Consider the following 1,044,957-nt stretch of genomic DNA (forward strand, 5'->3'; position numbering starts at 1 on the left):
TTTCAGCCCCTCTGTTTCTCGCCCTCTGTTTCTCGCCCTATGTTTCAGCCCCTCTGTTTCATCCCCTCTGTTTCAGCCCCTCTGTTTCAGCCCCTCTGTTTCTCGTTCTCTGTTTCTCGCCCTCTGTTTCTCGCTCTCTGTTTCTCGCCCTCTGTTTCTCGCACTCTGTTTCTCGCCCTCTGTTTCAGCCCCTCTGTTTCACCCCCTCTGTTTCGGCCCCTCTGTTTCAGCCCCTCTGTTTCAGCCCCTCTGTTCCAGCCACTCTGTTTCTCGCCCTCTGTTTCTCGCCCTCTGTTTCTCGCCCTCTGTTTCTCGCCCTCTGTTTCAGCCCCTCTGTTTCAGCCCCTCTGTTTCAGCCCCTCTGTTTCTCGCCCTCTGTTTCAGCCCCTCTGTTTCAGCCCCTCTGTTTCACCCCCTCTGTTTCAGCCCCTCTGTTTTAGCCCCACTCTTTCTCGCCCTCAGTTTCTCGCCCTGTGTTTCTCGCCCTCTGTTTCAGCCCCTCTGTTTCAGCCCCTCTGTTTCAGCCCTTCTGTTTCAGCCCCTCTGTTTCAGCTCCACTGTTTCAGCCCCTCTGTTTCTCGCCCTGTGTTTCAGCCCCTATCTTTCAGCCCCTCTGTTTCAGCCCCTCTGTTTCAGCCCCTCTGTTTCTGCCCCTCTGTTTCTGCCCCTCTGTTTCTCGCCCTCTGTTTCAGCCCCGCTGTTTCAGCCCCTCTGTTTCAGCCCCTCTGTTTCTCGCACTCTGTTTCTCGCCCTCTGTTTCTCGCCCTCTGTTTCAGCCACTCTGATTCAGCCCCTCTGTTTCAGCCCCTCTGTTTCAGCCCCTCTGTTTCAACCCCACTGTTTAAGCCCCTCTGTTTCTCGCCCTCTGTTTCTCGCCCTCTGTTTCTCGCCCTCTGTTCCAGCCCCTCTGTTTCTCGCCCTCTGTTTCTCGCCCTCTGTTTCAGCCCCTCTGTTTCATCCCCTCTGTTTCAGCCCCTCTGTTTCAGCCCCTCTGTTTCTCGTCCTCTGTTTCTCGCCCTCTGTTTCTCGCTCTCTGTTTCTCGCCCTCTGTTTCTCGCACTCTGTTTCTCGCCTCTGTTTCAGCCCCTCTGTTTCACCCCCTCTGTTTCGGCCCCTCTGTTTCAGCCCCTCTGTTTCAGCCCCTCTGTTCCAGCCACTCTGTTTCTAGCCCTCTGTTTCTCGCCCTCTGTTTCTCGCCCTCTGTTTCTCGGCCTCTGTTTCAGCCCCTCTGTTTCAGCCCCTCTGTTTCAGCCCCTCTGTTTCTCGCCCTCTGTTTCAGCCCCTCTGTTTCAGCCCCTCTGTTTCACCCCCTCTGTTTCAGCCCCTCTGTTTTAGCCCCACTCTTTCTCGCCCTCAGTTTCTCGCCCTGTGTTTCTCGCCCTCTGTTTCAGCCCCTCTGTTTCAGCCCCTCTGTTTCAGCCCTTCTGTTTCAGCCCCTCTGTTTCAGCTCCACTGTTTCAGCCCCTCTGTTTCTCGCCCTCTGTTTCTCACCCTCTGTTTCTCGCCCTCTGTTTCAGCCCCTCTGTTTCAGCCCCTCTGTTTCAGCCCATCTGTTTCAGCCCCACTGTTTCTCGCCCTGTGTCTCAGCCGTTATCTTTCAGCCCCTCTGTTTCAGCCCCTCTGTTTCAGCCCCTCTGTTTCTGCCCCTCTGTTTCTGCCCCTCTGTTTCTCGCCCTCTGTTTCAGCCCCGCTGTTTCAGCCCCTCTGTTTCAGCCCCTCTGTTTCTCGCACTCTGTTTCTCGCCCTCTGTTTCTCGCCCTCTGTTTCAGCCACTCTGATTCAGCCCCTCTGTTTCAGCCCCTCTGTTTCAGCCCCTCTGTTTCAACCCCACTGTTTAAGCCCCTCTGTTTCTCGCCCTCTGTTTCAGCCCCTCTGATTCTCGCCCTCTGTTCCTCGCCCTCTGTTTCAGCCCCTCTGATTCAGCCCCTCTGTTTCAGCCCCTCTGTTTCAGCCCCTCTTTTTCAGCTCCTCTCTTTCTGCCCCTCTGTTTCAGCCCTTCTGTTTCTCGCCCTCTGTTTCAGCCCCTCTGTTTCTCGCCCACTGTTTCAGCCATTGTGTTTCTCGCCCTCTGTTTCAGCCCCTCTGTTTCAGCCCCTCTGTTTCAGACCCTCTGTTACTCGCCCTCTGTTTCAGCCCCTCTGTTTCAGCCCCTCTGTTTCTCGCCCTCTGTTTCTCGCCCTCTGTTTCAGCCCCTCTGTTTCAGCCCCTCTGTTTCAGACCCTCTGTTTCAGCCACTCTGTTTCAGCCCCTCTGTTTCAGCCCCTCTGTTTCTCGCCCTCTGTTTCTCGCCCTCTGTTTCAGCCCCTCTGTTTCAGCCCCTCTGTTTCAGCCCCTCTGTTTCTCGCCCTCTGTTTCTCGCCCTCTGTTTCAGCCCCTCTGTTTCAGCCCCTCTGTTTCATCCCCTCAGTTAGTCGCACTCTGTTTCTCGCCCTCTGTTTCTCGCCCTCTGTTTCAGCCCATCTGATTCAGCCCCTCTGTTTCAGCCCATCTGTTTCAGCCCCTCTGTTTCAGCCCCACTGTTTAAGCCCCTCTGTTTCTCGCCGTCTGTTTCAGCCCCTCTGTTTCTCGCCCTCAGTTTCTCGCCCTCTGTTTCAGCCCCTCTGTTTCACCCCCTCTGTTTCAGCCCCTCTGTTTCAGCCCCTCTTTTTCAGCCCCTCTGTTTCAGCTAATCTGTTTCATCCCATCTGTTTCTCGCCCTCTGTTTCTCGCTCTGTTTCTCCCCCTCTGTTTCTCGCCCACTGTTTCAGCCCCTCTGTTTCTCGCCCTCTGTTTCAGCCCCTCTGTTTCAGCCCCTCTGTTTCAGCCCCTCTGTTTCTCGTCCTCTGTTTCAGCCCGTCTGTTTCAGCCTCTCTGTTTCTCGCCCTCTGTTTCAGCCCCTCTGTTTCAGCCCCTCTGTTTCTGCCCCTCTGTTTCACCCCCTCTGTTTCTCGCCCTCTGTTTCTCGCCCTCTGTTTCTCGCGCTCTGTTTCAGCCCCTCTCTTTCAGCCCCTCTGTTTCAGCCCCTCTGTTTCAGCGCCTCTGTTTCAGCCCCTCTGTTTCTCGCCCTCTGTTTCTCGCCCTCTGTTTCTCGCCCTTTGTTTCTCCCTCTCTGTTTCTCGCCCTCTGTTTCTCGCCCTCTGTTTCTCGCCCTCTGTTTCAGCCCCTCTGTTTCTCGCCCTCTGTTTCTCGCCCTATGTTTCAGCCCCTCTGTTTCATCCCCTCTGTTTCAGCCCCTCTGTTTCAGCCCCTCTGTTTCTCGTTCTCTGTTTCTCGCCCTCTGTTTCTCGCTCTCTGTTTCTCGCCCTCTGTTTCTCGCACTCTGTTTCTCGCCCTCTGTTTCAGCCCCTCTGTTTCACCCCCTCTGTTTCGGCCCCTCTGTTTCAGCCCCTCTGTTTCAGCCCCTCTGTTCCAGCCACTCTGTTTCTCGCCCTCTGTTTCTCGCCCTCTGTTTCTCGCCCTCTGTTTCTCGCCCTCTGTTTCAGCCCCTCTGTTTCAGCCCCTCTGTTTCAGCCCCTCTGTTTCTCGCCCTCTGTTTCAGCCCCTCTGTTTCAGCCCCTCTGTTTCACCCCCTCTGTTTCAGCCCCTCTGTTTTAGCCCCACTCTTTCTCGCCCTCAGTTTCTCGCCCTGTGTTTCTCGCCCTCTGTTTCAGCCCCTCTGTTTCAGCCCCTCTGTTTCAGCCCTTCTGTTTCAGCCCCTCTGTTTCAGCTCCACTGTTTCAGCCCCTCTGTTTCTCGCCCTGTGTTTCAGCCCCTATCTTTCAGCCCCTCTGTTTCAGCCCCTCTGTTTCAGCCCCTCTGTTTCTGCCCCTCTGTTTCTGCCCCTCTGTTTCTCGCCCTCTGTTTCAGCCCCGCTGTTTCAGCCCCTCTGTTTCAGCCCCTCTGTTTCTCGCACTCTGTTTCTCGCCCTCTGTTTCTCGCCCTCTGTTTCAGCCACTCTGATTCAGCCCCTCTGTTTCAGCCCCTCTGTTTCAGCCCCTCTGTTTCAACCCCACTGTTTAAGCCCCTCTGTTTCTCGCCCTCTGTTTCTCGCCCTCTGTTTCTCGCCCTCTGTTCCAGCCCCTCTGTTTCTCGCCCTCTGTTTCTCGCCCTCTGTTTCAGCCCCTCTGTTTCATCCCCTCTGTTTCAGCCCCTCTGTTTCAGCCCCTCTGTTTCTCGTCCTCTGTTTCTCGCCCTCTGTTTCTCGCTCTCTGTTTCTCGCCCTCTGTTTCTCGCACTCTGTTTCTCGCCTCTGTTTCAGCCCCTCTGTTTCACCCCCTCTGTTTCGGCCCCTCTGTTTCAGCCCCTCTGTTTCAGCCCCTCTGTTCCAGCCACTCTGTTTCTAGCCCTCTGTTTCTCGCCCTCTGTTTCTCGCCCTCTGTTTCTCGGCCTCTGTTTCAGCCCCTCTGTTTCAGCCCCTCTGTTTCAGCCCCTCTGTTTCTCGCCCTCTGTTTCAGCCCCTCTGTTTCAGCCCCTCTGTTTCACCCCCTCTGTTTCAGCCCCTCTGTTTTAGCCCCACTCTTTCTCGCCCTCAGTTTCTCGCCCTGTGTTTCTCGCCCTCTGTTTCAGCCCCTCTGTTTCAGCCCCTCTGTTTCAGCCCTTCTGTTTCAGCCCCTCTGTTTCAGCTCCACTGTTTCAGCCCCTCTGTTTCTCGCCCTCTGTTTCTCACCCTCTGTTTCTCGCCCTCTGTTTCAGCCCCTCTGTTTCAGCCCCTCTGTTTCAGCCCATCTGTTTCAGCCCCACTGTTTCTCGCCCTGTGTCTCAGCCGCTATCTTTCAGCCCCTCTGTTTCAGCCCCTCTGTTTCAGCCCCTCTGTTTCTGCCCCTCTGTTTCTGCCCCTCTGTTTCTCGCCCTCTGTTTCAGCCCCGCTGTTTCAGCCCCTCTGTTTCAGCCCCTCTGTTTCTCGCACTCTGTTTCTCGCCCTCTGTTTCTCGCCCTCTGTTTCAGCCACTCTGATTCAGCCCCTCTGTTTCAGCCCCTCTGTTTCAGCCCCTCTGTTTCAACCCCACTGTTTAAGCCCCTCTGTTTCTCGCCCTCTGTTTCAGCCCCTCTGATTCTCGCCCTCTGTTCCTCGCCCTCTGTTTCAGCCCCTCTGATTCAGCCCCTCTGTTTCAGCCCCTCTGTTTCAGCCCCTCTTTTTCAGCTCCTCTCTTTCTGCCCCTCTGTTTCAGCCCTTCTGTTTCTCGCCCTCTGTTTCAGCCCCTCTGTTTCTCGCCCACTGTTTCAGCCCTTCTGTTTCTCGCCCTCTGTTTCAGCCCCTCTGTTTCAGCCCCTCTGTTTCAGACCCTCTGTTACTCGCCCTCTGTTTCAGCCCCTCTGTGTCAGCCCCTCTGTTTCTCGCCCTAGGGTTCTCGCCCTCTGTTTCAGCCCCTCTGTTTCAGCCCCTCTGTTTCAGACCCTCTGTTTCAGCCACTCTGTTTCAGCCCCTCTGTTTCAGCCCCTCTGTGTCTCGCCCTCTGTTTCTCGCCCTCTGTTTCAGCCCCTCTGTTTCAGCCCCTCTGTTTCAGCCCCTCTGTTTCTCGCCCTCTGTTGCTCGCCCTCTGTTTCAGCCCCTCTGTTTCAGCCCCTCTGTTTCATCCCCTCAGTTAGTCGCACTCTGTTTCTCGCCCTCTGTTTCAGCCCCTCTGTTTCAGCCCATCTGATTCAGCCCCTCTGTTTCAGCCCATCTGTTTCAGCCCCTCTGTTTCAGCCCCACTGTTTAAGCCCCTCTGTTTCTCGCCCTCTGTTTCAGCCCCTCTGTTTCTCGCCCTCAGTTTCTCGCCCTCTGTTTCAGCCCCTCTGTTTCAGCCCCTCTGTTTCAGCCCCTCTGTTTCAGCCCCTCTTTTTCAGCCCCTCTGTTTCAGCTAATCTGTTTCAGCCCATCTGTTTCTCGCCCTCTGTTTCTCGCTCTGTTTCTCCCCCTCTGTTTCTCGCCCACTGTTTCAGCCCCTCTGTTTCTCGCCCTCTGTTTCAGCCCCTCTGTTTCAGCCCCTCTGTTTCAGCCCCTCTGTTTCTCGTCCTCTGTTTCAGCCCGTCTGTTTCAGCCTCTCTGTTTCTCGCCCTCTGTTTCAGCCCCTCTGTTTCAGCCCCTCTGTTTCTGCCCCTCTGTTTCAGCCCCTCTGTTTCTCGCCCTCTGTTTCTCGCCCTCTGTTTCTCGCGCTCTGTTTCAGCCCCTCTCTTTCAGCCCCTCTGTTTCAGCCCCTCTGTTTCAGCGCCTCTGTTTCAGCCCCTCTGTTTCTCGCCCTCTGTTTCTCGCCCTCTGTTTCTCGCCCTTTGTTTCTCCCTCTCTGTTTCTCGCCCTCTGTTTCTCGCCCTCTGTTTCTCGCCCTCTGTTTCAGCCCCTCTGTTTCTCACCTCTGTTTCGACCCTCTGTTTCAGCCCCTCTGTTTCTCGCCCTCTGTTTCAGCACTGCTGTTTTAGCCCCTCTGTTTCAGCCCGTCTGTTTCTCGCACTCTGTTTCTAGCCCTCTGTTTCTCGCCCTCTGTTTCAGCCACTCTGATTCAGCCACTCTGTTTCAGCCTCTCTGTTTCACCCCCTCTGTTTCAGCCCCACTGTTTAAACCCCTCTGTTTCTCGTCCTCTGTTTCAGCCCCTCTGTTTCAGCCACTCTGTTTCTCAGCCTCTGTTTCAGCCCCTATGTTTCTCGCCCTCTGTTTCAGCCCCTCTGTTTCAGCCCCTCTGTTTCAGCCCCTCTGTTTCAGCCACTCTGTTTCTCGCCCTCTGTTTCTCGCCCTCTGTTTCTCGCCCTCTGTTTCTCTCCCTCTGTTTCAGCCCCTCTGTTTCAGCCTCTCTGTTTCATCCCCTCTGTTTCAGCCCCTCTGTTTCTCGCCCTCTGTTTCAGCCCCTGTGTTTCAGACCCTCTGTTTCACCCCCTCTGTTTCAGCCCCTCTGTTTTAGCCCCACTCTTTCTCGCCCTCAGTTTCTCGACCTGTGTTTGTCGCCCTCTGTTTCAGCCCCTCTGTTTCAGCCCCTCTGTTTCAGCCCCTCTGTTTGTCGCCCTCTGTTTCAGCCCCTCTGTTTCAGCCGCTCTGTTTCAGCTCCACTGTTTCAGCCCCTCTGTTTCAGCCCCTCTGTTTCTCGCCCTCTGTTTCTCGCTCTCTGTTTCTCGCCCTCTGTTTCTCGCCCTCTGTTTCTCGCCCTCTGTTTCAGCCCCTCTGTTTCATCCCCTCTGTTTCAGCCCCTCTGTTTCTCGCCCTCTGTTTCTCGCCCTCTGTTTCTCGCCCTCTGTTTCAGCCCCTCTGTTTCAGCCACTCTGTTTCAGCCCCTCTGTTTCAGCCCCTCTGTTTCTCGCCCTCTGTTTCAGCCCCTCTGTTTCAGCCCCTCTGTTTCAGCCCCTCTGTTTCAGCCACTCTGTTTCTCGCCCTCTGTTTCTCGCCCTCTGTTTCTCGCCCTCTGTTTCTCGCCCTCTGTTTCAGCCCCTCTGTTTCAGCCCCTCTGTTTCAGCCCCTCTGTTTCAGCCCCTCTGTTTCTCGCCCTCTGTTTCAGCCCCTGTGTTTCAGACCCTCTGTTTCTGGCCCTCTGTTTCAGCCCCTCTGTTTTAGCCCCACTCTTTCTCGCCCTCAGTTTCTCGCCCTGTGTTTGTCGCCCTCCGTTTCAGCCCCTCTGTTTCAGCCCCTCTGTTTCAGCCCCTCTGTTTGTCGCCCTCTGTTTCAGCCCGTCTGTTTCAGCCGCTCTGTTTCAGCTCCACTGTTTCAGCCCCTCTGTTTCTCGCCCTCTGTTTCTCGCCCTCTGTTTCTCGCCCTCTGTTTCTCGCCCTCTGTTTCAGCCCCTCTGTTTCATCCCCTCTGTTTCAGCCCCTCTGTTTCTCGCCCTCTGTTTCTCGCCCTCTGTTTCTCGCCCTCTGTTTCAGCCCCTCTGTTTCAGCCACTCTGTTTCAGCCCCTCTGTTTCAGCCCCTCTGTTTCTCGCCCTCTGTTTCAGCCCCTCTGTTTCAGCCCCTCTGTTTCAGCCCCTCTGTTTCAGCCACTCTGTTTCTCGCCCTCTGTTTCTCGCCCTCTGTTTCTCGCCCTCTGTTTCAGCCCCTCTGTTTCAGCCCCTCTGTTTCAGCCCCTCTGTTTCTCGCCCTCTGTTTCAGCCCCTGTGTTTCAGACACTCTGTTTCACCCCCTCTGTTTCAGCCCCTCTGTTTTAGCCCCACTCTTTCTCGCCCTCAGTTTCTCGCCCTGTGTTTGTCGCCCTCCCGTTTCAGCCCCTCTGTTTCAGCCCCTCTGTTTCAGCCCCTCTGTTTGTCGCCCTCTGTTTCAGCCCCTCTGTTTCAGCAGCTCTGTTTCAGCTCCACTGTTTCAGCCCCTCTGTTTCAGCCCCTCTGTTTCTCGCCCTCTGTTTCTCGCTCACTGTTTCTCGCCCTCTGTTTCTCGCCCTCTGTTTCTCGCCCTCTGTTTCAGCCCCTCTGTATCATCCCCTCTGTTTCAGCCCCTCTGTTTCTCGCCCTCTGTTTCTCGCCCTCTGTTTCTCGCCCTCTGTTTCAGCCCCTCTGTTTCAGCCACTCTGTTTCAGCCCCTCTGTTTCAGCCCCTCTGTTTCTCGCCCTCTGTTTCAGCCCCTCCGTTTCAGCCCCTCTGTTTCAGCCCCTCTGTTTCAGCCCCTCTGTTTCTCGCCCTCTGTTTCGCGCCCTCTGTTTCAGCCCCTCTGTTTCTCGCCCTCTGTTTCAGCCCCTCTGTTTCAGCCCCTCTGTTTCAGCCCCTCTGTTTCTCGTCCTCTGTTTCAGCCCCTCTGTTTCAGCCCCTCTGTTTCTCGCCCTATGTTTCAGCCCCTGTGTCAGCCCCTCTGTTTCAGCCCCTCTGTTTCAGCCCCTCTGTTTCAGCCCTTCTGTTTCTCGCCCTCTGTTTCTCGCACTCTGTTTCAAACCGTCTGTTTCAGCCCCTGTTTCAGCCCCTCTGTTTCAGCCCCTGTGTTTCAGCTCCACTGTTTCAGCCCCTCTGTTTCTCGCCCTCTGTTTCTCCCCCTCTGTTTCTCGCCCTCTGTTTCAGCCCCTCTGTTTCAGCCCCTCTGTTTCAGCCCATCTGTTTCAGCCCCTCTGTTTCTCGCCCTCTGTTTCAGCCCCTCTCTTTCAGCCCCTCTGTTTCAGCCCCTCTGTTTCAGCCCCTCTGTTTCTCGCCCTCTGTTTCAGCCCCGCTGTTTCAGCCCCTCTGTTTCAGCCCCTCTGTTTCTCGCACTCTGTTTCTCGCCCTCTGTTTCTCGCACTCTGTTTCAGCCACTCTGATTCAGCCCCTCTGTTTCAGCCCCTCTGTTTCAGCCCCTCTGTTTCATCCCCACTGTTTAAGCCCCTCTGTTTCTCGCCCTCTGTTTCAGCCCCTCTGTTTCTCGCCCTCTGTTTCTCGCCCTCTGTTTCAGCCCCTCTGTTTCAGCCCCTCTGTTTCTCGCCCTCTGTTTCAGCCCCTCTGTTTCTCGCCCTCTGTTTCTCGCCCTCTGTTTCAGCCCTTCTGTTTCAGCCCCTCTGTTTCAGCTCCACTGTTTCAGCCCCTCTGTTTCTCGCCCTCTGTTTCTCACCCTCTGTTTCTCGCCCTCTGTTTCAGCCCCTCTGTTTCAGCCCCTCTGTTTCAGCCCATCTGTTTCACCCCATCTGTTTCTCGCCCTCTGTTTCAGCCCCTCTCTTTCAGCCCCTCTGTTTCAGCCCCTCTGTTTCAGCCCCTCTGTTTCTCGCCCTCTGTTTCAGCCCCGCTGTTTCAGCCCCTGTGTTTCAGCCCCTCTGTTTCTCGCACTCTGTTTCTCGCCCTCTGTTTCTCGCACTCTGTTTCAGACACTCTGATTCAGCCCCTCTGTTTCAGCCCCTCTGTTTCAGCCCCTCTGTTTCTCGCCCTCTGTTTCTCGCCCTCTGTTTCAGCCCCTCTGTTTCAGCCCCTCTGTTTCAGCCCCTCTGTTTCTGCCCCTCTTTTTCAGCCACTCTGTTTCAGCCCCTCTGTTTCAGCCCCTCTGTTTCTCGCCCTCTGTTTCTCGCCCTCTGTTTCTCGCTCTCTGTTTCTCGCCCTCTGTTTCTCGCCCTCTGTTTCTCGCCCTCTGTTTCAGCACCTCTGTTTCACCCCCTCTGTTTCAGCCCCTCTGTTTCTCGCCCTCTGTTTCTCGCCTTCTGTTTCTCGTCCTCTGTTTCAGCCCCTCTGTTTCAGCCCCTCTGTTTCAGCACCTCTGTTTCAGCCCCTCTGTTTCACCCCCTCTGTTTCAGCTCCTCTGTTTCTCGCTCTCTGTTTCAGCCCCTCTGTTTCAGCTCCTCTGTTTCAGCCCCTCTGTTTCTCGCCCTGTGTTTCAGCCCCTCTCTTTCAGCCCCTCTGTTTCAGCCCCTCTGTTTCTCGCCCTCTGTTTCTCGCCCTCTGTTTCAGCCCCTCTGTTTCATTCCCTCTGTTTCAGCCCCTCTGTTTCAGCCCCTCTGTTTCTCGTCCTCTGTTTCTCGCCCTCTGTTTCTCGCTCTCTGTTTCTCGCCCTCTGTTTCTCGCACTCTGTTTCTCGCCAACTGTTTCAGCACCTCTGTTTCACCCCCTCTGTTTCGGCCCCTCTGTTTCAGCCCCTCTGTTTCAGCCCCTCTGTTCCAGCCACTCTGTTTCTCGCCCTCTGTTTCTCGCCCTCTGTTTCTCGCCCTCTGTTTCTCGCCCTCTGTTTCAGCCCCTCTGTTTCAGCCCCTCTGTTTCAGCCCCTCTGTTTCTCGCCCTCTGTTTCAGCCCCTCTGTTTCAGCCCCTCTGTTTCACCCCCTCTGTTTCAGCCCCTCTGTTTTAGCCCCACTCTTTCTCGCCCTCAGTTTCTCGCCCTGTGTTTCTCGCCCTCTGTTTCAGCCCCTCTGTTTCAGCCCCTCTGTTTCAGCCCTTCTGTTTCAGCCCCTCTGTTTCAGCTCCACTGTTTCAGCCCCTCTGTTTCTCGCCCTGTGTTTCAGCCCCTATCTTTCAGCCCCTCTGTTTCAGCCCCTCTGTTTCAGCCCCTCTGTTTCTGCCCCTCTGTTTCTGCCCTTCTGTTTCTCGCCCTCTGTTTCAGCCCCGCTGTTTCAGCCCCTCTGTTTCAGCCCCTCTGTTTCTCGCACTCTGTTTCTCGCCCTCTGTTTCTCGCCCTCTGTTTCAGCCACTCTGATTCAGCCCCTCTGTTTCAGCCCCTCTGTTTCAGCCCCTCTGTTTCAACCCCACTGTTTAAGCCCCTCTGTTTCTCGCCCTCTGTTTCTCGCCCTCTGTTTCTCGCCCTCTGTTCCAGCCCCTCTGTTTCTCGCCCTCTGTTTCTCGCCCTCTGTTTCAGCCCCTCTGTTTCATCCCCTCTGTTTCAGCCCCTCTGTTTCAGCCCCTCTGTTTCTCGTCCTCTGTTTCTCGCCCTCTGTTTCTCGCTCTCTGTTTCTCGCCCTCTGTTTCTCGCACTCTGTTTCTCGCCTCTGTTTCAGCCCCTCTGTTTCACCCCCTCTGTTTCGGCCCCTCTGTTTCAGCCCCTCTGTTTCAGCCCCTCTGTTCCAGCCACTCTGTTTCTCGCCCTCTGTTTCTCGCCCTCTTTTTCTCGCCCTCTGTTTCTCGCCCTCTGTTTCAGCCCCTCTGTTTCAGCCCCTCTGTTTCAGCCCCTCTGTTTCTCGCCCTCTGTTTCAGCCCCTCTGTTTCAGCCCCTCTGTTTCACCCCCTCTGTTTCAGCCCCTCTGTTTTAGCCCCACTCTTTCTCGCCCTCAGTTTCTCGCCCTGTGTTTCTCGCCCTCTGTTTCAGCCCCTCTGTTTCAGCCCCTCTGTTTCAGCCCTTCTGTTTCAGCCCCTCTGTTTCAGCTCCACTGTTTCAGCCCCTCTGTTTCTCGCCCTCTGTTTCTCACCCTCTGTTTCTCGCCCTCTGTTTCAGCCCCTCTGTTTCAGCCCCTCTGTTTCAGCCCATCTGTTTCAGCCCCTCTGTTTCTCGCCCTGTGTCTCAGCCCCTATCTTTCAGCCCCTCTGTTTCAGCCCCTCTGTTTCAGCCCCTCTGTTTCTGCCCCTCTGTTTCTGCCCCTCTGTTTCTCGCCCTCTGTTTCAGCCCCGCTGTTTCAGCCCCTCTGTTTCAGCCCCTCTGTTTCTCGCCCTCTGTTTCGACCCTCTGTTTCAGCCCCTCTGTTTCTCGCCCTCTGTTTCAGCACTGCTGTTTTAGCCCCTCTGTTTCAGCCCGTCTGTTTCTCGCACTCTGTTTCTAGCCCTCTGTTTCTCGCCCTCTGTTTCAGCCACTCTGATTCAGCCACTCTGTTTCAGCCTCTCTGTTTCACCCCCTCTGTTTCAGCCCCACTGTTTAAACCCCTCTGTTTCTCGTCCTCTGTTTCAGCCCCTCTGTTTCAGCCACTCTGTTTCTCAGCCTCTGTTTCAGCCCCTATGTTTCTCGCCCTCTGTTTCAGCCCCTCTGTTTCAGCCCCTCTGTTTCAGCCCCTCTGTTTCAGCCACTCTGTTTCTCGCCCTCTGTTTCTCGCCCTCTGTTTCTCGCCCTCTGTTTCTCGCCCTCTGTTTCAGCCCCTCTGTTTCAGCCCCTCTGTTTCAGCCCCTCTGTTTCAGCCCCTCTGTTTCTCGCCCTCTGTTTCAGCCCCTGTGTTTCAGACCCTCTGTTTCACCCCCTCTGTTTCAGCCCCTCTGTTTTAGCCCCACTCTTTCTCGCCCTCAGTTTCTCGACCTGTGTTTGTCGCCCTCTGTTTCAGCCCCTCTGTTTCAGCCCCTCTGTTTCAGCCCCTCTGTTTGTCGCCCTCTGTTTCACCCCCTCTGTTTCAGCCGCTCAGTTTCAGCTCCACTGTTTCAGCCCCTCTGTTTCAGCCCCTCTGTTTCTCGCCCTCTGTTTCTCGCTCTCTGTTTCTCGCCCTCTGTTTCTCGCCCTCTGTTTCTCGCCCTCTGTTTCAGCCCCTCTGTTTCATCCCCTCTGTTTCAGCCCCTCTGTTTCTCGCCCTCTGTTTCTCGCCCTCTGTTTCTCGCCCTCTGTTTCAGCCCCTCTGTTTCAGCCACTCTGTTTCAGCCCCTCTGTTTCAGCCCCTCTGTTTCTCGCCCTCTGTTTCAGCCCCTCTGTTTCAGCCCCTCTGTTTCAGCCCCTCTGTTTCAGCCACTCTGTTTCTCGCCCTCTGTTTCTCGCCCTCTGTTTCTCGCCCTCTGTTTCTCGCCCTCTGTTTCAGCCCCTCTGTTTCAGCCCCTCTGTTTCAGCCCCTCTGTTTCAGCCCCTCTGTTTCTCGCCCTCTGTTTCAGCCCCTGTGTTTCAGACCCTCTGTTTCTGGCCCTCTGTTTCAGCCCCTCTGTTTTAGCCCCACTCTTTCTCGCCCTCAGTTTCTCGCCCTGTGTTTGTCGCCCTCCGTTTCAGCCCCTCTGTTTCAGCCCCTCTGTTTCAGCCCCTCTGTTTGTCGCCCTCTGTTTCAGCCCGTCTGTTTCAGCCGCTCTGTTTCAGCTCCACTGTTTCAGCCCCTCTGTTTCTCGCCCTCTGTTTCTCGCCCTCTGTTTCTCGCCCTCTGTTTCTCGCCCTCTGTTTCAGCCCCTCTGTTTCATCCCCTCTGTTTCAGCCCCTCTGTTTCTCGCCCTCTGTTTCTCGCCCTCTGTTTCTCGCCCTCTGTTTCAGCCCCTCTGTTTCAGCCACTCTGTTTCAGCCCCTCTGTTTCAGCCCCTCTGTTTCTCGCCCTCTGTTTCAGCCCCTCTGTTTCAGCCCCTCTGTTTCAGCCCCTCTGTTTCAGCCACTCTGTTTCTCGCCCTCTGTTTCTCGCCCTCTGTTTCTCGCCCTCTGTTTCAGCCCCTCTGTTTCAGCCCCTCTGTTTCAGCCCCTCTGTTTCAGCCCCTCTGTTTCTCGCCCTCTGTTTCAGCCCCTCTGTTTCTAGCCCTCTGTTTCTCGCTCACTGTTTCTCGCCCTCTGTTTCTCGCCCTCTGTTTCTCGCCCTCTGTTTCAGCCCCTCTGTATCATCCCCTCTGTTTCAGCCCCTCTGTTTCTCGCCCTCTGTTTCTCGCCCTCTGTTTCTCGCCCTCTGTTTCAGCCCCTCTGTTTCAGCCACTCTGTTTCAGCCCCTCTGTTTCAGCCCCTCTGTTTCTCGCCCTCTGTTTCAGCCCCTCTGTTTCAGCCCCTCTGTTTCAGCCCCTCTGTTTCAGCCCCTCTGTTTCTCGCCCTCTGTTTCGCGCCCTCTGTTTCAGCCCCTCTGTTTCTCGCCCTCTGTTTCAGCCCCTCTGTTTCAGCCCCTCTGTTTCAGCCCCTCTGTTTCTCGTCCTCTGTTTCAGCCCCTCTGTTTCAGCCCCTCTGTTTCTCGCCCTATGTTTCAGCCCCTGTTTCAGCCCCTCTGTTTCAGCCCCTCTGTTTCAGCCCCTCTGTTTCAGCCCTTCTGTTTCTCGCCCTCTGTTTCTCGCACTCTGTTTCAAACCGTCTGTTTCAGCCCCTGTTTCAGCCCCTCTCTTTCAGCCCCTGTGTTTCAGCTCCACTGCTTCAGCCCCTCTGTTTCTCGCCCTCTGTTTCTCCCCCTCTGTTTCTCGCCCTCTGTTTCAGCCCCTCTGTTTCAGCCCCTCTGTTTCAGCCCATCTGTTTCAGCCCCTCTGTTTCTTGCCCTCTGTTTCAGCCCCTCTCTTTCAGCCCCTCTGTTTCAGCCCCTCTGTTTCAGCCCCTCTGTTTCTCGCCCTCTGTTTCAGCCCCGCTGTTTCAGCCCCTCTGTTTCAGCCCCTCTGTTTCTCGCACTCTGTTTCTCGCCCTCTGTTTCTCGCACTCTGTTTCAGCCACTCTGATTCAGCCCCTCTGTTTCAGCCCCTCTGTTTCAGCCCCTCTGTTTCATCCCCACTGTTTAAGCCCCTCTGTTTCTCGCCCTCTGTTTCAGCCCCTCTGTTTCTCGCCCTCTGTTTCTCGCCCTCTGTTTCAGCCCCTCTGTTTCAGCCCCTCTGTTTCTCGCCCTCTGTTTCAGCCCCTCTGTTTCTCGCCCTCTGTTTCTCGCCCTCTGTTTCAGCACTTCTGTTTCAGCCCCTCTGTTTCAGCTCCACTGTTTCAGCCCCTCTGTTTCTCGCCCTCTGTTTCTCACCCTCTGTTTCTCGCCCTCTGTTTCAGCCCCTCTGTTTCAGCCCCTCTGTTTCAGCCCATCTGTTTCACCCCATCTGTTTCTCGCCCTCTGTTTCAGCCCCTCTCTTTCAGCCCCTCTGTTTCAGCCCCTCTGTTTCAGCCCCTCTGTTTCTCGCCCTCTGTTTCAGCCCCGCTGTTTCAGCCCCTCTGTTTCAGCCCCTCTGTTTCTCGCACTCTGTTTCTCGCCCTCTGTTTCTCGCACTCTGTTTCAGACACTCTGATTCAGCCCCTCTGTTTCAGCCCCTCTGTTTCAGCCCCTCTGTTTCTCGCCCTCTGTTTCTCGCCCTCTGTTTCAGCCCCTCTGTTTCAGCCCCTCTGTTTCAGCCCCTCTGTTTCTGCCCCTCTTTTTCAGCCACTCTGTTTCAGCCCCTCTGTTTCAGCCCCTCTGTTTCTCGCCCTCTGTTTCTCGCCCTCTGTTTCTCGCTCTCTGTTTCTCGCCCTCTGTTTCTCGCCCTCTGTTTCTCGCCCTCTGTTTCAGCACCTCTGTTTCACCCCCTCTGTTTCAGCCCCTCTGTTTCTCGCCCTCTGTTTCTCGCCTTCTGTTTCTCGTCCTCTGTTTCAGCCCCTCTGTTTCAGCCCCTCTGTTTCAGCACCTCTGTTTCAGCCCCTCTGTTTCACCCCCTCTGTTTCAGCTCCTCTGTTTCTCGCTCTCTGTTTCAGCCCCTCTGTTTCAGCTCCTCTGTTTCAGCCCCTCTGTTTCTCGCCCTGTGTTTCAGCCCCTCTCTTTCAGCCCCTCTGTTTCAGCCCCTCTGTTTCTCGCCCTCTGTTTCTCGCCCTCTGTTTCAGCCCCTCTGTTTCATCCCCTCTGTTTCAGCCCCTCTGTTTCAGCCCCTCTGTTTCTCGTCCTCTGTTTCTCGCCCTCTGTTTCTCGCTCTCTGTTTCTCGCCCTCTGTTTCTCGCACTCTGTTTCTCGCCCTCTGTTTCAGCCCCTCTGTTTCACCCCCTCTGTTTCGGCCCCTCTGTTTCAGCCCCTCTGTTTCAGCCCCTCTGTTCCAGCCACTCTGTTTCTCGCCCTCTGTTTCTCGCCCTCTGTTTCTCGCCCTCTGTTTCTCGCCCTCTGTTTCAGCCCCTCTGTTTCAGCCCCTCTGTTTCAGCCCCTCTGTTTCTCGCCCTCTGTTTCAGCCCCTCTGTTTCAGCCCCTCTGTTTCACCCCCTCTGTTTCAGCCCCTCTGTTTTAGCCCCACTCTTTCTCGCCCTCAGTTTCTCGCCCTGTGTTTCTCGCCCTCTGTTTCAGCCCCTCTGTTTCAGCCCCTCTGTTTCAGCCCTTCTGTTTCAGCCCCTCTGTTTCAGCTCCACTGTTTCAGCCCCTCTGTTTCTCGCCCTGTGTTTCAGCCCCTATCTTTCAGCCCCTCTGTTTCAGCCCCTCTGTTTCAGCCCCTCTGTTTCTGCCCCTCTGTTTCTGCCCCTCTGTTTCTCGCCCTCTGTTTCAGCCCCGCTGTTTCAGCCCCTCTGTTTCAGCCCCTCTGTTTCTCGCACTCTGTTTCTCGCCCTCTGTTTCTCGCCCTCTGTTTCAGCCACTCTGATTCAGCCCCTCTGTTTCAGCCCCTCTGTTTCAGCCCCTCTGTTTCAACCCCACTGTTTAAGCCCCTCTGTTTCTCGCCCTCTGTTTCTCGCCCTCTGTTTCTCGCCCTCTGTTCCAGCCCCTCTGTTTCTCGCCCTCTGTTTCTCGCCCTCTGTTTCAGCCCCTCTCTTTCATCCCCTCTGTTTCAGCCCCTCTATTTCAGCCCCTCTGTTTCTCGTCCTCTGTTTCTCGCCCTCTGTTTCTCGCTCTCTGTTTCTCGCCCTCTGTTTCTCGCACTCTGTTTCTCGCCTCTGTTTCAGCCCCTCTGTTTCACCCCCTCTGTTTCGGCCCCTCTGTTTCAGCTCCTCTGTTTCAGCCCCTCTGTTCCAGCCACTCTGTTTCTCGCCCTCTGTTTCTCGCCCTCTGTTTCTCGCCCTCTGTTTCAGCCCCTCTGTTTCAGCCCCTCTGTTTCAGCCCCTCTGTTTCTCGCCCTCTGTTTCAGCCCCTCTGTTTCAGCCCCTCTGTTTCACCCCCTCTGTTTCAGCCCCTCTGTTTTAGCCCCACTCTTTCTCGCCCTCAGTTTCTCGCCCTGTGTTTCTCGCCCTCTGTTTCAGCCCCTCTGTTTCAGCCCCTCTGTTTCAGCCCTTCTGTTTCAGCCCCTCTGTTTCAGCTCCACTGTTTCAGCCCCTCTGTTTCTCGCCCTCTGTTTCTCACCCTCTTTTTCTCGCCCAATGTTTCAGCCCCTCTGTTTCAGCCCCTCTGTTTCAGCCCATCTGTTTCAGCCCCTCTGTTTCTCGCCCTGTGTCTCAGCCCCTATCTTTCAGCCCCTCTGTTTCAGCCCCTCTGTTTCAGCCCCTCTGTTTCTGCCCCTCTGTTTCTGCCCCTCTGTTTCTCGCCCTCTGTTTCAGCCCCGCTGTTTCAGCCCCTCTGTTTCAGCCCCTCTGTTTCTCGCACTCTGTTTCTCGCCCTCTGTTTCTCGCCCTCTGTTTCAGCCACTCTGATTCAGCCCCTCTGTTTCAGCCCCTCTGTTTCAGCCCCTCTGTTTCAACCCCACTGTTTAAGCCCCTCTGTTTCTCGCCCTCTGTTTCAGCCCCTCTGATTCTCGCCCTCTGTTCCTCGCCCTCTGTTTCAGCCCCTCTGATTCAGCCCCTCTGTTTCAGCCCCTCTGTTTCAGCCCCTCTTTTTCAGCTCCTCTCTTTCTGCCCCTCTGTTTCAGCCCTTCTGTTTCTCGCCCTCTGTTTCAGCCCCTCTGTTTCTCGCCCACTGTTTCAGCCCTTCTGTTTCTCGCCCTCTGTTTCAGCCCCTCTGTTTCAGCCCCTCTGTTTCAGACCCTCTGTTACTCGCCCTCTGTTTCAGCCCCTCTGTGTCAGCCCCTCTGTTTCTCGCCCTAGGGTTCTCGCCCTCTGTTTCAGCCCCTCTGTTTCAGCCCCTCTGTTTCAGACCCTCTGTTTCAGCCACTCTGTTTCAGCCCCTCTGTTTCAGCCCCTCTGTTTCTCGCCCTCTGTTTCTCGCCCTCTGTTTCAGCCCCTCTGTTTCAGCCCCTCTGTTTCAGCCCCTCTGTTTCTCGCCCTCTGTTTCTCGCCCTCTGTTTCAGCCCCTCTGTTTCAGCCCCTCTGTTTCATCCCCTCAGTTAGTCGCACTCTGTTTCTCGCCCTCTGTTTCAGCCCCTCTGTTTCAGCCCATCTGATTCAGCCCCTCTGTTTCAGCCCATCTGTTTCAGCCCCTCTGTTTCAGCCCCACTGTTTAAGCCCCTCTGTTTCTCGCCCTCTGTTTCAGCCCCTCTGTTTCTCGCCCTCTGTTTCTCGCCCTCTGTTTCAGCCCCTCTGTTTCAGCCCCTCTGTTTCAGCCCCTCTGTTTCAGCCCCTCTTTTTCAGCCCCTCTGTTTCAGCTAATCTGTTTCAGCCCATCTGTTTCTCGCCCTCTGTTTCTCGCTCTGTTTCTCCCCCTCTGTTTCTCGCCCACTGTTTCAGCCCCTCTGTTTCTCGCCCTCTGTTTCAGCCCCTCTGTTTCAGCCCCTCTGTTTCAGCCCACCTGTTTCTCGTCCTCTGTTTCAGCCCGTCTGTTTCAGCCTCTCTGTTTCTCGCCCTCTGTTTCAGCCCCTCTGTTTCAGCCCCTCTGTTTCTGCCCCTCTGTTTCAGCCCCTCTGTTTCTCGCCCTCTGTTTCTCGCCCTCTGTTTCTCGCGCTCTGTTTCAGCCCCTCTCTTTCAGCCCCTCTGTTTCAGCCCCTCTGTTTCAGCGCCTCTGTTTCAGCCCCTCTGTTTCTCGCCCTCTGTTTCTCGCCCTCTGTTTCTCGCCCTCTGTTTCTCGCCCTCTGTTTCAGCCCCTCTGTTTCTCGCCCTCTGTTTCGACCCTCTGTTTCAGCCCCTCTGTTTCTCGCCCTCTGTTTCAGCACTGCTGTTTTAGCCCCTCTGTTTCAGCCCGTCTGTTTCTCGCACTCTGTTTCTAGCCCTCTGTTTCTCGCCCTCTGTTTCAGCCACTCTGATTCAGCCACTCTGTTTCAGCCTCTCTGTTTCACCCCCTCTGTTTCAGCCCCACTGTTTAAACCCCTCTGTTTCTCGTCCTCTGTTTCAGCCCCTCTGTTTCAGCCACTCTGTTTCTCAGCCTCTGTTTCAGCCCCTATGTTTCTCGCCCTCTGTTTCAGCCCCTCTGTTTCAGCACCTCTGTTTCAGCCCCTCTGTTTCAGCCACTCTGTTTCTCGCCCTCTGTTTCTCGCCCTCTGTTTCTCGCCCTCTGTTTCTCGCCCTCTGTTTCAGCCCCTCTGTTTCAGCCCCTCTGTTTCAGCCCCTCTGTTTCAGCCCCTCTGTTTCTCGCCCTCTGTTTCAGCCCCTGTGTTTCAGACCCTCTGTTTCACCCCCTCTGTTTCTGCCCCTCTGTTTTAGCCCCACTCTTTCTCGCCCTCAGTTTCTCGACCTGTGTTTGTCGCCCTCTGTTTCAGCCCCTCTGTTTCAGCCCCTCTGTTTCAGCCCCTCTGTTTGTCGCCCTCTGTTTCAGCCCCTCTGTTTCAGCCGCTCTGTTTCAGCTCCACTGTTTCAGCCCCTCTGTTTCAGCCCCTCTGTTTCTCGCCCTCTGTTTCTCGCTCTCTGTTTCTCGCCCTCTGTTTCTCGCCCTCTGTTTCTCGCCCTCTGTTTCAGCCCCTCTGTTTCATCCCCTCTGTTTCAGCCCCTCTGTTTCTCGCCCTCTGTTTCTCGCCCTCTGTTTCTCGCCCTCTGTTTCAGCCCCTCTGTTTCAGCCACTCTGTTTCAGCCCCTCTGTTTCAGCCCCTCAGTTTCTCGCCCTCTGTTTCAGCCCCTCTGTTTCAGCCCCTCTGTTTCAGCCCCTCTGTTTCAGCCACTCTGTTTCTCGCCCTCTGTTTCTCGCCCTCTGTTTCTCGCCCTCTGTTTCTCGCCCTCTGTTTCAGCCCCTCTGTTTCAGCCCCTCTGTTTCAGCCCCTCTGTTTCAGCCCCTCTGTTTCTCGCCCTATGTTTCAGCCCCTGTGTTTCAGACCCTCTGTTTCTGGCCCTCTGTTTCAGCCCCTCTGTTTTAGCCCCACTCTTTCTCGCCCTCAGTTTCTCGCCCTGTGTTTGTCGCCCTCCGTTTCAGCCCCTCTGTTTCAGCCCCTCTGTTTCAGCCCCTCTGTTTGTCGCCCTCTGTTTCAGCCCGTCTGTTTCAGCCGCTCTGTTTCAGCTCCACTGTTTCAGCCCCTCTGTTTCAGCCCCTCTGTTTCTCGCCCTCTGTTTCTCGCCCTCTGTTTCTCGCCCTCTGTTTCTCGCCCTCTGTTTCAGCCCCTCTGTTTCATCCCCTCTGTTTCAGCCCCTCTGTTTCTCGCCCTCTGTTTCTCGCCCTCTGTTTCTCGCCCTCTGTTTCAGCCCCTCTGTTTCAGCCACTCTGTTTCAGCCCCTCTGTTTCAGCCCCTCTGTTTCTCGCCCTCTGTTTCAGCCCCTCTGTTTCAGCCCCTCTGTTTCAGCCCCTCTGTTTCAGCCACTCTGTTTCTCGCCCTCTGTTTCTCGCCGTCTGTTTCTCGCCCTCTGTTTCAGCCCCTCTGTTTCAGCCCCTCTGTTTCAGCCCCTCTGTTTCAGCCCCTCTGTTTCTCGCCCTCTGTTTCAGCCCCTGTGTTTCAGACCCTCTGTTTCACCCCCTCTGTTTCAGCCCCTCTGTTTTAGCCCCACTCTTTCTCGCCCTCAGTTTCACGCCCTGTGTTTGTCGCCCTCCGTTTCAGCCCCTCTGTTTCAGCCCCTCTGTTTCAGCCCCTCTGTTTGTCGCCCTCTGTTTCAGCCCCTCTGTTTCAGCCGCTCTGTTTCAGCTCCACTGTTTCAGCCCCTCTGTTTCAGCCCCTCTGTTTCTCGCCCTCTGTTTCTCGCTCTCTGTTTCTCGCCCTCTGTTTCTCGCCCTCTGTTTCTCGCCCTCTGTTTCAGCCCCTCTGTATCATCCCCTCTGTTTCAGCCCCTCTGTTTCTCGCCCTCTGTTTCTCGCCCTCTGTTTCTCGCCCTCTGTTTCAGCCGCTCTGTTTCAGCCACTCTGTTTCAGCCCCTCTGTTTCAGCCCCCCTGTTTCTCGCCCTCTGTTTCAGCCCCTCTGTTTCAGCCCCTCTGTTTCAGCCCCTCTGTTTCAGCCCCTCTGTTTCTCGCCCTCTGTTTCGCGCCCTCTGATTCAGCCCCTCTGTTTCTCGCCCTCTGTTTCAGCCCCTCTGTTTCAGCCCCTCTGTTTCAGCCCCTCTGTTTCTCGTCCTCTGTTTCAGCCCCTCTGTTTCAGCCCCTCTGTTTCTCGCCCTATGTTTCAGCCCCTGTTTCAGCCCCTCTGTTTCAGCCCCTCTGTTTCAGCCCCTCTGTTTCAGCCCTTCTGTTTCTCGCCCTCTGTTTCTCGCACTCTGTTTCAAACCGTCTGTTTCAGCCCCTGTTTCAGCCCCTCTCTTTCAGCCCCTGTGTTTCAGCTCCACTGTTTCAGCCCCTCTGTTTCTCGCCCTCTGTTTCTCCCCCTCTGTTTCTCGCCCTCTGTTTCAGCCCCTCTGTTTCAGCCCATCTGTTTCAGCCCCTCTGTTTCTCGCCCTCTGTTTCAGCCCCTCTCTTTCAGCCCCTCTGTTTCAGCCCCTCTGTTTCAGCCCCTCTGTTTCTCGCCCTCTGTTTCAGCCCCGCTGTTTCAGCCCCTCTGTTTCAGCCCCTCTGTTTCTCGCACTCTGTTTCTCGCCCTCTGTTTCTCGCACTCTGTTTCAGCCACTCTGATTCAGCCCCTCTGTTTCAGCCCCTCTGTTTCAGCCCCTCTGTTTCATCCCCACTGTTTAAGCCCCTCTGTTTCTCGCCCTCTGTTTCAGCCCCTCTGTTTCTCGCCCTCTGTTTCTCGCCCTCTGTTTCAGCCCCTCTGTTTCAGCCCCTCTGTTTCTCGCCCTCTGTTTCAGCCCCTCTGTTTCTCGCCCTCTGTTTCTCGCCCTCTGTTTCAGCCCTTCTGTTTCAGCCCCTCTGTTTCAGCTCCACTGTTTCAGCCCCTCTGTTTCTCGCCCTCTGTTTCTCACCCTCTGTTTCTCGCCCTCTGTTTCAGCCCCTCTGTTTCAGCCCCTCTGTTTCAGCCCATCTGTTTCACCCCATCTGTTTCTCGCCCTCTGTTTCAGCCCCTCTCTTTCAGCCCCTCTGTTTCAGCCCCTCTGTTTCAGCCCCTCTGTTTCTCGCCCTCTGTTTCAGCCCCGCTGTTTCAGCCCCTCTGTTTCAGCCCCTCTGTTTCTCGCACTCAGTTTCTCGCCCTCTGTTTCTCGCACTCTGTTTCAGACACTCTGATTCAGCCCCTCTGTTTCAGCCCCTCTGTTTCAGCCCCTCTGTTTCTCGCCCTCTGTTTCTCGCCCTCTGTTTCAGCCCCTCTGTTTCAGCCCCTCTGTTTCAGCCCCTCTGTTTCTGCCCCTCTTTTTCAGCCACTCTGTTTCAGCCCCTCTGTTTCAGCCCCTCTGTTTCTCGCCCTCTGTTTCTCGCCCTCTGTTTCTCGCTCTCTGTTTCTCGCCCTCTGTTTCTCGCCCTCTGTTTCTCGCCCTCTGTTTCAGCACCTCTGTTTCACCCCCTCTGTTTCAGCCCCTCTGTTTCTCGCCCTCTGTTTCTCGCCTTCTGTTTCTCGTCCTCTGTTTCAGCCCCTCTGTTTCAGCCCCTCTGTTTCAGCACCTCTGTTTCAGTCCCTCTGTTTCACCCCCTCTGTTTCAGCTCCTCTGTTTCTCGCTCTCTGTTTCAGCCCCTCTGTTTCAGCTCCTCTGTTTCAGCCCCTCTGTTTCTCGCCCTGTGTTTCAGCCCCTCTCTTTCAGCCCATCTGTTTCAGCCCCTCTGTTTCAGCTCCTCTGTTTCTGCCCCTCTGTTTCTGCCCCTCTGTTTCTCGCCCTCTGTTTCAGCCCCGCTGTTTCTGCCCCTCTGTTTCAGCCCCTCTGTTTCTCGCACTCTGTTTCTCGCCCTCTGTTTCTCGCCCTCTGTTTCAGCCACTCTGTTTCAGCCCCTCTGTTTCAGCCCCTCTGTTTCAGCCCCTCTGTTTCAACCCCACTGTTTAAGCCCCTCTGTTTCTCGCCCTCTGTTTAAGCCCCTCTGTTTCTCGCCCTCTGTTCCTCGCCCTCTGTTTCAGCCCCTCTGATTCAGCCCCTCTGTTTCAGCCCCTCTGTTTCAGCCCCTCTTTTTCAGCTCCTCTCTTTCAGCCCCTCTGTTTCAGCCCTTCTGTTTCTCGCCCTCTGTTTCTCGCTCTCTGTTTCTCGCCCTCTGTTTCAGCCCCTCTGTTTCTCGCCCACTGTTTCAGCCATTCTGTTTCTCGCCCTCTGTTTCAGCCCCTCTGTTTCAGCCCCTCTGTTTCAGCCCCTCTGTTACTCGCCCTCTGTTTCAGCCCCTCTGTTTCAGCCCCTCTGTTTCTCGCCCTCTGTTTCTCGCCCACTGCTTCAGCCCCTCTGTTTCAGCCACTCTGTTTCAGACCCTCTGTTTCAGCCACTCTGTTTCAGCCCCTCTGTTTCAGCCCCTCTGTTTCTCGCCCTCTGTTTCTCGCCCTCTGTTTCAGCCCCTCTGTTTCAGCCCCTCTGTTTCAGCCCCTCTGTTTCTCGCCCTCTGTTTCTCGCCCTCTGTTTCAGCCCATCTGATTCAGCCCCTCTGTTTCAGCCCATCTGTTTTAGCCCTTCTGTTTCAGCCCCACTGTTTAAGCCCCTCTGTTTCTCGCCCTCTGTTTCAGCCCCTCTGTTTCTCGCCCTCAGTTTCTCGCCCTCTGTTTCAGCCCCTCTGTTTCAGCCCCTCTGTTTCAGCCCCTCTGTTTCAGCCCCTCTTTTTCAGCCCCTCTGTTTCATCCCCTCTGTTTCAGCCCATCTGTTTCTCGCCCTCTGTTTCTCGCTCTGTTTCTCGCCCTCTGTTTCAGCCCCTCTGTTTCTCGCCCACTGTTTCTGCCCCTCTGTTTCTCGCCCTCTGTTTCAGCCCCTCTGTTTCAGCCCCTCTGTTTCAGCCCCTCTGTTTCTCGTCCTCTGTTTCAGCCCGTCTGTTTCAGCCTCTCTGTTTCTCGCCCTCTGTTTCAGCCCCTATGTTTCAGCCCCTCTGTTTCTGCCCCTCTGTTTCAGCCCCTCTGTTTCTCGCCCTCTGTTTCTCGCCCTCTGTTTCTCGCCCTCTGTTTCAGCCCCTCTCTTTCAGCCCCTCTGTTTCAGCCCCTCTGTTTCAGCCCCTCTGTTTCAGCCCCTCTGTTTCTCGCCCTCTGTTTCTCGCCCTCTGTTTCTCGCCCTTTGTTTCTCCCTCTCTGTTTCTCGCCCTCTGTTTCTCGCCCTCTGTTTCAGCCCCTGTGTTTCTCGCCCTCTGTTTCGACCCTCTGTTTCAGCCCCTCTGTTTCTCGCCCTCTGTTTCAGCACTGCTGTTTCAGCCCCTCTGTTTCAGCCCGTCTGTTTCTCGCACTCTGTTTCTAGCCCTCTGTTTCTCGCCCTCTGTTTCAGCCACTCTGAATCAGCCCCTCTGTTTCAGCCTCTCTGTTTCACCCCCTCTGTTTCAGCCCCACTGTTTAAACCCCTCTGTTTCTCGTCCTCTGTTTCAGCCCCTCTGTTTCAGCCACTCTGTTTGTCAGCCTCTGTTTCAGCCCCTATGTTTCTCGCCCTCTGTTTCAGCCCCTCTCTTTCAGCCCCTCTGTTTCAGCCCCTCTGTTTCAGCCACTCTGTTTCTCGCCCTCTGTTTCTCGCCCTCTGTTTCTCGCCCTCTGTTTCTCGCCCTCTGTTTCAGCCCCTCTGTTTCAGCCCCTCTGTTTCTCGCCCTCTGTTTCAGCCCCTGTGTTTCAGACACTCTGTTTCACCCCCTCTGTTTCAGCCCCTCTGTTTTAGCCCCACTCTTTCTCGCCCTCAGTTTCTCGCCCTGTGTTTGTCGCCCTCTGTTTCAGCCCCTCTGTTTCAGCCCCTCGGTTTCAGCCCCTCTGTTTGTCGCCGTCTGTTTCATCCCCTCTGTTTCAGCCCCTCTGTTTCTCGCCCTCTGTTTCAGCCCCTCTGTTTCAGCACCTCTGTTTCAGCCCCTCTGTTTCAGCCACTCTGTTTCTCGCCCTCTGTTTCTCGCCCTCTGTTTCTCGCCCTCTGTTTCTCGCCCTCTGTTTCAGCCCCTCTGTTTCAGCCCCTCTGTTTCAGCCCCTCTGTTTCAGCCCCTCTGTTTCTCGCCCTCTGTTTCAGCCCCTGTGTTTCAGACCCTCTGTTTCACCCCCTCTGTTTCTGCCCCTCTGTTTTAGCCCCACTCTTTCTCGCCCTCAGTTTCTCGACCTGTGTTTGTCGCCCTCTGTTTCAGCCCCTCTGTTTCAGCCCCTCTGTTTCAGCCCCTCTGTTTGTCGCCCTCTGTTTCAGCCCCTCTGTTTCAGCCGCTCTGTTTCAGCTCCACTGTTTCAGCCCCTCTGTTTCAGCCCCTCTGTTTCTCGCCCTCTGTTTCTCGCTCTCTGTTTCTCGCCCTCTGTTTCTCGCCCTCTGTTTCTCGCCCTCTGTTTCAGCCCCTCTGTTTCATCCCCTCTGTTTCAGCCCCTCTGTTTCTCGCCCTCTGTTTCTCGCCCTCTGTTTCTCGCCCTCTGTTTCAGCCCCTCTGTTTCAGCCACTCTGTTTCAGCCCCTCTGTTTCAGCCCCTCTGTTTCTCGCCCTCTGTTTCAGCCCCTCTGTTTCAGCCCCTCTGTTTCAGCCCCTCTGTTTCAGCCACTCTGTTTCTCGCCCTCTGTTTCTCGCCCTCTGTTTCTCGCCCTCTGTTTCTCGCCCTCTGTTTCAGCCCCTCTGTTTCAGCCCCTCTGTTTCAGCCCCTCTGTTTCAGCCCCTCTGTTTCTCGCCCTCTGTTTCAGCCCCTGTGTTTCAGACCCTCTGTTTCTGGCCCTCTGTTTCAGCCCCTCTGTTTTAGCCCCACTCTTTCTCGCCCTCAGTTTCTCGCCCTGTGTTTGTCGCCCTCCGTTTCAGCCCCTCTGTTTCAGCCCCTCTGTTTCAGCCCCTCTGTTTGTCGCCCTCTGTTTCAGCCCGTCTGTTTCAGCCGCTCTGTTTCAGCTCCACTGTTTCAGCCCCTCTGTTTCAGCCCCTCTGTTTCTCGCCCTCTGTTTCTCGCCCTCTGTTTCTCGCCCTCTGTTTCTCGCCCTCTGTTTCAGCCCCTCTGTTTCATCCCCTCTGTTTCAGCCCCTCTGTTTCTCGCCCTCTGTTTCTCGCCCTCTGTTTCTCGCCCTCTGTTTCAGCCCCTCTGTTTCAGCCACTCTGTTTCAGCCCCTCTGTTTCAGCCCCTCTGTTTCTCGCCCTCTGTTTCAGCCCCTCTGTTTCAGCCCCTCTGTTTCAGCCCCTCTGTTTCAGCCACTCTGTTTCTCGCCCTCTGTTTCTCGCCCTCTGTTTCTCGCCCTCTGTTTCAGCCCCTCTGTTTCAGCACCTCTGTTTCAGCCCCTCTGTTTCAGCCCCTCTGTTTCTCGCCCTCTGTTTCAGCCCCTGTGTTTCAGACCCTCTGTTTCACCCCCTCTGTTTCAGCCCCTCTGTTTTAGCCCCACTCTTTCTCGCCCTCAGTTTCACGCCCTGTGTTTGTCGCCCTCCGTTTCAGCCCCTCTGTTTCAGCCCCTCTGTTTCAGCCCCTCTGTTTGTCGCCCTCTGTTTCAGCCCCTCTGTTTCAGCCGCTCTGTTTCAGCTCCACTGTTTCAGCCCCTCTGTTTCAGCCCCTCTGTTTCTCGCCCTCTGTTTCTCGCTCTCTGTTTCTCGCCCTCTGTTTCTCGCCCTCTGTTTCTCGCCCTCTGTTTCAGCCCCTCTGTATTATCCCCTCTGTTTCAGCCCCTCTGTTTCTCGCCCTCTGTTTCTCGCCCTCTGTTTCTCGCCCTCTGTTTCAGCCGCTCTGTTTCAGCCACTCTGTTTCAGCCCCTCTGTTTCAGCCCCTCTGTTTCTCGCCCTCTGTTTCAGCCCCTCTGTTTCAGCCCCTCTGTTTCAGCCCCTCTGTTTCAGCCCCTCTGTTTCTCGCCCTCTGTTTCGCGCCCTCTGTTTCAGCCCCTCTGTTTCTCGCCCTCTGTTTCAGCCCCTCTGTTTCAGCCCCTCTGTTTCAGCCCCTCTGTTTCTCGTCCTCTGTTTCAGCCCCTCTGTTTCAGCCCCTCTGTTTCTCGCCCTATGTTTCAGCCCCTGTTTCAGCCCCTCTGTTTCAGCCCCTCTGTTTCAGCCCCTCTGTTTCAGCCCTTCTGTTTCTCGCCCTCTGTTTCTCGCACTCTGTTTCAAACCGTCTGTTTCAGCCCCTGTTTCAGCCCCTCTGTTTCAGCCCCTGTGTTTCAGCTCCACTGTTTCAGCCCCTCTGTTTCTCGCCCTCTGTTTCTCCCCCTCTGTTTCTCGCCCTCTGTTTCAGCCCCTCTGTTTCAGCCCCTCTGTTTCAGCCCATCTGTTTCAGCCCCTCTGTTTCTCGCCCTCTGTTTCAGCCCCTCTCTTTCAGCCCCTCTGTTTCAGCCCCTCTGTTTCAGCCCCTCTGTTTCTCGCCCTCTGTTTCAGCCCCGCTGTTTCAGCCCCTCTGTTTCAGCCCCTCTGTTTCTCGCACTCTGTTTCTCGCCCTCTGTTTCTCGCACTCTGTTTCAGCCACTCTGATTCAGCCCCTCTGTTTCAGCCCCTCTGTTTCAGCCCCTCTGTTTCATCCCCACTGTTTAAGCCCCTCTGTTTCTCGCCCTCTGTTTCAGCCCCTCTGTTTCTCGCCCTCTGTTTCTCGCCCTCTGTTTCAGCCCCTCTGTTTCAGCCCCTCTGTTTCTCGCCCTCTGTTTCAGCCCCTCTGTTTCTCGCCCTCTGTTTCTCGCCCTCTGTTTCAGCCCTTCTGTTTCAGCCCCTCTGTTTCAGCTCCACTGTTTCAGCCCCTCTGTTTCTCGCCCTCTGTTTCTCACCCTCTGTTTCTCGCCCTCTGTTTCAGCCCCTCTGTTTCAGCCCCTCTGTTTCAGCCCATCTGTTTCACCCCATCTGTTTCTCGCCCTCTGTTTCAGCCCCTCTCTTTCAGCCCCTCTGTTTCAGCCCCGCTGTTTCAGCCCCTCTGTTTCAGCCCCTCTGTTTCTCGCACTCTGTTTCTCGCCCTCTGTTTCTCGCACTCTGTTTCAGACACTCTGATTCAGCCCCTCTGTTTCAGCCCCTCTGTTTCAGCCCCTCTGTTTCTCGCCCTCTGTTTCTCGCCCTCTGTTTCAGCCCCTCTGTTTCAGCCCCTCTGTTTCAGCCCCTCTGTTTCTGCCCCTCTTTTTCAGCCACTCTGTTTCAGCCCCTCTGTTTCAGCCCCTCTGTTTCTCGCCCTCTGTTTCTCGCCCTCTGTTTCTCGCTCTCTGTTTCTCGCCCTCTGTTTCTCGCCCTCTGTTTCTCGCCCTCTGTTTCAGCACCTCTGTTTCACCCCCTCTGTTTCAGCCCCTCTGTTTCTCGCCCTCTGTTTCTCGCCTTCTGTTTCTCGTCCTCTGTTTCAGCCCCTCTGTTTCAGCCCCTCTGTTTCAGCACCTCTGTTTCAGCCCCTCTGTTTCACCCCCTCTGTTTCAGCTCCTCTGTTTCTCGCTCTCTGTTTCAGCCCCTCTGTTTCAGCTCCTCTGTTTCAGCCCCTCTGTTTCTCGCCCTGTGTTTCAGCCCCTCTCTTTCAGCCCCTCTGTTTCAGCCCCTCTGTTTCAGCTCCTCTGTTTCTGCCCCTCTGTTTCTGCCCCTCTGTTTCTCGCCCTCTGTTTCAGCCCCGCTGTTTCTGCCCCTCTGTTTCAGCCCCTCTGTTTCTCGCACTCTGTTTCTCGCCCTCTGTTTCTCGCCCTCTGTTTCAGCCACTCTGTTTCAGCCCCTCTGTTTCAGCCCCTCTGTTTCAACCCCACTGTTTAAGCCCCTCTGTTTCTCGCCCTCTGTTTAAGCCCCTCTGTTTCTCGCCCTCTGTTCCTCGCCCTCTGTTTCAGCCCCTCTGATTCAGCCCCTCTGTTTCAGCCCCTCTGTTTCAGCCCCTCTTTTTCAGCTCCTCTCTTTCAGCCCCTCTGTTTCAGCCCTTCTGTTTCTCGCCCTCTGTTTCTCGCTCTCTGTTTCTCGCCCTCTGTTTCAGCCCCTCTGTTTCTCGCCCACTGTTTCAGCCATTCTGTTTCTCGCCCTCTGTTTCAGCCCCTCTGTTTCAGCCCCTCTGTTTCAGCCCCTCTGTTACTCGCCCTCTGTTTCAGCCCCTCTGTTTCAGCCCCTCTGTTTCTCGCCCTCTGTTTCTCGCCCACTGCTTCAGCCCCTCTGTTTCAGCCACTCTGTTTCAGACCCTCTGTTTCAGCCACTCTGTTTCAGCCCCTCTGTTTCAGCCCCTCTGTTTCTCGCCCTCTGTTTCTCGCCCTCTGTTTCAGCCCCTCTGTTTCAGCCCCTCTGTTTCAGCCCCTCTGTTTCTCGCCCTCTGTTTCTCGCCCTCTGTTTCAGCACATCTGATTCAGCCCCTCTGTTTCAGCCCATCTGTTTTAGCCCTTCTGTTTCAGCCCCACTGTTTAAGCCCCTCTGTTTCTCGCCCTCTGTTTCAGCCCCTCTGTTTCTCGCCCTCAGTTTCTCGCCCTCTGTTTCAGCCCCTCTGTTTCAGCCCCTCTGTTTCAGCCCCTCTGTTTCAGCCCCTCTTTTTCAGCCCCTCTGTTTCATCCCCTCTGTTTCAGCCCATCTGTTTCTCGCCCTCTGTTTCTCGCTCTGTTTCTCGCCCTCTGTTTCAGCCCCTCTGTTTCTCGCCCACTGTTTCTGCCCCTCTGTTTCTCGCCCTCTGTTTCAGCCCCTCTGTTTCAGCCCCTCTGTTTCAGCCCCTCTGTTTCTCGTCCTTTGTTTCAGCCCGTCTGTTTCAGCCTCTCTGTTTCTCGCCCTCTGTTTCAGCCCCTATGTTTCAGCCCCTCTGTTTCTGCCCCTCTGTTTCAGCCCCTCTGTTTCTCGCCCTCTGTTTCTCGCCCTCTGTTTCTCGCCCTCTGTTTCAGCCCCTCTCTTTCAGCCCCTCTGTTTCAGCCCCTCTGTTTCAGCCCCTCTGTTTCAGCCCCTCTGTTTCTCGCCCTCTGTTTCTCGCCCTCTGTTTCTCGCCCTTTGTTTCTCCCTCTCTGTTTCTCGCCCTCTGTTTCTCGCCCTCTGTTTCAGCCCCTGTGTTTCTCGCCCTCTGTTTCGACCCTCTGTTTCAGCCCCTCTGTTTCTCGCCCTCTGTTTCAGCACTGCTGTTTCAGCCCCTCTGTTTCAGCCCGTCTGTTTCTCGCACTCTGTTTCTAGCCCTCTGTTTCTCGCCCTCTGTTTCAGCCACTCTGAATCAGCCCCTCTGTTTCAGCCTCTCTGTTTCACCCCCTCTGTTTCAGCCCCACTGTTTAAACCCCTCTGTTTCTCGTCCTCTGTTTCAGCCCCTCTGTTTCAGCCACTCTGTTTGTCAGCCTCTGTTTCAGCCCCTATGTTTCTCGCCCTCTGTTTCAGCCCCTCTCTTTCAGCCCCTCTGTTTCAGCCCCTCTGTTTCAGCCACTCTGTTTCTCGCCCTCTGTTTCTCGCCCTCTGTTTCTTGCCCTCTGTTTCTCGCCCTCTGTTTCAGCCCCTCTGTTTCAGCCCCTCTGTTTCTCGCCCTCTGTTTCAGCCCCTGTGTTTCAGACACTCTGTTTCATCCCCTCTGTTTCAGCCCCTCTGTTTTAGCCCCACTCTTTCTCGCCCTCAGTTTCTCGCCCTGTGTTTGTCGCCCTCTGTTTCAGCCCCTCTGTTTCAGCCCCTCTGTTTCAGCCCCTCTGTTTGTCGCCCTCTGTTTCATCCCCTCTGTTTCAGCCCCTCTGTTTCTCGCCCTCTGTTTCTCGCCCTCTGTTTCTCGCCCTCTGTTTCAGCCCCTCTCTTTCAGCCACTCTGTTTCAGCCCCTCTGTTTCAGCCCCTCTGTTTCTCGCCCTCTGTTTCAGCCCCTCTGTTTCAGCCCCTCTGTTTCAGCCCCTCTGTTTCAGCCACTCTGTTTCTCGCCCTCTGTTTCTCGCCCTCTGTTTCTCGCCCTCTGTTTCTCGCCCTCTGTTTCAGCCCCTCTGTTTCAGCCCCTCTGTTTCAGCCCCTCTGTTTCAGCCCCTCTGTTTCTCGCCCTCTGTTTCAGCCCCTGTGTTTCAGACCCTCTGTTTCACCCCCTCTGTTTCAGCCCCTCTGTCTTAGCCCCACTCTTTCTCGCCCTCAGTTTCTCGCCCTGTGTTTGTCGCCCTCTGTTTCAGCCCCTCTGTTTCACCCCCTCTGTTTCAGCCCCTCTGTTTGTCGCCTCTGTTTCAGCCCCTCTGTTTCAGCCGCTCTGTTTCAGCTCCACTGTTTCAGCCCCTCTGTTTCAGCCCCTCTGTTTCTCGCCCTCTGTTTCTCGCTCTCTGTTTCTCGCCCTCTGTTTCTCGCCCTCTGTTTCTCGCCCTCTGTTTCAGCCCCTCTGTTTCATCCCCTCTGTTTCAGCCCCTCTGTTTCTCGCCCTCGGTTTCTCGCCCTCTGTTTCTCGCCCTCTGTTTCAGCCCCTCTGTTTCAGCCACTCTGTTTCAGCCCCTCTGTTTCACCCCCTCTGTTTCTCCCCCTCTGTTTCAGCCCCTCTGTTTCAGCCCCTCTGTTTCAGACCCTCTGTTTCAGCCCCTCTGTTTCTCGCCCTCTGTTTCACGCCCTCTGTTTCAGCCCCTCTGTTTCTCGCCCTCTGTTTAAGCCCCTCTGTTTCAGCCCATCTGTTTCAGCCCCTCTGTTTCTCGTCCTCTGTTTCAGCCCCTCTGTTTCAGCCCCTCTGTTTCTCGCCCTCTGTTTCAGCCCCTGTTTCAGCCCCTCTGTTTCAGCCCCTCTGTTTCAGCCCCTCTGTTTCAGCCCCTCTGTTTCTCGCCCTCTGTTTCTCGCACTCTGTTTCAGCCCGTCTGTTTCAGCCCCTCTGTTTCAGCCCCTCTGTTTCAGCTCCACTGTTTCAGCCCCTCTGTTTCAGCCCCTCTGTTTCAGCCCCTCTGTTTCTCGCCCTCTGTTTCAGCCCCTCTGTTTCAGTCCCTCTGTTTCAGCCCATCAGTTTCAGCCCCTCTGTTTCTCGCCCTCTGTTTCAGCCCCTCTCTTTCAGCCCCTCTGTTTCAGCCCCTCTGTTTCAGCCCCTCTGTTTCAGCCCCTCTGTTTCTCGCCCTCTGTTTCATCCCCTCTGTTTCAGCCCCTCTGTTTCTCGCCCTCTGTTTCTCGCCCTCTTTTTCTCGCCCTCTGTTTCAGCCCCTCTGTTTCAGCCCCTCTGTTTCTCGTCCTCTGTTTCTCGCCCTCTGTTTCAGCCCCTCTGATTCAGCCCCTCTGTTTCAGCCCCTCTGTTTCAGCCCCTCTGTTTCAGCCACTTTGTTTCAGCCCCTCTGTTTCAGCCCCTCTGTTTCTCGCCCTCTGTTTCTCGCTCTCTGTTTCTCGCCCTCTGTTTCATCCCCTCTGTTACTCGCCCACAGTTTCAGCCCCTCTGTTTCTCGCCCTCTGTTTCAGCCCCTCTGTTTCAGCCCCTCTGTTTCAGCACCTCTGTTTCTCGCCCTCTGTTTCAGCCCATCTGTTTCAGCCCCTCTGTTTCTCGCCCACTGTTTCAGCCCCTCTGTTTCAGCCCCTCTGTTTCAGCCCCTCTGTTTCAGCCCCTCTGTTTCTCGCCCTCTATTTCTCGCCCTCTGTTTCAGCCCCTCTGTTTCATCCCCTCTGTGTCAGCCCCTCTGTTTCAGCCCCTCTGTTTCAGCCCCTCAGTTTCTCGCCCTCTGTTTCCCGCCCTCTGTTTCTCGCTCTCTGTTTCTCGCCCTCTGTTTCTCGCCCTCTGTTTCTCGCCCTCTGTTTCAGCCCCTCTGTTTCATCCCCTCTGTTTCAGCCCCTCTGTTTCTCGCCCTCTGTTTCTCGCCCTCTGTTTCTCGCGCTCTGTTTCAGCCCCTCTGTTTCTCGCCCTCTGTTTCTCGCCCTCTGTTTCTCGCGCTCTGTTTCAGCCCCTCTGTTTCAGCCCCTCTGTTTCAGCCCCTCTGTTTCAGCCCCTGTGTTTCACCCCCTCTGTTTCAGCCCCTCTGTTTCTCGCCCTCTGTTTCAGCCCCTCTGTTTCAGCTCCTCTGTTTCAGCCCCTCTGTTTCTCGCCCTCTGTTTCAGCCCCTCTGTTTCAGCCCCTCTGTTTCTCGCCCTCTGATTCTCGCCCACTGTTTCAGCCCCTCTGTTTCTCGCCCACAGTTTCAGCCCCTCTGTTTCTCGCCCTCTGTTTCAGCCCCTCTGTTTCAGCCCCTCTGTTTCAGCCCCTCTGTTTCAGCCCCTCTGTTTCTCGCCCTCTGTTTCAGCCCCTCTGTTTCAGCCCCTCTGTTTCTCGACCTCTGTTTCTCGCCCTCTGTTTCAGCCCCTCTGTTTCATCCCCTCTGTTTCAGCCCCTCTGTTTCAGCCCCTCTGTTTCAGCCCCTCTGTTTCTCGTCCTCTGTTTCTCGCCCTCTGTTTCTTGCTCTCTGTTTCTCGCCCTCTGTTTCTCGCCCTCTGTTTCTCGCCCTCTGTTGCAGCCCCTCTGTTTCAGCCCCTCAGTTTCTCGCCCTCTGTTTCCCGCCCTCTGTTTCTCGCTCTCTGTTTCTCGCCCTCTGTTTCTCGCCCTCTGTTTCTCGCCCTCTGTTTCAGCCCCTCTGTTTCATCCCCTCTGTTTCAGCCCCTCTGTTTCTCGCCCTCTGTTTCTCGCCCTCTGTTTCTCGCGCTCTGTTTCAGCCCCTCTGTTTCTCGCCCTCTGTTTCTCGCCCTCTGTTTCTCGCGCTCTGTTTCAGCCCCTCTGTTTCAGCCCCTCTGTTTCAGCCCCTCTGTTTCAGCCCCTGTGTTTCACCCCCTCTGTTTCAGCCCCTCTGTTTCTCGCCCTCTGTTTCAGCCCCTCTGTTTCAGCTCCTCTGTTTCAGCCCCTCTGTTTCTCGCCCTCTGTTTCAGCCCCTCTGTTTCAGCCCCTCTGTTTCTCGCCCTCTGATTCTCGCCCACTGTTTCAGCCCCTCTGTTTCTCGCCCACTGTTTCAGCCCCTCTGTTTCTCGCCCTCTGTTTCAGCCCCTCTGTTTCAGCCCCTCTGTTTCAGCCCCTCTGTTTCAGCCCCTCTGTTTCTCGCCCTCTGTTTCAGCCCCTCTGTTTCAGCCCCACTGTTTCTCGACCTCTGTTTCTCGCCCTCTGTTTCAGCCCCTCTGTTTCATCCCCTCTGTTTCAGCCCCTCTGTTTCAGCCCCTCTGTTTCAGCCCCTCTGTTTCTCGTCCTCTGTTTCTCGCCCTCTGTTTCTTGCTCTCTGTTTCTCGCCCTCTGTTTCTCGCCCTCTGTTTCTCGCCCTCTGTTTCAGCACCTCTGTTTCACGCCCTCTGTTTAAGCCCCTCTGTTTCTCGCCCTCTGTTTCTCGCCCTCTGTTTCTCGCGCTCTGTTACAGCCCCTCTGTTTCAGCCCCTCAGTTTCAGCCCCTCTGTTTCAGACCCTGTGTTTCACACCCTCTGTTTCAGCCCCTCTGTTTCTCGCCCTCTGTTTCAGCCCCTCTGTTTCAGCTCCTCTGTTTCAGCCCCTCTGTTTCTCGCCCTCTGTTTCAGCCCGTCTGTTTCAGCCGCTCTGTTTCTCGCCCTCTGTTTCAGCACCGCTGTTTCAGCCCCTCTGTTTCTGCGCCTCTGTTTCTCGCACTCTGTTTCTCGCACTCTGTTTCTGGCCCTCTGTTTCAGCCACTCTGAATCAGCCCCTCTGTTTCAGCCCCTCTGTTTCACCCCCTCTGCTTCAGCCCCACTGTTTAAGCCCCTCTGTTTCTCGTCCTCTGTTTCAGCCCCTCAGTTTCAGCCACTCTGTTTCTCAGCCTCTGTTTCAGCCCCTCTGTTTCTCGCCCTCTGTTTCAGCCACTCTGTTTCAGCCCCTCTGTTTCAGCCCCTCTGTTTCAGCCACTCTGTTTCTCGCCCTCTGTTTCTCGCCCTCTGTTTCTCGCCCTCTGTTTCTCGCCCTCTGTTTCAGCCCTCTGTTTCAGCCCCTCTGTTTCTGCCCCTCTGTTTCAGCCCCTCTGTTTCTCGCCCTCTGTTTCAGCCCCTCTGTTTCAGCCCCTCTGTTTCAGCCCCTCTGTTTCAGCCCCTCTCTTTTAGCCCCACTCTTTCTCGCCCTCATTTTCTCGCCATGTGTTTCTCGCCCTCTGTTTCAGCCCCTCTGTTTCTCGCCCACTGTTTCAGCCCCTCTGTTTCTCGCCCTCTGTTTCAGCCCCTCTGTTTCAGCCCCTCTGTTTCAGCCCCTCTGTTTCAGCCCCTCTGTTTCTCGCCCTCTGTTTCAGCCACTCTGATTCAGCCCCTCTGTTTCAGCCCCTCTGTTTCAGCCCCTCTGTTTCAGCCCCTCTGTTTCAGCCCCACTGTTTAAGCCCCTCTGTTTCTCGCCCTCTGTTTCAGCCCCTATGTTTCTCGCCCTCTGTTTCTCGCCCTCTGTTTCAGCCCCTCTGATTCAGCCCCTCTGTTTCAGCCCCTCTGTTTCAGCCCCTCTGTTTCAGCCACTCGGTTTCAGCCCCTCTGTTTCAGCCCCTCTGTTTCTCGCCCTCTGTTTCTCGCTCTCTGTTTCTCGCCCTCTGTTTCAGCCCCTCTGTTACTCTCCCACAGTTTCAGCCCCTCTGTTTCTCGCCCTCTGTTTCAGCCCCTCTGTTTCAGCCCCTCTGTTTCAGCCCCTCTGTTTCAGCACCTCTGTTTCTCGCCCTCTGTTTTAGCCCCTCTGTTTCAGCCCCTCTGTTTCTCGCCCACTGTTTCAGCCCCTCTGTTTCAGCCCATCTGTTTCAGCGCCTCTGTTTCAGCCCCTCTGTTTCAGCCCCTCTGTTTCTCGCCCTCTATTTCTCGCCCTCTGTTTCAGCCCCTCTGTTTCACCCCTCTGTTTCAGCCCCTCTGTTTCAGCCCCTCTGTTTCAGCCCCACAGTTTCTCGCCCTCTGTTTCTCGCCCTCTGTTTCTCGCTCTCTGTTTCTCGCCCTCTGTTTCTCGCCCTCTGTTTCTCGCCCTCTGTTTCAGCCCCTCTGTTTCATCCCCACTGTTTCAGCCCCTCTGTTTCTCGCCCTCTGTTTCTCGCCCTCTGTGTCTCGCGCTCTGTTTCAGCCCCTCTGTTTCTCGCCCTCTGTTTCTCGCCCTCTGTTTCTCGCGCTCTGTTTCAGCCCCTCTGTTTCAGCCCCTCTGTTTCAGCCCCTCTGTTTCAGCCCCTGTGTTTCACCCCCTCTGTTTCAGCCCCTCTGTTTCTCGCCCTCTGTTTCAGCCCCTCTGTTTCAGCTCCTCTGTTTCAGCCCCTCTGTTTCTCGCCCTCTGTTTCAGCCCCTCTGTTTCAGCCCCTCAGTTTCTCGCCCTCTGTTTCTCGCCCTCTGTTTCAGCCCCTCTGTTTCTCGCCCACTGTTTCAGCCCCTCTGTTTCTCGCCCTCTGTTTCAGCCCCACTGTTTCAGCCCCTCTGTTTCAGCCGCTCTGTTTCAGCCCCTCTGTTTCTCGCCCTCTGTTTCAGCACCTCTGTTTCAGCCCCTCTGTTTCTCGCCCACTGTTTCAGCCCCTCTGTTTCAGCCCCTCTGTTTCAGCCCCTCTGTTTCAGCCCCTCTGTTTCTCGACCTCTGTTTCTCGCCCTCTGTTTCAGCCCCTCTGTTTCATCCCCTCTGTTTCAGCACCTCTGTTTCAGCCCCTCTGTTTCAGCCCCTCTGTGTCTCGTCCTCTGTTTCTCGCCCTCTGTTTCTCGCTCTCTGTTTCTCGCCCTCTGTTTCTCGCCCTCTGTTTCTCGCCCTCTGTTTCAGCACCTCTGTTTCTCGCCCTCTGTTTAAGCCCCTCTGTTTCTCGCCCTCTGTTTCTCGCCCTCTGTCTCGCGCTCTGTTTCAGCCCCTCTGTTTCAGCCCCTCTGTTTCAGCCACTCGGTTTCAGCCCCTCTGTTTCAGCCCCTCTGTTTCTCGCCCTCTGTTTCTCGCTCTCTGTTTCTCGCCCTCTGTTTCAGCCCCTCTGTTACTCTCCCACAGTTTCAGCCCCTCTGTTTCTCGCCCTCTGTTTCAGCCCCTCTGTTTCAGCCCCTCTGTTTCAGCCCCTCTGTTTCAGCACCTCTGTTTCTCGCCCTCTGTTTTAGCCCCTCTGTTTCAGCCCCTCTGTTTCTCGCCCACTGTTTCAGCCCCTCTGTTTCAGCCCATCTGTTTCAGCGCCTCTGTTTCAGCCCCTCTGTTTCAGCCCCTCTGTTTCTCGCCCTCTATTTCTCGCCCTCTGTTTCAGCCCCTCTGTTTCACCCCTCTGTTTCAGCCCCTCTGTTTCAGCCCCTCTGTTTCAGCCCCACAGTTTCTCGCCCTCTGTTTCTCGCCCTCTGTTTCTCGCTCTCTGTTTCTCGCCCTCTGTTTCTCGCCCTCTGTTTCTCGCCCTCTGTTTCAGCCCCTCTGTTTCATCCCCACTGTTTCAGCCCCTCTGTTTCTCGCCCTCTGTTTCTCGCCCTCTGTGTCTCGCGCTCTGTTTCAGCCCCTCTGTTTCTCGCCCTCTGTTTCTCGCCCTCTGTTTCTCGCGCTCTGTTTCAGCCCCTCTGTTTCAGCCCCTCTGTTTCAGCCCCTCTGTTTCAGCCCCTGTGTTTCACCCCCTCTGTTTCAGCCCCTCTGTTTCTCGCCCTCTGTTTCAGCCCCTCTGTTTCAGCTCCTCTGTTTCAGCCCCTCTGTTTCTCGCCCTCTGTTTCAGCCCCTCTGTTTCAGCCCCTCAGTTTCTCGCCCTCTGTTTCTCGCCCTCTGTTTCAGCCCCTCTGTTTCTCGCCCACTGTTTCAGCCCCTCTGTTTCTCGCCCTCTGTTTCAGCCCCACTGTTTCAGCCCCTCTGTTTCAGCCGCTCTGTTTCAGCCCCTCTGTTTCTCGCCCTCTGTTTCAGCACCTCTGTTTCAGCCCCTCTGTTTCTCGCCCACTGTTTCAGCCCCTCTGTTTCAGCTCCTCTGTTTCAGCCCCTCTGTTTCAGCCCCTCTGTTTCTCGACCTCTGTTTCTCGCCCTCTGTTTCAGCCCCTCTGTTTCATCCCCTCTGTTTCAGCACCTCTGTTTCAGCCCCTCTGTTTCAGCCCCTCTGTGTCTCGTCCTCTGTTTCTCGCCCTCTGTTTCTCGCTCTCTGTTTCTCGCCCTCTGTTTCTCGCCCTCTGTTTCTCGCCCTCTGTTTCAGCACCTCTGTTTCTCGCCCTCTGTTTAAGCCCCTCTGTTTCTCGCCCTCTGTTTCTCGCCCTCTGTCTCGCGCTCTGTTTCAGCCCCTCTGTTTCAGCCCCTCTGTTTCAGCCCCTGTGTTTCACACCCTCTGTTTCAGCCCCTCTGTTTCTCGCCCTCTGTTTCAGTCCCTCTGTTTCAGCTCCTCTGTTTCAGCCCCTCTGTTTCTCGCCCTCTGTTTCAGCCCCTCTGTTTCAGCCGCTCTGTTTCTCGCCCTCTGTTTCAGCACCGCTGTTTCAGCCCCTCTGTTTCTCCGCCTCTGTTTCTCGCACTCTGTTTCTCGCCCTCTGTTTCTCGCCCTCTGTTTCAGCCACTCTGATTCAGCCCCTCTGTTTCAGCCCCTCTGTTTCACCCCCTCTGTTTCAGCCCCACTGTTTAAGCCCCTCTGTTTCTCGTCCTCTGTTTCAGCCCCTCTGTTTCAGCCACTCTGTTTCTCAGCCTCTGTTTCAGCCCCTCTGTTTCTCGCCCTCTGTTTCAGCCACTCTGTTTCAGCCCCTCTGTTTCAGCCCCTCTGTTTCAGCCACTCTGTTTCTCGCCCTCTGTTTCTCGCCCTCTGTTTCTCGCCCTCTGTTTCTCGCCCTCTGTTTCAGCCCATCTGTTTCAGCACCTCTGTTTCAGCCCCTCTGTTTCAGCCCCTCTGTTTCTCGCCCTCTGTTTCAGCCCCTCTGTTTCAGCCCCTCTGTTTCACCCCCTCTGTTTCAGCCCCTCTGTTTTAGCCCCTCTGTTTCTCGCCCTCAGTTTCTCGCCCTGTGTTTGTCGCCCTCGGTTTCAGCCCCTCTGTTTCAGCCCCTCTGTTTCAGCCCTTCTGTTTCAGCCCCTCTGTTTCAGCTCCACTGTTTCAGCCCCTCTGTTTCTCGCCCTCTGTTTCTCACCCTCTGTTTCTCGCCCTCTGTTTCAGCCCCTCTGTTTCAGCCCCTCTGTTTCAGCCCATCTGTTTCAGCCCCTCTGTTTCTCGCCCTGTGTTTCAGCCCCTCTCTTTCAGCCCCTATGTTTCATCCCCTCTGTTTCAGCCCCTCTGTTTCAGCTCCTCTGTTTCAGCCCCTCTGTTTCTCGCCCTCTGTTTCAGCCCCGCTGTTTCAGCCCCTCTGTTTCAGCCCCTCTGTTTCTCGCACTCTGTTTCTCGCCCTCTGTTTCTCGCCCTCTGTTTCAGCCACTCTGATTCAGCCCCTCTGTTTCAGCCCCTCTGTTTCAGCCCCTCTGTTTCAGCCCCACTGTTTAAGCCCCTCTGTTTCTAGCCCACTGTTTCAGCCCCTCTGTTTCTCGCCCTCTGTTTCTCGCCCTCTGTTTGTCGCCCTCTGTTTCAGCCCCTCTGTTTCATCCCCTCTGTTTCACCCCCTCTGTTTCTCGCCCTCTGTTTCTCGCCCTCTGTTTCTCGCGCTCTGTTTCAGCCCCTCTGTTTCAGCCCCTCTGTTTCAGCCCCTCTGTTTCAGCCCCTGTGTTTCACCCCCTCTGTTTCAGCCCCTCTGTTTCTCGCCCTCTGTTTCAACCCCTCTGTTTCAGCTCCTCTGTTTCAGCCCCTCTGTTTCTCGCCCTCTGTTTCAGCCCCTCTGTTTCAGCCCCTCAGTTTCTCGCCCTCTGTTTCTCGCCCTCTGTTTCAGCCCCTCTGTTTCTCGCCCACTGTTTCAGCCCCTCTGTTTCTCGCCCTCTGTTTCAGCCCCTCTGTTTCAGCCCCTCTGTTTCAGCCCCTCTGTTTCAGCCCCTCTGTTTCTCGCCCTCTGTTTCAGCCACTCTGATTCAGCCCCTCTGTTTCAGCCCCTCTGTTTCAGACCCTCTGTTTCAGCCCCACTGTTTAAGCCCCTCTGTTTCTCGCCTCTGTTTCAGCCCCTATGTTTCTCGCCCTCTGTTTCTCGCCCTCTGTTTCAGCCCCTCTGATTCAGCCCCTCTGTTTCAGCCCCTCTGTTTCAGCCCCTCTGTTTCAGCCACTCTGTTTCAGCCCCTCTGTTTCAGCCCCTCTGTTTCTCGCCCTCTGTTTCTCGCTCTCTGTTTCTCGCCCTCTGTTTCAGCCCCTCTGTTACTCGCCCACAGTTTCAGCCCCTCTGTTTCTCGCCCTCTGTTTCAGCCCCTCTGTTTCAGCCCCTCTGTTTCAGCACCTCTGTTTCTCGCCCTCTGTTTCAGCCCCTCTGTTTCAGCCCCTCTGTTTCTCGCCCACTGTTTCAGCCCCTCTGTTTCAGCCCCTCTGTTTCAGCCCCTCTTTTTCAGACCCTCTGTTTCTCGCCCTCTATTTCTCGCCCTCTGTTTCAGCCCCTCTGTTTCATCCCCTCTGTGTCAGCCCCTCTGTTTCAGCCCCTCTGTTTCAGCCCCTCAGTTTCTCGCCCTCTGTTTCCCGCCCTCTGTTTCTCGCTCTCTGTTTCTCGCCCTCTGTTTCTCGCCCTCTGTTTCTCGCCCTCTGTTTCAGCCCCTCTGTTTCATCCCCTCTGTTTCAGCCCCTCTGTTTCTCGCCCTCTGTTTCTCGCCCTCTGTTTCTCGCGCTCTGTTTCAGCCCCTCTGTTTCTCGCCCTCTGTTTCTCGCCCTCTGTTTCTCGCGCTCTGTTTCAGCCCCTCTGTTTCAGCCCTTCTGTTTCAGCCCCTCTGTTTCAGCCCCTGTGTTTCACCCCCTCTGTTTCAGCCCCTCTGTTTCTCGCCCTCTGTTTCAGCCCCTCTGTTTCAGCTCCTCTGTTTCAGCCCCTCTGTTTCTCGCCCTCTGTTTCAGCCCCTCTGTTTCAGCCCCTCTGTTTCTCGCCCTCTGTTTCTCGCCCACTGTTTCAGCCCCTCTGTTTCTCGCCCACTGTTTCAGCCCCTCTGTTTCTCGCCCTCTGTTTCAGCCCCTCTGTTTCAGCCCCTCTGTTTCAGCCCCTCTGTTTCAGCCCCTCTGTTTCTCGCCCTCTGTTTCAGCCCCTCTGTTTCAGCCCCTCTGTTTCTCGACCTCTGTTTCTCGCCCTCTGTTTCAGCCCCTCTGTTTCATCCCCTCTGTTTCAGCCCCTCTGTTTCAGCCCCTCTGTTTCAGCCCCTCTGTTTCTCGTCCTCTGTTTCTCTCCCTCTGTTTCTTGCTCTCTGTTTCTCGCCCTCTGTTTCTCGCCCTCTGTTTCTCGCCCTCTGTTTCTGCACCTCTGTTTCTCGCCCTCTGTTTAAGCCCCTCTGTTTCTCGCCCTCTGTTTCTCGCCCTCTGTTTCTCGCGCTCTGTTACAGCCCCTCTGTTTCAGCCCCTCTGTTTCAGCCCCTCTGTTTCAGCCCCTGTGTTTCACACCCTCTGTTTCAGCCCCTCTGTTTCTCGCCCTCTGTTTCAGCCCCTCTGTTTCAGCTCCTCTGTTTCAGCCCTTCTGTTTCTCGCCCTCTGTTTCAGCCCGTCTGTTTCAGCCGCTCTGTTTCTCGCCCTCTGTTTCAGCACCGCTGTTTCAGCCCCTCTGTTTCTGCGCCTCTGTTTCTCGCACTCTGTTTCTCGCCCTCTGTTTCTGGCCCTCTGTTTCAGCCACTCTGATTCAGCCCCTCTGTTTCAGCCCCTCTGTTTCACCCCATCTGTTTCAGCCCCACTGTTTAAGCCCCTCTGTTTCTCGTCCTCTGTTTCAGCCCCTCTGTTTCAGCCACTCTGTTTCTCAGCCTCTGTTTAGGCCCCTCTGTTTCTCGCCCTCTGTTTCAGCCCCTCTGTTTCAGCCCCTCTGTTTCTCGCCCTCTGTTTCAGCCCCACTGTTTCAGCCCCTCTGTTTCAGCCCCTCTGTTTCAGCCCCTCTGTTTCTCGCCCTCTGTTTCAGCCCCTCTGTTTCAGCCCCTCTGTTTCTCGCCCACTGTTTCAGCCCCTCTGTTTCAGCCCCTCTGTTTCAGCCCCTCTGTTTCAGCCCCTCTGTTTCAGCCCCTCTGTTTCTCGACCTCTGTTTCTCGCCCTCTGTTTCAGCCCCTCTGTTTCATCCCCTCTGTTTCAGCACCTCTGTTTCAGCCCCTCTGTTTCAGCCCCTCTGTTTCTCGTCCTCTGTTTCTCGCCCTCTGTTTCTCGCTCTCTGTTTCTCGCCCTCTGTTTCTCGCCCTCTGTTTCTCGCCCTCTGTTTCAGCACCTCTGTTTCTCGCCCTCTGTTTAAGCCCCTCTGTTTCTCGCCCTCTGTTTCTCGCCCTCTGTTTCTCGCGCTCTGTTTCAGCCCCTCTGTTTCAGCCCCTCTGTTTCAGCCCCTGTGTTTCACACCCTCTGTTTCAGCCCCTCTGTTTCTCGCCCTCTGGTTCTCGCTCTCTGTATCTCGCCCTCTGTTTCTCGCCCTCTGTTTCTCGCCCTCTGTTTCAGCCCCTCTGTTTCATCCCCTCTGTTTCAGCCCCTCTGTTTCTCGCCCTCTGTTTCTCGCCCTCTGTTTCTCGCCCTCTGTTTCTGCCCCTCTGTTTCAGCCACTCTGTTTCAGCCCCTCTGTTTCAGCCCCTCTGTTTCTCGCCCTCTGTTTCAGCCACTCTGTTTCAGCCCCTCTGTTTCAGCCCCTCTGTTTCAGCCACTCTGTTTCTCGCCCTCTGTTTCTCGCCCTCTGTTTCTCGCCCTCTGTTTCTCGCCCTCTGTTTCAGCCCCTCTGTTTCAGCCCCTCTGTTTCAGCCCCTCTGTTTCAGCCCCTCTGTTTCTCGCCCTCTGTTTCAGCCCCTCTGTTTCAGCCCCTCTGTTTCAGCCCCTCTGTTTCAGCCCCTCTCTTTTAGCCCCACTCTTTCTCGCCCTCAGTTTCTCGCCCTGTGTTTGTCGCCCTCGGTTTCAGCCCCTCTGTTTCAGCCCTTCTGTTTCAGCCCCTCTGTTTCAGCTCCACTGTTTCAGCCCCTCTGTTTCTCGCCCTCTGTTTCTCACCCTCTGTTTCTCGCCCTCTGTTTCAGCCGCTCTGTTTCAGCCCCTCTGTTTCAGCCCATCTGTTTCAGCCCCTCTGTTTCTCGCCCTGTGTTTCAGCCCCTCTGTTTCAGCCCCTCTGTTTCAGCCCCTCTGTTTCAGCCCCTCTGTTTCAGCCCCTCTGTTTCAGCCCCTCTGTTTCTCGACCTCTGTTTCAGCCCCGCTGTTTCAGCCCCTCTGTTTCAGCCCCTCTGTTTCTCGCACTCTTTTTCTCGCCCTCTGTTTCTCGCCCTCTGTTTCAGCCCCTCTGTTTCAGCCCCTCTGTTTCAGCAAATCTGGTTCAGCCCCTCTGTTTCTCGCCCTCTGTTTCTCGCTCTCTGTTTCTCGCCCTCTGTTTCAGCCCCTCTGTTTCAGCCCCTCCGTTTCAGCCCCTCTGTTTCAGCCCCACTGTTTAAGCCCCTCTGTTTCTAGCCCACTGTTTCAGCCCCTCTGTTTCTCGCCCTCTGTTTCTCGCCCTCTGTTTGTCGCCCTCTGTTTCACGCCCTCTGTTTCAGCCCCTCTGTTTCACCCCCTCTGTTTCAGCCCCTCTGTTTCTCGCCCTCTGTTTCTCGCACTCTGTTTCTCGCCCTCTGTTTCAGCCCCTCTGTTTCAGCCCCACTGTTTCAGCCCCTCTGTTTCAGCCCCTCGGTTTCTCGCCCTCTGTTTCACCCCTCTGTATCAGCCCCTCTGTTTCAGCCCTTCTGTTTCAGCCCCTCTGTTTTTCTGCCCTCTGTTTAACGCCCTCTGATTCAGCCCCTCTGTTTCTCGCCCTCTGTTTCAGCCCCTCTGTTTCAGCCCCTCTCTTTCAGCCCCTCTGTTTCAGCCACTCTGTTTCTCGCCCTCTTTTACTCGCCCTCTGTTTCTCGCCATATGTTTCTCGCCCTCTGTTTCAGCCCCTCTGTTTCAGCCCCTCTGTATCAGCCCCTCTGTTTCAGCCCATCTGTTTCTCGCCCTCTGTTTCAGCCCCTCTGTTTCAGCCCCTCTGTTTCAGCCCCACTGTTTCAGCCCCTCTGTTTCAGCCCCTCTGTTTCTCGCCCTCTGTTTCTCGCTCTCTGTTTCTCGCCCTCTGTTTCTCGCCCTCATTTTTCTCGCCCTCTGTTTCAGCCCCTCTGTTTCATCCCCTCTGTTTCAGCCCCTCTGTTTCTCGCCCTCTGTTTCTCGCCCTCTGTTTCTCGCCCTCTGTTTCTGCCCCTCTGTTTCAGCCACTCAGTTTCAGCCCCTCTGTTTCAGCCCCTCTGTTTCTCGCCCTCTGTTTCAGCCCCTCTGTTTCAGCCCCACTGTTTCAGCCCCTCTGTTTCAGCCCCTCTGTTTCTCGCCCTCTGTTTCTCGCTCTCTGTTTCTCGCCCTCTGTTTCTCGCCCTCTGTTTCTCGCCCTCTGTTTCAGCCCCTCTGTTTCATCCCCTCTGTTTCAGCCCCTCTGTTTCTCGCCCTCTGTTTCTCGCCCTCTGTTTCTCGCCCTCTGTTTCTGCCCCTCTGTTTCAGCCACTCTATTTCATCCCCTCTGTTTCAGCCCCTCTGTTTCTCGCCAGCTGTTTCAGCCCCTCTGTTTCAGCCCCTCTGTTTCAGCCCCTCTGTTTCAGCCCCTCTGTTTCTCGCCCTCTGTTTCACGCCCTCTGTTTCAGCCCCTCTGTTTCTCGCCCTCTGTTTCAGCCCCTCTGTTTCAGCCCCTCTGTTTCAGCCCCTCTGTTTCTCGTCCTCTGTTTCAGCCCCTCTGTTTCAGCCCCTCTGTTTCTCGCCCTCTGTTTCAGCCCCTGTTTCAGCCCCTCTGTTTCAGCCCCTCTGTTTCAGCCCCTCTGTTTCAGCACTTCTGTTTCTCGCCCTCTGTTTCAGCCCCTCTGTTTCAGCCCCTCTGTTTCAGACCCTCTGTTTCAGCCCCTCTGTTTCAGCCCCTCTGTTTCTCGCCCTCTGTTTCAGCCCCTCTCTTTCAGCCCCTCTGTTTGAGCCCCTCTGTTTCAGCCCCTCTGTTTCAGCCCCTCTGTTTCTCGCCCTCTGTTTCAGCCCCGCTGTTTCAGCCCCTCTGTTTCAGCCCCTCTGTTTCTCGCACTCTGTTTCTCGCCCTCTGTTTCTCGCCCTCTGTTTCAGCCACTCTGATTCAGCCCCTCTGTTTCAGCCCCTCTGCTTCAGCCCCTCTGTTTCAGCCCCACTGTTTAAGCCCCTCTGTTTCTCGCCCTCTGTTTCAGCCCCTCTGTTTCTCGCCCTCTGTTTCTCGCACTCTGTTTCAGCCCCTCTGTTTCTCGCCCTCTGTTTCTCGCCCTCTGTTTCAGCCCCTCTGTTTCAGCCCCTCTGTTTCAGCCCCTCTGTTTCAGCCCCTGTGTTTCACCCCCTCTGTTTCAGCCCCTCTGTTTCTCGCCCTCTGTTTCAGCCCCTCTGTTTCAGCTCCTCTGTTTCAGCCCCTCAGTTTCTCGCCCTCTGTTTCAGCCCCTCTGTTTCTCGCCCTCTGTTTCTCGCCCTCTGTTTGTCGCCCTCTGTTTCACGCCCTCTGTTTCAGCCCCTCTGTTTCACCCCCTCTGTTTCAGCCCCTCTGTTTCTCGCCCTCTGTTTCTCGCACTCTGTTTCTCGCCCTCTGTTTCAGCCCCTCTGTTTCAACCCCACTGTTTCAGCCCCTCTGTTTCAGCCCCTCTGTTTCTCGCCCTCTGTTTCACCCCTCTGTATCAGCCCCTCAGTTTCAGCCCTTCTGTTTCAGCCCCTCTGTTTCTCGCCCTCTGTTTAACGCCCTCTGATTCAGCCCCTCTGTTTCTCGCCCTCTGTTTCAGACCCTCTGTTTCAGCCCCTCTCTTTCAGCCCCTCTGTTTCAGCCACTCTGTTTCTCGCACTCTTTTACTCGCCCTCTGTTTCTCGCCATATGTTTCTCGCCCTCTGTTTCAGCCCCTCTGTTTCAGCCCCTCTGTATCAGTCCCTCTGTTTCAGCCCATCTGTTTCTCGCCCTCTGTTTCAGCCCCTCTGTTTCAGCCCCTCTGTTTCAGCCCCACTGTTTCAGCCCCTCTGTTTCAGCCCCTGTGTTTCTCGCCCTCTGTTTCTCGCTCTCTGTTTCTCGCCCTCTGTTTCTCGCCCTCATTTTTCTCGCCCTCTGTTTCAGCCCCTCTGTTTCATCCCCTCTGTTTCAGCCCCTCTGTTTCTCGCCCTCTGTTTCTCGCCCTCTGTTTCTCGCCCTCTGTTTCTGCCCCTCTGTTTCAGCCACTCAGTTTCAGCCCCTCTGTTTCAGCCCCTCTGTTTCTCGCCCTCTGTTTCAGCCCCTCTGTTTCAGCCCCTCTGTTTCAGCCCCTCTGTTTCAGCCCCTCTGTTTCTCGCCCTCTGTTTCTCGCTCTCTGTTTCTCGCCCTCTGTTTCTCGCCCTCTGTTTCTCGCCCTCTGTTTCAGCCCCTCTGTTTCATCCCCTCTGTTTCAGCCCCTCTGTTTATCGCCCTCTGTTTCTCGCCCTCTGTTTCTCGCCCTCTGTTTCTGCCCCTGTGTTTCAGCCACTCTGTTTCAGCCCCTCTGTTTCAGCCCCTCTGTTTCTCGCCCTCTGTTTCAGCCCCTCTGTTTCAGCCCCTCTGTTTCAGCCCCTCTGTTTCAGCCCCTCTGTTTCTCGCCCTCTGTTTCACGCCCTCTGTTTCAGCCCCTCTGTTTCTCGCCCTCTGTTTCAGCCCCTCTGTTTCAGCCCCTCTGTTTCAGCCCCTCTGTTTCTCGTCCTCTGTTTCAGCCCCTCTGTTTCAGCCCCTCTGTTTCTCGCCCTCTGTTTCAGCCCCTGTTTCAGCCACTCTGTTTCAGCCCCTCTGTTTCAGCCCCTCTGTTTCAGCCCTTCTGTTTCTCGCCCTCTGTTTCAGCCCCTCTGTTTCAGCCCCTCTGTTTCAGACCCTCTGTTTCAGCCCATCTGTTTCAGCCCCTCTGTTTCTCGCCCTCTGTTTCAGCCCCTCTCTTTCAGCCCCTCTGTTTGAGCGCCTCTGTTTCAGCCCCTCTGTTTCAGCCCCTCTGTTTCACGTCCTCTGTTTCAGCCCCGCTGTTTCAGCCCCTCTGTTTCAGCCCCTCTGTTTCTCGCACTCTGTTTCTCGCCCTCTGTTTCTCGCCCTCTGTTTCAGCCACTCTGATTCAGCCCCTCTGTTTCAGCCCCTCTGTTTCAGCCCCTCTGTTTCAGCCCCACTGTTTAAGCCCCTCTGTTTCTCGCCCTCTGTTTCAGCCCCTCTGTTTCTCGCCCTCTGTTTCTCGCGCTCTGTTTCAGCCCCTCTGTTTCTCGCCCTCTGTTTCTCGCCCTCTGTTTCTCGCGCTCTGTTTCAGCCCCTCTGTTTCAGCCCCTCTGTTTCAGCCCCTCTGTTTCAGCCCCTGTGTTTCACCCCCTCAGTTTCAGCCCCTCTCTTTCTCGCCCTCTGTTTCAGCCCCTCTGTTTCAGCTCCTCTGTTTCAGCCCCTCTGTTTCTCGCCCTCTGTTTCAGCCCCTCAGTTTCAGCCCCTGTGTTTCACCCCCTCAGTTTCAGCCCCTCTCTTTCTCGCCCTCTGTTTCAGCCCCTCTGTTTCAGCTCCTCTGTTTCAGCCCCTCTGTTTCTCGCCCTCTGTTTCAGCCCCTCTGTTTCAGCCCCTCTGTTTCTCTCCCTCTGTTTCTCGCCCTCTGTTTCAGCCCCTCTGTTTCTCGCCCACTGTTTCAGCCCCTCTGTTTCTCGCCCTCTGTTTCAGCCCCACTGTTTCAGCCCCTCTGTTTCTGCCCCTCTGTTTCAGCCCCTCTGTTTCTCGCCCTCTGTTTCAGCCCCTCTGTTTCAGCCCCTCTGTTTCTCGCCCACTGTTTCAGCCCCTCTGTTTCAGCCCCTCTGTTTCAGCCCCTCTGTTTCAGCCCCTCTGTTTCAGCCCCTCTGTTTCTCGACCTCTGTTTCTCGCCCTCTGTTTCAGCCCCTCTGTTTCATCCCCTCTGTTTCAGCACCTCTGTTTCAGCCCCTCTGTTTCAGCCCCTCTGTTTCTCGTCCTCTGTTTCTCGCCCTCTGTTTCTCGCTCTCTGTTTCTCGCCCTCTGTTTCTCGCCCTCTGTTTCTCGCCCTCTGTTTCAGCACCTCTGTTTCTCGCCCTCTGTTTAAGCCCCTATGTTTCTCGCCCTCTGTTTCTCGCCCTCTGTTTCTCGCGCTCTGTTTCAGCCCCTCTGTTTCAGCCCCTCTGTTTCAGCCCCTGTGTTTCACACCCTCTGTTTCAGCCCCTCTGTTTCTCGCCCTCTGGTTCTCGCTCTCTGTTTCTCGCCCTCTGTTTCTCGCCCTCTGTTTCTCGCCCTCTGTTTCAGCCCCTCTGTTTCATCCCCTCTGTTTCAGCCCCTCTGTTTCTCGCCCTCTGTTTCTCGCCCTCTGTTTCTCGCCCTCTGTTTCTGCCCCTCTGTTTCAGCCACTCTGTTTCAGCCCCTCTGTTTCAGCCCCTCTGTTTCACGCCCTCTGTTTCAGCCCCTCTGTTTCAGCCCCTCTGTTTCAGCCCCTCTGTTTCAGCCCCTCTGTTTCTCGCCCTCTGTTTCACGCCCTCTGTTTCAGCCCCTCTGTTTCTCGCCCTCTGTTTCAGAACCTCTGTTTCAGCCCCTCTGTTTCAGCCCCTCTGTTTCTCGTCCTCTGTTTCACCCCTCTGTTTCAGCCCCTCTGTTTCTCGCCCTCTGTTTCAGCCCCTGTTTCAGCCCCTCTGTTTCAGCCCCTCTGTTTCAGCCCCTCTGTTTCAGCCCTTCTGTTTCTCGCCCTCTGTTTCAGCCCCTCTGTTTCAGCCCCTCTGTTTCAGACCCTCTGTTTCAGCCCATCTGTTTCAGCCCCTCTGTTTCTCGCACTCTGTTTCAGCCCCTCTCTTTCAGCCCCTCTGTTTGAGCGCCTCTGTTTCAGCCCCTCTGTTTCAGCCCCTCTGTTTCTCGTCCTCTGTTTCAGCCCCGCTGTTTCAGCCCCTCTGTTTCAGCCCCTCTGTTTCTCGCACTCTGTTTCTCGCCCTCTGTTTCTCGCCCTCTGTTTCAGCCACTCTGATTCAGCCCCTCTGTTTCAGCCCCTCTGTTTCAGCCCCTCAGTTTCAGCCCATCTGTTTCAGCCCCTCTGTTTCTCGCCCTCTGTTTCAGCCCCTCTCTTTCAGCCCCTCTGTTTGAGCGCCTCTGTTTCAGCCCCTCTGTTTCAGCCCCTCTGTTTCTCGTCCTCTGTTTCAGCCCCGCTGTTTCAGCCCCTCTGTTTCAGCCCCTCTGTTTCTCGCACTCTGTTTCTCGCCCTCTGTTTCTCGCCCTCTGTTTCAGCCACTCTGATTCAGCCCCTCTGTTTCAGCCCCTCTGTTTCAGCCCCTCAGTTTCAGCCCCACTGTTTAAGCCCCTCTGTTTCGCGCCCTCTGTTTCAGCCCCTCTGTTTCTCGCCCTCTGTTTCTCGCGCTCTGTTTCAGCCCCTCTGTTTCTCGCCCTCTGTTTCTCGCCCTCTGTTTCTCGCGCTCTGTTTCAGCCCCTCTGTTTCAGCCCCTCTGTTTCAGCCCCTCTGTTTCAGCCCCAGTGTTTCACCCCCTCTGTTTCAGCCCCTCTGTTTCTCGCCCTCTGTTTCAGCCCCTCTGTTTCAGCCCCTCTGTTTCAGCCCCTCTGTTTCTCGCCCTCTGTTTCAGCCCCTCTGTTTCAGCCCCTCTGTTTCACCCCCTCTGTTTCAGCCCCTCTGTTTTAGCCCCTCTGTTTCTCGCCCTCAGTTTCTCGCCCTGTGTTTGTCGCCCTCGGTTTCAGCCCCTCTGTTTCAGCCCCTCTGTTTCAGCCCTTCTGTTTCAGCCCCTCTGTTTCAGCTCCACTGTTTCAGCCCCTCTGTTTCTCGCCCTCTGTTTCTCACCCTCTGTTTCTCGCCCTCTGTTTCAGCCCCTCTGTTTCAGCCCCTCTGTTTCAGCCCATCTGTTTCAGCCCCTCTGTTTCTCGCCCTGTGTTTCAGCCCCTCTCTTTCAGCCCCTATGTTTCATCCCCTCTGTTTCAGCCCCTCTGTTTCAGCTCCTCTGTTTCAGCCCCTCTGTTTCTCGCCCTCTGTTTCAGCCCCGCTGTTTCAGCCCCTCTGTTTCAGCCCCTCTGTTTCTCGCACTCTGTTTCTCGCCCTCTGTTTCTCGCCCTCTGTTTCAGCCACTCTGATTCAGCCCCTCTGTTTCAGCCCCTCTGTTTCAGCCCCTCTGTTTCAGCCCCACTGTTTAAGCCCCTCTGTTTCTAGCCCACTGTTTCAGCCCCTCTGTTTCTCGCCCTCTGTTTCTCGCCCTCTGTTTGTCGCCCTCTGTTTCAGCCCCTCTGTTTCATCCCCTCTGTTTCACCCCCTCTGTTTCTCGCCCTCTGTTTCTCGCCCTCTGTTTCTCGCGCTCTGTTTCAGCCCCTCTGTTTCAGCCCCTCTGTTTCAGCCCCTCTGTTTCAGCCCCTGTGTTTCACCCCCTCTGTTTCAGCCCCTCTGTTTCTCGCCCTCTGTTTCAACCCCTCTGTTTCAGCTCCTCTGTTTCAGCCCCTCTGTTTCTCGCCCTCTGTTTCAGCCCCTCTGTTTCAGCCCCTCAGTTTCTCGCCCTCTGTTTCTCGCCCTCTGTTTCAGCCCCTCTGTTTCTCGCCCACTGTTTCAGCCCCTCTGTTTCTCGCCCTCTGTTTCAGCCCCTCTGTTTCAGCCCCTCTGTTTCAGCCCCTCTGTTTCAGCCCCTCTGTTTCTCGCCCTCTGTTTCAGCCACTCTGATTCAGCCCCTCTGTTTCAGCCCCTCTGTTTCAGACCCTCTGTTTCAGCCCCACTGTTTAAGCCCCTCTGTTTCTCGCCTCTGTTTCAGCCCCTATGTTTCTCGCCCTCTGTTTCTCGCCCTCTGTTTCAGCCCCTCTGATTCAGCCCCTCTGTTTCAGCCCCTCTGTTTCAGCCCCTCTGTTTCAGCCACTCTGTTTCAGCCCCTCTGTTTCAGCCCCTCTGTTTCTCGCCCTCTGTTTCTCGCTCTCTGTTTCTCGCCCTCTGTTTCAGCCCCTCTGTTACTCGCCCACAGTTTCAGCCCCTCTGTTTCTCGCCCTCTGTTTCAGCCCCTCTGTTTCAGCCCCTCTGTTTCAGCACCTCTGTTTCTCGCCCTCTGTTTCAGCCCCTCTGTTTCAGCCCCTCTGTTTCTCGCCCACTGTTTCAGCCCCTCTGTTTCAGCCCCTCTGTTTCAGCCCCTCTTTTTCAGACCCTCTGTTTCTCGCCCTCTATTTCTCGCCCTCTGTTTCAGCCCCTCTGTTTCATCCCCTCTGTGTCAGCCCCTCTGTTTCAGCCCCTCTGTTTAAGCCCCTCAGTTTCTCGCCCTCTGTTTCCCGCCCTCTGTTTCTCGCTCTCTGTTTCTCGCCCTCTGTTTCTCGCCCTCTGTTTCTCGCCCTCTGTTTCAGCCCCTCTGTTTCATCCCCTCTGTTTCAGCCCCTCTGTTTCTCGCCCTCTGTTTCTCGCCCTCTGTTTCTCGCGCTCTGTTTCAGCCCCTCTGTTTCTCGCCCTCTGTTTCTCGCCCTCTGTTTCTCGCGCTCTGTTTCAGCCCCTCTGTTTCAGCCCTTCTGTTTCAGCCCCTCTGTTTCAGCCCCTGTGTTTCACCCCCTCTGTTTCAGCCCCTCTGTTTCTCGCCCTCTGTTTCAGCCCCTCTGTTTCAGCTCCTCTGTTTCAGCCCCTCTGTTTCTCGCCCTCTGTTTCAGCCCCTCTGTTTCAGCCCCTCTGTTTCTCGCCCTCTGTTTCTCGCCCACTGTTTCAGCCCCTCTGTTTCTCGCCCACTGTTTCAGCCCCTCTGTTTCTCGCCCTCTGTTTCAGCCCCTCTGTTTCAGCCCCTCTGTTTCAGCCCCTCTGTTTCAGCCCCTCTGTTTCTCGCCCTCTGTTTCAGCCCCTCTGTTTCAGCCCCTCTGTTTCTCGACCTCTGTTTCTCGCCCTCTGTTTCAGCCCCTCTGTTTCATCCCCTCTGTTTCAGCCCCTCTGTTTCAGCCCCTCTGTTTCAGCCCCTCTGTTTCTCGTCCTCTGTTTCTCTCCCTCTGTTTCTTGCTCTCTGTTTCTCGCCCTCTGTTTCTCGCCCTCTGTTTCTCGCCCTCTGTTTCTGCACCTCTGTTTCTCGCCCTCTGTTTAAGCCCCTCTGTTTCTCGCCCTCTGTTTCTCGCCCTCTGTTTCTCGCGCTCTGTTACAGCCCCTCTGTTTCAGCCCCTCTGTTTCAGCCCCTCTGTTTCAGCCCCTGTGTTTCACACCCTCTGTTTCAGCCCCTCTGTTTCTCGCCCTCTGTTTCAGCCCCTCTGTTTCAGCTCCTCTGTTTCAGCCCTTCTGTTTCTCGCCCTCTGTTTCAGCCCGTCTGTTTCAGCCGCTCTGTTTCTCGCCCTCTGTTTCAGCACCGCTGTTTCAGCCCCTCTGTTTCTGCGCCTCTGTTTCTCGCACTCTGTTTCTCGCCCTCTGTTTCTGGCCCTCTGTTTCAGCCACTCTGATTCAGCCCCTCTGTTTCAGCCCCTCTGTTTCACCCCATCTGTTTCAGCCCCACTGTTTAAGCCCCTCTGTTTCTCGTCCTCTGTTTCAGCCCCTCTGTTTCAGCCACTCTGTTTCTCAGCCTCTGTTTAGGCCCCTCTGTTTCTCGCCCTCTGTTTCAGCCCCTCTGTTTCAGCCCCTCTGTTTCTCGCCCTCTGTTTCAGCCCCACTGTTTCAGCCCCTCTGTTTCAGCCCCTCTGTTTCAGCCCCTCTGTTTCTCGCCCTCTGTTTCAGCCCCTCTGTTTCAGCCCCTCTGTTTCTCGCCCACTGTTTCAGCCCCTCTGTTTCAGCCCCTCTGTTTCAGCCCCTCTGTTTCAGCCCCTCTGTTTCAGCCCCTCTGTTTCTCGACCTCTGTTTCTCGCCCTCTGTTTCAGCCCCTCTGTTTCATCCCCTCTGTTTCAGCACCTCTGTTTCAGCCCCTCTGTTTCAGCCCCTCTGTTTCTCGTCCTCTGTTTCTCGCCCTCTGTTTCTCGCTCTCTGTTTCTCGCCCTCTGTTTCTCGCCCTCTGTTTCTCGCCCTCTGTTTCAGCACCTCTGTTTCTCGCCCTCTGTTTAAGCCCCTCTGTTTCTCGCCCTCTGTTTCTCGCCCTCTGTTTCTCGCGCTCTGTTTCAGCCCCTCTGTTTCAGCCCCTCTGTTTCAGCCCCTGTGTTTCACACCCTCTGTTTCAGCCCCTCTGTTTCTCGCCCTCTGGTTCTCGCTCTCTGTATCTCGCCCTCTGTTTCTCGCCCTCTGTTTCTCGCCCTCTGTTTCAGCCCCTCTGTTTCATCCCCTCTGTTTCAGCCCCTCTGTTTCTCGCCCTCTGTTTCTCGCCCTCTGTTTCTCGCCCTCTGTTTCTGCCCCTCTGTTTCAGCCACTCTGTTTCAGCCCCTCTGTTTCAGCCCCTCTGTTTCTCGCCCTCTGTTTCAGCCACTCTGTTTCAGCCCCTCTGTTTCAGCCCCTCTGTTTCAGCCACTCTGTTTCTCGCCCTCTGTTTCTCGCCCTCTGTTTCTCGCCCTCTGTTTCTCGCCCTCTGTTTCAGCCCCTCTGTTTCAGCCCCTCTGTTTCAGCCCCTCTGTTTCAGCCCCTCTGTTTCTCGCCCTCTGTTTCAGCCCCTCTGTTTCAGCCCCTCTGTTTCAGCCCCTCTGTTTCAGCCCCTCTCTTTTAGCCCCACTCTTTCTCGCCCTCAGTTTCTCGCCCTGTGTTTGTCGCCCTCGGTTTCAGCCCCTCTGTTTCAGCCCCTCTGTTTCAGCCCCTCTGTTTCAGCCCCTCTGTTTCAGCCCCTCTGTTTCTCGACCTCTGTTTCAGCCCCGCTGTTTCAGCCCCTCTGTTTCAGCCCCTCTGTTTCTCGCACTCTTTTTCTCGCCCTCTGTTTCTCGCCCTCTGTTTCAGCCCCTCTGTTTCAGCCCCTCTGTTTCAGCAAATCTGGTTCAGCCCCTCTGTTTCTCGCCCTCTGTTTCTCGCTCTCTGTTTCTCGCCCTCTGTTTCAGCCCCTCTGTTTCAGCCCCTCCGTTTCAGCCCCTCTGTTTCAGCCCCACTGTTTAAGCCCCTCTGTTTCTAGCCCACTGTTTCAGCCCCTCTGTTTCTCGCCCTCTGTTTCTCGCCCTCTGTTTGTCGCCCTCTGTTTCACGCCCTCTGTTTCAGCCCCTCTGTTTCACCCCCTCTGTTTCAGCCCCTCTGTTTCTCGCCCTCTGTTTCTCGCACTCTGTTTCTCGCCCTCTGTTTCAGCCCCTCTGTTTCAGCCCCACTGTTTCAGCCCCTCTGTTTCAGCCCCTCGGTTTCTCGCCCTCTGTTTCACCCCTCTGTATCAGCCCCTCTGTTTCAGCCCTTCTGTTTCAGCCCCTCTGTTTTTCTGCCCTCTGTTTAACGCCCTCTGATTCAGCCCCTCTGTTTCTCGCCCTCTGTTTCAGCCCCTCTGTTTCAGCCCCTCTCTTTCAGCCCCTCTGTTTCAGCCACTCTGTTTCTCGCCCTCTTTTACTCGCCCTCTGTTTCTCGCCATATGTTTCTCGCCCTCTGTTTCAGCCCCTCTGTTTCAGCCCCTCTGTATCAGCCCCTCTGTTTCAGCCCATCTGTTTCTCGCCCTCTGTTTCAGCCCCTCTGTTTCAGCCCCTCTGTTTCAGCCCCACTGTTTCAGCCCCTCTGTTTCAGCCCCTCTGTTTCTCGCCCTCTGTTTCTCGCTCTCTGTTTCTCGCCCTCTGTTTCTCGCCCTCATTTTTCTCGCCCTCTGTTTCAGCCCCTCTGTTTCATCCCCTCTGTTTCAGCCCCTCTGTTTCTCGCCCTCTGTTTCTCGCCCTCTGTTTCTCGCCCTCTGTTTCTGCCCCTCTGTTTCAGCCACTCAGTTTCAGCCCCTCTGTTTCAGCCCCTCTGTTTCTCGCCCTCTGTTTCAGCCCCTCTGTTTCAGCCCCACTGTTTCAGCCCCTCTGTTTCAGCCCCTCTGTTTCTCGCCCTCTGTTTCTCGCTCTCTGTTTCTCGCCCTCTGTTTCTCGCCCTCTGTTTCTCGCCCTCTGTTTCAGCCCCTCTGTTTCATCCCCTCTGTTTCAGCCCCTCTGTTTCTCGCCCTCTGTTTCTCGCCCTCTGTTTCTCGCCCTCTGTTTCTGCCCCTCTGTTTCAGCCACTCTATTTCATCCCCTCTGTTTCAGCCCCTCTGTTTCTCGCCAGCTGTTTCAGCCCCTCTGTTTCAGCCCCTCTGTTTCAGCCCCTCTGTTTCAGCCCCTCTGTTTCTCGCCCTCTGTTTCACGCCCTCTGTTTCAGCCCCTCTGTTTCTCGCCCTCTGTTTCAGCCCCTCTGTTTCAGCCCCTCTGTTTCAGCCCCTCTGTTTCTCGTCCTCTGTTTCAGCCCCTCTGTTTCAGCCCCTCTGTTTCTCGCCCTCTGTTTCAGCCCCTGTTTCAGCCCCTCTGTTTCAGCCCCTCTGTTTCAGCCCCTCTGTTTCAGCACTTCTGTTTCTCGCCCTCTGTTTCAGCCCCTCTGTTTCAGCCCCTCTGTTTCAGACCCTCTGTTTCAGCCCCTCTGTTTCAGCCCCTCTGTTTCTCGCCCTCTGTTTCAGCCCCTCTCTTTCAGCCCCTCTGTTTGAGCCCCTCTGTTTCAGCCCCTCTGTTTCAGCCCCTCTGTTTCTCGCCCTCTGTTTCAGCCCCGCTGTTTCAGCCCCTCTGTTTCAGCCCCTCTGTTTCTCGCACTCTGTTTCTCGCCCTCTGTTTCTCGCCCTCTGTTTCAGCCACTCTGATTCAGCCCCTCTGTTTCAGCCCCTCTGCTTCAGCCCCTCTGTTTCAGCCCCACTGTTTAAGCCCCTCTGTTTCTCGCCCTCTGTTTCAGCCCCTCTGTTTCTCGCCCTCTGTTTCTCGCACTCTGTTTCAGCCCCTCTGTTTCTCGCCCTCTGTTTCTCGCCCTCTGTTTCAGCCCCTCTGTTTCAGCCCCTCTGTTTCAGCCCCTCTGTTTCAGCCCCTGTGTTTCACCCCCTCTGTTTCAGCCCCTCTGTTTCTCGCCCTCTGTTTCAGCCCCTCTGTTTCAGCTCCTCTGTTTCAGCCCCTCAGTTTCTCGCCCTCTGTTTCAGCCCCTCTGTTTCTCGCCCTCTGTTTCTCGCCCTCTGTTTGTCGCCCTCTGTTTCACGCCCTCTGTTTCAGCCCCTCTGTTTCACCCCCTCTGTTTCAGCCCCTCTGTTTCTCGCCCTCTGTTTCTCGCACTCTGTTTCTCGCCCTCTGTTTCAGCCCCTCTGTTTCAACCCCACTGTTTCAGCCCCTCTGTTTCAGCCCCTCTGTTTCTCGCCCTCTGTTTCACCCCTCTGTATCAGCCCCTCAGTTTCAGCCCTTCTGTTTCAGCCCCTCTGTTTCTCGCCCTCTGTTTAACGCCCTCTGATTCAGCCCCTCTGTTTCTCGCCCTCTGTTTCAGACCCTCTGTTTCAGCCCCTCTCTTTCAGCCCCTCTGTTTCAGCCACTCTGTTTCTCGCACTCTTTTACTCGCCCTCTGTTTCTCGCCATATGTTTCTCGCCCTCTGTTTCAGCCCCTCTGTTTCAGCCCCTCTGTATCAGCCCCTCTGTTTCAGCCCATCTGTTTCTCGCCCTCTGTTTCAGCCCCTCTGTTTCAGCCCCTCTGTTTCAGCCCCACTGTTTCAGCCCCTCTGTTTCAGCCCCTGTGTTTCTCGCCCTCTGTTTCTCGCTCTCTGTTTCTCGCCCTCTGTTTCTCGCCCTCATTTTTCTCGCCCTCTGTTTCAGCCCCTCTGTTTCATCCCCTCTGTTTCAGCCCCTCTGTTTCTCGCCCTCTGTTTCTCGCCCTCTGTTTCTCGCCCTCTGTTTCTGCCCCTCTGTTTCAGCCACTCAGTTTCAGCCCCTCTGTTTCAGCCCCTCTGTTTCTCGCCCTCTGTTTCAGCCCCTCTGTTTCAGCCCCTCTGTTTCAGCCCCTCTGTTTCAGCCCCTCTGTTTCTCGCCCTCTGTTTCTCGCTCTCTGTTTCTCGCCCTCTGTTTCTCGCCCTCTGTTTCTCGCCCTCTGTTTCAGCCCCTCTGTTTCATCCCCTCTGTTTCAGCCCCTCTGTTTATCGCCCTCTGTTTCTCGCCCTCTGTTTCTCGCCCTCTGTTTCTGCCCCTGTGTTTCAGCCACTCTGTTTCAGCCCCTCTGTTTCAGCCCCTCTGTTTCTCGCCCTCTGTTTCAGCCCCTCTGTTTCAGCCCCTCTGTTTCAGCCCCTCTGTTTCAGCCCCTCTGTTTCTCGCCCTCTGTTTCACGCCCTCTGTTTCAGCCCCTCTGTTTCTCGCCCTCTGTTTCAGCCCCTCTGTTTCAGCCCCTCTGTTTCAGCCCCTCTGTTTCTCGTCCTCTGTTTCAGCCCCTCTGTTTCAGCCCCTCTGTTTCTCGCCCTCTGTTTCAGCCCCTGTTTCAGCCACTCTGTTTCAGCCCCTCTGTTTCAGCCCCTCTGTTTCAGCCCTTCTGTTTCTCGCCCTCTGTTTCAGCCCCTCTGTTTCAGCCCCTCTGTTTCAGACCCTCTGTTTCAGCCCATCTGTTTCAGCCCCTCTGTTTCTCGCCCTCTGTTTCAGCCCCTCTCTTTCAGCCCCTCTGTTTGAGCGCCTCTGTTTCAGCCCCTCTGTTTCAGCCCCTCTGTTTCACGTCCTCTGTTTCAGCCCCGCTGTTTCAGCCCCTCTGTTTCAGCCCCTCTGTTTCTCGCACTCTGTTTCTCGCCCTCTGTTTCTCGCCCTCTGTTTCAGCCACTCTGATTCAGCCCCTCTGTTTCAGCCCCTCTGTTTCAGCCCCTCTGTTTCAGCCCCACTGTTTAAGCCCCTCTGTTTCTCGCCCTCTGTTTCAGCCCCTCTGTTTCTCGCCCTCTGTTTCTCGCGCTCTGTTTCAGCCCCTCTGTTTCTCGCCCTCTGTTTCTCGCCCTCTGTTTCTCGCGCTCTGTTTCAGCCCCTCTGTTTCAGCCCCTCTGTTTCAGCCCCTCTGTTTCAGCCCCTGTGTTTCACCCCCTCAGTTTCAGCCCCTCTCTTTCTCGCCCTCTGTTTCAGCCCCTCTGTTTCAGCTCCTCTGTTTCAGCCCCTCTGTTTCTCGCCCTCTGTTTCAGCCCCTCTGTTTCAGCCCCTGTGTTTCACCCCCTCAGTTTCAGCCCCTCTCTTTCTCGCCCTCTGTTTCAGCCCCTCTGTTTCAGCTCCTCTGTTTCAGCCCCTCTGTTTCTCGCCCTCTGTTTCAGCCCCTCTGTTTCAGCCCCTCTGTTTCTCTCCCTCTGTTTCTCGCCCTCTGTTTCAGCCCCTCTGTTTCTCGCCCACTGTTTCAGCCCCTCTGTTTCTCGCCCTCTGTTTCAGCCCCACTGTTTCAGCCCCTCTGTTTCTGCCCCTCTGTTTCAGCCCCTCTGTTTCTCGCCCTCTGTTTCAGCCCCTCTGTTTAGGCCCCTCTGTTTCTCGCCCACTGTTTCAGCCCCTCTGTTTCAGCCCCTCTGTTTCAGCCCCTCTGTTTCAGCCCCTCTGTTTCAGCCCCTCTGTTTCTCGACCTCTGTTTCTCGCCCTCTGTTTCAGCCCCTCTGTTTCATCCCCTCTGTTTCAGCACCTCTGTTTCAGCCCCTCTGTTTCAGCCCCTCTGTTTCTCGTCCTCTGTTTCTCGCCCTCTGTTTCTCGCTCTCTGTTTCTCGCCCTCTGTTTCTCGCCCTCTGTTTCTCGCCCTCTGTTTCAGCACCTCTGTTTCTCGCCCTCTGTTTAAGCCCCTATGTTTCTCGCCCTCTGTTTCTCGCCCTCTGTTTCTCGCGCTCTGTTTCAGCCCCTCTGTTTCAGCCCCTCTGTTTCAGCCCCTGTGTTTCACACCCTCTGTTTCAGCCCCTCTGTTTCTCGCCCTCTGGTTCTCGCTCTCTGTTTCTCGCCCTCTGTTTCTCGCCCTCTGTTTCTCGCCCTCTGTTTCAGCCCCTCTGTTTCATCCCCTCTGTTTCAGCCCCTCTGTTTCTCGCCCTCTGTTTCTCGCCCTCTGTTTCTCGCCCTCTGTTTCTGCCCCTCTGTTTCAGCCACTCTGTTTCAGCCCCTCTGTTTCAGCCCCTCTGTTTCACGCCCTCTGTTTCAGCCCCTCTGTTTCAGCCCCTCTGTTTCAGCCCCTCTGTTTCAGCCCCTCTGTTTCTCGCCCTCTGTTTCACGCCCTCTGTTTCAGCCCCTCTGTTTCTCGCCCTCTGTTTCAGAACCTCTGTTTCAGCCCCTCTGTTTCAGCCCCTCTGTTTCTCGTCCTCTGTTTCACCCCTCTGTTTCAGCCCCTCTGTTTCTCGCCCTCTGTTTCAGCCCCTGTTTCAGCCCCTCTGTTTCAGCCCCTCTGTTTCAGCCCCTCTGTTTCAGCCCTTCTGTTTCTCGCCCTCTGTTTCAGCCCCTCTGTTTCAGCCCCTCTGTTTCAGACCCTCTGTTTCAGCCCATCTGTTTCAGCCCCTCTGTTTCTCGCACTCTGTTTCAGCCCCTCTCTTTCAGCCCCTCTGTTTGAGCGCCTCTGTTTCAGCCCCTCTGTTTCAGCCCCTCTGTTTCTCGTCCTCTGTTTCAGCCCCGCTGTTTCAGCCCCTCTGTTTCAGCCCCTCTGTTTCTCGCACTCTGTTTCTCGCCCTCTGTTTCTCGCCCTCTGTTTCAGCCACTCTGATTCAGCCCCTCTGTTTCAGCCCCTCTGTTTCAGCCCCTCAGTTTCAGCCCATCTGTTTCAGCCCCTCTGTTTCTCGCCCTCTGTTTCAGCCCCTCTCTTTCAGCCCCTCTGTTTGAGCGCCTCTGTTTCAGCCCCTCTGTTTCAGCCCCTCTGTTTCTCGTCCTCTGTTTCAGCCCCGCTGTTTCAGCCCCTCTGTTTCAGCCCCTCTGTTTCTCGCACTCTGTTTCTCGCCCTCTGTTTCTCGCCCTCTGTTTCAGCCACTCTGATTCAGCCCCTCTGTTTCAGCCCCTCTGTTTCAGCCCCTCAGTTTCAGCCCCACTGTTTAAGCCCCTCTGTTTCGCGCCCTCTGTTTCAGCCCCTCTGTTTCTCGCCCTCTGTTTCTCGCGCTCTGTTTCAGCCCCTCTGTTTCTCGCCCTCTGTTTCTCGCCCTCTGTTTCTCGCGCTCTGTTTCAGCCCCTCTGTTTCAGCCCCTCTGTTTCAGCCCCTCTGTTTCAGCCCCTGTGTTTCACCCCCTCTGTTTCAGCCCCTCTGTTTCTCGCCCTCTGTTTCAGCCCCTCTGTTTCAGCTCCTCTGTTTCAGCCCCTCTGTTTCTCGCCCTCTGTTTCAGCCCCTCTGTTTCAGCCCAGCTGTTTCTCGCCCTCTGTTTCTCGCCCTCTGTTTCAGCCCCTCTGTTTCTTGCCCACTGTTTCAGCCCCTCTGTTTCTCGCCCTCTGTTTCAGCCCCACTGTTTCAGCCCCTCTGTTTCAGCCCCTCTGTTTCAGCCCCTCTGTTTCTCGCCCTCTGTTTCAGCCCCTCTGTTTCTCGCCCTCTGTTTCAGCCCCTCTGTTTCAGCCCCTCTGTTTCATCCCATCTGTTTCTGGTCCTCTGTTTCAGCCCCTCTGTTTCAGCCCCTCTGTTTCTCGACCTCTGTTTCTCGCCCTCTGTTTCAGCCCCTCTGTTTCATCCCCACTGTTTCAGCACCTCTGTTTCAGCCCCTCTGTTTCAGCCCCTCTGTTTCTCGTCCTCTGTTTCTCGCCCTCTGTTTCTCGCTCTCTGTTTCTCGCCCTCTGTTTCTCGCCCTCTGTTTCTCGCCCTCTGTTTCAGCACCTCTGTTTCTCGCCCTCTGTTTAAGCCCCTCTGTTTCTCGCCCTCTGTTTCTCGCCCTCTGTTTCTCGCGCTCTGTTTCAGCCCATCTGTTTCAGCCCCTCTGTTTCAGCCCCTGTGTTTCACACCCTCTGTTTCAGCCCCTCTGTTTCTCGCGCTCTGTTTCAGCCCCTCTGTTTCAGCTCCTCTGTTTCAGCCCCTCTGTTTCTCGCCCTCTGTTTCAGCCCGTCTGTTTCAGCCGCTCTGTTTCTCGCCCTCTGTTTCAGCACCGCTGTTTCAGCCCCTCTGTTTCTGCCCCTCTGTGTCTCGCACTCTGTTTCTCGCCCTCTGTTTCTCGCCCTCTGTTTCAGCCACTCTGATTCAGCCCCTCTGTTTCAGCCCCTCTGTTTCACCCCCTCTGTTTCAGCCCCACTGTTTAAGCCCCTCTGTTTCTCGTCCTCTGTTTGAGCCCCTCTGTTTCAGCCCCTCTTTTTCTCAGCCTCTGTGTCCGCCCCTCTGTTTCTCGCCCTCTGTTTCAGCCACTCTGTTTCAGCCCCTCTGTTTCAGCCCGTCTGTTTCAGCCACTCTGTTTCTCGCCCTCTGTTTCTCGCACCCTGTTTCTCGCCCTCTGTTTCTCGCGCTCTGTTTCAGCCCCTCTGTTTCAGCCCCTCTGTTTCAGCCCCTCTGTTTCAGCCCCTGTGTTTCACCCCCTCAGTTTCAGCCCCTCTCTTTCTCGCCCTCTGTTTCAGCCCCTCTGTTTCAGCTCCTCTGTTTCAGCCCCTCTGTTTCTCGCCCTCTGTTTCAGCCCCTCTGTTTCAGCCCCTGTGTTTCACCCCCTCAGTTTCAGCCCCTCTCTTTCTCGCCCTCTGTTTCAGCCCCTCTGTTTCAGCTCCTCTGTTTCAGCCCCTCTGTTTCTCGCCCTCTGTTTCAGCCCCTCTGTTTCAGCCCCTCTGTTTCTCTCCCTCTGTTTCTCGCCCTCTGTTTCAGCCCCTCTGTTTCTCGCCCACTGTTTCAGCCCCTCTGTTTCTCGCCCTCTGTTTCAGCCCCACTGTTTCAGCCCCTCTGTTTCAGCCCCTCTGTTTCAGCCCCTCTGTTTCTCGCCCTCTGTTTCAGCCCCTCTGTTTCTCGACCTCTGTTTCTCGCCCACTGTTTCAGCCCCTCTGTTTCAGCCCCTCTGTTTCAGCCCCTCTGTTTCAGCCCCTCTGTTTCAGCCCCTCTGTTTCTCGACCTCTGTTTCTCGCCCTCTGTTTCAGCCCCTCTGTTTCATCCCCTCTGTTTCAGCACCTCTGTTTCAGCCCCTCTGTTTCAGCCCCTCTGTTTCTCGTCCTCTGTTTCTCGCCCTCTGTTTCTCGCTCTCTGTTTCTCGCCCTCTGTTTCTCGCCCTCTGTTTCTCGCCCTCTGTTTCAGCACCTCTGTTTCTCGCCCTCTGTTTAAGCCCCTATGTTTCTCGCCCTCTGTTTCTCGCCCTCTGTTTCTCGCGCTCTGTTTCAGCCCCTCTGTTTCAGCCCCTCTGTTTCAGCCCCTGTGTTTCACACCCTCTGTTTCAGCCCCTCTGTTTCTCGCCCTCTGGTTCTCGCTCTCTGTTTCTCGCCCTCTGTTTCTCGCCCTCTGTTTCTCGCCCTCTGTTTCAGCCCCTCTGTTTCATCCCCTCTGTTTCAGCCCCTCTGTTTCTCGCCCTCTGTTTCTCGCCCTCTGTTTCTCGCCCTCTGTTTCTGCCCCTCTGTTTCAGCCACTCTGTTTCAGCCCCTCTGTTTCAGCCCCTCTGTTTCACGCCCTCTGTTTCAGCCCCTCTGTTTCAGCCCCTCTGTTTCAGCCCCTCTGTTTCAGCCCCTCTGTTTCTCGCCCTCTGTTTCACGCCCTCTGTTTCAGCCCCTCTGTTTCTCGCCCTCTGTTTCAGAACCTCTGTTTCAGCCCCTCTGTTTCAGCCCCTCTGTTTCTCGTCCTCTGTTTCACCCCTCTGTTTCAGCCCCTCTGTTTCTCGCCCTCTGTTTCAGCCCCTGTTTCAGCCCCTCTGTTTCAGCCCCTCTGTTTCAGCCCCTCTGTTTCAGCCCTTCTGTTTCTCGCCCTCTGTTTCAGCCCCTCTGTTTCAGCCCCTCTGTTTCAGACCCTCTGTTTCAGCCCATCTGTTTCAGCCCCTCTGTTTCTCGCACTCTGTTTCAGCCCCTCTCTTTCAGCCCCTCTGTTTGAGCGCCTCTGTTTCAGCCCCTCTGTTTCAGCCCCTCTGTTTCTCGTCCTCTGTTTCAGCCCCGCTGTTTCAGCCCCTCTGTTTCAGCCCCTCTGTTTCTCGCACTCTGTTTCTCGCCCTCTGTTTCTCGCCCTCTGTTTCAGCCACTCTGATTCAGCCCCTCTGTTTCAGCCCCTCTGTTTCAGCCCCTCAGTTTCAGCCCATCTGTTTCAGCCCCTCTGTTTCTCGCCCTCTGTTTCAGCCCCTCTCTTTCAGCCCCTCTGTTTGAGCGCCTCTGTTTCAGCCCCTCTGTTTCAGCCCCTCTGTTTCTCGTCCTCTGTTTCAGCCCCGCTGTTTCAGCCCCTCTGTTTCAGCCCCTCTGTTTCTCGCACTCTGTTTCTCGCCCTCTGTTTCTCGCCCTCTGTTTCAGCCACTCTGATTCAGCCCCTCTGTTTCAGCCCCTCTGTTTCAGCCCCTCAGTTTCAGCCCCACTGTTTAAGCCCCTCTGTTTCGCGCCCTCTGTTTCAGCCCCTCTGTTTCTCGCCATCTGTTTCTCGCGCTCTGTTTCAGCCCCTCTGTTTCTCGCCCTCTGTTTCTCGCCCTCTGTTTCTCGCGCTCTGTTTCAGCCCCTCTGTTTCAGCCCCTCTGTTTCAGCCCCTCTGTTTCAGCCCCTGTGTTTCACCCCCTCTGTTTCAGCCCCTCTGTTTCTCGCCCTCTGTTTCAGCCCCTCTGTTTCAGCTCCTCTGTTTCAGCCCCTCTGTTTCTCGCCCTCTGTTTCAGCCCCTCTGTTTCAGCCCAGCTGTTTCTCGCCCTCTGTTTCTCGCCCTCTGTTTCAGCCCCTCTGTTTCTTGCCCACTGTTTCAGCCCGTCTGTTTCTCGCCCTCTGTTTCAGCCCCACTGTTTCAGCCCCTCTGTTTCAGCCCCTCTGTTTCAGCCCCTCTGTTTCTCGCCCTCTCTTTCAGCCCCTCTGTTTCTCGCCCTCTGTTTCAGCCCCTCTGTTTCAGCCCCTCTGTTTCATCCCATCTGTTTCTGGTCCTCTGTTTCAGCCCCTCTGTTTCAGCCCCTCTGTTTCTCGACCTCTGTTTCTCGCCCTCTGTTTCAGCCCCTCTGTTTCATCCCCACTGTTTCAGCACCTCTGTTTCAGCCCCTCTGTTTCAGCCCCTCTGTTTCACGTCCTCTGTTTCTCGCCCTCTGTTTCTCGCTCTCTGTTTCTCGCCCTCTGTTTCTCGCCCTCTGTTTCTCGCCCTCTGTTTCAGCACCTCTGTTTCTCGCCCTCTGTTTAAGCCCCTCTGTTTCTCGCCCTCTGTTTCTCGCCCTCTGTTTCTCGCGCTCTGTTTCAGCCCCTCTGTTTCAGCCCCTCTGTTTCAGCCCCTGTGTTTCACACCCTCTGTTTCAGCCCCTCTGTTTCTCGCCCTCTGTTTCAGCCCCTCTGTTTCAGCTCCTCTGTTTCAGCCCCTCTGTTTCTCGCCCTCTGTTTCAGCCCGTCTGTTTCAGCCGCTCTGTTTCTCGCCCTCTGTTTCAGCACCGCTGTTTCAGCCCCTCTGTTTCTGCCCCTCTGTGTCTCGCACTCTGTTTCTCGCCCTCTGTTTCTCGCCCTCTGTTTCAGCCACTCTGATTCAGCCCCTCTGTTTCAGCCCCTCTGTTTCTCGCCCTCTGTTTCAGCCCCTGTTTCAGCCCCTCTGTTTCAGCCCCTCTGTTTCAGCCCCTCTGTTTCAGCCCTTCTGTTTCTCGCCCTCTGTTTCAGCCCCTCTGTTTCAGCCCCTCTGTTTCAGACCCTCTGTTTCAGCCCATCTGTTTCAGCCCCTCTGTTTCTCGCACTCTGTTTCAGCCCCTCTCTTTCAGCCCCTCTGTTTGAGCGCCTCTGTTTCAGCCCCTCTGTTTCAGCCCCTCTGTTTCTCGTCCTCTGTTTCAGCCCCTCTGTTTCAGCCCCTCTGTTTCAGCCCCTCTGTTTCTCGCACTCTGTTTCTCGCCCTCTGTTTCTCGCCCTCTGTTTCAGCCACTCTGATTCAGCCCCTCTGTTTCAGCCCCTCTGTTTCAGCCCCTCAGTTTCAGCCCATCTGTTTCAGCCCCTCTGTTTCTCGCCCTCTGTTTCAGCCCCTCTCTTTCAGCCCCTCTGTTTGAGCGCCTCTGTTTCAGCCCCTCTGTTTCAGCCCCTCTGTTTCTCGTCCTCTGTTTCAGCCCCGCTGTTTCAGCCCCTCTGTTTCAGCCCCTCTGTTTCTCGCACTCTGTTTCTCGCCATCTGTTTCTCGCCCTCTGTTTCAGCCACTCTGATTCAGCCCCTCTGTTTCAGCCCCTCTGTTTCAGCCCCTCAGTTTCAGCCCCACTGTTTAAGCCCCTCTGTTTCGCGCCCTCTGTTTCAGCCCCTCTGTTTCTCGCCCTCTGTTTCTCGCGCTCTGTTTCAGCCCCTCTGTTTCTCGCCCTCTGTTTCTCGCCCTCTGTTTCTCGCGCTCTGTTTCAGCCCCTCTGTTTCAGCCCCTCTGTTTCAGCCCCTCTGTTTCAGCCCCTGTGTTTCACCCCCTCTGTTTCAGCCCCTCTGTTTCTCGCCCTCTGTTTCAGCCCCTCTGTTTCAGCTCCTCTGTTTCAGCCCCTCTGTTTCTCGCCCTCTGTTTCAGCCCCTCTGTTTCAGCCCAGCTGTTTCTCGCCCTCTGTTTCTCGCCCTCTGTTTCAGCCCCTCTGTTTCTTGCCCACTGTTTCAGCCCGTCTGTTTCTCGCCCTCTGTTTCAGCCCCACTGTTTCAGCCCCTCTGTTTCAGCCCCTCTGTTTCAGCCCCTCTGTTTCTCGCCCTCTGTTTCAGCCCCTCTGTTTCTCGCCCTCTGTTTCAGCCCCTCTGTTTCAGCCCCTCTGTTTCATCCCATCTGTTTCTGGTCCTCTGTTTCAGCCCCTCTGTTTCAGCCCCTCTGTTTCTCGACCTCTGTTTCTCGCCCTCTGTTTCAGCCCCTCTGTTTCATCCCCACTGTTTCAGCACCTCTGTTTCAGCCCCTCTGTTTCAGCCCCTCTGTTTCTCGTCCTCTGTTTCTCGCCCTCTGTTTCTCGCTCTCTGTTTCTCGCCCTCTGTTTCTCGCCCTCTGTTTCTCGCCCTCTGTTTCAGCACCTCTGTTTCTCGCCCTCTGTTTAAGCCCCTCTGTTTCTCGCCCTCTGTTTCTCGCGCTCTGTTTCAGCCCCTCTGTTTCAGCCCCTCTGTTTCAGCCCCTGTGTTTCACACCCTCTGTTTCAGCCCCTCTGTTTCTCGCCCTCTGTTTCAGCCCCTCTGTTTCAGCTCCTCTGTTTCAGCCCCTCTGTTTCTCGCCCTCTGTTTCAGCCCGTCTGTTTCAGCCGCTCTGTTTCTCGCCCTCTGTTTCAGCACCGCTGTTTCAGCCCCTCTGTTTCTGCCCCTCTGTGTCTCGCACTCTGTTTCTCGCCCTCTGTTTCTCGCCCTCTGTTTCAGCCACTCTGATTCAGCCCCTCTGTTTCAGCCCCTCTGTTTCACCCCCTCTGTTTCAGCCCCACTGTTTAAGCCCCTCTGTTTCTCGTCCTCTGTTTCAGCCCCTCTGTTTCAGCCCCTCTTTTTCTCAGCCTCTGTGTCCGCCCCTCTGTTTCTCGCCCTCTGTTTCAGCCACTCTGTTTCAGCCCCTCTGTTTCAGCCCGTCTGTTTCAGCCACTCTGTTTCTCGCCCTCTGTTTCTCGCACCCTGTTTCTCGCCCTCTGTTTCTCGCCCTCTGTTTCAGCCCCTCTGTTTCAGCCCCTCGGTTTCAGCCCCTCTGTTTCAGCCCCTCTGTTTCTCGCCCTCTGTTTCAGCCCCTCTGTTTCAGCCCCTCTGTTTCACCCCCTCTGTTTCAGCCCCTCTGTTTTAGCCCCACTCTTTCTCGCCCTCAGTTTCTCGCCCTGTGTTTGTCGCCCTCGGTTTCAGCCCCTCTGTTTCAGCCCCTCTGTTTCAGCCCTTCTGTTTCAGCCCCTCTGTTTCAGCTCCACTGTTTCAGCCCCTCTGTTTCTCTCCCTCTGTTTCTCACCCTCTGTTTCTCGACCTCTGTTTCAGCCCCTCTGTTTCAGCCCCTCTGTTTCAGCCCATCTGTTTCAGCCCCTCTGTTTCTCGCCCTGTGTTTCAGCCCCTCTCTTTCAGCCCCTCTGTTTCAGCCCCTCTGTTTCAGCCCCTCTGTTTCAGCCCCTCTGTTTCAGCCCCTCTGTTTCTCGCCCTCTGTTTCAGCCCCGCTGTTTCAGCCCCTCTGTTTCAGCCCCTCTGTTTCTCGACCTCTGTTTCTCGCCCTCTGTTTCAGCCCCTCTGTTTCATCCCCTCTGTTTCAGCACCTCTGTTTCAGCCCCTCTGTTTCAGCCCCTCTGTTTCTCGTCCTCTGTTTCTCGCCCTCTGTTTCTCGCTCTCTGTTTCTCGCCCTCTGTTTCTCGCCCTCTGTTTCTCGCCCTATGTTTCAGCACCTCTGTTTCTCGCCCTCTGTTTAAGCCCCTCTGTTTCTCGCCCTCTGTTTCTCGCCCTCTGTTTCTCGCGCTCTGTTTCAGCCCCTCTGTTTCAGCCCCTCTGTTTCAGCCCCTGTGTTTCACACCCTCTGTTTCAGCCCCTCTGTTTCTCGCCCTCTGTTTCAGCCCCTCTGTTTCAGCTCCTCTGTTTCAGCCCCTCTGTTTCTCGCCCTCTGTTTCAGCCCGTCTGTTTCAGCCGCTCTGTTTCTCGCCCTCTGTTTCAGCACCGCTGTTTCAGCCCCTCTGTTTCTGCCCCTCTGTGTCTCGCACTCTGTTTCTCGCCCTCTGTTTCTCGCCCTCTGTTTCAGCCACTCTGATTCAGCCCCTCTGTTTCAGCCCCTCTGTTTCACCCCCTCTGTTTCAGCCCCACTGTTTAAGCCCCTCTGTTTCTCGTCCTCTGTTTCAGCCCCTCTGTTTCAGCCACTCTGTTTCTCAGCCTCTGTTTCCGCCCCTCTGTTTCTCGCCCTCTGTTTCAGCCACTCTGTTTCAGCCCCTCTGTTTCAGCCCCTCTGTTTCAGCCACTCTGTTTCTCGCCCTCTGTTTCTCGCACCCTGTTTCTCGCCCTCTGTTTCTCGCCCTCTGTTTCAGCCCCTCTGTTTCAGCCCCTCGGTTTCAGCCCCTCTGTTTCAGCCCCTCTGTTTCTCGCCCTCTGTTTCAGCCCCTCTGTTTCAGCCCCTCTGTTTCACCCCCTCTGTTTCAGCCCCTCTGTTTTAGCCCCACTCTTTCTCGCCCTCAGTTTCTCGCCCTGTGTTTGTCGCCCTCGGTTTCAGCCCCTCTGTTTCAGCCCCTCTGTTTCAGCCCTTCTGTTTCAGACCCTCTGTTTCAGCTCCACTGTTTCAGCCCCTCTGTTTCTCTCCCTCTGTTTCTCACCCTCTGTTTCTCGACCTCTGTTTCAGCCCCTCTGTTTCAGCCCCTCTGTTTCAGCCCATCTGTTTCAGCCCCTCTGTTTCTCGCCCTGTGTTTCAGCCCCTCTATTTCAGCCCCTCTGTTTCAGCCCCTCTGTTTCAGCCCCTCTGTTTCAGCCCCTCTGTTTCAGCCCCTCTGTTTCTCGCCCTCTGTTTCAGCCCCGCTGTTTCAGCCCCTCTGTTTCAGCCCCTCTGTTTCTCGCACTCTGTTTCTCGCCCTCTGTTTCTCGCCCTCTGTTTCAGCCACTCTGATTCAGCCCCTCTGTTTCAGCCCCTCTGTTTCAGCCCCTCTGTTTCAGCCCCACTGTTTAAGCTCCTCTGTTTCTAGCCCACTGTTTCACCCCCTCTGTTTCAGCCCCTCTGTTTCTCGCCCTCTGTTTCAGCCCCTCTGTTTCTGCTCCTCTGTTTCAGCCCCTCTGTTTCTCGCCCTCTGTTTCAGCCCCTCTGTTTCAGCCCCTCTGTTTCTCGCCCTCTGTTTCTCGCCCACTGTTTCAGCCCCTCTGTTTCTCGCCGACTGTTTCAGCCCCTCTGTTTCTCGCCCTCTGTTTCAGCCCCTCTGTTTCAGCCCCTCTGTTTCAGCCCCTCTGTTTCAGCCCCTCTGTTTCTCGCCCTCTGTTTCAGCCCCTCTGTTTCAGCCCCTCTGTTTCTCGACCTCTGTTTCTCGCCCTCTGTTTCAGCCCCTCTGTTTCATCCCCTCTGTTTCAGCCCCTCTGTTTCAGCCCCTCTGTTTCAGCCCCTCTGTTTCTCGTCCTCTGTTTCTCGCCCTCTGTTTCTTGCTCTCTGTTTCTCGCCCTCTGTTTCTCGCCCTCTGTTTCTCGCCCTCTGTTTCTCGCCCTCTGTTTCAGCACCTCTGTTTCTCGCCCTCTGTTTAAGCCCCTCTGTTTCTCGCCCTCTGTTTCTCGCCGTCTGTTTCTCGCGCTCTGTTACAGCCCCTCTGTTTCAGCCCCTCAGTTTCAGCCCCTCTGTTTCAGCCCCTGTGTTTCACACCCTCTGTTTCAGCCCCTCTGTTTCTCGCCCTCTGTTTCAGCCCCTCTGTTTCAGCTCCTCTGTTTCAGCCGCTCTGTTTCTCGCCCTCTGTTTCAGCCCGTCTGTTTCAGCCGCTCTGTTTCTCGCCCTCTGTTTCAGCACCGCTGTTTCAGCCCCTCTGTTTCTGCGCCTCTGTTTCTCGCACTCTGTTTCTCGCCCTCTGTTTCTGGCCCTCTGTTTCAGCCACTCTGATTCAGCCCCTCTGTTTCAGCCCCTCTGTTTCACCCCCTCTGTTTCAGCCCCTCTGTTTCTCTCCCTCTGTTTCTCACCCTCTGTTTCTCGACCTCTGTTTCAGCCCCTCTGTTTCAGCCCCTCTGTTTCAGCCCATCTGTTTCAGCCCCTCTGTTTCTCGCCCTGTGTTTCAGCCCCTCTCTTTCAGCCCCTCTGTTTCAGCCCCTCTGTTTCAGCCCCTCTGTTTCAGCCCCTCTGTTTCAGCCCCTCTGTTTCTCGCCCTCTGTTTCAGCCCCGCTGTTTCAGCCCCTCTGTTTCAGCCCCTCTGTTCCTCGCACTCTGTTTCTCGCCCTCTGTTTCTCGCCCTCTGTTTCAGCCACTCTGATTCAGCCCCTCTGTTTCAGCCCCTCTGTTTCAGCCCCTCTGTTTCAGCCCCACTGTTTAAGCTCCTCTGTTTCTAGCCCACTGTTTCACCCCCTCTGTTTCAGCCCCTCTGTTTCTCGCCCTCTGTTTCAGCCCCTCTGTTTCTGCTCCTCTGTTTCAGCCCCTCTGTTTCTCGCCCTCTGTTTCAGCCCCTCTGTTTCAGCCCCTCTGGTTCTCGCCCTCTGTTTCTGCCCCTCTGTTTCTCGCCCTGTGTTTCAGCCCCTCTCTTTCAGCCCCTCTGTTTCAGCCCCTCTGCTTCAGCCCCTCTGTTTCAGCCCCACTGTTTAAGCTCCTCTGTTTCTCGCCCTCTGTTTCAGCCCCTCTGTTTCTCGCCCTCTGTTTCTCGCGCTCTGTTTCAGCCCCTCTGTTTCTCGCCCTCTGTTTCTCGCCCTCTGTTTCAGCCCCTCTGTTTCAGCCCCTCTGTTTCAGCCCCTCTGTTTCAGCCCCTGTGTTTCACCCCCTCTGTTTCAGCCCCTCTGTTTCTCGCCCTCTGTTTCAGCCCCTCTGTTTCAGCTCCTCTGTTTCAGCCCCTCAGTTTCTCGCCCTCTGTTTCAGCCCCTCTGTTTCTCGCCCTCTGTTTCTCGCCCTCTGTTTGTCGCCCTCTGTTTCACGCCCTCTGTTTCAGCCCCTCTGTTTCACCCCCTCTGTTTCAGCCCCTCTGTTTCTCGCCCTCTGTTTCTCGCACTCTGTTTCTCGCCCTCTGTTTCAGCCCCTCTGTTTCAACCCCACTGTTTCAGCCCCTCTGTTTCAGCCCCTCTGTTTCTCGCCCTCTGTTTCACCCCTCTGTATCAGCCCCTCAGTTTCAGCCCTTCTGTTTCAGCCCCTCTGTTTCTCGCCCTCTGTTTAACGCCCTCTGATTCAGCCCCTCTGTTTCTCGCCCTCTGTTTCAGACCCTCTGTTTCAGCCCCTCTCTTTCAGCCCCTCTGTTTCAGCCACTCTGTTTCTCGCACTCTTTTACTCGCCCTCTGTTTCTCGCACTCTGTTTCTCGCCCTCTGTTTCTCGCCCTCTGTTTCAGCACCTCTGTTTCTCGCCCTCTGTTTAAGCCCCTCTGTTTCTCGCCCTCTGTTTCTCGCGCTCTGTTTCAGCCCCTCTGTTTCAGCCCCTCTGTTTCAGCCCCTGTGTTTCACACCCTCTGTTTCAGCCCCTCTGTTTCTCGCCCTCTGTTTCAGCCCCTCTGTTTCAGCTCCTCTGTTTCAGCCCCTCTGTTTCTCGCCCTCTGTTTCAGCCCGTCTGTTTCAGCCGCTCTGTTTCTCGCCCTCTGTTTCAGCACCGCTGTTTCAGCCCCTCTGTTTCTGCCCCTCTGTGTCTCGCACTCTGTTTCTCGCCCTCTGTTTCTCGCCCTCTGTTTCAGCCACTCTGATTCAGCCCCTCTGTTTCAGCCCCTCTGTTTCACCCCCTCTGTTTCAGCCCCACTGTTTAAGCCCCTCTGTTTCTCGTCCTCTGTTTCAGCCCCTCTGTTTCAGCCCCTCTTTTTCTCAGCCTCTGTGTCCGCCCCTCTGTTTCTCGCCCTCTGTTTCAGCCACTCTGTTTCAGCCCCTCTGTTTCAGCCCGTCTGTTTCAGCCACTCTGTTTCTCGCCCTCTGTTTCTCGCACCCTGTTTCTCGCCCTCTGTTTCTCGCCCTCTGTTTCAGCCCCTCTGTTTCAGCCCCTCGGTTTCAGCCCCTCTGTTTCAGCCCCTCTGTTTCTCGCCCTCTGTTTCAGCCCCTCTGTTTCAGCCCCTCTGTTTCACCCCCTCTGTTTCAGCCCCTCTGTTTTAGCCCCACTCTTTCTCGCCCTCAGTTTCTCGCCCTGTGTTTGTCGCCCTCGGTTTCAGCCCCTCTGTTTCAGCCCCTCTGTTTCAGCCCTTCTGTTTCAGCCCCTCTGTTTCAGCTCCACTGTTTCAGCCCCTCTGTTTCTCTCCCTCTGTTTCTCACCCTCTGTTTCTCGACCTCTGTTTCAGCCCCTCTGTTTCAGCCCCTCTGTTTCAGCCCATCTGTTTCAGCCCCTCTGTTTCTCGCCCTGTGTTTCAGCCCCTCTCTTTCAGCCCCTCTGTTTCAGCCCCTCTGTTTCAGCCCCTCTGTTTCAGCCCCTCTGTTTCAGCCCCTCTGTTTCTCGCCCTCTGTTTCAGCCCCGCTGTTTCAGCCCCTCTGTTTCAGCCCCTCTGTTTCTCGACCTCTGTTTCTCGCCCTCTGTTTCAGCCCCTCTGTTTCATCCCCTCTGTTTCAGCACCTCTGTTTCAGCCCCTCTGTTTCAGCCCCTCTGTTTCTCGTCCTCTGTTTCTCGCCCTCTGTTTCTCGCTCTCTGTTTCTCGCCCTCTGTTTCTCGCCCTCTGTTTCTCGCCCTATGTTTCAGCACCTCTGTTTCTCGCCCTCTGTTTAAGCCCCTCTGTTTCTCGCCCTCTGTTTCTCGCCCTCTGTTTCTCGCGCTCTGTTTCAGCCCCTCTGTTTCAGCCCCTCTGTTTCAGCCCCTGTGTTTCACACCCTCTGTTTCAGCCCCTCTGTTTCTCGCCCTCTGTTTCAGCCCCTCTGTTTCAGCTCCTCTGTTTCAGCCCCTCTGTTTCTCGCCCTCTGTTTCAGCCCGTCTGTTTCAGCCGCTCTGTTTCTCGCCCTCTGTTTCAGCACCGCTGTTTCAGCCCCTCTGTTTCTGCCCCTCTGTGTCTCGCACTCTGTTTCTCGCCCTCTGTTTCTCGCCCTCTGTTTCAGCCACTCTGATTCAGCCCCTCTGTTTCAGCCCCTCTGTTTCACCCCCTCTGTTTCAGCCCCACTGTTTAAGCCCCTCTGTTTCTCGTCCTCTGTTTCAGCCCCTCTGTTTCAGCCACTCTGTTTCTCAGCCTCTGTTTCCGCCCCTCTGTTTCTCGCCCTCTGTTTCAGCCACTCTGTTTCAGCCCCTCTGTTTCAGCCCCTCTGTTTCAGCCACTCTGTTTCTCGCCCTCTGTTTCTCGCACCCTGTTTCTCGCCCTCTGTTTCTCGCCCTCTGTTTCAGCCCCTCTGTTTCAGCCCCTCGGTTTCAGCCCCTCTGTTTCAGCCCCTCTGTTTCTCGCCCTCTGTTTCAGCCCCTCTGTTTCAGCCCCTCTGTTTCACCCCCTCTGTTTCAGCCCCTCTGTTTTAGCCCCACTCTTTCTCGCCCTCAGTTTCTCGCCCTGTGTTTGTCGCCCTCGGTTTCAGCCCCTCTGTTTCAGCCCCTCTGTTTCAGCCCTTCTGTTTCAGACCCTCTGTTTCAGCTCCACTGTTTCAGCCCCTCTGTTTCTCTCCCTCTGTTTCTCACCCTCTGTTTCTCGACCTCTGTTTCAGCCCCTCTGTTTCAGCCCCTCTGTTTCAGCCCATCTGTTTCAGCCCCTCTGTTTCTCGCCCTGTGTTTCAGCCCCTCTATTTCAGCCCCTCTGTTTCAGCCCCTCTGTTTCAGCCCCTCTGTTTCAGCCCCTCTGTTTCAGCCCCTCTGTTTCTCGCCCTCTGTTTCAGCCCCGCTGTTTCAGCCCCTCTGTTTCAGCCCCTCTGTTTCTCGCACTCTGTTTCTCGCCCTCTGTTTCTCGCCCTCTGTTTCAGCCACTCTGATTCAGCCCCTCTGTTTCAGCCCCTCTGTTTCAGCCCCTCTGTTTCAGCCCCACTGTTTAAGCTCCTCTGTTTCTAGCCCACTGTTTCACCCCCTCTGTTTCAGCCCCTCTGTTTCTCGCCCTCTGTTTCAGCCCCTCTGTTTCTGCTCCTCTGTTTCAGCCCCTCTGTTTCTCGCCCTCTGTTTCAGCCCCTCTGTTTCAGCCCCTCTGTTTCTCGCCCTCTGTTTCTCGCCCACTGTTTCAGCCCCTCTGTTTCTCGCCGACTGTTTCAGCCCCTCTGTTTCTCGCCCTCTGTTTCAGCCCCTCTGTTTCAGCCCCTCTGTTTCAGCCCCTCTGTTTCAGCCCCTCTGTTTCTCGCCCTCTGTTTCAGCCCCTCTGTTTCAGCCCCTCTGTTTCTCGACCTCTGTTTCTCGCCCTCTGTTTCAGCCCCTCTGTTTCATCCCCTCTGTTTCAGCCCCTCTGTTTCAGCCCCTCTGTTTCAGCCCCTCTGTTTCTCGTCCTCTGTTTCTCGCCCTCTGTTTCTTGCTCTCTGTTTCTCGCCCTCTGTTTCTCGCCCTCTGTTTCTCGCCCTCTGTTTCTCGCCCTCTGTTTCAGCACCTCTGTTTCTCGCCCTCTGTTTAAGCCCCTCTGTTTCTCGCCCTCTGTTTCTCGCCGTCTGTTTCTCGCGCTCTGTTACAGCCCCTCTGTTTCAGCCCCTCAGTTTCAGCCCCTCTGTTTCAGCCCCTGTGTTTCACACCCTCTGTTTCAGCCCCTCTGTTTCTCGCCCTCTGTTTCAGCCCCTCTGTTTCAGCTCCTCTGTTTCAGCCGCTCTGTTTCTCGCCCTCTGTTTCAGCCCGTCTGTTTCAGCCGCTCTGTTTCTCGCCCTCTGTTTCAGCACCGCTGTTTCAGCCCCTCTGTTTCTGCGCCTCTGTTTCTCGCACTCTGTTTCTCGCCCTCTGTTTCTGGCCCTCTGTTTCAGCCACTCTGATTCAGCCCCTCTGTTTCAGCCCCTCTGTTTCACCCCCTCTGTTTCAGCCCCTCTGTTTCTCTCCCTCTGTTTCTCACCCTCTGTTTCTCGACCTCTGTTTCAGCCCCTCTGTTTCAGCCCCTCTGTTTCAGCCCATCTGTTTCAGCCCCTCTGTTTCTCGCCCTGTGTTTCAGCCCCTCTCTTTCAGCCCCTCTGTTTCAGCCCCTCTGTTTCAGCCCCTCTGTTTCAGCCCCTCTGTTTCAGCCCCTCTGTTTCTCGCCCTCTGTTTCAGCCCCGCTGTTTCAGCCCCTCTGTTTCAGCCCCTCTGTTCCTCGCACTCTGTTTCTCGCCCTCTGTTTCTCGCCCTCTGTTTCAGCCACTCTGATTCAGCCCCTCTGTTTCAGCCCCTCTGTTTCAGCCCCTCTGTTTCAGCCCCACTGTTTAAGCTCCTCTGTTTCTAGCCCACTGTTTCACCCCCTCTGTTTCAGCCCCTCTGTTTCTCGCCCTCTGTTTCAGCCCCTCTGTTTCTGCTCCTCTGTTTCAGCCCCTCTGTTTCTCGCCCTCTGTTTCAGCCCCTCTGTTTCAGCCCCTCTGGTTCTCGCCCTCTGTTTCTGCCCCTCTGTTTCTCGCCCTGTGTTTCAGCCCCTCTCTTTCAGCCCCTCTGTTTCAGCCCCTCTGCTTCAGCCCCTCTGTTTCAGCCCCACTGTTTAAGCTCCTCTGTTTCTCGCCCTCTGTTTCAGCCCCTCTGTTTCTCGCCCTCTGTTTCTCGCGCTCTGTTTCAGCCCCTCTGTTTCTCGCCCTCTGTTTCTCGCCCTCTGTTTCAGCCCCTCTGTTTCAGCCCCTCTGTTTCAGCCCCTCTGTTTCAGCCCCTGTGTTTCACCCCCTCTGTTTCAGCCCCTCTGTTTCTCGCCCTCTGTTTCAGCCCCTCTGTTTCAGCTCCTCTGTTTCAGCCCCTCAGTTTCTCGCCCTCTGTTTCAGCCCCTCTGTTTCTCGCCCTCTGTTTCTCGCCCTCTGTTTGTCGCCCTCTGTTTCACGCCCTCTGTTTCAGCCCCTCTGTTTCACCCCCTCTGTTTCAGCCCCTCTGTTTCTCGCCCTCTGTTTCTCGCACTCTGTTTCTCGCCCTCTGTTTCAGCCCCTCTGTTTCAACCCCACTGTTTCAGCCCCTCTGTTTCAGCCCCTCTGTTTCTCGCCCTCTGTTTCACCCCTCTGTATCAGCCCCTCAGTTTCAGCCCTTCTGTTTCAGCCCCTCTGTTTCTCGCCCTCTGTTTAACGCCCTCTGATTCAGCCCCTCTGTTTCTCGCCCTCTGTTTCAGACCCTCTGTTTCAGCCCCTCTCTTTCAGCCCCTCTGTTTCAGCCACTCTGTTTCTCGCACTCTTTTACTCGCCCTCTGTTTCTCGCCATATGTTTCTCGCCCTCTGTTTCAGCCCCTCTGTTTCAGCCCCTCTGTATCAGCCCCTCTGTTTCAGCCCATCTGTTTCTCGCCCTCTGTTTCAGCCCCTCTGTTTCAGCCCCTCTGTTTCAGCCCCACTGTTTCAGCCCCTCTGATTCAGCCCCTCTGTTTCTCGCCCTCTGTTTCTCGCTCTCTGTTTCTCGCCCTCTGTTTCTCGCCCTCATTTTTCTCGCCCTCTGTTTCTCGCCCTCTGTTTCAGCCCCTCTGTTTCATCCCCTCTGTTTCAGCCCCTCTGTTTATCGCCCTCTGTTTCTCGCCCTCTGTTTCTCGCCCTCTGTTTCTGCCCCTCTGTTTCAGCCACTCTGTTTCAGCCCCTCTGTTTCAGCCCCTCTGTTTCTCGCCCTCTGTTTCAGCCCCTCTGTTTCAGCCCCTCTGTTTCAGCCCCTCTGTTTCAGCCCCTCTGTTTCTCGCCCTCTGTTTCACGCCCTCTGTTTCAGCCCCTCTGTTTCTCGCCCTCTGTTTCAGCCCCTCTGTTTCAGCCCCTCTGTTTCAGCCCCTCTGTTTCTCGTCCTCTGTTTCAGCCCCTCTCTTTCAGCCCCTCTGTTTCTCGCCCTCTGTTTCAGCCCCTGTTTCAGCCACTCTGTTTCAGCCCCTCTGTCTCAGCCCCTCTGTTTCAGCCCTTCTGTTTCTCGCCCTCTGTTTCAGCCCCTCTGTTTCAGCCCCTCTGTTTCAGACCCTCTGTTTCAGCCCATCTGTTTCAGCCCCTCTGTTTCTCGCCCTCTGTTTCAGCCCCTCTCTTTCAGCCCCTCTGTTTGAGCGCCTCTGTTTCAGCCCCTCTGTTTCAGCCCCACTGTTTCACGTCCTCTGTTTCAGCCCCGCTGTTTCAGCCCCTCTGTTTCAGCCCCTCTGTTTCTCGCACTCTGTTTCTCGCCCTCTGTTTCTCGCCCTCTGTTTCAGCCACTCTGATTCAGCCCCTCTGTTTCAGCCCCTCTGTTTCAGCCCCTCTGTTTCAGCCCCACTGTTTAAGCCCCTCTGTTTCTCGCCCTCTGTTTCAGCCCCTCTGTTTCTCGCCCTCTGTTTCTCGCGCTCTGTTTCAGCCCCTCTGTTTCTCGCCCTCTGTTTCTCGCCCTCTGTTTCTCGCGCTCTGTTTCAGCCCCTCTGTTTCAGCCCCTCTGTTTCAGCCCCTCTGTTTCAGCCCCTGTGTTTCACCCCCTCAGTTTCAGCCCCTCTCTTTCTCGCCCTCTGTTTCAGCCCCTCTGTTTCAGCTCCTCTGTTTCAGCCCCTCTGTTTCTCGCCCTCTGTTTCAGCCCCTCTGTTTCAGCCCCTCTGTTTCTCTCCCTCTGTTTCTCGCCCTCTGTTTCAGCCCCTCTGTTTCTCGCCCACTGTTTCAGCCCCTCTGTTTCTCGCCCTCTGTTTCAGCCCCACTGTTTCAGCCCCTCTGTTTCAGCCCCTCTGTTTCAGCCCCTCTGTTTCTCGCCCTCTGTTTCAGCCCCTCTGTTTCAGCCCCTCTGTTTCTCGCCCACTGTTTCAGCCCCTCTGTTTCAGCCCCTCTGTTTCAGCCCCTCTGTTTCAGCCCCTCTGTTTCAGCCCCTCTGTTTCTCGACCTCTGTTTCTCGCCCTCTGTTTCAGCCCCTCTGTTTCATCCCCTCTGTTTCAGCACCTCTGTTTCAGCCCCTCTGTTTCAGCCCCTCTGTTTCTCGTCCTCTGTTTCTCGCCCTCTGTTTCTCGCTCTCTGTTTCTCGCCCTCTGTTTCTCGCCCTCTGTTTCTCGCCCTCTGTTTCAGCACCTCTGTTTCTCGCCCTCTGTTTAAGCCCCTATGTTTCTCGCCCTCTGTTTCTCGCCCTCTGTTTCTCGCGCTCTGTTTCAGCCCCTCTGTTTCAGCCCCTCTGTTTCAGCCCCTGTGTTTCACACCCTCTGTTTCAGCCCCTCTGTTTCTCGCCCTCTGGTTCTCGCTCTCTGTTTCTCGCCCTCTGTTTCTCGCCCTCTGTTTCTCGCCCTCTGTTTCAGCCCCTCTGTTTCATCCCCTCTGTTTCAGCCCCTCTGTTTCTCGCCCTCTGTTTCTCGCCCTCTGTTTCTCGCCCTCTGTTTCTGCCCCTCTGTTTCAGCCACTCTGTTTCAGCCCCTCTGTTTCAGCCCCTCTGTTTCACGCCCTCTGTTTCAGCCCCTCTGTTTCAGCCCCTCTGTTTCAGCCCCTCTGTTTCAGCCCCTCTGTTTCTCGCCCTCTGTTTCACGCCCTCTGTTTCAGCCCCTCTGTTTCTCGCCCTCTGTTTCAGCCCCTCTGTTTCAGCCCCTCTGTTTCAGCCCCTCTGTTTCTCGTCCTCTGTTTCACCCCTCTGTTTCAGCCCCTCTGTTTCTCGCCCTCTGTTTCAGCCCCTGTTTCAGCCCCTCTGTTTCAGCCCCTCTGTTTCAGCCCCTCTGTTTCAGCCCTTCTGTTTCTCGCCCTCTGTTTCAGCCCCTCTGTTTCAGCCCCTCTGTTTCAGACCCTCTGTTTCAGCCCATCTGTTTCAGCCCCTCTGTTTCTCGCACTCTGTTTCAGCCCCTCTCTTTCAGCCCCTCTGTTTGAGCGCCTCTGTTTCAGCCCCTCTGTTTCAGCCCCTCTGTTTCTCGTCCTCTGTTTCAGCCCCGCTGTTTCAGCCCCTCTGTTTCAGCCCCTCTGTTTCTCGCACTCTGTTTCTCGCCCTCTGTTTCTCGCCCTCTGTTTCAGCCACTCTGATTCAGCCCCTCTGTTTCAGCCCCTCTGTTTCAGCCCCTCAGTTTCAGCCCATCTGTTTCAGCCCCTCTGTTTCTCGCCCTCTGTTTCAGCCCCTCTCTTTCAGCCCCTCTGTTTGAGCGCCTCTGTTTCAGCCCCTCTGTTTCAGCCCCTCTGTTTCTCGTCCTCTGTTTCAGCCCCGCTGTTTCAGCCCCTCTGTTTCAGCCCCTCTGTTTCTCGCACTCTGTTTCTCGCCCTCTGTTTCTCGCCCTCTGTTTCAGCCACTCTGATTCAGCCCCTCTGTTTCAGCCCCTCTGTTTCAGCCCCTCAGTTTCAGCCCCACTGTTTAAGCCCCTCTGTTTCGCGCCCTCTGTTTCAGCCCCTCTGTTTCTCGCCCTCTGTTTCTCGCGCTCTGTTTCAGCCCCTCTGTTTCAGCCCCTCTGTTTCAGCCCCTCTGTTTCAGCCCCTGTGTTTCACCCCCTCTGTTTCAGCCCCTCTGTTTCTCGCCCTCTGTTTCAGCCCCTCTGTTTCAGCTCCTCTGTTTCAGCCCCTCTGTTTCTCGCCCTCTGTTTCAGCCCCTCTGTTTCAGCCCAGCTGTTTCTCGCCCTCTGTTTCTCGCCCTCTGTTTCAGCCCCTCTGTTTCTTGCCCACTGTTTCAGCCCCTCTGTTTCTCGCCCTCTGTTTCAGCCCCACTGTTTCAGCCCCTCTGTTTCAGCCCCTCTGTTTCAGCCCCTCTGTTTCTCGCCCTCTGTTTCAGCCCCTCTGTTTCTCGCCCTCTGTTTCAGCCCCTCTGTTTCAGCCCCTCTGTTTCATCCCATCTGTTTCTGGTCCTCTGTTTCAGCCCCTCTGTTTCAGCCCCTCTGTTTCTCGACCTCTGTTTCTCGCCCTCTGTTTCAGCCCCTCTGTTTCATCCCCACTGTTTCAGCACCTCTGTTTCAGCCCCTCTGTTTCAGCCCCTCTGTTTCTCGTCCTCTGTTTCTCGCCCTCTGTTTCTCGCTCTCTGTTTCTCGCCCTCTGTTTCTCGCCCTCTGTTTCTCGCCCTCTGTTTCAGCACCTCTGTTTCTCGCCCTCTGTTTAAGCCCCTCTGTTTCTCGCCCTCTGTTTCTCGCCCTCTGTTTCTCGCGCTCTGTTTCAGCCCCTCTGTTTCAGCCCCTCTGTTTCAGCCCCTGTGTTTCACACCCTCTGTTTCAGCCCCTCTGTTTCTCGCCCTCTGTTTCAGCCCCTCTGTTTCAGCTCCTCTGTTTCAGCCCCTCTGTTTCTCGCCCTCTGTTTCAGCCCGTCTGTTTCAGCCGCTCTGTTTCTCGCCCTCTGTTTCAGCACCGCTGTTTCAGCCCCTCTGTTTCTGCCCCTCTGTGTCTCGCACTCTGTTTCTCGCCCTCTGTTTCTCGCCCTCTGTTTCAGCCACTCTGATTCAGCCCCTCTGTTTCAGCCCCTCTGTTTCACCCCCTCTGTTTCAGCCCCACTGTTTAAGCCCCTCTGTTTCTCGTCCTCTGTTTCAGCCCCTCTGTTTCAGCCCCTCTTTTTCTCAGCCTCTGTGTCCGCCCCTCTGTTTCTCGCCCTCTGTTTCAGCCACTCTGTTTCAGCCCCTCTGTTTCAGCCCGTCTGTTTCAGCCACTCTGTTTCTCGCCCTCTGTTTCTCGCACCCTGTTTCTCGCCCTCTGTTTCTCGCCCTCTGTTTCAGCCCCTCTGTTTCACCCCCTCGGTTTCAGCCCCTCTGTTTCAGCCCCTCTGTTTCTCGCCCTCTGTTTCAGCCCCTCTGTTTCAGCCCCTCTGTTTCACCCCCTCTGTTTCAGCCCCTCTGTTTTAGCCCCACTCTTTCTCGGCCTCAGTTTCTCGCCCTGTGTTTGTCGCCCTCGGTTTCAGCCCCTCTGTTTCAGCCCCTCTGTTTCAGCCCTTCTGTTTCAGCCCCTCTGTTTCAGCTCCACTGTTTCAGCCCCTCTGTTTCTCTCCCTCTGTTTCTCACCCTCTGTTTCTCGACCTCTGTTTCAGCCCCTCTGTTTCAGCCCCTCTGTTTCAGCCCATCTGTTTCAGCCCCTCTGTTTCTCGCCCTGTGTTTCAGCCCCTCTCTTTCAGCCCCTCTGTTTCAGCCCCTCTGTTTCAGCCCCTCTGTTTCAGCCCCTCTGTTTCAGCCCCTCTGTTTCTCGCCCTCTGTTTCAGCCCCGCTGTTTCAGCCCCTCTGTTTCAGCCCCTCTGTTTCTCGACCTCTGTTTCTCGCCCTCTGTTTCAGCCCCTCTGTTTCATCCCCTCTGTTTCAGCACCTCTGTTTCAGCCCCTCTGTTTCAGCCCCTCTGTTTCTCGTCCTCTGTTTCTCGCCCTCTGTTTCTCGCTCTCTGTTTCTCGCCCTCTGTTTCTCGCCCTCTGTTTCTCGCCCTCTGTTTCAGCACCTCTGTTTCTCGCCCTCTGTTTAAGCCCCTCTGTTTCTCGCCCTCTGTTTCTCGCCCTCTGTTTCTCGCGCTCTGTTTCAGCCCCTCTGTTTCAGCCCCTCTGTTTCAGCCCCTGTGTTTCACACCCTCTGTTTCAGCCCCTCTGTTTCTCGCCCTCTGTTTCAGCCCCTCTGTTTCAGCTCCTCTGTTTCAGCCCCTCTGTTTCTCGCCCTCTGTTTCAGCCCGTCTGTTTCAGCCGCTCTGTTTCTCGCCCTCTGTTTCAGCACCGCTGTTTCAGCCCCTCTGTTTCTGCCCCTCTGTGTCTCGCACTCTGTTTCTCGCCCTCTGTTTCTCGCCCTCTGTTTCAGCCACTCTGATTCAGCCCCTCTGTTTCAGCCCCTCTGTTTCACCCCCTCTGTTTCAGCCCCACTGTTTAAGCCCCTCTGTTTCTCGTCCTCTGTTTCAGCCCCTCTGTTTCAGCCACTCTGTTTCTCAGCCTCTGTTTCCGCCCCTCTGTTTCTCGCCCTCTGTTTCAGCCACTCTGTTTCAGCCCCTCTGTTTCAGCCCCTCTGTTTCAGCCACTCTGTTTCTCGCCCTCTGTTTCTCGCACCCTGTTTCTCGCCCTCTGTTTCTCGCCCTCTGTTTCAGCCCCTCTGTTTCAGCCCCTCGGTTTCAGCCCCTCTGTTTCAGCCCCTCTGTTTCTCGCCCTCTGTTTCAGCCCCTCTGTTTCAGCCCCTCTGTTTCACCCCCTCTGTTTCAGCCCCTCTGTTTTAGCCCCACTCTTTCTCGCCCTCAGTTTCTCGCCCTGTGTTTGTCGCCCTCGGTTTCAGCCCCTCTGTTTCAGCCCCTCTGTTTCAGCCCTTCTGTTTCAGACCCTCTGTTTCAGCTCCACTGTTTCAGCCCCTCTGTTTCTCTCCCTCTGTTTCTCACCCTCTGTTTCTCGACCTCTGTTTCAGCCCCTCTGTTTCAGCCCCTCTGTTTCAGCCCATCTGTTTCAGCCCCTCTGTTTCTCGCCCTGTGTTTCAGCCCCTCTCTTTCAGCCCCTCTGTTTCAGCCCCTCTGTTTCAGCCCCTCTGTTTCAGCCCCTCTGTTTCAGCCCCTCTGTTTCTCGCCCTCTGTTTCAGCCCCGCTGTTTCAGCCCCTCTGTTTCAGCCCCTCTGTTTCTCGCACTCTGTTTCTCGCCCTCTGTTTCTCGCCCTCTGTTTCAGCCACTCTGATTCAGCCCCTCTGTTTCAGCCCCTCTGTTTCAGCCCCTCTGTTTCAGCCCCACTGTTTAAGCTCCTCTGTTTCTAGCCCACTGTTTCACCCCCTCTGTTTCAGCCCCTCTGTTTCTCGCCCTCTGTTTCAGCCCCTCTGTTTCTGCTCCTCTGTTTCAGCCCCTCTGTTTCTCGCCCTCTGTTTCAGCCCCTCTGTTTCAGCCCCTCTGTTTCTCGCCCTCTGTTTCTCGCCCACTGTTTCAGCCCCTCTGTTTCTCGCCGACTGTTTCAGCCCCTCTGTTTCTCGCCCTCTGTTTCAGCCCCTCTGTTTCAGCCCCTCTGTTTCAGCCCCTCTGTTTCAGCCCCTCTGTTTCTCGCCCTCTGTTTCAGCCCCTCTGTTTCAGCCCCTCTGTTTCTCGACCTCTGTTTCTCGCCCTCTGTTTCAGCCCCTCTGTTTCATCCCCTCTGTTTCAGCCCCTCTGTTTCAGCCCCTCTGTTTCAGCCCCTCTGTTTCTCGTCCTCTGTTTCTCACCCTCTGTTTCTTGCTCTCTGTTTCTCGCCCTCTGTTTCTCGCCCTCTGTTTCTCGCCCTCTGTTTCTCGCCCTCTGTTTCAGCACCTCTGTTTCTCGCCCTCTGTTTAAGCCCCTCTGTTTCTCGCCCTCTGTTTCTCGCCGTCTGTTTCTCGCGCTCTGTTACAGCCCCTCTGTTTCAGCCCCTCAGTTTCAGCCCCTCTGTTTCAGCCCCTGTGTTTCACACCCTCTGTTTCAGCCCCTCTGTTTCTCGCCCTCTGTTTCAGCCCCTCTGTTTCAGCTCCTCTGTTTCAGCCGCTCTGTTTCTCGCCCTCTGTTTCAGCCCGTCTGTTTCAGCCGCTCTGTTTCTCGCCCTCTGTTTCAGCACCGCTGTTTCAGCCCCTCTGTTTCTGCGCCTCTGTTTCTCGCACTCTGTTTCTCGCCCTCTGTTTCTGGCCCTCTGTTTCAGCCACTCTGATTCAGCCCCTCTGTTTCAGCCCCTCTGTTTCACCCCCTCTGTTTCAGCCCCTCTGTTTCTCTCCCTCTGTTTCTCACCCTCTGTTTCTCGACCTCTGTTTCAGCCCCTCTGTTTCAGCCCCTCTGTTTCAGCCCATCTGTTTCAGCCCCTCAGTTTCTCGCCCTTTGTTTCAGCCCCTCTCTTTCAGCCCCTCTGTTTCAGCCCCTCTGTTTCAGCCCCTCTGTTTCAGCCCCTCTGTTTCAGCCCCTCTGTTTCTCGCCCTCTGTTTCAGCCCCGCTGTTTCAGCCCCTCTGTTTCAGCCCCTCTGTTTCTCGCACTCTGTTTCTCGCCCTCTGTTTCTCGCCCTCTGTTTCAGCCACTCTGATTCAGCCCCTCTGTTTCAGCCCCTCTGTTTCAGCCCCTCTGTTTCAGCCCCACTGTTTAAGCTCCTCTGTTTCTAGCCCACTGTTTCACCCCCTCTGTTTCAGCCCCTCTGTTTCTCGCCCTCTGTTTCAGCCCCTCTGTTTCTGCTCCTCTGTTTCAGCCCCTCTGTTTCTCGCCCTCTGTTTCAGCCCCTCTGTTTCTCGCCCTCTGTTTCTCGCCCACTGTTTCAGCCCCTCTGTTTCTCGCCCACTGTTTCAGCCCCTCTGTTTCTCGCCCTCTGTTTCAGCCCCTCTGTTTCAGCCCCTCTGTTTCAGCCCCTCTGTTTCAGCCCCTCTGTTTCTCGCCCTCTGTTTCAGCCCCTCTGTTTCAGCCCCTCTGTTTCTCGACCTCTGTTTCTCGCCCTCTGTTTCAGCCCCTCTGTTTCATCCCCTCTGTTTCAGCCCCTCTGTTTCAGCCCCTCTGTTTCAGCCCCTCTGTTTCTCGTCCTCTGTTTCTCGCCCTCTGTTTCTTGCTCTCTGTTTCTCGCCCTCTGTTTCTCGCCCTCTGTTTCTCGCCCTCTGTTTCTCGCCCTCTGTTTCAGCACCTCTGTTTCTCGCCCTCTGTTTAAGCCCCTCTGTTTCTCGCCCTCTGTTTCTCGCCGTCTGTTTCTCGCGCTCTGTTACAGCCCCTCTGTTTCAGCCCCTCAGTTTCAGCCCCTCTGTTTCAGCCCCTGTGTTTCACACCCTCTGTTTCAGCCCCTCTGTTTCTCGCCCTCTGTTTCAGCCCCTCTGTTTCAGCTCCTCTGTTTCAGCCGCTCTGTTTCTCGCCCTCTGTTTCAGCCCGTCTGTTTCAGCCGCTCTGTTTCTCGCCCTCTGTTTCAGCACCGCTGTTTCAGCCCCTCTGTTTCTGCGCCTCTGTTTCTCGCACTCTGTTTCTCGCCCTCTGTTTCTGGCCCTCTGTTTCAGCCCCTCTGTTTCTCGCCCTCTGTTTCAGCCCCTCTGTTTCAGCTCCTCTGTTTCAGCCCCTCTGTTTCTCGCCCTCTGTTTCAGCCCGTCTGTTTCAGCCGCTCTGTTTCTCGCCCTCTGTTTCAGCACCGCTGTTTCAGCCCCTCTGTTTCTGCCCCTCTGTGTCTCGCACTCTGTTTCTCGCCCTCTGTTTCTCGCCCTCTGTTTCAGCCACTCTGATTCAGCCCCTCTGTTTCAGCCCCTCTGTTTCACCCCCTCTGTTTCAGCCCCACTGTTTAAGCCCCTCTGTTTCTCGTCCTCTGTTTCAGCCCCTCTGTTTCAGCCCCTCTTTTTCTCAGCCTCTGTGTCCGCCCCTCTGTTTCTCGCCCTCTGTTTCAGCCACTCTGTTTCAGCCCCTCTGTTTCAGCCCGTCTGTTTCAGCCACTCTGTTTCTCGCCCTCTGTTTCTCGCACCCTGTTTCTCGCCCTCTGTTTCTCGCCCTCTGTTTCAGCCCCTCTGTTTCAGCCCCTCGGTTTCAGCCCCTCTGTTTCAGCCCCTCTGTTTCTCGCCCTCTGTTTCAGCCCCTCTGTTTCAGCCCCTCTGTTTCACCCCCTCTGTTTCAGCCCCTCTGTTTTAGCCCCACTCTTTCTCGGCCTCAGTTTCTCGCCCTGTGTTTGTCGCCCTCGGTTTCAGCCCCTCTGTTTCAGCCCCTCTGTTTCAGCCCTTCTGTTTCAGCCCCTCTGTTTCAGCTCCACTGTTTCAGCCCCTCTGTTTCTCTCCCTCTGTTTCTCACCCTCTGTTTCTCGACCTCTGTTTCAGCCCCTCTGTTTCAGCCCCTCTGTTTCAGCCCATCTGTTTCAGCCCCTCTGTTTCTCGCCCTGTGTTTCAGCCCCTCTCTTTCAGCCCCTCTGTTTCAGCCCCTCTGTTTCAGCCCCTCTGTTTCAGCCCCTCTGTTTCAGCCCCTCTGTTTCTCGCCCTCTGTTTCAGCCCCGCTGTTTCAGCCCCTCTGTTTCAGCCCCTCTGTTTCTCGACCTCTGTTTCTCGCCCTCTGTTTCAGCCCCTCTGTTTCATCCCCTCTGTTTCAGCACCTCTGTTTCAGCCCCTCTGTTTCAGCCCCTCTGTTTCTCGTCCTCTGTTTCTCGCCCTCTGTTTCTCGCTCTCTGTTTCTCGCCCTCTGTTTCTCGCCCTCTGTTTCTCGCCCTCTGTTTCAGCACCTCTGTTTCTCGCCCTCTGTTTAAGCCCCTCTGTTTCTCGCCCTCTGTTTCTCGCCCTCTGTTTCTCGCGCTCTGTTTCAGCCCCTCTGTTTCAGCCCCTCTGTTTCAGCCCCTGTGTTTCACACCCTCTGTTTCAGCCCCTATGTTTCTCGCCCTCTGTTTCAGCCCCTCTGTTTCAGCTCCTCTGTTTCAGCCCCTCTGTTTCTCGCCCTCTGTTTCAGCCCGTCTGTTTCAGCCGCTCTGTTTCTCGCCCTCTGTTTCAGCACCGCTGTTTCAGCCCCTCTGTTTCTGCCCCTCTGTGTCTCGCACTCTGTTTCTCGCCCTCTGTTTCTCGCCCTCTGTTTCAGCCACTCTGATTCAGCCCCTCTGTTTCAGCCCCTCTGTTTCACCCCCTCTGTTTCAGCCCCACTGTTTAAGCCCCTCTGTTTCTCGTCCTCTGTTTCAGCCCCTCTGTTTCACCCACTCTGTTTCTCAGCCTCTGTTTCCGCCCCTCTGTTTCTCGCCCTCTGTTTCAGCCACTCTGTTTCAGCCCCTCTGTTTCAGCCCGTCTGTTTCAGCCACTCTGTTTCTCGCCCTCTGTTTCTCGCACCCTGTTTCTCGCCCTCTGTTTCTCGCCCTCTGTTTCAGCCCCTCTGTTTCAGCCCCTCGGTTTCAGCCCCTCTGTTTCAGCCCCTCTGTTTCTCGCCCTCTGTTTCAGCCCCTCTGTTTCAGCCCCTCTGTTTCACCCCCTCTGTTTCAGCCCCTCTGTTTTAGCCCCACTCTTTCTCGCCCTCAGTTTCTCGCCCTGTGTTTGTCGCCCTCGGTTTCAGCCCCTCTGTTTCAGCCCCTCTGTTTCAGCCCTTCTGTTTCAGACCCTCTGTTTCAGCTCCACTGTTTCAGCCCCTCTGTTTCTCTCCCTCTGTTTCTCACCCTCTGTTTCTCGACCTCTGTTTCAGCCCCTCTGTTTCAGCCCCTCTGTTTCAGCCCATCTGTTTCAGCCCCTCTGTTTCTCGCCCGGTGTTTCAGCCCCTCTCTTTCAGCCCCTCTGTTTCAGCCCCTCTGTTTCAGCCCCTCTGTTTCAGCCCCTCTGTTTCAGCCCCTCTGTTTCTCGCCCTCTGTTTCAGCCCCGCTGTTTCAGCCCCTCTGTTTCAGCCCCTCTGTTTCTCGCACTCTGTTTCTCGCCCTCTGTTTCTCGCCCTCTGTTTCAGCCACTCTGATTCAGCCCCTCTGTTTCAGCCCCTCTGTTTCAGCCCCTCTGTTTCAGCCCCACTGTTTAAGCTCCTCTGTTTCTAGCCCACTGTTTCACCCCCTCTGTTTCAGCCCCTCTGTTTCTCGCCCTCTGTTTCAGCCCCTCTGTTTCTGCTCCTCTGTTTCAGCCCCTCTGTTTCTCGCCCTCTGTTTCAGCCCCTCTGTTTCAGCCCCTCTGTTTCTCGCCCTCTGTTTCTCGCCCACTGTTTCAGCCCCTCTGTTTCTCGCCGACTGTTTCAGCCCCTCTGTTTCTCGCCCTCTGTTTCAGCCCCTCTGTTTCAGCCCCTCTGTTTCAGCCCCTCTGTTTCAGCCCCTCTGTTTCTCGCCCTCTGTTTCAGCCCCTCTGTTTCAGCCCCTCTGTTTCTCGACCTCTGTTTCTCGCCCTCTGTTTCAGCCCCTCTGTTTCATCCCCTCTGTTTCAGCCCCTCTGTTTCAGCCCCTCTGTTTCAGCCCCTCTGTTTCTCGTCCTCTGTTTCTCGCCCTCTGTTTCTTGCTCTCTGTTTCTCGCCCTCTGTTTCTCGCCCTCTGTTTCTCGCCCTCTGTTTCTCGCCCTCTGTTTCAGCACCTCTGTTTCTCGCCCTCTCTTTAAGCCCCTCTGTTTCTCGCCCTCTGTTTCTCGCCGTCTGTTTCTCGCGCTCTGTTACAGCCCCTCTGTTTCAGCCCCTCAATTTCAGCCCCTCTGTTTCAGCCCCTGTGTTTCACACCCTCTGTTTCAGCCCCTCTGTTTCTCGCCCTCTGTTTCAGCCCCTCTGTTTCAGCTCCTCTGTTTCAGCCGCTCTGTTTCTCGCCCTCTGTTTCAGCCCGTCTGTTTCAGCCGCTCTGTTTCTCGCCCTCTGTTTCAGCACCGCTGTTTCAGCCCCTCTGTTTCTGCGCCTCTGTTTCTCGCACTCTGTTTCTCGCCCTCTGTTTCTGGCCCTCTGTTTCAGCCACTCTGATTCAGCCCCTCTGTTTCAGCCCCTCTGTTTCACCCCCTCTGTTTCAGCCCCTCTGTTTCTCTCCCTCTGTTTCTCACCCTCTGTTTCTCGACCTCTGTTTCAGCCCCTCTGTTTCAGCCCCTCTGTTTCAGCCCATCTGTTTCAGCCCCTCTGTTTCTCGCCCTGTGTTTCAGCCCCTCTCTTTCAGCCCCTCTGTTTCAGCCCCTCTGTTTCAGCCCCTCTGTTTCAGCCCCTCTGTTTCAGCCCCTCTGTTTCTCGCCCTCTGTTTCAGCCCCGCTGTTTCAGCCCCTCTGTTTCAGCCCCTCTGTTTCTCGCACTCTGTTTCTCGCCCTCTGTTTCTCGCCCTCTGTTTCAGCCACTCTGATTCAGCCCCTCTGTTTCAGCCCCTCTGTTTCAGCCCCTCTGTTTCAGCCCCACTGTTTAAGCTCCTCTGTTTCTAGCCCACTGTTTCACCCCCTCTGTTTCAGCCCCTCTGTTTCTCGCCCTCTGTTTCAGCCCCTCTGTTTCTGCTCCTCTGTTTCAGCCCCTCTGTTTCTCGCCCTCTGTTTCAGCCCCTCTGTTTCAGCCCCTCTGTTTCTCGCCCTCTGTTTCTCGCCCACTGTTTCAGCCCCTCTGTTTCTCGCCCACTGTTTCAGCCCCTCTGTTTCTCGCCCTCTGTTTCAGCCCCTCTGTTTCAGCCCCTCTGTTTCAGCCCCTCTCTTTCAGCCCCTCTGTTTCTCGCCCTCTGTTTCAGCCCCTCTGTTTCAGCCCCTCTGTTTCTCGACCTCTGTTTCTCGCCCTCTGTTTCAGCCCCTCTGTTTCATCCCCTCTGTTTCAGCCCCTCTGTTTCAGCCCCTCTGTTTCAGCCCCTCTGTTTCTCGTCCTCTGTTTCTCGCCCTCTGTTTCTTGCTCTCTGTTTCTCGCCCTCTGTTTCTCGCCCTCTGTTTCTCGCCCTCTGTTTCTCGCCCTCTGTTTCAGCACCTCTGTTTCTCGCCCTCTGTTTAAGCCCCTCTGTTTCTCGCCCTCTGTTTCTCGCCGTCTGTTTCTCGCGCTCTGTTACAGCCCCTCTGTTTCAGCCCCTCAGTTTCAGCCCCTCTGTTTCAGCCCCTGTGTTTCACACCCTCTGTTTCAGCCCCTCTGTTTCTCGCCCTCTGTTTCAGCCCCTCTGTTTCAGCTCCTCTGTTTCAGCCGCTCTGTTTCTCGCCCTCTGTTTCAGCCCGTCTGTTTCAGCCGCTCTGTTTCTCGCCCTCTGTTTCAGCACCGCTGTTTCAGCCCCTCTGTTTCTGCGCCTCTGTTTCTCGCACTCTGTTTCTCGCCCTCTGTTTCTGGCCCTCTGTTTCAGCCACTCTGATTCAGCCCCTCTGTTTCAGCCCCTCTGTTTCACCCCCTCTGTTTCAGCTCCACTGTTTAAGCCCCTCTGTTTCTCGTCCTCTGTTTCAGCCCCTCTGTTTCAGCCACTCTGTTTCTCAGCCTCTGTTTCAGCCCCTCTGTTTCTCGCCCTCTGTTTCAGCCACTCTGTTTCAGCCCCTCTGTTTCAGCCCCTCTGTTTCAGCCACTCTGTTTTTCGCCCTCTGTTTCTCGCCCTCTGTTTCTCGCCCTCTGTTTCTCGCCCTCTGTTTCAGCCCCTCTGTTTCAGCCCCTCTGTTTCAGCCCCTCTGTTTCAGCCCCTCTGTTTCTCGCCCTCTGTTTCAGCCCCTCTGTTTCAGCCCCTCTGTTTCAGCCCCTCTGATTCAGCCCCTCTCTTTTAGCCCCACTCTTTCTCGCCCTCAGTTTCTCGCCCTGTGTTTGTCGCCCTCGGTTTCAGCCCCTCTGTTTCAGCCCCTCTGTTTCAGCCCTTCTGTTTCAGCCCCTCTGTTTCAGCTCCACTGTTTCAGCCCCTCTGTTTCTCGCCCTCTGTTTCTCACCCTCTGTTTCTCGCCCTCTGTTTCAGCCCCTCTGTTTCAGATCCACTGTTTCAGCCCATCTGTTTCAGCCCCTCTGTTTCTCGCCCTGTGTTTCAGCCCCTCTCTTTCAGCCCCTCTGTTTCAGCCCCTCTGTTTCAGCACCTCTGTTTCAGCCCCTCTGTTTCAGCCCCTCTGTTTCTCGACCTCTGTTTCAGCCCCTCTGTTTCAGCCCCTCTGTTTCAGCCCTTCTGTTTCTCGCCCTCTGTTTCAGCCCCTCTGTTTCAGCCCCTCTGTTTCAGACCCTCTGTTTCAGCCCATCTGTTTCAGCCCCTCTGTTTCTCGCACTCTGTTTCAGCCCCTCTCTTTCAGCCCCTCTGTTTGAGCGCCTCTGTTTCAGCCCCTCTGTTTCAGCCCCTCTGTTTCAGCCCTTCTGTTTCAGCCCCTCTGTTTCAGCTCCACTGTTTCAGCCCCTCTGTTTCTCGCCCTCTGTTTCTCACCCTCTGTTTCTCGACCTCTGTTTCAGCCCCTCTGTTTCAGCCCCTCTGTTTCAGCCCATCTGTTTCAGCCCCTCTGTTTCTCGCCCTGTGTTTCAGCCCCTCTCTTTCAGCCCCTCTGTTTCAGCCCCTCTGTTTCAGCCCCTCTGTTTCAGCCCCTCTGTTTCAGCCCCTCTGTTTCTCGCCCTCTGTTTCAGCCCCGCTGTTTCAGCCCCTCTGTTTCAGCCCCTCTGTTTCAGCCCCTCTGTTTCTCGACCTCTGTTTCTCGCCCTCTGTTTCAGCCCCTCTGTTTCATCCCCTCTGTTTCAGCACCTCTGTTTCAGCCCCTCTGTTTCAGCCCCTCTGTTTCTCGTCCTCTGTTTCTCGCCCTCTGTTTCTCGCTCTCTGTTTCTCGCCCTCTGTTTCTCGCCCTCTGTTTCTCGCCCTCTGTTTCAGCACCTCTGTTTCTCGCCCTCTGTTTAAGCCCCTCTGTTTCTCGCCCTCTGTTTCTCGCCCTCTGTTTCTCGCGCTCTGTTTCAGCCCCTCTGTTTCAGCCCCTCTGTTTCAGCCCCTGTGTTTCACACCCTCTGTTTCAGCCCCTCTGTTTCTCGCCCTCTGTTTCAGCCCCTCTGTTTCAGCTCCTCTGTTTCAGCCCCTCTGTTTCTCGCCCTCTGTTTCAGCCCGTCTGTTTCAGCCGCTCTGTTTCTCGCCCTCTGTTTCAGCACCGCTGTTTCAGCCCCTCTGTTTCTGCCCCTCTGTGTCTCGCACTCTGTTTCTCGCCCTGTTTCTCGCCCTCTGTTTCAGCCACTCTGATTCAGCCCCTCTGTTTCAGCCCCTCTGTTTCACCCCCTCTGTTTCAGCCCCACTGTTTAAGCCCCTCTGTTTCTCGTCCTCTGTTTCAGCCCCTCTGTTTCAGCCACTCTGTTTCTCAGCCTCTGTTTCCGCCCCTCTGTTTCTCGCCCTCTGTTTCAGCCACTCTGTTTCAGCCCCTCTGTTTCAGCCCGTCTGTTTCAGCCACTCTGTTTCTCGCCCTCTGTTTCTCGCACCCTGTTTCTCGCCCTCTGTTTCTCGCCCTCTGTTTCAGCCCCTCTGTTTCAGCCCCTCGGTTTCAGCCCCTCTGTTTCAGCCCCTCTGTTTCTCGCCCTCTGTTTCAGCCCCTCTGTTTCAGCCCCTCTGTTTCACCCCCTCTGTTTCAGCCCCTCTGTTTTAGCCCCACTCTTTCTCGCCCTCAGTTTCTCGCCCTGTGTTTGTCGCCCTCGGTTTCAGCCCCTCTCTTTCAGCCCCTCTGTTTCAGCCCTTCTGTTTCAGCCCCTCTGTTTCAGCTCCACTGTTTCAGCCCCTCTGTTTCTCTCCCTCTGTTTCTCACCCTCTGTTTCTCGACCTCTGTTTCAGCCCCTCTGTTTCAGCCCCTCTGTTTCAGCCCATCTGTTTCAGCCCCTCTGTTTCTTGCCCGGTGTTTCAGCCCCTCTCTTTCAGCCCCTCTGTTTCAGCCCCTCTGTTTCAGCCCCTCTGTTTCAGCCCCTCTGTTTCAGCCCCTCTGTTTCTCGCCCTCTGTTTCAGCCCCGCTGTTTCAGCCCCTCTGTTTCAGCCCCTCTGTTTCTCGCACTCTGTTTCTCGCCCTCTGTTTCTCGCCCTCTGTTTCAGCCACTCTGATTCAGCCCCTCTGTTTCAGCCCCTCTGTTTCAGCCCCTCTGTTTCAGCCCCACTGTTTAAGCTCCTCTGTTTCTAGCCCACTGTTTCACCCCCTCTGTTTCAGCCCCTCTGTTTCTCGCCCTCTGTTTCAGCCCCTCTGTTTCTGCTCCTCTGTTTCAGCCCCTCTGTTTCTCGCCCTCTGTTTCAGCCCCTCTGTTTCAGCCCCTCTGTTTCTCGCCCTCTGTTTCTCGCCCACTGTTTCAGCCCCTCTGTTTCTCGCCCACTGTTTCAGCCCCTCTGTTTCTCGCCCTCTGTTTCAGCCCCTCTGTTTCAGCCCCTCTGTTTCAGCCCCTCTGTTTCAGCCCCTCTGTTTCTCGCCCTCTGTTTCAGCCCCTCTGTTTCAGCCCCTCTGTTTCTCGACCTCTGTTTCTCGCCCTCTGTTTCAGCCCCTCTGTTTCATCCCCTCTGTTTCAGCCCCTCTGTTTCAGCCCCTCTGTTTCAGCCCCTCTGTTTCTCGTCCTCTGTTTCTCGCCCTCTGTTTCTTGCTCTCTGTTTCTCGCCCTCTGTTTCTCGCCCTCTGTTTCTCGCCCTCTGTTTCAGCACCTCTGTTTCTCGCCCTCTGTTTAAGCCCCTCTGTTTCTCGCACTCTGTTTCTCGCCGTCTGTTTCTCGCGCTCTGTTACAGCCCCTCTGTTTCAGCCCCTCAGTTTCAGCCCCTCTGTTTCAGCCCCTGTGTTTCACACACTCTGTTTCAGCCCCTCTGTTTCTCGCCCTCTGTTTCAGCCCCTCTGTTTCAGCTCCTCTGTTTCAGCCGCTCTGTTTCTCGCCCTCTGTTTCAGCCCGTCTGTTTCAGCCGCTCTGTTTCTCGCCCTCTGTTTCAGCACCGCTGTTTCAGCCCCTCTGTTTCTGCGCCTCTGTTTCTCGCACTCTGTTTCTCGCCCTCTGTTTCTGGCCCTCTGTTTCAGCCACTCTGATTCAGCCCCTCTGTTTCAGCCCCTCTGTTTCACCCCCTCTGTTTCAGCCCCACTGTTTAAGCCCCTCTGTTTCTCGTCCTCTGTTTCAGCCCCTCTGTTTCAGCCACTCTGTTTCTCAGCCTCTGTTTCAGCCCCTCTGTTTCTCGCCCTCTGTTTCAGCCACTCTGTTTCAGCCCCTCTGTTTCAGCCCCTCTGTTTCAGCCACTCTGTTTCTCGCCCTCTGTTTCTCGCCCTCTGTTTCTCGCCCTCTGTTTCTCGCCCTCTGTTTCAGCCCCTCTGTTTCAGCCCCTCTGTTTCAGCCCCTCTGTTTCAGCCACTCTGTTTCTCGCCCTCTGTTTCAGCCCCTCTGTTTCAGCCCCTCTGTTTCAGCCCCTCTGTTTCAGCCCCTCTCTTTTAGCCCCACTCTTTCTCGCCCTCAGTTTCTCGCCCTGTGTTTGTCGCCCTCGGTTTCAGCCCCTCTGTTTCAGCCCCTCTGTTTCAGCCCTTCTGTTTCAGCCCCTCTGTTTCAGCTCCACTGTTTCAGCCCCTCTGTTTCTCGCCCTCTGTTTCTCACCCTCTGTTTCTCGCCCTCTGTTTCAGCCCCTCTGTTTCAGATCCACTGTTTCAGCCCATCTGTTTCAGCCCCTCTGTTTCTCGCCCTGTGTTTCAGCCCCTCTCTTTCAGCCCCTCTGTTTCAGCCCCTCTGTTTCAGCCCCTCTGTTTCAGCCCCTCTGTTTCAGCCCCTCTGTTTCTCGCCCTCTGTTTCAGCCCCGCTGTTTCAGCCCCTCTGTTTCAGCCCCTCTGTTTCTCGCAATCTTTTTCTCGCCCTCTGTTTCTCGCCCTCTGTTTCAGCTCCTCTGTTTCAGCCCCTCTGTTTCAGCCAATCTGGTTCAGCCCCTCTGTTTCTCGCCCTCTGTTTCTCGCTCTCTGTTTCTCGCCCTCTGTTTCAGCCCCTCTGTTTCAGCCCCTCCGTTTCAGCCCCTCTGTTTCAGCCCCACTGTATAAGCCCCTCTGTTTCTAGCCCACTGTTTCAGCCCCTCTGTTTCTCGCCCTCTGTTTCTCGCCCTCTGTTTTTCGCCCTCTGTTTCACGCCCTCTGTTTCAGCCCCACTGTTACAGCCCCTCTGTTTCAGCCCCTCTGTTTCTCGCCCTCTGTTTCACCCCTCTGTTTCAGCCCCTCTGCTTCAGCCCTTCTGTTTCAGCCCCTCTGTTTCTCGCCCACTGTTTAACGCCCTCTGATTCAGCCCCTCTGTTTCTCGCCCTCTGTTTCAGCCCCTCTGTTTCAGCCCCTCTCTTTCAGCCCCTCTGTTTCAGCCACTCTGTTTCTCGCCCTCTTTTACTCGCCCTCTGTTTCTCGCCATATGTTTCTCGCCCTGTGTTTCAGCCCCTCTGTTTCAGCCCCTCTGTATCAGCCCCTCTGTTTCAGCCCATCTGTTTCTCGCCCCCTGTTTCAGCCCCTCTGTTTCAGCCCCTCTGTTTCAGCCCCACTGTTTCAGCCCCTCTGTTTCAGCCCCTCTGTTTCTCGCCCTCTGTTTCTCGCTCTCTGTTTCTCGCCCTCTGTTTCTCGCCCTCATTTTTCTCGCCTTCTGTTTCAGCCCCTCTGTTACATCCCCTCTGTTTCAGCCCCTCTGTTTCTCGCCCTCTGTTTCTCGCCCTCTGTTTCTCGCCCTCTGTTTCTGCCCCTCTGTTTCAGCCACTCAGTTTCAGCCCCTCTGTTTCAGCCCCTCTGTTTCTCGCCCTCTGTTTCAGCCCTTCTGTTTCAGCCCCACTGTTTTAGCCCCTCTGTTTCAGCCCCTCTGTTTCTCGCCCTCTGTTTCTCGCTCTCTGTTTCTCGCCCTCTGTTTCTCGCCCTCTGTTTCAGCCCCTCTGTTTCATCCCCTCTGTTTCAGCCCCTCTGTTTCTCGCCCTCTGTTTCTGCCCCTCTGTTTCAGCCACTCAGTTTCAGCCCCTCTGTTTCAGCCCCTCTGTTTCTCGCCCTCTGTTTCAGCCCCTCTGTTTCAGCCCCTCTGTATCAGCCCCTCTGTTTCAGCCCATCTGTTTCTCGCCCCCTGTTTCAGCCCCTCTGTTTCAGCCCCTCTGTTTCAGCCCCTCTGTTTCTCGCCCTCTGTTTCACGCCCTCTGTTTCAGCCCCTCTGTTTCTCGCCCTCTGTTTCATCCCCTCTGTTTCAGCCCCTCTATTTCAGCCCCTCTGTTTCTCGTCCTCTGTTTCAGCCCCTCTGTTTCAGCCCCTCTGTTTCTCGCCCTCTGTTTCAGCCCCTGTTTCAGCCCCTCTGTTTCAGCCCCTCTGTTTCAGCACCTCTGTTTCAGCCCTTCTGTTTCTCGCCCTCTGTTTCAGCCCCTCTGTTTCAGCCCCTCTGTTTCAGACCCTCTGTTTCAGCCCATCTGTTTCAGCCCCTCTGTTTCTCGCCCTCTGTTTCAGCCCCTCTCTTTCAGACCCTCTGTTTGAGCCCCTCTGTTTCAGCCCCTCTGTTTCAGCCCCTCTGTTTCTCGCCCTCTGTTTCAGCCCCGCTGTTTCAGCCCCTCTGTTTCAGCCCCTCTGTTTCTCGCACTCTGTTTCTCGCCCTCTGTTTCTCGCCCTCTGTTTCAGCCACTCTGATTCAGCCCCTCTGTTTCAGCCCCTCTGTTTCAGCCCCTCTGTTTCAGCCCCACTGTTTAAGCCCCTCTGTTTCTCGCCCTCTGTTTCAGCCCCTCTGTTTATCGCCCTCTGTTTCTCGCGCTCTGTTTCAGCCCCTCTGTTTCTCGCCCTCTGTTTCTCGCCCTCTGTTTCTCGCGCTCTGTTTCAGCCCCTCTGTTTCAGCCCCTCTGTTTCAGCCCCTCTGTTTCAGCCCCTGTGTTTCACCCCCTCTGTTTCAGCCCCTCTGTTTCTCGCCCTCTGTTTCAGCCCCTCTGTTTCAGCTCCTCTGTTTCAGCCCCTCTGTTTCTCGCCCTCTGTTTCAGCCCCTCTGTTTCTCGCCCTCTGTTTCTCGCCCTCTGTTTGTCGCCCTCTGTTTCACGCCCTCTGTTTCAGCCCCTCTGTTTCACCCCCTCTGTTTCAGCCCCTCTGTTTCTCGCCCTCTGTTTCTCGCACTCTGTTACTCGCACTCTGTTTCAGCCCCTCTGTTTCAGCCCCACTGTTTCAGCCCCTCTGTTTCAGCCCCTCTGTTTCTCGCCCTCTGTTTCACCCCTCTGTATCAGCCCCTCTGTTTCAGCCCTTCTGTTTCAGCCCCTCTGTTTCTCGCCCTCTGTTTAACGCCCTCTGATTCAGCCGCTCTGTTTCAGCCACTCTGTTTCAGCCCCTCTGTTTCAGCCCCTCTGTTTCTCGCCCTCTGTTTCAGCCCCTCTGTTTCAGCCCCTCTGTTTCAGCCCCTCTGTTTCAGCCCCTCTGTTTCTCGCCCTCTGTTTCGCGCCCTCTGTTTCAGCCCCTCTGTTTCTCGCCCTCTGTTTCAGCCCCTCTGTTTCAGCCCCTCTGTTTCAGCCCCTCTGTTTCTCGTCCTCTGTTTCAGCCCCTCTGTTTCAGCCCCTCTGTTTCTCGCCCTATGTTTCAGCCCCTGTTTCAGCCCCTCTGTTTCAGCCCCTCTGTTTCAGCCCCTCTGTTTCAGCCCTTCTGTTTCTCGCCCTCTGTTTCTCGCACTCTGTTTCAAACCGTCTGTTTCAGCCCCTGTTTCAGCCCCTCTCTTTCAGCCCCTGTGTTTCAGCTCCACTGTTTCAGCCCCTCTGTTTCTCGCCCTCTGTTTCTCCCCCTCTGTTTCTCGCCCTCTGTTTCAGCCCCTCTGTTTCAGCCCCTCTGTTTCAGCCCATCTGTTTCAGCCCCTCTGTTTCTCGCCCTCTGTTTCAGCCCCTCTCTTTCAGCCCCTCTGTTTCAGCCCCTCTGTTTCAGCCCCTCTGTTTCTCGCCCTCTGTTTCAGCCCCGCTGTTTCAGCCCCTCTGTTTCAGCCCCTCTGTTTCTCGCACTCTGTTTCTCGCCCTCTGTTTCTCGCACTCTGTTTCAGCCACTCTGATTCAGCCCCTCTGTTTCAGCCCCTCTGTTTCAGCCCCTCTGTTTCATCCCCACTGTTTAAGCCCCTCTGTTTCTCGCCCTCTGTTTCAGCCCCTCTGTTTCTCGCCCTCTGTTTCTCGCCCTCTGTTTCAGCCCCTCTGTTTCAGCCCCTCTGTTTCTCGCCCTCTGTTTCAGCCCCTCTGTTTCTCGCCCTCTGTTTCTCGCCCTCTGTTTCAGCCCTTCTGTTTCAGCCCCTCTGTTTCAGCTCCACTGTTTCAGCCCCTCTGTTTCTCGCCCTCTGTTTCTCACCCTCTGTTTCTCGCCCTCTGTTTCAGCCCCTCTGTTTCAGCCCCTCTGTTTCAGCCCATCTGTTTCACCCCATCTGTTTCTCGCCCTCTGTTTCAGCCCCTCTCTTTCAGCCCCTCTGTTTCAGCCCCTCTGTTTCAGCCCCTCTGTTTCTCGCCCTCTGTTTCAGCCCCGCTGTTTCAGCCCCTCTGTTTCAGCCCCTCTGTTTCTCGCACTCTGTTTCTCGCCCTCTGTTTCTCGCACTCTGTTTCAGACACTCTGATTCAGCCCCTCTGTTTCAGCCCCTCTGTTTCAGCCCCTCTGTTTCTCGCCCTCTGTTTCTCGCCCTCTGTTTCAGCCCCTCTGTTTCAGCCCCTCTGTTTCAGCCCCTCTGTTTCTGCCCCTCTTTTTCAGCCACTCTGTTTCAGCCCCTCTGTTTCAGCCCCTCTGTTTCTCGCCCTCTGTTTCTCGCCCTCTGCTTCTCGCTCTCTGTTTCTCGCCCTCTGTTTCTCGCCCTCTGTTTCTCGCCCTCTGTTTCAGCACCTCTGTTTCACCCCCTCTGTTTCAGCCCCTCTGTTTCTCGCCCTCTGTTTCTCGCCTTCTGTTTCTCGTCCTCTGTTTCAGCCCCTCTGTTTCAGCCCCTCTGTTTCAGCACCTCAGTTTCAGCCCCTCTGTTTCACCCCCTCTGTTTCAGCTCCTCTGTTTCTCGCTCTCTGTTTCAGCCCCTCTGTTTCAGCTCCTCTGTTTCAGCCCCTCTGTTTCTCGCCCTGTGTTTCAGCCCCTCTCTTTCAGCCCCTCTGTTTCAGCCCCTCTGTTTCTCGCCCTCTGTTTCTCGCCCTCTGTTTCAGCCCCTCTGTTTCATCCCCTCTGTTTCAGCCCCTCTGTTTCAGCCCCTCTGTTTCTCGTCCTCTGTTTCTCGCCCTCTGTTTCTCGCTCTCTGTTTCTCGCCCTCTGTTTCTCGCACTCTGTTTCTCGCCCTCTGTTTCAGCCCCTCTGTTTCACCCCCTCTGTTTCGGCCCCTCTGTTTCAGCCCCTCTGTTTCAGCCCCTCTGTTCCAGCCACTCTGTTTCTCGCCCTCTGTTTCTCGCCCTCTGTTTCTCGCCCTCTGTTTCTCGCTCTCTGTTTCTCGCCCTCTGTTTCTCGCCCTCTGTTTCTCGCCCTCTGTTTCAGCACCTCTGTTTCACCCCCTCTGTTTCAGCCCCTCTGTTTCTCGCCCTCTGTTTCTCGCCTTCTGTTTCTCGTCCTCTGTTTCAGCCCCTCTGTTTCAGCCCCTCTGTTTCAGCACCTCTGTTTCAGCCCCTCTGTTTCACCCCCTCTGTTTCAGCTCCTCTGTTTCTCGCTCTCTGTTTCAGCCCCTCTGTTTCAGCTCCTCTGTTTCAGCCCCTCTGTTTCTCGCCCTGTGTTTCAGCCCCTCTCTTTCAGCCCCTCTGTTTCAGCCCCTCTGTTTCTCGCCCTCTGTTTCTCGCCCTCTGTTTCAGCCCCTCTGTTTCATCCCCTCTGTTTCAGCCCCTCTGTTTCAGCCCCTCTGTTTCTCGTCCTCTGTTTCTCGCCCTCTGTTTCTCGCTCTCTGTTTCTCGCCCTCTGTTTCTCGCACTCTGTTTCTCGCCCTCTGTTTCAGCCCCTCTGTTTCACCCCCTCTGTTTCGGCCCCTCTGTTTCAGCCCCTCTGTTTCAGCCCCTCTGTTCCAGCCACTCTGTTTCTCGCCCTCTGTTTCTCGCCCTCTGTTTCTCGCCCTCTGTTTCTCGCCCTCTGTTTCAGCCCCTCTGTTTCAGCCCCTCTGTTTCAGCCCCTCTGTTTCTCGCCCTCTGTTTCAGCCCCTCTGTTTCAGCCCCTCTGTTTCAGCCACTCTGTTTCTCGCCCTCTGTTTCTCGCCCTCTGTTTCTCGCCCTCTGTTTCAGCCCCTCTGTTTCAGCCCCTCTGTTTCAGCCCCTCTGTTTCTCGCCCTCTGTTTCAGCCCCTCTGTTTCTCGCCCTCTGTTTCTCGCTCACTGTTTCTCGCCCTCTGTTTCTCGCCCTCTGTTTCTCGCCCTCTGTTTCAGCCCCTCTGTATCATCCCCTCTGTTTCAGCCCCTCTGTTTCTCGCCCTCTGTTTCTCGCCCTCTGTTTCTCGCCCTCTGTTTCAGCCCCTCTGTTTCAGCCACTCTGTTTCAGCCCCTCTGTTTCAGCCCCTCTGTTTCTCGCCCTCTGTTTCAGCCCCTCTGTTTCAGCCCCTCTGTTTCAGCCCCTCTGTTTCAGCCCCTCTGTTTCTCGCCCTCTGTTTCGCGCCCTCTGTTTCAGCCCCTCTGTTTCTCGCCCTCTGTTTCAGCGCCTCTGTTTCAGCCCCTCTGTTTCAGCCCCTCTGTTTCTCGTCCTCTGTTTCAGCCCCTCTGTTTCAGCCCCTCTGTTTCTCGCCCTATGTTTCAGCCCCTGTTTCAGCCCCTCTGTTTCAGCCCCTCTGTTTCAGCCCCTCTGTTTCAGCCCTTCTGTTTCTCGCCCTCTGTTTCTCGCACTCTGTTTCAAACCGTCTGTTTCAGCCCCTGTTTCAGCCCCTCTGTTTCAGCCCCTGTGTTTCAGCTCCACTGTTTCAGCCCCTCTGTTTCTCGCCCTCTGTTTCTCCCCCTCTGTTTCTCGCCCTCTGTTTCAGCCCCTCTGTTTCAGCCCCTCTGTTTCAGCCCATCTGTTTCAGCCCCTCTGTTTCTCGCCCTCTGTTTCAGCCCCTCTCTTTCAGCCCCTCTGTTTCAGCCCCTCTGTTTCAGCCCCTCTGTTTCTCGCCCTCTGTTTCAGCCCCGCTGTTTCAGCCCCTCTGTTTCAGCCCCTCTGTTTCTCGCACTCTGTTTCTCGCCCTCTGTTTCTCGCACTCTGTTTCAGCCACTCTGATTCAGCCCCTCTGTTTCAGCCCCTCTGTTTCAGCCCCTCTGTTTCATCCCCACTGTTTAAGCCCCTCTGTTTCTCGCCCTCTGTTTCAGCCCCTCTGTTTCTCGCCCTCTGTTTCTCGCCCTCTGTTTCAGCCCCTCTGTTTCAGCCCCTCTGTTTCTCGCCCTCTGTTTCAGCCCCTCTGTTTCTCGCCCTCTGTTTCTCGCCCTCTGTTTCAGCCCTTCTGTTTCAGCCCCTCTGTTTCAGCTCCACTGTTTCAGCCCCTCTGTTTCTCGCCCTCTGTTTCTCACCCTCTGTTTCTCGCCCTCTGTTTCAGCCCCTCTGTTTCAGCCCCGCTGTTTCAGCCCATCTGTTTCACCCCATCTGTTTCTCGCCCTCTGTTTCAGCCCCTCTCTTTCAGCCCCTCTGTTTCAGCCCCTCTGTTTCAGCCCCTCTGTTTCTCGCCCTCTGTTTCAGCCCCGCTGTTTCAGCCCCTCTGTTTCAGCCCCTCTGTTTCTCGCACTCTGTTTCTCGCCCTCTGTTTCTCGCACTCTGTTTCAGACACTCTGATTCAGCCCCTCTGTTTCAGCCCCTCTGTTTCAGCCCCTCTGTTTCTCGCCCTCTGTTTCTCGCCCTCTGTTTCAGCCCCTCTGTTTCAGCCCCTCTGTTTCAGCCCCTCTGTTTCTGCCCCTCTTTTTCAGCCACTCTGTTTCAGCCCCTCTGTTTCAGCCCCTCTGTTTCTCGCCCTCTGTTTCTCGCCCTCTGTTTCTCGCTCTCTGTTTCTCGCCCTCTGTTTCTCGCCCTCTGTTTCTCGCCCTCTGTTTCAGCACCTCTGTTTCACCCCCTCTGTTTCAGCCCCTCTGTTTCTCGCCCTCTGTTTCTCGACTTCTGTTTCTCGTCCTCTGTTTCAGCCCCTCTGTTTCAGCCCCTCTGTTTCAGCACCTCTGTTTCAGCCCCTCTGTTTCACCCCCTCTGTTTCAGCTCCTCTGTTTCTCGCTCTCTGTTTCAGCCCCTCTGTTTCAGCTCCTCTGTTTCAGCCCCTCTGTTTCTCGCCCTGTGTTTCAGCCCCTCTCTTTCAGCCCCTCTGTTTCAGCCCCTCTGTTTCTCGCCCTCTGTTTCTCGCCCTCTGTTTCAGCCCCTCTGTTTCATCCCCTCTGTTTCAGCCCCTCTGTTTCAGCCCCTCTGTTTCTCGTCCTCTGTTTCTCGCCCTCTGTTTCTCGCTCTCTGTTTCTCGCCCTCTGTTTCTCGCACTCTGTTTCTCGCCCTCTGTTTCAGCCCCTCTGTTTCACCCCCTCTGTTTCGGCCCCTCTGTTTCAGCCCCTCTGTTTCACCCCTCTGTTCCAGCCACTCTGTTTCTCGCCCTCTGTTTCTCGCCCTCTGTTTCTCGCCCTCTGTTTCTCGCCCTCTGTTTCAGCCCCTCTGTTTCAGCCCCTCTGTTTCAGCCCCTCTGTTTCTCGCCCTCTGTTTCAGCCCCTCTGTTTCAGCCCCTCTGTTTCACCCCCTCTGTTTCAGCCCCTCTGTTTTAGCCCCACTCTTTCTCGCCCTCAGTTTCTCGCCCTGTGTTTCTCGCCCTCTGTTTCAGCCCCTCTGTTTCAGCCCCTCTGTTTCAGCCCTTCTGTTTCAGCCCCTCTGTTTCAGCTCCACTGTTTCAGCCCCTCTGTTTCTCGCCCTGTGTTTCAGCCCCTATCTTTCAGCCCCTCTGTTTCAGCCCCTCTGTTTCAGCCCCTCTGTTTCTGCCCCTCTGTTTCTGCCCCTCTGTTTCTCGCCCTCTGTTTCAGCCCCGCTGTTTCAGCCCCTCTGTTTCAGCCCCTCTGTTTCTCGCACTCTGTTTCTCGCCCTCTGTTTCTCGCCCTCTGTTTCAGCCACTCTGATTCAGCCCCTCTGTTTCAGCCCCTCTGTTTCAGCCCCTCTGTTTCAACCCCACTGTTTAAGCCCCTCTGTTTCTCGCCCTCTGTTTCTCGCCCTCTGTTTCTCGCCCTCTGTTCCAGCCCCTCTGTTTCTCGCCCTCTGTTTCTCGCCCTCTGTTTCAGCCCCTCTCTTTCATCCCCTCTGTTTCAGCCCCTCTGTTTCAGCCCCTCTGTTTCTCGTCCTCTGTTTCTCGCCCTCTGTTTCTCGCTCTCTGTTTCTCGCCCTCTGTTTCTCGCACTCTGTTTCTCGCCTCTGTTTCAGCCCCTCTGTTTCACCCCCTCTGTTTCGGCCCCTCTGTTTCAGCTCCTCTGTTTCAGCCCCTCTGTTCCAGCCACTCTGTTTCTCGCCCTCTGTTTCTCGCCCTCTGTTTCTCGCCCTCTGTTTCTCGCCCTCTGTTTCAGCCCCTCTGTTTCAGCCCCTCTGTTTCAGCCCCTCTGTTTCTCGCCCTCTGTTTCAGCCCCTCTGTTTCAGCCCCTCTGTTTCACCCCCTCTGTTTCAGCCCCTCTGTTTTAGCCCCACTCTTTCTCGCCCTCAGTTTCTCGCCCTGTGTTTCTCGCCCTCTGTTTCAGCCCCTCTGTTTCAGCCCCTCTGTTTCAGCCCTTCTGTTTCAGCCCCTCTGTTTCAGCTCCACTGTTTCAGCCCCTCTGTTTCTCGCCCTCTGTTTCTCACCCTCTGTTTCTCGCCCAATGTTTCAGCCCCTCTGTTTCAGCCCCTCTGTTTCAGCCCATCTGTTTCAGCCCCTCTGTTTCTCGCCCTGTGTCTCAGCCCCTATCTTTCAGCCCCTCTGTTTCAGCCCCTCTGTTTCAGCCCCTCTGTTTCTGCCCCTCTGTTTCTGCCCCTCTGTTTCTCGCCCTCTGTTTCAGCCCCGCTGTTTCAGCCCCTCTGTTTCAGCCCCTCTGTTTCTCGCACTCTGTTTCTCGCCCTCTGTTTCTCGCCCTCTGTTTCAGCCACTCTGATTCAGCCCCTCTGTTTCAGCCCCTCTGTTTCAGCCCCTCTGTTTCAACCCCACTGTTTAAGCCCCTCTGTTTCTCGCCCTCTGTTTCAGCCCCTCTGATTCTCGCCCTCTGTTCCTCGCCCTCTGTTTCAGCCCCTCTGATTCAGCCCCTCTGTTTCAGCCCCTCTGTTTCAGCCCCTCTTTTTCAGCTCCTCTCTTTCTGCCCCTCTGTTTCAGCCCTTCTGTTTCTCGCCCTCTGTTTCAGCCCCTCTGTTTCTCGCCCACTGTTTCAGCCCTTCTGTTTCTCGCCCTCTGTTTCAGCCCCTCTGTTTCAGCCCCTCTGTTTCAGACCCTCTGTTACTCGCCCTCTGTTTCAGCCCCTCTGTGTCAGCCCCTCTGTTTCTCGCCCTAGGGTTCTCGCCCTCTGTTTCAGCCCCTCTGTTTCAGCCCCTCTGTTTCAGACCCTCTGTTTCAGCCACTCTGTTTCAGCCCCTCTGTTTCAGCCCCTCTGTTTCTCGCCCTCTGTTTCTCGCCCTCTGTTTCAGCCCCTCTGTTTCAGCCCCTCTGTTTCAGCCCCTCTGTTTCTCGCCCTCTGTTTCTCGCCCTCTGTTTCAGCCCCGCTGTTTCAGCCCCTCTGTTTCAGCCCCTCTGTTTCTCGCACTCTGTTTCTCGCCCTCTGTTTCTCGCCCTCTGTTTCAGCCACTCTGATTCAGCCCCTCTGTTTCAGCCCCTCTGTTTCAGCCCCTCTGTTTCAACCCCACTGTTTAAGCCCCTCTGTTTCTCGCCCTCTGTTTCTCGCCCTCTGTTTCTCGCCCTCTGTTCCAGCCCCTCTGTTTCTCGCCCTCTGTTTCTCGCCCTCTGTTTCAGCCCCTCTCTTTCATCCCCTCTGTTTCAGCCCCTCTGTTTCAGCCCCTCTGTTTCACGTCCTCTGTTTCTCGCCCTCTGTTTCTCGCTCTCTGTTTCTCGCCCTCTGTTTCTCGCACTCTGTTTCTCGCCTCTGTTTCAGCCCCTCTGTTTCACCCCCTCTGTTTCGGCCCCTCTGTTTCAGCTCCTCTGTTTCAGCCCCTCTGTTCCAGCCACTCTGTTTCTCGCCCTCTGTTTCTCGCCCTCTGTTTCTCGCCCTCTGTTTCTCGCCCTCTGTTTCAGCCCCTCTGTTTCAGCCCCTCTGTTTCAGCCCCTCTGTTTCTCGCCCTCTGTTTCAGCCCCTCTGTTTCAGCCCCTCTGTTTCACCCCCTCTGTTTCAGCCCCTCTGTTTTAGCCCCACTCTTTCTCGCCCTCAGTTTCTCGCCCTGTGTTTCTCGCCCTCTGTTTCAGCCCCTCTGTTTCAGCCCCTCTGTTTCAGCCCTTCTGTTTCAGCCCCTCTGTTTCAGCTCCACTGTTTCAGCCCCTCTGTTTCTCGCCCTCTGTTTCTCACCCTCTGTTTCTCGCCCAATGTTTCAGCCCCTCTGTTTCAGCCCCTCTGTTTCAGCCCATCTGTTTCAGCCCCTCTGTTTCTCGCCCTGTGTCTCAGCCCCTATCTTTCAGCCCCTCTGTTTCAGCCCCTCTGTTTCAGCCCCTCTGTTTCTGCCCCTCTGTTTCTGCCCCTCTGTTTCTCGCCCTCTGTTTCAGCCCCGCTGTTTCAGCCCCTCTGTTTCAGCCCCTCTGTTTCTCGCACTCTGTTTCTCGCCCTCTGTTTCTCGCCCTCTGTTTCAGCCACTCTGATTCAGCCCCTCTGTTTCAGCCCCTCTGTTTCAGCCCCTCTGTTTCAACCCCACTGTTTAAGCCCCTCTGTTTCTCGCCCTCTGTTTCAGCCCCTCTGATTCTCGCCCTCTGTTCCTCGCCCTCTGTTTCAGCCCCTCTGATTCAGCCCCTCTGTTTCAGCCCCTCTGTTTCAGCCCCTCTTTTTCAGCTCCTCTCTTTCTGCCCCTCTGTTTCAGCCCTTCTGTTTCTCGCCCTCTGTTTCAGCCCCTCTGTTTCTCGCCCACTGTTTCAGCCCTTCTGTTTCTCGCCCTCTGTTTCAGCCCCTCTGTTTCAGCCCCTCTGTTTCAGACCCTCTGTTACTCGCCCTCTGTTTCAGCCCCTCTGTGTCAGCCCCTCTGTTTCTCGCCCTTGGGTTCTCGCCCTCTGTTTCAGCCCCTCTGTTTCAGCCCATCTGTTTCAGACCCTCTGTTTCAGCCACTCTGTTTCAGCCCCTCTGTTTCAGCCCCTCTGTTTCTCGCCCTCTGTTTCTCGCCCTCTGTTTCAGCCCCTCTGTTTCTGCCCCTCTGTTTCAGCCCCTCTGTTTCTCGCCCTCTGTTTCTCGCCCTCTGTTTCAGCCCCTCTGTTTCAGCCCCTCTGTTTCATCCCCTCAGTTAGTCGCACTCTGTTTCTCGCCCTCTGTTTCAGCCCCTCTGTTTCAGCCCATCTGATTCAGCCCCTCTGTTTCAGCCCATCTGTTTCAGCCCCTCTGTTTCAGCCCCACTGTTTAAGACCCTCTGTTTCTCGCCCTCTGTTTCAGCCCCTCTGTTTCTCGCCCTCTGTTTCTCGCCCTCTGTTTCAGCCCCTCTGTTTCAGCCCCTCTGTTTCAGCCCCTCTGTTTCAGCCCCTCTTTTTCAGCCCCTCTGTTTCAGCTAATCTGTTTCAGCCCATCTGTTTCTCGCCCTCTGTTTCTCGCTCTGTTTCTCCCCCTCTGTTTCTCGCCCACTGTTTCAGCCCCTCTGTTTCTCGCCCTCTGTTTCAGCCCCTCTGTTTCAGCCCCTCTGTTTCAGCCCCTCTGTTTCTCGTCCTCTGTTTCAGCCCGTCTGTTTCAGCCTCTCTGTTTCTCGCCCTCTGTTTCAGCCCCTCTGTTTCAGCCCCTCTGTTTCTGCCCCTCTGTTTCAGCCCCTCTGTTTCTCGCCCTCTGTTTCTCGCCCTCTGTTTCTCGCGCTCTGTTTCAGCCCCTCTCTTTCAGCCCCTCTGTTTCAGCCCCTCTGTTTCAGCGCCTCTGTTTCAGCCCCTCTGTTTCTCGCCCTCTGTTTCTCGCCCTCTGTTTCTCGCCCTTTGTTTCTCCCTCTCTGTTTCTCGCCCTCTGTTTCTCGCCCTCTGTTTCTCGCCCTCTGTTTCAGCCCCTCTGTTTCTCGCCCTCTGTTTCGACCCTCTGTTTCAGCCCCTCTGTTTCTCGCCCTCTGTTTCAGCACTGCTGTTTTAGCCCCTCTGTTTCAGCCCGTCTGTTTCTCGCAGTCTGTTTCTAGCCCTCTGTTTCTCGCCCTCTGTTTCAGCCACTCTGATTCAGCCACTCTGTTTCAGCCTCTCTGTTTCACCCCCTCTGTTTCAGCCCCACTGTTTAAACCCCTCTGTTTCTCGTCCTCTGTTTCAGCCCCTCTGTTTCAGCCACTCTGTTTCTCAGCCTCTGTTTCAGCCCCTATGTTTCTCGCCCTCTGTTTCAGCCCCTCTGTTTCAGCACCTCTGTTTCAGCCCCTCTGTTTCAGCCACTCTGTTTCTCGCCCTCTGTTTCTCGCCCTCTGTTTCTCGCCCTCTGTTTCTCGCCCTCTGTTTCAGCCCCTCTGTTTCAGCCCCTCTGTTTCAGCCCCTCTGTTTCAGCCCCTCTGTTTCTCGCCCTCTGTTTCAGCCCCTGTGTTTCAGACCCTCTGTTTCACCCCCTCTGTTTCTGCCCCTCTGTTTTAGCCCCACTCTTTCTCGCCCTCAGTTTCTCGACCTGTGTTTGTCGCCCTCTGTTTCAGCCCCTCTGTTTCAGCCCCTCTGTTTCAGCCCCTCTGTTTGTCGCCCTCTGTTTCAGCCCCTCTGTTTCAGCCGCTCTGTTTCAGCTCCACTGTTTCAGCCCCTCTGTTTCAGCCCCTCTGTTTCTCGCCCTCTGTTTCTCGCTCTCTGTTTCTCGCCCTCTGTTTCTCGCCCTCTGTTTCTCGCCCTCTGTTTCAGCCCCTCTGTTTCATCCCCTCTGTTTCAGCCCCTCTGTTTCTCGCCCTCTGTTTCTCGCCCTCTGTTTCTCGCCCTCTGTTTCAGCCCCTCTGTTTCAGCCACTCTGTTTCAGCCCCTCTGTTTCAGCCCCTCTGTTTCTCGCCCTCTGTTTCAGCCCCTCTGTTTCAGCCCCTCTGTTTCAGCCCCTCTGTTTCAGCCACTCTGTTTCTCGCCCTCTGTTTCTCGCCCTCTGTTTCTCGCCCTCTGTTTCTCGCCCTCTGTTTCAGCCCCTCTGTTTCAGCCCCTCTGTTTCAGCCCCTCTGTTTCAGCCCCTCTGTTTCTCGCCCTCTGTTTCAGCCCCTGTGTTACAGACCCTCTGTTTCTGGCCCTCTGTTTCAGCCCCTCTGTTTTAGCCCCACTCTTTCTCGCCCTCAGTTTCTCGCCCTGTGTTTGTCCCCCTCCGTTTCAGCCCCTCTGTTTCAGCCCCTCTGTTTCAGCCCCTCTGTTTGTCGCCCTCTGTTTCAGCCCGTCTGTTTCAGCCGCTCTGTTTCAGCTCCACTGTTTCAGCCCCTCTGTTTCAGCCCCTCTGTTTCTCGCCCTCTGTTTCTCGCCCTCTGTTTCTCGCCCTCTGTTTCTCGCCCTCTGTTTCAGCCCCTCTGTTTCATCCCCTCTGTTTCAGCCCCTCTGTTTCTCGCCCTCTGTTTCTCGCCCTCTGTTTCTCGCCCTCTGTTTCAGCCCCTCTGTTTCAGCCACTCTGTTTCAGCCCCTCTGTTTCAGCCCCTCTGTTTCTCGCCCTCTGTTTCAGCCCCTCTGTTTCAGCCCCTCTGTTTCAGCCCCTCTGTTTCAGCCACTCTGTTTCTCGCCCTCTGTTTCTCGCCCTCTGTTTCTCGCCCTCTGTTTCAGCCCCTCTGTTTCAGCCCCTCTGTTTCAGCCCCTCTGTTTCAGCCCCTCTGTTTCTCGCCCTCTGTTTCAGCCCCTGTGTTTCAGACCCTCTGTTTCACCCCCTCTGTTTCAGCCCCTCTGTTTTAGCCCCACTCTTTCTCGCCCTCAGTTTCACGCCCTGTGTTTGTCGCCCTCCGTTTCAGCCCCTCTGTTTCAGCCCCTCTGTTTCAGCCCCTCTGTTTGTCGCCCTCTGTTTCAGCCCCTCTGTTTCAGCCGCTCTGTTTCAGCTCCACTGTTTCAGCCCCTCTGTTTCAGCCCCTCTGTTTCTCGCCCTCTGTTTCTCGCTCTCTGTTTCTCGCCCTCTGTTTCTCGCCCTCTGTTTCTCGCCCTCTGTTTCAGCCCCTCTGTATCATCCCCTCTGTTTCAGCCCCTCTGTTTCTCGCCCTCTGTTTCTCGCCCTCTGTTTCTCGCCCTCTGTTTCAGCCGCTCTGTTTCTCGCCCTCTGTTTCTCGCCCTCTGTTTCTCGCCCTCTGTTTCTCGCCCTCTGTTTCAGCCCCTCTGTTTCAGCCCCTCTGTTTCAGCCCCTCTGTTTCTCGCCCTCTGTTTCAGCCCCTCTGTTTCAGCCCCTCTGTTTCAGCCACTCTGTTTCTCGCCCTCTGTTTCTCGCCCTCTGTTTCTCGCCCTCTGTTTCAGCCCCTCTGTTTCAGCCCCTCTGTTTCAGCCCCTCTGTTTCAGCCCCTCTGTTTCTCGCCCTCTGTTTCAGCCCCTCTGTTTCTCGCCCTCTGTTTCTCGCTCACTGTTTCTCGCCCTCTGTTTCTCGCCCTCTGTTTCTCGCCCTCTGTTTCAGCCCCTCTGTATCATCCCCTCTGTTTCAGCCCCTCTGTTTCTCGCCCTCTGTTTCTCGCCCTCTGTTTCTCGCCCTCTGTTTCAGCCCCTCTGTTTCAGCCACTCTGTTTCAGCCCCTCTGTTTCAGCCCCTCTGTTTCTCGCCCTCTGTTTCAGCCCCTCTGTTTCAGCCCCTCTGTTTCAGCCCCTCTGTTTCAGCCCCTCTGTTTCTCGCCCTCTGTTTCGCGCCCTCTGTTTCAGCCCCTCTGTTTCTCGCCCTCTGTTTCAGCGCCTCTGTTTCAGCCCCTCTGTTTCAGCCCCTCTGTTTCTCGTCCTCTGTTTCAGCCCCTCTGTTTCAGCCCCTCTGTTTCTCGCCCTATGTTTCAGCCCCTGTTTCAGCCCCTCTGTTTCAGCCCCTCTGTTTCAGCCCCTCTGTTTCAGCCCTTCTGTTTCTCGCCCTCTGTTTCTCGCACTCTGTTTCAAACCGTCTGTTTCAGCCCCTGTTTCAGCCCCTCTGTTTCAGCCCCTGTGTTTCAGCTCCACTGTTTCAGCCCCTCTGTTTCTCGCCCTCTGTTTCTCCCCCTCTGTTTCTCGCCCTCTGTTTCAGCCCCTCTGTTTCAGCCCCTCTGTTTCAGCCCATCTGTTTCAGCCCCTCTGTTTCTCGCCCTCTGTTTCAGCCCCTCTCTTTCAGCCCCTCTGTTTCAGCCCCTCTGTTTCAGCCCCTCTGTTTCTCGCCCTCTGTTTCAGCCCCGCTGTTTCAGCCCCTCTGTTTCAGCCCCTCTGTTTCTCGCACTCTGTTTCTCGCCCTCTGTTTCTCGCACTCTGTTTCAGCCACTCTGATTCAGCCCCTCTGTTTCAGCCCCTCTGTTTCAGCCCCTCTGTTTCATCCCCACTGTTTAAGCCCCTCTGTTTCTCGCCCTCTGTTTCAGCCCCTCTGTTTCTCGCCCTCTGTTTCTCGCCCTCTGTTTCAGCCCCTCTGTTTCAGCCCCTCTGTTTCTCGCCCTCTGTTTCAGCCCCTCTGTTTCTCGCCCTCTGTTTCTCGCCCTCTGTTTCAGCCCTTCTGTTTCAGCCCCTCTGTTTCAGCTCCACTGTTTCAGCCCCTCTGTTTCTCGCCCTCTGTTTCTCACCCTCTGTTTCTCGCCCTCTGTTTCAGCCCCTCTGTTTCAGCCCCGCTGTTTCAGCCCATCTGTTTCACCCCATCTGTTTCTCGCCCTCTGTTTCAGCCCCTCTCTTTCAGCCCCTCTGTTTCAGCCCCTCTGTTTCAGCCCCTCTGTTTCTCGCCCTCTGTTTCAGCCCCGCTGTTTCAGCCCCTCTGTTTCAGCCCCTCTGTTTCTCGCACTCTGTTTCTCGCCCTCTGTTTCTCGCACTCTGTTTCAGACACTCTGATTCAGCCCCTCTGTTTCAGCCCCTCTGTTTCAGCCCCTCTGTTTCTCGCCCTCTGTTTCTCGCCCTCTGTTTCAGCCCCTCTGTTTCAGCCCCTCTGTTTCAGCCCCTCTGTTTCTGCCCCTCTTTTTCAGCCACTCTGTTTCAGCCCCTCTGTTTCAGCCCCTCTGTTTCTCGCCCTCTGTTTCTCGCCCTCTGTTTCTCGCTCTCTGTTTCTCGCCCTCTGTTTCTCGCCCTCTGTTTCTCGCCCTCTGTTTCAGCACCTCTGTTTCACCCCCTCTGTTTCAGCCCCTCTGTTTCTCGCCCTCTGTTTCTCGCCTTCTGTTTCTCGTCCTCTGTTTCAGCCCCTCTGTTTCAGCCCCTCTGTTTCAGCACCTCTGTTTCAGCCCCTCTGTTTCACCCCCTCTGTTTCAGCTCCTCTGTTTCTCGCTCTCTGTTTCAGCCCCTCTGTTTCAGCTCCTCTGTTTCAGCCCCTCTGTTTCTCGCCCTGTGTTTCAGCCCCTCTCTTTCAGCCCCTCTGTTTCAGCCCCTCTGTTTCTCGCCCTCTGTTTCTCGCCCTCTGTTTCAGCCCCTCTGTTTCATCCCCTCTGTTTCAGCCCCTCTGTTTCAGCCCCTCTGTTTCTCGTCCTCTGTTTCTCGCCCTCTGTTTCTCGCTCTCTGTTTCTCGCCCTCTGTTTCTCGCACTCTGTTTCTCGCCCTCTGTTTCAGCCCCTCTGTTTCACCCCCTCTGTTTCGGCCCCTCTGTTTCAGCCCCTCTGTTTCAGCCCCTCTGTTCCAGCCACTCTGTTTCTCGCCCTCTGTTTCTCGCCCTCTGTTTCTCGCCCTCTGTTTCTCGCCCTCTGTTTCAGCCCCTCTGTTTCAGCCCCTCTGTTTCAGCCCCTCTGTTTCTCGCCCTCTGTTTCAGCCCCTCTGTTTCAGCCCCTCTGATTCACCCCCTCTGTTTCAGCCCCTCTGTTTTAGCCCCACTCTTTCTCGCCCTCAGTTTCTCGCCCTGTGTTTCTCGCCCTCTGTTTCAGCCCCTCTGTTTCAGCCCCTCTGTTTCAGCCCTTCTGTTTCAGCCCCTCTGTTTCAGCTCCACTGTTTCAGCCCCTCTGTTTCTCGCCCTGTGTTTCAGCCCCTATCTTTCAGCCCCTCTGTTTCAGCCCCTCTGTTTCAGCCCCTCTGTTTCTGCCCCTCTGTTTCTGCCCCTCTGTTTCTCGCCCTCTGTTTCAGCCCCGCTGTTTCAGCCCCTCTGTTTCAGCCCCTCTGTTTCTCGCACTCTGTTTCTCGCCCTCTGTTTCTCGCCCTCTGTTTCAGCCACTCTGATTCAGCCCCTCTGTTTCAGCCCCTCTGTTTCAGCCCCTCTGTTTCAACCCCACTGTTTAAGCCCCTCTGTTTCTCGCCCTCTGTTTCTCGCCCTCTGTTTCTCGCCCTCTGTTCCAGCCCCTCTGTTTCTCGCCCTCTGTTTCTCGCCCTCTGTTTCAGCCCCTCTCTTTCATCCCCTCTGTTTCAGCCCCTCTGTTTCAGCCCCTCTGTTTCTCGTCCTCTGTTTCTCGCCCTCTGTTTCTCGCTCTCTGTTTCTCGCCCTCTGTTTCTCGCACTCTGTTTCTCGCCTCTGTTTCAGCCCCTCTGTTTCACCCCCTCTGTTTCGGCCCCTCTGTTTCAGCTCCTCTGTTTCAGCCCCTCTGTTCCAGCCACTCTGTTTCTCGCCCTCTGTTTCTCGCCCTCTGTTTCTCGCCCTCTGTTTCTCGCCCTCTGTTTCAGCCCCTCTGTTTCAGCCCCTCTGTTTCAGCCCCTCTGTTTCTCGCCCTCTGTTTCAGCCCCTCTGTTTCAGCCCCTCTGTTTCACCCCCTCTGTTTCAGCCCCTCTGTTTTAGCCCCACTCTTTCTCGCCCTCAGTTTCTCGCCCTGTGTTTCTCGCCCTCTGTTTCAGCCCCTCTGTTTCAGCCCCTCTGTTTCAGCCCTTCTGTTTCAGCCCCTCTGTTTCAGCTCCACTGTTTCAGCCCCTCTGTTTCTCGCCCTCTGTTTCTCACCCTCTGTTTCTCGCCCAATGTTTCAGCCCCTCTGTTTCAGCCCCTCTGTTTCAGCCCATCTGTTTCAGCCCCTCTGTTTCTCGCCCTGTGTCTCAGCCCCTATCTTTCAGCCCCTCTGTTTCAGCCCCTCTGTTTCAGCCCCTCTGTTTCTGCCCCTCTGTTTCTGCCCCTCTGTTTCTCGCCCTCTGTTTCAGCCCCGCTGTTTCAGCCCCTCTGTTTCAGCCCCTCTGTTTCTCGCACTCTGTTTCTCGCCCTCTGTTTCTCGCCCTCTGTTTCAGCCACTCTGATTCAGCCCCTCTGTTTCAGCCCCTCTGTTTCAGCCCCTCTGTTTCAACCCCACTGTTTAAGCCCCTCTGTTTCTCGCCCTCTGTTTCAGCCCCTCTGATTCTCGCCCTCTGTTCCTCGCCCTCTGTTTCAGCCCCTCTGATTCAGCCCCTCTGTTTCAGCCCCTCTGTTTCAGCCCCTCTTTTTCAGCTCCTCTCTTTCTGCCCCTCTGTTTCAGCCCTTCTGTTTCTCGCCCTCTGTTTCAGCCCCTCTGTTTCTCGCCCACTGTTTCAGCCCTTCTGTTTCTCGCCCTCTGTTTCAGCCCCTCTGTTTCAGCCCCTCTGTTTCAGACCCTCTGTTACTCGCCCTCTGTTTCAGCCCCTCTGTGTCAGCCCCTCTGTTTCTCGCCCTAGGGTTCTCGCCCTCTGTTTCAGCCCCTCTGTTTCAGCCCCTCTGTTTCAGACCCTCTGTTTCAGCCACTCTGTTTCAGCCCCTCTGTTTCAGCCCCTCTGTTTCTCGCCCTCTGTTTCTCGCCCTCTGTTTCAGCCCCTCTGTTTCAGCCCCTCTGTTTCAGCCCCTCTGTTTCTCGCCCTCTGTTTCTCGCCCTCTGTTTCAGCCCCGCTGTTTCAGCCCCTCTGTTTCAGCCCCTCTGTTTCTCGCACTCTGTTTCTCGCCCTCTGTTTCTCGCCCTCTGTTTCAGCCACTCTGATTCAGCCCCTCTGTTTCAGCCCCTCTGTTTCAGCCCCTCTGTTTCAACCCCACTGTTTAAGCCCCTCTGTTTCTCGCCCTCTGTTTCTCGCCCTCTGTTTCTCGCCCTCTGTTCCAGCCCCTCTGTTTCTCGCCCTCTGTTTCTCGCCCTCTGTTTCAGCCCCTCTCTTTCATCCCCTCTGTTTCAGCCCCTCTGTTTCAGCCCCTCTGTTTCACGTCCTCTGTTTCTCGCCCTCTGTTTCTCGCTCTCTGTTTCTCGCCCTCTGTTTCTCGCACTCTGTTTCTCGCCTCTGTTTCAGCCCCTCTGTTTCACCCCCTCTGTTTCGGCCCCTCTGTTTCAGCTCCTCTGTTTCAGCCCCTCTGTTCCAGCCACTCTGTTTCTCGCCCTCTGTTTCTCGCCCTCTGTTTCTCGCCCTCTGTTTCTCGCCCTCTGTTTCAGCCCCTCTGTTTCAGCCCCTCTGTTTCAGCCCCTCTGTTTCTCGCCCTCTGTTTCAGCCCCTCTGTTTCAGCCCCTCTGTTTCACCCCCTCTGTTTCAGCCCCTCTGTTTTAGCCCCACTCTTTCTCGCCCTCAGTTTCTCGCCCTGTGTTTCTCGCCCTCTGTTTCAGCCCCTCTGTTTCAGCCCCTCTGTTTCAGCCCTTCTGTTTCAGCCCCTCTGTTTCAGCTCCACTGTTTCAGCCCCTCTGTTTCTCGCCCTCTGTTTCTCACCCTCTGTTTCTCGCCCAATGTTTCAGCCCCTCTGTTTCAGCCCCTCTGTTTCAGCCCATCTGTTTCAGCCCCTCTGTTTCTCGCCCTGTGTCTCAGCCCCTATCTTTCAGCCCCTCTGTTTCAGCCCCTCTGTTTCAGCCCCTCTGTTTCTGCCCCTCTGTTTCTGCCCCTCTGTTTCTCGCCCTCTGTTTCAGCCCCGCTGTTTCAGCCCCTCTGTTTCAGCCCCTCTGTTTCTCGCACTCTGTTTCTCGCCCTCTGTTTCTCGCCCTCTGTTTCAGCCACTCTGATTCAGCCCCTCTGTTTCAGCCCCTTTGTTTCAGCCCCTCTGTTTCAACCCCACTGTTTAAGCCCCTCTGTTTCTCGCCCTCTGTTTCAGCCCCTCTGATTCTCGCCCTCTGTTCCTCGCCCTCTGTTTCAGCCCCTCTGATTCAGCCCCTCTGTTTCAGCCCCTCTGTTTCAGCCCCTCTTTTTCAGCTCCTCTCTTTCTGCCCCTCTGTTTCAGCCCTTCTGTTTCTCGCCCTCTGTTTCAGCCCCTCTGTTTCTCGCCCACTGTTTCAGCCCTTCTGTTTCTCGCCCTCTGTTTCAGCCCCTCTGTTTCAGCCCCTCTGTTTCAGACCCTCTGTTACTCGCCCTCTGTTTCAGCCCCTCTGTGTCAGCCCCTCTGTTTCTCGCCCTAGGGTTCTCGCCCTCTGTTTCAGCCCCTCTGTTTCAGCCCCTCTGTTTCAGACCCTCTGTTTCAGCCACTCTGTTTCAGCCCCTCTGTTTCAGCCCCTCTGTTTCTCGCCCTCTGTTTCTCGCCCTCTGTTTCAGCCCCTCTGTTTCAGCCCCTCTGTTTCAGCCCCTCTGTTTCTCGCCCTCTGTTTCTCGCCCTCTGTTTCAGCCCCTCTGTTTCAGCCCCTCTGTTTCATCCCCTCAGTTAGTCGCACTCTGTTTCTCGCCCTCTGTTTCAGCCCCTCTGTTTCAGCCCATCTGATTCAGCCCCTCTGTTTCAGCCCATCTGTTTCAGCCCCTCTGTTTCAGCCCCACTGTTTAAGCCCCTCTGTTTCTCGCCCTCTGTTTCAGCCCCTCTGTTTCTCGCCCTCTGTTTCTCGCCCTCTGTTTCAGCCCCTCTGTTTCAGCCCCTCTGTTTCAGCCCCTCTGTTTCAGCCCCTCTTTTTCAGCCCCTCTGTTTCAGCTAATCTGTTTCAGCCCATCTGTTTCTCGCCCTCTGTTTCTCGCTCTGTTTCTCCCCCTCTGTTTCTCGCCCACTGTTTCAGCCCCTCTGTTTCTCGCCCTCTGTTTCAGCCCCTCTGTTTCAGCCCCTCTGTTTCAGCCCCTCTGTTTCTCGTCCTCTGTTTCAGCCCGTCTGTTTCAGCCTCTCTGTTTCTCGCCCTCTGTTTCAGCCCCTCTGTTTCAGCCCCTCTGTTTCTGCCCCTCTGTTTCAGCCCCTCTGTTTCTCGCCCTCTGTTTCTCGCCCTCTGTTTCTCGCGCTCTGTTTCAGCCCCTCTCTTTCAGCCCCTCTGTTTCAGCCCCTCTGTTTCAGCGCCTCTGTTTCAGCCCCTCTGTTTCTCGCCCTCTGTTTCTCGCCCTCTGTTTCTCGCCCTTTGTTTCTCCCTCTCTGTTTCTCGCCCTCTGTTTCTCGCCCTCTGTTTCTCGCCCTCTGTTTCAGCCCCTCTGTTTCTCGCCCTCTGTTTCGACCCTCTGTTTCAGCCCCTCTGTTTCTCGCCCTCTGTTTCAGCACTGCTGTTTTAGCCCCTCTGTTTCAGCCCGTCTGTTTCTCGCACTCTGTTTCTAGCCCTCTGTTTCTCGCCCTCTGTTTCAGCCACTCTGATTCAGCCACTCTGTTTCAGCCTCTCTGTTTCACCCCCTCTGTTTCAGCCCCACTGTTTAAACCCCTCTGTTTCTCGTCCTCTGTTTCAGCCCCTCTGTTTCAGCCACTCTGTTTCTCAGCCTCTGTTTCAGCCCCTATGTTTCTCGCCCTCTGTTTCAGCCCCTCTGTTTCAGCACCTCTGTTTCAGCCCCTCTGTTTCAGCCACTCTGTTTCTCGCCCTCTGTTTCTCGCCCTCTGTTTCTCGCCCTCTGTTTCTCGCCCTCTGTTTCAGCCCCTCTGTTTCAGCCCCTCTGTTTCAGCCCCTCTGTTTCAGCCCCTCTGTTTCTCGCCCTCTGTTTCAGCCCCTGTGTTTCAGACCCTCTGTTTCACCCCCTCTGTTTCTGCCCCTCTGTTTTAGCCCCACTCTTTCTCGCCCTCAGTTTCTCGACCTGTGTTTGTCGCCCTCTGTTTCAGCCCCTCTGTTTCAGCCCCTCTGTTTCAGCCCCTCTGTTTGTCGCCCTCTGTTTCAGCCCCTCTGTTTCAGCCGCTCTGTTTCAGCTCCACTGTTTCAGCCCCTCTGTTTCAGCCCCTCTGTTTCTCGCCCTCTGTTTCTCGCTCTCTGTTTCTCGCCCTCTGTTTCTCGCCCTCTGTTTCTCGCCCTCTGTTTCAGCCCCTCTGTTTCATCCCCTCTGTTTCAGCCCCTCTGTTTCTCGCCCTCTGTTTCTCGCCCTCTGTTTCTCGCCCTCTGTTTCAGCCCCTCTGTTTCAGCCACTCTGTTTCAGCCCCTCTGTTTCAGCCCCTCTGTTTCTCGCCCTCTGTTTCAGCCCCTCTGTTTCAGCCCCTCTGTTTCAGCCCCTCTGTTTCAGCCACTCTGTTTCTCGCCCTCTGTTTCTCGCCCTCTGTTTCTCGCCCTCTGTTTCTCGCCCTCTGTTTCAGCCCCTCTGTTTCAGCCCCTCTGTTTCAGCCCCTCTGTTTCAGCCCCTCTGTTTCTCGCCCTCTGTTTCAGCCCCTGTGTTTCAGACCCTCTGTTTCTGGCCCTCTGTTTCAGCCCCTCTGTTTTAGCCCCACTCTTTCTCGCCCTCAGTTTCTCGCCCTGTGTTTGTCCCCCTCCGTTTCAGCCCCTCTGTTTCAGCCCCTCTGTTTCAGCCCCTCTGTTTGTCGCCCTCTGTTTCAGCCCGTCTGTTTCAGCCGCTCTGTTTCAGCTCCACTGTTTCAGCCCCTCTGTTTCAGCCCCTCTGTTTCTCGCCCTCTGTTTCTCGCCCTCTGTTTCTCGCCCTCTGTTTCTCGCCCTCTGTTTCAGCCCCTCTGTTTCATCCCCTCTGTTTCAGCCCCTCTGTTTCTCGCCCTCTGTTTCTCGCCCTCTGTTTCTCGCCCTCTGTTTCAGCCCCTCTGTTTCAGCCACTCTGTTTCAGCCCCTCTGTTTCAGCCCCTCTGTTTCTCGCCCTCTGTTTCAGCCCCTCTGTTTCAGCCCCTCTGTTTCAGCCCCTCTGTTTCAGCCACTCTGTTTCTCGCCCTCTGTTTCTCGCCCTCTGTTTCTCGCCCTCTGTTTCAGCCCCTCTGTTTCAGCCCCTCTGTTTCAGCCCCTCTGTTTCAGCCCCTCTGTTTCTCGCCCTCTGTTTCAGCCCCTGTGTTTCAGACCCTCTGTTTCACCCCCTCTGTTTCAGCCCCTCTGTTTTAGCCCCACTCTTTCTCGCCCTCAGTTTCACGCCCTGTGTTTGTCGCCCTCCGTTTCAGCCCCTCTGTTTCAGCCCCTCTGTTTCAGCCCCTCTGTTTGTCGCCCTCTGTTTCAGCCCCTCTGTTTCAGCCGCTCTGTTTCAGCTCCACTGTTTCAGCCCCTCTGTTTCAGCCCCTCTGTTTCTCGCCCTCTGTTTCTCGCTCTCTGTTTCTCGCCCTCTGTTTCTCGCCCTCTGTTTCTCGCCCTCTGTTTCAGCCCCTCTGTATCATCCCCTCTGTTTCAGCCCCTCTGTTTCTCGCCCTCTGTTTCTCGCCCTCTGTTTCTCGCCCTCTGTTTCAGCCGCTCTGTTTCAGCCACTCTGTTTCAGCCCCTCTGTTTCAGCCCCTCTGTTTCTCGCCCTCTGTTTCAGCCCCTCTGTTTCAGCCCCTCTGTTTCAGCCCCTCTGTTTCAGCCCCTCTGTTTCTCGCCCTCTGTTTCGCGCCCTCTGTTTCAGCCCCTCTGTTTCTCCCCCTCTGTTTCAGCCCCTCTGTTTCAGCCCCTCTGTTTCAGCCCCTCTGTTTCTCGTCCTCTGTTTCAGCCCCTCTGTTTCAGCCCCTCTGTTTCTCGCCCTATGTTTCAGCCCCTGTTTCAGCCCCTCTGTTTCAGCCCCTCTGTTTCAGCCCCTCTGTTTCAGCCCTTCTGTTTCTCGCCCTCTGTTTCTCGCACTCTGTTTCAAACCGTCTGTTTCAGCCCCTGTTTCAGCCCCTCTGTTTCAGCCCCTGTGTTTCAGCTCCACTGTTTCAGCCCCTCTGTTTCTCGCCCTCTGTTTCTCCCCCTCTGTTTCTCGCCCTCTGTTTCAGCCCCTCTGTTTCAGCCCCTCTGTTTCAGCCCATCTGTTTCAGCCCCTCTGTTTCTCGCCCTCTGTTTCAGCCCCTCTCTTTCAGCCCCTCTGTTTCAGCCCCTCTGTTTCAGCCCCTCTGTTTCTCGCCCTCTGTTTCAGCCCCGCTGTTTCAGCCCCTCTGTTTCAGCCCCTCTGTTTCTCGCACTCTGTTTCTCGCCCTCTGTTTCTCGCACTCTGTTTCAGCCACTCTGATTCAGCCCCTCTGTTTCAGCCCCTCTGTTTCAGCCCCTCTGTTTCATCCCCACTGTTTAAGCCCCTCTGTTTCTCGCCCTCTGTTTCAGCCCCTCTGTTTCTCGCCCTCTGTTTCTCGCCCTCTGTTTCAGCCCCTCTGTTTCAGCCCCTCTGTTTCTCGCCCTCTGTTTCAGCCCCTCTGTTTCTCGCCCTCTGTTTCTCGCCCTCTGTTTCAGCCCTTCTGTTTCAGCCCCTCTGTTTCAGCTCCACTGTTTCAGCCCCTCTGTTTCTCGCCCTCTGTTTCTCACCCTCTGTTTCTCGCCCTCTGTTTCAGCCCCTCTGTTTCAGCCCCTCTGTTTCAGCCCATCTGTTTCACCCCATCTGTTTCTCGCCCTCTGTTTCAGCCCCTCTCTTTCAGCCCCTCTGTTTCAGCCCCTCTGTTTCAGCCCCTCTGTTTCTCGCCCTCTGTTTCAGCCCCGCTGTTTCAGCCCCTCTGTTTCAGCCCCTCTGTTTCTCGCACTCTGTTTCTCGCCCTCTGTTTCTCGCACTCTGTTTCAGACACTCTGATTCAGCCCCTCTGTTTCAGCCCCTCTGTTTCAGCCCCTCTGTTTCTCGCCCTCTGTTTCTCGCCCTCTGTTTCAGCCCCTCTGTTTCAGCCCCTCTGTTTCAGCCCCTCTGTTTCTGCCCCTCTTTTTCAGCCACTCTGTTTCAGCCCCTCTGTTTCAGCCCCTCTGTTTCTCGCCCTCTGTTTCTCGCCCTCTGTTTCTCGCTCTCTGTTTCTCGCCCTCTGTTTCTCGCCCTCTGTTTCTCGCCCTCTGTTTCAGCACCTCTGTTTCACCCCCTCTGTTTCAGCCCCTCTGTTTCTCGCCCTCTGTTTCTCGCCTTCTGTTTCTCGTCCTCTGTTTCAGCCCCTCTGTTTCAGCCCCTCTGTTTCAGCACCTCTGTTTCAGCCCCTCTGTTTCACCCCCTCTGTTTCAGCTCCTCTGTTTCTCGCTCTCTGTTTCAGCCCCTCTGTTTCAGCTCCTCTGTTTCAGCCCCTCTGTTTCTCGCCCTGTGTTTCAGCCCCTCTCTTTCAGCCCCTCTGTTTCAGCCCCTCTGTTTCAGCTCCTCTGTTTCTGCCCCTCTGTTTCTGCCCCTCTGTTTCTCGCCCTCTGTTTCAGCCCCGCTGTTTCTGCCCCTCTGTTTCAGCCCCTCTGTTTCTCGCACTCTGTTTCTCGCCCTCTGTTTCTCGCCCTCTGTTTCAGCCACTCTGTTTCAGCCCCTCTGTTTCAGCCCCTCTGTTTCAGCCCCTCTGTTTCAACCCCACTGTTTAAGCCCCTCTGTTTCTCGCCCTCTGTTTAAGCCCCTCTGTTTCTCGCCCTCTGTTCCTCGCCCTCTGTTTCAGCCCCTCTGATTCAGCCCCTCTGTTTCAGCCCCTCTGTTTCAGCCCCTCTTTTTCAGCTCCTCTCTTTCAGCCCCTCTGTTTCAGCCCTTCTGTTTCTCGCCCTCTGTTTCTCGCTCTCTGTTTCTCGCCCTCTGTTTCAGCCCCTCTGTTTCTCGCCCACTGTTTCAGCCATTCTGTTTCTCGCCCTCTGTTTCAGCCCCTCTGTTTCAGCCCCTCTGTTTCAGCCCCTCTGTTACTCGCCCTCTGTTTCAGCCCCTCTGTTTCAGCCCCTCTGTTTCTCGCCCTCTGTTTCTCGCCCACTGCTTCAGCCCCTCTGTTTCAGCCACTCTGTTTCAGACCCTCTGTTTCAGCCACTCTGTTTCAGCCCCTCTGTTTCAGCCCCTCTGTTTCTCGCCCTCTGTTTCTCGCCCTCTGTTTCAGCCCCTCTGTTTCAGCCCCTCTGTTTCAGCCCCTCTGTTTCTCGCCCTCTGTTTCTCGCCCTCTGTTTCAGCCCATCTGATTCAGCCCCTCTGTTTCAGCCCATCTGTTTTAGCCCTTCTGTTTCAGCCCCACTGTTTAAGCCCCTCTGTTTCTCGCCCTCTGTTTCAGCCCCTCTGTTTCTCGCCCTCAGTTTCTCGCCCTCTGTTTCAGCCCCTCTGTTTCAGCCCCTCTGTTTCAGCCCCTCTGTTTCAGCCCCTCTTTTTCAGCCCCTCTGTTTCATCCCCTCTGTTTCAGCCCATCTGTTTCTCGCCCTCTGTTTCTCGCTCTGTTTCTCGCCCTCTGTTTCAGCCCCTCTGTTTCTCGCCCACTGTTTCTGCCCCTCTGTTTCTCGCCCTCTGTTTCAGCCCCTCTGTTTCAGCCCCTCTGTTTCAGCCCCTCTGTTTCTCGTCCTCTGTTTCAGCCCGTCTGTTTCAGCCTCTCTGTTTCTCGCCCTCTGTTTCAGCCCCTATGTTTCAGCCCCTCTGTTTCTGCCCCTCTGTTTCAGCCCCTCTGTTTCTCGCCCTCTGTTTCTCGCCCTCTGTTTCTCGCCCTCTGTTTCAGCCCCTCTCTTTCAGCCCCTCTGTTTCAGCCCCTCTGTTTCAGCCCCTCTGTTTCAGCCCCTCTGTTTCTCGCCCTCTGTTTCTCGCCCTCTGTTTCTCGCCCTTTGTTTCTCCCTCTCTGTTTCTCGCCCTCTGTTTCTCGCCCTCTGTTTCAGCCCCTGTGTTTCTCGCCCTCTGTTTCGACCCTCTGTTTCAGCCCCTCTGTTTCTCGCCCTCTGTTTCAGCACTGCTGTTTCAGCCCCTCTGTTTCAGCCCGTCTGTTTCTCGCACTCTGTTTCTAGCCCTCTGTTTCTCGCCCTCTGTTTCAGCCACTCTGAATCAGCCCCTCTGTTTCAGCCTCTCTGTTTCACCCCCTCTGTTTCAGCCCCACTGTTTAAACCCCTCTGTTTCTCGTCCTCTGTTTCAGCCCCTCTGTTTCAGCCACTCTGTTTGTCAGCCTCTGTTTCAGCCCCTATGTTTCTCGCCCTCTGTTTCAGCCCCTCTCTTTCAGCCCCTCTGTTTCAGCCCCTCTGTTTCAGCCACTCTGTTTCTCGCCCTCTGTTTCTCGCCCTCTGTTTCTCGCCCTCTGTTTCTCGCCCTCTGTTTCAGCCCCTCTGTTTCAGCCCCTCTGTTTCTCGCCCTCTGTTTCAGCCCCTGTGTTTCAGACACTCTGTTTCACCCCCTCTGTTTCAGCCCCTCTGTTTTAGCCCCACTCTTTCTCGCCCTCAGTTTCTCGCCCTGTGTTTGTCGCCCTCTGTTTCAGCCCCTCTGTTTCAGCCCCTCTGTTTCAGCCCCTCTGTTTGTCGCCCTCTGTTTCATCCCCTCTGTTTCAGCCCCTCTGTTTCTCGCCCTCTGTTTCTCGCCCTCTGTTTCTCGCCCTCTGTTTCAGCCCCTCTCTTTCAGCCACTCTGTTTCAGCCCCTCTGTTTCAGCCCCTCTGTTTCTCGCCCTCTGTTTCAGCCCCTCTGTTTCAGCCCCTCTGTTTCAGCCCCTCTGTTTCAGCCACTCTGTTTCTCGCCCTCTGTTTCTCGCCCTCTGTTTCTCGCCCTCTGTTTCTCGCCCTCTGTTTCAGCCCCTCTGTTTCAGCCCCTCTGTTTCAGCCCCTCTGTTTCAGCCCCTCTATTTCTCGCCCTCTGTTTCAGCCCCTGTGTTTCAGACCCTCTGTTTCACCCCCTCTGTTTCAGCCCCTCTGTCTTAGCCCCACTCTTTCTCGCCCTCAGTTTCTCGCCCTGTGTTTGTCGCCCTCTGTTTCAGCCCCTCTGTTTCACCCCCTCTGTTTCAGCCCCTCTGTTTGTCGCCCTCTGTTTCAGCCCCTCTGTTTCAGCCGCTCTGTTTCAGCTCCACTGTTTCAGCCCCTCTGTTTCAGCCCCTCTGTTTCTCGCCCTCTGTTTCTCGCTCTCTGTTTCTCGCCCTCTGTTTCTCGCCCTCTGTTTCTCGCCCTCTGTTTCAGCCCCTCTGTTTCATCCCCTCTGTTTCAGCCCCTCTGTTTCTCGCCCTCGGTTTCTCGCCCTCTGTTTCTCGCCCTCTTTTTCAGCCCCTCTGTTTCAGCCACTCTGTTTCAGCCCCTCTGTTTCACCCCCTCTGTTTCTCCCCCTCTGTTTCAGCCCCTCTGTTTCAGCCCCTCTGTTTCAGACCCTCTGTTACAGCCCCTCTGTTTCACGCCCTCTGTTTCACGCCCTCTGTTTCAGCCCCTCTGTTTCTCGCCCTCTGTTTAAGCCCCTCTGTTTCAGCCCATCTGTTTCAGCCCCTCTGTTTCTCGTCCTCTGTTTCAGCCCCTCTGTTTCAGCCCCTCTGTTTCTCGCCCTCTGTTTCAGCCCCTGTTTCAGCCCCTCTGTTTCAGCCCCTCTGTTTCAGCCCCTCTGTTTCTCGCCCTCTGTTTCTCGCACTCTGTTTCAGCCCGTCTGTTTCAGCCCCTCTGTTTCAGCCCCTCTGTTTCAGCTCCACTGTTTCAGCCCCTCTGTTTCAGCCCCTCTGTTTCAGCCCCTCTGTTTCTCGCCCTCTGTTTCAGCCCCTCTGTTTCAGTCCCTCTGTTTCAGCCCATCAGTTTCAGCCCCTCTGTTTCTCGCCCTCTGTTTCAGCCCCTCTCTTTCAGCCCCTCTGTTTCAGCCCCTCTGTTTCAGCCCCTCTGTTTCAGCCCCTCTGTTTCTCGCCCTCTGTTTCATCCCCTCTGTTTCAGCCCCTCTGTTTCTCGCCCTCTGTTTCTCGCCCTCTTTTTCTCGCCCTCTGTTTCAGCCCCTCTGTTTCAGCTCCTCTGTTTCTCGTCCTCTGTTTCTCGCCCTCTGTTTCAGCCCCTCTGATTCAGCCCCTCTGTTTCAGCCCCTCTGTTTCAGCCCCTCTGTTTCAGCCACTTTGTTTCAGCCCCTCTGTTTCAGCCCCTCTGTTTCTCGCCCTCTGTTTCTCGCTCTCTGTTTCTCGCCCTCTGTTTCATCCCCTCTGTTACTCGCCCACAGTTTCAGCCCCTCTGTTTCTCGCCCTCTGTTTCAGCCCCTCTGTTTCAGCCCCTCTGTTTCAGCACCTCTGTTTCTCGCCCTCTGTTTCAGCCCATCTGTTTCAGCCCCTCTGTTTCTCGCCCACTGTTTCAGCCCCTCTGTTTCAGCCCCTCTGTTTCAGCCCCTCTGTTTCAGCCCCTCTGTTTCTCGCCCTCTATTTCTCGCCCTCTGTTTCAGCCCCTCTGTTTCATCCCCTCTGTGTCAGCCCCTCTGTTTCAGCCCCTCTGTTTCAGCCCCTCAGTTTCTCGCCCTCTGTTTCCCGCCCTCTGTTTCTCGCTCTCTGTTTCTCGCCCTCTGTTTCTCGCCCTCTGTTTCTCGCCCTCTGTTTCAGCCCCTCTGTTTCATCCCCTCTGTTTCAGCCCCTCTGTTTCTCGCCCTCTGTTTCTCGCCCTCTGTTTCTCGCGCTCTGTTTCAGCCCCTCTGTTTCTCGCCCTCTGTTTCTCGCCCTCTGTTTCTCGCGCTCTGTTTCAGCCCCTCTGTTTCAGCCCCTCTGTTTCAGCCCCTCTGTTTCAGCCCCTGTGTTTCACCCCCTCTGTTTCAGCCCCTCTGTTTCTCGCCCTCTGTTTCAGCCCCTCTGTTTCAGCTCCTCTGTTTCAGCCCCTCTGTTTCTCGCCCTCTGTTTCAGCCCCTCTGTTTCAGCCCCTCTGTTTCTCGCCCTCTGATTCTCGCCCACTGTTTCAGCCCCTCTGTTTCTCGCCCACAGTTTCAGCCCCTCTGTTTCTCGCCCTCTGTTTCAGCCCCTCTGTTTCAGCCCCTCTGTTTCAGCCCCTCTGTTTCAGCCCCTCTGTTTCTCGCCCTCTGTTTCAGCCCCTCTGTTTCAGCCCCTCTGTTTCTCGACCTCTGTTTCTCGCCCTCTGTTTCAGCCCCTCTGTTTCATCCCCTCTGTTTCAGCCCCTCTGTTTCAGCCCCTCTGTTTCAGCCCCTCTGTTTCTCGTCCTCTGTTTCTCGCCCTCTGTTTCTTGCTCTCTGTTTCTCGCCCTCTGTTTCTCGCCCTCTGTTTCTCGCCCTCTGTTTCAGCCCCTCTGTTTCAGCCCCTCAGTTTCTCGCCCTCTGTTTCCCGCCCTCTGTTTCTCGCTCTCTGTTTCTCGCCCTCTGTTTCTCGCCCTCTGTTTCTCGCCCTCTGTTTCAGCCCCTCTGTTTCATCCCCTCTGTTTCAGCCCCTCTGTTTCTCGCCCTCTGTTTCTCGCCCTCTGTTTCTCGCGCTCTGTTTCAGCCCCTCTGTTTCTCGCCCTCTGTTTCTCGCCCTCTGTTTCTCGCGCTCTGTTTCAGCCCCTCTGTTTCAGCCCCTCTGTTTCAGCCCCTCTGTTTCAGCCCCTGTGTTTCACCCCCTCTGTTTCAGCCCCTCTGTTTCTCGCCCTCTGTTTCAGCCCCTCTGTTTCAGCTCCTCTGTTTCAGCCCCTCTGTTTCTCGCCCTCTGTTTCAGCCCCTCTGTTTCAGCCCCTCTGTTTCTCGCCCTCTGATTCTCGCCCACTGTTTCAGCCCCTCTGTTTCTCGCCCACTGTTTCAGCCCCTCTGTTCCTCGCCCTCTGTTTCAGCCCCTCTGTTTCAGCCCCTCTGTTTCAGCCCCTCTGTTTCAGCGCCTCTGTTTCTCGCCCTCTGTTTCAGCCCCTCTGTTTCAGCCCCACTGTTTCTCGACCTCTGTTTCTCGCCCTCTGTTTCAGCCCCTCTGTTTCATCCCCTCTGGTTCAGCCCCTCTGTTTCAGCCCCTCTGTTTCAGCCCCTCTGTTTCTCGTCCTCTGTTTCTCGCCCTCTGTTTCTTGCTCTCTGTTTCTCGCCCTCTGTTTCTCGCCCTCTGTTTCTCGCCCTCTGTTTCAGCACCTCTGTTTCACGCCCTCTGTTTAAGCCCCTCTGTTTCTCGCCCTCTGTTTCTCGCGCTCTGTTACAGCCCCTCTGTTTCAGCCCCTCAGTTTCAGCCCCTCTGTTTCAGACCCTGTGTTTCACACCCTCTGTTTCAGCCCCTCTGTTTCTCGCCCTCTGTTTCAGCCCCTCTGTTTCAGCTCCTCTGTTTCAGCCCCTCTGTTTCTCGCCCTCTGTTTCAGCCCGTCTGTTTCAGCCGCTCTGTTTCTCGCCCTCTGTTTCAGCACCGCTGTTTCAGCCCCTCTGTTTCTGCGCCTCTGTTTCTCGCACTCTGTTTCTCGCACTCTGTTTCTGGCCCTCTGTTTCAGCCACTCTGAATCAGCCCCTCTGTTTCAGCCCCTCTGTTTCACCCCCTCTGTTTCAGCCCCACTGTTTAAGCCCCTCTGTTTCTCGTCCTCTGTTTCAGCCCCTCAGTTTCAGCCACTCTGTTTCTCAGCCTCTGTTTCAGCCCCTCTGTTTCTCGCCCTCTGTTTCAGCCACTCTGTTTCAGCCCCTCTGTTTCAGCCCCTCTGTTTCAGCCACTCTGTTTCTCGCCCTCTGTTTCTCGCCCTCTGTTTCTCGCCCTCTGTTTCTCGCCCTCTGTTTCAGCCCTCTGTTTCAGCCCCTCTGTTTCAGCCCCTCTGTTTCAGCCCCTCTGTTTCTCGCCCTCTGTTTCAGCCCCTCTGTTTCAGCCCCTCTGTTTCAGCCCCTCTGTTTCAGCCCCTCTCTTTTAGCCCCACTCTTTCTCGCCCTCATTTTCTCGCCATGTGTTTCTCGCCCTCTGTTTCAGCCCCTCTGTTTCTCGCCCACTGTTTCAGCCCCTCTGTTTCTCGCCCTCTGTTTCAGCCCCTCTGTTTCAGCCCCTCTGTTTCAGCCCCTCTGTTTCAGCCCCTCTGTTTCTCGCCCTCTGTTTCAGCCACTCTGATTCAGCCCCTCTGTTTCAGCCCCTCTGTTTCAGCCCCTCTGTTTCAGCCCCTCTGTTTCAGCCCCACTGTTTAAGCCCCTCTGTTTCTCGCCCTCTGTTTCAGCCCCTATGTTTCTCGCCCTCTGTTTCTCGCCCTCTGTTTCAGCCCCTCTGATTCAGCCCCTCTGTTTCAGCCCCTCTGTTTCAGCCCCTCTGTTTCAGCCACTCGGTTTCAGCCCCTCTGTTTCAGCCCCTCTGTTTCTCGCCCTCTGTTTCTCGCTCTCTGTTTCTCGCCCTCTGTTTCAGCCCCTCTGTTACTCTCCCACAGTTTCAGCCCCTCTGTTTCTCGCCCTCTGTTTCAGCCCCTCTGTTTCAGCCCCTCTGTTTCAGCCCCTCTGTTTCAGCACCTCTGTTTCTCGCCCTCTGTTTTAGCCAAACTGTTTCAGCCCCTCTGTTTCTCGCCCACTGTTTCAGCCCCTCTGTTTCAGCCCATCTGTTTCAGCGCCTCTGTTTCAGCCCCTCTGTTTCAGCCCGTCTGTTTCTCGCCCTCTATTTCTCGCCCTCTGTTTCAGCCCCTCTGTTTCACCCCTCTGTTTCAGCCCCTCTGTTTCAGCCCCTCTGTTTCAGCCCCACAGTTTCTCGCCCTCTGTTTCTCGCCCTCTGTTTCTCGCTCTCTGTTTCTCGCCCTCTGTTTCTCGCCCTCTGTTTCTCGCCCTCTGTTTCAGCCCCTCTGTTTCATCCCCACTGTTTCAGCCCCTCTGTTTCTCGCCCTCTGTTTCTCGCCCTCTGTGTCTCGCGCTCTGTTTCAGCCCCTCTGTTTCTCGCCCTCTGTTTCTCGCCCTCTGTTTCTCGCGCTCTGTTTCAGCCCCTCTGTTTCAGCCCCTCTGTTTCAGCCCCTCTGTTTCAGCCCCTGTGTTTCACCCCCTCTGTTTCAGCCCCTCTGTTTCTCGCCCTCTGTTTCAGCCCCTCTGTTTCAGCTCCTCTGTTTCAGCCCCTCTGTTTCTCGCCCTCTGTTTCAGCCCCTCTGTTTCAGCCCCTCAGTTTCTCGCCCTCTGTTTCTCGCCCTCTGTTTCAGCCCCTCTGTTTCTCGCCCACTGCTTCAGCCCCTCTGTTTCTCGCCCTCTGTTTCAGCCCCACTGTTTCAGCCCCTCTGTTTCAGCCGCTCTGTTTCAGCCCCTCTGTTTCTCGCCCTCTGTTTCAGCACCTCTGTTTCAGCCCCTCTGTTTCTCGCCCACTGTTTCAGCCCCTCTGTTTCAGCCCCTCTGTTTCAGCCCCTCTGTTTCAGCCCCTCTGTTTCTCGACCTCTGTTTCTCGCCCTCTGTTTCAGCCCCTCTGTTTCATCCCCTCTGTTTCAGCACCTCTGTTTCAGCCCCTCTGTTTCAGCCCCTCTGTGTCTCGTCCTCTGTTTCTCGCCCTCTGTTTCTCGCTCTCTGTTTCTCGCCCTCTGTTTCTCGCCCTCTGTTTCTCGCCCTCTGTTTCAGCACCTCTGTTTCTCGCCCTCTGTTTAAGCCCCTCTGTTTCTCGCCCTCTGTTTCTCGCCCTCTGTCTCGCGCTCTGTTTCAGCCCCTCTGTTTCAGCCCCTCTGTTTCAGCCCCTGTGTTTCACACCCTCTGTTTCAGCCCCTCTGTTTCTCGCCCTCTGTTTCAGTCCCTCTGTTTCAGCTCCTCTGTTTCAGCCCCTCTGTTTCTCGCCCTCTGTTTCAGCCCCTCTGTTTCAGCCGCTCTGTTTCTCGCCCTCTGTTTCAGCACCGCTGTTTCAGCCCCTCTGTTTCTCCGCCTCTGTTTCTCGCACTCTGTTTCTCGCCCTCTGTTTCTCGCCCTCTGTTTCAGCCATTCTGATTCAGCCCCTCTGTTTCAGCCCCTCTGTTTCACCCCCTCTGTTTCAGCCCCACTGTTTAAGCCCCTCTGTTTCTCGTCCTCTGTTTCAGCCCCTCTGTTTCAGCCACTCTGTTTCTCAGCCTCTGTTTCAGCCCCTCTGTTTCTCGCCCTCTGTTTCAGCCACTCTGTTTCAGCCCCTCTGTTTCAGCCCCTCTGTTTCAGCCACTCTGTTTCTCGCCCTCTGTTTCTCGCCCTCTGTTTCTCGCCCTCTGTTTCTCGCCCTCTGTTTCAGCCCATCTGTTTCAGCACCTCTGTTTCAGCCCCTCTGTTTCAGCCCCTCTGTTTCTCGCCCTCTGTTTCAGCCCCTCTGTTTCAGCCCCTCTGTTTCACCCCCTCTGTTTCAGCCCCTCTGTTTTAGCCCCTCTGTTTCTCGCCCTCAGTTTCTCGCCCTGTGTTTGTCGCCCTCGGTTTCAGCCCCTCTGTTTCAGCCCCTCTGTTTCAGCCCTTCTGTTTCAGCCCCTCTGTTTCAGCTCCACTGTTTCAGCCCCTCTGTTTCTCGCCCTCTGTTTCTCACCCTCTGTTTCTCGCCCTCTGTTTCAGCCCCTCTGTTTCAGCCCCTCTGTTTCAGCCCATCTGTTTCAGCCCCTCTGTTTCTCGCCCTGTGTTTCAGCCCCTCTCTTTCAGCCCCTATGTTTCATCCCCTCTGTTTCAGCCCCTCTGTTTCAGCTCCTCTGTTTCAGCCCCTCTGTTTCTCGCCCTCTGTTTCAGCCCCGCTGTTTCAGCCCCTCTGTTTCAGCCCCTCTGTTTCTCGCACTCTGTTTCTCGCCCTCTGTTTCTCGCCCTCTGTTTCAGCCACTCTGATTCAGCCCCTCTGTTTCAGCCCCTCTGTTTCAGCCCCTCTGTTTCAGCCCCACTGTTTAAGCCCCTCTGTTTCTAGCCCACTGTTTCAGCCCCTCTGTTTCTCGCCCTCTGTTTCTCGCCCTCTGTTTGTCGCCCTCTGTTTCAGCCCCTCTGTTTCATCCCCTCTGTTTCACCCCCTCTGTTTCTCGCCCTCTGTTTCTCGCCCTCTGTTTCTCGCGCTCTGTTTCAGCCCCTCTGTTTCAGCCCCTCTGTTTCAGCCCCTCTGTTTCAGCCCCGGTGTTTCACCCCCTCTGTTTCAGCCCCTCTGTTTGTCGCCCTCTGTTTCAACCCCTCTGTTTCAGCCCCTCTGTTTTAGCCCCTCTGTTTCTCGCCCTCTGTTTCAGCCCCTCTGTTTCAGCCCCTCAGTTTCTCGCCCTCTGTTTCTCGCCCTCTGTTTCAGCCCCTCTGTTTCTCGCCCACTGTTTCAGCCCCTCTGTTTCTCGCCCTCTGTTTCAGCCCCTCTGTTTCAGCCCCTCTGTTTCAGCCCCTCTGTTTCAGCCCCTCTGTTTCTCGCCCTCTGTTTCAGCCACTCTGATTCAGCCCCTCTGTTTCAGCCCCTCTGTTTCAGACCCTCTGTTTCAGCCCCACTGTTTAAGCCCCTCTGTTTCTCGCCTCTGTTTCAGCCCCTATGTTTCTCGCCCTCTGTTTCTCGCCCTCTGTTTCAGCCCCTCTGTTTCATCCCCTCTGTTTCAGCCCCTCTGTTTCTCGCCCTCTGTTTCTCGCCCTCTGTTTCTCGCGCTCTGTTTCAGCCCCTCTGTTTCTCGCCCTCTGTTTCTCGCCCTCTGTTTCTCGCGCTCTGTTTCAGCCCCTCTGTTTCAGCCCTTCTGTTTCAGCCCCTCTGTTTCAGCCCCTGTGTTTCACCCCCTCTGTTTCAGCCCCTCTGTTTCTCGCCCTCTGTTTCAGCCCCTCTGTTTCAGCTCCTCTGTTTCAGCCCCTCTGTTTCTCGCCCTCTGTTTCAGCCCCTCTGTTTCAGCCCCTCTGTTTCTCGCCCTCTGTTTCTCGCCCACTGTTTCAGCCCCTCTGTTTCTCGCCCACTGTTTCAGCCCCTCTGTTTCTCGCCCTCTGTTTCAGCCCCTCTGTTTCAGCCCCTCTGTTTCAGCCCCTCTGTTTCAGCCCCTCTGTTTCTCGCCCTCTGTTTCAGCCCCTCTGTTTCAGCCCCTCTGTTTCTCGACCTCTGTTTCTCGCCCTCTGTTTCAGCCCCTCTGTTTCATCCCCTCTGTTTCAGCCCCTCTGTTTCAGCCCCTCTGTTTCAGCCCCTCTGTTTCTCGTCCTCTGTTTCTCTCCCTCTGTTTCTTGCTCTCTGTTTCTCGCCCTCTGTTTCTCGCCCTCTGTTTCTCGCCCTCTGTTTCTGCACCTCTGTTTCTCGCCCTCTGTTTAAGCCCCTCTGTTTCTCGCCCTCTGTTTCTCGCCCTCTGTTTCTCGCGCTCTGTTACAGCCCCTCTGTTTCAGCCCCTCTGTTTCAGCCCCTCTGTTTCAGCCCCTGTGTTTCACACCCTCTGTTTCAGCCCCTCTGTTTCTCGCCCTCTGTTTCAGCCCCTCTGTTTCAGCTCCTCTGTTTCAGCCCTTCTGTTTCTCGCCCTCTGTTTCAGCCCGTCTGTTTCAGCCGCTCTGTTTCTCGCCCTCTGTTTCAGCACCGCTGTTTCAGCCCCTCTGTTTCTGCGCCTCTGTTTCTCGCACTCCGTTTCTCGCCCTCTGTTTCTGGCCCTCTGTTTCAGCCACTCTGATTCAGCCCCTCTGTTTCAGCCCCTCTGTTTCACCCCATCTGTTTCAGCCCCACTGTTTAAGCCCCTCTGTTTCTCGTCCTCTGTTTCAGCCCCTCTGTTTCAGCCACTCTGTTTCTCAGCCTCTGTTTCAGCCCCTCTGTTTCTCGCCCTCTGTTTCAGCCACTCTGTTTCAGCCCCTCTGTTTCAGCCCCTCTGTTTCAGCCACTCTGTTTCTCCCCCTCTGTTTCTCGCCCTCTGTTTCTCGCCCTCTGTTTCTCGCCCTCTGTTTCAGCCCCTCTGTTTCAGCCCCTCTGTTTCAGCCCCTCTGTTTCAGCCCCTCTGTTTCTCGCCCTCTGTTTCAGCCCCTCTGTTTCAGCCCCTCTGTTTCAGCCCCTCTGTTTCAGCCCCTCTCTTTTAGCCCCACTCTTTCTCGCCCTCAGTTTCTCGCCCTGTGTTTGTCGCCCTCGGTTTCAGCCCCTCTGTTTCAGCCCTTCTGTTTCAGCCCCTCTGTTTCAGCTCCACTGTTTCAGCCCCTCTGTTTCTCGCCCTCTGTTTCTCACCCTCTGTTTCTCGCCCTCTGTTTCAGCCGCTCTGTTTCAGCCCCTCTGTTTCAGCCCGTCTGTTTCAGCCCCTCTGTTTCTCGCCCTGTGTTTCAGCCCCTCTCTTTCAGCCCCTCTGTTTCAGCCCCTCTGTTTCAGCCCCTCTGTTTCAGCCCCTCTGTTTCAGCCCCTCTGTTTCTCGACCTCTGTTTCAGCCCCGCTGTTTCAGCCCCTCTGTTTCAGCCCCTCTGTTTCTCGCACTCTTTTTCTCGCCCTCTGTTTCTCGCCCTCTGTTTCAGCCCCTCTGTTTCAGCCCCTCTGTTTCAGCAAATCTGGTTCAGCCCCTCTGTTTCTCGCCCTCTGTTTCTCGCTCTCTGTTTCTCGCCCTCTGTTTCAGCCCCTCTGTTTCAGCCCCTCCGTTTCAGCCCCTCTGTTTCAGCCCCACTGTTTAAGCCCCTCTGTTTCTAGCCCACTGTTTCAGCCCCTCTGTTTCTCGCCCTCTGTTTCTCGCCCTCTGTTTGTCGCCCTCTGTTTCACGCCCTCTGTTTCAGCCCCTCTGTTTCACCCCCTCTGTTTCAGCCCCTCTGTTTCTCGCCCTCTGTTTCTCGCACTCTGTTTCTCGCCCTCTGTTTCAGCCCCTCTGTTTCAGCCCCACTGTTTCAGCCCCTCTGTTTCAGCCCCTCTGTTTCTCGCCCTCTGTTTCACCCCTCTGTATCAGCCCCTCTGTTTCAGCCCTTCTGTTTCAGCCCCTCTGTTTCTCGCCCTCTGTTTAACGCCCTCTGATTCAGCCCCTCTGTTTCTCGCCCTCTGTTTCAGCCCCTCTGTTTCAGCCCCTCTCTTTCAGCCCCTCTGTTTCAGCCACTCTGTTTCTCGCCCTCTTTTACTCGCCCTCTGTTTCTCGCCATATGTTTCTCGCCCTCTGTTTCAGCCCCTCTGTTTCAGCCCCTCTGTTTCTCGACCTCTGTTTCTCGCCCTCTGTTTCAGCCCCTCTGTTTCATCCCCTCTGTTTCAGCCCCTCTGTTTCAGCCCCTCTGTTTCAGCCCCTCTGTTTCTCGTCCTCTGTTTCTCTCCCTCTGTTTCTTGCTCTCTGTTTCTCGCCCTCTGTTTCTCGCCCTCTGTTTCTCGCCCTCTGTTTCTGCACCTCTGTTTCTCGCCCTCTGTTTAAGCCCCTCTGTTTCTCGCCCTCTGTTTCTCGCCCTCTGTTTCTCGCGCTCTGTTACAGCCCCTCTGTTTCAGCCCCTCTGTTTCAGCCCCTCTGTTTCAGCCCCTGTGTTTCACACCCTCTGTTTCAGCCCCTCTGTTTCTCGCCCTCTGTTTCAGCCCCTCTGTTTCAGCTCCTCTGTTTCAGCCCTTCTGTTTCTCGCCCTCTGTTTCAGCCCGTCTGTTTCAGCCGCTCTGTTTCTCGCCCTCTGTTTCAGCACCGCTGTTTCAGCCCCTCTGTTTCTCGCACTCTTTTTCTCGCCCTCTGTTTCTCGCCCTCTGTTTCAGCCCCTCTGTTTCAGCCCCTCTGTTTCAGCAAATCTGGTTCAGCCCCTCTGTTTCTCGCCCTCTGTTTCTCGCTCTCTGTTTCTCGCCCTCTGTTTCAGCCCCTCTGTTTCAGCCCCTCCGTTTCAGCCCCTCTGTTTCAGCCCCACTGTTTAAGCCCCTCTGTTTCTAGCCCACTGTTTCAGCCCCTCTGTTTCTCGCCCTCTGTTTCTCGCCCTCTGTTTGTCGCCCTCTGTTTCACGCCCTCTGTTTCAGCCCCTCTGTTTCACCCCCTCTGTTTCAGCCCCTCTGTTTCTCGCCCTCTGTTTCTCGCACTCTGTTTCTCGCCCTCTGTTTCAGCCCCTCTGTTTCAGCCCCACTGTTTCAGCCCCTCTGTTTCAGCCCCTCTGTTTCTCGCCCTCTGTTTCACCCCTCTGTATCAGCCCCTCTGTTTCAGCCCTTCTGTTTCAGCCCCTCTGTTTCTCGCCCTCTGTTTAACGCCCTCTGATTCAGCCCCTCTGTTTCTCGCCCTCTGTTTCAGCCCCTCTGTTTCAGCCCCTCTCTTTCAGTCCCTCTGTTTCAGCCACTCTGTTTCTCGCCCTCTTTTACTCGCCCTCTGTTTCTCGCCATATGTTTCTCGCCCTCTGTTTCAGCCCCTCTGTTTCAGCCCCTCTGTATCAGCCCCTCTGTTTCAGCCCATCTGTTTCTCGCCCTCTGTTTCAGCCCCTCTGTTTCAGCCCCTCTGTTTCAGCCCCACTGTTTCAGCCCCTCTGTTTCAGCCCCTCTGTTTCTCGCCCTCTGTTTCTCGCTCTCTGTTTCTCGCCCTCTGTTTCTCGCCCTCATTTTTCTCGCCCTCTGTTTCAGCCCCTCTGTTTCATCCCCTCTGTTTCAGCCCCTCTGTTTCTCGCCCTCTGTTTCTCGCCCTCTGTTTCTCGCCCTCTGTTTCTGCCCCTCTGTTTCAGCCACTCAGTTTCAGCCCCTCTGTTTCAGCCCCTCTGTTTCTCGCCCTCTGTTTCAGCCCCTCTGTTTCAGCCCCACTGTTTCAGCCCCTCTGTTTCAGCCCCTCTGTTTCTCGCCCTCTGTTTCTCGCTCTCTGTTTCTCGCCCTCTGTTTCTCGCCCTCTGTTTCTCGCCCTCTGTTTCAGCCCCTCTGTTTCAGCTCCTCTGTTTCAGCCCCTCTGTTTCTCGCCCTCTGTTTCAGCCCGTCTGTTTCAGCCGCTCTGTTTCTCGCCCTCTGTTTCAGCACCGCTGTTTCAGCCCCTCTGTTTCTGCGCCTCTGTTTCTCGCACTCTGTTTCTCGCACTCTGTTTCTGGCCCTCTGTTTCAGCCACTCTGAATCAGCCCCTCTGTTTCAGCCCCTCTGTTTCACCCCCTCTGTTTCAGCCCCACTGTTTAAGCCCCTCTGTTTCTCGTCCTCTGTTTCAGCCCCTCAGTTTCAGCCACTCTGTTTCTCAGCCTCTGTTTCAGCCCCTCTGTTTCTCGCCCTCTGTTTCAGCCACTCTGTTTCAGCCCCTCTGTTTCAGCCCCTCTGTTTCAGCCACTCTGTTTCTCGCCCTCTGTTTCTCGCCCTCTGTTTCTCGCCCTCTGTTTCTCGCCCTCTGTTTCAGCCCTCTGTTTCAGCCCCTCTGTTTCAGCCCCTCTGTTTCAGCCCCTCTGTTTCTCGCCCTCTGTTTCAGCCCCTCTGTTTCAGCCCCTCTGTTTCAGCCCCTCTGTTTCAGCCCCTCTCTTTTAGCCCCACTCTTTCTCGCCCTCATTTTCTCGCCATGTGTTTCTCGCCCTCTGTTTCAGCCCCTCTGTTTCTCGCCCACTGTTTCAGCCCCTCTGTTTCTCGCCCTCTGTTTCAGCCCCTCTGTTTCAGCCCCTCTGTTTCAGCCCCTCTGTTTCTCGCCCTCTGTTTCAGCCACTCTGATTCAGCCCCTCTGTTTCAGCCCCTTTGTTTCAGCCCCTCTGTTTCAGCCCCTCTGTTTCAGCCCCACTGTTTAAGCCCCTCTGTTTCTCGCCCTCTGTTTCAGCCCCTATGTTTCTCGCCCTCTGTTTCTCGCCCTCTGTTTCAGCCCCTCTGATTCAGCCCCTCTGTTTCAGCCCCTCTGTTTCAGCCCCTCTGTTTCAGCCACTCGGTTTCAGCCCCTCTGTTTCAGCCCCTCTGTTTCTCGCCCTCTGTTTCTCGCTCTCCGTTTCTCGCCCTCTGTTTCAGCCCCTCTGTTACTCTCCCACAGTTTCAGCCCCTCTGTTTCTCGCCCAATGTTTCAGCCCCTCTGTTTCAGCCCCTCTGTTTCAGCCCCTCTGTTTCAGCACCTCTGTTTCTCGCCCTCTGTTTTAGCCAATCTGTTTCAGCCCCTCTGTTTCTCGCCCACTGTTTCAGCCCCTCTGTTTCAGCCCATCTGTTTCAGCGCCTCTGTTTCAGCCCCTCTGTTTCAGCCCCTCTGTTTCTCGCCCTCTATTTCTCGCCCTCTGTTTCAGCCCCTCTGTTTCACCCCTCTGTTTCAGCCCCTCTGTTTCAGCCCCTCTGTTTCAGCCCCACAGTTTCTCGCCCTCTGTTTCTCGCCCTCTTTTTCTCGCCCTCTGTTTCTCGCCCTCTGTTTCAGCCCCTCTGTTTCAGCCCCTCTGTTTCAGCAAATCTGGTTCAGCCCCTCTGTTTCTCGCCCTCTGTTTCTCGCTCTCTGTTTCTCGCCCTCTGTTTCAGCCCCTCTGTTTCAGCCCCTCCGTTTCAGCCCCTCTGTTTCAGCCCCACTGTTTAAGCCCCTCTGTTTCTAGCCCACTGTTTCAGCCCCTCTGTTTCTCGCCCTCTGTTTCTCGCCCTCTGTTTGTCGCCCTCTGTTTCACGCCCTCTGTTTCAGCCCCTCTGTTTCACCCCCTCTGTTTCAGCCCCTCTGTTTCTCGCCCTCTGTTTCTCGCACTCTGTTTCTCGCCCTCTGTTTCAGCCCCTCTGTTTCAGCCCCACTGTTTCAGCCCCTCTGTTTCAGCCCCTCTGTTTCTCGCCCTCTGTTTCACCCCTCTGTATCAGCCCCTCTGTTTCAGCCCTTCTGTTTCAGCCCCTCTGTTTCTCGCCCTCTGTTTAACGCCCTCTGATTCAGCCCCTCTGTTTCTCGCCCTCTGTTTCAGCCCCTCTGTTTCAGCCCCTCTCTTTCAGCCCCTCTGTTTCAGCCACTCTGTTTCTCGCCCTCTTTTACTCGCCCTCTGTTTCTCGCCATATGTTTCTCGCCCTCTGTTTCAGCCCCTCTGTTTCAGCCCCTCTGTATCAGCCCCTCTGTTTCAGCCCATCTGTTTCTCGCCCTCTGTTTCAGCCCCTCTGTTTCAGCCCCTCTGTTTCAGCCCCACTGTTTCAGCCCCTCTGTTTCAGCCCCTCTGTTTCTCGCCCTCTGTTTCTCGCTCTCTGTTTCTCGCCCTCTGTTTCTCGCCCTCATTTTTCTCGCCCTCTGTTTCAGCCCCTCTGTTTCATCCCCTCTGTTTCAGCCCCTCTGTTTCTCGCCCTCTGTTTCTCGCCCTCTGTTTCTCGCCCTCTGTTTCTGCCCCTCTGTTTCAGCCACTCAGTTTCAGCCCCTCTGTTTCAGCCCCTCTGTTTCTCGCCCTCTGTTTCAGCCCCTCTGTTTCAGCCCCACTGTTTCAGCCCCTCTGTTTCAGCCCCTCTGTTTCTCGCCCTCTGTTTCTCGCTCTCTGTTTCTCGCCCTCTGTTTCTCGCCCTCTGTTTCTCGCCCTCTGTTTCAGCCCCTCTGTTTCAGCTCCTCTGTTTCAGCCCCTCTGTTTCTCGCCCTCTGTTTCAGCCCGTCTGTTTCAGCCGCTCTGTTTCTCGCCCTCTGTTTCAGCACCGCTGTTTCAGCCCCTCTGTTTCTGCGCCTCTGTTTCTCGCACTCTGTTTCTCGCACTCTGTTTCTGGCCCTCTGTTTCAGCCACTCTGAATCAGCCCCTCTGTTTCAGCCCCTCTGTTTCACCCCCTCTGTTTCAGCCCCACTGTTTAAGCCCCTCTGTTTCTCGTCCTCTGTTTCAGCCCCTCAGTTTCAGCCACTCTGTTTCTCAGCCTCTGTTTCAGCCCCTCTGTTTCTCGCCCTCTGTTTCAGCCACTCTGTTTCAGCCCCTCTGTTTCAGCCCCTCTGTTTCAGCCACTCTGTTTCTCGCCCTCTGTTTCTCGCCCTCTGTTTCTCGCCCTCTGTTTCTCGCCCTCTGTTTCAGCCCTCTGTTTCAGCCCCTCTGTTTCAGCCCCTCTGTTTCAGCCCCTCTGTTTCTCGCCCTCTGTTTCAGCCCCTCTGTTTCAGCCCCTCTGTTTCAGCCCCTCTGTTTCAGCCCCTCTCTTTTAGCCCCACTCTTTCTCGCCCTCATTTTCTCGCCATGTGTTTCTCGCCCTCTGTTTCAGCCCCTCTGTTTCTCGCCCACTGTTTCAGCCCCTCTGTTTCTCGCCCTCTGTTTCAGCCCCTCTGTTTCAGCCCCTCTGTTTCAGCCCCTCTGTTTCTCGCCCTCTGTTTCAGCCACTCTGATTCAGCCCCTCTGTTTCAGCCCCTCTGTTTCAGCCCCTCTGTTTCAGCCCCTCTGTTTCAGCCCCACTGTTTAAGCCCCTCTGTTTCTCGCCCTCTGTTTCAGCCCCTATGTTTCTCGCCCTCTGTTTCTCGCCCTCTGTTTCAGCCCCTCTGATTCAGCCCCTCTGTTTCAGCCCCTCTGTTTCAGCCCCTCTGTTTCAGCCACTCGGTTTCAGCCCCTCTGTTTCAGCCCCTCTGTTTCTCGCCCTCTGTTTCTCGCTCTCTGTTTCTCGCCCTCTGTTTCAGCCCCTCTGTTACTCTCCCACAGTTTCAGCCCCTCTGTTTCTCGCCCAATGTTTCAGCCCCTCTGTTTCAGCCCCTCTGTTTCAGCCCCTCTGTTTCAGCACCTCTGTTTCTCGCCCTCTGTTTTAGCCAATCTGTTTCAGCCCCTCTGTTTCTCGCCCACTGTTTCAGCCCCTCTGTTTCAGCCCATCTGTTTCAGCGCCTCTGTTTCAGCCCCTCTGTTTCAGCCCCTCTGTTTCTCGCCCTCTATTTCTCGCCCTCTGTTTCAGCCCCTCTGTTTCACCCCTCTGTTTCAGCCCCTCTGTTTCAGCCCCTCTGTTTCAGCCCCACAGTTTCTCGCCCTCTGTTTCTCGCCCTCTGTTTCTCGCTCTCTGTTTCTCGCCCTCTGTTTCTCGCCCTCTGTTTCTCGCCCTCTGTTTCAGCCCCTCTGTTTCATCCCCACTGTTTCAGCCCCTCTGTTTCTCGCCCTCTGTTTCTCGCCCTCTGTGTCTCGCGCTCTGTTTCAGCCCCTCTGTTTCTCGCCCTCTGTTTCTCGCCCTCTGTTTCTCGCGCTCTGTTTCAGCCCCTCTGTTTCAGCCCCTCTGTTTCAGCCCCTCTGTTTCAGCCCCTGTGTTTCACCCCCTCTGTTTCAGCCCCTCTGTTTCTCGCCCTCTGTTTCAGCCCCTCTGTTTCAGCTCCTCTGTTTCAGCCCCTCTGTTTCTCGCCCTCTGTTTCAGCCCCTCTGTTTCAGCCCCTCAGTTTCTCGCCCTCTGTTTCTCGCCCTCTGTTTCAGCCCCTCTGTTTCTCGCCCACTGTTTCAGCCCCTCTGTTTCTCGCCCTCTGTTTCAGCCCCACTGTTTCAGCCCCTCTGTTTCAGCCGCTCTGTTTCAGCCCCTCTGTTTCTCGCCCTCTGTTTCAGCACCTCTGTTTCAGCCCCTCTGTTTCTCGCCCACTGTTTCAGCCCCTCTGTTTCAGCCCCTCTGTTTCAGCCCCTCTGTTTCAGCCCCTCTGTTTCTCGACCTCTGTTTCTCGCCCTCTGTTTCAGCCCCTCTGTTTCATCCCCTCTGTTTCAGCACCTCTGTTTCAGCCCCTCTGTTTCAGCCCCTCTGTGTCTCGTCCTCTGTTTCTCGCCCTCTGTTTCTCGCTCTCTGTTTCTCGCCCTCTGTTTCTCGCCCTCTGTTTCTCGCCCTCTGTTTCAGCACCTCTGTTTCTCGCCCTCTGTTTAAGCCCCTCTGTTTCTCGCCCTCTGTTTCTCGCCCTCTGTCTCGCGCTCTGTTTCAGCCCCTCTGTTTCAGCCCCTCTGTTTCAGCCCCTGTGTTTCACACCCTCTGTTTCAGCCCCTCTGTTTCTCGCCCTCTGTTTCAGTCCCTCTGTTTCAGCTCCTCTGTTTCAGCCCCTCTGTTTCTCGCCCTCTGTTTCAGCCCCTCTGTTTCAGCCGCTCTGTTTCTCGCCCTCTGTTTCAGCACCGCTGTTTCAGCCCCTCTGTTTCTCCGCCTCTGTTTCTCGCACTCTGTTTCTCGCCCTCTGTTTCTCGCCCTCTGTTTCAGCCACTCTGATTCAGCCCCTCTGTTTCAGCCCCTCTGTTTCACCCCCTCTGTTTCAGCCCCACTGTTTAAGCCCCTCTGTTTCTCGTCCTCTGTTTCAGCCCCTCTGTTTCAGCCACTCTGTTTCTCAGCCTCTGTTTCAGCCCCTCTGTTTCTCGCCCTCTGTTTCAGCCACTCTGTTTCAGCCCCTCTGTTTCAGCCCCTCTGTTTCAGCCACTCTGTTTCTCGCCCTCTGTTTCTCGCCCTCTGTTTCTCGCCCTCTGTTTCAGCACCGCTGTTTCAGCCCCTCTGTTTCTCCGCCTCTGTTTCTCGCACTCTGTTTCTCGCCCTCTGTTTCTCGCCCTCTGTTTCAGCCACTCTGATTCAGCCCCTCTGTTTCAGCCCCTCTGTTTCACCCCCTCTGTTTCAGCCCCACTGTTTAAGCCCCTCTGTTTCTCGTCCTCTGTTTCAGCCCCTCTGTTTCAGCCACTCTGTTTCTCAGCCTCTGTTTCAGCCCCTCTGTTTCTCGCCCTCTGTTTCAGCCACTCTGTTTCAGCCCCTCTGTTTCAGCCCCTCTGTTTCAGCCACTCTGTTTCTCGCCCTCTGTTTCTCGCCCTCTGTTTCTCGCCCTCTGTTTCTCGCCCTCTGTTTCAGCCCATCTGTTTCAGCACCTCTGTTTCAGCCCCTCTGTTTCAGCCCCTCTGTTTCAGCCCCTCTGTTTCAGCCCCTCCGTTTCAGGCCCTCTGTTTCAGCCCCTCTGTTTCTCGCCCACTGTTTCAGCCCCTCTGTTTCTCGCCCTCTGTTTCAGCCCCTCTGTTTCAGCCCCTCTGTTTCAGCCCCTCTGTTTCAGCCCCTCTGTTTCTCGCCCTCTGTTTCAGCCACTCTGATTCAGCCCCTCTGTTTCAGCCCCTCTGTTTCAGCCCCTCTGTTTCAGCCCCTCTGTTTCAGCCCCACTGTTTAAGCCCCTCTGTTTCTCGCCCTCTGTTTCAGCCCCTATGTTTCTCGCCCTCTGTTTCTCGCCCTCTGTTTCAGCCCCTCTGATTCAGCCCCTCTGTTTCAGCCCCTCTGTTTCAGCCCCTCTGTTTCAGCCACTCGGTTTCAGCCCCTCTGTTTCAGCCCCTCTGTTTCTCGCCCTCTGTTTCTCGCTCTCCGTTTCTCGCCCTCTGTTTCAGCCCCTCTGTTACTCTCCCACAGTTTCAGCCCCTCTGTTTCTCGCCCAATGTTTCAGCCCCTCTGTTTCAGCCCCTCTGTTTCAGCCCCTCTGTTTCAGCACCTCTGTTTCTCGCCCTCTGTTTTAGCCAATCTGTTTCAGCCCCTCTGTTTCTCGCCCACTGTTTCAGCCCCTCTGTTTCAGCCCATCTGTTTCAGCGCCTCTGTTTCAGCCCCTCTGTTTCAGCCCCTCTGTTTCTCGCCCTCTATTTCTCGCCCTCTGTTTCAGCCCCTCTGTTTCACCCCTCTGTTTCAGCCCCTCTGTTTCAGCCCCTCTGTTTCAGCCCCACAGTTTCTCGCCCTCTGTTTCTCGCCCTCTTTTTCTCGCCCTCTGTTTCTCGCCCTCTGTTTCAGCCCCTCTGTTTCAGCCCCTCTGTTTCAGCAAATCTGGTTCAGCCCCTCTGTTTCTCGCCCTCTGTTTCTCGCTCTCTGTTTCTCGCCCTCTGTTTCAGCCCCTCTGTTTCAGCCCCTCCGTTTCAGCCCCTCTGTTTCAGCCCCACTGTTTAAGCCCCTCTGTTTCTAGCCCACTGTTTCAGCCCCTCTGTTTCTCGCCCTCTGTTTCTCGCCCTCTGTTTGTCGCCCTCTGTTTCACGCCCTCTGTTTCAGCCCCTCTGTTTCACCCCCTCTGTTTCAGCCCCTCTGTTTCTCGCCCTCTGTTTCTCGCACTCTGTTTCTCGCCCTCTGTTTCAGCCCCTCTGTTTCAGCCCCACTGTTTCAGCCCCTCTGTTTCAGCCCCTCTGTTTCTCGCCCTCTGTTTCACCCCTCTGTATCAGCCCCTCTGTTTCAGCCCTTCTGTTTCAGCCCCTATGTTTCTCGCCCTCTGTTTAACGCCCTCTGATTCAGCCCCTCTGTTTCTCGCCCTCTGTTTCAGCCCCTCTGTTTCAGCCCCTCTCTTTCAGCCCCTCTGTTTCAGCCACTCTGTTTCTCGCCCTCTTTTACTCGCCCTCTGTTTCTCGCCATATGTTTCTCGCCCTCTGTTTCAGCCCCTCTGTTTCAGCCCCTCTGTATCAGCCCCTCTGTTTCAGCCCATCTGTTTCTCGCCCTCTGTTTCAGCCCCTCTGTTTCAGCCCCTCTGTTTCAGCCCCACTGTTTCAGCCCCTCTGTTTCAGCCCCTCTGTTTCTCGCCCTCTGTTTCTCGCTCTCTGTTTCTCGCCCTCTGTTTCTCGCCCTCATTTTTCTCGCCCTCTGTTTCAGCCCCTCTGTTTCATCCCCTCTGTTTCAGCCCCTCTGTTTCTCGCCCTCTGTTTCTCGCCCTCTGTTTCTCGCCCTCTGTTTCTGCCCCTCTGTTTCAGCCACTCAGTTTCAGCCCCTCTGTTTCAGCCCCTCTGTTTCTCGCCCTCTGTTTCAGCCCCTCTGTTTCAGCCCCACTGTTTCAGCCCCTCTGTTTCAGCCCCTCTGTTTCTCGCCCTCTGTTTCTCGCTCTCTGTTTCTCGCCCTCTGTTTCTCGCCCTCTGTTTCTCGCCCTCTGTTTCAGCCCCTCTGTTTCAGCTCCTCTGTTTCAGCCCCTCTGTTTCTCGCCCTCTGTTTCAGCCCGTCTGTTTCAGCCGCTCTGTTTCTCGCCCTCTGTTTCAGCACCGCTGTTTCAGCCCCTCTGTTTCTGCGCCTCTGTTTCTCGCACTCTGTTTCTCGCACTCTGTTTCTGGCCCTCTGTTTCAGCCACTCTGAATCAGCCCCTCTGTTTCAGCCCCTCTGTTTCACCCCCTCTGTTTCAGCCCCACTGTTTAAGCCCCTCTGTTTCTCGTCCTCTGTTTCAGCCCCTCAGTTTCAGCCACTCTGTTTCTCAGCCTCTGTTTCAGCCCCTCTGTTTCTCGCCCTCTGTTTCAGCCACTCTGTTTCAGCCCCTCTGTTTCAGCCCCTCTGTTTCAGCCACTCTGTTTCTCGCCCTCTGTTTCTCGCCCTCTGTTTCTCGCCCTCTGTTTCTCGCCCTCTGTTTCAGCCCTCTGTTTCAGCCCCTCTGTTTCAGCCCCTCTGTTTCAGCCCCTCTGTTTCTCGCCCTCTGTTTCAGCCCCTCTGTTTCAGCCCCTCTGTTTCAGCCCCTCTGTTTCAGCCCCTCTCTTTTAGCCCCACTCTTTCTCGCCCTCATTTTCTCGCCATGTGTTTCTCGCCCTCTGTTTCAGCCCCTCTGTTTCTCGCCCACTGTTTCAGCCCCTCTGTTTCTCGCCCTCTGTTTCAGCCCCTCTGTTTCAGCCCCTCTGTTTCAGCCCCTCTGTTTCTCGCCCTCTGTTTCAGCCACTCTGATTCAGCCCCTCTGTTTCAGCCCCTCTGTTTCAGCCCCTCTGTTTCAGCCCCTCTGTTTCAGCCCCACTGTTTAAGCCCCTCTGTTTCTCGCCCTCTGTTTCAGCCCCTATGTTTCTCGCCCTCTGTTTCTCGCCCTCTGTTTCAGCCCCTCTGATTCAGCCCCTCTGTTTCAGCCCCTCTGTTTCAGCCCCTCTGTTTCAGCCACTCGGTTTCAGCCCCTCTGTTTCAGCCCCTCTGTTTCTCGCCCTCTGTTTCTCGCTCTCTGTTTCTCGCCCTCTGTTTCAGCCCCTCTGTTACTCTCCCACAGTTTCAGCCCCTCTGTTTCTCGCCCAATGTTTCAGCCCCTCTGTTTCAGCCCCTCTGTTTCAGCCCCTCTGTTTCAGCACCTCTGTTTCTCGCCCTCTGTTTTAGCCAATCTGTTTCAGCCCCTCTGTTTCTCGCCCACTGTTTCAGCCCCTCTGTTTCAGCCCATCTGTTTCAGCGCCTCTGTTTCAGCCCCTCTGTTTCAGCCCCTCTGTTTCTCGCCCTCTATTTCTCGCCCTCTGTTTCAGCCCCTCTGTTTCACCCCTCTGTTTCAGCCCCTCTGTTTCAGCCCCTCTGTTTCAGCCCCACAGTTTCTCGCCCTCTGTTTCTCGCCCTCTGTTTCTCGCTCTCTGTTTCTCGCCCTCTGTTTCTCGCCCTCTGTTTCTCGCCCTCTGTTTCAGCCCCTCTGTTTCATCCCCACTGTTTCAGCCCCTCTGTTTCTCGCCCTCTGTTTCTCGCCCTCTGTGTCTCGCGCTCTGTTTCAGCCCCTCTGTTTCTCGCCCTCTGTTTCTCGCCCTCTGTTTCTCGCGCTCTGTTTCAGCCCCTCTGTTTCAGCCCCTCTGTTTCAGCCCCTCTGTTTCAGCCCCTGTGTTTCACCCCCTCTGTTTCAGCCCCTCTGTTTCTCGCCCTCTGTTTCAGCCCCTCTGTTTCAGCTCCTCTGTTTCAGCCCCTCTGTTTCTCGCCCTCTGTTTCAGCCCCTCTGTTTCAGCCCCTCAGTTTCTCGCCCTCTGTTTCTCGCCCTCTGTTTCAGCCCCTCTGTTTCTCGCCCACTGTTTCAGCCCCTCTGTTTCTCGCCCTCTGTTTCAGCCCCACTGTTTCAGCCCCTCTGTTTCAGCCGCTCTGTTTCAGCCCCTCTGTTTCTCGCCCTCTGTTTCAGCACCTCTGTTTCAGCCCCTCTGTTTCTCGCCCACTGTTTCAGCCCCTCTGTTTCAGCCCCTCTGTTTCAGCCCCTCTGTTTCAGCCCCTCTGTTTCTCGACCTCTGTTTCTCGCCCTCTGTTTCAGCCCCTCTGTTTCATCCCCTCTGTTTCAGCACCTCTGTTTCAGCCCCTCTGTTTCAGCCCCTCTGTGTCTCGTCCTCTGTTTCTCGCCCTCTGTTTCTCGCTCTCTGTTTCTCGCCCTCTGTTTCTCGCCCTCTGTTTCTCGCCCTCTGTTTCAGCACCTCTGTTTCTCGCCCTCTGTTTAAGCCCCTCTGTTTCTCGCCCTCTGTTTCTCGCCCTCTGTCTCGCGCTCTGTTTCAGCCCCTCTGTTTCAGCCCCTCTGTTTCAGCCCCTGTGTTTCACACCCTCTGTTTCAGCCCCTCTGTTTCTCGCCCTCTGTTTCAGTCCCTCTGTTTCAGCTCCTCTGTTTCAGCCCCTCTGTTTCTCGCCCTCTGTTTCAGCCCCTCTGTTTCAGCCGCTCTGTTTCTCGCCCTCTGTTTCAGCACCGCTGTTTCAGCCCCTCTGTTTCTCCGCCTCTGTTTCTCGCACTCTGTTTCTCGCCCTCTGTTTCTCGCCCTCTGTTTCAGCCACTCTGATTCAGCCCCTCTGTTTCAGCCCCTCTGTTTCACCCCCTCTGTTTCAGCCCCACTGTTTAAGCCCCTCTGTTTCTCGTCCTCTGTTTCAGCCCCTCTGTTTCAGCCACTCTGTTTCTCAGCCTCTGTTTCAGCCCCTCTGTTTCTCGCCCTCTGTTTCAGCCACTCTGTTTCAGCCCCTCTGTTTCAGCCCCTCTGTTTCAGCCACTCTGTTTCTCGCCCTCTGTTTCTCGCCCTCTGTTTCTCGCCCTCTGTTTCTCGCCCTCTGTTTCAGCCCATCTGTTTCAGCACCTCTGTTTCAGCCCCTCTGTTTCAGCCCCTCTGTTTCTCGCCCTCTGTTTCAGCCCCTCTGTTTCAGCCCCTCTGTTTCACCCCCTCTGTTTCAGCCCCTCTGTTTTAGCCCCTCTGTTTCTCGCCCTCAGTTTCTCGCCCTGTGTTTGTCGCCCTCGGTTTCAGCCCCTCTGTTTCAGCCCCTCTGTTTCAGCCCTTCTGTTTCAGCCCCTCTGTTTCAGCTCCACTGTTTCAGCCCCTCTGTTTCTCGCCCTCTGTTTCTCACACTCTGTTTCTCGCCCTCTGTTTCAGCCCCTCTGTTTCAGCCCCTCTGTTTCAGCCCATCTGTTTCAGCCCCTCTGTTTCTCGCCCTGTGTTTCAGCCCCTCTCTTTCAGCCCCTATGTTTCATCCCCTCTGTTTCAGCCCCTCTGTTTCAGCTCCTCTGTTTCAGCCCCTCTGTTTCTCGCCCTCTGTTTCAGCCCCGCTGTTTCAGCCCCTCTGTTTCAGCCCCTCTGTTTCTCGCACTCTGTTTCTCGCCCTCTGTTTCTCGCCCTCTGTTTCAGCCACTCTGATTCAGCCCCTCTGTTTCAGCCCCTCTGTTTCAGCCCCTCTGTTTCAGCCCCACTGTTTAAGCCCCTCTGTTTCTAGCCCACTGTTTCAGCCCCTCTGTTTCTCGCCCTCTGTTTCTCGCCCTCTGTTTGTCGCCCTCTGTTTCAGCCCCTCTGTTTCATCCCCTCTGTTTCACCCCCTCTGTTTCTCGCCCTCTGTTTCTCGCCCTCTGTTTCTCGCGCTCTGTTTCAGCCCCTCTGTTTCAGCCCCTCTGTTTCAGCCCCTCTGTTTCAGCCCCTGTGTTTCACCCCCTCTGTTTCAGCCCCTCTGTTTGTCGCCCTCTGTTTCAACCCCTCTGTTTCAGCCCCTCTGTTTTAGCCCCTCTGTTTCTCGCCCTCTGTTTCAGCCCCTCTGTTTCAGCCCCTCAGTTTCTCGCCCTCTGTTTCTCGCCCTCTGTTTCAGCCCCTCTGTTTCTCGCCCACTGTTTCAGCCCCTCTGTTTCTCGCCCTCTGTTTCAGCCCCTCTGTTTCAGCCCCTCTGTTTCAGCCCCTCTGTTTCAGCCCCTCTGTTTCACGCCCTCTGTTTCAGCCACTCTGATTCAGCCCCTCTGTTTCAGCCCCTCTGTTTCAGACCCTCTGTTTCAGCCCCACTGTTTAAGCCCCTCTGTTTCTCGCCTCTGTTTCAGCCCCTATGTTTCTCGCCCTCTGTTTCTCGCCCTCTGTTTCAGCCCCTCTGTTTCATCCCCTCTGTTTCAGCCCCTCTGTTTCTCGCCCTCTGTTTCTCGCCCTCTGTTTCTCGCGCTCTGTTTCAGCCCCTCTGTTTCTCGCCCTCTGTTTCTCGCCCTCTGTTTCTCGCGCTCTGTTTCAGCCCCTCTGTTTCAGCCCTTCTGTTTCAGCCCCTCTGTTTCAGTCCCTGTGTTTCACCCCCTCTGTTTCAGCCCCTCTGTTTCTCGCCCTCTGTTTCAGCCCCTCTGTTTCAGCTCCTCTGTTTCAGCCCCTCTGTTTCTCGCCCTCTGTTTCAGCCCCTCTGTTTCAGCCCCTCTGTTTCTCGCCCTCTGTTTCTCGCCCACTGTTTCAGCCCCTCTGTTTCTCGCCCACTGTTTCAGCCCCTCTGTTTCTCGCCCTCTGTTTCAGCCCCTCTGTTTCAGCCCCTCTGTTTCATCCCCTCTGTTTCAGCCCCTCTGTTTCAGCCCCTCTGTTTCAGCCCCTCTGTTTCTCGTCCTCTGTTTCTCTCCCTCTGTTTCTTGCTCTCTGTTTCTCGCCCTCTGTTTCTCGCCCTCTGTTTCTCGCCCTCTGTTTCTGCACCTCTGTTTCTCGCCCTCTGTTTAAGCCCCTCTGTTTCTCGCCCTCTGTTTCTCGCCCTCTGTTTCTCGCGCTCTGTTACAGCCCCTCTGTTTCAGCCCCTCTGTTTCAGCCCCTCTGTTTCAGCCCCTGTGTTTCACACCCTCTGTTTCAGCCCCTCTGTTTCTCGCCCTCTGTTTCAGCCCCTCTGTTTCAGCTCCTCTGTTTCAGCCCTTCTGTTTCTCGCCCTCTGTTTCAGCCCGTCTGTTTCAGCCGCTCTGTTTCTCGCCCTCTGTTTCAGCACCGCTGTTTCAGCCCCTCTGTTTCTGCGCCTCTGTTTCTCGCACTCCGTTTCTCGCCCTCTGTTTCTGGCCCTCTGTTTCAGCCACTCTGATTCAGCCCCTCTGTTTCAGCCCCTCTGTTTCACCCCATCTGTTTCAGCCCCACTGTTTAAGCCCCTCTGTTTCTCGTCCTCTGTTTCAGCCCCTCTGTTTCAGCCACTCTGTTTCTCAGCCTCTGTTTCAGCCCCTCTGTTTCTCGCCCTCTGTTTCAGCCACTCTGTTTCAGCCCCTCTGTTTCAGCCCCTCTGTTTCAGCCACTCTGTTTCTCGCCCTCTTTTTCTCGCCCTCTGTTTCTCGCCCTCTGTTTCTCGCCCTCTGTTTCAGCCCCTCTGTTTCAGCCCCTCTGTTTCAGCCCCTCTGTTTCAGCCCCTCTGTTTCTCGCCCTCTGTTTCAGCCCCTCTGTTTCAGCCCCTCTGTTTCAGCCCCTCTGTTTCAGCCCCTCTCTTTTAGCCCCACTCTTTCTCGCCCTCAGTTTCTCGCCCTGTGTTTGTCGCCCTCGGTTTCAGCCCCTCTGTTTCAGCCCTTCTGTTTCAGCCCCTCTGTTTCAGCTCCACTGTTTCAGCCCCTCTGTTTCTCGCCCTCTGTTTCTCACCCTCTGTTTCTCGCCCTCTGTTTCAGCCGCTCTGTTTCAGCCCCTCTGTTTCAGCCCATCTGTTTCAGCCCCTCTGTTTCTCGCCCTGTGTTTCAGCCCCTCTCTTTCAGCCCCTCCGTTTCAGCCCCTCTGTTTCAGCCCCTCTGTTTCAGCCCCTCTGTTTCAGCCCCTCTGTTTCTCGACCTCTGTTTCAGCCCCGCTGTTTCAGCCCCTCTGTTTCAGCCCCTCTGTTTCTCGCACTCTTTTTCTCGCCCTCTGTTTCTCGCCCTCTGTTTCAGCCCCTCTGTTTCAGCCCCTCTGTTTCAGCAAATCTGGTTCAGCCCCTCTGTTTCTCGCCCTCTGTTTCTCGCTCTCTGTTTCTCGCCCTCTGTTTCAGCCCCTCTGTTTCAGCCCCTCCGTTTCAGCCCCTCTGTTTCAGCCCCACTGTTTAAGCCCCTCTGTTTCTAGCCCACTGTTTCAGCCCCTCTGTTTCTCGCCCTCTGTTTCTCGCCCTCTGTTTGTCGCCCTCTGTTTCACGCCCTCTGTTTCAGCCCCTCTGTTTCACCCCCTCTGTTTCAGCCCCTCTGTTTCTCGCCCTCTGTTTCTCGCACTCTGTTTCTCGCCCTCTGTTTCAGCCCCTCTGTTTCAGCCCCACTGTTTCAGCCCCTCTGTTTCAGCCCCTCGGTTTCTCGCCCTCTGTTTCACCCCTCTGTATCAGCCCCTCTGTTTCAGCCCTTCTGTTTCAGCCCCTCTGTTTCTCGCCCTCTGTTTAACGCCCTCTGATTCAGCCCCTCTGTTTCTCGCCCTCTGTTTCAGCCCCTCTGTTTCAGCCCCTCTCTTTCAGCCCCTCTGTTTCAGCCACTCTGTTTCTCGCCCTCTTTTACTCGCCCTCTGTTTCTCGCCATATGTTTCTCGCCCTCTGTTTCAGCCCCTCTGTTTCAGCCCCTCTGTATCAGCCCCTCTGTTTCAGCCCATCTGTTTCTCGCCCTCTGTTTCAGCCCCTCTGTTTCAGCCCCTCTGTTTCAGCCCCACTGTTTCAGCCCCTCTGTTTCAGCCCCTCTGTTTCTCGCCCTCTGTTTCTCGCTCTCTGTTTCTCGCCCTCTGTTTCTCGCCCTCATTTTTCTCGCCCTCTGTTTCAGCCCCTCTGTTTCATCCCCTCTGTTTCAGCCCCTCTGTTTCTCGCCCTCTGTTTCTCGCCCTCTGTTTCTCGCCCTCTGTTTCTGCCCCTCTGTTTCAGCCACTCAGTTTCAGCCCCTCTGTTTCAGCCCCTCTGTTTCTCGCCCTCTGTTTCAGCCCCTCTGTTTCAGCCCCACTGTTTCAGCCCCTCTGTTTCAGCCCCTCTGTTTCTCGCCCTCTGTTTCTCGCTCTCTGTTTCTCGCCCTCTGTTTCTCGCCCTCTGTTTCTCGCCCTCTGTTTCAGCCCCTCTGTTTCATCCCCTCTGTTTCAGCCCCTCTGTTTCTCGCCCTCTGTTTCTCGCCCTCTGTTTCTCGCCCTCTGTTTCTGCCCCTCTGTTTCAGCCACTCTATTTCATCCCCTCTGTTTCAGCCCCTCTGTTTCTCGCCCTCTGTTTCAGCCCCTCTGTTTCAGCCCCTCTGTTTCAGCCCCTCTGTTTCAGCCCCTCTGTTTCTCGCCCTCTGTTTCACGCCCTCTGTTTCAGCCCCTCTGTTTCTCGCCCTCTGTTTCAGCCCCTCTGTTTCAGCCCCTCTGTTTCAGCCCCTCTGTTTCTCGTCCTCTGTTTCAGCCCCTCTGTTTCAGCCCCTCTGTTTCTCGCCCTCTGTTTCAGCCCCTGTTTCAGCCCCTCTGTTTCAGCCCCTCTGTTTCAGCCCCTCTGTTTCAGCACTTCTGTTTCTCGCCCTCTGTTTCAGCCCCTCTGTTTCAGCCCCTCTGTTTCAGACCCTCTGTTTCAGCCCATCTGTTTCAGCCCCTCTGTTTCTCGCCCTCTGTTTCAGCCCCTCTCTTTCAGCCCCTCTGTTTGAGCCCCTCTGTTTCAGCCCCTCTGTTTCAGCCCCTCTGTTTCTCGCCCTCTGTTTCAGCCCCGCTGTTTCAGCCCCTCTGTTTCAGCCCCTCTGTTTCAGCCCCTCTGTTTCAGCCCCTCTGTTTCTCGCCATCTGTTTCTCGCTCTCTGTTTCTCGCCCTCTGTTTCTCGCCCTCTGTTTCTCGCCCTGTGTTTCAGCCCCTCTGTTTCATCCCCTCTGTTTCAGCCCCTCTGTTTATCGCCCTATGTTTCTCGCCCTCGGTTTCTCGCCCTCTGTTTCTGCCCCTCTGTTTCAGCCACTCTGTTTCAGCCCCTCTGTTTCAGCCCCTCTGTTTCTCGCCCTCTGTTTCAGCCCCTCTGTTTCAGCCCCTCTGTTTCAGCCCCTCTGTTTCAGCCCCTCTGTTTCTCGCCCTCTGTTTCACGCCCTCTGTTTCAGCCCCTCTGTTTCTCGCCCTCTGTTTCAGCCCCTCTGTTTCACCCCCTCTGTTTCAGCCCCTCTGTTTCTCGTCCTCTGTTTCAGCCCCTCTGTTTCAGCCCCTCTGTTTCTCGCCCTCTGTTTCAGCCCCTGTTTCAGCCCCTCTGTTTCAGCCCCTCTGTTTCAGCCCCTCTGTTTCAGCCCTTCTGTTTCTCGCCCTCTGTTTCAGCCCCTCTGTTTCAGCCCCTCTGTTTCAGACCCTCTGTTTCAGCCCATCTGTTTCAGCCCCTCTGTTTCTCGCCCTCTGTTTCAGCCCCTCTCTTTCAGCCCCTCTGTTTGAGCGCCTCTGTTTCAGCCCCTCTGTTTCAGCCCCTCTGTTTCACGTCCTCTGTTTCAGCCCCGCTGTTTCAGCCCCTCTGTTTCAGCCCCTCTGTTTCTCGCACTCTGTTTCTCGCCCTCTGTTTCTCGCCCTCTGTTTCAGCCACTCTGATTCAGCCCCTCTGTTTCAGCCCCTCTGTTTCAGCCCCTCTGTTTCAGCCCCACTGTTTAAGCCCCTCTGTTTCTCGCCCTCTGTTTCAGCCCCTCTGTTTCTCGCCCTCTGTTTCTCGCGCTCTGTTTCAGCCCCTCTCTTTCTCGCCCTCTGTTTCTCGCCCTCTGTTTCTCGCGCTCTGTTTCAGCCCCTCTGTTTCAGCCCCTCTGTTTCAGCCCCTCTGTTTCAGCCCCTGTGTTTCACCCCCTCTGTTTCAGCCCCTCTCTTTCTCGCCCTCTGTTTCAGCCCCTCTGTTTCAGCTCCTCTGTTTCAGCCCCTCTGTTTCTCGCCCTCTGTTTCAGCCCCTCTGTTTCAGCCCCTCTGTTTCTCTCCCTCTGTTTCTCGCCCTCTGTTTCAGCCCCTCTGTTTCTCGCCCACTGTTTCAGCCCCTCTGTTTCTCGCCCTCTGTTTCAGCCCCACTGTTTCAGCCCCTCTGTTTCAGCCCCTCTGTTTCAGCCCCTCTGTTTCTCGCCCTCTGTTTCAGCCCCTCTGTTTCAGCCCCTCTGTTTCTCGCCCACTGTTTCAGCCCCTCTGTTTCAGCCCCTCTGTTTCAACCCCGCTGTTTCAGCCCCTCTGTTTCAGCCCCTCTGTTTCTCGACCTCTGTTTCTCGCCCTCTGTTTCAGCCCCTCTGTTTCATCCCCTCTGTTTCAGCACCTCTGTTTCAGCCCCTCTGTTTCAGCCCCTCTGTTTCTCGTCCTCTGTTTCTCGCCCTCTGTTTCTCGCTCTCTGTTTCTCGCCCTCTGTTTCTCGCCCTCTGTTTCTCGCCCTCTGTTTCAGCACCTCTGTTTCTCGCCCTCTGTTTAAGCCCCTCTGTTTCTCGCCCTCTGTTTCTCGCCCTCTGTTTCTCGCGCTCTGTTTCAGCCCCTCTGTTTCAGCCCCTCTGTTTCAGCCCCTGTGTTTCACACCCTCTGTTTCAGCCCCTCTGTTTCTCGCCCTCTGGTTCTCGCTCTCTGTATCTCGCCCTCTGTTTCTCGCCCTCTGTTTCTCGCCCTCTGTTTCAGCCCCTCTGTTTCATCCCCTCTGTTTCAGCCCCTCTGTTTCTCGCCCTCTGTTTCTCGCCCTCTGTTTCTCGCCCTCTGTTTCTGCCCCTCTGTTTCAGCCACTCTGTTTCAGCCCCTCTGTTTCAGCCCCTCTGTTTCTCGCCCTCTGTTTCAGCCACTCTGTTTCAGCCCCTCTGTTTCAGCCCCTCTGTTTCAGCCACTCTGTTTCTCGCCCTCTGTTTCTCGCCCTCTGTTTCTCGCCCTCTGTTTCTCGCCCTCTGTTTCAGCCCCTCTGTTTCAGCCCCTCTGTTTCAGCCCCTCTGTTTCAGCCCCTCTGTTTCTCGCCCTCTGTTTCAGCCCCTCTGTTTCAGCCCCTCTGTTTCAGCCCCTCTGTTTCAGCCCCTCTCTTTTAGCCCCACTCTTTCTCGCCCTCAGTTTCTCGCCCTGTGTTTGTCGCCCTCGTTTTCAGCCCCTCTGTTTCAGCCCTTCTGTTTCAGCCCCTCTGTTTCAGCTCCACTGTTTCAGCCCCTCTGTTTCTCGCCCTCTGTTTCTCACCCTCTGTTTCTCGCCCTCTGTTTCAGCCGCTCTGTTTCAGCCCCTCTGTTTCAGCCCATCTGTTTCAGCCCCTCTGTTTCTCGCCCTGTGTTTCAGCCCCTCTCTTTCAGCCCCTCCGTTTCAGCCCCTCTGTTTCAGCCCCTCTGTTTCAGCCCCTCTGTTTCAGCCCCTCTGTTTCTCGACCTCTGTTTCAGCCCCGCTGTTTCAGCCCCTCTGTTTCAGCCCCTCTGTTTCTCGCACTCTTTTTCTCGCCCTCTGTTTCTCGCCCTCTGTTTCAGCCCCTCTGTTTCAGCCCCTCTGTTTCAGCAAATCTGGTTCAGCCCCTCTGTTTCTCGCCCTCTGTTTCTCGCTCTCTGTTTCTCGCCCTCTGTTTCAGCCCCTCTGTTTCAGCCCCTCCGTTTCAGCCCCTCTGTTTCAGCCCCACTGTTTAAGCCCCTCTGTTTCTAGCCCACTGTTTCAGCCCCTCTGTTTCTCGCCCTCTGTTTCTCGCCCTCTGTTTGTCGCCCTCTGTTTCTCGCACTCTGTTTCTCGCCCTCTGTTTCAGCCCCTCTGTTTCAGCCCCACTGTTTCAGCCCCTCTGTTTCAGCCCCTCGGTTTCTCGCCCTCTGTTTCACCCCTCTGTATCAGCCCCTCTGTTTCAGCCCTTCTGTTTCAGCCCCTCTGTTTCTCGCCCTCTGTTTAACGCCCTCTGATTCAGCCCCTCTGTTTCTCGCCCTCTGTTTCAGCCCCTCTGTTTCAGCCCCTCTCTTTCAGCCCCTCTGTTTCAGCCACTCTGTTTCTCGCCCTCTTTTACTCGCCCTCTGTTTCTCGCCATATGTTTCTCGCCCTCTGTTTCAGCCCCTCTGTTTCAGCCCCTCTGTATCAGCCCCTCTGTTTCAGCCCATCTGTTTCTCGCCCTCTGTTTCAGCCCCTCTGTTTCAGCCCCTCTGTTTCAGCCCCACTGTTTCAGCCCCTCTGTTTCAGCCCCTCTGTTTCTCGCCCTCTGTTTCTCGCTCTCTGTTTCTCGCCCTCTGTTTCTCGCCCTCATTTTTCTCGCCCTCTGTTTCAGCCCCTCTGTTTCATCCCCTCTGTTTCAGCCCCTCTGTTTCTCGCCCTCTGTTTCTCGCCCTCTGTTTCTCGCCCTCTGTTTCTGCCCCTCTGTTTCAGCCACTCAGTTTCAGCCCCTCTGTTTCAGCCCCTCTGTTTCTCGCCCTCTGTTTCAGCCCCTCTGTTTCAGCCCCACTGTTTCAGCCCCTCTGTTTCAGCCCCTCTGTTTCTCGCCCTCTGTTTCTCGCTCTCTGTTTCTCGCCCTCTGTTTCTCGCCCTCTGTTTCTCGCCCTCTGTTTCAGCCCCTCTGTTTCATCCCCTCTGTTTCAGCCCCTCTGTTTCTCGCCCTCTGTTTCTCGCCCTCTGTTTCTCGCCCTCTGTTTCTGCCCCTCTGTTTCAGCCACTCTATTTCATCCCCTCTGTTTCAGCCCCTCTGTTTCTCGCCCTCTGTTTCAGCCCCTCTGTTTCAGCCCCTCTGTTTCAGCCCCTCTGTTTCAGCCCCTCTGTTTCTCGCCCTCTGTTTCACGCCCTCTGTTTCAGCCCCTCTGTTTCTCGCCCTCTGTTTCAGCCCCTCTGTTTCAGCCCCTCTGTTTCAGCCCCTCTGTTTCTCGTCCTCTGTTTCAGCCCCTCTGTTTCAGCCCCTCTGTTTCTCGCCCTCTGTTTCAGCCCCTGTTTCAGCCCCTCTGTTTCAGCCCCTCTGTTTCAGCCCCTCTGTTTCAGCACTTCTGTTTCTCGCCCTCTGTTTCAGCCCCTCTGTTTCAGCCCCTCTGTTTCAGACCCTCTGTTTCAGCCCATCTGTTTCAGCCCCTCTGTTTCTCGCCCTCTGTTTCAGCCCCTCTCTTTCAGCCCCTCTGTTTGAGCCCCTCTGTTTCAGCCCCTCTGTTTCAGCCCCTCTGTTTCTCGCCCTCTGTTTCAGCCCCGCTGTTTCAGCCCCTCTGTTTCAGCCCCTCTGTTTCTCGCACTCTGTTTCTCGCCCTCTGTTTCTCGCCCTCTGTTTCAGCCACTCTGATTCAGCCCCTCTGTTTCAGCCCCTCTGCTTCAGCCCCTCTGTTTCAGCCCCACTGTTTAAGCCCCTCTGTTTCTCGCCCTCTGTTTCAGCCCCTCTGTTTCTCGCCCTCTGTTTCTCGCGCTCTGTTTCAGCCCCTCTGTTTCTCGCCCTCTGTTTCTCGCCCTCTGTTTCAGCCCCTCTGTTTCAGCCCCTCTGTTTCAGCCCCTCTGTTTCAGCCCCTGTGTTTCACCCCCTCTGTTTCAGCCCCTCTGTTTCTCGCCCTCTGTTTCAGCCCCTCTGTTTCAGCTCCGCTGTTTCAGCCCCTCAGTTTCTCGCCCTCTGTTTCAGCCCCTCTGTTTCTCGCCCTCTGTTTCTCGCCCTCTGTTTGTCGCCCTCTGTTTCACGCCCTCTCTTTCAGCCCCTCTGTTTCACCCCCTCTGTTTCAGCCCCTCTGTTTCTCGCCCTCTGTTTCTCGCACTCTGTTTCTCGCCCTCTGTTTCAGCCCCTCTGTTTCAACCCCACTGTTTCAGCCCCTCTGTTTCAGCCCCTCTGTTTCTCGCCCTCTGTTTCACCCCTCTGTATCAGCCCCTCAGTTTCAGCCCTTCTGTTTCAGCCCCTCTGTTTCTCGCCCTCTGTTTAACGCCCTCTGATTCAGCCCCTCTGTTTCTCGCCCTCTGTTTCAGACCCTCTGTTTCAGCCCCTCTCTTTCAGCCCCTCTGTTTCAGCCACTCTGTTTCTCGCACTCTTTTACTCGCCCTCTGTTTCTCGCCATATGTTTCTCGCCCTCTGTTTCAGCCCCTCTGTTTCAGCCCCTCTGTATCAGCCCCTCTGTTTCAGCCCATCTGTTTCTCGCCCTCTGTTTCAGCCCCTCTGTTTCAGCCCCTCTGTTTCAGCCCCACTGTTTCAGCCCCTCTGTTTCAGCCCCTGTGTTTCTCGCCCTCTGTTTCTCGCTCTCTGTTTCTCGCCCTCTGTTTCTCGCCCTCATTTATCTCGCCCTCTGTTTCAGCCCCTCTGTTTCATCCCCTCTGTTTCAGCCCCTCTGTTTCTCGCCCTCTGTTTCTCGCCCTCTGTTTCTCGCCCTCTGTTTCTGCCCCTCTGTTTCAGCCACTCAGTTTCAGCCCCTCTGTTTCAGCCCCTCTGTTTCTCGCCCTCTGTTTCAGCCCCTCTGTTTCAGCCCCTCTGTTTCAGCCCCTCTGTTTCAGCCCCTCTGTTTCTCGCCCTCTGTTTCTCGCTCTCTGTTTCTCGCCCTCTGTTTCTCGCCCTCTGTTTCTCGCCCTCTGTTTCAGCCCCTCTGTTTCATCCCCTCTGTTTCAGCCCCTCTGTTTATCGCCCTCTGTTTCTCGCCCTCTGTTTCTCGCCCTCTGTTTCTGCCCCTCTGTTTCAGCCACTCTGTTTCAGCCCCTCTGTTTCAGCCCCTCTGTTTCTCGCCCTCTGTTTCAGCCCCTCTGTTTCAGCCCCTCTGTTTCAGCCCCTCTGTTTCAGCCCCTCTGTTTCTCGCCCTCTGTTTCACGCCCTCTGTTTCAGCCCCTCTGTTTCTCGCCCTCTGTTTCAGCCCCTCTGTTTCAGCCCCTCTGTTTCAGCCCCTCTGTTTCTCGTCCTCTGTTTCAGCCCCTCTGTTTCAGCCCCTCTGTTTCTCGCCCTCTGTTTCAGCCCCTGTTTCAGCCACTCTGTTTCAGCCCCTCTGTTTCAGCCCCTCTGATTCAGCCCTTCTGTTTCTCGCCCTCTGTTTCAGCCCCTCTGTTTCAGCCCCTCTGTTTCAGACCCTCTGTTTCAGCCCATCTGTTTCAGCCCCTCTGTTTCTCGCCCTCTGTTTCAGCCCCTCTCTTTCAGCCCCTCTGTTTGAGCGCCTCTGTTTCAGCCCCTCTGTTTCAGCCCCTCTGTTTCACGTCCTCTGTTTCAGCCCCGCTGTTTCAGCCCCTCTGTTTCAGCCCCTCTGTTTCTCGCACTCTGTTTCTCGCCCTCTGTTTCTCGCCCTCTGTTTCAGCCACTCTGATTCAGCCCCTCTGTTTCAGCCCCTCTGTTTCAGCCCCTCTGTTTCAGCCCCACTGTTTAAGCCCCTCTGTTTCTCGCCCTCTGTTTCAGCCCCTCTGTTTCTCGCCCTCTGTTTCTCGCGCTCTGTTTCAGCCCCTCTGTTTCTCGCCCTCTGTTTCTCGCCCTCTGTTTCTCGCGCTCTGTTTCAGCCCCTCTGTTTCAGCCCCTCTGTTTCAGCCCCTCTGTTTCAGCCCCTGTGTTTCACCCCCTCTGTTTCAGCCCCTCTCTTTCTCGCCCTCTGTTTCAGCCCCTCTGTTTCAGCTCCTCTGTTTCAGCCCCTCTGTTTCTCGCCCTCAGTTTCAGCCCCTCTGTTTCAGCCCCTCTGTTTCTCTCCCTCTGTTTCTCGCCCTCTGTTTCAGCCCCTCTGTTTCTCGCCCACTGTTTCAGCCCCTCTGTTTCTCGCCCTCTGTTTCAGCCCCACTGTTTCAGCCCCTCTGTTTCAGCCCCTCTGTTTCAGCCCCTCTGTTTCTCGCCCTCTGTTTCAGCCCCTCTGTTTCAGCCCCTCTGTTTCTCGCCCACTGTTTCAGCCCCTCTGTTTCAGCCCCTCTGTTTCAGCCCCTCTGTTTCAGCCCCTCTGTTTCAGCCCCTCTGTTTCTCGACCTCTGTTTCTCGCCCTCTGTTTCAGCCCCTCTGTTTCATCCCCTCTGTTTCAGCACCTCTGTTTCAGCCCCTCTGTTTCAGCCCCTCTGTTTCTCGTCCTCTGTTTCTCGCCCTCTGTTTCTCGCTCTCTGTTTCTCGCCCTCTGTTTCTCGCCCTCTGTTTCTCGCCCTCTGTTTCAGCACCTCTGTTTCTCGCCCTCTGTTTAAGCCCCTATGTTTCTCGCCCTCTGTTTCTCGCCCTCTGTTTCTCGCGCTCTGTTTCAGCCCCTCTGTTTCAGCCCCTCTGTTTCAGCCCCTGTGTTTCACACCCTCTGTTTCAGCCCCTCTGTTTCTCGCCCTCTGGTTCTCGCTCTCTGTTTCTCGCCCTCTGTTTCTCGCCCTCTGTTTCTCGCCCTCTGTTTCAGCCCCTCTGTTTCATCCCCTCTGTTTCAGCCCCTCTGTTTCTCGCCCTCTGTTTCTCGCCCTCTGTTTCTCGCCCTCTGTTTCTGCCCCTCTGTTTCAGCCACTCTGTTTCAGCCCCTCTGTTTCAGCCCCTCTGTTTCACGCCCTCTGTTTCAGCCCCTCTGTTTCAGCCCCTCTGTTTCAGCCCCTCTGTTTCAGCCCCTCTGTTTCTCGCCCTCTGTTTCACGCCCTCTGTTTCAGCCCCTCTGTTTCTCGCCCTCTGTTTCAGCCCCTCTGTTTCAGCCCCTCTGTTTCAGCCCCTCTGTTTCTCGTCCTCTGTTTCAGCCCCTCTGTTTCAGCCCCTCTGTTTCTCGCCCTCTGTTTCATCCCCTGTTTCAGCCCCTCTGTTTCAGCCCCTCTGTTTCAGCCCCTCTGTTTCAGCCCTTCTGTTTCTCGCCCTCTGTTTCAGCCCTTCTGTTTCAGCCCCTCTGTTTCAGACCCTCTGTTTCAGCCCATCTGTTTCAGCCCCTCTGTTTCTCGCACTCTGTTTCAGCCCCTCTCTTTCAGCCCCTCTGTTTGAGCGCCTCTGTTTCAGCCCCTCTGTTTCAGCCCCTCTGTTTCTCGTCCTCTGTTTCAGCCCCGCTGTTTCAGCCCCTCTGTTTCAGCCCCTCTGTTTCTCGCACTCTGTTTCTCGCCCTCTGTTTCTCGCCCTCTGTTTCAGCCACTCTGCTTCAGCCCCTCTGTTTCAGCCCCTCTGTTTCAGCCCCTCAGTTTCAGCCCATCTGTTTCAGCCCCTCTGTTTCTCGCCCTCTGTTTCAGCCCCTCTCTTTCAGCCCCTCTGTTTGAGCGCCTCTGTTTCAGCCCCTCTGTTTCAGCCCCTCTGTTTCTCGTCCTCTGTTTCAGCCCCGCTGTTTCAGCCCCTCTGTTTCAGCCCCTCTGTTTCTCGCACTCTGTTTCTCGCCCTCTGTTTCTCGCCCTCTGTTTCAGCCACTCTGATTCAAGCCCTCTGTTTCAGCCCCTCTGTTTCAGCCCCTCAGTTTCAGCCCCACTGTTTAAGCCCCTCTGTTTCGCGCCATCTGTTTCAGCCCCTCTGTTTCTCGCCCTCTGTTTCTCGCGCTCTGTTTCAGCCCCTCTGTTTCTCGCCCTCTGTTTCTCGCCCTCTGTTTCTCGCGCTCTGTTTCAGCCCCTCTGTTTCAGCCCCTCTGTTTCAGCCCCTCTGTTTCAGCCCCTGTGTTTCACCCCCTCTGTTTCAGCCCCTCTGTTTCTCGCCCTCTGTTTCAGCCCCTCTGTTTCAGCTCCTCTGTTTCAGCCCCTCTGTTTCTCGCCCTCTGTTTCAGCCCCTCTGTTTCAGCCCCTCTGTTTGTCGCCCTCTGTTTCTCGCCCTCTGTTTCAGCCCCTCTGTTTCTTGCCCACTGTTTCAGCCCCTCTGTTTCTCGCCCTCTGTTTCAGCCCCACTGTTTCAGCCCCTCTGTTTCAGCCCCTCTGTTTCAGCCCCTCTGTTTCTCGCCCTCTGTTTCAGCCCCTCTGTTTCTCGCCCTCTGTTTCAGCCCCTCTGTTTCAGCCCCTCTGTTTCATCCCATCTGTTTCTCGTCCTCTGTTTCAGCCCCTCTGTTTCAGCCCCTCTGTTTCTCGACCTCTGTTTCTCGCCCTCTGTTTCAGCCCCTCTGTTTCATCACCACTGTTTCAGCACCTCTGTTTCAGCCCCTCTGTTTCAGCCCCTCTGTTTCTCGTCCTCTGTTTCTCGCCCTCTGTTTCTCGCTCTCTGTTTCTCGCCCTCTGTTTCTCGCCCTCTGTTTCTCGCCCTCTGTTTCAGCACCTCTGTTTCTCGCCCTCTGTTTAAGCCCCTCTGTTTCTCGCCCTCTGTTTCTCGCCCTCTGTTTCTCGCGCTCTGTTTCAGCCCCTCTGTTTCAGCCCCTCTGTTTCAGCCCCTGTGTTTCACACCCTCTGTTTCAGCCCCTCTGTTTCTCGCCCTCTGTTTCAGCCCCTCTGTTTCAGCTCCTCTGTTTCAGCCCCTCTGTTTCTCGCCCTCTGTTTCAGCCCGTCTGTTTCAGCCGCTCTGTTTCTCGCCCTCTGTTTCAGCACCGCTGTTTCAGCCCCTCTGTTTCTGCCCCTCTGTGTCTCGCACTCTGTTTCTCGCCCTCTGTTTCTCGCCCTCTGTTTCAGCCACTCTGATTCAGCCCCTCTGTTTCAGCCCCTCTGTTTCACCCCCTCTGTTTCAGCCCCACTGTTTAAGCCCCTCTGTTTCTCGTCCTCTGTTTCAGCCCCTCTGTTTCAGCCCCTCTTTTTCTCAGCCTCTGTGTCCGCCCCTCTGTTTCTCGCCCTCTGTTTCAGCCACTCTGTTTCAGCCCCTCTGTTTCAGCCCGTCTGTTTCAGCCACTCTGTTTCTCGCCCTCTGTTTCTCGCACCCTGTTTCTCGCCCTCTGTTTCTCGCCCTCTGTTTCAGCCCCTCTGTTTCAGCCCCTCGGTTTCAGCCCCTCTGTTTCAGCCCCTCTGTTTCTCGCCCTCTGTTTCAGCCCCTCTGTTTCAGCCCCTCTGTTTCACCCCCTCTGTTTCAGCCCCTCTGTTTTAGCCCCACTCTTTCTCGCCCTCAGTTTCTCGCCCTGTGTTTGTCGCCCTCGGTTTCAGCCCCTCTGTTTCAGCCCCTCTGTTTCAGCCCTTCTGTTTCAGCCCCTCTGTTTCAGCTCCACTGTTTCAGCCCCTCTGTTTCTCTCCCTCTGTTTCTCACCCTCTGTTTCTCGACCTCTGTTTCAGCCCCTCTGTTTCAGCCCCTCTGTTTCAGCCCATCTGTTTCAGCCCCTCTGTTTCTCGCCCTGTGTTTCAGCCCCTCTCTTTCAGCTCCTCTGTTTCAGCCCCTCTGTTTCAGCCCCTCTGTTTCAGCCCCTCTGTTTCAGCCCCTCTGTTTCTCGCCCTCTGTTTCAGCCCCGCTGTTTCAGCCCCTCTGTTTCAGCCCCTCTGTTTCTCGACCTCTGTTTCTCGCCCTCTGTTTCAGCCCCTCTGTTTCATCCCCTCTGTTTCAGCACCTCTGTTTCAGCCCCTCTGTTTCAGCCCCTCTGTTTCTCGTCCTCTGTTTCTCGCTCTCTGTTTCTCGCCCTCTGTTTCTCGCCCTCTGTTTCTCGCCCTCTGTTTCAGCACCTCTGTTTCTCGCCCTCTGTTTAAGCCCCTCTGTTTCTCGCCCTCTGTTTCTCGCCCTCTGTTTCTCGCGCTCTGTTTCAGCCCCTCTGTTTCAGCCCCTCTGTTTCAGCCCCTGTGTTTCACACCCTCTGTTTCAGCCCCTCTGTTTCTCGCCCTCTGTTTCAGCCCCTCTGTTTCAGCTCCTCTGTTTCAGCCCCTCTGTTTCTCGCCCTCTGTTTCAGCCCGTCTGTTTCAGCCGCTCTGTTTCTCGCCCTCTGTTTCAGCACCGCTGTTTCAGCCCCTCTGTTTCTGCCCCTCTGTGTCTCGCACTCTGTTTCTCGCCCTCTGTTTCTCGCCCTCTGTTTCAGCCACTCTGATTCAGCCCCTCTGTTTCAGCCCCTCTGTTTCACCCCCTCTGTTTCAGCCCCACTGTTTAAGCCCCTCTGTTTCTCGTCCTCTGTTTCAGCCCCTCTGTTTCAGCCACTCTGTTTCTCAGCCTCTGTTTCCGCCCCTCTGTTTCTCGCCCTCTGTTTCAGCCACTCTGTTTCAGCCCCTCTGTTTCAGCCCCTCTGTTTCAGCCACTCTGTTTCTCGCCCTCTGTTTCTCGCACCCTGTTTCTCGCCCTCTGTTTCTCGCCCTCTGTTTCAGCCCCTCTGTTTCAGCCCCTCGGTTTCAGCCCCTCTCTTTCAGCCCCTCTGTTTCTCGCCCTCTGTTTCAGCCCCTCTGTTTCAGCCCCTCTGTTTCACCCCCTCTGTTTCAGCCCCTCTGTTTTAGCCCCACTCTTTCTCGCCCTCAGTTTCTCGCCCTGTGTTTGTCGCCCTCGGTTTCAGCCCCTCTGTTTCAGCCCCTCTGTTTCAGCCCTTCTGTTTCAGCCCCTCTGTTTCAGCTCCACTGTTTCAGCCCCTCTGTTTCTCTCCCTCTGTTTCTCACCCTCTGTTTCTCGACCTCTGTTTCAGCCCCTCTGTTTCAGCCCCTCTGTTTCAGCCCATCTGTTTCAGCCCCTCTGTTTCTCGCCCTGTGTTTCAGCCCCTCTCTTTCAGCCCCTCTGTTTCAGCCCCTCTGTTTCAGCCCCTCTGTTTCAGCCCCTCTGTTTCAGCCCCTCTGTTTCTCGCCCTCTGTTTCAGCCCCGCTGTTTCAGCCCCTCTGTTTCAGCCCCTCTGTTTCTCGCACTCTGTTTCTCGCCCTCTGTTTCTCGCCCTCTGTTTCAGCCACTCTGATTCAGCCCCTCTGTTTCAGCCCCTCTGTTTCAGCCCCTCTGTTTCAGCCCCACTGTTTAAGCTCCTCTGTTTCTAGCCCACTGTTTCACCCCCTCTGTTTCAGCCCCTCTGTTTCTCGCCCTCTGTTTCAGCCCCTCTGTTTCTGCTCCTCTGTTTCAGCCCCTCTGTTTCTCGCCCTCTGTTTCAGCCCCTCTGTTTCAGCCCCTCTGTTTCTCGCCCTCTGTTTCTCGCCCACTGTTTCAGCCCCTCTGTTTCTCGCCGACTGTTTCAACCCCTCTGTTTCTCGCCCTCTGTTTCAGCCCCTCTGTTTCAGCCCCTCTGTTTCAGCCCCTCTGTTTCAGCCCCTCTGTTTCTCGCCCTCTGTTTCAGCCCCTCTGTTTCAGCCCCTCTGTTTCTCGACCTCTGTTTCTCGCCCTCTGTTTCAGCCCCTCTGTTTCATCCCCTCTGTTTCAGCCCATCTGTTTCAGCCCCTCTGTTTCAGCCCCTCTGTTTCTCGTCCTCTGTTTCTCGCCCTCTGTTTCTTGCTCTCTGTTTCTCGCCCTCTGTTTCTCGCCCTCTGTTTCTCGCCCTCTGTTTCTCGCCCTCTGTTTCAGCACCTCTGTTTCTCGCCCTCTGTTTAAGCCCCTCTGTTTCTCGCCCTCTGTTTCTCGCCGTCTGTTTCTCGCGCTCTGTTACAGCCCCTCTGTTTCAGCCCCTCAGTTTCAGCCCCGCTGTTTCAGCCCCTGTGTTTCACACCCTCTGTTTCAGCCCCTCTGTTTCTCGCCCTCTGTTTCAGCCCCTCTGTTTCAGCTCCTCTGTTTCAGCCGCTCTGTTTCTCGCCCTCTGTTTCAGCCCGTCTGTTTCAGCCGCTCTGTTTCTCGCCCTCTGTTTCAGCACCGCTGTTTCAGCCCCTCTGTTTCTGCGCCTCTGTTTCTCGCACTCTGTTTCTCGCCCTCTGTTTCTGGCCCTCTGTTTCAGCCACTCTGATTCAGCCCCTCTGTTTCAGCCCCTCTGTTTCACCCCCTCTGTTTCAGCCCCTCTGTTTCTCTCCCTCTGTTTCTCACCCTCTGTTTCTCGACCTCTGTTTCAGCCCCTCTGTTTCAGCCCCTCTGTTTCAGCCCATCTGTTTCAGCCCCTCTGTTCCTCGCCCTGTGTTTCAGCCCCTCTCTTTCAGCCCCTCTGTTTCAGCCCCTCTGTTTCAGCCCCTCTGTTTCAGCCCCTCTGTTTCAGCCCCTCTGTTTCTCGCCCTCTGTTTCAGCCCCGCTGTTTCAGCCCCTCTGTTTCAGCCCCTCTGTTTCTCGCACTCTGTTTCTCGCCCTCTGTTTCTCGCCCTCTGTTTCAGCCACTCTGATTCAGCCCCTCTGTTTCAGCCCCTCTGTTTCAGCCCCTCTGTTTCAGCCCCACTGTTTAATCTCCTCTGTTTCTAGCCCACTGTTTCACCCCCTCTGTTTCAGCCCCTCTGTTTCTCGCCCTCTGTTTCAGCCCCTCTGTTTCTGCTCCTCTGTTTCAGCCCCTCTGTTTCTCGCCCTCTGTTTCAGCCCCTCTGTTTCAGCCCCTCTGTTTCTCGCCCTCTGTTTCTCGCCCACTGTTTCAGCCCCTCTGTTTCTCGCCCACTGTTTCAGCCCCTCTGTTTCTCGCCCTCTGTTTCAGCCCCTCTGTTTCAGCCCCTCTGTTTCAGCCCCTCTGTTTCAGCCCCTCTGTTTCTCGCCCTCTGTTTCAGCCCCTCTGTTTCAGCCCCTCTGTTTCTCGACCTCTGTTTCTCGCCCTCTGTTTCAGCCCCTCTGTTTCATCCCCTCTGTTTCAGCCCCTCTGTTTCAGCCCCTCTGTTTCAGCCCCTCTGTTTCTCGTCCTCTGTTTCTCGCCCTCTGTTTCTTGCTCTCTGTTTCTCGCCCTCTGTTTCTCGCCCTCTGTTTCTCGCCCTCTGTTTCTCGCCCTCTGTTTCAGCACCTCTGTTCCTCGCCCTCTGTTTAAGCCCCTCTGTTTCTCGCCCTCTGTTTCTCGCCGTCTGTTTCTCGCGCTCTGTTACAGCCCCTCTGTTTCAGCCCCTCAGTTTCAGCCCCTCTGTTTCAGCCCCTGTGTTTCACACCCTCTGTTTCAGCCCCTCTGTTTCTCGCCCTCTGTTTCAGCCCCTCTGTTTCAGCTCCTCTGTTTCAGCCGCGCTGTTTCTCGCCCTCTGTTTCAGCCCGTCTGTTTCAGCCGCTCTGTTTCTCGCCCTCTGTTTCAGCACCGCTGTTTCAGCCCCTCTGTTTCTGCGCCTCTGTTTCTCGCACTCTGTTTCTCGCCCTCTGTTTCTGGCCCTCTGTTTCAGCCACTCTGATTCAGCCCCTCTGTTTCAGCCCCTCTGTTTCACCCCCTCTGTTTCAGCCCCACTGTTTAAGCCCCTCTGTTTCTCGTCCTCTGTTTCAGCCCCTCTGTTTCAGCCACTCTGTTTCTCAGCCTCTGTTTCAGCCCCTCTGTTTCTCGCCCTCTGTTTCAGCCACTCTGTTTCCGCCCCTCTGTTTCAGCCCCTCTGTTTCAGCCACTCTGTTTTTCGCCCTCTGTTTCTCGCCCTCTGTTTCTCGCCCTCTGTTTCTCGCCCTCTGTTTCAGCCCCTCTGTTTCAGCCCCTCTGTTTCAGACCCTCTGTTTCAGCCCCTCTGTTTCCCACCCTCTGTTTCAGCCCCTCTGTTTCAGCCCCTCTGTTTCAGCCCCTCTGTTTCAGCCCCTCTCTTTTAGCCCCACTCTTTCTCGCCCTCAGTTTCTCGCCCTGTGTTTGTCGCCCTCGGTTTCAGCCCCTCTGTTTCAGCCCCTCTGTTTCAGCCCTTCTGTTTCAGCCCCTCTGTTTCAGCTCCACTGTTTCAGCCCCTCTGTTTCTCGCCCTCTGTTTCTCACCCTCTGTTTCTCGCCCTCTGTTTCAGCCCCTCTGTTTCAGATCCACTGTTTCAGCCCATCTGTTTCAGCCCCTCTGTTTCTCGCCCTGTGTTTCAGCCCCTCTCTTTCAGCCCCTCTGTTTCAGCCCCTCTGTTTCAGCACCTCTGTTTCAGCCCCTCTGTTTCAGCCCCTCTGTTTCTCGACCTCTGTTTCAGCCCCTCTGTTTCAGCCCCTCTGTTTCAGCCCTTCTGTTTATCGCCCTCTGTTTCAGCCCCTCTGTTTCAGCCCCTCTGTTTCAGACCCTCTGTTTCAGCCCATCTGTTTCAGCCCCTCTGTTTCTCGCACTCTGTTTCAGCCCCTCTCTTTCAGCCCCTCTGTTTGAGCGCCTCTGTTTCAGCCCCTCTGTTTCAGCCCCTCTGTTTCAGCCCTTCTGTTTCAGCCCCTCTGTTTCAGCTCCACTGTTTCAGCCCCTCTGTTTCTCGCCCTCTGTTTCTCACCCTCTGTTTCTCGACCTCTGTTTCAGCCCCTCTGTTTCAGCCCCTCTGTTTCAGCCCATCTGTTTCAGCCCCTCTGTTTCTCGCCCTGTGTTTCAGCCCCTCTCTTTCAGCCCCTCTGTTTCAGCCCCTCTGTTTCAGCCCCTCTGTTTCAGCCCCTCTGTTTCAGCCCCTCTGTTTCTCGCCCTCTGTTTCAGCCCCGCTGTTTCAGCCCCTCTGTTTCAGCCCCTCTGTTTCAGCCCCTCTGTTTCTCGACCTCTGTTTCTCGCCCTCTGTTTCAGCCCCTCTGTTTCATCCCCTCTGTTTCAGCACCTCTGTTTCAGCCCCTCTGTTTCAGCCCCTCTGTTTCTCGTCCTCTGTTTCTCGCCCTCTGTTTCTCGCTCTCTGTTTCTCGCCCTCTGTTTCTCGCCCTCTGTTTCTCGCCCTCTGTTTCAGCACCTCTGTTTCTCGCCCTCTGTTTAAGCCCCTCTGTTTCTCGCCCTCTGTTTCTCGCCCTCTGTTTCTCGCGCTCTGTTTCAGCCCCTCTGTTTCAGCCCCTCTGTTTCAGCCCCTGTGTTTCACACCCTCTGTTTCAGCCCCTCTGTTTCTCGCCCTCTGTTTCAGCCCCTCTGTTTCAGCTCCTCTGTTTCAGCCCCTCTGTTTCTCGCCCTCTGTTTCAGCCCGTCTGTTTCAGCCGCTCTGTTTCTCGCCCTCTGTTTCAGCACCGCTGTTTCAGCCCCTCTGTTTCTGCCCCTCTGTGTCTCGCACTCTGTTTCTCGCCCTGTTTCTCGCCCTCTGTTTCAGCCACTCTGATTCAGCCCCTCTGTTTCAGCCCCTCTGTTTCACCCCCTCTGTTTCATCCCCACTGTTTAAGCCCCTCTGTTTCTCGTCCTCTGTTTCAGCCCCTCTGTTTCAGCCACTCTGTTTCTCAGCCTCTGTTTCCGCCCCTCTGTTTCTCGCCCTCTGTTTCAGCCACTCTGTTTCAGCCCCTCTGTTTCAGCCCGTCTGTTTCAGCCACTCTGTTTCTCGCCCTCTGTTTCTCGCACCCTGTTTCTCGCCCTCTGTTTCTCGCCCTCTGTTTCAGCCCCTCTGTTTCAGCCCCTCGGTTTCAGCCCCTCTGTTTCAGCCCCTCTGTTTCTCGCCCTCTGTTTCAGCCCCTCTGTTTCAGCCCCTCTGTTTCACCCCCTCTGTTTCAGCCCCTCTGTTTTAGCCCCACTCTTTCTCGCCCTCAGTTTCTCGCCCTGTGTTTGTCGCCCTCGGTTTCAGCCCCTCTGTTTCAGCCCCTCTGTTTCAGCCCTTCTGTTTCAGCCCCTCTGTTTCAGCTCCACTGTTTCAGCCCCTCTGTTTCTCTCCCTCTGTTTCTCACCCTCTGTTTCTCGACCTCTGTTTCAGCCCCTCTGTTTCAGCTCCTCTGTTTCAGCCCATCTGTTTCAGCCCCTCTGTTTCTCGCCCGGTGTTTCAGCCCCTCTCTTTCAGCCCCTCTGTTTCAGCCCCTCTGTTTCAGCCCCTCTGTTTCAGCCCCTCTGTTTCAGCCCCTCTGTTTTTCGCCCTCTGTTTCAGCCCCGCTGTTTCAGCCCCTCTGTTTCAGCCCCTCTGTTTCTCGCACTCTGTTTCTCGCCCTCTGTTTCTCGCCCTCTGTTTCAGCCACTCTGATTCAGCCCCTCTGTTTCAGCCCCTCTGTTTCAGCCCCTCTGTTTCAGCCCCACTGTTTAAGCTCCTCTGTTTCTAGCCCACTGTTTCACCCCCTCTGTTTCAGCCCCTCTGTTTCTCGCCCTCTGTTTCAGCCCCTCTGTTTCTGCTCCTCTGTTTCAGCCCCTCTGTTTCTCGCCCTCTGTTTCAGCCCCTCTGTTTCAGCCCCTCTGTTTCTCGCCCTCTGTTTCTCGCCCACTGTTTCAGCCCCTCTGTTTCTCGCCCACTGTTTCAGCCCCTCTGTTTCTCGCCCTCTGTTTCAGCCCCTCTGTTTCAGCCCCTCTGTTTCAGCCCCTCTGTTTCAGCCCCTCTGTTTCTCGCCCTCTGTTTCAGCCCCTCTGTTTCAGCCCCTCTGTTTCTCGACCTCTGTTTCTCGCCCTCTGTTTCAGCCCCTCTGTTTCATCCCCTCTGTTTCAGCCCCTCTGTTTCAGCCCCTCTGTTTCAGCCCCTCTGTTTCTCGTCCTCTGTTTCTCGCCCTCTGTTTCTTGCTCTCTGTTTCTCGCCCTCTGTTTCTCGCCCTCTGTTTCTCGCCCTCTGTTTCAGCACCTCTGTTTCTCGCCCTCTGTTTAAGCCCCTCTGTTTCTCGCCCTCTGTTTCTCGCCGTCTGTTTCTCGCGCTCTGTTACAGCCCCTCTGTTTCAGCCCCTCAGTTTCAGCCCCTCTGTTTCAGCCCCTGTGTTTCACACACTCTGTTTCAGCCCCTCTGTTTCTCGCCCTCTGTTTCAGCCCCTCTGTTTCAGCTCCTCTGTTTCAGCCGCTCTGTTTCTCGCCCTCTGTTTCAGCCCGTCTGTTTCAGCCGCTCTGTTTCTCGCCCTCTGTTTCAGCACCGCTGTTTCAGCCCCTCTGTTTCTGCGCCTCTGTTTCTCGCACTCTGTTTCTCGCCCTCTGTTTCTGGCCCTCTGTTTCAGCCACTCTGATTCAGCCCCTCTGTTTCAGCCCCTCTGTTTCACCCCCTCTGTTTCAGCCCCACTGTTTAAGCCCCTCTGTTTCTCGTCCTCTGTTTCAGCCCCTCTGTTTCAGCCACTCTGTTTCTCAGCCTCTGTTTCAGCCCCTCTGTTTCTCGCCCTCTGTTTCAGCCACTCTGTTTCAGCCCCTCTGTTTCAGCCCCTCTGTTTCAGCCACTCTGTTTCTCGCCCTCTGTTTCTCGCCCTCTGTTTCTCGCCCTCTGTTTCTCGCCCTCTGTTTCAGCCCCTCTGTTTCAGCCCCTCTGTTTCAGCCCCTCTGTTTCAGCCACTCTGTTTCTCGCCCTCTGTTTCAGCCCCTCTGTTTCAGCCCCTCTGTTTCAGCCCCTCTGTTTCAGCCCCTCTCTTTTAGCCCCACTCTTTCTCGCCCTCAGTTTCTCGCCCTGTGTTTGTCGCCCTCGGTTTCAGCCCCTCTGTTTCAGCCCCTCTGTTTCAGCCCTTCTGTTTCAGCCCCTCTGTTTCAGCTCCACTGTTTCAGCCCCTCTGTTTCTCGCCCTCTGTTTCTCACCCTCTGTTTCTCGCCCTCTGTTTCAGCCCCTCTGTTTCAGATCCACTGTTTCAGCCCATCTGTTTCAGCCCCTCTGTTTCTCGCCCTGTGTTTCAGCCCCTCTCTTTCAGCCCCTCTGTTTCAGCCCCTCTGTTTCAGCCCCTCTGTTTCAGCCCCTCTGTTTCAGCCCCTCTGTTTCTCGACCTCTGTTTCAGCCCCGCTGTTTCAGCCCCTCTGTTTCAGCCCCTCTGTTTCTCGCAATCTTTTTCTCGCCCTCTGTTTCTCGCCCTCTGTTTCAGCTCCTCTGTTTCAGCCCCTCTGTTTCAGCCCATCTGGTTCAGCCCCTCTGTTTCTCGCCCTCTGTTTCTCGCTCTCTGTTTCTCGCCCTCTGTTTCAGCCCCTCTGTTTCAGCCCCTCCGTTTCTGCCCCTCTGTTTCAGCCCCACTGTATAAGCCCCTCTGTTTCTAGCCCACTGTTTCAGCCCCTCTGTTTCTCGCCCTCTGTTTCTCGCCCTCTGTTTGTCGCCCTCTGTTTCACGCCCTCTGTTTCAGCCCCACTGTTACAGCCCCTCTGTTTCAGCCCCTCTGTTTCTCGCCCTCTGTTTCACCCCTCTGTTTCAGCCCCTCTGCTTCAGCCCTTCTGTTTCAGCCCCTCTGTTTCTCGCCCACTGTTTAACGCCCTCTGATTCAGCCCCTCTGTTTCTCGCCCTCTGTTTCAGCCCCTCTGTTTCAGCCCCTCTCTTTCAGCCCCTCTGTTTCAGCCACTCTGTTTCTCGCCCTCTTTTACTCGCCCTCTGTTTCTCGCCATATGTTTCTCGCCCTGTGTTTCAGCCCCTCTGTTTCAGCCCCTCTGTATCAGCCCCTCTGTTTCAGCCCATCTGTTTCTCGCCCCCTGTTTCAGCCCCTCTGTTTCAGCCCCTCTGTTTCAGCCCCACTGTTTCAGCCCCTCTGTTTCAGCCCCTCTGTTTCTCGCCCTCTGTTTCTCGCTCTCTGTTTCTCGCCCTCTGTTTCTCGCCCTCATTTTTCTCGCCCTCTGTTTCAGCCCCTCTGTTACATCCCCTCTGTTTCAGCCCCTCTGTTTCTCGCCCTCTGTTTCACGCCCTCTGTTTCTCGCCCTCTGTTTCTGCCCCTCTGTTTCAGCCACTCAGTTTCAGCCCCTCTGTTTCAGCCCCTCTGTTTCTCGCCCTCTGTTTCAGCCCTTCTGTTTCAGCCCCACTGTTTTAGCCCCTCTGTTTCAGCCCCTCTGTTTCTCGCCCTCTGTTTCTCGCTCTCTGTTTCTCGCCCTCTGTTTCTCGCCCTCTGTTTCAGCCCCTCTGTTTCATCCCCTCTGTTTCAGCCCCTCTGTTTCTCGCCCTCTGTTTCTCGCCCTCTGTTTCTCGCCCTCTGTTTCTGCCCCTCTGTTTCAGCCACTCAGTTTCAGCCCCTCTGTTTCAGCCCCTCTGTTTCTCGCCCTCTGTTTCAGCCCCTCTGTTTCAGCCCCTCTGTTTCAGCCCCTCTGTTTCAGCCCCTCTGTTTCTCGCCCTCTGTTTCACGCCCTCTGTTTCAGCCCCTCTGTTTCTCGCCCTCTGTTTCAGCCCCTCTGTTTCAGCCCCTCTATTTCAGCCCCTCTGTTTCTCGTCCTCTGTTTCAGCCCCTCTGTTTCAGCCCCTCTGTTTCTCGCCCTCTGTTTCAGCCCCTGTTTCAGCCCCTCTGTTTCAGCCCCTCTGTTTCAGCACCTCTGTTTCAGCCCTTCTGTTTCTCGCCCTCTGTTTCAGCCCCTCTGTTTCAGCCCCTCTGTTTCAGACCCTCTGTTTCAGCCCATCTGTTTCAGCCCCTCTGTTTCTCGCCCTCTGTTTCAGCCCCTCTCTTTCAGCCCCTCTGTTTGAGCCCCTCTGTTTCAGCCCCTCTGTTTCAGCCCCTCTGTTTCTCGCCCTCTGTTTCAGCCCCGCTGTTTCAGCCCCTCTGTTTCAGCCCCTCTGTTTCTCGCACTCTGTTTCTCGCCCTCTGTTTCTCGCCCTCTGTTTCAGCCACTCTGATTCAGCCCCTCTGTTTCAGCCCCTCTGTTTCAGCCCCTCTGTTTCAGCCCCACTGTTTAAGCCCCTCTGTTTATCGCCCTCTGTTTCTCGCGCTCTGTTTCAGCCCCTCTGTTTCTCGCCCTCTGTTTCTCGCCCTCTGTTTCTCGCGCTCTGTTTCAGCCCCTCTGTTTCAGCCCCTCTGTTTCAGCCCCTCTGTTTCAGCCCCTGTGTTTCACCCCCTCTGTTTCAGCCCCTCTGTTTCTCGCCCTCTGTTTCAGCCCCTCTGTTTCAGCTCCTCTGTTTCAGCCCCTCTGTTTCTCGCCCTCTGTTTCAGCCCCTCTGTTTCTCGCCCTCTGTTTCTCGCCCTCTGTTTGTCGCCCTCTGTTTCACGCCCTCTGTTTCAGCCCCTCTGTTTCACCCCCTCTGTTTCAGCCCCTCTGTTTCTCGCCCTCTGTTTCTCGCACTCTGTTACTCGCACTCTGTTTCAGCCCCTCTGTTTCAGCCCCACTGTTTCAGCCCCTCTGTTTCAGCCCCTCTGTTTCTCGCCCTCTGTTTCACCCCTCTGTATCAGCCCCTCTGTTTCAGCCCTTCTGTTTCAGCCCCTCTGTTTCTCGCCCTCTGTTTAACGCCCTCTGATTCAGCCCCTCTGTTTCTCGCCCTCTGTTTCAGCCCCTCTGTTTCAGCCCCTCTCTTTCAGCCCCTCTGCTTCAGCCCTTCTGTTTCAGCCCCTCTGTTTCTCGCCCACTGTTTAACGCCCTCTGATTCAGCCCCTCTGTTTCTCGCCCTCTGTTTCAGCCCCTCTGTTTCAGCCCCTCTCTTTCAGCCCCTCTGTTTCAGCCACTCTGTTTCTCGCCCTCTTTTACTCGCCCTCTGTTTCTCGCCATATGTTTCTCGCCCTGTGTTTCAGCCCCTCTGTTTCAGCCCCTCTGTATCAGCCCCTCTGTTTCAGCCCATCTGTTTCTCGCCCCCTGTTTCAGCCCCTCTGTTTCAGCCCCTCTGTTTCAGCCCCACTGTTTCAGCCCCTCTGTTTCAGCCCCTCTGTTTCTCGCCCTCTGTTTCTCGCTCTCTGTTTCTCGCCCTCTGTTTCTCGCCCTCATTTTTCTCGCCCTCTGTTTCAGCCCCTCTGTTACATCCCCTCTGTTTCAGCCCCTCTGTTTCTCGCCCTCTGTTTCACGCCCTCTGTTTCTCGCCCTCTGTTTCTGCCCCTCTGTTTCAGCCACTCAGTTTCAGCCCCTCTGTTTCAGCCCCTCTGTTTCTCGCCCTCTGTTTCAGCCCTTCTGTTTCAGCCCCACTGTTTTAGCCCCTCTGTTTCAGCCCCTCTGTTTCTCGCCCTCTGTTTCTCGCTCTCTGTTTCTCGCCCTCTGTTTCTCGCCCTCTGTTTCAGCCCCTCTGTTTCATCCCCTCTGTTTCAGCCCCTCTGTTTCTCGCCCTCTGTTTCTCGCCCTCTGTTTCTCGCCCTCTGTTTCTGCCCCTCTGTTTCAGCCACTCAGTTTCAGCCCCTCTGTTTCAGCCCCTCTGTTTCTCGCCCTCTGTTTCAGCCCCTCTGTTTCAGCCCCTCTGTTTCAGCCCCTCTGTTTCAGCCCCTCTGTTTCTCGCCCTCTGTTTCACGCCCTCTGTTTCAGCCCCTCTGTTTCTCGCCCTCTGTTTCAGCCCCTCTGTTTCAGCCCCTCTATTTCAGCCCCTCTGTTTCTCGTCCTCTGTTTCAGCCCCTCTGTTTCAGCCCCTCTGTTTCTCGCCCTCTGTTTCAGCCCCTGTTTCAGCCCCTCTGTTTCAGCCCCTCTGTTTCAGCACCTCTGTTTCAGCCCTTCTGTTTCTCGCCCTCTGTTTCAGCCCCTCTGTTTCAGCCCCTCTGTTTCAGACCCTCTGTTTCAGCCCATCTGTTTCAGCCCCTCTGTTTCTCGCCCTCTGTTTCAGCCCCTCTCTTTCAGCCCCTCTGTTTGAGCCCCTCTGTTTCAGCCCCTCTGTTTCAGCCCCTCTGTTTCTCGCCCTCTGTTTCAGCCCCGCTGTTTCAGCCCCTCTGTTTCAGCCCCTCTGTTTCTCGCACTCTGTTTCTCGCCCTCTGTTTCTCGCCCTCTGTTTCAGCCACTCTGATTCAGCCCCTCTGTTTCAGCCCCTCTGTTTCAGCCCCTCTGTTTCAGCCCCACTGTTTAAGCCCCTCTGTTTATCGCCCTCTGTTTCTCGCGCTCTGTTTCAGCCCCTCTGTTTCTCGCCCTCTGTTTCTCGCCCTCTGTTTCTCGCGCTCTGTTTCAGCCCCTCTGTTTCAGCCCCTCTGTTTCAGCCCCTCTGTTTCAGCCCCTGTGTTTCACCCCCTCTGTTTCAGCCCCTCTGTTTCTCGCCCTCTGTTTCAGCCCCTCTGTTTCAGCTCCTCTGTTTCAGCCCCTCTGTTTCTCGCCCTCTGTTTCAGCCCCTCTGTTTCTCGCCCTCTGTTTCTCGCCCTCTGTTTGTCGCCCTCTGTTTCACGCCCTCTGTTTCAGCCCCTCTGTTTCACCCCCTCTGTTTCAGCCCCTCTGTTTCTCGCCCTCTGTTTCTCGCACTCTGTTACTCGCACTCTGTTTCAGCCCCTCTGTTTCAGCCCCACTGTTTCAGCCCCTCTGTTTCAGCCCCTCTGTTTCTCGCCCTCTGTTTCACCCCTCTGTATCAGCCCCTCTGTTTCAGCCCTTCTGTTTCAGCCCCTCTGTTTCTCGCCCTCTGTTTAACGCCCTCTGATTCAGCCCCTCTGTTTCTCGCCCTCTGTTTCAGCCCCTCTGTTTCAGCCCCTCTCTTTCAGCCCCTCTGTTTCAGCCACTCTGTTTCTCGCCCTCTTTTACTCGCCCTCTGTTTCTCGCCATATGTTTCTCGCCCTCTGTTTCAGCCCCTCTGTTTCAGCCCCTCTGTATCAGCCCCTCTGTTTCAGCCCATCTGTTTCTCGCCCTCTGTTTCAGCCCCTCTGTTTCAGTCCCTCTGTTTCAGCCCCACTGTTTCAGCCCCTCTGTTTCAGCCCCTCTGTTTCTCGCCCTCTGTTTCTCGCTCTCTGTTTCTCGCCCTCTGTTTCTCGCCCTCATTTTTCTCGCCCTCTGTTTCAGCCCCTCTGTTTCATCCCCTCTGTTTCAGCCCCTCTGTTTCTCGCCCTCTGTTTCTCGCCCTCTGTTTCTCGCCCTCTGTTTCTGCCCCTCTGTTTCAGCCACTCAGTTTCAGCCCCTCTGTTTCAGCCCCTCTGTTTCTCGCCCTCTGTTTCAGCCCCTCTGTTTCAGCCCCTCTGTTTCAGCCCCTCTGTTTCAGCCCCTCTGTTTCTCGCCCACTGTTTCTCGCTCTCTGTTTCTCGTGCTCTGTTTCTCGCCCTCTGTTTCTCGCCCTCTGTTTCAGCCCCTCTGTTTCATCCCCTCTGTTTCAGCCCCTCTGTTTCTCGCCCTCTGTTTCTAGCCCTCTGTTTCTCGCCCTCTGTTTCTGCCCCTCTGTTTCAGCCACTCTGTTTCAGCCCCTCTGTTTCAGCCCCTCTGTTTCTCGCCCTCTGTTTCAGCCCCACTGTTTCAGCCCCTCTGTTTCAGCCCCTCTGTTTCAGCCCCTCTATTTCTCGCCCTCTGTTTCAGCCCCTCTGTTTCAGCCCCTCTGTTTCTCGCCCACTGTTTCAGCCCCTCTGTTTCAGCCCCTCTGTTTCAGCCCCTCTGTTTCAGCCCCTCTGTTTCAGCCCCTCTGTTTCTCGACCTCTGTTTCTCGCCCTCTCTTTCAGCCCCTCTGTTTCATCCCCTCTGTTTCAGCACCTCTGTTTCAGCCCCTCTGTTTCAGCCCCTCTGTTTCTCGTCCTCTGTTTCTCGCCCTCTGTTTCTCGCTCTCTGTTTCTCGCCCTCTGTTTCTCGCCCTCTGTTTCAGCCCCTCTGTTTCAGCCCCTCTGTTTCAGCCCCTCTGTTTCAGCCCCTCTGTTTCTCGCCCTCTGTTTCACGCCCTCTGTTTCAGCCCCTCTGTTTCTCGCCCTCTGTTTCAGCCCCTCTGTTTCAGCCCCTCTATTTCAACCCCTCTGTTTCTCGTCCTCTGTTTCAGCCCCTCTGTTTCAGCCCCTCTGTTTCTCGCCCTCTGTTTCAGCCCCTGTTTCAGCCCCTCTGTTTCAGCCCCTCTGTTTCAGCACCTCTGTTTCAGCCCTTCTGTTTCTCGCCCTCTGTTTCAGCCCCTCTGTTTCAGCCCCTCTGTTTCAGACCCTCTGTTTCAGCCCATCTGTTTCAGCCCCTCTGTTTCTCGCCCTCTGTTTCAGCCCCTCTCTTTCAGCCCCTCTGTTTGAGCCCCTCTGTTTCAGCCCCTCTGTTTCAGCCCCTCTGTTTCTCGCCCTCTGTTTCAGCCCCGCTGTTTCAGCCCCTCTGTTTCAGCCCCTCTGTTTCTCGCACTCTGTTTCTCGCCCTCTGTTTCTCGCCCTCTGTTTCAGCCACTCTGATTCAGCCCCTCTGTTTCAGCCCCTCTGTTTCACCCCCTCTGTTTCAGCCCCACTGTTTAAGCCCCTCTGTTTCTCGTCCTCTGTTTCAGCCCCTCTGTTTCAGCCACTCTGTTTCTCAGCCTCTGTTTCAGCCCCTCTGTTTCTCGCCCTCTGTTTCAGCCACTCTGTTTCAGCCCCTCTGTTTCAGCCCCTCTGTTTCAGCCACTCTGTTTCTCGCCCTCTGTTTCTCGCCCTCTGTTTCTCGCCCTCTGTTTCTCGCCCTCTGTTTCAGCCCCTCTGTTTCAGCCCCTCTGTTTCAGCCCCTCTGTTTCAGCCACTCTGTTTCTCGCCCTCTGTTTCAGCCCCTCTGTTTCAGCCCCTCTGTTTCAGCCCCTCTGTTTCAGCCCCTCTCTTTTAGCCCCACTCTTTCTCGCCCTCAGTTTCTCGCCCTGTGTTTGTCGCCCTCGGTTTCAGCCCCTCTGTTTCAGCCCCTCTGTTTCAGCCCTTCTGTTTCAGCCCCTCTGTTTCAGCTCCACTGTTTCAGCCCCTCTGTTTCTCGCCCTCTGTTTCTCACCCTCTGTTTCTCGCCCTCTGTTTCAGCCCCTCTGTTTCAGATCCACTGTTTCAGCCCATCTGTTTCAGCCCCTCTGTTTCTCGCCCTGTGTTTCAGCCCCTCTCTTTCAGCCCCTCTGTTTCAGCCCCTCTGTTTCAGCCCCTCTGTTTCAGCCCCTCTGTTTCAGCCCCTCTGTTTCTCGACCTCTGTTTCAGCCCCGCTGTTTCAGCCCCTCTGTTTCAGCCCCTCTGTTTCTCGCAATCTTTTTCTCGCCCTCTGTTTCTCGCCCTCTGTTTCAGCTCCTCTGTTTCAGCCCCTCTGTTTCAGCCCATCTGGTTCAGCCCCTCTGTTTCTCGCCCTCTGTTTCTCGCTCTCTGTTTCTCGCCCTCTGTTTCAGCCCCTCTGTTTCAGCCCCTCCGTTTCTGCCCCTCTGTTTCAGCCCCACTGTATAAGCCCCTCTGTTTCTAGCCCACTGTTTCAGCCCCTCTGTTTCTCGCCCTCTGTTTCTCGCCCTCTGTTTGTCGCCCTCTGTTTCACGCCCTCTGTTTCAGCCCCACTGTTACAGCCCCTCTGTTTCAGCCCCTCTGTTTCTCGCCCTCTGTTTCACCCCTCTGTTTCAGCCCCTCTGCTTCAGCCCTTCTGTTTCAGCCCCTCTGTTTCTCGCCCACTGTTTAACGCCCTCTGATTCAGCCCCTCTGTTTCTCGCCCTCTGTTTCAGCCCCTCTGTTTCAGCCCCTCTCTTTCAGCCCCTCTGTTTCAGCCACTCTGTTTCTCGCCCTCTTTTACTCGCCCTCTGTTTCTCGCCATATGTTTCTCGCCCTGTGTTTCAGCCCCTCTGTTTCAGCCCCTCTGTATCAGCCCCTCTGTTTCAGCCCATCTGTTTCTCGCCCCCTGTTTCAGCCCCTCTGTTTCAGCCCCTCTGTTTCAGCCCCACTGTTTCAGCCCCTCTGTTTCAGCCCCTCTGTTTCTCGCCCTCTGTTTCTCGCTCTCTGTTTCTCGCCCTCTGTTTCTCGCCCTCATTTTTCTCGCCCTCTGTTTCAGCCCCTCTGTTACATCCCCTCTGTTTCAGCCCCTCTGTTTCTCGCCCTCTGTTTCACGCCCTCTGTTTCTCGCCCTCTGTTTCTGCCCCTCTGTTTCAGCCACTCAGTTTCAGCCCCTCTGTTTCAGCCCCTCTGTTTCTCGCCCTCTGTTTCAGCCCTTCTGTTTCAGCCCCACTGTTTTAGCCCCTCTGTTTCAGCCCCTCTGTTTCTCGCCCTCTGTTTCTCGCTCTCTGTTTCTCGCCCTCTGTTTCTCGCCCTCTGTTTCAGCCCCTCTGTTTCATCCCCTCTGTTTCAGCCCCTCTATTTCTCGCCCTCTGTTTCTCGCCCTCTGTTTCTCGCCCTCTGTTTCAGCCCCTCTGTTTCAGCCACTCAGTTTCAGCCCCTCTGTTTCAGCCCCTCTGTTTCTCGCCCTCTGTTTCAGCCCCTCTGTTTCAGCCCCTCTGTTTCAGCCCCTCTGTTTCAGCCCCTCTGTTTCTCGCCCTCTGTTTCACGCCCTCTGTTTCAGCCCCTCTGTTTCTCGCCCTCTGTTTGAGCCCCTCTGTTTCAGCCCCTCTATTTCAGCCCCTCTGTTTCTCGTCCTCTGTTTCAGCCCCTCTGTTTCAGCCCCTCTGTTTCTCGCCCTCTGTTTCAGCCCCTGTTTCAGCCCCTCTGTTTCAGCCCCTCTGTTTCAGCACCTCTGTTTCAGCCCTTCTGTTTCTCGCCCTCTGTTTCAGCCCCTCTGTTTCAGCCCCTCTGTTTCAGACCCTCTGTTTCAGCCCATCTGTTTCAGCCCCTCTGTTTCTCGCCCTCTGTTTCAGCCCCTCTCTTTCAGCCCCTCTGTTTGAGCCCCTCTGTTTCAGCCCCTCTGTTTCAGCCCCTCTGTTTCTCGCCCTCTGTTTCAGCCCCGCTGTTTCAGCCCCTCTGTTTCAGCCCCTCTGTTTCTCGCACTCTGTTTCTCGCCCTCTGTTTCTCGCCCTCTGTTTCAGCCACTCTGATTCAGCCCCTCTGTTTCAGCCCCTCTGTTTCAGCCCCTCTGTTTCAGCCCCACTGTTTAAGCCCCTCTGTTTCTCGCCCTCTGTTTCAGCCCCTCTGTTTATCGCCCTCTGTTTCTCGCGCTCTGTTTCAGCCCCTCTGTTTCTCGCCCTCTGTTTCTCGCCCTCTGTTTCTCGCGCTCTGTTTCAGCCCCTCTGTTTCAGCCCCTCTGTTTCAGCCCCTCTGTTTCAGCCCCTGTGTTTCACCCCCTCTGTTTCAGCCCCTCTGTTTCTCGCCCTCTGTTTCAGCCCCTCTGTTTCAGCTCCTCTGTTTCAGCCCCTCTGTTTCTCGCCCTCTGTTTCAGCCCCTCTGTTTCTCGCCCTCTGTTTCTCGCCCTCTGTTTGTCGCCCTCTGTTTCACGCCCTCTGTTTCAGCCCCTCTGTTTCACCCCCTCTGTTTCAGCCCCTCTGTTTCTCGCCCTCTGTTTCTCGCACTCTGTTACTCGCACTCTGTTTCAGCCCCTCTGTTTCAGCCCCACTGTTTCAGCCCCTCTGTTTCAGCCCCTCTGTTTCTCGCCCTCTGTTTCACCCCTCTGTATCAGCCCCTCTGTTTCAGCCCTTCTGTTTCAGCCCCTCTGTTTCTCGCCCTCTGTTTAACGCCCTCTGATTCAGCCCCTCTGTTTCTCGCCCTCTGTTTCAGCCCCTCTGTTTCAGCCCCTCTCTTTCAGCCCCTCTGTTTCAGCCACTCTGTTTCTCGCCCTCTTTTACTCGCCCTCTGTTTCTCGCCATATGTTTCTCGCCCTCTGTTTCAGCCCCTCTGTTTCAGCCCCTCTGTATCAGCCCCTCTGTTTCAGCCCATCTGTTTCTCGCCCTCTGTTTCAGCCCCTCTGTTTCAGTCCCTCTGTTTCAGCCCCACTGTTTCAGCCCCTCTGTTTCAGCCCCTCTGTTTCTCGCCCTCTGTTTCTCGCTCTCTGTTTCTCGCCCTCTGTTTCTCGCCCTCATTTTTCTCGCCCTCTGTTTCAGCCCCTCTGTTTCATCCCCTCTGTTTCAGCCCCTCTGTTTCTCGCCCTCTGTTTCTCGCCCTCTGTTTCTCGCCCTCTGTTTCTGCCCCTCTGTTTCAGCCACTCAGTTTCAGCCCCTCTGTTTCAGCCCCTCTGTTTCTCGCCCTCTGTTTCAGCCCCTCTGTTTCAGCCCCTCTGTTTCAGCCCCTCTGTTTCAGCCCCTCTGTTTCTCGCCCACTGTTTCTCGCTCTCTGTTTCTCGTGCTCTGTTTCTCGCCCTCTGTTTCTCGCCCTCTGTTTCAGCCCCTCTGTTTCATCCCCTCTGTTTCAGCCCCTCTGTTTCTCGCCCTCTGTTTCTAGCCCTCTGTTTCTCGCCCTCTGTTTCTGCCCCTCTGTTTCAGCCACTCTGTTTCAGCCCCTCTGTTTCAGCCCCTCTGTTTCTCGCCCTCTGTTTCAGCCCCACTGTTTCAGCCCCTCTGTTTCAGCCCCTCTGTTTCAGCCCCTCTATTTCTCGCCCTCTGTTTCAGCCCCTCTGTTTCAGCCCCTCTGTTTCTCGCCCACTGTTTCAGCCCCTCTGTTTCAGCCCCTCTGTTTCAGCCCCTCTGTTTCAGCCCCTCTGTTTCAGCCCCTCTGTTTCTCGACCTCTGTTTCTCGCCCTCTCTTTCAGCCCCTCTGTTTCATCCCCTCTGTTTCAGCACCTCTGTTTCAGCCCCTCTGTTTCAGCCCCTCTGTTTCTCGTCCTCTGTTTCTCGCCCTCTGTTTCTCGCTCTCTGTTTCTCGCCCTCTGTTTCTCGCCCTCTGTTTCAGCCCCTCTGTTTCAGCCCCTCTGTTTCAGCCCCTCTGTTTCAGCCCCTCTGTTTCTCGCCCTCTGTTTCACGCCCTCTGTTTCAGCCCCTCTGTTTCTCGCCCTCTGTTTCAGCCCCTCTGTTTCAGCCCCTCTATTTCAACCCCTCTGTTTCTCGTCCTCTGTTTCAGCCCCTCTGTTTCAGCCCCTCTGTTTCTCGCCCTCTGTTTCAGCCCCTGTTTCAGCCCCTCTGTTTCAGCCCCTCTGTTTCAGCACCTCTGTTTCAGCCCTTCTGTTTCTCGCCCTCTGTTTCAGCCCCTCTGCTTCAGCCCCTCTGTTTCAGACCCTCTGTTTCAGCCCATCTGTTTCAGCCCCTCTGTTTCTCGCCCTCTGTTTCAGCCCCTCTCTTTCAGCCCCTCTGTTTGAGCCCCTCTGTTTCAGCCCCTCTGTTTCAGCCCCTCTGTTTCTCGCCCTCTGTTTCAGCCCCGCTGTTTCAGCCCCTCTGTTTCAGCCCCTCTGTTTCTCGCACTCTGTTTCTCGCCCTCTGTTTCTCGCCCTCTGTTTCAGCCACTCTGATTCAGCCCCTCTGTTTCAGCCCCTCTGTTTCAGCCCCTCTGTTTCAGCCCCACTGTTTAAGCCCCTCTGTTTCTCGCCCTCTGTTTCAGCCCCTCTGTTTATCGCCCTCTGTTTCTCGCGCTCTGTTTCAGCCCCTCTGTTTCTCGCCCTCTGTTTCTCGCCCTCTGTTTCTCGCGCTCTGTTTCAGCCCCTCTGTTTCAGCCCCTCTGTTTCAGCCCCTCTGTTTCAGCCCCTGTGTTTCACCCCCTCTGTTTCAGCCCCTCTGTTTCTCGCCCTCTGTTTCAGGCCCTCTGTTTCAGCTCCTCTGTTTCAGCCCCTCTGTTTCTCGCCCTCTGTTTCAGCCCCTCTGTTTCTCGCCCTCTGTTTCTCGCCCTCTGTTTGTCGCCCTCTGTTTCACGCCCTCTGTTTCAGCCCCTCTGTTTCACCCCCTCTGTTTCAGCCCCTCTGTTTCTCGCCCTCTGTTTCTCGCACTCTGTTACTCGCACTCTGTTTCAGCCCCTCTGTTTCAGCCCCACTGTTTCAGCCCCTCTGTTTCAGCCCCTCTGTTTCTCGCCCTCTGTTTCACCCCTCTGTATCAGCCCCTCTGTTTCAGCCCTTCTGTTTCAGCCCCTCTGTTTCTCGCCCTCTGTTTAACGCCCTCTGATTCAGCCCCTCTGTTTCTCGCCCTCTGTTTCAGCCCCTCTGTTTCAGCCCCTCTCTTTCAGCCCCTCTGTTTCAGCCACTCTGTTTCTCGCCCTCTTTTACTCGCCCTCTGTTTCTCGCCATATGTTTCTCGCCCTCTGTTTCAGCCCCTCTGTTTCAGCCCCTCTGTATCAGCCCCTCTGTTTCAGCCCATCTGTTTCTCGCCCTCTGTTTCAGCCCCTCTGTTTCAGTCCCTCTGTTTCAGCCCCACTGTTTCAGCCCCTCTGTTTCAGCCCCTCTGTTTCTCGCCCTCTGTTTCTCGCTCTCTGTTTCTCGCCCTCTGTTTCTCGCCCTCATTTTTCTCGCCCTCTGTTTCAGCCCCTCTGTTTCATCCCCTCTGTTTCAGCCCCTCTGTTTCTCGCCCTCTGTTTCTCGCCCTCTGTTTCTCGCCCTCTGTTTCTGCCCCTCTGTTTCAGCCACTCAGTTTCAGCCCCTCTGTTTCAGCCCCTCTGTTTCTCGCCCTCTGTTTCAGCCCCTCTGTTTCAGCCCCTCTGTTTCAGCCCCTCTGTTTCAGCCCCTCTGTTTCTCGCCCACTGTTTCTCGCTCTCTGTTTCTCGTGCTCTGTTTCTCGCCCTCTGTTTCTCGCCCTCTGTTTCAGCCCCTCTGTTTCATCCCCTCTGTTTCAGCCCCTCTGTTTCTCGCCCTCTGTTTCTAGCCCTCTGTTTCTCGCCCTCTGTTTCTGCCCCTCTGTTTCAGCCACTCTGTTTCAGCCCCTCTGTTTCAGCCCCTCTGTTTCTCGCCCTCTGTTTCAGCCCCACTGTTTCAGCCCCTCTGTTTCAGCCCCTCTGTTTCAGCCCCTCTATTTCTCGCCCTCTGTTTCAGCCCCTCTGTTTCAGCCCCTCTGTTTCTCGCCCACTGTTTCAGCCCCTCTGTTTCAGCCCCTCTGTTTCAGACCCTCTGTTTCAGCCCCTCTGTTTCAGCCCCTCTGTTTCTCGACCTCTGTTTCTCGCCCTCTCTTTCAGCCCCTCTGTTTCATCCCCTCTGTTTCAGCACCTCTGTTTCAGCCCCTCTGTTTCAGCCCCTCTGTTTCTCGTCCTCTGTTTCTCGCCCTCTGTTTCTCGCTCTCTGTTTCTCGCCCTCTGTTTCTCGCCCTCTGTTTCTCGCCCTCTGTTTCAGCACCTCTGTTTCTCGCCCTCTGTTTCAGCCCCTCTGTTTCTCGCCCTCTGTTTCTCGCCCTCTGTTTCTCGCGCTCTGTTTCAGCCCCTCTGTTTCAGCCCCTCTGTTTCAGCCCCTCTGTTTCAGCCCCTCTGTTTCAGACCCTCTGTTTCAGCCCATCTGTTTCAGCCCCTCTGTTTCTCGCCCTCTGTTTCAGCCCCTCTCTTTCAGCCCCTCTGTTTGAGCCCCTCTGTTTCAGCCCCTCTGTTTCAGCCCCTCTGTTTCTCGCCCTCTGTTTCAGCCCCGCTGTTTCAGCCCCTCTGTTTCAGCCCCTCTGTTTCTCGCACTCTGTTTCTCGCCCTCTGTTTCTCGCCCTCTGTTTCAGCCACTCTGATTCAGCCCCTCTGTTTCAGCCCCTCTGTTTCAGCCCCTCTGTTTCAGCCCCACTGTTTAAGCCCCTCTGTTTCTCGCCCTCTGTTTCAGCCCCTCTGTTTATCGCACTCTGTTTCTCGCGCTCTGTTTCAGCCCCTCTGTTTCTCGCCCTCTGTTTCTCGCCCTCTGTTTCTCGCGCTCTGTTTCAGCCCCTCTGTTTCAGCCCCTCTGTTTCAGCCCCTCTGTTTCAGCCCCTGTGTTTCACCCCCTCTGTTTCAGCCCCTCTGTTTCTCGCCCTCTGTTTCAGCCCCTCTGTTTCAGCTCCTCTGTTTCAGCCCCTCTGTTTCTCGCCCTATGTTTCAGCCCCTCTGTTTCTCGCCCTCTGTTTCTCGCCCTCTGTTTGTCGCCCTCTGTTTCACGCCCTCTGTTTCAGCCCCTCTGTTTCACCCCCTCTGTTTCAGCCCCTCTGTTTCTCGCCCTCTGTTTCTCGCACTCTGTTACTCGCACTCTGTTTCAGCCCCTCTGTTTCAGCCCCACTGTTTCAGCCCCTCTGTTTCAGCCCCTCTGTTTCTCGCCCTCTGTTTCACCCCTCTGTATCAGCCCTTCTGTTTCAGCCCTTCTGTTTCAGCCCCTCTGTTTCTCGCCCTCTGTTTAACGCCCTCTGATTCAGCCCCTCTGTTTCTCGCCCTCTGTTTCAGCCCCTCTGTTTCAGCCCCTCTCTTTCAGCCCCTCTGTTTCAGCCACTCTGTTTCTCGCCCTCTTTTACTCGCCCTCTGTTTCTCGCCATATGTTTCTCGCCCTCTGTTTCAGCCCCTCTGTTTCAGCCCCTCTGTATCAGCCCCTCTGTTTCAGCCCATCTGTTTCTCGCCCTCTGTTTCAGCCCCTCTGTTTCAGTCCCTCTGTTTCAGCCCCACTGTTTCAGCCCCTCTGTTTCAGCCCCTCTGTTTCTCGCCCTCTGTTTCTCGCTCTCTGTTTCTCGCCCTCTGTTTCTCGCCCTCATTTTTCTCGCCCTCTGTTTCAGCCCCTCTGTTTCATCCCCTCTGTTTCAGCCCCTCTGTTTCTCGCCCTCTGTTTCTCGCCCTCTGTTTCTCGCCCTCTGTTTCTGCCCCTCTGTTTCAGCCACTCAGTTTCAGCCCCTCTGTTTCAGCCCCTCTGTTTCTCGCCCTCTGTTTCAGCCCCTCTGTTTCAGCCCCTCTGTTTCAGCCCCTCTGTTTCAGCCCCTCTGTTTCTCGCCCACTGTTTCTCGCTCTCTGTTTCTCGTGCTCTGTTTCTCGCCCTCTGTTTCTCGCCCTCTGTTTCAGCCCCTCTGTTTCATCCCCTCTGTTTCAGCCCCTCTGTTTCTCGCCCTCTGTTTCTAGCCCTCTGTTTCTCGCCCTCTGTTTCTGCCCCTCTGTTTCAGCCACTCTGTTTCAGCCCCTCTGTTTCAGCCCCTCTGTTTCTCGCCCTCTGTTTCAGCCCCACTGTTTCAGCCCCTCTGTTTCAGCCCCTCTGTTTCAGCCCCTCTATTTCTCGCCCTCTGTTTCAGCCCCTCTGTTTCAGCCCCTCTGTTTCTCGCCCACTGTTTCAGCCCCTCTGTTTCAGCCCCTCTGTTTCAGCCCCTCTGTTTCAGCCCCTCTGTTTCAGCCCCTCTGTTTCTCGACCTCTTTTTCTCGCCCTCTCTTTCAGCCCCTCTGTTTCATCCCCTCTGTTTCAGCACCTCTGTTTCAGCCCCTCTGTTTCAGCCCCTCTGTTTCTCGTCCTCTGTTTCTCGCCCTCTGTTTCTCGCTCTCTGTTTCTCGCCCTCTGTTTCTCGCCCTCTGTTTCTCGCCCTCTGTTTCAGCACCTCTGTTTCTCGCCCTCTGTTTCAGCCCCTCTGTTTCTCGCCCTCTGTTTCTCGCCCTCTGTTTCTCGCGCTCTGTTTCAGCCCCTCTGTTTCAGCCCCTCTGTTTCAGCCCCTGTGTTTCACACCCTCTGTTTCAGCCCTTCTGTTTCTCGCTCTCTGTTTCAGCCCCTCTGTTTCTCGCCCTCTGTTTCAGCCCCTCTGTTTCTCGCCCTCTGTTTCAGCCCGTCTGTTTCAGCCGCTCTGTTTCTCGTCCTCAAGTTTCAGCACCGCTGTTTCAGCCCCTCTGTTTCTGCCCCTCTGTGTCTCGCACTCTGTTTCTCGCCCTCTGTTTCTCGCCCTCTGTTTCAGCCACTCTGATTCAGCCCCTCTGTTTCAGCCCCTCTGTTTCAGCCCCTCTGTTTCTCGTCCTCTGTTTCTCGCCCTCTGTTTCTTGCTCTCTGTTTCTCGCCCTCTGTTTCTCGCCCTCTGTTTCTCGCCCTCTGTTTCAGCACCTCTGTTTCTCGCCCTCTGTTTAAGCCCCTCTGTTTCTCGCCCTCTGTTTCTCGCCCTCTTTTTCTCGCGCTCTGTTACAGCCCCTCTGTTTCAGCCCCTCAGTTTCAGCCCCTCTGTTTCAGCCCCTGTGTTTCACACCCTCTGTTTCAGCCCCTCTGTTTCTCGCCCTCTGTTTCAGCCCCTCTGTTTCAGCTCCTCTGTTTCAGCCCCTCTGTTTCTCGCCCTCTGTTTCAGCCCGTCTGTTTCAGCCGCTCTGTTTCTCGCCCTCTGTTTCAGCACCGCTGTTTCAGCCCCTCTGTTTCTGCGCCTCTGTTTCTCGCACTCTGTTTCTCGCCCTCTGTTTCTGGCCCTCTGTTTCAGCCACTCTGATTCAGCCCCTCTGTTTCAGCCCCTCTGTTTCACCCCCTCTGTTTCAGCCCCACTGTTTAAGCCCCTCTGTTTCTCGTCCTCTGTTTCAGCCCCTCTGTTTCAGCCACTCTGTTTCTCAGCCTCTGTTTCAGCCCCTCTGTTTCTCGCCCTCTGTTTCAGCCACTCTGTTTCAGCCCCTCTGTTTCAGCTCCTCTGTTTCAGCCACTCTGTTTCTCGCCCTCTGTTTCTCGCCCTCTGTTTCTCGCCCTCTGTTTCAGCCCCTCTGTTTCAGCCCCTCTGTTTCAGCCCCTCTGTTTTTCGCCCTCTGTTTCAGCCCCTCTGTTTCAGCCCCTCTGTTTCAGCCCCTCTGTTTCAGCCCCTCTCTTTTAGCCCCACTCTTTCTCGCCCTCAGTTTCTCGCCCTGTGTTTGTCGCCCTCGGTTTCAGCCCCTCTGTTTCAGCCCCTCTGTTTCAGCCCTTCTGTTTCAGCCCCTCTGTTTCAGCTCCACTGTTTCAGCCCCTCTGTTTCTCGCCCTCTGTTTCTCACCCTCTGTTTCTCGCCCTCTGTTTCAGCCCCTCTGTTTCAGCCCCTCTGTTTCAGCCCATCTGTTTCAGCCCCTCTGTTTCTCGCCCTGTGTTTCAGCCCCTCTCTTTCAGCCCCTCTGTTTCAGCCCCTCTGTTTCAACCCCTCTGTTTCAGCCCCTCTGTTTCAGCCCCTCTGTTTCTCGCACTCTTTTTCTCGCCCTCTGTTTCTCGCCCTCTGTTTCAGCCCCTCTGTTTCTCGCCCTCTGTTTCTCGCTCTCTGTTTCTCGCCCTCTGTTTCTCGCCCTCTGTTTCAGCCCCTCTGTTTCATCCCCTCTGTTTCAGCCCCTCTGTTTCTCGCCCTCTGTTTCTCGCCCTCTGTTTCTCGCCCTCTGTTTCTGCCCCTCTGTTTCAGCCACTCAGTTTCAGCCCCTCTGTTTCAGCCCCTCTGTTTCTCGCCCTCTGTTTCAGCCCCTCTGTTTCAGCCCCTCTGTTTCAGCCCCTCTGTTTCAGCCCCTCTGTTTCTCGCCCTCTGTTTCACGCCCTCTGTTTCAGCCCCTCTGTTTCTCGCCCTCTGTTTCAGCCCCTCTGTTTCAGCCCCTCTATTTCAGCCCCTCTGTTTCTCGTCCTCTGTTTCAGCCCCTCTGTTTCAGCCCCTCTGTTTCTCGCCCTCTGTTTCAGCCCCTGTTTCAGCCCCTCTGTTTCAGCCCCTCTGTTTCAGCACCTCTGTTTCAGCCCTTCTGTTTCTCGCCCTCTCTTTCAGCCCCTCTGTTTCAGCCCCTCTGTTTCAGACCCTCTGTTTCAGCCCATCTGTTTCAGCCCCTCTGTTTCTCGCCCTCTGTTTCAGCCCCTCTCTTTCAGCCCCTCTGTTTGAGCCCCTCTGTTTCAGCCCCTCTGTTTCAGCCCCTCTGTTTCTCGCCCTCTGTTTCAGCCCCGCTGTTTCAGCCCCTCTGTTTCAGCCCCTCTGTTTCTCGCACTCTGTTTCTCGCCCTCTGTTTCTCGCCCTCTGTTTCAGCCACTCTGATTCAGCCCCTCTGTTTCAGCCCCTCTGTTTCAGCCCCTCTGTTTCAGCCCCACTGTTTAAGCCCCTCTGTTTCTCGCCCTCTGTTTCAGCCCCTCTGTTTATCGCCCTCTGTTTCTCGCGCTCTGTTTCAGCCCCTCTGTTTCTCGCCCTCTGTTTCTCGCCCTCTGTTTCTCGCGCTCTGTTTCAGCCCCTCTGTTTCAGCCCCTCTGTTTCAGCCCCTCTGTTTCAGCCCCTGTGTTTCACCCCCTCTGTTTCAGCCCCTCTGTTTCTCGCCCTCTGTTTCAGCCCCTCTGTTTCAGCTCCTCTGTTTCAGCCCCTCTGTTTCTCGCCCTCTGTTTCAGCCCCTCTGTTTCTCGCCCTCTGTTTCTCGCCCTCTGTTTGTCGCCCTCTGTTTCACGCCCTCTGTTTCAGCCCCTCTGTTTCACCCCCTCTGTTTCAGCCCCTCTGTTTCTCGCCCTCTGTTTCTCGCACTCTGTTACTCGCACTCTGTTTCAGCCCCTCTGTTTCAGCCCCACTGTTTCAGCCCCTCTGTTTCAGCCCCTCTGTTTCTCGCCCTCTGTTTCACCCCTCTGTATCAGCCCCTCTGTTTCAGCCCTTCTGTTTCAGCCCCTCTGTTTCTCGCCCTCTGTTTAACGCCCTCTGATTCAGCCCCTCTGTTTCTCGCCCTCTGTTTCAGCCCCTCTGTTTCAGCCCCTCTCTTTCAGCCCCTCTGTTTCAGCCACTCTGTTTCTCGCCCTCTTTTACTCGCCCTCTGTTTCTCGCCATATGTTTCTCGCCCTCTGTTTCAGCCCCTCTGTTTCAGCCCCTCTGTATCAGCCCCTCTGTTTCAGCCCATCTGTTTCTCGCCCTCTGTTTCAGCCCCTCTGTTTCAGTCCCTCTGTTTCAGCCCCACTGTTTCAGCCCCTCTGTTTCAGCCCCTCTGTTTCTCGCCCTCTGTTTCTCGCTCTCTGTTTCTCGCCCTCTGTTTCTCGCCCTCATTTTTCTCGCCCTCTGTTTCAGCCCCTCTGTTTCATCCCCTCTGTTTCAGCCCCTCTGTTTCTCGCCCTCTGTTTCTCGCCCTCTGTTTCTCGCCCTCTGTTTCTGCCCCTCTGTTTCAGCCACTCAGTTTCAGCCCCTCTGTTTCAGCCCCTCTGTTTCTCGCCCTCTGTTTCAGCCCCTCTGTTTCAGCCCCTCTGTTTCAGCCCCTCTGTTTCAGCCCCTCTGTTTCTCGCCCACTGTTTCTCGCTCTCTGTTTCTCGTGCTCTGTTTCTCGCCCTCTGTTTCTCGCCCTCTGTTTCAGCCCCTCTGTTTCATCCCCTCTGTTTCAGCCCCTCTGTTTCTCGCCCTCTGTTTCTAGCCCTCTGTTTCTCGCCCTCTGTTTCTGCCCCTCTGTTTCAGCCACTCTGTTTCAGCCCCTCTGTTTCAGCCCCTCTGTTTCTCGCCCTCTGTTTCAGCCCCACTGTTTCAGCCCCTCTGTTTCAGCCCCTCTGTTTCAGCCCCTCTATTTCTCGCCCTCTGTTTCAGCCCCTCTGTTTCAGCCCCTCTGTTTCTCGCCCACTGTTTCAGCCCCTCTGTTTCAGCCCCTCTGTTTCAGCCCCTCTGTTTCAGCCCCTCTGTTTCAGCCCCTCTGTTTCTCGACCTCTGTTTCTCGCCCTCTCTTTCAGCCCCTCTGTTTCATCCCCTCTGTTTCAGCACCTCTGTTTCAGCCCCTCTGTTTCAGCCCCTCTGTTTCATCCCCTCTGTTTCAGCACCTCTGTTTCTCGCCCTCTGTTTCTAGCCCTCTGTTTCTCGCCCTCTGTTTCTGCCCCTCTGTTTCAGCCACTCTGTTTCAGCCCCTCTGTTTCAGCCCCTCTGTTTCTCGCCCTCTGTTTCAGCCCCACTGTTTCAGCCCCTCTGTTTCAGCCCCTCTGTTTCAGCCCCTCTATTTCTCGCCCTCTGTTTCAGCCCCTCTGTTTCAGCCCCTCTGTTTCTCGCCCACTGTTTCAGCCCCTCTGTTTCAGCCCCTCTGTTTCAGCCCCTCTGTTTCAGCCCCTCTGTTTCAGCCCCTCTGTTTCTCGACCTCTGTTTCTCGCCCTCTCTTTCAGCCCCTCTGTTTCATCCCCTCTGTTTCAGCACCTCTGTTTCAGCCCCTCTGTTTCAGCCCCTCTGTTTCTCGTCCTCTGTTTCTCGCCCTCTGTTTCTCGCTCTCTGTTTCTCGCCCTCTGTTTCTCGCCCTCTGTTTCTCGCCCTCTGTTTCAGCACCTCTGTTTCTCGCCCTCTGTTTCAGCCCCTCTGTTTCTCGCCCTCTGTTTCTCGCCCTCTGTTTCTCGCGCTCTGTTTCAGCCCCTCTGTTTCAGCCCCTCTGTTTCAGCCCCTGTGTTTCACACCCTCTGTTTCAGCCCTTCTGTTTCTCGCTCTCTGTTTCAGCCCCTCTGTTTCTCGCCCTCTGTTTCAGCCCCTCTGTTTCTCGCCCTCTGTTTCAGCCCGTCTGTTTCAGCCGCTCTGTTTCTCGCCCTCAAGTTTCAGCACCGCTGTTTCAGCCCCTCTGTTTCTGCCCCTCTGTGTCTCGCACTCTGTTTCTCGCCCTCTGTTTCTCGCCCTCTGTTTCAGCCACTCTGATTCAGCCCCTCTGTTTCAGCCCCTCTGTTTCACCCCCTCTGTTTCAGCCCCACTGTTTAAGCCCCTCTGTTTCTCGTCCTCTGTTTCAGCCCCTCTGTTTCAGCCACTCTGTTTCTCAGCCTCTGTTTCCGCCCCTCTGTTTCTCGCCCTCTGTTTCAGCCACTCTGTTTCAGCCCCTCTGTTTCAGCCCCTCTGTTTCAGCCACTCTGTTTCTCGCCCTCTGTTTCTCGCACCCTGTTTCTCGCCCTCTGTTTCTCGCCCTCTGTTTCAGCCCCTCTATTTCAGCCCCTCGGTTTCAGCCCCTCTGTTTCAGCCCCTCTGTTTCTCGCCCTCTGTTTCAGCCCCTCTGTTTCAGCCCCTCTGTTTCACCCCCTCTGTTTCAGCCCCTCTGTTTTAGCCCCACTCTTTCTCGCCCTCAGTTTCTCGCCCTGTGTTTGTCGCCCTCGGTTTCAGCCCCTCTGTTTCAGCCCCTCTGTTACAGCCCTTCTGTTTCAGCCCCTCTGTTTCAGCTCCACTGTTTCAGCCCCTCTGTTTCTCGCCCTCTGTTTCTCACCCTCTGTTTCTCGACCTCTGTTTCAGCCCCTCTGTTTCAGCCACTCTGTTTCAGCCCATCTGTTTCAGCCCCTCTGTTTCTTGCCCTGTGTTTCAGCCCCTCTCTTTCAGCCCCTCTGTTTCAGCCCCTCTGTTTCAGCCCCTCTGTTTCAGCCCCTCTGTTTCTCGTCCTCTGTTTCTCGCCCTCTGTTTCTTGCTCTCTGTTTCTCGCCCTCTGTTTCTCGCCCTCTGTTTCTCGCCCTCTGTTTCAGCACCGCTGTTTCTCGCCCTCTGTTTAAGCCCCTCTGTTTCTCGCCCTCTGTTTCTCGCCCTCTTTTTCTCGCGCTCTGTTACAGCCCCTCTGTTTCAGCCCCTCAGTTTCAGCCCCTCTGTTTCAGCCCCTGTGTTTCACACCCTCTGTTTCAGCCCCTCTGTTTCTCGCCCTCTGTTTCAGCCCCTCTGTTTCAGCTCCTCTGTTTCAGCCCCTCTGTTTCTCGCCCTCTGTTTCAGCCCGTCTGTTTCAGCCGCTCTGTTTCTCGCCCTCTGTTTCAGCACCGCTGTTTCAGCCCCTCTGTTTCTGCGCCTCTGTTTCTCGCACTCTGTTTCTCGCCCTCTGTTTCTGGCCCTCTGTTTCAGCCACTCTGATTCAGCCCCTCTGTTTCAGCCCCTCTGTTTCACCCCCTCTGTTTCAGCCCCACTGTTTAAGCCCCTCTGTTTCTCGTCCTCTGTTTCAGCCCCTCTGTTTCAGCCACTCTGTTTCTCAGCCTCTGTTTCAGCCCCTCTGTTTCTCGCCCTCTGTTTCAGCCACTCTGTTTCAGCCCCTCTGTTTCAGCTCCTCTGTTTCAGCCACTCTGTTTCTCGCCCTCTGTTTCTCGCCCTCTGTTTCTCGCCCTCTGTTTCAGCCCCTCTGTTTCAGCCCCTCTGTTTCAGCCCCTCTGTTTTTCGCCCTCTGTTTCAGCCCCTCTGTTTCAGCCCCTCTGTTTCAGCCCCTCTGTTTCAGCCCCTCTCTTTTAGCCCCACTCTTTCTCGCCCTCAGTTTCTCGCCCTGTGTTTGTGGCCCTCGGTTTCAGCCCCTCTGTTTCAGCCCCTCTGTTTCAGCCCTTCTGTTTCAGCCCCTCTGTTTCAGCTCCACTGTTTCAGCCCCTCTGTTTCTCGCCCTCTGTTTCTCACCCTCTGTTTCTCGCCCTCTGTTTCAGCCCCTCTGTTTCAGCCCCTCTGTTTCAGCCCATCTGTTTCAGCCCCTCTGTTTCTCGCCCTGTGTTTCAGCCCCTCTCTTTCAGCCCCTCTGTTTCAGCCCCTCTGTTTCAACCCCTCTGTTTCAGCCCCTCTGTTTCAGCCCCTCTGTTTCTCGACCTCTGTTTCAGCCCCGCTGTTTCAGCCCCTCTGTTTCAGCCCCTCTGTTTCTCGCACACTTTTTCTCGTCCTCTGTTTCTCGCCCTCTGTTTCAGCCCCTCTGTTTCAGCCCCTCTGTTTCAGCCCATCTGGTTCAGCCCCTCTGTTTCTCGCCCTCTGTTTCTCGCTCTCTGTTTCTCGCCCTCTGTTTCAGCCCCTCTGTTTCAGCCCCTCCGTTTCAGCCCCTCTGTTTCAGCCCCACTGTTTAAGCCCCTCTGTTTCTAGCCCACTGTTTCAGCCCCTCTGTTTCTCGCCCTCTGTTTCTCGCCCTCTGTTTGTCGCCCTCTGTTTCACGCCCTCTGTTTCAGCCCCTCTGTTTCACCCCCTCTGTTTCAGCCCCTCTGTTTCTCGCCCTCTGTTTCTCGCACTCTGTTTCTCGCCCTCTGTTTCAGCCCCTCTGTTTCAGCCCCACTGTTTCAGCCCCTCTGTTTCAGCCCCTCTGTTTCTCGCCCTCTGTTTCACCCCTCTGTATCAGCCCCTCTGTTTCAGCCCTTCTGTTTCAGCCCCTCTGTTTCTCGCCCTCTGTTTAACGCCCTCTGATTCAGCCCCTCTGTTTCTCGCCCTCTGTTTCAGCCCCTCTGTTTCAGCCCCTCTCTTTCAGCCCCTCTGTTTCAGCCACTCTGTTTCTCGCCCTTTTTTTCCTCGCCCTCTGTTTCTCGCCTTATGTTTCTCGCCCTCTGTTTCAGCCCCTCTGTTTCAGCCCCTCTGTATCAGCCCCTCTGTTTCAGCCCATCTGTTTCTCGCCCTCTGTTTCAGCCCCTCTGTTTCAGCCCCTCTGTTTCAGCCCCACTGTTTCAGCCCCTCTGTTTCAGCCCCTCTGTTTCTCGCCCTCTGTTTCTCGCTCTCTGTTTCTCGCCCTCGGTTTCTCGCCCTCATTTTTCTCGCCCTCTGTTTCAGCCCCTCAGTTTCATCCCCTCTGTTTCAGCCCCTCTGTTTCTCGCCCTCTGTTTCTCGCCCTCTGTTTCTCGCCCTCTGTTTCTGACCCTCTGTTTCAGCCACTCAGTTTCAGCGCCTCTGTTTCAGTCCCTCTGTTTCTCGCCCTCTGTTTCAGCCCCTCTGTTTCAGCCCCACTGTTTCAGCCCCTCTGTTTCAGCCCCTCTGTTTCTCGCCCTCTGTTTCTCGCTCTCTGTTTCTCGCCCTCTGTTTCTCGCCTTCTGTTTCTCGCCCTCTGTTTCAGCCCCTCTGTTTCATCCCCTCTGTTTCAGCCCCTCTGTTTCTCGCCCTCTGTTTCTCGCCCTCTGTTTCTCGCCCTCTGTTTCTCCCCCTCTGTTTCAGCCACTCTGTTTCAGCCCCTCTGTTTCAGCCCCTCTGTTTCTCGCCCTCTGTTTCAGCCCCTCTGTTTCTCGCCCTCTGTTTCAGCCCCTCTGTTTCAGCCCCTCTGTTTCAGCCCCTCTGTTTCAGCCCCTCTGTTTCTCGCCCTCTGTTTCACGCCCTGTGTTTCAGCCCCTCTGTTTCTCGCCCTCTGTTTCAGCCCCTCTGTTTCAGCCCCTCTGTTTCAGCCCCTCTGTTTCTCGTCCTCTGTTTCAGCTCCTCTGTTTCAGCCCCTCTGTTTATCGCCCTCTGTTTCAGCCCCTGTTTCAGCCCCTCTGTTTCAGCCCCTCTGTTTCAGCCCCTCTGTTTCAGCCCTTCTGTTTCTCGCCCTCTGTTTCAGCCCCTCTGTTTCAGCCCCTCTGTTTCAGACCCTCTGTTTCAGCACATCTGTTTCAGCCCCTCTGTTTCTCGCTCTCTGTTTCAGCCCCTCTCTTTCAGCCCCTCTGTTTGAGCCCCTCTGTTTCAGCCCCTCTGTTTCAGCCCTTCTGTTTCTCGCCCTCTGTTTCAGCCCCGCTGTTTCAGCCCCTCTGTTTCAGCCCCTCTGTTTCTCGCACTCTGTTTCTCGCCCTCTGTTTCTCGCCCTCTGTTTCAGCCACTCTGATTCAGCCCCTCTGTTTCAGCCCCTCTGTTTCAGCCCCTCTGTTTCAGCCCCACTGTTTAAGCCCCTCTGTTTCTCGCCCTCTGTTTCAGCCCCTCTGTTTCTCGCCCTCTGTTTCAGCCCCTCTGTTTCTCGCCCTCTGTTTCAGCCCCTCTGTTTCTCGCCCTCTGTTTCTCGCCCTCTGTTTGTCGCCCTCTGTTTCACGCCCTCTGTTTCAGCCCCTCTGTTTCACCCCCTCTGTTTCAGCCCCTCTGTTTCTCGCCCTCTGTTTCTCGCACTCTGTTTCTCGCCCTCTGTTTCAGCCCCTCTGTTTCAGCCCCACTGTTTCACCCCCTCTGTTTCAGCCCCTCTGTTTCTCGCTTCTGTTTCACCCCTCTGTATCAGCCCCTCTGTTTCAGCCCTTCTGTTTCAGCCCCTCTGTTTCTCGACCTCTGTTTAACGCCCTCTGATTCAGCCCCTCTGTTTCACCCCCTCTGTTTCAGACCCTCTGTTTCTCGCCCTCTGTTTCTCGCACTCTGTTTCTCGCCCTCTGTTTCAGCCCCTCTGTTTCAGCCCCACTGTTTCAGCCCCTCTGTTTCAGCCCCTCTGTTTCTCGCCCTCTGTTTCACCCCTCTGTATCAGCCCCTCTGTTTCAGCCCTTCTGTTTCAGCCCCTCTGTTTCTCGCCCTCTGTTTAACGCCCTCTGATTCAGCCCCTCTGTTTCTCGCCCTCTGTTTCAGCCCCTCTGTTTCAGCCCCTCTCTTTCAGCCCCTCTGTTTCAGCCACTCTGTTTCTCGCCCTTTTTTTCCTCGCCCTCTGTTTCTCGCCATATGTTTCTCGCCCTCTGTTTCAGCCCCACTGTTTCAGCCCCTCTGTTTCAGCCCCTCTGTTTCAGCCCCTCTGTTTCAGCCCCTCTGTTTCTCGCCCTCTGTTTCAGCCCCTCTGTTTCAGCCCCACTGTTTCAGCCCCTCTGTTTCAGCCCCTCTGTTTCTCGCCCTCTGTTTCTCGCTCTCTGTTTCTCGCCCTCTGTTTCTCGCCTTCTGTTTCTCGCCCTCTGTTTCAGCCCCTCTGTTTCATCCCCTCTGTTTCAGCCCCTCTGTTTCTCGCCCTCTGTTTCTCGCCCTCTGTTTCTCGCCCTCTGTTTCTCCCCCTCTGTTTCAGCCACTCTGTTTCAGCCCCTCTGTTTCAGCCCCTCTGTTTCTCGCCCTCTGTTTCAGCCCCTCTGTTTCTCGCCCTCTGTTTCAGCCCCTCTGTTTCAGCCCCTCTGTTTCAGCCCCTCTGTTTCAGCACCTCTGTTTCTCGCCCTCTGTTTCACGCCCTGTGTTTCAGCCCCTCTGTTTCTCGCCCTCTGTTTCAGCCCCTCTGTTTCAGCCCCTCTGTTTCTCGTCCTCTGTTTCAGCTCCTCTGTTTCAGCCCCTCTGTTTCTCGCCCTCTGTTTCAGCCCCTGTTTCAGCCCTTCTGTTTCAGCCCCTCTGTTTCAGCCCCTCTGTTTCAGCCCTTCTGTTTCTCGCCCTCTGTTTCAGCCCCTCTGTTTCAGCCCCTCTGTTTCAGACCCTCTGTTTCAGCACATCTGTTTCAGCCCCTCTGTTTCTCGCCCTCTGTTTCAGCCCCTCTCTTTCAGCCCCTCTGTTTGAGCCCCTCTGTTTCAGCCCCTCTGTTTCAGCCCCTCTGTTTCTCGCCCTCTGTTTCAGCCCCGCTGTTTCAGCCCCTCTGTTTCAGCCCCTCTGTTTCTCGCACTCTGTATCTCGCCCTCTGTTTCTCGCCCTCTGTTTCAGCCACTCTGATTCAGCCCCTCTGTTTCAGCCCCTCTGTTTCAGCCCCTCTGTTTCAGCCCCACTGTTTAAGCCCCTCTGTTTCTCGCCCTCTGTTTCAGCCCCTCTGTTTCTCGCCCTCTGTTTCTCGCGCTCTGTTTCAGCCCCTCTGTTTCTCGCCCTCTGTTTCTCGCCCTCTGTTTCTCGCGCTCTGTTTCAGCCCCTCTGTTTCAGCCCCTCTGTTTCAGCCCCTCTGTTTCAGCCCCTGTGTTTCACCCCCTCTGTTTCAGCCCCTCTGTTTCTCGCCCTCTGTTTCAGCCCCTCTGTTTCAGCTCCTCTGTTTCAGCCCCTCTGTTTCTCGCCCTCTGTTTCAGCCCCTCTGTTTCTCGCCCTCTGTTTCTCGCCCTCTGTTTGTCGCCCTCTGTTTCACGCCCTCTGTTTCAGCCCCTCTGTTTCACCCCCTCTGTTTCAGCCCCTCTGTTTCTCGCCCTCTGTTTCTCGCACTCTGTTTCTCGCCCTCTGTTTCAGCCCCTCTGTTTCAGCCCAACTGTTTCAGCCCCTCTGTTTCAGCCCCTCTGTTTCTCGCCTCTGTTTCACCCCTCTGTATCAGCCCCTCTGTTTCAGCCCTTCTGTTTCAGCCCCTCTGTTTCTCGCCCTCTGTTTAACGCCCTCTGATTCAGCCACTCTGTTTCACCCCCTCTGTTTCAGCCCCTCTGTTTCTCGCCCTCTGTTTCTCGCACTCTGTTTCTCGCCCTCTGTTTCAGCCCCTCTGTTTCAGCCCCACTGTTTCAGCCCCTCTGTTTCAGCCCCTCTGTTTCTCGCCCTCTGTTTCACCCCTCTGTATCAGCCCCTCTGTTTCAGCCCTTCTGTTTCAGCCCCTCTGTTTCACGCCCTCTGTTTAACGCCCTCTGATTCAGCCCCTCTGTTTCTCGCCCTCTGTTTCAGCCCCTCTGTTTCAGCCCCTCTCTTTCAGCCCCTCTGTTTCAGCCACTCTGTTTCTCGCCCTTTTTTTCCTCGCCCTCTGTTTCTCGCCATATGTTTCTCGCCCTCTGTTTCAGCCCCTCTGTTTCAGCCCCTCTGTATCAGCCCCTCTGTTTCAGCCCATCTGTTTCTCGCCCTCTGTTTCAGCCCCTCTGTTTCAGCCCCTCTGTTTCAGCCCCACTGTTTCAGCCCCTCTGTTTCAGCCCCTCTGTTTCTCGCCCTCTGTTTCTCGCTCTCTGTTTCTCGCCCTCTGTTTCTCGCCCTCATTTTTCTCGCCCTCTGTTTCAGCCCCTTTGTTTCATCCCCTCTGTTTCAGCCCCTCTGTTTCTCGCCCTCTGTTTCTCGCCCTATGTTTCTCGCCCTCTGTTTCTGCCCCGCTGTTTCAGCCACTCAGTTTCAGCCCCTCTGTTTCAGCACCTCTGTTTCTCGCCCTCTGTTTCAGCCCCTCTGTTTCAGCCCCACTGTTTCAGCCCCTCTGTTTCAGCCCCTCTGTTTCTCGCCCTCTGTTTCTCGCTCTCTGTTTCTCGCCCTCTGTTTCTCGCCTTCTGTTTCTCGCCCTCTGTTTCAGCCCCTCTGTTTCATCCCCTCTGTTTCAGCCCCTCTGTTTCTCGCCCTCTGTTTCTCGCCCTCTGTTTCTCGCCCTCTGTTTCTCCCCCTCTGTTTCAGCCACTCTGTTTCAGCCCCTCTGTTTCAGCCCCTCTTTTTCTCGCCCTCTGTTTCTCGCCCTCTGTTTCAGCCCCTCTGTTTCAGCCCCTCTGTTTCAGCCCATCTGGTTCAGCCCCTCTGTTTCTCGCCCTCTGTTTCTCGCTCTCTGTTTCTCGCCCTCTGTTTCAGCCCCTCTGTTTCAGCCCCTCCGTTTCAGCCCCTCTGTTTCAGCCCCACTGTTTAAGCCCCTCTGTTTCTAGCCCACTGTTTCAGCCCCTCTGTTTCTCACCCTCTGTTTCTCGCCCTCTGTTTGTCGCCCTCTGTTTCACGCCCTCTGTTTCAGCCCCTCTGTTTCACCCCCTCTGTTTCAGCCCCTCTGTTTCTCGCCCTCTGTTTCTCGCACTCTGTTTCTCGCCCTCTGTTTCAGCCCCTCTGTTTCAGCCCCACTGTTTCAGCCCCTCTGTTTCAGCCCCTCTGTTTCTCGCCCTCTGTTTCACCCCTCTGTATCAGCCCCTCTGTTTCAGCCCTTCTGTTTCAGCCCCTCTGTTTCTCGCCCTCTGTTTAACGCCCTCTGATTCAGCCCCTCTGTTTCTCGCCCTCTGTTTCAGCCCCTCTGTTTCAGCCCCTCTCTTTCAGCCCCTCTGTTTCAGCCACTCTGTTTCTCGCCCTTTTTTTCCTCGCCCTCTGTTTCTCGCCTTATGTTTCTCGCCCTCTGTTTCAGCCCCTCTGTTTCAGCCCCTCTGTATCAGCCCCTCTGTTTCAGCCCATCTGTTTCTCGCCCTCTGTTTCAGCCCCTCTGTTTCAGCCCCTCTGTTTCAGCCCCACTGTTTCAGCCCCTCTGTTTCAGCCCCTCTGTTTCTCGCCCTCTGTTTCTCGCTCTCTGTTTCTCGCCCTCGGTTTCTCGCCCTCATTTTTCTCGCCCTCTGTTTCAGCCCCTCAGTTTCATCCCCTCTGTTTCAGCCCCTCTGTTTCTCGCCCTCTGTTTCTCGCCCTCTGTTTCTCGCGCTCTGTTTCTGCCCCTCTGTTTCAGCCACTCAGTTTCAGCCCCTCTGTTTCAGCCCCTCTGTTTCTCGCCCTCTGTTTCAGCCCCTCTGTTTCAGCCCCACTGTTTCAGCCCATCTGTTTCAGCCCCTCTGTTTCTCGCCCTCTGTTTCTCGCTCTCTGTTTCTCGCCCTCTGTTTCTCGCCTTCTGTTTCTCGCCCTCTGTTTCAGCCCCTCTGTTTCATCCCCTCTGTTTCAGCCCCTCTGTTTCTCGCCCTCTGTTTCTCGCCCTCTGTTTCTCGCCCTCTGTTTCAGCCCCTCTGTTTCTCGCCCTCTGTTTCAGCCCCTCTGTTTCAGCCCCTCTGTTTCAGCCCCTCTGTTTCAGCCCCTCTGTTTCTCGCCCTCTGTTTCACGCCCTGTGTTTCAGCCCCTCTGTTTCTCGCCCTCTGTTTCAGCCCCTCTGTTTCAGCCCCTCTGTTTCAGCCCCTCTGTTTCTCGTCCTCTGTTTCAGCTCCTCTGTTTCAGCCCCTCTGTTTCTCGCCCTCTGTTTCAGCCCCTGTTTCAGCCCCTCTGTTTCAGCCCCTCTGTTTCAGCCCCTCTGTTTCAGCCCTTCTGTTTCTCGCCCTCTGTTTCAGCCCCTCTGTTTCAGCCCCTCTGTTTCAGACCCTCTGTTTCAGCACATCTGTTTCAGCCCCTCTGTTTCTCGCCCTCTGTTTCAGCCCCTCTCTTTCAGCCCCTCTGTTTGAGCCCCTCTGTTTCAGCCCCTCTGTTTCAGCCCTTCTGTTTCTCGCCCTCTGTTTCAGCCCCGCTGTTTCAGCCCCTCTGTTTCAGCCCCTCTGTTTCTCGCACTCTGTTTCTCGCCCTCTGTTTCTCGCCCTCTGTTTCAGCCACTCTGATTCAGCCCCTCTGTTTCAGCCCCTCTGTTTCAGCCCCTCTGTTTCAGCCCCACTGTTTAAGCCCCTCTGTTTCTCGCCCTCTGTTTCAGCCCCTCTGTTTCTCGCCCTCTGTTTCAGCCCCTCTGTTTCTCGCCCTCTGTTTCAGCCCCTCTGTTTCTCGCCCTCTGTTTCTCGCCCTCTGTTTGTCGCCCTCTGTTTCACGCCCTCTGTTTCAGCCCCTCTGTTTCACCCCCTCTGTTTCAGCCCCTCTGTTTCTCGCCCTCTGTTTCTCGCACTCTGTTTCTCGCCCTCTGTTTCAGCCCCTCTGTTTCAGCCCCACTGTTTCACCCCCTCTGTTTCAGCCCCTCTGTTTCTCGCCTCTGTTTCACCCCTCTGTATCAGCCCCTCTGTTTCAGCCCTTCTGTTTCAGCCCCTCTGTTTCTCGACCTCTGTTTAACGCCCTCTGATTCAGCCCCTCTGTTTCACCCCCTCTGTTTCAGACCCTCTGTTTCTCGCCCTCTGTTTCTCGCACTCTGTTTCTCGCCCTCTGTTTCAGCCCCTCTGTTTCAGCCCCACTGTTTCAGCCCCTCTGTTTCAGCCCCTCTGTTTCTCGCCCTCTGTTTCACCCCTCTGTATCAGCCCCTCTGTTTCAGCCCTTCTGTTTCAGCCCCTCTGTTTCTCGCCCTCTGTTTAACGCCCTCTGATTCAGCCCCTCTGTTTCTCGCCCTCTGTTTCAGCCCCTCTGTTTCAGCCCCTCTCTTTCAGCCCCTCTGTTTCAGCCACTCTGTTTCTCGCCCTTTTTTTCCTCGCCCTCTGTTTCTCGCCATATGTTTCTCGCCCTCTGTTTCAGCCCCACTGTTTCAGCCCCTCTGTTTCAGCCCCTCTGTTTCAGCCCCTCTGTTTCAGCCCCTCTGTTTCTCGCCCTCTGTTTCAGCCCCTCTGTTTCAGCCCCACTGTTTCAGCCCCTCTGTTTCAGCCCCTCTGTTTCTCGCCCTCTGTTTCTCGCTCTCTGTTTCTCGCCCTCTGTTTCTCGCCTTCTGTTTCTCGCCCTCTGTTTCAGCCCTTCTGTTTCATCCCCTCTGTTTCAGCCCCTCTGTTTCTCGCCCTCTGTTTCTCGCCCTCTGTTTCTCGCCCTCTGTTTCTCCCCCTCTGTTTCAGCCACTCTGTTTCAGCCCCTCTGTTTCAGCCCCTCTGTTTCTCGCCCTCTGTTTCAGCCCCTCTGTTTCTCGCCCTCTGTTTCAGCCCCTCTGTTTCAGCCCCTCTGTTTCAGCCCCTCTGTTTCAGCCCCTCTGTTTCTCGCCCTCTGTTTCACGCCCTGTGTTTCAGCCCCTCTGTTTCTCGCCCTCTGTTTCAGCCCCTCTGTTTCAGCCCCTCTGTTTCAGCCCCTCTGTTTCTCGTCCTCTGTTTCAGCTCCTCTGTTTCAGCCCCTCTGTTTCTCGCCCTCTGTTTCAGCCCCTGTTTCAGCCCTTCTGTTTCAGCCCCTCTGTTTCAGCCCCTCTGTTTCAGCCCTTCTGTTTCTCGCCCTCTGTTTCAGCCCCTCTGTTTCAGCCCCTCTGTTTCAGACCCTCTGTTTCAGCACATCTGTTTTAGCCCCTCTGTTTCTCGCCCTCTGTTTCAGCCCCTCTCTTTCAGCCCCTCTGTTTGAGCCCCTCTGTTTCAGCCCCTCTGTTTCAGCCCCTCTGTTTCTCGCCCTCTGTTTCAGCCCCGCTGTTTCAGCCCCTCTGTTTCAGCCCCTCTGTTTCTCGCACTCTGTTTCTCGCCCTCTGTTTCTCGCCCTCTGTTTCAGCCACTCTGATTCAGCCCCTCTGTTTCAGCCCCACTGTTTAAGCCCCTCTGTTTCTCGCCCTCTGTTTCAGCCCCTCTGTTTCTCGCCCTCTGTTTCTCGCGCTCTGTTTCAGCCCCTCTGTTTCTCGCCCTCTGTTTCTCGCCCTCTGTTTCTCGCGCTCTGTTTCAGCCCCTCTGTTTCAGCCCCTCTGTTTCAGCCCCTCTGTTTCAGCCCCTGTGTTTCACCCCCTCTGTTTCAGCCCCTCTGTTTCTCGCCCTCTGTTTCAGCCCTTCTGTTTCAGCTCCTCTGTTTCAGCCCCGCTGTTTCTCGCCCTCTGTTTCAGCCCCACTGTTTCTCGCCCTCTGTTTCTCGCCCTCTGTTTGTCGCCCTCTGTTTCACGCCCTCTGTTTCAGCCCCTCTGTTTCACCCCCTCTGTTTCAGCCCCTCTGTTTCTCGCCCTCTGTTTCTCGCACTCTGTTTCTCGCCCTCTGTTTCAGCCCCTCTGTTTCAGCCCCACTGTTTCAGCCCCTCTGTTTCAGCCCCTCTGTTTCTCGCCTCTGTTTCACCCCTCTGTATCAGCCCCTCTGTTTCAGCCCTTCTGTTTCAGCCCCTCTGTTTCTCGCCCTCTGTTTAACGCCCTCTGATTCAGCCCCTCTGTTTCACCCCCTCTGTTTCAGCCCCTCTGTTTCTCGCCCTCTGTTTCTCGCACTCTGTTTCTCGCCCTCTGTTTCAGCCCCTCTGTTTCAGCCCCACTGTTTCAGCCCCTCTGTTTCAGCCCCTCTGTTTCTCGCCCTCTGTTTCACCCCTCTGTATCAGCCCCTCTGTTTCAGCCCTTCTGTTTCAGCCCCTCTGTTTCTCGCCCTCTGTTTAACGCCCTCTGATTCAGCCCCTCTGTTTCTCGCCCTCTGTTTCAGCCCCTCTGTTTCAGCCCCTCTCTTTCAGCCCCTCTGTTTCAGCCACTCTGTTTCTCGCCCTTTTTTTCCTCGCCCTCTGTTTCTCGCCATATGTTTCTCGCCCTCTGTTTCAGCCCCTCTGTTTCAGCCCCTCTGTATCAGCCCCTCTGTTTCAGCCCATCTGTTTCTCGCCCTCTGTTTCAGCCCCTCTGTTTCAGCCCCTCTGTTTCAGCCCCACTGTTTCAGCCCCTCTGTTTCAGCCCCTCTGTTTCTCGCCCTCTGTTTCTCGCTCCCTGTTTCTCGCCCTCTGTTTCTCGCCCTCATTTTTCTCGCCCTCTGTTTCAGCCCCTCTGTTTCATCCCCTCTGTTTCAGCCCCTCTGTTTCAGCCCCTCTGTTTCAGCACCTCTGTTTCTCGCCCTCTGTTTCAGCCCCTCTGTTTCAGCCCCACTGTTTCAGCCCCTCTGTTTCAGCCCCTCTGTTTCTCGCCCTCTGTTTCTCGCTCTCTGTTTCTCGCCCTCTGTTTCTCGCCTTCTGTTTCTCGCCCTCTGTTTCAGCCCCTCTGTTTCATCCCCTCTGTTTCAGCCCCTCTGTTTCTCGCCCTCTGTTTCTCGCCCTCTGTTTCTCGACCTCTGTTTCTCCCCCTCTGTTTCAGCCACTCTGTTTCAGCCCCTCTGTTTCAGCCCCTCTGTTTCTCGCCCTCTGTTTCAGCCCCTCTGTTTCTCGCCCTCTGTTTCAGCCCCTCTGTTTCAGCCCCTCTGTTTCAGCCCCTCTGTTTCAGCCCCTCTGTTTCTCGCCCTCTGTTTCACGCCCTCTGTTTCAGCCCCTCTGTTTCTCGCCCTCTGTTTCAGCCCCTCTGTTTCAGCCCCTCTGTTTCAGCCCCTCTGTTTCTCGTCCTCTGTTTCAGCTCCTCTGTTTCAGCCCCTCTGTTTCTCGCCCTCTGTTTCAGCCCCCGTTTCAGCCCCTCTGTTTCAGCCCCTCTGTTTCAGCCCCTCTGTTTCAGCCCTTCTGTTTCTCGCCCTCTGTTTCAGCCCCTCTGTTTCAGCCCCTCTGTTTCAGACCCTCTGTTTCAGCCCATCTGTTTCAGCCCCTCTGTTTCTCGCCCTCTGTTTCAGCCCCTCTCTTTCAGCCCCTCTGTTTGAGCCCCTCTGTTTCAGCCCCTCTGTTTCAGCCCCTCTGTTTCTCGCCCTCTGTTTCAGCCCCGCTGTTTCAGCCCCTCTGTTTCAGCCCCTCTGTTTCTCGCACTCTGTTTCTCGCCCTCTGTTTCTCGCCCTCTGTTTCAGCCACTCTGATTCAGCCCCTCTGTTTCAGCCCCTCTGTTTCAGCCCCTCTGTTTCAGCCCCACTGTTTAAGCCGCTCTGTTTCTCGCCCTCTGTTTTAGCCCCTCTGTTTCTCGCCCTCTGTTTCTCGCGCTCTGTTTCAGCCCCTCTGTTTCTCGCCCTCTGTTTCTCGCCCTCTGTTTCTCGCGCTCTGTTTCAGCCCCTCTGTTTCAGCCCCACTGTTTCAGCCCCTCTGTTTCAGCCCCTGTGTTTCACCCCCTCTGTTTCAGCCCCTCTGTTTCTTGCCCTCTGTTTCAGCCCCTCTGTTTCAGCTCCTCTGTTTCAGCCCCTCTGTTTCTCGCCCTCTGTTTCAGCCCCTCTGTTTCTCGCCCTCTGTTTCTCGCCCTCTGTTTGTCGCCCTCTGTATCACGCCCTCTGTTTCAGCCCCTCTGTTTCACCCCCTCTGTTTCAGCCCCTCTGTTTCTCGCCCTCTGTTTCTCGCACTCTGTTTCTCGCCCTCTGTTTCAGCCCCTCTGTTTCAGCCCCACTGTTTCAGCCCCTCTGTTTCAGCCCCTCTGTTTCTCGCCCTCTGTTTCACCCCTGTGTATCAGCCCCTCTGTTTCAGCCCTTCTGTTTCAGCCCCTCTGTTTCTCGCCCTCTGTTTAACGCCCTCTGATTCAGCCCCTCTGTTTCTCGCCCTCTGTTTCAGCCCCTCTGTTTCAGCCCCTCTCTTTCAGCCCCTCTGTTTCAGCCACTCTGTTTCTCGCCCTCTTTTACTCGCCCTCTGTTTCTCGCCATATGTTTCTCGCCCTCTGTTTCAGCCCCTCTGTTTCAGCCCCTCTGTATCAGCCCCTCTGTTTCAGCCCATCTGTTTCTCGCCCTCTGTTTCAGCCCCTCTGTTTCAGCCCCTATGTTTCAGCCCCACTGTTTCAGCCCCTCTGTTTCAGCCCCTCTGTTTCTCGCCCTCTGTTTCAGCCCCTCTCTTTCAGCCCCTCTGTTTCTCGCCCTCTGTTTCTCGCCCTCATTTTTCTCGCCCTCTGTTTCAGCCCCTCTGTTTCATCCCCTCTGTTTCAGCCCCTCTGTTTCTCGCCCTCTGTTTCTCGCCCTCTGTTTCTCGCCCTCTGTTTCTGCCCCTCTGTTTCAGCCACTCAGTTTCAGCCACTCTGTTTCAGCCCCTCTGTTTCTCGCCCTCTGTTTCAGCCCCTCTGTTTCAGCCCCTCTGTTTCAGCCCCTCTGTTTCTCGCCCTCTGTTTCAGCCCCTCTGTTTCAGCCCCTCTGTTTCAGCCCCTCTGTTTCAGCCACTCTGTTTCTCGCCCTCTGTTTCTCGCCCTCTGTTTCTCGCCCTCTGTTTCTCGCCCTCTGTTTCAGCCCCTCTGTTTCAGCCCCTCTGTTTCAGCCCCTCTGTTTCAGCCCCTCTGTTTCTCGCCCTCTGTTTCAGCCCCTGTGTTTCAGACCCTCTGTTTCACCCCCTCTGTTTCAGCCCCTCTGTCTTAGCCCCACTCTTTCTCGCCCTCAGTTTCTCGCCCTGTGTTTGTCGCCCTCTGTTTCAGCCCCTCTGTTTCACCCCCTCTGTTTCAGCCCCTCTGTTTGTCGCCCTCTGTTTCAGCCCCTCTGTTTCAGCCCGCTCTGTTTCAGCTCCACTGTTTCAGCCCCTCTGTTTCAGCCCCTCTGTTTCTCGCCCTCTGTTTCTCGCTCTCTGTTTCTCGCCCTCTGTTTCTCGCCCTCTGTTTCTCGCCCTCTGTTTCAGCCCCTCTGTTTCATCCCCTCTGTTTCAGCCCCTCTGTTTCTCGCCCTCGGTTTCTCGCCCTCTGTTTCTCGCCCTCTGTTTCAGCCCCTCTGTTTCAGCCACTCTGTTTCAGCCCCTCTGTTTCACCCCCTCTGTTTCTCGCCCTCTGTTTCAGCCCCTCTGTTTCAGCCCCTCTGTTTCAGACCCTCTGTTTCAGCCCCTCTGTTTCTCGCCCTCTGTTTCACGCCCTCTGTTTCAGCCCCTCTGTTTCTCGCCCTCTGTTTAAGCCCCTCTGTTTCAGCCCCTCTGTTTCAGCCCCTCTGTTTCTCGTCCTCTGTTTCAGCCCCTCTGTTTCAGCCCCTCTGTTTCTCGCCCTCTGTTTCAGCCCCTGTTTCAGCCCCTCTGTTTCAGCCCCTCTGTTTCAGCCCCTCTGTTTCAGCCCCTCTGTTTCTCGCCCTCTGTTTCTCGCACTCTGTTTCAGCCCGTCTGTTTCAGCCCCTCTGTTTCAGCCCCTCTGTTTCAGCTCCACTGTTTCAGCCCCTCTGTTTCTCGCCCTCTGTTTCTCCCCCTCTGTTTCTCTCCCTCTGTTTCAGCCCCTCTGTTTCAGCCCCTCTGTTTCAGCCCATCTGTTTCAGCCCCTCTGTTTCTCGCCCTCTGTTTCAGCCCCTCTCTTTCAGCCCCTCTGTTTCAGCCCCTCTGTTTCAGCCCCTCTGTTTCAGCCCCTCTGTTTCTCGCCCTCTGTTTCAGCCCCGCTGTTTCAGCCCCTCTGTTTCAGCCCCTCTGTTTCTCGCACTCTGTTTCTCGCCCTCTGTTTCTCGCACTCTGTTTCAGCCACTCTGATTCAGCCCCTCTGTTTCAGCCCCTCTGTTTCAGACCCTCTGTTTCATCCCCACTGTTTAAGCCCCTCTGTTTCTCGCCCTCTGTTTCAGGCCCTCTGTTTCTCGCCCTCTGTTTCTCGCCCTCTGTTTCAGCCCCTCTGTTTCAGCCCCTCTGTTTCAGCCCCTCTGTTTCAGCCCCTCTTTTAAAGCCACTCTGTTTCAGCCCCTCTGTTTCAGCCCCTCTGTTTCTCGCCCTCTGTTTCTCGCTCTCTGTTTCTCGCCCTCTGTTTCAGCCCCTCTGTTTCTCTCCCACTGTTTCAGCCCCTCTGTTTCTCGCCCTCTGTTTCAGCCCCTCTGTTTCAGCCCCTCTGTTTCAGCCCCTCTGTTTCAGCCCCTCTGTTTCTCGCCCTCTGTTTCAGCCCCTCTGTTTCAGCCCCTCTGTTTCTCGCCCACTGTTTCAGCCCCTCTGTTTCAGCCCCTCTGTTTCAGCCCCTCTGTTTCAGCCCCTCTGTTTCAGCCCCTCTGTTTCTCGCCCTCTGTTTCTCGCCCTCTGTTTCAGCCCCTCTGTTTCATCCCCTCTGTTTCAGCCCCTCTGTTTCAGCCCCTCTGTTTCTCGTCCTCTGTTTCTCGCCCTCTGTTTCTCGCTCTCTGTTTCTCGCCCTCTGTTTCTCGCACTCTGTTTCTCGCCCTCTGTTTCAGCCCCTCTGTTTCACCCCCTCTGTTTCGGCCCCTCTGTTTCAGCCCCTCTGTTTCAGCCCCTCTGTTCCAGCCACTCTGTTTCTCGCCCTCTGTTTCTCGCCCTCTGTTTCTCGCCCTCTGTTTCTCGCCCTCTGTTTCAGCCCCTCTGTTTCAGCCCCTCTGTTGCAGCCCCTCTGTTTCTCGCCCTCTGTTTCAGCCCCTCTGTTTCAGCCCCTCTGTTTCACCCCCTCTGTTTCAGCCCCTCTGTTTTAGCCCCACTCTTTCTCGCCCTCAGTTTCTCGCCCTGTGTTTCTCGCCCTCTGTTTCAGCCCCTCTGTTCCAGCCCCTCTGTTTCAGCCCTTCTGTTTCAGCCGCTCTGTTTCAGCTCCACTGTTTCAGCCCCTCTGTTTCTCGCCCTCTGTTTCTCACCCTCTGTTTCTCGCCCTCTGTTTCAGCCCCTCTGTTTCAGCCCCTCTGTTTCAGCCCATCTGTTTCAGCCCCTCTGTTTCTCGCCCTGTGTTTCAGCCCCTCTCTTTCAGCCCCTCTGTTTCAGCCCCTCTGTTTCAGCCCCTCTGTTTCTGCCCCTCTGTTTCTGCCCCTCTGTTTCTCGCCCTCTGTTTCAGCCCCTCTGTTTCAGCTCCTCTGTTTCAGCCCCTCTGTTTCTCGCACTCTGTTTCTCGCCCTCTGTTTCTCGCCCTCTGTTGCAGCCACTCTGATTCAGCCCCTCTGTTTCAGCCCCTCTGTTTCAGCCCCTCTGTTTCAACCCCACTGTTTAAGCCCCTCTGTTTCTCGCCCTCTGTTTCAGCCCCTCTGCTTCTCGCCCTCTGTTCCTCGCCCTCTGTTTCAGCCCCTCTGATTCAGCCCCTCTGTTTCAGCCCCTCTGTTTCAGCCCCTCTTTTTCAGCTCCTCTCTTTCAGCCCCTCTGTTTCAGCCCTTCTGTTTCTCGCCCTCTGTTTCTCGCTCTCTGTTTCTCGCCCTCTGTTTCAGCCCCTCTGTTTCTCGCCCACTGTTTCAGCCCTTCTGTTTCTCGCCCTCTGTTTCAGCCCCTCTGTTTCAGCCCCTCTGTTTCAGCCCCTCTGTTACTCGCCCTCTGTTTCAGCACCTCTGTTTCAGCCCCTCTGTTTCAGCCCCTCTGTTTCTCGCCCTCTGTTTCAGCCCCTCTGTTTCAGCCCCTCTGTTTCAGCCCCTCTGTTTCAGCCCCTCTGTTTCTCGCCCTCTGTTTCTCGCCCTCTGTTTCAGCACCTCTGTTTCAGCCCCTCTGATTCAGCCCCTCTGTTTCAGCCCCTCTGTTTCTCGCCCTCTGTTTCTCGCCCTCTGTTTCTCGCTCTCTGTTTCTCGCCCTCTGTTTCTCGCCCTCTGTTTCTCGCCCTCTGTTTCAGCCCCTCTGTTTCACCCCCTCTGTTTCAGCGCCTCTGTTTCAGCCCCTCTGTTTCTCGCCCACTGTTTCTCGCCCTCTGTTTCTCGCCCTTTGTTTCTCCCTCTCTGTTTCTCGCCCTCTGTTTCTCGCCCTCTGTTTCTCGCCCTCTGTTTCAGCCCCTGTGTTTCTCGGCCTCTGTTTCGACCCTCTGTTTCAGCCCCTCTGTTTCTCGCCCTCAGTTTCTCGCCCTCTGTTTCAGCCCCTCTGTTTCAGCCCCTCTGTTTCAGCCCCTCTGTTTCAGCCCCTCTTTTTCAGCCCCTCTGTTTCAGCTAATCTGTTTCAGCCCATCTGTTTCTCGCCCTCTGTTTCTCGCTCTGTTTCTCCCCCTCTGTTTCTCGCCCACTGTTTCAGCCCCTCTGTTTCTCGCCCTCTGTTTCAGCCCCTCTGTTTCAGCCCCTCTGTTTCAGCCCCTCTGTTTCTCGTCCTCTGTTTCAGCCCGTCTGTTTCAGCCTCTCTGTTTCTCGCCCTCTGTTTCAGCCCCTCTGTTTCAGCCCCTCTGTTTCTGCCCCTCTGTTTCAGCCCCTCTGTTTCTCGCCCTCTGTTTCTCGCCCTCTGTTTCTCGCGCTCTGTTTCAGCCCCTCTCTTTCAGCCCCTCTCTTTCAGCCCCTCTGTTTCAGCGCCTCTGTTTCAGCCCCTCTGTTTCTCGCCCTCTGTTTCTCGCCCTCTGTTTCTCGCCCTTTGTTTCTCCCTCTCTGTTTCTCGCCCTCTGTTTCTCGCCCTCTGTTTCTCGCCCTCTGTTTCAGCCCCTCTGTTTCTCGCCCTCTGTTTCGACCCTCTGTTTCAGCCCCTCTGTTTCTCGCCCTCTGTTTCAGCACTGCTGTTTCAGCCCCTCTGTTTCAGCCCGTCTGTTTCTCGCACTCTGTTTCTAGCCCTCTGTTTCTCGCCCTCTGTTTCAGCCACTCTGATTCAGCCACTCTGTTTCAGCCTCTCTGTTTCACCCCCTCTGTTTCAGCCCCACTGTTTAAACCCCTCTGTTTCTCGTCCTCTGTTTCAGCCCCTCTGTTTCAGCCCCTCTGTTTCTCGTCCTCTGTTTCTCGCCCTCTGTTTCTCGCACTCTGTTTCTCGCCCTCTGTTTCAGCCCCTCTGTTTCACCCCCTCTGTTTCGGCCCCTCTGTTTCAGCCCCTCTGTTTCAGCCCCTCTGTTCCAGCCACTCTGTTTCTCGCCCTCTGTTTCTCGCCCTCTGTTTCTCGCCCTCTGTTTCAGCCCCTCTGTTTCAGCCCCTCTGTTGCAGCCCCTCTGTTTCTCGCCCTCTGTTTCAGCCCCTCTGTTTCAGCCCCTCTGTTTCACCCCCTCTGTTTCAGCCCCTCTGTTTTAGCCCCACTCTTTCTCGCCCTCAGTTTCTCGCCCTGTGTTTCTCGCCCTCTGTTTCAGCCCCTCTGTTCCAGCCCCTCTGTTTCAGCCCTTCTGTTTCAGCCGCTCTGTTTCAGCTCCACTGTTTCAGCCCCTCTGTTTCTCGCCCTCTGTTTCTCACCCTCTGTTTCTCGCCCTCTGTTTCAGCCCCTCTGTTTCAGCCCCTCTGTTTCAGCCCATCTGTTTCAGCCCCTCTGTTTCTCGCCCTGTGTTTCAGCCCCTCTCTTTCAGCCCCTCTGTTTCAGCCCCTCTGTTTCAGCCCCTCTGTTTCTGCCCCTCTGTTTCTGCCCCTCTGTTTCTCGCCCTCTGTTTCAGCCCCGCTGTTTCAGCTCCTCTGTTTCAGCCCCTCTGTTTCTCGCACTCTGTTTCTCGCCCTCTGTTTCTCGCCCTCTGTTGCAGCCACTCTGATTCAGCCCCTCTGTTTCAGCCCCTCTGTTTCAGCCCCTCTGTTTCAACCCCACTGTTTAAGCCCCTCTGTTTCTCGCCCTCTGTTTCAGCCCCTCTGTTTCTCGCCCTCTGTTCCTCGCCCTCTGTTTCAGCCCCTCTGATTCAGCCCCTCTGTTTCAGCCCCTCTGTTTCAGCCCCTCTTTTTCAGCTCCTCTCTTTCAGCCCCTCTGTTTCAGCCCTTCTGTTTCTCGCCCTCTGTTTCTCGCTCTCTGTTTCTCGCCCTCTGTTTCAGCCCCTCTGTTTCTCGCCCACTGTTTCAGCCCTTCTGTTTCTCGCCCTCTGTTTCAGCCCCTCTGTTTCAGCCCCTCTGTTTCAGCCCCTCTGTTACTCGCCCTCTGTTTCAGCACCTCTGTTTCAGCCCCTCTGTTTCAGCCCCTCTGTTTCTCGCCCTCTGTTTCAGCCCCTCTGTTTCAGCCCCTCTGTTTCAGCCCCTCTGTTTCAGCCCCTCTGTTTCTCGACCTCTGTTTCAGCCCCTCTGTTTCAGCCCCTCTGTTTCAGCCCCTCTGTTTCAGCCACTCTGTTTCTCGCCCTCTGTTTCTCGCCCTCTGTTTCTCGCCCTCTGTTTCTCGCCCTCTGTTTCAGCCCCTCTGTTTCAGCCCCTCTGTTTCAGCCCCTCTGTTTCAGCCCCTCTGTTTCTCGCCCTCTGTTTCAGCCCCTGTGTTTCAGACCCTCTGTTTCACCCCCTCTGTTTCAGCCCCTCTGTCTTAGCCCCACTCTTTCTCGCCCTCAGTTTCTCGCCCTGTGTTTGTCGCCCTCTGTTTCAGCCCCTCTGTTTCACCCCCTCTGTTTCAGCCCCTCTGTTTGTCGCCCTCTGTTTCAGCCCCTCTGTTTCAGCCCGCTCTGTTTCAGCTCCACTGTTTCAGCCCCTCTGTTTCAGCCCCTCTGTTTCTCGCCCTCTGTTTCTCGCTCTCTGTTTCTCGCCCTCTGTTTCTCGCCCTCTGTTTCTCGCCCTCTGTTTCAGCCCCTCTGTTTCATCCCCTCTGTTTCAGCCCCTCTGTTTCTCGCCCTCGGTTTCTCGCCCTCTGTTTCTCGCCCTCTGTTTCAGCCCCTCTGTTTCAGCCACTCTGTTTCAGCCCCTCTGTTTCACCCCCTCTGTTTCTCGCCCTCTGTTTCAGCCCCTCTGTTTCAGCCCCTCTGTTTCAGACCCTCTGTTTCAGCCCCTCTGTTTCTCGCCCTCTGTTTCACGCCCTCTGTTTCAGCCCCTCTGTTTCTCGCCCTCTGTTTAAGCCCCTCTGTTTCAGCCCCTCTGTTTCAGCCCCTCTGTTTCTCGTCCTCTGTTTCAGCCCCTCTGTTTCAGCCCCTCTGTTTCTCGCCCTCTGTTTCAGCCCCTGTTTCAGCCCCTCTGTTTCAGCCCCTCTGTTTCAGCCCCTCTGTTTCAGCCCCTCTGTTTCTCGCCCTCTGTTTCTCGCACTCTGTTTCAGCCCGTCTGTTTCAGCCCCTCTGTTTCAGCCCCTCTGTTTCAGCTCCACTGTTTCAGCCCCTCTGTTTCTCGCCCTCTGTTTCTCCCCCTCTGTTTCTCTCCCTCTGTTTCAGCCCCTCTGTTTCAGCCCCTCTCTTTCAGCCCATCTGTTTCAGCCCCTCTGTTTCTCGCCCTCTGTTTCAGCCCCTCTCTTTCAGCCCCTCTGTTTCAGCCCCTCTGTTTCAGCCCCTCTGTTTCAGCCCCTCTGTTTCTCGCCCTCTGTTTCAGCCCCGCTGTTTCAGCCCCTCTGTTTCAGCCCCTCTGTTTCTCGCACTCTGTTTCTCGCCCTCTGTTTCTCGCACTCTGTTTCAGCCACTCTGATTCAGCCCCTCTGTTTCAGCCCCTCTGTTTCAGACCCTCTGTTTCATCCCCACTGTTTAAGCCCCTCTGTTTCTCGCCCTCTGTTTCAGGCCCTCTGTTTCTCGCCCTCTGTTTCTCGCCCTCTGTTTCAGCCCCTCTGTTTCAGCCCCTCTGTTTCAGCCCCTCTGTTTCAGCCCCTCTTTTAAAGCCACTCTGTTTCAGCCCCTCTGTTTCAGCCCCTCTGTTTCTCGCCCTCTGTTTCTCGCTCTCTGTTTCTCGCCCTCTGTTTCAGCCCCTCTGTTTCTCTCCCACTGTTTCAGCCCCTCTGTTTCTCGCCCTCTGTTTCAGCCCCTCTGTTTCAGCCCCTCTGTTTCAGCCCCTCTGTTTCAGCCCCTCTGTTTCTCGCCCTCTGTTTCAGCCCCTCTGTTTCAGCCCCTCTGTTTCTCGCCCACTGTTTCAGCCCCTCTGTTTCAGCCCCTCTGTTTCAGCCCCTCTGTTTCAGCCCCTCTGTTTCAGCCCCTCTGTTTCTCGCCCTCTGTTTCTCGCCCTCTGTTTCAGCCCCTCTGTTTCATCCCCTCTGTTTCAGCCCCTCTGTTTCAGCCCCTCTGTTTCTCGTCCTCTGTTTCTCGCCCTCTGTTTCTCGCTCTCTGTTTCTCGCCCTCTGTTTCTCGCACTCTGTTTCTCGCCCTCTGTTTCAGCCCCTCTGTTTCACCCCCTCTGTTTCGGCCCCTCTGTTTCAGCCCCTCTGTTTCAGCCCCTCTGTTCCAGCCACTCTGTTTCTCGCCCTCTGTTTCTCGCCCTCTGTTTCTCGCCCTCTGTTTCTCGCCCTCTGTTTCAGCCCCTCTGTTTCAGCCCCTCTGTTGCAGCCCCTCTGTTTCTCGCCCTCTGTTTCAGCCCCTCTGTTTCAGCCCCTCTGTTTCACCCCCTCTGTTTCAGCCCCTCTGTTTTAGCCCCACTCTTTCTCGCCCTCAGTTTCTCGCCCTGTGTTTCTCGCCCTCTGTTTCAGCCCCTCTGTTCCAGCCCCTCTGTTTCAGCCCTTCTGTTTCAGCCGCTCTGTTTCAGCTCCACTGTTTCAGCCCCTCTGTTTCTCGCCCTCTGTTTCTCACCCTCTGTTTCTCGCCCTCTGTTTCAGCCCCTCTGTTTCAGCCCCTCTGTTTCAGCCCATCTGTTTCAGCCCCTCTGTTTCTCGCCCTGTGTTTCAGCCCCTCTCTTTCAGCCCCTCTGTTTCAGCCCCTCTGTTTCAGCCCCTCTGTTTCTGCCCCTCTGTTTCTGCCCCTCTGTTTCTCGCCCTCTGTTTCAGCCCCTCTGTTTCAGCTCCTCTGTTTCAGCCCCTCTGTTTCTCGCACTCTGTTTCTCGCCCTCTGTTTCTCGCCCTCTGTTGCAGCCACTCTGATTCAGCCCCTCTGTTTCAGCCCCTCTGTTTCAGCCCCTCTGTTTCAACCCCACTGTTTAAGCCCCTCTGTTTCTCGCCCTCTGTTTCAGCCCCTCTGCTTCTCGCCCTCTGTTCCTCGCCCTCTGTTTCAGCCCCTCTGATTCAGCCCCTCTGTTTCAGCCCCTCTGTTTCAGCCCCTCTTTTTCAGCTCCTCTCTTTCAGCCCCTCTGTTTCAGCCCTTCTGTTTCTCGCCCTCTGTTTCTCGCTCTCTGTTTCTCGCCCTCTGTTTCAGCCCCTCTGTTTCTCGCCCACTGTTTCAGCCCTTCTGTTTCTCGCCCTCTGTTTCAGCCCCTCTGTTTCAGCCCCTCTGTTTCAGCCCCTCTGTTACTCGCCCTCTGTTTCAGCACCTCTGTTTCAGCCCCTCTGTTTCAGCCCCTCTGTTTCTCGCCCTCTGTTTCAGCCCCTCTGTTTCAGCCCCTCTGTTTCAGCCCCTCTGTTTCAGCCCCTCTGTTTCTCGCCCTCTGTTTCTCGCCCTCTGTTTCAGCACCTCTGTTTCAGCCCCTCTGATTCAGCCCCTCTGTTTCAGCCCCTCTGTTTCTCGCCCTCTGTTTCTCGCCCTCTGTTTCTCGCTCTCTGTTTCTCGCCCTCTGTTTCTCGCCCTCTGTTTCTCGCCCTCTGTTTCAGCCCCTCTGTTTCACCCCCTCTGTTTCAGCGCCTCTGTTTCAGCCCCTCTGTTTCTCGCCCACTGTTTCTCGCCCTCTGTTTCTCGCCCTTTGTTTCTCCCTCTCTGTTTCTCGCCCTCTGTTTCTCGCCCTCTGTTTCTCGCCCTCTGTTTCAGCCCCTGTGTTTCTCGGCCTCTGTTTCGACCCTCTGTTTCAGCCCCTCTGTTTCTCGCCCTCAGTTTCTCGCCCTCTGTTTCAGCCCCTCTGTTTCAGCCCCTCTGTTTCAGCCCCTCTGTTTCAGCCCCTCTTTTTCAGCCCCTCTGTTTCAGCTAATCTGTTTCAGCCCATCTGTTTCTCGCCCTCTGTTTCTCGCTCTGTTTCTCCCCCTCTGTTTCTCGCCCACTGTTTCAGCCCCTCTGTTTCTCGCCCTCTGTTTCAGCCCCTCTGTTTCAGCCCCTCTGTTTCAGCCCCTCTGTTTCTCGTCCTCTGTTTCAGCCCGTCTGTTTCAGCCTCTCTGTTTCTCGCCCTCTGTTTCAGCCCCTCTGTTTCAGCCCCTCTGTTTCTGCCCCTCTGTTTCAGCCCCTCTGTTTCTCGCCCTCTGTTTCTCGCCCTCTGTTTCTCGCGCTCTGTTTCAGCCCCTCTCTTTCAGCCCCTCTCTTTCAGCCCCTCTGTTTCAGCGCCTCTGTTTCAGCCCCTCTGTTTCTCGCCCTCTGTTTCTCGCCCTCTGTTTCTCGCCCTTTGTTTCTCCCTCTCTGTTTCTCGCCCTCTGTTTCTCGCCCTCTGTTTCTCGCCCTCTGTTTCAGCCCCTCTGTTTCTCGCCCTCTGTTTCGACCCTCTGTTTCAGCCCCTCTGTTTCTCGCCCTCTGTTTCAGCACTGCTGTTTCAGCCCCTCTGTTTCAGCCCGTCTGTTTCTCGCACTCTGTTTCTAGCCCTCTGTTTCTCGCCCTCTGTTTCAGCCACTCTGATTCAGCCACTCTGTTTCAGCCTCTCTGTTTCACCCCCTCTGTTTCAGCCCCACTGTTTAAACCCCTCTGTTTCTCGTCCTCTGTTTCAGCCCCTCTGTTTCAGCCCCTCTGTTTCTCGTCCTCTGTTTCTCGCCCTCTGTTTCTCGCACTCTGTTTCTCGCCCTCTGTTTCAGCCCCTCTGTTTCACCCCCTCTGTTTCGGCCCCTCTGTTTCAGCCCCTCTGTTTCAGCCCCTCTGTTCCAGCCACTCTGTTTCTCGCCCTCTGTTTCTCGCCCTCTGTTTCTCGCCCTCTGTTTCAGCCCCTCTGTTTCAGCCCCTCTGTTGCAGCCCCTCTGTTTCTCGCCCTCTGTTTCAGCCCCTCTGTTTCAGCCCCTCTGTTTCACCCCCTCTGTTTCAGCCCCTCTGTTTTAGCCCCACTCTTTCTCGCCCTCAGTTTCTCGCCCTGTGTTTCTCGCCCTCTGTTTCAGCCCCTCTGTTCCAGCCCCTCTGTTTCAGCCCTTCTGTTTCAGCCGCTCTGTTTCAGCTCCACTGTTTCAGCCCCTCTGTTTCTCGCCCTCTGTTTCTCACCCTCTGTTTCTCGCCCTCTGTTTCAGCCCCTCTGTTTCAGCCCCTCTGTTTCAGCCCATCTGTTTCAGCCCCTCTGTTTCTCGCCCTGTGTTTCAGCCCCTCTCTTTCAGCCCCTCTGTTTCAGCCCCTCTGTTTCAGCCCCTCTGTTTCTGCCCCTCTGTTTCTGCCCCTCTGTTTCTCGCCCTCTGTTTCAGCCCCGCTGTTTCAGCTCCTCTGTTTCAGCCCCTCTGTTTCTCGCACTCTATTTCTCGCCCTCTGTTTCTCGCCCTCTGTTGCAGCCACTCTGATTCAGCCCCTCTGTTTCAGCCCCTCTGTTTCAGCCCCTCTGTTTCAACCCCACTGTTTAAGCCCCTCTGTTTCTCGCCCTCTGTTTCAGCCCCTCTGTTTCTCGCCCTCTGTTCCTCGCCCTCTGTTTCAGCCCCTCTGATTCAGCCCCTCTGTTTCAGCCCCTCTGTTTCAGCCCCTCTTTTTCAGCTCCTCTCTTTCAGCCCCTCTGTTTCAGCCCTTCTGTTTCTCGCCCTCTGTTTCTCGCTCTCTGTTTCTCGCCCTCTGTTTCAGCCCCTCTGTTTCTCGCCCACTGTTTCAGCCCTTCTGTTTCTCGCCCTCTGTTTCAGCCCCTCTGTTTCAGCCCCTCTGTTTCAGCCCCTCTGTTACTCGCCCTCTGTTTCAGCACCTCTGTTTCAGCCCCTCTGTTTCAGCCCCTCTGTTTCTCGCCCTCTGTTTCAGCCCCTCTGTTTCAGCCCCTCTGTTTCAGCCCCTCTGTTTCAGCCCCTCTGTTTCTCGCCCTCTGTTTCTCGCCCTCTGTTTCAGCACCTCTGTTTCAGCCCCTCTGATTCAGCCCCTCTGTTTCAGCCCCTCTGTTTCTCGCCCTCTGTTTCTCGCCCTCTGTTTCTCGCTCTCTGTTTCTCGCCCTCTGTTTCTCGCCCTCTGTTTCTCGCCCTCTGTTTCAGCCCCTCTGTTTCACCCCCTCTGTTTCAGCGCCTCTGTTTCAGCCCCTCTGTTTCTCGCCCACTGTTTCTCGCCCTCTGTTTCTCGCCCTTTGTTTCTCCCTCTCTGTTTCTCGCCCTCTGTTTCTCGCCCTCTGTTTCTCGCACTCTATTTCAGCCCCTGTGTTTCTCGGCCTCTGTTTCGACCCTCTGTTTCAGCCCCTCTGTTTCTCGCCCTCAGTTTCTCGCCCTCTGTTTCAGCCCCTCTGTTTCAGCCCCTCTGTTTCAGCCCCTCTGTTTCAGCCCCTCTTTTTCAGCCCCTCTGTTTCAGCTAATCTGTTTCAGCCCATCTGTTTCTCGCCCTCTGTTTCTCGCTCTGTTTCTCCCCCTCTGTTTCTCGCCCACTGTTTCAGCCCCTCTGTTTCTCGCCCTCTGTTTCAGCCCCTCTGTTTCAGCCCCTCTGTTTCAGCCCCTCTGTTTCTCGTCCTCTGTTTCAGCCCGTCTGTTTCAGCCTCTCTGTTTCTCGCCCTCTGTTTCAGCCCCTCTGTTTCAGCCCCTCTGTTTCTGCCCCTCTGTTTCAGCCCCTCTGTTTCTCGCCCTCTGTTTCTCGCCCTCTGTTTCTCGCGCTCTGTTTCAGCCCATCTCTTTCAGCCCCTCTCTTTCAGCCCCTCTGTTTCAGCGCCTCTGTTTCAGCCCCTCTGTTTCTCGCCCTCTGTTTCTCGCCCTCTGTTTCTCGCCCTTTGTTTCTCCCTCTCTGTTTCTCGCCCTCTGTTTCTCGCCCTCTGTTTCTCGCCCTCTGTTTCAGCCCCTCTGTTTCTCGCCCTCTGTTTCGACCCTCTGTTTCAGCCCCTCTGTTTCTCGCCCTCTGTTTCAGCACTGCTGTTTCAGCCCCTCTGTTTCAGCCCGTCTGTTTCTCGCACTCTGTTTCTAGCCCTCTGTTTCTCGCCCTCTGTTTCAGCCACTCTGATTCAGCCACTCTGTTTCAGCCTCTCTGTTTCACCCCCTCTGTTTCAGCCCCACTGTTTAAACCCCTCTGTTTCTCGTCCTCTGTTTCAGCCCCTCTGTTTCAGCCACTCTGTTTCTCAGCCTCTGTTTCAGCCCCTATCTTTCTCGCCCTCTGTTTCAGCCCCTCTGTTTCAGCCCCTCTGTTTCAGCCCCTCTGTTTCAGCCACTCTGTTTCTCGCCCTCTGTTTCTCGCCCTCTGTTTCTCGCCCTCTGTTTCTCGCCCTCTGTTTCTCGCCCTCTGTTTCAGCCCCTCTGTTTCAGCCCCTCTGTTTCAGCCCCTCTGTTTCTCGCCCTCTGTTTCAGCCCCTGTGTTTCAGACCCTCTGTTTCACCCCCTCTGTTTCAGCCCCTCTGTCTTAGCCCCACTCTTTCTCGCCCTCAGTTTCTCGCCCTGTGTTTGTCGCCCTCTGTTTCAGCCCCTCTGTTTCAGCCCCTCTGTTTCAGCCCCTCTGTTTGTCGCCCTCTGTTTCAGCCCCTCTGTTTCAGCCGCTCTGTTTCAGCTCCACTGTTTCAGCCCCTCTGTTTCAGCCCCACTGTTTAAGCTCCTCTGTTTCTCGCCCTCTGTTTCAGCCCCTCTGTTTCTCGCCCTCTGTTTCTCGCCCTCTGTTTCAGCCCCTCTGTTTCATCCCCTCTGTTTCAGCCCCTCTGTTTCTCGCCCTCTGTTTCTCGCCCTCTGTTTCTCGCCCTCTGTTTCAGCCCCTCTGTTTCAGCCACTCTGTTTCAGCCCCTATGTTTCAGCCCCTCTGTTTCTCGCCCTCTGTTTCAGCCCCTCTGTTTCAGCCCCTCTGTTTCAGCCCCTCTGTTTCAGCCACTCTGTTTCTCGCCCTCTGTTTCTCACCCTCTGTTTCTCGCCCTCTGTTTCTCGCCCTCTGTTTCAGCCCCTCTGTTTCAGCCCCTCTGTTTCTGCCCCTCTGTTTCAGCCCCTCTGTTTCTCGCCCTCTGTTTCAGCCCCTCTGTTTCAGCCCCTCTGTTTCAGCCCCTCTGTTTCAGCCCCTCTGTTTCTCGCCCTCTGTTTCACGCCCTCTGTTTCAGCCCCTCTGTTTCTCGCCCTCTGTTTCAGCCCCTCTGTTTCAGCCCCTCTGTTTCAGCCCCTCTGTTTCTCGTCCTCTGTTTCAGCTCCTCTGTTTCAGCCCCTCTGTTTCTCGCCCTCTGTTTCAGCCCCCGTTTCAGCCCCTCTGTTTCAGCCCCTCTGTTTCAGCCCCTCTGTTTCAGCCCTTCTGTTTCTCGCCCTCTGTTTCAGCCCCTCTGTTTCAGCCCCTCTGTTTCAGACCCTCTGTTTCAGCCCATCTGTTTCAGCCCCTCTGTTTCTCGCCCTCTGTTTCAGCCCCTCTCTTTCAGCCCCTCTGTTTGAGCCCCTCTGTTTCAGCCCCTCTGTTTCAGCCCCTCTGTTTCTCGCCCTCTGTTTCAGCCCCGCTGTTTCAGCCCCTCTGTTTCAGCCCCTCTGTTTCTCGCACTCTGTTTCTCGCCCTCTGTTTCTCGCCCTCTGTTTCTCACCCTCTGTTTCTCGCCCTCTGTTTCTCGCCCTCTGTTTCAGCCCCTCTGTTTCAGCCCCTCTGTTTCTGCCCCTCTGTTTCAGCCCCTCTGTTTCTCGCCCTCTGTTTCAGCCCCTCTGTTTCAGCCCCTCTGTTTCAGCCCCTCTGTTTCAGCCCCTCTGTTTCTCGCCCTCTGTTTCACGCCCTCTGTTTCAGCCCCTCTGTTTCTCGCCCTCTGTTTCAGCCCCTCTGTTTCAGCCCCTCTGTTTCAGCCCCTCTGTTTCTCGTCCTCTGTTTCAGCTCCTCTGTTTCAGCCCCTCTGTTTCTCGCCCTCTGTTTCAGCCCCCGTTTCAGCCCCTCTGTTTCAGCCCCTCTGTTTCAGCCCCTCTGTTTCAGCCCTTCTGTTTCTCGCCCTCTGTTTCAGCCCCTCTGTTTCAGCCCCTCTGTTTCAGACCCTCTGTTTCAGCCCATCTGTTTCAGCCCCTCTGTTTCTCGCCCTCTGTTTCAGCCCCTCTCTTTCAGCCCCTCTGTTTGAGCCCCTCTGTTTCAGCCCCTCTGTTTCAGCCCCTCTGTTTCTCGCCCTCTGTTTCAGCCCCGCTGTTTCAGCCCCTCTGTTTCTCGCACTCTGTTTCTCGCCCTCTGTTTCTCGCCCTCTGTTTCAGCCACTCTGATTCAGCCCCTCTGTTTCAGCCCCTCTGTTTCAGCCCCTCTGTTTCAGCCCCACTGTTTAAGCCCCTCTGTTTCTCGCCCTCTGTTTCAGCCCCTCTGTTTCTCGCCCTCTGTTTCTCGCGCTCTGTTTCAGCCCCTCTGTTTCTCGCCCTCTGTTTCTCGCCCTCTGTTTCTCGCGCTCTGTTTCAGCCCCTCTGTTTCAGCCCCACTGTTTCAGCCCCTCTGTTTCAGCCCCTGTGTTTCACCCCCTCTGTTTCAGCCCCTCTGTTTCTCGCCCTCTGTTTCAGCCCCTCTGTTTCAGCTCCTCTGTTTCAGCCCCTCTGTTTCTCGCCCTCTGTTTCAGCCCCTCTGTTTCTCGCCCTCTGTTTCTCGCCCTCTGTTTGTCGCCCTCTGTTTCACGCCCTCTGTTTCAGCCCCTCTGTTTCACAACCCCTCTGTTTCAGCCCCTCTGTTTCTCGCCCTCTGTTTCTCGCACTCTGTTTCTCGCCCTCTGTTTCAGCCCCTCTGTTTCAGCCCCAATGTTTCAGCCCCTCTGTTTCAGCCCCTCTGTTTCTCGCCCTCTGTTTCACCCCTCTGTATCAGCCCCTCTGTTTCAGCCCTTCTGTTTCAGCCCCTCTGTTTCTCGCCCTCTGTTTAACGCCCTCTGATTCAGCCCCTCTGTTTCTCGCCCTCTGTTTCAGCCCCTCTGTTTCAGCCCCTCTCTTTCAGCCCCTCTGTTTCAGCCACTCTGTTTCTCGCCCTCTTTTACTCGCCCTCTGTTTCTCGCCATATGTTTCTCGCCCTCTGTTTCAGCCCCTCTGTTTCAGCCCCTCTGTATCAGCCCCTCTGTTTCAGCCCATCTGTTTCTCGCCCTCTGTTTCAGCCCCTCTGTTTCAGCCCCTCTGTTTCAGCCCCTCTGTTTCTCGCCCTCTGTTTCAGCACCTCTGTTTCAGCCCCTCTGATTCAGCCCCTCTGTTTCAGCCCCTCTGTTTCTCGCCCTCTGTTTCTCGCCCTCTGTTTCTCGCTCTCTGTTTCTCGCCCTCTGTTTCTCGCCCTCTGTTTGTCGCACTCTGTTTCAGCCCCTCTGTTTCACCCCCTCTGTTTCAGCGCCTCTGTTTCAGCCCCTCTGTTTCTCGCCCACTGTTTCTCGCCCTCTGTTTCTCGCCCTTTGTTTCTCCCTCTCTGTTTCTCGCCCTCTGTTTCTCGCCCTCTGTTTCTCGCCCTCTGTTTCAGCCCCTGTGTTTCTCGGCCTCTGTTTCGACCCTCTGTTTCAGCCCCTCTGTTTCTCGCCCTCAGTTTCTCGCCCTCTGTTTCAGCCCCTCTGTTTCAGCCCCTCTGTTTCAGCCCCTCTGTTTCAGCCCCTCTTTTTCAGCCCCTCTGTTTCAGCTAATCTGTTTCAGCCCATCTGTTTCTCGCCCTCTGTTTCTCGCTCTGTTTCTCCCCCTCTGTTTCTCGCCCACTGTTTCAGCCCCTCTGTTTCTCGCCCTCTGTTTCAGCCCCTCTGTTTCAGCCCCTCTGTTTCTCGTCCTCTGTTTCAGCCCGTCTGTTTCAGCCTCTCTGTTTCTCGCCCTCTGTTTCAGCCCCTCTGTTTCAGCCCCTCTGTTTCTGCCCCTCTGTTTCAGCCCCTCTGTTTCTCGCCCTCTGTTTCTCGCCCTCTGTTTCTCGCGCTCTGTTTCAGCCCCTCTCTTTCAGCCCCTCTCTTTCATCCCCTCTGTTTCAGCGCCTCTGTTTCAGCCCCTCTGTTTCTCGCCCTCTGTTTCTCGCCCTCTGTTTCTCGCCCTTTGTTTCTCCCTCTCTGTTTCTCGCCCTCTGTTTCTCGCCCTCTGTTTCTCGCCCTCTGTTTCAGCCCCTCTGTTTCTCGCCCTCTGTTTCGACCCTCTGTTTCAGCCCCTCTGTTTCTCGCCCTCTGTTTCAGCACTGCTGTTTCAGCCCCTCTGTTTCAGCCCGTCTGTTTCTCGCACTCTGTTTCTAGCCCTCTGTTTCTCGCCCTCTGTTTCAGCCACTCTGATTCAGCCACTCTGTTTCAGCCTCTCTGTTTCACCCCCTCTGTTTCAGCCCCACTGTTTAAACCCCTCTGTTTCTCGTCCTCTGTTTCAGCCCCTCTGTTTCAGCCACTCTGTTTCTCAGCCTCTGTTTCAGCCCCTATCTTTCTCGCCCTCTGTTTCAGCCCCTCTGTTTCAGCCCCTCTGTTTCAGCCCCTCTGTTTCAGCCACTCTGTTTCTCGCCCTCTGTTTCTCGCCCTCTGTTTCTCGCCCTCTGTTTCTCGCCCTCTGTTTCAGCCCCTCTGTTTCAGCCCCTCTGTTTCAGCCCCTCTGTTTCAGCCCCTCTGTTTCTCGCCCTCTGTTTCAGCCCCTGTGTTTCAGACCCTCTGTTTCACCCCCTCTGTTTCAGCCCCTCTGTTTTAGCCTCACTCTTTCTCGCCCTCAGTTTCTCGCCCTGTGTTTGTCGCCCTCTGTTTCAGCCCCTCTGTTTCAGCCCCTCTGTTTCAGCCCCTCTGTTTGTCGCCCTCTGTTTCAGCCCCTCTGTTTCAGCCGCTCTGTTTCAGCTCCACTGTTTCAGCCCCTCTGTTTCAGCCCCACTGTTTAAGCTCCTCTGTTTCTCGCCCTCTGTTTCAGCCCCTCTGTTTCTCGCCCTCTGTTTCTCGCCCTCTGTTTCAGCCCCTCTGTTTCATCCCCTCTGTTTCAGCCCCTCTGTTTCTCGCCCTCTGTTTCTCGCCCTCTGTTTCTCGCCCTCTGTTTCAGCCCCTCTGTTTCAGCCACTCTGTTTCAGCCCCTATGTTTCAGCCCCTCTGTTTCTCGCCCTCTGTTTCAGCCCCTCTGTTTCAGCCCCTCTGTTTCAGCCCCTCTGTTTCAGCCACTCTGTTTCTCGCCCTCTGTTTCTCGCCCTCTGTTTCTCGCCCTCTGTTTCTCGCCCTCTGTTTCAGCCCCTCTGTTTCAGCCCCTCTGTTTCAGCCCCTCTGTTTCAGCCCCTCTGTTTCTCGCCCTCTGTTTCAGCCCCTCTGTTTCAGCCCCTCTGTTTCAGCCCCTCTGTTTCAGCCCCTCTGTTTCTCGCCCTCTGTTTCACGCCCTCTGTTTCAGCCCCTCTGTTTCTCGCCCTCTGTTTCAGCCCCTCTGTTTCAGCCCCTCTGTTTCAGCCCCTCTGTTTCTCGTCCTCTGTTTCAGCTCCTCTGTTTCAGCCCCTCTGTTTCTCGCCCTCTGTTTCAGCCCCCGTTTCAGCCCCTCTGTTTCAGCCCCTCTGTTTCAGCCCCTCTGTTTCAGCCCTTCTGTTTCTCGCCCTCTGTTTCAGCCCCTCTGTTTCAGCCCCTCTGTTTCAGACCCTCTGTTTCAGCCCATCTGTTTCAGCCCCTCTGTTTCTCGCCCTCTGTTTCAGCCCCTCTCTTTCAGCCCCTCTGTTTGAGCCCCTCTGTTTCAGCCCCTCTGTTTCAGCCCCTCTGTTTCTCGCCCTCTGTTTCAGCCCCGCTGTTTCAGCCCCTCTGTTTCAGCCCCTCTGTTTCTCGCACTCTGTTTCTCGCCCTCTGTTTCTCGCCCTCTTTTTCAGCCACTCTGATTCAGCCCCTCTGTTTCAGCCCCTCTGTTTCAGCCCCTCTGTTTCAGCCCCACTGTTTAAGCCCCTCTGTTTCTCGCCCTCTGTTTCAGCCCCTCTGTTTCTCGCCCTCTGTTTCTCGCGCTCTGTTTCAGCCCCTCTGTTTCTCGCCCTCTGTTTCTCGCCCTCTGTTTCTCGCGCTCTGTTTCAGCCCCTCTGTTTCAGCCCCACTGTTTCAGCCCCTCTGTTTCAGCCCCTGTGTTTCACCCCCTCTGTTTCAGCCCCTCTGTTTCTCGCCCTCTGTTTCAGCCCCTCTGTTTCAGCTCCTCTGTTTCAGCCCCTCTGTTTCTCGCCCTCTGTTTCAGCCCCTCTGTTTCTCGCCCTCTGTTTCTCGCCCTCTGTTTGTCGCCCTCTGTTTCACGCCCTCTGTTTCAGCCCCTCTGTTTCACAACCCCTCTGTTTCAGCCCCTCTGTTTCTCGCCCTCTGTTTCTCGCACTCTGTTTCTCGCCCTCTGTTTCAGCCCCTCTGTTTCAGCCCCACTGTTTCAGCCCCTCTGTTTCAGCCCCTCTGTTTCTCGCCCTCTGTTTCACCCCTCTGTATCAGCCCCTCTGTTTCAGCCCTTCTGTTTCAGCCCCTCTGTTTCTCGCCCTCTGTTTAACGCCCTCTGATTCAGCCCCTCTGTTTCTCGCCCTCTGTTTCAGCCCCTCTGTTTCAGCCCCTCTCTTTCAGCCCCTCTGTTTCAGCCACTCTGTTTCTCGCCCTCTTTTACTCGCCCTCTGTTTCTCGCCATATGTTTCTCGCCCTCTGTTTCAGCCCCTCTGTTTCAGCCCCTCTGTATCAGCCCCTCTGTTTCAGCCCATCTGTTTCTCGCCCTCTGTTTCAGCCCCTCTGTTTCAGCCCCTATGTTTCAGCCCCACTGTTTCAGCCCCTCTGTTTCAGCCCCTCTGTTTCTCGCCCTCTGTTTCTCGCTCTCTGTTTCTCGCCCTCTGTTTCTCGCCCTCATTTTTCTCGCCCTCTGTTTCAGCCCCTCTGTTTCATCCCCTCTGTTTCAGCCCCTCTGTTTCTCGCCCTCTGTTTCTCGCCCTCTGTTTCTCGCCCTCTGTTTCTGCCCCTCTGTTTCAGCCACTCAGTTTCAGCCCCTCTGTTTCAGCCCCTCTGTTTCTCGCCCTCTGTTTCAGCCCCTCTGTTTCAGCCCCTCTGTTTCAGCCCCTCTGTTTCTCGCCCTCTGTTTCAGCCCCTCTGTTTCAGCCCCTCTGTTTCAGCCCCTCTGTTTCAGCCACTCTGTTTCTCGCCCTCTGTTTCTCGCCCTCTGTTTCTCGCCCTCTGTTTCTCGCCCTCTGTTTCAGCCCCTCTGTTTCAGCCCCTCTGTTTCAGCCCCTCTGTTTCAGCCCCTCTGTTTCTCGCCCTCTGTTTCAGCCCCTGTGTTTCAGACCCTCTGTTTCACCCCCTCTGTTTCAGCCCCTCTGTCTTAGCCCCACTCTTTCTCGCCCTCAGTTAATCGCCCTGTGTTTGTCGCCCTCTGTTTCAGCCCCTCTGTTTCACCCCCTCTGTTTCAGCCCCTCTGTTTGTCGCCCTCTGTTTCAGCCCCTCTGTTTCAGCCCGCTCTGTTTCAGCTCCACTGTTTCAGCCCCTCTGTTTCAGCCCCTCTGTTTCTCGCCCTCTGTTTCTCGCTCTCTGTTTCTCGCCCTCTGTTTCTCGCCCTCTGTTTCTCGCCCTCTGTTTCAGCCCCTCTGTTTCATCCCCTCTGTTTCAGCCCCTCTGTTTCTCGCCCTCGGTTTCTCGCCCTCTGTTTCTCGCCCTCTGTTTCAGCCCCTCTGTTTCAGCCACTCTGTTTCAGCCCCTCTGTTTCACCCCCTCTGTTTCAGACCCTCTGTTTCAGCCCCTCTGTTTCTCGCCCTCTGTTTCACGCCCTCTGTTTCAGCCCCTCTGTTTCTCGCCCTCTGTTTAAGCCCCTCTGTTTCAGCCCCTCTGTTTCTCGTCCTCTGTTTCAGCCCCTCTGTTTCAGCCCCACTGTTTCTCGCCCTCTGTTTCAGCCCCTGTTTCAGCCCCTCTGTTTCAGCCCCTCTGTTTCAGCCCCTCTGTTTCTCGCCCTCTGTTTCAGCCCCTGTTTCAGCCCCTCTGTTTCAGCCCCTCTGTTTCAGCCCCTCTGTTTCAGCCCCTCTGTTTCTCGCCCTCTGTTTCTCGCACTCTGTTTCAGCCCGTCTGTTTCAGCCCCTCTGTTTCAGCCCCTCTGTTTCAGCTCCACTGTTTCAGCCCCTCTGTTTCTCGCCCTCTGTTTCTCCCCCTCTGTTTCTCGCCCTCTGTTTCAGCCCCTCTGTTTCAGCCCCTCTGTTTCAGCCCATCTGTTTCAGCCCCTCTGTTTCTCGCCCTCTGTTTCAGCCCCTCTCTTTCAGCCCCTCTGTTTCAGCCCCTCTGTTTCAGCCCCTCTGTTTCAGCCCCTCTGTTTCTCGCCCTCTGTTTCAGCCCCGCTGTTTCAGCCCCTCTGTTTCAGCCCCTCTGTTTCTCGCACTCTGTTTCTCGCCCTCTGTTTCTCGCACTCTGTTTCACCACTCTGATTCAGCCCCTCTGTTTCAGCCCCTCTGTTTCAGACCCTCTGTTTCATCCCCACTGTTTAAGCCCCTCTGTTTCTCGCCCTCTGTTTCAGGCCCTCTGTTTCTCGCCCTCTGTTTCTCGCCCTCTGTTTCAGCCCCTCTGTTTCAGCCCCTCTGTTTCAGCCCCTCTGTTTCAGCCCCTCTTTTAAAGCCACTCTGTTTCAGCCCCTCTGTTTCAGCCCCTCTGTTTCTCGCCCTCTGTTTCTCGCTCTCTGTTTCTCGCCCTCTGTTTCAGCCCCTCTGTTTCTCTCCCACTGTTTCAGCCCCTCTGTTTCTCGCCCTCTGTTTCAGCCCCTCTGTTTCAGCCCCTCTGTTTCAGCCCCTCTGTTTCAGCCCCTCTGTTTCTCGCCCTCTGTTTCAGCCCCTCTGTTTCAGCCCCTCTGTTTCAGCCCCTCTGTTTCAGCCCCTCTGTTTCAGCCCCTCTGTTTCTCGCCCTCTGTTTCTCGCCCTCTGTTTCAGCCCCTCTGTTTCATCCCCTCTGTTTCAGCCCCTCTGTTTCAGCCCCTCTGTTTCTCGTCCTCTGTTTCTCGCCCTCTGTTTCTCGCTCTCTGTTTCTCGCCCTCTGTTTCTCGCACTCTGTTTCTCGCCCTCTGTTTCAGCCCCTCTGTTTCACCCCCTCTGTTTCGGCCCCTCTGTTTCAGCCCCTCTGTTTCAGCCCCTCTGTTCCAGCCACTCTGTTTCTCGCCCTCTGTTTCTCGCCCTCTGTTTCTCGCCCTCTGTTTCTCGCCCTCTGTTTCAGCCCCTCTGTTTCAGCCCCTCTGTTGCAGCCCCTCTGTTTCTCGCCCTCTGTTTCAGCCCCTCTGTTTCAGCCCCTCTGTTTCACCCCCTCTGTTTCAGCCCCTCTGTTTTAGCCCCACTCTTTCTCGCCCTCAGTTTCTCGCCCTGTGTTTCTCGCCCTCTGTTTCAGCCCCTCTGTTCCAGCCCCTCTGTTTCAGCCCTTCTGTTTCAGCCGCTCTGTTTCAGCTCCACTGTTTCAGCCCCTCTGTTTCTCGCCCTCTGTTTCTCACCCTCTGTTTCTCGCCCTCTGTTTCAGCCCCTCTGTTTCAGCCCCTCTGTTTCAGCCCATCTGTTTCAGCCCCTCTGTTTCTCGCCCTGTGTTTCAGCCCCTCTCTTTCAGCCCCTCTGTTTCAGCCCCTCTGTTTCAGCCCCTCTGTTTCTGCCCCTCTGTTTCTGCCCCTCTGTTTCTCGCCCTCTGTTTCAGCCCCGCTGTTTCAGCTCCTCTGTTTCAGCCCCTCTGTTTCTCGCACTCTGTTTCTCGCCCTCTGTTTCTCGCCCTCTGTTGCAGCCACTCTGATTCAGCCCCTCTGTTTCAGCCCCTCTGTTTCAGCCCCTCTGTTTCAACCCCACTGTTTAAGCCCCTCTGTTTCTCGCCCTCTGTTTCAGCCCCTCTGTTTCTCGCCCTCTGTTCCTCGCCCTCTGTTTCAGCCCCTCTGATTCAGCCCCTCTGTTTCAGCCCCTCTGTTTCAGCCCCTCTTTTTCAGCTCCTCTCTTTCAGCCCCTCTGTTTCAGCCCTTCTGTTTCTCGCCCTCTGTTTCTCGCTCTCTGTTTCTCGCCCTCTGTTTCAGCCTCTCTGTTTCTCGCCCACTGTTTCAGCCCTTCTGTTTCTCGCCCTCTGTTTCAGCCCCTCTGTTTCAGCCCCTCTGTTTCAGCCCCTCTGTTTCAGCCCTTCTGTTTCTCGCCCTCTGTTTCAGCCCCTCTGTTTCAGCCCCTCTGTTTCTCGCCCTCTGTTTCAGCCCCTCTGTTTCAGCCCCTCTGTTTCAGCCCCTCTGTTTCAGCCCCTCTGTTTCTCGCCCTCTGTTTCTCGCCCTCTGTTTCAGCACCTCTGTTTCAGCCCCTCTGATTCAGCCCCTCTGTTTCAGCCCCTCTGTTTCTCGCCCTCTGTTTCTCGCCCTCTGTTTCTCGCTCTCTGTTTCTCGCCCTCTGTTTCTCGCCCTCTGTTTCTCGCCCTCTGTTTCAGCCCCTCTGTTTCACCCCCTCTGTTTCAGCGCCTCTGTTTCAGCCCCTCTGTTTCTCGCCCACTGTTTCTCGCCCTCTGTTTCTCGCCCTTTGTTTCTCCCTCTCTGTTTCTCGCCCTCTGTTTCTCGCCCTCTGTTTCTCGCCCTCTGTTTCAGCCCCTGTGTTTCTCGGCCTCTGTTTCGACCCTCTGTTTCAGCCCCTCTGTTTCTCGCCCTCAGTTTCTCGCCCTCTGTTTCAGCCCCTCTGTTTCAGCCCCTCTGTTTCAGCCCCTCTGTTTCAGCCCCTCTTTTTCAGCCCCTCTGTTTCAGCTAATCTGTTTCAGCCCATCTGTTTCTCGCCCTCTGTTTCTCGCTCTGTTTCTCCCCCTCTGTTTCTCGCCCACTGTTTCAGCCCCTCTGTTTCTCGCCCTCTGTTTCAGCCCCTCTGTTTCAGCCCCTCTGTTTCAGCCCCTCTGTTTCTCGTCCTCTGTTTCAGCCCGTCTGTTTCAGCCTCTCTGTTTCTCGCCCTCTGTTTCAGCCCCTCTGTTTCAGCCCCTCTGTTTCTGCCCCTCTGTTTCAGCCCCTCTGTTTCTCGCCCTCTGTTTCTCGCCCTCTGTTTCTCGCGCTCTGTTTCAGCCCCTCTCTTTCAGCCCCTCTCTTTCAGCCCCTCTGTTTCAGCGCCTCTGTTTCAGCCCCTCTGTTTCTCGCCCTCTGTTTCTCGCCCTCTGTTTCTCGCCCTTTGTTTCTCCCTCTCTGTTTCTCGCCCTCTGTTTCTCGCCCTCTGTTTCTCGCCCTCTGTTTCAGCCCCTCTGTTTCTCGCCCTCTGTTTCGACCCTCTGTTTCAGCCCCTCTGTTTCTCGCCCTCTGTTTCAGCACTGCTGTTTCAGCCCCTCTGTTTCAGCCCGTCTGTTTCTCGCACTCTGTTTCTAGCCCTCTGTTTCTCGCCCTCTGTTTCAGCCACTCTGATTCAGCCACTCTGTTTCAGCCTCTCTGTTTCACCCCCTCTGTTTCAGCCCCACTGTTTAAACCCCTCTGTTTCTCGTCCTCTGTTTCAGCCCCTCTGTTTCAGCCACTCTGTTTCTCAGCCTCTGTTTCAGCCCCTATCTTTCTCGCCCTCTGTTTCAGCCCCTCTGTTTCAGCCCCTCTGTTTCAGCCCTTCTGTTTCAGCCACTCTGTTTCTCGCCCTCTGTTTCTCGCCCTCTGTTTCTCGCCCTCTGTTTCTCGCCCTCTGTTTCAGCCCCTCTGTTTCAGCCCCTCTGTTTCAGCCCCTCTGTTTCAGCCCCTCTGTTTCTCGCCCTCTGTTTCAGCCCCTGTGTTTCAGACCCTCTGTTTCACCCCCTCTGTTTCAGCCCCTCTGTTTTAGCCCCACTCTTTCTCGCCCTCAGTTTCTCGCCCTGTGTTTGTCGCCCTCTGTTTCAGCCCCTCTGTTTCAGCCCCTCTGTTTCAGCCCCTCTGTTTGTCGCCCTCTGTTTCAGCCCCTCTGTTTCAGCCGCTCTGTTTCAGCTCCACTGTTTCAGCCCCTCTGTTTCAGCCCCACTGTTTAAGCTCCTCTGTTTCTCGCCCTCTGTTTCAGCCCCTCTGTTTCTCGCCCTCTGTTTCTCGCCCTCTGTTTCAGCCCCTCTGTTTCATCCCCTCTGTTTCAGCCCCTCTGTTTCTCGCCCTCTGTTTCTCGCCCTCTGTTTCTCGCCCTCTGTTTCAGCCCCTCTGTTTCAGCCACTCTGTTTCAGCCCCTATGTTTCAGCCCCTCTGTTTCTCGCCCTCTGTTTCAGCCCCTCTGTTTCAGCCCCTCTGTTTCAGCCCCTCTGTTTCAGCCACTCTGTTTCTCGCCCTCTGTTTCTCGCCCTCTGTTTCTCGCCCTCTGTTTCTCGCCCTCTGTTTCAGCCCCTCTGTTTCAGCCCCTCTGTTTCAGCCCCTCTGTTTCAGCCCCTCTGTTTCTCGCCCTCTGTTTCAGCCCCTGTGTTTCAGATCCTCTGTTTCACCCCCTCTGTTTCAGCCCCTCTGTTTTAGCCCCACTCTTTCTCGCCCTCAGTTTCTCGCCCTGTGTTTGTCGCCCTCCGTTTCAGCCCCTCTGTTTCAGCCCCTCTGTTTCAGCCCCTCTGTTTGTCGCCCTCTGTTTCAGCCCCTCTGTTTCAGCCGCTCTGTTTCAGCTCCACTGTTTCAGCCCCTCTGTTTCAGCCCCTCTGTTTCTCGCCCTCTGTTTCTCGCTCTCTGTTTCTCGCCCTCTGTTTCTCGCCCTCTGTTTCTCGCCCTCTGTTTCAGCCCCTCTGTATCATCCCCTCTGTTTCAGCCCCTCTGTTTCTCGCCCTCTGTTTCTCGCCCTCTGTTTCTCGCCCTCTGTTTCAGCCCCTCTGTTTCAGCCACTCTGTTTCAGCCCCTCTGTTTCAGCCCCTCTGTTTCTCGCCCTCTGTTTGAGCCCCTCAGTTTCAGCCCCTCTGTTTCAGCCCCTCTGTTTCAGCCCCTCTGTTTCTCGCCCTCTGTTTCGCGCCCTCTGTTTCAGCCCCTCTGTTTCTCGCCCACTGTTTCAGCCCCTCTGTTTCAGCCCCTCTGTTTCAGCCCCTCTGTTTCTCGTCCTCTGTTTCAGCCCCTCTGTTTCAGCCCCTCTGTTTCTCGCCCTATGTTTCAGCCCCTGTTTCAGCCCCTCTGTTTCAGCCCCTCTGTTTCAGCCCCTCTGTTTCAGCCCTTCTGTTTCTCGCCCTCTGTTTCGCGCACTCTGTTTCAACCCGTCTGTTTCAGCCCCTGTTTCAGCCCCTCTGTTTCAGCCCCTGTGTTTCAGCTCCACTGTTTAAGCCCCTCTGTTTCTCGCCCTCTGTTTCTCCCCCTCTGTTTCTCGCCCTCTGTTTCAGCCCCTCTGTTTCAGCCCCTCTGTTTCAGCCCATCTGTTTCAGCCCCTCTGTTTCTCGCCCTCTGTTTCAGCCCCTCTCTTTCAGCCCCTCTGTTTCAGCCCCTCTGTTTCAGCCCCTCTGTTTCACGCCCTCTGTTTCAGCCCCGCTGTTTCAGCCCCTCTGTTTCAGCCCCTCTGTTTCTCGCACTCTGTTTCTCGCCCTCTGTTTCTCGCACTCTGTTTCAGCCACTCAGATTCAGCCCCTCTGTTTCAGCCCCTCTGTTTCAGCCCCTCTGTTTCATCCCCACTGTTTAAGCCCCTCTGTTTCTCGCCCTCTGTTTCAGCCCCTCTGTTTCTCGCCCTTTGTTTCTCGCCCTCAGTTTCAGCCCCTCTGTTTCAGCCCCTCTGTTTCTCGCCCTCTGTTTCAGCCCCTCTGTTTCTCGCCCTCTGTTTCTCGCCCTCTGTTTCAGCCCTTCTGTTTCAGCCCCTCTGATTCAGCTCCACTGTTTCAGCCCCTCTGTTTCTCGCCCTCTGTTTCTCACCCTCTGTTTCTCGCCCTCTGTTTCAGCCCCTCTGTTTCAGCCCCTCTGTTTCAGCCCATCTGTTTCACCCCCTCTGTTTCTCGCCCTCTGTTTCAGCCCCTCTCTTTCAGCCCCTCTGTTTCAGCCCCTCTGTTTCAGCCCCTCTGTTTCTCGCCCTCTGTTTCAGCCCCGCTGTTTCAGCCCCTCTGTTTCAGCCCCTCTGTTTCTCGCACTCTGTTTCTCGCCCTCTGTTTCTCGCACTCTGTTTCAGCCACTCTGATTCAGCCCCTCTGTTTCAGCCCCTCTGTTTCAGCCCCTCTGTTTCAGCCCCACTGTTTAAGCCCCTCTGTTTCTCGCCCTCTGTTTCAGCCCCTCTGTTTCTCGCCCTTTGTTTCTCGCCCTCTGTTTCAGCCCCTCTGTTTCAGCCCCTCTGTTTCAGCCCCTCTGTTTCTGCCCCTCTTTTTCAGCCACTCTGTTTCAGCCCCTCTGTTTCAGCCCCTCTGTTTCTCGCCCTCTGTTTCTCGCCCTCTGTTTCTCCCTCTCTGTTTCTCGCCCTCTGTTTCTCGCCCTCTGTTTCTCGCCCTCTGTTTCAGCACCTCTGTTTCACCCCCTCTGTTTCAGCCCCTCTGTTTCTCGCCCTCTGTTTCTCGCCTTCTGTTTCTCGTCCTCTGTTTCAGCCCCTCTGTTTCAGCCCCTCTGTTTCAGCACCTCTGTTTCAGCCCCTCTGTTTCACCCCCTCTGTTTCAGCTCCTCTGTTTCTCGCTCTCTGTTTCAGCCCCTCTGTTTCAGCTCCTCTGTTTCAGCCCCTCTGTTTCTCGCCCTGTGTTTCAGCCCCTCTCTTTCAGCCCCTCTGTTTCAGCCCCTCTGTTTCAGCCCCTCTGTTTCTGCCCCTCTGTTTCTGCCCCTCTGTTTCTCGCCCTCTGTTTCAGCCCCGCTGTTTCTGCCCCTCTGTTTCAGCCCCTCTGTTTCTCGCACTCTGTTTCTCGCCCTCTGTTTCTCGCCCTCTGTTTCAGCCACTCTGATTCAGCCCCTCTGTTTCAGCCCCTCTGTTTCAGCCCCTCTGTTTCAACCCCACTGTTTAAGCCCCTCTGTTTCTCGCCCTCTGTTTCAGCCCCTCTGTTTCTCGCCCTCTGTTCCTCGCCCTCTGTTTCAGCCCCTCTGATTCAGCCCCTCTGTTTCAGCCCCTCTGTTTCAGCCCCTCTTTTTCAGCTCCTCTCTTTCAGCCCCTCTGTTTCAGCCCTTCTGTTTCTCGCCCTCTGTTTCTCGCTCTCTGTTTCTCGCCCTCTGTTTCAGCCCCTCTGTTTCTCGCCCACTGTTTCAGCCATTCTGTTTCTCGCCCTCTGTTTCAGCCCCTCTGTTTCAGCCCCTCTGTTTCAGCCCCTCTGTTACTCGCCCTCTGTTTCAGCCCCTCTGTTTCAGCCCCTCTGTTTCTCGCCCTCTGTTTCTCGCCCTCTGTTTCAGCCCCTCTGTTTCAGCCACTCTGTTTCAGACCCTCTGTTTCAGCCACTCTGTTTCAGCCCCTCTGTTTCAGCCCCTCTGTTTCTCGCCCTCTGTTTCTCGCCCTCTGTTTCAGCCCCTCTGTTTCAGCCCCTCTGTTTCAGCCCCTCTGTTTCTCGCCCTCTGTTTCTCGCCCTCTGTTTCAGCCCCTCTGTTTCAGACCCTCTGTTTCATCCCCTCAGTTAGTCGCACTCTGTTTCTCGCCCTCTGTTTCTCGCCCTCTGTTTCAGCCCATCTGATTCAGCCCCTCTGTTTCAGCCCATCTGTTTTAGCCCTTCTGTTTCAGCCCCACTGTTTAAGCCCCTCTGTTTCTCGCCCTCTGTTTCAGCCCCTCTGTTTCTCGCCCTCAGTTTCTCGCCCTCTGTTTCAGCCCCTCTGTTTCAGCCCCTCTGTTTCAGCCCCTCTGTTTCAGCCCCTCTTTTTCAGAACCTCTGTTTCATCCCCTCTGTTTCAGCCCATCTGTTTCTCGCCCTCTGTTTCTCGCTCTGTTTCTCGCCCTCTGTTTCAGCCCCTCTGTTTCTCGCCCACTGTTTCAGCCCCTCTGTTTCTCGCCCTCTGTTTCAGCCCCTCTGTTTCAGCCCCTCTGTTTCAGCCCCTCTGTTTCTCGTCCTATGTTTCAGCCCGTCTGTTTCAGCCTCTCTGTTTCTCGCCCTCTGTTTCAGCCCCTCTGTTTCAGCCCCTCTGTTTCTGCCCCTCTGTTTCAGCCCCTCTGTTTCTCGCCCTCTGTTTCTCGCCCTCTGTTTCTCGCCCTCTGTTTCAGCCCCTCTCTTTCAGCCCCTCTGTTTCAGCCCCTCTGTTTCAGCCCCTCTGTTTCAGCCCCTCTGTTTCTCGCCCTCTGTTTCTCGCCCTCTGTTTCTCGCCCTTTGTTTCTCCCTCTCTGTTTCTCGCCCTCTGTTTCTCGCCCTCTGTTTCTCGCCCTCTGTTTCAGCCCCTGTGTTTCTCGCCCTCTGTTTCGACCCTCTGTTTCAGCCCCTCTGTTTCTCGCCCTCTGTTTCAGCACTGCTGTTTCAGCCCCTCTGTTTCAGCCCGTCTGTTTCTCGCACTCTGTTTCTAGCCCTCTGTTTCTCGCCCTCTGTTTCAGCCACTCTGAATCAGCCCCTCTGTTTCAGCCTCTCTGTTTCACCCCCTCTGTTTCAGCCCCACTGTTTAAACCCCTCTGTTTCTCGTCCTCTGTTTCAGCCCCTCTGTTTCAGCCACTCTGTTTCTCAGCCTCTGTTTCAGCCCCTATGTTTCTCGCCCTCTGTTTCAGCCCGTCTCTTTCAGCCCCTCTGTTTCAGCCCCTCTGTTTCAGCCACTCTGTTTCTCGCCCTCTGTTTCTCGCCCTCTGTTTCTCGCCCTCTGTTTCTCGCCCTCTGTTTCAGCCCCTCTGTTTCAGCCCCTCTGTTTCAGCCCTTCTGTTTCTCGCCCTCTGTTTCAGCCCCTCTGTTTCTCGCCCTCTGTTTCTCGCCCTCTGTTTCAGCCCTTCTGTTTCAGCCCCTCTGATTCAGCTCCACTGTTTCAGCCCCTCTGTTTCTCGCCCTCTGTTTCTCACCCTCTGTTTCTCGCCCTCTGTTTCAGCCCCTCTGTTTCAGCCCCTCTGTTTCAGCCCATCTGTTTCACCCCCTCTGTTTCTCGCCCTCTGTTTCAGCCCCTCTCTTTCAGCCCCTCTGTTTCAGCCCCTCTGTTTCAGCCCCTCTGTTTCTCGCCCTCTGTTTCAGCCCCGCTGTTTCAGCCCCTCTGTTTCAGCCCCTCTGTTTCTCGCACTCTGTTTCTCGCCCTCTGTTTCTCGCACTCTGTTTCAGCCACTCTGATTCAGCCCCTCTGTTTCAGCCCCTCTGTTTCAGCCCCTCTGTTTCAGCCCCACTGTTTAAGCCCCTCTGTTTCTCGCCCTCTGTTTCAGCCCCTCTGTTTCTCGCCCTTTGTTTCTCGCCCTCTGTTTCAGCCCCTCTGTTTCAGCCCCTCTGTTTCAGCCCCTCTGTTTCTGCCCCTCTTTTTCAGCCACTCTGTTTCAGCCCCTCTGTTTCAGCCCCTCTGTTTCTCGCCCTCTGTTTCTCGCCCTCTGTTTCTCCCTCTCTGTTTCTCGCCCTCTGTTTCTCGCCCTCTGTTTCTCGCCCTCTGTTTCAGCACCTCTGTTTCACCCCCTCTGTTTCAGCCCCTCTGTTTCTCGCCCTCTGTTTCTCGCCTTCTGTTTCTCGTCCTCTGTTTCAGCCCCTCTGTTTCAGCCCCTCTGTTTCAGCACCTCTGTTTCAGCCCCTCTGTTTCACCCCCTCTGTTTCAGCTCCTCTGTTTCTCGCTCTCTGTTTCAGCCCCTCTGTTTCAGCTCCTCTGTTTCAGCCCCTCTGTTTCTCGCCCTGTGTTTCAGCCCCTCTCTTTCAGCCCCTCTGTTTCAGCCCCTCTGTTTCAGCCCCTCTGTTTCTGCCCCTCTGTTTCTGCCCCTCTGTTTCTCGCCCTCTGTTTCAGCCCCGCTGTTTCTGCCCCTCTGTTTCAGCCCCTCTGTTTCTCGCACTCTGTTTCTCGCCCTCTGTTTCTCGCCCTCTGTTTCAGCCACTCTGATTCAGCCCCTCTGTTTCAGCCCCTCTGTTTCAGCCCCTCTGTTTCAACCCCACTGTTTAAGCCCCTCTGTTTCTCGCCCTCTGTTTCAGCCCCTCTGTTTCTCGCCCTCTGTTCCTCGCCCTCTGTTTCAGCCCCTCTGATTCAGCCCCTCTGTTTCAGCCCCTCTGTTTCAGCCCCTCTTTTTCAGCTCCTCTCTTTCAGCCCCTCTGTTTCAGCCCTTCTGTTTCTCGCCCTCTGTTTCTCGCTCTCTGTTTCTCGCCCTCTGTTTCAGCCCCTCTGTTTCTCGCCCACTGTTTCAGCCATTCTGTTTCTCGCCCTCTGTTTCAGCCCCTCTGTTTCAGCCCCTCTGTTTCAGCCCCTCTGTTACTCGCCCTCTGTTTCAGCCCCTCTGTTTCAGCCCCTCTGTTTCTCGCCCTCTGTTTCTCGCCCTCTGTTTCAGCCCCTCTGTTTCAGCCACTCTGTTTCAGACCCTCTGTTTCAGCCACTCTGTTTCAGCCCCTCTGTTTCAGCCCCTCTGTTTCTCGCCCTCTGTTTCTCGCCCTCTGTTTCAGCCCCTCTGTTTCAGCCCCTCTGTTTCAGCCCCTCTGTTTCTCGCCCTCTGTTTCTCGCCCTCTGTTTCAGCCCCTCTGTTTCAGACCCTCTGTTTCATCCCCTCAGTTAGTCGCACTCTGTTTCTCGCCCTCTGTTTCTCGCCCTCTGTTTCAGCCCATCTGATTCAGCCCCTCTGTTTCAGCCCATCTGTTTTAGCCCTTCTGTTTCAGCCCCACTGTTTAAGCCCCTCTGTTTCTCGCCCTCTGTTTCAGCCCCTCTGTTTCTCGCCCTCAGTTTCTCGCCCTCTGTTTCAGCCCCTCTGTTTCAGCCCCTCTGTTTCAGCCCCTCTGTTTCAGCCCCTCTTTTTCAGAACCTCTGTTTCATCCCCTCTGTTTCAGCCCATCTGTTTCTCGCCCTCTGTTTCTCGCTCTGTTTCTCGCCCTCTGTTTCAGCCCCTCTGTTTCTCGCCCACTGTTTCAGCCCCTCTGTTTCTCGCCCTCTGTTTCAGCCCCTCTGTTTCAGCCCCTCTGTTTCAGCCCCTCTGTTTCTCGTCCTATGTTTCAGCCCGTCTGTTTCAGCCTCTCTGTTTCTCGCCCTCTGTTTCAGCCCCTCTGTTTCAGCCCCTCTGTTTCTGCCCCTCTGTTTCAGCCCCTCTGTTTCTCGCCCTCTGTTTCTCGCCCTCTGTTTCTCGCCCTCTGTTTCAGCCCCTCTCTTTCAGCCCCTCTGTTTCAGCCCCTCTGTTTCAGCCCCTCTGTTTCAGCCCCTCTGTTTCTCGCCCTCTGTTTCTCGCCCTCTGTTTCTCGCCCTTTGTTTCTCCCTCTCTGTTTCTCGCCCTCTGTTTCTCGCCCTCTGTTTCTCGCCCTCTGTTTCAGCCCCTGTGTTTCTCGCCCTCTGTTTCGACCCTCTGTTTCAGCCCCTCTGTTTCTCGCCCTCTGTTTCAGCACTGCTGTTTCAGCCCCTCTGTTTCAGCCCGTCTGTTTCTCGCACTCTGTTTCTAGCCCTCTGTTTCTCGCCCTCTGTTTCAGCCACTCTGAATCAGCCCCTCTGTTTCAGCCTCTCTGTTTCACCCCCTCTGTTTCAGCCCCACTGTTTAAACCCCTCTGTTTCTCGTCCTCTGTTTCAGCCCCTCTGTTTCAGCCACTCTGTTTCTCAGCCTCTGTTTCAGCCCCTATGTTTCTCGCCCTCTGTTTCAGCCCGTCTCTTTCAGCCCCTCTGTTTCAGCCCCTCTGTTTCAGCCACTCTGTTTCTCGCCCTCTGTTTCTCGCCCTCTGTTTCTCGCCCTCTGTTTCTCGCCCTCTGTTTCAGCCCCTCTGTTTCAGCCCCTCTGTTTCAGCCCTTCTGTTTCTCGCCCTCTGTTTCAGCCCCTCTGTTTCTCGCCCTCTGTTTCTCGCCCTCTGTTTCAGCCCTTCTGTTTCAGCCCCTCTGATTCAGCTCCACTGTTTCAGCCCCTCTGTTTCTCGCCCTCTGTTTCTCACCCTCTGTTTCTCGCCCTCTGTTTCAGCCCCTCTGTTTCAGCCCCTCTGTTTCAGCCCATCTGTTTCACCCCCTCTGTTTCTCGCCCTCTGTTTCAGCCCCTCTCTTTCAGCCCCTCTGTTTCAGCCCCTCTGTTTCAGCCCCTCTGTTTCTCGCCCTCTGTTTCAGCCCCGCTGTTTCAGCCCCTCTGTTTCAGCCCCTCTGTTTCTCGCACTCTGTTTCTCGCCCTCTGTTTCTCGCACTCTGTTTCAGCCACTCTGATTCAGCCCCTCTGTTTCAGCCCCTCTGTTTCAGCCCCTCTGTTTCAGCCCCACTGTTTAAGCCCCTCTGTTTCTCGCCCTCTGTTTCAGCCCCTCTGTTTCTCGCCCTTTGTTTCTCGCCCTCTGTTTCAGCCCCTCTGTTTCAGCCCCTCTGTTTCAGCCCCTCTGTTTCTGCCCCTCTTTTTCAGCCACTCTGTTTCAGCCCCTCTGTTTCAGCCCCTCTGTTTCTCGCCCTCTGTTTCTCGCCCTCTGTTTCTCCCTCTCTGTTTCTCGCCCTCTGTTTCTCGCCCTCTGTTTCTCGCCCTCTGTTTCAGCACCTCTGTTTCACCCCCTCTGTTTCAGCCCCTCTGTTTCTCGCCCTCTGTTTCTCGCCTTCTGTTTCTCGTCCTCTGTTTCAGCCCCTCTGTTTCAGCCCCTCTGTTTCAGCACCTCTGTTTCAGCCCCTCTGTTTCACCCCCTCTGTTTCAGCTCCTCTGTTTCTCGCTCTCTGTTTCAGCCCCTCTGTTTCAGCTCCTCTGTTTCAGCCCCTCTGTTTCTCGCCCTGTGTTTCAGCCCCTCTCTTTCAGCCCCTCTGTTTCAGCCCCTCTGTTTCAGCCCCTCTGTTTCTGCCCCTCTGTTTCTGCCCCTCTGTTTCTCGCCCTCTGTTTCAGCCCCGCTGTTTCTGCCCCTCTGTTTCAGCCCCTCTGTTTCTCGCACTCTGTTTCTCGCCCTCTGTTTCTCGCCCTCTGTTTCAGCCACTCTGATTCAGCCCCTCTGTTTCAGCCCCTCTGTTTCAGCCCCTCTGTTTCAACCCCACTGTTTAAGCCCCTCTGTTTCTCGCCCTCTGTTTCAGCCCCTCTGTTTCTCGCCCTCTGTTCCTCGCCCTCTGTTTCAGCCCCTCTGATTCAGCCCCTCTGTTTCAGCCCCTCTGTTTCAGCCCCTCTTTTTCAGCTCCTCTCTTTCAGCCCCTCTGTTTCAGCCCTTCTGTTTCTCGCCCTCTGTTTCTCGCTCTCTGTTTCTCGCCCTCTGTTTCAGCCCCTCTGTTTCTCGCCCACTGTTTCAGCCATTCTGTTTCTCGCCCTCTGTTTCAGCCCCTCTGTTTCAGCCCCTCTGTTTCAGCCCCTCTGTTACTCGCCCTCTGTTTCAGCCCCTCTGTTTCAGCCCCTCTGTTTCTCGCCCTCTGTTTCTCGCCCTCTGTTTCAGCCCCTCTGTTTCAGCCACTCTGTTTCAGACCCTCTGTTTCAGCCACTCTGTTTCAGCCCCTCTGTTTCAGCCCCTCTGTTTCTCGCCCTCTGTTTCTCGCCCTCTGTTTCAGCCCCTCTGTTTCAGCCCCTCTGTTTCAGCCCCTCTGTTTCTCGCCCTCTGTTTCTCGCCCTCTGTTTCAGCCCCTCTGTTTCAGACCCTCTGTTTCATCCCCTCAGTTAGTCGCACTCTGTTTCTCGCCCTCTGTTTCTCGCCCTCTGTTTCAGCCCATCTGATTCAGCCCCTCTGTTTCAGCCCATCTGTTTTAGCCCTTCTGTTTCAGCCCCACTGTTTAAGCCCCTCTGTTTCTCGCCCTCTGTTTCAGCCCCTCTGTTTCTCGCCCTCAGTTTCTCGCCCTCTGTTTCAGCCCCTCTGTTTCAGCCCCTCTGTTTCAGCCCCTCTGTTTCAGCCCCTCTTTTTCAGAACCTCTGTTTCATCCCCTCTGTTTCAGCCCATCTGTTTCTCGCCCTCTGTTTCTCGCTCTGTTTCTCGCCCTCTGTTTCAGCCCCTCTGTTTCTCGCCCACTGTTTCAGCCCCTCTGTTTCTCGCCCTCTGTTTCAGCCCCTCTGTTTCAGCCCCTCTGTTTCAGCCCCTCTGTTTCTCGTCCTATGTTTCAGCCCGTCTGTTTCAGCCTCTCTGTTTCTCGCCCTCTGTTTCAGCCCCTCTGTTTCAGCCCCTCTGTTTCTGCCCCTCTGTTTCAGCCCCTCTGTTTCTCGCCCTCTGTTTCTCGCCCTCTGTTTCTCGCCCTCTGTTTCAGCCCCTCTCTTTCAGCCCCTCTGTTTCAGCCCCTCTGTTTCAGCCCCTCTGTTTCAGCCCCTCTGTTTCTCGCCCTCTGTTTCTCGCCCTCTGTTTCTCGCCCTTTGTTTCTCCCTCTCTGTTTCTCGCCCTCTGTTTCTCGCCCTCTGTTTCTCGCCCTCTGTTTCAGCCCCTGTGTTTCTCGCCCTCTGTTTCGACCCTCTGTTTCAGCCCCTCTGTTTCTCGCCCTCTGTTTCAGCACTGCTGTTTCAGCCCCTCTGTTTCAGCCCGTCTGTTTCTCGCACTCTGTTTCTAGCCCTCTGTTTCTCGCCCTCTGTTTCAGCCACTCTGAATCAGCCCCTCTGTTTCAGCCTCTCTGTTTCACCCCCTCTGTTTCAGCCCCACTGTTTAAACCCCTCTGTTTCTCGTCCTCTGTTTCAGCCCCTCTGTTTCAGCCACTCTGTTTCTCAGCCTCTGTTTCAGCCCCTATGTTTCTCGCCCTCTGTTTCAGCCCGTCTCTTTCAGCCCCTCTGTTTCAGCCCCTCTGTTTCAGCCACTCTGTTTCTCGCCCTCTGTTTCTCGCCCTCTGTTTCTCGCCCTCTGTTTCTCGCCCTCTGTTTCAGCCCCTCTGTTTCAGCCCCTCTGTTTCAGCCCCTCTGTTTCAGCCCCTCTGTTTCTCGCCCTCTGTTTCAGCCCCTGTGTTTCAGACCCTCTGTTTCACCCCCTCTGTTTCAGCCCCTCTGTTTTAGCCCCACTCTTTCTCGCCCTCAGTTTCTCGCCCTGTGTTTGTCGCCCTCTGTTTCAGCCCCTCTGTTTCAGCCCCTCTGTTTCAGCCCCTCTGTTTGTCGCCCTCTGTTTCATCCCCTCTGTTTCAGCCCCTCTGTTTCTCGCCCTCTGTTTCTCGCCCTCTGTTTCTCGCCCTCTGTTTCAGCCCCTCTGTTTCAGCCACTCTGTTTTATCCCCTCTGTTTCAGCCCCTCTGTTTCTCGCCCTCTGTTTCAGCCCCTCTGTTTCAGCCCCTCTGTTTCAGCCCCTCTGTTTCAGCCACTCTGTTTCTCGCCCTCTGTTTCTCGCCCTCTGTTTCTCGCCCTCTGTTTCTCGCCCTCTGTTTCAGCCCCTCTGTTTCAGCCCCTCTGTTTCAGCCCCTCTGTTTCAGCCCCTCTGTTTCTCGCCCTCTGTTTCAGCCCCAGTGTTTCAGACCCTCTGTTTCACCCCCTCTGTTTCAGCCCCTCTGTCTTAGCCCCACTCTTTCTCGCCCTCAGTTTCTCGCCCTGTGATTGTCGCCCTCTGTTTCAGCCCCTCTGTTTGTCGCCCTCTGTTTCAGCCCCTCTGTTTCAGCCGCTCTGTTTCAGCTCCACTGTTTCAGCCCCTCTGTTTCAGCCCCTCTGTTTCTCGCCCTCTGTTTCTCGCTCTCTGTTTCTCGCCCTCTGTTTCTCGCCCTCTGTTTCTCGCCCTCTGTTTCAGCCCCTCTGTTTCATCCCCTCTGTTTCAGCCCCTCTGTTTCTCGCCCTCTGTTTCTCGCCCTCTGTTTCTCGCCCTCTGTTTCAGCCCCTCTGTTTCAGCCACTCTGATTCAGCCCCTCTGTTTCAGACCCTCTGTTTCAGCCCCTCTGTTTCTCGCCCTCTGTTTCACGCCCTCTGTTTCAGCCCCTCTGTTTCTCGCCCTCTGTTTAAGCCCCTCTGTTTCAGCCCCTCTGTTTCAGCCCCTCTGTTTCTCGTCCTCTGTTTCAGCCCCTCTGTTTCAGCCCCTCTGTTTCTCGCCCTCTGTTTCAGCCCCTGTTTCAGCCCCTCTGTTTCAGCCCCTCTGTTTCAGCCCCTCTGTTTCAGCCCCACTGTTTCTCGCCCTCTGTTTCTCGCACTCTGTTTCAGCCCGTCTGTTTCAGCCCCTCTGTTTCAGCCCCTCTGTTTCAGCTCCACTGTTTCAGCCCCTCTGTTTCTCGCCCTCTGTTTCTCCCCCTCTGTTTCTCGTCCTCTGTTTCAGCCCCTCTGTTTCAGCCCCTCTGTTTCAGCCCATCTGTTTCAGCCCCTCTGTTTCTCGCCCTCTGTTTCAGCCCCTCTCTTTCAGCCCCTCTGTTTCAGCCCCTCTGTTTCAGCCCCTCTGTTTCTCGCCCTCTGTTTCAGCCCCGCTGTTTCATTCCCTCTGTTTCAGCCCCTCTGTTTCTCGCACTCTGTTTCTCGCCCTCTGTTTCTCGCACTCTGTTTCAGCCACTGTGATTCAGCCCCTCTGTTTCAGCCCCTCTGTTTCAGCCCCTCTGTTTCATCCCCACTGTTTAAGCCCCTCTGTTTCTCGCCATCTGTTTCAGCCCCTCTGTTTCTCGCCCTCTGTTTCTCGCCCTCTGTTTCATCCCCTCTGTTTCAGCCCCTCTGTTTCAGCCCCTCTGTTTCAGCCCCTCTTTTAAAGCCTCTCTGTTTCAGCCACTCTGTTTCAGCCCCTCTGTTTCTCGCCCTCTGTTTCTCGCTCTCTGTTTCTCGCCCTCTGTTTCAGCCCCTCTGTTTCTCTCCCACTGTTTCAGCCCCTCTGTTTCTCGCCCTCTGTTTCAGCCCCTCTGTTTCAGCCCCTCTGTTTCAGCCCCTCTGTTTCAGCCCCTCTGTTTCTCGCCCTCTGTTTCAGCCCCTCTGTTTCAGCCCCTCTGTTTCTCGCCCACTGTTTCAGCCCCACTGTTTCAGCCCCTCTGTTTCAGCCCCTCTGTTTCAGCCCCTCTGTTTCAGCCCCTCTGTTTCTCGCCCTCTGTTTCTCGCCGTCTGTTTCAGCCCCTGTGTTTCATCCTCTCTGTTTCAGCCCCTCTGTTTCAGCCCCTCTGTTTCTCGTCCTCTGTTTCTCGCCCTCTGTTTCTCGCTCTCTGTTTCTCGCCCTCTGTTTCTCGCACTCTGTTTCTCGCCCTCTGTTTCAGCCCCTCTGTTTCACCCCCTCGTGTTTCGGCCCCTCTGTTTCAGCCCCTCTGTTTCAGCCCCTCTGTTACAGCCACTCTGTTTCTCGCCCTCTGTTTCTCGCCCTCTGTTTCTCGCCCTCTGTTTCTCGCCCTCTGTTTCAGCCCCTCTGTTTCAGCCCCTCTGTTTCAGCCCCTCTGTTTCTCGCCCTCTGTTTCAGCCCCTCTGTTTCAGCCCCTCTGTTTCTCGCCCTCTGTTTCAGCCCCTCTGTTTTAGCCCCACTCTTTCTCGCCCTCAGTTTCTCGCCCTGTGTTTCTCGCCCTCTGTTTCAGCCCCTCTGTTCCAGCCCCTCTGTTTCAGCCCTTCTGTTTCAGCCCCTCTGTTTCAGCTCCACTGTTTCAGCCCCTCTGTTTCTCGCCCTCTGTTTCTCACCCTCTGTTTCTCGCCCTCTGTTTCAGCCCCTCTGTTTCAGCCCCTCTGTTTCAGCCCATCTGTTTCAGCCCCTCTGTTTCTCGCCCTGTGTTTCAGCCCCTCTCTTTCAGCCCCTCTGTTTCAGCCCCTCTGTTTCAGCCCCTCTGTTTCTGCCCCTCTGTTTCTGCCCCTCTGTTTCTCGCCCTCTGTTTCAGCCCCGCTGTTTCAGCTCCTCTGTTTCAGCCCCTCTGTTTCTCGCACTCTGTTTCTCGCCCTCTGTTTCTCGCCCTCTGTTTCAGCCACTCTGATTCAGCCCCTCTGTTTCAGCCCCTCTGTTTCAGCCCCTCTGTTTCAACCCCACTGTTTAAGCCCCTCTGTTTCTCGCCCTCTGTTTCAGCCCCTCTGTTTCTCGCCCTCTGTTCCTCGCCCTCTGTTTCAGCCCCTCTGATTCAGCCCCTCTGTTTCAGCCCCTCTGTTTCAGCCCCTCTTTTTCAGCTCCTCTCTTTCAGCCCCTCTGTTTCAGCCCTTCTGTTTCTCGCCCTCTGTTTCTCGCTCTCTGTTTCTCGCCCTCTGTTTCAGCCCCTCTGTTTCTCGCCCACTGTTTCAGCCCTTCTGTTTCTCGCCCTCTGTTTCAGCCCCTCTGTTTCAGCCCCTCTGTTTCAGCCCCTCTGTTACTCGCCTCTGTTTCAGCCCCTCTGTTTCAGCCCCTCTGTTTCTCGCCCTCTGTTTCAGCCCCTCTGTTTCAGCCCCTCTGTTTCAGCCCCTCTGTTTCACGCCCTCTGTTTCTCGCCCTCTGATTCAGCACCTCTGTTTCAGCCCCTCTGTTTCAGCCCCTCTGTTTCAGCCCCTCTGTTTCTCGCCCTCTGTTTCTCGCCCTCTGTTTCTCGCTCTCTGTTTCTCGCCCTCTGTTTCTCGCCCTCTGTTTCTCGCCCTCTGTTTCAGCCCCTCTGTTTCACCCCCTCTGTTTCAGCCCCTCTGTTTCTCGCCCTCTGTTTCTCGCCTTCTGTTTCTCGTCCTCTGTTTCAGCCCCTCTGTTTCAGCCCCTCTGTTTCTCGCCGTCTGTTTCAGACCCTCTGTTTCAGCTCCTCTGTTTCAGCCCCTCTGTTTCTCGCCCTCTGTTTCAGCCCCTCTGTTTCAGCCACTCTGTTTCACCCCCTCTGTTTCAGCCCCTCTGTTTCAGCCCCACTCTTTCTCGCCCTCTGTTTCTCGCCCTCTGTTTCTCGCCCTCTGTTTCAGCCCCTCTGTTTCAGCCCCTCTGTTTCAGACCCTCTGTTTCAGCCACTCTGTTTCAGCCCCTCTGATTCAGCCCCTCTGTTTCTCGCCCTCTGTTTCTCGCCCTCTGTTTCAGCCCCTCTGTTTCAGCCCCTCTGTTTCAGCCCCTCTGTTTCTCGCCCTCTGTTTCTCGCCCTCTGTTTCAGCCCCTCTGTTTCAGCCCCTCTGTTTCATCCCCTCAGTTAGTCGCACTCTGTTTCTCGCCCTCTGTTTCTCGCCCTCTGTTTCAGCCAATCTGATTCAGCCCCTCTGTTTCGGCCCCTCTGTTTCAGCCCCTCTGTTTCAGCTCCACTGTTTCAGCCCCTCTGTTTCTCGCCCTCTGTTTCTCACCCTCTGTTTCTCGCCCTCTGTTTCAGCCCCTCTGTTTCAGCCCCTCTGTTTCAGCCAATCTGTTTCAGCCCCTCTGTTTCTCGCCCTGTGTTTCAGCCCCTCTCTTTCAGCCCCTCTGTTTCAGCCCCTCTGTTTCAGCCCCTCTGTTTCTGCCCCTCTGTTTCTGCCCCTCTGTTTCTCGCCCTCTGTTTCAGCCCCGCTGTTTCAGCCCCTCTGTTTCAGTCCCTCTGTTTCTCGCACTCTGTTTCTCGCCCTCTGTTTCTCGCCTTCTGTTTCAGCCACTCTGATTCAGCCCCTCTGTTTCACCCCCTCTGTTTCAGCCCCTCTGTTTCAACCCCACTGTTTAAGCCCCTCTGTTTCTCGCCCTCTGTTTCAGCCCCTCTGATTCTCGCCCTCTGTTCCTCGCCCTCTGTTTCAGCCCCTCTGATTCAGCCCCTCTGTTTCAGCCCCTCTGTTTCAGCCCCTCTTTTTCAGCTCCTCTCTTTCAGCCCCTCTGTTTCAGCCCTTCTGTTTCTCGACCTCTGTTTCTCGCTCTCTGTTTCTCGCCCTCTGTTTCAGCCCCTCTGTTTCTCGCCCACTGTTTCAGCCCTTCTGTTTCTCGCCCTCTGTTTCAGCCCCTCTGTTTCAGCCCCTCTGTTTCAGCCCCTCTGTTACTCGCCCTCTGTTTCAGCCCCTCTGTTTCAGCCCCTCTGTTTCTCGCCCTCTGTTTCTCGCCCTCTGTTTCAGCCCCTCTGTTTCAGCCCCTCTGTTTCAGACCCTCTGTTTCAGCCACTCTGTTTCAGCCCCTCTGTTTCTCGCCCTATGTTTCTCGCCCTCTGTTTCAGCCCCTCTGTTTCAGCCCCTCTGTTTCAGCCCCTCTGTTTCAGCCCCTCTGTTTCTCGCCCTCTGTTTCTCGCCCTCTGTTTCAGCCCCTCTGTTTCAGCCCCTCTGTTTCATCCCCTCAGTTAGTCGCACTCTGTTTCTCGCCCTCTGTTTCAGCCCCTCTGTTTCAGCCCATCTGATTCAGCCCCTCTGTTTCAGCCCATCTGTTTCAGCCCCTCTGTTTCAGCCCCACTGTTTAAGCCCCTCTGTTTCTCGCCCTCTGTTTCAGCCCCTCTGTTTCTCGCCCTCAGTTTCTCGCCCTCTGTTTCAGCCCCTCTGTTTCAAGCCCTCTGTTTCAGCCCCTCTGTTTCAGCCCCTCTTTTTCAGCCCCTCTGTTTCAGCCCATCTGTTTCTCGCCCTCAGTTTCTCGCCCTCTGTTTCAGCCCCTCTGTTTCAGCCCCTCTGTTTCTCGCCCTCTGTTTCAGCCCCTCTGTTTCTCGCCCTCTGTTTCAGCCCCTCTGTTTCTCGCCCACTGTTTCAGCCCCTCTGTTTCTCGCCCTCTGTTTCAGCCCCTCTGTTTCTGCCCCTCTGTTTCAGCCCCTCTGTTTCTCGTCCTCTGTTTCAGCCCGTCTGTTTCAGCCTCTCTGTTTCTCGCCCTCTGTTTCAGCCCCTCTGTTTCAGCCCCTCTGTTTCTGCCCCTCTGTTTCAGCCCATCTGTTTCTCGCCCTCTGTTTCTCGCCCTCTGTTTCTCGCCCTCTGTTTCAGCCCCTCTCTTTCAGCCCCTCTGTTTCAGCCCCTCTGTTTCAGCCCCTCTGTTTCAGCCCCTCTGTTTCTCGCACTCTGTTTCTCGCCCTTTGTTTCTCGCCCTCTGTTTCTCGCCCTCTGTTTCTCGCCCTCTGTTTCAGCCCCTCTGTTTCTCGCCCTCTGTTTCGACCCTCTGTTTCAGCCCCTCTGTTTCTCGCACTCTGTTTCAGCAATGCTGTTTCAGCCCCTCTGTTTCAGCCCGTCTGTTTCTCGCACTCTGTTTCTAGCCCTCTGTTTCTCGCCCTCTGTTTCAGCCACTCTGATTCAGCCCCTCTGTTTCAGCCTCTCTGTTTCACCCCCTCTGTTTCAGCCCCACTGTTTAAACCCCTCTGTTTCTCGTCCTCTGTTTCAGCCCCTCTGTTTCAGCCACTCTGTTTCTCAGCCTCTGTTTCAGCCCCTATGTTTCTCGCCCTCTGTTTCAGCCCCTCTGTTTCAGCCCCTCTGTTTCAGCCCCTCTATTTCAGCCACTCTGTTTCTCGCCCTCTGTTTCTCGCCCTCTGTTTCTCGCCCTCTGTTTCTCGCCCTCTGTTTCAGCCCCTCTGTTTCAGCCCCTCTGTTTCAGCCCCTCTGTTTCAGCCCCTCTGTTTCTCGCCCACTGTTTCAGCCCCTCTGTTTCAGCCCCTCTGTTTCACCCCCTCTGTTTCAGCCCCTCTGTTTTAGCTACACTCTTTCTCGCCCTCAGTTTCTCGCCCTGTGTTTGTCGCCCTCTGTTTCAGCCCCTCTGTTTCAGCCCCTCTGTTTCAGCCCCTCTGTTTGTCGCCCTCTGTTTCAGCCCCTCTGTTTCAGCCGCTCTGTTTCAGCTCCACTGTTTCAGCCCCTCTGTTTCAGCCCCTCTGTTTCTCGCCCTCTGTTTCTCGCTCTCTGTTTCTCGCCCTCTGTTTCTCGCCCTCTGTTTCTCGCCCTCTGTTTCTCGCCCTCTGTTTCAGCCCCTCTGTTTCAGCCACTCTGTTTCAGCCCCTCTGTTTCAGCTCCTCTGTTTCTCGCCCTCTGTTTCAGCCCCTCTGATTCAGCCCCTCTGTTTCAGCCCCTCTGTTTCAGCCACTCTGTTTCTCGCCCTCTGTTTCTCGCCCTCTGTTTCTCGCCCTCTGTTTCTCGCCCTCTGTTTCAGCCCCTCTGTTTCAGCCCCTCTGTTTCAGCCCCTCTGTTTCAGCCCCTCTGTTTCTCGCCCTCTGTTTCAGCCCCTGTGTTTCAGACCCTCTGTTTCACCCCCTCTGTTTCAGCCCCTCTGTTTTAGCCCCACTCTTTCTCGCCCTCAGTTTCTCGCCCTGTGTTTGTCGCCCTCTGTTTCAGCCCCTCTGTTTCAGCCCCTGTGTTTCAGCCCCTCTGTTTCTCGCCCTCTGTTTCAGCACCTCTGTTTCAGCCGCTCTGTTTCAGCTCCACTGTTTCAGCCCCTCTGTTTCAGCCCCTCTGTTTCTCGCCCTCTGTTTCTCGCTCTCTGTTTCTCGCCCTCTGTTTCTCGCCCTCTGTTTCTCGCCCTCTGTTTCAGCCCCTCTGTTTCATCCCCTCTGTTTCAGCCCCTCTGTTTCTCGCCCTCTGTTTCTCGCCCTCTGTTTCTCGCCCTCTGTTTCAGCCCCACTGTTTCAGCCACTCAGTTTCAGCCCCTCTGTTTCAGCCCCTCTGTTTCTCGCCCTCTGTTTCAGCCCCTCTGTTTCAGCCCCTCTGTTTCAGCCCCTCTGTTTCTCGCCCTCTGTTTCGCGCCCTCTGTTTCAGCCCCTCTGTTTCTCGCCCTCTGTTTTAGCCCCTCTGTTTCACCCCCTCTGTTTCAGCCCCTCTGTTTCTCGTCCTCTGTTTCAGCCCCTCTGTTTCAGCCCCTCTGTTTCTCGCCCTCTGTTTCAGCCCCTGTTTCAGCCCCTCTGTTTCAGCCCCTCTGTTTCAGCCCCTCTGTTTCAGCCCTTCTGTTTCTCGCCCTCTGTTTCTCGCACTCTGTTTCAGCCCGTGTGTTTCAGCCCCTGTTTCAGCCCCTCTGTTTCAGCCCCTCTATTTCAGCTCCACTGTTTCAGCCCCTCTGTTTCTCGCCCTCTCTTTCTCCCCCTCTGTTTCTCGCCCTCTGTTTCAGCCCCTCTGTTTCAGCCCCTCTGTTTCAGCCCATCTGTTTCAGCCCCTCTGTTTCTCGCCCTCTGTTTCAGCCCCTCTCTTTCAGCCCCTCTGTTTCAGCCCCTCTGTTTCAGCCCCTCTGTTTCTCGCCCTCTGTTTCAGCCCCGCTGTTTCAGCCCCTCTGTTTCAGCCCCTCTGTTTCTCGAACTCTGTTTCTCGCCCTCTGTTTCTCGCACTCTGTTTCAGCCACTCTGATTCAGCCCCTCTGTTTCAGCCCCTCTGTTTCAGCCCCTCTGTTTCATCCCCACTGTTTAAGCCCCTCTGTTTCTCGCCCTCTGTTTCAGCCCCTCTGTTTCTCGCCCTCTGTTTCTCGCCCTCTGTTTCAGCCCCTCTGTTTCAGCCCCTCTGTTTCTCGCCCTCTGTTTCAGCCCCTCTGTTTCTCGCCCTCTGTTTCTCGCCCTCTGTTTCAGCCCTTCTGTTTCAGCCCCTCTGTTTCAGCTCCACTGTTTCAGCCCCTCTGTTTCTCGCCCTCTGTTTCTCACCCTCTGTTTCTCGCCCTCTGTTTCAGCCCCTCTGTTTCAGCCCCTCTGTTTCAGCCCATCTGTTTCAGCCCCTCTGTTTCTCGCCCTGTGTTTCAGCCCCTCTCTTTCAGCCCCTCTGTTTCAGCCCCTCTGTTTCAGCCCCTCTGTTTCAGCCCCTCTGTTTCTGCCCCTCTGTTTCTCGCCCTCTGTTTCAGCCCCTCTGTTTCAGCCCCTCTGTTTCAGCCCATCTGTTTCAGCCCCTCTGTTTCTCGCCCTGTGTTTCAGCCCCTCTCTTTCAGCCCCTCTGTTTCAGCCCCTCTGTTTCAGCCCCTCTGTTTCTGCCCCTCTGTTTCTGCCCCTCTGTTTCTCGCCCTCTGTTTCAGCCGCGCTGTTTCAGCCACTCTGATTCAGCCCCTCTGTTTCAGCCCCTCTGTTTCAGCCCCTCTGTTTCAACCCCACTGTTTAAGCCCCTCTGTTTCTCGCCCGCTGTTTCAGCCCCTCTGTTTCTCGCCCTCTGTTCCTCGCCCTCTGTTTCAGCCCCTCTGATTCAGCCCCTCTGTTTCAGCCCCTCTGTTTCAGCCCCTCTTTTTCAGCTCCTCTCTTTCAGCCCCTCTGTTTCAGCCCTTCTGTTTCTCGCCCTCTGTTTCTCGCTCTCTGTTTCTCGCCCTCTGTTTCAGCCCCTCTGTTTCTCGCCCACTGTTTCAGCCCTTCTGTTTCTCGCCCTCTGTTTCAGCCCCTCTGTTTCAGCCCCTCTGTTTCAGCCCCTCTGTTACTCGCCCTCTGTTTCAGCCCCTCTGTTTCAGCCCCTCTGTTTCTCGTCCTCTGTTTCTCGCCCTCTGTTTCAGCCCCTCTGTTTCAGCCCCTCTGTTTCAGACCCTCTGTTTCAGCCACTCTGTTTCAGCTCCTCTCTTTCAGCCCCTCTGTTTCTCGCCCTCTGTTTCTCGCCCTCTGTTTCAGCCCCTCTGTTTCAGCCCCTCTGTTTCAGCCCCTCTGTTTCTCGCCCTCTGTTTCTCGCCCTCTGTTTCAGCCCCTCTGTTTCAGCCCCTCTGTTTCATCCCCTCAGTTAGTCGCACTCTGTTTCTCGCCCTCTGTTTCTCGCCCTCTGTTTCAGCCCATCTGATTCAGCCCCTCTGTTTCAGCCCATCTGTTTCAGCCCTTCTGTTTCAGCCCCACTGTTTAAGCCCCTCTGTTTCTCGCCCTCTGTTTCAGCCCCTCTGTTTCTCGCCCTCAGTTTCTCGCCCTCTGTTTCAGCCCCTCTGTTTCAGCCCCTGTGTTTCAGCCCCTCTGTTTCAGCCCCTCTTTTTCAGCCCCTCTGTTTCAGCCCCTCTGTTTCAGCCCATCTGTTTCTCGCCCTCTGTTTCTCGCTCTGTTTCTCGCCCTCTGTTTCAGCCCCTCTGTTTCTCGCTCACTGTTTCAGCCCCTCTGTTTCTCGCCCTCTGTTTCAGCCCCTCTGTTTCAGCCCCTCTGTTTCAGCCCCTCTGTTTCTCGTCCTCTGTTTCAGCCCGTCTGTTTCAGCCTCTCTGTTTCTCGCCCTCTGTTTCAGCCCCTCTCTTTCAGCCCCTCTGTTTCAGCCCCTCTGTTTCAGCCCCTCTGTTTCAGCCCCTCTGTTTCTCGCCCTCTGTTTCTCGCCCTCTGTTTCTCGCCCTTTGTTTCTCCCTCTCTGTTTCTCGCCCTCTGTTTCTCGCCCTCTGTTTCTCGCCCTCTGTTTCAGCCCCTCTGTTTCTCGCCCTCTGTTTCGACCCTCTGTTTCAGCCCCATTGTTTCTCGCCCTCTGTTTCAGCACTGCTGTTTCAGCCCTTCTGTTTCAGCCCGTCTGTTTCTCGCACTCTGTTTCTAGCCCTCTGTTTCTCGCCCTCTGTTTGAGCCTCTCTGATTCAGCCCCTCTGTTTCAGCCTCTCTGTTTCACCCCCTCTGTTTCAGCCCCACTGTTTAAACCCCTCTGTTTCTCGTCCTCTGTTTCAGCCCCTCTGTTTCAGCCACTCTGTTTCTCAGCTTCTGTTTCAGCCCCTATGTTTCTCGCCCTCTGTTTCAGCCCCTCTGTTTCAGCCCCTCTGTTTCAGCCCCTCTGTTTAGCCACTCTGTTTCTCGCCCTCTGTTTCTCGCCCTCTGTTTCTCGCCCTCTGTTTCTCGCCCTCTGCTTCAGCCCCTCTGTTTCAGCCCCTCTGTTTCAGCCCCTCTGTTTCAGCCCCTCTGTTTCTCGCCCTCTGTTTCAGCCCCTGTGTTTCAGACCCTCTGTTTCACCCCCTCTGTTTCAGCCCCTCTGTTTTAGCCCCACTCTTTCTCGCCCTCAGTTTCTCGCCCTGTGTTTGTCGCCCTCTGTTTCAGCCCCTCAGTTTCAGCCCCTCTGTTTCAGCCCCTCTGTTTGTCGCCCTCTGTTTCAGCCCCTCTGTTTCAGCCGCTCTGTTTCAGCTCCACTGTTTCAGCCTCTCTGTTTCAGCCCCTCTGTTTCTCGCCCTCCGTTTCTCGCTCTCTGTTTCTCGCCCTCTGTTTCTCGCCCTCTGTTTCTCGCCCTCTGTTTCAGCCCCTCTGTTTCATCCCCTCTGTTTCAGCCCCTCTGTTTCTCGCCCTCTGTTTCTCGCCCTCTGTTTCTCGCCCTCTGTTTCAGCCCCTCTGTTTCAGCCACTCTGTTTTAGCCCCTCTGTTTCAGCCCCTCTGTTTCTCGCCCTCTGTTTCAGCCCCTCTGTTTCAGCCCCTCTGTTTCAGCTCCTCTGTTTCAGCCACTCTGTTTCTCGCCCTCTGTTTCTCGCCCTCTGTTTCTCGCCCTCTGTTTCTCGCCCTCTGTTTCAGCCCCTCTGTTTCAGCCCCTCTGTTTCAGCCCCTCTGTTTCAGCCCCTCTGTTTCTCGCCCTCTGTTTCAGCCCCTGTGTTTCAGACCCTCTGTTTCACCCCCTCTGTTTCAGCCCCTCTGTCTTAGCCCCACTCTTTCTCGCCCTCAGTTTCTCGCCCTGTGTCTGTCGCCCTCTGTTTCAGCCCCTCTGTTTCAGCCACTCTGTTTCAGCCCCTCTGTTTGTCGCCCTCTGTTTCAGCCCCTCTGTTTCAGCCGCTCTGTTTCAGCTCCACTGTTTCAGCCCCTCTGTTTCAGCCCCTCTGTTTCTCGCCCTCTGTTTCTCGCTCTCTGTTTCTCGCCCTCTGTTTCTCGCCCTCTGTTTCTCGCCTCTTGTTCAGCCCCTCTGTTTCATCCCCTCTGTTTCAGCCCCTCTGTTTCTCGCCCTCTGTTTCTCGCCCTCTGTTTCTCGCCCTCTGTTTCAGCCCCTCTGTTTCAGCCACTCTGTTTCACCCCCTCTGTTTCAGCCCCTCTGTTTCTCGCCATCTGTTTCAGCCCCTCTGTTTCAGCCCCTCTGTTTCAGCCCCTCTGTTTCAGCCCCTCTGTTTCTCGCCCTCTGTTTCACGCCCTCTGTTTCAGCCCCTCTGTTTCTCGCCCTCTGTTTCAGCCCCTCTGTTTCAGCCCCTCTGTTTCAGCCCCTCTGTTTCTCGTCCTCTGTTTCAGCCCCTCTGTTTCAGCCCCTCTCTTTCTCGCCCTGTGTTTCAGCCCCTGTTTCAGCCCCTCTGTTTCAGCCCCTCTGTTTCAGCCCCTCTGTTTCAGCCCCTCTGTTTCTCGCCCTCTGTTTCTCGCACTCTGTTTCAGCCCGTCTGTTTCAGCCCCTGTTTCAGCCCCTCTGTTTCAGCCCCTCTGTTTCAGCTCCACTGTTTCAGCCCCTCTGTTTCTCGCCCTCTGTTTCTCCCCCTCTGTTTCTCGCCCTCTGTTTCAGCCCCTCTGTTTCAGCCCCTCTGTTTCAGCCCATCTGTTTCAGCCCCTCTGTTTCTCGCCCTCTGTTTCAGCCCCTCTCTTTCAGCCCTTCTGTTTCAGCCCATCTGTTTCTCGCCCTCTGTTTCTCGCTCTGTTTCTCGCCCTCTGTTTCAGCCCCTCTGTTTCTCGCCCACTGTTTCAGCCCCTCTGTTGCTCGCCCTCTGTTTCAGCCCCTCTGTTTCAGCCCCTCTGTTTAAGCCCCTGTGTTTCTCGTCCTCTGTTTCAGCCCGTCTGTTTCAGCCTCTCTGTTTCTCGCCCTCTGTTTCAGCCCCTCTGTTTCAGCCCCTCTGTTTCTGCCCCTCTGTTTCAGCCCCTCTGTTTCTCGCCCTCTGTTTCTAGCCCTCTGTTTCTCGCCCTCTGTTTCAGCCCCTCTCTTTCAGCCCCTCTGTTTCAGCCCCTCTGTTTCAGCCCCTCTGTTTCTCGCCCTCTGTTCCTCGCCCTCTGTTTCTCGCCCTTTGTTTCTCCCTCTATGTTTCTCGCCCTCTGTTTCTCGCCCTCTGTTTCTCGCCCTCTGTTTCAGCCCCTCTGTTTCTCGCCCTCTGTTTCGACCCTCTGTTTCAGCCCCTCTGTTTCTCGCCCTCTGTTTCAGCACTGCTGTTTCAGCCCCTCTGTTTCTCGCCCTCTGTTTCTCGCACTCTGTTTCTAGCCCTCTGTTTCTCGCCCTCTGTTTCAGCCACTCTGTTTCAGCCCCTCTGTTTCAGCCCCTCTGTTTCTCGCCCTCTGTTTCAGCCCCTCTGTTTCAGCCCCTCTGTTTCAGCCCCTCTGTTTCAGCCCCTCTGTTTCTCGCCCTCTGTTTCGCGCCCTCTGTTTCAGCCCCTCTGTTTCTCGGCCTCTGTTTCAGCCCCTCTGTTTCAGCCCCTCTGTTTCAGCCCCTCTGTTTCTCGTCCTCTGTTTCAGCCCCTCTGTTTCAGCCACTCTGTTTCTCGCCCTCTGTTTCAGCCCCTGTTTCAGCCCCTCTGTTTCAGCCCCTCTGTTTCAGCCCCTCTGTTTCAGCCCTTCTGTTTCTCGCCCTCTGTTTCTCGCACTCTGTTTCAGCCCGTCTGTTTCAGCCCCTGCTTCAGCCCCTCTGTTTCAGCCCCTCTGTTTCAGCTCCACTGTTTCAGCCCCTCTGTTTCTCGCCCTCTGTTTCTCCCCCTCTGTTTCTCGCCCTCTGTTTCAGCTCCTCTGTTTCAGCCCCTCTGTTTCAGCCCATCTGTTTCAGCCCCTCTGTTTCTCGCCCTCTGTTTCAGCCCCTCTCTTTCAGCCCCTCTGTTTCAGCCCCTCTGTTTCAGCCCCTCTGTTTCTCGCCCTCTGTTTCAGCCCCGCTGTTTCAGCCCCTCTGTTTCATCCCCTCTGTTTCTCGAACTCTGTTTCTCGCCCTCTGTTTCTCGCACTCTGTTTCAGCCACTCTGATTCAGCCCCTCTGTTTCAGCCCCTCTGTTTCAGCCCCTCTGTTTCATCCCCACTGTTTAAGCCCCTCTGTTTCTCGCCCTCTGTTTCAGCCCCTCTGTTTCTCGCCCTCTGTTTCTCGCCCTCTGTTTCAGCCCCTCTGTTTCAGCCCCTCTGTTTCTCGCCCTCTGTTTCAGCCCCTCTGTTTCTCGCCCTCTGTTTCTCGCCCTCTGTTTCAGCCCTTCTGTTTCAGCCCCTCTGTTTCAGCCCCTCTGTTTCAGCCCCTCTGTTTCTCGTCCTCTGTTTCAGCCCCTCTGTTTCAGCCCCTCTGTTTCTCGCCCTCTGTTTCAGCCCCTGTTTCAGCCCCTCTGTTTCAGCCCCTCTGTTTCAGCCCCTCTGTTTCAGCCCTTCTGTTTCTCGCCCTCTGTTTCTCGCACTCTGTTTCAGCACGTCTGTTTCAGCCCCTGTTTCAGCCCCTCTCTTTCAGCCCCTCTGTTTCAGCCCCTCTGTTTTTGCCCCTCTGTTTCTCACCCTCTGTTTCTCGCCCTCTGTTTCAGCCCCTCTGTTTCAGCCCCTCTGTTTCAGCCCATCTGTTTCAGCCCCTCTGTTTCTCGCCCTGTGTTTCAGCCCCTCTCTTTCAGCCCCTCTGTTTCAGCCTCTCTGTTTCAGCCCCTCTGTTTCTGCCCCTCTGTTTCTGCCCCTCTGTTTCTCGCCCTCTGTTTCAGCCCCGCTGTTTCAGCCCCTCTGTTTCAGCCCCTCTGTTTGTCGCACTCTGTTTCTCGCCCTCTGTTTCTCGCCCTCTGTTTCAGCCACTCTGTTTCAGCCCCTCTGTTTCTGCCCCTCTGTTTCAGCCCCTCTGTTTCAACCCCACTGTTTAAGCCCCTCTGTTTCTCGCCCTCTGTTTCAGCCCCTCTGTTTCTCGCCCTCTGTTCCTCGCCCTCTGTTTCAGCCCCTCTGATTCAGCCCCTCTGTTTCAGCCCCTCTGTTTCAGCCCCTCTTTTTCAGCTCCTCTCTTTCAGCCCCTCTGTTTCAGCCCTTCTGTTTCTCGCCCTCTGTTTCTCGCTCTCTGTTTCTCGCCCTCTGTTTCAGCCCCTCTGTTTCTCGCCCACTGTTTCAGCCCTTTTGTTTCTCGCCCTCTGTTTCAGCCCCTCTGTTTCAGCCCCTCTGTTTCAGACCCTCTGTTACTCGCCCTCTGTTTCAGCCCCTCTGTTTCAGCCCCTCTGTTTCTCGCCCTCTGTTTCTCGCCCTCTGTTTCAGCCCCTCTGTTTCAGCCCCTCTGTTTCAGACCCTCTGTTTCAGCCACTCTGTTTCAGCCCCTCTGTTTCTCGCCCTCTGTTTCAGCCCCTGTGTTTCAGACCCTCTGTTTCACCCCCTCTGTTTCAGCCCCTCTGTTTCAGCCCCTCTGTTTCTCGCCCTCTGTTTCTCGCCCTCTGTTTCTCGCCCTCTGTTTCAGCCCCTCTGTTTCAGCCCCTCTGTTTCAGCCCCTCTGTTTCAGCCCCTCTGTTTCTCGCCCTCTGTTTCAGCCCCTGTGTTTCAGACCCTCTGTTTCACCCCCGCTGTTTCAGCCCCTCTGTCTTAGCCCCACTCTTTCTCGCCCTCAGTTTCTCGCCCTGTGATTGTCGCCCTCTGTTTCAGCCCCTCTGTTTCACCCCCTCTGTTTCAGCCCCTCTGTTTGTCGCCCTCTGTTTCAGCCCCTCAGTTTCAGCCGCTCTGTTTCAGCTCCACTGTTTCAGCCCCTCTGTTTCAGCCCCTCTGTTTCTCGCCCTCTGTTTCTCGCTCTCTGTTTCTCGCCCTCTGTTTCTCGCCCTCTGTTTCTCGCCCTCTGTTTCAGCCCCTCTGTTTCATCCCCTCTGTTTCAGCCCCTCTGTTTCTCGCCCTCTGTTTCTCGCCCTCTGTTTCTCGCCCTCTGTTTCAGCCCCTCTGTTTCAGCCACTCTGATTCAGCCCCTCTGTTTCAGACCCTCTGTTTCAGCCCCTCTGTTTCTCGCCCTCTGTTTCACGCCCTCTGTTTCAGCCCCTCTGTTTCTCGCCCTCTGTTTCTCGCACTCTGTTTCAGCCCGTCTGTTTCAGCCCCTATGTTTCAGCCCCTCTGTTTCAGCTCCACTGTTTCAGCCCCTCTGTTTCTCGCCCTCTGTTTCTCCCCCTCTGTTTCTCGTCCTCTGTTTCAGCCCCTCTGTTTCAGCCCCTCTGTTTCAGCCCATCTGTTTCAGCCCCTCTGTTTCTCGCCCTCTGTTTCAGCCCCTCTCTTTCAGCCCCTCTGTTTCAGCCCCTCTGTTTCAGCCCCTCTGTTTCTCGCCCTCTGTTTCAGCCCCGCTGTTTCATTCCCTCTGTTTCAGCCCCTCTGTTTCTCGCACTCTGTTTCTCGCCCTCTGTTTCTCGCACTCTGTTTCAGCCACTCTGATTCAGCCCCTCTGTTTCAGCCCCTCTGTTTCAGCCCCTCTGTTTCATCCCCACTGTTTAAGCCCCTCTGTTTCTCGCCCTCTGTTTCAGCCCCTCTGTTTCTCGCCCTCTGTTTCTCGCCCTCTGTTTCAGCCCCTCTGTTTCAGCCCCTCTGTTTCTCGCCCTCTGTTTCTCGCTCTCTGTTTCTCGCCCTCTGTTTCAGCCCCTCTGTTTCTCTCCCACTGTTTCAGCCCCTCTGTTTCTCGCCCTCTGTTTCAGCCCCTCTGTTTCAGCCCCTCTGTTTCAGCCCCTCTGTTTCAGCGCCTCTGTTTCTCGCCCTCTGTTTCAGCCCCTCTGTTTCAGCCCCTCTGTTTCTCGCCCACTGTTTCAGCCCCACTGTTTCAGCCCCTCTGTTTCAGCCCCTCTGTTTCAGCCCCTCTGTTTCAGCCCCTCTGTTTCTCGCCCTCTGTTTCTCGCCCTCTGTTTCAGCCCCTGTGTTTCATCCCCTCTGTTTCAGCCCCTCTGTTTCAGCCCCTCTGTTTCTCGTCCTCTGTTTCTCGCCCTCTGTTTCTCGCTCTCTGTTTCTCGCCCTCTGTTTCTCGCACTCTGTTTCTCGCCCTCTGTTTCAGCCTCTCTGTTTCACCCCCTCGTGTTTCGGCCCCTCTGTTTCAGCCCCTCTGTTTCAGCCCCTCTGTTCCAGCCACTCTGTTTCTCGCCCTCTGTTTCTCGCCCTCTGTTTCTCGCCCTCTGTTTCTCGCCCTCTGTTTCAGCCCCTCTGTTTCAGCCCCTCTGTTTCAGCCCCTCTGTTTCTCGCCCTCTGTTTCAGCCCCTCTGTTTCAGCCCCTCTGTTTCTCGCCCTCTGTTTCAGCCCCTCTGTTTTAGCCCCACTCTTTCTCGCCCTCAGTTTCTCGCCCTGTGTTTCTCGCCCTCTGTTTCAGCCCCTCTGTTCCAGCCCCTCTGTTTCAGCCCTTCTGTTTCAGCCCCTCTGTTTCAGCTCCACTGTTTCAGCCCCTCTGTTTCTCGCCCTCTGTTTCTCACCCTCTGTTTCTCGCCCTCTGTTTCAGCCCCTCTGTTTCAGCCCCTCTGTTTCAGCCCCTCTGTTTCAGCCCCTCTGTTTCTCGCCCTCTGTTTCAGCCCCTGTGTTTCAGACCCTCTGTTTCACCCCCTCTGTTTCAGCCCCTCTGTCTTAGCCCCACTCTTTCTCGCCCTCAGTTTCTCGCCCTGTGATTGTCGCCCTCTGTTTCAGCCCATCTGTTTCACCCCCTCTGTTTCAGCCCCTCTGTTTGTCGCCCTCTGTTTCAGCCCCTCTGTTTCAGCCGCTCTGTTTCAGCTCCACTGTTTCAGCCCCTCTGTTTCAGCCCCTCTGTTTCTCGCCCTCTGTTTCTCGCTCTCTGTTTCTCGCCCTCTGTTTCTCGCCCTCTGTTTCTCGCCCTCTGTTTCAGCCCCTCTGTTTCATCCCCTCTGTTTCAGCCCCTCTGTTTCTCGCCCTCTGTTTCTCGCCCTCTGTTTCTCGCCCTCTGTTTCAGCCCCTCTGTTTCAGCCACTCTGATTCAGCCCCTCTGTTTCAGACCCTCTGTTTCAGCCCCTCTGTTTCTCGCCCTCTGTTCACGCCCTCTGTTTCAGCCCCTCTGTTTCTCGCCCTCTGTTTAAGCCCCTCTGTTTCAGCCCCTCTGTTTCAGCCCCTCTGTTTCTCGTCCTCTGTTTCAGCCCCTCTGTTTCAGCCCCTCTGTTTCTCGCCCTCTGTTTCAGCCCCTGTTTCAGCCCCTCTGTTTCAGCCCCTCTGTTTCAGCCCCTCTGTTTCAGCCCCTCTGTTTCTCGCCCTCTGTTTCTCGCACTCTGTTTCAGCCCGTCTGTTTCAGCCCCTCTGTTTCAGCCCCTCTGTTTCAGCTCCACTGTTTCAGCCCCTCTGTTTCTCGCCCTCTGTTTCTCCCCCTCTGTTTCTCGTCCTCTGTTTCAGCCCCTCTGTTTCAGCCCCTCTGTTTCAGCCCATCTGTTTCAGCCCCTCTGTTTCTCGCCCTCTGTTTCTGCCCCTCTCTTTCAGCCCCTCTGTTTCAGCCCCTCTGTTTCAGCCCCTCTGTTTCTCGCCCTCTGTTTCAGCCCCGCTGTTTCATTCCCTCTGTTTCAGCCCCTCTGTTTCTCGCACTCTGTTTCTCGCCCTCTGTTTCTCGCACTCTGTTTCAGCCACTCTGATTCAGCCCCTCTGTTTCAGCCCCTCTGTTTCAGCCCCTCTGTTTCATCCCCACTGTTTAAGCCCCTCTGTTTCTCGCCCTCTGTTTCAGCCCCTCTGTTTCTCGCCCTCTGTTTCTCGCCCTCTGTTTCAGCCCCTCTGTTTCAGCCCCTCTGTTTCAGCCCCTCTGTTTCAGCCCCTCTTTTAAAGCCTCTCTGTTTCAGCCCCTCTGTTTCAGCCCCTCTGTTTCTCGCCCTCTGTTTCTCGCTCTCTGTTTCTCGCCCTCTGTTTCAGCCCCTCTGTTTCTCTCCCACTGTTTCAGCCCCTCTGTTTCTCGCCCTCTGTTTCAGCCCCTCTGTTTCAGCCCCTCTGTTTCAGCCCCTCTGTTTCAGCGCCTCTGTTTCTCGCCCTCTGTTTCAGCCCCTCTGTTTCAGCCCCTCTGTTTCTCGCCCACTGTTTCAGCCCCACTGTTTCAGCCCCTCTGTTTCAGCCCCTCTGTTTCAGCCCCTCTGTTTCAGCCCCTCTGTTTCTCGCCCTCTGTTTCTCGCCCTCTGTTTCAGGCCCTGTGTTTCATCCCCTCTGTTTCAGCCCCTCTGTTTCAGCCCCTCTGTTTCTCGTCCTCTGTTTCTCGCCCTCTGTTTCTCGCTCTCTGTTTCTCGCCCTCTGTTTCTCGCACTCTGTTTCTCGCCCTCTGTTTCAGCCCCTCTGTTTCACCCCCTCGTGTTTCGGCCCCTCTGTTTCAGCCCCTCTGTTTCAGCCCCTCTGTTCCAGCCACTCTGTTTCTCGCCCTCTGTTTCTCGCCCTCTGTTTCTCGCCCTCTGTTTCTCGCCCTCTGTTTCAGCCCCTCTGTTTCAGCCCCTCTGTTTCAGCCCCTCTGTTTCTCGCCCTCTGTTTCAGCCCCTCTGTTTCAGCCCCTCTGTTTCTCGCCCTCTGTTTCAGCCCCTCTGTTTTAGCCCCACTCTTTCTCGCCCTCAGTTTCTCGCCCTGTGTTTCTCGCCCTCTGTTTCAGCCCCTCTGTTCCAGCCCCTCTGTTTCAGCCCTTCTGTTTCAGCCCCTCTGTTTCAGCTCCACTGTTTCAGCCCCTCTGTTTCTCGCCCTCTGTTTCTCACCCTCTGTTTCTCGCCCTCTGTTTCAGCCCCTCTGTTTCAGCCCCTCTGTTTCAGCCCATCTGTTTCAGCCCCTCTGTTTCTCGCCCTGTGTTTCAGCCCCTCTCTTTCAGCCCCTCTGTTTCAGCCCCTCTGTTTCAGCCCCTCTGTTTCTGCCCCTCTGTTTCTGCCCCTCTGTTTCTCGCCATCTGTTTCAGCCCCGCTGTTTCAGCTCCTCTGTTTCAGCCCCTCTGTTTCTCGCACTCTGTTTCTCGCCCTCTGTTTCTCGCCCTCTGTTTCAGCCACTCTGATTCAGCCCCTCTGTTTCAGCCCCTCTGTTTCAGCCCCTCTGTTTCAACCCCACTGTTTAAGCCCCTCTGTTTCTCGCCCTCTGTTTCAGCCCCTCTGTTTCTCGCCCTCTGTTCCTCGCCCTCTGTTTCAGCCCCTCTGATTCAGCCCCTCTGTTTCAGCCCCTCTGTTTCAGCCCCTCTTTTTCAGCTCCTCTCTTTCAGCCCCTCTGTTTCAGCCCTTCTGTTTCTCGCCCTCTGTTTCTCGCTCTCTGTTTCTCGCCCTCTGTTTCAGCCCCTCTGTTTCTCGCCCACTGTTTCAGCCCTTCTGTTTCTCGCCCTCTGTTTCAGCCCCTCTGTTTCAGCCCCTCTGTTTCAGCCCCTCTGTTACTCGCCTCTGTTTCAGCCCCTCTGTTTCAGCCCCTCTGTTTCTCGCCCTCTGTTTCAGCCCCTCTGTTTCAGCCCCTCTGTTTCAGCCCCTCTGTTTCTCGCCCTCTGTTTCTCGCCCTCTGTTTCAGCCCCTCTGTTTCAGCCCCTCTGTTTCAGACCCTCTGTTTCAGCCACTCTGTTTCAGCCCCTCTGTTTCTCGCCCTCTGTTTCAGCCCCTGTGTTTCAGACCCTCTGTTTCACCCCCTCTGTTTCAGCCCCTCTGTTTCAGCCCCTCTGTTTCTCGCCCTCTGTTTCTCGCCCTCTGTTTCTCGCCCTCTGTTTCAGCCCCTCTGTTTCAGCCCCTCTGTTTCAGCCCCTCTGTTTCAGCCCCTCTGTTTCTCGCCCTCTGTTTCAGCCCCTGTGTTTCAGACCCTCTGTTTCACCCCCGCTGTTTCAGCCCCTCTGTCTTAGCCCCACTCTTTCTCGCCCTCAGTTTCTCGCCCTGTGATTGTCGCCCTCTGTTTCAGCCCCTCTGTTTCACCCCCTCTGTTTCAGCCCCTCTGTTTGTCGCCCTCTGTTTCAGCCCCTCAGTTTCAGCCGCTCTGTTTCAGCTCCACTGTTTCAGCCCCTCTGTTTCAGCCCCTCTGTTTCTCGCCCTCTGTTTCTCGCTCTCTGTTTCTCGCCCTCTGTTTCTCGCCCTCTGTTTCTCGCCCTCTGTTTCAGCCCCTCTGTTTCATCCCCTCTGTTTCAGCCCCTCTGTTTCTCGCCCTCTGTTTCTCGCCCTCTGTTTCTCGCCCTCTGTTTCAGCCCCTCTGTTTCAGCCACTCTGATTCAGCCCCTCTGTTTCAGACCCTCTGTTTCAGCCCCTCTGTTTCTCGCCCTCTGTTTCACGCCCTCTGTTTCAGCCCCTCTGTTTCTCGCCCTCTGTTTCTCGCACTCTGTTTCAGCCCGTCTGTTTCAGCCCCTCTGTTTCAGCCCCTCTGTTTCAGCTCCACTGTTTCAGCCCCTCTGTTTCTCGCCCTCTGTTTCTCCCCCTCTGTTTCTCGTCCTCTGTTTCAGCCCCTCTGTTTCAGCCCCTCTGTTTCAGCCCATCTGTTTCAGCCCCTCTGTTTCTCGCCCTCTGTTTCAGCCCCTCTCTTTCAGCCCCTCTGTTTCAGCCCCTCTGTTTCAGCCCCTCTGTTTCTCGCCCTCTGTTTCAGCCCCGCTGTTTCATTCCCTCTGTTTCAGCCCCTCTGTTTCTCGCACTCTGTTTCTCGCCCTCTGTTTCTCGCACTCTGTTTCAGCCACTCTGATTCAGCCCCTCTGTTTCAGCCCCTCTGTTTCAGCCCCTCTGTTTCATCCCCACTGTTTAAGCCCCTCTGTTTCTCGCCCTCTGTTTCAGCCCCTCTGTTTCTCGCCCTCTGTTTCTCGCCCTCTGTTTCAGCCCCTCTGTTTCAGCCCCTCTGTTTCTCGCCCTCTGTTTCTCGCTCTCTGTTTCTCGCCCTCTGTTTCAGCCCCTCTGTTTCTCTCCCACTGTTTCAGCCCCTCTGTTTCTCGCCCTCTGTTTCAGCCCCTCTGTTTCAGCCCCTCTGTTTCAGCCCCTCTGTTTCAGCGCCTCTGTTTCTCGCCCTCTGTTTCAGCCCCTCTGTTTCAGCCCCTCTGTTTCTCGCCCACTGTTTCAGCCCCACTGTTTCAGCCCCTCTGTTTCAGCCCCTCTGTTTCAGCCCCTCTGTTTCAGCCCCTCTGTTTCTCGCCCTCTGTTTCTCGCCCTCTGTTTCAGCCCCTGTGTTTCATCCCCTCTGTTTCAGCCCCTCTGTTTCAGCCCCTCTGTTTCTCGTCCTCTGTTTCTCGCCCTCTGTTTCTCGCTCTCTGTTTCTCGCCCTCTGTTTCTCGCACTCTGTTTCTCGCCCTCTGTTTCAGCCTCTCTGTTTCACCCCCTCGTGTTTCGGCCCCTCTGTTTCAGCCCCTCTGTTTCAGCCCCTCTGTTCCAGCCACTCTGTTTCTCGCCCTCTGTTTCTCGCCCTCTGTTTCTCGCCCTCTGTTTCAGCCCCTCTGTTCCAGCCCCTCTGTTTCAGCCCTTCTGTTTCAGCCCCTCTGTTTCAGCTCCACTGTTTCAGCCCCTCTGTTTCTCGCCCTCTGTTTCTCACCCTCTGTTTCTCGCCCTCTGTTTCAGCCCCTCTGTTTCAGCCCCTCTGTTTCAGCCCCTCTGTTTCAGCCCCTCTGTTTCTCGCCCTCTGTTTCAGCCCCTGTGTTTCAGACCCTCTGTTTCACCCCCTCTGTTTCAGCCCCTCTGTCTTAGCCCCACTCTTTCTCGCCCTCAGTTTCTCGCCCTGTGATTGTCGCCCTCTGTTTCAGCCCATCTGTTTCACCCCCTCTGTTTCAGCCCCTCTGTTTGTCGCCCTCTGTTTCAGCCCCTCTGTTTCAGCCGCTCTGTTTCAGCTCCACTGTTTCAGCCCCTCTGTTTCAGCCCCTCTGTTTCTCGCCCTCTGTTTCTCGCTCTCTGTTTCTCGCCCTCTGTTTCTCGCCCTCTGTTTCTCGCCCTCTGTTTCAGCCCCTCTGTTTCATCCCCTCTGTTTCAGCCCCTCTGTTTCTCGCCCTCTGTTTCTCGCCCTCTGTTTCTCGCCCTCTGTTTCAGCCCCTCTGTTTCAGCCACTCTGATTCAGCCCCTCTGTTTCAGACCCTCTGTTTCAGCCCCTCTGTTTCTCGCCCTCTGTTCACGCCCTCTGTTTCAGCCCCTCTGTTTCTCGCCCTCTGTTTAAGCCCCTCTGTTTCAGCCCCTCTGTTTCAGCCCCTCTGTTTCTCGTCCTCTGTTTCAGCCCCTCTGTTTCAGCCCCTCTGTTTCTCGCCCTCTGTTTCAGCCCCTGTTTCAGCCCTTCTGTTTCAGCCCCTCTGTTTCAGCCCCTCTGTTTCAGCCCCTCTGTTTCTCGCCCTCTGTTTCTCGCACTCTGTTTCAGCCCGTCTGTTTCAGCCCCTCTGTTTCAGCCCCTCTGTTTCAGCTCCACTGTTTCAGCCCCTCTGTTTCTCGCCCTCTGTTTCTCCCCCTCTGTTTCTCGTCCTCTGTTTCAGCCCCTCTGTTTCAGCCCCTCTGTTTCAGCCCATCTGTTTCAGCCCCTCTGTTTCTCGCCCTCTGTTTCAGCCCCTCTCTTTCAGCCCCTCTGTTTCAGCCCCTCTGTTTCAGCCCCTCTGTTTCTCGCCCTCTGTTTCAGCCCCGCTGTTTCATTCCCTCTGTTTCAGCCCCTCTGTTTCTCGCACTCTGTTTCTCGCCCTCTGTTTCTCGCACTCTGTTTCAGCCACTCTGATTCAGCCCCTCTGTTTCAGCCCCTCTGTTTCAGCCCCTCTGTTTCATCCCCACTGTTTAAGCCCCTCTGTTTCTCGCCCTCTGTTTCAGCCCCTCTGTTTCTCGCCCTCTGTTTCTCGCCCTCTGTTTCAGCCCCTCTGTTTCAGCCCCTCTGTTTCAGCCCCTCTGTTTCAGCCCCTCTTTTAAAGCCTCTCTGTTTCAGCCCCTCTGTTTCAGCCCCTCTGTTTCTCGCCCTCTGTTTCTCGCTCTCTGTTTCTCGCCCTCTGTTTCAGCCCCTCTGTTTCTCTCCCACTGTTTCAGCCCCTCTGTTTCTCGCCCTCTGTTTCAGCCCCTCTGTTTCAGCCCCTCTGTTTCAGCCCCTCTGTTTCAGCGCCTCTGTTTCTCGCCCTCTGTTTCAGCCCCTCTGTTTCAGCCCCTCTGTTTCTCGCCCACTGTTTCAGCCCCACTGTTTCAGCCCCTCTGTTTCAGCCCCTCTGTTTCAGCCCCTCTGTTTCAGCCCCTCTGTTTCTCGCCCTCTGTTTCTCGCCCTCTGTTTCAGGCCCTGTGTTTCATCCCCTCTGTTTCAGCCCCTCTGTTTCAGCCCCTCTGTTTCTCGTCCTCTGTTTCTCGCCCTCTGTTTCTCGCTCTCTGTTTCTCGCCCTCTGTTTCTCGCACTCTGTTTCTCGCCCTCTGTTTCAGCCCCTCTGTTTCACCCCCTCGTGTTTCGGCCCCTCTGTTTCAGCCCCTCTGTTTCAGCCCCTCTGTTCCAGCCACTCTGTTTCTCGCCCTCTGTTTCTCGCCCTCTGTTTCTCGCCCTCTGTTTCTCGCCCTCTGTTTCAGCCCCTCTGTTTCAGCCCCTCTGTTTCAGCCCCTCTGTTTCTCGCCCTCTGTTTCAGCCCCTCTGTTTCAGCCCCTCTGTTTCTCGCCCTCTGTTTCAGCCCCTCTGTTTTAGCCCCACTCTTTCTCGCCCTCAGTTTCTCGCCCTGTGTTTCTCGCCCTCTGTTTCAGCCCCTCTGTTCCAGCCCCTCTGTTTCAGCCCTTCTGTTTCAGCCCCTCTGTTTCAGCTCCACTGTTTCAGCCCCTCTGTTTCTCGCCCTCTGTTTCTCACCCTCTGTTTCTCGCCCTCTGTTTCAGCCCCTCTGTTTCAGCCCCTCTGTTTCAGCCCATCTGTTTCAGCCCCTCTGTTTCTCGCCCTGTGTTTCAGCCCCTCTCTTTCAGCCCCTCTGTTTCAGCCCCTCTGTTTCAGCCCCTCTGTTTCTGCCCCTCTGTTTCTGCCCCTCTGTTTCTCGCCCTCTGTTTCAGCCCCGCTGTTTCAGCTCCTCTGTTTCAGCCCCTCTGTTTCTCGCACTCTGTTTCTCGCCCTCTGTTTCTCGCCCTCTGTTTCAGCCACTCTGATTCAGCCCCTCTGTTTCAGCCCCTCTGTTTCAGCCCCTCTGTTTCAACCCCACTGTTTAAGCCCCTCTGTTTCTCGCCCTCTGTTTCAGCCCCTCTGTTTCTCGCCCTCTGTTCCTCGCCCTCTGTTTCAGCCCCTCTGATTCAGCCCCTCTGTTTCAGCCCCTCTGTTTCAGCCCCTCTTTTTCAGCTCCTCTCTTTCAGCCCCTCTGTTTCAGCCCTTCTGTTTCTCGCCCTCTGTTTCTCGCTCTCTGTTTCTCGCCCTCTGTTTCAGCCCCTCTGTTTCTCGCCCACTGTTTCAGCCCTTCTGTTTCTCGCCCTCTGTTTCAGCCCCTCTGTTTCAGCCCCTCTGTTTCAGCCCCTCTGTTACTCGCCTCTGTTTCAGCCCCTCTGTTTCAGCCCCTCTGTTTCTCGCCCTCTGTTTCAGCCCCTCTGTTTCAGCCCCTCTGTTTCAGCCCCTCTGTTTCACGCCCTCTGTTTTTCGCCCTCTGATTCAGCACCTCTGTTTCAGCCCCTCTGTTTCAGCCCCTCTGTTTCAGCCCCTCTGTTTCTCGCCCTCTGTTTCTCGCCCTCTGTTTCTCGCTCTCTGTTTCTCGCCCTCTGTTTCTCGCCCTCTGTTTCTCGCCCTCTGTTTCAGCCCCTCTGTTTCACCCCCTCTGTTTCAGCCCCTCTGTTTCTCGCCCTCTGTTTCTCGCCTTCTGTTTCTCGTCCTCTGTTTCAGCCCCTCTGTTTCAGCCCCTCTGTTTCTCGCCGTCTGTTTCAGACCCTCTGTTTCAGCTCCTCTGTTTCAGCCCCTCTGTTTCTCGCCCTCTGTTTCAGCCCCTCTGTTTCAGCCACTCTGTTTCACCCCCTCTGTTTCAGCCCCTCTGTTTCAGCCCCACTCTTTCTCGCCCTCTGTTTCTCGCCCTCTGTTTCTCGCCCTCTGTTTCAGCCCCTCTGTTTCAGCCCCTCTGTTTCAGACCCTCTGTTTCAGCCACTCTGTTTCAGCCCCTCTGATTCAGCCCCTCTGTTTCTCGCCCTCTGTTTCTCGCCCTCTGTTTCAGCCCCTCTGTTTCAGCCCCTCTGTTTCAGCCCCTCTGTTTCTCGCCCTCTGTTTCTCGCCCTCTGTTTCAGCCCCTCTGTTTCAGCCCCTCTGTTTCATCCCCTCAGTTAGTCGCACTCTGTTTCTCGCCCTCTGTTTCTCGCCCTCTGTTTCAGCCAATCTGATTCAGCCCCTCTGTTTCGGCCCCTCTGTTTCAGCCCCTCTGTTTCAGCTCCACTCTTTCAGCCCCTCTGTTTCTCGCCCTCTGTTTCTCACCCTCTGTTTCTCGCCCTCTGTTTCAGCCCCTCTGTTTCAGCCCCTCTGTTTCAGCCAATCTGTTTCAGCCCCTCTGTTTCTCGCCCTGTGTTTCAGCCCCTCTCTTTCAGCCCCTCTGTTTCAGCCCCTCTGTTTCAGCCCCTCTGTTTCTGCCCCTCTGTTTCTGCCCCTCTGTTTCTCGCCCTCTGTTTCAGCCCCGCTGTTTCAGCCCCTCTGTTTCAGTCCCTCTGTTTCTCGCACTCTGTTTCTCGCCCTCTGTTTCAGCCACTCTGATTCAGCCCCTCTGTTTCAGCCCCTCTGTTTCAGCCCCTCTGTTTCAACCCCACTGTTTAAGCCCCTCTGTTTCTCGCCCTCTGTTTCAGCCCCTCTGATTCTCGCCCTCTGTTCCTCGCCCTCTGTTTCAGCCCCTCTGATTCAGCCCCTCTGTTTCAGCCCCTCTGTTTCAGCCCCTCTTTTTCAGCTCCTCTCTTTCAGCCCCTCTGTTTCATCCCTTCTGTTTCTCGACCTCTGTTTCTCGCTCTCTGTTTCTCGCCCTCTGTTTCAGCCCCTCTGTTTCTCGCCCACTGTTTCAGCCCTTCTGTTTCTCGCCCTCTGTTTCAGCCCCTCTGTTTCAGCCCCTCTGTTTCAGCCCCTCTGTTACTCGCCCTCTGTTTCAGCCCCTCTGTTTCAGCCCCTCTGTTTCTCGCCCTCTGTTTCTCGCCCTCTGTTTCAGCCCCTCTGTTTCAGCCCCTCTGTTTCAGACCCTCTGTTTCAGCCACTCTGTTTCAGCCCCTCTGTTTCTCGCCCTCTGTTTCTCGCCCTCTGTTTCAGCCCCTCTGTTTCAGCCCCTCTGTTTCAGCCCCTCTGTTTCAGCCCCTCTGTTTCTCGCCCTCTGTTTCTCGCCCTCTGTTTCAGCCCCTCTGTTTCAGCCCCTCTGTTTCATCCCCTCAGTTAGTCGCACTCTGTTTCTCGCCCTCTGTTTCAGCCCCTCTGTTTCAGCCCATCTGATTCAGCCCCTCTGTTTCAGCCCATCTGTTTCAGCCCCTCTGTTTCAGCCCCACTGTTTAAGCCCCTCTGTTTCTCGCCCTCTGTTTCAGCCCCTCTGTTACTCGCCCTCAGTTTCTCGCCCTCTGTTTCAGCCCCTCTGTTTCAAGCCCTCTGTTTCAGCCCCTCTGTTTCAGCCCCTCTTTTTCAGCCCCTCTGTTTCAGCCCATCTGTTTCTCGCCCTCAGTTTCTCGCCCTCTGTTTCAGCCCCTCTGTTTCAGCCCCTCTGTTTCTCGCCCTCTGTTTCAGCCCCTCTGTTTCTCGCCCTCTGTTTCAGCCCCTCTGTTTCTCGCCCACTGTTTCAGCCCCTCTGTTTCTCGCCCTCTGTTTCAGCCCCTCTGTTTCAGCCCCTCTGTTTCAGCCCCTCTGTTTCTCGTCCTCTGTTTCAGCCCGTCTGTTTCAGCCTCTCTGTTTCTCGCCCTCTGTTTCAGCCCCTCTGTTTCAGCCCCTCTGTTTCTGCCCCTCTGTTTCAGCCCCTCTGTTTCTCGCCCTCTGTTTCTCGCCCACTGTTTCTCGCCCTCTGTTTCAGCCCCTCTCTTTCAGCCCCTCTGTTTCAGCCCCTCTGTTTCAGCCCCTCTGTTTCAGCCCCTCTGTTTCTCGCACTCTGTTTCTCGCCCTTTGTTTCTCGCCCTCTGTTTCTCGCCCTCTGTTTCTCGCCCTCTGTTTCAGCCCCTCTGTTTCTTGCCCTCTGTTTCGACCCTCTGTTTCAGCCCCTCTGTTTCTCGCACTCTGTTTCAGCAATGCTGTTTCAGCCCCTCTGTTTCAGCCCGTCTGTTTCTCGCACTCTGTTTCTAGCCCTCTGTTTCTCGCCCTCTGTTTCAGCCACTCTGATTCAGCCCCTCTGTTTCAGCCTCTCTGTTTCACCCCCTCTGTTTCAGCCCCACTGTTTAAACCCCTCTGTTTCTCGTCCTCTGTTTCAGCCCCTCTGTTTCAGCCACTCTGTTTCTCAGCCTCTGTTTCAGCCCCTATGTTTCTCGCCCTCTGTTTCAGCCCCTCTGTTTCAGCCCCTCTGTTTCAGCCCCTCTATTTCAGCCACTCTGTTTCTCGCCCTCTGTTTCTCGCCCTCTGTTTCTCGCCCTCTGTTTCTCGCCCTCTGTTTCAGCCCCTCTGTTTCAGCCCCTCTGTTTCAGCCCCTCTGTTTCAGCCCCTCTGTTTCTCGCCCTCTGTTTCAGCCCCTGTTTTTCAGACCCTCTGTTTCACCCCCTCTGTTTCAGCCCCTCTGTTTTAGCTACACTCTTTCTCGCCCTCAGTTTCTCGCCCTGTGTTTGTCGCCCTCTGTTTCAGCCCCTCTGTTTCAGCCCCTCTGTTTCAGCCCCTCTGTTTGTCGCCCTCTGTTTCAGCCCCTCTGTTTCAGCCGCTCTGTTTCAGCTCCACTGTTTCAGCCCCTCTGTTTCAGCCCCTCTGTTTCTCGCCCTCTGTTTCTCGCTCTCTGTTTCTCGCCCTCTGTTTCTCGCCCTCTGTTTCTCGCCCTCTGTTTCTCGCCCTCTGTTTCAGCCCCTCTGTTTCAGCCACTCTGTTTCAGCCCCTCTGTTTCAGCTCCTCTGTTTCTCGCCCTCTGTTTCAGCCCCTCTGATTCAGCCCCTCTGTTTCAGCCCCTCTGTTTCAGCCACTCTGTTTCTCGCCCTCTGTTTCTCGCCCTCTGTTTCTCGCCCTCTGTTTCTCGCCCTCTGTTTCAGCCCCTCTGTTTCAGCCCCTCTGTTTCAGCCCCTCTGTTTCAGCCCCTCTGTTTCTCGCCCTCTGTTTCAGCCCCTGTGTTTCAGACCCTCTGTTTCACCCCCTCTGTTTCAGCCCCTCTGTTTTAGCCCCACTCTTTCTCGCCCTCAGTTTCTCGCCCTGTGTTTGTCGCCCTCTGTTTCAGCCCCTCTGTTTCAGCCCCTCTGTTTCTCGCCCTCTGTTTCAGCACCTCTGTTTCAGCCGCTCTGTTTCAGCTCCACTGTTTCAGCCCCTCTGTTTCAGCCCCTCTGTTTCTCGCCCTCTGTTTCTCGCTCTCTGTTTCTCGCCCTCTGTTTCTCGCCCTCTGTTTCTCGCCCTCTGTTTCAGCCCCTCTGTTTCATCCCCTCTGTTTCAGCCCCTCTGTTTCTCGCCCTCTGTTTCTCGCCCTCTGTTTCTCGCCCTCTGTTTCAGCCCCTCTGTTTCAGCCACTCTGTTTCAGCCCCTCTGTTTCAGCCCCTCTGTTTCTCGCCCTCTGTTTCAGCCCCTCTGTTTCAGCCCCTCTGTTTCAGCCCCTCTGTTTCAGCCCCTCTGTTTCTCGCCCTCTGTTTCGCGCCCTCTGTTTCAGCCCCTCTGTTTCTCGCCCTCTGTTTCAGCCCCTCTGTTTCACCCCCTCTGTTTCAGCCCCTCTGTTTCTCGTCCTCTGTTTCAGCCCCTCTGTTTCAGCCCCTCTGTTTCTCGCCCTCTGTTTCAGCCCCTGTTTCAGCCCCTCTGTTTCAGCCCCTCTGTTTCAGCCCCTCTGTTTCAGCCCTTCTGTTTCTCGCCCTCTGTTTCTCGCACTCTGTTTCAGCCCGTCTGTTTCAGCCCCTGTTTCAGCCCCTCTGTTTAAGCCCCTCTATTTCAGCTCCACTGTTTCAGCCCCTCTGTTTCTCGCCCTCTCTTTCTCCCCCTCTGTTTCTCGCCCTCTGTTTCAGCCCCTCTGTTTCAGCCCCTCTGTTTCAGCCCATCTGTTTCAGCCCCTCTGTTTCTCGCCCTCTGTTTCAGCCCCTCTCTTTCAGCCCCTCTGTTTCAGCCCCTCTGTTTCAGCCCCTCTGTTTCTCGCCCTCTGTTTCAGCCCCGCTGTTTCAGCCCCTCTGTTTCAGCCCCTCTGTTTCTCGAACTCTGTTTCTCGCCCTCTGTTTCTCGCACTCTGTTTCAGCCACTCTGATTCAGCCCCTCTGTTTCAGCCCCTCTGTTTCAGCCCCTCTGTTTCATCCCCACTGTTTAAGCCCCTCTGTTTCTCGCCCTCTGTTTCAGCCCCTCTGTTTCTCGCCCTCTGTTTCTCGCCCTCTGTTTCAGCCACTCTGTTTCAGCCCCTCTGTTTCTCGCCCTCTGTTTCAGCCCCTCTGTTTCTCGCCCTCTGTTTCTCGCCCTCAGTTTCAGCCCTTCTGTTTCAGACCCTCTGTTTCAGCTCCACTGTTTCAGCCCCTCTGTTTCTCGCCCTCTGTTTCTCACCCTCTGTTTCTCGCCCTCTGTTTCAGCCCCTCTGTTTCAGCCCCTCTGTTTCAGCCCATCTGTTTCAGCCCCTCTGTTTCTCGCCCTGTGTTTCAGCCCCTCTCTTTCAGCCCCTCTGCTTCAGCCCCTCTGTTTCAGCCCCTCTGTTTCTGCCCCTCTGTTTCTGCCCCTCTGTTTCTCGCCCTCTGTTTCAGCCCCTCTGTTTCAGCCCCTCTGTTTCAGCCCATCTGTTTCAGCCCCTCTGTTTCTCGCCCTGTGTTTCAGCCCCTCTCTTTCAGCCCCTCTGTTTCAGCCCCTCTGTTTCAGCCCCTCTGTTTCTGCCCCTCTGTTTCTGCCCCTCTGTTTCTCGCCCTCTGTTTCAGCCCCGCTGTTTCAGCCACTCTGATTCAGCCCCTCTGTTTCAGCCCCTCTGTTTCAGCCCCTCTGTTTCAACCCCACTGTTTAAGCCCCTCTGTTTCTCGCCCTCTGTTTCAGCCCCTCTGTTTCTCGCCCTCTGTTCCTCGCCCTCTGTTTCAGCCCCTCTGATTCAGCCCCTCTGTTTCAGCCCCTCTGTTTCAGCCCCTCTTTTTCAGCTCCTCTCTTTCAGCCCCTCTGTTTCAGCCCTTCTGTTTCTCGCCCTCTGTTTCTCGCTCTCTGTTTCTCGCCCTCTGTTTCAGCCCCTCTGTTTCTCGCCCACTGTTTCAGCCCTTCTGTTTCTCGCCCTCTGTTTCAGCCCCTCTGTTTCAGCCCCTCTGTTTCAGCCCCTCTGTTACTCGCCCTCTGTTTCAGCCCCTCTGTTTCAGCCCCTCTGTTTCTCGCCCTCTGTTTCTCGCCCTCTGTTTCAGCCCCTCTGTTTCAGCCCCTCTGTTTCAGACCCTCTGTTTCTTCCACTCTGTTTCAGCTCCTCTCTTTCAGCCCCTCTGTTTCTCGCCCTCTGTTTCTCGCCCTCTGTTTCAGCCCCTCTGTTTCAGCCCCTCTGTTTCAGCCCCTCTGTTTCTCGCCCTCTGTTTCTCACCCTCTGTTTCTCGCCCTCTGTTTCAGCCCCTCTGTTTCAGCCCCTCTGTTTCAGCCCATCTGTTTCAGCCCCTCTGTTTCTCGCCCTGTGTTTCAGCCCCTCTCTTTCAGCCCCTCTGTTTCAGCCCCTCTGTTTCAGCCCCTCTGTTTCTGCCCCTCTGTTTCTGCCCCTCTGTTTCTCGCCCTCTGTTTCAGCCCCTCTGTTTCAGCCCCTCTGTTTCAGCCCATCTGTTTCAGCCCCTCTGTTTCTCGCCCTGTGTTTCAGCCCCTCTCTTTCAGCCCCTCTGTTTCAGCCCCTCTGTTTCAGCCCCTCTGTTTCTGCCCCTCTGTTTCTGCCCCTCTGTTTCTCGCCCTCTGTTTCAGCCCCGCTGTTTCAGCCACTCTGATTCAGCCCCTCTGTTTCAGCCCCTCTGTTTCAGCCCCTCTGTTTCAACCCCACTGTTTAAGCCCCTCTGTTTCTCGCCCTCTGTTTCAGCCCCTCTGTTTCTCGCCCTCTGTTCCTCGCCCTCTGTTTCAGCCCCTCTGATTCAGCCCCTCTGTTTCAGCCCCTCTGTTTCAGCCCCTCTTTTTCAGCTCCTCTCTTTCAGCCCCTCTGTTTCAGCCCTTCTGTTTCTCGCCCTCTGTTTCTCGCTCTCTGTTTCTCGCCCTCTGTTTCAGCCCCTCTGTTTCTCGCCCACTGTTTCAGCCCTTCTGTTTCTCGCCCTCTGTTTCAGCCCCTCTGTTTCAGCCCCTCTGTTTCAGCCCCTCTGTTACTCGCCCTCTGTTTCAGCCCCTCTGTTTCAGCCCCTCTGTTTCTCGCCCTCTGTTTCTCGCCCTCTGTTTCAGCCCCTCTGTTTCAGCCCCTCTGTTTCAGACCCTCTGTTTCAGCCACTCTGTTTCAGCTCCTCTCTTTCAGCCCCTCTGTTTCTCGCCCTCTGTTTCTCGCCCTCTGTTTCAGCCCCTCTGTTTCAGCCCCTCTGTTTCAGCCCCTCTGTTTCTCGCCCTCTGTTTCTCGCCCTCTGTTTCAGCCCCTCTGTTTCAGCCCCTCTGTTTCATCCCCTCAGTTAGTCGCACTCTGTTTCTCGCCCTCTGTTTCTCGCCCTCTGTTTCAGCCCATCTGATTCAGCCCCTCTGTTTCAGCCCATCTGTTTCAGCCCTTCTGTTTCAGCCCCACTGTTTAAGCCCCTCTGTTTCTCGCCCTCTGTTTCAGCCCCTCTGTTTCTCGCCCTCAGTTTCTCGCCCTCTGTTTCAGCCCCTCTGTTTCAGCCCCTGTGTTTCAGCCCCTCTGTTTCAGCCCCTCTTTTTCAGCCCCTCTGTTTCAGCCCCTCTGTTTCAGCCCATCTGTTTCTCGCCCTCTGTTTCTCGCTCTGTTTCTCGCCCTCTGTTTCAGCCCCTCTGTTTCTCGCCCACTGTTTCAGCCCCACTGTTTCTCGCCCTCTGTTTCAGCCCCTCTGTTTCAGCCCCTCTGTTTCAGCCCCTCTGTTTCTCGTCCTCTGTTTCAGCCCGTCTGTTTCAGCCTCTCTGTTTCTCGCCCTCTGTTTCAGCCCCTCTCTTTCAGCCCCTCTGTTTCAGCCCCTCTGTTTCAACCCCTCTGTTTCAGCCCCTCTGTTTCTCGCCCTCTGTTTCTCGCCCTCTGTTTCTCGCCCTTTGTTTCTCCCTCTCTGTTTCTCGCCCTCTGTTTCTCGCCCTCTGTTTCTCGCCCTCTGTTTCAGCCCCTCTGTTTCTCGCCCTCTGTTTCGACCCTCTGTTTCAGCCCCATTGTTTCTCGCCCTCTGTTTCAGCACTGCTGTTTCAGCCCTTCTGTTTCAGCCCGTCTGTTTCTCGCACTCTGTTTCTAGCCCTCTGTTTCTCGCCCTCTGTTTGAGCCACTCTGATTCAGCCCCTCTGTTTCAGCCTCTCTGTTTCACCCCCTCTGTTTCAGCCCCACTGTTTAAACCCCTCTGTTTCTCGTCCTCTGTTTCAGCCCCTCTGTTTCAGCCACTCTGTTTCTCAGCCTCTGTTTCAGCCCCTATGTTTCTCGCCCTCTGTTTCAGCCCCTCTGTTTCAGCCCCTCTGTTTCAGCCCCTCTGTTTAGCCACTCTGTTTCTCGCCCTCTGTTTCTCGCCCTCTGTTTCTCGCCCTCTGTTTCTCGCCCTCTGCTTCAGCCCCTCTGTTTCAGCCCCTCTGTTTCAGCCCCTCTGTTTCAGCCCCTCTGTTTCTCGCCCTCTGTTTCAGCCCCTGTGTTTCAGACCCTCTGTTTCACCCCCTCTGTTTCAGCCCCTCTGTTTTAGCCCCACTCTTTCTCGCCCTCAGTTTCTCGCCCTGTGTTTGTCGCCCTCTGTTTCAGCCCCTCTGTTTCAGCCCCTCTGTTTCAGCCCCTCTGTTTGTCGCCCTCTGTTTCAGCCCCTCTGTTTCAGCCGCTCTGTTTCAGCTCCACTGTTTCAGCCTCTCTGTTTCAGCCCCTCTGTTTCTCGCCCTCTGTTTCTCGCTCTCTGTTTCTCGCCCTCTGTTTCTCGCCCTCTGTTTCTCGCCCTCTGTTTCAGCCCCTCTGTTTCATCCCCTCTGTTTCAGCCCCTCTGTTTCTCGCCCTCTGTTTCTCGCCCTCTGTTTCTCGCCCTCTGTTTCAGCCCCTCTGTTTCAGCCACTCTGTTTCAGCCCCTCTGTTTCAGCCCCTCTGTTTCTCGCCCTCTGTTTCAGCCCCTCTGTTTCAGCCCCTCTGTTTCAGCCCCTCTGTTTCAGCCACTCTGTTTCTCGCCCTCTGTTTCTCGCCCTCTGTTTCTCGCCCTCTGTTTCTCGCCCTCTGTTTCAGCCCCTCTGTTTCAGCCCCTCTGTTTCAGCCCCTCTGTTTCAGCCCCTCTGTTTCTCGCCCTCTGTTTCAGCCCCTGTGTTTCAGACCCTCTGTTTCACCCCCTCTGTTTCAGCCCCTCTATCTTAGCCCCACTCTTTCTCGCCCTCAGTTTCTCGCCCTGTGTTTGTCGCCCTCTGTTTCAGCCCCTCTGTTTCAGCCCCTCTGTTTCAGCCCCCCTGTTTGTCGCCCTCTGTTTCAGCCCCTCTGTTTCAGCCGCTCTGTTTCAGCTCCACTGTTTCAGCCCCTCTGTTTCAGCCCCTCTGTTTCTCGCCCTCTGTTTCTCGCTCTCTGTTTCTCGCCCTCTGTTTCTCGCCCTCTGTTTCTCGCCTCTGTTTCAGCCCCTCTGTTTCATCCCCTCTGTTTCAGCCCCTCTGTTTCTCGCCCTCTGTTTCTCGCCCTCTGTTTCTCGCCCTCTGTTTCAGCCCCTCTGTTTCAGCCACTCTGTTTCACCCCCTCTGTTTCAGCCCCTCTGTTTCTCGCCCTCTGTTTCAGCCCCTCTGTTTCAGCCCCTCTGTTTCAGCCCCTCTGTTTCAGCCCCTCTGTTTCTCGCCCTCTGTTTCACGCCCTCTGTTTCAGCCCCTCTGTTTCTCGCCCTCTGTTTCAGCCCCTCTGTTTCAGCCCCTCTGTTTCAGCCCCTCTGTTTCTCGTCCTCTGTTTCAGCCCCTCTGTTTCAGCCCCTCTCTTTCTCGCCCTCTGTTTCAGCCCCTGTTTCAGCCCCTCTGTTTCAGCCCCTCTGTTTCAGCCCCTCTGTTTCAGCCCCTCTGTTTCTCGCCCTCTGTTTCTCGCACTCTGTTTCAGCCCGTCTGTTTCAGCCCCTGTTTCAGCCCCTCTGTTTCAGCCCCTCTGTTTCAGCTCCACTGTTTCAGCCCCTCTGTTTCTCGCCCTCTGTTTCACCCCCTCTGTTTCTCGCCCTCTGTTTCAGCCCCTCTGTTTCAGCCCCTCTGTTTCAGCCCATCTGTTTCAGCCCCTCTGTTTCTCGCCCTCTGTTTCAGCCCCTCTCTTTCAGCCCATCTGTTTCAGCCCATCTGTTTCTCGCCCTCTGTTTCTCGCTCTGTTTCTCGCCCTCTGTTTCAGCCCCTCTGTTTCTCGCCCACTGTTTCAGCCCCTCTGTTGCTCGGCCTCTGTTTCAGCCCCTCTGTTTCAGCCCCTCTGTTTCAGCCCCTGTGTTTCTCGTCCTCTGTTTCAGCCCGTCTGTTTCAGCCTCTCTGTTTCTCGCCCTCTGTTTCAGCCCCTCTGTTTCAGCCCCTCTGTTTCTGCCCCTCTGTTTCAGCCCCTCTGTTTCTCGCCCTCTGTTTCTAGCCCTCTGTTTCTCGCCCTCTGTTTCAGCCCCTCTCTTTCAGCCCCTCTGTTTCAGCCCCTCTGTTTCAGCCCCTCTGTTTCAGCCCCTCTGTTTCTCGCCCTCTGTTCCTCGCCCTCTGTTTCTCGCCCTTTGTTTCTCCCTCTCTGTTTCTCGCCCTCTGTTTCTCGCCCTCTGTTTCTCGCCCTCTGTTTCAGCCCCTCTGTTTCTCGCCCTCTGTTTCGACCCTCTGTTTCAGCCCCTCTGTTTCTCGCCCTCTGTTTCAGCACTGCTGTTTCAGCCCCTCTGTTTCTCGCCCTCTGTTTCTCGCACTCTGTTTCTAGCCCTCTGTTTCTCGCCCTCTGTTTCAGCCACTCTGTTTCAGCCCCTCTGTTTCAGCCCCTCTGTTTCTCGCCGTCTGTTTCAGCCCCTCTGTTTCAGCCCCTCTGTTTCAGCCCCTCTGTTTCAGCCCCTCTGTTTCAGCCCCTCTGTTTCAGCCCTTCTGTTTCTCGCCCTCTGTTTCTCGCACTCTGTTTCAGCCCGTCTATTTCAGCCCCTGTTTCAGCCCCTCTGTTTCAGCCCCTCTGTTTCAGCTCCACTGTTTCAGCCCCTCTGTTTCTCGCCCTCTGTTTCTCCCCCTCTGTTTCTCGCCCTCTGTTTCAGCTCCTCTGTTTCAGCCCCTCTGTTTCAGCCCATCTGTTTCAGCCCCTCTGTTTCTCGCCCTCTGTTTCAGCCCCTCTCTTTCAGCCCCTCTGTTTCAGCCCCTCTGTTTCAGCCCCTCTGTTTCTCGCCCTCTGTTTCAGCCCCGCTGTTTCAGCCCCTCTGTTTCATCCCCTCTGTTTCTCGAACTCTGATTCTCGCACTCTGTTTCTCGCACTCTGTTTCAGCCACTCTGATTCAGCCCCTCTGTTTCAGCCCCTCTGTTTCAGCCCCTCTGTTTCATCCCCAATGTTTAAGCCCCTCTGTTTCTCGCCCTCTGTTTCAGCCCCTCTGTTTCTCGCCCTCTGTTTCTCGCCCTCTGTTTCAGCCCCTCTGTTTCAGCCCCTCTGTTTCTCGCCCTCTGTTTCAGCCCCTCTGTTTCTCGCCCTCTGTTTCTCGCCCTCTGTTTCAGCCCTTCTGTTTCAGCCCCTCTGTTTCAGCCCCTCTGTTTCAGCCCCTCTGTTTCTCGTCCTCTGTTTCAGCCCCTCTGTTTCAGCCCCTCTGTTTCTCGCCCTCTGTTTCAGCCCCTGTTTCAGCCCCTCTGTTTCAGCCCCTCTGTTTCAGCCCCTCTGTTTCAGCCCTTCTGTTTCTCGCCCTCTGTTTCTCGCACTCTGTTTCAGCCCGTCTGTTTCAGCCCCTGTTTCAGCCCCTCTCTTTCAGCCCCTCTGTTTCAGCCCCTCTGTTTTTGCCCCTCTGTTTCTCACCCTCTGTTTCTCGCCCTCTGTTTCAGCCCCTCTGTTTCAGCCCCTCTGTTTCAGCCCATCTGTTTCAGCCCCTCTGTTTCTCGCCCTGTGTTTCAGCCCCTCTCTTTCAGCCCCTCTGTTTCAGCCTCTCTGTTTCAGCCCCTCTGTTTCTGCCCCTCTGTTTCTGCCCCTCTGTTTCTCGCCCTCTGTTTCAGCCCCGCTGTTTCAGCCCCTCTGTTTCAGCCCCTCTGTTTCTCGCACTCTGTTTCTCGCCCTCTGTTTCTCGCCCTCTGTTTCAGCCACTCTGTTTCAGCCCCACTGTTTCTGCCCCTCTGTTTCAGCCCCTCTGTTTCAACCCCACTGTTTAAGCCCCTCTGTTTCTCGCCCTCTGTTTCAGCCCCTCTGTTTCTCGCCCTCTGTTCCTCGCCCTCTGTTTCAGCCCCTCTGATTCAGCCCCTCTGTTTCAGCCCCTCTGTTTCAGCCCCTCTTTTTCAGCTCCTCTCTTTCAGCCCCTCTGTTTCAGCCCTTCTGTTTCTCGCCCTCTGTTTCTCGCTCTCTGTTTCTCGCCCTCTGTTTCAGCCCCTCTGTTTCTCGCCCACTGTTTCAGCCCTTCTGTTTCTCGCCCTCTGTTTCAGCCCCTCTGTTTCAGCCCCTCTGTTTCAGACCCTCTGTTACTCGCCCTCTGTTTCAGCCCCTCTGTTTCAGCCCCTCTGTTTCTCGCCCTCTGTTTCTCGCCCTCTGTTTCAGCCCCTCTGTTTCAGCCCCTCTGTTTCAGACCCTCTGTTTCAGCCACTCTGTTTCAGCCCCTCTGTTTCAGCCCCTCTGTTTCTCGCCCTCTGTTTCTCGCCCACTGTTTCAGCCCCTCTGTTTCAGCCCCTCTGTTTCAGCCCCTCTGTTTCTCGCCCTCTGTTTCTCGCCCTCTGTTTCAGCCCCTCTGTTTCAGCCCCTCTGTTTCATCCCCTCAGTTAGTCGCACTCTGTTTCTCGCCCTCTGTTTCTCGCCCTCTGTTTCAGCCCATCTGATTCAGCCCCTCTGTTTCAGCCCATCTGTTTCAGCCCTTCTGTTTCAGCCCCACTGTTTAAGCCCCTCTGTTTCTCGCCCTCTGTTTCAGCCCCTCTGTTTCTCGCCCTCAGTTTCTCGCCCTCTGTTTCAGCCCCTCTGTTTCAGCCCCTGTGTTTCAGCCCCTCTGTTTCAGCCCCTCTGTTTCTCGCCCTCTGTTTCAGCACTGCTGTTTCAGCCCTTCTGTTTCAGCCCGTCTGTTTCTCGCACTCTGTTTCTAGCCCTCTGTTTCTCGCCCTCTGTTTGAGCCACTCTGATTCAGCCCCTCTGTTTCAGCCTCTCTGTTTCACCCCCTCTGTTTCAGCCCCACTGTTTAAACCCCTCTGTTTCTCGCCCTCTGTTTCAGCCCCTCTGTTTCTCGCCCTCTGTTCCTCGCCCTCTGTTTCAGCCCCTCTGATTCAGCCCCTCTGTTTCAGCCCCTCTGTTTCAGCCCCTCTTTTTCAGCTCCTCTCTTTCAGCCCCTCTGTTTCAGCCCTTCTGTTTCTCGCCCTCTGTTTCTCGCTCTCTGTTTCTCGCCCTCTGTTTCAGCCCCTCTGTTTCTCGCCCACTGTTTCAGCCCTTCTGTTTCTCGCCCTCTGTTTCAGCCCCTCTGTTTCAGCCCCTCTGTTTCAGACCCTCTGTTACTCGCCCTCTGTTTCAGCCCCTCTGTTTCAGCCCCTCTGTTTCTCGCCCTCTGTTTCTCGCCCTCTGTTTCAGCCCCTCTGTTTCAGCCCCTCTGTTTCAGACCCTCTGTTTCAGCCACTCTGTTTCAGCCCCTCTGTTTCAGCCCCTCTGTTTCTCGCCCTCTGTTTCTCGCCCACTGTTTCAGCCCCTCTGTTTCAGCCCCTCTGTTTCAGCCCCTCTGTTTCTCGCCCTCTGTTTCTCGCCCTCTGTTTCAGCCCCTCTGTTTCAGCCCCTCTGTTTCATCCCCTCAGTTAGTCGCACTCTGTTTCTCGCCCTCTGTTTCTCGCCCTCTGTTTCAGCCCATCTGATTCAGCCCCTCTGTTTCAGCCCATCTGTTTCAGCCCTTCTGTTTCAGCCCCACTGTTTAAGCCCCTCTGTTTCTCGCCCTCTGTTTCAGCCCCTCTGTTTCTCGCCCTCAGTTTCTCGCCCTCTGTTTCAGCCCCTCTGTTTCAGCCCCTGTGTTTCAGCCCCTCTGTTTCAGCCCCTCTGTTTCTCGCCCTCTGTTTCAGCACTGCTGTTTCAGCCCTTCTGTTTCAGCCCGTCTGTTTCTCGCACTCTGTTTCTAGCCCTCTGTTTCTCGCCCTCTGTTTGAGCCACTCTGATTCAGCCCCTCTGTTTCAGCCTCTCTGTTTCACCCCCTCTGTTTCAGCCCCACTGTTTAAACCCCTCTGTTTCTCGTCCTCTGTTTCAGCCCCTCTGTTTCAGCCACTCTGTTTCTCAGCCTCTGTTTCAGCCCCTATGTTTCTCGCCCTCTGTTTCAGCCCCTCTGTTTCAGCCCCTCTGTTTCAGCCCCTCTGTTTAGCCACTCTGTTTCTCGCCCTCTGTTTCTCGCCCTCTGTTTCTCGCCCTCTGTTTCTCGCCCTCTGCTTCAGCCCCTCTGTTTCAGCCCCTCTGTTTCAGCCCCTCTGTTTCAGCCCCTCTGTTTCTCTCCCTCTGTTTCAGCCCCTGTGTTTCAGACCCTCTGTTTCAGCCCGTCTGTTTCTCGCACTCTGTTTCTAGCCCTCTGTTTCTCGCCCTCTGTTTGAGCCACTCTGATTCAGCCCCTCTGTTTCAGCCTCTCTGTTTCACCCCCTCTGTTTCAGCCCCACTGTTTAAACCCCTCTGTTTCTCGTCCTCTGTTTCAGCCCCTCTGTTTCAGCCACTCTGTTTCTCAGCCTCTGTTTCAGCCCCTATGTTTCTCGCCCTCTGTTTCAGCCCCTCTGTTTCAGCCCCTCTGTTTCAGCCCCTCTGTTTAGCCACTCTGTTTCTCGCCCTCTGTTTCTCGCCCTCTGTTTCTCGCCCTCTGTTTCTCGCCCTCTGCTTCAGCCCCTCTGTTTCAGCCCCTCTGTTTCAGCCCCTCTGTTTCAGCCCCTCTGTTTCTCGCCCTCTGTTTCAGCCCCTGTGTTTCAGACCCTCTGTTTCACCCCCTCTGTTTCAGCCCCTCTGTTTTAGCCCCACTCTTTCTCGCCCTCAGTTTCTCGCCCTGTGTTTGTCGCCCTCTGTTTCAGCCCCTCTGTTTCAGCCATTCTGTTTCAGCCCCTCTGTTTGTCGACCTCTGTTTCAGCCCCTCTGTTTCAGCCGCTCTGTTTCAGCTCCACTGTTTCAGCCTCTCTGTTTCAGCCCCTCTGTTTCTCGCCCTCTGTTTCTCGCTCTCTGTTTCTCGCCCTCTGTTTCTCGCCCTCTGTTTCTCGCCCTCTGTTTCAGCCCCTCTGTTTCATCCCCTCTGTTTCAGCCCCTCTGTTTCTCGCCCTCTGTTTCTCGCCCTCTGTTTCTCGCCCTCTGTTTCAGCCCCTCTGTTTCAGCCACTCTGTTTCAGCCCCTCTGTTTCAGCCCCTCTGTTTCTCGCCCTCTGTTTCAGCCCCTCTGTTTCAGCCCCTCTGTTTCAGCCCCTCTGTTTCAGCCACTCTGTTTCTCGCCCTCTGTTTCTCGCCCTCTGTTTCTCGCCCTCTGTTTCTCGCCCTCTGTTTCAGCCCCTCTGTTTCAGCCCCTCTGTTTCAGCCCCTCTGTTTCAGCCCCTCTGTTTCTCGCCCTCTGTTTCAGCCCCTGTGTTTCAGACCCTCTGTTTCACCCCCTCTGTTTCAGCCCCTCTATCTTAGCCCCACTCTTTCTCGCCCTCAGTTTCTCGCCCTGTGTTTGTCGCCCTCTGTTTCAGCCCCTCTGTTTCAGCCCCTCTGTTTCAGCCCCCCTGTTTGTCGCCCTCTGTTTCAGCCCCTCTGTTTCAGCCGCTCTGTTTCAGCTCCACTGTTTCAGCCCCTCTGTTTCAGCCCCTCTGTTTCTCGCCCTCTGTTTCTCGCTCTCTGTTTCTCGCCCTCTGTTTCTCGCCCTCTGTTTCTCGCCTCTGTTTCAGCCCCTCTGTTTCATCCCCTCTGTTTCAGCCCCTCTGTTTCTCGCCCTCTGTTTCTCGCCCTCTGTTTCTCGCCCTCTGTTTCAGCCCCTCTGTTTCAGCCACTCTGTTTCACCCCCTCTGTTTCAGCCCCTCTGTTTCTCGCCCTCTGTTTCAGCCCCTCTGTTTCAGCCCCTCTGTTTCAGCCCCTCTGTTTCAGCCCCTCTGTTTCTCGCCCTCTGTTTCACGCCCTCTGTTTCAGCCCCTCTGTTTCTCGCCCTCTGTTTCAGCCCCTCTGTTTCAGCCCCTCTGTTTCAGCCCCTCTGTTTCTCGTCCTCTGTTTCAGCCCCTCTGTTTCAGCCCCTCTCTTTCTCGCCCTCTGTTTCAGCCCCTGTTTCAGCCCCTCTGTTTCAGCCCCTCTGTTTCAGCCCCTCTGTTTCAGCCCCTCTGTTTCTGCCCCTCTGTTTCTCGCCCTCTGTTTCAGCCCCGCTGTTTCAGCCCCTCTGTTTCAGCCCCTCTGTTTCTCGCACTCTGTTTCTCGCCCTCTGTTTCTCGCCCTCTGTTTCAGCCACTCTGTTTCAGCCCCACTGTTTCTGCCCCTCTGTTTCAGCCCCTCTGTTTCAACCCCACTGTTTAAGCCCCTCTGTTTCTCGCCCTCTGTTTCAGCCCCTCTGTTTCTCGCCCTCTGTTCCTCGCCCTCTGTTTCAGCCCCTCTGATTCAGCCCCTCTGTTTCAGCCCCTCTGTTTCAGCCCCTCTTTTTCAGCTCCTCTCTTTCAGCCCCTCTGTTTCAGCCCTTCTGTTTCTCGCCCTCTGTTTCTCGCTCTCTGTTTCTCGCCCTCTGTTTCAGCCCCTCTGTTTCTCGCCCACTGTTTCAGCCCTTCTGTTTCTCGCCCTCTGTTTCAGCCCCTCTGTTTCAGCCCCTCTGTTTCAGACCCTCTGTTACTCGCCCTCTGTTTCAGCCCCTCTGTTTCAGCCCCTCTGTTTCTCGCCCTCTGTTTCTCGCCCTCTGTTTCAGCCCCTCTGTTTCAGCCCCTCTGTTTCAGACCCTCTGTTTCAGCCACTCTGTTTCAGCCCCTCTGTTTCAGCCCCTCTGTTTCTCGCCCTCTGTTTCTCGCCCACTGTTTCAGCCCCTCTGTTTCAGCCCCTCTGTTTCAGCCCCTCTGTTTCTCGCCCTCTGTTTCTCGCCCTCTGTTTCAGCCCCTCTGTTTCAGCCCCTCTGTTTCATCCCCTCAGTTAGTCGCACTCTGTTTCTCGCCCTCTGTTTCTCGCCCTCTGTTTCAGCCCATCTGATTCAGCCCCTCTGTTTCAGCCCATCTGTTTCAGCCCTTCTGTTTCAGCCCCACTGTTTAAGCCCCTGTGTTTCTCGCCCTCTGTTTCAGCCCCTCTGTTTCTCGCCCTCAGTTTCTCGCCCTCTGTTTCAGCCCCTCTGTTTCAGCCCCTGTGTTTCAGCCCCTCTGTTTCAGCCCCTCTGTTTCTCGCCCTCTGTTTCAGCACTGCTGTTTCAGCCCTTCTGTTTCAGCCCGTCTGTTTCTCGCACTCTGTTTCTAGCCCTCTGTTTCTCGCCCTCTGTTTGAGCCACTCTGATTCAGCCCCTCTGTTTCAGCCTCTCTGTTTCACCCCCTCTGTTTCAGCCCCACTGTTTAAACCCCTCTGTTTCTCGTCCTCTGTTTCAGCCCCTCTGTTTCAGCCACTCTGTTTCTCAGCCTCTGTTTCAGCCCCTATGTTTCTCGCCCTCTGTTTCAGCCCCTCTGTTTCAGCCCCTCTGTTTCAGCCCCTCTGTTTAGCCACTCTGTTTCTCGCCCTCTGTTTCTCGCCCTCTGTTTCTCGCCCTCTGTTTCTCGCCCTCTGCTTCAGCCCCTCTGTTTCAGCCCCTCTGTTTCAGCCCCTCTGTTTCAGCCCCTCTGTTTCTCTCCCTCTGTTTCAGCCCCTGTGTTTCAGACCCTCTGTTTCAGCCCGTCTGTTTCTCGCACTCTGTTTCTAGCCCTCTGTTTCTCGCCCTCTGTTTGAGCCACTCTGATTCAGCCCCTCTGTTTCAGCCTCTCTGTTTCACCCCCTCTGTTTCAGCCCCACTGTTTAAACCCCTCTGTTTCTCGTCCTCTGTTTCAGCCCCTCTGTTTCAGCCACTCTGTTTCTCAGCCTCTGTTTCAGCCCCTATGTTTCTCGCCCTCTGTTTCAGCCCCTCTGTTTCAGCCCCTCTGTTTCAGCCCCTCTGTTTAGCCACTCTGTTTCTCGCCCTCTGTTTCTCGCCCTCTGTTTCTCGCCCTCTGTTTCTCGCCCTCTGCTTCAGCCCCTCTGTTTCAGCCCCTCTGTTTCAGCCCCTCTGTTTCAGCCCCTCTGTTTCTCGCCCTCTGTTTCAGCCCCTGTGTTTCAGACCCTCTGTTTCACCCCCTCTGTTTCAGCCCCTCTGTTTTAGCCCCACTCTTTCTCGCCCTCAGTTTCTCGCCCTGTGTTTGTCGCCCTCTGTTTCAGCCCCTCTGTTTCAGCCCCTCTGTTTCAGCCCCTCTGTTTGTCGCCCTCTGTTTCAGCCCCTCTGTTTCAGCCGCTCTGTTTCAGCTCCACTGTTTCAGCCTCTCTGTTTCAGCCCCTCTGTTTCTCGCCCTCTGTTTCTCGCTCTCTGTTTCTCGCCCTCTGTTTCTCGCCCTCTGTTTCTCGCCCTCTGTTTCAGCCCCTCTGTTTCATCCCCTCTGTTTCAGCCCCTCTGTTTCTCGCCCTCTGTTTCTCGCCCTCTGTTTCTCGCCCTCTGTTTCAGCCCCTCTGTTTCAGCCACTCTGTTTCAGCCCCTCTGTTTCAGCCCCTCTGTTTCTCGCCCTCTGTTTCAGCCCCTCTGTTTCAGCCCCTCTGTTTCAGCCCCTCTGTTTCAGCCACTCTGTTTCTCGCCCTCTGTTTCTCGCCCTCTGTTTCTCGCCCTCTGTTTCTCGCCCTCTGTTTCAGCCCCTCTGTTTCAGCCCCTCTGTTTCAGCCCCTCTGTTTCAGCCCCTCTGTTTCTCGCCCTCTGTTTCAGCCCCTGTGTTTCAGACCCTCTGTTTCACCCCCTCTGTTTCAGCCCCTCTATCTTAGCCCCACTCTTTCTCGCCCTCAGTTTCTCGCCCTGTGTTTGTCGCCCTCTGTTTCAGCCCCTCTGTTTCAGCCCCTCTGTTTCAGCCCCCCTGTTTGTCGCCCTCTGTTTCAGCCCCTCTGTTTCAGCCGCTCTGTTTCAGCTCCACTGTTTCAGCCCCTCTGTTTCAGCCCCTCTGTTTCTCGCCCTCTGTTTCTCGCTCTCTGTTTCTCGCCCTCTGTTTCTCGCCCTCTGTTTCTCGCCTCTGTTTCAGCCCCTCTGTTTCATCCCCTCTGTTTCAGCCCCTCTGTTTCTCGCCCTCTGTTTCTCGCCCTCTGTTTCTCGCCCTCTGTTTCAGCCCCTCTGTTTCAGCCACTCTGTTTCACCCCCTCTGTTTCAGCCCCTCTGTTTCTCGCCCTCTGTTTCAGCCCCTCTGTTTCAGCCCCTCTGTTTCAGCCCCTCTGTTTCAGCCCCTCTGTTTCTCGCCCTCTGTTTCACGCCCTCTGTTTCAGCCCCTCTGTTTCTCGCCCTCTGTTTCAGCCCCTCTGTTTCAGCCCCTCTGTTTCAGCCCCTCTGTTTCTCGTCCTCTGTTTCAGCCCCTCTGTTTCAGCCCCTCTCTTTCTCGCCCTCTGTTTCAGCCCCTGTTTCAGCCCCTCTGTTTCAGCCCCTCTGTTTCAGCCCCTCTGTTTCAGCCCCTCTGTTTCTCGCCCTCTGTTTCTCGCACTCTGTTTCAGCCCGTCTGTTTCAGCCCCTGTTTCAGCCCCTCTGTTTCAGCCCCTCTGTTTCAGCTCCACTGTTTCAGCCCCTCTGTTTCTCGCCCTCTGTTTCACCCCCTCTGTTTCTCGCCCTCTGTTTCAGCCCCTCTGTTTCAGCCCCTCTGTTTCAGCCCATCTGTTTCAGCCCCTCTGTTTCTCGCCCTCTGTTTCAGCCCCTCTCTTTCAGCCCATCTGTTTCAGCCCATCTGTTTCTCGCCCTCTGTTTCTCGCTCTGTTTCTCGCCCTCTGTTTCAGCCCCTCTGTTTCTCGCCCACTGTTTCAGCCCCTCTGTTGCTCGGCCTCTGTTTCAGCCCCTCTGTTTCAGCCCCTCTGTTTCAGCCCCTGTGTTTCTCGTCCTCTGTTTCAGCCCGTCTGTTTCAGCCTCTCTGTTTCTCGCCCTCTGTTTCAGCCCCTCTGTTTCAGCCCCTCTGTTTCTGCCCCTCTGTTTCAGCCCCTCTGTTTCTCGCCCTCTGTTTCTAGCCCTCTGTTTCTCGCCCTCTGTTTCAGCCCCTCTCTTTCAGCCCCTCTGTTTCAGCCCCTCTGTTTCAGCCCCTCTGTTTCAGCCCCTCTGTTTCTCGCCCTCTGTTCCTCGCCCTCTGTTTCTCGCCCTTTGTTTCTCCCTCTCTGTTTCTCGCCCTCTGTTTCTCGCCCTCTGTATCTCGCCCTCTGTTTCAGCCCCTCTGTTTCTCGCCCTCTGTTTCGACCCTCTGTTTCAGCCCCTCTGTTTCTCGCCCTCTGTTTCAGCACTGCTGTTTCAGCCCCTCTGTTTCTCGCCCTCTGTTTCTCGCACTCTGTTTCTAGCCCTCTGTTTCTCGCCCTCTGTTTCAGCCACTCTGTTTCAGCCCCTCTGTTTCAGCCCCTCTGTTTCTCGCCGTCTGTTTCAGCCCCTCTGTTTCAGCCCCTCTGTTTCAGCCCCTCTGTTTCAGCCCCTCTGTTTCTCGCCCTCTGTTTCGCGCCCTCTGTTTCAGCCCCTCTGTTTCTCGGCCTCTGTTTCAGCCCCTCTGTTTCAGCCCCTCTGTTTCAGCCCCTCTGTTTCTCGTCCTCTGTTTCAGCCCCTCTGTTTCAGCCACTCTGTTTCTCGCCCTCTGTTTCAGCCCCTGTTTCAGCCCCTCTGTTTCAGCCCCTCTGTTTCAGCCCCTCTGTTTCAGCCCTTCTGTTTCTCGCCCTCTGTTTCTCGCACTCTGTTTCAGCCCGTCTATTTCAGCCCCTGTTTCAGCCCCTCTGTTTCAGCCCCTCTGTTTCAGCTCCACTGTTTCAGCCCCTCTGTTTCTCGCCCTCTGTTTCTCCCCCTCTGTTTCTCGCCCTCTGTTTCAGCTCCTCTGTTTCAGCCCCTCTGTTTCAGCCCATCTGTTTCAGCCCCTCTGTTTCTCGCCCTCTGTTTCAGCCCCTCTCTTTCAGCCCCTCTGTTTCAGCCCCTCTGTTTCAGCCCCTCTGTTTCTCGCCCTCTGTTTCAGCCCCGCTGTTTCAGCCCCTCTGTTTCATCCCCTCTGTTTCTCGAACTCTGATTCTCGCACTCTGTTTCTCGCACTCTGTTTCAGCCACTCTGATTCAGCCCCTCTGTTTCAGCCCCTCTGTTTCAGCCCCTCTGTTTCATCCCCAATGTTTAAGCCCCTCTGTTTCTCGCCCTCTGTTTCAGCCCCTCTGTTTCTCGCCCTCTGTTTCTCGCCCTCTGTTTCAGCCCCTCAGTTTCAGCCCCTCTGTTTCTCGCCCTCTGTTTCAGCCCCTCTGTTTCTCGCCCTCTGTTTCTCGCCCTCTGTTTCAGCCCTTCTGTTTCAGCCCCTCTGTTTCAGCCCCTCTGTTTCAGCCCCTCTGTTTCTCGTCCTCTGTTTCAGCCCCTCTGTTTCAGCCCCTCTGTTTCTCGCCCTCTGTTTCAGCCCCTGTTTCAGCCCCTCTGTTTCAGCCCCTCTGTTTCAGCCCCTCTGTTTCAGCCCTTCTGTTTCTCGCCCTCTGTTTCTCGCACTCTGTTTCAGCCCGTCTGTTTCAGCCCCTGTTTCAGCCCCTCTCTTTCAGCCCCTCTGTTTCAGCCCCTCTGTTTTTGCCCCTCTGTTTCTCACCCTCTGTTTCTCGCCCTCTGTTTCAGCCCCTCTGTTTCAGCCCCTCTGTTTCAGCCCATCTGTTTCAGCCCCTCTGTTTCTCGCCCTGTGTTTCAGCCCCTCTCTTTCAGCCCCTCTGTTTCAGCCTCTGTGTTTCAGCCCCTCTGTTTCTGCCCCTCTGTTTCTGCCCCTCTGTTTCTCGCCCTCTGTTTCAGCCCCGCTGTTTCAGCCCCTCTGTTTCAGCCCCTCTGTTTCTCGCACTCTGTTTCTCGCCCTCTGTTTCTCGCCCTCTGTTTCAGCCACTCTGTTTCAGCCCCACTGTTTCTGCCCCTCTGTTTCAGCCCCTCTGTTTCAACCCCACTGTTTAAGCCCCTCTGTTTCTCGCCCTCTGTTTCAGCCCCTCTGTTTCTCGCCCTCTGTTCCTCGCCCTCTGTTTCAGCCCCTCTGATTCAGCCCCTCTGTTTCAGCCCCTCTGTTTCAGCCCCTCTTTTTCAGCTCCTCTCTTTCAGCCCCTCTGTTTCAGCCCTTCTGTTTCTCGCCCTCTGTTTCTCGCTCTCTGTTTCTCGCCCTCTGTTTCAGCCCCTCTGTTTCTCGCCCACTGTTTCAGCCCTTCTGTTTCTCGCCCTCTGTTTCAGCCCCTCTGTTTCAGCCCCTCTGTTTCAGACCCTCTGTTACTCGCCCTCTGTTTCAGCCCCTCTGTTTCAGCCCCTCTGTTTCTCGCCCTCTGTTTCTCGCCCTCTGTTTCAGCCCCTCTGTTTCAGCCCCTCTGTTTCAGACCCTCTGTTTCAGCCACTCTGTTTCAGCCCCTCTGTTTCAGCCCCTCTGTTTCTCGCCCTCTGTTTCTCGCCCACTGTTTCAGCCCCTCTGTTTCAGCCCCTCTGTTTCAGCCCCTCTGTTTCTCGCCCTCTGTTTCTCGCCCTCTGTTTCAGCCCCTCTGTTTCAGCCCCTCTGTTTCATCCCCTCAGTTAGTCGCACTCTGTTTCTCGCCCTCTGTTTCTCGCCCTCTGTTTCAGCCCATCTGATTCAGCCCCTCTGTTTCAGCCCATCTGTTTCAGCCCTTCTGTTTCAGCCCCACTGTTTAAGCCCCTCTGTTTCTCGCCCTCTGTTTCAGCCCCTCTGTTTCTCGCCCTCAGTTTCTCGCCCTCTGTTTCAGCCCCTCTGTTTCAGCCCCTGTGTTTCAGCCCCTCTGTTTCAGCCCCTCTGTTTCTCGCCCTCTGTTTCAGCACTGCTGTTTCAGCCCTTCTGTTTCAGCCCGTCTGTTTCTCGCACTCTGTTTCTAGCCCTCTGTTTCTCGCCCTCTGTTTGAGCCACTCTGATTCAGCCCCTCTGTTTCAGCCTCTCTGTTTCACCCCCTCTGTTTCAGCCCCACTGTTTAAACCCCTCTGTTTCTCGTCCTCTGTTTCAGCCCCTCTGTTTCAGCCACTCTGTTTCTCAGCCTCTTTTTCAGCCCCTATGTTTCTCGCCCTCTGTTTCAGCCCCTCTGTTTCAGCCCCTCTGTTTCAGCCCCTCTGTTTAGCCACTCTGTTTCTCGCCCTCTGTTTCTCGCCCTCTGTTTCTCGCCCTCTGTTTCTCGCCCTCTGCTTCAGCCCCTCTGTTTCAGCCCCTCTGTTTCAGCCCCTCTGTTTCAGCCCCTCTGTTTCTCTCCCTCTGTTTCAGCCCCTGTGTTTCAGACCCTCTGTTTCACCCCCTCTGTTTCAGCCCCTCTGTTTTAGCCCCACTCTTTCTCGCCCTCAGTTTCTCGCCCTGTGTTTGTCGCCCTCTGTTTCAGCCCCTCTGTTTCAGCCCCTCTGTTTCAGCCCCTCTGTTTGTCGCCCTCTGTTTCAGCCCCTCTGTTTCAGCCGCTCTGTTTCAGCTCCACTGTTTCAGCCTCTCTGTTTCAGCCCCTCTGTTTCTCGCCCTCTGTTTCTCGCTCTCTGTTTCTCGCCCTCTGTTTCTCGCCCTCTGTTTCTCGCCCTCTGTTTCAGCCCCTCTGTTTCATCCCCTCTGTTTCAGCCCCTCTGTTTCTCGCCCTCTGTTTCTCGCCCTCTGTTTCTCGCCCTCTGTTTCAGCCCCTCTGTTTCAGCCACTCTGTTTCAGCCCCTCTGTTTCAGCCCCTCTGTTTCTCGCCCTCTGTTTCAGCCCCTCTGTTTCAGCCCCTCTGTTTCAGCCCCTCTGTTTCAGCCACTCTGTTTCTCGCCCTCTGTTTCTCGCCCTCTGTTTCTCGCCCTCTGTTTCTCGCCCTCTGTTTCAGCCCCTCTGTTTCAGCCCCTCTGTTTCAGCCCCTCTGTTTCAGCCCCTCTGTTTCTCGCCCTCTGTTTCAGCCCCTGTGTTTCAGACCCTCTGTTTCACCCCCTCTGTTTCAGCCCCTCTATCTTAGCCCCACTCTTTCTCGCCCTCAGTTTCTCGCCCTGTGTTTGTCGCCCTCTGTTTCAGCCCCTCTGTTTCAGCCCCTCTGTTTCAGCCCCTCTGTTTGTCGCCCTCTGTTTCAGCCCCTCTGTTTCAGCCGCTCTGTTTCAGCTCCACTGTTTCAGCCCCTCTGTTTCAGCCCCTCTGTTTCTCGCCCTCTGTTTCTCGCTCTCTGTTTCTCGCCCTCTGTTTCTCGCCCTCTGTTTCTCGCCTCTGTTTCAGCCCCTCTGTTTCATCCCCTCTGTTTCAGCCCCTCTGTTTCTCGCCCTCTGTTTCTCGCCCTCTGTTTCTCGCCCTCTGTTTCAGCCCCTCTGTTTCAGCCACTCTGTTTCACCCCCTCTGTTTCAGCCCCTCTGTTTCTCGCCCTCTGTTTCAGCCCCTCTGTTTCAGCCCCTCTGTTTCAGCCCCTCTGTTTAACCCCCTCTGTTTCTCGCCCTCTGTTTCACGCCCTCTGTTTCAGCCCCTCTGTTTCTCGCCCTCTGTTTCAGCCCCTCTGTTTCTCGCCCTCTGTTTCAGCCCCTCTGTTTCTCGCCCTCTGTTTCAGCCCCTCTGTTTCTCGCCCACTGTTTCAGCCCCTCTGTTTCTCGCCCTCTGTTTCAGCCCCTCTGTTTCAGCCCCTCTGTTTCAGAACCTCTGTTTCTCGTCCTCTGTTTCAGCCCGTCTGTTTCAGCCTCTCTGTTTCTCGCCCTCTGTTTCAGCCCCTCTGTTTCAGCCCCTCTGTTTCTGCCCCTCTGTTTCAGCCCCTCTGTTTCTCGCCCTCTGTTTCTCGCCCACTGTTTCTCGCCCTCTGTTTCAGCCCCTCTCTTTCAGCCCCTCTGTTTCAGCCCCTCTGTTTCAGCCCCTCTGTTTCAGCCCCTCTGTTTCTCGCACTCTGTTTCTCGCCCTTTGTTTCTCGCCCTCTGTTTCTCGCCCTCTGTTTCTCGCCCTCTGTTTCAGCCCCTCTGTTTCTCGCCCTCTGTTTCGACCCTCTGTTTCAGCCCCTCTGTTTCTCGCACTCTGTTTCAGCAATGCTGTTTCAGCCCCTCTGTTTCAGCCCGTCTGTTTCTCGCACTCTGTTTCTAGCCCTCTGTTTCTCGCCCTCTGTTTCAGCCACTCTGATTCAGCCCCTCTGTTTCAGCCTCTCTGTTTCACCCCCTCTGTTTCAGCCCCACTGTTTAAACCCCTCTGTTTCTCGTCCTCTGTTTCAGCCCCTCTGTTTCAGCCACTCTGTTTCTCAGCCTCTGTTTCAGCCCCTATGTTTCTCGCCCTCTGTTTCAGCCCCTCTGTTTCAGCCCCTCTGTTTCAGCCCCTCTATTTCAGCCACTCTGTTTCTCGCCCTCTGTTTCTCGCCCTCTGTTTCTCGCCCTCTGTTTCTCGCCCTCTGTTTCAGCCCCTCTGTTTCAGCCCCTCTGTTTCAGCCCCTCTGTTTCAGCCCCTCTGTTTCTCGCCCTCTGTTTCAGCCCCTGTTTTTCAGACCCTCTGTTTCACCCCCTCTGTTTCAGCCCCTCTGTTTTAGCTACACTCTTTCTCGCCCTCAGTTTCTCGCCCTGTGTTTGTCGCCCTCTGTTTCAGCCCCTCTGTTTCAGCCCCTCTGTTTCAGCCCCTCTGTTTGTCGCCCTCTGTTTCAGCCCCTCTGTTTCAGCCGCTCTGTTTCAGCTCCACTGTTTCAGCCCCTCTGTTTCAGCCCCTCTGTTTCTCGCCCTCTGTTTCTCGCTCTCTGTTTCTCGCCCTCTGTTTCTCGCCCTCTGTTTCTCGCACTCTGTTTCTCGCCCTCTGTTTCAGCCCCTCTGTTTCAGCCACTCTGTTTCAGAACCCTCTGTTTCAGCTCCTCTGTTTCTCGCCCTCTGTTTCAGCCCCTCTGATTCAGCCCCTCTGTTTCAGCCCCTCTGTTTCAGCCACTCTGTTTCTCGCCCTCTGTTTCTCGCCCTCTGTTTCTCGCCCTCTGTTTCTCGCCCTCTGTTTCAGCCCCTCTGTTTCAGCCCCTCTGTTTCAGCCCCTCTGTTTCAGCCCCTCTGTTTCTCGCCCTCTGTTTCAGCCCCTGTGTTTCAGACCCTCTGTTTCACCCCCTCTGTTTCAGCCCCTCTGTTTTAGCCCCACTCTTTCTCGCCCTCAGTTTCTCGCCCTGTGTTTGTCGCCCTCTGTTTCAGCCCCTCTGTTTCAGCCCCTCTGTTTCAGCCCCTCTGTTTCTCGCCCTCTGTTTCAGCACCTCTGTTTCAGCCGCTCTGTTTCAGCTCCACTGTTTCAGCCCCTCTGTTTCAGCCCCTCTGTTTCTCGCCCTCTGTTTCTCGCTCTCTGTTTCTCGCCCTCTGTTTCTCGCCCTCTGTTTCTCGCCCTCTGTTTCAGCCCCTCTGTTTCATCCCCTCTGTTTCAGCCCCTCTGTTTCTCGCCCTCTGTTTCTCGCCCTCTGTTTCTCGCCCTCTGTTTCAGCCCCTCTGTTTCAGCCACTCTGTTTCAGCCCCTCTGTTTCAGCCCCTCTGTTTCTCGCCCTCTGTTTCAGCCCCTCTGTTTCAGCCCCTCTGTTTCAGCCCCTCTGTTTCAGCCCCTCTGTTTCTCGCCCTCTGTTTCGCGCCCTCTGTTTCAGCCCCTCTGTTTCTCGCCCTCTGTTTCAGCCCCTCTGTTTCACCCCCTCTGTTTCAGCCCCTCTGTTTCTCGTCCTCTGTTTCAGCCCCTCTGTTTCAGCCCCTCTGTTTCTCGCCCTCTGTTTCAGCCCCTGTTTCAGCCCCTCTGTTTCAGCCCCTCTGTTTCAGCCCCTCTGTTTCAGCCCTTCTGTTTCTCGCCCTCTGTTTCTCGCACTCTGTTTCAGCCCGTCTGTTTCAGCCCCTGTTTCAGCCCCTCTGTTTAAGCCCCTCTATTTCAGCTCCACTGTTTCAGCCCCTCTGTTTCTCGCCCTCTCTTTCTCCCCCTCTGTTTCTCGCCCTCTGTTTCAGCCCCTCTGTTTCAGCCCCTCTGTTTCAGCCCATCTGTTTCAGCCCCTCTGTTTCTCGCCCTCTGTTTCAGCCCCTCTCTTTCAGCCCCTCTGTTTCAGCCCCTCTGTTTCAGCCCCTCTGTTTCTCGCCCTCTGTTTCAGCCCCGCTGTTTCAGCCCCTCTGTTTCAGCCCCTCTGTTTCTCGAACTCTGTTTCTCGCCCTCTGTTTCTCGCACTCTGTTTCAGCCACTCTGATTCAGCCCCTCTGTTTCAGCCCCTCTGTTTCAGCCCCTCTGTTTCATCCCCACTGTTTAAGCCCCTCTGTTTCTCGCCCTCTGTTTCAGCCCCTCTGTTTCTCGCCCTCTGTTTCTCGCCCTCTGTTTCAGCCCCTCTGTTTCAGCCCCTCTGTTTCTCGCCCTCTGTTTCAGCCCCTCTGTTTCTCGCCCTCTGTTTCTCGCCCTCAGTTTCAGCCCTTCTGTTTCAGCCCCTCTGTTTCAGCTCCACTGTTTCAGCCCCTCTGTTTCTCGCCCTCTGTTTCTCACCCTCTGTTTCTCGCCCTCTGTTTCAGCCCCTCTGTTTCAGCCCCTCTGTTTCAGCCCATCTGTTTCAGCCCCTCTGTTTCTCGCCCTGTGTTTCAGCCCCTCTCTTTCAGCCCCTCTGTTTCAGCCCCTCTGTTTCAGCCCCTCTGTTTCTGCCCCTCTGTTTCTGCCCCTCTGTTTCTCGCCCTCTGTTTCAGCCCCTCTGTTTCAGCCCCTCTGTTTCAGCCCATCTGTTTCAGCCCCTCTGTTTCTCGCCCTGTGTTTCAGCCCCTCTCTTTCAGCCCCTCTGTTTCAGCCCCTCTGTTTCAGCCCCTCTGTTTCTGCCCCTCTGTTTCTGCCCCTCTGTTTCTCGCCCTCTGTTTCAGCCCCGCTGTTTCAGCCACTCTGTTTCAGCCCCTCTGTTTCAGCCCCTGTGTTTCAGCCCCTCTGTTTCAGCCCCTCTGTTTCTCGCCCTCTGTTTCAGCACTGCTGTTTCAGCCCTTCTGTTTCAGCCCGTCTGTTTCTCGCACTCTGTTTCTAGCCCTCTGTTTCTCGCCCTCTGTTTGAGCCACTCTGATTCAGCCCCTCTGTTTCAGCCTCTCTGTTTCACCCCCTCTGTTTCAGCCCCACTGTTTAAACCCCTCTGTTTCTCGTCCTCTGTTTCAGCCCCTCTGTTTCAGCCACTCTGTTTCTCAGCCTCTGTTTCAGCCCCTATGTTTCTCGCCCTCTGTTTCAGCCCCTCTGTTTCAGCCCCTCTGTTTCAGCCCCTCTGTTTAGCCACTCTGTTTCTCGCCCTCTGTTTCTCGCCCTCTGTTTCTCGCCCTCTGTTTCTCGCCCTCTGCTTCAGCCCCTCTGTTTCAGCCCCTCTGTTTCAGCCCCTCTGTTTCAGCCCCTCTGTTTCTCTCCCTCTGTTTCAGCCCCTGTGTTTCAGACCCTCTGTTTCACCCCCTCTGTTTCAGCCCCTCTGTTTTAGCCCCACTCTTTCTCGCCCTCAGTTTCTCGCCCTGTGTTTGTCGCCCTCTGTTTCAGCCCCTCTGTTTCAGCCCCTCTGTTTCAGCCCCTCTGTTTGTCGCCCTCTGTTTCAGCCCCTCTGTTTCAGCCGCTCTGTTTCAGCTCCACTGTTTCAGCCTCTCTGTTTCAGCCCCTCTGTTTCTCGCCCTCTGTTTCTCGCTCTCTGTTTCTCGCCCTCTGTTTCTCGCCCTCTGTTTCTCGCCCTCTGTTTCAGCCCCTCTGTTTCATCCCCTCTGTTTCAGCCCCTCTGTTTCTCGCCCTCTGTTTCTCGCCCTCTGTTTCTCGCCCTCTGTTTCAGCCCCTCTGTTTCAGCCACTCTGTTTCAGCCCCTCTGTTTCAGCCCCTCTGTTTCTCGCCCTCTGTTTCAGCCCCTCTGTTTCAGCCCCTCTGTTTCAGCCCCTCTGTTTCAGCCACTCTGTTTCTCGCCCTCTGTTTCTCGCCCTCTGTTTCTCGCCCTCTGTTTCTCGCCCTCTGTTTCAGCCCCTCTGTTTCAGCCCCTCTGTTTCAGCCCCTCTGTTTCAGCCCCTCTGTTTCTCGCCCTCTGTTTCAGCCCCTGTGTTTCAGACCCTCTGTTTCACCCCCTCTGTTTCAGCCCCTCTATCTTAGCCCCACTCTTTCTCGCCCTCAGTTTCTCGCCCTGTGTTTGTCGCCCTCTGTTTCAGCCCCTCTGTTTCAGCCCCTCTGTTTCAGCCCCTCTGTTTGTCGCCCTCTGTTTCAGCCCCTCTTTTTCAGCCGCTCTGTTTCAGCTCCACTGTTTCAGCCCCTCTGTTTCAGCCCCTCTGTTTCTCGCCCTCTGTTTCTCGCTCTCTGTTTCTCGCCCTCTGTTTCTCGCCCTCTGTTTCTCGCCTCTGTTTCAGCCCCTCTGTTTCATCCCCTCTGTTTCAGCCCCTCTGTTTCTCGCCCTCTGTTTCTCGCCCTCTGTTTCTCGCCCTCTGTTTCAGCCCCTCTGTTTCAGCCACTCTGTTTCACCCCCTCTGTTTCAGCCCCTCTGTTTCTCGCCCTCTGTTTCAGCCCCTCTGTTTCAGCCCCACTGTTTCAGCCCCTCTGTTTAACCCCCTCTGTTTCTCGCCCTCTGTTTCACGCCCTCTGTTTCAGCCCCTCTGTTTCTCGCCCTCTGTTTCAGCCCCTCTGTTTCTCGCCCTCTGTTTCAGCCCCTCTGTTTCTCGCCCTCTGTTTCAGCCCCTCTGTTTCTCGCCCACTGTTTCAGCCCCTCTGTTTCTCGCCCTCTGTTTCAGCCCCTCTGTTTCAGCCCCTCTGTTTCAGCCCCTCTGTTTCTCGTCCTCTGTTTCAGCCCGTCTGTTTCAGCCTCTCTGTTTCTCGCCCTCTGTTTCAGCCCCTCTGTTTCAGCCCCTCTGTTTCTGCCCCTCTGTTTCAGCCCCTCTGTTTCTCGCCCTCTGTTTCTCGCCCACTGTTTCTCGCCCTCTGTTTCAGCCCCTCTCATTCAGCCCCTCTGTTTCAGCCCCTCTGTTTCAGCCCCTCTGTTTCAGCCCCTCTGTTTCTCGCACTCTGTTTCTCGCCCTTTGTTTCTCGCCCTCTGTTTCTCGCCCTCTGTTTCTCGCCCTCTGTTTCAGCCCCTCTGTTTCTCGCCCTCTGTTTCGACCCTCTGTTTCAGCCCCTCTGTTTCTCGCACTCTGTTTCAGCAATGCTGTTTCAGCCCCTCTGTTTCAGCCCGTCTGTTTCTCGCCCTCTGTTTCAGCCACTCTGATTCAGCCCCTCTGTTTCAGCCTCTCTGTTTCACCCCCTCTGTTTCAGCCCCACTGTTTAAACCCCTCTGTTTCTCGTCCTCTGTTTCAGCCCCTCTGTTTCAGCCACTCTGTTTCTCAGCCTCTGTTTCAGCCCCTATGTTTCTCGCCCTCTGTTTCAGCCCCTCTGTTTCAGCCCCTCTGTTTCAGCCCCTCTATTTCAGCCACTCTGTTTCTCGCCCTCTGTTTCTCGCCCTCTGTTTCTCGCCCTCTGTTTCTCGCCCTCTGTTTCAGCCCCTCTGTTTCAGCCCCTCTGTTTCAGCCCCTCTGTTTCAGCCCCTCTGTTTCTCGCCCTCTGTTTCAGCCCCTGTTTTTCAGACCCTCTGTTTCACCCCCTCTGTTTCAGCCCCTCTGTTTTAGCTACACTCTTTCTCGCCCTCAGTTTCTCGCCCTGTGTTTGTCGCCCTCTGTTTCAGCCCCTCTGTTTCAGCCCCTCTGTTTCAGCCCCTCTGTTTGTCGCCCTCTGTTTCAGCCCCTCTGTTTCAGCCGCTCTGTTTCAGCTCCACTGTTTCAGCCCCTCTGTTTCAGCCCCTCTGTTTCTCGCCCTCTGTTTCTCGCTCTCTGTTTCTCGCCCTCTGTTTCTCGCCCTCTGTTTCTCGCCCTCTGTTTCTCGCCCTCTGTTTCAGCCCCTCTGTTTCAGCCACTCTGTTTCAGCCCCTCTGTTTCAGCTCCTCTGTTTCTCGCCCTCTGTTTCAGCCCCTCTGATTCAGCCCCTCTGTCTCAGCCCCTCTGTTTCAGCCACTCTGTTTCTCGCCCTCTGTTTCTCGCCCTCTGTTTCTCGCCCTCTGTTTCTCGCCCTCTGTTTCAGCCCCTCTGTTTCAGCCCCTCTGTTTCAGCCCCTCTGTTTCAGCCCCTCTGTTTCTCGCCCTCTGTTTCAGCCCCTGTGTTTCAGACCCTCTGTTTCACCCCCTCTGTTTCAGCCCCTCTGTTTTAGCCCCACTCTTTCTCGCCCTCAGTTTCTCGCCCTGTGTTTGTCGCCCTCTGTTTCAGCCCCTCTGTTTCAGCCCCTCTGTTTCAGCCCCTCTGTTTCTCGCCCTCTGTTTCAGCACCTCTGTTTCAGCCGCTCTGTTTCAGCTCCACTGTTTCAGCCCCTCTGTTTCAGCCCCTCTGTTTCTCGCCCTCTGTTTCTCGCTCTCTGTTTCTCGCCCTCTGTTTCTCGCCCTCTGTTTCTCGCCCTCTGTTTCAGCCCCTCTGTTTCATCCCCTCTGTTTCAGCCCCTCTGTTTCTCGCCCTCTGTTTCTCGCCCTCTGTTTCTCGCCCTCTGTTTCAGCCCCTCTGTTTCAGCCACTCTGTTTCAGCCCCTCTGTTTCAGCCCCTCTGTTTCTCGCCCTCTGTTTCAGCCCCTCTGTTTCAGCCCCTCTGTTTCAGCCCCTCTGTTTCAGCCCCTCTGTTTCTCGCCCTCTGTTTCGCGCCCTCTGTTTCAGCCCCTCTGTTTCTCGCCCTCTGTTTCAGCCCCTCTGTTTCACCCCCTCTGTTTCAGCCCCTCTGTTTCTCGTCCTCTGTTTCAGCCCCTCTGTTTCAGCCCCTCTGTTTCTCGCCCTCTGTTTCAGCCCCTGTTTCAGCCCCTCTGTTTCAGCCCCTCTGTTTCAGCCCCTCTGTTTCAGCCCTTCTGTTTCTCGCCCTCTGTTTCTCGCACTCTGTTTCAGCCCGTCTGTTTCAGCCCCTGTTTCAGCCCCTCTGTTTAAGCCCCTCTATTTCAGCTCCACTGTTTCAGCCCCTCTGTTTCTCGCCCTCTCTTTCTCCCCCTCTGTTTCTCGCCCTCTGTTTCAGCCCCTCTGTTTCAGCCCCTCTGTTTCAGCCCATCTGTTTCAGCCCCTCTGTTTCTCGCCCTCTGTTTCAGCCCCTCTCTTTCAGCCCCTCTGTTTCAGCCCCTCTGTTTCAGCCCCTCTGTTTCTCGCCCTCTGTTTCAGCCCCGCTGTTTCAGCCCCTCTGTTTCAGCCCCTCTGTTTCTCGAACTCTGTTTCTCGCCCTCTGTTTCTCGCACTCTGTTTCAGCCACTCTGATTCAGCCCCTCTGTTTCAGCCCCTCTGTTTCAGCCCCTCTGTTTCATCCCCACTGTTTAAGCCCCTCTGTTTCTCGCCCTCTGTTTCAGCCCCTCTGTTTCTCGCCCTCTGTTTCTCGCCCTCTGTTTCAGCCCCTCTGTTTCAGCCCCTCTGTTTCTCGCCCTCTGTTTCAGCCCCTCTGTTTCTCGCCCTCTGTTTCTCGCCCTCAGTTTCAGCCCTTCTGTTTCAGCCCCTCTGTTTCAGCTCCACTGTTTCAGCCCCTCTGTTTCTCGCCCTCTGTTTCTCACCCTCTGTTTCTCGCCCTCTGTTTCAGCCCCTCTGTTTCAGCCCCTCTGTTTCAGCCCATCTGTTTCAGCCCCTCTGTTTCTCGCCCTGTGTTTCAGCCCCTCTCTTTCAGCCCCTCTGTTTCAGCCCCTCTGTTTCAGCCCCTCTGTTTCTGCCCCTCTGTTTCTGCCCCTCTGTTTCTCGCCCTCTGTTTCAGCCCCTCTGTTTCAGCCCCTCTGTTTCAGCCCATCTGTTTCAGCCCCTCTGTTTCTCGCCCTGTGTTTCAGCCCCTCTCTTTCAGCCCCTCTGTTTCAGCCCCTCTGTTTCAGCCCCTCTGTTTCTGCCCCTCTGTTTCTGCCCCTCTGTTTCTCGCCCTCTGTTTCAGCCCCGCTGTTTCAGCCACTCTGATTCAGCCCCTCTGTTTCAGCCCCTCTGTTTCAGCCCCTCTGTTTCAACCCCACTGTTTAAGCCCCTCTGTTTCTCGCCCTCTGTTTCAGCCCCTCTGTTTCTCGCCCTGTGTTCCTCGCCCTCTGTTTCAGCCCCTCTGATTCAGCCCCTCTGTTTCAGCCCCTCTGTTTCAGCCCCTCTTTTTCAGCTCCTCTCTTTCAGCCCCTCTGTTTCAGCCCTTCTGTTTCTCGCCCTCTGTTTCTCGCTCTCTGTTTCTCGCCCTCTGTTTCAGCCCCTCTGTTTCTCGCCCACTGTTTCAGCCCTTCTGTTTCTCGCCCTCTGTTTCAGCCCCTCTCTTTCAGCCCCTCTGTTTCAGCCCCTCTGTTTCAGCCCCTCTGTTTCTCGCCCTCTCTTTCAGCCCCTCTGTTTCAGCCCCTCTGTTTCAGCCCCTCTGTTTCTGCCCCTCTGTTTCTGCCCCTCTGTTTCTCGCCCTCTGTTTCAGCCCCTCTGTTTCAGCCCCTCTGTTTCAGCCCATCTGTTTCAGCCCCTCTGTTTCTCGCCCTGTGTTTCAGCCCCTCTCTTTCAGCCCCTCTGTTTCAGCCCCTCTGTTTCAGCCCCTCTGTTTCTGCCCCTCTGTTTCTGCCCCTCTGTTTCTCGCCCTCTGTTTCAGCCCCGCTGTTTCAGCCACTCTGATTCAGCCCCTCTGTTTCAGCCCCTCTGTTTCAGCCCCTCTGTTTCAACCCCACTGTTTAAGCCCCTCTGTTTCTCGCCCTCTGTTTCAGCCCCTCTGTTTCTCGCCCTCTGTTCCTCGCCCTCTGTTTCAGCCCCTCTGATTCAGCCCCTCTGTTTCAGCCCCTCTGTTTCAGCCCCTCTTTTTCAGCTCCTCTCTTTCAGCCCCTCTGTTTCAGCCCTTCTGTTTCTCGCCCTCTGTTTCTCGCTCTCTGTTTCTCGCCCTCTGTTTCAGCCCCTCTGTTTCTCGCCCACTGTTTCAGCCCTTCTGTTTCTCGCCCTCTGTTTCAGCCCCTCTGTTTCAGCCCCTCTGTTTCAGCCCCTCTGTTACTCGCCCTCTGTTTCAGCCCCTCTGTTTCAGCCCCTCTGTTTCTCGCCCTCTGTTTCTCGCCCTCTGTTTCAGCCCCTCTGTTTCAGCCCCTCTGTTTCAGCTCCTCTCTTTCAGCCCCTCTGTTTCTCGCCCTCTGTTTCTCGCCCTCTGTTTCAGCCCCTCTGTTTCAGCCCCTCTGTTTCAGCCCCTCTGTTTCTCGCCCTCTGTTTCTCGCCCTCTGTTTCAGCCCCTCTGTTTCAGCCCCTCTGTTTCATCCCCTCAGTTAGTCGCACTCTGTTTCTCGCCCTCTGTTTCTCGCCCTCTGTTTCAGCCCATCTGATTCAGCCCCTCTGTTTCAGCCCATCTGTTTCAGCCCTTCTGTTTCAGCCCCACTGTTTAAGCCCCTCTGTTTCTCGCCCTCTGTTTCAGCCCCTCTTTTTCAGCTCCTCTCTTTCAGCCCCTCTGTTTCAGCCCTTCTGTTTCTCGCCCTCTGTTTCTCGCTCTCTGTTTCTCGCCCTCTGTTTCAGCCCCTCTGTTTCTCGCCCACTGTTTCAGCCCTTCTGTTTCTCGCCCTCTGTTTCAGCCCCTCTGTTTCTCGCCCTCTGTTTCAGCCCCTCTGTTTCTCGCCCTCTGTTTCTCGCCCTCTGTTTCAGCCCCTCTGTTTCAGCCCCTCTGTTTCTCGCCCTCTGTTTCAGCCCCTCTGTTTCTCGCCCTCTGTTTCTCGCCCTCAGTTTCAGCCCTTCTGTTTCAGCCCCTCTGTTTCAGCTCCACTGTTTCAGCCCCTCTGTTTCTCGCCCTCTGTTTCTCACCCTCTGTTTCTCGCCCTCTGTTTCAGCCCCTCTGTTTCAGCCCCTCTGTTTCAGCCCATCTGTTTCAGCCCCTCTGTTTCTCGCCCTGTGTTTCAGCCCCTCTCTTTCAGCCCCTCTGTTTCAGCCCCTCTGTTTCAGCCCCTCTGTTTCTCGCCCTCTGTTTCAGCACCTCTGTTTCAGCCGCTCTGTTTCAGCTCCACTGTTTCAGCCCCTCTGTTTCAGCCCCTCTGTTTCTCGCCCTCTGTTTCTCGCTCTCTGTTTCTCGCCCTCTGTTTCTCGCCCTCTGTTTCTCGCCCTCTGTTTCAGCCCCTCTGTTTCATCCCCTCTGTTTCAGCCCCTCTGTTTCTCGCCCTCTGTTTCTCGCCCTCTGTTTCTCGCCCTCTGTTTCAGCCCCTCTGTTTCAGCCACTCTGTTTCAGCCCCTCTGTTTCAGCCCCTCTGTTTCTCGCCCTCTGTTTCAGCCCCTCTGTTTCAGCCCCTCTGTTTCAGCCCCTCTGTTTCAGCCCCTCTGTTTCTCGCCCTCTGTTTCGCGCCCTCTGTTTCAGCCCCTCTGTTTCTCGCCCTCTGTTTCAGCCCCTCTGTTTCACCCCCTCTGTTTCAGCCCCTCTGTTTCTCGTCCTCTGTTTCAGCCCCTCTGTTTCAGCCCCTCTGTTTCTCGCCCTCTGTTTCAGCCCCTGTTTCAGCCCCTCTGTTTCAGCCCCTCTGTTTCAGCCCCTCTGTTTCAGCCCTTCTGTTTCTCGCCCTCTGTTTCTCGCACTCTGTTTCAGCCCGTCTGTTTCAGCCCCTGTTTCAGCCCCTCTGTTTAAGCCCCTCTATTTCAGCTCCACTGTTTCAGCCCCTCTGTTTCTCGCCCTCTCTTTCTCCCCCTCTGTTTCTCGCCCTCTGTTTCAGCCCCTCTGTTTCAGCCCCTCTGTTTCAGCCCATCTGTTTCAGCCCCTCTGTTTCTCGCCCTCTGTTTCAGCCCCTCTCTTTCAGCCCCTCTGTTTCAGCCCCTCTGTTTCAGCCCCTCTGTTTCTCGCCCTCTGTTTCAGCCCCGCTGTTTCAGCCCCTCTGTTTCAGCCCCTCTGTTTCTCGAACTCTGTTTCTCGCCCTCTGTTTCTCGCACTCTGTTTCAGCCACTCTGATTCAGCCCCTCTGTTTCAGCCCCTCTGTTTCAGCCCCTCTGTTTCATCCCCACTGTTTAAGCCCCTCTGTTTCTCGCCCTCTGTTTCAGCCCCTCTGTTTCTCGCCCTCTGTTTCTCGCCCTCTGTTTCAGCCCCTCTGTTTCAGCCCCTCTGTTTCTCGCCCTCTGTTTCAGCCCCTCTGTTTCTCGCCCTCTGTTTCTCGCCCTCAGTTTCAGCCCTTCTGTTTCAGCCCCTCTGTTTCAGCTCCACTGTTTCAGCCCCTCTGTTTCTCGCCCTCTGTTTCTCACCCTCTGTTTCTCGCCCTCTGTTTCAGCCCCTCTGTTTCAGCCCCTCTGTTTCAGCCCATCTGTTTCAGCCCCTCTGTTTCTCGCCCTGTGTTTCAGCCCCTCTCTTTCAGCCCCTCTGTTTCAGCCCCTCTGTTTCAGCCCCTCTGTTTCTGCCCCTCTGTTTCTGCCCCTCTGTTTCTCGCCCTCTGTTTCAGCCCCTCTGTTTCAGCCCCTCTGTTTCAGCCCATCTGTTTCAGCCCCTCTGTTTCTCGCCCTGTGTTTCAGCCCCTCTCTTTCAGCCCCTCTGTTTCAGCCCCTCTGTTTCAGCCCCTCTGTTTCTGCCCCTCTGTTTCTGCCCCTCTGTTTCTCGCCCTCTGTTTCAGCCCCGCTGTTTCAGCCACTCTGATTCAGCCCCTCTGTTTCAGCCCCTCTGTTTCAGCCCCTCTGTTTCAACCCCACTGTTTAAGCCCCTCTGTTTCTCGCCCTCTGTTTCAGCCCCTCTGTTTCTCGCCCTGTGTTCCTCGCCCTCTGTTTCAGCCCCTCTGATTCAGCCCCTCTGTTTCAGCCCCTCTGTTTCAGCCCCTCTTTTTCAGCTCCTCTCTTTCAGCCCCTCTGTTTCAGCCCTTCTGTTTCTCGCCCTCTGTTTCTCGCTCTCTGTTTCTCGCCCTCTGTTTCAGCCCCTCTGTTTCTCGCCCACTGTTTCAGCCCTTCTGTTTCTCGCCCTCTGTTTCAGCCCCTCTCTTTCAGCCCCTCTGTTTCAGCCCCTCTGTTTCAGCCCCTCTGTTTCTCGCCCTCTCTTTCAGCCCCTCTGTTTCAGCCCCTCTGTTTCAGCCCCTCTGTTTCTGCCCCTCTGTTTCTGCCCCTCTGTTTCTCGCCCTCTGTTTCAGCCCCTCTGTTTCAGCCCCTCTGTTTCAGCCCATCTGTTTCAGCCCCTCTGTTTCTCGCCCTGTGTTTCAGCCCCTCTCTTTCAGCCCCTCTGTTTCAGCCCCTCTGTTTCAGCCCCTCTGTTTCTGCCCCTCTGTTTCTGCCCCTCTGTTTCTCGCCCTCTGTTTCAGCCCCGCTGTTTCAGCCACTCTGATTCAGCCCCTCTGTTTCAGCCCCTCTGTTTCAGCCCCTCTGTTTCAACCCCACTGTTTAAGCCCCTCTGTTTCTCGCCCTCTGTTTCAGCCCCTCTGTTTCTCGCCCTCTGTTCCTCGCCCTCTGTTTCAGCCCCTCTGATTCAGCCCCTCTGTTTCAGCCCCTCTGTTTCAGCCCCTCTTTTTCAGCTCCTCTCTTTCAGCCCCTCTGTTTCAGCCCTTCTGTTTCTCGCCCTCTGTTTCTCGCTCTCTGTTTCTCGCCCTCTGTTTCAGCCCCTCTGTTTCTCGCCCACTGTTTCAGCCCTTCTGTTTCTCGCCCTCTGTTTCAGCCCCTCTGTTTCAGCCCCTCTGTTTCAGCCCCTCTGTTACTCGCCCTCTGTTTCAGCCCCTCTGTTTCAGCCCCTCTGTTTCTCGCCCTCTGTTTCTCGCCCTCTGTTTCAGCCCCTCTGTTTCAGCCCCTCTGTTTCAGCTCCTCTCTTTCAGCCCCTCTGTTTCTCGCCCTCTGTTTCTCGCCCTCTGTTTCAGCCCCTCTGTTTCAGCCCCTCTGTTTCAGCCCCTCTGTTTCTCGCCCTCTGTTTCTCGCCCTCTGTTTCAGCCCCTCTGTTTCAGCCCCTCTGTTTCATCCCCTCAGTTAGTCGCACTCTGTTTCTCGCCCTCTGTTTCTCGCCCTCTGTTTCAGCCCATCTGATTCAGCCCCTCTGTTTCAGCCCATCTGTTTCAGCCCTTCTGTTTCAGCCCCACTGTTTAAGCCCCTCTGTTTCTCGCCCTCTGTTTTAGCCCCTCTTTTTCAGCTCCTCTCTTTCAGCCCCTCTGTTTCAGCCCTTCTGTTTCTCGCCCTCTGTTTCTCGCTCTCTGTTTCTCGCCCTCTGTTTCAGCCCCTCTGTTTCTCGCCCACTGTTTCAGCCCTTCTGTTTCTCGCCCTCTGTTTCAGCCCCTCTGTTTCAGCCCCTCTGTTTCAGCCCCTCTGTTACTCGCCCTCTGTTTCAGCCCCTCTGTTTCAGCCCCTCTGTTTCTCGCCCTCTGTTTCTCGCCCTCTGTTTCAGCCCCTCTGTTTCAGCCCCTCTGTTTCAGCTCCTCTCTTTCAGCCCCTCTGTTTCTCGCCCTCTGTTTCTCGCCCTCTGTTTCAGCCCCTCTGTTTCAGCCCCTCTGTTTCAGCCCCTCTGTTTCTCGCCCTCTGTTTCTCGCCCTCTGTTTCAGCCCCTCTGTTTCAGCCCCTCTGTTTCATCCCCTCAGTTAGTCGCACTCTGTTTCTCGCCCTCTGTTTCTCGCCCTCTGTTTCAGCCCATCTGATTCAGCCCCTCTGTTTCAGCCCATCTGTTTCAGCCCTTCTGTTTCAGCCCCACTGTTTAAGCCCCTCTGTTTCTCGCCCTCTGTTTCAGCCCCTCTGTTTCTCGCCCTCAGTTTCTCGCCCTCTGTTTCAGCCCCTCTGTTTCAGCCCCTGTGTTTCAGCCCCTCTGTTTCAGCCCCTCTTTTTCAGCCCCTCTGTTTCAGCCCCTCTGTTTCAGCCCATCTGTTTCTCGCCCTCTGTTTCTCGCTCTGTTTCTCGCCCTCTGTTTCAGCCCCTCTGTTTCTCGCCCACTGTTTCAGCCCCACTGTTTCTCGCCCTCTGTTTCAGCCCCTCTGTTTCAGCCCCTCTGTTTCAGCCCCTCTGTTTCTCGTCCTCTGTTTCAGCCCGTCTGTTTCAGCCTCTCTGTTTCTCGCCCTCTGTTTCAGCCCCTCTCTTTCAGCCCCTCTGTTTCAGCCCCTCTGTTTCAACCCCTCTGTTTCAGCCCCTCTGTTTCTCGCCCTCTGTTTCTCGCCCTCTGTTTCTCGCCCTTTGTTTCTCCCTCTCTGTTTCTCGCCCTCTGTTTCTCGCCCTCTGTTTCTCGCCCTCTGTTTCAGCCCCTCTGTTTCTCGCCCTCTGTTTCGACCCTCTGTTTCAGCCCCATTGTTTCTCGCCCTCTGTTTCCGCACTGCTGTTTCAGCCCTTCTGTTTCAGCCCGTCTGTTTCTCGCACTCTGTTTCTAGCCCTCTGTTTCTCGCCCTCTGTTTGAGCCACTCTGATTCAGCCCCTCTGTTTCAGCCTCTCTGTTTCACCCCCTCTGTTTCAGCCCCACTGTTTAAACCCCTCTGTTTCTCGTCCTCTGTTTCAGCCCCTCTGTTTCAGCCACTCTGTTTCTCAGCCTCTGTTTCAGCCCCTATGTTTCTCGCCCTCTGTTTCAGCCCCTCTGTTTCAGCCCCTCTGTTTCAGCCCCTCTGTTTAGCCACTCTGTTTCTCGCCCTCTGTTATCTCGCCCTCTGTTTCTCGCCCTCTGTTTCTCGCCCTCTGCTTCAGCCCCTCTGTTTCAGCCCCTCTGTTTCAGCCCCTCTGTTTCAGCCCCTCTGTTTCTCGCCCTCTGTTTCAGCCCCTGTGTTTCAGACCCTCTGTTTCACCCCCTCTGTTTCAGCCCCTCTGTTTTAGCCCCACTCTTTCTCGCCCTCAGTTTCTCGCCCTGTGTTTGTCGCCCTCTGTTTCAGCCCCTCTGTTTCAGCCCCTCTGTTTCAGCCCCTCTGTTTGTCGCCCTCTGTTTCAGCCCCTCTGTTTCAGCCGCTCTGTTTCAGCTCCACTGTTTCAGCCTCTCTGTTTCAGCCCCTCTGTTTCTCGCCCTCTGTTTCTCGCTCTCTGTTTCTCGCCCTCTGTTTCTCGCCCTCTGTTTCTCGCCCTCTGTTTCAGCCCCTCTGTTTCATCCCCTCTGTTTCAGCCCCTCTGTTTCTCGCCCTCTGTTTCTCGCCCTCTGTTTCTCGCCCTCTGTTTCAGCCCCTCTGTTTCAGCCACTCTGTTTCAGCCCCTCTGTTTCAGCCCCTCTGTTTCTCGCCCTCTGTTTCAGCCCCTCTGTTTCAGCCCCTCTGTTTCAGCCCCTCTGTTTCAGCCACTCTGTTTCTCGCCCTCTGTTTCTCGCCCTCTGTTTCTCGCCCTCTGTTTCTCGCCCTCTGTTTCAGCCCCTCTGTTTCAGCCCCTCTGTTTCAGCCCCTCTGTTTCAGCCCCTCTGTTTCTCGCCCTCTGTTTCAGCCCCTGTGTTTCAGACCCTCTGTTTCACCCCCTCTGTTTCAGCCCCTCTATCTTAGCCCCACTCTTTCTCGCCCTCAGTTTCTCGCCCTGTGTTTGTCGCCCTCTGTTTCAGCCCCTCTGTTTCAGCCCCTCTGTTTCAGCCCCTCTGTTTGTCGCCCTCTGTTTCAGCCCCTCTGTTTCAGCCGCTCTGTTTCAGCTCCACTGTTTCAGCCCCTCTGTTTCAGCCCCTCTGTTTCTCGCCCTCTGTTTCTCGCTCTCTGTTTCTCGCCCTCTGTTTCTCGCCCTCTGTTTCTCGCCTCTGTTTCAGCCCCTCTGTTTCATCCCCTCTGTTTCAGCCCCTCTGTTTCTCGCCCTCTGTTTCTCGCCCTCTGTTTCTCGCCCTCTGTTTCAGCCCCTCTGTTTCAGCCACTCTGTTTCACCCCCTCTGTTTCAGCCCCTCTGTTTCTCGCCCTCTGTTTCAGCCCCTCTGTTTCAGCCCCTCTGTTTCAGCCCCTCTGTTTCAGCCCCTCTGTTTCTCGCCCTCTGTTTCACGCCCTCTGTTTCAGCCCCTCTGTTTCTCGCCCTCTGTTTCAGCCCCTCTGTTTCAGCCCCTCTGTTTCAGCCCCTCTGTTTCTCGTCCTCTGTTTCAGCCCCTCTGTTTCAGCCCCTCTCTTTCTCGCCCTCTGTTTCAGCCCCTGTTTCAGCCCCTCTGTTTCAGCCCCTCTGTTTCAGCCCCTCTGTTTCAGCCCCTCTGTTTCTCGCCCTCTGTTTCTCGCACTCTGTTTCAGCCCGTCTGTTTCAGCCCCTGTTTCAGCCCCTCTGTTTCAGCCCCTCTGTTTCAGCTCCACTGTTTCAGCCCCTCTGTTTCTCGCCCTCTGTTTCACCCCCTCTGTTTCTCGCCCTCTGTTTCAGCCCCTCTGTTTCAGCCCCTCTGTTTCAGCCCATCTGCTTCAGCCCCTCTGTTTCTCGCCCTCTGTTTCAGCCCCTCTCTTTCAGCCCATCTGTTTCAGCCCATCTGTTTCTCGCCCTCTGTTTCTCGCTCTGTTTCTCGCCCTCTGTTTCAGCCCCTCTGTTTCTCGCCCACTGTTTCAGCCCCTCTGTTGCTCGGCCTCTGTTTCAGCCCCTCTGTTTCAGCCCCTCTGTTTCAGCCCCTGTGTTTCTCGTCCTCTGTTTCAGCCCGTCTGTTTCAGCCTCTCTGTTTCTCGCCCTCTGTTTCAGCCCCTCTGTTTCAGCCCCTCTGTTTCTGCCCCTCTGTTTCAGCCCCTCTGTTTCTCGCCCTCTGTTTCTAGCCCTCTGTTTCTCGCCCTCTGTTTCAGCCCCTCTCTTTCAGCCCCTCTGTTTCAGCCCCTCTGTTTCAGCCCCTCTGTTTCAGCCCCTCTGTTTCTCGCCCTCTGTTCCTCGCCCTCTGTTTCTCGCCCTTTGTTTCTCCCTCTCTGTTTCTCGCCCTCTGTTTCTCGCCCTCTGTTTCTCGCCCTCTGTTTCAGCCCCTCTGTTTCTCGCCCTCTGTTTCGACCCTCTGTTTCAGCCCCTCTGTTTCTCGCCCTCTGTTTCAGCACTGCTGCTTCAGCCCCTCTGTTTCTCGCCCTCTGTTTCTCGCACTCTGTTTCTAGCCCTCTGTTTCTCGCCCTCTGTTTCAGCCACTCTGTTTCAGCCCCTCTGTTTCAGCCCCTCTGTTTCTCGCCGTCTGTTTCAGCCCCTCTGTTTCAGCCCCTCTGTTTCAGCCCCTCTGTTTCAGCCCCTCTGTTTCTCGCCCTCTGTTTCGCGCCCTCTGTTTCAGCCCCTCTGTTTCTCGGCCTCTGTTTCAGCCCCTCTGTTTCAGCCCCTCTGTTTCAGCCCCTCTGTTTCTCGTCCTCTGTTTCAGCCCCTCTGTTTCAGCCACTCTGTTTCTCGCCCTCTGTTTCAGCCCCTGTTTCAGCCCCTCTGTTTCAGCCCCTCTGTTTCAGCCCCTCTGTTTCAGCCCTTCTGTTTCTCGCCCTCTGTTTCTCGCACTCTGTTTCAGCCCGTCTATTTCAGCCCCTGTTTCAGCCCCTCTGTTTCAGCCCCTCTGTTTCAGCTCCACTGTTTCAGCCCCTCTGTTTCTCGCCCTCTGTTTCTCCCCCTCTGTTTCTCGCCCTCTGTTTCAGCTCCTCTGTTTCAGCCCCTCTGTTTCAGTCCATCTGTTTCAGCCCCTCTGTTTCTCGCCCTCTGTTTCAGCCCCTCTCTTTCAGCCCCTCTGTTTCAGCCCCTCTGTTTCAGCCCCTCTGTTTCTCGCCCTCTGTTTCAGCCCCGCTGTTTCAGCCCCTCTGTTTCATCCCCTCTGTTTCTCGAACTCTGATTCTCGCACTCTGTTTCTCGCACTCTGTTTCAGCCACTCTGATTCAGCCCCTCTGTTTCAGCCCCTCTGTTTCAGCCCCTCTGTTTCATCCCCAATGTTTAAGCCCCTCTGTTTCTCGCCCTCTGTTTCAGCCCCTCTGTTTCTCGCCCTCTGTTTCTCGCCCTCTGTTTCAGCCCCTCTGTTTCAGCCCCTCTGTTTCTCGCCCTCTGTTTCAGCCCCTCTGTTTCTCGCCCTCTGTTTCTCGCCCTCTGTTTCAGCCCTTCTGTTTCAGCCCCTCTGTTTCAGCCCCTCTGTTTCAGCCCCTCTGTTTCTCGTCCTCTGTTTCAGCCCCTCTGTTTCAGCCCCTCTGTTTCTCGCCCTCTGTTTCAGCCCCTGTTTCAGCCCCTCTGTTTCAGCCCCTCTGTTTCAGCCCCTCTGTTTCAGCCCTTCTGTTTCTCGCCCTCTGTTTCTCGCACTCTGTTTCAGCCCGTCTGTTTCAGCCCCTGTTTCAGCCCCTCTCTTTCAGCCCCTCTGTTTCAGCCCCTCTGTTTTTGCCCCTCTGTTTCTCACCCTCTGTTTCTCGCCCTCTGTTTCAGCCCCTCTGTTTCAGCCCCTCTGTTTCAGCCCATCTGTTTCAGCCCCTCTGTTTCTCGCCCTGTGTTTCAGCCCCTCTCTTTCAGCCCCTCTGTTTCAGCCTCTCTGTTTCAGCCCCTCTGTTTCTGCCCCTCTGTTTCTGCCCCTCTGTTTCTCGCCCTCTGTTTCAGCCCCGCTGTTTCAGCCCCTCTGTTTCAGCCCCTCTGTTTCTCGCACTCTGTTTCTCGCCCTCTGTTTCTCGCCCTCTGTTTCAGCCACTCTGTTTCAGCCCCACTGTTTCTGCCCCTCTGTTTCAGCCCCTCTGTTTCAACCCCACTGTTTAAGCCCCTCTGTTTCTCGCCCTCTGTTTCAGCCCCTCTGTTTCTCGCCCTCTGTTCCTCGCCCTCTGTTTCAGCCCCTCTGATTCAGCCCCTCTGTTTCAGCCCCTCTGTTTCAGCCCCTCTTTTTCAGCTCCTCTCTTTCAGCCCCTCTGTTTCAGCCCTTCTGTTTCTCGCCCTCTGTTTCTCGCTCTCTGTTTCTCGCCCTCTGTTTCAGCCCCTCTGTTTCTCGCCCACTGTTTCAGCCCTTCTGTTTCTCGCCCTCTGTTTCAGCCCCTCTGTTTCAGCCCCTCTGTTTCAGACCCTCTGTTACTCGCCCTCTGTTTCAGCCCCTCTGTTTCAGCCCCTCTGTTTCTCGCCCTCTGTTTCTCGCCCTCTGTTTCAGCCCCTCTGTTTCAGCCCCTCTGTTTCAGACCCTCTGTTTCAGCCACTCTGTTTCAGCCCCTCTGTTTCAGCCCCTCTGTTTCTCGCCCTCTGTTTCTCGCCCACTGTTTCAGCCCCTCTGTTTCAGCCCCTCTGTTTCAGCCCCTCTGTTTCTCGCCCTCTGTTTCTCGCCCTCTGTTTCAGCCCCTCTGTTTCAGCCCCTCTGTTTCATCCCCTCAGTTAGTCGCACTCTGTTTCTCGCCCTCTGTTTCTCGCCCTCTGTTTCAGCCCATCTGATTCAGCCCCTCTGTTTCAGCCCATCTGTTTCAGCCCTTCTGTTTCAGCCCCACTGTTTAAGCCCCTCTGTTTCTCGCCCTCTGTTTCAGCCCCTCTGTTTCTCGCCCTCAGTTTCTCGCCCTCTGTTTCAGCCCCTCTGTTTCAGCCCCTGTGTTTCAGCCCCTCTGTTTCAGCCCCTCTGTTTCTCGCCCTCTGTTTCAGCACTGCTGTTTCAGCCCTTCTGTTTCAGCCCCTCTGTTTCTCGCACTCTGTTTCTAGCCCTCTGTTTCTCGCCCTCTGTTTGAGCCACTCTGATTCAGCCCCTCTGTTTCAGCCTCTCTGTTTCACCCCCTCTGTTTCAGCCCCACTGTTTAAACCCCTCTGTTTCTCGTCCTCTGTTTCAGCCCCTCTGTTTCAGCCACTCTGTTTCTCAGCCTCTGTTTCAGCCCCTATGTTTCTCGCCCTCTGTTTCAGCCCCTCTGTTTCAGCCCCTCTGTTTCAGCCCCTCTGTTTAGCCACTCTGTTTCTCGCCCTCTGTTTCTCGCCCTCTGTTTCTCGCCCTCTGTTTCTCGCCCTCTGCTTCAGCCCCTCTGTTTCAGCCCCTCTGTTCGAGCCCCTCTGTTTCAGCCCCTCTGTTTCTCTCCCTCTGTTTCAGCCCCTGTGTTTCAGACCCTCTGTTTCACCCCCTCTGTTTCAGCCCCTCTGTTTTAGCCCCACTCTTTCTCGCCCTCAGTTTCTCGCCCTGTGTTTGTCGCCCTCTGTTTCAGCCCCTCTGTTTCAGTCCCTCTGTTTCAGCCCCTCTGTTTGTCGCCCTCTGTTTCAGCCCCTCTGTTTCAGCCGCTCTGTTTCAGCTCCACTGTTTCAGCCTCTCTGTTTCAGCCCCTCTGTTTCTCGCCCTCTGTTTCTCGCTCTCTGTTTCTCGCCCTCTGTTTCTCGCCCTCTGTTTCTCGCCCTCTGTTTCAGCCCCTCTGTTTCATCCCCTCTGTTTCAGCCCCTCTGTTTCTCGCCCTCTGTTTCTCGCCCTCTGTTTCTCGCCCTCTGTTTCAGCCCCTCTGTTTCAGCCACTCTGTTTCACCCCCTCTGTTTCAGCCCCTCTGTTTCTCGCCCTCTGTTTCAGCCCCTCTGTTTCAGCCCCTCTGTTTCAGCCCCTCTGTTTAACCCCCTCTGTTTCTCGCCCTCTGTTTCACGCCCTCTGTTTCAGCCCCTCTGTTTCTCGCCCTCTGTTTCAGCCCCTCTGTTTCAGCCCCTCTGTTTCAGCCCCTCAGTTTCTCGTCCTCTGTTTCAGCCCCTCTGTTTCAGCCCCTCTCTTTCTCGCCCTCTGTTTCAGCCCCTGTTTCAGCCCCTCTGTTTCAGCCCCTCTGTTTCAGCCCCTCTGTTTCAGCCCCTCTGTTTCTCGCCCTCTGTTTCTCGCACTCTGTTTCAGCCCGTCTGTTTCAGCCCCTGTTTCAGCCCCTCTGTTTCAGCCCCTCTGTTTCAGCTCCACTGTTTCAGCCCCTCTGTTTCTCGCCCTCTGTTTCACCCCCTCTGTTTCTCGCCCTCTGTTTCAGCCCCTCTGTTTCAGCCCCTCTGTTTCAGCCCATCTGTTTCAGCCCCTCTGTTTCTCGCCCTCTGTTTCAGCCCCTCTCTTTCAGCCCATCTGTTTCAGCCCATCTGTTTCTCGCCCTCTGTTTCTCGCTCTGTTTCTCGCCCACTGTTTCAGCCCCTCTGTTTCTCGCCCACTGTTTCAGCCCCTCTGTTGCTCGCCCTCTGTTTCAGCCCCTCTGTTTCAGCCCCTCTGTTTCAGCCCCTGTGTTTCTCGTCCTCTGTTTCAGCCCGTCTGTTTCAGCCTCTCTGTTTCTCGCCCTCTGTTTCAGCCCCTCTGTTTCAGCCGCTCTGTTTCTGCCCCTCTGTTTCAGCCCCTCTGTTTCTCGCCCTCTGTTTCTAGCCCTCTGTTTCTCGCCCTCTGTTTCAGCCCCTCTCTTTCAGCCCCTCTGTTTCAGCCCCTCTGTTTCAGCCCCTCTGTTTCAGCCCCTCTGTTTCTCGCCCTCTGTTCCTCGCCCTCTGTTTCTCGCCCTTTGTTTCTCCCTCTCTGTTTCTCGCCCTCTGTTTCTCGCCCTCTGTTTCTCGCCCTCTGTTTCAGCCCCTCTGTTTCTCGCCCTCTGTTTCGACCCTCTGTTTCAGCCCCTCTGTTTCTCGCCCTCTGTTTCAGCACTGCTGTTTCAGCCCCTCTGTTTCTCGCCCTCTGTTTCTCGCACTCTGTTTCTAGCCCTCTGTTTCTCGCCCTCTGTTTCAGCCACTCTGTTTCAGCCCCTCTGTTTCAGCCCCTCTGTTTCTCGCCCTCTGTTTCAGCCCCTCTGTTTCAGCCCCTCTGTTTCAGCCCCTCTGTTTCAGCCCCTCTGTTTCTCGCCCTCTGTTTCGCGCCCTCTGTTTCAGCCCCTCTGTTTCTCGGCCTCTGTTTCAGCCCCTCTGTTTCAGCCCCTCTGTTTCAGCCCCTCTGTTTCTCGTCCTCTGTTTCAGCCCCTCTGTTTCAGCCACTCTGTTTCTCGCCCTCTGTTTCAGCCCCTGTTTCAGCCCCTCTGTTTCAGCCCCTCTGTTTCAGCCCCTCTGTTTCAGCCCTTCTGTTTCTCGCCCTCTGTTTCTCGCACTCTGTTTCAGCCCGTCTGTTTCAGCCCCTGTTTCAGCCCCTCTGTTTCAGCCCCTCTGTTTCAGCTCCACTGTTTCAGCCCCTCTGTTTCTCGCCCTCTGTTTCTCCCCCTCTGTTTCTCGCCCTCTGTTTCAGCTCCTCTGTTTCAGCCCCTCTGTTTCAGCCCATCTGTTTCAGCCCCTCTGTTTCTCGCCCTCTGTTTCAGCCCCTCTCTTTCAGCCCCTCTGTTTCAGCCCCTCTGTTTCAGCCCCTCTGTTTCTCGCCCTCTGTTTCAGCCCCGCTGTTTCAGCCCCTCTGTTTCATCCCCTCTGTTTCTCGAACTCTGTTTCTCGCCCTCTGTTTCTCGCACTCTGTTTCAGCCACTCTGAATCAGCCCCTCTGTTTCAGCCCCTCTGTTTCAGCCCCTCTGTTTCATCCCCACTGTTTAAGCCCCTCTGTTTCTCGCCCTCTGTTTCAGCCCCTCTGTTTCTCGCCCTCTGTTTCTCGCCCTCTGTTTCAGCCCCTCTGTTTCAGCCCCTCTGTTTCTCGCCCTCTGTTTCAGCCCCTCTGTTTCTCGCCCTCTGTTTCTCGCCCTCTGTTTCAGCCCTTCTGTTTCAGCCCCTCTGTTTCAGACCCTCTGTTTCAGCCCCTCTGTTTCTCGTCCTCTGTTTCAGCCCCTCTGTTTCAGCCCCTCTGTTTCTCGCCCTCTGTTTCAGCCCCTGTTTCAGCCCCTCTGTTTCAGCCCCTCTGTTTCAGCCCCTCTGTTTCAGCCCTTCTGTTTCTCGCCCTCTGTTTCTCGCACTCTGTTTCAGCCCGTCTGTTTCAGCCCCTGTTTCAGCCCCTCTCTTTCAGCCCCTCTGTTTCAGCCCCTCTGTTTTTGCCCCTCTGTTTCTCACCCTCTGTTTCTCGCCCTCTGTTTCAGCCCCTCTGTTTCAGCCCCTCTGTTTCAGCCCATCTGTTTCAGCCCCTCTGTTTCTCGCCCTGTGTTTCAGCCCCTCTCTTTCAGCCCCTCTGTTTCAGCCTCTCTGTTTCAGCCCCTCTGTTTCTGCCCCTCTGTTTCTGCCCCTCTGTTTCTCGCCCTCTGTTTCAGCCCCGCTGTTTCAGCCCCTCTGTTTCAGCCCCTCTGTTTCTCGCACTCTGTTTCTCGCCCTCTGTTTCTCGCCCTCTGTTTCAGCCACTCTGTTTCAGCCCCTCTGTTTCTGCCCCTCTGTTTCAGCCCCTCTGTTTCAACCCCACTGTTTAAGCCCCTCTGTTTCTCGCCCTCTGTTTCAGCCCCTCTGTTTCTCGCCCTCTGTTCCTCGCCCTCTGTTTCAGCCCCTCTGATTCAGCCCCTCTGTTTCAGCCCCTCTGTTTCAGCCCCTCTTTTTCAGCTCCTCTCTTTCAGCCCCTCTGTTTCAGCCCTTCTGTTTCTCGCCCTCTATTTCTCGCTCTCTGTTTCTCGCCCTCTGTTTCAGCCCCTCTGTTTCTCGCCCACTGTTTCAGCCCTTCTGTTTCTCGCCCTCTGTTTCAGCCCCTCTGTTTCAGCCCCTCTGTTTCAGACCCTCTGTTACTCGCCCTCTGTTTCAGCCCCTCTGTTTCAGCCCCTCTGTTTCTCGCCCTCTGTTTCTCGCCCTCTGTTTCAGCCCCTCTGTTTCAGCCCCTCTGTTTCAGACCCTCTGTTTCAGCCACTCTGTTTCAGCCCCTCTGTTTCAGCCCCTCTGTTTCTCGCCCTCTGTTTCTCGCCCACTGTTTCAGCCCCTCTGTTTCAGCCCCTCTGTTTCAGCCCCTCTGTTTCTCGCCCTCTGTTTCTCGCCCTCTGTTTCAGCCCCTCTGTTTCAGCCCCTCTGTTTCATCCCCTCAGTTAGTCGCACTCTGTTTCTCGCCCTCTGTTTCTCGCCCTCTGTTTCAGCCCATCTGATTCAGCCCCTCTGTTTCAGCCCATCTGTTTCAGCCCTTCTGTTTCAGCCCCATTGTTTAAGCCCCTCTGTTTCTCGCCCTCTGTTTCAGCCCCTCTGTTTCTCGCCCTCAGTTTCTCGCCCTCTGTTTCAGCCCCTCTGTTTCAGCCCCTGTGTTTCAGCCCCTCTGTTTCAGCCCCTCTTTTTCAGCCCCTCTGTTTCAGCCCCTCTGTTTCAGCCCATCTGTTTCTCGCCCTCTGTTTCTCGCTCTGTTTCTCGCCCTCTGTTTCAGCCCCTCTGTTTCTCGCCAACTGTTTCAGCCCCTCTGTTTCTCGCCCTCTGTTTCAGCCCCTCTGTTTCAGCCCCTCTGTTTCAGCCCCTCTGTTTCTCGTCCTCTGTTTCAGCCCGTCTGTTTCAGCCTCTCTGTTTCTCGCCCTCTGTTTCAGCCCCTCTGTTTCAGCCCCTCTGTTTCTGCCCCTCTGTTTCAGCCCCTCTGTTTCTCGCCCTCTGTTTCTCGCCCTCTGTTTCAGCCCCTCTCTTTCAGCCCCTCTGTTTCAGCCCCTCTGTTTCTCGCCCTCTGTTTCTCGCCCTCTGTTTCTCGCCCTTTGTTTCTCCCTCTCTGTTTCTCGCCCTCTGTTTCTCGCCCTCTGTTTCTCGCCCTCTGTTTCAGCCCCTCTGTTTCTCGCCCTCTGTTTCGACCCTCTGTTTCAGCCCCTATGTTTCTCGCCCTCTGTTTCAGCACTGCTGTTTCAGCCCTTCTGTTTCAGCCCGTCTGTTTCTCGCACTCTGTTTCTAGCCCTCTGTTTCTCGCCCTCTGTTTCAGCCACTCTGATTCAGCCCCTCTGTTTCAGCCTCTCTGTTTCACCCACTCTGTTTCAGCCCCACTGTTTAAACCCCTCTGTTTCTCGTCCTCTGTTTCAGCCCCTCTGTTTCAGCCACTCTGTTTCTCAGCCTCTGTTTCAGCCCCTATGTTTCTCGCCCTCTGTTTCAGCCCCTCTGTTTCAGCCCCTCTGTTTCAGCCCCTCTGTTTCAGCCACTCTGTTTCTCGCCCTCTGTTTCTCGCCCTCTGTTTCTCGCCCTCTGTTTCTAGCCCTCTGTTTCAGCCCCTCTGTTTCAGCCCCTCTGTTTCAGCCCCTCTGTTTCAGCCCCTCTGTTTCTCGCCCTCTGTTTCAGCCTCTGTGTTTCAGACCCTCTGTTTCTCCCCCTCTGTTTCAGCCCCTCTGTTTTAGCCCCACTCTTTCTCGCCCTCAGTTTCTCGCCCTGTGTTTGTCGACCTCTGTTTCAGCCCCTCTGTTTCAGCCCCTCTGTTTCAGCCCCTCTGTTTGTCGCCCTCTGTTTCAGCCCCTCTGTTTCAGCCGCTCTGTTTCAGCTCCACTGTTTCAGCCCCTCTGCTTCAGCCCCTCTGTTTCTCGCCCTCTGTTTCTCGCTCTCTGTTTCTCGCCCTCTGTTTCTCGCCCTCTGTTTCTCGCCCTCTGTTTCAGCCCCTCTGTTTCATCCCCTCTGTTTCAGCCCCTCTGTTTCTCGCCCTCTGTTTCTCGCCCTCTGTTTCTCGCCCTCTGTTTCAGCCCCTCTGTTTCAGCCACTCTGTTTCAGCCCCTCTGTTTCAGCCCCTCTGTTTCTCGCCCTCTGTTTCAGCCCCTCTGTTTCAGCCCCTCTGTTTCAGCCCCTCTGTTTCAGCCACTCTGTTTCTCGCCCTCTGTTTCTCGCCCTCTGTTTCTCGCCCTCTGTTTCTCGCCCTCTGTTTCAGCCCCTCTGTTTCAGCCCCTCTGTTTCAGCCCCTCTGTTTCAGCCCCTCTGTTTCTCGCCCTCTGTTTCAGCCCCTGTGTTTCAGACCCTCTGTTTCACCCCCTCTGTTTCAGCCCCTCTGTCTTAGCCCCACTCTTTCTCGCCCTCAGTTTCTCGCCCTGTGTTTGTCGCCCTCTGTTTCAGCCCCTCTGTTTCAGCCCCTCTGTTTCAGCCCCTCTGTTTGTCGCCCTCTGTTTCAGCCCCTCTGTTTCAGCCGCTCTGTTTCAGCTCCACTGTTTCAGCCCCTCTGTTTCAGCCCCTCTGTTTCTCGCCCTCTGTTTCTCGCTCTCTGTTTCTCGCCCTCTGTTTCTCGCCCTCTGTTTCTTGCCCTCTCTTTCAGCCCCTCTGTTTCATCCCCTCTGTTTCAGCCCCTCTGTTTCTCGCCCTCTGTTTCTCGCCCTCTGTTTCTCGCCCTCTGTTTCAGCCCCTCTGTTTCAGCCACTCTGTTTCAGCCCCTCTGTTTCAGCCCCTCTGTTTCTCGCCCTCTGTTTCAGCCCCTCTGTTTCAGACCCTCTGTTTCAGCCCCTCTGTTTCAGCCCCTCTGTTTCTCGCCCTCTGTTTCACGCCCTCTGTTTCAGCCCCTCTGTTTCTCGCCCTCTGTTTCAGCCCCTCTGTTTCAGCCCCTCTGTTTCAGCCCCTCTGTTTCTCGTCCTCTGTTTCAGCCCCTCTGTTTCAGCCCCTCTGTTTCTCGCCCTCTGTTTCAGCCCCTGTTTCAGCCCCTCTGTTTCAGCCCCTCTGTTTCAGCCCCTCTGTTTCAGCCCCTCTGTTTCTCGCCCTCTGTTTCTCGCACTCTCTTTCAGCCCGTCTGTTTCAGCCCCTGTTTCAGCCCCTCTGTTTCAGCCCCTCTGTTTCAGCTCCACTGTTTCAGCCCCTCTGTTTCTCGCCCTCTGTTTCTCCCCCTCTGTTTCTCGCCCTCTGTTTCTGCCCCTCTGTTTCAGCCCCTCTGTTTCAGCCCATCTGTTTCAGCCCCTCTGTTTCTCGCCCTCTGTTTCAGCCCCTCTCTTTCAGCCCATCTGTTTCAGCCCATCTGTTTCTCGCCCTCTGTTTCTCGCTCTGTTTCTCGCCCTCTGTTTCAGCCCCTCTGTTTCTCGCCCACTGTTTCAGCCCCTCTGTTGCTCGCCCTCTGTTTCAGCCCCTCTGTTTCAGCCCCTCTGTTTCAGCCCCTCTGTTTCTCGTCCTCTGTTTCAGCCCGTCTGTTTCAGCCTCTCTGTTTCTCGCCCTCTGTTTCAGCCCCTCTGTTTCAGCCCCTCTGTTTCTGCCCCTCTGTTTCAGCCCCACTGTTTCTCGCCCTCTGTTTCTCGCCCTCTGTTTCTCGCCCTCTGTTTCAGCCCCTCTCTTTCAGCCCCTCTGTTTCAGCCCCTCTGTTTCAGCCCCTCTGTTTCAGCCCCTCTGTTTCTCGCCCTCTGTTCCTCGCCCTCTGTTTCTCGCCCTTTGTTTCTCCCTCTCTGTTTCTCGCCCTCTGTTTCTCGCCCTCTGTTTCTCGCCCTCTGTTTCAGCCCCTCTGTTTCTCGCCCTCTGTTTCGACCCTCTGTTTCAGCCCCTCTGTTTCTCGCCCTCTGTTTCAGCACTGCTGTTTCAGCCCCTCTGTTTCAGCCCCTCTGTTTCTCGCACTCTGTTTCTAGCCCTCTGTTTCTCGCCCTCTGTTTCAGCCACTCTGATTCAGCCCCTCTGTTTCAGCCTCTCTGTTTCACCCCCTCTGTTTCTCGCCCTCTGTTTCTCGCTCTCTGTTTCTCGCCCTCTGTTTCAGCCCCTCTGTTTCAGCCACTCTGTTTCTCAGCCTCTGTTTCAGCCCCTATGTTTCTCGCCCTCTGTTTCAGCCCCTCTGTTTCAGCCCCTCTGTTTCAGCCCCTCTGTTTCAGCCACTCTGTTTCTCGCCCTCTGTTTCTCGCCCTCTATTTCTCGCCCTCTGTTTCTCGCCCTCTGTTTCAGCCCCTCTGTTTCAGCCCCTCTGTTTCAGCCCCTCTGTTACAGCCCCTCTGTTTCTCGCCCTCTGTTTCAGCCCCTGTGTTTCAGACCCTCTGTTTCACCCCCTCTGTTTCAGCCCCTCTGTTTTAGCCCCACTCTTTCTCGCCCTCAGTTTCTCGCCCTGTGTTTGTCGCCCTCTGTTTCAGCCCCTCTGTTTCAGCCCCTCTGTTTCAGCCCCTCTGTTTGTCGCCCTCTGTTTCAGCCCCTCTGTTTCAGCCGCTCTGTTTCAGCTCCACTGTTTCAGCCCCTCTGTTTCAGCCCCTCTGTTTCTCGCCCTCTGTTTCTCGCTCTCTGTTTCTCGCCCTCTGTTTCTCGCCCTCTGTTTCTCGCCCACTGTTTCAGCCCCTCTGTTTCATCCCCTCTGTTTCAGCCCCTCTGTTTCTCGCCCTCTGTTCCTCGCCCTCTGTTTCTCGCCCTCTGTTTCAGCCCCTCTGTTTCAGCCACTCTGTTTCAGCCCCTCTGTTTCAGCCCCTCTGTTTCTCGCCCTCTGTTTCAGCCCCTCTGTTTCAGCCCCTCTGTTTCAGCCCCTCTGTTTCAGCCACTCTGTTTCTCGCCCTCTGTTTCTCGCCCTCTGTTTCTCGCCCTCTGTTTCTCGCCCTCTGTTTCAGCCCCTCTGTTTCAGCCCCTCTGTTTCAGCCCCTCTGTTTCAGCCCCTCTGTTTCTCGCCCTCTGTTTCAGCCCCTGTGTTTCAGACCCTCTGTTTCACCCCCTCTGTTTCAGCCCCTCTGTCTTAGCCCCACTCTTTCTCGCCCTCAGTTTCTCGCCCTGTGTTTGTCGCCCTCTGTTTCAGCCCCTCTGTTTCAGCCCCTCTGTTTCAGCCCCTTTGTTTGTCGCCCTCTGTTTCAGCCCCTCTGTTTCAGCCGCTCTGTTTCAGCTCCACTGTTTCAGCCCCTCTGTTTCAGCCCCTCTGTTTCTCGCCCTCTGTTTCTCGCTCTCTGTTTCTCGCCCTCTGTTTCTCGCCCACTGTTTCTCGCCCTCTGTTTCAGCCCCTCTGTTTCATCCCCTCTGTTTCAGCCCCTCTGTTTCTCGCCCTCTGTTTCTCGCCCTCTGTTTCTCGCCCTCTGTTTCAGCCCCTCTGTTTCAGCCACTCTGTTTCAGCCCCTCTGTTTCAGCCCCTCTGTTTCTCGCCCTCTGTTTCAGCCCCTCTGTTTCAGCCCCTCTGTTTCAGCCCCTCTGTTTCAGCCCCTCTGTTTCTCGCCCTCTGTTTCACGCCCTCTGTTTCAGCCCCTCTGTTTCTCGCCCTCTGTTTCAGACCCTCTGTTTCAGCCCCTCTGTTTCAGCCCCTCTGTTTCTCGTCCTCTGTTTCAGCCCCTCTGTTTCAGCCCCTCTGTTTCTCGCCCTCTGTTTCAGCCCCTGTTTCAGCCCCTCTGTTTCAGCCCATCTGTTTCAGCCCCTCTGTTTCAGCCCCTCTGTTTCTCGCCCTCTGTTTCTCGCACTCTGTTTCAGCCCGTCTGTTTCAGCCCCTGTTTCAGCCCCTCTGTTTCAGCCCCTCTGTTTCAGCTCCACTGTTTCAGCCCCTCTGTTTCAGCCCCTCTGTTTCTCGCCCTCTGTTTCTCGCTCTCTGTTTCTCGCCCTCTGTTTCTCGCCCTCTGTTTCTCGCCCTCTGTTTCAGCCCCTCTGTTTCATCCCCTCTGTTTCAGCCCCTCTGTTTCTCGCCCTCTGTTTCTCGCCCTCTGTTTCTCGCCCTCTGTTTCAGCCCCTCTGTTTCAGCCACTCTGTTTCAGCCCCTCTGTTTCAGCCCCTCTGTTTCTCGCCCACTGTTTCAGCCCCTCTGTTTCAGCCCCTCTGTTTCAGCCCCTCTGTTTCAGCCCCTCTGTTTCTCGCCCTCTGTTTCACGCCCTCTGTTTCAGCCCCTCTGTTTCTCGCCCTCTGTTTCAGACCCTCTGTTTCAGCCCCTCTGTTTCAGCCCCTCTGTTTCTCGTCCTCTGTTTCAGCCCCTCTGTTTCAGCCCCTCTGTTTCTCGCCCTCTGTTTCAGCCCCTGTTTCAGCCCCTCTGTTTCAGCCCCTCTGTTTCAGCCCCTCTGTTTCAGCCCCTCTGTTTCTCGCCCTCTGTTTCTCGCACTCTGTTTCAGCCCGTCTGTTTCAGCCCCTGTTTCAGCCCCTCTGTTTCAGCCCCTCTGTTTCAGCTCCACTGTTTCAGCCCCTCTGTTTCTCGCCCTCTGTTTCTCCCCCTCTGTTTCTCGCCCTCTGTTTCAGCCCCTCTGTTTCAGCCCCTCTGTTTAAGCCCATCTGTTTCAGCCCCTCTGTTTCTCGCCCTCTGTTTCAGCCCCTCTCTTTCAGCCCCTCTGTTTCAGCCCCTCTGTTTCAGCCCCTCTGTTTCAGCCCCTCTGTTTCTCGCCCTCTGTTTCAGCCCCGCTGTTTCAGCCCCTCTGTTTCAGCCCCTCTGTTTCTCGCACTCTGTTTCTCGCCCTCTGTTTCTCGCACTCTGTTTCAGCCACTCTGATTCAGCCCCTCTGTTTCAGCCCCTCTGTTTCAGCCCCTCTGTTTCATCCCCACTGTTTAAGCCCCTCTGTTTCTCGCCCTCTGTTTCAGCCCCTCTGTTTCTCGCCCTCTGTTTCTCGCCCTCTGTATCAGCCCCTCTGTTACAGCCCCTCTGTTTCAGCCCCTCTGTTTCAGCCCCTCTTTTAAAGCCACTCTGTTTCAGCCCCTCTGTTTCAGCCCCTCTGTTTCTCGCCCTCTGTTTCTCGCTCTCTGTTTCTCGCCCTCTGTTTCAGCCCCTCTGTTTCTCTCCCACTGTTTCAGCCCCTCTGTTTCTCGCCCTGGTTTTCAGCCCCTCTGTTTCAGCCCCTCTGTTTCAGCCCCTCTGTTTCAACCCCTCTGTTTCTCGCCCTCTGTTTCAGCCCCTCTGTTTCAGCCCCTCTGTTTCTCGCCCACTGTTTCAGCCCCTCTGTTTCAGCCCCTCTGTTTCAGCCCCTCTGTTTCAGCCCCTCTGTTTCAGCCCCTCTGTTTCTCGCCCTCTGTTTCTCGCCCTCTGTTTCAGCCCCTCTGTTTCATCCCCTCTGTTTCAGCCCCTCTGTTTCAGCCCCTCTGTTTCTCGTCCTCTGTTTCTCGCCCTCTGTTTCTCGCTCTCTGTTTCTCGCCCTCTGTTTCTCGCACTCTGTTTCTCGCCCTCTGTTTCAGCCCCTCTGTTTCACCCCCTCTGTTTCGGCCCCTCTGTTTCAGCCCCTCTGTTTCAGCCCCTCTGTTCCAGCCACTCTGTTTCTCGCCCTCTGTTTCTCGCCCTCTGTTTCTCGCCCTCTGTTTCTCGCCCTCTGTTTCAGCCCCTCTGTTTCAGCCCCTCTGTTTCAGCCCCTCTGTTTCTCGCCCTCTGTTTCAGCCCCTCTGTTTCAGCCCCTCTGTTTCACCCCCTCTGTTTCAGCCCCTCTGTTTTAGCCCCACTCTTTCTCGCCCTCAGTTTCTCGCCCTGTGTTTCTCGCCCTCTGTTTCAGCCCCTCTGTTCCAGCCCCTCTGTTTCAGCCCTTCTGTTTCAGCCCCTCTGTTTCAGCTCCACTGTTTCAGCCCCTCTGTTTCTCGCCCTCTGTTTCTCACCCTCTGTTTCTCGCCCTCTGTTTCAGCCCCTCTGTTTCAGCCCCTCTGTTTCAGCCCATCTGTTTCAGCCCCTCTGTTTCTCGCCCTGTGTTTCAGCCCCTCTCTTTCAGCCCCTCTGTTTCAGCCCCTCTGTTTCAGTCCCTCTGTTTCTGCCCCTCTGTTTCTGCCCCTCTGTTTCTCGCCCTCTGTTTCAGCCCCGCTGTTTCAGCTCCTCTGTTTCAGCCCCTCTGTTATCTCGCACTCTGTTTCTCGCCCTCTGTTTCTCGCCCTCTGTTTCAGCCACTCTGATTCAGCCCCTCTGTTTCAGCCCCTCTGTTTCAGCCCCTCTGTTTCAACCCCACTGTTTAAGCCCCTCTGTTTCTCGCCCTCTGTTTAAGCCCCTCTGTTTCTCGCCCTCTGTTTCAGCCCCTCTGATTCTCGCCCTCTGTTCCTCGCCCTCTGTTTCAGCCCCTCTGATTCAGCCCCTCTGTTTCAGCCCCTCTGTTTCAGCCCCTCTTTTTCAGCTCCTCTCTTTCAGCCCCTCTGTTTCAGCCCTTCTGTTTCTCGACCTCTGTTTCTCGCTCTCTGTTTCTCGCCCTCTGTTTCAGCCCCTCTGTTTCTCGCCCACTGTTTCAGCCCTTCTGTTTCTCGCCCTCTGTTTCAGCCCCTCTGTTTCAGCCCCTCTGTTTCAGCCCCTCTGTTACTCGCCCTCTGTTTCAACCCCTCTGTTTCAGCCCCTCTGTTTCTCGCCCTCTGTTTCTCGCCCTCTGTTTCAGCCCCTCTGTTTCAGCCCCTCTGTTTCAGACCCTCTGTTTCAGCCACTCTGTTTCAGCCCCTCTGTTTCAGCCCCTCTGTTTCTCGCCCTCTGTTTCTCGCCCTCTGTTTCAGCCCCTCTGTTTCAGCCCCCCTGTTTCAGCCCCTCTGTTTCTCGCCCTCTGTTTCTCGCCCTCTGTTTCAGCCCCTCTGTTTCAGCCCCTCTGTTTCATCCCCTCAGTTAGTCGCACTCTGTTTCCCGCCCTCTGTTTCAGCCCCTCTGTTTCAGCCCATCTGATTCAGCCCCTCTGTTTCAGCCCATCTGTTTCAGCCCCTCTGTTTCAGCCCCACTGTTTAAGCCCCTCTGTTTCTCGCCCTCTGTTTCAGCCCCTCTGTTTCTCGCCCTCAGTTTCTCGCCCTCTGTTTCAGCCCCTCTGTTTCAAGCCCTCTGTTTCAGCCCCTCTGTTTCAGCCCCTCTTTTTCAGCCCCTCTGTTTCAGCTAATCTGTTTCAGCCCATCAGTTTCTCGCCCTCTGTTTCTCGCCCTCTGTTTCAGCCCCTCTGTTTCAGCCCCTCTGTTTCTCGCCCTCTGTTTCAGCCCCTCTGTTTCTCGGCCTCTGTTTCAGCCACTCTGTTTCTCGCCCACTGTTTCAGCCCCTCTGTTTCTCGCCCTCTGTTTCAGCCCCTCTGTTTCAGCCCCTCTGTTTCAGCCCCTCTGTTTCTCGTCCTCTGTTTCAGCCCGTCTGTTTCAGCCTCTCTGTTTCTCGCCCTCTGTTTCAGCCCCTCTGTTTCAGCCCCTCTGTTTCTGCCCCTCTGTTTCAGCCCCTCTGTTTCAGCCCCTCTGTTTCTCGTCCTCTGTTTCAGCCCGTCTGTTTCAGCCCCTCTGTTTCTCGCCCACTGTTTCAGCCCCTCTGTTTCTCGCCCTCTGTTTCAGCCCCTCTGTTTCAGCCCCTCTGTTTCAGCCCCTCTGTTTCTCGTCCTCTGTTTCAGCCCGTCTGTTTCAGCCTCTCTGTTTCTCGCCCTCTGTTTCAGCCCCTCTGTTTCATCCTCTCTGTTTCACCCCCTCTGTTTCAGCCCCACTGTTTAAACCCCTCTGTTTCTCGTCCTCTGTTTCAGCCCCTCTGTTTCAGCCACTCTGTTTCTCAGCCTCTGTTTCAGCCCCTATGTTTCTCGCCCTCTGTTTCAGCCCCTCTGTTTCAGCCCCTCTGTTTCAGCCCCTCTATTTCAGCCACTCTGTTTCTCGCCCTCTGTTTCTCGCCCTCTGTTTCTCGCCCTCTGTTTCTCGCCCTCTGTTTCAGCCCCTCTGTTTCAGCCCCTCTGTTTCAGCCCCTCTGTTTCAGCCCCTCTGTTTCTCGCCCTCTGTTTCAGCCCCTGTGTTTCAGACCCTCTGTTTCACCCCCACTGTTTCAGCCCCTCTGTTTTAGCCCCACTCTTTCTCGCCCTCAGTTTCACGCCCTGTGTTTGTCGCCCTCTGTTTCAGCCCCTCTGTTTCAGCCCCTCTGTTTCAGCCCCTCTGTTTGTCGCCCTCTGTTTCAGCCCCTCTGTTTCAGCCGCTCTGTTTCAGCTCCACTGTTTCAGCCCCTCTGTTTCAGCCCCTCTGTTTCTCGCCCTCTGTTTCTCGCTCTCTGTTTCTCGCCCTCTGTTTCTCGCCCTCTGTTTCTCGCCCTCTGTTTCAGCCCCTCTGTTTCATCCCCACTGTTTCAGCCCCTCTGTTTCTCGCCCTCTGTTTCTCGCCCTCTGTTTCTCGCCCTCTGTTTCAGCCCCTCTGTTTCAGCCACTCTGTTTCAGCCCCTCTGTTTCAGCCCCTCTGTTTCTCGCCCTCTGTTTCAGCCCCTCTGATTCAGCCCCTCTGTCACAGCCCCTCTGTTTCAGCCACTCTGTTTCTCGCCCTCTGTTTCTCGCCCTCTGTTTCTCGCCCTCTGTTTCTCGCCCTCTGTTTCAGCCCCTCTGTTTCAGCCCCTCTGTTTCAGCCCCTCTGTTTCAGCCCCTCTGTTTCAGCCCCTGTGTTTCAGACCCTCTGTTTCACCCCCTCTGTTTCAGCCCATCTGTTTTAGCCCCACTCTTTCTCGCCCTCAGTTTCTCGCCCTGTGTTTGTCGCCCTCTGTTTCAGCCCCTCTGTTTCAGCCCCTCTGTTTCAGCCCCTCTGTTTTTCGCCCTCTGTTTCAGCCCCTCTGTTTCAGCCGCTCTGTTTCAGCTCCACTGTTTCAGCCCCTCTGTTTCAGCCCCTCTGTTTCTCGCCCTCTGTTTCTCGCTCTCTGTTTCTCGCCCTCTGTTTCTCGCCCTCTGTTTCTCGCCCTCTGTTTCAGCCCCTCTGTTTCATCCCCTCTGTTTCAGCCCCTCTGTTTCTCGCCCTCTGTTTCTCGCCCTCTGTTTCTCGCCCTCTGTTTCAGACCCTCTGTTTCAGCCACTCTGTTTCAGCCCCTCTGTTTCAGCCCCTCTGTTTCTCGCCCTCTGTTTCAGCCCCTCTGTTTCAGCCCCTCTGTTTCAGCCCCACTGGTTCAGCCCCTCTGTTTCTCGCCCTCTGTTTCGCGCCCTCTGTTTCAGCCCCTCTGTTTCTCGCCCTCTGTTTCAGCCCCTCTGTTTCAGCCCCTCTGTTTCAGCCCCTCTGTTTCTCGTCCTCTGTTTCAGCCCCTCTGTTTCAGCCCCTCTGTTTCTCGCCCTCTGTTTCAGCCCCTGTTTCAGCCCCTCTGTTTCAGCCCCTCTGTTTCAGCCCCTCTGTTTCAGCCCTTCTGTTTCTCGCCCTCTGTTTCTCGCACTCTGTTTCAGCCCGTCTGTTTCAGCCCCTGTTTCAGCCCCTCTGTTTCAGCCCCTCTATTTCAGCTCCACTGTTTCAGCCCCTCTGTTTCTCGCCCTCTCTTTCTCCCCCTCTGTTTCTCGCCCTCTGTTTCAGCCCCTCTGTTTCAGCCCCTCTGTTTCAGCCCATCTGTTTCAGCCCCTCTGTTTCTCGCCCTCTGTTTCAGCCCCTCTCTTTCAGCCCCTCTGTTTCAGCCCCTCTGTTTCAGCCCCTCTGTTTCTCGCCCTCTGTTTCAGCCCCGCTGTTTCAGCCCCTCTGTTTCAGCCCCTCTGTTTCTCGAACTCTGTTTCTCGCCCTCTGTTTCTCGCACTCTGTTTCAGCCACTCTGATTCAGCCCCTCTGTTTCAGCCCCTCTGTTTCAGCTCCTCTGTTTCATCCCCACTGTTTAAGCCCCTCTGTTTCATCCCCACTGTTTCAGCCCCTCTGTTTCTCGCCCTCTGTTTCTCGCCCTCTGTTTCAGCCCCTCTGTTTCAGCCCCTCTGTTTCTCGCCCTCTGTTTCAGCCCCTCTGTTTCTCGCCCTCTGTTTCTCGCCCTCTGTTTCAGCCCTTCTGTTTCAGCCCCTCTGTTTCAGCTCCACTGTTTCAGCCCCTCTGTTTCTCGCCCTCTGTTTCTCACCCTCTGTTTCTCGCCCTCTGTTTCAGCCCCTCTGTTTCAGCCCCTCTGTTTCAGCCCATCTGTTTCAGCCCCTCTGTTTCTCGCCCTGTGTTTCAGCCCCTCTCTTTCAGCCCCTCTGTTTCAGCCCCTCTGTTTCAGCCCCTCTGTTTCTGCCCCTCTGTTTCTGCCCCTCTGTTTCTCGCCCTCTGTTTCAGCCCCGCTGTTTCAGCCCCTCTGTTTCAGCCGCTCTGTTTCTCGCACTCTGTTTCTCGCCCTCTGTTTCTCGCCCTCTGTTTCAGCCACTCTGATTCAGCCCCTCTGTTTCAGCCCCTCTGTTTCAGCCCCTCTGTTTCAACCCCACTGTTTAAGCCCCTCTGTTTCTCGCCCTCTGTTTCAGCCCCTCTGTTTCTCGCCCTCTGTTTCTCGCCCTCTGTTTCAGCCCCTCTGATTCAGCCCCTCTGTTTCAGCCCCTCTGTTTCAGCCCCTCTTTTTCAGCTCCTCTCTTTCAGCCCCTCTGTTTCAGCCCTTCTGTTTCTCGCCCTCTGTTTCTCGCTCTCTGTTTCTCGCCCTCTGTTTCAGCCCCTCTGTTTCTCGCCCACTGTTTCAGCCCTTCTGTTTCTCGCCCTCTGTTTCAGCCCCTCTGTTTCAGCCCCTCTGTTTCAGCCCCTCTGTTACTCGCCCTCTGTTTCAGCCCCTCTTTTTCAGCCCCTCTGTTTCTCGCCCTCTGTTTCTCGCCCTCTGTTTCAGCCCCTCTGTTTCAGCCCCTCTGTTTCAGACCCTCTGTTTCAGCCACTCTGTTTCAGCCCCTCTGTTTCAGCCCCTCTGTTTCTCGCCCTCTGTTTCTCGCCCTCTGTTTCAGCCCCTCTGTTTCAGCCCCTCTGTTTCAGCCCCTCTGTTTCTCGCCCTCTGTTTCTCGCCCTCTGTTTCAGCCCCTCTGTTTCAGCCCCTCTGTTTCATCCCCTCAGTTAGTCGCACTCTGTTTCTCGCCCTCTGTTTCTCGCCCTCTGTTTCAGCCCATCTGATTCAGCCCCTCTGTTTCAGCCCCTCTGTTTCAGCCCATCTGATTCAGCCCCTCTGTTTCTCGCCCTCTGTTTCAGCCCCTCTGTTTCTCGCCCTCAGTTTCTCGCCCTCTGTTTCAGCCCCTCTGTTTCAGCCCCTGTGTTTCAGCCCCTCTGTTTCAGCCCCTCTTTTTCAGCCCCTCTGTTTCAGCCCCTCTGTTTCAGCCCATCTGTTTCTCGCCCTCTGTTTCTCGCTCTGTTTCTCGCCCTCTGTTTCAGCCCCTCTGTTTCTCGCCCACTGTTTCAGCCCCTCTGTTTCTCGGCCTCTGTTTCAGCCCCTTTGTTTCAGCCCCTCTGTTTCAGCCCCTCTGTTTCTCGTCCTCTGTTTCAGCCCGTCTGTTTCAGCCTCTCTGTTTCTCGCCCTCTGTTTCAGCCCCTCTCTTTCAGCCCCTCTGTTTCAGCCCCTCTGTTTCAGCCCCTCTGTTTCAGCCCCTCTGTTTCTCGCCCTCTGTTTCTCGCCCTCTGTTTCTCGCCCTTTGTTTCTCCCTCTCTGTTTCTCGCCCTCTGTTTCTCGCCCTCTGTTTCTCGCTCTCTGTTTCAGCCCCTCTGTTTCTCGCCCTCTGTTTCGACCCTCTGTTTCAGCCCCTCTGTTTCTCGCCCTCTGTTTCAGCACTGCTGTTTCAGCCCTTCTGTTTCAGCCCGTCTGTTTCTCGCACTCTGTTTCTAGACCTCTGTTTCTCGCCCTCTGTTTGAGCCACTCTGATTCAGCCCCTCTGTTTCAGCCTCTCTTTTTCACCCCCTCTGTTTCAGCCCCACTGTTTAAACCCCTCTGTTTCTCGTCCTCTGTTTCAGCCCCTCTGTTTCAGCCACTCTGTTTCTCAGCCTCTGTTTCAGCCCCTATGTTTCTCGCCCTCTGTTTCAGCCCCTCTGTTTCAGCCCCTCTGTTTCAGCCCCTCTGTTTAGCCACTCTGTTTCTCGCCCACTGTTTCTCGCCCTCTGTTTCTCGCCCTCTGTTTCTCGCCCTCTGCTTCAGCCCCTCTGTTTCAGCCCCTCTGTTTCAGCCCCTCTGTTTCAGCCCCTCTGTTTCTCGCCCTCTGTTTCAGCCCCTGTGTTTCAGACCCTCTGTTTCACCCCCTCTTTTTCAGCCCCTCTGTTTTAGCCCCACTCTTTCTCGCCCTCAGTTTCTCGCCCTGTGTTTGTCGCCCTCTGTTTCAGCCCCTCTGTTTCAGCCCCTCTGTTTCAGCCCCTCTGTTTCTCGCCCTCTGTTTCAGCCCCTCTGTTTCAGCCGCTCTGTTTCAGCTCCACTGTTTCAGCCCCTCTGTTTCAGCCCCTCTGTTTCTCGCCCTCTGTTTCTCGCTCTCTGTTTCTCGCCCTCTGTTTCTCGCCCTCTGTTTCTCGCCCTCTGTTTCAGCCCCTCTGTTTCATCCCCTCTGTTTCAGCCCCTCTGTTTCTCGCCCTCTGTTTCTCGCCCTCTGTTTCTCGCCCTCTGTTTCAGCCCCTCTGTTTCAGCCACTCTGTTTCAGCCCCTCTGTTTCAGCCCCTCTGTTTCTCGCCCTCTGTTTCAGCCCCTCTGTTTCAGCCCCTCTGTTTCAGCCCCTCTGTTAGGCCACTCTGTTTCTCGCCCTCTGTTTCTCGCCCTCTGTTTCTCGCCCTCTGTTTCTCGCCCTCTGTTTCAGCCCCTCTGTTTCAGCCCCTCTGTTTCAGCCCCTCTGTTTCAGCCCCTCTGTTTCTCGCCCTCTGTTTCAGCCCCTGTGTTTCAGACCCTCTGTTTCACCCCCTCTGTTTCAGCCCCTCTGTTTTAGCCCCACTCTTTCTCGCCCTCAGTTTCTCGCCCTGTGTTTGTCGCCCTCTGTTTCAGCCCCTCTGTTTCAGCCCCTCTGTTTCAGCCCCTCTGTTTGTCGCCCTCTGTTTCAGCCCCTCTGTTTCAGCCGCTCTGTTTCAGCTCCACTGTTTCAGCCCCTCTGTTTCAGCCCCTCTGTTTCTCGCCCTCTGTTTCTCGCTCTCTGTTTCTCGCCCTCTGTTTCTCGCCCTCTGTTTCTCGCCCTCTGTTTCAGCCCCTCTGTTTCATCCCCTCTGTTTCAGCCCCTCTGTTTCTCGCCCTCTGTTTCTCGCTCTCTGTTTCTCGCCCTCTGTTTCTCGCCCTCTGTTTCTCGCCCTCTGTTTCAGCCCCTCTGTTTCAGCCACTCTGTTTCAGCCCCTCTGTTTCAGCCCCTCTGTTTCTCGCCCTCTGTTTCAGCCCCTCTGTTTCAGCCCCTCTGTTTCAGCCCCTCTGTTTCAGCCCCTCTGTTTCTCGCCCTCTGTTTCTCGCCCTCTGTTTCTCGCTCTCTGTTTCTCGCCCTCTGTTTCTCGCCCTCTGTTTCTCGCCCTCTGTTTCAGCCCCTCTGTTTCATCCCCTCTGTTTCAGCCCCTCTGTTTCAGCCCCTCTGTTTCAGCTCCACTGTTTCAGCCCCTCTGTTTCAGCCCCTCTGTTTCTCGCCCTCTGTTTCTCGCTCTCTGTTTCTCGCCCTCTGTTTCTCGCCCTCTGTTTCTCGCCCTCTGTTTCAGCCCCTCTGTTTCATCCCCTCTGTTTCAGCCCCTCTGTTTCTCGCCCTCTGTTTCTCGCTCTCTGTTTCTCGCCCTCTGTTTCTCGCCCTCTGTTTCTCGCCCTCTGTTTCAGCCCCTCTGTTTCAGCCACTCTGTTTCAGCCCCTCTGTTTCAGCCCCTCTGTTTCTCGCCCTCTGTTTCAGCCCCTCTGTTTCAGCCCCTCTGTTTCAGCCCCTCTGTTTCAGCCCCTCTGTTTCTCGCCCTCTGTTTCACGCCCTCTGTTTCAGCCCCTCTGTTTCTCGCCCTGTGTTTCAGCCCCTCTGTTTCAGCCCCTCTGTTTCAGCCCCTCTGTTTCTCGTCCTCTGTTTCAGCCCCTCTGTTTCAGCCCCTCTGTTTCTCGCCCTCTGTTTCAGCCCCTGTTTCAGCCCCTCTGTTTCAGCCCCTCTGTTTCTCGCCCTCTGTTTCACGCCCTCTGTTTCAGCCCCTCTGTTTCTCGCCCTCTGTTTCAGACCCTCTGTTTCAGCCCCTCTGTTTCAGCCCCTCTGTTTCTCGTCCTCTGTTTCAGCCCCTCTGTTTCAGCCCCTCTGTTTCTCGCCCTCTGTTTCAGCCCCTGTTTCAGCCCCTCTGTTTCAGCCCCTCTGTTTCAGCCCCTCTGTTTCAGCCCCTCTGTTTCTCGCCCTCTGTTTCTCGCACTCTGTTTCAGCCCGTCTGTTTCAGCCCCTGTTTCAGCCCCTCTGTTTCAGCCCCTCTGTTTCAGCTCCACTGTTTCAGACCCTCTGTTTCTCGCCCTCTGTTTCTCCCCCTCTGTTTCTCGCCCTCTGTTTCAGCCCCTCTGTTTCAGCCCCTCTGTTTCAGCCCATCTGTTTCAGCCCCTCTGTTTCTCGCCCTCTGTTTCAGCCCCTCTCTTTCAGCCCCTCTGTTTCAGCCCCTCTGTTTCAGCCCCTCTGTTTCAGCCCCTCTGTTTCTCGCCCTCTGTTTCAGCCCCGCTGTTTCAGCCCCTCTGTTTCAGCCCCTCTGTTTCTCGCACTCTGTTTCTCGCCCTCTGTTTCTCGCACTCTGTTTCAGCCACTCTGATTCAGCCCCTCTGTTTCAGCCCCTCTGTTTCAGCCCCTCTGTTTCATCCCCACTGTTTAAGCCCCTCTGTTTCTCGCCCTCTGTTTCAGCCCCTCTGTTTCTCGCCCTCTGTTTCTCGCCCTCTGTATCAGCCCCTCTGTTTCAGCCCCTCTGTTTCAGCCCCTCTTTTAAAGCCACTCTGTTTCAGAGCCTCTGTTTCAGCCCCTCTGTTTCTCGCCCTCTGTTTCTCGCTCTCTGTTTCTCGCCCTCTGTTTCAGCCCCTCTGTTTCTCTCCCACTGTTTCAGCCCCTCTGTTTCTCGCCCTGGTTTTCAGCCCCTCTGTTTCAGCCCCTCTGTTTCAGCCCCTCTGTTTCAACCCCTCTGTTTCTCGCCCTCTGTTTCAGCCCCTCTGTTTCAGCCCCTCTGTTTCTCGCCCACTGTTTCAGCCCCTCTGTTTCAGCCCCTCTGTTTCAGCCCCTCTGTTTCAGCCCCTCTGTTTCAGCCCCTCTGTTTCTCGCCCTCTGTTTCTCGCCCTCTGTTTCAGCCCCTCTGTTTCATCCCCTCTGTTTCAGCCCCTCTGTTTCAGCCCCTCTGTTTCTCGTCCTCTGTTTCTCGCCCTCTGTTTCTCGCTCTCTGTTTCTCGCCCTCTGTTTCTCGCACTCTGTTTCTCGCCCTCTGTTTCAGCCCCTCTGTTTCACCCCCTCTGTTTCGGCCCCTCTGTTTCAGCCCCTCTGTTTCAGCCCCTCTGTTCCAGCCACTCTGTTTCTCGCCCTCTGTTTCTCGCCCTCTGTTTCTCGCCCTCTGTTTCTCGCCCTCTGTTTCCGCCCCTCTGTTTCAGCCCCTCTGTTTCAGCCCCTCTGTTTCTCGCCCTCTGTTTCAGCCCCTCTGTTTCAGCCCCTCTGTTTCACCCCCTCTGTTTCAGCCCCTCTGTTTTAGCCCCACTCTTTCTCGCCCTCAGTTTCTCGCCCTGTGTTTCTCGCCCTCTGTTTCAGCCCCTCTGTTCCAGCCCCTCTGTTTCAGCCCTTCTGTTTCAGCCCCTCTGTTTCAGCTCCACTGTTTCAGCCCCTCTGTTTCTCGCCCTCTGTTTCTCACCCTCTGTTTCTCGCCCTCTGTTTCAGCCCCTCTGTTTCAGCCCCTCTGTTTCAGCCCATCTGTTTCAGCCCCTCTGTTTCTCGCCCTGTGTTTCAGCCCCTCTCTTTCAGCCCCTCTGTTTCAGCCCCTCTGTTTCAGCCCCTCTGTTTCTGCCCCTCTGTTTCTGCCCCTCTGTTTCTCGCCCTCTGTTTCAGCCCCGCTGTTTCAGCTCCTCTGTTTCAGCCCCTCTGTTTCTCGCACTCTGTTTCTCGCCCTCTGTTTCTCGCCCTCTGTTTCAGCCACTCTGATTCAGCCCCTCTGTTTCAGCCCCTCTGTTTCAGCCCCTCTGTTTCAACCCCACTGTTTAAGCCCCTCTGTTTCTCGCCCTCTGTTTAAGCCCCTCTGTTTCTCGCCCTCTGTTTCAGCCCCTCTGATTCTCGCCCTCTGTTCCTCGCCCTCTGTTTCAGCCCCTCTGATTCAGCCCCTCTGTTTCAGCCTCTCTGTTTCAGCCCCTCTTTTTCAGCTCCTCTCTTTCAGCCCCTCTGTTTCAGCCCTTCTGTTTCTCGACCTCTGTTTCTCGCTCTCTCTTTCTCGCCCTCTGTTTCAGCCCCTCTGTTTCTCGCCCACTGTTTCAGCCCTTCTGTTTCTCGCCCTCTGTTTCAGCCCCTCTGTTTCAGCCCCTCTGTTTCAGCCCCTCTGTTACTCGCCCTCTGTTTCAGCCCCTCTGTTTCAGCCCCTCTGTTTCTCGCCCTCTGTTTCTCGCCCTCTGTTTCAGCCCCTCTGTTTCAGCCCCTCTGTTTCAGACCCTCTGTTTCAGCCACTCTGTTTCAGCCCCTCTGTTTCAGCCCCTCTGTTTCTCGCCCTCTGTTTCTCGCCCTCTGTTTCAGCCCCTCTGTTTCAGCCCCTCTGTTTCAGCCCCTCTGTTTCTCGCCCTCTGTTTCTCGCCCTCTGTTTCAGCCCCTCTGTTTCAGCCCCTCTGTTTCATCCCCTCAGTTAGTCGCACTCTGTTTCCCGCCCTCTGTTTCAGCCCCTCTGTTTCAGCCCATCTGATTCAGCCCCTCTGTTTCAGCCCATCTGTTTCAGCCCCTCTGTTTCAGCCCCACTGTTTAAGCCCCTCTGTTTCTCGCCCTCTGTTTCAGCCCCTCTGTTTCTCGCCCTCAGTTTCTCGCCCTCTGTTTCAGCCCCTCTGTTTCAAGCCCTCTGTTTCAGCCCCTCTGTTTCAGCCCCTCTTTTTCAGCCCCTCTGTTTCAGCTAATCTGTTTCAGCCCATCAGTTTCTCGCCCTCTGTTTCTCGCCCTCTGTTTCAGCCCCTCTGTTTCAGCCCCTCTATTTCTCGCCCTCTGTTTCAGCCCCTCTGTTTCTCGGCCTCTGTTTCAGCCCCTCTGTTTCTCGCCCACTGTTTCAGCCCCTCTGTTTCTCGCCCTCTGTTTCAGCCCCTCTGTTTCAGCCCCTCTGTTTCAGCCCCTCTGTTTCTCGTCCTCTGTTTCAGCCCGTCTGTTTCAGCCTCTCTGTTTCTCGCCCTCTGTTTCAGCCCCTCTGTTTCAGCCCCTCTGTTTCTGCCCCTCTGTTTCAGCCCCTCTGTTTCTCGCCCTCTGTTTCTCGCCCTCAGTTTCTCGCCCTCTGTTTCAGCCCCTCTCTTTCAGCCCCTCTGTTTCAGCCCCTCTGTTTCAGCCCCTCTGTTTCAGCCCGTCTGTTTCTCGCACTCTGTTTCTCGCCCTTTGTTTCTCCCTCTCTGTTTCTCGCCCTCTGTTTCTCGCCCTCTGTTTCTCGCCCTCTGTTTCAGCACTGCTGTTTCAGCCCCTCTGTTTCAGCCCGTCTGTTTCTCGCACTCTGTTTCTAGCCCTCTCTTTCTCGCCCTCTGTTTCAGCCACTCTGATTCAGCCCCTCTGTTTCATCCTCTCTGTTTCACCCCCTCTGTTTCAGCCCCACTGTTTAAACCCCTCTGTTTCTCGTCCTCTGTTTCAGCCCCTCTGTTTCAGCCACTCTGTTTCTCAGCCTCTGTTTCAGCCCCTATGTTTCTCGCCCTCTGTTTCAGCCCCTCTGTTTCAGCCCCTCTGTTTCAGCCCCTCTATTTCAGCCACTCTGTTTCTCGCCCTCTGTTTCTCGCCCTATGTTTCTCGCCCTCTGTTTCTCGCCCTCTGTTTCAGCCCCTCTGTTTCAGCCCCTCTGTTTCAGCCCCTCTGTTTCAGCCCCTCTGTTTCTCGCCCTCTGTTTCAGCCCCTGTGTTTCAGACCCTCTGTTTCACCCCCTCTGTTTCAGCCCCTCTGTTTTAGCCCCACTCTTTCTCGCCCTCAGTTTCACGCCCTGTGTTTGTCGCCCTCTGTTTCAGCCCCTCTGTTTCAGCCCCTCTGTTTCAGCCCCTCTGTTTGTCGCCCTCTGTTTCAGCCCCTCTGTTTCAGCCGCTCTGTTTCAGCTCCACTGTTTCAGCCCCTCTGTTTCAGCCCCTCTGTTTCTCGCCCTCTGTTTCTCGCTCTCTGTTTCTCGCCCTCTGTTTCTCGCCCTCTGTTTCTCGCCCTCTGTTTCAGCCCCTCTGTTTCATCCCCTCTGTTTCAGCCCCTCTGTTTCTCGCCCTCTGTTTCTCGCCCTCTGTTTCTCGCCCTCTGTTTCAGCCCCTCTGTTTCAGCCACTCTGTTTCAGCCCCTCTGTTTCAGCCCCTCTGTTTCTCGCCCTCTGTTTCAGCCCCTCTGTTTCAGCCCCTCTGTTTCAGCCCCTCTGGTTCAGCCCCTCTGTTTCTCGCCCTCTGTTTCGCGCCCTCTGTTTCAGCCCCTCTGTTTCTCGCCCTCTGTTTCAGCCCCTCTGTTTCAGCCCCTCTGTTTCAGCCCCTCTGTTTCTCGTCCTCTGTTTCAGCCCCTCTGTTTCAGCCCCTCTGTTTCTCGCCCTCTGTTTCAGCCCCTGTTTCAGCCCCTCTGTTTCAGCCCCTCTGTTTCAGCCCCTCTGTTTCAGCCCTTCTGTTTCTCGCCCTCTGTTTCTCGCACTCTGTTTCAGCCCGTCTGTTTCAGCCCCTGTTTCAGCCCCTCTGTTTCAGCCCCTCTATTTCAGCTCCACTGTTTCAGCCCCTCTGTTTCTCGCCCTCTCTTTCTCCCCCTCTGTTTCTCGCCCTCTGTTTCAGCCCCTCTGTTTCAGCCCCTCTGTTTCAGCCCATCTGTTTCAGCCCCTCTGTTTCTCGCCCTCTGTTTCAGCCCCTCTCTTTCAGCCCCTCTGTTTCAGCCCCTCTGTTTCAGCCCCTCTGTTTCTCGCCCTCTGTTTCAGCCCCGCTGTTTCAGCCCCTCTGTTTCAGCCCCTCTGTTTCTCGAACTCTGTTTCTCGCCCTCTGTTTCTCGCACTCTGTTTCAGCCACTCTGATTCAGCCCCTCTGTTTCAGCCCCTCTGTTTCAGCCCCTCTGTTTCATCCCCACTGTTTAAGCCCCTCTGTTTCATCCCCACTGTTTCAGACCCTCTGTTTCTCGCCCTCTGTTTCTCGCCCTCTGTTTCAGCCCCTCTGTTTCAGCCCCTCTGTTTCTCGCCCTCTGTTTCAGCCCCTCTGTTTCTCGCCCTCTGTTTCTCGCCCTCTGTTTCAGCCCTTCTGTTTCAGCCCCTCTGTTTCAGCTCCACTGTTTCAGCCCCTCTGTTTCTCGCCCTCTGTTTCTCACCCTCTGTTTCTCGCCCTCTGTTTCAGCCCCTCTGTTTCAGCCCCTCTGTTTCAGCCCATCTGTTTCAGCCCCTCTGTTTCTCGCCCTGTGTTTCAGCCCCTCTCTTTCAGCCCCTCTGTTTCAGCCCCTCTGTTTCAGCCCCTCTGTTTCTGCCCCTCTGTTTCTGCCCCTCTGTTTCTCGCCCTCTGTTTCAGCCCCGCTGTTTCAGCCCCTCTGTTTCAGCCGCTCTGTTTCTCGCACTCTGTTTCTCGCCCTCTGTTTCTCGCCCTCTGTTTCAGCCACTCTGATTCAGCCCCTCTGTTTCAGCCCCTCTGTTTCAGCCCCTCTGTTTCAACCCCACTGTTTAAGCCCCTCTGTTTCTCGCCCTCTGTTTCAGCCCCTCTGTTTCTCGCCCTCTGTTTCTCGCCCTCTGTTTCAGCCCCTCTGATTCAGCCCCTCTGTTTCAGCCCCTCTGTTTCAGCCCCTCTTTTTCAGCTCCTCTCTTTCAGCCCCTCTGTTTCAGCCCTTCTGTTTCTCGCCCTCTGTTTCTCGCTCTCTGTTTCTCGCCCTCTGTTTCAGCCCCTCTGTTTCTCGCCCACTGTTTCAGCCCTTCTGTTTCTCGCCCTCTGTTTCAGCCCCTCTGTTTCAGCCCCTCTGTTTCAGCCCCTCTGTTACTCGCCCTCTGTTTCAGCCCCTCTTTTTCAGCCCCTCTGTTTCTCGCCCTCTGTTTCTCGCCCTCTGTTTCAGCCCCTCTGTTTCAGCCCCTCTGTTTCAGACCCTCTGTTTCAGCCACTCTGTTTCAGCCCCTCTGTTTCAGCCCCTCTGTTTCTCGCCCTCTGTTTCTCGCCCTCTGTTTCAGCCCCTCTGTTTCAGCCCCTCTGTTTCAGCCCCTCTGTTTCTCGCCCTCTGTTTCTCGCCCTCTGTTTCAGCCCCTCTGTTTCAGCCCCTCTGTTTCATCCCCTCAGTTAGTCGCACTCTGTTTCTCGCCCTCTGTTTCTCGCCCTCTGTTTCAGCCCATCTGATTCAGCCCCTCTGTTTCAGCCCCTCTGTTTCAGCCCATCTGATTCAGCCCGTCTGTTTCTCGCCCTCTGTTTCAGCCCCTCTGTTTCTCGCCCTCAGTTTCTCGCCCTCTGTTTCAGCCCCTCTGTTTCAGCCCCTGTGTTTCAGCCCCTCTGTTTCAGCCCCTCTTTTTCAGCCCCTCTGTTTCAGCCCCTCTGTTTCAGCCCATCTGTTTCTCGCCCTCTGTTTCTCGCTCTGTTTCTCGCCCTCTGTTTCAGCCCCTCTGTTTCTCGCCCACTGTTTCAGCCCCTCTGTTTCTCGCCCTCTGTTTCAGCCCCTCTGTTTCAGCCCCTCTGTTTCAGCCCCTCTGTTTCTCGTCCTCTGTTTCAGCCCGTCTGTTTCAGCCTCTCTGTTTCTCGCCCTCTGTTTCAGCCCCTCTCTTTCAGCCCCTCTGTTTCAGCCCCTCTGTTTCAGCCCCTCTGTTTCAGCCCCTCTGTTTCTCGCCCTCTGTTTCTCGCCCTCTGTTTCTCGCCCTTTGTTTCTCCCTCTCTGTTTCTCGCCCTCTGTTTCTCGCCCTCTGTTTCTCGCTCTCTGTTTCAGCCCCTCTGTTTCTCGCCCTCTGTTTCGACCCTCTGTTTCAGCCCCTCTGTTTCTCGCCCTCTGTTTCAGCACTGCTGTTTCAGCCCTTCTGTTTCAGCCCGTCTGTTTCTCGCACTCTGTTTCTAGACCTCTGTTTCTCGCCCTCTGTTTGAGCCACTCTGATTCAGCCCCTCTGTTTCAGCCTCTCTTTTTCACCCCCTCTGTTTCAGCCCCACTGTTTAAACCCCTCTGTTTCTCGTCCTCTGTTTCAGCCCCTCTGTTTCAGCCACTCTGTTTCTCAGCCTCTGTTTCAGCCCCTATGTTTCTCGCCCTCTGTTTCAGCCCCTCTGTTTCAGCCCCTCTGTTTCAGCCCCTCTGTTTAGCCACTCTGTTTCTCGCCCACTGTTTCTCGCCCTCTGTTTCTCGCCCTCTGTTTCTCGCCCTCTGCTTCAGCCCCTCTGTTTCAGCCCCTCTGTTTCAGCCCCTCTGTTTCAGCCCCTCTGTTTCTCGCCCTCTGTTTCAGCCCCTGTGTTTCAGACCCTCTGTTTCACCCCCTCTTTTTCAGCCCCTCTGTTTTAGCCCCACTCTTTCTCGCCCTCAGTTTCTCGCCCTGTGTTTGTCGCCCTCTGTTTCAGCCCCTCTGTTTCAGCCCCTCTGTTTCAGCCCCTCTGTTTGTCGCCCTCTGTTTCAGCCCCTCTGTTTCAGCCGCTCTGTTTCAGCTCCACTGTTTCAGCCCCTCTGTTTCAGCCCCTCTGTTTCTCGCCCTCTGTTTCTCGCTCTCTGTTTCTCGCCCTCTGTTTCTCGCCCTCTGTTTCTCGCCCTCTGTTTCAGCCCCTCTGTTTCATCCCCTCTGTTTCAGCCGCTCTGTTTCTCGCCCTCTGTTTCTCGCCCTCTGTTTCTCGCCCTCTGTTTCAGCCCCTCTGTTTCAGCCACTCTGTTTCAGCCCCTCTGTTTCAGCCCCTCTGTTTCTCGCCCTCTGTTTCAGCCCCTCTGTTTCAGCCCCTCTGTTTCAGCCCCTCTGTTAGGCCACTCTGTTTCTCGCCCTCTGTTTCTCGCCCTCTGTTTCTCGCCCTCTGTTTCACGCCCTCTGTTTCAGCCCCTCTGTTTCAGCCCCTCTGTTTCAGCCCCTCTGTTTCAGCCCCTCTGTTTCTCGCCCTCTGTTTCAGCCCCTGTGTTTCAGACCCTCTGTTTCACCCCCTCTGTTTCAGCCCCTCTGTTTTAGCCCCACTCTTTCTCGCCCTCAGTTTCTCGCCCTGTGTTTGTCGCCCTCTGTTTCAGCCCCTCTGTTTCAGCCCCTCTGTTTCAGCCCCTCTGTTTGTCGCCCTCAGTTTCAGCCCCTCTGTTTCAGCCGCTCTGTTTCAGCTCCACTGTTTCAGCCCCTCTGTTTCAGCCCCTCTGTTTCTCGCCCTCTGTTTCTCGCTCTCTGTTTCTCGCCCTCTGTTTCTCGCCCTCTGTTTCTCGCCCTCTGTTTCAGCCCCTCTGTTTCATCCCCTCTGTTTCAGCCCCTCTGTTTCTCGCCCTCTGTTTCTCGCCCTCTGTTTCTCGCCCTCTGTTTCAGCCCCTCTGTTTCAGCCACTCTGTTTCAGCCCCTCTGTTTCAGCCCCTCTGTTTCTCGCCCTCTGTTTCAGCCCCTCTGTTTCAGCCCCTCTGTTTCAGCCCCTCTGTTTCAGCCCCTCTGTTTCTCGCCCTCTGTTTCACGCCCTCTGTTTCAGCCCCTCTGTTTCTCGCCCTGTGTTTCAGCCCCTCTGTTTCAGCCCCTCTGTTTCAGCCCCTCTGTTTCTCGTCCTCTGTTTCAGCCCCTCTGTTTCAGCCCCTCTGTTTCTCGCCCTCTGTTTCAGCCCCTGTTTCAGCCCCTCTGTTTCAGCCCCTCTGTTTCAGCCCCTCTGTTTCAGCCCCTCTGTTTCTCGCCCTCTGTTTCTCGCACTCTGTTTCAGCCCGTCTGTTTCAGCCCCTGTTTCAGCCCCTCTGTTTCAGCCCCTCTGTTTCAGCTCCACTGTTTCAGCCCCTCTGTTTCTCGCCCTCTGTTTCTCCCCCTCTGTTTCTCGCCCTCTGTTTCAGCCCCTCTGTTTCAGCCCCTCTGTTTCAGCCCATCTGTTTCAGCCCCTCTGTTTCTCGCCCTCTGTTTCAGCCCCTCTCTTTCAGCCCATCTGTTTCAGCCCATCTGTTTCTCGCCCTCTGTTTCTCGCTCTGTTTCTCGCCCTCTGTTTCAGCCCCTCTGTTTCTCGCCCACTGTTTCAGCCCCTCTGTTGCTCGCCCTCTGTTTCAGCCCCTCTGTTTCAGCCCCTCTGTTTCAGCCCCTGTGTTTCTCGTCCTCTGTTTCAGCCCGTCTGTTTCAGCCTCTCTGTTTCTCGCCCTCTGTTTCAGCCCCTCTGTTTCAGCCCCTCTGTTTCTGCCCCTCTGTTTCAGCCCCTCTGTTTCTCGCCCTCTGTTTCTCGCCCTCTGTTTCTCGCCCTCTGTTTCAGCCCCTCTCTTTCAGCCCCTCTGTTTCAGCCCCTCTCTTTCAGCCCCTCTGTTTCAGCCCCTCTGTTTCTCGCCCTCTGTTCCTCGCCCTCTGTTTCTCGCCCTTTGTTTCTCCCTCTCTGTTTCTCGCCCTCTGTTTCTCGCCCTCTGTTTCTCGCCCTCTGTTTCAGCCCCTCTGTTTCTCGTCATCTGTTTCGACCCTCTGTTTCAGCCCCTCTGTTTCTCGCCCTCTGTTTCAGCACTGCTGTTTCAGCCCCTCTGTTTCTCGCCCTCTGTTTCTCGCACTCTGTTTCTAGCCCTCTGTTTCTCGCCCTCTGTTTCAGCCACTCTGTTTCAGCCCCTCTGTTTCAGCCCCTCTGTTTCTCGCCCTCTGTTTCAGCCCCTCTGTTTCAGCCCCTCTGATTCAGCCCCTCTGATTCAGCCCCTCTGTTTCTCGCCCTCTGTTTCGCGCCCTCTGTTTCAGCCCCTCTGTTTCTCGCCCTCTGTTTCAGCCCCTCTGTTTCAGCCCCTCTGTTTCAGCCCCTCTGTTTCTCGTCCTCTGTTTCAGCCCCTCTGTTTCAGCCCCTCTGTTTCTCGCCCTCTGTTTCAGCCCCTGTTTCAGCCCCTCTGTTTCAGCCCCTCTGTTTCAGCCCCTCTGTTTCAGCCCTTCTGTTTCTCGCCCTCTCTTTCTCGCACTCTGTTTCAGCCCGTCTGTTTCAGCCCCTGTTTCAGCCCCTCTGTTTCAGCCCCTCTGTTTCAGCTCCACTGTTTCAGCCCCTCTGTTTCTCGCCCTCTGTTTCTCCCCCTCTGTTTCTCGCCCTCTGTTTCAGCCCCTCTGTTTCAGCCCCTCTGTTTCAGCCCATCTGTTTCAAAACCTCTGTTTCTCGCCCTCTGTTTCAGCCCCTCTCTTTCAGCGCCTCTGTTTCAGCCCCTCTGTTTCAGCCCCTCTGTTTCTCGCCCTCTGTTTCAGCCCCGCTGTTTCAGCCCCTCTGTTTCATCCCCTCTGTTTCTCGAACTCTGTTTCTCGCCCTCTGTTTCTCGCACTCTGTTTCAGCCACTCTGATTCAGCCCCTCTGTTTCAGCCCCTCTGTTTCAGCCCCTCTGTTTCATCCCCACTGTTTAAGCCCCTCTGTTTCTCGCCCTCTGTTTCAGCCCCTCTGTTTCTCGCCCTCTGTTTCTCGCCCTCTGTTTCAGCCCCTCTGTTTCAGCCCCTCTGTTTCTCGCCCTCTGTTTCAGCCCCTCTGTTTCTCGCCCTCTGTTTCTCGCCCTCTGTTTCAGCCCTTCTGTTTCAGCCCCTCTGTTTCAGCCCCTCTGTTTCAGCCCCTCTGTTTCTCGTCCTCTGTTTCAGCCCCTCTGTTTCAGCCCCTCTGTTTCTCGCCCTCTGATTCAGCCCCTGTTTCAGCCCCTCTGTTTCAGCCCCTCTGTTTCAGCCCCTCTGTTTCAGCCCTTCTGTTTCTCGCCCTCTCTTTCTCGCACTCTGTTTCAGCCCGTCTGTTTCAGCCCCTGTTTCAGCCCCTCTCTTTCAGCCCCTCTGTCTCAGCCCCTCTGTTTTTGCCCCTCTGTTTCTCACCCTCTGTTCCTCGCCCTCTGTTTCAGCCCCTCTGTTTCAGCCCCTCTGTTTCAGCCCATCTGTTTCAGCCCCTCTGTTTCTCGCCCTGTGTTTCAGCCCCTCTCTTTCAGCCCCTCTGTTTCAGCCCCTCTGTTTCAGCCCCTCTGTTTCTGCCCCTCTGTTTCTGCCCCTCTGTTTCTCGCCCTCTGTTTCAGCCCCGCTGTTTCAGCCCCTCTGTTTCAGCCCCTCTGTTTCTCGCACTCTGTTTCTCGCCCTCTGTTTCTCGCCCTCTGTTTCAGCCACTCTGATTCAGCCCCTCTGTTTCTGCCCCTCTGTTTCAGCCCCTCTGTTTCAACCCCACTGTTTAAGCCCCTCTGTTTCTCGCCCTCTGTTTCAGCCCCTCTGTTTCTCGCCCTCTGTTCCTCGCCCTCTGTTTCAGCCCCTCTGATTCAGCCCCTCTGTTTCAGCCCCTCTGTTTCAGCCCCTCTTTTTCAGCTCCTCTCTTTCAGCCCCTCTGTTTCAGCCCTTCTGTTTCTCGCCCTCTGTTTCTCGCTCTCTGTTTCTCGCCCTCTGTTTCAGCCCCTCTGTTTCTCGCCCACTGTTTCAGCCCTTCTGTTTCTCGCCCTCTGTTTCAGCCCCTCTGTTTCAGCCCCTCTGTTTCAGACCCTCTGTTACTCGCCCTCTGTTTCAGCCCCTCTGTTTCAGCCCCTCTGTTTCTCGCCCTCTGTTTCTCGCCCTCTGTTTCAGCCCCTCTGTTTCAGCCCCTCTGTTTCAGACCCTCTGTTTCAGCCACTCTGTTTCAGCCCCTCTGTTTCAGCCCCTCTGTTTCTCGCCCTCTGTTTCTCGCCCTCTGTTTCAGCCCCTCTGTTTCAGCCCCTCTGTTTCAGCCCCTCTGTTTCTCGCCCTCTGTTTCTCGCCCTCTGTTTCAGCCCCTCTGTTTCAGCCCCTCTGTTTCATCCCCTCAGTTAGTCGCACTCTGTTTCTCGCCCTCTGTTTCTCGCCCTCTGTTTCAGCCCATCTGATTCAGCCCCTCTGTTTCAGCCCATCTGTTTCAGCCCTTCTGTTTCAGCCCCACTGTTTAAGCCCCTCTGTTTCTCGCCCTCTGTTTCAGCCCCTCTGTTTCTCGCCCTCAGTTTCTCGCCCTCTGTTTCAGCCCCTCTGTTTCAGCCCCTGTGTTTCAGCCCCTCTGTTTCAGCCCCTCTTTTTCAGCCCCTCTGTTTCAGCCCCTCTGTTTCAGCCCATCTGTTTCTCGCCCTCTGTTTCTCGCTCTGTTTCTCGCCCTCTGTTTCAGCCCCTCTGTTTCTCGCCCACTGTTTCAGCCCCTCTGTTTCTCGCCCTCTGTTTCAGCCCCTCTGTTTCAGCCCCTCTGTTTCAGCCCCTCTGTTTCTCGTCCTCTGTTTCAGCCCGTCTGTTTCAGCCTCTCTGTTTCTCGCCCTCTGTTTCAGCCCCTCTGTTTCAGCCCCTCTGTTTCTGCCCCTCTGTTTCAGCCCCTCTGTTTCTCGCCCTCTGTTTCTCGCCCTCTGTTTCTCGCCCACTGTTTCAGCCCCTCTCTTTCAGCCCCTCTGTTTCAGCCCCTCTGTTTCAGCCCCTCTGTTTCAGCCCTTCTGTTTCTCGCCCTCTGTTTCTCGCCCTCTGTTTCTCGCCCTTTGTTTCTCCCTCTCTGTTTCTCGCCCTCTGTTTCTCGCCCTCTGTTTCTCGCCCTCTGTTTCAGCCCCTCTGTTTCTCGCCCTCTGTTTCGACCCTCTGTTTCAGCCCCTCTGTTTCTCGCCCTCTGTTTCAGCACTGCTGTTTCAGCCCTTCTGTTTCAGCCCGTCTGTTTCTCGCACTCTGTTTCTAGCCCTCTGTTTCTCGCCCTCTGTTTCAGCCACTCTGATTCAGCCCCTCTGTTTCAGCCTCTCTGTTTCACCCCCTCTGTTTCAGCCCCACTGTTTAAACCCCTCTGTTTCTCGTCCTCTGTTTCAGCCCCTCTGTTTCAGCCACTCTGTTTCTCAGCCTCTGTTTCAGCCCCTCTTTTTCAGCCCCTCTGTTTCAGCCCCTCTGTTTCAGCCCATCTGTTTCTCGCCCTCTGTTTCTCGCTCTGTTTCTCGCCCTCTGTTTCAGCCCCTCTGTTTCTCGCCCACTGTTTCAGCCCCTCTGTTTCTCGCCCTCTGTTTCAGCCCCTCTGTTTCAGCCCCTCTGTTTCAGCCCCTCTGTTTCTCGTCCTCTGTTTCAGCCCGTCTGTTTCAGCCTCTCTGTTTCTCGCCCTCTGTTTCAGCCCCTCTGTTTCAGCCCCTCTGTTTCTGCCCCTCTGTTTCAGCCCCTCTGTTTCTCGCCCTCTGTTTCTCGCCCTCTGTTTCTCGCCCTCTGTTTCTCGCCCTCTGTTTCTCGCCCTCTGTTTCAGCCCCTCTGTTTCAGCCCCTCTGTTTCAGCCCCTCTGTTTCAGCCCCTCTGTTTCTCGCCCTCTGTTTCAGCCCCTGTGTTTCAGACCCTCTGTTTCTCCCCCTCTGTTTCAGCCCCTCTGTTTTAGCCCCACTCTTTCTCGCCCTCAGTTTCTCGCCCTGTGTTTGTCGCCCTCTGTTTCAGCCCCTCTGTTTCAGCCCCTCTGTTTCAGCCCCTCTGTTTGTCGCCCTCTGTTTCAGCCCCTCTGTTTCAGCCGCTCTGTTTCAGCTCCACTGTATCAGCCCCTCTGTTTCAGCCCCTCTGTTTCACGCCCTCTGTTTCTCGCTCTCTGTTTCTCGCCCTCTGTTTCTCGCCCTCTGTTTCTCGCCCTCTGTTTCAGCCCCTCTGTTTCATCCCCTCTGTTTCAGCCCCTCTGTTTCTCGCCCTCTGTTTCTCGCCCTCTGTTTCTCGCCCTCTGTTTCAGCCCCTCTGTTTCAGCCACTCTGTTTCAGCCCCTCTGTTTCAGCCCCTCTGTTTCTCGCCCTCTGTTTCAGCCCCTCTGTTTCAGCCCCTCTGTTTCAGCCCCTCTGTTTCAGCCACTCTGTTTCTCGCCCTCTGTTTCTCGCCCTCTGTTTCTCGCCCTCTGTTTCTCGCCCTCTGTTTCAGCCCCTCTGTTTCAGCCCCTCTGTTTCAGCCCCTCTGTTTCAGCCCCTTTGTTTCTCGCCCTCTGTTTCAGCCCCTGTGTTTCAGACCCTCTGTTTCACCCCCTCTGTTTCAGCCCCTCTGTCTTAGCCCCACTCTTTCTCGCCCTCAGTTTCTCGCCCTGTGTTTGTCGCCCTCTGTTTCAGCCCCTCTGTTTCAGCCCCTCTGTTTCAGCCCCTCTGTTTGTCGCCCTCTGTTTCAGCCCCTCTGTTTCAGCCGCTCTGTTTCAGCTCCACTGTTTCAGCCCCTCTGTTTCAACCCCTCTGTTTCTCGCCCTCTGTTTCTCGCTCTCTGTTTCTCGCCCTCTGTTTCTCGCCCTCTGTTTCTCGCCCTCTGTTTCAGCCCCTCTGTTTCATCCCCTCTGTTTCAGCCCCTCTGTTTCTCGCCCTCTGTTTCTCGCCCTCTGTTTCTCGCCCTCTGTTTCAGCCCCTCTGTTTCAGCCACTCTGTTTCATCCCCTCTGTTTCAGCCCCTCTGTTTCTCGCCCTCTGTTTCAGCCCCTCTGTTTCAGACCCTCTGTTTCAGCCCCTCTGTTTCAGCCCCTCTGTTTCTCGCCCTCTGTTTCACGCCCTCTGTTTCAGCCCCTCTGTTTCTCGCCCTGTGTTTCAGCCCCTCTGTTTCAGCCCCTCTGTTTCAGCCCCTCTGTTTCTCGTCCTCTGTTTCAGCCCCTCTGTTTCAGCCCCTCTGTTTCTCGCCCTCTGTTTCAGCCCCTGTTTCAGCCCCTCTGTTTCAGCCCCTCTGTTTCAGCCCCTCTGCTTCAGCCCCTCTGTTTCTCGCCCTCTGTTTCTCGCACTCTGTTTCAGCCCGTCTGTTTCAGCCCCTGTTTCAGCCCCTCTGTTTCAGCCCCTCTGTTTCAGCTCCACTGTTTCAGCCCCTCTGTTTCTCGCCCTCTGTTTCTCCCCCTCTGTTTCTCGCCCTCTGTTTCAGCCCCTCTGTTTCAGCCCCTCTGTTTCAGCCCATCTGTTTCAGCCCCTCTGTTTCTCGCCCTCTGTTTCAGCCCCTCTCTTTCAGCCCATCTGTTTCAGCCCATCTGTTTCTCGCCCTCTGTTTCTCGCTCTGTTTCTCGCCCTCTGTTTCAGCCCCTCTGTTTCTCGCCCACTGTTTCAGCCCCTCTGTTGCTCGCCCTCTGTTTCAGCCCCTCTGTTTCAGCCCCTCTGTTTCAGCCCCTCTGTTTCTCGTCCTCTGTTTCAGCCCGTCTGTTTCAGCCTCTCTGTTTCTCGCCCTCTGTTTCAGCCCCTCTGTTTCAGCCCCTCTGTTTCTGCCCCTCTGTTTCAGCCCCTCTGTTTCAGCCACTCTGTTTCTCAGCCTCTGTTTCAGCCCCTATGTTTCTCGCCCTCTGTTTCAGCCCCTCTGTTTCAGCCCCTCTGTTTCAGCCCCTCTATTTCAGCCACTCTGTTTCTCGCCCTCTGTTTCTCGCCCTCTGTTTCTCGCCCTCTGTTTCTCGCCCTCTGTTTCAGCCCCTCTGTTTCAGCCCCTCTGTTTCAGCCCCTCTGTTTCAGCCCCTCTGTTTCTCGCCCTCTGTTTCAGCCCCTGTGTTTCAGACCCTCTGTTTCACCCCCTCTGTTTCAGCCCCTCTGTTTTAGCCCCACTCTTTCTCGCCCTCAGTTTCACGCCCTGTGTTTGTCGCCCTCTGTTTCAGCCCCTCTGTTTCAGCCCCTCTGTTTCAGCCCCTCTGTTTGTCGCCCTCTGTTTCAGCCCCTCTGTTTCAGCCGCTCTGTTTCAGCTCCACTGTTTCAGCCCCTCTGTTTCAGCCCCTCTGTTTCTCGCCCTCTGTTTCTCGCTCTCTGTTTCTCGCCCTCTGTTTCTCGCCCTCTGTTTCTCGCCCTCTGTTTCAGCCCCTCTGTTTCATCCCCTCTGTTTCAGCCCCTCTGTTTCTCGCCCTCTGTTTCTCGCCCTCTGTTTCTCGCCCTCTGTTTCAGCCCCTCTGTTTCAGCCACTCTGTTTCAGCCCCTCTGTTTCAGCCCCTCTGTTTCTCGCCCTCTGTTTCAGCCCCTCTGATTCAGCCCCTCTGTTTCAGCCCCTCTGTTTCAGCCACTCTGTTTCTCGCCCTCTGTTTCTCGCCCTCTGTTTCTCGCCCTCTGTTTCTCGCCCTCTGTTTCAGCCCCTCTGTTTCAGCCCCTCTGTTTCAGCCCCTCTGTTTCTGCCCCTCTGTTTCAGCCCCTGTGTTTCAGACCCTCTGTTTCACCCCCTCTGTTTCAGCCCCTCTGTTTTAGCCCCACTCTTTCTCGCCCTCAGTTTCTCGCCCTGTGTTTGTCGCCCACTGTTTCAGCCCCTCTGTTTCAGCCCCTCTGTTTCAGCCCCTCTGTTTCTCGCCCTCTGTTTCAGCCCCTCTGTTTCAGCCGCTCTGTTTCAGCTCCACTGTTTCAGCCCCTCTGTTTCAGCCCCTCTGTTTCTCGCCCTCTGTTTCTCGCTCTCTGTTTCTCGCCCTCTGTTTCTCGCCCTCTGTTTCTCGCCCTCTGTTTCAGCCCCTCTGTTTCATCCCCTCTGTTTCAGCCCCTCTGTTTCTCGCCCTCTGTTTCTCGCCCTCTGTTTCTCGCCCTCTGTTTCAGACCCTCTGTTTCAGCCACTCTGTTTCAGCCCCTCTGTTTCAGCCCCTCTGTTTCTCGCCCTCTGTTTCAGCCCCTCTGTTTCAGCCCCTCTGTTTCAGCCCCTCTGGTTCAGCCCCTCTGTTTCTCGCCCTCTGTTTCGCGCCCTCTGTTTCAGCCCCTCTGTTTCTCGCCCTCTGTTTCAGCCCCTCTGTTTCAGCCCCTCTGTTTCAGCCCCTCTGTTTCTCGTCCTCTGTTTCAGCCCCTCTGTTTCAGCCCCTCTGTTTCTCGCCCTCTGTTTCAGCCCCTGTTTCAGCCCCTCTGTTTCAGCCCCTCTGTTTCAGCCCCTCTGTTTCAGCCCTTCTGTTTCTCGCCCTCTGTTTCTCGCACTCTGTTTCAGCCCGTCTGTTTCAGCCCCAGTTTCAGCCCCTCTGTTTCAGCCCCTCTGTTTCAGCCCCTCTGTTTCAGCCCCTCTGTTTCAGCCCATCTGTTTCAGCCCCTCTGTTTCTCGCCCTCTGTTTCAGCCCCTCTCTTTCAGCCCCTCTGTTTCAGCCCCTCTGTTTCAGCCCCTCTGTTTCTCGCCCTCTGTTTCAGCCCCGCTGTTTCAGCCCCTCTGTTTCAGCCCCTCTGTTTCTCGAACTCTGTTTCTCGCCCTCTGTTTCTCGCACTCTGTTTCAGCCACTCTGATTCAGCCCCTCTGTTTCAGCCCCTCTGTTTCAGCCCCTCTGTTTCATCCCCACTGTTTAAGCCCCTCTGTTTCATCCCCACTGTTTCAGCCCCTCTGTTTCTCGCCCTCTGTTTCTCGCCCTCTGTTTCAGCCCCTCTGTTTCAGCCCCTCTGTTTCTCGCCCTCTGTTTCAGCCCCTCTGTTTCTCGCCCTCTGTTTCTCGCCCTCTGTTTCAGCCCTTCTGTTTCAGCCCCTCTGTTTCAGCTCCACTGTTTCAGCCCCTCTGTTTCTCGCCCTCTGTTTCTCACCCTCTGTTTCTCGCCCTCTGTTTCAGCCCCTCTGTTTCAGCCCCTCTGTTTCAGCCCATCTGTTTCAGCCCCTCTGTTTCTCGCCCTGTGTTTCAGCCCCTCTCTTTCAGCCCCTCTGTTTCAGCCCCTCTGTTTCAGCCCCTCTGTTTCTGCCCCTCTGTTTCTGCCCCTCTGTTTCTCGCCCTCTGTTTCAGCCCCGCTGTTTCAGCCCCTCTGTTTCAGCCGCTCTGTTTCTCGCACTCTGTTTCTCGCCCTCTGTTTCTCGCCCTCTGTTTCAGCCACTCTGATTCAGCCCCTCTGTTTCAGCCCCTCTGTTTCAGCCCCTCTGTTTCAACCCCACTGTTTAAGCCCCTCTGTTTCTCGCCCTCTGTTTCAGCCCCTCTGTTTCTCGCCCTCTGTTTCTCGCCCTCTGTTTCAGCCCCTCTGATTCAGCCCCTCTGTTTCAGCCCCTCTGTTTCAGCCCCTCTTTTTCAGCTCCTCTCTTTCAGCCCCTCTGTTTCAGCCCTTCTGTTTCTCGCCCTCTGTTTCTCGCTCTCTGTTTCTCGCCCTCTGTTTCAGCCCCTCTGTTTCTCGCCCACTGTTTCAGCCCTTCTGTTTCTCGCCCTCTGTTTCAGCCCCTCTGTTTCAGCCCCTCTGTTTCAGCCCCTCTGTTACTCGCCCTCTGTTTCAGCCCCTCTTTTTCAGCCCCTCTGTTTCTCGCCCTCTGTTTCTCGCCCTCTGTTTCAGCCCCTCTGTTTCAGCCCCTCTGTTTCAGACCCTCTGTTTCAGCCACTCTGTTTCAGCCCCTCTGTTTCAGCCCCTCTGTTTCTCGCCCTCTGTTTCTCGCCCTCTGTTTCAGCCCCTCTGTTTCAGCCCCTCTGTTTCAGCCACTCTGTTTCTCGCCCTCTGTTTCTCGCCCTCTGTTTCAGCCCCTCTGTTTCAGCCCCTCTGTTTCATCCCCTCAGTTAGTCGCACTCTGTTTCTCGCCCTCTGTTTCTCGCCCTCTGTTTCAGCCCATCTGATTCAGCCCCTCTGTTTCAGCCCCTCTGTTTCAGCCCATCTGATTCAGCCCCTCTGTTTCTCGCCCTCTGTTTCAGCCCCTCTGTTTCTCGCCCTCAGTTTCTCGCCCTCTGTTTCAGCCCCTCTGTTTCAGCCCCTGTGTTTCAGCCCCTCTGTTTCAGCCCCTCTTTTTCAGCCCCTCTGTTTCAGCCCCTCTGTTTCAGCCCCTCTGTTTCAGCCCATCTGTTTCTCGCCCTCTGTTTCTCGCTCTGTTTCTCGCCCTCTGTTTCAGCCCCTCTGTTTCTCGCCCACTGTTTCAGCCCCTCTGTTTCTCGCCCTCTGTTTCAGCCCCTCTGTTTCAGCCCCTCTGTTTCAGCCCCTCTGTTTCTCGTCCTCTGTTTCAGCCCGTCTGTTTCAGCCTCTCTGTTTCTCGCCCTCTGTTTCAGCCCCTCTCTTTCAGCCCCTCTGTTTCAGCCCCTCTGTTTCAGCCCCTCTGTTTCAGCCCCTCTGTTTCTCGCCGTCTGTTTCTCGCCCTCTGTTTCTCGCCCTTTGTTTCTCCCTCTCTGTTTCTCGCCCTCTGTTTCTCGCCCTCTGTTTCTCGCTCTCTGTTTCAGCCCCTCTGTTTCTCGCCCTCTGTTTCGACCCTCTGTTTCAGCCCCTCTGTTTCTCGCCCTCTGTTTCAGCACTGCTGTTTCAGCCCTTCTGTTTCAGCCCGTCTGTTTCTCGCACTCTGTTTCTAGACCTCTGTTTCTCGCCCTCTGTTTGAGCCACTCTGATTCAGCCCCTCTGTTTCAGCCTCTCTTTTTCACCCCCTCTGTTTCAGCCCCACTGTTTAAACCCCTCTGTTTCTCGTCCTCTGTTTCAGCCCCTCTGTTTCAGCCACTCTGTTTCTCGCCCTCTGTTTCAGCCCCTCTGTTTCAGCCCCTCTGTTTCATCCCCACTGTTTAAGCCCCTCTGTTTCATCCCCACTGTTTCAGCCCCTCTGTTTCTCGCCCTCTGTTTCTCGCCCTCTGTTTCAGCCCCTCTGTTTCAGCCCCTCTGTTTCTCGCCCTCTGTTTCAGCCCCTCTGTTTCTCGCCCTCTGTTTCTCGCCCTCTGTTTCAGCCCTTCTGTTTCAGCCCCTCTGTTTCAGCTCCACTGTTTCAGCCCCTCTGTTTCTCGCCCTCTGTTTCTCACCCTCTGTTTCTCGCCCTCTGTTTCAGCCCCTCTGTTTCAGCCCCTCTGTTTCAGCCCATCTGTTTCAGCCCCTCTGTTTCTCGCCCTGTGTTTCAGCCCCTCTCTTTCAGCCCCTCTGTTTCAGCCCCTCTGTTTCAGCCCCTCTGTTTCTGCCCCTCTGTTTCTGCCCCTCTGTTTCTCGCCCTCTGTTTCAGCCCCGCTGTTTCAGCCCCTCAGTTTCAGCCGCTCTGTTTCTCGCACTCTGTTTCTCGCCCTCTGTTTCTCGCCCTCTGTTTCAGCCACTCTGATTCAGCCCCTCTGTTTCAGCCCCTCTGTTTCAGCCCCTCTGTTTCAACCCCACTGTTTAAGCCCCTCTGTTTCTCGCCCTCTGTTTCAGCCCCTCTGTTTCTCGCCCTCTGTTTCTCGCCCTCTGTTTCAGCCCCTCTGATTCAGCCCCTCTGTTTCAGCCCCTCTGTTTCAGCCCCTCTTTTTCAGCTCCTCTCTTTCAGCCCCTCTGTTTCAGCCCTTCTGTTTCTCGCCCTCTGTTTCTCGCTCTCTGTTTCTCGCCCTCTGTTTCAGCCCCTCTGTTTCTCGCCCACTGTTTCAGCCCTTCTGTTTCTCGCCCTCTGTTTCAGCCCCTCTGTTTCAGCCCCTCTGTTTCAGCCCCTCTGTTACTCGCCCTCTGTTTCAGCCCCTCTTTTTCAGCCCCTCTGTTTCTCGCCCTCTGTTTCTCGCCCTCTGTTTCAGCCCCTCTGTTTCAGCCCCTCTGTTTCAGACCCTCTGTTTCAGCCACTCTGTTTCAGCCCCTCTGTTTCAGCCCCTCTGTTTCTCGCCCTCTGTTTCTCGCCCTCTGTTTCAGCCCCTCTGTTTCAGCCCCTCTGTTTCAGCCCCTCTGTTTCTCGCCCTCTGTTTCTCGCCCTCTGTTTCAGCCCCTCTGTTTCAGCCCCTCTGTTTCATCCCCTCAGTTAGTCGCACTCTGTTTCTCGCCCTCTGTTTCTCGCCCTCTGTTTCAGCCCATCTGATTCAGCCCCTCTGTTTCAGCCCCTCTGTTTCAGCCCATCTGATTCAGCCCCTCTGTTTCTCGCCCTCTGTTTCAGCCCCTCTGTTTCTCGCCCTCAGTTTCTCGCCCTCTGTTTCAGCCCCTCTGTTTCAGCCCCTGTGTTTCAGCCCCTCTGTTTCAGCCCCTCTTTTTCAGCCCCTCTGTTTCAGCCCCTCTGTTTCAGCCCATCTGTTTCTCGCCCTCTGTTTCTCGCTCTGTTTCTCGCCCTCTGTTTCAGCCCCTCTGTTTCTCGCCCACTGTTTCAGCCCCTCTGTTTCTCGCCCTCTGTTTCAGCCCCTCTGTTTCAGCCCCTCTGTTTCAGCCCCTCTGTTTCTCGTCCTCTGTTTCAGCCCGTCTGTTTCAGCCTCTCTGTTTCTCGCCCTCTGTTTCAGCCCCTCTCTTTCAGCCCCTCTGTTTCAGCCCCTCTGTTTCAGCCCCTCTGTTTCAGCTCCTCTGTTTCTCGCCCTCTGTTTCTCGCCCTCTGTTTCTCGCCCTTTGTTTCTCCCTCTCTGTTTCTCGCCCTCTGTTTCTCGCCCTCTGTTTCTCGCTCTCTGTTTCAGCCCCTCTGTTTCTCGCCCTCTGTTTCGACCCTCTGTTTCAGCCCCTCTGTTTCTCGCCCTCTGTTTCAGCACTGCTGTTTCAGCCCTTCTGTTTCAGCCCGTCTGTTTCTCGCACTCTATTTCTAGACCTCTGTTTCTCGCCCTCTGTTTGAGCCACTCTGATTCAGCCCCTCTGTTTCAGCCTCTCTTTTTCACCCCCTCTGTTTCAGCCCCACTGTTTAAACCCCTCTGTTTCTCGTCCTCTGTTTCAGCCCCTCTGTTTCAGCCACTCTGTTTCTCAGCCTCTGTTTCAGCCCCTATGTTTCTCGCCCTCTGTTTCAGCCCCTCTGTTTCAGCCCCTCTGTTTCAGCCCCTCTGTTTAGCCACTCTGTTTCTCGCCCACTGTTTCTCGCCCTCTGTTTCTCGCCCTCTGTTTCTCGCCCTCTGCTTCAGCCCCTCTGTTTCAGCCCCTCTGTTTCAGCCCCTCTGTTTCAGCCCCTCTGTTTCTCGCCCTCTGTTTCAGCCCCTGTGTTTCAGACCCTCTGTTTCACCCCCTCTTTTTCAGCCCCTCTGTTTTAGCCCCACTCTTTCTCGCCCTCAGTTTCTCGCCCTGTGTTTGTCGCCCTCTGTTTCAGCCCCTCTGTTTCAGCCCCTCTGTTTCAGCCCCTCTGTTTGTCGCCCTCTGTTTCAGCCCCTCTGTTTCAGCCGCTCTGTTTCAGCTCCACTGTTTCAGCCCCTCTGTTTCAGCCCCTCTGTTTCTACCCCTCTGTTTCTCGCTCTCTGTTTCTCGCCCTCTGTTTCTCGCCCTCTGTTTCTCGCCCTCTGTTTCAGCCCCTCTGTTTCATCCCCTCTGTTTCAGCCGCTCTGTTTCTCGCCCTCTGTTTCTCGCCCTCTGTTTCTCGCCCTCTGTTTCAGCCCCTCTGTTTCAGCCACTCTGTTTCAGCCCCTCTGTTTCAGCCCCTCTGTTTCTCGCCCTCTGTTTCAGCCCCTCTGTTTCAGCCCCTCTGTTTCAGCCCCTCTGTTAGGCCACTCTGTTTCTCGCCCTCTGTTTCTCGCCCTCTGTTTCTCGCCCTCTGTTTCTCGCCCTCTGTTTCAGCCCCTCTGTTTCAGCCCCTCTGTTTCAGCCCCTCTGTTTCAGCCCCTCTGTTTCTCGCCCTCTGTTTCGCGCCCTCTGTTTCAGCCCCTCTGTTTCAGCCCCTCTGTTTCTCGCCCTCTGTTTCAGCCCCTCTGTTTCTCGCCCTCTGTTTCTCGCCCTCTGTTTCAGCCCTTCTGTTTCAGCCCCTCTGTTTCAGCCCCTCTGTTTCAGCCCCTCTGTTTCTCGTCCTCTGTTTCAGCCCCTCTGTTTCAGCCCCTCTGTTTCTCGCCCTCTGATTCAGCCCCTGTTTCAGCCCCTCTGTTTCAGCCCCTCTGTTTCAGCCCCTCTGTTTCAGCCCTTCTGTTTCTCGCCCTCTCTTTCTCGCACTCTGTTTCAGCCCGTCTGTTTCAGCCCCTGTTTCAGCCCCTCTCTTTCAGCCCCTCTGTCTCAGCCCCTCTGTTTTTGCCCCTCTGTTTCTCACCCTCTGTTTCTCGCCCTCTGTTTCAGCCCCTCTGTTTCAGCCCCTCTGTTTCAGCCCATCTGTTTCAGCCCCTCTGTTTCTCGCCCTGTGTTTCAGCCCCTCTCTTTCAGCCCCTCTGTTTCAGCCCCTCTGTTTCAGCCCCTCTGTTTGTGCCCCTCTGTTTCTGCCCCTCTGTTTCTCGCCCTCTGTTTCAGCCCCGCTGTTTCAGCCCCTCTGTTTCAGCCCCTCTGTTTCTCGCACTCTGTTTCTCGCCCTCTGTTTCTCGCCCTCTGTTTCAGCCACTCTGATTCAGCCCCTCTGTTTCTGCCCCTCTGTTTCAGCCCCTCTGTTTCAACCCCACTGTTTAAGCCCCTCTGTTTCTCGCCCTCTGTTTCAGCCCCTCTGTTTCTCGCCCTCTGTTCCTCGCCCTCTGTTTCAGCCCCTCTGATTCAGCCCCTTTGTTTCAGCCCCTCTGTTTCAGCCCCTCTTTTTCAGCTCCTCTCTTTCAGCCCCTCTGTTTCAGCCCTTCTGTTTCTCGCCCTCTGTTTCTCGCTCTCTGTTTCTCGCCCTCTGTTTCAGCCCCTCTGTTTCTCGCCCACTGTTTCAGCCCTTCTGTTTCTCGCCCTCTGTTTCAGCCCCTCTGTTTCAGCCCCTCTGTTTCAGACCCTCTGTTACTCGCCCTCTGTTTCAGCCCCTCTGTTTCAGCCCCTCTGTTTCTCGCCCTCTGTTTCTCGCCCTCTGTTTCAGCCCCTCTGTTTCAGCCCCTCTGTTTCAGACCCTCTGTTTCAGCCACTCTGTTTCAGCCCCTCTGTTTCAGCCCCTCTGTTTCTCGCCCTCTGTTTCTCGCCCTCTGTTTCAGCCCCTCTGTTTCAGCCCCTCTGTTTCAGCCCCTCTGTTTCTCGCCCTCTGTTTCTCGCCCTCTGTTTCAGCCCCTCTGTTTCAGCCCCTCTGTTTCATCCCCTCAGTTAGTCGCACTCTGTTTCTCGCCCTCTGTTTCTCGCCCTCTGTTTCAGCCCATCTGATTCAGCCCCTCTGTTTCAGCCCATCTGTTTCAGCCCTTCTGTTTCAGCCCCACTGTTTAAGCCCCTCTGTTTCTCGCCCTCTGTTTCAGCCCCTCTGTTTCTCGCCCTCAGTTTCTCGCCCTCTGTTTCAGCCCCTCTGTTTCAGCCCCTGTGTTTCAGCCCCTCTGTTTCAGCCCCTCTTTTTCAGCCCCTCTGTTTCAGCCCCTCTGTTTCAGCCCATCTGTTTCTCGCCCTCTGTTTCTCGCTCTGTTTCTCGCCCTCTGTTTCAGCCCCTCTGTTTCTCGCCCACTGTTTCAGCCCCTCTGTTTCTCGCCCTCTGTTTCAGCCCCTCTGTTTCAGCCCCTCTGTTTCAGCCCCTCTGTTTCTCGTCCTCTGTTTCAGCCCGTCTGTTTCAGCCTCTCTGTTTCTCGCCCTCTGTTTCAGCCCCTCTGTTTCAGCCCCTCTGTTTCTGCCCCTCTGTTTCAGCCCCTCTGTTTCTCGCCCTCTGTTTCTCGCCCTCTGTTTCTCGCCCACTGTTTCAGCCCCTCTCTTTCAGCCCCTCTGTTTCAGCCCCTCTGTTTCAGCCCCTCTGTTTCAGCCCTTCTGTTTCTCGCCCTCTGTTTCTCGCCCTCTGTTTCTCGCCCTTTGTTTCTCCCTCTCTGTTTCTCGCCCTCTGTTTCTCGCCCTCTGTTTCTCGCCCTCTGTTTCAGCCCCTCTGTTTCTCGCCCTCTGTTTCGACCCTCTGTTTCAGCCCCTCTGTTTCTCGCCCTCTGTTTCAGCACTGCTGTTTCAGCCCTTCTGTTTCAGCCCGTCTGTTTCTCGCACTCTGTTTCTAGCCCTCTGTTTCTCGCCCTCTGTTTCAGCCACTCTGATTCAGCCCCTCTGTTTCAGCCTCTCTGTTTCACCCCCTCTGTTTCAGCCCCACTGTTTAAACCCCTCTGTTTCTCGTCCTCTGTTTCAGCCCCTCTGTTTCAGCCACTCTGTTTCTCAGCCTCTGTTTCAGCCCCTCTTTTTCAGCCCCTCTGTTTCAGCCCCTCTGTTTCAGCCCATCTGTTTCTCGCCCTCTGTTTCTCGCTCTGTTTCTCGCCCTCTGTTTCAGCCCCTCTGTTTCTCGCCCACTGTTTCAGCCCCTCTGTTTCTCGCCCTCTGTTTCAGCCCCTCTGTTTCAGCCCCTCTGTTTCAGCCCCTCTGTTTCTCGTCCTCTGTTTCAGCCCGTCTGTTTCAGCCTCTCTGTTTCTCGCCCTCTGTTTCAGCCCCTCTGTTTCAGCCCCTCTGTTTCTGCCCCTCTGTTTCAGCCCCTCTGTTTCTCGCCCTCTGTTTCTCGCCCTCTGTTTCTCGCCCTCTGTTTCTCGCCCTCTGTTTCTCGCCCTCTGTTTCAGCCCCTCTGTTTCAGCCCCTCTGTTTCAGCCCCTCTGTTTCAGCCCCTCTGTTTCTCGCCCTCTGTTTCAGCCCCTGTGTTTCAGACCCTCTGTTTCTCCCCCTCTGTTTCAGCCCCTCTGTTTTAGCCCCACTCTTTCTCGCCCTCAGTTTCTCGCCCTGTGTTTGTCGCCCTCTGTTTCAGCCCCTCTGTTTCAGCCCCTCTGTTTCAGCCCCTCTGTTTGTCCACCTCTGTTTCAGCCCCTCTGTTTCAGCCGCTCTGTTTCAGCTCCACTGTATCAGCCCCTCTGTTTCAGCCCCTCTGTTTCACGCCCTCTGTTTCTCGCTCTCTGTTTCTCGCCCTCTGTTTCTCGCCCTCTGTTTCTCGCCCTCTGTTTCAGCCCCTCTGTTTCATCCCCTCTGTTTCAGCCCCTCTGTTTCTCGCCCTCTGTTTCTCGCCCTCTGTTTCTCGCCCTCTGTTTCAGCCCCTCTGTTTCAGCCACTCTGTTTCAGCCCCTCTGTTTCAGCCCCTCTGTTTCTCGCCCTCTGTTTCAGCCCCTCTGTTTCAGCCCCTCTGTTTCAGCCCCTCTGTTTCAGCCACTCTGTTTCTCGCCCTCTGTTTCTCGCCCTCTGTTTCTCGCCCTCTGTTTCTCGCCCTCTGTTTCAGCCCCTCTGTTTCAGCCCCTCTGTTTCAGCCCCTCTGTTTCAGCCCCTTTGTTTCTCGCCCTCTGTTTCAGCCCCTGTGTTTCAGACCCTCTGTTTCACCCCCTCTGTTTCAGCCCCTCTGTCTTAGCCCCACTCTTTCTCGCCCTCAGTTTCTCGCCCTGTGTTTGTCGCCCTCTGTTTCAGCCCCTCTGTTTCAGCCCCTCTGTTTCAGCCCCTCTGTTTGTCGCCCTCTGTTTCAGCCCCTCTGTTTCAGCCGCTCTGTTTCAGCTCCACTGTTTCAGCCCCTCTGTTTCAACCCCTCTGTTTCTCGCCCTCTGTTTCTCGCTCTCTGTTTCAGCCCCTCTCTTTCAGCCCATCTGTTTCAGCCCATCTGTTTCAGCCCCTCTGTTTCTCGCCCTCTGTTTCAGCCCCTCTCTTTCAGCCCATCTGTTTCAGCCCATCTGTTTCTCGCCCTCTGTTTCTCGCTCTGTTTCTCGCCCTCTGTTTCAGCCCCTCTGTTTCTCGCCCACTGTTTCAGCCCCTCTGTTGCTCGCCCTCTGTTTCAGCCCCTCTGTTTCAGCCCCTCTGTTTCAGCCCCTCTGTTTCTCGTCCTCTGTTTCAGCCCGTCTGTTTCAGCCTCTCTGTTTCTCGCCCTCTGTTTCAGCCCCTCTGTTTCAGCCCCTCTGTTTCTGCCCCTCTGTTTCAGCCCCTCTGTTTCAGCCACTCTGTTTCTCAGCCTCTGTTTCAGCCCCTATGTTTCTCGCCCTCTGTTTCAGCCCCTCTGTTTCAGCCCCTCTGTTTCAGCCCCTCTATTTCAGCCACTCTGTTTCTCGCCCTCTGTTTCTCGCCCTCTGTTTCTCGCCCTCTGTTTCTCGCCCTCTGTTTCAGCCCCTCTGTTTCAGCCCCTCTGTTTCAGCCCCTCTGTTTCAGCCCCTCTGTTTCTCGCCCTCTGTTTCAGCCCCTGTGTTTCAGACCCTCTGTTTCACCCCCTCTGTTTCAGCCCCTCTGTTTTAGCCCCACTCTTTCTCGCCCTCAGTTTCACGCCCTGTGTTTGTCGCCCTCTGTTTCAGCCCCTCTGTTTCAGCCCCTCTGTTTCAGCCCCTCTGTTTGTCGCCCTCTGTTTCAGCCCCTCTGTTTCAGCCGCTCTGTTTCAGCTCCACTGTTTCAGCCCCTCTGTTTCAGCCCCTCTGTTTCTCGCCCTCTGTTTCTCGCTCTCTGTTTCTCGCCCTCTGTTTCTCGCCCTCTGTTTCTCGCCCTCTGTTTCAGCCCCTCTGTTTCATCCCCTCTGTTTCAGCCCCTCTGTTTCTCGCCCTCTGTTTCTCGCCCTCTGTTTCTCGCCCTCTGTTTCAGCCCCTCTGTTTCAGCCACTCTGTTTCAGCCCCTCTGTTTCAGCCCCTCTGTTTCTCGCCCTCTGTTTCAGCCCCTCTGATTCAGCCCCTCTGTTTCAGCCCCTCTGTTTCAGCCACTCTGTTTCTCGCCCTCTGTTTCTCGCCCTCTGTTTCTCGCCCTCTGTTTCTCGCCCTCTGTTTCAGCCCCTCTGTTTCAGCCCCTCTGTTTCAGCCCCTCTGTTTCTGCCCCTCTGTTTCAGCCCCTGTGTTTCAGACCCTCTGTTTCACCCCCTCTGTTTCAGCCCCTCTGTTTTAGCCCCACTCTTTCTCGCCCTCAGTTTCTCGCCCTGTGTTTGTCGCCCTCTGTTTCAGCCCCTCTGTTTCAGCCCCTCTGTTTCAGCCCCTCTGTTTCTCGCCCTCTGTTTCAGCCCCTCTGTTTCAGCCGCTCTGTTTCAGCTCCACTGTTTCAGCCCCTCTGTTTCAGCCCCTCTGTTTCTCGCCCTCTGTTTCTCGCTCTCTGTTTCTCGCCCTCTGTTTCTCGCCCTCTGTTTCTCGCCCTCTGTTTCAGCCCCTCTGTTTCATCCCCTCTGTTTCAGCCCCTCTGTTTCTCGCCCTCTGTTTCTCGCCCTCTGTTTCTCGCCCTCTGTTTCAGACCCTCTGTTTCAGCCACTCTGTTTCAGCCCCTCTGTTTCAGCCCCTCTGTTTCTCGCCCTCTGTTTCAGCCCCTCTGTTTCAGCCCCTCTGTTTCAGCCCCTCTGGTTCAGCCCCTCTGTTTCTCGCCCTCTGTTTCGCGCCCTCTGTTTCAGCCCCTCTGTTTCTCGCCCTCTGTTTCAGCCCCTCTGTTTCAGCCCCTCTGTTTCAGCCCCTCTGTTTCTCGTCCTCTGTTTCAGCCCCTCTGTTTCAGCCCCTCTGTTTCTCGCCCTCTGTTTCAGCCCCTGTTTCAGCCCCTCTGTTTCAGCCCCTCTGTTTCAGCCCCTCTGTTTCAGCCCTTCTGTTTCTCGCCCTCTGTTTCTCGCACTCTGTTTCAGCCCGTCTGTTTCAGCCCCTGTTTCAGCCCCTCTGTTTCAGCCCCTCTGTTTCAGCCCCTCTGTTTCAGCCCCTCTGTTTCAGCCCATCTGTTTCAGCCCCTCTGTTTCTCGCCCTCTGTTTCAGCCCCTCTCTTTCAGCCCCTCTGTTTCAGCCCCTCTGTTTCAGCCCATCTGTTTCTCGCCCTCTGTTTCAGCCCCGCTGTTTCAGCCCCTCTGTTTCAGCCCCTCTGTTTCTCGAACTCTGTTTCTCGCCCTCTGTTTCTCGCACTCTGTTTCAGCCACTCTGATTCAGCCCCTCTGTTTCAGCCCCTCTGTTTCAGCCCCTCTGTTTCATCCCCACTGTTTAAGCCCCTCTGTTTCATCCCCACTGTTTCAGCCCCTCTGTTTCTCGCCCTCTGTTTCTCGCCCTCTGTTTCAGCCCCTCTGTTTCAGCCCCTCTGTTTCTCGCCCTCTGTTTCAGCCCCTCTGTTTCTCGCCCTCTGTTTCTCGCCCTCTGTTTCAGCCCTTCTGTTTCAGCCCCTCTGTTTCAGCTCCACTGTTTCAGCCCCTCTGTTTCTCGCCCTCTGTTTCTCACCCTCTGTTTCTCGCCCTCTGTTTCAGCCCCTCTGTTTCAGCCCCTCTGTTTCAGCCCATCTGTTTCAGCCCCTCTGTTTCTCGCCCTGTGTTTCAGCCCCTCTCTTTCAGCCCCTCTGTTTCAGCCCCTCTGTTTCAGCCCCTCTGTTTCTGCCCCTCTGTTTCTGCCCCTCTGTTTCTCGCCCTCTGTTTCAGCCCCGCTGTTTCAGCCCCTCTGTTTCAGCCGCTCTGTTTCTCGCACTCTGTTTCTCGCCCTCTGTTTCTCGCCCTCTGTTTCAGCCACTCTGATTCAGCCCCTCTGTTTCAGCCCCTCTGTTTCAGCCCCTCTGTTTCAACCCCACTGTTTAAGCCCCTCTGTTTCTCGCCCTCTGTTTCAGCCCCTCTGTTTCTCGCCCTCTGTTTCTCGCCCTCTGTTTCAGCCCCTCTGATTCAGCCCCTCTGTTTCAGCCCCTCTGTTTCAGCCCCTCTTTTTCAGCTCCTCTCTTTCAGCCCCTCTGTTTCAGCCCTTCTGTTTCTCGCCCTCTGTTTCTCGCTCTCTGTTTCTCGCCCTCTGTTTCAGCCCCTCTGTTTCTCGCCCACTGTTTCAGCCCTTCTGTTTCTCGCCCTCTGTTTCAGCCCCTCTGTTTCAGCCCCTCTGTTTCAGCCCCTCTGTTACTCGCCCTCTGTTTCAGCCCCTCTTTTTCAGCCCCTCTGTTTCTCGCCCTCTGTTTCTCGCCCTCTGTTTCAGCCCCTCTGTTTCAGCCCCTCTGTTTCAGACCCTCTGTTTCAGCCACTCTGTTTCAGCCCCTCTGTTTCAGCCCCTCTGTTTCTCGCCCTCTGTTTCTCGCCCTCTGTTTCAGCCCCTCTGTTTCAGCCCCTCTGTTTCAGCCACTCTGTTTCTCGCCCTCTGTTTCTCGCCCTCTGTTTCAGCCCCTCTGTTTCAGCCCCTCTGTTTCATCCCCTCAGTTAGTCGCACTCTGTTTCTCGCCCTCTGTTTCTCGCCCTCTGTTTCAGCCCATCTGATTCAGCCCCTCTGTTTCAGCCCCTCTGTTTCAGCCCATCTGATTCAGCCCCTCTGTTTCTCGCCCTCTGTTTCAGCCCCTCTGTTTCTCGCCCTCAGTTTCTCGCCCTCTGTTTCAGCCCCTCTGTTTCAGCCCCTGTGTTTCAGCCCCTCTGTTTCAGCCCCTCTTTTTCAGCCCCTCTGTTTCAGCCCCTCTGTTTCAGCCCCTCTGTTTCAGCCCATCTGTTTCTCGCCCTCTGTTTCTCGCTCTGTTTCTCGCCCTCTGTTTCAGCCCCTCTGTTTCTCGCCCACTGTTTCAGCCCCTCTGTTTCTCGCCCTCTGTTTCAGCCCCTCTGTTTCAGCCCCTCTGTTTCAGCCCCTCTGTTTCTCGTCCTCTGTTTCAGCCCGTCTGTTTCAGCCTCTCTGTTTCTCGCCCTCTGTTTCAGCCCCTCTCTTTCAGCCCCTCTGTTTCAGCCCCTCTGTTTCAGCCCCTCTGTTTCAGCCCCTCTGTTTCTCGCCCTCTGTTTCTCGCCCTCTGTTTCTCGCCCTTTGTTTCTCCCTCTCTGTTTCTCGCCCTCTGTTTCTCGCCCTCTGTTTCTCGCTCTCTGTTTCAGCCCCTCTGTTTCTCGCCCTCTGTTTCGACCCTCTGTTTCAGCCCCTCTGTTTCTCGCCCTCTGTTTCAGCACTGCTGTTTCAGCCCTTCTGTTTCAGCCCGTCTGTTTCTCGCACTCTGTTTCTAGACCTCTGTTTCTCGCCCTCTGTTTGAGCCACTCTGATTCAGCCCCTCTGTTTCAGCCTCTCTTTTTCACCCCCTCTGTTTCAGCCCCACTGTTTAAACCCCTCTGTTTCTCGTCCTCTGTTTCAGCCCCTCTGTTTCAGCCACTCTGTTTCTCGCCCTCTGTTTCAGCCCCTCTGTTTCAGCCCCTCTGTTTCATCCCCACTGTTTAAGCCCCTCTGTTTCATCCCCACTGTTTCAGCCCCTCTGTTTCTCGCCCTCTGTTTCTCGCCCTCTGTTTCAGCCCCTCTGTTTCAGCCCCTCTGTTTCTCGCCCTCTGTTTCAGCCCCTCTGTTTCTCGCCCTCTGTTTCTCGCCCTCTGTTTCAGCCCTTCTGTTTCAGCCCCTCTGTTTCAGCTCCACTGTTTCAGCCCCTCTGTTTCTCGCCCTCTGTTTCTCACCCTCTGTTTCTCGCCCTCTGTTTCAGCCCCTCTGTTTCAGCCCCTCTGTTTCAGCCCATCTGTTTCAGCCCCTCTGTTTCTCGCCCTGTGTTTCAGCCCCTCTCTTTCAGCCCCTCTGTTTCAGCCCCTCTGTTTCAGCCCCTCTGTTTCTGCCCCTCTGTTTCTGCCCCTCTGTTTCTCGCCCTCTGTTTCAGCCCCGCTGTTTCAGCCCCTCAGTTTCAGCCGCTCTGTTTCTCGCACTCTGTTTCTCGCCCTCTGTTTCTCGCCCTCTGTTTCAGCCACTCTGATTCAGCCCCTCTGTTTCAGCCCCTCTGTTTCAGCCCCTCTGTTTCAACCCCACTGTTTAAGCCCCTCTGTTTCTCGCCCTCTGTTTCAGCCCCTCTGTTTCTCGCCCTCTGTTTCTCGCCCTCTGTTTCAGCCCCTCTGATTCAGCCCCTCTGTTTCAGCCCCTCTGTTTCAGCCCCTCTTTTTCAGCTCCTCTCTTTCAGCCCCTCTGTTTCAGCCCTTCTGTTTCTCGCCCTCTGTTTCTCGCTCTCTGTTTCTCGCCCTCTGTTTCAGCCCCTCTGTTTCTCGCCCACTGTTTCAGCCCTTCTGTTTCTCGCCCTCTGTTTCAGCCCCTCTGTTTCAGCCCCTCTGTTTCAGCCCCTCTGTTACTCGCCCTCTGTTTCAGCCCCTCTTTTTCAGCCCCTCTGTTTCTCGCCCTCTGTTTCTCGCCCTCTGTTTCAGCCCCTCTGTTTCAGCCCCTCTGTTTCAGACCCTCTGTTTCAGCCACTCTGTTTCAGCCCCTCTGTTTCAGCCCCTCTGTTTCTCGCCCTCTGTTTCTCGCCCTCTGTTTCAGCCCCTCTGTTTCAGCCCCTCTGTTTCAGCCCCTCTGTTTCTCGCCCTCTGTTTCTCGCCCTCTGTTTCAGCCCCTCTGTTTCAGCCCCTCTGTTTCATCCCCTCAGTTAGTCGCACTCTGTTTCTCGCCCTCTGTTTCTCGCCCTCTGTTTCAGCCCATCTGATTCAGCCCCTCTGTTTCAGCCCCTCTGTTTCAGCCCATCTGATTCAGCCCCTCTGTTTCTCGCCCTCTGTTTCAGCCCCTCTGTTTCTCGCCCTCAGTTTCTCGCCCTCTGTTTCAGCCCCTCTGTTTCAGCCCCTGTGTTTCAGCCCCTCTGTTTCAGCCCCTCTTTTTCAGCCCCTCTGTTTCAGCCCCTCTGTTTCAGCCCATCTGTTTCTCGCCCTCTGTTTCTCGCTCTGTTTCTCGCCCTCTGTTTCAGCCCCTCTGTTTCTCGCCCACTGTTTCAGCCCCTCTGTTTCTCGCCCTCTGTTTCAGCCCCTCTGTTTCAGCCCCTCTGTTTCAGCCCCTCTGTTTCTCGTCCTCTGTTTCAGCCCGTCTGTTTCAGCCTCTCTGTTTCTCGCCCTCTGTTTCAGCCCCTCTCTTTCAGCCCCTCTGTTTCAGCCCCTCTGTTTCAGCCCCTCTGTTTCAGCTCCTCTGTTTCTCGCCCTCTGTTTCTCGCCCTCTGTTTCTCGCCCTTTGTTTCTCCCTCTCTGTTTCTCGCCCTCTGTTTCTCGCCCTCTGTTTCTCGCTCTCTGTTTCAGCCCCTCTGTTTCTCGCCCTCTGTTTCGACCCTCTGTTTCAGCCCCTCTGTTTCTCGCCCTCTGTTTCAGCACTGCTGTTTCAGCCCTTCTGTTTCAGCCCGTCTGTTTCTCGCACTCTATTTCTAGACCTCTGTTTCTCGCCCTCTGTTTGAGCCACTCTGATTCAGCCCCTCTGTTTCAGCCTCTCTTTTTCACCCCCTCTGTTTCAGCCCCACTGTTTAAACCCCTCTGTTTCTCGTCCTCTGTTTCAGCCCCTCTGTTTCAGCCACTCTGTTTCTCAGCCTCTGTTTCAGCCCCTATGTTTCTCGCCCTCTGTTTCAGCCCCTCTGTTTCAGCCCCTCTGTTTCAGCCCCTCTGTTTAGCCACTCTGTTTCTCGCCCACTGTTTCTCGCCCTCTGTTTCTCGCCCTCTGTTTCTCGCCCTCTGCTTCAGCCCCTCTGTTTCAGCCCCTCTGTTTCAGCCCCTCTGTTTCAGCCCCTCTGTTTCTCGCCCTCTGTTTCAGCCCCTGTGTTTCAGACCCTCTGTTTCACCCCCTCTTTTTCAGCCCCTCTGTTTTAGCCCCACTCTTTCTCGCCCTCAGTTTCTCGCCCTGTGTTTGTCGCCCTCTGTTTCAGCCCCTCTGTTTCAGCCCCTCTGTTTCAGCCCCTCTGTTTGTCGCCCTCTGTTTCAGCCCCTCTGTTTCAGCCGCTCTGTTTCAGCTCCACTGTTTCAGCCCCTCTGTTTCAGCCCCTCTGTTTCTACCCCTCTGTTTCTCGCTCTCTGTTTCTCGCCCTCTGTTTCTCGCCCTCTGTTTCTCGCCCTCTGTTTCAGCCCCTCTGTTTCATCCCCTCTGTTTCAGCCGCTCTGTTTCTCGCCCTCTGTTTCTCGCCCTCTGTTTCTCGCCCTCTGTTTCAGCCCCTCTGTTTCAGCCACTCTGTTTCAGCCCCTCTGTTTCAGCCCCTCTGTTTCTCGCCCTCTGTTTCAGCCCCTCTGTTTCAGCCCCTCTGTTTCAGCCCCTCTGTTAGGCCACTCTGTTTCTCGCCCTCTGTTTCTCGCCCTCTGTTTCTCGCCCTCTGTTTCTCGCCCTCTGTTTCAGCCCCTCTGTTTCAGCCCCTCTGTTTCAGCCCCTCTGTTTCAGCCCCTCTGTTTCTCGCCCTCTGTTTCAGCCCCTGTGTTTCAGACCCTCTGTTTCACCCCCTCTGTTTCAGCCCCTCTGTTTTAGCCCCACTCTTTCTCGCCCTCAGTTTCTCGCCCTGTGTTTGTCGCCCTCTGTTTCAGCCCCTCTGTTTCAGCCCCTCTGTTTCAGCCCCTCTGTTTGTCGCCCTCAGTTTCAGCCCCTCTGTTTCAGCCGCTCTGTTTCAGCTCCACTGTTTCAGCCCCTCTGTTTCAGCCCCTCTGTTTCTCGCCCTCTGTTTCTCGCTCTCTGTTTCTCGCCCTCTGTTTCTCGCCCTCTGTTTCTCGCCCTCTGTTTCAGCCCCTCTGTTTCATCCCCTCTGTTTCAGCCCCTCTGTTTCTCGCCCTCTGTTTCTCGCCCTCTGTTTCTCGCCCTCTGTTTCAGCCCCTCTGTTTCAGCCACTCTGTTTCAGCCCCTCTGTTTCAGCCCCTCTGTTTCTCGCCCTCTGTTTCAGCCCCTCTGTTTCAGCCCCTCTGTTTCAGCCCCTCTGTTTCAGCCCCTCTGTTTCTCGCCCTCTGTTTCACGCCCTCTGTTTCAGCCCCTCTGTTTCTCGCCCTGTGTTTCAGCCCCTCTGTTTCAGCCCCTCTGTTTCAGCCCCTCTGTTTCTCGTCCTCTGTTTCAGCCCCTCTGTTTCAGCCCCTCTGTTTCTCGCCCTCTGTTTCAGCCCCTGTTTCAGCCCCTCTGTTTCAGCCCCTCTGTTTCAGCCCCTCTGTTTCAGCCCCTCTGATTCTCGCCCTCTGTTTCTCGCACTCTGTTTCAGCCCGTCTGTTTCAGCCCCTGTTTCAGCCCCTCTGTTTCAGCCCCTCTGTTTCAGCTCCACTGTTTCAGCCCCTCTGTTTCTCGCCCTCTGTTTCTCCCCCTCTGTTTCTCGCCCTCTGTTTCAGCCCCTCTGTTTCAGCCCCTCTGTTTCAGCCCATCTGTTTCAGCCCCTCTGTTTCTCGCCCTCTGTTTCAGCCCCTCTCTTTCAGCCCATCTGTTTCAGCCCATCTGTTTCTCGCCCTCTGTTTCTCGCTCTGTTTCTCGCCCTCTGTTTCAGCCCCTCTGTTTCTCGCCCACTTTTTCAGCCCCTCTGTTGCTCGCCCTCTGTTTCAGCCCCTCTGTTTCAGCCCCTCTGTTTCAGCCCCTGTGTTTCTCGTCCTCTGTTTCAGCCCGTCTGTTTCAGCCTCTCTGTTTCTCGCCCTCTGTTTCAGCCCCTCTGTTTCAGCCCCTCTGTTTCTGCCCCTCTGTTTCAGCCCCTCTGTTTCTCGCCCTCTGTTTCTCGCCCTCTGTTTCTCGCCCTCTGTTTCAGCCCCTCTCTTTCAGCCCCTCTGTTTCAGCCCCTCTGTTTCAGCCCCTCTGTTTCAGCCCCTCTGTTTCTCGCCCTCTGTTCCTCGCCCTCTGTTTCTCGCCCTTTGTTTCTCCCTCTCTGTTTCTCGCCCTCTGTTTCTCGCCCTCTGTTTCTCGCCCTCTGTTTCAGCCCCTCTGTTTCTCGTCATCTGTTTCGACCCTCTGTTTCAGCCCCTCTGTTTCTCGCCCTCTGTTTCAGCACTGCTCTTTCAGCCCCTCTGTTTCTCGCCCTCTGTTTCTCGCACTCTGTTTCTAGCCCTCTGTTTCTCGCCCTCTGTTTCAGCCACTCTGTTTCAGCCCCTCTGTTTCAGCCCCTCTGTTTCTCGCCCTCTGTTTCAGCCCCTCTGTTTCAGCCCCTCTGATTCAGCCCCTCTGATTCAGCCCCTCTGTTTCTCGCCCTCTGTTTCGCGCCCTCTGTTTCAGCCCCTCTGTTTCTCGCCCTCTGTTTCAGCCCCTCTGTTTCAGCCCCTCTGTTTCAGCCCCTCTGTTTCTCGTCCTCTGTTTCAGCCCCTCTGTTTCAGCCCCTCTGTTTCTCGCCCTCTGTTTCAGCCCCTGTTTCAGCCCCTCTGTTTCAGCCCCTCTGTTTCAGCCCCTCTGTTTCAGCCCTTCTGTTTCTCGCCCTCTCTTTCTCGCACTCTGTTTCAGCCCGTCTGTTTCAGCCCCTGTTTCAGCCCCTCTGTTTCAGCCCCTCTGTTTCAGCTCCACTGTTTCAGCCCCTCTGTTTCTCGCCCTCTGTTTCTCCCCCTCTGTTTCTCGCCCTCTGTTTCAGCCCCTCTGTTTCAGCCCCTCTGTTTCAGCCCATCTGTTTCAGCCCCTCTGTTTCTCGCCCTCTGTTTCAGCCCCTCTCTTTCAGCGCCTCTGTTTCAGCCCCTCTGTTTCAGCCCCTCTGTTTCTCGCCCTCTGTTTCAGCCCCGCTGTTTCAGCCCCTCTGTTTCATCCCCTCTGTTTCTCGAACTCTGTTTCTCGCCCTCTGTTTCTCGCACTCTGTTTCAGCCACTCTGATTCAGCCCCTCTGTTTCAGCCCCTCTGTTTCAGCCCCTCTGTTTCATCCCCACTGTTTAAGCCCCTCTGTTTCTCGCCCTCTGTTTCAGCCCCTCTGTTTCTCGCCCTCTGTTTCTCGCCCTCTGTTTCAGCCCCTCTGTTTCAGCCCCTCTGTTTCTCGCCCTCTGTTTCAGCCCCTCTGTTTCTCGCCCTCTGTTTCTCGCCCTCTGTTTCAGCCCTTCTGTTTCAGCCCCTCTGTTTCAGCCCCTCTGTTTCAGCCCCTCTGTTTCTCGTCCTCTGTTTCAGCCCCTCTGTTTCAGCCCCTCTGTTTCTCGCCCTCTGTTTCAGCCCCTGTTTCAGCCCCTCTGTTTCAGCCCCTCTGTTTCAGCCCTTCTGTTTCTCGCCCTCTCTTTCTCGCACTCTGTTTCAGCCCGTCTGTTTCAGCCCCTGTTTCAGCCCCTCTCTTTCAGCCCCTCTGTCTCAGCCCCTCTGTTTTTGCCCCTCTGTTTCTCACCCTCTGTTTCTCGCCCTCTGTTTCAGCCCCTCTGTTTCAGCCCCTCTGTTTCAGCCCATCTGTTTCAGCCCCTCTGTTTCTCGCCCTGTGTTTCAGCCCCTCTCTTTCAGCCCCTCTGTTTCAGCCCCTCTGTTTCAGCCCCTCTGTTTCTGCCCCTCTGTTTCTGCCCCTCTGTTTCTCGCCCTCTGTTTCAGCCCCGCTGTTTCAGCCCCTCTGTTTCAGCCCCTCTGTTTCTCGCACTCTGTTTCTCGCCCTCTGTTTCTCGCCCTCTGTTTCAGCCACTCTGATTCAGCCCCTCTGTTTCTGCCCCTCTGTTTCAGCCCCTCTGTTTCAACCCCACTGTTTAAGCCCCTCTGTTTCTCGCCCTCTGTTTCAGCCCCTCTGTTTCTCGCCCTCTGTTCCTCGCCCTCTGTTTCAGCCCCTCTGATTCAGCCCCTTTGTTTCAGCCCCTCTGTTTCAGCCCCTCTTTTTCAGCTCCTCTCTTTCAGCCCCTCTGTTTCAGCCCTTCTGTTTCTCGCCCTCTGTTTCTCGCTCTCTGTTTCTCGCCCTCTGTTTCAGCCCCTCTGTTTCTCGCCCACTGTTTCAGCCCTTCTGTTTCTCGCCCTCTGTTTCAGCCCCTCTGTTTCAGCCCCTCTGTTTCAGACCCTCTGTTACTCGCCCTCTGTTTCAGCCCCTCTGTTTCAGCCCCTCTGTTTCTCGCCCTCTGTTTCTCGCCCTCTGTTTCAGCCCCTCTGTTTCAGCCCCTCTGTTTCAGACCCTCTGTTTCAGCCACTCTGTTTCAGCCCCTCTGTTTCAGCCCCTCTGTTTCTCGCCCTCTGTTTCTCGCCCTCTGTTTCAGCCCCTCTGTTTCAGCCCCTCTGTTTCAGCCCCTCTGTTTCTCGCCCTCTGTTTCTCGCCCTCTGTTTCAGCCCCTCTGTTTCAGCCCCTCTGTTTCATCCCCTCAGTTAGTCGCACTCTGTTTCTCGCCCTCTGTTTCTCGCCCTCTGTTTCAAACCATCTGATTCAGCCCCTCTGTTTCAGCCCATCTGTTTCAGCCCTTCTGTTTCAGCCCCACTGTTTAAGCCCCTCTGTTTCTCGCCCTCTGTTTCAGCCCCTCTGTTTCTCGCCCTCAGTTTCTCGCCCTCTGTTTCAGCCCCTCTGTTTCAGCCCCTGTGTTTCAGCCCCTCTGTTTCAGCCCCTCTTTTTCAGCCCCTCTGTTTCAGCCCCTCTGTTTCAGCCCATCTGTTTCTCGCCCTCTGTTTCTCGCTCTGTTTCTCGCCCTCTGTTTCAGCCCCTCTGTTTCTCGCCCACTGTTTCAGCCCCTCTGTTTCTCGCCCTCTGTTTCAGCCCCTCTGTTTCAGCCCCTCTGTTTCAGCCCCTCTGTTTCTCGTCCTCTGTTTCAGCCCGTCTGTTTCAGCCTCTCTGTTTCTCGCCCTCTGTTTCAGCCCCTCTGTTTCAGCCCCTCTGTTTCTGCCCCTCTGTTTCAGCCCCTCTGTTTCTCGCCCTCTGTTTCTCGCCCTCTGTTTCTCGCCCACTGTTTCAGCCCCTCTCTTTCAGCCCCTCTGTTTCAGCCCCTCTGTTTCAGCCCCTCTGTTTCAGCCCCTCTGTTTCTCGCCCTCTGTTTCTCGCCCTCTGTTTCTCGCCCTTTGTTTCTCCCTCTCTGTTTCTCGCCCTCTGTTTCTCGCCCTCTGTTTCTCGCCCTCTGTTTCAGCCCCTCTGTTTCTCGCCCTCTGTTTCGACCCTCTGTTTCAGCCCCTCTGTTTCTCGCCCTCTGTTTCAGCACTGCTGTTTCAGCCCTTCTGTTTCAGCCCGTCTGTTTCTCGCACTCTGTTTCTAGCCCTCTGTTTCTCGCCCTCTGTTTCAGCCACTCTGATTCAGCCCCTCTGTTTCAGCCTCTCTGTTTCACCCCCTCTGTTTCAGCCCCACTGTTTAAACCCCTCTGTTTCTCGTCCTCTGTTTCAGCCCCTCTGTTTCAGCCACTCTGTTTCTCAGCCTCTGTTTCAGCCCCTATGTTTCTCGCCCTCTGTTTCAGCCCCTCTGTTTCAGCCCCTCTGTTTCAGTCCCTCTGTTTCAGCCACTCTGTTTCTCGCCCTCTGTTTCTCGCCCTCTGTTTCTCGCCCTCTGTTTCTCGCCCTCTGTTTCAGCCCCTCTGTTTCAGCCCCTCTGTTTCAGCCCCTCTGTTTCAGCCCCTCTGTTTCTCGCCCTCTGTTTCAGCCCCTGTGTTTCAGACCCTCTGTTTCTCCCCCTCTGTTTCAGCCCCACTGTTTTAGCCCCACTCTTTCTCGCCCTCAGTTTCTCGCCCTGTGTTTGTCGCCCTCTGTTTCAGCCCCTCTGTTTCAGCCCCTCTGTTTCAGCCCCTCTGTTTGTCGCCCTCTGTTTCAGCCCCTCTGTTTCAGCCGCTCTGTTTCAGCTCCACTGTATCAGCCCCTCTGTTTCAGCCCCTCTGTTTCACGCCCTCTGTTTCTCGCTCTCTGTTTCTTGCCCTCTGTTTCTCGCCCTCTGTTTCTCGCCCTCTGTTTCAGCCCCTCTGTTTCATCCCCTCTGTTTCAGCCCCTCTGTTTCTCGCCCTCTGTTTCTCGCCCTCTGTTTCTCGCCCTCTGTTTCAGCCCCTCTGTTTCAGCCACTCTGTTTCACCCCCTCTGTTTCAGCCCCTCTGTTTCTCGCCCTCTGTTTCAGCCCCTCTGTTTCAGCCCCTCTGTTTCAGCCCCTCTGTTTCAGCCACTCTGTTTCTCGCCCTCTGTTTCTCGCCCTCTGTTTCTCGCCCTCTGTTTCTCGCCCTCTGTTTCAGCCCCTCTGTTTCAGCCCCTCTGTTTCAGCCCCTCTGTTTCAGCCCCTTTGTTTCTCGCCCTCTGTTTCAGCCCCTGTGTTTCAGACCCTCTGTTTCACCCCCTCTGTTTCAGCCCCTCTGTCTTAGCCCCACTCTTTCTCGCCCTCAGTTTCTCGCCCTGTGTTTGTCGCCCTCTGTTTCAGCCCCTCTGTTTCAGCCCCTCTGTTTCAGCCACTCTGTTTCATCCCCTCTGTTTCAGCCCCTCTGTTTCTCGCCCTCTGTTTCAGCCCCTCTGTTTCAGACCCTCTGTTTCAGCCCCTCTGTTTCAGCCCCTCTGTTTCTCGCCCTCTGTTTCACGCCCTCTGTTTCAGCCCCTCTGTTTCTCGCCCTCTGTTTCAGCCCCTCTGTTTCAGCCCCTCTGTTTCAGCCCCTCTGTTTCTCGTCCTCTGTTTCAGCCCCTCTGTTTCAGCCCCTCTGTTTCTCGCCCTCTGTTTCAGCCCCTGTTTCAGCCCCTCTGTTTCAGCCCCTCTGTTTCAGCCCCTCTGCTTCAGCCCCTCTGTTTCTCGCCCTCTGTTTCTCGCACTCTGTTTCAGCCCGTCTGTTTCAGCCCCTGTTTCAGCCCCTCTGTTTCAGCCCCTCTGTTTCAGCTCCACTGTTTCAGCCCCTCTGTTTCTCGCCCTCTGTTTCTCCCCCTCTGTTTCTCGCCCTCTGTTTCAGCCCCTCTGTTTCAGCCCCTCTGTTTCAGCCCATCTGTTTCAGCCCCTCTGTTTCTCGCCCTCTGTTTCAGCCCCTCTCTTTCAGCCCATCTGTTTCAGCCCATCTGTTTCTCGCCCTCTGTTTCTCGCTCTGTTTCTCGCCCTCTGTTTCAGCCCCTCTGTTTCTCGCCCACTGTTTCAGCCCCTCTGTTGCTCGCCCTCTGTTTCAGCCCCTCTGTTTCAGCCCCTCTGTTTCAGCCCCTCTGTTTCTCGTCCTCTGTTTCAGCCCGTCTGTTTCAGCCTCTCTGTTTCTCGCCCTCTGTTTCAGCCCCTCTGTTTCAGCCCCTCTGTTTCTGCCCCTCTGTTTCAGCCCCTCTGTTTCTCGCCCTCTGTTTCTCGCCCTCTGTTTCTCGCCCTCTGTTTCAGCCCCTCTCTTTCAGCCCCTCTGTTTCAGCCCCTCTGTTTCAGCCCCTCTGTTTCAGCCCCTCTGTTTCTCGCCCTCTGTTCCTCGCCCTCTGTTTCCCGCCCTTTGTTTCTCCCTCTCTGTTTCTCGCCCTCTGTTTCTCGCCCTCTGTTTCAGCCCCTCTGTTTCTCGCCCTCTGTTTCGACCCTCTGTTTCAGCCCCTCTGTTTCTCGCCCTCTGTTTCAGCACTGCTGTTTCAGCCCCTCTGTTTCAGCCCCTCTGTTTCTCGCCCTCTGTTTCAGCCCCTGTGTTTCAGACCCTCTGTTTCACCCCCTCTGTTTCAGCCCCTCTGTCTTAGCCCCACTCTTTCTCGCCCTCAGTTTCTCGCCCTGTGTTTGTCGCCCTCTGTTTCAGCCCCTCTGTTTCACCCCCTCTGTTTCAGCCCCTCTGTTTGTCGCCCTCTGTTTCAGCCCCTCTGTTTCAGCCCGCTCTGTTTCAGCTCCACTGTTTCAGCCCCTCTGTTTCAGCCCCTCTGTTTCTCGCCCTCTGTTTCTCGCTCTCTGTTTCTCGCCCTCTGTTTCTCGCCCTCTGTTTCTCGCCCTCTGTTTCAGCCCCTCTGTTTCATCCCCTCTGTTTCAGCCCCTCTGTTTCTCGCCCTCTGTTTCTCGCCCTCTGTTTCTCGCCCTCTGTTTCAGCCCCTCTGTTTCAGCCACTCTGTTTCAGCCCCTCTGTTTCAGCCCCTCTGTTTCTCGCCCTCTGTTTCAGCCCCTCTGTTTCAGACCCTCTGTTTCAGCCCCTCTGTTTCAGCCCCTCTGTTTCTCGCCCTCTGTTTCACGCCCTCTGTTTCAGCCCCTCTGTTTCTCGCCCTCTGTTTCAGCCCCTCTGTTTCAGCCCCTCTGTTTCAGCCCCTCTGTTTCTCGTCCTCTGTTTCAGCCCCTCTGTTTCAGCCCCTCTGTTTCTCGCCCTCTGTTTCAGCCCCTGTTTCAGCCCCTCTGTTTCAGCCCCTCTGTTTCAGCCCCTCTGTTTCAGCCCCTCTGTTTCTCGTCCTCTGTTTCAGCCCGTCTGTTTCAGCCTCTCTGTTTCTCGCCCTCTGTTTCAGCCCCTCTGTTTCAGCCCCTCTGTTTCTCGCCCTCTGTTTCTCGCTCTCTGTTTCTCGCCCTCTGTTTCTCGCCCTCTGTTTCAGCCCCTCTGTTTCTCGCCCTCTGTTTCTCGCTCTCTGTTTCTCGCCCTCTGTTTCTCGCCCTCTGTTTCTCGCCCACTGTTTCAGCCCCTCTGTTGCTCGCCCTCTGTTTCAGCCCCTGTTTCAGCCCCTCTGTTTCAGCCCCTCTGTTTCTCGTCCTCTGTTTCAGCCCGTCTGTTTCAGCCTCTCTGTTTCTCGCCCTCTGTTTCAGCCCCTCTGTTTCAGCCCCTCTGTTTCTCGCCCTCTGTTTCTCGCTCTCTGTTTCTCGCCCTCTGTTTCTCGCCCTCAGTTTCTCGCCCACTGTTTCAGCCCCTCTGTTTCTCGCCCTCTGTTTCAGCCCCTCTGTTTCAGCCCCTCTGTTTCAGCCCCTCTGTTTCTCGTCCTCTGTTTCAGCCCGTCTGTTTCAGCCTCTCTGTTTCTCGCCCTCTGTTTCAGCCCCTCTGTTTCAGCCCCTCTGTTTCTGCCCCTCTGTTTCAGCCCCTCTGTTTCAGCCCCTCTGTTTCAGCCCCTCTGTTTCAGCCCATCTGTTTCAGCCCCTCTGTTTCTCGCCCTCTGTTTCAGCCCCTCTCTTTCAGCCCATCTGTTTCAGCCCATCTGTTTCTCGCCCTCTGTTTCTCGCTCTGTTTCTCGCCCTCTGTTTCAGCCCCTCTGTTTCTCGCCCACTGTTTCAGCCCCTCTGTTGCTCGCCCTCTGTTTCAGCCCCTCTGTTTCAGCCCCTCTGTTTCAGTCCCTCTGTTTCTCGTCCTCTGTTTCAGCCCGTCTGTTTCAGCCTCTCTGTTTCTCGCCCTCTGTTTCAGCCCCTCTGTTTCAGCCCCTCTGTTTCTGCCCCTCTGTTTCAGCCCCTCTGTTTCTCGCCCTCTGTTTCTCGCCCTCTGTTTCTCGCCCTCTGTTTCAGCCCCTCTCTTTCAGCCCCTCTGTTTCAGCCCCTCTGTTTCAGCCCCTCTGTTTCAGCCCCTCTGTTTCTCGCCCTCTGTTCCTCGCCCTCTGTTTCTCGCCCTTTGTTTCTCCCTCTCTGTTTCTCGCCCTCTGTTTCTCGCCCTCTGTTTCTCGCCCTCTGTTTCAGCCCCTCTGTTTCAGCCACTCTGTTTCAGCCCCTCTGTTTCAGCCCCTCTGTTTCTCGCCCTCTGTTTCAGCCCCTCTGTTTCAGACCCTCTGTTTCAGCCCCTCTGTTTCAGCCCCTCTGTTTCTCGCCCTCTGTTTCACGCCCTCTGTTTCAGCCCCTCTGTTTCTCGCCCTCTGTTTCAGCCCCTCTGTTTCAGCCCCTCTGTTTCAGCCCCTCTGTTTCTCGTCCTCTGTTTCAGCCCCTCTGTTTCAGCCCCTCTGTTTCTCGCCCTCTGTTTCAGCCCCTGTTTCAGCCCCTCTGTTTCAGCCCCTCTGTTTCAGCCCCTCTGTTTCAGCCCCTCTGTTTCTCGTCCTCTGTTTCAGCCCGTCTGTTTCAGCCTCTCTGTTTCTCGCCCTCTGTTTCAGCCCCTCTGTTTCAGCCCCTCTGTTTCTCGCCCTCTGTTTCTCGCTCTCTGTTTCTCGCCCTCTGTTTCTCGCCCTCTGTTTCAGCCCCTCTGTTTCTCGCCCTCTGTTTCTCGCTCTCTGTTTCTCGCCCTCTGTTTCTCGCCCTCTGTTTCTCGCCCACTGTTTCAGCCCCTCTGTTGCTCGCCCTCTGTTTCAGCCCCTGTTTCAGCCCCTCTGTTTCAGCCCCTCTGTTTCTCGTCCTCTGTTTCAGCCCGTCTGTTTCAGCCTCTCTGTTTCTCGCCCTCTGTTTCAGCCCCTCTGTTTCAGCCCCTCTGTTTCTCGCCCTCTGTTTCTCGCTCTCTGTTTCTCGCCCTCTGTTTCTCGCCCTCAGTTTCTCGCCCACTGTTTCAGCCCCTCTGTTTCTCGCCCTCTGTTTCAGCCCCTCTGTTTCAGCCCCTCTGTTTCAGCCCCTCTGTTTCTCGTCCTCTGTTTCAGCCCGTCTGTTTCAGCCTCTCTGTTTCTCGCCCTCTGTTTCAGCCCCTCTGTTTCAGCCCCTCTGTTTCTGCCCCTCTGTTTCAGCCCCTCTGTTTCAGCCCCTCTGTTTCAGCCCCTCTGTTTCAGCCCATCTGTTTCAGCCCCTCTGTTTCTCGCCCTCTGTTTCAGCCCCTCTCTTTCAGCCCATCTGTTTCAGCCCATCTGTTTCTCGCCCTCTGTTTCTCGCTCTGTTTCTCGCCCTCTGTTTCAGCCCCTCTGTTTCTCGCCCACTGTTTCAGCCCCTCTGTTGCTCGCCCTCTGTTTCAGCCCCTCTGTTTCAGCCCCTCTGTTTCAGTCCCTCTGTTTCTCGTCCTCTGTTTCAGCCCGTCTGTTTCAGCCTCTCTGTTTCTCGCCCTCTGTTTCAGCCCCTCTGTTTCAGCCCCTCTGTTTCTGCCCCTCTGTTTCAGCCCCTCTGTTTCTCGCCCTCTGTTTCTCGCCCTCTGTTTCTCGCCCTCTGTTTCAGCCCCTCTCTTTCAGCCCCTCTGTTTCAGCCCCTCTGTTTCAGCCCCTCTGTTTCAGCCCCTCTGTTTCTCGCCCTCTGTTCCTCGCCCTCTGTTTCTCGCCCTTTGTTTCTCCCTCTCTGTTTCTCGCCCTCTGTTTCTCGCCCTCTGTTTCTCGCCCTCTGTTTCAGCCCCTCTGTTTCTCGCCCTCTGTTTCGACCCTCTGTTTCAGCCCCTCTGTTTCTCGCCCTCTGTTTCAGCACTGCTGTTTCAGCCCCTCTGTTTCAGCCCCTCTGTTTCTCGCCCTCTGTTTCAGCCCCTGTGTTTCAGATCCTCTGTTTCACCCCCTCTGTTTCAGCCCCTCTGTCTTAGCCCCACTCTTTCTCGCCCTCAGTTTCTCGCCCTGTGTTTGTCGCCCTCTGTTTCAGCCCCTCTGTTTCAGCCCCTCTGTTTCAGCCCCTCTGTTTGTCGCCCTCTGTTTCAGCCCCTCTGTTTCAGCCGCTCTGTTTCAGCTCCACTGTTTCAGCCCCTCTGTTTCAGCCCCTCTGTTTCTCGCCCTCTGTTTCTCGCTCTCTGTTTCTCGCCCTCTGTTTCTCGCCCTCTGTTTCTCGCCCTCTGTTTCAGCCCCTCTGTTTCATCCCCTCTGTTTCAGCCCCTCTGTTTCTCGCCCTCTGTTTCTCGCCCTCTGTTTCTCGCCCTCTGTTTCAGCCCCTCTGTTTCAGCCACTCTGTTTCAGCCCCTCTGTTTCAGCCCCTCTGTTTCTCGCCCTCTGTTTCAGCCCCTCTGTTTCAGACCCTCTGTTTCAGCCCCTCTGTTTCAGCCCCTCTGTTTCTCGCCCTCTGTTTCACGCCCTCTGTTTCAGCCCCTCTGTTTCTCGCCCTCTGTTTCAGCCCCTCTGTTTCAGCCCCTCTGTTTCAGCCCCTCTGTTTCTCGTCCTCTGTTTCAGCCCCTCTGTTTCAGCCACTCTGTTTCTCGCCCTCTGTTTCAGCCCCTGTTTCAGCCCCTCTGTTTCAGCCCCTCTGTTTCAGCCCCTCTGTTTCAGCCCCTCTGTTTCTCGCCCTCTGTTTCTCGCACTCTGTTTCAGCCCGTCTGTTTCAGCCCCTGTTTCAGCCCCTCTGTTTCTCGCCCTCTGTTTCTCCCCCTCTGTTTCTCGCCCTCTGTTTCAGCCCCTCTGTTTCAGCCCCTCTGTTTCAGCCCATCTGTTTCAGCCCCTCTGTTTCTCGCCCTCTGTTTCAGCCCCTCTCTTTCAGCCCATCTGTTTCAGCCCATCTGTTTCTCGCCCTCTGTTTCTCGCTCTGTTTCTCGCCCTCTGTTTCTCGCCCTCTGTTTCTCGCCCTCTGTTTCTCGCCCTCTGTTTCAGCCCCTCTGTTTCAGCCCCTCTGTTTCAGCCCCTCTGTTTCAGCCCCTCTGTTTCTCGCCCTCTGTTTCAGCCCCTGTGTTTCAGACCCTCTGTTTCACCCCCTCTGTTTCAGCCCCTCTGTCTTAGCCCCACTCTTTCTCGCCCTCAGTTTCTCGCCCTGTGTTTGTCGCCCTCTGTTTCAGCCCCTCTGTTTCAGCCCCTCTGTTTCAGCCCCTCTGTTTGTCGCCCTCTGTTTCAGCCCCTCTGTTTCAGCCGCTCTGTTTCAGCTCCACTGTTTCAGCCCCTCTGTTTCAGCCCCTCTGTTTCTCGCCCTCTGTTTCTCGCTCTCTGTTTCTCGCCCTCTGTTTCTCGCCCTCTGTTTCTCGCCCTCTGTTTCAGCCCCTCTGTTTCATCCCCTCTGTTTCAGCCCCTCTGTTTCTCGCCCTCTGTTTCTCGCCCTCTGTTTCTCGCCCTCTGTTTCAGCCCCTCTGTTTCAGCCACTCTGTTTCAGCCCCTCTGTTTCAGCCCCTCTGTTTCTCGCCCTCTGTTTCAGCCCCTCTGTTTCAGACCCTCTGTTTCAGCCCCTCTGTTTCAGCCCCTCTGTTTCTCGCCCTCTGTTTCACGCCCTCTGTTTCAGCCCCTCTGTTTCTCGCCCTCTGTTTCAGCCCCTCTGTTTCAGCCCCTCTGTTTCAGCCCCTCTGTTTCTCGTCCTCTGTTTCAGCCCCTCTGTTTCAGCCCCTCTGTTTCTCGCCCTCTGTTTCAGCCCCTGTTTCAGCCCCTCTGTTTCAGCCCCTCTGTTTCAGCCCCTCTGTTACAGCCCCTCTGTTTCTCGCCCTCTGTTTCTCGCACTCTGTTTCAGCCCGTCTGTTTCAGCCCCTGTTTGAGCCCCTCTGTTTCTCGCCCTCTGTTTCTCCCCCTCTGTTTCTCGCCCTCTGTTTCAGCCCCTCTGTTTCAGCCCCTCTGTTTCAGCCCATCTGTTTCAGCCCCTCTGTTTCTCGCCCTCTGTTTCAGCCCCTCTCTTTCAGCCCATCTGTTTCAGCTCAACTGTTTCTCGCCCTCTGTTTCTCGCTCTGTTTCTCGCCATCTGTTTCAGCCCCTCTGTTTCTCGCCCACTGTTTCAGCCCCTCTGTTGCTCGCCCTCTGTTTCAGCCCCTCTGTTTCAGCCCCTCTGTTTCAGCCCCTCTGTTTCTCGTCCTCTGTTTCAGCCCCTCTGTTTCAGCCTCTCTGTTTCTCGCCCTCTGTTTCAGCCCCTCTGTTTCAGCCCCTCTGTTTCTGCCCCTCTGTTTCAGCCCCTCTGTTTCTCGCCCTCTGTTTCTCGCCCTCTGTTTCTCGCCCTCTGTTTCAGCCCCTCTCTTTCAGCCCCTCTGTTTCAGCCCCTCTGTTTCAGCCCCTCTGTTTCAGCCCCTCTGTTTCTCGTCCTCTGTTCCTCGCCCTCTGTTTCTCGCCCTTTGTTTCTCCCTCTCTGTTTCTCGCCCTCTGTTTCTCGCCCTCTGTTTCTCGCCCTCTGTTTCAGCCCCTCTGTTTCTCGCCCTCTGTTTCGACCCTCTGTTTCAGCCCCTCTGTTTCTCGCCCTCTGTTTCAGCACTGCTGTTTCAGCCCTTCTGTTTCAGCCCGTCTGTTTCTCGCACTCTGTTTCTAGCCCTCTGTTTCTCGCCCTCTGTTTCAGCCACTCTGATTCAGCCCCTCTGTTTCAGCCTCTCTGTTTCACCCCCTCTGTTTCAGCCCCACTGTTTAAACCCCTCTGTTTCTCGTCCTCTGTTTCAGCCCCTCTGTTTCAGCCACTCTGTTTCTCAGCCTCTGTTTCAGCCCCTATGTTTCTCGCCCTCTGTTTCAGCCCCTCTGTTTCTCGCCCTCTGTTTCTCGCACTCTGTTTCAGCCCGTCTGTTTCAGCCCCTGTTTCAGCCCCTCTGTTTCAGCCCCTCTGTTTCAGCTCCACTGTTTCAGCCCCTCTGTTTCTCGCCCTCTGTTTCTCCCCCTCTGTTTCTCGCCCTCTGTTTCAGCCCCTCTGTTTCAGCCCCTCTGTTTCAGCCCATCTGTTTCAGCCCCTCTGTTTCTCGCCCTCTGTTTCAGCCCCTCTCTTTCAGCCCATCTGTTTCAGCCCATCTGTTTCTCGCCCTCTGTTTCTCGCTCTGTTTCTCGCCCTCTGTTTCAGCCCCTCTGTTTCTCGCCCACTGTTTCAGCCCCTCTGTTGCTCGCCCTCTGTTTCAGCCCCTCTGTTTCAGCCCCTCTGTTTCAGCCCCTCTGTTTCTCGTCCTCTGTTTCAGCCCGTCTGTTTCAGCCTCTCTGTTTCTCGCCCTCTGTTTCAGCCCCTCTGTTTCAGCCCCTCTGTTTCTGCCCCTCTGTTTCAGCCCCTCTGTTTCTCGCCCTCTGTTTCTCGCCCTCTGTTTCTCGCCCTCTGTTTCAGCCCCTCTCTTTCAGCCCCTCTGTTTCAGCCCCTCTGTTTCAGCCCCTCTGTTTCAGCCCCTCTGTTTCTCGCCCTCTGTTCCTCGCCCTCTGTTTCTCGCCCTTTGTTTCTCCCTCTCTGTTTCTCGCCCTCTGTTTCTCGCCCTCTGTTTCTCGCCCTCTGTTTCAGCCCCTCTGTTTCTCGCCCTCTGTTTCGACCCTCTGTTTCAGCCCCTCTGTTTCTCGCCCTCTGTTTCAGCACTGCTGTTTCAGCCCTTCTGTTTCAGCCCGTCTGTTTCTCGCACTCTGTTTCTAGCCCTCTGTTTCTCGCCCTCTGTTTCAGCCACTCTGATTCAGCCCCTCTGTTTCAGCCTCTCTGTTTCACCCCCTCTGTTTCAGCCCCACTGTTTAAACCCCTCTGTTTCTCGTCCTCTGTTTCAGCCCCTCTGTTTCAGCCACTCTGTTTCTCAGCCTCTGTTTCAGCCCCTATGTTTCTCGCCCTCTGTTTCAGCCCCTCTGTTTCTCGCCCTCTGTTTCTCGCACTCTGTTTCAGCCCGTCTGTTTCAGCCCCTGTTTCAGCCCCTCTGTTTCAGCCCCTCTGTTTCAGCTCCACTGTTTCAGCCCCTCTGTTTCTCGCCCTCTGTTTCTCCCCCTCTGTTTCTCGCCCTCTGTTTCAGCCCCTCTGTTTCAGCCCCTCTGTTTCAGCCCATCTGTTTCAGCCCCTCTGTTTCTCGCCCTCAGTTTCAGCCCCTCTCTTTCAGCCCATCTGTTTCAGCCCATCTGTTTCTCGCCCTCTGTTTCTCGCTCTGTTTCTCGCCCTCTGTTTCAGCCCCTCTGTTTCTCGCCCACTGTTTCAGCCCCTCTGTTGCTCGCCCTCTGTTTCAGCCCCTCTGTTTCAGCCCCTCTGTTTCAGCCCCTCTGTTTCTCGTCCTCTGTTTCAGCCCGTCTGTTTCAGCCTCTCTGTTTCTCGCCCTCTGTTTCAGCCCCTCTGTTTCAGCCCCTCTGTTTCTGCCCCTCTGTTTCAGCCCCTCTGTTTCTCGCCCTCTGTTTCTCGCCCTCTGTTTCTCGCCCTCTGTTTCAGCCCCTCTCTTTCAGCCCCTCTGTTTCAGCCCCTCTGTTTCAGCCCCTCTGTTTCAGCCCCTCTGTTTCTCGCCCTCTGTTCCTCGCCCTCTGTTTCTCGCCCTTTGTTTCTCCCTCTCTGTTTCTCGCCCTCTGTTTCTCGCCCTCTGTTTCAGCCCCTCTGTTTCTCGCCCTCTGTTTCGACCCTCTGTTTCAGCCCCTCTGTTTCTCGCCCTCTGTTTCAGCACTGCTGTTTCAGCCCCTCTGTTTCAGCCCCTCTGTTTCTCGCACTCTGTTTCTAGCCCTCTGTTTCTCGCCCTCTGTTTCAGCCCCTCTGTTTCAGCCCCTCTGTTTCAGCCCCTCTGTTTGTCGCCCTCTGTTTCAGCCCCTCTGTTTCAGCCGCTCTGTTTCAGCTCCACTGTTTCAGCCCCTCTGTTTCAGCCAGTCTGTTTCTCGCCCTCTGTTTCTCTCTCTCTGTTTCTCGCCCTCTGTTTCTCGCCCTCTGTTTCTCGCCCTCTGTTTCAGCCCCTCTGTTTCATCCCCTCTGTTTCAGCCCCTCTGTTTCTCGCCCTCTGTTTCTCGCCCTCTGTTTCTCGCCCTCTGTTTCAGCCCCTCTGTTTCAGCCACTCTGTTTCAGCCCTTTCTGTTTCAGCCCCTCTGTTTCTCGCCCTCTGTTTCAGCCCCTCTGTTTCAGCCCCTCTGTTTCAGCCCCTCTGTTTCAGCCACTCTGTTTCTCGCCCTCTGTTTCTCGCCCTCTGTTTCTCGCCCTCTGTTTCTCGCCCTCTGTTTCAGCCCCTCTGTTTCAGCCCCTCTGTTTCAGCCCCTCTGTTTCAGCCCCTCTGTTTCTCGCCCTCTGTTTCAGCCCCTGTGTTTCAGACCCTCTGTTTCACCCCCTCTATTTCAGCCCTTCTGTCTTAGCCCCACTCTTTCTCGCCCTCAGTTTCTCGCCCTGTGTTTGTCGCCCTCTGTTTCAGCCCCTCTGTTTCAGCCCCTCTGTTACAGCCCCTTTGTTTGTCGCCCTCTGTTTCAGCCCCTCTGTTTCAGCCGCTCTGTTTCAGCTCCACTGTTTCAGCCCCTCTGTTTCAGCCCCTCTGTTTCTCGCCCTCTGTTTCTCGCTCTCTGTTTCTCGCCCTCTGTTTCTCGCCCTCTGTTTCTCGCCCTCTGTTTCAGCCCCTCTGTTTCATCCCCTCTGTTTCAGCCCCTCTGTTTCTCGCCCTCTGTTTCTCGCCCTCTGTTTCTCGCCCTCTGTTTCAGCCCCTCTGTTTCAGCCCCTCTGTTTCAGCCCCTCTGTTTCTCGTCCTCTGTTTCAGCCCCTCTGTTTCAGCCCCTCTGTTTCTCGCCCTCTGTTTCAGCCCCTGTTTCAGCCCCTCTGTTTCAGCCCCTCTGTTTCAGCCCCTCTGCTTCAGCCCCTCTGTTTCTCGCCCTCTGTTTCTCGCACTCTGTTTCAGCCCGTCTGTTTCAGCCCCTGTTTCAGCCCCTCTGTTTCAGCCCCTCTGTTTCAGCTCCACTGTTTCAGCCCCTCTGTTTCTCGCCCTCTGTTTCTCCCCCTCTGTTTCTCGCCCTCTGTTTCAGCCCCTCTGTTTCAGCCCCTCTGTTTCAGCCCATCTGTTTCAGCCCCTCTGTTTCTCGCCCTCTGTTTCAGCCCCTCTCTTTCAGCCCATCTGTTTCAGCCCATCTGTTTCTCGCCCTCTGTTTCTCGCTCTGTTTCTCGCCCTCTGTTTCAGCCCCTCTGTTTCTCGCCCACTGTTTCAGCCCCTCTGTTGCTCGCCCTCTGTTTCAGCCCCTCTGTTTCAGCCCCTCTGTTTCAGCCCCTCTGTTTCTCGTCCTCTGTTTCAGCCCGTCTGTTTCAGCCTCTCTGTTTCTCGCCCTCTGTTTCAGCCCCTCTGTTTCAGCCCCTCTGTTTCTGCCCCTCTGTTTCAGCCCCTCTGTTTCTCGCCCTCTGTTTCTCGCCCTCTGTTTCTCGCCCTCTGTTTCAGCCCCTCTCTTTCAGCCCCTCTGTTTCAGCCCCTCTGTTTCAGCCCCTCTGTTTCAGCCCCTCTGTTTCTCGCCCTCTGTTCCTCGCCCTCTGTTTCTCGCCCTTTGTTTCTCCCTCTCTGTTTCTCGCCCTCTGTTTCTCGCCCTCTGTTTCTCGCCCTCTGTTTCAGCCCCTCTGTTTCTCGCCCTCTGTTTCGACCCTCTGTTTCAGCCCCTCTGTTTCTCGCCCTCAGTTTCAGCACTGCTGTTTCAGCCCCTCTGTTTCAGCCCCTCTGTTTCTCGCCCTCTGTTTCAGCCCCTGTGTTTCAGACCCTCTGTTTCACCCCCTCTGTTTCAGCCCCTCTGTCTTAGCCCCACTCTTTCTCGCCCTCAGTTTCTCGCCCTGTGTTTGTCGCCCTCTGTTTCAGCCCCTCTGTTTCACCCCCTCTGTTTCAGCCCCTCTGTTTGTCGCCCTCTGTTTCAGCCCCTCTGTTTCAGCCCGCTCTGTTTCAGCTCCACTGTTTCAGCCCCTCTGTTTCAGCCCCTCTGTTTCTCGCCCTCTGTTTCTCGCTCTCTGTTTCTCGCCCTCTGTTTCTCGCCCTCTGTTTCTCGCCCTCTGTTTCAGCCCCTCTGTTTCATCCCCTCTGTTTCAGCCCCTCTGTTTCTCGCCCTCTGTTTCTCGCCCTCTGTTTCTCGCCCTCTGTTTCAGCCCCTCTGTTTCAGCCACTCTGTTTCAGCCCCTCTGTTTCAGCCCCTCTGTTTCTCGCCCTCTGTTTCAGCCCCTCTGTTTCAGACCCTCTGTTTCAGCCCCTCTGTTTCAGCCCCTCTGTTTCTCGCCCTCTGTTTCACGCCCTCTGTTTCAGCCCCTCTGTTTCTCGCCCTCTGTTTCAGCCCCTCTGTTTCAGCCCCTCTGTTTCAGCCCCTCTGTTTCTCGTCCTCTGTTTCAGCCCCTCTGTTTCAGCCCCTCTGTTTCTCGCCCTCTGTTTCAGCCCCTGTTTCAGCCCCTCTGTTTCAGCCCCTCTGTTTCAGCCCCTCTGTTTCAGCCCCTCTGTTTCTCGTCCTCTGTTTCAGCCCGTCTGTTTCAGCCTCTCTGTTTCTCGCCCTCTGTTTCAGCCCCTCTGTTTCAGCCCCTCTGTTTCTCGCCCTCTGTTTCTCGCTCTCTGTTTCTCGCCCTCTGTTTCTCGCCCTCTGTTTCAGCCCCTCTGTTTCTCGCCCTCTGTTTCTCGCTCTCTGTTTCTCGCCCTCTGTTTCTCGCCCACTGTTTCAGCCCCTCTGTTGCTCGCCCTCTGTTTCAGCCCCTGTTTCAGCCCCTCTGTTTCAGCCCCTCTGTTTCTCGTCCTCTGTTTCAGCCCGTCTGTTTCAGCCTCTCTGTTTCTCGCCCTCTGTTTCAGCCCCTCTGTTTCAGCCCCTCTGTTTCTCGCCCTCTGTTTCTCGCTCTCTGTTTCTCGCCCTCTGTTTCTCGCCCTCAGTTTCTCGCCCACTGTTTCAGCCCCTCTGTTTCTCGCCCTCTGTTTCAGCCCCTCTGTTTCAGCCCCTCTGTTTCAGCCCCTCTGTTTCTCGTCCTCTGTTTCAGCCCCTCTGTTTCAGCCTCTCTGTTTCTCGCCCTCTGTTTCAGCCCCTCTGTTTCAGCCCCTCTGTTTCTGCCCCTCTGTTTCAGCCCCTCTGTTTCAGCCCCTCTGTTTCAGCCCCTCTGTTTCAGCCCATCTGTTTCAGCCCCTCTGTTTCTCGCCCTCTGTTTCAGCCCCTCTCTTTCAGCCCATCTGTTTCAGCCCATCTGTTTCTCGCCCTCTGTTTCTCGCTCTGTTTCTCGCCCTCTGTTTCAGCCCCTCTGTTTCTCGCCCACTGTTTCAGCCCCTCTGTTGCTCGCCCTCTGTTTCAGCCCCTCTGTTTCAGCCCCTCTGTTTCAGCCCCTCTGTTTCTCGTCCTCTGTTTCAGCCCGTCTGTTTCAGCCTCTCTGTTTCTCGCCCTCTGTTTCAGCCCCTCTGTTTCAGCCCCTCTGTTTCTGCCCCTCTGTTTCAGCCCCTCTGTTTCTCGCCCTCTGTTTCTCGCCCTCTGTTTCTCGCCCTCTGTTTCAGCCCCTCTCTTTCAGCCCCTCTGTTTCAGCCCCTCTGTTTCAGCCCCTCTGTTTCAGCCCCTCTGTTTCTCGCCCTCTGTTCCTCGCCCTCTGTTTCTCGCCCTTTGTTTCTCCCTCTCTGTTTCTCGCCCTCTGTTTCTCGCCCTCTGTTTCTCGCCCTCTGTTTCAGCCCCTCTGTTTCTCGCCCTCTGTTTCGACCCTCTGTTTCAGCCCCTCTGTTTCTCGCCCTCTGTTTCAGCACTGCTGTTTCAGCCCCTCTGTTTCAGCCCCTCTGTTTCTCGCCCTCTGTTTCAGCCCCTGTGTTTCAGACCCTCTGTTTCACCCCCTCTGTTTCAGCCCCTCTGTCTTAGCCCCACTCTTTCTCGCCCTCAGTTTCTCGCCCTGTGTTTGTCGCCCTCTGTTTCAGCCCCTCTGTTTCAGCCCCTCTGTTTCAGCCCCTCTGTTTGTCGCCCTCTGTTTCAGCCCCTCTGTTTCAGCCGCTCTGTTTCAGCTCCACTGTTTCAGCCCCTCTGTTTCAGCCCCTCTGTTTCTCGCCCTCTGTTTCTCGCTCTCTGTTTCTCGCCCTCTGTTTCTCGCCCTCTGTTTCTCGCCATCTGTTTCAGCCCCTCTGTTTCATCCCCTCTGTTTCAGCCCCTCTGTTTCTCGCCCTCTGTTTCTCGCCCTCTGTTTCTCGCCCTCTGTTTCAGCCCCTCTGTTTCAGCCACTCTGTTTCAGCCCCTCTGTTTCAGCCCCTCTGTTTCTCGCCCTCTGTTTCAGCCCCTCTGTTTCAGACCCTCTGTTTCAGCCCCTCTGTTTCAGCCCCTCTGTTTCTCGCCCTCTGTTTCACGCCCTCTGTTTCAGCCCCTCTGTTTCTCGCCCTCTGTTTCAGCCCCTCTGTTTCAGCCCCTCTGTTTCTCGTCCTCTGTTTCAGCCCCTCTGTTTCAGCCCCTCTGTTTCTCGCCCTCTGTTTCAGCCCCTGTTTCAGCCCCTCTGTTTCAGCCCCTCTGTTTCAGCCCCTCTGTTTCAGCCCCTCTGTTTCTCGCCCTCTGTTTCTCGCACTCTGTTTCAGCCCGTCTGTTTCAGCCCCTGTTTCAGCCCCTCTGTTTCTCGCCCTCTGTTTCTCCCCCTCTGTTTCTCGCCCTCTGTTTCAGCCCCTCTGTTTCAGCCCCTCTGTTTCAGCCCATCTGTTTCAGCCCCTCTGTTTCTCGCCCTCTGTTTCAGCCCCTCTCTTTCAGCCCATCTGTTTCAGCCCATCTGTTTCTCGCCCTCTGTTTCTCGCTCTGTTTCTCGCCCTCTGTTTCTCGCCCTCTGTTTCTCGCCCTCTGTTTCTCGCCCTCTGTTTCAGCCCCTCTGTTTCAGCCCCTCTGTTTCAGCCCCTCTGTTTCAGCCCCTCTGTTTCTCGCCCTCTGTTTCAGCCCCTGTGTTTCAGACCCTCTGTTTCACCCCCTCTGTTTCAGCCCCTCTGTCTTAGCCCCACTCTTTCTCGCCCTCAGTTTCTCGCCCTGTGTTTGTCGCCCTCTGTTTCAGCCCCTCTGTTTCAGCCCCTCTGTTTCAGCCCCTCTGTTTGTCGCCCTCTGTTTCAGCCCCTCTGTTTCAGCCGCTCTGTTTCAGCTCCACTGTTTCAGCCCCTCTGTTTCAGCCCCTCTGTTTCTCGCCCTCTGTTTCTCGCTCTCTGTTTCTCGCCCTCTGTTTCTCGCCCTCTGTTTCTCGCCCTCTGTTTCAGCCCCTCTGTTTCATCCCCTCTGTTTCAGCCCCTCTGTTTCTCGCCCTCTGTTTCTCGCCCTCTGTTTCTCGCCCTCTGTTTCAGCCCCTCTGTTTCAGCCACTCTGTTTCAGCCCCTCTGTTTCAGCCCCTCTGTTTCTCGCCCTCTGTTTCAGCCCCTCTGTTTCAGACCCTCTGTTTCAGCCCCTCTGTTTCAGCCCCTCTGTTTCTCGCCCTCTGTTTCACGCCCTCTGTTTCAGCCCCTCTGTTTCTCGCCCTCTGTTTCAGCCCCTCTGTTTCAGCCCCTCTGTTTCAGCCCGTCTGTTTCTCGTCCTCTGTTTCAGCCCCTCTGTTTCAGCCCCTCTGTTTCTCGCCCTCTGTTTCAGCCCCTGTTTCAGCCCCTCTGTTTCAGCCCCTCTGTTTCAGCCCCTCTGTTACAGCCCCTCTGTTTCTCGCCCTCTGTTTCTCGCACTCTGTTTCAGCCCGTCTGTTTCAGCCCCTGTTTCAGCCCCTCTGTTTCTCGCCCTCTGTTTCTCCCCCTCTGTTTCTCGCCCTCTGTTTCAGCCCCTCTGTTTCAGCCCCTCTGTTTCAGCCCATCTGTTTCAGCCCCTCTGTTTCTCGCCCTCTGTTTCAGCCCCTCTCTTTCAGCCCATCTGTTTCAGCCCAACTGTTTCTCGCCCTCTGTTTCTCGCTCTGTTTCTCGCCCTCTGTTTCAGCCCCTCTGTTTCTCGCCCACTGTTTCAGCCCCTCTGTTGCTCGCCCTCTGTTTCAGCCCCTCTGTTTCAGCCCCTCTGTTTCAGCCCCTCTGTTTCTCGTCCTCTGTTTCAGCCCCTCTGTTTCAGCCTCTCTGTTTCTCGCCCTCTGTTTCAGCCCCTCTGTTTCAGCCCCTCTGTTTCTGCCCCTCTGTTTCAGCCCCTCTGTTTCTCGCCCTCTGTTTCTCGCCCTCTGTTTCTCGCCCTCTGTTTCAGCCCCTCTCTTTCAGCCCCTCTGTTTCAGCCCCTCTGTTTCAGCCCCTCTGTTTCAGCCCCTCTGTTTCTCGTCCTCTGTTCCTCGCCCTCTGTTTCTCGCCCTTTGTTTCTCCCTCTCTGTTTCTCGCCCTCTGTTTCTCGCCCTCTGTTTCTCGCCCTCTGTTTCAGCCCCTCTGTTTCTCGCCCTCTGTTTCGACCCTCTGTTTCAGCCCCTCTGTTTCTCGCCCTCTGTTTCAGCACTGCTGTTTCAGCCCTTCTGTTTCTAGCCCTCTGTTTCTCGCCCTCTGTTTCAGCCACTCTGATTCAGCCCCTCTGTTTCAGCCTCTCTGTTTCACCCCCTCTGTTTCAGCCCCACTGTTTAAACCCCTCTGTTTCTCGTCCTCTGTTTCAGCCCCTCTGTTTCAGCCACTCTGTTTCTCAGCCTCTGTTTCAGCCCCTATGTTTCTCGCCCTCTGTTTCAGCCCCTCTGTTTCTCGCCCTCTGTTTCTCGCACTCTGTTTCAGCCCGTCTGTTTCAGACCCTGTTTCAGCCCCTCTGTTTCAGCCCCTCTGTTTCTGCTCCACTGTTTCAGCCCCTCTGTTTCTCGCCCTCTGTTTCTCCCCCTCTGTTTCTCGCCCTCTGTTTCAGCCCCTCTGTTTCAGCCCCTCTGTTTCAGCCCATCTGTTTCAGCCCCTCTGTTTCTCGCCCACTGTTTCAGCCCCTCTCTTTCAGCCCATCTGTTTCAGCCCATCTGTTTCTCGCCCTCTGTTTCTCGCTCTGTTTCTCGCCCTCTGTTTCAGCCCCTCTGTTTCTCGCCCACTGTTTCAGCCCCTCTGTTGCTCGCCCTCTGTTTCAGCCCCTCTGTTTCAGCCCCTCTGTTTCAGCCCCTCTGTTTCTCGTCCTCTGTTTCAGCCCGTCTGTTTCAGCCTCTCTGTTTCTCGCCCTCTGTTTCAGCCCCTCTGTTTCAGCCCCTCTGTTTCTGCCCCTCTGTTTCAGCCCCTCTGTTTCTCGCCCTCTGTTTCTCGCCCTCTGTTTCTCGCCCTCTGTTTCAGCCCCTCTCTTTCAGCCCCTCTGTTTCAGCCCCTCTGTTTCAGCCCCTCTGTTTCAGCCCCTCTGTTTCTCGCCCTCTGTTCCTCGCCCTCTGTTTCTCGCCCTTTGTTTCTCCCTCTCTGTTTCTCGCCCTCTGTTTCTCGCCCTCTGTTTCTCGCCCTCTGTTTCAGCCCCTCTGTTTCTCGCCCTCTGTTTCGACCCTCTGTTTCAGCCCCTCTGTTTCTCGCCCTCTGTTTCAGCACTGCTGTTTCAGCCCCTCTGTTTCAGCCCCTCTGTTTCTCGCACTCTGTTTCTAGCCCTCTGTTTCTCGCCCTCTGTTTCAGCCCCTCTGTTTCAGCCCCTCTGTTTGTCGCCCTCTGTTTCAGCCCCTCTGTTTCAGCCGCTCTGTTTCAGCTCCACTGTTTCAGCCCCTCTGTTTCAGCCAGTCTGTTTCTCGCCCTCTGTTTCTCGCTCTCTGTTTCTCGCCCTCTGTTTCTCGCCCTCTGTTTCTCGCCCTCTGTTTCAGCCCCTCTGTTTCATCCCCTCTGTTTCAGCCCCTCTGTTTCTCGCCCTCTGTTTCTCGCCCTCTGTTTCTCGCCCTCTGTTTCAGCCCCTCTGTTTCAGCCACTCTGTTTCAGCCCTTTCTGTTTCAGCCCCTCTGTTTCTCGCCCTCTGTTTCAGCCCCTCTGTTTCAGCCCCTCTGTTTCAGCCCCTCTGTTTCAGCCACTCTGTTTCTCGCCCTCTGTTTCTCGCCCTCTGTTTCTCGCCCTCTGTTTCTCGCCCTCTGTTTCAGCCCCTCTGTTTCAGCCCCTCTGTTTCAGCCCCTCTGTTTCAGCCCCTCTGTTTCTCGCCCTCTGTTTCAGCCCCTGTGTTTCAGACCCTCTGTTTCACCCCCTCTGTTTCAGCCCCTCTGTCTTAGCCCCACTCTTTCTCGCCCTCAGTTTCTCGCCCTGTGTTTGTCGCCCTCTGTTTCAGCCCCTCTGTTTCAGCCCCTCTGTTACAGCCCCTTTGTTTGTCGCCCTCTGTTTCAGCCCCTCTGTTTCAGCCGCTCTGTTTCAGCTCCACTGTTTCAGCCCCTCTGTTTCAGCCCCTCTGTTTCTCGCCCTCTGTTTCTCGCTCTCTGTTTCTCGCCCTCTGTTTCTCGCCCTCTGTTTCTCGCCCTCTGTTTCAGCCCCTCTGTTTCATCCCCTCTGTTTCAGCCCCTCTGTTTCTCGCCCTCTGTTTCTCGCCCTCTGTTTCTCGCCCTCTGTTTCAGCCCCTCTGTTTCAGCCACTCTGTTTCAGCCCCGCTGTTTCAGCCCCTCTGTTTCTCGCCCTCTGTTTCAGCCCCTCTGTTTCAGCCCCTCTGTTTCAGCCCCTCTGTTTCAGCCCCTCTGTTTCTCGCCCTCTGTTTCACGCCCTCTGTTTCAGCCCCTCTGTTTCTCGCCCTCTGTTTCAGCCCCTCTGTATCAGCCCCTCTGTTTCTCGTCCTCTGTTTCAGCCCCTCTGTTTCAGCCCCTCTGTTTCTCGCCCTCTGTTTCAGCCCCTGTTTCAGCCCCTCTGTTTCAGCCCCTCTGTTTCAGCCCCTCTGTTTCAGCCCCTCTGTTTCTCGCCCTCTGTTTCTCGCACTCTGTTTCAGCCCGTCTGTTTCAGCCCCTGTTTCAGCCCCTCTGTTTCAGCCCCTCTGTTTCAGCTCCACTGTTTCAGCCCCTCTGTTTCTCGCCCTCTGTTTCTCCCCCTCTGTTTCTCGCCCTCTGTTTCAGCCCCTCTGTTTCAGCCCCTCTGTTTCAGCCCATCTGTTTCAGCCCCTCTGTTTCTCGCCCTCTGTTTCAGCCCCTCTCTTTCAGCCCCTCTGTTTCAGCCCCTCTGTTTCAGCCCCTCTGTTTCAGCCCCTCTGTTTCTCGCCCTCTGTTTCAGCCCCGCTGTTTCAGCCCCTCTGTTTCAGCCCCTCTGTTTCTCGCACTCTGTTTCTCGCCCTCTGTTTCTCGCACTCTGTTTCAGCCACTCTGAATCAGCCCCTCTGTTTCAGCCCCTCTGTTTCAGCCCCTCTGTTTCATCCCCACTGTTTAAGCCCCTCTGTTTCTCGCCCTCTGTTTCAGCCCATCTGTTTCTCGCCCTCTGTTTCTCGCCCTCTGTATCAGCCCCTCTGTTTCAGCCCCTCTGTTTCAGCCCCTCTGTTTCAGCCCCTCTTTTAAAGCCACTCTGTTTCAGCCCCTCTGTTTCAGCCCCTCTGTTTCTCGCCCTCTGTTTCTCGCTCTCTGTTTCTCGCCCTCTGTTTCAGCCCCTCTGTTTCTCTCCCACTTTTTCAGCCCCTCTGTTTCTCGCCCTGGTTTTCAGCCCCTCTGTTTCAGCCCCTCTGTTTCAGCCCCTCTGTTTCAACCCCTCTGTTTCTCGCCCTCTGTTTCAGCCCCTCTGTTTCAGCCCCTTTGTTTCTCGCCCACTGTTTCAGCCCCTCTGTTTCAGCCCCTCTGTTTCAGCCCCTCTGTTTCAGCCCCTCTGTTTCAGCCCCTCTGTTTCTCGCCCTCTGTTTCTCGCCCTCTGTTTCAGCCCCTCTGTTTCATCCCCTCTGTTTCAGCCCCTCTGTTTCAGCCCCTCTGTTTCTCGTCCTCTGTTTCTCGCCCTCTGTTTCTCGCTCTCTGTTTCTCGCCCTCTGTTTCTCGCACTCTGTTTCTCGCCCTCTGTTTCAGCCCCTCTGTTTCACCCCCTCTGTTTCGGCCCCTCTGTTTCAGCCCCTCTGTTTCAGCCCCTCTGTTCCAGCCACTCTGTTTCTCGCCCTCTGTTTCTCGCCCTCTGTTTCTCGCCCTGTGTTTCAGCCCCTCTCTTTCAGCCCCTCTGTTTCAGCCCCTCTGTTTCAGCCCCTCTGTTTCTGCCCCTCTGTTTCTGCCCCTCTGTTTCTCGCCCTCTGTTTCAGCCCCGCTGTTTCAGCTCCTCTGTTTCAGCCCCTCTGTTTCTCGCACTCTGTTTCTCGCCCTCTGTTTCTCGCCCTCTGTTTCAGCCACTCTGATTCAGCCCCTCTGTTTCAGCCCCTCTGTTTCAGCCCCTCTGATTCAACCCCACTGTTTAAGCCCCTCTGTTTCTCGCCCTCTGTTTCAGCCCCTCTGTTTCTCGCCCTCTGTTCCTCGCCCTCTGTTTCAGCCCCTCTGATTCAGCCCCTCTGTTTCAGCCCCTCTGTTTCAGCCCCTCTTTTTCAGCTCCTCTCTTTCAGCCCCTCTGTTTCAGCTCTTCTGTTTCTCGCCCTCTGTTTTTCGCTCTCTGTTTCTCGCCCTCTGCTTCAGCCCCTCTGTTTCTCGCCCACTGTTTCAGCCCTTCTGTTTCTCGCCCTCTGTTTCAGCCCCTCTGTTTCAGCCCCTCTGTTACTCGCCCTCTGTTTCAGCCCCTCTGTTTCAGCCCCTCTGTTTCTCGCCCTCTGTTTCAGCCCCTCTGTTTCAGCCCCTCTGTTTCAGCCCCTAAGTTTCAGCCCCTCTGTTTCTCGCCCTCTGTTTCTCGCCCTCTGTTTCAGCACCTCTGTTTCAGCCCCTCTGTTTCAGCCCCTCTGTTTCAGCCCCTCTGTTTCTCGCCCTCTGTTTCTCGCCCTCTGTTTCTCGCTCTCTGTTTCTCGCCCTCTGTTTCTCGCCCTCTGTTTCTCGCCCTCTGTTTCAGCCCCTCTGTTTCACCCCCTCTGTTTCAGCCCCTCTGTTTCTCGCCCTCTGTTTCTCGCCTTCTGTTTCTCGTCCTCTGTTTCAGCCCCTCTGTTTCAGCCCCTCTGTTTCTCGCCGTCTGTTTCAGACCCTCTGTTTCAGCTCCACTGTTTCAGCCCCTCTGTTTCTCGCCCTCTGTTTCAGCCACTCTGTTTCAGCCCCTCTGTTTCAGCCCCTCTGTTTCTCGCCCTCTGTTTCAGCCCCTCTGTTTCAGACCCTCTGTTTCAGCCCCTCTGTTTCAGCCCCTCTGTTTCTCGCCCTCTGTTTCACGCCCTCTGTTTCAGCCCCTCTGTTTCTCGCCCTCTGTTTCAGCCCCTCTGTTTCAGCCCCTCTGTTTCAGCCCGTCTGTTTCTCGTCCTCTGTTTCAGCCCCTCTGTTTCAGCCCCTCTGTTTCTCGCCCTCTGTTTCAGCCCCTGTTTCAGCCCCTCTGTTTCAGCCCCTCTGTTTCAGCCCCTCTGTTACAGCCCCTCTGTTTCTCGCCCTCTGTTTCTCGCACTCTGTTTCAGCCCGTCTGTTTCAGCCCCTGTTTCAGCCCCTCTGTTTCTCGCCCTCTGTTTCTCCCCCTCTGTTTCTCGCCCTCTGTTTCAGCCCCTCTGTTTCAGCCCCTCTGTTTCAGCCCATCTGTTTCAGCCCCTCTGTTTCTCGCCCTCTGTTTCAGCCCCTCTCTTTCAGCCCATCTGTTTCAGCCCAACTGTTTCTCGCCCTCTGTTTCTCGCTCTGTTTCTCGCCCTCTGTTTCAGCCCCTCTGTTTCTCGCCCACTGTTTCAGCCCCTCTGTTGCTCGCCCTCTGTTTCAGCCCCTCTGTTTCAGCCCCTCTGTTTCAGCCCCTCTGTTTCTCGTCCTCTGTTTCAGCCCCTCTGTTTCAGCCTCTCTGTTTCTCGCCCTCTGTTTCAGCCCCTCTGTTTCAGCCCCTCTGTTTCTGCCCCTCTGTTTCAGCCCCTCTGTTTCTCGCCCTCTGTTTCTCGCCCTCTGTTTCTCGCCCTCTGTTTCAGCCCCTCTCTTTCAGCCCCTCTGTTTCAGCCCCTCTGTTTCAGCCCCTCTGTTTCAGCCCCTCTGTTTCTCGTCCTCTGTTCCTCGCCCTCTGTTTCTCGCCCTTTGTTTCTCCCTCTCTGTTTCTCGCCCTCTGTTTCTCGCCCTCTGTTTCTCGCCCTCTGTTTCAGCCCCTCTGTTTCTCGCCCTCTGTTTCGACCCTCTGTTTCAGCCCCTCTGTTTCTCGCCCTCTGTTTCAGCACTGCTGTTTCAGCCCTTCTGTTTCTAGCCCTCTGTTTCTCGCCCTCTGTTTCAGCCACTCTGATTCAGCCCCTCTGTTTCAGCCTCTCTGTTTCACCCCCTCTGTTTCAGCCCCACTGTTTAAACCCCTCTGTTTCTCGTCCTCTGTTTCAGCCCCTCTGTTTCAGCCACTCTGTTTCTCAGCCTCTGTTTCAGCCCCTATGTTTCTCGCCCTCTGTTTCAGCCCCTCTGTTTCTCGCCCTCTGTTTCTCGCACTCTGTTTCAGCCCGTCTGTTTCAGACCCTGTTTCAGCCCCTCTGTTTCAGCCCCTCTGTTTCTGCTCCACTGTTTCAGCCCCTCTGTTTCTCGCCCTCTGTTTCTCCCCCTCTGTTTCTCGCCCTCTGTTTCAGCCCCTCTGTTTCAGCCCCTCTGTTTCAGCCCATCTGTTTCAGCCCCTCTGTTTCTCGCCCACTGTTTCAGCCCCTCTCTTTCAGCCCATCTGTTTCAGCCCATCTGTTTCTCGCCCTCTGTTTCTCGCTCTGTTTCTCGCCCTCTGTTTCAGCCCCTCTGTTTCTCGCCCACTGTTTCAGCCCCTCTGTTGCTCGCCCTCTGTTTCAGCCCCTCTGTTTCAGCCCCTCTGTTTCAGCCCCTCTGTTTCTCGTCCTCTGTTTCAGCCCGTCTGTTTCAGCCTCTCTGTTTCTCGCCCTCTGTTTCAGCCCCTCTGTTTCAGCCCCTCTGTTTCTGCCCCTCTGTTTCAGCCCCTCTGTTTCTCGCCCTCTGTTTCTCGCCCTCTGTTTCTCGCCCTCTGTTTCAGCCCCTCTCTTTCAGCCCCTCTGTTTCAGCCCCTCTGTTTCAGCCCCTCTGTTTCAGCCCCTCTGTTTCTCGCCCTCTGTTCCTCGCCCTCTGTTTCTCGCCCTTTGTTTCTCCCTCTCTGTTTCTCGCCCTCTGTTTCTCGCCCTCTGTTTCTCGCCCTCTGTTTCAGCCCCTCTGTTTCTCGCCCTCTGTTTCGACCCTCTGTTTCAGCCCCTCTGTTTCTCGCCCTCTGTTTCAGCACTGCTGTTTCAGCCCCTCTGTTTCAGCCCCTCTGTTTCTCGCACTCTGTTTCTAGCCCTCTGTTTCTCGCCCTCTGTTTCAGCCCCTCTGTTTCAGCCCCTCTGTTTCAGCCCCTCTGTTTGTCGCCCTCTGTTTCAGCCCCTCTGTTTCAGCCGCTCTGTTTCAGCTCCACTGTTTCAGCCCCTCTGTTTCAGCCAGTCTGTTTCTCGCCCTCTGTTTCTCGCTCTCTGTTTCTCGCCCTCTGTTTCTCGCCCTCTGTTTCTCGCCCTCTGTTTCAGCCCCTCTGTTTCATCCCCTCTGTTTCAGCCCCTCTGTTTCTCGCCCTCTGTTTCTCGCCCTCTGTTTCTCGCCCTCTGTTTCAGCCCCTCTGTTTCAGCCACTCTGTTTCAGCCCTTTCTGTTTCAGCCCCTCTGTTTCTCGCCCTCTGTTTCAGCCCCTCTGTTTCAGCCCCTCTGTTTCAGCCCCTCTGTTTCAGCCACTCTGTTTCTCGCCCTCTGTTTCTCGCCCTCTGTTTCTCGCCCTCTGTTTCTCGCCCTCTGTTTCAGCCCCTCTGTTTCAGCCCCTCTGTTTCAGCCCCTCTGTTTCAGCCCCTCTGTTTCTCGCCCTCTGTTTCAGCCCCTGTGTTTCAGACCCTCTGTTTCACCCCCTCTGTTTCAGCCCCTCTGTCTTAGCCCCACTCTTTCTCGCCCTCAGTTTCTCGCCCTGTGTTTGTCGCCCTCTGTTTCAGCCCCTCTGTTTCAGCCCCTCTGTTACAGCCCCTTTGTTTGTCGCCCTCTGTTTCAGCCCCTCTGTTTCAGCCGCTCTGTTTCAGCTCCACTGTTTCAGCCCCTCTGTTTCAGCCCCTCTGTTTCTCGCCCTCTGTTTCTCGCTCTCTGTTTCTCGCCCTCTGTTTCTCGCCCTCTGTTTCTCGCCCTCTGTTTCAGCCCCTCTGTTTCATCCCCTCTGTTTCAGCCCCTCTGTTTCTCGCCCTCTGTTTCTCGCCCTCTGTTTCTCGCCCTCTGTTTCAGCCCCTCTGTTTCAGCCACTCTGTTTCAGCCCCGCTGTTTCAGCCCCTCTGTTTCTCGCCCTCTGTTTCAGCCCCTCTGTTTCAGCCCCTCTGTTTCAGCCCCTCTGTTTCAGCCCCTCTGTTTCTCGCCCTCTGTTTCACGCCCTCTGTTTCAGCCCCTCTGTTTCTCGCCCTCTGTTTCAGCCCCTCTGTATCAGCCCCTCTGTTTCTCGTCCTCTGTTTCAGCCCCTCTGTTTCAGCCCCTCTGTTTCTCGCCCTCTGTTTCAGCCCCTGTTTCAGCCCCTCTGTTTCAGCCCCTCTGTTTCAGCCCCTCTGTTTCAGCCCCTCTGTTTCTCGCCCTCTGTTTCTCACACTCTGTTTCAGCCCGTCTGTTTCAGCCCCTGTTTCAGCCCCTCTGTTTCAGCCCCTCTGTTTCAGCTCCACTGTTTCAGCCCCTCTGTTTCTCGCCCTCTGTTTCTCCCCCTCTGTTTCTCGCCCTCTGTTTCAGCCCCTCTGTTTCAGCCCCTCTGTTTCAGCCCATCTGTTTCAGCCCCTCTGTTTCTCGCCCTCTGTTTCAGCCCCTCTCTTTCAGCCCCTCTGTTTCAGCCCCTCTGTTTCAGCCCCTCTGTTTCAGCCCCTCTGTTTCTCGCCCTCTGTTTCAGCCCCGCTGTTTCAGCCCCTCTGTTTCAGCCCCTCTGTTTCTCGCACTCTGTTTCTCGCCCTCTGTTTCTCGCACTCTGTTTCAGCCACTCTGAATCAGCCCCTCTGTTTCAGCCCCTCTGTTTCAGCCCCTCTGTTTCATCCCCACTGTTTAAGCCCCTCTGTTTCTCGCCCTCTGTTTCAGCCCATCTGTTTCTCGCCCTCTGTTTCTCGCCCTCTGTATCAGCCCCTCTGTTTCAGCCCCTCTGTTTCAGCCCCTCTGTTTCAGCCCCTCTTTTAAAGCCACTCTGTTTCAGCCCCTCTGTTTCAGCCCCTCTGTTTCTCGCCCTCTGTTTCTCGCTCTCTGTTTCTCGCCCTCTGTTTCAGCCCCTCTGTTTCTCTCCCACTTTTTCAGCCCCTCTGTTTCTCGCCCTGGTTTTCAGCCCCTCTGTTTCAGCCCCTCTGTTTCAGCCCCTCTGTTTCAACCCCTCTGTTTCTCGCCCTCTGTTTCAGCCCCTCTGTTTCAGCCCCTTTGTTTCTCGCCCACTGTTTCAGCCCCTCTGTTTCAGCCCCTCTGTTTCAGCCCCTCTGTTTCAGCCCCTCTGTTTCAGCCCCTCTGTTTCTCGCCCTCTGTTTCTCGCCCTCTGTTTCAGCCCCTCTGTTTCATCCCCTCTGTTTCAGCCCCTCTGTTTCAGCCCCTCTGTTTCTCGTCCTCTGTTTCTCGCCCTCTGTTTCTCGCTCTCTGTTTCTCGCCCTCTGTTTCTCGCACTCTGTTTCTCGCCCTCTGTTTCAGCCCCTCTGTTTCACCCCCTCTGTTTCGGCCCCTCTGTTTCAGCCCCTCTGTTTCAGCCCCTCTGTTCCAGCCACTCTGTTTCTCGCCCTCTGTTTCTCGCCCTCTGTTTCTCGCCCTGTGTTTCAGCCCCTCTCTTTCAGCCCCTCTGTTTCAGCCCCTCTGTTTCAGCCCCTCTGTTTCTGCCCCTCTGTTTCTGCCCCTCTGTTTCTCGCCCTCTGTTTCAGCCCCGCTGTTTCAGCTCCTCTGTTTCAGCCCCTCTGTTTCTCGCACTCTGTTTCTCGCCCTCTGTTTCTCGCCCTCTGTTTCAGCCACTCTGATTCAGCCCCTCTGTTTCAGCCCCTCTGTTTCAGCCCCTCTGATTCAACCCCACTGTTTAAGCCCCTCTGTTTCTCGCCCTCTGTTTCAGCCCCTCTGTTTCTCGCCCTCTGTTCCTCGCCCTCTGTTTCAGCCCCTCTGATTCAGCCCCTCTGTTTCAGCCCCTCTGTTTCAGCCCCTCTTTTTCAGCTCCTCTCTTTCAGCCCCTCTGTTTCAGCCCTTCTGTTTCTCGCCCTCTGTTTTTCGCTCTCTGTTTCTCGCCCTCTGCTTCAGCCCCTCTGTTTCTCGCCCACTGTTTCAGCCCTTCTGTTTCTCGCCCTCTGTTTCAGCCCCTCTGTTTCAGCCCCTCTGTTACTCGCCCTCTGTTTCAGCCCCTCTGTTTCAGCCCCTCTGTTTCTCGCCCTCTGTTTCAGCCCCTCTGTTTCAGCCCCTCTGTTTCAGCCCCTAAGTTTCAGCCCCTCTGTTTCTCGCCCTCTGTTTCTCGCCCTCTGTTTCAGCACCTCTGTTTCAGCCCCTCTGTTTCAGCCCCTCTGTTTCAGCCCCTCTGTTTCTCGCCCTCTGTTTCTCGCCCTCTGTTTCTCGCTCTCTGTTTCTCGCCCTCTGTTTCTCGCCCTCTGTTTCTCGCCCTCTGTTTCAGCCCCTCTGTTTCACCCCCTCTGTTTCAGCCCCTCTGTTTCTCGCCCTCTGTTTCTCGCCTTCTGTTTCTCGTCCTCTGTTTCAGCCCCTCTGTTTCAGCCCCTCTGTTTCTCGCCGTCTGTTTCAGACCCTCTGTTTCAGCTCCACTGTTTCAGCCCCTCTGTTTCTCGCCCTCTGTTTCAGCCCCTCTGTTTCAGCCACTCTGTTTCAGCCCCTCTGTTTCTCGCCCTCTGTTTCAGCCCCTCTGTTTCAGCCCCTCTGTTTCAGCCCCTCTGTTTCTGCCCCTCTGTTTCAGCCCCTCTGTTTCTCGCCCTCTGTTTCTCGCCCTCTGTTTCTCGCCCTCTGTTTCAGCCCCTCTCTTTCAGCCCCACTGTTTCAGCCCCTCTGTTTCAGCCCCTCTCTTTCAGCCCCTCTGTTTCTCGCCCTCTGTTTCTCGCCCTCTGTTTCTCGCCCTTTGTTTCTCCCTCTCTGTTTCTCGCCCTCTGTTTCTCGCCCTCTGTTTCTCGCCCTCTGTTTCAGCCCCTCTGTTTCTCGCCCTCTGTTTCGACCCTCTGTTTCAGCCCCTCTGTTTCTCGCCCTCTGTTTCAGCACTGCTGTTTCAGCCCCTCTGTTTCAGCCCGTCTGTTTCTCGCACTCTGTTTCTAGCCCTCTGTTTCTCGCCCTCTGTTTCAGCCACTCTGATTCAGCCCCTCTGTTTCAGCCTCTCTGTTTCACCCCCTCTGTTTCAGCCCCACTGTTTAAACCCCTCTGTTTCTCGTCCTCTGTTTCAGCCCCTCTGTTTCAGCCACTCTGTTTCTCAGCCTCTGTTTCAGCCCCTATGTTTCTCGCCCTCTGTTTCAGCCCCTCTGTTTCAGCCCCTCTGTTTCAGCCCCTCTGTTTCAGCCACTCTGTTTCTCGCCCTCTGTTTCTCGCCCTCTGTTTCTCGCCCTCTGTTATCTCGCCCTCTGTTTCAGCCCCTCTGTTTCAGCCCCTCTGTTTCAGCCCCTCTGTTTCAGCCCCTCTGTTTCTCGCCCTCTGTTTCAGCCCCTGTGTTTCAGACCCTCTGTTTCACCCCCTCTGCTTCAGCCCCTCTGTTTTAGAACCACTCTTTCTCGCCCTCAGTTTCTCGCCCTGTGTTTGTCGCCCTCTGTTTCAGCCCCTCTGTTTCAGCCCCTCTGTTTCAGCCCCTCTGTTTGTCGCCCTCTGTTTCAGCCCCTCTGTTTCAGCCGCTCTGTTTCAGCTCCACTGTTTCAGCCCCTCTGTTTCAGCCCCTCTGTTTCTCGCCCTCTGTTTCTCGCTCTCTGTTTCTCGCCCTCTGTTTCTCGCCCTCTGTTTCTCGCCCTCTGTTTCAGCCCCTCTGTTTCATCCCCTCTGTTTCAGCCCCTCTGTTTCTCGCCCTCTGTTTCTCGCCCTCTGTTTCTCGCCCTCTGTTTCAGCCCCTCTGTTTCAGCCACTCTGTTTCAGCCCCTCTGTTTCAGCCCCTCTGTTTCTCGCCCTCTGTTTCAGCCCCTCTGTTTCAGCCCCTCTGTTTCAGCCCCTCTGTTTCAGCCACTCTGTTTCTCGCCCTCTGTTTCTCGCCCTCTGTTTCTCGCCCTCTGTTTCAGCCCCTGTGTTTCAGACCCTCATTTCACCCCCTCTGTTTCAGCCCCTCTGTCTTAGCCCCACTCTTTCTCGCCCTCAGTTTCTCGCCCTGTGTTTGTCGCCCTCTGTTTCAGCCCCTCTGTTTCAGCCCCTCTGTTTCAGCCCCTCTGTTTGTCGCCCTCTGTTTCAGCCCCTCTGTTTCAGCCGCTCTGTTTCAGCTCCACTGTTTCAGCCCCTCTGTTTCAGCCCCTCTGTTTCTCGCCCTCTGTTTCTCGCCCTCTGTTTCTCGCCCTCTGTTTCAGCCCCTCTGTTTCTCGCCCTCTGTTTCGACCCTCTGTTTCAGCCCCTCTGTTTCTCGCCCTCTGTTTCAGCACTGCTGTTTCAGCCCCTCTGTTTCAGCCCGTCTGTTTCTCGCACTGTGTTTCTAGCCCTCTGTTTCTCGCCCTCTGTTTCAGCCACTCTGATTCAGCCCCTCTGTTTCAGCCTCTCTGTTTCACCCCCTCTGTTTCAGCCCCACTGTTTAAACCCCTCTGTTTCTCGTCCTCTGTTTCAGCCCCTCTGTTTCAGCCACTCTGTTTCTCAGCCTCTGTTTCAGCCCCTATGTTTCTCGCCCTCTGTTTCAGCCCCTCTGTTTCAGCCCCTCTGTTTCAGCCCCTCTGTTTCAGCCACTCTGTTTCTCGCCCTCTGTTTCTCGCCCTCTGTTTCTCGCCCTCTGTTTCTCGCCCTATGTTTCAGCCCCTCTGTTTCAGCCCCTCTGTTTCAGCCCCTCTGTTTCTCGCCCTCTGTTTCAGCCGCTCTGTTTCAGCTCCACTGTTTCAGCCCCTCTGTTTCAGCCAGTCTGTTTCTCGCCCTCTGTTTCTCGCTCTCTGTTTCTCGCCCTCTGTTTCTCGCCCTCTGTTTCTCGCCCTCTGTTTCAGCCTCTCTGTTTCACCCCCTCTGTTTCAGCCCCACTGTTTAAACCCCTCTGTTTCTCGTCCTCTGTTTCAGCCCCTCTGTTTCAGCCACTCTGTTTCTCAGCCTCTGTTTCAGCCCCTATGTTTCTCGCCCTCTGTTTCAGCCCCTCTGTTTCAGCCCCTCTGTTTCAGCCCCTCTGTTTCAGCCACTCTGTTTCTCGCCCTCTGTTTCTCGCCCTCTGTTTCTCGCCCTCTGTTTCTCGCCCTCTGTTTCAGCCCCTCTGTTTCAGCCCCTCTGTTTCAGCCCCTCTGTTTCTCGCCCTCTGTTTCAGCCCCTCTGTTTCAGCCGCTCTGTTTCAGCTCCACTGTTTCAGCCCCTCTGTTTCAGCCAGTCTGTTTCTCGCCCTCTGTTTCTCGCTCTCTGTTTCTCGCCCTCTGTTTCTCGCCCTCTGTTTCTCGCCCTCTGTTTCAGCCCCTCTGTTTCATCCCCTCTGTTTCAGCCCCTCTGTTTCTCGCCCTCTGTTTCTCGCCCTCTGTTTCTCGCCCTCTGTTTCAGCCCCTCTGTTTCAGCCCCTCTGTTTCTCAGCCTCTGTTTCAGCCCCTCTGTTTCAGCCCCTCTGTTTCAGCCCCTCTGTTTCAGCCACTCTGTTTCTCGCCCTCTGTTTCTCGCCCTCTGTTTCTCCCCCTATGTTTCTCGCCCTCTGTTTCAGCCCCTCTGTTTCAGCCCCTCTGTTTCAGCCCCTCTGTTTCAGCCCCTCTGTTTCTCGCCCTCTGTTTCAGCCCCTGTGTTTCAGACCCTCTGTTTCACCCCCTCTGTTTCAGCCCCTCTGTCTTAGCCCCACTCTTTCTCGCCCTCAGTTTCTCGCCCTGTGTTTGTCGCCCTCTGTTTCAGCCCCACTGTTTCAGCCCCTCTGTTTCAGCCCCTTTGTTTGTCGCCCTCTGTTTCAGCCCCTCTGTTTCAGCCGCTCTGTTTCAGCTCCACTGTTTCAGCCCCTCTGTTTCAGCCCCTCTGTTTCTCGCCCTCTGTTTCTCGCTCGCTGTTTCTCGCCCTCTGTTTCTCGCCCTCTGTTTCTCGCCCTCTGTTTCAGCCCCTCTGTTTCATCCCCTCTGTTTCAGCCCCTCTGTTTCTCGCCCTCTGTTTCTCGCCCTCTGTTTCTCGCCCTCTGTTTCAGCACCTCTGTTTCAGCCACTCTGTTTCAGCTCCGCTGTTTCAGCCCCTCTGTTTCTCGCCCTCTGTTTCAGCCCCTCTGTTTCAGCCCCTCTGTTTCAGCCCCTCTGTTTCAGCCCCTCTGTTTCTCGCCCTCTGTTTCACGCCCTCTGTTTCAGCCCCTCTGTTTCTCGCCCTCTGTTTCAGCCCCTCTGTTTCAGCCCCTCTGTTTCAGCCCCTCTGTTTCTCGTCCTCTGTTTCAGCCCCTCTGTTTCAGCCCCTCTGTTTCTCGCCCTCTGTTTCAGCCCCTGTTTCAGCCCCTCTGTTTCAGCCCCTCTGTTTCAGCCCCTCTGTTTCTCGCCCTCTGTTTCTCGCACTCTGTTTCAGCCCGTCTGTTTCAGCCCCTGTTTCAGCCCCTCTGTTTCAGCCCCTCTGTTTCAGCCCCTCTGTTTCAACCCCTCTGTTTCTCGCCCTCTGTTTCAGCCCCTCTGTTTCAGCCCCTCTGTTTCTCGCCCACTGTTTAAGCCCCTCTGTTTCAGCCCCTCTGTTTCAGCCCCTCTGTTTCAGCCCCTCTGTTTCAGCCCCTCTGTTTCTCGCCCTCTGTTTCTCGCCCTCTGTTTCAGCCCCTCTGTTTCATCCCCTCTGTTTCAGCCACTCTGTTTCAGCCCCTCTGTTTCTCGTCCTCTGTTTCTCGCCCTCTGTTTCTCGCTCTCTGTTTCTCGCCCTCTGTTTCTCGCACTCTGTTTCTCGCCCTCTGTTTCAGCCCCTCTGTTTCACCCCCTCTGTTTCGGCCCCTCTGTTTCAGCCCCTCTGTTTCAGCCCCTCTGTTCCAGCCACTCTGTTTCTCGCCCTCTGTTTCTCGCCCTCTGTTTCTCGCCCTCTGTTTCTCGCCCTCTGTTTCAGCCCCTCTGTTTCAGCCCCTCTGTTTCAGCCCCTCTGTTTCTCGCCCTCTGTTTCAGCCCCTCTGTTTCAGCCCCTCTGTTTCACCCCCTCTGTTTCAGCCCCTCTGTTTTAGCCCCACTCTTTCTCGCCCTCAGTTTCTCGCCCTGTGTTTCTCGCCCTCTGTTTCAGCCCCTCTGTTCCAGCCCCTCTGTTTCAGCCCTTCTGTTTCAGCCCCTCTGTTTCAGCTCCACTGTTTCAGCCCCTCTGTTTCTCGCCCTCTGTTTCTCACCCTCTGTTTCTCGCCCTCTGTTTCAGCCCCTCTGTTTCAGCCCCTCTGTTTCAGCCCATCTGTTTCAGCCCCTCTGTTTCTCGCCCTGTGTTTCAGCCCCTCTCTTTCAGCCCCTCTGTTTCAGCAACTCTGTTTCAGCCCCTCTGTTTCTGCCCCTCTGTTTCTGCCCCTCTGTTTCTCGCCCTCTGTTTCAGCCCCGCTGTTTCAGCTCCTCTGTTTCAGCCCCTCTGTTTCTCGTACTCTGTTTCTCGCCCTCTGTTTCTCGCCCTCTGTTTCAGCCACTCTGATTCAGCCCCTCTGTTTCAGCCCCTCTGTTTCAGCCCCTCTGTTTCAACCCCACTGTTTAAGCCCCTCTGTTTCTCGCCGTCTGTTTCAGCCCCTCTGTTTCTCGCCCTCTGTTCCTCGCCCTCTGTTTCAGCCCCTCTGATTCAGCCCCTCTGTTTCAGCCCCTCTGTTTCAGCCCCTCTTTTTCAGCTCCTCTCTTTCAGCCCCTCTGTTTCAGCCCTTCTGTTTCTCGCCCTCTGTTTTTCGCTCTGTGTTTCTCGCCCTCTGCTTCAGCCCCTCTGTTTCTCGCCCACTGTTTCAGCCCTTCTGTTTCTCGCCCTCTGTTTCAGCCCCTCTGTTTCAGCCCCTCTGTTTCACCCCCTCTGTTACTCGCCCTCTGTTTCAGCCCCTCTGTTTCAGCCCCTCTGTTTCTCGCCCTCTGTTTCAGCCCCTCTGTTTCAGCCCCTCTGTTTCAGCCCCTAAGTTTCAGCCCCTCTGTTTCTCGCCCTCTGTTTCTCGCCCTCTGTTTCAGCACCTCTGTTTCAGCCCCTCTGTTTCAGCCCCTCTGTTTCAGCCCCTCTGTTTCTCGCCCTCTGTTTCTCGCCCTCTGTTTCTCGCTCTCTGTTTCTCGCCCTCTGTTTCTCGCCCTCTGTTTCTCGCCCTCTGTTTCAGCCCCTCTGTTTCACCCCCTCTGTTTCAGCCCCTCTGTTTCTCGCCCTCTGTTTCTCGCCTTCTGTTTCTCGTCCTCTGTTTCAGCCCCTCTGTTTCAGCCCCTCTGTTTCTCGCCGTCTGTTTCAGACCCTCTGTTTCAGCTCCTCTGTTTCAGCCCCTCTGTTTCTCGCCCTCTGTTTCAGCCCCTCTGTTTCAGCCACTCTGTTTCAGCCCCTCTGTTTCTCGCCCTCTGTTTCAGCCCCTCTGTTTCAGCCCCTCTGTTTCAGCCCCTCTGTTTCTGCCCCTCTGTTTCAGCCCCTCTGTTTCTCGCCCTCTGTTTCTCGCCCTCTGTTTCTCGCCCTCTGTTTCAGCCCCTCTCTTTCAGCCCCACTGTTTCAGCCCCTCTGTTTCAGCCCCTCTGTTTCAGCCCCTCTGTTTCTCGCCCTCTGTTTCTCGCCCTCTGTTTCTCGCCCTTTGTTTCTCCCTCTCTGTTTCTCGCCCTCTGTTTCTCGCCCTCTGTTTCTCGCCCTCTGTTTCAGCCCCTCTGTTTCTCGCCCTCTGTTTCGACCCTCTGTTTCAGCCCCTCTGTTTCTCGCCCTCTGTTTCAGCACTGCTGTTTCAGCCCCTCTGTTTCAGCCCGTCTGTTTCTCGCACTGTGTTTCTAGCCCTCTGTTTCTCGCCCTCTGTTTCAGCCACTCTGATTCAGCCCCTCTGTTTCAGCCTCTCTGTTTCACCCCCTCTGTTTCAGCCCCACTGTTTAAACCCCTCTGTTTCTCGTCCTCTGTTTCAGCCCCTCTGTTTCAGCCACTCTGTTTCTCAGCCTCTGTTTCAGCCCCTATGTTTCTCGCCCTCTGTTTCAGCCCCTCTGTTTCAGCCCCTCTGTTTCAGCCACTCTGTTTCTCGCCCTCTGTTTCTCGCCCTCTGTTTCTCGCCCTCTGTTATCTCGCCCTCTGTTTCAGCCCCTCTGTTTCAGCCCCTCTGTTTCAGCCCCTCTGTTTCAGCCCCTCTGTTTCTCGCCCTCTGTTTCAGCCCCTGTGTTTCAGACCCTCTGTTTCACCCCCTCTGTTTCAGCCCCTCTGTTTTAGACCCACTCTTTCTCGCCCTCAGTTTCTCGCCCTGTGTTTGTCGCCCTCTGTTTCAGCCCCTCTGTTTCAGCCCCTCTGTTTCAGCCCCTCTGTTTGTCGCCCTCTGTTTCAGCCCCTCTGTTTCAGCCGCTCTGTTTCAGCTCCACTGTTTCAGCCCCTCTGTTTCAGCCCCTCTGTTTCTCGCCCTCTGTTTCTCGCTCTCTGTTTCTCGCCCTCTGTTTCTCGCCCTCTGTTTCTCGCCCTCTGTTTCAGCCCCTCTGTTTCATCCCCTCTGTTTCAGCCCCTCTGTTTCTCGCCCTCTGTTTCTCGCCCTCTGTTTCTCGCCCTCTGTTTCAGCCCCTCTGTTTCAGCCACTCTGTTTCAGCCCCTCTGTTTCAGCCCCTCTGTTTCTCGCCCTCTGTTTCAGCCCCTCTGTTTCAGCCCCTCTGTTTCAGCCCCTCTGTTTCAGCCACTCTGTTTCTCGCCCTCTGTTTCTCGCCCTCTGTTTCTCGCCCTCTGTTTCAGCCCCTGTGTTTCAGACCCTCTGTTTCACCCCCTCTGTTTCAGCCCCTCTGTCTTAGCCCCACTCTTTCTCGCCCTCAGTTTCTCGCCCTGTGTTTGTCGCCCTCTGTTTCAGCCCCTCTGTTTCAGCCCCTCTGTTTCAGCCCCTCTGTTTGTCGCCCTCTGTTTCAGCCCCTCTGTTTCAGCCGCTCTGTTTCAGCTCCACTGTTTCAGCCCCTCTGTTTCAGCCCCTCTGTTTCTCGCCCTCTGTTTCTCGCCCTCTGTTTCTCGCCCTCTGTTTCAGCCCCTCTGTTTCTCGCCCTCTGTTTCGACCCTCTGTTTCAGCCCCTCTGTTTCTCGCCCTCTGTTTCAGCACTGCTGTTTCAGCCCCTCTGTTTCAGCCCGTCTGTTTCTCGCACTGTGTTTCTAGCCCTCTGTTTCTCGCCCTCTGTTTCAGCCACTCTGATTCAGCCCCTCTGTTTCAGCCTCTCTGTTTCACCCCCTCTGTTTCAGCCCCACTGTTTAAACCCCTCTGTTTCTCGTCCTCTGTTTCAGCCCCTCTGTTTCAGCCACTCTGTTTCTCAGCCTCTGTTTCAGCCCCTATGTTTCTCGCCCTCTGTTTCAGCCCCTCTGTTTCAGCCCCTCTGTTTCAGCCCCTCTGTTTCAGCCACTCTGTTTCTCGCCCTCTGTTTCTCGCCCTCTGTTTCTCGCCCTCTGTTTCTCGCCCTCTGTTTCACCCCCTCTGTTTCAGCCCCTCTGTTTCAGCCCCTCTGTTTCAGCCCCTCTGTTTCTCGCCCTCTGTTTCAGCCCCTGTGTTTCAGACCCTCTGTTTCACCCCCTCTGTTTCAGCCCCTCTGTTTTAGACCCACTCTTTCTCGCCCTCAGTTTCTCGCCCTGTGTTTGTCGCCCTCTGTTTCAGCCCCTCTGTTTCAGCCCCTCTGTTTCAGCCCCTCTGTTTGTCGCCCTCTGTTTCAGCCCCTCTGTTTCAGCCGCTCTGTTTCAGCTCCACTGTTTCAGCCCCTCTGTTTCAGCCCCTCTGTTTCTCGCCCTCTGTTTCTCGCTCTCTGTTTCTCGCCCTCTGTTTCTCGCCCTCTGTTTCTCGCCCTCTGTTTCAGCCCCTCTGTTTCATCCCCTCTGTTTCAGCCCCTCTGTTTCTCGCCCTCTGTTTCTCGCCCTCTGTTTCTCGCCCTCTGTTTCAGCCCCTCTGTTTCAGCCACTCTGTTTCAGCCCCTCTGTTTCAGCCCCTCTGTTTCTCGCCCTCTGTTTCAGCCCCTCTGTTTCAGCCCCTCTGTTTCAGCCCCTCTGTTTCAGCCACTCTGTTTCTCGCCCTCTGTTTCTCGCCCTCTGTTTCTCGCCCTCTGTTTCAGCCCCTGTGTTTCAGACCCTCTGTTTCACCCCCTCTGTTTCAGCCCCTCTGTCTTAGCCCCACTCTTTCTCGCCCTCAGTTTCTCGCCCTGTGTTTGTCGCCCTCTGTTTCAGCCCCTCTGTTTCAGCCCCTCTGTTTCAGCCCCTCTGTTTGTCGCCCTCTGTTTCAGCCCCTCTGTTTCAGCCGCTCTGTTTCAGCTCCACTGTTTCAGCCCCTCTGTTTCAGCCCCTCTGTTTCTCGCCCTCTGTTTCTCGCTCTCTGTTTCTCGCCCTCTGTTTCTCGCCCTCTGTTTCTCGCCCTCTGTTTCAGCCCCTCTGTTTCATCCCCTCTGTTTCAGCCCCTCTGTTTCTCGCCCTCTGTTTCTCGCCCTCTGTTTCTCGCCCTCTGTTTCAGCCCCTCTGTTTCAGCCACTCTGTTTCAGCCCCTCTGTTTCAGCCCCTCTGTTTCTCGCCCTCTGTTTCAGCCCCTCTGTTTCAGCCCCTCTGTTTCAGCCCCTCTGTTTCAGCCACTCTGTTTCTCGCCCTCTGTTTCTCGCCCTCTGTTTCTCGCCCTCTGTTTCAGCCCCTGTGTTTCAGACCCTCTGTTTCACCCCCTCTGTTTCAGCCCCTCTGTCTTAGCCCCACTCTTTCTCGCCCTCAGTTACTCGCCCTGTGTTTGTCGCCCTCTGTTTCAAACCCCTCTGTTTCAGCCCCTCTGTTTCAGCCCCTCTGTTTGTCGCCCTCTGTTTCAGCCCCTCTGTTTCAGCCGCTCTGTTTCAGCTCCACTGTTTCAGCCCCTCTGTTTCAGCCCCTCTGTTTCTCGCCCTCTGTTTCTCGCTCTCTGTTTCTCGCCCTCTGTTTCTCGCCCTCTGTTTCTCGCCCTCTGTTTCAGCCCCTCTGTTTCAGCCCCTCTGTTTCAGCCCCTCTGTTTCAGCCCCTCTGTTTCAGCCCCTCTGTTTCTCGCCCTCTGTTTCTCGCACTCTGTTTCAGCCCGTCTGTTTCAGCCCCTGTTTCAGCCCCTCTGTTTCAGCCCCTCTGTTTCAGCTCCACTGTTTCAGCCCCTCTGTTTCTCGCCCTCTGTTTCTCCCCCTCTGTTTCTCGCCCTCTGTTTCAGCCCCTCTGTTTCAGCCCCTCTTTTTCAGCCCATCTGTTTCAGCCCCTCTGTTTCTCGCCCTCTGTTTCAGCCCCTCTCTTTCAGCCCCTCTGTTTCAGCCCCTCTGTTTCAGCCCCTCTGTTTCAGCCCCTCTGTTTCTCGCCCTCTGTTTCAGCCCCTGTGTTTCAGACCCTCTGTTTCACCCCCTCTGTTTCAGCCCCTCTGTCTTAGCCCCACTCTTTCTCGCCCTCAGTTTCTCGCCCTGTGTTTGTCGCCCTCTGTTTCAGCCCCACTGTTTCAGCCCCTCTGTTTCAGCCCCTTTGTTTGTCGCCCTCTGTTTCAGCCCCTCTGTTTCAGCCGCTCTGTTTCAGCTCCACTGTTTCAGCCCCTCTGTTTCAGCCCCTCTGTTTCTCGCCCTCTGTTTCTCGCTCTCTGTTTCTCGCCCTCTGTTTCTCGCCCTCTGTTTCTCGCCCTCTGTTTCAGCCCCTCTGTTTCATCCCCTCTGTTTCAGCCCCTCTGTTTCTCGCCCTCTGTTTCTCGCCCTCTGTTTCTCGCCCTCTGTTTCAGCCCCTCTGTTTCAGCCACTCTGTTTCAGCCCCGCTGTTTCAGCCCCTCTGTTTCTCGCCCTCTGTTTCAGCCCCTCTGTTTCAGCCCCTCTGTTTCAGCCCCTCTGTTTCAGCCCCTCTGTTTCTCGCCCTCTGTTTCACGCCCTCTGTTTCAGCCCCTCTGTTTCTCGCCCTCTGTTTCAGCCCCTCTGTTTCAGCCCCTCTGTTTCAGCCCCTCTGTTTCTCGTCCTCTGTTTCAGCCCCTCTGTTTCTCGCCCTCTGTTTCAGCCCCTGTTTCAGCCCCTCTGTTTCAGCCCCTCTGTTTCAGCCCCTCTGTTTCTCGCCCTCTGTTTCTCGCACTCTGTTTCAGCCCGTCTGTTTCAGCCCCTGTTTCAGCCCCTCTGTTTCAGCCCCTCTGTTTCAGCTCCACTGTTTCAGCCCCTCTGTTTCTCGCCCTCTGTTTCTCCCCCTCTGTTTCTCGCCCTCTGTTTCAGCCCCTCTGTTTCAGCCCCTCTGTTTCAGCCCATCTGTTTCAGCCCCTCTGTTTCTCGCCCTCTGTTTCAGCCCCTCTCTTTCAGCCCCTCTGTTTCAGCCCCTCTGTTTCAGCCCCTCTGTTTCAGCCCCTCTGTTTCTCGCCCTCTGTTTCAGCCCCGCTGTTTCAGCCCCTCTGTTTCAGCCCCTCTGTTTCTCGCACTCTGTTTCTCGCCCTCTGTTTCTCGCACTCTGTTTCAGCCACTCTGATTCAGCCCCTCTGTTTCAGCCCCTCTATTTCAGCCCCTCTGTTTCATCCCCACTGTTTAAGCCCCTCTGTTTCTCGCCCTCTGTTTCAGCCCCTCTGTTTCTCGCCCTCTGTTTCTCGCCCTCTGTATCAGCCCCTCTGTTTCAGCCCCTCTGTTTCAGCCCCTCTGTTTCAGCCCCTCTTTTAAAGCCACTCTGTTTCAGCCCCTCTGTTTCAGCCCCTCTGTTTCTCCCCCTCTGTTTCTCGCTCTCTGTTTCTCGCCCTCTGTTTCAGCCCCTCTGTTTCTCTCCCACTGTTTCAGCCCCTCTGTTTCTCGCCCTGGTTTTCAGCCCCTCTGTTTCAGCCCCTCTGTTTCAGCCCCTCTGTTTCAACCCCTCTGTTTCTCGCCCTCTGTTTCAGCCCCTCTGTTTCAGCCCCTCTGTTTCTCGCCCACTGTTTAAGCCCCTCTGTTTCAGCCCCTCTGTTTCAGCCCCTCTGTTTCAGCCCCTCTGTTTCAGCCCCTCTGTTTCTCGCCCTCTGTTTTTCGCCCTCTGTTTCAGCCCCTCTGTTTCATCCCCTCTGTTTCAGCCACTCTGTTTCAGCCCCTCTGTTTCTCGTCCTCTGTTTCTCGCCCTCTGTTTCTCGCTCTCTGTTTCTCGCCCTCTGTTTCTCGCACTCTGTTTCTCGCCCTCTGTTTCAGCCCCTCTGTTTCACCCCCTCTGTTTCGGCCCCTCTGTTTCAGCCCCTCTGTTTCAGCCCCTCTGTTCCAGCCACTCTGTTTCTCGCCCTCTGTTTCTCGCCCTCTGTTTCTCGCCCTCTGTTTCTCGCCCTCTGTTTCAGCCCCTCTGTTTCAGCCCCTCTGTTTCAGCCCCTCTGTTTCTCGCCCTCTGTTTCAGCCCCTCTGTTTCAGCCCCTCTGTTTCACCCCCTCTGTTTCAGCCCCTCTGTTTTAGCCCCACTCTTTCTCGCCCTCAGTTTCTCGCCCTGTGATTCTCGCCCTCTGTTTCAGCCCCTCTGTTCCAGCCCCTCTGTTTCAGCCCTTCTGTTTCAGCCCCTCTGTTTCAGCTCCACTGTTTCAGCCCCTCTGTTTCTCGCCCTCTGTTTCTCACCCTCTGTTTCTCGCCCTCTGTTTCAGCCCCTCTGTTTCAGCCCCTCTGTTTCAGCCCATCTGTTTCAGCCCCTCTGTTTCTCGCCCTGTGTTTCAGCCCCTCTCTTTCAGCCCCTCTGTTTCAGCAACTCTGTTTCAGCCCCTCTGTTTCTGCCCCTCTGTTTCTGCCCCTCTGTTTCTCGCCCTCTGCTTCAGCCCCGCTGTTTCAGCTCCTCTGTTTCAGCCCCTCTGTTTCTCGCACTCAGTTTCTCGCCCTCTGTTTCTCGCCCTCTGTTTCAGCCACTCTGATTCAGCCCCTCTGTTTCAGCCCCTCTGTTTCAGCCCCTCTGTTTCAACCCCACTGTTTAAGCCCCTCTGTTTCTCGCCCTCTGTTTCAGCCCCTCTGTTTCTCGCCCTCTGTTCCTCGCCCTCTGTTTCAGCCCCTCTGATTAAGCCCCTCTGTTTCAGCCCCTCTGTTTCAGCCCCTCTTTTTCAGCTCCTCTCTTTCAGCCCCTCTGTTTCAGCCCTTCTGTTTCTCGCCCTCTGTTTTTCGCTCTCTGTTTCTCGCCCTCTGCTTCAGCCCCTCTGTTTCTCGCCCACTGTTTCAGCCCTTCTGTTTCTCGCCCTCTGTTTCAGCCCCTCTGTTTCAGCCCCTCTGTTTCAGCCCCTCTGTTACTCGCCCTCTGTTTCAGCCCCTCTGTTTCAGCCCCTCTGTTTCTCGCCCTCTGTTTCAGCCCCTCTGTTTCAGCCCCTCTGTTTCAGCCCCTAAGTTTCAGCCCCTCTGTTTCTCGCCCTCTGTTTCTCGCCCTCTGTTTCAGCACCTCTGTTTCAGCCCCTCTGTTTCAGCCCCTCTGTTTCAGCCCCTCTGTTTCTCGCCCTCTGTTTCTCGCCCTCTGTTTCTCGCTCTCTGTTTCTCGCCCTCTGTTTCTCGCCCTCTGTTTCTCGCCCTCTGTTTCAGCCCCTCTGTTTCACCCCCTCTGTTTCAGCCCCTCTGTTTCTCGCCCTCTGTTTCTCGCCTTCTGTTTCTCGTCCTCTGTTTCAGCCCCTCTGTTTCAGCCCCTCTGTTTCTCGCCGTCTGTTTCAGACCCTCTGTTTCAGCTCCTCTGTTTCAGCCCCTCTGTTTCTCGCCCTCTGTTTCAGCCCCTCTGTTTCAGCCACTCTGTTTCAGCCCCTCTGTTTCTCGCCCTCTGTTTCAGCCCCTTTGTTTCAGCCCCTCTGTTTCAGCCCCTCTGTTTCTGCCCCTCTGTTTCAGCCCCTCTGTTTCTCGCCCTCTGTTTCTCGCCCTCTGTTTCTCGCCCTCTGTTTCAGCCCCTCTCTTTCAGCCCCACTGTTTCAGCCCCTCTGTTTCAGCCCCTCTGTTTCAGCCCCTCTGTTTCTCGCCCTCTGTTTCTCGCCCTCTGTTTCTCGCCCTTTGTTTCTCCCTCTCTGTTTCTCGCCCTCTGTTTCTCGCCCTCTGTTTCTCGCCCTCTGTTTCAGCCCCTCTGTTTCTCGCCCTCTGTTTCGACCCTCTGTTTCAGCCCCTCTGTTTCTCGCCCTCTGTTTCAGCACTGCTGTTTCAGCCCCTCTGTTTCAGCCCGTCTGTTTCTCGCACTGTGTTTCTAGCCCTCTGTTTCTCGCCCTCTGTTTCAGCCACTCTGATTCAGCCCCTCTGTTTCAGCCTCTCTGTTTCACCCCCTCTGTTTCAGCCCCACTGTTTAAACCCCTCTGTTTCTCGTCCTCTGTTTCAGCCCCTCTGTTTCAGCCACTCTGTTTCTCAGCCTCTGTTTCAGCCCCTATGTTTCTCGCCCTCTGTTTCAGCCCCTCTGTTTCAGCCCCTCTGTTTCAGCCCCTCTGTTTCAGCCACTCTGTTTCTCGCCCTCTGTTTCTCGCCCTCTGTTTCTCGCCCTCTGTTATCTCGCCCTCTGTTTCAGCCCCTCTGTTTCAGCCCCTCTGTTTCAGCCCCTCTGTTTCAGCCCCTCTGTTTCTCGCCCTCTGTTTCAGCCCCTGTGTTTCAGACCCTCTGTTTCACCCCCTCTGTTTCAGCCCCTCTGTTTTAGACCCACTCTTTCTCGCCCTCAGTTTCTCGCCCTGTGTTTGTCGCCCTCTGTTTCAGCCCCTCTGTTTCAGCCCCTCTGTTTCAGCCCCTCTGTTTGTCGCCCTCTGTTTCAGCCCCTCTGTTTCAGCCGCTCTGTTTCAGCTCCACTGTTTCAGCCCCTCTGTTTCAGCCCCTCTGTTTCTCGCCCTCTGTTTCTCGCTCTCTGTTTCTCGCCCTCTGTTTCTCGCCCTCTGTTTCTCGCCCTCTGTTTCAGCCCCTCTGTTTCATCCCCTCTGTTTCAGCCCCTCTGTTTCTCGCCCTCTGTTTCTCGCCCTCTGTTTCTCGCCCTCTGTTTCAGCCCCTCTGTTTCAGCCACTCTGTTTCAGCCCCTCTGTTTCAGCCCCTCTGTTTCTCGCCCTCTGTTTCAGCCCCTCTGTTTCAGCCCCTCTGTTTCAGCCCCTCTGTTTCAGCCACTCTGTTTCTCGCCCTCTGTTTCTCGCCCTCTGTTTCTCGCCCTCTGTTTCAGCCCCTGTGTTTCAGACCCTCTGTTTCACCCCCTCTGTTTCAGCCCCTCTGTCTTAGCCCCACTCTTTCTCGCCCTCAGTTTCTCGCCCTGTGTTTGTCGCCCTCTGTTTCAGCCCCTCTGTTTCAGCCCCTCTGTTTCAGCCCCTCTGTTTGTCGCCCTCTGTTTCAGCCCCTCTGTTTCAGCCGCTCTGTTTCAGCTCCACTGTTTCAGCCCCTCTGTTTCAGCCCCTCTGTTTCTCGCCCTCTGTTTCTCGCCCTCTGTTTCTCGCCCTCTGTTTCAGCCCCTCTGTTTCTCGCCCTCTGTTTCGACCCTCTGTTTCAGCCCCTCTGTTTCTCGCCCTCTGTTTCAGCACTGCTGTTTCAGCCCCTCTGTTTCAGCCCGTCTGTTTCTCGCACTGTGTTTCTAGCCCTCTGTTTCTCGCCCTCTGTTTCAGCCACTCTGATTCAGCCCCTCTGTTTCAGCCTCTCTGTTTCACCCCCTCTGTTTCAGCCCCACTGTTTAAACCCCTCTGTTTCTCGTCCTCTGTTTCAGCCCCTCTGTTTCAGCCACTCTGTTTCTCAGCCTCTGTTTCAGCCCCTATGTTTCTCGCCCTCTGTTTCAGCCCCTCTGTTTCAGCCCCTCTGTTTCAGCCCCTCTGTTTCAGCCACTCTGTTTCTCGCCCTCTGTTTCTCGCCCTCTGTTTCTCGCCCTCTGTTTCTCGCCCTCTGTTTCAGCCCCTCTGTTTCAGCCCCTCTGTTTCAGCCCCTCTGTTTCAGCCCCTCTGTTTCTCGCCCTCTGTTTCAGCCCCTGTGTTTCAGACCCTCTGTTTCACCCCCTCTGTTTCAGCCCCTCTGTTTTAGACCCACTCTTTCTCGCCCTCAGTTTCTCGCCCTGTGTTTGTCGCCCTCTGTTTCAGCCCCTCTGTTTCAGCCCCTCTGTTTCAGCCCCTCTGTTTGTCGCCCTCTGTTTCAGCCCCTCTGTTTCAGCCGCGCTGTTTCAGCTCCACTGTTTCAGCCCCTCTGTTTCAGCCCCTCTGTTTCTCGCCCTCTGTTTCTCGCTCTCTGTTTCTCGCCCTCTGTTTCTCGCCCTCTGTTTCTCGCCCTCTGTTTCAGCCCCTCTGTTTCATCCCCTCTGTTTCAGCCCCTCTGTTTCTCGCCCTCTGTTTCTCGCCCTCTGTTTCTCGCCCTCTGTTTCAGCCCCTCTGTTTCAGCCACTCTGTTTCAGCCCGTCTGTTTCAGCCCCTCTGTTTCTCGCCCTCTGTTTCAGCCCCTCTGTTTCAGCCCCTCTGTTTCAGCCCCTCTGTTTCAGCCACTCTGTTTCTCGCCCTCTGTTTCTCGCCCTCTGTTTCTCGCCCTCTGTTTCAGCCCCTGTGTTTCAGACCCTCTGTTTCACCCCCTCTGTTTCAGCCCCTCTGTCTTAGCCCCACTCTTTCTCGCCCTCAGTTTCTCGCCCTGTGTTTGTCGCCCTCTGTTTCAGCCCCTCTGTTTCAGCCCCTCTGTTTCAGCCCCTCTGTTTGTCGCCCTCTGTTTCAGCCCCTCTGTTTCAGCCGCTCTGTTTCAGCTCCACTGTTTCAGCCCCTCTGTTTCAGCCCCTCTGTTTCTCGCCCTCTGTTTCTCGCTCTCTGTTTCTCGCCCTCTGTTTCTCGCCCTCTGTTTCTCGCCCTCTGTTTCAGCCCCTCTGTTTCATCCCCTCTGTTTCAGCCCCTCTGTTTCTCGCCCTCTGTTTCTCGCCCTCTGTTTCTCGCCCTCTGTTTCAGCCCCTCTGTTTCAGCCACTCTGTTTCAGCCCATCTGTTTCAGCCCCTCTGTTTCTCGCCCTCTGTTTCAGCCCCTCTGTTTCAGCCCCTCTGTTTCAGCCCCTCTGTTTCAGCCACTCTGTTTCTCGCCCTCTGTTTCTCGCCCTCTGTTTCTCGCCCTCTGTTTCAGCCCCTGTGTTTCAGACCCTCTGTTTCACCCCCTCTGTTTCAGCCCCTCTGTCTTAGCCCCACTCTTTCTCGCCCTCAGTTACTCGCCCTGTGTTTGTCGCCCTCTGTTTCAAACCCCTCTGTTTCAGCCCCTCTGTTTCAGCCCCTCTGTTTGTCGCCCTCTGTTTCAGCCCCTCTGTTTCAGCCGCTCTGTTTCAGCTCCACTGTTTCAGCCCCTCTGTTTCAGCCCCTCTGTTTCTCGCCCTCTGTTTCTCGCTCTCTGTTTCTCGCCCTCTGTTTCTCGCCCTCTGTTTCTCGCCCTCTGTTTCAGCCCCTCTGTTTCAGCCCCTCTGTTTCAGCCCCTCTGTTTCAGCCCCTCTGTTTCAGCCCCTCTGTTTCTCGCCCTCTGTGTCTCGCACTCTGTTTCAGCCCGTCTGTTTCAGCCCCTGTTTCACCCCCTCTGTTTCAGCCCCTCTGTTTCAGCTCCACTGTTTCAGCCCCTCTGTTTCTCGCCCTCTGTTTCTCCCCCTCTGTTTCTCGCCCTCTGTTTCAGCCCCTCTGTTTCAGCCCCTCTTTTTCAGCCCATCTGTTTCAGCCCCTCTGTTTCTCGCCCTCTGTTTCAGCCCCTCTCTTTCAGCCCCTCTGTTTCAGCCCCTCTGTTTCAGCCCCTCTGTTTCAGCCCCTCTGTTTCTCGCCCTCTGTTTCAGCCCCGCTGTTTCAGCCCCTCTGTTTCAGCCCCTCTGTTTCTCGCACTCTGTTTCTCGCCCTCTGTTTCTCGCACTCTGTTTCAGCCACTCTGATTCAGCCCCTCTGTTTCAGCCCCTCTGTTTCAGCCCCTCTGTTTCATCCCCACTGTTTAAGCCCCTCTGTTTCTCGCCCTCTGTTTCAGCCCCTCTGTTTCTCGCCCTCTGTTTCTCGCCCTCTGTTTCAGCCCCTCTGTTTCAGCCCCTCTGTTTCAGCCCCTCTGTTTCAGCCCCTCTTTTAAAGCCACTCTGTTTCAGCCCCTCTGTTTCAGCCCCTCTGTTTCTCGCCCTCTGTTTCTCGCTCTCTGTTTCTCTCCCTCTGTTTCAGCCCCTCTGTTTCTCTCCCACTGTTTCAGCCCCTCTGTTTCTCGCCCTCTGTTTCAGCCCCTCAGTTTCAGCCCCTCTGTTTCAGCCCCTCTGTTTCAACCCCTCTGTTTCTCGCCCTCTGTTTCAGCCCCTCTGTTTCAGCCCCTCTGTTTCTCGCCCTCTGTTTCAGCCCCTCTGTTTCAGCCCCTCTGTTTCAGCCCCTCTGTTTCAGCCCCTCTGTTTCAGCCACTCTGTTTCTCGCCCTCTGTTTCTCGCCCTCTGTTTCAGCCCCTCTGTTTCATCCCCTCTGTTTCAGCCCCTCTGTTACAGCCCCTCTGTTTCTCGTCCTCTGTTTCTCGCCCTCTGTTTCTCGCTCTCTGTTTCTCGCCCTCTGTTTCTCGCACTCTGTTTCTCGCCCTCTGTTTCAGCCCCTCTGTTTCACCCCCTCTGTTTCGGCCCCTCTGTTTCATCCCCTCTGTTTCAGCCCCTCTGTTCCAGCCACTCTGTTTCTCGCCCTCTGTTTCTCGCCCTCTGTTTCTCGCCCTCTGTTTCTCGCCCTCTGTTTCAGCCCCTCTGTTTCAGCCCCTCTGTTTCAGCCCCTCTGTTTCTCGCCATCTGTTTCAGCCCCTCTGTTTCAGCCCCTCTGTTTCACACCCTCTGTTTCAGCCCCTCTGTTTTAGCCCCACTCTTTCTCGCCCAAAGTTTCTCGCCCTGTGTTTCTCGCCCTCTGTTTCAGCCCCTCTGTTCCAGCCCCTCTGTTTCAGCCCCTCTGTTTCAGCCCCTCTGTTTCAGCCCCTCTGTTTCTCGCCCTCTGTTTCTCGCCCTCTGTTTCAGCCCCTCTGTTTCATCCCCTCTGTTTCAGCCCCTCTGTTTCAGCCCCTCTGTTTCTCGTCCTCTGTTTCTCGCCCGCTGTTTCTCGCTCTCTGTTTCTCGCCCTCTGTTTCTCGCCCTCTGTTTCTCGCCCTCTGTTTCAGCCCCTCTGTTTCACCCCCTCTGTTTCGGCCCCTCTGTTTCAGCCCCTCTGTTTCAGCCCCTCTGTTCCAGCCACTCTGTTTCTCGCCCTCTGTTTCTCGCCCTCTGTTTGTCGCCCTCTGTTTCTCGCCCTCTGTTTCAGCCCCTCTGTTTCAGCCCCTCTGTTTCAGCCCCTCTGTTTCTCGCCCTCTGTTTCAGCCCCTCTGTTTCAGCCCCTCTGTTTCACCCCCTCTGTTTCAGCCCCTCTGTTTTAGCGCCACTCTTTCTCGCCCTCAGTTTCTCGCCCTGTGTTTCTCGCCCTCTGTTTCAGCCCCTCTGTTCCAGCCCCTCTGTTTCAGCCCTTCTGTTTCAGCCCCTCTGTTTCAGCTCCACTGTTTCAGCCCCTCTGTTTCTCGCCCTCTGTTTCTCACCCTCTGTTTCTCGCCCTCTGTTTCAGCCCCTCTGTTTCAGCCCCTCTGTTTCAGCTCATCTGTTTCAGCCCCTCTGTTTCTCGCCCTGTGTTTCAGCCCCTCTCTTTCAGCCCCTCTGTTTCAGCCCCTCTGTTTCAGCCCCTCTGTTTCTGCCCCTCTGTTTCTGCCCCTCTGTTTCTCGCCCTCTGTTTCAGCCCCGCTGTTTCAGCTCCTCTGTTTCAGCCCCTCTGTTTCTCGCCCTCTGTTTCTCGCTCTCTGTTTCAGCCCCTCTGTTTCAGCCACTCTGTTTCAGCCCGTCTGTTTCAGCCCCTCTGTTTCAGCCCCTCTGTTTCAGCCCCTCTGTTTGTCGCCCTCTGTTTCAGCCCCTCTGTTTCAGCCGCGCTGTTTCAGCTCCACTGTTTCAGCCCCTCTGTTTCAGCCCCTCTGTTTCTCGCCCTCTGTTTCTCGCTCTCTGTTTCTCGCCCTCTGTTTCTCGCCCTCTGTTTCTCGCCCTCTGTTTCAGCCCCTCTGTTTCATCCCCTCTGTTTCAGCCCCTCTGTTTCTCGCCCTCTGTTTCTCGCCCTCTGTTTCTCGCCCTCTGTTTCAGCCCCTCTGTTTCAGCCACTCTGTTTCAGCCCGTCTGTTTCAGCCCCTCTGTTTCTCGCCCTCTGTTTCAGCCCCTCTGTTTCAGCCCCTCTGTTTCAGCCCCTCTGTTTCAGCCACTCTGTTTCTCGCCCTCTGTTTCTCGCCCTCTGTTTCTCGCCCTCTGTTTCAGCCCCTGTGTTTCAGACCCTCTGTTTCACCCCCTCTGTTTCAGCCCCTCTGTCTTAGCCCCACTCTTTCTCGCCCTCAGTTTCTCGCCCTGTGTTTGTCGCCCTCTGTTTCAGCCCCTCTGTTTCAGCCCCTCTGTTTCAGCCCCTCTGTTTGTCGCCCTCTGTTTCAGCCCCTCTGTTTCAGCCGCTCTGTTTCAGCTCCACTGTTTCAGCCCCTCTGTTTCAGCCCCTCTGTTTCTCCCCCTCTGTTTCTCGCCCTCTGTTTCAGCCCCTCTGTTTCAGCCCCTCTTTTTCAGCCCATCTGTTTCAGCCCCTCTGTTTCTCGCCCTCTGTTTCAGCCCCTCTCTTTCAGCCCCTCTGTTTCAGCCCCTCTGTTTCAGCCCCTCTGTTTCTCGCCCTCTGTTTCAGCCCCGCTGTTTCAGCCCCTCTGTTTCAGCCCCTCTGTTTCTCGCACTCTGTTTCTCGCCCTCTGTTTCTAGCACTCTGTTTCAGCCACTCTGATTCAGCCCCTCTGTTTCAGCCCCTCTGTTTCAGCCCCTCTGTTTCATCCCCACTGTTTAAGCCCCTCTGTTTCTCGCCCTCTGTTTCAGCCCCTCTGTTTCTCGCCCTCTGTTTCTCGCCCTCTGTTTCAGCCCCTCTGTTTCAGCCCCTCTGTTTCAGCCCCTCTGTTTCAGCCCCTCTTTTAAAGCCACTCTGTTTCAGCCCCTCTGTTTCAGCCCCTCTGTTTCTCGCCCTCTGTTTCTCGCTCTCTGTTTCTCTCCCTCTGTTTCAGCCCCTCTGTTTCTCTCCCACTGTTTCAGCCCCTCTGTTTCTCGCCCTCTGTTTCAGCCCCTCAGTTTCAGCCCCTCTGTTTCAGCCCCTCTGTTTCAACCCCTCTGTTTCTCGCCCTCTGTTTCAGCCCCTCTGTTTCAGCCCCTCTGTTTCTCGCCCTCTGTTTCAGCCCCTCTGTTTCAGCCCCTCTGTTTCAGCCCCTCTGTTTCAGCCCCTCTGTTTCAGCCACTCTGTTTCTCGCCCTCTGTTTCTCGCCCTCTGTTTCAGCCCCTCTGTTTCATCCCCTCTGTTTCAGCCCCTCTGTTTCAGCCCCTCTGTTTCTCGTCCTCTGTTTCTCGCCCTCTGTTTCTCGCTCTCTGTTTCTCGCCCTCTGTTTCTCGCACTCTGTTTCTCGCCCTCTGTTTCAGCCCCTCTGTTTCACCCCCTCTGTTTCGGCCCCTCTGTTTCATCCCCTCTGTTTCAGCCCCTCTGTTCCAGCCACTCTGTTTCTCGCCCTCTGTTTCTCGCCCTCTGTTTCTCGCCCTCTGTTTCTCGCCCTCTGTTTCAGCCCCTCTGTTTCTGCCCCTCTGTTTCAGCCCCTCTGTTTCTCGCCATCTGTTTCAGCCCCTCTGTTTCAGCCCCTCTGTTTCACACCCTCTGTTTCAGCCCCTCTGTTTTAGCCCCACTCTTTCTCGCCCAAAGTTTCTCGCCCTGTGTTTCTCGCCCTCTGTTTCAGCCCCTCTGTTCCAGCCCCTCTGTTTCAGCCCCTCTGTTTCAACCCCTCTGTTTCTCGCCCTCTGTTTCAGCCCCTCTGTTTCAGCCCCTCTGTTTCTCGCCCACTGTTTCAGCCCCTCTGTTTCAGCCCCTCTGTTTCAGCCCCTCTGTTTCAGCCCCTCTGTTTCAGCCCCTCTGTTTCTCGCCCTCTGTTTCTCGCCCTCTGTTTCAGCCCCTCTGTTTCATCCCCTCTGTTTCAGCCCCTCTGTTTCAGCCCCTCTGTTTCTCGTCCTCTGTTTCTCGCCCGCTGTTTCTCGCTCTCTGTTTCTCGCCCTCTGTTTCTCGCCCTCTGTTTCTCGCCCTCTGTTTCAGCCCCTCTGTTTCACCCCCTCTGTTTCGGCCCCTCTGTTTCAGCCCCTCTGTTTCAGCCCCTCTGTTCCAGCCACTCTGTTTCTCGCCCTCTGTTTCTCGCCCTCTGTTTGTCGCCCTCTGTTTCTCGCCCTCTGTTTCAGCCCCTCTGTTTCAGCCCCTCTGTTTCAGCCCCTCTGTTTCTCGCCCTCTGTTTCAGCCCCTCTGTTTCAGCCCCTCTGTTTCACCCCCTCTGTTTCAGCCCCTCTGTTTTAGCGCCACTCTTTCTCGCCCTCAGTTTCTCGCCCTGTGTTTCTCGCCCTCTGTTTCAGCCCCTCTGTTCCAGCCCCTCTGTTTCAGCCCTTCTGTTTCAGCCCCTCTGTTTCAGCTCCACTGTTTCAGCCCCTCTGTTTCTCGCCATCTGTTTCTCACCCTCTGTTTCTCGCCCTCTGTTTCAGCCCCTCTGTTTCAGCCCCTCTGTTTCAGCCCATCTGTTTCAGCCCCTCTGTTTCTCGCCCTGTGTTTCAGCCCCTCTCTTTCAGCCCCTCTGTTTCAGCCCCTCTGTTTCAGCCCCTCTGTTTCTGCCCCTCTGTTTCTGCCCCTCTGTTTCTCGCCCTCTGTTTCAGCCCCGCTGTTTCAGCTCCTCTGTTTCAGCCCCTCTGTTTCTCGCCCTCTGTTTCTCGCTCTCTGTTTCTCGCCCTCTGTTTCTCGCCCTCTGTTTCTCGCCCTCTGTTTCAGCCCCTCTGTTTCATCCCCTCTGTTTCAGCCCCTCTGTTTCTCGCCCTCTGTTTCTCGCCCTCTGTTTCTCGCCCTCTGTTTCAGCCCCTCTGTTTCAGCCACTCTGTTTCAGCCCCTCTGTTTCAGCCCCTCTGTTTCTCGCCCTCTGTTTCAGCCCCTCTGTTTCAGCCCCTCTGTTTCAGCCCCTCTGTTTCAGCCACTCTGTTTCTCGCCCTCTGTTTCTCGCCCTCTGTTTCTCGCCCTCTGTTTCAGCCCCTGTGTTTCAGACCCTCTGTTTCACCCCCTCTGTTTCAGCCCCTCTGTCTTAGCCCCACTCTTTCTCGCCCTCAGTTACTCGCCCTGTGTTTGTCGCCCTCTGTTTCAAACCCCTCTGTTTCAGCCCCTCTGTTTCAGCCCCTCTGTTTGTCGCCCTCTGTTTCAGCCCCTCTGTTTCAGCCGCTCTGTTTCAGCTCCACTGTTTCAGCCCCTCTGTTTCAGCCCCTCTGTTTCTCGCCCTCTGTTTCTCGCTCTCTGTTTCTCGCCCTCTGTTTCTCGCCCTCTGTTTCTCGCCCTCTGTTTCAGCCCCTCTGTTTCAGCCCCTCTGTTTCAGCCCCTCTGTTTCAGCCCCTCTGTTTCAGCCCCTCTGTTTCTCGCCCTCTGTTTCTCGCACTCTGTTTCAGCCCGTCTGTTTCAGCCCCTGTTTCAGCCCCTCTGTTTCAGCCCCTCTGTTTCAGCTCCACTGTTTCAGCCCCTCTGTTTCTCGCCCTCTGTTTCTCCCCCTCTGTTTCTCGCCCTCTGTTTCAGCCCCTCTGTTTCAGCCCCTCTTTTTCAGCCCATCTGTTTCAGCCCCTCTGTTTCTCGCCCTCTGTTTCAGCCCCTCTCTTTCAGCCCCTCTGTTTCAGCCCCTCTGTTTCAGCCCCTCTGTTTCAGCCCCTCTGTTTCTCGCCCTCTGTTTCAGCCCCGCTGTTTCAGCCCCTCTGTTTCAGCCCCTCTGTTTCTCGCACTCTGTTTCTCGCCCTCTGTTTCTCGCACTCTGTTTCAGCCACTCTGATTCAGCCCCTCTGTTTCAGCCCCTCTGTTTCAGCCCCTCTGTTTCATCCCCACTGTTTAAGCCCCTCTGTTTCTCGCCCTCTGTTTCAGCCCCTCTGTTTCTCGCCCTCTGTTTCTCGCCCTCTGTTTCAGCCCCTCTGTTTCAGCCCCTCTGTTTCAGCCCCTCTGTTTCAGCCCCTCTTTTAAAGCCACTCTGTTTCAGCCCCTCTGTTTCAGCCCCTCTGTTTCTCGCCCTCTGTTTCTCGCTCTCTGTTTCTCTCCCTCTGTTTCAGCCCCTCTGTTTCTCTCCCACTGTTTCAGCCCCTCTGTTTCTCGCCCTCTGTTTCAGCCCCTCAGTTTCAGCCACTCTGTTTCAGCACCTCTGTTTCAACCCCTCTGTTTCTCGCCCTCTGTATCAGCCCCTCTGTTTCAGCCCCTCTGTTTCTCGCCCTCTGTTTCAGCCCCTCTGTTTCAGCCCCTCTGTTTCAGCCCCTCTGTTTCAGCCCCTCTGTTTCAGCCACTCTGTTTCTCGCCCTCTGTTTCTCGCCCTCTGTTTCAGCCCCTCTGTTTCATCCCCTCTGTTTCAGCCCCTCTGTTTCAGCCCCTCTGTTTCTCGTCCTCTGTTTCTCGCCCTCTGTTTCTCGCTCTCTGTTTCTCGCCCTCTGTTTCTCGCACTCTGTTTCTCGCCCTCTGTTTCAGCCCCTCTGTTTCACCCCCTCTGTTTCGGCCCCTCTGTTTCAGCCCCTCTGTTTCAGCCCCTCTGTTCCAGCCACTCTGTTTCTCGCCCTCTGTTTCTCGCCCTCTGTTTCTCGCCCTCTGTTTCTCGCCCTCTGTTTCAGCCCCTCTGTTTCAGCCCCTCTGTTTCAGCCCCTCTGTTTCTCGCCATCTGTTTCAGCCCCTCTGTTTCAGCCCCTCTGTTTCACACCCTCTGTTTCAGCCCCTCTGTTTTAGCCCCACTCTTTCTCGCCCAAAGTTTCTCGCCCTGTGTTTCTCGCCCTCTGTTTCAGCCCCTCTGTTCCAGCCCCTCTGTTTCAGCCCCTCTGTTTCAACCCCTCTGTTTCTCGCCCTCTGTTTCAGCCCCTCTGTTTCAGCCCCTCTGTTTCTCGCCCACTGTTTCAGCCCCTCTGTTTCAGCCCCTCTGTTTCAGCCCCTCTGTTTCAGCCCCTCTGTTTCAGCCCCTCTGTTTCTCGCCCTCTGTTTCTCGCCCTCTGTTTCAGCCCCTCTGTTTCATCCCCTCTGTTTCAGCCCCTCTGTTTCAGCCCCTCTGTTTCTCGTCCTCTGTTTCTCGCCCTCTGTTTCTCGCTCTCTGTTTCTCGCCCTCTGTTTCTCGCCCTCTGTTTCTCGCCCTCTGTTTCAGCCCCTCTGTTTCACCCCCTCTGTTTCGGCCCCTCTGTTTCAGCCCCTCTGTTTCAGCCCCTCTGTTCCAGCCACTCTGTTTCTCGCCCTCTGTTTCTCGCCCTCTGTTTGTCGCCCTCTGTTTCTCGCCCTCTGTTTCAGCCCCTCTGTTTCAGCCCCTCTGTTTCAGCCCCTCTGTTTCTCGCCCTCTGTTTCAGCCCCTCTGTTTCAGCCCCTCTGTTTCACCCCCTCTGTTTCAGCCCCTCTGTTTTAGCGCCACTCTTTCTCGCCCTCAGTTTCTCGCCCTGTGATTCTCGCCCTCTGTTTCAGCCCCTCTGTTCCAGCCCCTCTGTTTCAGCCCTTCTGTTTCAGCCCCTCTGTTTCAGCTCCACTGTTTCAGCCCCTCTGTTTCTCGCCCTCTGTTTCTCACCCTCTGTTTCTCGCCCTCTGTTTCAGCCCCTCTGTTTCAGCCCCTCTGTTTCAGCCCATCTGTTTCAGCCCCTCTGTTTCTCGCCCTGTGTTTCAGCCCCTCTCTTTCAGCCCCTCTGTTTCAGCCCCTCTGTTTCAGCCCCTCTGTTTCTGCCCCTCTGTTTCTGCCCCTCTGTTTCTCGCCCTCTGTTTCAGCCCCGCTGTTTCAGCTCCTCTGTTTCAGCCCCTCTGTTTCTCGCACTCTGTTTCTCGCCCTCTGTTTCTCGCCCTCTGTTTCAGCCACTCTGATTCAGCCCCTCTGTTTCAGCCCCTCTGTTTCAGCCCCTCTGTTTCAACCCCACTGTTTAAGCCCCTCTGTTTCTCGCCCTCTGTTTCAGCCCCTCTGTTTCTCGCCCTCTGTTCCTCGCCCTCTGTTTCAGCCCCTCTGATTCAGCCCCTCTGTTTCAGCCCCTCTGTTTCTCGCCCTCTGTTTCAGCCCCTGTGTTTCAGACCCTCTGTTTCACCCCCTCTGTTTCAGCCCCTCTGTCTTAGCCCCACTCTTTCTCGCACTCAGTTTCTCGCCCTGTGTTTGTCGCCCTCTGTTTCAGCCCCTCTGTTTCAGCCCCTCTGTTTCAGCCCCTCTGTTTGTCGCCCTCTGTTTCAGCCCCTCTGTTTCAGCCGCTCTGTTTCAGCTCCACTGTTTCAGCCCCTCTGTTTCAGCCCCTCTGTTTCTCGCCCTCTGTTTCTCGCTCTCTGTTTCTCGCCCTCTGTTTCTCGCCCTCTGTTTCTCGCCCTCTGTTTCAGCCCCTCTGTTTCATCCCCTCTGTTTCAGCCCCTCTGTTTCTCGCCCTCTGTTTCTCGCCCTCTGTTTCTCGCCCTCTGTTTCAGCCCCTCTGTTTCAGCCACTCTGTTTCAGCCCCTCTGTTTCAGCCCCTCTGTTTCTCGCCCTCTGTTTCAGCCCCTCTGTTTCAGCCCCTCTGTTTCAGCCCCTCTGTTTCAGCCACTCTGTTTCTCGCCCTCTGTTTCTCGCCCTCTGTTTCTCGCCCTCTGTTTCAGCCCCTGTGTTTCAGACCCTCTGTTTCACCCCCTCTGTTTCAGCCCCTCTGTCTTAGCCCCACTCTTTCTCGCCCTCAGTTACTCGCCCTGTGTTTTTCGCCCTCTGTTTCAAACCCCTCTGTTTCAGCCCCTCTGTTTCAGCCCCTCTGTTTGTCGCCCTCTGTTTCAGCCCCTCTGTTTCAGCCGCTCTGTTTCAGCTCCACTGTTTCAGCCCCTCTGTTTCAGCCCCTCTGTTTCTCGCCCTCTGTTTCTCGCTCTCTGTTTCTCGCCCTCTGTTTCTCGCCCTCTGTTTCTCGCCCTCTGTTTCAGCCCCTCTGTTTCAGCCCCTCTGTTTCAGCCCCTCTGTTTCAGCCCCTCTGTTTCAGCCCCTCTGTTTCTCGCCCTCTGTTTCTCGCACTCTGTTTCAGCCCGTCTGTTTCAGCCCCTGTTTCAGCCCCTCTGTTTCAGCCCCTCTGTTTCAGCTCCACTGTTTCAGCCCCTCTGTTTCTCGCCCTCTGTTTCTCCCCCTCTGTTTCTCGCCCTCTGTTTCAGCCCCTCTGTTTCAGCCCCTCTTTTTCAGCCCATCTGTTTCAGCCCCTCTGTTTCTCGCCCTCTGTTTCAGCCCCTCTCTTTCAGCCCCTCTGTTTCAGCCCCTCTGTTTCAGCCCCTCTGTTTCAGCCCCTCTGTTTCTCGCCCTCTGTTTCAGCCCCGCTGTTTCAGCCCCTCTGTTTCAGCCCCTCTGTTTCTCGCACTCTGTTTCTCGCCCTCTGTTTCTCGCACTCTGTTTCAGCCACTCTGATTCAGCCCCTCTGTTTCAGCCCCTCTGTTTCAGCCCCTCTGTTTCATCCCCACTGTTTAAGCCCCTCTGTTTCTCGCCCTCTGTTTCAGCCCCTCTGTTTCTCGCCCTCTGTTTCTCGCCCTCTGTTTCAGCCCCTCTGTTTCAGCCCCTCTGTTTCAGCCCCTCTGTTTCAGCCCCTCTTTTAAAGCCACTCTGTTTCAGCCCCTCTGTTTCAGCCCCTCTGTTTCTCGCCCTCTGTTTCTCGCTCTCTGTTTCTCTCCCTCTGTTTCAGCCCCTCTGTTTCTCTCCCACTGTTTCAGCCCCTCTGTTTCTCGCCCTCTGTTTCAGCCCCTCAGTTTCAGCCCCTCTGTTTCAGCCCCTCTGTTTCAACCCCTCTGTTTCTCGCCCTCTGTTTCAGCCCCTCTGTTTCAGCCCCTCTGTTTCTCGCCCTCTGTTTCAGCCCCTCTGTTTCAGCCCCTCTGTTTCAGCCCCTCTGTTTCAGCCCCTCTGTTTCAGCCACTCTGTTTCTCGCCCTCTGTTTCTCGCCCTCTGTTTCAGCCCCTCTGTTTCATCCCCTCTGTTTCAGCCCCTCTGTTTCAGCCCCTCTGTTTCTCGTCCTCTGTTTCTCGCCCTCTGTTTCTCGCTCTCTGTTTCTCGCCCTCTGTTTCTCGCACTCTGTTTCTCGCCCTCTGTTTCAGCCCCTCTGTTTCACCCCCTCTGTTTCGGCCCCTCTGTTTCATCCCCTCTGTTTCAGCCCCTCTGTTCCAGCCACTCTGTTTCTCGCCCTCTGTTTCTCGCCCTCTGTTTCTCGCCCTCTGTTTCTCGCCCTCTGTTTCAGCCCCTCTGTTTCAGCCCCTCTGTTTCAGCCCCTCTGTTTCTCGCCATCTGTTTCAGCCCCTCTGTTTCAGCCCCTCTGTTTCACACCCTCTGTTTCAGCCCCTCTGTTTTAGCCCCACTCTTTCTCGCCCAAAGTTTCTCGCCCTGTGTTTCTCGCCCTCTGTTTCAGCCCCTCTGTTCCAGCCCCTCTGTTTCAGCCCCTCTGTTTCAACCCCTCTGTTTCTCGCCCTCTGTTTCAGCCCCTCTGTTTCAGCCCCTCTGTTTCTCGCCCACTGTTTCAGCCCCTCTGTTTCAGCCCCTCTGTTTCAGCCCCTCTGTTTCAGCCCCTCTGTTTCAGCCCCTCTGTTTCTCGCCCTCTGTTTCTCGCTCTCTGTTTCGGCCCCTCTGTTTCATCCCCTCTGTTTCAGCCCCTCTGTTTCAGCCCCTCTGTTTCTCGTCCTCTGTTTCTCGCCCTCTGTTTCTCGCTCTCTGTTTCTCGCCCTCTGTTTCTCGCCCTCTGTTTCTCGCCCTCTGTTTCAGCCCCTCTGTTTCACCCCCTCTGTTTCGGCCCCTCTGTTTCAGCCCCTCTGTTTCAGCCCCTCTGTTCCAGCCACTCTGTTTCTCGCCCTCTGTTTCTCGCCCTCTGTTTGTCGCCCTCTGTTTCTCGCCCTCTGCTTCAGCCCCTCTGTTTCAGCCCCTCTGTTTCAGCCCCTCTGTTTCTCGCCCTCTGTTTCAGCCCCTCTGTTTCAGCCCCTCTGTTTCACCCCCTCTGTTTCAGCCCCTCTGTTTTAGCGCCACTCTTTCTCGCCCTCAATTTCTCGCCCTGTGTTTCTCGCCCTCTGTTTCAGCCCCTCTGTTCCAGCCCCTCTGTTTCAGCCCTTCTGTTTCAGCCCCTCTGTTTCAGCTCCACTGTTTCAGCCCCTCTGTTTCTCGCCCTCTGTTTCTCACCCTCTGTTTCTCGCCCTCTGTTTCAGCCCCTCTGTTTCAGCCCCTCTGTTTCAGCCCATCTGTTTCAGCCCCTCTGTTTCTCGCCCTGTGTTTCAGCCCCTCTCTTTCAGCCCCTCTGTTTCAGCCCCTCTGTTTCAGCCCCTCTGTTTCTGCCCCTCTGTTTCTGCCCCTCTGTTTCTCGCCCTCTGTTTCAGCCCCGCTGTTTCAGCTCCTCTGTTTCAGCCCCTCTGTTTCTCGCCCTCTGTTTCTCGCTCTCTGTTTCTCGCCCTCTGTTTCTCGCCCTCTGTTTCTCGCCCTCTGTTTCAGCCGCTCTGTTTCATCCCCTCTGTTTCAGCCCCTCTGTTTCTCGCCCTCTGTTTCTCGCCCTCTGTTTCTCGCCCTCTGTTTCAGCCCCTCTGTTTCAGCCACTCTGTTTCAGCCCCTCTGTTTCAGCCCCTCTGTTTCTCGCCCTCTGTTTCAGCCCCTCTGTTTCAGCCCCTCTGTTTCAGCCCCTCTGTTTCAGCCACTCTGTTTCTCGCCCTCTTTTTCTCGCCCTCTGTTTCTCGCCCTCTGTTTCAGCCCCTGTGTTTCAGACCCTCTGTTTCACCCCCTCTGTTTCAGCCCCTCTGTCTTAGCCCCACTCTTTCTCGCCCTCAGTTACTCGCCCTGTGTTTGTCGCCCTCTGTTTCAAACCCCTCTGTTTCAGCCCCTCTGTTTCAGCCCCTCTGTTTGTCGCCCTCTGTTTCAGCCCCTCTGTTTCAGCCGCTCTGTTTCAGCTCCACTGTTTCAGCCCCTCTGTTTCAGCCCCTCTGTTTCTCGCCCTCTGTTTCTCGCTCTCTGTTTCTCGCCCTCTGTTTCTCGCCCTCTGTTTCTCGCCCTCTGTTTCAGCCCCTCTGTTTCAGCCCCTCTGTTTCAGCCCCTCTGTTTCAGCCCCTCTGTTTCAGCCCCTCTGTTTCTCGCCCTCTGTTTCTCGCACTCTGTTTCAGCCCGTCTGTTTCAGCCCCTGTTTCAGCCCCTCTGTTTCAGCCCCTCTGTTTCAGCTCCACTGTTTCAGCCCCTCTGTTTCTCGCCCTCTGTTTCTCCCCCTCTGTTTCTCGCCCTCTGTTTCAGCCCCTCTGTTTCAGCCCCTCTTTTTCAGCCCATCTGTTTCAGCCCCTCTGTTTCTCGCCCTCTGTTTCAGCCCCTCTCTTTCAGCCCCTCTGTTTCAGCCCCTCTGTTTCAGACCCTCTGTTTCAGCCCCTATGTTTCTCGCCCTCTGTTTCAGCCCCGCTGTTTCAGCCCCTCTGTTTCAGCCCCTCTGTTTCTCGCACTCTGTTTCTCGCCCTCTGTTTCTCGCACTCTGTTTCAGCCACTCTGATTCAGCCCCTCTGTTTCAGCCCCTCTGTTTCAGCCCCTCTGTTTCATCCCCACTGTTTAAGCCCCTCTGTTTCTCGCCCTCTGTTTCAGCCCCTCTGTTTCTCGCCCTCTGTTTCTCGCCCTCTGTTTCAGCCCCTCTGTTTCAGCCCCTCTGTTTCAGCCCCTCTGTTTCAGCCCCTCTTTTAAAGCCACTCTGTTTCAGCCCCTCTGTTTCATCCCCTCTGTTTCTCGCCCTCTGTTTCTCGCTCTCTGTTTCTCTCCCTCTGTTTCAGCCCCTCTGTTTCTCTCCCACTGTTTCAGCCCCTCTGTTTCTCGCCCTCTGTTTCAGCCCCTCAGTTTCAGCCCCTCTGTTTCAGCCCCTCTGTTTCAACCCCTCTGTTTCTCGCCCTCTGTTTCAGCCCCTCTGTTTCAGCCCCTCTGTTTCTCGCCCTCTGTTTCAGCCCCTCTGTTTCAGCCCCTCTGTTTCAGCCCCTCTGTTTCAGCCCCTCTGTTTCAGCCACTCTGTTTCTCGCCCTCTGTTTCTCGCCCTCTGTTTCAGCCCCTCTGTTTCATCCCCTCTGTTTCAGCCCCTCTGTTTCAGCCCCTCTGTTTCTCGTCCTCTGTTTCTCGCCCTCTGTTTCTCGCTCTCTGTTTCTCGCCCTCTGTTTCTCGCACTCTGTTTCTCGCCCTCTGTTTCAGCCCCTCTGTTTCACCCCCTCTGTTTCGGCCCCTCTGTTTCAGCCCCTCTGTTTCAGCCCCTCTGTTCCAGCCACTCTGTTTCTCGCCCTCTGTTTCTCGCCCTCTGTTTCTCGCCCTCTGTTTCTCGCCCTCTGTTTCAGCCCCTCTGTTTCAGCCCCTCTGTTTCAGCCCCTCTGTTTCTCGCCATCTGTTTCAGCCCCTCTGTTTCAGCCCCTCTGTTTCACACCCTCTGTTTCAGCCCCTCTGTTTTAGCCCCACTCTTTCTCGCCCAAAGTTTCTCGCCCTGTGTTTCTCGCCCTCTGTTTCAGCCCCTCTGTTCCAGCCCCTCTGTTTCAGCCCCTCTGTTTCAACCCCTCTGTTTCTCGCCCTCTGTTTCAGCCCCTCTGTTTCAGCCCCTCTGTTTCTCGCCCACTGTTTCAGACCCTCTGTCTCAGCCCCTCTGTTTCAGCCCCTCTGTTTCAGCCCCTCTGTTTCAGCCCCTCTGTTTCTCGCCCTCTGTTTCTCGCCCTCTGTTTCAGCCCCTCTGTTTCATCCCCTCTGTTTCAGCCCCTCTGTTTCAGCCCCTCTGTTTCTCGTCCTCTGTTTCTCGCCCTCTGTTTCTCGCTCTCTGTTTCTCGCCCTCTGTTTCTCGCCCTCTGTTTCTCGCCCTCTGTTTCAGCCCCTCTGTTTCACCCCCTCTGTTTCGGCCCCTCTGTTTCAGCCCCTCTGTTTCAGCCCCTCTGTTCCAGCCACTCTGTTTCTCGCCCTCTGTTTCTCGCCCTCTGTTTGTCGCCCTCTGTTTCTCGCCCTCTGTTTCAGCCCCTCTGTTTCAGCCCCTCTGTTTCAGCCCCTCTGTTTCTCGCCCTCTGTTTCAGCCCCTCTGTTTCAGCCCCTCTGTTTCACCCCCTCTGTTTCAGCCCCTCTGTTTTAGCGCCACTCTTTCTCGCCCTCAGTTTCTCGCCCTGTGTTTCTCGCCCTCTGTTTCAGCCCCTCTGTTCCAGCCCCTCTGTTTCAGCCCTTCTGTTTCAGCCCCTCTGTTTCAGCTCCACTGTTTCAGCCCCTCTGTTTCTCGCCCTCTGTTTCTCACCCTCTGTTTCTCGCCCTCTGTTTCAGCCCCTCTGTTTCAGCCCCTCTGTTTCAGCCCATCTGTTTCAGCCCCTCTGTTTCTCGCCCTGTGTTTCAGCCCCTCTCTTTCAGCCCCTCTGTTTCAGCAACTCTGTTTCAGCCCCTCTGTTTCTGCCCCTCTGTTTCTGCCCCTCTGTTTCTCGCCCTCTGTTTCAGCCCCGCTGTTTCAGCTCCTCTGTTTCAGCCCCTCTGTTTCTCGCACTCTGTTTCTCGCCCTGTGTTTCTCGCCCTCTGTTTCAGCCACTCTGATTCAGCCCCTCTGTTTCAGCCCCTCTGTTTCAGCCCCTCTGTTTCAACCCCACTGTTTAAGCCCCTCTGTTTCTCGCCCTCTGTTTCAGCCCCTCTGTTTCTCGCCCTCTGTTCCTCGCCCTCTGTTTCAGCCCCTCTGATTCAGCCCCTCTGTTTCAGCCCCTCTGTTTCAGCCCCTCTTTTTCAGCTCCTCTCTTTCAGCCCCTCTGTTTCAGCCCTTCTGTTTCTCGCCCTCTGTTTCTCGCTCTCTGTTTCTCGCCCTCTGCTTCAGCCCCTCTGTTTCTCGCCCACTGTTTCAGCCCTTCTGTTTCTCGCCCTCTGTTTCAGCCCCTCTGTTTCTGCCCCTCTGTTTCAGCCCCTCTGTTACTCGCCCTCTGTTTCAGCCCCTCTGTTTCAGCCCCTCTGTTTCTCGCCCTCTGTTTCAGCCCCTCTGTTTCAGCCCCTCTGTTTCAGCCCCTCTGTTTCAGCCCCTCTGTTTCTCGCCCTCTGTTTCTCGCCCTCTGTTTCAGCACCTCTGTTTCAGCCCCTCTGTTTCAGCCCCTCTGTTTCAGCCCCTCTGTTTCTCGCCCTCTGTTTCTCGCCCTCTGTTTCTCGCTCTCTGTTTCTCGCCCTCTGTTTCTCGCCCTCTGTTTCTCGCTCGCTGTTTCAGCCCCTCTGTTTCACCCCCTCTGTTTCAGCCCCTCTGATTCTCGCCCTCTGTTTCACGCCTTCTGTTTCTCGTCCTCTGTTTCAGCCCCTCTGTTTCAGCCCCTCTGTTTCTCGCCGTCTGTTTCAGACCCTCTGTTTCAGCTCCTCTGTTTCAGCCCCTCTGTTTCTCGCCCTCTGTTTCAGCCCCTCTGTTTCAGCCACTCTGTTTCAACCCCTCTGTTTCTCGCCCTCTGTTTCCGCCCCTCTGTTTCAGCCCCTCTGTTTCAGCCCCTCTGTTTCTGCCCCTCTGTTTCAGCCCCTCTGTTTCTCGCCCTCTGTTTCTCGCCCTCTGTTTCTCGCCCTCTGTTTCAGCCCCTCTCTTTCAGCCCCTCTGTTTCAGCCCCTCTGTTTCAGCCCCTCTGTTTCAGCCCCTCTGTTTCTCGCCCTCTGTTTCTCGCCCTCTGTTTCTCGCCCTTTGTTTCTCCCTCTCTGTTTCTCGCCCTCTGTTTCTCGCCCTCTGTTTCTCGCCCTCTGTTTCAGCCCCTCTGTTTCTCGCCCTCTGTTTCGACCCTCTGTTTCAGCCCCTCTGTTTCTCGCCCTCTGTTTCAGCACTGCTGTTTCAGCCCCTCTGTTTCAGCCCGTCTGTTTCTCGCACTCTGTTTCTAGCCCTCTGTTTCTCGCCCTCTGTTTCAGCCACTCTGATTCAGCCCCTCTGTTTCAGCCTCTCTGTTTCACCCCCTCTGTTTCAGCCCCACTGTTTAAACCCCTCTGTTTCTCGTCCTCTGTTTCAGCCCCTCTGTTTCAGCCACTCTGTTTCTCAGCCTCTGTTTCAGCCCCTATGTTTCTCGCCCTCTGTTTCAGCCCCTCTGTTTCAGCCCCTCTGTTTCAGCCCCTCTGTTTCAGCCACTCTGTTTCTCGCCCTCTGTTTCTCGCCCTCTGTTTCTCGCCCTCTGTTTCTCGCCCTCTCTTTCAGCCCCTCTGTTTCAGCCCCTCTGTTTCAGCCCCTCTGTTTCAGCCCCTCTGTTTCTCGCCCTCTGTTTCAGCCCCTGTGTTTCAGACCCTCTGTTTCACCCCCTTTGTTTCAGCCCCTCTGTTTTAGCCCCACTCTTTCTCGCCCTCAGTTTCTCGCCCTGTGTTTGTCGCCCTCTGTTTCAGCCCCTCTGTTTCAGCCCCTCTGTTTCAGCCCCTCTGTTTGTCGCCCTCTGTTTCAGCCCCTCTGTTTCAGCCGCTCTGTTTCAGCTCCACTGTTTCAGCCCCTCTGTTTCAGCCCCTCTGTTTCTCGCCCTCTGTTTCTCGCTCTCTGTTTCTCGCCCTCTGTTTCTCGCCCTCTGTTTCTCGCCCTCTGTTTCAGCCCCTCTGTTTCATCCCCTCTGTTTCAGCCCCTCTGTTTCTCGCCCTCTGTTTCTCGCCGTCTGTTTCTCGCCCTCTGTTTCAGCCCCTCTGTTTCAGCCACTCTGTTTCAGCCCCTCTGTTTCAGCCCCTCTGTTTCTCGCCCTCTGTTTCAGCCCCTCTGTTTCAGCCCCTCTGTTTCAGCCCCTCTGTTTCAGCCACTCTGTTTCTCGCCCTCTGTTTCTCGCCCTCTGTTTCTCGCCCTCTGTTTCTCGCCCTCTGTTTCAGCCCCTCTGTTTCAGCCCCTCTGTTTCTGCCCTTCTGTTTCAGCCCCTCTGTTTCTCGCCCTCTGTTTCAGCCCCTGTGTTTCAGACCCTCTGTTTCACCCCCTCTGTTTCAGCCCCTCTGTCTTAGCCCCACTCTTTCTCGCCCTCAGTTTCTCGCCCTGTGTTTGTCGCCCTCTGTTTCAGCCCCTCTGTTTCAGCCCCTCTGTTTCAGCCCCTCTGTTTGTCGCCCTCTGTTTCAGCCCCTCTGTTTCAGCCGCTCTGTTTCAGCTCCACTGTTTCAGCCCCTCTGTTTCAGCCCCTCTGTTTCTCGCCCTCTGTTTCTCGCTCTCTGTTTCTCGCCCTCTGTTTCTCGCCCTCTGTTTCTCGCCCTCTGTTTCAGCCCCTCTGTTTCATCCCCTCTGTTTCAGCCCCTCTGTTTCTCGCCCTCTGTTTCTCGCCCTTTGTTTCTCGCCCTCTGTTTCAGCCCCTCTGTTTCAGCCACTCTGTTTCAGCCCCTCTGTTTCAGCCCCTCTGTTTCTCGCCCTCTGTTTCAGCCCCTCTGTTTCAGCACCTCTGTTTCAGCCCCTCTGTTTCAGCCCCTCTGTTTCTCGCCCTCTGTTTCACGCCCTCTGTTTCAGCCCCTCTGTTTCTCGCCCTCTGTTTCAGCCCCTCTGTTTCAGCCGCTCTGTTTCAGCCCCTCTGTTTCTCGTCCTCAGTTTCAGCCCCTCTGTTTCAGCCCCTCTGTTTCTCGCCCTCTGTTTCAGCCCCTGTTTCAGCCCCTCTGTTTCAGCCCCTCTGTTTCAGCCCCTCTGTTTCAGCCCCTCTGTTTCTCGCCCTCTGTTTCTCGCACTCTGTTTCAGCCCGTCTGTTTCAGCCCCTGTTTCAGCCCCTCTGTTTCAGCCCCTCTGTTTCAGCTCCACTGTTTCAGCCCCTCTGTTTCTCGCCCTCTGTTTCTCCCCCTCTGTTTCTCGCCCTCTGTTTTTGCCCCTCTGTTTCATCCCCTCTTTTTCAGCCCATCTGTTTCAGCCCCTCTGTTTCTCGCCCTCTGTTTCAGCCCCTCTCTTTCAGCCCCTCTGTTTCAGCCCCTCTGTTTCAGCCCCTCTGTTTCAGCCCCTCTGTTTCTCGCCCTCTGTTTCAGCCCCGCTGTTTCAGCCCCTCTGTTTCAGCCCCTCTGTTTCTCGCACTCTGTTTCTCGCCCTCTGTTTCTCGCACTCTGTTTCAGCCACTCTGATTCAGCCCCTCTGTTTCAGCCCCTCTGTTTCAGCCCCTCTGTTTCATCCCCACTGTTTAAGCCCCTCTGTTTCTCGCCCTCTGTTTCAGCCCCTCTGTTTCTCGCCCTCTGTTTCTCGCCCTCTGTTTCAGCCCCTCTGTTTCAGCCCCTCTGTTTCAGCCCCTCTGTTTCAGCCCCTCTTTTAAAGCCACTCTGTTTCAGCCCCTCTGTTTCAGCCCCTCTGTTTCTCGCCCTCTGTTTCTCGCTCTCTGTTTCTCGCCCTCTGTTTCAGCCCCTCTGTTTCTCTCCCACTGTTTCAGCCCCTCTGTTTCTCGCCCTCTGTTTCAGCCCCTCTGTTTCAGCCCCTCTGTTTCAGCCCCTCTGTTTCAACCCCTCTGTTTCTCGCCCTCTGTTTCAGCCCTTCTGTTTCAGCCCCTCTGTATCTCGCCCACTGTTTCAGCCCCTCTGTTTCAGCCCCTCTCTTTCAGCCCCTCTGTTTCAGCCCCTCTGTTTCAGCCCCTCTGTTTCTCGCCCTCTGTTTCTCGCCCTCTGTTTCAGCCCCTCTGTTTCATCCCCTCTGTTTCAGCCCCTCTGTTTCAGCCCCTCTGTTTCTCGTCCTCTGTTTCTCGCCCTCTGTTTCTCGCTCTCTGTTTCTCGCCCTCTGTTTCTCGCACTCTGTTTCTCGCCCTCTGTTTCATCCCCTCTGTTTCACCCCCTCTGTTTCGGCCCCTCTGTTTCAGCCCCTCTGTTTCAGCCCCTCTGTTCCAGCCACTCTGTTTCTCGCCCTCTGTTTCTCGCACTCTGTTTCTCGCCCTCTGTTTCTCGCCCTCTGTTTCAGCCCCTCTGTTTCAGCCCCTCTGTTTCAGCCCCTCTGTTTCTCGCCCTCTGTTTCAGCCCCTCTGTTTCAGCCCCTCTGTTTCACCCCCTCTGTTTCAGCCCCTCTGTTTTAGCCCCACTCTTTCTCGCCCTCAGTTTCTCGCCCTGTGTTTCTCGCCCTCTGTTTCAGCCCCTCTGTTCCAGCCCCTCTGTTTCAGCCCTTCTGTTTCAGCCCCTCTGTTTCAGCTCCACTGTTTCAGCCCCTCTGTTTCTCGCCCTCTGTTTCTCACCCTCTGTTTCTCGCCCTCTGTTTCAGCCCCTCTGTTTCAGCCCCTCTGTTGCAGCCCATCTGTTTCAGCCCCTCTGTTTCTCGCCCTGTGTTTCAGCCCCTCTCTTTCAGCCCCTCTGTTTCAGCCCCTCTGTTTCAGCCCCTCTGTTTCTGCCCCTCTGTTTCTGCCCCTCTGTTTCTCGCCCTCTGTTTCAGCCCCGCTGTTTCAGCTCCTCTGTTTCAGCCCCTCTGTTTCTCGCACTCTGTTTCTCGCCCTCTGTTTCTCGCCCTCTGTTTCAGCCACTCTGATTCAGCCCCTCTGTTTCAGCCCCTCTGTTTCAGCCCCTCTGTTTCAACCCCACTGTTTAAGCCCCTCTGTTTCTCGCCCTCTGTTTCAGCCCCTCTGTTTCTCGCCCTCTGTTCCTCGCCCTCTGTTTCAGCCCCTCTGATTCAGCCCCTCTGTTTCAGCCCCTCTGTTTCAGCCCCTCTTTTTCAGCTCCTCTCTTTCAGCCCCTCTGTTTCAGCCCTTCTGTTTCTCGCCCTCTGTTTCTCGCTCTCTGTTTCTCGCCCTCTGCTTCAGCCCCTCTGTTTCTCGCCCACTGTTTCAGCCCTTCTGTTTCTCGCCCTCTGTTTCAGCCCCTCTGTTTCAGCCCCTCTGTATCAGCCCCTCTGTTACTCGCCCTCTGTTTCAGCCCCTCTGTTTCAGCCCCTCTGTTTCTCGCCCTCTGTTTCAGCCCCTCTGTTTCAGCCCCTCTGTTTCATCCCCTCTGTTTGAGCCCCTCTGTTTCTCGCCCTCTGTTTCTCGCCCTCTGTTTCAGCACCTCTGTTTCAGCCCCTCTGTTTCAGCCCCTCTGTTTCAGCCCCTCTGTTTCTCGCCCTCTGTTTCTCGCCCTCTGTTTCTCGCTCTCTGTTTCTCGCCCTCTGTTTCTCGCCCTCTGTTTCTCGCCCTCTGTTTCAGCCCCTCTGTTTCACCCCCTCTGTTTCAGCTCCTCTGTTTCTCGCCCTCTGTTTCTCGCCTTCTGTTTCTCGTCCTCTGTTTCAGCCCCTCTGTTTCAGCCCCTCTGTTTCTCGCCGTCTGTTTCAGACCCTCTGTTTCAGCTCCTCTGTTTCAGCCCCTCTGTTTCTCGCCCTCTGTTTCAGCACCTCTGTTTCAGCCACTCTGTTTCACCCCCTCTGTTTCAGCCCCTCTGTTTCAGCCCCACTCTTTCTCGCCCTCTGTTTCTCGCCCTCTGTTTCTCGCCCTCTGTTTCAGCCCCTCTGTTTCAGCCCCTCTGTTTCAGACCCTCTGTTTCAGCCACTCTGTTTCAGCCCCTCTGATTCAGCCCCTCTGTTTCTCGCCCTCTGTTTCTCGCCCTCTGTTTCAGCCCCTCTGTTTCAGCCCCTCTGTTTCAGCCCCTCTGTTTCTCGCCCTCTGTTTCTCGCCCTCTGTTTCAGCCCCTCTGTTTCAGCCCCTCTGTTTCATCCCCTCAGTTAGTCGCACTCTGTTTCTCGCCCTCTGTTTCTCGCCCTCTGTTTCAGCCCATCTGATTCAGCCCCTCTGTTTCGGCCCCTCTGTTTCAGCCCCTCTGTTTCAGCCCCACTGTTTAAGCCCCTCTGTTTCTCGCACTCTGATCAGCCCCTCTGTTTCTCGCCCTCAGTTTCTCGCCCTCTGTTTCAGCCCCTCTGTTTCAGCCCCTCTGTTTCAGCCCCTCTGTTTCTCGCCCTCTGTTTCTCCCTCTGTTTCTCGCCCTCTGTTTCAGCCCCTCTGTTTCTCGCCCACTGTTTCAGCCCCTGTGTTTCTCTCCCTCTGTTTCAGCCCCTCTGTTTCAGAGTCTCTGTTTCAGCCCCTCTGTTTCTCGTTCTCTGTTTCAGCCCGTCTGTTTCAGCCTCTCTGTTTCTCGCCCTCTGTTTCAGCCCCTCTGTTTCAGCCCCTCTGTTTCAGCCCATCTGTTTCAGCCCCTCTGTTTCTCGCCCTGTGTTTCAGCCCCTCTCTTTCAGCCCCTCTGTTTCAGCCCCTCTGTTTCAGCCCCTCTGTTTCTGCCCCTCTGTTTCTGCCCCTCTGTTTCTCGCCCTCTGTTTCAGCCCCGCTGTTTCAGTCCCTCTGTTTCAGCCCCTCTGTTTCTCGCACTCTGTTTCTCGCCCTGTGTTTCTCGCCCTCTGTTTCAGCCACTCTGATTCAGCCCCTCTGTTTCAGCCCCTCTGTTTCACCCCCTCTGTTTCAACCCCACTGTTTAAGCCCCTCTGTTTCTCGCCCTCTGTTTCAGCCCCTCTGTTTCTCGCCCTCTGTTCCTCGCCCTCTGTTTCAGCCCCTCTGATTCAGCCCCTCTGTTTCAGCCCCTCTGTTTCAGCCCCTCTTTTTCAGCTCCTCTCTTTCAGCCCCTCTGTTTCAGCCCTTCTGTTTCTCGCCCTCTGTTTCTCGCTCTCTGTTTCTCGACCTCTGTTTCAGCACCTCTGTTTCTCGCCCACTTTTTCAGCCCTTCTGTTTCTCGCCCTCTGTTTCAGCCCCTCTGTTTCAGCCCCTCTGTTTCAGCCCCTCTGTTACTCGCCCTCTGTTTCAGCCCCTCTGTTTCAGCCCCTCTGTTTCTCGCCCTCTGTTTCAGCCCCTCTGTTTCAGCCCCTCTGTTTCAGCCCCTCTGTTTCAGCCCCTCTGTTTCTCGCCCTCTGTTTCTCGCCCTCTGTTTCAGCACCTCTGTTTCAGCCCCTCTGTTTCAGCCCCTCTGTTTTAGCCCCTCTGTTTCTCGCCCTCTGTTTCTCGCCCTCTGTTTCTCGCTCTCTGTTTCTCGCCCTCTGTTTCTCGCCCTCTGTTTCTCGCCCTCTGTTTCAGCCCCTCTGTTTCACCCCCTCTGTTTCAGCCCCTCTGTTTCTCGCCCTCTGTTTCTCGCCTTCTGTTTCTCGTCCTCTGTTTCAGCCCCTCTGTTTCAGCCCCTCTGTTTCTCGCCGTCTGTTTCAGACCCTCTGTTTCAGCTCCTCTGTTTCAGCCCCTCTGTTTCTCGCCCTCTGTTTCAGCCCCTCTGTTTCAGCCACTCTGTTTCACCCCCTCTCTTTCAGCCCCTCTGTTTGAGCCCCACTCTTTCTCGCCCTCTGTTTCTCGCCCTCTGTTTCTCGCCCTTTGTTTCAGCCCCTCTGTTTCAGCCCCTCTGTTTCAGACCCTCTGTTTCAGCCACTCTGTTTCAGCCCCTCTGATTCAGCCCCTCTGTTTCTCGCCCTCTGTTTCTCGCCCTCTGTTTCAGCCCCTCTGTTTCAGCCCCTCTGTTTCAGCCCCTCTGTTTCTCGCCCTCTGTTTCTCGCCCTCTGTTTCAGCCCCTCTGTTTCAGCCCCTCTGTTTCAGCCCCTCTGTTTCAGCCCCTCTGTTTCTCGCCCTCTGTTTCTCGCCCTCTGTTTCAGCCCCTCTGTTTCAGCCCAAATGTTTCTCGCCCACTGTTTCAGACCCTCTGTTTCAGCCCCCCATTAAAGCCACTCTGTTTCAGCCCCTCTGTTTCTCGCCCTCTGTTTCTCGCCCTCTGTTTCAGCCCCTCTGTTTCATCCCCTCTGTTTCAGCCCCTCTGTTTCAGCCCCTCTGTTTCTCGTCCTCTGTTTCTCGCCCTCTGTTTCTCGCTCTCTGTTTCTCGCCCTCTGTTTCTCGCACTCTGTTTCTCGCCCTCTGTTTCAGCCCCTCTGTTTCACCCCCTCTGTTTCGGCCCCTCTGTTTCAGCCCCTATGTTTCAGCCCCTCTGTTCCAGCCACTCTGTTTCTCGCCCTCTGTTTCTCGCCCTCTGTTTCTCGCCCACTGTTTCTCGCCCTCTGTTTCAGCCCCTCTGTTTCAGCCCCTCTGTTTCAGCCCCTCTGTTTCTCGCCCTCTGTTTCAGCCCCTCTGTTTCAGCCCCTCTGTTTCACCCCCTCTGTTTCAGCCCCTCTGTTTTAGCCCCACTCTTTCTCGCCCTCAGTTTCTCGCCCTGTGTTTCTCGCCCTGTGTTTCAGCCCCTCTGTTCCAGCCCCTCTGTTTCAGCCCTTCTGTTTCAGCCACTCTGTTTCAGCTCCACTGTTTCAGCCCCTCTGTTTCTCGTCCTCTGTTTCTCACCCTCTGTTTCTCGCCCTCTGTTTCAGCCCCTCTGTTTCAGCCCCTCTGTTTCAGCCCATCTGTTTCAGCCCATCTGTTTCTCGCCCTGTGTTTCAGCCCCTCTCTTTCAGCCCCTCTGTTTCAGCCCCTCTGTTTCAGCCCCTCTGTTTCTGCCCCTCTGTTTCTGCCCCTCTGTTTCTCGCCCTCTGTTTCAGCCCCGCTGTTTCAGCTTCTCTGTTTCAGCCCCTCTGTTTCTCGCACTCTGTTTCTCGCCCTCTGTTTCTCGCCCTCTGTTTCAGCCACTCTGATTCAGCCCCTCTGTTTCAGCCCCTCTGTTTCAGCCCCTCTGTTTCAACCCCACTGTTTAAGCCCCTCTGTTTCTCGCCCTCTGTTTCAGCCCCTCTGTTTCTCGCCCTCTGTTCCTCGCCCTCTGTTTCAGCCCCTCTGATTCAGCCCCTCTGTTTCAGCCCCTCTGTTTCAGCCCCTCTTTTTCAGCTCCTCTCTTTCAGCCCCTCTGTTTCAGCCCTTCTGTTTCTCGCCCTCTGTTTCTCGCTCTCTGTTTCTCGCCCTCTGTTTCAGCCCCTCTGTTTCTCGCCCACTGTTTCAGCCCTTCTTTTTCTCGCCCTCTGTTTCAGCCCCTCTGTTTCAGCCCCTCTGTTTCAGCCCCTCTGTTACTCGCCCTCTGTTTCAGCCCCTCTGTTTCAGCCCCTCTGTTTCTCGCCCTCTGTTTCAGCCCCTCTGTTTCAGCCCCTCTGTTTCAGCCCCTCTGTTTCAGCCCCTCTGTTTCTCGCCCTCTGTTTCTCGCCCTCTGTTTCAGCACCTCTGTTTCAGCCCCTCTGTTTCTCGCCCTCTGTTTCTCGCTCTCTGTTTCTCGCCCTCTGTTTCTCGCCCTCTGTTTCTCGCCCTCTGTTTCAGCCCCTCTGTTTCACCCCCTCTGTTTCAGCCCCTCTGTTTCTCGCCCTCTGTTTCTCGCCTTCTGTTTCTCGTCCTCTGTTTCAGCCCCTCTGTTTCAGCCCCTCTGTTTCTCGCCGTCTGTTTCAGACCCTCTGTTTCAGCTCCTCTGTTTCAGCCCCTCTGTTTCTCGCCCTCTGTTTCAGCCCCTCTGTTTCAGACACTCTGTTTCACCCCCTCTCTTTCAGCCCCTCTGTTTCAGCCCCACTCTTTCTCGCCCTCTGTTTCTCGCCCTCTGTTTCTCGCCCTCTGTTTCAGCCCCTCTGTTTCAGCCCCTCTGTTTCAGACCCTCTGTTTCAGCCACTCTGTTTCAGCCCCTCTGATTCAGCCCCTCTGTTTCTCGCCCTCTGTTTCTCGCCCTCTGTTTCAGCCCCTCTGTTTCAGACCCTCTGTTTCAGCCCCTCTGTTTCTCGCCCTCTGTTTCTCGCCCTCTGTTTCAGCCCCTCTGTTTCAGCCCCTCTGTTTCATCCCCTCAGTTAGTCGCACTCTGTTTCTCGCCCTCTGTTTCTCGCCCTCTGTTTCAGCCCCTCTGTTTCAGCCCCTCTGTTTCAGCCCCTCTGTTTCAGCCCCTCTGTTTCTCGCCCTCTGTTTCTCGCCCTCTGTTTCAGCACCTCTGTTTCAGCCCCTCTGTTTCTCGCCCTCTGTTTCTCGCTCTCTGTTTCTCGCCCTCTGTTTCTCGCCCTCTGTTTCTCGCCCTCTGTTTCAGCCCCTCTGTTTCACCCCCTCTGTTTCAGCCCCTCTGTTTCTCGCCCTCTGTTTCTCGCCTTCTGTTTCTCGTCCTCTGTTTCAGCCCCTCTGTTTCAGCCCCTCTGTTTCTCGCCGTCTGTTTCAGACCCTCTGTTTCAGCTCCTCTGTTTCAGCCCCGCTGTTTCTCGCCCTCTGTTTCAGCCCCTCTGTTTCAGCCACTCTGTTTCACCCCCTTTGTTTCAGCCCCTCTGTTTCAGCCCCACTCTTTCTCGCCCTCTGTTTCTCGCCCTCTGTTTCTCGCCCTCTGTTTCAGCCCCTCTGTTTCAGCCCCTCTGTTTCAGACCCTCTGTTTCAGCCACTCTGTTTCAGCCCCTCTGATTCAGCCCCTCTGTTTCTCGCCCTCTGTTTCTCGCCCTCTGTTTCAGCCCCTCTGTTTCAGCCCCTCTGTTTCAGCCCCTCTGTTTCTCGCCCTCTGTTTCTCGCCCTCTGTTTCAGCCCCTCTGTTTCAGCTTCTCTGTTTCAGCCCCTCTGTTTCAGCCCCGCTTTTTCAGCTCCTCTCTTTCAGCCTCTCTGTTTCAGCCCTTCTGTTTCTCGCCCTCTGTTTCTGGCTCTCTGTTTCTCGCCCTCTGTTTCAGCCCCTCTGTTTCTCGCCCACTGTTTCAGCCCTTCTGTTTCTCGCCCTCTGTTTCAGCCCCTCTGTTTCAGCCCCTCTGTTTCAGCCCCTCTGTTACTCGCCCTCTGTTTCAGCCCTTCTGTTTCAGCCCCTCTGTTTCTCGCCCTCTGTTTCAGCCCCTCTGTTTCAGCCCCTCTGTTTCAGCCCCTCTGTTTCAGCCCCTCTGTTTCTCGCCCTCTGTTTCGCGCCCTCTGTTTCAGCACCTCTGTTTCAGCCCCTCTGTTTCAGCCCCTCTGTTTCAGCCCCTCTGTTTCTCGCCCTCTGTTTCTCGCCCTCTGTTTCTCGCTCTCTGTTTCTCGCCCTCTGTTTCTCGCCCTCTGTTTCTCGCCCTCTGTTTCAGCCCCTCTGTTTCTCCCCCTCTGTTTCAGCCCCTCTGTTTCTCGCCCTCTGTTTCTCGCCTTCTGTTTCTCGTCCTCTGTTTCAGCCCCTCTGTTTCAGCCCCTCTGTTTCTCGCCGTCTGTTTCAGACCCTCTGTTTCAGCTCCTCTGTTTCAGCCCCTCTGTTTCTCGCCCTCTGTTTCAGCCCCTCTGTTTCAGCCACTCTGTTTCACCCCCTCTGTTTCAGCCCCTCTGTTTCAGCCCCACTCTTTCTCGCCCTCTGTTTCTCGCCCTCTGTTTCTCGCCCTCTGTTTCAGCCCCTCTGTTTCAGCCCCTCTGTTTCAGACCCTCTGTTTCAGCCACTCTGTTTCAGCCCCTCTGATTCAGCCCCTCTGTTTCTCGCCCTCTGTTTCTCGCCCTCTGTTTCAGCCCCTCTGTTTCAGCCCCTCTGTTTCAGCCCCTCTGTTTCTCGCCCTCTGTTTCTCGCCCTCTGTTTCAGCCCCTCTGTTTCAGCCCCTCTGTTTCATCCCCTCAGTTAGTCGCACTCTGTTTCTCGCCCTCTGTTTCTCGCCCTCTGTTTCAGCCCATCTGATTCAGCCCCTCTGTTTCGGCCCCTCTGTTTCAGCCCCTCTGTTTCAGCCCCACTGTTTAAGCCCCTCTGTTTCTCGCACTCTGATCAGCCCCTCTGTTTCTCGCCCTCAGTTTCTCGCCCTCTGTTTCAGCCCCTCTGTTTCAGCCCCTCTGTTTCAGCCCCTCTGTTTCAGCCCCTCTTTTCCAGCCCCTCTGTTTCAGCCCCTCTGTTTCAGCCCCTCTGTTTCTCGCCCTCTGTCTCTCCCTCTGTTTCTCGCCCTCTGTTTCAGCCCCTCTGTTTCTCGCCCACTGTTTCAGCCCCTGTGTTTCTCTCCCTCTGTTTCAGCCCCTCTGTTTCAGCCCCTCTGTTTCAGCCCCTCTGTTTCTCGTTCTCTGTTTCAGCCCGTCTGTTTCAGCCTCTCTGTTTCTCGCCCTCTGTTTCAGCCCCTCTGTTTCAGCCCCTCTGTTTCAGCCCATCTGTTTCAGCCCCTCTGTTTCTCGCCCTGTGTTTCAGCCCCTCTCTTTCAGCCCCTCTGTTTCAGCCCCTCAGTTTCAGCCCCTCTGTTTCTGCCCCTCTGTTTCTGCCCCTCTGTTTCTCGCCCTCTGTTTCAGCCCCGCTGTTTCAGCCCCTCTGTTTCAGCCCCTCTATTTCTCGCACTCTGTTTCTCGCCCTCTGTTTCTCGCCCTCTGTTTCAGCCACTCTGATTCAGCCCCTCTGTTTCAGCCCCTCTGTTTCAGCTCCTCTGTTTCAACCCCACTGTTTAAGCCCCTCTGTTTCTCGCCCTCTGTTTCAGCCCCTCTGTTTCTCGCCATCTGTTCCTCGCCCTCTGTTTCAGCCCCTCTGATTCAGCCCCTCTGTTTCAGCCCCTCTGTTTCAGCCCCTCTTTTTCAGCTCCTCTCTTTCAGCCCCTCTGTTTCAGCCCTTCTGTTTCTCGCCCTCTGTTTCTCGCTCTCTGTTTCTCGCCCTCTGTTTCAGCCCCTCTGTTTCTCGCCCACTGTTTCAGCCCTTCTGTTTCTCGCCCTCTGTTTCAGCCCCTCTGTTTCAGCCCCTCTGTTTCAGCCCCTCTGTTTCTCGCCCTCTGTTTCAGCCCCTCTGTTTCAGCCCCTCTGTTTCTCGCCCTCTGTTTCAGCCCCTCTGTTTCAGCCCCTCTGTTTCAGCCCCTCTGTTTCAGCCCCTCTGTTTCTCGCCCTCTGTTTCTCGCCCTCTGTTTCAGCACCTCTGTTTCAGCCCCTCCGTTTCAGCCCCTCTGTTTCAGCCCCTCTGTTTCAGCCCCTCTGTTTCTCGCCCTCTGTTTCTCGCTCTCTGTTTCTCGCCCTCTGTTTCTCGCCCTCTGTTTCTCGCCCTCTGTTTCAGCCCCTCTGTTTCACCCCCTCTGTTTCAGCCCCTCTGTTTCTCGCCCTCTGTTTCTCGCCTTCTGTTTCACGACCTCTGTTTCAGCCCCTCTGTTTCAGCCCCTCTGTTTCTCGCCGTCTGTTTCAGCCCCTCTGTTCCAGCTCCTCTGTTTCAGCCCCTCTGTTTCTCGCCCTCTGTTTCAGCCCCTCTGTTTCAGCCACTCTGTTTCACCCCCTCTGTTTCATCCCCTCTGTTTCAGCCCCACTCTTTCTCGCCCTCTGTTTCTCGCCCTCTGTTTCTCGCCCTCTGTTTCAGCCCCTCTGTTTCAGCCCCTCTGTTTCAGACCCTCTGTTTCAGCCACTCTGTTTCAGCCCCTCTGTTTCAGCCCCTCTGTTTCTCGCCCTCTGTTTCTCGCCCTCTGTTTCAGCCCCTCTGTTTCAGCCCCTCTGTTTCAGCCCCTCTGTTTCTCGCCCTCTGTTTCTCGCCCTCTGTTTCAGCCCCTCTGTTTCAGCCCCTCTGTTTCATCCCCTCAGTTAGTCGCACTCTGTTTCTCGCCCTCTGTTTCTCGCCCTCTGTTTCAGCCCATCTGATTCAGCCCCTCTGTTTCGGCCCCTCTGTTTCACCCCATCTGTTTCAGCCCCACTGTTTAAGCCCCTCTGTTTCTCGCCCTCTGATCAGCCCCTCTGTTTCTCGCCCTCAGTTTCTCGCCCTCTGTTTCAGCCCCTCTGTTTCAGCCCCTCTGTTTCAGCCCCTCTATTTCAGCCCCTCTTTTTCAGCCCCTCTGTTTCAGCCCCTCTGTTTCAGCCCCTCTGTTTCTCGCCCTCTGTTTCTCCCTCTGTTTCTCGCCCTCTGTTTCAGCCCCTCTGTTTCTCGCCCACTGTTTCAGCCCCTGTGTTTCTCTCCCTCTGTTTCAGCCCCTCTGTTTCAGCCCCTCTGTTTCTCGCCCTCTGTTTCAGCCCCTCTGTTTCAGCCTCTCTGTTTCTCGCCCTCTGTTTCAGCCCCTCTGTTTCAGCCCCTCTGTTTCTGCCCCTCTGTTTCAGCCCCTCTGTTTCTCGCCCTCTGTTTCTCGCCCTCTGTTTCTCGCCCTCTGTTTCTCGCCCTTTTTTTCTCCTTCTCTGTTTCTCGCCCTCTGTTTCTCGCCCTCTGTTTCAGCCCCTCTGTTTCTCGCCCTCTGTTTCTCGCCCTCTGTTTCAGCCCCTCTGTTTCTCGCCCTCTGTTTCGACCCTCTGTTTCAGCCCCTCTGTTTCAGCCCCTCTGTTTCTCGCCCTCTTTTTCAGCCCCTCTGTTTTAGCCCCTCTCTTCCAGCCTCTCTGTTTCAGCCCCTCTGTTTCAGCCCCTCTGTTTCAGCCCCTCTGTTTCTCGCCCTCTGTTTCTCGCCCTCAATTTCACGCCCACTGTTTCAGCTCCTCTGTTTCAGCCACTCTGTTTCAGCCCCTCTGTTTCAGCCCCTCTGTTACTCGCCCTCTGTTTCAGCCCCTCTGTTTCAGCCCCTCTGTTTCAGCCCCTCTGTTTCAGTCCCTCTGTTTCTCGCCCTCTGTTTCATGCCCTCTGTTTAAGACCCTCTGTTTCTCGCCCTCTGTTTCAGCCCCTCTGTTTCAGCCCCTCTGTTTCAGCCACTCTGTTTCAGCCCCTCTGTTTCTCGTCCTCTGTTTCAGCCCCTCTGTTTCAGCCCCTCTTTTTCTCGCCCTCTGTTTCTCGCCCTCTGTTTCTCGCCCTCTGTTTCTCGCCCTCTGTTTCACGCCCTCTGTTTCTGCCCCTCTGTTTCACCCCCTCTGTTTCAGCCCCTCAGTTTCTCGCCCTCTGTTTCTCGCACTCTGTTTCTCGCCCTCTGTTTCAGCCCCTCTGTTTCAGCCCCACTGTTTCAGCCCCTCTGTTTCAGCCCCTCTGTTTCAGCCCCTCTGTTTCAGCCCCTCTTTTAAAGCCACTCTGTTTCAGCCCCTCTGTTTCAGCCCCTCTGTTTCTCGCCCTCTGTTTCTCGCTCTCTGTTTCTCGCCCTCTGTTTCAGCCCCTCTGTTTCTCGCCCACTGTTTCAGCCCCTCTGTTTCTCGCCCTCTGTTTCAGCCCTTCTGTTTCAGCCCCTCTGTTTCAGCCCCTCTGTTTCTCGCCCTCTGTTTCAGCCCCTCTGTTTCAGCCCCTCTTTTTCTCGCCCACTGTTTCAGCCCCTCTGTTTCAGCCCCTCTGTTTCAGCCCCTCTGTTTCAGCCCCTCTGTTTCAGCCCCTCTGTTTCTCGCCCTCTGTTTCTCGCCCTCTGTTTCAGCCCCTCTGTTTCATCCCCTCTGTTTCAGCCCCTCTGTTTCAGCCCCTCTGTTTCTCGTCCTCTGTTTCTCGCCCTATGTTTCTCGCTCTCTGTTTCTCGCCCTCTGTTTCTCGCACTCTGTTTCTCGCCCTCTGTTTCAGCCCCTCTGTTTCACCCCCTCTGTTTCGGCCCCTCTGTTTCAGCCCCTCTGTTTCAGCACCTCTGTTCCAGCCACTCTGTTTCTCGCCCTCTGTTTCTCGCCCTCTGTTTCTCGCCCTCTGTTTCTCGCCCTCTGTTTCAGCCCCTCTGTTTCAGCCCCTCTGTTTCAGCCCCTCTGTTTCTCGCCCTCTGTTTCAGCCCCTCTGTTTCAGCCCTTCTGTTTCAGCCCCTCTGTTTCAGCTCCACTGTTTCAGCCCCTCTTTTAAAGCCACTCTGTTTCAGCCCCTCTGTTTCAGCCCCTCTGTTTCTCGCCCTCTGTTTCTCGCTCTCTGTTTCTCGCCCTCTGTTTCAGCCCCTCTGTTTCTCGCCCACTGTTTCAGCCCCTCTGTTTCTCGCCCTCTGTTTCAGCCCTTCTGTTTCAGCCCCTCTGTTTCAGCCCCTCTGTTTCTCGCCCTCTGTTTCAGCCCCTCTGTTTCAGCCCCTCTTTTTCTCGCCCACTGTTTCAGCCCCTCTGTTTCAGCCCCTCTGTTTCAGCCCCTCTGTTTCAGCCCCTCTGTTTCAGCCCCTCTGTTTCTCGCCCTCTGTTTCTCGCCCTCTGTTTCAGCCCCTCTGTTTCATCCCCTCTGTTTCAGCCCCTGTGTTTCAGCCCCTCTGTTTCAGCCCCTCTGTTTCTCGCCCTCTGTTTCACGCCCTCTGTTTCTCGCCCTCTGTTTCAGCCCCTCTGTTTGAGCCAATCTGTTTCAGCCCATCTGTTTCAGCCCCTCTGTTTCTCGCCCTGTGTTTCAGCCCCTCTCTTTCAGCCCCTCTGTTTCAGCCCCTCTGTTTCAGCCCCTCTGTTTCAGCCCCTCTGTTTCTCGCCCTCTGTTTCAGCCCCGCTGTTTCAGCCCCTCTGTTTCAGCCCCTCTGTTTCTCGCACTCTCTTTCTCGCCCTCTGTTTCTCGCCCTCTGTTTCAGCCACTCTGATTCAGCCCCTCTGTTTCAGCCCCTCTGTTTCAGCCCCTCTGTTTCAACCCCACTGTTTAAGCCCCTCTGTTTCTCGCCCTCTGTTTCAGCCCCTCTGTTTCTCGCCATCTGTTCCTCGCCCTCTGTTTCAGCCCCTCTGATTCAGCCCCTCTGTTTCAGCCCCTCTGTTTCAGCCCCTCTTTTTCAGCTCCTCTGTTTCAGCCCCTCTGTTTCAGCCCTTCTGTTTCTCGCCCTCTGTTTCTCGCTCTCTGTTTCTCGCCCTCTGTTTCAGCCCCTCTGTTTCTCGCCCACTGTTTCAGCCCTTCTGTTTCTCGCCCTCTGTTTCAGCCCCTCTGTTTCAGCCCCTCTGTTTCAGCCCCTCTGTTTCTCGCCCTCTGTTTCAGCCCTTCTGTTTCAGCCCCTCTGTTTCTCGCCCTCTGTTTCAGCCCCTCTGTTTCAGCCCCTCTGTTTCAGCCCCTCTGTTTCAGCCCCTCTGTTTCTCGCCCTTTGTTTCGCGCCCTCTGTTTCAGCACCTCTGTTTCAGCCCCTCTGTTTCAGCCCCTCTGTTTCAGCCCCTCTGTTTCTCGCCCTCTGTTTCTCGCCCTCTGTTTCTCGCTCTCTGTTTCTCGCCCTCTGTTTCTCGCCCTCTGTTTCTCGCCCTCTGTTTCAGCCCCTGTGTTTCACCCCCTCTGTTTCAGCCCCTCTGTTTCTCGCCCTCTGTTTCTCGCCTTCTGTTTCTCGACCTCTGTTTCAGCCCCTCTGTTTCAGCCCCTCTGTTTCTCGCCGTCTGTTTCAGCCCCTCTGTTCCAGCTCCTCTGTTTCAGCCCCTCTGTTTCTCGCCCTCTGTTTCAGCCCCTCTGTTTCAGCCACTCTGTTTCACCCCCTCTGTTTCATCCCCTCTGTTTCAGCCCCACTCTTTCTCGCCCTCTGTTTCTCGCCCTCTGTTTCTCGCCCTCTGTTTCAGCCCCTCTGTTTAAGCCCCTCTGTTTCAGACCCTCTGTTTCAGCCACTCTGTTTCAGCCCCTCTGTTTCAGCCCCTCTGTTTCTCGCCCTCTGTTTCTCGCCCTCTGTTTCAGCCCCTCTGTTTCAGCCCCTCTGTTTCAGCCCCTCTGTTTCTCGCCCTCTGTTTCTCGCCCTCTGTTTCAGCCCCTCTGTTTCAGCCCCTCTGTTTCATCCCCTCAGTTAGTCGCACTCTGTTTCTCGCCCTCTGTTTCTCGCCCTCTGTTTCAGCCCATCTGATTCAGCCCCTCTGTTTCGGCCCCTCTGTTTCACCCCATCTGTTTCAGCCCCACTGTTTAAGCCCCTCTGTTTCTCGCCCTCTGATCAGCCCCTCTGTTTCTCGCCCTCAGTTTCTCGCCCTCTGTTTCAGCCCCTCTGTTTCAGCCCCTCTGTTTCAGCCCCTCTGTTTCAGCCCCTCTTTTTCAGCCCCTCTGTTTCAGCCCCTCTGTTTCAGCCCCTCTGTTTCTCGCCCTCTGTTTCTCCCTCTGTTTCTCGCCCTCTGTTTCAGCCCCTCTGTTTCTCGCCCACTGTTTCAGCCCCTGTGTTTCTCTCCCTCTGTTTCAGCCCCTCTGTTTCAGCCCCTCTGTTTCAGCCCCTCTGTTTCTCGCCCTCTGTTTCAGCCCCTCTGTTTCAGCCTCTCTGTTTCTCGCCCTCTGTTTCAGCCCCTCTGTTTCAGCCCCTCTGTTTCTGCCCCTCTGTTTCAGCCCCTCTGTTTCTCGCCCTCTGTTTCTCGCCCTCTGTTTCTCGCCCTCTGTTTCAGCCCCTCTCTTTCAGCCCCTCTGTTTCATCCCCTCTGTTTCAGCCCCTCTGTTTCAGCCCCTCTGTTTCTCGCCCTCTGTTTCTCGCCCTGTGTTTCTCGCCCTTTTTTTCTCCCTCTCTGTTTCTCGCCCTCTGTTTCTCGCCCTCTGTTTCAGCCCCTCTGTTTCTCGCCCTCTGTTTCTCGCCCTCTGTATCAGCCCCTCTGTTTCTCGCCCTCTGTTTCGACCCTCTGTTTCAGCCCCTCTGTTTCTCGCCCTCCGTTTCTCGCCCTCTGTTTCAGCCCCTCTGTTTTAGCCCCTCTCTTCCAGCCTCTCTGTTTCAGCCCCTCTGTTTCAGCCACTCTGTTTCACCCCCTCTGTTTCAGCCCCTCTGTTTCTCGCCCTCTGTTTCTCGCCTTCTGTTTCTCGTCCTCTGTTTCAGCCCCTCTTTTTCAGCCCCTCTGTTTCTCGCCGTCTGTTTCAGACCCTCTGTTTCAGCTCCTCTGTTTCAGCCCCTCTGTTTCTCGCCCTCTGTTTCAGCCCCTCTGTTTCAGCCACTCTGTTTCACCCCCTCTCTTTCAGCCCCTCTGTTTCAGCCCCACTCTTTCTCGCCCTCTGTTTCTCGCCCTCTGTTTCTCGCCCTCTGTTTCAGCCCCTCTGTTTCAGCCCCTCTGTTTCAGACCCTCTGTTTCAGCCACTCTGTTTCAGCCCCTCTGATTCAGCCCCTCTGTTTCTCGCCCTCTGTTTCTCGCCCTCTGTTTCAGCCCCTCTGTTTCAGCCCCTCTGTTTCAGCCCCTCTGTTTCTCGCCCTCTGTTTCTCGCCCTCTGTTTCAGCCCTTCTGTTTCAGCCCCTCTGTTTCATCCCCTCAGTTAGTCGCACTCTGTTTCTCGCCCTCTGTTTCTCGCCCTCTGTTTCAGCCCATCTGATTCAGCCCCTCTGTTTCGGCCCCTCTGTTTCAGCCCATCTGTTTCATCCCCACTGTTTAAGCCCCTCTGTTTCTCGCCCTCTGATCAGCCCCTCTGTTTCTCGCCCTCAGTTTCTCGCCCTCTGTTTCAGCCCCTCTGTTTCAGCCCCTCTGTTTCAGCCCCTCTGTTTCAGCCCCTCTTTTTCAGCCCCTCTGTTTCAGCCCCTCTGTTTCAACCCCACTGTTTAAGCCCCTCTGTTTCTCGCCCTCTTTTTCAGCCCCTCTGTTTCTCGCCATCTGTTCCTCGCCCTCTGTTTCAGCCCCTCTGATTCAGCCCCTCTGTTTCAGCCCCTCTGTTTCAGCCCCTCTTTTTCAGCTCCTCTGTTTCAGCCCCTCTGTTTCAGCCCTTCTGTTTCTCGCCCTCTGTTTCTCGCTCTCTGTTTCTCGCCCTCTGTTTCAGCCCCTCTGTTTCTCGCCCACTGTTTCAGCCCTTCTGTTTCTCGCCCTCTGTTTCAGCCCCTCTGTTTCAGCCCCTCTGTTTCAGCCCCTCTGTTTCTCGCCCTCTGTTTCAGCCCTTCTGTTTCAGCCCCTCTGTTTCTCGCCCTCTGTTTCAGCCCCTCTGTTTCAGCCCCTCTGTTTCAGCCCCTCTGTTTCAGCCCCTCTGTTTCTCGCCCTTTGTTTCGCGCCCTCTGTTTCAGCACCTCTGTTTCAGCCCCTCTGTTTCAGCCCCTCTGTTTCAGCCCCTCTGTTTCTCGCCCTCTGTTTCTCGCCCTCTGTTTCTCGCTCTCTGTTTCTCGCCCTCTGTTTCTCGCCCTCTGTTTCTCGCCCTCTGTTTCAGCCCCTCTGTTTCACCCCCTCTGTTTCAGCCCCTCTGTTTCTCGCCCTCTGTTTCTCGCCTTCTGTTTCACGACCTCTGTTTCAGCCCCTCTGTTTCAGCCCCTCTGTTTCTCGCCGTCTGTTTCAGCCCCTCTGTTCCAGCTCCTCTGTTTCAGCCCCTCTGTTTCTCGCCCTCTGTTTCAGCCCCTCTGTTTCAGCCACTCTGTTTCACCCCCTCTGTTTCATCCCCTCTGTTTCAGCCCCACTCTTTCTCGCCCTCTGTTTCTCGCCCTCTGTTTCTCGCCCTCTGTTTCAGCCCCTCTGTTTCAGCCCCTCTGTTTCAGACCCTCTGTTTCAGCCACTCTGTTTCAGCCCCTCTGTTTCAGCCCCTCTGTTTCTCGCCCTCTGTTTCTCGCCCTCTGTTTCAGCCCCTCTGTTTCAGCCCCTCTGTTTCAGCCCCTCTGTTTCTCGCCCTCTGTTTCTCGCCCTCTGTTTCAGCCCCTCTGTTTCAGCCCCTCTGTTTCATCCCCTCAGTTAGTCGCACTCTGTTTCTCGCCCTCTGTTTCTCGCCCTCTGTTTCAGCCCATCTGATTCAGCCCCTCTGTTTCGGCCCCTCTGTTTCACCCCATCTGTTTCAGCCCCACTGTTTAAGCCCCTCTGTTTCTCGCCCTCTGATCAGCCCCTCTGTTTCTCGCCCTCAGTTTCTCGCCCTCTGTTTCAGCCCCTCTGTTTCAGCCCCTCTGTTTCAGCCCCTCTGTTTCAGCCCCTCTTTTTCAGCCCCTCTGTTTCAGCCCCTCTGTTTCAGCCCCCCTGTTTCTCGCCCTCTGTTTCTCCCTCTGTTTCTCGCCCTCTGTTTCAGCCCCTCTGTTTCTCGCCCACTGTTTCAGCCCCTGTGTTTCTCTCCCTCTGTTTCAGCCCCTCTGTTTCAGCCCCTCTGTTTCAGCCCCTCTGTTTCTCGCCCTCTGTTTCAGCCCCTCTGTTTCAGCCTCTCTGTTTCTCGCCCTCTGTTTCAGCCCCTCTGTTTCAGCCCCTCTGTTTCTGCCCCTCTGTTTCAGCCCCTCTGTTTCTCGCCCTCTGTTTCTCGCCCTCTGTTTCTCGCCCTCTGTTTCTCGCCCTTTTTTTCTCCCTCTCTGTTTCTCGCCCTCTGTTTCTCGCCCTCTGTTTCAGCCCCTCTGTTTCTCGCCCTCTGTTTCTCGCCCTCTGTTTCAGCCCCTCTGTTTCAGCCCCTCTGTTTCTCGCCCTCTGTTTCTTGCCCTCTGTTTCTCGCTCTCTGTTTCTCGCCCTCTGTTTCTCGCCCTCTGTTTCTCGCCCTCTGTTTCAGCCCCTCTGTTTCACCCCCTCTGTTTCAGCCCCTTTGTTTCTCGCCCTCTGTTTCTCGCCTTCTGTTTCTCGTCCTCTGTTTCAGCCCCTCTTTTTCAGCCCCTCTGTTTCTCGCCGTCTGTTTCAGACCCACTGTTTCAGCTCCTCTGTTTCAGCCCCTCTGTTTCTCGCCCTCTGTTTCAGCCCCTCTGTTTCAGCCACTCTGTTTCACCCCCTCTCTTTCAGCCCCTCTGTTTCAGCCCCACTCTTTCTCGCCCTCTGTTTCTCGCCCTCTGTTTCTCGCCCTCTGTTTCAGCCCCTCTGTTTCAGCCCCTCTGTTTCAGACCCTCTGTTTCAGCCACTCTGTTTCAGCCCCTCTGATTCAGCCCCTCTGTTTCTCGCCCTCTGTTTCTCGCCCTCTGTTTCAGCCCCTCTGTTTCAGCCCCTCTGTTTCAGCCCCTCTGTTTCTCGCCCTCTGTTTCTCGCCCTCTGTTTCAGCCCTTCTGTTTCAGTCCCTCTGTTTCATCCCCTCAGTTAGTCGCACTCTGTTTCTCGCCCTCTGTTTCTCGCCCTCTGTTTCAGCCCATCTGATTCAGCCCCTCTGTTTCGGCCCCTCTGTTTCAGCCCATCTGTTTCAGCCCCACTGTTTAAGCCCCTCTGTTTCTCGCCCTCTGATCAGCCCCTCTGTTTCTCGCCCTCAGTTTCTCTCCCTCTGTTTCAGCCCCTCTGTTTCAGCCCCTCTGTTTCAGCCCCTCTGTTTCAGCCCCTCTTTTTCAGCCCCTCTGTTTCAGCCCCTCTGTTTCAACCCCACTGTTTAAGCCCCTCTGTTTCTCGCCCTCTGTTTCTCGCCATCTGTTCCTCGCCCTCTGTTTCAGCCCCTCTGATTCAGCCCCTCTGTTTCAGCCCCTCTGTTTCAGCCCCTCTTTTTCAGCTCCTCTGTTTCAGCCCCTCTGTTTCAGCCCTTCTGTTTCTCGCCCTCTGTTTCTCGCTCTCTGTTTCTCGCCCTCTGTTTCAGCCCCTCTGTTTCTCGCCCACTGTTTCAGCCCTTCTGTTTCTCGCCCTCTGTTTCAGCCCCTCTGTTTCAGCCCCTCTGTTTCAGCCCCTCTGTTTCTCGCCCTCTGTTTCAGCCCTTCTGTTTCAGCCCCTCTGTTTCTCGCCCTCTGTTTCAGCCCCTCTGTTTCAGCCCCTCTGTTTCAGCCCCTCTGTTTCAGCCCCTCTGTTTCTGGCCCTTTGTTTCGCGCCCTCTGTTTCAGCACCTCTGTTTCAGCCCCTCTGTTTCAGCCCCTCTGTTTCAGCCCCTCTGTTTCTCGCCCTCTGTTTCTCGCCCTCTGTTTCTCGCTCTCTGTTTCTCGCCCTCTGTTTCTCGCCCTCTGTTTCTCGCCCTCTGTTTCAGCCCCTCTGTTTCACCCCCTCTGTTTCAGCCCCTCTGTTTCTCGCCCTCTGTTTCTCGCCTTCTGTTTCACGACCTCTGTTTCAGCCCCTCTGTTTCAGCCCCTCTGTTTCTCGCCGTCTGTTTCAGCCCCTCTGTTCCAGCTCCTCTGTTTCAGCCCCTCTGTTTCTCGCCCTCTGTTTCAGCCCCTCTGTTTCAGCCACTCTGTTTCACCCCCTCTGTTTCATCCCCTCTGTTTCAGCCCCACTCTTTCTCGCCCTCTGTTTCTCGCCCTCTGTTTCTCGCCCTCTGTTTCAGCCCCTCTGTTTCAGCCCCTCTGTTTCAGACCCTCTGTTTCAGCCACTCTGTTTCAGCCCCTCTGTTTCAGCCCCTCTGTTTCTCGCCCTCTGTTTCTCGCCCTCTGTTTCAGCCCCTCTGTTTCAGCCCCTCTGTTTCAGCCCCTCTGTTTCTCGCCCTCTGTTTCTCGCCCTCTGTTTCAGCCCCTCTGTTTCAGCCCCTCTGTTTCATCCCCTCAGTTAGTCGCACTCTGTTTCTCGCCCTCTGTTTCTCGCCCTCTGTTTCAGCCCATCTGATTCAGCCCCTCTGTTTCGGCCCCTCTGTTTCACCCCATCTGTTTCAGCCCCACTGTTTAAGCCCCTCTGTTTCTCGCCCTCTGATCAGCCCCTCTGTTTCTCGCCCTCAGTTTCTCGCCCTCTGTTTCAGCCCCTCTGTTTCAGCCCCTCTGTTTCAGCCCCTCTGTTTCAGCCCCTCTTTTTCAGCCCCTCTGTTTCAGCCCCTCTGTTTCAGCCCCTCTGTTTCTCGCCCTCTGTTTCTCCCTCTGTTTCTCGCCCTCTGTTTCAGCCCCTCTGTTTCTCGCCCACTGTTTCAGCCCCTGTGTTTCTCTCCCTCTGTTTCAGCCCCTCTGTTTCAGCCCCTCTGTTTCAGCCCCTCTGTTTCTCGCCCTCTGTTTCAGCCCCTCTGTTTCAGCCTCTCTGTTTCTCGCCCTCTGTTTCAGCCCCTCTGTTTCAGCCCCTCTGTTTCTGCCCCTCTGTTTCAGCCCCTCTGTTTCAGCCCCTCTGTTTCTCGCCCTCTGTTTCTCGCCCTCTGTTTCTCGCCCTTTTTTTCTCCCTCTCTGTTTCTCGCCCTCTGTTTCTCGCCCTCTGTTTCAGCCCCTCTGTTTCTCGCCCTCTGTTTCTCGCCCTCTGTTTCAGCCCCTCTGTTTCTCGCCCTCTGTTTCGACCCTCTGTTTCAGCCCCTCTGTTTCAGCCCCTCTGTTTCTCGCCCTCTTTTTCAGCCCCTCTGTTTTAGCCCCTCTCTTCCAGCCTCTCTGTTTCAGCCCCTCTGTTTCAGCCCCTCTGTTTCAGCCCCTCTGTTTCTCGCCCTCTGTTTCTCGCCCTCAATTTCACGCCCACTGTTTCAGCTCCTCTGTTTCAGCCACTCTGTTTCAGCCCCTCTGTTTCAGCCCCTCTGTTACTCGCCCTCTGTTTCAGCCCCTCTGTTTCAGCCCCTCTGTTTCAGCCCCTCTGTTTCAGTCCCTCTGTTTCTCGCCCTCTGTTTCATGCCCTCTGTTTAAGACCCTCTGTTTCTCGCCCTCTGTTTCAGCCCCTCTGTTTCAGCCCCTCTGTTTCAGCCACTCTGTTTCAGCCCCTCTGTTTCTCGTCCTCTGTTTCAGCCCCTCTGTTTCAGCCCCTCTTTTTCTCGCCCTCTGTTTCTCGCCCTCTGTTTCTCGCCCTCTGTTTCTCGCCCTCTGTTTCACGCCCTCTGTTTCTGCCCCTCTGTTTCACCCCCTCTGTTTCAGCCCCTCAGTTTCTCGCCCTCTGTTTCTCGCACTCTGTTTCTCGCCCTCTGTTTCAGCCCCTCTGTTTCAGCCCCACTGTTTCAGCCCCTCTGTTTCAGCCCCTCTGTTTCAGCCCCTCTGTTTCAGCCCCTCTTTTAAAGCCACTCTGTTTCAGCCCCTCTGTTTCAGCCCCTCTGTTTCTCGCCCTCTGTTTCTCGCTCTCTGTTTCTCGCCCTCTGTTTCAGCCCCTCTGTTTCTCGCCCACTGTTTCAGCCCCTCTGTTTCTCGCCCTCTGTTTCAGCCCTTCTGTTTCAGCCCCTCTGTTTCAGCCCCTCTGTTTCTCGCCCTCTGTTTCAGCCCCTCTGTTTCAGCCCCTCTTTTTCTCGCCCACTGTTTCAGCCCCTCTGTTTCAGCCCCTCTGTTTCAGCCCCTCTGTTTCAGCCCCTCTGTTTCAGCCCCTCTGTTTCTCGCCCTCTGTTTCTCGCCCTCTGTTTCAGCCCCTCTGTTTCATCCCCTCTGTTTCAGCCCCTCTGTTTCAGCCCCTCTGTTTCTCGTCCTCTGTTTCTCGCCCTCTGTTTCTCGCTCTCTGTTTCTCGCCCTCTGTTTCTCGCACTCTGTTTCTCGCCCTCTGTTTCAGCCCCTCTGTTTCACCCCCTCTGTTTCGGCCCCTCTGTTTCAGCCCCTCTGTTTCAGCACCTCTGTTCCAGCCACTCTGTTTCTCGCCCTCTGTTTCTCGCCCTCTGTTTCTCGCCCTCTGTTTCTCGCCCTCTGTTTCAGCCCCTCTGTTTCAGCCCCTCTGTTTCAGCCCCTCTGTTTCTCGCCCTCTGTTTCAGCCCCTCTGTTTCAGCCCTTCTGTTTCAGCCCCTCTGTTTCAGCTCCACTGTTTCAGCCCCTCTTTTAAAGCCACTCTGTTTCAGCCCCTCTGTTTCAGCCCCTCTGTTTCTCGCCCTCTGTTTCTCGCTCTCTGTTTCTCGCCCTCTGTTTCAGCCCCTCTGTTTCTCGCCCACTGTTTCAGCCCCTCTGTTTCTCGCCCTCTGTTTCAGCCCTTCTGTTTCAGCCCCTCTGTTTCAGCCCCTCTGTTTCTCGCCCTCTGTTTCAGCCCCTCTGTTTCAGCCCCTCTTTTTCTCGCCCACTGTTTCAGCCCCTCTGTTTCAGCCCCTCTGTTTCAGCCCCTCTGTTTCAGCCCCTCTGTTTCAGCCCCTCTGTTTCTCGCCCTCTGTTTCTCGCCCTCTGTTTCAGGCCCTCTGTTTCATCCCCTCTGTTTCAGCCCCTGTGTTTCAGCCCCTCTGTTTCAGCCCCTCTGTTTCTCGCCCTCTGTTTCACGCCCTCTGTTTCTCGCCCTCTGTTTCAGCCCCTCTGTTTCAGCCAATCTGTTTCAGCCCATCTGTTTCAGCCCCTCTGTTTCTCGCCCTGTGTTTCAGCCCCTCTCTTTCAGCCCCTCTGTTTCAGCCCCTCTGTTTCAGCCCCTCTGTTTCAGCCCCTCTGTTTCTCGCCCTCTGTTTCAGCCCCGCTGTTTCAGCCCCTCTGTTTCAGCCCCTCTGTTTCTCGCACTCTCTTTCTCGCCCTCTGTTTCTCGCCCTCTGTTTCAGCCACTCTGATTCAGCCCCTCTGTTTCAGCCCCTCTGTTTCAGCCCCTCTGTTTCAACCCCACTGTTTAAGCCCCTCTGTTTCTCGCCCTCTGTTTCAGCTCCTCTGTTTCTCGCCATCTGTTCCTCGCCCTCTGTTTCAGCCCCTCTGATTCAGCCCCTCTGTTTCAGCCCCTCTGTTTCAGCCCCTCTTTTTCAGCTCCTCTGTTTCAGCCCCTCTGTTTCAGCCCTTCTGTTTCTCGCCCTCTGTTTCTCGCTCTCTGTTTCTCGCCCTCTGTTTCAGCCCCTCTGTTTCTCGCCCACTGTTTCAGCCCTTCTGTTTCTCGCCCTCTGTTTCAGCCCCTCTGTTTCAGCCCCTCTGTTTCAGCCCCTCTGTTTCTCGCCCTCTGTTTCAGCCCTTCTGTTTCAGCCCCTCTGTTTCTCGCCCTCTGTTTCAGCCCCTCTGTTTCAGCCCCTCTGTTTCAGCCCCTCTGTTTCAGCCCCTCTGTTTCTCGCCCTTTGTTTCGCGCCCTCTGTTTCAGCACCTCTGTTTCAGCCCCTCTGTTTCAGCCCCTCTGTTTCAGCCCCTCTGTTTCTCGCCCTCTGTTTCTCGCCCTCTGTTTCTCGCTCTCTGTTTCTCGCCCTCTGTTTCTCGCCCTCTGTTTCTCGCCCTCTGTTTCAGCCCCTGTGTTTCACCCCCTCTGTTTCAGCCCCTCTGTTTCTCGCCCTCTGTTTCTCGCCTTCTGTTTCTCGACCTCTGTTTCAGCCCCTCTGTTTCAGCCCCTCTGTTTCTCGCCGTCTGTTTCAGCCCCTCTGTTCCAGCTCCTCTGTTTCAGCCCCTCTGTTTCTCGCCCTCTGTTTCAGCCCCTCTGTTTCAGCCACTCTGTTTCACCCCCTCTGTTTCATCCCCTCTGTTTCAGCCCCACTCTTTCTCGCCCTCTGTTTCTCGCCCTCTGTTTCTCGCCCTCTGTTTCAGCCCCTCTGTTTCAGCCCCTCTGTTTCAGACCCTCTGTTTCAGCCACTCTGTTTCAGCCCCTCTGTTTCAGCCCCTCTGTTTCTCGCCCTCTGTTTCTCGCCCTCTGTTTCAGCCCCTCTGTTTCAGCCCCTCTGTTTCAGCCCCTCTGTTTCTCGCCCTCTGTTTCTCGCCCTCTGTTTCAGCCCCTCTGTTTCAGCCCCTCTGTTTCATCCCCTCAGTTAGTCGCACTCTGTTTCTCGCCCTCTGTTTCTCGCCCTCTGTTTCAGCCCATCTGATTCAGCCCCTCTGTTTCGGCCCCTCTGTTTCACCCCATCTGTTTCAGCCCCACTGTTTAAGCCCCTCTGTTTCTCGCCCTCTGATCAGCCCCTCTGTTTCTCGCCCTCAGTTTCTCGCCCTCTGTTTCAGCCCCTCTGTTTCAGCCCCTCTGTTTCAGCCCCTCTGTTTCAGCCCCTCTTTTTCAGCCCCTCTGTTTCAGCCCCTCTGTTTCAGCCCCTCTGTTTCTCGCCCTCTGTTTCTCCCTCTGTTTCTCGCCCTCTGTTTCAGCCCCTCTGTTTCTCGCCCACTGTTTCAGCCCCTGTGTTTCTCTCCCTCTGTTTCAGCCCCTCTGTTTCAGCCCCTCTGTTTCAGCCCCTCTGTTTCTCGCCCTCTGTTTCAGCCCCTCTGTTTCAGCCTCTCTGTTTCTCGCCCTCTGTTTCAGCCCCACTGTTTCAGCCCCTCTGTTTCTGCCCCTCTGTTTCAGCCCCTCTGTTTCTCGCCCTCTGTTTCTCGCCCTCTGTTTCTCGCCCTCTGTTTCAGCCCCTCTCTTTCAGCCCCTCTGTTTCATCCCCTCTGTTTCAGCCCCTCTGTTTCAGCCCCTCTGTTTCTCGCCCTCTGTTTCTCGCCCTGTGTTTCTCGCCCTTTTTTTCTCCCTCTCTGTTTCTCGCCCTCTGTTTCTCGCCCTCTGTTTCAGCCCCTCTGTTTCTCGCCCTCTGTTTCTCGCCCTCTGTTTCAGCCCCTCTGTTTCTCGCCCTCTGTTTCGACCCTCTGTTTCAGCCCCTCTGTTTCTCACCCTCCGTTTCTCGCCCTCTGTTTCAGCCCCTCTGTTTTAGCCCCTCTCTTCCAGCCTCTCTGTTTCAGCCCCTCTGTTTCAGCCCCTCTGTTTCAGCCCCTCTGTTTCATCCCCTCAGTTAGTCGCACTCTGTTTCTCGCACTCTCTTTCTCGCCCTCTGTTTCGCGCCCTCTGTTTCAGCCACTCTGATTCAGCCCCTCTGTTTCAGCCCCTCTGTTTCAGCCCCTCTGTTTCAACCCCACTGTTTAAGCCCCTCTGTTTCTCGCCCTCTGTTTCAGCCCCTCTGTTTCTCGCCATCTGTTCCTCGCCCTCTGTTTCAGCCCCTCTGATTCAGCCCCTCTGTTTCAGCCCCTCTGTTTCAGCCCCTCTTTTTCAGCTCCTCTGTTTCAGCCCCTCTGTTTCAGCCCTTCTGTTTCTCGCCCTCTGTTTCTCGCTCTCTGTTTCTCGCCCTCTGTTTCAGCCCCTCTGTTTCTCGCCCACTGTTTCAGCCCTTCTGTTTCTCGCCCTCTGTTTCAGCCCCTCTGTTTCAGCCCCTCTGTTTCAGCCCCTCTGTTTCTCGCCCTCTGTTTCAGCCCTTCTGTTTCAGCCCCTCTGTTTCTCGCCCTCTGTTTCAGCCCCTCTGTTTCAGCCCCTCTGTTTCAGCCCCTCTGTTTCAGCCCCTCTGTTTCTCGCCCTTTGTTTCGCGCCCTCTGTTTCAGCACCTCTGTTTCAGCCCCTCTGTTTCAGCCCCTCTGTTTCAGCCCCTCTGTTTCTCGCCCTCTGTTTCTCGCCCTCTGTTTCTCGCTCTCTGTTTCTCGCCCTCTGTTTCTCGCCCTCTGTTTCTCGCCCTCTGTTTCAGCCCCTGTGTTTCACCCCCTCTGTTTCAGCCCCTCTGTTTCTCGCCCTCTGTTTCTCGCCTTCTGTTTCTCGACCTCTGTTTCAGCCCCTCTGTTTCAGCCCCTCTGTTTCTCGCCGTCTGTTTCAGCCCCTCTGTTCCAGCCCCACTCTTTCTCGCCCTCTGTTTCTCGCCCTCTGTTTCTCGCCCTCTGTTTCAGCCCCTCTGTTTCAGCCCCTCTGTTTCAGACCCTCTGTTTCAGCCACTCTGTTTCAGCCCCTCTGTTTCAGCCCCTCTGTTTCTCGCCCTCTGTTTCTCGCCCTCTGTTTCAGCCCCTCTGTTTCAGCCCCTCTGTTTCAGCCCCTCTGTTTCTCGCCCTCTGTTTCTCGCCCTCTGTTTCAGCCCCTCTGTTTCAGCCCCTCTGTTTCATCCCCTCAGTTAGTCGCACTCTGTTTCTCGCCCTCTGTTTCTCGCCCTCTGTTTCAGCCCATCTGATTCAGCCCCTCTGTTTCGGCCCCTCTGTTTCACCCCATCTGTTTCAGCCCCACTGTTTAAGCCCCTCTGTTTCTCGCCCTCTGATCAGCCCCTCTGTTTCTCGCCCTCAGTTTCTCGCCCTCTGTTTCAGCCCCTCTGTTTCAGCCCCTCTGTTTCAGCCCCTCTGTTTCAGCCCCTCTTTTTCAGCCCCTCTGTTTCAGCCCCTCTGTTTCAGCCCCTCTGTTTCTCGCCCTCTGTTTCTCCCTCTGTTTCTCGCCCTCTGTTTCAGCCCCTCTGTTTCTCGCCCACTGTTTCAGCCCCTGTGTTTCTCTCCCTCTGTTTCAGCCCCTCTGTTTCAGCCCCTCTGTTTCAGCCCCTCTGTTTCTCGCCCTCTGTTTCAGCCCCTCTGTTTCAGCCTCTCTGTTTCTCGCCCTCTGTTTCAGCCCCTCTGTTTCAGCCCCTCTGTTTCTGCCCCTCTGTTTCAGCCCCTCTGTTTCTCGCCCTCTGTTTCTCGCCCTCTGTTTCTCGCCCTCTGTTTCAGCCCCTCTCTTTCAGCCCCTCTGTTTCATCCCCTCTGTTTCAGCCCCTCTGTTTCAGCCCCTCTGTTTCTCGCCCTCTGTTTCTCGCCCTGTGTTTCTCGCCCTTTTTTTCTCCCTCTCTGTTTCTCGCCCTCTGTTTCTCGCCCTCTGTTTCAGCCCCTCTGTTTCTCGCCCTCTGTTTCTCGCCCTCTGTTTCAGCCCCTCTGTTTCTCGCCCTCTGTTTCGACCCTCTGTTTCAGCCCCTCTGTTTCTCACCCTCCGTTTCTCGCCCTCTGTTTCAGCCCCTCTGTTTTAGCCCCTCTCTTCCAGCCTCTCTGTTTCAGCCCCTCTGTTTCAGCCCCTCTGTTTCAGCCCCTCTGTTTCTCGCCCTCTGTTTCTCGCCCTCAATTTCACGCCCACTGTTTCAGCTCCTCTGTTTCAGCCACTCTGTTTCAGCCCCTCTGTTTCAGCCCCTCTGTTACTCGCCCTCTGTTTCAGCCCCTCTGTTTCAGCCCCTCTGTTTCAGCCCCTCTGTTTCAGTCCCTCTGTTTCTCGCCCTCTGTTTCATGCCCTCTGTTTAAGACCCTCTGTTTCTCGCCCTCTGTTTCAGCCCCTCTGTTTCAGCCCCTCTGTTTCAGCCACTCTGTTTCAGCCCCTCTGTTTCTCGTCCTCTGTTTCAGCCCCTCTGTTTCAGCCCCTCTTTTTCTCGCCCTCTGTTTCTCGCCCTCTGTTTCTCGCCCTCTGTTTCTCGCCCTCTGTTTCACGCCCTCTGTTTCTGCCCCTCTGTTTCACCCCCTCTGTTTCAGCCCCTCAGTTTCTCGCCCTCTGTTTCTCGCACTCTGTTTCTCGCCCTCTGTTTCAGCCCCTCTGTTTCAGCCCCACTGTTTCAGCCCCTCTGTTTCAGCCCCTCTGTTTCTCGCCCTCTGTTTCAGCCCCTCTGTTTCAGCCCCTCTGTTTCAGCCCTTCTCTTTCAGCCCCTCTGTTTCTCACCATCTGTTTAACGCCCTCTGATTCAGCCCCTCTGTTTCTCGCCCTCTGTTTCAGCCCCTCTGTTTCAGCCCCTCTGTTTCAGCCCCTCTGTTTCAGCCACTCTGTTTCTCGCCCTCTTTTACTCGCCCTCTGTTTCTCGCCATATGTTTCTCGCCCTCTGTTTCAGCCCCTCTGTTTCAGCCGTTCTGTTTCAGCCCCTCTGTTTCTCGCCCTCTGTTTCAGCCCCTCTGTTTCAGCCCCTCTGTTTCAGCCCCTCTGTTTCAGCCCCACTGTTTCAGCCCCTCTGTTTCAGCCCCTCTGTTTCTCGCCCTCTGTTTCTCGCTCTCTGTTTCTCGCCCTGTGTTTCAGCCCCTCTGTTTCAGCCCCTGTGTTTCAGCCCCTCTGTTTCAGCCCCTCTGTTTCTCGCCCTCTGTTTCACGCCCTCTGTTTCAGCCCCTCTGTTTCTCGCCCTCTGTTTCAGCCCCTCTGTTTCAGCCCCTCTGTTTCAGCCCCTCTGTTTCTCGTCCTCTGTTTCAGCCCCTCTGTTTCAGCCCCTCTGTTTCTCGCCCTCTGTTTCAGCCCCTGTTTCAGCCCCTCTGTTTCAGCCCCTCTGTTTCAGCCCCTCTGTTTCAGCCCTCCTGTTTCTCACCCTCTGTTTCTCGCACTCTGTTTCAGCCCGTCTGTTTCAGCCCCTGTTTCAGCCCCTCTGTTTCAGCCCCTCTGTTTCAGCTCCACTGTTTCAGCGCCTCTGTTTCTCGCCCTCTGTTTCTCACCCTCTGTTTCTCGCCCTCTGTTTCAGCCCCTCTGTTTCAGCCCCTCTGTTTCAGCCCATCTGTTTCAGCCCCTCTGTTTCTCGCCCTCTGTTTCAGCCCCTTACTTTCAGCCCCTCTGTTTGAGCCCCTCTGTTTCAGCCCCTCTGTTTCAGCCCCTCTGTTTCTCGCCCTCTGTTTCAGCCCCGCTGTTTCAGCCCCTCTGTTTCAGCCCCTCTGTTTCTCGCACTCTGTTTCTCGCCCTCTGTTTCTCGCACTCTGTTTCAGCCACTCTGATTCAGCCCCTCTGTTTCAGCCCGTCTGTTTCAGCCCCTCTGTTTCATCCCCACTGTTTAAGCCCCTCTGTTTCTCGCCCTCTGTTTCAGTCCCTCTGTTTCTCGCCCTCTGTTTCTCGCCCTCTGTTTCAGCCCCTCTGTTTCAGCCCCTCTGTTTCAGCCCCTCTGTTTCAGCCCCTCTTTTAAAGCCACTCTGTTTCAGCTCCTCTGTTTCAGCCCCTCTGTTTCTCGCCCTCTGTTTCTCGCTCTCTGTTTCTCGCCCTCTGTTTCAGCCCCTCTGTTTCTCGCCCACTGTTTCAGCCCCTCTGTTTCTCGCCCTCTGTTTCAGCCCTTCTGTTTCAGCCCCTCTGTTTCAGCCCCTCTGTTTCTCGCCCTCTGTTTCAGCCCCTCTGTTTCAGACCCTCTGTTTCTCGCCCACTGTTTCAGCCCCTCTGTTTCAGCCCCTCTGTTTCAGCCCCTCTGTTTCAGCCCCTCTGTTTCTCGCCCTCTGTTTCTCGCCCTCTGTTTCAGCCCCTCTGTTTCATCCCCTCTGTTTCAGCCCCTCTGTTTCAGCCCCTCTGTTTCTCGTCCTCTGTTTCTCGCCCTCTGTTTCTCGCTCTCTGTTTCTCGCCCTCTGTTTCTCGCACTCTGTTTCTCGCCCTCTGTTTCAGCCCCTCTGTTTCACCCCCTCTGTTTCGGCCCCTCTGTTTCAGCCCCTCTGTTTCAGCACCTCTGTTCCAGCCACTCTGTTTCAGCCCCTCTGTTTCAGCCCCTCTGTTTCTCGCCCTCTGTTTCTCGCCCTCTGTTTCAGCCCCTCTGTTTCAGCCCCTCTGTTTCAGCCCCTCTGTTTCTCGCCCTCTGTTTCAGCCCCTCTGTTTCAGCCCTTCTGTTTCAGCCCCTCTGTTTCAGCTCCACTGTTTCAGCCCCTCTGTTTCTCGCACTCTGTTTCACACCCTCTGTTTCTCGCCCTCTGTTTCAGCCCCTCTGTTTCAGCCAATCTGTTTCAGCCCATCTGTTTCAGCCCCTCTGTTTCTCGCCCTGTGTTTCAGCCCCTCTCTTTCAGCCCCTCTGTTTCAGCCCCTCAGTTTCAGCCCCTCTGTTTCAGCCCCTCTGTTTCTCGCCCTCTGTTTCAGCCCCGCTGTTTCAGCCCCTCTGTTTCAGCCCCTCTGTTTCTCGCACTCTGTTTCTCGCCCTCTGTTTCTCGCCCTCTGTTTCAGCCACTCTGATTCAGCCCCTCTGTTTCAGCCCCTCTGTTTCAGCACCTCTGTTTCAACCCCACTGTTTAAGCCCCTCCGTTTCTCGCCCTCTGTTTCAGCCCCTCTGTTTCTCGCCCTCTGTTCCTCGCTCTCTGTTTCAGCCCCTCTGATTCAGCCCCTCTGTTTCAGCCCCTCTGTTTCAGCCCCTCTTTTTCAGCTCCTCTGTTTCAGCCCCTCTGTTTCAGCCCTTCTGTTTCTCGCCCTCTGTTTCTCGCTGTCTGTTTCTCGCCCTCTGTTTCAGCCCCTCTGTTTCTCGCCCACTGTTTCAGCCCTTCTGTTTCTCGCCCTCTGTTTCAGCCCCTCTGTTTCAGCCCCTCTGTTTCAGCCCCTCTGTTTCTCGCCCTCTGTTTCAGCCCTTCTGTTTCAGCCCCTCTGTTTCTCGCCCTCTGTTTCAGCCCCTCTGTTTCAGCCCCTCTGTTTCAGCCCCTCTGTTTCAGCCCCTCTGTTTCTCGCCCTTTGTTTCGCGCCCTCTGTTTCAGCACCTCTGTTTCAGCCCCTCTGTTTCAGCCCCTCTGTTTCAGCCCCTCTGTTTCTCGCCCTCTGTTTCTCGCCCTCTGTTTCTCGCTCTCTGTTTCTCGCCCTCTGTTTCTCGCCCTCTGTTTCTCGCCCTCTGTTTCAGCCCCTCTGTTTCACCCCCTCTGTTTCAGCCCCTCTGTTTCTCGCCCTCTGTTTCTCGCCTTCTGTTTCTCGTCCTCTGTTTCAGCCCCTCTGTTTCAGCCCCTCTGTTTCTCGCCGTCTGTTTCAGCCCCTCTGTTCCAGCTCCTCTGTTTCAGCCCCTCTGTTTCTCGCCCTCTGTTTCAGCCCCTCTGTTTCAGCCACTCTGTTTCACCCCCTCTGTTTCATCCCCTCTGTTTCAGCCCCACTCTTTCTCGCCCTCTGTTTCTCGCCCTCTGTTTCTCGCCCTCTGTTTCAGCCCCTCTGTTTCATCCCCTCTGTTTCAGACCCTCTGTTTCAGCCACTCTGTTTCAGCCCCTCTGTTTCAGCCCCTCTGTTTCTCGCCCTCTGTTTCTCGCCCTCTGTTTCAGCCCCTCTGTTTCAGCCCCTCTGTTTCAGCCCCTCTGTTTCTCGCCCTCTGTTTCTCGCCCTCTGTTTCAGCCCCTCTGTTTCAGCCCCTCTGTTTCATCCCCTCAGTTAGTCGCACTCTGTTTCTCGCCCTCTGTTTCTCGCCCTCTGTTTCAGCCCATCTGATTCAGCCCCTCTGTTTCTGCCCCTCTGTTTCAGCCCCTCTGTTTCAGCCCCACTGTTTAAGCCCCTCTGTTTCTCGCCCTCTGATCAGCCCCTCTGTTTCTCGCCCTCAGTTTCTCCCACTCTGTTTCAGCCCCTCTGTTTCAGCCCCTCTGTTTCAGCCCCTCTGTTTCAGCCCCTCTTTTTCAGCCCCTCTGTTTCTGCCCCTCTGTTTCAGCCCCTCTGTTTCTCGCCCTCTGTTTCTCGATCTGTTTCTCGCCCTCTGTTTCAGCCCCTCTGTTTCTCGCACACTGTTTCAGCCCCTGTGTTTCTCTCCCTCTGTTTCAGCCTCTCTGTTTCTCGCCCTCTGTTTCAGCCCCTCTGTTTCATTCCCTCTGTTTCTGCCCCTCTGTTTCAGCCCCTCTGTTTCTCGCCCTCTGTTTCTCGCCCTCTGTTTCTCGCCCTCTGTTTCAGCCCCTCTCTTTCAGCCCCTCTGTTTCAGCCCCTCTGTTTCTGCCCCTCTGTTTCAGCCCCTCTGTTTCTCGCCCTCTGTTTCCCGACCTCTGTTTCTCGCCCTTTGTTTCTCCCTCTCTGTTTCTCGCCCTCTGTTTCTCGCCCTCTGTTTCAGCCCCTCTGTTTCTCGCCCTCTGTTTCTCGCCCTCTGTTTCAGCCCCTCTGCTTCAGCCCCTCTGTTTCTCGCCCTCTGTTTCTCGCCCTCTGTTTCAGCCCCTCTGTTTCTCGCCCTCTGTTTCTCGCCCTCTTTTTCAGCCCCTCTGTTTCAGCAGCTCTGTTTCTCGCCCTCTGTTTCTCGCCCTCTGTTTCAGCCCCTCTACTTCAGCCCCTCTGTTTCTCGCCCTCTGTTTCAGCCCCTCAGTTTCAGTCCCTCTGTTTCTCCCCCTCTGTTAACGCCCTCTGTTTAAGACCCTCTGTTTCTCGCCCTCTGTTTCAGCCCCTCTGTTTCAGCCCCTCTGTTTCAGCCCCTCTGTTTCAGCCCCTCTGTTCCTCGTCCTCTGTTTCAGCCCATCTGTTTCAGCCCCTCTGTTTCTCGCCCTCTGTTTCTCGCCCTCAGTTTCTCGCCCTCTGTTTCACGCCCTCTGTTTCAGCCCCGCTGTTTCACCCCCTCTGATTCAGCCCCTCTGTTTCTACCCCTTTGTTTCAGCCCCTCTGTTTCAGCCCCTCTGTTTCAGCGCCTCTGTTTCAGCCACTCTGTTTCTCGCCCTCTTTTACTAGCCCTCTGTTTCTCGCCATATGTTTCTCGCCCTCTGTTTCAGCCCCTCTGTTTCATCCTCTCTGTTTCAGCCCCTCTGTTTCAGCCCCTCTGTTTCTCGCCCTCTGTTTCAGCCCCTCTGTTTCAGCCCCTCTGTTTCAGCCCCTCTGTTTCAGCCCCACTGTTTCAGCCCCTCTGTTTCAGCCCCTCTGTTTCTCGCCCTCTGTTTCTCGCTCTCTGTTTCTCGCCCTCTGTTTCTCGCCGTCTGTTTCTCGCCCTCTGTTTCAGCCCCTCTGTGTCATCCCCTCTGTTTCAGCCCCTCTGTTTCTCGCCCTCTGTTTCTCGCCCTCTGTTTCTCGCCCTCTGTTTCAGCCCATCTGTTTCAGCCACTCTGTTTCAGCCCTTCTGTTTCAGCCCCTCTATTTCTCGCCCTCTGTTTCAGCCCCTCTGTTTCAGCCCCTCTGTTTCAGCCCCTCTGTTTCAGCCCCTCTGTTTCTCGCCCTCTGTTTCACGCCCTCTGGTTCAGCCCCTCTGTTTCACGCCCTCTGTTTCAGCCCCTCTGTTTCAGACCCTCTGTTTCAGGCCCTCTGTTTCTCGTCCTCTGTTTCAGCCCCTCTGTTTCAGCCACTCTGTTTCTCGCCCTCTGTTTCAGCCCCTGTTTCAGCCCCTCTGTTTCAGCCCCTCTGTTTCAGCCCCTCTGTTTCAGCCCTTCTGTTTCTCGCCCTCTGTTTCTCGCCCTCTGTTTCAGCCCGTCTGTTTCAAACCCTCTGTTTCAGCCCCTCTGGTTCAGCCCCTCTGTTTCTCGCCCTCTGTTTCTCGCCTTCTGTTTCTCGTCCTCTGTTTCAGCCCTTCTGTTTCTCGCCCTCTGTTTCTCGCCCTCTGTTTCAGCCCGTCTGTTTCAGCCCCTCTGTTTCAGCCACTCTGTTTCAGCCCCTCTGTTTCAGCCCCTCTGTTTCTCGCCCTCTGTTTCTCGCCCTCTGTTTCTCGCCCTCTGTTTCAGCCCCTCTGTTTCACCCCCTCTGTTTCAGCCCCTCTGTTTCTCGCCCTCTGTTTCTCACCTTCTGTTTCTCGTCCTCTGTTTCAGCCCCTCTGTTTCAGCCCCTCTGTTTCTCGCCGTCTGTTTCAGCCCCTCTGTTTCAGCTCCTCTGTTTCAGCCCCTCTGTTTCTCGCCCTCTGTTTCAGCCCCTCTGTTTCAGCCCCTCTGTTTCAGCCCTTCTGTTTCAGCCCCTCCGTTTCAGCTCCACTGTTTCAGCCCCTCTGTTTCAGCCCCTCTGTTTCTCGTCCTCTGTTTCTCGCCCTCTGTTTCTCGCTCTCTGTTTCTCGCCCTCTGTTTCTCGCACTCTGTTTCTCGCCCTCTGTTTCAGCCCCTCTGTTTCACCCCCTCTGTTTCGGCCCCTCTGTTTCAGCCCCTCTGTTTCAGCACCTCTGTTCCAGCCACTCTGTTTCTCGCCCTCTGTTTCTCGCCCTCTGTTTCTCGCCCTCTGTTTCTCGCCCTCTGTTTCAGCCCCTCTGTTTCAGCCCCTCTGTTTCAGCCCCTCTGTTTCTCGCCCTCTGTTTCAGCCCCTCTGTTTCAGCCCTTCTGTTTCAGCCCCTCTGTTTCAGCTCCACTGTTTCAGCCCCTCTGTTTCTCGCACTCTGTTTCACACCCTCTGTTTCTCGCCCTCTGTTTCAGCCCCTCTGTTTCAGCCAATCTGTTTCAGCCCATCTGTTTCAGCCCCTCTGTTTCTCGCCCTGTGTTTCAGCCCCTCTCTTTCAGCCCCTCTGTTTCAGCCCCTCAGTTTCAGCCCCTCTGTTTCAGCCCCTCTGTTTCTCGCCCTCTGTTTCAGCCCCGCTGTTTCAGCCCCTCTGTTTCAGCCCCTCTGTTTCTCGCACTCTGTTTCTCGCCCTCTGTTTCTCGCCCTCTGTTTCAGCCACTCTGATTCAGCCCCTCTGTTTCAGCCCCTCTGTTTCAGCACCTCTGTTTCAACCCCACTGTTTAAGCCCCTCTGTTTCTCGCCCTCTGTTTCAGCCCCTCTGTTTCTCGCCCTCTGTTCCTCGCCCTCTGTTTCAGCCCCTCTGATTCAGCCCCTCTGTTTCAGCCCCTCTGTTTCAGCCCCTCTTTTTCAGCTCCTCTGTTTCAGCCCCTCTGTTTCAGCCCTTCTGTTTCTCGCCCTCTGTTTCTCGCTGTCTGTTTCTCGCCCTCTGTTTCAGCCCCTCTGTTTCTCGCCCACTGTTTCAGCCCTTCTGTTTCTCGCCCTCTGTTTCAGCCCCTCTGTTTCAGCCCCTCTGTTTCAGCCCCTCTGTTTCTCGCCCTCTGTTTCAGCCCTTCTGTTTCAGCCCCTCTGTTTCTCGCCCTCTGTTTCAGCCCCTCTGTTTCAGCCCCTCTGTTTCAGCCCCTCTGTTTCAGCCCCTCTGTTTCTCGCCCTTTGTTTCGCGCCCTCTGTTTCAGCACCTCTGTTTCAGCCCCTCTGTTTCAGCCCCTCTGTTTCAGCCCCTCTGTTTCTCGCCCTCTGTTTCTCGCCCTCTGTTTCTCGCTCTCTGTTTCTCGCCCTCTGTTTCTCGCCCTCTGTTTCTCGCCCTCTGTTTCAGCCCCTCTGTTTCACCCCCTCTGTTTCAGCCCCTCTGTTTCTCGCCCTGTGTTTCTCGCCTTCTGTTTCTCGTCCTCTGTTTCAGCCCCTCTGTTTCAGCCCCTCTGTTTCTCGCCGTCTGTTTCAGCCCCTCTGTTCCAGCTCCTCTGTTTCAGCCCCTCTGTTTCTCGCCCTCTGTTTCAGCCCCTCTGTTTCAGCCACTCTGTTTCACCCCCTCTGTTTCATCCCCTCTGTTTCAGCCCCACTCTTTCTCGCCCTCTGTTTCTCGCCCTCTGTTTCTCGCCCTCTGTTTCAGCCCCTCTGTTTCATCCCCTCTGTTTCAGACCCTCTGTTTCAGCCACTCTGTTTCAGCCCCTCTGTTTCAGCCCCTCTGTTTCTCGCCCTCTGTTTCTCGCCCTCTGTTTCAGCCCCTCTGTTTCAGCCCCTCTGTTTCAGCCCCTCTGTTTCTCGCCCTCTGTTTCAGCCCCTCTGTTTCTCGCCCTCTGTTTCTCGCCCTCTGTTTCAGCCCCTCAGTTAGTCGCACTCTGTTTCTCGCCCTCTGTTTCTCGCCCTCTGTTTCAGCCCATCTGATTCAGCCCCTCTGTTTCAGCCCCTCTGTTTCTCGCCCTCTGTTTCAGCCCCTCTGTTTCAGCCACTCTGTTTCACCCCCTCTGTTTCATCCCCTCTGTTTCAGCCCCACTCTTTCTCGCCCTCTGTTTCTCGCCCTCTGTTTCTCGCCCTCTGTTTCAGCCCCTCTGTTTCATCCCCTCTGTTTCAGACCCTCTGTTTCAGCCACTCTGTTTCAGCCCCTCTGTTTCAGCCCCTCTGTTTCTCGCCCTCTGTTTCTCGCCCTCTGTTTCAGCCCCTCTGTTTCAGCCCCTCTGTTTCAGCCCCTCTGTTTCTCGCCCTCTGTTTCAGCCCCTCTGTTTCTCGCCCTCTGTTTCTCGCCCTCTGTTTCAGCCCCTCAGTTAGTCGCACTCTGTTTCTCGCCCTCTGTTTCTCGCCCTCTGTTTCAGCCCATCTGATTCAGCCCCTCTGTTTCTGCCCCTCTGTTTCAGCCCCTCTGTTTCAGCCCCACTGTTTAAGCCCCTCTGTTTCTCGCCCTCTGATCAGCCCCTCTGTTTCTCGCCCTCAGTTTCTCCCCCTCTGTTTCAGCCCCTCTGTTTCAGCCCCTCTGTTTCAGCCCCTCTGTTTCAGCCCCTCTTTTTCAGCCCCTCTGTTTCTGCCCCTCTGTTTCAGCCCCTCTGTTTCTCGCCCTCTGTTTCTCGATCTGTTTCTCGCCCTCTGTTTCAGCCCCTCTGTTTCTCGCCCACTGTTTCAGCCCCTGTGTTTCTCTCCCTCTGTTTCAGCCTCTCTGTTTCTCGCCCTCTGTTTCAGCCCCTCTGTTTCATTCCCTCTGTTTCTGCCCCTCTGTTTCAGCCCCTCTGTTTCTCGCCCTCTGTTTCTCGCCCTCTGTTTCTCGCCCTCTGTTTCTCGCCCTCTGTTTCTCGCCCTCTGTTTCAGCCCCTCTCTTTCAGCCCCTCTGTTTCAGCCCCTCTGTTTCTGCCCCTCTGTTTCAGCCCCTCTGTTTCTCGCCCTCTGTTTCCCGACCTCTGTTTCTCGCCCTTTGTTTCTCCCTCTCTGTTTCTCGCCCTCTGTTTCTCGCCCTCTGTTTCAGCCCCTCTGTTTCTCGCCCTCTGTTTCTCGCCCTCTGTTTCAGCCCCTCTGCTTCAGCCCCTCTGTTTCTCGCCCTCTGTTTCTCGCCCTCTGTTTCAGCCCCTCTGTTTCTCGCCCTCTGTTTCTCGCCCTCTTTTTCAGCCCCTCTGTTTCAGCAGCTCTGTTTCTCGCCCTCTGTTTCTCGCCCTCTGTTTCAGCCCCTCTACTTCAGCCCCTCTGTTTCTCGCCCTCTGTTTCAGCCCCTCAGTTTCAGTCCCTCTGTTTCTCCCCCTCTGTTAACGCCCTCTGTTTAAGACCCTCTGTTTCTCGCCCTCTGTTTCAGCCCCTCTGTTTCAGCCCCTCTGTTTCAGCCCCTCTGTTTCAGCCCCTCTGTTCCTCGTCCTCTGTTTCAGCCCATCTGTTTCAGCCCCTCTGTTTCTCGCCCTCTGTTTCTCGCCCTCAGTTTCTCGCCCTCTGTTTCACGCCCTCTGTTTCAGCCCCGCTGTTTCACCCCCTCTGATTCAGCCCCTCTGTTTCTACCCCTTTGTTTCAGCCCCTCTGTTTCAGCCCCTCTGTTTCAGCGCCTCTGTTTCAGCCACTCTGTTTCTCGCCCTCTTTTACTAGCCCTCTGTTTCTCGCCATATGTTTCTCGCCCTCTGTTTCAGCCCCTCTGTTTCATCCTCTCTGTTTCAGCCCCTCTGTTTCAGCCCCTCTGTTTCTCGCCCTCTGTTTCAGCCCCTCTGTTTCAGCCCCTCTGTTTCAGCCCCTCTGTTTCAGCCCCACTGTTTCAGCCCCTCTGTTTCAGCCCCTCTGTTTCTCGCCCTCTGTTTCTCGCTCTCTGTTTCTCGCCCTCTGTTTCTCGCCGTCTGTTTCTCGCCCTCTGTTTCAGCCCCTCTGTGTCATCCCCTCTGTTTCACCCCTCTGTTTCTCGCCCTCTGTTTCTCGCCCTCTGTTTCTCGCCCTCTGTTTCAGCCCATCTGTTTCAGCCACTCTGTTTCAGCCCTTCTGTTTCAGCCCCTCTATTTCTCGCCCTCTGTTTCAGCCCCTCTGTTTCAGCCCCTCTGTTTCAGCCCCTCTGTTTCAGCCCCTCTGTTTCTCGCCCTCTGTTTCACGCCCTCTGGTTCAGCCCCTCTGTTTCACGCCCTCTGTTTCAGCCCCTCTGTTTCAGACCCTCTGTTTCAGGCCCTCTGTTTCTCGTCCTCTGTTTCAGCCCCTCTGTTTCAGCCACTCTGTTTCTCGCCCTCTGTTTCAGCCCCTGTTTCAGCCCCTCTGTTTCAGCCCCTCTGTTTCAGCCCCTCTGTTTCAGCCCTTCTGTTTCTCGCCCTCTGTTTCTCGCCCTCTGTTTCAGCCCGTCTGTTTCAAACCCTCTGTTTCAGCCCCTCTGTTTCAGCCCCTCTGGTTCAGCCCCTCTGTTTCTCGCCCTCTGTTTCTCGCCTTCTGTTTCTCGTCCTCTGTTTCAGCCCTTCTGTTTCTCGCCCTCTGTTTCTCGCCCTCTGTTTCAGCCCGTCTGTTTCAGCCCCTCTGTTTCAGCCACTCTGTTTCAGCCCCTCTGTTTCAGCCCCTCTGTTTCTCGCCCTCTGTTTCTCGCCCTCTGTTTCTCGCCCTCTGTTTCAGCCCCTCTGTTTCACCCCCTCTGTTTCAGCCCCTCTGTTTCTCGCCCTCTGTTTCTCACCTTCTGTTTCTCGTCCTCTGTTTCAGCCCCTCTGTTTCAGCCCCTCTGTTTCTCGCCGTCTGTTTCAGCCCCTCTGTTTCAGCTCCTCTGTTTCAGCCCCTCTGTTTCTCGCCCTCTGTTTCAGCCCCTCTGTTTCAGCCACTCTGTTTCACCCCCTCTGGATCAGCCTCTCTGTTTCAGCCCCACTCTTTCTCGCCCTCTGTTTCTCGCCCTCTGTTTCAGCCCCTCTGTTTCAGCCCCTCTGTTTCAGACCCTCTGTTTCAGCCACTCTGTTTCAGCCCCTCTGTTTCAGCCCCTCTGTTTCTCGCCCTCTGTTTCTCGCCCTCTGTTTCAGCCCCTCTGTTTCAGCCCCTCTGTTTCAGCCCCTCTGTTTCTCGCCCTCTGTTTCTCGCCCTCTGTTTCAGCCCCTCTGTTTCAGCCCCTCTGTTTCATCCCCTCAGTTTCTCGCACTCTGTTTCTCGCCCTCTGTTTCAGGCTCTCTGTTTCAGCCCCTCTGATTCAGCCCCTCTGTTTCAGCCCCTCTGTTTCAGCCCCTCTGTTTCAGCCCCACTGTTTAAGCCCCTCTGTTTCTCGCCCTCTGATCAGCCCCTCTGTTTCTCGCCCTCAGTTTCTCGCCCTCTGTTTCAGCCACTCTGTTTCAGCCACTCTGTTTCAGCCCCTCTGTTTCAGCCCCTCTTTTTCAGCCCCTCTGTTTCAGCCGCTCTGTTTCAGCCCCTCTGTTTCTCGCCCTCTGTTTCTCGCTCTGTTTCTCGCCCTCTGTTTCAGCCCCTCTGTTTCTCGCCCACTGTTTCAGCCCCTCTGTTTCTCGCAATCTGTTTCAGCCCCTCTGTTTCAGCCCCTCTGTTTCAGCCCCTCTGTTTCTCGTCCTCTGTTTCAGCCCCTCTGTTTCAGCCTCTCAGTTTCTCGCCCTCTGTTTCAGCCCCTCTGTTTCAGCCCCTCTGTTTCTGCCCCTCTGTTTCAGCCCCTCTGTTTCTCGCCCTCTGTTTCTCGCCCTCTGTTTCTCGCCCTCTGTTTCAGCCCCTCTGTTTCAGCCCCTCTGTTTCAGCCCCTCTCTTTCAGCCCCTCTGTTTCTCGCCCTCTGTTTCTCGCTCTCTGTTTCTCGCCCTCTGTTTCTCGCCGTCTGTTTCTCGCCCTCTGTTTCAGCCCCTCTGTTTTAGCCCCTCTCTTCCAGCCTCTCTGTTTCAGCCCCTCTGTTTCAGCCCCTCTGTTTCAGCCCCTCTGTTTCTCGCCCTCTGTTTCTCGCCCTCAATTTCACGCCCACTGTTTCAGCTACTCTGTTTCAGCCACTCTGTTTCAGCCCCTCTGTTTCAGCCACTCTGTTACTCGCCCTCTGTTTCAGCCCCTCTGTTTCAGCCCCTCTGTTTCAGCCCCTCTGTTTCAGTCCCTCTGTTTCTCGCCCTCTGTTTCATGCCCTCTGTTTAAGACCCTCTGTTTCTCGCCCTCTGTTTCAGCCCCTCTGTTTCAGCCCCTCTGTTTCAGCCACTCTGTTTCAGCCCCTCTGTTTCTCGTCCTCTGTTTCAGCCCCTCTGTTTCAGCCCCTCTGTTTCTCGCCCTCTGTTTCTCGCTCTCTGTTTCTCGCCCTCTGTTTCAGCCCCTCTGTTTCTCGCCCACTGTTTCAGCCCCTCTGTTTCTCGCCCTCTGTTTCAGCCCTTCTGTTTCAGCCCCTCTGTTTCAGCCCCTCTGTTTCTCGCCCTCTGTTTCAGCCCCTCTGTTTCAGCACCTCTGTTTCTCGCCCACTGTTTCAGCCCCTCTGTTTCAGCCCCTCAGTTTCAGCCCCTCTGTTTCAGCCCCTCTGTTTCTCGCCCTCTGTTTCTCGCCCTCTGTTTCAGCCACTCCGTTTCATCCCCTCTGTTTCAGCCCCTCTGTTTCAGCCCCTCTGTTTCTCGTCCTCTGTTTCTCGCCCTCTGTTTCTCGCTCTCTGTTTCTCGCCCTCTGTTTCTCGCACTCTGTTTCTCGCCCTCTGTTTCAGCCCCTCTGTTTCACCCCCTCTGTTTCGGCCCCTCTGTTTCAGCCCCTCTGTTTCAGCACCTCTGTTCCAGCCACTCTGTTTCTCGCCCTCTGTTTCTCGCCCTCTGTTTCTCGCCCTCTGTTTCTCGCCCTCTGTTTCAGCCCCTCTGTTTCAGCCCCTCTGTTTCAGCCCCTCTGTTTCTCGCCCTCTGTTTCAGCCCCTCTGTTTCAGCCCTTCTGTTTCAGCCCCTCTGTTTCAGCTCCACTGTTTCAGCCCCTCTGTTTCTCGCCCTCTGTTTCACACCCTCTGTTTCTCGCCCTCTGTTTCAGCCCCTCTGTTTCAGCCAATCTGTTTCAGCCCATCTGTTTCAGCCCCTCTGTTTCTCGCCCTGTGTTTCAGCCCCTCTCTTTCAGCCCCTCTGTTTCAGCCCCTCTGTTTCAGCCCCTCTGTTTCAGCCCCTCTGTTTCTCGCCCTCTGTTTCACCCCCGCTGTTTCAGCCCCTCTGTTTCAGCCCCTCTGTTTCTCGCACTCTGTTTCTCGCCCTCTGTTTCTCGCCCTCTGTTTCAGCCCCTCTGTTTCAACCCCACTGTTTAAGCCCCTCTGTTTCTCGCCCTCTGTTTCAGCCCCTCTGTTTCTCGCCCTCTGTTCCTCGCCCTCTGTTTCAGCCCCTCTGATTCAGCCCCTCTGTTTCAGCCCCTCTGTTTCAGCCCCTCTTTTTCAGCTCCTCTGTTTCAGCCCCTCTGTTTCAGCCCTTCTGTTTCTCGCCCTCTGTTTCTCGCTCTCTGTTTCTCACCCTCTGTTTCAGCCCCTCTGTTTCTCGCCCACTGTTTCAGCCCTTCTGTTTCTCGCCCTCTGTTTCAGCCCCTCTGTTTCAGCCCCTCTGTTTCAGCCCCTCTGTTTCTCGCCCTCTGTTTCAGCCCTTCTGTTTCAGCCCCTCTGTTTCTCGCCCTCTGTTTCAGCCCCTCTGTTTCAGCCCCTCTGTTTCAGCCCCTCTGTTTCAGCCCCTCTGTTTCTCGCCCTCTGTTTCGCGCCCTCTGTTTCAGCACCTCTGTTTCAGCCCCTCTGTTTCAGCCCCTCTGTTTCTGCCCCTCTGTTTCAGCCCCTCTGTTTCTCGCCCTCTGTTTCTCGCCCTCTGTTTCTCGCTCTCTGTTTCTCGCCCTCTGTTTCTCGCCCTCTGTTTCTCGCCCTCTGTTTCAGCCCCTCTGTTTCACCCCCTCTGTTTCAGCCCCTCTGTTTCTTGCCCTCTGTTTCTCGCCTTCTGTTTCTCGTCCTCTGTTTCAGCCCCTCTGTTTCAGCCCCTCTGTTTCTCGCCGTCTGTTTCAGCCCCTCTGTTCCAGCTCCTCTGTTTCAGCCCCTCTGTTTCTCGCCCTCTGTTTCAGCCCCTCTGATTCAGCCACTCTGTTTCACCCCCTCTGTTTCATCCCCTCTGTTTCAGCCCCACTCTTTCTCGCCCTCTGTTTCTCGCCCTCTGTTTCTCGCCCTCTGTTTCAGCCCCTCTGTTTCAGACCCTCTGTTTCAGACCCTCTGTTTCAGCCACTCTGTTTCAGCCACTCTGTTTCAGACCCTCTGTTTCTCGCCCTCTGTTTCTCGCCCTCTGTTTCAGCCCCTCTGTTTCAGCCCCTCTGTTTCAGCCCCTCTGTTTCTCGCCCTCTGTTTCTCGCCCTCTGTTTCAGCCCCTCTGTTTCAGCCCCTCTGTTTCATCCCCTCAGTTAGTCGCACTCTGTTTCTCGCCCTCTGTTTCTCGCCCTCTGTTTCAGCCCATCTGATTCAGCCCCTCTGTTTCTGCCCCTCTGTTTCAGCCCCTCTGTTTCAGCCCCACTGTTTAAGCCCCTCTGTTTCTCGCCCTCTGATCAGCCCCTCTGTTTCTCGCCCTCAGTTTCTCCCCCTCTGTTTCAGCCCCTCTGTTTCAGCCCCTCTGTTTCAGCCCCTCTGTTTCAGCCCCTCTTTTTCAGCCCCTCTGTTTCAGCCCCTCTGTTTCAGCCCCTCTGTTTCTCGCCCTCTGTTTCTAGATCTGTTTCTCGCCCTCTGTTTCAGCCCCTCTGTTTCTCGCCCACTGTTTCAGCCCCTGTGTTTCTCTCCCTCTGTTTCAGCCCCTCTGTTTCAGCCCCTCTGTTTCAGCCCCTCTGTTTCTCGTCCTCTGTTTCAGCCCGTCTGTTTCAGCATCTCTGTTTCTCGCCCTCTGTTTCAGCCCCTCTGTTTCAGCCCCTCTGTTTCTGCCCCTCTGTTTCAGCCCCTCTGTTTCTCGCCCTCTGTTTCTCGCCCTCTGTTTCTCGCCCTCTGTTTCAGCCCCTCTCTTTCAGCCCCTCTGTTTCAGCCCCTCTGTTTCTGCCCCTCTGTTTCAGCCCCTCTGTTTCTCGCCCTCTGTTTCCCGACCTCTGTTTCTCGCCCTTTGTTTCTCCCTCTCTGTTTCTCGCCCTCTGTTACTCGCCCTCTGTTTCAGCCCCTCTGTTTCTCGCCCTCTGTTTCTCGCCCTCTGTTTCTGCCCCTCTGTTTCTCGCCCTCTGTTTCGACGCTCTGTTTCAGCCCCTCTGTTTCTCGCCCTCTGTTTCTCGCCCTCTGTTTCAGCCCGTCTGTTTCAGCCCCTCTCTTCCAGCCTCTCTGTTTCAGCCCATCTGTTTCAGCCCCTCTGTTTCAGCCCCTCTGTTTCTCGCCCTCTGTTTCTCGCCCTCAATTTCACGCCCACTTTTTCAGCTCCTCTGTTTCAGACACTCTGTTTCAGCCCCTCTGTTTCAGCCCCTCTGTTACTCGCCCTCTGTTTCAGCCCCTCTGTTTCAGCCCCTCTGTTTCAGCCCCTCTGTTTCAGTCCCTCTGTTTCTCCCCCTCTGTTAACGCCCTCTGTTTAAGACCCTCTGTTTCTCGCCCTCTGTTTCAGCCCCTCTGTTTCAGCCCCTCTGTTTCAGCCCCTCTGTTTCAGCCCCTCTGTTTCTCGTCCTCTGTTTCAGCCCCTCTGTTTCAGCCCCTCTGTTTCTCGCCCTCTGTTTCTCGCCCTCTGTTTCTCGCCCTCTGTTTCACGCCCTCTGTTTCAGCCCCTCTGTTTCACCCCCTCTGATTCAGCCCCTCTGTTTCTCGCCCTTTGTTTCAGCCCCTCTGTTTCAGCCCCTCTGTTTAAGCGCCTGTTTCAGCCACTCTGTTTCTCGCCCTCTTTTACTCGCCCTCTGTTTCTCGCCATATGTTTCTCGCCCTCTGTTTCAGCCCCTCTGTTTCATCCTCTCTGTTTCAGCCCCTCTGTTTCAGCCCCTCTGTTTCTCGCCCTCTGTTTCAGCCCCTCTGTTTCAGCCCCTCTGTTTCAGCCCCTCTGTTTCAGCCCCACTGTTTCAGCCCCTCTGTTTCAGCCCCTCTGTTTCTCGCCCTCTGTTTCTCGCTCTCTGTTTCTCGCACTCTGTTTCTCGCCGTCTGTTTCTCGCCCTCTGTTTCAGCCCCTCTGTGTCACACCCTCTGTTTCAGCCCCTCTGTTTCTCGCCCTCTGTTTCTCGCCCTCTGTTTCTCGCCCTCTGTTTCAGCCCATCTGTTTCAGCCACTCTGTTTCAGCCCCTCTGTTTCAGCCCCTCTATTTCTCGCCCTCTGTTTCAGCCCCTCTGTTTCAGCCCCTCTGTTTCAGCCCCTCTGTTTCAGCCCCTCTGTTTCTCGCCCTCTGTTTCACGCCCTCTGTTTCAGCCCCTCTGTTTCACGCCCTCTGTTTCAGCCCCTCTGTTTCAGACCCTCTGTTTCAGGCCCTCTGTTTCTCGTCCTCTGTTTCAGCCCCTCTGTTTCAGCCACTCTGTTTCTCGCCCTCTGTTTCAGCCCCTGTTTCAGCCCCTCTGTTTCAGCCCCTCTGTTTCAGCCCCTCTGTTTCAGCCCTTCTGTTTGTCGCCCTCTGTTTCTCGCCCTCTGTTTCAGCCCGTCTGTTTCAGCCCGTCTGTTTCAGCCCCTCTGTTTCAGCCCCTCTGTTTCAGCCCCTCTGTTTCTCGCCCTCTGTTTCTCGCCTTCTGTTTCTCGTCCTCTCTTTCAGCCATTCTGTTTCTCGCCCTCTGTTTCTCGCCCTCTGTTTCAGCCCGTCTGTTTCAGCCCCTCTGTTTCAGCCACTCTGTTTCAGCCCCTCTGTTTCAGCCCCTCTGTTTCTCGCCCTCTGTTTCTCGCCCTCTGTTTCTCGCCCTCTGTTTCAGCCCCTCTGTTTCACCCCCTCTGTTTCAGCCCATCTGTTTCTCGCCCTCTGTTTCTCACCTTCTGTTTCTCGTCCTCTGTTTCAGCCCCTCTGTTTCAGCCCCTCTGTTTCTCGCCGTCTGTTTCAGCCCCTCTGTTTCAGCTCCTCTGTTTCAGCCCCTCTGTTTCTCGCCCTCTGTTTCAGCCCCTCTGTTTCAGCCACTCTGTTTCACCCCCTCTGTTTCAGCCTCTCTGTTTCAGCCCCACTCTTTTTCGCCCTCTGTTTCTCGCCCTCTGTTTCAGCCCCTCTGTTTCAGCCCCTCTGTTTCAGACCCTCTGTTTCAGCCACTCTGTTTCAGCCCCTCTGTTTCAGCCCCTCTGTTTCTCGCCCTCTGTTTCTCGCCCTCTGTTTCAGCCCCTCTGTTTCAGCCCCTCTGTTTCAGCCCCTCTGTTTCTCGCCCTCTGTTTCTCGCCCTCTGTTTCAGCCCCTCTGTTTCAGCCCCTCTGTTTCATCCCCTCAGTTTCTCGCACTCTGTTTCTCGCCCTCTGTTTCTCGCCCTCTGTTTCAGCCCCTCTGATTCAGCCCCTCTGTTTCAGCCCCTCTGTTTCAGCCCCTCTGTTTCAGCCCCACTGTTTAAGCCCCTCTGTTTCTCGCCCTCTGATCAGCCCCTCTGTTTCTCGCCCTCAGTTTCTCGCCCTCTGTTTCAGCCACTCTGTTTCAGCCACTCTGTTTCAGCCCCTCTGTTTCAGCCCCTCTTTTTCAGCCCCTCTGTTTCAGCCGCTCTGTTTCAGCCCCTCTGTTTCTCGCCCTCTGTTTCTCGCTCTGTTTCTCGCCCTCTGTTTCAGCCCCTCTGTTTCTCGCCCACTGTTTCAGCCCCTCTGTTTCTCGCAATCTGTTTCAGCCCCTCTGTTTCAGCCCCTCTGTTTCAGCCCCTCTGTTTCTCGTCCTCTGTTTCAGCCCCTCTGTTTCAGCCTCTCTGTTTCTCGCCCTCTGTTTCAGCCCCTCTGTTTCAGCCCCTCTGTTTCTGCCCCTCTGTTTCAGCCCCTCTGTTTCTCGCCCTCTGTTTCTCGCCCTCTGTTTCTCGCCCTCTGTTTCAGCCCCTCTGTTTCAGCCCCTCTGTTTCAGCCCCTCTGTTTCAGCCCCTCTGTTTCTCGCCCTCTGTTTCTCGCCCTCTGTTTCTCGCCCTTTGTTTCTCCCTCTCTGTTTCTCGCCCTCTGTTTCTCGCCCTCTGTTTCTCGCCCTCTGTTTCAGCCCCTCTGTTTCTCGCCCTCTGTTTCTCGCTCTCTGTTTCAGCCCCTCTGTTTCTCGCCCTCTGTTTCGACCCTCTGTTTCAGCCCCTCTGTTTCTCCCCCTCTGTTTCTCGCCCTCTGTTTCAGCCCCTCTGTTTCAGCCCCTCTCTTCCAGCCTCTCTGTTTCAGCCCCTCTGTTTCAGCCCCTCTGTTTCAGCCCCTCTGTTTCTCGCCCTCTGTTTCTCACCCTCAATTTCACGCCCTCTGTTTCAGCTCCTCTGTTTCAGCCACTCTGTTTCAGCCCCTCTGTTTCAGCCCAACTGTTACTCGTCCTCTGTTTCAGCCCCTCTGTTTCAGCCCCTCTGTTTCAGCCCCTCTGTTTCAGTCCCTCTGTTTCTCGCCCTCTGTTTCACGCCCTCTGTTTCAGCCCCTCTGTTTCTCGCCCTCTGTTTCAGCCCCTCTGTTTCAGCCCCTCTGTTTCAGCCCCTCTGTTTCAGCCCCTCTGTTTCTCGTCCTCTGTTTCAGCCCCTCTGTTTCAGCCCCTCTGTTTCTCGCCCTCTGTTTCTCGCCCTCTGTTTCTCGCCCTCTGCTTCTCGCCCTCTGTTTCACGCCCTCTGTTTCAGCCCCTCTGTTTCACCCCCTCTGTTTCAGCCCCTCTGTTTCTCGCCCTCTGTTTCTCGCACTCTGTTTCTCGCCCTCTGTTTCAGCCCCTCTGTTTCAGCCCCACTGTTTGAGCCCCTCTGTTTCAGCCCCTCTGTTTCTCGCCCTCTGTTTCAGCCCCTCTGTTTCATCCCCTCTGTTTCAGCCCCTCTGTTTCTCGCCCTCTGTTTCTCGCCCTCTGTTTCTCGCCCTCTGTTTCAGCCCCTCTGTTTCAGCCACTCTGTTTCAGCCCCTCTGTTTCAGCCCCTCTGTTTCTCGCCCTCTGTTTCAGCCCCTCTGTTTCAGCCCCTCTGTTTCAGCCCCTCTGTTTCAGTCCCTCTGTTTCTCGCCCTCTGTTTCACGCCCTCTGTTTCAGCCCCTCTGTTTCTCGCCCTCTGTTTCAGCGCCTCTGTTTCTCGCCCTCTGTTTCTCGCCTTCTGTTTCTCGTCCTCTGTTTCAGCCCTTCTGTTTCTCGCCCTCTGTTTCTCGCCCTCTGTTTCAGCCCGTCTGTTTCAGCCCCTCTGTTTCAGCCCCTCTGTTTCAGCCCCTCTGTTTCAGCCCCTCTGTTTCTCGCCCACTGTTTCTCGCCCTCTGTTTCTCGCCCTCTGTTTCAGCCCCTGTTTCACCCCCTCTGTTTCAGCCCCTCTGATTCTCGCCCTCTGTTTCTCGCCTTCTGTTTCTCATCCTCTGTTTCAGCCCCTCTGTTTCAGCCCCTCTGTTTCTCGCCGTCTGTTTCAGCCCCTCTGTTTCAGCTCCTCTGTTTCAGCCCCTCTGTTTCTCGCCCTCTGTTTCAGACCCTCTGTTTCAGCCACTCTGTTTCACCCCCTCTGATTCAGCCTCTCTGTTTCAACCCCACTCTTTCTCGCGCTCTGTTTCTCGCCCTCTGTTTCTCGCCCTCTGTTTCAGCCCCTCTGTTTCTCGCCCTCTGTTTCTCGCCCTCTGTTTCAGCCCCTCTGTTTCAGCCCCTCTATTTCAGCCCCTCTGTTTCTCGCCCTCTGTTTCTCGCCCTCTGTTTCAGCCCCTCTGTTTCAGCCCCTCTGTTTCATCCCCTCAGTTTCTCGCACTCTGTTTCTCGCCCTCTGTTTCTCGCCCTCTGTTTCAGCCCCTCTGATTCAGCCCCTCTGTTTCAGCCCCTCTGTTTCAGCCCCTCTGTTTCAGCCCCACTGTTTAAGCCCCTCTGTTTCTCGCCCTCTGATCAGCCCCTCTGTTTCTCGCCCTCAGTTTCTCGCCCTCTGTTTCAGCCACTCTGTTTCAGCCCCTCTTTTTCAGCCCCTCTGTTTCAGCCCCTCTGTTTCAGCCCCTCTGTTTCTCGCCCACTGTTTCTCGCTCTGTTTCTCGCCCTCTGTTTCAGCCCCTATGTTTCTCGCCCACTGTTTCAGCCCCTCTGTTTCTCGCAATCTGTATCAGCCCCTCTGTTTCAGCCCCTCTGTTTCAGCCCCTCTGTTTCTCGTCCTCTGTTTCAGCCCCTCTGTTTCAGCCTCTCTGTTTCTCGCCCTCTGTTTCAGCCCCTCTGTTTCTGCCCCTCTGTTTCAGCCCCTCTGTTTCTCGCTCTCTTGTTTCTCGCCCTCTGTTTCTCGCCCTCTGTTTCAGCCCCTCTGTTTCAGCCCCTCTGTTTCAGCCCCTCTGTTTCAGCCCCTCTGTTTCAGCCCCTCTGTTTCTCGCCCTTTGTTTCTCGCCCTCTGTTTCTCGCCCTTTGTTTCTCCCTCTCTGTTTCTCGCCCACTGTTTCTCGCCTTCTGTTTCTCGCCCTCTGTTTCAGCCCCTCTGTTTCCTGCCCTCTGTTTCTCGCTCTCTGTTTCAGCCCCTCTGTTTCTCGCCCTCTGTTTCGACCCTCTGTTTCAGCCCCTCTGTTTCTCCCTCCTCTGTTTCTCGCCCTCTGTTTCAGCCCCTCTGTTTCAGCCCCTCTCTTCCAGCCTCTCTGTTTCAGCCCCTCTGTTTCAGCCCCTCTGTTTCAGCCCCTCTGTTTCTCGCCCTCTGTTTCTCACCCTCAATTTCACGCCCTCTGTTTCAGCTCCTCTGTTTCAGCCACTCTGTTTCAGCCCCTCTGTTTCAGCCCAACTGTTACTCGCCCTCTGTTTCAGCCACTCTGTATCAGCTCCTCTGTTTCAGCCCCTCTGTTTCAGTCCCTCTGTTTCTCGCCCTCTGTTTCACGCCCTCTGTTTCAGCCCCTCTGTTTCTCGCCCTCTGTTTCAGCCCCTCTGTTTCAGCCCCTCTGTTTCAGCCCCTCTGTTTCAGCCCCTCTGTTTCTCGTCCTCTGTTTCAGCCCCTCTGTTTCAGCCCCTCTGTTTCTCGCCCTCTGTTTCTCGCCCTCTGTTTCTCGCACTCTGTTTCTCGCCCTCTGTTTCAGCCCCTCTGTTTCACCCCCTCTGTTTCAGCCCCTCTGTTTCAGCCCCTCTGTTTCAGCCCCTCTGTTTCAGCCACTCTGTTTCTCGCCCTCTGTTTCTCGCCCTCTGTTTCTCGCCCTCTGTTTCTCGCCCTCTGTTTCAGCCCGTCTGTTTCAGCCCCTCTGTTTCAGCCCCTCTGTTTCAGCCCCTCTGTTTCTCGCCCTCTGTTTCAGCCCCTCTGTTTCAGCCCCTCTGTTTCAGCCCTTCTGTTTCAGCCCCTCTGTTACTCACCATCTGTTTAACGCCCTCTGATTCAGCCCCTCTGTTTCTCGCCCTCTGTTTCAGCCCCTCTGTTTCAGCCCCTCTGTTTCAGCCACTCTGTTTCAGCCACTCTGTTTCAAGCCCTCTTTAACTCGCCCTCTGTTTCTCGCCATATGTTTCACCCCCTCTGTTTAAGCCCCTCTGTTTCAGCCCCTCAGTTTCAGCCCCTCTGTTTCAGCCCCTCTGGTTCTCGCCCTCTGTTTCAGTCCCTCTGTTTCAGCCCCTCTGTTTCAGCCCCACTGTTTCAGCCCCTCTGTTTCAGCCCCTCAGTTTCTCGCCCTCTGTTTCTCGCTCTCTGTTTCTCGCCCTCTGTTTCTCGCCGTCTGTTTCTCGCCCTCTGTTTCAGCCCCTCTGTTTCATCCCCTCTGTTTCAGCCCCTCTGTTTCTCGCCCTCTGTTTCTCGCCCTCTGTTTCTCGCCCTCTGTTTCAGCCCATCTGTTTCAGCCACTCTGTTTCAGCCCCTCTATTTCAGCCCCTCTATTTCTCGCCCTCTGTTTCTCGCCCTCTGTTTCTCGCCCTCTGTTTCTCGCCCTCTGTTTCACGCCCTCTGTTTCAGCCCCTCTGCTTCTCGCCCTGTGTTTCACGCCCTCTGTTTCAGCCCCTCTGTTTCACCCCCTCTGTTTCAGCCCCTCTGTTTCTCGCCCTCTGTTTCTCGCACTCTGTTTCTCGCCCTCTGTTTCAGCCCCTCTGTTTCAGCCCCACTGTTTCAGCCCCTCTGTTTCAGCCCCTCTGTTTCTCGCCCTCTGTTTCAGCCCCTCTGTTTCATCCCCTCTGTTTCAGCCCCTCTGTTTCTCGCCCTCTGTTTCTCGCCCTCTGTTTCGCGCCCTCTGTTTCAGCCCCTCTGTTTCTCGCCCTCTGTTTCAGCCCCTCTGTTTCAGCCCCTCTGTTTCTCGCCCTCTGTTTCAGCCCCTCTCTTTCAGCCCCTCTGTTTCAGCCCCTCTGTTTCAGCCCCTCTGTTTCTCGCCCTCTGTTTCACGCCCTCTGTTTCAGCCCCTCTGTTTCTCGCCCTCTGTTTCAGCACCTCTGTTTCAGCCCCTCTGTTTCAGCCCCTCTCTTTCTCGACCTCTGTTTCAGCCCCTCTGTTTCAGCCCCTCTGTTTCTCGCCCTCTGTTTCAGCCCCTGTTTCAGCCCCTCTGTTTCAGCCCCTCTGTTTCAGCCCCGCTGTTTCAGCCCTTCTGTTTCTCGCCCTCTGTTTCTCGCACTCTGTTTCAGCCCGTCTGTTTCAGCCCCTGTTTCAGCCCCTCTGTTTCAGCCCCTCTGTTTCAGCTCCACTGTTTCAGCCCCTCTGTTTCTCGCCCTCTGTTTCAGCCCCTCTGTTTCTCGCCCTCTGTTTCAGCCCCTCTGTTTCAGCCCCTCTGTTTCAGCCCATCTGTTTCAGCCCCTCTGTTTCTCGCCCTCTGTTTCAGACCCTATCTTTCAGCCCCTCTGTTTGAGCTCCTCTGTTTCATCCCCTCTTTTTCAGCCCCTCTGTTTCTCGCCCTCTGTTTCAGCCCCGCTGTTTCAGCCCCTCTGTTTCAGCCCCTCTGTATCTCGCATTCTGTTTCTCGCCCTCTGTTTCAGCCACTCTGATTCAGCCCCTCTGTTTCAGCCCCTCTGTTTCAGCCCCTCTGTTTCATCCCCACTGTTTAAGCCCCTCTGTTTCTCGCCCTCTGTTTCAGCCCCTCTGTTTCTCGCCCTCTGTTTCTCGCCCTCTGTTTCAGCCCCTCTGTTTCAGCCCCTCTGTTTCAGCCCCTCTGTTTCAGCCCCTCTTTTAAAGCCACTCTGTTTCAGCCCCTCTGTTTCAGCCCCTCTGTTTCTCGCGCTCTGTTTCTCGCTCTCTGTTTCTCGCCCTCTGATTCAGCCCCTCTGTTTCTCGCCCACTGTTTCAGCCCCTCTGTTTCTCGCCCTCTGTTTCAGCCCCTCTGTTTCTCGCCCTCTGTTTCAGCCCCTCTGTTTCAGCTCCTCTTTTTCTCGCCCTCTGTTTCAGCCCCTCTGTTTCAGCCCCTCTGTTTCTCGCCCACTGTTTCAGCCCCTCTGTTTCAGCCCCTCTGTTTCAGCCCCTCTGTTTCAGCCCCTCTGTTTCAGCCCCTCTGTTTCTCGCCCTCTGTTTCTCGCCCTCTGTTTCAGCCCCTCTGTTTCATCCCCTCTGTTTCAGCCCCTCTGTTTCACCCCCTCTGTTTCTCGTCCTCTGTTTCTCGCCCTCTGTTTCTCGCTCTCTGTTTCTCGCCCTCTGTTTCTCGCACTCTGTTTCTCGCCCTCTGTTTCAGCCCCTCTGTTTCACCCCCTCTGTTTCAGCCCCTCTGTTTCAGCCCCTCTGTTTCAGCCCCTCTGTTTCAGACACTCTGTTACTCGCCCTCTGTTTCTCGCCCTCTGTTTCTCGCTCTCTGTTTCTCGCCCTCTGTTTCTCGCACTCTGTTTCTCGCCCTCTGTTTCAGCCCCTCTGTTTCACCCCCTCTGTTTCAGCCCCTCTGTTTCAGCCCCTCTGTTTCAGCCCCTCTGTTTCAGCCACTCTGTTTCTCGCCCTCTGTTTCTCGCCCTCTGTTTCTCGCCGTCTGTTTCTCGCCCTCTGTTTCAGCCCCTCTGTTTCAGCCCCTCTGTTTCAGCCCCTCTGTTTCTCGCCCTCTGTTTCAGCCCCTCTGTTTCAGCCCCTCTGTTTCACCCCCTCTGTTTCAGCCCCTCTGTTTTAGCCCCACTCTTTCTCGCACTCAGTTTCTAGCCCTGTGTTTCTCGCCCTCTGTTTCAGCCCCTCTGTTTCAGCCCCTCTGTTTCAGCCCTTCTGTTTCAGCCCCTCCGTTTCAGCTCCACTGTTTCAGCCCCTCTGTTTCTCGCCCTCTGTTTCTCACCCTCTGTTTCTCGCATTCTGTTTCATCCCCTCTGTTTCAGCCCCTCTGTTTCAGCCCATCTGTTTCAGACTCTCTGTTTCACGCCCTGTGTTTCAGCCCCTCTCTTTCAGCCCCTCTGTTTCAGCCCCTCTGTTTCAGCCCCTCTGTTTCAGACCCTCTGTTTCAGCCCCTCTGTTTCTCGCCCTCTTTTTCAGCCCCGCTGTTTCAGCCCCTCTGTTTCAGCCCCTCTGTTTCTCGCCCTCTGTTTCGCGCCCTCTGTTTCAGCACCTCTGTTTCAGCCCCTCTGTTTCAGCCCCTCTGTTTCAGCCCCTCTGTTTCAAGCCCTCTGTTTCTCGCCCTCTGTTTCTCGCTCTCTGTTTCTCGCCCTCTGTTTCTCGCCCTCTGTTTCTCGCCCTCTGTTTCAGCCCCTCTGTTTCACCCCCTCTGTTTCAGCCCCTCTGTTTCTCGCCCTCTGTTTCTCGCCTTCTGTTTCTCGTCCTCTGTTTCAGCCCCTCTGTTTCAGCCCCTCTGTTTCTCGCCGTCTGTTTCAGCCCCTCTGTTTCAGCTCCTCTGTTTCAGCCCCTCTGTTTCTCGCCCCCTGTTTCAGCCCCTCTGTTTCAGCCACTCTGTTTCACCCCCTCTGTTTCAGCCCCTCTGTTTCAGCCCCACTCTTTCTCGCCCTCTGTTTCTCGCCCCCTGTTTCTCGCACTCTGTTTCTCGCCCTCTGTTTCAGCCCCTCTGTTTCACCCCCTCTGTTTCAGCCCCTCTGTTTCAGCCCCTCTGTTTCAGCCCCTCTGTTTCAGCCACTCTGTTTCTCGCACTCTGTTTCTCCCCCTCTGTTTCTCGCCCTCTGTTTCTCGCCCTCTGTTTCAGCCCCTCTGTTTCAGCCCCTCTGTTTCAGCCCCTCTGTTTCAGCCCCTCTGTTTCTCGCCCTCTGTTTCAGCCCCTCTGTTTCAGCCCCTCTGTTTCAGCCCTTCTGTTTCAGCCCCTCTGTTTCTCACCATCTGTTTAACGCCCTCTGATTCAGCCCCTCTGTTTCTCGCCCTCTGTTTCAGCCCCTCTGTTTCAGCCCCTCTGTTTCAGCCACTCTGTTTCAGCCACTCTGTTTCAAGCCCTCTTTAACTCGCCCTCTGTTTCTCGCCATATGTTTCTCCCCCTCTGTTTCAGCCCCTCTGTTTCAGCCCCTCAGTTTCAGCCCCTCTGTTTCAGCCCCTCTGGTTCTCGCCCTCTGTTTCAGTCCCTCTGTTTCAGCCCCTCTGTTTCAGTCCCACTGTTTCAGCCCCTCTGTTTCAGCCCCTTTGTTTCTCGCCCTCTGTTTCTCGCTCTCTGTTTCTCGCCCTCTGTTTCTCGCCGTCTGTTTCTCGCCCTCTGTTTCAGCCCCTGTGTTTCATCCCCTCTGTTTCAGCCCCTCTGTTTCTCGCCCTCTGTTTCTCGCCCTCTGTTTCTCGCCCTCTGTTTCAGCCCATCTGTTTCAGCCACTCTGTTTCAGCCCCTCTATTTCAGCCCCTCTATTTCTCGCCCTCTGTTTCTCGCCCTCTGTTTCTCGCCCTCTGCTTCTCGCCCTCTGTTTCACGCCCTCTGTTTCAGCCCCTCTGTTTCTCGCCCTCTGTTTCTCGCCCTCTGTTTCTTGCCCTCTGCTTCTCGCCCTCTGTTTCACGCCCTCTGTTTCAGCCCCTCTGTTTCACCCCCTCTGTTTCAGCCCCTCTGTTTCTCGCCCTCTGTTTCTCGCACTCTGTTTCTCGCCCTCTGTTTCAGCCCCTCTGTTTCAGCCCCACTGTTTCAGCCCCTCTGTTTCAGCCCATCTGTTTCTCGCCCTCTGTTTCAGCCCCTCTGTTTCATCCCCTCTGTTTCAGCCCCTCTGTTTCTCGCCCTCTGTTTCTCACCCTCTGTTTCGCGCCCTCTGTTTCAGCCCCTCTGTTTCTCGCCCTCTGTTTCAGCCCCTCTGTTTCAGCCCCTCTGTTTCTCGCCCTCTGTTTCAGCCCCTCTGTTTCAGCCCCTCTGTTTCAGCCCCTCTGTTTCAGCCCCTCTGTTTCTCGCCCTCTGTTTCACGCCCTCTGTTTCAGCCCCTCTGTTTCTCGCCCTCTGTTTCAGCCCCTCTTTTTCAGCCCCTCTGTTTCAGCCCCTCTGTTTCTCGTCCTCTGTTTCAGCCCCTCTGTTTCAGCCCCTCTGTTTCTCGCCCTCTGTTTCAGCCCCTGTTTCAGCCCCTCTGTTTCAGCCCCTCTGTTTCAGCCACTCTGTTTCAGCCCTTCTGTTTCTCGCCCTCTGTTTCTCGCACTCTGTTTCAGCCCGTCTGTTTCAGCCCCTGTTTCAGCCCCTCTGTTTCAGCCCCTCTGTTTCAGCTCCACTGTTTCAGCCCCTCTGTTTCTCGCCCTCTGTTTCTCACCCTCTGTTTCTCGCCCTCTGTTTCAGCCCCTCTGTTTCAGTCCCTCTGTTTCAGCCAATCTGTTTCAGCCCCTCTGTTTCTCGCCCTCTGTTTCAGACCCTATCTTTCAGCCCCTCTGTTTGAGCTCCTCTGTTTCAGCCCCTCTTTTTCAGCCCCTCTGTTTCTCGCCCTCTGTTTCAGCCCCGCTGTTTCAGCCCCTCTGTTTCAGCCCCTCTGTTTCTCGCACACTGTTTCTCGCCCTCTGTTTCTCGCCCTCTGTTTCAGCCACTCTGATTCAGCCCCTCTGTTTCAGCCCCTCTGTTTCAGCCCCTCTGTTTCATACCCACTGTTTAAGCCCCTCTGTTTCTCGCCCTCTGTTGCAGCCCCTCTGTTTCTCGCCCTCTGTTTCTCGCCCTCTGTTTCAGCCCCTCTGTTTCAGCCCCTCTGTTTCAGCCCCTCTGTTTCAGCCCCTCTTTTAAAGCCACTCTGTTTCAGCCCCTCTGTTTCAGCCCCTCTGTTTCTCGCGCTCTGTTTCTCGCTCTCTGTTTCTCGCCCTCTGATTCAGCCCCTCTGTTTCTCGACCACTGTTTCAGCCCCTCTGTTTCTCGCCCTCTGTTTCAGCCCCTCTGTTTCTCGCCCTCTGTTTCAGCCCCTCTGTTTCAGCTCCTCTTTTTCTCGCCCTCTGTTTCAGCCCCTCTGTTTCAGCCCCTCTGTTTCTCGCCCACTGTTTCAGCCCCTCTGTTTCAGCCCCTCTGTTTCAGCCCCTCTGTTTCAGCCCCTCTGTTTCAGCCCCTCTGTTTCTCGCCCTCTGTTTCTCGCCCTCTGTTTCAGCCCCTCTGTTTCATCCCCTCTGTTTCAGCCCCTCTGTTTCAGCCCCTCTGTTTCTCGTCCTCTGTTTCTCGCCCTCTGTTTCTCGCTCTCTGTTTCTCGCCCTCTGTTTCTCGCACTCTGTTTCTCGCCCTCTGTTTCAGCCCCTCTGTTTCACCCCCTCTGTTTCAGCCCCTCTGTTTCAGCCCCTCTGTTTCAGCCCCTCTGTTTCAGCCACTCTGTTTCTCGCCCTCTGTTTCTCGCCCTCTGTTTCTCGCCCTCTGTTTCTCGCCCTCTGTTTCAGCCCCTCTGTTTCAGCCCCTCTGTTTCAGCCCCTCTGTTTCTCGCCCTCTGTTTCAGCCCCTCTGTTTCAGCCCCTCTGTTTCACCCCCTCTGTTTCAGCCCCTCTGTTTTAGCCCCACTCTTTCTCGCACTCAGTTTCTCGCCCTGTGTTTCTCGCCCTCTGTTTCAGCCCCTCTGTTTCAGCCCCTCTGTTTCAGCCCTTCTGTTTCAGCCCCTCCGTTTCAGCTCCACTGTTTCAGCCCCTCTGTTTCTCGCCCTCTGTTTCTCACCCTCTGTTTCTCGCATTCTGTTTCATCCCCTCTGTTTCAGCCCCTCTGTTTCAGCCCATCTGTTTCAGACTCTCTGTTTCACGCCCTGTGTTTCAGCCCCTCTCTTTCAGCCCCTCTGTTTCAGCCCCTCTATTTCAGCCCCTCTGTTTCAGCCCCTCTGTTTCAGCCCCTCTGTTTCTCGCCCTCTTTTTCAGCCCCGCTGTTTCAGCCCCTCTGTTTCAGCCCCTCTGTTTCTCGCCCTCTGTTTCGCGCCCTCTGTTTCAGCACCTCTGTTTCAGCCCCTCTGTTTCAGCCCCTCTGTTTCAGCCCCTCTGTTTCTCGCCCTCTGTTTCTCGCCCTCTGTTTCTCGCTCTCTGTTTCTCGCCCTCTGTTTCTCGCCCTCTGTTTCTCGCCCTCTGTTTCAGCCCCTCTGTTTCATCCCCTCTGTTTCAGCCCCTCTGTTTCTCGCCCTCTGTTTCTCGCCCTCTGTTTCTCGCCCTCTGTTTCAGCCCATCTGTTTCAGCCACTCTGTTTCAGCCCCTCTATTTCAGCCCCTCTATTTCTCGCCCTCTGTTTCTCGCCCTCTGTTTCTCGCCCTCTGCTTCTCGCCCTCTGTTTCACGCCCTCTGTTTCAGCCCATCTGTTTCAGCCACTCTGTTTCAGCCCCTCTATTTCAGCCCCTCTATTTCTCGCCCTCTGTTTCTCGCCCTCTGTTTCTCGCCCTCTGCTTCTCGCCCTCTGTTTCACGCCCTCTGTTTCAGCCCCTCTGTTTCTCGCCCTCTGTTTCTCGCCCTCTGTTTCTCGCCCTCTGCTTCTCGCCCTCTGTTTCACGCCCTCTGTTTCAGCCCCTCTGTTTCACCCCCTCTGTTTCAGCCCCTCTGTTTCTCGCCCTCTGTTTCTCGCACTCTGTTTCTCGCCCTCTGTTTCAGCCCCTCTGTTTCAGCCCCACTGTTTCAGCCCCTCTGTTTCAGCCCCTCTGTTTCTCGCCCTCTGTTTCAGCCCCTCTGTTTCATCCCCTCTGTTTCAGCCCCTCTGTTTCTCGCCCTCTGTTTCTCACCCTCTGTTTCGCGCCCTATGTTTCAGCCCCTCTGTTTCTCGCCCTCTGTTTCAGCCCCTCTGTTTCAGCCCCTCTGTTTCTCGCCCTCTGTTTCAGCCCCTCTGTTTCAGCCCCTCTGTTTCAGCCCCTCTGTTTCAGCCCCTCTGTTTCTCGCCCTCTGTTTCACGCCCTCTGTTTCAGCCCCTCTGTTTCTCGCCCTCTGTTTCAGCCCCTCTTTTTCAGCCCCTCTGTTTCAGCCCCTCTGTTTCTCGTCCTCTGTTTCAGCCCCTCTGTTTCAGCCCCTCTGTTTCTCGCCCTCTGTTTCAGCCCCTGTTTCAGCCCCTCTGTTTCAGCACCTCTGTTTCAGCCACTCTGTTTCAGCCCTTCTGTTTCTCGCCCTCTGTTTCTCGCACTCTGTTTCAGCCCGTCTGTTTCAGCCCCTGTTTCAGCCCCTCTGTTTCAGCCCCTCTGTTTCAGCTCCACTGTTTCAGCCCCTCTGTTTCTCGCCCTCTGTTTCTCACCCTCTGTTTCTCGCCCTCTGTTTCAGCCCCTCTGTTTCAGCCCCTCTGTTTCAGCCAATCTGTTTCAGCCCCTCTGTTTCTCGCCCTCTGTTTCAGACCCTATCTTTCAGCCCCTCTGTTTGAGCTCCTCTGTTTCAGCCCCTCTTTTTCAGCCCCTCTGTTTCTCGCCCTCTGTTTCAGCCCCGCTGTTTCAGCCCCTCTGTTTCAGCCCCTCTGTTTCTCGCACACTGTTTCTCGCCCTCTGTTTCTCGCCCTCTGTTTCAGCCACTCTGATTCAGCCCCTCTGTTTCAGCCCCTCTGTTTCAGCCCCTCTGTTTCATACCCACTGTTTAAGCCCCTCTGTTTCTCGCCCTCTGTTTCAGCCCCTCTGTTTCTCGCCCTCTGTTTCTCGCCCTCTGTTTCAGCCCCTCTGTTTCAGCCCCTCTGTTTCAGCCCCTCTGTTTCAGCCCCTCTTTTAAAGCCACTCTGTTTCAGCCCCTCTGTTTCAGCCCCTCTGTTTCTCGCGCTCTGTTTCTCGCTCTCTGTTTCTCGCCCTCTGATTCAGCCCCTCTGTTTCTCGACCACTGTTTCAGCCCGTCTGTTTCTCGCCCTCTGTTTCAGCCCCTCTGTTTCTCGCCCTCTGTTTCAGCCCCTCTGTTTCAGCTCCTCTTTTTCTCGCCCTCTGTTTCAGCCCCTCTGTTTCAGCCCCTCTGTTTCTCGCCCACTGTTTCAGCCCCTCTGTTTCAGCCCCTCTGTTTCAGCCCCTCTGTTTCAGCCCCTCTGTTTCAGCCCCTCTGTTTCTCGCCCTCTGTTTCTCGCCCTCTGTTTCAGCCCCTCTGTTTCATCCCCTCTGTTTCAGCCCCTCTGTTTCAGCCCCTCTGTTTCTCGTCCTCTGTTTCTCGCCCTCTGTTTCTCGCTCTCTGTTTCTCGCCCTCTGTTTCTCGCACTCTGTTTCTCGCCCTCTGTTTCAGCCCCTCTGTTTCACCCCCTCTGTTTCAGCCCCTCTGTTTCAGCCCCTCTGTTTCAGCCCCTCTGTTTCAGCCACTCTGTTTCTCGCCCTCTGTTTCTCGCCCTCTGTTTCTCGCCCTCTGTTTCTCGCCCTCTGTTTCAGCCCCTCTGTTTCAGCCCCTCTGTTTCAGCCCCTCTGTTTCTCGCCCTCTGTTTCAGCCCCTCTGTTTCAGCCCCTCTGTTTCACCCCCTCTGTTTCAGCCCCTCTGTTTTAGCCCCACTCTTTCTCGCACTCAGTTTCTCGCCCTGTGTTTCTCGCCCTCTGTTTCAGCCCCTCTGTTTCAGCCCCTCTGTTTCAGCCCTTCTGTTTCAGCCCCTCCGTTTCAGCTCCACTGTTTCAGCCCCTCTGTTTCTCGCCCTCTGTTTCTCACCCTCTGTTTCTCGCATTCTGTTTCATCCCCTCTGTTTCAGCCCCTCTGTTTCAGCCCATCTGTTTCAGACTCTCTGTTTCACGCCCTGTGTTTCAGCCCCTCTGTTTCAGCCCCTCTGTTTCAGCCCCTCTGTTTCAGCCCCTCTGTTTCAGCCCCTCTGTTTCTCGCCCTCTTTTTCAGCCCCGCTGTTTCAGCCCCTCTGTTTCAGCCCCTCTGTTTCTCGCCCTCTGTTTCGCGCCCTCTGTTTCAGCACCTCTGTTTCAGCCCCTCTGTTTCAGCCCCTCTGTTTCAGCCCCTCTGTTTCTCGCCCTCTGTTTCTCGCCCTCTGTTTCTCGCTCTCTGTTTCTCGCCCTCTGTTTCTCGCCCTCTGTTTCTCGCCCTCTGTTTCAGCCCCTCTGTTTCACCCCCTCTGTTTCAGCCCCTCTATTTCTCGCCCTCTGTTTCTCGCCTTCTGTTTCTCGTCCTCTGTTTCAGCCCCTCTGTTTCAGCCCCTCTGTTTCTCGCCGTCTGTTTCAGCCCCTCTGTTTCAGCTCCTCTGTTTCAGCCCCTCTGTTTCTCGCCCTCTGTTTCAGCCCCTCTGTTTCAGCCACTCTGTTTCACCCCCTCTGTTTCAGCCCCTCTGTTTCAGCCCCACTCTTTCTCGCCCTCTGTTTCTCGCCCTCTGTTTCTCGCCCTCTGTTTCAGCCCCTCTGTTTCAGCCCCTCTGTTTCAGACCCTCTGTTTCAGCCACTCTGTTTCAGCCCCTCTGTTTCAGCCCCTCTGTTTCTCGCCCTCTGTTTCTCGCCCTCTGTTTCAGCCCCTCTGTTTCAGCCCCTCTGTTTCAGCCCCTCTGTTTCAGCCCCTCTGTTTCTCGCCCTCTGTTTCTCGCCCTCTGTTTCAGCCCCTCTGTTTCAGCCCCTCTGTTTCATCCCCTCAGTTAGTCGCACTCTGTTTCTCGCCCTCTGTTTCTCGCCCTCTGTTTCAGCCCATCTGATTCAGCCCCTCTGTTTCTGCCCCTCTGTTTCAGCCCCTCTGTTTCAGCCCCACTGTTTAAGCCCCTGTTTCTCGCCCTCTGATCAGCCCCTCTGTTTCTCGCCCTCAGTTTCTCCCCCTCTGTTTCAGCCCCTCTGTTTCAGCCCCTCTGTTTCAGCCCCTCTGTTTCTCGCCCTCTGTTTCTCGATCTGTTTCTCGCCCTCTGTTTCAGCCCCTCTGTTTCTCGCCCACTGTTTCAGCCCCTGTGTTTCTCTCCCTCTGTTTCAGCCCCTCTGTTTCAGCCCCTCTGTTTCTCGTCCTCTGTTTCAGCCCGTCTGTTTCAGCCTCTCTGTTTCTCGCCCTCTGTTTCAGCCCCTCTGTTTCAGCCCCTCTTTTTCTGCCCCTCTGTTTCAGCCCCTCTGTTTCTCGCCCTCTGTTTCTCGCGCTCTGTTTCTCGCCCTCTGTTTCAGCCCCTCTCTTTCAGCCCCTCTGTTTCAGCCCCTCTGTTTCTGCCCCTCTGTTTCAGCCCCTCTGTTTCTCGCCCTCTGTTTCCCGACCTCTGTTTCTCGCCCTTTGTTTCTCCCTCTCTGTTTCTCGCCCTCTGTTTCTCGCCCTCTGTTTCAGCCCCTCTGTTTCTCGCCCTCTGTTTCTCGCCCTCTGTTTCAGCCCCTCTGTTTCTCGCCCTCTGTTTCGACCCTCTGTTTCAGCTCCTCTGTTTCTCGCCCTCTGTTTCTCGCCCTCTGTTTCAGCCCCTCTGTTTCAGCCCCTCTCTTCCAGCCTCTCTGTTTCAGCCCCTCTGTTTCAGCCCCTCTGTTTCAGCCCCTCTGTTTCTCGCCCTCTGTTTCTCGCCCTCAATTTCACGCCCACTTTTTCAGCTCCTCTGTTTCAGCCACTCTGTTTCAGCCCCTCTGTTTCAGCCCCTCTGTTACTCGCCCTCTGATTCAGCCCCTCTGTTTCAGCCCCTCTGTTTCAGCCCCTCTGTTTCAGTCCCTCTGTTTCTCCCCCTCTGTTAACGCCCTCTGTTTAAGACCCTCTGTTTCTCGCCCTCTGTTTCAGCCCCTCTGTTTCAGCCCCTCAGTTTCAGCCCCTCTGTTTCAGCCCCTCTGTTTCTCGCCCTCTGTTTCTCGCCCTCTGTTTCTCGCCCTCTGTTTCTCGCCCTCTGTTTCAGCCCCTCTGTTTCACCCCCTCTGATTCAGCCCCTCTGTTTCTCGCCCTTTGTTTCAGCCCCTCTGTTTCAGCCCCTCTGTTTCAGCCCATCTGTTTCAGCCCCTCTGTTTCTCGCCCTCTGTTTCAGACCCTATCTTTCTGCCCCTCTGTTTGAGCTCCTCTGTTTCAGCCCCTCTTTTTCAGCCCCTCTGTTTCTCGCCCTCTGTTTCAGCCCCGCTGTTTCAGCCCCTCTGTTTCAGCCCCTCTGTTTCTCGCACTCTGTTTCTCGCCCTCTGTTTCTCGCCCTCTGTTTCAGCCACTCTGATTCAGCCCCTCTGTTTCAGCCCCTCTGTTTCAGCCCCTCTGTTTCATCCCCAATGTTTAAGCCCCTCTGTTTCTCGCCCTCTGTTTCAGCCCCTCTGTTTCTCGCCCTCTGTTTCTCGCCCTCTGTTTCAGCCCCTCTGTTTCAGCCCCTCTGTTTCAGCCCCTCTGTTTCAGCCCCTCTTTTAAAGCCACTCTGTTTCAGCCCCTCTGTTTCAGCCCCTCTGTTTCTCGCGCTCTGTTTCTCGCTCTCTGTTTCTCGCCCTCTGATTCAGCCCCTCTGTTTCTCGCCCACTGTTTCAGCCCCTCTGTTTCTCGCCCTCTGTTTCAGCCCCTCTGTTTCTCGCCCTCTGTTTCAGCCCCTCTGTTTCAGCTCCTCTTTTTCTCGCCCTCTGTTTCAGCCCCTCTGTTTCAGCCCCTCTGTTTCTCGCCCACTGTTTCAGCCCCTCTGTTTCAGCCCCTCTGTTTCAGCCCCTCTGTTTCAGCCCCTCTGTTTCAGCCCCTCTGTTTCTCGCCCTCTGTTTCTCGCCCTCTGTTTCAGCCCCTCTGTTTCATCCCCTCTGTTTCAGCCCCTCTGTTTCACCCCCTCTGTTTCTCGTCCTCTGTTTCTCGCCCTCTGTTTCTCGCTCTCTGTTTCTCGCCCTCTGTTTCTCGCACTCTGTTTCTCGCCCTCTGTTTCAGCCCCTCTGTTTCACCCCCTCTGTTTCAGCCCCTCTGTTTCAGCCCCTCTGTTTCAGCCCCTCTGTTTCAGCCACTCTGTTTCTCGCCCTCTGTTTCTCGCCCTCTGTTTCTCGCCGTCTGTTTCTCGCCCTCTGTTTCAGCCCCTCTGTTTCAGCCCCTCTGTTTCAGCCCCTCTGTTTCTCGCCCTCTGTTTCAGCCCCTCTGTTTCAGCCCCTCTGTTTCACCCCCTCTGTTTCAGCCCCTCTGTTTTAGCCCCACTCTTTCTCGCACTCAGTTTCTCGCCCTGTGTTTCTCGCCCTCTGTTTCAGCCCCTCTGTTTCAGCCCCTCTGTTTCAGCCCTTCTGTTTCAGCCCCTCCGTTTCAGCTCCACTGTTTCAGCCCCTCTGTTTCTCGCCCTCTGTTTCTCACCCTCTGTTTCTCGCATTCTGTTTCATCCCCTCTGTTTCAGCCCCTCTGTTTCAGCCCATCTGTTTCAGACTCTCTGTTTCACGCCCTGTGTTTCAGCCCCTCTCTTTCAGCCCCTCTGTTTCAGCCCCTCTGTTTCACCCCCTCTGTTTCAGCCCCTCTGTTTCAGCCCCTCTGTTTCTCGCCCTCTTTTTCAGCCCCGCTGTTTCAGCCCCTCTGTTTCAGCCCCTCTGTTTCTCGCCCTCTGTTTCGCGCCCTCTGTTTCAGCACCTCTGTTTCAGCCCCTCTGTTTCAGCCCCTCTGTTTCAGCCCCTCTGTTTCAAGCCCTCTGTTTCTCGCCCTCTGTTTCTCGCTCTCTGTTTCTCGCCCTCTGTTTCTCGCCCTCTGTTTCTCGCCCTCTGTTTCAGCCCCTCTGTTTCACCCCCTCTGTTTCAGCCCCTCTGTTTCTCGCCCTCTGTTTCTCGCCTTCTGTTTCTCGTCCTCTGTTTCAGCCCCTCTGTTTCAGCCCCTCTGTTTCTCGCCGTCTGTTTCAGCCCCTCTGTTTCAGCTCCTCTGTTTCAGCCCCTCTGTTTCTCGCCCTCTGTTTCAGCCCCTCTGTTTCAGCCACTCTGTTTCACCCCCTCTGTTTCAGCCCCTCTGTTTCAGCCCCACTCTTTCTCGCCCTCTGTTTCTCGCCCTCTGTTTCTCGCACTCTGTTTCTCGCCCTCTGTTTCAGCCCCTCTGTTTCACCCCCTCTGTTTCAGCACCTCTGTTTCAGCCCCTCTGTTTCAGCCCCTCTGTTTCAGCCACTCTGTTTCTCGCCCTCAGTTTCTCGCCCTCTGTTTCTCGCCCTCTGTTTCTCGCCCTCTGTTTCAGCCCCTCTGTTTCAGGCCCTCTGTTTCAGCCCCTCTGTTTCAGCCCCTCTGTTTCTCGCCCTCTGTTTCAGCCCCTCTGTTTCAGCCCCTCTGTTTCAGCCCTTCTGTTTCAGTCCCTCTGTTTCTCACCATCTGTTTAACGCCCTCTGATTCAGCCCCTCTGTTTCTCGCCCTCTGTTTCAGCCCCTCTGTTTCAGCCCCTCTGTTTCAGCCACTCTGTTTCAGCCACTCTGTTTCAAGCCCTCTTTAACTCGCCCTCTGTTTCTCGCCATATGTTTCTCCCCCTCTGTTTCAGCCCCTCTGTTTCAGCCCCTCAGTTTCAGCCCCTCTGTTTCAGCCCCTCTGGTTCTCGCCCTCTGTTTCAGTCCCTCTGTTTCAGCCCCTCTGTTTCAGCCCCACTGTTTCAGCCCCTCTGTTTCAGCCCCTCTGTTTCTCGCCCTCTGTTTCTCGCTCTCTGTTTCTCGCCCTCTGTTTCTCGCCGTCTGTTTCTCGCCCTCTGTTTCAGCCCCTCTGTTTCATCCCCTCTGTTTCAGCCCCTCTGTTTCTCGCCCTCTGTTTCTCGCCCTCTGTTTCTCGCCCTCTGTTTCAGCCCATCTGTTTCAGCCACTCTGTTTCAGCCCCTCTATTTCAGCCCCTCTATTTCTCGCCCTCTGTTTCTCGCCCTCTGTTTCTCGCCCTCTGCTTCTCGCCCTCTGTTTCACGCCCTCTGTTTCAGCCCCTCTGTTTCTCGCCCTCTGTTTCTCGCCCTCTGTTTCTCGCCCTCTGCTTCTCGCCCTCTGTTTCACGCCCTCTGTTTCAGCCCCTCTGTTTCACCCCCTCTGTTTCAGCCCCTCTGTTTCTCGCCCTCTGTTTCTCGCACTCTGTTTCTCGCCCTCTGTTTCAGCCCCTCTGTTTCAGCCCCACTGTTTCAGCCCCTCTGTTTCAGCCCCTCTGTTTCTCGCCCTCTGTTTCAGCCCCTCTGTTTCATCCCCTCTGTTTCAGCCCCTCTGTTTCTCGCCCTCTGTTTCTCGCCCTCTGTTTCGCGCCCTCTGTTTCAGCCCCTCTGTTTCTCGCCCTCTGTTTCAGCCCCTCTGTTTCAGCCCATCTGTTTCTCGCCCTCTGTTTCTGCCCCTCTGTTTCAGCCCCTCTGTTTCAGCCCCTCTGTTTCAGCCCCTCTGTTTCTCGCCCTCTGTTTCACGCCCTCTGTTTCAGCCCCTCTGTTTCTCGCCCTCTGTTTCAGCCCCTCTGTTTCAGCCCCTCTGTTTCAGCCCCTCTGTTTCTCGTCCTCTGTTTCAGCCCCTCTGTTTCAGCCCCTCTGTTTCTCGCCCTCTGTTTCAGCCCCTGTTTCAGCCCCTCTGTTTCAGCCCCTCTGTTTCAGCCACTCTGTTTCAGCCCTTCTGTTTCTCGCCCTCTGTTTCTCGCACTCTGTTTCAGCCCGTCTGTTTCAGCCCCTGTTTCAGCCCCTCTGTTTCAGCCCCTCTGTTTCAGCTCCACTGTTTCAGCCCCTCTGTTTCTCGCCCTCTGTTTCTCACCCTCTGTTTCTCGCCCTCTGTTTCAGCCCCACTGTTTCAGCCCTCTGTTTCAGCCCATCTGTTTCAGCCCCTCTGTTTCTCGCCCTCTGTTTCAGACCCTATCTTTCAGCCCCTCTGTTTGAGCTCCTCTGTTTCAGCCCCTCTTTTTCAGCCCCTCTGTTTCTCGCCCTCTGTTTCAGCCCCGCTGTTTCAGCCCCTCTGTTTCAGCCCCTCTGTTTCTCGCACACTGTTTCTCGCCCTCTGTTTCTCGCCCTCTGTTTCAGCCACTCTGATTCAGCCCCTCTGTTTCAGCCCCTCTGTTTCAGCCCCTCTGTTTCATACCCACTGTTTAAGCCCCTCTGTTTCTCGCCCTCTGTTTCAGCCCCTCTGTTTCTCGCCCTCTGTTTCTCGCCCTCTGTTTCAGCCCCTCTGTTTCAGCCCCTCTGTTTCAGCCCCTCTGTTTCAGCCCCTCTTTTAAAGCCACTCTGTTTCAGCCCCTCTGTTTCAGCCCCTCTGTTTCTCGCGCTCTGTTTCTCGCTCTCTGTTTCTCGCCCTCTGATTCAGCCCCTCTGTTTCTCGCCCACTGTTTCAGCCCCTCTGTTTCTCGCCCTCTGTTTCAGCCCCTCTGTTTCTCGCCCTCTGTTTCAGCCCCTCTGTTTCAGCTCCTCTTTTTCTCGCCCTCTGTTTCAGCCCCTCTGTTTCAGCCCCTCTGTTTCTCGCCCACTGTTTCAGCCCCTCTGTTTCAGCCCCTCTGTTTCAGCCCCTCTGTTTCAGCCCCTCTGTTTCAGCCCCTCTGTTTCTCGCCCTCTGTTTCTCGCCCTCTGTTTCAGCCCCTCTGTTTCATCCCCTCTGTTTCAGCCCCTCTGTTTCAGCCCCTCTGTTTCTCGTCCTCTGTTTCTCGCCCTCTTATTCTCGCTCTCTGTTTCTCGTCCTCTGTTTCTCGCACTCTGTTTCTCGCCCTCTGTTTCAGCCCCTCTGTTTCACCCCCTCTGTTTCAGCCCCTCTGTTTCAGCCCCTCTGTTTCAGCCCCTCTGTTTCAGCCACTCTGTTTCTCGCCCTCTGTTTCTCGACCTCTGTTTCTCGCCCTCTGTTTCTCGCCCTCTGTTTCAGCCCCTCTGTTTCAGCCCCTCTGTTTCAGCCCCTCTGTTTCTCGCCCTCTGTTTCAGCCCCTCTGTTTCAGCCCCTCTGTTTCACCCCCTCTGTTTCAGCCCCTCTGTTTTAGCCCCACTCTTTCTCGCACTCAGTTTCTCGCCCTGTGTTTCTCGCCCTCTGTTTCAGCCCCTCTGTTTCAGCCCCTCTCTTTCAGCCCCTCTGTTTCAGCCCCTCTGTTTCAGCCCCTCTGTTTCAGCCCCTCTGTTTCAGCCCCTCTGTTTCTCGCCCTCTTTTTCAGCCCCGCTGTTTCAGCCCCTCTGTTTCAGCCCCTCTGTTTCTCGCCCTCTGTTTCGCGCCCTCTGTTTCAGCACCTCTGTTTCAGCCCCTCTGTTTCAGCCCCTCTGTTTCAGCCCCTCTGTTTCTCGCCCTCTGTTTCTCGCCCTCTGTTTCTCGCTCTCTGTTTCTCGCCCTCTGTTTCTCGCCCTCTGTTTCTCGCCCTCTGTTTCAGCCCCTCTGTTTCACCCCCTCTGTTTCAGCCCCTCTGTTTCTCGCCCTCTGTTTCTCGCCTTCTGTTTCTCGTCCTCTGTTTCAGCCCCTCTGTTTCAGCCCCTCTGATTCTCGCCGTCTGTTTCAGCCCCTCTGTTTCAGCTCCTCTGTTTCAGCCCCTCTGTTTCTCGCCCTCTGTTTCAGCCCCTCTGTTTCAGCCACTCTGTTTCAGCCCCTCTGTTTCAGCCCATCTGTTTCAGACTCTCTGTTTCACGCCCTGTGTTTCAGCCCCTCTCTTTCAGCCCCTCTGTTTCAGCCCCTCTGTTTCAGCCCCTCTGTTTCAGCCCCTCTGTTTCAGCCCCTCTGTTTCTCGCCCTCTTTTTCAGCCCCGCTGTTTCAGCCCCTCTGTTTCAGCCCCTCTGTTTCTCGCCCTCTGTTTCGCGCCCTCTGTTTCAGCACCTCTGTTTCAGCCCCTCTGTTTCAGCCCCTCTGTTTCAGCCCCTCTGTTTCAAGCCCTCTGTTTCTCGCCCTCTGTTTCTCGCTCTCTGTTTCTCGCCCTCTGTTTCTCGCCCTCTGTTTCTCGCCCTCTGTTTCAGCCCCTCTGTTTCACCCCCTCTGTTTCAGCCCCTCTGTTTCTCGCCCTCTGTTTCTCGCCTTCTGTTTCTCGTCCTCTGTTTCAGCCCCTCTGTTTCAGCCCCTCTGTTTCTCGCCGTCTGTTTCAGCCCCTCTGTTTCAGCTCCTCTGTTTCAGCCCCTCTGTTTCTCGCCCTCTGTTTCAGCCCCTCTGTTTCAGCCACTCTGTTTCACCCCCTCTGTTTCAGCCCCTCTGTTTCAGCCCCACTCTTTCTCGCCCTCTGTTTCTCGCCCCCTGTTTCTCGCACTCTGTTTCTCGCCCTCTGTTTCAGCCCCTCTGTTTCACCCCCTCTGTTTCAGCCCCTCTGTTTCAGCCCCTCTGTTTCAGCCCCTCTGTTTCAGCCACTCTGTTTCTCGCACTCTGTTTCTCGCCCTCTGTTTCTCGCCCTCTGTTTCTCGCCCTCTGTTTCAGCCCCTCTGTTTCAGCCCCTCTGTTTCAGCCCCTCTGTTTCAGCCCCTCTGTTTCTCGCCCTCTGTTTCAGCCCCTCTGTTTCAGCCCCTCTGTTTCAGCCCTTCTGTTTCAGCCCCTCTGTTTCTCACCATCTGTTTAACGCCCTCTGATTCAGCCCCTCTGTTTCTCGCCCTCTGTTTCAGCCCCTCTGTTTCAGCCCCTCTGTTTCAGCCACTCTGTTTCAGCCACTCTGTTTCAAGCCCTCTTTAACTCGCCCTCTGTTTCTCGCCATATGTTTCTCCCCCTCTGTTTCAGCCCCTCTGTTTCAGCCCCTCAGTTTCAGCCCCTCTGTTTCAGCCCCTCTGGTTCTCGCCCTCTGTTTCAGTCCCTCTGTTTCAGCCCCTCTGTTTCAGCCCCTCTGTTTTAGCCCCACTCTTTCTCGCACTCAGTTTCTCGCCCTGTGTTTCTCGCCCTCTGTTTCAGCCCCTCTGTTTCAGCCCCTCTGTTTCAGCCCTTCTGTTTCAGCCCCTCCGTTTCAGCTCCACTGTTTCAGCCCCTCTGTTTCTCGCCCTCTGTTTCTCACCCTCTGTTTCTCGCATTCTGTTTCATCCCCTCTGTTTCAGCCCCTCTGTTTCAGCCCATCTGTTTCAGACTCTCTGTTTCACGCCCTGTGTTTCAGCCCCTCTCTTTCAGCCCCTCTGTTTCAGCCCCTCTGTTTCAGCCCCTCTGTTTCAGCCCCTCTGTTTCAGCCCCTCTGTTTCTCGCCCTCTTTTTCAGCCCCGCTGTTTCAGCCCCTCTGTTTCAGCCCCTCTGTTTCTCGCCCTCTGTTTCGCGCCCTCTGTTTCAGCACCTCTGTTTCAGCCCCTCTGTTTCAGCCCCTCTGTTTCAGCCCCTCTGTTTCTCGCCCTCTGTTTCTCGCCCTCTGTTTCTCGCTCTCTGTTTCTCGCCCTCTGTTTCTCGCCCTCTGTTTCTCGCCCTCTGTTTCAACCCCTCTGTTTCACCCCCTCTGTTTCAGCCCCTCTGTTTCTCGCCCTCTGTTTCTCGCCTTCTGTTTCTCGTCCTCTGTTTCAGCCCCTCTGTTTCAGCCCCTCTGTTTCTCGCCGTCTGTTTCAGCCCCTCTGTTTCAGCTCCTCTGTTTCAGCCCCTCTGTTTCTCGCCCTCTGTTTCAGCCCCTCTGTTTCAGCCATTCTGTTTCACCCCCTCTGTTTCAGCCCCTCTGTTTCAGCCCCACTCTTTCTCGCCCTCTGTTTCCCGCCCTCTGTTTCTCGCCCTCTGTTTCAGCCCCTCTGTTTCAGCCCCTCTGTTTCAGACCCTCTGTTTCAGCCACTCTGTTTCAGCCCCTCTGTTTCAGCCCCTCTGTTTCTCGCCCTCTGTTTCTCGCCCTCTGTTTCAGCCCCTCTGTTTCAGCCCCTCTGTTTCAGCCCCTCTGTTTCAGCCCCTCTGTTTCTCGCCCTCTGTTTCTCGCCCTCTGTTTCAGCCCCTCTGTTTCAGCCCCTCTGTTTCATCCCCTCAGTTAGTCGCACTCTGTTTCTCGCCCTCTGTTTCTCGCCCTCTGTTTCAGCCCATCTGATTCAGCCCCTCTGTTTCTGCCCCTCTGTTTCAGCCCCTCTGTTTCAGCCCCACTGTTTAAGCCCCTGTTTCTCGCCCTCTGATCAGCCCCTCTGTTTCTCGCCCTCAGTTTCTCCCCCTCTGTTTCAGCCCCTCTGTTTCAGCCCCTCTGTTTCAGCCCCTCTGTTTCAGCCCCTCTTTTTCAGCCCCTCTGTTTCAGCCCCTCTGTTTCAGCCCCTCTGTTTCTCGCCCTCTGTTTCTCGATCTGTTTCTCGCCCTCTGTTTCAGCCCCTCTGTTTCTCGCCCACTGTTTCAGCCCCTGTGTTTCTCTCCCTCTGTTTCAGCCCCTCTGTTTCAGCCCCTCTGTTTCTCGTCCTCTGTTTCAGCCCGTCTGTTTCAGCCTCTCTGTTTCTCGCCCTCTGTTTCAGCCCCTCTGTTTCAGCCCCTCTTTTTCTGCCCCTCTGTTTCAGCCCCTCTGTTTCTCGCCCTCTGTTTCTCGCGCTCTGTTTCTCGCCCTCTGTTTCAGCCCCTCTCTTTCAGCCCCTCTGTTTCAGCCCCTCTGTTTCTGCCCCTCTGTTTCAGCCCCTCTGTTTCTCGCCCTCTGTTTCCCGACCTCTGTTTCTCGCCCTTTGTTTCTCCCTCTCTGTTTCTCGCCCTCTGTTTCTCGCCCTCTGTTTCAGCCCCTCTGTTTCTCGCCCTCTGTTTCTCGCCCTCTGTTTCAGCCCCTCTGTTTCTCGCCCTCTGTTTCGACCCTCTGTTTCAGCTCCTCTGTTTCTCGCCCTCTGTTTCTCGCCCTCTGTTTCAGCCCCTCTGTTTCAGCCCCTCTCTTCCAGCCTCTCTGTTTCAGCCCCTCTGTTTCAGCCCCTCTGTTTCAGCCCCTCTGTTTCTCGCCCTCTGTTTCTCGCCCTCAATTTCACGCCCACTTTTTCAGCTCCTCTGTTTCAGCCACTCTGTTTCAGCCCCTCTGTTTCAGCCCCTCTGTTACTCGCCCTCTGATTCAGCCCCTCTGTTTCAGCCCCTCTGTTTCAGCCCGTCTGTTTCAGTCCCTCTGTTTCTCCCCCTCTGTTAACGCCCTCTGTTTAAGACCCTCTGTTTCTCGCCCTCTGTTTCAGCCCCTCTGTTTCAGCCCCTCAGTTTCAGCCCCTCTGTTTAGCCCCTCTGTTTCTCGCCCTCTGTTTCTCGCCCTCTGTTTCTCGCCCTCTGTTTCACGCCCTCTGTTTCAGCCCCTCTGTTTCACCCCCTCTGATTCAGCCCCTCTGTTTCTCGCCCTTTGTTTCAGCCCCTCTGTTTCAGCCCCTCTGTTTCAGCCCATCTGTTTCAGCCCCTCTGTTTCTCGCCCTCTGTTTCAGACCCTATCTTTCTGCCCCTCTGTTTGAGCTCCTCTGTTTCAGCCCCTCTTTTTCAGCCCCTCTGTTTCTCGCCCTCTGTTTCAGCCCCGCTGTTTCAGCCCCTCTGTTTCAGCCCCTCTGTTTCTGGCACTCTGTTTCTCGCCCTCTGTTTCTCGCCCTCTGTTTCAGCCACTCTGATTCAGCCCCTCTGTTTCAGCCCCTCTGTTTCAGCCCCTCTGTTTCATCCCCAATGTTTAAGCCCCTCTGTTTCTCGCCCTCTGTTTCAGCCCCTCTGTTTCTCGCCCTCTGTTTCTTGCCCTCTGTTTCAGCCCCTCTGTTTCAGCCCCTCTGTTTCAGCCCCTCTGTTTCAGCCCCTCTTTTAAAGCCACTCTGTTTCAGCCCCTCTGTTTCAGCCCCTCTGTTTCTCGCGCTCTGTTTCTCGCTCTCTGTTTCTCGCCCTCTGATTCAGCCCCTCTGTTTCTCGCCCACTGTTTCAGCCCCTCTGTTTCTCGCCCTCTGTTTCAGCCCCTCTGTTTCTCGCCCTCTGTTTCAGCCCCTCTGTTTCAGCTCCTCTTTTTCTCGCCCTCTGTTTCAGCCCCTCTGTTTCAGCCCCTCTGTTTCTCGCCCACTGTTTCAGCCCCTCTGTTTCAGCCCCTCTGTTTCAGCCCCTCTGTTTCAGCCCCTCTGTTTCTCGCCCTCTGTTTCTCGCCCTCTGTTTCAGCCCCTCTGTTTCATCCCCTCTGTTTCAGCCCCTCTGTTTCACCCCCTCTGTTTCTCGTCCTCTGTTTCTCGCCCTCTGTTTCTCGCTCTCTGTTTCTCGCCCTCTGTTTCTCGCACTCTGTTTCTCGCCCTCTGTTTCAGCCCCTCTGTTTCACCCCCTCTGTTTCAGCCCCTCTGTTTCAGCCCCTCTGTTTCAGCCCCTCTGTTTCAGCCACTCTGTTTCTCGCCCTCTGTTTCTCGCCCTCTGTTTCTCGCCGTCTGTTTCTCGCCCTCTGTTTCAGCCCCTCTGTTTCAGCCCCTCTGTTTCAGCCCCTCTGTTTCTCGCCCTCTGTTTCAGCCCCTCTGTTTCAGCCCCTCTGTTTCACCCCCTCTGTTTCAGCCCCTCTGTTTTAGCCCCACTCTTTCTCGCACTCAGTTTCTCGCCCTGTGTTTCTCGCCCTCTGTTTCAGCCCCTCTGTTTCAGCCCCTCTGTTTCAGCCCTTCTGTTTCAGCCCCTCCGTTTCAGCTCCACTGTTTCAGCCCCTCTGTTTCTCGCCCTCTGTTTCTCACCCTCTGTTTCTCGCATTCTGTTTCATCCCCTCTGTTTCAGCCCCTCTGTTTCAGCCCATCTGTTTCAGACTCTCTGTTTCACGCCCTGTGTTTCAGCCCCTCTCTTTCAGCCCCTCTGTTTCAGCCCCTCTGTTTCAGCCCCTCTGTTTCAGCCCCTCTGTTTCAGCCCCTCTGTTTCTCGCCCTCTTTTTCAGCCCCGCTGTTTCAGCCCCTCTGTTTCAGCCCCTCTGTTTCTCGCCCTCTGTTTCGCGCCCTCTGTTTCAGCACCTCTGTTTCAGCCCCTCTGTTTCAGCCCCTCTGTTTCAGCCCCTCTGTTTCTCGCCCTCTGTTTCTCGCCCTCTGTTTCTCGCTCTCTGTTTCTCGCCCTCTGTTTCTCGCCCTCTGTTTCTCGCCCTCTGTTTCAGCCCCTCTGTTTCACCCCCTCTGTTTCAGCCCCTCTGTTTCTCGCCCTCTGTTTCTCGCCTTCTGTTTCTCGTCCTCTGTTTCAGCCCCTCTGTTTCAGCCCCTCTGTTTCTCGCCGTCTGTTTCAGCCCCTCTGTTTCAGCTCCTCTATTTCAGCCCCTCTGTTTCTCGCCCTCTGTTTCAGCCCCTCTGTTTCAGCCACTCTGTTTCACCCCCTCTGTTTCAGCCCCTCTGTTTCAGCCCCACTCTTTCTCGCCCTCTGTTTCTCGCCCTCTGTTTCTCGCACTCTGTTTCTCGCCCTCTGTTTCAGCCCCTCTGTTTCACCCCCTCTGTTTCAGCCCCTCTGTTTCAGCCCCTCTGTTTCAGCCCCTCTGTTTCAGCCACTCTGTTTCTCGCCCTCTGTTTCTCGCCCTCTGTTTCTCGCCCTCTGTTTCAGCCCCTCTGTTTCAGCCCCTCTGTTTCAGCCCCTCTGTTTCAGCCCCTCTGTTTCTCGCCCTCTGTTTCAGCCCCTCTGTTTCAGCCCCTCTGTTTCAGCCCTTCTGTTTCAGTCCCTCTGTTTCTCACCATCTGTTTAACGCCCTCTGATTCAGCCCCTCTGTTTCTCGCCCTCTGTTTCAGCCCCTCTGTTTCAGCCCCTCTGTTTCAGCCCCTCTGTTTCAGCCCCTCTGTTTCAGCCCCTCTGTTTCTCGCCCTCTGTTTCTCGCCCTCTGTTTCAGCCCCTCTGTTTCATCCCCTCTGTTTCAGCCCCTCTGTTTCACCCCCTCTGTTTCTCGTCCTCTGTTTCTCGCCCTCTGTTTCTCGCTCTCTGTTTCTCGCCCTCTGTTTCTCGCACTCTGTTTCTCGCCCTCTGTTTCAGCCCCTCTGTTTCACCCCCTCTGTTTCAGCCCCTCTGTTTCAGCCCCTCTGTTTCAGCCCCTCTGTTTCAGCCACTCTGTTTCTCGCCCTCTGTTTCTCGCCCTCTGTTTCTCGCCGTCTGTTTCTCGCCCTCTGTTTCAGCCCCTCTGTTTCAGCCCCTCTGTTTCAGCCCCTCTGTTTCTCGCCCTCTGTTTCAGCCCCTCTGTTTCAGCCCCTCTGTTTCACCCCCTCTGTTTCAGCCCCTCTGTTTTAGCCCCACTCTTTCTCGCACTCAGTTTCTCGCCCTGTGTTTCTCGCCCTCTGTTTCAGCCCCTCTGTTTCAGCCCCTCTGTTTCAGCCCTTCTGTTTCAGCCCCTCCGTTTCAGCTCCACTGTTTCAGCCCCTCTGTTTCTCGCCCTCTGTTTCTCACCCTCTGTTTCTCGCATTCTGTTTCATCCCCTCTGTTTCAGCCCCTCTGTTTCAGCCCATCTGTTTCAGACTCTCTGTTTCACGCCCTGTGTTTCAGCCCCTCTCTTTCAGCCCCTCTGTTTCAGCCCCTCTGTTTCAGCCCCTCTGTTTCAGCCCCTCTGTTTCAGCCCCTCTGTTTCTCGCCCTCTTTTTCAGCCCCGCTGTTTCAGCCCCTCTGTTTCAGCCCCTCTGTTTCTCGCCCTCTGTTTCGCGCCCTCTGTTTCAGCACCTCTGTTTCAGCCCCTCTGTTTCAGCCCCTCTGTTTCAGCCCCTCTGTTTCTCGCCCTCTGTTTCTCGCCCTCTGTTTCTCGCTCTCTGTTTCTCGCCCTCTGTTTCTCGCCCTCTGTTTCTCGCCCTCTGTTTCAGCCCCTCTGTTTCACCCCCTCTGTTTCAGCCCCTCTGTTTCTCGCCCTCTGTTTCTCGCCTTCTGTTTCTCGTCCTCTGTTTCAGCCCCTCTGTTTCAGCCCCTCTGTTTCTCGCCGTCTGTTTCAGCCCCTCTGTTTCAGCTCCTCTGTTTCAGCCCCTCTGTTTCTCGCCCTCTGTTTCAGCCCCTCTGTTTCAGCCACTCTGTTTCACCCCCTCTGTTTCAGCCCCTCTGTTTCAGCCCCACTCTTTCTCGCCCTCTGTTTCTCGCCCTCTGTTTCTCGCACTCTGTTTCTCGCCCTCTGTTTCAGCCCCTCTGTTTCACCCCCTATGTTTCAGCCCCTCTGTTTCAGCCCCTCTGTTTCAGCCCCTCTGTTTCAGCCACTCTGTTTCTCGCCCTCTGTTTCTCGCCCTCTGTTTCTCGCCCTCTGTTTCTCGCCCTCTGTTTCAGCCCCTCTGTTTCAGCCCCTCTGTTTCAGCCCCTCTGTTTCAGCCCCTCTGTTTCTCGCCCTCTGTTTCAGCCCCTCTGTTTCAGCCCCTCTGTTTCAGCCCTTCTGTTTCAGTCCCTCTGTTTCTCACCATCTGTTTAACGCCCTCTGATTCAGCCCCTCTGTTTCTCGCCCTCTGTTTCAGCCCCTCTGTTTCAGCCCCTCTGTTTCAGCCACTCTGTTTCAGCCACTCTGTTTCAAGCCCTCTTTAACTCGCCCTCTGTTTCTCGCCATATGTTTCTCCCCCTCTGTTTCAGCCCCTCTGTTTCAGCCCCTCAGTTTCAGCCCCTCTGTTTCAGCCCCTCTGGTTCTCGCCCTCTGTTTCAGTCCCTCTGTTTCAGCCCCTCTGTTTCAGCCCCGCTGTTTCAGCCCCTCTGTTTCAGCCCCTCTGTTTCTCGCCCTCTGTTTCTCGCTCTCTGTTTCTCGCCCTCTGTTTCTCGCCGTCTGTTTCTCGCCCTCTGTTTCAGCCCCTCTGTTTCATCCCCTCTGTTTCAGCCCCTCTGTTTCTCGCCCTCTGTTTCTCGCCCTCTGTTTCTCGCCCTCTGTTTCAGCCCATCTGTTTCAGCCACTCTGTTTCAGCCCCTCTATTTCAGCCCCTCTATTTCTCGCCCTCTGTTTCTCGCCCTCTGTTTCTCGCCCTCTGCTTCTCGCCCTCTGTTTCACGCCCTCTGTTTCAGCCCCTCTGTTTCTCGCCCTCTGTTTCTCGCCCTCTGTTTCTCGCCCTCTGCTTCTCGCCCTCTGTTTCACGCCCTCTGTTTCAGCCCCTCTGTTTCACCCCCTCTGTTTCAGCCCCTCTGTTTCTCGCCCTCTGTTTCTCGCACTCTGTTTCTCGCCCTCTGTTTCAGCCCCTCTGTTTCAGCCCCACTGTTTCAGCCCCTCTGTTTCAGACCCTCTGTTTCTCGCCCTCTGTTTCAGCCCCTCTGTTTCATCCCCTCTGTTTCAGCCCCTCTGCTTCTCGCCCTCTGTTTCTCGCCCTCTGTTTCGCGCCCTCTGTTTCAGCCCCTCTGTTTCTCGCCCTCTGTTTCAGCCCCTCTGTTTCAGCCCATCTATTTCTCGCCCTCTGTTTCAGCCCCTCTGTTTCAGCCCCTCTGTTTCAGCCCCTCTGTTTCAGCCCCTCTGTTTCTCGCCCTCTGTTTCACGCCCTCTGTTTCAGCCCCTCTGTTTCTCGCCCTCTGTTTCAGCCCCTCTGTTTCAGCCCCTCTGTTTCTCGTCCTCTGTTTCAGCCCCTCTGTTTCAGCCCCTCTGTTTCTCGCCCTCTGTTTCAGCCCCTGTTTCAGCCCCTCTGTTTCAGCCCCTCTGTTTCAGCCACTCTGTTTCAGCCCTTCTGTTTCTCGCCCTCTGTTTCTCGCACTCTGTTTCAGCCCGTCTGTTTCAGCCCCTGTTTCAGCCCCTCTGTTTCAGCCCCTCTGTTTCAGCTCCACTGTTTCAGCCCCTCTGTTTCTCGCCCTCTGTTTCTCACCCTCTGTTTCTCGCCCTCTCTTTCAGCCCCACTGTTTCAGCCCTCTGTTTCAGCCCATCTGTTTCAGCCCCTCTGTTTCTCGCCCTCTGTTTCAGACCCTATCTTTCAGCCCCTCTGTTTGAGCTCCTCTGTTTCAGCCCCTCTTTTTCAGCCCCTCTGTTTCTCGCCCTCTGTTTCAGCCCCGCTGTTTCAGCCCCTCTGTTTCAGCCCCTCTGTTTCTCGCACACTGTTTCTCGCCCTCTGTTTCTCGCCCTCTGTTTCAGCCACTCTGATTCAGCCCCTCTGTTTCAGCCCCTCTGTTTCAGCCCCTCTGTTTCATACCCACTGTTTAAGCCCCTCTGTTTCTCGCCCTCTGTTTCAGCCCCTCTGTTTCTCGCCCTCTGTTTCTCGCCCTCTGTTTCAGCCCCTCTGTTTCAGCCCCTCTGTTTCAGCCCCTCTGTTTCAGCCCCTCTTTTAAAGCCACTCTGTTTCAGCCCCTCTGTTTCAGCCCCTCTGTTTCTCGCGCTCTGTTTCTCGCTCTCTGTTTCTCGCCCTCTGATTCAGCCCCTCTGTTTCTCGCCCACTGTTTCAGCCCCTCTGTTTCTCGCCCTCTGTTTCAGCCCCTCTGTTTCTCGCCCTCTGTTTCAGCCCCTCTGTTTCAGCTCCTCTTTTTCTCGCCCTCTGTTTCAGCCCCTCTGTTTCAGCCCCTCTGTTTCTCGCCCACTGTTTCAGCCCCTCTGTTTCAGCCCCTCTGTTTCAGCCCCTCTGTTTCAGCCCCTCTGTTTCAGCCCCTCTGTTTCTCGCCCTCTGTTTCTCGCCCTCTGTTTCAGCCCCTCTGTTTCATCCCCTCTGTTTCAGCCCCTCTGTTTCAGCCCCTCTGTTTCTCGTCCTCTGTTTCTCGCCCTCTTATTCTCGCTCTCTGTTTCTCGTCCTCTGTTTCTCGCACTCTGTTTCTCGCCCTCTGTTTCAGCCCCTCTGTTTCACCCCCTCTGTTTCAGCCCCTCTGTTTCAGCCCCTCTGTTTCAGCCCCTCTGTTTCAGCCACTCTGTTTCTCGCCCTCTGTTTCTCGCCCTCTGTTTCTCGCCCTCTGTTTCTCGCCCTCTGTTTCAGCCCCTCTGTTTCAGCCCCTCTGTTTCAGCCCCTCTGTTTCTCGCCCTCTGTTTCAGCCCCTCTGTTTCAGCCCCTCTGTTTCACCCCCTCTGTTTCAGCCCCTCTGTTTTAGCCCCACTCTTTCTCGCACTCAGTTTCTCGCCCTGTGTTTCTCGCCCTCTGTTTCAGCCCCTCTGTTTCAGACCCTCTCTTTCAGCCCCTCTGTTTCAGCCACTCTGTTTCAGCCCCTCTGTTTCAGCCCCTCTGTTTCAGCCCCTCTGTTTCTCGCCCTCTTTTTCAGCCCCGCTGTTTCAGCCCCTCTGTTTCAGCCCCTCTGTTTCTCGCCCTCTGTTTCGCGCCCTCTGTTTCAGCACCTCTGTTTCAGCCCCTCTGTTTCAGCCCCTCTGTTTCAGCCCCTCTGTTTCTCGCCCTCTGTTTCTCGCCCTCTGTTTCTCGCTCTCTGTTTCTCGCCCTCTGTTTCTCGCCCTCTGTTTCTCGCCCTCTGTTTCAGCCCCTCTGTTTCACCCCCTCTGTTTCAGCCCCTCTGTTTCTCGCCCTCTGTTTCTCGCCTTCTGTTTCTCGTCCTCTGTTTCAGCCCCTCTGTTTCAGCCCCTCTGATTCTCGCCGTCTGTTTCAGCCCCTCTGTTTCAGCTCCTCTGTTTCAGCCCCTCTGTTTCTCGCCCTCTGTTTCAGCCCCTCTGTTTCAGCCACTCTGTTTCAGCCCCTCTGTTTCAGCCCATCTGTTTCAGACTCTCTGTTTCACGCCCTGTGTTTCAGCCCCTCTCTTTCAGCCCCTCTGTTTCAGCCCCTCTGTTTCAGCCCCTCTGTTTCAGCCCCTCTGTTTCAGCCCCTCTGTTTCTCGCCCTCTTTTTCAGCCCCGCTGTTTCAGCCCCTCTGTTTCAGCCCCTCTGTTTCTCGCCCTCTGTTTCGCGCCCTCTGTTTCAGCACCTCTGTTTCAGCCCCTCTGTTTCAGCCCCTCTGTTTCAGCCCCTCTGTTTCAAGCCCTCTGTTTCTCGCCCTCTGTTTCTCGCTCTCTGTTTCTCGCCCTCTGTTTCTCGCCCTCTGTTTCTCGCCCTCTGTTTCAGCCCCTCTGTTTCACCCCCTCTGTTTCAGCCCCTCTGTTTCTCGCCCTCTGTTTCTCGGCTTCTGTTTCTCGTCCTCTGTTTCAGCCCCTCTGTTTCAGCCCCTCTGTTTCTCGCCGTCTGTTTCAGCCCCTCTGTTTCAGCTCCTCTGTTTCAGCCCCTCTGTTTCTCGCCCTCTGTTTCAGCCCCTCTGTTTCAGCCACTCTGTTTCACCCCCTCTGTTTCAGCCCCTCTGTTTCAGCCCCACTCTTTCTCGCCCTCTGTTTCTCGCCCCCTGTTTCTCGCACTCTGTTTCTCGCCCTCTGTTTCAGCCCCTCTGTTTCACCCCCTCTGTTTCAGCCCCTCTGTTTCAGCCCCTCTGTTTCAGCCCCTCTGTTTCAGCCACTCTGTTTCTCGCACTCTGTTTCTCGCCCTCTGTTTCTCGCCCTCTGTTTCTCGCCCTCTGTTTCAGCCCCTCTGTTTCAGCCCCTCTGTTTCAGCCCCTCTGTTTCAGCCCCTCTGTTTCTCGCCCTCTGTTTCAGCCCCTCTGTTTCAGCCCCTCTGTTTCAGCCCTTCTGTTTCAGCCCCTCTGTTTCTCACCATCTGTTTAACGCCCTCTGATTCAGCCCCTCTGTTTCTCGCCCTCTGTTTCAGCCCCTCTGTTTCAGCCCCTCTGTTTCAGCCCCTCTGTTTCAGCCACTCTGTTTCAGCCCCTCTGTTTCAGCCCCTCTGGTTCTCGCCCTCTGTTTCAGTCCCTCTGTTTCAGCCCCTCTGTTTCAGCCCCACTGTTTCAGCCCCTCTGTTTCAGCCCCTTTGTTTCTCGCCCTCTGTTTCTCGCTCTCTGTTTCTCGCCCTCTGTTTCTCGCCGTCTGTTTCTCGCCCTCTGTTTCAGCCCCTCTGTTTCATCCCCTCTGTTTCAGCCCCTCTGTTTCTCGCCCTCTGTTTCTCGCCCTCTGTTTCTCGCCCTCTGTTTCAGCCCATCTGTTTCAGCCACTCTGTTTCAGCCCCTCTATTTCAGCCCCTCTATTTCTCGCCCTCTGTTTCTCGCCCTCTGTTTCTCGCCCTCTGCTTCTCGCCCTCTGTTTCACGCCCTCTGTTTCAGCCCCTCTGTTTCTCGCCCTCTGTTTCTCGCCCTCTGTTTCTCGCCCTCTGCTTCTCGCCCTCTGTTTCTCGCCGTCTGTTTCAGCCCCTCTGTTTCAGCTCCTCTGTTTCAGCCCCTCTGTTTCTCGCCCTCTGTTTCTCGCACTCTGTTTCTCGCCCTCTGTTTCAGCCCCTCTGTTTCAGCCCCACTGTTTCAGCCCCTCTGTTTCAGCCCCTCTGTTTCTCGCCCTCTGTTTCAGCCCCTCTGTTTCATCCCCTCTGTTTCAGCCCCTCTGTTTCTCGCCCTCTGTTTCTCACCCTCTGTTTCGCGCCCTCTGTTTCAGCCCCTCTGTTTCTCGCCCTCTGTTTCAGCCCCTCTGTTTCAGCCCCTCTGTTTCTCGCCCTCTGTTTCAGCCCCTCTGTTTCAGCCCCTCTGTTTCAGCCCCTCTGTTTCAGCCCCTCTGTTTCTCGCCCTCTGTTTCACGCCCTCTGTTTCAGCCCCTCTGTTTCTCGCCCTCTGTTTCAGCCCCTCTTTTTCAGCCCCTCTGTTTCAGCCCCTCTGTTTCTCGTCCTCTGTTTCAGCCCCTCTGTTTCAGCCCCTCTGTTTCTCGCCCTCTGTTTCAGCCCCTGTTTCAGCCCCTCTGTTTCAGCCCCTCTGTTTCAGCCACTCTGTTTCAGCCCTTCTGTTTCTCGCCCTCTGTTTCTCGCACTCTGTTTCAGCCCGTCTGTTTCAGCCCCTGTTTCAGCCCCTCTGTTTCAGCCCCTCTGTTTCAGCTCCACTGTTTCAGCCCCTCTGTTTCTCGCCCTCTGTTTCTCACCCTCTGTTTCTCGCCCTCTGTTTCAGCCCCTCTGTTTCAGCCCCTCTGTTTCAGCCAATCTGTTTCAGCCCCTCTGTTTCTCGCCCTCTGTTTCAGACCCTATCTTTCAGCCCCTCTGTTTGAGCTCCTCTGTTTCAGCCCCTCTTTTTCAGCCCCTCTGTTTCTCGCCCTCTGTTTCAGCCCCGCTGTTTCAGCCCCTCTGTTTCAGCCCCTCTGTTTCTCGCACACTGTTTCTCGCCCTCTGTTTCTCGCCCTCTGTTTCAGCCACTCTGATTCAGCCCCTCTGTTTCAGCCCCTCTGTTTCAGCCCCTCTGTTTCATAGCCACTGTTTAAGCCCCTCTGTTTCTCGCCCTCTGTTTCAGACCCTCTGTTTCTCGCCCTCTGTTTCTCGCCCTCTGTTTCAGCCCCTCTGTTTCAGCCCCTCTGTTTCAGCCCCTCTGTTTCAGCCCCTCTTTTAAAGCCACTCTGTTTCAGCCCCTCTGTTTCAGCCCCTCTGTTTCTCGCGCTCTGTTTCTCGCTGTCTGTTTCTCGCCCTCTGATTCAGCCCCTCTGTTTCTCGACCACTGTTTCAGCCCCTCTGTTTCTCGCCCTCTGTTTCAGCCCCTCTGTTTCTCGCCCTCTGTTTCAGCCCCTCTGTTTCAGCTCCTCTTTTTCTCGCCCTCTGTTTCAGCCCCTCTGTTTCAGCCCCTCTGTTTCTCGCCCACTGTTTCAGCCCCTCTGTTTCAGCCCCTCTGTTTCAGCCCCTCTGTTTCAGCCCCTCTGTTTCAGCCCCTCTGTTTCTCGCCCTCTGTTTCTCGCCCTCTGTTTCAGCCCCTCTGTTTCATCCCCTCTGTTTCAGCCCCTCTGTTTCAGCCCCTCTGTTTCTCGTCCTCTGTTTCTCGCCCTCTGTTTCTCGCTCTCTGTTTCTCGCCCTCTGTTTCTCGCACTCTGTTTCTCGCCCTCTGTTTCAGACCCTCTGTTTCACCCCCTCTGTTTCAGCCCCTCTGTTTCAGCCCCTCTGTTTCAGCCCCTCTGTTTCAGCCACTCTGTTTCTCGCCCTCTGTTTCTCGCCCTCTGTTTCTCGCCCTCTGTTTCTCGCCCTCTGTTTCAGCCCCTCTGTTTCAGCCCCTCTGTTTCAGCCCCTCTGTTTCTCGCCCTCTGTTTCAGCCCCTCTGTTTCAGCCCCTCTGTTTCACCCCCTCTGTTTCAGCCCCTCTGTTTTAGCCCCACTCTTTCTCGCACTCAGTTTCTCGCCCTGTGTTTCTCGCCCTCTGTTTCAGCCCCTCTGTTTCAGCCCCTCTGTTTCAGCCCTTCTGTTTCAGCCCCTCCGTTTCAGCTCCACTGTTTCAGCCCCTCTGTTTCTCGCCCTCTGTTTCTCACCCTCTGTTTCTCGCATTCTGTTTCATCCCCTCTGTTTCAGCCCCTCTGTTTCAGCCCATCTGTTTCAGACTCTCTGTTTCACGCCCTGTGTTTCAGCCCCTCTCTTTCAGCCCCTCTGTTTCAGCCCCTCTGTTTCAGCCCCTCTGTTTCAGCCCCTCTGTTTCAGCCCCTCTGTTTCTCGCCCTCTTTTTCAGCCCCGCTGTTTCAGCCCCTCTGTTTCAGCCCCTCTGTTTCTCGCCCTCTGTTTCGCGCCCTCTGTTTCAGCACCTCTGTTTCAGCCCCTCTGTTTCAGCCCCTCTGTTTCAGCCCCTCTGTTTCTCGCCCTCTGTTTCTCGCCCTCTGTTTCTCGCTCTCTGTTTCTCGCCCTCTGTTTCTCGCACTCTGTTTCTCGCCCTCTGTTTCAGCCCCTCTGTTTCACCCCCTCTGTTTCAGCCCCTCTGTTTCTCGCCCTCTGTTTCTCGCCTTCTGTTTCTCGTCCTCTGTTTCAGCCCCTCTGTTTCAGCCCCTCTGTTTTTCGCCGTCTGTTTCAGCCCCTCTGTTTCAGCTCCTCTGTTTCAGCCCCTCTGTTTCTCGCCCTCTGTTTCAGCCCCTCTGTTTCAGCCACTCTGTTTCACCCCCTCTGTTTCAGCCCCTCTGTTTCAGCCCCACTCTTTCTCGCCCTCTGTTTCTCGCCCTCTGTTTCTCGCCCTCTGTTTCAGCCCCTCTGTTTCAGCCCCTCTGTTTCAGACCCTCTGTTTCAGCCACTCTGTTTCAGCCCCTCTGTTTCAGCCCCTCTGTTTCTCGCCCTCTGTTTCTCGCCCTCTGTTTCAGCCCCTCTGTTTCAGCCCCTCTGTTTCAGCCCCTCTGTTTCAGCCCCTCTGTTTCTCGCCCTCTGTTTCTCGCCCTCTGTTTCAGCCCCTCTGTTTCAGCCCCTCTGTTTCATCCCCTCAGTTAGTCGCACTCTGTTTCTCGCCCTCTGTTTCTCGCCCTCTGTTTCAGCCCATCTGATTCAGCCCCTCTGTTTCTGCCCCTCTGTTTCAGCCCCTCTGTTTCAGCCCCACTGTTTAAGCCCCTGTTTCTCGCCCTCTGATCAGCCCCTCTGTTTCTCGCCCTCAGTTTCTCCCCCTCTGTTTCAGCCCCTCTGTTTCAGCCCCTCTGTTTCAGCCCCTCTGTTTCAGCCCCTCTTTTTCAGCCCCTCTGTTTCAGCCCCTCTGTTTCAGCCCCTCTGTTTCTCGCCCTCTGTTTCTCGATCTGTTTCTCGCCCTCTGTTTCAGCCCCTCTGTTTCTCGCCCACTGTTTCAGCCCCTGTGTTTCTCTCCCTCTGTTTCAGCCCCTCTGTTTCAGCCCCTCTGTTTCTCGTCCTCTGTTTCAGCCCGTCTGTTTCAGCCTCTCTGTTTCTCGCCCTCTGTTTCAGCCCCTCTGTTTCAGCCCCTCTTTTTCTGCCCCTCTGTTTCAGCCCCTCTGTTTCTCGCCCTCTGTTTCTCGCGCTCTGTTTCTCGCCCTCTGTTTCAGCCCCTCTCTTTCAGCCCCTCTGTTTCAGCCCCTCTGTTTCTGCCCCTCTGTTTCAGCCCCTCTGTTTCTCGCCCTCTGTTTCCCGACCTCTGTTTCTCGCCCTTTGTTTCTCCCTCTCTGTTTCTCGCCCTCTGTTTCTCGCCCTCTGTTTCAGCCCCTCTGTTTCTCGCCCTCTGTTTCTCGCCCTCTGTTTCAGCCCCTCTGTTTCTCGCCCTCTGTTTCGACCCTCTGTTTCAGCTCCTCTGTTTCTCGCCCTCTGTTTCTCGCCCTCTGTTTCAGCCCCTCTGTTTCAGCCCCTCTCTTCCAGCCTCTCTGTTTCAGCCCCTCTGTTTCAGCCCCTCTGTTTCAGCCCCTCTGTTTCTCGCCCTCTGTTTCTCGCCCTCAATTTCACGCCCACTTTTTCAGCTCCTCTGTTTCAGCCACTCTGTTTCAGCCCCTCTGTTTCAGCCCCTCTGTTACTCGCCCTCTGATTCAGCCCCTCTGTTTCAGCCCCTCTGTTTCAGCCCCTCTGTTTCAGTCCCTCTGTTTCTCCCCCTCTGTTAACGCCCTCTGTTTAAGACCCTCTGTTTCTCGCCCTCTGTTTCAGCCCCTCTGTTTCAGCCCCTCAGTTTCAGCCCCTCTGTTTCAGCCCCTCTGTTTCTCGCCCTCTGTTTCTCGCCCTCTGTTTCTCGCCCTCTGTTTCACGCCCTCTGTTTCAGCCCCTCTGTTTCACCCCCTCTGATTCAGCCCCTCTGTTTCTCGCACTTTGTTTCAGCCCCTCTGTTTCAGCCCCTCTGTTTCAGCCCATCTGTTTCAGCCCCTCTGTTTCTCGCCCTCTGTTTCAGACCCTATCTTTCTGCCCCTCTGTTTGAGCTCCTCTATTTCAGCCCCTCTTTTTCAGCCCCTCTGTTTCTCGCCCTCTGTTTCAGCCCCGCTGTTTCAGCCCCTCTGTTTCAGCCCCTCTGTTTCTCGCACTCTGTTTCTCGCCCTCTGTTTCTCGCCCTCTGTTTCAGCCACTCTGATTCAGCCCCTCTGTTTCAGCCCCTCTGTTTCAGCCCCTCTGTTTCATCCCCAATGTTTAAGCCCCTCTGTTTCTCGCCCTCTGTTTCAGCCCCTCTGTTTCTCGCCCTCTGTTTCTCGCCCTCTGTTTCAGCCCCTCTGTTTCAGCCCCTCTGTTTCAGCCCCTCTGTTTCAGCCCCTCTTTTAAAGCCACTCTGTTTCAGCCCCTCTGTTTCAGCCCCTCTGTTTCTCGCGCAATGTTTCTCGCTCTCTGTTTCTCGCCCTCTGATTCAGCCCCTCTGTTTCTCGCCCACTGTTTCAGCCCCTCTGTTTCTCGCCCTCTGTTTCAGCCCCTCTGTTTCTCGCCCTCTGTTTCAGCCCCTCTGTTTCAGCTCCTCTTTTTCTCGCCCTCTGTTTCAGCCCCTCTGTTTCAGCCTCTCTGTTTCTCGCCCACTGTTTCAGCCCCTCTGTTTCAGCCCCTCTGTTTCAGCCCCTCTGTTTCAGCCCCTCTGTTTCAGCCCCTCTGTTTCTCGCCCTCTGTTTCTCGCCCTCTGTTTCAGCCCCTCTGTTTCATCCCCTCTGTTTCAGCCCCTCTGTTTCACCCCCTCTGTTTCTCGTCCTCTGTTTCTCGCCCTCTGTTTCTCGCTCTCTGTTTCTCGCCCTCTGTTTCTCGCACTCTGTTTCTCGCCCTCTGTTTCAGCCCCTCTGTTTCACCCCCTCTGTTTCAGCCCCTCTGTTTCAGCCCCTCTGTTTCAGCCCCTCTGTTTCAGCCACTCTGTTTCTCGCCCTCTGTTTCTCGCCCTCTGTTTCTCGCCCTCTGTTTCTCGCCCTCTGTTTCAGCCCCTCTGTTTCAGCCCCTCTGTTTCAGCCCCTCTGTTTCTCGCCCTCTGTTTCAGCCCCTCTGTTTCAGCCCCTCTGTTTCACCCCCTCTGTTTCAGCCCCTCTGTTTTAGCCCCACTCTTTCTCGCACTCAGTTTCTCGCCCTGTGTTTCTCGCCCTCTGTTTCAGCCCCTCTGTTTCAGCCCCTCTGTTTCAGCCCTTCTGTTTCAGCCCCTCCGTTTCAGCTCCACTGTTTCAGCCCCTCTGTTTCTCGCCCTCTGTTTCTCACCCTCTGTTTCTCGCATTCTGTTTCATCCCCTCTGTTTCAGCCCCTCTGTTTCAGCCCATCTGTTTCAGACTCTCTGTTTCACGCCCTGTGTTTCAGCCCCTCTCTTTCAGCCCCTCTGTTTCAGCCCCTCTGTTTCAGCCCCTCTGTTTCAGCCCCTCTGTTTCAGCCCCTCTGTTTCTCGCCCTCTTTTTCAGCCCCGCTGTTTCAGCCCCTCTGTTTCAGCCCCTCTGTTTCTCGCCCTCTGTTTCGCGCCCTCTGTTTCAGCACCTCTGTTTCAGCCCCTCTGTTTCAGCCCCTCTGTTTCAGCCCCTCTGTTTCTCGCCCTCTGTTTCTCGCCCTCTGTTTCTCGCTCTCTGTTTCTCGCCCTCTGTTTCTCGCCCTCTGTTTCTCGCCCTCTGTTTCAGCCCCTCTGTTTCACCCCCTCTGTTTCAGCCCCTCTGTTTCTCGCCCTCTGTTTCTCGCCTTCTGTTTCTCGTCCTCTGTTTCAGCCCCTCTGTTTCAGCCCCTCTGTTTCTCGCCGTCTGTTTCAGCCCCTCTGTTTCAGCTCCTCTGTTTCAGCCCCTCTGTTTCTCGCCCTCTGTTTCAGCCCCTCTGTTTCAGCCACTCTGTTTCACCCCCTCTGTTTCAGCCCCTCTGTTTCAGCCCCACTCTTTCTCGCCCTCTGTTTCTCGCCCTCTGTTTCTCGCACTCTGTTTCTCGCCCTCTGTTTCAGCCCCTCTGTTTCACCCCCTCTGTTTCAGCCCCTCTGTTTCAGCCCCTCTGTTTCAGCCCCTCTGTTTCAGCCACTCTGTTTCTCGCCCTCTGTTTCTCGCCCTCTGTTTCTCGCCCTCTGTTTCTCGCCCTCTGTTTCAGCCCCTCTGTTTCAGCCCCTCTGTTTCAGCCCCTCTGTTTCAGCCCCTCTGTTTCTCGCCCTCTGTTTCAGCCCCTCTGTTTAAGCCCCTCTGTTTCAGCCCTTCTGTTTCAGTCCCTCTGTTTCTCACCATCTGTTTAACGCCCTCTGATTCAGCCCCTCTGTTTCTCGCCCTCTGTTTCAGCCCCTCTGTTTCAGCCCCTCTGTTTCAGCCACTCTGTTTCAGCCACTCTGTTTCAAGCCCTCTTTAACTCGCCCTCTGTATCTCGCCATATGTTTCTCCCCCTCTGTTTCAGCCCCTCTGTTTCAGCCCCTCAGTTTCAGCCCCTCTGTTTCAGCCCCTCTGGTTCTCGCCCTCTGTTTCAGTCCCTCTGTTTCAGCCCCTCTGTTTCAGCCCCACTGTTTCAGCCCCTCTGTTTCAGCCCCTCTGTTTCTCGCCCTCTGTTTCTCGCTCTCTGTTTCTCGCCCTCTGTTTCTCGCCGTCTGTTTCTCGCCCTCTGTTTCAGCCCCTCTGTTTCAGCCCCTCTGTTTCAGCCCCTCTGTTTCAGCCCCACTGTTTCAGCCCCTCTGTTTCAGCCCCTCTGTTTCTCGCCCTCTGTTTCTCGCTCTCTGTTTCTCGCCCTCTGTTTCTCGCCGTCTGTTTCTCGCCCTCTGTTTCAGCCCCTCTGTGTCATCCCCTCTGTTTCAGCCCCTCTGTTTCTCGCCCTCTGTTTCTCGCCCTCTATTTCTCGCCCTCTGTTTCAGCCCATCTGTTTCAGCCACTCTGTTTCAGCCCCTCTGTTTCAGCCCCTCTATTTCTCGCCCTCTGTTTCTCGCCCTCTGTTTCAGCCCATCTGTTTCAGCCACTCTGTTTCATCCCCTCTGTTTCAGCCCCTCTGTTTCTCGCCCTCTGTTTCTCGCCCTCTGTTTCTCGCCCTCTGTTTCAGCCCATCTGTTTCAGCCACTCTGTTTCAGCCCCTCTGTTTCAGCCCCTCAGTTTCAGCCCCTCTGATTCTCGCCCTCTGTTTCAGCCCCTCTGTTTCAGCCCCTCTGTTTCAGCCCTTCTGTTTCAGTCCCTCTGTTTCTCACCATCTGTTTAACGCCCTCTGATTCAGCCCCTCTGTTTCTCGCCCTCTGTTTCAGCCCCTCTGTTTCAGCCCCTCTGTTTCAGCCACTCTTTTTCAGCCACTCTGTTTCAAGCCCTCTTTAACTCGCCCTCTGTTTCTCGCCATATGTTTCTCCCCCTCTGTTTCAGCCCCTCTGTTTCAGCCCCTCAGTTTCAGCCCCTCTGTTTCAGCCCCTCTGGTTCTCGCCCTCTGTTTCAGTCCCTCTGTTTCAGCCCCTCTGTTTCAGCCCCACTGTTTCAGCCCCTCTGTTTCAGCCCCTCTGTTTCTCGCCCTCTGTTTCTCGCTCTCTGTTTCTCGCCCTCTGTTTCTCGCCGTCTGTTTCTCGCCCTCTGTTTCAGCCCCTCTGTTTCATCCCCTCTGTTTCAGCCCCTCTGTTTCTCGCCCTCTGTTTCTCGCCCTCTGTTTCTCGCCCTCTGTTTCAGCCCATCTGTTTCAGCCACTCTGTTTCAGCCCCTCTATTTCAGCCCCTCTATTTCTCGCCCTCTGTTTCTCGCCCTCTGTTTCTCGCCCTCTGCTTCTCGCCCTCTGTTTCACGCCCTCTGTTTCAGCCCCTCTGTTTCTCGCCCTCTGTTTCTCGCCCTCTGTTTCTCGCCCTCTGCTTCTCGCCCTCTGTTTCACGCCCTCTGTTTCAGCCCCTCTGTTTCACCCCCTCTGTTTCAGCCCCTCTGTTTCTCGCCCTCTGTTTCTCGCACTCTGTTTCTCGCCCTCTGTTTCAGCCCCTCTGTTTCAGCCCCACTGTTTCAGCCCCTCTGTTTCAGCCCCTCTGTTTCTCGCCCTCTGTTTCAGCACCTCTGTTTCATCCCCTCTGTTTCAGCCCCTCTGTTTCTCGCCCTCTGTTTCTCGCCCTCTGTTTCGCGCCCTCTGTTTCAGCCCCTCTGTTTCTCGCCCTCTGTTTCAGCCCCTCTGTTTCAGCCCATCTGTTTCTCGCCCTCTGTTTCAGCCCCTCTGTTTCAGCCCCTCTGTTTCAGCCCCTCTGTTTCAGCCCCTCTGTTTCTCGCCCTCTGTTTCACGCCCTCTGTTTCAGCCCCTCTGTTTCTCGCCCTCTGTTTCAGCCCCTCTGTTTCAGCCCCTCTGTTTCAGCCCCTCTGTTTCTCGTCCTCTGTTTCAGCCCCTCTGTTTCAGCCCCTCTGTTTCTCGCCCTCTGTTTCAGCCCCTGTTTCAGCCCCTCTGTTTCAGCCCCTCTGTTTCAGCCACTCTGTTTCAGCCCTTCTGTTTCTCGCCCTCTGTTTCTCGCACTCTGTTTCAGCCCGTCTGTTTCAGCCCCTGTTTCAGCCCCTCGGTTTCAGCCCCTCTGTTTCAGCTCCACTGTTTCAGCCCCTCTGTTTCTCGCCCTCTGTTTCTCACCCTCTGTTTCTCGCCCTCTGTTTCAGCCCCACTGTTTCAGCCCTCTGTTTCAGCCCATCTGTTTCAGCCCCTCTGTTTCTCGCCCTCTGTTTCAGACCCTATCTTTCAGCCCCTCTGTTTGAGCTCCTCTGTTTCAGCCCCTCTTTTTCAGCCCCTCTGTTTCTCGCCCTCTGTTTCAGCCCCGCTGTTTCAGCCCCTCTGTTTCAGCCCCTCTGTTTCTCGCACACTGTTTCTCGCCCTCTGTTTCTCGCCCTCTGTTTCAGCCACTCTGATTCAGCCCCTCTGTTTCAGCCCCTCTGTTTCAGCCCCTCTGTTTCATACCCACTGTTTAAGCCCCTCTGTTTCTCGCCCTCTGTTTCAGCCCCTCTGTTTCTCGCCCTCTGTTTCTCGCCCTCTGTTTCAGCCCCTCTGTTTCAGCCCCTCTGTTTCAGCCCCTCTGTTTCAGCCCCTCTTTTAAAGCCACTCTGTTTCAGCCCCTCTGTTTCAGCCCCTCTGTTTCTCGCGCTCTGTTTCTCGCTCTCTGTTTCTCGCCCTCTGATTCAGCCCCTCTGTTTCTCGCCCACTGTTTCAGCCCCTCTGTTTCTCGCCCTCTGTTTCAGCCCCTCTGTTTCTCGCCCTCTGTTTCAGCCCCTCTGTTTCAGCTCCTCTTTTTCTCGCCCTCTGTTTCAGCCCCTCTGTTTCAGCCCCTCTGTTTCTCGCCCACTGTTTCAGCCCCTCTGTTTCAGCCCCTCTGTTTCAGCCCCTCTGTTTCAGCCCCTCTGTTTCAGCCCCTCTGTTTCTCGCCCTCTGTTTCTCGCCCTCTGTTTCAGCCCCTCTGTTTCATCCCCTCTGTTTCAGCCCCTCTGTTTCAGCCCCTCTGTTTCTCGTCCTCTGTTTCTCGCCCTCTTATTCTCGCTCTCTGTTTCTCGTCCTCTGTTTCTCGCACTCTGTTTCTCGCCCTCTGTTTCAGCCCCTCTGTTTCACCCCCTCTGTTTCAGCCCCTCTGTTTCAGCCCCTCTGTTTCAGCCACTCTGTTTCTCGCCCTCTGTTTCTCGCCCTCTGTTTCTCGCCCTCTGTTTCTCGCCCTCTGTTTCAGCCCCTCTGTTTCAGCCCCTCTGTTTCAGCCCCTCTGTTTCTCGCCCTCTGTTTCAGCCCCTCTGTTTCAGCCCCTCTGTTTCACCCCCTCTGTTTCAGCCCCTCTGTTTTAGCCCCACTCTTTCTCGCACTCAGTTTCTCGCCCTGTGTTTCTCGCCCTCTGTTTCAGCCCCTCTGTTTCAGCCCCTCTCTTTCAGCCCCTCTGTTTCAGCCCCTCTGTTTCAGCCCCTCTGTTTCAGCCCCTCTGTTTCTCGCCCTCTTTTTCAGCCCCGCTGTTTCAGCCCCTCTGTTTCAGCCCCTCTGTTTCTCGCCCTCTGTTTCGCGCCCTCTGTTTCAGCACCTCTGTTTCAGCCCCTCTGTTTCAGCCCCTCTGTTTCAGCCCCTCTGTTTCTCGCCCTCTGTTTCTCGCCCTCTGTTTCTCGCTCTCTGTTTCTCGCCCTCTGTTTCTCGCCCTCTGTTTCTCGCCCTCTGTTTCAGCCCCTCTGTTTCACCCCCTCTGTTTCAGCCCCTCTGTTTCTCGCCCTCTGTTTCTCGCCTTCTGTTTCTCGTCCTCTGTTTCAGCCCCTCTGTTTCAGCCCCTCTGTTTCTCGCCGTCTGTTTCAGCCCCTCTGTTTCAGCTCCTCTGTTTCTGCCCCTCTGTTTCTCGCCCTCTGTTTCAGCCCCTCTGTTTCAGCCACTCTGTTTCACCCCCTCTGTTTCAGCCCCTCTGTTTCAGCCCCACTCTTTCTCGCCCTCTGTTTCTCGCCCTCTGTTTCTCGCCCTCTGTTTGAGCCCCTCTGTTTCAGCCCCTATGTTTCAGACCCTCTGTTTCAGCCACTCTGTTTCAGACCCTCTGTTTCAGACCCTCTGTTTCTCGCCCTCTGTTTCTCGCCCTCTGTTTCAGCCCCTCTGTTTCAGCCCCACTGTTTCAGCCCCTCTGTTTCAGCCCCTCTGTTTCTCGCCCTCTGTTTCTCGCCCTCTGTTTCAGCCCCTCTGTTTCAGCCCCTCTGTTTCATCCCCTCAGTTAGTCGCACTCTGTTTCTCGCCCTCTGTTTCTCGCCCTCTGTTTCAGCCCATCTGATTCAGCCCCTCTGTTTCTGCCCCTCTGTTTCAGCCCCTCTGTTTCAGCCCCACTGTTTAAGCCCCTGTTTCTCGCCCTCTGATCAGCCCCTCTGTTTCTCGCCCTCAGTTTCTCCCCCTCTGTTTCAGCCCCTCTGTTTCAGCCCCTCTGTTTCAGCCCCTCTGTTTCAGCCCCTCTTTTTCAGCCCCTCTGTTTCAGCCCCTCTGTTTCAGCCCCTCTGTTTCTCGCCCTCTGTTTCTCGATCTGTTTCTCGCCCTCTGTTTCAGCCCCTCTGTTTCTCGCCCACTGTTTCAGCCCCTGTGTTTCTCTCCCTCTGTTTCAGCCCCTCTGTTTCAGCCCCTCTGTTTCTCGTCCTCTGTTTCAGCCCGTCTGTTTCAGCCTCTCTGTTTCTCGCCCTCTGTTTCAGCCCCTCTGTTTCAGCCCCTCTTTTTCTGCCCCTCTGTTTCAGCCCCTCTGTTTCTCGCCCTCTGTTTCTCGCGCTCTGTTTCTCGCCCTCTGTTTCAGCCCCTCTCTTTCAGCCCCTCTGTTTCAGCCCCTCTGTTTCTGCCCCTCTGTTTCAGCCCCTCTGTTTCTCGCCCTCTGTTTCCCGACCTCTGTTTCTCGCCCTTTGTTTCTCCCTCTCTGTTTCTCGCCCTCTGTTTCTCGCCCTCTGTTTCAGCCCCTCTGTTTCTCGCCCTCTGTTTCTCGCCCTCTGTTTCAGCCCCTCTGTTTCTCGCCCTCTGTTTCGACCCTCTGTTTCAGCCCCTCTGTTTCTCGCCCTCTGTTTCTCGCCCTCTGTTTCAGCCCCTCTGTTTCAGCCCCTCTCTTCCAGCCTCTCTGTTTCAGCCCCTCTGTTTCAGCCCCTCTGTTTCAGCCCCTCTGTTTCTCGCCCTCTGTTTCTCGCCCTCAATTTCACGCCCACTTTTTCAGCTCCTCTGTTTCAGCCACTCTGTTTCAGCCCCTCTGTTTCAGCCCCTCTGTTACTCGCCCTCTGATTCAGCCCCTCTGTTTCAGCCCCTCTGTTTCAGCCCCTCTGTTTCAGTCCCTCTGTTTCTCCCCCTCTGTTAACGCCCTCTGTTTAAGACCCTCTGTTTCTCGCCCTCTGTTTCAGCCCCTCTGTTTCAGCCCCTCAGTTTCAGCCCCTCTGTTTCAGCCCCTCTGTTTCTCGTCCTCTGTTTCAGCCCCTCTGTTTCAGCCCCTCTGTTTCTCGCCCTCTGTTTCTCGCCCTCTGTTTCTCGCCCTCTGTTTCACGCCCTCTGTTTCAGCCCCTCTGTTTCACCCCCTCTGATTCAGCCCCTCTGTTTCTCGCCCTTTGTTTCAGCCCCTCTGTTTCAGCCCCTCTGTTTCAGCGCCTCTGTTTCAGCCACTCTGTTTCTCGCCCTCTTTTACTCGCCCTCTGTTTCTCGCCATATGTTTCTCGCCCTCTGTTTCAGCCCCTCTGTTTCATCCTCTCTGTTTCAGCCCCTCTGTTTCAGCCCCTCTGTTTCTCGCCCTCTGTTTCAGCCCCTCTGTTTCAGCCCCTCTGTTTCAGCCCCTCTGTTTCAGCCCCACTGTTTCAGCCCCTCTGTTTCAGCCCCTCTGTTTCTCGCCCTCTGTTTCTCGCTCTCTGTTTCTCGCCCTCTGTTTCTCGCCGTCTGTTTCTCGCCCTCTGTTTCAGCCCCTCTGTGTCATCCCCTCTGTTTCAGCCCCTCTGTTTCTCGCCCTCTGTTTCTCGCCCTCTGTTTCTCGCCCTCTGTTTCAGCCCATCTGTTTCAGCCACTCTGTTTCAGCCCCTCTGTTTCAGCCCCTCTATTTCTCGCCCTCTGTTTCAGCCCCTCTGTTTCAGCCCCTCTGTTTCAGCCCCTCTGTTTCAGCCCCTCTGTTTCTCGCCCTCTGTTTCACGCCCTCTGTTTCAGCCCCTCTGTTTCACGCCCTCTGTTTCAGCCCCTCTGTTTCAGACCCTCTGTTTCAGGCCCTCTGTTTCTCGTCCTCTGTTTCAGCCCCTCTGTTTCAGCCACTCTGTTTCTCGCCCTCTGTTTCAGCCCCTGTTTCAGCCCCTCTGTTTCAGCCCCTCTGTTTCAGCCCCTCTGTTTCAGCCCTTCTGTTTCTCGCCCTCTGTTTCGCGCCCTCTGTTTCAGCCCGTCTGTTTCAGCCCCTCTGTTTCAGCCCCTCTGTTTCAGCCCCTCTGTTTCAGCCCCTCTGTTTCTCGCCCTCTGTTTCTCGCCTTCTGTTTCTCGTCCTCTGTTTCAGCCCTTCTGTTTCTCGCCCTCTTTTTCTCGCCCTCTGTTTCAGCCCGTCTGTTTCAGCCCCTCTGTTTCAGCCACTCTGTTTCAGCCCCTCTGTTTCAGCCCCTCTGTTTCTCGCACTCTGTTTCTCGCCCTCTGTTTCTCGCCCTCTGTTTCAGCCCCTCTGTTTCACCCCCTCTGTTTCAGCCCCTCTGTTTCTCGCCCTCTGTTTCTCACCTTCTGTTTCTCGTCCTCTGTTTCAGCCCCTCTGTTTCTGCCCCGCTGTTTCTCGCCGTCTGTTTCAGCCCCTCTGTTTCAGCTCCTCTGTTTCAGCCCCTCTGTTTCTCGCCCTCTGTTTCTTCCCCTCTGTTTCAGCCACTCTGTTTCACCCCCTCTGTTTCAGCCTCTCTGTTTCAGCCCCACTCTTTCTCGCCCTCTGTTTCTCGCCCTCTGTTTCAGCCCCTCTGTTTCAACCCCTCTGTTTCAGACCCTCTGTTTCAGCCACTCTGTTTCAGCCCCTCTGTTTCAGCCCCTCTGTTTCTCGCCCTCTGTTTGTCGCCCTCTGTTTCAGCCCCTCTGTTTCAGCCCCTCTGTTTCAGCCCCTCTGTTTCTCGCCCTCTGTTTCTCGCCCTCTGTTTCAGCCCCTCTGTTTCAGCCCCTCTGTTTCATCCCCTCAGTTTCTCGCACTCTGTTTCTCGCCCTCTGTTTCTCGCCCTCTATTTCAGCCCCTCTGATTCAGCCCCTCTGTTTCAGCCCCTCTGTTTCAGCCCCTCTGTTTCTCGCCCACTGTTTCAGCCCCTCTGTTTCTCGCCCTCTGTTTCAGCCCCTCTGTTTCAGCCCCTCTGTTTCTCGCCCTCTGTTTCAGCCCCTCTGTTTCAGCCCCTCTGTTTCTCGCCCTCTCTTTCAGCCCCTCTGTTTCAGCCCCTCTGTTTCAGCCCCTCTGTTTCAGACCCTCTGTTTCAGCCCCTCTGTTTCTCGCCCTCTGTTTCTCGCCCTCTGTTTCAGCCCCTCTGTTTCATCACCTCTGTTTCAGCCCCTCTGTTTCAGCCCCTCTGTTTCTCGTCCTCTGTTTCTCGCCCTCTGTTTCTCGCTCCCTGTTTCTCGCTCCCTGTTTCTCGCCCTCTGTTTCAGCACCCTCTGTTTCACCCCCTCTGTTTCGGCCCCTCTGTTTCAGCCCCTCTGTTTCAGCACCTCTGTTCCAGCCACTCTGTTTCTCGCCCTCTGTTTCTCGCACTCTGTTTCTCGCCCTCTGTTTCAGCCCCTCTGTTTCAGCCCCTCTGTTTCAGCCCCTCTGTTTCAGCCCCACTGTTTCTCGCCCTCTGTTTCAGCCCCTCTGTTTCAGCCCTTCTGTTTCAGCCCCTCTGTTACAGCTCCACTGTTTCAGCCCCTCTGTTTCTCGCCCTCTGTTTCACACCCTCTGTTTCTCGCCCTCTGTTTCAGCCCCTCTGTTTCTCGCACTCTGTTTCTCGCCCTCTGTTTCTCGCCCTCTGTTTCAGCCACTCTGATTCAGCCCCTCTGTTTCAGCCCCTCTGTTTCAGCCCCTCTGTTTCAACCCCACTGTTTAAGCCCCTCTGTTTCTCGCCCTCTGTTTCAGCCCCTCTGTTTTTCGCCCTCTGTTCCTCGCCCTCTGTTTCAGCCCCTCTGATTCAGCCCCTCTGTTTCAGCCCCTCTGTTTCAGCCCCTCTTTTTCAGCTCCTCTGTTTCAGCCCCTCTGTTTCAGCCCTTCTGTTTCTCGCCCTCTGTTTCTCGCTCTCTGTTTCTCGCCCTCTGTTTCAGCCCCTCTGTTTCTCGCCCACTGTTTCAGCCCTTCTGTTTCTCGCCCTCTGTTTCAGCCCCTCTGTTTCAGCCCCTCTGTTTCAGCCCCTCTGTTTCTCGCCCTCTGTTTCAGCCCTTCTGTTTCAGCCCCTCTGTTTCTCGCCCTCTGTTTCAGCCCCTCTGTTTCAGCCCCTCTGTTTCAGCCCCTCTGTTTCAGCCCCTCTGTTTCTCGCCCTCTGTTTCGCGCCCTCTGTTTCAGCACCTCTGTTTCAGCCCCTCTGTTTCAGACCCTCTGTTTCAGCCCCTCTGTTTCTCGCCCTCTGTTTCTCGCCCTCTGTTTCTCGCTCTCTGTTTCTCGCCCACTGTTTCTCGCCCTCTGTTTCTCGCCCTCTGTTTCAGCCCCTCTGTTTCACCCCCTCTGTTTCAGCCCCTCTGTTTCTCGCCCTCTGTTTCTCGCCTTCTGTTTCTCGTCCTCTGTTTCAGCCCCTATGTTTCAGCCCCTCTGTTTCTCGCCGTCTGTTTCAGCCCCTCTGTTTCAGCTCCTCTGTTTCAGCCCCTCTGTATCTCGCCCTCTGTTTCAGCCCCTCTGTTTCAGCCACTCTGTTTCACCCCCTCTGTTTCAGCCCCTCTGTTTCAGCCCCACTCTTTCTCGCCCTCTGTTTCTCGCCCTCTGTTTCTCGCCCTCTGTTTCAGCCCCTCTGTTTCAGACCCTCTGTTTCAGACCCTGTGTTTCAGCCACTCTGTTTCAGCCCCTCTGTTTCAGCCCCTCTGTTTCTCGCCCTCTGTTTCTCGCCCTCTGTTTCAGCCCCTCTGTTTCAGCCCCTCTGTTTCAGCCCCTCTGTTTCTCGCCCTCTGTTTCTCGCCCTCTGTTTCAGCCCCTCTGTTTCAGCCCCTCTGTTTCATCCCCTCAGTTAGTCGCACTCTGTTTCTCGCCCTCTGTTTCTCGCCCTCTGTTTCAGCCCATCTGATTCAGCCCCTCTGTTTCTGCCCCTCTGTTTCAGCCCCTCTGTTTCAGCCCCACTGTTTAAGCCCCTCTGTTTCTCGCCCTCTGATCAGCCCCTCTGTTTCTCGCCCTCAGTTTCTCCCCCTCTGTTTCAGCCCCTCTGTTTCAGCCCCTCTGTTTCAGCCCCTCTGTTTCAGCCCCTCTTTTTCAGCCCCTCTGTTTCAGCCGCTCTGTTTCAGCCCCTCTGTTTCTCGCCCTCTGTTTCTCGATCTGTTTCTCGCCCTCTGTTTCAGCCCCTCTGTTTCTCGCCCACTGTTTCAGCCCCTCTGTTTCTCTCCCTCTGTTTCAGCCCCTCTGTTTCAGCCCCTCTGTTTCAGCCCCTCTGTTTCTCGTCCTCTGTTTCAGCCCGTCTGTTTCAGCCTCTCTGTTTCTCGCCCTCTGTTTCAGCACTCTGTTTCAGCCCCTCTGTTTCTGCCCCTCTGTTTCAGCCCCTCTGTTTCTCGCCCTCTGTTTCTCGCCCTCTGTTTCTCGCCCTCTGTTTCAGCCCCTCTCTTTCAGCCCCTCTGTTTCAGCCCCTCTGTTTCAGCCCCTCTGTTTCAGCCCCTCTGTTTCTCGCCCTCTGTTTCCCGACCTCTGTTTCTCGCCCTTTGTTTCTCCCTCTCTGTTTCTCGCCCTCTGTTTCTCGCCCTCTGTTTCAGCCCCTCTGTTTCTCGCCCTCTGTTTCTCGCCCTCTGTTTCAGCCCCTCTGTTTCTCGCCCTCTGTTTCGACGCTCTGTTTCAGCCCCTCTGTTTCTCGCCCTCTGTTTCTCGCCCTCTGTTTCAGCCCTTCTGTTTCAGCCCCTCTCTTCCAGCCTCACTGTTTCAGCCCCCTCTGTTTCAGCCCCTCTGTTTCAGCCCCTCTGTTTCTCGCCCTCTGTTTCTCGCCCTCAATTTCACGCCCACTTTTTCAGCTCCTCTGTTTCAGCCACTCTGTTTCAGCCCCTCTGTTTCAGCCCCTCTGTTACTCGCCCTCTGTTTCAGCCCCTCCGTTTCAGCCCTTCTGTTTCAGCCCCTCTGTTTCAGTCCCTCTGTTTCTCCCCCTCTGTTAACGCCCTCTGTTTAAGACCCTCTGTTTCTCGCCCTCTGTTTCAGCCCCTCTGTTTCAGCCCCTCTGTTTCAGCCCCTCTGTTTCAGCCCCTCTGTTTCTCGTCCTCTGTTTCAGCCCCTCTGTTTCAGCCCCTCTGTTTCTCGCCCTCTGTTTCTCGCCCTCTGTTTCTCGCCCTCTGTTTCACGCCCTCTGTTTCAGCCCCTTCTGTTTCACCCCCTCTGATTCAGCCCCTCTGTTTCTCGCCCTTTGTTTCAGCCCCTCTTGTTTCAGCCCCTCTGTTTCAGCGCCTCTGTTTCAGCCACTCTGTTTCTCGCCCTCTTTTACTCGCCCTCTGTTTCTCGCCATATGTTTCTCGCCCTCTGTTTCAGCCCCTCTGTTTCATCCTCTCTGTTTCAGCCCCTATGTTTCAGGCCCTCTGTTTCTCGCCCTCTGTTTCAGCCCCTCTGTTTCAGCCCCTCTGTTTCAGCCCCTCTGTTTCAGCCCCACTGTTTCAGCCCCTCTGTTTCAGCCCCTCTGTTTCTCGCCCTCTGTTTCTGGCTCTCTGTTTCTCGCCCTCTGTTTCTCGCCGTCTGTTTCTCGCCCTCTGTTTCAGCCCCTCTGTGTCATCCCCGCTGTTTCAGCCCCTCTGTTTCTCGCCCTCTGTTTCTCGCCCTCTGTTTCTCGCCCTCTGTTTCAGCCCATCTGTTTCAGCCACTATGTTTCAGCCCCTCTGTTTCAGCCCCTCTATTTCTCGCCCTCTGTTTCAGCCCCTCTGTTTCAGCCCCTCTGTTTCAGCCCCTCTGTTTCATCCCCTATGTTTCTCGCCCTCTGTTTCACGCCCTCTGTTTCAGCCCCTCTGTTTCACGCCCTCTGTTTCAGCCCCTCTGTTTCAGACCCTCTGTTTCAGGCCCTCTGTTTCTCGTCCTCTGTTTCAGCCCCTCTGTTTCACGCCCTCTGTTTCAGCCCCTCTGTTTCAGACCCTCTGTTTCAGGCCCTCTGTTTCTCGTCCTCTGTTTCAGCCCTTCTGTTTCTCGCCCTCTGTTTCTCGCCCTCTGTTTCAGCCCATCTGATTCAGCCCCTCTGTTTCTGCCCCTCTGTTTCAGCCCCTCTGTTTCAGCCCCACTGTTTAAGCCCCTCTGTTTCTCGCCCTCTGTTCAGCCCCTCTGTTTCTCGCCCTCAGTTTCTCCCCCTCTGTTTCAGCCCCTCTGTTTCAGCCCCTCTGTTTCAGCCCCTCTGTTTCAGCCCCTCTTTTTCAGCCCCTCTGTTTCAGCCCCTCTGTTTCAGCCCCTCTGTTTCTCGCCCTCTGTTTCTCGATCTGTTTCTCGCCCTCTGTTTCAGCCCCTCTGTTTCTCGCCCACTGTTTCAGCCCCTGTGTTTCTCTCCCTCTGTTTCAGCCCCTCTGTTTCAGCCCCTCTGTTTCAGCCCCTCTGTTTCTCGTCCTCTGTTTCAGCCCGTCTGTTTCAGCCTCTCTGTTTCTCGCCCTCTGTTTCAGCACTCTGTTTCAGCCCCTCTGTTTCTGCCCCTCTGTTTCAGCCCCTCTGTTTCTCGCCCTCTGTTTCTCGCCCTCTGTTTCTCGCCCTCTGTTTCAGCCCCTCTCTTTCAGCCCCTCTGTTTCAGCCCCTCTGTTTCAGCCTCTCTGTTTCAGCCCCTCTGTTTCTCGCCCTCTGTTTCCCGACCTCTGTTTCTCGCCCTTTGTTTCTCCCTCTCTGTTTCTCGCCCTCTGTTTCTCGCCCTCTGTTTCAGCCCCTCTGTTTCTCGCCCTCTGTTTCTCGCCCTCTGTTTCAGCCCCTCTGTTTCTCGCCCTCTGTTTCGACGCTCTGTTTCAGCCCCTCTGTTTCTCGCCCTCTGTTTCTCGCCCTCTGTTTCAGCCCCTCTGTTTCAGCCCCTCTCTTCCAGCCTCTCTGTTTCAGCCCCCTCTGTTTCAGCCCCTCTGTTTCAGCCCCTCTGTTTCTCGCCCTCTGTTTCTCGCCCTCAATTTCACGCCCACTTTTTCAGCTCCTCTGTTTCAGCCACTCTGTTTCAGCCCCTCTGTTTCAGCCCCTCTGTTACTCGCCCTCTGTTTCAGCCCCTCTGTTTCAGCCCCTCTGTTTCAGCCCCTCTGTTTCAGCCCCTCTGTTTCTCGCCCTCTGTTTCTCGCCCTCTGTTTCAGCCCCTCTGTTTCAGCCCCTCTGTTTCATCCCCTCAGTTAGTCGCACTCTGTTTCTCGCCCTCTGTTTCTCGCCCTCTGTTTCAGCCCATCTGATTCAGCCCCTCTGTTTCTGCCCCTCTGTTTCAGCCCCTCTGTTTCAGCCCCACTGTTTAAGCCCCTGTTTCTCGCCCTCTGATCAGCCCCTCTGTTTCTCGCCCTCAGTTTCTCCCCCTCTGTTTCAGCCCCTCTGTTTCAGCCCCTCTGTTTCAGCCCCTCTGTTTCAGCCCCTCTTTTTCAGCCCCTCTGTTTCAGCCCCTCTGTTTCAGCCCCTCTGTTTCTCGCCCTCTGTTTCTCGATCTGTTTCTCGCCCTCTGTTTCAGCCCCTCTGTTTCTCGCCCACTGTTTCAGCCCCTGTGTTTCTCTCCCTCTGTTTCAGCCCCTCTGTTTCAGCCCCTCTGTTTCTCGTCCTCTGTTTCAGCCCGTCTGTTTCAGCCTCTCTGTTTCTCGCCCTCTGTTTCAGCCCCTCTGTTTCAGCCCCTCTTTTTCTGCCCCTCTGTTTCAGCCCCTCTGTTTCTCGCCCTCTGTTTCTCGCGCTCTGTTTCTCGCCCTCTGTTTCAGCCCCTCTCTTTCAGCCCCTCTGTTTCAGCCCCTCTGTTTCTGCCCCTCTGTTTCAGCCCCTCTGTTTCTCGCCCTCTGTTTCCCGACCTCTGTTTCTCGCCCTTTGTTTCTCCCTCTCTGTTTCTCGCCCTCTGTTTCTCGCCCTCTGTTTCAGCCCCTCTGTTTCTCGCCCTCTGTTTCTCGCCCTCTCTTTCAGCCCCTCTGTTTCTCGCCCTCTGTTTCGACCCTCTGTTTCAGCCCCTCTGTTTCTCGCCCTCTGTTTCTCGCCCTCTGTTTCAGCCCCTCTGTTTCAGCCCCTCTCTTCCAGCCTCTCTGTTTCAGCCCCTCTGTTTCAGCCCCTCTGTTTCAGCCCCTCTGTTTCTCGCCCTCTGTTTCTCGCCCTCAATTTCACGCCCACTTTTTCAGCTCCTCTGTTTCAGCCACTCTGTTTCAGCCCCTCTGTTTCAGCCCCTCTGTTACTCGCCCTCTGATTCAGCCCCTCTGTTTCAGCCCCTCTGTTTCAGCCCCTCTGTTTCAGTCCCTCTGTTTCTCCCCCTCTGTTAACGCCCTCTGTTTAAGACCCTCTGTTTCTCGCCCTCTGTTTCAGCCCCTCTGTTTCAGCCCCTCAGTTTCAGCCCCTCTGTTTCAGCCCCTCTGTTTCTCGTCCTCTGTTTCAGCCCCTCTGTTTCAGCCCCTCTGTTTCTCGCCCTCTGTTTCTCGCCCTCTGTTTCTCGCCCTCTGTTTCACGCCCTCTGTTTCAGCCCCTCTGTTTCACCCCCTCTGATTCAGCCCCTCTGTTTCTCGCCCTTTGTTTCAGCCCCTCTGTTTCAGCCCCTCTGTTTCAGCGCCTCTGTTTCAGCCACTCTGTTTCTCGCCCTCTTTTACTCGCCCTCTGTTTCTCGCCATATGTTTCTCGCCCTCTGTTTCAGCCCCTCTGTTTCATCCTCTCTGTTTCAGCCCCTCTGTTTCAGCCCCTCTGTTTCTCGCCCTCTGTTTCAGCCCCTCTGTTTCAGCCCCTCTGTTTCAGCCCCTCTGTTTCAGCCCCACTGTTTCAGCCCCTCTGTTTCAGCCCCTCTGTTTCTCGCCCTCTGTTTCTCGCTCTCTGTTTCTCGCCCTCTGTTTCTCGCCGTCTGTTTCTCGCCCTCTGTTTCAGCCCCTCTGTGTCATCCCCTCTGTTTCAGCCCCTCTGTTTCTCGCCCTCTGTTTCTCGCCCTCTGTTTCTCGCCCTCTGTTTCAGCCCATCTGTTTCAGCCACTGTGTTTCAGCCCCTCTGTTTCAGCCCCTCTATTTCTCGCCCTCTGTTTCAGCCCCTCTGTTTCAGCCCCTCTGTTTCAGCCCCTCTGTTTCAGCCCCTCTGTTTCTCGCCCTCTGTTTCACGCCCTCTGTTTCAGCCCCTCTGTTTCACGCCCTCTGTTTCAGCCCCTCTGTTTCAGACCCTCTGTTTCAGGCCCTCTGTTTCTCGTCCTCTGTTTCAGCCCCTCTGTTTCAGCCACTCTGTTTCTCGCCCTCTGTTTCAGCCCCTGTTTCAGCCCCTCTGTTTCAGCCCCTCTGTTTCAGCCCCTCTGTTTCAGCCCTTCTGTTTCTCGCCCTCTGTTTCGCGCCCTCTGTTTCAGCCCGTCTGTTTCAGCCCCTCTGTTTCAGCCCCTCTGTTTCAGCCCCTCTGTTTCAGCCCCTCTGTTTCTCGCCCTCTGTTTCTCGCCTTCTGTTTCTCGTCCTCTGTTTCAGCCCTTCTGTTTCTCGCCCTCTTTTTCTCGCCCTCTGTTTCAGCCCGTCTGTTTCAGCCCCTCTGTTTCAGCCACTCTGTTTCAGCCCCTCTGTTTCAGCCCCTCTGTTTCTCGCCCTCTGTTTCTCGCCCTCTGTTTCTCGCCCTCTGTTTCAGCCCCTCTGTTTCACCCCCTCTGTTTCAGCCCCTCTGTTTCTCGCCCTCTGTTTCTCACCTTCTGTTTCTCGTCCTCTGTTTCAGCCCCTCTGTTTCTGCCCCGCTGTTTCTCGCCGTCTGTTTCAGCCCCTCTGTTTCAGCTCCTCTGTTTCAGCCCCTCTGTTTCTCGCCCTCTGTTTCAGCCCCTCTGTTTCAGCCACTCTGTTTCACCCCCTCTGTTTCAGCCTCTCTGTTTCAGCCCCACTCTTTCTCGCCCTCTGTTTCTCGCCCTCTGTTTCAGCCCCTCTGTTTCAACCCCTCTGTTTCAGACCCTCTGTTTCAGCCACTCTGTTTCAGCCCCTCTGTTTCAGCCCCTCTGTTTCTCGCCCTCTGTTTCTCGCCCTCTGTTTCAGCCCCTCTGTTTCAGCCCCTCTGTTTCATCCCCTCAGTTTCTCGCACTCTGTTTCTCGCCCTCTGTTTCTCGCCCTCTATTTCAGCCCCTCTGATTCAGCCCCTCTGTTTCAGCCCCTCTGTTTCAGCCCCTCTGTTTCTCACCCACTGTTTCAGCCCCTCTGTTTCTCGCCCTCTGTTTCAGCCCCTCTGTTTCAGCCCCTCTGTTTCAGCCCCTCTGTTTCTCGCCCTCTGTTTCAGCCCCTCTGTTTCAGCCCCTCTGTTTCTCGCCCTCTCTTTCAGCCCCTCTGTTTCAGCCCCTCTGTTTCAGCCCCTCTGTTTCAGACCCTCTGTTTCAGCCCCTCTGTTTCTCGCCCTCTGTTTCTCGCCCTCTGTTTCAGCCCCTCTGTTTCATCACCTCTGTTTCAGCCCCTCTGTTTCAGCCCCTCTGTTTCTCGTCCTCTGTTTCTCGCCCTCTGTTTCTCGCTCCCTGTTTCTCGCTCCCTGTTTCTCGCCCTCTGTTTCAGCACCCTCTGTTTCACCCCCTCTGTTTCGGCCCCTCTGTTTCAGCCCCTCTGTTTCAGCACCTCTGTTCCAGCCACTCTGTTTCTCGCCCTCTGTTTCTCGCACTCTGTTTCTCGCCCTCTGTTTCAGCCCCTCTGTTTCAGCCCCTCTGTTTCAGCCCCTCTGTTTCAGCCCCACTGTTTCTCGCCCTCTGTTTCAGCCCCTCTGTTTCAGCCCTTCTGTTTCAGCCCCTCTGTTACAGCTCCACTGTTTCAGCCCCTCTGTTTCTCGCCCTCTGTTTCACACCCTCTGTTTCTCGCCCTCTGTTTCAGCCCCTCTGTTTCTCGCACTCTGTTTCTCGCCCTCTGTTTCTCGCCCTCTGTTTCAGCCACTCTGATTCAGCCCCTCTGTTTCAGCCCCTCTGTTTCAGCCCCTCTGTTTCAACCCCACTGTTTAAGCCCCTCTGTTTCTCGCCCTCTGTTTCAGCCCCTCTGTTTCTCGCCCTCTGTTCCTCGCCCTCTGTTTCAGCCCCTCTGATTCAGCCCCTCTGTTTCAGCCCCTCTGTTTCAGCCCCTCTTTTTCAGCTCCTCTGTTTCAGCCCCTCTGTTTCAGCCCTTCTGTTTCTCGCCCTCTGTTTCTCGCTCTCTGTTTCTCGCCCTCTGTTTCAGCCCCTCTGTTTCTCGCCCACTGTTTCAGCCCTTCTGTTTCTCGCCCTCTGTTTCAGCCCCTCTGTTTCAGCCCCTCTGTTTCAGCCCCTCTGTTTCTCGCCCTCTGTTTCAGCCCTTCTGTTTCAGCCCCTCTGTTTCTCGCCCTCTGTTTCAGCCCCTCTGTTTCAGCCCCTCTGTTTCAGCCCCTCTGTTTCAGCCCCTCTGTTTCTCGCCCTCTGTTTCGCGCCCTCTGTTTCAGCACCTCTGTTTCAGCCCCTCTGTTTCAGACCCTCTGTTTCAGCCCCTCTGTTTCTCGCCCTCTGTTTCTCGCCCTCTGTTTCTCGCTCTCTGTTTCTCGCCCACTGTTTCTCGCCCTCTGTTTCTCGCCCTCTGTTTCAGCCCCTCTGTTTCACCCCCTCTGTTTCAGCCCCTCTGTTTCTCGCCCTCTGTTTCTCGCCTTCTGTTTCTCGTCCTCTGTTTCAGCCCCTATGTTTCAGCCCCTCTGTTTCTCGCCGTCTGTTTCAGCCCCTCTGTTTCAGCTCCTCTGTTTCAGCCCCTCTGTTTCTCGCCCTCTGTTTCAGCCCCTCTGTTTCAGCCACTCTGTTTCACCCCCTCTGTTTCAGCCCCTCTGTTTCAGCCCCACTCTTTCTCGCCCTCTGTTTCTCGCCCTCTGTTTCTCGCCCTCTGTTTCAGCCCCTCTGTTTCAGACCCTCTGTTTCAGACCCTGTGTTTCAGCCACTCTGTTTCAGCCCCTCTGTTTCAGCCCCTCTGTTTCTCGCCCTCTGTTTCTCGCCCTCTGTTTCAGCCCCTCTGTTTCAGCCCCTCTGTTTCAGCCCCTCTGTTTCTCGCCCTCTGTTTCTCGCCCTCTGTTTCAGCCCCTCTGTTTCAGCCCCTCTGTTTCATCCCCTCAGTTAGTCGCACTCTGTTTCTCGCCCTCTGTTTCTCGCCCTCTGTTTCAGCCCATCTGATTCAGCCCCTCTGTTTCTGCCCCTCTGTTTCAGCCCCTCTGTTTCAGCCCCACTGTTTAAGCCCCTCTGTTTCTCGCCCTCTGATCAGCCCCTCTGTTTCTCGCCCTCAGTTTCTCCCCCTCTGTTTCAGCCCCTCTGTTTCAGCCCCTCTGTTTCAGCCCCTCTGTTTCAGCCCCTCTTTTTCAGCCCCTCTGTTTCAGCCCCTCTGTTTCAGCCCCTCTGTTTCTCGCCCTCTGTTTCTCGATCTGTTTCTCGCCCTCTGTTTCAGCCCCTCTGTTTCTCGCCCACTGTTTCAGCCCCTGTGTTTCTCTCCCTCTGTTTCAGCCCCTCTGTTTCAGCCCCTCTGTTTCAGCCCCTCTGTTTCTCGTCCTCTGTTTCAGCCCGTCTGTTTCAGCCTCTCTGTTTCTCGCCCTCTGTTTCAGCACTCTGTTTCAGCCCCTCTGTTTCTGCCCCTCTGTTTCAGCCCCTCTGTTTCTCGCCCTCTGTTTCTCGCCCTCTGTTTCTCGCCCTCTGTTTCAGCCCCTCTCTTTCAGCCCCTCTGTTTCAGCCCCTCTGTTTCAGCCCCTCTGTTTCAGCCCCTCTGTTTCTCGCCCTCTGTTTCCCGACCTCTGTTTCTCGCCCTTTGTTTCTCCCTCTCTGTTTCTCGCCCTCTGTTTCTCGCCCTCTGTTTCAGCCCCTCTCTTTCTCGCCCTCTGTTTCTCGCCCTCTGTTTCAGCCCCTCTGTTTCTCGCCCTCTGTTTCGACGCTCTGTTTCAGCCCCTCTGTTTCTCGCCCTCTGTTTCTCGCCCTCTGTTTCAGCCCCTCTGTTTCAGCCCCTCTCTTCCAGCCTCACTGTTTCAGCCCCCTCTGTTTCAGCCCCTCTGTTTCAGCCCCTCTGTTTCTCGCCCTCTGTTTCTCGCCCTCAATTTCACGCCCACTTTTTCAGCTCCTCTGTTTCAGCCACTCTGTTTCAGCCCCTCTGTTTCAGCCCCTCTGTTACTCGCCCTCTGTTTCAGCCCCTCTGTTTCAGCCCTTCTGTTTCAGCCCCTCTGTTTCAGTCCCTCTGTTTCTCCCCCTCTGTTAACGCCCTCTGTTTAAGACCCTCTGTTTCTCGCCCTCTGTTTCAGCCCCTCTGTTTCAGCCCCTCTGTTTCAGCCCCTCTGTTTCTCGTCCTCTGTTTCAGCCCCTCTGTTTCAGCCCCTCTGTTTCTCGCCCTCTGTTTCTCGCCCTCTGTTTCTCGCCCTCTGTTTCTCGCCCTCTGTTTCTCGCCCTCTGTTTCACGCCCTCTGTTTCAGCCCCTCTGTTTCACCCCCTCTGATTCAGCCCCTCTGTTTCTCGCCCTTTGTTTCAGCCCCTCTGTTTCAGCCCCTCTGTTTCAGCGCCTCTGTTTCAGCCACTCTGTTTCTCGCCCTCTTTTACTCGCCCTCTGTTTCTCGCCATATGTTTCTCGCCCTCTGTTTCAGCCCCTCTGTTTCATCCTCTCTGTTTCAGCCCCTCTGTTTCAGGCCCTCTGTTTCTCGCCCTCTGTTTCAGCCCCTCTGTTTCAGCCCCTCTGTTTCAGCCCCTCTGTTTCAGCCCCACTGTTTCAGCCCCTCTGTTTCAGCCCCTCTGTTTCTCGCCCTCTGTTTCTGGCTCTCTGTTTCTCGCCCTCTGTTTCTCGCCGTCTGTTTCTCGCCCTCTGTTTCAGCCCCTCTGTGTCATCCCCTCTGTTTCAGCCCCTCTGTTTCTCGCCCTCTGTTTCTCGCCCTCTGTTTCTCGCCCTCTGTTTCAGCCCATCTGTTTCAGCCACTCTGTTTCAGCCCCTCTGTTTCAGCCCCTCTATTTCTCGCCCTCTGTTTCAGCCCCTCTGTTTCAGCCCCTCTGTTTCAGCCCCTCTGTTTCATCCCCTATGTTTCTCGCCCTCTGTTTCACGCCCTCTGTTTCAGCCCCTCTGTTTCACGCCCTCTGTTTCAGCCCCTCTGTTTCAGACCCTCTGTTTCAGGCCCTCTGTTTCTCGTCCTCTGTTTCAGCCCCTCTGTTTCACGCCCTCTGTTTCAGCCCCTCTGTTTCAGACCCTCTGTTTCAGGCCCTCTGTTTCTCGTCCTCTGTTTCAGCCCTTCTGTTTCTCGCCCTCTGTTTCTCGCCCTCTGTTTCAGCCCATCTGATTCAGCCCCTCTGTTTCTGCCCCACTGTTTCAGCCCCTCTGTTTCAGACCCACTGTTTAAGCCCCTCTGTTTCTCGCCCTCTGTTCAGCCCCTCTGTTTCTCGCCCTCAGTTTCTCCCCCTCTGTTTCAGCCCCTCTGTTTCAGCCCCTCTGTTTCAGCCCCTCTGTTTCAGCCCCTCTTTTTCAGCCCCTCTGTTTCAGCCCCTCTGTTTCAGCCCCTCTGTTTCTCTCCCTCTGTTTCTCGATCTGTTTCTCGCCCTCTGTTTCAGCCCCTCTGTTTCTCGCCCACTGTTTCAGCCCCTGTGTTTCTCTCCCTCTGTTTCAGCCCCTCTGTTTCAGCCCCTCTGTTTCAGCCCCTCTGTTTCTCGTCCTCTGTTTCAGCCCGTCTGTTTCAGCCTCTCTGTTTCTCGCCCTCTGTTTCAGCACTCTGTTTCAGCCCCTCTGTTTCTGCCCCTCTGTTTCAGCCCCTCTGTTTCTCGCCCTCTGTTTCTCGCCCTCTGTTTCTCGCCCTCTGTTTCAGCCCCTCTCTTTCAGCCCCTCTGTTTCAGCCCCTCTGTTTCAGCCTCTCTGTTTCAGCCCCTCTGTTTCTCGCCCTCTGTTTCCCGACCTCTGTTTCTCGCCCTTTGTTTCTCCCTCTCTGTTTCTCGCCCTCTGTTTCTCGCCCTCTGTTTCAGCCCCTCTGTTTCTCGCCCTCTGTTTCTCGCCCTCTGTTTCAGCCCCTCTGTTTCTCGCCCTCTGTTTCGACGCTCTGTTTCAGCCCCTCTGTTTCTCGCCCTCTGTTTCTCGCCCTCTGTTTCAGCCCCTCTGTTTCAGCCCCTCTCTTCCAGCCTCTCTGTTTCAGCCCCCTCTGTTTCAGCCCCTCTGTTTCAGCCCCTCTGTTTCTCGCCCTCTGTTTCTCGCCCTCAATTTCACGCCCACTTTTTCAGCTCCTCTGTTTCAGCCACTCTGTTTCAGCCCCTCTGTTTCAGCCCCTCTGTTACTCGCCCTCTGTTTCAGCCCCTCTGTTTCAGCCCCTCTGTTTCAGCCCCTCTGTTTCAGCCCCTCTGTTTCTCGCCCTCTGTTTCTCGCCCTCTGTTTCAGCCCCTCTGTTTCAGCCCCTCTGTTTCATCCCCTCAGTTAGTCGCACTCTGTTTCTCGCCCTCTGTTTCTCGCCCTCTGTTTCAGCCCATCTGATTCAGCCCCTCTGTTTCTGCCCCTCTGTTTCAGCCCCTCTGTTTCAGCCCCACTGTTTAAGCCCCTGTTTCTCGCCCTCTGATCAGCCCCTCTGTTTCTCGCCCTCAGTTTCTCCCCCTCTGTTTCAGCCCCTCTGTTTCAGCCCCTCTGTTTCAGCCCCTCTGTTTCAGCCCCTCTTTTTCAGCCCCTCTGTTTCAGCCCCTCTGTTTCAGCCCCTCTGTTTCTCGCCCTCTGTTTCTCGATCTGTTTCTCGCCCTCTGTTTCAGCCCCTCTGTTTCTCGCCCACTGTTTCAGCCCCTGTGTTTCTCTCCCTCTGTTTCAGCCCCTCTGTTTCAGCCCCTCTGTTTCTCGCCCTCTGTTTCAGCCCCTCTGTTTCAGCCCCTCTTTTTCTGCCCCTCTGTTTCAGCCCCTCTGTTTCTCGCCCTCTGTTTCTCGCGCTCTGTTTCTCGCCCTCTGTTTCAGCCCCTCTCTTTCAGCCCCTCTGTTTCAGCCCCTCTGTTTCTGCCCCTCTGTTTCAGCCCCTCTGTTTCTCGCCCTCTGTTTCCCGACCTCTGTTTCTCGCCCTTTGTTTCTCCCTCTCTGTTTCTCGCCCTCTGTTTCTCGCCCTCTGTTTCAGCCCCTCTGTTTCTCGCCCTCTGTTTCTCGCCCTCTCTTTCAGCCCCTCTGTTTCTCGCCCTCTGTTTCGACCCTCTGTTTCAGCCCCTCTGTTTCTCGCCCTCTGTTTCTCGCCCTCTGTTTCAGCCCCTCTGTTTCAGCCCCTCTCTTCCAGCCTCTCTGTTTCAGCCCCTCTGTTTCAGCCCCTCTGTTTCAGCCCCTCTGTTTCTCGCCCTCTGTTTCTCGCCCTCAATTTCACGCCCACTTTTTCAGCTCCTCTGTTTCAGCCACTCTGTTTCAGCCCCTCTGTTTCAGCCCCTCTGTTACTCGCCCTCTGATTCAGCCCCTCTGTTTCAGCCCCTCTGTTTCAGCCCCTCTGTTTCAGTCCCTCTGTTTCTCCCCCTCTGTTAACGCCCTCTGTTTAAGACCCTCTGTTTCTCGCCCTCTGTTTCAGCCCCTCTGTTTCAGCCCCTCAGTTTCAGCCCCTCTGTTTCAGCCCCTCTGTTTCTCGTCCTCTGTTTCAGCCCCTCTGTTTCAGCCCCTCTGTTTCTCGCCCTCTGTTTCTCGCCCTCTGTTTCTCGCCCTCTGTTTCACGCCCTCTGTTTCAGCCCCTCTGTTTCACCCCCTCTGATTCAGCCCCTCTGTTTCTCGCCCTTTGTTTCAGCCCCTCTGTTTCAGCCCCTCTGTTTCAGCGCCTCTGTTTCAGCCACTCTGTTTCTCGCCCTCTTTTACTCGCCCTCTGTTTCTCGCCATATGTTTCTCGCCCTCTGTTTCAGCCCCTCTGTTTCATCCTCTCTGTTTCAGCCCCTCTGTTTCAGCCCCTCTGTTTCTCGCCCTCTGTTTCAGCCCCTCTGTTTCAGCCCCTCTGTTTCAGCCCCTCTGTTTCAGCCCCACTGTTTCAGCCCCTCTGTTTCAGCCCCTCTGTTTCTCGCCCTCTGTTTCTCGCTCTCTGTTTCTCGCCCTCTGTTTCTCGCCGTCTGTTTCTCGCCCTCTGTTTCAGCCCCTCTGTGTCATCCCCTCTGTTTCAGCCCCTCTGTTTCTCGCCCTCTGTTTCTCGCCCTCTGTTTCTCGCCCTCTGTTTCAGCCCATCTGTTTCAGCCACTGTGTTTCAGCCCCTCTGTTTCAGCCCCTCTATTTCTCGCCCTCTGTTTCAGCCCCTCTGTTTCAGCCCCTCTGTTTCAGCCCCTCTGTTTCAGCCCCTCTGTTTCTCGCCCTCTGTTTCACGCCCTCTGTTTCAGCCCCTCTGTTTCACGCCCTCTGTTTCAGCCCCTCTGTTTCAGACCCTCTGTTTCAGGCCCTCTGTTTCTCGTCCTCTGTTTCAGCCCCTCTGTTTCAGCCACTCTGTTTCTCGCCCTCTGTTTCAGCCCCTGTTTCAGCCCCTCTGTTTCAGCCCCTCTGTTTCAGCCCCTCTGTTTCAGCCCTTCTGTTTCTCGCCCTCTGTTTCGCGCCCTCTGTTTCAGCCCGTCTGTTTCAGCCCCTCTGTTTCAGCCCCTCTGTTTCAGCCCCTCTGTTTCAGCCCCTCTGTTTCTCGCCCTCTGTTTCTCGCCTTCTGTTTCTCGTCCTCTGTTTCAGCCCTTCTGTTTCTCGCCCTCTTTTTCTCGCCCTCTGTTTCAGCCCGTCTGTTTCAGCCCCTCTGTTTCAGCCACTCTGTTTCAGCCCCTCTGTTTCAGCCCCTCTGTTTCTCGCCCTCTGTTTCTCGCCCTCTGTTTCTCGCCCTCTGTTTCAGCCCCTCTGTTTCACCCCCTCTGTTTCAGCCCCTCTGTTTCTCGCCCTCTGTTTCTCACCTTCTGTTTCTCGTCCTCTGTTTCAGCCCCTCTGTTTCTGCCCCGCTGTTTCTCGCCGTCTGTTTCAGCCCCTCTGTTTCAGCTCCTCTGTTTCAGCCCCTCTGTTTCTCGCCCTCTGTTTCAGCCCCTCTGTTTCAGCCACTCTGTTTCACCCCCTCTGTTTCAGCCTCTCTGTTTCAGCCCCACTCTTTCTCGCCCTCTGTTTCTCGCCCTCTGTTTCAGCCCCTCTGTTTCAACCCCTCTGTTTCAGACCCTCTGTTTCAGCCACTCTGTTTCAGCCCCTCTGTTTCAGCCCCTCTGTTTCTCGCCCTCTGTTTGTCGCCCTCTGTTTCAGCCCCTCTGTTTCAGCCCCTCTGTTTCAGCCCCTCTGTTTCTCGCCCTCTGTTTCTCGCCCTCTGTTTCAGCCCCTCTGTTTCAGCCCCTCTGTTTCATCCCCTCAGTTTCTCGCACTCTGTTTCTCGCCCTCTGTTTCTCGCCCTCTATTTCAGCCCCTCTGATTCAGCCCCTCTGTTTCAGCCCCTCTGTTTCAGCCCCTCTGTTTCTCGCCCACTGTTTCAGCCCCTCTGTTTCTCGCCCTCTGTTTCAGCCCCTCTGTTTCAGCCCCTCTGTTTCAGCCCCTCTGTTTCTCGCCCTCTGTTTCAGCCCCTCTGTTTCAGCCCCTCTGTTTCTCGCCCTCTCTTTCAGCCCCTCTGTTTCAGCCCCTCTGTTTCAGCCCCTCTGTTTCAGACCCTCTGTTTCAGCCCCTCTGTTTCTCGCCCTCTGTTTCTCGCCCTCTGTTTCAGCCCCTCTGTTTCATCACCTCTGTTTCAGCCCCTCTGTTTCAGCCCCTCTGTTTCTCGTCCTCTGTTTCTCGCCCTCTGTTTCTCGCTCCCTGTTCCTCGCTCCCTGTTTCTCGCCCTCTGTTTCAGCACCCTCTGTTTCACCCCCTCTGTTTCGGCCCCTCTGTTTCAGCCCCTCTGTTTCAGCACCTCTGTTCCAGCCACTCTGTTTCTCGCCCTCTGTTTCTCGCACTCTGTTTCTCGCCCTCTGTTTCAGCCCCTCTGTTTCAGCCCCTCTGTTTCAGCCCCTCTGTTTCAGCCCCACTGTTTCTCGCCCTCTGTTTCAGCCCCTCTGTTTCAGCCCTTCTGTTTCAGCCCCTCTGTTACAGCTCCACTGTTTCAGCCCCTCTGTTTCTCGCCCTCTGTTTCACACCCTCTGTTTCTCGCCCTCTGTTTCAGCCCCTCTGTTTCTCGCACTCTGTTTCTCGCCCTCTGTTTCTCGCCCTCTGTTTCAGCCACTCTGATTCAGCCCCTCTGTTTCAGCCCCTCTGTTTCAGCCCCTCTGTTTCAACCCCACTGTTTAAGCCCCTCTGTTTCTCGCCCTCTGTTTCAGCCCCTCTGTTTCTCGCCCTCTGTTCCTCGCCCTCTGTTTCAGCCCCTCTGATTCAGCCCCTCTGTTTCAGCCCCTCTGTTTCAGCCCCTCTTTTTCAGCTCCTCTGTTTCAGCCCCTCTGTTTCAGCCCTTCTGTTTCTCGCCCTCTGTTTCTCGCTCTCTGTTTCTCGCACTCTGTTTCAGCCCCTCTGTTTCTCGCCCACTGTTTCAGCCCTTCTGTTTCTCGCCCTCTGTTTCAGCCCCTCTGTTTCAGCCCCTCTGTTTCAGCCCCTCTGTTTCTCGCCCTCTGTTTCAGCCCTTCTGTTTCAGCCCCTCTGTTTCTCGCCCTCTGTTTCAGCCCCTCTGTTTCAGCCCCTCTGTTTCAGCCCCTCTGTTTCAGCCCCTCTGTTTCTCGCCCTCTGTTTCGCGCCCTCTGTTTCAGCACCTCTGTTTCAGCCCCTCTGTTTCAGACCCTCTGTTTCAGCCCCTCTGTTTCTCGCCCTCTGTTTCTCGCCCTCTGTTTCTCGCTCTCTGTTTCTCGCCCACTGTTTCTCGCCCACTGTTTCTCGCCCTCTGTTTCAGCCCCTCTGTTTCACCCCCTCTGTTTCAGCCCCTCTGTTTCTCGCCCTCTGTTTCTCGCCTTCTGTTTCTCGTCCTCTGTTTCAGCCCCTATGTTTCAGCCCCTCTGTTTCTCGCCGTCTGTTTCAGCCCCTCTGTTTCAGCTCCTCTGTTTCAGCCCCTCTGTTTCTCGCCCTCTGTTTCAGCCCCTCTGTTTCAGCCACTCTGTTTCACCCCCTCTGTTTCAGCCCCTCTGTTTCAGCCCCACTCTTTCTCGCCCTCTGTTTCTCGCCCTCTGTTTCTCGCCCTCTGTTTCAGCCCCTCTGTTTCAGACCCTCTGTTTCAGACCCTGTGTTTCAGCCACTCTGTTTCAGCCCCTCTGTTTCAGCCCCTCTGTTTCTCGCCCTCTGTTTCTCGCCCTCTGTTTCAGCCCCTCTGTTTCAGCCCCTCTGTTTCAGCCCCTCTGTTTCAGCCCCTCTGTTTCAGCCCCTCTGTTTCAGCCCCTCTTTTTCAGCCCCTCTGTTTCAGCCCCTCTGTTTCAGCCCCTCTGTTTCTCGCCCTCTGTTTCTCGATCTGTTTCTCGCCCTCTGTTTCAGCCCCTCTGTTTCTCGCCCACTGTTTCAGCCCCTGTGTTTCTCTCCCTCTGTTTCAGCCCCTCTGTTTCAGCCCCTCTGTTTCTCGCCCTCTGTTTCAGCCCCTCTGTTTCAGCCCCTCTTTTTCTGCCCCTCTGTTTCAGCCCCTCTGTTTCTCGCCCTCTGTTTCTCGCGCTCTGTTTCTCGCCCTCTGTTTCAGCCCCTCTCTTTCAGCCCCTCTGTTTCAGCCCCTCTGTTTCTGCCCCTCTGTTTCAGCCCCTCTGTTTCTCGCCCTCTGTTTCCCGACCTCTGTTTCTCGCCCTTTGTTTCTCCCTCTCTGTTTCTCGCCCTCTGTTTCTCGCCCTCTGTTTCAGCCCCTCTGTTTCTCGCCCTCTGTTTCTCGCCCTCTCTTTCAGCCCCTCTGTTTCTCGCCCTCTGTTTCGACCCTCTGTTTCAGCCCCTCTGTTTCTCGCCCTCTGTTTCTCGCCCTCTGTTTCAGCCCCTCTGTTTCAGCCCCTCTCTTCCAGCCTCTCTGTTTCAGCCCCTCTGTTTCAGCCCCTCTGTTTCAGCCCCTCTGTTTCTCGCCCTCTGTTTCTCGCCCTCAATTTCACGCCCACTTTTTCAGCTCCTCTGTTTCAGCCACTCTGTTTCAGCCCCTCTGTTTCAGCCCCTCTGTTACTCGCCCTCTGATTCAGCCCCTCTGTTTCAGCCCCTCTGTTTCAGCCCCTCTGTTTCAGTCCCTCTGTTTCTCCCCCTCTGTTAACGCCCTCTGTTTAAGACCCTCTGTTTCTCGCCCTCTGTTTCAGCCCCTCTGTTTCAGCCCCTCAGTTTCAGCCCCTCTGTTTCAGCCCCTCTGTTTCTCGTCCTCTGTTTCAGCCCCTCTGTTTCAGCCCCTCTGTTTCTCGCCCTCTGTTTCTCGCCCTCTGTTTCTCGCCCTCTGTTTCACGCCCTCTGTTTCAGCCCCTCTGTTTCACCCCCTCTGATTCAGCCCCTCTGTTTCTCGCCCTTTGTTTCAGCCCCTCTGTTTCAGCCCCTCTGTTTCAGCGCCTCTGTTTCAGCCACTCTGTTTCTCGCCCTCTTTTACTCGCCCTCTGTTTCTCGCCATATGTTTCTCGCCCTCTGTTTCAGCCCCTCTGTTTCATCCTCTCTGTTTCAGCCCCTCTGTTTCAGCCCCTCTGTTTCTCGCCCTCTGTTTCAGCCCCTCTGTTTCAGCCCCTCTGTTTCAGCCCCTCTGTTTCAGCCCCACTGTTTCAGCCCCTCTGTTTCAGCCCCTCTGTTTCTCGCCCTCTGTTTCTCGCTCTCTGTTTCTCGCCCTCTGTTTCTCGCCGTCTGTTTCTCGCCCTCTGTTTCAGCCCCTCTGTGTCATCCCCTCTGTTTCAGCCCCTCTGTTTCTCGCCCTCTGTTTCTCGCCCTCTGTTTCTCGCCCTCTGTTTCAGCCCATCTGTTTCAGCCACTGTGTTTCAGCCCCTCTGTTTCAGCCCCTCTATTTCTCGCCCTCTGTTTCAGCCCCTCTGTTTCAGCCCCTCTGTTTCAGCCCCTCTGTTTCAGCCCCTCTGTTTCTCGCCCTCTGTTTCACGCCCTCTGTTTCAGCCCCTCTGTTTCACGCCCTCTGTTTCAGCCCCTCTGTTTCAGACCCTCTGTTTCAGGCCCTCTGTTTCTCGTCCTCTGTTTCAGCCCCTCTGTTTCAGCCACTCTGTTTCTCGCCCTCTGTTTCAGCCCCTGTTTCAGCCCCTCTGTTTCAGCCCCTCTGTTTCAGCCCCTCTGTTTCAGCCCTTCTGTTTCTCGCCCTCTGTTTCGCGCCCTCTGTTTCAGCCCGTCTGTTTCAGCCCCTCTGTTTCAGCCCCTCTGTTTCAGCCCCTCTGTTTCAGCCCCTCTGTTTCTCGCCCTCTGTTTCTCGCCTTCTGTTTCTCGTCCTCTGTTTCAGCCCTTCTGTTTCTCGCCCTCTTTTTCTCGCCCTCTTATTCAGCCCGTCTGTTTCAGCCCCTCTGTTTCAGCCACTCTGTTTCAGCCCCTCTGTTTCAGCCCCTCTGTTTCTCGCCCTCTGTTTCTCGCCCTCTGTTTCTCGCCCTCTGTTTCAGCCCCTCTGTTTCACCCCCTCTGTTTCAGCCCCTCTGTTTCTCGCCCTCTGTTTCTCACCTTCTGTTTCTCGTCCTCTGTTTCAGCCCCTCTGTTTCTGCCCCGCTGTTTCTCGCCGTCTGTTTCAGCCCCTCTGTTTCAGCTCCTCTGTTTCAGCCCCTCTGTTTCTCGCCCTCTGTTTCAGCCCCTCTGTTTCAGCCACTCTGTTTCACCCCCTCTGTTTCAGCCTCTCTGTTTCAGCCCCACTCTTTCTCGCCCTCTGTTTCTCGCCCTCTGTTTCAGCCCCTCTGTTTCAACCCCTCTGTTTCAGACCCTCTGTTTCAGCCACTCTGTTTCAGCCCCTCTGTTTCAGCCCCTCTGTTTCTCGCCCTCTGTTTGTCGCCCTCTGTTTCAGCCCCTCTGTTTCAGCCCCTCTGTTTCAGCCCCTCTGTTTCTCGCCCTCTGTTTCTCGCCCTCTGTTTCAGCCCCTCTGTTTCAGCCCCTCTGTTTCATCCCCTCAGTTTCTCGCACTCTGTTTCTCGCCCTCTGTTTCTCGCCCTCTATTTCAGCCCCTCTGATTCAGCCCCTCTGTTTCAGCCCCTCTGTTTCAGCCCCTCTGTTTCTCGCCCACTGTTTCAGCCCCTCTGTTTCTCGCCCTCTGTTTCAGCCCCTCTGTTTCAGCCCCTCTGTTTCAGCCCCTCTGTTTCTCGCCCTCTGTTTCAGCCCCTCTGTTTCAGCCCCTCTGTTTCTCGCCCTCTCTTTCAGCCCCTCTGTTTCAGCCCCTCTGTTTCAGCCCCTCTGTTTCAGACCCTCTGTTTCAGCCCCTCTGTTTCTCGCCCTCTGTTTCTCGCCCTCTGTTTCAGCCCCTCTGTTTCATCACCTCTGTTTCAGCCCCTCTGTTTCAGCCCCTCTGTTTCTCGTCCTCTGTTTCTCGCCCTCTGTTTCTCGCTCCCTGTTCCTCGCTCCCTGTTTCTCGCCCTCTGTTTCAGCACCCTCTGTTTCACCCCCTCTGTTTCGGCCCCTCTGTTTCAGCCCCTCTGTTTCAGCACCTCTGTTCCAGCCACTCTGTTTCTCGCCCTCTGTTTCTCGCACTCTGTTTCTCGCCCTCTGTTTCAGCCCCTCTGTTTCAGCCCCTCTGTTTCAGCCCCTCTGTTTCAGCCCCACTGTTTCTCGCCCTCTGTTTCAGCCCCTCTGTTTCAGCCCTTCTGTTTCAGCCCCTCTGTTACAGCTCCACTGTTTCAGCCCCTCTGTTTCTCGCCCTCTGTTTCACACCCTCTGTTTCTCGCCCTCTGTTTCAGCCCCTCTGTTTCTCGCACTCTGTTTCTCGCCCTCTGTTTCTCGCCCTCTGTTTCAGCCACTCTGATTCAGCCCCTCTGTTTCAGCCCCTCTGTTTCAGCCCCTCTGTTTCAACCCCACTGTTTAAGCCCCTCTGTTTCTCGCCCTCTGTTTCAGCCCCTCTGTTTCTCGCCCTCTGTTCCTCGCCCTCTGTTTCAGCCCCTCTGATTCAGCCCCTCTGTTTCAGCCCCTCTGTTTCAGCCCCTCTTTTTCAGCTCCTCTGTTTCAGCCCCTCTGTTTCAGCCCTTCTGTTTCTCGCCCTCTGTTTCTCGCTCTCTGTTTCTCGCACTCTGTTTCAGCCCCTCTGTTTCTCGCCCACTGTTTCAGCCCTTCTGTTTCTCGCCCTCTGTTTCAGCCCCTCTGTTTCAGCCCCTCTGTTTCAGCCCCTCTGTTTCTCGCCCTCTGTTTCAGCCCTTCTGTTTCAGCCCCTCTGTTTCTCGCCCTCTGTTTCAGCCCCTCTGTTTCAGCCCCTCTGTTTCAGCCCCTCTGTTTCAGCCCCTCTGTTTCTCGCCCTCTGTTTCGCGCCCTCTGTTTCAGCACCTCTGTTTCAGCCCCTCTGTTTCAGACCCTCTGTTTCAGCCCCTCTGTTTCTCGCCCTCTGTTTCTCGCCCTCTGTTTCTCGCTCTCTGTTTCTCGCCCACTGTTTCTCGCCCACTGTTTCTCGCCCTCTGTTTCAGCCCCTCTGTTTCACCCCCTCTGTTTCAGCCCCTCTGTTTCTCGCCCTCTGTTTCTCGCCTTCTGTTTCTCGTCCTCTGTTTCAGCCCCTATGTTTCAGCCCCTCTGTTTCTCGCCGTCTGTTTCAGCCCCTCTGTTTCAGCTCCTCTGTTTCAGCCCCTCTGTTTCTCGCCCTCTGTTTCAGCCCCTCTGTTTCAGCCACTCTGTTTCACCCCCTCTGTTTCAGCCCCTCTGTTTCAGCCCCACTCTTTCTCGCCCTCTGTTTCTCGCCCTCTGTTTCTCGCCCTCTGTTTCAGCCCCTCTGTTTCAGACCCTCTGTTTCAGACCCTGTGTTTCAGCCACTCTGTTTCAGCCCCTCTGTTTCAGCCCCTCTGTTTCTCGCCCTCTGTTTCTCGCCCTCTGTTTCAGCCCCTCTGTTTCAGCCCCTCTGTTTCAGCCCCTCTGTTTCTCGCCCTCTGTTTCTCGCCCTCTGTTTCAGCCCCTCTGTTTCAGCCCCTCTGTTTCATCCCCTCAGTTAGTCGCACTCTGTTTCTCGCCCTCTGTTTCTCGCCCTCTGTTTCAGCCCATCTGATTCAGCCCCTCTGTTTCTGCCCCTCTGTTTCAGCCCCTCTGTTTCAGCCCCACTGTTTAAGCCCCTCTGTTTCTCGCCCTCTGATCAGCCCCTCTGTTTCTCGCCCTCAGTTTCTCCCCCTCTGTTTCAGCCCCTCTGTTTCAGCCCCTCTGTTTCAGCCCCTCTGTTTCAGCCCCTCTTTTTCAGCCCCTCTGTTTCAGCCCCTCTGTTTCAGCCCCTCTGTTTCTCGCCCTCTGTTTCTCGATCTGTTTCTCGCCCTCTGTTTCAGCCCCTCTGTTTCTCGCCCACTGTTTCAGCCCCTGTGTTTCTCTCCCTCTGTTTCAGCCCCTCTGTTTCAGCCCCTCTGTTTCAGCCCCTCTGTTTCTCGTCCTCTGTTTCAGCCCGTCTGTTTCAGCCTCTCTGTTTCTCGCCCTCTGTTTCAGCACTCTGTTTCAGCCCCTCTGTTTCTGCCCCTCTGTTTCAGCCCCTCTGTTTCTCGCCCTCTGTTTCTCGCCCTCTGTTTCTCGCCCTCTGTTTCAGCCCCTCTCTTTCAGCCCCTCTGTTTCAGCCCCTCTGTTTCAGCCCCTCTGTTTCAGCCCCTCTGTTTCTCGCCCACTGTTTCCCGACCTCTGTTTCTCGCCCTTTGTTTCTCCCTCTCTGTTTCTCGCCCTCTGTTTCTCGCCCTCTGTTTCAGCCCCTCTGTTTCTCGCCCTCTGTTTCTCGCCCTCTGTTTCAGCCCCTCTGTTTCTCGCCCTCTGTTTCGACGCTCTGTTTCAGCCCCTCTGTTTCTCGCCCTCTGTTTCTCGCCCTCTGTTTCAGCCCCTCTGTTTCAGCCCCTCTCTTCCAGCCTCACTGTTTCAGCCCCCTCTGTTTCAGCCCCTCTGTTTCAGCCCCTCTGTTTCTCGCCCTCTGTTTCTCGCCCTCAATTTCACGCCCACTTTTTCAGCTCCTCTGTTTCAGCCACTCTGTTTCAGCCCCTCTGTTTCAGCCCCTCTGTTACTCGCCCTCTGTTTCAGCCCCTCTGTTTCAGCCCTTCTGTTTCAGCCCCTCTGTTTCAGTCCCTCTGTTTCTCCCCCTCTGTTAACGCCCTCTGTTTAAGACCCTCTGTTTCTCGCCCTCTGTTTCAGCCCCTCTGTTTCAGCCCCTCTGTTTCAGCCCCTCTGTTTCAGCCCCTCTGTTTCTCGTCCTCTGTTTCAGCCCCTCTGTTTCAGCCCCTCTGTTTCTCGCCCTCTGTTTCTCGCCCTCTGTTTCTCGCCCTCTGTTTCACGCCCTCTGTTTCAGCCCCTCTGTTTCACCCCCTCTGATTCAGCCCCTCTGTTTCTCGCCCTTTGTTTCAGCCCCTCTGTTTCAGCCCCTCTGTTTCAGCGCCTCTGTTTCAGCCACTCTGTTTCTCGCCCTCTTTTACTCGCCCTCTGTTTCTCGCCATATGTTTCTCGCCCTCTGTTTCAGCCCCTCTGTTTCATCCTCTCTGTTTCAGCCCCTCTGTTTCAGGCCCTCTGTTTCTCGCCCTCTGTTTCAGCCCCTCTGTTTCAGCCCCTCTGTTTCAGCCCCTCTGTTTCAGCCCCACTGTTTCAGCCCCTCTGTTTCAGCCCCTCTGTTTCTCGCCCTCTGTTTCTGGCTCTCTGTTTCTCGCCCTCTGTTTCTCGCCGTCTGTTTCTCGCCCTCTGTTTCAGCCCCTCTGTGTCATCCCCTCTGTTTCAGCCCCTCTGTTTCTCGCCCTCTGTTTCTCGCCCTCTGTTTCTCGCCCTCTGTTTCAGCCCATCTGTTTCAGCCACTCTGTTTCAGCCCCTCTGTTTCAGCCCCTCTATTTCTCGCCCTCTGTTTCAGCCCCTCTGTTTCAGCCCCTCTATTTCAGCCCCTCTGTTTCATCCCCTATGTTTCTCGCCCTCTGTTTCACGCCCTCTGTTTCAGCCCCTCTGTTTCACGCCCTCTGTTTCAGCCCCTCTGTTTCAGACCCTCTGTTTCAGGCCCTCTGTTTCTCGTCCTCTGTTTCAGCCCCTCTGTTTCACGCCCTCTGTTTCAGCCCCTCTGTTTCAGACCCTCTGTTTCAGGCCCTCTGTTTCTCGTCCTCTGTTTCAGCCCTTCTGTTTCTCGCCCTCAGTTTCTCGCCCTCTGTTTCAGCCCATCTGATTCAGCCCCTCTGTTTCTGCCCCTCTGTTTCAGCCCCTCTGTTTCAGCCCCACTGTTTAAGCCCCTCTGTTTCTCGCCCTCTGTTCAGCCCCTCTGTTTCTCGCCCTCAGTTTCTCCCCCTCTGTTTCAGCCCCTCTGTTTCAGCCCCTCTGTTTCAGCCCCTCTGTTTCAGCCCCTCTTTTTCAGCCCCTCTGTTTCAGCCCCTCTGTTTCAGCCCCTCTGTTTCTCGCCCTCTGTTTCTCGATCTGTTTCTCGCCCTCTGTTTCAGCCCCTCTGTTTCTCGCCCACTGTTTCAGCCCCTGTGTTTCTCTCCCTCTGTTTCAGCCCCTCTGTTTCAGCCCCTCTGTTTCAGCCCCTCTGTTTCTCGTCCTCTGTTTCAGCCCGTCTGTTTCAGCCTCTCTGTTTCTCGCCCTCTGTTTCAGCACTCTGTTTCAGCCCCTCTGTTTCTGCCCCTCTGTTTCAGCCCCTCTGTTTCTCGCCCTCTGTTTCTCGCCCTCTGTTTCTCGCCCTCTGTTTCAGCCCCTCTCTTTCAGCCCCTCTGTTTCAGCCCCTCTGTTTCAGCCACTCTGTTTCAGCCCCTCTGTTTCTCGCCCTCTGTTTCCCGACCTCTGTTTCTCGCCCTTTGTTTCTCCCTCTCTGTTTCTCGCCCTCTGTTTCTCGCCCTCTGTTTCAGCCCCTCTGTTTCTCGCCCTCTGTTTCTCGCCCTCTGTTTCAGCCCCTCTGTTTCTCGCCCTCTGTTTCGACGCTCTGTTTCAGCCCCTCTGTTTCTCGCCCTCTGTTTCTCGCCCTCTGTTTCAGCCCCTCTGTTTCAGCCCCTCTGTTTCAGCCCCTCTGTTTCTCGCCCTCTGTTTCCCGACCTCTGTTTCTCGCCCTTTGTTTCTCCCTCTCTGTTTCTCGCCCTCTGTTTCTCGCCCTCTGTTTCAGCCCCTCTGTTTCTCGCCCTCTGTTTCTCGCCCTCTGTTTCAGCCCCTCTGTTTCTCGCCCTCTGTTTCGACGCTCTGTTTCAGCCCCTCTGTTTCTCGCCCTCTGTTTCTCGCCCTCTGTTTCAGCCCCTCTGTTTCAGCCCCTCTCTTCCAGCCTCTCTGTTTCAGCCCCCTCTGTTTCAGCCCCTCTGTTTCAGCCCCTCTGTTTCTCGCCCTCTGTTTCTCGCCCTCAATTTCACGCCCACTTTTTCAGCTCCTCTGTTTCAGCCACTCTGTTTCAGCCCCTCTGTTTCAGCCCCTCTGTTACTCGCCCTCTGTTTCAGCCCCTCTGTTTCAGCCCTTCTGTTTCAGCCCCTCTGTTTCAGTCCCTCTGTTTCTCCCCCTCTGTTAACGCCCTCTGTTTAAGACCCTCTGTTTCTCGCCCTCTGTTTCAGCCCCTCTGTTTCAGCCCCTCTGTTTCAGCCCCTCTGTTTCAGCCCCTCTGTTTCTCGTCCTCTGTTTCAGCCCCTCTGTTTCAGCCCCTCTGTTTCTCGCCCTCTTTTTCTCGCCCTCTGTTTCTCGCCCTCTGTTTCACGCCCTCTGTTTCAGCCCCTCTGTTTCACCCCCTCTGATTCAGCCCCTCTGTTTCTCGCCCTTTGTTTCAGCCCCTCTGTTTCAGCCCCTCTGTTTCAGCGCCTCTGTTTCAGCCACTCTGTTTCTCGCCCTCTTTTACTCGCCCTCTGTTTCTCGCCATATGTTTCTCGCCCTCTGTTTCAGCCCCACTGTTTCATCCTCTCTGTTTCAGCCCCTCTGTTTCAGCCCCTCTGTTTCTCGCCCTCTGTTTCAGCCCCTCTGTTTCAGCCCCTCTGTTTCAGCCCCTCTGTTTCAGCCCCACTGTTTCAGCCCCTCTGTTTCAGCCCCTCTGTTTCTCGCCCTCTGTTTCTCGCTCTCTGTTTCTCGCCCTCTGTTTCTCGCCGTCTGTTTCTCGCCCTCTGTTTCAGCCCCTCTGTGTCATCCCCTCTGTTTCAGCCCCTCTGTTTCTCGCCCTCTGTTTCTCGCCCTCTGTTTCTCGCCCTCTGTTTCAGCCCATCTGTTTCAGCCACTCTGTTTCAGCCCCTCTGTTTCAGCCCCTCTATTTCTCGCCCTCTGTTTCAGCCCCTCTGTTTCAGCCCCTCTGTTTCAGCCCCTCTGTTTCATCCCCTATGTTTCTCGCCCTCTGTTTCACTCCCTCTGTTTCAGCCCCTCTGTTTCACGCCCTCTGTTTCAGCCCCTCTGTTTCAGACCCTCTGTTTCAAGCCCTCTGTTTCTCGTCCTCTGTTTCAGCCCCTCTGTTTCACGCCCTCTGTTTCAGCCCCTCTGTTTCAGACCCTCTGTTTCAGGCCCTCTGTTTCTCGTCCTCTGTTTCAGCCCTTCTGTTTCTCGCCCTCTGTTTCTCGCCCTCTGTTTCAGCCCGTCAGTTTCAGCCCCTCTGTTTCAGCCACTCTGTTTCAGCCCCTCTTTTTCAGCCCCTCTGTTTCAGCCCCTCTGTTTCAGCCCCTCTGTTTCAGCCCCTCTGTTTCTCGCCCTCTGTTTCCCGACCTCTGTTTCTCGCCCTTTGTTTCTCCCTCTCTGTTTCTCGCCCTCTGTTTCTCGCCCTCTGTTTCAGCCCCTCTGTTTCTCGCCCTCTGTTTCTCGCCCTCTGTTTCAGCCCCTCTGTTTCTCGCCCTCTGTTTCGACGCTCTGTTTCAGCCCCTCTGTTTCTCGCCCTCTGTTTCTCGCCCTCTGTTTCAGCCCCTCTGTTTCAGCCCCTCTCTTCCAGCCTCTCTGTTTCAGCCCCCTCTGTTTCAGCCCCTCTGTTTCAGCCCCTCTGTTTCTCGCCCTCTGTTTCTCGCCCTCAATTTCACGCCCACTTTTTCAGCTCCTCTGTTTCAGCCACTCTGTTTCAGCCCCTCTGTTTCAGCCCCTCTGTTACTCGCCCTCTGTTTCAGCCCCTCTGTTTCAGCCCTTCTGTTTCAGCCCCTCTGTTTCAGTCCCTCTGTTTCTCCCCCTCTGTTAACGCCCTCTGTTTAAGACCCTCTGTTTCTCGCCCTCTGTTTCAGCCCCTCTGTTTCAGCCCCTCTGTTTCAGCCCCTCTGTTTCAGACCCTCTGTTTCTCGTCCTCTGTTTCAGCCCCTCTGTTTCAGCCCCTCTGTTTCTCGCCCTCTGTTTCTCGCCCTCTGTTTCTCGCCCTCTGTTTCACGCCCTCTGTTTCAGCCCCTCTGTTTCACCCCCTCTGATTCAGCCCCTCTGTTTCTCGCCCTTTGTTTCAGCCCCTCTGTTTCAGTCCCTCTGTTTCAGCGCCTCTGTTTCAGCCACTCTGTTTCTCGCCCTCTTTAACTCGCCCTCTGTTTCTCGCCATATGTTTCTCGCCCTCTGTTTCAGCCCCTCTGTTTCATCCTCTCTGTTTCAGCCCCTCTGTTTCAGCCCCTCTGTTTCTCGCCCTCTGTTTCAGCCCCTCTGTTTCAGCCCCTCTGTTTCAGCCCCTCTGTTTCAGCCCCACTGTTTCAGCCCCTCTGTTTCAGCCCCTCTGTTTCTCGCCCTCTGTTTCTCGCTCTCTGTTTCTCGCCCTCTGTTTCTCGCCGTCTGTTTCTCGCCCTCTGTTTCAGCCCCTCTGTGTCATCCCCTCTGTTTCAGCCCCTCTGTTTCTCGCCCTCTGTTTCTCGCCCTCTGTTTCTCGCCCTCTGTTTCAGCCCATCTGTTTCAGCCACTCTGTTTCAGCCCCTCTGTTTCAGCCCCTCTATTTCTCGCCCTCTGTTTCAGCCCCTCTGTTTCAGCCCCTATGTTTCTCGCCCTCTGTTTCACGCCCACTGTTTCAGCCCCTCTGTTTCACGCCCTCTGTTTCAGCCCCTCTGTTTCAGACCCTCTGTTTCAGGCCCTCTGTTTCTCGTCCTCTGTTTCAGCCCCTCTGTTTCACGCCCTCTGTTTCAGCCCCTCTGTTTCAGACCCTCTGTTTCAGGCCCTCTGTTTCTCGTCCTCTGTTTCAGCCCTTCTGTTTCTCGCCCTCTGTTTCTCGCCCTCTGTTTCAGCCCGTCTGTTTCAGCCCCTCTGTTTCAGCCACTCTGTTTCAGCCCCTCTGTTTCAGCCCCTCTGTTTCTCGCCCTCTGTTTCTCGCCCTCTGTTTCTCGCCCTCTGTTTCAGCCCCTCTGTTTCACCCCCTCTGTTTCAGCCCCTCTGTTTCTCGCCCTCTGTTTCTCACCTTCTGTTTCTCGTCCTCTGTTTCAGCCCCTCTGTTTCAGCCCCTCTGTTTCTCGCCGTCTGTTTCAGCCCCTCTGTTTCAGCTCCTCTGTTTCAGCCCCTCTGTTTCTCGCCCTCTGTTTCAGCCCCTCTGTTTCAGCCACTCTGTTTCACCCCCTCTGTTTCAGCCTCTCTGTTTCAGCCCCACTCTTTCTCGCCCTCTGTTTCTCGCCCTCTGTTTCAGCCCCTCTGTTTCAGCCCCTCTGTTTCAGACCCTCTGTTTCAGCCACTCTGTTTCAGCCCCTCTGTTTCAGCCCTTCTGTTTCTCGCCCTCTGTTTCTCGCCCTCTGTTTCAGCCCCTCTGTTTCAGCCCCTCTGTTTCAGCCCCTCTGTTTCTCGCCCTCTGTTTCTCGCCCTCTGTTTCAGCCCCTCTGTTTCAGCCCCTCTGTTTCATCCCCTCAGTTTCTCGCACTCTGTTTCTCGCCCTCTGTTTCTCGCCCTCTGTTTCAGCCCCTCTGATTCAGCCCCTCTGTTTCAGCCCCTCTGTTTCACCCCCTCTGTTTCAGCCCCACTGTTTAAGCCCCTCTGTTTCTCGCCCTCTGATCAGCCCCTCTGTTTCTCGCCCTCAGTTTCTCGCCCTCTGTTTCAGCCACTCTGTTTCAGCCACTCTGTTTCAGCCCCTCTGTTTCAGCCCCTCTTTTTCAGCCCCTCTGTTTCAGCCGCTCTGTTTCAGCCCCTCTGTTTCTCGCCCTCTGTTTCTCGCTCTGTTTCTCGCCCTCTGTTTCAGCCCCTCTGTTTCTCGCCCATTGTTTCAGCCCCTCTGTTTCTCGCAATCTGTTTCAGCCCCTCTGTTTCAGCCCCTCTGTTTCTCGTCCTCTGTTTCAGCCCCTCTGTTTCAGCCTCTCTGTTTCTCGCCCTCTGTTTCAGCCCCTCTGTTTCAGCCCCTCTGTTTCTGCCCCTCTGTTTCAGCCCCTCTGTTTCTCGCCCTCTGTTTCTCGCCCTCTGTTTCTCGCCCTCTGTTTCAGCCCCTCTGTTTCAGCCCCTCTGTTTCAGCCCCTCTGTTTCAGCCCCTCTGTTTCTCGCCCTCTGTTTCTCGCCCTCTGTTTCTCGCCCTTTGTTTCTCCCTCTCTGTTTCTCGCCCTCTGTATCTCGCCCTCTGTTTCTCGCCCTCTGTTTCAGCCCCTCTGTTTCTCGCCCTCTGTTTCTCGCTCTCTGTTTCAGCCCCTCTGTTTCTCGCCCTCTGTTTCGACCCTCTGTTTCAGCCCCTCTGTTTCTCCCCCTCTGTTTATCGCCCTCTGTTTCAGCCCCTCTGTTTCAGCCCCTCTCTTCCAGCCTCTCTGTTTCAGCCCCTCTGTTTCAGCCCCTCTGTTTCAGCCCCTCTGTTTCTCGCCCTCTGTTTCTCACCCTCAATTAAACGCCCTCTGTTTCAGCTCCTCTGTTTCAGCCACTCTGTTTCAGCCCCTCTGTTTCAGCCCAACTGTTACTCGTCCTCTGTTTCAGCCCCTCTGTTTCAGCCCCTCTGTTTCAGCCCCTCTGTTTCAGTCCCTCTGTTTCTCGCCCTCTGTTTCACGCCCTCTGTTTCAGCCCCTCTGTTTCTCGCCCTCTGTTTCAGCCCCTCTGTTTCAGCCCCTCTGTTTCAGCCCATCTGTTTCAGCCCCTCTGTTTCTCGTCCTCTGTTTCAGCCCCTCTGTTTCAGCCCCTCTGTTTCTCGCCCTCTGTTTCTCGACCTCTGTTTCTCGCCCTCTGCTTCTCGCCCTCTGTTTCACGCCCTCTGTTTCAGCCCCTCTGATTCACCCCCTCTGTTTCAGCCCCTCTGTTTCTCGCCCTCTGTTTCTCGCACTCTGTTTCTCGCCCTCTGTTTCAGCCCCTCTGTTTCAGCCCCACTGTTTCAGCCCCTCGGTTTCAGCCCCTCTGTTTCTCGCCCTCTGTTTCAGCCCCTCTGTTTCATCCCCTCTGTTTCAGCCCCTCTGTTTCTCGCCCTCTGTTTCTCGCCCTCTGTTTCTCGCCCTCTGTTTCAGCCCCTCTGTTTCAGCCACTCTGTTTCAGCCCCTCTGTTTCAGCCCCTCTGTTTCTCGCCCTCTGTTTCAGCCCCTCTGTTTCAGCCCCTCTGTTTCAGCCCCTCTGTTTCAGCCCCTCTGTTTCTCGCCCTCTGTTTCACGCCCTCTGTTTCAGCCCCTCTGTTTCTCGCCCTCTGTTTCAGCCCCTCTGTTTCAGCCCCTCTGTTTCAGCCACTCTGTTTCAGCCCCTCTGTTTCAGCCCCTCTGTTTCTCGCCCTCTGTTTCAGCCCCTCTGTTTCAGCCCCTCTGTTTAAGCCCCTCTGTTTCAGCCCCTCTGTTTCAGCCCCTCTGTTTCAGCCCTTCTGTTTCTCGCCCTCTGTTTCTCGCCCTCTGTTTCAGCCCGTCTGTTTCTCGCCCTCGGTTTCAGCCCCTCTGTTTCTCGCCCTCTGTTTCAGCCCCTCTGTTTCTCGCCCTCTGTTTCTCGCCTTCTGTTTCTCGTCCTCTGTTTCAGCCCTTCTGTTTCTCGCCCTCTGTTTCTCGCCCTCTGTTTCAGCCCGTCTGTTTCAGCCCCTCTGTTTCAGCTCCTCTGTTTCAGCCCCTCTGTTTCAGCCCCTCTGTTTCTCGCCCTCTGTTTCTCGCCCTCTGTTTCTCGCCCTCTGTTTCAGCCCCTCTGTTTCACCCCCTCTGTTTCAGCCCCTCTGTTTCTCGCCCTCTGTTTCTCGCCTTCTGTTTCTCGTCCTCTGTTTCAGCCCCTCTGTTTCAGCCCCTCTGTTTCTCGCCGTCTGTTTCAGCCCCTCTGTTTCAGCTCCTCTGTTTCAGCCCCTCTGTTTCTCGCCCTCTGTTTCAGCCCCTCTGTTTCAGCCACTCTGTTTCACCCCCTCTGATTCAGCCTCTCTGTTTCAACCCCACTCTTTCTCGCCCTCTGTTTCTCGCCCTCTGTTTCAGCCCCTCTGTTTCTCGCCCTCTGTTTCTCGCCCTCTGTTTCAGCCCCTCTGTTTCAGCCCCTCTGTTTCAGCCCCTCTGTTTCTCGCCCTCTGTTTCTCGCCCTCTGTTTCAGCCCTTCTGTTTCAGCCCCTCTGTTTCATCCCCTCAGTTTCTCGCACTCTGTTTCTCGCCCTCTGTTTCTCGCCCTCTGTTTCAGCCCCTCTGATTCAGCCCCTCTGTTTCAGCCCCTCTGTTTCAGCCCCTCTGTTTCAGCCCCACTGTTTAAGCCCCTCTGTTTCTCGCCCTCTGATCAGCCCCTCTGTTTCTCGCCCTCAGTTTCTCGCCCTCTGTTTCAGCCACTCTGTTTCAGCCACTCTGTTTCAGCCCCTCTGTTTCAGCCCCTCTGTTTCAGCCCCTCTGTTTCTCGCCCTCTGTTTCTCGCTCTGTTTCTCGCCCTCTGTTTCAGCCCCTCTGTTTCTCGCCCACTGTTTCAGCCCCTCTGTTTCTCGCAATCTGTATCATCCCCTCTGTTTCAGCCCCTCTGTTTCAGCCCCTCTGTTTCTCGTCCTCTGTTTCAGCCTCTCTGTTTCAGCCTCTCTGTTTCTCGCCCTCTGTTTCAGCCCCTCTGTTTCTGCCCCTCTGTTTCAGCCCCTCTGTTTCTCGCTCTCTGTTTCTCCCCCTCTGTTTCTCGCCCTCTGTTTCAGCCCCTCTGTTTCAGCCCCACTGTTTCAGCCCCTCTGTTTCAGCCCCTCTGTTTCAGCCCCTCTGTTTCTCGCACTCTGTTTCTCGCCCTCTGTTTCTCGCCCTTTGTTTCTCCCTCTCTGTTTCTCACCCTCTGTTTCTCGCCCTCTGTTTCTCGCCCTCTGTTTCAGCCCCTCTGTTTCTCGCCCACTGTTTCTCGCTCTCTGTTTCAGCCCCTCTGTTTCTCGCCCTCTGTTTCGACCCTCTGTTTCAGCCCCTCTGTTTCTCCCCCTCTGTTTCTCGCCCTCTGTTTCAGCCCCTCTGTTTCAGCCCCTCTCTTCCAGCCTCTCTGTTTCAGCCCCTCTGTTTCAGCCCCTCTGTTTCAGCCCCTCTGTTTCTCGCCCTCTGTTTCTCACCCTCAATTTCACGCCCTCTGTTTCAGCTCCTCTGTTTCAGCCACTCTGTTTCAGCCCCTCTGTTTCAGCCCAACTGTTTCTCGCCCTCTGTTTCAGCCACTCTGTTTCAGCCCCTCTGTTTCAGCCCCTCTGTTTCAGTCCCTCTGTTTCTCGCCCTCTGTTTCACGCCCTCTGTTTCAGCCCCTCTGTTTCTCGCCCTCTGTTTCAGCCCCTCTGTTTCAGCCCCTCTGTTTCAGCCCCTCTGTTTCAGCCCCTCTGTTTCTCGCCCTCTGTTTCAGCCCCTCTGTTTCAGCCCCTCTGTTTCAGCCCCTCTGTTTCAGCCCCTCTGTTTCTCGCCCTCTGTTTCACGCCCTCTGTTTCAGCCCCTCTGTTTCTCGCCCTCTGTTTCAGCCCCTCTGTTTAAGCCCCTCTGTTTCAGCCCCTCTGTTTCAGCCCCTCTGTTTCAGCCCCTCTGTTTCTCGCCCTCTGTTTCAGCTCCTGTTTCAGCCCCTCTGTTTCAGCCCCTCTGTTTCAGCCCCTCTGTTTCAGCCCTTCTGTTTCTCGCCCTCTGTTTCTCGCCCTCTGTTTCAGCCCGTCTGTTTCTCGCCCTCGGTTTCAGCCCCTCTGTTTCTCGCCCTCTGTTTCAGCCCCTCTGTTTCTCGCCCTCTGTTTCTCGCCTTCTGTTTCTCGTCCTCTGTTTCAGCCCTTCTGTTTCTCGCCCTCTGTTTCTCGCCCTCTGTTTCAGCCCGTCTGTTTCAGCCCCTCTGTTTCAGCTCCTCTGTTTCAGCCCCTCTGTTTCAGCCCCTCTGTTTCTCGCCCTCTGTTTCTCGCCCTCTGTTCCTCGCCCTCTGTTTCAGCCCCTCTGTTTCACCCCCTCTGTTTCAGCCCCTCTGTTTCTCGCCCTCTGTTTCTCGCCTTCTGTTTCTCGTCCTCTGTTTCAGCCCCTCTGTTTCAGCCCCTCTGTTTCTCGCCGTCTGTTTCAGCCCCTCTGTTTCAGCTCCTCTGTTTCAGCCCCTCTGTTTCTCGCCCTCTGTTTCAGCCCCTCTGTTTCAGCCACTCTGTTTCACCCCCTCTGATTCAGCCTCTCTGTTTCAACCCCACTCTTTCTCGCCCTCTGTTTCTCGCCCTCTGTTTCAGCCCCTCTGTTTCTCGCCCTCTGTTTCTCGCCCTCTGTTTCAGCCCCTCTGTTTCAGCCCCTCTGTTTCAGCCCCTCTGTTTCTCGCCCTCTGTTTCTCGCCCTCTGTTTCAGCCCTTCTGTTTCAGCCCCTCTGTTTCATCCCCTCAGTTTCTCGCACTCTGTTTCTCGCCCTCTGTTTCTCGCCCTCTGTTTCAGCCCCTCTGATTCAGCCCCTCTGTTTCAGCCCCTCTGTTTCAGCCCCTCTGTTTCAGCCCCACTGTTTAAGCCCCTCTGTTTCTCGCCCTCTGATCAGCCCCTCTGTTTCTCGCCCTCAGTTTCTCGCCCTCTGTTTCAGCCACTCTGTTTCAGCCACTCTGTTTCAGCCCCTCTGTTTCAGCCCCTCTGTTTCAGCCCCTCTGTTTCAGCCCCTCTGTTTCTCGCCCTCTGTTTCTCGCTCTGTTTCTCGCCCTCTGTTTCAGCCCCTCTGTTTCTCGCCCACTGTTTCAGCCCCTCTGTTTCTCGCAATCTGTATCATCCCCTCTGTTTCAGCCCCTCTGTTTCAGCCCCTCTGTTTCTCGTCCTCTGTTTCAGCCCCTCTGTTTCAGCCTCTCTGTTTCTCGCCCTCTGTTTCAGCCCCTCTGTTTCTGCCCCTCTGTTTCAGCCCCTCTGTTTCTCGCTCTCTGTTTCTCCCCCTCTGTTTCTCGCCCTCTGTTTCAGCCCCTCTGTTTCAGCCCCTCTGTTTCAGCCCCTCTGTTTCAGCCCCTCTGTTTCTCGCACTCTGTTTCTCGCCCTCTGTTTCTCGCCCTTTGTTTCTCCCTCTCTGTTTCTCGCCCTCTGTTTCTCGCCCTCTGTTTCTCGCCCTCTGTTTCAGCCCCTCTGTTTCTCGCCCACTGTTTCTCGCTCTCTGTTTCAGCCCCTCTGTTTCTCGCCCTCTGTTTCGACCCTCTGTTTCAGCCCCTCTGTTTCTCCCCCTCTGTTTCTCGCCCTCTGTTTCAGCCCCTCTGTTTCAGCCCCTCTCTTCCAGCCTCTCTGTTTCAGCCCCTCTGTTTCAGCCCCTCTGTTTCAGCCCCTCTGTTTCTCGCCCTCTGTTTCTCACCCTCAATTTCACGCCCTCTGTTTCAGCTCCTCTGTTTCAGCCACTCTGTTTCAGCCCCTCTGTTTCAGCCCAACTGTTTCTCGCCCTCTGTTTCAGCCACTCTGTTTCAGCCCCTCTGTTTCAGCCCCTCTGTTTCAGTCCCTCTGTTTCTCGCCCTCTGTTTCACGCCCTCTGTTTCAGCCCCTCTGTTTCTCGCCCTCTGTTTCAGCCCCTCTGTTTCAGCCCCTCTGTTTCAGCCCCTCTGTTTCAGCCCCTCTGTTTCTCGTCCTCTGTTTCAGCCCCTCTGTTTCAGCCCCTCTGTTTCTCGCCCTCTGTTTCTCGCCCTCTGTTTCTCGCACTCTGTTTCTCGCCCTCTGTTTCAGCCCCTCTGTTTCACCCCCTCTGTTTCAGCCCCTCTGTTTCAGCCCCTCTGTTTCAGCCCCTCTGTTTCAGCCACTCTGTTTCTCGCCCTCTGTTTCTCGCCCTCTGTTTCTCGCCCTCTGTTTCTCGCCCTCTGTTTCAGCCCCTCTGTTTCAGCCCCTCTGTTTCAGCCCCTCTGTTTCAGCCCCTCTGTTTCTCGCCCTCTGTTTCAGCCCCTCTGTTTCAGCCCATCTGTTTCAGCCCTTCTGTTTCAGCCCCTCTGTTTCTCACCATCTGTTTAACGCCCTCTGATTCAGCCCCTCTGTTTCTCGCCCTCTGTTTCAGCCCCTCTGTTTCAGCCCCTCTGTTTCAGCCACTCTGTTTCAGCCACTCTGTTTCTCGCCCTCTTTAACTCGCCCTCTGTTTCTCGCCATATGTTTCTCGCCCTCTGTTTCAGCCCCTCAGTTTCAGCCCCTCTGTTTCAGCCCCTCTGGTTCTCGCCCTCTGTTTCAGCCCCTCTGTTTCAGCCCCTCTGTTTCAGCCCCACTGTTTCAGCCCCTCTGTTTCAGCCCCTCTGTTTCTCGCCCTCTGTTTCTCGCTCTCTGTTTCTCGCCCTCTGTTTCTCGCCGTCTGTTTCTCGCCCTCTGTTTCAGCCCCTCTGTTTCATCCCCTCTGTTTCAGCCCCTCTGTTTCTCGCCCTCTGTTTCTCGCCCTCTGTTTCTCGCCCTCTGTTTCAGCCCATCTGTTTCAGCCACTCTGTTTCAGCCCCTCTATTTCAGCCCCTCTATTTCTCGCGCTCTGTTTCTCGCCCAATGTTTCTCGCCCTCTGCTTCTCGCCCTCTGTTTCACGCCCTCTGTTTCAGCCCCTCTGTTTCTCGCCCTCTGTTTCTCGCCCTCTGTTTCTCGCCCTCTGCTTCTCGCCCTCTGTTTCACGCCCTCTGTTTCAGCCCCTCTGTTTCACCCCCTCTGTTTCAGCCCCTCTGTTTCTCGCCCTCTGTTTCTCGCACTCTGTTTCTCGCCCTCTGTTTCAGCCCCTCTGTTTCAGCCCCACTGTTTCAGCCCCTCTGTTTCAGCCCCTCTGTTTCTCGCACTCAGTTTCAGCCCCTCTGTTTCATCCCCTCTGTTTCAGCCCCTCTGTTTCTCGCCCTCTGTTTCTCGCCCTCTGTTTCGCGCCCTCTGTTTCAGCCCCTCTGTTTCTCGCCCTCTGTTTCAGCCCCTCTGTTTCAGCCCCTCTGTTTCTCGCCCTCTGTTTCAGCCCCTCTGTTTCAGCCCCTCTGTTTCAGCCCCTCTGTTTCAGCCCCTCTGTTTCTCGCCCTCTGTTTCACGCCCTCTGTTTCAGCCCCTCTGTTTCTCGCCCTCTGTTTCAGCCCCTCTGATTCAGCCCCTCTGTTTCAGCCCCTCTCTTTCTCGTCCTCTGTTTCAGCCCCTCTGTTTCAGCCCCTCTGTTTCTCGCCCTCTGTTTCAGCCCCTGTTTCAGCCCCTCTGTTTCAGCCCCTCTGTTTCAGCCCCTCTGTTTCAGCCCTTCTGTTTCTCGCCCTCTGTTTCTCGCACTCTGTTTCAGCCCGTCTGTTTCAGCCCCTGTTTCAGCCCCTCTGTTTCAGCCCCTCTGTTTCAGCTCCACTGTTTCAGCCCCTCTGTTTCTCGCCCTCTGTTTCTCACCCTCTGTTTCTCGCCCTCTGTTTCAGCCCCTCTGTTTCAGCCCCTCTGTTTCAGCCCATCTGTTTCATCCCCTCTGTTTCTCGCCCTCTGTTTCAGCCCCTATCTTTCAGCCCCTCTGTTTGAGCCCCTCTGTTTCAGCCCCTCTTTTTCAGCCCCTCTGTTTCTCGCCCTCTGTTTCAGCCGCGCTGTTTCAGCCCCTCTGTTTCAGCCCCTCTGTTTCTCGCACTCTGTTTCTCGCCCTCTGTTTCTCGCCCTCTGTTTCAGCCACTCTGATTCAGCCCCTCTGTTTCAGCCCCTCTGTTTCAGCCCCTCTGTTTCATCCCCACTGTTTAAGCCCCTCTGTTTCTCGCCCTCTGTTTCAGCCCCTCTGTTTCAGCCCCTCTGTTTCTCGCCCTCTGTTTCAGCCCCTCTGTTTCAGCCCCTCTGTTTCAGCCCCTCTGTTTCAGCCCCTCTTTTAAAGCCACTCTGTTTCAGCCCCTCTGTTTCAGCCCCTCTGTTTCTCGCGCTCTGTTTCTCGCTCTCTGTTTCTCGCCCTCTGATTCAGCCCCTCTGTTTCTCGCCCACTGTTTCAGCCCCTCTGTTTCTCGCCCTCTGTTTCAGCCCCTCTGTTTCAGCCCCTCTGTTTCAGCCCCTCTGTTTCAGCTCCTCTTTTTCTCGCCCTCTGTTTCAGCCCCTCTGTTTCAGCCCCTCTGTTTCTCGCCCACTGTTTCAGCCCCTCTGTTTCAGCCCCTCTGTTTCAGCCCCTCTGTTTCAGCCCTTCTGTTTCAGCCCCTCTGTTTCTCGCCCTCTGTTTCTCGCCCTCTGTTTCAGCCCCTCTGTTTCATCCCCTCTGTTTCAGCCCCTCTGTTTCTCGTCCTCTGTTTCTCGCCCTCTGTTTCTCGCTCTCTGTTTCTCGCCCTCTGTTTCTCGCACTCTGTTTCTCGCCCTCTGTTTCAGCCCCTCTGTTTCACCCCCTCTGTTTCAGCCCCTCTGTTTCAGCCCCTCTGTTTCAGCCCCTCTGTTTCAGCCACTCTGTTTCTCGCCCTCTGTTTCTCGCCCTCTGTTTCTCGCCCTCTGTTTCTCGCCCTCTGTTTCTCGCCCTCTGTTTCAGCCCCTCTGTTTCAGACCCTCTGTTTCTCGCCCTCTGTTTCAGCCCCTCTGTTTCAGCCCCTCTGTTTCAACCCCTCTGTTTCAGCCCCTCTGTTTTAGCCCCACTCTTTCTCGCCCTCAGTTTCTCGCCCTGTGTTTCTCGACCTCTGTTTCAGCCCCTCTGTTTCAGCCCCTCTGTTTCAGCCCTTCTGTTTCAGCCCCGCTGTTTCAGCCCCTCTGTTTCAGCCCCTCTGTTTCTCGCCCTCTGTTTCGCTCCCTCTGTTTCAGCACCTCTGTTTCAGCCCCTCTGTTTCAGCCCCTCTGTTTCAGCCCCTCTGTTTCTCGCCCTCTGTTTCTCGCCCTCTGTTTCTCGCTCTCTGTTCCTCGCCCTCTGTTTCTCGCACTCTGTTTCTCGCTCTCTGTTTCAGCCCCTCTGTTTCACCCCCTCTGTTTCAGCCCCTCTGCTTCTCGCCCTCTGTTTCTCGCCTTCTGTTTCTCGTCCTCTGTTTCAGCCCCTCTGTTTCAGCCCCTCTGTTTCTCGCCGTCTGTTTCAGCCCCTCTGTTTCAGCTCCTCTGTTTCAGCCCCTCTGTTTCTCGCCCTCTGTTTCAGCCCCTCTGTTTCAGCCACTCTGTTTCACCCCCTCTGTTTCAGCCCCTCTGTTTCAGCCCCACTCTTTCTCGCCCTCTGTTTCTCGCCCTCTGTTTCTCGCCCTCTGTTTCAGCCCCTCTGTTTCAGCCCCTCTGTTTCAGACCCTCTGTTTCAGCCACTCGGTTTCAGCCCCTCTGTTTCAGCCCCTCTGTTTCTCGCCCTCTGTTTCTCGCCCTCTGTTTCAGCCCCTCTGTTTCAGCCCCTCTGTTTCAGCCGCTCTGTTTCTCGCCCTCTGTTTCTCGCCCTCTGTTTCAGCCCCTCTGTTTCAGCCCCTCTGTTTCATCCCCTCAGTTAGTCGCACTCTGTTTCTCGCCCTCTGTTTCTCGCCCTCTGTTTCAGCCCATCTGATTCAGCCCCTCTGTTTCTGCCCCTCTGTTTCAGCCCCTCTGTTTCAGCCCCACTGTTTAAGCCCCTCTGTTTCTCGCCCTCTGATCAGCCCCTCTGTTTCTCGCCCTCAGTTTCTCCCCCTCTGTTTCAGCCCCTCTGTTTCAGCCCCTCTGTTTCAGCCCCTCTGTTTCAGCCCCTCTTTTTCAGCCCCTCTGTTTCAGCCCCTCTGTTTCAGCCCCTCTGTTTCTCGCCCTTTGTTTCTCGATCTGTTTCTCGCCCTCTGTTTCAGCCCCTCTGTTTCTCGCCCACTGTTTCAGCCCCTGTGTTTCTCTCCCTCTGTTTCAGCCCCTCTGTTTCAGCCCCTCTGTTTCTCGTCCTCTGTTTCAGCCCGTCTGTTTCAGCCTCTCTGTTTCTCACCCTCTGTTTCAGCCCCTCTGTTTCAGCCCCTCTGTTTCTGCCCCTCTGTTTCAGCCCCTCTGTTTCTCGCCCTCTGTTTCTCGCCCTCTGTTTCTCGCCCTCTGTTTCAGCCCCTCTCTTTCAGCCCCTCTGTTTCAGCCACTCTGTTTCAGCCCCTCTGTTTCAGCCCCTCTGTTTCTCGCCCTCTGTTTCTCGCCCTCTGTTTCAGCCCCTCTGTTTCAGCCCCTCTGTTTCAGCCGCTCTGTTTCTCGCCCTCTGTTTCTCGCCCTCTGTTTCAGCCCCTCTGTTTCAGCCCCTCTGTTTCATCCCCTCAGTTAGTCGCACTCTGTTTCTCGCCCTCTGTTTCTCGCCCTCTGTTTCAGCCCATCTGATTCAGCCCCTCTGTTTCTGCCCCTCTGTTTCAGCCCCTCTGTTTCAGCCCCACTGTTTAAGCCCCTCTGTTTCTCGCCCTCTGATCAGCCCCTCTGTTTCTCGCCCTCAGTTTCTCCCCCTCTGTTTCAGCCCCTCTGTTTCAGCCCCTCTGTTTCAGCCCCTCTGTTTCAGCCCCTCTTTTTCAGCCCCTCTGTTTCAGCCCCTCTGTTTCAGCCCCTCTGTTTCTCGCCCTTTGTTTCTCGATCTGTTTCTCGACCTCTGTTTCAGCCCCTCTGTTTCTCGCCCACTGTTTCAGCCCCTGTGTTTCTCTCCCTCTGTTTCAGCCCCTCTGTTTCAGCCCCTCTGTTTCTCGTCCTCTGTTTCAGCCCGTCTGTTTCAGCCTCTCTGTTTCTCGCCCTCTGTTTCAGCCCCTCTGTTTCAGCCCCTCTGTTTCTGCCCCTCTGTTTCAGCCCCTCTGTTTCTCGCCCTCTGTTTCTCGCCCTCTGTTTCTCGCCCTCTGTTTCAGCCCCTCTCTTTCAGCCCCTCTGTTTCAGCCCCTCTGTTTCAGCCCCTCTGTTTCAGCCCCTCTGTTTCTCGCCCTCTGTTTCCCGACCTCTGTTTCTCGCCCTTTGTTTCTCCCTCTCTGTTTCTCGCCCTCTGTTTCTCGCCCTCTGTTTCAGCCCCTCTGTTTCTCGCCCTCTGTTTCTCGCCCTCTGTTTCAGCCCCTCTGTTTCTCGCCCTCTGTTTCGACCCTCTGTTTCAGCCCCTCTGTTTCTCGCCCTCTGTTTCTCGCCCTCTGTTTCAGCCCCTCTGTTTCAGCCCCTCTCTTCCAGCCTCTCTGTTTCAGCCCCTCTGTTTCAGCCCCTCTGTTTCAGCCCCTCTGTTTCTCGCCCTCTGTTTCTCGCCCTCAATTTCACGCCCACTTTTTCAGCTCCTCTGTTTCAGCCACTCTGTTACAGCCCCTCTGTTTCAGCCCCTCTGTTACTCGCCCTCTGTTTCAGCCCCTCTGTTTCAGCCCCTCTGTTTCAGCCCCTCTGTTTCAGTCCCTCTGTTTCTCCCCCTCTGTTAACGCCCTCTGTTTAAGACCCTCTGTTTCTCGCCCTCTGTTTCAGCCCCTCTGTTTCAGCCCCTCTGTTTCAGCCCCTCTGTTTCAGCCCCTCTGTTTCTCGTCCTCTGTTTCAGCCCCTCTGTTTCAGCCCCTCTGTTTCTCGCCCTCTGTTTCTCGCCCTCTGTTTCTCGCCCTCTGTTTCACGCCCTCTGTTTCAGCCCCTCTGTTTCACCCCCTCTGATTCAGCCCCTCTGTTTCTCGCCCTTTGTTTCAGCCCCTCTGTTTCAGCCCCTCTGTTTCAGCGCCTCTGTTTCAGCCACTCTGTTTCTCGCCCTCTTTTACTCGCCCTCTGTTTCTCGCCATATGTTTCTCGCCCTCTGTTTCAGCCCCTCTGTTTCATCCTCTCTGTTTCAGCCCCTCTGTTTCAGCCCCTCTGTTTCTCGCCCTCTGTTTCAGCCCCTCTGTTTCAGCCCCTCTGTTTCAGCCCCTCTGTTTCAGCCCCACTGTTTCAGCCCCTCTGTTTCAGCCCCTCTGTTTCTCGCCCTCTGTTTCAGCCCCTCTGTTTCAGCCCCTCTCTTCCAGCCTCTCTGTTTCAGCCCCTCTGTTTCAGCCATCTGTTTCAGCCCCTCTGTTTCTCGCCCTCTGTTTCTCGCCCTCAATTTCACGCTCACTTTTTCAGCTCCTCTGTTTCAGCCACTCTGTTTCAGCCCCTCTGTTTCAGCCCCTCTGTTACTCGCCCTCTGTTTCAGCCCCTCTGTTTCAGCCCCTCTGTTTCAGCCCCTCTGTTTCAGTCCCTCTGTTTCTCCCCCTCTGTTAACGCCCTCTGTTTAAGACCCTCTGTTTCTCGCCCTCTGTTTCAGCCCCTCTGTTTCAGCCCCTCTGTTTCAGCCCCTCTGTTCAGCCCCTCTGTTTCTCGTCCTCTGTTTCAGCCCCTCTGTTTCAGCCCCTCTGTTTCTCGCCCTCTGTTTCTCGCCCTCTGTTTCTCGCCCTCTGTTTCACGCCCTCTGTTTCAACCCCTCTGTTTCACCCCCTCTGATTCAGCCCCTCTGTTTCTCGCCCTTTGTTTCAGCCCCTCTGTTTCAAACCCTCTGTTTCAGCGCCTCTGTTTCAGCCACTCTGTTTCTCGCCCTCTGTTTCTCGCCCTCTGTTTCTCGCCGTCTGTTTCTCGCCCTCTGTTTCAGCCCCTCTGTGTCATCCCCTCTGTTTCAGCCCCTCTGTTTCTCGCCCTCTGTTTCTCGCCCTCTGTTTCTCGCCCTCTGTTTCAGCCCATCTGTTTCAGCCACTCTGTTTCAGCCCCTCTGTTTCAGCCCCTCTATTTCTCGCCCTCTGTTTCAGCCCCTCTGTTTCAGCCCCTCTGTTTCAGCCCCTCTGTTTCAGCCCCTCTGTTTCTCGCCCTCTGTTTCACGCCCTCTGTTTCAGCCCCTCTGTTTCACGCCCTCTGTTTCAGCCCCTCTGTTTCAGACCCTCTGTTTCAGGCCCTCTGTTTCTCGTCCTCTGTTTCAGCCCCTCTGTTTCAGCCACTCTGTTTCTCGCCCTGTGTTTCAGCCCCTGTTTCAGCCCCTCTGTTTCAGCCCCTCTGTTTCAGCCCCTCTGTTTCAGCCCTTCTGTTTCTCGCCCTCTGTTTCTCGCCCTCTGTTTCAGCCCGTCTGTTTCAGCCCCTCTGTTTCAGCCCCTCTGTTTCAGCCCCTCTGTTTCAGCCCCTCTGTTTCTCGCCCTCTGTTTCTCGCCTTCTGTTTCTCGTCCTCTGTTTCAGCCCTTCTGTTTCTCGCCCTCTGTTTCTCGCCCTCTGTTTCAGCCCGTCTGTTTCAGCCCCTCTGTTTCAGCCACTCTGTTTCAGCCCCTCTGTTTCAGCCCCTCTGTTTCTCGCCCTCTGTTTCTCGCCCTCTGTTTCTCGCCCTCTGTTTCAGCCCCTCTGTTTCACCCCCTCTGTTTCAGCCCCTCTGTTTCTCGCCCTCTGTTTCTCACCTTCTGTTTCTCGTCCTCTGTTTCAGCCCCTCTGTTTCAGCCCCTCTGTTTCTCGCCGTCTGTTTCAGCCCCTCTGTTTCAGCTCCTCTGTTTCAGCCCCTCTGTTTCTCGCCCTCTGTTTCAGCCCCTCTGTTTCAGCCACTCTGTTTCACCCCCTCTGTTTCAGCCTCTCTGTTTCAGCCCCACTCTTTCTCGCCCTCTGTTTCTCGCCCTCTGTTTCAGCCCCTCTGTTTCAGCCCCTCTGTTTCAGACCCTCTGTTTCAGCCACTCTGTTTCAGCCCCTCTGTTTCAGCCCCTCTGTTTCTCGCCCTCTGTTTCTCGCCCTCTGTTTCAGCCCCTCTGTTTCAGCCCCTCTGTTTCAGCCCCTCTGTTTCTCGCCCTCTGTTTCTCGCCCTCTGTTTCAGCCCCTCTGTTTCAGCCCCTCTGTTTCATCCCCTCAGTTTCTCGCACTCTGTTTCTCGCCCTCTGTTTCTCGCCCTCTGTTTCAGCCCCTCTGATTCAGCCCCTCTGTTTCAGCCCCTCTGTTTCAGCCCCTCTGTTTCAGCCCCACTGTTTAAGCCCCTCTGTTTCTCGCCCTCTGATCAGCTCCTCTGTTTCTCGCCCTCAGTTTCTCGCCCTCTGTTTCAGCCACTCTGTTTCAGCCACTCTGTTTCAGCCCCTCTGTTTCAGCCCCTCTTTTTCAGCCGCTCTGTTTCAGCCGCTCTGTTTCAGCCCCTCTGTTTCTCGCCCTCTGTTTCTCCCTCTGTTTCTCGCCCTCTGTTTCAGCCCCTCTGTTTCTCGCCCACTGTTTCAGCCCCTCTGTTTCTCGCAATCTGTTTCAGCCCCTCTGTTTCAGCCCTTCTGTTTCAGCCCCTCTGTTTCTCGTCCTCTGTTTCAGCCCCTCTGTTTCAGCCTCTCTGTTTCTCGCCCTCTGTTTCAGCCCCTCTGTTTCAGCCCCTCTGTTTCTGCCCCTCTGTTTCAGCCCCTCTGTTTCTCGCCCTCTGTTTCTCGCCCTCTGTTTCTCGCCCTCTGTTTCAGCCCCTCTGTTAAAGCCCCTCTGTTTCAGCCCCTCTGTTTCTCGCCCTCTGTTTCTCGCCCTCTGTTTCTCGCCCTTTGTTTCTTCCTCTCTGTTTCTCGCCCTCTGTTTCTCGCCCTCTGTTTCTCGCCCTCTGTTTCAGCCCCTCTGTTTCTCGCCCTCTGTTTCTCGCTCTCTGTTTCAGCCCCTCTGTTTCTCGCCCTCTGTTTCGACCCTCTGTTTCAGCCCCTCTGTTTCTCCCCCTCTGTTTCTCGCCCTCTGTTTCAGCCCCTCTGTTTCAGCCCCTCTCTTCCATCCTCTCTGTTTCAGCCCCTCTGTTTCAGCCCCTCTGTTTCAGCCCCTCTGTTTCTCGCCCTCTGTTTCTCACCCTCAATTTCACGCCCTCTGTTTCAGCTCCTCTGTTTCAGCCACTCTGTTTCAGCCCCTCTGTTTCAGCCCAACTGTTACTCGCCCTCTGTTTCAGCCCCTCTGTTTCAGCCCCTCTGTTTCAGCCCCTCTGTTTCAGTCCCTCTGTTTCTCGCCCTCTGTTTCACGCCCTCTGTTTCAGCCCTTCTGTTTCTCGCCCTCTGTTTCAGCCCCTCTGTTTCAGCCCCTCTGTTTCAGCCCCTCTGTTTCAGCCGCTCTGTTTCTCGTCCTCTGTTTCAGCCCCTCAGTTTCAGCCCCTCTGTTTCTCGCCCTCTGTTTCTCGCGCTCTGTTTCTCGCCCTCTGCTTCTCGCCCTCTGTTTCACGCCCTCTGTTTCAGCCCCTCTGTTTCACCCCCTCTGTTTCAGCCCCTCTGTTTCTCGCCCTCTGTTTCTCGCACTCTGTTTCTCGCCCTCTGTTTCAGCCCCTCTGTTTCAGCCCCACTGTTTCAGCCCCTCTGTTTCAGCCCCTCTGTTTCTCGCCCTCTGTTTCAGCCCCTCTGTTTCATCCCCTCTGTTTCAGCCCCTCTGTTTCACGCCCTCTGTTTCTCGCCCTCTGTTTCTCGCCCTCTGTTTCAGCCCCTCTGTTTCAGCCACTCTGTTTCAGCCCCTCTGTTTCAGCCCCTCTGTTTCTCGCCCTCTGTTTCAGCCCCTCTGTTTCAGCCCCTCTGTTTCAGCCCCTCTGTTTCAGCCCCTCTGTTTCTCGCCCTCTGTTTCACGCCCTCTGTTTCAGCCCCTCTGTTTCTCGCCCTCTGTTTCAGCCCCTCTGTTTCAGCCCCTCAGTTTCAGCCTCTCTGTTTCAGCCCCTCTGTTTCAGCCCCTCTGTTTCTCGCCCTCTGTTTCAGCTCCTGTTTCAGCCCCTCTGTTTCAGCCCCTCTGTTTCAGCCCCACTGTTTCAGCCCTTCTGTTTCTCGCCCTCTGTTTCTCGCCCTCTGTTTCAGCCCGTCTGTTTCTCGCCCTCGGTTTCAGCCCCTCTGTTTCTCGCCCTCTGTTTCAGCCCCTCTGTTTCTCGCCCTCTGTTTCTCGCCTTCTGTTTCTCGTACTCTGTTTCAGCCCTTCTGTTTCTCGCCCTCTGTTTCTCGCACTCTGTTTCAGCCCGTCTGTTTCAGCCCCTCTGTTTCAGCCCCTCTGTTTCAGCCCCTCTGTTTCAGCCCCTCTGTTTCTCGCCCTCTGTTTCTCGCCCTCTGTTTCTCGCCCTCTGTTTCAGCCCCTCTGTTTCAACCCCTCTGTTTCAGCCCCTCTGTTTCTCGCCCTCTGTTTCTCGCCTTCTGTTTCTCGTCCTCTGTTTCAGCCCCTCTGTTTCAGCCCCTCTGTTTCTCGCCCTCTGTTTCAGCCCCTCTGTTTCAGCCCCTCTGTTTCAGCCCCTCTGTTTCAGCCCCTCTGTTTCTCGTCCTCTGTTTCAGCCTCTCTGTTTCAGCCCCTCTGTTTCTCGCCCTCTGTTTCTCGCCCTCTGTTTCTCGCCCTCTGTTTCACGCCCTCTGTTTCAGCCCCTCTGTTTCACCCCCTCTGATTCAGCCCCTCTGTTTCTCGCCCTTTGTTTCAGCCCCTCTGTTTCAGCCCCTCTGTTTCAGCGCCTCTGTTTCAGCCACTCTGTTTCTCGCCCTCTTTTACTCGCCCTCTGTTTCTCGCCATATGTTTCTCGCCCTCTGTTTCAGCCCCTCTGTTTCATCCTCTCTGTTTCAGCCCCTCTGTTTCAGCCCCTCTGTTTCTCGCCCTCTGTTTCAGCCCCTCTGTTTCAGCCCCTCTGTTTCAGCACCTCTGTTTCAGCCCCACTGTTTCAGCCCCTCTGTTTCAGCCCCTCTGTTTCTCGCCCTCTGTTTCTCGCTCTCTGTTTCTCGCCCTCTGTTTCTCGCCGTCTGTTTCTCGCCCTCTGTTTCAGCCCCTCTGTGTCATCCCCTCTGTTTCAGCCCCTCTGTTTCTCGCCCTCTGTTTCTCGTCCTCTGTTTCTCGCCCTCTGTTTCAGCCCATCTGTTTCAGCCACTCTGTTTCAGCCCCTCTGTTTCAGCCCCTCTATTTCTCGCCCTCTGTTTCAGCCCCTCTGTTTCAGCCCCTCTGTTTCAGCCCCTCTGTTTCAGCCCCTCTGTTTCTCGCCCTCTGTTTCACGCCCTCTGTTTCAGCCCCTCTGTTTCACGCCCTCTGTTTCAGCCCCTCTGTTTCAGACCCTCTGTTTCAGGCCCTCTGTTTCTCGTCCTCTGTTTCAGCCCCTCTGTTTCAGCCACTCTGTTTCTCGCCCTCTGTTTCAGCCCCTGTTTCAGCCCCTCTGTTTCAGCCCCTCTGTTTCAGCCCCTCTGTTTCAGCCCTTCTGTTTCTCGCCCTCTGTTTCTCGCCCTCTGTTTCAGCCCGTCTGTTTCAGCCCCTCTGTTTGAGCCCCTCTGTTTCAGCCCCTCTGTTTCAGCCCCTCTGTTTCTCGCCCTCTGTTTCTCGCCTTCTGTTTCTCGTCCTCTGTTTCAGCCCTTCTGTTTCTCGCCCTCTGTTTCTCGCCCTCTGTTTCAGCCCGTCTGTTTCAGCCCCTCTGTTTCAGCCACTCTGTTTCAGCCCCTCTGTTTCAGCCCCTCTGTTTCTCGCCCTCTGTTTCTCGCCCTCTGTTTCTCGCCCTCTGTTTCAGCCCCTCTGTTTCACCCCCTCTGTTTCAGCCCCTCTGTTTCTCGCCCTCTGTTTCTCACCTTCTGTTTCTCGTCCTCTGTTTCAGCCCCTCTGTTTCAGCCCCTCTGTTTCTCGCCGTCTGTTTCAGCCCCTCTGTTTCAGCTCCTCTGTTTCAGCCCCTCTGTTTCTCGCCCTCTGTTTCAGCCCCTCTGTTTCAGCCACTCTGTTTCACCCCCTCTGTTTCAGCCTCTCTGTTTCAGCCCCACTCTTTCTCGCCCTCTGTTTCTCGCCCTCTGTTTCAGCCCCTCTGTTTCAGCCCCTCTGTTTCAGACCCTCTGTTTCAGCCACTCTGTTTCAGCCCCTCTGTTTCAGCCCCTCTGTTTCTCGCCCTCTGTTTCTCGCCCTCTGTTTCAGCCCCTCTGTTTCAGCCCCTCTGTTTCAGCCCCTCTGTTTCTCGCCCTCTGTTTCTCGCCCTCTGTTTCAGCCCCTCTGTTTCAGCCCCTCTGTTTCATCCCCTCAGTTTCTCGCACTCTGTTTCTCGCCCTCTGTTTCTCGCCCTCTGTTTCAGCCCCTCTGATTCAGCCCCTCTGTTTCAGCCCCTCTGTTTCAGCCCCTCTGTTTCAGCCCCACTGTTTAAGCCACTCTGTTTCTCGCCCTCTGATCAGCTCCTCTGTTTCTCGCCCTCAGTTTCTCGCCCTCTGTTTCAGCCACTCTGTTTCAGCCACTCTGTTTCAGCCCCTCTGTTTCAGCCACTCTTTTTCAGCCGCTCTGTTTCAGCCACTCTGTTTCAGCCCCTCTGTTTCTCGCCCTCTGTTTCTCCCTCTGTTTCTCGCCCTCTGTTTCAGCCCCTCTGTTTCTCGCCCACTGTTTCAGCCCCTCTGTTTCTCGCAATCTGTTTCAGCCCCTCTGTTTCAGCCCTTCTGTTTCAGCCCCTCTGTTTCTCGTCCTCTGTTTCAGCCCCTCTGTTTCAGCCTCTCTGTTTCTCGCCCTCTGTTTCAGCCCCTCTGTTTCAGCCCCTCTGTTTCTGCCCCTCTGTTTCAGCCTCTCTGTTTCTCGCCCTCTGTTTCTCGCCCTCTGTTTCTCGCCCTCTGTTTCAGCCCCTCTGTTTCAGCCGCTCTGTTTCAGCCCCTCTGTTTCAGCCCCTCTGTTTCTCGCCCTCTGTTTCTCGCCCTCTGTTTCTCGCCCTTTGTTTCTCCCTCTCTGTTTCTCGCCCTCTGTTTCTCGCCCTCTGTTTCTCGCCCTCTGTTTCAGCCCCTCTGTTTCTCGCCCTCTGTTTCTCGCTCTCTGTTTCAGCCCCTCTGTTTCTCGCCCTCTGTTTCGACCCTCTTTTTCAGCCCCTCTGTTTCTCCCCCTCTGTTTCTCGCCCTCTGTTTCAGCCCCTCTGTTTCAGCCCCTCTCTTCCAGCCTCTCTGTTTCACCCCCTCTGTTTCAGCCCCTCTGTTTCAGCCCCTCTGTTTCTCGCCCTCTGTTTCTCACCCTCAATTTCACGCCCTCTGTTTCAGCTCCTCTGTTTCAGCCACTCTGTTTCAGCCCCTCTGTTTCAGCCCAACTGTTACTCGCCCTCTGTTTCAGCCCCTCTGTTTCAGCCCCTCTGTTTCAGCCCCTCTGTTTCAGTCCCTCTGTTTCTCGCCCTCTGTTTCACGCCCTCTGTTTCAGCCCCTCTGTTTCTCGCCCTCTGTTTCAGCCCCTCTGTTTCAGCCCCTCTGTTTCAGCCCCTCTGTTTCAGCCCCTCTGTTTCTCGTCCTCTGTTTCAGCCCCTCAGTTTCAGCCCCTCTGTTTCTCGCCCTCTGTTTCTCGCCCTCTGTTTCTCGCCCTCTGCTTCTCGCCCTCTGTTTCACGCCCTCTGTTTCAGCCCCTCTGTTTCACCCCCTCTGTTTCAGCCCCTCTGTTTCTCGCCCTCTGTTTCTCGCACTCTGTTTCTCGCCCTCTGTTTCAGCCCCTCTGTTTCAGCCCCACTGTTTCAGCCCCTCTGTTTCAGCCCCTCTGTTTCTCGCCCTATTGTTTCAGCCCCTCTGTTTCATCCCCTCTGTTTCAGCCCCTCTGTTTCTCGCCCTCTGTTTCTCGCCCTCTGTTTCTCGCCCTCTGTTTCAGCCCCTGTGTTTCAGCCACTCTGTTTCAGCCCCTCTGTTTCAGCCCCTCTGTTTCTCGCCCTCTGTTTCAACCCCTCTGTTTCAGCCCCTCTGTTAGAGCCCCTCTGTTTCAGCCCCTCTGTTTCTCGCCCTCTGTTTCACGCCCTCTGTTTCAGCCCCTCTGTTTCTCGCCCTCTGTTTCAGCCCCTCTGTTTCAGCCCCTCTGTTTCAGCCCCTCTGTTTCAGCCCCTCTGTTTCTCGCCCTCTGTTTCAGCTCCTGTTTCAGCCCCTCTGTTTCAGCCCCTCTGTTTCAGCCCGTCTGTTTCAGCCCTTCTGTTTCTCGCCCTCTGTTTCTCGCCCTCTGTTTCAGCCCGTCTGTTTCTCGCCCTCGGTTTCAGCCCCTCTGTTTCTCGCCCTCTGTTTCAGCCCCTCTGTTTCAGCCCCTCTGTTTCAGCCCCTCTGTTTCAGCCCCTCTGTTTCTCGTCCTCTGTTTCAGCCCCTCAGTTTCAGCCCCTCTGTTTCTCGCCCTCTGTTTCTCGCCCTCTGTTTCTCGCCCTCTGCTTCTCGCCCTCTGTTTCACGCCCTCTGTTTCAGCCCCTCTGTTTCACCCCCTCTGTTTCAGCCCCTCTGTTTCTCGCCCTCTGTTTCAGCCCCTCTGTTTCAGCCCCTCTCTTCCAGCCTCTCTGTTTCAGCCCCTCTGTTTCAGCCCCTCTTTTCAGCCCCTCTGTTTCTCGCCCTCTGTTTCTCACCCTCAATTTCACGCCCTCTGTTTCAGCTCCTCTGTTTCAGCCACTCTGTTTCAGCCCCTCTGTTTCAGCCCAACTGTTACTCGCCCTCTGTTTCAGCCCCTCTGTTTCAGCCCCTCTGTTTCAGCCCCTCTGTTTCAGTCCCTCTGTTTCTCGCCCTCTGTTTCACGCCCTCTGTTTCAGCCCCTCTGTTTCTCGCCCTCTGTTTCAGCCCCTCTGTTTCAGCCCCTCTGTTTCAGCCCCTCTGTTTCAGCCCCTCTGTTTCTCGTCCTCTGTTTCAGCCCCTCAGTTTCAGCCCCTCTGTTTCTCGCCCTCTGTTTCTCGCCCTCTGTTTCTCGCCCTCTGCTTCTCGCCCTCTGTTTCACGCCCTCTGTTTCAGCCCCTCTGTTTCACCCCCTCTGTTTCAGCCCCTCTGTTTCTCGCCCTCTGTTTCTCGCACTCTGTTTCTCGCCCTCTGTTTCAGCCCCTCTGTTTCAGCCCCACTGTTTCAGCCCCTCTGTTTCAGCCCCTCTGTTTCTCGCCCTCTGTTTCAGCCCCTCTGTTTCATCCCCTCTGTTTCAGCCCCTCTGTTTCTCGCCCTCTGTTTCTCGCCCTCTGTTTCTCGCCCTCTGTTTCAGCCCCTCTGTTTCAGCCACTCTGTTTCAGCCCCTCTGTTTCAGCCCCTCTGTTTCTCGCCCTCTGTTTCAGCCCCTCTGTTTCAGCCCCTCTGTTTCAGCCCCTCTGTTTCTGCCCCTCTGTTTCTCGCCCTCTGTTTCACGCCCTCTGTTTCAGCCGCTCTGTTTCTCGCCCTCTGTTTCAGCCCCTCTGTTTCAGCCCCTCTGTTTCAGCCCCTCTGTTTCAGCCCCTCTGTTTCAGCCCCTCTGTTTCTCGCCCTCTGTTTCAGCTCCTGTTTCAGCCCCTCTGTTTCAGCCCCTCTGTTTCAGCCCCTCTGTTTCAGCCCTTCTGTTTCTCGCCCTCTGTTTCTCGCCCTCTGTTTCAGCCCGTCTGTTTCTCGCCCTCGGTTTCAGCCCCTCTGTTTCTCGCCCTCTGTTTCAGCCCCTCTGTTTCTCGCCCTCTGTTTCTCGCCTACTGTTTCTCGTACTCTGTTTCAACCCTTCTGTTTCTCGCCCTCTGTTTCTCGCCCTCTGTTTCAGCCCGTCTGTTTCAGCCCCTCTGTTTCAGCCCCTCTGTTTCAGCCCCTCTGTTTCAGCCCCTCTGTTTCTCGCCCTCTGTTTCTCGCCCTCTGTTTCTCGCCCTCTGTTTCAGCCCCTCTGTTTCACCCCCTCTGTTTCAGCCCCTCTGTTTCTCGCCCTCTGTTTCTCGCCTTCTGTTTCTCGTCCTCTGTTTCAGCCCCTCTGTTTCAGCCCCTCTGTTTCTCGCCCTCTGTTTCAGCCCCTCTGTTTCAGCCCCTCTGTTTCAGCCCCTCTGTTTCAGCCCCTCTGTTTCTCGTCCTCTGTTTCAGCCCCTCAGTTTCAGCCCCTCTGTTTCTCGCCCTCTGTTTCTCGCCCTCTGTTTCTCGCCCTCTGCTTCTCGCCCTCTGTTTCACGCCCTCTGTTTCAGCCCCTCTGTTTCACCCCCTCTGTTTCAGCCCCTCTGTTTCAGCCCCTCTGTTTCAGCCCGTCTGTTTCTCGCCCTCGGTTTCAGCCCCTCTGTTTCTCGCCCTCTGTTTCAGCCCCTCTGTTTCAGCCCCTCTGTTTCAGCCCCTCTGTTTCAGCCCCTCTGTTTCTCGTCCTCTGTTTCAGCCCCTCAGTTTCAGCCCCTCTGTTTCTCGCCCTCTGTTTCTCGCCCTCTGTTTCTCGCCCTCTGCTTCTCGCCCTCTGTTTCACGCCCTCTGTTTCAGCCCTTCTGTTTCACCCCCTCTGTTTCAGCCCCTCTGTTTCTCGCCCTCTGTTTCAGCCCTTCTGTTTCAGCCCCTCTCTTCCAGCCTCTCTGTTTCAGCCCCTCTGTTTCAGCCCCTCTGTTTCAGCCCCTCTGTTTCTCGCCCTCTGTTTCTCACCCTCAATTTCACGCCCTCTGTTTCAGCTCCTCAGTTTCAGCCACTCTGTTTCAGCCCCTCTGTTTCAGCCCAACTGTTACTCGCCCTCTGTTTCAGCCCCTCTGTTTCCGCCCCTCTGTTTCAGCCCCTCTGTTTCAGTCCCTCTGTTTCTCGCCCTCTGTTTCACGCCCTCTGTTTCAGCCCCTCTGTTTCTCGCCCTCTGTTTCAGCCCCTCTGTTTCAGCCCCTCTGTTTCAGCCCCTCAGTTTCTCGTCCTCTGTTTCAGCCCCTCAGTTTCAGCCCCTCTGTTTCTCGCCCTCTGTTTCTCGCCCTCTGTTTCTCGCCCTCTGCTTCTCGCCCTCTGTTTCACGCCCTCTGTTTCAGCCCCTCTGTTTCACCCCCTCTGTTTCAGCCCCTCTGTTTCTCGCCCTCTGTTTCTCGCACTCTGTTTCACGCCCTCTGTTTCAGCCCCTCTGTTTCAGCCCCACTGTTTCAGCCCCTCTGTTTCAGCCCCTCTGTTTCCCGCCCTCTGTTTCAGCCCCTCTGTTTCATCCCCTCTGTTTCAGCCCCTCTGTTTCTCGCCCTCTGTTTCTCGCCCTCTGTTTCTCGCCCTCTGTTTCAGCCCCTCTGTTTCAGCCACTCTGTTTCAGCCCCTCTGTTTCAGCCCCTCTGTTTCTCGCCCTCTGTTTCAGCCCCTCTGTTTCAGCCCCTCTGTTTCATCCCCTCTGTTTCAGCCCCTCTGTTTCTCGCCCTCTGTTTCACGCCCTCTGTTTCAGCCCCTCTGTTTCTCGCCCTCTGTTTCAGCCCCTCTGTTTCAGCCCCTCTGTTTCAGCCCCTCTGTTTCAGCCCCTCTGTTTCAGCCCCTCTGTTTCTCGCCCTCTGTTTCAGCTCCTGTTTCAGCCCCTCTGTTTCATCCCCTCTGTTTCAGCCCCTCTGTTTCAGCCCTTCTGTTTCTCGCCCTCTGTTTCTCGCCCTCTGTTTCAGCCCGTCTGTTTCTCGCCCTCGGTTTCAGCCCCTCTGTTTCTCGCCCTCTGTTTCAGCCCCTCTGTTTCTCGCCCTCTGTTTCTCGCCTTCTGTTTCTCGTACTCTGTTTCAGCCCTTCTGTTTCTCGCCCTCTGTTTCTCGCCCTCTGTTTCAGCCCGTCTGTTTCAGCCCCTCTGTTTCAGCCCCTCTGTTTCAGCCCCTCTGTTTCAGCCCCTCTGTTTCTCGCCCTCTGTTTCTCGCCCTCTGTTTCTCGCCCTCTGTTTCAGCCCCTCTGTTTCACCCCCTCTGTTTCAGCCCCTCTGTTTCTCGCCCTCTGTTTCTCGCCTTCTGTTTCTCGTCCTCTGTTTCAGCCCCTCTGTTTCAGCCCCTCTGTTTCTCGCCCTCTGTTTCAGCCCCTCTGTTTCAGCCCCTCTGTTTCAGCCCCTCTGTTTCAGCCCCTCTGTTTCTCGTCCTCTGTTTCAGCCCCACTGTTTCAGCCCCTCTGTTTCTCGCCCTCTGTTTCTCGCCCTCTGTTTCTCGCCCTCTGTTTCACGCCCTCTGTTTCAGCCCCTCTGTTTCACCCCCTCTGATTCAGCCCCTCTGTTTCTCGCCCTTTGATTCAGCCCCTCTGTTTCAGCCCCTCTGTTTCAGCGCCTCTGTTTCAGCCACTCTGTTTCTCGCCCTCTTTTACTCGCCCTCTGTTTCTCGCCATATGTTTCTCGCCCTCTGTTTCAGCCCCTCTGTTTCATCCTCTCTGTTTCAGCCCCTCTGTTTCAGCCCCTCTGTTTCTCGCCCTCTGTTTCTGCCCCTCTGTTTCAGCCCCTCTGTTTCAGCCCCTCTGTTTCAGCCCCACTGTTTCAGCCCCTCTGTTTCAGCCCCTCTGTTTCTCGCCCTCTGTTTCTCGCTCTCTGTTTCTCGCCCTCTGTTTCTCGCCGTCTGTTTCTCGCCCTCTGTTTCAGCCCCTCTGTGTCATCCCCTCTGTTTCAGCCCCTCTGTTTCTCGCCCTCTGTTTCTCGCCCTCTGTTTCTCGCCCTCTGTTTCAGCCCATCTGTTTCAGCCACTCTGTTTCAGCCCCTCTGTTTCAGCCCCTCTATTTCTCGCCCTCTGTTTCAGCCCCTCTGTTTCAGCCCCTCTGTTTCAGCCCCTCTGTTTCAGCCCCTCTGTTTCTCGCCCTCTGTTTCACGCCCTCTGTTTCAGCCCCTCTGTTTCACGCCCTCTGTTTCAGCCCCTCTGTTTCAGACCCTCTGTTTCAGGCCCTCTGTTTCTCGTCCTCTGTTTCAGCCCCTCTGTTTCAGCCACTCTGTTTCTCGCCCTCTGTTTCAGCCCCTGTTTCAGCCCCTCTGTTTCAGCCCCTCTGTTTCAGCCCCTCTGTTTCAGCCCTTCTGTTTCTCGCCCTCTGTTTCTCGCCCTCTGTTTCAGCCCGTCTGTTTCAGCCCCTCTGTTTCAGCCCCTCTGTTTCAGCCCCTCTGTTTCAGCCCCTCTGTTTCTCGCCCTCTGTTTCTCGCCTTCTGTTTCTCGTCCTCTGTTTCAGCCCTTCTGTTTCTCGCCCTCTGTTTCTCGCCCTCTGTTTCAGCCCGTCTGTTTCAGCCCCTCTGTTTCAGCCACTCTGTTTCAGCCCCTCTGTTTCAGCCCCTCTGTTTCTCGCCCTCTGTTTCTCGCCCTCTGTTTCTCGCCCTCTGTTTCAGCCCCTCTGTTTCACCCCCTCTGTTTCAGCCCCTCTGTTTCTCGCCCTCTGTTTCTCACCTTCTGTTTCTCGTCCTCTGTTTCAGCCCCTCTGTTTCAGCCCCTCTGTTTCTCGCCGACTGTTTCAGCCCCTCTGTTTCAGCTCCTCTGTTTCAGCCCCTCTGTTTCTCGCCCTCTGTTTCAGCCCCTCTGTTTCAGCCACTCTGTTTCACCCCCTCTGTTTCAGCCTCTCTGTTTCAGCCCCACTCTTTCTCGCCCTCTGTTTCTCGCCCTCTGTTTCAGCCCCTCTGTTTCAGCCCCTCTGTTTCAGACCCTCTGTTTCAGCCACTCTGTTTCAGCCCCTCTGTTTCAGCCCCTCTGTTTCTCGCCCTCTGTTTCTCGCCCTCTGTTTCAGCCCCTCTGTTTCAGCCCCTCTGTTTCAGCCCCTCTGTTTCTCGCCCTCTGTTTCTCGCCCTCTGTTTCAGCCCCTCTGTTTCAGCCCCTCTGTTTCATCCCCTCAGTTTCTCGCACTCTGTTTCTCGCCCTCTGTTTCTCGCCCTCTGTTTCAGCCCCTCTGATTCAGCCCCTCTGTTTCAGCCCCTCTGTTTCAGCCCCTCTGTTTCAGCCCCACTGTTTAAGCCCCTCTGTTTCTCGCCCTCTGATCAGCTCCTCTGTTTCTCGCCCTCAGTTTCTCGCCCTCTGTTTCAGCCACTCTGTTTCAGCCACTCTGTTTCAGCCCCTCTGTTTCAGCCCCTCTTTTTCAGCCGCTCTGTTACAGCCGCTCTGTTTCAGCCCCTCTGTTTCTCGCCCTCTGTTTCTCCCTCTGTTTCTCGCCCTCTGTTTCAGCCCCTCTGTTTCTCGCCCACTGTTTCAGCCCCTCTGTTTCTCGCAATCTGTTTCAGCCCCTCTGTTTCAGCCCTTCTGTTTCAGCCCCTCTGTTTCTCGTCCTCTGTTTCAGCCCCTCTGTTTCAGCCTCTCTGTTTCTCGCCCTCTGTTTCAGCCCCTCTGTTTCAGCCCCTCTGTTTCTGCCCCTCTGTTTCAGCCCCTCTGTTTCTCGCCCTCTGTTTCTCGCCCTCTGTTTCAGCCCCTCTGTTTCAGCACCTCTGTTTCAGCCCCTCTGTTTCAGCCCCTCTGTTTCTCGCCCTCTGTTTCACGCCCTCTGTTTCAGCCCCTCTGTTTCTCGCCCTCTGTTTCAGCCCCTCTGTTTCAGCCCCTCTGTTTCAGCCCCTCAGTTTCTCGTCCTCTGTTTCAGCCCCTCAGTTTCAGCCCCTCTGTTTCTCGCCCTCTGTTTCTCGCCCTCTGTTTCTCGCCCTCTGCTTCTCGCCCTCTGTTTCACGCCCTCTGTTTCAGCCCCTCTGTTTCACCCCCTCTGTTTCAGCCCCTCTGTTTCTCGCCCTCTGTTTCTCGAACTCTGTTTCACGCCCTCTGTTTCAGCCCCTCTGTTTCAGCCCCACTGTTTCAGCCCCTCTGTTTCAGCCCCTCTGTTTCCCGCCCTCTGTTTCAGCCCCTCTGTTTCATCCCCTCTGTTTCAGCCCCTCTGTTTCTCGCCCTCTGTTTCTCGCCCTCTGTTTCTCGCCCTCTGTTTCAGCCCCTCTGTTTCAGCCACTCTGTTTCAGCCCCTCTGTTTCAGCCCCTCTGTTTCTCGCCCTCTGTTTCAGCCCCTCTGTTTCAGCCCCTCTGTTTCATCCCCTCTGTTTCAGCCCCTCTGTTTCTCGCCCTCTGTTTCACGCCCTCTGTTTCAGCCCCTCTGTTTCTCGCCCTCTGTTTCAGCCCCTCTGTTTCAGCCCCTCTGTTTCAGCCCCTCTGTTTCAGCCCCTCTGTTTCAGCCCCTCTGTTTCTCGCCCTCTGTTTCAGCTCCTGTTTCAGCCCCTCTGTTTCATCCCCTCTGTTTCAGCCCCTCTGTTTCAGCCCTTCTGTTTCTCGCCCTCTGTTTCTCGCCCTCTGTTTCAGCCCGTCTGTTTCTCGCCCTCGGTTTCAGCCCCTCTGTTTCTCGCCCTCTGTTTCAGCCCCTCTGTTTCTCGCCCTCTGTTTCTCGCCTTCTGTTTCTCGTACTCTGTTTCAGCCCTTCTGTTTCTCGCCCTCTGTTTCTCGCCCTCTGTTTCAGCCCGTCTGTTTCAGCCCCTCTGTTTCAGCCCCTCTGTTTCAGCCCCTCTGTTTCAGCCCCTCTGTTTCTCGCCCTCTGTTTCTCGCCCTCTGTTTCTCGCCCTCTGTTTCAGCCCCTCTGTTTCACCCCCTCTGTTTCAGCCCCTCTGTTTCTCGCCCTCTGTTTCTCGCCTTCTGTTTCTCGTCCTCTGTTTCAGCCCCTCTGTTTCAGCCCCTCTGTTTCTCGCCCTCTGTTTCAGCCCCTCTGTTTCAGCCCCTCTGTTTCAGCCCCTCTGTTTCAGCCCCTCTGTTTCTCGTCCTCTGTTTCAGCCCCACTGTTTCAGCCCCTCTGTTTCTCGCCCTCTGTTTCTCGCCCTCTGTTTCTCGCCCTCTGTTTCACGCCCTCTGTTTCAGCCCCTCTGTTTCACCCCCTCTGATTCAGCCCCTCTGTTTCTCGCCCTTTGATTCAGCCCCTCTGTTTCAGCCCCTCTGTTTCAGCGCCTCTGTTTCAGCCACTCTGTTTCTCGCCCTCTTTTACTCGCCCTCTGTTTCTCGCCATATGTTTCTCGCCCTCTGTTTCAGCCCCTCTGTTTCATCCTCTCTGTTTCAGCCCCTCTGTTTCAGCCCCTCTGTTTCTCGCCCTCTGTTTCTGCCCCTCTGTTTCAGCCCCTCTGTTTCAGCCCCTCTGTTTCAGCCCCACTGTTTCAGCCCCTCTGTTTCAGCCCCTCTGTTTCTCGCCCTCTGTTTCTCGCTCTCTGTTTCTCGCCCTCTGTTTCTCGCCGTCTGTTTCTCGCCCTCTGTTTCAGCCCCTCTGTGTCATCCCCTCTGTTTCAGCCCCTCTGTTTCTCGCCCTCTGTTTCTCGCCCTCTGTTTCTCGCCCTCTGTTTCAGCCCATCTGTTTCAGCCACTCTGTTTCAGCCCCTCTGTTTCAGCCCCTCTATTTCTCGCCCTCTGTTTCAGCCCCTCTGTTTCAGCCCCTCTGTTTCAGCCCCTCTGTTTCAGCCCCTCTGTTTCTCGCCCTCTGTTTCACGCCCTCTGTTTCAGCCCCTCTGTTTCACGCCCTCTGTTTCAGCCCCTCTGTTTCAGACCCTCTGTTTCAGGCCCTCTGTTTCTCGTCCTCTGTTTCAGCCCCTCTGTTTCAGCCACTCTGTTTCTCGCCCTCTGTTTCAGCCCCTGTTTCAGCCCCTCTGTTTCAGCCCCTCTGTTTCAGCCCCTCTGTTTCAGCCCTTCTGTTTCTCGCCCTCTGTTTCTCGCCCTCTGTTTCAGCCCGTCTGTTTCAGCCCCTCTGTTTCAGCCCCTCTGTTTCAGCCCCTCTGTTTCAGCCCCTCTGTTTCTCGCCCTCTGTTTCTCGCCTTCTGTTTCTCGTCCTCTGTTTCAGCCCTTCTGTTTCTCGCCCTCTGTTTCTCGCCCTCTGTTTCAGCCCGTCTGTTTCAGCCCCTCTGTTTCAGCCACTCTGTTTCAGCCCCTCTGTTTCAGCCCCTCTGTTTCTCGCCCTCTGTTTCTCGCCCTCTGTTTCTCGCCCTCTGTTTCAGCCCCTCTGTTTCACCCCCTCTGTTTCAGCCCCTCTGTTTCTCGCCCTCTGTTTCTCACCTTCTGTTTCTCGTCCTCTGTTTCAGCCCCTCTGTTTCAGCCCCTCTGTTTCTCGCCGACTGTTTCAGCCCCTCTGTTTCAGCTCCTCTGTTTCAGCCCCTCTGTTTCTCGCCCTCTGTTTCAGCCCCTCTGTTTCAGCCACTCTGTTTCACCCCCTCTGTTTCAGCCTCTCTGTTTCAGCCCCACTCTTTCTCGCCCTCTGTTTCTCGCCCTCTGTTTCAGCCCCTCTGTTTCAGCCCCTCTGTTTCAGACCCTCTGTTTCAGCCACTCTGTTTCAGCCCCTCTGTTTCAGCCCCTCTGTTTCTCGCCCTCTGTTTCTCGCCCTCTGTTTCAGCCCCTCTGTTTCAGCCCCTCTGTTTCAGCCCCTCTGTTTCTCGCCCTCTGTTTCTCGCCCTCTGTTTCAGCCCCTCTGTTTCAGCCCCTCTGTTTCATCCCCTCAGTTTCTCGCACTCTGTTTCTCGCCCTCTGTTTCTCGCCCTCTGTTTCAGCCCCTCTGATTCAGCCCCTCTGTTTCAGCCCCTCTGTTTCAGCCCCTCTGTTTCAGCCCCACTGTTTAAGCCCCTCTGTTTCTCGCCCTCTGATCAGCTCCTCTGTTTCTCGCCCTCAGTTTCTCGCCCTCTGTTTCAGCCACTCTGTTTCAGCCACTCTGTTTCAGCCCCTCTGTTTCAGCCCCTCTTTTTCAGCCGCTCTGTTACAGCCGCTCTGTTTCAGCCCCTCTGTTTCTCGCCCTCTGTTTCTCCCTCTGTTTCTCGCCCTCTGTTTCAGCCCCTCTGTTTCTCGCCCACTGTTTCAGCCCCTCTGTTTCTCGCAATCTGTTTCAGCCCCTCTGTTTCAGCCCTTCTGTTTCAGCCCCTCTGTTTCTCGTCCTCTGTTTCAGCCCCTCTGTTTCAGCCTCTCTGTTTCTCGCCCTCTGTTTCAGCCCCTCTGTTTCAGCCCCTCTGTTTCTGCCCCTCTGTTTCAGCCCCTCTGTTTCTCGCCCTCTGTTTCTCGCCCTCTGTTTCAGCCCCTCTGTTTCAGCACCTCTGTTTCAGCCCCTCTGTTTCAGCCCCTCTGTTTCTCGCCCTCTGTTTCTCGCCCTCTGTTTCTCGCCCTTTGTTTCTCACTCTCTGTTTCTCGCCCTCTGTTTCTCGCCCTCTGTTTCTCGCCCTCTGTTTCAGCCCCTCTGTTTCTCGCCCTCTGTTTCTCTCTCTCTGTTTCAGCCCCTCTGTTTCTCGCCCTCTGTTTCGACCCTCTGTTTCAGCCCCTCTGTTTCTCCCCCTCTGTTTCTCGCCCTCTGTTTCAGCCCCTCTGTTTCAGCCCCTCTCTTCCAGCCTCTCTGTTTCAGCCCCTCTGTTTCAGCCCCTCTGTTTCAGCCCCTCTGTTTCTCGCCCTCTGTTTCTCACCCTCAATTTCACGCCCATCTGTTTCAGCTCCTCTGTTTCATCCATTCTGTTTCAGCCCCTCTGTTTCAGCCCAACTGTTACTCGGCCTCTGTTTCAGCCCCTCTGTTTCAGCCCCTCTGTTTCAGCCCCTCTGTTTCAGTCCCTCTGTTTCTCGCCCTCTGTTTCACGCCCTCTGTTTCAGCCCCTCTGTTTCTCGCCCTCTGTTTCTCGCCCTCTGTTTCTCGCCCTCTGCTTCTCGCCCTCTGTTTCACGCCCTCTGTTTCAGCCCCTCTGTTTCACCCCCTCTGTTTCAGCCCCTCTGTTTCTCGCCCTCTGTTTCTCGCACTCTGTTTCTCGCCCTCTGTTTCAGCCCCTCTGTTTCAGCCCCACTGTTTCAGCCCCTCTGTTTCAGCCCCTCTGTTTCTCGCCCTCTGTTTCAGCCCCTCTGTTTCATCCCCTCTGTTTCAGCCCCTCTGTTTCTCGCCCTCTGTTTCTCGCCCTCTGTTTCTCGCCCTCTGTTTCAGCCCCTCTGTTTCAGCCACTCTGTTTCAGCCCCTCTGTTTCAGCCCCTCTGTTTCTCGCCCTCTGTTTCAGCCCCTCTGTTTCAGCCCCTCTGTTTCAGCCCCTCTGTTTCAGCCCCTCTGTTTCTCGCCCTCTGTTTCACGCCCTCTGTTTCAGCCCCTCTGTTTCTCGCCCTCTGTTTCAGCCCCTCTGTTTCAGCCCCTCTGTTTCAGCCCCTCTGTTTCAGCCCCTCTGTTTCAGCCCCTCTGTTTCTCGCCCTCTGTTTCAGCTCCTGTTTCAGCCCCTCTGTTTCAGCCCATCTGTTTCAGCCCCTCTGTTTCAGCCCTTCTGTTTCTCGCCCTCTGTTTCTCGCCCTCTGTTTCAGCCCGTCTGTTTCTCGCCCTCGGTTTCAGCCCCTCTGTTTCTCGCCCGCTGTTTCAGCCCCTCTGTTTCTCGCCCTCTGTTTCTCGCCTTCTGTTTCTCGTACTCTGTTTCAGCCCTTCTGTTTCTCGCCCTCTGTTTCTCGCCCTCTGTTTCAGCCCGTCTGTTTCAGCCCCTCTGTTTCAGCCCCTCTGTTTCAGCCCCTCTGTTTCAGCCCCTCTGTTTCTCGCCCTCTGTTTCTCGCCCTCTGTTTCTCGCCCTCTGTTTCAGCCCCTCTGTTTCACCCCCTCTGTTTCAGCCCCTCTGTTTCTCGCCCACTGTTTCTCGCCTTCTGTTTCTCGTCCTCTGTTTCAGCCCCTCTGTTTCAGCCCCTCTGTTTCTCGCCGTCTGTTTCAGCCCCTCTGTTTCAGCTCCTCTGTTTCAGCCCCTCTGTTTCTCGCCCTCTGTTTCAGCCCCTCTGTTTCAGCCACTCTGTTTCACCCCCTCTGATTCAGCCTCTCTGTTTCAACCCCACTCTTTCTCGCCCTCTGTTTCTCGCCCTCTGTTTCTCGCCCTCTGTTTCAGCCCCTCTGTTTCTCGCCCTCTGTTTCTCGCCCTCTGTTTCAGCCCCTCTGTTTCAGCCCCTCTGTTTCAGCCCCTCTGTTTCTCGCCCTCTGTTTCTCGCCCTCTGTTTCAGCCCCTCTGTTTCAGCCCCTCTGTTTCATCCCCTCAGTTTCTCGAACTCTGTTTCTCGCCCTCTGTTTCTCGCCCTCTGTTTCAGCCCCTCTGATTCAGCCCCTCTGTTTCAGCCCCTCTGTTTCAGCCCCTCTGTTTCAGCCCCACTGTTTAAGCCCCTCTGTTTCTCGCCCTCTGATCAGCCCCTCTGTTTCTCGCCCTCAGTTTCTCGCCCTATGTTTCAGCCACTCTGTTTCAGCCACTCTGTTTCAGCCCCTCTGTTTCAGCCCCTCTTTTTCAGCCCCTCTGTTTCAGCCCCTCTGTTTCAGCCCCTCTGTTTCTCGCCCTCTGTTTCTCGCTCTGTTTCTCGCCCTCTGTTTCAGCCCCTCTGTTTCTCGCCCACTGTTTCAGCCCCTCTGTTTCTCGCATTCTGTATCAGCCCCTCTGTTTCAGCCCCTCTGTTTCAGCCCCTCTGTTTCTCGTCCTCTGTTTCAGCCCCTCTGTTTCAGCCTCTCTGTTTCTCGCCCTCTGTTTCAGCCCCTCTGTTTCTGCCCCTCTGTTTCAGCCCCTCTGTTTCTCGCTCTCTGTTTCTCGCCCTCTGTTTCTCGCCCTCTGTTTCAGCCCGTCTGTTTCAGCCCCTCTGTTTCAGCCCCTCTGTTTCAGCCCCTCTGTTTCAGCCCCTCTGTTTCTCGCCCTCTGTTTCTCGCCCTCTGTTTCTCGCCCTTTGTTTCTCCCTCTCTGTTTCTCGCCCTCTGTTTCTCGCCCTCTGTTTCTCGCCCTCTGTTTCAGCCCCTCTGTTTCTCGCCCTCTGTTTCTCGCTCTCTGTTTCAGCCCCTCTGTTTCTCGCCCTCTGTTTTGACCCTCTGTTTCAGCCCCTCTGTTTCTCCCCCTCTGTTTCTCGCCATCTGTTTCAGCCCCTCTGTTTCAGCCCCTCTCTTCCAGCCTCTCTGTTTCAACCCCACTCTTTCTCGCCCTCTGTTTCTCGCCCTCTGTTTCTCGCCCTCTGTTTCAGCCCCTCTGTTTCTCGCCCTCTGTTTCTCGCCCTCTGTTTCAGCCCCTCTGTTTCAGCCCCTCTGTTTCAGCCCCTCTGTTTCTCGCCCTCTGTTTCTCGCCCTCTGTTTCAGCCCCTCTGTTTCAGCCCCTCTGTTTCATCCCCTCAGTTTCTCGCACTCTGTTTCTCGCCCTCTGTTTCTCGCCCTCTGTTTCAGCCCCTCTGATTCAGCCCCTCTGTTTCAGCCCCTCTGTTTCAGCCCCTCTGTTTCAGCCCCACTGTTTAAGCCCCTCTGTTTCTCGCCCTCTGATCAGCCCCTCTGTTTATCGCCCTCAGTTTCTCGCCCTCTGTTTCAGCCACTCTGTTTCAGCCACTCTGTTTCAGCCCCTCTGTTTCAGCCCCTCTTTTTCAGCCCCTCTGTTTCAGCCCCTCTGTTTCAGCCCCTCTGTTTCTCGCCCTCTGTTTCTCGCTCTGTTTCTCGCCCACTGTTTCAGCCCCTCTGTTTCTCGCCCACTGTTTCAGCCCCTCTGTTTCTCGCAATCTGTATCAGCCCCTCTGTTTCAGCCCCTCTGTTTCAGCCCCTCTGTTTCTCGTCCTCTGTTTCAGCCCCTCTGTTTCAGCCTCTCTGTTTCTCGCCCTCTGTTTCAGCCCCTCTGTTTCTGCCCCTCTGTTTCAGCCCCTCTGTTTCTCGCTCTCTGTTTCTCGCCCTCTGTTTCTCGCCCTCTGTTTCAGCCCCTCTGTTTCAGCCCCTCTGTTTCAGCCCCTCTGTTTCAGCCCCTCTGTTTCTCGCCCTCTGTTTCTCGCCCTCTGTTTCTCGCCCTTTGTTTCTCCCTCTCTGTTTCTCGCCCTCTGTTTCTCGCCCTCTGTTTCTCGCCCTCTGTTTCAGCCCCTCTGTTTCTCGCCCTCTGTTTCTCGCTCTCTGTTTCAGCCCCTCTGTTTCTCGCCCTCTGTTTCGACCCTCTGTTTCAGCCCCTCTGTTTCTCCCCCTCTGTTTCTCGCCCTCTGTTTCAGCCCCTCTGTTAAAGCCCTTCTCTTCCAGCCTCTCTGTTTCAGCCCCTCTGTTTCAGCCCCTCTGTTTCAGCCCCTCTGTTTCTCGCCCTCTGTTTCTCACCCTCAATTTCACGCCCTCTGTTTCAGCTCCTCTGTTTCAGCCACTCTGTTTCAGCCCCTCTGTTTCAGCCCAACTGTTACTCGCCCTCTGTTTCAGCCACTCTGTTTCAGCCCCTCTGTTTCAGCCCCTCTGTTTCAGTCCCTCTGTTTCTCGCCCTCTGTTTCACGCCCTCTGTTTCAGCCCCACTGTTTCTCGCACTCTGTTTCAGCCCCTCTGTTTCAGCCCCTCTGTTTCAGGCCCTCTGTTTCAGCCCCTCTGTTTCTCGTCCTCTGTTTCAGCCCCTCTGTTTCAGCCCCTCTGTTTCTCGCCCTCTGTTTCTCGCCCTCTGTTTCTCGCACTCTGTTTCTCGCCCTCTGTTTCAGCCCCTCTGTTTCACCCCCTCTGTTTCAGCCCCTCTGTTTCAGCCCCTCTGTTTCAGCCCCTCTGTTTCAGCCGCTCTGTTTCTCGCCCTCTGTTTCTCGCCCTCTGTTTCTCGCCCTCTGTTTCTCGCCCTCTGTTTCAGCCCCTCTGTTTCAGCCCCTCTGTTTCAGCCCCTCTGTTTCAGCCCCTCTGTTTCTCGCCCTCTGTTTCAGCCCTTCTGTTTCAGCCCCTCTGTTTCAGCCCTTCTGTTTCAGCCCCTCTGTTTCTCACTATCTGTTTAACGCCCTCTGATTCAGCCCCTCTGTTTCTCGCCCTCTGTTTCAGCCCCTCTGTTTCAGCCCCTCTGTTTCAGCCACTCTGTTTCAGCCACTCTGTTTCTCGCCCTCTTTAACTCGCCCTCTGTTTCTCGCCATATGTTTCTCGCCCTCTGTTTCAGCCCCTCTGTTTCAGCCCCTCAGTTACAGCCCCTCTGTTTCAGCCCCTCTGGTTCTCGCCCTCTGTTTCAGCCCCTCTGTTTCAGCCCCTCTGTTTCAGCCCCACTGTTTCAGCCCCTCTGTTTCAGCCCCTCTGTTTCTCGCCCTCTGTTTCTCGCTCTCTGTTTCTCGCCCTCTGTTTCTCGCCGTCTGTTTCTCGCCCTCTGTTTCAGCCCCTCTGTTTCATCCCCTCTGTTTCAGCCCCTCTGTTTCTCGCCCTCTGTTTCTCGCCCTCTGTTTCTCGCCCTTTGTTTCAGCCCATCTGTTTCAGCCACTCTGTTTCAGCCCCTCTATTTCAGCCCCTCTATTTCTCGCCCACTGTTTCTCGCCCTCTGTTTCTCGCCCTCTGCTTCTCGCCCTCTGTTTCACGCCCTCTGTTTCAGCCCCTCTGTTTCTCGCCCTCTGTTTCTCGCCCTCTGTTTCTCGCCCTCTGCTTCTCGCCCTCTGTTTCACGCCCTCTGTTTCAGCCCCTCTGTTTCACCCCCTCTGTTTCAGCCCCTCTGTTTCTCGCCCTCTGTTTCTCGCACTCTGTTTCTCGCCCTCTGTTTCAGCCCCTCTGTTTCAGCCCCACTGTTTCAGCCCCTCTGTTTTACCCCCTCTGTTTCTCGCCCTCTGTTTCAGCCCCTCTGTTTCATGCCCTATGTTTCAGCCCCTCTGTTTCTCGCCCTCTGTTTCTCGCCCTCTGTTTCGCGCCATCTGTTTCAGCCCCTCTGCTTCTCGCCCTCTGTTTCAGCCCCTCTGTTTCAGCCCCTCTGTTTCTCGCCCTCTGTTTCAGCCCCTCTGTTTCAGCCCCTCTGTTTCAGCCCCTCTGTTTCAGCCCCTCTGTTTCTCGCCCTCTGTTTCACGCCCTCTGTTTCAGCCCCTCTGTTTCTCGCCCTCTGTTTCAGCCCCTCTGTTTCAGCCCCTCTGTTTCAGCCCCTCTCTTTCTCGTCCTCTGTTTCAGCCCCTCTGTTTCAGCCCCTCTGTTTCTCGCCCTCTGTTTCAGCCCCTGTTTCAGCCCCTCTGTTTCAGCCCCTCTGTTTCAGCCCCTCTGTTTCAGCCCTTCTGTTTCTCGCCCTCTGTTTCTCGCACTCTGTTTCAGCCCGTCTCTTTCAGCCCCTGTTTCAGCCCCTCTGTTTCAGCCCCTCTGTTTCAGCTCCACTGTTTCAGCCCCTCTGTTTCTCGCCCTCTGTTTCTCACCCTCTGTTTCTCGCCCTCTGTTTCAGCCCCTCTGTTTCAGCCCCTCTGTTTCAGCCCATCTGTTTCAGCCCCTCTGTTTCTCGCCCTCTGTTTCAGCCCCTATCTTTCAGCCCCTCTGTTTGAGCCCCTCTGTTTCAGCCCCTCTTTTTCAGCCCCTCTGTTTCTCGCCCTCTGTTTCAGCCCCGCTGTTTCAGCCCCTCTGTTTCAGCCCCTCTGTTTCTCGCACTCTGTTTCTCGCCCTCTGTTTCTCGCACTCTGTTTCAGCCACTCTGATTCAGCCCCTCTGTTTCAGCCCCTCTGTTTCAGCCCCTCTGTTTCATCCCGACTGTTTAAGCCCCTCTGTTTCTCGCCCTCTGTTTCAGCCCCTCTGTTTCTCGCCCTCTGTTTCTCGCCCTCTGTTTCAGCCCCTCTGTTTCAGCCCCTCTGTTTCAGCCCCTCTGTTTCAGCCCCTCTGTTTCTCGCGCTCTGTTTCTCGCTCTCTGTTTCTCGCCCTCTGATTCAGCCCCTCTGTTTCTCGCCCACTGTTTCAGCCCCTCTGTTTCTCGCCCTCTGTTTCAGCCCCTCTGTTTCAGCCCCTCTGTTTCAGCCCCTCTGTTTCAGCCCCTCTTTTTCTCGCCCTCTGTTTCAGCCCCTCTGTTTCAGCCCCTCTGTTTCTCGCCCACTGTTTCAGCCCCTCTGTTTCAGCCCCTCTGTTTCAGCCCCTCTGTTTCAGCCCCTCTGTTTCAGCCCCTCTGTTTCTCGCCCTCTGTTTCTCGCCCTCTGTTTCAGCCCCTCTGTTTCATCCCCTCTGTTTCAGCCCCTCTGTTTCAGCCCCTCTGTTTCTCATCCTCTGTTTCTCGCCCTCTGTTTCTCGCTCTCTGTTTCTCGCCCTCTGTTTCTCGCCCTCTGTTTCTCGCCCTCTGTTTCTCGCCCTCTGTTTCAGCCCCTCTGTTTCAGCCCCTCTGTTACAGCGCCTCTGTTTCTCGCCCTCTGTTTCAGCCCCTCTGTTTCAGCCCCTCTGTTTCACCCCCTCTGTTTCAGCCCCTCTGTTTTAGCCCCACTCTTTCTCGCACTCAGTTTCTCGCCCTGTGTTTCTCTCCCTCTGTTTCAGCCCCTCTGTTTCAGCTCCTCTGTTTCAGCCCTTCTGTTTCAGCCCCTCCGTTTCAGCTCCACTGTTTCAGCCCCTCTGTTTCTCGCCCTCTGTTTCTCAGCCTCTGTTTGTCGCATTCTGTTTCATCCCCTCTGTTTCAGCCCCTCTGTTTCAGCCCATCTGTTTCAGACTCTCTGTTTCACGCCCTGTGTTTCAGCCCCTCTCTTTCAGCCCCTCTGTTTCAGCCCCTCTGTTTCAGCCCCTCTGTTTCAGCCCCTCTGTTTCAGCCCCTCTGTTTCTCGCCCTCTTTTTCAGCCCCGCTGTTTCAGCCCCTCTGTTTCAGCCCCTCTGTTTCTCGCACTCTGTTTCTCGCCCTCTGTTTCTCGCCCTCTGTTTCAGCCACTCTGATTCAGCCCCTCTGTTTCAGCCCCTCTGTTTCAGCCCCTCTGTTTCAACCCCACTGTTTAAGCCCCTCTATTTCTCGCCCTCTGTTTCAGCCCCTCTGTTTCTCGCCCTCTGTTCCTCGCCCTCTGTTTCAGCCCCTCTGATTCAGCCCCTCTGTTTCATCCCCTCTGTTTCAGCCCTTCTGTTTCTCGCCCTCTGTTTCTCGCTCTCTGTTTCTCGCCCTCTGTTTCAGCCCCTATGTTTCTCGCCCACTGTTTCAGCCCTTCTGTTTCTCGCCCTCTGTTTCAGCCCCTCTGTTTCAGCCCCTCTGTTTCAGCCCCTCTGTTTCTCGCCCTCTGTTTCAGCCCCTCTGTTTCAGCCCCTCTGTTTCTCGCCCTCTGTTTCAGCCCCTCTGTTTCAGCCCCTCTGTTTCAGCCCCTCTGTGTCAGCCCCTCTGTTTCTCGCCCTCTGTTTCTCGCCCTCTGTTTCAGCACCTCTGTTTCAGCCCCTCTGTTTCAGCCCCTCTGTTTCAGCCCCTCTGTTTCTCGCCCTCTGTTTCTCGCCCTCTGTTTCTCGCTCTCTGTTTCTCGCCCTCTGTTTCTCGCCCTCTGTTTCTCGCCCTCTGTTTCAGCCCCTCTGTTTCACCCCCTCTGTTTCAGCCCCTCTGTTTCTCGCCCTCTGTTTCTCGCCTTCTGTTTCTCGTCCTCTGTTTCAGCCCCTCTGTTTCAGCCCCTTTGTTTCTCGCATTCTGTTTCAGCCCCTCTGTTTCAGCTCCTCTGTTTCAGCCCCTCTGTTTCTCGCCCTCTGTTTCAGCCCCTCTGTTTCAGCCACTCTGTTTCACCCCCTCTGTTTCAGCCCCTCTGTTTCAGTCCCACTCTTTCTCGCCCTCTGTTTCTCGCCCTCTGTTTCTCGCCCTCTGTTTCAGCCCCTCTGTTTCAGCCCCTCTGTTTCAGACCCTCTGTTTCAGCCACTCTGTTTCAGTCCCTCTGTTTCTCGCCCTCTGTTTCTCGCCCTCTGTTTCAGCCCTCTGTTTCAGCCCCTCTGTTTCAGCCCCTCTGTTTCTCGCCCTCTGTTTCTCGCCCTCTGTTTCAGCCCCTCTGTTTCAGCCCCTCTGTTTCATCCCCTCAGTTAGTCGCACTCTGTTTCTCGCCCTCTGTTTCTCGCCCTCTGTTTCAGCCCCTCTGTTTCAGCCCCTCTGTTTCAGCCCCTCTGTTTCAGCCCCTCTTTTTCAGCCCCTCTGTTTCAGCCCCTCTGTTTCAGCCCCTCTGTTTCTCGCCCTCTGTTTCTCGCTCTGTTTCTCGCCCTCTGTTTCAGCCCCTCTGTTTCTCGCCCACTGTTTCAGCCCCTCTGTTTCTCGCCCTCTGTTTCAGCCCCTCTGTTTCAGCCCCTCTGTTTCAGCCCCTCTGTTTCTCGTCCTCTGTTTCAGCCCGTCTGTTTCAGCCTCTCTGTTTCTCGCCCTCTGTTTCAGCCCCTCTGTTTCAGCCCCTCTGTTTCTGCCCCTCTGTTTCAGCACCTCTGTTTCTCGCCCTCTGTTTCTCGCCCTCTGTTTCTCGCCCTCTGTTACAGCCCCTCTCTTTCAGCCCCTCTGTTTCAGCCCCTCTGTTTCAGCCCCTCTGTTTCAGCCCCTCTGTTTCTCGCTCTGTTTCTCGCCCTTTGTTTCTCCCTCTCTGTTTCTCGCCCTCTGTTTCTCGCCCTTTGTTTCTCCCTCTCTGTTTCTCGCCCTCTGTTTCTCGCCCTCCGTTTCTCGCCCTCTGTTTCAGCCCCTCTGTTTCTCGCCCTCTGTTTCTCGCCCTCTGTTTCAGCCCCTCTGTTTCTCGCCCTCTGTTTCGACACTCTGTTTCAGCCCCTCTGTTTCTCGCCCTCTGTTTCTCGCCCTCTGTTTCAGCCCCTCTGTTTCAGCCCCTCTCTTCCAGCCTCTCTGTTTCAGCCCCTCTGTTTCAGCCCCTCTGTTTCAGCCCCTCTGTTTCTCGCCCTCTGTTTCTCGCCCTCAATTTCACGCCCTCTGTTTCAGCTCCTCTGTTTCAGCCCCTCTGTTACTCGCCCTCTGTTTCAGCCCCTCTGTTTCAGCCCCTCTGTTTCAGCCCCTCTGTTTCAGTCCCTCTGTTTCTCGCCCTCTGTTTCACGCCCTCTCTTTCAGACCCTCTGTTTCTCACCCTCTGTTTCAGCCCCTCTGTTTCAGCCCCTCTGTTTCAGCCCCTCTGTTTCTCGTCCTCTGTTTCAGCCCCTCTGTTTCAGCCCCTCTGTTTCTCGCCCTCTGTTTCTCGCCCTCTGTTTCTCGCCCTCTGTTTCTCGCCCTCTGTTTCACAAACTCTGTTTCAGCCCCTCTGTTTCACCCCCTCTGATTCAGCCCCTCTGTTTCTCGCCCTCTGTTTCTCGCACTCTGTTTCTCGCCCTCTGTTTCAGCCCCTCTGTTTCAGCCCACTGTTTCAGTCCCTCTGTTTCAGCCCCTCTGTTTCTCGCCCTCTGTTTCAGCCCCTCTGTTTCAGCGCCTCTGTTTCAGCCCTTCTGTTTCAGCCCCTCTGTTTCTCACCATCTGTTTAACGCCCTCTGATTCAGCCCGTCTGTTTCTCGCCCTCTGTTTCAGCCCCTCTGTTTCAGCCCCTCTGTTTCAGCCACTCTGTTTCAGCCACTCTGTTTCTCGCCCTCTTTAACTCGCCCTCTGTTTCTCGCACTCTGTTTCTCGCCCTCTGTTTCAGCCCATCTGATTCAGCCCCTCTGTTTCAGCCCCTCTGTTTCAGCCCCTCTGTTTCAGCCCCACTGTTTCAGCCCCTCTGTTTCTCGCCCTCTGATCAGCCCCTCTGTTTCTCGCCCTCAGTTTCTCGCCCTCTGTTTCAGCCCCTCTGTTTCAGCCCCTCTGTTTCAGCCCCTCTGTTTCAGCCCCTCTTTTTCAGCCCCTCTGTTTCAGCCCCTCTGTTTCAGCCCCTCTGTTTCTCGCCCTCTGTTTCTCGCTCTGTTTCTCGCCCTCTGTTTCAGCCCCTCTGTTTCTCGCCCACTGTTTCAGCCCCTCTGTTTCTCGCCCTCTGTTTCAGCCCCTCTGTTTCAGCCCCTCTGTTTCAGCCCCTCTGTTTCTCGTCCTCTGTTTCAGCCCGTCTGTTTCAGCCTCTCTGTTTCTCGCCCTCTGTTTCAGCCCCTCTGTTTCAGCCCCTCTGTTTCTGCCCCTCTGTTTCAGCACCTCTGTTTCTCGCCCTCTGTTTCTCGCCCTCTGTTTCTCGCCCACTGTTACAGCCCCTCTCTTTCAGCCCCTCTGTTTCAGCCCCTCTGTTTCAGCCCCTCTGTTTCAGCCCCTCTGTTTCTCGCCCTGTTTCTCGCCCTTTGTTTCTCCCTCTCTGTTTCTCGCCCTCTGTTTCTCGCCCTTTGTTTCTCCCTCTCTGTTTCTCGCCCTCTGTTTCTCGCCCTCCGTTTCTCGCCCTCTGTTTCAGCCCCTCTGTTTCTCGCCCTCTGTTTCTCGCCCTCTGTTTCAGCCCCTCTGTTTCTCGCCCTCTGTTTCGACACTCTGTTTCAGCCCCTCTGTTTCTCGCCCTCTGTTTCTCGCCCTCTGTTTCAGCCCCTCTGTTTCAGCCCCTCTCTTCCAGCCTCTCTGTTTCAGCCCCTCTGTTTCAGCCCCTCTGTTTCAGCCCCTCTGTTTCTCGCACTCTTTTTCTCGCCCTCAATTTCACGCCCTCTGTTTCAGCTCCTCTGTTTCAGCCCCTCTGTTACTCGCCCTCTGTTTCAGCCCCTCTGTTTCAGCCCCTCTGTTTCAGCCCCTCTGTTTCAGTCCCTCTGTTTCTCGCCCTCTGTTTCACGCCCTCTCTTTCAGACCCTCTGTTTCTCGCCCTCTGTTTCAGCCCCTCTGTTTCAGCCCCTCTGTTTCAGCCCCTCTGTTTCTCGTCCTCTGTTTCAGCCCCTCTGTTTCAGCCCCTCTGTTTCTCGCCCTCTGTTTCTCGCCCTCTGTTTCTCGCCCTCTGTTTCACGCCCTCTGTTTCAGCCCCTCTGTTTCACCCCCTCTGATTCAGCCCCTCTGTTTCTCGCCCTCTGTTTCTCGCACTCTGTTTCTCGCCCTCTGTTTCAGCCCCTCTGTTTCAGCCCACTGTTTCAGTCCCTCTGTTTCAGCCCCTCTGTTTCTCGCCCTCTGTTTCAGCCCCTCTGTTTCAGCGCCTCTGTTTCAGCCCTTCTGTTTCAGCCCCTCTGTTTCTCACCATCTGTTTAACGCCCTCTGATTCAGCCCGTCTGTTTCTCGCCCTCTGTTTCAGCCCCTCTGTTTCAGCCCCTCTGTTTCAGCCACTCTGTTTCAGCCACTCTGTTTCTCGCCCTCTTTAACTCGCCCTCTGTTTCTCGCCCTCTGTTTCAGCCCCTCTGTTTCAGCCCCTCAGTTTCAGCCACTCTGTTTCAGCCCCTCTGGTTCTCGTCCTCTGTTTCAGCCCCTCTGTTTCAGCCCCTCTGTTTCAGCCCCACTGTTTCAGCCCCTCTGTTTCAGCCCCTCTGTTTCTCGCCCTCTGTTTCTCGCTCTCTGTTTCTCGCCCTCTGTTTCTCGCCGTCTGTTTCTCGCCCTCTGTTTCAGCCCCTCTGTTTCATCCCCTCTGTTTCAGCCCCTCTGTTTCTCGCCCTCTGTTTCTCGCCCTCTGTTTCTCGCCCTCTGTTTCAGCCCATCTGTTTCAGCCACTCTGTTTCAGCCCCTCTATTTCAGCCCCTCTATTTCTCGCCCTCTGTTTCAGCCCCTCTGTTTCAGCCCCTCTGTTTCAGCCCCTCTGTTTCAGCCCCTCTGTTTCTCGCACTCTGTTTCAGCCCCTCTGTTTCTCGCCCTCTTTTTATCGCCCTCTGTTTCTCGCCCTCTGCTTCTCGCCCTCTGTTTCACGCCCTCTGTTTCAGCCCCTCTGTTTCACCCCCTCTGTTTCAGCCCCTCTGTTTCTCGCCCTCTGTTTCTCGCACTCTCTTTCTCGCCCTCTGTTTCAGCCCCTCTGTTTCAGCCCCACTGTTTCAGCCCCTCTGTTTCAGCCCCTCTGTTTCTCGCCCTCTGTTTCAGCCCCTCTGTTTCAGCCCCTCTGTTTCAGCCCCTCTGTTTCTCGCCCTCTGTTTCTCGCCCTCTGTTTCGCGCCATCTGTTTCAGCCCCTCTGTTTCTCGCCCTCTGTTTCAGCCCCTCTGTTTCAGCCCCTCTGTTTCTCGCCCTCTGTTTCAGCCCTTCTGTTTCAGCCCCTCTGTTTCAGCCCCTCTGTTTCAGCCCCTCTGTTTCTCGCCCTCTGTTTCACGCCCTCTGTTTCAGCCCCTCTGTTTCTCGCCCTCTGTTTCAGCCCCTCTGTTTCAGCCCCTCTGTTTCAGCCCCTCTGTTTCTCGTCCTCTGTTTCAGCCCCTCTGTTTCAGCCCCTCTGTTTCTCGCCCTCTGTTTCAGCCCCTGTTTCAGCCCCTCTGTTTCAGCCCCTCTGTTTCAGCCCCTCTGTTTCAGCCCTTCTGTTTCTCGCCCTCTGTTTCTCGCACTCTGTTTCAGCCCGTCTGTTTCAGCCCCTGTTTCAGCCCCTCTGTTTCAGCCCCTCTGTTTCAGCTCCACTGTTTCAGCCCCTCTGTTTCTCGCCCTCTGTTTCTCACCCTCTGTTTCTCGCCCTCTGTTTCAGCCCCTCTGTTTCAGCCCCTCTGTTTCAGCCCATCTGTTTCAGCCCCTCTGTTTCTCGGCCTCTGTTTCAGCCCCTATCTTTCAGCCCCTCTGTTTGAGCCCCTCTGTTTCAGCCCCTCTTTTTCAGACCCTCTGTTTCTCGCCCTCTGTTTCAACCCCGCTGTTTCAGCCCCTCTGTTTTAGCCCCTCTGTTTCTCGCACTCTGTTTCTCGCCCTCTGTTTCTCGCCCTCTGTTTCAGCCACTCTGATTCAGCCCCTCTGTTTCAGCCCCTCTGTTTCAGCCCCTCTGTTTCATCCCCACTGTTTAAGCCCCTCTGTTTCTCGCCCTCTGTTTCAGCCCCTCTGTTTCTCGCCCTCTGTTTCTCGCCCTCTGTTTCCCGCCATCTGTTTCAGCCCCTCTGTTTCAGCCCCTCTGTTTCATCCCCTCAGTTTCTCGCACTCTGTTTCTCGCCCTCTGTTTCTCGCCCTCTGTTTCAGCCCCTCTGATTCAGCCCCTCTGTTTCAGCCCCTCTGTTTCAGCCCCACTGTTTAAGCCCCTCTGTTTCTCGCCCTCTGATCAGCCCCTCTGTTTCTCGCCCTCAGTTTCTCGCCCTCTGTTTCAGCCACTCTGTTTCAGCCACTCTGTTTCAGCCCCTCTGTTTCAGCCCCTCTTTTTCAGCCCCTCTGTTTCAGCCCCTCTGTTTCAGCCCCTCTGTTTCTCGCCCTCTGTTTCTCGCTCTGTTTCTCGCCCTCTGTTTCAGCCCCTCAGTTTCTCGCCCTCTGTTTCAGCCACTCTGTTTCAGCCACTCTGTTTCAGCCCCTCTGTTACAGCCCCTCTTTTTCAGCCCCTCTGTTTCAGCCCCTCTGTTTCAGCCCCTCTGTTTCTCGCCCTCTGTTTCTCGCCCTCTGTTTCAGCCCCTCTGTTTCAGCCCCTCTGTTTCATCCCCTCAGTTTCTCGCACTCTGTTTCTCGCCCTCTGTTTCTCGCCCTCTGTTTCAGCCCCTCTGATTCAGCCCCTCTGTTTCAGCCCCTCTGTTTCAGCCCCTCTGTTTCAGCCCCACTGTTTAAGCCCCTCTGTTTCTCGCCCTCTGATCAGCCCCTCTGTTTCTCGCCCTCAGTTTCTCGCCCTCTGTTTCAGCCACTCTGTTTCAGCCACTCTGTTTCAGCCCCTCTGTTTCAGCCCCTCTTTTTCAGCCCCTCTGTTTCAGCCCCTCTGTTTCAGCCCCTCTGTTTCTCGCCCTCTGTTTCTCGCTCTGTTTCTCGCCCTCTGTTTCAGCCCCTCTGTTTCTCGCCCACTGTTTCAGCCCCTCTGTTTCTCGCAATCTGTATCAGCCCCTCTGTTTCAGCCCCTCTGTTTCAGCCCCTCTGTTTCTCGTCCTCTGTTTCAGCCCCTCTGTTTCAGCCTCTCTGTTTCTCGCCCTCTGTTTCAGCCCCTCTGTTTCTGCCCCTCTGTTTCAGCCCCTCTGTTTCTCGCTCTCTGTTTCTCGCCCTCTGTTTCTCGCCCTCTGTTTCAACCCCTCTGTTTCAGCCCCTCTGTTTCAGCCCCTCTGTTTCAGCCCCTCTGTTTCAGCCCCTCTGTTTCTCGCCCTCTGTTTCTCGCCCTCTGTTTCTCGCCCTTTGTTTCTCCCTCTCTGTTTCTCGCCCTCTGTTTCTCGCCCTCTGTTTCTCGCCCTCTGTTTCAGCCCCTCTGTTTCTCGCCCTCTGTTTCTCGCTCTCTGTTTCACCCCGTCTGTTTCTCGCCCTCTGTTTCGACCCTCTGTTTCAGCCCCTCTGTTTCTCCCCCTCTGTTTCTCGCCCTCTGTTTCAGCCCCTCTGTTTCAGCCCCTCTCTTCCAGCCTCTCTGTTTCAGCCCCTCTGTTTCAGCCCCTCTGTTTCAGCACCTCTGTTTCTCGCCCTCTGTTTCTCACCCTCAATTTCACGCCCTCTGTTTCAGCTCCTCTGTTTCAGCCACTCTGTTTCAGCCCCTCTGTTTCAGCCCAACTGTTACTCGCCCTCTGTTTCAGCCACTCTGTTTCAGCCCCTCTGTTTCAGCCCCTCTGTTTCAGTCCCTCTGTTTCTCGCCCTCTGTTTCACGCCCTCTGTTTCAGCCCCTCTGTTTCTCGCCCTCTGTTTCAGCCCCTCTGTTTCAGCCCCTCTGTTTCAGCCCCTCTGTTTCAGCCCCTCTGTTTCTCGTCCTCTGTTTCAGCCCCTCTGTTACAGCCCCTCTGTTTCTCGCCCTCTGTTTCTCGCCCTCTGTTTCTCGCACTCTGTTTCTCGCCCTCTGTTTCAGCCCCTCTGTTTCACCCCCTCTGTTTCAGCCCCTCTGTTTCAGCCCCTCTGTTTCAGCCCCTCTGTTTCAGCCACTCTGTTTCTCGCCCTCTGTTTCTCGCCCTCTGTTTCTCGCCCTCTGTTTCTCACCCTCTGTTTCAGCCCCTCTGTTTCAGCCCCTCTGTTTCAGCCCCGCTGTTTCATCCCCTCTGTTTCTCGCCCTCTGTTTCAGCCCCTCTGTTTCAGCCCCTCTGTTTCAGCCCTTCTGTTTCAGCCCCTCTGTTTCTCACCATCTGTTTAACGCCCTCTGATTCAGCCCCTCTGTTTCTCGCCCTCTGTTTCAGCCCCTCTGTTTCAGCCCCTCTGTTTCAGCCACTCTGTTTCAGCCACTCTGTTTCTCGCCCTCTTTAACTCGCCCTCTGTTTCTCGCCATATGTTTCTCGCCCTCTGTTTCAGCCCCTCTGTTTCAGCCCCTCAGTTTCAGCCCCTCTGTTTCAGCCCCTCTGGTTCTCGCCCTCTGTTTCAGCCCCTCTGTTTCAGCCCCTCTGTTTCAGCCCCACTGTTTCAGCCCCTCTGTTTCAGCCCCTCTGTTTCTCGCCCTCTGTTTCTCGCCCTCTGTTTCTCCCCCTCTGTTTCTCGCCGTCTGTTTCTCGCCCTCTGTTTCAGCCCCTCTGTTTCATCCCCTCTGTTTCAGCCCCTCTGTTTCTCGCCCTCTGTTTCTCGCCCTCTGTTTCTCGCCCTCTGTTTCAGCCCATCTGTTTCAGCCACTCTGTTTCAGCCCCTCTATTTCAGCCCCTCTATTTCTCGCCCTCTGTTTCTCGCCCTCTGTTTCTCGCCCTCTGCTTCTCGCCTTCTGTTTCACGCCCTCTGTTTCAGCCCCTCTGTTTCTCGCCCTCTGTTTCTCGCCCTCTGTTTCTCGCCCTCTGCTTCTCGCCCTCTGTTTCACGCCCTCTGTTTCAGCCCCTCTGTTTCACCCCCTCTGTTTCAGCCCCTCTGTTTCTCGCCCTCTGTTTCTCGCACTCTGTTTCTCGCCCTCTGTTTCAGCCCCTCTGTTTCAGCCCCACTGTTTCAGCCCCTCTGTTTCAGCCCCTCTGTTTCTCGCCCTCTGTTTCAGCCCCTCTGTTTCATGCCCTCTGTTTCAGCCCCTCTGTTTCTCGCCCTCTGTTTCTCGCCCTCTGTTTCGCGCCATCTGTTTCAGCCCCTCTGTTTCTCGCCCTCTGTTTCAGCCCCTCTGTTTCAGCCCCTCTGTTTCTAGCCCTCTGTTTCAGCCCCTCTGTTTCAGCCCCTCTGTTTCAGCCCCTCTGTTTCAGCCCCTCTGTTTCTCGCCCTCTGTTTCACGCCCTCTGTTTCAGCCCCTCTGTTTCTTGCCCTCTGTTTCAGCCCCTCTGTTTCAGCCCCTCTGTTTCAGCCCCTCTGTTTCTCGTCCTCTGTTTCAGCCCCTCTGTTTCAGCCCCTCTGTTTCAGCCCCTCTGTTTCAGCCCCTCTGTTTCTCGCCCTCTGTTTCAGCTCCTGTTTCAGCCGCTCTGTTTCAGCCCCTCTGTTTCAGCCCCTCTGTTTCAGCCCTTCTGTTTCTCTCCCTCTGTTTCTCGCCCTCTGTTTCAGCCCGTCTGTTTCTCGCCCTCGGTTTCAGCCCCTCTGTTTCTCGCCCTCTGTTTCAGCCCCTCTGCTTCTCGCCCACTGTTTCTCGCCTTCTGTTTCTCGTACTCTGTTTCAGCCCTTCTGTTTCTCGCCCTCTGTTTCTCGCCCTCTGTTTCAGCCCGTCTGTTTCAGCCCCTCTGTTTCAGCCCCTCTGTTTCAGCCCCTCTGTTTCAGCCCCTCTGTTTCTCGCCCTCTGTTTCTCGCCCTCTGTTTCTCGCCCTCTGTTTCAGCCCCTCTGTTTCACCCCCTCTGTTTCAGCCCCTCTGTTTCTCGCCCTCTGTTTCTCGCCTTCTGTTTCTCGTCCTCTGTTTCAGCCCCTCTGTTTCAGCCCCTCTGTTTCTCGCCGTCTGTTTCAGCCCCTCTGTTTCAGCTCCTCTGTTTCAGCCCCTCTGTTTCTCGCCCTCTGCTTCTCGCCTTCTGTTTCACGCCCTCTGTTTCAGCCCCTCTGTTTCTCGCCCTCTGTTTCTCGCCCTCTGTTTCTCGCCCTCTGCTTCTCGCCCTCTGTTTCACGCCCTCTGTTTCAGCCCCTCTGTTTCACCCCCTCTGTTTCAGCCCCTCTGTTTCTCGCCCTCTGTTTCTCGCACTCTGTTTCTCGCCCTCTGTTTCAGCCCCTCTGTTTCAGCCCCACTGTTTCAGCCCCTCTGTTTCAGCCCCTCTGTTTCTCGCCCTCTGTTTCAGCCCCTCTGTTTCATGCCCTCTGTTTCAGCCCCTCTGTTTCTCGCCCTCTGTTTCTCGCCCTCTGTTTCGCGCCATCTGTTTCAGCCCCTCTGTTTCTCGCCCTCTGTTTCAGCCCCTCTGTTTCAGCCCCTCTGTTTCTCGCCCACTGTTTCAGCCCCTCTGTTTCAGCCCCTCTGTTTCAGCCCCTCTGTTTCTGCCCCTCTGTTTCTCGCCCTCTGTTTCACGCCCTCTGTTTCAGCCCCTCTGTTTCTCGCCCTCTGTTTCAGCCCCTCTGTTTCAGCCCCTCTGTTTCAGCCCCTCTGTTTCTCGTCCTCTGTTTCAGCCCCTCTGTTTCAGCCCCTCTGTTTCAGCCCCTCTGTTTCAGCCCCTCTGTTTCTCGCCCTCTGTTTCAGCTCCTGTTTCAGCCCCTCTGTTTCAGCCCCTCTGTTTCAGCCCCTCTGTTTCAGCCCTTCTGTTTCTCTCCCTCTGTTTCTCGCCCTCTGTTTCAGCCCGTCTGTTTCTCGCCCTCGGTTTCAGCCCCTCTGTTTCTCGCCCTCTGTTTCAGCCCCTCTGCTTCTCGCCCTCTGTTTCTCGCCTTCTGTTTCTCGTACTCTGTTTCAGCCCTTCTGTTTCTCGCCCTCTGTTTCTCGCCCTCTGTTTCAGCCCGTCTGTTTCAGCCCCTCTGTTTCAGCCCCTCTGTTTCAGCCCCTCTGTTTCAGCCCCTCTGTTTCTCGCCCTCTGTTTCTCGCCCTCTGTTTCTCGCCCTCTGTTTCAGCCCCTCTGTTTCACCCCCTCTGTTTCAGCCCCTCTGTTTCTCGCCCTCTGTTTCTCGCCTTCTGTTTCTCGTCCTCTGTTTCAGCCCCTCTGTTTCAGCCCCTCTGTTTCTCGCCGTCTGTTTCAGCCCCTCTGTTTCAGCTCCTCTGTTTCAGCCCCTCTGTTTCTCGCCCTCTGTTTCAGCCCCTCTGTTTCAGCCACTCTGTTTCACCCCCTCTGATTCAGCCTCTCTGTTTCAACCCCACTCTTTCTCGCCCTCTGTTTCTCGCCCTCTGTTTCTCGCCCTCTGTTTCAGCCCCTCTGTTTCTCGCCCTCTGTTTCTCGCCCTCTGTTTCAGCCCCTCTGTTTCAGCCCCTCTGTTTCAGCCCCTCTGTTTCTCGCCCTCTGTTTCTCGCCCTCTGTTTCAGCCCCTCTGTTTCAGCCCCTCTGTTTCATCCCCTCAGTTTCTCGCACTCTGTTTCTCGCCCTCTGTTTCTCGCCCTCTGTTTCAGCCCCTCTGATTCAGCCCCTCTGTTTCAGCCCCTCTGTTTCAGCCCCTCTGTTTCAGCCCCACTGTTTAAGCCCCTCTGTTTCTCGCCCTCTGATCAGCCCCTCTGTTTCTCGCCCTCAGTTTCTCGCCCTCTGTTTCAGCCACTCTGTTTCAGCCACTCTGTTTCAGCCCCTCTGTTTCAGCCCCTCTTTTTCAGCCCCTCTGTTTCAGCCCCTCTGTTTCAGCCCCTCTGTTTCTCGCCCTCTGTTTCTCGCTCTGTTTCTCGCCCTCTGTTTCAGCCCCTCTGTTTCTCGCCCACTGTTTCAGCCCCTCTGTTTCTCGCAATCTGTATCAGCCCCTCTGTTTCAGCCCCTCTGTTTCAGCCCCTCTGTTTCTCGTCCTCTGTTTCAGCCCCTCTGTTTCAGCCTCTCTGTTTCTCGCCCTCTGTTTCAGCCCCTCTGTTTCTGCCCCTCTGTTTCAGCCCCTCTGTTTCTCGCTCTCTGTTTCTCGCCCTCTGTTTCTCGCCCTCTGTTTCAGCCCCTCTGTTTTAGCCCCTCTGTTTCAGCCCCTCTGTTTCAGCCCCTCTGTTTCAGCCCCTCTGTTTCTCGCCCTCTGTTTCTCGCCCTCTGTTTCTCGCCCTTTGTTTCTCCCTCTCTGTTTCTCGCCCTCTGTTTCTCGCCCTCTGTTTCTCGCCCTCTGTTTCAGCCCCTCTGTTTCTCGCCCTCTGTTTCTCGCTCTCTGTTTCAGCCCCTCTGTTTCTCGCCCTCTGTTTCGACCCTCTGTTTTAGCCCCTCTGTTTCTCCCCCTCTGTTTCTCGCCCTCTGTTTCAGCCCCTCTGTTTCAGCCCCTCTCTTCCAGCCTCTCTGTTTCAGCCCCTCTGTTTCAGCCCCTCTGTTTCAGCCCCTCTGTTTCTCGCTCTGTTTCTCGCCCTTTGTTTCTCCCTCTCTGTTTCTCGCCCTCTGTTTCTCGCCCTTTGTTTCTCCCTCTCTGTTTCTCGCCCTCTGTTTCTCGCCCTCCGTTTCTCGCCCTCTGTTTCAGCCCCTCTGTTTCTCGCCCTCTGTTTCTCGCCCTCTGTTTCAGCCCCTCTGTTTCTCGCCCTCTGTTTCGACACTCTGTTTCAGCCCCTCTGTTTCTCGCCCTCTGTTTCTCGCCCTCTGTTTCAGCCCCTCTGTTTCAGCCCCTCTCTTCCAGCCTCTCTGTTTCAGCCCCTCTGTTTCAGCCCCTCTGTTTCAGCCCCTCTGTTTCTCGCCCTCTGTTTCTCGCCCTCAATTTCACGCCCTCTGTTTCAGCTCCTCTGTTTCAGCCCCTCTGTTACTCGCCCTCTGTTTCAGCCCCTCTGTTTCAGCCCCTCTGTTTCAGCCCCTCTGTTTCAGTCCCTCTGTTTCTCGCCCTCTGTTTCACGCCCTCTCTTTCAGACCCTCTGTTCCTCGCCCTCTGTTTCAGCCCCTCTGATTCAGCCCCTCTGTTTCAGCCCCTCTGTTTCAGCCCCTCTTTTTCAGCCCCTCTGTTTCATCCCCTCTGTTTCAGCCCTTCTGTTTCTCGCCCTCTGTTTCTCGCTCTCTGTTTCTCGCCCTCTGTTTCAGCCCCTATGTTTCTCGCCCACTGTTTCAGCCCTTCTGTTTCTCGCCCTCTGTTTCAGCCCCTCTGTTTCAGCCCCTCTGTTTCAGCCCCTCTGTTTCTCGCCCTCTGTTTCAGCCCCTCTGTTTCAGCCCCTCTGTTTCTCGCCCTCTGTTTCAGCCCCTCTGTTTCAGCCCCTCTGTTTCAGCCCCTCTGTGTCAGCCCCTCTGTTTCTCGCCCTCTGTTTCTCGCCCTCTGTTTCAGCACCTCTGTTTCAGCCCCTCTGTTTCAGCCCCTCTGTTTCAGCCCCTCTGTTTCTCGCCCTCTGTTTCTCGCCCTCTGTTTCTCGCTCTCTGTTTCTCGCCCTCTGTTTCTCGCCCTCTGTTTCTCGCCCTCTGTTTCAGCCCCTCTGTTTCACCCCCTCTGTTTCAGCCCCTCTGTTTCTCGCCCTCTGTTTCTCGCCTTCTGTTTCTCGTCCTCTGTTTCAGCCCCTCTGTTTCAGCCCCTTTGTTTCTCGCATTCTGTTTCAGCCCCTCTGTTTCAGCTCCTCTGTTTCAGCCCCTCTGTTTCTCGCCCTCTGTTTCAGCCCCTCTGTTTCAGCCACTCTGTTTCACCCCCTCTGTTTCAGCCCCTCTGTTTCAGTCCCACTCTTTCTCGCCCTCTGTTTCTCGCCCTCTGTTTCTCGCCCTCTGTTTCAGCCCCTCTGTTTCAGCCCCTCTGTTTCAGACCCTCTGTTTCAGCCACTCTGTTTCAGTCCCTCTGTTTCTCGCCCTCTGTTTCTCGCCCTCTGTTTCAGCCCTCTGTTTCAGCCCCTCTGTTTCAGCCCCTCTGTTTCTCGCCCTCTGTTTCTCGCCCTCTGTTTCAGCCCCTCTGTTTCAGCCCCTCTGTTTCATCCCCTCAGTTAGTCGCACTCTGTTTCTCGCCCTCTGTTTCTCGCCCTCTGTTTCAGCCCCTCTGTTTCAGCCCCTCTGTTTCAGCCCCTCTGTTTCAGCCCCTCTTTTTCAGCCCCTCTGTTTCAGCCCCTCTGTTTCAGCCCCTCTGTTTCTCGCCCTCTGTTTCTCGCTCTGTTTCTCGCCCTCTGTTTCAGCCCCTCTGTTTCTCGCCCACTGTTTCAGCCCCTCTGTTTCTCGCCCTCTGTTTCAGCCCCTCTGTTTCAGCTCCTCTGTTTCAGCCCCTCTGTTTCTCGTCCTCTGTTTCAGCCCGTCTGTTTCAGCCTCTCTGTTTCTCGCCCTCTGTTTCAGCCCCTCTGTTTCAGCCCCTCTGTTTCTGCCCCTCTGTTTCAGCACCTCTGTTTCTCGCCCTCTGTTTCTCGCCCTCTGTTTCTCGCCCTCTGTTACAGCCCCTCTCTTTCAGCCCCTCTGTTTCAGCCCCTCTGTTTCAGCCCCTCTGTTTCTCGCTCTGTTTCTCGCCCTTTGTTTCTCCCTCTCTGTTTCACGCCCTCTGTTTCTCGCCCTTTGTTTCTCCCTCTCTGTTTCTCGCCCTCTGTTTCTCGCCCTCCGTTTCTCGCCCTCTGTTTCAGCCCCTCTGTTTCTCGCCCTCTGTTTCTCGCCCTCTGTTTCAGCCCCTCTGTTTCTCGCCCTCTGTTTCGACACTCTGTTTCAGCCCCTCTGTTTCTCGCCCTCTGTTTCTCGCCCTCTGTTTCAGCCCCTCTGTTTCAGCCCCTCTCTTCCAGCCTCTCTGTTTCAGCCCCTCTGTTTCAGCCCCTCTGTTTCAGCCCCTCTGTTTCTCGCCCTCTGTTTCTCGCCCTCAATTTCACGCCCTCTGTTTCAGCTCCTCTGTTTCAGCCCCTCTGTTACTCGCCCTCTGTTTCAGCCCCTCTGTTTCAGCCCCTCTGTTTCAGCCCCTCTGTTTCAGTCCCTCTGTTTCTCGCCCTCTGTTTCACGCCCTCTCTTTCAGACCCTCTGTTTCTCACCCTCTGTTTCAGCCCCTCTGTTTCAGCCCCTCTGTTTCAGCCCCTCTGTTTCTCGTCCTCTGTTTCAGCCCCTCTGTTTCAGCCCCTCTGTTTCTCGCCCTCTGTTTCTCGCCCTCTGTTTCTCGCCCTCTGTTTCTCGCCCTCTGTTTCACAAACTCTGTTTCAGCCCCTCTGTTTCACCCCCTCTGATTCAGCCCCTCTGTTTCTCGCCCTCTGTTTCTCGCACTCTGTTTCTCGCCCTCTGTTTCAGCCCCTCTGTTTCAGCCCACTGTTTCAGTCCCTCTGTTTCAGCCCCTCTGTTTCTCGCCCTCTGTTTCAGCCCCTCTGTTTCAGCGCCTCTGTTTCAGCCCTTCTGTTTCAGCCCCTCTGTTTCTCACCATCTGTTTAACGCCCTCTGATTCAGCCCGTCTGTTTCTCGCCCTCTGTTTCAGCCCCTCTGTTTCAGCCCCTCTGTTTCAGCCACTCTGTTTCAGCCACTCTGTTTCTCGCCCTCTTTAACTCGCCCTCTGTTTCTCGCCCTCTGTTTCTCGCCCTCTGTTTCAGCCCATCTGATTCAGCCCCTCTGTTTCAGCCCCTCTGTTTCAGCCCCTCTGTTTCAGCCCCACTGTTTCAGCCCCTCTGTTTCTCGCCCTCTGATCAGCCCCTCTGTTTCTCGCCCTCAGTTTCTCGCCCTCTGTTTCAGCCCCTCTGTTTCAGCCCCTCTGTTTCAGCCCCTCTGTTTCAGCCCCTCTTTTTCAGCCCCTCTGTTTCAGCCCCTCTGTTTCAGCCCCTCTGTTTCTCGCCCTCTGTTTCTCGCTCTGTTTCTCGCCCTCTGTTTCAGCCCCTCTGTTTCTCGCCCACTGTTTCAGCCCCTCTGTTTCTCGCCCTCTGTTTCAGCCCCTCTGTTTCAGCCCCTCTGTTTCAGCCCCTCTGTTTCTCGTCCTCTGTTTCAGCCCGTCTGTTTCAGCCTCTCTGTTTCTCGCCCTCTGTTTCAGCCCCTCTGTTTCAGCCCCTCTGTTTCTGCCCCTCTGTTTCAGCACCTCTGTTTCTCGCCCTCTGTTTCTCGCCCTCTGTTTCTCGCCCACTGTTACAGCCCCTCTCTTTCAGCCCCTCTGTTTCAGCCCCTCTGTTTCAGCCCCTCTGTTTCAGCCCCTCTGTTTCTCGCCCTGTTTCTCGCCCTTTGTTTCTCCCTCTCTGTTTCTCGCCCTCTGTTTCTCGCCCTTTGTTTCTCCCTCTCTGTTTCTCGCCCTCTGTTTCTCGCCCTCCGTTTCTCGCCCTCTGTTTCAGCCCCTCTGTTTCTCGCCCTCTGTTTCTCGCCCTCTGTTTCAGCCCCTCTGTTTCTCGCCCTCTGTTTCGACACTCTGTTTCAGCCCCTCTGTTTCTCGCCCTCTGTTTCTCGCCCTCTGTTTCAGCCCCTCTGTTTCAGCCCCTCTCTTCCAGCCTCTCTGTTTCAGCCCCTCTGTTTCAGCCCCTCTGTTTCAGCCCCTCTGTTTCTCGCCCTCTTTTTCTCGCCCTCAATTTCACGCCCTCTGTTTCAGCTCCTCTGTTTCAGCCCCTCTGTTACTCGCCCTCTGTTTCAGCCCCTCTGTTTCAGCCCCTCTGTTTCAGCCCCTCTGTTTCAGTCCCTCTGTTTCTCGCCCTCTGTTTCACGCCCTCTCTTTCAGACCCTCTGTTTCTCGCCCTCTGTTTCAGCCCCTCTGTTTCAGCCCCTCTGTTTCAGCCCCTCTGTTTCTCGTCCTCTGTTTCAGCCCCTCTGTTTCAGCCCCTCTGTTTCTCGCCCTCTGTTTCTCGCCCTCTGTTTCTCGCCCTCTGTTTCACGCCCTCTGTTTCAGCCCCTCTGTTTCACCCCCTCTGATTCAGCCCCTCTGTTTCTCGCCCTCTGTTTCTCGCACTCTGTTTCTCGCCCTCTGTTTCAGCCCCTCTGTTTCAGCCCACTGTTTCAGTCCCTCTGTTTCAGCCCCTCTGTTTCTCGCCCTCTGTTTCAGCCCCTCTGTTTCAGCGCCTCTGTTTCAGCCCTTCTGTTTCAGCCCCTCTGTTTCTCACCATCTGTTTAACGCCCTCTGATTCAGCCCGTCTGTTTCTCGCCCTCTGTTTCAGCCCCTCTGTTTCAGCCCCTCTGTTTCAGCCACTCTGTTTCAGCCACTCTGTTTCTCGCCCTCTTTAACTCGCCCTCTGTTTCTCGCCCTCTGTTTCAGCCCCTCTGTTTCAGCCCCTCAGTTTCAGCCACTCTGTTTCAGCCCCTCTGGTTCTCGTCCTCTGTTTCAGCCCCTCTGTTTCAGCCCCTCTGTTTCAGCCCCACTGTTTCAGCCCCTCTGTTTCAGCCCCTCTGTTTCTCGGCCTCTGTTTCTCGCTCTCTGTTTCTCGCCCTCTGTTTCTCGCCGTCTGTTTCTCGCCCTCTGTTTCAGCCCCTCTGTTTCATCCCCTCTGTTTCAGCCCCTCTGTTTCTCGCCCTCTGTTTCTCGCCCTCTGTTTCTCGCCCTCTGTTTCAGCCCATCTGTTTCAGCCACTCTGTTTCAGCCCCTCTATTTCAGCCCCTCTATTTCTCGCCCTCTGTTTCAGCCCCTCTGTTTCAGCCCCTCTGTTTCAGCCCCTCTGTTTCAGCCCCTCTGTTTCTCGCACTCTGTTTCAGCCCCTCTGTTTCTCGCCCTCTTTTTATCGCCCTCTGTTTCTCGCCCTCTGCTTCTCGCCCTCTGTTTCACGCCCTCTGTTTCAGCCCCTCTGTTTCACCCCCTCTGTTTCAGCCCCTCTGTTTCTCGCCCTCTGTTTCTCGCACTCTCTTTCTCGCCCTCTGTTTCAGCCCCTCTGTTTCAGCCCCACTGTTTCAGCCCCTCTGTTTCAGCCCCTCTGTTTCTCGCCCTCTGTTTCAGCCCCTCTGTTTCAGCCCCTCTGTTTCAGCCCCTCTGTTTCTCGCCCTCTGTTTCTCGCCCTCTGTTTCGCGCCATCTGTTTCAGCCCCTCTGTTTCTCGCCCTCTGTTTCAGCCCCTCTGTTTCAGCCCCTCTGTTTCTCGCCCTCTGTTTCAGCCCTTCTGTTTCAGCCCCTCTGTTTCAGCCCCTCTGTTTCAGCCCCTCTGTTTCTCGCCCTCTGTTTCACGCCCTCTGTTTCAGCCCCTCTGTTTCTCGCCCTCTGTTTCAGCCCCTCTGTTTCAGCCCCTCTGTTTCAGCCCCTCTGTTTCTCGTCCTCTGTTTCAGCCCCTCTGTTTCAGCCCCTCTGTTTCTCGCCCTCTGTTTCAGCCCCTGTTTCAGCCCCTCTGTTTCAGCCCCTCTGTTTCAGCCCCTCTGTTTCAGCCCTTCTGTTTCTCGCCCTCTGTTTCTCGCACTCTGTTTCAGCCCGTCTGTTTCAGCCCCTGTTTCAGCCCCTCTGTTTCAGCCCCTCTGTTTCAGCTCCACTGTTTCAGCCCCTCTGTTTCTCGCCCTCTGTTTCTCACCCTCTGTTTCTCGCCCTCTGTTTCAGCCCCTCTGTTTCAGCCCCTCTGTTTCAGCCCATCTGTTTCAGCCCCTCTGTTTCTCGGCCTCTGTTTCAGCCCCTATCTTTCAGCCCCTCTGTTTGAGCCCCTCTGTTTCAGCCCCTCTTTTTCAGACCCTCTGTTTCTCGCCCTCTGTTTCAACCCCGCTGTTTCAGCCCCTCTGTTTTAGCCCCTCTGTTTCTCGCACTCTGTTTCTCGCCCTCTGTTTCTCGCCCTCTGTTTCAGCCACTCTGATTCAGCCCCTCTGTTTCAGCCCCTCTGTTTCAGCCCCTCTGTTTCATCCCCACTGTTTAAGCCCCTCTGTTTCTCGCCCTCTGTTTCAGCCCCTCTGTTTCTCGCCCTCTGTTTCTCGCCCTCTGTTTCCCGCCATCTGTTTCAGCCCCTCTGTTTCAGCCCCTCTGTTTCATCCCCTCAGTTTCTCGCACTCTGTTTCTCGCCCTCTGTTTCTCGCCCTCTGTTTCAGCCCCTCTGATTCAGCCCCTCTGTTTCAGCCCCTCTGTTTCAGCCCCACTGTTTAAGCCCCTCTGTTTCTCGCCCTCTGATCAGCCCCTCTGTTTCTCGCCCTCAGTTTCTCGCCCTCTGTTTCAGCCACTCTGTTTCAGCCACTCTGTTTCAGCCCCTCTGTTTCAGCCCCTCTTTTTCAGCCCCTCTGTTTCAGCCCCTCTGTTTCAGCCCCTCTGTTTCTCGCCCTCTGTTTCTCGCTCTGTTTCTCGCCCTCTGTTTCAGCCCCTCAGTTTCTCGCCCTCTGTTTCAGCCACTCTGTTTCAGCCACTCTGTTTCAGCCCCTCTGTTACAGCCCCTCTTTTTCAGCCCCTCTGTTTCAGCCCCTCTGTTTCAGCCCCTCTGTTTCTCGCCCTCTGTTTCTCGCCCTCTGTTTCAGCCCCTCTGTTTCAGCCCCTCTGTTTCATCCCCTCAGTTTCTCGCACTCTGTTTCTCGCCCTCTGTTTCTCGCCCTCTGTTTCAGCCCCTCTGATTCAGCCCCTCTGTTTCAGCCCCTCTGTTTCAGCCCCTCTGTTTCAGCCCCACTGTTTAAGCCCCTCTGTTTCTCGCCCTCTGATCAGCCCCTCTGTTTCTCGCCCTCAGTTTCTCGCCCTCTGTTTCAGCCACTCTGTTTCAGCCACTCTGTTTCAGCCCCTCTGTTTCAGCCCCTCTTTTTCAGCCCCTCTGTTTCAGCCCCTCTGTTTCAGCCCCTCTGTTTCTCGCCCTCTGTTTCTCGCTCTGTTTCTCGCCCTCTGTTTCAGCCCCTCTGTTTCTCGCCCACTGTTTCAGCCCCTCTGTTTCTCGCAATCTGTATCAGCCCCTCTGTTTCAGCCCCTCTGTTTCAGCCCCTCTGTTTCTCGTCCTCTGTTTCAGCCCCTCTGTTTCAGCCTCTCTGTTTCTCGCCCTCTGTTTCAGCCCCTCTGTTTCTGCCCCTCTGTTTCAGCCCCTCTGTTTCTCGCTCTCTGTTTCTCGCCCTCTGTTTCTCGCCCTCTGTTTCAACCCCTCTGTTTCAGCCCCTCTGTTTCAGCCCCTCTGTTTCAGCCCCTCTGTTTCAGCCCCTCTGTTTCTCGCCCTCTGTTTCTCGCCCTCTGTTTCTCGCCCTTTGTTTCTCCCTCTCTGTTTCTCGCCCTCTGTTTCTCGCCCTCTGTTTCTCGCCCTCTGTTTCAGCCCCTCTGTTTCTCGCCCTCTGTTTCTCGCTCTCTGTTTCACCCCGTCTGTTTCTCGCCCTCTGTTTCGACCCTCTGTTTCAGCCCCTCTGTTTCTCCCCCTCTGTTTCTCGCCCTCTGTTTCAGCCCCTCTGTTTCAGCCCCTCTCTTCCAGCCTCTCTGTTTCAGCCCCTCTGTTTCAGCCCCTCTGTTTCAGCACCTCTGTTTCTCGCCCTCTGTTTCTCACCCTCAATTTCACGCCCTCTGTTTCAGCTCCTCTGTTTCAGCCACTCTGTTTCAGCCCCTCTGTTTCAGCCCAACTGTTACTCGCCCTCTGTTTCAGCCACTCTGTTTCAGCCCCTCTGTTTCAGCCCCTCTGTTTCAGTCCCTCTGTTTCTCGCCCTCTGTTTCACGCCCTCTGTTTCAGCCCCTCTGTTTCTCGCCCTCTGTTTCAGCCCCTCTGTTTCAGCCCCTCTGTTTCAGCCCCTCTGTTTCAGCCCCTCTGTTTCTCGTCCTCTGTTTCAGCCCCTCTGTTACAGCCCCTCTGTTTCTCGCCCTCTGTTTCTCGCCCTCTGTTTCTCGCACTCTGTTTCTCGCCCTCTGTTTCAGCCCCTCTGTTTCACCCCCTCTGTTTCAGCCCCTCTGTTTCAGCCCCTCTGTTTCAGCCCCTCTGTTTCAGCCACTCTGTTTCTCGCCCTCTGTTTCTCGCCCTCTGTTTCTCGCCCTCTGTTTCTCACCCTCTGTTTCAGCCCCTCTGTTTCAGCCCCTCTGTTTCAGCCCCGCTGTTTCATCCCCTCTGTTTCTCGCCCTCTGTTTCAGCCCCTCTGTTTCAGCCCCTCTGTTTCAGCCCTTCTGTTTCAGCCCCTCTGTTTCTCACCATCTGTTTAACGCCCTCTGATTCAGCCCCTCTGTTTCTCGCCCTCTGTTTCAGCCCCTCTGTTTCAGCCCCTCTGTTTCAGCCACTCTGTTTCAGCCACTCTGTTTCTCGCCCTCTTTAACTCGCCCTCTGTTTCTCGCCATATGTTTCTCGCCCTCTGTTTCAGCCCCTCTGTTTCAGCCCCTCAGTTTCAGCCCCTCTGTTTCAGCCCCTCTGGTTCTCGCCCTCTGTTTCAGCCCCTCTGTTTCAGCCCCTCTGTTTCAGCCCCACTGTTTCAGCCCCTCTGTTTCAGCCCCTCTGTTTCTCGCCCTCTGTTTCTCGCCCTCTGTTTCTCGCCCTCTGTTTCTCGCCGTCTGTTTCTCGCCCTCTGTTTCAGCCCCTCTGTTTCATCCCCTCTGTTTCAGCCCCTCTGTTTCTCGCCCTCTGTTTCTCGCCCTCTGTTTCTCGCCCTCTGTTTCAGCCCATCTGTTTCAGCCACTCTGTTTCAGCCCCTCTATTTCAGCCCCTCTATTTCTCGCCCTCTGTTTCTCGCCCTCTGTTTCTCGCCCTCTGCTTCTCGCCTTCTGTTTCACGCCCTCTGTTTCAGCCCCTCTGTTTCTCGCCCTCTGTTTCTCGCCCTCTGTTTCTCGCCCTCTGCTTCTCGCCCTCTGTTTCACGCCCTCTGTTTCAGCCCCTCTGTTTCACCCCCTCTGTTTCAGCCCCTCTGTTTCTCGCCCTCTGTTTCTCGCACTCTGTTTCTCGCCCTCTGTTTCAGCCCCTCTGTTTCAGCCCCACTGTTTCAGCCCCTCTGTTTCAGCCCCTCTGTTTCTCGCCCTCTGTTTCAGCCCCTCTGTTTCATGCCCTCTGTTTCAGCCCCTCTGTTTCTCGCCCTCTGTTTCTCGCCCTCTGTTTCGCGCCATCTGTTTCAGCCCCTCTGTTTCTCGCCCTCTGTTTCAGCCCCTCTGTTTCAGCCCCTCTGTTTCTCGCCCTCTGTTTCAGCCCCTCTGTTTCAGCCCCTCTGTTTCAGCCCCTCTGTTTCAGCCCCTCTGTTTCTCGCCCTCTGTTTCACGCCCTCTGTTTCAGCCCCTCTGTTTCTTGCCCTCTGTTTCAGCCCCTCTGTTTCAGCCCCTCTGTTTCAGCCCCTCTGTTTCTCGTCCTCTGTTTCAGCCCCTCTGTTTCAGCCCCTCTGTTTCAGCCCCTCTGTTTCTCGCCCTCTGTTTCAGCCCCTCTGTTTCAGCCCCTCTGTTTCAGCCCCTCTGTGTCAGCCCCTCTGTTTCTCGCCCTCTGTTTCTCGCCCTCTGTTTCAGCACCTCTGTTTCAGCCCCTCTGTTTCAGCCCCTCTGTTTCAGCCCCTCTGTTTCTCGCCCTCTGTTTCTCGCCCTCTGTTTCTCGCTCTCTGTTTCTCGCCCTCTGTTTCTCGCCCTCTGTTTCTCGCCCTCTGTTTCAGCCCCTCTGTTTCACCCCCTCTGTTTCAGCCCCTCTGTTTCTCGCCCTCTGTTTCTCGCCTTCTGTTTCTCGTCCTCTGTTTCAGCCCCTCTGTTTCAGCCCCTTTGTTTCTCGCATTCTGTTTCAGCCCCTCTGTTTCAGCTCCTCTGTTTCAGCCCCTCTGTTTCTCGCCCTCTGTTTCAGCCCCTCTGTTTCAGCCACTCTGTTTCACCCCCTCTGTTTCAGCCCCTCTGTTTCAGTCCCACTCTTTCTCGCCCTCTGTTTCTCGCCCTCTGTTTCTCGCCCTCTGTTTCAGCCCCTCTGTTTCAGCCCCTCTGTTTCAGACCCTCTGTTTCAGCCACTCTGTTTCAGTCCCTCTGTTTCTCGCCCTCTGTTTCTCGCCCTCTGTTTCAGCCCTCTGTTTCAGCCCCTCTGTTTCAGCCCCTCTGTTTCTCGCCCTCTGTTTCTCGCCCTCTGTTTCAGCCCCTCTGTTTCAGCCCCTCTGTTTCATCCCCTCAGTTAGTCGCACTCTGTTTCTCGCCCTCTGTTTCTCGCCCTCTGTTTCAGCCCCTCTGTTTCAGCCCCTCTGTTTCAGCCCCTCTGTTTCAGCCCCTCTTTTTCAGCCCCTCTGTTTCAGCCCCTCTGTTTCAGCCCCTCTGTTTCTCGCCCTCTGTTTCTCGCTCTGTTTCTCGCCCTCTGTTTCAGCCCCTCTGTTTCTCGCCCACTGTTTCAGCCCCTCTGTTTCTCGCCCTCTGTTTCAGCCCCTCTGTTTCAGCTCCTCTGTTTCAGCCCCTCTGTTTCTCGTCCTCTGTTTCAGCCCGTCTGTTTCAGCCTCTCTGTTTCTCGCCCTCTGTTTCAGCCCCTCTGTTTCAGCCCCTCTGTTTCTGCCCCTCTGTTTCAGCACCTCTGTTTCTCGCCCTCTGTTTCTCGCCCTCTGTTTCTCGCCCTCTGTTACAGCCCCTCTCTTTCAGCCCCTCTGTTTCAGCCCCTCTGTTTCAGCCCCTCTGTTTCAGCCCCTCTGTTTCTCGCTCTGTTTCTCGCCCTTTGTTTCTCCCTCTCTGTTTCTCGCCCTCTGTTTCTCGCCCTTTGTTTCTCCCTCTCTGTTTCTCGCCCTCTGTTTCTCGCCCTCCGATTCTCGCCCTCTGTTTCAGCCCCTCTGTTTCTCGCCCTCTGTTTCTCGCCCTCTGTTTCAGCCCCTCTGTTTCTCGCCCTCTGTTTCGACACTCTGTTTCAGCCCCTCTGTTTCTCGCCCTCTGTTTCTCGCCCTCTGTTTCAGCCCCTCTGTTTCAGCCCCTCTCTTCCAGCCTCTCTGTTTCAGCCCCTCTGTTTCAGCCCCTCTGTTTCAGCCCCTCTGTTTCTCGCCCTCTGTTTCTCGCCCTCAATTTCACGCCCTCTGTTTCAGCTCCTCTGTTTCAGCCCCTCTGTTACTCGCCCTCTGTTTCAGCCCCTCTGTTTCAGCCCCTCTGTTTCAGCCCCTCTGTTTCAGTCCCTCTGTTTCTCGCCCTCTGTTTCACGCCCTCTCTTTCAGACCCTCTGTTTCTCACCCTCTGTTTCAGCCCCTCTGTTTCAGCCCCTCTGTTTCAGCCCCTCTGTTTCTCGTCCTCTGTTTCAGCCCCTCTGTTTCAGCCCCTCTGTTTCTCGCCCTCTGTTTCTCGCCCTCTGTTTCTCGCCCTCTGTTTCTCGCCCTCTGTTTCACAAACTCTGTTTCAGCCCCTCTGTTTCACCCCCTCTGATTCAGCCCCTCTGTTTCTCGCCCTCTGTTTCTCGCACTCTGTTTCTCGCCCTCTGTTTCAGCCCCTCTGTTTCAGCCCACTGTTTCAGTCCCTCTGTTTCAGCCCCTCTGTTTCTCGCCCTCTGTTTCAGCCCCTCTGTTTCAGCGCCTCTGTTTCAGCCCTTCTGTTTCAGCCCCTCTGTTTCTCACCATCTGTTTAACGCCCTCTGATTCAGCCCGTCTGTTTCTCGCCCTCTGTTTCAGCCCCTCTGTTTCAGCCCCTCTGTTTCAGCCACTCTGTTTCAGCCACTCTGTTTCTCGCCCTCTTTAACTCGCCCTCTGTTTCTCGCCCTCTGTTTCTCGCCCTCTGTTTCAGCCCATCTGATTCAGCCCCTCTGTTTCAGCCCCTCTGTTTCAGCCCCTCTGTTTCAGCCCCACTGTTTCAGCCCCTCTGTTTCTCGCCCTCTGATCAGCCCCTCTGTTTCTCGCCCTCAGTTTCTCGCCCTCTGTTTCAGCCCCTCTGTTTCAGCCCCTCTGTTTCAGCCCCTCTGTTTCAGCCCCTCTTTTTCAGCCCCTCTGTTTCAGCCCCTCTGTTTCAGCCCATCTGTTTCTCGCCCTCTGTTTCTCGCTCTGTTTCTCGCCCTCTGTTTCAGCCCCTCTGTTTCTCGCCCACTGTTTCAGCCCCTCTGTTTCTCGCCCTCTGTTTCAGCCCCTCTGTTTCAGCCCCTCTGTTTCAGCCCCTCTGTTTCTCGTCCTCTGTTTCAGCCCGTCTGTTTCAGCCTCTCTGTTTCTCGCCCTCTGTTTCAGCCCCTCTGTTTCAGCCCCTCTGTTTCTGCCCCTCTGTTTCAGCACCTCTGTTTCTCGCCCTCTGTTTCTCGCCCTCTGTTTCTCGCCCACTGTTACAGCCCCTCTCTTTCAGCCCCTCTGTTTCAGCCCCTCTGTTTCAGCCCCTCTGTTTCAGCCCCTCTGTTTCTCGCCCTGTTTCTCGCCCTTTGTTTCTCCCTCTCTGTTTCTCGCCCTCTGTTTCTCGCCCTTTGTTTCTCCCTCTCTGTTTCTCGCCCTCTGTTTCTCGCCCTCCGTTTCTCGCCCTCTGTTTCAGCCCCTCTGTTTCTCGCCCTCTGTTTCTCGCCCTCTGTTTCAGCCCCTCTGTTTCTCGCCCTCTGTTTCGACACTCTGTTTCAGCCCCTCTGTTTCTCGCCCTCTGTTTCTCGCCCTCTGTTTCAGCCCCTCTGTTTCAGCCCCTCTCTTCCAGCCTCTCTGTTTCAGCCCCTCTGTTTCAGCCCCTCTGTTTCAGCCCCTCTGTTTCTCGCCCTCTTTTTCTCGCCCTCAATTTCACGCCCTCTGTTTCAGCTCCTCTGTTTCAGCCCCTCTGTTACTCGCCCTCTGTTTCAGCCCCTCTGTTTCAGCCCCTCTGTTTCAGCCCCTCTGTTTCAGTCCCTCTGTTTCTCGCCCTCTGTTTCACGCCCTCTCTTTCAGACCCTCTGTTTCTCGCCCTCTGTTTCAGCCCCTCTGTTTCAGCCCCTCTGTTTCAGCCCCTCTGTTTCTCGTCCTCTGTTTCAGCCCCTCTGTTTCAGCCCCTCTGTTTCTCGCCCTCTGTTTCTCGCCCTCTGTTTCTCGCCCTCTGTTTCACGCCCTCTGTTTCAGCCCCTCTGTTTCACCCCCTCTGATTCAGCCCCTCTGTTTCTCGCCCTCTGTTTCTCGCACTCTGTTTCTCGCCCTCTGTTTCAGCCCCTCTGTTTCAGCCCACTGTTTCAGTCCCTCTGTTTCAGCCCCTCTGTTTCTCGCCCTCTGTTTCAGCCCCTCTGTTTCAGCGCCTCTGTTTCAGCCCTTCTGTTTCAGCCCCTCTGTTTCTCACCATCTGTTTAACGCCCTCTGATTCAGCCCGTCTGTTTCTCGCCCTCTGTTTCAGCCCCTCTGTTTCAGCCCCTCTGTTTCAGCCACTCTGTTTCAGCCACTCTGTTTCTCGCCCTCTTTAACTCGCCCTCTGTTTCTCGCCCTCTGTTTCAGCCCCTCTGTTTCAGCCCCTCAGTTTCAGCCACTCTGTTTCAGCCCCTCTGGTTCTCGTCCTCTGTTTCAGCCCCTCTGTTTCAGCCCCTCTGTTTCAGCCCCACTGTTTCAGCCCCTCTGTTTCAGCCCCTCTGTTTCTCGGCCTCTGTTTCTCGCTCTCTGTTTCTCGCCCTCTGTTTCTCGCCGTCTGTTTCTCGCCCTCTGTTTCAGCCCCTCTGTTTTATCCCCTCTGTTTCAGCCCCTCTGTTTCTCGCCCTCTGTTTCTCGCCCTCTGTTTCTCGCCCTCTGTTTCAGCCCATCTGTTTCAGCCACTCTGTTTCAGCCCCTCTATTTCAGCCCCTCTATTTCTCGCCCTCTGTTTCAGCCCCTCTGTTTCAGCCCCTCTGTTTCAGCCCCTCTGTTTCACCCCCTCTGTTTCAGCCCCTCTGTTTCTCGCCCTCTGTTTCTCGCACTCTCTTTCTCGCCCTCTGTTTCAGCCCCTCTGTTTCAGCCCCACTGTTTCAGCCCCTCTGTTTCAGCCCCTCTGTTTCTCGCCCTCTGTTTCAGCCCCTCTGTTTCAGCCCCTCTGTTTCAGCCCCTCTGTTTCTCGCCCTCTGTTTCTCGCCCTCTGTTTCGCGCCATCTGTTTCAGCCCCTCTGTTTCTCGCCCTCTGTTTCAGCCCCTCTGTTTCAGCCCCTCTGTTTCTCGCCCTCTGTTTCAGCCCTTCTGTTTCAGCCCCTCTGTTTCAGCCCCTCTGTTTCAGCCCCTCTGTTTCTCGCCCTCTGTTTCACGCCCTCTGTTTCAGCCCCTCTGTTTCTCGCCCTCTGTTTCAGCCCCTCTGTTTCAGCCCCTCTGTTTCAGCCCCTCTGTTTCTCGTCCTCTGTTTCAGCCCCTCTGTTTCAGCCCCTCTGTTTCTCGCCCTCTGTTTCAGCCCCTGTTTCAGCCCCTCTGTTTCAGCCCCTCTGTTTCAGCCCCTCTGTTTCAGCCCTTCTGTTTCTCGCCCTCTGTTTCTCGCACTCTGTTTCAGCCCGTCTGTTTCAGCCCCTGTTTCAGCCCCTCTGTTTCAGCCCCTCTGTTTCAGCTCCACTGTTTCAGCCCCTCTGTTTCTCGCCCTCTGTTTCTCACCCTCTGTTTCTCGCCCTCTGTTTCAGCCCCTCTGTTTCAGCCCCTCTGTTTCAGCCCATCTGTTTCAGCCCCTCTGTTTCTCGGCCTCTGTTTCAGCCCCTATCTTTCAGCCCCTCTGTTTGAGCCCCTCTGTTTCAGCCCCTCTTTTTCAGACCCTCTGTTTCTCGCCCTCTGTTTCAACCCCGCTGTTTCAGCCCCTCTGTTTTAGCCCCTCTGTTTCTCGCACTCTGTTTCTCGCCCTCTGTTTCTCGCCCTCTGTTTCAGCCACTCTGATTCAGCCCCTCTGTTTCAGCCCCTCTGTTTCAGCCCCTCTGTTTCATCCCCACTGTTTAAGCCCCTCTGTTTCTCGCCCTCTGTTTCAGCCCCTCTGTTTCTCGCCCTCTGTTTCTCGCCCTCTGTTTCCCGCCATCTGTTTCAGCCCCTCTGTTTCAGCCCCTCTGTTTCATCCCCTCAGTTTCTCGCACTCTGTTTCTCGCCCTCTGTTTCTCGCCCTCTGTTTCAGCCCCTCTGATTCAGCCCCTCTGTTTCAGCCCCTCTGTTTCAGCCCCACTGTTTAAGCCCCTCTGTTTCTCGCCCTCTGATCAGCCCCTCTGTTTCTCGCCCTCAGTTTCTCGCCCTCTGTTTCAGCCACTCTGTTTCAGCCACTCTGTTTCAGCCCCTCTGTTTCAGCCCCTCTTTTTCAGCCCCTCTGTTTCAGCCCCTCTGTTTCAGCCCCTCTGTTTCTCGCCCTCTGTTTCTCGCTCTGTTTCTCGCCCTCTGTTTCAGCCCCTCAGTTTCTCGCCCTCTGTTTCAGCCACTCTGTTTCAGCCACTCTGTTTCAGCCCCTCTGTTACAGCCCCTCTTTTTCAGCCCCTCTGTTTCAGCCCCTCTGTTTCAGCCCCTCTGTTTCTCGCCCTCTGTTTCTCGCCCTCTGTTTCAGCCCCTCTGTTTCAGCCCCTCTGTTTCATCCCCTCAGTTTCTCGCACTCTGTTTCTCGCCCTCTGTTTCTCGCCCTCTGTTTCAGCCCCTCTGATTCAGCCCCTCTGTTTCAGCCCCTCTGTTTCAGCCCCTCTGTTTCAGCCCCACTGTTTAAGCCCCTCTGTTTCTCGCCCTCTGATCAGCCCCTCTGTTTCTCGCCCTCAGTTTCTCGCCCTCTGTTTCAGCCACTCTGTTTCAGCCACTCTGTTTCAGCCCCTCTGTTTCAGCCCCTCTTTTTCAGCCCCTCTGTTTCAGCCCCTCTGTTTCAGCCCCTCTGTTTCTCGCCCTCTGTTTCTCGCTCTGTTTCTCGCCCTCTGTTTCAGCCCCTCTGTTTCTCGCCCACTGTTTCAGCCCCTCTGTTTCTCGCAATCTGTATCAGCCCCTCTGTTTCAGCCCCTCTGTTTCAGCCCCTCTGTTTCTCGTCCTCTGTTTCAGCCCCTCTGTTTCAGCCTCTCTGTTTCTCGCCCTCTGTTTCAGCCCCTCTGTTTCTGCCCCTCTGTTTCAGCCCCTCTGTTTCTCGCTCTCTGTTTCTCGCCCTCTGTTTCTCGCCCTCTGTTTCAACCCCTCTGTTTCAGCCCCTCTGTTTCAGCCCCTCTGTTTCAGCCCCTCTGTTTCAGCCCCTCTGTTTCTCGCCCTCTGTTTCTCGCCCTCTGTTTCTCGCCCTTTGTTTCTCCCTCTCTGTTTCTCGCCCTCTGTTTCTCGCCCTCTGTTTCTCGCCCTCTGTTTCAGCCCCTCTGTTTCTCGCCCTCTGTTTCTCGCTCTCTGTTTCACCCCGTCTGTTTCTCGCCCTCTGTTTCGACCCTCTGTTTCAGCCCCTCTGTTTCTCCCCCTCTGTTTCTCGCCCTCTGTTTCAGCCCCTCTGTTTCAGCCCCTCTCTTCCAGCCTCTCTGTTTCAGCCCCTCTGTTTCAGCCCCTCTGTTTCAGCACCTCTGTTTCTCGCCCTCTGTTTCTCACCCTCAATTTCACGCCCTCTGTTTCAGCTCCTCTGTTTCAGCCACTCTGTTTCAGCCCCTCTGTTTCAGCCCAACTGTTACTCGCCCTCTGTTTCAGCCACTCTGTTTCAGCCCCTCTGTTTCAGCCCCTCTGTTTCAGTCCCTCTGTTTCTCGCCCTCTGTTTCACGCCCTCTGTTTCAGCCCCTCTGTTTCTCGCCCTCTGTTTCAGCCCCTCTGTTTCAGCCCCTCTGTTTCAGCCCCTCTGTTTCAGCCCCTCTGTTTCTCGTCCTCTGTTTCAGCCCCTCTGTTACAGCCCCTCTGTTTCTCGCCCTCTGTTTCTCGCCCTCTGTTTCTCGCACTCTGTTTCTCGCCCTCTGTTTCAGCCCCTCTGTTTCACCCCCTCTGTTTCAGCCCCTCTGTTTCAGCCCCTCTGTTTCAGCCCCTCTGTTTCAGCCACTCTGTTTCTCGCCCTCTGTTTCTCGCCCTCTGTTTCTCGCCCTCTGTTTCTCACCCTCTGTTTCAGCCCCTCTGTTTCAGCCCCTCTGTTTCAGCCCCGCTGTTTCATCCCCTCTGTTTCTCGCCCTCTGTTTCAGCCCCTCTGTTTCAGCCCCTCTGTTTCAGCCCTTCTGTTTCAGCCCCTCTGTTTCTCACCATCTGTTTAACGCCCTCTGATTCAGCCCCTCTGTTTCTCGCCCTCTGTTTCAGCCCCTCTGTTTCAGCCCCTCTGTTTCAGCCACTCTGTTTCAGCCACTCTGTTTCTCGCCCTCTTTAACTCGCCCTCTGTTTCTCGCCATATGTTTCTCGCCCTCTGTTTCAGCCCCTCTGTTTCAGCCCCTCAGTTTCAGCCCCTCTGTTTCAGCCCCTCTGGTTCTCGCCCTCTGTTTCAGCCCCTCTGTTTCAGCCCCTCTGTTTCAGCCCCACTGTTTCAGCCCCTCTGTTTCAGCCCCTCTGTTTCTCGCCCTCTGTTTCTCGCCCTCTGTTTCTCGCCCTCTGTTTCTCGCCGTCTGTTTCTCGCCCTCTGTTTCAGCCCCTCTGTTTCATCCCCTCTGTTTCAGCCCCTCTGTTTCTCGCCCTCTGTTTCTCGCCCTCTGTTTCTCGCCCTCTGTTTCAGCCCATCTGTTTCAGCCACTCTGTTTCAGCCCCTCTATTTCAGCCCCTCTATTTCTCGCCCTCTGTTTCTCGCCCTCTGTTTCTCGCCCTCTGCTTCTCGCCTTCTGTTTCACGCCCTCTGTTTCAGCCCCTCTGTTTCTCGCCCTCTGTTTCTCGCCCTCTGTTTCTCGCCCTCTGCTTCTCGCCCTCTGTTTCACGCCCTCTGTTTCAGCCCCTCTGTTTCACCCCCTCTGTTTCAGCCCCTCTGTTTCTCGCCCTCTGTTTCTCGCACTCTGTTTCTCGCCCTCTGTTTCAGCCCCTCTGTTTCAGCCCCACTGTTTCAGCCCCTCTGTTTCAGCCCCTCTGTTTCTCGCCCTCTGTTTCAGCCCCTCTGTTTCATGCCCTCTGTTTCAGCCCCTCTGTTTCTCGCCCTCTGTTTCTCGCCCTCTGTTTCGCGCCATCTGTTTCAGCCCCTCTGTTTCTCGCCCTCTGTTTCAGCCCCTCTGTTTCAGCCCCTCTGTTTCTCGCCCTCTGTTTCAGCCCCTCTGTTTCAGCCCCTCTGTTTCAGCCCCTCTGTTTCAGCCCCTCTGTTTCTCGCCCTCTGTTTCACGCCCTCTGTTTCAGCCCCTCTGTTTCTTGCCCTCTGTTTCAGCCCCTCTGTTTCAGCCCCTCTGTTTCAGCCCCTCTGTTTCTCGTCCTCTGTTTCAGCCCCTCTGTTTCAGCCCCTCTGTTTCAGCCCCTCTGTTTCAGCCCCTCTGTTTCTCGCCCTCTGTTTCAGCTCCTGTTTCAGCCGCTCTGTTTCAGCCCCTCTGTTTCAGCCCCTCTGTTTCAGCCCTTCTGTTTCTCTCCCTCTGTTTCTCGCCCTCTGTTTCAGCCCGTCTGTTTCTCGCCCTCGGTTTCAGCCCCTCTGTTTCTCGCCCTCTGTTTCAGCCCCTCTGCTTCTCGCCCACTGTTTCTCGCCTTCTGTTTCTCGTACTCTGTTTCAGCCCTTCTGTTTCTCGCCCTCTGTTTCTCGCCCTCTGTTTCAGCCCGTCTGTTTCAGCCCCTCTGTTTCAGCCCCTCTGTTTCAGCCCCTCTGTTTCAGCCCCTCTGTTTCTCGCCCTCTGTTTCTCGCCCTCTGTTTCTCGCCCTCTGTTTCAGCCCCTCTGTTTCACCCCCTCTGTTTCAGCCCCTCTGTTTCTCGCCCTCTGTTTCTCGCCTTCTGTTTCTCGTCCTCTGTTTCAGCCCCTCTGTTTCAGCCCCTCTGTTTCTCGCCGTCTGTTTCAGCCCCTCTGTTTCAGCTCCTCTGTTTCAGCCCCTCTGTTTCTCGCCCTCTGCTTCTCGCCTTCTGTTTCACGCCCTCTGTTTCAGCCCCTCTGTTTCTCGCCCTCTGTTTCTCGCCCTCTGTTTCTCGCCCTCTGCTTCTCGCCCTCTGTTTCACGCCCTCTGTTTCAGCCCCTCTGTTTCACCCCCTCTGTTTCAGCCCCTCTGTTTCTCGCCCTCTGTTTCTCGCACTCTGTTTCTCGCCCTCTGTTTCAGCCCCTCTGTTTCAGCCCCACTGTTTCAGCCCCTCTGTTTCAGCCCCTCTGTTTCTCGCCCTCTGTTTCAGCCCCTCTGTTTCATGCCCTCTGTTTCAGCCCCTCTGTTTCTCGCCCTCTGTTTCTCGCCCTCTGTTTCGCGCCATCTGTTTCAGCCCCTCTGTTTCTCGCCCTCTGTTTCAGCCCCTCTGTTTCAGCCCCTCTGTTTCTCGCCCACTGTTTCAGCCCCTCTGTTTCAGCCCCTCTGTTTCAGCCCCTCTGTTTCTGCCCCTCTGTTTCTCGCCCTCTGTTTCACGCCCTCTGTTTCAGCCCCTCTGTTTCTCGCCCTCTGTTTCAGCCCCTCTGTTTCAGCCCCTCTGTTTCAGCCCCTCTGTTTCTCGTCCTCTGTTTCAGCCCCTCTGTTTCAGCCCCTCTGTTTCAGCCCCTCTGTTTCAGCCCCTCTGTTTCTCGCCCTCTGTTTCAGCTCCTGTTTCAGCCCCTCTGTTTCAGCCCCTCTGTTTCAGCCCCTCTGTTTCAGCCCTTCTGTTTCTCTCCCTCTGTTTCTCGCCCTCTGTTTCAGCCCGTCTGTTTCTCGCCCTCGGTTTCAGCCCCTCTGTTTCTCGCCCTCTGTTTCAGCCCCTCTGCTTCTCGCCCTCTGTTTCTCGCCTTCTGTTTCTCGTACTCTGTTTCAGCCCTTCTGTTTCTCGCCCTCTGTTTCTCGCCCTCTGTTTCAGCCCGTCTGTTTCAGCCCCTCTGTTTCAGCCCCTCTGTTTCAGCCCCTCTGTTTCAGCCCCTCTGTTTCTCGCCCTCTGTTTCTCGCCCTCTGTTTCTCGTCCTCTGTTTCAGCCCCTCTGTTTCACCCCCTCTGTTTCAGCCCCTCTGTTTCTCGCCCTCTGTTTCTCGCCTTCTGTTTCTCGTCCTCTGTTTCAGCCCCTCTGTTTCAGCCCCTCTGTTTCTCGCCGTCTGTTTCAGCCCCTCTGTTTCAGCTCCTCTGTTTCAGCCCCTCTGTTTCTCGCCCTCTGTTTCAGCCCCTCTGTTTCAGCCACTCTGTTTCACCCCCTCTGATTCAGCCTCTCTGTTTCAACCCCACTCTTTCTCGCCCTCTGTTTCTCGCCCTCTGTTTCTCGCCCTCTGTTTCAGCCCCTCTGTTTCTCGCCCTCTGTTTCTCGCCCTCTGTTTCAGCCCCTCTGTTTCAGCCCCTCTGTTTCAGCCCCTCTGTTTCTCGCCCTCTGTTTCTCGCCCTCTGTTTCAGCCCCTCTGTTTCAGCCCCTCTGTTTCATCCCCTCAGTTTCTCGCACTCTGTTTCTCGCCCTCTGTTTCTCGCCCTCTGTTTCAGCCCCTCTGATTCAGCCCCTCTGTTTCAGCCCCTCTGTTTCAGCCCCTCTGTTTCAGCCCCACTGTTTAAGCCCCTCTGTTTCTCGCCCTCTGATCAGCCCCTCTGTTTCTCGCCCTCAGTTTCTCGCCCTCTGTTTCAGCCACTCTGTTTCAGCCACTCTGTTTCAGCCCCTCTGTTTCAGCCCCTCTTTTTCAGCCCCTCTGTTTCAGCCCCTCTGTTTCAGCCCCTCTGTTTCTCGCCCTCTGTTTCTCGCTCTGTTTCTCGCCCTCTGTTTCAGCCCCTCTGTTTCTCGCCCACTGTTTCAGCCCCTCTGTTTCTCGCAATCTGTATCAGCCCCTCTGTTTCAGCCCCTCTGTTTCAGCCCCTCTGTTTCTCGTCCTCTGTTTCAGCCCCTCTGTTTCAGCCTCTCTGTTTCTCGCCCTCTGTTTCAGCCCCTCTGTTTCTGCCCCTCTGTTTCAGCCCCTCTGTTTCTCGCTCTCTGTTTCTCGCCCTCTGTTTCTCGCCCTCTGTTTCAGCCCCTCTGTTTTAGCCCCTCTGTTTCAGCCCCTCTGTTTCAGCCCCTCTGTTTCAGCCCCTCTGTTTCTCGCCCTCTGTTTCTCGCCCTCTGTTTCTCGCCCTTTGTTTCTCCCTCTCTGTTTCTCGCCCTCTGTTTCTCGCCCTCTGTTTCTCGCCCTCTGTTTCAGCCCCTCTGTTTCTCGCCCTCTGTTTCTCGCTCTCTGTTTCAGCCCCTCTGTTTCTCGCCCTCTGTTTCGACCCTCTGTTTTAGCCCCTCTGTTTCTCCCCCTCTGTTTCTCGCCCTCTGTTTCAGCCCCTCTGTTTCAGCCCCTCTCTTCCAGCCTCTCTGTTTCAGCCCCTCTGTTTCAGCCCCTCTGTTTCAGCCCCTCTGTTTCTCGCTCTGTTTCTCGCCCTTTGTTTCTCCCTCTCTGTTTCTCGCCCTCTGTTTCTCGCCCTTTGTTTCTCCCTCTCTGTTTCTCGCCCTCTGTTTCTCGCCCTCCGTTTCTCGCCCTCTGTTTCAGCCCCTCTGTTTCTCGCCCTCTGTTTCTCGCCCTCTGTTTCAGCCCCTCTGTTTCTCGCCCTCTGTTTCGACACTCTGTTTCAGCCCCTCTGTTTCTCGCCCTCTGTTTCTCGCCCTCTGTTTCAGCCCCTCTGTTTCAGCCCCTCTCTTCCAGCCTCTCTGTTTCAGCCCCTCTGTTTCAGCCCCTCTGTTTCAGCCCCTCTGTTTCTCGCCCTCTGTTTCTCGCCCTCAATTTCACGCCCTCTGTTTCAGCTCCTCTGTTTCAGCCCCTCTGTTTCAGCCCCTCTGTTTCAGCCCCTCTGTTTCAGTCCCTCTGTTTCTCGCCCTCTGTTTCACGCCCTCTCTTTCAGACCCTCTGTTTCTCACCCTCTGTTTCAGCCCCTCTGTTTCAGCCCCTCTGTTTCAGCCCCTCTGTTTCTCGTCCTCTGTTTCAGCCCCTCTGTTTCAGCCCCTCTGTTTCTCGCCCTCTGTTTCTCGCCCTCTGTTTCTCGCCCTCTGTTTCTCGCCCTCTGTTTCACAAACTCTGTTTCAGCCCCTCTGTTTCACCCCCTCTGATTCAGCCCCTCTGTTTCTCGCCCTCTGTTTCTCGCACTCTGTTTCTCGCCCTCTGTTTCAGCCCCTCTGTTTCAGCCCACTGTTTCAGTCCCTCTGTTTCAGCCCCTCTGTTTCTCGCCCTCTGTTTCAGCCCCTCTGTTTCAGCGCCTCTGTTTCAGCCCTTCTGTTTCAGCCCCTCTGTTTCTCACCATCTGTTTAACGCCCTCTGATTCAGCCCGTCTGTTTCTCGCCCTCTGTTTCAGCCCCTCTGTTTCAGCCCCTCTGTTTCAGCCCCTCTGTTTCAGCCCCTCTGTTTCAGCCCCACTGTTTCAGCCCCTCTGTTTCTCGCCCTCTGATCAGCCCCTCTGTTTCTCGCCCTCAGTTTCTCGCCCTCTGTTTCAGCCCCTCTGTTTCAGCCCCTCTGTTTCAGCCCCTCTGTTTCAGCCCCTCTTTTTCAGCCCCTCTGTTTCAGCCCCTCTGTTTCAGCCCCTCTGTTTCTCGCCCTCTGTTTCTCGCTCTGTTTCTCGCCCTCTGTTTCAGCCCCTCTGTTTCTCGCCCACTGTTTCAGCCCCTCTGTTTCTCGCCCTCTGTTTCAGCCCCTCTGTTTCAGCCCCTCTGTTTCAGCCCCTCTGTTTCTCGTCCTCTGTTTCAGCCCGTCTGTTTCAGCCTCTCTGTTTCTCGCCCTCTGTTTCAGCCCCTCTGTTTCAGCCCCTCTGTTTCTGCCCCTCTGTTTCAGCACCTCTGTTTCTCGCCCTCTGTTTCTCGCCCTCTGTTTCTCGCCCACTGTTACAGCCCCTTTCTTTCAGCCCCTCTGTTTCAGCCCCTCTGTTTCAGCCCCTCTGTTTCAGCCCCTCTGTTTCTCGCCCTGTTTCTCGCCCTTTGTTTCTCCCTCTCTGTTTCTCGCCCTCTGTTTCTCGCCCTTTGTTTCTCCCTCTCTGTTTCTCGCCCTCTGTTTCTCGCCCTCCGTTTCTCGCCCTCTGTTTCAGCCCCTCTGTTTCTCGCCCTCTGTTTCTCGCCCTCTGTTTCAGCCCCTCTGTTTCTCGCCCTCTGTTTCGACACTCTGTTTCAGCCCCTCTGTTTCTCGCCCTCTGTTTCTCGCCCTCTGTTTCAGCCCCTCTGTTTCAGCCCCTCTCTTCCAGCCTCTCTGTTTCAGCCCCTCTGTTTCAGCCCCTCTGTTTCAGCCCCTCTGTTTCTCGCCCTCTTTTTCTCGCCCTCAATTTCACGCCCTCTGTTTCAGCTCCTCTGTTTCAGCCCCTCTGTTACTCGCCCTCTGTTTCAGCCCCTCTGTTTCAGCCCCTCTGTTTCAGCCCCTCTGTTTCAGTCCCTCTGTTTCTCGCCCTCTGTTTCACGCCCTCTCTTTCAGACCCTCTGTTTCTCGCCCTCTGTTTCAGCCCCTCTGTTTCAGCCCCTCTGTTTCAGCCCCTCTGTTTCTCGTCCTCTGTTTCAGCCCCTCTGTTTCAGCCCCTCTGTTTCTCGCCCTCTGTTTCTCGCCCTCTGTTTCTCGCCCTCTGTTTCTCGCCCTCTGTTTCACGCCCTCTGTTTCAGCCCCTCTGTTTCACCCCCTCTGATTCAGCCCCTCTGTTTCTCGCCCTCTGTTTCTCGCACTCTGTTTCTCGCCCTCTGTTTCAGCCCCTCTGTTTCAGCCCACTGTTTCAGTCCCTCTGTTTCAGCCCCTCTGTTTCTCGCCCTCTGTTTCAGCCCCTCTGTTTCAGCGCCTCTGTTTCAGCCCTTCTGTTTCAGCCCCTCTGTTTCTCACCATCTGTTTAACGCCCTCTGATTCAGCCCGTCTGTTTCTCGCCCTCTGTTTCAGCCCCTCTGTTTCAGCCCCTCTGTTTCAGCCACTCTGTTTCAGCCACTCTGTTTCTCGCCCTCTTTAACTCGCCCTCTGTTTCTCACCCTCTGTTTCAGCCCCTCTGTTTCAGCCCCTCAGTTTCAGCCACTCTGTTTCAGCCCCTCTGGTTCTCGTCCTCTGTTTCAGCCCCTCTGTTTCAGCCCCTCTGTTTCAGCCCCACTGTTTCAGCCCCTCTGTTTCAGCCCCTCTGTTTCTCGCCCTCTGTTTCTCGCTCTCTGTTTCTCGCCCTCTGTTTCTCGCCGTCTGTTTCTCGCCCTCTGTTTCAGCCCCTCTGTTTCATCCCCTCTGTTTCAGCCCCTCTGTTTCTCGCCCTCTGTTTCTCGCCCTCTGTTTCTCGCCCTCTGTTTCAGCCCATCTGTTTCAGCCACTCTGTTTCAGCCCCTCTATTTCAGCCCCTCTATTTCTCGCCCTCTGTTTCAGCCCCTCTGTTTCAGCCCCTCTGTTTCAGCCCCTCTGTTTCAGCCCCTCTGTTTCTCGCACTCTGTTTCAGCCCCTCTGTTTCTCGCCCTCTTTTTATCGCCCTCTGTTTCTCGCCCTCTGCTTCTCGCCCTCTGTTTCACGCCCTCTGTTTCAGCCCCTCTGTTTCACCCCCTCTGTTTCAGCCCCTCTGTTTCTCGCCCTCTGTTTCTCGCACTCTCTTTCTCGCCCTCTGTTTCAGCCCCTCTGTTTCAGCCCCACTGTTTCAGCCCCTCTGTTTCAGCCCCTCTGTTTCTCGCCCTCTGTTTCAGCCCCTCTGTTTCAGCCCCTCTGTTTCAGCCCCTCTGTTTCTCGCCCTCTGTTTCTCGCCCTCTGTTTCGCGCCATCTGTTTCAGCCCCTCTGTTTCTCGCCCTCTGTTTCAGCCCCTCTGTTTCAGCCCCTCTGTTTCTCGCCCTCTGTTTCAGCCCCTCTGTTTCAGCCCCTCTGTTTCAGCCCCTCTGTTTCAGCCCCTCTGTTTCTCGCCCTCTGTTTCACGCCCTCTGTTTCAGCCCCTCTGTTTCTCGCCCTCTGTTTCAGCCCCTCTGTTTCAGCCCCTCTGTTTCAGCCCCTCTGTTTCTCGTCCTCTGTTTCAGCCCCTCTGTTTCAGCCCCTCTGTTTCTCGCCCTCTGTTTCAGCCCCTGTTTCAGCCCCTCTGTTTCAGCCCCTCTGTTTCAGCCCCTCTGTTTCAGCCCTTCTGTTTCTCGCCCTCTGTTTCTCGCACTCTGTTTCAGCCCGTCTGTTTCAGCCCCTGTTTCAGCCCCTCTGTTTCAGCCCCTCTGTTTCAGCTCCACTGTTTCAGCCCCTCTGTTTCTCGCCCTCTGTTTCTCACCCTCTGTTTCTCGCCCTCTGTTTCAGCCCCTCTGTTTCAGCCCCTCTGTTTCAGCCCATCTGTTTCAGCCCCTCTGTTTCTCGGCCTCTGTTTCAGCCCCTATCTTTCAGCCCCTCTGTTTGAGCCCCTCTGTTTCAGCCCCTCTTTTTCAGCCCCTCTGTTTCTCGCCCTCTGTTTCAACCCCGCTGTTTCAGCCCCTCTGTTTTAGCCCCTCTGTTTCTCGCACTCTGTTTCTCGCCCTCTGTTTCTCGCCCTCTGTTTCAGCCACTCTGATTCAGCCCCTCTGTTTCAGCCCCTCTGTTTCAGCCCCTCTGTTTCATCCCCACTGTTTAAGCCCCTCTGTTTCTCGCCCTCTGTTTCAGCCCCTCTGTTTCTCGCCCTCTGTTTCTCGCCCTCTGTTTCCCGCCATCTGTTTCAGCCCCTCTGTTTCAGCCCCTCTGTTTCATCCCCTCAGTTTCTCGCACTCTGTTTCTCGCCCTCTGTTTCTCGCCCTCTGTTTCAGCCCCTCTGATTCAGCCCCTCTGTTTCAGCCCCTCTGTTTCAGCCCCACTGTTTAAGCCCCTCTGTTTCTCGCCCTCTGATCAGCCCCTCTGTTTCTCGCCCTCAGTTTCTCGCCCTCTGTTTCAGCCACTCTGTTTCAGCCACTCTGTTTCAGCCCCTCTGTTTCAGCCCCTCTTTTTCAGCCCCTCTGTTTCAGCCCCTCTGTTTCAGCCCCTCTGTTTCTCGCCCTCTGTTTCTCGCTCTGTTTCTCGCCCTCTGTTTCAGCCCCTCAGTTTCTCGCCCTCTGTTTCAGCCACTCTGTTTCAGCCACTCTGTTTCAGCCCCTCTGTTTCAGCCCCTCTTTTTCAGCCCCTCTGTTTCAGCCCCTCTGTTTCAGCCCCTCTGTTTCTCGCCCTCTGTTTCTCGCCCTCTGTTTCAGCCCCTCTGTTTCAGCCCCTCTGTTTCATCCCCTCAGTTTCTCGCACTCTGTTTCTCGCCCTCTGTTTCTCGCCCTCTGTTTCAGCCCCTCTGTTTCCGCCCCTCTGTTTCAGCCCCTCTGTTTCAGCCCCTCTGTTTCTCGCACTCTGTTTCAGCCCCTCTGTTTCCGCCCCTCTGTTTCAGCCCCTCTGTTTCAGCCCCACTGTTTAAGCCCCTCTGTTTCTCGCCCTCTGTTTCAGCCCCTCTGTTTCAGCCCCTCTGTTTCAGCCCCTCTGTTTCAGCCCCTCTGTTTCTCGCACTCTGTTTCAGCCCCTCTGTTTCTCGCCCTCTTTTTATCGCCCTCTGTTTCTCGCCCTCTGCTTCTCGCCCTCTGTTTCACGCCCTCTGTTTCAGCCCCTCTGTTTCACCCCCTCTGTTTCAGCCCCTCTGTTTCTCGCCCTCTGTTTCTCGCACTCTCTTTCTCGCCCTCTGTTTCAGCCCCTCTGTTTCAGCCCCACTGTTTCAGCCCCTCTGTTTCAGCCCCTCTGTTTCTCGCCCTCTGTTTCAGCCCCTCTGTTTCAGCCCCTCTGTTTCAGCCCCTCTGTTTCTCGCCCTCTGTTTCTCGCCCTCTGTTTCGCGCCATCTGTTTCAGCCCCTCTGTTTCTCGCCCTCTGTTTCAGCCCCTCTGTTTCAGCCCCTCTGTTTCTCGCCCTCTGTTTCAGCCCTTCTGTTTCAGCCCCTCTGTTTCAGCCCCTCTGTTTCAGCCCCTCTGTTTCTCGCCCTCTGTTTCACGCCCTCTGTTTCAGCCCCTCTGTTTCTCGCCCTCTGTTTCAGCCCCTCTGTTTCAGCCCCTCTGTTTCAGCCCCTCTGTTTCTCGTCCTCTGTTTCAGCCCCTCTGTTTCAGCCCCTCTGTTTCTCGCCCTCTGTTTCAGCCCCTGTTTCAGCCCCTCTGTTTCAGCCCCTCTGTTTCAGCCCCTCTGTTTCAGCCCTTCTGTTTCTCGCCCTCTGTTTCTCGCACTCTGTTTCAGCCCGTCTGTTTCAGCCCCTGTTTCAGCCCCTCTGTTTCAGCCCCTCTGTTTCAGCTCCACTGTTTCAGCCCCTCTGTTTCTCGCCCTCTGTTTCTCACCCTCTGTTTCTCGCCCTCTGTTTCAGCCCCTCTGTTTCAGCCCCTCTGTTTCAGCCCATCTGTTTCAGCCCCTCTGTTTCTCGGCCTCTGTTTCAGCCCCTATCTTTCAGCCCCTCTGTTTGAGCCCCTCTGTTTCAGCCCCTCTTTTTCAGACCCTCTGTTTCTCGCCCTCTGTTTCAACCCCGCTGTTTCAGCCCCTCTGTTTTAGCCCCTCTGTTTCTCGCACTCTGTTTCTCGCCCTCTGTTTCTCGCCCTCTGTTTCAGCCACTCTGATTCAGCCCCTCTGTTTCAGCCCCTCTGTTTCAGCCCCTCTGTTTCATCCCCACTGTTTAAGCCCCTCTGTTTCTCGCCCTCTGTTTCAGCCCCTCTGTTTCTCGCCCTCTGTTTCTCGCCCTCTGATTCCCGCCATCTGTTTCAGCCCCTCTGTTTCAGCCCCTCTGTTTCATCCCCTCAGTTTCTCGCACTCTGTTTCTCGCCCTCTGTTTCTCGCCCTCTGTTTCAGCCCCTCTGATTCAGCCCCTCTGTTTCAGCCCCTCTGTTTCAGCCCCACTGTTTAAGCCCCTCTGTTTCTCGCCCTCTGATCAGCCCCTCTGTTTCTCGCCCTCAGTTTCTCGCCCTCTGTTTCAGCCACTCTGTTTCAGCCACTCTGTTTCAGCCCCTCTGTTTCAGCCCCTCTTTTTCAGCCCCTCTGTTTCAGCCCCTCTGTTTCAGCCCCTCTGTTTCTCGCCCTCTGTTTCTCGCTCTGTTTCTCGCCCTCTGTTTCAGCCCCTCAGTTTCTCGCCCTCTGTTTCAGCCACTCTGTTTCAGCCACTCTGTTTCAGCCCCTCTGTTACAGCCCCTCTTTTTCAGCCCCTCTGTTTCAGCCCCTCTGTTTCAGCCCCTCTGTTTCTCGCCCTCTGTTTCTCGCCCTCTGTTTCAGCCCCTCTGTTTCAGCCCCTCTGTTTCATCCCCTCAGTTTCTCGCACTCTGTTTCTCGCCCTCTGTTTCTCGCCCTCTGTTTCAGCCCCTCTGATTCAGCCCCTCTGTTTCAGCCCCTCTGTTTCAGCCCCTCTGTTTCAGCCCCACTGTTTAAGCCCCTCTGTTTCTCGCCCTCTGATCAGCCCCTCTGTTTCTCGCCCTCAGTTTCTCGCCCTCTGTTTCAGCCACTCTGTTTCAGCCACTCTGTTTCAGCCCCTCTGTTTCAGCCCCTCTTTTTCAGCCCCTCTGTTTCAGCCCCTCTGTTTCAGCCCCTCTGTTTCTCGCCCTCTGTTTCTCGCTCTGTTTCTCGCCCTCTGTTTCAGCCCCTCTGTTTCTCGCCCACTGTTTCAGCCCCTCTGTTTCTCGCAATCTGTATCAGCCCCTCTGTTTCAGCCCCTCTGTTTCAGCCCCTCTGTTTCTCGTCCTCTGTTTCAGCCCCTCTGTTTCAGCCTCTCTGTTTCTCGCCCTCTGTTTCAGCCCCTCTGTTTCTGCCCCTCTGTTTCAGCCCCTCTGTTTCTCGCTCTCTGTTTCTCGCCCTCTGTTTCTCGCCCTCTGTTTCAACCCCTCTGTTTCAGCCCCTCTGTTTCAGCCCCTCTGTTTCAGCCCCTCTGTTTCAGCCCCTCTGTTTCTCGCCCTCTGTTTCTCGCCCTCTGTTTCTCGCCCTTTGTTTCTCCCTCTCTGTTTCTCGCCCTCTGTTTCTCGCCCTCTGTTTCTCGCCCTCTGTTTCAGCCCCTCTGTTTCTCGCCCTCTGTTTCTCGCTCTCTGTTTCACCCCGTCTGTTTCTCGCCCTCTGTTTCGACCCTCTGTTTCAGCCCCTCTGTTTCTCCCCCTCTGTTTCTCGCCCTCTGTTTCAGCCCCTCTGTTTCAGCCCCTCTCTTCCAGCCTCTCTGTTTCAGCCCCTCTGTTTCAGCCCCTCTGTTTCAGCACCTCTGTTTCTCGCCCTCTGTTTCTCACCCTCAATTTCACGCCCTCTGTTTCAGCTCCTCTGTTTCAGCCACTCTGTTTCAGCCCCTCTGTTTCAGCCCAACTGTTACTCGCCCTCTGTTTCAGCCACTCTGTTTCAGCCCCTCTGTTTCAGCCCCTCTGTTTCAGTCCCTCTGTTTCTCGCCCTCTGTTTCACGCCCTCTGTTTCAGCCCCTCTGTTTCTCGCCCTCTGTTTCAGCCCCTCTGTTTCAGCCCCTCTGTTTCAGCCCCTCTGTTTCAGCCCCTCTGTTTCTCGTCCTCTGTTTCAGCCCCTCTGTTACAGCCCCTCTGTTTCTCGCCCTCTGTTTCTCGCCCTCTGTTTCTCGCACTCTGTTTCTCGCCCTCTGTTTCAGCCCCTCTGTTTCACCCCCTCTGTTTCAGCCCCTCTGTTTCAGCCCCTCTGTTTCAGCCCCTCTGTTTCAGCCACTCTGTTTCTCGCCCTCTGTTTCTCGCCCTCTGTTTCTCGCCCTCTGTTTCTCACCCTCTGTTTCAGCCCCTCTGTTTCAGCCCCTCTGTTTCAGCCCCGCTGTTTCATCCCCTCTGTTTCTCGCCCTCTGTTTCAGCCCCTCTGTTTCAGCCCCTCTGTTTCAGCCCTTCTGTTTCAGCCCCTCTGTTTCTCACCATCTGTTTAACGCCCTCTGATTCAGCCCCTCTGTTTCTCGCCCTCTGTTTCAGCCCCTCTGTTTCAGCCCCTCTGTTTCAGCCACTCTGTTTCAGCCACTCTGTTTCTCGCCCTCTTTAACTCGCCCTCTGTTTCTCGCCATATGTTTCTCGCCCTCTGTTTCAGCCCCTCTGTTTCAGCCCCTCAGTTTCAGCCCCTCTGTTTCAGCCCCTCTGGTTCTCGCCCTCTGTTTCAGCCCCTCTGTTTCAGCCCCTCTGTTTCAGCCCCACTGTTTCAGCCCCTCTGTTTCAGCCCCTCTGTTTCTCGCCCTCTGTTTCTCGCCCTCTGTTTCTCGCCCTCTGTTTCTCGCCGTCTGTTTCTCGCCCTCTGTTTCAGCCCCTCTGTTTCATCCCCTCTGTTTCAGCCCCTCTGTTTCTCGCCCTCTGTTTCTCGCCCTCTGTTTCTCGCCCTCTGTTTCAGCCCATCTGTTTCAGCCACTCTGTTTCAGCCCCTCTATTTCAGCCCCTCTATTTCTCGCCCTCTGTTTCTCGCCCTCTGTTTCTCGCCCTCTGCTTCTCGCCTTCTGTTTCACGCCCTCTGTTTCAGCCCCTCTGTTTCTCGCCCTCTGTTTCTCGCCCTCTGTTTCTCGCCCTCTGCTTCTCGCCCTCTGTTTCACGCCCTCTGTTTCAGCCCCTCTGTTTCACCCCCTCTGTTTCAGCCCCTCTGTTTCTCGCCCTCTGTTTCTCGCACTCTGTTTCTCGCCCTCTGTTTCAGCCCCTCTGTTTCAGCCCCACTGTTTCAGCCCCTCTGTTTCAGCCCCTCTGTTTCTCGCCCTCTGTTTCAGCCCCTCTGTTTCATGCCCTCTGTTTCAGCCCCTCTGTTTCTCGCCCTCTGTTTCTCGCCCTCTGTTTCGCGCCATCTGTTTCAGCCCCTCTGTTTCTCGCCCTCTGTTTCAGCCCCTCTGTTTCAGCCCCTCTGTTTCTCGCACTCTGTTTCAGCCCCTCTGTTTCAGCCCCTCTGTTTCAGCCCCTCTGTTTCAGCCCCTCTGTTTCTCGCCCTCTGTTTCACGCCCTCTGTTTCAGCCCCTCTGTTTCTTGCCCTCTGTTTCAGCCCCTCTGTTTCAGCCCCTCTGTTTCAGCCCCTCTGTTTCTCGTCCTCTGTTTCAGCCCCTCTGTTTCAGCCCCTCTGTTTCAGCCCCTCTGTTTCAGCCCCTCTGTTTCTCGCCCTCTGTTTCAGCTCCTGTTTCAGCCGCTCTGTTTCAGCCCCTCTGTTTCAGCCCCTCTGTTTCAGCCCTTCTGTTTCTCTCCCTCTGTTTCTCGCCCTCTGTTTCAGCCCGTCTGTTTCTCGCCCTCGGTTTCAGCCCCTCTGTTTCTCGCCCTCTGTTTCAGCCCCTCTGCTTCTCGCCCACTGTTTCTCGCCTTCTGTTTCTCGTACTCTGTTTCAGCCCTTCTGTTTCTCGCCCTCTGTTTCTCGCCCTCTGTTTCAGCCCGTCTGTTTCAGCCCCTCTGTTTCAGCCCCTCTGTTTCAGCCCCTCTGTTTCAGCCCCTCTGTTTCTCGCCCTCTGTTTCTCGCCCTCTGTTTCTCGCCCTCTGTTTCAGCCCCTCTGTTTCACCCCCTCTGTTTCAGCCCCTCTGTTTCTCGCCCTCTGTTTCTCGCCTTCTGTTTCTCGTCCTCTGTTTCAGCCCCTCTGTTTCAGCCCCTCTGTTTCTCGCCGTCTGTTTCAGCCCCTCTGTTTCAGCTCCTCTGTTTCAGCCCCTCTGTTTCTCGCCCTCTGCTTCTCGCCTTCTGTTTCACGCCCTCTGTTTCAGCCCCTCTGTTTCTCGCCCTCTGTTTCTCGCCCTCTGTTTCTCGCCCTCTGCTTCTCGCCCTCTGTTTCACGCCCTCTGTTTCAGCCCCTCTGTTTCACCCCCTCTGTTTCAGCCCCTCTGTTTCTCGCCCTCTGTTTCTCGCACTCTGTTTCTCGCCCTCTGTTTCAGCCCCTCTGTTTCAGCCCCACTGTTTCAGCCCCTCTGTTTCAGCCCCTCTGTTTCTCGCCCTCTGTTTCAGCCCCTCTGTTTCATGCCCTCTGTTTCAGCCCCTCTGTTTCTCGCCCTCTGTTTCTCGCCCTCTGTTTCGCGCCATCTGTTTCAGCCCCTCTGTTTCTCGCCCTCTGTTTCAGCCCCTCTGTTTCAGCCCCTCTGTTTCTCGCCCACTGTTTCAGCCCCTCTGTTTCAGCCCCTCTGTTTCAGCCCCTCTGTTTCTGCCCCTCTGTTTCTCGCCCTCTGTTTCACGCCCTCTGTTTCAGCCCCTCTGTTTCTCGCCCTCTGTTTCAGCCCCTCTGTTTCAGCCCCTCTGTTTCAGCCCCTCTGTTTCTCGTCCTCTGTTTCAGCCCCTCTGTTTCAGCCCCTCTGTTTCAGCCCCTCTGTTTCAGCCCCTCTGTTTCTCGCCCTCTGTTTCAGCTCCTGTTTCAGCCCCTCTGTTTCAGCCCCTCTGTTTCAGCCCCTCTGTTTCAGCCCTTCTGTTTCTCTCCCTCTGTTTCTCGCCCTCTGTTTCAGCCCGTCTGTTTCTCGCCCTCGGTTTCAGCCCCTCTGTTTCTCGCCCTCTGTTTCAGCCCCTCTGCTTCTCGCCCTCTGTTTCTCGCCTTCTGTTTCTCGTACTCTGTTTCAGCCCTTCTGTTTCTCGCCCTCTGTTTCTCGCCCTCTGTTTCAGCCCGTCTGTTTCAGCCCCTCTGTTTCAGCCCCTCTGTTTCAGCCCCACTGTTTCAGCCCCTCTGTTTCTCGCCCTCTGTTTCTCGCCCTCTGTTTCTCGCCCTCTGTTTCAGCCCCTCTGTTTCACCCCCTCTGTTTCAGCCCCTCTGTTTCTCGCCCTCTGTTTCTCGCCTTCTGTTTCTCGTCCTCTGTTTCAGCCCCTCTGTTTCAGCCCCTCTGTTTCTCGCCGTCTGTTTCAGCCCCTCTGTTTCAGCTCCTCTGTTTCAGCCCCTCTGTTTCTCGCCCTCTGTTTCAGCCCCTCTGTTTCAGCCACTCTGTTTCACCCCCTCTGATTCAGCCTCTCTGTTTCAACCCCACTCTTTCTCGCCCTCTGTTTCTCGCCCTCTGTTTCTCGCCCTCTGTTTCAGCCCCTCTGTTTCTCGCCCTCTGTTTCTCGCCCTCTGTTTCAGCCCCTCTGTTTCAGCCCCTCTGTTTCAGCCCCTCTGTTTCTCGCCCTCTGTTTCTCGCCCTCTGTTTCAGCCCTTCTGTTTCAGCCCCTCTGTTTCATCCCCTCAGTTTCTCGCACTCTGTTTCTCGCCCTCTGTTTCTCGCCCTCTGTTTCAGCCCCTCTGATTCAGCCCCTCTGTTTCAGCCCCTCTGTTTCAGCCCCTCTGTTTCAGCCCCACTGTTTAAGCCCCTCTGTTTCTCGCCCTCTGATCAGCCCCTCTGTTTCTCGCCCTCAGTTTCTCGCCCTCTGTTTCAGCCACTCTGTTTCAGCCACTCTGTTTCAGCCCCTCTGTTTCAGCCCCTCTTTTTCAGCCCCTCTGTTTCAGCCCCTCTGTTTCAGCCCCTCTGTTTCTCGCCCTCTGTTTCTCGCTCTGTTTCTCGCCCTCTGTTTCAGCCCCTCTGTTTCTCGCCCACTGTTTCAGCCCCTCTGTTTCTCGCAATCTGTATCAGCCCCTCTGTTTCAGCCCCTCTGTTTCAGCCCCTCTGTTTCTCGTCCTCTGTTTCAGCCCCTCTGTTTCAGCCTCTCTGTTTCTCGCCCTCTGTTTCAGCCCCTCTGTTTCTGCCCCTCTGTTTCAGCCCCTCTGTTTCTCGCTCTCTGTTTCTCGCCCTCTGTTTCTCGCCCTCTGTTTCAGCCCCTCTGTTTTAGCCCCTCTGTTTCAGCCCCTCTGTTTCAGCCCCTCTGTTTCAGCCCCTCTGTTTCTCGCCCTCTGTTTCTCGCCCTCTGTTTCTCGCCCTTTGTTTCTCCCTCTCTGTTTCTCGCCCTCTGTTTCTCGCCCTCTGTTTCTCGCCCTCTGTTTCAGCCCCTCTGTTTCTCGCCCTCTGTTTCTCGCTCTCTGTTTCAGCCCCTCTGTTTCTCGCCCTCTGTTTCGACCCTCTGTTTTAGCCCCTCTGTTTCTCCCCCTCTGTTTCTCGCCCTCTGTTTCAGCCCCTCTGTTTCAGCCCCTCTCTTCCAGCCTCTCTGTTTCAGCCCCTCTGTTTCAGCCCTTCTGTTTCAGCCCCTCTGTTTCTCGCCCTCTGTTTCTCACCCTCAATTTCGCGCCCTCTGTTTCAGCTCCTCTGTTTCAGCCACTCTGTTTCAGCCCCTCTGTTTCAGCCCAACTGTTACTCGCCCTCTGTTTCAGCCACTCTGTTTCAGCCCCTCTGTTTCAGCCCCTCTGTTTCAGTCCCTCTGTTTCTCGCCCTCTGTTTCACGCCCTCTGTTTCAGCCCCTCTGTTTCTCGCCCTCTGTTTCAGCCCCTCTGTTTCTCGCCCTCTGTTTCAGCCCCTCTGTTTCAGCCACTCTGTTTCACCCCCTCTGTTTCAGCCCCTCTGTTTCAGCCCCACTCTTTCTCGCCCTCTGTTTCTCGCCCTCTGTTTCTCGCACTCTGTTTCTCGCCCTCTGTTTCAGCCCCTCTGATTCACCCCCTCTGTTTCAGCCCCTCTGTTTCAGCCCCTCTGTTTCAGCCCCTCTGTTTCAGCCACTCTGTTTCTCGCCCTCTGTTTCTCGCCCTCTGTTTCTCGCCCTCTGTTTCTCGCCCTCTGTTTCAGCCCCTCTGTTTCAGCCCCTCTGTTTCAGCCCCTCTGTTTCAGCCCCTCTGTTTCTCGCCCTCTGTTTCAGCCCCTCTGTTTCAGCCCCTCTGTTTCAGCCCTTCTGTTTCAGCCCCTCTGTTTCTCACCATCTGTTTAACGCCCTCTGATTCAGCCCCTCTGTTTCTCGCCCTCTGTTTCAGCCCCTCTGTTTCAGCCCCTCTGTTTCAGCCACTCTGTTTCAGCCACTCTGTTTCTCGCCCTCTTTAACTCGCCCTCTGTTTCTCGCCATATGTTTCTCGCCCTCTGTTTCAGCCCCTCTGTTTCAGCCCCTCAGTTTCAGCCCCTCTGTTTCAGCCCCTCTGGTTCTCGCCCTCTGTTTCAGCCCCTCTGTTTCAGCCCCTCTGTTTCAGCCCCACTGTTTCAGCCCCTCTGTTTCAGCCCCTCTGTTTCCCGCTCTCTGTTTCTCGCCCTCTGTTTCTCGCCGTCTGTTTCTCGCCCTCTGTTTCAGCCCCTCTGTTTCATCCCCTCTGTTTCAGCCCCTCTGTTTCTCGCCCTCTGTTTCTCGCCCTCTGTTTCTCGCCCTTTGTTTCAGCCCATCTGTTTCAGCCACTCTGTTTCAGCCCCTCTATTTCAGCCCCTCTATTTCTCGCCCTCTGTTTCTCGCCCTCTGTTTCTCGCCCTCTGCTTCTCGCCCTCTGTTTCACGCCCTCTGTTTCAGCCCCTCTGTTTCTCGCCCTCTGTTTCTCGCCCTCTGTTTCTCGCCCTCTGCTTCTCGCCCAATGTTTCACGCCCTCTGTTTCAGCCCCTCTGTTTCACCCCCTCTGTTTCAGCCCCTCTGTTTCTCGCCCTCTGTTTCTCGCACTCTGTTTCTCGCCCTCTGTTTCAGCCCCTCTGTTTCAGCCCCACTGTTTCAGCCCCTCTGTTTCAGCCCCTCTGTTTCTCGCCCTCTGTTTCAGCCCCTCTGTTTCATGCCCTCTGTTTCAGCCCCTCTGTTTCTCGCCCTCTGTTTCTCGCCCTCTGTTTCGCGCCATCTGTTTCAGCCCCTCTGTTTCTCGCCCTCTGTTTCAGCCCCTCTGTTTCAGCCCCTCTGTTTCTCGCCCTCTGTTTCAGACCCTCTGTTTCAGCCCCTCTGTTTCAGCCCCTCTGTTTCAGCCACTCTGTTTCTCGCCCTCTGTTTCACGCCCTCTGTTTCAGCCCCTCTGTTTCTCGCCCTCTGTTTTATGCCCCTCTGTTTCAGCCCCTCTGTTTCAGCCCCTCTCTTTCTCGACCTCTGTTTCAGCCCCTCTGTTTCAGCCCCTCTGTTTCTCGCCCTCTGTTTCAGCCCCTGTTTCAGCCCCTCTGTTTCAGCCCCTCTGTTTCAGCCCCTCTGTTTCAGCCCTTCTGTTTCTCGCCCTCTGTTTCTCGCACTCTGTTTCAGCCCGTCTGTTTCAGCCCCTGTTTCAGCCCCTCTGTTTCAGCCCCTCTGTTTCAGCTCCACTGTTTCAGCCCCTCTGTTTCTCGCCCTCTGTTTCTCACCCTCTGTTTCTCGCCCTCTGTTTCAGCCCCTCTGTTTCAGCCCCTCTGTTTCAGCCCATCTGTTTCAGCCCCTCTGTTTCTCGCCCTCTGTTTCAGCCCCTATCTTTCAGCCCCTCTGTTTGAGCCCCTCTGTTTCAGCCCCTCTTTTTCAGCCCCTCTGTTTCTCGCCCTCTGTTTCAGCCCCGCTGTTTCAGCCCCTCTGTTTCAGCCCCTCTGTTTCTCGCACTCTGTTTCTCGCCCTCTGTTTCTCGCCCTCTGTTTCAGCCACTCTGATTCAGCCCCTCTGTTTCAGCCCCTCTGTTTCAGCCCCTCTGTTTCATCCCCACTGTTTAAGCCCCTCTGTTTCTCGCCCTCTGTTTCAGCCCCTCTGTTTCTCGCCCTCTGTTTCTCGCCCTCTGTTTCAGCCCCTCTGTTTCAGCCCCTCTGTTTCAGCCCCTCTGTTTCAGCCCCTCTTTTAAAGCCACTCTGTTTCAGCCCCTCTGTTTCAGCCCCTCTGTTTCTCGCGCTCTGTTTCTCGCTCTCTGTTTCTCGCCCTCTGATTCAGCCCCTCTGTTTCTCGCCCACTGTTTCAGCCCCTCTGTTTCTCGCCCTCTGTTTCAGCCCCTCTGTTTCAGCCCCTCTGTTTCAGCCCCTCTGTTTCAGCCCCTCTTTTTCTCGCCCTCTGTTTCAGCCCCTCTGTTTCAGCCCCTCTGTTTCTCGCCCACTGTTTCAGCCCCTCTGTTTCAGCCCCTCTGTTTCAGCCCCTCTGTTTCAGCCCCTCTGTTTCAGCCCCTCTGTTTCTCGCCCTCTGTTTCTCGCCCTCTGTTTCAGCCCCTCTGTTTCATCCCCTCTGATTCAGCCCCTCTGTTTCAGCCCCTCTGTTTCTCGTCCTCTGTTTCTCGCCCTCTGTTTCTCGCTCTCTGTTTCTCGCCCTCTGTTTCTCGCCCTCTGTTTCTCGCCCTCTGTTTCTCGCCCTCTGTTTCAGCCCCTCTGTTTCAGCCCCTCTGTTTCTCGCCCTCTGTTTCAGCCCCTCTGTTTCAGCCCCTCTGTTTCACCCCCTCTGTTTCAGCCCCTCTGTTTTAGCCCCACTCTTTCTCGCACTCAGTTTCTCGCCCTTTGTTTCTCGCCTTCTGTTTCAGCCCCTCTGTTTCAGCCCCTCTGTTTCAGCCCTTCTGTTTCAGCCCCTCCGTTTCAGCTCCACTGTTTCAGCCCCTCTGTTTCTCGCCCTCTGTTTCTCACCCTCTGTTTCTCGCATTCTGTTTCATCCCCTCTGTTTCAGCCCCTCTGTTTCAGCCCATCTGTTTCAGACTCTCTGTTTCACGCCCTGTGTTTCAGCCCCTCTCTTTCAGCCCCTCTGTTTCAGCCCCTCTGTTTCAGCCCCTCTGTTTCAGACCCTCTCTTTCAGCCCCTCTGTTTCTCGCCCTCTTTTTCAGCCCCGCTGTTTCAGCCCCTCTGTTTCAGCGCCTCTGTTTCTCGCACTCTGTTTCTCGCCCTCTGTTTCTCGCCCTCTGTTTCAGCCACTCTGATTCAGCCCCTCTGTTTCAGCCCCTCTGTTTCAGCCCCTCTGTTTCAACCCCACTGTTTAAGCCCCTCTATTTCTCGCCCTCTGTTTCAGCCCCTCTGTTTCTCGCCCTCTGTTCCTCGCCCTCTGTTTCAGCCCCTCTGATTCAGCCCCTCTGTTTCAGCCCCTCTGTTTCAGCCCCTCTTTTTCAGCCCCTCTGTTTCATCCCCTCTGTTTCAGCCCTTCTGTTTCTCGCCCTCTGTTTCTCGCTCTCTGTTTCTCGCCCTCTGTTTCAGCCCCTATGTTTCTCGCCCACTGTTTCAGCCCTTCTGTTTCTCGCCCTCTGTTTCAGCCCCTCTGTTTCAGCCCCTCTGTTTCAGCCCCTCTTTTTCTCGCCCTCTGTTTCAGCCCCTCTGTTTCAGCCCCTCTGTTTCTCGCCCTCTGTTTCAGCCCCTCTGTTTCAGCCCCTCTGTTTCAGCCCCTCTGTTTCAGCCCCTCTGTTTCTCGCCCTCTGTTTCTCGCCCTCTGTTTCAGCACCTCTGTTTCAGCCCCTCTGTTTCAGCCCCTCTGTTTCAGCCCCTCTGTTTCTCGCCCTCTGTTTCTCGCCCTCTGTTTCTCGCTCTCTGTTTCTCGCCCTCTGTTTCTCGCCCTCTGTTTCTCGCCCTCTGTTTCAGCCCCTCTGTTTCACCCCCTCTGTTTCAGCCCCTCTGTTTCTCGCCCTCTGTTTCTCGCCTTCTGTTTCTCGTCCTCTGTTTCAGCCCCTCTGTTTCAGCCCCTCTGTTTCTCGCCCTCTGTTTCAGCCCCTCTGTTTCAGCCACTCTGTTTCACCCCCTCTGTTTCAGCCCCTCTGTTTCAGTCCCACTCTTTCTCGCCCTCTGTTTCTCGCCCTCTGTTTCTCGCCCTCTGTTTCAGCCCCTCTGTTTCAGCCCCTCTGTTTCAGACCCTCTGTTTCAGCCACTCTGTTTCAGTCCCTCTGTTTCTCGCCCTCTGTTTCTCGCCCTCTGTTTCAGCCCTCTGTTTCAGCCCCTCTGTTTCAGCCCCTCTGTTTCTCGCCCTCTGTTTCTCGCCCTCTGTTTCAGCCCCTCTGTTTCAGCCCCTCTGTTTCATCCCCTCAGTTAGTCGCACTCTGTTTCTCGCCCTCTGTTTCTCGCCCTCTGTTTCAGACCATCTGATTCAGCCCCTCTGTTTCAGCCCCTCTGTTTCAGCCCCTCTGTTTCAGCCCCACTGTTTCAGCCCCTCTGTTTCTCGCCCTCTGATCAGCCCCTCTGTTTCTCGCCCTCAGTTTCTCGCCCTCTGTTTCAGCCCCTCTGTTTCAGCCCCTCTGTTTCAGCCCCTCTGTTTCAGCCCCTCTTTTTCAGCCCCTCTGTTTCAGCCCCTCTGTTTCAGCCCCTCTGTTTCTCGCCCTCTGTTTCTCGCTCTGTTTCTCGCCCTCTGTTTCAGCCCCTCTGTTTCTCGCCCACTGTTTCAGCCCCTCTGTTTCTCGCCCTCTGTTTCAGCCCCTCTGTTTCAGCCCCTCTGTTTCAGCCCCTCTGTTTCTCGTCCTCTGTTTCAGCCCGTCTGTTTCAGCCTCTCTGTTTCTCGCCCTCTGTTTCAGCCCCTCTGTTTCAGCCCCTCTGTTTCTGCCCCTCTGTTTCAGCACCTCTGTTTCTCGCCCTCTGTTTCTCGCCCTCTGTTTCTCGCCCTCTGTTACAGCCCCTCTCTTTCAGCCCCTCTGTTTCATCCCCTCTGTTTCAGCCCCTCTGTTTCAGCACCTCTGTTTCTCGCCCTCTGTTTCTCGCCCTTTGTTTCTCCCTCTCTGTTTCTCGCCCTCTGTTTCTCGCACTTTGTTTCTCCCTCTCTGTTTCTCGCCCTCTGTTTCTCGCCCTCCGTTTCTCGCCCTCTGTTTCAGCCCCTCTGTTTCTCGCCCTCTGTTTCTCGCCCTCTGTTTCAGCCCCTCTGTTTCTCGCCCTCTGTTTCGACCCTCTGTTTCAGCCCCTCTCTTTCTCGCCCTCTGTTTCTCGCCCTTTGTTTCAGCCCCTCTGTTTCAGCCCCTCTCTTCCAGCCTCTCTGTTTCAGCCCCTCTGTTTCAGCCCCTCTGTTTCAGCCCCTCTGTTTCTCGCCCTCTGTTTCTCGCCCTCAATTTCACGCCCACTGTTTCAGCTCCTCTGTTTCAGCCCCTCTGTTACTCGCCCTCTGTTTCAGCCCCTCTGTTTCAGCCCCTCTGTTTCAGCCCCTCTGTTTCAGTCCCTCTGTTTCTCGCCCTCTGTTTCAGCCCCTCTGTTTCTCGCCCTCTGTTTCAGCCCCTCTGTTTCTCGCCCTCTGTTTCTCGCCCTCTGTTTCAGCCCCTCTGTTTCAGCCCCTCTGTTTCAGCCCCTCTGTTTCAGCCCCTCTTTTAAAGCCACTCTGTTTCAGCCCCTCTGTTTCAGCCCCTCTGTTTCTCGCGCTCTGTTTCTCGCTCTCTGTTTCTCGCCCTCTGATTCAGCCCCTCTGTTTCTCGCCCACTGTTTCAGCCCCTCTGTTTCTCGCCCTCTGTTTCAGCCCCTCTGTTTCAGCCCCTCTGTTTCAGCCCCTCTGTTTCAGCCCCTCTTTTTCTCGCCCTCTGTTTCAGCCCCTCTGTTTCAGCCCCTCTGTTTCTCGCCCACTGTTTCAGCCCCTCTGTTTCAGCCCCTCTGTTTCAGCCCCTCTGTTTCAGCCCCTCTGTTTCTCGCCCTCTGTTTCTCGCCCTCTGTTTCAGCCCCTCTGTTTCATCCCCTCTGATTCAGCCCCTCTGTTTCAGCCCCTCTGTTTCTCGTCCTCTGTTTCTCGCCCTCTGTTTCTCGCTCTCTGTTTCTCGCCCTCTGTTTCTCGCCCTCTGTTTCTCGCCCTCTGTTTCTCGCCCTCTGTTTCAGCCCCTCTGTTTCAGCCCCTCTGTTTCAGCCCCTCTGTTTCTCGCCCTCTGTTTCAGCCCCTCTGTTTCAGCCCCTCTGTTTCACCCCCTCTGTTTCAGCCCCTCTGTTTTAGCCCCACTCTTTCTCGCACTCAGTTTCTCGCCCTGTGTTTCTCGCCCTCTGTTTCAGCCCCTCTGTTTCAGCCCCTCTGTTTCAGCCCTTCTGTTTCAGCCCCTCCGTTTCAGCTCCACTGTTTCAGCCCCTCTGTTTCTCGCCCTCTGTTTCTCACCCTCTGTTTCTCGCATTCTTTTTCATCCCCTCTGTTTCAGCCCCTCTGTTTCAGCCCATCTGTTTCAGACTCTCTGTTTCACGCCCTGTGTTTCAGCCCCTCTCTTTCAGCCCCTCTGTTTCAGCCCCTCTGTTTCAGCCCCTCTGTTTCAGACCCTCTCTTTCAGCCCCTCTGTTTCTCGCCTTCTTTTTCAGCCCCGCTGTTTCAGCCCCTCTGTTTCAGCCCCTCTGTTTCTCGCACTCTGTTTCTCGCCCTCTGTTTCTCGCCCTCTGTTTCAGCCACTCTGATTCAGCCCCTCTGTTTCAGCCCCTCTGTTTCAGCCCCTCTGTTTCAACCCCACTGTTTAAGCCCCTCTATTTCTCGCCCTCTGTTTCAGCCCCTCTGTTTCTCGCCCTCTGTTCCTCGCCCTCTGTTTCAGCCCCTCTGATTCAGCCCCTCTGTTTCAGCCCCTCTGTTTCAGCCCCTCTTTTAGAGCCCCTCTGTTTCATCCCCTCTGTTTCAGCCCTTCTGTTTCTCGCCCTCTGTTTCTCGCTCTCTGTTTCTCGCCCTCTGTTTCAGCCCCTATGTTTCTCGCCCACTGTTTCAGCCCTTCTGTTTCTCGCCCTCTGTTTCAGCCCCTCTGTTTCAGCCCCTCTGTTTCAGCCCCTCTGTTTCTCGCCCTCTGTTTCAGCCCCTCTGTTTCAGCCCCTCTGTTTCTCGCCCTCTGTTTCAGCCCCTCTGTTTCAGCCCCTCTGTTTCAGCCCCTCTGTTTCAGCCCCTCTGTTTCTCGCCCTCTGTTTCTCGCCCTCTGTTTCAGCACCTCTGTTTCAGCCCCTCTGTTTCAGCCCCTCTGTTTCAGCCCCTCTGTTTCTCGCCCTCTGTTTCTCGCCCTCTGTTTCTCGCTCTCTGTTTCTCGCCCTCTGTTTCTCGCCCTCTGTTTCTCGCCCTCTGTTTCAGCCCCTCTGTTTCACCCCCTCTGTTTCAGCCCCTCTGTTTCTCGCCCTCTGTTTCTCGCCTTCTGTTTCTCGTCCTCTGTTTCAGCCCCTCTGTTTCAGCCCCTCTGTTTCTCGCCTTCTGTTTCAGCCCCTCTGTTTCAGCTCCTCTGTTTCAGCCCCTCTGTTTCTCGCCCTCTGTTTCAGCCCCTCTGTTTCAGCCACTCTGTTTCACCCCATCTGTTTCAGCCCCTCTGTTTCAGTCCCACTCTTTCTCGCCCTCTGTTTCTCGCCCTCTGTTTCTCGCCCTCTGTTTCAGCCCCTCTGTTTCAGCCCCTCTGTTTCAGCCCCTCTGTTTCAGCCCCTCTGTTTCAGTCCCTCTGTTTCTCGCCCTCTGTTTCTCGCCCTCTGTTTCAGCCCTCTGTTTCAGCCCCTCTGTTTCAGCCCCTCTGTTTCTCGCCCTCTGTTTCTCGCCCTCTGTTTCAGCCCCTCTGTTTCAGCCCCTCTGTTTCATCCCCTCAGTTAGTCGCACTCTGTTTCTCGCCCTCTGTTTCTCGCCCTCTGTTTCAGCCCATCTGATTCAGCCCCTCTGTTTCAGCCCCTCTGTTTCAGCCCCTCTGTTTCAGCCCCACTGTTTCAGCCCCTCTGTTTCTCGCCCTCTGATCAGCCCCTCTGTTTCTCGCCCTCTGTTTCTCGCCCTCTGTTTCAGCCCCTCTGTTTCATCCCCTCTGATTCAGCCCCTCTGTTTCAGCCCCTCTGTTTCTCGTCCTCTGTTTCTCGCCCTCTGTTTCTCGCTCTCTGTTTCTCGCCCTCTGTTTCTCGCCCTCTGTTTCTCGCCCTCTGTTTCTCGCCCTCTGTTTCAGCCCCTCTGTTTCAGCCCCTCTGTTTCAGCCCCTCTGTTTCTCGCCCTCTGTTTCAGCCCCTCTGTTTCAGCCACTCTGTTTCACCCCCTCTGTTTCAGCCCCTCTGTTTTAGCCCCACTCTTTCTCGCACTCAGTTTCTCGCCCTGTGTTTCACGCCCTGTGTTTCAGCCCCTCTCTTTCAGACCCTCTGTTTCAGCCCCTCTGTTTCAGCCCCTCTGTTTCAGACCCTCTCTTTCAGCCCCTCTGTTTCTCGCCCTCTTTTTCAGCCCCGCTGTTTCAGCCCCTCTGTTTCAGCCCCTCTGTTTCTCGCACTCTGTTTCTCGCCCTCTGTTTCTCGCCCTCTGTTTCAGCCACTCTGATTCAGCCCCTCTGTTTCAGCCCCTCTGTTTCAGCCCCTCTGTTTCAACCCCACTGTTTAAGCCCCTCTATTTCTCGCCCTCTGTTTCAGCCCCTCTGTTTCTCGCCCTCTGTTCCTCGCCCTCTGTTTCAGCCCCTCTGATTCAGCCCCTCTGTTTCAGCCCCTCTGTTTCAGCCCCTCTTTTTCAGCCCCTCTGTTTCATCCCCTCTGTTTCAGCCCTTCTGTTTCTCGCCCTCTGTTTCTCGCTCTCTGTTTCTCGCCCTCTGTTTCAGCCCCTCTGTTTCTCGCCCTCAGTTTCAGCACCTCTGTTTCAGCCCCTCTGTTTCAGCCCCTCTGTTTCAGCCCCTCTGTTTCTCGCCCTCTGTTTCTCGCCCTCTGTTTCTCGCTCTCTGTTTCTCGCCCTCTGTTTCTCGCCCTCTGTTTCTCGCCCTCTGTTTCAGCCCCTCTGTTTCACCCCCTCTGTTTCAGCCCCTCTGTTTCTCGCCCTCTGTTTCTCGCCTTCTGTTTCTCGTCCTCTGTTTCAGCCCCTCTGTTTCAGCCCCTCTGTTTCTCGCCTTCTGTTTCAGCCCCTCTGTTTCAGCTCCTCTGTTTCAGCCCCTCTGTTTCTCGCCCTCTGTTTCAGCCCCTCTGTTTCAGCCACTCTGTTTCACCCCCTCTGTTTCAGCCCCTCTGTTTCAGTCCCACTCTTTCTCGCCCTCTGTTTCTCGCCCTCTGTTTCTCGCCCTCTGTTTCAGCCCCTCTGTTTCAGCCCCTCTGTTTCAGACCCTCTGTTTCAGCCACTCTGTTTCAGTCCCTCTGTTTCTCGCCCTCTGTTTCTCGCCCTCTGTTTCAGCCCTCTGTTTCAGCCCCTCTGTTTCAGCCCCTCTGTTTCTCGCCCTCTGTTTCTCGCCCTCTGTTTCAGCCCCTCTGTTTCAGCCCCTCTGTTTCATCCCCTCAGTTAGTCGCACTCTGTTTCTCGCCCTCTGTTTCTCGCCCTCTGTTTCAGCCCATCTGATTCAGCCCCTCTGTTTCAGCCCCTCTGTTTCAGCCCCTCTGTTTCAGCCCCACTGTTTCAGCCCCTCTGTTTCTCGCCCTCTGATCAGCCCCTCTGTTTCTCGCCCTCTGTTTCTCGCCCTCTGTTTCAGCCCCTCTGTTTCATCCCCTCTGATTCAGCCCCTCTGTTTCAGCCCCGCTGTTTCTCGTCCTCTGTTTCTCGCCCTCTGTTTCTCGCTCTCTGTTTCTCGCCCTCTGTTTCTCGCCCTCTGTTTCTCGCCCTCTGTTTCTCGCCCTCTGTTTCAGCCCCTCTGTTTCAGCCCCTCTGTTTCAGCCCCTCTGTTTCTCGCCCTCTGTTTCAGCCCCTCTGTTTCAGCCCCTCTGTTTCACCCCCTCTGTTTCAGCCCCTCTGTTTTAGCCCCACTCTTTCTCGCACTCAGTTTCTCGCCCTGTGTTTCTCGCCCTCTGTTTCAGCCCCTCTGTTTCAGCCCCTCTGTTTCAGCCCTTCTGTTTCAGCCCCTCCGTTTCAGCTCCACTGTTTCAGCCCCTCTGTTTCTCGCCCTCTGTTTCTCACCCTCTGTTTCTCGCATTCGGTTTCATCCCCTCTGTTTCAGCCCCTCTGTTTCAGCCCATCTGTTTCAGACTCTCTGTTTCACGCCCTGTGTTTCAGCCCCTCTCTTTCAGACCCTCTGTTTCAGCCCCTCTGTTTCAGCCCCTCTGTTTCAGACCCTCTCTTTCAGCCCCTCTGTTTCTCGCCCTCTTTTTCAGCCCCGCTGTTTCAGCCCCTCTGTTTCAGCCCCTCTGTTTCTCGCACTCTGTTTCTCGCCCTCTGTTTCTCGCCCTCTGCTTCAGCCACTCTGATTCAGCCCCTCTCTTTCAGCCCCTCTGTTTCAGCCCCTCTGTTTCAACCCCACTGTTTAAGCCCCTCTATTTCTCGCCCTCTGTTTCAGCCCCTCTGTTTCTCGCCCTCTGTTCCTCGCCCTCTGTTTCAGCCCCTCTGATTCAGCCCCTCTGTTTCAGCCCCTCTGTTTCAGCCCCTCTTTTTCAGCCCCTCTGTTTCATCCCCTCTGTTTCAGCCCTTCTGTTTCTCGCCCTCTGTTTCTCGCTCTCTGTTTCTCGCCCTCTGTTTCAGCCCCTATGTTTCTCGCCCACTGTTTCAGCCCTTCTGTTTCTCGCCCTCTGTTTCAGCCCCTCTGTTTCAGCCCCTCTGTTTCAGCCCCTCTGTTTCTCGCCCTCTGTTTCAGCCCCTCTGTTTCAGCCCCTCTGTTTCTCGCCCTCTGTTTCAGCCCCTCTGTTTCAGCCCCTCTGTTTCAGCCCCTCTGTTTCAGCCCCTCTGTTTCTCGCCCTCTGTTTCTCGCCCTCTGTTTCAGCACCTCTGTTTCAGCCCCTCTGTTTCAGCCCCTCTGTTTCAGCCCCTCTGTTTCTCGCCCTCTGTTTCTCGCCCTCTGTTTCTCGCTCTCTGTTTCTCGCCCTCTGTTTCTCGCCCTCTGTTTCTCGCCCTCTGTTTCAGCCTCTCTGTTTCACCCCCTCTGTTTCAGCCCCTCTGTTTCTCGCCCTCTGTTTCTCGCCTTCTGTTTCTCGTCCTCTGTTTCAGCCCCTCTGTTTCAGCCCCTCTGTTTCTCGCTTTCTGTTTCAGCCCCTCTGTTTCAGCTCCTCTGTTTCAGCCCCTCTGTTTCTCGCCCTCTGTTTCAGCCCCTCTGTTAGGGCCACTCTGTTTCACCCCCTCTGTTTCAGCCCCTCTGTTTCAGTCCCACTCTTTCTCGCCCTCTGTTTCTCGCCCTCTGTTTCTCGCCCTCTGTTTCAGCCCCTCTGTTTCAGCCCCTCTGTTTCAGACCCTCTGTTTCAGCCACTCTGTTTCAGTCCCTCTGTTTCTCGCCCTCTGTTTCTCGCCCTCTGTTTCAGCCCTCTGTTTCAGCCCCTCTGTTTCAGCCACTCTGTTTCACCCCATCTGTTTCAGCCCCTCTGTTTCAGTCCCACTCTTTCTCGCCCTCTGTTTCTCGCCCTCTGTTTCTCGCCCTCTGTTTCAGCCCCTCTGTTTCAGCCCCTCTGTTTCAGCCCCTCTGTTTCAGCCCCTCTGTTTCAGTCCCTCTGTTTCTCGCCCTCTGTTTCTCGCCCTCTGTTTCAGCCCTCTGTTTCAGCCCCTCTGTTTCAGCCCCTCTGTTTCTCGCCCTCTGTTTCTCGCCCTCTGTTTCAGCCCCTCTGTTTCAGCCCCTCTGTTTCATCCCCTCAGTTAGTCGCACTCTGTTTCTCGCCCTCTGTTTCTCGCCCTCTGTTTCAGCCCATCTGATTCAGCCCCTCTGTTTCAGCCCCTCTGTTTCAGCCCCTCTGTTTCAGCCCCACTGTTTCAGCCCCTCTGTTTCTCGCCCTCTGATCAGCCCCTCTGTTTCTCGCCCTCTGTTTCTCGCCCTCTGTTTCAGCCCCTCTGTTTCATCCCCTCTGATTCAGCCCCTCTGTTTCAGCCCCTCTGTTTCTCGTCCTCTGTTTCTCGCCCTCTGTTTCTCGCTCTCTGTTTCTCGCCCTCTGTTTCTCGCCCTCTGTTTCTCGCCCTCTGTTTCTCGCCCTCTGTTTCAGCCCCTCTGTTTCAGCCCCTCTGTTTCAGCCCCTCTGTTTCTCGCCCTCTGTTTCAGCCCCTCTGTTTCAGCCACTCTGTTTCACCCCCTCTGTTTCAGCCCCTCTGTTTTAGCCCCACTCTTTCTCGCACTCAGTTTCTCGCCCTGTGTTTCACGCCCTGTGTTTCAGCCCCTCTCTTTCAGACCCTCTGTTTCAGCCCCTCTGTTTCAGCCCCTCTGTTTCAGACCCTCTCTTTCAGCCCCTCTGTTTCTCGCCCTCTTTTTCAGCCCCGCTGTTTCAGCCCCTCTGTTTCAGCCCCTCTGTTTCTCGCACTCTGTTTCTCGCCCTCTGTTTCTCGCCCTCTGTTTCAGCCACTCTGATTCAGCCCCTCTGTTTCAGCCCCTCTGTTTCAGCCCCTCTGTTTCAACCCCACTGTTTAAGCCCCTCTATTTCTCGCCCTCTGTTTCAGCCCCTCTGTTTCTCGCCCTCTGTTCCTCGCCCTCTGTTTCAGCCCCTCTGATTCAGCCCCTCTGTTTCAGCCCCTCTGTTTCAGCCCCTCTTTTTCAGCCCCTCTGTTTCATCCCCTCTGTTTCAGCCCTTCTGTTTCTCGCCCTCTGTTTCTCGCTCTCTGTTTCTCGCCCTCTGTTTCAGCCCCTCTGTTTCTCGCCCTCAGTTTCAGCACCTCTGTTTCAGCCCCTCTGTTTCAGCCCCTCTGTTTCAGCCCCTCTGTTTCTCGCCCTCTGTTTCTCGCCCTCTGTTTCTCGCTCTCTGTTTCTCGCCCTCTGTTTCTCGCCCTCTGTTTCTCGCCCTCTGTTTCAGCCCCTCTGTTTCACCCCCTCTGTTTCAGCCCCTCTGTTTCTCGCCCTCTGTTTCTCGCCTTCTGTTTCTCGTCCTCTGTTTCAGCCCCTCTGTTTCAGCCCCTCTGTTTCTCGCCTTCTGTTTCAGCCCCTCTGTTTCAGCTCCTCTGTTTCAGCCGCTCTGTTTCTCGCCCTCTGTTTCAGCCCCTCTGTTTCAGCCACTCTGTTTCACCCCCTCTGTTTCAGCCCCTCTGTTTCAGTCCCACTCTTTCTCGCCCTCTGTTTCTCGCCCTCTGTTTCTCGCCCTCTGTTTCAGCCCCTCTGTTTCAGCCCCTCTGTTTCAGACCCTCTGTTTCAGCCACTCTGTTTCAGTCCCTCTGTTTCTCGCCCTCTGTTTCTCGCCCTCTGTTTCAGCCCTCTGTTTCAGCCCCTCTGTTTCAGCCCCTCTGTTTCTCGCCCTCTGTTTCTCGCCCTCTGTTTCAGCCCCTCTGTTTCAGCCCCTCTGTTTCATCCCCTCAGTTAGTCGCACTCTGTTTCTCGCCCTCTGTTTCTCGCCCTCTGTTTCAGCCCATCTGATTCAGCCCCTCTGTTTCAGCCCCTCTGTTTCAGCCCCTCTGTTTCAGCCCCACTGTTTCAGCCCCTCTGTTTCTCGCCCTCTGATCAGCCCCTCTGTTTCTCGCCCTCTGTTTCTCGCCCTCTGTTTCAGCCCCTCTGTTTCATCCCCTCTGATTCAGCCCCTCTGTTTCAGCCCCGCTGTTTCTCGTCCTCTGTTTCTCGCCCTCTGTTTCTCGCTCTCTGTTTCTCGCCCTCTGTTTCTCGCCCTCTGTTTCTCGCCCTCTGTTTCTCGCCCTCTGTTTCAGCCCCTCTGTTTCAGCCCCTCTGTTTCAGCCCCTCTGTTTCTCGCCCTCTGTTTCAGCCCCTCTGTTTCAGCCCCTCTGTTTCACCCCCTCTGTTTCAGCCCCTCTGTTTTAGCCCCACTCTTTCTCGCACTCAGTTTCTCGCCCTGTGTTTCTCGCCCTCTGTTTCAGCCCCTCTGTTTCAGCCCCTCTGTTTCAGCCCTTCTGTTTCAGCCCCTCCGTTTCAGCTCCACTGTTTCAGCCCCTCTGTTTCTCGCCCTCTGTTTCTCACCCTCTGTTTCTCGCATTCGGTTTCATCCCCTCTGTTTCAGCCCCTCTGTTTCAGCCCATCTGTTTCAGACTCTCTGTTTCACGCCCTGTGTTTCAGCCCCTCTCTTTCAGACCCTCTGTTTCAGCCCCTCTGTTTCAGCCCCTCTGTTTCAGACCCTCTCTTTCAGCCCCTCTGTTTCTCGCCCTCTTTTTCAGCCCCGCTGTTTCAGCCCCTCTGTTTCAGCCCCTCTGTTTCTCGCACTCTGTTTCTCGCCCTCTGTTTCTCGCCCTCTGCTTCAGCCACTCTGATTCAGCCCCTCTCTTTCAGCCCCTCTGTTTCAGCCCCTCTGTTTCAACCCCACTGTTTAAGCCCCTCTATTTCTCGCCCTCTGTTTCAGCCCCTCTGTTTCTCGCCCTCTGTTCCTCGCCCTCTGTTTCAGCCCCTCTGATTCAGCCCCTCTGTTTCAGCCCCTCTGTTTCAGCCCCTCTTTTTCAGCCCCTCTGTTTCATCCCCTCTGTTTCAGCCCTTCTGTTTCTCGCCCTCTGTTTCTCGCTCTCTGTTTCTCGCCCTCTGTTTCAGCCCCTATGTTTCTCGCCCACTGTTTCAGCCCTTCTGTTTCTCGCCCTCTGTTTCAGCCCCTCTGTTTCAGCCCCTCTGTTTCAGCCCCTCTGTTTCTCGCCCTCTGTTTCAGCCCCTCTGTTTCAGCCCCTCTGTTTCTCGCCCTCTGTTTCAGCCCCTCTGTTTCAGCCCCTCTGTTTCAGCCCCTCTGTTTCAGCCCCTCTGTTTCTCGCCCTCTGTTTCTCGCCCTCTGTTTCAGCACCTCTGTTTCAGCCCCTCTGTTTCAGCCCCTCTGTTTCAGCCCCTCTGTTTCTCGCCCTCTGTTTCTCGCCCTCTGTTTCTCGCTCTCTGTTTCTCGCCCTCTGTTTCTCGCCCTCTGTTTCTCGCCCTCTGTTTCAGCCTCTCTGTTTCACCCCCTCTGTTTCAGCCCCTCTGTTTCTCGCCCTCTGTTTCTCGCCTTCTGTTTCTCGTCCTCTGTTTCAGCCCCTCTGTTTCAGCCCCTCTGTTTCTCGCTTTCTGTTTCAGCCCCTCTGTTTCAGCTCCTCTGTTTCAGCCCCTCTGTTTCTCGCCCTCTGTTTCAGCCCCTCTGTTAGGGCCACTCTGTTTCACCCCCTCTGTTTCAGCCCCTCTGTTTCAGTCCCACTCTTTCTCGCCCTCTGTTTCTCGCCCTCTGTTTCTCGCCCTCTGTTTCAGCCCCTCTGTTTCAGCCCCTCTGTTTCAGACCCTCTGTTTCAGCCACTCTGTTTCAGTCCCTCTGTTTCTCGCCCTCTGTTTCTCGCCCTCTGTTTCAGCCCTCTGTTTCAGCCCCTCTGTTTCAGCCCCTCTGTTTCTCGCCCTCTGTTTCTCGCCCTCTGTTTCAGCCCCTCTGTTTCAGCCCCTCTGTTTCATCCCCTCAGTTAGTCGCACTCTGTTTCTCGCCCTCTGTTTCTCGCCCTCTGTTTCAGCCCATCTGATTCAGCCCCTCTGTTTCAGCCCCTCTGTTTCAGCCCCTCTGTTTCAGCCCCACTGTTTCAGCCCCTCTGTTTCTCGCCCACTGATCAGCCCCTCTGTTTCTCACCCTCAGTTTCTCGCCCTCTGTTTCAGCCCCTCTGTTTCAGCCCCTCTGTTTCAGCCCCTCTGTTTCAGCCCCTCTTTTTCAGCCCCTCTGTTTCAGCCCCTCTGTTTCAGCCCCTCTGTTTCTCGCCCTCTGTTTCTCGCTCTGTTTCTCGCCCTCTGTTTCAGCCCCTCTGTTTCTCGCCCACTGTTTCAGCCCCTCTGTTTCTCGCCCTCTGTTTCAGCCCCTCTGTTTCAGCCCCTCTGTTTCATCCCCTCTGTTTCTCGTCCTCTGTTTCAGCCCGTCTGTTTCAGCCTCTCTGTTTCTCGCCCTCTGTTTCTCCCTCTCTGTTTCTCGCCCTCTGTTTCTCGCACTTTGTTTCTCCCTCTCTGTTTCTCGCCCTCTGTTTCTCGCCCTCCGTTTCTCGCCCTCTGTTTCAGCCCCTCTGTTTCTCGCCCTCTGTTTCTCGCCCTCTGTTTCAGCCCCTCTGTTTCTCGCCCTCTGTTTCGACCCTCTGTTTCAGCCCCTCTCTTTCTCGCCCTCTGTTTCTCGCCCTCTGTTTCAGCCCCTCTGTTTCAGCCCCTCTCTTCCAGCCTCTCTGTTTCAGCCCCTCTGTTTCAGCCCCTCTGTTTCAGCCCCTCTGTTTCTCGCCCTCTGTTTCTCGCCCTCAATTTCACGCCCACTGTTTCAGCTCCTCTGTTTCAGCCCCTCTGTTACTCGCCCTCTGTTTCAGCCCCTCTGTTTCAGCCCCTCTGTTTCAGCCCCTCTGTTTCAGCCCCTCTGTTTCTCGTCCTCTTTTTCAGCCCCTCTGTTTCAGCCCCTCTGTTTCTCGCCCTCTGTTTCTCGCCCTCTGTTTCTCGCCCTCTGTTTCTCGCCCTCTGTTTCACGCCCTCTGTTTCAGCCCCTCTGTTTCACCCCCTCTGTTTCAGCCCCTCTGTTTCTTGCCCTCTGTTTCTCGCACTCTGTTTCTCGCCCTCTGTTTCAGCCCCTTTGTTTCATCCACACTGTTTCAGCCCCTCTGTTTCAGCCCCTCTGTTTCTCGCCCTCTGTTTCAGCCCCTCTGTTTCAGCGCCTCTGTTTCAGCCCTTCTCTTTCAGCCCCTCTGTTTATCACCATCTGTTTAACGCCCTCTGATTCAGCCCCTCTGTTTCTCGCCCTCTGTTTCAGCCCCTCTGTTTCAGCCCCTCTGTTTCAGCCACTCTGTTTCAGCCACTCTGTTTCTCGCCCTCTTTAACTCGCCCTCTGTTTCGCGCCATATGTTTCTCGCCCTCTGTTTCAGCCCCTCTGTTTCAGCCCCTCTGGTTCTCGTCCTCTGTTTCAGCCCCTCTGTTTCAGCCCCTCTGTTTCAGCCCCACTGTTTCAGCCCCTCTGTTTCAGCCCCTCTGTTTCTCGCCCTCTGTTTCTCGCTCTCTGTTTCTCGCCCTCTGTTTCTCGCCGTCTGTTTCTCGCCCTCTGTTTCAGCCCCTCTGTTTCATCCCCTCTGTTTCAGCCCCTCTGTTTCTCGCCCTCTGTTTCTCGCCCTCTGTTTCTCGCCCTCTGTTTCAGCCCATCTGTTTCAGCCACTCTGTTTCAGCCCCTCTATTTCAGCCCCTCTATTTCTCGCCCTCTGTTTCAGCCCCTCTGTTTCAGCCCCTCTGTTTCAGCCCCTCTGTTTCAGCCGCTCTGTTTCTCGCACTCTGTTTCAGCCCCTCTGTTTCTCGCCCTCTGTTTCTCGCCCTCTGTTTCTCGCCCTCTGCTTCTCGCCCTCTGTTTCACGCCCTCTGTTTCAGCCCCTCTGTTTCACCCCCTCTGTTTCAGCCCCTCTGTTTCTCGCCCTCTGTTTCTCGCACTCTCTTTCTCGCCCTCTGTTTCAGCCCCTCTGTTTCAGCCCCACTGTTTCAGCCCCTCTGTTTCAGCCCCTCTGTTACTCGCCCTCTGTTTCAGCCCCTCTGTTTCATCCCCTCTGTTTCAGCCCCTCTGTTTCTCGCCCTCTGTTTCTCGCCCTCTGTTTCGCGCCATCTGTTTCAGCCCCTCTGTTTCTCGCCCTCTGTTTCAGCCCCTCTGTTTCAGCCCCTCTGTTTCTCGCCCTCTGTTTCAGCCCCTCTGTTTCAGCCCCTCTGTTTCAGCCCCTCTGTTTCAGCCCCTCTGTTTCTCGCCCTCTGTTTCACGCCCTCTGTTTCAGCCCCTCTGTTTCTCGCCCTCTGTTTCAGCCCCTCTGTTTCAGCCCCTCTGTTTCAGCCCCTCTGTTTCTCGTCCTCTGTTTCAGCCCCTCTGTTTCAGCACCTCTGTTTCTCGCCCTCTGTTTCAGCCCCTGTTTCAGCCCCTCTGTTTCAGCCCCTCTGTTTCAGCCCCTCTGTTTCAGCCCTTCTGTTTCTCGCCCTCTGTTTCTCGCACTCTGTTTCAGCCCGTCTGTTTCAGCCCCTGTTTCAGCCCCTCTGTTTCAGCCCCTCTGTTTCAGCTCCACTGTTTCAGCCCCTCTGTTTCTCGTGCTCTGTTTCTCACCCTCTGTTTCTCGCCCTCTGTTTCAGCCCCTCTGTTTCAGCCCCTCTGTTTCAGCCCATCTGTTTCAGCCCCTCTGTTTCTCGCCCTCTGTTTCAGCCCCTATCTTTCAGCCCCTCTGTTTGAGCCCCTCTGTTTCAGCCCCTCTTTTTCAGCCCCTCTGTTTCTCGCCCTCTGTTTCAGCCCCGCTGTTTCAGCCCCTCTGTTTTAGCCCCTCTGTTTCTCGCACTCTGTTTCTCGCCCTCTGTTTCTCGCCCTCTGTTCCAGCCACTCTGATTCAGCCCCTCTGTTTCAGCCCCTCTGTTTCAGCCCCTCTGTTTCATCCCCACTGTTTAAGCCCCTCTGTTTCTCGCCCTCTGTTTCAGCCCCTCTGTTTCTCGCCCTCTGTTTCTCGCCCTCTGTTTCAGCCCCTCTGTTTCAGCCCCTCTGTTTCAGCCCCTCTGTTTCAGCCCCTCTTTTAAAGCCACTCTGTTTCAGCCCCTCTGTTTCAGCCCCTCTGTTTCTCGCGCTCTGTTTCTCGCTCTCTGTTTCTCGCCCTCTGATTCAGCCCCTCTGTTTCTCGCCCACTGTTTCAGCCCCTCTGTTTCTCGCCCTCTGTTTCAGCCCCTCTGTTTCAGCCCCTCTGTTTCAGCCCCTCTGTTTCAGCCCCTCTTTTTCTCGCCCTCTGTTTCAGCCCCTCTGTTTCAGCCCCTCTGTTTCTCGCCCACTGTTTCAGCCCCTCTGTTTCAGCCCCTCTGTTTCAGCCCCTCTGTTTCAGCCCCTCTGTTTCAGCCCCTCTGTTTCTCGCCCTCTGTTTCTCGCCCTCTGTTTCAGCCCCTCTGTTTCAGCCCCTCTGTTTCATCCCCTCTGTTTCAGCCCCTCTATTTCAGTCCCTCTGTTTCTCGTCCTCTGTTTCTCGCCCTCTGTTTCTCGCTCTCTGTTTCTCGCCCTCTGTTTCTCGCCCTCTGTTTCTCGCCCTCTGTTTCTCGCCCTCTGTTTCAGCCCCTCTGTTTCAGCCCCTCTGTTTCTCGCCCTCTGTTTCAGCCCCTCTGTTTCAGCCCCTCTGTTTCACCCCCTCTGTTTCAGCCCCTCTGTTTTAGCCCCACTCTTTCTCGCACTCAGTTTCTCGCCCTGTGTTTCTCGCCACCTGTTTCAGCCCCTCTGTTTCAGCCCCTCTGTTTCAGCCCTTCTGTTTCAGCCCCTCCGTTTCAGCTCCACTGTTTCAGCCCCTCTGTTTCTCGCCCTCTGTTTCTCACCCTCTGTTTCTCGCACTCTGTTTCTCGCCCTCTGTTACTCGCCCTCTGTTTCAGCCACTCTGATTCAGCCCCTCTGTTTCAGCCCCTCTGTTTCAGCCCCTCTGTTCCAACCCCACTGTTTAAGCCCCTCTATTTCTCGCCCTCTGTTTCAGCCCCTCTGTTTCTCGCCCTCTGTTCCTCGCCCTCTGTTTCAGACCCTCTGATTCAGCCCCTCTGTTTCAGCCCCTCTGTTTCAGCCCCTCTTTTTCAGCCCCTCTGTTTCAGCCCCTCTGTTTCAGCCCTTCTGTTTCTCGCCCTCTGTTTCTCGCTCTCTGTTTCTCGCCCTCTGTTTCAGCCCCTATGTTTCTCGCCCACTGTTTCAGCCCTTCTGTTTCTCGCCCTCTGTTTCAGCCCCTCTGTTTCAGCCCCTCTGTTTCAGCCCCTCTGTTTCTCGCCCTCTGTTTCAGCCCCTCTGTTTCAGCCCCTCTGTTTCTCGCCCTCTGTTTCAGCCCCTCTGTTTCAGCCCCTCTGTTTCAGCCCCTCTGTTTCAGCCCCTCTGTTTCTCGCCCTCTGTTTCTCGCCCTCTGTTTCAGCACCTCTGTTTCAGCCCCTCTGTTTCAGCCCCTCTGTTTCAGCCCCTCTGTTTCTCGCCCTCTGTTTCTCGCCCTCTGTTTCTCGCTCTCTGTTTCTCGCCCTCTGTTTCTCGCCCTCTGTTTCTCGCTCTCTGTTTCTCGCCCTCTGTTTCTCGCCCTCTGTTTCTCGCCCTCTGTTTCAGCCCCTCTGTTTCACCCCCTCTGTTTCAGCCCCTCTGTTTCTCGCCCTCTGTTTCTCGCCTTCTGTTTCTCGTCCTCTGTTTCAGCCCCTCTGTTTCAGCCCCTCTGTTTCTCGCCTTCTGTTTCAGCCCCTCTGTTTCAGCTCCTCTGTTTCAGCCCCTCAGTTTCTCGCCCTCTGTTTCAGCCCCTCTGTTTCAGCCACTCTGTTTCACCCCCTCTGTTCAGCCCCTCTGTTTCAGCCCCACTCTTTCTCGCCCTCTGTTTCTCGCCCTCTGTTTCTCGCCCTCTGTTTCAGCCCCTCTGTTTCAGCCCCTCTGTTTCAGACCCTCTGTTTCAGCCACTCTGTTTCAGTCCCTCTGTTTCTCGCCCTCTGTTTCTCGCCCTCTGTTTCAGCCCTCTGTTTCAGCCCCTCTGTTTCAGCCCCTCTGTTTCTCGCCCTCTGTTTCTCGCCCTCTGTTTCAGCCCCTCTGTTTCAGCCCCTCTGTTTCATCCCCTCAGTTAGTCGCACTCTGTTTCTCGCCCTCTGTTTCTCGCCCTCTGTTTCAGCCCATCTGATTCAGCCCCTCTGTTTCAGCCCCTCTGTTTCAGCCCCTCTTGTTTCAGCCCCACTGTTTCAGCCCCTCTGTTTCTCGCCCTCTGATCAGCCCCTCTGTTTCTCGCCCTCAGTTTCTCGCCCTCTGTTTCAGCCCCTCTGTTTCTCGCCCACTGTTTCAGCCCCTCTGTTTCTCGCCCTCTGTTTCTCGCCCTCTGTTTCTCGCCCTCTGTTTCAGCCCCTCTGTTTCAGCCCCTCTGTTTCAGCCCCTCTGTTTCTCGCCCTCTGTTTCTCGCCCTCTGTTTCAGCCCCTCTGTTTCATCCCCTCTGTTTCAGCCCCTCTGTTTCAGCCCCTCTGTTTCTCGTCCTCTGTTTCTCGCCCTCTGTTTCTCGCTCTCTGTTTCTCGCCCTCTGTTTCTCGCCCTCTGTTTCTCGCCCTCTGTTTCTCGCCCTCTGTTTCAGCCCCTCTGTTTCAGCCCCTCTGTTTCAGCCCCTCTGTTTCTCGCCCTCTGTTTCAGCCCCTCTGTTTCAGCCCCTCTGTTTCACCCCCTCTGTTTCAGCCCCTCTGTTTTAGCCCCACTCTTTCTCGCACTCAGTTTCTCGCCCTGTGTTTCTCGCCCTCTGTTTCAGCCCCTCTGTTTCAGCCCCTCTGTTTCAGCCCTTCTGTTTCAGCCCCTCCGTTTCAGCTCCACTGTTTCAGCCCCTCTTTTTCTCGCCCTCTGTTTCTCGCATTCTGTTTCATCCCCTCTGTTTCAGCCCCTCTCTTTCAGCCCCTCTGTTTCAGCCCCTCTGTTTCAGCCCCTCTGTTTCAGCCCCTCTGTTTCAGCCCCTCTGTTTCTCGCCCTCTTTTTCAGCCCCGCTGTTTCAGCCCCTCTGTTTCAGCCCCTCTGTTTCTCGCACTCTGTTTCTCGCCCTCTGTTTCTCGCCCTCTGTTTCAGCCACTCTGATTCAGCCCCTCTGTTTCAGCCCCTCTGTTTCAGCCCCTCTGTTTCAACCCCACTGTTTAAGCCCCTCTATTTCTCGCCCTCTGTTTCAGCCCCTCTGTTTCTCGCCCTCTGTTCCTCGCCCTCTGTTTCAGCCCCTCTGATTCAGCCCCTCTGTTTCAGCCCCTCTGTTTCAGCCCCTCTTTTTCAGCCCCTCTGTTTCATCCCCTCTGTTTCAGCCCTTCTGTTTCTCGCCCTCTGTTTCTCGCTCTCTGTTTCTCGCCCTCTGTTTCAGCCCCTATGTTTCTCGCCCACTGTTTCAGCCCTTCTGTTTCTCGCCCTCTGTTTCAGCCCCTCTGTTTCAGCCCCTCTGTTTCAGCCCCTCTGTTTCTCGCCCTCTGTTTCAGCCCCTCTGTTTCAGCCCCTCTGTTTCTCGCCCTCTGTTTCAGCCCCTCTGTTTCAGCCCCTCTGTTTCAGCCCCTCTGTTTCAGCCCCTCTGTTTCTCGCCCTCTGTTTCAGCACCTCTGTTTCAGCCCCTCTGTTTCAGCCCCTCTGTTTCAGCCCCTCTGTTTCTCGCCCTCTGTTTCTCGCCCTCTGTTTCTCGCTCTCTGTTTCTCGCCCTCTGTTTCTCGCCCTCTGTTTCTCGCCCTCTGTTTCAGCCCCTCTGTTTCACCCCCTCTGTTTCAGCCCCTCTGTTTCTCGCCCTCTGTTTCTCGCCTTCTGTTTCTCGTCCTCTGTTTCAGCCCCTCTGTTTCAGCCCCTCTGTTTCTCGCCTTCTGTTTCAGCCCCTCTGTTTCAGCTCCTCTGTTTCAGCCCCTCTGTTTCTCGCCCTCTGTTTCAGCCCCTCTGTTTCAGCCACTCTGTTTCACCCCCTCTGTTTCAGCCCCTCTGTTTCAGTCCCACTCTTTCTCGCCCTCTGTTTCTCGCCCTCTGTTTCTCGCCCTCTGTTTTAGCCCCTCTGTTTCAGCCCCTCTGTTTCAGACCCTCTGTTTCAGCCACTCTGTTTCAGTCCCTCTGTTTCTCGCCCTCTGTTTCTCGCCCTCTGTTTCAGCCCTCTGTTTCAGCCCATCTGTTTCAGCCCCTCTGTTTCTCGCCCTCTGTTTCTCGCCCTCTGTTTCAGCCCCTCTGTTTCAGCCCCTCTGTTTCATCCCCTCAGTTAGTCGCACTCTGTTTCTCGCCCTCTGTTTCTCGCCCTCTGGTTCAGCCCATCTGATTCAGCCCCTCTGTTTCAGCCCCTCTGTTTCAGCCCCTCTGTTTCAGCCCCACTGTTTCAGCCCCTCTGTTTCTCGCCCTCTGATCAGCCCCTCTGTTTTTCGCCCTCAGTTTCTCGCCCTCTGTTTCAGCCCCTCTGTTTCAGCCCCTCTGTTTCAGCCCCTCTGTTTCAGCCCCTCTTTTTCAGCCCCTCTGTTTCAGCCCCTCTGTTTCTCGCCCTCTGTTTCTCGCCCTCTGTTTCAGCCCCTCTGTTTCAGCCCCTCTGTTTCATCCCCTCTGTTTCAGCCCCTCTGTTTCAGCCCCTCTGTTTCTCGTCCTCTGTTTCTCGCCCTCTGTTTCTCGCTCTCTGTTTCTCGCCCTCTGTTTCTCGCCCTCTGTTTCTCGCCCTCTGTTTCTCGCCCTCTGTTTCAGCCCCTCTGTTTCAGCCCCTCTGTTTCAGCCCCTCTGTTTCTCGCCCTCTGTTTCAGCCCCTCTGTTTCAGCCCCTCTGTTTCACCCCCTCTGTTTCAGCCCCTCTGTTTTAGCCCCACTCTTTCTCGCACTCAGTTTCTCGCCCTGTGTTTCTCGCCCTCTGTTTCAGCCCCTCTGTTTCAGCCCCTCTGTTTCAGCCCTTCTGTTTCAGCCCCTCCGTTTCAGCTCCACTGTTTCAGCCCCTCTGTTTCTCGCCCTCTGTTTCTCACCCTCTGTTTCTCGCATTCTGTTTCATCCCCTCTGTTTCAGCCCCTCTGTTTCAGCCCATCTGTTTCAGACTCTCTGGTTCACGCCCTGTGTTTCAGCCCCTCTCTTTCAGCCCCTCTGTTTCAGCCCCTCTGTTTCAGCCCCTCTGTTTCAGCCCCTCTGTTTCAGCCCCTCTGTTTCTCGCCCTCTTTTTCAGCCCCGCTGTTTCAGCCCCTCTGTTTCAGCCCCTCTGTTTCTCGCACTCTGTTTCTCGCCCTCTGTTTCTCGCCCTCTGTTTCAGCCACTCTGATTCAGCCCCTCTGTTTCAGCCCCTCTGTTTCAGCCCCTCTGTTCCAACCCCACTGTTTAAGCCCCTCTATTTCTCGCCCTCTGTTTCAGCCCCTCTGTTTCTCGCCCTCTGTTCCTCGCCCTCTGTTTCAGCCCCTCTGACTCAGCCCCTCTGTTTCAGCCCCTCTGTTTCAGCCCCTCTTTTTCAGCCCCTCTGTTTCAGCCCCTCTGTTTCAGCCCTTCTGTTTCTCGCCCTCTGTTTCTCGCTCTCTGTTTCTCGCCCTCTGTTTCAGCCCCTATGTTTCTCGCCCACTGTTTCAGCCCTTCTGTTTCTCGCCCTCTGTTTCAGCCCCTCTGTTTCAGCCCCTCTGTTTCAGCCCCTCTGTTTCTCGCCCTCTGTTTCAGCCCCTCTGTTTCAGCCCCTCTGTTTCTCGCACTCTGTTTCAGCCCCTCTGTTTCAGCCCCTCTGTTTCAGCCCCTCTGTTTCAGCCCCTCTGTTTCTCGCCCTCTGTTTCTCGCCCTCTGTTTCAGCAACTCTGTTTCAGCCCCTCTGTTTCAGCCCCTCTGTTTCAGCCCCTCTGTTTCTCGCCCTCTGTTTCTCGCCCTCTGTTTCTCGCTCTCTGTTTCTCGCCCTCTGTTTCTCGCCCTCTGTTTCTCGCCCTCTGTTTCAGCCCCTCTGTTTCACCCCCTCTGTTTCAGCCCCTCTGTTTCTCGCCCTCTGTTTCTCGCCTTCTGTTTCTCGTCCTCTGTTTCAGCCCCTCTGTTTCAGCCCCTCTGTTTCTCGCCTTCTGTTTCAGCCCCTCTGTTTCAGCTCCTCTGTTTCAGCCCCTCAGTTTCTCGCCCTCTGTTTCAGCCCCTCTGTTTCAGCCACTCTGTTTCACCACCTCTGTTTCAGCCCCTCTGTTTCAGTCCCACTCTTTCTCGCCCTCTGTTTCTCGCCCTCTGTTTCTCGCCCTCTGTTTCAGCCCCTCTGTTTCAGCCCCTCTGTTTCAGACCCTCTGTTTCAGCCACTCTGTTTCAGTCCCTCTGTTTCTCGCCCTCTGTTTCTCGCCCTCTGTTTCAGCCCTCTGTTTCAGCCCCTCTGTTTCAGCCCCTCTGTTTCTCGCCCTCTGTTTCTCGCCCTCTGTTTCAGCCCCTCTGTTTCAGCCCCTCTGTTTCATCCCCTCAGTTAGTCGCACTCTGTTTCTCGCCCTCTGTTTCTCGCCCTCTGTTTCAGCCCATCTGATTCAGCCCCTCTGTTTCAGCCCCTCTGTTTCAGCCCCTCTGTTTCAGCCCCACTGTTTCAGCCCCTCTGTTTCTCGCCCTCTGATCAGCCCCTCTGTTTCTCGCCCTCAGTTTCTCGCCCTCAGTTTCAGCCCCTCTGTTTCAGCCCCTCTGTTTCAGCCCCTCTGTTTCAGCCCCTCTTTTTCAGCCCCTCTGTTTCAGCCCCTCTGTTTCAGCCCCTCTGTTTCTCGCCCTCTGTTTCTCGCTCTGTTTCTCGCCCTCTGTTTCAGCCCCTCTGTTTCTCGCCCACTGTTTGAGCCCCTCTGTTTCTCGCCCTCTGTTTCAGCGCCTCTGTTTCAGCCCCTCTGTTTCAGCCCCTCTGTTTCTCGTCCTCTGTTTCAGCCCGTCTGTTTCAGCCTCTCTGTTTCTCGCCCTCTGTTTCAGCCCCTCTGTTTCAGCCCCTCTGTTTCTGCCCCTCTGTTTCAGCACCTCTGTTTCTCGCCCTCTGTTTCTCGCCCTCTGTTTCTCGCCCTCTGTTACAGCCCCTCTCTTTCAGCCCCTCTGTTTCAGCCCCTCTGTTTCAGCCCCTCTGTTTCAGCCCCTCTGTTTCTCGCCCTCTGTTTCTCGCCCTTTGTTTCTCCCTCTCTGTTTCTCGCCCTCTGTTTCTCGCCCTTTTTTCTCCCTCTCTGTTTCTCGCCCTCTGTTTCTCGCCCTCCGTTTCTCGCCCTCTGTTTCAGCCCCTCTGTTTCTCGCCCTCTGTTTCTCGCCCTCTGTTTCAGCCCCTCTGTTTCTCGCCCTCTGTTTCGACCCTCTGTTTCAGCCCCTCTGTTTCTCGCCCTCTGTTTCTCGCCCTCTGTTTCAGCCCCTCTGTTTCAGCCCCTCTCTTCCAGCCTCTCTGTTTCAGCCCCTCTGTTTCAGCCCCTCTGTTTCAGCCCCTCTGTTTCTCGCCCTCTGTTTCTCGCCCTCAATTTCCCGCCCACTGTTTCAGCTCCTCTGTTTCAGCCCCTCTGTTACTCGCCCTCTGTTTCAGCCCCTCTGTTTCAGCCCCTCTGTTTCAGCCCCTCTGTTTCAGTCCCTCTGTTTCTCGCCCTCTGTTTCACGCCCTCTGGTTCAGAACCTCTGTTTCTCGCCCTCTGTTTCAGCCCCTCTGTTTCAGCCCCTCTGTTTCAGCCCCTCTGTTTCTCGTCCTCTGTTTCAGCCCCTCTGTTTCAGCCCCTCTGTTTCTCGCCCTCTGTTTCTCGCCCTCTGTTTCTCGCCCTCTGTTTCTCGCCCTCTGTTTCACGCCCTCTGTTTCAGCCCCTCTGTTTCACCCCCTCTGTTTCAGCCCCTCTGTTTCTCGCCCTCTGTTTCTCGCACTCTGTTTCTCGCCCTCTGTTTCAGCCCCTCTGTTTCAGCCCCACTGTTTCAGCCCCTCTGTTTCAGCCCCTCTGTTTCTCGCCCTCTGTTTCAGCCCCTCTGTTTCAGCGCCTCTGTTTCAGCCCTTCTGTTTCAGCCCCTCTGTTTCTCACCATCTGTTTAACGCCCTCTGATTCAGCCCCTCTGTTTCTCGCCCTCTGTTTCAGCCCCTCTGTTTCAGCCCCTCTGTTTCAGCCACTCTGTTTCAGCCACTCTGTTTCTCGCCCTCTTTAACTCGCCCTCTGTTTCTCGCCATATGTTTCTCGCCCTCTGTTTCAGCCCCTCTGTTTCAGCCCCTCAGTTTCAGCCACTCTGTTTCAGCCCCTCTGGTTCTCGTCCTCTGTTTCAGCCCCTCTGTTTCAGCCCCTCTGTTTCAGCCCCACTGTTTCAGCCCCTCTGTTTCAGCCCCTCTGTTTCACGCCCTCTGTTTCTCGCTCTCTGTTTCTCGCCCTCTGTTTCTCGCCGTCTGTTTCTCGCCCTCTGTTTCAGCCCCTCTGTTTCATCCCCTCTGTTTCAGCCCCTCTGTTTCTCGCCCTCTGTTTCATTCCCTCTGTTTCTCGCCCTCTGTTTCAGCCCATCTGTTTCAGCCACTCTGTTTCAGCCCCTCTATTTCAGCCCCTCTATTTCTCGCCCTCTGTTTCAGCCCCTCTGTTTCAGCCCCTCTGTTTCAGCCCCTCTGTTTCAGCCCCTCTGTTTCTCGCACTCTGTTTCACGCCCTCTGTTTCAGCCCCTCTGTTTCTCGCCCTCTGTTACAGCCCCTCTGTTTCAGCCCCTCTGTTTCAGGCCCTCTGTTTCTCGTCCTCTGTTTCAGCCCCTCTGTTTCAGCCCCTCTGTTTCTCGCCCTCTGTTTCAGCCCCTGTTTCAGACCCTCTGTTACAGCCCCTCTGTTTCAGCCCCTCTGTTTCAGCCCTTCTGTTTCTCGCCCTCTGTTTCTCGCCCTCTGTTTCAGCCCGTCTGTTTCAGCCCCTGTTTCAGCCCCACTGTTTCAGCCCCTCTGTTTCAGCCCCTCTGTTTCAGCCCTTCTGTTTCTCGCCCTCTGTTTCTCGCCCTCTGTTTCAGCCCGTCTGTTTCAGCCCCTCTGTTTCAGCCCCTCTGTTTCAGCCCCTCTGTTTCAGCCCTTCTGTTTCTCGCCCTCTGTTTCTCGCCCTCTGTTTCAGCCCGTCTGTTTCAGCCCCTGTTTCAGCCCCTCTGTTTCAGCCCCTCTGTTTCAGCCCCTCTGTTTCAGCCCTTCTGTTTCTCGCCCTCTGTTTCTCGCCCTCTGTTTCAGCCCGTCTGTTTCAGACCCTCTGTTTCAGCCCCTCTGTTTCAGCCCCTCTGTTAAAGCCCCTCTGTTTCTCGCCCTCTGTTTCTCGCCTTCTGTTTCTCGTCCTCTGTTTCAGCCCTTCTGTTTCTCGCCCTCTGTTTCTCGCCCTCTGTTTCAGCCCGTCTGTTTCAGCCCCTCTGTTTCAGCCCCTGTGTTTCTGCCCCTCTGTTTCAGCCCCTCTGTTTCTCGCCCTCTGTTTCTCGCCCTCTGTTTCTCGCCCTCTGTTTCAGCCCCTATGTTTCACCCCCTCTGTTTCAGCCCCTCTGTTTCTCGCCCTCTGTTTCTCGCCTTCTGTTTCTCGTCCTCTGTTTCAGCCCCTCTGTTTCAGCCCCTCTGTTTCTCGCCGTCTGTTTCAGCCCCTCTGTTTCAGCTACTCTGTTTCAGCCCCTCTGTTTCTCGCCCTCTGTTTCAGCCCCTCTGTTTCAGCCACTCTGTTTCACCCCCTCTGTTTCAGCCCCTCTGTTTCAGCCCCTCTGTTTCTCGCCCTCTGATTCTCGCCCTCTGTTTCTCGCACTCTGTTTCAGCCCCTCTGTTTCAGCCCCTCTGTTTCATCCCCTCAGTTTCTCGCACTCTGTTTCTCGCCCTCTGTTTCTCGCCCTCTGTTTCAGCCCCTCTGATTCAGCCCCTCTGTTTCAGCCCCTCTGTTTCCGCCCCTCTGTTTCAGCCCCACTGTTTAAGCCCCTCTGTTTCTCGTCCTCTGATCAGCCCCTCTGTTTCTCGCCCTCAGTTTCTCGCCCTCTGTTTCAGCCCCTCTGTTTCAGCCACTCTGTTTCAGCCCCTCTGTTTCAGCCCCTCTTTTTCAGCCCCTCTGTTTCAGCCCCTCTGTTTCAGCCCCTCTGTATATCGCCCTCTGTTTCTCGCTCTGTTTCTCGCCCTCTGTTTCAGCCCCTCTGTTTCTCGCCCTCTGTTTCAGCCCCTCTGTTTCTCATCCTCTGTTTCAGCCCCTCTGATTCAGCCCCTCTGTTTCAGCCCCTCTGTTTCTCGTCCTCTGTTTCAGCCCCTCTGTTTCAGATTCTCTGTTTCTCGCCCTCTGTTTCAGCCCTTCTGTTTCAGCCCCTCTGTTTCAGCCCCTCTGTTTCTCGCACTCTGTTTCACGCCCTCTGTTTCAGCCCCTCTGTTTCTCGCCCTCTGTTTCAGCCCCTCTGTTTCAGCCCCTCTGTTTCAGGCCCTCTGTTTCTCGTCCTCTGTTTCAGCCCCTCTGTTTCAGCCCCTCTGTTTCTCGCCCTCTGTTTCAGCCCCTGTTTCAGACCCTCTGTTACAGCACCTCTGTTTCAGCCCCTCTGTTACAGCCCTTCTGTTTCTCGCCCTCTGTTTCTCTCCCTCTGTTTCAGCCCGTCTGTTTCAGCCCCTGTTTCAGCCCCTCTGTTTCAGCCCCTCTGTTTCAGCCCCTCTGTTTCAGCCCTTCTGTTTCTCGCCCTCTGTTTCTCGCCCTCTGTTTCAGCCCGGCTGTTTCAGCCCCTCTGTTTCAGCCCCTCTGTTTCAGCCTCTCTGTTTCAGCCCCTCTGTTTCTCGCACTCTGTTTCACGCCCTCTGTTTCAGCCCCTCTGTTTCAGCCACTCTGTTTCTCGCCCTCTTTAACTCGCCCTCTGTTTCTCGCCACATGTTTCTCGCCCTCTGTTTCAGCCCCTCTGTTTCAGCCCCTCTGTTTCAGCCCCTCCTTTTCAGCCCCTCTGTTTCAGCCCCACTGTTTCAGCCCCTCTGTTTCAGCCCCTCTGTTTCTCGCCCTCTGTTTCTCGCTCTCTGTTTCTCGCCCTCTGTTTCTCGCCGTCTGTTTCTCGCCCTCTGTTTCAGCCCCTCTGTTTCATCCCCTCTGTTTCAGCCCCTCTGTTTCTCGCCCTCTGTTTCTCGCACTCTGTTTCTCGCCCTCTGTTTCAGACCATCTGTTTCAGCCACTCTGTTTCAGCCCCTCTATTTCAGCGCCTCTATTTCTCGCCCTCTGTTTCAGCCCCTCTGTTTCAGCCCCTCTGTTTCAGCCCCTCTGTTTCAGCCCCTCTGTTTCTCGCACTCTGTTTCACGCCCTCTGTTTCAGCCCCTCTGTTTCTCGCCCTCTGTTTCAGCCCCTCTGTTTCAGCCCCTCTGTTTCAGGCCCTCTGTTTCTCGTCCTCTGTTTCAGCCCCTCTGTTTCAGCCCCTCTGTTTCTCGCCCTCTGTTTCAGCCCCTGTTTCAGACCCTCTGTTACAGCCCCTGTGTTTCAGCCCCTCTGTTACAGCCCTTCTGTTTCTCGCCCTCTGTTTCTCGCCCTCTGTTTCAGCCCGTCTGTTTCAGCCCCTGTTTCAGCCCCTCTGTTTCAGCCCCTCTGTTTCAGCCCCTCTGTTTCAGCCCTTCTGTTTCTCGCCCTCTGTTTCTCGCCCTCTGTTTCAGCCCCTCTGTTTCAGCCCCTCTGTTTCAGCCCCTCTGTTTCAGCCCCTCTGTTTCAGCCCCTCTGTTTCTCGCACTCTGTTTCACGCCCTCTGTTTCAGCCCCTCTGTTTCTCGCCCTCTGTTTCAGCCCCTCTGTTTCAGCCCCTCTGTTTCGGGGCCTCTGTTTCTCGTCCTCTGTCTCAGCCCCTCTGTTTCAGCCCCTCTCTTTCTCGCCCTCTGTTTCAGCCCCTGTTTCAGACCCTCTGTTTCAGCCCCTCAGTTAGTCGCACTCTGTTTCTCGCCCTCAGTTTCAGCCCCTCTGTTTCAGCCCCTCTGTTTCAGCCCCTCTGTTTCAGCCCCTCTTTTTCAGCCCCTCTGTTTCAGCCCCTCTGTTTCAGCCCCTCTGTTTCTCGCCCTCTGTTTCTCGCTCTGTTTCTCGCCCTCTGTTTCAGCCCCTCTGTTTCTCGCCCACTGTTTGAGCCCCTCTGTTTCTCGCCCTCTGTTTCTCGCCGTCTGTTTCTCGCCCTCTGTTTCAGCCCCTCTGTTTCATCCCCTCTGTTTCAGCCCCTCTGTTTCTCGCCCTCTGTTTCTCGCACTCTGTTTCTCGCCCTCTGTTTCAGACCATCTGTTTCAGCCACTCTGTTTCAGCCCCTCTATTTCAGCGCCTCTATTTCTCGCCCTCTGTTTCAGCCCCTCTGTTTCAGCCCCTCTGTTTCAGCCCCTCTGTTTCAGCCCCTCTGTTTCTCGCACTCTGTTTCACGCCCTCTGTTTCAGCCCCTCTGTTTCTCGCCCTCTGTTTCAGCCCCTCTGTTTCAGCCCCTCTGTTTCAGGCCCTCTGTTTCTCGTCCTCTGTTTCAGCCCCTCTGTTTCAGCCCCTCTGTTTCTCGCCCTCTGTTTCAGCCCCTGTTTCAGACCCTCTGTTACAGCCCCTGTGTTTCAGCCCCTCTGTTACAGCCCTTCTGTTTCTCGCCCTCTGTTTCTCGCCCTCTGTTTCAGCCCGTCTGTTTCAGCCCCTGTTTCAGCCCCTCTGTTTCAGCCCCTCTGTTTCAGCCCCTCTGTTTCAGCCCTTCTGTTTCTCGCCCTCTGTTTCTCGCCCTCTGTTTCAGCCCCTCTGTTTCAGCCCCTCTGTTTCAGCCCCTCTGTTTCAGCCCCTCTGTTTCAGCCCCTCTGTTTCTCGCACTCTGTTTCACGCCCTCTGTTTCAGCCCCTCTGTTTCTCGCCCTCTGTTTCAGCCCCTCTGTTTCAGCCCCTCTGTTTCGGGGCCTCTGTTTCTCGTCCTCTGTCTCAGCCCCTCTGTTTCAGCCCCTCTCTTTCTCGCCCTCTGTTTCAGCCCCTGTTTCAGACCCTCTGTTTCAGCCCCTCAGTTAGTCGCACTCTGTTTCTCGCCCTCAGTTTCAGCCCCTCTGTTTCAGCCCCTCTGTTTCAGCCCCTCTGTTTCAGCCCCTCTTTTTCAGCCCCTCTGTTTCAGCCCCTCTGTTTCAGCCCCTCTGTTTCTCGCCCTCTGTTTCTCGCTCTGTTTCTCGCCCTCTGTTTCAGCCCCTCTGTTTCTCGCCCACTGTTTGAGCCCCTCTGTTTCTCGCCCTCTGTTTCAGCGCCTCTGTTTCAGCCCCTCTGTTTCAGCCCCTCTGTTTCTCGTCCTCTGTTTCAGCCCGTCTGTTTCAGCCTCTCTGTTTCTCGCGCTCTGTTTCAGCCCCTCTGTTTCAGCCCCTCTGTTTCTGCCCCTCTGTTTCAGCACCTCTGTTTCTCGCCCTCTGTTTCTCGCCCTCTGTTTCTCGCCCTCTGTTACAGCCCCTCTCTTTCAGCCCCTCTGTTTCAGCCCCTCTGTTTCAGCCCCTCTGTTTCAGCCCCTCTGTTTCTCGCCCTCTGTTTCTCGCCCTTTGTTTCTCCCTCTCTGTTTCTCGCCCTCTGTTTCTCGCCCTTTTTTCTCCCTCTCTGTTTCTCGCCCTCTGTTTCTCGCCCTCCGTTTCTCGCCCTCTGTTTCAGCCCCTCTGTTTCTCGCCCTCTGTTTCTCGCCCTCTGTTTCAGCCCCTCTGTTTCTCGCCCTCTGTTTCGACCCTCTGTTTCAGCCCCTCTGTTTCTCGCCCTCTTTTTCTCGCCCTCTGTTTCAGCCCCTCTGTTTCAGCCCCTCTCTTCCAGCCTCTCTGTTTCAACCCCTCTGTTTCAGCCCCTCTGTTTCAGCCCCTCTGTTTCTCGCCCTCTGTTTCTCGCCCTCAATTTCCCGCCCACTGTTTCAGCTCCTCTGTTTCAGCCCCTCTGTTACTCGCCCTCTGTTTCAGCCCCTCTGTTTCAGCCCCTCTGTTTCAGCCCCTCTGTTTCAGTCCCTCTGTTTCTCGCCCTCTGTTTCACGCCCTCTGTTTCAGAACCTCTGTTTCTCGCCCTCTGTTTCAGCCCCTCTGTTTCAGCCCCTCTGTTTCAGCCCCTCTGTTTCTCGTCCTCTGTTTCAGCCCCTCTGTTTCAGCCCCTCTGTTTCTCGCCCTCTGTTTCTCGCCCTCTGTTTCTCGCCCTCTGTTTCTCGCCCTCTGTTTCACGCCCTCTGTTTCAGCCCCTCTGTTTCACCCCCTCTGTTTCAGCCCCTCTGTTTCTCGCCCTCTGTTTCTCGCACTCTGTTTCTCGCCCTCTGTTTCAGCCCCTCTGTTTCAGCCCCACTGTTTCAGCCCCTCTGTTTCAGCCCCTCTGTTTCTCGCCCTCTGTTTCAGCCCCTCTGTTTCAGCGCCTCTGTTTCAGCCCTTCTGTTTCAGCCCCTCTGTTTCTCACCATCTGTTTAACGCCCTCTGATTCAGCCCCTCTGTTTCTCGCCCTCTGTTTCAGCCCCTCTGTTTCAGCCCCTCTGTTTCAGCCACTCTGTTTCAGCCACTCTGTTTCTCGCCCTCTTTAACTCGCCCTCTGTTTCTCGCCATATGTTTCTCGCCCTCTGTTTCAGCCCCTCTGTTTCAGCCCCTCAGTTTCAGCCACTCTGTTTCAGCCCCTCTGGTTCTCGTCCTCTGTTTCAGCCCCTCTGTTTCAGCCCCTCTGTTTCAGCCCCACTGTTTCAGCCCCTCTGTTTCAGCCCCTCTGTTTCACGCCCTCTGTTTCTCGCTCTCTGTTTCTCGCCCTCTGTTTCTCGCCGTCTGTTTCTCGCCCTCTGTTTCAGCCCCTCTGTTTCATCCCCTCTGTTTCAGCCCCTCTGTTTCTCGCCCTCTGTTTCATTCCCTCTGTTTCTCGCCCTCTGTTTCAGCCCATCTGTTTCAGCCACTCTGTTTCAGCCCCTCTATTTCAGCCCCTCTATTTCTCGCCCTCTGTTTCAGCCCCTCTGTTTCAGCCCCTCTGTTTCAGCCCCTCTGTTTCAGCCCCTCTGTTTCTCGCACTCTGTTTCACGCCCTCTGTTTCAGCCCCTCTGTTTCTCGCCCTCTGTTACAGCCCCTCTGTTTCAGCCCCTCTGTTTCAGGCCCTCTGTTTCTCGTCCTCTGTTTCAGCCCCTCTGTTTCAGCCCCTCTGTTTCTCGCCCTCTGTTTCAGCCCCTGTTTCAGACCCTCTGTTACAGCCCCTCTGTTTCAGCCCCTCTGTTTCAGCCCTTCTGTTTCTCGCCCTCTGTTTCTCGCCCTCTGTTTCAGCCCGTCTGTTTCAGCCCCTCTGTTTCAGCCCCTCTGTTTCAGCCCCTCTGTTTCAGCCCCTCTGTTTCAGCCCCTCTGTTTCAGCCCCTCTGTTTCTCGCACTCTGTTAAACGCCCTCTGTTTCAGCCCCTCTGTTTCTCGCCCTCTGTTTCAGCCCCTCTGTTTCAGCCCTTCTGTTTCTCGCCCTCTGTTTCTCGCCCTCTGTTTCAGCCCGTCTGTTTCAGCCCCTCTGTTTCAGCCCCTCTGTTTCAGCCCCTCTGTTTCAGCCCCTCTGTTTCTCGCACTCTGTTAAACGCCCTCTGTTTCAGCCCCTCTGTTTCTCGCCCTCTGTTTCAGCCCCTCTGTTTCAGCCCCTCTGTTTCAGGCCCTCTGTTTCTCGTCCTCTGTTTCAGCCCCTCTGTTTCAGCCCCTCTCTTTCTCGCCCTCTGTTTCAGCCCCTGTTTCAGACCCTCTGTTTCAGCCCCTCTGTTTCAGCCCCTCTGTTTCAGCCCTTCTGTTTCTCGCCCTCTGTTTCTCGCCCTCTGTTTCAGCCCGTCTGTTTCAGCCCCTGTTTCAGCCCCTCTGTTTCAGCCCCTCTGTTTCAGCCCCTCTGTTTCAGCCCTTCTGTTTCTCGCCCTCTGTTTCTCGCCCTCTGTTTCAGCCCGTCTGTTTCAGACCCTCTGTTTCAGCCCCTCTGTTTCAGCCCCTCTGTTAAAGCCCCTCTGTTTCTCGCCCTCTGTTTCTCGCCTTCTGTTTCTCGTCCTCTGTTTCAGCCCTTCTGTTTCTCGCCCTCTGTTTCTCGCCCTCTGTTTCAGCCCGTCTGTTTCAGCCCCTCTGTTTCAGCCCCTGTGTTTCTGCCCCTCTGTTTCAGCCCCTCTGTTTCTCGCCCTCTGTTTCTCGCCCTGTGTTTCTCGCCCTCTGTTTCAGCCCCTATGTTTCACCCCCTCTGTTTCAGCCCCTCTGTTTCTCGCCCTCTGTTTCTCGCCTTCTGTTTCTCGTCCTCTGTTTCAGCCCCTCTGTTTCAGCCCCTCTGTTTCTCGCCGTCTGTTTCAGCCCCTCTGTTTCAGCTACTCTGTTTCAGCCCCTCTGTTTCTCGCCCTCTGTTTCAGCCCCTCTGTTTCAGCCACTCTGTTTCACCCCCTCTGTTTCAGCCCCTCTGTTTCAGCCCCTCTGTTTCTCGCCCTCTGATTCTCGCCCTCTGTTTCTCGCCCTCTGTTTCAGCCCCTCTGTTTCAGCCCCTCTGTTTCATCCCCTCAGTTTCTCGCACTCTGTTTCTCGCCCTCTGTTTCTCGCCCTCTGTTTCAGCCCCTCTGATTCAGCCCCTCTGTTTCAGCCCCTCTGTTTCAGCCCCTCTGTTTCAGCCCCACTGTTTAAGTCCCTCTGTTTCTCGTCCTCTGATCAGCCCCTCTGTTTCTCGCCCTCAGTTTCTCGCCCTCTGTTTCAGCCCCTCTGTTTCAGCCACTCTGTTTCACCCCCTCTGTTTCAGCCCCTCTTTTTCAGCCCCTCTGTTTCAGCCCCTCTGTTTCAGCCCCTCTGTATATCGCCCTCTGTTTCTCGCTCTGTTTCTCGCCCTCTGTTTCAGCCCCTCTGTTTCTCGCCCTCTGTTTCAGCCCCTCTGTTTCTCGCCCTCTGTTTCAGCCCCTCTGATTCAGCCCCTCTGTTTCAGCCCCTCTGTTTCTCGTCCTCTGTTTCAGCCCCTCTGTTTCAGATTCTCTGTTTCTCGCCCTCTGTTTCAGCCCCTCTGTTTCAGCCCCTCTGTTTCAGCCCCTCTGTTTCTCGCACTCTGTTTCACGCCCTCTGTTTCAGCCCCTCTGTTTCTCGCCCTCTGTTTCAGCCCCTCTGTTTCAGCCCCTCTGTTTCAGGCCCTCTGTTTCTCGTCCTCTGTTTCAGCCCCTCTGTTTCAGCCCCTCTGTTTCTCGCCCTCTGTTTCAGCCCCTGTTTCAGACCCTCTGTTACAGCCCCTCTGTTTCAGCCCCTCTGTTACAGCCCTTCTGTTTCTCGCCCTCTGTTTCTCTCCCTCTGTTTCAGCCCGTCTGTTTCAGCCCCTGTTTCAGCCCCTCTGTTTCAGCCCCTCTGTTTCAGCCCCTCTGTTTCAGCCCTTCTGTTTCTCGCCCTCTGTTTCTCGCCCTCTGTTTCAGCCCGGCTGTTTCAGCCCCTCTGTTTCAGCCCCTCTGTTTCAGCCTCTCTGTTTCAGCCCCTCTGTTTCTCGCACTCTGTTTCACGCCCTCTGTTTCAGCCCCTCTGTTTCAGCCACTCTGTTTCTCGCCCTCTTTAACTCGCCCTCTGTTTCTCGCCACATGTTTCTCGCCCTCTGTTTCAGCCCCTCTGTTTCAGCCCCTCTCTTTCAGCCCCTCCTTTTCAGCCCCTCTGTTTCAGCCCCACTGTTTCAGCCCCTCTGTTTCAGCCCCTCTGTTTCTCGCCCTCTGTTTCTCGCTCTCTGTTTCTCGCCCTCTGTTTCTCGCCGTCTGTTTCTCGCCCTCTGTTTCAGCCCCTCTGTTTCATCCCCTCTGTTTCAGCCCCTCTGTTTCTCGCCCTCTGTTTCTCGCCGTCTGTTTCTCGCCCTCTGTTTCAGACCATCTGTTTCAGCCACTCTGTTTCAGCCCCTCTATTTCAGCGCCTCTATTTCTCGCCCTCTGTTTCAGCCCCTCTGTTTCAGCCCCTCTGTTTCAGCCCCTCTGTTTCAGCCCCTCTGTTTCTCGCACTCTGTTTCACGCCCTCTGTTTCAGCCCCTCTGTTTCTCGCCCTCTGTTTCAGCCCCTCTGTTTCAGCCCCTCTGTTTCAGGCCCTCTGTTTCTCGTCCTCTGTTTCAGCCCCTCTGTTTCAGCCCCTCTGTTTCTCGCCCTCTGTTTCAGCCCCTGTTTCAGACCCTCTGTTACAGCCCCTGTGTTTCAGCCCCTCTGTTACAGCCCTTCTGTTTCTCGCCCTCTGTTTCTCGCCCTCTGTTTCAGCCCGTCTGTTTCAGCCCCTGTTTCAGCCCCTCTGTTTCAGCCCCTCTGTTTCAGCCCCTCTGTTTCAGCCCTTCTGTTTCTCGCCCTCTGTTTCTCGCCCTCTGTTTCAGCCCCTCTGTTTCAGCCCCTCTGTTTCAGCCCCTCTGTTTCAGCCCCTCTGTTTCAGCCCCTCTGTTTCTCGCACTCTGTTTCACGCCCTCTGTTTCAGCCCCTCTGTTTCTCGCCCTCTGTTTCAGCCCCTCTGTTTCAGCCCCTCTGTTTCGGGCCCTCTGTTTCTCGTCCTCTGTTTCAGCCCCTCTGTTTCAGCCCCTCTCTTTCTCGCCCTCTGTTTCAGCCCCTGTTTCAGACCCTCTGTTTCAGCCCCTCTGTTTCAGCCCCTCTGTTTCAGCCCTTCTGTTTCTCGCCCTCTGTTTCTCGCCCTCTGTTTCAGCCCGTCTGTTTCAGCCCCTGTTTCAGCCCCTCAGTTTCAGCCCCTCTGTTTCAGCCCCTCTGTTTCAGCCCTTCTGTTTCTCGCCCTCTGTTTCTCGCCCTCTGTTTCAGCCCGTCTGTTTCAGCCCCTCTGTTTCAGCCCCTCTGTTTCAGCCCCTCTGTTAAAGCCCCTCTGTTTCTCGCCCTCTGTTTCTCGCCTTCTGTTTCTCGTCCTCTGTTTCAGACCTTCTGTTTCTCGCCCTCTGTTTCTCGCCCAATGTTTCAGCCCGTCTGTTTCAGCCCCTCTGTTTCAGCCTCTGTGTTTCAGCCACTCTGTTTCAGCCCCTCTGTTTCTCGCCCTCTGTTTCTCGCCCTCTGTTTCTTGCCCTCTGTTTCAGCCCCTCTGTTTCACCCCCTCTGTTTCAGCCCCTCTGTTTCTCGCCCTCTGTTTCTCGCCTTCTGTTTCTCGTCCTCTGTTTCAGCCCCTCTGTTTCAGCCCCTCTGTTTCTCGCCGTCTGTTTCAGCCCCTCTGTTTCAGCTACTCTGTTTCAGCCCCTCTGTTTCTCGCCCTCTGTTTCAGCCCCTCTGTTTCAGCCACTCTGTTTCACCCCCTCTGTTTCAGCCCCTCTGTTTCAGCCCCTCTGTTTCTCGCCCTCTGATTCTCGCCCTCTGTTTCAGCCCCTCTGTTTCAGCCCCTCTGTTTCAGCCCCTCTGTTTCTCGCCCTCTGTTTCTCGCCCTCTGTTTCAGCCCCTCTGTTTCAGCCCCTCTGTTTCATCCCCTCAGTTTCTCGCACTCTGTTTCTCGCCCTCTGTTTCTCGCCCTCTGTTTCAGCCCCTCTGATTCAGCCCCTCTGTTTCAGCCCCTCTGTTTCAGCCCCACTGTTTAAGCCCCTCTGTTTCTCGACCTCTGATCAGCCCCTCTGTTTCTCGCCCTCAGTTTCTCGCCCTCTGTTTCAGCCCCTCTGTTTCAGCCACTCTGTTTCAGCCCCTCTGTTTCAGCCCCTCTTTTTAATCCCCACTGTTTCAGCCCCTCTGTTTCAGCCCCTCTGTTTCTCGCCCTCTGTTTCTCGCTCTGTTTCTCGCCCTCTGTTTCAGCCCTTCTGTTTCTCGCCCACTGTTTTAGCCCCTCTGTTTCTCGCCCTCTGTTTCAGCCCCTCTGTTTCAGCCCCTCTGTTTCAGCCCCTCTGTTTCTCGTCCTCTGTTTCAGCACCTCTGTTTCAGATTCTCTGTTTCTCGCCCTCTGTTTCAGCCCCTCTGTTTCAGCCCCTCTGTTTCTGCCCCTCTGTTTCAGCCCCTCTGTTTCTCGCCCTCTGTTTCTCGCCCTCTGTTTCTCGCCCTCTGTTTCAGCCCCTCTCTTTCAGCCCCTCTGTTTCAGCCCCTCTGTTTCAGCCCCTCTGTTTCAGCCCCTCTGTTTCAGCCCCTCTGTTTCTGCCCCTCTGTTTCAGCCCCTCTGTTTCTCGCACTTTGTTTCTCCCTCTCTGTTTCTCGCCCTCTGTTTCTCGCCCTCTGTTTCTCGCCCTCTGTTTGAACCCCTCTGTTTCTCGCCCTCTGTTTCGACCCTCTGTTTCAGCCCCTCTGTTTCTCGCCCTCTGTTTCGACCCTCTGTTTCAGCTCCTCTGTTTCTCGCCCTCTGTTTCTCGCCCTCTGTTTCAGCCCCTCTGTTTCAGCCCCTCTCTTCCAGCCTCTCTGTTTCAGCCCCTCTGTTTCAGCCCCTCTGTTTCAGCCCCTCTGTTTCTCGCCCTCTGTTTCTCGCCCTCAATTTCACGCCCTCTGTTTCAGCTCCTCTGTTTCAGCCACTCTGTTTCACCCCCTCTGTTTCAGCCCAACTGTTACTCGCCCTCTGTTTCAGCCCCTCTGTTTCAGCCCCTCTGTTTCAGCCCCTCTGTTTCAGTCCCTCTGTTTCTCGCCCTCTGTTTCACGCCCTCTGTTTCAGCCCCTATGTTTCTCGCCCTCTGTTTCAGCCCCTCTGTTTCAGCCCCTCTGTTTCAGACCCTCTGTTTCTCGCCCTCTGTTTCACGCCCTCTGTTTCAGCCCCTATGTTTCTCGCCCTCTGTTTCAGCCCCTCTGTTTCAGCCCCTCTGTTTCAGCCCCTCTGTTTCAGCCCCTCTGTTTCTCGTCCTCTGTTTCAGCCCCTCTGTTTCAGCCCCTCTGTTTCTCGCCCTCTGTTTCTCGCCCTCTGTTTCTCGCCCTCTGTTTCTCGCCCTCTGTTTCACGCCCTCTGTTTCAGCCCCTCTGTTTCACCCCCTCTGTTTCAGCCCCTCTGTTTCTCGCCCTCTGTTTCTCGCACTCTGTTTCTCGCCCTCTGTTTCAGCCCCTCTGTTTCAGCCCCACTGTTTCAGCCCCTCTGTTTCAGCCCCGCTGTTTCTCGCCCTCTGTTTCAGCCCCTCTGTTTCAGCGCCTCTGTTTCAGCCCTTCTGTTTCAGCCCCTCTGTTTCTCACCATCTGTTTAACGCCCTCTGATTCAGCCCCTCTGTTTCTCGCCTCTCTGTTTCAGCCCCTCTGTTTCAGCCCCTCTGTTTCAGCCACTCTGTTTCAGCCACTCTGTTTCTCGCCCTCTTTAACTCGCCCTCTGTTTCTCGCCATATGTTTCTCGCCCTCTGTTTCAGCCCCTCTGTTTCAGCCCCTCAGTTTCAGCCACTCTGTTTCAGCCCCTCTGGTTCTCGTCCTCTGTTTCAGCCCCTCTGTTTCAGCCCCTCTGTTTCAGCCCCACTGTTTCAGCCCCTCTGTTTCAGCCCCTCTGTTTCTCGCCCTCTGTTTCTCGCTCTCTGTTTCTCGCCCTCTGTTTCTCGCCGTCTGTTTCTCGCCCTCTGTTTCAGCCCCTCTGTTTCATCCCCTCTGTTTCAGCCCCTCTGTTTCTCGCCCTCTGTTTCTCGCCCTGTGTTTCTCGCCCTCTGTTTCAGCCCATCTGTTTCAGCCACTCTGTTTCAGCCCCTCTATATCAGCCCCTCTATTTCTCGCCCTCTGTTTCAGCCCCTCTGTTTCAGCCCCTGTTTCAGCCCCTCTGTTTCAGCCCCTCTGTTTCAGCCCCTCTGTTTCAGCCCCTCTGTTTCTCGCCCTCTGTTTCTCGCCCACTGTTTCAGCCCGTCTGTTTCAGCCCCTGTTTCAGCCCCTCTGTTTCAGCCCCTCTGTTTCAGCCCCTCTGTTTCAGCCCTTCTGTTTCTCGCCCTCTGTTTCTCGCCCTCTGTTTCAGCCCGTCTGTTTCAGCCCCTCTGTTTCAGCCCCTCTGTTTCAGCCCCTCTGTTTCAGCCCCTCTGTTTCTCGCACTCTGTTTCACGCCCTCTGTTTCAGCCCCTCTGTTTCTCGCCCTCTGTTTCAGCCCCTCTGTTTCAGCCCCTCTGTTTCATGCCCTCTGTTTCTCGTCCTCTGTTTCAGCCCCTCTGTTTCAGCCCCTCTCTTTCTCGCCCTCTGTTTCAGCCCCTGTTTCAGACCCTCTGTTTCAGCCCCTCTGTTTCAGCCCCTCTGTTTCAGCCCTTCTGTTTCTCGCCCTCTGTTTCTCGCCCTCTGTTTCAGCCCGTCTGTTTCAGCCCCTGTTTCAGCCCCTCTGTTTCAGCCCCTCTGTTTCAGCCCCTCTGTTTCAGCCCTTCTGTTTCTCGCCCTCTGTTTCTCGCCCTCTGTTTCAGCCCGTCTGTTTCAGACCCTCTGTTTCAGCCCCTCTGTTTCAGCCCCTCTGTTAAAGCCACTCTGTTTCTCGCCCTCTGTTTCTCGCCTTCTGTTTCTCGTCCTCTGTTTCAGCCCTTCTGTTTCTCGCCCTCTGTTTCTCGCCCTCTGTTTCAGCCCGTCTGTTTCAGCCCCTCTGTTTCAGCCCCTGTGTTTATGCCCCTCTGTTTCAGCCCCTCTGTTTCTCGCCCTCTGTTTCACGCCCTCTGTTTCTCGCCCTCTGTTTCAGCCCCTATGTTTCACCCCCTCTGTTTCAGCCCCTCTGTTTCTCGCCCTCTGTTTCTCGCCTTCTGTTTCTCGTCCTCTGTTTCAGCCCCTCAGTTTCAGCCCCTCTGTTTCTCGCCGTCTGTTTCAGCCCCTCTGTTTCAGCTACTCTGTTTCAGCCCCTCTGTTTCTCGCCCTCTGTTTCAGCCCCTCTGTTTCAGCCACTCTGTTTCACCCCCTCTGTTTCAGCCCCTCTGTTTCAGCCCCTCTGTTTCTCGCCCTCTGATTCTCGCCCTCTGTTTCTCGCCCTCTGTTTCAGCCCCTCTGTTTCAGCCCCTCTGTTTCATCCCCTCAGTTTCTCGCACTCTGTTTCTCGCCCTCTGTTTCTCGCCCTCTGTTTCAGCCCCTCTGATTCAGCCCCTCTGTTTCAGCCCCTCTGTTTCAGCCCCTCTGTTTCAGCCCCACTGTTTAAGCCCCTCTGTTTCTCGTCCTCTGATCAGCCCCTCTGTTTCTCGCCCTCAGTTTCTCGCCCTCTGTTTCAGCCCCTCTGTTTCAGCCACTCTGTTTCAGCCCCTCTGTTTCAGCCCCTCTTTTTCAGCCCCTCTGTTTCAGCCCCTCTGTTTCAGCCCCTCTGTTTCTCGCCCTCTGTTTCTCGCTCTGTTTCTCGCCCTCTGTTTCAGCCCCTCTGTTTCTCGCCCTCTGTTTCAGTCCCTCTGTTTCTCGCCCTCTGTTTCAGCCCCTCTGATTCAGCCCCTCTGTTTCACCCCCTCTGTTTCTCGTCCTCTGTTTCAGCCCCTCTGTTTCAGATTCTCTGTTTCTCGCCCTCTGTTTCAGCCCCTCTGTTTCAACCCCTCTGTTTCAGCCCCACTGTTTCAGCCACTCTGTTTCTCGCCCTCTTTAACTCGCCCTCTGTTTCTCGCCATATGTTTCTCGCCCTCTGTTTCAGCCCCTCTGTTTCAGCCCCTCTGTTTCAGCCCCTCCTTTTCAGCCCCTCTGGTTCTCGCCCTCTGTTTCAGCCCCTCTGTTTCAGCCCCTCTGTTTCAGCCCCACTGTTTCAGCCCCTCTGTTTCAGCCCCTCTGTTTCTCGCCCTCTGTTTCTCGCTCTCTGTTTCTCGCCCTCTGTTTCTCGCCGTCTGTTTCTCGCCCTCTGTTTCAGCCCCTCTGTTTCATTCCCTCTGTTTCAGCCCCTCTGTTTCTCGCCCTCTGTTTCTCGCACTCTGTTTCTCGCCCTCTGTTTCAGACCATCTGTTTCAGCCACTCTGTTTCAGCCCCTCTATTTCAGCCCCTCTATTTCTCGCCCTCTGTTTCAGCCCCTCTGTTTCAGCCCCTCTGTTTCAGCCCCTCTGTTTCAGCCCCTCTGTTTCTCGCACTCTGTTTCACGCCCTCTGTTTCATCCCCTCTGTTTCTCGCCCTCTGTTTCAGCCCCTCTGTTTCAGCCCCTCTGTTTCAGGCCCTCTGTTTCTCGTCCTCTGTTTCAGCCCCTCTGTTTCAGCCCCTCTGTTTCTCGCCCTCTGTTTCAGCCCCTGTTTCAGACCCTCTGTTACAGCCCCTCTGTTTCAGCCCCTCTGTTACAGCCCTTCTGTTTCTCGCCCTCTGTTTCTCTCCCTCTGTTTCAGCCCGTCTGTTTCAGCCCCTGTTTCAGCCCCTCTGTTTCAGCCCCTCTGTTTCAGCCCCTCTGTTTCAGCCCTTCTGTTTCTCGCCCTCTGTTTCTCGCCCTCTGTTTCAGCCCGGCTGTTTCAGCCCCTCTGTTTCAGCCCCTCTGTTTCAGCCTCTCTGTTTCAGCCCCTCTGTTTCTCGCACTCAGTTTCACGCCCTCTGTTTCAGCCCCTCTGTTTCAGCCACTCTGTTTCTCGCCCTCTTTAACTCGCCCTCTGTTTCTCGCCATATGTTTCTCGCCCTCTGTTTCAGCCCCTCTGTTTCAGCCCCTCTGTTTCAGCCCCTCCTTTTCAGCCCCTCTGGTTCTCGCCCTCTGTTTCAGCCCCTCTGTTTCAGCCCCTCTGTTTCAGCCCCACTGTTTCAGCCCCTCTGTTTCAGCCCCTCTGTTTCTCGCCCTCTGTTTCTCGCTCTCTGTTTCTCGCCCTCTGTTTCTCGCCGTCTGTTTCTCGCCCTCTGTTTCAGCCCCTCTGTTTCATCCCCTCTGTTTCAGCCCCTCTGTTTCTCGCCCTCTGTTTCTCGCACTCTGTTTCTCGCCCTCTGTTTCAGACCATCTGTTTCAGCCACTCTGTTTCAGCCCCTCTATTTCAGCCCCTCTATTTCTCGCCCTCTGTTTCAGCCCCTCTGTTTCAGCCCCTCTGTTTCAGCCCCTCTGTTTCAGCCCCTCTGTTTCTCGCACTCTGTTTCACGCCCTCTGTTTCAGCCCCTCTGTTTCTCGCCCTCTGTTTCAGCCCCTCTGTTTCAGCCCCTCTGTTTCAGGCCCTCTGTTTCTCGTCCTCTGTTTCAGCCCCTCTGTTTCAGCCCCTCTGTTTCTCGCCCTCTGTTTCAGCCCCTGTTTCAGACCCTCTGTTACAGCCCCTGTGTTTCAGCCCCTCTGTTACAGCCCTTCTGTTTCTCGCCCTCTGTTTCTCGCCCTCTGTTTCAGCCCGTCTGTTTCAGCCCCTGTTTCAGCCCCTCTGTTTCAGCCCCTCTGTTTCAGCCCCTCTGTTTCAGCCCTTCTGTTTCTCGCCCTCTGTTTCTCGCCCTCTGTTTCAGCCCCTCTGTTTCAGCCCCTCTGTTTCAGCCCCTCTGTTTCAGCCCCTCTGTTTCAGCCCCTCTGTTTCTCGCACTCTGTTTCACGCCCTCTGTTTCAGCCCCTCTGTTTCTCGCCCTCTGTTTCAGCCCCTCTGTTTCAGCCCCTCTGTTTCGGGCCCTCTGTTTCTCGTCCTCTGTTTCAACCCCTCTGTTTCAGCCCCTCTCTTTCTCGCCCTCTGTTTCAGCCCCTGTTTCAGACCCTCTGTTTCAGCCCCTCTGTTTCAGCCCCTCTGTTTCAGCCCTTCTGTTTCTCGCCCTCTGTTTCTCGCCCTCTGTTTCAGCCCGTCTTTTTCAGCCCCTGTTTCAGCCCCTCTGTTTCAGCCCCTCTGTTTCAGCCCCTCTGTTTCAGCCCTTCTGTTTCTCGCCCTCTGTTTCTCGCCCTCTGTTTCAGCCCGTCTGTTTCAGCCCCTCTGTTTCAGCCCCTCTGTTTCAGCCCCTCTGTTAAAGCCCCTCTGTTTCTCGCCCTCTGTTTCTCGCCTTCTGTTTCTCGTCCTCTGTTTCAGACCTTCTGTTTCTCGCCCTCTGTTTCTCGCCCAATGTTTCAGCCCGTCTGTTTCAGCCCCTCTGTTTCAGCCTCTGTGTTTCAGCCCCTCTGTTTCAGCCCCTCTGTTTCTCGCCCTCTGTTTCTCGCCCTCTGTTTCTTGCCCTCTGTTTCAGCCCCTCTGTTTCACCCCCTCTGTTTCAGCCCCTCTGTTTCTCGCCCTCTGTTTCTCGCCTTCTGTTTCTCGTCCTCTGTTTCAGCCCCTCTGTTTCAGCCCCTCTGTTTCTCGCCGTCTGTTTCAGCCCCTCTGTTTCAGCTACTCTGTTTCAGCCCCTCTGTTTCTCGCCCTCTGTTTCAGCCCCTCTGTTTCAGCCACTCTGTTTCACCCCCTCTGTTTCAGCCCCTCTGTTTCAGCCCCTCTGTTTCTCGCCCTCTGATTCTCGCCCTCTGTTTCAGCCCCTCTGTTTCAGCCCCTCTGTTTCAGCCCCTCTGTTTCTCGCCACCTGTTTCTCGCCCTCTGTTTCAGCCCCTCTGTTTCAGCCCCTCTGTTTCATCCCCTCAGTTTCTCGCACTCTGTTTCTCGCCCTCTGTTTCTCGCCCTCTGTTTCAGCCCCTCTGATTCAGCCCCTCTGTTTCAGCCCCTCTGTTTCAGCCCCTCTGTTTCAGCCCCACTGTTTAAGCCCCTCTGTTTCTCGACCTCTGATCAGCCCCTCTGTTTCTCGCCCTCAGTTTCTCGCCCTCTGTTTCAGCCCCTCTGTTTCAGCCACTCTGTTTCAGCCCCTCTGTTTCAGCCCCTCTTTTTCAGCCCCACTGTTTCAGCCCCTCTGTTTCAGCCCCTCTGTTTCTCGCCCTCTGTTTCTCGCTCTGTTTCTCGCCCTCTGTTTCAGCCCCTCTGTTTCTCGCCCACTGTTTCAGCCCCTCTGTTTCTCGCCCTCTGTTTCAGCCCCTCTGTTTCAGCCCCTCTGTTTCAGCCCCTCTGTTTCTCGTCCTCTGTTTCAGCACCTCTGTTTCAGATTCTCTGTTTCTCGCCCTCTGTTTCAGCCCCTCTGTTTCAGCCCCTCTGTTTCTGCCCCTCTGTTTCAGCCCCTCTGTTTCTCGCCCTCTGTTTCTCGCCCTCTGTTTCTCGCCCTCTGTTTCAGCCCCTCTCTTTCAGCCCCTCTGTTTCAGCCCCTCTGTTTCAGCCCCTCTGTTTCAGCCCCTCTGTTTCAGCCCCTCTGTTTCTGCCCCTCTGTATCAGCCCCTCTGTTTCTCGCACTTTGTTTCTACCTCTCTGTTTCTCGCCCTCTGTTTCTCGCCCTCTGTTTCTCGCCCTCTGTTTGAACCCCTCTGTTTCTCGCCCTCTGTTTCGACCCTCTGTTTCAGCCCCTCTGTTTCTCGCCATCTGTTTCGACCCTCTGTTTCAGCCCCTCTGTTTCAGCCCCTCTCTTCCAGCCTCTCTGTTTCAGCCCCTCTGTTTCAGCCCCTCTGTTTCAGCCCCTCTGTTTCTCGCCCTCTGTTTCTCGCCCTCAATTTCACGCCCTCTGTTTCAGCTCCTCTGTTTCAGCCACTCTGTTTCACCCCCTCTGTTTCAGCCCAACTGTTACTCGCCCTCTGTTTCAGCCCCTCTGTTTCAGCCCCTCTGTTTCAGCCCCTCTGTTTCAGTCCCTCTGTTTCTCGCCCTCTGTTTCACGCCCTCTGTTTCAGCCCCTATGTTTCTCGCCCTCTGTTTCAGCCCCTCTGTTTCAGCCCCTCTGTTTCAGACCCTCTGTTTCTCGCCCTCTGTTTCACGCCCTCTGTTTCAGCCCCTATGTTTCTCGCCCTCTGTTTCAGCCCCTCTGTTTCAGCCCCTCTGTTTCTCGTCCTCTGTTTCAGCCCCTCTGTTTCAGCCCCTCTGTTTCTCGCCCTCTGTTTCTCGCCCTCTGTTTCTCGCCCTCTGTTTCTCGCCCTCTGTTTCACGCCCTCTGTTTCAGCCCCTCTGTTTCACCCCCTCTGTTTCAGCCCCTCTGTTTCTCGCCCTCTGTTTCTCGCACTCTGTTTCTCGCCCTCTGTTTCAGCCCCTCTGTTTCAGCCCCACTGTTTCAGCCCCTCTGTTTCAGCCCCGCTGTTTCTCGCCCTCTGTTTCAGCCCCTCTGTTTCAGCGCCTCTGTTTCAGCCCTTCTGTTTCAGCCCCTCTGTTTCTCACCATCTGTTTAACGCCCTCTGATTCAGCCCCTCTGTTTCTCGCCTCTCTGTTTCAGCCCCTCTATTTCAGCCCCTCTGTTTCAGCCACTCTGTTTCAGCCACTCTGTTTCTCGCCCTCTTTAACTCGCCCTCTGTTTCTCGCCATATGTTTCTCGCCCTCTGTTTCAGCCCCTCTGTTTCAGCCCCTCAGTTTCAGCCACTCTGTTTCAGCGCCTCTGGTTCTCGTCCTCTGTTTCAGCCCCTCTGTTTCAGCCCCTCTGTTTCAGCCCCACTGTTTCAGCCCCTCTGTTTCAGCCCCTCTGTTTCTCGCCCTCTGTTTCTCGCTCTCTGTTTCTCGCCCTCTGTTTCTCGCCGTCTGTTTCTCGCCCTCTGTTTCAGCCCCTCTGTTTCATCCCCTCTGTTTCAGCCCCTCTGTTTCTCGCCCTCTGTTTCTCGCCCTGTGTTTCTCGCCCTCTGTTTCAGCCCATCTGTTTCAGCCACTCTGTTTCAGCCCCTCTATTTCAGCCCCTCTATTTCTCGCCCTCTGTTTCAGCCCCTCTGTTTCAGCCCCTGTTTCAGCCCCTCTGTTTCAGCCCCTCTGTTTCAGCCCCTCTGTTTCAGCCCCTCTGTTTCTCGCCCTCTGTTTCTCGCCCTCTGTTTCAGCCCGTCTGTTTCAGCCCCTGTTTCAGCCCCTCTGTTTCAGCCCCTCTGTTTCAGCCCCTCTGTTTCAGCCCTTCTGTTTCTCGCCCTCTGTTTCTCGCCCTCTGTTTCAGCCCGTCTGTTTCAGCCCCTCTGTTTCAGCCCCTCTGTTTCAGCCCCTCTGTTTCAGCCCCTCTGTTTCTCGCACTCTGTTTCACGCCCTCTGTTTCAGCCCCTCTGTTTCTCGCCCTCTGTTTCAGCCCCTCTGTTTCAGCCCCTCTGTTTCATGCCCTCTGTTTCTCGTCCTCTGTTTCAGCCCCTCTGTTTCAGCCCCTCTCTTTCTCGCCCTCTGTTTCAGCCACTGTTTCAGACCCTCTGTTTCAGCCCCTCTGTTTCAGCCCCTCTGTTTCAGCCCTTCTGTTTCTCGCCCTCTGTTTCTCGCCCTCTGTTTCAGCCCGTCTGTTTCAGCCCCTGTTTCAGCCCCTCTGTTTCAGCCCCTCTGTTTCAGCCCCTCTGTTTCAGCCCTTCTGTTTCTCGCCCTCTGTTTCTCGCCCTCTGTTTCAGCCCGTCTGTTTCAGACCCTCTGTTTCAGCCCCTCTGTTTCAGCGCCTCTGTTAAAGCCACTCTGTTTCTCGCCCTCTGTTTCTCGCCTTCTGTTTCTCGTCCTCTGTTTCAGCCCTTCTGTTTCTCGCCCTCTGTTTCTCGCCCTCTGTTTCAGCCCGTCTGTTTCAGCCCCTCTGTTTCAGCCCCTGTGTTTCTGCCCCTCTGTTTCAGCCCCTCTGTTTCTCGCCCTCTGTTTCTCGCCCTCTGTTTCTCGCCCTCTGTTTCAGCCCCTATGTTTCACCCCCTCTGTTTCAGCCCCTCTGTTTCTCGCCCTCTGTTTCTCGCCTTCTGTTTCTCGTCCTCTGTTTCAGCCCCTCTGTTTCAGCCCCTCTGTTTCTCGCCGTCTGTTTCAGCCCCTCTGTTTCAGCTACTCTGTTTCAGCCCCTCTGTTTCTCGCCCTCTGTTTCAGCCCCTCTGTTTCAGCCACTCTGTTTCACCCCCTCTGTTTCAGCCCCTCTGTTTCAGCCCCTCTGTTTCTCGCCCTCTGATTCTCGCCCTCTGTTTCTCGCCCTCTGTTTCAGCCCCTCTGTTTCAGCCCCTCTGTTTCATCCCCTCAGTTTCTCGCACTCTGTTTCTCGCCCTCTGTTTCTCGCCCTCTGTTTCAGCCCCTCTGATTCAGCCCCTCTGTTTCAGCCCCACTGTTTAAGCCCCTCTGTTTCACGTCCTCTGATCAGCCCCTCTGTTTCTCGCCCTCAGTTTCTCGCCCTCTGTTTCAGCCCCTCTGTTTCAGCCACTCTGTTTCAGCCCCTCTGTTTCAGCCCCTCTTTTTCAGCCCCTCTGTTTCAGCCCCTCTGTTTCAGCCCCTCTGTTTCTCGCCCTCTGTTTCTCGCTCTGTTTCTCGCCCTCTGTTTCAGCCCCTCTGTTTCTCGCCCTGTGTTTCAGCCCCTCTGTTTCTCGCCCTCTGTTTCAGCCACTCTGATTCAGCCCCTCTGTTTCACCCCCTCTGTTTCTCGTCCTCTGTTTCAGCCCCTCTGTTTCAGATTCTCTGTTTCTCGCCCTCTGTTTCAGCTCCTCTGTTTCAGCCCCTCTGTTTCAGCCCCACTGTTTCAGCCACTCTGTTTCTCGCCCTCTTTAACTCGCCCTCTGTTTCTCGCCATATGTTTCTCGCCCTCTGTTTCAGCCCCTCTGTTTCAGCCCCTCTGTTTCAGCCCCTCCTTTTCAGCCCCTCTGGTTCTCGCCCTCTGTTTCAGCCCCTCTGTTTCAGCCCCTCTGTTTCAGCCCCACTGTTTCAGCCCCTCTGTTTCAGCCCCTCTGTTTCTCGCCCTCTGTTTCTCGCTCTCTGTTTCTCGCCCTCTGTTTCTCGCCGTCTGTTTCTCGCCCTCTGTTTCAGCCCCTCTGTTTCATTCCCTCTGTTTCAGCCCCTCTGTTTCTCGCCCTCTGTTTCTCGCAGTCTGTTTCTCGCCCTCTGTTTCAGACCATCTGTTTCAGCCACTCTGTTTCAGCCCCTCTATTTCAGCCCCTCTATTTCTCGCCCTCTGTTTCAGCCCCTCTGTTTCAGCACCTCTGTTTCAGCCCCTCTGTTTCAGCCCCTCTGTTTCTCGCACTCTGTTTCACGCCCTCTGTTTCAGCCCCTCTGTTTCTCGCCCTCTGTTTCAGCCCCTCTGTTTCAGCCCCTCTGTTTCAGGCCCTCTGTTTCTCGTCCTCTGTTTCAGCCCCTCTGTTTCAGCCCCTCTGTTTCTCGCCCTCTGTTTCAGCCCCTGTTTCAGACCCTCTGTTACAGCCCCTCTGTTTCAGCCCCTCTGTTACAGCCCTTCTGTTTCTCGCCCTCTGTTTCTCGCCCTCTGTTTCAGCCCGTCTGTTTCAGCCCCTGTTTCAGCCCCTCTGTTTCAGCCCCTCTGTTTCAGCCCCTCTGTTTCAGCCCTTCTGTTTCTCGCCCTCTGTTTCTCGCCCTCTGTTTCAGCCCGGCTGTTTCAGCCCCTCTGTTTCAGCCCCTCTGTTTCAGCCTCTCTGTTTCAGCCCCTCTGTTTCTCGCACTCTGTTTCACGCCCTCTGTTTCAGCCCCTCTGTTTCTCGCCCTCTGTTTCAGCCCCTCTGTTTCAGCCCCTCTGTTTCGGGCCCTCTGTTTCTCGTCCTCTGTTTCAGCCCCTCTGTTTCAGCCCCTCTGTTTCTCGCCCTCTGTTTCAGCCCCTGTTTCAGACCCTCTGTTTCAGCCCCTCTGTTTCAGCCCCTCTGTTTCAGCCCTTCTGTTTCTCGCCCTCTGTTTCTCGCCCTCTGTTTCAGCACGTCTGTTACAGCCCCTGTTTCAGCCCCTCTGTTTCAGACCCTCTGTTTCAGCCCCTCTGTTTCAGCCCTTCTGTTTCTCGCCCTCTGTTTCTCGCCCTCTGTTTCAGCCCGTCTGTTTCAGCCCCTCTGTTTCAGCCCCTCTGTTTCAGCCCCTCTGTTAAAGCCCCTCTGTTTCTCGCCCTCTGTTTCTCGCCTTCTGTTTCTCGTCCTCTGTTTCAGACCTTCTGTTTCTCGCCCTCTGTTTCTCGCCCAATGTTTCAGCCCGTCTAATTCAGCCCCTCTGTTTCAGCCCCTGTGTTTCAGCCCCTCTGTTTCAGCCCCTCTGTTTCTCGCCCTCTGTTTCTCGCCCTCTGTTTCAGCCCCTCTGTTTCACCCCCTCTGTTTCAGCCCCTCTGTTTCTCGCCCTCTGTTTCTCGCCTTCTGTTTCTCGTCCTCTGTTTCAGCCCCTCTGTTTCAGCCCCTCTGTTTCTCGCCGTCTGTTTCAGCCCCTCTGTTTCAGCTACTCTGTTTCAGCCCCTCTGTTTCTCGCCCTCTGTTTCAGCCCCTCTGTTTCAGCCACTCTGTTTCACCCCCTCTGTTTCAGCCCCTCTGTTTCAGCCCCTCTGTTTCTCGCCCTCTGATTCTCGCCCTCTGTTTCAGCCCCTCTGTTTCAGCCCCTCTGTTTCAGCCCCTCTGTTTCTCGCCCTCTGTTTCTCGCCCTCTGTTTCAGCCCCTCTGTTTCAGCCCCTCTGTTTCATCCCCTCAGTTTCTCGCACTCTGTTTCTCGCCCTCTGTTTCTCGCCCTCTGTTTCAGCCCCTCTGATTCAGCCCCTCTGTTTCAGCCCCTCTGTTTCAGCCCCTCTGTTTCAGCCCCACTGTTTAAGCCCCTCTGTTTCTCGTCCTCTGATCAGCCCCTCTGTTTCTCGCCCTCAGTTTCTCGCCCTCTGTTTCAGCCCCTCTGTTTCAGCCACTCTGTTTCAGCCCCTCTGTTTCAGCCCCTCTTTTTCAGCCCCTCTGTTTCAGCCCCTCTGTTTCAGCCCCTCTGTTTCTCGCCCTCTGTTTCTCGCTCTGTTTCTCGCCCTCTGTTTCAGCCCCTCTGTTTCTCGCCCACTGTTTCAGCCCCTCTGTTTCTCGCCCTCTGTTTCAGCCCCTCTGTTTCAGCCCCTCTGTTTCAGCCCCTCTGTTTCTCGTCCTCTGTTTCAGCCCCTCTGTTTCAGATTCTCTGTTTCTCGCCCTCTGTTTCTCGCCCTCTGTTTCTCGCCCTCTGTTTCAGCCCCTCTCTTTCAGCCCCTCTGTTTCAGCCCCTCTGTTTCAGCCCCTCTGTTTCAGCCCCTCTGTATCTCGCCCTCTGTTTCTCGCCCTCTGTTTCTCGCACTTTGTTTCTCCCTCTCTGTTTCTCGCCCTCTGTTTCTCGCCCTCTGTTTCTCGCCCTCTGTTTGAGCCCCTCTGTTTCTCGCCCTCTGTTTCTCGCCCTCTGTTTCAGCCCCTCTGTTTCTCGCCCTCTGTTTCGACCCTCTGTTTCAGCTCCTCTGTTTCTCGCCCTCTGTTTCTCGCCCTCTGTTTCAGCCCCTCTCTTCCAGCCTCTCTGTTTCAGCCCCACTGTTTCAGCCCCTCTGTTTCAGCCCCTCTGTTTCTCGCCCTCTATTTCTCGCCCTCAATTTCACGCCCTCTGTTTCAGCTCCTCTGTTTCAGCCACTCTGTTTCAGCCCCTCTGTTTCAGCCCAACTGTTACTCGCCCTCTGTTTCAGCCCCTCTGTTTCAGCCCCTCTGTTTCAGCCCCTCTGTTTCAGTCCCTCTGTTTCTCGCCCTCTGTTTCACGCCCTCTGTTTCAGCCCCTATGTTTCTCGCCCTCTGTTTCAGCCCCTCTGTTTCAGCCCCTCTGTTTCAGACCCTCTGTTTCTCGCCCTCTGTTTCACGCCCTCTGTTTCAGCCCCTCTGTTTCTCGCCCTCTGTTTCACGCCCTCTGTTTCAGCCCCTCTGTTTCACCCCCTCTGTTTCAGCCCCTCTGTTTCTCGCCCTCTGTTTCTCGCACTCTGTTTCTCGCCCTCTGTTTCAGCCCCTCTGTTTCAGCCCCACTGTTTCAGCCCCTCTGTTTCAGCACCTCTGTTCCTCGCCCTCTGTTTCAGCCCCTCTGTTTCAGCCCCTCTGTTTCAGCCCTTCTGTTTCAGCCCCTCTGTTTCTCACCATCTGTTTAACGCCCTCTGATTCAGCCCCTCTGTTTCTCGCCCTCTGATTCAGCCCCTCTGTTTCAGCCCCTCTGTTTCAGCCCCTCTGTTTCAGCCTCTCTGTTTCTCGCCCTCTTTTACTCGCCCTCTGTTTCTCGCCATATGTTTCTCGCCCTCTGTTTCAGCCCCTCTGTTTCAGCCACTCTGTTTCAGCCCCTCTGTATCTCGTCCTCTGTTTCAGCCCCTCTGTTTCAGATTCTCTGTTTCTCGCCCTCTGTTTCAGCCCCTCTGTTTCAGCCCCTCTGTTTCTGCCCCTCTGTTTCAGCCCCTCTGTTTCTCGCCCTCTGTTTCTCGCCCTCTGTTTCTCGCCCTCTGTTTCAGCCCCTCTCTTTCAGCCCCTCTGTTTCAGCCCCTCTGTTTCAGCCCCTCTGTTTCAGCCCCTCTGTTTCTCGCCCTCTGTTTATCGCCCTCTGTTTCTCGCCCTTTGTTTCTCCCTCTCTGTTTCTCGCCCTCTGTTTCTCGCCCTCTGTTTCTCGCCCTCTGTTTCAGCCCCTCTGTTTCTCGCCCTCTGTTTCTCGCCCTCTGTTTTAGCCCCTCTGTTTCTCGCCCTCTGTTTCGACCCTCTGTTTCAGCTCCTCTGTTTCTCGCCCCCTGTTTCAGCCCCTCTGTTTCAGCCCCTCTCTTCCAGCCTCTCTGTTTCAGCCCCTCTGTTTCAGCCCCTCTGTTTCTCGCCCTCTGTTTCTCGCCCTCAATTTCACGCCCTCTGTTTCAGCTCCTCTGTTTCAGCCACTCTGTTTCAGCCCCTCTGTTTCAGCCCAACTGTTTCTCGCCCTCTGTTTCAGCCCCTCTGTTTCAGCCCCTCTGTTTCAGTCCCTCTGTTTCAGTCCCTCTGTTTCTCGCCCTCTGTTTCACGCCCTCTGTTTCAGCCCCTCTGTTTCTCGCCACTCTGTTTCAGCCCCTCTGTTTCAGCCCCTCTGTTTCAGCCCCTCTGTTTCTCGTCCTCTGTTTCAGCCCCTCTGTTTCAGCCCCTCTGTTTGTCGCCCTCTGTTTCTCGCCCTCTGTTTCTCGCCCTCTGTTTCTCGCCCTCTGTTTCACGCCCTCTGTTTCAGCCCCTCTGTTTCACCCCCTCTGTTTCAGCCCCTCTGTTTCTCGCCCTCTGTTTCCCGCACTCTGTTTCTCGCCCTCTGTTTCAGCCCCTCTGTTTCAGCCCCACTGTTTCAGCCCCTCTGTTTCAGCCCCTCTGTTTCTCGCCCTCTGTTTCAGCCCCTCTGTTTCAGCCCCTCTGTTTCAGCCCTTCTGTTTCAGCCCCTCTGTTTCTCACCATCTGTTTAACGCCCTCTGATTCAGCCCCTCTGTTTCTCGCCCTCTGTTTCAGCCCCTCTGTTTCAGCCCCTCTGTTTCAGCCCCTCTGTTTCAGCCACTCTGTTTCTCGCCCTCTTTTACTCGCCCTCTGTTTCTCGCCATATGGTTCTCGCCCTCTGTTTCAGCCCCTCTGTTTCAGCCCCTCTGTTTCAGCCCCTCTGTTTCAGCCCCTCTGTTTCTCGCCCTCTGTTTCAGCCCATCTGTTTCAGCCCCTCTGTTTCAGCCCCACTGATTCAGCCCCTCTGTTTCAGCCCCTCTGTTTCTCGCCCTCTGTTTCTCGCTCTCTGTTTCTCGACCTCTGTTTCTCGCCCTCTGTTTCTCGCCCTCTGTTTCAGCCCCTCTGTTTCATCCCCTCTGTTTCAGCCCCTCTGTTTCTCGCCCTCTGTTTCTCGCCCTCTGTTTCTCGCCCTCTGTTTCAGCCCATCTGTTTCAGCCACTCTGTTTCAGCCCCTCTGTTTCAGCCCCTCTATTTCTCGCCCTCTGTTTCAGCCCCTCTGTTTCAGCCCCTCTGTTTCAGTCCCTCTGTTTCTCGCCCTCTGTTTCACGCCCTCTGTTTCAGCCCCTATGTATCTCGCCCTCTGTTTCAGCCCCTCTGTTTCAGGCCCTCTGTTTCAGACCCTCTGTTTCTCGCCCTCTGTTTCACGCCCTCTGTTTCAGCCCCTATGTTTCTCGCCCTCTGTTTCAGCCCCTCTATTTCAGCCCCTCTGTTTCAGCCCCTCTGTTTCAGCCCCTCTGTTTCTCGTCCTCTGTTTCAGCCCCTCTGTTTCAGCCCCTCTGTTTCTCGCCCTCTGTTTCTCGCCCTCTGTTTCTCGCCCTCTGTTTCTCGCCCTCTGTTTCACGCCCTCTGTTTCAGCCCCTCTGTTTCACCCCCTCTGTTTCAGCCCCTCTGTTTCTCGCCCTCTGTTTCTCGCACTCTGTTTCTCGCCCTCTGTTTCAGCCCCTCTGTTTCACCCCCACTGTTTCAGCCCCTCTGTTTCAGCCCCTCTGTTTCTCGCCCTCTGTTTCAGCCCCTCTGTTTCAGCCCCTCTGTTTCAGCCCTTCTGTTTCAGCCCCTCTGTTTCTCACCATCTGTTTAACGCCCTCTGATTCAGCCCCTCTGTTTCTCGCCCTCTGTTTCAGCCCCTCTGTTTCAGCCCCTCTGTTTCAGCCCCTCTGTTTCAGCCTCTCTGTTTCTCGCCCTCTTTTACTCGCCCTCTGTTTCTCGCCATATGTTTCTCGCCCTGTGTTTCAGCCCCTCTGTTTCAGCCAGTCTGTTTCAGCCCCTCTGTAACTCGTCCTCTGTTTCAGCCCCTCTGTTTCACATTCTCTGTTTCTCGCCCTCTGTTTCAGCCCCTCTGTTTCAGCCCCTCTGTTTCTGCCCCTCTGTTTCAGCCCCTCTGTTTCTCGCCCTCTGTTTCTCGCCCTCTGTTTCTCGCCACTCTGTTTCAGCCCCTCTCTTTCAGCCCCTCTGTTTCAGCCCCTCTGTTTCAGCACCTCTGTTTCAGCCCCTCTGTTTCTCGCCCTCTGTTTATCGCCCTCTGTTTCTCGCCCTTTGTTTCTCCCTCTCTGTTTCTCGCCCTCTGTTTCTCGCCCTCTGTTTCTCGCCCTCTGTTTCAGCCCCTCTGTTTCTCGCCCTCTGTTTCTCGCCCTCTGTTTCAGCCCCTCTGTTTCTGGCCCTCTGTTTCGACCCTCTGTTTCAGCTCCTCTGTTTCTCGCCCTCTGTTTCTCGCCCCCTGTTTCAGCCCCTCTGTTTCAGCCCCTCTCTTCCAGCCTCTCTGTTTCAGCCCCTCTGTTTCAGCCCCTCTGTTTCAGCCCCTCTGTTTCTCGCCCTCTGTTTCTCGCCCTCAATTTCACGACCTCTGTTTCAGCTCCTCTGTTTCAGCCACTCTGTTTCAGCCCCTCTGTTTCAGCCCAACTGTTTCTCGCCCTCTGTTTCAGCCCCTCTGTTTCAGCCCCTCTGTTTCAGCCCCTCTGTTTCAGTCCCTCTGTTTCTCGCCCTCTCTTTCACGCCCTCTGTTTCAGCCCCTCTGTTTCTCGCCCTCTGTTTCAGCCCCTCTGTTTCAGCCCCTCTGTTTCAGCCCCTCTGTTTCTCGCCCTCTGTTTCCCGCACTCTGTTTCTCGCCCTCTGTTTCACGCCCTCTGTTTCAGCCCCTCTGTTTCTCGCCCTCTGTTTCAGCCCCTCTGTTTCAGCCCCTCTGTTTCAGCCCCTCTGTTTGTCGCCCTCTGTTTCTCGCCCTCTGTTTCTCGCCCTCTGTTTCTCGCCCTCTGTTTCACGCCCTCTGTTTCAGCCCCTCTGTTTCACCACCTCTGTTTCAGCCCCTCTGTTTCTCGCCCTCTGTTTCCCGCACTCTGTTTCTCGCCCTCTGTTTCAGCCCCTCTGTTTCAGCCCCACTGTTTCAGCCCCTCTGTTTCAGCCCCTCTGTTTCTCGCCCTCTGTTTCAGCCCCTCTGTTTCAGCCCCTCTGTTTCAGCCCTTCTGTTTCAGCCCCTCTGTTTCTCACCATCTGTTTAACGCCAACTGATTCAGCCCCTCTGTTTCTCGCCCTCTGTTTCAGCCCCTCTGTTTCAGCCCAACTGTTTCAGCCCCTCTGTTTCAGCCACTCTGTTTCTCGCCCTCTTTTACTCGCCCTCTGTTTCTCGCCATATGGTTCTCGCCCTCTGTTTCAGCCCCTCTGTTTCAGCCCCTCTGTTTCAGCCCCTCTGTTTCAGCCCCTCTGTTTCAGCCCCTCTGTTTCTCGCCCTCTGTTTCAGCCCCTCTGTTTCAGCCCCTCTGTTTCAGCCCCACTGATTCAGCCCCTCTGTTTCAGCCCCTCTGTTTCTCGCCCTCTGTTTCTCGCTCTCTGTTTCTCGACCTCTGTTTCTCGACCTCTGTTTCTCGCCCTCTGTTTCAGCCCCTCTGTTTCATCCCCTCTGTTTCAGCCCCTCTGTTTCTCGCCCTCTATTTCTCGCCCTCTGTTTCTCGCCCTCTGTTTCAGCCCATCTGTTTCAGCCACTCTGTTTCAGCCCCTCTGTTTCAGCCCCTCTATTTCTCGCCCTCTGTTTCAGCCACTCTGTTTCAGCCCCTCTGTTTCAGCCCCTCTGTTTCAGCCCCTCTGTTTCTCGCCCTCTGTTTCACGCCCTCTGTTTCAGCCCCTCTGATTCTCGCCCTCTGTTTCAGCCCCTCTGTTTCAGCCCCTCTGTTTCAGCCCCTCTGTTTCTCGTCCTCTGTTTCAGCCCCTCTGTTTCAGCCCCTCTGTTTCAGCCCCTGTTTCAGCCCCTCTGTTTCACCCCCTCTGTTCCAGCCCCTCTGTTTCAGCCCTTCTGTTTCTCGCCCTCTGTTTCTCGCCCTCTGTTTCAGCTCGTCTGTTTCAGCCCCTGTTTCAACCCCTCTGTTTCAGCCCCTCTGTTTCAGCCCCTCTGTTTCAGCCCCTCTGTTTCTCGCCCTCTGTTTCAGCCCCTCTGTTTCAGCCCCTCTGTTTCAGCCCCACTGATTCAGCCCCTCTGTTTCAGCCCCTCTGTTTCTCGCCCTCTGTTTCTCGCTCTCTGTTTCTCGACCTCTGTTTCTCGCCCTCTGTTTCTCGCCCTCTGTTTCAGCCCCTCTGTTTCATCCCCTCTGTTTCAGCCCCTCTGTTTCTCGCCCTCTGTTTCTCGCCCTCTGTTTCTCGCCCTCTGTTTCAGCCCATCTGTTTCAGCCACTCTGTTTCAGCCCCTCTGTTTCAGCCCCTCTATTTCTCGCCCTCTGTTTCAGCCACTCTGTTTCAGCCCCTCTGTTTCAGCCCCTCTGTTTCAGCCCCTCTGTTTCTCGCCCTCTGTTTCACGCCCTCTGTTTCAGCCCCTCTGATTCTCGCCCTCTGTTTCAGCCCCTCTGTTTCAGCCCCTCTGTTTCAGCCCCTCTGTTTCTCGTCCTCTGTTTCAGCCCCTCTGTTTCAGCCCCTCTGTTTCTCGCCCTCTGTTTCAGCCCCTGTTTCAGCCCCTCTGTTTCAGCCCCTCTGTTCCAGCCCCTCTGTTTCAGCCCTTCTGTTTCTCGCCCTCTGTTTCTCGCCCTCTGTTTCAGCCCGTCTGTTTCAGCCCCTGTTTCAGCCCCTCTGTTTCAGCCCCTCTGTTTCAGCCCCTCTGTTTCTCGCCCTTGTGTTTCTCGCCCTCTGTTTCTCGCCCTCTGTTTCTCGCCCTCTGTTTCAGCCCCTCTGTTTCAGCCCCTCTCTTCCAGCCTCTCTGTTTCAGCCCCTCTGTTTCAGACCCTCTGTTTCAGCACCTCTGTTTCTCGCCCTCTGTTTCACGCCCTCAATTTCACGCCCACTGTTTCAGCTCCTCTGTTTCAGCCCCTCTGTTACTCGCCCTCTGTTTCAGCCCCTCTGTTTCAGCCCCTCTGTTTCAGCCCCTCTGTTTCAGTCCCTCTGTTTCTCGCCCTCTGTTTCACGCCCTCTGTTTCAGACCCTCTGTTTCTCGCCCTCTGTTTCAGCCCCTCTGTTTCAGCCCCTCTGTTTCAGCCCCTCTGTTTCTCGTCCTCTGTTTCAGCCCCTCTGTTTCAGCCCCTCTGTTTCTCGCCCTCTGTTTCTCGCCCTCTGTTTCTCGCCCTCTGTTTCTCGCCCTCTGTTTCACGCCCTCTGTTTCAGCCCCTCTGTTTCACCCCCTCTGTTTCAGCCCCTCTGTTTCTCGCCCTCTGTTTCTCGCACTCTGTTTCTCGCCCTCTGTTTCAGCCCCTCTGTTTCAGCCCCACTGTTTCAGCCCCTCTGTTTCAGCCCCTCTGTTTCTCGCCCTCTGTTTCAGCCCCTCTGTTTCAGCCCCTCTGTTTCAGCCCTTCTGTTTCAGCCCCTCTGTTTCTCACCATCTGTTTAACGCCCTCTGATTCAGCCCCTCTGTTTCTCGCCCTCTGTTTCAGCCCCTCTGTTTCAGCCCCTCTGTTTCAGCCACTCTGTTTCAGCCACTCTGTTTCTCGCCCTCTTTAACTCGCCCTCTGTTTCTCGCCATATGTTTCTCGCCCTCTGTTTCAGCCCCTCTGTTTCAGCCCCTCAGTTTCAGCCCCTCTGTTTCAGCCCCTCTGGTTCTCGCCCTCTGTTTCAGCCCCTCTGTTTCAGCCCCTCTGTTTCAGCCCCACTGTTTCAGCCCCTCTGTTTCAGCCCCTCTGTTTCTCGCCCTCTGTTTCTCGCTCTCTGTTTCTCGCCCTCTGTTTCTCGCCGTCTGTTTCTCGCCCTCTGTTTCAGCCCCTCTGTTTCATCCCCTCTGTTTCAGCCCCTCTGTTTCTCGCCCTCTGTTTCTCGCCCTCTGTTTCTCGCCCTCTGTTTCAGCCCATCTGTTTCAGCCACTCTGTTTCAGCCCCTCTATTTCTCGCCCTCTGTTTCAGCCCCTCTGTTTCAGCCCCTCTGTTTCAGCCCTTCTGTTTCAGCCCCTCTGTTTCTCACCATCTGTTTAACGCCCTCTGATTCAGCCCCTCTGTTTCTCGCCCTCTGTTTCAGCCCCTCTGTTTCAGCCCCTCTGTTTCAGCCCCTCTGTTTCAGCCACTCTGTTTCTCGCCCTCTTTTACTCGCCCTCTGTTTCTCGCCATATGGTTCTCGCCCTCTGTTTCAGCCCCTCTGTTTCAGCCCCTCTGTTTCAGCCCCTCTGTTTCAGCCCCTCTGTTTCTCGCCCTCTGTTTCAGCCCCTCTGTTTCAGCCCCTCTGTTTCAGCCCCACTGATTCAGCCCCTCTGTTTCAGCCCCTCTGTTTCTCGCCCTCTGTTTCTCGCTCTCTGTTTCTCGACCTCTGTTTCTCGCCCTCTGTTTCTCGCCCTCTGTTTCAGCCCCTCTGTTTCATCCCCTCTGTTTCACCCCCTCTGTTTCTCGCCTTCTATTTCTCGCCCTCTGTTTCTCGCCCTCTGTTTCAGCCCATCTGTTTCAGCCACTCTGTTTCAGCCCCTCTGTTTCAGCCCCTCTATTTCTCGCCCTCTGTTTCAGCCACTCTGTTTCAGCCCCTCTGTTTCAGCCCCTCTGTTTCAGCCCCTCTGTTTCTCGCCCTCTGTTTCACGCCCTCTGTTTCAGCCCCTCTGATTCTCGCCCTCTGTTTCAGCCCCTCTGTTTCAGCCCCTCTGTTTCAGCCCCTCTGTTTCTCGTCCTCTGTTTCAGCCCCTCTGTTTCAGCCCCTCTGTTTCAGCCCCTGTTTCAGCCCCTCTGTTTCAGCCCCTCTGTTCCAGCCCCTCTGTTTCAGCCCTTCTGTTTCTCGCCCTCTGTTTCTCGCCCTCTGTTTCAGCTCGTCTGTTTCAGCCCCTGTTTCAACCCCTCTGTTTCAGCCCCTCTGTTTCAGCCCCTCTGTTTCAGCCCCTCTGTTTCTCGCCCTCTGTTTCAGCCCCTCTGTTTCAGCCCCTCTGTTTCAGCCCCACTGATTCAGCCCCTCTGTTTCAGCCCCTCTGTTTCTCGCCCTCTGTTTCTCGCTCTCTGTTTCTCGACCTCTGTTTCTCGCCCTCTGTTTCTCGCCCTCTGTTTCAGCCCCTCTGTTTCATCCCCTCTGTTTCAGCCCCTCTGTTTCTCGCCCTCTGTTTCTCGCCCTCTGTTTCTCGCCCTCTGTTTCAGCCCATCTGTTTCAGCCACTCTGTTTCAGCCCCTCTGTTTCAGCCCCTCTATTTCTCGCCCTCTGTTTCAGCCACTCTGTTTCAGCCCCTCTGTTTCAGCCCCTCTGTTTCAGCCCCTCTGTTTCTCGCCCTCTGTTTCACGCCCTCTGTTTCAGCCCCTCTGATTCTCGCCCTCTGTTTCAGCCCCTCTGTTTCAGCCCCTCTGTTTCAGCCCCTCTGTTTCTCGTCCTCTGTTTCAGCCCCTCTGTTTCAGCCCCTCTGTTTCTCGCCCTCTGTTTCAGCCCCTGTTTCAGCCCCTCTGTTTCAGCCCCTCTGTTCCAGCCCCTCTGTTTCAGCCCTTCTGTTTCTCGCCCTCTGTTTCTCGCCCTCTGTTTCAGCCCGTCTGTTTCAGCCCCTGTTTCAGCCCCTCTGTTTCAGCCCCTCTGTTTCAGCCCCTCTGTTTCTCGCCCTTGTGTTTCTCGCCCTCTGTTTCTCGCCCTCTGTTTCTCGCCCTCTGTTTCAGCCCCTCTGTTTCAGCCCCTCTCTTCCAGCATCTCTGTTTCAGCCCCTCTGTTTCAGCCCCTCTGTTTCAGCACCTCTGTTTCTCGCCCTCTGTTTCACGCCCTCAATTTCACGCCCACTGTTTCAGCTCCTCTGTTTCAGCCCCTCTGTTACTCGCCCTCTGTTTCAGCCCCTCTGTTTCAGCCCCTCTGTTTCAGCCCCTCTGTTTCAGTCCCTCTGTTTCTCGCCCTCTGTTTCACGCCCTCTGTTTCAGACCCTCTGTTTCTCGCCCTCTGTTTCAGCCCCTCTGTTTCAGCCCCTCTGTTTCAGCCCCTCTGTTTCTCGTCCTCTGTTTCAGCCCCTCTGTTTCAGCCCCTCTGTTTCTCGCCCTCTGTTTCTCGCCCTCTGTTTCTCGCCCTCTGTTTCTCGCCCTCTGTTTCACGCCCTCTGTTTCAGCCCCTCTGTTTCACCCCCTCTGTTTCAGCCCCTCTGTTTCTCGCCCTCTGTTTCTCGCACTCTGTTTCTCGCCCTCTGTTTCAGCACCTCTGTTTCAGCCCCACTGTTTCAGCCCCTCTGTTTCAGCCCCTCTGTTTCTCGCCCTCTGTTTCAGCCCCTCTGTTTCAGCCCCTCTGTTTCAGCCCTTCTGTTTCAGCCCCTCTGTTTCTCACCATCTGTTTAACGCCCTCTGATTCAGCCCCTCTGTTTCTCGCCCTCTGTTTCAGCCCCTCTGTTTCAGCCCCTCTGTTTCAGCCACTCTGTTTCAGCCACTCTGTTTCTCGCCCTCTTTAACTCGCCCTCTGTTTCTCGCCATATGTTTCTCGCCCTCTGTTTCAGCCCCTCTGTTTCAGCCCCTCAGTTTCAGCCCCTCTGTTTCAGCCCCTCTGGTTCTCGCCCTCTGTTTCAGCCCCTCTGTTTCAGCCCCTCTGTTTCAGCCCCTCTGTTTCAGCCCCTCTGTTTCAGCCCCTCTGTTTCTCGCCCTCTGTTTCAGCCCCTCTGTTTCAGCCCCTCTGTTTCAGCCCCACTGATTCAGCCCCTCTGTTTCAGCCCCTCTGTTTCTCGCCCTCTGTTTCTCGCTCTCTGTTTCTCGACCTCTGTTTCTCGCCCTCTGTTTCTCGCCCTCTGTTTCAGCCCCTCTGTTTCATCCCCTCTGTTTCACCCCCTCTGTTTCTCGCCCTCTATTTCTCGCCCTCTGTTTCTCGCCCTCTGTTTCAGCCCATCTGTTTCAGCCACTCTGTTTCAGCCCCTCTGTTTCAGCCCCTCTATTTCTCGCCCTCTGTTTCAGCCACTCTGTTTCAGCCCCTCTGTTACAGCCCCTCTGTTTCAGCCCCTCTGTTTCTCGCCCTCTGTTTCACGCCCTCTGTTTCAGCCCCTCTGATTCTCGCCCTCTGTTTCAGCCCCTCTGTTTCAGCCCCTCTGTTTCAGCCCCTCTGTTTCTCGTCCTCTGTTTCAGCCCCTCTGTTTCAGCCCCTCTGTTTCAGCCCCTGTTTCAGCCCCTCTGTTTCAGCCCCTCTGTTCCAGCCCCTCTGTTTCAGCCCTTCTGTTTCTCGCCCTCTGTTTCTCGCCCTCTGTTTCAGCTCGTCTGTTTCAGCCCCTGTTTCAACCCCTCTGTTTCAGCCCCTCTGTTTCTCGCCCTCTGTTTCTCGCCCTCTGTTTCTCGCCACTCTGTTTCAGCCCCTCTCTTTCAGCCCCTCTGTTTCAGCCCCTCTGTTTCAGCACCTCTGTTTCAGCCCCTCTGTTTCTCGCCCTCTGTTTATCGCCCTCTGTTTCTCGCCCTTTGTTTCTCCCTCTCTGTTTCTCGCCCTCTGTTTCTCGCCCTCTGTTTCTCGCCCTCTGTTTCAGCCCCTCTGTTTCTCGCCCTCTGTTTCTCGCCCTCTGTTTCAGCCCCTCTGTTTCTGGCCCTCTGTTTCGACCCTCTGTTTCAGCTCCTCTGTTTCTCGCCCTCTGTTTCTCGCCCCCTGTTTCAGCCCCTCTGTTTCAGCCCCTCTCTTCCAGCCTCTCTGTTTCAGCCCCTCTGTTTCAGCCCCTCTGTTTCAGCCCCTCTGTTTCTCGCCCTCTGTTTCTCGCCCTCAATTTCACGACCTCTGTTTCAGCTCCTCTGTTTCAGCCACTCTGTTTCAGCCCCTCTGTTTCAGCCCAACTGTTTCTCGCCCTCTGTTTCAGCCCCTCTGTTTCAGCCCCTCTGTTTCAGCCCCTCTGTTTCAGTCCCTCTGTTTCTCGCCCTCTCTTTCACGCCCTCTGTTTCAGCCCCTCTGTTTCTCGCCCTCTGTTTCAGCCCCTCTGTTTCAGCCCCTCTGTTTCAGCCCCTCTGTTTCTCGCCCTCTGTTTCCCGCACTCTGTTTCTCGCCCTCTGTTTCACGCCCTCTGTTTCAGCCCCTCTGTTTCTCGCCCTCTGTTTCAGCCCCTCTGTTTCAGCCCCTCTGTTTCAGCCCCTCTGTTTGTCGCCCTCTGTTTCTCGCCCTCTGTTTCTCGCCCTCTGTTTCTCGCCCTCTGTTTCACGCCCTCTGTTTCAGCCCCTCTGTTTCACCACCTCTGTTTCAGCCCCTCTGTTTCTCGCCCTCTGTTTCCCGCACTCTGTTTCTCGCCCTCTGTTTCAGCCCCTCTGTTTCAGCCCCACTGTTTCAGCCCCTCTGTTTCAGCCCCTCTGTTTCTCGCCCTCTGTTTCAGCCCCTCTGTTTCAGCCCCTCTGTTTCAGCCCTTCTGTTTCAGCCCCTCTGTTTCTCACCATCTGTTTAACGCCAACTGATTCAGCCCCTCTGTTTCTCGCCCTCTGTTTCAGCCCCTCTGTTTCAGCCCAACTGTTTCAGCCCCTCTGTTTCAGCCACTCTGTTTCTCGCCCTCTTTTACTCGCCCTCTGTTTCTCGCCATATGGTTCTCGCCCTCTGTTTCAGCCCCTCTGTTTCAGCCCCTCTGTTTCAGCCCCTCTGTTTCAGCCCCTCTGTTTCAGCCCCTCTGTTTCTCGCCCTCTGTTTCAGCCCCTCTGTTTCAGCCCCTCTGTTTCAGCCCCACTGATTCAGCCCCTCTGTTTCAGCCCCTCTGTTTCTCGCCCTCTGTTTCTCGCTCTCTGTTTCTCGACCTCTGTTTCTCGACCTCTGTTTCTCGCCCTCTGTTTCAGCCCCTCTGTTTCATCCCCTCTGTTTCAGCCCCTCTGTTTCTCGCCCTCTATTTCTCGCCCTCTGTTTCTCGCCCTCTGTTTCAGCCCATCTGTTTCAGCCACTCTGTTTCAGCCCCTCTGTTTCAGCCCCTCTATTTCTCGCCCTCTGTTTCAGCCACTCTGTTTCAGCCCCTCTGTTTCAGCCCCTCTGTTTCAGCCCCTCTGTTTCTCGCCCTCTGTTTCACGCCCTCTGTTTCAGCCCCTCTGATTCTCGCCCTCTGTTTCAGCCCCTCTGTTTCAGCCCCTCTGTTTCAGCCCCTCTGTTTCTCGTCCTCTGTTTCAGCCCCTCTGTTTCAGCCCCTCTGTTTCAGCCCCTGTTTCAGCCCCTCTGTTTCACCCCCTCTGTTCCAGCCCCTCTGTTTCAGCCCTTCTGTTTCTCGCCCTCTGTTTCTCGCCCTCTGTTTCAGCTCGTCTGTTTCAGCCCCTGTTTCAACCCCTCTGTTTCAGCCCCTCTGTTTCAGCCCCTCTGTTTCAGCCCCTCTGTTTCTCGCCCTCTGTTTCAGCCCCTCTGTTTCAGCCCCTCTGTTTCAGCCCCACTGATTCAGCCCCTCTGTTTCAGCCCCTCTGTTTCTCGCCCTCTGTTTCTCGCTCTCTGTTTCTCGACCTCTGTTTCTCGCCCTCTGTTTCTCGCCCTCTGTTTCAGCCCCTCTGTTTCATCCCCTCTGTTTCAGCCCCTCTGTTTCTCGCCCTCTGTTTCTCGCCCTCTGTTTCTCGCCCTCTGTTTCAGCCCATCTGTTTCAGCCACTCTGTTTCAGCCCCTCTGTTTCAGCCCCTCTATTTCTCGCCCTCTGTTTCAGCCACTCTGTTTCAGCCCCTCTGTTTCAGCCCCTCTGTTTCAGCCCCTCTGTTTCTCGCCCTCTGTTTCACGCCCTCTGTTTCAGCCCCTCTGATTCTCGCCCTCTGTTTCAGCCCCTCTGTTTCAGCCCCTCTGTTTCAGCCCCTCTGTTTCTCGTCCTCTGTTTCAGCCCCTCTGTTTCAGCCCCTCTGTTTCTCGCCCTCTGTTTCAGCCCCTGTTTCAGCCCCTCTGTTTCAGCCCCTCTGTTCCAGCCCCTCTGTTTCAGCCCTTCTGTTTCTCGCCCTCTGTTTCTCGCCCTCTGTTTCAGCCCGTCTGTTTCAGCCCCTGTTTCAGCCCCTCTGTTTCAGCCCCTCTGTTTCAGCCCCTCTGTTTCTCGCCCTTGTGTTTCTCGCCCTCTGTTTCTCGCCCTCTGTTTCTCGCCCTCTGTTTCAGCCCCTCTGTTTCAGCCCCTCTCTTCCAGCCTCTCTGTTTCAGCCCCTCTGTTTCAGCCCCTCTGTTTCAGCACCTCTGTTTCTCGCCCTCTGTTTCACGCCCTCAATTTCACGCCCACTGTTTCAGCTCCTCTGTTTCAGCCCCTCTGTTACTCGCCCTCTGTTTCAGCCCCTCTGTTTCAGCCCCTCTGTTTCAGCCCCTCTGTTTCAGTCCCTCTGTTTCTCGCCCTCTGTTTCACGCCCTCTGTTTCAGACCCTCTGTTTCTCGCCCTCTGTTTCAGCCCCTCTGTTTCAGCCCCTCTGTTTCAGCCCCTCTGTTTCTCGTCCTCTGTTTCAGCCCCTCTGTTTCAGCCCCTCTGTTTCTCGCCCTCTGTTTCTCGCCCTCTGTTTCTCGCCCTCTGTTTCTCGCCCTCTGTTTCACGCCCTCTGTTTCAGCCCCTCTGTTTCACCCCCTCTGTTTCAGCCCCTCTGTTTCTCGCCCTCTGTTTCTCGCACTCTGTTTCTCGCCCTCTGTTTCAGCCCCTCTGTTTCAGCCCCACTGTTTCAGCCCCTCTGTTTCAGCCCCTCTGTTTCTCGCCCTCTGTTTCAGCCCCTCTGTTTCAGCCCCTCTGTTTCAGCCCTTCTGTTTCAGCCCCTCTGTTTCTCACCATCTGTTTAACGCCCTCTGATTCAGCCCCTCTGTTTCTCGCCCTCTGTTTCAGCCCCTCTGTTTCAGCCCCTCTGTTTCAGCCACTCTGTTTCAGCCACTCTGTTTCTCGCCCTCTTTAACTCGCCCTCTGTTTCTCGCCATATGTTTCTCGCCCTCTGTTTCAGCCCCTCTGTTTCAGCCCCTCAGTTTCAGCCCCTCTGTTTCAGCCCCTCTGGTTCTCGCCCTCTGTTTCAGCCCCTCTGTTTCAGCCCCTCTGTTTCAGCCCCACTGTTTCAGCCCCTCTGTTTCAGCCCCTCTGTTTCTCGCCCTCCGTTTCTCGCTCTCTGTTTCTCGCCCTCTGTTTCTCGCCGTCTGTTTCTCGCCCTCTGTTTCAGCCCCTCTGTTTCATCCCCTCTGTTTCAGCCCCTCTGTTTCTCGCCCTCTGTTTCTCGCCCTCTGTTTCTCGCCCTCTGTTTCAGCCCATCTGTTTCAGCCACTCTGTTTCAGCCCCTCTATTTCTCGCCCTCTGTTTCAGCCCCTCTGTTTCAGCCCCTCTGTTTCAGCCCTTCTGTTTCAGCCCCTCTGTTTCTCACCATCTGTTTAACGCCCTCTGATTCAGCCCCTCTGTTTCTCACCCTCTGTTTCAGCCCCTCTGTTTCAGCCCCTCTGTTTCAGCCCCTCTGTTTCAGCCACTCTGTTTCTCGCCCTCTTTTACTCGCCCTCTGTTTCTCGCCATATGGTTCTCGCCCTCTGTTTCAGCCCCTCTGTTTCAGCCCCTCTGTTTCAGCCCCTCTGTTTCAGCCCCTCTGTTTCTCGCCCTCTGTTTCAGCCCCTCTGTTTCAGCCCCTCTGTTTCAGCCCCACTGATTCAGCCCCTCTGTTTCAGCCCCTCTGTTTCTCGCCCTCTGTTTCTCGCTCTCTGTTTCTCGACCTCTGTTTCTCGCCCTCTGTTTCTCGCCCTCTGTTTCAGCCCCTCTGTTTCATCCCCTCTGTTTCACCCCCTCTGTTTCTCGCCCTCTATTTCTCGCCCTCTGTTTCTCGCCCTCTGTTTCAGCCCATCTGTTTCAGCCACTCTGTTTCAGCCCCTCTGTTTCAGCCCCTCTATTTCTCGCCCTCTGTTTCAGCCACTCTGTTTCAGCCCCTCTGTTTCAGCCCCTCTGTTTCAGCCCCTCTGTTTCTCGCCCTCTGTTTCACGCCCTCTGTTTCAGCCCCTCTGATTCTCGCCCTCTGTTTCAGCCCCTCTGTTTCAGCCCCTCTGTTTCAGCCCCTCTGTTTCTCGTCCTCTGTTTCAGCCCCTCTGTTTCAGCCCCTCTGTTTCAGCCCCTGTTTCAGCCCCTCTGTTTCAGCCCCTCTGTTCCAGCCCCTCTGTTTCAGCCCTTCTGTTTCTCGCCCTCTGTTTCTCGCCCTCTGTTTCAGCTCGTCTGTTTCAGCCCCTGTTTCAACCCCTCTGTTTCAGCCCCTCTGTTTCAGCCCCTCTGTTTCAGCCCCTCTGTTTCTCGCCCTCTGTTTCAGCCCCTCTGTTTCAGCCCCTCTGTTTCAGCCCCACTGATTCAGCCCCTCTGTTTCAGCCCCTCTGTTTCTCGCCCTCTGTTTCTCGCTCTCTGTTTCTCGACCTCTGTTTCTCGCCCTCTGTTTCTCGCCCTCTGTTTCAGCCCCTCTGTTTCATCCCCTCTGTTTCAGCCCCTCTGTTTCTCGCCCTCTGTTTCTCGCCCTCTGTTTCTCGCCCTCTGTTTCAGCCCATCTGTTTCAGCCACTCTGTTTCAGCCCCTCTGTTTCAGCCCCTCTATTTCTCGCCCTCTGTTTCAGCCACTCTGTTTCAGCCCCTCTGTTTCAGCCCCTCTGTTTCAGCCCCTCTGTTTCTCGCCCTCTGTTTCACGCCCTCTGTTTCAGCCCCTCTGATTCTCGCCCTCTGTTTCAGCCCCTCTGTTTCAGCCCCTCTGTTTCAGCCCCTCTGTTTCTCGTCCTCTGTTTCAGCCCCTCTGTTTCAGCCCCTCTGTTTCTCGCCCTCTGTTTCAGCCCCTGTTTCACCCCTCTGTTTCAGCCCCTCTGTTCCAGCCCCTCTGTTTCAGCCCTTCTGTTTCTCGCCCTCTGTTTCTCGCCCTCTGTTTCAGCCCGTCTGTTTCAGCCCCTGTTTCAGCCCCTCTGTTTCAGCCCCTCTGTTTCAGCCCCTCTGTTTCTCGCCCTTGTGTTTCTCGCCCTCTGTTTCTCGCCCTCTGTTTCTCGCCCTCTGTTTCAGCCCCTCTGTTTCAGCCCCTCTCTTCCAGCATCTCTGTTTCAGCCCCTCTGTTTCAGCCCCTCTGTTTCAGCACCTCTGTTTCTCGCCCTCTGTTTCACGCCCTCAATTTCACGCCCACTGTTTCAGCTCCTCTGTTTCAGCCCCTCTGTTACTCGCCCTCTGTTTCAGCCCCTCTGTTTCAGCCCCTCTGTTTCAGCCCCTCTGTTTCAGTCCCTCTGTTTCTCGCCCTCTGTTTCACGCCCTCTGTTTCAGACCCTCTGTTTCTCGCCCTCTGTTTCAGCCCCTCTGTTTCAGCCCCTCTGTTTCAGCCCCTCTGTTTCTCGTCCTCTGTTTCAGCCCCTCTGTTTCAGCCCCTCTGTTTCTCGCCCTCTGTTTCTCGCCCTCTGTTTCTCGCCCTCTGTTTCTCGCCCTCTGTTTCACGCCCTCTGTTTCAGCCCCTCTGTTTCACCCCCTCTGTTTCAGCCCCTCTGTTTCTCGCCCTCTGTTTCTCGCACTCTGTTTCTCGCCCTCTGTTTCAGCCCCTCTGTTTCAGCCCCACTGTTTCAGCCCCTCTGTTTCAGCCCCTCTGTTTCTCGCCCTCTGTTTCAGCCCCTCTGTTTCAGCCCCTCTGTTTCAGCCCTTCTGTTTCAGCCCCTCTGTTTCTCACCATCTGTTTAACGCCCTCTGATTCAGCCCCACTGTTTCTCGCCCTCTGTTTCAGCCCCTCTGTTTCAGCCCCTCTGTTTCAGCCACTCTGTTTCAGCCACTCTGTTTCTCGCCCTCTTTAACTCGCCCTCTGTTTCTCGCCATATGTTTCTCGCCCTCTGTTTCAGCCCCTCTGTTTCAGCCCCTCAGTTTCAGCCCCTCTGTTTCAGCCCCTCTGGTTCTCGCCCTCTGTTTCAGCCCCTCTGTTTCAGCCCCTCTGTTTCAGCCCCTCTGTTTCAGCCCCTCTGTTTCACCCCCTCTGTTTCTCGCCCTCTGTTTCAGCCCCTCTGTTTCAGCCCCTCTGTTTCAGCCCCACTGATTCAGCCCCTCTGTTTCAGCCCCCCTGTTTCTCGCCCTCTGTTTCTCGCTCTCTGTTTCTCGACCTCTGTTTCTCGCCCTCTGTTTCTCGCCCTCTGTTTCAGCCCCTCTGTTTCATCCCCTCTGTTTCACCCCCTCTGTTTCTCGCCCTCTATTTCTCGCCCTCTGTTTCTCGCCCTCTGTTTCAGCCCATCTGTTTCAGCCACTCTGTTTCAGCCCCTCTGTTTCAGCCCCTCTATTTCTCGCCCTCTGTTTCAGCCACTCTGTTTCAGCCCCTCTGTTTCAGCCCCTCTGTTTCAGCCCCTCTGTTTCTCGCCCTCTGTTTCACGCCCTCTGTTTCAGCCCCTCTGATTCTCGCCCTCTGTTTCAGCCCCTCTGTTTCAGCCCCTCTGTTTCAGCCCCTCTGTTTCTCGTCCTCTGTTTCAGCCCCTCTGTTTCAGCCCCTCTGTTTCAGCCCCTGTTTCAGCCCCTCTGTTTCAGCCCCTCTGTTCCAGCCCCTCTGTTTCAGCCCTTCTGTTTCTCGCCCTCTGTTTCTCGCCCTCTGTTTCAGCTCGTCTGTTTCAGCCCCTGTTTCAACCCCTCTGTTTCAGCCCCTCTGTTTCAGCCCCTCTGTTTCAGCCCCTCTGTTTCTCGCCCTCTGTTTCAGACCCTCTGTTTCAGCCCCTCTGTTTCAGCCCCACTGATTCAGCCCCTCTGTTTCAGCCCCTCTGTTTCTCGCCCTCTGTTTCTCGCTCTCTGTTTCTCGACCTCTGTTTCTCGCCCTCTGTTTCTCGCCCTCTGTTTCAGCCCCTCTGTTTCATCCCCTCTGTTTCAGCCCCTCTGTTTCTCGCCCTCTGTTTCTCGCCCTCTGTTTCAGCCCATCTGTTTCAGCCACTCTGTTTCAGCCCCTCTGTTTCAGCCCCTCTATTTCTCGCCCTCTGTTTCAGCCACTCTGTTTCAGCCCCTCTGTTTCAGCCCCTCTGTTTCAGCCCCTCTGTTTCTCGCCCTCTGTTTCACGCCCTCTGTTTCAGCCCCTCTGATTCTCGCCCTCTGTTTCAGCCCCTCTGTTTCAGCCCCTCTGTTTCAGCCCCTCTGTTTCTCGTCCTCTGTTTCAGCCCCTCTGTTTCAGCCCCTCTGTTTCAGCCCCTGTTTCAGCCCCTCTGTTTCACCCCCTCTGTTCCAGCCCCTCTGTTTCAGCCCTTCTGTTTCTCGCCCTCTGTTTCTCGCCCTCTGTTTCAGCTCGTCTGTTTCAGCCCCTGTTTCAACCCCTCTGTTTCAGCCCCTCTGTTTCAGCCCCTCTGTTTCAGCCCCTCTGTTTCTCGCCCTCTGTTTCAGCCCCTCTGTTTCAGCCCCTCTGTTTCAGCCCCACTGATTCAGCCCCTCTGTTTCAGCCCCTCTGTTTCTCGCCCTCTGTTTCTCGCTCTCTGTTTCTCGACCTCTGTTTCTCGCCCTCTGTTTCTCGCCCTCTGTTTCAGCCCCTCTGTTTCATCCCCTCTGTTTCAGCCCCTCTGTTTCTCGCCCTCTGTTTCTCGCCCTCTGTTTCTCGCCCTCTGTTTCAGCCCATCTGTTTCAGCCACTCTGTTTCAGCCCCTCTCTTTCAGCCCCTCTATTTCTCGCCCTCTGTTTCAGCCACTCTGTTTCAGCCCCTCTGTTTCAGCCCCTCTGTTTCAGCCCCTCTGTTTCTCGCCCTCTGTTTCACGCCCTCTGTTTCAGCCCCTCTGATTCTCGCCCTCTGTTTCAGCCCCTCTGTTTCAGCCCCTCTGTTTCAGCCCCTCTGTTTCTCGTCCTCTGTTTCAGCCCCTCTGTTTCAGCCCCTCTGTTTCTCGCCCTCTGTTTCAGCCCCTGTTTCAGCCCCTCTGTTTCAGCCCCTCTTTTCCAGCCCCTCTGTTTCAGCCCTTCTGTTTCTCGCCCTCTGTTTCTCGCCCTCTGTTTCAGCCCGTCTGTTTCAGCCCCTGTTTCAGCCCCTCTGTTTCAGCCCCTCTGTTTCAGCCCCTCTGTTTCTCGCCCTTGTGTTTCTCGCCCTCTGTTTCTCGCCCTCTGTTTCTCGCCCTCTGTTTCAGCCCCTCTGTTTCAGCCCCTCTCTTCCAGCCTCTCTGTTTCAGCCCCTCTGTTTCAGCCCCTCTGTTTCAGCACCTCTGTTTCTCGCCCTCTGTTTCACGCCCTCAATTTCACGCCCACTGTTTCAGCTCCTCTGTTTCAGCCCCTCTGTTACTCGCCCTCTGTTTCAGCCCCTCTGTTTCAGCCCCTCTGTTTCAGCCCCTCTGTTTCAGTCCCTCTGTTTCTCGCCCTCTGTTTCACGCCCTCTGTTTCAGACCCTCTGTTTCTCGCCCTCTGTTTCAGCCCCTCTGTTTCAGCCCCTCTGTTTCAGCCCCTCTGTTTCTCGTCCTCTGTTTCAGCCCCTCTGTTTCAGCCCCTCTGTTTCTCGCCCTCTGTTTCTCGCCCTCTGTTTCTCGCCCTCTGTTTCTCGCCCTCTGTTTCACGCCCTCTGTTTCAGCCCCTCTGTTTCACCCCCTCTGTTTCAGCCCCTCTGTTTCTCGCCCTCTGTTTCTCGCACTCTGTTTCTCGCCCTCTGTTTCAGCCCCTCTGTTTCAGCCCCACTGTTTCAGCCCCTCTGTTTCAGCCCCTCTGTTTCTCGCCCTCTGTTTCAGCCCCTCTGTTTCAGCCCCTCTGTTTCAGCCCTTCTGTTTCAGCCCCTCTGTTTCTCACCATCTGTTTAACGCCCTCTGATTCAGCCCCTCTGTTTCTCGCCCTCTGTTTCAGCCCCTCTGTTTCAGCCCCTCTGTTTCAGCCACTCTGTTTCAGCCACTCTGTTTCTCGCCCTCTTTAACTCGCCCTCTGTTTCTCGCCATATGTTTCTCGCCCTCTGTTTCAGCCCCTCTGTTTCAGCCCCTCAGTTTCAGCCCCTCTGTTTCAGCCCCTCTGGTTCTCGCCCTCTGTTTCAGCCCCTCTGTTTCAGCCCCTCTGTTTCAGCCCCACTGTTTCAGCCCCTCTGTTTCAGCCCCTCTGTTTCTCGCCCTCTGTTTCTCGCTCTCTGTTTCTCGCCCTCTGTTTCTCGCCGTCTGTTTCTCGCCCACTGTTTCAGCCCCTCTGTTTCATCCCCTCTGTTTCAGCCCCTCTGTTTCTCGCCCTCTGTTTCTCGCCCTCTGTTTCTCGCCCTCTGTTTCAGCCCATCTGTTTCAGCCACTCTGTTTCAGCCCCTCTATTTCTCGCCATCTGTTTCAGCCCCTCTGTTTCAGCCCCTCTGTTTCAGCCCTTCTGTTTCAGCCCCTCTGTTTCTCACCATCTGTTTAACGCCCTCTGATTCAGCCCCTCTGTTTCTCGCCCTCTGTTTCAGCCCCTCTGTTTCAGCCCCTCTGTTTCAGCCCCTCTGTTTCAGCCACTCTGTTTCTCGCCCTCTTTTACTCGCCCTCTGTTTCTCGCCATATGGTTCTCGCCCTCTGTTTCAGCCCCTCTGTTTCAGCCCCTCTGTTTCAGCCCCTCTGTTTCAGCCCCTCTGTTTCTCGCCCTCTGTTTCAGCCCCTCTGTTTCAGCCCCTCTGTTTCAGCCCCACTGATTCAGCCCCTCTGTTTCAGCCCCTCTGTTTCTCGCCCTCTGTTTCTCGCTCTCTGTTTCTCGACCTCTGTTTCTCGCCCTCTGTTTCTCGCCCTCTGTTTCAGCCCCTCTGTTTCATCCCCTCTGTTTCACCCCCTCTGTTTCTCGCCCTCTATTTCTCGCCCTCTGTTTCTCGCCCTCTGTTTCAGCCCATCTGTTTCAGCCACTCTGTTTCAGCCCCTCTGTTTCAGCCCCTCTATTTCTCGCCCTCTGTTTCAGCCACTCTGTTTCAGCCCCTCTGTTTCAGCCCCTCTGTTTCAGCCCCTCTGTTTCTCGCCCTCTGTTTCACGCCCTCTGTTTCAGCTCCTCTGATTCTCGCCCTCTGTTTCAGCCCCTCTGTTTCAGCCCCTCTGTTTCAGCCCCTCTGTTTCTCGTCCTCTGTTTCAGCCCCTCTGTTTCAGCCCCTCTGTTTCAGCCCCTGTTTCAGCCCCTCTGTTTCAGCCCCTCTGTTCCAGCCCCTCTGTTTCAGCCCTTCTGTTTCTCGCCCTCTGTTTCTCGCCCTCTGTTTCAGCTCGTCTGTTTCAGCCCCTGTTTCAACCCCTCTGTTTCAGCCCCTCTGTTTCAGCCCCTCTGTTTCAGCCCCTCTGTTTCTCGCCCTCTGTTTCAGCCCCTCTGTTTCAGCCCCTCTGTTTCAGCCCCACTGATTCAGCCCCTCTGTTTCAGCCCCTCTGTTTCTCGCCCTCTGTTTCTCGCTCTCTGTTTCTCGACCTCTGTTTCTCGCCCTCTGTTTCTCGCCCTCTGTTTCAGCCCCTCTGTTTCATCCCCTCTGTTTCAGCCCCTCTGTTTCTCGCCCTCTGTTTCTCGCCCTCTGTTTCTCGCCCTCTGTTTCAGCCCATCTGTTTCAGCCACTCTGTTTCAGCCCCTCTGTTTCAGCCCCTCTATTTCTCGCCCTCTGTTTCAGCCACTCTGTTTCAGCCCCTCTGTTTCAGCCACTCTGTTTCAGCCCCTCTGTTTCTCGCCCTCTGTTTCACGCCCTCTGTTTCAGCCCCTCTGATTCTCGCCCTCTGTTTCAGCCCCTCTGTTTCAGCCCCTCTGTTTCAGCCCCTCTGTTTCTCGTCCTCTGTTTCAGCCCCTCTGTTTCAGCCCCTCTGTTTCTCGCCCTCTGTTTCAGCCCCTGTTTCAGCCCCTCTGTTTCAGCCCCTCTGTTCCAGCCCCTCTGTTTCAGCCCTTCTGTTTCTCGCCCTCTGTTTCTCGCCCTCTGTTTCAGCCCGTCTGTTTCAGCCCCTGTTTCAGCCCCTCTGTTTCAGCCCCTCTGTTTCAGCCCCTCTGTTTCTCGCCCTTGTGTTTCTCGCCCTCTGTTTCTCGCCCTCTGTTTCTCGCCCTCTGTTTCAGCCCCTCTGTTTCAGCCCCTCTCTTCCAGCATCTCTGTTTCAGCCCCTCTGTTTCAGCCCCTCTGTTTCAGCACCTCTGTTTCTCGCCCTCTGTTTCACGCCCTCAATTTCACGCCCACTGTTTCAGCTCCTCTGTTTCAGCCCCTCTGTTACTCGCCCTCTGTTTCAGCCCCTCTGTTTCAGCCCCTCTGTTTCAGCCCCTCTGTTTCAGTCCCTCTGTTTCTCGCCCTCTGTTTCACGCCCTCTGTTTCAGACCCTCTGTTTCTCGCCCTCTGTTTCAGCCCCTCTGTTTCAGCCCCTCTGTTTCAGCCCCTCTGTTTCTCGTCCTCTGTTTCAGCCCCTCTGTTTCAGCCCCTCTGTTTCTCGCCCTCTGTTTCTCGCCCTCTGTTTCTCGCCCTCTGTTTCTCGCCCTCTGTTTCACGCCCTCTGTTTCAGCCCCTCTGTTTCACCCCCTCTGTTTCAGCCCCTCTGTTTCTCGCCCTCTGTTTCTCGCACTCTGTTTCTCGCCCTCTGTTTCAGCCCCTCTGTTTCAGCCCCACTGTTTCAGCCCCTCTGTTTCAGCCCCTCTGTTTCTCGCCCTCTGTTTCAGCCCCTCTGTTTCAGCCCCTCTGTTTCAGCCCTTCTGTTTCAGCCCCTCTGTTTCTCACCATCTGTTTAACGCCCTCTGATTCAGCCCCTCTGTTTCTCGCCCTCTGTTTCAGCCCCTCTGTTTCAGCCCCTCTGTTTCAGCCACTCTGTTTCAGCCACTCTGTTTCTCGCCCTCTTTAACTCGCCCTCTGTTTCTCGCCATATGTTTCTCGCCCTCTGTTTCAGCCCCTCTGTTTCAGCCCCTCAGTTTCAGCCCCTCTGTTTCAGCCCCTCTGGTTCTCGCCCTCTGTTTCAGCCCCTCTGTTTCAGCCCCTCTGTTTCAGCCCCTCTGTTTCAGCCCCTCTGTTTCTCGCCCTCTGTTTCAGCCCCTCTGTTTCAGCCCCTCTGTTTCAGCCCCACTGATTCAGCCCCTCTGTTTCAGCCCCTCTGTTTCTCGCCCTCTGTTTCTCGCTCTCTGTTTCTCGACCTCTGTTTCTCGCCCTCTGTTTCTCGCCCTCTGTTTCAGCCCCTCTGTTTCATCCCCTCTGTTTCACCCCCTCTGTTTCTCGCCCTCTATTTCTCGCCCTCTGTTTCTCGCCCTCTGTTTCAGCCCATCTGTTTCAGCCACTCTGTTTCAGCCCCTCTGTTTCAGCCCCTCTATTTCTCGCCCTCTGTTTCAGCCACTCTGTTTCAGCCCCTCTGTTTCAGCCCCTCTGTTTCAGCCCCTCTGTTTCTCGCCCTCTGTTTCACGCCCTCTGTTTCAGCCCCTCTGATTCTCGCCCTCTGTTTCAGCCCCTCTGTTTCAGCCCCTCTGTTTCAGCCCCTCTGTTTCTCGTCCTCTGTTTCAGCCCCTCTGTTTCAGCCCCTCTGTTTCAGCCCCTGTTTCAGCCCCTCTGTTTCAGCCCCTCTGTTCCAGCCCCTCTGTTTCAGCCCTTCTGTTTCTCGCCCTCTGTTTCTCGCCCTCTGTTTCAGCTCGTCTGTTTCAGCCCCTGTTTCAACCCCTCTGTTTCAGCCCCTCTGTTTCAGCCCCTCTGTTTCAGCCCCTCTGTTTCTCGCCCTCTGTTTCAGCCCCTCTGTTTCAGCCCCTCTGTTTCAGCCCCACTGATTCAGCCCCTCTGTTTCAGCCCCTCTGTTTCTCGCCCTCTGTTTCTCGCTCTCTGTTTCTCGACCTCTGTTTCTCGCCCTCTGTTTCTCGCCCTCTGTTTCAGCCCCTCTGTTTCATCCCCTCTGTTTCAGCCCCTCTGTTTCTCGCCCTCTGTTTCTCGCCCTCTGTTTCTCGCCGTCTGTTTCAGCCCATCTGTTTCAGCCACTCTGTTTCAGCCCCTCTGTTTCAGCCCCTCTATTTCTCGCCCTCTGTTTCAGCCACTCTGTTTCAGCCCCTCTGTTTCAGCCCCTCTGTTTCAGCCCCTCTGTTTCTCGCCCTCTGTTTCACGCCCTCTGTTTCAGCCCCTCTGATTCTCGCCCTCTGTTTCAGCCCCTCTGTTTCAGCCCCTCTGTTTCAGCCCCTCTGTTTCTCGTCCTCTGTTTCAGCCCCTCTGTTTCAGCCCCTCTGTTTCTCGCCCTCTGTTTCAGCCCCTGTTTCAGCCCCTCTGTTTCAGCCCCTCTGTTCCAGCCCCTCTGTTTCAGCCCTTCTGTTTCTCGCCCTCTGTTTCTCGCCCTCTGTTTCAGCCCGTCTGTTTCAGCCCCTGTTTCAGCCCCTCTGTTTCAGCCCCTCTGTTTCAGCCCCTCTGTTTCTCGCCCTTGTGTTTCTCGCCCTCTGTTTCTCGCCCTCTGTTTCTCGCCCTCTGTTTCAGCCCCTCTGTTTCAGCCCCTCTCTTCCAGCATCTCTGTTTCAGCCCCTCTGTTTCAGCCCCTCTGTTTCAGCACCTCTGTTTCTCGCCCTCTGTTTCACGCCCTCAATTTCACGCCCACTGTTTCAGCTCCTCTGTTTCAGCCCCTCTGTTACTCGCCCTCTGTTTCAGCCCCTCTGTTTCAGCCCCTCTGTTTCAGCCCCTCTGTTTCAGTCCCTCTGTTTCTCGCCCTCTGTTTCACGCCCTCTGTTTCAGACCCTCTGTTTCTCGCCCTCTGTTTCAGCCCCTCTGTTTCAGCCCCTCTGTTTCAGCCCCTCTGTTTCTCGTCCTCTGTTTCAGCCCCTCTGTTTCAGCCCCTCTGTTTCTCGCCCTCTGTTTCTCGCCCTCTGTTTCTCGCCCTCTGTTTCTCGCCCTCTGTTTCACGCCCTCTGTTTCAGCCCCTCTGTTTCACCCCCTCTGTTTCAGCCCCTCTGTTTCTCGCCCTCTGTTTCTCGCACTCTGTTTCTCGCCCTCTGTTTCAGCCCCTCTGTTTCAGCCCCACTGTTTCAGCCCCTCTGTTTCAGCCCCTCTGTTTCTCGCCCTCTGTTTCAGCCCCTCTGTTTCAACCCCTCTGTTTCAGCCCTTCTGTTTCAGCCCCTCTGTTTCTCACCATCTGTTTAACGCCCTCTGATTCAGCCCCTCTGTTTCTCGCCCTCTGTTTCAGCCCCTCTGTTTCAGCCCCTCTGTTTCAGCCACTCTGTTTCAGCCACTCTGTTTCTCGCCCTCTTTAACTCGCCCTCTGTTTCTCGCCATATGTTTCTCGCCCTCTGTTTCAGCCCCTCTGTTTCAGCCCCTCAGTTTCAGCCCCTCTGTTTCAGCCCCTCTGGTTCTCGCCCTCTGTTTCAGCCCCTCTGTTTCAGCCCCTCTGTTTCAGCCCCACTGTTTCAGCCCCTCTGTTTCAGCCCCTCTGTTTCTCGCCCTCTGTTTCTCGCTCTCTGTTTCTCGCCCTCTGTTTCTCGCCGTCTGTTTCTCGCCCTCTGTTTCAGCCCCTCTGTTTCATCCCCTCTGTTTCAGCCCCTCTGTTTCTCGCCCTCTGTTTCTCGCCCTCTGTTTCTCGCCCTCTGTTTCAGCCCATCTGTTTCAGCCACTCTGTTTCAGCCCCTCTATTTCTCGCCCTCTGTTTCAGCCCCTCTGTTTCAGCCCCTCTGTTTCAGCCCTTCTGTTTCAGCCCCTCTGTTTCTCACCATCTGTTTAACGCCCTCTGATTCAGCCCCTCTGTTTCTCGCCCTCTGTTTCAGCCCCTCTGTTTCAGCCCCTCTGTTTCAGCCCCTCTGTTTCAGCCACTCTGTTTCTCGCCCTCTTTTACTCGCCCTCTGTTTCTCGCCATATGGTTCTCGCCCTCTGTTTCAGCCCCTCTGTTTCAGCCCCTCTGTTTCAGCCCCTCTGTTTCAGCCCCTCTGTTTCTCGCCCTCTGTTTCAGCCCCTCTGTTTCAGCCCCTCTGTTTCAGCCCCACTGATTCAGCCCCTCTGTTTCAGCCCCTCTGTTTCTCGCCCTCTGTTTCTCGCTCTCTGTTTCTCGACCTCTGTTTCTCGACCTCTGTTTCTCGCCCTCTGTTTCAGCCCCTCTGTTTCGTCCCCTCTGTTTCAGCCCCTCTGTTTCTCGCCCTCTGTTTCTCGCCCTCTGTTTCTCGCCCTCTGTTTCTGCCCATCTGTTTCAGCCACTCTGTTTCAGCCCCTCTGTTTCAGCCCCTCTATTTCTCGCCCTCTGTTTCAGCCACTCTGTTTCAGCCCCTCTGTTTCAGCCCACCTGTTTCAGCCCCTCTGTTTCTCGCCCTCTGTTTCACGCCCTCTGTTTCAGCCCCTCTGATTCTCGCCCTCTGTTTCAGCCCCTCTGTTTCAGCCCCTCTGTTTCAGCCCCTCTGTTTCTCGTACTCTGTTTCAGCCCCTCTGTTTCAGCCCCTCTGTTTCAGCCCCTGTTTCAGCCCCTCTGTTTCAGCCCCTCTGTTCCAGCCCCTCTGTTTCAGCCCTTCTGTTTCTCGCCCTCTGTTTCTCGCCCTCTGTTTCAGCCCGTCTGTTTCAGCCCCTGTTTCAACCCCTCTGTTTCAGCCCCTCTGTTTCAGCCCCTCTGTTTCAGCCCCTCTGTTTCTCGCCCTCTGTTTCAGCCCCTCTGTTTCAGCCCCTCTGTTTCAGCCCCACTGATTCAGCCCCTCTGTTTCAGCCCCTCTGTTTCTCGCCCTCTGTTTCTCGCTCTCTGTTTCTCGACCTCTGTTTCTCGCCCTCTGTTTCTCGCCCTCTGTTTCAGCCCCTCTGTTTCATCCCCTCTGTTTCAGCCCCTCTGTTTCTCGCCCTCTGTTTCTCGCCCTCTGTTTTTCGCCCTCTGTTTCAGCCCATCTGTTTCAGCCACTCTGTTTCAGCCCCTCTGTTTCAGCCCCTCTATTTCTCGCCCTCTGTTTCAGCCACTCTGTTTCAGCCCCTCTGTTTCAGCCCCTCTGTTTCAGCCCCTCTGTTTCTCGCCCTCTGTTTCACGCCCTCTGTTTCAGCCCCTCTGATTCTCGCCCCCTGTTTCAGCCCCTCTGTTTCAGCCCCTCTGTGTCAGCCCCTCTGTTTCTCGTCCTCTGTTTCAGCCCCTCTGTTTCAGCCCCTCTGTTTCTCGCCCTCTGTTTCAGCCCCTGTTTCAGCCCCTCTGTTTCAGCCCCTCTGTTCCAGCCCCTCTGTTTCAGCCCTTCTGTTTCTCGCCCTCTGTTTCTCGCCCTCTGTTTCTCGCCCTCTGTTTCTTGCCCTCTGTTTCAGCCCCTCTGTTTCAGCCCCTCTCTTCCAGCCTCTCTGTTTCAGCCCCTCTGTTTCAGCCCCTCTGTTTCAGCCCCTCTGTTTCTCGCCCTCTGTTTCACGCCCTCAATTTCACGCCCACTGTTTCAGCTCCTCTCTTTCAGCCCCTCTGTTACTCGCCCTCTGTTTCAGCCCCTCTGTTTCAGCCCCTCTGTTTCAGCCCCTCTGTTTCAGTCCCTCTGTTTCTCGCCCTCTGTTTCACGCCCTCTGTTTCAGACCCTCTGTTTCTCGCCCTCTGTTTCAGCCCCTCTGTTTCAGCCCCTCTGTTTCAGCCCCTCTGTTTCTCGTCCTCTGTTTCAGCCCCTCTGTTTCAGCCCCTCTGTTTCTCGCCCTCTGTTTCTCGCCCTCTGTTTCTCGCCCTCTGTTTCTCGCCCTCTGTTTCACGCCCTCTGTTTCAGCCCCTCTGTTTCACCCCCTCTGTTTCAGCCCCTCTGTTTCTCGCCGTCTGTTTCTCGCACTCTGTTTCTCGCCCTCTGGTTCAGCCCCTCTGTTTCAGCCCCACTGTTTCAGCCCCTCTGTTTCAGCCCCTCTGTTTCTCGCCCTCTGTTTCAGCCCCTCTGTTTCAGCCCCTCTGTTTCAGCCCTTCTGTTTCAGCCCCTCTGTTTCTCACCATCTGTTTAACGCCCTCTGATTCAGCCCCTCTGTTTCTCGCCCTCTGTTTCAGCCCCTCTGTTTCAGCCCCTCTGTTTCAGCCACTCTGTTTCAGCCACTCTGTTTCTCGCCCTCTTTAACTCGCCCTCTGTTTCTCGCCATATGTTTCTCGCCCTCTGTTTCAGCCCCTCTGTTTCAGCCCCTCAGTTTCAGCCCCTCTGTTTCAGCCCCTCTGGTTCTCGCCCTCTGTTTCAGCCCCTCTGTTTCAGCCCCTCTGTTTCAGCCCCACTGTTTCAGCCCCTCTGTTTCAGCCCCTCTGTTTCTCGCCCTCTGTTTCTCGCTCTCTGTTTCTCGCCCTCTGTTTCTCGCCGTCTGTTTCTCGCCCTCTGTTTCAGCCCCTCTGTTTCATCCCCTCTGTTTCAGCCCGTCTGTTTCTCGCCCTCTGTTTCTCGCCCTCTGTTTCTCGCCCTCTGTTTCAGCCCATCTGTTTCAGCCACTCTGTTTCAGCCCCTCTATTTCTCGCCCTCTGTTTCAGCCCCTCTGTTTCAGCCCCTCTGTTTCAGCCCCTCTGTTTCAGCCCCTCTGTTTCTCGCACTCTGTTTCACGCCCTCTGTTTCAGCCCCTCTGTTTCTCGCCCTCTGTTTCAGCCCCTCTGTTTCAGCCCCTCTGTTTCAGGCCCTCTGTTTCTCGTCCTCTGTTTCTGCCCCTCTGTTTCAGCCGCTCTGTTTCTCGCCCTCTGTTTCAGCCCCTGTTTCAGACCCTCTGTTACAGCCCCTCTGTTTCAGCCCCTCTGTTTCAGCCCTTCTGTTTCTCGCCCTCTGTTTCTCGCCCTCTGTTTCAGCCCGTCTGTTTCAGCCCCTGTTTCAGCCCATCTGTTTCAGCCCCTCTGTTTCAGCCCCTCTGTTTCAGCCCTTCTGTTTCTCGCCCTCTGTTTCTCGCCCTCTGTTTCAGCCCGTCTGTTTCAGCCCCTCTGTTTCAGCCCCTCTGTTTCAGTCCCTCTGTTTCAGCCCCTCTGTTTCTCGCACTCTGTTTCACGCCCTCTGTTTCAGCCCCTCTGTTTCCCGCCCTCTGTTTCAGCCCCTCTGTTTCAGCCCCTCTGTTTCTGGCCCTCTGTTTCTCGTCCTCTGTTTCAGCCCCTCTGTTTCAGCCCCTCTGTTTCTCGCCCTCTGTTTCAGCACCTGTTTCAGACCCTCTGTTTCAGCCCCTCTGTTACAGCCCCTCTGTTTCAGCCCTTCTGTTTCTCGCCCTCTGTTTCTCGCCCTCTGTTTCAGCCCGTCTGTTTCAGCCACTGTTTCAGCCCCTCTGTTTCAGCCCCTCTGTTTCAGCCCCTCTGTTTCAGCCCTTCTGTTTCTCGCCCTCTGTTTCTCGCCCTCTGTTTCAGCCCGTCTGTTTCAGACCCTTTGTTTCAGCCCCTCTGTTTCTGCCCCTCTGTTAAAGCCCCTCTGTTTCTCGCCCTCTGTTTCTCGCCTTCTGTTTCTCGTCCTCTGTTTCAGCCCTTCTGTTTCTCGCCCTCTGTTTCTCGCCCTCTGTTTCAGCCCGTCTGTTTCAGCCCCTCTGTTTCAGCCCCTGTGTTTCTGCCCCTCTGTTTCAGCCCCTCTGTTTCTCGCCCTCTGTTTCTCGCCCTCTGTTTCTCGCCCTCTGTTTCAGCCCCTATGTTTCACCCCCTCTGTTTCAGCCCCTCTGTTTCTCGCCCTCTGTTTCTCGCCTTCTGTTTCTCGTCCTCTGTTTCAGCCCCTCTGTTTCAGCCCCTCTGTTTCTCGCCGTCTGTTTCTCGCCCTCTGTTTCAGCCCCTCTGTTTCAGCCCCTCTCTTCCAGCCTCTCTGATTCAGCCCCTCTGTTTCAGCTACTCTGTTTCAGCCCCTCTGTTTCTCGCCCTCTGTTTCAGCCCCTCTGTTTCAGCCACTCTGTTTCACCCCCTCTGTTTCAGCCCCTCTGTTTCAGCCCCTCTGTTTCTCGCCCTCTGATTCTCGCCCTCTGTTTCTCGCCCTCTGTTTCAGCCCCTCTGTTTCAGCCCCTCTGTTTCATCCCCTCATTTTCTCGCACTCTGTTTCTCGCCCTCTGTTTCTCGCCCTCTGTTTCAGCCCCGCTGATTCAGCCCCTCTGTTTCAGCCCCTCTGTTTCAGCCCCTCTGTTTCAGCCCCACTGTTTAAGCCCCTCTGTTTCTCGTCCTCTGATCTGCCCCTCTGTTTCTCGCCCTCAGTTTCTCGCCCTCTGTTTCAGCCCCTCTGTTTCAGCCACTCTGTTTCAGCCCCTCTGTTTCAGCCCCTCTTTTTCAGCCCCTCTGTTTCAGCCCCTCTGTTTCAGCCCCTCTCTTTCTCGCCCTCTGTTTCTCGCTCTGTTTCTCGCCCTCTGTTTCAGCCCCTCTGTTTCTCGCCCTCTGTTTCAGCCCCTCTGTTTCTCGCCCTCTGTTTCAGCCCCTCTGATTCAGCCCCTCTGTTTCAGCCCCTCTGTTTCTCGTCCTCTGTTTCAGCCCCTCTGTTTCAGATTCTCTGTTTCTCGCCCTCTGTTTCAGCCCCTCTGTTTCAGCCCCTCTGTTTCAGCCCCTCTGTTTCAGCCACTCTGTTTCTCGCCCTCTTTAACTCGCCCTCTGTTTCTCGCCATATGTTTCTCGCCCTCTGTTTCAGCCCCTCTGTTTCAGCCCCTCTGTTTCAGCCCCTCTGTTTCAGCCCATCTGGTTCTCGCCCTCTGTTTCAGCCCCTCTGTTTCAGCCCCTCTGTTTCAGCCCCACTGTTTCAGCCCCTCTGTTTCAGCCCCTCTGTTTCTCGCCCTCTGTTTCTCGCTCTCTGTTTCTCGCCCTCTGTTTCTCGCCGTCTGTTTCTCGCCCTCTGTTTCAGCCCCTCTGTATCATCCCCTCTGTTTCAGCCCCTCTGTTTCTCGCCCTCTGTTTCTCGCACTCTGTTTCTCCCCCTCTGTTTCAGACCATCTGTTTCAGCCACTCTGTTTCAGCCCCTCTATTTCAGCCCCTCTATTTCTCGCCCTCTGTTTCAGCCCCTCTGTTTCAGCCCCTCTGTTTCAGCCCCTCTGTTTCAGCCCCTCTGTTTCTCGCACTCTGTTTCACGCCCTCTGTTTCAGCCCCTCTGTTTCTCGCCCTCTGTTTCAGCCCCTCTGTTTCAGCCCCTCTGTTTCAGGCCCTGTGTTTCTCGTCCTCTGTTTCAGCCCCTCTGTTTCAGCCCCTCTGTTTCTCGCCCTCTGTTTCAGCCCCTGTTTCAGACCCTCTGTTACAGCCCCTCTGTTTCAGCCCCTCTGTTACAGCCCTTCTGTTTCTCGCCCTCTGTTTCTCGCCCTCTGTTTCAGCCCGTCTGTTTCAGCCCCTGTTTCAGCCCCTCTGTTTCAGCCCCTCTGTTTCAGCCCCTCTGTTTCAGCCCTTCTGTTTCTCGCCCTCTGTTTCTCGCCCTCTGTTTCAGCCCGGCTGTTTCAGCGCCTCTGTTTCAGCCCCTCTGTTTCAGCCCCTCTGTTTCAGCCCCTCTGTTTTTCGCACTCTGTTTCACGCCCTCTGTTTCAGCCCCTCTGTTTCTCGCCCTCTGTTTCAGCCCCTCTGTTTCAGCCCCTCTGTTTCGGGCCCTCTGTTTCTCGTCCTCTGTTTCAGGCCCTCTGTTTCAGCCCCTCTGTTTCTCGCCCTCTGTTTCAGCCCCTGTTTCAGACCCTCTGTTTCAGCCCCTCTGTTTCAGCCCCTCTGTTTCAGCCCTTCTGTTTCTCGCCCTCTGTTTCTCGCCCTCTGTTTCAGCCCGTCTGTTTCAGCCCCTGTTTCAGCCCATCTGTTTCAGCCCCTCTGTTTCAGCCCCTCTGTTTCAGCCCTTCTGTTTCTCGCACTCTGTTTCTCGCCCTCTGTTTCAGCCCGTCTGTTTCAGCCCCTCTGTTTCAGCCCCTCTGTTTCAGCCCCTCTGTTAAAGCCCCTCTGTTTCTCGCCCTCTGTTTCTCGCCTTCTGTTTCTCGTCCTCTGTTTCAGCCCTTCTGTTTCTCGCCCTCCTTTTCTCGCCCAATGTTTCAGCCCGTCTGTTTCAGCCCCTCTGTTTCAGCCCCTGTGTTTCAGCCCCTCTGTTTCAGCCCCTCTGTTTCTCGCCCTCTGTTTCTCGCCCTCTGTTTCTCGCCCTCTGTTTCAGCCCCTCTGTTTCACCCCCTCTGTTTCAGCCCCTCTGTTTCTCGCCCTCTGTTTCTGGCCTTCTGTTTCTCGTCCTCTGTTTCAGCCCCTCTGTTTCAGCCCCTCTGTTTCTCGCCGTCTGTTTCAGCCCCTCTGTTTCAGCTACTCTGTTTCAGCCCCTCTGTTTCTCGCCCTCTGTTTCAGCCCCTCTGTTTCAGCCACTCTGTTTCACCCCCTCTGTTTCAGCCCCTCTGTTTCAGCCCCTCTGTTTCTCGCCCTCTGATTCTCGCCCTCTGTTTCAGCCCCTCTGTTTCAGCCCCTCTGTTTCTCGCCCTCTGTTTCTCGCCCTCTGTTTCAGCCCCTCTGATTAAGCCCCTCTGTTTCAGCCCCTCTGTTTCAGCCCCTCTGTTTCAGCCCCACTGTTTAAGCCCCTCTGTTTCTCGTCCTCTGATCAGCCCCTCTGTTTCTCGCCCTCAGTTTCTCGACCTCTGTTTCAGCCCCTCTGTTTCAGCCACTCTGTTTCAGCCCCTCTGTTTCAGCCCCTCTTTTTCAGCCCCTCTGTTTCAGCCCCTCTGTTTCAGCCCCTCTGTTTCTCGCCCTCTGTTTCTCGCTCTGTTTCTCGCCCTCTGTTTCAGCCCCTCTGTTTCTCGCCCACTGTTTCAGCCCCTCTGTTTCTCGCCCTCTGTTTCAGCCCCTCTGTTTCAGCCCCTCTGTTTCAGCCCCTCTGTTTCTCGTCCTCTGTTTCAGCCCCTCTGTTTCAGACTCTCTGTTTCTCGCCCTCTGTTTCAGCCCCTCTGTTTCAGCCGCTCTGTTTCTGCCCCTCTGTTTCAGCCCCTCTGTTTCTCGCCCTCTGTTTCTCGCCCTCTGTTTCTCGCCCTCTGTTTCAGCCCCTCTCTTTCAGCCCCTCTGTTTCAGCCCCTCTGTTTCAGCCCCTCTGTTTCAGCCCCTCTGTTTCTCGCCCTCTGTTTCTCGCCCTCTGTTTCTCGCACTTTGTTTCTCCCTCTCTGTTTCTCGCCCTCTGTTTCTCGCCCTCTGTTTCTCGCCCTCTGTTTCAGCCCCTCTGTTTCTCGCCCTCTGTTTCTCGCCCTCTGTTTCAGCCCCTCTGTTTCTCGCCCTCTGTTTCGACCCTCTGTTTCAGCTCCTCTGTTTCTCGCCCTCTGTATCTCGTCCTCTGTTTCAGCCCCTCTGTTTCAGCCCCTCTCTTCCAGCCTCTCTGTTTCAGCCCCTCTGTTTCAGCCCCTCTGTTTCAGCCCCTCTGTTTCTCGCCCTCTGTTTCTCGCCCTCAATTTCACGCCCTCTGTTTCAGCTCATCTGTTTCAGCCACTCTGTTTCAGCCCCTCTGTTTCAGCCCAACTGTTACTCGCCCTCTGTTTCAGCCCCTCTGTTTCAGCCCCTCTGTTTCAGCCCCTCTGTTTCAGTCCCTCTGTTTCTCGCCCTCTGTTTCACGCCCTCTGTTTCAGCCCCTATGTTTCTCGCCCTCTGTTTCAGCCCCTCTGTTTCAGCCCCTCTGTTTCAGTCCCTCTGTTTCTCGCCCTCTGTTTCACGCCCTCTGTTTCAGCCCCTATGTTTCTCGCCCTCTGTTTCAGCCCCTCTGTTTCAGCCCCTCTGTTTCAGCCCCTCTGTTTCTCGTCCTCTGTTTCAGGCCCTCTGTTTCAGCCCCTCTGTTTCTCGCCCTCTGTTTCTCGCCCTCTGTTTCTCGCCCTCTGTTTCTCGCCCTCTGTTTCACGCCCTCTGTTTCAGCCCCTCTGTTTCACCCCCTCTGTTTCAGCCCCTCTGTTTCTCGCCCTCTGTTTCTCGCACTCTGTTTCTCGCCCTCTGTTTCAGCCCCTCTGTTTCAGCCCCACTGTTTCAGCCCCTCTGTTTCAGCCCCTCTGTTTCTCGCCCTCTGTTTCAGCCCCTCTGTTTCAGCCCCTCTGTTTCAGCCCTTCTGTTTCAGCCCCTCTGTTTCTCACCATCTGTTTAACGCCCTCTGATTCAGCCCCTCTGTTTCTCGCCCTCTGTTTCAGCCCCTCTGTTTCAGCCCCTCTGTTTCAGCCTCTCTGTTTCTCGCCCTCTTTTACTCGCCCTCTGTTTCTCGCCATATGTTTCTCGCCCTCTGTTTCAGCCCCTCTGTTTCAGCCACTCTGTTTCAGCCCCTCTGTATCTCGTCCTCTGTTTCAGCCCCTCTGTTTCAGATTCTCAGTTTCTCGCCCTCTGTTTCAGCCCCTCTGTTTCACCCCCTCTGTTTCTGCCCCTCTGTTTCAGCCCCTCTGTTTCTCGCCCTCTGTTTCTCGCCCTCTGTTTCTCGCCCTCTGTTTCAGCCCCTCTCTTTCAGCCCCTCTGTTTCAGCCCCTCTGTTTCAGCCCCTCTGTTTCTCGCCCTCTCTTTCAGCCCCTCTGTTTCAGCCCCTCTGTTTCAGCCCTTCTGTTTCAGCCCCTCTGTTTCAGCCCCTCTGTTTCAGCCCCTCTGTTTCAGCCCCTCTGTTTCTCGTCCTCTGTTTCAGCCCCTCTGTTTCAGCCCCTCTGTTTCTCGCCCTCTGTTTCTCGCCCTCTGTTTCTCGCCCTCTGTTTCTCGCCCTCTGTTTATCGCCCTCTGTTTCTCGCCCTTTGTTTCTCCCTCTCTGTTTCTCGCCCTCTGTTTCTCGCCCTCTGTTTCAGCCCGTCTGTTTCAGCCCCTGTTTCAGCCCATCTGTTTCAGCCCCTCTGTTTCAGACCCTCTGTTTCAGCCCTTCTGTTTCTCGCCCTCTGTTTCTCGCCCTCTGTTTCAGCCCGTCTGTTTCAGCCCCTCTGTTTCAGCCCCTCTGTTTCAGCCCCTCTGTTAAAGCCCCTCTGTTTCTCGCCCTCTGTTTCTCGCCTTCTGTTTCTCGTCCTCTGTTTCAGCCCTTCTGTTTCTCGCCTTCCTTTTCTCGCCCAATGTTTCAGCCCGTCTGTTTCAGCCCCTCTGTTTCAGCCCCTGTGTTTCAGCCCCTCTGTTTCAGCCCCTCTGTTTCTCGCCCTCTGTTTCTCGCGTTCTGTTTCTCGCCCTCTGTTTCAGCCCCTCAGTTTCACCCCCTCTGTTTCAGCCCCTCTGTTTCTCGCCCTCTGTTTCTCGCCTTCTGTTTCTCGTCCTCTGTTTCAGCCCCTCTGTTTCAGCCCCTCTGTTTCTCGCCGTCTGTTTCAGCCCCTCTGTTTCAGCTACTCTGTTTCAGCCCCTCTGTTTCTCGCCCTCTGTTTCAGCCCCTCTGTTTCAGCCACTCTGTTTCACCCCCTCTGTTTCAGCCCCTCTGTTTCAGCCCCTCTGTTTCTCGCCCTCTGATTCTCGCCCTCTGTTTCAGCCCCTCTGTTTCAGCCCCTCTGTTTCTCGCCCTCTGTTTCTCGCCCTCTGTTTCAGCCCCTCTGTTTCAGCCCCTCTGTTTCATCCCCTCAGTTTCTCGCACTCTGTTTCTCGCCCTCTGTTTCTCGCCCTCTGTTTCAGCCCCTCTGATTCAGCCCCTCTGTTTCAGCCCCTCTGTTTCAGCCCCACTGTTTAAGCCCCTCTGTTTCTCGTCCTCTGATCAGCCCCTCTGTTTCTCGCCCTCAGTTTCTCGCCCTCTGTTTCAGCCCCTCTGTTTCAGCCACTCTGTTTCAGCCCCTCTGTTTCAGCCCGCCTTTTTCAGCCCCTCTGTTTCAGCCCCTCTGTTTCAGCCCCTCTGTTTCTCGCCCTCTGTTTCTCGCTCTGTTTCTCGCCCTCTGTTTCAGCCCCTCTGTTTCTCGCCCACTGTTTCAGCCCCTCTGTTTCTCGCCCTCTGTTTCAGCCCCTCTGTTTCAGCCCCTCTGTTTCAGCCCCTCTGTTTCTCGTCCTCTGTTTCAGCCCCTCTGTTTCAGACTCTCTGTTTCTCGCCCTCTGTTTCAGCCCCTCTGTTTCAGCCCCTCTGTTTCTGCCCCTCTGTTTCAGCCCCTCTGTTTCTCGCCCTCTGTTTCTCGCCCTCTGTTTCTCGCCCTCTGTTTCAGCCCCTCTCTTTCAGCCCCTCTGTTTCAGCCCCTCTGTTTCAGCCCCTCTGTTTCAGCCCCTCTGTTTCTCGCCCTCTGTTTCTCGCTCTCTGTTTCTCGCCCTCTGTTTCTCGCCGTCTGTTTCTCGCCCTCTGTTTCAGCCCCTCTGTTTCATCCCCTCTGTTTCAGCCCGTCTGTTTCTCGCCCTCTGTTTCTCGCCCTCTGTTTCTCGCCCTCTGTTTCAGCCCATCTGTTTCAGCCACTCTGTTTCAGCCCCTCTGTTTCTCGCCCTCTGTTTCAGCCCCTCTGTTTCAGCCCCTCTGTTTCAGCCCCTCTGTTTCAGCCCCTCTGTTTCTCGCACTCTGTTTCACGCCCTCTGTTTCAGCCCCTCTGTTTCTCGCCCTCTGTTTCAGCCCCTCTGTTTCAGCCCCTCTGTTTCAGGCCCTCTGTTTCTCGTCCTCTGTTTCTGCCCCTCTGTTTCAGCCCCTCTGTTTCTCGCCCTCTGTTTCAGCCCCTGTTTCAGACCCTCTGTTACAGCCCCTCTGTTTCAGCCCCTCTGTTTCAGCCCTTCTGTTTCTCGCCCTCTGTTTCTCGCCCTCTGTTTCAGCCCGTCTGTTTCAGCCCCTGTTTCAGCCCCTCTGTTTCAGCCCCTCTGTTTCAGCCCCTCTGTTTCAGCCCTTCTGTTTCTCGCCCTCTGTTTCTCGCCCTCTGTTTCAGCCCGTCTGTTTCAGCCCCTCTGTTTCAGCCCCTCTGTTTCAGTCCCTCTGTTTCAGCCCCTCTGTTTCTCGCACTCTGTTTCACGCCCTCTGTTTCAGCCCCTCTGTTTCCCGCCCTCTGTTTCAGCCCCTCTGTTTCAGCCCCTCTGTTTCTGGCCCTCTGTTTCTCGTCCTCTGTTTCAGCCCCTCTGTTTCAGCCCCTCTGTTTCTCGCCCTCTGTTTCAGCACCTGTTTCAGACCCTCTGTTTCAGCCCCTCTGTTACAGCCCCTCTGTTTCAGCCCCTCTGTTTCTCGCCCTCTGTTTCTCGCCCTCTGTTTCAGCCCGTCTGTTTCAGCCCCTCTGTTTCTCGCCGTCTGTTTCAGCCCCTCTGTTTCAGCTACTCTGTTTCAGCCCCTCTGTTTCTCGCCCTCTGTTTCAGCCCCTCTGTTTCAGCCACTCTGTTTCACCCCCTCTGTTTCAGCCCCTCTGTTTCAGCCCCTCTGTTTCTCGCCCTCTGATTCTCGCCCTCTGTTTCAGCCCCTCTGTTTCAGCCCCTCTGTTTCTCGCCCTCTGTTTCTCGCCCTCTGTTTCAGCCCCTCTGTTTCAGCCCCTCTGTTTCATCCCCTCAGTTTCTCGCACTCTGTTTCTCGCCCTCTGTTTCTCGCCCTCTGTTTCAGCCCCTCTGATTCAGCCCCTCTGTTTCAGCCCCTCTGTTTCAGCCCCTCTGTTTCAGCCCCACTGTTTAAGCCCCTCTGTTTCTCGTCCTCTGATCAGCCCCTCTGTTTCTCGCCCTCAGTTTCTCGCCCTCTGTTTCAGCCCCTCTGTTTCAGCCACTCTGTTTCAGCCCCTCTGTTTCAGCCCCTCTTTTTCAGCCCCTCTGTTTCAGCCCCTCTGTTTCAGCCCCTCTGTTTCTCGCCCTCTGTTTCTCGCTCTGTTTCTCGCCCTCTGTTTCAGCCCCTCTGTTTCTCGCCCACTGTTTCAGCCCCTCTGTTTCTCGCCCTCTGTTTCAGCCCCTCTGTTTCAGCCCCTCTGTTTCTCGTCCTCTGTTTCAGCCCCTCTGTTTCAGACTCTCTGTTTCTCGCCCTCTGTTTCAGCCCCTCTGTTTCAGCCCCTCTGTTTCTGCCCCTCTGTTTCAGCCCCTCTGTTTCTCGCCCTCTGTTTCTCGCCCTCTGTTTCTCGCCCTCTGTTTCAGCCCCTCTCTTTCAGCCCCTCTGTTTCAGCCCCTCTGTTTCAGCCCCTCTGTTTCAGCCCCTCTGTTTCTCGCCCTCTGTTTCTCGCTCTCTGTTTCTCGCCCTCTGTTTCTCGCCGTCTGTTTCTCGCCCTCTGTTTCAGCCCCTCTGTTTCATCCCCTCTGTTTCAGCCCGTCTGTTTCTCGCCCTCTGTTTCTCGCCCTCTGTTTCTCGCCCTCTGTTTCAGCCCATCTGTTTCAGCCACTCTGTTTCAGCCCCTCTATTTCTCGCCCTCTGTTTCAGCCCCTCTGTTTCAGCCCCTCTGTTTCAGCCCCTCTGTTTCAGCCCCTCTGTTTCTCGCACTCTGTTTCACGCCCTCTGTTTCAGCCCCTCTGTTTCTCGCCCTCTGTTTCAGCCCCTCTGTTTCAGCCCCTCTGTTTCAGGCCCTCTGTTTCTCGTCCTCTGTTTCTGCCCCTCTGTTTCAGCCCCTCTGTTTCTCGCCCTCTGTTTCAGCCCCTGTTTCAGACCCTCTGTTACAGCCCCTCTGTTTCAGCCCCTCTGTTTCAGCCCTTCTGTTTCTCGCCCTCTGTTTCTCGCCCTCTGTTTCAGCCCGTCTGTTTCAGCCCCTGTTTCAGCCCCTCTGTTTCAGCCCCTCTGTTTCAGCCCCTCTGTTTCAGCCCTTCTGTTTCTCGCCCTCTGTTTCTCGCCCTCTGTTTCAGCCCGTCTGTTTCAGCCCCTCTGTTTCAGCCCCTCTGTTTCAGTCCCTCTGTTTCAGCCCCTCTGTTTCTCGCACTCTGTTTCACGCCCTCTGTTTCAGCCCCTCTGTTTCCCGCCCTTTGTTTCAGCCCCTCTGTTTCAGCCCCTCTGTTTCTGGCCCTCTGTTTCTCGTCCTCTGTTTCAGCCCCTCTGTTTCAGCCCCTCTGTTTCTCGCCCTCTGTTTCAGCACCTGTTTCAGACCCTCTGTTTCAGCCCCTCTGTTACAGCCCCTCTGTTTCAGCCCCTCTGTTTCTCGCCCTCTGTTTCTCGCCCTCTGTTTCAGCCCGTCTGTTTCAGCCACTGTTTCAGCCCCTCTGTTTCAGCCCCTCTGTTTCAGCCCCTCTGTTTCAGCCCTTCTGTTTCTCGCCCTCTGTTTCTCGCCCTCTGTTTCAGCCCGTCTGTTTCAGACCCTTTGTTTCAGCCCCTCTGTTTCAGCCCCTCTGTTAAAGCACCTCTGTTTCTCGCCCTCTGTTTCTCGCCTTCTGTTTCTCGTCCTCTGTTTCAGCCCTTCTGTTTCTCGCCCTCTGTTTCTCGCCCTCTGTTTCAGCCCGTCTGTTTCAGCCCCTCTGTTTCAGCCCCTGTGTTTCTGCCCCTCTGTTTCAGCCCCTCTGTTTCTCGCCCTCTGTTTCTCGCCCTCTGTTTCAGCCCCTATGTTTCACCCCCTCTGTTTCAGCCCCTCTGTTTCTCGCCCTCTGTTTCTCGCCTTCTGTTTCTCGTCCTCTGTTTCAGCCCCTCTGTTTCAGCCCCTCTGTTTCTCGCCATCTGTTTCTCGCCCTCTGTTTCAGCCCCTCTGTTTCAGCCCCTCTCTTCCAGCCTCTCTGATTCAGCCCCTCTGTTTCAGCTACTCTGTTTCAGCCCCTCTGTTTCTCGCCCTCTGTTTCAGCCCCTCTGTTTCAGCCACTCTGTTTCACCCCCTCTGTTTCAGCCCCTCTGTTTCAGCCCCTCTGTTTCTCGCCCTCTGATTCTCGCCCTCTGTTTCTCGCCCTCTGTTTCAGCCCCTCTGTTTCAGCCCCTCTGTTTCATCCCCTCAGTTTCTCGCACTCTGTTTCTCGCCCTCTGTTTCTCGCCCTCTGTTTCAGCCCCGCTGATTCAGCCCCTCTGTTTCAGCCCCTCTGTTTCAGCCCCTCTGTTTCAGCCCCACTGTTTCAGCCCCTCTGTTTCTCGTCCTCTGATCTGCCCCTCTGTTTCTCGCCTTCAGTTTCTCGCCCTCTGTTTCAGCCCCTCTGTTTCAGCCACTCTGTTTCAGCCCCTCTGTTTCAGCCCCTCTTTTTCAGCCCCTCTGTTTCAGCCCCTCTGTTTCAGCCCCTCTGTTTCTCGCCCTCTGTTTCTCGCTCTGTTTCTCGCCCTCTGTTTCAGCCCCTCTGTTTCTCGCCCTCTGTTTCAGCCCCTCTGTTTCTCGCCCTCTGTTTCAGCCCCTCTGATTCAGCCCCTCTGTTTCAGCCCCTCTGTTTCTCGTCCTCTGTTTCAGCCCCTCTGTTTCAGCCCCTCTGTTTCAGCCCCTCTGTTTCAGCCCCTCTGTTTCTCGCACTCTGTTTCACGCCCTCTGTTTCAGCCCCTCTGTTTCTCGCCCTCTGTTTCAGCCCCTCTGTTTCAGCCCCTCTGTTTCAGGCCCTCTGTTTCTCGTCCTCTGTTTCTGCCCCTCTGTTTCAGCCCCTCTGTTTCTCGCCCTCTGTTTCAGCCCCTGTTTCAGACCCTCTGTTACAGCCCCTCTGTTTCAGCCCCTCTGTTTCAGCCCTTCTGTTTCTCGCCCTCTGTTTCTCGCCCTCTGTTTCAGCCCGTCTGTTTCAGCCCCTGTTTCAGCCCCTCTGTTTCAGCCCCTCTGTTTCAGCCCCTCTGTTTCAGCCCTTCTGTTTCTCGCCCTCTGTTTCTCGCCCTCTGTTTCAGCCCGTCTGTTTCAGCCCCTCTGTTTCAGCCCCTCTGTTTCAGTCCCTCTGTTTCAGCCCCTCTGTTTCTCGCACTCTGTTTCACGCCCTCTGTTTCAGCCCCTCTGTTTCCCGCCCTCTGTTTCAGCCCCTCTGTTTCAGCCCCTCTGTTTCTGGCCCTCTGTTTCTCGTCCTCTGTTTCAGCCCCTCTGTTTCAGCCCCTCTGTTTCTCGCCCTCTGTTTCAGCACCTGTTTCAGACCCTCTGTTTCAGCCCCTCTGTTACAGCCCCTCTGTTTCAGCCCCTCTGTTTCTCGCCCTCTGTTTCTCGCCCTCTGTTTCAGCCCGTCTGTTTCAGCCCCTCTGTTTCTCGCCGTCTGTTTCAGCCCCTCTGTTTCAGCTACTCTGTTTCAGCCCCTCTGTTTCTCGCCCTCTGTTTCAGCCCCTCTGTTTCAGCCACTCTGTTTCACCCCCTCTGTTTCAGCCCCTCTGTTTCAGCCCCTCTGTTTCTCGCCCTCTGATTCTCGCCCTCTGTTTCAGCCCCTCTGTTTCAGCCCCTCTGTTTCTCGCCCTCTGTTTCTCGCCCTCTGTTTCAGCCCCTCTGTTTCAGCCCCTCTGTTTCATCCCCTCAGTTTCTCGCACTCTGTTTCTCGCCCTCTGTTTCTCGCCCTCTGTTTCAGCCCCTCTGATTCAGCCCCTCTGTTTCAGCCCCTCTGTTTCAGCCCCTCTGTTTCAGCCCCACTGTTTAAGCCCCTCTGTTTCTCGTCCTCTGATCAGCCCCTCTGTTTCTCGCCCTCAGTTTCTCGCCCTCTGTTTCAGCCCCTCTGTTTCAGACACTCTGTTTCAGCCCCTCTGTTTCAGCCCCTCTTTTTCAGCCCCTCTGTTTCAGCCCCTCTGTTTCAGCCCCTCTGTTTCTCGCCCTCTGTTTCTCGCTCTGTTTCTCGCCCTCTGTTTCAGCCCCTCTGTTTCTCGCCCACTGTTTCAGCCCCTCTGTTTCTCGCCCTCTGTTTCAGCCCCTCTGTTTCAGCCCCTCTGTTTCTCGTCCTCTGTTTCAGCCCCTCTGTTTCAGACTCTCTGTTTCTCGCCCTCTGTTTCAGCCCCTCTGTTTCAGCCCCTCTGTTTCTGCCCCTCTGTTTCAGCCCCTCTGTTTCTCGCCCTCTGTTTCTCGCCCTCTGTTTCTCGCCCTCTGTTTCAGCCCCTCTCTTTCAGCCCCTCTGTTTCAGCCCCTCTGTTTCAGCCCCTCTGTTTCAGCCCCTCTGTTTCTCGCCCTCTGTTTCTCGCTCTCTGTTTCTCGCCCTCTGTTTCTCGCCGTCTGTTTCTCGCCCTCTGTTTCAGCCCCTCTGTTTCATCCCCTCTGTTTCAGCCCGTCTGTTTCTCGCCCTCTGTTTCTCGCCCTCTGTTTCTCGCCCTCTGTTTCAGCCCATCTGTTTCAGCCACTCTGTTTCAGCCCCTCTATTTCTCGCCCTCTGTTTCAGCCCCTCTGTTTCAGCCCCTCTGTTTCAGCCCCTCTGTTTCAGCCCCTCTGTTTCTCGCACTCTGTTTCACGCCCTCTGTTTCAGCCCCTCTGTTTCTCGCCCTCTGTTTCAGCCCCTCTGTTTCAGCCCCTCTGTTTCAGGCCCTCTGTTTCTCGTCCTCTGTTTCTGCCCCTCTGTTTCAGCCCCTCTGTTTCTCGCCCTCTGTTTCAGCCCCTGTTTCAGACCCTCTGTTACAGCCCCTCTGTTTCAGCCCCTCTGTTTCAGCCCTTCTGTTTCTCGCCCTCTGTTTCTCGCCCTCTGTTTCAGCCCGTCTGTTTCAGCCCCTGTTTCAGCCCCTCTGTTTCAGCCCCTCTGTTTCAGCCCCTCTGTTTCAGCCCTTCTGTTTCTCGCCCTCTGTTTCTCGCCCTCTGTTTCAGCCCGTCTGTTTCAGCCCCTCTGTTTCAGCCCCTCTGTTTCAGTCCCTCTGTTTCAGCCCCTCTGTTTCTCGCACTCTGTTTCACGCCCTCTGTTTCAGCCCCTCTGTTTCCCGCCCTCTGTTTCCCGCCCTCTGTTTCAGCCCCTCTGTTTCAGCCCCTCTGTTTCTGGCCCTCTGTTTCTCGTCCTCTGTTTCAGCCCCTCTGTTTCTCGCCCTCTGTTTCAGCACCTGTTTCAGACCCTCTGTTTCAGCCCCTCTGTTACAGCCCCTCTGTTTCAGCCCCTCTGTTTCTCGCCCTCTGTTTCTCGCCCTCTGTTTCAGCCCGTCTGTTTCAGCCACTGTTTCAGCCCCTCTGTTTCAGCCCCTCTGTTTCAGCCCCTCTGTTTCAGCCCTTCTGTTTCTCGCCCTCTGTTTCTCGCCCTCTGTTTCAGCCCGTCTGTTTCAGACCCTTTGTTTCAGCCCCTCTGTTTCAGCCCCTTTGTTAAAGCCCCTCTGTTTCTCGCCCTCTGTTTCTCGCCTTCTGTTTCTCGTCCTCTGTTTCAGCCCTTCTGTTTCTCGCCCTCTGTTTCTCGCCCTCTGTTTCAGCCTGTCTGTTTCAGCCCCTCTGTTTCAGCCCCTGTGTTTCTGCCCCTCTGTTTCAGCCCCTCTGTTTCTCGCCCTCTGTTTCTCGCCCTCTGTTTCAGCCCCTATGTTTCACCCCCTCTGTTTCAGCCCCTCTGTTTCTCGCCCTCTGTTTCTCGCCTTCTGTTTCTCGTCCTCTGTTTCAGCCCCTCTGTTTCAGCCCCTCTGTTTCTCGCCATCTGTTTCTCGCCCTCTGTTTCAGCCCCTCTGTTTCAGCCCCTCTCTTCCAGCCTCTCTGATTCAGCCCCTCTGTTTCAGCTACTCTGTTTCAGCCCCTCTGTTTCTCGCCCTCTGTTTCAGCCCCTCTGTTTCAGCCACTCTGTTTCACCCCCTCTGTTTCAGCCCCTCTGTTTCAGCCCCTCTGTTTCTCGCCCTCTGATTCTCGCCCTCTGTTTCTCGCCCTCTGTTTCAGCCCCTCTGTTTCAGCCCCTCTGTTTCATCCCCTCAGTTTCTCGCACTCTGTTTCTCGCCCTCTGTTTCTCGCCCTCTGTTTCAGCCCCGCTGATTCAGCCCCTCTGTTTCAGCCCCTCTGTTTCAGCCCCTCTGTTTCAGCCCCACTGTTTAAGCCCCTCTGTTTCTCGTCCTCTGATCTGCCCCTCTGTTTCTCGCCTTCAGTTTCTCGCCCTCTGTTTCAGCCCCTCTGTTTCAGCCACTCTGTTTCAGCCCCTCTGTTTCAGCCCCTCTTTTTCAGCCCCTCTGTTTCAGCCCCTCTGTTTCAGCCCCTCTGTTTCTCGCCCTCTGTTTCTCGCTCTGTTTCTCGCCCTCTGTTTCAGCCCCTCTGTTTCTCGCCCTCTGTTTCAGCCCCTCTGTTTCTCGCCCTCTGTTTCAGCCCCTCTGATTCAGCCCCTCTGTTTCAGCCCCTCTGTTTCTCGTCCTCTGTTTCAGCCCCTCTGTTTCAGATTCTCTGTTTCTCGCCCTCTGTTTCAGCCCCTCTGTTTCAGCCCCTCTGTTTCAGCCCCTCTGTTTCAGCCACTCTGTTTCTCGCCCTCTTTAACTCGCCCTCTGTTTCTCGCCATATGTTTCTCGCCCTCTGTTTCAGCCCCTCTGTTTCAGCCCCTCTGTTTCAGCCCCTCTGTTTCAGCCCATCTGGTTCTCGCCCTCTGTTTCAGCCCCTCTGTTTCAGCCCCTCTGTTTCAGCCCCACTGTTTCAGCCCCTCTGTTTCAGCCCCTCTGTTTCTCGCCCTCTGTTTCTCGCTCTCTGTTTCTCGCCCTCTGTTTCTCGCCGTCTGTTTCTCGCCCTCTGTTTCAGCCCCTCTGTATCATCCCCTCTGTTTCAGCCCCTCTGTTTCTCGCCCTCTGTTTCTCGCACTCTGTTTCTCCCCCTCTGTTTCAGACCATCTGTTTCAGCCACTCTGTTTCAGCCCCTCTATTTCAGCCCCTCTATTTCTCGCCCTCTGTTTCAGCCCCTCTGTTTCAGCCCCTCTGTTTCAGCCCCTCTGTTTCAGCCCCTCTGTTTCTCGCACTCTGTTTCACGCCCTCTGTTTCAGCCCCTCTGTTTCTCGCCCTCTGTTTCAGCCCCTCTGTTTCAGCCCCTCTGTTTCAGGCCCTGTGTTTCTCGTCCTCTGTTTCAGCCCCTCTGTTTCAGCCCCTCTGTTTCTCGCCCTCTGTTTCAGCCCATGTTTCAGACCCTCTGTTACAGCCCCTCTGTTTCAGCCCCTCTGTTACAGCCCTTCTGTTTCTCGCCCTCTGTTTCTCGCCCTCTGTTTCAGCCCGTCTGTTTCAGCCCCTGTTTCAGCCCCTCTGTTTCAGCCCCTCTGTTTCAGCCCCTCTGTTTCAGCCCTTCTGTTTCTCGCCCTCTGTTTCTCGCCCTCTGTTTCAGCCCGGCTGTTTCAGCGCCTCTGTTTCAGCCCCTCTGTTTCAGCCCCTCTGTTTCAGCCCCTCTGTTTTTCGCACTCTGTTTCACGCCCTCTGTTTCAGCCCCTCTGTTTCTCGCCCTCTGTTTCAGCCCCTCTGTTTCAGCCCCTCTGTTTCGGGCCCTCTGTTTCTCGTCCTCTGTTTCAGGCCCTCTGTTTCAGCCCCTCTGTTTCTCGCCCTCTGTTTCAGCCCCTGTTTCAGACCCTCTGTTTCAGCCCCTCTGTTTCAGCCCCTCTGTTTCAGCCCTTCTGTTTCTCGCCCTCTGTTTCTCGCCCTCTGTTTCAGCCCGTCTGTTTCAGCCCCTGTTTCAGCCCATCTGTTTCAGCCCCTCTGTTTCAGCCCCTCTGTTTCAGCCCTTCTGTTTCTCGCACTCTGTTTCTCGCCCTCTGTTTCAGCCCGTCTGTTTCAGCCCCTCTGATTCAGCCCCTCTGTTTCAGCCCCTCTGTTAAAGCCCCTCTGTTTCTCGCCCTCTGTTTCTCGCCTTCTGTTTCTCGTCCTCTGTTTCAGCCCTTCTGTTTCTCGCCCTCCTTTTCTCGCCCAATGTTTCAGCCCGTCTGTTTCAGCCCCTCTGTTTCAGCCCCTGTGTTTCAGCCCCTCTGTTTCAGCCCCTCTGTTTCTCGCCCTCTGTTTCTCGCCCTCTGTTTCTCGCCCTCTGTTTCAGCCCCTCTGTTTCACCCCCTCTGTTTCAGCCCCTCTGTTTCTCGCCCTCTGTTTCTCGCCTTCTGTTTCTCGTCCTCTGTTTCAGCCCCTCTGTTTCAGCCCCTCTGTTTCTCGCCGTCTGTTTCAGCCCCTCTGTTTCAGCTACTCTGTTTCAGCCCCTCTGTTTCTCGCCCTCTGTTTCAGCCCCTCTGTTTCAGCCACTCTGTTTCACCCCCTCTGTTTCAGCCCCTCTGTTTCAGCCCCTCTGTTTCTCGCCCTCTGATTCTCGCCCTCTGTTTCAGCCCCTCTGTTTCAGCCCCTCTGTTTCTCGCCCTCTGTTTCTCGCCCTCTGTTTCAGCCCCTCTGATTCAGCCCCTCTGTTTCAGCCCCTCTGTTTCAGCCCCTCTGTTTCAGCCCCACTGTTTAAGCCCCTCTGTTTCTCCCCCTCTGATCAGCCCCTCTGTTTCTCGCCCTCAGTTTCTCGACCTCTGTTTCAGCCCCTCTGTTTCAGCCACTCTGTTTCAGCCCCTCTGTTTCAGCCCCTCTTTTTCAGCCCCTCTGTTTCAGCCCCTCTGTTTCAGCCCCTCTGTTTCTCGCCCTCTGTTTCTCGCTCTGTTTCTCGCCCTCTGTTTCAGCCCCTCTGTTTCTCGCCCACTGTTTCAGCCCCTCTGTTTCTCGCCCTCTGTTTCAGCCCCTCTGTTTCAGCCCCTCTGTTTCAGCCCCTCTGTTTCTCGTCCTCTGTTTCAGCCCCTCTGTTTCAGACTCTCTGTTTCTCGCCCTCTGTTTCAGCCCCTCTGTTTCAGCCCCTCTGTTTCTGCCCCTCTGTTTCAGCCCCTCTGTTTCTCGCCCTCTGTTTCTCGCCCTCTGTTTCTCGCCCTCTGTTTCAGCCCCTCTCTTTCAGCCCCTCTGTTTCAGCCCCTCTGTTTCAGCCCCTCTGTTTCAGCCCCTCTGTTTCTCGCCCTCTGTTTCTCGCCCTCAATTTCACGCCCTCTGTTTCAGCTCCTCTGTTTCAGCCACTCTGTTTCAGCCCCTCTGTTTCAGCCCAACTGTTACTCGCCCTCTGTTTCAGCCCCTCTGTTTCAGCCCCTCTGTTTCAGCCCCTCTGTTTCAGTCCCTCTGTTTCTCGCCCTCTGTTTCACGCCCTCTGTTTCAGCCCCTATGTTTCTCGCCCTCTGTTTCAGCCCCTCTGTTTCAGCCCCTCTGTTTCAGTCCCTCTGTTTCTCGCCCTCTGTTTCACGCCCTCTGTTTCAGCCCCTATGTTTCTCGCCCTCTGTTTCAGCCCCTCTGTTTCAGCCCCTCTGTTTCAGCCCCTCTGTTTCAGCCCCTCTGTTTCTCGTCCTCTGTTTCAGGCCCTCTGTTTCAGCCCCTCTGTTTCTCGCCCTCTGTTTCTCGCCCTCTGTTTCTCGCCCTCTGTTTCTCGCCCTCTGTTTCACGCCCTCTGTTTCAGCCCCTCTGTTTCACCCCCTCTGTTTCAGCCCCTCTGTTTCTCGCCCTCTGTTTCTCGCACTCTGTTTCTCGCCATCTGTTTCAGCCCCTCTGTTTCAGCCCCACTGTTTCAGCCCCTCTGTTTCAGCCCCTCTGTTTCTCGCCCTCTGTTTCAGCCCCTCTGTTTCAGCCCCTCTGTTTCAGCCCTTCTGTTTCAGCCCCTCTGTTTCTCACCATCTGTTTAACGCCCTCTGATTCAGCCCCTCTGTTTCTCGCCCTCTGTTTCAGCCCCTCTGTTTCAGCCCCTCTGTTTCAGCCCCTCTGTTTCAGCCTCTCTGTTTCTCGCCCTCTTTTACTCGCCCTCTGTTTCTCGACATATGTTTCTCGCCCTCTGTTTCAGCCCCTCTGTTTCAGCCACTCTGTTTCAGCCCCTCTGTATCTCGTCCTCTGTTTCAGCCCCTCTGTTTCAGATTCTCAGTTTCTCGCCCTCTGTTTCAGCCCCTCTGTTTCACCCACTCTGTTTCTGCCCCTCTGTTTCAGCCCCTCTGTTTCTCGCCCTCTGTTTCTCGCCCTCTGTTTCTCGCCCTCTGTTTCAGCCCCTCTCTTTCAGCCCCTCTGTTTCAGCCCCTCTGTTTCAGCCCCTCTGTTTCTCGCCCTCTCTTTCAGCCCCTCTGTTTCAGCCCCTCTGTTTCAGCCCTTCTGTTTCAGCCCCTCTGTTTCAGCCCCTCTGTTTCAGCCCCTCTGTTTCAGCCCCTCTGTTTCTCGTCCTCTGTTTCAGCCCCTCTGTTTCAGCCCCTCTGTTTCTCGCCCTCTGTTTCTCGCCCTCTGTTTCTCGCCCTCTGTTTCTCGCCCTCTGTTTATCGCCCTCTGTTTCTCGCCCTTTGTTTCTCCCTCTCTGTTTCTCGCCCTCTGTTTCTCGCCCTCTGTTTCAGCCCGTCTGTTTCAGCCCCTGTTTCAGCCCATCTGTTTCAGCCCCTCTGTTTCAGACCCTCTGTTTCAGCCCTTCTGTTTCTCGCCCTCTGTTTCTCGCCCTCTGTTTCAGCCCGTCTGTTTCAGCCCCTCTGTTTCAGCCCCTCTGTTTCAGCCCCTCTGTTAAAGCCCCTCTGTTTCTCGCCCTCTGTTTCTCGCCTTCTGTTTCTCGTCCTCTGTTTCAGCCCTTCTGTTTCTCGCCCTCCTTTTCTCGCCCAATGTTTCAGCCCGTCTGTTTCAGCCCCTCTGTTTCAGCCCCTGTGTTTCAGCCCCTCTGTTTCAGCCCCTCTGTTTCTCGCCCTCTGTTTCTCGCCCTCTGTTTCTCGCCCTCTGTTTCAGCCCCTCAGTTTCACCCCCTCTGTTTCAGCCCCTCTGTTTCACGCCCTCTGTTTCTCGCCTTCTGTTTCTCGTCCTCTGTTTCAGCCCCTCTGTTTCAGCCCCTCTGTTTCTCGCCGTCTGTTTCAGCCCCTCTGTTTCAGCTACTCTGTTTCAGCCCCTCTGTTTCTCGCCCTCTGTTTCAGCCCCTCTGTTTCAGCCACTCTGTTTCACCCCCTCTGTTTCAGCCCCTCTGTTTCAGCCCCTCTGTTTCTCGCCCTCTGATTCTCGCCCTCTGTTTCAGCCCCTCTGTTTCAGCCCCTCTGTTTCTCGCCCTCTGTTTCTCGCCCTCTGTTTCAGCCCCTCTGTTTCAGCCCCTCTGTTTCATCCCCTCAGTTTCTCGCACTCTGTTTCTCGCCCTCTGTTTCTCGCCCTCTGTTTCAGCCCCTCTGATTCAGCCCCTCTGTTTCAGCCCCTCTGTTTCAGCCCCTCTGTTTCAGCCCCTCTGTTTAAGCCCCTCTGTTTCTCGTCCTCTGATCAGCCCCTCTGTTTCTCGCCCTCAGTTTCTCGCCCTCTGTTTCAGCCCCTCTGTTTCAGCCACTCTGTTTCAGCCCCTCTGTTTCAGCCCCTCTTTTTCAGCCCCTCTGTTTCATCCCCTCTGTTTCAGCCCCTCTGTTTCTCGCCCTCTGTTTCTCGCTCTGTTTCTGGCCCTCTGTTTCAGCCCCTCTGTTTCTCGCCCACTGTTTCAGCCCCTCTGTTTCTCGCCCTCTGTTTCAGCCCCTCTGTTTCAGCCCCTCTGTTTCAGCCCCTCTGTTTCTCGTCCTCTGTTTCAGCCCCTCTGTTTCAGACTCTCTGTTTCTCGCCCTCTGTTTCAGCCCCTCTGTTTCAGCCCCTCTGTTTCTGCCCCTCTGTTTCAGCCCCTCTGTTTCTCGCCCTCTGTTTCTCGCCCTCTGTTTCTCGCCCTCTGTTTCAGCCCCTCTCTTTCAGCCCCTCTGTTTCAGCCCCTCTGTTTCAGCCCCTCTGTTTCAGACCCTCTGTTTCTCGCCCTCTGTTTCTCGCCCTCTGTTTCTCGCACTTTGTTTCTCCCTCTCTGTTTCTCGCCCTCTGTTTCTCGCCCTCTGTTTCTCGCCCTCTGTTTCAGCCCCTCTGTTTCTCGCCCTCTGTTTCTCGCCCTCTGTTTCAGCCCCTCTGTTTCTCGCCCTCTGTTTCGACCCTCTGTTTCAGCTCCTCTGTTTCTCGCCCTCTGTTTCTCGTCCTCTGTTTCAGCCCCTCTGTTTCAGCCCCTCTCTTCCAGCCTCTCTGTTTCAGCCCCTCTGTTTCAGCCCCTCTGTTTCAGCCCCTCTGTTTCTCGCCCTCTGTTTCTCGCCCTCAATTTCACGCCCTCTGTTTCAGCTCCTCTGTTTCAGCCACTCTGTTTCAGCCCCTCTGTTTCAGCCCAACTGTTACTCGCCCTCTGTTTCAGCCCCTCTGTTTCAGCCCCTCTGTTTCAGCCCCTCTGTTTCAGTCCCTCTGTTTCTCGCCCTCTGTTTCACGCCCTCTGTTTCAGCCCCTATGTTTCTCGCCCTCTGTTTCAGCCCCTCTGTTACAGCCCCTCTGTTTCAGTCCCTCTGTTTCTCGCCTTCTGTTTCACGCCCTCTGTTTCAGCCCCTATGTTTCTCGCCCTCTGTTTCAGCCCCTCTGTTTCAGCCCCTCTGTTTCAGCCCCTCTCTTTCAGCCCCTCTGTTTCTCGTCCTCTGTTTCAGGCCCTCTGTTTCAGCCCCTCTGTTTCTCGCCCTCTGTTTCTCGCCCTCTGTTTCTCGCCCTCTGTTTCTCGCCCTCTGTTTCACGCCCTCTGTTTCAGCCCCTCTGTTTCACCCCCTCTGTTTCAGCCCCTCTGTTTCTCGCCCTCTGTTTCTCGCACTCTGTTTCTCGCCCTCTGTTTCAGCCCCTCTGTTTCAGCCCCACTGTTTCAGCCCCTCTGTTTCAGCCCCTCTGTTTCTCGCCATCTGTTTCAGCCCCTCTGTTTCAGCCCCTCTGTTTCAGCCCTTCTGTTTCAGCCCCTCTGTTTCTCACCATCTGTTTAACGCCCTCTGATTCAGCCCCTCTGTTTCTCGCCCTCTGTTTCAGCCCCTCTGTTTCAGCCCCTCTGTTTCAGCCCCTCTGTTTCAGCCTCTCTGTTTCTCGCCCTCTTTTACTCGCCCTCTGTTTCTCGCCATATGTTTCTCGCCCTCTGTTTCAGCCCCTCTGTTTCAGCCACTCTGTTTCAGCCCCTCTGTATCTCGTCCTCTGTTTCAGCCCCTCTGTTTCAGATTCTCAGTTTCTCGCCCTCTGTTTCAGCCCCTCTGTTTCACCCCCTCTGTTTCTGCCCCTCTGTTTCAGCCCCTCTGTTTCTCGCCCTCTGTTTCTCGCCCTCTGTTTCTCGCCCTCTGTTTCAGCCCCTCTGTTTCAGCCCCTCTGTTTCAGCCCCTCTGTTTCAGCCCCTCTGTTTCTCGCCCTCTCTTTCAGCCCCTCTGTTTCAGCCCCTCTGTTTCAGCCCTTCTGTTTCAGCCCCTCTGTTTCAGCCCCTCTGTTTCAGCCCCTCTGTTTCAGCCCCTCTGTTTCTCGTCCTCTGTTTCAGCCCCTCTGTTTCAGCCCCTCTGTTTCTCGCCCTCTGTTTCTCGCCCTCTGTTTCTCGCCCTCTGTTTCTCGCCCTCTGTTTATCGCCCTCTGTTTCTCGCCCTTTGTTTCTCCCTCTCTGTTTCTCGCCCTCTGTTTCTCGCCCTCTGTTTCTCGCCCTCTGTTTCAGCCCCTCTGTTTCTCGCCCTCTGTTTCTCGCCCTCTGATTCAGCCCCTCTGTTTTTCGCCCTCTGTTTCGACCCTCTGTTTCAGCTCCTCTGTTTCTCGCCCTCTGTTTCTCGCCCCCTGTTTCAGCCCCTCTGTTTCAGCCCCTCTCTTCCAGCCTCTCTGTTTCAGCCCCTCTGTTTCAGCCCCTCTGTTTCAGCCCCTCTGTTTCTCGCCCTCTGTTTCTCGCCCTCAATTTCACGCCCTCTGTTTCAGCTCCTCTGTTTCAGGCACTCTGTTTCAGCCCCTCTGTTTCAGCCCAACTGTTTCTCGCCCTCTGTTTCAGCCCCTCTGTTTCTCGACCTCTGTTTCAGCCCCTCTGTTTCAGTCCCTCTGTTTCTCGCCCTCTGTTTCACGCCCTCTGTTTCAGCCCCTCTGTTTCTCGCCCTCTGTTTCAGCCCCTCTGTTTCAGACCCTCTGTTTCAGCCCCTCTGTTTCAGCCCCTCTGTTTCTCGTCCTCTGTTTCAGCCCCTCTGTTTCAGCCCCTCTGTTTCTCGCCCTCTGTTTCTCGCCCTCTGTTTCTCGCCCTCTGTTTCTCGCCCTCTGTTTCACGCCCTCTGTTTCAGCCCCTCTGTTTCACCCCCTCTGTTTCAGCCCCTCTGTTTCTCGCCCTCTGTTTCCCGCACTCTGTTTCTCGCCCTCTGTTTCAGCCCCTCTGTTTCATCCCCACTGTTTCAGCCCCTCTGTTTCAGCCCCTCTGTTTCTCGCCCTCTGTTTCAGCCCCTCTGTTTCAGCCCCTCTGTTTCAGCCCTTCTGTTTCAGCCCCTCTGTTTCTCACCATCTGTTTAACGCCCTCTGATTCAGCCCCTCTGTTTCTCGCCCTCTGTTTCAGCCCCTCTGTTTCAGCCCCTCTGTTTCAGCCCCTCTGTTTCAGCCACTCTGTTTCTCGCCCTCTTTTACTCGCCCTCTGTTTCTCGCCATATGGTTCTCGCCCTCTGTTTCAGCCCCTCTGTTTCAGCCCCTCTGTTTCAGCCCCTCTGTTTCAGCCCCTCTGTTTCTCGCCCTCTGTTTCAGCCCCTCTGTTTCAGCCCCTCTGTTTCAGCCCCACTGATTCAGCCCCTCTGTTTCAGCCCCTCTGTTTCTCGCCCTCTGTTTCTCGTTCTCTGTTTCTCGACCTCTGTTTCTCGCCCTCTGTTTCTCGCCCTCTGTTTCAGCCCCTCTGTTTCATCCCCTCTGTTTCAGCCCCTCTGTTTCTCGCCCTCTGTTTCTCGCCTTCTGTTTCTCGCCCTCTGTTTCAGCCCATCTGTTTCAGCCACTCTGTTTCAGCCCCTCTGTTTCAGCCCCTCTATTTCTCGCCCTCTGTTTCAGCCCCTCTGTTTCAGCCCCTCTGTTTCATCCCCTCTGTTTCTCGTCCTCTGTTTCAGCCCCTCTGTTTCAGCCCCTCTGTTTCTCGCCCTCTGTTTCAGCCCCTGTTTCAGCCCCTCTGTTTCAGCCCCTCTGTTCCAGCCCCTCTGTTTCAGCCCCTCTGTTTCTCGCCCTCTGTTTCAGCCCCTCTGTTTCAGCCCCTCTGTTTCAGCCCTTCTGTTTCAGCCCCTCTGTTTCTCACCATCTGTTTAACGCCCTCTGATTCAGCCCCTCTGTTTCTCGCACTCTGTTTCAGCCCCTCTGTTTCAGCCCCTCTGTTTCAGCCCCTCTGTTTCAGCCACTCTGTTTCTCGCCCTCTTTTACTCGCCCTCTGTTTCTCGCCATATGGTTCTCGCCCTCTGTTTCAGCCCCTCTGTTTCAGCCCCTCTGTTTCAGCCCCTCTGTTTCAGCCCCTCTGTTTCTCGCCCTCTGTTTCAGCCCCTCTGTTTCAGCCCCTCTGTTTCAGCCCCACTGATTCAGCCCCTCTGTTTCAGCCCCTCTGTTTCTCGCCCTCTGTTTCTCGTTCTCTGTTTCTCGACCTCTGTTTCTCGCCCTCTGTTTCTCGCCCTCTGTTTCAGCCCCTCTGTTTCATCCCCTCTGTTTCAGCCCCTCTGTTTCTCGCCCTCTGTTTCTCGCCTTCTGTTTCTCGCCCTCTGTTTCAGCCCATCTGTTTCAGCCACTCTGTTTCAGCCCCTCTGTTTCAGCCCCTCTATTTCTCGCCCTCTGTTTCAGCCCCTCTGTTTCAGCCCCTCTGTTTCATCCCCTCTGTTTCTCGTCCTCTGTTTCAGCCCCTCTGTTTCAGCCCCTCTGTTTCTCGCCCTCTGTTTCAGCCCCTGTTTCAGCCCCTCTGTTTCAGCCCCTCTGTTCCAGCCCCTCTGTTTCAGCCCTTCTGTTTCTCCCCCTCTGTTTCTCGCCCTCTGTTTCAGCCCGTCTGTTTCAGCCCCTGTTTCAGCCCCTCTGTTTCAGCCCCTCTGTTTCAGCCCCTCTGTTTCTCGCCCTTCTGTTTCTCGGCCTCTGTTTCTCGCCCTCTGTTTCAGCCCGTCTGTTTCAGCCCCTCTGTTTCAGCCCCTCTGTTTCAGCCCCTCTGTTTCTCGCCCTCTGTTTCAGCCCCGCTGTTTCAGCCCCTCTGTTTCAGCCCCTCTGTTTCTCGCACTCTGTTTCTCGCCCTCTGTTTCTCACCCTCTGTTTCAGCCACTCTGATTCAGCCCCTCTGTTTCAGCCCCTCTGTTTCAGCCCCTCTGTTTCAGCCCCACTGTTTAAGCCCCTCTGTTTCTCGCCCTCTGTTTCAGCCCCTCTGTTTCTCGCCCTCTGTTTCTCGCCCTCTGTTTCAGCCCCTCTGTTTCAGCCCCTCTGTTTCAGCCCCTCTGTTTCAGCCCCTCTTTTTCAGCCACTCTGTTTCAGCCCCTCTGTTTCTGCCCCTCTGTTTCTCGCCCTCTGTTTCTCGCTCTCTGTTTCTCGCCCTCTGTTTCAGCCCCTCTGTTTCTCGCCCACTGTTTCAGCCCCTCTGTTTCTCGCCCTCTGTTTCAGCCCCTCTGTTTCAGCACCTCTGTTTCTCGCCCTCTGTTTCTGCCCCTCTGTTTCAGCCCCTCTCTATCTCGCCCACTGTTTCAGCCCCTCTGTTTAAGCCCCTCTGTTTCTCGCCCTCTGTTTCAGCCCCTCTGTTTCTCGCCCTCTGTTTCTCGCCCACTGTTTCAGCCCCTCTGTTTCTCACCCTCTGTTTCAGCCACTCTGATTCAGCCCCTCTGTTTCTCGCCCTCTGTTTCTCGCCCTCTGTTTCAGCCACTCTGTTTCATCCCCTCTGTTTCAGCCCCTCTGTTTCAGCCCCTCAGTTTCAGCCCCTCTGTTTCTCGCCCTCTGTTTCTCGCCCTCTGTTTCTCGCTCTCTGTTTCTCGCCCTCTGTTTCTCGCCCTCTGTTTCACGCCCTCTGTTTCAGCCCCTCTGTTTCACCCCCTCTGTTTCAGCCCCTCTGTTTCTCGCCCTCTGTTTCTCGCCCTCTGTTTCAGCCCCTCTGTTTCAGCCCCTCTGTTTCAGCCCCTCTGTTTCAGCCCCTCTTTTTCAGCCCCTATGTTTCACCCCCTCTGTTTCAGCCCCTCTGTTTCTCGCCCTCTGTTTCAGCCCCTCTGTTTCAGCTCCTCTGTTTCAGCCCCTCTGTTTCTCGCCCTCTGTTTCAGCCCCTCTGTTTCAGCCCCTCTGTTTCTCGCCCTCTGTTTCAGCCCCGCTGCTTCAGCCCCTCTGTTTCAGCCCCTCTGTTTCTCGCCCTCTGTTTCAGCCCCTCTGTTTCAGCCCCTCTGTTTCAGCCCCTCTGTTTCAGCCCCTCTGTTTCTCGCACTCTGTTTCACGCCCTCTGTTTCAGCCCCTCTGTTTCTCGCCCTCTGTTTCAGCCCCTCTGTTTCAGCCCCTCTGTTTCAGGCCCTCTGTTTCTCGTCCTCTGTTTCAGCCCCTCTGTTTCAGCCCCTCTGTTTCTCGCCCTCTGTTTCAGCCCCTGTTTCAGACCCTCTGTTACAGCCCCTCTGTTTCAGCCCCTCTGTTACAGCCCTTCTGTTTCTCGCCCTCTGTTTCTCGCCCTCTGTTTCAGCCCGTCTGTTTCAGCCCCTGTTTCAGCCCCTCTGTTTCAGCCCCTCTGTTTCAGCCCCTCTGTTTCAGCCCTTCTGTTTCTCGCCCTCTGTTTCTCGCCCTCTGTTTCAGCCCGGCTGTTTCAGCGCCTCTGTTTCAGCCCCTCTGTTTCAGCCCCTCTGTTTCAGCCCCGCTGTTTCAGCCCCTCTGTTTCTCGTCCTCTGTTTCAGCCCCTCTGTTTCAGCCCCTCTGTTTCTCGCCCTCTGTTTCTCGCCCTCTGTTTCTCGCCCTCTGTTTCTCGCCCTCTGTTTCACGCCCTCTGTTTCAGCCCCTCTGTTTCACCCCCTCTGTTTCAGCCCCTCTGTTTCTCGCCCTCTGTTTCCCGAACTCTGATTCTCGCCCTCTGTTTCAGCCCCTCTGTTTCAGCCCCTCTGTTTCAGCCCCTCTGTTTCTCGCCCTCTGTTTCTCGCCCTCTGTTTCAGCCCCTCTGTTTCAGCCCCTCTGTTTCATCCCCTCAGTTTCTCGCACTCTGTTTCTCGCCCTCTGTTTCTCGCCCTCTGTTTCAGCCCGTCTGTTTCAGCCCCTGTTTCAGCCCCTCTGTTTCAGCCCCTCTGTTTCAGCCCCTCTGTTTCAGCCCCTCTGTTTCTCGCCCTCTGTTTCTCGCCCTCTGTTTCTCGCGCTCTGTTTCAGCCCCTCTGTTTCAGCCCCTCTGTTTCAGCCCCTCTTTTTCAGCCCCTATGTTTCACCCCCTCTGTTTCAGCCCCTCTGTTTCTCGCCCTCTGTTTCAGCCCCTCTGTTTCAGCTCCTCTGTTTCAGCCCCTCTGTTTCTCGCCCTCTGTTTCAGCCCCTCTGTTTCAGCCCCTCTGTTTCTCGCCCTCTGTTTCAGCCCCGCTGCTTCAGCCCCTCTGTTTCAGCCCCTCTGTTTCTCGCCCTCTGTTTCAGCCCCTCTGTTTCAGCCCCTCTGTTTCAGCCCCTCTGTTTCAGCCCCTCTGTTTCTCGCACTCTGTTTCACGCCCTCTGTTTCAGCCCCTCTGTTTCTCGCCCTCTGTTTCAGCCCCTCTGTTTCAGCCCCTCTGTTTCAGGCCCTCTGTTTCTCGTCCTCTGTTTCAGCCCCTCTGTTTCAGCCCCTCTGTTTCTCGCCCTCTGTTTCAGCCCCTGTTTCAGACCCTCTGTTACAGCCCCTCTGTTTCAGCCCCTCTGTTACAGCCCTTCTGTTTCTCGCCCTCTGTTTCTCGCCCTCTGTTTCAGCCCGTCTGTTTCAGCCCCTGTTTCAGCCCCTCTGTTTCAGCCCCTCTGTTTCAGCCCCTCTGTTTCAGCCCTTCTGTTTCTCGCCCTCTGTTTCTCGCCCTCTGTTTCAGCCCGGCTGTTTCAGCGCCTCTGTTTCAGCCCCTCTGTTTCAGCCCCTCTGTTTCAGCCCCGCTGTTTCAGCCCCTCTGTTTCTCGTCCTCTGTTTCAGCCCCTCTGTTTCAGCCCCTCTGTTTCTCGCCCTCTGTTTCTCGCCCTCTGTTTCTCGCCCTCTGTTTCTCGCCCTCTGTTTCACGCCCTCTGTTTCAGCCCCTCTGTTTCACCCCCTCTGTTTCAGCCCCTCTGTTTCTCGCCCTCTGTTTCCCGAACTCTGTTTCTCCCCCTCTGTTTCAGCCCCTCTGTTTCAGCCCCACTGTTTCAGCCCCTCTGTTTCAGCCCCTCTGTTTCTCGCCCTCTGTTTCAGCCCCTCTGTTTCAGCCCCTCTGTTTCAGCCCTTCTGTTTCAGCCCCTCTGTTTCTCACCATCTGTTTAACGCCCTCTGATTCAGCCCCTCTGTTTCTCGCCCTCTGTTTCAGCCCCTCTGTTTCAGCCCCTCTGTTTCAGCCCCTCTGTTTCAGCCACTCTGTTTCTCGCCCTCTTTTACTCGCCCTCTGTTTCTCGCCATATGGTTCTCGCCCTCTGTTTCAGCCCCTCTGTTTCAGCCCCTCTGTTTCAGCCCCTCTGTTTCAGCCCCTCTGTTTCTCGCCCTCTGTTTCAGCCCCTCTGTTTCAGCCCCTCTGTTTCATCCCCACTGATTCAGCCCCTCTGTTTCAGCCCCTCTGTTTCTCGCCCTCTGTTTCTCGTTCTCTGTTTCTCGACCTCTGTTTCTCGCCCTCTGTTTCTCGCCCTCTGTTTCAGCCCCTCTGTTTCATCCCCTCTGTTTCAGCCCCTCTGTTTCTCGCCCTCTGTTTCTCGCCCTCTGTTTGTCGCCCTCTGTTTCAGCCCATCTGTTTCAGCCACTCTGTTTCAGCCCCTCTGTTTCAGCCCCTCTATTTCTCGCCCTCTGTTTCAGCCACTCTGTTTCTCGCCCTCTGTTTCAGCCCCTCTGTTTCTCGCCCTCTGTTTCACGCCCTCTGTTTCAGCCCCTCTGATTCTCGCCCTCTGTTTCAGCCCCTCTGTTTCAGCCCCTCTGTTTCAGCCCCTCTGTTTCTCGTCCTCTGTTTCAGCCCCTCTGTTTCAGCCCCTCTGTTTCTCGCCCTCTGTTTCAGCCCCTGTTTCAGCCCCTCTGTTTCAGCCCCGCTGTTCCAGCCCCTCTGTTTCAGCCCTTCTGTTTCTCGCCCTCTGTTTCTCGCCCTCTGTTTCAGCCCGTCTGTTTCAGCCCCTGTTTCAGCCCCTCTGTTTCAGCCCCTCTGTTTCAGCCCCTCTGTTTCTCGCCCTTCTGTTTCTCGGCCTCTGTTTCTCGCCCTCTGTTTCAGCCCGTCTGTTTCAGCCCCTCTGTTTCAGCCCCTCTGTTTCAGCCCCTCTGTTTCTCGCCCTCTGTTTCAGCCCCGCTGTTTCAGCCCCTCTGTTTCAGCCCCTCTGTTTCTCGCACTCTGTTTCTCGCCCTCTGTTTCTCACCCTCTGTTTCAGCCACTCTGATTCAGCCCCTCTGTTTCAGCCCCTCTGTTTCAGCCCCTCTGTTTCAGCCCCACTGTTTAAGCCCCTCTGTTTCTCGCCCTCTGTTTCAGCCCCTCTGTTTCTCGCCCTCTGTTTCTCGCCCTCTGTTTCAGCCCCTCTGTTTCAGCCCCTCTGTTTCAGCCCCTCTGTTTCAGCCCCTCTTTTTCAGCCACTCTGTTTCAGCCCCTCTGTTTCTGCCCCTCTGTTTCTCGCCCTCTGTTTCTCGCTCTCTGTTTCTCGCCCTCTGTTTCAGCCCCTCTGTTTCTCGCCCACTGTTTCAGCCCCTCTGTTTCTCGCCCTCTGTTTCAGCCCCTCTGTTTCAGCACCTCTGTTTCTCGCCCTCTGTTTCTGCCCCTCTGTTTCAGCCCCTCTGTATCTCGCCCACTGTTTCAGCCCCTCTGTTTCAGCCCCTCTGTTTCAGCCCCTCTGTTTCAGCCCCTCTGTTTCAGCCCCTCTGTTTCTCGCCCTCTGTTTCTCGCCCTCTGTTTCAGCCCCTCTGTTTCATCCCCTCTGTTTCAGCCCCTCTGTTTCAGCCCCTCTGTTTCAGCCCCTCTGTTTCTCGCCCTCTGTTTCTCGCCCTCTGTTTCTCGCTCTCTGTTTCTCGCCCTCTGTTTCTCGCCCTCTGTTTCACGCCCTCTGTTTCAGCCCCTCTGTTTCACCCCCTCTGTTTCAGCCCCTCTGTTTCTCGCCCTCTGTTTCTCGCCCTCTGTTTCTCGCGCTCTGTTTCAGCCCCTCTGTTTCAGCCCCTCTGTTTCAGCCCCTCTTTTTCAGCCCCTATGTTTCACCCCCTCTGTTTCAGCCCCTCTGTTTCTCGCCCTCTGTTTCAGCCCCTCTGTTTCAGCTCCTCTGTTTCAGCCCCTCTGTTTCTCGCCCTCTGTTTCAGCCCCTCTGTTTCAGCCCCTCTGTTTCTCGCCCTCTGTTTCAGCCCCGCTGCGTCAGCCCCTCTGTTTCAGCCCCTCTGTTTCTCGCCCTCTGTTTCAGCCCCTCTGTTTCAGCCCCTCTGTTTCAGCCCCTCTGTTTCAGCCCCTCTGTTTCTCGCACTCTGTTTCACGCCCTCTGTTTCAGCCCCTCTGTTTCTCGCCCTCTGTTTCAGCCCCTCTGTTTCAGCCCCTCTGTTTCAGGCCCTCTGTTTCTCGTCCTCTGTTTCAGCCCCTCTGTTTCAGCCCCTCTGTTTCTCGCCCTCTGTTTCAGCCCCTGTTTCAGACCCTCTGTTACAGCCCCTCTGTTTCAGCCCCTCTGTTACAGCCCTTCTGTTTCTCGCCCTCTGTTTCTCGCCCTCTGTTTCAGCCCGTCTGTTTCAGCCCCTGTTTCAGCCCCTCTGTTTCAGCCCCTCTGTTTCAGCCCCTCTGTTTCAGCCCTTCTGTTTCTCGCCCTCTGTTTCTCGCCCACTGTTTCAGCCCGGCTGTTTCAGCGCCTCTGTTTCAGCCCCTCTGTTTCAGCCCCTCTGTTTCAGCCCCTCTGTTTTTCGCACTCTGTTTCACGCCCTCTGTTTCAGCCCCTCTGTTTCTCGCCCTCTGTTTCAGCCCCTCTGTTTCAGCCCCTCTGTTTCGTGCCCTCTGTTTCTCGTCCTCTGTTTCAGCCCCTCTGTTTCAGCCCCTCTGTTTCTCGCCCTCTGTTTCAGCCCCTGTTTCAGACCCTCTGTTTCAGCCCCTCTGTTTCAGCCCCTCTGTTTCAGCCCTTCTGTTTCTCGCCCTCTGTTTCTCGCCCTCTGTTTCAGCCCGTCTGTTTCAGCCCCTGTTTCAGCCCCTCTGTTTCAGCCCCTCTGTTTCAGCCCCTCTGTTTCAGCCCTTCTGTTTCTCGCCCTCTGTTTCTCGCCCTCTGTTTCAGCCCGTCTGTTTCAGCCCCTCTGTTTCAGCCCCTCTGTTTCAGCCCCTCTGTTAAAGCCCCTCTGTTTCTCGCCCTCTGTTTCTCGCCTTCTGTTTCTCGTCCTCTGTTTCAGCCCTTCTATTTCTCGCCCTCTGTTTCTCGCCCAATGTTTCAGCCCGTCTGTTTCAGCCCCTCTGTTTCAGCCCCTGTGTTTCAGCCCCTCTGTTTCAGCCCCTCTGTTTCTCGCCCTCTGTTTCTCGCCCTCTGTTTCTCGCCCTCTGTTTCAGCCCCTCTGTTTCACCCCCTCTGTTTCAGCCCCTCTGTTTCTCGCCCTCTGTTTCTCGCCTTCTGTTTCTCGTCCTCTGTTTCAGCCCCTCTGTTTCAGCCCCTCTGTTTCTCGCCGTCTGTTTCAGCCCCTCTGTTTCAGCTACTCTGTTTCAGCCCCTCTGTTTCTCGACCTCTGTTTCAGCCCCTCTGTTTCAGCCACTCTGTTTCACCCCCTCTGTTTCAGCCCCTCTGTTTCAGCCCCTCTGTTTCTCGCCCTCTGATTCTCGCCCTCTGTTTCAGCCCCTCTATTTCAGCCCCTCTGTTTCAGCCCCTCTGTTTCTCGCCCTCTGTTTCTCGCCCTCTGTTTCAGCCCCTCTGTTTCAGCCCCTCTGTTTCATCCCCTCAGTTTCTCGCACTCTGTTTCTCGCCCTCTGTTTCTCGCCCTCTGTTTCAGCCCCTCTGATTCAGCCCCTCTGTTTCAGCCCCTCTGTTTCAGCCCCTCTGTTTCAGCCCCACTGTTTAAGCCCCTCTGTTTCTCGTCCTCTGATCAGCCCCTCTGTTTCTCGCCCTCAGTTTCTCGCCCTCTGTTTCAGCCCCTCTGTTTCAGCCACTCTGTTTCAGCCCCTCTGTTTCAGCCCCTCTTTTTCAGCCCCTCTGTTTCAGCCCCTCTGTTTCAGCCCCTCTGTTTCTCGCCCTCTGTTTCTCGCTATGTTTCTCGCCCTCTGTTTCAGCCCCTCTGTTTCTCGCCCACTGTTTCAGCCCCTCTGTTTCTCGCCCTCTGTTTCAGCCCCTCTGTTTCAGCCCCTCTGTTTCAGCCCCTCTGTTTCTCGCACTCTGTTTCACGCCCTCTGTTTCAGCCCCTCTGTTTCAGCCCCTCTGTTTCAGCCCCTCTGTTTCAGCCCCTCTGTTTCAGGCCCTCTGTTTCTCGTCCTCTGTTTCAGCCCCTCTGTTTCAGCCCCTCTGTTTCTCGCCCTCTGTTTCAGCCCCTGTTTCAGACCCTCTGTTACAGCCCCTCTGTTTCAGCCCCTCTGTTACAGCCCTTCTGTTTCTCGCCCTCTGTTTCAGCCCGTCTGTTTCAGACCCTGTTTCAGCCCCTCTGTTTCAGCCCCTCTGTTTCAGCCCCTCTTTTTCAGCCCTTCTGTTTCTCGCCCTCTGTTTCTCGCCCTCTGTTTCAGCCCGGCTGTTTCAGCGCCTCTGTTTCAGCCCCTCTGTTTCAGCCCCTCTGTTTCAGCCCCTCTGTTTTTCGCACTCTGTTTCACGCCCTCTGTTTCAGCCCCTCTGTTTCTCGCCCTCTGTTTCAGCCCCTCTGTTTCAGCCCCTCTGTTTCGGGCCCTCTGTTTCTCGTCCTCTGTTTCAGCCCCTCTGTTTCAGCCCCTCTGTTTCTCGCCCTCTGTTTCAGCCCCTGTTTCAGACCCTCTGTTTCAGCCCCTCTGTTTCAGCCCCTCTGTTTCAGCCCTTCTGTTTCTCGCCCTCTGTTTCTCGCCCTCTGTTTCAGCCCGTCTGTTTCAGCCCCTGTTTCAGCCCCTCTGTTTCAGCCCCTCTGTTTCAGCCCCTCTGTTTCAGCCCTTCTGTTTCTCGCCCTCTGTTTCTCGCCCTCTGTTTCAGCCCGTCTGTTTCAGCCCCTCTGTTTCAGCCCCTCTGTTTCAGCCCCTCTGTTAAAGCCCCTCTGTTTCTCGCCCTCTGTTTCTCGCCTTCTGTTTCTCGTCCTCTGTTTCAGCCCTTCTGTTTCTCGCCCTCTGTTTCTCGCCCAATGTTTCAGCCCGTCTGTTTCAGCCCCTCTGTTTCAGCCCCTGTGTTTCAGCCCCACTGTTTCAGCCCCTCTGTTTCTCGCCCTCTGTTTCTCGCCCTCTGTTTCTCGCCCTCTGTTTCAGCCCCTCTGTTTCACCCCCTCTGTTTCAGCCCCTCTGTTTCCCGCCCTCTGTATCTCGCCTTCTGTTTCTCGTCCTCTGTTTCAGCCCCTCTGTTTCAGCCCCTCTGTTTCTCGCCGTCTGTTTCAGCCCCTCTGTTTCAGCTACTCTGTTTCAGCCCCTCTGTTTCTCGACCTCTGTTTCAGCCCCTCTGTTTCTCGCACTCTGTTTCACGCCCTCTGTTTCAGCCCCTCTGTTTCTCGCCCTCTGTTTCAGCCCCTCTGTTTCAGCCCCTCTGTTTCAGGCCCTCTGTTTCTCGTCCTCTGTTTCAGCCCCTCTGTTTCAGCCCCTCTGTTTCTCGCCCTCTGTTTCAGCCCCTGTTTCAGACCCTCTGTTACAGCCCCTCTGTTTCAGCCCCTCTGTTACAGCCCTTCTGTTTCTCGCCCTCTGTTTCTCGCCCTCTGTTTCAGCCCGTCTGTTTCAGACCCTGTTTCAGCCCCTCTGTTTCAGCCCCTCTGTTTCAGCCCCTCTGTTTCAGCCCTTCTGTTTCTCGCCCTCTGTTTCTCGCCCTCTGTTTCAGCCCGGCTGTTTCAGCGCCTCTGTTTCAGCCCCTCTGTTTCAGCCCCTCTGTTTCAGCCCCTCTGTTTTTCGCACTCTGTTTCACGCCCTCTGTTTCAGCCCCTCTGTTTCTCGCCCTCTGTTTCAGCCCCTCTGTTTCAGCCCCTCTGTTTCGGGCCCTCTGTTTCTCGTCCTCTGTTTCAGCCCCTCTGTTTCAGCCCCTCTGTTTCTCGCCCTCTGTTTCAGCCCCTGTTTCAGACCCTCTATTTCAGCCCCTCTGTTTCAGCCCCTCTGTTTCAGCCCTTCTGTTTCTCGCCCTCTGTTTCTCGCCCTCTGTTTCAGCCCGTCTGTTTCAGCCCCTGTTTCAGCCCGTCTGTTTCAGCCCCTCTGTTTCAGCCCCTCTGTTTCAGCCCTTCTGTTTCTCGCCCTCTGTTTCTCGCCCTCTGTTTCAGCCCGTCTGTTTCAGCCCCTCTGTTTCAGCCCCTCTGTTTCAGCCCCTCTGTTAAAGCCCCTCTGTTTCTCGCCCTCTGTTTCTCGCCTTCTGTTTCTCGTCCTCTGTTTCAGCCCTTCTGTTTCTCGCCCTCTGTTTCTCGCCCAATGTTTCAGCCCGTCTGTTTCAGCCCCTCTGTTTCAGCCCCTGTGTTTCAGCCCCACTGTTTCAGCCCCTCTGTTTCTCGCCCTCTGTTTCTCGCCCTCTGTTTCTCGCCCTCTGTTTCAGCCCCTCTGTTTCACCCCCTCTGTTTCAGCCCCTCTGTTTCTCGCCCTCTGTTTCTCGCCTTCTGTTTCTCGTCCTCTGTTTCAGCCCCTCTGTTTCAGCCCCTCTGTTTCTCGCCGTCTGTTTCAGCCCCTCTGTTTCAGCTACTCTGTTTCAGCCCCTCTGTTTCTCGACCTCTGTTTCAGCCCCTCTGTTTCAGCCACTCTGTTTCACCCCCTCTGTTTCAGCCCCTCTGTTTCAGCCCCTCTGTTTCTCGCCCTCTGATTCTCGCCCTCTGTTTCAGCCCCTCTGTTTCAGCGCCTCTGTTTCAGCCCCTCTGTTTCTCGCCCTCTGTTTCTCGCCCTCTGTTTCAGCCCCTCTGTTTCAGCCCCTCTGTTTCATCCCCTCAGTTTCTCGCACTCTGTTTCTCGCCCTCTGTTTCTCGCCCTCTGTTTCAGCCCCTCTGATTCAGCCCCTCTGTTTCAGCCCCTCTGTTTCAGCCCCTCTGTTTCAGCCCCACTGTTTAAGCCCCTCTGTTTCTCGTCCTCTGATCAGCCCCTCTGTTTCTCGCCCTCAGTTTCTCGCCCTCTGTTTCAGCCCCTCTGTTTCAGCCACTCTGTTTCAGCCCCTCTGTTTCAGCCCCTCTTTTTCAGCCCCTCTGTTTCACCCCCTCTGTTTCAGCCCCTCTGTTTCTCGCCCTCTGTTTTTCGCTCTGTTTCTCGCCCTCTGTTTCAGCCCCTCTGTTTCTCGCCCACTGTTTCAGCCCCTCTGTTTCTCGCCCTCTGTTTCAGCCCCTCTGTTTCAGCCCCTCTGTTTCAGCCCCTCTGTTTCTCGTCCTCTGTTTCAGCCCCTCTGTTTCAGACTCTCTGTTTCTCGCCCTCTGTTTCACCCCCTCTGTTTCAGCCCCTCTGTTTCTGCCCCTCTGTTTCAGCCCCTCTGTTTCTCGCCCTCTGTTTCTCGCCCTCTGTTTCTCGCCCTCTGTTTCAGCCCCTCTCTTTCAGCCCCTCTGTTTCAGCCCCTCTGTTTCAGCCCCTCTGTTTCTCGCCCTCTGTTTCTCGCCCTCTGTTTCTCGCACTTTGTTTCTCCCTCTCTGTTTCTCGCCCTCTGTTTCTCGCCCTCTGTTTCTCGCCCTCTGTTTCAGCCCCTCTGTTTCTCGCCCTCTGTTTCTCGCCCTCTGTTTCAGCCCCTCTGTTTCTCGCCCTCTGTTTCGACCCTCTGTTTCAGCTCCTCTGTTTCTCGCCCTCTGTTTCTCGCCCTCTGTTTCAGCCCCTCTGTTTCAGCCCCTCTCTTCCAGCCTCTCTGTTTCAGCCCCTCTGTTTCAGCCCCTCTGTTTCAGCCCCTCTGTTTCTCGCCCTCTGTTTCTCGCCCTCAATTTCACGCCCTCTGTTTCAGCTCCTCTGTTTCAGCCACTCTGTTTCAGCCCCTCTGTTTCAGCCCAACTGTTACTCGCCCTCTGTTTCAGCCCCTCTGTTTCAGCTCCTCTGTTTCAACCCCTCTGTTTCAGTCCCTCTGTTTCTCGCCCTCTGTTTCACGCCCTCTGTTTCAGCCCCTATGTTTCTCGCCCTCTGTTTCAGCCCCTCTGTTTCAGCCCCTCTGTTTCAGTCCCTCTGTTTCTCGCCCTCTGTTTCACGCCCTCTGTTTCAGCCCCTATGTTTCTCGCCCTCTGTTTCAGCCCCTCTGTTTCAGCCCCTCTGTTTCAGCCCCTCTGTTTCAGCCCCTCTGTTTCTCGTCCTCTGTTTCTGCCCCTCTGTTTCAGCCCCTCTGTTTCTCGCCCTCTGTTTCTCGCCCTCTGTTTCTCGCCCTCTGTTTCTCGCCCTCTGTTTCACGCCCTCTGTTTCAGCCCCTCTGTTTCACCCCCTCTGTTTCAGCCCCTCTGTTTCTCGCCCTCTGTTTCTCGCACTCTGTTTCTCGCCCTCTGTTTCAGCCCCTCTGTTTCAGCCCCACTGTTTCAGCCCCTCTGTTTCAGCCCCTCTGTTTCTCGCCCTCTGTTTCAGCCCCTCTGTTTCAGCCCCTCTGTTTCAGCCCTTCTGTTTCAGCCTCTCTGTTTCTCACCATCTGTTTAACGCCCTCTGATTCAGCCCCTCTGTTTCTCGCCCTCTGTTTCAGCCCCTCTGTTTCAGCCCCTCTGTTTCAGCCTCTCTGTTTCTCGCCCTCTTTTACTCGCCCTCTGTTTCTCGCCATATGTTTCTCGCCCTGTGTTTCAGCCCCTCTGTTTCAGCCACTCTGTTTCAGCCCCTCTGTATCTCGTCCTCTGTTTCAGCCCCTCTGTTTCAGATTCTCAGTTTCTCGCCCTATGTTTCAGCCCCTCTGTTTCTGCCCCTCTTTTTCAGCCCCTCTGTTTCTCGCCCTCTGTTTCTCGCCCTCTGTTTCTCGCCCTCTGTTTCAGCCCCTCTCTTTCAGCCCCTCTGTTTCAGCCCCTCTGTTTCAGCCCCTCTGTTTCAGCCCCTCTGTTTCACGCCCTCTGTTTATCGCCCTCTGTTTCTCGCTCTTTGTTTCTCCCTCTCTGTTTCTCGCCCTCTGTTTCTCGCCCTCTGTTTCTCGCCCTCTGTTTCAGCCCCTCTGTTTCTCGCCCTCTGTTTCTCGCCCTCTGATTCAGCCCCTCTGTTTCTCGCCCTCTGTTTCGACCCTCTGTTTCAGCTCCTCTGTTTCTCGCCCTCTGTTTCTCGCCCCCTGTTTCAGCCCCTCTGTTTCAGCCCCTCTCTTCCAGCCTCTCTGTTTCAGCCCCTCTGTTTCAGCCCCTCTGTTTCAGCCCCTCTGTTTCAGCCCCTCTGTTTCTCGCACTCTGTTTCTCGCCCTCTGTTTCTCGCCCTCTGTTTCAGCCCCTCTGTTTCACCCCCTCTGTTTCAGCCCCTCTGTTTCTCGCCCTCTGTTTCTCGCCTTCTGTTTCTCGTCCTCTGTTTCAGCCCCTCTGTTTCAGCCCCTCTGTTTCTCGCCGTCTGTTTCAGCCCCTCTGTTTCAGCTACTCTGTTTCAGCCCCTCTGTTTCTCGACCTCTGTTTCAGCCCTTCTGTTTCAGCCACTCTGTTTCACCCCCTCTGTTTCAGCCCCTCTGTTTCAGCCCCTCTGTTTCTCGCCCTCTGATTCTCGCCCTCTGTTTCAGCCCCTCTGTTTCAGCCCCTCTGTTTCAGCCCCTCTGTTTCTCGCCCTCTGTTTCTCGCCCTCTGTTTCAGCCCCTCTGTTTCAGCCCCTCTGTTTCATCCCCTCAGTTTCTCGCACTCTGTTTCTCGCCCTCTGTTTTTCGCCCTCTGTTTCAGCCCCTCTGATTCAGCCCCTCTGTTTCAGCCCCTCTGTTTCAGCCCCTCTGTTTCAGCCCCACTATTTAAGCCCCTCTGTTTCTCGTCCTCTGATCAGCCCCTCTGTTTCTCGCCCTCAGTTTCTCGCCCTCTGTTTCAGCCCCTCTGTTTCAGCCACTCTGTTTCAGCACCTCTGTTTCAGCCCCTCTTTTTCAGCCCCTCTGTTTCAGCCCCTCTGTTTCAGCCCCTCTGTTTCTCGCCCTCTGTTTCTCGCTCTGTTTCTCGCCCTCTGTTTCAGCCCCTCTGTTTCACGCCCACTGTTTCAGCCCCTCTGTTTCTCGCCCTCTGTTTCAGCCCCTCTGTTTCAGCCCCTCTGTTTCAGCCCCTCTGTTTCTCGTCCTCTGTTTCAGCCCCTCTGTTTCAGACTCTCTGTTTCTCGCCCTCTGTTTCAGCCCCTCTGTTTCAGCCCCTCTGTTTCTGCCCCTCTGTTTCAGCCCCTCTGTTTCTCGCCCTCTGTTTCTCGCCCTCTGTTTCTCGCCCTCTGTTTCAGCCCCTCTCTTTCAGCCCCTCTGTTTCAGCCCCTCTGTTTCAGCCACTCTGTTTCAGCCCCTCTGTTTCTCGCCCTCTGTTTCTCGCCCTCTGTTTCTCGCACTTTGTTTCTCCCTCTCTGTTTCTCGCCCTCTGTTTCTCGCCCTCTGTTTCAGCCCCTCTGTTTCTCGCCCTCTGTTTCTCGCCCTCTGTTTCAGCCCGTCTGTTTCTCGCCCTCTGTTTCGACCCTCTGTTTCAGCTCCTCTGTTTCTCGCCCTCTGTTTCTCGCCCTCTGTTTCAGCCCCTCTGTTTCAGCCCCTCTCTTCCAGCCTCTCTGATTCAGCCCCTCTGTTTCAGCCCCTCTGTTTCAGCCCCTCTGTTTCTCGCCCTCTGTTTCTCGCCCTCAATTTCACGCCCTCTGTTTCAGCTCCTCTGTTTCAGCCACTCTGTTTCAGCCGCTCTGTTTCAGCCCAACTGTTACTCGCCCTCTGTTTCAGCCCCTCTGTTTCAGCCCCTCTGTTTCAACCCCTCTGTTTCAGTCCCTCTGTTTCTCGCCCTCTGTTTCACGCCCTCTGTTTCAGCCCCTATGTTTCTCGCCCTCTGTTTCAGCCCCTCTGTTTCAGCCCCTCTGTTTCAGTCCCTCTGTTTCTCGCCCTCTGTTTCACGCCCTCTGTTTCAGCCCCTATGTTTCTCGCCCTCTGTTTCAGCCCCTCTGTTTCAGTCCCTCTGTTTCAGCCCCTCTGTTTCAGCCCCTCTGTTTCTCGTCCTCTGTTTCAGCCCCTCTGTTTCAGCCCCTCTGTTTCTCGCCCTCTGTTTCTCGCCCTCTGTTTCTCGCCCTCTGTTTCTCGCCCTCTGTTTCACGCCCTCTGTTTCAGCCCCTCTGTTTCACCCACTCTGTTTCAGCCCCTCTGTTTCTCGCCCTCTGTTTCTCGCACTCTGTTTCTCGCCCTCTGTTTCAGCCCCTCTGTTTCAGCCCCACTGTTTCAGCCCCTCTGTTTCAGCCCCTCTGTTTCTCGCCCTCTGTTTCAGCCCCTCTGTTTCAGCCCCTCTGTTTCAGCCCTTCTGTTTCAGCCCCTCTGTTTCTCACCATCTGTTTAACGCCCTCTGATTCAGCCCCTCTGTTTCTCGCCCTCTGTTTCAGCCCCTCTGTTTCAGCCCCTCTGTTTCAGCCCCTCTGTTTCAGCCTCTCTGTTTCTCGCCCTCTTTTACTCGCCCTCTGTTTCTCGCCATATGTTTCTCGCCCTCTGTTTCAGCCCCTCTGTTTCAGCCACTCTGTTTCAGCCCCTCTGTATCTCGTCCTCTGTTTCAGCCCCTCTGTTTCAGCCCCTCTGTTTCAGCCCCTCTGTTTCAGCCTCTCTGTTTCTCGCCCTCTTTTACTCGCCCTCTGTTTCTCGCCATATGTTTCTCGCCCTCTGTTTCAGCCCCTCTGTTTCAGCCCCTCTGTTTCTGCCCCTCTGTTTCAGCCCCTCTGTTTCTCGCCCTCTGTTTCTCGCCCTCTGTTTCTCGCCCTCTGTTTCAGCCCCTCTCTTTCAGCCCCTCTGTTTCAGCCCCTCTGTTTCAGCCCCTCTGTTTCAGCCCCTCTGTTTCTCGCCCTCTGTTTATCGCCCTCTGTTTCTCGCCCTTTGTTTCTCCCTCTCTGTTTCTCGCCCTCTGTTTCTCGCCCTCTGTTTCTCGCCCTCTGTTTCAGCCCCTCTGTTTCTCGCCCTCTGTTTCTCGCCCTCTGATTCAGCCCCTCTGTTTCTCGCCCTCTGTTTCGACCCTCAGTTTCAGCTCCTCCGTTTCTCGCCCTCTGTTTCTCGCCCCCTGTTTCAGCCCCTCTGTTTCAGCCCCTCTCTTCCAGCCTCTCTGTTTCAGCCCCTCTGTTTCAGCCCCTCTGTTTCAGCCCCTCTGTTTCTCGCCCTCTGTTTCTCGCCCTCAGTTTCTCGCCCTCTGTTTCAGCCCCTCTGTTTCACCCCCTCTGTTTCAGCCCCTCTGTTTCTCGCCCTCTGTTTCTCGCCTTCTGTTTCTCGTCCTCTGTTTCAGCCCCTCTGTTTCAGCCCCTCTGTTTCTCGCCGTCTGTTTCAGCCCCTCTGTTTCAGCTACTCTGTTTCAGCCCCTCTGTTTCTCGACCTCTGTTTCAGCCCCTCTGTTTCAGCCACTCTGTTTCACCCCCTCTGTTTCAGCCCCTCTGTTTCAGCCCCTCTGTTTCTCGCCCTCTGATTCTCGCCCTCTGTTTCAGCCCCTCTGTTTCAGCCCCTCTGTTTCAGCCCCTCTGTTTCTCGCCCTCTGTTTCTCGCCCTCTGTTTCAGCCCCTCTGTTTCAGCCCCTCTGTTTCATCCCCTCAGTTTCTCGCACTCTGTTTCTCGCCCTCTGTTTCTCGCCCTCTGTTTCAGCCCCTCTGATTCAGCCCCTCTGTTTCAGCCCCTCTGTTTCAGCCCCTCTGTTTCAGCCCCACTGTTTAAGCCCCTCTGTTTCTCGTCCTCTGATCAGCCCCTCTGTTTCTCGCCCTCAGTTTCTCGCCCTCTTTTTCAGCCCCTCTGTTTCAGCCACTCTGTTTCAGCCCCTCTGTTTCAGCCCCTCTTTTTCAGCCCCTCTGTTTCAGCCCCTCTGTTTCAGCCCCTCTGTTTCTCGCCCTCTGTTTCTCGCTCTGTTTCTCGCCCTCAGTTTCAGCCCCTCTGTTTCTCGCCCACTGTTTCAGCCCCTCTGTTTCTCGCCCTCTGTTTCAGCCCCTCTGTTTCAGCCCCTCTGTTTCAGCCCCTCTGTTTCTCGTCCTCTGTTTCAGCCCCTCTGTTTCAGACTCTCTGTTTCTCGCCCTCTGTTTCAGCCCCTCTGTTTCAGCCCCTCTGTTTCTGCCCCTCTGTTTCAGCCCCTCTGTTTCTCGCCCTCTGTTTCTCGCCCTCTGTTTCTCGCCCTCTGTTTCAGCTCCTCTCTTTCAGCCCCTCTGTTTCAGCCCCTCTGTTTCAGCCCCTCTGTTTCAGCCCCTCTGTTTCTCGCCCTCTGTTTCTCGCCCTCTGTTTCTCGCACTTTGTTTCTCCCTCTCTGTTTCTCGCCCTCTGTTTCTCGCCCTCTGTTTCTCGCCCTCTGTTTCAGCCCCTCTGTTTCTCGCCCTCTGTTTCTCGCCCTCTGTTTCAGCCCCTCTGTTTCTCGCCCTCTGTTTCGACCCTCTGTTTCAGCTCCTCTGTTTCTCGCCCTCTGTTTCTCGCCCTCTGTTTCAGCCACTCTGTTTCAGCCCCTCTCTTCCAGCCTCTCTGTTTCAGCCCCTCTGTTTCAGCCCCTCTGTTTCAGCCCCTCTGTTTCTCGCCCTCTGTTTCTCGCCCTCAATTTCACGCCCTCTGTTTCAGCTCCTCTGTTTCAGCCACTCTGTTTCAGCCCCTCTGTTTCAGCCCAACTGTTACTCGCCCTCTGTTTCAGCCCCTCTGTTTCAGCCCCTCTGTTTCAACCCCTCTGTTTCAGTCCCTCTGTTTCTCGCCCTCTGTTTCACGCCCTCTGTTTCAGCCCCTATGTTTCTCGCCCTCTGTTTCAGCCCCTCTGTTTCAGCCCCTCTGTTTCAGTCCCTCTGTTTCTCGCCCTCTGTTTCACGCCCTCTGTTTCAGCCCCTATGTTTCTCGCCCTCTGTTTCAGCCCCTCTGTTTCAGCCCCTCTGTTTCAGCCCCTCTGTTTCAGCCCCTCTGTTTCTCGTCCTCTGTTTCAGCCCCTCTGTTTCAGCCCCTCTGTTTCTCGCCCTCTGTTTCTCGCCCTCTGTTTCTCGCCCTCTGATTCTCGCCCTCTGTTTCACGCCCTCTGTTTCAGCCCCTCTGTTTCACGCCCTCTGTTTCAGCCCCTCTGTTTCTCGCCCTCTGTTTCTCGCACTATGTTTCTCGCCCTCTGTTTCAGCCCCTCTGTTTCAGCCCCACTGTTTCAGCCCCTCTGTTTCAGCCCCTCTGTTTCTCGCCCTCTGTTTCAGCCCCTCTGTTTCAGCCCCTCTGTTTCAGCCCTTCTGTTTCAGCCCCTCTGTTTCTCACCATCTGTTTAACGCCCTCTGATTCAGCCCCTCTGTTTCTCGCCCTCTGTTTCAGCCCCTCTGTTTCAGCCCCTCTGTTTCAGCCTCTCTGTTTCTCGCCCTCTTTTACTCGCCCTCTGTTTCTCGCCATATGTTTCTCGCCCTCTGTTTCAGCCCCTCTGTTTCAGCCACTCTGTTTCAGCCCCTCTGTATCTCGTCCTCTGTTTCAGCCCCTCTGTTTCAGATTCTCAGTTTCTCGCCCTCTGTTTCAGCCCCTCTGTTTCAGCCCCTCTGTTTCTGCCCCTCTGTTTCAGCCCCTCTGTTTCTCGCCCTCTGTTTCTCGCCCTCTGTTTCTCGACCTCTGTTTCAGCCCCTCTCTTTCAGCCCCTCTGTTTCAGCCCCTCTGTTTCAGCCCCTCTGTTTCAGCCCCTCTGTTTCTCGCCCTCTGTTTATCGCCCTCTGTTTCTCGCCCTTTGTTTCTCCCTCTCTGTTTCTCGCCCTCTGTTTCTCGCCCTCTGTTTCTCGCCCTCTGATTCAGCCCCTCTGTTTCTCGCCCTCTGTTTCGACCCTCTGTTTCAGCTCCTCTGTTTCTCGCCCTCTGTTTCTCGCCCCCTGTTTCAGCCCCTCTGTTTCAGCCCCTCTCTTCCAGCCTCTCTGTTTCAGCCCCTCTGTTTCAGCCCCTCTGTTTCAGCCCCTCTGTTTCTCGCCCTCTGTTTCTCGCCCACAATTTCACGCCCTCTGTTTCAGCTCCTCTGTTTCAGCCACTCTGTTTCAGCCCCTCTGTTTCAGCCCAACTGTTTCTCGCCCTCTGTTTCAGCCCCTCTGTTTCAGCCCCTCTGTTTCAGCCCCTCTGTTTCAGTCCCTCTGTTTCTCGCCCACTGTTTCACGCCCTCTGTTTCAGCCCCTCTGTTTCTCGCCCTCTGTTTCAGCCCCTCTGTTTCAGCCCCTCTGTTTCAGCCCCTCTGTTTCAGCCCCTCTGTTTCTCGTCCTCTGTTTCAGCCCCTCTGTTTCAGCCCCTCTGTTTCTCGCCCTCTGTTTCTCGCCCTCTGTTTCTCGCCGTCTGGTTCTCGCCCTCTGTTTCACGCCCTCTGTTTCAGCACCTCTGTTTCACCCCCTCTGTTTCAGCCCCTCTGTTTCTCGCCCTCTGTTTCCCGCACTCTGTTTCTCGCCCTCTGTTTCAGCCCCTCTGTTTCAGCCCCACTGTTTCAGCCCCTCTGTTTCAGCCCCTCTGTTTCTCGCCCTCTGTTTCAGCCCCTCTGTTTCAGCCCCTCTGTTTCAGCCCCTCTGTTTCAGCCCCTCTGTTTCTCGTCCTCTGTTTCAGCCCCTCTGTTTCAGACTCTCTGTTTCTCGCCCTCTGTTTCAGCCCCTCTGTTTCTGCCCCTCTGTTTCAGCCCCTCTGTTTCTCGCCCTCTGTTTCTCGCCCTCTGTTTCTCGCCCTCTGTTTCAGCCCCTCTCTTTCAGCCCCTCTGTTTCAGCCCCTCTGTTTCAGCCCCTCTGTTTCTCGCCCTCTGTTTCTCGCCCTCTGTTTCTCGCACTTTGTTTCTCCCTCTCTGTTTCTCGCCCTCTGTTTCTCGCCCTCTGTTTCTCGCCCTCTGTTTCAGCCCCTCTGTTTCTCGCCCTCTGTTTCTCGCCCTCTGTTTCAGCCCCTCTGTTTCTCGCCCACTGTTTCGACCCTCTGTTTCAGCTCCTCTGTTTCTCGCCCTCTGTTTCTCGCCCTCTGTTTCAGCCCCTCTGTTTCAGCCCCTCTCTTCCAGCCTCTCTGTTTCAGCCCCTCTGTTTCAGCCCCTCTGTTTCAGCCCCTCTGTTTCTCGCCCTCTGTTTCTCGCCCTCAATTTCACGCCCTCTGTTTCAGCTCCTCTGTTTCAGCCACTCTGTTTCAGCCCCTCTGTTTCAGCCCAACTGTTACTCGCCCTCTGTTTCAGCCCCTCTGTTTCAGCCCCTCTGTTTCAACCCCTCTGTTTCAGTCCCTCTGTTTCTCGCCCTCTGTTTCACGCCCTCTGTTTCAGCCCCTATGTTTCTCGCCCTCTGTTTCAGCCCCTCTGTTTCAGCCCCTCTGTTTCAGTCCCTCTGTTTCTCGCCCTCTGTTTCACGCCCTCTGTTTCAGCCCCTATGTTTCTCGCCCTCTGTTTCAGCCCCTCTGTTTCAGCCCCTCTGTTTCAGCCCCTCTGTTTCAGCCCCTCTGTTTCTCGTCCTCTGTTTCAGCCCCTCTGTTTCAGCCCCTCTGTTTCTCGCCCTCTGTTTCTCGCCCTCTGTTTCTCGCCCTCTGTTTCTCGCCCTCTGTTTCACGCCCTCTGTTTCAGCCCCTCTGTTTCACCCCCTCTGTTTCAGCCCCTCTGTTTCTCGCCCTCTGTTTCTCGCACTCTGTTTCTCGCCCTCTGTTTCAGCCCCTCTGTTTCAGCCCCACTGTTTCAGCCCCTCTGTTTCAGCCCCTCTGTTTCTCGCCCTCTGTTTCAGCCCCTCTGTTTCAGCCCCTCTGTTTCAGCCCTTCTGTTTCAGCCCCTCTGTTTCTCACCATCTGTTTAACGCCCTCTGATTCAGCCCCTCTGTTTCTCGCCCTCTGTTTCAGCCCCTCTGTTTCAGCCCCTCTGTTTCAGCCTCTCTGTTTCTCGCCCTCTTTTACTCGCCCTCTGTTTCTCGCCATATGTTTCTCGCCCTGTGTTTCAGCCCCTCTGTTTCAGCCACTCTGTTTCAGCCCCTCTGTATCTCGTCCTCTGTTTCAGCCCCTCTGTTTCAGATTCTCAGTTTCTCGCCCTCTGTTTCAGCCCCTCTGTTTCTGCCCCTCTTTTTCAGCCCCTCTGTTTCTCGCCCTCTGTTTCTCGCCCTCTGTTTCTCGCCCTCTGTTTCAGCCCCTCTCTTTCAGCCCCTCTGTTTCAGCCCCTCTGTTTCAGCCCCTCTGTTTCAGCCCCTCTGTTTCACGCCCTCTGTTTATCGCCCTCTGTTTCTCGCCCTTTGTTTCTCCCTCTCTGTTTCTCGCCCTCTGTTTCTCGCCCTCTGTTTCTCGCCCTCTGTTTCAGCCCCTCTGTTTCTCGCCCTCTGTTTCTCGCCCTCTGATTCAGCCCCTCTGTTTCTCGCCCTCTGTTTCGACCCTCTGTTTCAGCTCCTCTGTTTCTCGCCCTCTGTTTCTCGCCCCCTGTTTCAGCCCCTCTGTTTCAGCCCCTCTCTTCCAGCCTCTCTGTTTCAGCCCCTCTGTTTCAGCCCCTCTGTTTCAGCCCCTCTGTTTCAGCCCCTCTGTTTCTCGCCCTCTGTTTCTCGCCCTCTGTTTCTCGCCCTCTGTTTCAGCCCCTCTGTTTCACCCCCTCTGTTTCAGCCCCTCTGTTTCTCGCCCTCTGTTTCTCGCCTTCTGTTTCTCGTCCTCTGTTTCAGCCCCTCTGTTTCAGCCCCTCTGTTTCTCGCCGTCTGTTTCAGCCCCTCTGTTTCAGCTACTCTGTTTCAGCCCCTCTGTTTCTCGACCTCTGTTTCAGCCCCTCTGTTTCAGCCACTCTGTTTCACCCCCTCTGTTTCAGCCCCTCTGTTTCAGCCCCTCTGTTTCTCGCCCTCTGATTCTCGCCCTCTGTTTCAGCCCCTCTGTTTCAGCCCCTCTGTTTCAGCCCCTCTGTTTCTCGCCCTCTGTTTCTCGCCCTCTGTTTCAGCCCCTCTGTTTCAGCCCCTCTGTTTCATCCCCTCAGTTTCTCGCACTCTGTTTCTCGCCCTCTGTTTCTCGCCCTCTGTTTCAGCCCCTCTGATTCAGCCCCTCTGTTTCAGCCCCTCTGTTTCAGCCCCTCTGTTTCAGCCCCACTATTTAAGCCCCTCTGTTTCTCGTCCTCTGATCAGCCCCTCTGTTTCTCGCCCTCAGTTTCTCGCCCTCTGTTTCAGCCCCTCTGTTTCAGCCACTCTGTTTCAGCCCCTCTGTTTCAGCCCCTCTTTTTCAGCCCCTCTGTTTCAGCCCCTCTGTTTCAGCCCCTCTGTTTCTCGCCCTCTGTTTCTCGCTCTGTTTCTCGCCCTCTGTTTCAGCCCCTCTGTTTCACGCCCACTGTTTCAGCCCCTCTGTTTCTCGCCCTCTGTTTCAGCCCCTCTGTTTCAGCCCCTCTGTTTCAGCCCCTCTGTTTCTCGTCCTCTGTTTCAGCCCCTCTGTTTCAGACTCTCTGTTTCTCGCCCTCTGTTTCAGCCCCTCTGTTTCAGCCCCTCTGTTTCTGCCCCTCTGTTTCAGCCCCTCTGTTTCTCGCCCTCTGTTTCTCGCCCTCTGTTTCTCGCCCTCTGTTTCAGCCCCTCTCTTTCAGCCCCTCTGTTTCAGCCCCTCTGTTTCAGCCACTCTGTTTCAGCCCCTCTGTTTCTCGCCCTCTGTTTCTCGCCCTCTGTTTCTCGCACTTTGTTTCTCCCTCTCTGTTTCTCGCCCTCTGTTTCTCGCCCTCTGTTTCTCGCCCTCTGTTTCAGCCCCTCTGTTTCTCGCCCTCTGTTTCTCGCCCTCTGTTTCAGCCCGTCTGTTTCTCGCCCTCTGTTTCGACCCTCTGTTTCAGCTCCTCTGTTTCTCGCCCTCTGTTTCTCGCCCTCTGTTTCAGCCCCTCTGTTTCAGCCCCTCTCTTCCAGCCTCTCTGATTCAGCCCCTCTGTTTCAGCCCCTCTGTTTCAGCCCCTCTGTTTCTCGCCCTCTGTTTCTCGCCCTCAATTTCACGCCCTCTGTTTCAGCTCCTCTGTTTCAGCCACTCTGTTTCAGCCCCTCTGTTTCAGCCCAACTGTTACTCGCCCTCTGTTTCAGCCCCTCTGTTTCAGCCCCTCTGTTTCTCGCCCTCTGTTTCACGCCCTCTGTTTCAGCCCCTATGTTTCTCGCCCTCTGTTTCAGCCCCTCTGTTTCAGCCCCTCTGTTTCAGTCCCTCTGTTTCTCGCCCTCTGTTTCACGCCCTCTGTTTCAGCCCCTATGTTTCTCGCCCTCTGTTTCAGCCCCTCTGTTTCAGTCCCTCTGTTTCAGCCCCTCTGTTTCAGCCCCTCTGTTTCTCGTCCTCTGTTTCAGCCCCTCTGTTTCAGCCCCTCTGTTTCTCGCCCTCTGTTTCTCGCCCTCTGTTTCTCGCCCTCTGTTTCTCGCCCTCTGTTTCACGCCCTCTGTTTCAGCCCCTCTGTTTCACCCCCTCTGTTTCAGCCCCTCTGTTTCTCGCCCTCTGTTTCTCGCACTCTGTTTCTCGCCCTCTGTTTCAGCCCCTCTGTTTCAGCCCCACTGTTTCAGCCCCTCTGTTTCAGCCCCTCTGTTTCTCGCCCTCTGTTTCAGCCCCTCTGTTTCAGCCCCTCTGTTTCAGCCCTTCTGTTTCAGCCCCTCTGTTTCTCACCATCTGTTTAACGCCCTCTGATTCAGCCCCTCTGTTTCTCGCCCTCTGTTTCAGCCCCTCTGTTTCAGCCCCTCTGTTTCAGCCCCTCTGTTTCAGCCTCTCTGTTTCTCGCCCTCTTTTACTCGCTCTCTGTTTCTCGCCATATGTTTCTCGCCCTCTGTTTCAGCCCCTCTGTTTCAGCCACTCTGTTTCAGCCCCTCTGTATCTCGTCCTCTGTTTCAGCCCCTCTGTTTCAGCCCCTCTGTTTCAGCCCCTCTGTTTCAGCCTCTCTGTTTCTCGCCCTCTTTTACTCGCCCTCTGTTTCTCGCCATATGTTTCTCGCCCTCTGTTTCAGCCCCTCTGTTTCAGCCCCTCTGTTTCTGCCCCTCTGTTTCAGCCCCTCTGTTTCTCGCCCTCTGTTTCTCGCCCTCTGTTTCTCGCCCTCTGTTTCAGCCCCTCTCTTTCAGCCCCTCTGTTTCAGCCCCTCTGTTTCAGCCCCTCTGTTTCAGCCCCTCTGTTTCTCGCCCTCTGTTTATCGCCCTCTGTTTCTCGCCCTTTGTTTCTCCCTCTCTGTTTCTCGCCCTCTGTTTCTCGCCCTCTGTTTCTCGCCCTCTGTTTCAGCCCCTCTGTTTCTCGCCCTCTGTTTCTCGCCCTCTGATTCAGCCCCTCTGTTTCTCGCCCTCTGTTTCGACCCTCAGTTTCAGCTCCTCTGTTTCTCGCCCTCTGTTTCTCGCCCCCTGTTTCAGCCCCTCTGTTTCAGCCCCTCTCTTCCAGCCTCTCTGTTTCAGCCCCTCTGTTTCAGCCCCTCTGTTTCAGCCCCTCTGTTTCAGCCCCTCTGTTTCTCGCCCTCTGTTTCTCGCCCTCAGTTTCTCGCCCTCTGTTTCAGCCCCTCTGTTTCACCCCCTCTGTTTCAGCCCCTCTGTTTCTCGCCCTCTGTTTCTCGCCTTCTGTTTCTCGTCCTCTGTTTCAGCCCCTCTGTTTCAGCCCCTCTGTTTCTCGCCGTCTGTTTCAGCCCCTCTGTTTCAGCTACTCTGTTTCAGCCCCTCTGTTTCTCGACCTCTGTTTCAGCCCCTCTGTTTCAGCCACTCTGTTTCACCCCCTCTGTTTCAGCCCCTCTGTTTCAGCCCCTCTGTTTCTCGCCCTCTGATTCTCGCCCTCTGTTTCAGCCCCTCTGTTTCAGCCCCTCTGTTTCAGCCCCTCTGTTTCTCGCCCTCTGTTTCTCGCCCTCTGTTTCAGCCCCTCTGTTTCAGCCCCTCTGTTTCATCCCCTCAGTTTCTCGCACTCTGTTTCTCGCCCTCTGTTTCTCGCCCTCTGTTTCAGCCCCTCTGATTCAGCCCCTCTGTTTCAGCCCCTCTGTTTCAGCCCCTCTGTTTCAGCCCCACTGTTTAAGCCCCTCTGTTTCTCGTCCTCTGATCAGCCCCTCTGTTTCTCGCCCTCAGTTTCTCGCCCTCTTTTTCAGCCCCTCTGTTTCAGCCACTCTGTTTCAGCCCCTCTGTTTCAGCCCCTCTTTTTCAGCCCCTCTGTTTCAGCCCCACTGTTTAAGCCCCTCTGTTTCTCGTCCTCTGATCAGCCCCTCTGTTTCTCGCCCTCAGTTTCTCGCCCTCTGTTTCAGCCCCTCTGTTTCAGCCACTCTGTTTCAGCCCCTCTGTTTCAGCCCCTCTTTTTCAGCCCCTCTGTTTCAGCCCCTCTGTTTCAGCCCCTCTGTTTCTCGCCCTCTGTTTCTCGCTATGTTTCTCGCCCTCTGTTTCAGCCCCTCTGTTTCTCGCCCACTGTTTCAGCCCCTCTGTTTCTCGCCCTCTGTTTCAGCCCCTCTGTTTCAGCCCCTCTGTTTCAGCCCCTCTGTTTCTCGCACTCTGTTTCACGCCCTCTGTTTCAGCCCCTCTGTTTCTCGCCCTCTGTTTCAGCCCCTCTGTTTCAGCCCCTCTGTTTCAGGCCCTCTGTTTCTCGTCCTCTGTTTCAGCCCCTCTGTTTCAGCCCCTCTGTTTCTCGCCCTCTGTTTCAGCCCCTGTTTCAGACCCTCTGTTACAGCCCCTCTGTTTCAGCCCCTCTGTTACAGCCCTTCTGTTTCTCGCCCTCTGTTTCTCGCCCTCTGTTTCAGCCCGTCTGTTTCAGACCCTGTTTCAGCCCCTCTGTTTCAGCCCCTCTGTTTCAGCCCCTCTGTTTCAGCCCTTCTGTTTCTCGCCCTCTGTTTCTCGCCCTCTGTTTCAGCCCGGCTGTTTCAGCGCCTCTGTTTCAGCCCCTCTGTTTCAGCCCCTCTGTTTCAGCCCCTCTGTTTTTCGCACTCTGTTTCACGCCCTCTGTTTCAGCCCCTCTGTTTCTCGCCCTCTGTTTCAGCCCCTCTGTTTCAGCCCCTCTGTTTCGGGCCCTCTGTTTCTCGTCCTCTGTTTCAGCCCCTCTGTTTCAGCCCCTCTGTTTCTCGCCCTCTGTTTCAGCCCCTGTTTCAGACCCTCTGTTTCAGCCCCTCTGTTTCAGCCCCTCTGTTTCAGCCCTTCTGTTTCTCGCCCTCTGTTTCTCGCCCTCTGTTTCAGCCCGTCTGTTTCAGCCCCTGTTTCAGCCCCTCTGTTTCAGCCCCTCTGTTTCAGCCCCTCTGTTTCAGCCCTTCTGTTTCTCGCCCTCTGTTTCTCGCCCTCTGTTTCAGCCCGTCTGTTTCAGCCCCTCTGTTTCAGCCCCTCTGTTTCAGCCCCTCTGTTAAAGCCCCTCTGTTTCTCGCCCTCTGTTTCTCGCCTTCTGTTTCTCGTCCTCTGTTTCAGCCCTTCTGTTTCTCGCCCTCTGTTTCTCGCCCAATGTTTCAGCCCGTCTGTTTCAGCCCCTCTGTTTCAGCCCCTGTGTTTCAGCCCCACTGTTTCAGCCCCTCTGTTTCTCGCCCTCTGTTTCAGCCCGTCTGTTTCAGACCCTGTTTCAGCCCCTCTGTTTCAGCCCCTCTGTTTCAGCCCCTCTGTTTCAGCCCTTCTGTTTCTCGCCCTCTGTTTCTCGCCCTCTGTTTCAGCCCGGCTGTTTCAGCGCCTCTGTTTCAGCCCCTCTGTTTCAGCCCCTCTGTTTCAGCCCCTCTGTTTTTCGCACTCTGTTTCACGCCCTCTGTTTCAGCCCCTCTGTTTCTCGCCCTCTGTTTCAGCCCCTCTGTTTCAGCCCCTCTGTTTCGGGCCCTCTGTTTCTCGTCCTCTGTTTCAGCCCCTCTGTTTCAGCCCCTCTGTTTCTCGCCCTCTGTTTCAGCCCCTGTTTCAGACCCTCTGTTTCAGCCCCTCTGTTTCAGCCCCTCTGTTTCAGCCCTTCTGTTTCTCGCCCTCTGTTTCTCGCCCTCTGTTTCAGCCCGTCTGTTTCAGCCCCTGTTTCAGCCCCTCTGTTTCAGCCCCTCTGTTTAAGCCCCTCTGTTTCAGCCCTTCTGTTTCTCGCCCTCTGTTTCTCGCCCTCTGTTTCAGCCCGTCTGTTTCAGCCCCTCTGTTTCAGCCCCTCTGTTTCAGCCCCTCTGTTAAAGCCCCTCTGTTTCTCGCCCTCTGTTTCTCGCCTTCTGTTTCTCGTCCTCTGTTTCAGCCCTTCTGTTTCTCGCCCTCTGTTTCTCGCCCAATGTTTCAGCCCGTCTGTTTCAGCCCCTCTGTTTCAGCCCCTGTGTTTCAGCCCCACTGTTTCAGCCCCTCTGTTTCTCGCCCTCTGTTTCTCGCCCTCTGTTTCTCGCCCTCTGTTTCAGCCCCTCTGTTTCACCCCCTCTGTTTCAGCCCCTCTGTTTCTCGCCCTCTGTTTCTCGCCTTCTGTTTCTCGTCCTCTGTTTCAGCCCCTCTGTTTCAGCCCCTCTGTTTCTCGCCGTCTGTTTCAGCCCCTCTGTTTCAGCTACTCTGTTTCAGCCCCTCTGTTTCTCGACCTCTGTTTCAGCCCCTCTGTTTCTCGCACTCTGTTTCACGCCCTCTGTTTCAGCCCCTCTGTTTCTCGCCCTCTGTTTCAGCCCCTCTGTTTCAGCCCCTCTGTTTCAGGCCCTCTGTTTCTCGTCCTCTGTTTCAGCCCCTCTGTTTCAGCCCCTCTGTTTCTCGCCCTCTGTTTCAGCCCCTGTTTCAGACCCTCTGTTACAGCCCCTCTGTTTCAGCCCCTCTGTTACAGCCCTTCTGTTTCTCGCCCTCTGTTTCTCGCCCTCTGTTTCAGCCCGTCTGTTTCAGACCCTGTTTCAGCCCCTCTGTTTCAGCCCCTCTGTTTCAGCCCCTCTGTTTCAGCCCTTCTGTTTCTCGCCCTCTGTTTCTCGCCCTCTGTTTCAGCCCGGCTGTTTCAGCGCCTCTGTTTCAGCCCCTCTGTTTCAGCCCCTCTGTTTCAGCCCCTCTGTTTTTCGCACTCTGTTTCACGCCCTCTGTTTCAGCCCCTCTGTTTCTCGCCCTCTGTTTCAGCCCCTCTGTTTCAGCCCCTCTGTTTCGGGCCCTCTGTTTCTCGTCCTCTGTTTCAGCCCCTCTGTTTCAGCCCCTCTGTTTCTCGCCCTCTGTTTCAGCCCCTGTTTCAGACCCTCTGTTTCAGCCCCTCTGTTTCAGCCCCTCTGTTTCAGCCCTTCTGTTTCTCGCCCTCTGTTTCTCGCCCTCTGTTTCAGCCCGTCTGTTTCAGCCCCTGTTTCAGCCCGTCTGTTTCAGCCCCTCTGTTTCAGCCCCTCTGTTTCAGCCCTTCTGTTTCTCGCCCTCTGTTTCTCGCCCTCTGTTTCAGCCCGTCTGTTTCAGCCCCTCTGTTTCAGCCCCTCTGTTTCAGCCCCTCTGTTAAAGCCCCTCTGTTTCTCGCCCTCTGTTTCTCGCCTTCTGTTTCTCGTCCTCTGTTTCAGCCCTTCTGTTTCTCGCCCTCTGTTTCTCGCCCAATGTTTCAGCCCGTCTGTTTCAGCCCCTCTGTTTCAGCCCCTGTGTTTCAGCCCAACTGTTTCAGCCCCTCTGTTTCTCGCCCTCTGTTTCTCGCCCTCTGTTTCTCGCCCTCTGTTTCAGCCCCTCTGTTTCACCCCCTCTGTTTCAGCCCCTCTGTTTCTCGCCCTCTGTTTCTCGCCTTCTGTTTCTCGTCCTCTGTTTCAGCCCCTCTGTTTCAGCCCCTCTGTTTCTCGCCGTCTGTTTCAGCCCCTCTGTTTCAGCTACTCTGTTTCAGCCCCTCTGTTTCTCGACCTCTGTTTCAGCCCCTCTGTTTCAGCCACTCTGTTTCACCCCCTCTGTTTCAGCCCCTCTGTTTCAGCCCCTCTGTTTCTCGCCCTCTGATTCTCGCCCTCTGTTTCAGCCCCTCTGTTTCAGCCCCTCTGTTTCAGCCCCTCTGTTTCTCGCCCTCTGTTTCTCGCACTCTGTTTCAGCCCCTCTGTTTCAGCCCCTCTGTTTCATCCCCTCAGTTTCTCGCACTCTGTTTCTCGCCCTCTGTTTCTCGCCCTCTGTTTCAGCCCCTCTGATTCAGCCCCTCTGTTTAAGCCCCTCTGTTTCAGCCCCTCTGTTTCAGCCCCACTGTTTAAGCCCCTCTGTTTCTCGTCCTCTGATCAGCCCCTCTGTTTCTCGCCCTCAGTTTCTCGCCCTCTGTTTCAGCCCCTCTGTTTCAGCCACTCTGTTTCAGCCCCTCTGTTTCAGCCCCTCTTTTTCAGCCCCTCTGTTTCAGCCCCTCTGTTTCAGCCCCTCTGTTTCTCGCCCTCTGTTTCTCGCTCTGTTTCTCGCCCTCTGTTTCAGCCCCTCTGTTTCTCGCCCACTGTTTCAGCCCCTCTGTTTCTCGCCCTCTGTTTCAGCCCCTCTGTTTCAGCCCCTCTGTTTCAGCCCCTCTGTTTCTCGTCCTCTGTTTCAGCCCCTCTGTTTCAGACTCTCTGTTTCTCGCCCTCTGTTTCAGCCCCTCTGTTTCAGCCCCTCTGTTTCTGCCCCTCTGTTTCAGCCCCTCTGTTTCTCGCCCTCTGTTTCTCGCCCTCTGTTTCTCGCCCTCTGTTTCAGCCCCTCTCTTTCAGCCCCTCTGTTTCAGCCCCTCTGTTTCAGCTCCTCTGTTTCTCGCCCTCTGTTTCTCGCCCTCTGTTTCTCGCACTTTGTTTCTCCCTCTCTGTTTCTCGCCCTCTGTTTCTCGCCCTATGTTTCTCGCCCTCTGTTTCAGCCCCTCTGTTTCTCGCCCTCTGTTTCTCGCCCTCTGTTTCAGCCCCTCTGTTTCTCGCCCTCTGTTTCGACCCTCTGTTTCAGCTCCTCTGTTTCTCGCCCTCTGTTTCTCGCCCTCTGTTTCAGCCCCTCTGTTTCAGCCCCTCTCTTCCAGCCTCTCTGTTTCAGCCCCTCTGTTTCAGCCCCTCTGTTTCAGCCCCTCTGTTTCTCGCCCTCTGTTTCTCGCCCTCAATTTCACGCCCTCTGTTTCAGCTCCTCTGTTTCAGCCACTCTGTTTCAGCCCCTCTGTTTCAGCCCAACTGTTACTCGCCCTCTGTTTCAGCCCCTCTGTTTCAGCCCCTCTGTTTCAACCCCTCTGTTTCAGTCCCTCTGTTTCTCGCCCTCTGTTTCACGCCCTCTGTTTCAGCCCCTATGTTTCTCGCCCTCTGTTTCAGCCCCTCTGTTTCAGCCCCTCTGTTTCAGTCCCTCTGTTTCTCGCCCTCTGTTTCACGCCCTCTGTTTCAGCCCCTATGTTTCTCGCCCTCTGTTTCAGCCCCTCTGTTTCAGCCCCTCTGTTTCAGCCCCTCTGTTTCAGCCCCTCTGTTTCTCGCCCTCTGTTTCTCGCCCTCTGTTTCTCGCCCTCTGTTTCTCGCCCTCTGTTTCACGCCCTCTGTTTCAGCCCCTCTGTTTCACCCCCTCTGTTTCAGCCCCTCTGTTTCTCGCCCTCTGTTTCTCGCACTCTGTTACTCGCCCTCTGTTTCAGCCCCTCTGTTTCAGCCCCACTGTTTCAGCCCCTCTGTTTCAGCCCCTCTGTTTCTCGCCCTCTGTTTCAGCCCCTCTGTTTCAGCCCCTCTGTTTCAGCCCTTCTGTTTCAGCCCCTCTGTTTCTCACCATCTGTTTAACGCCCTCTGATTCAGCCCCTCTGTTTCTCGCCCTCTGTTTCAGCCCCTCTGTTTCAGCCCCTCTGTTTCAGCCTCTCTGTTTCTCGCCCTCTTTTACTCGCCCTCTGTTTCTCGCCATATGTTTCTCGCCCTGTGTTTCAGCCCCTCTGTTTCAGCCACTCTGTTTCAGCCCCTCTGTATCTCGTCCTCTGTTTCAGCCCCTCTGTTTCAGATTCTCAGTTTCTCGCCCTCTGTTTCAGCCCCTCTGTTTCTGCCCCTCTTTTTCAGCCCCTCTGTTTCTCGCCCTCTGTTTCTCGCCCTCTGTTTCTCGCCCTCTGTTTCAGCCCCTCTCTTTCAGCCCCTCTGTTTCAGCCCCTCTGTTTCAGCCCCTCTGTTTCAGCCCCTCTGTTTCACGCCCTCTGTTTATCGCCCTCTGTTTCTCGCCCTTTGTTTCTCCCTCTCTGTTTCTCGCCCTCTGTTTCTCGCCCTCTGTTTCTCGCCCTCTGTTTCAGCCCCTCTGTTTCTCGCCCTCTGTTTCTCGCCCTCTGATTCAGCCCCTCTGTTTCTCGCCCTCTGTTTCGACCCTCTGTTTCAGCTCCTCTGTTTCTCGCCCTCTGTTTCTCGCCCCCTGTTTCAGCCCCTCTGTTTCAGCCCCTCTCTTCCAGCCTCTCTGTTTCAGCCCCTCTGTTTCAGCCCCTCTGTTTCAGCCCCTCTGTTTCAGCCCCTCTGTTTCTCGCCCTCTGTTTCTCGCCCTCTGTTTCTCGCCCTCTGTTTCAGCCCCTCTGTTTCACCCCCTCTGTTTCAGCCCCTCTGTTTCTCGCCCTCTGTTTCTCGCCTTCTGTTTCTCGTCCTCTGTTTCAGCCCCTCTGTTTCAGCCCCTCTGTTTCTCGCCGTCTGTTTCAGCCCCTCTGTTTCAGCTACTCTGTTTCAGCCCCTCTGTTTCTCGACCTCTGTTTCAGCCCCTCTGTTTCAGCCACTCTGTTTCACCCCCTCTGTTTCAGCCCCTCTGTTTCAGCCCCTCTGTTTCTCGCCCTCTGATTCTCGCCCTCTGTTTCAGCCCCTCTGTTTCAGCCCCTCTGTTTCAGCCCCTCTGTTTCTCGCCCTCTGTTTCTCGCCCTCTGTTTCAGCCCCTCTGTTTCAGCCCCTCTGTTTCATCCCCTCAGTTTCTCGCACTCTGTTTCTCGCCCTCTGTTTCTCGCCCTCTGTTTCAGCCTCTCTGATTCAGCCCCTCTGTTTCAGCCCCTCTGTTTCAGCCCCTCTGTTTCAGCCCCACTATTTAAGCCCCTCTGTTTCTCGTCCTCTGATCAGCCCCTCTGTTTCTCGCCCTCAGTTTCTCGCCCTCTGTTTCAGCCCCTCTGTTTCAGCCACTCTGTTTCAGCCCCTCTGTTTCAGCCCCTCTTTTTCAGCCCCTCTGTTTCAGCCCCTCTGTTTCAGCCCCTCTGTTTCTCGCCCTCTGTTTCTCGCTCTGTTTCTCGCCCTCTGTTTCAGCCCCTCTGTTTCACGCCCACTGTTTCAGCCCCTCTGTTTCTCGCCCTCTGTTTCAGCCCCTCTGTTTCAGCCCCTCTGTTTCAGCCCCTCTGTTTCTCGTCCTCTGTTTCAGCCCCTCTGTTTCAGACTCTCTGTTTCTCGCCCTCTGTTTCAGCCCCTCTGTTTCAGCCCCTCTGTTTCTGCCCCTCTGTTTCAGCCCCTCTGTTTCTCGCCCTCTGTTTCAGCCCCTCTGTTTCTCGCCCTCTGTTTCTCGCCTTCTGTTTCTCGTCCTCTGTTTCAGCCCCTCTGTTTCAGCCCCTCTGTTTCTCGCCGTCTGTTTCAGCCCCTCTGTTTCAGCTACTCTGTTTCAGCCCCTCTGTTTCTCGACCTCTGTTTCAGCCCCTCTGTTTCAGCCACTCTGTTTCACCCCCTCTGTTTCAGCCCCTCTGTTTCAGCCCCTCTGTTTCTCGCCCTCTGATTCTCGCCCTCTGTTTCAGCCCCTCTGTTTCAGCCCCTCTGTTTCAGCCCCTCTGTTTCTCGCCCTCTGTTTCTCGCCCTCTGTTTCAGCCCCTCTGTTTCAGCCCCTCTGTTTCATCCCCTCAGTTTCTCGCACTCTGTTTCTCGCCCTCTGTTTCTCGCCCTCTGTTTCAGCCCCTCTGATTCAGCCCCTCTGTTTCAGCCCCTCTGTTTCAGCCCCTCTGTTTCAGCCCCACTATTTAAGCCCCTCTGTTTCTCGTCCTCTGATCAGCCCCTCTGTTTCTCGCCCTCAGTTTCTCGCCCTCTGTTTCAGCCCCTCTGTTTCAGCCACTCTGTTTCAGCCCCTCTGTTTCAGCCCCTCTTTTTCAGCCCCTCTGTTTCAGCCCCTCTGTTTCATCCCCTCTGTTTCTCGCCCTCTGTTTCTCGCTCTGTTTCTCGCCCTCTGTTTCAGCCCCTCTGTTTCACGCCCACTGTTTCAGCCCCTCTGTTTCTCGCCCTCTGTTTCAGCCCCTCTGTTTCAGCCCCTCTGTTTCAGCCCCTCTGTTTCTCGTCCTCTGTTTCAGCCCCTCTGTTTCAGACTCTCTGTTTCTCGCCCTCTGTTTCAGCCCCTCTGTTTCAGCCCCTCTGTTTCTGCCCCTCTGTTTCAGCCCCTCTGTTTCTCGCCCTCTGTTTCTCGCCCTCTGTTTCTCGCCCTCTGTTTCAGCCCCTCTCTTTCAGCCCCTCTGTTTCAGCCCCTCTGTTTCAGCCACTCTGTTTCAGCCCCTCTGTTTCTCGCCCTCTGTTTCTCGCCCTCTGTTTCTCGCACTTTGTTTCTCCCTCTCTGTTTCTCGCCCTCTGTTTCTCGCCCTCTGTTTCTCGCCCTCTGTTTCAGCCCCTCTGTTTCTCGCCCTCTGTTTCTCGCCCTCTGTTTCAGCCCGTCTGTTTCTCGCCCTCTGTTTCGACCCTCTGTTTCAGCTCCTCTGTTTCAGCCCCTCTGTTTCAGCCCTTCTGTTTCTCGCCCTCTGTTTCTCGCCCTCTGTTTCAGCCCGTCTGTTTCAGCCCCTGTTTCAGCCCCTCTGTTTCAGCCCCTCTGTTTCAGCCCCTCTGTTTCAGCCCTTCTGTTTCTCGCCCTCTGTTTCTCGCCCTCTGTTTCAGCCCGTCTGTTTCAGCCCCTCTGTTTCAGCCCTTCTGTTTCTCGCCCTCTGTTTCTCGCCCTCTGTTTCAGCCCGTCTGTTTCAGCCCCTGTTTCAGCCCCTCTGTTTCAGCCCCTCTGTTTCAGCCCCTCTGTTTCAGCCCTTCTGTTTCTCGCCCTCTGTTTCTCGCCCTCTGTTTCAGCCCGTCTGTTTCAGCCCCTCTGTTTCAGCCCCTCTGTTTCAGCCCCTCTGTTAAAGCCCCTCTGTTTCTCGCCCTCTGTTTCTCGCCTTCTGTTTCTCGTCCTCTGTTTCAGCCCTTCTGTTTCTCGCCCTCTGTTTCTCGCCCAATGTTTCAGCCCGTCTGTTTCAGCCCCTCTGTTTCAGCCCCTGTGTTTCAGCCCCACTGTTTCAGCCCCTCTGTTTCTCGCCCTCTGTTTCTCGCCCTCTGTTTCTCGCCCTCTGTTTCAGCCCCTCTGTTTCACCCCCTCTGTTTCAGCCCCTCTGTTTCTCGCCCTCTGTTTCTGGCCTTCTGTTTCTCGTCCTCTGTTTCAGCCCCTCTGTTTCAGCCCCTCTGTTTCTCGCCGTCTGTTTCAGCCCCTCTGTTTCAGCTACTCTGTTTCAGCCCCTCTGTTTCTCGACCTCTGTTTCAGCCCCTCTGTTTCTCGCACTCTGTTTCACGCCCTCTGTTTCAGCCCCTCTGTTTCTCGCCCTCTGTTTCAGCCCCTCTGTTTCAGCCCCTCTGTTTCAGGCCCTCTGTTTCTCGTCCTCTGTTTCAGCCCCTCTGTTTCAGCCCCTCTGTTTCTCGCCCTCTGTTTCAGCCCCTGTTTCAGACCCTCTGTTACAGCCCCTCTGTTTCAGCCCCTCTGTTACAGCCCTTCTGTTTCTCGCCCTCTGTTTCTCGCCCTCTGTTTCAGCCCGTCTGTTTCAGACCCTGTTTCAGCCCCTCTGTTTCAGCCCCTCTGTTTCAGCCCCTCTGTTTCAGCCCTTCTGTTTCTCGCCCTCTGTTTCTCGCCCTCTGTTTCAGCCCGGCTGTTTCAGCGCCTCTGTTTCAGCCCCTCTGTTTCAGCCCCTCTGTTTCAGCCCCTCTGTTTTTCGCACTCTGTTTCACGCCCTCTGTTTCAGCCCCTCTGTTTCTCGCCCTCTGTTTCAGCCCCTCTGTTTCAGCCCCTCTCTTTCGGGCCCTCTGTTTCTCGTCCTCTGTTTCAGCCCCTCTGTTTCAGCCCCTCTGTTTCTCGCCCTCTGTTTCAGCCCCTGTTTCAGACCCTCTGTTTCAGCCCCTCTGTTTCAGCCCCTCTGTTTCAGCCCTTCTGTTTCTCGCCCTCTGTTTCTCGCCCTCTGTTTCAGCCCGTCTGTTTCAGCCCCTGTTTCAGCCCGTCTGTTTCAGCCCCTCTGTTTCAGCCCCTCTGTTTCAGCCCTTCTGTTTCTCGCCCTCTGTTTCTCGCCCTCTGTTTCAGCCCGTCTGTTTCAGCCCCTCTGTTTCAGCCCCTTTGTTTCAGCCCCTCTGTTAAAGCCCCTCTGTTTCTCGCCCTCTGTTTCTCGCCTTCTGTTTCTCGTCCTCTGTTTCAGCCCTTCTGTTTCTCGCCCTCTGTTTCTCGCCCAATGTTTCAGCCCGTCTGTTTCAGCCCCTCTGTTTCAGCCCCTGTGTTTCAGCCCCACTGTTTCAGCCCCTCTGTTTCTCGCCCTCTGTTTCTCGCCCTCTGTTTCTCGCCCTCTGTTTCAGCCCCTCTGTTTCACCCCCTCTGTTTCAGCCCCTCTGTTTCTCGCCCTCTGTTTCTCGCCTTCTGTTTCTCGTCCTCTGTTTCAGCCCCTCTGTTTCAGCCCCTCTGTTTCTCGCCGTCTGTTTCAGCCCCTCTGTTTCAGCTACTCTGTTTCAGCCCCTCTGTTTCTCGACCTCTGTTTCAGCCCCTCTGTTTCAGCCACTCTGTTTCACCCCCTCTGTTTCAGCCCCTCTGTTTCAGCCCCTCTGTTTCTCGCCCTCTGATTCTCGCCCTCTGTTTCAGCCCCTCTGTTTCAGCCCCTCTGTTTCAGCCCATCTGTTTCTCGCCCTCTGTTTCTCGCCCTCTGTTTCAGCCCCTCTGTTTCAGCCCCTCTGTTTCATCCCCTCAGTTTCTCGCACTCTGTTTCTCGCCCTCTGTTTCTCGCCCTCTGTTTCAGCCCCTCTGATTCAGCCCCTCTGTTTCAGCCCCTCTGTTTCAGCCCCTCTGTTTCAGCCCCACTGTTTAAGCCCCTCTGTTTCTCGTCCTCTGAGCAGCCCCTCTGTTTCTCGCCCTCAGTTTCTCGCCCTCTGTTTCAGCCCCTCTGTTTCAGCCACTCTGTTTCAGCCCCTCTGTTTCAGCCCCTCTTTTTCAGCCCCTCTGTTTCAGCCCCTCTGTTTCAGCCCCTCTGTTTCTCGCCCTCTGTTTCTCGCTCTGTTTCTCGCCCTCTGTTTCAGCCCCTCTGTTTCTCGCCCACTGTTTCAGCCCCTCTGTTTCTCGCCCTCTGTTTCAGCCCCTCTGTTTCAGCCCCTCTGTTTCAGCCCCTCTGTTTCTCGTCCTCTGTTTCAGCCCCTCTGTTTCAGACTCTCTGTTTCTCGCCCTCTGTTTCAGCCCCTCTGTTTCAGCCCCTCTGTTTCTGCCCCTCTGTTTCAGCCCCTCTGTTTCTCGCCCTCTGTTTCTCGCCCTCTGTTTCTCGCCCTCTGTTTCAGCCCCTCTCTTTCAGCCCCTCTGTTTCAGCCCCTCTGTTTCAGCCCCTCTGTTTCTCGCCCTCTGTTTCTCGCCCTCTGTTTCTCGCACTTTGTTTCTCCCTCTCTGTTTCTCGCCCTCTGTTTCTCGCCCTCTGTTTCTCGCCCTCTGTTTCAGCCCCTCTGTTTCTCGCCCTCTGTTTCTCGCCCTCTGTTTCAGCCCCTCTGTTTCTCGCCCTCTGTTTCGACCCTCTGTTTCAGCTCCTCTGTTTCTCGCCCTCTGTTTCTCGCCCTCTGTTTCAGCCCCTCTGTTTCAGCCCCTCTCTTCCAGCCTCTCTGTTTCAGCCCCTCTGTTTCAGCCCCTCTGTTTCAGCCCCTCTGTTTCTCGCCCTCTGTTTCTCGCCCTCAATTTCACGCCCTCTGTTTCAGCCCCTCTGTTTCAGCCCAACTGTTACTCGCCCTCTGTTTCAGCCCCTCTGTTTCAGCCCCTCTGTTTCAACCCCTCTGTTTCAGTCCCTCTGTTTCTCGCCCTCTGTTTCACGCCCTCTGTTTCAGCCCCTATGTTTCTCGCCCTCTGTTTCAGCCCCTCTGTTTCAGCCCCTCTGTTTCAGTCCCTCTGTTTCTCGCCCTCTGTTTCACGCCCTCTGTTTCAGCCCCTATGTTTCTCGCCCTCTGTTTCAGCCCCTCTGTTTCAGCCCCTCTGTTTCAGCCCCTCTGTTTCAGCCCCTCTGTTTCTCGCCCTCTGTTTCTCGCCCTCTGTTTCTCGCCCTCTGTTTCTCGCCCTCTGTTTCACGCCCTCTGTTTCAGCCCCTCTGTTTCACCCCCTCTGTTTCAGCCCCTCTGTTTCTCGCCCTCTGTTTCTCGCACTCTGTTACTCGCCCTCTGTTTCAGCCCCTCTGTTTCAGCCCCACTGTTTCAGCCCCTCTGTTTCAGCCCCTCTGTTTCTCGCCCTCTGTTTCAGCCCCTCTGTTTCAGCCCCTCTGTTTCAGCCCTTCTGTTTCAGCCCCTCTGTTTCTCACCATCTGTTTAACGCCCTCTGATTCAGCCCCTCTGTTTCTCGCCCTCTGTTTCAGCCCCTCTGTTTCAGCCCCTCTGTTTCAGCCTCTCTGTTTCTCGCCCTCTTTTACTCGCCCTCTGTTTCTCGCCATATGTTTCTCGCCCTGTGTTTCAGCCCCTCTGTTTCAGCCACTCTGTTTCAGACCCTCTGTATCTCGTCCTCTGTTTCAGCCCCTGTGTTTCAGATTCTCAGTTTCTCGCCCTCTGTTTCAGCCCCTCTGTTTCTGCCCCTCTTTTTCAGCCCCTCTGTTTCTCGCCCTCTGTTTCTCGCCCTCTGTTTCTCGCCCTCTGTTTCAGCCCCTCTCTTTCAGCCCCTCTGTTTCAGCCCCTCTGTTTCAGCCCCTCTGTTTCAGCCCCTCTGTTTCACGCCCTCTGTTTATCGCCCTCTGTTTCTCGCCCTTTGTTTCTCCCTCTCTGTTTCTCGCCCTCTGTTTCTCGCCCTCTGTTTCTCGCCCTCTGTTTCAGCCCCTCTGTTTCTCGCCCTCTGTTTCTCGCCCTCTGATTCAGCCCCTCTGTTTCTCGCCCTCTGTTTCGACCCTCTGTTTCAGCTCCTCTGTTTCTCGCCCTCTGTTTCTCGCCCCCTGTTTCAGCCCCTCTGTTTCAGCCCCTCTCTTCCAGCCTCTCTGTTTCAGCCCCTCTGTTTCAGCCCCTCTGTTTCAGCCCCTCTGTTTCAGCCCCTCTGTTTCTCGCCCTCTGTTTCTCGCCCTCTGTTTCTCGCCCTCTGTTTCAGCCCCTCTGTTTCACCCCCTCTGTTTCAGCCCCTCTGTTTCTCGCCCTCTGTTTCTCGCCTTCTGTTTCTCGTCCTCTGTTTCAGCCCCTCTGTTTCAGCCCCTCTGTTTCTCGCCGTCTGTTTCAGCCCCTCTGTTTCAGCTACTCTGTTTCAGCCCCTCTGTTTCTCGACCTCTGTTTCAGCCCCTCTGTTTCAGCCACTCTGTTTCACCCCCTCTGTTTCAGCCCCTCTGTTTCAGCCCCTCTGTTTCTCGCCCTCTGATTCTCGCCCTCTGTTTCAGCCCCTCTGTTTCAGCCCCTCTGTTTCAGCCCCTCTGTTTCTCGCCCTCTGTTTCTCGCCCTCTGTTTCAGCCCCTCTGTTTCAGCCCCTCTGTTTCATCCCCTCAGTTTCTCGCACTCTGTTTCTCGCCCTCTGTTTCTCGCCCTCTGTTTCAGCCCCTCTGATTCAGCCCCTCTGTTTCAGCCCCTCTGTTTCAGCCCCTCTGTTTCAGCCCCACTATTTAAGCCCCTCTGTTTCTCGTCCTCTGATCAGCCCCTCTGTTTCTCGCCCTCAGTTTCTCGCCCTCTGTTTCAGCCCCTCTGTTTCAGCCACTCTGTTTCAGCCCCTCTGTTTCAGCCCCTCTTTTTCAGCCCCTCTGTTTCAGCCCCTCTGTTTCAGCCCCTCTGTTTCTCGCCCTCTGTTTCTCGCTCTGTTTCTCGCCCTCTGTTTCAGCCCCTCTGTTTCACGCCCACTGTTTCAGCCCCTCTGTTTCTCGCCCTCTGTTTCAGCCCCTCTGTTTCAGCCCCTCTGTTTCAGCCCCTCTGTTTCTCGTCCTCTGTTTCAGCCCCTCTGTTTCAGACTCTCTGTTTCTCGCCCTCTGTTTCAGCCCCTCTGTTTCAGCCCCTCTGTTTCAGCCCCTCTGTTTCAGCCCCTCTGTTTCAGCCTCTCTGTTTCTCGCCCTCTTTTACTCGCCCTCTGTTTCTCGCCATATGTTTCTCGCCCTGTGTTTCAGCCCCTCTGTTTCAGCCACTCTGTTTCAGCCCCTCTGTATCTCGTCCTCTGTTTCAGCCCCTGTGTTTCAGATTCTCAGTTTCTCGCCCTCTGTTTCAGCCCCTCTGTTTCTGCCCCTCTTTTTCAGCCCCTCTGTTTCTCGCCCTCTGTTTCTCGCCCTCTGTTTCTCGCCCTCTGTTTCAGCCCCTCTCTTTCAGCCCCTCTGTTTCAGCCCCTCTGTTTCAGCCCCTCTGTTTCAGCCCCTCTGTTTCACGCCCTCTGTTTATCGCCCTCTGTTTCTCGCCCTTTGTTTCTCCCTCTCTGTTTCTCGCCCTCTGTTTCTCGCCCTCTGTTTCTCGCCCTCTGTTTCAGCCCCTCTGTTTCTCGCCCTCTGTTTCTCGCCCTCTGATTCAGCCCCTCTGTTTCTCGCCCTCTGTTTCGACCCTCTGTTTCAGCTCCTCTGTTTCTCGCCCTCTGTTTCTCGCCCCCTGTTTCAGCCCCTCTGTTTCAGCCCCTCTCTTCCAGCCTCTCTGTTTCAGCCCCTCTGTTTCAGCCCCTCTGTTTCAGCCCCTCTGTTTCAGCCCCTCTGTTTCTCGCCCTCTGTTTCTCGCCCTCTGTTTCTCGCCCTCTGTTTCAGCCCCTCTGTTTCACCCCCTCTGTTTCAGCCCCTCTGTTTCTCGCCCTCTGTTTCTCGCCTTCTGTTTCTCGTCCTCTGTTTCAGCCCCTCTGTTTCAGCCCCTCTGTTTCTCGCCGTCTGTTTCAGCCCCTCTGTTTCAGCTACTCTGTTTCAGCCCCTCTGTTTCTCGACCTCTGTTTCAGCCCCTCTGTTTCAGCCACTCTGTTTCACCCCCTCTGTTTCAGCCCCTCTGTTTCAGCCCCTCTGTTTCTCGCCCTCTGATTCTCGCCCTCTGTTTCAGCCCCTCTGTTTCAGCCCCTCTGTTTCAGCCCCTCTGTTTCTCGCCCTCTGTTTCTCGCCCTCTGTTTCAGCCCCTCTGTTTCAGCCCCTCTGTTTCATCCCCTCAGTTTCTCGCACTCTGTTTCTCGCCCTCTGTTTCTCGCCCTCTGTTTCAGCCCCTCTGATTCAGCCCCTCTGTTTCAGCCCCTCTGTTTCAGCCCCTCTGTTTCAGCCCCACTATTTAAGCCCCTCTGTTTCTCGTCCTCTGATCAGCCCCTCTGTTTCTCGCCCTCAGTTTCTCGCCCTCTGTTTCAGCCCCTCTGTTTCAGCCACTCTGTTTCAGCCCCTCTGTTTCAGCCCCTCTTTTTCAGCCCCTCTGTTTCAGCCCCTCTGTTTCAGCCCCTCTGTTTCTCGCCCTCTGTTTCTCGCTCTGTTTCTCGCCCTCTGTTTCAGCCCCTCTGTTTCACGCCCACTGTTTCAGCCCCTCTGTTTCTCGCCCTCTGTTTCAGCCCCTCTGTTTCAGCCCCTCTGTTTCAGCCCCTCTGTTTCTCGTCCTCTGTTTCAGCCCCTCTGTTTCAGACTCTCTGTTTCTCGCCCTCTGTTTCAGCCCCTCTGTTTCAGCCCCTCTGTTTCTGCCCCTCTGTTTCAGCCCCTCTGTTTCTCGCCCTCTGTTTCTCGCCCTCTGTTTCTCGCCCTCTGTTTCAGCCCCTCTCTTTCAGCCCCTCTGTTTCAGCCCCTCTGTTTCAGCCACTCTGTTTCAGCCCCTCTGTTTCTCGCCCTCTGTTTCTCGCCCTCTGTTTCTCGCACTTTGTTTCTCCCTCTCTGTTTCTCGCCCTCTGTTTCTCGCCCTCTGTTTCTCGCCCTCTGTTTCAGCCCCTCTGTTTCTCGCCCTCTGTTTCTCGCCCTCTGTTTCAGCCCGTCTGTTTCTCGCCCTCTGTTTCGACCCTCTGTTTCAGCTCCTCTGTTTCTCGCCCTCTGTTTCTCGCCCTCTGTTTCAGCCCCTCTGTTTCAGCCCCTCTCTTCCAGCCTCTCTGATTCAGCCCCTCTGTTTCAGCCCCTCTGTTTCAGCCCCTCTGTTTCTCGCCCTCTGTTTCTCGCCCTCAATTTCACGCCCTCTGTTTCAGCTCCTCTGTTTCAGCCACTCTGTTTCAGCCGCTCTGTTTTAGAAAACTGTTACTCGCCCTCTGTTTCAGCCCCTCTGTTTCAGCCCCTCTGTTTCAACCCCTCTGTTTCAGTCCCTCTGTTTCTCGCCCTCTGTTTCACGCCCTCTGTTTCAGCCCCTATGTTTCTCGCCCTCTGTTTCAGCCCCTCTGTTTCAGCCCCTCTGTTTCAGTCCCTCTGTTTCTCGCCCTCTGTTTCACGCCCTCTGTTTCAGCCCCTATGTTTCTCGCCCTCTGTTTCAGCCCCTCTGTTTCAGTCCCTCTGTTTCAGCCCCTCTGTTTCAGCCCCTCTGTTTCTCGTCCTCTGTTTCAGCCCCTCTGTTTCAGCCCCTCTGTTTCTCGCCCTCTGTTTCTCGCCCTCTGTTTCTCGCCCTCTGTTTCTCGCCCTCTGTTTCACGCCCTCTGTTTCAGCCCCTCTGTTTCACCCCCTCTGTTTCAGCCCCTCTGTTTCTCGCCCTCTGTTTCTCGCACTCTGTTTCTCGCCCTCTGTTTCAGCCCCTCTGTTTCAGCCCCACTGTTTCAGCCCCTCTGTTTCAGCCCCTCTGTTTCTCGCCCTCTGTTTCAGCCCCTCTGTTTCAGCCCCTCTGTTTCAGCCCTTCTGTTTCAGCCCCTCTGTTTCTCACCATCTGTTTAACGCCCTCTGATTCAGCCCCTCTGTTTCTCGCCCTCTGTTTCAGCCCCTCTGTTTCAGCCCCTCTGTTTCAGCCCCTCTGTTTCAGCCTCTCTGTTTCTCGCCCTCTTTTACTCGCCCTCTGTTTCTCGCCATATGTTTCTCGCCCTCTGTTTCAGCCCCTCTGTTTCAGCCACTCTGTTTCAGCCCCTCTGTATCTCGTCCTCTGTTTCAGCCCCTCTGTTTCAGCCCCTCTGTTTCAGCCCCTCTGTTTCAGCCTCTCTGTTTCTCGCCCTCTCTTACTCGCCCTCTGTTTGTCGCCATATGTTTCTCGCCCTCTGTTTCAGCCCCTCTGTTTCAGCCCCTCTGTTTCTGCCCCTCTGTTTCAGCCCCTCTGTTTCTCGCCCTCTGTTTCTCGCCCTCTGTTTCTCGCCCTCTGTTTCAGCCCCTCTCTTTCAGCCCCTCTGTTTCAGCCCCTCTGTTTCAGCCCCTCTGTTTCAGCCCCTCTGTTTCTCGCCCTCTGTTTATCGCCCTCTGTTTCTCGCCCTTTGTTTCTCCCTCTCTGTTTCTCGCCCTCTGTTTCTCGCCCTCTGTTTCTCGCCCTCTGTTTCAGCCCCTCTGTTTCTCGCCCTCTGTTTCTCGCCCTCTGATTCAGCCCCTCTGTTTCTCGCCCTCTGTTTCGACCCTCAGTTTCAGCTCCTCTGTTTCTCGCCCTCTGTTTCTCGCCCCCTGTTTCAGCCCCTCTGTTTCAGCCCCTCTCTTCCAGCCTCTCTGTTTCAGCCCCTCTGTTTCAGCCCCTCTGTTTCAGCCCCTCTGTTTCAGCCCCTCTGTTTCTCGCCCTCTGTTTCTCGCCCTCAGTTTCTCGCCCTCTGTTTCAGCCCCTCTGTTTCACCCCCTCTGTTTCAGCCCCTCTGTTTCTCGCCCTCTGTTTCTCGCCTTCTGTTTCTCGTCCTCTGTTTCAGCCCCTCTGTTTCAGCCCCTCTGTTTCTCGCCGTCTGTTTCAGCCCCTCTGTTTCAGCTACTCTGTTTCAGCCCCTCTGTTTCTCGACCTCTGTTTCAGCCCCTCTGTTTCAGCCACTCTGTTTCACCCCCTCTGTTTCAGCCCCTCTGTTTCAGCCCCTCTGTTTCTCGCCCTCTGATTCTCGCCCTCTGTTTCAGCCCCTCTGTTTCAGCCCCTCTGTTTCAGCCCCTCTGTTTCTCGCCCTCTGTTTCTCGCCCTCTGTTTCAGCCCCTCTGTTTCAGCCCCTCTGTTTCATCCCCTCAGTTTCTCGCACTCTGTTTCTCGCCCTCTGTTTCTCGCCCTCTGTTTCAGCCCCTCTGATTCAGCCCCTCTGTTTCAGCCCCTCTGTTTCAGCCCCTCTGTTTCAGCCCCTCTGTTTAAGCCCCTCTGTTTCTCGTCCTCTGATCAGCCCCTCTGTTTCTCGCCCTCAGTTTCTCGCCCTCTTTTTCAGCCCCTCTGTTTCAGCCACTCTGTTTCAGCCCCTCTGTTTCAGCCCCTCTGTTTCAGCCCCTCTGTTTCTCGCCCTCTGTTTCTCGCTCTGTTTCTCGCCCTCTGTTTCAGCCCCTCTGTTTCTCGCCCACTGTTTCAGCCCCTCTGTTTCTCGCCCTCTGTTTCAGCCCCTCTGTTTCAGCCCCTCTGTTTCAGCCCCTCTGTTTCTCGTCCTCTGTTTCAGCCCCTCTGTTTCAGACTCTCTGTTTCTCGCCCTCTGTTTCAGCCCCTCTGTTTCAGCCCCTCTGTTTCTGCCCCTCTGTTTCAGCCCCTCTGTTTCTCGCCCTCTGTTTCTCGCCCTCTGTTTCTCGCCCTCTGTTTCAGCCCCTCTCTTTCAGCCCCTCTGTTTCAGCCCCTCTGTTTCAGCCCCTCTGTTTCAGCCCCTCTGTTTCTCGCCCTCTGTTTCTCGCCCTCTGTTTCTCGCACTTTGTTTCTCCCTCTCTGTTTCTCGCCCTCTGTTTCTCGCCCTCTGTTTCTCGCCCTCTGTTTCAGCCCCTCTGTTTCTCGCCCTCTGTTTCTCGCCCTCTGTTTCAGCCCCTCTGTTTCTCGCCCTCTGTTTCGACCCTCTGTTTCAGCTCCTCTGTTTCTCGCCCTCTGTTTCTCGCCCTCTGTTTCAGCCACTCTGTTTCAGGCCCTCTCTTCCAGCCTCTCTGTTTTAGCCCCTCTGTTTCAGCCCCTCTGTTTCAGCCCCTCTGTTTCTCGCCCTCTGTTTCTCGCCCTCAATTTCACGCCCTCTGTTTCAGCTCCTCTGTTTCAGCCACTCTGTTTCAGCCCCTCTGTTTCAGCCCAACTGTTACTCGCCCTCTGTTTCAGCCCCTCTGTTTCAGCCCCTCTGTTTCAACCCCTCTGTTTCAGTCCCTCTGTTTCTCGCCCTCTGTTTCACGCCCTCTGTTTCAGCCCCTATGTTTCTCGCCCTCTGTTTCAGCCCCTCTGTTTCAGCCCCTCTGTTTCAGTCCCTCTGTTTCTCGCCCTCTGTTTCACGCCCTCTGTTTCAGCCCCTATGTTTCTCGCCCTCTGTTTCAGCCCCTCTGTTTCAGCCCCTCTGTTCCAGCCCCTCTGTTTCAGCCCCTCTGTTTCTCGTCCTCTGTTTCAGCCCCTCTGTTTCAGCCCCTCTGTTTCTCGCCCTCTGTTTCTCGCCCTCTGTTTCTCGCCCTCTGATTCTCGCCCTCTGTTTCACGCCCTCTGTTTCAGCCCCTCTGTTTCACGCCCTCTGTTTCAGCCCCTCTGTTTCTCGCCCTCTGTTTCTCGCACTATGTTTCTCGCCCTCTGTTTCAGCCCCTCTGTTTCAGCCCCACTGTTTCAGCCCCTCTGTTTCAGCCCCTCTGTTTCTCGCCCTCTGTTTCAGCCCCTCTGTTTCAGCCCCTCTGTTTCAGCCCTTCTGTTTCAGCCCCTCTGTTTCTCACCATCTGTTTAACGCCCTCTGATTCAGCCCCTCTGTTTCTCGCCCTCTGTTTCAGCCCCTCTGTTTCAGCCCCTCTGTTTCAGCCTCTCTGTTTCTCGCCCTCTTTTACTCGCCCTCTGTTTCTCGCCATATGTTTCTTGCCCTCTGTTTCAGCCCCTCTGTTTCAGCCACTCTGTTTCAGCCCCTCTGGTTCTCGTCCTCTGTTTCAGCCCCTCTGTTTCAGATTCTCAGTTTCTCGCCCTCTGTTTCAGCCCCTCTGTTTCAGCCCCTCTGTTTCTGCCCCTCTGTTTCAGCCCCTCTGTTTCTCGCCCTCTGTTTCTCGCCCTCTGTTTCTCGACCTCTGTTTCAGCCCCTCTCTTTCAGCCCCTCTGTTTCAGCCCCTCTGTTTCAGACCCTCTGTTTCAGCCCCTCTGTTTCTCGCCCTCTGTTTATCGCCCTCTGTTTCTCGCCCTTTGTTTCTCCCTCTCTGTTTCTCGCCCTCTGTTTCTCGCCCTCTGTTTCTCGCCCTCTGATTCAGCCCCTCTGTTTCTCGCCCTCTGTTTCGACCCTCTGTTTCAGCTCCTCTGTTTCTCGCCCTCTGTTTCTCGCCCCCTGTTTCAGCCCCTCTGTTTCAGCCCCTCTCTTCCAGCCTCTCTGTTTCAGCCCCTCTGTTTCAGCCCCTCTGTTTCAGCCCCTCTGTTTCTCGCCCTCTGTTTCTCGCCCACAATTTCACGCCCTCTGTTTCAGCTCCTCTGTTTCAGCCACTCTGTTTCAGCCCCTCTGTTTCAGCCCAACTGTTTCTCGCCCTCTGTTTCAGCACCTCTGTTTCAGCCCCTCTGTTTCAGCCCCTCTGTTTCAGTCCCTCTGTTTCTCGCCCTCTGTTTCACGCCCTCTGTTTCAGCCCCTCTGTTTCTCGCCCTCTGTTTCAGCCCCTCTGTTTCAGCCCCTCTGTTTCAGCCCCTCTGTTTCAGCCCCTCTGTTTCTCGTCCTCTGTTTCAGCCCCTCTGTTTCAGCCCCTCTGTTTCTCGCCCTCTGTTTCTCGCCCTCTGTTTCTCGCCCTCTGGTTCTCGCCCTCTGTTTCACGCCCTCTGTTTCAGCACCTCTGTTTCACCCCCTCTGTTTCAGCCCCTCTGTTTCTCGCCCTCTGTTTCCCGCACTCTGTTTCTCGCCCTCTGTTTCAGCCCCTCTGTTTCAGCCCCACTCTTTCAGCCCCTCTGTTTCAGCCCCTCTGTTTCTCGCCCTCTGTTTCAGCCCCTCTGTTTCAGCCCCTCTGTTTCAGCCCCTCTGTTTCAGCCCCTCTGTTTCAGCCCCTCTGTTTCTCGTCCTCTGTTTCAGCCCCTCTGTTTCAGACTCTCTGTTTCTCGCCCTCTGTTTCAGCCCCTCTGTTTCAGCCCCTCTGTTTCTGCCCCTCTGTTTCAGCCCCTCTGTTTCTCGCCCTCTGTTTCTCGCCCTCTGTTTCTCGCCCTCTGTTTCAGCCCCTCTCTTTCAGCCCCTCTGTTTCAGCCCCTCTGTTTCAGCCCCTCTGTTTCTCGCCCTCTGTTTCAGCCCCTCTGTTTCAGCCCCTCTGTTTCAGTCCCTCTGTTTCTCGCCCTCTGTTTCACGCCCTCTGTTTCAGCCCCTATGTTTCTCGCCCTCTGTTTCAGCCCCTCTGTTTCAGCCCCTCTGTTTCAGCCCCTCTGTTTCAGCCCCTCTGTTTCTCGTCCTCTGTTTCAGCCCCTCTGTTTCAGCCCCTCTGTTTCTCGCCCTCTGTTTCTCGCCCTCTGTTTCTCGCACTTTGTTTCTCCCTCTCTGTTTCTCGCCCTCTGTTTCTCGCCCTCTGTTTCTCGCCCTCTGTTTCAGCCCCTCTGTTTCTCGCCCTCTGTTTCTCGCCCTCTGTTTCAGCCCCTCTGTTTCTCGCCCTCTGTTTCGACCCTCTGTTTCAGCTCCTCTGTTTCTCGCCCTCTGTTTCTCGCCCTCTGTTTCAGCCCCTCTGTTTCAGCCCCTCTCTTCCAGCCTCTCTGTTTCAGCCCCTCTGTTTCAGCCCCTCTGTTTCAGCCCCTCTGTTTCTCGCCCTCTGTTTCTCGCCCTCAATTTCACGCCCTCTGTTTCAGCTCCTCTGTTTCAGCCACTCTGTTTCAGCCCCTCTGTTTCAGCCCAACTGTTACTCGCCCTCTGTTTCAGCCCCTCTGTTTCAGCCCCTCTGTTTCAACCCCTCTGTTTCAGTCCCTCTGTTTCTCGCCCTCTGTTTCACGCCCTCTGTTTCAGCCCCTATGTTTCTCGCCCTCTGTTTCAGCCCCTCTGTTTCAGCCCCTCTGTTTCAGTCCCTCTGTTTCTCGCCCTCTGTTTCACGCCCTCTGTTTCAGCCCCTATGTTTCTCGCCCTCTGTTTCAGCCCCTCTGTTTCAGCCCCTCTGTTTCAGCCCCTCTGTTTCAGCCCCTCTGTTTCTCGTCCTCTGTTTCAGCCCCTCTGTTTCAGCCCCTCTGTTTCTCGCCCTCTGTTTCTCGCCCTCTGTTTCTCGCCCTCTGTTTCTCGCCCTCTGTTTCACGCCCTCTGTTTCAGCCCCTCTGTTTCACCCCCTCTGTTTCAGCCCCTCTGTTTCTCGCCCTCTGTTTCTCGCACTCTGTTTCTCGCCCTCTGTTTCAGCCCCTCTGTTTCAGCCCCACTGTTTCAGCCCCTCTGTTTCAGCCCCTCTGTTTCTCGCCCTCTGTTTCAGCCCCTCTGTTTCAGCCCCTCTGTTTCAGCCCTTCTGTTTCAGCCCCTCTGTTTCTCACCATCTGTTTAACGCCCTCTGATTCAGCCCCTCTGTTTCTCGCCCTCTGTTTCAGCCCCTCTGTTTCAGCCCCTCTGTTTCAGCCTCTCTGTTTCTCGCCCTCTTTTACTCGCCCTCTGTTTCTCGCCATATGTTTCTCGCCCTGTGTTTCAGCCCCTCTGTTTCAGCCACTCTGTTTCAGCCCCTCTGTATCTCGTCCTCTGTTTCAGCCCCTCTGTTTCAGATTCTCAGTTTCTCGCCCTCTGTTTCAGCCCCTCTGTTTCTGCCCCTCTTTTTCAGCCCCTCTGTTTCTCGCCCTCTGTTTCTCGCCCTCTGTTTCTCGCCCTCTGTTTCAGCCCCTCTCTTTCAGCCCCTCTGTTTCAGCCCCTCTGTTTCAGCCCCTCTGTTTCAGCCCCTCTGTTTCACGCCCTCTGTTTATCGCCCTCTGTTTCTCGCCCTTTGTTTCTCCCTCTCTGTTTCTCGCCCTCTGTTTCTCGCCCTCTGTTTCTCGCCCTCTGTTTCAGCCCCTCTGTTTCTCGCCCTCTGTTTCTCGCCCTCTGATTCAGCCCCTCTGTTTCTCGCCCTCTGTTTCGACCCTCTGTTTCAGCTCCTCTGTTTCTCGCCCTCTGTTTCTCGCCCCCTGTTTCAGCCCCTCTGTTTCAGCCCCTCTCTTCCAGCGTCTCTGTTTCAGCCCCTCTGTTTCACCCCTCTGTTTCAGCCCCTCTGTTTCAGCCCCTCTGTTTCTCGCCCTCTGTTTCTCGCCCTCTGTTTCTCGCCCTCTGTTTCAGCCCCTCTGTTTCACCCCCTCTGTTTCAGCCCCTCTGTTTCTCGCCCTCTGTTTCTCGCCTTCTGTTTCTCGTCCTCTGTTTCAGCCCCTCTGTTTCAGCCCCTCTGTTTCTCGCCGTCTGTTTCAGCCCCTCTGTTTCAGCTACTCTGTTTCAGCCCCTCTGTTTCTCGACCTCTGTTTCAGCCCCTCTGTTTCAGCCACTCTGTTTCACCCCCTCTGTTTCAGCCCCTCTGTTTCAGCCCCTCTGTTTCTCGCCCTCTGATTCTCGCCCTCTGTTTCAGCCCCTCTGTTTCAGCCCCTCTGTTTCAGCCCCTCTGTTTCTCGCCCTCTGTTTCTCGCCCTCTGTTTCAGCCCCTCTGTTTCAGCCCCTCTGTTTCATCCCCTCAGTTTCTCGCACTCTGTTTCTCGCCCTCTGTTTCTCGCCCTCTGTTTCAGCCCCTCTGATTCAGCCCCTCTGTTTCAGCCCCTCTGTTTCAGCCCCTCTGTTTCAGCCCCACTATTTAAGCCCCTCTGTTTCTCGTCCTCTGATCAGCCCCTCTGTTTCTCGCCCTCAGTTTCTCGCCCTCTGTTTCAGCCCCTCTGTTTCAGCCACTCTGTTTCAGCCCCTCTGTTTCAGCCCCTCTTTTTCAGCCCCTCTGTTTCAGCCCCTCTGTTTCAGCCCCTCTGTTTCTCGCCCTCTGTTTCTCGCTCTGTTTCTCGCCCTCTGTTTCAGCCCCTCTGTTTCACGCCCACTGTTTCAGCCCCTCTGTTTCTCGCCCTCTGTTTCAGCCCCTCTGTTTCAGCCCCTCTGTTTCAGCCCCTCTGTTTCTCGTCCTCTGTTTCAGCCCCTCTGTTTCAGACTCTCTGTTTCTCGCCCTCTGTTTCAGCCCCTCTGTTTCAGCCCCTCTGTTTCTGCCCCTCTGTTTCAGCCCCTCTGTTTCTCGCCCTCTGTTTCTCGCCCTCTGTTTCTCGCCCTCTGTTTCAGCCCCTCTCTTTCAGCCCCTCTGTTTCAGCCCCTCTGTTTCAGCCACTCTGTTTCAGCCCCTCTGTTTCTCGCCCTCTGTTTCTCGCCCTCTGTTTCTCGCACTTTGTTTCTCCCTCTCTGTTTCTCGCCCTCTGTTTCTCGCCCTCTGTTTCTCGCCCTCTGTTTCAGCCCCTCTGTTTCTCGCCCTCTGTTTCTCGCCCTCTGTTTCAGCCCGTCTGTTTCTCGCCCTCTGTTTCGACCCTCTGTTTCAGCTCCTCTGTTTCTCGCCCTCTGTTTCTCGCCCTCTGTTTCAGCCCCTCTGTTTCAGCCCCTCTCTTCCAGCCTCTCTGATTCAGCCCCTCTGTTTCAGCCCCTCTGTTTCAGCCCCTCTGTTTCTCGCCCTCTGTTTCTCGCCCTCAATTTCACGCCCTCTGTTTCAGCTCCTCTGTTTCAGCCACTGTGTTTCAGCCCCTCTGTTTCAGCCCAACTGTTACTCGCCCTCTGTTTCAGCCCCTCTGTTTCAGCCCCTCTGTTTCTCGCCCTCTGTTTCACGCCCTCTGTTTCAGCCCCTATGTTTCTCGCCCTCTGTTTCAGCCCCTCTGTTTCAGCCCCTCTGTTTCAGTCCCTCTGTTTCTCGCCCTCTGTTTCACGCCCTCTGTTTCAGCCCCTATGTTTCTCGCCCTCTGTTTCAGCCCCTCTGTTTCAGTCCCTCTGTTTCAGCCCCTCTGTTTCAGCCCCTCTGTTTCTCGTCCTCTGTTTCAGCCCCTCTGTTTCAGCCCCTCTGTTTCTCGCCCTCTGTTTCTCGCCCTCTGTTTCTCGCCCTCTGTTTCTCGCCCTCTGTTTCACGCCCTCTGTTTCAGCCCCTCTGTTTCACCCCCTCTGTTTCAGCCCCTCTGTTTCTCGCCCTCTGTTTCTCGCACTCTGTTTCTCGCCCTCTGTTTCAGCCCCTCTGTTTCAGCCCCACTGTTTCAGCCCCTCTGTTTCAGCCCCTCTGTTTCTCGCCCTCTGTTTCAGCCCCTCTGTTTCAGCCCCTCTGTTTCAGCCCTTCTGTTTCAGCCCCTCTGTTTCTCACCATCTGTTTAACGCCCTCTGATTCAGCCCCTCTGTTTCTCGCCCTCTGTTTCAGCCCCTCTGTTTCAGCCCCTCTGTTTCAGCCCCTCTGTTTCAGCCTCTCTGTTTCTCGCCCTCTTTTACTCGCCCTCTGTTTCTCGCCATATGTTTCTCGCCCTCTGTTTCAGCCCCTCTGTTTCAGCCACTCTGTTTCAGCCCCTCTGTATCTCGTCCTCTGTTTCAGCCCCTCTGTTTCAGCCCCTCTGTTTCAGCCCCTCTGTTTCAGCCTCTCTGTTTCTCGCCCTCCTTTACTCGCCCTCTGTTTCTCGCCATATGTTTCTCGCCCTCTGTTTCAGCCCCTCTGTTTCAGCCCCTCTGTTTCTGCCCCTCTGTTTCAGCCCCTCTGTTTCTCGCCCTCTGTTTCTCGCCCTCTGTTTCTCGCCCTCTGTTTCAGCCCCTCTCTTTCAGCCCCTCTGTTTCAGCCCCTCTGTTTCAGCCCCTCTGTTTCAGCCCCTCTGTTTCTCGCCCTCTGTTTATCGCCCTCTGTTTCTCGCCCTTTGTTTCTCCCTCTCTGTTTCTCGCCCTCTGTTTCTCGCCCTCTGTTTCTCGCCCTCTGTTTCAGCCCCTCTGTTTCTCGCCCTCTGTTTCTCGCCCTCTGATTCAGCCCCTCTGTTTCTCGCCCTCTGTTTCGACCCTCAGTTTCAGCTCCTCTGTTTCTCGCCCTCTGTTTCTCGCCCCCTGTTTCAGCCCCTCTGTTTCAGCCCCTCTCTTCCAGCCTCTCTGATTCAGCCCCTCTGTTTCAGCCCCTCTGTTTCAGCCCCTCTGTTTCAGCCCCTCTGTTTCTCGCCCTCTGTTTCTCGCCCTCAGTTTCTCGCCCTCTGTTTCAGCCCCTCTGTTTCACCCCCTCTGTTTCAGCCCCTCTGTTTCTCGCCCTCTGTTTCTCGCCTTCTGTTTCTCGTCCTCTGTTTCAGCCCCTCTGTTTCAGCCCCTCTGTTTCTCGCCGTCTGTTTCAGCCCCTCTGTTTCAGCTACTCTGTTTCAGCCCCTCTGTTTCTCGACCTCTGTTTCAGCCCCTCTGTTTCAGCCACTCTGTTTCACCCCCTCTGTTTCAGCCCCTCTGTTTCAGCCCCTCTGTTTCTCGCCCTCTGATTCTCGCCCTCTGTTTCAGCCCCTCTGTTTCAGCCCCTCTGTTTCAGCCCCTCTGTTTCTCGCCCTCTGTTTCTCGCCCTCTGTTTCAGCCCCTCTGTTTCAGCCCCTCTGTTTCATCCCCTCAGTTTCTCGCACTCTGTTTCTCGCCCTCTGTTTCTCGCCCTCTGTTTCAGCCCCTCTGATTCAGCCCCTCTGTTTCAGCCCCTCTGTTTCAGCCCCTCTGTTTCAGCCCCACTGTTTAAGCCCCTCTGTTTCTCGTCCTCTGATCAGCCCCTCTGTTTCTCGCCCTCAGTTTCTCGCCCTCTTTTTCAGCCCCTCTGTTTCAGCCACCCTGTTTCAGCCCCTCTGTTTCAGCCCCTCTTTTTCAGCCCCTCTGTTTCAGCCCCTCTGTTTCAGCCCCTCTGTTTCTCGCCCTCTGTTTCTCGCTCTGTTTCTCGCCCTCTGTTTCAGCCCCTCTGTTTCTCGCCCACTGTTTCAGCCCCTCTGTTTCTCGCCCTCTGTTTCAGCCCCTCTGTTTCAGCCCCTCTGTTTCAGCCCCTCTGTTTCTCGTCCTCTGTTTCAGCCCCTCTGTTTCAGACTCTCTGTTTCTCGCCCTCTGTTTCAGCCCCTCTGTTTCAGCCCCTCTGTTTCTGCCCCTCTGTTTCAGCCCCTCTGTTTCTCGCCCTCTGTTTCTCGCCCTCTGTTTCAGCCCCTCTCTTTCAGCCCCTCTGTTTCAGCCCCTCTGTTTCAGCCCCTCTGTTTCAGCCCCTCTGTTTCTCGCCCTCTGTTTCTCGCCCTCTGTTTCTCGCACTTTGTTTCTCCCTCTCTGTTTCTCGCCCTCTGTTTCTCGCCCTCTGTTTCTCGCCCTCTGTTTCAGCCCCTCTGTTTCTCGCCCTCTGTTTCTCGCCCTCTGTTTCAGCCCCTCTGTTTCTCGCCCTCTGTTTCGACCCTCTGTTTCAGCTCCTCTGTTTCTCGCCCTCTGTTTCTCGCCCTCTGTTTCAGCCACTCTGTTTCAGCCCCTCTCTTCCAGCCTCTCTGTTTCAGCCCCTCTGTTTCAGCCCCTCTGTTTCAGCCCCTCTGTTTCTCGCCCTCTGTTTCTCGCCCTCAATTTCACGCCCTCTGTTTCAGCTCCTCTGTTTCAGCCACTCTGTTTCAGCCCCTCTGTTTCAGCCCAACTGTTACTCGCCCTCTGTTTCAGCCCCTCTGTTTCAGCCCCTCTGTTTCAACCCCTCTGTTTCAGTCCCTCTGTTTCTCGCCCTCTGTTTCACGCCCTCTGTTTCAGCCCCTATGTTTCTCGCCCTCTGTTTCAGCCCCTCTGTTTCAGCCCCTCTGTTTCAGTCCCTCTGTTTCTCGCCCTCTGTTTCACGCCCTCTGTTTCAGCCCCTATGTTTCTCGCCCTCTGTTTCAGCCCCTCTGTTTCAGCCCCTCTGTTTCAGCCCCTCTGTTTCAGCCCCTCTGTTTCTCGTCCTCTGTTTCAGCCCCTCTGTTTCAGCCCCTCTGTTTCTCGCCCTCTGTTTCTCGCCCTCTGTTTCTCGCCCTCTGTTTCTCGCCCTCTGTTTCACGCCCTCTGTTTCAGCCCCTCTGTTTCACGCCCTCTGTTTCAGCCCCTCTGTTTCTCGCCCTCTGTTTCTCGCACTATGTTTCTCGCCCTCTGTTTCAGCCCCTCTGTTTCAGCCCCACTGTTTCAGCCCCTCTGTTTCAGCCCCTCTGTTTCTCGCCCTCTGTTTCAGCCCCTCTGTTTCAGCCCCTCTGTTTCAGCCCTTCTGTTTCAGCCCCTCTGTTTCTCACCATCTGTTTAACGCCCTCTGATTCAGCCCCTCTGTTTCTCGCCCTCTGTTTCAGCCCCTCTGTTTCAGCCCCTCTGTTTCAGCCTCTCTGTTTCTCGCCCTCTTTTACTCGCCCTCTGTTTCTCGCCATATGTTTCTCGCCCTCTGTTTCAGCCCCTCTGTTTCAGCCACTCTGTTTCAGCCCCTCTGTATCTCGTCCTCTGTTTCAGCCCCTCTGTTTCAGATTCTCAGTTTCTCGCCCTCTGTTTCAGCCCCTCTGTTTCAGCCCCTCTGTTTCTGCCCCTCTGTTTCAGCCCCTCTGTTTCTCGCCCTCTGTTTCTCGCCCTCTGTTTCTCGCCCTCTGTTTCAGCCCCTCTCTTTCAGCCCCTCTGTTTCAGCCCCTCTGTTTCAGCCCCTCTGTTTCAGCCCCTCTGTTTCTCGCCCTCTGTTTATCGCCCTCTGTTTCTCGCCCTTTGTTTCTCCCTCTCTGTTTCTCGCCCTCTGTTTCTCGCCCTCTGTTTCTCGCCCTCTGATTCAGCCCCTCTGTTTCTCGCCCTCTGTTTCGACCCTCTGTTTCAGCTCCTCTGTTTCTCGCCCTCTGTTTCTCGCCCCCTGTTTCAGCCCCTCTGTTTCAGCCCCTCTCTTCCAGCCTCTCTGTTTCAGCCCCACTGTTTCAGCCCCTCTGTTTCAGCCCCTCTGTTTCTCGCCCTCTGTTTCTCGCCCACAATTTCACGCCCTCTGTTTCAGCTCCTCTGTTTCAGCCACTCTGTTTCAGCCCCTCTGTTTCAGCCCAACTGTTTCTCGCCCTCTGTTTCAGCCCCTCTGTTTCAGCCCCTCTGTTTCAGCCCCTCTGTTTCAGTCCCTCTGTTTCTCGCCCTCTGTTTCACGCCCTCTGTTTCAGCCCCTCTGTTTCTCGCCCTCTGTTTCAGCCCCTCTGTTTCAGCCCCTCTGTTTCAGCCCCTCTGTTTCAGCCCCTCTGTTTCTCGTCCTCTGTTTCAGCCCCTCTGTTTCAGCCCCTCTGTTTCTCGCCCTCTGTTTCTCGCCCTCTGTTTCTCGCCCTCTGGTTCTCGCCCTCTGTTTCACGCCCTCTGTTTCAGCACCTCTGTTTCACCCCCTCTGTTTCAGCCCCTCTGTTTCTCGCCCTCTGTTTCCCGCACTCTGTTTCTCGCCCTCTGTTTCAGCCCCTCTGTTTCAGCCCCACTGTTTCAGCCCCTCTGTTTCAGCCCCTCTGTTTCTCGCCCTCTGTTTCAGCCCCTCTGTTTCAGCCCCTCTGTTTCAGCCCTTCTGTTTCAGCCCCTCTGTTTCTCACCATCTGTTTAACGCCCTCTGATTCAGCCCCTCTGTTTCTCGCCCTCTGTTTCAGCCCCTCTGTTTCAGCCCCTCTGTTTCAGCCACTCTGTTTCTCGCCCTCTTTTACTCGCCCTCTGTTTCTCGCCATATGGTTCTCGCCCTCTGTTTCAGCCCCTCTGTTTCAGCCCCTCTGTTTCAGCCCCTCTGTTTCAGCCCCTCTGTTTCTCGCCCTCTGTTTCAGCCCCTCTGTTTCAGCCCCTCTGTTTCAGCCCCACTGATTCAGCCCCTCTGTTTCAGCCCCTCTGTTTCTCGCCCTCTGTTTCTCGCTCTCTGTTTCTCGACCTCTGTTTCTCGCCCTCTGTTTCTCGCCTTCTGTTTCAGCCCCTCTGTTTCATCCCCTCTGTTTCAGACCCTCTGTTTCTCGCCCTCTGTTTCTCGCCCTCTGTTTCTCGCCCTCTCTTTCAGCCCATCTGTTTCAGCCACTCTGTTTCAGCCCCTCTGTTTCAGCCCCTCTGTTTCTCGCCCTCTGTTTCAGCCACTCTGTTTCTCGCCCTCTGTTTCAGCCCCTCTGTTTCTCGCCCTCTGTTTCACGCCCTCTGTTTCAGCCCCTCTGATTCTCGCCCTCTGTTTCAGCCCCTCTGTTTCAGCCCCTCTGTTTCTCGTCCTCTGTTTCAGCCCCTCTGTTTCAGCCCCTCTGTTTCTCGCCCTCTGTTTCAGCCCCTGTTTCAGCCCCTCTGTTTCAGCCCCTCTGTTCCAGCCCCTCTGTTTCAGCCCTTCTGTTTCTCGCCCTCTGTTTCTCGCCCTCTGTTTCAGCCCGTCTGTTTCAGCCCCTGTTTCAGCCCCTCTGTTTCAGCCCCTCTGTTTCAGCCCCTCTGTTTCTCGCCCTTCTGTTTCTCGCCCTCTGTTTCTCGCCCTCTGTTTCAGCCCGTCTGTTTCAGCCCCTCTGTTTCAGCCCCTCTGTTTCAGCCCCTCTGTTTCTCGCCCTCTGTTTCAGCCCCGCTGTTTCAGCCCCTCTGTTTCAGCCCCTCTGTTTCTCGCACTCTGTTTCTCGCCCTCTGTTTCTCGCCCTCTGTTTCAGCCACTCTGATTCAGCCCCTCTGTTTCAGCCCCTCTGTTTCAGCCCCTCTGTTTCAGCCCCACTGTTTAAGCCCCTCTGTTTCTCGCCCTCTGTTTCAGCCCCTCTGTTTCTCGCCCTCTGTTTCTCGCCCTCTGTTTCAGCCCCTCTGTTTCAGCCCCTCTGTTTCAGCCCCTCTTTTTCAGCCACTCTGTTTCAGCCCCTCTGTTTCAGCCCCTCTGTTTCTCGCCCTCTGTTTCTCGCTCTCTGTTTCTCGCCCTCTGTTTCAGCCCCTCTGTTTCTCGCCCACTGTTTCAGCCCCTCTGTTTCTCGCCCTCTGTTTCAGCCCCTCTGTTTCAGCACCTCTGTTTCTCGCCCTCTGTTTCTGCCCCTCTGTTTCAGCCCCTCTGTATCTCGCCCACTGTTTCAGCCCCTCTGTTTCAGCCCCTCTGTTTCAGCTCCTCTGTTTCAGCCCCTCTGTTTCAGCCCCTCTGTTTCTCGCCCTCTGTTTCTCGCCCTCTGTTTCAGCCCCTCTGTTTCATCCCCTCTGTTTCAGCCCCTCTGTTTCAGCCCCTCTGTTTCAGCCCCTCTGTTTCTCGCCCTCTGTTTCTCGCCCTCTGTTTCTCGCTCTCTGTTTCAGCCCCTCTGATTCAGCCCCTCTGTTTCAGCCCCTCTGTTTCTCGTCCTCTGTTTCAGCCCCTCTGTTTCAGATTCTCTGTTTCTCGCCCTCTGTTTCAGCCCCTCTGTTTCAGCCCCTCTGTTTCAGCCCCTCTGTTTCAGCCACTCTGTTTCTCGCCCTCTTTAACTCGCCCTCTGTTTCTCACCATATGTTTCTTGCCCTCTGTTTCAGCCCCTCTGTTTCAGCCCAACTGTTTCAGCCCCTCTGTTTCAGCCCCTCTGGTTCTCGCCCTCTGTTTCAGCCCCTCTGTTTCAGCCCCTCTGTTTCAGCCCCACTGTTTCAGCCCCTCTGTTTCAGCCCCTCTGTTTCTCGCCCTCTGTTTCTCGCTCTCTGTTTCTCGCCCTCTGTTTCTCGCCGTCTGTTTCTCGCCCTCTGTTTCAGCCCCTCTGTATCATCCCCTCTGTTTCAGCCCCTCTGTTTCTCGCCCTCTGTTTCTCGCACTCTGTATCTCGCCCTCTGTTTCAGACCATCTGTTTCAGCCACTCTGTTTCAGCCCCTCTATTTCAGCCCCTCTATTTCTCGCCCTCTGTTTCAGCCCCTCTGTTTCAGCCCCTCTGTTTCAGCCCCTCTGTTTCAGCCCCTCTGTTTCTCGCACTCTGTTTCACGCCCTCTGTTTCAGCCCCTCTGTTTCTCGCCCTCTGTTTCAGCCCCTCTGTTTCAGCCCCTCTGTTTCAGGCCCTCTGTTTCTCGTCCTCTGTTTCAGCCCCTCTGTTTCAGCCCCTCTTTTTCTCGCCCTCTGTTTCAGCCCCTGTTTCAGACCCTCTGTTACAGCCCCTCTGTTTCAGCCCCTCTGTTACAGCCCTTCTGTTTCTCGCCCTCTGTTTCTCGCCCTCTGTTTCAGCCCGTCTGTTTCAGCCCCTGTTCCAGCCCCTCTGTTTCAGCCCCTCTGTTTCAGCCCCTCTGTTTCAGCCCTTCTGTTTCTCGCCCTCTGTTTCTCGCCCTCTGTTTCAGCCCGGCTGTTTCAGCGCCTCTGTTTCAGCCCCTCTGTTTCAGCCCCTATGTTTCAGCCCTCTGTTTTTCGCACTCTGTTTCACGCCCTCTGTTTCAGCCCCTCTGTTTCTCGCCCTCTGTTTCAGCCCCTCTGTTTCAGCCCCTCTGTTTCGGGCCCTCTGTTTCTCGTCCTCTGTTTCAGCCCCTCTGTTTCAGCCCCTCTGTTTCTCGCCCTCTGTTTCAGCCCCTGTTTCAGACCCTCTGTTTCAGCCCCTCTGTTTCAGCCCCTCTGTTTCAGCCCTTCTGTTTCTCGCCCTCTGTTTCTCGCCCTCTGTTTCAGCCCGTCTGTTTCAGCCCCTGTTTCAGCCCCTCTGTTTCAGCCCCTCTGTTTCAGCCCCTCTGTTTCAGCCCTTCTGTTTCTCGCCCTCTGTTTCTCGCCCTCTGTTTCAGCCCGTCTGTTTCAGCCCCTCTGTTTCAGCCCCTCTGTTTCAGCCCCTCTGTTAAAGCCCCTCTGTTTCTCGCCCTCTGTTTCTCGCCTTCTGTTTCTCGTCCTCTGTTTCAGCCCTTCTGTTTCTCGCCCTCCTTTTCTCGCCCAATGTTTCAGCCCGTCTGTTTCAGCCCCTCTGTTTCAGCCCCTGTGTTTCAGCCCCTCTGTTTCAGCCCCTCTGTTTCTCGCCCTCTGTTTCTCGACCTCTGTTTCTCGCGCTCTGTTTCAGCCCCTCTGTTTCACCCCCTCTGTTTCAGCCCCTCTGTTTCTCGCCCTCTGTTTCTCGCCTTCTGATTCTCGTCCTCTGTTTCAGCCCCTCTGTTTCAGCCCCTCTGTTTCTCGCCGTCTGTTTCAGCCCCTCTGTTTCAGCTACTCTGTTTCAGCCCCTCTGTTTCTCGCCCTCTGTTTCAGCCCCTCTGTTTCAGCCACTCTGTTTCACCCCCTCTGTTTCAGCCCCTCTGTTTCAGCCCCTCTGTTTCTCGCCCTCTGATTCTCGCCCTCTGTTTCAGCCCCTCTGTTTCAGCCCCTCTGTTTCAGCCCCTCTGTTTCTCGCCCTCTGTTTCTCGCCCTCTGTTTCAGCCCCTCTGTTTCAGCCCCTCTGTTTCATCCCCTCAGTTTCTCGCACTCTGTTTCTCGCCCTCTGTTTCTCGCCCTCTGTTTCAGCCCCTCTGATTCAGCCCCTCTGTTTCAGCCCCTCTGTTTCAGCCCCTCTGTTTCAGCCCCACTGTTTAAGCCCCTCTGTTTCTCGTCCTCTGATCAGCCCCTCTGTTTCTCGCCCTCAGTTTCTCGCCCTCTGTTTCAGCCCCTCTGTTTCAGCCACTCTGTTTCAGCCCCTCTGTTTCAGACCCTCTTTTTCAGCCCCTCTGTTTCAGCCCCTCTGTTTCAGCCCCTCTGTTTCTCGCCCTCTGTTTCTCGCTCTGTTTCTCGCCCTCTGTTTCAGCCCCTCTGTTTCTCGCCCACTGTTTCAGCCCCTCTGTTTCTCGCCCTCTGTTTCAGCCCCTCTGTTTCAGCCCCTCTGTTTCAGCCCCTCTGTTTCTCGTCCTCTGTTTCAGCCCCTCTGTTTCAGACTCTCTGTTTCTCGCCCTCTGTTTCAGCCCCTCTGTTTCAGCCCCTCTGTTTCTGCCCCTCTGTTTCAGCCCCTCTGTTCCTCGCCCTCTGTTTCTCGCCCTCTGTTTCTCGCCCTCTGTTTCAGCCCCTCTCTTTCAGCCCCTCTGTTTCAGCCCCTCTGTTTCAGCCACTCTGTTTCAGCCCCTCTGTTTCTCGCCCTCTGTTTCTCGCCCTCTGTTTCTCGCACTTTGTTTCTCCCTCTCTGTTTCTCGCCCTCTGTTTCTCGCCCTCTGTTTCTCGCCCTCTGTTTCAGCCCCTCTGTTTCTCGCCCTCTGTTTGTCGCCCTCTGTTTCAGCCCCTCTGTTTCTCGCCCTCTGTTTCGACCCTCTGTTTCAGCTCCTCTGTTTCTCGCCCTCTGTTTCTCGCCCTCTGTTTCAGCCCCTCTGTTTCAGCCCCTCTCTTCCAGCCTCTCTGTTTCAGCCCCTCTGTTTCAGCCCCTCTGTTTCAGCCCCTCTGTTTCTCGCCCTCTGTTTCTCGCCCTCAATTTCACGCCCTCTGTTTCAGCTCCTCTGTTTCAGCCACTCTGTTTCAGCCCCTCTGTTTCAGCCCAACTGTTACTCGCCCTCTGTTTCAGCCCCTCTGTTTCAGCCCCTCTGTTTCAGCCCCTCTGTTTCAGTCCCTCTGTTTCTCGCCCTCTGTTTCACGCCCTCTGTTTCAGCCCCTATGTTTCTCGCCCTCTGTTTCAGCCCCTCTGTTTCAGCCCCTCTGTTTCAGTCCCTCTGTTTCTCGCCCTCTGTTTCACGCCCTCTGTTTCAGCCCCTCTGTTTCTCGCCCTCTGTTTCAGCCCCTCTGTTTCAGCCCCTCTGTTTCGGGCCCTCTGTTTCTCGTCCTCTGTTTCAGCCCCTCTGTTTCTCCCTCTCTGTTTCTCGCCCTCTGTTTCTCGCCCTCTGTTTCTCGCCCTCTGTTTCAGCCCCTCTGTTTCTCGCCCTCTGTTTGTCGCCCTCTGTTTCAGCCCCTCTGTTTCTCGCCCTCTGTTTCGACCCTCTGTTTCAGCTCCTCTGTTTCTCGCCCTCTGTTTCTCGCCCTCTGTTTCAGCCCCTCTGTTTCAGCCCCTCTCTTCCAGCCTCTCTGTTTCAGCCCCTCTGTTTCAGCCCCTCTGTTTCAGCCCCTCTGTTTCTCGCCCTCTGTTTCTCGCCCTCAATTTCACGCCCTCTGTTTCAGCTCCTCTGTTTCAGCCACTCTGTTTCAGCCCCTCTGTTTCAGCCCAACTGTTACTCGCCCTCTGTTTCAGCCCCTCTGTTTCAGCCCCTCTGTTTCAGCCCCTCTGTTTCAGTCCCTCTGTTTCTCGCCCTCTGTTTCTCGCCCTCTGTTTCAGCCCCTATGTTTCTCGCCCTCTGTTTCAGCCCCTCTGTTTCAGCCCCTCTGTTTCAGTCCCTCTGTTTCTCGCCCTCTGTTTCACGCCCTCTGTTTCAGCCCCTATGTTTCTCGCCCTCTGTTTCAGCCCCTCTGTTTCAGCCCCTCTGTTTCAGCCCCTCTGTTTCAGCCCCTCTGTTTCTCGTCCTCTGTTTCAGCCCCTCTGTTTCAGCCCCTCTGTTTCTCGCCCTCTGTTTCTCGCCCTCTGTTTCTCGCCCTCTGTTTCTCGCCCTCTGTTTCACGCCCTCTGTTTCAGCCCCTCTGTTTCACCCCCTCTGTTTCAGCCCCTCTGTTTCTCCCCCTCTGTTTCTCGCACTCTGTTTCTCGCCCTCTGTTTCAGCCCCTCTGTTTCAGCCCCACTGTTTCAGCCCCTCTGTTTCAGCCCCTCTGTTTCTCGCCCTCTGTTTCAGCCCCTCTGTTTCAGCCCCTCTGTTTCAGCCCTTCTGTTTCAGCCCCTCTGTTTCTCACCATCTGTTTAACGCCCTCTGATTCAGCCCCTCTGTTTCTCGCCCTCTGTGTCAGCCCCTCTGTTTCAGCCCCTCTGTTTCAGCCCCTCTGTTTCAGCCTCTCTGTTTCTCGCCCTCTTTTACTCGCCCTCTGTTTCTCGCCATATGTTTCTCGCCCTCTGTTTCAGCCCCTCTGTTTCAGCCACTCTGTTTCAGCCCCTCTGTATCTCGTCCTCTGTTTCAGCCCCTCTGTTTCAGATTCTCAGTTTCTCGCCCTCTGTTTCAGCCCCTCTGTTTCAGCCCCTCTGTTTCTGCCCCTCTGTTTCAGCCCCTCTGTTTCTCGCCCTCTGTTTCTCGCCCTCTGTTTCAGCCCCTCTCTTTCAGCCCCTCTGTTTCAGCCCCTCTGTTTCAGCCCCTCTGTTTCAGCCCCTCTGTTTCTCGCCCTCTGTTTATCGCCCTCTGTTTCTCGCCCTTTGTTTCTCCCTCTCTGTTTCTCGCCCTCTGTTTCTCGCCCTCTGTTTCTCGCCCTCTGTTTCAGCCCCTCTGTTTCTCGCCCTCTGTTTCTCGCCCTCTGATTCAGCCCCTCTGTTTCTCGCCCTCTGTTTCGACCCTCTGTTTCAGCTCCTCTGTTTCTCGCCCTCTGTTTCTCGCCCCCTGTTTCAGCCCCTCTGTTTCAGCCCCTCTCTTCCAGCCTCTCTGTTTCAGCCCCTCTGTTTCAGCCCCTCTGTTTCAGCCCCTCTGTTTCTCGCCCTCTGTTTCTCGCCCTCAATTTCACGCCCTCTGTTTCAGCTCCTCTGTTTCAGCCACTCTGTTTCACCCCCTCTGTTTCAGCCCAACTGTTTCTCGCCCTCTGTTTCAGCCCCTCTGTTTCAGCCCCTCTGTTTCACGCCCTCTGTTTCAGCCCCTCTGTTTCACCGCCTCTGTTTCAGCCCCTCTGTTTCTCGCCCTCTGTTTCTCGCACTATGTTTCTCGCCCTCTGTGTCAGCCCCTCTGTTTCAGCCCCTCTGTTTCAGCCCCTCTGTTACAGCCTCTCTGTTTCTCGCCCTCTTTTACTCGCCCTCTGTTTCTCGCCATATGTTTCTCGCCCTCTGTTTCAGCCCCTCTGTTTCAGCCACTCTGTTTCAGCCCCTCTGTATCTCGTCCTCTGTTTCAGCCCCTCTGTTTCAGATTCTCAGTTTCTCGCCCTCTGTTTCAGCCCCTCTGTTTCAGCCCCTCTGTTTCTGCCCCTCTGTTTCAGCCCCTCTGTTTCTCGCCCTCTGTTTCTCGCCCTCTGTTTCTCGCCCTCTGTTTCAGCCCCTCTCTTTCAGCCCCTCTGTTTCAGCCCCTCTGTTTCAGCCCCTCTGTTTCAGCCCCTCTGTTTCTCGCCCTCTGTTTATCGCCCTCTGTTTCTCGCCCTTTGTTTCTCCCTCTCTGTTTCTCGCCCTCTGTTTCTCGCCCTCTGTTTCTCGCCCTCTGTTTCAGCCCCTCTGTTTCTCGCCCTCTGTTTCTCGCCCTCTGATTCAGCCCCTCTGTTTCTCGCCCTCTGTTTCGACCCTCTGTTTCAGCTCCTCTGTTTCTCGCCCTCTGTTTCTCGCCCCCTGTTTCCGCCCCTCTGTTTCAGCCCCTCTCTTCCAGCCTCTCTGTTTCAGCCCCTCTGTTTCAGCCCATCTGTTTCAGCCCCTCTGTTTCTCGCCCTCTGTTTCTCGCCCTCAATTTCACGCCCTCTGTTTCAGCTCCTCTGTTTCAGCCACTCTGTTTCAGCCCCTCTGTTTCAGCCCAACTGTTTCTCGCCCTCTGTTTCAGCCCCTCTGTTTCAGCCCCTCTGTTTCACGCCCTCTGTTTCAGCCCCTCTGTTTCACCCCCTCTGTTTCAGCCCCTCTGTTTCTCGCCCTCTGTTTCTCGCACTATGTTTCTCGCCCTCTGTTTCAGCCCCTCTGTTTCAGCCCCACTGTTTCAGCCCCTCTGTTTCAGCCCCTCTGTTTCTCGCCCTCTGTTTCAGCCCCTCTGTTTCAGCCCCTCTGTTTCAGCCCTTCTGTTTCAGCCCCTCTGTTTCTCACCATCTGTTTAACGCCCTCTGATTCAAACCCTCTGTTTCTCGCCCTCTGTTTCAGCCCCTCTGTTTCAGCCCCTCTGTTTCAGCCCCTCTGTTTCAGCCTCTCTGTTTCTCGCCCTCTTTTACTCGCCCTCTGTTTCTCGCCATATGTTTCTCGCCCTCTGTTTCAGCCCCTCTGTTTCAGCCACTCTGTTTCAGCCCCTCTGTATCTCGTCCTCTGTTTCAGCCCCTCTGTTTCAGATTCTCAGTTTCTCGCCCTCTGTTTCAGCCCCTCTGTTTCAGCCCCTCTGTTTCTGCCCCTCTGTTTCAGCCCCTCTGTTTCTCGCCCTCTGTTTCTCGCCCTCTGTTTCTCGCCCTCTGTTTCAGCCCCTCTCTTTCAGCCCCTCTGTTTCAGCCCCTCTGTTTCAGCCCCTCTGTTTCAGCCCCTCTGTTTCTCGCCCTCTGTTTATCGCCCTCTGTTTCTCGCCCTTTGTTTCTCCCTCTCTGTTTCTCGCCCTCTGTTTCTCGCCCTCTGTTTCTCGCCCTCTGATTCAGCCCCTCTGTTTCTCGCCCTCTGTTTCGACCCTCTGTTTCAGCTCCTCTGTTTCTCGCCCTCTGTTTCTCGCCCCCTGTTTCAGCCCCTCTGTTTCAGCCCCTCTCTTCCAGCCTCTCTGTTTCAGCCCCTCTGTTTCAGCCCCTCTGTTTCAGCGCCTCTGTTTCTCGCCCTCTGTTTCTCGCCCACAATTTCACGCCCTCTGTTTCAGCTCCTCTGTTTCAGCCACTCTGTTTCAGCCCCTCTGTTTCAGCCCAACTGTTTCTCGCCCTCTGTTTCAGCCCCTCTGTTTCAGCCCCTCTGTTTCAGCCCCTCTGTTTCAGTCCCTCTGTTTCTCGCCCTCTGTTTCACGCCCTCTGTTTCAGCCCCTCTGTTTCTCGCCCTCTGTTTCAGCCCCTCTGTTTCAGCCCCTCTGTTTCAGCCCCTCTGTTTCAGCCCCTCTGTTTCTCGTCCTCTGTTTCAGCCCCTCTGTTTCAGCCCCTCTGTTTCTCGCCCTCTGTTTCTCGCCCTCTGTTTCTCGCCCTCTGGTTCTCGCACTCTGTTTCTCGCCCTCTGTTTCAGCCCCTCTGTTTCAGCCCCTCTGTTTCTCGCCCTCTGTTTCCCGCACTCTGTTTCTCGCCCTCTGTTTCAGCCCCTCTGTTTCAGCCCCACTGTTTCAGCCCCTCTGTTTCAGCCCCTCTGTTTCTCGCCCTCTGTTTCAGCCCCTCTGTTTCAGCCCATCTGTTTCAGCCCTTCTGTTTCAGCCCCTCTGTTTCTCACCATCTGTTTAACGCCCTCTGATTCAGCCCCTCTGTTTCTCGCCCTCTGTTTCAGCCCCTCTGTTTCAGCCCCTCTGTTTCAGCCACTCTGTTTCTCGCCCTCTTTTACTCGCCCTCTGTTTCTCGCCATATGGTTCTCGCCCTCTGTTTCAGCCCCTCTGTTTCAGCCCCTCTGTTTCAGCCCCTCTGTTTCAGCCCCTCTGTTTCTCGCCCTCTGTTTCAGCCCCTCTGTTTCAGCCCCTCTGTTTCAGCCCCACTGATTCAGCCCCTCTGTTTCAGCCCCTCTGTTTCTCGCCCTCTGTTTCTCGCTCTCTGTTTCTCGACCTCTGTTTCTCGCCCTCTGTTTCTCGCCCTCTGTTTCAGCCCCTCTGTTTCATCCCCTCTGTTTCAGACCCTCTGTTTCTCGCCCTCTGTTTCTCGCCCTCTGTTTCTCGCCCTCTGTTTCAGCCCATCTGTTTCAGCCACTCTGTTTCAGCCCCTCTGTTTCAGCCCCTCTGTTTCTCGCCCTCTGTTTCAGCCACTCTGTTTCTCGCCCTCTGTTTCAGCCCCTCTGTTTCTCGCCCTCTGTTTCACGCCCTCTGTTTCAGCCCCTCTGATTCTCGCCCTCTGTTTCAGCCCCTCTGTTTCAGCCCCTCTGTTTCTCGTCCTCTGTTTCAGCCCCTCTGTTTCAGCCCCTCTGTTTCTCGCCCTCTGTTTCAGCCCCTGTTTCAGCCCCTCTGTTTCAGCCCCTCTGTTCCAGCCCCTCTGTTTCAGCCCTTCTGTTTCTCGCCCTCTGTTTCTCGCCATCTGTTTCAGCCCGTCTGTTTCAGCCCCTGTTTCAGCCCCTCTGTTTCAGCCCCTCTGTATCAGCCCCTCTGTTTCTCGCCCTTCTGTTTCTCGCCCTCTGTTTCTCGCCCTCTGTTTCAGCCCGTCTGTTTCAGCCCCTCTGTTTCAGCCCCTCTGTTTCAGCCCCTCTGTTTCTCGCCCTCTGTTTCAGCCCCGCTGTTTCAGCCCCTCTGTTTCAGCCCCTCTGTTTCTCGCACTCTGTTTCTCGCCCTCAGTTTCTCGCCCTCTGTTTCAGCCACTCTGATTCAGCCCCTCTGTTTCAGCCCCTCTGTTTCAGCCCCTCTGTTTCAGCCCCACTGTTTAAGCCCCTCTGTTTCTCGCCCTCTGTTTCAGCCCCTCTGTTTCTCGCCCTCTGTTTCTCGCCCTCTGTTTCAGCCCCTCTGTTTCAGCCCCTCTGTTTCAGCCCCTCTTTTTCAGCCACTCTGTTTCAGCCCCTCTGTTTCAGCCCCTCTGTTTCTCGCCCTCTGTTTCTCGCTCTCTGTTTCTCGCCCTCTGTTTCAGCCCCTCTGTTTCTCGCCCACTGTTTCAGCCCCTCTGTTTCTCGCCCTCTGTTTCAGCCCCTCTGTTTCAGCACCTCTGTTTCTCGCCCTCTGTTTCTGCCCCTCTGTTTCAGCCCCTCTGTATCTCGCCCACTGTTTCAGCCCCTCTGTTTCAGCCCCTCTGTTTCAGCTCCTCTGTTTCAGCCCCTCTGTTTCAGCCCCTCTGTTTCTCGCCCTCTGTTTCTCGCCCTCTGTTTCAGCCCCTCTGTTTCATCCCCTCTGTTTCAGCCCCTCTGTTTCAGCCCCTCTGTTTCCCGCACTCTGTTTCTCGCCCTCTGTTTCTCGCCCTCTGTTTCTCGCCCTCTGTTTCAGCCCCTCTGTTTCAGCCCCTCTGTTTCAGCCCCTCTTTTTCAGCCACTCTGTTTCAGCCCCTCTGTTTCAGCCCCTCTGTTTCTCGCCCTCTGTTTCTCGCTCTCTGTTTCTCGCCCTCTGTTTCAGCCCCTCTGTTTCTCGTCCTCTGTTTCAGCCCCTCTGTTTCAGATTCTCTGTTTCTCGCCCTCTGTTTCAGCCCCTCTGTTTCAGCCCCTCTGTTTCAGCCCCTCTGTTTCAGCCACTCTGTTTCTCGCCCTCTTTAACTCGCCCTCTGTTTCTCGCCATATGTTTCTCGCCCTCTGTTTCAGCCCCTCTGTTTCAGCCCCTCTGTTTCAGCCCCTCTGTTTCAGCCCCTCTGGTTCTCGCCCTCTGTTTCAGCCCCTCTGTTTCAGCCCCTCTGTTTCAGCCCCACTGTTTCAGCCCCTCTGATTCAGCCACTCTGTTTCTCGCCCTCTGTTTCTCGCTCTCTGTTTCTCGCCCTCTGTTTCTCGCCGTCTGTTTCTCGCCCTCTGTTTCACCCCCTCTGTATCATCCCCTCTGTTTCAGCCCCTCTGTTTCTCGCCCTCTGTTTCTCGCACTCTGTATCTCGCCCTCTGTTTCAGACCATCTGTTTCAGCCACTCTGTTTCAGCCCCTCTATTTCAGCCCCTCTATTTCTCGCCCTCTGTTTCAGCCCCTCTGTTTCAGCCCCTCTGTTTCAGCCCCTCTGTTTCAGCCCCTCTGTTTCTCGCACTCTGTTTCACGCCCTCTGTTTCAGCCCCTCTGTTTCTCGCCCTCTGTTTCAGCCCCTCTGTTTCAGCCCCTCTGTTTCAGGCCCTCTGTTTCTCGTCCTCTGTTTCAGCCCCTCTGTTTCAGCCCCTCTGTTTCTCGCCCTCTGTTTCAGCCCCTGTTTCAGACCCTCTGTTACAGCCCCTCTGTTTCAGCCCCTCTGTTACAGCCCTTCTGTTTCTCGCCCTCTGTTTCTCGCCCTCTGTTTCAGCCCGTCTGTTTCAGCCCCTGTTCCAGCCCCTCTGTTTCAGCCCCTCTGTTTCAGCCCCTCTGTTTCAGCCCTTCTGTTTCTCGCCCTCTATTTCTCGCCCTCTGTTTCAGCCCGGCTGTTTCAGCGCCTCTGATTCAGCCCCTCTGTTTCAGCTCCTATGTTTCAGCCCTCTGTTTTTCGCACTCTGTTTCACGCCCTCTGTTTCAGCCCCTCTGTTTCTCGCCCTCTGTTTCAGCCCCTCTGTTTCAGCCCCTCTGTTTCGGGCCCTCTGTTTCTCGTCCTCTGTTTCAGCCCCTCTGTTTCAGCCCCTCTGTTTCTCGCCCTCTGTTTCAGCCCCTGTTTCAGACCCTCTGTTTCAGCCCCTCTGTTTCAGCCCTTCTGTTTCTCGCCCTCTGTTTCTCGCCCTCTGTTTCAGCCCGTCTGTTTCAGCCCCTGTTTCAGCCCCTCTGTTTCAGCCCCTCTGTTTCAGCCCCTCTGTTTCAGCCCTTCTGTTTCTCGCCCTCTGTTTCTCGACCTCTGTTTCAGCCCGTCTGTTTCAGCCCCTCTGTTTCAGCCCCTCTGTTTCAGCCCCTCTGTTAAAGCCCCTCTGTTTCTCGCCCTCTGTTTCTCGCCTTCTGTTTCTCGTCCTCTGTTTCAGCCCTTCTGTTTCTCGCCCTCCTTTTCTCGCCCAATGTTTCAGCCCGTCTGTTTCAGCCCCTCTGTTTCAGCCCCTGTGTTTCAGCCCCTCTGTTTCAGCCCCTCTGTTTCTCGCCCTCTGTTTCTCGCCCTCTGTTTCTCGCCCTCTGTTTCAGCCCCTCTGTTTCACCCCCTCTGTTTCAGCCCCTCTGTTTCTCGCCCTCTGTTTCTCGCCTTCTGATTCTCGTCCTCTGTTTCAGCCCCTCTGTTTCAGCCCCTCTGTTTCTCGCCGTCTGTTTCAGCCCCTCTGTTTCAGCTACTCTGTTTCAGCCCCTCTGTTTCTCGCCCTCTGTTTCAGCCCCTCTGTTTCAGCCACTCTGTTTCACCCCCTCTGTTTCAGCCCCTCTGTTTCAGCCCCTCTGTTTCTCGCCCTCTGATTCTCGCCCTCTGTTTCAGCCCCTCTGTTTCAGCCCCTCTGTTTCAGCCCCTCTGTTTCTCGCCCTCTGTTTCTCGCCCTCTGTTTCAGCCCCTCTGTTTCAGCCCCTCTGTTTCATCCCCTCAGTTTCTCGCACTCTGTTTCTCGCCCTCTGTTTCTCGCCCTCTGTTTCAGCCCCTCTGATTCAGCCCCTCTGTTTCAGCCCCTCTGTTTCAGCCCCTCTGTTTCAGCCCCACTGTTTAAGCCCCTCTGTTTCTCGTCCTCTGATCAGCCCCTCTGTTTCTCGCCCTCAGTTTCTCGCCCTCTGTTTCAGCCCCTCTGTTTCAGCCACTCTGTTTCAGCCCCTCTGTTTCAGCCCCTCTTTTTCAGCCCCTCTGTTTCAGCCCCTCTGTTTCAGCCCCTCTGTTTCTCGCCCTCTGTTTCTCGCTCTGTTTCTCGCCCTCTGTTTCAGCCCCTCTGTTTCTCGCCCACTGTTTCAGCCCCTCTGTTTCTCGCCCTCTGTTTCAGCCCCTGTTTCAGACCCTCTGTTTCAGCCCCTCTGTTTCAGCCCCTCTGTTTCTCGCCCTCTGTTTCTCGACCTCTGTTTCTCGCGCTCTGTTTCAGCCCCTCTGTTTCACCCCCTCTGTTTCAGCCCCTCTGTTTCTCGCCCTCTGTTTCTCGCCTTCTGATTCTCGTCCTCTGTTTCAGCCCCTCTGTTTCAGCCCCTCTGTTTCTCGCCGTCTGTTTCAGCCCCTCTGTTTCAGCTACTCTGTTTCAGCCCCTCTGTTTCTCGCCCTCTGTTTCAGCCCCTCTGTTTCAGCCACTCTGTTTCACCCCCTCTGTTTCAGCCCCTCTGTTTCAGCCCCTCTGTTTCCCGCCCTCTGATTCTCGCCCTCTGTTTCAGCTTTTCTGTTTCAGCCCCTCTGTTTCAGCCCCTCTGTTTCTCGCCCTCTGTTTCTCGCCCTCTGTTTCAGCCCCTCTGTGTCAGCCCCTCTGTTTCATCCCCTCAGTTTCTCGCACTCTGTTTCTCGCCCTCTGTTTCTCGCCCTCTGTTTCAGCCCCTCTGATTCAGCCCCTCTGTTTCAGCCCCTCTGTTTCAGCCCCTCTGTTTCAGCCCCACTGTTTAAGCCCCTCTGTTTCTCGTCCTCTGATCAGCCCCTCTGTTTCTCGCCCTCAGTTTCTCGCCCTCTGTTTCAGCCCCTCTGTTTCAGCCACTCTGTTTCAGCCCCTCTGTTTCAGCCCCTCTTTTTCAGCCCCTCTGTTTCAGCCCCTCTGTTTCAGCCCCTCTGTTTCTCGCCCTCTGTTTCTCGCTCTGTTTCTCGCCCTCTGTTTCAGCCCCTCTGTTTCTCGCCCACTGTTTCAGCCCCTCTGTTTATCGCCCTCTGTTTCAGCCCCTCTGTTTCAGCCCCTCTGTTTCAGCCCCTCTGTTTCTCGTCCTCTGTTTCAGCCCCTCTGTTTCAGACTCTCTGTTTCTCGCCCTCTGTTTCAGCCCCTCTGTTTCAGCCCCTCTGTTTCTGCCCCTCTGTTTCAGCCCCTCTGTTTCTCGCCCTCTGTTTCTCGCCCTCTGTTTCTCGCCCTCTGTTTCAGCCCCTCTCTTTCAGCCCCTCTGTTTCAGCCCCTCTGTTTCAGCCACTCTGTTTCAGCCCCTCTGTTTCTCGCCCTCTGTTTCTCGCCCTCTGTTTCTCGCACTTTGTTTCTCCCTCTCTGTTTCTCGCCCTCTGTTTCTCGCCCTCTGTTTCTCGCCCTCTGTTTCAGCCCCTCTGTTTCTCGCCCTCTGTTTGTCGCCCTCTGTTTCAGCCCCTCTGTTTCTCGCCCTCTGTTTCGACCCTCTGTTTCAGCTCCTCTGTTTCTCGCCCTCTGTTTCTCGCCCTCTGTTTCAGCCCCTCTGTTTCAGCCCCTCTCTTCCAGCCTCTCTGTTTCAGCCCCTCTGTTTCAGCCCCTCTGTTTCAGCCCCTCTGTTTCTCGCCCTCTGTTTCTCGCCCTCAATTTCACGCCCTCTGTTTCAGCTCCTCTGTTTCAGCCACTCTGTTTCAGCCCCTCTGTTTCAGCCCAACTGTTTCTCGCCCTCTGTTTCAGCCCCTCTGTTTCAGCCCCTCTGTTTCAGCCCCTCTGTTTCAGTCCCTCTGTTTCTCGCCCTCTGTTTCACGCCCTCTGTTTCAGCCCAACTGTTTCTCGCCCTCTGTTTCAGCCCCTCTGTTTCAGCCCCTCTGTTTCAGCCCCTCTGTTTCACCCCCTCTGTTTCTCGTCCTCTGTTTCAGCCCCTCTGTTTCAGCCCCTCTGTTTCTCGCCCTCTGTTTCTCGCCCTCTGTTTCTCGCCCTCTGGTTCTCGCACTCTGTTTCTCGCCCTCTGTTTCAGCCCCTCTGTTTCAGCCCCTCTGTTTCTCGCCCTCTGTTTCCCGCACTCTGTTTCTCGCCCTCTGTTTCAGCCCCTCTGTTTCAGCCCCACTGTTTCAGCCCCTCTGTTTCAGCCCCTCTGTTTCTCGCCCTCTGTTTCAGCCCCTCTGTTTCAGCCCATCTGTTTCAGCCCTTCTGTTTCAGCCCCTCTGTTTCTCACCATCTGTTTAACGCCCTCTGATTCAGCCCCTCTGTTTCTCGCACTCTGTTTCAGCCCCTCTGTTTCAGCCCCTCTGTTTCAGCCACTCTGTTTCTCGCCCTCTTTTACTCGCCCTCTGTTTCTCGCCATATGGTTCTCGCCCTCTGTTTCAGCCCCTCTGTTTCAGCCCCTCTGTTTCAGCCCCTCTGTTTCTCGCCCTCTGTTTCAGCCCCTCTGTTTCAGCCCCTCTGTTTCAGCCCCACTGATTCAGCCCCTCTGTTTCAGCCCCTCTGTTTCTCGCCCTCTGTTTCTCGCTCTCTGTTTCTCGACCTCTGTTTCTCGCCCTCTGTTTCTCGCCCTCTGTTTCAGCCCCTCTGTTTCATCCCCTCTGTTTCAGACCCTCTGTTTCTCGCCCTCTGTTTCTCGCCCTCTGTTTCTCGCCCTCTGTTTCAGCCCATCTGTTTCAGCCACTCTGTTTCAGCCCCTCTGTTTCAGCCCCTCTGTTTCTCGCCCTCTGTTTCAGCCACTCTGTTTCTCGCCCTCTGTTTCAGCCCCTCTGTTTCTCGCCCTCTGTTTCACGCCCTCTGTTTCAGCCCCTCTGATTCTCGCCCTCTGTTTCAGCCCCTCTGTTTCAGCCCCTCTGTTTCTCGTCCTCTGTTTCAGCCCCTCTGTTTCAGCCCCTCTGTTTCTCGCCCTCTGTTTCAGCCCCTGTTTCAGCCCCTCTGTTTCAGCCCCTCTGTTCCAGCCCCTCTGTTTCAGCCCTTCTGTTTCTCGCCCTCTGTTTCTCGCCATCTGTTTCAGCCCGTCTGTTTCAGCCCCTGTTTCAGCCCCTCTGTTTCAGCCCCTCTGTTTCAGCCCCTCTGTTTCTCGCCCTTCTGTTTCTCGGCCTCTGTTTCTCGCCCTCTGTTTCAGCCCGTCTGTTTCAGCCCCTCTGTTTCAGCCCCTCTGTTTCAGCCCCTCTGTTTCTCGCCCTCTGTTTCAGCCCCGCTGTTTCAGCCCCTCTGTTTCAGCCCCTCTGTTTCTCGCACTCTGTTTCTCGCCCTCTGTTTCTCGCCCTCTGTTTCAGCCACTCTGATTCAGCCCCTCTGTTTCAGCCCCTCTGTTTCAGCCCCTCTGTTTCAGCCCCACTGTTTAAGCCCCTCTGTTTCTCGCCCTCTGTTTCAGCCCCTCTGTTTCTCGCCCTCTGTTTCTCGCCCTCTGTTTCAGCCCCTCTGTTTCAGCCCCTCTGTTTCAGCCCCTCTTTTTCAGCCACTCTGTTTCAGCCCCTCTGTTTCAGCCCCTCTGTTTCTCGCCCTCTGTTTCTCGCTCTCTGTTTCTCGCCCTCTGTTTCAGCCCCTCTGTTTCTCGCCCACTGTTTCAGCCCCTCTGTTTCTCGCCCTCTGTTTCAGCCCCTCTGTTTCAGCACCTCTGTTTCTCGCCCTCTGTTTCTGCCCCTCTGTTTCAGCCCCTCTGTATCTCGCCCACTGTTTCAGCCCCTCTGTTTCAGCCCCTCTGTTTCAGCTCCTCTGTTTCAGCCCCTCTGTTTCAGCCCCTCTGTTTCTCGCCCTCTGTTTCTCGCCCTCTGTTTCAGCCCCTCTGTTTCATCCCCTCTGTTTCAGCCCCTCTGTTTCAGCCCCTCTGTTTCAGCCCCTCTGTTTCTCGCCCTCTGTTTCTCGCCCTCTGTTTCTCGCTCTCTGTTTCAGCCCCTCTGATTCAGCCCCTCTGTTTCAGCCCCTCTGTTTCTCGTCCTCTGTTTCAGCCCCTCTGTTTCAGATTCTCTGTTTCTCGCCCTCTGTTTCAGCCCCTCTGTTTCAGCCCCTCTGTTTCAGCCCCTCTGTTTCAGCCACTCTGTTTCTCGCCCTCTTTAACTCGCCCTCTGTTTCTCGCCATATGTTTCTCGCCCTCTGTTTCAGCCCCTCTGTTTCAGCCCCTCTGTTTCAGCCCCTCTGTTTCAGCCACTCTGGTTCTCGCCCTCTGTTTCAGCCCCTCTGTTTCAGCCCCTCTGTTTCAGCCCCACTGTTTCAGCCCCTCTGATTCAGCCACTCTGTTTCTCGCCCTCTGTTTCTCGCTCTCTGTTTCTCGCCCTCTGTTTCTCGCCGTCTGTTTCTCGCCCTCTGTTTCACCCCCTCTGTATCATCCCCTCTGTTTCAGCCCCTCTGTTTCTCGCCCTCTGTTTCTCGCACTCTGTATCTCGCCCTCTGTTTCAGACCATCTGTTTCAGCCACTCTGTTTCAGCCCCTCTATTTCAGCCCCTCTATTTCTCGCCCTCTGTTTCAGCCCCTCTGTTTCAGCCCCTCTGTTTCAGCCCCTCTGTTTCAGCCCCTCTGTTTCTCGCACTCTGTTTCACGCCCTCTGTTTCAGCCCCTCTGTTTCTCGCCCTCTGTTTCAGCCCCTCTGTTTCAGCCCCTCTGTTTCAGGCCCTCTGTTTCTCGTCCTCTGTTTCAGCCCCTCTGTTTCAGCCCCTCTGTTTCTCGCCCTCTGTTTCAGCCCCTGTTTCAGACCCTCTGTTACAGCCCCTCTGCTTCAGCCCCTCTGTTACAGCCCTTCTGTTTCTCGCCCTCTGTTTCTCGCCCTCTGTTTCAGCCCGTCTGTTTCAGCCCCTGTTCCAGCCCCTCTGTTTCAGCCCCTCTGTTTCAGCCCCTCTGTTTCAGCCCTTCTGTTTCTCGCCCTCTATTTCTCGCCCTCTGTTTCAGCCCGGCTGTTTCAGCGCCTCTGTTTCAGCCCCTCTGTTTCAGCTCCTATGTTTCAGCCCTCTGTTTTTCGCACTCTGTTTCACGCCCTCTGTTTCAGCCCCTCTGTTTCTCGCCCTCTGTTTCAGCCCCTCTGTTTCAGCCCCTCTGTTTCGGGCCCTCTGTTTCTCGTCCTCTGTTTCAGCCCCTCTGTTTCAGCCCCTCTGTTTCTCGCCCTCTGTTTCAGCCCCTGTTTCAGACCCTCTGTTTCAGCCCCTCTGTTTCAGCCCCTCTGTTTCAGCCCTTCTGTTTCTCGCCCTCTGTTTCTCGCCCTCTGTTTCAGCCCGTCTGTTTCAGCCCCTGTTTCAGCCCCTCTGTTTCAGCCCCTCTGTTTCAGCCCCTCTGTTTCAGCCCTTCTGTTTCTCGCCCTCTGTTTCTCGACCTCTGTTTCAGCCCGTCTGTTTCAGCCCCTCTGTTTCAGCCCCTCTGTTTCAGCCCCTCTGTTAAAGCCCCTCTGTTTCTCGCCCTCTGTTTCTCGCCTTCTGTTTCTCGTCCTCTGTTTCAGCCCTTCTGTTTCTCGCCCTCCTTTTCTCGCCCAATGTTTCAGCCCGTCTGTTTCAGCCCCTCTGTTTCAGCCCCTGTGTTTCAGCCCCTCTGTTTCAGCCCCTCTGTTTCTCGCCCTCTGTTTCTCGCCCTCTGTTTCTCGCCCTCTGTTAAAGCCCCTCTGTTTCTCGCCCTCTGTTTCTCGCCTTCTGATTCTCGTCCTCTGTTTCAGCCCCTCTGTTTCAGCCCCTCTGTTTCTCGCCGTCTGTTTCAGCCCCTCTGTTTCAGCTACTCTGTTTCAGCCCCTCTGTTTCTCGCCCTCTGTTTCAGCCCCTCTGTTTCAGCCACTCTGTTTCACCCCCTCTGTTTCAGCCCCTCTGTTTCAGCCCCTCTGTTTCTCGCCCTCTGATTCTCGCCCTCTGTTTCAGCCCCTCTGTTTCAGCCCCTCTGTTTCAGCCCCTCTGTTTCTTGCCCTCTGTTTCTCGCCCTCTGTTTCAGCCCCTCTGTTTCAGCCCCTCTGTTTCATCCCCTCAGTTTCTCGCACTCTGTTTCTCGCCCTCTGTTTCTCGCCCTCTGTTTCAGCCCCTCTGATTCAGCCCCTCTGTTTCAGCCCCTCTGTTTCAGCCCCTCTGTTTCAGCCCCACTGTTTAAGCCCCTCTGTTTCTCGTCCTCTGATCAGCCCCTCTGTTTCTCGCCCTCAGTTTCTCGCCCTCTGTTTCAGCCCCTCTGTTTCAGCCACACTGTTTCAGCCCCTCTGTTTCAGCCCCTCTTTTTCAGCCCCTCTGTTTCAGCCCCTCTGTTTCAGCCCCTCTGTTTCTCGCCCTCTGTTTCTCGCTCTGTTTCTCGCCTTCTGTTTCAGCCCCTCTGTTTCTCGCCCACTGTTTCAGCCCCTCTGTTTCTCGCCCTCTGTTTCAGCCCCTGTTTCAGACCCTCTGTTTCAGCCCCTCTGTTTCAGCCCCTCTGTTTCTCGCCCTCTGTTTCTCGACCTCTGTTTCTCGCGCTCTGTTTCAGCCCCTCTGTTTCACCCCCTCTGTTTCAGCCCCTCTGTTTCTCGCCCTCTGTTTCTCGCCTTCTGATTCTCGTCCTCTGTTTCAGCCCCTCTGTTTCAGCCCCTCTGTTTCTCGCCGTCTGTTTCAGCCCCTCTGTTTCAGCTACTCTGTTTCAGCCCCTCTGTTTCTCGCCCTCTGTTTCAGCCCCTCTGTTTCAGCCACTCTGTTTCACCCCCTCTGTTTCAGCCCCTCTGTTTCAGCCCCTCTGTTTCTCGCCCTCTGATTCTCGCCCTCTGTTTCAGCCCCTCTGTTTCAGCCCCTCTGTTTCAGCCCCTCTGTTTCTCGCCCTCTGTTTCTCGCCCTCTGTTTCAGCCCCTCTGTTTCAGCCCCTCTGTTTCATCCCCTCAGTTTCTCGCACTCTGTTTCTCGCCCTCTGTTTCTCGCCCTCTGTTTCAGCCCCTCTGATTCAGCCCCTCTGTTTCAGCCCCTCTGTTTCAGCCCCTCTGTTTCAGCCCCACTGTTTAAGCCCCTCTGTTTCTCGTCCTCTGATCAGCCCCTCTGTTTCTCGCCCTCAGTTTCTCGCCCTCTGTTTCAGCCCCTCTGTTTCAGCCACTCTGTTTCAGCCCCTCTGTTTCAGCCCCTCTTTTTCAGCCCCTCTGTTTCAGCCCCTCTGTTTCAGCCCCTCTGTTTCTCGCCCTCTGTTTCTCGCTCTGTTTCTCGCCCTCTGTTTCAGCCCCTCTGTTTCTCGCCCACTGTTTCAGCCCCTCTGTTTCTCGCCCTCTGTTTCAGCCCCTCTGTTTCAGCGCCTCTGTTTCAGCCCCTCTGTTTCTCGTCCTCTGTTTCAGCCCCTCTGTTTCAGACTCTCTGTTTCTCGCCCTCTGTTTCAGCCCCTCTGTTTCAGCCCCTCTGTTTCTGCCCCTCTGTTTCAGCCCCTCTGTTTCTCGCCCTCTGTTTCTCGCCCTCTGTTTCTCGCCCTCTGTTTCAGCCCCTCTCTTTCAGCCCCTCTGTTTCAGCCCCTCTGTTTCAGCCACTCTGTTTCAGCCCCTCTGTTTCTCGCCCTCTGTTTCTCGCCCTCTGTTTCTCGCACTTTGTTTCTCCCTCTCTGTTTCTCGCCCTCTGTTTCTCGCCCTCTGTTTCTCGCCCTCTGTTTCAGCCCCTCTGTTTCTCGCCCTCTGTTTGTCGCCCTCTGTTTCAGCCCCTCTGTTTCTCGCCCTCTGTTTCGACCCTCTGTTTCAGCTCCTCTGTTTCTCGCCCTCTGTTTCTCGCCCTCTGTTTCAGCCCCTCTGTTTCAGCCCCTCTCTTCCAGCCTCTCTGTTTCAGCCCCTCTGTTTCAGCCCCTCTGTTTCAGCCCCTCTGTTTCTCGCCCTCTGTTTCTCGCCCTCAATTTCACGCCCTCTGTTTCAGCTCCTCTGTTTCAGCCACTCTGTTTCAGCCCCTCTGTTTCAGCCCAACTGTTACTCGCCCTCTGTTTCAGCCCCTCTGTTTCAGCCCCTCTGTTTCAGCCCCTCTGTTTCAGTCCCTCTGTTTCTCGCCCTCTGTTTCACGCCCTCTGTTTCAGCCCCTATGTTTCTCGCCCTCTGTTTCAGCCCCTCTGTTTCAGCCCCTCTGTTTCAGTCCCTCTGTTTCTCGCCCTCTGTTTCACGCCCTCTGTTTCAGCCCCTATGTTTCTCGCCCTCTGTTTCAGCCCCTCTGTTTCAGCCCCTCTGTTTCAGCCCATCTGTTTCAGCCACTCTGTTTCAGCCCCTCTGTTTCAGCCCCTCTATTTCTCGCCCTCTGTTTCAGCCACTCTGTTTCTCGCCCTCTGTTTCAGCCCCTCTGTTTCTCGCCCTCTGTTTCACGCCCTCTGTTTCAGCCCCTCTGATTCTCGCCCTCTGTTTCAGCCCCTCTGTTTCAGCCCCTCTGTTTCAGCCCCTCTGTTTCTCGTCCTCTGTTTCAGCCCCTCTGTTTCAGCCCCTCTGTTTCTCGCCCTCTGTTTCAGCCCCTGTTTCAGCCCCTCTGTTTCAGCCCCGCTGTTCCAGCCCCTCTGTTTCAGCCCTTCTGTTTCTCGCCCTCTGTTTCTCGCCCTCTGTTTCAGCCCGTCTGTTTCAGCCCCTGTTTCAGCCCCTCTGTTTCAGCCCCTCTGTTTCAGCCCCTCTGTTTCTCGCCCTTCTGTTTCTCGGCCTCTGTTTCTCGCCCTCTGTTTCAGCCCGTCTGTTTCAGCCCCTCTGTTTCAGCCCCTCTGTTTCAGCCCCTCTGTTTCTCGCCCTCTGTTTCAGCCCCTCTGTTTCAGCCCCTCTGTTTCAGCCCCTCTGTTTCTCGCACTCTGTTTCTCGCCCTCTGTTTCTCACCCTCTGTTTCAGCCACTCTGATTCAGCCCCTCTGTTTCAGCCCCTCTGTTTCAGCCCCTCTGTTTCAGCCCCACTGTTTAAGCCCCTCTGTTTCTCGCCCTCTGTTTCAGCCCCTCTGTTTCTCGCCCTCTGTTTCTCGCCCTCTGTTTCAGCCCCTCTGTTTCAGCCCCTCTGTTTCAGCCCCTCTGTTTCAGCCCCTCTTTTTCAGCCACTCTGTTTCAGCCCCTCTGTTTCTGCCCCTCTGTTAATCGCCCTCTGTTTCTCGCTCTCTGTTTCTCGCCCTCTGTTTCAGCCCCTCTGTTTCTCGCCCACTGTTTCAGCCCCTCTGTTTCTTGCCCTCTGTTTCAGCCCCTCTGTTTCAGCACCTCTGTTTCTCGCCCTCTGTTTCTGCCCCTCTGTTTCAGCCCCTCTGTATCTCGCCCACTGTTTCAGCCCCTCTGTTTCAGCCCCTCTGTTTCAGCCCCTCTGTTTCAGCCCCTCTGTTTCAGCCCCTCTGTTTCTCGCCCTCTGTTTCTCGCCCTCTGTTTCAGCCCCTCTGTTTCATCCCCTCTGTTTCAGCCCCTCTGTTTCAGCCCCTCAGTTTCAGCCCCTCTGTTTCTCGCCCTCTGTTTCTCGCCCTCTGTTTCTCGCTCTCTGTTTCTCGCCCTCTGTTTCTCGCCCTCTGTTTCACGCCCTCTGTTTCAGCCCCTCTGTTTCACCCCCTCTGTTTCAGCCCCTCTGTTTCTCGCCCTCTGTTTCTCGCCCTCTGTTTCTCGCGCTCTGTTTCAGCCCCTCTGTTTCAGCCCCTCTGTTTCAGCCCCTCTTTTTCAGCCCCTATGTTTCACCCCCTCTGTTTCAGCCCCTCTGTTTCTCGCCCTCTGTTTCAGCCCCTCTGTTTCAGCTCCTCTGTTTCAGCCCCTCTGTTTCTCGCCCTCTGTTTCAGCCCCTCTGTTTCAGCCCCTCTGTTTCTCGCCCTCTGTTTCAGCCCCGCTGCTTCAGCCCCTCTGTTTCAGCCCCTCTGTTTCTCGCCCTCTGTTTCAGCCCCTCTGTTTCAGCCCCTCTGTTTCAGCCCCTCTGTTTCAGCCCTCTGTTTCTCGCACTCTGTTTCACGCCCTCTGTTTCAGCCCCTCTGTTTCTCGCCCTCTGTTTCAGCCCCTCTGTTTCAGCCCCTCTGTTTCAGGCCCTCTGTTTCTCGTCCTCTGTTTCAGCCCCTCTGTTTCAGCCCCTCTGTTTCTCGCCCTCTGTTTCAGCCCCTGTTTCAGACCCTCTGTTACAGCCCCTCTGTTTCAGCCCCTCTGTTACAGCCCTTCTGTTTCTCGCCCTCTGTTTCTCGCCCTCTGTTTCAGCCCGTCTGTTTCAGCCCCTGTTTCAGCCCCTCTGTTTCAGCCCCTCTGTTTCAGCCCCTCTGTTTCAGCCCTTCTGTTTCTCGCCCTCTGTTTCTCGCCCTCTGTTTCAGCCCGGCTGTTTCAGCGCCTCTGTTTCAGCCCCTCTGTTTCAGCCCCTCTGTTTCAGCCCCTCTGTTTTTCGCACTCTGTTTCACGCCCTCTGTTTCAGCCCCTCTGTTTCTCGCCCTCTGTTTCAGCCCCTCTGTTTCAGCCCCTCTGTTTCGGGCCTTCTGTTTCTCGTCCTCTGTTTCAGCCCCTCTGTTTCAGCCCCTCTGTTTCTCGCCCTCTGTTTCAGCCCCTGTTTCAGACCCTCTGTTTCAGCCCCTCTGTTTCAGCCCCTCTGTTTCAGCCCTTCTGTTTCTCGCCCTCTGTTTCTCGCCCTCTGTTTCAGCCCGTCTGTTTCAGCCCCTGTTTCAGCCCCTCTGTTTCAGCCCCTCTGTTTCAGCCCCTCTGTTTCAGCCCTTCTGTTTCTCGCCCTCTGTTTCTCGCCCTCTGTTTCAGCCCGTCTGTTTCAGCCCCTCTGTTTCAGCCCCTCTGTTTCAGCCCCTCTGTTAAAGCCCCTCTGTTTCTCGCCCTCTGTTTCTCGCCTTCTGTTTCTCGTCCTCTGTTTCAGCCCTTCTGTTTCTCGCCATATGTTTCTCGCCCTCTGTTTCAGCCCCTCTGTTTCAGCCCCTCTGTTTCAGCCCCTCTGTTTCAGCCACTCTGGTTCTCGCCCTCTGTTTCAGCCCCTCTGTTTCAGCCCCTCTGTTTCAGCCCCACTGTTTCAGCCCCTCTGATTCAGCCACTCTGTTTCTCGCCCTCTGTTTCTCGCTCTCTGTTTCTTGCCCTCTGTTTCTCGCCGTCTGTTTCTCGCCCTCTGTTTCACCCCCTCTGTATCATCCCCTCTGTTTCAGCCCCTCTGTTTCTCGCCCTCTGTTTCTCGCACTCTGTATCTCGCCCTCTGTTTCAGACCATCTGTTTCAGCCACTCTGTTTCAGCCCCTCTATTTCAGCCCCTCTATTTCTCGCCCTCTGTTTCAGCCCCTCTGTTTCAGCCCCTCTGTTTCAGCCCCTCTGTTTCAGCCCCTCTGTTTCTCGCACTCTGTTTCACGCCCTCTGTTTCAGCCCCTCTGTTTCTCGCCCTCTGTTTCAGCCCCTCTGTTTCAGCCCCTCTGTTTCAGGCCCTCTGTTTCTCGTCCTCTGTTTCAGCCCCTCTGTTTCAGCCCCTCTGTTTCTCGCCCTCTGTTTCAGCCCCTGTTTCAGACCCTCTGTTACAGCCCCTCTGCTTCAGCCCCTCTGTTACAGCCCTTCTGTTTCTCGCCCTCTGTTTCTCGCCCTCTGTTTCAGCCCGTCTGTTTCAGCCCCTGTTCCAGCCCCTCTGTTTCAGCCCCTCTGTTTCAGCCCCTCTGTTTCAGCCCTTCTGTTTCTCGCCCTCTATTTCTCGCCCTCTGTTTCAGCCCGGCTGTTTCAGCGCCTCTGTTTCAGCCCCTCTGTTTCAGCTCCTATGTTTCAGCCCTCTGTTTTTCGCACTCTGTTTCACGCCCTCTGTTTCAGCCCCTCTGTTTCTCGCCCTCTGTTTCAGCCCCTCTGTTTCAGCCCCTCTGTTTCGGGCCCTCTGTTTCTCGTCCTCTGTTTCAGCCCCTCTGTTTCAGCCCCTCTGTTTCTCGCCCTCTGTTTCAGCCCCTGTTTCAGACCCTCTGTTTCAGCCCCTCTGTTTCAGCCCCTCTGTTTCAGCCCTTCTGTTTCTCGCCCTCTGTTTCTCGCCCTCTGTTTCAGCCCGTCTGTTTCAGCCCCTGTTTCAGCCCCTCTGTTTCAGCCCCTCTGTTTCAGCCCCTCTGTTTCAGCCCTTCTGTTTCTCGCCCTCTGTTTCTCGACCTCTGTTTCAGCCCGTCTGTTTCAGCCCCTCTGTTTCAGCCCCTCTGTTTCAGCCCCTCTGTTAAAGCCCCTCTGTTTCTCGCCCTCTGTTTCTCGCCTTCTGTTTCTCGTCCTCTGTTTCAGCCCTTCTGTTTCTCGCCCTCCTTTTCTCGCCCAATGTTTCAGCCCGTCTGTTTCAGCCCCTCTGTTTCAGCCCCTGTGTTTCAGCCCCTCTGTTTCAGCCCCTCTGTTTCTCGCCCTCTGTTTCTCGCCCTCTGTTTCTCGCCCTCTGTTAAAGCCCCTCTGTTTCTCGCCCTCTGTTTCTCGCCTTCTGATTCTCGTCCTCTGTTTCAGCCCCTCTGTTTCAGCCCCTCTGTTTCTCGCCGTCTGTTTCAGCCCCTCTGTTTCAGCTACTCTGTTTCAGCCCCTCTGTTTCTCGCCCTCTGTTTCAGCCCCTCTGTTTCAGCCACTCTGTTTCACCCCCTCTGTTTCAGCCCCTCTGTTTCAGCCCCTCTGTTTCTCGCCCTCTGATTCTCGCCCTCTGTTTCAGCCCCTCTGTTTCAGCCCCTCTGTTTCAGCCCCTCTGTTTCTTGCCCTCTGTTTCTCGCCCTCTGTTTCAGCCCCTCTGTTTCAGCCCCTCTGTTTCATCCCCTCAGTTTCTCGCACTCTGTTTCTCGCCCTCTGTTTCTCGCCCTCTGTTTCAGCCCCTCTGATTCAGCCCCTCTGTTTCAGCCCCTCTGTTTCAGCCCCTCTGTTTCAGCCCCACTGTTTAAGCCCCTCTGTTTCTCGTCCTCTGATCAGCCCCTCTGTTTCTCGCCCTCAGTTTCTCGCCCTCTGTTTCAGCCCCTCTGTTTCAGCCACACTGTTTCAGCCCCTCTGTTTCAGCCCCTCTTTTTCAGCCCCTCTGTTTCAGCCCCTCTGTTTCAGCCCCTCTGTTTCTCGCCCTCTGTTTCTCGCTCTGTTTCTCGCCTTCTGTTTCAGCCCCTCTGTTTCTCGCCCACTGTTTCAGCCCCTCTGTTTCTCGCCCTCTGTTTCAGCCCCTGTTTCAGACCCTCTGTTTCAGCCCCTCTGTTTCAGCCCCTCTGTTTCTCGCCCTCTGTTTCTCGACCTCTGTTTCTCGCGCTCTGTTTCAGCCCCTCTGTTTCACCCCCTCTGTTTCAGCCCCTCTGTTTCTCGCCCTCTGTTTCTCGCCTTCTGATTCTCGTCCTCTGTTTCAGCCCCTCTGTTTCAGCCCCTCTGTTTCTCGCCGTCTGTTTCAGCCCCTCTGTTTCAGCTACTCTGTTTCAGCCCCTCTGTTTCTCGCCCTCTGTTTCAGCCCCTCTGTTTCAGCCACTCTGTTTCACCCCCTCTGTTTCAGCCCCTCTGTTTCAGCCCCTCTGTTTCTCGCCCTCTGATTCTCGCCCTCTGTTTCAGCCCCTCTGTTTCAGCCCCTCTGTTTCAGCCCCTCTGTTTCTCGCCCTCTGTTTCTCGCCCTCTGTTTCAGCCCCTCTGTTTCAGCCCCTCTGTTTCATCCCCTCAGTTTCTCGCACTCTGTTTCTCGCCCTCTGTTTCTCGCCCTCTGTTTCAGCCCCTCTGATTCAGCCCCTCTGTTTCAGCCCCTCTGTTTCAGCCCCTCTGTTTCAGCCCCACTGTTTAAGCCCCTCTGTTTCTCGTCCTCTGATCAGCCCCTCTGTTTCTCGCCCTCAGTTTCTCGCCCTCTGTTTCAGCCCCTCTGTTTCAGCCACTCTGTTTCAGCCCCTCTGTTTCAGCCCCTCTTTTTCAGCCCCTCTGTTTCAGCCCCTCTGTTTCAGCCCCTCTGTTTCTCGCCCTCTGTTTCTCGCTCTGTTTCTCGCCCTCTGTTTCAGCCCCTCTGTTTCTCGCCCACTGTTTCAGCCCCTCTGTTTCTCGCCCTCTGTTTCAGCCCCTCTGTTTCAGCGCCTCTGTTTCAGCCCCTCTGTTTCTCGTCCTCTGTTTCAGCCCCTCTGTTTCAGACTCTCTGTTTCTCGCCCTCTGTTTCAGCCCCTCTGTTTCAGCCCCTCTGTTTCTGCCCCTCTGTTTCAGCCCCTCTGTTTCTCGCCCTCTGTTTCTCGCCCTCTGTTTCTCGCCCTCTGTTTCAGCCCCTCTCTTTCAGCCCCTCTGTTTCAGCCCCTCTGTTTCAGCCACTCTGTTTCAGCCCCTCTGTTTCTCGCCCTCTGTTTCTCGCCCTCTGTTTCTCGCACTTTGTTTCTCCCTCTCTGTTTCTCGCCCTCTGTTTCTCGCCCTCTGTTTCTCGCCCTCTGTTTCAGCCCCTCTGTTTCTCGCCCTCTGTTTGTCGCCCTCTGTTTCAGCCCCTCTGTTTCTCGCCCTCTGTTTCGACCCTCTGTTTCAGCTCCTCTGTTTCTCGCCCTCTGTTTCTCGCCCTCTGTTTCAGCCCCTCTGTTTCAGCCCCTCTCTTCCAGCCTCTCTGTTTCAGCCCCTCTGTTTCAGCCCCTCTGTTTCAGCCCCTCTGTTTCTCGCCCTCTGTTTCTCGCCCTCAATTTCACGCCCTCTGTTTCAGCTCCTCTGTTTCAGCCACTCTGTTTCAGCCCCTCTGTTTCAGCCCAACTGTTACTCGCCCTCTGTTTCAGCCCCTCTGTTTCAGCCCCTCTGTTTCAGCCCCTCTGTTTCAGTCCCTCTGTTTCTCGCCCTCTGTTTCACGCCCTCTGTTTCAGCCCCTATGTTTCTCGCCCTCTGTTTCAGCCCCTCTGTTTCAGCCCCTCTGTTTCAGTCCCTCTGTTTCTCGCCCTCTGTTTCACGCCCTCTGTTTCAGCCCCTATGTTTCTCGCCCTCTGTTTCAGCCCCTCTGTTTCAGCCCCTCTGTTTCAGCCCATCTGTTTCAGCCACTCTGTTTCAGCCCCTCTGTTTCAGCCCCTCTATTTCTCGCCCTCTGTTTCAGCCACTCTGTTTCTCGCCCTCTGTTTCAGCCCCTCTGTTTCTCGCCCTCTGTTTCACGCCCTCTGTTTCAGCCCCTCTGATTCTCGCCCTCTGTTTCAGCCCCTCTGTTTCAGCCCCTCTGTTTCAGCCCCTCTGTTTCTCGTCCTCTGTTTCAGCCCCTCTGTTTCAGCCCCTCTGTTTCTCGCCCTCTGTTTCAGCCCCTGTTTCAGCCCCTCTGTTTCAGCCCCGCTGTTCCAGCCCCTCTGTTTCAGCCCTTCTGTTTCTCGCCCTCTGTTTCTCGCCCTCTGTTTCAGCCCGTCTGTTTCAGCCCCTGTTTCAGCCCCTCTGTTTCAGCCCCTCTGTTTCAGCCCCTCTGTTTCTCGCCCTTCTGTTTCTCGGCCTCTGTTTCTCGCCCTCTGTTTCAGCCCGTCTGTTTCAGCCCCTCTGTTTCAGCCCCTCTGTTTCAGCCCCTCTGTTTCTCGCCCTCTGTTTCAGCCCCTCTGTTTCAGCCCCTCTGTTTCAGCCCCTCTGTTTCTCGCACTCTGTTTCTCGCCCTCTGTTTCTCACCCTCTGTTTCAGCCACTCTGATTCAGCCCCTCTGTTTCAGCCCCTCTGTTTCAGCCCCTCTGTTTCAGCCCCACTGTTTAAGCCCCTCTGTTTCTCGCCCTCTGTTTCAGCCCCTCTGTTTCTCGCCCTCTGTTTCTCGCCCTCTGTTTCAGCCCCTCTGTTTCAGCCCCTCTGTTTCAGCCCCTCTGTTTCAGCCCCTCTTTTTCAGCCACTCTGTTTCAGCCCCTCTGTTTCTGCCCCTCTGTTAATCGCCCTCTGTTTCTCGCTCTCTGTTTCTCGCCCTCTGTTTCAGCCCCTCTGTTTCTCGCCCACTGTTTCAGCCCCTCTGTTTCTTGCCCTCTGTTTCAGCCACTCTGTTTCAGCACCTCTGTTTCTCGCCCTCTGTTTCTGCCCCTCTGTTTCAGCCCCTCTGTATCTCGCCCACTGTTTCAGCCCCTCTGTTTCAGCCCCTCTGTTTCAGCCCCTCTGTTTCAGCCCCTCTGTTTCAGCCCCTCTGTTTCTCGCCCTCTGTTTCTCGCCCTCTGTTTCAGCCCCTCTGTTTCATCCCCTCTGTTTCAGCCCCTCTGTTTCAGCCCCTCAGTTTCAGCCCCTCTGTTTCTCGCCCTCTGTTTCTCGCCCTCTGTTTCTCGCTCTCTGTTTCTCGCCCTCTGTTTCTCGCCCTCTGTTTCACGCCCTCTGTTTCAGCCCCTCTGTTTCACCCCCTCTGTTTCAGCCCCTCTGTTTCTCGCCCTCTGTTTCTCGCCCTCTGTTTCTCGCGCTCTGTTTCAGCCCCTCTGTTTCAGCCCCTCTGTTTCAGCCCCTCTTTTTCAGCCCCTATGTTTCACCCCCTCTGTTTCAGCCCCTCTGTTTCTCGCCCTCTGTTTCAGCCCCTCTGTTTCAGCTCCTCTGTTTCAGCCCCTCTGTTTCTCGCCCTCTGTTTCAGCCCCTCTGTTTCAGCCCCTCTGTTTCTCGCCCTCTGTTTCAGCCCCGCTGCTTCAGCCCCTCTGTTTCAGCCCCTCTGTTTCTCGCCCTCTGTTTCAGCCCCTCTGTTTCAGCCCCTCTGTTTCAGCCCCTCTGTTTCAGCCCTCTGTTTCTCGCACTCTGTTTCACGCCCTCTGTTTCAGCCCCTCTGTTTCTCGCCCTCTGTTTCAGCCCCTCTGTTTCAGCCCCTCTGTTTCAGGCCCTCTGTTTCTCGTCCTCTGTTTCAGCCCCTCTGTTTCAGCCCCTCTGTTTCTCGCCCTCTGTTTCAGCCCCTGTTTCAGACCCTCTGTTACAGCCCCTCTGTTTCAGCCCCTCTGTTACAGCCCTTCTGTTTCTCGCCCTCTGTTTCTCGCCCTCTGTTTCAGCCCGTTTGTTTCAGCCCCTGTTTCAGCCCCTCTGTTTCAGCCCCTCTGTTTCAGCCCCTCTGTTTCAGCCCTTCTGTTTCTCGCCCTCTGTTTCTCGCCCTCTGTTTCAGCCCGGCTGTTTCAGCGCCTCTGTTTCAGCCCCTCTGTTTCAGCCCCTCTGTTTCAGCCCCTCTGTTTTTCGCACTCTGTTTCACGCCCTCTGTTTCAGCCCCTCTGTTTCTCGCCCTCTGTTTCAGCCCCTCTGTTTCAGCCCCTCTGTTTCGGGCCTTCTGTTTCTCGTCCTCTGTTTCAGCCCCTCTGTTTCAGCCCCTCTGTTTCTCGCCCTCTGTTTCAGCCCCTGTTTCAGACCCTCTGTTTCAGCCCCTCTGTTTCAGCCCCTCTGTTTCAGCCCTTCTGTTTCTCGCCCTCTGTTTCTCGCCCTCTGTTTCAGCCCGTCTGTTTCAGCCCCTGTTTCAGCCCCTCTGTTTCAGCCCCTCTGTTTCAGCCCCTCTGTTTCAGCCCTTCTGTTTCTCGCCCTCTGTTTCTCGCCCTCTGTTTCAGCCCGTCTGTTTCAGCCCCTCTGTTTCAGCCCCTCTGTTTCAGCCCCTCTGTTAAAGCCCCTCTGTTTCTCGCCCTCTGTTTCTCGCCTTCTGTTTCTCGTCCTCTGTTTCAGCCCTTCTGTTTCTCGCCCTCTGTTTCTCGCCCAATGTTTCAGCCCGTCTGTTTCAGCCCCTCTGTTTCAGCCCCTGTGTTTCAACCCCTCTGTTTCAGCCCCTCTGTTTCTCGCCCTCTGTTTCTCGCCCTCTGTTTCTCGCCCTCTGTTTCAGCCCCTCTGTTTCACCCCCTCTGTTTCAGCCCCTCTGTTTCTCGCCCTCTGTTTCTCGCCTTCTGTTTCTCGTCCTCTGTTTCAGCCCCTCTGTTTCAGCCCCTCTGTTTCTCGCCGTCTGTTTCAGCCCCTCTGTTTCAGCTACTCTGTTTCAGCCCCTCTGTTTCTCGACCTCTGTTTCAGCCCCTCTGTTTCAGCCACTCTGTTTCACCCCCTCTGTTTCAGCCCCTCTGTTTCAGCCCCTCTGTTTCTCGCCCTCTGATTCTCGCCCTCTGTTTCAGCCCCTCTGTTTCAGCCCCTCTGTTTCAGCCCCTCTGTTTCTCGCCCTCTGTTTCTCGCCCTCTGTTTCAGCCCCTCTGTTTCAGCCCCTCTGTTTCATCCCCTCAGTTTCTCGCACTCTGTTTCTCGCCCTCTGTTTCTCGCCCTCTGTTTCAGCCACTCTGATTCAGCCCCTCTGTTTCAGCCCCTCTGTTTCAGCCCCTCTGTTTCAGCCCCACTGTTTAAGCCCCTCTGTTTCTCGTCCTCTGATCAGCCCCTCTGTTTCTCGCCCTCAGTTTCTCGCCCTCTGTTTCAGCCCCTCTGTTTCAGCCACTCTGTTTCAGCCCCTCTGTTTCAGCCCCTCTTTTTCAGCCCCTCTGTTTCAGCCCCTCTGTTTCAGCCCCTCTGTTTCTCGCCCTCTGTTTCTCGCTCTGTTTCTCGCCCTCTGTTTCAGCCCCTCTGTTTCTCGCCCACTGTTTCAGCCCCTCTGTTTCTCGCCCTCTGTTTCAGCCCCTCTGTTTCAGCCCCTCTGTTTCAGCCCCTCTGTTTCTCGCACTCTGTTTCACGCCCTCTGTTTCAGCCCCTCTGTTTCTCGCCCTCTGTTTCAGCCCCTCTGTTTCAGCCCCTCTGTTTCAGGCCCTCTGTTTCTCGTCCTCTGTTTCAGCCCCTCTGTTTCAGCCCCTCTGTTTCTCGCCCTCTGTTTCAGCCCCTGTTTCAGACCCTCTGTTACAGCCCCTCTGTTTCAGCCCCTCTGTTACAGCCCTTCTGTTTCTCGCCCTCTGTTTCTCGCCCTCTGTTTCAGCCCGTCTGTTTCAGACCCTGTTTCAGCCCCTCTGTTTCAGCCCCTCTGTTTCAGCCCCTCTGTTTCAGCCCTTCTGTTTCACGCCCTCTGTTTCTCGCCCTCTGTTTCAGCCCGGCTGTTTCAGCGCCTCTGTTTCAGCCCCTCTGTTTCAGCCCCTCTGATTCAGCCCCTCTGTTTTTCGCACTCTGTTTCACGCCCTCTGTTTCAGCCCCTCTGTTTCTCGCCCTCTGTTTCAGCCCCTCTGTTTCAGCCCCTCTGTTTCGGGCCCTCTGTTTCTCGTCCTCTGTTTCAGCCCCTCTGTTTCAGCCCCTCTGTTTCTCGCCCTCTGTTTCAGCCCCTGTTTCAGACCCTCTGTTTCAGCCCCTCTGTTTCAGCCCCTCTGTTTCAGCCCTTCTGTTTCTCGCCCTCTGTTTCTCGCCCTCTGTTTCAGCCCGTCTGTTTCAGCCCCTGTTTCAGCCCCTCTGTTTCAGGCCCTCTGTTTCAGCCCCTCTGTTTCAGCCCTTCTGTTTCTCGCCCTCTGTTTCTCGCCCTCTGTTTCAGCCCGTCTGTTTCAGCCCCTCTGTTTCAGCCCCTCTGTTTCAGCCCCTCTGTTAAAGCCCCTCTGTTTCTCGCCCTCTGTTTCTCGCCTTCTGTTTCTCGTCCTCTGTTTCAGCCCTTCTGTTTCTCGCCCTCTGTTTCTCGCCCAATGTTTCAGCCCGTCTGTTTCAGCCCCTCTGTTTCAGCCCCTGTGTTTCAGCCCCACTGTTTCAGCCCCTCTGTTTCTCGCCCTCTGTTTCTCGCCCGCTGTTTCTCGCCCTCTGTTTCAGCCCCTCTGTTTCACCCCCTCTGTTTCAGCCCCTCTGTTTCTCGCCCTCTGTTTCTCGCCTTCTGTTTCTCGTCCTCTGTTTCAGCCCCTCTGTTTCAGCCCCTCTGTTTCTCGCCGTCTGTTTCAGCCCCTCTGTTTCAGCTACTCTGTTTCAGCCCCTCTGTTTCTCGACCTCTGTTTCAGCCCCTCTGTTTCAGCCACTCTGTTTCACCCCCTCTGTTTCAGCCCCTCTGTTTCAGCCCCTCTGTTTCTCGCCCTCTGATTCTCGCCCTCTGTTTCAGCCCCTCTGTTTCAGCCCCTCTGTTTCAGCCCCTCTGTTTCTCGCCCTCTGTTTCTCGCCCTCTGTTTCAGCCCCTCTGTTTCAGCCCCTCTGTTTCATCCCCTCAGTTTCTCGCACTCTGTTTCTCGCCCTCTGTTTCTCGCCCTCTGTTTCAGCCCCTCTGATTCAGCCCCTCTGTTTCAGCCCCTCTGTTTCAGCCCCTCTGTTTCAGCCCCACTGTTTAAGCCCCTCTGTTTCTCGTCCTCTTATCAGCCCCTCTGTTTCTCGCCCTCAGTTTCTCGCCCTCTGTTTCAGCCCCTCTGTTTCAGCCACTCTGTTTCAGCCCCTCTGTTTCAGCCCCTCTTTTTCAGCCCCTCTGTTTCAGCCCCTCTGTTTCAGCCCCTCTGTTTCTCGCCCTCTGTTTCTCGCTCTGTTTCTCGCCCTCTGTTTCAGCCCCTCTGTTTCTCGCCCACTGTTTCAGCCCCTCTGTTTCTCGCCCTCTGTTTCAGCCCCTCTGTTTCAGCCCCTCTGTTTCAGCCCCTCTGTTTCTCGTCCTCTGTTTCAGCCCCTCTGTTTCAGACTCTCTGTTTCTCGCCCTCTGTTTCAGCCCCTCTGTTTCATCCCCTCTGTTTCTGCCCCTCTGTTTCAGCCCCTCTGTTTCTCGCCCTCTGTTTCTCGCCCTCTGTTTCTCGCCCTCTGTTTCAGCCCCTCTGTTTCAGCCCCTCTGTTTCTGCCCCTCTGTTTCAGCCCCTCTGTTTCTCGCCCTCTGTTTCTCGCCCTCTGTTTCTCGCACTTTGTTTCTCCCTCTCTGTTTCTCGCCCTCTGTTTCTCGCCCTCTGTTTCTCGCCCTCTGTTTCAGCCCCTCTGTTTCTCGCCCTCTGTTTCTCGCCCTCTGTTTCAGCCCCTCTGTTTCTCGCCCTCTATTTCGACCCTCTGTTTCAGCTCCTCTGTTTCTCGCCCTCTGTTTCTCGCCCTCTGTTTCAGCCCCTCTGTTTCAGCCCCTCTCTTCCAGCCTCTCTGTTTCAGCCCCTCTGTTTCAGCCCCTCTGTTTCAGCCCCTCTGTTTCTCGCCCTCTGTTTCTCGCCCTCAATTTCACGCCCTCTGTTTCAGCTCCTCTGTTTCAGCCACTCTGTTTCAGCCCCTCTGTTTCAGCCCAACTGTTACTCGCCCTCTGTTTCAGCCCCTCTGTTTCAGTCCCTCTGTTTCAACCCCTCTGTTTCAGTCCCTCTGTTTCTCGCCCTCTGTTTCACGCCCTCTGTTTCAGCCCCTATGTTTCTCGCCCTCTGTTTCAGCCCCTCTGTTTCAGCCCCTCTGTTTCAGTCCCTCTGTTTCTCGCCCTCTGTTTCACGCCCTCTGTTTCAGCCCCTATGTTTCTCGCCCTCTGTTTCAGCCCCTCTGTTTCAGCCCCTCTGTTTCAGCCCCTCTGTTTCAGCCCCTCTGTTTCTCGTCCTCTGTTTCAGCCCCTCTGTTTCAGCCCCTCTGTTTCTCGCCCTCTGTTTCTCGCCCTCTGTTTCTCGCCCTCTGTTTCTCGCCCTCTGTTTCACGCCCTCTGTTTCAGCCCCTCTGTTTCACCCCCTCTGTTTCAGCCCCTCTGTTTCTCGCCCTCTGTTTCTCGCACTCTGTTTCTCGCCCTCTGTTTCAGCCCCTCTGTTTCAGCCCCACTGTTTCAGCCCCTCTGTTTCAGCCCCTCTGTTTCTCGCCCTCTGTTTCAGCCCCTCTGTTTCAGCCCCTCTGTTTCAGCCCTTCTGTTTCAGCCCCTCTGTTTCTCACCATCTGTTTAACGCCCTCTGATTCAACCCCTCTGTTTCTCGCCCTCTGTTTCAGCCCCTCTGTTTCAGCCCCTCTGTTTCAGCCTCTCTGTTTCTCGCCCTCTTTTACTCGCCCTCTGTTTCTCGCCATATGTTTCTCGCCCTGTGTTTCAGCCCCTCTGTTTCAGCCACTCTGTTTCAGCCCCTCTGTATCTCGTCCTCTGTTTCAGCCCCTCTGTTTCAGATTCTCAGTTTCTCGCCCTCTGTTTCAGCCCCTCTGTTTCTGCCCCTCTTTTTCAGCCCCTCTGTTTCTCGCCCTCTGTTTCTCGCCCTCTGTTTCTCGCCCTCTGTTTCAGCCCCTCTCTTTCAGCCCCTCTGTTTCAGCCCCTCTGTTTCAGCCCCTCTGTTTCAGCCCCTCTGTTTCACGCCCTCTGTTTATCGCCCTCTGTTTCTCGCCCTTTGTTTCTCCCTCTCTGTTTCTCGCCCTCTGTTTCTCGCCCTCTGTTTCTCGCCCTCTGTTTCAGCCCCTCTGTTTCTCGCCCTCTGTTTCTCGCCCTCTGATTCAGCCCCTCTGTTTCTCGCCCTCTGTTTCGACCCTCTGTTTCAGCTCCTCTGTTTCTCGCCCTCTGTTTCTCGCCCCCTGTTTCAGCCCCTCTGTTTCAGCCCCTCTCTTCCAGCCTCTCTGTTTCAGCCCCTCTGTTTCAGCCCCTCTGTTTCAGCCCCTCTGTTTCAGCCCCTCTGTTTCTCGCCCTCTGTTTCTCGCCCTCTGTTTCTCGCCCTCTGTTTCAGCCCCTCTGTTTCACCCCCTCTGTTTCAGCCCCTCTGTTTCTCGCCCTCTGTTTCTCGCCTTCTGTTTCTCGTCCTCTGTTTCAGCCCCTCTGTTTCAGCCCCTCTGTTTCTCGCCGTCTGTTTCAGCCCCTCTGTTTCAGCTACTCTGTTTCAGCCCCTCTGTTTCTCGACCTCTGTTTCAGCCCCTCTGTTTCAGCCACTCTGTTTCACCCCCTCTGTTTCAGCCCCTCTGTTTCAGCCCCTCTGTTTCTCGCCCTCTGATTCTCGCCCTCTGTTTCAGCCCCTCTGTTTCAGCCCCTCTGTTTCAGCCCCTCTGTTTCTCGCCCTCTGTTTCTCGCCCTCTGTTTCAGCCCCTCTGTTTCAGCCCCTCTGTTTCATCCCCTCAGTTTCTCGCACTCTGTTTCTCGCCCTCTGTTTCTCGCCCTCTGTTTCAGCCCCTCTGATTCAGCCCCTCTGTTTCAGCCCCTCTGTTTCAGCCCCTCTGTTTCAGCCCCACTGTTTAAGCCCCTCTGTTTCTCGTCCTCTGATCAGCCCCTCTGTTTCTCGCCCTCAGTTTCTCGCCCTCTGTTTCAGCCCCTCTGTTTCAGCCACTCTGTTTCAGCCCCTCTGTTTCAGCCCCTCTTTTTCAGCCCCTCTGTTTCAGCCCCTCTGTTTCAGCCCCTCTGTTTCTCGCCCTCTGTTTCTCGCTCTGTTTCTCGCCCTCTGTTTCAGCCCCTCTGTTTCTCGCCCACTGTTTCAGCCCCTCTGTTTCTCGCCCTCTGTTTCAGCCCCTCTGTTTCAGCCCCTCTGTTTCAGCCCCTCTGTTTCTCGTCCTCTGTTTCAGCCCCTCTGTTTCAGACTCTCTGTTTCTCGCCCTCTGTTTCAGCCCCTCTGTTTCAGCCCCTCTGTTTCTGCCCCTCTGTTTCAGCCCCTCTGTTTCTCGCCCTCTGTTTCTCGCCCTCTGTTTCTCGCCCTCAGTTTCAGCCCCTCTCTTTCAGCCCCTCTGTTTCAGCCCCTCTGTTTCAGCCCCTCTGTTTCAGCCCCTCTGTTTCTCGCCCTCTGTTTCTCGCCCTCTGTTTCTCGCACTTTGTTTCTCCCTCTCTGTTTCTCGCCCAATGTTTCTCGCCCTCTGTTTCTCGCCCTCTGTTTCAGCCCCTCTGTTTCTCGCCCTCTGTTTCTCGCCCTCTGTTTCAGCCCGTCTGTTTCTCGCCCTCTGTTTCGACCCTCTGTTTCAGCTCCTCTGTTTCTCGCCCTCTGTTTCTCGCCCTCTGTTTCAGCCCCTCTGTTTCAGCCCCTCTCTTCCAGCCTCTCTGATTCAGCCCCTCTGTTTCAGCCCCTCTGTTTCAGCCCCTCTGTTTCTCGCCCTCTGTTTCTCGCCCTCAATTTCACGCCCTCTGTTTCAGCTCCTCTGATTCAGCCACTCTGTTTCAGCCCCTCTGTTTCAGCCCAACTGTTACTCGCCCTCTGTTTCAGCCCCTCTGTTTCAGCCCCTCTGTTTCAACCCCTCTGTTTCAGCCCCTATGTTTCTCGCCCTCTGTTTCAGCCCCTCTGTTTCAGCCCCTCTGTTTCAGTCCCTCTGTTTCTCGCCCTCTGTTTCACGCCCTCTGTTTCAGCCCCTATGTTTCTCGCCCTCTGTTTCAGCCCCTCTGTTTCAGTCCCTCTGTTTCAGCCCCTCTGTTTCAGCCCCTCTGTTTCTCGTCCTCTGTTTCAGCCCCTCTGTTTCAGCCCCTCTGTTTCTCGCCCTCTGTTTCTCGCCCTCTGTTTCTCGCCCTCTGTTTCTCGCCCTCTGTTTCACGCCCTCTGTTTCAGCCCCTCTGTTTCACCCCCTCTGTTTCAGCCCCTCTGTTTCTCGCCCTCTGTTTCTCGCACTCTGTTTCTCGCCCTCTGTTTCAGCCCCTCTGTTTCAGCCCCACTGTTTCAGCCCCTCTGTTTCAGCCCCACTGTTTCTCGCCCTCTGTTTCAGCCCCTCTGTTTCAGCCCCTCTGTTTCAGCCCTTCTGTTTCAGCCCCTCTGTTTCTCACCATCTGTTTAACGCCCTCTGATTCAGCCCCTCTGTTTCTCGCCCTCTGTTTCAGCCCCTCTGTTTCAGCCCCTCTGTTTCAGCCCCTCTGTTTCAGCCTCTCTGTTTCTCGCCCTCTTTTACTCGCCCTCTGTTTCTCGCCATATGTTTCTCGCCCTCTGTTTCAGCCCCTCTGTTTCAGCCACTCTGTTTCAGCCCATCTGTATCTCGTCCTCTGTTTCAGCCCCTCTGTTTCAGCCCCTCTGTTTCAGCCCCTCTGTTTCAGCCTCTCTGTTTCTCGCCCTCTTTTACTCGCCCTCTGTTTCTCGCCATATGTTTCTCGCCCTCTGTTTCAGCCCCTCTGTTTCAGCCCCTCTGTTTCTGCCCCTCTGTTTCAGCCCCTCTGTTTCTCGCCCTCTGTTTCTCGCCCTCTGTTTCTCGCCCTCTGTTTCAGCCCCTCTCTTTCAGCCCCTCTGTTTCAGCCCCTCTGTTTCAGCCCCTCTGTTTCAGCCCCTCTGTTTCTCGCCCTCTGTTTATCGCCCTCTGTTTCTCGCCCTTTGTTTCTCCCTCTCTGTTTCTCGCCCTCTGTTTCTCGCCCTCTGTTTCTCGCCCTCTGTTTCAGCCCCTCTGTTTCTCGCCCTCTGTTTCTCGCCCTCTGATTCAGCCCCTCTGTTTCTCGCCCTCTGTTTCGACCCTCAGTTTCAGCTCCTCTGTTTCTCGCCCTCTGTTTCTCGCCCCCTGTTTCAGCCCCTCTGTTTCAGCCCCTCTCTTCCAGCCTCTCTGTTTCAGCCCCTCTGTTTCAGCCCCTCTGTTTCAGCCCCTCTGTTTCAGCCCCTCCTTTTCTCGCCCTCTGTTTCTCGCCCTCAGTTTCTCGCCCTCTGTTTCAGCCCCTCTGTTTCACCCCCTCTGTTTCAGCCCCTCTGTTTCTCGCCCTCTGTTTCTCGCCTTCTGTTTCTCGTCCTCTGTTTCAGCCCCTCTGTTTCAGCCCCTCTGTTTCTCGCCGTCTGTTTCAGCCCCTCTGTTTCAGCTACTCTGTTTCAGCCCCTCTGTTTCTCGACCTCTGTTTCAGCCCCTCTGTTTCAGCCACTCTGTTTCACCCCCTCTGTTTCAGCCCCTCTGTTTCAGCCCCTCTGTTTCTCGCCCTCTGATTCTCGCCCTCTGTTTCAGCCCCTCTGTTTCAGCCCCTCTGTTTCAGCCCCTCTGTTTCTCGCCCTCTGTTTCTCGCCCTCTGTTTCAGCCCCTCTGTTTCAGCCCCTCTGTTTCATCCCCTCAGTTTCTCGCACTCTGTTTCTCGCCCTCTGTTTCTCGCCCTCTGTTTCAGCCCCTCTGATTCAGCCCCTCTGTTTCAGCCCCTCTGTTTCAGCCCCTCTGTTTCAGCCCCACTGTTTAAGCCCCTCTGTTTCTCGTCCTCTGATCAGCCCCTCTGTTTCTCGCCCTCAGTTTCTCGCCCTCTGTTTCAGCCCCTCTGTTTCAGCCACTCTGTTTCAGCCCCTCTGATTCAGCCCTTCTTTTTCAGCCCCTCTGTTTCAACCCCTCTGTTTCAGCCCCTCTGTTTCTCGCCCTCTGTTTCTCGCTCTGTTTCTCGCCCTCTGTTTCAGCCCCTCTGTTTCTCGCCCACTGTTTCAGCCCCTCTGTTTCTCGCCCTCTGTTTCAGCCCCTCTGTTTCAGCCCCTCTGTTTCAGCCCCTCTGTTTCTCGTCCTCTGTTTCAGCCCCTCTGTTTCAGACTCTCTGTTTCTCGCCCTCTGTTTCAGCCCCTCTGTTTCAGCCCCTCTGTTTCTGCCCCTCTGTTTCAGCCCCTCTGTTTCTCGCCCTCTGTTTCTCGCCCTCTGTTTCTCGCCCTCTGTTTCAGCCCCTCTCTTTCAGCCCCTCTGTTTCAGCCCCTCTGTTTCAGCCCCTCTGTTTCAGCCCCTCTGTTTCTCGCCCTCTGTTTCTCGCCCTCTGTTTCTCGCACTTTGTTTCTCCCTCTCTGTTTCTCGCCCTCTGTTTCTCGCCCTCTGTTTCTCGCCCTCTGTTTCAGCCCCTCTGTTTCTCGCCCTCTGTTTCTCGCCCTCTGTTTCAGCCCCTCTGTTTCTCGCCCTCTGTTTCGACCCTCTGTTTCAGCTCCTCTGTTTCTCGCCCTCTGTTTCTCGCCCTCTGTTTCAGCCACTCTGTTTCAGCCCCTCTCTTCCAGCCTCTCTGTTTCAGCCCCTCTGTTTCAGCCCCTCTGTTTCAGCCCCTCTGTTTCTCGCCCTCTGTTTCTCGCCCTCAATTTCACGCCCTCTGTTTCAGCTCCTCTGTTTCAGCCACTCTGTTTCAGCCCCTCTGTTTCAGCCCAACTGTTACTCGCCCTCTGTTTCAGCCCCTCTGTTTCAGCCCCTCTGTTTCAACCCCTCTGTTTCAGTCCCTCTGTTTCTCGCCCTCTGTTTCACGCCCTCTGTTTCAGCCCCTATGTTTCTCGCCCTCTGTTTCTGCCCCTCTGTTTCAGCCCCTCTGTTTCAGTCCCTCTGTTTCTCGCCCTCTGTTTCACGCCCTCTGTTTCAGCCCCTATGTTTCTCGCCCTCTGTTTCAGCCCCTCTGTTTCAGCCCCTCTGTTTCAGCCCCTCTGTTTCAGCCCCTCTGTTTCTCGTCCTCTGTTTCAGCCCCTCTGTTTCAGCCCCTCTGTTTCTCGCCCTCTGTTTCTCGCCCTCTGTTTCTCGCCCTCTGTTTCTCGCCCTCTGTTTCACGCCCTCTGTTTCAGCCCCTCTGTTTCACCCCCTCTGTTTCAGCCCCTCTGTTTCTCGCCCTCTGTTTCTCGCACTCTGTTTCTCGCCCTCTGTTTCAGCCCCTCTGTTTCAGCCCCTCTCTTCCAGACTCTCTGTTTCAGCCCCTCTGTTTCAGCCCCTCTGTTTCAGCCCCTCTGTTTCTCGCCCTCTGTTTCTCGCCCTCAATTTCACGCCCTCTGTTTCAGCTCCTCTGTTTCAGCCACTCTGTTTCAGCCCCTCTGTTTCAGCCCAACTGTTACTCGCCCTCTGTTTCAGCCCCTCTGTTTCAGTCCCTCTGTTTCAACCCCTCTGTTTCAGTCCCTCTGTTTCTCGCCCTCTGTTTCACGCCCTCTGTTTCAGCCCCTATGTTTCTCGCCCTCTGTTTCAGCCCCTCTGTTTCAGCCCCTCTGTTTCAGTCCCTCTGTTTCTCGCCCTCTGTTTCACGCCCTCTGTTTCAGCCCCTATGTTTCTCGCCCTCTGTTTCAGCCCCTCTGTTTCAGCCCCTCTGTTTCAGCCCCTCTGTTTCAGCCCCTCTGTTTCTCGTCCTCTGTTTCAGCCCCTCTGTTTCAGCCCCTCTGTTTCTCGCCCTCTGTTTCTCGCCCTCTGTTTGTCGCCCTCTGTTTCTCGCCCTCTGTTTCACGCCCTCTGTTTCAGCCCCTCTGTTTCACCCCCTCTGTTTCAGCCCCTCTGTTTCTCGCCCTCTGTTTCTCGCACTCTGTTTCTCGCCCTCTGTTTCAGCCCCTCTGTTTCAGCCCCACTGTTTCAGCCCCTCTGTTTCAGCCCCTCTGTTTCTCGCCCTCTGTTTCAGCCCCTCTGTTTCAGCCCCTCTGTTTCAGCCCTTCTGTTTCAGCCCCTCTGTTTCTCACCATCTGTTTAACGCCCTCTGATTCAGCCCCTCTGTTTCTCGCCCTCTGTTTCAGCCCCTCTGTTTCAGCCCCTCTGTTTCAGCCTCTCTGTTTCTCGCCCTCTTTTACTCGCCCTCTGTTTCTCGCCATATGTTTCTCGCCCTGTGTTTCAGCCCCTCTGTTTCAGCCACTCTGTTTCAGCCCCTCTGTATCTCGTCCTCTGTTTCAGCCCCTCTGTTTCAGATTCTCAGTTTCTCGCCCTCTGTTTCAGCCCCTCTGTTTCTCGCCCTCTGTTTCTCGCCCTCTGATTCAGCCCCTCTGTTTCTCGCCCTCTGTTTCGACCCTCAGTTTCAGCTCCTCTGTTTCTCGCCCTCTGTTTCTCGCCCCCTGTTTCAGCCCCTCTGTTTCAGCCCCTCTCTTCCAGCCTCTCTGTTTCAGCCCCTCTGTTTCAGCCCCTCTGTTTCAGCCCCTCTGTTTCAGCCCCTCCTTTTCTCGCCCTCTGTTTCTCGCCCTCAGTTTCTCGCCCTCTGTTTCAGCCCCTCTGTTTCACCCCCTCTGTTTCAGCCCCTCTGTTTCTCGCCCTCTGTTTCTCGCCTTCTGTTTCTCGTCCTCTGTTTCAGCCCCTCTGTTTCAGCCCCTCTGTTTCTCGCCGTCTGTTTCAGCCCCTCTGTTTCAGCTACTCTGTTTCAGCCCCTCTGTTTCTCGACCTCTGTTTCAGCCCCTCTGTTTCAGCCACTCTGTTTCACCCCCTCTGTTTCAGCCCCTCTGTTTCAGCCCCTCTGTTTCTCGCCCTCTGATTCTCGCCCTCTGTTTCAGCCCCTCTGTTTCAGCCCCTCTGTTTCAGCCCCTCTGTTTCTCGCCCTCTGTTTCTCGCCCTCTGTTTCAGCCCCTCTGTTTCAGCCCCTCTGTTTCATCCCCTCAGTTTCTCGCACTCTGTTTCTCGCCCTCTGTTTCTCGCCCTCTGTTTCAGCCCCTCTGATTCAGCCCCTCTGTTTCAGCCCCTCTGTTTCAGCCCCTCTGTTTCAGCCCCACTGTTTAAGCCCCTCTGTTTCTCGTCCTCTGATCAGCCCCTCTGTTTCTCGCCCTCAGTTTCTCGCCCTCTGTTTCAGCCCCTCTGTTTCAGCCACTCTGTTTCAGCCCCTCTGATTCAGCCCTTCTTTTTCAGCCCCTCTGTTTCAACCCCTCTGTTTCAGCCCCTCTGTTTCTCGCCCTCTGTTTCTCGCTCTGTTTCTCGCCCTCTGTTTCAGCCCCTCTGTTTCTCGCCCACTGTTTCAGCCCCTCTGTTTCTCGCCCTCTGTTTCAGCCCCTCTGTTTCAGCCCCTCTGTTTCAGCCCCTCTGTTTCTCGTCCTCTGTTTCAGCCCCTCTGTTTCAGACTCTCTGTTTCTCGCCCTCTGTTTCAGCCCCTCTGTTTCAGCCCCTCTGTTTCTGCCCCTCTGTTTCAGCCCCTCTGTTTCTCGCCCTCTGTTTCTCGCCCTCTGTTTCTCGCCCTCTGTTTCAGCCCCTCTCTTTCAGCCCCTCTGTTTCAGCCCCTCTGTTTCAGCCCCTCTGTTTCAGCCCCTCTGTTTCTCGCCCTCTGTTTCTCGCCCTCTGTTTCTCGCACTTTGTTTCTCCCTCTCTGTTTCTCGCCCTCTGTTTCTCGCCCTCTGTTTCTCGCCCTCTGTTTCAGCCCCTCTGTTTCTCGCCCTCTGTTTCTCGCCCTCTGTTTCAGCCCCTCTGTTTCTCGCCCTCTGTTTCGACCCTCTGTTTCAGCTCCTCTGTTTCTCGCCCTCTGTTTCTCGCCCTCTGTTTCAGCCACTCTGTTTCAGCCCCTCTCTTCCAGCCTCTCTGTTTCAGCCCCTCTGTTTCAGCCCCTCTGTTTCAGCCCCTCTGTTTCTCGCCCTCTGTTTCTCGCCCTCAATTTCACGCCCTCTGTTTCAGCTCCTCTGTTTCAGCCACTCTGTTTCAGCCCCTCTGTTTCAGCCCAACTGTTACTCGCCCTCTGTTTCAGCCCCTCTGTTTCAGCCCCTCTGTTTCAACCCCTCTGTTTCAGTCCCTCTGTTTCTCGCCCTCTGTTTCACGCCCTCTGTTTCAGCCCCTATGTTTCTCGCCCTCTGTTTCTGCCCCTCTGTTTCAGCCCCTCTGTTTCAGTCCCTCTGTTTCTCGCCCTCTGTTTCACGCCCTCTGTTTCAGCCCCTATGTTTCTCGCCCTCTGTTTCAGCCCCTCTGTTTCAGCCCCTCTGTTTCAGCCCCTCTGTTTCAGCCCCTCTGTTTCTCGTCCTCTGTTTCAGCCCCTCTGTTTCAGCCCCTCTGTTTCTCGCCCTCTGTTTCTCGCCCTCTGTTTCTCGCCCTCTGTTTCTCGCCCTCTGTTTCACGCCCTCTGTTTCAGCCCCTCTGTTTCACCCCCTCTGTTTCAGCCCCTCTGTTTCTCGCCCTCTGTTTCTCGCACTCTGTTTCTCGCCCTCTGTTTCAGCCCCTCTGTTTCAGCCCCTCTCTTCCAGCCTCTCTGTTTCAGCCCCTCTGTTTCAGCCCCTCTGTTTCAGCCCCTCTGTTTCTCGCCCTCTGTTTCTCGCCCTCAATTTCACGCCCTCTGTTTCAGCTCCTCTGTTTCAGCCACTCTGTTTCAGCCCCTCTGTTTCAGCCCAACTGTTACTCGCCCTCTGTTTCAGCCCCTCTGTTTCAGTCCCTCTGTTTCAACCCCTCTGTTTCAGTCCCTCTGTTTCTCGCCCTCTGTTTCACGCCCTCTGTTTCAGCCCCTATGTTTCTCGCCCTCTGTTTCAGCCCCTCTGTTTCAGCCCCTCTGTTTCAGTCCCTCTGTTTCTCGCCCTCTGTTTCACGCCCTCTGTTTCAGCCCCTATGTTTCTCGCCCTCTGTTTCAGCCCCTCTGTTTCAGCCCCTCTGTTTCAGCCCCTCTGTTTCAGCCCCTCTGTTTCTCGTCCTCTGTTTCAGCCCCTCTGTTTCAGCCCCTCTGTTTCTCGCCCTCTGTTTCTCGCCCTCTGTTTGTCGCCCTCTGTTTCTCGCCCTCTGTTTCACGCCCTCTGTTTCAGCCCCTCTGTTTCACCCCCTCTGTTTCAGCCCCTCTGTTTCTCGCCCTCTGTTTCTCGCACTCTGTTTCTCGCCCTCTGTTTCAGCCCCTCTGTTTCAGCCCCACTGTTTCAGCCCCTCTGTTTCAGCCCCTCTGTTTCTCGCCCTCTGTTTCAGCCCCTCTGTTTCAGCCCCTCTGTTTCAGCCCTTCTGTTTCAGCCCCTCTGTTTCTCACCATCTGTTTAACGCCCTCTGATTCAGCCCCTCTGTTTCTCGCCCTCTGTTTCAGCCCCTCTGTTTCAGCCCCTCTGTTTCAGCCTCTCTGTTTCTCGCCCTCTTTTACTCGCCCTCTGTTTCTCGCCATATGTTTCTCGCCCTGTGTTTCAGCCCCTCTGTTTCAGCCACTCTGTTTCAGCCCCTCTGTATCTCGTCCTCTGTTTCAGCCCCTCTGTTTCAGATTCTCAGTTTCTCGCCCTCTGTTTCAGCCCCTCTTTTTCTGCCCCTCTTTTTCAGCCCCTCTGTTTCTCGCCCTCTGTTTCTCGCCCTCTGTTTCTCGCCCTCTGTTTCAGCCCCTCTCTTTCAGCCCCTCTGTTTCAGCCCCTCTGTTTCAGCCCCTCTGTTTCAGCCCCTCTGTTTCACGCCCTCTGTTTATCGCCCTCTGTTTCTCGCCCTTTGTTTCTCCCTCTCTGTTTCTCGCCCTCTGTTTCTCGCCCTCTGTTTCTCGCCCTCTGTTTCAGCCCCTCTGTTTCTCGCCCTCTGTTTCTCGCCCTCTGATTCAGCCCCTCTGTTTCTCGCCCTCTGTTTCGACCCTCTGTTTCAGCTCCTCTGTTTCTCGCCCTCTGTTTCTCGCCCCCTGTTTCAGCCCCTCTGTTTCAGCCCCTCTCTTCCAGACACTCTGTTTCAGCCCCTCTGTTTCAGCCCCTCTGTTTCAGCCCCTCTGTTTCAGCCCCTCTGTTTCTCGCCCTCTGTTTCTCGCCCTCTGTTTCTCGCCCTCTGTTTCAGCCCCTCTGTTTCACCCCCTCTGTTTCAGCCCCTCTGTTTCTCGCCCTCTGTTTCTCGCCTTCTGTTTCTCGTCCTCTGTTTCAGCCCCTCTGTTTCAGCCCCTCTGTTTCTCGCCGTCTGTTTCAGCCCCTCTGTTTCAGCTACTCTGTTTCAGCCCCTCTGTTTCTCGACCTCTGTTTCAGCCCCTCTGTTTCAGCCACTCTGTTTCACCCCCTCTGTTTCAGCCCCTCTGTTTCAGCCCCTCTGTTTCTCGCCCTCTGATTCTCGCCCTCTGTTTCAGCCCCTCTGTTTCAGCCCCTCTGTTTCAGCCCCTCTGTTTCTCGCCCTCTGTTTCTCGCCCTCTGTTTCAGCCCCTCTGTTTCAGCCCCTCTGTTTCATCCCCTCAGTTTCTCGCACTCTGTTTCTCGCCCTCTGTTTCTCGCCCTCTGTTTCAGCCCCTCTGATTCAGCCCCTCTGTTTCAGCCCCTCTGTTTCAGCCCCTCTGTTTCAGCCCCACTGTTTAAGCCCCTCTGTTTCTCGTCCTCTGATCAGCCCCTCTGTTTCTCGCCCTCAGTTTCTCGCCCTCTGTTTCAGCCCCTCTGTTTCAGCCAAGCTGTTTCAGCCCCTCTGTTTCAGCCCCTCTTTTTCAGCCCCTCTGTTTCAGCTCCTCTGTTTCAGCCCCTCTGTTTCTCGCCCTCTGTTTCTCGCTCTGTTTCTCGCCCTCTGTTTCAGCCCCTCTGTTTCTCGCCCACTGTTTCAGCCCCTCTGTTTCTCGCCCTCTGTTTCAGCCCCTCTGTTTCAGCCCCTCTGTTTCAGCCCCTCTGTTTCTCGTCCTCTGTTTCAGCCCCTCTGTTTCAGACTCTCTGTTTCTCGCCCTCTGTTTCAGCCCCTCTGTTTCAGCCCCTCTGTTTCTGCCCCTCTGTTTCAGCCCCTCTGTTTCTCGCCCTCTGTTTCTCGCCCTCTGTTTCTCGCCCTCTGTTTCAGCCCCTCTCTTTCAGCCCCTCTGTTTCAGCCCCTCTGTTTCAGCCCCTCTGTTTCAGCCCCTCTGTTTCTCGCCCTCTGTTTCTCGCCCTCTGTTTCTCGCACTTTGTTTCTCCCTCTCTGTTTCTCGCCCTCTGTTTCTCGCCCTCTGTTTCTCGCCCTCTGTTTCAGCCCCTCTGTTTCTCGCCCTCTGTTTCTCGCCCTCTGTTTCAGCCCGTCTGTTTCTCGCCCTCTGTTTCGACCCTCTGTTTCAGCTCCTCTGTTTCTCGCCCTCTGTTTCTCGCCCTCTGTTTCAGCCCCTCTGTTTCAGCCCCTCTCTTCCAGCCTCTCTGATTCAGCCCCTCTGTTTCAGCCCCTCTGTTTCAGCCCCTCTGTTTCTCGCCCTCTGTTTCTCGCCCTCAATTTCACGCCCTCTGTTTCAGCTCCTCTGTTTCAGCCACTCTGTTTCAGCCCCTCTGTTTCAGCCCAACTGTTACTCGCCCTCTGTTTCAGCCCCTCTGTTTCAGCCCCTCTGTTTCAACCCCTCTGTTTCAGTCCCTCTGTTTCTCGCCCTCTGTTTCACGCCCTCTGTTTCAGCCCCTATGTTTCTCGCCCTCTGTTTCAGCCCCTCTGTTTCAGCCCCTCTGTTTCAGTCCCTCTGTTTCTCGCCCTCTGTTTCACGCCCTCTGTTTCAGCCCCTATGTTTCTCGCCCTCTGTTTCAGCCCCTCTGTTTCAGTCCCTCTGTTTCAGCCCCTCTGTTTCAGCCCCTCTGTTTCTCGTCCTCTGTTTCAGCCCCTCTGTTTCAGCCCCTCTGTTTCTCGCCCTCTGTTTCTCGCCCTCTGTTTCTCGCCCTCTGTTTCTCGCCCTCTGTTTCACGCCCTCTGTTTCAGCCCCTCTGTTTCACCCCCTCTGTTTCAGCCCCTCTGTTTCTCGCCCTCTGTTTCTCGCACTCTGTTTCTCGACCTCTGTTTCAGCCCCTCTGTTTCAGCCCCACTGTTTCAGCCCCTCTGTTTCAGCCCCTCTGTTTCTCGCCCTCTGTTTCAGCCCCTCTGTTTCAGCCACTCTGTTTCAGCCCTTCTGTTTCAGCCCCTCTGTTTCTCACCATCTGTTTAACGCCCTCTGATTCAGCCCCTCTGTTTCTCGCCCTCTGTTTCAGCCCCTCTGTTTCAGCCCCTCTGTTTCAGCCCCTCTGTTTCAGCCTCTCTGTTTCTCGCCCTCTTTTACTCGCCCTCTGTTTCTCGCCATATGTTTCTCGCCCTCTGTTTCAGCCCCTCTGTTTCAGCCACTCTGTTTCAGCCCATCTGTATCTCGTCCTCTGTTTCAGCCCCTCTGTTTCAGCCCCTCTGTTTCAGCCCCTCTGTTTCAGCCTCTCTGTTTCTCGCCCTCTTTTACTCGCCCTCTGTTTCTCGCCATATGTTTCTCGCCCTCTGTTTCAGCCCCTCTGTTTCAGCCCCTCTGTTTCTGCCCCACTGTTTCAGCCCCTCTGTTTCTCGCCCTCTGTTTCTCGCCCTCTGTTTCTCGCCCTCTGTTTCAGCCCCTCTCTTTCAGCCCCTCTGTTTCAGCCCCTCTGTTTCAGCCCCTCTGTTTCAGCCCCTCTGTTTCTCGCCCTCTGTTTATCGCCCTCTGTTTCTCGCCCTTTGTTTCTCCCTCTCTGTTTCTCGCCCTCTGTTTCTCGCCCTCTGTTTCTCGCCCTCTGTTTCAGCCCCTCTGTTTCTCGCCCTCTGTTTCTCGCCCTCTGATTCAGCCCCTCTGTTTCTCGCCCTGTGTTTCGACCCTCAGTTTCAGCTCCTCTGTTTCTCGCCCTCTGTTTCTCGCCCCCTGTTTCAGCCCCTCTGTTTCAGCCCCTCTCTTCCAGCCTCTCTGTTTCAGCCCCTCTGTTTCAGCCCCTCTGTTTCAGCCCCTCTGTTTCAGCCCCTCTGTTTCTCGCCCTCTGTTTCTCGCCCTCAGTTTCTCGCCCTCTGTTTCAGCCCCTCTGTTTCACCCCCTCTGTTTCAGCCCCTCTGTTTCTCGCCCTCTGTTTCTCGCCTTCTGTTTCTCGTCCTCTGTTTCAGCCCCTCTGTTTCAGCCCCTCTGTTTCTCGCCGTCTGTTTCAGCCCCTCTGTTTCAGCTACTCTGTTTCAGCCCCTCTGTTTCTCGACCTCTGTGTCAGCCCCTCTGTTTCAGCCACTCTGTTTCACCCCCTCTGTTTCAGCCCCTCTGTTTCAGCCCCTCTGTTTCTCGCCCTCTGATTCTCGCCCTCTGTTTCAGCCCCTCTGTTTCAGCCCCTCTGTTTCAGCCCCTCTGTTTCTCGCCCTCTGTTTCTCGCCCTCTGTTTCAGCCCCTCTGTTTCAGCCCCTCTGTTTCATCCCCTCAGTTTCTCGCACTCTGTTTCTCGCCCTCTGTTTCTCGCCCTCTGTTTCAGCCCCTCTGATTCAGCCCCTCTGTTTCAGCCCCTCTGTTTCAGCCCCTCTGTTTCAGCCCCACTGTTTAAGCCCCTCTGTTTCTCGTCCTCTGATCAGCCCCTCTGTTTCTCGCCCTCAGTTTCTCGCCCTCTGTTTCAGCCCCTCTGTTTCAGCCACTCTGTTTCAGCCCCTCTGTTTCAGCCCCTCTTTTTCAGCCCCTCTGTTTCAGCCCCTCTGTTTCAGCCCCTCTGTTTCTCGCCCTCTGTTTCTCGCTCTGTTTCTCGCCCTCTGTTTCAGCCCCTCTGTTTCTCGCCCACTGTTTCAGCCCCTCTGTTTCTCGCCCTCTGTTTCAGCCCCTCTGTTTCAGCCCCTCTGTTTCAGCCCCTCTGTTTCTCGTCCTCTGTTTCAGCCCCTCTGTTTCAGACTCTCTGTTTCTCGCCCTCTGTTTCAGCCCCTCTGTTTCAGCCCCTCTGTTTCTGCCCCTCTGTTTCAGCCCCTCTGTTTCTCGCCCTCTGTTTCTCGCCCTCTGTTTCTCGCCCTCTGTTTCAGCCCCTCTCTTTCAGCCCCTCTGTTTCAGCCCCTCTGTTTCAGCCCCTCTGTTTCTCGCCCTCTGTTTCTCGCCCTCTGTTTCTCGCACTTTGTTTCTCCCTCTCTGTTTCTCGCCCTCTGTTTCTCGCCCTCTGTTTCTCGCCCTCTGTTTCAGCCCCTCTGTTTCTCGCCCTCTGTTTCTCGCCCTCTGTTTCAGCCCCTCTGTTTCTCGCCCTCTGTTTCGACCCTCTGTTTCAGCTCCTCTGTTTCTCGCCCTCTGTTTCTCGCCCTCTGTTTCAGCCACTCTGTTTCAGCCCCTCTCTTCCAGCCTCTCTGTTTCAGCCCCTCTGTTTCAGCCCCTCTGTTTCAGCCCCTCTGTTTCTCGCCCTCTGTTTCTCGCCCTCAATTTCACGCCCTCTGTTTCAGCTCCTCTGTTTCAGCCACTCTGTTTCAGCCCCTCTGTTTCAGCCCAACTGTTACTCGCCCTCTGTTTCAGCCCCTCTGTTTCAGCCCCTCTGTTTCAACCCCTCTGTTTCAGTCCCTCTGTTTCTCGCCCTCTGTTTCACGCCCTCTGTTTCAGCCCCTATGTTTCTCGCCCTCTGTTTCAGCCCCTCTGTTTCAGCCCCTCTGTTTCAGTCCCTCTGTTTCTCGCCCTCTGTTTCACGCCCTCTGTTTCAGCCCCTATGTTTCTCGCCCTCTGTTTCAGCCCCTCTGTTTCAGCCCCTCTGTTTCAGCCCCTCTGTTTCTCGTCCTCTGTTTCAGCCCCTCTGTTTCAGCCCCTCTGTTTCTCGCCCTCTGTTTCTCGCCCTCTGTTTCTCGCCCTCTGTTTCTCGCCCTCTGTTTCACGCCCTCTGTTTCAGCCCCTCTGTTTCACCCCCTCTGTTTCAGCCCCTCTGTTTCTCGCCCTCTGTTTCTCGCACTCTGTTTCTCGCCCTCTGTTTCAGCCCCACTGTTTCAGCCCCACTGTTTCAGCCCCTCTGTTTCAGCCCCTCTGTTTCTCGCCCTCTGTTTCAGCCCCTCTGTTTCAGCCCCTCTTTTTCAGCCCTTCTGTTTCAGCCCCTCTGTTTCTCACCATCTGTTTAACGCCCTCTGATTCAGCCCCTCTGTTTCAGCCCCTCTGTTTCAGCCCCTCTGTTTCAGCCTCTCTGTTTCTCGCCCTCTTTTACTCGCCCTCTGTTTCTCGCCATATGTTTCTCGCCCTCTGTTTCAGCCCCTCTGTTTCAGCCACTCTGTTTCAGCCCCTCTGTATCTCGTCCTCTGTTTCAGCCCCTCTGTTTCAGATTCTCAGTTTCTCGCCCTCTGTTTCAGCCCCTCTGTTTCAGCCCCTCTGTTTCTGCCCCTCTGTTTCAGCCCCTCTGTTTCTCGCCCTCTGTTTCTCGCCCTCTGTTTCTCGCCCTCTGTTTCAGCCCCTCTCTTTCAGCCACTCTGTTTCAGCCCCTCTGTTTCAGCCCCTCTGTTTCAGCCCCTCTGTTTCTCGCCCTCTGTTTATCGCCCTCTGTTTCTCGCCCTTTGTTTCTCCCTCTCTGTTTCTCGCCCTCTGTTTCTCGCCCTCTGTTTCTCGCCCTCTGATTCAGCCCCTCTGTTTCTCGCCCTCTGTTTCGACCCTCTGTTTCAGCTCCTCTGTTTCTCGCCCTCTGTTTCTCGCCCCCTGTTTCAGCCCCTCTGTTTCAGCCCCTCTCTTCCAGCCTCTCTGTTTCAGCCCCACTGTTTCAGCCCCTCTGTTTCAGCCCCTCTGTTTCTCGCCCTCTGTTTCTCGCCCACAATTTCACGCCCTCTGTTTTAGCTCCTCTGTTTCAGCCACTCTGTTTCAGCCCCTCTGTTTCAGCCCAACTGTTTCTCGCCCTCTGTTTCAGCCCCTCTGTTTCAGCCCCTCTGTTTCAGCCCCTCTGTTTCAGTCCCTCTGTTTCTCGCCCTCTGTTTCACGCCCTCTGTTTCAGCCCCTCTGTTTCTCGCCCTCTGTTTCAGCCCCTCTGTTTCAGCCCCTCTGTTTCAGCCCCTCTGTTTCAGCCCCTCTGTTTCTCGTCCTCTGTTTCAGCCCCTCTGTTTCAGCCCCTCTGTTTCTCGCCCTCTGTTTCTCGCCCTCTGTTTCTCGCCCTCTGGTTCTCGCCCTCTGTTTCACGCCCTCTGTTTCAGCACCTCTGTTTCACCCCCTCTGTTTCAGCCCCTCTGTTTCTCGCCCTCTGTTTCCCGCACTCTGTTTCTCGCCCTCTGTTTCAGCCCCTCTGTTTCAGCCCCACTGTTTCAGCCCCTCTGTTTCAGCCCCTCTGTTTCTCGCCCTCTGTTTCAGCCCCTCTGTTTCAGCCCCTCTGTTTCAGCCCTTCTGTTTCAGCCCCTCTGTTTCTCACCATCTGTTTAACGCCCTCTGATTCAGCCCCTCTGTTTCTCGCCCTCTGTTTCAGCCCCTCTGTTTCAGCCCCTCTGTTTCAGCCACTCTGTTTCTCGCCCTCTTTTACTCTCCCTCTGTTTCTCGCCATATGGTTCTCGCCCTCTGTTTCAGCCCCTCTGTTTCAGCCCCTCTGTTTCAGCCCCTCTGTTTCAGCCCCTCTGTTTCTCGCCCTCTGTTTCAGCCCCTCTGTTTCAGCCCCTCTGTTTCAGCCCCACTGATTCAGCACCTCTGTTTCAGCCCCTCTGTTTCTCGCCCTCTGTTTCTCGCTCTCTGTTTCTCGACCTCTGTTTCTCGCCCTCTGTTTCTCGCCCTCTGTTTCAGCCCCTCTGTTTCATCCCCTCTGTTTCAGACCCTCTGTTTCTCGACCTCTGTTTCTCGCCCTCTGTTTCTCGCCCTCTGTTTCAGCCCATCTGTTTCAGCCACTCTGTTTCAGCCCCTCTGTTTCAGCCCCTCTGTTTCTCGCCCTCTGTTTCAGCCACTCTGTTTCTCGCCCTCTGTTTCAGCCCCTCTGTTTCTCGCCCTCTGTTTCACGCCCTCTGTTTCAGCCCCTCTGATTCTCGCCCTCTGTTTCAGCCCCTCTGTTTCAGCCCCTCTGTTTCTCGTCCTCTGTTTCAGCCCCTCTGTTTCAGCCCCTCTGTTTCTCGCCCTCTGTTTCAGCCCCTGTTTCAGCCCCTCTGTTTCAGCCCCTCTGTTCCAGCCCCTCTGTTTCAGGCCTTCTGTTTCTCGCCCTCTGTTTCTCGCCCTCTGTTTCAGCCCGTCTGTTTCAGCCCCTGTTTCAGCCCCTCTGTTTCAGCCCCTCTGTTTCAGCCCCTCTGTTTCTCGCCCTTCTGTTTCTCGCCCTCTGTTTCTCGCCCTCTGTTTCAGCCCGTCTGTTTCAGCCCCTCTGTTTCAGCCCCTCTGTTTCAGCCCCTCTGTTTCTCGCCCTCTGTTTCAGCCCCGCTGTTTCAGCCCCTCTGTTTCAGCCCCTCTGTTTCTCGCACTCTGTTTCTCGCCCTCTGTTTCTCGCCCTCTGTTTCAGCCACTCTGATTCAGCCCCTCTGTTTCAGCCCCTCTGTTTCAGCCCCTCTGTTTCAGCCCCACTGTTTAAGCCCCTCTGTTTCTCGCCCTCTGTTTCAGCCCCTCTGTTTCTCGCCCTCTGTTTCTCGCCCTCTGTTTCAGCCCCTCTGTTTCAGCCCCTCTGTTTCAGCCCCTCTTTTTCAGCCACTCTGTTTCAGCCCCTCTGTTTCAGCCCCTCTGTTTCTCGCCCTCTGTTTCTCGCTCTCTGTTTCTCGCCCTCTGTTTCAGCCCCTCTGTTTCTCGCCCACTGTTTCAGCCCCTCTGTTTCTCGCCCTCTGTTTCAGCCCCTCTGTTTCAGCACCTCTGTTTCTCGCCCTCTGTTTCTGCCCCTCTGTTTCAGCCCCTCTGTATCTCGCCCACTGTTTCAGCCCCTCTGTTTCAGCCCCTCTGTTTCAGCTCCTCTGTTTCAGCCCCTCTGTTTCAGCCCCTCTGTTTCTCGCCCTCTGTTTCTCGCCCTCTGTTTCAGCCCCTCTGTTTCATCCCCTCTGTTTCAGCCCCTCTGTTTCAGCCCCTCTGTTTCAGCCCCTCTGTTTCTCGCCCTCTGTTTCTCGCCCTCTGTTTCTCGCTCTCTGTTTCAGCCCCTCTGATTCAGCCCCTCTGTTTCAGCCCCTCTGTTTCTCGTCCTCTGTTTCAGCCCCTCTGTTTCAGATTCTCTGTTTCTCGCCCTCTGTTTCAGCCCCTCTGTTTCAGCCCCTCTGTTTCAGCCCCTCTGTTTCAGCCACTCTGTTTCTCGCCCTCTTTAACTCGCCCTCTGTTTCTCGCCATATGTTTCTTGCCCTCTGTTTCAGCCCCTCTGTTTCAGCCCCTCTGTTTCAGCCCCTCTGTTTCAGCCCCTCTGGTTCTCGCCCTCTGTTTCAGCCCCTCTGTTTCAGCCCCTCTGTTTCAGCCCCACTGTTTCAGCCCCTCTGTTTCAGCCCCTCTGTTTCTCGCCCTCTGTTTCTCGCTCTCTGTTTCTCGCCCTCTGTTTCTCGCCGTCTGTTTCTCGCCCTCTGTTTCAGCCCCTCTGTATCATCCCCTCTGTTTCAGCCCCTCTGTTTCTCGCCCTCTGTTTCTCGCACTCTGTATCTCGCCCTCTGTTTCAGACCATCTGTTTCAGCCACTCTTTTTCAGCCCCTCTATTTCAGCCCCTCTATTTCTCGCCCTCTGTTTCAGCCCCTCTGTTTCAGCCCCTCTGTTTCAGCCCCTCTGTTTCAGCCACTCTGTTTCTCGCACTCTGTTTCACGCCCTCTGTTTCAGCCCCTCTGTTTCTCGCCCTCTGTTTCAGCCCCTCTGTTTCAGCCCCTCTGTTTCAGGCCCTCTGTTTCTCGTCCTCTGTTTCAGCCCCTCTGTTTCTCGCCTTCTGTTTCAGCCCCTGTTTCAGACCCTCTGTTACAGCCCCTCTGTTTCAGCCCCTCTGTTACAGCCCTTCTGTTTCTCGCCCTCTGTTTCTCGCCCTCTGTTTCAGCCCGTCTGTTTCAGCCCCTGTTCCAGCCCCTCTGTTTCAGCCCCTCTGTTTCAGCCCCTCTGTTTCAGCCCTTCTGTTTCTCGCCCTCTGTTTCTCGCCCTCTGTTTCAGCCCGGCTGTTTCAGCGCCTCTGTTTCAGCCCCTCTGTTTCAGCCCCTATGTTTCAGCCCTCTGTTTTTCGCACTCTGTTTCACGCCCTCTGTTTCAGCCCCTCTGTTTCTCGCCCTCTGTTTCAGCCCCTCTGTTTCAGCCCCTCTGTTTCGGGCCCTCTGTTTCTCGTCCTCTGTTTCAGCCCCTCTGTTTCAGCCCCTCTGTTTCTCGCCCTCTGTTTCAGCCCCTGTTTCAGACCCTCTGTTTCAGCCCCTCTGTTTCAGCCCCTCTGTTTCAGCCCTTCTGTTTCTCGCCCTCTGTTTCTCGCCCTCTGTTTCAGCCCGTCTGTTTCAGCCCCTGTTTCAGCCCCTCTGTTTCAGCCCCTCTGTTTCAGCCCCTCTGTTTCAGCCCTTCTGTTTCTCGCCCTCTGTTTCTCGCCCTCTGTTTCAGCCCGTCTGTTTCAGCCCCTCTGTTTCAGCCCCTCTGTTTCAGCCCCTCTGTTAAAGCCCCTCTGTTTCTCGCCCTCTGTTTCTCGCCTTCTGTTTCTCGTCCTCTGTTTCAGCCCTTCTGTTTCTCGCCCTCCTTTTCTCGCCCAATGTTTCAGCCCGTCTGTTTCAGCCCCTCTGTTTCAGCCCCAGTGTTTCAGCCCCTCTGTTTCAGCCCCTCTGTTTCTCGCCCTCTGTTTCTCGACCTCTGTTTCTCGCGCTCTGTTTCAGCCCCTCTGTTTCACCCCCTCTGTTTCAGCCCCTCTGTTTCTCGCCCTCTGTTTCTCGCCTTCTGATTCTCGTCCTCTGTTTCAGCCCCTCTGTTTCAGCCCCTCTGTTTCTCGCCGTCTGTTTCAGCCCCTCTGTTTCAGCTACTCTGTTTCAGCCCCTCTGTTTCTCGCCCTCTGTTTCAGCCCCTCTGTTTCAGCCACTCTGTTTCACCCCCTCTGTTTCAGCCCCTCTGTTTCAGCCCCTCTGTTTCTCGCTTTCTGATTCTCGCCCTCTGTTTCAGCCCCTCTGTTTCAGCCCCTCTGTTTCAGCCCCTCTGTTTCTCGCCCTCTGTTTCTCGCCCTCTGTTTCAGCCCCTCTGTTTCAGCCCCTCTGTTTCATCCCCTCAGTTTCTCGCACTCTGTTTCTCGCCCTCTGTTTCTCGCCCTCTGTTTCAGCCCCTCTGATTCAGCCCCTCTGTTTCAGCCCCTCTGTTTCAGCCCCTCTGTTTCAGCCCCACTGTTTAAGCCCCTCTGTTTCTCGTCCTCTGATCAGCCCCTCTGTTTCTCGCCCTCAGTTTCTCGCCCTCTGTTTCAGCCCCTCTGTTTCAGCCACTCTGTTTCAGCCCCTCTGTTTCAGCCCCTCTTTTTCAGCCCCTCTGTTTCAGCCCCTCTGTTTCAGCCCCTCTGTTTCTCGCCCTCTGTTTCTCGCTCTGTTTCTCGCCCTCTGTTTCAGCCCCTCTGTTTCTCGCCCACTGTTTCAGCCCCTCTGTTTCTCGCCCTCTGTTTCAGCCCCTCTGTTTCAGCCCCTCTGTTTCAGCCCCTCTGTTTCTCGTCCTCTGTTTCAGCCCCTCTGTTTCAGACTCTCTGTTTCTCGCCCTCTGTTTCAGCCCCTCTGTTTCAGCCCCTCTGTTTCTGCCCCTCTGTTTCAGCCCCTCTGTTTCTCGCCCTCTGTTTCTCGCCCTCTGTTTCTCGCCCTCTGTTTCAGCCCCTCTCTTTCAGCCCCTCTGTTTCAGCCCCTCTGTTTCAGCCACTCTGTTTCAGCCCCTCTGTTTCTCGCCCTCTGTTTCTCGCCCTCTGTTTCTCGCTCTTTGTTTCTCCCTCTCTGTTTCTCGCCCTCTGTTTCTCGCCCTCTGTTTCTCGCCCTCTGTTTCAGCCCCTCTGTTTCTCGCCCTCTGTTTGTCGCCCTCTGTTTCAGCCCCTCTGTTTCTCGCCCTCTGTTTCGACCCTCTGTTTCAGCTCCTCTGTTTCTCGCCCTCTGTTTCTCGCCCTCTGTTTCAGCCCCTCTGTTTCAGCCCCTCTCTTCCAGCCTCTCTGTTTCAGCCCCTCTGTTTCAGCCCCTCTGTTTCAGCCCCTCTGTTTCTCGCCCTCTGTTTCTCGCCCTCAATTTCACGCCCTCTGTTTCAGCTCCTCTGTTTCAGCCACTCTGTTTCAGCCCCTCTGTTTCAGCCCAACTGTTACTCGCCCTCTGTTTCAGCCCCTCTGTTTCAGCCCCTCTGTTTCAGCCCCTCTGTTTCAGTCCCTCTGCTTCTCGCCCTCTGTTTCACGCCCTCTGTTTCAGCCCCTATGTTTCTCGCCCTCTGTTTCAGCCCCTCTGTTTCAGCCCCTCTGTTTCAGTCCCTCTGTTTCTCGCCCTCTGTTTCAACGCCCTCTGTTTCAGCCCCTATGTTTCTCGCCCTCTGTTTCAGCCCCTCTGTTTCAGCCCCTCTGTTTCAGCCCCTCTGTTTCAGCCCCTCTGTTTCTCGTCCTCTGTTTCAGCCCCTCTGTTTCAGCCCCTCTGTTTCTCGCCCTCTGTTTCTCGCCCTCTGTTTCACGCCCTCTGTTTCAGCCCCTCTGTTTCACCCCCTCTGTTTCAGCCCCTCTGTTTCTCCCCCTCTGTTTCTCGCACTCTGTTTCTCGCCCTCTGTTTCAGCCCCTCTGTTTCAGCCCCACTGTTTCAGCCCCTCTGTTTCAGCCCCTCTGTTTCTCGCCCTTTGTTTCAGCCCCTCTGTTTCAGCCCCTCTGTTTCAGCCCTTCTGTTTCAGCCCCTCTGTTTCTCACCATCTGTTTAACGCCCTCTGATTCAGCCCCTCTGTTTCTCGCCCTCTGTGTCAGCCCCTCTGTTTCAGCCCCTCTGTTTCAGCCCCTCTGTTTCAGCCTCTCTGTTTCTCGCCCTCTTTTACTCGCCCTCTGTTTCTCGCCATATGTTTCTCGCCCTGTGTTTCAGCCCCTCTGTTTCAGCCACTCTGTTTCAGCCCCTCTGTATCTCGTCCTCTGTTTCAGCCCCTCTGTTTCAGATTCTCAGTTTCTCGCCCTCTGTTTCAGCCCCTCTGTTTCTGCCCCTCTTTTTCAGCCCCTCTGTTTCTCGCCCTCTGTTTCTCACCCTCTGTTTCTCGCCCTCTGTTTCAGCCCCTCTCTTTCAGCCCCTCTGTTTCAGCCCCTCTGTTTCAGCCCCTCTGTTTCAGCCCCTCTGTTTCACGCCCTCTGTTTATCGCCCTCTGTTTCTCGCCCTTTGTTTCTCCCTCTCTGTTTCTCGCCCTCTGTTTCTCGCCCTCTGTTTCTCGCCCTCTGTTTCAGCCCCTCTGTTTCTCGCCCTCTGTTTCTCGCCCTCTGATTCAGCCCCTCTGTTTCTCGCCCTCTGTTTCGACCCTCTGTTTCAGCTCCTCTGTTTCTCGCCCTCTGTTTCTCGCCCCCTGTTTCAGCCCCTCTGTTTCAGCCCCTCTCTTCCAGCCTCTCTGTTTCAGCCCCTCTGTTTCAGCCCCTCTGTTTCAGCCCCTCTGTTTCAGCCCCTCTGTTTCTCGCCCTCTGTTTCTCGCCCTCTGTTTCTCGCCCTCTGTTTCAGCCCCTCTGTTTCACCCCCTCTGTTTCAGCCCCTCTGTTTCTCGCCCTCTGTTTCTCGCCTTCTGTTTCTCGTCCTCTGTTTCAGCCCCTCTGTTTCAGCCCCTCTGTTTCTCGCCGTCTGTTTCAGCCCCTCTGTTTCAGCTACTCTGTTTCAGCCCCTCTGTTTCTCGACCTCTGTTTCAGCCCCTCTGTTTCAGCCACTCTGTTTCACCCCCTCTGTTTCAGCCCCTCTGTTTCAGCCCCTCTGTTTCTCGCCCTCTGATTCTCGCCCTCTGTTTCAGCCCCTCTGTTTCAGCCCCTCTGTTTCAGCCCCTCTGTTTCTCGCCCTCTGTTTCTCGCCCTCTGTTTCAGCCCCTCTGTTTCAGCCCCTCTGTTTCATCCCCTCAGTTTCTCGCACTCTGTTTCTCGCCCTCTGTTTCTCGCCCTCTGTTTCAGCCCCTCTGATTCAGCCCCTCTGTTTCAGCCCCTCTGTTTCAGCCCCTCTGTTTCAGCCCCACTGTTTAAGCCCCTCTGTTTCTCGTCCTCTGATCAGCCCCTCTGTTTCTCGCCCTCAGTTTCTCGCCCTCTGTTTCAGCCCCTCTGTTTCAGCCACTCTGTTTCAGCCCCTCTGTTTCAGCCCCTCTTTTTCAGCCACTCTGTTTCAGCCCCTCTGTTTCAGCCCCTCTGTTTCTCGCCCTCTGTTTCTCGCTCTGTTTCTCGCCCTCTGTTTCAGCCCCTCTGTTTCTCGCCCACTGTTTCAGCCCCTCTGTTTCTCGAGCTCTGTTTCAGCCCCTCTGTTTCAGCCCCTCTGTTTCAGCCCCTCTGTTTCTCGTCCTATGTTTCAGCCCCTCTGTTTCAGACTCTCTGTTTCTCGCCCTCTGTTTCAGCCCCTCTGTTTCAGCCCCTCTGTTTCTGCCCCTCTGTTTCAGCCCCTCTGTTTCTCGCCCTCTGTTTCTCGCCCTCTGTTTCTCGCCCTCTGTTTCAGCCCCTCTCTTTCAGCCCCTCTGTTTCAGCCCCTCTGTTTCAGCCCAACTGTTACTAGCCCTCTGTTTCAGCCCCTCTGTTTCAGCCCCTCTGTTTCAACCCCTCTGTTTCAGTCCCTCTGTTTCTCGCCCTCTGTTTCACGCCCAATGTTTCAGCCCCTATGTTTCTCGCGCTCTGTTTCAGCCCCTCTGTTTCAGCCCCTCTGTTTCAGTCCCTCTGTTTCTCGCCCTCTGTTTCACGCCCTCTGTTTCAGCCCCTATGTTTCTCGCCCTCTGTTTCAGCCCCTCTGTTTCAGTCCCTCTGTTTCAGCCCCTCTGTTTCAGCCCCTCTGTTTCTCGTCCTCTGTTTCAGCCCCTCTGTTTCAGCCCCTCTGTTTCTCGCCCTCTGTTTCTCGCCCTCTGTTTCTCGCCCTCTGTTTCTCGCCCTCTGTTTCACACCCTCTGTTTCAGCCCCTCTGTTTCACCCCCTCTGTTTCAGCCCCTCTGTTTCTCGCCCTCTGTTTCTCGCACTCTGTTTCTCGCCCTCTGTTTCAGCCCCTCTGTTTCAGCCCCACTGTTTCAGCCCCTCTGTTTCAGCCCCTCTGTTTCTCGCCCTCTGTTTCAGCCCCTCTGTTTCAGCCCCTCTGTTTCAGCCCTTCTGTTTCAGCCCCTCTGTTTCTCACCATCTGTTTAACGCCCTCTGATTCAGCCCCTCTGTTTCTCGCCCTCTGTTTCAGCCCCTCTGTTTCAGCCCCTCTGTTTCAGCCCCTCTGTTTCAGCCTCTCTGTTTCTCGCCCTCTTTTACTCGCCCTCTGTTTCTCGCCATATGTTTCTCGCCCTCTGTTTCAGCCCCTCTGTTTCAGCCACTCTGTTTCAGCCCCTCTGTATCTCGTCCTCTGTTTCAGCCCCTCTGTTTCAGCCCCTCTGTTTCAGCCCCTCTGTTTCAGCCTCTCTGTTTCTCGCCCTCTTTTACTCGCCCTCTGTTTCTCGCAATATGTTTCTCGCCCTCTGTTTCAGCCCCTCAGTTTCAGCCCCTCTGTTTCTGCCCCTCTGTTTCAGCCCCTCTGTTTCAGCCCCTCTGTTTCAGCCCCTCTGTTTCTCGCCCTCTGTTTATCGCCCTCTGTTTCTCGCCCTTTGTTTCTCCCTCTCTGTTTCTCGCCCTCTGTTTCTCGCCCTCTGTTTCTCGCCCTCTGTTTCTCGCCCTCTGTTTCTCGCCCTCTGTTTCAGCCCCTCTCTTTCAGCCCCTCTGTTTCAGCCCCTCTGTTTCAGCCCCTCTGTTTCAGCCCCTCTGTTTCTCGCCCTCTGTTTATCGCCCTCTGTTTCTCGCCCTTTGTTTCTCCCTCTCTGTTTCTCGCCCTCTGTTTCTCGCCCTCTGTTTCTCGCCCTCTGTTTCAGCCCCTCTGTTTCTCGCCCTCTGTTTCTCGCCCTCTGATTCAGCCCCTCTGTTTCTCGCCCTCTGTTTCGACCCTCAGTTTCAGCTCCTCTGTTTCTCGCCCTCTGTTTCTCGCCCCCTGTTTCAGCCCCTCTGTTTCAGCCCCTCTCTTCCAGCCTCTCTGTTTCAGCCCCTCTGTTTCAGCCCCTCTGTTTCAGCCCCTCTGTTTCAGCCCCTCTGTTTCTCGCCCTCTGTTTCTCGCCCTCAGTTTCTCGCCCTCTGTTTCAGCCCCTCTGTTTCACCCCCTCTGTTTCAGCCCCTCTGTTTCTCGCCCTCTGTTTCTCGCCTTCTGTTTCTCGTCCTCTGTTTCAGCCCCTCTGTTTCAGCCCCTCTGTTTCTCGCCGTCTGTTTCAGTCCCTCTGTTTCAGCCCCTCTGTTTCATCCCCTCAGTTTCTCGCACTCTGTTTCTCGCCCTCTGTTTCTCGCCCTCTGTTTCAGCCCCTCTGTTTCAGCCCCTCTTTTTCAGCCCCTCTGTTTCAGCCCCTCTGTTTCAGCCCCTCTGTTTCTCGCCCTCTGTTTCTCGCTCTGTTTCTCGCCCTCTGTTTCAGCCCCTCTGTTTCTCGCCCACTGTTTCAGCCCCTCTGTTTCTCGCCCTCTGTTTCAGCCCCTCTGTTTCAGCCCCTCTGTTTCAGCCCCTCTGTTTCTCGTCCTCTGTTTCAGCCCCTCTGTTTCAGACTCTCTGTTTCTCGCCCTCTGTTTCAGCCCCTCTGTTTCAGCCCCTCTGTTTCTGCCCCTCTGTTTCAGCCCCTCTGTTTCTCGCCCTCTGTTTCTCGCCCTCTGTTTCTCGCCCTCTGTTTCAGCCCCTCTCTTTCAGCCCCTCTGTTTCAGCCCCTCTGTTTCAGCCCCTCTGTTTCAGCCCCTCTGTTTCTCGCCCTCTGTTTCTCGCCCTCTGTTTCTCGCACTTTGTTTCTCCCTCTCTGTTTCTCGCCCTCTGTTTCTCGCCCTCTGTTTCTCGCCCTCTGTTTCAGCCCCTCTGTTTCTCGCCCTCTGTTTCTCGCCCTCTGTTTCAGCCCCTCTGTTTCTCGCCCTCTGTTTCGACCCTCTGTTTCAGCTCCTCTGTTTCTCGCCCTCTGTTTCTCGCCCTATGTTTCAGCCACTCTGTTTCAGCCCCTCTCTTCCAGCCTCTCTGTTTCAGCCCCTCTGTTTCAGCCCCTCTGTTTCAGCCCCTCTGTTTCTCGCCCTCTGTTTCTCGCCCTCAATTTCACGCCCTCTGTTTCAGCTCCTCTGTTTCAGCCACTCTGTTTCAGCCCCTCTGTTTCAGCCCAACTGTTACTCGCCCTCTGTTTCAGCCCCTCTGTTTCAGCCCCTCTGTTTCAACCCCTCTGTTTCAGTCCCTCTGTTTCTCGCCCTCTGTTTCACGCCCTCTGTTTCAGCCCCTATGTTTCTCGCCCTCTGTTTCAGCCCCTCTGTTTCAGCCCCTCTGTTTCAGTCCCTCTGTTTCTCGCCCTCTGTTTCACGCCCTCTGTTTCAGCCCCTATGTTTCTCGCCCTCTGTTTCAGCCCCTCTGTTTCAGCCCCTCTGTTTCAGCCCCTCTGTTTCATCCCCTCTGTTTCTCGTCCTCTGTTTCAGCCCCTCTGTTTCAGCCCCTCTGTTTCTCGCCCTCTGTTTCTCGCCCTCTGTTTCTCGCCCTCTGTTTCTCGCCCTCTGTTTCACGCCCTCTGTTTCAGCCCCTCTGTTTCACCCCCTCTGTTTCAGCCCCTCTGTTTCTCGCCCTCTGTTTCTCGCACTATGTTTCTCGCCCTCTGTTTCAGCCCCTCTGTTTCAGCCCCACTGTTTCAGCCCCTCTGTTTCAGCCCCTCTGTTTCTCGCCCTCTGTTTCAGCCCCTCTGTTTCAGCCCCTCTGTTTCAGCCCTTCTGTTTCAGCCCCTCTGTTTCTCACCATCTGTTTAACGCCCTCTGATTCAGCCCCTCTGTTTCTCGCCCTCTGTTTCAGCCCCTCTGTTTCAGCCCCTCTGTTTCAGCCTCTCTGTTTCTCGCCCTCTTTTACTCGCCCTCTGTTTCTCGCCATATGTTTCTCGCCCTCTGTTTCAGCCCCTCTGTTTCAGCCACTCTGTTTCAGCCCCTCTGTATCTCGTCCTCTGTTTCAGCCCCTCTGTTTCAGATTCTCAGTTTCTCGCCCTCTGTTTCAGACCCTCTGTTTCAGCCCCTCTGTTTCTGCCCCTCTGTTTCAGCCCCTCTGTTTCTCGCCCTCTGTTTCTCGCCCTCTGTTTCTCGCCCTCTGTTTTAGCCCCTCTCTTTCAGCCCCTCTGTTTCAGCCCCTCTGTTTCAGCACCTCTGTTTCAGCCCCTCTGTTTCTCGCCCTCTGTTTATCGCCCTCTGTTTCTCGCCCTTTGTTTCTCCCTCTCTGTTTCTCGCCCTCTGTTTCTCGCCCTCTGTTTCTCGCCCTCTGATTCAGCCCCTCTGTTTCTCGCCCTCTGTTTCGACCCTCTGTTTCAGCTCCTCTGTTTCTCGCCCTCTGTTTCTCGCCCCCTGTTTCAGCCCCTCTGTTTCAGCCCCTCTCTTCCAGCCTCTCTGTTTCAGCCCCTCTGTTTCAGCCCCTCTGTTTCAGCCCCTCTGTTTCTCGCCCTCTGTTTCTCGCCCACAATTTCACGCCCTCTGTTTCAGCTCCTCTGTTTCAGCCACTCTGTTTCAGCCCCTCTGTTTCAGCCCAACTGTTTCTCGCCCTCTGTTTCAGCCCCTCTGTTTCAGCCCCTCTGTTTCAGCCCCTCTGTTTCAGTCCCTCTGTTTCTCGCCCTCTGTTTCACGCCCTCTGTTTCAGCCCCTCTGTTTCTCGCCCTCTGTTTCAGCCCCTCTGTTTCAGCCCCTCTGTTTCAGCCCCTCTGTTTCAGCCCCTCTGTTTCTCGTCCTCTGTTTCAGCCCCTCTGTTTCAGCCCCTCTGTTTCTCGCCCTCTGTTTCTCGCCCTCTGTTTCTCGCCCTCTGGTTCTCGCCCTCTGTTTCACGCCCTCTGTTTCAGCACCTCTGTTTCACCCCCTCTGTTTCAGCCCCTCTGTTTCTCGCCCTCTGTTTCCCGCACTCTGTTTCTCGCCCTCTGTTTCAGCCCCTCTGTTTCAGCCCCACTGTTTCAGCCCCTCTGTTTCAGCCCCTCTGTTTCTCGCCCTCTGTTTCAGCCCCTCTGTTTCAGCCCCTCTGTTTCAGCCCTTCTCTTTCAGCCCCTCTGTTTCTCACCATCTGTTTAACGCCCTCTGATTCAGCCCCTCTGTTTCTCGCCCTCTGTTTCAGCCCCTCTGTTTCAGCCCCTCTGTTTCAGCCACTCTGTTTCTCGCCCTCTTTTACTCGCCCTCTGTTTCTCGCCATATGGTTCTCGCCCTCTGTTTCAGCCCCTCTGTTTCAGCCCCTCTGTTTCAGCCCCTCTGTTTCAGCCCCTCTGTTTCTCGCCCTCTGTTTCAGCCCCTCTGTTTCAGCCCCTCTGTTTCAGCCCCACTGATTCAGCCCCTCTGTTTCAGCCCCTCTGTTTCTCGCCCTCTGTTTCTCGCTCTCTGTTTCTCGACCTCTGTTTCTCGCCCTCTGTTTCTCGCCCTCTGTTTCAGCCCCTCTGTTTCATCCCCTCTGTTTCAGACCCTCTGTTTCTCGCCCTCTGTTTCTCGCCCTCTGTTTCTCGCCCTCTGTTTCAGCCCATCTGTTTCAGCCACTCTGTTTCAGCCCCTCTGTTTCAGCCCCTCTGTTTCTCGCCCTCTGTTTCAGCCACTCTGTTTCTCGCCCTCTGTTTCAGCCCCTCTGTTTCTCGCCCTCTGTTTCACGCCCTCTGTTTCAGCCCCTCTGATTCTCGCCCTCTGTGTCAGCCCCTCTGTTTCAGCCCCTCTGTTTCTCGTCCTCTGTTTCAGCCCCTCTGTTTCAGCCCCTCTGTTTCTCGCCCTCTGTTTCAGCCCCTGTTTCAGCCCCTCTGTTTCAGCCCCTCTGTTCCAGCCCCTGTGTTTCAGCCCTTCTGTTTCTCGCCCTCTGTTTCTCGCCCTCTGTTTCAGCCCGTCTGTTTCAGCCCCTGTTTCAGCCCCTCTGTTTCAGCCCCTCTGTTTCAGCCCCTCTGTTTCTCGCCCTTCTGTTTCTCGCCCTCTGTTTCTCGCCCTCTGTTTCAGCCCGTCTGTTACAGCCCCTCTGTTTCAGCCCCTCTGTTTCAGCCCCTCTGTTTCTCGCCCTCTGTTTCAGCCCCGCTGTTTCAGCCCCTCTGTTTCAGCCCCTCTGTTTCTCGCACTCTGTTTCTCGCCCTCTGTTTCTCGCCCTCTGTTTCAGCCACTCTGATTCAGCCCCTCTGTTTCAGCCCCTCTGTTTCAGCCCCTCTGTTTCAGCCCCACTGTTTAAGCCCCTCTGTTTCTCGCCCTCTGTTTCAGCCCCTCTGTTTCTCGCCCTCTGTTTCTCGCCCTCTGTTTCAGCCCCTCTGTTTCAGCCCCTCTGTTTCAGCCCCTCTTTTTCAGCCACTCTGTTTCAGCCCCTCTGTTTCAGCCCCTCTGTTTCTCGCCCTCTGTTTCTCGCTCTCTGTTTCTCGCCCTCTGTTTCAGCCCCTCTGTTTCTCGCCCACTGTTTCAGCCCCTCTGTTTCTCGCCCTCTGTTTCAGCCCCTCTGTTTCAGCACCTCTGTTTCTCGCCCTCTGTTTCTGCCCCTCTGTTTCAGCCCCTCTGTATCTCGCCCACTGTTTCAGCCCCTCTGTTTCAGCCCCTCTGTTTCAGCTCCTCTGTTTCAGCCCCTCTGTTTCAGCCCCTCTGTTTCTCGCCCTCTGTTTCTCGCCCTCTGTTTCAGCCCCTCTGTTTCATCCCCTCTGTTTCAGCCCCTCTGTTTCAGCCCCTCTGTTTCAGCCCCTCTGTTTCTCGCCCTCTGTTTCTCGCCCTCTGTTTCTCGCTCTCTGTTTCAGCCCCTCTGATTCAGCCCCTCTGTTTCAGCCCCTCTGTTTCTCGTCCTCTGTTTCAGCCCCTCTGTTTCAGATTCTCTGTTTCTCGCCCTCTGTTTCAGCCCCTCTGTTTCAGCCCCTCTGTTTCAGCCCCTCTGTTTCAGCCACTCTGTTTCTCGCCCTCTTTATCTCGCCCTCTGTTTCTCGCCATATGTTTCTTGCCCTCTGTTTCAGCCCCTCTGTTTCAGCCCCTCTGTTTCAGCCCCTCTGTTTCAGCCCCTCTGGTTCTCGCCCTCTGTTTCAGCCCCTCTGTTTCAGCCCCTCTGTTTCAGCCCCACTGTTTCAGCCCCTCTGTTTCAGCCCCTCAGTTACTCGCCCTCTGTTTCTCGCTCTCTGTTTCTCGCCCTCTGTTTCTCGCCGTCTGTTTCTCGCCCTCTGTTTCAGCCCCTCTGTATCATCCCCTCTGTTTCAGCCCCTCTGTTTCTCGCCCTCTGTTTCTCGCACTCTGTATCTCGCCCTCTGTTTCAGACCATCTGTTTCAGCCACTCTGTTTCAGCCCCTCTATTTCAGCCCCTCTATTTCTCGCCCTCTGTTTCAGCCCCTCTGTTTCAGCCCCTCTGTTTCAGCCCCTCTGTTTCAGCCCCTCTGTTTCTCGCACTCTGTTTCACGCCCTCTGTTTCAGCCCCTCTGTTTCTCGCCCTCTGTTTCAGCTCCTCTGTTTCAGCCCCTCTGTTTCAGGCCCTCTGTTTCTCGTCCTCTGTTTCAGCCCCTCTGTTTCAGCCCCTCTGTTTCTCGCCCTCTGTTTCAGCCCCTGTTTCAGACCCTCTGTTACAGCCCCTCTGTTTCAGCCCCTCTGTTACAGCCCTTCTGTTTCTCGCCCTCTGTTTCTCGCCCTCTGTTTCAGCCCGTCTGTTTCAGCCCCTGTTCCAGCCCCTCTGTTTCAGCCCCTCTGTTTCAGCCCCTCTGTTTCAGCCCTTCTGTTTCTCGCCCTCTGTTTCTCGCCCTCTGTTTCAGCCCGGCTGTTTCAGCGCCTCTGTTTCAGCCCCTCTGTTTCAGCCCCTATGTTTCAGCCCTCTGTTTTTCGCACTCTGTTTCACGCCCTCTGTTTCAGCCCCTCTGTTTCTCGCCCTCTGTTTCAGCCCCTCTGTTTCAGCCCCTCTGTTTCGGGCCCTCTGTTTCTCGTCCTCTGTTTCAGCCCCTCTGTTTCAGCCCCTCTGCTTCTCGCCCTCTGTTTCAGCCCCTGTTTCAGACCCTCTGTTTCAGCCCCTCTGTTTCAGCCCCTCTGTTTCAGCCCTTCTGTTTCTCGCCCTCTGTTTCTCGCCCTCTGTTTCAGCCCGTCTGTTTCAGCCCCTGTTTCAGCCCCTCTGTTTCAGCCCCTCTGTTTCAGCCCCTCTGTTTCAGCCCTTCTGTTTCTCGCCCTCTGTTTCTCGCCCTCTGTTTCAGCCCGTCTGTTTCAGCCCCTCTGTTTCAGCCCCTCTGTTTCAGCCCCTCTGTTAAAGCCCCTCTGTTTCTCGCCCTCTGTTTCTCGCCTTCTGTTTCTCGTCCTCTGTTTCAGCCCTTCTGTTTCTCGCCCTCCTTTTCTCGACCAATGTTTCAGCCCGTCTGTTTCAGCCCCTCTGTTTCAGCCCCTGTGTTTCAGCCCCTCTGTTTCAGCCACTCTGTTTCTCGCCCTCTGTTTCTCGACCTCTGTTTCTCGCGCTCTGTTTCAGCCCCTCTGTTTCACCCCCTCTGTTTCAGCCCCTCTGTTTCTCGCCCTCTGTTTCTCGCCTTCTGATTCTCGTCCTCTGTTTCAGCCCCTTTGTTTCAGCCCCTCTGTTTCTCGCCGTCTGTTTCAGCCCCTCTGTTTCAGCTACTCTGTTTCAGCCCCTCTGTTTCTCGCCCTCTGTTTCAGCCCCTCTGTTTCAGCCACTCTGTTTCACCCCCTCTGTTTCAGCCCCTCTGTTTCAGCCCCTCTGTTTCTCGCCCTCTGATTCTCGCCCTCTGTTTCAGCCCCTCTGTTTCAGCCCCTCTGTTTCAGCCCCTCTGTTTCTCGCCCTCTGTTTCTCGCCCTCTGTTTCAGCCCCTCTGTTTCAGCCCCTCTGTTTCATCCCCTCAGTTTCTCGCACTCTGTTTCTCGCCCTCTGTTTCTCGCCCTCTGTTTCAGCCCCTCTGATTCAGCCCCTCTGTTTCAGCCCCTCTGTTTCAGCCCCTCTGTTTCAGCCCCACTGTTTAAGCCCCTCTGTTTCTCGTCCTCTGATCAGCCCCTCTGTTTCTCGCCCTCAGTTTCTCGCCCTCTGTTTCAGCCCCTCTGTTTCAGCCACTCTGTTTCAGCCCCTCTGTTTCAGCCCCTCTTTTTCAGCCCCTCTGTTTCAGCCCCTCTGTTTCAGCCCCTCTGTTTCTCGCCCTCTGTTTCTCGCTCTGTTTCTCGCCCTCTGTTTCAGCCCCTCTGTTTCTCGCCCACTGTTTCAGCCCCTCTGTTTCTCGCCCTCTGTTTCAGCCCCTCTGTTTCAGCCCCTCTGTTTCAGCCCCTCTGTTTCTCGTCCTCTGTTTCAGCCCCTCTGTTTCAGACTCTCTGTTTCTCGCCCTCTGTTTCAGCCCCTCTGTTTCAGCCCCTCTGTTTCAGCCCCTCTCTTTCAGCCCCTCTGTTTCAGCCCCTCTGTTTCAGCCACTCTGTTTCAGCCCCTCTGTTTCTCGCCCTCTGTTTCTCGCCCTCTGTTTCTCGCACTTTGTTTCTCCCTCTCTGTTTCTCGCCCTCTGTTTCTCGCCCTCTGTTTCTCGCCCTCTGTTTCAGCCCCTCTGTTTCTCGCCCTCTGTTTGTCGCCCTCTGTTTCAGCCCCTCTGTTTCTCGCCCTCTGTTTCGACCCTCTGTTTCAGCTCCTCTGTTTCTCGCCCTCTGTTTCTCGCCCTCTGTTTCAGCCCCTCTGTTTCAGCCCCTCTCTTCCAGCCTCTCTGTTTCAGCCCCTCTGCTTCAGCCCCTCTGTTTCAGCCCCTCTGTTTCTCGCCCTCTGTTTCTCGCCCTCAATTTCACGCCCTCTGTTTCAGCTCCTCTGTTTCAGCCACTCTGTTTCAGCCCCTCTGTTTCAGCCCAACTGTTACTCGCCCTCTGTTTCAGCCCCTCTGTTTCAGCCCCTCTGTTTCAGCCCCTCTGTTTCAGTCCCTCTGTTTCTCGCCCTCTGTTTCACGCCCTCTGTTTCAGCCCCAATGTTTCTCGCCCTCTGTTTCAGCCCCTCTGTTTCAGCCCCTCTGTTTCAGTCCCTCTGTTTCTCGCCCTCTGTTTCACGCCCTCTGTTTCAGCCACTATGTTTCTAGCCCTCTGTTTCAGCCCCTCTGTTTCAGCCCCTCTGTTTCAGCCCCTCTGTTTCAGCCCCTCTGTTTCTCGTCCTCTGTTTCAGCCCCTCTGTTTCAGCCCCTCTGTTTCTCGCCCTCTGTTTCTCGCCCTCTGTTTCTCGCCCTCTGTTTCTCGCCCTCTGTTTCACGCCCTCTGTTTCAGCCCCTCTGTTTCACCCCCTCTGTTTCAGCCCCTCTGTTTCTCCCCCTCTGTTTCTCGCACTCTGTTTCTCGCCCTCTGTTTCAGCCCCTCTGTTTCAGCCCCACTGTTTCAGCCCCTCTGTTTCAGCCCCTCTGTTTCTCGCCCTCTGTTTCAGCCCCTCTGTTTCAGCCCCTCTGTTTCAGCCCTTCTGTTTCAGCCCCTCTGTTTCTCACCATCTGTTTAACGCCCTCTGATTCAGCCCCTCTGTTTCTCGCCCTCTGTGTCAGCCCCTCTGTTTCAGCCCCTCTGTTTCAGCCCCTCTGTTTCAGCCTCTCTGTTTCTCGCCCTCTTTTACTCGCCCTCTGTTTCTCGCCATATGTTTCTCGCCCTCTGTTTCAGCCCCTCTGTTTCAGCCACTCTGTTTCAGCCCCTCTGTATCTCGTCCTCTGTTTCAGCCCCTCTGTTTCAGATTCTCAGTTTCTCGCCCTCTGTTTCAGCCCCTCTGTTTCAGCCCCTCTGTTTCAGCCCCTCTGTTTCAGCCCCTCTGTTTCTCGCCCTCTGTTTCTCGCCCTCTGTTTCTCGCCCTCTGTTTCAGCCCCTCTCTTTCAGCCCCTCTGTTTCAGCCCCTCTGTTTCAGCCCCTCTGTTTCAGCCCCTCTGTTTCTCGCCCTCTGTTTATCGCCCTCTGTTTCTCGCCCTTTGTTTCTCCCTCTCTGTTTCTCGCCCTCTGTTTCTCGCCCTCTGTTTCTCGCCCTCTGTTTCAGCCCCTCTGTTTCTCGCCCTCTGTTTCTCGCCCTCTGATTCAGCCCCTCTGTTTCTCGCCCTCTGTTTCGACCCTCTGTTTCAGCTCCTCTGTTTCTCGCCCTCTGTTTCTCGCCCCCTGTTTCAGCCCCTCTGTTTCAGCCCCTCTCTTCCAGCCTCTCTGTTTCAGCCCCTCTGTTTCAGCCCCTCTGTTTCAGCCCCTCTGTTTCTCGCCCTCTGTTTCTCGCCCTCAATTTCACGCCCTCTGTTTCAGCTCCTCTGTTTCAGCCACTCTGTTTCAGCCCCTCTGTTTCAGCCCAACTGTTTCTCGCCCTCTGTTTCAGCCCCTCTGTTTCAGCCCCTCTGTTTCACGCCCTCTGTTTCAGCCCCTCTGTTTCACCCCCTCTGTTTCAGCCCCTCTGTTTCTCGCCCTCTGTTTCTCGCACTATGTTTCTCGCCCTCTGTTTCAGCCCCTCTGTTTCAGCCACACTGTTTCAGCCCCTCTGTTTCAGCCCCTCTGTTTCTCGCCCTCTGTTTCAGCCCCTCTGTTTCAGCCCCTCTGTTTCAGCCCTTCTGTTTCAGCCCCTCTGTTTCTCACCATCTGTTTAACGCCCTCTGATTCAGCCCCTCTGTTTCTCGCCCTCTGTTTCAGCCCCTCTGTTTCAGCCCCTCTGTTTCAGCCCCTCTGTTTCAGCCTCTCTGTTTCTCGCCCTCTTTTACTCGCCCTCTGTTTCTCGCCATATGTTTCTCGCCCTCTGTTTCAGCCCCTCTGTTTCAGCCACTCTGTTTCAGCCCCTCTGTATCTCGTCCTCTGTTTCAGCCCCTCTGTTTCAGATTCTCAGTTTCTCGCCCTCTGTTTCAGCCCCTCTGTTTCAGCCCCTCTGTTTCTGCCCCTCTGTTTCAGCCCCTCTGTTTCTCGCCCTCTGTTTCTCGCCCTCTGTTTCTCGCCCTCTGTTTCAGCCCCTCTCTTTCAGCCCCTCTGTTTCAGCCCCTCTGTTTCAGCCCCTCTGTTTCAGCCCCTCTGTTTCTCGCCCTCTGTTTATCGCCCTCTGTTTCTCGCCCTTTGTTTCTCCCTCTCTGTTTCTCGCCCTCTGTTTCTCGCCCTCTGTTTCTCGCCCTCTGATTCAGCCCCTCTGTTTCTCGCCCTCTGTTTCGACCCTCTGTTTCAGCTCCTCTGTTTCTCGCCCTCTGTTTCTCGCCCCCTGTTTCAGCCCCTCTGTTTCAGCCCCTCTCTTCCAGCCTCTCTGTTTCAGCCCCTCTGTTTCAGCCCCTCTGTTTCAGCCCCTCTGTTTCTCGCCCTCTGTTTCTCGCCCACAATTTCACGCCCTCTGTTTCAGCTCCTCTGTTTCAGCCACTCTGTTTCAGCCCCTCTGTTTCAGCCCAACTGTTTCTCGCCCTCTGTTTCAGCCCCTCTGTTTCAGCCCCTCTGTTTCAGCCCCTCTGTTTCAGTCCCTCTGTTTCTCGCCCTCTGTTTCACGCCCTCTGTTTCAGCCCCTCTGTTTCTCGCCCTCTGTTTCAGCCCCTCTGTTTCAGCCCCTCTGTTTCAGCCCCTCTGTTTCAGCCCCTCTGTTTCTCGTCCTCTGTTTCAGCCCCTCTGTTTCAGCCCCTCTGTTTCTCGCCCTCTGTTTCTCGCCCTCTGTTTCTCGCCCTCTGGTTCTCGCCCTCTGTTTCACGCCCTCTGTTTCAGCACCTCTGTTTCACCCCCTCTGTTTCAGCCCCTCTGTTTCTCGCCCTCTGTTTCCCGCACTCTGTTTCTCGCCCTCTGTTTCAGCCCCTCTGTTTCAGCCCCACTGTTTCAGCCCCTCTGTTTCAGCCCCTCTGTTTCTCGCCCTCTGTTTCAGCCCCTCTGTTTCAGCCCATCTGTTTCAGCCCTTCTGTTTCAGCCCCTCTGTTTCTCACCATCTGTTTAACGCCCTCTGATTCAGCCCCTCTGTTTCTCGCCCTCTGTTTCAGCCCCTCTGTTTCAGCCCCTCTGTTTCAGCCACTCTGTTTCTCGCCCTCTTTTACTCGCCCTCTGTTTCTCGCCATATGGTTCTCGCCCTCTGTTTCAGCCCCTCTGTTTCAGCCCCTCTGTTTCAGCCCCTCTGTTTCAGCCCCTCTGTTTCTCGCCCTCTGTTTCAGCCCGTCTGTTTCAGCCCCTCTGTTTCAGCCCCACTGATTCAGCCCCTCTGTTTCAGCCCCTCGGTTTCTCGCCCTCTGTTTCTCGCTCTCTGTTTCTCGACCTCTGTTTCTCGCCCTCTGTTTCTCGCCCTCTGTTTCAGCCCCTCTGTTTCATCCCCTCTGTTTCAGAACCTCTGTTTCTCGCCCTCTGTTTCTCGCCCTCTGTTTCTCGCCCTCTGTTTCAGCCCATCTGTTTCAGCCACTCTGTTTCAGCCCCTCTGTTTCAGCCCCTCTGTTTCTCGCCCTCTGTTTCAGCCACTCTGTTTCTCGCCCTCTGTTTCAGCCCCTCTGTTTCTCGCCCTCTGTTTCACGCCCTCTGTTTCAGCCCCTCTGATTCTCGCCCTCTGTTTCAGCCCCTCTGTTTCAGCCCCTCTGTTTCTCGTCCTCTGTTTCAGCCCCTCTGTTTCAGCCCCTCTGTTTCTCGCCCTCTGTTTCAGCCCCTGTTTCAGCCCCTCTGTTTCAGCCCCTCTGTTCCAGCCCCTCTGTTTCAGCCCTTCTGTTTCTCGCCCTCTGTTTCTCGCCCTCTGTTTCAGCCCGTCTGTTTCAGCCCCTGTTTCAGCCCCTCTGTTTCAGCCCCTCTGTTTCAGCCCCTCTGTTTCTCGCCCTTCTGTTTCTCGCCCTCTGTTTCTCGCCCTCTGTTTCAGCCCGTCTGTTTCAGCCCCTCTGTTTCAGCCCTTCTGTTTCTCGCCCTCTGTTTCTCGCCCTCTGTTTCAGCCCGTCTGTTTCAGCCCCTGTTTCAGCCCCTCTGTTTCAGCCCCTCTGTTTCAGCCCCTCTGTTTCTCGTCCTTCTGTTTCTCGCCCTCTGTTTCTCGCCCTCTGTTTCAGCCCGTCTGTTTCAGCCCCTCTGTTTCAGCCCCTCTGTTTCAGCCCCTCTGTTTCTCGCCCTCTGTTTCAGCCCCGCTGTTTCAGCCCCTCTGTTTCAGCCCCTCTGTTTCTCGCACTCTGTTTCTCGCCCTCTGTTTCTCGCCCTCTGTTTCAGCCACTCTGATTCAGCCCCTCTGTTTCAGCCCCTCTGTTTCAGCCCCTCTGTTTCAGCCCCACTGTTTAAGCCCCTCTGTTTCTCGCCCTCTGTTTCAGCCCCTCTGTTTCTCGCCCTCTGTTTCTCGCCCTCTGTTTCAGCCCCTCTGTTTCAGCCCCTCTGTTTCATCCCCTCTTTTTCAGCCACTCTGTTTCAGCCCCTCTGTTTCAGCCCCTCTGTTTCTCGCCCTCTGTTTCTCGCTCTCTGTTTCTCGCCCTCTGTTTCAGCCCCTCTGTTTCTCGCCCACTGTTTCAGCCCCTCTGTTTCTCGCCCTCTGTTTCAGCCCCTCTGTTTCAGCACCTCTGTTTCTCGCCCTCTGTTTCTGCCCCTCTGTTTCAGCCCCTCTGTATCTCGCCCACTGTTTCAGCCCCTCTGTTTCAGCCCCTCTGTTTCAGCTCCTCTGTTTCAGCCCCTCTGTTTCAGCCCCTCTGTTTCTCGCCCTCTGTTTCTCGCCCTCTGTTTCAGCCCCTCTGTTTCATCCCCTCTGTTTCAGCCCCTCTGTTTCAGCCCCTCTGTTTCAGCCCCTCTGTTTCTCGCCCTCTGTTTCTCGCCCTCTGTTTCTCGCTCTCTGTTTCAGCCCCTCTGATTCAGCCCCTCTGTTTCAGCCCCTCTGTTTCTCGTCCTCTGTTTCTCGCCCTCTGTTTCTCGCTCTCTGTTTCAGCCCCTCTGATTCAGCCCCTCTGTTTCAGCCCCTCTGTTTCTCGTCCTCTGTTTCAGCCCCTCTGTTTCAGATTCTCTGCTTCTCGCCCTCTGTTTCAGCCCCTCTGTTTCAGCCCCTCTGTTTCAGCCCCTCTGTTTCAGCCACTCTGTTTCTCGCCCTCTTTAACTCGCCCTCTGTTTCTCGCCATATGTTTCTCGCCCTCTGTTTCAGCCCCTCTGTTTCAGCCCCTCTGTTTCAGCCCCTCTGTTTCAGCCCCACTGTTTAAGCCCCTCTGTTTCTCGCCCTCTGTTTCAGCCCCTCTGTTTCTCGCCCTCTGTTTCTCGCCCTCTGTTTCAGCCCCTCTGTTTCAGCCCCTCTGTTTCAGCCCCTCTTTTTCAGCCACTCTGTTTCAGCCCCTCTGTTTCAGCCCCTCTGTTTCTCGCCCTCTGTTTCTCGCTCTCTGTTTCTCGCCCTCTGTTTCAGCCCCTCTGTTTCTCGCCCACTGTTTCAGCCCCTCTGTTTCTCGCCCTCTGTTTCAGCCCCTCTGTTTCAGCACCTCTGTTTCTCGCCCTCTGTTTCTGCCCCTCTGTTTCAGCCCCTCTGTATCTCGCCCACTGTTTCAGCCCCTCTGTTTCAGCCCCTCTGTTTCAGCTCCTCTGTTTCAGCCCCTCTGTTTCAGCCCCTCTGTTTCTCGCCCTCTGTTTCTCGCCCTCTGTTTCAGCCCCTCTGTTTCATCCCCTCTGTTTCAGCCCCTCTGTTTCAGCCCCTCTGTTTCAGCCCCTCTGTTTCTCGCCCTCTGTTTCTCGCCCTCTGTTTCTCGCTCTCTGTTTCAGCCCCTCTGATTCAGCCCCTCTGTTTCAGCCCCTCTGTTTCTCGCCCTCTGTTTCTCGCCCTCTGTTTCTCGCTCTCTGTTTCAGCCCCTCTGATTCAGCCCCTCTGTTTCAGCCCCTCTGTTTCTCGTCCTCTGTTTCAGCCCCTCTGTTTCAGATTCTCTGTTTCTCGCCCTCTGTTTCAGCCCCTCTGTTTCAGCCCCTCTGTTTCAGCCCCTCTGTTTCAGCCACTCTGTTTCTCGCCCTCTTTAACTCGCCCTCTGTTTCTCGCCATATGTTTCTCGCCCTCTTTTTCAGCCCCTCTGTTTCAGCCCCTCTGTTTCAGCCCCTCTGTTTCAGCCCCTCTGGTTCTCGCACTCTGTTTCAGCCCCTCTGTTTCAGCCCCTCTGTTTCAGCCCCACTGTTTCAGCCCCTCTGATTCAGCCCCTCTGTTTCTCGCCCTCTGTTTCTCGCTCTCTGTTTCTCGCCCTCTGTTTCTCGCCGTCTGTTTCTCGCCCTCTGTTTCACCCCCTCTGTATCATCCCCTCTGTTTCAGCCCCTCTGTTTCTCGCCCTCTGTTTCTCGCACTCTGTATCTCGCCCTCTGTTTCAGACCATCTGTTTCAGCCACTCTGTTTCAGCCCCTCTATTTCAGCCCCTCTATTTCTCGCCCTCTGTTTCAGCCCCTCTGTTTCAGCCCCTCTGTTTCAGCCCCTCTGTTTCAGCCCCTCTGTTTCTCGCACTCTGTTTCACGCCCTCTGTTTCAGCCCCTCTGTTTCTCGCCCTCTGTTTCAGCCCCTCTGTTTCAGCCCCTCTGTTTCAGGCCCTCTGTTTCTCGTCCTCTGTTTCAGCCCCTCTGTTTCAGCCCCTCTGTTTCTCGCCCTCTGTTTCAGCCCCTGTTTCAAACCCTCTGTTACAGCCCCTCTGTTTCAGCCCCTCTGTTACAGCCCTTCTGTTTCTCGCCCTCTGTTTCTCGCCCTCTGTTTCAGCCCGTCTGTTTCAGCCCCTGTTCCAGCCCTTCTCTTTCAGCCCCTCTGTTTCAGCCCCTCTGTTTCAGCCCTTCTGTTTCTCGCCCTCTATTTCTCGCCCTCTGTTTCAGCCCGGCTGTTTCAGCGCCTCTGTTTCAGCCCCTCTGTTTCAGCCCCTATGTTTCAGCCCTCTGTTTTTCGCACTCTGTTTCACGCCCTCTGTTTCAGCCCCTCTGTTTCTCGCCCTCTGTTTCAGCCCCTCTGTTTCAGCCCCTCTGTTTCGGGCCCTCTGTTTCTCGTCCTCTGTTTCAGCCCCTCTGTTTCAGCCCCTCTGTTTCTCGCCCGCTGTTTCAGCCCCTGTTTCAGACCCTCTGTTTCAGCCCCTCTGTTTCAGCCCCTCTGTTTCAGCCCTTCTGTTTCTCGCCCTCTGTTTCTCGCCCTCTGTTTCAGCCCGTCTGTTTCAGCCCCTGTTTCAGCCCCTCTGTTTCAGCCCCTCTGTTTCAGCCCCTCTGTTTCAGCCCTTCTGTTTCTCGCCCTCTGTTTCTCGCCCTCTGTTTCAGCCCGTCTGTTTCAGCCCCTCTGTTTCAGCCCCTCTGTTTCAGCCCCTCTGTTAAAGCCCCTCTGTTTCTCGCCCTCTGTTTCTCGCCTTCTGTTTCTCGTCCTCTGTTTCAGCCCTTCTGTTTCTCGCCCTCCTTTTCTCGCACAATGTTTCAGCCCGTCTGTTTCAGCCCCTCTGTTTCAGCCCCTGTGTTTCAGCCCCTCTGTTTCAGCCCCTCTGTTTCTCGCCCTCTGTTTCTCGCCCTCTGTTTCTCGCCCTCTGTTTCAGCCCCTCTGTTTCACCCCCTCTGTTTCAGCCCCTCTGTTTCTCGCCCTCTGTTTCTCGCCTTCTGATTCTCGTCCTCTGTTTCAGCCCCTCTGTTTCAGCCCCTCTGTTTCTCGCCGTCTGTTTCAGCCCCTCTGTTTCAGCTACTCTGTTTCAGCCCCTCTGTTTCTCGCCCTCTGTTTCAGCCCCTCTGTTTCAGCCACTCTGTTTCACCCCCTCTGTTTCAGCCCCTCTGTTTCAGCCCCTCTGTTTCTCGCCCTCTGATTCTCGCCCTCTGTTTCAGCCCCTCTGTTTCAGCCCCTCTGTTTCAGCCCCTCTGTTTCTCGCCCTCTGTTTCTCGCCCTCTGTTTCAGCCCTTCTGTTTCAGCCCCTCTGTTTCATCCCCTCAGTTTCTCGCACTCTGTTTCTCGCCCTCTGTTTCTCGCCCTCTGTTTCAGCCCCTCTGATTCAGCCCCTCTGTTTCAGCCCCTCTGTTTCAGCCCCTCTGTTTCAGCCCCACTGTTTAAGCCCCTCTGTTTCTCGTCCTCTGATCAGCCCCTCTGTTTCTCGCCCTCAGTTTCTCGCCCTCTGTTTCAGCCCCTCTGTTTCAGCCACTCTGTTTCAGCCCCTCTGTTTCAGCCCCTCTTTTTCAGCCCCTCTGTTTCAGCCCCTCTGTTTCAGCCCCTCTGTTTCTCGCCCTCTGTTTCTCGCTCTGTTTCTCGCCCTCTGTTTCAGCCCCTCTGTTTCTCGCCCACTGTTTCAGCCCCTCTGTTTCTCGCCCTCTGTTTCAGCCCCTGTTTCAGACCCTATGTTTCAGCCCCTCTGTTTCAGCCCCTCTGTTTCTCGCCCTCTGTTTCTCGACCTCTGTTTCTCGCGCTCTGTTTCAGCCCCTCTGTTTCACCCCCTCTGTTTCAGCCCCTCTGTTTCTCGCCCTCTGTTTCTCGCCTTCTGATTCTCGTCCTCTGTTTCAGCCCCTCTGTTTCAGCCCCTCTGTTTCTCGCCGTCTGTTTCAGCCCCTCTGTTTCAGCTACTCTGTTTCAGCCCCTCTGTTTCTCGCCCTCTGTTTCAGCCCCTCTGTTTCAGCCACTCTGTTTCACCCCCTCTGTTTCACCCCCTCTGTTTCAGCCCCTCTGTTTCTCGCCCTCTGTTTCTCGCCCTCTGTTTCAGCCCCTCTGTTTCAGCCCCTCTGTTTCATCCCCTCAGTTTCTCGCACTCTGTTTCTCGCCCTCTGTTTCTCGCCATCTGTTTCAGCCCCTCTGATTCAGCCCCTCTGTTTCAGCCCCTCTGTTTCAGCCCCTCTGTTTCAACCCCACTGTTTAAGCCCCTCTGTTTCTCGTCCTCTGATCAGCCCCTCTGTTTCTCGCCCTCAGTTTCTCGCCCTCTGTTTCAGCCCCTCTGCTTCAGCCACTCTGTTTCAGCCCCTCTGTTTCAGCCCCTCTTTTTCAGCCCCTCTGTTTCAGCCCCTCTGTTTCAGCCCCTCTGTTTCTCGCCCTCTGTTTCTCGCTCTGTTTCTCGCCCTCTGTTTCAGCCCCTCTGTTTCTCGCCCACTGTTTCAGCCCCTCTGTTTCAGCCCCTCTGTTTCTCGTCCTCTGTTTCAGCCCCTCTGTTTCAGACTCTCTGTTTCTCGCCCTCTGTTTCAGCCCCTCTGTTTCAGCCCCTCTGTTTCTGCCCCTCTGTTTCAGCCCCTCTGTTTCTCGCCCTCTGTTTCTCGCCCTCTGTTTCTCGCCCTCTGTTTCAGCCCCTCTCTTTCAGCCCCTCTGTTTCAGCCCCTCTGTTTCAGCCACTCTGTTTCAGCCCCTCTGTTTCTCGCCCTCTGTTTCTCGCCCTCTGTTTCTCGCACTTTGTTTCTCCCTCTCTGTTTCTCGCCCTCTGTTTCTCGCCCTCTGTTTCTCGCCCTCTGTTTCAGCCCCTCTGTTTCTCGCCCTCTGTTTGTCGCCCTCTGTTTCAGCCCCGCTGTTTCTCGCCCTCTGTTTCGACCCTCTGTTTCAGCTCCTCTGTTTCTCGCCCTCTGTTTCTCGCCCTCTGTTAAAGCCCCTCTGTTTCAGCCCCTCTCTTCCAGCCTCTCTGTTTCAGCCCCTCTGTTTCAGCCCCTCTGTTTCAGCCCCTCTGTTTCTCGCCCTCTGTTTCTCGCCCTCAATTTCACGCCCTCTGTTTCAGCTCCTCTGTTTCAGCCACTCTGTTTCAGCCCCTCTGTTTCAGCCCAACTGTTACTCGCCCTCTGTTTCAGCCCCTCTGTTTCAGCCCCTCTGTTTCAGCCCCTCTGTTTCAGTCCCTCTGTTTCTCGCCCTCTGTTTCACGCCCTCTGTTTCAGCCCCTATGTTTCTCGCCCTCTGTTTCAGCCCCTCTGTTTCAGCCCCTCTGTTTCAGTCCCTCTGTTTCTCGCCCTCTGTTTCACGCCCTCTGTTTCAGCCCCTATGTTTCTCGCCCTCTGTTTCAGCCCCTCTGTTTCAGCCCCTCTGTTTCAGCCCCTCTGTTTCAGCCCCTCTGTTTCTCGTCCTCTGTTTCAGCCCCTCTGTTTCAGCCCCTCTGTTTCTCGCCCTCTGTTTCCCGCCCTCTGTTTCTCGCCCTCTGTTTCTCGCCCTCTGTTTCACGCCCTCTGTTTCAGCCCCTCTGTTTCACCCCCTCTGTTTCAGCCCCTCTGTTTCTCGCCCTCTGTTTCTCGCACTCTGTTTCTCGCCCTCTGTTTCAGCCCCTCTGTTTCAGCCCCACTGTTTCAGCCCCTCTGTTTCAGCCCCTCTGTTTCTCGCCCTCTGTTTCAGCCCCTCTGTTTCAGCCCCTCTGTTTCAGCCCTTCTGTTTCAGCCCCTCTGTTTCTCACCATCTGTTTAACGCCCTCTGATTCAGCCCCTCTGTTTCTCGCCCTCTGTTTCAGCCCCTCTGTTTCAGCCCCTCTGTTTCAGCCCCTCTGTTTCAGCCTCTCTGTTTCTCGCCCTCTTTTACTCGCCCTCTGTTTCTCGCCATATGTTTCTCGCCCTCTGTTTCAGCCCCTCTGTTTCAGCCACTCTGTTTCTGCCCCTCTGTATCTCGTCCTCTGTTTCAGCCCCTCTGTTTCAGATTCTCAGTTTCTCGCCCTCTGTTTCAGCCCCTCTGTTTCAGCCCCTCTGTTTCTGCCCCTCTGTTTCAGCCCCTCTGTTTCTCGCCCTCTGTTTCTCGCCCTCTGTTTCTCGCCCTCTGTTTCAGCCCCTCTCTTTCAGCCCCTCTGTTTCAGCCCCTCTGTTTCAGCCCCTCTGTTTCAGCCCCTCTGTTTCTCGCCCTCTGTTTATCGCCCTCTGTTTCTCGCCCTTTGTTTCTCCCTCTCTGTTTCTCGCCCTCTGTTTCGCGCCCTCTGTTTCTCGCCCTCTGTTTCAGCCCCTCTGTTTCTCGCCCTCTGTTTCTTGCCCTCTGATTCAGCCCCTCTGTTTCTCGCCCTCTGTTTCGACCCTCTGTTTCAGCTCCTCTGTTTCTCGCCCTCTGTTTCTCGCCCCCTGTTTCAGCCCCTCTGTTTCAGCCCCTCTCTTCCAGCCTCTCTGTTTCAGCCCCTCTGTTTCAGCCCCTCTGTTTCAGCCCCTCTGTTTCTCGCCCTCTGTTTCTCGCCCTCAATTTCACGCCCTCTGTTTCAGCTCCTCTGTTTCAGCCACTCTGTTTCAGCCCCTCTGTTTCAGCCCAACTGTTTCTCGCCCTCTGTTTCAGCCCCTCTGTTTCAGCCCCTCTGTTTCAGCCCCTCTGTTTCAGTCCCTCTGTTTCTCGCCCTCTGTTTCACGCCCTCTGTTTCAGCCCCTCTGTTTCTCGCCCTCTGTTTCAGCCCCTCTGTTTCAGCCCCTCTGTTTCAGCCCCTCTGTTTCAGCCCCTCTGTTTCTCGTCCTCTGTTTCAGCCCCTCTGTTTCAGCCCCTCTGTTTCTCGCCCTCTGTTTCTCGCCCTCTGTTTCTCGCCCTCTGTTTCTCGCCCTCTGTTTCACGCCCTCTGTTTCAGCCACTCTGTTTCACCCCCTCTGTTTCAGCCCCTCTGTTTCTCGCCCTCTGTTTCCCGCACTCTGTTTCTCGCCCTCTGTTTCAGCCCCTCTGTTTCAGCCCCACTGTTTCAGCCCCTCTGTTTCAGCCCCTCTGTTTCTCGCCCTCTGTTTCAGCCCCTCTGTTTCAGCCCCTCTGTTTCAGCCCTTCTGTTTCAGCCCCTCTGTTTCTCACCATCTGTTTAACGCCCTCTGATTCAGCCCCTCTGTTTCTCGCCCTCTGTTTCAGCCCCTCTGTTTCAGCCCCTCTGTTTCAGCCCCTCTGTTTCAGCCACTCTGTTTCTCGCCCTCTTTTACTCGCCCTCTGTTTCTCGCCATATGGTTCTCGCCCTCTGTTTCAGCCCCTCTGTTTCAGCCCCTCTGTTTCAGCCCCTCTGTTTCAGCCCCTCTGTTTCTCGCCCTCTGTTTCAGCCCCTCTGTTTCAGCCCCTCTGTTTCAGCCCCACTGATTCAGCCCCTCTGTTTCAGCCCCTCTGTTTCTCGCCCTCTGTTTCTCGTTCTCTGTTTCTCGACCTCTGTTTCTCGCCCTCTGTTTCTCGCCCTCTGTTTCAGCCCCTCTGTTTCATCCCCTCTGTTTCTGCCCCTCTGTTTCTCGCCCTCTGTTTCTCGCCCTCTGTTTCTCGCCCTCTGTTTCAGCCCATCTGTTTCAGCCACTCTGTTTCAGCCCCTCTGTTTCAGCCCCTCTATTTCTCGCCCTCTGTTTCAGCCACTCTGTTTCTCACCCTCTGTTTCAGCCCCTCTGTTTCTCGCCCTCTGTTTCACGCCCTCTGTTTCAGCCCCTCTGATTCTCGCCCTCTGTTTCAGCCCCTCTGTTTCAGCCCCTCTGTTTCAGCCCCTCTGTTTCTCGTCCTCTGTTTCAGCCCCTCTGTTTCAGCCCCTCTGTTTCTCGCCCTCTGTTTCAGCCCCTGTTTCAGCCCCTCTGTTTCAGCCCCTCTGTTCCAGCCCCTCTGTTTCAGCCCTTCTGTTTCTTGCCCTCTGTTTCTCGCCCTCTGTTTCAGCCCGTCTGTTTCAGCCCCTGTTTCAGCCCCTCTGTTTCAGCCCCTCTGTTTCAGCCCCTCTGTTTCTCGCCCTTCTGTTTCTCGCCATCTGTTTCTCGCCCTCTGTTTCAGCCCGTCTGTTTCAGCCCCTCTGTTTCAGCCCCTCTGTTTCAGCCCCTCTGTTTCTCGCCCTCTGTTTCAGCCCCGCTGTTTCAGCCCCTCTGTTTCAGCCCCTCTGTTTCTCGCACTCTGTTTCTCGCCCTCTGTTTCTCGCCCTCTGTTTCAGCCACTCTGATTCAGCCCCTCTGTTTCAGCCCCTCTGTTTCAGCCCCTCTGTTTCAGCCCCACTGTTTAAGCCCCTCTGTTTCTCGCCCTCTGTTTCAGCCCCTCTGTTTCTCGCCCTCTTTTTCTCGCCCTCTGTTTCAGCCCCTATGTTTCAGCCCCTCTGTTTCAGCCCCTCTGTTTCAGCCCCTCTTTTTCAGCCACTCTGTTTCAGCCCCTCTGTTTCTGCCCCTCTGTTTCTCGCCCTCTGTTTCTCGCTCTCTGTTTCTCGCCCTCTGTTTCAGCCCCTCTGTTTCTCGCCCACTGTTTCAGCCCCTCTGTTTCTCGCCCTCTGTTTCAGCCCCTCTGTTTCAGCACCTCTGTTTCTCGCCCTCTGTTTCTGCCCCTCTGTTTCAGCCCCTCTGTATCTCGCCCACTGTTTCAGCCCCTCTGTTTCAGCCCCTCTGTTTCAGACCCTCTGTTTCAGCCCCTCTGTTTCAGCCCCTCTGTTTCTCGCCCTCTGTTTCTCGCACTCTGTTTCAGCCCCTCTGTTTCATCCCCTCTGTTTCAGCCCCTCTGTTTCAGCCCCTCTGTTTAACCCCCTCTGTTTCTCGCCCTCTGTTTCTCGCCCTCTGTTTCTCGCTCTCTGTTTCTCGCCCTCTGTTTCTCGCCCTCTGTTTCACGCCCTCTGTTTCAGCCCCTCTGTTTCACCCCCTCTGTTTCAGCCCCTCTGTTTCTCGCCCTCTGTTTCGACCCTCTGTTTCAGCTCCTCTGTTTCTCGCCCTCTGTTTCTCGCCCTCTGTTTCAGCCCCTCTGTTTCAGCCCCTCTCTTCCAGCCTCTCTGTTTCAGCCCCTCTGTTTCAGCCCCTCTGTTTCTCGCCCTCTGTTTCTCGCCCTCAATTTCACGCCCTCTGTTTCAGCTCCTCTGTTTCAGCCACTCTGTTTCAGCCCCTCTGTTTCAGCCCAACTGTTACTCGCCCACTGTTTCAGCCCCTCTGTTTCAGCCCCTCTGTTTCAGCCACTCTGTTTCAGTCCCTCTGTTTCTCGCCCTCTGTTTCACGCCCTCTGTTTCAGCCCCTATGTTTCTCGCCCTCTGTTTCAGCCCCTCTGTTTCAGCCCCTCTGTTTCAGTCCCTCTGTTTCTCGCCCTCTGTTTCACGCCCTCTGTTTCAGCCCCTATGTTTCTCGCCCTCTGTTTCAGCCCCTCTGTTTCAGCCCCTCTGTTTCAGCCCCTCTGTTTCAGCCCCTCTGTTTCTCGTCCTCTGTTTCAGCCCCTCTGTTTCAGCCCCTCTGTTTCTCGCCCTCTGTTTCTCGCCCTCTGTTTCTCGCCCTCTGTTTCTCGCCCTCTGTTTCACGCCCTCTGTTTCAGCCCCTCTGTTTCACCCCCTCTGTTTCAGCCCCTCTGTTTCTCGCCCTCTGTTTCTCGCACTCTGTTTCTCGCCCTCTGTTTCAGCCCCTCTGTTTCAGCCCCACTGTTTCAGCCCCTCTGTTTCAGCCCCTCTGTTTCTCGCCCTCTGTTTCAGCCCCTCTGTTTCAGCTCCTCTGTTTCAGCCCTTCTGTTTCAGCCCCTCTGTTTCTCACCATCTGTTTAACGCCCTCTGATTCAGCCCCTCTGTTTCTCGCCCTCTGTTTCAGCCCCTCTGTTTCAGCCCCTCTGTTTCAGCTCCTCTGTTTCAGCCTCTCTGTTTCTCGCCCTCTTTTACTCGCCCTCTGTTTCTCGCCATATGTTTCTCGCCCTCTGTTTCAGCCCCTCTGTTTCAGCCCCTCTGTTTCAGCCCCTCTGTATCTCGTCCTCTGTTTCAGCCCCTCTGTTTCAGATTCTCAGTTTCTCGCCCTCTGTTTCAGCCCCTCTGTTTCTGCCCCTCTGTTTCAGCCCCTCTGTTTCTCGCCCTCTGTTTCTCGCCCTCTGTTTCAGCCCCTCTCTTTCAGCCCCTCTGTTTCAGCCCCTCTGTTTCAGCCCCTCTGTTTCAGCCCCTCTGTTTCTCGCCCTCTGTTTATCGCCCTCTGTTTCTCGCCCTTTGTTTCTCCCTCTCTGTTTCTCGCCCTCTGTTTCTCGCCCTCTGTTTCTCGCCCTCTGTTTCAGCCCCTCTGTTTCTCGCCCTCTGTTTCTCGCCCTCTGATTCAGCCCCTCTGTTTCTCGCCCTCTGTTTCGACCCTCTGTTTCAGCTCCTCTGTTTCTCGCCCTCTGTTTCTCGCCCCCTGTTTCAGCCCCTCTGTTTCAGCCCCTCTCTTCCAGCCTCTCTGTTTCAGCCCCTCTGTTTCAGCCCCTCTGTTTCAGCCCCTCTGTTTCTCGCCCTCTGTTTCTCGCCCTCAATTTCACGCCCTCTGTTTCAGCTCCTCTGTTTCAGCCACTGTGTTTCAGCCCCTCTGTTTCAGCCCAACTGTTTCTCGCCCTCTGTTTCAGCCCCTCTGTTTCAGCCCCTCTGTTTCAGCCCCTCTGTTTCAGTCCCTCTGTTTCTCGCCCTCTGTTTCACGCCCTCTGTTTCAGCCCCTCTGTTTCTCGCCCTCTGTTTCAGCCCCTCTGTTTCAGCCCCTCTGTTTCAGCCCCTCTGTTTCAGCCCCTCTGTTTCTCGTCCTCTGTTTCAGCCCCTCTGTTTCAGCCCCTCTGTTTCTCGCCCTCTGTTTCTCGCCCTCTGTTTCTCGCCCTCTGTTTCTCGCCCTCTGTTTCACGCCCTCTGTTTCAGCCCCTCTGTTTCACCCCCTCTGTTTCAGCCCCTCTGTTTCTCGCCCTCTGTTTCCCGCACTCTGTTTCTCGCCCTCTGTTTCAGCCCCTCTGTTTCAGCCCCACTGTTTCAGCCCCTCTGTTTCAGCCCCTCTGTTTCTCGCCCTCTGTTTCAGCCCCTCTGTTTCAGCCCCTCTGTTTCAGCCCTTCTGTTTCAGCCCCTCTGTTTCTCACCATCTGTTTAACGCCCTCTGATTCAGCCCCTCTGTTTCTCGCCCTCTGTTTCAGCCCCTCTGTTTCAGCCCCTCTGTTTCAGCCCCTCTGTTTCAGCCACTCTGTTTCTCGCCCTCTTTTACTCGCCCTCTGTTTCTCGCCATATGGTTCTCGCCCTCTGTTTCAGCCCCTCTGTTTCAGCCCCTCTGTTTCAGCCCCTCTGTTTCAGCCCCTCTGTTTCTCGCCCTCTGTTTCAGCCCCTCTGTTTCAGCCCCTCTGTTTCAGCCCCACTGATTCAGCCCCTCTGTTTCAGGCCCTCTGTTTCTCGCCCTCTTTTTCTCGCCCTCTGTTTCAGCCCCTATGTTTCAGCCCCTCTGTTTCAGCCCCTCTGTTTCAGCCCCTCTTTTTCAGCCACTCTGTTTCAGCCCCTCTGTTTCTGCCCCTCTGTTTCTCGCCCTCTGTTTCTCGCTCTCTGTTTCTCGCCCTCTGTTTCAGCCCCTCTGTTTCTCGCCCACTGTTTCAGCCCCTCTGTTTCTCGCCCTCTGTTTCAGCCCCTCTGTTTCAGCACCTCTGTTTCTCGCCCTCTGTTTCTGCCCCTCTGTTTCAGCCCCTCTGTATCTCGCCCACTGTTTCAGCCCCTCTGTTTCAGCCCCTCTGTTTCAGACCCTCTGTTTCAGCCCCTCTGTTTCAGCCCCTCTGTTTCTCGCCCTCTGTTTCTCGCACTCTGTTTCAGCCCCTCTGTTTCATCCCCTCTGTTTCAGCCCCTCTGTTTCAGCCCCTCTGTTTAACCCCCTCTGTTTCTCGCCCTCTGTTTCTCGCCCTCTGTTTCTCGCTCTCTGTTTCTCGCCCTCTGTTTCTCGCCCTCTGTTTCACGCCCTCTGTTTCAGCCCCTCTGTTTCACCCCCTCTGTTTCAGCCCCTCTGTTTCTCGCCCTCTGTTTCGACCCTCTGTTTCAGCTCCTCTGTTTCTCGCCCTCTGTTTCTCGCCCTCTGTTTCAGCCCCTCTGTTTCAGCCCCTCTCTTCCAGCCTCTCTGTTTCAGCCCCTCTGTTTCAGCCCCTCTGTTCCAGCCCCTCTGTTTCTCGCCCTCTGTTTCTCGCCCTCAATTTCACGCCCTCTGTTTCAGCTCCTCTGTTTCAGCCACTCTGTTTCAGCCCCTCTGTTTCAGCCCCTCTGTTTCAGCCCCTCTGTTTCAGCCACTCTGTTTCAGTCCCTCTGTTTCTCGCCCTCTGTTTCACGCCCTCTGTTTCAGCCCCTATGTTTCTCGCCCTCTGTTTCAGCCCCTCTGTTTCAGCCCCTCTGTTTCAGTCCCTCTGTTTCTCGCCCTCTGTTTCACGCCCTCTGTTTCAGCCCCTATGTTTCTCGCCCTCTGTTTCAGCCCCTCTGTTTCAGCCCCTCTGTTTCAGCCCCTCTGTTTCAGCCCCTCTGTTTCTCGTCCTCTGTTTCAGCCCCTCTGTTTCAGCCCCTCTGTTTCTCGCCCTCTGTTTCTCGCCCTCTGTTTCTCGCCCTCTGTTTCTCGCCCTCTGTTTCACGCCCTCTGTTTCAGCCCCTCTGTTTCACCCCCTCTGTTTCAGCCCCTCTGTTTCTCGCCCTCTGTTTCTCGCACTCTGTTTCTCGCCCTCTGTTTCAGCCCCTCTGTTTCAGCCCCACTGTTTCAGCCCCTCTGTTTCAGCCCCTCTGTTTCTCGCCCTCTGTTTCAGCCCCTCTGTTTCAGCTCCTCTGTTTCAGCCCTTCTGTTTCAGCCCCTCTGTTTCTCACCATCTGTTTAACGCCCTCTGATTCAGCCCCTCTGTTTCTCGCCCTCTGTTTCAGCCCCTCTGTTTCAGCCCCTCTGTTTCAGCTCCTCTGTTTCAGCCTCTCTGTTTCTCGCCCTCTTTTACTCGCCCTCTGTTTCTCGCCATATGTTTCTCGCCCTCTGTTTCAGCCCCTCTGTTTCAGCCACTCTGTTTCAGCCCCTCTGTATCTCGTCCTCTGTTTCAGCCCCTCTGTTTCAGATTCTCATTTTCTCGCCCTCTGTTTCAGCCCCTCTGTTTCTGCCCCTCTGTTTCAGCCCCTCTGTTTCTCGCCCTCTGTTTCTCGCCCTCTGTTTCAGCCCCTCTCTTTCAGCCCCTATGTTTCAGCCCCTCTGTTTCAGCCCCTCTGTTTCAGCCCCTCTGTTTCTCGCCCTCTGTTTATCGCCCTCTGTTTCTCGCCCTTTGTTTCTCCCTCTCTGTTTCTCGCCCTCTGTTTCTCGCCCTCTGTTTCTCGCCCTCTGTTTCAGCCCCTCTGTTTCTCGCCCTCTGTTTCTCGCCCTCTGTTTCAGCCCCTCTGTTTCTCGCCCTCTGTTTCGACCCTCTGTTTCAGCTCCTCTGTTTCTCGCCCTCTGTTTCTCGCCCCCTGTTTCAGCCCCTCTGTTTCAGCCCCTCTCTTCCAGCCTCTCTGTTTCAGCCCCTCTGTTTCAGCCCCTCTGTTTCAGCCCCTCTGTTTCTCGCCCTCTGTTTCTCGCCCTCAATTTCACGCCCTCTGTTTCAGCTCCTCTGTTTCAGCCACTGTGTTTCAGCCCCTCTGTTTCAGCCCAACTGTTTCTCGCCCTCTGTTTCAGCCCCTCTGTTTCAGCCCCTCTGTTTCAGCCCCTCTGTTTCAGTCCCTCTGTTTCTCGCCCTCTGTTTCACGCCCTCTGTTTCAGCCCCTCTGTTTCTCGCCCTCTGTTTCAGCCCCTCTGTTTCAGCCCCTCTGTTTCAGCCCCTCTGTTTCAGCCCCTCTGTTTCTCGTCCTCCGTTTCAGCCCCTCTGTTTCAGCCCCTCTGTTTCTCGCCCTCTGTTTCTCGCCCTCTGTTTCTCGCCCTCTGTTTCTCGCCCTCTGTTTCACGCCCTCTGTTTCAGCCCCTCTGTTTCACCCCCTCTGTTTCAGCCCCTCTGTTTCTCGCCCTCTGTTTCCCGCACTCTGTTTCTCGCCCTCTGTTTCAGCCCCTCTGTTTCAGCCCCACTGTTTCAGCCCCTCTGTTTCAGCCCCTCTGTTTCTCGCCCTCTGTTTCAGCCCCTCTGTTTCAGCCCCTCTGTTTCAGCCCTTCTGTTTCAGCCCCTCTGTTTCTCACCATCTGTTTAACGCCCTCTGATTCAGCCCCTCTGTTTCTCGCCCTCTGTTTCAGCCCCTCTGTTTCAGCCCCTCTGTTTCAGCCCCTCTGTTTCAGCCACTCTGTTTCTCGCCCTCTTTTACTCGCCCTCTGTTTCTCGCCATATGGTTCTCGCCCTCTGTTTCAGCCCCTCTGTTTCAGCCCCTCTGTTTCAGCCCCTCTGTTTCAGCCCCTCTGTTTCTCGCCCTCTGTTTCAGCCCCTCTGTTTCAGCCCCTCTGTTTCAGCCCCACTGATTCAGCCCCTCTGTTTCAGCCCCTCTGTTTCTCGCCCTCTGTTTCTCGTTCTCTGTTTCTCGACCTCTGTTTCTCGCCCTCTGTTTCTCGCCCTCTGTTTCAGCCCCTCTGTTTCATCCCCTCTGTTTCAGCCCCTCTGTTTCTCGCCCTCTGTTTCTCGCCCTCTGTTTCTCGCCCTCTGTTTCAGCCCATCTGTTTCAGCCACTCTGTTTCAGCCCCTCTGTTTCAGCCCCTCTATTTCTCGCCCTCTGTTTCAGCCACTCTGTTTCTCGCCCTCTGTTTCAGCCCCTCTGTTTCTCGCCCTCTGTTTCACGCCCTCTGTTTCAGCCCCTCTGATTCTCGCCCTCTGTTTCAGCCCCTCTGTTTCAGCCCCTCTGTTTCAGCCCCTCTGTTTCTCGTCCTCTGTTTCAGCCCCTCTGTTTCAGCCCCTCTGTTTCTCGCCCTCAGTTTCAGCCCCTGTTTCAGCCCCTCTGTTTCAGCCCCTCTGTTCCAGCCCCTCTGTTTCAGCCCTTCTGTTTCTCGCCCTCTGTTTCTCGCCCTCTGTTTCAGCCCCTCTGTTTCAGCCCCTGTTTCAGCCCCTCTGTTTCAGCCCCTCTGTTTCAGCCCCTCTGTTTCACGCCCTTCTGTTTCTCGCCCTCTGTTTCTCGCCCTCTGTTTCAGCCCGTCTGTTTCAGCCCCTCTGTTTCAGCCCCTCTGTTTCAGCCCCTCTGTTTCTCGCCCTCTGTTTCAGCCCCGCTGTTTCAGCCCCTCTGTTTCAGCCCCTCTGTTTCTCGCACTCTGTTTCTCGCCCTCTGTTTCTCGCCCTCTGTTTCAGCCACTCTGATTCAGCCCCTCTGTTTCAGCCCCTCTGTTTCAGCCCCTCTGTTTCAGCCCCACTGTTTAAGCCCCTCTGTTTCCCTCCCTCTGTTTCAGCCCCTCTGTTTCTCGCCCTCTGTTTCTCGCCCTCTGTTTCAGCCCCTATGTTTCAGCCCCTCTGTTTCAGCCCCTCTGTTTCAGCCCCTCATTTTCAGCCACTCTGTTTCAGCCCCTCTGTTTCTGCCCCTCTGTTTCTCGCCCTCTGTTTCTCGCTCTCTGATTCTCGCCCTCTGTTTCAGCCCCTCTGTTTCTCGCCCACTGTTTCAGCCCCTCTGTTTCTCGCCCTCTGTTTCAGCCCCTCTGTTTCAGCACCTCTGTTTCTCGCCCTCTGTTTCTGCCCCTCTGTTTCAGCCCCTCTGTATCTCGCCCACTGTTTCAGCCCCTCTGTTTCAGCCCCTCTGTTTCAGCCCCTCTGTTTCAGCCCCTCTGTTTCAGCCCCTCTGTTTCTCGCCCTCTGTTTCTCGCCCTCTGTTTCAGCCCCTCTGTTTCATCCCCTCTGTTTCAGCCCCTCTGTTTCAGCCCCTCTGTTTAACCCCCTCTGTTTCTCGCCCTCTGTTTCTCGCCCTCTGTTTCTCGCTCTCTGTTTCTCGCCCTCTGTTTCTCGCCCTCTGTTTCACGCCCTCTGTTTCAGCCCCTCTGTTTCACCCCCTCTGTTTCAGCCCCTCTGTTTCTCGCCCTCTGTTTCTCGCCCTCTGTTTCTCGCGCTCTGTTTTAGCCCCTCTGTTTCAGCCCCTCTGTTTCAGCCGCTCTTTTTCAGCCCCTATGTTTCACCCCCTCTGTTTCAGCCCCTCTGTTTCTCGCCCTCTGTTTCAGCCCCTCTGTTTCAGCTCCTCTGTTTCAGCCCCTCTGTTTCTCGCCCTCTGTTTCAGCCCCGCTGCTTCAGCCCCTCTGTTTCAGCCCCTCTGTTTCTCGCCCTCTGTTTCAGCCCCTCTGTTTCAGCCCCTCTGTTTCAGCCACTCTGTTTCAGCCCCTCTGTTTCTCGCACTCTGTTTCACGCCCTCTGTTTCAGCCCCTCTGTTTCTCGCCCTCTGTTTCAGCCCCTCTGTTTCAGCCCCTCTGTTTCAGCCCCTCTGTTTCTCGTCCTCTGTTTCAGCCCCTCTGTTTCAGCCCCTCTGTTTCTCGCCCTCTGTTTCAGCCCCTGTTTCAGACCCTCTGTTACAGCCCCTCTGTTTCAGCCCCTCTGTTACAGCCCTTCTGTTTCTCGCCCTCTGTTTCTCGCCCTCTGTTTCAGCCCGTCTGTTTCAGCCCCTGTTTCAGCCCCTCTGTTTCAGCCCCTCTGTTTCAGCCCCTCTGTTTCAGCCCTTCTGTTTCTCGCCCTCTGTTTCTCGCCCTCTGTTTCAGCCCGGCTGTTTCAGCGCCTCTGTTTCAGCCCCTCTGTTTCAGCCCCTCTGTTTCAGCCCCTCTGTTTTTCGCACTCTGTTTCACGCCCTCTGTTTCAGCCCCTCTGTTTCTCGCCCTCTGTTTCAGCCCCTCTGTTTCAGCCCCTCTGTTTCGGGCCCTCTGTTTCTCGTCCTCTGTTTCAGCCCCTCTGTTTCAGCCCCTCTGTTTCTCGCCATCTGTTTCAGCCCCTGTTTCAGACCCTCTGTTTCAGCCCCTCTGTTTCAGCCCCTCTGTTTCAGCCCTTCTGTTTCTCGCCCTCTGTTTCTCGCCCTCTGTTTCAGCCCGTCTGTTTCAGCCCCTGTTTCAGCCCCTCTGTTTCAGCCCCTCTGTTTCAGCCCCTCTGTTTCAGCCCTTCTGTTTCTCGCCCTCTGTTTCTCGCCCTCTGTTTCAGCCCGTCTGTTTCAGCTCCTCTGTTTCAGCCCCTCTGTTTCAGCCCCTCTGTTAAAGCCCCTCTGTTTGTCGCCCTCTGTTTCTCGCCTTCTGTTTCTCGTCCTCTGTTTCAGCCCTTCTGTTTCTCGCCCTCTGTTTCTCGCCCAATGTTTCAGCCCGTCTGTTTCAGCCCCTCTGTTTCAGCCCCTGTGTTTCAGCCACTCTGTTTCAGCCCCTCTGTTTCTCGCCCTCTGTTTCTCGCCCTCTGTTTCTCGCCCTCTGTTTCAGCCCCTCTGTTTCACCCCCTCTGTTTCAGCCCCTCTGTTTCTCGCCCTCTGTTTCTCGCCTTCTGTTTCTCGTCCTCTGTTTCAGCCCCTCTGTTTCAGCCCCTCTGTTTCTCGCCGTCTGTTTCAGCCCCTCTGTTTCAGCTACTCTGTTTCAGCCCCTCTGTTTCTCGACCTCTGTTTCAGCCCCTCTGTTTCAGCCACTCTGTTTCACCCCCTCTGTTTCAGCCCCTCTGTTTCAGCCCCTCTGTTTCTCGCCCTCTGATTCTCGCCCTCTGTTTCAGCCCCTCTGTTTCAGCCCCTCTGTTTCAGCCCCTCTGTTTCTCGCCCTCTGTTTCTCGCCCTCTGTTTCTCGCCCTCTGTTTCAGCCCCTCTGATTCAGCCCCTCTGTTTCAGCCCCTCTGTTTCAGCCCCTCTGTTTCAGCCCCACTGTTTAAGCCCCTCTGTTTCTCGTCCTCTGATCAGCCCCTCTGTTTCTCGCCCTCAGTTTCTCGCCCTCTGTTTCAGCCCCTCTGTTTCAGCCACTCTGTTTCAGCCCCTCTGTTTCAGCCCCTCTTTTTCAGCCCCTCTGTTTCAGCCCCTCTGTTTCAGCCCCTCTGTTTCTCGCCCTCTGTTTCTCGCTCTGTTTCTCGCCCTCTGTTTCATCCCCTCTGTTTCTCGCCCACTGTTTCAGCCCCTCTGTTTCTCGCCCTCTGTTTCAGCCCCTCTGTTTCAGCCCCTCTGTTTCAGCCCCTCTGTTTCTCGTCCTCTGTTTCAGCCCCTCTGTTTCAGACTCTCTGTTTCTCGCCCTCTGTTTCAGCCCCTCTGTTTCAGCCCCTCTGTTTCTGCCCCTCTGTTTCAGCCCCTCTGTTTCTCGCCCTCTGTTTCTCGCCCTCTGTTTTTCGCCCTCTGTTTCAGCCCCTCTCTTTCAGCCCCTCTGTTTCAGCCCCTCTGTTTCAGCCCCTCTGTTTCAGCCCCTCTGTTTCTCGCCCTCTGTTTCTCGCCCTCTGTTTCTCGCACTTTGTTTCTCCCTCTCTGTTTCTCGCCCTCTGTTTCTCGCCCTCTGTTTCTCGCCCTCTGTTTCAGCCCCTCTGTTTCTCGCCCTCTGTTTCTCGCCCTCTGTTTCAGCCCCTCTGTTTCTCGCCCTCTGTTTCGACCCTCTGTTTCAGCTCCTCTGTTTCTCGCCCTCTGTTTCTCGCCCTCTGTTTCAGCCCCTCTGTTTCAGCCCCTCTCTTCCAGCCTCTCTGTTTCAGCCCCTCTGTTTCAGCCCCTCTGTTTCAGCCCCTCTGTTTCTCGCCCTCTGTTTCTCGCCCTCAATTTCACGCCCTCTGTTTCAGCTCCTCTGTTTCAGCCACTCTGTTTCAGCCCCTCTGTTTCAGCCCAACTGTTACTCGCCCTCTGTTTCAGCCCCTCTGTTTCAGCCCCTCTGTTTCAGCCCCTCTGTTTCAGCCCCTCTGTTTCAGTCCCTCTGTTTCTCGCCCTCTGTTTCACGCCCTCTGTTTCAGCCCCTATGTTTCTCGCCCTCTGTTTCAGCCCCTCTTTTTCAGCCACTCTGTTTCAGCCCCTCTGTTTCAGCCCCTCTGTTTCTCGCCCTCTGTTTCTCGCTCTCTGTTTCTCGCCCTCTGTTTCAGCCCCTCTGTTTCTCGCCCACTGTTTCAGCCCCTCTGTTTCTCGCCCTCTGTTTCAGCCCCTCTGTTTCAGCACCTCTGTTTCTCGCCCTCTGTTTCTGCCCCTCTGTTTCAGCCCCTCTGTATCTCGCCCACTGTTTCAGCCCCTCTGTTTCAGCCCCTCTGTTTCAGCCCCTCTGTTTCAGCCCCTCTGTTTCAGCCACTCTGTTTCTCGCCCTCTGTTTCAGCCCCTCTGTTTCATCCCCTCTGTTTCAGCCCCTCTGTTTCAGCCCCTCTGTTTCAGCCCCTCTGTTTCTCGCCCTCTGTTTCTCTCCCTCTGTTTCTCGCTCACTGTTTCTCACCCTCTGTTTCTCGCCCTCTGTTTCACGCCCTCTGTTTCAGCCCCTCTGTTTCACCCCCTCTGTTTCAGCCCTTCTGTTTCTCGCCCTCTGTTTCTCGCCCTCTGTTTCAGCCCGTCTGTTTCAGCCCCTCTGTTTCAGCCCCTCTGTTTCAGCCCCTCTGTTTCTCGCCCTCTGTTTCAGCCCCGCTGTTTCAGCCCCTCTGTTTCAGCCCCTCTGTTTCTCGCACTCTGTTTCTCGCCCTCTGTTTCTCGCCCTCTGTTTCAGCCACTCTGATTCAGCCCCTCTGTTTCAGCCCCTCTGTTTCAGCCCCTCTGTTTCAGCCCCACTGTTTAAGCCCCTCTGTTTCCCTCCCTCTGTTTCAGCCCCTCTGTTTCTCGCCCTCTGTTTCTCGCCCTCTGTTTCAGCCCCTATGTTTCAGCCCCTCTGTTTCAGCCCCTCTGTTTCAGCCCCTCATTTTCAGCCACTCTGTTTCAGCCCCTCTGTTTCTGCCCCTCTGTTTCTCGCCCTCTGTTTCTCGCTCTCTGATTCTCGCCCTCTGTTTCAGCCCCTCTGTTTCTCGCCCACTGTTTCAGCCCCTCTGTTTCTCGCCCTCTGTTTCAGCCCCTCTGTTTCAGCACCTCTGTTTCTCGCCCTCTGTTTCTGCCCCTCTGTTTCAGCCCCTCTGTATCTCGCCCACTGTTTCAGCCCCTCTGTTTCAGCCCCTCTGTTTCAGCCCCTCTGTTTCAGCCCCTCTGTTTCAGCCCCTCTGTTTCTCGCCCTCTGTTTCTCGCCCTCTGTTTCAGCCCCTCTGTTTCATCCCCTCTGTTTCAGCCCCTCTGTTTCAGCCCCTCTGTTTAACCCCCTCTGTTTCTCGCCCTCTGTTTCTCGCCCTCTGTTTCTCGCTCTCTGTTTCTCGCCCTCTGTTTCTCGCCCTCTGTTTCACGCCCTCTGTTTCAGCCCCTCTGTTTCACCCCCTCTGTTTCAGCCCCTCTGTTTCTCGCCCTCTGTTTCTCGCCCTCTGTTTCTCGCGCTCTGTTTTAGCCCCTCTGTTTCAGCCCCTCTGTTTCAGCCGCTCTTTTTCAGCCCCTATGTTTCACCCCCTCTGTTTCAGCCCCTCTGTTTCTCGCCCTCTGTTTCAGCCCCTCTGTTTCAGCTCCTCTGTTTCAGCCCCTCTGTTTCTCGCCCTCTGTTTCAGCCCCGCTGCTTCAGCCCCTCTGTTTCAGCCCCTCTGTTTCTCGCCCTCTGTTTCAGCCCCTCTGTTTCAGCCCCTCTGTTTCAGCCACTCTGTTTCAGCCCCTCTGTTTCTCGCACTCTGTTTCACGCCCTCTGTTTCAGCCCCTCTGTTTCTCGCCCTCTGTTTCAGCCCCTCTGTTTCAGCCCCTCTGTTTCAGCCCCTCTGTTTCTCGTCCTCTGTTTCAGCCCCTCTGTTTCAGCCCCTCTGTTTCTCGCCCTCTGTTTCAGCCCCTGTTTCAGACCCTCTGTTACAGCCCCTCTGTTTCAGCCCCTCTGTTACAGCCCTTCTGTTTCTCGCCCTCTGTTTCTCGCCCTCTGTTTCAGCCCGTCTGTTTCAGCCCCTGTTTCAGCCCCTCTGTTTCAGCCCCTCTGTTTCAGCCCCTCTGTTTCAGCCCTTCTGTTTCTCGCCCTCTGTTTCTCGCCCTCTGTTTCAGCCCGGCTGTTTCAGCGCCTCTGTTTCAGCCCCTCTGTTTCAGCCCCTCTGTTTCAGCCCCTCTGTTTTTCGCACTCTGTTTCACGCCCTCTGTTTCAGCCCCTCTGTTTCTCGCCCTCTGTTTCAGCCCCTCTGTTTCAGCCCCTCTGTTTCGGGCCCTCTGTTTCTCGTCCTCTGTTTCAGCCCCTCTGTTTCAGCCCCTCTGTTTCTCGCCATCTGTTTCAGCCCCTGTTTCAGACCCTCTGTTTCAGCCCCTCTGTTTCAGCCCCTCTGTTTCAGCCCTTCTGTTTCTCGCCCTCTGTTTCTCGCCCTCTGTTTCAGCCCGTCTGTTTCAGCCCCTGTTTCAGCCCCTCTGTTTCAGCCCCTCTGTTTCAGCCCCTCTGTTTCAGCCCTTCTGTTTCTCGCCCTCTGTTTCTCGCCCTCTGTTTCAGCCCGTCTGTTTCAGCCCCTCTGTTTCAGCCCCTCTGTTTCAGCCCCTCTGTTAAAGCCCCTCTGTTTGTCGCCCTCTGTTTCTCGCCTTCTGTTTCTCGTCCTCTGTTTCAGCCCTTCTGTTTCTCGCCCTCTGTTTCTCGCCCAATGTTTCAGCCCGTCTGTTTCAGCCCCTCTGTTTCAGCCCCTGTGTTTCAGCCACTCTGTTTCAGCCCCTCTGTTTCTCGCCCTCTGTTTCTCGCCCTCTGTTTCTCGCCCTCTGTTTCAGCCCCTCTGTTTCACCCCCTCTGTTTCAGCCCCTCTGTTTCTCGCCCTCTGTTTCTCGCCTTCTGTTTCTCGTCCTCTGTTTCAGCCCCTCTGTTTCAGCCCCTCTGTTTCTCGCCGTCTGTTTCAGCCCCTCTGTTTCAGCTACTCTGTTTCAGCCCCTCTGTTTCTCGACCTCTGTTTCAGCCCCTCTGTTTCAGCCACTCTGTTTCACCCCCTCTGTTTCAGCCCCTCTGTTTCAGCCCCTCTGTTTCTCGCCCTCTGATTCTCGCCCTCTGTTTCAGCCCCTCTGTTTCAGCCCCTCTGTTTCAGCCCCTCTGTTTCTCGCCCTCTGTTTCTCGCCCTCTGTTTCTCGCCCTCTGTTTCAGCCCCTCTGATTCAGCCCCTCTGTTTCAGCCCCTCTGTTTCAGCCCCTCTGTTTCAGCCCCACTGTTTAAGCCCCTCTGTTTCTCGTCCTCTGATCAGCCCCTCTGTTTCTCGCCCTCAGTTTCTCGCCCTCTGTTTCAGCCCCTCTGTTTCAGCCACTCTGTTTCAGCCCCTCTGTTTCAGCCCCTCTTTTTCAGCCCCTCTGTTTCAGCCCCTCTGTTTCAGCCCCTCTGTTTCTCGCCCTCTGTTTCTCGCTCTGTTTCTCGCCCTCTGTTTCATCCCCTCTGTTTCTCGCCCACTGTTTCAGCCCCTCTGTTTCTCGCCCTCTGTTTCAGCCCCTCTGTTTCAGCCCCTCTGTTTCAGCCCCTCTGTTTCTCGTCCTCTGTTTCAGCCCCTCTGTTTCAGACTCTCTGTTTCTCGCCCTCTGTTTCAGCCCCTCTGTTTCAGCCCCTCTGTTTCTGCCCCTCTGTTTCAGCCCCTCTGTTTCTCGCCCTCTGTTTCTCGCCCTCTGTTTTTCGCCCTCTGTTTCAGCCCCTCTCTTTCAGCCCCTCTGTTTCAGCCCCTCTGTTTCAGCCCCTCTGTTTCAGCCCCTCTGTTTCTCGCCCTCTGTTTCTCGCCCTCTGTTTCTCGCACTTTGTTTCTCCCTCTCTGTTTCTCGCCCTCTGTTTCTCGCCCTCTGTTTCTCGCCCTCTGTTTCAGCCCCTCTGTTTCTCGCCCTCTGTTTCTCGCCCTCTGTTTCAGCCCCTCTGTTTCTCGCCCTCTGTTTCGACCCTCTGTTTCAGCTCCTCTGTTTCTCGCCCTCTGTTTCTCGCCCTCTGTTTCAGCCCCTCTGTTTCAGCCCCTCTCTTCCAGCCTCTCTGTTTCAGCCCCTCTGTTTCAGCCCCTCTGTTTCAGCCCCTCTGTTTCTCGCCCTCTGTTTCTCGCCCTCAATTTCACGCCCTCTGTTTCAGCTCCTCTGTTTCAGCCACTCTGTTTCAGCCCCTCTGTTTCAGCCCAACTGTTACTCGCCCTCTGTTTCAGCCCCTCTGTTTCAGCCCCTCTGTTTCAGCCCCTCTGTTTCAGCCCCTCTGTTTCAGTCCCTCTGTTTCTCGCCCTCTGTTTCACGCCCTCTGTTTCAGCCCCTATGTTTCTCGCCCTCTGTTTCAGCCCCTCTTTTTCAGCCACTCTGTTTCAGCCCCTCTGTTTCAGCCCCTCTGTTTCTCGCCCTCTGTTTCTCGCTCTCTGTTTCTCGCCCTCTGTTTCAGCCCCTCTGTTTCTCGCCCACTGTTTCAGCCCCTCTGTTTCTCGCCCTCTGTTTCAGCCCCTCTGTTTCAGCACCTCTGTTTCTCGCCCTCTGTTTCTGCCCCTCTGTTTCAGCCCCTCTGTATCTCGCCCACTGTTTCAGCCCCTCTGTTTCAGCCCCTCTGTTTCAGCCCCTCTGTTTCAGCCCCTCTGTTTCAGCCACTCTGTTTCTCGCCCTCTGTTTCAGCCCCTCTGTTTCATCCCCTCTGTTTCAGCCCCTCTGTTTCAGCCCCTCTGTTTCAGCCCCTCTGTTTCTCGCCCTCTGTTTCTCTCCCTCTGTTTCTCGCTCACTGTTTCTCACCCTCTGTTTCTCGCCCTCTGTTTCACGCCCTCTGTTTCAGCCCCTCTGTTTCACCCCCTCTGTTTCAGCCCCTCTGTTTCTCGCCCTCTGTTTCTCGCCCTCTGTTTCTCGCGCTCTGTTTCAGCCCCTCTGTTTCAGCCCCTCTGTTTCAGCCCCTCTTTTTCAGCCCCTATGTTTCACCCCCTCTGTTTCAGCCCCTCTGTTTCTCGCCCTCTGTTTCAGCCCCTCTGTTTCAGCTCCTCTGTTTCAGCCCCTCTGTTTCTCGCCCTCTGTTTCAGCCCCTCTGTTTCAGCCCCTCTGTTTCTCGCCCTCTGTTTCAGCCCCGCTGTTTCAGCCCCTCTGTTTCAGCCCCTCTGTTTCTCGCACTCTGTTTCTCGCCCTCTGTTTCTCGCCCTCTGTTTCAGCCACTCTGATTCAGCCCCTCTGTTTCAGCCCCTCTGTTTCACCCCCTCTGTTTCAGCCCCACTGTTTAAGGCCCTCTGTTTCTCGTCCTCTCTTTCAGCCCCTCTGTTTCAGCCACTCTGTTTCTCAGCCTGTTTCAGCCCCTCTGTTTCTCGCCCTCTGTTTCAGCCCCTTTGTTTCAGCCCCTCTGTTTCAGCCCCTCTGATTCAGCCACTCTGATTCTCGCCCTCTGTTTCTGGCCCTCTGTTTCTCGCCCAATGATTCTCGCCCTCTGTTTCAGCCCCTCTGTTTCAGCCCCTCTGTTTCAGCCCCTCTGTTTCTCGCCCTCTGTTTCAGCCCCTCTGTTTCAGCCCCTCTGTTTCACCCCCTCTGTTTCAGCCCCTCTGTTTTAGCCCCACTCTTTCTCGCCCTCAGTTTCTCGCCCTGTGTTTGTCGCCCTCTGTTTCAGCCCCTCTGTTTCAGTCCCTCTGTTTCAGCCCTTCTGTTTCAGCCCCTCTGTTTCAGCTCCACTGTTTCAGCCCCTCTGTTTCTTTCCCTCTGTTTCTCACCCTCTGTTTCTCGCCCTCTGTTTCAGCCCCTCTGTTTCAGCCCCTCTGTTTCATCCCATCTGTTTCAGCCCCTCTGTTTCTCGCCCTGTGGTTCAGCCCCTCTCTTTCAGCCCCTCTGTTTCAGCCCCTCTGTTTCATCCCCTCTGTTTCAGCACCTCTGTTTCTCGCCCTCTGTTTCAGCCCCGCTGTTTCAGCCCCTCTGTTTCAGCCCCGCTGTTTCAGCCCCTCTGTTTCAGCCCCTCTTTTTCTCGCACTCTGTTTCTCGCCCTCTGTTTCTCGCCCTCTGTTTCAGCCACTCTGATTCAGCCCCTCTGTTTCAGCCCCTCTGTTTCAGCCCCTCTGTTTCAGCCGCACTGTTTAAGCCCCTCTGTTTCTCGCCCTCTGTTTCAGCCCCTCTGTTTCTCGCCCTCTGTTTCTCGCCCTCTGTTTCAGCCCCTCTGTTTCAGCCACTCTGTTTCTCGACCTCTGTTTCTCGCCCTCTGTTTCTCGCCCAATGTTTCTCGCCCTCTGTTTCAGCCCATCTCTTTCAGCCCCTCTGTTACAGCCCCTCTGTTTCTCGCCCTCTGTTTCAGCCCCTCTGTTTCAGCCCCTCTGTTTCACCCCCTCTGTTTCAGCCCCTCTGTTTTAGCCCCACTCTTTCTCGCCCTCAGTTTCTCGCCCTGTGTTTGTCGCCCTCTGTTTCAGCCCCTCTGTTTCAGTCCCTCTGTTTCAGCCCTTCTGTTTCATCCCCTCTGTTTCAGCTCCACTGTTTCAGCCCCTCTGTTTCTTTCCCTCTGTTTCTCACCCTCTGTTTCTCGCCCTCTGTTTCAGCCCCTCTGTTTCAGCCCCTCTGTTTCAGCCCATCTGTTTCAGCCCCTCTGTTTCTCGCCCTGTGTTTCAGCCCCTCTCTTTCAGCCCCTCTGTTTCAGCCCCTCTGTTTCAGCCCCTCTGTTTCAGCCCCTCTGTTTCAGCCCCTCTGTTTCTCGCCCTCTGTTTCAGCCCCACTGTTTCAGCCCCTCTGTTTCAGCCCCGATGTTTCAGCCCCTCTGTTTCAGCCCCTCTTTTTCTCGCACTCTGTTTCTCGCCCTCTGTTTCTCGCCCTCTGTTTCAGCCCCTCTGTTTCAGCCCCTCTGTTTCAGCCCCTCTGTTTCAGCCCCTCTGTTTCAGTCCCTCTGTTTCTCGCCCTCTGTTTCACGCCCTCTGTTTCAGCCCCTATGTTTCTCGCCCTCTGTTTCAGCCCCTCTTTTTCAGCCACTCTGTTTCAGCCCCTCTGTTTCAGCCCCTCTGTTTCTCGCCCTCTGTTTCTCGCTCTCTGTTTCTCGCCCTCTGTTTCAGGCCCTCTGTTTCTCGCCCACTGTTTCAGCCCCTCTGTTTCTCGCCCTCTGTTTCAGCCCCTCTGTTTCAGCACCTCTGTTTCTCGCCCTCTGTTTCTGCCCCTCTGTTTCAGCCCCTCTGTATCTCGCCCACTGTTTCAGCCCCTCTGTTTCAGCCCCTCTGTTTCAGCCCCTCTGTTTCAGCCCCTCTGTTTCAGCCACTCTGTTTCTCGCCCTCTGTTTCAGCCCCTCTGTTTCATCCCCTCTGTTTCAGCCCCTCTGTTTCAGCCCCTCTGTTTCAGCCCCTCTGTTTCTCGCCCTCTGTTTCTCTCCCTCTGTTTCTCGCTCACTGTTTCTCACCCTCTGTTTCTCGCCCTCTGTTTCACGCCCTCTGTTTCAGCCCCTCTGTTTCACCCCCTCTGTTTCAGCCCCTCTGTTTCTCGCCCTCTGTTTCTCGCCCTCTGTTTCTCGCGCTCTGTTTCAGCCCCTCTGTTTCAGCCCCTCTGTTTCAGCCCCTCTTTTTCAGCCCCTATGTTTCACCCCCTCTGTTTCAGCCCCTCTGTTTCTCGCCCTCTGTTTCAGCCCCTCTGTTTCAGCTCCTCTGTTTCAGCCCCTCTGTTTCTCGCCCTCTGTTTCAGCCCCTCTGTTTCAGCCCCTCTGTTTCTCGCCCTCTGTTTCAGCCCCGCTGTTTCAGCCCCTCTGTTTCAGCCCCTCTGTTTCTCGCACTCTGTTTCTCGCCCTCTGTTTCTCGCCCTCTGTTTCAGCCACTCTGATTCAGCCCCTCTGTTTCAGCCCCTCTGTTTCACCCCCTCTGTTTCAGCCCCACTGTTTAAGGCCCTCTGTTTCTCGTCCTCTCTTTCAGCCCCTCTGTTTCAGCCACTCTGTTTCTCAGCCTGTTTCAGCCCCTCTGTTTCTCGCCCTCTGTTTCAGCCCCTTTGTTTCAGCCCCTCTGTTTCAGCCCCTCTGATTCAGCCACTCTGATTCTCGCCCTCTGTTTCTGGCCCTCTGTTTCTCGCCCAATGATTCTCGCCCTCTGTTTCAGCCCCTCTGTTTCAGCCCCTCTGTTTCAGCCCCTCTGTTTCTCGCCCTCTGTTTCAGCCCCTCTGTTTCAGCCCCTCTGTTTCACCCCCTCTGTTTCAGCCCCTCTGTTTTAGCCCCACTCTTTCTCGCCCTCAGTTTCTCGCCCTGTGTTTGTCGCCCTCTGTTTCAGCCCCTCTGTTTCAGTCCCTCTGTTTCAGCCCTTCTGTTTCAGCCCCTCTGTTTCAGCTCCACTGTTTCAGCCCCTCTGTTTCTTTCCCTCTGTTTCTCACCCTCTGTTTCTCGCCCTCTGTTTCAGCCCCTCTGTTTCAGCCCCTCTGTTTCATCCCATCTGTTTCAGCCCCTCTGTTTCTCGCCCTGTGGTTCAGCCCCTCTCTTTCAGCCCCTCTGTTTCAGCCCCTCTGTTTCATCCCCTCTGTTTCAGCACCTCTGTTTCTCGCCCTCTGTTTCAGCCCCGCTGTTTCAGCCCCTCTGTTTCAGCCCCGCTGTTTCAGCCCCTCTGTTTCAGCCCCTCTTTTTCTCGCACTCTGTTTCTCGCCCTCTGTTTCTCGCCCTCTGTTTCAGCCACTCTGATTCAGCCCCTCTGTTTCAGCCCCTCTGTTTCAGCCCCTCTGTTTCAGCCGCACTGTTTAAGCCCCTCTGTTTCTCGCCCTCTGTTTCAGCCCCTCTGTTTCTCGCCCTCTGTTTCTCGCCCTCTGTTTCAGCCCCTCTGTTTCAGCCACTCTGTTTCTCGACCTCTGTTTCTCGCCCTCTGTTTCTCGCCCAATGTTTCTCGCCCTCTGTTTCAGCCCATCTCTTTCAGCCCCTCTGTTACAGCCCCTCTGTTTCTCGCCCTCTGTTTCAGCCCCTCTGTTTCAGCCCCTCTGTTTCACCCCCTCTGTTTCAGCCCCTCTGTTTTAGCCCCACTCTTTCTCGCCCTCAGTTTCTCGCCCTGTGTTTGTCGCCCTCTGTTTCAGCCCCTCTGTTTCAGTCCCTCTGTTTCAGCCCTTCTGTTTCATCCCCTCTGTTTCAGCTCCACTGTTTCAGCCCCTCTGTTTCTTTCCCTCTGTTTCTCACCCTCTGTTTCTCGCCCTCTGTTTCAGCCCCTCTGTTTCAGCCCCTCTGTTTCAGCCCATCTGTTTCAGCCCCTCTGTTTCTCGCCCTGTGTTTCAGCCCCTCTCTTTCAGCCCCTCTGTTTCAGCCCCTCTGTTTCAGCCCCTCTGTTTCAGCCCCTCTGTTTCAGCCCCTCTGTTTCTCGCCCTCTGTTTCAGCCCCGCTGTTTCAGCCCCTCTGTTTCAGCCCCGCTGTTTCAGCCCCTCTGTTTCAGCCCCTCTTTTTCTCGCACTCTGTTTCTCGCCCTCTGTTTCTCGCCCTCTGTTTCAGCCACTCTGATTCAGCCCCTCTGTTTCAGCCCCTCTGTTTCAGCCCCTCTGTTTCAGCCCCACTGTTTAAGCCCCTCTGTTTCTCGCCCTCTGTTTCAGCCCCTCTGTTTCTCGCCCTCTGTTTCTCGCCCTCTGTTTCAGCCCCTCTGATTCAGCCCCTCTGTTTCAGCCCCTCTGTTACAGCCCCTCTTTTTCAGCCACTCTGTTTCAGCCCCTCTGTTTCAGCGCTTCTGTTTCTCGCCCTCTGTTTCTCGCTCTCTGTTTCTCGCCCTCTGTTTCAGCCCCTCTGTTTCTCGCCCACTGTTTCAGCCCCTCTGTTTCTCGCCCTCTGTTTCAGACCCTCTGTTTCAGCGCCTCTGTTTCAGCCCCTCTGTTTCAGCCCCTCTGTTTCTCGCCTTCTGTTTCAGCCCCTCTGTTTCAGCCCCTCTGTTCCTCGCCCTCTGTTTCAGCCCCTCTGTTTCAGCCCCTCTGTTTCAGCCCCTCTGTTTCAGCCCCTCTGTTTCAGCCCCTCTGTTTCTCGCCCTCTGTTTCTCGCCCTCTGTTTCTCGCTCTCTGTTTCTCGCCCTCTGTTTCTCGCCCTGTGTTTCTCGCCCTCTGTTTCAGCCCCTCTGTTTCACCCCCTCTGTTTTAGCCCCTCTGTTTCTCGCCCTCTGTTTCTCGCCTTCTGTTTCTCGTCCTCTGTTTCAGCCACTCTGTTTCAGCCCCTCTGTTTCAGCCCCTCTGTGTCAGCCCCTCTGTTTCACCCCCTCTGTTTCAGCCCCTCTCTTTCTCGCCCTCTGTTTCAGCCCCTCTGTTTCACCTCCTCTGTTTCAGCCCCTCTGTGTCTCGCCCTCTTTTTCAGCCCCTCTGTTTCAGCCCCTCTGATTCAGCCCCTCTGTTTGAGCCCCTCTGTTTCAGCCCCTCTGTTTCAGCCCCTCCGTTTCTCGTCCTCTGTTTCAGCCCCTCTGTTTCAGCCCCTCTGTTTCTCGCCCTCTGTTTCTCGCACTCTGTTTCTCGCCCTCTGTTTCTCGCCCTCTGTTTCACGCCCTCTGTTTCAGCCCCTCTGTTTCACCCCCTCTGTTTCAGCCCCTCTGTTTCTCGCCCTCTGTTTCTCGCACTCTGTTTCTCGCCCTCTGTTTCAGCCCCTCTGTTTCAGCCCCACTGTTTCAGCCCCTCTGTTTCAGCCCCTCTGTTTCTCGCCCTCTGTTTCAGCCCCTCTGTTTCAGCCCCTCTGTTTCAGCCCTTCTGTTTCAGCCCCTCTGTTTCTCGCCCTCTGTTTAACGCCCTCTGATTCAGCCCCTCTGTTTCTCGCCCTCTGTTTCAGCCCCTCTGTTTCAGCCCCTCTGTTTCAGCTCCTCTGTTTCAGCCACTCTGTTTCTCGCCCTCTTTTACTCGCCCTCTGTTTCTCGCCATATGTTTCTCGCCCTGTGTTTCAGCCCCTCTGTTTCAGCCCCTCTGTTTCAGCCCCTCTGTTTCAGCCCCTATGTTTCTCGCCCTATGTTTCAGCCCCTCTGTTTCAGCCCCTCTGTTTCAGCCCCACTGTTTCAGCCCCTCTGTTTCAGCCCCTCTGTTTCTCGCCCGATGTTAGTCGCTCTCTGTTTCTCGCCCTCTGTTTCTCGCCGTCTGTTTCTCGCCCTCTGTTTCAGCCCCTCTGTATCATCCCCTCTGTTTCAGCCCCTCTGTTTCTCGCCCTCTGTTTCTCGCCCTCTGTTTCTCGCCCTCTGTTTCAGCCCCTCTGTTTCAGCCCCTCTGTTTCAGCCCCTCTGTTTCAGCCCCTCTGTTTCAGTTCCTCTGTTTCTCGCCCTCTGTTTCAGCCCCTCTGTTTCTCGCCCTTTGTTTCAGCCCCTCTGTTTCAGCCCCTCTGTTTCAGCCCCTCTGTTTCTCGTCCTCTGTTTCAGCCCCTCTGTTTCAGCCCCTCTGTTTCTCGCCCTCTGTTTCAGCCCCTGTTTCAGCCCCTCTGTTTCAGCCCCTCTGTTTCAGCCCCTCTGTTTCAGCCCTTCTGTTTCTCGCCCTCTGTTTCTCCCCCTCTGTTTCAGCCCGTCTGTTTCAGCCCCTGTTTCAGCCCCTCTGTTTCAGCCCCTCTGTTTCAGCCCCTCTGTTTCAGCCCTTCTGTTTCTCGCCCTCTGTTTCTCGGCCTCTGTTTCAGCCCGTCTGTTTCAGCCCCTCTGTTTCTGCCCCTCTGTTTCAGCCCCTCTGTTTCTCGCACTCTGTTTCAGCCCCGCTGTTTCAGCCCCTCTGTTTCAGCCCCTCTGTTTCTCGCACTCTGTTTCTCGCCGTCTGTTTCTCGCTCTCTGTTTCTCGCCCTCTGTTTCTCGCCCTCTGTTTCTCGCCCTCTGTTTCAGCACCTCTGTTTCACCCCCTCTGTTTCAGCCCCTCTGTTTCTCGCCCTCTGTTTCTCGCCCTCTGTTTCTCGCGCTCTGTTTCTGCCCCTCTGTTTCAGCCCCTCTGTTTCAGCCCCACTGTTTCAGCCCCTCTGTTTCACCCCCTCTGTTTCAGCCCCTCTGTTTCTCGCCCTCTGTTTCAGCCCCTCTGTTTCAGCTCCTCTGTTTCAGCCCCTCTGTTTCTCGCCCTCTGTTTCAGCCCCTCTGTTTCAGCCCCTCTGTTTCTCGCCCTCTGTTTCAACCCCGCTGTTTCAGCCCCTCTGTTTCAGCCCCTCTGTTTCTCGCACTCTGTTTCTCGCCCTCTGTTTCTCGCCCTCTGTTTCAGCCACTCTGATTCAGCCCCTCTGTTTCAGCCCCTCTGTTTCACCCCCTCTGTTTCAGCCCCACTGTTTAAGGCCCTCTGTTTCTCGTCCTCTGTTTCAGCACCTCTGTTTCAGCCACTCTGTTTCTCGGCCTTTGTTTCAGCCCCTCTGTTTCTCGCCCTCTGTTTCAGCCCCTCTGTTTCAGTCCCTCTGTTTCAGCCCCTCTGTTTCAGCCACTCTGTTTCTCGCCATCTGTTTCTCGCCAAATGTTTCTCGCCCTCTGTTTCAGCCTCTCTGTTTCAGCCCCTCTGTTTCAGCCCCTCTGTTTATCGCCCTCTGTTTCAGCCCCTCTGTTTCAGCCCTCTGTTTCACCCCCTCTGTTTCAGCCCCTCTGTTTTAGCCCCACTCTTTCTCGCCCTCAGTTTCTCGCCCTGTGTTTGTCGCCCTCTGTTTCAGCCCCTCTGTTTCAGTCCCTCTGTTTCAGCCCCTCTGATTCAGCCCCTCTGTTTCAGCCCCTCTGTTTCTCGCCCTCTGTTTCTCGCCCTCTGTTTCTCGCCCTCTGTTTCAGCCCATCTGTTTCAGCCCCTCTGTTTCTCGCCCTCTGTTTCTCACCCGCTGTTTCTCGCCCTCTGTTTCAGCCCCTCTGTTTCAGCCCCTCTGTTTCAGCCCATCTGTTACAGCCCCTCTGTTTCTCGCCCTGTGTTTCAGCCCCTCTGTTTCAGCCCCTCTGTTTCAGCCCCTCTGTTTCAGCCCCTCTGTTTCAGCCCCTCTGTTTCTCGCCCTCTGTTTCTCGCCCTCTGTTTCTCGCCCTCTGTTTCAGCCCATCTGTTTCAGCCACTCTGTTTCAGCCCCTCTGTTTCAGCTCCTCTATTTCTCGCCCTCTGTTTCAGCCACTCTGTTTCAGCCCCTCTGTTTCAGCCCCTCTGTTTCAGCCCCTCTGTTTCTCGCCCTCTGTTTCACGCCCTCTGTTTCAGCCCCTCTGTTTCTCGCCCTCTGTTTCAGCCCCTCTGTTTCAGCCCCTCTGTTTCAGCCCCTCTGTTTCTCGTCCTCTGTTTCAGCCCCTCTGTTTCAGCCCCTCTGTTTCTCGCCCTCTGTTTCAGCCCCTGTTTCAGCCCCTCTGTTTCAGCCCCACTGTTTCAGCCCCTCTGTTTCAGCCCCTCTGTTTCAGCCCCTCTGTTTCTCGCCCTCTGTTTCAGCCCCTCTGTTTCAGCCCCTCTGTTTCACCCCCTCTGTTTCAGCCCCTCTGTTTTAGCCCCACTCTTTCTCGCCCTCAGTTTCTCGCCCTGTGTTTGTCGCCCTCTGTTTCAGCCCCTCTGTTTCAGTCCCTCTGTTTCAGCCCTTCTGTTTCAGCCCCTCTGTTTCAGCTCCACTGTTTCAGCCCCTCTGTTTCTTTCCCTCTGTTTCTCACCCTCTGTTTCTCGCCCTCTGTTTCAGCCCCTCTGTTTCAGCCCCTCTGTTTCATCCCATCTGTTTCAGCCCCTCTGTTTCTCGCCCTGTGGTTCAGCCCCTCTCTTTCAGCCCCTCTGTTTCAGCCCCTCTGTTTCATCCCCTCTGTTTCAGCACCTCTGTTTCTCGCCCTCTGTTTCAGCCCCGCTGTTTCAGCCCCTCTGTTTCAGCCCCGCTGTTTCAGCCCCTCTGTTTCAGCCCCTCTTTTTCTCGCACTCTGTTTCTCGCCCTCTGTTTCTCGCCCTCTGTTTCAGCCACTCTGATTCAGCCCCTCTGTTTCAGCCCCTCTGTTTCAGCCCCTCTGTTTCAGCCGCACTGTTTAAGCCCCTCTGTTTCTCGCCCTCTGTTTCAGCCCCTCTGTTTCTCGCCCTCTGTTTCTCGCCCTCTGTTTCAGCCCCTCTGTTTCAGCCACTCTGTTTCTCGACCTCTGTTTCTCGCCCTCTGTTTCTCGCCCAATGTTTCTCGCCCTCTGTTTCAGCCCATCTCTTTCAGCCCCTCTGTTACAGCCCCTCTGTTTCTCGCCCTCTGTTTCAGCCCCTCTGTTTCAGCCCCTCTGTTTCACCCCCTCTGTTTCAGCCCCTCTGTTTTAGCCCCACTCTTTCTCGCCCTCAGTTTCTCGCCCTGTGTTTGTCGCCCTCTGTTTCAGCCCCTCTGTTTCAGTCCCTCTGTTTCAGCCCTTCTGTTTCATCCCCTCTGTTTCAGCTCCACTGTTTCAGCCCCTCTGTTTCTTTCCCTCTGTTTCTCACCCTCTGTTTCTCGCCCTCTGTTTCAGCCCCTCTGTTTCAGCCCCTCTGTTTCAGCCCATCTGTTTCAGCCCCTCTGTTTCTCGCCCTGTGTTTCAGCCCCTCTCTTTCAGCCCCTCTGTTTCAGCCCCTCTGTTTCAGCCCCTCTGTTTCAGCCCCTCTGTTTCAGCCCCTCTGTTTCTCGCCCTCTGTTTCAGCCCCACTGTTTCAGCCCCTCTGTTTCAGCCCCGATGTTTCAGCCCCTCTGTTTCAGCCCCTCTTTTTCTCGCACTCTGTTTCTCGCCCTCTGTTTCTCGCCCTCTGTTTCAGCCCCTCTGTTTCAGCCCCTCTGTTTCAGCCCCTCTGTTTCAGCCCCTCTGTTTCAGTCCCTCTGTTTCTCGCCCTCTGTTTCACGCCCTCTGTTTCAGCCCCTATGTTTCTCGCCCTCTGTTTCAGCCCCTCTTTTTCAGCCACTCTGTTTCAGCCCCTCTGTTTCAGCCCCTCTGTTTCTCGCCCTCTGTTTCTCGCTCTCTGTTTCTCGCCCTCTGTTTCAGGCCCTCTGTTTCTCGCCCACTGTTTCAGCCCCTCTGTTTCTCGCCCTCTGTTTCAGCCCCTCTGTTTCAGCACCTCTGTTTCTCGCCCTCTGTTTCTGCCCCTCTGTTTCAGCCCCTCTGTATCTCGCCCACTGTTTCAGCCCCTCTGTTTCAGCCCCTCTGTTTCAGCCCCTCTGTTTCAGCCCCTCTGTTTCAGCCACTCTGTTTCTCGCCCTCTGTTTCAGCCCCTCTGTTTCATCCCCTCTGTTTCAGCCCCTCTGTTTCAGCCCCTCTGTTTCAGCCCCTCTGTTTCTCGCCCTCTGTTTCTCTCCCTCTGTTTCTCGCTCACTGTTTCTCACCCTCTGTTTCTCGCCCTCTGTTTCACGCCCTCTGTTTCAGCCCCTCTGTTTCACCCCCTCTGTTTCAGCCCCTCTGTTTCTCGCCCTCTGTTTCTCGCCCTCTGTTTCTCGCGCTCTGTTTCAGCCCCTCTGTTTCAGCCCCTCTGTTTCAGCCCCTCTTTTTCAGCCCCTATGTTTCACCCCCTCTGTTTCAGCCCCTCTGTTTCTCGCCCTCTGTTTCAGCCCCTCTGTTTCAGCTCCTCTGTTTCAGCCCCTCTGTTTCTCGCCCTCTGTTTCAGCCCCTCTGTTTCAGCCCCTCTGTTTCTCGCCCTCTGTTTCAGCCCCGCTGTTTCAGCCCCTCTGTTTCAGCCCCTCTGTTTCTCGCACTCTGTTTCTCGCCCTCTGTTTCTCGCCCTCTGTTTCAGCCACTCTGATTCAGCCCCTCTGTTTCAGCCCCTCTGTTTCACCCCCTCTGTTTCAGCCCCACTGTTTAAGGCCCTCTGTTTCTCGTCCTCTCTTTCAGCCCCTCTGTTTCAGCCACTCTGTTTCTCAGCCTGTTTCAGCCCCTCTGTTTCTCGCCCTCTGTTTCAGCCCCTTTGTTTCAGCCCCTCTGTTTCAGCCCCTCTGATTCAGCCACTCTGATTCTCGCCCTCTGTTTCTGGCCCTCTGTTTCTCGCCCAATGATTCTCGCCCTCTGTTTCAGCCCCTCTGTTTCAGCCCCTCTGTTTCAGCCCCTCTGTTTCTCGCCCTCTGTTTCAGCCCCTCTGTTTCAGCCCCTCTGTTTCACCCCCTCTGTTTCAGCCCCTCTGTTTTAGCCCCACTCTTTCTCGCCCTCAGTTTCTCGCCCTGTGTTTGTCGCCCTCTGTTTCAGCCCCTCTGTTTCAGTCCCTCTGTTTCAGCCCTTCTGTTTCAGCCCCTCTGTTTCAGCTCCACTGTTTCAGCCCCTCTGTTTCTTTCCCTCTGTTTCTCACCCTCTGTTTCTCGCCCTCTGTTTCAGCCCCTCTGTTTCAGCCCCTCTGTTTCATCCCATCTGTTTCAGCCCCTCTGTTTCTCGCCCTGTGGTTCAGCCCCTCTCTTTCAGCCCCTCTGTTTCAGCCCCTCTGTTTCATCCCCTCTGTTTCAGCACCTCTGTTTCTCGCCCTCTGTTTCAGCCCCGCTGTTTCAGCCCCTCTGTTTCAGCCCCGCTGTTTCAGCCCCTCTGTTTCAGCCCCTCTTTTTCTCGCACTCTGTTTCTCGCCCTCTGTTTCTCGCCCTCTGTTTCAGCCACTCTGATTCAGCCCCTCTGTTTCAGCCCCTCTGTTTCAGCCCCTCTGTTTCAGCCGCACTGTTTAAGCCCCTCTGTTTCTCGCCCTCTGTTTCAGCCCCTCTGTTTCTCGCCCTCTGTTTCTCGCCCTCTGTTTCAGCCCCTCTGTTTCAGCCACTCTGTTTCTCGACCTCTGTTTCTCGCCCTCTGTTTCTCGCCCAATGTTTCTCGCCCTCTGTTTCAGCCCATCTCTTTCAGCCCCTCTGTTACAGCCCCTCTGTTTCTCGCCCTCTGTTTCAGCCCCTCTGTTTCAGCCCCTCTGTTTCACCCCCTCTGTTTCAGCCCCTCTGTTTTAGCCCCACTCTTTCTCGCCCTCAGTTTCTCGCCCTGTGTTTGTCGCCCTCTGTTTCAGCCCCTCTGTTTCAGTCCCTCTGTTTCAGCCCTTCTGTTTCATCCCCTCTGTTTCAGCTCCACTGTTTCAGCCCCTCTGTTTCTTTCCCTCTGTTTCTCACCCTCTGTTTCTCGCCCTCTGTTTCAGCCCCTCTGTTTCAGCCCCTCTGTTTCAGCCCATCTGTTTCAGCCCCTCTGTTTCTCGCCCTGTGTTTCAGCCCCTCTCTTTCAGCCCCTCTGTTTCAGCCCCTCTGTTTCAGCCCCTCTGTTTCAGCCCCTCTGTTTCAGCCCCTCTGTTTCTCGCCCTCTGTTTCAGCCCCGCTGTTTCAGCCCCTCTGTTTCAGCCCCGCTGTTTCAGCCCCTCTGTTTCAGCCCCTCTTTTTCTCGCACTCTGTTTCTCGCCCTCTGTTTCTCGCCCTCTGTTTCAGCCACTCTGATTCAGCCCCTCTGTTTCAGCCCCTCTGTTTCAGCCCCTCTGTTTCAGCCCCACTGTTTAAGCCCCTCTGTTTCTCGCCCTCTGTTTCAGCCCCTCTGTTTCTCGCCCTCTGTTTCTCGCCCTCTGTTTCAGCCCCTCTGATTCAGCCCCTCTGTTTCAGCCCCTCTGTTACAGCCCCTCTTTTTCAGCCACTCTGTTTCAGCCCCTCTGTTTCAGCGCTTCTGTTTCTCGCCCTCTGTTTCTCGCTCTCTGTTTCTCGCCCTCTGTTTCAGCCCCTCTGTTTCTCGCCCACTGTTTCAGCCCCTCTGTTTCTCGCCCTCTGTTTCAGACCCTCTGTTTCAGCGCCTCTGTTTCAGCCCCTCTGTTTCAGCCCCTCTGTTTCTCGCCTTCTGTTTCAGCCCCTCTGTTTCAGCCCCTCTGTTCCTCGCCCTCTGTTTCAGCCCCTCTGTTTCAGCCCCTCTGTTTCAGCCCCTCTGTTTCAGCCCCTCTGTTTCAGCCCCTCTGTTTCTCGCCCTCTGTTTCTCGCCCTCTGTTTCTCGCTCTCTGTTTCTCGCCCTCTGTTTCTCGCCCTGTGTTTCTCGCCCTCTGTTTCAGCCCCTCTGTTTCACCCCCTCTGTTTTAGCCCCTCTGTTTCTCGCCCTCTGTTTCTCGCCTTCTGTTTCTCGTCCTCTGTTTCAGCCACTCTGTTTCAGCCCCTCTGTTTCAGCCCCTCTGTGTCAGCCCCTCTGTTTCACCCCCTCTGTTTCAGCCCCTCTCTTTCTCGCCCTCTGTTTCAGCCCCTCTGTTTCACCTCCTCTGTTTCAGCCCCTCTGTGTCTCGCCCTCTTTTTCAGCCCCTCTGTTTCAGCCCCTCTGATTCAGCCCCTCTGTTTGAGCCCCTCTGTTTCAGCCCCTCTGTTTCAGCCCCTCCGTTTCTCGTCCTCTGTTTCAGCCCCTCTGTTTCAGCCCCTCTGTTTCTCGCCCTCTGTTTCTCGCACTCTGTTTCTCGCCCTCTGTTTCTCGCCCTCTGTTTCACGCCCTCTGTTTCAGCCCCTCTGTTTCACCCCCTCTGTTTCAGCCCCTCTGTTTCTCGCCCTCTGTTTCTCGCACTCTGTTTCTCGCCCTCTGTTTCAGCCCCTCTGTTTCAGCCCCACTGTTTCAGCCCCTCTGTTTCAGCCCCTCTGTTTCTCGCCCTCTGTTTCAGCCCCTCTGTTTCAGCCCCTCTGTTTCAGCCCTTCTGTTTCAGCCCCTCTGTTTCTCGCCCTCTGTTTAACGCCCTCTGATTCAGCCCCTCTGTTTCTCGCCCTCTGTTTCAGCCCCTCTGTTTCAGCCCCTCTGTTTCAGCTCCTCTGTTTCAGCCACTCTGTTTCTCGCCCTCTTTTACTCGCCCTCTGTTTCTCGCCATATGTTTCTCGCCCTGTGTTTCAGCCCCTCTGTTTCAGCCCCTCTGTTTCAGCCCCTCTGTTTCAGCCCCTATGTTTCTCGCCCTATGTTTCAGCCCCTCTGTTTCAGCCCCTCTGTTTCAGCCCCACTGTTTCAGCCCCTCTGTTTCAGCCCCTCTGTTTCTCGCCCGATGTTAGTCGCTCTCTGTTTCTCGCCCTCTGTTTCTCGCCGTCTGTTTCTCGCCCTCTGTTTCAGCCCCTCTGTATCATCCCCTCTGTTTCAGCCCCTCTGTTTCTCGCCCTCTGTTTCTCGCCCTCTGTTTCTCGCCCTCTGTTTCAGCCCCTCTGTTTCAGCCCCTCTGTTTCAGCCCCTCTGTTTCAGCCCCTCTGTTTCAGTTCCTCTGTTTCTCGCCCTCTGTTTCAGCCCCTCTGTTTCTCGCCCTTTGTTTCAGCCCCTCTGTTTCAGCCCCTCTGTTTCAGCCCCTCTGTTTCTCGTCCTCTGTTTCAGCCCCTCTGTTTCAGCCCCTCTGTTTCTCGCCCTCTGTTTCAGCCCCTGTTTCAGCCCCTCTGTTTCAGCCCCTCTGTTTCAGCCCCTCTGTTTCAGCCCTTCTGTTTCTCGCCCTCTGTTTCTCCCCCTCTGTTTCAGCCCGTCTGTTTCAGCCCCTGTTTCAGCCCCTCTGTTTCAGCCCCTCTGTTTCAGCCCCTCTGTTTCAGCCCTTCTGTTTCTCGCCCTCTGTTTCTCGGCCTCTGTTTCAGCCCGTCTGTTTCAGCCCCTCTGTTTCTGCCCCTCTGTTTCAGCCCCTCTGTTTCTCGCACTCTGTTTCAGCCCCGCTGTTTCAGCCCCTCTGTTTCAGCCCCTCTGTTTCTCGCACTCTGTTTCTCGCCGTCTGTTTCTCGCTCTCTGTTTCTCGCCCTCTGTTTCTCGCCCTCTGTTTCTCGCCCTCTGTTTCAGCACCTCTGTTTCACCCCCTCTGTTTCAGCCCCTCTGTTTCTCGCCCTCTGTTTCTCGCCCTCTGTTTCTCGCGCTCTGTTTCTGCCCCTCTGTTTCAGCCCCTCTGTTTCAGCCCCACTGTTTCAGCCCCTCTGTTTCACCCCCTCTGTTTCAGCCCCTCTGTTTCTCGCCCTCTGTTTCAGCCCCTCTGTTTCAGCTCCTCTGTTTCAGCCCCTCTGTTTCTCGCCCTCTGTTTCAGCCCCTCTGTTTCAGCCCCTCTGTTTCTCGCCCTCTGTTTCAACCCCGCTGTTTCAGCCCCTCTGTTTCAGCCCCTCTGTTTCTCGCACTCTGTTTCTCGCCCTCTGTTTCTCGCCCTCTGTTTCAGCCACTCTGATTCAGCCCCTCTGTTTCAGCCCCTCTGTTTCACCCCCTCTGTTTCAGCCCCACTGTTTAAGGCCCTCTGTTTCTCGTCCTCTGTTTCAGCACCTCTGTTTCAGCCACTCTGTTTCTCGGCCTTTGTTTCAGCCCCTCTGTTTCTCGCCCTCTGTTTCAGCCCCTCTGTTTCAGTCCCTCTGTTTCAGCCCCTCTGTTTCAGCCACTCTGTTTCTCGCCATCTGTTTCTCGCCAAATGTTTCTCGCCCTCTGTTTCAGCCTCTCTGTTTCAGCCCCTCTGTTTCAGCCCCTCTGTTTATCGCCCTCTGTTTCAGCCCCTCTGTTTCAGCCCTCTGTTTCACCCCCTCTGTTTCAGCCCCTCTGTTTTAGCCCCACTCTTTCTCGCCCTCAGTTTCTCGCCCTGTGTTTGTCGCCCTCTGTTTCAGCCCCTCTGTTTCAGTCCCTCTGTTTCAGCCCCTCTGATTCAGCCCCTCTGTTTCAGCCCCTCTGTTTCTCGCCCTCTGTTTCTCGCCCTCTGTTTCTCGCCCTCTGTTTCAGCCCATCTGTTTCAGCCCCTCTGTTTCTCGCCCTCTGTTTCTCACCCGCTGTTTCTCGCCCTCTGTTTCAGCCCCTCTGTTTCAGCCCCTCTGTTTCAGCCCATCTGTTACAGCCCCTCTGTTTCTCGCCCTGTGTTTCAGCCCCTCTGTTTCAGCCCCTCTGTTTCAGCCCCTCTGTTTCAGCCCCTCTGTTTCAGCCCCTCTGTTTCTCGCCCTCTGTTTCTCGCCCTCTGTTTCTCGCCCTCTGTTTCAGCCCATCTGTTTCAGCCACTCTGTTTCAGCCCCTCTGTTTCAGCTCCTCTATTTCTCGCCCTCTGTTTCAGCCACTCTGTTTCAGCCCCTCTGTTTCAGCCCCTCTGTTTCAGCCCCTCTGTTTCTCGCCCTCTGTTTCACGCCCTCTGTTTCAGCCCCTCTGTTTCTCGCCCTCTGTTTCAGCCCCTCTGTTTCAGCCCCTCTGTTTCAGCCCCTCTGTTTCTCGTCCTCTGTTTCAGCCCCTCTGTTTCAGCCCCTCTGTTTCTCGCCCTCTGTTTCAGCCCCTGTTTCAGCCCCTCTGTTTCAGCCCCACTGTTTCAGCCCCTCTGTTTCAGCCCTTCTGTTTCTCGCCCTCTGTTTCTCGCCCTCTGTTTCAGCCCGTCTGTTTCAGCCCCTGTTTCAGCCCCTCTGTTTCAGCCCCTCTGTTTCAGCCCCTCTGTTTCAGCCCTTCTGTTTCTCGCCCTCTGTTTCTCGCCCTCTGTTTCAGCCCGTCTGTTTCAGCCCCTCTGTTTCAGCCCCTCTGTTTCTCGCCCTCTGTTTCAGCCCCGCTGTTTCAGCCCCTCTGTTTCAGCCCCTCTGTTTCTCGCACTCTGTTTCTCTCGCTCTGTTTCAGCCCCTCTGTTTCTCGCCCTCTGTTTCTCGCCCTCTGTTTCTCGCGCTCTGTTTCAGCCCCTCTGTTTCAGCCCCTCTGTTTCAGCCCCTCTGTTTCTCGCCTCTGTTTCAGCCCCTCTGTTTCTCGCCCTCTGTTTCTCGCCCTCTGTTTCAGCCCCTCTGTTTCAGCCCCTCTGTTTCAGCCCCTCTGTTTCAGCCCCTCTTTTTCAGCCACTCAGTTTCAGCCCCTCTGTTTCAGCCCCTCTGTTTCTCGCCCTCTGTTTCTCGCTCTCTGTTTCTCGCCCTCTGTTTCAGCCCCTCTGTTTCTCGCCCACTGTTTCAGCCCCTCTGTTTCTCGCCCTCTGTTTCAGCCCCTCTGTTTCAGCACCTCTGTTTCTCGCCCTCTGTTTCTGCCCCTCTGTTTCAGCCCCTCTGTATCTCGCCCATTGTTTCAGCCCCTCTGTTTCAGCCCCTCTGTTTCAGCCCCTCTGTTTCAGCCCCTCTGTTTCAGCCCCTCTGTTTCTCGCCCTCTGTTTCTCGCCCTCTGTTTCAGCCCCTCTGTTTCATCCCCTCTGTTTCAGCCCCTCTGTTTCAGCCCCTCTGTTTCAGCCCCTCTGTTTCTCGCCCTCTGTTTCTCGCCCTCTGTTTCTCGCTCTCTGTTTCTCGCCCTCTGTTTCTCGCCCTCTGTTTCTCGCCCTCTGTTTCAGCCCCTCTGTTTCTCGCGCTCTGTTTCAGCCCCTCTGTTTCAGCCCCTCTGTTTCAGCCCCTCTGTTTCAGCGCCTGTGTTTCACCCCCTCTGTTTCAGCCCCTCTGTTTCTCGCCCTCTGTTTCAGCCCCTCTGTTTCAGCTCCTCTGTTTCAGCCCCTCTGTTTCTCGCCCTCTGTTTCAGCCCCTCTTTTTCAGCCCCTCTGTTTCTCGCCCTCTGTTTCAGCCCCTCTGTTTCAGCCCCTCTGTTTCTGGCCCTCTGTTTCAGCCCCTCTGTTTCAGCCCCTCTGTTTCAGCCCCTCTGTTTCAGCCATTCTGTTTCTCGCCCTCTGTTTCTCGCCCTCTGTTTCAGCCCCTCTGTTTCAGCCCCTCTTTTTCAGCCCCTCTGTTTCTCGCCCTCTGTTTCAGCCCCTCTGTTTCAGCCCCTTTGTTTCACCCCCTCTGTTTCAGCCCCTCTGTTTTAGCCCCACTCTTTCTCGCCCTCAGTTTCTCGCCCTGTGTTTGTCGCCCTCTGTTTCAGCCCCTCTGTTTCAGTCCCTCTGTTTCAGCCCTTCTGTTTCAGCCCCTCTGTTTCAGCTCCACTGTTTCAGCCCCTCTGTTTCTCGCCCTCTGTTTCTCACCCTCTGTTTCTCGCCCTCTGTTTCAGCCCCTCTGTTTCAGCCCCTCTGTTTCAGCCCATCTGTTTCAGCCCCTCTGTTTCTCGCCCTGTGTTTCAGCCCCTCTCTTTCAGCCCCTCTGTTTCAGCCCCTCTGTTTCAGCCCCTCTGTTTCAGCCCCTCTGTTTCAGCCCCTCTGTTTCTCGCCCTCTGTTTCAGCCCCGCTGTTTCAGCCCCTCTGTTTCAGCCCCGCTGTTTCAGCCCCTCTGTTTCAGCCCCTCTGTTTCTCGCACTCTGTTTCTCGCCCTCTGTTTCTCGCCCTCTGTTTCAGCCACTCTGATTCAGCCCCTCTGTTTCAGCCCCTCTGTTTCAGCCCCACTGTTTCAGCCCCACTGTTTAAGCCCCTCTGTTTCTCGCCCTCTGTTTCAGCCCCTCTGTTTCTCGCCCTCTGTTTCTCGCCCTCTGTTTCAGCCCCTCTGATTCAGCCCCTCTGTTTCAGCCCCTCTGTTACAGCCCCTCTTATTCAGCCACTCTGTTTCAGCCCCTCTGTTTCAGCCCTTCTGTTTCTCGCCCTCTGTTTCTCGCTCTCTGTTTCTCGCCCTCTGTTTCAGCCCCTCTGTTTCTCGCCCACTGTTTCAGCCCGTCTGTTTCTCGCCCTCTGTTTCAGCCCCTCTGTTTAAGCCCCTCTGTTTCAGCCCCTCTGTTTCAGCCCCTCTGTTTCTCGCCTTCTGTTTCAGCCCCTCTGTTTCAGCCCCTCTGTTCCTCGCCCTCTGTTTCAGCCCCTCTGTTTCAGCCCCTCTGTTTCAGCCCCTCTGTTTCAGCCCCATTGTTTCAGCACCTCTGTTTCTCGCCCTCTGTTTCTCGCCCTCTGTTTCTCGCTCTCTGTTTCTCGCCCTCTGTTTCTCGCACTGTGTTTCTCGCCCTCTGTTTCAGCCCCTCTGTTTCACCCCCTCTGTTTCAGCCCCTCTGTTTCTCGCCCTCTGTTTCAGCCCCTCTGTTTCAGCCCCTCTGTTTCAGCCCCTCTGTTTCAGACCCTCTGTTTCACCCCCTCTGTTTCAGCCCCTCTGTTTCTCGCCCTCTGTTTCAGCCCCTCTGTTTCAGCTCCTCTGTTTCAGCCCCTCTGTTTCTCGCCCTCTTTTTCAGCCCCTCTGTTTCAGCCCCTCTGATTCAGCCCCTCTGTTTCAGCCCCTCTGTTTCAGCCCCTCTGTTTCAGCCCCTCTGTTTCTCGTCCTCTGTTTCAGCCCCTCTGTTTCAGCCCCTCTGTTTCTCGCCCTCTGTTTCTCGCCATCTGTTTCTCGCCCTCTGTTTCTCGCCCTCTGTTTCACGCCCTCTGTTTCAGCCCCTCTGTTTCACCCCCTCTGTTTCAGCCCCTCTGTTTCTCGCCCTCTGTTTCAGCCCCTCTGTTTCAGCCCCTCTGTTTCAGCCCTTCTGTTTCAGCCCCTCTGTTTCTCGCCCTCTGTTTAACGCCCTCTGATTCAGCCCCTCTGTTTCTCGCCCTCTGTTTCAGCCCCTCTGTTTCAGCCCCTCTGTTTCAGCCCCTCTGTTTCAGCCACTCTGTTTCTCGCCCTCTTTTACTCGCCCTCTGTTTCTCGCCATATGTTTCTCGCCCTCTGTTTCAGCCCCTCTGTTTCAGCCCCTCTGTTTCAGCCCCTCTGTTTCAGCCCCTATGTTTCTCGCCCTATGTTTCAGCCCCTCTGTTTCAGCCCCTCTGTTTCAGCCCCACTGTTTCAGCCCCTCTGTTTCAGCCCCTCTGTTTCTCGCCCTCTGTTTCTCGCTCTCTGTTTCTCGCCCTCTGTTTCTCGCCCTCTGTTTCTCGCCCTCTGTTTCAGCCCCTCTGTATCATCCCCTCTGTTTCAGCCCCTCTGTTTCTCGCCCTCTGTTTCTCGCCCTCTGTTTCTCGCCCTCTGTTTCAGCCCCTCTGTTTCAGCCACTGTGTTTCAGCCCCTCTGTTTCAGCCCCTCTGTTTCTCGCCCTCTGTTTCTCGCCCTCTGTTTCAGCCCCTCTGTTTCAGCCCCTCTGTTTCAGCCCCTCTGTTTCTCGCTCTCTGTTTCACGCCCTCTGTTTCAGCCCCTCTGTTTCTCGCCCTCTGTTTCAGCCCCTCTGTTTCAGCCCCTCTGTTTCAGCCCCTCTGTTTCTCCTCATCTGTTTCAGCCCCTCTGTTTCAGCCCCTCTGTTTCTCGCCCTCTGTTTCAGCCCCTGTTTCAGCCCCTCTGTTTCAGCCCCTCTGTTTCAGCCCCTCTGTTTCAGCCCTTCTGTTTCTCGCCCTCTGTTTCTCGCCCTCTGTTTCAGCCCGTCTGTTTCAGCCCCTGTTTCAGCCCCTCTGTTTCAGCCCCACTGTTTCAGCCCCTCTGTTTCAGCCCTTCTGTTTCTCGCCCTCTGTTTCTCGGCCTCTGTTTCAGCCCGTCTGTTTCAGCCCCTCTGTTTCAGCCCCACTGTTTCAGCCCCTCTGTTTCAGCCCCCCTGTTTCTCGCCCTCTGTTTCAGCCCCGCTGTTTCAGCCCCTCTGTTTCAGCACCTCTGTTTCTCGCACTCTGTTTCTCGCCCTCTGTTTCTCGCTCTCTGTTTCTCGCCCTCTGTTTCTCGACCTCTGTTTCTCGCCCTGTGTTTCAGCCCCTCTGTTTCACCCCCTCTGTTTCAGCCCCGCTGTTTCTCGCCCTCTGTTTCTCGCCCTCTGTCTCTCGCGCTCTGTTTCTGCCCCTCTGTTTCAGCCCCTCTGTTTCAGCCCCTCTGTTTCAGCCCCTGTGCTTCACCCCCTCTGTTTCAGCCCCTCTGTTTCTCGCCCTCTGTTTCAGCCCCTCTGTTTCAGCTCCTCTGTTTCAGCCCCTCTGTTTCTCGCCCTCTGTTTCAGCCCCTCTGTTTCAGCCCCTCTGTTTCTCGCCCTCTGTTTCAGCCCCGCTGTTTCAGCCCCTCTGTTTAAGCCCCTCTGTTTCTCGCACTCTGTTTCTCGCCCTCTGTTTCTCGCCCTCTGTTTCAGCCACTCTGATTCAGCCCCTCTGTTTCAGCCCCTCTGTTTCACCCCCTCTGTTTCAGCCCCACTGTTTAAGGCCCTCTGTTTCTCGTCCTCTGTTTCAGCCCCTCTGTTTCAGCCACTCTGTTTCTCAGCCTCTGTTTCAGCCCCTCTGTTTCTCGCCCTCTGTTTCTCGCCCTCTGTTTCAGCCCCTCTGTTTCAGCCCCACTGTTTCAGCCCCTCTGTTTCAGCCCCTCTGTTTCTCGCCCTCTGTTTCAGCCCCTCTGTTTCAGCCCCTCTGTTTCAGCCCTTCTGTTTCAGCCCCTCTGTTTCTCGCCCTCTGTTTAACGCCCTCTGATTCAGCCCCTCTGTTTCTCGCCCTCTGTTTCAGCCCCTCTGTTTCAGCCCCTCTGTTTCAGCCACTCTGTTTCTCGCCCTCTTTTACTCGCCCTCTGTTTCTCGCCATATGTTTCTCGCCCTGTGTTTCAGCCCCTCTGTTTCAGCCCCTCTGTTTCAGCCCCTCTGTTTCAGCCCCTATGTTTCTCGCCCTGTTTCAGCCCCTCTGTTTCAGCCCCTCTGTTTCAGCCCCACTGTTTCAGCCCCTCTGTTACAGCCCCTCTGTTTCAGCCCCTCTGTTTCAGCCCTTCTGTTTCACGCCCTCTGTTTCAGCCCCTCTGTTTCTTGCCCTTTGTTTCAGCCCCTCTGTTTCAGTCCCTCTGTTTCAGCCCCTCTGTTTCTCGTCCTCTGTTTCAGCCCCTCTGTTTCAGCCCCTTTGTTTCTCGCCCTCTGTTTCAGCCCCTGTTTCAGCCCCTCTGTTTCAGCCCCTCTGTTTCAGCCCCTCTGTTTCAGCCCTTCTGTTTCTCGCCCTCTGTTTCTCGCCCTCTGTTTCAGCCCGTCTGTTTCAGCCCCTGTTTCAGCCCCTCTGTTTCAGCCCCTCTGTTTCAGCCCCTCTGTTTCAGCCCTTCTGTTTCTCGCCCTCTGTTTCTCGGCCTCTGTTTCAGCCCGTCTGCTTCAGCCCCTCTGTTTCAGCCCCTCTGTTTCAGCCCCTCTGTTTCTCGCACTCTGTTTCAGACCCTCTGTTTCAGCCCCTCTGTTTCAGCCCCACTGTTTAAGCTCCTCTGTTTCTAGCCCACTGTTTCAGCCCCTCTGTTTCTCGCCCTCAGTTTCTCGCCCTCTGTTTGTCGCCCTCTGTTTCAGCCCCTCTGTTTCATCCCCTCTGTTTCACCCCCTCTGTTTCTCGCCCTCTGTTTCTCGCGCTCTGTTTCAGCCTCTCTGTTTCAGCCCCTCTGTTTCAGCCCCTCTGTTTCAGCCCCTGTGTTTCACCCCCTCTGTTTCAGCCCCTCTGTTTCTCGCCCTCTGTTTCAGCCCCTCTGTTTCAGCTCCTCTGTTTCAGCCCCTCTGTTTCATCCCCTCTGTTTCACCCCCTCTGTTTCTCGCCCTCTGTTTCTCGCGCTCTGTTTCAGCCTCTCTGTTTCAGCCCCTCTGTTTCAGCCCCTCTGTTTCAGCCCCTGTGTTTCACCCCCTCTGTTTCAGCCCCTCTGTTTCTCGCCCTCTGTTTCAGCCCCTCTGTTTCAGCTCCTCTGTTTCAGCCCCTCTGTTTCTCGCCCTCTGTTTCAGCCCCTCTGTTTCAGCCCCTCTGTTTCTCGCCCTCTGTTTCAACCCCGCTGTTTCAGCCCCTCTGTTTCAGCCCCTCTGTTTCTCGCACTCTGTTTCTCGCCCTCTGTTTCTCGCCCTCTGTTTCAGCCACTCTGATTCAGCCCCTCTGTTTCAGCCCCTCTGTTTCACCCCCTCTGTTTCAGCCCCACTGTTTAAGGCCCTCTGTTTCTCGTCCTCTGTTTCAGACCCTCTGTTTCAGCCACTCTGTTTCTCAGCATCTGTTTCAGCCCCTCTGTTTCTCGCCCTCTGTTTCAGCCCCTCTGTTTCAGTCCCTCTGTTTCAGCCCCTCTGTTTCAGCCCCTCTGTTTCTCGCCCTCTGTTTCAGCCCCTCTGTTTCAGCCCCTCTGTTTCAGCCCCTCTGTTTATCGCCCTCTGTTTCAGCCCCTCTGTTTCAGCCCCTCTGTTTCACCCCCTCTGTTTCACCCCCTCTGTTTTAGCCCCACTCTTTCTCGCCCTCAATTTCTCGCCCTGTGTTTGTCGCCCTCTGTTTCAGCCCCTCTGTTTCAGTCCCTCTGTTATGGCCCTTCTGTTTCAGCCCCTCTGTTTCAGCTCCACTGTTTCAGCCCCTCTGTTTCTCGCCCTCTGTTTCTCACCCGCTGTTTCTCGCCCACTGTTTCAGCCCCTCTGTTTCAGCCCCTCTGTTTCAGCCCATCTGTTTCAGCCCCTCTGTTTCTCGCCCTGTGTTTCAGCCCCTCTCTTTCAGCCCCTCTGTTTCAGCCCCTCTGTTTCAGCCCCTCTGTTTCAGCCCCTCTGTTTCTCGCCCTCTGTTTCTCGCCCTCTGTTTCAGCCCCTCTGTTTCATCCCCTCTGTTTCAGCCCCTCTGTTTCAGCCCCTCTGTTTCAGCCCCTCTGTTTCTCGCCCTCTGTTTCTCGCCCTCTGTTTCTCGCTCTCTGTTTCTCGCCCTCTGTTTCTCGCCCTCTGTTTCTCGCCCTCTGTTTCAGCCCCTCTGTTTCACCCCCTCTGTTTCAGCCCCTCTGTTTCTCGCCCTCTGTTTCTCGCCCTCTGTTTCTCGCGCTCTGTTTCAGCCCCTCTGTATCAGCCCCTCTGTTTCAGCCCCTCTGTTTCAGCGCCTGTGTTTCACCCCCTCTGTTTCAGCCCCTCTGTTTCTCGCCCTCTGTTTCAGCCCCTCTGTTTCAGCTCCTCTGTTTCAGCCCCTCTGTTTCTCGCCCTCTGTTTCAGCCCCTCTGTTTCAGCCCCTCTGTTTCTCGCCCTCTGTTTCAGCCCCTCTGTTTCAGCCCCTCTGTTTCTGGCCCTCTGTTTCAGCCCCTCTGTTTCAGCCCCTCTGTTTCAGCCCCTCTGTTTCAGCCACTCTGTTTCTCGCCCTCTGTTTCTCGCCCTCTGTTTCAGCCCCTCTGTTTCAGCCCCTCTTTTTCAGCCCCTCTGTTTCTCGCCCTCTGTTTCAGACCCTCTGTTTCAGCCCCTCTGTTTCACCCCCATGGTTTCAGCCCCTCTGTTTTAGCCCCACTCTTTCTCGCCCTCAGTTTCTCGCCCTGTGTTTGTCGCCCTCTGTTTCAGCCCCTCTGTTTCAGTCCCTCTGTTTCAGCCCTTCTGTTTCAGCCCCTCTGTTTCAGCTCCACTGTTTCAGCCCCTCTGCTCCTCGCCCTCTGTTTCTCGCCCTCTGTTTCTCGCCCTCTGTTTCAGCCCCTCTGTTTCAGCCCCTCTGTTTCAGCCCATCTGTTTCAGCCCCTCTGTTTCTCGCCCTGTGTTTCAGCCCCTCTCTTTCAGCCCCTCTGTTTCAGCCCCTCTGTTTCAGCCCCTCTGTTTCAGCCCCTCTGTTTCAGCCCCTCTGTTTCTCGCCCTCTGTTTCAGCCCCGCTGTTTCAGCCCCTCTGTTTCAGCCCCGCTGTTTCAGCCCCTCTGTTTCAGCCCCTCTGTTTCTCGCACTCTGTTTCTCGCCCTCTGTTTCTCGCCCTCTGTTTCAGCCACTCTGATTCAGCCCCTCTGTTTCAGCCCCTCTGTTTCAGCCCCTCTGTTTCAGCCGCACTGTTTAAGCCCCTCTGTTTCTCGCCCTCTGTTTCAGCCCCTCTGTTTCTCGCCCTCTGTTTCTCGCCCTCTGTTTCAGCCCCTCTGATTCAGCCCCTCTGTTTCAGCCCCACTGTTTCAGCCCCTCTGTTTCAGCCCCTCTGTTTCTCGCCCTCTGTTTCTCGCTCTCTGTTTCTCGCCCTCTGTTTCTCGCCCTCTGTTTCTCGCCCTCTGTTTCAGCCCCTCTGTATCATCCCCTCTGTTTCAGCCCCTCTGTTTCTCGCCCTCTGTTTCTCGCCCTCTGTTTCTCGCCCTCTGTTTCAGCCCCTCTGTTTCAGCCACTGTGTTTCAGCCCCTCTGTTTCAGCCCCTCTGTTTCTCGCCCTCTGTTTCTCGCCCTCTGTTTCAGCCCCTCTGTTTCAGCCCCTCTGTTTCAGCCCCTCTGTTTCTCGCTCTCTGTTTCACGCCCTCTGTTTCAGCCCCTCTGTTTCTCGCCCTCTGTTTCAGCCCCTCTGTTTCAGCCCCTCTGTTTCAGCCCCTCTGTTTCTCGTCATCTGTTTCAGCCCCTCTGTTTCAGCCCCTCTGTTTCTCGCCCTCTGTTTCAGCCCCTGTTTCAGCCCCTCTGTTTCAGCCCCTCTGTTTCAGCCCCTCTGTTTCAGCCCTTCTGTTTCTCGCCCTCTGTTTCTCGCCCTCTGTTTCAGCCCGTCTGTTTCAGCCCCTGTTTCAGCCCCTCTGTTTCAGCCCCACTGTTTCAGCCCCTCTGTTTCAGCCCTTCTGTTTCTCGCCCTCTGTTTCTCGGCCTCTGTTTCAGCCCGTCTGTTTCAGCCCCTCTGTTTCAGCCCCTCTGTTTCAGCCCCTCTGTTTCAGCCCCCCTGTTTCTCGCCCTCTGTTTCAGCCCCGCTGTTTCAGCCCCTCTGTTTCAGCACCTCTGTTTCTCGCACTCTGTTTCTCGCCCTCTGTTTCTCGCTCTCTGTTTCTCGCCCTCTGTTTCTCGACCTCTGTTTCTCGCCCTGTGTTTCAGCCCCTCTGTTTCACCCCCTCTGTTTCAGCCCCGCTGTTTCTCGCCCTCTGTTTCTCGCCCTCTGTCTCTCGCGCTCTGTTTCTGCCCCTCTGTTTCAGCCCCTCTGTTTCAGCCCCTCTGTTTCAGCCCCTGTGCTTCACCCCCTCTGTTTCAGCCCCTCTGTTTCTCGCCCTCTGTTTCAGCCCCTCTGTTTCAGCTCCTCTGTTTCAGCCCCTCTGTTTCTCGCCCTCTGTTTCAGCCCCTCTGTTTCAGCCCCTCTGTTTATCGCCCTCTGTTTCAGCCCCGCTGTTTCAGCCCCTCTGTTTAAGCCCCTCTGTTTCTCTAACTCTGTTTCTCGCCCTCTGTTTCTCGCCCTCTGTTTCAGCCACTCTGATTCAGCCCCTCTGTTTCAGCCCCTCTGTTTCACCCCCTCTGTTTCAGCCCCACTGTTTAAGGCCCTCTGTTTCTCGTCCTCTGTTTCAGCCCCTCTGTTTCAGCCACTCTGTTTCTCAGCCTCTGTTTCAGCCCCTCTGTTTCTCGCCCTCTGTTTCTCGCCCTCTGTTTCAGCCCCTCTGTTTCAGCCCCACTGTTTCAGCCCCTCTGTTTCAGCCCCTCTGTTTCTCGCCCTCTGTTTCAGCCCCTCTGTTTCAGCCCCTCTGTTTCAGCCCTTCTGTTTCAGCCCCTCTGTTTCTCGCCCTCTGTTTAACGCCCTCTGATTCAGCCCCTCTGTTTCTCGCCCTCTGTTTCAGCCCCTCTGTTTCAGCCCCTCTGTTTCAGCCACTCTGTTTCTCGCCCTCTTTTACTCGCCCTCTGTTTCTCGCCATATGTTTCTCGCCCTGTGTTTCAGCCCCTCTGTTTCAGCCCCTCTGTTTCAGCCCCTCTGTTTCAGCCCCTATGTTTCTCGCCCTGTTTCAGCCCCTCTGTTTCAGCCCCTCTGTTTCAGCCCCACTGTTTCAGCCCCTCTGTTACAGCCCCTCTGTTTCAGCCCCTCTGTTTCAGCCCTTCTGTTTCACGCCCTCTGTTTCAGCCCCTCTGTTTCTTGCCCTTTGTTTCAGCCCCTCTGTTTCAGTCCCTCTGTTTCAGCCCCTCTGTTTCTCGTCCTCTGTTTCAGCCCCTCTGTTTCAGCCCCTTTGTTTCTCGCCCTCTGTTTCAGCCCCTGTTTCAGCCCCTCTGTTTCAGCCCCTCTGTTTCAGCCCCTCTGTTTCAGCCCTTCTGTTTCTCGCCCTCTGTTTCTCGCCCTCTGTTTCAGCCCGTCTGTTTCAGCCCCTGTTTCAGCCCCTCTGTTTCAGCCCCTCTGTTTCAGCCCCTCTGTTTCAGCCCTTCTGTTTCTCGCCCTCTGTTTCTCGGCCTCTGTTTCAGCCCGTCTGTTTCAGCCCCTCTGTTTCAGCCCCTCTGTTTCAGCCCCTCTGTTTCTCGCACTCTGTTTCAGACCCTCTGTTTCAGCCCCTCTGTTTCAGCCCCACTGTTTAAGCTCCTCTGTTTCTAGCCCACTGTTTCAGCCCCTCTGTTTCTCGCCCTCTGTTTCTCGCCCTCTGTTTGTCGCCCTCTGTTTCAGCCCCTCTGTTTCATCCCCTCTGTTTCACCCCCTCTGTTTCTCGCCCTCTGTTTCTCGCCCTCTGTTTCTCGCGCTCTGTTTCAGCCTCTCTGTTTCAGCCCCTCTGTTTCAGCCCCTCTGTTTCAGCCCCTGTGTTTCACCCCCTCTGTTTCAGCCCCTCTGTTTCTCGCCCTCTGTTTCAGCCCCTCTGTTTCAGCTCCTCTGTTTCAGCCCCTCTGTTTCTCGCCCTCTGTTTCAGCCCCTCTGTTTCAGCCCCTCTGTTTCTCGCCCTCTGTTTCAACCCCGCTGTTTCAGCCCCTCTGTTTCAGCCCCTCTGTTTCTCGCACTCTGTTTCTCGCCCTCTGTTTCTCGCCCTCTGTTTCAGCCACTCTGATTCAGCCCCTCTGTTTCAGCCCCTCTGTTTCACCCCCTCTGTTTCAGCCCCACTGTTTAAGGCCCTCTGTTTCTCGTCCTCTGTTTCAGACCCTCTGTTTCAGCCACTCTGTTTCTCAGCATCTGTTTCAGCCCCTCTGTTTCTCGCCCTCTGTTTCAGCCCCTCTGTTTCAGTCCCTCTGTTTCAGCCCCTCTGTTTCAGCCCCTCTGTTTCTCGCCCTCTGTTTCAGCCCCTCTGTTTCAGCCCCTCTGTTTCAGCCCCTCTGTTTATCGCCCTCTGTTTCAGCCCCTCTGTTTCAGCCCCTCTGTTTCACCCCCTCTGTTTCACCCCCTCTGTTTTAGCCCCACTCTTTCTCGCCCTCAATTTCTCGCCCTGTGTTTGTCGCCCTCTGTTTCAGCCCCTCTGTTTCAGTCCCTCTGTTATGGCCCTTCTGTTTCAGCCCCTCTGTTTCAGCTCCACTGTTTCAGCCCCTCTGTTTCTCGCCCTCTGTTTCTCACCCGCTGTTTCTCGCCCACTGTTTCAGCCCCTCTGTTTCAGCCCCTCTGTTTCAGCCCATCTGTTTCAGCCCCTCTGTTTCTCGCCCTGTGTTTCAGCCCCTCTCTTTCAGCCCCTCTGTTTCAGCCCCTCTGTTTCAGCCCCTCTGTTTCAGCCCCTCTGTTTCTCGCCCTCTGTTTCTCGCCCTCTGTTTCAGCCCCTCTGTTTCATCCCCTCTGTTTCAGCCCCTCTGTTTCAGCCCCTCTGTTTCAGCCCCTCTGTTTCTCGCCCTCTGTTTCTCGCCCTCTGTTTCTCGCTCTCTGTTTCTCGCCCTCTGTTTCTCGCCCTCTGTTTCTCGCCCTCTGTTTCAGCCCCTCTGTTTCACCCCCTCTGTTTCAGCCCCTCTGTTTCTCGCCCTCTGTTTCTCGCCCTCTGTTTCTCGCGCTCTGTTTCAGCCCCTCTGTATCAGCCCCTCTGTTTCAGCCCCTCTGTTTCAGCGCCTGTGTTTCACCCCCTCTGTTTCAGCCCCTCTGTTTCTCGCCCTCTGTTTCAGCCCCTCTGTTTCAGCTCCTCTGTTTCAGCCCCTCTGTTTCTCGCCCTCTGTTTCAGCCCCTCTGTTTCAGCCCCTCTGTTTCTCGCCCTCTGTTTCAGCCCCTCTGTTTCAGCCCCTCTGTTTCTGGCCCTCTGTTTCAGCCCCTCTGTTTCAGCCCCTCTGTTTCAGCCCCTCTGTTTCAGCCACTCTGTTTCTCGCCCTCTGTTTCTCGCCCTCTGTTTCAGCCCCTCTGTTTCAGCCCCTCTTTTTCAGCCCCTCTGTTTCTCGCCCTCTGTTTCAGACCCTCTGTTTCAGCCCCTCTGTTTCACCCCCATGGTTTCAGCCCCTCTGTTTTAGCCCCACTCTTTCTCGCCCTCAGTTTCTCGCCCTGTGTTTGTCGCCCTCTGTTTCAGCCCCTCTGTTTCAGTCCCTCTGTTTCAGCCCTTCTGTTTCAGCCCCTCTGTTTCAGCTCCACTGTTTCAGCCCCTCTGCTCCTCGCCCTCTGTTTCTCGCCCTCTGTTTCTCGCCCTCTGTTTAAGCCCCTCTGTTTCAGCCCCTCTGTTTCAGCCCATCTGTTTCAGCCCCTCTGTTTCTCGCCCTGTGTTTCAGCCCCTCTCTTTCAGCCCCTCTGTTTCAGCCCCTCTGTTTCAGCCCCTCTGTTTCAGCCCCTCTGTTTCAGCCCCTCTGTTTCTCGCCCTCTGTTTCAGCCCCGCTGTTTCAGCCCCTCTGTTTCAGCCCCGCTGTTTCAGCCCCTCTGTTTCAGCCCCTCTGTTTCTCGCACTCTGTTTCTCGCCCTCTGTTTCTCGCCCTCTGTTTCAGCCACTCTGATTCAGCCCCTCTGTTTCAGCCCCTCTGTTTCAGCCCCTCTGTTTCAGCCGCACTGTTTAAGCCCCTCTGTTTCTCGCCCTCTGTTTCAGCCCCTCTGTTTCTCGCCCTCTGTTTCTCGCCCTCTGTTTCAGCCCCTCTGATTCAGCCCCTCTGTTTCAGCCCCTCTGTTACAGCCCCTCTTATTCAGCCACTCTGTTTCAGCCCCTCTGTTTCAGCCCTTCTGTTTCTCGCCCTCTGTTTCTCGCTCTCTGTTTCTCGCCCTCTGTTTCAGCCCCTCTGTTTCTCGCCCACTGTTTCAGCCACTCTGTTTCTCGCCCTCTGTTTCAGCCCCTCTGTTTAAGCCCCTCTGTTTCAGCCCCTCTGTTTCAGCCCCTCTGTTTCTCGCCTTCTGTTTCAGCCCCTCTGTTTCAGCCCCTCTGTTCCTCGCCCTCTGTTTCAGCCCCTCTGTTAGAGCCCCTCTGTTTCAGCCCCTCTGTTTCAGCCCCTCTGTTTCAGCCCCTCTGTTTCTCGCCCTCTGTTTCTCGCCCTCTGTTTCTCGCTCTCTGTTTCTCGCCCTCTGTTTCTCGCCCTGTGTTTCTCGCCCTCTGTTTCAGCCCCTCTGTTTCACCCCCTCTGTTTCAGCCCCTCTGTTTCTCGCCCTCTGTTTCTCGCCTTCTGTTTCTCGTCCTCTGTTTCAGCCCCTCTGTTTCAGCCCCTCTGTTTCAGCCCCTCTGTTTCAGACCCTCTGTTTCACCCCCTCTGTTTCCGCCCCTCTGTTTCTCGCCCTCTGTTTCAGCCCCTCTGTTTCAGCTCCTCTGTTTCAGCCCCTCTGTTTCTCGCCCTCTTTTTCAGCCCCTCTGTTTCAGTCCCTCTGATTCAGCCCCTCTGTTTCAGCCCCTCTGTTTCAGCCCCTCTGTTTCAGCCCCTCTGTTTCTCGTCCTCTGTTTCAGCCCCTGTGTTTCAGCCCCTCTGTTTCTCGCCCTCTGTTTCTCGCCATCTGTTTCTCGCCCTCTGTTTCTCGCCCTCTGTTTCACGCCCTCTGTTTCAGCCCCTCTGTTTCACCCCCTCTGTTTCAGCCCCTCTGTTTCTCGCCCTCTGTTTCTCGCACTCTGTTTCTCGCCCTCTGTTTCAGCCCCTCTGTTTCAACCCCACTGTTTCAGCCCCTCTGTTTCAGCCCCTCTGTTTCTCGCCCTCTGTTTCAGCCCCTCTGTTTCAGCCCCTCTGTTTCAGCCCTTCTGTTTCAGCCCCTCTGTTTCTCGCCCTCTGTTTAACGCCCTCTGATTCAGCCCCTCTGTTTCTCGCCCTCTGTTTCAGCCCCTCTGTTTCAGCCCCTCTGTTTCAGCCCCTCTGTTTCAGCCACTCTGTTTCTCGCCCTCTTTTACTCGCCCTCTGTTTCTCGCCATATGTTTCTCGCCCTCTGTTTCAGCCCCTCTGTTTCAGCCCCTCTGTTTCAGCCCCTCTGTTTCAGCCCCTATGTTTCTCGCCCTATGTTTCAGCCCCTCTGTTTCAGCCCCTCTGTTTCAGCCCCACTGTTTCAGCCCCTCTGTTTCAGCCCCTCTGTTTCTCGCCCTCTGTTTCTCGCTCTCTGTTTCTCGCCCTCTGTTTCTCGCCCTCTGTTAATCGCCCTCTGTTTCAGCACCTCTGTATCATCCCCTCTGTTTCAGCCCCTCTGTTTCTCGCCCTCTGTTTCTCGCCCTCTGTTTCTCGCCCTCTGTTTCAGCCCCTCTGTTTCAGCCACTCTGTTTCAGCCCCTCTGTTTCAGCCCCTCTGTTTCTCGCCCTCTGTTTCTCGCCCTCTGTTTCAGCCCCTCTGTTTCAGCCCCTCTGTTTCAGCCCCTCTGTTTCTCGCCCTCTGTTTCACGCCCTCTGTTTCAGCCCCTCTGTTTCTCGCCCTCTGTTTCAGCCCCTCTGTTTCAGCCCCTCTGTTTCAGCCCCTGTGTTTCTCGTCCTCTGTTTCAGCCCCTCTGTTTCAGCCCCTCTGTTTCTCGCCCTCTGTTTCAGCCCCTGTTTCAGCCCCTCTGTTTCAGCCCCTCTGTTTCAGACCCTCTGTTTCAGCCCTTCTGTTTCTCGCCCTCTGTTTCTCGCCCTCTGTTTCAGCCCGTCTGTTTCAGCCCCTGTTTCAGCCCCTCTGTTTCAGCCCCTCTGTTTCAGCCCTTCTGTTTCTCGCCCTCTGTCTCTCGCGCTCTGTTTCTGCCCCTAACTTTCAGCCCCTCTGTTTCAGCCCCTCTGTTTCAGCCCCTGTGCTTCACCCCCTCTGTTTCAGCCCCTCTGTTTCTCGCCCTCTGTTTCAGCCCCTCTGTTTCAGCTCCTCTGTTTCAGCCCCTCTGTTTCTCGCCCTCTGTTTCAGCCCCTCTGTTTCAGCCCCTCTGTTTCTCGCCCTCTGTTTCAGCCCCGCTGTTTCAGCCCCTCTGTTTCAGCCCCTCTGTTTCTCGCCCTCTGTTTCAGCCCCGCTGTTTCAGCCCCTCTGTTTCAGCCCCTCTGTTTCTCGCACTCTGTTTCTCGCCCTCTGTTTCTCGCCCTCTGTTTCAGCCACTCTGATTCAGCCCCTCTGTTTCAGCCCCTCTGTTTCACCCCCTCTGTTTCAGCCCCACTGTTTAAGGCCCTCTGTTTCTCGTCCTCTGTTTCAGCCCCTCTGTTTCAGCCACTCTGTTTCTCAGCCTCTGTTTCAGCCCCTCTGTTTCTCGACCTCTGTTTCTCGCCCTCTGTTTCAGCCCCTCTGATTCAGACCCTCTGTTTCAGCCCCTCTGTTCCAGCCCCTCTTATTCAGCCACTCTGTTTCACCCCCTCTGTTTCAGCCCCTCTGTTTCTCGCCCTCTGTTTCAGCCCCTCTGTTTCAGCCCCACTGTTTCAGCCCCTCTGTTTCAGCCCCTCTGTTTCTCGCCCTCTGTTTCAGCCCCTCTGTTTCAGCCCCTCTGTTTCAGCCATTCTGTTTCAGCCCCTCTGTTTCTCGCCCTCTGTTTAACGCCCTCTGATTCAGCCCCTCTGTTTCTCGCCCTCTGTTTCAGCCCCTCTGTTTCAGCCCCTCTGTTTCAGCCCCTCTGTTTCAGCCACTCTGTTTCGAGCCCTCTTTTACTCGCCCTCTGTTTCTCGCCATATGTTTCTCGCCCTGTGTTTCAGCCCCTCTGTTTCAGCCCCTCTGTTTCAGCCCCTCTGTTTCAGCCCCTATGTTTCTCGCCCTATGTTTCAGCCCCTCTGTTTCAGCCCCTCTGTTTCAGCCCCACTGTTTCAGCCCCTCTGTTTCAGCCCCTCTGTTTCTCGCCCTCTGTTTCTCGCTCTCTGTTTCTCGCCCTCTGTTTCTCGCCCTCTGTTTCAAGCCCTCTGTTTCAGCCCCTCTGTATCATCCCCTCTGTTTCAGCCCCTCTGTTTCTCGCCCTCTGTTTCTCGCCCTCTGTTTCTCGCCCTCTGTTTCAGCCCCTCTGTTTCAGCCCCTCTGTTTCAGTTCCTCTGTTTCTCGCCCTCTGTTTCACGCCCTCTGTTTCAGCCCCTCTGTTTCTCGCCCTTTGTTTCAGCCCCTCTGTTTCAGCCCCTCTGTTTCAGCCCCTCTGTTTCTCGCCCTCTGTTTCAGCCCCTCTGTTTAAGCCCCTCTGTTTCAGCCCCTCTGTTTCAGCCCCTCTGTTTCTCGCCTTCTGTTTCAGCCCCTCTGTTTCAGCCCCTCTGTTCCTCGCCCTCTGTTTCAGCCCCTCTGTTTCAGTTCCTCTGTTTCTCGCCCTCTGTTTCACGCCCTCTGTTTCAGCCCCTCTGTTTCTCGCCCTTTGTTTCAGCCCCTCTGTTTCAGCCCCTCTGTTTCAGCCCCTCTGTTTCTCGCCCTCTGTTTCAGCCCCTCTGTTTAAGCCCCTCTGTTTCAGCCCCTCTGTTTCAGCCCCTCTGTTTCTCGCCTTCTGTTTCAGCCCCTCTGTTTCAGCCCCTCTGTTCCTCGCCCTCTGTTTCAGCCCCTCTGTTTCAGCCCCTCTGTTTCAGCCCCTCTGTTTCAGCCCCTCTGTTTCAGCCCCTCTGTTTCTCGCCCTCTGTTTCTCGCCCTCTGTTTCTCGCTCTCTGTTTCTCGCCCTCTGTTTCTCGCCCTGTGTTTCTCGCCCTCTGTTTCAGCCCCTCTGTTTCACCCCCTCTGTTTCAGCCCCTCTGTTTCTCGCCCTCTGTTTCTCGCCTTCTGTTTCTCGTCCTCTGTTTCAGCCCCTCTGTTTCAGCCCCTCTGTTTCAGCCCCTCTGTTTCAGACCCTCTGTTTCACCCCCTCTGTTTCAGCCCCTCTGTTTCTCGCCCTCTGTTTCAGCCCCTCTGTTTCAGCTCCTCTGTTTCAGCCCCTCTGTTTCAGCCCCTCTGTTTCAGCCCCTCTGTTTCTCGTCCTCTGTTTCAGCCCCTCTGTTTCAGCCCCTCTGTTTCTCGCCCTCTGTTTCTCGCCATCTGTGTCTCGCAATCTGTTTCTCGCCCTCTGTTTCACGCCCTCTGTTTCAGCCCCTCTGTTTCACCCCCTCTGTTTCAGCCCCTCTGTTTCTCGCCCTCTGTTTCTCGCACTCTGTTTCTCGCCCTCTGTTTCAGCCCTTCTGTTTCAGCCCCTCTGTTTCTCGCCCTCTGTTTAACGCCCTCTGATTCAGCCCCTCTGTTTCTCGCCCTCTGTTTCAGCCCCTCTGTTTCAGCCCCTCTGTTTCAGCCCCTCTGTTTCAGCCACTCTGTTTCTCGCCCTCTTTTACTCGCCCTCTGTTTCTCGCCATATGTTTCTCGCCCGATGTTTCAGCCCCTCTGTTTCAGCCCCTCTGTTTCAGCCCCTCTGTTTCAGCCCCTATGTTTCTCGCCCTATGTTTCAGCCCCTCTGTTTCAGCCCCTCTGTTTCAGCCCCAGTGTTTCAGCCCCTCTGTTTCAGCCCCTCTGTTTCTCGCCCTCTGTTTCTCGCTCTCTGTTACTCGCCCTCTGTTTCTCGCCCTCTGTTTCTCGCCCTCTGTTTCAGCCCCTCTGTATCAACCCCTCTGTTTCAGCCCCTCTGTTTCTCGCCCTCTGTTTCTCGCCCTCTGTTTCTCGCCCTCTGTTTCAGCCCCTCTGTTTCAGCCACTCTGTTTCAGCCCCTCTGTTTCAGCCCCTCTGTTTCTCGCCCTCTGTTTCTCGCCCTCTGTTTCAGCCCCTCTGTTTCAGCCCCTCTGTTTCAGCCCCTCTGTTTCTCGCCCTCTGTTTCACGACCTCTGTTTCAGCCCCTCTGTTTCTCGCCCTCTGTTTCAGCCCCTCTGTTTCAGCCCCTCTGATTCAGCCCCTCTGTTTCTCGTCCTCTGTTTCAGCCCCTCTGTTTCAGCCCCTCTGTTTCTCGCCCTCTGTTTCAGCCCCTGTTTCAGCCCCTCTGTTTCAGCCCCTCTGTTTCAGCCCCTCTGTTTCAGCCCTTCTGTTTCTCGCCCTCTGTTTCTCGCCCTCTGTTTCAGCCCGTCTGTTTCAGCCCCTGTTTCAGCCCCTCTGTTTCAGCCCCTCTGTTTCAGCCCCTCTGTTTCAGCCCTTCTGTTTCTCGCCCTCTGTTTCTCGGCCTCTGTTTCAGCCCGTCTGTTTCAGCCCCTCTGTTTCAGCCCCTCTGTTTCAGCCCCTCTGTTTCAGCCCCCCTGTTTCTCGCCCTCTGTTTCAGCCCCGCTGTTTCAGCCCCTCTGTTTCAGCCACTCTGTTTCTCGCACTCTGTTTCTCGCCCTCTGTTTCTCGCTCTCTGTTTCTCGCCCTCTGTTTCTCGACCTCTGTTTCTCGCCCTCTGTTTCAGCCCCTCTGTTTCACCCCCTCTGTTTCAGCCCCTCTGTTTCTCGCCCTCTGTTTCTCGCCCTCTGTCTCTCGCGCTCTGTTTCTGCCCCTCTGTTTCAGCCCCTCTGTTTCAGCCCCTCTGTTTCAGCCCCTGTGCTTCACCCCCTCTGTTTCAGCCCCTCTGTTTCTCGCCCTCTGTTTCAGCCCCTCTGTTTCAGCTCCTCTGTTTCAGCCCCTCTGTTTCTCGCCCTCTGTTTCAGCCCCTCTGTTTCAGCCCCTCTGTTTCTCGCCCTCTGTTTCAGCCACGCTGTTTCAGCCCCTCTGTTTAAGCCCCTCTGTTTCTCGCACTCTGTTTCTCGCCCTCTGTTTCTCGCCCTCTGTTTCAGCCACTCTGATTCAGCCCCTCTGTTTCAGCCCCTCTGTTTCACCCCCTCTGTTTCAGCCCCACTGTTTAAGGCCCTCTGTTTCTCGTCCTCTGTTTCAGCCCCTCTGTTTCAGCCACTCTGTTTCTCAGCCTCTGTTTCAGCCCCTCTGTTTCTCGCCCTCTGTTTCTCGCCCTCTGTTTCAGCCCCTCTGATTCAGCCCCTCTGTTTCAGCCCCTCTGTTCCAGCCCCTCTTATTCAGCCACTCTGTTTCACCCCCTCTGTTTCAGCCCCTCTGTTTCTCGCCCTCTGTTTCTCGCACTCTGTTTCTCGCCCTCTGTTTCAGCCCCTCTGTTTCAGCCCCACTGTTTCAGCCCCTCTGTTTCAGCCCCTCTGTTTCTCGCCCTCTGTTTCAGCCCATCTGTTTCAGCCCCTCTGTTTCAGCCCTTCTGTTTCAGCCCCTCTGTTTCTCGCCCTCTGTTTAACGCCCTCTGATTCAGCCCCTCTGTTTCTCGCCCTCTGTTTCAGCCCCTCTGTTTCAGCCCCTCTGTTTCAGCCACTCTGTTTCTCGCCCTCTTTTACTCGCCCTCTGTTTCTCGCCATATGTTTCTCGCCCTGTGTTTCAGCCCCTCTGTTTCAGCCCCTCTGTTTCAGCCCCTCTGTTTCAGCCCCTATGTTTCTCGCCCTATGTTTCAGCCCCTCTGTTTCAGCCCCTCTGTTTCAGCCCCACTGTTTCAGCCCCTCTGTTTCAGCCCCTCTGTTTCTCGCCCTCTGTTTCTCGCTCTCTGTTTCTCGCCCTCTGTTTCTCGCCCTCTGTTTCTCGCCCTCTGTTTCAGCCCCTCTGTATCATGCCCTCTGTTTCAGCCCCTCTGTTTCTCGCCCTCTGTTTCTCGCCCTCTGTTTCTCGCCCTCTGTTTCAGCCCCTCTGTTAGGCCCCTCTGTTTCAGTTCCTCTGTTTCTCGCCCTCTGTTTCACGCCCTCTGTTTCAGCCCCTCTGTTTCTCGCCCTTTGTTTCAGCCCCTCTGTTTCAGCCCCTCTGTTTCAGCCCCTCTGTTTCTCGTCCTCTGTTTCAGCCCCTCTGTTTCAGCCCCTCTGTTTCTCACCCTCTGTTTCAGCCCCTGTTTCAGCCCCTCTGTTTCAGCCCCTCTGTTTCAGCCCCTCTGTTTCAGCCCTTCTGTTTCTCGCCCTCTGTTTCTCGCCCTCTGTTTCAGCCCGTCTGTTTCAGCCCCTGTTTCAGCCCCTCTGTTTCAGCCCCTCTGTTTCAGCCCCTCTGTTTCAGCCCTTCTGTTTCTCGCCCTCTGTTTCTCGGCCTCTGTTTCAGCCCGTCTGTTTCAGCCCCTCTGTTTCAGCCCCTCTGTTTCAGCCCCTCTGTTTCTCGCACTCTGTTTCAGCCCCGCTGTTTCAGCCCCTCTGTTTCAGCCCCTCTGTTTCTCGCACTCTGTTTCTCGCCCTCTGTTTCTCGCTCTCTGTTTCTCGCCCTCTGTTTCTCGCCCTCTGTTTCTCGCCCTGTGTTTCAGCACCTCTGTTTCACCCCCTCTGTTTCTCGCCCTCTGTTTCTCGCTCTCTGTTTCTCGCCCTCTGTTTCTCGCCCTCTGTTTCTCGCCCTCTGTTTCAGCCCCTCTGTATCATGCCCTCTGTTTCAGCCCCTCTGTTTCTCGCCCTCTGTTTCTCGCCCTCTGTTTCTCGCCCTCTGTTTCAGCCCCTCTGTTAGGCCCCTCTGTTTCAGTTCCTCTGTTTCTCGCCCTCTGTTTCACGCCCTCTGTTTCAGCCCCTCTGTTTCTCGCCCTTTGTTTCAGCCCCTCTGTTTCAGCCCCTCTGTTTCAGCCCCTCTGTTTCTCGTCCTCTGTTTCAGCCCCTCTGTTTCAGCCCCTCTGTTTCTCACCCTCTGTTTCAGCCCCTGTTTCAGCCCCTCTGTTTCAGCCCCTCTGTTTCAGCCCCTCTGTTTCAGCCCTTCTGTTTCTCGCCCTCTGTTTCTCGCCCTCTGTTTCAGCCCGTCTGTTTCAGCCCCTGTTTCAGCCCCTCTGTTTCAGCCCCTCTGTTTCAGCCCCTCTGTTTCAGCCCTTCTGTTTCTCGCCCTCTGTTTCTCGGCCTCTGTTTCAGCCCGTCTGTTTCAGCCCCGCTGTTTCAGCCCCTCTGTTTCAGCCACTCTGTTTCTCGCACTCTGTTTCTCGCCCTCTGTTTCTCGCTCTCTGTTTCTCGCCCTCTGTTTCTCGACCTCTGTTTCTCGCCCTCTGTTTCAGCCCCTCTGTTTCACCCCCTCTGTTTCAGCCCCTCTGTTTCTCGCCCTCTGTTTCTCGCCCTCTGTCTCTCGCGCTCTGTTTCTGCCCCTCTGTTTCAGCCCCTCTGTTTCAGCCCCTATGTTTCAGCCCCTGTGCTTCACCCCCTCTGTTTCAGCCCCTCTGTTTCTCGCCCTCTGTTTCAGCCCCTCTGTTTCAGCTCCTCTGTTTCAGCCCCTCTGTTTCTCGCCCTCTGTTTCAGCCCCTCTGTTTCAGCCCCTCTGTTTCTCGCCCTCTGTTTCAGCCACGCTGTTTCAGCCCCTCTGTTTAAGCCCCTCTGTTTCTCGCACTCTGTTTCTCGCCCTCTGTTTCTCGCCCTCTGTTTCAGCCACTCTGATTCTGCCCCTCTGTTTCAGCCCCTCTGTTTCACCCCCTCTGTTTCAGCCCCACTGTTTAAGGCCCTCTGTTTCTCGTCCTCTGTTTCAGCCCCTCTGTTTCAGCCACTCTGTTTCTCAGCCTCTGTTTCAGCCCCTCTGTTTCTCGCCCTCTGTTTCTCGCCCTCTGTTTCAGCCCCTCTGATTCAGCCCCTCTGTTTCAGCCCCTCTGTTCCAGCCCCTCTTATTCAGCCACTCTGTTTCACCCCCTCTGTTTCAGCCCCTCTGTTTCTCGCCCTCTGTTTCTCGCACTCTGTTTCTCGCCCTCTGTTTCAGCCCCTCTGTTTCAGCCCCACTGTTTCAGCCCCTCTGTTTCAGCCCCTCTGTTTCTCGCCCTCTGTTTCAGCCCATCTGTTTCAGCCCCTCTGTTTCAGCCCTTCTGTTTCAGCCCCTCTGTTTCTCGCCCTCTGTTTAACGCCCTCTGATTCAGCCCCTCTGTTTCTCGCCCTCTGTTTCAGCCCCTCTGTTTCAGCCCCTCTGTTTCAGCCACTCTGTTTCTCGCCCTCTTTTACTCGCCCTCTGTTTCTCGCCATATGTTTCTCGCCCTGTGTTTCAGCCCCTCTGTTTCAGCCCCTCTGTTTCAGCCCCTCTGTTTCAGCCCCTATGTTTCTCGCCCTATGTTTCAGCCCCTCTGTTTCAGCCCCTCTGTTTCAGCCCCACTGTTTCAGCCCCTCTGTTTCAGCCCCTCTGTTTCTCGCCCTCTGTTTCTCGCTCTCTGTTTCTCGCCCTCTGTTTCTCGCCCTCTGTTTCTCGCCCTCTGTTTCAGCCCCTCTGTATCATGCCCTCTGTTTCAGCCCCTCTGTTTCTCGCCCTCTGTTTCTCGCCCTCTGTTTCTCGCCCTCTGTTTCAGCCCCTCTGTTAGGCCCCTCTGTTTCAGTTCCTCTGTTTCTCGCCCTCTGTTTCACGCCCTCTGTTTCAGCCCCTCTGTTTCTCGCCCTTTGTTTCAGCCCCTCTGTTTCAGCCCCTCTGTTTCAGCCCCTCTGTTTCTCGTCCTCTGTTTCAGCCCCTCTGTTTCAGCCCCTCTGTTTCTCACCCTCTGTTTCAGCCCCTGTTTCAGCCCCTCTGTTTCAGCCCCTCTGTTTCAGCCCCTCTGTTTCAGCCCTTCTGTTTCTCGCCCTCTGTTTCTCGCCCTCTGTTTCAGCCCGTCTGTTTCAGCCCCTGTTTCAGCCCCTCTGTTTCAGCCCCTCTGTTTCAGCCCCTCTGTTTCAGCCCTTCTGTTTCTCGCCCTCTGTTTCTCGGCCTCTGTTTCAGCCCGTCTGTTTCAGCCCCTCTGTTTCAGCCCCTCTGTTTCAGCCCCTCTGTTTCTCGCACTCTGTTTCAGCCCCGCTGTTTCAGCCCCTCTGTTTCAGCCCCTCTGTTTCTCGCACTCTGTTTCTCGCCCTCTGTTTCTCGCTCTCTGTTTCTCGCCCTCTGTTTCTCGCCCTCTGTTTCTCGCCCTGTGTTTCAGCACCTCTGTTTCACCCCCTCTGTTTCTCGCCCTCTGTTTCTCGCTCTCTGTTTCTCGCCCTCTGTTTCTCGCCCTCTGTTTCTCGCCCTCTGTTTCAGCCCCTCTGTATCATGCCCTCTGTTTCAGCCCCTCTGTTTCTCGCCCTCTGTTTCTCGCCCTCTGTTTCTCGCCCTCTGTTTCAGCCCCTCTGTTAGGCCCCTCTGTTTCAGTTCCTCTGTTTCTCGCCCTCTGTTTCACGCCCTCTGTTTCAGCCCCTCTGTTTCTCGCCCTTTGTTTCAGCCCCTCTGTTTCAGCCCCTCTGTTTCAGCCCCTCTGTTTCTCGTCCTCTGTTTCAGCCCCTCTGTTTCAGCCCCTCTGTTTCTCACCCTCTGTTTCAGCCCCTGTTTCAGCCCCTCTGTTTCAGCCCCTCTGTTTCAGCCCCTCTGTTTCAGCCCTTCTGTTTCTCGCCCTCTGTTTCTCGCCCTCTGTTTCAGCCCGTCTGTTTCAGCCCCTGTTTCAGCCCCTCTGTTTCAGCCCCTCTGTTTCAGCCCCTCTGTTTCAGCCCTTCTGTTTCTCGCCCTCTGTTTCTCGGCCTCTGTTTCAGCCCGTCTGTTTCAGCCCCTCTGTTTCAGCCCCTCTGTTTCAGCCCCTCTGTTTCTCGCACTCTGTTTCAGCCCCGCTGTTTCAGCCCCTCTGTTTCAGCCCCTCTGTTTCTCGCACTCTGTTTCTCGCCCTCTGTTTCTCGCTCTCTGTTTCTCGCCCTCTGTTTCTCGCCCTCTGTTTCTCGCCCTGTGTTTCAGCACCTCTGTTTCACCCCCTCTGTTTCAGCCCCTCTGTTTCTCGCCCTCTGTTTCTCGCCCTCTGTTTCTCGCGCTCTGTTTCTTTTCCTCTGTTTCAGCCCCTCTGTTTCAGCCCCTCTGCTTCAGCCCCTGTGTTTCACCCCCTCTGTTTCAGCCCCTCTGTTTCTCGCCCTCTGTTTCAGCCCCTCTGTTTCAGCTCCTCTGTTTCAGCCCCTCTGTTTCTCGCCCTCTGTTTCAGCCCCTCTGTTTCAGCCCCTCTGTTTCTCGCCCTCTGTTTCAACCCCATTGTTTCAGCCCCTCTGTTTCACCCCCTCTGTTTCTCGCACTCTGTTTCTCGCCCTCTGTTTCTCGCCCTCTGTTTCAGCCACTCTGATTCAGCCCCTCTGTTTCAGCCCCTCTGTTTCACCCCCTCTGTTTCAGCCCCACTGTTTAAGGCCCTCTGTTTCTCGTCCTCTGTTTCAGCCCCTCTGTTTCAGCCACTCTGTTTCTCAGCCTCTGTTTCAGACCCTCTGTTTCTCGCCCTCTGTTTCAGCCCCTCTGTTTCACTCCCTCTGTTTCAGCCCCTCTGTTTCAGCCACTCTGTTTCTCGCCCTCTGTTTCTCGCCCAATGTTTCTCGCCCTCTGTTTCAGCCCCTCTGTTTCAGCCCCTCTGTTTCAGCCCCTCTGTTTATCGCCCTCTGTTTCAGCCCCTCTGTTTCATCCCCTCTGTTTCACCCCCTCTGTTTCAGCCCCTCTGTTTTAGCCCCACTCTTTCTCGCCCTCAGTTTCTCGCCCTGTGTTTGTCGCCCTCTGTTTCAGCCCCTCTGTTTCAGCCCCTCTGTTTCAGCTCCACTGTTTCAGCCCCTCTGTTTCTCGCCCTCTGTTTCTCACCCGCTGTTTCTCGCCCTCTGTTTCAGCCCCTCTGTTTCAGCCCCTCTGTTTCAGCCCATCTGTTTCAGCCCCTCTGTTTCTCGCCCTGTGTTTCAGCCCCTCTCTTTCAGCCCCTCTGTTTCAGACCCACTGTTTCAGCCCCTCTGTTTCAGCCCCTCTGTTTCTCGCCCTCTGTTTCTCGCCCTCTGTTTCTCGCCCTCTGTTTCAGCCCATCTGTTTCAGCCACTCTGTTTCAGACCCTCTGTTTCAGCCCCTCTATTTCTCGCCCTCTGTTTCAGCCACTCTGTTTCAGCCCCTCTGTTTCAGCCCCTCTGTTTCAGCCCCTCTGTTTCTCGCCCTCTGTTTCACGCCCTCTGTTTCAGCCCCTCTGTTTCTCGCCCTCTGTTTCAGCCCGTCTGTTTCAGCCCCTCTGTTTCAGCCCCTCTGTTTCTCGTCCTCTGTTTCAGCTCCTCTGTTTCAGCCCCTCTGTTTCTCGCCCTGTGTTTCAGCCACTGTTTCAGCCCCTCTGTTTCAGCCCCTCTGTTTCAGCCCCTCTGTTTCAGCCCTTCTGTTTCTCGCCCTCTGTTTCTCGCCCTCTGTTTCAGCCCGTCTGTTTCAGCCCCTGTTTCAGCCCCTCTGTTTCAGCCACTCTGTTTCAGCCCCTCTGTTTCAGCCCTTCTGTTTCTCGCCCTCTGTTTCTCGCCCTCTGTTTCAGCCCGTCTGTTTCAGCCCCTCTGTTTCAGCCCCTCTGTTTCAGCCCCTCTGTTTCAGCCCCTCTGTTTCTCGCCCTCTGTTTCAGCCCCGCTGTTTCAGCCCCTCTGTTTCAGCCCCTCTGTTTCTCGCACTCTGTTTCTCGCCCTCTGTTTCTCGCCCTCTGTTTCAGCCACTCTGATTCACCCCCTCTGTTTCAGCCCCTCTGTTTCAGCCCCTCTGTTTCAGCCCCACTGTTTAATCCCCTCTGTTTCTCGCCTCTGTTTCAGCCTCTCTGTTTCTCGCCCTCTGTTTCTCGCCCTCTGTTTCAGCCCCTCTGTTTCAGCCCCTCTGTTTCAGCCCCTCTTTTTCAGCCACTCTGTTTCAGCCCCTCTGTTTCAGCCCCTCTGTTTCTCGCCCTCTGTTTCTCGCTCTCTGTTTCTCGCCCTCTGTTTCAGCCCCTCTGTTTCTCGCCCACTGTTTCAGCCCCTCTGTTTCTCGCCCTCTGTTTCAGTCCCTCTGTTTCAGCACCTCTGTTTCTCGCCCTCTGTTTCTGCTCCTCTGTTTCAGCCCCTCTGTATCTCGCCCATTGTTTCAGCCCCTCTGTTTCAGCCCCTCTGTTTCAGCCCCTCTGTTTCAGCCCCTCTGTTTCTCGCCCTCTGTTTCTCGCCCTCTGTTTCAGCCCCTCTGTTTCATCCCCTCTGTTTCAGCCCCTCTGTTTCAGCCCCTCTGTTTCAGCCCCTCTGTTTCTCGCCCTCTGTTTCTCGCCCTCTGTTTCTCGCTCTCTGTTTCTCGCCCTCTGTTTCTCGCCCTCTGTTTCTCGCCCTCTGTTTCAGCCCCTCTGTTTCACCCCCTCTGTTTCAGCCCCTCTGTTTCTCGCCCTCTGTTTCTCGCCCTCTGTTTCTCGCGCTCTGTTTCAGCCCCTCTGTTTCAGCCCCTCTGTTTCAGCCCCTCTGTTTCAGCGCCTGTGTTTCACCCCCTCTGTTTCAGCCCCTGTATTTCTCGCCCTCTGTTTCAGCCCCTCTGTTTCAGCTCCTCTGTTTCAGCCCCTCTGTTTCTCGCCCTCTGTTTCAGCCCCTCTGTTTCACCCCCTCTGTTTCTCGCCCTCTGTTTCAGCCCCTCTGTTTCAGCCCCTCTGTTTCTGGCCCTCTGTTTCAGCCCCTCTGTTTCAGCCCCTCTGTTTCAGCCCCTCTGTTTCAGCCACTCTGTTTCTCGCCCTCTGTTTCTCGCCCTCTGTTTCAGCCCCTCTGTTTCAGCCCCTCTTTTTCAGCCCCTCTGTTTCTCGCCCTCTGTTTCAGCCCCTCTGTTTCAGCCCCTCTGTTTCACCCCCTCTGTTTCAGCCCCTCTGTTTTAGCCCCACTCTTTCTCGCCCTCAGTTTCTCGCCCTGTGTTTGTCGCCCTCTGTTTCAGCCCCTCTGTTTCAGTCCCTCTGTTTCAGCCCTTCTGTTTCAGCACCTCTGTTTCAGCTCCACTGTTTCAGCCCCTCTGTTTCTCGCCCTCTGTTTCTCACCCTCTGATTCTCGCCCTCTGTTTCAGACCCTCTGTTTCAGCCCCTCTGTTTCAGCCCATCTGTTTCAGCCCCTCTGTTTCTCGCCCTGTGTTTCAGCCCCTCTCTTTCAGCCCCTCTGTTTCAGCCCCTCTGTTTCAGCCCCTCTGTTTCAGCCCCTCTGTTTCAGCCCCTCTGTTTCTCGCCCTCTGTTTCAGCCCCGCTGTTTCAGCCCTTCTGTTTCAGCCCCGCTGTTTCAGCCAATCTGTTTCAGCCCCTCTGTTTCTCGCACTCTGTTTCTCGCCCTCTGTTTCTCGCCCTCTGTTTCAGCCACTCTGATTCAGCCCCGCTGTTTCAGCCCCTCTGTTTCAGCCCCTCTGTTTCAGCCCCACTGTTTAAGCCCCTCTGTTTCTCGCCCTCTGTTTCAGCCCCTCTGTTTCTCGCCCTCTGTTTCTCGCCCTCTGTTTCTCGCTCTCTGTTTCTCGCCCTCTGTTTTAGCCCCTCTGTTTCTCGCCCACTGTTTCAGCCCCTCTGTTTCTCGCCCTCTGTTTCAGCCCCTCTGTTTAAGCCCCTCTGTTTCAGCCCCTCTGTTTCAGCCCCTCTGTTTCTCGCCTTCTGTTTCAGCCCCTCTGTTTCAGCCCCTCTGTTCCTCGCCCTCTGTTTCAGCCCCTCTGTTTCAGCCCCTCTGTTTCAGCCCCTCTGTTTCAGCCCCTCTGTTTCAGCCCCTCTGTTTCTCGCCCTCTGTTTCTCGCCCTCTGTTTCTCGCTCTCTGTTTCTCGCCCTCTGTTTCTCGCCATGTGTTTCTCGCCCTCTGTTTCAGCCCCTCTGTTTCACCCCCTCTGTTTCAGCCCCTCTGTTTCTCGCCCTCTGTTTCTCGCCTTCTGTTTCTCGTCCTCTGTTTCAGCCCCTCTGTTTCAGCCCCTCTGTTTCAGCCCCTCTGCTTCAGAGCCTCTGTTTCACCCCCTCTGTTTCAGCCCCTCTGTTTCTCGCCCTCTGTTTCAGCCCCTCTGTTTCAGCTCCTCTGTTTCAGCCCCTCTGTTTCTCGCCCTCTTTTTCAGCCCCTCTGTTTCAGCCCGTCTGATTCAGCCCCTCTGTTTCAGCCCCTCTGTTTCAGCCCCTCTGTTTCAGCCCCTCTGTTTCTCGTCCTCTGTTTCAGCCCCTCTGTTTCAGCCCCTCTGTTTCTCGCCCTCTGTTTCTCGCCATCTGTTTCTCGCCCTCTGTTTCTCGCCCTCTGTTTCACGCCCTCTGTTTCAGCCCCTCTGTTTCACCCCCTCTGTTTCAGCCCCTCTGTTTCTCGCCCTCTGTTTCGCGCCCTCTGTTTCTCGCCCTCTGTTTCAGCCCCTCTGTTTCAACCCCACTGTTTCAGCCCCTCTGTTTCAGCCCCTCTGTTTCTCGCCCTCTGTTTCAGACCCTCTGTTTCAGCCCCTCTGTTTCTCGACCTCTGTTTAACGCCCTCTGATTCAGCCCCTCTGTTTCTCGCCCTCTGTTTCAGCCCCTCTGTTTCAGCCCCTCTGTTTCAGCCCCTCTGTTTCAGCCACTCTGTTTCTCGCCCTCTTTTACTCGCCCTCTCTTTCTCGCAATATGTTTCTCGCCCTCTGTTTCAGCCACTCTGTTTCAGCCCCTCTGTTTCAGCCCCTCTGTTTCAGCCCCTATGTTTCTCGCCCTATGTTTCAGCCCCTCTGTTTCAGCCCCTCTGTTTCAGCCCCACTGTTTCAGCCCCTCTGTTTCAGCCCCTCTGTTTCTCGCCCTCCGTTTCTCGCTCTCTGTTTCTCGACCTCTGTTTCTCGCCCTCTGTTTCTCGCCCTCTGTTTCAGCCCCTCTGTATCATCCCCTCTGTTTCAGCCCCTCTGTTTCAGCCACTGTGTTTCTCGCCCTCTGTTTCTCGCCCTCTGTTTCAGCCCCTCTGTTTCAGCCACTCTGTTTCAGCCCCTCTGTTTCAGCCCCTCTGTTTCAACCCCACTGTTTCAGCCCTTCTGTTTCAGCCCCTCTGTTTCTCATCCTCTGTTTCAGCCCCTGTGTTTCAGCCCCTCTGTTTCTCGCCCTCTGTTTCTCGCCATCTGTTTCTCGCCCTCTGTTTCTCGCCCTCTGTTTCACGCCCTCTGTTTCAGCCCCTCTGTTTCACCCCCTCTGTTTCAGCCCCTCTGTTTCTCGCCCTCTGTTTCTCGCACTCTGTTTCTCGCCCTCTGTTTCAGCCCCTCTGTTTCAACCCCACTGTTTCAGCCCCTCTGTTTCAGCCCCTCTGTTTCTCGCCCTCTGTTTCAGCCCCTCTGTTTCAGCCCTTCTGTTTCAGCCCCTCTGTTTCTCGCCCTCTGTTTAACGCCCTCTGATTCAGCCCCTCTGTTTCTCGCCCTCTGTTTCAGCCCCTCTGTTTCAGCCCCTCTGTTTCAGCCCCTCTGTTTCAGCCTCTCTGTTTCTCGCCCTCTTTTACTCGCCCTCTGTTTCTCGCCATATGTTTCTCGCCCTCTGTTTCAGCCCCTCTGTTTCAGCCCCTCTGTTTCAGCCCCTCTGTTTCAGCCCCTATGTTTCTCGCCCTATGTTTCAGCCCCTCTGTTTCAGCCCCTCTGTTTCAGCCCCACTGTTTCAGCCCCTCTGTTTCAGCCCCTCTGTTTCTCGCCCTCTGTTTCTCGCTCTCTGTTTCTCGCCCTCTGTTTCTCGCCCTCTGTTTCTCGCCCTCTGTTTCAGCCACTCTGTATCATCCCCTCTGTTTCAGCCCCTCTGTTTCTCGCCCTCTGTTTCTCGCCCTCTGTTTCTCGCCCTCTGTTTCAGCCCCTCTGTTTCAGCCACTCTGTTTCAGCCCCTCTGTTTCAGCCCCTCTGTTTCTCGCCCTCTGTTTCTCGCCCTCTGTTTCAGCCCCTCTGTTTCAGCCCCTCTGTTTCAGCCCCTCTGTTTCTCGCCCTCTGTTTCACGCCCTCTGTTTCAGCCCCTCTGTTTCTCGCCCTCTGTTTCAGCCCCTCTGTTTCAGCCCCTCTGTTTCAGCCCCTCTGTTTCTCGTCCTCTGTTTCAGCCCCTCTGTTTCAGCCCCTCTGTTTCTCGCCCTCTGTTTCAGCCCCTGTTTCAGCCCCTCTGTTTCAGCCCCTCTGTTTCAGCCCCTCTGTTTCAGCCCTTCTGTTTCTCGCCCTCTGTTTCTCGCCCTCTGTTTCAGCCCGTCTGTTTCAGCCCCTGTTTCAGCCCCTCTGTTTCAGCCCCTCTGTTTCAGCCCCTCTGTTTCAGCCCTTCTGTTTCTCGCCCTCTGTTTCTCGCCCTCTGTTTCAGCCCGTCTGTTTCAGCCCCTCTGTTTCAGCCCCTCTGTTTCAGCCCCTCTGTTTCAGCCCCCCTGTTTCTCGCCCTCTGTTTCAGCCCCGCAGTTTCAGCCCCTCTGTTTCAGCCCCTCTGTTTCTCGCACTCTGTTTCTCGCCCTCTGTTTCTCGCTCTCTGTTTCTCGCCCTCTGTTTCTCGACCTCTGTTTCTCGCCCTCTGTTTCAGCCCCACTGTTTCACCCCCTCTGTTTCAGCCCCTCTGTTTCTCGCCCTCTGTTTCTCGCCCTCTGTCTCTCGCGCTCTGTTTCTGCCCCTCTGTTTCAGCCCCTCTGTTTCAGCCCCTCTGTTTCAGCCCCTGTGCTTCACCCCCTCTGTTTCAGCCCCTCTGTTTCTCGCCCTCTGTTTCAGCACCTCTGTTTCAGCTCCTCTGTTTCAGCCCCTCTGTTTCTCGCCCTCTGTTTCAGCCCCTCTGTTTCAGCCCCTCTGTTTCTCGCCCTCTGTTTCAGCCCCGCTGTTTCAGCCCCTCTGTTTAAGCCCCTCTGTTTCTCGCACTCTGTTTCTCGCCCTCTGTTTCTCGCCCTCTGTTTCAGCCACTCTGATTCAGCCCCTCTGTTTCAGCCCCTCTGTTTCACCCCCTCTGTTTCAGCCCCACTGTTTAAGGCCCTCTGTTTCTCGTCCTCTGTTTCAGCCCCTCTGTTTCAGCCACTCTGTTTCTCAGCCTCTGTTTCAGCCCCTCTGTTTCTCGACCTCTGTTTCTCGCCCTCTGTTTCAGCCCCTCTGATTCAGCCCCTCTGTTTCAGCCCCTCTGTTCCAGCCCCTCTTATTCAGCCACTCTGTTTCACCCCCTCTGTTTCAGCCCCTCTGTTTCTCGCCCTCTGTTTCTCGCACTCTGTTTCTCGCCCTCTGTATCAGCCCCTCTGTTTCAGCCCCACTGTTTCAGCCCCTCTGTTTCAGCCCCTCTGTTTCTCGCCCTCTGTTTCAGCCCCTCTGTTTCAGCCCCTCTGTTTCAGCCCTTCTGTTCCAGCCCCTCTGTTTCTCGCCCTCTGTTTAACGCCCTCTGATTCAGCCCCTCTGTTTCTCGCCCTCTGTTTCAGCCCCTCTGTTTCAGCCCCTCTGTTTCAGCCCCTCTGTTTCAGCCACTCTGTTTCTCGCCCTCTTTTACTCGCCCTCTGTTTCTCGCCATATGTTTCTCGCCCTGTGTTTCAGCCCCTCTGTTTCAGCCCCTCTGTTTCAGCCCCTCTGTTTCAGCCCCTATGTTTCTCGCCCTATGTTTCAGCCCCTCTGTTTCAGCCCCTCTGTTTCAGCCCCACTATTTCAGCCCCTCTGTTTCAGCCCCTCTGTTTCTCGCCCTCTGTTTCTCGCTCTCTGTTTCTCGCCTTCTGTTTCTCGCCCTCTGTTTCTCGCCCTCTGTTTCAGCCCCTCTGTATCATCCCCTCTGTTTCAGCCCCTCTGTTTCTCGCCCTCTGTTTCTCGCCCTCTGTTTCTCGCCCTCTGTTTCAGCCCCTCTGTTTCAGCCCCTCTGTTTCAGTTCCTCTGTTTCTCGCCCTCTGTTTCACGCCCTCTGTTTCAGCCCCTCTGTTTCTCGCCCTTTGTTTCAGCCCCTCTGTTTCAGCCCCTCTGTTTCAGCCCCTCTGTTTCTCGCCCTCTGTTTCAGCCCCTCTGTTAAAGCCCCTCTGTTTCAGCCCCTCTGTTTCAGCCCCTCTGTTTCTCTCCTTCTGTTTCAGCCCCTCTGTTTCAGCCCCTCTGTTCCTCACCCTCTGTTTCAGCCCCTCTGTTTCTCGCCCTCTGTTTCAGCCCCTCTGTTTCAGCACCTCTGTTTCTCGCCCTCTGTTTCTGCTCCTCTGTTTCAGCCCCTCTGTATCTCGCCCATTGTTTCAGCCCCTCTGTTTCAGCCCCTCTGTTTCAGCCCCTCTGTTTCAGCCCCTCTGTTTCAGCCCCTCTGTTTCTCGCCCTCTGTTTCTCGCCCTCTGTTTCAGCCCTTCTGTTTCATCCCCTCTGTTTCAGCCCCTCTGTTTCAGCCCCTCTGTTTCAGCCCCTCTGTTTCTCGCCCTCTGTTTCTCGCCCTCTGTTTCTCGCTCTCTGTTTCTCGCCCTCTGTTTCTCGCCCTCTGTTTCTCGCCCTCTGTTTCAGCCCCTCTGTTTCACCCCCTCTGTTTCAGCCCCTCTGTTTCTCGCCCTCTGTTTCTCGCCCTCTGTTTCTCGCGCTCTGTTTCAGCCCCTCTGTTTCAGCCCCTCTGTTTCAGCGCCTGTGTTTCACCCCCTCTGTTTCAGCCCCTCTATTTCTCGCCCTCTGTTTCAGCCCCTCTGTTTCAGCTCCTCTGTTTCAGCCCCTCTGTTTCTCGCCCTCTGTTTCAGCCCCTCTGTTTCACCCCCTCTGTTTCTCGCCCTCTGTTTCAGCCCCTCTGTTTCAGCCCCTCTGTTTCTGGCCCTCTGTTTCAGCCCCTCTGTTTCAGCCCCTCTGTTTCAGCCCCTCTGTTTCAGCCACTCTGTTTCTCGCCCTCTGTTTCTCGCCCTCTGTTTCAGCCCCTCTGTTTCAGCCCCTCTTTTTCAGCCCCTCTGTTTCTCGCCCTCTGTTTCAGCCCCTCTGTTTCAGCCCCTCTGTTTCACCCCCTCTGTTTCAGCCCCTGTGTTTTCGCCCCACTCTTTCTCGCCCTCAGTTTCTCGCCCTGTGTTTGTCGCCCTCTGTTTCAGCCCCTCTGTTTCAGTCCCTCTGTTTCAGCCCTTCTGTTTCAGCCCCTCTGTTTCAGCTCCACTGTTTCACGCCCTCTGTTTCTCGCCCTCTGTTTCTCACCCTCTGATTCTCGCCCTCTGTTTCAGACCCTCTGTTTCAGCCCCTCTGTTTCAGCCCATCTGTTTCAGCCCCTCTGTTTCTCGCCCTGTGTTTCAGCCCCTCTCTTTCAGCCCCTCTGTTTCAGCCCCTCTGTTTCAGCCCCTCTGTTTCAGCCCCTCTGTTTCTCGCCCTCTGTTTCAGCCCCGCTGTTTCAGCCCCTCTGTTTCAGCCCCGCTGTTTCAGCCCCTCTGTTTCAGCCCCTCTGTTTCTCGCACTCTGTTTCTCGCCCTCTGTTTCTCGCCCTCTGTTTCAGCCACTCTGATTCAGCCCCTCTGTTTCAGCCCCTCTGTTTCAGCCCCTCTGTTTCAGCCCCACTGTTTAAGCCCCTCTGTTTCTCGCCCTCTGTTTCAGCCCCTCTGTTTCAGCCCCTCTGTTTCTCGCCCTCTGTTTCTCCCCCTCTGTTTCTCGCTCTCTGTTTCTCGCCCTCAGTTTCTCGCCCTGTGTTTCTCGCCCTCTGTTTCAGCCCCTCTGTTTCACCCCCTCTGTTTCAGCCCCTCTGTTTCTCGCCCTCTGTTTCTCGCCTTCTGTTTCTCGTCCTCTGTTTCAGCCCCTCTGTTTCAGCCCCTCTGTTTCAGCCCCTCTGCTTCAGACCCTCTGTTTCACCCCCTCTGTTTCAGCCCCTCTGTTTCTCGCCCTCTGTTTCAGCCCCTCTGTTTCAGCTCCTCTGTTTCAGCCCCTCTGTTTCTCGCCCTCTTTTTCAGCCCCTCTGTTTCAGCCCGTCTGATTCAGCCCCTCTGTTTCAGCCCCTCTGTTTCAGCCCCTCTGTTTCAGCCCCTCTGTTTCTCGTCCTCTGTTTCAGCCCCTCTGTTTCAGCCCCTCTGTTTCTCGCCCTCTGTTTCTCGCCATCTGTTTCTCGCCCTCTGTTTCTCGCCCTCTGTTTCACGCCCTCTGTTTCAGCCCCTCTGTTTCACCCCCTCTGTTTCAGCCCCTCTGTTTCTCGCCCTCTGTTTCTCGCCCTCTGTTTCAGCCCCTCTGTTTCAACCCCACTGTTTCAGCCCCTCTGTTTCAGCCCCTCTGTTTCTCGCCCTCTGTTTCAGACCCTCTGTTTCAGCCCCTCTGTTTCTCGCCCTCTGTTTAACGCCCTCTGATTCAGCCCCTCTGTTTCTCGCCCTCTGTTTCAGCCCCTCTGTTTCAGCCCCTCTGTTTCAGCCCCTCTGTTTCAGCCACTCTGTTTCTCGCCCTCTTTTACTCGCCCTCTGTTTCTCGCAATATGTTTCTCGCCCTCTGTTTCAGCCCCTCTGTTTCCGCCCCTCTTTTTCAGCCCCTCTGTTTCAGCCCCTATGTTTCTCGCCCTATGTTTCAGCCCCTCTGTTTCAGCCCCTCTGTTTCAGCCCCACTGTTTCAGCCCCTCTGTTTCAGCCCCTCTGTTTCTCGCCCTCCGTTTCTCGCTCTCTGTTTCTCGACCTCTGTTTCTCGCCCTCTGTTTCTCGCCCTCTGTTTCAGCCCCTCTGTATCATCCCCTCTGTTTCAGCCCCTCTGTTTCAGCCACTCTGTTTCTCGCCCTCTGTTTCAGACCCTCTGTTTCAGCCCCTCTGTTTCTCGACCTCTGTTTAACGCCCTCTGATTCAGCCCCTCTGTTTCTCGCCCTCTGTTTCAGCCCCTCTGTTTCAGCCCCTCTGTTTCAGCCCCTCTGTTTCAGCCACTCTGTTTCTCGCCCTCTTTTACTCGCCCTCTGTTTCTCGCAATATGTTTCTCGCCCTCTGTTTCAGCCACTCTGTTTCAGCCCCTCTGTTTCAGCCCCTCTGTTTCAGCCCCTATGTTTCTCGCCCTATGTTTCAGCCCCTCTGTTTCAGCCCCTCTGTTTCAGCCCCACTGTTTCAGCCCCTCTGTTTCAGCCCCTCTGTTTCTCGCCCTCCGTTTCTCGCTCTCTGTTTCTCGACCTCTGTTTCTCGCCCTCTGTTTCTCGCCCTCTGTTTCAGCCCCTCTGTATCATCCCCTCTGTTTCAGCCCCTCTGTTTCAGCCACTGTGTTTCTCGCCCTCTGTTTCTCGCCCTCTGTTTCAGCCCCTCTGTTTCAGCCACTCTGTTTCAGCCCCTCTGTTTCAGCCCCTCTGTTTCAACCCCACTGTTTCAGCCCTTCTGTTTCAGCCCCTCTGTTTCTCATCCTCTGTTTCAGCCCCTGTGTTTCAGCCCCTCTGTTTCTCGCCCTCTGTTTCTCGCCATCTGTTTCTCGCCCTCTGTTTCTCGCCCTCTGTTTCACGCCCTCTGTTTCAGCCCCTCTGTTTCACCCCCTCTGTTTCAGCCCCTCTGTTTCTCGCCCTCTGTTTCTCGCACTCTGTTTCTCGCCCTCTGTTTCAGCCCCTCTGTTTCAACCCCACTGTTTCAGCCCCTCTGTTTCAGCCCCTCTGTTTCTCGCCCTCTGTTTCAGCCCCTCTGTTTCAGCCCCTCTGTTTCAGCCCTTCTGTTTCAGCCCCTCTGTTTCTCGCCCTCTGTTTAACGCCCTCTGATTCAGCCCCTCTGTTTCTCGCCCTCTGTTTCAGCCCCTCTGTTTCAGCCCCTCTGTTTCAGCCCCTCTGTTTCAGCCACTCTGTTTCTCGCCCTCTTTTACTCGCCCTCTGTTTCTCGCCATATGTTTCTCGCCCTCTGTTTCAGCCCCTCTGTTTCAGCCCCTCTGTTTCAGCCCCTCTGTTTCAGCCCCTATGTTTCTCGCCCTATGTTTCAGCCCCTCTGTTTCAGCCCCTCTGTTTCAGCCCCACTGTTTCAGCCCCTCTGTTTCAGCCCCTCTGTTTCTCGCCCTCTGTTTCTCGCTCTCTGTTTCTCGCCCTCTGTTTCTCGCCCTCTGTTTCTCGCCCTCTGTTTCAGCACCTCTGTATCATCCCCTCTGTTTCAGCCCCTCTGTTTCTCGCCCTCTGTTTCTCGCCCTCTGTTTCTCGCCCTCTGTTTCAGCCCCTCTGTTTCAGCCACTCTGTTTCAGCCCCTCTGTTTCAGCCCCTCTGTTTCTCGCCCTCTGTTTCTCGCCCTCTGTTTCAGCCCCTCTGTTTCAGCCCCTCTGTTTCAGCCCCTCTGTTTCTCGCCCTCTGTTTCACGCCCTCTGTTTCAGCCCCTCTGTTTCTCGCCCTCTGTTTCAGACCCTCTGTTTCAGCCCCTCTGTTTCAGCCCCTCTGTTTCTCGTCCTCTGTTTCAGCCCCTCTGTTTCAGCCCCTCTGTTTCTCGCCCTCTGTTTCAGCCCCTGTTTCAGCCCCTCTGTTTCAGCCCCTCTGTTTCAGACCCTCTGTTTCAGCCCTTCTGTTTCTCGCCCTCTGTTTCTCGCCCTCTGTTTCAGCCCGTCTGTTTCAGCCCCTGTTTCAGCCCCTCTGTTTCAGCCCCTCTGTTTCAGCCCTTCTGTTTCTCGCCCTCTGTCTCTCGCGCTCTGTTTCTGCCCCTAACTTTCAGCCCCTCTGTTTCAGCCCCTCTGTTTCAGCCCCTGTGCTTCACCCCCTCTGTTTCAGCCCCTCTGTTTCTCGCCCTCTGTTTCAGCCCCTCTGTTTCAGCTCCTCTGTTTCAGCCCCTCTGTTTCTCGCCCTCTGTTTCAGCCCCTCTGTTTCAGCCCCTCTGTTTCTCGCCCTCTGTTTCAGCCCCGCTGTTTCAGCCCCTCTGTTTCAGCCCCTCTGTTTCTCGCCCTCTGTTTCAGCCCCGCTGTTTCAGCCCCTCTGTTTCAGCCCCTCTGTTTCTCGCACTCTGTTTCTCGCCCTCTGTTTCTCGCCCTCTGTTTCAGCCACTCTGATTCAGCCCCTCTGTTTCAGCCCCTCTGTTTCACCCCCTCTGTTTCAGCCCCACTGTTTAAGGCCCTCTGTTTCTCGTCCTCTGTTTCAGCCCCTCTGTTTCAGCCACTCTGTTTCTCAGCCTCTGTTTCAGCCCCTCTGTTTCTCGACCTCTGTTTCTCGCCCTCTGTTTCAGCCCCTCTGATTCAGACCCTCTGTTTCAGCCCCTCTGTTCCAGCCCCTCTTATTCAGCCACTCTGTTTCACCCCCTCTGTTTCAGCCCCTCTGTTTCTCGCCCTCTGTTTCAGCCCCTCTGTTTCAGCCCCACTGTTTCAGCCCCTCTGTTTCAGCCCCTCTGTTTCTCGCCCTCTGTTTCAGCCCCTCTGTTTCAGCCCCTCTGTTTCAGCCATTCTGTTTCAGCCCCTCTGTTTCTCGCCCTCTGTTTAACGCCCTCTGATTCAGCCCCTCTGTTTCTCGCCCTCTGTTTCAGCCCCTCTGTTTCAGCCCCTCTGTTTCAGCCCCTCTGTTTCAGCCACTCTGTTTCGAGCCCTCTTTTACTCGCCCTCTGTTTCTCGCCATATGTTTCTCGCCCTGTGTTTCAGCCCCTCTGTTTCAGCCCCTCTGTTTCAGCCCCTCTGTTTCAGCCCCTATGTTTCTCGCCCTATGTTTCAGCCCCTCTGTTTCAGCCCCTCTGTTTCAGCCCCACTGTTTCAGCCCCTCTGTTTCAGCCCCTCTGTTTCTCGCCCTCTGTTTCTCGCTCTCTGTTTCTCGCCCTCTGTTTCTCGCCCTCTGTTTCAAGCCCTCTGTTTCAGCCCCTCTGTATCATCCCCTCTGTTTCAGCCCCTCTGTTTCTCGCCCTCTGTTTCTCGCCCTCTGTTTCTCGCCCTCTGTTTCAGCCCCTCTGTTTCAGCCCCTCTGTTTCAGTTCCTCTGTTTCTCGCCCTCTGTTTCACGCCCTCTGTTTCAGCCCCTCTGTTTCTCGCCCTTTGTTTCAGCCCCTCTGTTTCAGCCCCTCTGTTTCAGCCCCTCTGTTTCTCGCCCTCTGTTTCAGCCCCTCTGTTTAAGCCCCTCTGTTTCAGCCCCTCTGTTTCAGCCCCTCTGTTTCTCGCCTTCTGTTTCAGCCCCTCTGTTTCAGCCCCTCTGTTCCTCGCCCTCTGTTTCAGCCCCTCTGTTTCAGTTCCTCTGTTTCTCGCCCTCTGTTTCACGCCCTCTGTTTCAGCCCCTCTGTTTCTCGCCCTTTGTTTCAGCCCCTCTGTTTCAGCCCCTCTGTTTCAGCCCCTCTGTTTCTCGCCCTCTGTTTCAGCCCCTCTGTTTAAGCCCCTCTGTTTCAGCCCCTCTGTTTCAGCCCCTCTGTTTCTCGCCTTCTGTTTCAGCCCCTCTGTTTCAGCCCCTCTGTTCCTCGCCCTCTGTTTCAGCCCCTCTGTTTCAGCCCCTCTGTTTCAGCCCCTCTGTTTCAGCCCCTCTGTTTCAGCCCCTCTGTTTCTCGCCCTCTGTTTCTCGCCCTCTGTTTCTCGCTCTCTGTTTCTCGCCCTCTGTTTCTCGCCCTGTGTTTCTCGCCCTCTGTTTCAGCCCCTCTGTTTCACCCCCTCTGTTTCAGCCCCTCTGTTTCTCGCCCTCTGTTTCTCGCCTTCTGTTTCTCGTCCTCTGTTTCAGCCCCTCTGTTTCAGCCCCTCTGTTTCAGCCCCTCTGTTTCAGACCCTCTGTTTCACCCCCTCTGTTTCAGCCCCTCTGTTTCTCGCCCTCTGTTTCAGCCCCTCTGTTTCAGCTCCTCTGTTTCAGCCCCTCTGTTTCAGCCCCTCTGTTTCAGCCCCTCTGTTTCTCGTCCTCTGTTTCAGCCCCTCTGTTTCAGCCCCTCTGTTTCTCGCCCTCTGTTTCTCGCCATCTGTGTCTCGCAATCTGTTTCTCGCCCTCTGTTTCACGCCCTCTGTTTCAGCCCCTCTGTTTCACCCCCTCTGTTTCAGCCCCTCTGTTTCTCGCCCTCTGTTTCTCGCACTCTGTTTCTCGCCCTCTGTTTCAGCCCTTCTGTTTCAGCCCCTCTGTTTCTCGCCCTCTGTTTAACGCCCTCTGATTCAGCCCCTCTGTTTCTCGCCCTCTGTTTCAGCCCCTCTGTTTCAGCCCCTCTGTTTCAGCCCCTCTGTTTCAGCCACTCTGTTTCTCGCCCTCTTTTACTCGCCCTCTGTTTCTCGCCATATGTTTCTCGCCCGATGTTTCAGCCCCTCTGTTTCAGCCCCTCTGTTTCAGCCCCTCTGTTTCAGCCCCTATGTTTCTCGCCCTATGTTTCAGCCCCTCTGTTTCAGCCCCTCTGTTTCAGCCCCAGTGTTTCAGCCCCTCTGTTTCAGCCCCTCTGTTTCTCGCCCTCTGTTTCTCGCTCTCTGTTACTCGCCCTCTGTTTCTCGCCCTCTGTTTCTCGCCCTCTGTTTCAGCCCCTCTGTATCAACCCCTCTGTTTCAGCCCCTCTGTTTCTCGCCCTCTGTTTCTCGCCCTCTGTTTCTCGCCCTCTGTTTCAGCCCCTCTGTTTCAGCCACTCTGTTTCAGCCCCTCTGTTTCAGCCCCTCTGTTTCTCGCCCTCTGTTTCTCGCCCTCTGTTTCAGCCCCTCTGTTTCAGCCCCTCTGTTTCAGCCCCTCTGTTTCTCGCCCTCTGTTTCACGACCTCTGTTTCAGCCCCTCTGTTTCTCGCCCTCTGTTTCAGCCCCTCTGTTTCAGCCCCTCTGATTCAGCCCCTCTGTTTCTCGTCCTCTGTTTCAGCCCCTCTGTTTCAGCCCCTCTGTTTCTCGCCCTCTGTTTCAGCCCCTGTTTCAGCCCCTCTGTTTCAGCCCCTCTGTTTCAGCCCCTCTGTTTCAGCCCTTCTGTTTCTCGCCCTCTGTTTCTCGCCCTCTGTTTCAGCCCGTCTGTTTCAGCACCTGTTTCAGCCCCTCTGTTTCAGCCCCTCTGTTTCAGCCCCTCTGTTTCAGCCCTTCTGTTTCTCGCCCTCTGTTTCTCGGCCTCTGTTTCAGCCCGTCTGTTTCAGCCCCTCTGTTTCAGCCCCTCTGTTTCAGCCCCTCTGTTTCAGCCCCCCTGTTTCTCGCCCTCTGTTTCAGCCCCGCTGTTTCAGCCCCTCTGTTTCAGCCACTCTGTTTCTCGCACTCTGTTTCTCGCCCTCTGTTTCTCGCTCTCTGTTTCTCGCCCTCTGTTTCTCGACCTCTGTTTCTCGCCCTCTGTTTCAGCCCCTCTGTTTCACCCCCTCTGTTTCAGCCCCTCTGTTTCTCGCCCTCTGTTTCTCGCCCTCTGTCTCTCGCGCTCTGTTTCTGCCCCTCTGTTTCAGCCCCTCTGTTTCAGCCCCTCTGTTTCAGCCCCTGTGCTTCACCCCCTCTGTTTCAGCCCCTCTGTTTCTCGCCCTCTGTTTCAGCCCCTCTGTTTCAGCTCCTCTGTTTCAGCCCCTCTGTTTCTCGCCCTCTGTTTCAGCCCCTCTGTTTCAGCCCCTCTGTTTCTCGCCCTCTGTTTCAGCCACGCTGTTTCAGCCCCTCTGTTTAAGCCCCTCTGTTTCTCGCACTCTGTTTCTCGCCCTCTGTTTCTCGCCCTCTGTTTCAGCCACTCTGATTCAGCCCCTCTGTTTCAGCCCCTCTGTTTCACCCCCTCTGTTTCAGCCCCACTGTTTAAGGCCCTCTGTTTCTCGTCCTCTGTTTCAGCCCCTCTGTTTCAGCCACTCTGTTTCTCAGCCTCTGTTTCAGCCCCTCTGTTTCTCGCCCTCTGTTTCTCGCCCTCTGTTTCAGCCCCTCTGATTCAGCCCCTCTGTTTCAGCCCCTCTGTTCCAGCCCCTCTTATTCAGCCACTCTGTTTCACCCCCTCTGTTTCAGCCCCTCTGTTTCTCGCCCTCTGTTTCTCGCACTCTGTTTCTCGCCCTCTGTTTCAGCCCCTCTGTTTCAGCCCCACTGTTTCAGCCCCTCTGTTTCAGCCCCTCTGTTTCTCGCCCTCTGTTTCAGCCCATCTGTTTCAGCCCCTCTGTTTCAGCCCTTCTGTTTCAGCCCCTCTGTTTCTCGCCCTCTGTTTAACGCCCTCTGATTCAGCCCCTCTGTTTCTCGCCCTCTGTTTCAGCCCCTCTGTTTCAGCCCCTCTGTTTCAGCCACTCTGTTTCTCGCCCTCTTTTACTCGCCCTCTGTTTCTCGCCATATGTTTCTCGCCCTGTGTTTCAGCCCCTCTGTTTCAGCCCCTCTGTTTCAGCCCCTCTGTTTCAGCCCCTATGTTTCTCGCCCTATGTTTCAGCCCCTCTGTTTCAGCCCCTCTGTTTCAGCCCCACTGTTTCAGCCCCTCTGTTTCAGCCCCTCTGTTTCTCGCCCTCTGTTTCTCGCTCTCTGTTTCTCGCCCTCTGTTTCTCGCCCTCTGTTTCTCGCCCTCTGTTTCAGCCCCTCTGTATCATGCCCTCTGTTTCAGCCCCTCTGTTTCTCGCCCTCTGTTTCTCGCCCTCTGTTTCTCGCCCTCTGTTTCAGCCCCTCTGTTAGGCCCCTCTGTTTCAGTTCCTCTGTTTCTCGCCCTCTGTTTCACGCCCTCTGTTTCAGCCCCTCTGTTTCTCGCCCTTTGTTTCAGCCCCTCTGTTTCAGCCCCTCTGTTTCAGCCCCTCTGTTTCTCGTCCTCTGTTTCAGCCCCTCTGTTTCAGCCCCTCTGTTTCTCACCCTCTGTTTCAGCCCCTGTTTCAGCCCCTCTGTTTCAGCCCCTCTGTTTCAGCCCCTCTGTTTCAGCCCTTCTGTTTCTCGCCCTCTGTTTCTCGCCCTCTGTTTCAGCCCGTCTGTTTCAGCCCCTGTTTCAGCCCCTCTGTTTCAGCCCCTCTGTTTCAGCCCCTCTGTTTCAGCCCTTCTGTTTCTCGCCCTCTGTTTCTCGGCCTCTGTTTCAGCCCGTCTGTTTCAGCCCCTCTGTTTCAGCCCCTCTGTTTCAGCCCCTCTGTTTCTCGCACTCTGTTTCAGCCCCGCTGTTTCAGCCCCTCTGTTTCAGCCCCTCTGTTTCTCGCACTCTGTTTCTCGCCCTCTGTTTCTCGCTCTCTGTTTCTCGCCCTCTGTTTCTCGCCCTCTGTTTCTCGCCCTGTGTTTCAGCACCTCTGTTTCACCCCCTCTGTTTCTCGCCCTCTGTTTCTCGCTCTCTGTTTCTCGCCCTCTGTTTCTCGCCCTCTGTTTCTCGCCCTCTGTTTCAGCCCCTCTGTATCATGCCCTCTGTTTCAGCCCCTCTGTTTCTCGCCCTCTGTTTCTCGCCCTCTGTTTCTCGCCCTCTGTTTCAGCCCCTCTGTTAGGCCCCTCTGTTTCAGTTCCTCTGTTTCTCGCCCTCTGTTTCACGCCCTCTGTTTCAGCCCCTCTGTTTCTCGCCCTTTGTTTCAGCCCCTCTGTTTCAGCCCCTCTGTTTCAGCCCCTCTGTTTCTCGTCCTCTGTTTCAGCCCCTCTGTTTCAGCCCCTCTGTTTCTCACCCTCTGTTTCAGCCCCTGTTTCAGCCCCTCTGTTTCAGCCCCTCTGTTTCAGCCCCTCTGTTTCAGCCCTTCTGTTTCTCGCCCTCTGTTTCTCGCCCTCTGTTTCAGCCCGTCTGTTTCAGCCCCTGTTTCAGCCCCTCTGTTTCAGCCCCTCTGTTTCAGCCCCTCTGTTTCAGCCCTTCTGTTTCTCGCCCTCTGTTTCTCGGCCTCTGTTTCAGCCCGTCTGTTTCAGCCCCGCTGTTTCAGCCCCTCTGTTTCAGCCACTCTGTTTCTCGCACTCTGTTTCTCGCCCTCTGTTTCTCGCTCTCTGTTTCTCGCCCTCTGTTTCTCGACCTCTGTTTCTCGCCCTCTGTTTCAGCCCCTCTGTTTCACCCCCTCTGTTTCAGCCCCTCTGTTTCTCGCCCTCTGTTTCTCGCCCTCTGTCTCTCGCGCTCTGTTTCTGCCCCTCTGTTTCAGCCCCTCTGTTTCAGCCCCTATGTTTCAGCCCCTGTGCTTCACCCCCTCTGTTTCAGCCCCTCTGTTTCTCGCCCTCTGTTTCAGCCCCTCTGTTTCAGCTCCTCTGTTTCAGCCCCTCTGTTTCTCGCCCTCTGTTTCAGCCCCTCTGTTTCAGCCCCTCTGTTTCTCGCCCTCTGTTTCAGCCACGCTGTTTCAGCCCCTCTGTTTAAGCCCCTCTGTTTCTCGCACTCTGTTTCTCGCCCTCTGTTTCTCGCCCTCTGTTTCAGCCACTCTGATTCTGCCCCTCTGTTTCAGCCCCTCTGTTTCACCCCCTCTGTTTCAGCCCCACTGTTTAAGGCCCTCTGTTTCTCGTCCTCTGTTTCAGCCCCTCTGTTTCAGCCACTCTGTTTCTCAGCCTCTGTTTCAGCCCCTCTGTTTCTCGCCCTCTGTTTCTCGCCCTCTGTTTCAGCCCCTCTGATTCAGCCCCTCTGTTTCAGCCCCTCTGTTCCAGCCCCTCTTATTCAGCCACTCTGTTTCACCCCCTCTGTTTCAGCCCCTCTGTTTCTCGCCCTCTGTTTCTCGCACTCTGTTTCTCGCCCTCTGTTTCAGCCCCTCTGTTTCAGCCCCACTGTTTCAGCCCCTCTGTTTCAGCCCCTCTGTTTCTCGCCCTCTGTTTCAGCCCATCTGTTTCAGCCCCTCTGTTTCAGCCCTTCTGTTTCAGCCCCTCTGTTTCTCGCCCTCTGTTTAACGCCCTCTGATTCAGCCCCTCTGTTTCTCGCCCTCTGTTTCAGCCCCTCTGTTTCAGCCCCTCTGTTTCAGCCACTCTGTTTCTCGCCCTCTTTTACTCGCCCTCTGTTTCTCGCCATATGTTTCTCGCCCTGTGTTTCAGCCCCTCTGTTTCAGCCCCTCTGTTTCAGCCCCTCTGTTTCAGCCCCTATGTTTCTCGCCCTATGTTTCAGCCCCTCTGTTTCAGCCCCTCTGTTTCAGCCCCACTGTTTCAGCCCCTCTGTTTCAGCCCCTCTGTTTCTCGCCCTCTGTTTCTCGCTCTCTGTTTCTCGCCCTCTGTTTCTCGCCCTCTGTTTCTCGCCCTCTGTTTCAGCCCCTCTGTATCATGCCCTCTGTTTCAGCCCCTCTGTTTCTCGCCCTCTGTTTCTCGCCCTCTGTTTCTCGCCCTCTGTTTCAGCCCCTCTGTTAGGCCCCTCTGTTTCAGTCCCTCTGTTTCTCGCCCTCTGTTTCACGCCCTCTGTTTCAGCCCCTCTGTTTCTCGCCCTTTGTTTCAGCCCCTCTGTTTCAGCCCCTCTGTTTCAGCCCCTCTGTTTCTCGTCCTCTGTTTCAGCCCCTCTGTTTCAGCCCCTCTGTTTCTCACCCTCTGTTTCAGCCCCTGTTTCAGCCCCTCTGTTTCACCCCCTCTGTTTCAGCCCCTCTGTTTCAGCCCTTCTGTTTCTCGCCCTCTGTTTCTCGCCCTCTGTTTCAGCCCGTCTGTTTCAGCCCCTGTTTCAGCCCCTCTGTTTCAGCCCCTCTGTTTCAGCCCCTCTGTTTCAGCCCTTCTGTTTCTCGCCCTCTGTTTCTCGGCCTCTGTTTCAGCCCGTCTGTTTCAGCCCCTCTGTTTCAGCCCCTCTGTTTCAGCCCCTCTGTTTCTCGCACTCTGTTTCAGCCCCGCTGTTTCAGCCCCTCTGTTTCAGCCCCTCTGTTTCTCGCACTCTGTTTCTCGCCCTCTGTTTCTCGCTCTCTGTTTCTCGCCCTCTGTTTCTCGCCCTCTGTTTCTCGCCCTGTGTTTCAGCACCTCTGTTTCACCCCCTCTGTTTCTCGCCCTCTGTTTCTCGCTCTCTGTTTCTCGCCCTCTGTTTCTCGCCCTCTGTTTCTCGCCCTCTGTTTCAGCCCCTCTGTATCATGCCCTCTGTTTCAGCCCCTCTGTTTCTCGCCCTCTGTTTCTCGCCCTCTGTTTCTCGCCCTCTGTTTCAGCCCCTCTGTTAGGCCCCTCTGTTTCAGTTCCTCTGTTTCTCGCCCTCTGTTTCACGCCCTCTGTTTCAGCCCCTCTGTTTCTCGCCCTTTGTTTCAGCCCCTCTGTTTCAGCCCCTCTGTTTCAGCCCCTCTGTTTCTCGTCCTCTGTTTCAGCCCCTCTGTTTCAGCCCCTCTGTTTCTCACCCTCTGTTTCAGCCCCTGTTTCAGCCCCTCTGTTTCAGCCCCTCTGTTTCAGCCCCTCTGTTTCAGCCCTTCTGTTTCTCGCCCTCTGTTTCTCGCCCTCTGTTTCAGCCCGTCTGTTTCAGCCCCTGTTTCAGCCCCTCTGTTTCAGCCCCTCTGTTTCAGCCCCTCTGTTTCAGCCCTTCTGTTTCTCGCCCTCTGTTTCTCGGCCTCTGTTTCAGCCCGTCTGTTTCAGCCCCTCTGTTTCAGCCCCTCTGTTTCAGCCCCTCTGTTTCTCGCACTCTGTTTCAGCCCCGCTGTTTCAGCCCCTCTGTTTCAGCCCCTCTGTTTCTCGCACTCTGTTTCTCGCCCTCTGTTTCTCGCTCTCTGTTTCTACCCCTCTGTTTCTCGCCCTCTGTTTCTCGCCCTGTGTTTCAGCACCTCTGTTTCACCCCCTCTGTTTCAGCCCCTCTGTTTCTCGCCCTCTGTTTCTCGCCCTCTGTTTCTCGCGCTCTGTTTCTTTTCCTCTGTTTCAGCCCCTCTGTTTCAGCCCCTCTGCTTCAGCCCCTGTGTTTCACCCCCTCTGTTTCAGCCCCTCTGTTTCTCGCCCTCTGTTTCAGCCCCTCTGTTTCAGCTCCTCTGTTTCAGCCCCTCTGTTTCTCGCCCTCTGTTTCAGCCCCTCTGTTTCAGCCCCTCTGTTTCTCGCCCTCTGTTTCAACCCCATTGTTTCAGCCCCTCTGTTTCACCCCCTCTGTTTCTCGCACTCTGTTTCTCGCCCTCTGTTTCTCGCCCTCTGTTTCAGCCACTCTGATTCAGCCCCTCTGTTTCAGCCCCTCTGTTTCACCCCCTCTGTTTCAGCCCCACTGTTTAAGGCCCTCTGTTTCTCGTCCTCTGTTTCAGCCCCTCTGTTTCAGCCACTCTGTTTCTCAGCCTCTGTTTCAGCCCCTCTGTTTCTCGCCCTCTGTTTCAGCCCCTCTGTTTCACTCCCTCTGTTTCAGCCCCTCTGTTTCAGCCACTCTGTTTCTCGCCCTCTGTTTCTCGCCCAATGTTTCTCGCCCTCTGTTTCAGCCCCTCTGTTTCAGCCCCTCTGTTTCAGCCCCTCTGTTTATCGCCCTCTGTTTCAGCCCCTCTGTTTCATCCCCTCTGTTTCACCCCCTCTGTTTCAGCCCCTCTGTTTTAGCCCCACTCTTTCTCGCCCTCAGTTTCTCGCCCTGTGTTTGTCGCCCTCTGTTTCAGCCCCTCTGTTTCAGCCCCTCTGTTTCAGCTCCACTGTTTCAGCCCCTCTGTTTCTCGCCCTCTGTTTCTCACCCGCTGTTTCTCGCCCTCTGTTTCAGCCCCTCTGTTTCAGCCCCTCTGTTTCAGCCCATCTGTTTCAGCCCCTCTGTTTCTCGCCCTGTGTTTCAGCCCCTCTCTTTCAGCCCCTCTGTTTCAGACCCTCTGTTTCAGCCCCTCTGTTTCAGCCCCTCTGTTTCTCGCCCTCTGTTTCTCGCCCTCTGTTTCTCGCCCTCTGTTTCAGCCCATCTGTTTCAGCCACTCTGTTTCAGACCCTCTGTTTCAGCCCCTCTATTTCTCGCCCTCTGTTTCAGACACTCTGTTTCAGCCCCTCTGTTTCAGCCCCTCTGTTTCAGCCCCTCTGTTTCTCGCCCTCTGTTTCACGCCCTCTGTTTCAGCCCCTCTGTTTCTCGCCCTCTGTTTCAGCCCGTCTGTTTCAGCCCCTCTGTTTCAGCCCCTCTGTTTCTCGTCCTCTGTTTCAGCTCCTCTGTTTCAGCCCCTCTGTTTCTCGCCCTGTGTTTCAGCCACTGTTTCAGCCCCTCTGTTTCAGCCCCTCTGTTTCAGCCCCTCTGTTTCAGCCCTTCTGTTTCTCGCCCTCTGTTTCTCGCCCTCTGTTTCAGCCCGTCTGTTTCAGCCCCTGTTTCAGCCCCTCTGTTTCAGCCACTCTGTTTCAGCCCCTCTGTTTCAGCCCTTCTGTTTCTCGCCCTCTGTTTCTCGCCCTCTGTTTCAGCCCGTCTGTTTCAGCCCCTCTGTTTCAGCCCCTCTGTTTCAGCCCCTCTGTTTCAGCCCCTCTGTTTCTCGCCCTCTGTTTCAGCCCCGCTGTTTCAGCCCCTCTGTTTCAGCCCCTCTGTTTCTCGCACACTGTTTCTCGCCCTCTGTTTCTCGCCCTCTGTTTCAGCCACTCTGATTCACCCCCTCTGTTTCAGCCCCTCTGTTTCAGCCCCTCTGTTTCAGCCCCACTGTTTAATCCCCTCTGTTTCTCGCCTCTGTTTCAGCCTCTCTGTTTCTCGCCCTCTGTTTCTCGCCCTCTGTTTCAGCCCCTCTGTTTCAGCCCCTCTGTTTCAGCCCCTCTTTTTCAGCCACTCTGTTTCAGCCCCTCTGTTTCAGCCCCTCTGTTTCTCGCCCTCTGTTTCTCGCTCTCTGTTTCTCGCCCTCTGTTTCAGCCCCTCTGTTTCTCGCCCACTGTTTCAGCCCCTCTGTTTCTCGCCCTCTGTTTCAGCCCCTCTGTTTCAGCACCTCTGTTTCTCGCCCTCTGTTTCTGCTCCTCTGTTTCAGCCCCTCTGTATCTCGCCCATTGTTTCAGCCCCTCTGTTTCAGCCCCTCTGTTTCAGCCCCTCTGTTTCAGCCCCTCTGTTTCTCGCCCTCTGTTTCTCGCCCTCTGTTTCAGCCCCTCTGTTTCATCCCCTCTGTTTCAGCCCCTCTGTTTCAGCCCCTCTGTTTCAGCCCCTCTGTTTCTCGCCCTCTGTTTCTCGCCCTCTGTTTCTCGCTCTCTGTTTCTCGCCCTCTGTTTCTCGCCCTCTGTTTCTCGCCCTCTGTTTCAGCCCCTCTGTTTCACCCCCTCTGTTTCAGCCCCTCTGTTTCTCGCCCTCTGTTTCTCGCCCTCTGTTTCTCGCGCTCTGTTTCAGCCCCTCTGTTTCAGCCCCTCTGTTTCAGCCCCTCTGTTTCAGCGCCTGTGTTTCACCCCCTCTGTTTCAGCCCCTGTATTTCTCGCCCTCTGTTTCAGCCCCTCTGTTTCAGCTCCTCTGTTTCAGCCCCTCTGTTTCTCGCCCTCTGTTTCAGCCCCTCTGTTTCACCCCCTCTGTTTCTCGCCCTCTGTTTCAGCCCCTCTGTTTCAGCCCCTCTGTTTCTGGCCCTCTGTTTCAGCCCCTCTGTTTCAGCCCCTCTGTTTCAGCCCCTCTGTTTCAGCCACTCTGTTTCTCGCCCTCTGTTTCTCGCCCTCTGTTTCAGCCCCTCTGTTTCAGCCCCTCTTTTTCAGCCCCTCTGTTTCTCGCCCTCTGTTTCAGCCCCTCTGTTTCAGCCCCTCTGTTTCACCCCCTCTGTTTCAGCCCCTCTGTTTTAGCCCCACTCTTTCTCGCCCTCAGTTTCTCGCCCTGTGTTTGTCGCCCTCTGTTTCAGCCCCTCTGTTTCAGTCCCTCTGTTTCAGCCCTTCTGTTTCAGCACCTCTGTTTCAGCTCCACTGTTTCAGCCCCTCTGTTTCTCGCCCTCTGTTTCTCACCCTCTGATTCTCGCCCTCTGTTTCAGACCCTCTGTTTCAGCCCCTCTGTTTCAGCCCATCTGTTTCAGCCCCTCTGTTTCTCGCCCTGTGTTTCAGCCCCTCTCTTTCAGCCCCTCTGTTTCAGCCCCTCTGTTTCAGCCCCTCTGTTTCAGCCCCTCTGTTTCAGCCCCTCTGTTTCTCGCCCTCTGTTTCAGCCCCGCTGTTTCAGCCCTTCTGTTTCAGCCCCGCTGTTTCAGCCAATCTGTTTCAGCCCCTCTGTTTCTCGCACTCTGTTTCTCGCCCTCTGTTTCTCGCCCTCTGTTTCAGCCACTCTGATTCAGCCCCTCTGTTTCAGCCCCTCTGTTTCAGCCCCTCTGTTTCAGCCCCACTGTTTAAGCCCCTCTGTTTCTCGCCCTCTGTTTCAGCCCCTCTGTTTCTCGCCCTCTGTTTCTCGCCCTCTGTTTCTCGCTCTCTGTTTCTCGCCCTCTGTTTTAGCCCCTCTGTTTCTCGCCCACTGTTTCAGCCCCTCTGTTTCTCGCCCTCTGTTTCAGCCCCTCTGTTTAAGCCCCTCTGTTTCAGCCCCTCTGTTTCAGCCCCTCTGTTTCTCGCCTTCTGTTTCAGCCCCTCTGTTTCAGCCCCTCTGTTCCTCGCCCTCTGTTTCAGCCCCTCTGTTTCAGCCCCTCTGTTTCAGCCCCTCTGTTTCAGCCCCTCTGTTTCAGCCCCTCTGTTTCTCGCCCTCTGTTTCTCGCCCTCTGTTTCTCGCTCTCTGTTTCTCGCCCTCTGTTTCTCGCCATGTGTTTCTCGCCCTCTGTTTCAGCCCCTCTGTTTCACCCCCTCTGTTTCAGCCCCTCTGTTTCTCGCCCTCTGTTTCTCGCCTTCTGTTTCTCGTCCTCTGTTTCAGCCCCTCTGTTTCAGCCCCTCTGTTTCAGCCCCTCTGCTTCAGAGCCTCTGTTTCACCCCCTCTGTTTCAGCCCCTCTGTTTCTCGCCCTCTGTTTCAGCCCCTCTGTTTCAGCTCCTCTGTTTCAGCCCCTCTGTTTCTCGCCCTCTTTTTCAGCCCCTCTGTTTCAGCCCGTCTGATTCAGCCCCTCTGTTTCAGCCCCTCTGTTTCAGCCCCTCTGTTTCAGCCCCTCTGTTTCTCGTCCTCTGTTTCAGCCCCTCTGTTTCAGCCCCTCTGTTTCTCGCCCTCTGTTTCTCGCCATCTGTTTCTCGCCCTCTGTTTCTCGCCCTCTGTTTCACGCCCTCTGTTTCAGCCCCTCTGTTTCACCCCCTCTGTTTCAGCCCCTCTGTTTCTCGCCCTCTGTTTCGCGCCCTCTGTTTCTCGCCCTCTGTTTCAGCCCCTCTGTTTCAACCCCACTGTTTCAGCCCCTCTGTTTCAGCCCCTCTGTTTCTCGCCCTCTGTTTCAGACCCTCTGTTTCAGCCCCTCTGTTTCTCGACCTCTGTTTAACGCCCTCTGATTCAGCCCCTCTGTTTCTCGCCCTCTGTTTCAGCCCCTCTGTTTCAGCCCCTCTGTTTCAGCCCCTCTGTTTCAGCCACTCTGTTTCTCGCCCTCTTTTACTCGCCCTCTGTTTCTCGCAATATGTTTCTCGCCCTCTGTTTCAGCCACTCTGTTTCAGCCCCTCTGTTTCAGCCCCTCTGTTTCAGCCCCTATGTTTCTCGCCCTATGTTTCAGCCCCTCTGTTTCAGCCCCTCTGTTTCAGCCCCACTGTTTCAGCCCCTCTGTTTCAGCCCCTCTGTTTCTCGCCCTCCGTTTCTCGCTCTCTGTTTCTCGACCTCTGTTTCTCGCCCTCTGTTTCTCGCCCTCTGTTTCAGCCCCTCTGTATCATCCCCTCTGTTTCAGCCCCTCTGTTTCAGCCACTGTGTTTCTCGCCCTCTGTTTCTCGCCCTCTGTTTCAGCCCCTCTGTTTCAGCCACTCTGTTTCAGCCCCTCTGTTTCAGCCCCTCTGTTTCAACCCCACTGTTTCAGCCCTTCTGTTTCAGCCCCTCTGTTTCTCATCCTCTGTTTCAGCCCCTGTGTTTCAGCCCCTCTGTTTCTCGCCCTCTGTTTCTCGCCATCTGTTTCTCGCCCTCTGTTTCTCGCCCTCTGTTTCACGCCCTCTGTTTCAGCCCCTCTGTTTCACCCCCTCTGTTTCAGCCCCTCTGTTTCTCGCCCTCTGTTTCTCGCACTCTGTTTCTCGCCCTCTGTTTCAGCCCCTCTGTTTCAACCCCACTGTTTCAGCCCCTCTGTTTCAGCCCCTCTGTTTCTCGCCCTCTGTTTCAGCCCCTCTGTTTCAGCCCTTCTGTTTCAGCCCCTCTGTTTCTCGCCCTCTGTTTAACGCCCTCTGATTCAGCCCCTCTGTTTCTCGCCCTCTGTTTCAGCCCCTCTGTTTCAGCCCCTCTGTTTCAGCCCCTCTGTTTCAGCCACTCTGTTTCTCGCCCTCTTTTACTCGCCCTCTGTTTCTCGCCATATGTTTCTCGCCCTCTGTTTCAGCCCCTCTGTTTCAGCCCCTCTGTTTCAGCCCCTCTGTTTCAGCCCCTATGTTTCTCGCCCTATGTTTCAGCCCCTCTGTTTCAGCCCCTCTGTTTCAGCCCCACTGTTTCAGCCCCTCTGTTTCAGCCCCTCTGTTTCTCGCCCTCTGTTTCTCGCTCTCTGTTTCTCGCCCTCTGTTTCTCGCCCTCTGTTTCTCGCCCTCTGTTTCAGCCACTCTGTATCATCCCCTCTGTTTCAGCCCCTCTGTTTCTCGCCCTCTGTTTCTCGCCCTCTGTTTCTCGCCCTCTGTTTCAGCCCCTCTGTTTCAGCCACTCTGTTTCAGCCCCTCTGTTTCAGCCCCTCTGTTTCTCGCCCTCTGTTTCTCGCCCTCTGTTTCAGCCCCTCTGTTTCAGCCCCTCTGTTTCAGCCCCTCTGTTTCTCGCCCTCTGTTTCACGCCCTCTGTTTCAGCCCCTCTGTTTCTCGCCCTCTGTTTCAGCCCCTCTGTTTCAGCCCCTCTGTTTCAGCCCCTCTGTTTCTCGTCCTCTGTTTCAGCCCCTCTGTTTCAGCCCCTCTGTTTCTCGCCCTCTGTTTCAGCCCCTGTTTCAGCCCCTCTGTTTCAGCCCCTCTGTTTCAGCCCCTCTGTTTCAGCCCTTCTGTTTCTCGCCCTCTGTTTCTCGCCCTCTGTTTCAGCCCGTCTGTTTCAGCCCCTGTTTCAGCCCCTCTGTTTCAGCCCCTCTGTTTCAGCCCCTCTGTTTCAGCCCTTCTGTTTCTCGCCCTCTGTTTCTCGCCCTCTGTTTCAGCCCGTCTGTTTCAGCCCCTCTGTTTCAGCCCCTCTGTTTCAGCCCCTCTGTTTCAGCCCCCCTGTTTCTCGCCCTCTGTTTCAGCCCCGCAGTTTCAGCCCCTCTGTTTCAGCCCCTCTGTTTCTCGCACTCTGTTTCTCGCCCTCTGTTTCTCGCTCTCTGTTTCTCGCCCTCTGTTTCTCGACCTCTGTTTCTCGCCCTCTGTTTCAGCCCCACTGTTTCACCCCCTCTGTTTCAGCCCCTCTGTTTCTCGCCCTCTGTTTCTCGCCCTCTGTCTCTCGCGCTCTGTTTCTGCCCCTCTGTTTCAGCCCCTCTGTTTCAGCCCCTCTGTTTCAGCCCCTGTGCTTCACCCCCTCTGTTTCAGCCCCTCTGTTTCTCGCCCTCTGTTTCAGCACCTCTGTTTCAGCTCCTCTGTTTCAGCCCCTCTGTTTCTCGCCCTCTGTTTCAGCCCCTCTGTTTCAGCCCCTCTGTTTCTCGCCCTCTGTTTCAGCCCCGCTGTTTCAGCCCCTCTGTTTAAGCCCCTCTGTTTCTCGCACTCTGTTTCTCGCCCTCTGTTTCTCGCCCTCTGTTTCAGCCACTCTGATTCAGCCCCTCTGTTTCAGCCCCTCTGTTTCACCCCCTCTGTTTCAGCCCCACTGTTTAAGGCCCTCTGTTTCTCGTCCTCTGTTTCAGCCCCTCTGTTTCAGCCACTCTGTTTCTCAGCCTCTGTTTCAGCCCCTCTGTTTCTCGACCTCTGTTTCTCGCCCTCTGTTTCAGCCCCTCTGATTCAGCCCCTCTGTTTCAGCCCCTCTGTTCCAGCCCCTCTTATTCAGCCACTCTGTTTCACCCCCTCTGTTTCAGCCCCTCTGTTTCTCGCCCTCTGTTTCTCGCACTCTGTTTCTCGCCCTCTGTATCAGCCCCTCTGTTTCAGCCCCACTGTTTCAGCCCCTCTGTTTCAGCCCCTCTGTTTCTCGCCCTCTGTTTCAGCCCCTCTGTTTCAGCCCCTCTGTTTCAGCCCTTCTGTTCCAGCCCCTCTGTTTCTCGCCCTCTGTTTAACGCCCTCTGATTCAGCCCCTCTGTTTCTCGCCCTCTGTTTCAGCCCCTCTGTTTCAGCCCCTCTGTTTCAGCCCCTCTGTTTCAGCCACTCTGTTTCTCGCCCTCTTTTACTCGCCCTCTGTTTCTCGCCATATGTTTCTCGCCCTGTGTTTCAGCCCCTCTGTTTCAGCCCCTCTGTTTCAGCCCCTCTGTTTCAGCCCCTATGTTTCTCGCCCTATGTTTCAGCCCCTCTGTTTCAGCCCCACTATTTCAGCCCCTCTGTTTCAGCCCCTCTGTTTCTCGCCCTCTGTTTCTCGCTCTCTGTTTCTCGCCTTCTGTTTCTCGCCCTCTGTTTCTCGCCCTCTGTTTCAGCCCCTCTGTATCATCCCCTCTGTTTCAGCCCCTCTGTTTCTCGCCCTCTGTTTCAGCCCCTCTGTTTCTCGCCCTCTGTTTCAGCCCCTCTGTTTAAGCCCCTCTGTTTCAGCCCCTCTGTTTCAGCCCCTCTGTTTCTCGCCTTCTGTTTCAGCCCCTCTGTTTCAGCCCCTCTGTTCCTCGCCCTCTGTTTCAGCCCCTCTGTTTCAGCCCCTCTGTTTCAGCCCCTCTGTTTCAGCCCCTCTGTTTCAGCCCCTCTGTTTCTCGCCCTCTGTTTCTCGCCCTCTGTTTCTCGCTCTCTGTTTCTCGCCCTCTGTTTCTCGCCATGTGTTTCTCGCCCTCTGTTTCAGCCCCTCTGTTTCACCCCCTCTGTTTCAGCCCCTCTGTTTCTCGCCCTCTGTTTCTCGCCTTCTGTTTCTCGTCCTCTGTTTCAGCCCCTCTGTTTCAGCCCCTCTGTTTCAGCCCCTCTGCTTCAGAGCCTCTGTTTCACCCCCTCTGTTTCAGCCCCTCTGTTTCTCGCCCTCTGTTTCAGCCCCTCTGTTTCAGCTCCTCTGTTTCAGCCCCTCTGTTTCTCGCCCTCTTTTTCAGCCCCTCTGTTTCAGCCCGTCTGATTCAGCCCCTCTGTTTCAGCCCCTCTGTTTCAGCCCCTCTGTTTCAGCCCCTCTGTTTCTCGTCCTCTGTTTCAGCCCCTCTGTTTCAGCCCCTCTGTTTCTCGCCCTCTGTTTCTCGCCATCTGTTTCTCGCCCTCTGTTTCTCGCCCTCTGTTTCACGCCCTCTGTTTCAGCCCCTCTGTTTCACCCCCTCTGTTTCAGCCCCTCTGTTTCTCGCCCTCTGTTTCGCGCCCTCTGTTTCTCGCCCTCTGTTTCAGCCCCTCTGTTTCAACCCCACTGTTTCAGCCCCTCTGTTTCAGCCCCTCTGTTTCTCGCCCTCTGTTTCAGACCCTCTGTTTCAGCCCCTCTGTTTCTCGACCTCTGTTTAACGCCCTCTGATTCAGCCCCTCTGTTTCTCGCCCTCTGTTTCAGCCCCTCTGTTTCAGCCCCTCTGTTACAGCCCCTCTGTTTCAGCCACTCTGTTTCTCGCCCTCTTTTACTCGCCCTCTGTTTCTCGCAATATGTTTCTCGCCCTCTGTTTCAGCCACTCTGTTTCAGCCCCTCTGTTTCAGCCCCTCTGTTTCAGCCCCTATGTTTCTCGCCCTATGTTTCAGCCCCTCTGTTTCAGCCCCTCTGTTTCAGCCCCACTGTTTCAGCCCCTCTGTTTCAGCCCCTCTGTTTCTCGCCCTCCGTTTCTCGCTCTCTGTTTCTCGACCTCTGTTTCTCGCCCTCTGTTTCTCGCCCTCTGTTTCAGCCCCTCTGTATCATCCCCTCTGTTTCAGCCCCTCTGTTTCAGCCACTGTGTTTCTCGCCCTCTGTTTCTCGCCCTCTGTTTCAGCCCCTCTGTTTCAGCCACTCTGTTTCAGCCCCTCTGTTTCAGCCCCTCTGTTTCAACCCCACTGTTTCAGCCCTTCTGTTTCAGCCCCTCTGTTTCTCATCCTCTGTTTCAGCCCCTGTGTTTCAGCCCCTCTGTTTCTCGCCCTCTGTTTCTCGCCATCTGTTTCTCGCCCTCTGTTTCTCGCCCTCTGTTTCACGCCCTCTGTTTCAGCCCCTCTGTTTCACCCCCTCTGTTTCAGCCCCTCTGTTTCTCGCCCTCTGTTTCTCGCACTCTGTTTCTCGCCCTCTGTTTCAGCCCCTCTGTTTCAACCCCACTGTTTCAGCCCCTCTGTTTCAGCCCCTCTGTTTCTCGCCCTCTGTTTCAGCCCCTCTGTTTCAGCCCTTCTGTTTCAGCCCCTCTGTTTCTCGCCCTCTGTTTAACGCCCTCTGATTCAGCCCCTCTGTTTCTCGCCCTCTGTTTCAGCCCCTCTGTTTCAGCCCCTCTGTTTCAGCCCCTCTGTTTCAGCCACTCTGTTTCTCGCCCTCTTTTACTCGCCCTCTGTTTCTCGCCATATGTTTCTCGCCCTCTGTTTCAGCCCCTCTGTTTCAGCCCCTCTGTTTCAGCCCCTCTGTTTCAGCCCCTATGTTTCTCGCCCTATGTTTCAGCCCCTCTGTTTCAGCCCCTCTGTTTCAGCCCCACTGTTTCAGCCCCTCTGTTTCAGCCCCTCTGTTTCTCGCCCTCTGTTTCTCGCTCTCTGTTTCTCGCCCTCTGTTTCTCGCCCTCTGTTTCTCGCCCTCTGTTTCAGCCACTCTGTATCATCCCCTCTGTTTCAGCCCCTCTGTTTCTCGCCCTCTGTTTCTCGCCCTCTGTTTCTCGCCCTCTGTTTCAGCCCCTCTGTTTCAGCCACTCTGTTTCAGCCCCTCTGTTTCAGCCCCTCTGTTTCTCGCCCTCTGTTTCTCGCCCTCTGTTTCAGCCCCTCTGTTTCAGCCCCTCTGTTTCAGCCCCTCTGTTTCTCGCCCTCTGTTTCACGCCCTCTGTTTCAGCCCCTCTGTTTCTCGCCCTCTGTTTCAGCCCCTCTGTTTCAGCCCCTCTGTTTCAGCCCCTCTGTTTCTCGTCCTCTGTTTCAGCCCCTCTGTTTCAGCCCCTCTGTTTCTCGCCCTCTGTTTCAGCCCCTGTTTCAGCCCCTCTGTTTCAGCCCCTCTGTTTCAGCCCCTCTGTTTCAGCCCTTCTGTTTCTCGCCCTCTGTTTCTCGCCCTCTGTTTCAGCCCGTCTGTTTCAGCCCCTGTTTCAGCCCCTCTGTTTCAGCCCCTCTGTTTCAGCCCCTCTGTTTCAGCCCTTCTGTTTCTCGCCCTCTGTTTCTCGCCCTCTGTTTCAGCCCGTCTGTTTCAGCCCCTCTGTTTCAGCCCCTCTGTTTCAGCCCCTCTGTTTCAGCCCCCCTGTTTCTCGCCCTCTGTTTCAGCCCCGCAGTTTCAGCCCCTCTGTTTCAGCCCCTCTGTTTCTCGCACTCTGTTTCTCGCCCTCTGTTTCTCGCTCTCTGTTTCTCGCCCTCTGTTTCTCGACCTCTGTTTCTCGCCCTCTGTTTCAGCCCCACTGTTTCACCCCCTCTGTTTCAGCCCCTCTGTTTCTCGCCCTCTGTTTCTCGCCCTCTGTCTCTCGCGCTCTGTTTCTGCCCCTCTGTTTCAGCCCCTCTGTTTCAGCCCCTCTGTTTCAGCCCCTGTGCTTCACCCCCTCTGTTTCAGCCCCTCTGTTTCTCGCCCTCTGTTTCAGCACCTCTGTTTCAGCTCCTCTGTTTCAGCCCCTCTGTTTCTCGCCCTCTGTTTCAGCCCCTCTGTTTCAGCCCCTCTGTTTCTCGCCCTCTGTTTCAGCCCCGCTGTTTCAGCCCCTCTGTTTAAGCCCCTCTGTTTCTCGCACTCTGTTTCTCGCCCTCTGTTTCTCGCCCTCTGTTTCAGCCACTCTGATTCAGCCCCTCTGTTTCAGCCCCTCTGTTTCACCCCCTCTGTTTCAGCCCCACTGTTTAAGGCCCTCTGTTTCTCGTCCTCTGTTTCAGCCCCTCTGTTTCAGCCACTCTGTTTCTCAGCCTCTGTTTCAGCCCCTCTGTTTCTCGACCTCTGTTTCTCGCCCTCTGTTTCAGCCCCTCTGATTCAGCCCCTCTGTTTCAGCCCCTCTGTTCCAGCCCCTCTTATTCAGCCACTCTGTTTCACCCCCTCTGTTTCAGCCCCTCTGTTTCTCGCCCTCTGTTTCTCGCACTCTGTTTCTCGCCCTCTGTATCAGCCCCTCTGTTTCAGCCCCACTGTTTCAGCCCCTCTGTTTCAGCCCCTCTGTTTCTCGCCCTCTGTTTCAGCCCCTCTGTTTCAGCCCCTCTGTTTCAGCCCTTCTGTTCCAGCCCCTCTGTTTCTCGCCCTCTGTTTAACGCCCTCTGATTCAGCCCCTCTGTTTCTCGCCCTCTGTTTCAGCCCCTCTGTTTCAGCCCCTCTGTTTCAGCCCCTCTGTTTCAGCCACTCTGTTTCTCGCCCTCTTTTACTCGCCCTCTGTTTCTCGCCATATGTTTCTCGCCCTGTGTTTCAGCCCCTCTGTTTCAGCCCCTCTGTTTCAGCCCCTCTGTTTCAGCCCCTATGTTTCTCGCCCTATGTTTCAGCCCCTCTGTTTCAGCCCCACTATTTCAGCCCCTCTGTTTCAGCCCCTCTGTTTCTCGCCCTCTGTTTCTCGCTCTCTGTTTCTCGCCTTCTGTTTCTCGCCCTCTGTTTCTCGCCCTCTGTTTCAGCCCCTCTGTATCATCCCCTCTGTTTCAGCCCCTCTGTTTCTCGCCCTCTGTTTCTCGCCCTCTGTTTCTCGCCCTCTGTTTCAGCCCCTCTGTTTCAGCCCCTCTGTTTCAGTTCCTCTGTTTCTCGCCCTCTGTTTCACGCCCTCTGTTTCAGCCCCTCTGTTTCTCGCCCTTTGTTTCAGCCCCTCTGTTTCAGCCCCTCTGTTTCAGCCCCTCTGTTTCTCGCCCTCTGTTTCAGCCCCTCTGTTAAAGCCCCTCTGTTTCAGCCCCTCTGTTTCAGCCCCTCTGTTTCTCTCCTTCTGTTTCAGCCCCTCTGTTTCAGCCCCTCTGTTCCTCGTCCTCTGTTTCAGCCCCTCTGTTTCTCGCCCTCTGTTTCAGCCCCTCTGTTTCAGCACCTCTGTTTCTCGCCCTCTGTTTCTGCTCCTCTGTTTCAGCCCCTCTGTATCTCGCCCATTGTTTCAGCCCCTCTGTTTCAGCCCCTCTGTTTCAGCCCCTCTGTTTCAGCCCCTCTGTTTCTCGCCCTCTGTTTCTCGCCCTCTGTTTCAGCCCTTCTGTTTCATCCCCTCTGTTTCAGCCCCTCTGTTTCAGCCCCTCTGTTTCAGCCCCTCTGTTTCTCGCCCTCTGTTTCTCGCCCTCTGTTTCTCGCTCTCTGTTTCTCGCCCTCTGTTTCTCGCCCTCTGTTTCTCGCCCTCTGTTTCAGCCCCTCTGTTTCACCCCCTCTGTTTCAGCCCCTCTGTTTCTCGCCCTCTGTTTCTCGCCCTCTGTTTCTCGCGCTCTGTTTCAGCCCCTCTGTTTCAGCCCCTCTGTTTCAGCGCCTGTGTTTCACCCCCTCTGTTTCAGCCCCTCTATTTCTCGCCCTCTGTTTCAGCCCCTCTGTTTCAGCTCCTCTGTTTCAGCCCCTCTGTTTCTCGCCCTCTGTTTCAGCCCCTCTGTTTCACCCCCTCTGTTTCTCGCCCTCTGTTTCAGCCCCTCTGTTTCAGCCCCTCTGTTTCTGGCCCTCTGTTTCAGCCCCTCTGTTTCAGCCCCTCTGTTTCAGCCCCTCTGTTTCAGCCACTCTGTTTCTCGCCCTCTGTTTCTCGCCCTCTGTTTCAGCCCCTCTGTTTCAGCCCCTCTTTTTCAGCCCCTCTGTTTCTCGCCCTCTGTTTCAGCCCCTCTGTTTCAGCCCCTCTGTTTCACCCCCTCTGTTTCAGCCCCTGTGTTTTCGCCCCACTCTTTCTCGCCCTCAGTTTCTCGCCCTGTGTTTGTCGCCCTCTGTTTCAGCCCCTCTGTTTCAGTCCCTCTGTTTCAGCCCTTCTGTTTCAGCCCCTCTGTTTCAGCTCCACTGTTTCACGCCCTCTGTTTCTCGCCCTCTGTTTCTCACCCTCTGATTCTCGCCCTCTGTTTCAGACCCTCTGTTTCAGCCCCTCTGTTTCAGCCCATCTGTTTCAGCCCCTCTGTTTCTCGCCCTGTGTTTCAGCCCCTCTCTTTCAGCCCCTCTGTTTCAGCCCCTCTGTTTCAGCCCCTCTGTTTCAGCCCCTCTGTTTCAGCCCCTCTGTTTCTCGCCCTCTGTTTCAGCCCCGCTGTTTCAGCCCCTCTGTTTCAGCCCCGCTGTTTCAGCCCCTCTGTTTCAGCCCCTCTGTTTCTCGCACTCTGTTTCTCGCCCTCTGTTTCTCGCCCTCTGTTTCAGCCACTCTGATTCAGCCCCTCTGTTTCAGCCCCTCTGTTTCAGCCCCTCTGTTTCAGCCCCACTGTTTAAGCCCCTCTGTTTCTCGCCCTCTGTTTCAGCCCCTCTGTTTCAGCCCCTCTGTTTCTCGCCCTCTGTTTCTCCCCCTCTGTTTCTCGCTCTCTGTTTCTCGCCCTCAGTTTCTCGCCCTGTGTTTCTCGCCCTCTGTTTCAGCCCCTCTGTTTCACCCCCTCTGTTTCAGCCCCTCTGTTTCTCGCCCTCTGTTTCTCGCCTTCTGTTTCTCGTCCTCTGTTTCAGCCCCTCTGTTTCAGCCCCTCTGTTTCAGCCCCTCTGCTTCAGACCCTCTGTTTCACCCCCTCTGTTTCAGCCCCTCTGTTTCTCGCCCTCTGTTTCAGCCCCTCTGTTTCAGCTCCTCTGTTTCAGCCCCTCTGTTTCTCGCCCTCTTTTTCAGCCCCTCTGTTTCAGCCCGTCTGATTCAGCCCCTCTGTTTCAGCCCCTCTGTTTCAGCCCCTCTGTTTCAGCCCCTCTGTTTCTCGTCCTCTGTTTCAGCCCCTCTGTTTCAGCCCCTCTGTTTCTCGCCCTCTGTTTCTCGCCATCTGTTTCTCGCCCTCTGTTTCTCGCCCTCTGTTTCACGCCCTCTGTTTCAGCCCCTCTGTTTCACCCCCTCTGTTTCAGCCCCTCTGTTTCTCGCCCTCTGTTTCTCGCCCTCTGTTTCAGCCCCTCTGTTTCAACCCCACTGTTTCAGCCCCTCTGTTTCAGCCCCTCTGTTTCTCGCCCTCTGTTTCAGACCCTCTGTTTCAGCCCCTCTGTTTCTCGCCCTCTGTTTAACGCCCTCTGATTCAGCCCCTCTGTTTCTCGCCCTCTGTTTCAGCCCCTCTGTTTCAGCCCCTCTGTTTCAGCCCCTCTGTTTCAGCCACTCTGTTTCTCGCCCTCTTTTACTCGCCCTCTGTTTCTCGCAATATGTTTCTCGCCCTCTGTTTCAGCCCCTCTGTTTCCGCCCCTCTTTTTCAGCCCCTCTGTTTCAGCCCCTATGTTTCTCGCCCTATGTTTCAGCCCCTCTGTTTCAGCCCCTCTGTTTCAGCCCCACTGTTTCAGCCCCTCTGTTTCAGCCCCTCTGTTTCTCGCCCTCCGTTTCTCGCTCTCTGTTTCTCGACCTCTGTTTCTCGCCCTCTGTTTCTCGCCCTCTGTTTCAGCCCCTCTGTATCATCCCCTCTGTTTCAGCCCCTCTGTTTCAGCCACTCTGTTTCTCGCCCTCTGTTTCAGACCCTCTGTTTCAGCCCCTCTGTTTCTCGACCTCTGTTTAACGCCCTCTGATTCAGCCCCTCTGTTTCTCGCCCTCTGTTTCAGCCCCTCTGTTTCAGCCCCTCTGTTTCAGCCCCTCTGTTTCAGCCACTCTGTTTCTCGCCCTCTTTTACTCGCCCTCTGTTTCTCGCAATATGTTTCTCGCCCTCTGTTTCAGCCACTCTGTTTCAGCCCCTCTGTTTCAGCCCCTCTGTTTCAGCCCCTATGTTTCTCGCCCTATGTTTCAGCCCCTCTGTTTCAGCCCCTCTGTTTCAGCCCCACTGTTTCAGCCCCTCTGTTTCAGCCCCTCTGTTTCTCGCCCTCCGTTTCTCGCTCTCTGTTTCTCGACCTCTGTTTCTCGCCCTCTGTTTCTCGCCCTCTGTTTCAGCCCCTCTGTATCATCCCCTCTGTTTCAGCCCCTCTGTTTCAGCCACTGTGTTTCTCGCCCTCTGTTTCTCGCCCTCTGTTTCAGCCCCTCTGTTTCAGCCACTCTGTTTCAGCCCCTCTGTTTCAGCCCCTCTGTTTCAACCCCACTGTTTCAGCCCTTCTGTTTCAGCCCCTCTGTTTCTCATCCTCTGTTTCAGCCCCTGTGTTTCAGCCCCTCTGTTTCTCGCCCTCTGTTTCTCGCCATCTGTTTCTCGCCCTCTGTTTCTCGCCCTCTGTTTCACGCCCTCTGTTTCAGCCCCTCTGTTTCACCCCCTCTGTTTCAGCCCCTCTGTTTCTCGCCCTCTGTTTCTCGCACTCTGTTTCTCGCCCTCTGTTTCAGCCCCTCTGTTTCAACCCCACTGTTTCAGCCCCTCTGTTTCAGCCCCTCTGTTTCTCGCCCTCTGTTTCAGCCCCTCTGTTTCAGCCCTTCTGTTTCAGCCCCTCTGTTTCTCGCCCTCTGTTTAACGCCCTCTGATTCAGCCCCTCTGTTTCTCGCCCTCTGTTTCAGCCCCTCTGTTTCAGCCCCTCTGTTTCAGCCCCTCTGTTTCAGCCACTCTGTTTCTCGCCCTCTTTTACTCGCCCTCTGTTTCTCGCCATATGTTTCTCGCCCTCTGTTTCAGCCCCTCTGTTTCAGCCCCTCTGTTTCAGCCCCTCTGTTTCAGCCCCTATGTTTCTCGCCCTATGTTTCAGCCCCTCTGTTTCAGCCCCTCTGTTTCAGCCCCACTGTTTCAGCCCCTCTGTTTCAGCCCCTCTGTTTCTCGCCCTCTGTTTCTCGCTCTCTGTTTCTCGCCCTCTGTTTCTCGCCCTCTGTTTCTCGCCCTCTGTTTCAGCCACTCTGTATCATCCCCTCTGTTTCAGCCCCTCTGTTTCTCGCCCTCTGTTTCTCGCCCTCTGTTTCTCGCCCTCTGTTTCAGCCCCTCTGTTTCAGCCACTCTGTTTCAGCCCCTCTGTTTCAGCCCCTCTGTTTCTCGCCCTCTGTTTCTCGCCCTCTGTTTCAGCCCCTCTGTTTCAGCCCCTCTGTTTCAGCCCCTCTGTTTCTCGCCCTCTGTTTCACGCCCTCTGTTTCAGCCCCTCTGTTTCTCGCCCTCTGTTTCAGCCCCTCTGTTTCAGCCCCTCTGTTTCAGCCCCTCTGTTTCTCGTCCTCTGTTTCAGCCCCTCTGTTTCAGCCCCTCTGTTTCTCGCCCTCTGTTTCAGCCCCTGTTTCAGCCCCTCTGTTTCAGCCCCTCTGTTTCAGCCCCTCTGTTTCAGCCCTTCTGTTTCTCGCCCTCTGTTTCTCGCCCTCTGTTTCAGCCCGTCTGTTTCAGCCCCTGTTTCAGCCCCTCTGTTTCAGCCCCTCTGTTTCAGCCCCTCTGTTTCAGCCCTTCTGTTTCTCGCCCTCTGTTTCTCGCCCTCTGTTTCAGCCCGTCTGTTTCAGCCCCTCTGTTTCAGCCCCTCTGTTTCAGCCCCTCTGTTTCAGCCCCCCTGTTTCTCGCCCTCTGTTTCAGCCCCGCAGTTTCAGCCCCTCTGTTTCAGCCCCTCTGTTTCTCGCACTCTGTTTCTCGCCCTCTGTTTCTCGCTCTCTGTTTCTCGCCCTCTGTTTCTCGACCTCTGTTTCTCGCCCTCTGTTTCAGCCCCACTGTTTCACCCCCTCTGTTTCAGCCCCTCTGTTTCTCGCCCTCTGTTTCTCGCCCTCTGTCTCTCGCGCTCTGTTTCTGCCCCTCTGTTTCAGCCCCTCTGTTTCAGCCCCTCTGTTTCAGCCCCTGTGCTTCACCCCCTCTGTTTCAGCCCCTCTGTTTCTCGCCCTCTGTTTCAGCACCTCTGTTTCAGCTCCTCTGTTTCAGCCCCTCTGTTTCTCGCCCTCTGTTTCAGCCCCTCTGTTTCAGCCCCTCTGTTTCTCGCCCTCTGTTTCAGCCCCGCTGTTTCAGCCCCTCTGTTTAAGCCCCTCTGTTTCTCGCACTCTGTTTCTCGCCCTCTGTTTCTCGCCCTCTGTTTCAGCCACTCTGATTCAGCCCCTCTGTTTCAGCCCCTCTGTTTCACCCCCTCTGTTTCAGCCCCACTGTTTAAGGCCCTCTGTTTCTCGTCCTCTGTTTCAGCCCCTCTGTTTCAGCCACTCTGTTTCTCAGCCTCTGTTTCAGCCCCTCTGTTTCTCGACCTCTGTTTCTCGCCCTCTGTTTCAGCCCCTCTGATTCAGCCCCTCTGTTTCAGCCCCTCTGTTCCAGCCCCTCTTATTCAGCCACTCTGTTTCACCCCCTCTGTTTCAGCCCCTCTGTTTCTCGCCCTCTGTTTCTCGCACTCTGTTTCTCGCCCTCTGTATCAGCCCCTCTGTTTCAGCCCCACTGTTTCAGCCCCTCTGTTTCAGCCCCTCTGTTTCTCGCCCTCTGTTTCAGCCCCTCTGTTTCAGCCCCTCTGTTTCAGCCGTTCTGTTCCAGCCCCTCTGTTTCTCGCCCTCTGTTTAACGCCCTCTGATTCAGCCCCTCTGTTTCTCGCCCTCTGTTTCAGCCCCTCTGTTTCAGCCCCTCTGTTTCAGCCCCTCTGTTTCAGCCACTCTGTTTCTCGCCCTCTTTTACTCGCCCTCTGTTTCTCGCCATATGTTTCTCGCCCTGTGTTTCAGCCCCTCTGTTTCAGCCCCTCTGTTTCAGCCCCTCTGTTTCAGCCCCTATGTTTCTCGCCCTATGTTTCAGCCCCTCTGTTTCAGCCCCTCTGTTTCAGCCCCACTATTTCAGCCCCTCTGTTTCAGCCCCTCTGTTTCTCGCCCTCTGTTTCTCGCTCTCTGTTTCTCGCCTTCTGTTTCTCGCCCTCTGTTTCTCGCCCTCTGTTTCAGCCCCTCTGTATCATCCCCTCTGTTTCAGCCCCTCTGTTTCTCGCCCTCTGTTTCTCGCCCTCTGTTTCTCGCCCTCTGTTTCAGCCCCTCTGTTTCAGCCCCTCTGTTTCAGTTCCTCTGTTTCTCGCCCTCTGTTTCACGCCCTCTGTTTCAGCCCCTCTGTTTCTCGCCCTTTGTTTCAGCCCCTCTGTTTCAGCCCCTCTGTTTCAGCCCCTCTGTTTCTCGCCCTCTGTTTCAGCCCCTCTGTTAAAGCCCCTCTGTTTCAGCCCCTCTGTTTCAGCCCCTCTGTTTCTCTCCTTCTGTTTCAGCCCCTCTGTTTCAGCCCCTCTGTTCCTCGCCCTCTGTTTCAGCCCCTCTGTTTCTCGCCCTCTGTTTCAGCCCCTCTGTTTCAGCACCTCTGTTTCTCGCCCTCTGTTTCTGCTCCTCTGTTTCAGCCCCTCTGTATCTCGCCCATTGTTTCAGCCCCTCTGTTTCAGCCCCTCTGTTTCAGCCCCTCTGTTTCAGCCCCTCTGTTTCAGCCCCTCTGTTTCTCGCCCTCTGTTTCTCGCCCTCTGTTTCAGCCCTTCTGTTTCATCCCCTCTGTTTCAGCCCCTCTGTTTCAGCCCCTCTGTTTCAGCCCCTCTGTTTCTCGCCCTCTGTTTCTCGCCCTCTGTTTCTCGCTCTCTGTTTCTCGCCCTCTGTTTCTCGCCCTCTGTTTCTCGCCCTCTGTTTCAGCCCCTCTGTTTCACCCCCTCTGTTTCAGCCCCTCTGTTTCTCGCCCTCTGTTTCTCGCCCTCTGTTTCTCGCGCTCTGTTTCAGCCCCTCTGTTTCAGCCCCTCTGTTTCAGCGCCTGTGTTTCACCCCCTCTGTTTCAGCCCCTCTATTTCTCGCCCTCTGTTTCAGCCCCTCTGTTTCAGCTCCTCTGTTTCAGCCCCTCTGTTTCTCGCCCTCTGTTTCAGCCCCTCTGTTTCACCCCCTCTGTTTCTCGCCCTCTGTTTCAGCCCCTCTGTTTCAGCCCCTCTGTTTCTGGCCCTCTGTTTCAGCCCCTCTGTTTCAGCCCCTCTGTTTCAGCCCCTCTGTTTCAGCCACTCTGTTTCTCGCCCTCTGTTTCTCGCCCTCTGTTTCAGCCCCTCTGTTTCAGCCCCTCTTTTTCAGCCCCTCTGTTTCTCGCCCTCTGTTTCAGCCCCTCTGTTTCAGCCCCTCTGTTTCACCCCCTCTGTTTCAGCCCCTGTGTTTTCGCCCCACTCTTTCTCGCCCTCAGTTTCTCGCCCTGTGTTTGTCGCCCTCTGTTTCAGCCCCTCTGTTTCAGTCCCTCTGTTTCAGCCCTTCTGTTTCAGCCCCTCTGTTTCAGCTCCACTGTTTCACGCCCTCTGTTTCTCGCCCTCTGTTTCTCACCCTCTGATTCTCGCCCTCTGTTTCAGACCCTCTGTTTCAGCCCCTCTGTTTCAGCCCATCTGTTTCAGCCCCTCTGTTTCTCGCCCTGTGTTTCAGCCCCTCTCTTTCAGCCCCTCTGTTTCAGCCCCTCTGTTTCAGCCCCTCTGTTTCAGCCCCTCTGTTTCAGCCCCTCTGTTTCTCGCCCTCTGTTTCAGCCCCGCTGTTTCAGCCCCTCTGTTTCAGCCCCGCTGTTTCAGCCCCTCTGTTTCAGCCCCTCTGTTTCTCGCACTCTGTTTCTCGCCCTCTGTTTCTCGCCCTCTGTTTCAGCCACTCTGATTCAGCCCCTCTGTTTCAGCCCCTCTGTTTCAGCCCCTCTGTTTCAGCCCCACTGTTTAAGCCCCTCTGTTTCTCGCCCTCTGTTTCAGCCCCTCTGTTTCAGCCCCTCTGTTTCTCGCCCTCTGTTTCTCCCCCTCTGTTTCTCGCTCTCTGTTTCTCGCCCTCAGTTTCTCGCCCTGTGTTTCTCGCCCTCTGTTTCAGCCCCTCTGTTTCACCCCCTCTGTTTCAGCCCCTCTGTTTCTCGCCCTCTGTTTCTCGCCTTCTGTATCTCGTCCTCTGTTTCAGCCCCTCTGTTTCAGCCCCTCTGTTTCAGCCCCTCTGCTTCAGACCCTCTGTTTCACCCCCTCTGTTTCAGCCCCTCTGTTTCTCGCCCTCTGTTTCAGCCCCTCTGTTTCAGCTCCTCTGTTTCAGCCCCTCTGTTTCTCGCCCTCTTTTTCAGCCCCTCTGTTTCAGCCCGTCTGATTCAGCCCCTCTGTTTCAGCCCCTCTGTTTCAGCCCCTCTGTTTCAGCCCCTCTGTTTCTCGTCCTCTGTTTCAGCCCCTCTGTTTCAGCCCCTCTGTTTCTCGCCCTCTGTTTCTCGCCATCTGTTTCTCGCCCTCTGTTTCTCGCCCTCTGTTTCACGCCCTCTGTTTCAGCCCCTCTGTTTCACCCCCTCTGTTTCAGCCCCTCTGTTTCTCGCCCTCTGTTTCTCGCCCTCTGTTTCAGCCCCTCTGTTTCAACCCCACTGTTTCAGCCCCTCTGTTTCAGCCCCTCTGTTTCTCGCCCTCTGTTTCAGACCCTCTGTTTCAGCCCCTCTGTTTCTCGCCCTCTGTTTAACGCCCTCTGATTCAGCCCCTCTGTTTCTCGCCCTCTGTTTCAGCCCCTCTGTTTCAGCCCCTCTGTTTCAGCCCCTCTGTTTCAGCCACTCTGTTTCTCGCCCTCTTTTACTCGCCCTCTGTTTCTCGCAATATGTTTCTCGCCCTCTGTTTCAGCCCCTCTGTTTCCGCCCCTCTTTTTCAGCCCCTCTGTTTCAGCCCCTATGTTTCTCGCCCTATGTTTCAGCCCCTCTGTTTCAGCCCCTCTGTTTCAGCCCCACTGTTTCAGCCCCTCTGTTTCAGCCCCTCTGTTTCTCGCCCTCCGTTTCTCGCTCTCTGTTTCTCGACCTCTGTTTCTCGCCCTCTGTTTCTCGCCCTCTGTTTCAGCCCCTCTGTATCATCCCCTCTGTTTCAGCCCCTCTGTTTCAGCCACTGTGTTTCTCGCCCTCTGTTTCTCGCCCTCTGTTTCAGCCCCTCTGTTTCAGCCACTCTGTTTCAGCCCCTCTGTTTCAGCCCCTCTGTTTCAACCCCACTGTTTCAGCCCTTCTGTTTCAGCCCCTCTGTTTCTCGTCCTCTGTTTCAGCCCCTGTGTTTCAGCCCCTCTGTTTGTCGCCCTCTGTTTCTCGCCATCTGTTTCTCGCCCTCTGTTTCTCGCCCTCTGTTTCACGCCCTCTGTTTCAGCCCCTCTGTTTCACCCCCTCTGTTTCAGCCCCTCTGTTTCTCGCCCTCTGTTTCTCGCACTCTGTTTCTCGCCCTCTGTTTCAGCCCCTCTGTTTCAACCCCACTGTTTCAGCCCCTCTGTTTCAGCCCCTCTGTTTCTCGCCCTCTGTTTCAGCCCCTCTGTTTCAGCCCCTCTGTTTCAGCCCTTCTGTTTCAGCCCCTCTGTTTCTCGCCCTCTGTTTAACGCCCTCTGATTCAGCCCCTCTGTTTCTCGCCCTCTGTTTCAGCCCCTCTGTTTCAGCCCCTCTGTTTCAGCCCCTCTGTTTATGCCACTCTGTTTCTCGCCCTCTTTTACTCGCCCTCTGTTTCTCGCCATATGTTTCTCGCCCTCTGTTTCAGCCCGTCTGTTTCAGCCCCTCTGTTTCAGCCCCTCTGTTTCAGCCCCTATGTTTCTCGCCCTATGTTTCAGCCCCTCTGTTTCAGCCCCTCTGTTTCAGCCCCACTGTTTCAGCCCCTCTGTTTCAGCCCCTCTGTTTCTCGCCCTCTGTTTCTCGCTCTCTGTTTCTCGCCCTCTGTTTCTCGCCCTCTGTTTCTCGCCCACTGTTTCAGCCCCTCTGTATCATCCCCTCTGTTTCAGCCCCTCTGTTTCTCGCCCTCTGTTTCTCGCCCTCTGTTTCTCGCCCTCTGTTTCAGCCCCTCTGTTTCAGCCACTCTGTTTCAGCCCCTCTGTTTCAGCCCCTCTGTTTCTCGCCCTCTGTTTCTCGCCCTCTGTTTCAGCCCCTCTGTTTCAGCCCCTCTGTTTCAGCCCCTCTGTTTCTCGCCCTCTGTTTCACGCCCTCTGTTTCAGCCCCTCTGTTTCTCGCCCTCTGTTTCAGCCCCTCTGTTTCAGCCCCTCTGTTTCAGCCCCTCTGTTTCTCGTCCTCTGTTTCAGCCCCTCTGTTTCAGCCCCTCTGTTTCTCGCCCTCTGTTTCAGCCCCTGTTTCAGCCCCTCTGTTTCAGCCCCTCTGTTTCAGCCCCTCTGTTTCAGCCCTTCTGTTTCTCGCCCTCTGTTTCTCGCCCTCTGTTTCAGCCCGTCTGTTTCAGCCCCTGTTTCAGCCCCTCTGTTTCAGCCCCTCTGTTTCAGCCCCTCTGTTTCAGCCCTTCTGTTTCTCGCCCTCTGTTTCTCGCCCTCTGTTTCAGCCCGTCTGTTTCAGCCCCTCTGTTTCAGCCCCTCTGTTTCAGCCCCTCTGTTTCAGCCCCCCTGTTTCTCGCCCTCTGTTTCAGCCCCGCTGTTTCAGCCCCTCTGTTTCAGCCCCTCTGTTTCTCGCACTCTGTTTCTCGCCCTCTGTTTCTCGCTCTCTGTTTCTCGCCCTCTGTTTCTCGACCTCTGTTTCTCGCCCTCTGTTTCAGCCCCACTGTTTCACCCCCTCTGTTTCAGCCCCTCTGTTTCTCGCCCTCTGTTTCTCGCCCTCTGTCTCTCGCGCTCTGTTTCTGCCCCTCTGTTTCAGCCCCTCTGTTTCAGCCCCTCTGTTTCAGCCCCTGTGCTTCACCCCCTCTGTTTCAGCCCCTCTGTTTCTCGCCCTCTGTTTCAGCCCCTCTGTTTCAGCTCCTCTGTTTCAGCCCCTCTGTTTCTCGCCCTCTGTTTCAGCCCCTCTGTTTCAGCCCCTCTGTTTCTCGCCCTCTGTTTCAGCCCCGCTGTTTCAGCCCCTCTGTTTAAGCCCCTCTGTTTCTCGCACTCTGTTTCTCGCCCTCTGTTTCTCGCCCTCTGTTTCAGCCACTCTGATTCAGCCCCTCTGTTTCAGCCCCTCTGTTTCACCCCCTCTGTTTCAGCCCCACTGTTTAAGGCCCTCTGTTTCTCGTCCTCTGTTTCAGCCCCTCTGTTTCAGCCACTCTGTTTCTCAGCCTCTGTTTCAGCCCCTCTGTTTCTCGACCTCTGTTTCTCGCCCTCTGTTTCAGCCCCTCTGATTCAGCCCCTCTGTTTCAGCCCCTCTGTTCCAGCCCCTCTTATTCAGCCACTCTGTTTCACCCCCTCTGTTTCAGCCCCTCTGTTTCTCGCCCTCTGTTTCTCGCACTCTGTTTCTCGCCCTCTGTTTCAGCCCCTCTGTTTCAGCCCCACTGTTTCAGCCCCTCTGTTTCAGCCCCTCTGTTTCTCGCCCTCTGTTTCAGCCCCTCTGTTTCAGCCCCTCTGTTTCAGCCCTTCTGTTCCAGCCCCTCTGTTTCTCGCCCTCTGTTTAACGCCCTCTGATTCAGCCCCTCTGTTTCTCGCCCTCTGTTTCAGCCCCTCTGTTTCAGCCCCTCTGTTTCAGCCCCTCTGTTTCAGCCACTCTGTTTCTCGCCCTCTTTTACTCGCCCTCTGTTTCTCGCCATATGTTTCTCGCCCTGTGTTTCAGCCCCTCTGTTTCAGCCCCTCTGTTTCAGCCCCTCTGTTTCAGCCCCTATGTTTCTCGCCCTATGTTTCAGCCCCTCTGTTTCAGCCCCTCTGTTTCAGCCCCACTGTTTCAGCCCCTCTGTTTCAGCCCCTCTGTTTCTCGCCCTCTGTTTCTCGCTCTCTGTTTCTCGCCCTCTGTTTCTCGCCCTCTGTTTCTCGCCCTCTGTTTCAGCCCCTCTGTATCATCCCCTCTGTTTCAGCCCCTCTGTTTCTCGCCCTCTGTTTCTCGCCCTCTGTTTCTCGCCCTCTGTTTCAGCCCCTCTGTTTCAGCCCCTCTGTTTCAGTTCCTCTGTTTCTCGCCCTCTGTTTCACGCCCACTGTTTCAGCCCCTCTGTTTCTCGCCCTTTGTTTCAGCCCCTCTGTTTCAGCCCCTCTGTTTCAGCCCCTCAGTTTCTCGCCCTCTGTTTCAGCCCCTCTGTTTAAGCCCCTCTGTTTCAGCCCCTCTGTTTCAGCCCCTCTGTTTCTCGCCTTCTGTTTCAGCCCCTCTGTTTCAGCCCCTCTGTTCCTCGCCCTCTGTTTCAGCCCCTCTGTTTCAGTTCCTCTGTTTCTCGCCCTCTGTTTCACGCCCTCTGTTTCAGCCCCTCTGTTTCTCGCCCTTTGTTTCAGCCCCTCTGTTTCAGCCCCTCTGTTTCAGCCCCTCTGTTTCTCGCCCTCTGTTTCAGCCCCTCTGTTTAAGCCCCTCTGTTTCAGCCCCTCTGTTTCAGCCCCTCTGTTTCTCGCCTTCTGTTTCAGCCCCTCTGTTTCAGCCCCTCTGTTCCTCGCCCTCTGTTTCAGCCCCTCTGTTTCAGCCCCTCTGTTTCAGCCCCTCTGTTTCAGCCCCTCTGTTTCAGCCCCTCTGTTTCTCGCCCTCTGTTTCTCGCCCTCTGTTTCTCGCTCTCTGTTTCTCGCCCTCTGTTTCTCGCCCTGTGTTTCTCGCCCTCTGTTTCAGCCCCTCTGTTTCACCCCCTCTGTTTCAGCCCCTCTGTTTCACGCCCTCTGTTTCTCGCCTTCTGTTTCTCGTCCTCTGTTTCAGCCACTCTGTTTCAGCCCCTCTGTTTCAGCCCCTCTGTTTCAGACCCTCTGTTTCACCCCCTCTGTTTCAGCCCCTCTGTTTCTCGCCCTCTGTTTCAGCCCCTCTGTTTCAGCTCCTCTGTTTAAGCCCCTCTGTTTCTCGCCCTATTTTTCAGCCCTCTGTTTCAGCCCCTCTGATTCAGCCCCTCTGTTTCAGCCCCTCTGTTTCAGCCCCTCTGTTTCAGCCCCTCTGTTTCTCGTCCTCTGTTTCAGCCCCTCTGTTTCAGCCCCTCTGTTTCTCGCCCTCTGTTTCTCGCCATCTGTGTCTCGCAATCTGTTTCTCGCCCTCTGTTTCACGCCCTCTGTTTCAGCCCCTCTGTTTCACCCCCTCTGTTTCAGCCCCTCTGTTTCTCGCCCTCTGTTTCTCGCACTCTGTTTCTCGCCCTCTGTTTCAGCCCCTCTGTTTCAACCCCACTGTTTCAGCCCCTCTGTTTCAGCCCCTCTGTTTCTCGCCCTCTGTTTCAGCCCCTCTGTTTCAGCCCCTCTGTTTCAGCTCTTCTGTTTCAGCCCCTCTGTTTCTCGCCCTCTGTTTAACGCCCTCTGATTCAGCCCCTCTGTTTCTCGCCCTCTGTTTCAGCCCCTCTGTTTCAGCCCCTCTGTTTCAGCCCCTCTGTTTCAGCCACTCTGTTTCTCGCCCTCTTTTACTCGCCCTCTGTTTCTCGCCATATGTTTCTCGCCCTCTGTTTCAGCCCCTCTGTTTCAGCCCCTCTGTTTCAGCCCCTCTGTTTCAGCCCCTATGTTTCTCGCCCTATGTTTCAGCCCCTCTGTTTCAGCCCCTCTGTTTCAGCCCCACTGTTTCAGCCCCTCTGTTTCACCCCCTCTGTTTCAGCCCCACTGTTTAAGGCCCTATGTTTCTCGTCCTCTGTTTCAGCCCCTCTGTTTCAGCCACTCTGTTTCTCAGCCTCTGTTTCAGCCCCTCTGTTTCTCGACCTCTGTTTCTCGCCCTCTGTTTCAGCCCCTCTGATTCAGCCCCTCTGTTTCAGCCCCTCTGTTCCAGCCCCTCTTATTCAGCCACTCTGTTTCACCCCCTCTGTTTCAGCCCCTCTGTTTCTCGCCCTCTGTTTCTCGCACTCTGTTTCTCGCCCTCTGTTTCAGCCCCTCTGTTTCAGCCCCACTGTTTCAGCCCCTCTGTTTCAGCCCCTCTGTTTCTCGCCCTCTGTTTCAGCCCCTCTGTTTCAGCCCCTCTGTTTCAGCCCTTCTGTTCCAGCCCCTCTGTTTCTCGCCCTCTGTTTAACGCCCTCTGATTCAGCCCCTCTGTTTCTCGCCCTCTGTTTCAGCCCCTCTGTTTCAGCCCCTCTGTTTCAGCCCCTCTGTTTCAGCCACTCTGTTTCTCGCCCTCTTTTACTCGCCCTCTGTTTCTCGCCATATGTTTCTCGCCCTGTGTTTCAGCCCCTCTGTTTCAGCCCCTCTGTTTCAGCCCCTCTGTTTCAGCCCCTATGTTTCTCGCCCTATGTTTCAGCCCCTCTGTTTCAGCCCCTCTGTTTCAGCCCCACTGTTTCAGCCCCTCTGTTTCAGCCCCTCTGTTTCTCGCCCTCTGTTTCTCGCTCTCTGTTTCTCGCCCTCTGTTTCTCGCCCTCTGTTTCTCGCCCTCTGTTTCAGCCCCTCTGTATCATCCCCTCTGTTTCAGCCCCTCTGTTTCTCGCCCTCTGTTTCTCGACCTCTGTTTCTCGCCCTCTGTTTCAGCCCCTCTGTTTCAGCCCCTCTGTTTCAGTTCCTCTGTTTCTCGCCCTCTGTTTCACGCCCTCTGTTTCAGCCCCTCTGTTTCTCGCCCTTTGTTTCAGCCCCTCTGTTTCAGCCCCTCTGTTTCAGCCCCTCTGTTTCTCGCCCTCTGTTTCAGCCCCTCTGTTTAAGCCCCTCTGTTTCAGCCCCTCTGTTTCAGCCCCTCTGTTTCTCGCCTTCTGTTTCAGCCCCTCTGTTTCAGCCCCTCTGTTCCTCGCCCTCTGTTTCAGCCCCTCTGTTTCAGTTCCTCTGTTTCTCGCCCTCTGTTTCACGCCCTCTGTTTCAGCCCCTCTGTTTCTCGCCCTTTGTTTCAGCCCCTCTGTTTCAGCCCCTCTGTTTCAGCCCCTCTGTTTCTCGCCCTCTGTTTCAGCCCCTCTGTTTAAGCCCCTCTGTTTCAGCCCCTCTGTTTCAGCCCCTCTGTTTCTCGCCTTCTGTTTCAGCCCCTCTGTTTCAGCCCCTATGTTCCTCGCCCTCTGTTTCAGCCCCTCTGTTTCAGCCCCTCTGTTTCAGCCCCTCTGTTTCTCGCCCTCTGTTTCTCGCCCTCTGTTTCTCGCTCTCTGTTTCTCGCCCTCTGTTTCTCGCCCTGTGTTTCTCGCCCTCTGTTTCAGCCCCTCTGTTTCACCCCCTCTGTTTCAGCCCCTCTGTTTCTCGCCCTCTGTTTCTCGCCTTCTGTTTCTCGTCCTCTGTTTCAGCCCCTCTGTTTCAGCCCCTCTGTTTCAGCCCCTCTGTTTCAGACCCTCTGTTTCACCCCCTCTGTTTCAGCCCCTCTGTTTCTCGCCCTCTGTTTCAGCCCCTCTGTTTCAGCTCCTCTGTTTCAGCCCCTCTGTTTCTCGCCCTATTTTTCAGCCCTCTGTTTCAGCCCCTCTGATTCAGCCCCTCTGTTTCAGCCCCTCTGTTTCAGCCCCTCTGTTTCAGCCCCTCTGTTTCTCGTCCTCTGTTTCAGCCCCTCTGTTTCAGCCCCTCTGTTTCTCGCCCTCTGTTTCTCGCCATCTGTGTCTCGCAATCTGTTTCTCGCCCTCTGTTTCACGCCCTCTGTTTCAGCCCCTCTGTTTCACCCCCTCTGTTTCAGCCCCTCTGTTTCTCGCCCTCTGTTTCTCGCACTCTGTTTCTCGCCCTCTGTTTCAGCCCCTCTGTTTCAACCCCACTGTTTCAGCCCCTCTGTTTCAGCCCCTCTGTTTCTCGCCCTCTGTTTCAGCCCATCTGTTTCAGCCCCTCTGTTTCAGCCCTTCTGTTTCAGCCCCTCTGTTTCTCGCCCTCTGTTTAACGCCCTCTGATTCAGCCCCTCTGTTTCTCGCCCTCTGTTTCAGCCCCTCTGTTTCAGCACCTCTGTTTCAGCCCCTCTGTTTCAGCCACTCTGTTTCTCGCCCTCTTTTACTCGCCCTCTGTTTCTCGCCATATGTTTCTCGCCCTCTGTTTCAGCCCCTCTGTTTCAGCCCCTCTGTTTCAGCCCCTCTGTTTCAGCCCCTATGTTTCTCGCCCTATGTTTCAGCCCCTCTGTTTCAGCCCCTCTGTTTCAGCCCCACTGTTTCAGCCCCTCTGTTTCTGACCCTCTGTTTCTCGCCCTCTGTTTCTCGCTCTCTGTTTCTCGCCCTCTGTTTCTCGCCCTCTGTTTCTCGCCCTCTGTTTCAGCCCCTCTGTATCATCCCCTCTGTTTCAGCCCCTCTGTTTCTCGCCCTCTGTTTCTCGCCCTCTGTTTCTCGCCCTCTGTTTCAGCCCCTCTGTTTCAGCCACTCTGTTTCAGCCCCTCTGTTTCAGCCCCTCTGTTTCTCGCCCTCTGTTTCTCGCCCTCTGTTTCAGCCCCTCTGTTTCAGCCCCTCTGTTTCAGCCCCTCTGTTTCTCGCCCTCTGTTTCACGACCTCTGTTTCAGCCCCTCTGTTTCTCGCCCTCTGTTTCAGCCCCTCTGTTTCAGCCCCTCTGTTTCAGCCCCTCTGTTTCTCGTCCTCTGTTTCAGCCCCTCTGTTTCAGCCCCTCTGTTTCTCGCCCTCTGTTTCAGCCCCTGTTTCAGCCCCTCTGTTTCAGCCCCTCTGTTTCAGCCCCTCTGTTTCAGCCCTTCTGTTTCTCGCCCTCTGTTTCTCGCCCTCTGTTTCAGCCCCTCTGTTTCAGCCCCTCTGTTTCAGCCCTTCTGTTTCAGCCCCTCTGTTTCTCGCCCTCTGTTTAACGCCCTCTGATTCAGCCCCTCTGTTTCTCGCCCTCTGTTTCAGCCCCTCTGTTTCAGCCCCTCTGTTTCAGCCCCTCTGTTTCAGCCACTCTGTTTCTCGCCCTCTTTTACTCGCCCTCTGTTTCTCGCCATATGTTTCTCGCCCTCTGTTTCAGCCCCTCTGTTTCAGCCCCTCTGTTTCAGCCCCTCTGTTTCAGCCCCTATGTTTCTCGCCCTATGTTTCAGCCCCTCTGTTTCAGCCCCTCTGTTTCAGCCCCACTGTTTCAGCCCCTCTGTTTCTGACCCTCTGTTTCTCGCCCTCTGTTTCTCGCTCTCTGTTTCTCGCCCTCTGTTTCTCGCCCTCTGTTTCTCGCCCTCTGTTTCAGCCCCTCTGTATCATCCCCTCTGTTTCAGCCCCTCTGTTTCTCGCCCTCTGTTTCTCGCCCTCTGTTTCTCGCCCTCTGTTTCAGCCCCTCTGTTTCAGCCACTCTGTTTCAGCCCCTCTGTTTCAGCCCCTCTGTTTCTCGCCCTCTGTTTCTCGCCCTCTGTTTCAGCCCCTCTGTTTCAGCCCCTCTGTTTCAGCCCCTCTGTTTCTCGCCCTCTGTTTCACGACCTCTGTTTCAGCCCCTCTGTTTCTCGCCCTCTGTTTCAGCCCCTCTGTTTCAGCCCCTCTGTTTCAGCCCCTCTGTTTCTCGTCCTCTGTTTCAGCCCCTCTGTTTCAGCCCCTCTGTTTCTCGCCCTCTGTTTCAGCCCCTGTTTCAGCCCCTCTGTTTCAGCCCCTCTGTTTCAGCCCCTCTGTTTCAGCCCTTCTGTTTCTCGCCCTCTGTTTCTCGCCCTCTGTTTCAGCCCGTCTGTTTCAGACCCTGTTTCAGCCTCTCTGTTTCAGCCCCTCTGTTTCAGCCCCACTGTTTCAGCCCTTCTGTTTCTCGCCCTCTGTTTCTCGGCCTCTGTTTCAGCCCGTCTGTTTCAGCCCCTCTGTTTCAGCCCCTCTGTTTCAGCCCCTCTGTTTCAGCCCCCCTGTTTCTCGCCCTCTGTTTCAGCCCCGCTGTTTCAGCCCCTCTGTTTCAGCCACTCTGTTTCTCGCACTCTGTTTCTCGCCCTCTGTTTCTCGCTCTCTGTTTCTCGCCCTCTGTTTCTCGACCTCTGTTTCTCGCCCTCTGTTTCAGCCCCTCTGTTTCACCCCCTCTGTTTCAGCCCCTCTGTTTCTCGCCCTCTGTTTCTCGCCCTCTGTTTCTCGCCCTCTGTTTCAGCCCCTCTGTTTCAGCTCCTCTGTTTCAGCCCCTCTGTTTCTCGCCCTCTGTTTCAGCCCCTCTGTTTCAGCCCCTCTGTTTCTCGCCCTCTGTTTCAGCCCCGATGTTTCAGCCCCTCTGTTTAAGCCCCTCTGTTTCTCGCACTCTGTTTCTCGCCCTCTGTTTCTCGCCCTCTGTTTCAGCCACTCTGATTCAGTCCCTCTGTTTCAGTCCCTCTGTTTCACCCCCTCTGTTTCAGCCCCACTGTTTAAGGCCCTCTGTTTCTCGTCCTCTGTTTCAGCCCCTCTGTTTCAGCCACTCTGTTTCTCAGCCTCTGTTTCAGCCCCTCTGTTTCTCGCCCTCTGTTTCTCGCCCTCTGTTTCAGCCCCTCTGATTCAGCCCCTCTGTTTCAGCCCCTCTGTTCCAGCCCCTCTTATTCAGCCACTCTGTTTCACCCCCTCTGTTTCAGCCCCTCTGTTTCTCGCCCTCTGTTTCTCGCACTCTGTTTCTCGCCCTCTGTTTCAGCCCCTCTGTTTCAGCCCCACTGTTTCAGCCCCTCTGTTTCAGCCCCTCTGTTTCTCGCCCTCTGTTTCAGCCCCTCTGTTTCAGCCCCTCTGTTTCAGCCCTTCTGTTTCAGCCCCTCTGTTTCTCGCCCTCTGTTTAACGCCCTCTGATTCAGCCCCTCTGTTTCTCGCCCTCTGTTTCAGCCCCTCTGTTTCAGCCCCTCTGTTTCAGCCCCTCTGTTTCAGCCACTCTGTTTCTCGCCCTCTTTTACTCGCCCTCTGTTTCTCGCCATATGTTTCTCGCCCTGTGTTTCAGCCCCTCTGTTTCAGCCCCTCTGTTTCAGCCCCTCTGTTTCAGCCCCTATGTTTCTCGCCCTATGTTTCAGCCCCTCTGTTTCAGCCCCTCTGTTTCAGCCCCACTGTTTCAGCCCCGCTGTTTCAGACCCTCTGTTTCTCGCCCTCTGTTTCTCGCTCTCTGTTTCTCGCCCTCTGTTTCTCGCCCTCTGTTTCTCGCCCTCTGTTTCAGCCCCTCTGTATCATCCCCTCTGTTTCTGCCCCTCTGTTTCTCGCCCTCTGTTTCTCGCCCTCTGTTTCTCGCCCTCTGTTTCAGCCCCTCTGTTTCAGCCCCTCTGTTTCAGTTCCTCTGTTTCTCGCCCTCTGTTTCACGCCCTCTGTTTCAGCCCCTCTGTTTCTCGCCCTTTGTTTCAGCCCCTCTGTTTCAGCCCCTCTGTTTCAGCCCCTCTGTTTCGCGTCCTCTGTTTCAGCCCCTCTGTTTCAGCCCCTCTGTTTCTCACCCTCTGTTTCAGCCCCTGTTTCAGCCCCTCTGTTTCAGCCCCTCTGTTTCAGCCCCTCTGTTTTAGCCCTTCTGTTTCTCGCCCTCTGTTTCTCGCCCTCTGTTTCAGCCCGTCTGTTTCAGTCCCTGTTTCAGCCCCTCTGTTTCAGCCCCTATGTTTCAGCCCCTCTGTTTCAGCCCTTCTGTTTCTCGCCCTCTGTTTCTCGGCCTCTGTTTCAGCCCGTCTGTTTCAGCCCCTCTTTTTCAGCCCCTCTGTTTCAGCCCCTCTGTTTCATGCACTCTGTTTCAGCCCCGCTGTTTCAGCCCCTCTGTTTCAGCCCCTCTGTTTCTCGCACTCTGTTTCTCGCCCTCTGTTTGTCGCTCTCTGTTTCTCGCCCTCTGTTTCTCGCCCTCTGTTTCTCGCCCTGTGTTTCAGCACCTCTGTTTCACCCCCTCTGTTTCAGCCCCTCTGTTTCTCGCCCTCTGTTTCTCGCCCTCTGTTTCTCGCGCTCTGTTTCTGCCCCTCTGTTTCAGCCCCTCTGTTTCAGCCCCTCTGCTTCAGCCCCTGTGTTTCACCCCCTCTGTTTCAGCCCCTCTGTTTCTCGCCCTCTGTTTCAGCCCCTCTGTTTCAGCTCCTCTGTTTCAGCCCCTCTGTTTCTCGCCCTCTGTTTCAGCCCCTCTGTTTCAGCCCCTCTGTTTCTCGCCCTCTGTTTCAACCCCACTGTTTCAGCCCCTCTGTTTCACCCCCTCTGTTTCTCGCACTCTGTTTCTCGCCCTCTGTTTCTCGCCCTCTGTTTCAGCCACTCTGATTCAGCCCCTCTGTTTCAGCCCCTCTGTTTCACCCCCTCTGTTTCAGCCCCACTGTTTAAGGCCCTCTGTTTCTCGTCCTCTGTTTCAGCCCCTCTGTTTCAGCCACTCTGTTTCTCAGCCTCTGTTTCAGCCCCTCTGTTTCTCGCCCTCTGTTTCAGCCCCTCTGTTTCACTCCCTCTGTTTCAGCCCCTCTGTTTCAGCCACTCTGTTTCTCGCCCTCTGTTTCTCGCCCAATGTTTCTCGCCCTCTGTTTCAGCCCCTCTGTTTCAGCCCCTCTGTTTCAGCCCCTCTGTTTATCGCCCTCTGTTTCAGCCCCTCTGTTTCAGCCCCTCTGTTTCACCCCCTCTGTTTCAGCCCCTCTGTTTTAGCCCCACTCTTTCTCGCCCTCAGTTTCTCGCCCTGTGTTTGTCGCCCTCTGTTTCAGCCCCTCTGTTTCAGTCCCTCTGTTATGGCCCTTCTGTTTCAGCCCCTCTGTTTCAGCTCCACTGTTTCAGCCCCTCTGTTTCTCGCCCTCTGTTTCTCACCCGCTGTTTCTCGCCCTCTGTTTCAGCCCCTCTGTTTCAGCCCCTCTGTTTCAGCCCATCTGTTTCAGCCCCTCTGTTTCTCGCCCTGTGTTTCAGCCCCTCTCTTTCAGCCCCTCTGTTTCAGACCCTCTGTTTCAGCCCCTCTGTTTCAGCCCCTCTGTTTCTCGCCCTCTGTTTCTCGCCCTCTGTTTCTCGCCCTCTGTTTCAGCCCATCTGTTTCAGCCACTCTGTTTCAGACCCTCTGTTTCAGCCCCTCTATTTCTCGCCCTCTGTTTCAGCCACTCTGTTTCAGCCCCTCTGTTTCAGCCCCTCTGTTTCAGCCCCTCTGTTTCTCGCCCTCTGTTTCACGCCCTCTGTTTCAGCCCCTCTGTTTCTCGCCCTCTGTTTCAGCCCCTCTGTTTCAGCCCCTCTGTTTCAGCCCCTCTGTTTCTCGTCCTCTGTTTCAGCTCCTCTGTTTCAGCCCCTCTGTTTCTCGCCCTGTGTTTCAGCCACTGTTTCAGCCCCTCTGTTTCAGCCCCTCTGTTTCAGCCCCTCTGTTTCAGCCGTTCTGTTTCTCGCCCTCTGTTTCTCGCCCTCTGTTTCAGCCCGTCTGTTTCAGCCCCTGTTTCAGCCCCTCTGTTTCAGCCACTCTGTTTCAGCCCCTCTGTTTCAGCCCTTCTGTTTCTCGCCCTCTGTTTCTCGCCCTCTGTTTCAGCCCGTCTGTTTCAGCCCCTCTGTTTCAGCCCCTCTGTTTCAGCCCCTCTGTTTCAGCCCCTCTGTTTCTCGCCCTCTGTTTCAGCCCCGCTGTTTCAGCCCCTCTGTTTCAGCCCCTCTGTTTCTCGCACTCTGTTTCTCGCCCTCTGTTTCTCGCCCTCTGTTTCAGCCACTCTGATTCAGCCCCTCTGTCTCAGCCCCTCTGTTTCAGCCCCTCTTTCAGCCCCTCTGTTTCAGCCACTCTGTTTCTCGCCCTCTGTTTCTCGCCCTCTGTTTTTCGCCCTCTGTTTCTCGCCCTCTGTTTCTCGCCCTCTGTTTCTCGCCAACTGTTTCTCGCTCTCTGTTTCTCGCCCTCTGAATCTCGCCCTCTGTTTCTCGCCCTCTGTTTCAGCCCCTCTGTTTCACCCCCTCTGTTTCAGCCCCTCTGTTTCTCGCCCTCTGTTTCTCGCACTCTGTTTCTCGCCATCTGTTTCAGCCCCTCTGTTTCAGCCCCACTGTTTCAGTCCCTCTGTTTCAGCCCCTCTGTTTCTCGCCCTCTGTTTCAGCCCCTCTGTTTCAGCCCCTCTGTTTCAGCCCCTCTGTTTCAGCCCCTCTGTTTCTCGCCCTCTGTTTCAGCCCCTCTGTTTCTCGCCCTCTGATCAGCCCCTCTGTTTCTCGCCCTCTGTTTCTCGGCCTCTGTTTCAGCCCCTCTGTTTCAGCCCCTCTGTTTCAGCCCCACTGTTTCAGTCCCTCTGTTTCAGCCCCTCTGTTTCAGCCCCTCTGTTTCAGCCCCTCTGTTTCTCGCCCACTGTTAAAGCCCCTCTGTTTCTCGCCCTCTGTTTCAGCCCCTCTGTTTCAGCCCCTCTGTTTCTGTCCCTCTCTTTCTCGTCCTCTGTTTCAGCCACTCTGTTTCAGTCTCTCTGTTTCTCGCCCTCTGTTTCAGCCCCTCTGTTTCAGCCCCTCTGTTTCAGCCTCTCTGTTTCAGCCCCTCTGATTCTCGCCCTCTGTTTCTCGCCCTCTGTTTCAGCCCCTCTGTTTCAGCCCCTCTCTTTCAGCCCCTCTGTTTCAGCCCCTCTGTTTCAGCCCCTCTGTTTCAGCCCCTCTGTTTCTCGCCCTCTGTTTCTCGCCCTCTGTTTCTCGCCCTCTGTTTCTCCCTCTCTGTTTCTCGCCCTCTGTTTCGCGCCCTCTGTTTCTCGCCCTCTGTTTCAGCCCCTCTGTTTCTCGCCCTCTGTTTCTCGCCCTCTGTTTCAGCCCCTCTGTTTCTCGCCCGCTGTTTCTCGCCCTCTATTTCAGCCCCTCTGTTTCAGCACCTCTCTTCCAGCCTCTCTGTTTCAGCCCCTCTGTTTCAGCCCCTCAGTTTCAACCCCTCTGTTTCTCGCCCTCTGTTTCTCGCCCTCTGTTTCAGCTCCTCTGTTTCAGCCCCTCTGTTTCAGCCCCTCTGTTTCAGCCCCTCTGTTTCTCGCCCTCTGTTTCAGCCCCTCTGTTTCAGCCCCTCTGTTTCAGCCCCTCTGTTTCAGTCCCTCTGTTTCTCGCCCTCTGTTTCACGCCCTCTGTTTCAGCCCCTCTGTTTCTCGCCCTCTGTTTCAGCCCCTCTGTTTCAGCCCCTCTGTTTCAGCCCCTCTGTTTCTCTTCCTCTGTTTCAGCCCCTCTGTTTCAGCCCCTCTGTTTATCGCCCTCTGTTTCTCGCCCTCTGTTTCTCGCCCTCTGTTTCTCGCTCTCTGTTTCTCGCCCTCTGTTTCTCGCCCTCTGTTTCTCGCCCGCTGTTTCAGCCGCTCTGTTTCACGCCCTCTGTTTCAGCCCCTCTGTTTCTCGCCCTCTGTTTCTCGCAACCTGTTTCTCGGCCTCTGTTTCAGCCACTCTGTTTCAGCCCCATTGTTTCAGCCCCTCTGTTTCACCCCCTCTGTTTCTCGCCCTCTGTTTCAGCCCCTATGTTTCAGCCCCTCTGTTTCAGCCCTTCTGTTTCACCCCCTCTGTTTCTCGCCCTCTGTTTAACGCCCTCTCTTTCAGCCCCTCTGTTTCTCGCCCTCTGTTTCAGCCCCTCTGTTTCAGCCCCTCTGTTTCAGCCCCTCTGTTTCAGCCCCTCTGTTTCAGCCACTCTGTTTCTTGCCCTCTTTTTCTCGCCCTCTGTTTCTCGCCCTATGTTTCTCACCCTCTGTTTCAGACCCATTGTTTCAGCCCCTCTGTTTCAGCCCCTCTGTTTCAGCCCCTCTGTTTCTCGCCCTCTGTTTCAGCCCCTCTGTTTCAGCCCCTCTGTTTCAGTCCCTCTGTTTCTGCCCCTCCGTTTCCCTCCCTATGTTTCAGCCCCTCTGTTTCAGCCCCTCTGTTTCACCCCCTCTTTTTCTCGCCCTCTGTTTCAGCCCCTCTGTTTCTCGGCCTCTGTTTCAGCCCCTCTGTTTCTCGCCCTCTGTTTCAGCCCCTCTGTTTCAGCCGCTCTGTTTCAGCCCCTCTGTTTCAGCCAATGTGTTTCTCGCCCTCTGTTTCTCGCCCTCTGTTTCTCGCCCTCTGTTTCTCGCCCTCTGTTTCAGCCCCTCTGTTTCAGCCCCTCTGTTTCAGCCCCTCTGTTTCTCGCCCTCTGTTTCAGCCCCTCTGTTTCAGCCCCTCTGTTTCACCACCTCTGTTTCAGCTCCTCTGTTTCAGCCCCTCTGTTTCAGCCCCACTCTTTATTGCCCTCTGTTTCTCGCCCTCTGTTTCTCGCTCTCTGTTTCAGCCCCTCTGTTTCAGCCACTCTGTTTCTCGCACTCTGTTTCTCGCCCTCTGTTTCTCGCTCTCTGTTTCTCGCCCTCTGTTTCTCGACCTCTGTTTCTCGCCCTCTGTTTCAGCCCCTCTGTTTCACCCCCTCTGTTTCAGCCCCTCTGTTTCTCGCCCTCTGTTTCTCGCCCTCTGTCTCTCGCGCTCTGTTTCTGCCCCTCTGTTTCAGCCCCTCTGTTTCAGCCCCTCTGTTTCAGCCCCTGTGCTTCACCCCCTCTGTTTCAGCCCCTCTGTTTCTCGCCCTCTGTTTCAGCCCCTCTGTTTCAGCTCCTCTGTTTCAGCCCCTCTGTTTCTCGCCCTCTGTTTCAGCCCCTCTGTTTCAGCCCCTCTGTTTCTCGCCCTCTGTTTCAGCCCCGATGTTTCAGCCCCTCTGTTTAAGCCCCTCTGTTTCTCGCACTCTGTTTCTCGCCCTCTGTTTCTCGCCCTCTGTTTCAGCCACTCTGATTCAGTCCCTCTGTTTCAGTCCCTCTGTTTCACCCCCTCTGTTTCAGCCCCACTGTTTAAGGCCCTCTGTTTCTCGTCCTCTGTTTCAGCCCCTCTGTTTCAGCCACTCTGTTTCTCAGCCTCTGTTTCAGCCCCTCTGTTTCTCGCCCTCTGTTTCTCGCCCTCTGTTTCAGCCCCTCTGATTCAGCCCCTCTGTTTCAGCCCCTCTGTTCCAGCCCCTCTTATTCAGCCACTCTGTTTCACCCCCTCTGTTTCAGCCCCTCTGTTTCTCGCCCTCTGTTTCTCGCACTCTGTTTCTCGCCCTCTGTTTCAGCCCCTCTGTTTCAGCCCCACTGTTTCAGCCCCTCTGTTTCAGCCCCTCTGTTTCTCGCCCTCTGTTTCAGCCCCTCTGTTTCAGCCCCTCTGTTTCAGCCCTTCTGTTTCAGCCCCTCTGTTTCTCGCCCTCTGTTTAACGCCCTCTGATTCAGCCCCTCTGTTTCTCGCCCTCTGTTTCAGCCCCTCTGTTTCAGCCCCTCTGTTTCAGCCCCTCTGTTTCAGCCACTCTGTTTCTCGCCCTCTTTTACTCGCCCTCTGTTTCTCGCCATATGTTTCTCGCCCTGTGTTTCAGCCCCTCTGTTTCAGCCCCTCTGTTTCAGCCCCTCTGTTTCAGCCCCTATGTTTCTCGCCCTATGTTTCAGCCCCTCTGTTTCAGCCCCTCTGTTTCAGCCCCACTGTTTCAGCCCCTCTGTTTCAGACCCTCTGTTTCTCGCCCTCTGTTTCTCGCTCTCTGTTTCTCGCCCTCTGTTTCTCGCCCTCTGTTTCTCGCCCTCTGTTTCAGCCCCTCTGTATCATCCCCTCTGTTTCAGCCCCTCTGTTTCTCGCCCTCTGTTTCTCGCCCTCTGTTTCTCGCCCTCTGTTTCAGCCCCTCTGTTTCAGCCCCTCTGTTTCAGTTCCTCTGTTTCTCGCCCTCTGTTTCACGCCCTCTGTTTCAGCCCCTCTGTTTCTCGCCCTTTGTTTCAGCCCCTCTGTTTCAGCCCCTCTGTTTCAGCCCCTCTGTTTCGCGTCCTCTGTTTCAGCCCCTCTGTTTCAGCCCCTCTGTTTCTCACCCTCTGTTTCAGCCCCTGTTTCAGCCCCTCTGTTTCAGCCCCTCTGTTTCAGCCCCTCTGTTTTAGCCCTTCTGTTTCTCGCCCTCTGTTTCTCGCCCTCTGTTTCAGCCCGTCTGTTTCAGTCCCTGTTTCAGCCCCTCTGTTTCAGCCCCTATGTTTCAGCCCCTCTGTTTCAGCCCTTCTGTTTCTCGCCCTCTGTTTCTCGGCCTCTGTTTCAGCCCGTCTGTTTCAGCCCCTCTTTTTCAGCCCCTCTGTTTCAGCCCCTCTGTTTCACGCACTCTGTTTCAGCCCCGCTGTTTCAGCCCCTCTGTTTCAGCCCCTCTGTTTCTCGCACTCTGTTTCTCGCCCTCTGTTTCTCGCTCTCTGTTTCTCGCCCTCTGTTTCTCGCCCTCTGTTTCTCGCCCTGTGTTTCAGCACCTCTGTTTCACCCCCTCTGTTTCAGCCCCTCTGTTTCTCGCCCTCTGTTTCTCGCCCTCTGTTTCTCGCGCTCTGTTACTGCCCCTCTGTTTCAGCCCCTCTGTTTCAGCCCCTCTGCTTCAGCCCCTGTGTTTCACCCCCTCTGTTTCAGCCCCTCTGTTTCAGCCAATGTGTTTCTCGCCCTCTGTTTCTCGCCCTCTGTTTCTCGCCCTCTGTTTCTCGCCCTCTGTTTCAGCCCCTCTGTTTCAGCCCCTCTGTTTCAGCCCCTCTGTTTCTCGCCCTCTGTTTCAGCCCCTCTGTTTCAGCCCCTCTGTTTCACCACCTCTGTTTCAGCTCCTCTGTTTCAGCCCCTCTGTTTCAGCCCCACTCTTTATTGCCCTCTGTTTCTCGCCCTCTGTTTCTCGCTCTCTGTTTCAGCCCCTCTGTTTCAGCCACTCTGTTTCTCGCACTCTGTTTCTCGCCCTCTGTTTCTCGCTCTCTGTTTCTCGCCCTCTGTTTCTCGACCTCTGTTTCTCGACCTCTGTTTCAGCCCCTCTGTTTCACCCCCTCTGTTTCAGCCCCTCTGTTTCTCGCCCTCTGTTTCTCGCCCTCTGTCTCTCGCGCTCTGTTTCTGCCCCTCTGTTTCAGCCCCTCTGTTTCAGCCCCTCTGTTTCAGCCCCTGTGCTTCACCCCCTCTGTTTCAGCCCCTCTGTTTCTCGCCCTCTGTTTCAGCCCCTCTGTTTCAGCTCCTCTGTTTCAGCCCCTCTGTTTCTCGCCCTCTGTTTCAGCCCCTCTGTTTCAGCCCCTCTGTTTCTCGCCCTCTGTTTCAGCCCCGATGTTTCAGCCCCTCTGTTTAAGCCCCTCTGTTTCTCGCACTCTGTTTCTCGCCCTCTGTTTCTCGCCCTCTGTTTCAGCCACTCTGATTCAGTCCCTCTGTTTCAGTCCCTCTGTTTCACCCCCTCTGTTTCAGCCCCTCTGTTTCAGCCACTCTGTTTCTCAGCCTCTGTTTCAGCCCCTCTGTTTCTCGCCCTCTGTTTCTCGCCCTCTGTTTCAGCCCCTCTGATTCAGCCCCTCTGTTTCAGCCCCTCTGTTCCAGCCCCTCTTATTCAGCCACTCTGTTTCACCCCCTCTGTTTCAGCCCCTCTGTTTCTCGCCCTCTGTTTCTCGCACTCTGTTTCTCGCCCTCTGTTTCAGCCCCTCTGTTTCAGCCCCACTGTTTCAGCCCCTCTGTTTCAGCCCCTCTGTTTCTCGCCCTCTGTTTCAGCCCCTCTGTTTCAGCCCCTCTGTTTCAGCCCTTCTGTTTCAGCCCCTCTGTTTCTCGCCCTCTGTTTAACGCCCTCTGATTCAGCCCCTCTGTTTCTCGCCCTCTGTTTCAGCCCCTCTGTTTCAGCCCCTCTGTTTCAGCCCCTCTGTTTCAGCCACTCTGTTTCTCGCCCTCTTTTACTCGCCCTCTGTTTCTCGCCATATGTTTCTCGCCCTGTGTTTCAGCCCCTCTGTTTCAGCCCCTCTGTTTCAGCCCCTCTGTTTCAGCCCCTATGTTTCTCGCCCTATGTTTCAGCCCCTCTGTTTCAGCCCCTCTGTTTCAGCCCCACTGTTTCAGCCCCTCTGTTTCAGACCCTCTGTTTCTCGCCCTCTGTTTCTCGCTCTCTGTTTCTCGCCCTCTGTTTCTCGCCCTCTGTTTCTCGCCCTCTGTTTCAGCCCCTCTGTATCATCCCCTCTGTTTCAGCCCCTCTGTTTCTCGCCCTCTGTTTCTCGCCCTCTGTTTCTCGCCCTCTGTTTCAGCCCCTCTGTTTCAGCCCCTCTGTTTCAGTTCCTCTGTTTCTCGCCCTCTGTTTCACGCCCTCTGTTTCAGCCCCTCTGTTTCTCGCCCTTTGTTTCAGCCCCTCTGTTTCAGCCCCTCTGTTTCAGCCCCTCTGTTTCGCGTCCTCTGTTTCAGCCCCTCTGTTTCAGCCCCTCTGTTTCTCACCCTCTGTTTCAGCCCCTGTTTCAGCCCCTCTGTTTCAGCCCCTCTGTTTCAGCCCCTCTGTTTTAGCCCTTCTGTTTCTCGCCCTCTGTTTCTCGCCCTCTGTTTCAGCCCGTCTGTTTCAGTCCCTGTTTCAGCCCCTCTGTTTCAGCCCCTATGTTTCAGCCCCTCTGTTTCAGCCCTTCTGTTTCTCGCCCTCTGTTTCTCGGCCTCTGTTTCAGCCCGTCTGTTTCAGCCCCTCTTTTTCAGCCCCTCTGTTTCAGCCCCTCTGTTTCACGCACTCTGTTTCAGCCCCGCTGTTTCAGCCCCTCTGTTTCAGCCCCTCTGTTTCTCGCACTCTGTTTCTCGCCCTCTGTTTCTCGCTCTCTGTTTCTCGCCCTCTGTTTCTCGCCCTCTGTTTCTCGCCCTGTGTTTCAGCACCTCTGTTTCACCCCCTCTGTTTCAGCCCCTCTGTTTCTCGCCCTCTGTTTCTCGCCCTCTGTTTCTCGCGCTCTGTTTCTGCCCCTCTGTTTCAGCCCCTCTGTTTCAGCCCCTCTGCTTCAGCCCCTGTGTTTCACCCCCTCTGTTTCAGCCCCTCTGTTTCTCGCCCTCTGTTTCAGCCCCTCTGTTTCAGCTCCTCTGTTTCAGCCCCTCTGTTTCTCGCCCTCTGTTTCAGCCCCTCTGTTTCAGCCCCTCTGTTTCTCGCCCTCTGTTTCAACCCCATTGTTTCAGCCCCTCTGTTTCACCCCCTCTGTTTCTCGCACTCTGTTTCTCGCCCTCTGTTTCTCGCCCTCTGTTTCAGCCACTCTGATTCAGCCCCTCTGTTTCAGCCCCTCTGTTTCACCCCCTCTGTTTCAGCCCCACTGTTTAAGGCCCTCTGTTTCTCGTCCTCTGTTTCAGCCCCTCTGTTTCAGCCACTCTGTTTCTCAGCCTCTGTTTCAGCCCCTCTGTTTCTCGCCCTCTGTTTCAGCCCCTCTGTTTCACTCCCTCTGTTTCAGCCCCTCTGTTTCAGCCACTCTGTTTCTCGCCCTCTGTTTCTCGCCCAATGTTTCTCGCCCTCTGTTTCAGCCCCTCTGTTTCAGCCCCTCTGTTTCAGCCCCTCTGTTTATCGCCCTCTGTTTCAGCCCCTCTGTTTCAGCCCCTCTGTTTCACCCCCTCTGTTTCAGCCCCTCTGTTTTAGCCCCACTCTTTCTCGCCCTCAGTTTCTCGCCCTGTGTTTGTCGCCCTCTGTTTCAGCCCCTCTGTTTCAGTCCCTCTGTTATGGCCCTTCTGTTTCAGCCCCTCTGTTTCAGCTCCACTGTTTCAGCCCCTCTGTTTCTCGCCCTCTGTTTCTCACCCGCTGTTTCTCGCCCTCTGTTTCAGCCCCTATGTTTCAGCCCCTCTGTTTCAGCCCATCTGTTTCAGCCCCTCTGTTTCTCGCCCTGTGTTTCAGCCCCTCTCTTTCAGCCCCTCTGTTTCAGACCCTCTGTTTCAGCCCCTCTGTTTCAGCCCCTCTGTTTCTCGCCCTCTGTTTCTCGCCCTCTGTTTCTCGCCCTCTGTTTCAGCCCATCTGTTTCAGCCACTCTGTTTCAGACCCTCTGTTTCAGCCCCTCTATTTCTCGCCCTCTGTTTCAGCCACTCTGTTTCAGCCCCTCTGTTTCAGCCCCTCTGTTTCAGCCCCTCTGTTTCTCGCCCTCTGTTTCACGCCCTCTGTTTCAGCCCCTCTGTTTCTCGCCCTCTGTTTCAGCCCCTCTGTTTCAGCCCCTCTGTTTCAGCCCCTCTGTTTCTCGTCCTCTGTTTCAGCTCCTCTGTTTCAGCCCCTCTGTTTCTCGCCCTGTGTTTCAGCCACTGTTTCAGCCCCTCTGTTTCAGCCCCTCTGTTTCAGCCCCTCTGTTTCAGCCGTTCTGTTTCTCGCCCTCTGTTTCTCGCCCTCTGTTTCAGCCCGTCTGTTTCAGCCCCTGTTTCAGCCCCTCTGTTTCAGCCACTCTGTTTCAGCCCCTCTGTTTCAGCCCTTCTGTTTCTCGCCCTCTGTTTCTCGCCCTCTGTTTCAGCCCGTCTGTTTCAGCCCCTCTGTTTCAGCCCCTCTGTTTCAGCCCCTCTGTTTCAGCCCCTCTGTTTCTCGCCCTCTGTTTCAGCCCCGCTGTTTCAGCCCCTCTGTTTCAGCCCCTCTGTTTCTCGCACTCTGTTTCTCGCCCTCTGTTTCTCGCCCTCTGTTTCAGCCACTCTGATTCAGCCCCTCTGTCTCAGCCCCTCTGTTTCAGCCCCTCTTTCAGCCCCTCTGTTTCAGCCACTCTGTTTCTCGCCCTCTGTTTCTCGCCCTCTGTTTTTCGCCCTCTGTTTCTCGCCCTCTGTTTCTCGCCCTCTGTTTCTCGCCCTCTGTTTCTCGCTCTCTGTTTCTCGCCCTCTGAATCTCGCCCTCTGTTTCTCGCCCTCTGTTTCAGCCCCTCTGTTTCACCCCCTCTGTTTCAGCCCCTCTGTTTCTCGCCCTCTGTTTCTCGCACTCTGTTTCTCGCCATCTGTTTCAGCCCCTCTGTTTCAGCCCCACTGTTTCAGTCCCTCTGTTTCAGCCCCTCTGTTTCTCGCCCTCTGTTTCAGCCCCTCTGTTTCAGCCCCTCTGTTTCAGCCCCTCTGTTTCAGCCCCTCTGTTTCTCGCCCTCTGTTTCAGCCCCTCTGTTTCTCGCCCTCTGATCAGCCCCTCTGTTTCTCGCCCTCTGTTTCTCGGCCTCTGTTTCAGCCCCTCTGTTTCAGCCCCTCTGTTTCAGCCCCACTGTTTCAGTCCCTCTGTTTCAGCCCCTCTGTTTCAGCCCCTCTGTTTCAGCCCCTCTGTTTCTCGCCCACTGTTAAAGCCCCTCTGTTTCTCGCCCTCTGTTTCAGCCCCTCTGTTTCAGCCCCTCTGTTTCAGTCCCTCTCTTTCTCGTCCTCTGTTTCAGCCACTCTGTTTCAGTCTCTCTGTTTCTCGCCCTCTGTTTCAGCCCCTCTGTTTCAGCCCCTCTGTTTCAGCCTCTCTGTTTCAGCCCCTCTGATTCTCGCCCTCTGTTTCTCGCCCTCTGTTTCAGCCCCTCTGTTTCAGCCCCTCTCTTTCAGCCCCTCTGTTTCAGCCCCTCTGTTTCAGCCCCTCTGTTTCAGCCCCTCTGTTTCTCGCCCTCTGTTTCTCGCCCTCTGTTTCTCGCCCTCTGTTTCTCCCTCTCTGTTTCTCGCCCTCTGTTTCGCGCCCTCTGTTTCTCGCCCTCTGTTTCAGCCCCTCTGTTTCTCGCCCTCTGTTTCTCGCCCTCTGTTTCAGCCCCTCTGTTTCTCGCCCGCTGTTTCTCGCCCTCTATTTCAGCCCCTCTGTTTCAGCACCTCTCTTCCAGCCTCTCTGTTTCAGCCCCTCTGTTTCAGCCCCTCAGTTTCAACCCCTCTGTTTCTCGCCCTCTGTTTCTCGCCCTCTGTTTCAGCTCCTCTGTTTCAGCCCCTCTGTTTCAGCCCCTCTGTTTCAGCCCCTCTGTTTCTCGCCCTCTGTTTCAGCCCCTCTGTTTCCGCCCCTCTGTTTCAGCCCCTCTGTTTCAGTCCCTCTGTTTCTCGCCCTCTGTTTCACGCCCTCTGTTTCAGCCCCTCTGTTTCTCGCCCTCTGTTTCAGCCCCTCTGTTTCAGCCCCTCTGTTTCAGCCCCTCTGTTTCTCTTCCTCTGTTTCAGCCCCTCTGTTTCAGCCCCTCTGTTTATCGCCCTCTGTTTCTCGCCCTCTGTTTCTCGCCCTCTGTTTCTCGCTCTCTGTTTCTCGCCCTCTGTTTCTCGCCCTCTGTTTCTCGCCCGCTGTTTCAGCCGCTCTGTTTCACGCCCTCTGTTTCAGCCCCTCTGTTTCTCGCCCTCTGTTTCTCGCAACCTGTTTCTCGGCCTCTGTTTCAGCCACTCTGTTTCAGCCCCATTGTTTCAGCCCCTCTGTTTCACCCCCTCTGTTTCTCGCCCTCTGTTTCAGCCCCTATGTTTCAGCCCCTCTGTTTCAGCCCTTCTGTTTCACCCCCTCTGTTTCTCGCCCTCTGTTTAACGCCCTCTCTTTCAGCCCCTCTGTTTCTCGCCCTCTGTTTCAGCCCCTCTGTTTCAGCCCCTCTGTTTCAGCCCCTCTGTTTCAGCCCCTCTGTTTCAGCCACTCTGTTTCTTGCCCTCTTTTTCTCGCCCTCTGTTTCTCGCCCTATGTTTCTCACCCTCTGTTTCAGACCCTTTGTTTCAGCCCCTCTGTTTCAGCCCCTCTGTTTCAGCCCCTCTGTTTCTCGCCCTCTGTTTCAGCCCCTCTGTTTCAGCCCCTCTGTTTCAGTCCCTCTGTCTCTGCCCCTTCGTTTCCCTCCCTATGTTTCAGCCCCTCTGTTTCAGCCCCTCTGTTTCACCCCCTCTTTTTCTCGCCCTCTGTTTCAGCCCCTCTGTTACAGCCCCTCTGTTTCTCGGCCTCTGTTTCAGCCCCTCTGTTTCTCGCCCTCTGTTTCAGCCCCTCTGTTTCAGCCGCTCTGTTTCAGCCCCTCTGTTTCAGCCAATGTGTTTCTCGCCCTCTGTTTCTCGCCCTCTGTTTCTCGCCCTCTGTTTCTCGCCCTCTGTTTCAGCCCCTCTGTTTCAGCCCCTCTGTTTCAGCCCCTCTGTTTCTCGCCCTCTGTTTCAGCCCCTCTGTTTCAGCCCCTCTGTTTCACCACCTCTGTTTCAGCTCCTCTGTTTCAGCCCCTCTGTTTCAGCCCCACTCTTTATTGCCCTCTGTTTCTCACCCTCTGTTTCTCGCTCTCTGTTTCAGCCCCTCTGTTTCAGCCGCTCTGTTTCTCGCACGGTGTTTCTCGCCCTGTGTTTCACGCCATCTGTTTCAGCCCATCTGATTCAGCCCCTCTGTTTCCGCCCCTCTGTTTCAGCCCCTCTGTTTCAGCCCCACTGTTTCAGCCCCTCTGTTTCTCGCCCTCTGTTTCAGCCCCTCTGTTTCAGCCCCTCTGTTTCAGCCCCTCTGTTTCAGCCCCTCTTTTTCAGCCCCTCTGTTTCAGCCCCTCTGTTTCAGCCCCTCTGTTTCTCGCCCACTGTTTCAGCCCCTCTGTTTCTCGCCCTCTGTTTCAGCCCCTCTGTTTCAGCCCCTCTGTTTCAGCCCCTCTGTTTCAGCCCCTCTGTTTCTCGTCCTCTGTTTCAGCCCCTCTGTTTCAGCCTCTCTGTTTCTCGCCCTCTGTTTCAGCCCCTCTGATTCAGCCCCTCTGTTTCAGCCCCTCTGTTTCAGCCCCTCTGTTTCAGCCCCTCTGTTTCTCGCCCATTGTTTCTCGCCCTCTGTTTCAGCCCCTCTGTTTCAGCCCCTCTCTTTCAGCCCCTCTCTTTCAGCCCCTCTGTTTCAGCCCCTCTGTTTCAGCCCCTCTGTTTCACGCCCTCTGTTTCTCGCCCTCTGTTTCACGCCCTCTGTTTCTCGCTCACTGTTTCTCGCCCTTGGTTTCTCGCCCTCTGTTTCTCGCCCTCTGTTTCAGCCCCTCTGTTTCACCCCCTCTGTTTCAGCGCCTCTGTTTCAGCCCCTCTGTTTCAGCCCCTCTGTTTCAGCCCCTCTGTTTCTCGCCCTCTGTTTCAGACCCTCTGTTTCAGCCCCTCTGTTTCACCCCCTGTGTTTCAGCCCCTCTGTTTCACCCCCACTCTTTCTCGCCCTCAGTTTCTCGCCCTCTGTTTGTCGCCCTCTGTTTCAGCCCCTCTGTTTCAGCCCCTCTGTTTCAGCTCCACTCTTTCAGCCCCTCTGTTTCTCTCCCTCTGTTTCTCACCCTCTGTTTCTCGCCCTCTGTTTCAGCCCCTCTGTTTCTCGCCCACTGTTTCAGCCCCTCTGTTTCTCGCCCTCTGTTTCAGCCCCTCTGTTTCAGCCCCTCTGTTTCAGCCCCTCTGTTTCTCGTCCTCTGTTTCATCCCCTCTGTTTCAGCCTTTCTGTTTCTCGCCCTCTGTTTCAGCCCCTCTGTTTCAGCCCCTCTGTTTCAGCCCCTCTGTTTCAGCCCCTCTGATTCTCGCCGTATGTTTCTCGCCCTCTGTTTCAGCCCCTCTGTTTCAGCCCCTCTCTTTCAGCCCCTCTGTTTCAGCCCCTCTGTTTCAGCCCCTCTGTTTCAGCCCCTCTGTTTCTCGCCCTCTGTTTCTCGCCCTCTGTTTCTCGCCCTCTGTTTCTCCCTCTCTGTTTCTCGCCCTCTGTTTCAGCCCCGCTGTTTCAGACCCTCTGTTTCAGCCCATCTGTTTCAGCCCCTCTGTTTCTCGCCCTCTGTTTCAGCCCCTCTCTTTCAGCCCCTCTGTTTCAGCCCCTCTGTTTCTCGCCGTCTGTTTCAGCCCCTCTGTTTCAGCCCCTCTGTTTCTCGCCCTCTGTTTCAGCCCCGCTGTTTCAGCCCCTCTGTTTCAGCCCCTCTGTTTCTCGCACTCTGTTTGTCGCCCTCTGTTTCTCGCCCTCTGTTTCAGCCCCTCTGTTTCTCGCCCACTGTTTCAGCCCCTCTGTTTCTCGCCCTCTGTTTCAGCCCCTCTGTTTCAGCCCCTCTGTTTCAGCCCCTCTGTTTCTCGTCCTCTGTTTCATCCCCTCAGTTTCAGCCTCTCTGTTTCTCGCCCTCTGTTTCAGCCCCTCTGTTTCAGCCCCTCTGTTTCAGCCCCTCTGTTTCAGCCACTCTGATTCTCGCCCTCTGTTTCTCGCCCTCTGTTTCAGCCCCTCTGTTTCAGCCCCTCTCTTTCAGCCCCTCTGTTTCATCCCCTCTGTTTCAGCCCCTCTGTTTCAGCCCCTCTGTTTCTCGCCCTCTGTTTCTCGCCCTCTGTTTCTCGCACTCTGTTTCTCCCTCTCTGTTTCTCGCCCTCTGTTTCTCGCCCTCTGTTTCTCGCCCTCTGTTTCAGCCCCTCTGTTTCTCGCCCTCTGTTTCTCGTCCTCTGTTTCAGCCCCTCTGTTTCAGCACCTCTGTTTCAGCCCCTCTGTTTCAGCCCCTCTGTTTCTCGCCCACTGTTTATCGCCCTCTATTTCAGCCCCTCTGTTTCAGCCCCTCTCTTCCAGCCTCTCTGTTTCAGCCCCTCTGTTTCAGCCCCTCTGTTTCTCGCCCTCTGTTTCAGCCCCTCTGTTTCAGCCCCTCTGTTTCAGCCCCTCTGTTTCTCGTCCTCTGTTTCATCCCCTCTGTTTCAGTCCCTCTGTTTCTCGCCCTCTGTTTCACGCCCTCTGTTTCAGCCCCTCTGTTTCTCGCCCTATGTTTCAGCACCTCTGTTTCAGCCCCTCTGTTTCAGCCCCTCTGTTTCAGCCCCTCTGTTTCTCGTCCTATCTTTCAGCCCCTCTGTTTCAGCCCCTCTGTTTCTCGCCCTCTGTTTCTCGCCCTCTGTTTCTCGCCCTCTGTTTCTCGCTCTCTGTTTCTCGCCCTCTGTTTCTCGCCCTCTGTTTCTCGCCCTCTGTTTCAGCCCCTCTGTTTCACCCCCTGTGTTTCAGCCCCTCTGTTTCTCGCCCTCTGTTTCTCGCAATCTGTTTCTCGGCCTCTGTTTCAGCCCCTCTGTTTCAGCCCCATTGTTTCAGCCCCTCTGTTTCAGCCCATCTGTTTCTCGCCCTCTGTTTCAGCCCCTCTGTTTCAGCCCGTCTGTTTCAGCCCCTCTTTTTCAGCCCCTCTGTTTCAGCCACTCTGTTTCTTGCCCTCTTTTTCTCGCCCTCTGTTTCTCGCCCTCTGTTTCTCGCCCTCTGTTTCTCGCTCTCTGTTTCTCGCCCTCTGTTTCTCGCCCTCTGTTTCTCGCCCTCTGTTTCAGCCCCTCTGTTTCACCCCCTCTGTTTCAGCCCCTCTGTTTCTCGCCCTCTGTTTCTCGCAATCTGTTTCTCGGCCTCTGTTTCAGCCCCTCTGTTTCAGCCCCATTGTTTCAGCCCCTCTGTTTCAGCCCATCTGTTTCTCGCCCTCTGTTTCAGCCCCTCTGTTTCAGCCCGTCTGTTTCAGCCCCTCTGTTTCAGCCCCTCTGTTTCAGCCACTCTGTTTCTTGCCCTCTTTTTCTCGACCTCTGTTTTTCGCCCTATGTTTCTCGCCCTCTGTTTCAGACCCTGTGTTTCAGCCGCTCTGTTTCAGCCCCTCTGTTTCAGCCCCTCTGTTTCTCGTCCTATCTTTCAGCCCCTCTGTTTCAGCCCCTCTGTTTCTCGCCCTCTGTTTCTCGCCCTCTGTTTCTCGCCCTCTGTTTCTCGCTCTCTGTTTCTCGCCCTCTGTTTCTCGCCCTCTGTTTCTCGCCCTCTGTTTCAGCCCCTCTGTTTCACCCCCTCTGTTTCAGCCCCTCTGTTTCTCGCCCTCTGTTTCTCGCAATCTGTTTCTCGGCCTCTGTTTCAGCCCCTCTGTTTCAGCCCCATTGTTTCAGCCCCTCTGTTTCAGCCCATCTGTTTCTCGCCCTCTGTTTCAGCCCCTCTGTTTCAGCCCGTCTGTTTCAGCCCCTCTGTTTCAGCCCCTCTGATCAGCCACTCTGTTTCTTGCCCTCTTTTTCTCGCCCTCTGTTTCTCGCCCTATGTTTCTCGCCCTCTGTTTCAGACCCTTTGTTTCAGCCCCTCTGTTTCAGCCCCTCTGCTTCAGCCCCTCTGTTTCTCGCCCTCTGTTTCAGCCCCTCTGTTTCAGCCCCTCTGTTTCAGTCCCTCTGTTTCTGCCCCTCCGTTTCTCGCCCTTTGTTTCAGCCCCTCTGTTTCAGCCCCTCTGTTTCAGCCCCTCTGTTTCAGCCTCTCTGTTTCAGCCCCTCTGATTCTCGCCCTCTGTTTCTCGCCCTCTGTTTCAGCCCCTCTGTTTCAGCCCCTCTCTTTCAGCCCCTCTGTTTCAGCCCCTCTGTTTCAGCCCCTCTGTTTCAGCCCCTCTGTTTCTCGCCCTCTGTTTCTCGCCCTCTGTTTCTCGCCCTCTGTTTCTCCCTCTCTGTTTCTCGCCCTCTGTTTCGCGCCCTCTGTTTCTCGCCCTCTGTTTCAGCCCCTCTGTTTCTCGCCCTCTGTTTCTCGCCCTCTGTTTCAGCCCCTCTGTTTCTCGCCCGCTGTTTCTCGCCCTCTATTTCAGCCCCTCTGTTTCAGCACCTCTCTTCCAGCCTCTCTGTTTCAGCCCCTCTGTTTCAGCCCCTCAGTTTCAACCCCTCTGTTTCTCGCCCTCTGTTTCTCGCCCTCTGTTTCAGCTCCTCTGTTTCAGCCCCTCTGTTTCAGCCCCTCTGTTTCAGCCCCTCTGTTTCTCGCCCTCTGTTTCAGCCCCTCTGTTTCAGCCCCTCTGTTTCAGCCCCTCTGTTTCAGTCCCTCTGTTTCTCGCCCTCTGTTTCACGCCCTCTGTTTCAGCCCCTCTGTTTCTCGCCCTCTGTTTCAGCCCCTCTGTTTCAGCCCCTCTGTTTCAGCCCCTCTGTTTCTCTTCCTCTGTTTCAGCCCCTCTGTTTCAGCCCCTCTGTTTATCGCCCTCTGTTTCTCGCCCTCTGTTTCTCGCCCTCTGTTTCTCGCTCTCTGTTTCTCGCCCTCTGTTTCTCGCCCTCTGTTTCTCGCCCGCTGTTTCAGCCGCTCTGTTTCACGCCCTCTGTTTCAGCCCCTCTGTTTCTCGCCCTCTGTTTCTCGCAACCTGTTTCTCGGCCTCTGTTTCAGCCACTCTGTTTCAGCCCCATTGTTTCAGCCCCTCTGTTTCACCCCCTCTGTTTCTCGCCCTCTGTTTCAGCCCCTATGTTTCAGCCCCTCTGTTTCAGCCCTTCTGTTTCACCCCCTCTGTTTCTCGCCCTCTGTTTAACGCCCTCTCTTTCAGCCCCTCTGTTTCTCGCCCTCTGTTTCAGCCCCTCTGTTTCAGCCCCTCTGTTTCAGCCCCTCTGTTTCAGCCCCTCTGTTTCAGCCACTCTGTTTCTTGCCCTCTTTTTCTCGCCCTCTGTTTCTCGCCCTATGTTTCTCACCCTCTGTTTCAGACCCTTTGTTTCAGCCCCTCTGTTTCAGCCCCTCTGTTTCAGCCCCTCTGTTTCTCGCCCTCTGTTTCAGCCCCTCTGTTTCAGCCCCTCTGTTTCAGTCCCTCTGTTTCTGCCCCTCCGTTTCCCTCCCTATGTTTCAGCCCCTCTGTTTCAGCCCCTCTGTTTCACCCCCTCTTTTTCTCGCCCTCTGTTTCAGCCCCTCTGTTACAGCCCCTCTGTTTCACGGCCTCTGTTTCAGCCCCTCTGTTTCTCGCCCTCTGTTTCAGCCCCTCTGTTTCAGCCGCTCTGTTTCAGCCCCTCTGTTTCAGCCAATGTGTTTCTCGCCCTCTGTTTCTCGCCCTCTGTTTCTCGCCCTCTGTTTCTCGCCCTCTGTTTCAGCCCCTCTGTTTCAGCCCCTCTGTTTCAGCCCCTCTGTTTCTCGCCCTCTGTTTCAGCCCCTCTGTTTCAGCCCCTCTGTTTCACCACCTCTGTTTCAGCTCCTCTGTTTCAGCCCCTCTGTTTCAGCCCCACTCTTTATTGCCCTCTGTTTCTCGCCCTCTGTTTCTCGCTCTCTGTTTCAGCCCCTCTGTTTCAGCCGCTCTGTTTCTCGCACGGTGTTTCTCGCCCTGTGTTTCACGCCATCTGTTTCAGCCCATCTGATTCAGCCCCTCTGTTTCCGCCCCTCTGTTTCAGCCCCTCTGTTTCAGCCCCACTGTTTCAGCCCCTCTGTTTCTCGCCCTCTGTTTCAGCCCCTCTGTTTCAGCCCCTCTGTTTCAGCCCCTCTGTTTCAGCCCCTCTTTTTCAGCCCCTCTGTTTCAGCCCCTCTGTTTCAGCCCCTCTGTTTCTCGCCCACTGTTTCAGCCCCTCTGTTTCTCGCCCTCTGTTTCAGCCCCTCTGTTTCAGCCCCTCTGTTTCAGCCCCTCTGTTTCAGCCCCTCTGTTTCTCGTCCTCTGTTTCAGCCCCTCTGTTTCAGCCTCTCTGTTTCTCGCCCTCTGTTTCAGCCCCTCTGATTCAGCCCCTCTGTTTCAGCCCCTCTGTTTCAGCCCCTCTGTTTCAGCCCCTCTGTTTCTCGCCCATTGTTTCTCGCCCTCTGTTTCAGCCCCTCTGTTTCAGCCCCTCTCTTTCAGCCCCTCTCTTTCAGCCCCTCTGTTTCAGCCCCTCTGTTTCAGCCCCTCTGTTTCTCGCCCTCTGTTTCTCGCCCTCTGTTTCACGCCCTCTGTTTCTCGCTCCCTGTTTCTCGCCCTTGGTTTCTCGCCCTCTGTTTCTCGCCCTCTGTTTCAGCCCCTCTGTTTCACCCCCTCTGTTTCAGCGCCTCTGTTTCAGCCCCTCTGTTTCAGCCCCTCTGTTTCAGCCCCTCTGTTTCTCGCCCTCTGTTTCAGACCCTCTGTTTCAGCCCCTCTGTTTCACCCCCTGTGTTTCAGCCCCTCTGTTTCACCCCCACTCTTTCTCGCCCTCAGTTTCTCGCCCTCTGTTTGTCGCCCTCTGTTTCAGCCCCTCTGTTTCAGCCCCTCTGTTTCAGCTCCACTCTTTCAGCCCCTCTGTTTCTCTCCCTCTGTTTCTCACCCTCTGTTTCTCGCCCTCTGTTTCAGCCCCTCTGTTTCTCGCCCACTGTTTCAGCCCCTCTGTTTCTCGCCGTCTGTTTCAGCCCCTCTGTTTCAGCCCCTCTGTTTCAGCCCCTCTGTTTCTCGTCCTCTGTTTCATCCCCTCTGTTTCAGCCTTTCTGTTTCTCGCCCTCTGTTTCAGCCCCTCTGTTTCAGCCCCTCTGTTTCAGCCCCTCTGTTTCAGCCCCTCTGATTCTCGCCGTATGTTTCTCGCCCTCTGTTTCAGCCCCTCTGTTTCAGCCCCTCTCTTTCAGCCCCTCTGTTTCAGCCCCTCTGTTTCAGCCCCTCTGTTTCAGCCCCTCTGTTTCTCGCCCTCTGTTTCTCGCCCTCTGTTTCTCGCCCTCTGTTTCTCCCTCTCTGTTTCTCGCCCTCTGTTTCAGCCCCGCTGTTTCAGACCCTCTGTTTCAGCCCATCTGTTTCAGCCCCTCTGTTTCTCGCCCTCTGTTTCAGCCCCTCTCTTTCAGCCCCTCTGTTTCAGCCCCTCTGTTTCTCGCCGTCTGTTTCAGCCCCTCTGTTTCAGCCCCTCTGTTTCTCGCCCTCTGTTTCAGCCCCGCTGTTTCAGCCCCTCTGTTTCAGCCCCTCTGTTTCTCGCACTCTGTTTGTCGCCCTCTGTTTCTCGCCCTCTGTTTCAGCCCCTCTGTTTCTCGCCCACTGTTTCAGCCCATCTGTTTCTCGCCCTCTGTTTCAGCCCCTCTGTTTCAGCCCCTCTGTTTCAGCCCCTCTGTTTCTCGTCCTCTGTTTCATCCCCTCAGTTTCAGCCTCTCTGTTTCTCGCCCTCTGTTTCAGCCCCTCTGTTTCAGCCCCTCTGTTTCAGCCCCTCTGTTTCAGCCACTCTGATTCTCGCCCTCTGTTTCTCGCCCTCTGTTTCAGCCCCTCTGTTTCAGCCCCTCTCTTTCAGCCCCTCTGTTTCATCCCCTCTGTTTCAGCCCCTCTGTTTCAGCCCCTCTGTTTCTCGCCCTCTGTTTCTCGCCCTCTGTTTCTCGCACTCTGTTTCTCCCTCTCTGTTTCTCGCCCTCTGTTTCTCGCCCTCTGTTTCTCGCCCTCTGTTTCAGCCCCTCTGTTTCTCGCCCTCTGTTTCTCGTCCTCTGTTTCAGCCCCTCTGTTTCAGCACCTCTGTTTCAGCCCCTCTGTTTCAGCCCCTCTGTTTCTCGCCCACTGTTTATCGCCCTCTATTTCAGCCCCTCTGTTTCAGCCCCTCTCTTCCAGCCTCTCTGTTTCAGCCCCTCTGTTTCAGCCCCTCTGTTTCTCGCCCTCTGTTTCAGCCCCTCTGTTTCAGCCCCTCTGTTTCAGCCCCTCTGTTTCTCGTCCTCTGTTTCATCCCCTCTGTTTCAGTCCCTCTGTTTCTCGCCCTCTGTTTCACGCCCTCTGTTTCAGCCCCTCTGTTTCTCGCCCTATGTTTCAGCACCTCTGTTTCAGCCCCTCTGTTTCAGCCCCTCTGTTTCAGCCCCTCTGTTTCTCGTCCTATCTTTCAGCCCCTCTGTTTCAGCCCCTCTGTTTCTCGCCCTCTGTTTCTCGCCCTCTGTTTCTCGCCCTCTGTTTCTCGCTCTCTGTTTCTCGCCCTCTGTTTCTCGCCCTCTGTTTCTCGCCCTCTGTTTCAGCCCCTCTGTTTCACCCCCTGTGTTTCAGCCCCTCTGTTTCTCGCCCTCTGTTTCTCGCAATCTGTTTCTCGGCCTCTGTTTCAGCCCCTCTGTTTCAGCCCCATTGTTTCAGCCCCTCTGTTTCAGCCCATCTGTTTCTCGCCCTCTGTTTCAGCCCCTCTGTTTCAGCCCGTCTGTTTCAGCCCCTCTTTTTCAGCCCCTCTGTTTCAGCCACTCTGTTTCTTGCCCTCTTTTTCTCGCCCTCTGTTTCTCGCCCTCTGTTTCTCGCCCTCTGTTTCTCGCTCTCTGTTTCTCGCCCTCTGTTTCTCGCCCTCTGTTTCTCGCCCTCTGTTTCAGCCCCTCTGTTTCACCCCCTCTGTTTCAGCCCCTCTGTTTCTCGCCCTCTGTTTCTCGCAATCTGTTTCTCGGCCTCTGTTTCAGCCCCTCTGTTTCAGCCCCATTGTTTCAGCCCCTCTGTTTCAGCCCATCTGTTTCTCGCCCTCTGTTTCAGCCCCTCTGTTTCAGCCCGTCTGTTTCAGCCCCTCTGTTTCAGCCCCTCTGTTTCAGCCACTCTGTTTCTTGCCCTCTTTTTCTCGACCTCTGTTTTTCGCCCTATGTTTCTCGCCCTCTGTTTCAGACCCTGTGTTTCAGCTGCTCTGTTTCAGCCCCTCTGTTTCAGCCCCTCTGTTTCTCGTCCTATCTTTCAGCCCCTCTGTTTCAGCCCCTCTGTTTCTCGCCCTCTGTTTCTCGCCCTCTGTTTCTCGCCCTCTGTTTCTCGCTCTCTGTTTCTCGCCCTCTGTTTCTCGCCCTCTGTTTCTCGCCCTCTGTTTCAGCCCCTCTGTTTCACCCCCTCTGTTTCAGCCCCTCTGTTTCTCGCCCTCTGTTTCTCGCAATCTGTTTCTCGGCCTCTGTTTCAGCCCCTCTGTTTCAGCCCCATTGTTTCAGCCCCTCTGTTTCAGCCCATCTGTTTCTCGCCCTCTGTTTCAGCTCCTCTGTTTCAGCCCGTCTGTTTCAGCCCCTCTGTTTCAGCCCCTCTGATCAGCCACTCTGTTTCTTGCCCTCTTTTTCTCGCCCTCTGTTTCTCGCCCTATGTTTCTCGCCCTCTGTTTCAGACCCTTTGTTTCAGCCCCTCTGTTTCAGCCCCTCTGCTTCAGCCCCTCTGTTTCTCGCCCTCTGTTTCAGCCCCTCTGTTTCAGCCCCTCTGTTTCAGTCCCTCTGTTTCTGCCCCTCCGTTTCTCGCCCTTTGTTTCAGCCCCTCTGTTTCAGCCCCTCTGTTTCGGCCCCTCTTTTTCTCGCCCTCTGTTTCTCGCCCTCTGTTTCAGCCCCTCTGTTACATCCCCTCTGTTTCTCGGCCTCTGTTTCAGCCCCTCAGTTTCTCGCCCTCGGTTTCAGCCCCTCTGTTTCAGCCCCTCTGTTTCAGCCGCTCTGTTTCAGCCACTGTGTTTCTCGCCCTCTGTTTCACGCCCTCTGTTTCTCGCCCTCTGTTTCTCGCCCTCTGTTTCTCGCCCTCTGTTTCAGCCCCTCTGTTTCGTCCCCTCTGTTTCAGCCCCTCTGTTTCTCGCCCTCTGTTTCAGACCCTCTGTTTCAGCCCCTCTGTTTCACCCCCTCTGTTTCAGCTCCTCTGTTTCAGCCCCTCTGTTTCAGCCCCACTCTTTCTCGCCCTCTGTTTCTCGCCCTCTGTTTCTCGCTCTCTGTTTCAGCCCCTCTGTTTCAGCCCCTCTGTTTCAGCCCCTCTGTTTCAGCCCCACTGTTTCAGCCACTGTGTTTCTCGCCCTCTGTTTCTCGCCCTCTGTTTCTCGCCCTCTGTTTCTCGCCCTCTGTTTCAGCCCCTCTGTTTCAGCCCCTCTGTTTCAGCCCCTCTGTTTCTCGCCCTCTGTTTCAGCCCCTCTGTTTCAGCCCCTCTGTTTCACCCCCTCTGTTTCAGCTCCTCTGTTTCAGCCCCTCTGTTTCAGCCCCACTCTTTCTCGCCCTCTGTTTCTCGCCCTCTGTTTCTCGCTCTCTGTTTCAGCCCCTCTGTTTCAGCCCCTCTGTTTCAGCCCCTCTGTTTCAGCCCCTCTGTTTCAGCCCATCTGTTTCAGCCCCTCTGTTTCATCCCCACTCTTTCTCGCCCTCTGTTTCTCGCCCTCTGTTTCTCGCTCTCTGTTTCAGCCCCTCTGTTTCAGCCCCTCTGTTTCAGCCCCACTGTTTAGTCCCTCTGTTTCAGCCCCTCTGTTTCAGCCCATCTGTTTCAGCCCCTCTATTTCTCGCCCTCTGTTTCTCGCCCTCTGTTTCAGCCCCTCTGTTTCTCGCCCACTGTTTCAGCCCCTCTGTTTCTTCCCTCTGTTTCAGCCCCTCTGTTTCAGCCCCTCTGTTTCAGCCCCTCTGTTTCTCGTCCTCTGTTTCAGCCCCTCTGTTTCAGCCTCTCTGTTTCTCGCCCTCTGTTTCAGCCCCTCTGTTTCAGCCCCTCTGTTTCAGCCCCTCTGTTTCAGCCCCTCTGATTCTCGCCCTCCGTATCTCGACTTCTGTTTCAGCCCCTCTGTTTCAGCCCCTCTCTTTCAGCCCCTCTGTTTCAGCCCCTCTGTTTCAGCCCCTCTGTTTCAGCCCCTCTGTTTCTCGCCCTCTGTTTCTCGCCCTCTGTTTCTCTCCCTCTGTTTCTCCCTCTCTGTTTCTCGCCCTCTGTTTCTCGCCCTGTGTTTCTCGCCCTCTGTTTCTCGTCCTCTGTTTCAGCCCCTCTGTTTCAGCCCCTCTGTTTCAGCCCCTCTGTTTCAGCCCCTCTGTTTCTCGCCCTCTGTTTCTCGCCCTCTATTTCAGCCCCTCTGTTTCAGCCCCTCTCTTCCAGCCTCTCTGTTTCAGCCCCTCTGTTTCAGCCACTGTGTTTCTCGCCCTCTGTTTCTCGCCCTCTGTTTCTCCCCCTCTGTTTCAGCTCCTCTATTTCAGCCCCTCTGTTTCAGCCCCTCTGTTTCAGCCCCTCAGTTTCAGCCCCTCTGTTTCAGTCCCTCTGTTTCTCGCCCTCTGTTTCACGCCCTCTGTTTCAGCCCCTCTGTTTCTCGCCCTCTGTTTCAGCCCCTCTGTTTCAGCCCCTCTGTTTCTCGTCCTCTGTTTCAGCCCCTCTGTTTCAGCCCCTCTGTTTCTCGCCCTCTGTTTCACGCCCTCTGTTTCTCGCCCTCTGTTTCTCGCTCTCTGTTTCTCGCCCTCTGTTTCTCGCCCTCTGTTTCTCGCCCTCTGTTTCAGCCCCTCTGTTTCACCCCCTCTGTTTCAGCCCCTCTGTTTCTCGCCCTCTGTTTCTCGCAATCTGTTTCTCGGCCTCTGTTTCAGCCCCTCTGTTTCAGCCCCATTGTTTCAGCCCCTCTGTTTCAGCCCCTCTGTTTCTCGCCCTCTGTTTCAGCCCCTTTGTTTCAGCCCCTCTGTTTCAGCCCTTCTGTTTCAGCCGCTCTGTTTCTCGCCCTCTGTTTAACGCCCTCTGTTTCAGCCCCTCTGTTTCTCGCCCTCTGTTTCAGCCCCTCTGTTTCAGCCCCTCTGTTTCTCGCCCTCTGTTTCAGCCCCTCTGTTTCAGCCACTGTGTTTCTCGCCCTCTGTTTCTCGCCGTCTGTTTCTCGCCCTCTGTTTCTCGCCCTCTGTTTCTCGCCCTCTGTTTCAGCCCCTCTGTTTCAGCCCCTCTGTTTCAGCCCCTCTGTTTCTCGCCCTCTGTTTCAGCCCCTCTGTTTCAGCTCCTCTGTTTCAGCCCCTCGGTTACAGCCCCACTCTTTCTCGCCCTCTGTTTCTCGCCCTCTGTTTCTCGCTCTCTGTTTCAGCCCCTCTGTTTCAGCCCCTCTGTTTCAGCCCCTCTGTTTCAGCCCCACTGTTTCAGCCACTGTGTTTCTCGCCCTCTGTTTCTCGCCCTCTGTTTCTCGCCCTCTGTTTCTCGCCCTCTGTTTCAGCCCCTCTGATTCAGCCCCTCTGTTTCAGCCCCTCTGTTTCAGCCCCTCTGTTTCTCGCCCTCTGTTTCAGCCCCTCTGTTTCAGCCCCTCTGTTTCAGCCCCTCTGTTTCAGCCCATCTGTTTCAGCCCCTCTGTTTCATCCCCACTCTTTCTCGCCCTCTGTTTCTCGCCCTCTGTTTCTCGCTCTCTGTTTCAGCCCCTCTGTTTCAGCCCCTCTGTTTCATCCCCTCTGTTTCATCCCCACTGTTTCAGCCCCTCTGTTTCAGCCCCTCTGTTTCAGCCCATCTGTTTCAGCCCCTCTGTTTCTCGCCCAATGTTTCAGCCCCTCTCTTTCAGCCCCTCTGTTTCAGCCCCTCTGTTTCAGCCCCTCTGTTTCAGCCCCTCTGTTTCTCGCCCTCAGTTTCAGCCCCTCTGTTTCAGCCCCTCTGTTTCTCGCACGGTGTTTCTCGCCCTCTGTTTCTCGCCATCTGTTTCAGCCCCTCTGATTCAGCCCCTCTGTTTCCGCCCCTCTGTTTCAGTCCCTCTGTTTCAGCCCCACTGTTTAAGCCCCTCTGTTTCTCGCCCTCTGTTTCAGCCCCTCTGTTTCAGCCCCTCTGTTTCAGCCCCTCTGTTTCAGCCACTCTATTTCAGCCCCTCTGTTTCAGCCCCTCTGTTTCTCGCCCACTGTTTCAGCCCCTCTGTTTCTCGCCCTCTGTTTCAGCTCCTCTGTTTCAGCCCCTCTGTTTCAGCCCCTCTGTTTCAGCCCCTCTGTTTCTCGTCCTCTGTTTCAGCCCCTCTGTTTCAGCCTCTCTGTTTCTCGCCCTCTGTTTCAGCCCCTCTGATTCAGCCCCTCTGTTTCAGCCCCTCTGTTTCAGCCCCTCTGTTTCTCGCCGATTGTTTCTCGCCCTCTGTTTCAGCCCCTCTGTTTCAGCCCCTCTCTTTCAGCCCCTCTGTTTCAGCCCCTCTCTTTCAGGCCCTCTGTTTCAGCCCCGCTGTTTCAGCCCCTCTGTTTCTCGCCCTCTGTTTCTCGCCCTCAGTTTCTCGCCCTCTGTTTCTCGCCCTCTGTTTCTCGCCCTCTGTTTCAGCCCCTCTGTTTCAGCCCCTCTGTTTCAGTCCCTCTGTTTCTCGCCCTCTGTTTCAGCCCCTCTGTTTCAGCCCCTCTGTTTCACCCCCTCTGTTTCAGCTCCTCTGTTTCAGCCCCTCTGTTTCAGCCCCACTCTTTCTCGCCCTCTGTTTCTCGCCCTCTGTTTCTCGCTCTCTGTTTCAGCCCCTCTGTTTCAGCCCCTCTGTTTCAGCCCCTCTGTTTCAGCCCCTCTGTTTCAGCCCATCTGTTTCAGCCCCTCTGTTTCATCCCCACTCTTTCTCGCCCTCTGTTTCTCGCCCTCTGTTTCTCGCTCTCTGTTTCAGCCCCTCTGTTTCAGCCCCTCTGTTTCAGCCCCACTGTTTCAGCCCCTCTGTTTCAGCCCCTCTGTTTCAGCCCATCTGTTTCAGCCCCTCTATTTCTCGCCCTCTGTTTCAGCCCCTCTCTTTCAGCCCCTCTGTTTCAGCCCCTCTGTTTCTCGCCCTCAGTTTCAGCCCCTCTGTTTCAGCCACTCTCTTTCTCGCACGGTGTTTCTCGCCCTCTGTTTCTCGCCATCTGTTTCAGCCCCTCTGATTCAGCCCCTCTGTTTCCGCCCCTCTGTTTCAGCCCCTCTGTTTCAGCCCCACTGTTTCAGCCCCTCTGTTTCAGCCCCTCTGTTTCTCGTCCTCTGTTTCAGCCCCTCTGTTTCAGCCTCCCTGTTTCTCGCCCTCTGTTTCAGCCCCTCTGATTCAGCCCCTCTGTTTCAGCCCCTCTGTTTCAGCCCCTCTGTTTCAGCCCCTCTGTTTCTCGCCCATTGTTTCTCGCCCTCTGTTTCAGCCCCTCTGTTTCAGCCCCTCCCCTTCAGCCCCTCTGTTTCAGCCCCTCTGTTTCAGCCCCTCTGTTTCTCGCCCTCTGTTTCTCGCCCTCTGTTTCTCGCCCTCTGTTGCTCGCTCTCTGTTTCTCGCCCTTTGTTTCTCGCCCTCTGTTTCTCGCCCTCTGTTTCAGCTCCTCTGTTTCACCCCCTCTGTTTCAGCGCCTCTGTTTCATCCCCTCTGTTTCAGCCCCTCTGTTTCAGCCCATCTGTTTCTCGCCCTCTGTTTCAGACCCTCTGTTTCAGCCCCTCTGTTTCACCCCCTGTGTTTCAGCCCCTCTGTTTCACCCCCACTCTTTCTCGCCCTCATTTTCTCGCCCTCTGTTTGTCGCCCTCTGTTTCAGCCCCTCTGTTTCAGCCCCTCTGTTTCAGCCCCTCTGTTTCTGCCCCTCTGTTTCACCTCCACTGTTTCAGCCCCTCTGTTTCTCGCCCTCTGTTTCTCAACCTCTGTTTCTCGCCCTCTGTTTCTGCCCCGCTGTTTCAGACCCTCTGTTTCAGCCCATCTGTTTCAGCCCCTCTGTTTCTCGCCCTCTGTTTCAGCCCCTCTCTTTCAGCCCCTCTGTTTCAGCCCCTCTGTTTCTCGCCCTCTGTTTCAGCCCCTCTGTTTCAGCCCCTCTGTTTCAGCCCCTCTGTTTCTCGCACTCTGTTTCTCGCCCTCTGTTTCTCGCCCTCTGTTTCAGCCACTCTAATTCAGCCCCTCTGTTTCAGCCCCTCTGTTTCAGCCCCACTGTTTAAGCCCCTCTGTTTCTCGTCCTCTGTTTCAGCCCCTCTGTTTCAGCCCCTCTGTTTCTCAGCCTCTGTTTCAGCCCCTCTGTTTCTCGCCCTCTGTTTCTCGCCCTCTGTTTCAGCCCCTCTGTTTCAGCCACTCTGTTTCTCGCCCTCTGTTTCTCGCCCTCTGTTTCTCGCCCTCTGTTTCAGCCCCTCTGTTTCAGCCCCTCTGTTTCAGCCCCTCTGGTTCAGCCCCTCTGTTTCTCGCCCTCTGTTTCAGCCCCTCTTTTTCAGCCCCTCTGTTTCACCCCCTCTGTTTCAGCCCCTCTATTTTAGCCCCACTCTTTCTCGCCCTCAGTTTCTCGCCCTCTGTTTGTCGCCCTCTGTTTCAGCCCCTCTGTTTCAGCACCTCTGTTTCAGCCCCTCTGTTTCAGCCCCTCTGTTTCAGCTCCACTGTTTCAGCCCCTCTGTTTCTCGCCATCTGTTTCAGCCCCGCTGTTTCAGCACCTCTGTTTCAGCCCCTCTGTTTTTCGCACTCTGTTTCTCGCCCTCTGTTTCTCGCCCTCTGTTTCAGCCCCTCTGTTTCTCGCCCACTGTTTCAGCCCCTCTGTTTCTGCCCTCTGTTTCAGCCCCTCTGTTTCAGCCCCTCTGTTTCTCGTCCTCTGTTTCAGCCCCTCTGTTTCAGCCTCTCTGTTTCTCGCCCTCTGTTTCAGCCCCTCTGTTTCAGCCCCTCTGTTTCAGCCCCTCTGTTTCAGCCCCTCTGATTCTTGCCCTCTGTTTCTCGCCTTCTGTTTCAGCCCCTCTGTTTCAGCCCCTCTCTTTCAGCCCCTCTGTTTCAGCCCCTCTGTTTCAGCCCCTCTGTTTCAGCCCCTCTGTTTCTCGCCCTCTGTTTCTCGCCCTCTGTTTCTCGCCCTCTGTTTCTCCCTCTCTGTTTCTCGCCCTCTGTTTCTCGCCCTCTGTTTCTCGCCCTCTGTTTCTCGTCCTCTGTTTCAGCCCCTCTGTTTCAGCCCCTCTGTTTCAGCCCCTCTGTTTCAGCCCCTCTGTTTCTCGCCCTCTGTTTCTCGCCCTCCATTTCAGCCCCTCTGTTTCAGCCCCTCTCTTCCAGCCTCTCTGTTTCAGCCCCTCTGTTTCATCCACTGTGTTTCTCGCCCTCTGTTTCTCGCCCTCTGTTTCTCGCCATCTGTTTCAGCTCCTCTGTTTCAGCCCCTCTGTTTCAGCCCCTCTGTTTCAGCCCCTCAGTTTCAGCCCCTCTGTTTCAGTCCCTCTGTTTCTCGCCCTCTGTTTCACGCCCTCTGTTTCAGCCCCTCTGTTTCTCGCCCTCTGTTTCAGCCCCTCTGTTTCAGCCCCTCTGTTTCAGCCCCTCTGTTTCTCGTCCTCTGTTTCAGCCCCTCTGTTTCAGCCCCTCTGTTTCTCGCCCTCTGTTTCTCGCCCTCTGTTTCTCGCCCTCTGTTTCTCGCTCTCTGTTTCTCGCCCTCTGTTTCTCGCCCTCTGTTTCTCGCCCTCTGTTTCAGCCCCTCTGTTTCACCCCCTCTGTTTCAGCCCCTCTGTTTCTCGCCCTCTGTTTCTCGCAATCTGTTTCTCGGCCTCTGTTTCAGCCCCTCTGTTTCAGCCCCATTGTTTCAGCCCCTCTGTTTCAGCCCCTCTGTTTCTCGCCCTCTGTTTCAGCCCCTTTGTTTCAGCCCCTCTGTTTCAGCCCTTCTGTTTCAGCCGCTCTGTTTCTCGCCCTCTGTTTAACGCCCTCTGTTTCAGCCCCTCTGTTTCTCGCCCTCTGTTTCAGCCCCTCTGTTTCAGCCCCTCTGTTTCAGCCCCTCTGTTTCAGCCCCTCTGTTTCAGCCGCTGTGTTTCTCGCCCTCTGTTTCTCGCCGTCTGTTTCTCGCCCTCTGTTTCTCGCCCTCTGTTTCTCGCCCTCTGTTTCAGCCCCTCTGTTTCAGCCCCTCTGTTTCTCGCCCTCTGTTTCACCCCCTCTGTTTCAGCTCCTCTGTTTCAGCCCATCTGTTACAGCCCCACTCTTTCTCGCCCTCTGTTTCTCGCCCTCTGTTTCTCGCTCTCTGTTTCAGCCCCTCTGTTTCAGCCCCTCTGTTTCAGCCCCACTGTTTCAGCCACTGTGTTTCTCGCCCTCTGTTACTCGCCCTCTGTTTCTCGCCCTCTGTTTCTCGCCCTCTGTTTCAGCCCCTCTGATTCAGCCCCTCTGTTTCAGCCCCTCTGTTTCAGCCCCTCTGTTTCTCGCCCTCTGTTTCAGCCCCTCTGTTTCAGCCCCTCTGTTTCAGCCCCTCTGTTTCAGCCCATCTGTTTCAGCCCCTCTGTTTCATCCCCACTCTTTCTCGCCCTCTGTTTCTCGCCCTCTGTTTCTCGCTCTCTGTTTCAGCCCCTCTGTTTCAGCCCCTCTGTTTCAGCCCCTCTGTTTCAGCCCCACTGTTTCAGCCCCTCTGTTTCAGCCCCTCTGTTTCAGCCCATCTGTTTCAGCCCCTCTGTTTCTCGCCCAATGTTTCAGCCCCTCTCTTTCAGCCCCTCTGTTTCAGCCACTCTGTTTCAGCCCCTCTGTTTCAGCCCCTCTGTTTCTCGCCCTCAGTTTCAGCCCCTCTGTTTCAGCCCCTCTGATTCTCGCACGGTGTTTCTCGCCCTCTGTTTCTCGCCATCTGTTTCAGCCCCTCTGATTCAGCCCCTCTGTTTCCGCCCCTATGTTTCAGCCCCTCTGTTTCAGCCCCACTGTTTAAGCCCCTCTGTTTCTCGCCCTCTGTTTCAGCCCCTCTGTTTCAGCCCCTCTGTTTCAGCCCCTCTGTTTCAGCCACTCTATTTCAGCCCCTCTGTTTCAGCCCCTCTGTTTCTCGCCCACTGTTTCAGCCCCTCTGTTTCTCGCCCTCTGTTTCAGCTCCTCTGTTTCAGCCCCTCTGTTTCAGCCCCTCTGTTTCAGCCCCTCTGTTTCTCGTCCTCTGTTTCAGCCCCTCTGTTTCAGCCTCTCTGTTTCTCGCCCTCTGTTTCAGCCCCTCTGATTCAGCCCCTCTGTTTCAGCCCCTCTGTTTCAGCCCCTCTGTTTCTCGCCGATTGTTTCTCGCCCTCTGTTTCAGCCCCTCTGTTTCAGCCCCTCTCTTTCAGCCCCTCTGTTTCAGCCCCTCTCTTTCAGGCCCTCTGTTTCAGCCCCGCTGTTTCAGCCCCTCTGTTTCTCGCCCTCTGTTTCTCGCCCTCAGTTTCTCGCCCTCTGTTTGTCGCCCTCTGTTTCAGTCCCTCTGTTTCAGCCCCTCTGTTTCAGCCCCTCTGTTTCAGCCCCTCTGTTTAAGCTCCACTGTTTCAGCCCCTCTGTTTCTCGCCCTCTGTTTCTCACCCTCTGTTTCTCGCCCTCTGTTTCAGCCCCCGCTGTTTCAGACCCTCTGTTTCAGCCCATCTGTTTCAGCCCCTCTGTTTCTCGCACTCTGTTTCTCGCCCTCTGTTTCTCGCCCTCTGTTTCAGCCACTCTGATTCAGCCCCTCTGTTTCAGCCCCTCTGTTTCAGCCCCAATGTTTAAGCCCCTCTGTTTCTCGTCCTCTGTTTCAGCCCCTCTGTTTCAGCCCCTCTGTTTCTCAGCCTCTGTTTCAGCCCCTCTGTTTTTCGCACTCTGTTTCTCGCCCTCTGTTTCTCGCCCTCTGTTTCAGCCCCTCTGTTTCTCGCCCTCTTTTTCAGCCCCTCTGTTTCTGCCCTCTGTTTCAGCCCCTCTGTTTCAGCCCCTCTGTTTCAGCCCCTCTGTTTCTCGTCCTCTGTTTCAGCCCCTCTGTTTCAGCCTCTCTGTTTCTCGCCCTCTGTTTCAGCCCCTCTGTTTCAGCCCCTCTGTTTCAGCCCCTCTGTTTCAGCCCCTCTGATTCTCGCCCTCTGTTTCTCGCCTTCTGTTTCAGCCCCTCTGTTTCAGCCCCTCTGTTTCAGCCCCTCTGTTTCAGCCCCTCTGTTTCTCGCCCTCTGTTTCTCGCCCTCTGTTTCTCGCCCTCTGTTTCTCCCTCTCTGTTTCTCGCCCTCTGTTTCTCGCCCTCTGTTTCTCGCCCTCTGTTTCTCGTCCTCTGTTTCAGCCCCTCTGTTTCAGCCCCTCTGTTTCAGCCCCTCTGTTTCAGCCCCTCTGTTTCTCGCCCTCTGTTTCTCGCCCTCTATTTCAGCCCCTCTGTTTCAGCCCCTCTCTTCCAGCCTCTCTGTTTCAGTCCCTCTGTTTCAGCCACTGTGTTTCTCGCCCTCTGTTTCTCGCCCTCTGTTTCAGCTCCTCTGTTTCAGCCCCTCTGTTTCAGCCCCTCTGTTTCAGCCCCTCAGTTTCAGCCCCTCTGTTTCAGTCCCTCTGTTTCTCGCCCTCTGTTTCACGCCCTCAGTTTCAGCCCCTCTGTTACTCGCCCTCTGTTTCAGCCCCTCTGTTTCAGCCCCTCTGTTTCAGCCCCTCTGTTTCTCGTCCTCTGTTTCAGCCCCTCTGTTTCAGCCCCTCTGTTTCTCGCCCTCTGTTTCTCGCTCTCTGTTTCTCGCCCTCTGTTTCTCGCCCTCTGTTTCTCGCCCACTGTTTCAGCCCCTCTGTTTCACCCCCTCTGTTTCAGTCCCTCTGTTTCTCGCCCTCTGTTTCTCGCAATCTGTTTCTCGGCCTCTGTTTCAGCCCCTCTGTTTCAGCCCCATTGTTTCAGCCCCTCTGTTTCAGCCCCTCTGTTTCTCGCCCTCTGTTTCAGCCCCTTTGTTTCAGCCCCTCTGTTTCAGCCCTTCTGTTTCAGCCGCTCTGTTTCTCGCCCTCTGTTTAACGTCCTCTGTTTCAGCCCCTCTGTTTCTCGCCCTCTGTTTCAGCCCCTCTGTTTCAGCCCCTCTGTTTCAGCTTCTCTGTTTCAGCCCCTCTGTTTCAGCCACTGTGTTTCTCGCCCTCTGTTTCTCGCCGTCTGTTTCTCGCCCTCTGTTTCTCGCCCTCTGTTTCTCGCCCTCTGTTTCAGCCCCTCTGTTTCAGCCCCTCTGTTTCAGCCCCTCTGTTTCTCGCCCTCTGTTTCAGCCCCTCTGTTTCTCGTCCTCTGTTTCAGCCCCTCTGTTACAGCCCCACTCTTTCTCGCCCTCTGTTTCTCGCCCTCTGTTTCTCGCTCTCTGTTACAGCCCCTCTGTTTCAGCCCCTCTGTTTCAGCCCCTCTGTTTCAGCCCCACTGTTTCAGCCACTGTGTTTCTCGCCCTCTGTTTCTCGCCCTCTGTTTCTCGCCCTCTGTTTCTCGCCCTCTGTTTCAGCCCCTCTGATTCAGCCCCTCTGTTTCAGCCCCTCTGTTTCAGCCCCTCTGTTTCTCGCCCTCTGTTTCAGCCCCTCTGTTTCAGCCCCTCTGTTTCAGCCCCTCTGTTTCAGCCCATCTGTTTCAGCCCCTCTGTTTCATCCCCACTCTTTCTCGCACTCTGTTTCTCGCCCTCTGTTTCTCGCTCTCTGTTTCAGCCCCTCTGTTTCAGCCCCTCTGTTTCAGCCCCTCTGTTTCAGCCCCTCTGTTTCAGCCCCTCTGTTTCAGCCCCTCTGTTTCAGCCCATCTGTTTCAGCCCCTCTGTTTCTCGCCCAATGTTTCAGCCCCTCTCTTTCAGCCCCTCTATTTCAGCCCCTCTGTTTCAGCCCCTCTGTTTCAGCCCCTCTGTTTCTCGCCCTCAGTTTCAGCCCCTCTGTTTCAGCCCCTCTGTTTCTCGCACGGTGTTTCTCGCCCTCTGTTTCTCGCCATCTGTTTCAGCCCCTCTGATTCAGCCCCTCTGTTTCCGCCCCTCTGTTTCAGCCCCTCTGTTTCAGCCCCACTGTTTAAGCCCCTCTGTTTCTCGCCCTCTGTTTCAGCCCCTCTGTTTCAGCCCCTCTGTTTCAGCCCCTCTGTTTCAGCCACTCTATTTCAGCCCCTCTGTTTCAGCCCCTCTGTTTCTCGCCCACTGTTTCAGCCCCTTTGTTTCTCGCCCTCTGTTTCAGCTCCTCTGTTTCAGCCCCTCTGTTTCAGCCCCTCTGTTTCATCCCCTCTGTTTCTCGTCCTCTGTTTCAGCCCCTCTGTTTCAGCCTCTCTGTTTCTCGCCCTCTGTTTCAGCCCCTCTGATTCAGCCCCTCTGTTTCAGCCCCTCTGTTTCAGCCCCTCTGTTTCTCGCCGATTGTTTCTCGCCCTCTGTTTCAGCCCCTCTGTTTCAGCCCCTCTCTTTCAGCCCCTCTGTTTCAGCCCCTCTCTTTCAGGCCCTCTGTTTCAGCCCCGCTGTTTCAGCCCCTCTGTTTCTCGCCCTCTGTTTCTCGCCCTCAGTTTCTCGCCCTCTGTTTGTCGCCCTCTGTATCAGTCCCTCTGTTTCAGCCCCTCTGTTTCAGCCCCTCTGTTTCAGCCCCTCTGTTTCAGCTCCACTGTTTCAGCCCCTCTGTTTCTCGCCCTCTGTTTCTCACCCTCTGTTTCTCGCCCTCTGTTTCAGCCCCCGCTGTTTCAGACCCTCTGTTTCAGCCCATCTGTTTCAGCCCCTCTGTTTCTCGCACTCTGTTTCTCGCCCTCTGTTTCTCGCCCTCTGTTTCAGCCACTCTGATTCAGCCCCTCTGTTTCAGCCCCTCTGTTTCAGCCCCAATGTTTAAGCCCCTCTGTTTCTCGTCCTCTGTTTCAGCCCCTCTGTTTCAGCCCCTCTGTTTTTCAGCCTCTGTTTCAGCCCCTCTGTTTCTCGCCCTCTGTTAAAGCCCCTCTGTCTCACCCCCTCTCTGTCAGCCCCTCTGTTTCAGCCACTCTGTTTCTCGCCCTCTGTTTCTCGCCCTCTGTTTCTCGCCCTCTGTTTCAGCCCCTCTGTTTCAGCCCCTCTGTTTCAGCCCCTCTGGTTCAGCCCCTCTGTTTCTCGCCCTCTGTTTCAGCCCCTCTGTTTCAGCCCCTCTGTTTCACCCCCTCTGTTTCAGCCCCTATGTTTTAGCCCCACACTTTCTCGACCTCAGTTTCTCGCCCTCTGTTTGTCGCCCTCTGTTTCAGCCCCTCTGTTACAGCCCCTCTGTTTCAGCCCCTCTGTTTCAGCTCCACTGTTTCAGCACCTCTGTTTCTCGCCCTCTGTTTCTCACCCTCTGTTTCTCGCCCTCTGTTTCAGCCCCTCTGTTTCAGCCCCTCTGTTTCAGCCCATCTGTTTCAGCCCCTCTGTTTCTCGCCCTCTGTTTCAGCCCCTCTCTTTCAGCCCCTCTCTTTCAGCCCCTCTGTTTCAGCCCCTCTGTTTCAGCCCCTCTGTTTCTCGCCCTCTGATTCAGCCCCGCTGTTTCAGCCCCTCTGTTTCACCCCCTCTGTTTCTCGCACTCTGTTTCTCGCCCTCTGTTTCTCGCCCTCTGTTTCAGCCACTCTGATTCAGCCCCTCTGTTTCAGCCCCTCTGTTTCAGCGCCTCTGTTTCAGCCCCACTGTTTAAGCCCCTCTGTTTCTCGCCCTCTGTTTCAGCCCCTCTGTTTCTCTCCCTCTGTTTCTCGCCCTCTGTTTCTCACCCTCTGTTTCTCGCCCTCTGTTTCAGCCCCTCTGTTTCAGCCCCTCTGTTTCAGCCCCTCTGTTTCTCGCCCTCTGTTTCAGCCCCTCTGTTTCAGCCCCTCTGTTTCACCCCCTCTGTTTCAGCTCCTCTGTTTCAGCCCCTCTGTTTCAGCCCCACTCTTTCTCGCCCTCTGTTTCTCGCCCTCTGTTTCTCGCTCTCTGTTTCAGCCCCTCTGTTTCAGCCCCTCTGTTTCAGCCCCTCTGTTTCAGCCCCTCTGTTTCAGCCCCTCTGTTTCAGCCCATCTGTTTCAGCCCCTCTGTTTCATCCCTACTCTTTCTCGCCCTCTGTTTCTCGCCCTCTGTTTCTCGCTCTCTGTTTCAGCCCCTCTGTTTCAGCCCCTCTGTTTCAGCCCCACTGTTTCAGCCCCTCTGTTTCAGCCCCTCTGTTTCAGCCCATCTGTTTCAGCCCCTCTATTTCTCGCCCTCTGTTTCAGCCCCTCTCTTTCAGCCCCTCTGTTTCAGCCCCTCTGTTTCTCGCCTCAGTTTCAGCCCCTCTGTTTCAGCCACTCTCTTTCTCGCACGGTGTTTCTCGCCCTCTGTTTCTCGCCATCTGTTTCAGCCCCTCTGATTCAGCCCCTCTGTTTCCGCCCCTCTGTTTCAGCCCCTCTGTTTCAGCCCCACTGTTTAACCCCTCTGTTTCTCGCCCTCTGTTTCAGCCCCTCTGTTTCAGCCCCTCTGTTTCAGCCCCTCTGTTTCAGCCCCTCTTTTTCAGCCCCTCTGTTTCAGCCCCTCTGTTTCAGCCCCTCTGTTTCTCGCCCACAGTTTCAGCCCCTCTGTTTCTCGCCCTCTGTTTCAGCCCCTCTGATTCAGCCCCTCTGTTTCAGCCCCTCTGTTTCAGCCCCTCTGTTTCAGCCCCTCTGTTTCTCGCCCATTGTTTCTCGCCCTCTGTTACAGCCCCTCTGTTTCAGCCCCTCTCTTTCAGCCCCTCTGTTTCAGCCCCTCTGTTTCAGCCCCTCTGTTTCTCGCCCTCTGTTTCTCGCCCTCTGTTTCTCGCCCTCTGTTGCTCGCTCTCTGTTTCTCGCCCTTTGTTTCTCGCCCTCTGTTTCTCGCCCTCTGTTTCAGCCCCTTTGTTTCACCCCCTCTGTTGCAGCGCCTCTGTTTCAGCCCCTCTGTTTCTCGCCCTCTGTTTCAGACCCTCTGTTTCAGCCCCTCTGTTTCACCCCCTGTGTTTCAGCCCCTCTGTTTCACCTCCACTCTTTCTCGCCCTCAGTTTCTCGCCCTCTGTTTGTCGCCCTCTGTTTCAGCCCCTCTGTTTCAGCCCCTCTGTTTCAGCCCCTCTGTTTCTGCCCCTCTGTTTCACCTTCACTGTTTCAGCCCCTCTGTTTCGCGCCCTCTGTTTCTCACCCTCTGTTTCTCGCCCTCTGTTTCAGCCCCGCGGTTTCAGACCCTCTGTTTCAGCCCATCTGTTTCAGCCCCTCTGTTTCTCGTCCTCTGTTTCAGCCCCTCTCTTTCAGCCCCTCTGTTTCAGCCCCTCTGTTTCTCGCCCTCTGTTTCAGCCCCTCTGTTTCTCGCCCTCTGTTTCAGCCCCTCTGTTTCAGCCCCTCTGTTTCAGCCCATCTGTTTCAGCCCCTCTGTTTCTCGCTCTCTGTTTCAGACCCTCTCTTTCAGCCCCTCTCTTTCAGCCCCTCTCTTTCAGCCCCTCTGTTTCAGCCCCTCTGTTTCTCGCCCTCTGATTCAGCCCCGCTGTTTCAGCCCCTCTGTTTCACCCCCTGTGTTTCTCGCCATCTGTTTCTCGCCCTCTGTTTCTCGCCCTCTGTTTCAGCCACTCTGATTCAGCCCCTCTGTTTCAGCCCCTCTGTTTCAGCGCCTCTGTTTCAGCCCCACTGTTTAAGCCCCTCTGTTTCTCGCCCACTGTTTCAGCCCCTCTGTTTCTCTCCCTCTGTTTCTCGCCCTCTGTTTCTCACCCTCTGTTTCTCGCCCTCTGTTTCAGCCCCTCTGTTTCAGCCCCTCTGTTTCAGCCCCTCTGTTTCTCGCCCTCTGTTTCAGCCCCTCTGTTTCAGCCCCTCTGTTTCACCGCCTCTGTTTCAGCTCCTCTGTTTCAGCCCCTCTGTTTCAGCCCCACTCTTTCTCGCCCTCTGTTTCTCGCCCTCTGTTTCTCGCTCTCTGTTTCAGCCCCTCTGTTTCAGCCCCTCTGTTTCAGCCCCTCTGTTTCAGCCCCTCTGTTTCAGCCCATCTGTTTCAGCCCCTCTGTTAAATCCCTACTCTTTCTCGCCCTCTGTTTCTCGCCCTCTGTTTCTCGCTCTCTGTTTCAGCCCCTCTGTTTCAGCCCCTCTGTTTCAGCCCCACTGTTTCAGCCCCTCTGTTTCAGCCCCTCTGTTTCAGCCCATCTGTTTCAGCCCCTCTATTTCTCGCCCTCTGTTTCAGCCCCTCTCATTCAGACCCTCTGTTTCAGCCCCTCTGTTTCTCGCCTCAGTTTCAGCCCCTCTGTTTCAGCCACTCTCTTTCTCGCACGGTGTTTCTCGCCCTCTGTTTCTCGCCATCTGTTTCAGCCCCTCTGATTCAGCCCCTCTGTTTCCGCTCCTCTGTTTCAGCCCCTCTGTTTCAGCCCCACTGTTTAAGCCCCTCTGTTTCTCGCCCTCTGTTTCAGCCCCTCTGTTTCAGCCCCTCTGTTTCTCGCCTCAGTTTCAGCCCCTCTGTTTCAGCCACTCTCTTTCTCGCACGGTGTTTCTCGCCCTCTGTTTCTCGCCATCTGTTTCAGCCCCTCTGATTCAGCCCCTCTGTTTCCGCCCCTCTGTTTCAGCCCCTCTGTTTCAGCCCCACTGTTTAAGCCCCTCTGTTTCTCGCCCTCTGTTTCAGCCCCTCTGATTCAGCCCCTCTGTTTCAGCCCCTCTGTTTCAGCCCCTCTGTTTCTCGCCGATTGTTTCTCGCCCTCTGTTTCAGCCCCTCTGTTTCTCGCCCTCTGTTTCAGCCCCTCTGTTTCAGCCCCTCTGTTTCAGCCCATCTGTTTCAGCCCCTCTGTTTCTCGCTCTCTGTTTCAGACCCTCTCTTTCAGCCCCTCTCTTTCAGCCCCTCTCTTTCAGCCCCTCTGTTTCAGCCCCTCTGTTTCTCGCCCTCTGATTCAGCCCCGCTGTTTCAGCCCCTCTGTTTCACCCCCTGTGTTTCTCGCACTCTGTTTCTCGCCCTCTGTTTCTCGCCCTCTGTTTCAGCCACTCTGATTCAGCCCCTCTGTTTCAGCCCCTCTGTTTCAGCGCCTCTGTTTCAGCCCCACTGTTTAAGCCCCTCTGTTTCTCGCCCACTGTTTCAGCCCCTCTGTTTCTCTCCCTCTGTTTCTCGCCCTCTGTTTCTCACCCTCTGTTTCTCGCCCTCTGTTTCAGCCCCTCTGTTTCAGCCCCTCTGTTTCAGCCCCTCTGTTTCTCGCCCTCTGTTTCAGCCCCTCTGTTTCAGCCCCTCTGTTTCACCGCCTCTGTTTCAGCTCCTCTGTTTCAGCCCCTCTGTTTCAGCCCCACTCTTTCTCGCCCTCTGTTTCTCGCCCTCTGTTTCTCGCTCTCTGTTTCAGCCCCTCTGTTTCAGCCCCTCTGTTTCAGCCCCTCTGTTTCAGCCCCTCTGTTTCAGCCCCTCTGTTTCAGCCCATCTGTTTCAGCCCCTCTGTTAAATCCCTACTCTTTCTCGCCCTCTGTTTCTCGCCCTCTGTTTCTCGCTCTCTGTTTCAGCCCCTCTGTTTCAGCCCCTCTGTTTCAGCCCCACTGTTTCAGCCCCTCTGTTTCAGCCCCTCTGTTTCAGCCCATCTGTTTCAGCCCCTCTATTTCTCGCCCTCTGTTTCAGCCCCTCTCATTCAGACCCTCTGTTTCAGCCCCTCTGTTTCTCGCCTCAGTTTCAGCCCCTCTGTTTCAGCCACTCTCTTTCTCGCACGGTGTTTCTCGCCCTCTGTTTCTCGCCATCTGTTTCAGCCCCTCTGATTCAGCCCCTCTGTTTCCGCTCCTCTGTTTCAGCCCCTCTGTTTCAGCCCCACTGTTTAAGCCCCTCTGTTTCTCGCCCTCTGTTTCAGCCCCTCTGTTTCAGCCCCTCTGTTTCTCGCCTCAGTTTCAGCCCCTCTGTTTCAGCCACTCTCTTTCTCGCACGGTGTTTCTCGCCCTCTGTTTCTCGCCATCTGTTTCAGCCCCTCTGATTCAGCCCCTCTGTTTCCGCCCCTCTGTTTCAGCCCCTCTGTTTCAGCCCCACTGTTTAAGCCCCTCTGTTTCTCGCCCTCTGTTTCAGCCCCTCTGATTCAGCCCCTCTGTTTCAGCCCCTCTGTTTCAGCCCCTCTGTTTCTCGCCGATTGTTTCTCGCCCTCTGTTTCAGCCCCTCTGTTTCACCCCCTCTGTTTCAGCCCCTATGTTTTAGCCCCACACTTTCTCGACCTCAGTTTCTCGCCCTCTGTTTGTCGCCCTCTGTTTCAGCCCCTCTGTTACAGCCCCTCTGTTTCAGCCCCTCTGTTTCAGCTCCACTGTTTCAGCACCTCTGTTTCTCGCCCTCTGTTTCTCACCCTCTGTTTCTCGCCCTCTGTTTCAGCCCCTCTGTTTCAGCCCCTCTGTTTCAGCCCATCTGTTTCAGCCCCTCTGTTTCTCGCCCTCTGTTTCAGCCCCTCTCTTTCAGCCCCTCTCTTTCAGCCCCTCTGTTTCAGCCCCTCTGTTTCAGCCCCTCTGTTTCTCGCCCTCTGATTCAGCCCCGCTGTTTCAGCCCCTCTGTTTCACCCCCTCTGTTTCTCGCACTCTGTTTCTCGCCCTCTGTTTCTCGCCCTCTGTTTCAGCCACTCTGATTCAGCCCCTCTGTTTCAGCCCCTCTGTTTCAGCGCCTCTGTTTCAGCCCCACTGTTTAAGCCCCTCTGTTTCTCGCCCTCTGTTTCAGCCCCTCTGTTTCTCTCCCTCTGTTTCTCGCCCTCTGTTTCTCACCCTCTGTTTCTCGCCCTCTGTTTCAGCCCCTCTGTTTCAGCCCCTCTGTTTCAGCCCCTCTGTTTCTCGCCCTCTGTTTCAGCCCCTCTGTTTCAGCCACTCTGTTTCACCCCCTCTGTTTCAGCCCCTCTGTTTCAGCCCCTCTGTTTCAGCCCCACTGTTTCAGCCCCTCTGTTTCAGCCCCTCTGTTTCAGCCCATCTGTTTCAGCCCCTCTATTTCTCGCCCTCTGTTTCAGCCCCTCTCTTTCAGCCCCTCTGTTTCAGCCCCTCTGTTTCTCGCCTCAGTTTCAGCCCCTCTGTTTCAGCCACTCTCTTTCTCGCACGGTGTTTCTCGCCCTCTGTTTCTCGCCATCTGTTTCAGCCCCTCTGATTCAGCCCCTCTGTTTCCGCCCCTCTGTTTCAGCCCCTCTGTTTCAGCCCCACTGTTTAACCCCTCTGTTTCTCGCCCTCTGTTTCAGCCCCTCTGTTTCAGCCCCTCTGTTTCAGCCCCTCTGTTTCAGCCCCTCTTTTTCAGCCCCTCTGTTTCAGCCCCTCTGTTTCAGCCCCTCTGTTTCTCGCCCACAGTTTCAGCCCCTCTGTTTCTCGCCCTCTGTTTCAGCCCCTCTGATTCAGCCCCTCTGTTTCAGCCCCTCTGTTTCAGCCCCTCTGTTTCAGCCCCTCTGTTTCTCGCCCATTGTTTCTCGCCCTCTGTTTCAGCCCCTCTGTTTCAGCCCCTCTCTTTCAGCCCCTCTGTTTCAGCCCCTCTGTTTCAGCCCCTCTGTTTCTCGCCCTCTGTTTCTCGCCCTCTGTTTCTCGCCCTCTGTTGCTCGCTCTCTGTTTCTCGCCCTTTGTTTCTCGCCCTCTGTTTCTCGCCCTCTGTTTCAGCCCCTTTGTTTCACCCCCTCTGTTGCAGCGCCTCTGTTTCAGCCCCTCTGTTTCTCGCCCTCTGTTTCAGACCCTCTGTTTCAGCCCCTCTGTTTCACCCCCTGTGTTTCAGCCCCTCTGTTTCACCTCCACTCTTTCTCGCCCTCAGTTTCTCGCCCTCTGTTTGTCGCCCTCTGTTTCAGCCCCTCTGTTTCAGCCCCTCTGTTTCAGCCCCTCTGTTTCTGCCCCTCTGTTTCACCTCCACTGTTTCAGCCCCTCTGTTTCGCGCCCTCTGTTTCTCACCCTCTGTTTCTCGCCCTCTGTTTCAGCCCCGCGGTTTCAGACCCTCTGTTTCAGCCCATCTGTTTCAGCCCCTCTGTTTCTCGTCCTCTGTTTCAGCCCCTCTCTTTCAGCCCCTCTGTTTCAGCCCCTCTGTTTCTCGCCCTCTGTTTCAGCCCCTCTGTTTCTCGCCCTCTGTTTCAGCCCCTCTGTTTCAGTCCCTCTGTTTCAGCCCATCTGTTTCAGCCCCTCTGTTTCTCGCCCTCTGTTTCAGACCCTCTCTTTCAGCCCCTCTCTTTCAGCCCCTCTCTTTCAGCCCCTCTCTTTCAGCCCCTCTGTTTCTCGCCCTCTGATTCAGCCCCGCTGTTTCAGCCCCTCTGTTTCACCCCCTGTGTTTCTCGCACTCTGTTTCTCGCCCTCTGTTTCTCGCCCTCTGTTTCAGCCACTCTGATTCAGCCCCTCTGTTTCAGCCCCTCTGTTTCAGCGCCTCTGTTTCAGCCCCACTGTTTAAGCCCCTCTGTTTCTCGCCCTCTGTTTCAGCCCCTCTGTTTCTCTCCCTCTGTTTCTCGCCCTCTGTTTCTCACCCTCTGTTTCTCGCCCTCTGTTTCAGCCCCTCTGTTTCAGCCCCTCTGTTTCAGCCCCTCTGTTTCTCGCCCTCTGTTTCAGCCCCTCTGTTTCACCCCCTCTGTTTCACCGCCTCTGTTTCAGCTCCTCTGTTTCAGCCCCTCTGTTTCAGCCCCACTCTTTCTCGCCCTCTGTTTCTCGCCCTCTGTTTCTCGCTCTCTGTTTCAGCCCCTCTGTTTCAGCCCCTCTGTTTCAGCCCCTCTGTTTCAGCCCATCTGTTTCAGCCCCTCTGTTAAATCCCTACTCTTTCTCGCCCTCTGTTTCTCGCCCTCTGTTTCTCGCTCTCTGTTTCAGCCCCTCTGTTTCAGCCCCTCTGTTTCAGCCCCACTGTTTCAGCCCCTCTGTTTCAGCCCCTCTGTTTCAGCCCATCTGTTTCAGCCCCTCTATTTCTCGCCCTCTGTTTCAGCCCCTCTCATTCAGACCCTCTGTTTCAGCCCCTCTGTTTCTCGCCTCAGTTTCAGCCCCTCTGTTTCAGCCACTCTCTTTCTCGCACGGTGTTTCTCGCCCTCTGTTTCTCGCCATCTGTTTCAGCCCCTCTGATTCAGCCCCTCTGTTTCCGCTCCTCTGTTTCAGCCCCTCTGTTTCAGCCCCACTGTTTAAGCCCCTCTGTTTCTCGCCCTCTGTTTCAGCCCCTCTGTTTCAGCCCCTCTGTTTCTCGCCTCAGTTTCAGCCCCTCTGTTTCAGCCACTCTCTTTCTCGCACGGTGTTTCTCGCCCTCTGTTTCTCGCCATCTGTTTCAGCCCCTCTGATTCAGCCCCTCTGTTTCCGCCCCTCTGTTTCAGCCCCTCTGTTTCAGCCCCACTGTTTAAGCCCCTCTGTTTCTCGCCCTCTGTTTCAGCCCCACTGTTTAAGCCCCTCTGTTTCTCGCCCTCTGTTTCAGCCCCTCTGTTTCAGCCCCTCTGTTTCAGCCCCTCTGTTTCAGCCCCTCTTTTTCAGCCCCTCTGTTTCAGCCCCTCTGTTTCAGCCCCTCTGTTTCTCGCCCACTGTTTCAGCCCCTCTGTTTCTCGCCCTCTGTTAGCCCCTCTGATTCAGCCCCTCTGTTTCAGCCCCTCTGTTTCAGCCCCTATGTTTCAGCCCCTCTGTTTCTCGCCCATTGTTTCTCGCCCTCTGTTTCAGCCCCTCTGTATCAGCCCCTCTGTTTCAGCCCCTCTGTTTCAGCCCCTCTGTTTCAGCCCCTCTGTTTCTCGCCCTCTGTTTCTCGCCCTCTGTTTCTCGCCCTCTGTTGCTCGCTCTCTGTTTCTCGCCCTTTGTTTCTCGCCCTCTGTTTCTCGCCCTCTGTTTCAGCCCCACTGTTTCACCCCCTCTGTTGCAGCGCCTCTGTTTCAGCCCCTCTGTTTCAGCCCCTCTGTTAGCCCCTCTGTTTCTCGCCCTCTGTTTCAGACCCTCTGTTTCAGCCCCTCTGTTTCACCCCCTGTGTTTCAGCCCCTCTGTTTCACCCCCACTCTTTCTCGCCCTCAGTTTCTCGCCCTCTGTTTGTCGCCCTCTGTTTCAGCCCCTCTGTTTCAGCCCCTCTGTTTCAGCCCCTCTGTTTCTGCCCCTCTGTTTCACCTCCACTGTTTCAGCCCCTCTGTTTCTCGCCCTCTGTTTCAAACCCTCTGTTTCTCGCCCTCTGTTTCAGCCCCGCGGTTTCAGACCCTCTGTTTCTGCCCATCTGTTTCAGCCCCTCTGTTTCTCGCCCTCTGTTTCAGCCCCTCTCTTTCAGCCCCTCTGTTTCAGCCCCTCTGTTTCTCGCCCTCTGTTTCAGCCCCTCTGTTTCAGCCCCTCTGTTTCAGCCACTCTGTTTCTCGCACTCTGTTTCTCGCCCTCTGTTTCTCGCCCTCTGTTTCAGCCTCTCTAATTCAGCCCCTCTGTTTCAGCCCCTCTATTTCAGCCCCACTGTTTTTAGCCCCTCTGTTTCTCGTCCTCTGTTTCAGCCCCTCTGTTTCAGCCCCTCTGTTTCTCAGCCTCTGTTTCAGCCCCTCTGTTTCTCGCCCTCTGTTTCTCGCCCTCTGTTTCAGCCCCTCTGTTTCAGCCCCTCTGTTTCAGCCACTCTGTTTCTCGCCCTCTGTTTCTCGCCCTCTGTTTCTCGCCCTCTGTTTCAGCCCCTCTGTTTCAGCCCCTCTGGTTCAGCCCCTCTGTTTCTCGCCCTCTGTTTCAGCCCCTCTGTTTCAGCCCCTCTGTTTCACCCCCTCTGTTTCAGCCCCTCTATTTTAGCCCCACTCTTTCTCGCCATCAGTTTCTCGCCCTCTGTTTGTCGCCCTCTGTTTCAGCCACTCTGTTTCAGCACCTCTGTTTCAGCCCCTCTGTTTCAGCCCCTCTGTTTCAGCTCCACTGTTTCAGCCCCTCTGTTTCTCGCCGTCTGTTTCAGCCCCGCTGTTTCAGCCCCTCTGTTTCAGCCCCTCTGTTTTTCGCACTCTGTTTCTCGCCCTCTGTTTCTCGCCCTCTGTTTCAGCCCCTCTGTTTCTCGCCCACTGTTTCACCCCCTCTGTTTCTGCTCTCTGTTTCAGCCCCTCTGTTTCAGCCCCTCTGTTTCAGCCCCTCTGTTTCTCGTCCTCTGTTTCAGCCCCTCTGTTTCAGCCCCTCTGTTTCAGCCCCTCTGTTTGTCGCCCTCTGTTTCTCGCCTTCTGTTTCAGCCCCTCTCTTTCAGCCCCTCTCTTTCAGCCCCTCTGTTTCAGCCCCTCTGTTTCAGCCCCTCTGTTTCAGCCCCTCTGTTTCTCGCCCTCTGTTTCTCGCCCTCTGTTTCTCGCCCTCTGTTTGTCCCTCTCTGTTTCTCGCCCTCTGTTTCTCGCCCTCTGTTTCTCGCCCTCTGTTTCATCCCCTCTGTTTCTCGCCCTCTGTTTCTCGTCCTCTGTTTCAGCCCCTCTGTTTCAGCCCCTCTGTTTCAGCCCCTCTGTTTCAGCACCTCTGTTTCTCGCCCTCTGTTTCTCGTCCTCTGTTTCTCGCTCTCTGTTTCAGCCCCTCTGTTTCAGCCCCTCTGTTTCAGCCCCACTGTTTCAGCCCCTCTGTTTCAGCCCCTCTGTTTCAGCCCATCTGTTTCAGCCCCTCTATTTCTCGCCCTCTGTTTCAGCCGCTCTCTTTCAGCCCCTCTGTTTCAGCCCCTCTGTTTCTCGAACTCAGTTTCAGCCACTCTCTTTCAGCCCCTCTGTTTCTCGCACGGTGTTTCTCGCCCTCTGTTTCTCGCCATCTGTTTCAGCCCCTCTGATTCATCCCCTCTGTTTCCCCCCCTCTGTTTCAGCCCCTCTGTTTCAGCCCCACTGTTTAACCCCTCTGTTTCTCGCCCTCTGTTTCAGCCCCTCTGTTTCAGCCCCTCTGTTTCAGCCCCTCTGTTTCAGCCCCTCTTTTTCAGCCCCTCTGTTTCAGCCCCTCTGTTTCAGCCCCTCTGTTTCTCGCCCACAGTTTCAGCCCCTCTGTTTCTCGCCCTCTGTTTCAGCCCCTCTGATTCAGCCCCTCTGTTTCAGCCCCTCTGTTTCAGCCCCTCTGTTTCAGCCCCTCTGTTTCTCGCCCATTGTTTCTCGCCCTCTGTTTCAGCCCCTCTGTTTCAGCCCCTCTCTTTCAGCCCCTCTGTTTCAGCCCCTCTGTTTCAGCCCCTCTGTATCTCGCCCTCTGTTTCAGCCCCTCTCTTTCAGCCCCTCTGTTTCAGCCCCTCTGTTTCTCGCCCTCTGTTTCAGCCCCTCTGTTTCAGCCCCTCTGTTTCAGCCACTCTGTTTCTCGCACTCTGTTTCTCGCCCTCTGTTTCTCGCCCTCTGTTTCAGCCTCTCTAATTCAGCCCCTCTGTTTCAGCCCCTCTGTTTCAGCCCCACTGTTTTTAGCCCCTCTGTTTCTCGTCCTCTGTTTCAGCCCCTCTGTTTCAGCCCCTCTGTTTCTCAGCCTCTGTTTCAGCCCCTCTGTTTCTCGCCCTCTGTTTCTCGCCCTCTGTTTCAGCCCCTCTGTTTCAGCCCCTCTGTTTCAGCCACTCTGTTTCTCGCCCTCTGTTTCTCGCCCTCTGTTTCTCGCCCTCTGTTTCAGCCCCTCTGTTTCAGCCCCTCTGGTTCAGCCCCTCTGTTTCTCGCCCTCTGTTTCAGCCCCTCTGTTTCAGCCCCTCTGTTTCACCCCCTCTGTTTCAGCCCCTCTATTTTAGCCCCACTCTTTCTCGCCATCAGTTTCTCGCCCTCTGTTTGTCGCCCTCTGTTTCAGCCACTCTGTTTCAGCACCTCTGTTTCAGCCCCTCTGTTTCAGCCCCTCTGTTTCAGCTCCACTGTTTCAGCCCCTCTGTTTCTCGCCGTCTGTTTCAGCCCCGCTGTTTCAGCCCCTCTGTTTCAGCCCCTCTGTTTTTCGCACTCTGTTTCTCGCCCTCTGTTTCTCGCCCTCTGTTTCAGCCCCTCTGTTTCTCGCCCACTGTTTCACCCCCTCTGTTTCTGCTCTCTGTTTCAGCCCCTCTGTTTCAGCCCCTCTGTTTCAGCCCCTCTGTTTCTCGTCCTCTGTTTCAGCCCCTCTGTTTCAGCCCCTCTGTTTCAGCCCCTCTGTTTGTCGCCCTCTGTTTCTCGCCTTCTGTTTCAGCCCCTCTCTTTCAGCCCCTCTCTTTCAGCCCCTCTGTTTCAGCCCCTCTGTTTCAGCCCCTCTGTTTCAGCCCCTCTGTTTCTCGCCCTCTGTTTCTCGCCCTCTGTTTCTCGCCCTCTGTTTGTCCCTCTCTGTTTCTCGCCCTCTGTTTCTCGCCCTCTGTTTCTCGCCCTCTGTTTCATCCCCTCTGTTTCTCGCCCTCTGTTTCTCGTCCTCTGTTTCAGCCCCTCTGTTTCAGCCCCTCTGTTTCAGCCCCTCTGTTTCAGCACCTCTGTTTCTCGCCCTCTGTTTCTCGTCCTCTGTTTCTCGCTCTCTGTTTCAGCCCCTCTGTTTCAGCCCCTCTGTTTCAGCCCCACTGTTTCAGCCCCTCTGTTTCAGCCCCTCTGTTTCAGCCCATCTGTTTCAGCCCCTCTATTTCTCGCCCTCTGTTTCAGCCGCTCTCTTTCAGCCCCTCTGTTTCAGCCCCTCTGTTTCTCGAACTCAGTTTCAGCCACTCTCTTTCAGCCCCTCTGTTTCTCGCACGGTGTTTCTCGCCCTCTGTTTCTCGCCATCTGTTTCAGCCCCTCTGATTCATCCCCTCTGTTTCCCCCCCTCTGTTTCAGCCCCTCTGTTTCAGCCCCACTGTTTAACCCCTCTGTTTCTCGCCCTCTGTTTCAGCCCCTCTGTTTCAGCCCCTCTGTTTCAGCCCCTCTGTTTCAGCCCCTCTTTTTCAGCCCCTCTGTTTCAGCCCCTCTGTTTCAGCCCCTCTGTTTCTCGCCCACAGTTTCAGCCCCTCTGTTTCTCGCCCTCTGTTTCAGCCCCTCTGATTCAGCCCCTCTGTTTCAGCCCCTCTGTTTCAGCCCCTCTGTTTCAGCCCCTCTGTTTCTCGCCCATTGTTTCTCGCCCTCTGTTTCAGCCCCTCTGTTTCAGCCCCTCTCTTTCAGCCCCTCTGTTTCAGCCCCTCTGTTTCAGCCCCTCTGTATCTCGCCCTCTGTTTCTCGCCCTCTGTTTCTCGCCCTCTGTTGCTCGCTCTCTGTTTCTCGCCCTTTGTTTCTCGCCCTCTGTTTCTCGCCCTCTGTTTCAGCCCCTCTGTTTCACCCCCTCTGTTGCAGCGCCTCTGTTTCAGCCCCTCTGTTTCTCGCCCTCTGTTTCAGACACTCTGTTTCAGACCCTCTGTTTCACCCCCTGTGTTTCAGCCCCTCTGTTTCACCCCCACTCTTTCTCGCCCTCAGTTTCTCGCCCTCTGTTTGTCGCCCTCTGTTTCAGCCCCTCTGTTTCAGCCCCTCTGTTTCTGCCCCTCTGTTTCTGCCCCTCTGTTTCACCTCCACTGTTTCAGCCCCTCTGTTTCTCGCCCTCTGTTTCTCACCCTCTGTTTCTCGCCCTCTGTTTCAGCCCCGCGGTTTCAGACCCTCTGTTTCAGCCCATCTGTTTCAGCCCCTCTGTTTCTCGCCCTCTGTTTCAGCCCCTCTCTTTCAGCCCCTCTGTTTCAGCCCCTCTGTTTCTCGCCCTCTGTTTCAGCCCCTCTGTTTCTCGCCCTCTGTTTCTCACCCTCTGTTTCAGCCCCTCTGTTTCAGCCCATCTGTTTCAGCCCCTCTGTTTCTCGCCCTCTGTTTCAGCCCCTCTCTTTCAGCCCCTCTCTTTCAGCCCCTCTCTTTCAGCCCCTCTCTTTCAGCCCCTCTGTTTCTCGCCCTCTGATTCAGCCCCGATGTTTCAGCCCCTCTGTTTCACCCCCTCTGTTTCTCCCACTCTATTTCTCGCCCTCTGTTTCTCGCCCTCTGTTTCAGCCACTCTGATTCAGCCCCTCAGTTTCATCCCCTCTGTTTCAGCGCCTCTGTTTCAGCCCCACTGTTTAAGCCCCTCTGTTTCTCGCCCTCTGTTTCAGCCCCTCTGTTTCTCTCCCTCTGTTTCTCGCTCTCTGTTTCAAACCCTCTGTTTCTCGCCCTCTGTTTCAGCCCCTCTGTTTCAGCCCCTCTGTTTCAGCCCCTCTGATTCTCGCCCTCTGTTTCAGCCCCTCTGTTTCAGCCCCTCTGTTTCACCGCCTCTGTTTCAGCTCCTCTGTTTCAGCCCCTCTGTTTCAGCCCCACTCTTTCTCGCCCTCTGTTTCTCGCCCTCTGTTTCTCGCTCTCTGTTTCAGCCCCTCTGTTTCAGCCCCTCTGTTTCAGCCCCTCTGTTTCAGCCCCTCTGGTTCAGCCCCTCTGTTTCAGCCCATCTGTTTCAGCCCCTCTGTTTCATCCCCACTCTTTCTCGCCCTCTGTTTCTCGCCCTCTGTTTCTCGCTCTCTGTTTCAGCCCCTCTGTTTCAGCCCCTCTGTTTCAGCCCCACTGTTTCAGCCCCTCTGTTTCAGCCCCTCTGTTTCAGCCCATCTGTTTCAGCCCCTCTATTTCTCGCCCTCTGTTTCAGCCACTCTCTTTCAGCCCCTCTGTTTCAGCCCCTCTGTTTCTCGCCTCAGTTTCAGCCCCTCTGTTTCAGCCACTCTCTTTCTCGCACGGTGTTTCTTGCCCTCTGTTTCTCGCCATCTGTTTCAGCCCCTCTGTTTCTCGCCCTCTGTTTCAGCCCCTCTGTTTCAGCCCCTCTGTTTCAGCCCCTCTGTTTCAGCCCCTCTTTTTCAGCCCCTCTGTTTCAGCCCCTCTGTTTCAGCCCCTCTGTTTCTCGCCCACTGTTTCAGCCCCTCTGTTTCTCGCCCTCTTTTTCAGCCCCTCTGATTCAGCCCCTCTGTTTCAGCCCCTCTGTTTCACCCCCTCTGTTTCAGCCCCTCTGTTTCTCGCCCTCTGTTTCTCGCCCTCTGTTTCAGCCCCTCTGTTTCAGCCCCTCTGTTTCAGCCCCTCTGTTTCTCGCCCTCTGTTTCAGACCCTCTGTTTCAGCCCCTCTGTTTCACCCCCTGTGTTTCAGCCCCTCTGTTTCACCCCCACTCTTTCTCGCCCTCAGTTTCTCGCCCTCTGTTTGTCGCCCTCTGTTTCAGCCCCTCTGTTTCAGCCCCTCTGTTTCAGCCCCTCTGTTTCTGCCCCTCTGTTTCACCTCCACTGTTTCAGCCCCTCTGTTTCTCGCCCTCTGTTTCTCACCCTCTGTTTCTCGCCCTCTGTTTCAGCCCCGCGGTTTCAGACCCTCTGTTTCAGCCCATCTGTTTCAGCCCCTCTGTTTCTCGCCCTCTGTTTCAGCCCCTCTCTTTCAGCCCCTCTGTTTCAGTCCCTCTGTTTCTCGCCCTCTGTTTCAGCCCCTCTGTTTCAGCCCCTCTGTTTCAGCCACTCTGTTTCTCGCACTCTGTTTCTCGCCCTCTGTTTCTCGCCCTCTGTTTCAGCCTCTCTAATTCAGCCCCTCTGTTTCAGCCCCTCTGTTTCAGCCCCACTGTTTAAGCCCCTCTGTTTCTCGTCCTCTGTTTCAGCCCCTCTGTTTCAGCCCCTCTGTTTCTCAGCCACTGTTTCAGCCCCTCTGTTTCAGCCCCTCTGTTTCAGCCACTCTGTTTCTCGCACTCTGTTTCTCGCCCTCTGTTTCTCGCCCTCTGTTTCAGCCTCTCTAATTCAGCCCCTCTGTTTCAGCCCCTCTGTTTCAGCCCCACTGTTTAAGCCCCTCTGTTTCTCGTCCTCTGTTTCAGCCCCTCTGTTTCAGCCCCTCTGTTTCTCGCCCTCTGTTTCTCGCCCTCTGTTTCAGCCCCTCTGTTTCAGCCACTCTGTTTCAGCCACTCTGTTTCTCGCCCTCTGTTTCTCGCCCTCTGTTTCTCGCCCTCTGTTACAGCCCCTCTGTTTCAGCCCCTCTGTTTCAGCCCCTCTGGTTCAGCCCCTCTGATTCAGCCCCTCTGTTTCAGCCCCTCTGTTTCAGCCCCTCTGTTTCAGCCCCTCTGTTTCTCGCCCATTGTTTCTCGCCCTCTGTTTCAGCCCCTCTTTTTCAGCCCCTCTCTTTCAGCCCCTCTGTTTCAGCCCCTCTGTTTCAGCCCCTCTGTTTCTCGCCCTCTGTTTCTCGCCCTCAGTTTCTCGCCCTCTGTTGCTCGCTCTCTGTTTCTCGCCCTTTGTTTCTCGCCCTCTGTTTCTCGCCCTCTGTTTCAGCCCCTCTGTTACACCCCCTCTGTTGCAGCGCCTCTGTTTCAGCCCCTCTGTTTCTCGCCCTCTGTTTCAGACCCTCTGTTTCAGCCCCTCTGTTTCACCCCCTGTGTTTCAGCCCCTCTGTTTCACCTCCACTCTTTCTCGACCTCAGTTTCTCGCCCTCTGTTTGTCGCCCTCTGTTTCAGCCCCTCTGTTTCAGCCCCTCTGTTTCAGCCCCTCTGTTTCAGCCCCTCTGTTTCACCTCCACTGTTTCAGCCCCTCTGTTTCTCGCCCTCTGTTTCTCACCCTCTGTTTCTCGCCCTCTGTTTCAGCCCCGCGGTTTCAGACCCTCTGTTTCAGCCCATCTGTTTCAGCCCCTCTGTTTCTCGCCCTCTGTTTCAGCCCCTCTCTTTCAGCCCCTCTGTTTCAGCCCCTCTGTTTCTCGCCCTCTGTTTCAGCCCCTCTGTTTCTCGCCCTCTGTTTCAGCCCCTCTGTTTCAGCCCCTCTGTTTCAGCCCATCTGTTTCAGCCCCTCTGTTTCTCGCCCTCTGTTTCAGACCCTCTCTTTCAGCCCCTCTCTTCCAGCCCCTCTCTTTCAGCCCCTCTGTTTCAGCCCCTCTGTTTCTCGCCCTCTGATTCAGCCCCGCTGTTTCAGCCCCTCTGTTTCACCCCCTGTGTTTCTCGCACTCTGTTTCTCGCCCTCTGTTTCTCGCCCTCTGTTTCAGCCACTCTGATTCAGCCCCTCTGTTTCAGCCCCTCTGTTTCAGCGCCTCTGTTTCAGCCCCACTGTTTAAGCCCCTCTGTTTCTCGCCCTCTGTTTCAGCCCCTCTGTTTCTCTCCCTCTGTTTCTCGCCCTCTGTTTCTCACCCTCTGTTTCTCGCCCTCTGTTTCAGCCCCTTTGTTTCAGCCCCTCTGTTTCAGCCCCTCTGTTTCTCGCCCTCTGTTTCAGCCCCTCTGTTTCAGCCCCTCTGTTTCACCGCCTCTGTTTCAGCTCCTCTGTTTCAGCCCCTCTGTTTCAGCCCCACTCTTTCTCGCCCTCTGTTTCTCGCCCTCTGTTTCTCGCTCTCTGTTTCAGCCCCTCTGTTTCAGCCCCTCTGTTTCAGCCCCTCTGTTTCAGCCCCTCTGTTTCAGCCCCTCTGTTTCAGCCCATCTGTTTCAGCCCCTCTATTTCTCGCCCTCTGTTTCAGCCCCTCTCTTTCAGCCCCTCTGTTTCAGCCCCTCTGTTTCTCGCCTCAGTTTCAGCCCCTCTGTTTCAGCCACTCTCTTTCTCGCACGGTGTTTCTCGCCCTCTGTTTCTCGCCATCTGTTTCAGCCCCTATGATTCAGCCCCTCTGTTTCCGCCCCTCTGTTTCAGCCCCTCTGTTTCAGCCCCACTGTTTAAGCCCCTCTGTTTCTCGCCCTCTGTTTCAGCCCCTCTGTTTCAGCCCCTCTGTTTCTCGCCTCAGTTTCAGCCCCTCTGTTTCAGCCACTCTCTTTCTCGCACGGTGTTTCTCGCCCTCTGTTTCTCGCCATCTGTTTCAGCCCCTCTGATTCAGCCCCTCTGTTTCCGCCCCTCTGTTTCACCCCCTCTGTTTCAGCCCCACTGTTTAAGCCCCTCTGTTTCTCGCCCTCTGTTTCAGCCCCACTGTTTAAGCCCCTCTGTTTCTCGCCCTCTGTTTCAGCCCCTCTGTTTCAGCCCCTCTGTTTCAGCCCCTCTGTTTCAGCCCCTCTTTTTCAGCCCCTCTGTTTCAGCCCCTCTGTTTCATTCCCTCTGTTTCTCGCCCACTGTTTCAGCCCCTCTGTTTCTCGCCCTCTGTTTCAGCCCCTCTGATTCAGCCCCTCTGTTTCAGCCCCTCTGTTTCAGCCCCTCTGTTTCAGCCCCTCTGTTTCTCGCCCATTGATTCTCGCCCTCTGTTTCAGCCCCTCTGTTTCAGCCCCTCTCTTTCAGCCCCTCTGTTTCAGCTCCTCTGTTTCAGCCCCTCTGTTTCTCGCCCTCTGTTTCTCGCCCTCTGTTTCTCGCCCTCTGTTGCTCGCTCTCTGTTTCTCGCCCTTTGTTTCTCGCCCTCTGTTTCTCGTCCTCTGTTTCAGCCCCACTGTTTCACCCCCTCTGTTGCAGCGCCTCTGTTTCAGCCCCTCTGTTTCAGACCCTCTGTTTCAGCCCCTCTGTTTCTCGCCCTCTGTTTCAGACCCTCTGTTTCAGCCCCTCTGTTTCACCCCCTGTGTTTCAGCCCCTCTGTTTCACCCCCACTCTTTCTCGCCCTCAGTTTCTCGCCCTCTGTTTGTCGCCCTCTGTTTCAGCCCCTCTGTTTCAGCCCCTCTGTTTCTGCCCCTCTGTTTCACCTCCACTGTTTCAGCCCCTCTGTTTCTCGCCCTCTGTTTCTCACCCTCTGTTTCTCGCCCTCTGTTTCAGCCCCGCGGTTTCAGACCCTCTGTTTCAGCCCATCTGTTTCAGCCCCTCTGTTTCTCGCCCTCTGTTTCAGCCCCTCTCTTTCAGCCGCTCTGTTTCAGCCCCTCTGTTTCTCGCCCTCTGTTTCAGCCCCTCTGTTTCAGCCCCTCTGTTTCAGCCACTCTGTTTCTCGCACTCTGTTTCTCGCCCTCTGTTTCTCGCCCTCTGTTTCAGCCTCTCTAATTCAGCCGCTCTGTTTCAGCCCCTCTGTTTCAGCCCCACTGTTTAAGCCCCTCTGTTTCTCGTCCTCTGTTTCAGCCCCTCTGTTTCAGCCCCTCTGTTTCTCAGCCTCTGTTTCAGCCCCTCTGTTTCTCGCCCTCTGTTTCTCGCCCTCTGTTTCAGCCCCTCTGTTTCAGCCCCTCTGTTTCAGCCACTCTGTTTCTCGCCCTCTGTTTCTCGCCCTCTGTTTCTCGCCCTCTGTTTCAGCCCCTCTGTTTCAGCCCCTCTGTTTCAGCCCCTCTGGTTCAGCCCCTCTGTTTCTCGCCCTCTGTTTCAGCCCCTCTGTTTCAGCCCCTCTGTTTCACCCCCTCTGTTTCAGCCCCTCTATTTTAGCCCCACTCTTTCTCGCCCTCAGTTTCTCGCCCTCTGTTTGTCGCCCTCTGTTTCAGCCCCTCTGTTTCAGCACCTCTGTTTCAGCCCCTCTGTTTCAGCCCCTCTGTTTCAGCTCCACTGTTTCATCCCCTCTGTTTCTCGCCGTCTGTTTCAGCCCCGCTGTTTCAGCCCCTCTGTTTCAGCCCCTCTGTTTTTCGCACTCTGTTTCTCGCCCTCTGTTTCTCGCCCTCTGTTTCAGCCCCTCTGTTTCTCGCCCACTGTTTCACCCCCTCTGTTTCTGCCCTCTGTTTCAGCCCCTCTGTTTCAGCCCCTCTGTTTCAGCCTCTCTGTTTCTCGTCCTCTGTTTCAGCCCCTCTGTTTCAGCCCCTCTGTTTCAGCCCCTCTGTTTGTCGCCCTCTGTTTCTCGCCTTCTGTTTCAGCCCCTCTCTTTCAGCCCCTCTCTTTCAGCCCCTCTGTTTCAGCCCCTCTGTTTCAGCCCCTCTGTTTCAGCCCCTCTGTTTCTCGCCCTCTGTTTCTCGCCCTCTGTTTTTCGCCCTCTGTTTCTCCCTCTCTGTTTCTCGCCCTCTGTTTCTCGCCCTCTGTTTCTCGCCCTCTGTTTCAGCCCCTCTGTTTCTCGCCCTCTGTTTCTCGTCCTCTGTTTCAGCCCCTCTGTTTCAGCCCCTCTGTTTCAGCCCCTCTGTTTCAGCAACTCTGTTTCTCGCCCTCTGTTTCTCGCCCTCTGTTTCTCGCTCTCTGTTTCAGCCCCTCTGTTTCAGCCCCTCTGTTTCAGCCCCACTGTTTCAGCCCCTCTGTTTCAGCCCCTCTGTTTCAGCCCATCTGTTTCAGCCCCTCTATTTCTCGCCCTCTGTTTCAGCCGCTCTCTTTCAGCCCCTCTGTTTCAGCCCCTCTGTTTCTCGAACTCAGTTTCAGCCACTCTCTTTCAGCCCCTCTGTTTCTCGCACGGTGTTTCTCGCCCTCTGTTTCTCGCCATCTGTTTCAGCCCCTCTGATTCATCCCCTCTGTTTCCGCCCCTCTGTTTCAGCCCCTCTGTTTCAGCCCCACTGTTTAACCCCTCTGTTTCTCGCCCTCTGTTTCAGCCCCTCTGTTTCAGCCCCTCTGTTTCAGCTCCTCTGTTTCAGCCCCTCTTTTTCAGCCCCTCTGTTTCAGCCCCTCTGTTTCAGCCCCTCTGTTTCTCGCCCACAGTTTCAGCCCCTCTGTTTCTCGCCCTCTGTTTCAGCCCCTCTGATTCAGCCCCTCTGTTTCAGCCCCTCTGTTTCAGCCCCTCTGTTTCAGCCCCTCTGTTTCTCGCCCATTGTTTCTCGCCCTCTGTTTCAGCCCCTCTGTTTCAGCCCCTCTCTTTCAGCCCCTCTGTTTCAGCGCCTCTGTTTCAGCCCCTCTGTTTCTCGCCCTCTGTTTCTCGCCCTCTGTTTCTCGCCCTCTGTTGCTCGCTCTCTGTTTCTCGCCCTTTGTTTCTCGCCCTCTGTTTCTCGCCCTCTGTTTCAGCCCCTCTATTTCACCCCCTCTGTTGCAGCGCCACTGTTTCAGCCCTTCTGTTTCTCGCCCTCTGTTTCAGACCCTCTGTTTCAGCCCCTCTGTTTCACCCCCTGTGTTTCAGCCCCTCTGTTTCACCCCCACTCTTTCTCGCCCTCAGTTTCTCGCCCTCTGTTTGTCGCCCTCTGTTTCAGCCCCTCTGTTTCAGCCCCTCTGTTTCAGCCCCTCTGTTTCTGCCCCTCTGTTTCACCTCCACTGTTTCAGCCCCTCTGTTTCTCGCCCTCTGTTTCTCACCCTCTGTTTCTCGCCCTCTGTTTCAGCCCCGCGGTTTCAGACCCTCTGTTTCAGCCCATCTGTTTCAGCACCTCTGTTTCTCGCCCTCTGTTTCAGCCCCTCTCTTTCAGCTCCTCTGTTTCAGCCCCTCTGTTTCTCGCCCTCTGTTTCTGCCCCTCTGTTTCTCGCCCTCTGTTTCAGCCCCTCTGTTTCAGCCCCTCTGTTTCAGCCCATCTGTTTCAGCCCCTCTGTTTCTCGCCCTCTGTTTCAGCCCCTCTCTTTCAGCCCCTCTCTTTCAGCCCCTCTCTTTCAGCCCCTCTCTTTCAGCCCCTCTGTTTCTCGCCCTCTGATTCAGCCCCGCTGTTTCAGCCCCTCTGTTTCACCCCCTCTGTTTCTCGCACTCTGTTTCTCGCCCTCTGTTTCTCGCCCTCTGTTTCAGCCACTCTGATTCAGCCCCTCTGTTTCAGCCCCTCTGTTTCAGCGCCTCTGTTTCAGCCCCACTGGTTAAGCCCCTCTGTTTCTCGCCCTCTGTTTCAGCCCCTCTGTTTCTCTCCCTCTGTTTCTCGCTCTCTGTTTCTCACCCTCTGTTTCTCGCCCTCTGTTTCAGCCCCTCTGTTTCAGCCCCTCTGTTTCAGCCCCTCTGATTCTCGCCCTCTGTTTCAGCCCCTCTGTTTCAGCCCCTCTGTTTCACCGCCTCTGTTTCAGCTCCTCTGTTTCAGCCCCTCTGTTTCAGCCCCACTCTTTCTCGCCCTCTGTTTCTCGCCCTCTGTTTCTCGCTCTCTGTTTCAGCCCCTCTGTTTCAGCCCCTCTGTTTCAGCCCCTCTGTTTCAGCCCCTCTGTTTCAGCCCATCTGTTTCAGCCCCTCTGTTTCATCCCCACTCTTTCTCGCCCTCTGTTTCTCGCCCTCTGTTTCTCGCTCTCTGTTTCAGCCCCTCTGTTTCAGCCCCTCTGTTTCAGCCCCACTGTTTCAGCCCCTCTGTTTCAGCCCCTCTGTTTCAGCCCATCTGTTTCAGCCCCTCCATTTCTCGCCCTCTGTTTCAGCCCCTCTCTTTCAGCCCTTCTGTTTCAGCCCCTCTGTTTCTCGCCTCAGTTTCAGCCCCTCTGTTTCAGCCACTCTCTTTCTCGCACGGTGTTTCTCGCCCTCTGTTTCTCGCCATCTGTTTCAGCCCCTCTGATTCAGCCCCTCTGATTCCACCCCTCTGTTTCAGCCCCTCTGTTTCAGCCCCACTGTTTAAGCCCCTCTGTTTCTCGCCCTCTGTTTCAGCCCCTCTGTTTCAGCCCCTCTGTTTCAGCCCCTCTGTTTCAGCCCCTCTTTTTCAGCCCCTCTGTTTCAGCCCCTCTGTTTCAGCCCCTCTGTTTCTCGCCCACTGTTTCAGCCCCTCTGTTTCTCGCCCTCTGTTTCAGCCCCTCTGATTCAGCCCCTCTGTTTCAGCCCCTCTGTTTCAGCCCCTCTGTTTCTTGCCCATTGTTTCTCGCCTTCTGTTTCAGCCCCTCTGTTTCAGCCCCTCTCTTTCAGCCCCTCTGTTTCAGCCCCTCTGTTTCAGCCCCTCTGTTTCTCGCCCTCTGTTTCTCGCCCTCTGTTTCTCGCCCTCTGTTGCTCGCTCTCTGTTTCTCGCCCTTTGTTTCTCGCCCTCTGTTTCTCGCCCTCTGTTTCAGCCCCTCTGTTTCAGCCCCTCTGTTTCAGCCCCTCTGTTTCTCGCCCTCTGTTTCAGACCCTCTGTTTCAACCCCTCTGTTTCACCCCCTGTGTTTCAGCCCCTCTGTTTCACCCCCACTCTTTCTCGCCCTCAGTTTCTCGCCCTCTGTTTGTCGCCCTCTGTTTCAGCCCCTCTGTTTCAGCCCCTCTGTTTCAGCCCCTCTGTTTCTGCCCCTCTGTTTCACCTCCACTGTTTCAGCCCCTCTGTTTCTCGCCCTCTGTTTCTCACCCTCTGTTTCTCGCCCTCTGTTTCAGCCCCGCGGTTTCAGACCCTCTGTTTCAGCCCATCTGTTTCAGCCCCTCTGTTTCTCGCCCTCTGTTTCAGCCCCTCTCTTTCAGCCCCTCTGTTTCAGTCCCTCTGTTTCTCGCCCTCTGTTTCAGCCCCTCTGTTTCAGCCCCTCTGTTTCAGCCACTCTGTTTCTCGCACTCTGTTTCTCGCTCTCTGTTTCTCGCCCTCTGTTTCAGCCTCTCTAATTCAGCCCCTCTGTTTCAACCCCTCTGTTTCAGCCCCACTGTTTAACCCCCTCTGTTTCTCGTCCTCTGTTTCAGCCCCTCTGTTTCAGCCCCTCTGTTTCTCAAACTCTGTTTCAGCCCCTCTGTTTCTCAGCCTCTGTTTCAGCCCCTCTGTTTCAGCCCCTCTGTTTCACCCACTCTGTTTCTCGCACTCTGTTTCTCGCCCTCTGTTTCTCGCCCTCTGTTTCAGCCTCTCTAATTCAGCCCCTCTGTTTCAGCCCTCTGTTTCAGCCCCACTGTTTAAGCCCCTCTGTTTCTCGTCCTCTGTTTCAGCCCCTCTGTTTCAGCCCCTCTGTTTCTCAGCCTCTGTTTCAGCCCCTCTGTTTCTCGCCCTCTGTTTCTCGCCCTCTGTTTCAGCCCCTCTGTTTCAGCCCCTCTGTTTCAGCCACTCTGTTTCTCGCCCTCTGTTTCTCGCCCTCTGTTTCTCGCCCTCTGTTTCAGCCCCTCAGTTTCAGCCCCTCTGTTTCAGCCCCTCTGGTTCAGCCCCTCTGTTTCTCGCCCTCTGTTTCAGCCCCTCTGTTTCAGCCCCTCTGTTTCACCCCCTCTGTTTCAGCCCCTCTATTTTAGCCCCACTCTTTCTCGCCCTCAGTTTCTCGCCCTCTGTTTGTCGCCCTCTGTTTCAGCCCCTCTGTTTCAGCACCTCTGTTTCAGCCCCTCTGTTTCAGCCCCTCTGTTTCAGCTCCACTGTTTCAGCCCCTCTGTTTCTCGCCGTCTGTTTCAGCCCCGCTGTTTCAGCCCCTCTGTTTCAGCCCCTCTGTTTTTCGCACTCTGTTTCTCGCCCTCTGTTTCTCGCCCTCTGTTTCAGCCCCTCTGTTTCTCGCCCACTGTTTCACCCCCTCTGTTTCTGCCCTCTGTTTCAGCCCCTCTGTTTCAGCCCCTCTGTTTCTCGTCCTCTGTTTCAGCCCCTCTGTTTCAGCCTCTCTGTTTCTCGCCCTCTGTTTCAGCCCCTCTGTTTCAGCCCCTCTGTTTCAGCCCCTCTGTTTCAGCCCCTCTGATTCTCGCCCTCTGTTTCTCGCCTTCTGTTTCAGCCCCTCTCTTTCAGCCCCTCTCTTTCAGCCCCTCTGTTTCAGCCCCTCTGTTTCAGCCCCTCTGTTTCTCGCCCTCTGTTTCTCGCCCTCTGTTTCTCGCCCTCTGTTTCTCCCTCTCCGTTTCTCGCCCTCTGTTTCTCGCCCTCTGTTTCTCGCCCTCTGTTTCAGCCCCTCTGTTTCTCGCCCTCTGTTTCTCGTCCTCTGTTTCAGCCCCTCTGTTTCAGCCCCTCTGTTTCAGCCCCTGTGTTTCAGCCCCTCTGTTTCTCGCCCTCTGTTTCTCGCCCTCTATTTCAGCCCCTCGGTTTCACCCCCTTTCTTCCAGCCTCTCTGTTTCAGCCCCTCTCTTTCAGCCCCTCAGTTTCAACCCCTCTGTTTCTCGCCCTCTGTTTCTCGCCCTCTGTATCAGCTCCTCTGTTTCAGCCCCTCTGTTTCAGCCCCTCTGTTTCAGCCCCTCAGTTTCAGCCCCTCTGTTTCAGTCCCTCTGTTTCTCGCCCTCTGTTTCACGCCCTCTGTTTCAGCCCCTCTGTTTCTCGCCCTCTGTTTCAGCCCCTCTGTTTCAGCCCCTCTGTTTCAGCCCCTCTGTTTCTCGTCCTCTGTTTCAGCCCCTCTGTTTCAGCCCCTCTGTTTCTCGCCCTCTGTTTCTCGCCCTCTGTTTCTCGCCCTCTGTTTCTCGCTCTCTGTTTCTCGCCATCTGTTTCTCGCCCTCTGTTTCTCGCCCTCTGTTTCAGCCCCTCTGTTTCACCCCCTCTGTTTCAGCCCCTCTGTTTCTCGCCCTCTGTTTCTCGCAATCTGTTTCTCGGCCTCTGTTTCAGCCCCTCTGTTTCAGCCCCATTGTTTCAGCCCCTCTGTTTCAGCCCCTCTGTTTCTCGCCCTCTGTTTCAGCCCCTCTGTTTCAGCCCCTCTGTTTCAGCCCTTCTGTTTCAGCCGCTCTGTTTCTCGCCCTCTGTTTAACGCCCTCTGTTTCAGCCCCTCTGTTTCTCGCCCTCTGTTTCAGCCCCTCTGTTTCAGCCCCTCTGTTTCAGCCCCTCTGTTTCAGCCCCTCTGTTTCAGCCACTGTGTTTCTCGCCCTCTGTTTCTCGCCGTCTGTTTCTCGCCCTCTGTTTCTCGCCCTCTGTTTCTCGCTCTCTGTTTCAGCCCCTCTGTTTCAGCCCCTCCGTTTCAGCCCCTCTGTTTCAGCCCCACTGTTTCAGCCACTGTGTTTCTCGCCCTCTGTTTCTCGCCCTCTGTTTCTCGCCCTCTGTTTCTCGCCCTCTGTTTCAGCCACTCTGATTCAGCCCCTCTGTTTCAGCCCCTCTGTTTCAGCCCCTCTGTTTCTCGCCCTCTGTTTCAGCCCCTCTGTTTCATCCCCTCTGTTTCAGCCCCTCTGTTTCAGCCCATCTGTTTCAGCCCCTCTGTTTCATCCCCACTCTTTCTCGCCCTCTGTTTCTCGCCCTCTGTTTCTCGCTCTCTGTTTCAGCCCCTCTGTTTCAGCCCCTCTGTTTCAGCCCCTCTGTTTCAGCCCCACTGTTTCAGCCCCTCTGTTTCAGCCCCACTGTTTCAGCCCATCTGTTTCAGCCCCTCTGTTTCTCGCCCTCTGTTTCAGCCCCTCTCTTTCAGCCCCTCTGTTTCAGCCCCTCTGTTTCAGCCCCTCTGTTTCAGCCCCTCTGTTTCTCGCCCTCAGTTTCAGCCCCTCTGTTTCAGCCCCTCTGTTTCTCGCACGGTGTTTCTCGCCCTCTGTTTCTCGCCATCTGTTTCAGCCCCTCTGATTCAGCCCCTCTGTTTCCGCCCCTCTGTTCAGCCCCTCTGTTTCAGCCCCACTGTTTAAGCCCCTCTGTTTCTCGCCCTCTGTTTCAGCCCCTCTGTTTCAGCCCCTCTTTTACAGACCCTCTGTTTCAGCCACTCAATTTCAGCCCCTCTGTTTCAGCCCATCTGTTTCTCGCCCACTGTTTCAGCCCCTCTGTTTCTCGCCCTCTGTTTCAGCCCCTCTGTTTCAGCCCCTCTGTTTCAGCCCCTCTGTTTCAGCTCCTCTGTTTCTCGTCCTCTGTTTCAGCCCCTCTGTTTCAGCCTCTCTGTTTCTCGCAATCTGTTTCAGCCCCTCTGATTCAGCCCCTCTGTTTCAGCCCCTCTGTTTCAGCCCCTCTGTTTCTCGCCGATTGTTTCTCGCCCTCTGTTTCAGCCCCTCTGTTTCAGCCGCTCTCTTTCAGCCCCTCTGTTTCAGCCCCTCTCTTTCAGGCCCTCTGTTTCAGCCCCGCTGTTTCAGCCCCTCTGTTTCTCGCCCTCTGTTTCTCGCCCTCAGTTTCTCGCCCTCTGTTTGTCGCCCTCTGTTTCTGTCCCTCTGTTTCAGCCCCTCTGTTTCAGCCGCTCTGTTTCAGCCCCTCTGTTTCAGCTCCACTGTTTCAGCCCCTTTGTTTCTCGCCCTCTGTTTCTCACCCTCTGTTTCTCGCCCTCTGTTTCAGCCCCGCTGTTTCAGACCCTCTGTTTCAGCCCATCTGTTTCAGCCCCTCTGTTTCTCGCACTCTGTTTCTCGCCCTCTGTTTCTCGCCCTCTGTTTCAGCCACTCTGATTCAGCCCCTCTGTTTCAGCCCCTCTGTTTCAGCCCCAATGTTTAAGCCCCTCTGTTTCTCGTCCTCTGTTTCAGCCCCTCTGTTTCAGCCCCTCTGTTTCTCAGCCTCTGTTTCAGCCCCTCTGTTTCTCGCCCTCTGTTAAAGCCCCTCTGTCTCACCCCCTCTGTGTCAGCCCCTCTGTTTCAGCCACTCTGTTTCTCGCCCTCTGTTTCTCGCCCTCTGTTTCTCGCCCTCTGTTTCAGCCCCTCTGTTTCAGCCCCTCTGTTTCAGCCCCTCTGGTTCAGCCCCTCTGTTTCTCGCCCTCTGTTTCAGCCCCTCTGTTTCAGCCCCTCTGTTTCACCCCCTCTGTTTCAGCCCCTCTGTTTTAGCACCACTCTTTCTCGCCCTCAGTTTCTCGCCCTCTGTTTGTCGCCCTCTGTTTCAGCCCCTCTGTTACAGCCCCTCTGTTTCAGCCCCTCTGTTTCAGCTCCACTGTTTCAGCACCTCTGTTTCTCGCCCTCTGTTTCTCACCCTCTGTTTCTCGCCCTCTGTTTCAGCCCCTCTGTTTCAGCCCCTCTGTTTCAGCCCATCTGTTTCAGCCCCTCTGGTTCTCGCCCTCTGTTTCAGCCCCTCTCTTTCAGCCCCTCTCTTTCAGCCCCTCTGTTTCAGCCCCTCTGTTTCAGCCCCTCTGTTTCTCGCCCTCTGATTCAGCCCCGCTGTTTCAGCCCCTCTGTTTCAGCCCCTCTCTTTCAGCCCCTCTGTTTCAGCCCCTCTCTTTCAGCCCCTCTGTTTCAGCCCCTCTGTTTCAGCCCCTCTGTTTCTCGCCCTCTGTTTCTCGCCCTCTGTTTCTCGCCCTCTGTTGCTCGCTCTCTGTTTCTCGCCCTTTGTTTCTCGCCCTCTGTTTCTCGCCCTCTGTTTCAGCCGCTCTGTTTCACCCCCTCTGTTGCAGCGCCTCTGTTTCAGCCCCTCTGTTTCTCGCCCTCTGTTTCAGACCCTCTGTTTCAGCCCCTCTGTTTCACCCCCTGTGTTTCAGCCCCTCTGTTTCACCCCCACTCTTTCTCGCCCTCAGTTTCTCGCCCTCTGTTTGTCGCCCTCTCTTTCAGCCCCTCTGTTTCAGCCCCTCTGTTTCAGCCCCTCTGTTTCAGCCCCTCTGTTTCACCTCCACTGTTTCAGCCCCTCTGTTTCTCGCCCTCTGTTTCTCACCCTCTGTTTCTCGCCCTCTGTTTCAGCCCCGCGGTTTCAGACCCTCTGTTTCAGCCCATCTGTTTCAGCCCCTCTGTTTCTCGCCCTCTGTTTCAGCCCCTCTCTTTCAGCCCCTCTGTTTCAGCCCCTCTGTTTCTCGCCCTCTGTTTCAGCCCCTATGTTTCTCGCCCTCTGTTTCAGCCCCTCTGTTTCAGCCCCTCTGTTTCAGCCCATCTGTTTCAGCCCCTCTGTTTCTCGCCCTCTGTTTCAGCCCCTCTCTTTCAGCCCCTCTCTTTCAGCCCCTCTGTTTCAGCCCCTCTGTTTCAGCCCCTCTGTTTCTCGCCCTCTGATTCAGCCCCGCTGTTTCAGCCCCTCTGTTTCACCCCCTCTGTTTCTCGCACTCTGTTTCTCGCCCTCTGTTTCTCGCCCTCTGATTCAGCCACTCTGATTCAGCCCCTCTGTTTCAGCCCCTCTGTTTCAGCGCCTCTGTTTCAGCCCCACTTTTTAAGCCCCTCTGTTTCTCGCCCTCTGTTTCAGCCCCTCTGTTTCTCTCCCTCTGTTTCTCGCCCTCTGTTTCTCACCCTCTGTTTCTCGCCCTCTGTTTCAGCCCCTCTGTTTCAGCCCCTCTGTTTCAGCCCCTCTGTTTCTCGCCCTCTGTTGCAGCCCCTCTGTTTCAGCCCCTCTGTTTCACCGCCTCTGTTTCAGCTCCTCTGTTTCAGACCCTCTGTTTCAGCCCCACTCTTTCTCGCCCTCTGTTTCTCGCCCTCTGTTTCTCGCTCTCTGTTTCAGCCCCTCTGTTTCAGCCCCTCTGTTTCAGCCCCTCTGTTTCAGCCCCTCTGTTTCAGCCCCTCTGTTTCAGCCCATCTGTTTCTGCTCCTCTGTTTCATCCCCACTCTTTCTCGCCCTCTGTTTCTCACCCTCTGTTTCTCGCTCTCTGTTTCAGCCCCTCTGTTTCATCCCCTCTGTTTCAGCCCCACTGTTTCAGTCCCTCTGTTTCACCCCCTCTGTTTCAGCCCATCTGTTTCACCCCCTCTATTTCTCGCCCTCTGTTTCAGCCCCTCTCTTTCAGCCCCTCTGTTTCAGCCCCTCTGTTTCTCGCCTCAGTTTCAGCCCCTCTGTTTCAGCCACTCTCTTTCTCGCACGGTGTTTCTCGCCCTCTGTTTCTCGCCATCTGTTTCAGCCCCTCTGATTCAGCCCCTCTGTTTCCGCCCCTCTGTTTCAGCCCCTCTGTTTCAGCCCCACTGTTTAAGCCCCTCTGTTTCTCGCCCTCTGTTTCAGCCCCTCTGTTTCAGCCCCTCTGTTCCAGCACCTCTATTTCAGCCCCTCTTTTTCAGCCCCTCTGATTCAGCCCCTCTGTTTCAGCCCCTCTGTTTCTCGCCCTCTGTTTCAGCCCCTCTGTTTCAGCCCCTCTGTTTCAGCCCCTCTGTTTCTCGCCCTCTGTTTCAGCCCCTCTGTTTCAGCCCCTCTGTTTCACCGCCTCTGTTTCAGCCCCTCTGTTTCAGCCCCTCTGTTTCAGCCCCACTCTTTCTCGCCCTCTGTTTCTCGCCCTCTGTTTCTCGCTCTCTGTTTCAGCCCCTCTGTTTCAGCCCCTCTGTTTCAGCCCCTCTGTTTCAGCCCCTCTGTTTCAGCCCATCTGTTTCAGCCCCTCTGTTTCATCCCCACTCTTTCTCGCCCTCTGTTTCTCGCCCTCTGTTTCTCGCTCTCTGTTTCAGCCCCTCTGTTTCATCCCCTCTGTTTCAGCCCCACTGTTTCAGCCCCTCTGTTTCAGCCCGTCTGTTTCAGCCCATCTGTTTCACCCCCTCTATTTCTCGTCCTGTGTTTCAGCCCCTCTCTTTCAGCCCCTCTGTTTCAGCCCCTCTGTTTCTCGCCTCAGTTTCAGCCCCTCTGTTTCAGCCACTCTCTTTCTCGCACGGTGTTTCTCGCCCTCTGTTTCTCGCCATCTGTTTCAGCCCCTCTGATTCAGCCCCTCTGTTTCCGCCCCTCTGTTTCAGCCCCTCTGTTTCAGCCCCACTGTTTAAGCCCCTCTGTTTCTCGCCCTCTGTTTCAGCCCCTCTGTTTCAGCCCCTCTGTTTCAGCCCCTCTGTTTCAGCCCCTCTTTTTCAGCCCCTCTGATTCAGCCCCTCTGTTTCAGCCCCTCTGTTTCTCGCCCACTGTTTCAGCCCCTCTGTTTCTCGCCCTCTGTTTCAGCCCCTCTGATTCAGCCCCTCTGTTTCAGCCCCTCTGTTTCAGCCCCTCTGTTTCAGCCCCTCTGTTTCTCGCCCATTGTTTCTCGCCCTCTGTTTCAGCCCCTCTGTTTCAGCCCCTCTCTTTCAGCCCCTCTGTTTCAGCCCCTCTGTTTCAGCCCCTCTGTTTCTCGCCCTCTGTTTCTCGCCCTCAGTTTCTCGCCCTCTGTTGCTCGCTCTCTGTTTCTCGCCCTTTGTTTCTCGCCCTCTGTTTCTCGCCCTCTGTTTCAGCCCCTCTGTTTCTCGCCCTCTGTTTCAGCCCCTCTGTTTCAGTCCCTCTGTTTCAGCCCCTCTGTTTCTCGTCGTCTGTTTCAGCCCCTCTGTTTCAGCCCCTCTGTTTCTCGCCCTCTGTTTCTCGCCCTCTGTTTCTCGCCCTCTGTTTCTCGCTCTCTGTTTCTCGCCATCTGTTTCTCGCCCTCTGTTTCTCGCCCTCTGTTTCAGCCCCTCTGTTTCACCCCCTCTGTTTCAGCCCCTCTGTTTCTCGCCCTCTGTTTCTCGCAATCTGTTTCTCGGCCTCTGTTTCAGCCCCTCTGTTTCAGCCCCATTGTTTCAGCCCCTCTGTTTCAGCCCCTCTGTTTCTCGCCCTCTGTTTCAGCCCCTCTGTTTCAGCTCCTCTGTTTCAGCCCTTCTGTTTCAGCCGCTCTGTTTCTCGCCCTCTGTTTAACGCCCTCTGTTTCAGCCCCTCTGTTTCTCGCCCTCTGTTTCAGCCCCTCTGTTTCAGCCCCTCTGTTTCAGCCCCTCTGTTTCAGCCCCTCTGTTTCAGCCACTGTGTTTCTCGCCCTCTGTTTCTCGCCGTCTGTTTCTCGCCCTCTGTTTCTCGCCCTCTGTTTCTCGCTCTCTGTTTCAGCCCCTCTGTTTCAGCCCCTCCGTTTCAGCCCCTCTGTTTCAGCCCCACTGTTTCAGCCACTGTGTTTCTCGCCCTCTGTTTCTCGCCCTCTGTTTCTCGCCCTCTGTTTCTCGCCCTCTGTTTCAGCCACTCTGATTCAGCCCCTCTGTTTCAGCCCCTCTGTTTCAGCCCCTCTGTTTCTCGCCCTCTGTTTCAGCCCCTCTGTTTCATCCCCTCTGTTTCAGCCCCTCTGTTTCAGCCCATCTGTTTCAGCCCCTCTGTTTCATCCCCACTCTTTCTCGCCCTCTGTTTCTCGCCCTCTGTTTCTCGCTCTCTGTTTCAGCCCCTCTGTTTCTGCCCCTCTGTTTCAGCCCCTCTGTTTCACCCCCACTGTTTCAGCCCCTCTGTTTCAGCCCCTCTGTTTCAGCCCATCTGTTTCTCGCCAACTGTTTCAGCCCCTCTGTTTCTCGCCCTCTGTTTCAGCCCCTCTGTTTCAGCCCCTCTGTTTCAGCCCCTCTGTTTCAGCTCCTCTGTTTCTCGTCCTCTGTTTCAGCCCCTCTGTTTCAGCCTCTCTGTTTCTCGCAATCTGTTTCAGCCCCTCTGATTCAGCCCCTCTGTTTCAGCCCCTCTGTTTCAGCCCCTCTGTTTCTCGCCGATTGTTTCTCGCCCTCTGTTTCAGCCCCTCTGTTTCAGCCGCTCTCTTTCAGCCCCTCTGTTTCAGCCCCTCTCTTTCAGGCCCTCTGTTTCAGCCCCGCTGTTTCAGCCCCTCTGTTTCTCGCCCTCTGTTTCTCGCCCTCAGTTTCTCGCCCTCTGTTTGTCGCCCTCTGTTTCTGTCCCTCTGTTTCAGCCCCTCTGTTTCAGCCCCTCTGTTTCAGCCCCTCTGTTTCAGCTCCACTGTTTCAGCCCCTCTGTTTCTCGCCCTCTGTTTCTCACTCTCTGTTTCTCGCCCTCTGTTTCAGCCCCGCTGTTTCAGACCCTCTGTTTCAGCCCATCTGTTTCAGCCCCTCTGTTTCTCGCACTCTGTTTCTCGCCCTCTGTTTCTCGCCCTCTGTTTCAGCCACTCTGATTCAGCCCCTCTGTTTCAGCCCCTCTGTTTCAGCCCCAATGTTTAAGCCCCTCTGTTTCTCGTCCTCTGTTTCAGCCCCTCTGTTTCAGCCCCTCTGTTTCTCAGCCTCTGTTTCAGCCCCTCTGTTTCTCGCCCTCTGTTAAAGCCCCTCTGTCTCACCCCCTCTGTGTCAGCCCCTCTGTTTCAGCCACTCTGTTTCTCGCCCTCTGTTTCTCGCCCTCTGTTTCTCGCCCTCTGTTTCAGCCCCTCTGTTTCAGCCCCTCTGTTTCAGCCCCTCTGGTTCAGCCCCTCTGTTTCTCGCCCTCTGTTTCAGCCCCTCTGTTTCAGCCCCTCTGTTTCACCCCCTCTGTTTCAGCCCCTCTGTTTTAGCACCACTCTTTCTCGCCCTCAGTTTCTCGCCCTCTTTTTGTCGCCCTCTGTTTCAGCGCCTCTGTTACAGCCCCTCTGTTTCAGCCCCTCTGTTTCAGCTCCACTGTTTCAGCACCTCTGTTTCTCGCCCTCTGTTTCTCACCCTCTGTTTCTCGCCCTCTGTTTCAGCCCCTCTGTTTCAGCCCCTCTGTTTCAGCCCATCTGTTTCAGCCCCTCTGGTTCTCGCCCTCTGTTTCAGCCCCTCTCTTTCAGCCCCTCTCTTTCAGCCCCTCTGTTTCAGCCCCTCTGTTTCAGCCCCTCTGTTTCTCGCCCTCTGATTCAGCCCCGCTGTTTCAGCCCCTCTGTTTCAGCCCCTCTCTTTCAGCCCCTCTGTTTCAGCCCCTCTCTTTCAGCCCCTCTGTTTCAGCCCCTCTGTTTCAGCCCCTCTGTTTCTCGCCCTCTGTTTCTCGCCCTCTGTTTCTCGCCCTCTGTTGCTCGCTCTCTGTTTCTCGCCCTTTGTTTCTCGCCCTCTGTTTCTCGCCCTCTGTTTCAGCCGCTCTGTTTCACCCCCTCTGTTGCAGCGCCTCTGTTTCAGCCCCTCTGTTTCTCGCCCTCTGTTTCAGACCCTCTGTTTCAGCCCCTCTGTTTCACCCCCTGTGTTTCAGCCCCTCTGTTTAACCCCCACTCTTTCTCGCCCTCAGTTTCTCGCCCTCTGTTTGTCGCCCTCTCTTTCAGCCCCTCTGTTTCAGCCCCTCTGTTTCAGCCCCTCTGTTTCAGCCCCTCTGTTTCACCTACGCTGTTTCAGCCCCTCTGTTTCTCGCCCTCTGTTTCTCACCCTCTGTTTCTCGCCCTCTGTTTCAGCCCCGCGGTTTCAGACCCTCTGTTTCAGCCCATCTGTTTCAGCCCCTCTGTTTCTCGCCCTCTGTTTCAGCCCCTCTCTTTCAGCCCCTCTGTTTCAGCCCCTCTGTTTCTCGCCCTCTGTTTCAGCCCCTATGTTTCTCGCCCTCTGTTTCTGCCCCTCTGTTTCAGCCCCTCTGTTTCAGCCCATCTGTTTCAGCCCCTCTGTTTCTCGCCCTCTGTTTCAGCCCCTCTCTTTCAGCCCCTCTCTTTCAGCCCCTCTGTTTCAGCCCCTCTGTTTCAGCCCCTCTGTTTCTCGCCCTCTGATTCAGCCCCGCTGTTTTAGCCCCTCTGTTTCACCCCCTCTGTTTCTCGCACTCTGTTTCTCGCCCTCTGTTTCTCGCCCTCTGTTTCAGCCACTCTGATTCAGCCCCTCTGTTTCAGCACCTCTGTTTCAGCGCCTCTGTTTCAGCCCCACTGTTTAAGCCCCTCTGTTTCTCGCCCTCTGTTTCAGCCCCTCTGTTTCTCTCCCTCTGTTTCTCGCCCTCTGTTTCTCACCCTCTGTTTCTCGCCCTCTGTTTCAGCCCCTCTGTTTCAGCCCCTCTGTTTCAGCCCCTCTGTTTCTCGCCCTCTGTTGCAGCCCCTCTGTTTCAGCCCCTCTGTTTCACCGCCTCTGTTTCAGCTCCTCTGTTTCAGACCCTCTGTTTCAGCCCCACTCTTTCTCGCCCTCTGTTTCTCGCCCTCTGTTTCTCGCTCTCTGTTTCAGCCCCTCTGTTTCAGCCCCTCTGTTTCAGCCCCTCTGTTTCAGCCCCTCTGTTTCAGCCCCTCTGTTTCAGCCCATCTGTTTCTGCTCCTCTGTTTCATCCCCACTCTTTCTCGCCCTCTGCTTCTCACCCTCTGTTTCTCGCTCTCTGTTTCAGCCCCTCTGTTTCATCCCCTCTGTTTCAGCCCCACTGTTTCAGTCCCTCTGTTTCAGCCCCTCTGTTTCAGCCCATCTGTTTCACCCCCTCTATTTCTCGCCCTCTGTTTCAGCCCCTCTCTTTCAGCCCCTCTGTTTCAGCCCCTCTGTTTCTCGCCTCAGTTTCAGCCCCTCTGTTTCAGCCACTCTCTTTCTCGCACGGTGTTTCTCGCCCTCTGTTTCTCGCCATCTGTTTCAGCCCCTCTGATTCAGCCCCTCTGTTTCCGCCCCTCTGTTTCAGCCCCTCTGTTTCAGCCCCACTGTTTAAGCCCCTCTGTTTCTCGCCCTCTGTTTCAGCCCCTCTGTTTCAGCCCCTCTGTTCCAGCCCCTCTATTTCAGCCCCTCTTTTTCAGCCCCTCTGATTCAGCCCCTCTGTTTCAGCCCCTCTGTTTCTCGCCCTCTGTTTCAGCCCCTCTGTTTCAGCCCCTCTGTTTCAGCCCCTCTGTTTCTCGCCCTCTGTTTCAGCCCCTCTGTTTCAGCCCCTCTGTTTCACCGCCTCTGTTTCAGCCCCTCTGTTTCAGCCCCTCTGTTTCAGCCCCACTCTTTCTCGCCCTCTGTTTCTCGCCCTCTGTTTCTCGCTCTCTGTTTCAGCCCCTCTGTTTCAGCCCCTCTGTTTCAGCCCCTCTGTTTCAGCCCCTCTGTTTCAGCCCATCTGTTTCAGCCCCTCTGTTTCATCCCCACTCTTTCTCGCCCTCTGTTTCTCGCCCTCTGTTTCTCGCTCTCTGTTTCAGCCCCTCTGTTTCATCCCCTCTGTTTCAGCCCCACTGTTTCAGCCCCTCTGTTTCAGCCCGTCTGTTTCAGCCCATCTGTTTCACCCCCTCTATTTCTCGTCCTGTGTTTCAGCCCCTCTCTTTCAGCCCCTCTGTTTCAGCCCCTCTGTTTCTCGCCTCAGTTTCAGCCCCTCTGTTTCAGCCACTCTCTTTCTCGCACGGTGTTTCTCGCCCTCTGTTTCTCGCCATCTGTTTCAGCCCCTCTGATTCAGCCCCTCTGTTTCCGCCCCTCTGTTTCAGCCCCTCTGTTTCAGCCCCACTGTTTAAGCCCCTCTGTTTCTCGCCCTCTGTTTCAGCCCCTCTGTTTCAGCCCCTCTGTTTCAGCCCCTCTGTTTCAGCCCCTCTTTTTCAGCCCCTCTGATTCAGCCCCTCTGTTTCAGACCCTCTGTTTCTCGCCCACTGTTTCAGCCCCTCTGTTTCTCGCCCTCTGTTTCAGCCCCTCTGATTCAGCCCCTCTGTTTCAGCCCCTCTGTTTCAGCCCCTCTGTTTCAGCCCCTCTGTTTCTCGCCCATTGTTTCTCGCCCTCTGTTTCAGCCCCTCTGTTTCAGCCCCTCTCTTTCAGCCCCTCTGTTTCAGCCCCTCTGTTTCAGCCCCTCTGTTTCTCGCCCTCTGTTTCTCGCCCTCAGTTTCTCGCCCTCTGTTGCTCGCTCTCTGTTTCTCGCCCTTTGTTTCTCGCCCTCTGTTTCTCGCCCTCTGTTTCAGCCCCTCTGTTTCTCGCCCTCTGTTTCAGCCCCTCTGTTTCAGCCCCTCTGTTTCAGCCCCTCTGTTTCTCGTCCTCTGTTTCAGCCCCTCTGTTTCAGCCCCTCTGTTTCTCGCCCTCTGTTTCTCGCCCTCTGTTTCTCGCTCTCTGTTTCTCGCCATCTGTTTCTCGCCCTCTGTTTCTCGCCCTCTGTTTCAGCCCCTCTGTTTCACCCCCTCTGTTTCAGCCCCTCTGTTTCTCGCCCTCTGTTTCTCGCAATCTGTTTCTCGGCCTCTGTTTCAGCCCCTCTGTTTCAGCCCCATTGTTTCAGCCCCTCTGTTTCAGCCCCTCTGTTTCTCGCCCTCTGTTTCAGCCCCTCTGTTTCAGCCCCTCTGTTTCAGCCCTTCTGTTTCAGCCGCTCTGTTTCTCGCCCTCTGTTTAACGCCCTCTGTTTCAGCCCCTCTGTTTCTCGCCCTCTGTTTCAGCCCCTCTGTTTCAGCCCCTCTGTTTCAGCCCCTCTGTTTCAGCCCCTCTGTTTCAGCCACTGTGTTTCTCGCCCTCTGTTTCTCGCCGTCTGTTTCTCGC

Source organism: Stegostoma tigrinum, chromosome 28, assembly GCF_030684315.1.
Source record: "Stegostoma tigrinum isolate sSteTig4 chromosome 28, sSteTig4.hap1, whole genome shotgun sequence".
NCBI classification, from domain to species: Eukaryota; Metazoa; Chordata; class Chondrichthyes; order Orectolobiformes; family Stegostomatidae; genus Stegostoma; species Stegostoma tigrinum.